The 1,153,433-nt window shown below is 40.3% G+C and overlaps 7 protein-coding genes, 1 long non-coding RNA gene, 2 other non-coding genes and 4 pseudogenes across 31 annotated transcripts; 8 read left to right on the top strand and 6 right to left on the bottom strand.

The window, feature by feature from the left end:
- Positions 1-41,830: 41,830 nt before the first annotated feature.
- Positions 41,831-42,332, top strand: LOC124966056 (peptidyl-prolyl cis-trans isomerase A-like; annotated as a pseudogene).
- A 7,730-nt stretch (positions 42,333-50,062) lies between these two features.
- LOC124966055 (aldose reductase-related protein 2-like) lies at positions 50,063-57,162 on the top strand (annotated as a pseudogene).
- A 36,581-nt stretch (positions 57,163-93,743) lies between these two features.
- Chd9 (chromodomain helicase DNA binding protein 9) lies at positions 93,744-331,676 on the top strand. Of its 12 annotated transcripts, none has more exons than XM_047530062.1 (40): positions 93,744-93,761; positions 163,658-163,745; positions 192,615-194,215; positions 224,445-224,776; positions 240,504-240,615; positions 244,506-244,652; positions 245,536-245,604; positions 245,686-245,741; positions 246,530-246,647; positions 249,780-249,866; positions 250,297-250,434; positions 251,707-251,828; positions 255,408-255,651; positions 259,685-259,861; positions 261,548-261,691; positions 261,805-262,060; positions 263,290-263,500; positions 265,211-265,406; positions 267,518-267,685; positions 268,791-268,970; positions 275,782-275,892; positions 277,988-278,184; positions 278,677-278,876; positions 281,344-281,503; positions 282,425-282,514; positions 287,600-287,703; positions 288,202-288,319; positions 289,244-289,301; positions 293,263-293,305; positions 294,089-294,308; positions 297,818-298,020; positions 301,792-302,697; positions 303,781-303,944; positions 305,141-305,413; positions 306,125-306,293; positions 310,084-310,223; positions 310,696-310,917; positions 314,852-314,980; positions 324,681-324,785; positions 328,193-331,676. In XM_047530062.1, exons 3-40 carry the CDS (start codon positions 192,776-192,778, stop codon positions 329,072-329,074), a joined length of 8,691 nt encoding a protein of 2,896 aa, XP_047386018.1. In that variant the 5' UTR covers positions 93,744-93,761; positions 163,658-163,745; positions 192,615-192,775; the 3' UTR covers positions 329,075-331,676. The 12 variants fall into 12 exon arrangements, with proteins under 12 accessions (XP_047386018.1, XP_047386017.1, XP_047386019.1 ...); XM_047530061.1 differs by lacking the exon at positions 93,744-93,761 and adding an exon at positions 134,939-134,957; XM_047530068.1 differs by lacking the exon at positions 93,744-93,761 and adding an exon at positions 159,947-160,228 and having other exon boundaries at positions 303,784-303,944; positions 305,141-305,365.
- Positions 166,541-167,339, bottom strand: LOC124966054 (60S ribosomal protein L5-like; annotated as a pseudogene).
- Positions 232,012-232,838, bottom strand: LOC124967602 (borealin-like; annotated as a pseudogene).
- Trnat-agu (transfer RNA threonine (anticodon AGU)) lies at positions 277,557-277,630 on the top strand. Its single transcript has one exon. It is a non-coding gene; the product is annotated as a tRNA-Thr (tRNA).
- Positions 331,677-346,922: 15,246 nt separating the features above from the next.
- Positions 346,923-400,736, top strand: Rbl2 (RB transcriptional corepressor like 2). Its single transcript, XM_047527321.1, is given in 27 exon segments — positions 346,923-347,289; positions 350,270-350,400; positions 352,407-352,537; positions 352,540-352,606; positions 355,778-355,842; positions 360,081-360,140; positions 360,143-360,208; positions 362,321-362,481; positions 362,571-362,635; positions 363,197-363,383; positions 367,835-368,001; positions 369,418-369,456; positions 369,458-369,525; positions 371,230-371,333; positions 374,020-374,157; positions 375,613-375,777; positions 376,267-376,378; positions 381,211-381,480; positions 381,680-381,960; positions 382,048-382,109; positions 382,111-382,222; positions 389,265-389,336; positions 390,328-390,433; positions 390,999-391,204; positions 391,781-391,945; positions 399,612-399,699; positions 399,702-400,736. Coding segments are annotated over 27 exon segments (3,408 nt in total). The 5' UTR covers positions 346,923-347,049; the 3' UTR covers positions 399,782-400,736.
- Positions 382,863-382,936, bottom strand: Trnad-guc (transfer RNA aspartic acid (anticodon GUC)). The gene has a single exon. It is a non-coding gene; the product is annotated as a tRNA-Asp (tRNA).
- A 59-nt stretch (positions 400,737-400,795) lies between the features above and the next one.
- Aktip (AKT interacting protein) lies at positions 400,796-410,397 on the bottom strand. The gene is given in 11 exon segments (XM_047527322.1): positions 400,796-401,560; positions 401,724-401,784; positions 402,616-402,723; positions 402,816-402,885; positions 402,888-402,937; positions 403,018-403,079; positions 403,537-403,637; positions 403,726-403,790; positions 406,030-406,235; positions 407,683-407,792; positions 410,275-410,397. Coding segments are annotated over 10 exon segments (942 nt in total). The 5' UTR covers positions 407,725-407,792; positions 410,275-410,397; the 3' UTR covers positions 400,796-401,383.
- Positions 410,398-453,422: 43,025 nt separating this feature from the next.
- On the top strand, positions 453,423-460,948 carry LOC124967307 (uncharacterized). The gene is made up of 3 exons (XR_007105510.1): positions 453,423-453,703; positions 458,557-458,708; positions 460,383-460,948. It is a non-coding gene; the product is annotated as an uncharacterized LOC124967307 (long non-coding RNA).
- Positions 460,949-489,895: 28,947 nt separating this feature from the next.
- Rpgrip1l (RPGRIP1 like) lies at positions 489,896-595,167 on the bottom strand. Of its 4 annotated transcripts, none has more exons than XM_047529262.1 (26): positions 595,044-595,167; positions 592,459-592,550; positions 590,583-590,727; positions 587,136-587,434; positions 583,223-583,325; positions 581,765-581,908; positions 571,593-571,698; positions 569,543-569,689; positions 568,174-568,247; positions 562,372-562,511; positions 557,036-557,142; positions 556,762-556,812; positions 555,841-556,020; positions 555,107-555,224; positions 550,913-551,365; positions 548,853-549,004; positions 545,544-545,922; positions 540,361-540,548; positions 540,138-540,218; positions 527,120-527,218; positions 526,386-526,551; positions 525,125-525,198; positions 507,089-507,272; positions 499,077-499,161; positions 493,989-494,122; positions 489,896-491,415 (listed from the first exon to the last, which is right to left on the bottom strand). In XM_047529262.1, exons 2-26 carry the CDS (start codon positions 592,541-592,543, stop codon positions 491,285-491,287), a joined length of 3,825 nt encoding a protein of 1,274 aa, XP_047385218.1. In that variant the 5' UTR covers positions 592,544-592,550; positions 595,044-595,167; the 3' UTR covers positions 489,896-491,284. The 4 variants fall into 4 exon arrangements, with proteins under 4 accessions (XP_047385218.1, XP_047385219.1, XP_047385222.1 ...); XM_047529263.1 differs by having other exon boundaries at positions 526,386-526,548; XM_047529266.1 differs by lacking the exons at positions 540,138-540,218; positions 540,361-540,548; positions 545,544-545,922.
- Positions 595,168-595,359: 192 nt separating this feature from the next.
- On the top strand, positions 595,360-974,543 carry Fto (FTO alpha-ketoglutarate dependent dioxygenase). 4 transcript variants are annotated; one of them, XM_047528062.1, is made up of 10 exons: positions 595,360-595,465; positions 695,526-695,603; positions 708,002-708,626; positions 724,505-724,648; positions 764,381-764,460; positions 770,970-771,113; positions 778,414-778,533; positions 818,014-818,138; positions 972,263-972,433; positions 974,221-974,543. In XM_047528062.1, the coding sequence occupies exons 1-9, from the start codon at positions 595,421-595,423 to the stop codon at positions 972,414-972,416; spliced, it is 1,515 nt and encodes a 504-aa protein (XP_047384018.1). In that variant the 5' UTR covers positions 595,360-595,420; the 3' UTR covers positions 972,417-972,433; positions 974,221-974,543. The 4 variants fall into 4 exon arrangements, with proteins under 4 accessions (XP_047384018.1, XP_047384016.1, XP_047384014.1 ...); XM_047528060.1 differs by having other exon boundaries at positions 972,263-974,543; XM_047528058.1 differs by lacking the exons at positions 972,263-972,433; positions 974,221-974,543 and adding an exon at positions 935,066-935,269.
- On the top strand, positions 645,125-645,478 carry LOC124966617 (40S ribosomal protein S13-like). Its single transcript, XM_047528063.1, has one exon. It carries the CDS (start codon positions 645,125-645,127, stop codon positions 645,476-645,478), a length of 354 nt encoding a protein of 117 aa, XP_047384019.1.
- Positions 974,544-1,094,254: 119,711 nt separating the features above from the next.
- Irx3 (iroquois homeobox 3) lies at positions 1,094,255-1,104,204 on the bottom strand. 5 transcript variants are annotated; one of them, XR_007105453.1, is made up of 6 exons: positions 1,103,192-1,104,204; positions 1,101,899-1,103,021; positions 1,101,655-1,101,721; positions 1,097,825-1,097,891; positions 1,095,169-1,097,374; positions 1,094,258-1,094,634 (listed from the first exon to the last, which is right to left on the bottom strand). XR_007105453.1 is itself a non-coding variant. In XM_047529009.1 (5 exons), exons 1-4 carry the CDS (start codon positions 1,103,459-1,103,461, stop codon positions 1,097,834-1,097,836), a joined length of 1,518 nt encoding a protein of 505 aa, XP_047384965.1. In that variant the 5' UTR covers positions 1,103,462-1,104,204; the 3' UTR covers positions 1,094,255-1,097,374; positions 1,097,825-1,097,833. The 5 variants fall into 5 exon arrangements, 3 of the variants coding, with proteins under 3 accessions (XP_047384965.1, XP_047384967.1, XP_047384966.1); XR_007105454.1 differs by having other exon boundaries at positions 1,094,283-1,094,634; positions 1,097,113-1,097,374; XM_047529009.1 differs by having other exon boundaries at positions 1,094,255-1,097,374.
- Between the last annotated feature and the right edge of the window lie 49,229 nt (positions 1,104,205-1,153,433).

Here is a 1,153,433-nt window from a genome sequence, read left to right as displayed (position 1 = left end):
CATGTGAAAGAGTTTATTTTACTAATTTTGAGGGAAACAGATGTTAGAACCAAAGAAAAAGTAAAAAACACACACAAATTTTCATTTGCAGCAACATGGTTGGAACTGGAGGACGTTATGTTAAATGAAATAAGCCAGGCACAGAAAGAAAAATACCATATGTTCTCTTATGTGAAAGCTAAAAAAGTTCATTTCAAGCCGGACACAGTGACATGTGGCTTCAGACTCAGCTAGTCAGGAGAGGAGGCAGAAGGATCACTTGAGCCCAGAAGTTGAGACCAGCCTGGACAACATAGAGAGATCTTATCTCTTTAAAAAGAGAAAAGGGAGGGTTGGGGATATAGTTCAGTTGGTAGAGTGCTTGCCTTGTAAGTACAAGGCCCTGGGTTCAAATCCCCAGCACTGCACACACACACACACATACACACACAAAAAAATTTAGAAAAGGAAAAAAGGTTGACTTCATAGAAGTAGAAAATAGATAGTGGTCAGTAGAGGTTAGGAAGGGGAGCTTTTTCTATTCCAGAGCTCTAGACGTCTTACACTTCACTCCTTTTTCACTGTGGATTTAACATTTTCAAAGCCTCTTAAGCGAAGGTTAGACAGACATAATTGATCTGTGAAAAACATCAGTACAAATCTCATCCTTCTTGTGCGAAAGAACCCACTTCGTACTGCCTTAACTGAATGTTAGACTAAACAATCCCAGCATCTCTCAGTGATACATGAGGAACCTCCTTGTCTACTTTTGTATCCTTTATCCTAGACAAAAATTTGATTGTTTCTTACTAGCTAATGTTTGTGCTATTCCAAAACCAAGCTTCTTGATTCTTCTACCATTATCAACATAAGTATGTAGTTGGAGGTGCTTCCTGACTGACCCAGAAACCTTGGCCCCCTTGACTATGCTGGTATAAACTGGAATATGTTTAGCAAGAACTCCTCTTCCTATGCTGAATGAAAGCCTCCTTGCTTTTTTTGGTACATGTAATGAATCATCTTGTTCTGAAGCTAGTTTGGGTTTTTTTGGGGGGTGGGGGATTGGTACTGGGGATTGAACCCAGGGGGCTTAACCACCGAGCCACATCCCCAGTCCTTTTTTATATTTTATGTAGACACAGGGTCTCGCTAAGTTACTTAGGGCCACACTAAGTTGCTGAGGCTGGCTTTGAACTCACCATCCTCCTTCTCAGTCTCCCAAGTTGCTGGGATCACAGGCAAGTGCCACCACGCCTGGTTGTGCAGCGAGATCATAACATGGTAACTTAGGCCACTGCTGTTGGAGGGATGCTTCTCTTTAATGAGTCACACAACAAACTCTAGTCCATATCCTTTCTTTCACTTTAAGATCGATTTAACTCCAATTTGGTTGAAACTTCCTAAGGGAAAATATTTTGTCTATTGATTTAGTATAGGTAAATGAATGCTAAATCATTTTAAAGTAAAGACAATGCTTCTCACAATTAAATGCCAGCCTATGTTTCATGTGAAACTAATGATGCCCAATTTTTATTTCCTCGTTCAGGTCAAGGTCTAAAACACTTGGGCAGAGACAGGGATAGGAGGGCATAAAAGTATTCAAAATTTTTCCATTTGAAAGCATTTTTCACCAAGTCTCATACATTTAACACACATCTTATTGAGGAAAGAAAGTAGAAAAACTGCTTTTTTGTTTCTCCTCAGGCATACAAATTCATTCATTATCTCGCACATTTTCTCAAATAAATGTTATTTTTTGTGATGGATTTTATCTTGTCTACATAAGAAGCTGCCCTTTTCAGAGAAACCCAGAATTCTAAAATTACCAAAACAATTCCTTTATTCATGTCTTGTTATGATTTTTTGTTTTGACAGTAAAAATTCCTACTACTCTCTCAAAAGAAAACAAATGAAAATGTGGATTTCAATAATGAAATCTAGCAAAATGGCAGGTAGATGAAGATAGAATCCTGGGACCCATAGCTGCTCCCTATTTTACCTACCTATTCTACGCGGAAGCACTTTACTTAGAACATTCATATCCATTCCGGGGGTACATTCTTTATGTTCATGGTGGGGAAATCATAAACCCCATGAAGGTCACTGTTCACTTCTGCTCCTGGAAAAACCCAAGTATGCATCCCATTCCAGATCCTTCTCAGATGAAACCAGGCCGTCTTCATTAAACCAATTGATCTGAAAGGGTAAAGACGGTAAGGTGCCTTTTGAAGGTAGATGTGCACAGCATCTAGTTTTCCTTGGATTTCTTCCCAGAAAAGGTACTATTCAGATAAAATGGCTAAAACTATGCAAAGCCACAACAAAACATTGCTGAAGATAAAGGGAGTAGGAACATCCTCCAGGCAGCAGACTGGAAGTTCCAGACCCTTATTTCCCTGTAGAAACACTAAATAAACCACAGAGTGACTAAAACAACTTTCTAGAAGTTCTGGAAACCAAAGATCTACAGCAACGAAGCAAATGACAGGAAATTTTGTGGCACGCTTACTTGCCCATATTCTACCCCTGTCACTGCACAATAAACATACAATAATTATATACCCATTGTATATATTCAATGTGTGTATATATATCATTACATATATCATAGTATATATATCATTGCACTGGAATATATAATAATTATAACGTAAGTGAATCAAACACCAGAACTCCAAAATATATGAAGGAAATATTGACAGAATTGAAGAGAGACATAAACAGGTCTACATCAATAGAGATTTCAATACCCCATTTTCAATAATGAATAGAACCACCAAACAAAAGATGAATAAGGAAATAACAGACTATAACACTTTCAATCAAATGGACCTAATACATATAGACAGATCACTTCAGTCAACGTTAACAGAATGCACATTTTATCAAGTGTCTATGGATAATTCCCCAGAATATACCATCACATATTAGACCACAAAACATCTTAATAAATTTTAAAATTGAAACCATATTAAGTATCTTTTATGGTCACAAAACATTAGCAGAAGAAAAACCGAAACGTGATAAATATGAGGGAATTAAATAATATAATCAAACAGTCCATGAGTCAAAGAAGATATAAAAATAGTATAAAATACCTTCAGATGAATAAAAATGAAAGCATAACATAGCAAAACCTATGAGACACAGCAAAGCAAAATCATAAGAGGGGAAGTTAGAGCTGTAAACACTTAAATTTGTTTTGGCACCAGAAACTGAACTCAGGGGCTCTTAACTACTGAACCACGTCCCCAGCCCTTTTATTTTTTATTCAGAGACAGGGTCTTGCTAAGTTGCTTAGGGCTTCACTAAGTTACTGAGGCTGGCTTTGAACTTGTGATTCTCCTTCCTCAGCCTCTAGAGCCTCTGGGATTACAGGCATGCACCACTGTGCCCAGCAGCACTTAAATTTAAAAAAAAAGAAAGATCTCAAAACAATAACCGAACTTGACATTTTAAGAAACTAGAAAAAGAAGGGGAAAAACACAAATTTAGTAGAAAAAAATAAATAGTAAAGATTGGAGCACACAAAAATAAAATAGAAAATAATAGTACATAAAAAAAAAAATCAATGAAATCAAAGGCTTGTTCTTTGAAAACATCAACAAAACTGACTAACCCATAACTAGGTTGATGAAAAAGAGAGAGAAAAAACTCAAATAAAATGAGAAGTAAAAGCACAAAATTTACTCCCTATTTTGCAGAAATGTAAAGAATAGTAAGAGTATTATCTGCAATTGTACACTAAAAAGAAAAAACTGAGCAACCTAGATAAAATGGACAAATTTCTAGAAATACAAAACCTACTGAGAATGAATCATGGGTAATAGAAAATCCTAACAAATCTATAACTAGTAAGGAGATTGAATCAGTAGTCAAAAAATCTCCCACAAAGAATGCCCAGGACCAGATGACTTTATTAGTGAATTCTATCAAACATTTAAAGAAATACTAATCCTGCCCAAAGTCTTGCAAAATCAAATCTAGAGGGAGGAGCACTTCCTAACTCATTCTGTGAAATCAGCATGATGTTGATACTGAAACCAGATTTCACAAGAAATGAATATTGATACAAAAATTCTCAGTGAAATACTGGAAAGCCAAATTCAACAGCCTAATATTAAAAGGATTTAATGCCATGACCAAGTAAGGCTTATTGCTGGAATATAAGAACGAGTTTCAACATACAAAAATCAATCAATATTATATGCCACATTAACAGAATGGAAGAACTAAAAACACATATGTGAGACTCCAAATAGCCAAAACAATCCCAGCTACTCAGGATGCTGAGGCAGGAGGATTGCCAAATTGGAGGCCAGCCTCAGTAACTTAGCGAGACCCAAAATTAAAATCTCAAAATTAAAAATTTAAAGGACTGGGGATGTGTCTCAGTGGTATAAGGACCCCTGGTTCAACCATCAGTTCAAAAAAAAAAGGGGGGGGGAATATGAAAAAAGAAAATAGTAACTTTTGTTATATATATATATATATATGTATATATATATATTGCCATGAAAAGTAGTGATTACATTATTTTTCAAGCATTTCCAACCGTTTATCCAGAAGAAATTCACTTTCCTAATCACAGTGACTGTGCCCATATTTTTCTCACTGCATATTCTATAAAGAATTATATTTTAGGGATGGAATTTGAGACCATTATGTTAAGAAAAATAAGCCAAACTCAGAAAGTCAGGCATAATATTTTTTCTCTCATATGTGAAAACTGGAGAGGAAAAAGGAAAAAGAAAGGTGGGGGAGAGGAAGGAAATCTCATGCAAATCAAAGGGGGGTCAGTAGAGGAAAGAAACCAAGGGGCAGCAGGAGGGGAGAGAGGGGGAAGTGCTGGAGAGTGAGATTGGCCAAATGATATTGTTGTATCGTGTGCGTATATGAGTATGTAACAATAAACCCCATCATTGTGCACAACTATAATGCATCAATATTTTAAAAAATGTGGAATGAAAAAAAAAATGTATAAACCTTATGGTATAACCAAAAAAAGAATTATATTTTAATTTACATTCTACAGTAGGGATCTATGGATTCCCAAAGAGGACTGGATATATACTTAGCCCTTAAATACATCTATGATATGCTAAGTTGTATTTTATAAATATTTATAAAGATTAAGCACTTGACATCTGGATCATCTGAACATCTGCATTTGACCTGATCATCCCCAGGCAATTTCTGTGCCTAGACTGATGTTTGTCACAACTAGAGGCAGACTTCCTCCTTCCAAGATGTTTTCAACATGAAGGCAGACGGCGAAAGTTCCACAGCAGTTAGAATACCGATGCCTCTATCTGAGTCACCACGCAGCCCACAAGAGGAAAAGAATCCTGACCCGAAAAACAAACCAGGCCATTACAGTTGTGCCCAAATTCATCCTGTATTTGACAAGATGGTCTCCGTGAAACTCTATTTTCTATCACTTTAAATTATCATTGCTAATAATATGTCTTTTTTTAAGTTAGTTTAGATGTTTTTTACTTATTTTTAAAATATTTTTATGTCATAAAAAGTAAAAGTCCTTGTCCAACCATCCTGTGGAGTATCTGTCTTTTCTCTCCTGCAGGTCACGCAAGTTAATAGGGAAGAAAGAATAGGGTGCCTTAAATCTGAAGTTAAGAATAACTATTCCCCAGTGTGGGAATAGATGAGAGGATAGGAGGGCAAAATTGGGGGTGGAGGTGGTACCTGCAGGGGCAGAGCAGGAGCCTTCCACCCCTGCTGGACTCTGGCCCTGCCCACTTTAGGGCCCCTCACATTCAAGGTGCTTGGCAGGAATTCCCCTGCTACTCCTGTTGAAGGGAGATTGGGGGGCTGGGTCTGGTCCAACCTACTTGGATGAGAGACATAGATCACTTTCCCTTCCACTCATGGAAATCTCAGATTTCCAAGTCAGCATTGGATGAGGATGGAGGAGGAGGTGCTGGACTGGATGAGAGTGGACTTAGGGGGGTGTCTGATGTAGGGGTGAGGTGAAGGGTTTGGAACCTGGGGTGCTGGCACCCTACTCTGGAGCACCATGCCTCGGGCGACCCCAATAACATGTCTTAATTTGCAGTTTTATTTTTATGATATGCAGATTTATTTTTGGTTTTGATAGAAACAAAAGCCAGAAACTTAAGGAATATATAAAACATTTAATATTTTATACTTATTTATACTTCAACAGGTAAAATTGCAGTCAAACCATTTCATTCTTTTTTAAATGATGGGAAAAGGACATATGAAGATTTTGTAACTGGCATGGAAATCAGTGGGCAGTTAGCGATTCAGGTACAATATTTATAATTGCATTATTAGATTTGAAACTCCTTTAAATTTGAAGAGTCTGGATTTAACTGACAAGGAAACATGTGAGAAGCAATGGAAATGGATTGTAAATGTCAGCATCATGTTTGATCATACCAAGGTGACCTTAAAATGCCATCTTACCCACTTTAATTTAACAAGGCTGATTTCCTAAAATATCAAATATTTGATATAACCGAGAATATATATTGAACTACTGGAACAAATAGCTAGAAGATATTTCAGTTGTCCCACTTGAAAAAGCAAGATGTAGGCAAACTCTTCTCAACATGGTGGTGGGGAAGGAGGAGGGGGGCGTCCTCTTAAGTGGAAAGTTTTATCTTCCCTCTTCATTGGAAGCAGAGAGAGCTAACCTTACCCAGACATGAAGAATATTTTCCTTTACAGGATTTAATCTGAGGGTCCCTGTCCCCTCCAAATGCCTCCCATCCACATGCTATGGCTTTATTCAGACATCATAGCTCTTTCTCTATAAAAATGCAATTTCCTGGGCTGGGGTTGTGGCTCAGTAGTAAAGCACTTGCCTAGCATGTGTGAGGCACTGGGTTCAATTCTCAGCAACACATATAAATAAATGAATAAAATAAAGGTCTATCAACATCTAAAAAAATCTTTTTAAAAAAAATTTTATTTTCATAAGTTTCTACCTTTCCCCACTTTCCCCTAAACCCAGCAACTTTTCAGTTTAAATAGTTATCATTTAACTCCCATATTCTACTGTCATCTTCTCCCTGCAAAATCTATTAGTGGTTTCATCTCCGTGATAACACCGTTATCACTTTATAAGGCAGTAAACTTAATGATCCAAAGAATGAAGTTAAAAGTTGCTTATTGTCTGTTTAAATATGGTTTACCAAATGCTAATGTTTTATGATAAATTTTTATTTTTTAATTTTCATGATACCAAATAACTGAAAAATACTCTTATCCTGATAAAACTGGTGCTATTAATCATAAAAAAATTCAGTAATAAATTTGATGTGTGTTTATGGAATAATACCTCTGAAGAGGTAATATTCTATCTATTTTTGGTATACATCTGAGAAATGGCTACTTGCCTTTTGGTTTGGTTGATCAAAAATATGTCAAAATAAACTTAAAATTTCAGCAAAAAAAAATGCAAGTTCCCTGGAAAAGCCAATACATTAAGTCCCTAAATTTTTTTTCTTGTTGTTGCAGTACTAAGGATTGAACCCAGGGCCTTGTGCTTATGAGGCAAGTACTCTGCCAACTGAGCTATATCTCCAGTCCCCAAGTCCCTAAAATCTTAATGGAAAAGTATTGATCAAATTGCGTTCTTCCCTGAAAGGAGAGGCTAGATTTATAAAAATAGAAAGAAGGAGCTAAAAATAAATACAATTTTTTTAAAGATATCATTTGTTGAGAGTTAATTTCTTACCAGAAACTGTCAGGGCTTTGTGTACGATTGCTAATTCCTACAACTCTTCAAGAAAGGTTTTATTTGTCCATTTTACAAATGAGGAACCTGAAGAAGAGAATTAAAGCAACTTGCCCAACCACTAAGAGGGGAGCCAGGATTTGAAACCACATCTGTTCCAAAGCTCACATTCTCTCATCTTCACCAACTGTGCACTTATCAAAAGACATGGAGTCCAGGCAGCTACAGAGCACTGACGTTAACTCCCTGTTGTACCTGGTTTTGCTGAGAATGAGTCCCAGTTGGAATGCTGATCCGAATGAGCTGACCCCATCCCAAAAATTATGTCTGAAATGGTGGTCAGTCACTGAGTAGAAATCTCTCAACACTGGTCTCCTGAAATCTCTGAACACTGATTGCTTGGCAAGTTCAGTCTTTTCACAGTTAGGAATCGACATTCCCCCACCAAGAGAAAAAAAAAAAAAAAAAGAGCAGGAATTATGACATTTCATTTTCCATATCTTTCAAAGAACCTGTAACAAGTTAACAAGTTTGGAAAAGGACAGAAGCAGGACTGGGCAGAGAAAATTCAGAGGATTATTCAGGTTCATCAAAGCTCAACCCAAGACCTGGGGAGTCCTGAAATGTCAAACAATGTCATACAGTCCTGTTGTGATCTGTCATGAGATAAGTGCTTCCCTGGGAAGCTGAGCTGAAGAAAACCCCGAAGGAGCTGATTCTTACAGGCTGTCTACTGAGAGCATTCCCAGGGGCCAAGGAAACAAGTCCTCCTTGAAGGAGGACCTGGGTGGCAAATCTCAGTATTCGCCACAGTCAACACTATGCACGACTCAGATTCATTTCCTTCATTGTATTCAGGGAACTGCTCCTCCAGGAGGCCAGTGGGCCTCCCTGGGGAGGCAGAAGATGGAGGTTAGTGGGATGAATGACAGACCCACACCCACTGGTGTTGGAACCACAAATGCTCATCACCCCTCCTCCACTGTCTGTTCTAGTATCACCCTCAACGGCCGTTTGGATCGTTCTCAGTAGCCAGATAGGTGACAGGACAGAGATCCTCATCCATTGTGGGGTCTGAATTCCTGGTCACTGTGTCCTTCTCAGACCAGGATTGCTGTACTTGTACACCTGGCATCATAGTTGACCAAGGGAGTACCAAGAGGCATCCAAATGGATCAGCAGGGTACCCCAAGCCCTGGCATGTAAAAGCATCCCTACTTCCTCCTGTTATCAGAGTCAATTGCTCCTGCTGAGACTGGGACTCCTCTCCTCGTCCTACATTCTCTAGAACACAGGCGCACAAAGTGTTCAGGCAGCAGCTGTAGCTCATAGTTCGATGGGACTTGGGTTGTACTTTCCCACCACTGATGGGGGCCTCATATGGTCACAGGGCTGCTTGCACCACAGTCTGACCTGGCTGCAGAGCCTGTTCCTCTTCAGAACACCACTCAGAGCTAACAACCTTGTGTGACACGTTTTACGGGGACACCTGATGTAGTCGTAATTCCAGGTGTGGAACAAGCTTTCTCCAGAATCCAAAGGGGTCTGCCAGGCATTGGGTTTCCCTCTGCATGGTAGGATGCAATCGTTTGAAATATGCAGTAATGAGTCCTTTTGTTTTAGATGGATTATCCTGACATTCCCTTAATGCCTGGCTCGTAAAAACTTCGCTGATTTTGCAGGCCCCTGCAACTTCATAGGTTTTATCTCTTGTGTCCTAGAACATAACCACTGGCATTCTAGTTATTTCTCACTCATGTAGCCTGATTAGCATACTATCATCAATGTAGTGGTTCAATATAATAATATGTAAGATGCCCAAATGCTCAAGATTTCTCTGGACTAAATTTTGACAAAGGGCAGGAGAGTTTAGCCCTGGGCAAAAATTATAAAGGTAATAGTTGCCTGTTGCTAACGTATGCAAACTGTTTCTGGTCCTACTTTCTGATTACAATAGAAAAGAACACATTCATTCAATCAATAGCTACATACTATATGTCTGTGGCCATAATATTTGGTTCTAGCAAAGATAAATATCTGGCATGGTGGCTGTAATTGGGACTAGTGCTCAGTACGTTTGCCATGGTCTACTGTCATCTTTCTGGATCAATCTCATTTCTGCAGGGGCCAGACTGATGAATTAAAGGGAAATATTAAAAGATTGTCAACCCTGTAGCCTTTAAATTCTTAAGGATGACACAAATTCCACCATCCCCTCCAACATATAGTTTCATGTTTTTTTATGTATTTCCTTGGCTACTAGGTGGACACAGGGAACATTCTCCACTTAACCTTTCGCATTATGATAGCTCCTACCCCACAGATTAGGAACCCAACTATAACATACATCAGTCCTGATTATACATTGGGGGACCAGGGAAATAGGTGGGTCTTCAGATGCAGTGGACTCCATTCATTTCCTGGTTCCCATAGGCCCACACAATAAAGGAGGTCCAAGTTGCTGCTATAGCTCTCTGGGTAGCAATGTCCCCTTGGGCCCTAAGTCCAATATTCCTCAAAATGTTTGGGTGTTCTCCTTCCCCCAATTTAACCCTAATTACTGGGGTAGCCCAGTCGGACAGGGCTGGGAGAATCATGACCATGTATATTTGCCCTATTGTGGCTGAGTCCTCCTTGGAGACCCTACCCGTTACACAGTCAATGAGTTCCGAGTCTGAAAACTGGCTCGGCCTTGTAAAAGATGCAATATATCATTATTTCTCCTGAGGTCTCTGCCCTCAGCCTCCCGCATCCCTCCATGATTTCTCCTGGTGTTACAAGCGGGGAGTACTCATGTTAGTTGCATGCCTATTTTGTCTCTGGGGTGCTATGTTTTGTTAATCACCTCCTCAGCTCCCCAAGGTCAGTCTCCATACTCCACTCCTTGCCAACACTCCAAACCTGCCACAAACAATGATGACTGGATCCACCTAGCACTTAGCAATACTCACCTAGCCTCATTTTTTTCAGTTTTGATTTCTCTCATTGTCTCTCCATCCCAATTCATCATGGTAACAGTTTTAATAACTGGTCTTCCCAGGTGTGGTAGCGCACGCCTATAATCCCAGCAACTTGGTAGGCTAAGGTAGGAGGATCACAAGTTCAAGGCCAACCAAAACAACTTAATGAGACCCTAAGCGACTTAGCAAGAAAAATAAAAAAAAAAAATAAAAAGGGCTGGGTATATGGTTCAGTGGCAAAGCAACCCTGGGTTCATTCCCCAGTATAAAAAGAAAATTTTAATAACTGATCCTACCACCTGTGTGGCGGACTGACTGTGCTCCACCAATCGCCAGTGATAAAGTCCTCTTTGCCAGCCAGATGGCAAGCGATCCAACTCCCAGGCCCTATCTAATCACCTGCTTTATAGGACCACTCCCAGTACCAGCTGTTGCAGGTTGGGTTCTCTGGAAGCAGACGCTGAAACAGTGAATAGCTTGATGTAAGGTATTTACTAGGAATGAATTCACGTGGAAGGGAAGGAAAGGAAGTGGAATGGGGCACAGGGAAAGGCTGAACTGCCCTGCAAGCTCGTTAAAGCCCAGCTGCTGTAAAGCACATATGACCCCTGTCAGAACTACCCCATGCCTGGCCAGATCAGCCAGACCTTCACACCAGCATGATCCGTGAGCAGATGTTGGCCACCTTGAGAAGGACGTGCCATTGGGCAGGAAACCTTCTACAACTGAGGCAAACTCTGAGAGCAGCAGGTCGTCTATGAACAGCATTTCTAGCAGCTCCAGCAAAAATTTCTTCATTCAAAAAAAATCTGACTGGTATATCTGCATGTCCAATGCAAGCATTATAACAAGAAAAAGACAGCTACTACATGTAATGACATGGTTTAGTATAATGCTAAATGAAAGAAGGCAGACCCAAATAAGTACAGATGGTCCCCGACTTAGGATGATTCCACTTAAGATTCTTCAACATTATGATGATGTAAAAGCAATCTGCATTCATTAGAACTCTATTTGAATTTTGAATTTTGAGAGCTGAGGATGTATAGCTCAGAGGCAGATCTCTTGCTTAGCATGCACTAGACCCTGGGTTTAATCCCCAGCACTGAAAAAAAATCTTTTTTTAATTTTTTATTTTCCTAAACTATCAACGTGCAGTACCATAGTGCCATTCTCTTCGAGATGCACAACTTTAAGGAAACCTAACTAGTCTGAGCATGTTTAAAATAAGCAAGATTAAGCTAAGATATTCGGTAAGTTCTATATAGTAGATGCATGTCCAACTTATAGTTTTCAACTTACAACAGGCTTACCAAGGCATAACCTCATCCCAAGTTCAGAAACATCTATATAGCAATATCATACTTGGATTCCATAATGTTTAGAACATGGCAAAACTAATCAGCATGAGAGAATTCAGAACAGTGTTTGTTTCTTTCTTCTGTTCCTGCTGCAAGACTGATGACCAGCATCCAGGACTACCTTGGCTCCAGTGCTTTCCTGAGCCAGTTTTCCAGACCACTGATGTGGAAGGATAAGACATGGTGCTTGCCCTCATAAATTCACACAAGAATGAGCCACACAACACCAAAGTTAGAATGTTACTAATATATACCAGTTGTCTGATATGGGTAATTAGAGTGAGAGAAAGTGTAACGACAATGGACCAAATATTTGTGTCCCCCCAAAAATTCAGATGCTAAAATCCTACAGGGAGCCTTTGAGAGGTGATACGATCATAAAGATGGAGCCCTCAATGAAGAAGCCAAAGAACTAGCTAGCTCCCTTCCCACCCATGAGGAAACAAGAAGTCAGCCATTTGCAATCCAGAAGAGGGCCCTCAACAGAACCCGATCATGTCAGCATGCTGATCCCAGACTTCTAAGAACCATGAGAAATTCCTGTGCTACCTGGTCTATGAAACTTTGTTCGACCAGCCTGGATTCACTAAAACAACAGCACAGCTGGTGAGAGAGTGGGGCTTTGGCCAATCAGGATCTGGTTCAAGCCATATGACCTTGGACAAGATGTTCAAACATTCCAAACCTCAGTTTCCCCACCTGTAAAATTGGGGTAATAACGGCATATACCTCAAAGTGTTGTTGTGAAATTTAAATTAGTGTGAGGAAAAGGTTTAGCATAGCACCTGGCATATAATGGCATGCAGTAAGTACTTTGGAGCACACCACTATGTACCAGGCAATTCTGAGAGACCAGAGGTATGATGTGGAGCAGTTATACTAACATAGTCCCTGACCTCATGAGATATATTCCTCAAAACCTCTCATACAGTAGAGAATCCTGCATGTGCCAAGAAAAGCAGAGAAGTAAGAGAGAGAATGGTTGCAAGTCATCCAAGATTCTGGAACATAAAATAAATGAGAGAATAGCAAAAGGTGAAGGGAGAAGGCAGAGGCTAAATCCCGAGCAGCCTGCAGATCATGCTAAGGAGTCACCCTAAAAGCAAGAGAGAGCCATCAAAATGTTTTAAGTAAATTAATTTGAGTATTTTTACAGTTTATTCTGAGTATGCTGTGGAGAATAAATTGAATGAGTTTAGAATCAGAGGTAAGAGTACCACTTGGTATCTTCTGTGTCGCTTCACAGTGATAAAGACCAAGGTCAGCAAGGGGCAGCAATGATTTATGGAAATGAAAAGATACTTAGCAGATAAACACAGAGAGAAAATGGATAGGACTTGCCATATATTGGAAGGGACTGCTTAGAAAAAGGGAGGCTCAGGAATTAATCTCTGATCCTTACCGTTGTGCATCAACCATTAGAATGGACACTATCAAAAAACAGAAATAACCGTTGGTGAAGATGGGGAAAAACTGGAATCCTTCTTCGCTGTTGGTGGAAATACAAAATGACGTGCAGCTGCTATGGAAAACAGGATGGCAGGACCTCAAACAACGAAATACGGACTTACCAGATGATCCAGCAATCCTACTTCTGGGTGTGTACTCGGGAGAAGTGAAAACAGGAAGATCAGACATATGCTACATTCACGCTCAGAGCAGCCTTCTGCACGACAGTGAAAAGATGGAATCAACACCGTGACCACCCACAGGCAAGTGGATGAATAAAATGTGGCATATACAAGCAATGGAATATTAACCTATCTTTCAAAAGAGGAAGTTCTGATACGTGCAGCAACATGGGTGAAGCCTGAGGACATTATGCTAAGTGAAATTAAGCCAAACACAGAAGGACAAGGACTATGTGATTTCACGTATGTTAGGTACTTAACATAATCAACGTCCTAGGGACAGAAGATAGAATGATGGCTGCCAGGAGTTAAGGGAAGGGAATAAGAGGGAATTGTCTAATGGGTGCAGAGTTTCAGTTGGGGAAGAAGAAAAGAATTCCTGAGACGGATGGTGGCAATCGTTACACAATCATATGAACATACCAACACCACTGAACTGTGTACTTTAACACAGTTCAGATGGCAAATGTTAGGTTTATTTTACCACAATTACAAACTTCTAGAGAATTTTTTAATTAAAAAAAAAAAAATAGCCAGGCATAGTGGCACATGCCTGAAATCCCAGTGACTCAGGAGGCAGAGGCAAGAGGATCTCGAGTCTAAGGCCAGCCTCAGCAACTTAGTGAGATGCTATCTCAAAACAAAAAAATCAAAAGGGACTGGGGATATACCTCAGTGGTAGAGCACCCCTCGGTATCATCACCAACACCAGGAGTCAGGGGGAGAATTAATACCAGGAAACTGGATACATTCTGGTTTTATTCTCCAAAATAGGGAATATGGAAAGAGGGACACATTTTTAATTTAGAGATTGGAGGAATCACTGAGATGATAAGTTCATGTTTAAACTCATCACATAGTTTGAGTCATTCATGCAGCATCCAACTTTCTATAGTTTGGATCTGGAATGTTCCCTAAAGGCCCATATTTTGTGTGTGTGTGTGTGAAACAAATGTTATATTTTACATTTTGTGATAACGATGAAATCACTACTCCCATTAAAAATAGAACATTTCAAAGAAAATATTGATGGAGAGGGTGTATCTGTGACGTACTATCTTGCAGAGAAACCAACAGAGCTGAGTTCAAATTTTCTGTGCCTGTGCTTCCTGTACTGAAGTACACCCACCCTACAAGCTGCTTGTTTTCAAAAAAACAACAACAACTGTGTCTCTATCTTAAATACAGAATCATTTCCCCAAGTCTTTCTTAAACTGACCCACATGTCATTCTGGTATACAAATGATGTAACCCATAGAATGTTGGTCTGAATCACACAGAAGAGTCACATGCTCCTTTTTGAAGTAGGAAGTACGAGTGGCATCATAAAATCTGGACTATATATTTTTTCCTCCACAGACCATGTGTTCAACAATATAAAGGCCCATATTTTAAGACTTAGTTCTCACTTTGGCCATATTGGGAAGCTTTAAGATGCAGGGCCTAATGGAGGTCATGGAGGTATGCCCTCAAAAGGAATTTGAAGCAATGGTCTCTTCCTCTCTTGTCTTTTCTCCCTTGTCCCCTCTCTCTCTATCTCTTTCTCTCTTTCTCTCTCTCCCTGCACCCATCCTAAGATGAATGAGTTTCCACTGCCACGTGATACCACCATGCTCCCCTAAAGCCCCAAAAGCAACTGGCCAGACTGGCCAGCCATGAACTGAAATCTCCAAAATTATGAACTGAAATAAACTTTGTCTCTTTTTAAGTAATTCTCAATTACTTTTTAAGTAATTCTTTTTAAGTAATTCTCAAGTAATTTGTTATAGTAACAGAACATTGACTCACACAAGGAGAATCAGACCTAGATAGCAGGCTAGACAAGCCTGGGTGTTCAGATGGTTACTGAGGCCCTTAATGTGGCTGAGATCATTCAAGAAAACTGTGACGCATGAGAAGAGTCCTGAGAATAAAGCTCAAAGAAGCACTGAGGTTTAAAGGGAGAGCAGAGAAAGAGGGACCCAGGGAAGGCAACTGACAGCATCCCAAGCAGAAGAGAATCAGTAGAAAAGGGTGCCCCAGGAACCAATTTCATTGCCCTCTCTGAATGAACAGAAGGGAAAAATGAAAAAATAAAATAAATTTGTGCACCCTTAAGAGAATCAACACTATACAAGGGAGATTCAAAGTTGCTATGTTCTAGTTATAATCCCATGGACAGTGACTGCTGTTTAGAATTTGACCTCTGGCCTTATTAAGCTGATCTTTGTATTCGTTTCCTAAGGCAACAAGATTAGTTTCAGTGGTAAAGATGATCACAAACTCGGTAGTTTAAAACAATAGAAATGTACTCTCACACAGTTCTAGAGGACAGAAGTTTGGAATCAGTATTAAATGACTGAAAGCAAGGTATCAGCAGAACTGTGTTCCCTCCAGAGGCCCCAGGGGGGAGAATCTGTTCTTTGTGACTTCCATCTTCTAATGACCGCCCACATTTTCTTGGCTCATAGCCACATCACTCTAACCTTCAAGGCCAGCATCTTCAAATCTTTCTTTGCTCCATTTTCACTTTATCTTTTGCACTGTATGTATCAAATCTCCCTCTGCCTCTTTCTCTAAGGACACTTGAGGTTGTGGTGAGGGACCAACAGATAATCCAAGATAATCTCCCCATCTGTGTTAATCAGCTTTCTGTCACCATAACACAGTACCTGAGATAATCAACTTATAAAGAGAAAAGGTTTGTTTGGGCTGGCAGTTTTGGAGGTCCATGATCAGTTGGCGCCCTTGCTTTGTGTATTTGAGACAAAGCAACATGTCATGGCAAGAACATGTCAGAGCAAAACTGCTGACATCGCAAGCCAGAGAGCAAAGAAAGAAGAAGATACCAAGGTCCCACAACACCCACAAGGGCCCACTCCCAGTGACTCAAAGATCTCACATTCACTGGGCACAGTGGCACATGCCTGTAATCCCAGTGGCTCCAGAGGCTGAGGCAGGAGGATCACAAGTTCAAGGCCAGCCTCAGCAATTTAGCCCCAAGCAACTTAGCTAGACCTTGTCTCCAAATAAAAAATAAAAGGGCTGGGGATGTGGCTCAGTGGTTAAGTGCCACTGGGTTCTATCCAGGTACCAAAAAAAAAAAAAAAAAAGACCTCGCACTCAGTGGGCCCAATCTCTTAGAGTTCTACCATCTCCCAATAGCCTGGTCTGAGGATCCAGCCTTTGTTTTTGTGGTGCTGGAGATTGAACCCAGGGGCTCACTCGTGCTAAGCAAACACTCTACCCTGAGCTGTACACCCAGGCTGGGACCCCTCCTTTTAAACATGGACCTTTGGGAGACACCTATCCAAACCATAAAGTTCTCCTCTCTCCTCTCTCTTTCCCCATTCTCCTCCCCAGCTCTGGGCTTTACCCCCTACTATCTACTTTTCCCCTAAACAGCAATTTCTCTACCTATTTTTTCAATTATTACAACCAAAGCTTTCATGTTAAGGAAAACAATGCTGTTTTCTTCCCAAAGCCAGCTGTTCCCTGACACAAAGTAACAGTGATACTAAACATTGCTAGCAATTGTTATGAAAATACGTTTCTCTGTCTCCTGTTGTCATGACAGCCAAAGATCAAGACATGCCTGCTCCGTTCAGCAATTTATACTGATTTGAAAGACTGTTTGGGGGGAAACATTACAACGTATAATCGAATGTGTTTGAAACCGTAGCCCAACAAAGTACAATATCAGTTATTTAAATAACATTGCTAAAGCAAAGTACATCATTTATTTCAATCAGTGTTGTGTTCATTATTTATGCCCGTGGAGTTCACTTTCATTTCCAACACACTGGCAATTTTATTATTTTTCTCAGCATTCACAATTTTCCTATTACCTTTGCCCAGCCATTGGCTACCCTAACACAGCCGGGAACACCCGAGTCACATCGTGAGACTCAGAGCGGCTACGGCATTTCTCTCCACCCCTTCTTTGTTTGCCAGGCTGGGGGCATCCCTTAGATGAATTTCTTCCCTGGACAGCAACTGCTTGAAATGTCACAGCGTGACCAGTTCTCCTTCATCCAGATCGTAATTTCACTGCAAGACACTGTACCATGTATATCAGGGTTTTGCTCCTCCCTGGGGGGTGGGGAGAAAAATCCCAAGAACAAGAAAGAGAGAGGGTGGGGGATGTCAATGCAAGAATATAAAGGGTTTCAATGCAAATAATTGAGTACAAAAATACCACTTTTATTAACAATTTGGAAGGTGGTTCTCACCCCTAATCCTTTTTATTGGTTATCCCTCAAAATCACCCAGGGAGACGGCTGGCATTTGGCAGGCAGGGAAACAGAGGCATGGGGGGATTAAGAGACTACGGTCACAGAACAGATCAGTATCAGAGCTAGGATGAGAACTTAGAATTCTGACATTCCTGAGCCATTGTTTAGTCCCAGGCCTGCTGGACATGGGTCTAAGGAATTTTACTGAGATTTTCTGAAGCTTAACTGACAGCAGTCCCTCCAAGGATAATTAGTTACACTGCTTTTCCCATAGCTGTGTCAGGCACACTAACAATTTTGGACTTGACTTTATGAAACTGATTTTCATTCCACTTCAGGGGTGTCACCAATGTCATCCTCTCAAATCTTGCTCCTTCCAAAATTGGCATTTGCTTGCTAGCAGCTGCTGGTGATTCCCCTAAGTTCCAGTTTCCCTTTAAAATACTGTACCCAAGTCAAATGTATCATCCATACTTAGCTTGGGAGAGTGTCTCTCCCCTTTCATCCTTACCCAAAATTCACGCGACATGGTTAACCAGATCATGTGGTGAAAAGGAAGCTGATAAAACGGTGTCACTTACATAGACCGCATCTGTGCATCAGGCATTATTCCAAGTGTTTTGCACATAAAACTACAATAACACACTGACTTAGGTTATGATTGCTAGCCTTATGTCTACAGATGAGGAGACTGAGGCACCAGGAGGCCAAGTTGCTTGTCCAACATAACACAGCCAGCAAGTGGCAAAGCTGAGAGGTGAACACACTTGCTTAGCTCCAGTCTGTGTGCTCTGCAAAGCTGCCTCTGTGATACAAGGTGCTTCAGAGTTTGGGCCCTGGGATCCAATAAACCAAGGACCACACACAGTTGCACACACAGCCTTGGATATATTCCTACACTAAATTCCATGTTCCTGTGCTGTCATAATTACAGCAGAACTTACTAAATGAAGGCATTACCACTGTGCCTGATACAACACACAGCTTCCAAAAATGCTAGCTGCTCGCTATTAAAGCATGGACAGGTTCAGAGCAAAGGACCTGGACATCTGAAGAATTAGACATAGGAGAAAGAACATTCCGTACACAGTCCTTCTCCTTCCACTAAAGAGTGGACCAGAGCAGAAGTCAGGAAGTAAGAGAAGAGGGATGGTGTGACCAGGGAACAGAGCAAGCTTTTTCAAGCAAGAGGAGGCTGGCACTATTTTGGACAAATTATGATAATGCAGGTGAGCAGATACAAGACCGGCTCTGGGGCTGAAAGACAGTCTAATGAGCTAGTTTGAGCAAGATGATTGAATTAAATGCTCTCTTCAGCTAAACAGCTAGTCTAACTGATTTTTTATTTTTACCTAGTCTTTAGTTGCCTAAATTAAGAAACTCCTTGGTGCAATGTGATCATCCCCCACCCTCTCTGTCTTTATGTACTCAAAGCCAGAAAGAGCTTCAATTTCTCTTCCAGGAAAGAAACATTCCCTTATAGGAGACCATGGAACCACAATAAAGTCCCCAATTTCCTGACACTGGAAGTCATGGAATCACCAGGTATTAGAAAACTCTTCTGGGATCTTCTAGTCCAAAATGAATAACTCACAATATCCTCATGATCTCAAAATCTTCCTAAGGTTCTGGCCTAAGGCTAACCTGGTCATCTGTCTGTTTTCCCAGAATCCTGTTCTTTAAAAAGTGTTAAAGGAGATACAGCTGTTGAAGTCAGGTGTGGGAGTCAAAGACCAAAAGAGAAGGAATCAGAGAACTGAGGTTGAATCCAGGCTCTGCCAATCATTGTGTGGCCTCCAGAAGTCATGTCTGCTCACTTGGTGTCTTGTTTGAAAAATGAGGACCACTTATCTGCTCTAGGATGCTTTGATTTTTGTGAACTCATCCTATGAGAAAGATACTCTTTGATCTGTAGATACTATCTATCACATGATTTATTATTGGGGGGAGCATAATTTTCATGGTTGGTGGTTTTATATGATAATCACCCATCCCTAAGGACTCGGAATAATTTTACCATCAAAATTTTCCATTAGAGTGGCATTATAGCTTTGTTTCAACAAGCTTGCTCAAGTAACTTCCCCATTGCAAATTCACATGATAATAGCATTATAAATGGCATCTCCAAAGACTTCAATTAAAATTGATTTGTCATTGTAATCTTAGCTAATAATGGTATGGTAATGGCATTATAATGAGGAGATCAAAGACTTACATTGAAATTATTTTGGCATTGTTATCCTACATTCTAAATGGCTTTGAATAGGCTGGTCTATACATAGATTTGAAACTGTTGTGTCACAGTGATATTAAAAGCTAAGAGAACAAATAATGGAATCATCCACTCCTTCTCCCCAAAGCCCAGTCTGGAAATTTTTTTTTTTTTCCTACCCTTTTCATCTCCTATAAAGGTGAAGCTCAAATAGAGCTTCTGCTCTAATTCCCCCCACCCCAGTCCAGCAGGGGCAAGGGAGGAGATGGACAGGGATGCTAATGAGAGATAGAGGTTGGAGATGGCAGCCCGCTCACCCTCAGAGGCAGATGTTGGGTCTTGATGGTGCCCTGCTCAGGCCCACCTGAGGGACAGAACCAGACCTGAGCTTAGGGGTCCTGCTAGTGGACAGAGCACTCCTGCTCCTTCACAAATGTCACTCCTGGAATTGGAATCCTGAGTTTCTGAAGCACCTCTAGTCCCTCTGCCCTTGGGATCTTTGTGGGTTTTGAATGAGGTCAAATCCTTTGGCTTGAGATTCTGGTTGTGAAACCAGTTGTGTGGTTGGTTGGTTATGTTCACGTTCATTTTTGATAAGGACTTAAATGAAATGGAGTGAAACTGACATCATTTTGGTTTTTTTTTTTTTTTTTTGTGGTGCTGGAGATTTGAACCCAGGGCCTTGTGCTTGCAAGGCAAGCACTCTACCAACTGAGCTATCTCCCCAGCCCGCCGGACATCATTTATATTTGTATATGTGTGTGTGTGTGTTATATATACACACACACATATATTCTAAGGTTCTAATATCCTTCTAATGTAGAGAATATTATTGTTATATTGGTCAACATGATAACATGCTAACCAACAGTCGTATAGTTCTTATTAGCTTACAGAAGCTATCCTAAACTCTTCAAATATAGTCAAATCTCACTATTCTAAGTAGTTACATTCCAGAGTCATGCTGAACACTGAATTAATAAATACTGAATGATTGTTCACTGTTTTAATCACCTTTTATGCTGCTGAGACTAAAGTATCCAGCCAGCACAATTGCAGAGGAGGAAAAGTTTATTTGGGGGCTCACGGTTTCAGAGGTCTCACTCCACAGAAGGCCAGCTCATTCCTCGGGGATTCGAGGTGAAGCCGAACATCATGGTGGGAGAGTGTGGCAGAGGGACGCAGCTCACATCGTGATCAGGAAGTAGAGAGAGAGAGACTCCATTCTCCAGATACAAAATATATACCCCATAACCACACCTCCAATTAACCACTTCCTCCAGCCACACCCCACCTGCCTCTAGTTACCACTCAATTAATCCCATTGGGGATTAATTAATGATTAGTTTAATGCTATGGCCCAGTCATTTTTCCTCCAAACCTTCTTGCATTGTCTCACATGTGAGCTTTTGGGGGACACCACATCTAAACCAGACCACTCACAGAGGAGATGCAGGGTCCAAATCCTACCACCCTATAGTCACAAAAGTCCTTGTAAGTTGAGCAGTATAGAACTTTGCTTTGGGTGTGTTTCAATTTGAAGACACTTTACATAATACAGATTGTTGATCCTTGTGTTGCAATTCCAGCCAACAAGAAATGAAGGGAAATATATTATTACGAGGCTCCTGAGAATGGTGTTCCCAACTTTTAAAGGAGAATGTCTGAGAAGAAACAGTTTATTCTCCTGCCTCTGGATATCACTGTGTGAGAACATGACACTGAGAACCACTGCAGCCTCCTGCAGCCACGAAGAGAGCTATAAGATGTGTCATGGAAGATGTAGATAAGCCACAATAAGAATAAAATAATCTAGAAGTCAACCTTCCTCCCATTCTTTGGCCATCTGATATAATAAACCCCTACTTGTTTAAGCTACCTTTAATTTGGTTTTTGATTAGTAGAAACTGAAAGTATCCTAATGGACATATAATTATTACTTGGGAATCCATTATCATGTAGAATTGGGTAATACTAAGTCACAGAAATCGCATAGACAAAACCACGTAGCGTTAGAACCTTACAAAGGAAGGGCAATGCACTGATTGCTAAGAGGAGTAGTCACAAAAAGTTCTTGTGAGCTGAGCAGTATAGAACTTTGCTTTGGGTGTGTTTCAATTTGAAGACACTTTACATAATACAGATTGTTGATTCTTGTGTTGCAGTTCCAGCCAACAAGAAATGAAGGGAAATACATTGCGAGGCTCCAGAGAATGGTGTTCCCAACTTTTAAAGGAGAATGTCTCCATAAAAGACCAGGGAAATTTCCCCTACTCAGAAATAACTTATAATCAAGTTCATCAAAAAGACCAAGCAGCCATTTCAATAATTCACCCACAAAGAAATAGTATATTCCATTCCAAAGGCATTCATTCATGCAATGCATGTGGTAGGGAGTTTATCGATGGATTAGGTATATTCTCTATCCTCTATAATCTATTGGAGAAAACAAGACTGACAGGTAATTATAATTCAGGGAAAATTATAGAAAGATATTGCAAGAGAAAGACAAATGAGAGATTAATTTCTTTTGGCAGACCCAGAAAAGCCTTATGTCTGTCCTGATTAAAATTCCTCAATAGTTTCCAACAGCACTTCATTTATTCGACAAATAGTTATTGAGCTATTACTGGGCAGCAACCTTCTAGATGCTGGGGACACAGTACTGCACAAAACAAAGTCCCTCTGTCGTCATCTTCCATTTTAATAAAAGGTAGTTTTATAGTTTGGATCTGGAATGTTCCCCAAAAGTTCATGTGTTGAAGACTTGGTCCCCAGTGCAGCAATGTTCAGAAGTGGGGCTTGAGAAATGATTGAGCATGAGGCTTTAACCTCACCAGTGGATTAATCCATTTGACGGATTCGTAATTTGACTAGACTTCTGAGAGGAAATGGAACCTGTTCCAGGTCGGCACGGTTGGAAGAAGTCGGTCATGGAGGCCTGACCTTGGGAACTGTATCTTTTCCCTGCTCACCCCATCTTCCTTCCCGGCTGCCGGGTACTGAGTGGCTTTTCTCTGCTCAGCTCTGACTGCCATGATGTCCCACCTCCCAAAGGGCCCCGAGTGGAGCCGGCCAACCAAGGGCTGAAAACTCAGAAATCACAAGCCAAAATAAATCTTCCCTCCTTTTAAGTTGTTTGTGTCCAATATTTTGGTGACAGCAACAAAAAGCTAACACAAGAAGCAAATGAGAGAATGTCTATGATGTCAGAGGTGGCACTACCGAGAAAAATAAAGTGGAGTACAGAGAGTTGGGTGCTGGGTTTGCGGGGAGCTATTTTACATAGTATGGAGAGAAACTGGCCTTTAAGCAGAAAGCCAAGGAAAATAGAGAGCCATGTATGGATATCAGAAGAAACAGCAAGTGCCAAGATCCTGAGGCAGAGAATGCCAGCACACTCCAAGTTCAGAAGCAAGTCAATGCGCCTCCAACTACATGAATGGAAAGGAAGTCAAGGGTAGAGACCAATTTACCAAAAAGTTAATGAATGCCTATGAATTTTTACTATGATCTGAAAAAGTAAAATATTTTGACCACAAGTAGTTAAGACTGCTGTCTCTTTCCACCTTGACTTCTCTATCACGTCCCCCTCCATTAGAAAGCCTTTAGAAAGCCTGCAGGTATCCGGAGGACTGAGCGAAGAGGCAACTATCTTGTGGATACATCTTATCTGAGACTAGTGATGTGAGAAACAAGCTCACCAGTTCAAGCCCAAAGAATGGGCCCAGACACAAGGACCAGCAAAAAGCAAGACTTGACTTTATTGATGGTCTTGCAAGATCAGATGCCTGCCTGGTGGTCATTGGGTACAACCAGCGTTTTAACCCTTGGAGCACAAGATCCCTCCCTCAATTCTTCATTGGCTGAGTACTATTGGGCACACAATCCTCCCAAAAGTCACCTAGGTTCCATTGTCTCCTATTGGGTTATTTAAAGAAATAAATCTTTAGTCAGGCACAGTGGCACACGCCTGTAATCCCAGCAGCTCAGGAGGCTGAGGCAGGAGGGTGGCAAGTTCATAGCTAGCCTCAGCAACTTAGCAAGGCCTTCAGCAACTCAGTGAGACCCTGTCTCAAAATGAAATACAAGGGGCTGGGGAGATAGCTCATTTGGTAGAGTGCTTGCCTTGCAAGCACAAGGCCCTGGGTTCGATCCCCAGCACCAACTGAGCTACCTCCCCAGCCTGGAACTGGGTGCCTTTTGACACTGACACAGTTTATCTCTGTTGTTCAGGTCCTGCCGCTTCCTTCTCATCTCTGTCAGTCAAGGGGCTGTGAATTTTCCCGCTCAGTGGTTTGTTTGTTTGTTTTTTCCATCACACTCAGTGTTAACTGCTCAAAACTTTTCATTCTGCTCCCCCCCTCAGCTACCTTTCTTACATCCCCTCCTGAGTCATTTTACATTTAAAGCTAAATACTGTACCCTGATGGACCACCAGACTTTCTATCTCTCACCGTGCTATGTATTTATGTGGATTGTAGTCATTTCCATGACTAGCTGTCCCTGGGTGAGAAGGCTTCCAGAATTCTTTCTACAGCTCACCACCCAGCATTGTGCCCCAAAGACACAGGGTCAGAGAGCCAACAGGAATAGGAACTTGTCCTATGGAGCCCATGCCTAGAACTCAACAAGGTATTAAATACACAACCTGAAGTCATCTTTTTAAAAATTCCCCTAATATCTGATGTATAAACTCATAAGCAGAAGTTCCACTTCTCATTGACATCTAATCAAAATGGAAGTTCTTTCCCATCGGGAATATACTCAAAACTGCAGAGACTGCAATGATAAATGTACTTCTCTGTTGATGGAGTCTCAAGAAATAGAGTTTATCAGACAAGGGCACAAACCTGAAGCAGTACCACAAACAGCAAGTCTATCTGTGCATATAAAGTCACCCGCCATCAATAATAAAAAACAAATTTCAAACAATCATCCTAGAGGAAAAACTGAATTATCTTTCTATTCTCTCTATCGAACATGATATTATAATGTCTGTGTCATACAGAGAGGCAATCAAAGAGTATGCAGACAAAGAATTTAGGGGAAAATGTGACCAAGATGGTTCAGACAGCTCGTTAATAAAAACATTATATCTCTCTGGATTTTCTGATGCTTCTGATATTTGTCAGCATTTTAACTTTTTTAATTTGTGATGAGTTCTTTTCTCATACTAAAAATCTCTTCACTTGCAAACATTATTTTGTATTCCTAATTTTGTAATCCATCATCTAAAGACCCCAAAATTGTATCAGCTTCAGGTCTCAGAAAGCCTGGGTCTCCCCAGTTCAGATCCATTTTGAAGGCTGAGGAAACACAGTGAGACAGAATCCTATCTCCAGTTCAGCTGTGATTCTCAGATTTGGGGATTTCACAGAACAGTAACATTTCCAAAAGAAAAATTTGAAGGGCCAATATTTCATTGCTAACTTTTAAAATAAAAAGGCATATAAATGAATATGTGAACCAACCACATCTATATGGTTATGATTTTTCAAAAAAGTTCTTAGAAAAAAAACTGAAGAATTTACAGATATATATATATATATATATATATTTGTTTGTTTTGGTTTTTGGCACTGGGGATTGAACCACTTAACCACTGAGCAACATCTCCAGTCCTTTTTTATATTTTATTTAGAGGCAGGATCTCACCAAGTTGCTTAGGGCCTCTCTAAGTTGCTGAGGCTGGCTTTGAACTCGTGATCCTCCTGCCTCAGCCTCCTGAGTTGCTGGGATTACAGGTGTGCACCACCACACCCAGTTCACACTTCCTTTTGAACTAATCCATAAACTGGGCATGATGTTGCACACCTGTTACTCAGTCTCAGTTACTCAGGACACTGAGGCAGGAGGATCTTTGAGCCCAGGAAAACAAGACCAACCTGGGCAACATAGCAAGACCCTGTCTCAAAAATAAATAACATAAACAAATAAACTAATCCAACAGGGCTTGGAGAATAGAGGGTTACATGAAACAGGATTGGTGATTTATTATTTGTTGAAGTTGGATATTAGGTACATAGGGATTAATTACATTATTCTATTTTATTTATTACATTATTCTACTTTCGTAATGTTGACCATTTCCATACAAAAAGTCTAAAAATCAATCATATCTAATGCATCTATAATTTCATAAAAGAAAGGACCTATGAGCACTCCAGAATTTGGGACCCCACAAAATATCATGTGTGATGTTGAATAAATTTAACCTGATGAAAACCTCACTATACTGTGCTTGTGCTTCATTTTGTTATTGCCCTTTCATAGTCCGTGAAAATTCATCAGAAGCTGTTCAGGGACAACTCATGTGGAGGACAGGGCCACGTTGGCAGTTCCATCTCAAATGATTCAGATTTGAAGTTCTGTGAATAGCATCTTCCAATTTTTTATAAGTTTATAGGTGCGGGTGGGTGTGTGTGTAAACCTGTCCTCAGGTTTTCCTGAAAAACAGGCATAATGATATGTATCTCACAGTTCAAGTATTAAATAGGGCAATATGTACAACTTACACATTTCTAGCATAAGCATGAATTGGTACACCTTCTACAGAGGATAATTTGGCAATATCTTCTCAAATTTTACATGCCTTTACCCTATGGCCCAGCAATCCCAGTTCCAGGAATTTATTTTACAATGCATCCTTGTGAAATGATATGCATAAGATATTCATTACAGCTGGGTGTGGTGGCACATGCCCGTAATCCCTGTGGCTTTCGAGGCTGGGACAGGAGGATCTTGAGTTCAAAGCCAACCTCAGCAAAAGCAAAGTGCTAAGCAATTCGGTGAGACCCTGTCTAAATAAAATACAAAATAGGGCTGGGGAGGTGGCTCAGTGGTTGAGTGCCCCTAAGTTCAATTCCCGGTACCCCCAAAAAAAGATATTCATTACAATATATTGTTTTTAATTACAAACCCTGGAAATAGCACCAGTGTTCATCTATAGGCAACTGATTAGCATTGCGCTACCTTCATACAATGCAACTGTGAAAAAGAACCAGGAAGTTATATACTGATATGAAAAGATCACCAATATAAATTGTTAAGTAAAAAATATAGAATGCAGAGCATGTCTTTAGTTTGCTGTCTGGGATTTAAAATAAAAGAGAAAATAGGAATACGTATTCTTACTTTCTTAAAGAAAATGTAAGGTCATGCAATAAACTAATGAAAGTGGGATCTTGTTTTTGTGTTTCTGCTTTTTGTTTTTAAGAAACAGGAACTGGGGATATAGTAATTAAGGTCAAGACATTTTGCTATTGAGTAAGCTTTCTTTTCTTAAATATTTATATTGGTGAATTATAATTATACATAATGGTAGGTTTCACTGCGATCTATTGGTACCTGCGCATAGAGTAATTTGGTCGAAAGCATCCCCCAAGAACTCTCCTTTACCTCCCCTCCTTACTGCCCTTAAATCCCACCTTCTGTTTTCATGAGATTCCCCTTTTTCTCCTTTTTCTATGTAGCTTCCACATAAAAGAGAATGTTTGTGACCCTTGACTTTCTGAGTCTGGCAATATTGCACTTAACATGATGTTCTCCAGTTTCATCCATTTTCCTGCAAATGACAAAATTTCATTCTTCTTTATGACTAAATAGAATTTCATTGTGTATATACACCACATTTTCTTTATTCATTCAACTGTTGATGAATACCTAGGTTGGTTCCAGAACTTGGCTATTGTAAATTGTGCCATTATGAACATGGGTATACATGCATCACTATAGTGTGCTGTTAGTCAGTTGTTGCCATAACAAAATATCCGAGATAATCAGCTTATAAAGAGAGAAGTTTCAAGAAGAGAGAGAGAGAAGGTTCATTTTGGCTTACAATTTTGAAGTTTTCAGTCTGTGATGGATTGACTTTGTTGATTTGGCCCTGTAGCAAGGCAGTACATAATGGTAGAAGTATATGATGAAGGGGGTTGCTGGGGATATAGTTCAGTTGGTAGAGTGCTTGCCTTGCAAGCACAAGGCCCTGGGTTCAATCCCCAGCACCACCAAAAAAAAAAAAAGAAGAAGTATGTAATGAAGGAACAAAATTCAACTCATGGCTAGGACATGAGAGAAAGAGAGGAAGGGAAGAATGTGGGGTTCCACTATCCCTTTCAAGAACATGCCCCCAGTGATTAAAGGACCTCCCAGTAGATCCCACCTCTTAAAGTTTCTATCAACTCCTAAAAGCATCACCCTAAGGACTAACCTTTGACACATAGGCTTTTGGGAGATGTTCCAGGTCCAAACTATAGCAGCAATGTAGGTGTTTTTTAATGTTTCCATTTTAAATCACAAGTAGATTTAAATGTAAGCTTTAAAAAAGACAATGTGTATAAAAAGTGCATCCATGATATACAGTACAAAACTAAGGGGAAGCCATTATGACTCTCATTATCATTACCACCATCATGATAACATTATCCTTAAGATGCACACTCTGTGAGTCAGGAGCCACTCATCACACGGGGTCAGAGGGCACCATCTGAGACATGGTGGTCCACATGGAAATGTGCTGTCAGGGTGAAATACTCACCAGGTATTAAAGACCTAGTAAGAAGCCAAGAATATACAATATCCCGTAAACAACTTTTATATGGATTGCATGTTGAACTGGAAATATAATGTTAAATGAGATACATTATTTCAAATTAATTTCACCGGTTTCCTTCTTTTGTGTCTACTAGAATATTTTAAATGGCCTGTGTGACTCAAATTAGTGCTTCACATTGTATTTCTAGCAGGTAGTGCTGTTGTGTGACATCAAGTACTGGGACTCATACACAAGAGGTACTTTGCATATGTTTGTTAGGGGAATGAGTGAGTAAATAAGCTGTAGCAATCTATAATATGTGACAAGAACACAGAGCAGAAAAATTGGAGGAGCTTGTTTAAGTTCTTTATGTTACCCGGGAAAGCAAAAGCAGAATCTCCTCCTTGTCAGGGCCATCAAGTGCTGTCACCACGGGTATACACGTGGAACTTTAATTTAACAAATTAAAATGTTCTCTCAATTATAATCAGCAATTACCCAGTAGGAAGATTATGTGTTTGCTTCTTTCATACTGGATTGTTTGGAGCTGTTCAAGCACAGCTGCCAGTAGAACGGCTTGTCTTCCTCTAGAGGTCTGTGAAATCAGAAAGCACTTGCAGAATCTCATCCAGAAAAATATTTTATTTTTCACTTCTGAAAATGAACCCAGGACTGAGGGTGTAGCTCCGTGGTAGAGCGTTTTTCTAGCATGGGTGAGGCCCTCATGGCCATTGCCAGCACTGTAGAAAAGAAAAAGAAACCAATCTTAGAAAGCACACACATTACCACGTTGCAGAGCAAAATTATGTTGGAGAAGGACCACTGGTTTTGACGTCAGACCGATCTCAATTCACACGGGAGCTCTGTGTTGGTTCACTAGGGCTGCTGTACTGGAGAACCCAAAAGTGAGTGTTTCCACAACAAAAATCTGTTGTCTCAGAGATCTGGAGTTTAGAGGTAGAAAAGCAAGGTGTGTGTAACAGTGGTTCCCTCTGAGGATCAGGAAGGAAGAGTCTGTTCTAGACTTTCTCCTCCACTCAGAGATGGCCATCTTTTCCTACCTGTCTTCACGTCATCTCTCTATACATGTCTGTTTCCATATTTCCCCTTTTTATAAAGGCACCAGTCATATCGGATTAAGGCCCACTCTAATGAGTTCATTCTAACTTGATTACCTATGTATATCAAGACTCTATCTCCAAATGAGGTCACAACCTGAGGTACTGGGGGTCAGGACTACAACTTAGGAATTCAAGGGGCACACAATTCAATCCATAATGGGTTCTGTCCTTAACTGCTATGCAACCTTCTATAAATGTCTCTGAATCTCGGTTTCTTTATACATGAGATGGGGATAATAATATATACCTGGAAAACTTGTGTATTTTCAATAAATCAAATCCTTGAATCTCTGATGGGAGAAATCCTGGTTCTTGGCTGGCAGCAGTGAACGTCTCAAGTGTGTAAGGAAAACCTTCACACATACAGGCCCAACAGGAAAACCTACGGGGAGGAGCGTTCTGCTTCAACCACCTAGGAAAGTACACAATTGCCACAAATTGACTCAGTGTTACCAAGGGAGCCCATATAGGAAGCTGGGGGTCTGATCCCCCATGGCACATTGTGATTGGGCAAGAAAGCTATAAAATGTATAGCTGCTCCCGCAATAAAGGAATTTGCAAGCTGCTCGCCACAAACTTGCTTCCACCCAACTCCCGGAGTCTGGGTTTTGACTCCACACTGCTTACCCTGCATCTAAGCTACTTTGACACAAGAAAAGCAACAAATCTCTAATGATGGAACTGAAGACAAAGACATAGGGAAAATGTTAGCACATCAGGACCTTTCTGGTTTCAAAAAAATAAGCAAAATTACATACTATTTGTGCCAGACCCTTTCGTAAACATTCTCCATTTCAATTTTCATGCGCACATTTAAAATGCAATGTAAAAGCAATATACAAATTTTACACACATGTAAAAGCAATACATCTCCTTAAAGAAAAGGGAGATAATAAAACAGCACATCTCTGAATGCCACTTTCCATTTCCAAAATACTAGCAATGGTAAAGGAGCATTGGAAGCAGAGCAGAGCCAGAATGTCCAGGTCCACATTATCTTGAAGGACAATGGCTTTCTCTCATATATGCTGGGAATTATGGTAAAGTTAGTGTTATCTATGGAAAACTACTTTCTTGCAAGTATGTTAAGACAGTTGCTCCTTGGGATGCTGGTCATACAAGCAAACTAAGCAAGCTTAGTTGCCACTAACAATGTTGCCACTTCTGCAGCCTAACATAGCAAATCCTTCTGTCAGTGGTGGCTGGTGAAGAATTGGGGACACTGCAGACCAGATACATGTCACTCATTCAGTCAACCACCACTAGACAAAATGCCATGAGGAAGGGCAAAGCACCCTGAGGAATGGAAGTGCTACCTTTCAGACCATCACCGCTGGACCTTCCTTGTAAGCATTTCTCAATAAAGTCATTCCTTGCATGCCATCTCTGGATATTTTCTTTGGTCTCTCAGCAACCTATCCCACTGTCCTGGCATGACTAGGCTGTGGACCTGACAACATTTTATAGGTATAGGTGCAACTTAGATTACATAGTAAAAAGAGTAGAAGAGCAAATTTTTAATATCATGAGATTTTCCTGACTACAAAGAGCATCTCATCTCACTATCCAACCCAGCCAATCTCATATGGTATGGTGGTCCTGGATCTGCCCCTTAAAGAGAACCTTTGTCAAAACTATGCTAAGTATTCTGAAAACACCCTGAAAAATATAAAATGCTTTACAAATGTAAGACACCCACATTAGAGCACAGATCAGCTTCTCAGATCCTGTTGGAACTGATGACCCTAAGTCTCTCACAGGCCTGAAAGTATGATTCTAAAGATATGATGTATATAATTATAAAGAAAAGTCCTATAATCATTTTTTTTTCTTTTCTTTTTTTTTTTTTTGCAGTGCTGGGGATCAAACCCAGGGCCTTGAGCTTGCAAGGCAAGCACTCTACCAACTGAGCTATCTCCCCAGCCTACTGTAGTCTTTTTTTTTAAAGAGCCCTGCCAGGCTGGGGATGTAGCTCAGTTGGTAGAGTGCTTGTCTCGCATGTATAAGGCCCTAGGTTCAAATCCCAGCAACACACACACACACACAAAAAAAAAAAAAAAAACCTTATTTCTAAAGAGCCCTACCTCTCCCAGGGTGCTTTCAATTGGAAGCAAATAGAAGGGAGTGATTCCTGAAATGAAAAGGCCTAGAAGTGGGTTCAGGAGGGCTGTATCCCATGGCGCCACAAAGTCACCAAGGTCTGCTTTCCTTCTTCTCTTGGTTCTGCTTTCTTCAGTTCAATTTCATCCTAAGACAGACTTTTATTAGGCTCCAAATAAGTGCCAATCTGCTTCTTCATTCATAGACAAGAGAGAGAGAATCTTGTCCCAGAATCCCCTGCAAGGTTCCTGTGATCCATGTTGACTGAATGGTCCAAGGTCACATGCTTACCTCCTTACTAATCACTATGGCCAGTTGGATGAAATGCAGTTTTCTTACTGGGTCATATGCTATATATCTATGGGACCCCCGGAAAGGGTCTTTGACCTCAAAATGAGGGGGACTGCCCAACAGAAATTAGAATTGCTAGAAAAGGGGAAAAGAAAAAAATGCTAGAAAAGCATTCAATAAGTGCATTTCATGATGCCTTGAACTTTTAGCCCCTCCTATCACGTACACCCAATTTGGCAACTGGTTTGGAACACCCTGATCCAGCCCCTAATTAGCTGGAATTGCACTGGGTTTTACCAACCAGATTTCTGTTCAGTGAGCACATCAATCCTCCACTTATTCATTTTATGATTCAAATGAGTAAGACCCTTTCAATAGCTTAAATCTCTCCACTGAACAAGCTTGTCTGTTATCTGGAAATATATAGTCACATGAACTTATTCAAAACACAACATTTTCTCATTATAATGAGACATGATTATTAATGGCAGAGTGCCCATCAGAAATGAAACTAATCCTTCATTTTGTTCAAAATAAATGTGCTCAAAAAGGTACAGAGATGGTAAAATTAATTTGAGAGTAATCAATTCCTGCATTTTAAATGAACATAATTAAGTAATCATTAAATTATTTAATGGGCTTCATTAAGCTTATTTCTGGCTTGGGTGTCACATTTTTTATCCCAATTAGCTCAAGTGCTGAAATTAATTTTTTATTACTGGTAAGAGGACTATTCCAAGTCAGGATGAACATAGCTAGCTCTACCTAGAGACTAAGATGGACCTCCCTCCCCTTCACGATGGGGTTTGCTATGTCAGCCAATCAAGTTTCAAAGAAATAGCCCAGGCCATCCTTCACTGCTTCTAGACGGACAGCACAACTTTGTCAGATTCAACTGGAGGTTCCCAAGAAAGCCTTACAATGGCAGCAGGTCCCAGAGGAAACCAACGTCGAAACCATGTCAACGCCACATTATCACCAAGAATAGGACTAAGCATCATTTAGAACATCTAGGCATCTCAAAGGCCTGTATGCAAATCCCAGCTTTGCTAGGATAGACCATGTGAGTCAGAGCAATCCTGTAACTCCTCTGAGTCTCTATTTGTAAATCAGGATGACGAAGTAACTCCTTGTTTCTCAGAGCATTTTGTGAGAATCAGCAATAAGGTATACAAAGTTTGCAGCATAGAGTGCTCACTCAATAAGCATTATTATTCTTATTATGGAAATCAGATATCCAGATTTAATCTTCAGGGATGCTGAAGTTAAAACACAGACTAGTTTTTTCAATACAAACACTCTTGATAAATCCCATAAATAGTAAGGGATTCTGAGTGGCAGTGCTGTAAAAGAATAATACCCCCCAAATTATTTTTTAAGAAGATAATATACCATGAAGGTGTTTATAAAACCAAAAAGAGGCAGTATAGCTTGCAGTTTAAGAACTTGGGTTCATGTAAAACAACCATTTCTTAAACATGTGACATGAGAGACTGCATCTAAATTTTAAGCTGCATCTAAAATTGAAGGTAATAATAAAATCAAGTTATTATGATGATTGGATTATATAATATAGAGAAAGTTAAGGACTAACACATTAGAAATACTTGTGTCTATTTATCTATTCATTAGCAATAATATTATAGAAATGTAGGACATTGCCAGATATGTTCTGGAGACTTGAAGAAAACAGATTTTTTAATTCAGACAAAAGGATAGATTTGACTCATTAACGTAAACCCCAAAGCAAATTTTATTCATTTACTTAACATTACTGGCACTCATCACGGGTGGACCACTAGACCCGCATGGTCACAGGAAAAATATTGTAGACTTTTTCAAGTTTATACAACTAATCTGGAGTTCATACCAACCAATTTAGAAAATTTTTCCTAACATCTTGTCAGGAGGCGGCCATAGAAAAATGTCATGAGTACACCCATCGGGAAGCTACCTTTCCTGTTCATGCATCAGATCAGCCCTCGGGTCACAGTTGGAAATGCAAATGAGGAGCTCAATGTCACAGTCAGCATGGCCTTTCAGTAATGTGACATAGCCACACCAGGGACCAAGCGTCCCTGTGTTCCAGAACAGGCTCTTTTTGTTTGTCTTGCAATATTACATCCATTATGGACGTCTGACATTGAAGGAATCCCTCGAAATTAAAATGCACACAAATGCCTAAAAAATGGTAGTCAACCTCTGCTTACTCTCTTATTTTCTTTCTTTCTTTCTTTCTTTCTTTCTTTTTTTTTTTTTTTTTTTTTGTTGTGTGTGTGTGTGTGTTTTAAAAGTAATTGATTAGAGCTCAAATCAATTTTCCCAAAACAAATCAGGTGCAGATCTTGGACAAACTGACTCATCCTTATGCTTAGGAAAAGGACAGCCAGTCATTACCTACCCAAGCTAACCTTCCACTGACTCTTCTGAGTTCTCTGATTTAGCAGAAGGCTGAAGCTCTGTTCTGTTGATCGGGATTGCCAACAGACACACCTACCAATATTGATTAAATAAATATTCATTAGCAAAGAAAAGACTAAGAAGTTGATCCATCCTGTTCCGAGGCTTGAGGAAGTCCCTGCTTTCAAACCTCTCCCTTGAATGAAAGTTTATTCACAGCAGATTAGAGCGGGGTTCTACAATTGCTGGATAGATTCAGGTGATCAGAAATCTTCTTAAAACAACGTCTTGACACAAGACTCATTAAGGATCTAGTTCCAGTTCAGGTGTCATTGCTAAAGGCGCAGGCTACAAGCTTTCCTATTTTCATGCTAGTTGGGAAAGTCTCTGAGCTATATATTTCAGCCCAATATGCATATCTGAAACTCATTTTGAACATTCACCAAACTAATTAATAGTCTCTAGATTTGCCGATAAAATCCATTTTTGATATTAGTACACTAATTAGTGTGTCCTCTGCTGGCTAATCTAGAATGGATGGGTGAAGGTTTGCAGTAGCCACCTCTGTCTGGATTTTGGGTTCCATATAATAGCTGTATATCCCAGACTCTGCAGGCTGCTAGTGTGCTACCTTTATATATACATATTTTTAGTTGTAGATGGACATAATACCTTTATTTTGTTTATTTAGTTCTTTTTTTTTTTTATGTGGTGCTGGGAAATGAACCCAGTGCCCCATGTGTGCCAAGCCAGTGCTCCACCACTGAGCCACAACACCAGCCCCAGTGTGCTACCTTTACCAGGTAAATTAACTGGCACATGCCATCTCTTGCATCGATCATACTAAAGTATCTTAGAAGTTATGGATATCGTAACATGCTGGGGGGAAGAATATCTGTTGATATCGACACAGAGCAAAGCAGGTTGAGATCAGAAGCCCTGGAATCAACCCCATCCCTGAAATCTGAGGTCACCAAGTTATAATGACAGAGGGAAAAAACGTCCCGATAGCCTTTTGAGTATCCAGGTACTAATGCAAGTTTATAAAAGGAGCTAGGAACCTCTCTCTGTGGACAAACATGACATCTCTAACTATCTTGTCATGGGATTTGGGGAAGAGCACGTGGCCCATGGATGAGCTTGGCCCTTTCTCATTGGACTTATCCCTAAATCCTGAAGTTAAATAATGAAAACTCACTGGACTGTGTTCTAAACACAAGTGCCTTCAGGACAGTTTGTAACCATAAGTCCTCTAGTATTTTTACTGGCCCAGTCAGTCCATAAACACTGCCCCACATGGTATATTAAGTTAGAGAGCAGAGGCGGCTGGAATGTGAACGTCTCAGTCCACTCATGTTGCTGTAACAAAATACTGAAGACTGTATACTTTATAAAGAAGAGAAATTAATTTCCTTTTCCATACAATTCTGGAGGCTAGCAATCTAAGATCAAGGCACTGGCAGATTGAGTATTAGTATCTGGAATCACATAGTCTCTACTTCCAAGATGGCGCCTTCATACTGCCATCCTCCAGAGGGGAGGAACACTGTGTTGTCATGTGGCAGAAGAAAAGAAACTCCTTTCCTCAAGTCCTTTTATAAGGGCCCTAATCCCATCCATGAGAATTCTGCCTTTGTGAATTCATCACCTCCTAAAGACCCCATCCCTAAACACTGTCACACTAATGATTAAGTTTAAACACATAAATTGGGGGGGACACATTCATATTGTAGCAGTGAGTCACATCAGAACTAGCTGACTTCTTTTTTCTTCTTTTCCACTTTTACATGTAATCACTCTGGTTTTATTTCTGCATTCTTTATTATTCAGGAAATAAAATTCTCTAGTTAAGATACTAGGATATCCCATTCTTTTAAAAGTCACAGTGTCACTTTTTAAAGTATAAGTGTTTGATCAGTTACAGATGGCACTAAAATTTAACATTTTACCTAATAATTACCAAATTTTTAATGATACAGCTGAGCACAGTGGCGCACATCTGTGATACCAGCAACTTGGAGGCTAAGGCAGGAGAATCCCAAGTTCAAGGCCAGTCTCAGCAATTTGGCAAGGCCCTAAGTAACTCAGCAAGACCCATCTCAAAATAAAAAATGAAAAGGACTGATGATGAGGCTCAGTAACAAAGCACCTCTGGGTTCAATCCCTAGTACCAAAAAAAAAAAAATCATATTTTTAAAAAAATTACAGACATGAGGAAGATACTCATGGAATAATATGTGAAAAAAAAAAAACACATGAAACTAAAAACACATTACATTCCCTATTTTGTACTAGTAATTTGCAAATGCAATTGTGAATATAATTTTTTAATATTGGGGAAAAATATCCCAAAATGTTAACAGCGATCAATCAGGAAGCATTGGTGATCTTTATTTTCCTTTCACATCACTCTGTAATTTCCAAGATTTTCCCAGTGACCATTTTATCATTTTAAATACAATCACCCCTTGATATTATAAGGGATTGGATTGGGGACCCTCCAAGGATACCAAATCCAAGGATGCTCAAGAAAAGAGCTCATGTTTGCATATGCGCATCTTCCTGTACATTTCAAATCATCTCTAGTTTACTTAATTATATTATTATATATTGGGTAGGATTCTCCAGTTTTCACACTGTTGGTCTCCAGAGCCTCCTCTGAGACACCTATTATTCTAACCCATGTGGTCCCTTTAGGTGCCATGCATGCAGCCATAAAATGGGTGACCTTGATGTCTCCCATGCCTGGTGCTCAGTCACCCTGGGTGTCCCTTAGAGTTCTTCCTCCTTGAGGCTTAACGACTTCAGGAAACAGGGTCAAGGCCCTGGTCTCAATAACCTCCATCCCATCCCTGGTCTAGGGAACCTTCTCTTTGGTGTTCCCCTCCTGGTATAATCTTGTCAAAGTGTTTTCAACAAAACCCAGGAAAAGTAGTGTCTTCTGGGTAACTGTAGCTTTGAGTTTTCTGTTATCTACCCCTCCTGAAGTAGAAGTGTTTATCTGCTTGAAATGGTTGAACAGAAAAAAACATTAAACAAGCTAATGGATCAATAAATCACTCTGTCCTGAATGATTTTCAAATGGTATCTGTTTCTCTAGGCAGAGATCAACTTGGAGGAGTTTTAGATCTGCCTTCTCCATTTCATCCAGAGCAGCTTCTCTATTGTGAGTTTTCTCTATTAAAGATTCTCCTATGGGACTGTGGTTGTGGTTCAGTAGTAGAGCGCTTGCCTGGCACGTGTGAGGCCCTGGGTTCGATCCTCAGTACCGCATATAAATAAATAAAATAAAGGTCCATTGACAACTAAAAAAATATTAAAAAAAAAAAAAAAAGATTCTCCTATGGTTTTACTCAAAGAAAGGATTCTATGGTTAAAATGTTTGCAACCACAGGAGTAGCTGATCTCCAGGGTGTCAGCCAGTTCCAAGATGTATAATTTTTGTGTTTCAGCGACTTCAGCAGCCTTAGGACAAAGTCACTCATTCTCTGTTTTCTGGATTTATATTTAGCCAGAATTTCCTGTTAATAAAAATGTCTGTACAGTATATCCACAGCACAATAACCTTTGCTCATAGCAATGCAATATATGATCTCAGAAACCATTAAGTTTTGCCTATTATTTTTTGGGGTATTTTCCTAAACCTAGAAGTATTTCATCACAGGTTGAGCATTTTAACATGATACCGAATATACCTGTATACACATGTAATGTACAGTCAGCTCTTTACCTGCAAGTTCCACATCTGTGATTTAAATAACCATGGATCAAAAATAGCCAGAAAAAAAAGAAAACCATATCACTGAATGTCTACCAACTTTTTCTCATCATTGTTCCCTAAACAATACAGTGTAATAACTATTTGCATAGGAATTACATTATATTGGATAATAATATAATAATATTAGCTTGTTTAATGTTTTTTTCTGTTCAACCATTTCAAGCAGATAAACACTTCTACTTCAGGAGGGGTAGATAACAGAAAACTCAAAGCTACAGTTACCCAGAAGACACTACTTTTCCTGGGTTTTGTTGAAAACACTTTGACAAGATTATACCAGGAGGGGAACACCAAAGAGAAGGTTCCCTAGACCAGGGATGGGATGGAGGTTATTGAGACCAGGGCCTTGACCCTGTTTCCTGAAGTCGTTAAGCCTCAAGGAGGAAGAACTCTAAGGGACACCCAGGGTGACTGAGCACCAGGCATGGGAGACATCAAGGTCACCCATTTTATGGCTGCATGCATGGCACCTAAAGGGACCACATGGGTTAGAATAATAGGTGTCTCAGAGGAGGCTCTGGAGACCAACAGTGTGAAAACTGGAGAATCCTACCCAATATGTATGTATTCTGGGACACCAAACTTTGGACAACCAGGAATAAGAAAATTTCTAACCAGCAGAATGAATTTCCTACTAAGCAGGAAGGTGGAGGCTTAGCAGCATCAGAATCAGATCAATTTCATCTGACTGATTTAAAGACAATCAAGGAAGTGATATTTGCATACATCCAAAGTTGGACATGATAAGTCCAATCCTTGTGTAACAGGCTTGGGCTAATTCTTAACCAAGTTCACATGTGGGCAAGTCAAGGAGCATGTCAAGTTTAAGGAAGTTCATGAACAAAACAAGCATTTGTAAAGGAAGGGGCTGGAGATGTAGCTCAGTGGTAGAGTGCTTGCCTAGCATGCACAAGGTCCTGGCTTCCACCTCCAACCCCACATTAGGATAAAAAAAAAAAAAGAGTACTAGGCTGGATATGGTGGCACTCACCTGTAGACTCAGCTACTTGGGGGGCTGAGGCAGGAGGATCTATTGAGCCCAGGAGTTTGAGGCTGGCCCGTGCCACATAGTGAGACCCTACCTCAAAAAAAAAAAAAAATTAGAAAAATAAATAAAAATAAAAGGAAGAAAGAGGGAAAGTGTGATAATCAGAATAATGGTCCCCAATGACGATGTCCTAATACTGGAAATTACTAATACACTTTCATATACAGGCAGTTCCCAATTACGATGCTTTATTTTACAATGGTCTAGCTTTCAATGGTGTGAAAGCAATAAGCTTTGTACTTTGAATCTTGAATTTTGGTCTTTTCCTGCACTATTAATATACAACATGATATTCTCTCGCAAGGCTGGGCTGCAGCAGCAGGCCCCAGCTCCCGTCTGCTACACAGTCAGGAGGGGAAACCACTGATGCTCAAGTGCACTGGTGATTTACAATGTTATTGACTTAAGGTACTTTGAACTTACAGTGGATTTATAAGGACATCACCCTAAACCAAGGAACATTCATCTGGTAAAGGGAGTGCTGCAGATGTGATTTATTCAAGGATTTTGCAATGGAGAAGTTATCCTGGATTATGCAAGTGGGCTCAATATCATCACAAGGGTCCTTCTAGGGAGAGAGGGAAGCAAGAGAGTCAGAAAGGATGTGACAAGGGAAGCAAAAATCAGTGGTGGGAAAGGGTCACGAGCCAGGAAATGGGACCAACCTCTAGAGGTTGGAAAAGTCCAAGAAATAAATTCTGCCCTGGGGCCTCCAGAAAGGAGCATATCATACTAAACCTTGATATTCAGTCCAGTGGGACTTCATTCGTATGGTACTGGAAGCAATAAATGTTTGTTGTTTTAAGCCATAAAGTTTGTGGACACTTGCTACAGCAGCAGTGGGAAACTAAACAGAAAAGAAGAAAGAGGGAGGGGAAGAAATACAGGAAGAGAAGAACATAAGGCAGAAGATAAGGTGATCACAGTTCCCTGGAGTTCTGCAGGCTCTGAGCTTCTCGAAGGTCATGGTTACATACCCCAGCATCCTCCATAGAGCCTGTGCTCAGTTTGTGATAGGTGTTGGGTTCCTCGAACCAAACATTAACAAACACAGACATAGCCCACCTGTCAGGCACTGCCCTTGGTACTTTCCTTATATCAACCAATGTCCTCACAACTCTATAAGGCTCATGTTATCATTATTCCCATTTTGCAGGTGAGGATACTGAAGCATTAAGAATCTGAAAATTTCACCCAAGATCAGTAAGCCACTAGGTGGCAAAGTCGGGTTTAACCCAAGAAATTTTTACAATTTATTACTGCCTGTGAATTAAGGATAAAGGAAGGAAATGAAAGGAAAGGAAGAAGAAAGATGGAATATTTTTTTTTCCTCCACTGATTTCAAATGTCTGCTTGATTTCAAGGGTAGCCTCCATACCAGACCTTCCCATCCAGCAGGGCACAGAGTAAGCAAGGTAGGTGACTCAACCCCACGGGTTCTGCCACACCAGCTGGTATTTTCTGTGTCTGTCCAGCTGCCTGCCAGGAACCGTAGAGACCCCAGCACCCAGCTCTAATGAGCATGTAGAAATGAATGGGTCACATATAAGCCAATTACAGCTGGCAGCAAGTTTGGGGAAATCGCTTCCCCTGGAACCAATTGGGACCCCGTTTGGGAGATAAAAGGGACAGCACATTAGTCTCTGTGGTCAGAAGCAGCTTCCATGCATTTCACGGAGCAAAGGAAATCTGAAACGTTTTGAAATGGGAAAATGGGGTTCGGCCAAATTGCTCAGTCAAGGCATTTAAAGGGTCTTTAGTGTGACATTCCATGCAGGACCTAGTAGTTTGTTCAAGCATGCAGGTAAAAACTAACATCTGGGGGCTGGGGTTGTGGCTCAGTGGTAGAACACTTGCCTAGCACGTGTGAGGCACTGGGTTCCATCCTCATCACCACATAAAATAAATAAATAAATAAATAAAACTAACATCTGTCCATCAAACATGTGTATACCTTCCCTACATGCCTCCACATGTATTTGATACTTTGGTCATTAAGACATCCATCATGTATCCATAGAAATGTGGAACAGAGAAAGCCTGAACTATTGAAAAGCTCAGATAAACTGAAATCTTGTTACTTGCCATTAGTTAAATCTCCCTTCTCTTTTAAGTTTTTTTTTTTTTAACCAATATTAATTTCAGAAAGTTAAATGCTATCACTTTAGGAAAAAGTATGTCACAAGAGTCATGGAATCAGAGAAACTAACACAGAAAAGGAATTTAGAGATCATTGACTATAACCTGGAGGCCTCCCTAGACTAAAATATTTGGGAGAAACTTCAGAGAAAATCTGGTACAAGGACCAAAATTTTTGGCTCAGATAAGGTTTTTTGTCAGAGGTCACTGCAATAGCTAGACGTAGTCAGCCAGCCTCTGCTTGATGCAACCAGGAACAGGGAACTTACTACTCAGGATAACTCGAGTCTTTCAAGATGCCGCTGTCGCCTGCGGTCGTTCTCTGTCAGCCATGGTCAACCCTACCGTGTTCTTTGACATCACCTACAACAGCGAGCCCTTGGGCCACGTCTCCTTCGAGCTGTTTGCAGACAAACTTCCAAAGACAGCAGAAAATTTTCATGCTCTGAGTACTGGAGAGAAAGGATTTGGTGATGAGAGTTTCTGCTTTCACAGAATTATTCCAGGATTTATGTGCCAGGATGGTGACTTCACACACCATAATAGCACTGGTGGGCAAGTCCATCTATGGGGAAAGTTTGATGATGAGAACTTCATCCTGAAGCCTACAGGACCTGGCAACTTGTCTATGGCAAATGCTGGACCAAACACAAATGGTTGCCAGTTTTTCATCTGCACTGCCAAGACTGAGTGTTGAATGGCAAGCATGTGGACTTTGGGAAGGTGAAAGAGGGCATGAACATCGTGGAAGCCATGGAGCACTTGGGTCCAGGAATGGCAAGACCTGCAAGAAGATCACCACTACCGACTGTGGACAACTTGAATACATTTGACTTGTGTTTATCTTAACCACCAAACCATTCCTCTGCAGCTCAGGAGAGCACCCCTCCACCCCATCTGCTTGCAATATCCCATAATTTTTGTGCTCTCACTGCAGTTCTTTGGGTTCCATATTTTCCTTATTTCCCTCCCAAGTCTAGCTGAATTGCAGAGTTAAGTTTATGGATTATGAATAAAAACTAAACGACAAAAAAAAAAGATAACTCGATTCAATCCTGTAGATCTCTAACTCAAGGAAGGAAAACACAACTTTTTAATATTATACCCATATCGATCCCTTGAATACTTCCAATGAGATCTGACTGGCTTTCAGAGGTTGCCTCCAAGATGTGCCTTTAATAACTCAGCAGGAGGAAGTCCAGCAGTGCAACCATCAAAATACACACAAACACAGACACACACGCACATGCACAACCATTTCATTGGTCTGACATCTCTGCAAATGACCAGCATAATTATAACATCAAAGGAAGAGAAAGAAGATGAAGAAAAAGGAAGAATAGAAGGAAGAGAGAGGAGAAGAAAAAGGGAAAGGGCAGGGGGAGAAGAGCAAAGAGGAAGAGGAAAATGAGTAGGAAGAGAAGAAAAAAAAATGAGATGATATAAGGATCTGGCTTGACATGACTACAGCCATCTTGGTCATAAGTGCCATTTTGCCCAGCAGGTAGCTTTGGAAGGCATTCTAAGTCCTATAGAACAAACAAAGTCATTAAGATAATCAGGTGATGACTAGAATGTAGCTCAGTGGTAGAATATATGCCTAGCATATGTGAGATGGTGAGTTGAACCTCAGAACCATTAAATAATTGAAAAAAAGATACTCAGCCCAGAGGCTGGCGCTGATGCTTGGCCTGTTTCTTAACTGATAATGGATATGTTAATAGTTTTCGAATGATCTCGCTGATAAGCGGATGAGGATATATAATGGGGGGTGGGAGGGGTTAGCGTTAGGGTTAGGGTTAGGTTTAGGGTTAGGGATAAAGAGGGTGGTAAGAATGGAGGAAGGAAGGACTGTATAGAGGGAAAAGAGGGGTGGGAGGGGTGGGAGGGAGGGAAAAAATAACAGAATGAATCAAACAACATTGCCCTATGTAAATTTATGATTACACAAATGGTATGCCTTTACTCCATGTACAAACAAAGAAACAACAGGTATCCCATTTGTTTACAATAATAATAAAAAAAAATAGTTTTCAAGAAAGGCCAACTGCATTCTTATCCAGCTTAGCATGTAAACCTCTTTCCCCTTGGTGTGCAGGGATCCAGTGGTCTCCCTGCTCCTAGAGGCTGGCTTCTGTCTGAAAATCCCTGAAAAACTGCACTTTGCACAACCCTAGATCTGTCTACCTCTTTTCTCAGTTTCATAGCACCTTCCATCTTTGGCAATCAATTCTCATACACAGGAACTAGAATTTTCTGAAACAGAGAATGATGCCATTCCCTGGGACAATGTGAGCACTAGCTGCTTTGCCCAACAGAAGGGGAAAGTTAGATGTGCAAGTGCTGCTGTTGTCCATAGACACTTTGCCTTTTACAAAAATCATAATGTAGAAGAAGAAATACTAAAAATACTTACTATATATTGTCAGGTCAAGGAGGTTATGGACATGTATGACATGCTTTCATTTTTGTTATTAATTCCTGTCTATAGACAAAATAGATACTTAGTTATAAGTAGAGATTCGTCTATGTGTATAGCAGCTACCTCTGGGTGGGTAATGACATAACTGTCTGAGGGGTGTGTTTGTGTGTGTGCGTAGTACTACTGTTCTTTATTTCCCAAATTCCCTACTTTGATTAGTATTACTTTCATAAATAACTTTTTAAAAACTAACTTAAAAATTAAAACTAATACCTATCCAGTTCTGAGACCAAGAAATTCTGGACTTATGGGAGTAGTTACTGAGATCCTTTTGAAATGGGAAATTGGGTTACGACTACTGGAGGTCATTTCTAGAACTGAAGCATTTTAGTGATGTAAGAAGACTCAGTGATGATCTAATTGAACTCATTCATCAGAAATACTGGGAAGTTGAGTCCCAAAAATATAAGTGATTTTCTCAAACTGACACAGCCACAGTGACAGGTGAGTCTCAGGTGACACCAAAACTGAAGCTTTATAAGGCCAAAAGAATCATCTCATCAAAGCAATTTTTCAAAAATTAGATTTGTTAGGCATGGAGAAGGAATAGAGGATGATCTTCCTAAGAAGAGATGATGCCTAAAATCTACAGTTCTATATGTGTCATTTGAACAAGAAGATTAAAGCAGTAGTGACTGTCTCTAAACTCTTAGTCCAGTGCTCAGAATTGTGGGATTTAGCCCTGACCTCATGAAGAGAGGTCATCTGACTGTGGTCATCAGACTGTGAACCACTTATAATGCCCATGCTGTTAAATTGCTCAGCAGCTCCTTAGTGATATAAGGAATTTTTATAGGAATCAAGAGCTGGGGATGTAGCTCAGTGGAAGAGCATCTGCCTAGCATGCAGAAGGTACTGGGTTCAATCCCTAACACAGGGAGAAAAAAATACTAGATTTAATATAATCTCAGCCCTTCAAAACCATCCTGAAGTTCCCCCCTCTCCTGGGAACTAAAGGGGAGAATTCAAAGACAGGGGCTCCTAAAGTTGTGAGCCAAATCTACAACAGTTCTACATGCAAGGTCAAACGGATGTTTTAAATTTTTCTTTCTGATCAAGAACAACGATAAAATGAGTCATACTATGGCAGAACTGGACAGGATTTTGAAGACCATCCAGCCCAACTCTCTTGGTTTATAGATGAGGAAATTGAGGTTCTTCAATTTTTAGAGTAAATGTCCCTGACCATATCCTGCGGCTCACACCTAGAAGGATCAATCTGTTCTTTCACTAGACTAAAAACTCTGAAATAAAAGAAACCTTCTCTCTCTTGTTTGAAGGATGGATGGATGGATGGATGGATGGATGAATGGAAGGAAGAAGGATGTATGGTTGAGTGGACTTTCCTAAAATTACATAGCACATTAACATCAAAACTGAGACTGGAATCCAAACCCTCCAATTACCATCCCAGCTGTTACCAACATTTTATAGTCCAATTCCATTTATGTTCAGTAACAGTGTCATACATGCTGATAATTCAAAATCTCAACAAATTGACTTAAAAGGACTATTGGCTATTTCCAAAAATGAAATCTACCCTTAATGACTAAACATGTGCTATTTATTGTATTTTCAAAAGAAATATACATTTATTCATTCATTCAACAAATATTTTCAGAGCACCTACTATGTGCCAGGTTCTGTTAGACACCTGTCACATTTTATTGGCATATTAGTATTATATATGATGTTATTTGCATTTTTTGATTTTCTAGGAATTCAATAACATAATACATATTTATAAATAAAAATCTTCAAAAGACCATTCTAGAACTGGGGTTGTAGCTCAGTGGTAGAGTGCTTGCTTTGTACCTGTGAAGCACTGGGTTCAATCCTCAGCACCACATAAATATAAATAAAATAAAGATATTGTGTCCATCTACAACTAAAAAAATATTTTTAAAAAGTAACATTCTATATGCTCTGAAATATTAAGAATTTTCAGAGCAAGCCAGCCATGGTAACATGCATGTAGCCTCAGCTATTTAGGAGGCGGAAACAGGAGGATTACTTAAGCCCACAAGTTTGAGACCAGCCTGAACAATTAACAAAATCCTATCTCAAAGAAATTTTTTTTCAGAATAATAGCAATAACTTGGGAGGGTTAATAGTTCTAAATAACCATCTTGAAAGACAAAATTCCTACTGATCTGTAAGTACTGCTTTGAATGTAGAAAATGGGTCTCAAGATTTTAGACACATGTAATATTCTGAGTATAATTACAGCAGCAAGATCTATTTTTTGCACTTGAGGAGTTCTTTTTAATTTCATAAAAAAGTGCCTCTATTTAAAAGGTACCTTTCTTTTTTTTTTTTTTCTGTGCTGGGGATCCAACCCAGGGCCTTGTGCATGCAAGGCAAGCACTCTACCCACTGAGCTATCTACCCAGCCCAAAAGGTACCTTCTTGAAGTCAAAAAAACAGCGTGTTGGCAGGACTTCTTTGAGTGAACAGCACCAGACAGTGGCACCAGCTGTTGCCACTGACCCCAAACTACAAGCGGAGTCATTCTTGTTCAGAGATCCTAACAGAGGGAATGAGTATTTTGTAAGCAATGACTTGAGGAATGACTGACTGAATGAATGAATGAACAGACAAGTGAATTTCGAGAAAATTAAAAGTGATCAAAGGATAATGGATATATCTTCTGACCAACTGAGCACCTACTATCCTAAAATGTAAACTTTCCCCATATCTCTTCCTTAACACCTGACATTCCACCATTGTAACCCCATTGCTTTAGCTCAGGGATTGGCAAACTACTGCCCAGAAGCCAAACTCACCTTTATAACTGCTTTGTAAATAAAGTTTTATTGAAACACAGACACATCACTTGTTTGTTTACGGTCTATGGTTGCTTTCATATTATAATAGCAGGTTTGAGTATAATCATCCCTCAGAGTTCATGGGGGATTAATTCCAGGACCCCTAGCAATTACCAAAATCTGCAGATGTTCAGGTCTCTTAAATAAAATGACATATATTTGCATATAACCTCTACACATCCCCCATATACTTTGGGGGGAGGTGAGGGACAAAGTCTCATTGTATAGCTCAGGTTGATCTCAAAATTCTGGACTCAAGCAGTCTCACCTCAGCCTGCTGAGTAGCTAGGACTACAGGTATACCTTGATGTTCCTGGCTTCTTTCATATATTTTAAGGCATTTCTAGATAACTTATAATACCTAATGCAATGTAAATGCTATGTGAATAGTTGTGATGTTATGTTGTTATGTTATGTTAGACAAGAAAAAAAGTCTGTAATATTCAGTAAAGATGTAATTTTTTTTCCAAATATTTTCAATTCGTGATGGGTTGAATCCACAGATGCAGAAACTACAGATACAGAAAGTCAACTGTGCTTACAACAGAAACCCTGTGGCCTGCAAGGCTGAAAATATTTACTATTTAGCCCTTTACAGGAAAAAGTTGGACAACCACTGTTTTAAGTTTGTTTCTTTTTTGAGCTTTATTAAATAATAATTGACATGCAAATATTGTGCATATTCAAGGTATGCAATGTGATATTTTAATGGTTTGGGGATTTTAGGTATTGGGGATTGAACCCGGGGGTGCTTAATAACTAAGCCACACCCCTAGCCCACTTTTTACATTTTATTTAGAAACAAGGTCGCACTAGTTTGCTTAGGGCCTAGCTAATTTGCAAGCTGGCTTTGAACTCATAATCCTCCTGCCTCAGCCTCCCAAGCCACTGGTATTACAGGGGTGTGCCACCATACCCAGTTTTGATATTTTAATGTATAAATACATGGTGAAATGATTACTACAATCAAGCTAAATACCACTTCCATCACTTCACACAGTTACCGTGTGTGTGTGTGTGAGAGAGTGTGTGAGTGTGTGTGTGTGTGTGTGAGTGTGTGTAAGAACACTTAGAATCTGAGCCCACTGCAGTGGTGTGTGCCTGTAATCCCAGCATTTCAGTAGGCTGGGCCTGGGCAAGTTTGAGGCCAGCCTCAGCAACTCAGCAAGACCGTGCGCCAAAATTAAAAATAAAAAGGGCTGGGAATGTAACTCAGTGGTATGGCATCCTTGGGTTCAATCCTCAGTACAAAAAAAAAAAATCTAAAAATCTACTCTCTTAGCAAATTACAAGTATACAACACATTAACTATAGTCACCATACTGTACATTTTGAGTTTGACTTTTGTAGGTTCTTTTCCTGAAATCACATGGTATTTGTCTTTCTGTGTCTGGCTTATTTCACTCAGCATATCTTCTAAATTCATCCACGTCATCACAAATGGCAGGATTTCCTTCTTTTATAAAGCTAATACTCCATTGTATGTGTGTGAAAATGAGATGTCTATTTTTTCCATTTATCTATTGTTATAGTCTGAATATGCAAATTCAGATATTGAAACTGAACTTAGTCTGATATGATGATATTGAGAGGTGGGACTATTAAGTGGTAATCATGCCATAAGGTCCCTCCCCTCATAAATACAATTAAGACCCTTATAAAAGTAGCTTCACTCAGGATTCAGATATCTCACCCTTCTGCCTTCTGCCAAGTGAGGACACAGCATTTCTTCCTTCCACAGGACACAGCATTCATGTGCCCATCGTAGAAGCAGACACTGGACCTCACCAGACAATTAATATCCTGGTGTCTTTATCTTGGACTTCCCAGGCTCCAGAACTGTGAGGAATAACTGTCTATTCTTTAGAAATTAGTCTGTGGTGTTTAAGACATTTGTTAAGTTGTTAACACATCTTGGCTGTTTTAAATAATGTTTCAATGAACATGAAAATACATGGAACATGAAAACAAACATGGAAATACAGATATCTCTTCATGGAAATATAAATATGCCCACATCTGTCTTTTTTCTTGATGTAGATGTTTATTGGAGTTGAACACTCCTCTTAGAACTGCTTTATTTATATCCCACAGTTCTGCTATATTGTTTTTATTTAAATATGTTGTGAGATATTTTTTAATTTCCCTTTTAATTTTTTCGATGGCTTTTTGGTTGTTCAGGAGTAAGTTGTTTAACTTGCACAATTTTTAAATGTTCTGTTATTGATTTCTAGTTTCATACCACTGGAGTCAGATTTCTATCCCCTTAAGTTTGGTTAATACTTGTTTTGTGACCTGTGATCTGTTAATATTTACTTTAGATTTTTTAGGTGCTCCAATGTTGGGTGTATATATATTTACTATTGTTATATCTCCTTAATAAATTGACACCTTACCATTATACAATAATTTCCTTGATCTTTTTACTGTTGTAAACTTCAAATATAGCTATCCCTCCTCTCTTTTGGTTTCCATTTGCATATATTTTCCATCCCTTCATTTCAGTTTATACGTGTCCCTAAAGCTTAAGTGAGTCTCTTGCAGGTAGCCTTCAGATGGGTCTTTTTTTTTTTTAATAAATCCATCAGCCACACTATGTCTTTTGATTGAAGAATTTAATCCATTTATGTTCAAGGTAAATGCTACTGACATTTTATTAATTTTTTTCTGGCTGTTTTATTGATTCTTTGTTCCTTTTTCCCTCTGTTACTGTCTTCCTTTGTGATCTGATGATTTTCTACAGTGACATACTCTGATTCTTTCACTTTATATTTTGTGTATCTGTTATAGGTGTTTATTTCATGATTACTATGAAGTTTACATATAACAACTTACAGGCTAGGGCTAAAGTTTAAGGGTAGAGTGCATGCTTAGCAAGCATGAGGTCCTGGATGAAATTCTCAGCACTAAAAAAAAAAAAAAAAGTTAAACACTTATTCTATTTTAAACTGATATCTACTGCATTTGATGGAGCACTCACCTCTTCCTCTTCCAGGTTTTATGAACTGGTTTCAGTGAGGAGAAGACCTTTACCCATGGGGAAGTTCAAGAGCTTTAGTTGGGTAGGGTATGGCAGAAGTTCGATCTGGTGAGGGCACAGCTTCATAACCTCTGTGCAGTTCCAACTGCTGATATGTATATTGATAAGTTGATATTTCAGGGGTCCTCAGTAGCAAAGGTTGTGAGTATCCACAGTTGGTGGAGTTTGGGGTGGCAAAGAACAGTGGGGTCTTTCTGATCTCTTTACCCCCTAATGAGGGATGTCATGGCCAAGGGGATCTGGTTCATGAATACACTCATAGTGGCCATGACATCAGTGTCTGTGGAACATCCACAGAGCTCAGGTAGGGCATCAGTTGTTCTGGTATCTGAGATGTGAGCACATGTGGGATAGTCATGTCTCCAGAGTCCAGAGTATGCACAGGTTTGGGAGAGTCAGTGGCCCTAGTCCCAGATTGCACAACAGCAACTCCTTCGGGGATAGAAAGTCTTTGTCAGGGCTGGGGAAATAGCTCAGTTGGTGGAGTGCTTGCCTTGGAAGCACAAGGCCCTGGGTTCGATCCCAGCATCGCAAAAAAAAAAAAAAAAAATTTGTCAGACTTCTGAATCAAACCCAAATAGCTCTCTTTTCCAGTTAAAAGAAAACTCAATATTCTGATTTCTCTTCCATGTAACATGTCACTCTGCTTTCAGGCATGTCAATTCCTCTCCAGGAGGTATGTGGCAGTGATGGCGACTCATGGCAAAAGCTGCTGGCGTCCCTGGGGAATCGGTCTGCTAGAGTTCATGCTGAAGCACACCAAGGAGGCCTCTGTTGAAATCTGTAGAGAGTCTACAACTGCTGTGGGGACTGTTGAGGTCCTCAGTGACAAGGCTACCACGGTCCTCTGCAGAGCAGACCTCTGGAACCCACATTGGCACCTGCTAGGTGACTGACACTCTGGCTCCTGCCCTTCTTCTTTGTTGCCCCTTCCCCCCTAGACATCTCAGCTATGTCAATATCCTCAACAATCCTTTCTGTGCAATTATTCTCCCTTTTGTTTTTCACCACTATGTCATTTTAAGTTCATAATGGGACCTTTGAACCCACCTAGGGAAATCTCTGTCTACATGCTGTTGGGGAGAGGAACATGAGGTTGCGATCAATTACTCCCCTCTGTTGCTCCATCATCTCTGCTTTCTTGTTTTTTCCAAGAGACTGGGTCGTCTCGCCATGCTTCCAAGACTGGAATGCAGTAGCCATCACAGGAAAAGTCCCACTCTTCATGCTTGGTCTAGATACCAACCTGACATAGTGCACTACAGCTTTGAACTCCTCGGATCAAGTGATTCTCCTTCCTCAGTCTCCCAAGTTGCTGGGGATGCAAGCATGAGCCACTGTGCCCAGCAATCACCTCTGCATTAAATTGTACTCTCTTTAAGTGTCCTTGGAAATGCACGCTATTCGTTATACCTCAATGTGGATTAGTTTATCCCCAAGGGCACTTAGCTGTTTTACAAGTTAAAAGACTACAGAGAACTCAAATGTATGTTAAGAAGAATATCTTAGAATGGAAAATGAGCACAGAAATGGGGAAAACTGGAAGAATGGTAAATAGGCATTATTTATTTTGCAGTTCTGTTTGACTTGCGATCAAAACAGAGTTGAGGCTAACGACTAAAGAGTCAAGTTTTGAATAGCAAGAATGTCAGACTTCTGAATCAAACCCAAATAGTTCTCTTTTCCAGTTAAAAGAAAACTCAATATTCTGATTTCTCTTCCGTGTAACAGGTCGCTCTGCTTTCAGGCATGTCAATTTCCTTCCATTTCTCTTGTGGTCCAAAGAGTTAGAGAAATTGTTTTAGATTGTACCCATCCCAAGTTACGCACTTCTGATTTTTTTTTTTTTTTTTTTCTCAACTGACCTCATTTAGCAGGGTGGAAGGCAGTTTTTCCTAGTCTATTAAGACTTCAATAAAATCATCCATTTCTAGTTAACTGGAATAGTATTCACATTTAGACCTGCATATTAATTGGCTGATAACGAGATGATAAAGCTGCTTTTCTCTGCAGGTGTACCAATCAATTTCAATGAAACAGAAAAAATGAGTTCTTTTCTTGTTGCATCTGAAATTAAAAAGTGATTTATATTTTCTAATAAAGTGGTTTTCATTGATCTCCTTCTGAAAATGTATGGTTTCATTTGCACTCTTTTAAATTATAATAGTTTCCGTTTGTAAAAGAATGATTTTCCAATATCATTTCTGGCTTCCAATTGATGATTAACTTTAATATGGATTTGAAAGAGTAGGTTTGGGGGTATTAAGAACCTCCATCCCCCCCAAAAAAAAAAAATGCTACTTTTAATGACCAGAATATTCTCAGACTACAAAGTTCTTTTCCTAAACACAATATTGTCAAAGGAAGTTATGTTCTCCCCCAAGAAATCCATTTTTCTATTTCCAAAGTTTCCTTTTGTCATAGAATTTTATGTCCATGCCAATTGTTTTCCATTTTCTGTTGTGTCAGCCTTGCTACAGGGCATATGTGGAAAGGAGATTTTTTTTTTCCTTCCTCCCGTCACCAACAGCAAATTCTTACTTGGAGATGCTCATAGACTCCTGTTGTTATCCACTGAATTCTGGCAGTGTGGAACTTGGCAGAGCAATTGCGTTTCACTTTAATTTAGTATTATGGTCTTCTGAGCCACGATGATTAAGCAGCCATGAAAGGAAACTGCATTTCAAACATGTGATGGAAAATCACAGAGTCCGAGGAAGGTGTGGGGGAAGGTGTGGGGGAGGGTGCGGGGGAGGATGTGGGGAAATCATGGCCATCTCACTTCTCTGTTACCCAGAGGCACCTGCGTTCACACCCAGGCTGCAAACAGGTGTTGAGGGGAGTCAAGAGAGACTGTGGGCATCAGACCTCATTGAAAACAGGAACCACAGACTGTCTCGCTACACAGGAGATAAACGTGGGCTGAGGAAGGAATAGATGAATGTGGATGGATGGATGAATGATGAATGAGTGGATGAATTTATGGAAGACAACTTGCAGCTCTCAAGCAAAGATTACATTTGTAATGGGTCTTAAGTGCCTCCTACAAAGAGGTATTTCTTTCCCTCCTTGGCTCATAGTGCCTGAATAGTCCCTACTAGTCCCAGGTGTTTTGTTGGGATTAAGTAATGCTGCCCTCTAAATTATTTTTTTAATGGACTTTGAAGGCCCCAGGATGGCTAATACCACAGCATGGACTAGTTCATCACCTGCCTTTGCATAGATCAGGAAAATGTGGACCACATAATGACAGCGGGCCTGAAGCACAGCTGGAACATGGGAATAGGTTAGGGAAAGTGGTGGAGGGGGCTTATCATGATGAAGAAGCACCTCTCTGCTCTGCCGAGGACCCCGTTTCTAGTCACACACACAAGTACAATACTTCCCAGGCTGTAGCCCAGCCTTCTTTCCTCCCCCGACCCCCAGGACCCAGGACTGAATTCAAGGCTTTGCACATGCTAGGCAAGTGCTCTGCCACTGAGCCAAATCCCCAAACCCCACTTTTGAACTTTTAAAGGATAATTATCAAGACCAACCAGGGCAGAGGACTGATGACATTTCTCTAGCTTAAAAATAAAAGTAATAAGGAACCGAGGATACTGCTCAGTGGTAAAGCACCTGCCTAGCATGCATGAGGGTCTAGGTTCATCACAAGTACTGTGGAGGGAAAAAATAAGATTATGTTGAATTAAATTAGATAATACATAGAAAATCTGTGGCACAGAGAAGATGCTCAATAAATTCTCCTTATTATTTTTTACATTTTTTGTAGTGCTGGGAATTGAACTCAGGGCCGCACACATGCTAGGCAAACACTCTAACACTGAGTTACACCCTTATTCCTATTTATTTTTATTTTGAGACATTCTGGCTAAATTGCCCAGGCTGGCCTTGAACTTGGAATTTTCTGGCCTCAGCTTCCCAAATTGCTGGGATTATAGGCATGGGCCACCATGCTCAGTTTACTGTAATCCCACTTCTGTGCTTATTTTGTAGTGGAGGACAACAAAGTTTGAGGGAGATAACTTGTTCTTCTAAGGTCACACCAAAGTAAAGGACAGAACCAATATTTGAACCCAAATATATATGACTTTCCTAAGTCCACACTCCAAATTCTACTCTGCCTCTTTCTTTGAGCTACTATTTAAAATAAATGCTTGGTAATTCCAGCAACTCAGAAGGCTGAGGCAGGAGGATCACAAGCTCAAAGCCAACCTCAGCAAGTTATCAAGGCCCTAAGCATCTTACCAGGACACTGTCTCAAAAAATAAAAAGAGTTATGGAAGTAGTTCAGTGGTTAAGCACCCCTGGGTTCAATCCCCAGGACCAATAAATAAATACGTATTTACACACATACAAACTTGAAGATGGACATGTGGCCCATTCCTGTAATCCCAGCAACTCAGAGGGCTAAGGTAAGAAGATCGAAAGTTCAAGGCCAGCCTCAGCAATTTAGGGAAAACCTGGAGATGTAACTCAGTGGTCTAGTGCCCCTGGTTCAATCCCCAGTACCATTTGGAGCTAAGGATGTAGCCCAGTGGTAGAGCACTTGCCTAGCATGCTTAAGGCCCTGGATTAGATTCCCAGCACCATCAAAAAAATAATAATAATAATAATAAATTAAAATAAAAAATAAGAAAAAAAAAAGAAAGAGAGAGCAAAGAATTAATTAAGGAAACTTCACTGAATATTTGCTGATATTAAGAAATAATTATTAGATTATTAGGTTGTCTCTCCCTCTGGAGATGGTCCACATTCTCCCTTAAATGTGTGTTATTGTGTTACCCCAAAATCTCATTCTCAAGATGGCCCACGTTCTCCCTTTCCTAAATAATGTCTCTGCTTTCCTAAATAAACTTTTGTCTGTGTCTCTGAAAAAAAAAAAAAAAGAAAGAAGGAGAAGAAAGAAAGAATGATTAGTATTTCTTGGTTGATGCTAATAATCTGCATTTTTTTCCCCCACAGACCTAGGGACAGACCTAACGCCATACTCTACCATGGCATTTTTTCTTAAATAAAAGAGCCATACTGAAAGATTTGCAGTTGAAATTCTATGAAAGCCATACTTGGCTTTGCAAGAACCCAATTGGAGGAAAGGGAGAGACGCAACTGGCCTGTGTTGGTGATTACTAAGGCTGGAGTGAGATGCCAGGAAGGTGATTTATTAGTCTCTCAACTTTTGTACAAATACAAAAAAATTTACAATAGGAATTTTGTCAAAATAAATAAAAGACAGAAAAACAGCACTAATTCTCAAAACAAGGCTGGTGGAGTAGCTCAGTAGTAGAGTATGTGCTTCACATGTACCAGACACAAGGCCCCGGGTTCAATCCCTGGCACCAAAAAATAAAAATGCAAAATAAAAACAATGGATGGATGTAAATCTTTGTGTATATAATAAAAACCATTGAAAGGAACACTTCAAAAGACTGAAATTTACTGTGTATGAACTATATTGTAAATTTTTAAGTGACTAAAAAAAAGATGCTAGAACAGATTAAATGGCAGCAAATCACATTTTTTTCCCTAAATTTTGTCTAATGCTTATTTTCTTCTTTTTCCTTCAAGTACTGGGGATTGAACTCCAGGTCTTCTACATACCAGGCAAGCAACCCACCCTGAGCTGTATCCCCACCCCTTTCTAAAATCTTATTTTGAGACAGGGTCTCACCAAGTTTCTTAAGTTGGCCTTGAATTTGTGATCCTCCTGCCTCAGCCTCCCCAGTGGCTGGGACCACAGACATGTTGTTTATCTAACACTTCTTAGTAGATTCTCTTTAATAAGTGAGTATACACATACTTGGGGAAAAAAGAAAATGAAACCAACCATCTGTCATCTGTCCTTTTCTGGCCTATCTCACAAGTTGTGAACTGTTACCCAAATGCTTCCACACATATCTTCTAGGATGTTCTCTCAGAACCATTTCTGCACCAACCATGGCCACCCTTATGGAGCTCAGCACCATAGATGCTGTATCCCCACCCCTTTCTAAAATCTTATTTTGAGACAGGGTCTCCCATTTTGGGTCTGGGCACCTGGAAGTTTCCCCCAAACAAGGTCAAAGAAGCCATGAAGGTAGCCATTGATTCAGGATATTGCCACAGACTGTGCCTACGTCTATTAGAATGAGAATCGAGGTAGGAGAAGAGAAGGTGGTGATGGACCTCTTTACTGTTAGCAAGGTGTATTGCACTTTTTTTTTTTTTTATATACCAGGGATTGAACCCAGAGGCTTAACCACTGAGCTACATCCCCAGCCCATTTGGTTTTTATTTTGAGACAGGGTATCACTGAGTTGCTGAGGCTGGCTTTGAACTTGCGATCCTCCTGCCTCAGCCTCCCAAGCCACTGGGATTATAGGTGTGAACCACCGCACCTAGCTGTGGTGCATCTTCTTTGAAAAAAACCTTCTGAAGGAAGCCTATCAGAAGACCCTCAAGGAAAAAAAAAAGAAGAAGACCCTCAAGGATCTGAAACTGGACTATCTGGACATCTATCTTATTCCCTGGCCACAGGGATTGCAGTCTGGGTAGGAGTTATTCCCCAAAGGTGATAAAGACAATGGCCTTGGGCTGGGGAGATAGCTCAGTTGGTAGAGTGCTCGCCTCACAAGCACTAAGGCCCTGAGTTCAATCCCCAGCACCGCAAAAAAAAAAAAAAAGACAATGGCCTCACCAGTAAATTAACATTCTTGGATGCCTGGGAGGTCATGAGGAGCTGGTGGACAAGGGGTTGGTGAAAGCCCTTGGCATCTCCAATTTCAACCACTTCCAGGTTGAAAGGATCTTGAACAAACCTGGACTCAAATATAAACCAGTGACTAATCAGGTCAAATGTCACCCACACCTCGCCCAGAAGAAACTGATCCAGTGCTGCCACCTCAAGGGCATCACTGTCATAGCCTACAGTCCCCCAGGATCTCCAGATAGCCCTTAGGTCAAGCCAGAAGACCCTTCACTACGGGAGGACCCCAAGATTAGGGAGACTGCTGTAAAGCACAAAAAAAATCCCCAGCCCAGGTTCTGATCCAGTTCCAGATCCAGAGGAACATGGTGGTGAACCCCAAGCCTGTGCATTGTCAAGAACTGTCAGGTCTTGAACTTCCAATTGAATGATGAGGGGATGGTCAGCCACCCTCAGCTTCAACAGACACGGAAGGGCCTGCGTCCTGGCTGATCCTCAGCTGATGGAACATCCTCCAATGCCAAATACTGAAGCAACTCTCCTGATACCACCTGGAGGGTTCCTTCTCTTCACTGAAGTGGAACTCTCTCGCCCCGAGTCCTGTTTTAACCAAGCTTGTGTGAAATAGTACTGCATCGGAATTGTTGTAAATCAGAAACTAAGTAAGTTTTGGGTTGGTTTTTTTTATGCTCTAATCATACATGGCATGTAACAACTTACTCAACCTCCTTCCCTTTCTTTTCCCTCCTTCCTGCCCCAAGGCAAGGTTTTATTCAGATCCACAGGATGAACCAGGATGAGACGACCACAGGGAAGGATGACTCAGTTGAGCAAATGACAGTTTCTTGCACTTATTTGATCTGACCACATGTATGTTACACAATAGGAACTCTGCTAACGCTAATGATGCAAAGATGAAAAGAATCAAAAATAATACTTTTTTAAAAATTTTTTTAAACAGCCTGGCACAGTGGTGAAAACCTGTAACATGTAATGCGAAGCCCTTGGTTCTACCCCTAGCAAACACACACACACACATACACACACACACACACACACACACACACACACACAAATTAAATAAATAAATAAATAACAGAAGCAAATGACATCGTTAAAAGAACATTGTCCTAGCCAGGTGTAGTGGTGCACGCCTGTAATCCCAGTATCTCCAGAGGCTGAGGCAGGAGGGTCACGAGTTCAAACCCAGCCTCAGCAACTTAGTGAGACCCTAAGCAGCTCAGCAAGACCCTGTCTCTAATAAAATATAAAAAAGGGCGGGGGCTGCGGCTCAGTGGTTAAATACTCCTGGGTTCAATCCCTGGTACCAAAAAAAAAAAGAACATTGTCCTTTCTTCCTTGCATGGGGAAGAGCTGGGAACTTACTGTGCAGTCCTTGCGATTGTGTGACGTAAAGTGAGATCAGGTCCAGCGTATGTGACCTCAGCCTCTAAAAGAGCTGTGCTCACACCCAGCCTTGAGAGAAGCCAGCTGCTCTGAAGATGGAACTGGCCTCTGTTTGGTTTGGCCTGCCAGTTCCTGCTGCTAACATTGGATGTTTAATGTTCCACGAAGGTTCATGTGTTAAAGACTTAATCCCCAAGTGGAGCTGTTAGAAGATGAAGAGGACCTTCAGCAGAAGGAGTCTGGTAGGAGGTCCCAAGGTCATTGGGGTGTGTCCCTGAAGGAGATTATGGCATTGGGGCCCCTTCCTCTCTTTTTGCTTCATGGCCATGAGGTTATCAGTTTACTCAAACACCCACTCCTGTCATTGCCATCTGGCCCCCCCATCAGAGACCCAAAGCAATGGGTCTACCCAATCATGGACTGAAAACTTCAAAACCATGAGCCAAAATAAACCTTTTATCTTTATAAATTGATCATCTCAGGTATATCATTACAGTGACAGAGGGCTAAGGATGTGGCTCAGTGGCACACCACTTGCCTAACATGTACCAAGCCCTGTATTCAATCCCGAGTACTGAAGGAGAAAAAAGGAGAGAACAAAACAAACAAAAAGACCATTATAGGAACAGAAACCTAACACACCTGCCAGAGCTTAGGCCAGAGTTTGCATGCCCCTGCCCCACCATGGCACCTGATGCTAGCTAAAGCCCTTCAGAGGGCCTTTATTACTCTCCAGAAAAGAATGATAGCACAACACGCAGCCTAAAAAACCCAGCACAGCAGCCAGAGGTACGGCTCGGTGGAGAAACACTCGCCTACCATTCATGAGGCCCTGCATCAGGAATGGTTCATAGGCTCCATCCCCAGTGTCACCAAAAAAGAAAGCCAGCATGAGCCAGGCATAGTGTCACACCTGTAATCACAGCTACTTCGGAGACTCAGGAAGGAGGATGCCAAGTTCAAGGCCAGGGTTTTAGGCAGCTTTTTGCTGCTGGGGCCAAAAGACCTGATGAGATCAATTAGAGGAGGATAAGTTTATTCGGAGGCTCACAGTTTGAGAGGTCTCTGTAAATAGATGACCTGCTCCATTCCTCAGAGCTCGAAGTGAAGCAGAACATCATTACAGAAGAGAGTGATGCAGGAGAGCGGTTCAGGACATGGCCACCAGGAAACAGGCTTGTCCTCTCACCAAGGACAAAATATGTACCCCAAATGCGTGCCCCAATGACCCACCTCCTCCAGCAGCACCCTACCTGCCTACAAGTACCACTCAGTTAATCCCCATCAGGGGATTAATTCACTGATTAGGTTGAAGTTCTCATAACCCAATCATTTCCCCACTAAGCCTTCTTGCATTGTCTCACACATGAGCTTTGGGGGACACTCACATCCAAACCTTAGCAGTCAGCATGGGCAATTTAGCAAGACCCTGTCTCAAAATAAAATAAAAAGGGCTAGAATTATAACTCAGAGGTACAGCTCACCTAGTAAGTATAAGCTCCTGGATTCCCCACTACTGAGAAAAAGCCAAACATGACATGACCTCTGATACTTCTCCAGCTCAATCTCATGCCCATTCTTCTCTCTCTCTCTCTCTCTCTCTCTCTCTCTCTCTCTCTCTCTCTCTCTCTCTCTCTCTTTCTCTCTCTCTCTCCCTCTCTCTCCTCCAGGAACACTAACTTTCTTCTCCTAGTAGTTAGAGAGGTCCTTCTATGACAAGGCCTTTGCACATGCTAACTCCTCAACCTGACCTACCTACTTATCCTTGAGATGTTTTTTCTTTTCTTTTCTTTGTTTGTTTGTTTTTTGTTTGTTTGTTTGTTTTGTTTTGTTTTGTTTCCGATGGGGAGGGAGGCTGGGAATTGCAGATTGAACCCAGGGCCATGTGCTCCACCACTGTGCAATGCTCAATACCCTCAATCCCAACCTTGAAATCTTGAGATCTCAGCTCATGCAAAATTTTTCTCAGGATAAGCTTTGCTGGAGTCCCAGAGAAAAACTCCCTATTATTGGTTCCAAAGCATTTGTCACAGTGGGAATTTTACATGTACTAATTCAATTATTAGTGACCTGACTAGGCTACAAGCCCCATGAACAATGAGACTGTCTCTCTTTGCTGATCACTGGATTTTCCAGGGCCCCCTACAAAGTCTGGTATACACTAGGCACATGACATTTGTCATTTTGTCAAAATAAAATAAAATAAAAAGGAACTGATGAAAGAGGAATGAATGAAGGGATGGATCAATAAAATCCCCAAGGCCACAGACCCATGCAATTGTTATTTGTTAAGAACTTAAAAGTCGGGCACTGTGGTGCACACCTGTAATTCCAGGGGCTCGGGAGGCTGAGGCAGGAGGATCACAAGTTCAAAGCCAGCCTCAGCAAACGCGAGGTGCCAAGCAACTCAGTGAGACCCTGTCTCTAAATAAAACACAAAAAAGGGCTGGGGATGTGGTTCAGTGGTTAACCCACTCTGGGTTAAATCCCTGGTACCAAAAATAAATACATAAACAACCAAAAAAAATTTTTAAAAGACTCCATGGAGGTATCTTCTCTTGCAAATTTGAGTTTTTTTTTTTTTTTTTCAAAAACTCAGTGGTAGAGCACTTGCCATCCCCAGTACCACAAAAAAGAAAAAAAAAAAAAATAACAACAACAAAATACAACTCTAAAAGAACCCACTACAGAAGAATTCATCAGTGGTCGCTCTTTCTGGCACAAATCCATTTCATGGAAATAATTTTTAGTACTTTAATGATGCCTCTCTTGCCCTACAGCATATGACAACAAGGAGCAATTAGCTCTACAAGTATAATGTAAAAGGGGTGGAATGCATTTAAATTGGAATTGATTTTTGTTTAATCTATGTTTCCATGGGTGGAAATCAGCTTTTTTTTTTTTTTTTGGGTGGTGCTGGGTATTGAACCCAGGGCCTTTTTCATGCTAGGCAAGCACTCTACCAACTGAACTATATCCCCAGCCCGGAAGTCAGCCTTTCCTGATCTGGCACATTAGAATGGACCAGTTGGTGGATCTTTGGGGGCCTCCTTTTTACAAATAGAAAAGCCAGTACACACCTTCCTCCTCGTTTCACTTTGCCTAGAGTTCCTGTCTTCTCCACTGGTATGCCTCAACACCTCAGGTGTACATGGCAGGTGTGTATGCTCATTTACAGGTGCTGCCTGAGACTTATGCCCTGCCCGTGGGTTACTGGCCTCATGAAGTGTATTTTTTGGGGAGCAGTGGTGTGCACCTATAATCCCAGCAACTCCAGAGGCTGAGGCAGGAGAATAGCGAGTTTAATGTCAGCCTCAACAACTTAGTAAGACCCTAAGTAACTTAGCAAGAGCCTATCTCTGAATACAATATAAAAAGGGCTGGGGATGTGGCTCAGTAGTTAAGCACCCCTGGGTTCAATTCCCAGTACCAAGAGAAAAAAAAAGTGTATTTTTGCCTGTAGTTTCCAGTTCACAGACCCTGACACAATTGAGACCTTTAATAAAGAGTGATCAACAGGGAACAACTAAGTGGGCATGAGTCATGATTTCAGCTCTGCAACAGTCTGTCTTTTGTCATCCTAGATAATAAAAATACCATCTTAGGAGCTGGGGGGTGTAGCTCAGTGGTAGAGTGCATGCTAAGCATGCACCAGGTCTTGGGTTCTCTCTCCAGCAACACACACACACACACACACACACAAAATCTTATTTTGTTGAAGTATGGAGGTTCTTAACTGTTGTGGGGCACAATTTAAAAACAGACCGATCACCACTGAGAATTCAAATCTGAGCATCTTTATTAGCCAGCCGGCTGACAGTCTCACATACCGCCCAAAATGGCTATTGGGAGAACAGCCCCAAGGGTAGGGTTGCAGGGGTTTTTATACCATCAGTCAGTACATCAATCATAAGTGTCTGTTACTATGATTCAAAATAACAAACTAACATCATGAGATCTAAAATCATAAGCAGAAGGGGAAGCAGGTCAAAACGACCTTAGTTGGGTACAAGTTAAAGAATGGTACTAACATCTAGACAATTATTGCTGACAGGTTACATTGTCCAAGAAAAATAGGAACCAAAAAGAGAACAATTTTACATTATATAAGAATTGCCATTTTGTGTTGCCAAACATGCTATGCTAAGCAACTGTTGATGGGCACAGAGGCGGGGCGTTCCCACGGGAGGGGCATTTCCTACATGACATGGAGTCTCAGGGTAAAATGGAGTCTGTTTGCTCATTGCCCATATAGCCTGGCCCATAACATTGACTCAGCATGTGCAATGGAACCAAGTCCCAAACCAGCATTTCCAGAGACAGGCAGTGGGCAGCCATAGGTTTCTAAAGGACCACAGTGTCTCTCATGCTCAAGTGAGTTTTCAACCCACCAATGCAGCAGCGCTCTCATCCTGAAGAGTTAGACAAGGAAACTGAGGACCAGAGAGGTTAATGGTGATTCGCCCGAGACATGAAGTATGCAAGTGAACCAATCTACATTCTGACAAAGGTGTCATCCTAGAAATCCTCTAATCCTGAATGAATGAAGGATGCTGTATACTCGGGAGCCAATAAGAGTCATTATTAAAGGCCATGTAGCCTGAAAATGTTTAGCTGAGTTGGTAAGGGGTTGATAGTCTTTTTGATTTATTTTTGAGTATTTTGGAGAATAAACCAGTCCTTTTCATCCTTTTGAGATAGCTCCTTCCACAAAGTTGCCATGGCCAGTGTTGTGTGGTCTTGCTACCCTGCCCACACTGCTGATTGTAGCAGGCAGGACAGAAGGCAAACCAATAGCCTGTCAGGAGGCCACTGATAACCAGGGAGGTGGTGGGTGGCCACTTGATGACTACCTGGTCACTACCAGTCAGCAGCTCAGAACGAACCTTAAGTGAGGTATCAGGGCAGAGGCTGGGAAAGAGCAGAAGGAGCCAAGAGCAGCAGCAGGAAGTCAAAAATAGAATAGAGCCTTTGGAAAAAAAATAGAGGGCAAAGTTCACAAGTACAATAGCATTACAAGGTTAAAGGTAGCATGTCCCCACTTTAAGGATTGAAAAGATGGCCAGGTTACTGTTGCTGCTTTTTTTCTAATTTTTTAAAGTAGTTAATGGACCATGTTATTCATTTATTTATAGGTGGTGCTGAGGATGGAACCCAGTGCCTCACACATACTAGGCAAACTCTCTACCACTGAGCCCACTATTGCTATTTTGTATCCTCAATTTATTCCAGTTCTTTGAGAACCAGTTTGTGCAATTTCTTAGACATATTTCTGTTTTCTTCACGTTCCTGAATATTCCTAAGATTATCTCTGAGTGCTATAAAGCACAATTGAGGAATGACAATAACAAGACATTTTCCTGCTCACCAAGCACCTCAAAGGAGACTTCTTTGGCCTCTGGCATCTAGAAAGATATCTGGATGGCTTTGGAGCTTCCCAGAATTCTTTGCACCTCTGAGAAACTGCAGGGCATCTGTTTTCCTGAATTGAATGATGGAGCTGTTTTTCATTTCTTTGCTTCTATTGCCCTCTAGTGTTCACTTCCTATACTGATCTTTAGACAATTTTTTTTTTTTTTTTTTTTTAATTATTACTTGAGTTTAAAAATCCAAAACCTGGAAAGAAACTTCTTAGAAGTTTATTCATCACTTTGCGTAAATTCATCTAGCTATACATATGATATATTTGCTTTTTGGGCATGCTTGTTAAATTTCAATTATTTTAAGTACACACCTGTAATCCCAGGAGGTTGAGGCAGAAGGATCACAAGTTTAAAGCCAAACTCAGCAACTTAGCAAGGCCCTAAGCAATTTTAAATAAATAAATAAAATGGGCTGGGGATGTGACTCAGTAAGCACTACTGGATTCAATCCCTAGCATGGCTTATTATAAAATTTATATACTATATACTAATTTTAAAGTATATCTATGTATTGAGTGCCTACCGCAAGATAGGCCATTTTTCAGGTAATCCAAATACAGTTCTTGCCTTCATGGAGACCCACCCGAGGATACTGACCATAGATGTCACATACAAAGGTGCGATGACAATTTTGACAGTGCTGCAAGAAGGAAACAGAAAATCCACTTGTTAGGGAAGTCAGGGAAGGCCTTCCCTCTGAAAGAAAGAATGGAGTGACATGAAGGAAGGACCAGAGTTATAATGGCAGAAAGGTCAAGGGCAGCAGCAAATGCAGACCTCTGTATCCAGGAGTGGAATGGGCTTGAAGAAGTGAAAGCAGACCTTTGTCCCTGGAAGGTAAACAGCAGAGCCTGGGGTGGTGGGAGAGCAGGCTGGAGGAATGATTGAGGGACGGTCTTCCTGTGGCCCGCTTGACCACCTAAGAATTTTGGTCTTCATTAAAATGAAGAGGCAGCCTTCTTTCCTATGTCTCTTCCTCCCTCCTTTCTTTGCTTCCTCCATACCTCCTTCACACACTGCCCTTCTTCCTCCTTTTTTTCTGGTTCTCAATCCTGGCTGCCTATTGCAATCACCTGGTTTAAAATTCCAGCCATCAAGTCATACCTTGGACCACGTTAAACAAGTATCTCTGGGAGTGGGACTCCACATCAGTGCTTCTGAAGTCCCCAAGGTGATTCCTGAAGGATATGAAAAATAACAACAAGGATAAAAAAAAGGCAATAACAACTCCCTGGGAGAAAGGAGGACAGTGTGACCCGGGTGGGGTCAATGAGCTCTGGGCTCTGGAGTTCATTCACCCTTTCTCAGCAACAATGGGTTTGAAACTTTTGCAACTGTTTCCTGATTTGGGCTTTGAACTTGCACAACTATTCCCCCTGACTGCCCAACCAACACATTCTGCAAATGATTCAAATCTCATTTGTTATGAATTAAATATCACTCAAACCCTATAAAAATCAGACCCCTTCTGTAATCAATTGCCATTTTCTCTCCCAACCATGTGCCATTCTACTGCTTAATAAAGAAAACTTGCTGATCTGTTGAGGTCTGTTTCCCTTGTCGATCATGTTTGCTTCAATTCCAGTGTGTGGCCAGTGAGGAGAGCTCCCCACATGAAGTCTCTAAAGATGTAGAAAGAAAAGAAGAAAAGATTCTTCTTTTGCTACCTATAGTAACTGCCTTTTTTTTTTTTTTTTTTTTTTCCCCGTACTGTAGATTGAACCCAGCTCCCCCCACATGGTAGTCAAGTGCTGCACCACTGACCTACATGATCAGCCCTTGTTATTTTGAGACAGGGTCAGCCTCAAACTTGTGATCCTCCTGTCTCAGCGAAGGGATTACAGGTGTGGGCCACCACGCCCAGCTTGCTTTGCATTCTTCAATCCAAATCTGTCTGTACCTGACACAGAGGGCAATCTGGAGCAAAGCAGGGCAGTCACAGACCCCGAAACTCATCCATCAAAGTTCTGCCTGGAAAACAGGGAGACAAACAGCCCAATCTCCAGCCCAGAAGAAACCAAAGATCCCCTCACCACCTTCTGGTTTTCCTCCCCTACACCGGGCTCCGGTTCCAGTCCAGTTCCACTGCCCTTCCTTTCTTCCTTCCCCACCTGCCTGCATTCCACCCCATCCCAGGGGAGAGGGGGATAAGGAGTATTTGTGTTGTGTTGTGTTGGGATGGTCAGATTTGTGTTTTGAAAATATCCTGCTAGTCGCAGGTGCAAGATGAATTGAAGCTGGATCACCGCTTCCTGGGAGATCAGATCAAAGACCATGAGTAATGCAGCTCTGGTGAGAGAGAAAACGGACTCTGGGATAGTGGCCCAAGTGGGATAAAGGAGCTAGAGTGAAGGGATGTATAGGGGATAACTGAGCTTGGTGGTAGGGTAGATATGGGAGGATGGAGAGAAGGAGTCCCCCAAAAGTTTATGTGTAAGATATTGCAAGAATCGTCAGAGACTGGGGATGTGGCTCAGTGGCAGAGTGTATGCCTGGCATGTGCAAGGTCCTAGGTTCAATCGCTACTACCTGCTGCCCTACAGCAATTCATTTGCTCAGGAGGCTGAGGATTGACTCACAGTGGGAGGGGGTGTGTTCACCAGATTGTGGGGAGTAGTTGAGGGAAGGAGGGAGGATGGGAATGGGAAAGACAGTAGAATGAATCGGACATAACTTTCCTATGTAGATATAAGAATACATGACCTGTGTAACTCCACATCATGTACAACCACAAAATGGCAAGTTATATCCCACGTATTATATGTCATAATACATTCTACTGTCATGTATAAGTAAAAAGAACAATAAAAAAATTTATGAAAAGAAAAAAAAAGCCAGCCTCAGCAAATTAGCAAGGCCCTAGGTAATTTGGCAAGACCCTATCTCAAAACAAAATATAAAAAGGGCTGGGGATGTGGCTCAGTGATTAAGTGTTCTTGGGTTCAATCCCCAATACCAAAAAAAAAAAAAAAAAAATTCAGAGGTAGCATGATTGAATCATGAGAACTTTAACCCAATCAGTGCATTAACCCACTGATGTGGATTAACTGGGTAGTGACTACAGGCAGATGGGGTGTGAACGGAAGAAGTAGGTCACAGGGGGCATACCGTTGGGGTTTATATTTTGTCCCTGGTGAGCAGAGCTCTCTCTGCTTCTTGACTGCCATGTCCTGAGCTGCTTTCCTCTGCGATGCCCTTTCTGCCATGATGTTCTGCCTCACCCAGGCCCAGAGCAGCAGAGTCAGCCTTCTATGGACTGAGACCTCAGAAACTGTGAGCACCAAATAAACTTCTCCTCCTCTACTGTGTTCTTGTCAGGTCCTTTTGGTCATGGTGACAAAATGCTAACTAAATCAAGAGGGATATATCAAAGATGATTCAGGATTCTGGCTTGAGTGACAAGATGGGTGTTGGTGTCATTTCCTATGATAGGGAACAGTGTCAGAGAAACAGATTTCAGGGGGCGAGGGAAAAGAAATGCATTTTTACTAGTGTTAGGGCAGAAGCTCTGGCTCCAGGGGTCCCCGTGGATCAGATTCGACCACCCATCCCAAAAAGACAGTCAAAGAGATAAGAAGCAGGAAGAGAGCTTTAGTCAGCATGGCCACAGCAGGAACTGAGCGGTCTAGTGACCTAAGATCTGTGCTTCAAGTTTTAGATTTAAACAGGGTAAGAAACTAAAGCAGGGGACAAGAAGTAGACATCATTAAGCCTTTTCATCAAACTGTGTTCTGTATCAACCAGTTATTTCCATTCTGGTTTTGTGAGGTCCTGCTGGCTCTGAGGAAGTTGTTGGGGGTCAATCTGGTTCCCATCATGGAGTGATGCAGCTTAGCGGGGCAGGCTCGATTCCCATCAACGTGATCTGCCTCCAAGGCTTGCTGCTCCTAGAATCTTGGAAATATCTTAGTTACTCTGATCTTGGTGTTTTCAGCCTTGAAGGGGGAGGATTAGCAGCTTTGATGAACACTCCTTAAATGATTAACAAGTCTCAGCACAGAGCTGAGCAGGAATCTGACCCAAAGTTTAAGGCAGTAAAGGAGACAGATACAAAATGAAGGCAGAGATGTCAAGCTTTATCCTGCTTTTAGTTACCCATCGGGCATCTGCAAACCCAAGTGAAGAGTCAGTGCTTGTAGCAAAAGCAGCCTTTAAGCCCCTATTACAGGATGAGTTTGGTTTTGGACAAATTAAGTTTAACGTACCTTTAGGATATTTAAATGGATATTTGAGTGCAGGCAGTAATTTACTCAACAAATACTTACTAAGCCCTTAATGGTGTCAGACACAATTCTAGGCTTTTTTCCTTATAGAGTTTGGATTGTAGCTCATCTCCTTGCCTCTCTGTAGATCCCTGCCCACATGTCCTATTCAGATGAAAATCCATTTAGTATTCAATAAGATGATTCTGGGAACTGACTACATATGTAACATTGAACTCAGCACTCTCCTCAAATGGGAGATACTATTTCTTACCTTCACTTACTGCCTTGCCAAAGTAATCCTCTCTTGGTGCCCCCGACATTACACAGAAACCAAACTGGAGCATGCTAGGTACGAGCCAGACTCATTATGAAATGGGACCTCATACAGACATTTACCTGGACTTTCCAGTAAAACTGTTCACTTCAGAAGAGGGGAACCAGGTATGGTGCTGCATACCTGTAATCCCAGTGATTTGGGAGGTTGAGGAAGGAGGATTTCAATTTGAGAACAGCCTCAGCAACTTAGCAAGGCCCTAAGAAATTTAGAGAGAACCTATCTTTAAAAAAAAAAATTTTTTTAATTTTTATAAAAGGGCTAGGGATGTGACTTAGTCATAAATTGCCCCTGGGTTAAATCCCTGGCATAAAAAAAAGGGGAGGTGGAATATGTTCTATTTTCTCAGTCACTTAACTGATGGTTAAACTTTGGAAAGCATTTCTCCCTGAAAATCCCCAGATCTTAAAATCAAGGACTTTGAGTAGCTGATAATGGAAGTCCTGAGGGTCCTTAAGCAGAGGAACAAAAGAAACACAGAATCTTTTTTAAAAATATTTTAATTGTAGATGGACACAATGCCTTTATTTTACTTACTTATATGTGGTACTGAGGATGCAACCCAATGCCTCACATATGCTAGGCAAGGGCTCTACCACTGAGCTACTAAAACACAGAATCTTAAAGAGGGAAGGAGTTAAGAATTTACCTGGGGCTGGGGAGATAGCTCAGTTGGTAGAGTGCTTGCCTTGTAAGCACAAGGCCCTGGGTTCAATCCCCAGCACTCCAAAAAAAAAAAAAAAAAAAAAAAAAGAATTTACCTAACAAGTCTTTCCCAAAGTGAATTCTGTGCCCCTTAATAATGCCCAGAAATAAAATGATACTGTCACTGGAGGGGATATAAGGAGGTCCCAGAGAGGGACAGGAGCTTACATATAATAAGTCATAGTCAAAGCACAAAGCAGAAGGAGAAGCTATAAGGTTAGCTGACCAGAGCTGGCACCTCAGAATGCCCCCTGTTGGACACTATACATCATAGAAAAGAATTTCAAGCCATGTCAAATAAAGACACAAGCAAAAGATTTATTCAAGAAAGCAAGGGAGAATGTGGGCTATCTTGAGAGTGAGACGTACTTTTGCATTCTTGGAATCTTCAAAAGGAAACTTTGTGAGGAGTGGGCGTGGGAATGTATGTGGAGATGACATCAGTCTAGTGGCTGTGACACGGTTGAAGGCCTCATAGCTGTTCTCAGAATCTTTACGTTGATCTCCATTATCTGATCAATAAATGATATTTGGAATGTACCCTACATTATAGTTTTTTTAAAATATTGTATTACCCTTGCTTAATCTATTCTAAAAATACATGTATTAGTACATTGCGCAGGACAAATTTCATAAGTGAGTGAATTTCCAGTAATTTTAAGATTGTGAGTGAAGATGTGTAGGTTTCCCAGAAATTTGGTTCCTACGGGCCTGGGGAAATACTGTCTTGAAGGGAAAAGGCACAAGGAAACTTGGCATAAGGCTCTAAGATTAAAGTTATGGTGTCCTTTTCCTTCCTTTTGATTCCTTCCTACCTTTCTGTTATTTCTTCTATTCTACTCAATACCATGATTCAAACAGTTGGGGGGGAAAAATTCTTTAACTCTATACTGTCCTCTTAGACTTCATAATGGGCAAGCGTGGTGGCACATACCTTTAAGCCCAGGTCAGCCTTGGCAACTTGGCAAGATCCTATCTCAAGAGTTTAAGTGAAAAGGGCTGAGGATGTAGCTCAATCCCCCTGGGTTCAATCCCCAGTACAGAAAAAAAAAAAAAAAAAAAAAAAAAAGAACAGAACATGGGTTTAGGAACCTAAACTTATTTAACTACCCAACACTTTTTCTCTTAATAGCTACAGAAATGCCTAGGAATGTCTTCAGGTAAAAATATAATGGGTATAATGGTAATAATAATAATTGTCACTATTATTTATTATCTACTTTATGCTATATACTTTTCATTATTTCACTTAATCCTTAAAATAATCCCATATTATTGCTATATAACATATTATATGCTATATGTGTATTTATATATCATATATATTATCTTATGTAACATTTAACAAATGAGAAAAACTAAGACTCAGAATAATTTCTCCAAGGCCATATAGCTGGAAGGAAGTAATAGGGTTCAGGACCTATCACCCCAAAATATGACTGACTGGAATATGCCACCCCAACATGCCTGTTTGGTCTAAGAATTTTTTTGAACTCTTTTGAGAAAGAGCAGGTATAGAAAAAGCTTTAAAAACAAAAATAGCAATTAACCCTTTCCTAAGAGAAACTTGCATCTGTAGAGGAAATCTTGCTGCATAACAGTGTCTCTCCCTCTGCACCAGAAGGGCGAGTAAATCACGAGACACCCCCCATGGCAGAGGGGAGAAGACTCTGACCTACATCTGCATTACAACATTGTTCCATAACCATTGCTCCTTCTTTTCCTAACCATCTCCTGATAACCTGCCTCTCCCAGGTCTTTCTGTTTTAGCAAAAGGTGATATCTCAGCTTGAAGTTTAAACTCCTCCTTTGAGATTTATTCTTGGATTTTACTCTTAGGCATCTCCCTGAGTATTCACTGGGTATACAGGAGGTATACATGTTATATTAACTCTATGCATCTTTGTCTCATTAATCTGCCCTTTGTTGCAGGAAATCCAAACTAAGAACTATGGAGGGTAGACAGAAAATTATGTTTCCTCCCCTCCAGAGGCATGCTTTGAATACAGGCTCTTAACCATGATTCCACACTGCTTTCAACTCAGTCCAAATCCTTTCCCATGCTTGAACAGGCCCACAATACCATGGGAAAGAATTGTCCAATCTCAGGAAATTTAAACATTCTCAGACAGAATACTCACTATTTCTCGAAATAATACATTTCATGATTGAGTATCTTTAAATATTTAGAAAGTTCTTTATATTTAATTGAAATCTTTCACTCTCTACCTTCCACTCATTATTTCCGGATCTCACTTCAGAGACGATATGCACTAAACCTAATGCTTTCATAAGAGCATGATTCAAATATTTGAAGACAACTATTTTGCCTGCCTGCAAAAAGATAACCAAAGTATAACTGCATTTTTAGAAATGGGTTATAGTCAGTAAGTAAACTGAGACCTGAACTGGGTCTTCTAAGTATTTTGTCTGATCACATTATCTTATGTTTCCTTAATTTCCACAGTGGCACAAAGACGTATTTTTTAATCACTGGGGGACCAGAAAGAGGGAGAAAGACAAACAGCGTGATAGAGTGCACCTGTTATGTATGCAATCTGATGCACTTTGGGAAAATCATGTACAAAAAGCATTTGATGCTTAATTGTGTGTGTGTGCGCACGCGCACACGCGTGTGTCGTGCTGGGGATCAAACCCATTGCCTTATACATGCTAGGCAAGTGCTCTACCACTGAGCTACACCCCAAACACATGCTCTCTTTGGAAACTGTAAAGAAGACTATTTCCGGGCTGGGGAGACAGCTCAGCTGGTAGAGTGCTTGCCTCGCAAGCACAAGGCCCTGAGTTCGATCCCCAGCACTGCAAATAAAAAAAAAAAGAAGACTATTTCCTTGCCAGTTGCAGTTTCTGGTGACCCCAGATGCCAAAGAAAAATTTTTCATGATACTTGTTAAAGATAGTTAGACAGAGGACTAAAGATTCAATTCAGTGGAGAATGCTTGCCTAACATGCATGAAGCCCTGGGTTTGATCCCCAGCACAACACAAAACACACATACCCAGATGACAGTGAGGCAGATTTTATTCAGGGGGACAGTTACAAATGGATTTTGTAATAAGGGAGAGTGATTGGGCAAACTCAGAATAAAATAAAAAGTGGGGCCAGGCATGGTGGTTTGGGAGGCTGAGACAAGAGGATCACAAGTTTGAGGCCAACCTCAGCAACTTAACAAGACCCTGTCTCAAAATAAAAAATAAAAAGGCTGGGGATGTGGCTCAGTGGTTAAGCGGCCCTGGGTTCAATCCCTGGTACCAAAAAAAAAGTGGGAATTTATAGCCAAGGAGTAGTACGGGAATCAGTGAATATAAAATAAAATCATGAAGAGGAAGCATCAAAGGTGAGGGGGTATTCTTTCTCCATCGATTCAACAGGATTCTTGCTGCAGGCAGGCCAGGGAGATTAGATATCAAGAGTAGAGGATAAGAAATTTGATCAGAAATTGAGAATGGGGAATTTTATTAACCTGACCCAGGTGAACTTAGACTGAAATGACCAAGGTCAGGAACTGAAGGCTTAGGGCAGCCTGAGTCAAGCCAGGTGGAAGGAGTTTTTGTCATGGTTATTCTGGGATTGTGGCAGCCTAAATCCAGCCTTACCTCCTTTTTCTCATGATCTTCTTCCTTTGTGTCTCTATGTTCAACTTACCCTCTTCATTCTTTTCTAAAGACACTAGTTATTGGGTTAAGGGCTCACCCAAATTCAGCATGACTTCATCTTAACCTAATTACATCTTCATTCATTCCCATTTCCTAATAAAGTCACATTCTGAGGTCCCCATGAATTTGGGAAATATACTATCCAACCCACTACTATGATTAAAACAATGGCCTCTAAAATTCAAATTCTTGCTCTGGACAGGTGTGGTGGTGCACACTTGTAATCCGATGCAAGAGGATCACAAGTTCAAGGCCAGTCTCAGCAACCTTTAGAGAGACCCTGAGCAATTTAGTGGCACACACCTGTAATCCCCTCAGCTCTGGAGGCTGAGGCAGGAGTGAGGCGCTAAGCAACTCAGTGAGACCCTGTCTCTAAATTAAATACAAAATAGGACTGGGGATGTGGCTCAGTGGTTGGGTGCCCTGAGTTCAATCCCCAGTACCAAAAAAAGAAAAAAATTATAACTACACCAAGATTTCATCTCACACCAGTCAGAATGGCATTCATCAAGATATAAATAATACTAAATGCTGGAGAGGCTATGGAAAAAAGAACACTTTTACACTGTTGGTGGAATGTAAATTAGTACAACCACTATGGAAATCAGTATGGAGGTTCCTCAAAAGACTAGGAATGAAACCATCATATGACCTAGTTATAGCACTTCTTAGTATTTATCCTGAAGAATTAAAGTCATCTTACTATACATGCATACCCATGTTTATAGAAGCACAATTCACAATAGCCAAATTATGGAACCAGCCTAGGTGGCCATCAATGGATGAATGGATAAAGAAAATGTGGTGTATGTACACAATGGTGTTTTATTCAGCCATAAAGAAAACTGAAATTATGGCATTTGCAGGAAAATGTTTGGAACTAGAGACCATCATGTTAAGAGAAATAAGTCAAACTCAGGTTAAGGGTCCTATGTTTTCTCTCATATGTGGAAGCTGGAGACGAATAAGGAAAACAGAGATGGGGGTGGATCTTCTAAAAATCAAAGGGAGATCAGTAGAGGAACGGGATCAAGGGGTAGGATGGGAGGGAATGAGGGGGGAAATGCTGGGAGTGATATAGGCCAAATTATACTGTTTTTTTTTAAACTTGATTTTTTATTCACTTTTTATGTGGTGCTGAGGATCGAAGCCAGTGCCTCATACATGCTAGGCAAGCACTCTACCACTGAGCCACAAACCCAGTGCCCACTGTTATTTTTTTTTTTTTGCATGTCCAAATATGTAACAACAAATCTCATCAATTTGTACAAGCATAATGCACCAATTAAAAATTGAGAAAAATAGATGAATAAGTGGAGGGAAGAGTCAAATGTGGTGGTACACACTGTAATCCTGGCTACTTGGGAGACTAACAGAAAGACAGCAAGTTCAAGGCCAGCCAGGACAACTTAGTAAGACCCATGTCAAAATAAAATTTAAAAAGGGTTGGGGATGTTGACTCCGTGGTAAAGAACTTACCTAGCAGGTGCAAGGTCCTAGGTTCAATCCCCTGAACCACAAAGGAAGGAAGAAAGGAAGGTAGAAAGGAAAGAAGGAAAAGAGGTGGGATGATTAACAGTGGGCGATTGTAACAGTAGTCACCCTTTGTGAGTTGTCCTTTGACTTCCTTTCCCTTTTCCTGGCATTCTAAATTCTAAAGAAAAGCTGCACCTAAATGACTAAGATATTAACTGTTAAATAATATCCCTTCAGATTTACAACACCCAGAACATCTGCTGACCTTCGATGTCAGCATGTGTAAAACCCCTCCTTATTCTTTAGTCTTGTACATCAGCTAACACAAAGGGTACAAATTACTGAGGTTTAACTCACAGAAAAGTAATGTATTTGTCTAAAGAATTACAAGAACTCGTCCTAGGAGGTCAAGGTCAATTACATTGTCTGGCCAGAAGTGGGAAAAAATTTACACACATCCTTGGTGACAAATGTCCTGCCCATTGCCACTCCCACTTCCTCTTTCTCCCTATAAAACGTCTTTCATGTACCTGAGTTCCCTAAGACAGCCTTTTTATGAGGATGATATCTCCTCAGGGTGCTGGCCCTTGGATAAACCTCATTTCTTTCCACCAACTCTCATCTTCCAAGTATTGGCTTTTGAGCAGCAAGCAGCTGGACTTAGGCTTGGTTAAAAAAACAAAACAAACAGACAAACTTTGGTACAGAGGTTGGAGACTGCAAATATGAGAAAAGACAATTAACAAGGTTTGGGTGGGTGTTATGGTTTAGAGGTGAGGTGCCCCCCAATAGTTCAAGTGTGAGCCAATACAAGGAAGTTCAGAAGTGAAATGAGTTATGAAAGCCTTAAGCTAATCAGTGCATTAATCCACTGAGGGATGAACTGGGTGGTAACTATGGGCAAGTAGGGTGTGACTAGAGGAGATAGTTCCCTAGGGGCAGGACTTTGGGGTGTACACTTTGTACTTTATGAGAGGAGCTCTCTCTTATCTTCCTGGTGACCGTGTCCTGAGCGGCTTTCCTCCACACATGCTTCTGCCATGGAGTGCTGCCTCATCTCAGGCCCAAAGCAACAGAGCTGGCTGACTATGGACTGAGACCTCTGAAAGTGTGAGCCAAATAAAATTTTCCTCCTCTAATATTGTTCTTTTCGGGTCTTTCAGTCACAATGGCAAAAAAGTTGACTAAAACGGGGGTTGTTTTGTTTTCATTTTGCAGTGCTGGGGATTAATGCTTTGCAGCACCAGGGCCTTTGTGTATGTTCGGCAAGTGTTGCACCACTGAGCTATACCTCCAGCCCTTACTTGGTTTTTATTGTTTCACAATTGCATACAGGAACTTCCAATAACAGAAAATTTATGGAATGGCCCAAAGTAAAGGTTTACATTATCAACTTAACAAAAAGAGGCGATTTAGGGCTTCAGTGGGAAAATAAGAAAGGTTCCTTTGAGGGAATTTTGTTTGCTTTTGTTTCATTTTGAATTTGGGTTTTGGTTTTTTGTTCGGTTTGGTTTTGGTTTTGTTTGCAGTGTTGGGACTTGAACTCAGGGCCTTGAGCATCCCAAGCAAATACTCTACCACTGCAGTACACCCTCAGTCCCCTATTGAGCTTTCTGATGCAATTAGGAACAGGCAATTGGTCTTCTCAGCAGTTGCATTCACAGGAATCTCTACTGGAGGAGGGCTGATAGTACATGTTTTTTGGTTTGTTTGTTTTGGTTTGGTTTGGTTTTGGTTCTGGGAATTGAACGGAGGTCACTCAACCACTGAGTCACATCCCCGGTCCTTTTTTAATATTGAATTTAGCAATAGGTTCTTGCTGAGTTGTTTAGGACCTCACTAAATTGCTGAGGTTGGCTTTGAACTCCCACTCCTCCTATCTCAGCCTCCCAAGTCATTGAGATTATAGGCATGTGCCACCGCACCCAGAAGTACATGTATTTTTTGAGAGGCTCTGATTTAGTCAGATAAGGGAAGTACAGAGAAGATTTCTTTTTGCATCATCTGTTTTTCAAATGTTTTCACTTTAAAATAAAAAATCCTTTATACAGGGGATAGGAGTGTAACGATGGAAGAGAACAGGCCTAGCATTCTCAAGGCCCAGATTTGATCCCCAACCCAAAACAAACAAACAAACAAAAACCTTATACCAACTCAAGGGGTCCAAGAGGGCATCCACAACTCCCACATGGATTCCCTAAGATTTAAGAGTTGAAAGACCTGATGTAAGTTACATAAGCCCCTGTATTTGTCAGGGCCCTCCAAAGGACAGAGTCAATAGCGTAAGCAAAAATAACCAAAACAGTTTCAGTACCATAATGAAAGTACGGAATAACCAGGCCAGAGTAGATCCCAAACAGATCAGCAAGCTTTCCTTTATTCTGAATTCTGTAGCAGATTCAGTCAATCAGGCACTGGAGGGGCTACTTTGTAGGTAGAAAAATGGCCCCCAGTTATAGGCAGGATCTGTGCTTATGTAGGTTGCACTGATCCATGACTTAATCACTGAAGACCTTACTAGAACATGTCAGCTTGAGCACTCAGGAAACAGGTTGTAAGAATTTGAAATCTGTTTTTACTGGGCAAGAATGGAGGGTCTGGAGCTCAGCGTTCAGTGCTTATCTCTTTCCCTCCAGGGTCTGTTGTACTGGAAAAAGGGAAAGGATTTATTTGGGGAAGGATCGATGTTTTGGCTCCTTCCCAGAGACTGTCATTTTTAGGCTTGGTGGATATATCTCCTTCCCAGGATTGTCTTGTCACTGGGTGATGTTTGCTTCCTTCCCAGGGATTGTCCTGTCACTGGTAAAAGATGTATTGGGAAAGGATCAATGTTATCAATGTGTTGCCTTCTTCCTCCATCCCTCTTCCCAGGTCACTGTTTTGGGGGGTTATCATTTCCATATCCTTCAAATAGGATATCTAGAGATATATACCAAGGGGTTTATTGGAGCAATGGGTTACCTAATAATGGAGGCCAGGAAGTCCCATGGTTTAAAGTCTATTTTCACCAGACACAGTGGCACATGCCTGTAATCCCAGCAACTGAGGAGAATGAGACAAGAGGATCACCAGTTCAAAGCCAGTCTCAGCAACTTAGCAAGGCCCTAAATAACTTAGTGAGACCCTGTCTCTAAATAAAATAATAAAAGGTCTAGGGATGTGGTTCAGTGGTTAAGTGCCCCTGGGTTCAATCCCTGATACTAAAAAAATGAATAAAAATAAAAAATAAAGCCTTCCCTAGTGGTAGGAAAATTGCCTCCAAGAGGTTCCAGGCTCAAACTGGTCCATTTTATTAATCTCAAATTAAGGTTTATTTAAAAACCTTATTTAAAATTAATTTCCTAATTTCTTTTATAAAATGTTCAGGGCAGACTCTCATTGGACTAGCTTAGATCATGTGCCTGACCTTGAATCAATCACTTGGACCAGTCGTAGATAATGCTCAGCCTGGAATCGGAGAATGGGATCAGCCCCACCCAATCATGTAAATTGAAAGTTTTTCCCCCAGGGGAAAAAGCAAAAGGCAGGAGTTCTTTTTTTTTTTTTTTTAAGATGGGGACAATACCTTTATTTTATTTGCTTTTATGTGGTGCTAAGGATTGAACCCAGTGCCTCACACATGCTAGGCAAGTGCTCTACCACTGAGCCGAAACCCCAGACCAAGGCAGGAGTTCTTACTGTCACAGGAACGCAGGGAGCTGAAACTCCAAACCTCAGTTCTTGTGTTCCCATGAAAGAAAACTTGAAGTCCGACATCAAGAGAGAGAGTGGGCCGGACCATCTCTGAGCAGAGAACAAAAAAGTAGACAACATTGCCTCCAAATTTTTGTCTTGTTTGTTTTTCACCTTTTTTTTTGTTTTCAGTTGTAGCTGTACACAATACCTTTATTTTATTTATTTTTATGTGGTGCTAAGGTTGGAACCAGTGCCTCACATGTGCTAGGCAAGCGATCAACCACCAAGTTCCAACTCCAGCCTGCTATCTCCAAACTTATTACTGTTTGATGTTTACCAGGAGAACTGAGGACCACCTTCTGTACTCTGTCAGTCAGGTGTTCAATTCTTCCTTTACTTGGGGTGGTGGAGTTTTTGACCTTATTTGGTCTTCTCCGGAGCTTTCATGGTAGCCATCCTATTTAGGGGGACTTCATCTACAAGCCAATCCCATGTTAATGTGGACACTGGGGTCAGTAACTGATCAGAAGTTGCCTTAGTGCCCCTTCACTACTAAAGGAATCTTCCTTCCCAGACAATTGGAGACACTTCTAGCCATAATTCCTAACTTCACATCCACCTCAGTGAACTCTGTCAGGAGTTAGTCCCATTAATTCTTTTCTCTTGATGTGATTTCCAACTAGCTCCCTTGCTTCTGTTTACTTTCTACAAATTAACTACCACCCTTGGCTTTCTCGACTACTTTGGAAGTAGTTTAAAGAAGACCCTAAAGGAATTTAAAGAACTCTTGGGACCTTACCATGCATTTCACTGCTCATTGCTAGCTACTCCTTAACATCACCAGAAGACAGAATACAAAGCAGTCAAAAGCAATTGATGTTCAGCCATCCTTCCTCTGCCTGAGACCCCTCAGTGAACTCCCCTTCACCAATACTGTGAGCTCTCAGCCTCTGGGCATAAAACACAAGACTCTTCAGGATTAGATCTTTTTTCCTTGTCTGGCCTCACCTCCCTGTCATCTGTGATGTGTACTCCGGGCTCCTACAACACTACACATCATGCTTGGGCTCCACGCAGTTTATTTTTGTTTGTTTCCTTTTTTATTTTTTGGTACTGAGGATTTAATCCAGGAGTGCTTTACCAATGAGCCACATTCCCAGTCCTTTTTATTTTTATTTGGGGACAGGGTCTTTCTAAATTGCTTAGGATCTCGCTAAATTGCTGAGGCTGACCTCGAACTTGTAATCCTCCTGCTTCAGCCTCCGAGTCGCTGGAATGACAGGCATGTGCACCACACCCAACTTTGTTTTTGTTTTTTAGAGATGGGGTCTCACTACCTTGCCCAGGCTGACCTCGAACACCTGGATTCAAGTGATCTTCCTATCTCAGCCTCCAGGCAGCTTCCTGAATCCAACCTTGGGTCATATGCTCCTCTTCTGAAATACCCATCCGCAGGAGCTCAGTGGTCAAACCCAGGGCCTCATGCATGCTAGGTAAGTACTTTATCACTAAGTTATATCCCAACACCATAAAAAATAAAAATGAAATACCCATCCTCTCTTCCTGGCTAATTCCTACTTACTCTTGAAGGCTGAATGTGGGTATCCCCTAGATTATTAAGAGCTCTCTGAACCACTCTGTTCCTGTAATTTCACATTTTGTTAACACTAAGAAGTTTGGCATAAGGTAACCACCCAATAATTGCTTTACTAATAGATAAATCAATGAATAAGTGAGTGAGTGATAGAGAAGAGTAGAACCTTAATATTTATTGAATGACCAAACTAATTTAAAAAAGAGAAAAGAAATTGGGGGGGGGGGTGTGCTGGGGATCTAACCCAGGGCCTTGTGCTTACAAAGCAAGCACTCTACTGACTGAGCTATCTCCCCAGCCCCCAAAAGAGAAAATTTTAAACAGGGCATGGTGGTACATACCTGTAATACCAGCAACTTGGGAGGCTGAGGCAGGAGGATTGCAAATTTGAGGCCAGCCTCAGCAACTTAGCAAGGCCCTAAGGACTAAGCAAGACTCTCTCAAAATAAAAAACAAAAAGGGCTGGGGATGTAGCTCAGTGGTGAAGTGAGCCTAGATTCAATCCCTGGTACCAAAAAAATAAAAATCAAAGGGATAATTTGTTGCTTCGTTTAACTGAAAAATTCAGGGCGAAAGCTGAATGTATAAATAAATGGGTACATGGATGGGGAGATGTAAGGGTGGGGACAAACAGAAGGATAGATGGGGGGCTGGGAAGACAGCTCAGTCGATAAAGTGCTTGCAAGGCAAGCACAAGGCCATGGGTTCAATTCCCAGCACCACCAAAAAAAAAAAAAAAAAAGGATAGATGGAGCCATAAGTTAACGGGCAACAAATCTTCTCTTCCAGCAGTCTGGGAGGTGTCCTAGAGCTAGGACTTTCAAGTCGTAGTCATCTGTGCAGACCTCTTGCCAGAGCTTAAAGCCATATTAAAGTGGGCATAATCGTGACCACTTTCACCTGGCACTTGGTACATTCCTAAGCCTCAGAAAGAGAGATGAGTGATACCAGGCCCCAGTGGAACAACTACTAGAATGTTCTTAAGAAGAAATGACGGCATGCCTGCCACAGCTGGAGGTTGGTGAGGAATCTTGTTCTTAAAAGCCCTCGGAGACCTTGAACTTAACTGAAGGAGCATCTTGCTCCATCACAAGAGGAAGCAAGACAAACCACCCAGGTTTCTGAACTTCTAAGACCTAGAAACGCCTTCCTTTGATCAGGTAAGCAGCTGAGTGAGCTCGGCTTCTGAGGTGGGTCCTGCCGGGCCTCAGAGCCTCCCTCCTCCTGAGTCCTGAGCGTCCCTGCTTTACAGGGTGAATTTCCATTAGGAGGAAGGAAAGAGGAAAACAGAAGTGTCTGGGTGGGGGAATGAAAGCAGTTCCCAAAGCTTGGCCTGAACCCAGAATGCTGTAGGAGGAGTCGCTGGACTTCCGGATCCCCAGCCACAAGCCGAGCCCAGCACCCCCAGGGACAGAGCTGGGCTGGGGCCAGCCAAGGCTTTCAGGCTCTGCCGAAGCAGAAGGAATCTTTTGTAGTTAATTTTTAGGCAAAATTATTTGTCTTCTTGTCCCTTCTTCCTTTTTTCCTTCATCTTTACCACAGTCACATTATGCTCAGAGTCCTATTCCGTTTGCCAGGTTTTTATGGCAAAGAAGGATCCCTTCCAGTATATTATAGACTTTTTCCTCCATCTCTCCTTCCCTCCCTTTCTCTCTTTTCCCTCTCCTACTTTCAACCTCTTCCCTCTGTTTCTTTCCCTCCTGGGAGGGTTACTGAAGATTGAACCCAGGGGTGCTTTACCACTGAGCACCATCCCCAGACCTTTTACTTTTTATTTCGAGTCACAGTTTCACTAAGTTGCTGAGGTTGGCCTCGAACTTGTGATCCTCCTGCCTCAGCCTCCAGAATCACTGAGATTACAGACTTGTACCACCATGCCAATTCTTCCCCTCCTTTCTTCCTGTCCTTTCCCTCCCTCCTCCATCTCCTTCACTCTTTCTCATCTTCCTCCCTCTTCCTCTTCCCCTTCCTCCTACTCATCAGAGTAAAATTAAAAGACCCTGAATGCTTCAGCCAACCTGCAGTAGGGTGACTCCAAGTTGACCAGAGATCTGCTGCTCCTCAGGCAGCAGTTAGATCCAAATGAATAAAGAGAAACATTTCCTGCTTTACAGCATAGATGGTCAAAAAACTTGAATTTCAGTTTATTCACCAGAAAGACCCTCCTCTGTTTTGGATTGCACCCAGGGGTGCTCTACCACTGAGGTATAATTCCAGTGCTTTTTATTTTATTTTGAAACGGGGTCTACTGAAATTGCTGAGGTTGACCTCAAACTTGTGACCTTCCTGCTTCAGGACCTGGTGTAACTGGAGTTACAGATACCACCCCATTCAGCAAGAACCTCTTCTTTAAGCAAGACTCTGCATGAGTTCAGAAGCTACTTTCTGGGGTTCAAATCTGGTCTCTGCTAATCATGGCTGGTCATATTCAGGCAAGTCACTTACTATCCGCACCTATAAAACAGGTTGGTGTTTGTGGGTGCATCAAACCATCTCTGAAGGGTCTTCAGTGGGATGCCTGGTGAGAGGAAGGCTTCCTCCTGCTCTCGCTCCAGTTCCACAGAATTGCACCCACCCTCCCTGCCTGCCAATCCTCCAATCTCAGCTCCCCAATCCTGTCCTTCAAATGTGTGGTGCCGTCATTTATTTGCAAACATGTCTATTTGATTTCAAATGAAAATGCTTTTGCATTTGCATTAAAACCAAAACACATGCAAGGAGAGAAAAAAAGAGAGGTTGACAGACATGTTAGTAAACAGTGAAATATTTTTGAAGGCTTGATGCAGATAGCTCAGATGCTAGAGGGTTCAACTTGACAGACTTGGTAGGAGACATGTGAATATTAGCAGACGGACATTTTCTGGGGATTAATAACCAAAAACGTGAATCCCTCCTCCTTCCCACCAGCACTCAGAGGGCCACTTCCTGAATGACCAAAGCTTTGTGCCTTCCATTTAAGGGATCCCCATTTGATCCCGGTCATTCTCACAATTCATTAACAATACTGCAAGTTAAATATTAAATTATTTATGCAAACATTGTAGAGTGAGCCAAATGCAAAACCTTCCAGTTCCGAATGTCGGCTGTTGAGCCAGCCTTTGAAAAAAAGGAGAGAGAGAAAGAGCCAAGCTGAGACCCACACACCGCAATCAATGTTATGACCACAGAGTCTCCAGGGTTCCAGAGAGTGCACCAGGTGGGGGTCACTGGGCAGGCAGAGCCCAACCGGCAGATAGTCACCGGACCCAAGAGTCTGCATCCAGGCCTGTTCATTTCCAGAAGCTGTAGAAAAGTCCCCTGAAGCAGAAGACTCCTTTTGTCCTCTGCGGGAAGTTGGGTGAATAGGTTCCTTGGATCGTCACCCTCCACATCATGCATGGGGGACTTAGGGGTTATTCTGAGGCCTGAATCCCAAAGAAGGGGACCTCTCTCTCCTCCCTCTACGCACAGCTTCTCAGAATGGGGATTGTCTCCTGTTTCAGAGGCCAAAGGCGGTTCCAGAAACGAGGCCAGGGTCCGACTCTGGAGTAAAGCAGCTCAGCTCTTCAGCTCGGGGTGTTCCTCCTTCAGGGAGGCGTCCTTGGCATCCGCTGCCCCCGAGCCAGGCTCCAGCCTCGGTTCTTCACCCTCGGACTGTTCTCCAGGCTTCTGGGGCTCAGGCGCCACCTCGGTGCCCTTGCTGGAGTGGCACCCCATCTCAGGGGGACGCTGCGGGCCAGTGCCCTTGGACTTTCAGAGAGGAGGCAGGTACTTGCGCAGAGCGTCCGGAGTCAGAGTTAAATAACCCTCGGAGCTCGGCTGGAGAGTGAGCGGGCTCGGTTTCTACGGCGACGAGGAGAGGCCCCCTGTGCACAAGGAGCCCCCTGCGGAGTGGGGTAGGGCGTGGAGGATTGCACTTCCAGAGAACCCGGCTAATTCCAGGCGGTGTGCCCCATTCAGTCCACCGGAGGAATTCCCTTTTGTTGAACCTTTAACTTCTTTCCCGATCCCCCCACCCACCACCACCACCTAGTTACCTGTAAACACAGCCGGCCTTCACACGCGATGCCCTGTTACCACGCAACGAGCCCTGGCCTCCCTTCTTGTCCCAGGGTCACATCCAGGTCTGGGACTCACAGACCCTACCCCCACTTGCAGGACAGCCTCACCCTAGAAGCCAGCTCCGCCCAGTGTTGAAAAATAGTGAATTCAAAGACAGCGGGCTCCCGGGGTTACCCAGACATACAGGTAATTAAAAGAAGAACAGACACTGGGTGGTACTGTGCCAAATACAGGGCACAGTAATCAGTTTGTTTACAACCCTGACAGGTAAATTTGGGGATTTGGGTTTTTTGTTGTCCTTGTTTTATTGTCCTTTGTTTTGTCTTATTTGGTACTAGGAATTGAAATCAAGTGCATTTAACCATTGGGCAACATCCGCTGTTCTTTTTATTTTTCATTTTGAGACAGGGTCTCACTAGGTTGTTGGGTGAGACTGGTAGAGAACTGGAAATCCTCCTGCCTCAGCCTCCCAAGTCTCTGGGATTACAAACCTGCACCACTGCATCCAGCTCCAGCCCTTTTTATTTTTAATTTTAAGACAGGGTCTCGCTGAGTTGTCCAGGCTGACCTGGGCCTAGTACATGCTAGGCAAGTGTTGTACCTCACCCTGGCACTGTGACTGTAACCCAGGGGTAGAGTGCTTGCCTACTGTGCACTAGGCCCTGGGTTGGATCACACACACACACACACACACACACACAATTGCTCAGGATGGCCTCAAACTTGTCTCCTGCCTTAGGCTCTTGAGTAGCTGGGATTACAGGATGGGACACCATGCCAGGCTTAATCTTATTTTAGAGACTCCATCAGGCCATCTTCAAACCCGGTGACATGTATTATCAGCTGGGTAGGTTGTCACTGTGTTGCCAGAGTCATAGATTCAGGAACCTGACTTCAGGAAGGTCCCAACCCTTACCCCAGAAGAAAATCAAATGACAAAAGTAATGGTGAAGTAGGAAAGGAATTTAATAGCATAAGCCATACTGGGAAGACGAGACTAGTGACACTGGCCCTGTCCCCGGGGGTACTGATATGAGCTTCAGGTTTAAATAGGGGAAGAAACAAAACTGGGGGGGAGGGGGTGCAACCAGTATGCAGAGTCAAGCAGTCCTGGTCAAGCAGTGGTCTGGTTGACCATTATCTCAGGATGGGTCAAGTGGGGCCTTGCCCACAGTAAGAAACCTGCTGCTGCCTGGTTAGGGGGGGTGGTAATTTTGACTCTTGTCACAATATATTTATCCATCAGGTGACTATAGGAGAGAATGACTCAGAGGAAGAACAAGTTAGAAAGGCAAGTTGGCGTTAGTTCCTTCAGGTTTAGGGCAATGGCTAGAGACTTTGAGATGCTGCTCCAGTGATCTGGAACAGGATGTTGTAAAAGCTGTCAGTTGACAATCTGTTGATTATGATGTCCCTGTGAATCTCAAAACATCTTACTCTTATCCGGGTGCTTTTAGCCTTGAAGGGAGAGGATTACCAGCTTTGCCCAAGGCTTAAGGTAGCAAAGGAAACAGATGCAAAATGAAGGCACAGATGCCAAGGTTTATCCTGCTTTGAGTTACCCAGTGGACACCTGCTGGCCCAAGTGAAGGGTCCGTGCTTTTAGCAACACCAGCCCCTAAGTCCTTGTTACAGTTGTGCTTTGGATCTGAGACACATGGGTAAAGATTTTGAGTCATCTCTGATGCAAATGTGTGTGTGTGTGTGTGTGTGTGTGTGTGTGTGTGTTGCTGGGCTTCCTACATGCTAGGCAGGCACTCTACCACTGAGCTACACCCCCAGTCCTGAAAACTTTTTTTTTTTTTTGTATTGGGAATTTAATTCAGGAGCTCTCTACCACTAAGAGACATCCCCAGCCCGCCTGCTTCCCCTTTTTTTCCTTACTTTTTTATTTTGAGGCAAATTCTAAGTTGCTTAGAGTCTTGTAAAATTCCTGAGGCTGGCCTTGAACTTGCCATCCTCCTATCTCAGCCTCTTGAGTCACTGGGATTACAGGTGTGCACCACCATGTTCAGCCCCACAAATATTGAGTCTAGTGTGCTATGGATCTGACATTAGGAATTCCTGTGATCTCTATACTACCCTTGTTTTATTTTCTGATCACCTAGGTTTCCTTTTCCTAACTCTAACAGAAGCCTGGTAATCCTGACCCAGTTCCTAGGAAGTTAGGAGGAGGATCAGGCAGGCTGTGAAGTGACTTTCACAGAAGCACAAGTTTTACAATGATTCTTTCCTGACTCCCCTGTTTGCACACAGCAGTCAGGTGACATCAACTCCCATTCACTTACAGAGGGGAGGTACTTGACAGCCTCGGTCCTTACACAAACCCTCTTGGTTACTCCTCACAATCACACAGTTCTATGAGGAAGTGTAACTAATCCCTCTTTAGAATTGAAATCACAGAATAGAGTGGTTAGTTTAGTTGCTCCAAGTTTGAGGTCATGAACCCGGTAAGCAGCCAGCTCGGGATAGAAACCTAAGACCTTCTGCCTCCAAAGCCTGTGATCTCAAGCTCCCTTCTGCCTCTGCCTCCAGTTAAATCATTCCTCCTCCCTGGGCCTGGGCATTCAGTGATCTCCAAGAATATGGGTAAACTCACCTATAATTCTCTTCCTTCTTCTTCTCTCTCTCTTTTTTTATCCCTCCAGTCCTCGGGATTGAGGACTAGGGCCTCGTGCATGCTAGGTAAACACTTTACCAATGAGCTACACCCTAGTTCTTTTTGTTTTATTTTGAGACAAAATTTCATCAAATTACCCTGGCTGACTCCAAACTTGCAATCCTCCTGCCTCAGCTCCCAAGCAGTTGAGATTATAGGAGGACCTGGCTATAAATCATCTTAAAAAAAAAAAAAAAAAAAAAAAAAAAAAGCATGCCTGTAATCCCAGCAGCTCAGAAGGCTGAGGCAGGAGGATCATGAGTTCAAAGCCAGTCTTAGCAATTTAATGAGGCCCTAAGCTACTCAGCGAGACCTGGTTTCAAAATAAAAAATAGGAAGAGGACTGGGGATGTGGTTCAGTGGTTAAGCACCCCTGGGTTCAATTCCCAGTACCAAGAAAAAAACAAACAAACAAACAAACTTCTTGCCAACTGGGCTTGGCAGAGTGACAGTGACGGTTAGGAAGACCTGATGATGTTATCTGTTTCTATCTGCCATATAAATGCCAAATGGGGGTGACAAAGTAGAAGAGGGAGACTCCCCTTACCTCCCGTTCAGAGGCTCTACTTAAAGGCAAACCCTCATTTGGAAATTGAGCTTACAAGGCCAACAATCCTCAGGTGAAGGCTCCAAGTTAATTATGCTGAATCCAAGTGAACCCAAGAGACGGGCAGCAGGAGCTCCGGCGGCCAGGTGAGCGCCCTCGGAATGGGCTAGGATCTGTTCAGAGACATGCTCAGCAGGAACAGATGCAGGGTACTTTGCCAAGTGAACAGGGTCAGAGACCTTGGCTTGTTCCTGGCCTCACCGCATGCAGGACTGGTTCTATAATCTATGGGGCCAAAGAATGTGGGGTCCAATCTTTGAATGTTCAAAAACTCTTCAGGATTTCAAGACAGTGACAGCAGAAGTTTAAATCAGGAAAAGGGCCAGCATCGTGGGCCACATCGAACGTCTTCCTCAACTTCTAGAAATGGATTTGCCACTGATGAAGACTATTATTTGCCAGATCCACCAGCTGGCTTGGCTCAGGAGACACTGTCCTTGGAAAAGAACGAGGACCAGAGCACACTAGACAAGACATGGAGTCGGGCCAGTCCGAAGATGGAGGGAACACATTCAAAACGCTTCCAGCTTTCTGATTCCTTAGATGAAACCATATTAAACCCAAACTCTTATGTCTGAGCGATCTCAGAAATAAAACGGTTTACTCAGAAAAAGAACCAGGTCCTGGGATAAGCTTCTGCAAACTACCAGTAGTAGCAAGGTTAGATTGCAGTTGGAAGAATGTCCACCAGAACAGAACTGAGAGCATTTTTTATAACTAAAGTTTGATTTTTTTTGGGGGGGGGCAGGGAATACTAGGGATTGAACTTGGATACTCAACCACTGAGCCACACCCTCAGTCCTATTTTGTATTTTATTTAGAGACAGGGTCTCACTGAGTTGCTTAGCACCCTGCTTTTGCTGAAGTTGGCTTTGAACTCCCGATCTTCCTGCCTCAGCCTCCCAAGTCACTGGGATTACAGGTGTGAGCCTCCGCACCCAGCTTGTTTTTCAATTGAGCAATTTTAATTTACAAAGTAGTAGAAACAATATATGAAAAATAAGTTTGACTTCAATAATGTTTTTATTCCCAATGTAGAATTAAATTGAATATGCCTCACCATTTTTTTTTATTTGGATCCAAAAATATCAACCACAAATATAGAAACTATGAGGAATCTTTTGTCTGACCAGGAAACCATTTAAAAGAAAAACAGGACCTCCAAACACACATACGTGGGCGATTATTCTTCTGTGAATGGACCCACCTTTTGACCCAGTTATCTCACGCCTCAGTTTATACCCAAGGAACTTAAAATTAGCATAGTACAGTAATGCAGCCGCATCAATGTTTATAGCAGCTCAATTCACAATAGCTAGATTGTAAAACCAACCTAGATGCCCTTCGACAGATGAATGGATAAAGAAACTGTGGTATATATACACAATAGAATATTATTCAGTCATAAGGAATAATATATTATGGCATTTGCAGATAAATGGATGGAACTGGAGAATATCATGCTCAGTGAAATAATCCAATCCCAAAAAGCCAAAGGCTAAATGTTTTCTCTGATAAGTGGATGATGATATATAATGGGGGTGGTGGTGAGAGAAGAATGGAGGAACTTTAGATTACATAGAGGGAAATGAGGGGGGTATGAAAAATGGTGGAATGAGACAGACATTATTACCCTATGAACATATATGATTACATGAATGGTATGAATCTACATTGTGTACAACCACAGAAATGAAATGATATACAATGAATCAAAATGCAGTCTGTACAAATTTTAAAATTTAAAAAAATAATAAACTAGGATGATTAAATATTGTAAAGTTTCATTTTTAGAATATCGGAGGAGAAAAAAGTTCAAAAACCCTTTTTCTATCTAAAGTGTTAATAATGTTAACACTTTAACATTATTAGAAATTCATTCTCTACTTGTAATCACTCAAATATGAACACAAAGCTAGAATCGCATCCCAACCAACAAACTTCAATATGAAGTAAATCTGAATTCAATGTGTTACATAGGTAGTATATAGTTGATTTTCCTCTTACCCTAATTTTTTTTTTTTTCCTTTTGTACTGAGGATTTAACCCAGCCACTTTCCCACTGAGCTATATCCGGAGTCCTTTTTACTTATTTATTTTTTTGAGACAGGGTTTCCCTAAGTTGCTGAGGCTGACCTCAAACTTTAGATCCTCCTAGCTCAGCCTCCCAGTGGCTAGGATTACAAGTGTGCACCACTATGCCCAGTTTATAACAAAAATTTGGGAAAGGAAGGCATAAATTGTTCACAATGAACCTACATTGGCTATGGATAAAAGGAATGGGATTACATAATGTAGGGAATGCTTTAGGATATATAGAGAGCGTGACTCGAACCTGGTCTCTGATTCCCTTATAGCTGCATTTGCACCGGGAGCTGACTATGCAAAAGTGCAGGTCATGATGCCCCAGGTGCTATGGTAACGCCAGCCAGGGGTGGCTAGGTGCAAAGCCAAGGCTCTAACATTCAGAACCTTGGATTCAGAGGCCAACTCCCAAGGGTAAAGAATTCTGGGCGTAACAAGATGACCACCATGTCTCAAGTTTCACTGGGTCCTTCAGACTGCTGCTTTGCTAAAAACTTTCCCACAAATAACCTTTTGATGACAAAACATATAATAAACGTGCTGCGCTAGCTCTGGTGTCAGTCTTTCCCCATCAGGGGTTGGCTGAACCACCTGAACCCAGTTTTGTCTACATATGTGTACCCATTTGTCTTTTCTCCATCCCCATCACCTCTCTGGTTCCTGAATTAATGGCCCAGGCATGAGGCCTCAGCAAGGGTAGAAGAGTGGTCCATAAGAAGTAATCGGTAGCTGGGCACAGTGGTGCAGCTCTGGAGACTGAGGCAGGAGGATCACAAGTTCAAAGCCAGCCTCAGCAGCTTGGGAAGGTCCTAAGCAACTTAGTGAGACCCACTCTCAAAATAAATAAAAAGTACGGGGCGGGGGTGGGGAGGGTGGCTCAGCAATAGTTCAATCCCTGGTACCACAATAAATAAATAAATAAATAAATATGTAAATAAATAAATAAGTAAATAAATATGCAAATAAATAAATAAATAGCAATCGGTGCCTCTGAACTGGTGGAGGTTACCAGCCCAGAGAGTTTATGTATGAACAGAATACAGCGGCCCTGGTGTTTGAGTGTGATGGGATTTAAATCAAAGTTTTCAGGTAAACAGTCTTTTTGCTGGTTTGGCCACAGCAGATGTTAACTGAGTAACTTCCCTTATTCTCCTCTCCCCACCCACCTTACTCTCTGGCCTTTGTAATTAAATTTAAGATGTGTCAATTTTTTTAACCACTACCTTCAATACACACACACACACACACACAACATTAAAAACACAAAAACTGCCTGGAAAAAATGCTGACATGACGTGTATTAATAAGATTGTGGCGCAACTGGAACTTCCTTTCATGTCACTGGTGGAAATATAAGAGGACAGCCATTCGGGGAAAAGAGACTGGCAGGTTTTCCATTATCGCTGTTCTTTTTGTCTTGTGGTGCTGGGCATCTAACCTTGGGACTCACGCATGCTAAGCAAGTGCTCTACCACTGAGACTTGTCCCCATCCCAGACAGAATTACCCTGGCAGTTTCTTATAAAATTAAATGCACACTCATCCTGGGGTATTTGCCTGTATTAGTTGACTGGGGTTGCCATAACAAAATACTACAGACGTGTAGCTAACTTAACAGATGTTCATTTTCTCACAGTTCTGGGGCTGGAAGTTCATGAGTGAGGGGCCAGCAAAGTTGGTTTCTGATGAGGACTCTTTTCTGGGCATGTAGATGACTTTTTTTTTTTTTTTTGGTACCAGAGATTGAACCCAGGGGCACTTAATCCCTAAGCCACATCCCCAGTTCGTTTTATGATTTATTTTGAGGTAGGGCCTCACTAAGTAGTTTAGGGCCTCGCTAAATTGCTAAGGCTGGCTTTGAAGTTGCCATCCTCCTACCTCAGCCTCCTGAGCCACTGGGATTATAGGCCGATGCCACTCACCTGATTTTCTCCATTCCCCCGCCCCCCCCACCCCGGGGGCTGGGACTGGGGCTGGAACCCAGGTCCTTGAGCATGGTTGGCAAGTGCCCTACCACTGAGTTATATCCAGCCCCTAAGCAACTTCGCGAGACCCTGTCTCTAATACAATATAAAACTTGCTCTCCATTAAAAAAAAAAAAAAAAAAGTCAGATCATAACTTTGTGAAATTATTTTAAAAAGCAAAATGAAAGACCAGGAGTGTAGCTCAGTAGTAGAGGGCTTGCTTAGCATTGGTGAGGCACTGAGTTGGATCCAGCTCCGAAAGACGAAAAAAAGGACAGAGACAAACAAAACTGTCCCTTTGAAGAAAGCAACAGGCAGAACAAGAAAGCACAAAAGATGAAAGAAAAATGAGAGCACCTTATCCATCCTGTCCCATATATAAAGTACAGTGCTCAGCACAAAACAGATACTCAGTAAATAGGAGTGAAGGTTTCTAGGGCATGTGTTCTGGAATCAAGTAATCCAGATTCAAGAACCAGTTATATCACTTGCTAACTCTAGCTCAAGTTAATTAAACACAAGGAGTCCCAGTTTCTTCCTTGATGCAATGAGAAAAATAACAATGTCAGCCAGGTGCAGTGACAGACACCTATAATCCCAGTGATTCAGGAGGCTGAGGCAGGAGGATTTCAAGTTCAAACCCAGCCTCAGCAACTTAGCAAGGCCCCAAGCAACTTAGTGAGACCCTGTCTCTAATACAATATAAAAAAGGACTGGGGATGTGGCCCAGTGTTAAGCACTCCTGGGTCTAATCCCTGGTACCAAAAAAATAAATTAATAAATAACAATGTCTACTCCATAAGATTATTGTGAGAATTAAACTAGTCCAACTAAAATTCTTAGTGCCTAATATATGGCAAAGTTTTTCTTGTCTGTTTGTTTGTAAGATGTTTGTTTTTGCAGTGCCAAGGGATTGAACCTAGGGCCTTGATCCACCCTACCACTGAGCTATGGCCTCAGTCCCTGCCATTATTAGTGCCTATCAAGCACTGTGCTGCCCCTCAAGGAGACCACGACCTTCTGGGAAAACAGACCTGTTTGTTGATAACTCTGCAGTTTCCAAAACAGTCCATGATTAGTAGAAAGAGAGAAACCAGGAGACCTCCTAGGAGAAAGTCATTAGGAAGCCTTCAGCCTCCTGATGACAGGCGTCAGAATCCCAGCCTTGTAATCTAGCACTCTGCCCAGGCATGCTTTGGAGCACAGAGGTGGGGAGGGAGCTATTGCAGGGACTAGGGCAAGGGCAGTGTGCAAGTGACTCACAGGCACTTGAAAGTGAAAGAATGGGAAGTTACCTGCCAGCTCGTACATGCCAAGGGCTGTCAGCACTTCTCTGACCCATTCACCTTCACCAGGGCACCAGCCTAATGAGTAGGCTGGGACGGGCCCTGTCTGTGACACTCCCTGTTTTTCCTCTTACCCTCATCTCTGGCCCTTGTAGGCACTACCCAGAGGTGACACCTCCGCCTGTCTGTTCCTCTGCCCTTGATATTCACTTTGACCGGATTACACCAGGACAGAAAGTGCAAAGATTAAGTAGGTGCACACACAGGGCGAACCAGGAGGATCAGAGTGGGGGTGGGCCCGGGTGCCGGTGGCCTAGGTTTCCCTTTCACGGATCACTTCGAATTTCCACTGGTGACATTATCCCCAAGTGTTGTCACAGAGATAAATGGTTGGGATTAAACGAAGACACTCCCCAAGTAACTTGGCAACATTTGTGTCTCCACCATCAGACCTCTCTGCCTTCGGTGCCCTATAAATAGATATACCTTTTTTTCTTTCTTTCTTTCTTTCTTTTTTTTTTGTTGTTGTTGCTTGGGATATTGCCCAGGCTGGCATTATATAAGCATGCATGCACCACTGCACATGGCTTAAATAGACAGTTCTTGTATCTTCTGTACTTAACCCATGGAGATCTCAATTATATCACATTAGTGTGTGTGTGTGTTAAAAATGTTATTGTGTTACATTAAATGTGAATTCAACCAGGACAGAGATCTTTGCATTTTGTTCTTCCATATATCCCTTGTAGAAATATGCCTGGCATACAGTAGGTGTTCAGTTAATGTTTGTTGAAGTAAAAAAAAGAAATGAAATGTAAACATGTTAAATAGTCCACTTCTTTGCCCTCCTACACCTTTGGGTGTGTGGGTGTGTGTGTGCGCGCATGTGTGTTACTGGGATTTGCTCCCAGGGCTTTGTGCATGCTAGGCAAGTACTCTACCACTGAGCTACATCCCCAGCCCTTTTTATTTGATTTTGAGACAGGTTCTGGATGAATTCCACAGGCTGGCCTCCAACTTGAAGTTCTCCTGCCTCAGCCTCCCAAGTGGCTGGATTACATACAGGTGTGCCCACCATGCCCAGCTAAAACACCAGTTTTGTAGCCATTTGAGCATGTTTTCATTAAGGAAAAAAGAAAGGAAAAACTGGGATCCTCCCGAAAGGGAGGTGGCAGCTCCAAAAGTCTGGCAAAGGGATCTCTCTGGACATTGCCTTCCATTAAGTGTCATCTGAATCCAATTATCAGGTAATAAATTCATAAATTCTCGGTTCTCCCTGCACCGAAGGAGACCACTGGAAACGGGATGGGAAGTTTGTGGTGTCACCATAATCACGGAAGGCTGCTGGCATTTAGTGATAATGAGTCAGGGATACTTAATGGCCTCCAAGACCAGGATGGGCCCCATTCAAAGAAATGGCTGTGGCAGCCCGGTGAGAAACACTACTGGGGTTGCCAACTCCTGTGGCGCCCCATTGTGCCTCTCTGACCCCACAGGGAGTGACAGAGTGAATGTTTAACAAAGTTCAAAGAGAATGGAGGGAACAAGGTGCATCGGCAAGGGGTGAGAAGTGTCAAGAAAAAGGCTTACTGGTAAGGGAAAGACTTCCCTGGGCTTGAGGAAAAACCCAGTCAGTCCTTTGCATCTTCTGATGCTCCTGGCATGGCTAAAAGAGAGGTTAAGCCAACTTGTGGTGTAATGAAGGCTGTTGGATGAAAGGAAAGATCCCTGAGCCCAGCCAGGAAAATCCCAGATGAATCCTATGCCGGTGGCCAGGGTCTAGTTCGCGCTCCCAAGAAAAAGTAGAGCAAGTTCAGGTCCCAGCGCGCTCTCCTGGGAGGGTGGTCCCGCCCAGGCCGGATCTGCGCCCTTGGGTTTGCAGCGCATTGGAAAACCGCCCACGTGGGAAGCCCCGCATTTCCGCCCTGCACTGCACTCCCACCTCCCAGCCCAAGTCTCCGCGTGGCCACTCAGTGCCCACTAGGTGGCGCCTGCGCTCTAGAGGGCGCCTCATGGGCGCCGGCGAAAGAGACAGATGGAACCTATGTCCTAGGATTCCGAGGACTGGAGGGCAGCGCCGGCAGCCAAGGTAAGATTCCTGAGTCCCGGGTATTTCCCTAGAATCTTCGAGGTTCGGGTGGGCAGCGGGGCGGCCGTGGAACACTGCTTGTGATCTGCAGAGAATAACAGAGAAATCGGAGCGTGTTGTTGCCTAGGGGGATTGGGAGACCAGTCTCCGAGCTGGGCCTAAGAGCGGAGAAGAACACCAGGTCGCTTGCAGGCAAGCATCCTCCCCGAGCTCCGGCCTCTGGGAGGCTTGCTCAGATCCCCACACGGCAAGCCCCCAAAGCAGAAGGGAGCTAGCTACTGCTGTCCAAAGAGCCTCCAGCGCTGGAGCTGAGCGCTAATCGGGTCCACAGCACTACTTCTCAAACTTGGTGCACATTGGCACGGCTCAGGGAGCAGTGACGCCCCAGTTCCACATCCCCTGCTCCAAGAGACTTGGATGTAATTGGTCTGGGTTGGGCCGTGGATATCTGGATATTGAAAGCTTCCCAGGAGCTTGGCATGGTTGTCTGTAATCCCAGCTACTCCGGAAGCTGAGGCAGGAGGATCGCACATTGGAGACCAGCCTGGGCAATTTAGCAAGACCCTCGGCAACTTAGCTGAGACTGTCTCGATTTTTTTTCTTAAAAAAAAAAAAGTACTGGTGATGTAGCTCAGTGGTAGTGTCTAGCATGCAGGAGGCCCTGGATTTAATCCCCAGTTCCGAAGAAGGAAAAAAAAAAAAAATAGATAAAAAGCTTTCCAGAAGATTCCAGCTTGCAACCAAATTTGAGGATCCTTGATTTAGAGTTAAAGGAAGGTCGAAAATGTTTTGTTACAGCTCAACACGATGTTGTTCTTTTTCCTTCTCCCTAAGCAGGGCATGCCCCTGCCTTTGGGCTATCAAACCCAAAATAACAAGCCAAAAACCCCACTCCCAACAGGACTTGTTCTGAAAGGGCTGAACTCAAAAGGGACAGGAGCTGTCTCCGTGGTACATGCCTGTAATCCCAGGGGCTTGGGAGCCTGAGGCAGGAGGATCAAAATTAGCAAGGCCATTCCTCAAAGTAAAAGGGGCTGGGAATGTAGCTCAATGGTTAAGTGCCCCTGGGTTCAATCCCCAGTACCCCCCACCCCCCAAAAAATAGTAGGCAGGGAACAGAAATACACCGTGGAAAGTGAAAAATGCTCTCAGGAGGATGGGGGGTGAATGGGCTTCTGCCCCTCCTGGATCCCAGAGAAGTTCAGGAAAATGTAACTGAGCAGTCAGAGTAAGGAACCTTATAACTAGTAAAAACAACCCCGTATGTTTTATATAAAAGCAAAGTTTTACCAGCAAGGGCTTAGAGTCCCAGAGCCAGCCCTTCCTTACTTATGACCTCAGACAACTCACTGAATTACCCTTACCTTCAGTTTCTTTCTCTGCAAAATGGTTATGATAGCATAAAACTCTTAGGGTGACCGTGAGAATTACTAAGAATGAAAGCCACTGTTACCAAGGAGTCACTCTGTGCCAGACATTGCTAAACGCTTTCTCTGCTTTGCCACTCTGACCCCTCACCAGAGCCCACAAGGCAGTAAGTAAGGACCAGAAGTATTGCACTTGAGAGCTGAGGAAAGTGGCACATGCCCATAATCCCTGCGACCTGGGAGGCTGAGGCAGAAGGATCACAAGGTCAAGGACAACTTTGGCAATTTAGGGAGGCCCTCCCTGTCTTTCTTTTTTTAGAGGTGGGGAGCGGTACCAGGGATTGAATTCAGGGGCACTTGATCACTAAGCCACATCCCCAGCCCTATTTTGTATTTTATTTAGAGACTGAGTCTCACTGTGTTGCTTAGTGCCTCGCTTTTGCTGAACCTGGCTTTGAGGAAGCCCTGTCTTCAAATAAAAATAAAAAGGTCTGGAGATTAGTGCCCTGCAGTGCTCCTGGGTTCAATCCCCAGTAGAAGGAGAGAAAGAACCAAGAAAGCTGGGACTGAGAGGGACCAAAAACCTTGTCAGGGTTATATAAGTAATGAGACAAAGATCCTGTATTGGAACCCAGGCAGTCTGACTCCACAATTCATGTGCAAAAGAACAGTATCCTGCTGGGTCCTGGTTTAAAGAACAGGAAGATGTCACTTAGCATAGGTGCCAGTGAATGGTTTCTCCCTAACACTTGGCTATCCATGTCTATCTTGGATGTGAGCAAAGCACTTCCACTGAATTGACTCCCTCCCTCATTGGTAATATATTTATTATTGAGACTCTATCATATGCCTTCCAGATGCTGGGGACCCTTGGTGAATTCACACTCTGATGATTCTTTGCAAATTCTGTATTTGCAAATTTGCAACTCCCTAGAATTTGTGACCCCAAAATCAAAATCCCTAGCATTTCCCCAGTCACATACAGACTTTGCAGAGCAACAAAAAAGTTGTCACTCAACACACGTTCTCAACTGAGATCAAACAGAAGTCCTCCCTTCTTCTTCCAGTCCCTGACCAGTGACAGCCCAATGCAACATTTTTCCAGCTTTCTGATGGCATAAGAGCAATGCTCATTCCGTAGAAACCATACTCCAAATTCTGAATTCCAATCGTTTCCTGAACTAACCATATGCAGTACGATACTTTTGAGGGATGCTGGACAGCAGCCGTGAGTTGTAGCCCTGTCAAGCACGGGATCATGAGGGGAAACGGTCAATACTATATATACAGTGTACTGTGCTGCTAAGCTGTGATGTTCAGTAGGTTGGGTATTTTTAGATACATTTCCAACTTACAATATTTTCCTCTTTAATTAATTAATTAATTAATTATGGCAGTACTGGGGGTTGAACCAGGGCTTCTTGCTTGACTTAATATTTTCACTTTAGGTTTATTGGGATGTAACCCTATTGCAACTTGAAAAGCATCTGTATAAACAAATGTCCTTTTTGTGGCTTGTTTTTCTTTTGTTTTGGTACTGCAAGTAATTGAATAATTAACCATTGAGCCACATCCCCAGCCCTGTTTTATTTTTTTAAGATGAAGTTGCTTAGGGCCTCTCCCTACATTGTGGAGGCTGACTTTGAACTTGCAATCCTCCTGCCTCAGCCTCCTGAGTTTCTGGGATTACAGGTGTGCCCCACCACACCCATGTTTTGTGGTTTCTTTGGTGGTTTTTATTTTTATTTTGTGTGTGTGTGTGTGTGTGTGTGTGTGTGTATGTGTGTGTGTGCTTCATATTTATGACTTGGATGTTTAAAATGGTCCCTGAGCCTAGTGCTAGAGTACTGTCTGGTATCCTGAGCACAAGAAGATCTTGACGTGCCTTATGAAGAAAATATGTGTTAGATGAGCTTTATTCAGGCATAAGTTGTAGCTGTTGTCTGAGTTCAGTGTTATGAAACGATATATATTGAAAAAGATGTCTTGGGGCTGGGAGTATAGGTCAGGGGTAGAGTGCTTGGCTCCCATGCTAAAGGCCCGGGGTTCAATCCCAAAAAAAGGGAAAACAAAAATGTTTTTGAACAGTAATATACATAAAACTCCCATGCACACAAAGGTTATGTATTCATCAGCCAGAGGATGGTGGGAGAGGAAAAAAGTTTCAGACAGAAGCCTTTGCACAGGTAGCCAAGAGCATGCAAGGGAAGGGAGTTCATGGAGAACCTGTGGGCAGGGTGTGTGGGGGTCAGAGGAAGCAAAAGTGCAATAATGTAATGAAATGCTGGAGTGGGAAACTGGGGCCAAGTGACAGCTTTGTGGGCAACTCTCACCTCACCCCATTAGCACAGTAATCCTCGAAGGCCACACAGGATCATTTTTTGAGATATGACAAAATTGATGAACCATGCTATTAAATGATTCACTCAAAGTTATACTGCTATTAAGTAGCAACCCTCCCACCCCCGCATCATTTTAATCTAATGTTGAGAGGACATTGGGTTATTAATCAGAGATCTCCCAACATGGTCCTGGGCGGAGGTTTGGATTGGTTGGGGGAGGAATCAGTAACCTAGCGGTGGCAAAAGCATGGACGAAATCACCTGGCTGATCTTGAAATTGCGAAGTGATTCTTATGCCTTCACTTCCTGAGTAGCTGGGACTACAGGCATGTGTCACTGTGTTTGGCTCTGTCCTTTTAAAAATGAAAATATTCCTGGTGTAAAGACATTAATACCTCAATCCAAAAGTCCTGGGTCCTTGGAGAAGGCAGAAGGAGCAGTGAGGGTGGTCACAGAGGTGTTCAAAAAGGAAATGGGGAGTTTTATTCAAACTGCTGCCTGAATGCTTGGTCTGGGGTGGACTTCGCTGTCCATGGAGCAACCAGGCCTTTTGTTCCTGCAGGAAAAGGATCTTGAACAAGGACCAGCAAACTTTTTCTGTAAAGGTTTGTTTGGTTGGTAAATATTTTGAGCTTTGTGGACTTTATATTTTCTGCTGCAACTTCTCAACTCTGCTTTATGGTGCAAAAGCAGCCACGGAAGCTGGGTGTGGTGGTGCACATCTGTAATCCCTGTAGCTCCGGAGGCTGAGGCAGGAGGAACACAAGTTCAAGGCCAACCTCAGCAATTTAGCAAGACCCTGTCTCAAAATAAAAAAAAATAAAAAGGCTGGGGATATGGCTCCATGATTAAGTGCCCCAGGGTTCAATCCCTAGTACCAAAAAAAAAAAAAAAAAAAAGCCACCATAGGGGGTATGTAAACAATTGAGTATAAGTGTATTCTAATAAAATTTTATGGAAATTGAAGTTTGGGTGTCAGATAACATTGGGGGGTTCAGATAACATTGGGGGGTTTACTTTGGGGAGGTTCTGGGAATTAAACACAGTGCCTTGTGCATGTTAGGCAAGTGTTCTACCACTAAACTATAACCACAGCCCCAAACTTAGAATTCTTTTTTCTTTTTTTGAGTTGGGATCTCAAACTAACTTCAAACTCCTGGACTCAAGCGCCTCCTCTGCCTCAGCCTCCCCCCTGTAGCTGAGACCACAAGCATGCGTGCTTCCGCACCTGCTGGTTTCATATAATTTTCAGGTGTCAAAAAGTGTTGGTTTTTTTGTTTGGTTTTGTTTTGTTTTGTAGGCCCAGCGATTGAGCCCAGGAATTCTCTACCACTGAGCTACATCCCCCAGCCCTTTTTAAATTTTATTTTGAGATCAGATCTGGCTAAGTTGCCCAGGCTGGTCTCAAAATTATGATCCTCCTGCCCCAGCATCCCAAATTACTGGAAATAACAGGTGTGTGCCCCCACACCAGGTTGTTATTCTTATTTTAATTCTTTTCAACCATTAAAAATTGGAAAGCTATTCTTAGCTCACAGGCTGTATGAGAGCATCCAGGGGGCTGGTTGTGACCATGGACTGTGGTTTGCCAACTCTGGATCCAGAATCACAGGACCTGGGGGCCTGAAGGATCCTGAAGGTCCATCAACTTGAATCATTCCCTGACACGTGACTCTCCAATGAACATTCTCAGCCATTCCTTGAGTGTTCCAGTAAACTGGAACTTACCAACTGATTGGACTACTCATTGTATCATCAGAAACCTAAAACTGTGCCCCAGTTGGAGTTTCCCCAAAAGCAAATCATGAGACAAGAATTCAGGTGCCAGAAATTTATTCGGGAAGCGATCCCAGAAAGCCCAGTGGGAGCGGTGAACCAAAGCAGGGAGAAGAACCAATCAAGGATGTGCTGATGAGCAAGGTACCACTGGGCCACGGGCTCCATCCCTCAGAGACTCTTGGACAGGCTGTGGAATACATTTCACAAGTGTCCCGGAAGTGCTGGGCACAGTGGTGCAGAACTGTAATTCCAGGGAATCGGGAGGCTGAGGTAGGAGAATCTCAAGTTCAAGGGCAGCCTCAGCAACTAGCAAGGCCGTGTCTCAAAATAAAAATTAAAAAGGACTGGGAGTGAGGTTCAGTGCTTGGGTTCAATCTCTAGTACAAAAAAAAAAAGTGTCCCAGAAGAGGTAAAGAAACTGGGGTGTTTGGTTAATCCCAGCCTCATTGTTTAGGCCTGCTGCTAAACCTGCTCTCCCTGACACATCTGGCCTGTACCTCTCGCTGTATGTTGAACACACCCTGGAGCCAGAAAATGACCTAAGGCACAAAGAAGCCAGAGGCAGCCAGAGCATCTGGAAAGCGGCTGCTATAACCTCAGGGATGCACTGAGGAGCAGGGGTGGGAGTGTGGGTGGGGCACCCACAGCATGTGCTGGGACGTGTGTCTGACAGTTCTTTCTGGCCTACCACTGGGTGCCTTGTGAGATGATTTGCAGTGGCACAAAGAGACATGGCACTAAAGAATCTGAAGTCTCACAAGAGGAAATGTGTTTCCTATTAAACTGTCTTTTTTTCACCCCCTATACTAGGGATTGAAATTGAACTCAGAGGTACTCTACTGCTGAGCTACATCCCCATCGATTTCATTATTTTATTTTTAAAATATTTATATATAATTATTTATTTATGGTGCTGGGGATTAAACCCAGGGCACTCTACCACTGAGCCACATCCCCATTCCTTTTTAATTTTTTTTTTTTTTTTTTTTTTTGTGGTGCTGGGGATTGAACCCAAGACCTTGTGCTTGCAACTACCAACTGAGCTATATTCCCAACCCCTTCTTTTTCAATTTTATGTTGAGGCAGGGTCTTGCAAAATTACACAGGCTGGCCTTGAATTTGTGATCCTCCTGCCTCAGTCTCCACAGTAGCTGGAATCATAGTTGTGCACCACTGTGCTGGCTTTAACCTTCTCCTTGAGGCTGCCCTCCTGCTTCTCCAATACCCTCAGGCTACCCTCACTCCCCAGAGCAGGTGCCCTGGCCATAGTGGCCTTTCACTTCCTCAAACTAACCAGACTCTTCCTTGTGTCTGGTCAATGAGAAGTCTCAGTGAACTGCAACAAGGTCTCTGGAGTCCCTGCTGCTCTCCCTCCCAACTGAAAAGATAAGCAGTCAGTACATTTGACAGGCAAGTGTAAGAGTAACTGTAATTATTTAGTAAGATTATAATAGTAACAATTTTGCCCAAGGCCCTGGGTTCAATTCCCCGGCACCAAAGCAAAATAGAAGTAACAATTGAATAATGTTATGTTTATCTTTGTAATTTCCGCCTATGTATGGCCAGTGTTACTGACTTTTTATTACAGAAGTAATATAAATTAGGACTGGGGGAGTAGCTTAATTAGTATAGTGCTTGCCTAGTGAAGCCCTGGGTTCCATCCCGAGTACCACAGGGAGGGGGAAAAAAAGGGAATACAAATTTCCTTTAAAATAAATTAATAGGGGCTATGGATGTGACTGAGAAAGTAGAGTACTTTCCCAGCATGCATGAGGGCCCAGATTTGATCACAAAAATAAAATAATAGAAATCATATATTCATATAAGGAAAAACATTAAATAAATAATAAGTGATATGAGAATATAAGATATAATAATAGGCACCATTTATTGAGTACTCACTATGTGCTGAGTTCTCTTTTAAACCTTTTAAAAATTTTGATATTTTTTATTTTTTTATTTTATTTTTTATTTTTGCAGGACCAGGGATTGAACCCAGGGGTGCTTAACCACTAAGCCACATCCCCAGCCCTTTTTAATTTTTTTATTTTGAAATGGGGTCTCCCTAAGTTGCTGAGGGCCTTGTTAAATTACTGATTCTGGCTTTAAATTTGTGATCCTCCTGCATCAGCCTCCCAAGCCACTGGGATTACAGGTGTGTGCCACTGCACCCGGCTCATTTTTTTTTTATTTTTGATATATAATTACACATATTTATGGGGTACAGTGTGATGTTGCAATACATGAACATAGTGTATCATGATGAAATCAGGGTAATTGGTGTACCTGTCGTGAGAGAATAGATGTTTCCAGAGAAGGGTCCAAGGAGTTTCTAGAGGAGAGGGGGAACTCACCTCAGGACCAGCAGGTTCTTGGCAGATATGACAGAAAAGAATTTCAGCGTGAGCTAGACAAATAAACAGAGGTTTGTTTAGGAAGGTAGATCCACATTCAAGGGAGAATGGGGGCTGTCTCAAGAGTGAGAAGCAGCCTTGCCTTGGACTGGGGGTCCAATATTTATAGAAGGGCCATATGCCAGGCCAGACTGGAGGTGGATCCGGGGTGGGGCTGCATGATTTCAGGCCGGTTTTCCCTGCCCTTGCATATTTTCCTCATTTTACAAGGGCTTGGGCTCAGGGCATGTTGCTCAAGATTTACAACTCTGCTTTCTGCATCTCAATGGCCTGTGGTTTTTCCTTTAAGATTCAGCATTTCTCCCTCTTTATCCTAACCAGCTATGTCATATCTATCACCTCAAGCATTTATCATTTCTTTGTGTTGGGAAAATTCAAAATCCTCTCTGCTAGCAGCCAGGCATGGTGGCACCCATCTGTAATACCAGCAACTCTGGAGGCTGAGGCAGGAGGATTGCACATTGGAGGCCAGCCTGGGCAACTTGGTGAGACCCTGTCTTAAAATAAAAAAAGACTAGGTATGTAGCTCAGTGATAAAGCATCCCTGGGTTCAATTCCCAATACTGCATGCACAAACACACGTACACGCACACACACACACACACACACACACATCCTCTTTGCTAGCTATTTTGAAATATACAATTAGTGTCAACCATAGTTGACCTACTATGCTACAGAACATTAAAAGTTACTCTTCCTATGCAACCATTCACCATCTTCTTTCCATCTCTGCCTCCTCTGCCCGCTTCCTAGCCTTTTATAACTACTTTTCAACTCTCTACTCATATGAGATCAACTTTTTTAGCTTCCATAGAAATGAGAACATATGGTTTTTGGGTTCCAGTGCCTGACTCATGTCACAGAACATAATGTCCTCCAGGCTTATCCACATTGCCACAAAGAACAAGATTTGGTTCTTTTGTATGGCTGAATAATATTCCATTGTGCATATATACCATTCCCCCCCCAATCTATCAGTGGACAACTAGGTTGATTCCTTATCTTAGCTATTGTGACTAGTGGTGCAGTAAATACAAGAGTGCAGTCATCTCTTTGACGTACTGATTCCAATTCTTTTGGATATGTACCCAGTAGTGGGATTGCTAGATCATATGGCAGTTCTATTTCTAGTTTTTTGAGGAACCTCCATACTGTTTTCCAGAGTGGCTGTACTAATTTACATTCCTCCCAACAGTGTCTGAGAGTTCCCCTTTCTTTGCATCCTCTGCTGGCTGCTCTTCTAAGCATTTTGCATGTATAATTCAATTAATCCTCATCACAACCATATGGGTTAAGTACTATTTGAGGTAGGTACTATTATAAGCTCCATTTTACTTCTGAGAAAATAGGCACAGGAAGTTAAGAAACTTACCTAAAGTTATATATCTGGTCTGGGCATGGTGGAACATGCCTGTAATCCCAGCAACGCAGGAGGATCACAAGTTCTAAGCCAGCCTCAGCAATTCAGCAAGACCCTGTCTCAAAAAAAAATTTAAAAATTAAAAAAGAGCTGGGGATGTGGCTCAGTGTGTTTAGGCTCTTCTGGTTTCAATCCCCGGTGCCCCTCCCCACCCCCACCCCCCAAAATAAGTAAGTGTCAGGGTTGGGAAATGAACCCAGGTAGGTCTTATTCCAGGGATTGCGATTTTCTCCCCATTTATTTATCATGTGTGTATGAGGGGGTGCAGGTGATTGAACCCAGGGCCTCTTACATGCTTGGCAAACACTGTACCAAAGAGCCACATCTCCAGTTCAAATTTGTGTTCTCAATCACAGTATTACACTTCTTCTCACAATTATGACCCTCTCTCCCCACCCCCAAAAATGTGCTGAGCGCAGTGGCGGTGGCCAGTGCCTGAAATTTCAGCAGCTCTGGAGACTGAGGCAGGAGGATGGAGAGTTCAAAGCCAACCTCAGCAACTTAGTGAGGCCATAGTAGTGAGGCCGTGTCTTAAAATACAAAATAAAAAAGGACTGGGGATGTGACTCAATGCTTGAGTGCCCTTTGGTTCAATCCCTGTTTCAAAAAGGAAAAAAAAAAAAAAAGTGAAGGTGATGTTTGAATAACAAGGTAGATTGAAAATGCCATGAAATGTTCTTTTTTTCTCTATCTCCCTGAATCGGCACAATTTGGTTTGCATATTTTCTCCTAGAGCCTCAGAATAAATCTATCCCTTTTTCATCACTACAGTTCTTTGGATATTTGATGACAAGGAACTGATTAGCTCTCCTGGATCTTCCGTGCTCTGGATTAAATATTGCGGGTTACTTCTGCTTATTCTCTGCTGCATGTCCTTGGTGTCTTCTCCTAAGCACCGGGTTTCTTTCCTCTTTTTTCTTTTTTATTCAGCAGAAATTAGAAGTTGGTTTTGTTGCCATAGCAAGTGTCCCACAGTTCATTCTGGGCACAGGTAGATGACTGTGGCTGATTGATGTGGCAAAGAAAGACCACTGGGTAGTGAAGTCAAGGGGAGGCAAGTGCTGGACTTGCCTGTCATGTGCAAAGCCCTGGGTTTAATCCCAACCCTGGGAAAAAAGGAGGGGGGTGCAGAGGGAAGACCTGCTGCTCTGTCAAGGAGAACCCCCTCTGGGCCAGCATCACAAGGGGCTGGAGGTTGGCAGCTCAGATTCTTTGCAGGCCAGAGATGGGAATTCTTTAGTGCACTTGGAGCTAATCAGGACAGACTAACCAAATTCACAGGAGCCTGGTGAGGAAGCCAGACCACAAATATATTAAATCACAATGGGAGAAGGAACAGCAAAGCAGCCTGAAACTCTTCTGTCAACCTGTCAGCACATTGTCCCCCCTGCGGGAAAGGCCATACAGAAAGCCAAATTCTCGTTGGAAGGTTGGTATTCATGGACTCAAGGCAAGGTGAGCAAGATGAATGATTTTAATAGCCAGGGTAGCCTAGGATACTTGCATCTTCATAGGAGAGTCCAGAAAGGCAACTTCCCATCCCTTTGCTCATGGTAGATAATAACTAAATAATTACTGAACCTTTGACTTCCTCCTGCTCCCTGGACCAGCCTTAAGATCCTTATCAAGACGGTATTTCTGGAAGCTCCCGCCAGACCTCAGAGCAGCCTGTAACACTCAAGTAGATTTTCAGAGTGCCCACCAGTCTGGACAACATAGGACACAAGACAGACTCTCAGACTTACTTGCACTTCTGAGTTACCACGTCATCTCTCTCTACCTCTTATTTCTGCAGTTTGTGTTAATACAATTGACCTGCCTTTTTTTTTTTCTGTCAAGTCTTGATTTGATTTCCAGGCCTTATCCTTCCGGCTTTGTCCAAAGACACATCCTGTCCCCTCCATAAGGACTTTTGCAGATCAGTAAACATAGACGTTTTGTGTGCATTCCACTAATATATGATACTCTCCTCACATTTCGGAGGTGACTTACTGTGTATCCTGCAGTAACAATTCTTGCAATGGAGAAGCAGTTTTCTGAGATACTGGATTTTGTTTCATTGTAGAACTGGCAGCACCATAATTTTAAACTGTTACTACTGTTATCACTCCGCTCTGACAGGTCTGAGCTATAAGGGGTACCAGAGAGCAAGGAGGCAGGAAAGGAAACCTAGGCATTAAACCCAACAAACCATTGAGTTTGCTGGTTTTTGGGGCAGCAGGGAGTGGTTCATGCTTGCTAAGTTTGCTGCATTTGTACACTGGCTATGCTTAACTAAAGAGTTAGAAATATTGTTTTGGAGCAAACTCATCTTTTTTCAGCCTTAAAAAATGTACAGTGACCATGTGCGGTGGTGCATGCCTATAATTCCAGATACTTGGGAGGCTGAGGCATGAGGATCACAAGTTCAAGACCAGCCTGGGCAATTTAGCGAAATCTTGTCTTAAAAATTTGAAAGGGGCTCGGGTGGCTGGTAGTGTAGCTCAGTGGTAGACCACTTGCCTGGCATGTGTAAGGCATGGGGTTCAATTCTCAGCACCGCATATAAATAAATAAATAAATGGCCACCAACAACTAAAAAAAATATTTGTAAAAATAACTTTAAAAGGGCTGGGGATGAAACTCAGTGTTAGAACACTGTCGTAGGATGCATGAGGCCCTGGATTTGGTCACCAGCATTGGAAAAAAAAAATACCTTACATACATGACCTCTCTTTCTATCCATATAGAGAATCTTGACTTAAAGAAAAATAAAATATAATGGGCTGGGGAGATAGCTCAGTTGGTAGAGTGCTTGCCTTGCAAGAACAAGGCCCTGGGTTCAATCCCCAGCACCACAAAAAAAAGAAAAAAGAGAAAAAAAAAAAAAAGAAAAAAAGAAAATATATATGGAGAATTTGTGGCACCTGGAGCTGGTAAGGAAGGCCTTCTTGAGCCTCTTGAGAGGAAAGGTAGCCCCTGCCCTTAGAAGCAACGTTTTCCCAGAATAACCTTTTTTCTAATGACCTTGACAGTTTTGAGTAATACTGGTCAGATATATTATAGAGTACCCCTGTATTGGAATTGGTCTCATATGTTTCTCACGATTAGAGTGGGGTTATGGGCTACAGTAAGGAAGACGAGAAGTAAAATTTCATTTGCATCACATATCAAGCATACCTACTGTAAACATGGCTATCACCATGGATACTGACTTGGACTGCCTGTCTGAGGTAGTGTCTGTCAAGTTTCTCCATTGTAAATTACTCTCTTCCTTTCCGCCCTGCACTCTGGAAAGAAAGTCAGTGTGTATAACCCAGACTTAAGGGAATGTGGAGTTATAGTCCCCTTCCTTTATGGCAGAGTATCTACATAATTTACTTGGAACACTTCCACATAGGCGATTTGGCTCCTCTGTTTGCTCATTTTTTCTTTTTTCTTTTTTTTTTTTAAGCCAGGCATGGTGGTACATGCCTGCAATCCCAGCTATTCAGGAAGCTAAGTTAGGAGAATGGCAAGATCGAGGTCAACCTGGGCAACTGGGCGATATAAAATATAAAGGGTTACAGATATAGCTCAGTGGTAGTGAACCCCTGGTACTACCAAAAAAATTTATTTTCTTTATATTAGCATGGATTCATGGATATTTATTTTATTATCTGGATTAAAATCCAATTTAAGTTTGTCTTGTTGTTTGATTAATTCCAACTTTGCTTTTGGGAATGGAATTTGTATTTTTGTTGCTGGTTGGGTGTTTCTGTATTGGTGGAGATGGAACCCAGGGCCTTGCACACACTAGGCAATCCTCCTGAACTACATCCCAAACCAAAAGCATATTTTTTTTTCTTTCTCCACACTCTCCCAACCCCCACACCTTCAGTGCTGAGAGTTGAACCCAGGCCTAGTCTGTGTGAGGCAAGGGTTCAACCTGGAGCTACACCCCTAGCCCCCAAGGCATTTCAGGACTAGGGTTAACCTGGTTCATAGCCCAGCTCCTCCTCTTGCTGGCTTGGTGTGCCCTTGGGCAAGATGCTTAACATCCTGAGCCTCAGCTTTCTCAGCTGACAAAGAGAGCTAATATTGCCACCTTAAGGTTGTTGACAAAATTATTGTTATTGTAAACAAATTATGACTGTAGTCTGGCATTCAGGTTCCTTCTGGATCACCTTCCAAGATATGGAAGGGTTCTCGCCTCTCAGTCACACCACACCCCAGCCGAAGGAACCCTCACCACAAGCCCCGCACCAGTTCACACATCTACACATCCTCCCTCCCTCAAATCCCCTTCTCTGTGGCACTGCCCAAGAGCCAAGAAGCAAGTCCCCTCTCTCCTCCGGAGCCACTCACTGTCCTCCTTTTCCTTCGAGCCTTCCTCACCTTAGAGCTGTGTCCCAGTCAGATGCATGGACCTTCGTCCCTCTGAGCAGCCCTCACCTTGCTCTCCTGCCTGCACACACTGACCTTCCATATGGGCCTGTGGCTCCTTTGCCTCTGTGGTAAGTTTTGACAAGACAAAGGAAGTCGAGGGAAAACTGTAGTCTGGGTACTGACTGAGCCTAATTGTGCAACCTGGAAGGGCAGAACTCAAGTTGAGAGACTGACCCTGGATCACTTACACTACTTTATCTATATGTATATATACAGTTTTTTAAAAAAAATATTCTTTTAGTTGGCGATGGACCTTTATTTTATTTATTTATATGAGGTGCTGAGGAATGAACCCAGTGCCTCACAAGTGCAAGGCAAGTACTCTGCCACTGAACCCCAGCCTGTATGTATAAATTTTATGATGGTAAAATATACATGACATAAAATTTGCTGTACTTATTTTATTTTATTGTAGGTACTGGGGATCAACCCAGAGTCTTGTGTATCCTAGGCAAGTGCTCTACCACCGAGGTACACAGTCCCTCATAGTAGGTTTTTTGGGTTTTTTTTTTTGGTACCGAGAATTGAACCCAGGGACACTTAACTACTGAGCCACGTCCCCAGTCCTATTTTGTATTTTATTTAGAGACAGGGTCTTGCTGAATTGCTTAGGGCCTCACTAAATTGCTGAGGCTGGCTTTGAACTCAGATTCTCCTGCCTCAGCCTCCCAAGCTGCTGGAATTACAAGCATGCACCATGGCACCCAGCCCTCATTGTAGTTTAGATTTGCATTTCATTTTCCTAATGATTAATGGTGTTGAACATCTTTTGGCCAATTGAATGTCTTCTTTGGATAAATGTCTATTCAAGCCCCTTTCTCATATTTTAATCAGGCTTTGTTTATTTTGTTAAATTGTAGGGTTTTTTTTTTCCCCCCAGTACCGAGGACTGAACCCATGGGTCCTTTACTACTGATCCACATCCCTAGCCCTTTTAATTTTTTAGAGTCAGGGTCTTGCTAAGTTGGTGTGACTCACCTCAAACTTGGGATCCTCCTACCTCAGCTTCCTGAGTAGTTGAAACACCAGACCTGCATTATCCACCTAGTGAATTGTAGTTCTTTATATGGCCTCGTTATCAGTCCTTTATCAGATATGACTGCAAAGACTCTCATCTACATGTTGACCTTTCACTTTATTGATTATTGCCTTTTGAACATAAGTTTTAAATTTCAATGAAGTTCAATTTAGTTTTTCCTTTTGTCGTCCATGCTTTTAGTGTTATACTAAAAAATCATTGCTAGCCAGGCATGGTGGCACATACCTGAAATCCCAGTGACTCTGGAGGCTGAGGTAGGAGGGTCTCAATTTCAAGGACAGCCTGGGCAATTTAAAAAGGACTGAAGAGGTGACTCAGTGGTAGAGCACCCCTGGGTTCAATCTCTAATAGCCCCCCCAAAAAAAGAAAAAAAAAATCATTGCCAAATGCAATGTCATAAAGTTTCTCTTATGTTTTCTTCTAAGAGTTTTATAGTTTTAGCTCTATGTTTAGGTTTTTTATCTATTTTGAGTTAATTTTTATATATAATGTAAGATTAGGGTACAGCTTCATTCTTTTGCATATGACTATAGTTTTCCCAGCATCATTTGTTAAAAAGACTATCCTTTCCCCATAAATGGTTTTGGTACCCTGTTAAATCATTTGCCCAAACATGCAAGTGTTTGTTTCTATTATCTTTCATTGATCTAGATGCCTCTCTCTATGCCAATATCACATTGTTCTGATTTCTGTAGCTTTATTTGAGCTATTTGGGATTCCTTGAAATTCCATATGGATTTTAGTATGAATTCTTCTATTTCTGCAAAAGCCTCATTGGGATTTTTTTTTTTTTTTTTTCTTTTTTTGGTGGTGTTGGGGATTGAATTTAGGGCCTCATGCAAATGAGGCCAGCACTCTACCAACTGAGCTCTATCCCCAGCCCTTCATTGGGATTTTGATGGTGATTACACTGAATCTGTACATCACTGTGAGTAGAACTGACATCACTATATTAAGTCTTCAAAATTGTGGATCTTTCCACTTGTTTATGTCTTTTGTTTGTTTGTTTTTGTTTTGCATTAATGAGAATGGAACCCAGGGACTCAACATGCTAGACAAGCACTCTACCGCTGAGCTATGTCCTTAACCCTTTTCCTTTTGATTTTTTAAATTTTGATACAGGGTTTCACTAAGTTGCCAAAGCTGACCTGGAACTTTGTGATCCCGCTGCCTCAGCCTTCCAAGTTGAGTCAGTGGGATTACAGGTGTGCACCACCATGCCAGGTTTACTTATGTCTTCTTTAACTTCTTTCAGCTATATGTTTTACAGTTTTCAGTGAACAAGGCTTTCTCCTCCTTGGTTAAGTTTATTTCTAAGTATTTTGTTCTTAATGCTCAATTTCACCATTTGCAGCTGCTGATACATTGAAAAGTTGGAGGAATGCAAACAGAACTGCAAAATGGTAGTTTTTTGTTTTTGTTGTTGTTGTTGTTGTTGTTTCTCTCACCGTGTCCCAGACAGCAACAGGGTTACATAGTGTCAAAAGTCTAAGTTTGAAAGACTGGGCTAGATGGCACATTCCTATAATCTCAGCTGCTCTGGAGGCTGAGGCAGGAGGATTGTATGAGCCTAGGCATTTGAGGCCAACCTGGGCAGCATAACAAGACTCCATTTCTTACCAAAATAAAAATAGCCTAAGTTTGAGGTTTGAGTTTCTTTCCAATGTGAGGTCCTCTTGCCAACTTACCCCCACTATGATCCAAGGAAAATTTCACTTATTGAGATACAAATAGGAAAACCATAATTTTCCCTCAGGCCCTGCTCAAGGCCCATCATCATCCTGGATCTAATCAAGACATCTCCAGAAAGTGATGCTGAGAACATGCAGACACTTTTTTTTTGAGAGATGAGGATCAATCAGTACTGGGAATTGAACCCAAGGGCACTTTACCACTGAGCCCTTTTTATTTTTTATTATGAGATAGAGTCTTGCTAAGTTGCTGAGAGCCTTGCTAAATTGCTGAGATTGGCCTCAAACTTTCGATCCTCCTGCCTCAACCTCCCAAGTTGCTGGTATTACCAGTGTGCACCACCACACCCAGCCTGCAGACATTTTTGAAGTCTTAGGCTAGAAGACCCCAGAGCCCAGTGCCATGGTGCTGTGAAATAGACACAGTCCCCTGGAACTACGGAGGAGAGAGAACCACCAACCTACCCACCCCCACAGTCCTGCCTACTCTGTGGCAATCTTGTTTCTGACCCACATCAGTTTCACTTTGAAGAGTTAAGGTTGAGGACAAAAGGTGAGGAGACAGTGTGACAGCCAGTCCTGCTCAGGCATTTCCCCCACCTCTGGAAGGCCTCTCAATGCCTCAGCCTGCCTCAGCCTCTCCTTCTCCTCTTTCAGTCTTGTCCCCAAGATACCTGGTTAAACTTGATTCGGACTTTGGGTTTATTTTGCTGCTTCCTTTGCTTTGACTGTGGGGATACATATGCAGCATAGTTACACACCTCTCATGCTCCATTCTCTATCACTCCAAATATCTGCACAATTCAGAGGGCCCATCCAGGGTGCTGGGGTGGGGTGGGGCACACACTTGAATTCCAGGCACCCGGGAGGCTGAGGCAGGAGGATTGAAACCTGAGGCCAGCCTAGGCAACTTTGTGAGACCCTGTCTCAAAATCAGAATTAAAAAGGTTCCAGGGATGTAACTCCATGGTAGAGTGCCCCTGGGTTCAATCCCCAGTGGAGGAGGGGAGAAGAATTTAAAAAAGGAGAAGAAGAAGAAGGAAAAAGGGAAAAGAAAAAAAAAAAAAAAAAAAGCAGAGACCCCAGAGTTCTCTTTTTTCCACCTTCTCCTCCTCCCTGTCTGTTGTTGTCTTATTCCAGCCGGAAGTCCCCTCTGTCACAGGGCCAGCTTCCCGGCCACTTGTTCTACTCCAGCTGCTGCTCCTGCAAACCCAAGCCAACTCCCATTTCCATAGCAACTGAAATTCATTTCCCATCCCTGTATTTTGACTTTGGAAGAGAAAGCTATAACAGGTTTTCATGTTGTTTCTTCTCTTTTTCTTTCTGTCTGTCTCTCCTCTCTTTTCTTTTGGAGGTGCTGAGGATCAAACCCCAGGGCCTTGTGCATGCTAGGCAAGTGCTCTACCCCTGAGCTACCTTCCTCCCTTCCATCCCTGTAACAGGTTGTTTGTTGTTGTTGATTTTTGTTTGGGACTCCTGCTTTTTACCCACACCCCACGCCCCGTTATTTTGATCGTGTTAAGATACACACCTAACATCAAATTTTCTGTCATGGCCATTTTTAAGTGCACGATTCAGTGTTAGGGACATTCATAATGTCATGCAAACATACCCACCATTTATTTCCAGTTTCTTTTCATCTTGTAAAACTGAAACTCTGTACCCCCTGAACACTAACTCCCGGGATCCCTTTCCTCCCAATTCCTGGTAGCCCCCATTCACTGTCTCTGTGGAGTTACGCAGCGTTTATCTTTCTGTGACTCGTTTATTTTACTCTGCATAATGTCCTTGAGGCTCTTCCATGTGGTAGCATATATCAGAATTTTCTTCTTTTTAAGACCAAATAAGAGTCCATAATGTACATATTTCATACTTTGCTTAGCATTCATTCCTTCATGGACATTTGGATTGATTCTGCTGCTTGACTATTGTAAATAATGCTTCTATGAACACAAGTATGCAAATACATATTTTTTTCAATTTTTTACACATCTATCCAGCGATATACCCAGTAGTGGAATTGTTGAGTCATATAGTGATTCTGTTTTTCTTTCTTTTTTCCTTCCTGGTTCTGGGGAGCTTACCCAGGGCCTCTCACATGCTAGGCAAGTGTGCTACTACTGAGCTGCATCCCCAGTCTTGGTAATTCTGTTTTTAACTTTTTGAGGAACCAACATACAGGTGTACCTTTTTATAATCCCACCAACAGTGCATCGAGGTTCAGATTTTTTTTTTTTTTTTTTTTTTTTTTTTTTTTTTTTGAGATGCCGGGATTGAACCCAGAACCTTGTGCTTAACAGGTAAGCACTCTACAAGCTGAGCTATATCCCCAGCCTGAGGTTCAGATTTCTTTATATCCTAGTCAATACTTATTATTTTCTGTGTTTTTATTTTTGCTTTTTGATACTGTTCTAATGGATGTGACTCATTCTTTTTTTTTTTTTTTTTTTTTTTTGCGGAGCTGGGGATTTGAACCCAGGGCCTTGTGCTTGTGAGGCAAGCACTCTACCAACTGAGCTATCTCCCCAGCTGCTCTAATGGATGTGAGATGGTATATTATGTTTTTTGTTTTTTGTTTGTTTTTGGTATGGGAGATTGAACCCAGGGGTGCTTACCTACTGAACTGCATCCCCAGACCTTTTGATTTTTTATTTTGAAATCAAGTCTCACTAAGGAGCTTAGGGCTTCACTAAATTGTTGAGACTGAGCCAGGTGCAATGGGGCACACCTGTAATCCCAGGATCTTGGAAGGTTGAGGCAGGAGGATTGCGAGTTCAAAGCCAGCCTCAGCAGCTCAGCAAGACCTTGTCTCTAAATAAAATATATATATAAAAAAAAGGTGGTGGGGCTGGGAATGTGGTTCAGTGGCTAAGTGCTCTTGGGTTCAATCCCTGGTATAAAAAAAAATTCCTGGGGCTGGGGATATAGCTCAGTTGGTAGAATGCTTGACTCGCAAGCACAAGGCCTTGGGTTCAAATCCCCAGCACTGAAAAAAAAAAAAAAAATTCCTGAGGCTGGCTTTGAACTCATGATCCTCCTGCCTCAGATTCCCAAGTCACTAGGATTACAGGTGTCTGCCACCATGCCCAACTTATTTTTAATTTTGAGACAGGGTTCCGCTAAATTGCTGGGTTTGGCCTCAAACTTGAGATCCTCCTGCCTCAGCCTCCTCAATTGCTGAGATTTTAGGCCTGGACCACCACACCTGGCATGACATTACCTTTTTCTTTTTTTAATTTTTTTTATTGGTACCAGGGATTGAACCCAGGGTTGCTTAACTACTGAGCCGCATTCCTAGCCCTATTTTTTTGATATTGTATGCAGAGACAGAGTCTCAATGAGTTACTGAGGCTGTCTTTGAACTCAAAATCCTTCTGCCTTAGTTTCCCAGGCCGTTGGGATTACAGCCCGACACCGCCACCACCTCCACCACCGGGCCTGGCTTGACTTTACCTTTCGATGCATACTCGTTCTTTAATTTTCATGATGTATAATTTGTCTTTTTAAGATATTTATTTATCTATTTTTACATGTCTAAAGTGTGTGTGTAGGGGTGGGGTGCTGAGAACCAAACTCAGGGGCCGTCACATACTCTACCACTCAGTTACACCACCATCCTGAAGTTTGTTTATTGCACAACTGGAGATCAAATCCAAGGCCTTGCACATGCTAGACAAGCTCTCTACCACTAAGCTACATCTCCGGCCCTTTAAAGTTTATTTTTAGTTCACAAATAATAATTATATATATTTATGGGGCACATGGTGACCTTTTTTTTTTTGCTATTTTCAGGACAGAATCCAGAGGCATTTACTCTACCACTGTGCTACATCCCTAGCCATGTTTGGTTTTTGTTTCGAGGGTCTCACTAAATTGCTGAGGCTGGTCTCAAATTTTTGATCCTCGTGCCTCAGCCTCTACAGCAGCTAGGATTATAGGCAGGTGTCACCTTGCCCAGCCAGGGTCATGTTTGATACACTTTTAAAATGTGGAATGATTAAATCAGGCCAGTTAACAAATAGGTCATCTCAGATACTTATTTTGTGTGTGTGGTGAAAGCATTAAAAATCTCCTTTTTTAAAAAATTTAGCTGTTGTCAAGTATACAATGTATTATAATTGTAGTCACCCTTCTGTCCAATAGGTCACTAAATCTTATTCCTCCTCTCCTACTGAAACTTTGTACTCTTTGGTCATTATTTTTTCTTTTGTTGCCAATACCCATAATAGTCTTTTGAAAGAAAGAGAAAGCCAGCCTGCCTGCCCTAGCATAATCAATTTGAATTATAAAGCGTTTGTATCTCACCCAAATTCCTTGATCCCTTAAAGATCCTTACCTACTTCCCTACCGCCTTCCTCTTTCCTAAATCCTCATGGCCCCTAACTCAGAGCAGGTTTGAGAAGTCCCTTTCTCTCTTCAAATTAATGCAGGATGATATTGTGCTTTGCCAACCCAGAGAAGAAGAAGAGTTAGAGGCTTTATTACAGTGCTTTAGGGGATGCTGGCTTTTATTGGTGGGGGTATCTATTTACCCACCCCCTGTCTGGAAAGGTCAGAGGTTGCCTGCATATGTCATTATGTCGTTTCTGAAAATGAGACTTTTACTCTAAAATTCTGGGGCAGCATGATTCCTAGGTGTTTGAGCAGGATTAGATGATTATGCTTCTGGTATGGTTGTTTGGCATGCATTACCCACACAGGAGACTTGGAGTACTACGTGAGGGGCCTGGGAAAGCTCTCCTTCTTCCTCTACCTGGCTCATCCTTGGTGCCTAAATTCCACCATAGACTGTACATGCTATTGGGCTCGCTTATCATTTTTTTTTTTTTTTTTTTTTTTTGACAGTGCTGGGGATTGAACCCAGGGCCTTGTGCTTGCGACGCAGGTACTCTACCAACTGAGCCACATCCCCAGCCCTCACCTATCATTTTCTACTAAAAATGTAAAATATAGCAGAGCAGTGTGGCACACCCTGTAATCCTAGCTACTTGGGAGGCTAAAGCAGGGGGATCCCAAGTTTGAAGACTCTCCTGGGCAATTTAGCAATGAGACCCTCAAAATAAAATATGCCAAGCACCATGGTGCATGCCTCTAATCCCCAAAACTTGAGGCTGAAGCAGGAGGATGGCAAATTTGAGGCCAGCCTCAGCAATTTAGTGAGGACCCAAGCAACTTAGTGAGACTCTTTCTCAAAGTAAGAAAGAAACACAGACTGGGGATGTAGTTTAGTGGTAATATACCCTTGGGTTCAATCCCCCCCCCCCCCCCCGTACCAAAAGTAAATTGGTAATAAAAAGGGAGGAAATATAGCATATGATAGAGTGCTTACCTAGTATGCTCCAGGTCCCGCGTTCAATCCCCAGTACTGAAAATAAATAAATACAAATGCAGAGTACATGACAAGCCATGTTCAGTTTGGACACCTTTGCCCCTAGTGCTATATACCTTGCACACATTTAGTTGGTGTTATTTGTATTAAATTTCATTTTTTTAGCATAAAATGTACCCACAGAAGACTTTTGTAATCTGACAACTGGCCAGAAACATTTCTGGTACAGAACTCTGCTTAGGCAAGGTGATATAATACAAAAACATATTTGGTCTTTGTCGCCAGTCCTCCCCCCCCCCCACTTTAGCATTCTTTAAGACCCTGGAGACTTTCCCAATGATAGGAGAGTCTTTTGTTATGCCTAGTGAGCCCCTTTCAATCACACCTCAGTTTATGCTGATTCACTTCGGGTGGAGTCCCTAGATAGCCTCCGGATGGGGCTGGCCACCAGCAAGATCAAGTGATTAGAGGGTCGGGAACTTTCAGCCCCACACACCCGCATTCCTCAGGGATGGGGTGGGGGGGAATGCAGGAGATCAAGGTATGTAAAAACTCAACAATGAAATTGGAGGAACCTCCAGGATGGTGAACAAATAGAGGTTCTTGGAAGGTGGTGGGCCAGAGAGGGCTTGGGGGCTGCCTGCACCCTCCCCACCCCCATACCTCCTCCAGTACTTCTTTTTCATTTGACTGTTCCTGATTCATGACCTTTATGATAAACTGCAAAACATAAGTAAAGGGTTCCAAGAACCTGTTTGGCAAATTATAAGAAGGGGTTGTGGGAACCCCGTGAATGTATAACCCATTGGTCAGAAGTCTCAGTGGTCTGGGGCCTATGACTGGCATCTGAAATGGGGGCAGGCAGCCTGTGGGACTGACTGAGCCCTTAACCTGTGGGATCTCTTGCTAACTTCAGACAGTGTCAGAATTGAATTAAATTGTAGGTTTACCAGCTGGTATTAGAGAATTGATTTGCACGGGGGCAGGGGGAGACCCTACACATTTGGTGTCAGGAGAGTGTTCATTTGTTACCAGAAGGGTGTTCTGTGGGTAGAAACATCTTAGAAGGGATCTTTTGGCAAGAAAGGATTTTTTAAAAAGTATTACCATTATTATTAACCCCTTTGTTGATTACCACTCCCCTATACCCTACCCACACTTCCATCAACATGGATAACCAAGAGGCGCATGCAAACCGCAGGAACTGGTTTCTAGCATAGCAGTTTGTTATTACAGTTGCTCAAAAAAAATGTGTGCTGGAAGAGTGTCCCTGCGCACCTCCAAGGGGGAAGACAGCGTTTATCTAAACACAGGTCTTTGTCTCCACAACGTGCCACCCCACCCACCCTGCTGCCCGAGCGGGCTGGGCTTTTTGAGTCACTCGTGATGTGTTTTTGAACACAACATGGGGAAAGGTCCCCCACAGTCTGTTCAGCTCTCGCTATGAAAAATACAAGCTGCGTTTGACTGAATGACAAAAAGAAATCTGTTGAGCCAGGAAGCGTAGTAAATACCGTGACTCTCTGCAAATGTGCACAGCCCAAACAGCTTTTTCCAGTCTGGAAAAATGAAGAGATTTGTCTGTGCAGAACCAGCCAAGTCTCCGCCCCTCCTCCCTCTCTACCGCTCCACCCCCACCTCCTGGCAAGGCCTCCCACCCTGCCCCAGACATTCAGTCATCTGCTTTCATCCTCTGTGACTCGCAGTTGCCCCAGGAAATAACATTGCCGGGGCTCTGGGGAGATACCCTAGGCACTCTTGAGCATCTTCTAGGGATGCTTGTCTGCTTGGGTTGTGCCATTCTCTGACCTTGGCCAGAGTTGGCTCACGGCAGAGTTGCACAGCAGGCGAAGTGGGTCTGGCGTTCTTTCCCTGCCCACTCCCTGCCCTCTCCTTTCCCCTCGATCACCGTCCCCCACTTTTGTTTTGAAGCAACCTTTATCCCATTCCCCTTTCCAAAAGATGGTGTTTAGAGGGAAGATTTGCCAGAGGTGAAATTTCAAAAGATTTTGTTGTAGGTTACTGTAGGGCGTGGAGGAGCGATGGGAAACCTCTCAACCACTCAAAGGCATCCAGGTTGGGACAAGCTTTGGTGGGTGCAGAGTTTCTATATGGGAGGGACTCTCTGGGAGAAGCTGGTTCTGCACCTTGTCTTGTGGAAGGTACATTAGCATAACAACTACGTTGTTTCTTTGATCGTGTGTTTTGGGGGTGTAGTGCTGACACAGACAGTGGGGCAGGCAAGCAGCCACCCAAGCCCCTGGAGACAGCATACCAAACCTGTACTTAGGTGGATTAGGAAAGACACTGGAACTGAAATCCGAATTCCAATGGGTTTGAGCAGGAATGCCACCAAAAGCTCGGTCCTTGTCCCAGATGCCAGTTCATGCCAATTTAATGAAAAGGACACCACTTTAAGAAAAAGGAAAAAAAAAAGGTTTATTGCTTTGTTAGCAAACAAAAAGCACAGGGAACTCCAGTCCCAGAGGCTGTGATTCTGCGCATCAGGGGAAACAGGGCTTTTAAAGAAGCTATTCAAAGTCTGCATTCCAGGTGTGCCCTGATGGGGGTCCCAGGTGTGCTGAAATTCACTTGTTAATTTGGGAGAGAGTCACTTCCTAGATCTTCCGGTGACATCTCCTTCCTGTGGTGGGGGTGTGCTCCAGGACTGATAACTCAAGGTCATCTTGTTCCCCACCCCCAAGTGAGGGAGGAGGAGAGGGAGAAGAGGAAAAAGAAAAACAGGTTCCTTTTAAAATAAGCAGCGAGGGCTATTTTCAAAAGGTGAAGTGACCCACTGTTATAGGAAGTTCGGTCTTATTCACCACCCTGTGCGGAGCCCCTGGCACAAGCCAGTCAACAGCAGGGCTGGGGAATGTTCCTGGAGTCGGGGAATGAACGAATGAACAGATAACATTGGGTACTTTTCCTCTTTGAGCCTCAGTTTCCTTCACTATGAAATCTAACTTCTACTGTGTGTGCATGCGTGTGTGTGTGTGTGTGTGTGTGTGTGTGTGTGTTTGGGAGAGAGAGGAAAAAAAGAAGACAAAATGGAGAAAGAGAGAGAAGACAGAATGTATGAGTGTTCTTTGTCCCGAGTAAACTGGAATTTATGAATCAGTTTGTCTCAGGCTCTATGCTTTACCCTTAATGTTTATGTTCCTCAACAGGAGAAGAGACTATTCCGAGTGTCCCTTAAATATTTAGTTCTCTATCATGTATTTCGGGTACTCTAAGTAGACAGGAGAACATTTTCAATGCTTTTATTTGTATTTATTTTGCATGACCAGGTATGCTCTACCACTGAACTACATCCCTGGCCATTTTTATTTTTTATTTTGAGACAGAGTCTAAGTTGCTGAGAGCCTTGCTAAGTTGTCAAGGCTGGCCTCGAACTCATAATCCTCCTGTCTCAGCCTCCCTAGTCACTGGGATTATAGGCAAGTACCACTGCCCTGGTGAGAACAATCATGGTTAAGGTTCTCAGCCTTGACTCATGGCCACAGCCCGCACTTGACTCCAGAACTCCCCTGAAACCTCAGGATGGAGCTTGCCTTAGCTTCACATGCCCAGGGACTCTAGAGATCCCAAATGTCCATGGTGTCTCCTCTGCCTTGAATGTTCTTCCTTTTTGCTTGATTTTTACCTCACCCTCAGCTGAGACATTTCTTGGAAGATACATTCCTCAGTTCCTCGTATCTGTCTTTCAGGGTAAGTGCCCTCCTCAGCTGTGTCCTTTCTACTTCCTCTCAGAGTGCTTACCCCACTGATGACTAGCTTCCCTTTTAAACTGTGACCTCTGAGGACAAGGGCTATACTTTCTCTCTCTCACTCTCTTTTTTTTTTTTTTTTTTTAGTGCTGGGGATCCAACGTAGGGCCTAGCACATGTGAGACTAGTGCTCTTCACTGAGCTTCACCCCAGCAGCACCATCTCTGTTCTTGAATGGAACACTAGGACATGTCACAGTGCTAGACGCTGAGAAGGTGCTCCATAAGGATCTATTAAGTCAATAGCAGCACTGCATTGAGATGGGAGGGAGAAGATTGAGGTCATGAAGGTCCTCTTAGGGGGTTACTGTATTTACTGAAATATGAGAAACAACACTTCTTCCCCCAAAATGACTTGCATACAAATTAAGTGTGAATATATACATGGGTGCAAGCCCACGCACACACATTCCTGCACACACCCTGATGTAGGCATTCACTTGTGCAACTCACTCTCCCTTGCTTTGAAATATCAGCTCTTGAAGCCAGATGTGGTGGTGCACACCTGTAACCCCAGCAATGTGGGAGACTAAGGCAGGAGGATCAAAAGTTCAAGGCCAGTCTCAGCAACTTAGTGAGACCCTGTCTCAAAATAAAAGGACTAGGGAGTTGTAGCTCAGTAGTAAAGTGCCACTGGGTTCAATCCCCAGTACCAAAAAAGAAAAGAAAAGAAGACATTCGTATCTCCTCTTGTCATCTCCTCCCACTCATCTTTCCCATTCCTTCTATGTAGGGAGTTGCAAGTCTGAAAGAATCTACCTGCAGCAAAATGTCAAGGAAAGAAATGAGGATTTTTCCTCATCTCTCTAAATATTTTAGATTCCATTCTGTTGCAAGGGAATTCTACTTATCTTTGTACAATTCAATTCAGGAAGATATCTGGCTCCTGAAGTTTTAAAAGTAGGTTTTATTTGGAGGCGGGGGGGCTGGAGGTGTCGCTCAGTGGTAGAGTACTTGATGAACAAGCACAAGGTCCTGGGTTCATCTTCAGCACCGCTCAATAAAAAAGAAAAAAAAAAAGAGGCAGCAGCAACTTAGTGTGGTTCTGCATGCCCTTTGGAGTCCTGCCAAATGCTGTTTTGTAAATAATCCCCAAATCTGTGACTTAGTTTCCCTCTTTTCCTCTCACAGAGATGAGGAAGAGAAGTTGCCCTTGAAAGGCAGTTTTTCTTTTTCCAGAAAAGAATAGCTCTTAAATCTGCAGAGTTACTGGCCATGACTTTCAGTGTGAAAGAAAGATGTCACTTGATTCCTTTATGAGCAAGTGAATGTTAAGGGTTTTGTTTTGTTTTGTTTTGTTTTTTCTTTTTAATGTTGACTCGAATGTGGTCAGAGGCTAAAATGACAACTTGCACTTCTAATCAAAGGAAGGATGAGTTCTGAACTGGCCTTGGAGGGTAAGAGAATTCTAAAGAGAGTGGGAGGGTTGTTGGTAAAGACCCAACTGGCAGCAGATGCCTTGTGATAAAATCACAGAAGCCTAAAAGAGTCTCATGTCCTAGAACTGCAAGCAGCCCTGCCTCTTTTTTTTTTTTTTTTTTTTTGTGGTGCTGGGGATTGAACCCAGGGCCATGTGCTAGCGGGGCAAGCACTCTACCCACTGAGCATTCTCCCCTGCCCCGCCCTGCCTCTTTAGCATGCTGGTCAAGGCCTTTTGTGGTGTGGCTTCATCTGACCTCTGCGGGGCCTCTTCTCCTGTACTTTCCACCACCCTACGGCCATACAGGACCCACTTCCTAGGTCCAGTTTACAAAGCTGGGGTGCTCAGGTGACCTCAGATTAGCTGGGGTGCTCAGGTGACCTCAGATTGCTGCACGGATTTTGTTTGGCTCAGAATATCAGCCTCTGATTTTTGTTGTTGTTTTTGAAGTACTGGGGACTGAATCCAGGGGCTTGTACGTGCTAGTAGACAAATGCTCTACCACAGAAGTACATCCCCAGCCTGTTTTTCTCTTTTTTTGGTGGAGCTGGGGATCGAACCAGGGCCTTGTGCATACTAAGAAGCATTCTACCACTGAGCCACATCCCCAGCCTCCCCGTTTTTAATTTTTTATTTTAAGATGGGGTCTTGCTAAATTGCCCAAGCTGACCCCCCAAGTAGCTGGGATCACAGGTGTGTACCACCCCCCAGGCTTGGAATAGTTTTCATTTAAATCAGTTCCCCAATTGGGGGACTTCATGTAAAATCCAGATCTTTACTTCCTTTGGAAAAATGGAAGATCTGGCAGCACAATGCTCACATTCTTCCATAACAACCGTCAGTCAGCCGCTGCCCTTTGCAGAGAACACTTTGCTGTTCCTAGTCCCCACTGCACCAGTGGCTGTCTTTTATCATCTTTTACCCCCTAGGACATTTATATTGCTTGCTGTGCCCCTGAAAGCACCTGAGGGTTCCTGATCTCTCTCTGGGGGAGGACCTTCTGTGCCCTAGGCCAGTGATGCATTAAACATCCTTTCCTCCCCCACACCCCTTGGCTGCTGATTTGCCTAGTATTGCACTGCAGAGGGCTGGCTCTCTCTCCTTCAGGGGGATAAGTTGCCATTACATTAAGATGTACAAGGCCATAGGCTAAGGAGCAGGCGAGGACCTGTTCCTCACTCCCCAGACAACACACTCCCAGTTCAGCAGTAACCTTCTGGGAATCATGCCCGTGCCTTTTCTTTCTTTCTATTCCATTAGTGATTTTCAAAGAGGAAGTTTCAGCCAGATAAAGGGAGCAGATGGCATTGTAGCAGGCCTCCTGCAGGATGAATATTTTGGAGGAGTCGGGGCTTTTCTGTGATTTGTTCCTTGTACCCAGTAAGCTTTGATCTCCCAGGTTATTGAGGTGTGTTCTCCTACAGAAGGAATCAGGCTGCACCTCACCTTGATAATTGAAATCACTGTTCTCCTTGCCCTTCTTTCATAAACAAGGAAATTGGAACAGAGCTAAGAGAGGCTTTTTCATGCACTTTAGGAAAGAATGAGCAATGGAAAAAGGAAATTGAGAGCTTTGGGGAGTTTATAGCAGAGGAGCATTTGAGTTTGAAATAGGAGCTGGGAATCCATATGTTTGGGAGGAAAGAAAAGAAAAGAACAGCCACACGCACAGAGCTTCAAGGGTACATGCGGAAATAGTTATGGGGAAGGGGGCAGGGCGCCCACGTGGGTCTCCCTTTATCAGACGCAGATGTTCAGGCACTGGTTCTCAAGATGCCCGTGAAGGGGTCCAGAGCCTGCTGGGCTAGACTCAGTGTTTTCTTAAGTACCAAGAAGCACGTGAAATCAGTGGCTGGGAGCTTTCCACTGTAGCTCAATGACTCCCTGGGGCCCTGCTGGGGTCTGTGCCACACCAGTTATACACAGGCTAAGCTGCCTTGGGGCAGGACTTGGAAGTGGATAAGTCTGGCTGACTGGGTAACCATTCCTGCTCTCATCAGATTCTGCCAAACAGAGGCTGTCAATCTTGCCTCTGTTGCTGCCTACCCTAGGCTAACCTTGGAATACAGGAGTTGGAAGCCTGAGGTTCAGCCTCAACGCCTTATTGTATAAAATGCCTTAGCCGTGCTAAGCCTCAGTTTTGTTCTCTTTAAATGGGAAGAGACTCTCTTGTGAGGTGCATGCAAGATAATGTGTGGAGCTGGATGCAGTGACGCATGCCTGTAATCCCAGCGGCTGGGAGGCTGAGGCAGAAGGATTGTGAGTTCCAAGCCAGCCTCAGCAACTTACTGAGGCCCTAAGCAACTCAGTGAGACCCTGTCTCTTAAGTAAAATATTAAAAAGGGCCCGGGATGTGGCTCAATGGTAAAGTTCCCCTGGGTTCAATCCCCAGTACCAAAAAAAAAAACAAAAAAAAATTATGTGTGAAGTGGGGGATGGTGGGCACACACTTGTAATTCCAGAAACTCAGGAGGCTAAGACAGGAGATTCCCAAGTTTAAGACCAGCCTCGGAAGTGAGACCCTAAGCACTTTAGCAACACCCTGTCTCAAGATAAAAAGTGAAAAGGACTGGAGATGTAGCTCGGTGCTAGAGCACCCCTGGGTTCAATCACCAGGACCATGAAATAACTACATAATTCAATAAATACATAATAAATTAATAAATAAAATGTTCATGATAGCCAGGCACAGTATTGTACACTGGTAGTCCCACTAAGGAGGCTGAGACAGGAGGAACCCTTAAGCCCAGGAGTTAAGAGACCAGCTTTGGCCTCCCTAACATAGTGAGATCTCCCATCTCAAAAAAAAAAAAAAAAAAAAAAAAATTAAATATTCATAGTACCTTAAATTACTGTGGAGATTTTCAAATATATGCTCAAGTAGGCAGAATAAACCTTTATCTACCCAGAAGACAGCTTCAATAATTATTAACTCACATCCAATCTTATTTCAGCTCTATCTCCCCAGCTTTTCCCGATTCCTGTGCTATTTGGAAGCAAATGCCTGATGTATCGTTTTATCCTATTATCCAATGCAGATGACTGACTCATACCCTCGACCAACTGAAACTCAGATGTTTCTGTCTGTAACCTTGCTCCTTCCAGGGTGCCACATCTCCTATCCCCACCATGTACCCGGTGCCCTCATAAACCTATTATTCCTACAAAATTGTCATGACTGATGAGAGCGCAGGCTTGAAGTCCTGCGAGGCCTGAGATGCATCTGCATTTTATCAGGCTCCGATATCTTCTGAGAAACAAGTGATGATCTGAGAAATGACACTGAAGCTTCAATCCCTAGAAGGCGCTGGAAGTGTTAGGCCACTTAGAGCCTGCCAAGCCCTTGACATCAAGTGTTAGCCCTACAGCGATCGGCTGCAGTCCTCCTATTGGTGCTTTTCTTCCAGGGTAAGGGCACGTGGGACAGAGGACACTAGAGGATTGTGTCCTCCCTCAGCTGCCAGCCGCAAGGGAGTCAGGGGTTTCCTCTCCCAGTGGATGTGCTACCGCAGGCAGATAGTCTGTGAGACTCTGGTCCATTCCCAAATCCTTGTGCTGTGGAGACAATCCAGGCTTGAGGCCAGAAAACCAGAATCTAATCTTGGCCCCACCACTTACACCACACAGCTTCTCTGTGCCTCAGTTTCTCTAACTGATTTGTAAAGTGGAGGTCACAGTACCTACCTCCCAGATGTTGACAGGATGATATGAGATGTTGCTGTATCCATTAGGATTTTGTGTGTGTGTGTGTGTGTGTGTGTGTGTGTGTGTATCTGGGAGTTGAACTAGGGCCTTGTGCATGCTAGGCAAGCATTTTACCTCTGCACCCTAGCCCTTTTTATTTATTTATTTTTTAAATTTTGAAACAGGCCTTGATGAATTGCCCAGACTGGTCTCGAACTTGTGATCCTCCTGCCTATGCCTCCCGAGTGTCCATTAGGATTCTTTTTGTAGCCAGTGACAGAAAATCCAGCCCAAGATGTTTTTGAGCAATAGGGTGGGGCTGGCAGTAAGGCTCAGTGTCAGTGCCCCACGTCCCCCTGTTGGTGCTTCTCTTCCAGGGAAAGGGCACCTGGGACGGAAAACACTAGAAGATAGTGAGAAATACAAAAACAACAATAAAAATTCTCCATGGGTGGATTCAGGGTTCATGTTAAAATCAGGTCGTAACTTCTCTTCACTTCTTACTCTCTCTTTTGTCTTTTAACTTTTAGTCTTGGGTTGATGTGGTAACAGGACGACAGCATCAGTCCTAGCCCTGTATCCTTTCAGGGTTCAGGGGAGAAGGGATTCTTTTCCTTGAACAATCCTTGAGGCCAAGGAAAATGAGATAAACTTAATTTGCTCTAGTTGGTATCCCTGTATGTAGGTGGACTGAGAGATAAGGAAAGAGGTGGTTCATTAGAAGGAATTTCAGAGGGGGGGTTGGGCATGGTTAATGCTATGGTTTAAATGTCCCCTTCAAAACACATGCTGGAAAAAAAAAATTTTTTAAGGATGCCAGGGATCGAACCCAGGGCCCTCTACATGCTAGGCAAGTGCTGTACCACTGAGCTACACCCTCAGCTCCTACATGTAGAAGTTTAATTGCCATTTTAACAGTATTGAGAGGTAGGATCTTTAAGAAGTGGTGAGGTCATGAGTGCTCTGCCCCATGAGCGGACTAATGCCATTATCAAGGGAGTGGATTCATTATTGAAGGAGTAGGCGCCTCATAAAAGGATGAGTTCAGTTCGGTTTTCCTTCCTGTCTCCCTTGTACTCACTTGACCTCAGTAATATCATGACACAGCATGGAGGCAGAGGCTGGTGCCATGTTGGACTTCCCAGCCACCAGAATCAGGAGCCAAATAAACGGTTCGTAAATTACCCAGTTTGTGGTATTCTGTCGTAGCAGCAAAAAACCAGACTAAGACAGTTATCAAACTGAAGGTAAGTGGGAGGCTGAGGCAGGAGGACCACAGTGCAAGGGCACCCAGGGCAACTTAGACCCTGTTGCAAGAAGGAAAATAAACAAGGGCTGGGGATGTAGCTAGGTGGTAGGTGCATCCCTGAGTTCCATCCAGTACCAGGAATGAAGGTGAATAGGTAGAGTGGTCAAATTGAAGATGCTTGCCGACCATCTGTACTTGGTAAATCTTTCAAGTACATTATCAAAGCTCATAAAATAGTAATTCTCCTCACCTATCTCACGGAGCGCATTGTATTCCATTGCAGGTAAGTTCTGTGAATTTGGTCTCATTGAGCTTCATAACAGCCCTATGAGACAGACAGGAGTCCAAGTATTATCTTTCCACTTTACAGATGAGGAAATCAAAGCACAGAGCTGTCACACAGCAGGGTAGTCTACTTTGTGTACAGTCACACAGAGCTATAACTGGTTCAGAATGCCCTGGCAGATCCACAAGGACTGGAAACTGGGATATACAGGGTAAGGGTTGCTCGAGGCCTGATGCGGGATTTGGATCAGCCGCCAGGGCTTGCTCCTGAGTAAACAGTCTGGACTGGTTGCAGTTGGGCATGTCAAGGACCCATTGTTGATGCCCTGGCAGTTGGCAAGGGAAAGAACTGCTACATAGGCAGGACACTGTCACCTCAGGAACACTCTCTCATGACTGAGTCCCTTTACACCAAGCAGCTGGGTACAAGACTTGGTTTTCCTTGTTCCAGAAAAAAATGCCAATAAAAACAAAAATTAAAAAAAATAAAAAATAAAAAGAGGGGAGGTAAGGCTGACTTCTCCCAAAGCTACTTGGTTCTGGAGCCAAGAACCCTCTTCGCCAGAATATAGAGGGGTGCAGAATCCTGGTCAGATGGAGGTGGTTTGCCCAGACCTCACGATCTCTAAAGAGTCTTCCAAAAAACAATATCCCTCTTCCACATCTAGGTTGAGAACACATTTAGGAAGAAAACAAAGCAATGGCCGAGAGCCCAAATACCACCTGAATTACCACCACAGCTAGCGTGGAGGATGTAGCATATTGTGAGGACAAAATCAGCTTCCCATTTGAGTGTGGGAGAAGGAGGGAGCTGAAAAGATCATTCCAGAGAGCCTTCCCAAGTTCTCCAACCAGAGAGGGCTTTCCATGGAGTTAAAAAACAACACCCATGTTTAGGGAAAATCCCTGCTTATGGAAACCAGAAGCAGAAAAGAAACAAGTGACCATAACAAGTTATTCATCTCTGCCTGTCAGTCCCTTCTTCATTAAAATGGGAACAATCACAGTACCTCCCTGCTAAGGAGTCGGCCAGGACTGGACGGGATCATGGGCACACTGGCCCTGGCAGGCATTAGGACTCAGGAAGGGCTGGCTGTTTTTGTGTACGGTCCAGGTTCATGACAGGTGGCCTTGCTTTTCTCCCCGGCATGACGCCCAGGGCCCCAGAGTCCTGCTGTGCTTGTGTATGGCTTTTTCTCTCCAGCTGTAAAAATTCATGAGAACGTGGGTGTGCGGTGGCCTTCCAGTTTCTTGGCTGCTTCCCAGGCTGTGTTCTCCCACTTGGGGGGTGCAGAGGGATGGCAGACATCCTTTTCACCATGGTGGATGCCACGCCACCCCAACCCCCATGCCCTGTTCCAGCAGAGCCTGGCTCAAAGTTCAAAGCCTAGGTGGCTTTGTTGAGGATTTCAGTGACACTGCCCGCCCGCCTGCCACGGAGGGTACGTCTCACTCCCACACACCCATTTGCTGAGCATCTGTTGCCCTCTGTTTTGTGGTGTGGAGGCTGGGAACAGGCAGACTGCCCCAACTGACCGCAGGGGGGCTGTGCTTCCTTCCTTCCCCCCTGCTGCCCTGGGGCTCTGGGTCTTGCTCAGGGCCCTGCTGTAGGTTTCAGATCCGCTCCCAGGCCCGTTGGCGCTGACTACATCTGGATTCACACCAACCTCTTCCTCCTGGGGGTTCAGAGTGTTCTTGGAAGATAGCCTGGGAAGGGAAAGGCCTTCCCTAGCGCTCTGCATCCAGTGATTGGCTGACAGCATAGGTCTGAGCTGCCAAGAACTCTGGTGTCAGACAGACCTGAGTTCAAATCCCTGGGTGACCTTGGGCAAGCTGCTCCCTCCACTTCAGTCTCCTCATCTGTAAAAAATGTTGTCAGTAACAGGATCTGCCTCCCGGGACAATGGTGAGAATTCACAGAGATACTAAACAGGCGCTCTCACCCCTCCATCTGGCCAGTGGGAGGTGCTTGAGAAATGGTAGCCCTTGGCCATCAGTTGGAGATTGCCTGCCTTCCCCAGGGTGGGCTCTCGGTGGGAGGGAATACCATCTCCTTTTTCCCATCCCCTCCCAAATTAGACCTGTATCACAGTTATTCCCACACAACCAGACTGATTTGGTTCTAGGCAAACTTCTCTTGGGTGAGGAAGGATTCTTTCTCATTTGCCTGAGACCTCCCTGGCCCATCCTAGTGTGGTGCTGGCACTTCACAAGTGCTAAATGTTTGGGAAAAGGAGCAAGAGAGTGCCTGGCCAGCAGCCTCTGTTCCAGGGCTATTTTCTGAACTCTAGGCAGTTATTTCTTTCTGCCCTCCTGCCTCCCCTCCCTCCCTCCCTCTTTCCCTTCCTTCCTTCTGACCTTCCTGTTTCAGGCCTTCCTTTCTTTTTCCTCAATGGAAAGAGCTTCCTTCTTTCCTTTTCTTATAATATCCTATCTGCTGGAGCATCCCTTGAGAGCCCTTCACCCAGCCGAGAGCAGCGATTCCTCTTTCAAATTGAGTCTGTCCCCTGACTCATTCATTAAAATGCATAGGGCATGTGACCAAACTGCATAATGATTCTCTCATGAGGAAGGCTTGGAGGCAGCGAGATGCTGCCAACTGCAAAGGCAAATATTTCCCCCCAGCTGTGGATCAGGCTCATTGGCTGTCATGCCCTGGGAAGGCTGGGGGCTGCTGTTCATCTCCAGTAAATCAGCCAAGCCCTGGAGAGCTGCAGCCTGGCGCGGGCTGGAGTCTTGGAAGCTGTGCTGCTTTGGAGAGTCTGATCCATGACCTTTTCTCAACCTTCCTCCACCCCCACTTCATTTAGTTTTTCATTTATTTAAATATATTTTTAAGCACACAGTAAATGAATGCATTCTTTTCGTTGCTATTGTTTTGGTGCTATGGAGAATGCATTCTTATGAAAAAAAAGTCAAACGTAAATGAACACCCCCTTTGATAACGCCTCACTGCTGCTATCCCTCTTGTTGGCATATAGCTTTTCACCTTCCAGGATCCTTGGGTTACTCAGGGACAACCACCCTACAAGGTGATTTGGGAAATTAAACACCCGTTTGCCTTCCTGAAGTCCTAGGCCAGTTCTTGGCAAAAGAGTGAACATTTATCTTGAGGGCCTTCTTAGCTCCCTTCCTCTCAAGCCTATGTCAGCATGTGTAAACCCAATGACCCATGCATGCACCCCCCCATGAGTCCCATTCCTGCAAAAGAGCCCTGCTGTTGCTGGGCATGGTGATGCAGACCTATAATCCCGAGGCTCTGGAGGCTGAGGCAGGAGGATTGCAAATTTGAGGCCAGCCTCAGCAATTTAGTGAGGACCAAAGTAAGGTAGTGAGACTCTATCTCCAAATAAAAAAAAATGAAAGGAGGACAGAGGATCTCAATGGTTAAGTGCCCCCAGGGTTCAATCCCTGATTCAAAAAAAAAAAAAAAAAAAAAAAAGCCTACAAGCACATGGTGGCACAAGCCTATAATCCCAGCAATTTAGGAGTCTGAGGCAGGATCTGAAGTTCAAGGACAGTCTAGGCAGCTTTGTGACACAGTGTCTCAAAATTTTAAAAAAGGGCTGGATGTAGCACAGTGGTAAAGTGCCCCTGGGTTCATTCCCCAGTCTCAGGGGTTGTTGGGGGAGCAGGTAATGTACAGGTAAACTAGGTAACTTCCAGCTTAGACATTTAGGGTGCCTTTGCCAGAGGCATCCTTCCTTTAATATTGGGGCCATGAAGAGTGAGGAGAGTAACAAAATCTAGTGATCCTTGTGGTCGCCTCTTATGCACCTGGACCACCTGTGTTTGCTTTTCAGTGTTGAGCCTTTCTGGAGATCTCATGCCCCTTGGGGAATAATCTATGTCGCTGTGTGGCTTTGGGAAAATCATTAATTTCTCTGACTCACTCTAAATCATCTGCAGAATGGAATAACTGTAGTACCTCCATCATTGGGTTGTTCTGAAGTTTAAAGGGGTTTATCCACATAAAGCCTTCTAAGCACAATTCTTGGCACGTGATCAAGATGCAATTAATGCTATTAATTATCATCATCATCATCATTACACTTATTCCAATTTGTAATAATCCGGTTTACTCTTTTAAGAACTATTTATCGAGCACCTACTATGCACCAGGTACTATCCTTTGTCCTGGCAATAAAGCAATGAAGAAGTCAGACAAGGGTTTCAAAGACATATTCTAGTAAAAAATGCAATGCACCTTTCTCTTTTCTTCCCCCGCCCCCCGCCCCCCGTGTTGGGGATTGATCTAAGGGACACTACCACTACCACCAAGCCACACCCCCAGCCCTTTTCATTTTATTATTTATTTATTTATTTTAGATACTGGGAATTTAACCCAGGGGCGCTTAACCACTGGGCCATATCCTCAGCCCTTTTTATTTTTTATTTTAAGACAGGGTTTCCCTAAGTTGCTGAGGCTGGCTTTGAACTCTGCATCCTCCTGTGTCAGCCTCCCAGGTCACTGGGATTGCACCCAGTCTACAGCATTCTTTTTGATAAGCATTTTGTTCCTCATTGTGTCATGTAGTCTCATTAATGCCTTTTAGTTAAGTAAGGACAGTATGGTTGTTCCCACTGTACAGAAAGAAAGCTGAGGTTTCAAAAATTAAGCTTTCGGAGACAGCTAGAAACTGACTAGGTTTTGGTGGGCGTGGTGGCGCACACCTGTAATCCCAGCAGCTGGAGAGGTTGAGGCAGGAGGATGGCAGGTTAGTGGCCAGACTCAGCAACTGAGTGAGGCTCTAAGTAACTTATTGAGATACTGTTTCAAAATAAAAGATACAAAGGACTAGGAATGTAATTCAGTGGTAGAGTGCCCCTGGGTTCAGTCCCCAGTACCCCCTTCCCCTGCCAAATAAATAAATAAATAAATAAATAAATAAATAAATAAATAAGAAAAAGAAAGTAACCAGGTATTACTTGATCTAGGTCTTTTAGACTTTAGTTCTGCTTGTCTCTTGTGTGACAGGCACTGATGATTTGGGGAGGGTGTTGGGGTGGGAGCATGTAAGCAGCTCTCAGAGCTTCGGAACCCTGACCCAGCAGCAAAAGCACAAAGGAGAGGCAGGGACTCTCTCTGGTGTGCCTGAGATTCCACTTCATTCTGTCCATGCCGTTTGTCAATCACCTGGCTCCAACAATATGTTCCTCTGCCTGGTATCAACTTTGGGGGCTTGGAGGGGACTTCATCTTTAGGAAAAAGTGCTTGCTCCTGCCCGTGGTTCATGGGGCAGTGTGGTGACAGCAGGTTTCCATTTGCTCCCCACAGAGCAGAATAGAAGATGGATAGGACAGTGACTGAACTGCATGGTCCTGGGTGTCTCCAGCGGCAGGAAGGTTCACTAACCCCCGCCCAGGCAGCTGGGTGGGGCAGGGCAGTCCCCTCTGAGAACACAACATTCAGGAACTGGAAGTCTGTCCCAGGGGAGGTGGCAGGCAAAGACCTGGCAAAGACCATGGGGGAGAGGTCACTCAGGGCCAGGCATCATGCAGAGATACCAATGTCCCAAACCTGGCTGGTGGCAGGTTGGGAGGGCTGTCTCCTGATCCCATGGCAATGACAACTGTCTCCTACCCTCGGATCCCAGGTGACAATTCTTTTTTGTTGTTGTTGCTGTTGAGATGGGTTCTCACTATCTGGCCTGGGCTGGCTTTGAACTTGTGTGTTCAAGTGGTCCTTCTGGCTTAGCCTCCCAAGGAGTTGAGATTACAGGTATGTGCTACCACGCCCAGGTCTCCAGGTGACAACTCTGAACTTGCACAGCAGCATGTGGCTGATGCAAAGGGTTCCCTCCTCCAGGATCAACCCTGCCTGATCCTCATGGAAACACACACCCTGCCCCTTTTTTGGTGCGCTTTATCACCCTCTCTCAACATGCCTTCTAGTACTTCCTACTGGTCCCAAGAGAAGTCTTTTTTTTTTTTTTTTAATTGAATTCAAGGGCACACGGTTGGACCTACAACCACCTGCATCTAGTTATTTGCTATTTATCTATAGGTTTATTTATGCGCTTACAATATGTGGTGAACGCACTGCAGATTTTTTCCTTGTGTTCCTCCTTTCCATCTTGAATCTTGAGTTGACCATTCTTTTGCTTTTATTTCATATATTTTTCTAAGATACATGTTTTTTAGATTTACTCTCTTTCTTTTCTTAAAAGAATGTCCTGCCATATTTCACCTTCTGGAATGTTCTTTTCTCTCGTAATATTATGTTGTTAAAATTCATCCATATTGTAGCATATAGTTTGGGTCCATTTGCTTTTGCTTCAATATTATCGTCCTCTCTATTGTCTCTGACATGTTTCTTCTGTCAATGAACTTTTGGGTTTGTTATCAGCTTTCCACTACTTTGAATATGCTGAGCTGAATATTCTTATACATATCTCCTGGAAAATGATGTGAATTTGACAATTTACAACTCCAGCAACAAAAAACTTTAAAGATCCTATTGATTTTTATCCTCTCCAGCATTTATTATCAGTTTACAGTGGTCAGTGATTCAGTGGAAATATCCTCTCAGGGGACTGAAGTAGTATGCTTAAAGTCTCTCCCAGTTGGAACCATGTCACTTTCTTATTCAACCCTGGTTCCCCAGTCCCCAACACAGTGCCTGGTAGCTCATCATTATCATCATCAAAGCCAACAATTCTATAGTAATTATAGATACCATTTATCAAGGGCTTATTAAGTGCCAGGTGCAATGTTAAATAACACCTTTACTTTTATTATCTTATTTAATCATTCTGGAAACCCTATAAGGTAAGGTCCCATATTACATCCATTTTGTAGCTGGGAAACTAAAGTTAAATATATTTCCCAGAATCACAAAGTAGTAAATAATGGAGCCAGGATTTGAACAGTGGCATCTTAACTAGCATATGACAGGTGTCCTGTAAATTCTCGAACAAAATGCATTTACCTACCCATAACCAGAGGCAGGGTCAAATGCCATGACAGTTTTCCTTTTGTGTGTGTGTGGGGGGGGGGGGGGGAGAGGATGCTAGGAATTGAACCCAGGGCCTCGGGCATGCCAGGCAAGCACTGTACCACTGAGCTGCATCCCTAGCCAGATACTTTTACTTTTTTATCTCCTTTCAAATATGTTTAAAATAAACCCACTTTTAGGAAGGATTTTTGTTTTGGTATTGGGATTAGAATTCTACAATTGAGCTGTGCCCCTAGTTCTTTTTCTTTTTCTACCAGTTCTTTTTATTTTGAAACAGGGTCTCACAAAGTTGGTGAGGCTGACCTTGAATTTGTGATCCTCCTGCCTCAGCCTCCCGAGTCACTGGGATTAGAGGTGTATGCCATTGTGCTAAAGAATGTTTTATAATCTTGTTCTAGTCAAATGTAACTCATTCCTGAGGATGGTGGCACTTGCCTTCCTGAAGCAGGAAGATCTTAAGTTTGGGGTCAGCCAGGCCAACTTTGTAAGACCTTGTCTCCAAATAAAATAAAAAGGCTCGGGGATGTGGTTAAGTGCTTGCCTAGCCTGTGGGAGGCACTGGATTCCATCCCCAGTACTACAAAAAAAAGAAAAAAAGTAACTAATTTAATTTAGGATTAGTGATAATTTCTCAGCAATCATCACGTAGACTTGAGAACTCTCACTGTGAGAGAGATCTTACCTACAAATTGTCAAATGTTATGAGATGTTTATGAATTCTTCCTTTACCAATAAATCCTCCTAATCCTGCTCTATTTTCTTATTGATCACACTTATTATCTCTAATATTAATATGATTTACTTATTATTGTATTTATTATAGATGCACAAGGGCAGGAATGTTTGCCTGCTTAACTCTGTATCTTTAATTGATTTAGAATTTATGTATCCCTGGTGTCTATAACCGTGCCTGGCACAGAGAGGCTGCTCAACAAAGATCTGTTGGACAAATGGAATAAATGGATGCTGACAGGGGTGAATGAATGAATAGAGTGAATGAACCAGCAAATCCTAAATTGAAGCCAAATACTTTTTCAGGTTTTTGTATTTTGTAGTGAGGATTGAACCCAGAGTGCTTAATCACTGAGCCACATCCCTGGCCCTTTTTATATTTTATTTTGAGAATGGGTCTTGCTCATTTGCTTTGGGCCTTGCTAAGTTGCTGAGGCTGGCCTTGAACTTGTGATCCTCCTCTGTTAGTCTCAGGAGTGGCTGAAAAAAGCCACCACACCCAGCTCTTTCAGACTTTAGACATTTCTGTAGCTGGTGGAAAATCAGGGAGGCTTGAGATTGTGTCTGTATTACATAAATGATACAACAGTCCTGATCTGAAGATCCGAAACGATTCTTTTGTTGCCTTTTTCTTTATCTCTCATAAACTAACAATGAGCAGCCTGCCTCAAGTATTGACTGTGGCGATGAAGCAGGAGGCAATCAAAACAAAACAAAACAAAGCAAAAAAACTGGCAGCTTGAATTTAGTGCATTTTTTTCTAGCAGTCTACCTTGGTGTCTAGGCCCAGTGCACCTCATTCCATATGCAAAACATCTGATATTTGTGTAACAGGTCCTTAACCCTTGGCTTTATTCTTATTTCCAAACTGGAGTGCACTAGATAAATGCAGAAATCAGGAACCATCCCTCCCAGTCAAGCGTCCCTGGCTCAGTTCTCAGAGCCAGGCCAAACGAGTAATTATAGCTTCTCTCTGTGGTGTACAGGGCAGGAGGCTGATTTAATAAAGGAAGCCTGCTGTCTGTCTCCAGCCTGGCTCTGACTCATGGAACTAGGGAGTCCCAGAAGCACTACCCACAGAGGGTGGTGAGCAGCTGGGGGGTGGGAGGTGAGGGTGGCTGGCTAGCAAGGCCTGGGCTGAGAGAGAGCCCAGAGAATGAGGAAACTCCCTGCTTGGCCAGGAGGAACCTGCAGTTGGAGCCAGAGGAAGTGAGGCTCAGACGGAGCAGCTGCCGGTCCAGCTACAGCAGCAACTGCCTCACCCTTGAAAGAAGGCTCCTTGCCGTGTGGACACGTAAAATGAAATGGGTTAGTAATTTTCATATTCAAAATTAATTGGGGGAAACAATGGCTTTTGCGTCTATTAGGGATGGCTGCCTTTGTATGATAGAACAGTGGTTTTGGTTTCTTGCAGGGGGCCTGGGTCTTGGAGTCTGGAGTGATGAGCAGTCTGTTAATTTGGTTTCTCACTTTGGCAGGGAGGTGGCTAATTAGGTGTTCACAGCCGCAGAGACAGTTTGAGCTGGGAGTGGTTTCAGCTACACAGAGGGTGACAGCCGGCTCTGGAGTGGATTTGGATGCCACCTCAGATAGGTCACCAGAGGTCATCTTATCCTTCCTTCTGTCTCCAGCAGCTTCTCCTCCTCCCCTGACAATCAGCCAGACGGAGGCAACTTGACCTTCTCCTCCCCCCCGCCCCCCTCCAGGCCCTGCCAGCCAGGAGATTCCGGCTCCACCCCTCCCCTCCCCTTCCTTTCCCGCTGAGTCACACACCTCCCGGTCAGGTGATCCTCCCCTGGGCCCTTCCCAGAGCACCTTGACCTATATTCCGAACTCTCCATGGCAGCAGATCCTAATTGTCCTGAGACAGGGCCCGCCAGACCAGCGGGCAGGGCGCCCTGGCAGCCCAGTCTGCAGACGGGCGCCCCAGGCAGTGGGAGGGGTGTACCCACTCCGCGAACCACCGACCCGAGAGGCCTGGAAATGGAAAGTTAGGAAGCTGGAGGCTGTGTGCGGGCGGGCGGCGGCGGTGGAGGAGGGGGTGGCGTGTTGAGTCAGCTGCGAGAGCTGACAGCCACTGGGAGCCGCGTGCTTCCTCCCCTCCCTGGCAGGGCTCTCGCCAGCTCCGGGCCAGGCCCTGACTGAGCAGACTACAGGGGGTGAAGTGGTGAAGGACAGATGCCACTGTGGCTGGGTAATGTTGCTGCCCACGGGAAGGGGAGAGGTGAGAAACTATGCAAATAATGGGATAAACCCAGATGACTCATCTGGGGAATCAGCCTAGGAAAACTGCCCTGCTCCAACACCACAGCCCCCCCCTCCCCCCCCAGGAAACAAGTTCCCATCCCAAAATTACCCACAAAATGGCCTCTACTTATCTTGTGTATGGGTTCTTTGTGCAGCCGCTGCCTGGGCAGTCTTTGTGTCCTCTGAATGTGAGGATAATGGGGGTGCTGTGGAAAGGGAATTAAAAGTGTTCAGAGTCAGACTTTGAGCCTCATCCTTGGGTAGCAAGCCTGTAAAAGGCCATGCAGTCGAAGATCATAGTCCCTTTTGAATTCAAAAGGGCTCTGAATTTAGGGTCATTCTTCGAAACCTCCCTTTACCAGATAGTATAGCTCTGTGACTGCAAAGTCATTACAGGCCTTAGTCTCCAATCTAATATGGGGCTTTTAATAAAGCCCACCTCCCATTACATCAGACTGCATTAAATCAGATGATGTGCATGAAATATATTAATTGTACATAATGATGCATAACTATATAATGTCTTCTCTAGGTGGCTAACCGTCCCCCCACCCCCAACACACCCAATTTGAAAAGATTCTTTTTTGTTGTTGTTGAATGTGCCTGCCTCTGGGTGTGTTTACCAGGGCAAATAGAAAACTGTAGCCTCTGGTTACGGTATGATCCAGTCTAACAAGCAGCCCCACAGTTTATTTACATACCACCCACAGGTTGGTCCTACATTGTTTTGGTCCTTTATATGGAGAAAAGCTGTGTATCTGTCATAGTTTTGGATAAAAATCTGCAGATTGGAGTAAAGCATGATTTTTAGATTCATTCCATTTTCTTTGATGTTCTAGGGATGATCCCAGGTCTCATGCATGCGAGGCAAACCACTGCATCACAACCTCAGCCCAAGCACAATTTTCAAATCAAGATGTAAATTTAGGAAGTCACTGCCTAGTGCAGAGTGGATGCTAGAAGGTAGATGGAAGTTATGTGGATAGAAAGGAAGAAGGAAGCAAATTAGGCAACCAGAGTGTTACCAGGAAGCTCATTATGCTTGAACTTCAGGGTCCTTCAGGTGCATGTATCCCTTCCAAGGTCGTACCTCATTTTAAATCAATTATGCGTTCCTTTCCTGAAGAGGGTCCCCAGTGTTATATACCCTTCAGACCCCATCAAGACACCCAGGCTTTGTTCTCATTTAAGACTTATAAGCACAAATGAAAATGTAGGTGGCATAGGGGATGTGGCATTTCCATGCAGTCTCCACCATGGACTCTGTAAGGATCCCACGGAAACCACGCCAGACGCGGGAAATCACATAAGGGAGTTTATTAAGCAAAACAGAGTGTCTCCCTGCAGGGTAAGAGAGAAAATGAGAGGAAAAGAAAGGGAATGAGAAAGGGCGCACGCAAGAAAGAGTGTGAAAGCCAGGAGGATAGAGAAAGTGAGGAGGAGAGAGAGAAGGATGAGAAAAGATGGTGGAATAGCTACAGTAAAGCAATTGAATTGTGCCGGGCTAACAGGGGACCAATATGGGAGAAGGATACTTGCAAGCTGACTGATGAACCAATAGCTAGCTAGGATGTTCACAGATTGACAAGTGGTTGGGAGGTGGGGAAAATGGCTGCACCAGAAAGGTCAGGGGGAGCTGCTTTGTACATTACAGACTCCAAATCTGAAATTTACATAAAGATTCACATGTAAGCCAGACAAGGGCAACATCACAAGGAAGTGTCCGTATGGGCAGTACACACCTGTAATCCCAGGGACTCAAGAGGCTGAGGCAGGAGGATTCCACAAGGCCAACCTCTGCAATTTAGCTAGAAACCCTGTCTCAACAAACAAACAAAATGGGAGCTGGGCATGGTGGCACAAGCCTGTAATGCCAGCAGCTCAGGAGGATGAGCCATAAGGATTGCAAGTTCAAAAACAGCCTCAGCAACTCAGTGAGGCTCCAAGAAACTCAGAAAGACCCTGTCTGTAAATACAATATTATTTAAAAAAAAAAAAAAAAAAAAAAAAAAAAAAGAACTGGGGATGTGGCTCAGGGGATGTGGCTCAGTGGTTGAGCCCCTGGGTTCAATTCCTGGTACCAAAAACAAAACAGGAGGGGTTCTGGGAATGTAGCTGCAGAACGCCCTGGGCCCCTGGGTGTAATCCCCAATCTAATCTATCTCTCTCTTCTTTCCCTCTCTCTCTCTCTCTCACACACACACACACACACACACACACACACACACACACACATGGGATGGGATGTACAAAAGGTCAGGAATGTGTGGAATTATTGGGCCAGTTCCAATAAACATTCAGAATCCACTTTGATACTTCTAGGGCTCTTAAATTTCCAGAAGTTTTGAATCTGGGTGATACTGCTTTGCATTATACAGAGCATGGAGAAACCTTGGTTTATATCTGGAACTCTCACTAGTCCTGGTCTTTACTAGTGCCTTCTTGGTAACGAGTTGTGTGTCCTTGGTGGGAGTCACCTTTGGGTCTACATTTTTCTGTATTTAGGATAAGTGGTTTTGGAGCCTCTTAAGCTTCCTAAGGGCAGAGATTAAAACTGCCTTGTTCAGCCTGGTGGAGCCTGTAATCAATCCCAGCAACTTGAGGCTGAGGCAAGAGGATCACAAGTTCAAGGCCAGCCTCAGCAATTTAGCTAGTCCCTAAACAAGTTAGCCAGACCCTGTCTCAAAATAAAAAATAAATAGGGCTGGGGATGCTCATTGGTAAGTGCCCCCAGGTTCAATCTCTGGTACATAAAAAAAAAAAAAAAAAAAAAAAAAAAAAAAAAAAAAAAAAAAAAAACCTGTCTTGTTCACTACCTTATTCCCATTGTTGAGTACAATGTCTAATAATAAGTGTGCAACATTTTTCATTGTGCTTGAGGATGTGGAAACTGAAGCACAGAGTTGTTTGCACACATTCCCTGTCAGTCAGCTATTAAGTGACAGAACTGTGATTCAAACCCAAGCAGTCTACTTCCAGAGTCCCTTGTCTTGACACTGTACACCCTCTATAAATATATATTTTAATGAATAGGCCTTATTTTAGAATAGTTTTATTTTACAGAAAAATTGTGCAGATAGTACAGTGTGATGAGTAAATAAATCAATGAAGTGCCCCTTGATTGACAGCATGCTTGATCCAAGGTTCACCAAAGGGGAATTCATGCTTGTGATTTTTTATGTAGCCAGCACTTCACCTAACTCCTATTCCCACAGCCATCTTATTAAGCAGGTAGTATTTTAACCTCATTTTGCAGTGAGAAAACTAAGGCTCAGAGAGGCTAGGGGACTTGCCCTAGGTTACCCAGCAGATGGGGGGTGGGGTGGGGTTCTAATCTCTGATCTTAAAGATCACATTTTCTCCCCTGGTGAAAAACTTCATCATAATCCAGAGGTATTTTGGGTTGTGTATAGTAGCCTACCATTGGTCTCTAGTGACTTATAGTTTTAACAATGCTCTTTTATCCTTATGTTTTGTTTTTTGAAGGAGAGGCAGCTAGTATGATCCCACTTTACAGAGAAGGCTAATTCTGGCTCAAAATAATTGCATTTCTGTGACAGTGTTGAGATAGGACTGAAGCACAAATCTGTGGACTTGCTACTCTGCCTCTCTCCTTTCTCACCCGCCTGCCTCTGAGTTTGAAACTGTCTCTTTGCACTTTATTCTTGCTGGCCCTGCACAGAGGAAATACCTTGTTTGCTGTGAGTCTTCAAGAGGCTGATCTTCTTCTCAAGAGTTAGACAAGGGAATTTTTACAAAATCTGAATTTCCTTACTCCCTCCCCTACCTCAGCGTTGGGGATGGAACCCAAGGCAAAATCTAAGCTTCTACTGCATTTATGACTTTCCTAAATATTTGGAGAAGAGTGAACCTTGGCATTTTCCCCATGTATTTAACTAACACAAGAAATTGACCATTTTCAGTTGGAGAATGTGGGGTCAGGTTCAGAAGGTCCTATCGGAAACCATGTTGCCAATGTTGCAAGCCCATTCTATAATGGCAACAAAGAAGGAATGTCCTCTCTGCCTTTGGCTATCAGGCCAAAGTAAGTATACCTCTGAAGCAAATAAATTACCTTGGGCCCTTCCGCTTCTCCACAGCCCCCTAGCTGGAAGCACTCAACCTATTACCAGAGAGCAGAAATTCGTTTTCTTTTTCTTTTCTTTCCTTTTTTTTTTCCTCTTTAATCTCATGTTGAAAAAAAATTCAAATCTACAGAAATGGTGCAAGAAAGTTAAAAAATGAGCTCCTTTCTCTATACCTCGTAGATTAAGAAGGACTTCATTAATTTTTAAAATCTCATTCAATGTAATTTTCTTATTAATTAATTTATTTATTCCTCAGCACTGGGGATCAAACCCAGAGGTACTCTACCACTGAACTACATCCTGAGGTTCCCCCCTCCACCCCGCTTTTTTTTTTTTTTTTTTTTTGGTACCCAGAATTGAACTCAAGGGGCACTCAACCACTGAGGACACCTCCCCAACCCTATTTTGTATTTTATTTAGAGACAGGGTCTCACTGAGTTGCTTAGCACCTTGCTTTTGCTGAGGCTGGCTTTGAACTCGAGGATCCTCCTGTACCAGCCTCCCAAGCCACAGGGATTATGGGCATGTACCACCATACCCAGCTGTAATGAATCTCATGCATGTCATTCCACATGGATGCAAGGATTGTTGTAAATAAATTCCTGGAACTGGGATTTGCTGGGCCTCCTCCCTCCGCCACCCCAGCTGCTGGGATTACAGGCATGCACCACCTCTCCCAGTGAGCCCTTTTTATTTTGAGACGGGGTCTCATTAAGGTACCCAGGCTGTCCTTGAACTTGTGGTTCTCCTGCTTGAGCTTCCAGAGTCAGGTATATGCCATAGCTTCCATATTACAGGTATGTGCCACCCTCCTATGTATGATTTTTTTCTTTAAAGTATTAATTTTGCTTGTTTTGAGTAGAAATTATATTTGTTTGATTCAAAATTTAAAGGACATAGCAGCGTACAACTGTAATTCCATCTACTCAGAAGGCTGAAGCAGGAGGATGGCAAGGTTAAGGCCAGCCTCAGCAACTTAGTGAGGTCCTAAGCAACTCAGTGAGACCCTGCCTCAAAATAAAAAATAAAGGGTTTGGGGATGTAGCTCAGTGGTAGAGCACCCTGAGTTCAATCCCTAGTATCACAAAAACAAAACAAAAAACAAAGGAATATACAATGAGGAGTCTCCTCAACTCTGTACCCAGTGCCCCTTTCTAGAAGTCACCAATAATTCAGTTTTTTGTTTCTAATATTTTTTTAGTTGATGATGGACCTTTCTTTTATTTATTTATTTATTTATTTATTTATTTTTTTTGGCGGTGCTGGGGATCGAACCCAGGGCCTTGTGCTTGCAAGGCAAGCACTTTACCAACTGAGGTATCTCCCCAGCCCCTCTTTTATTTATTTATATGTGGTGCTAAGAATTGAACCCAGTGCCTCACACATGCTAGGCAGGTGCTCTACCCTGAGCACAGCCCCAGCCCCAGCTCCTATTTTTAGTTTTTCACGTGCTCTTTCAGAGGTATTTCATAATATATATGAGAAAATGATTGTATTATATCTTCTTGTTTTGCCTTTTCCTCCCATGTTTTCCCACAGCCTGGTTTTTTCATTCGAAACTATTTAATTCATTTCATTAAAGAGCGTTTTGTTTTTTTGTTCTGTTTGTTTTGTTTTGTTTTTGGTACCAGGGATTGAACTCAGGGGTGCTTATCCGCTGAGCCATGTCCCTAGCCCTTTTTTTTTTTTTTTTTTTTTTTTTTTGTATGCATTTTGAGGCAGAATCTTGCTAAGTTACTTAGGGCCTGGCTAAATGGCTGGGGCTGGCTTTGAACTCACAATCCTCCTGCCTCAACCTTCTGAACCACTGGGGTTACAGGCGTGAGTGTTCTTTCTTATTTATTTTAATGTTATATTTCGTTGTATGAGTATTCTGTCACCGGTACCCTAAGGCAGTCACTTAAGTCGTTTCCGAGCTTTAGCTGATACTAACCATGTTGTAATGAATACCTTGTATGAATGTTATTCTATAGGATAGTTTGCAAATTTTAATAGACACTGGGATTGAAGGCTACATCCAGGAGGCTGGAGGTGTAGCTCAGAGGTAGAGTGAGTGCCTGCTATCATGTGTGAGACTCTGGGTTTGAGCCCCAGCACTACCCCAACCCCGCCAAAAAAAAAAAAAAAAAAAAAAAGAAAAAGAAAGAAAAAAGACTATGTCCAGGAACTTTCATAAGTTTAAATATTTCCAAGAAAGGGCATTACCTGAAGTCTGGGTTCTATCCGCCTTTGATATGGGGGTTGGTAACCTAATTTTACACGCTCTCTCTGGTCACAAGAGTGATAGAAGCATTTCTGAATAGGTTATTTTCTTGTGCAGAAATGGTCTGTTTCCTACTGTATGCCCGTGTCTCAACTCAGCTCAGCATGTTAGCCACTTAGTTCAATATGAATGGCACATGTATCACCTCCATTAGTCCAAACAGATCTGGGATCCTCGGTTATTGTGTTCTGATCACAGTGTCAGGCCAAACATTGAACCAGAAGTTCAGCCTTTATGATACTTGTATTGGGAAATGACCCAAAGTTTCCCAGGTGTACTGCTTGGGGAACTCAAGTATCATAAAAAGGCATAAGCAACAACAAAAAATTATGATAAATAGCTCCCAAAGGACATCTGGAAGGCAAGAACCATGGAGTAAGGTAGCCAGGAAAATCCTCCACTTCTTCAAATTAGGTCTTATTCCACGAATTTACTAGCGCACATTTCAGGAAAAAAAAAAAAAAAAAAAAAGCCTATTTTTGTTAGCTCAGAGAAAAGGAAGACAGCCTCATAATCTAGTTAATGATGCAACTGCTACAAACACACACAAACCACACCATATTTCTAGTATTATTATAGTGCAGGTTTTTTTTCTTCCTTTTTTTTTTTTTTTTTTTTTGACAGTGCTGGGGATGTAGTGCAGAATTTTGGAGGGGAAAAAAAGGTCATTCAATTTAGCATCCTGCTTTTTAGACAGGCTACCCTACATCTGTTCTAGAGCTTTATCTATCTATTTATGTATTTTTTAATTGGTACTAGGGATTAAACACAGGGGTGCTTACCACTGAGCCCTTTTTTTTTTTTTTTTTTTGAGACAGGGTCTCACTAAGTTGCTTACAGTCTCACTAAGTTGCTGTACTTGTGATCCTCCTACCTCAGCCTCCTGAGCCACTGGGGTTACAGGCATGTGCCACCATGCCTGGCTATTTTAGAGTTTTAAAAAGAAAGAAGCAGCACCGCAGATGAAGCTCAATGGTAGAGCACTTACCTAACAAATGTGAGGCCCTGGGTTCAATTCCCAGGATCACAGCAAATAAACAAAAAGAAGGAAGAAAAGGTATCTTTGAGAAAGTAAAGTTTTTTAGGGAGTTGATCCCTTTGCCAAAGTTCTGCCTTATTTATTTAGCCATTAGGTTGTTTTGGAGAAAACTAGTAGTAGCTGAATAGTCTTGGTGGAGTAGGAAAAAATGCCTGAGAAGTCACAGGCCTGGGTTCTTGTGTTGCACAAATTCACTGTGTAGCCTTGGGTTCCATCCTTGAAAAACATTTAGGAAAGGAAATGTGTCTATTCATGCAAAAAATATGTACACAAAGGAGATACAGCATCAAAATTTCTGAGCAATGTTCCAACTTCAAAATAAGTAGTCACTGTCCCCATCCAGAAATTCTGCTTTGTTTGTGACTGTTAACTATTGAAATAATTGCCACCTTGTTACCTGGGTATAGGCCTGACACGTTCATTTGTTTAACAAACGTTTACTGATTTCCTACTGTGGGCTAGACATTGTCAGAGCACTTCGAATGTTGTGAGCTGGGCATGGTGGTGCACGCCTGTAATCCCAGCTGCTTCTGAGGCTAAGATCAGGAGGACTGCAAGGTTGAGGCCAAGCCTTGGCAATTTAGGGAGGCCCAGTCTCAAAATTTGAAAAAAATGAAAGAGCTGGGGAGGTAGCTCAGTCATTAAGCACCTCTAGGTTCAGTTCCTTGTATTGGAGGGCAAAAATGTAGTGACGAACAAAAGAAATCTGCATCCCAGGGAGCTTATGTTCCAGAAGAGGAAGAGAGATGATAAACCACAACATAAAACATAAGACATAGAACATTCTGGTGCTAAGTAATAGGGAGGAAAACAAAGCAGGAAATATTGTAAGGAATCTGGGGTGAAGAAAAATGGGCCACAATTTTATTGTAGAGTGATTGGGAAAGCTTCATTGAGAAAGTAGCACTTAAACTAAATCCTGGAGGCGTGGAGGTGATACAGCAGTGACTCTTCAGGTAAAGTAATAAGCCTCTTGTCATTATAATTTGAGAGTAAGTACTTTGTATATATATATTTTTTTAATCAGCTGATCTTATCCCCCAAATTCTATTAGCAATATATATTTTGGGTTAAAATGCTAACAATACTGACAGGTGCGGTGGCGCATGCCTGTAATCCCAGCAGCTCAGGAGGCTGAGGCAGGAAGATCTTGAGTTCAAAGCCAGCCTCAGCAAAGGTGAGGCACTAAGCAACTCAGTGAGACTCTGTCTCTAAATAACCACAAAATAGGGCTGGGGATGTGGCTCAGTGGGTCGAGTGCCCTTTGAGTTCAAGGTACCGCCCCCCCCAGCCCCAAAAAGCTGAAATATTGTTGGGGGTGTACTCAGTGGTAGAGTGCTTACCTAGCATGAGGAAGGCTCTGGTTGGATTCCCCAATACCACAGGGTGGAGGAGGGAGTTACTCCTGTCGAGCGTGGTGGCACACACTGTCATCTCAGCTACGCTGGATGCTAAGGCAGGAGGATCACACTGTTGTAGCCCAGTGTAGAGCACCTGTGGGTTAAAGCTCCCATGGGGGGGGGGGGGCGGGGGCAGGGGAGGATTACTCCAATTGCTCATTCTGTACCGCCACTGGCCAGCCCTGAGGATGTTCTGGGACTCTCAGCTAGTTCTTCTAATCCTGGTGCTGAGTGAGAGCCACTGGGGTGTAGGAAAACAGGCTGATGGGTGGTTTAATTTTGCACTCTCCTGAGGGCCTAAGAGTTTGGGGAGTTACCCTACAGATAGTAGTATAAATGAGGACATATAGGAACGCAGTTCTGGGACTTGAGTTCTCCTAACCTTTGGTTAATATCACAGCCCTTGGAAAAGAAGAATTTTGGGAAATCCTGAATTCCTTATTCATTACAAGACAGCAGTATTACTCATGATGGTATTTGCCTCATTTTTTGAAATTAGATTGTACTTTCTATCTGTATTCTAGATTTACCTTTGTTCCAACAAGGTTCAAGTTCTTCAAAATGTTTCTAAAACCATAAGCTTTAGACCATATTCACAAACTCAAATGTGTACAGGGAGCAGACAGTAATGGATACAAGCAGGTATAAGGCTATAGGGACTGGCGGGGACTGTGACAAACTGAAGAGTACATCCTTCCACTCTGCTTCTGGGATGGTGATTCAACTGAATGTGAGAGTTCCCATTGCTAGAATTTCTAAGAAGTTGGATATCCACATTTTTTAAGGCAAAATATTCTGATTATAAATGTCGGCAACTAATTCAAGATAGCTAAATACATTGTGCAGATAAATATGGGATCTCTAACATAAACAGACCAAGTTGACCCATTTGCCAAGATTTTGCCTTATCTAGTTAACCAATAGGTTATTTCAAAGAAACTAGCAACATTGGAGTCGTCCTGGTAGAGTGGAAGAGAATGTGCAACCTCTGGTAAATCTCTCAGGCCCCTGGGGCATTAATTTCCTCTTCTGCAGAATGAGGGGGCTGGACTTAAATGTTTTCAAAATGTGCCCCTGTAAGCCCAGGAAGTCTTCAGAGATGCCTGCAAGGGCTGGGGAAGGGTGGGGGATCCTAGAGCCTGCAGAAGGACAGCTCAGCCTTTGTTCTGTTTTCTCTTTGGGGCTTCTGCTTTTTTGTTTTACATCTTGAACTTTTGCCAAGAGTTTAGAAATAAGATCTTTTTGAAGAAAGAATTTCCTTGCCCTTCAAAAAAGGTTTGACAATCTTTGGATTAGTTGATCAGCTCTAGTGTAAGGTGTTATTAGCTTTTCTCCATTTGCCTAATGCTGCTTATCTCCTTACAGTTGCCACTAGCAGTCCAACCCCAGATGTAAGTCAAGTGAACAAATATTATAGGAAGGGCTCGGGGTGCAGCTCAGCGGGAGAGTATGTGCTTCGGAGGCTCAAGACCCTGGGTTCCATCCCCGGCACCACGTACACACACAAAATTACAGGGAGATTCTGACACATTACCTAGTGCAATAGCTTATTTCGGATGATAATTTTTTTTCCCTTTGTTTTGGAAAACAGACGTGTTCTTTTTTTCTGGTATAATATTGCTTATAAACAAGGCAGTCATATTTGCTACTAAAAAAAACTTTCCTAGCCAAGGTGGTGGCACAAGTCTGTGGTCCTAGCTAACTGGGAGACTGATTCCTTGAACTGGAATCCAGGCATTCAAAGCCAGACTGAACACCCTGTCTCTTATTATATTAAAAAACAAAACAAAACCCTTTCCTGAGTCACATGATGTTCACAGGAAGTGATAAAACATTAACATTGCACAGTGACCTGCAACTTCCAGGTACTTTGCCACTTGAATGAATCTGGAGATCACTCAACTAACTGGCTATAAAAAAAAAAAAAAAAAAAAAAATTAACCATGATTTATTGATAACTCAATATATGATAACTTTGTGAATATAAGATTCAGGTTATTCACATGCAAAAAGAACTTTTTGTCTCTGTCTTCCTAATACATAAGGAAACAAAGGCTAGGTGAGGTTGCAAACTTACCTTGACCACACAAGATGCCAACCCATACCTGTCCCAGCATATTCCAGCCAGTTGCTTCCAGCTTTGAGAAGTCAGACAGCAGGAGATCTCTTGTTTTAAGCTGTCCCAGGATCACCTGTCAGGCTGCTTTCAACTTCAGCTTTCCAGATCCTCTTATCTACTGAAAGTGCCTTGAATGGAACTCACAGCTGTTCTGAGTTTGTTGCCCTAATCTTGAATTTAAATAGTCCTTTCCATGCCTTGAATTTCAGTGGAAATGAAAGAACTTGAGATCTGGGGGTGGAAATAGACTTTTGGGAATGATTAAATGGATCTTTTTCTTTCTTTCTTTCTTTCTTTTTTTTTTTTTTTTTTTGATTAGGGATTGAAGCCTGGGGTGCTCTACCACTGAGTTTTGTCCCTCAACCCTTTTTTATTTTTATTTATTTTTTGAAACAGAGTCTCACTAAGTTGCCCAGACTGGTCTTGAACTTGCAATTTACCTGCCTCAGCCTCCAGAGTAGCTGGGATCACAGGCATGTGCCATAGCACCCAGTGGGAATGAATAAATGCATTTTTAAATGTTCCTGCACTTGGCTGAGCTATGTTTCTCCTGTTGTAAAGGAAATTACTTTCCCTGTACGTTGATCTTGCCTACTGTTCTAGTCTAACTGGTTCAGTTTCCCTAGTGGTAGGTACGTGCGGAGAAGGTATCACAAAGCAAGTATTGATTATGGGCCTTTTTTTTTTTTTTTTTAATTTAGCACTTTATTGGGTACATAATATATCCTAGGCCAATATTTCCACTTATTGTAACCACTGGATTTTTTTTTTTTCAAGTTTATGCACAAGACAGAAGACTAGAAACTTTCATTTGTATATGTAGTGTTTTCAGAGAATACATGTGAGCATTATTTATAAGAAACAACAATAAGATAAGACAGGCAGCTTAGGTGTTATGATTCTTATTTCTTTCTTCTTCTTCTTCTTTTTTTTTTTTTTTTTTTTTTTTTTTTTGTACCAGGGTTAGAACCCAAGGTGCTTAATCACTGAGTCCATCCCCAGCTCTTTTTATTTTATTTTATTACCAGGGATTGAACTCAGGGGCACTCAGCCATTGAGCCACACCCTCAGCCCTATTTTGTATTTTATTTAGAGACAGGGTCTCACTGAGTTGCTTAGCACCTTGCTTTGGCTGAGGCTAGCTTTGAACTCATGATCCTCCTGCCTCAGCCTCCCAAGCCTCTGGGATTACATGAATGGGCCACCATGCCCAACCTTTTTTATTTTTGGAAACAGGGTCTTGCTATCTTGCTTAGGACCTCACTGAATTGCTGAAGCTGGCTTTGAATTTGCAATCCTCCTGTCTCAGTCTCCCAGATTGCTGGGATTATAGGCATGTGGCACCATGCCCGGCTATGATTCTCACTTCACAGGCAAAAAAGAAAAAAAAAAAAAAAAAATCACAAAATTGCTAATCATTTATGTGGTTGGCCAGTGGTAAAGCCTGGACTGCAATTTAGATATTTCCCTTTTAATCCTGTGTCCTCTCCATTTTACTACCGTCATTTGGCCTTTCTAATTGGAGGAGGAAACTAGGTTCCAGTCAACTTTCAGCATGAACCTAGATTTTTTTTGTGTGTGTGTCCATATTGCAGTGCTGGTATTGGACTCAGGGTCTCACAAATGCTAAGAAAGTATTTCTACCACTGATCTACATTCCCAGCTCTATAGCAGTATTTTCCTATCTGGGCTACACAAGTCATTATACAAATGGCTTTTAAAACATGCTGATGCCAAGACTCATCACCTCTAGTTCTAGGCAGGGTCTGTGCAAATTTTCAAGTTTCTCCTAGTGCTTCTAATGTGCAGTGTCATAGTTTGTTTTCTGTGGCTATGACAAAATACCTGAGACTGGGTAATTTATAAAGATAGAGGTTTATATAGCACATGGTTTTGGAAGCCCAGAGCACGGCACTGTCATCTGCTCAGCGTCTGGTGAAGGTCCACTGATAGCATCATAAGATGGCGGAAGGTATCATAGGATGAGACAGAGCAGATGTCTTAGCTCAGGTCTCTCTTTCTCTTTATTTATTTATTTGTTTATTTATTGTTACTGAGGATGTAACTCAGGGGACTCTACCATTGAACCATACCCCCAGCACTGGACTCTCTTTTTCTTATTAGAAAATCACTATCATGGGAGCTGCATTCTCATGACCTCCTCTACTCCTAATTACTTCTCCAAGTTTCCATCTTCAATACATCAGCATATGAATTTGAGGATTAAGTTTCTATCACAAACATTTGGGGTTTGAGAACTTCTGATAGAGTATCCAGTGTCTTGTTCAAAACCAGATAGGATAAGCAGTTCTTTCTGTCAGAAATTTCAGGTCAAAATTCATTCAAGTGTTAGGTACACATTTATTGAGCATGTTCTAGGTGCTAGGAACAAGACTGAACCTGTTCATGACGCTTTCCTTCTAGTGGAGAGAGACATGTAGTAAGTATATAAACAGGACCATGATCAGTGTTAAGAAGGAACAAACTAGGTAGTTGGGGACCATGAAGGCTGCTACTCTGAGGAACCATTTTTGCAAAACCTGAAGGAAGGAGAAGCAGCTCCTGGAGTCGATAAGGCGAAGGAACAGAAGGTGAAAAGGTCTGAGACAAGGAAGGGGGTGTGTGTTGAGGAACACAAAGACTTTTGTTAGCCAGGCACAGTGGTGCATGTCTGTAATCCCAGCAGTTTGGGAGCTGAGGCAGGAGGATCACAAGTTCAAAGCCAGCTTCAGCAACTTAGTGAAGCCCTAAGCAACTCAGTGAGACCCTATCTCTAATAAAAAATAAAAAGGGCTAGGGATGTGGCTGAGTGGTAAAGTGTCCCTAGGTTCAATCACCAGTACCCCCCAAACCCCAAAAAGAAAGAAAGAAAGAAAAATATTCTTGTTGCTTTCAGTTATCTAGAACAAGGAGTAACAGATAGTAAGTACCTGCCTGACATTTCTTATCGTTTACACAAGCCATTCTGTGTGTCCTTGCCAAAGGGTACGCGTTCTGTAGAGGAAAGAGAGAGAGCCACTTCTAGGAGCCAGGTGCCAGACAAAGAGAAGACTTTACCAACTAAAAATTGCCGACTATGAGAAAAAAGTTAGACAATCCTACATGACGCTGAGATAAAGAATGAAAAAGGAGGAACAGAAAGAACACTCAATTATATATTTGATATTGAGATGATTTGGCCTAATTCCTCTTTTATCCTATGGCTAATAATCACTTGAATATAGGCTATTAGTGTGGCAAACAGGGCTCAGACATTTAGTTCTATGATGTGGGGTTTGTGTGGTGTGTGTGTGTGTGTGTGTGTGTGTGTGTGTGTGAGCGCATGCGTGCGCCGCGCCCTTATGGTGCTGGGAATTGAACCCAGGATCTTGAGCATGCAAAGCATGTGCTCTACTACTGAGCTACCTCCAATCCCTGACATGTTCCCACCCCCCAATACTGTTTGTGAATTTTGGTACTGGGGATTGAATGTGGGAGTGCTTACCACTGAGTTATGTCCCCAGCCCTTCTTATTGTTTTTAAATTTGAGACAGGGTCTTACTAGGTTGCTTTAAAGTCTCAGTAAGTTGCTGAGGCTGGCCTTGAACTGTGATCCTCCTGCCCCAGCCTCCTGAATCACTGGGATACCTTTTTTTTTTTTTTCCAATACTAGAGATTGAACGTAAGACTTCACACATGCTAGACCAGTGCTTTGTCATCCAGTTACATGCCCAGTATCTGATATAACATTTTAAAGGTTTTTTTCTCTATCTAAAATACATGAGAAATCAACGTGTACATGTGAAACCTAATTATTTCTATGAATTTCATGTTTTAAGGAAAGCACCTTTCAGCCAGGTGTGGTGGTACACATCTGTAATCCCAGTGGCTTGGGAGACTGGGCAGGAGATCACAGGATCACAGGTTCAAAGCCAGCCTCGGCAATTTAGTGAGGCTCTAAGCAACTTAGTGAGACTCTGTCTCAAAATAAAAATAAAAAGGGCTGGGGGATGTGGCTCAGTGTAAAGTGCCTTGAGTTAAATTCTCAGTACCAAAAAAAAAGAAGGAAAGCGAGCAAGCATCTTTCCTGTTACCATGCAAGACTGACTTCTGCTTCAATTATACGAGGCCACTACTACTTAACCGCTAATGGTAACCAGAGTAAACAGCTATACTGATTTATTTCAGCAAAACTCTCTAGGAGCCCACTGCTCTTAAATTAAAATTTGTTTTCAATTATATAACCTGGAATTAATTTTCATGGTTGGCATGTGGTTACTCATCCTCTATAAACCATGGAATTCAGTGCAAAGAAAGCAACTATAATTAATATGCATCCTCAACCAAAGGTCCAAGAATTCAAATAAACCCCAAATGCCTTTAAATAAGAGATGATAGTGTCTTAATAAAATAGGAGTGCTTCAAAACATGATCTTAACAAGAGATAACTTTTCATAACCCTCTCCTCCAAAAAAATCCCAAAGGGACACAAAGAAATTTTAAGAGGCAATGGATATGTTTATTACCTGAATTGTGGGGGATGGGAACATGAAGGTATCTGCAGGTTTCTCTCCCAATTAATTGTCATTAATTATATACTCATTTCTGGCATATCAGTTATACTTCAATAAGGCTGGAGGGAAAAGTATAATTTAAAAATTGATTAATATGTTATTTTCAAATTGAATATGCAAATATGGTAAAAAAGAGAGAGAGAGAAAAGAAATCCATATGAGGCAAAACTTGCATGTAGTTAAAAACAAAAACAAAAACAAAAAAAACAGACAAGACTATGGTAATTGTTAAAGGAAAGAATTGGGGGTTTTTGTTCATTTCTTTTACTGTTTTGTTGTGCTGGACATCTAGCCCAGGGCCTGGCACATTCTAGGTACATATTCTGTGACTGAGCTCCATCCCCACCCCAAGTAATGGTGTGAAGCTAGTCAATGACACCATGAGAAAATGAGAGGTGAAGTATAATCGGGGCTATTTTTTAAAAAGGAAAAAAAAAAAGTCAGGAACCCCAGGTGCTGTTTCCTCTTGTTTTGAAGCTTAAACAGGACAAGATGGGGTGATTTCTTCTGAAAATATAATGTCTATAATGCTTATAAAGCAAACCAGTTGATTAGAAAAATACATGTTTTTTCAGTTTCCATCAGAATTTAGGCTAAGTGGTATACATCATACATGCTTTTTTAAGCATGCCAATTATAATATCTGAATGTTAAGTATTACCCAAATTAATACAAAAAAAAATCAGTGAGCTGGTATTTATTTACTCCATGGAATAATTTGCCATGAGGCCAGAGGGACCATTTCTAACTTGTTCAATGTTGTATTTCCACCCTCAGAAATGTGCTCGACACATCAACAGATACTCTTTAAATACTTGCTGAATGGATTCATTTTTAAAACAACCACCACTTGATGTTTTTGCATTTGATCTCTCCAAACTTGATCTAGATGCAACTTCTCCAGGAGTGCTTATATTATCCAAAGAGAAGCAGATGCACAGAAACAAGGAATGGGATGCTCAGGGATGTTTTATCAAGGATAACAGCAAAACTTCTTTTTTTCTGAAGACCTTTTAAGATTAGGACAAGCAGCTGTTTATAAAAGCTCACAGTGTGAGATTTGAACTGTCAAGTAGAATCATGCTTTGAAGTATATTCCTGGCTAAAAGCAGGGGATCAACTAGATAAAACTTGGAGACTCTAAGATCTGTCCCTGATTAAATGGGCCTTGGAGTAAAAATCTGAAGAACAGCTTCCTGACTGAACATATCATTTGGATGTTATTATTATCAGCAGTCTCTAGATTTGAAAATAGTACTGAGTATGCAGCAAAATGATTTTTTTTTTTTTTTTTTTGTACTGGGGATCGAACCCCCCAGAGGTGATTTCCCACTGAAACACATCCCCAACCTTTTTTATTTTGAGACAGGGTCTTGTTAAATTGCTTACTTAAGGCCTTGCTATGTTGCTGAGGTTGACCTCAAACTTGGGATCCTCCTGTTTCAGCCATGGGGATTTTACAGGCATGCACCATCGCGCTGCACTAAATGGTCTTTGAGGTGCTTTAAGCTACAGCTAAAAGTTTAGCTAGTCCTCATTTCTATCTGCTTGAACAAGAACCTAAAAAGAAGTCTAAAGAGTTTTCTAGCGATATCCTTCACTACTGTTCTAACAACTCTTCACCAAGTTAAAGAAATTTCACAAGTCCCAAGAGCTAATGTGAAATTACTGTTAACTAGAGTTACGTTCCGATTCCTTCTCTAAAGTAGAGAAGTACCTGAGCTATTCAGGCTACTTTTCTTTACTGCAGAATGGATATCATATCCTATTGTATAATGTAATGGGGCATAAAATATTCAAGTTATGGATCTACATAAAATGTGTAAAATATTTTTAAAAACATTTTAACATTTATAAGTACTTATCACTGGTCAGTGAAAGAACATTTTTCTTTAGTGCCTCAACCTGTGAATGAGTGTCAGAGATGAGCAAGAAGATATTTTATATACACATTTGTTCATTATTTATTCTACGTTATTACTAATTTAATAGTATTTATATGAGAATAATAATCCTTTATTCTGTGCCCAACACAGCATCTCACCTAGTATGTTTATGTGGTGCAGGAATTTAAACACATATAAAGTTGGGGGTATGGCTTAGTGGAAGAGTGCTCACCTAGCATGGGTGAGGCCCTGAGTTTGATCCTCAGTAAAATGCCCTCCCCCATACACACACATATACGCAAATTACAACGAAGTCACAAAACCAACAAGTCTAATGGGAAAAATAACAGTGCCACTATAACAATATTCAGATTTTTAAAAATTATTTGCTTCTTAACTGGTTTTATAATGTAATTAAAATACGTCTTTTTGTCTTAACCTGTGTCCACATAGATGTATATGGATTTAATGTATATAATACTATAACAAAGTTAGAAGTTACTGGCTGGGCATCACTTTGTTTTAAATGATTAGTCGAGATAGTATTTACTTATCACAAAGTTCACACTTCTGTGGGTTTTAGTATATTCAGAGTTGTATAACCACCACCTAATTAATTAATTAATCTTTTGCTACTGGGGCTTGAACATTTGCTAGGAAAATGCTCTACCACTGAGATATATCCCTCGCCTACCATCTAATTTTAAAATAGTTCATCACCCAAAAGGAACCTATGCCTATTAGCAGTTACTCTTATTCTTCATTCCATTATTTCCAATTTGACCCCAGGCAACCACTAATCTACTTTCTGTCTGTGTAGCTTTGTTTATTCTGAACCTTTCATACACAGGAAATAGAATCTGGCTTTTATCATAAAGCATTATGTTTTCAAAGTTCATCTGTGTTGTACCTTGTATCAGTACCTGATACTTTTTATGGCTGAATGATATAGTTTTCCATTTTATGGGTACACCACTGTTTATGCATTGGGGTTGTTTCTGCTTTAGGGCTATATCAATAATACTGCTATGAGCATTTATGTGCAATGTTTTGTATGAATTTTTTTTTTTTTTTTGGTATTGGGGATTGGATTGAACCCAGGGGAACATTATCACTGAGCTACATCCCCAATCCTTTTTATTTATTATTTTAAAACAGGGTTTCACCAAGTTGCTGAAATTGACCTAGAACTTGTGATCCTCCTGCCCTAGCATCCCAAGTTGCTGGTATCACAGTTGTCTGCTACCACATCAGGCTGAACATATGTTTCATTTCTCTTGGGTCACTGGGTCATATAATAACTAAGTTTAACTTGTCTGTTTTCCATAATGGCTGCATCATTTTACATTTCTCTCACCAGCAATTCTGGGAGGGGTCTAGTTTCTCCAAGTCTTCAACAATACTTGTTATTGTTTATCTTTTTTATTATTGCCATCCTAATGGGTGCAAAATGGTTTTGATTTATTTGCATCTTTATGGTTTTGATTTGCATTTTTTTTTTTTTTTTTTTTTTTTTTGCGGTACTGGGGATCGAACTCAGGGCCTTGTGCTTGCGAGGCAAAGCACTCTACCAGCTGAGCTATCTCCCCAGCCCTCTGATTTGCATTTTTCTAACTAATGTTTTGGGCTCCTTTGCCTGTGTATATTGGCCATTAATATGTCTTTTTGAAGAAATGGCTATTCAGATACTTTGACTACTTTTAAACCCTTAGCAGGTATATAATTTGCAAATATTTCCATTCAGTCTGTGTTTTGTCATCTTTTTGCTTTCTTACTGGTGTTCATTGAGGCACAAAAGGTTTCCTACCCCACCCCCACTGAGGATTGAATCCAGGGGTGCTCTATTACTGAGTTACATCCCTAGTTCCTTTTATTTTTATTTTGAGACAAGGTTCAGCTAAGTTTCCCAAGCTGGCCTTGAATGTGTGATCTTCCTGCTTTAGTCTCCCAATAAGTTTTCCTATTTTTTTAGTTGTCAATGGGGCTTTATTTTATTTATTTGCATGTGGTGCTGAGAATTGAACCCAGTACCTTACACATGCTAAGCAAGTGTTCCACCACTGAGCTACAGCTCCTGTTCCACTTTTCTTATTTTTAATTTTAAGACAGGGTCTCACTAAGTTGCTGAAGCAGTCCTCAAATTTGTGATCCTCCTGTCCCAGCCTCCCTGGGATTACAGGTGTGCATCACAGCACCCAGCAGGTTTAAATATCTTGAAGCCTTTGTCAACCATATGTGTAAAGGTTTCTTTCTAGGCTCTCTAATCTGTTCCATTGATCTGTCTGTCCTTCTGCCAGTAGCACACTCTCTTGATTTTTATGACTCTATACTAAGTTTGAAATCAGAATGTGGGTTGAGTTCTTCCTACTATTTCCTTTTCAAGCTTGTTTGGACTACTCCTAGATGTATCGATTCAGCTTAACCATGACTACAACCACCATGGTCATATCCACCATGGTCAACCACCGTATTGTCCCAGGATAGTCCTAGTCCGTTTTTCCTGCATAGTTTCCCAGCAAACTATAATAGATAAACCATTAGAGTCAAATGTGGAACTTTACAACTGACCCTGGCTCCAGGGATGTGCCTCTTTGTATATTGTCTTAAGATAAACCAGGTACATTCCAGCCAGGATAAAGTCACTTTTATCCTGTACTATAAATATGTCCCTCTATCTGACCCAAATTGTGAGGATACAAGTGGTCTTGTTGCTGCCTACACCATGTTATGTCATTAAGTCCCCCGATAATCCACACTCTGTAATCCTGGTTCTGTCTGCTTCTCTTTCTTCAGTCTCATAGTGCCTTGGGCCAGTCAGTCCTTATAAACTAGGATTGGGTTATTCTGGAACATGTGAGTATCACCTTTGCAGGTCTAATCCTTGGTTTGAAGTTTCATGATCTTGATGGTATCAGTTTTTCCCCAAAGTGAACGTATACTAAAGCATTGGTTCATATTCCTCAAACTTGCAGGAAAAGTCCACAAATTTGCATTGTGGGATATTCTTTTGGTGACCTGAATCAAATGCCTTTGCAGGAACTCCCTTCTTTAAGGTGGCAAATTAGTTACTTACAAAACGTGCTTAGATGTAGCTCGGTGATGGAGTGCTTGCGTAGCATGTGCAAGATACTGGGTTTAATCCCCAGTAGGAAAGAAAGAAAGAAAGAGAAAAGAAAAGAAAAAAGAAAAGAAAAGAAAAGAAAAGGAAGAAAGGGAGGAAGGGAGGAAGGAAGGGAGAGAGGAAGGAAGGGAGGAAGGAAGGGAGAAAGGAAGGAAGAGAGGAAGAGAGAGAGAGAAAGAGAGAAAGAGAGAGAGAGAGAGAAAGAGAGAGAAAGAGAGAAAGAGAGAGAGAGAGAGAGAGGAGAAAGGAAGGACAAACATGCTTGATTAACATGGAGTTAGAAACTCAGGCTGGAGGGAGGGATATAGCATAATGGTTAGGAGTTGCAGGTTTTGGAGGCAGACAGGTTTGTTTTTTTCCCACAGTTCTGAGGATTGAGTGCTGTGCTCAGGGGTGCTCTACCACTGAACCACATTCCCTGTCCTTTTTTATTTGAGACAGGGTTTCACCAAGTTGCTCTGGCTGGCCTCAAACTTGTGGTCCTCTTGCCTCACCCTTCTGAGTACCCAGGATTATAGGCTTGTGACACCATGCTTGATGGGATCAGATAGTTATAAGTTTGAATATTTTTTCTGTATGGCTAGGGCAAGATTTTGAACCCTCTTCTGTAAAATGAGGGAAAAAAATAATCCATCGAGTGGTTGTGAAGGTAAAATGAAATAACAAATTTTGTGGAGCTTTGGGACTAAATTTCAGCAAATGACACCTATTGTAGGATGTTTTATTCAGGGTGTGAAGAATCCCTCCATCATAGCGCAGGCTTTCTGGTGATTCAAATTAATTATATCCACAGATGTGAGGCCTTTTTGCTTTGAAAGACATTGCATAAGAATGTAGCCATTCTTAACCTAGACTGGGAAGAGGGGACTTGGAGAATGTGGTTACCACTTGGCTTTGGACATTCCTTTGCCTCACAGGAACAGTAGGCCAGTGTTGCTAGATTTTGATGTTGTTCATAATATTGATTCAATTGCAAAGGGTAATCATATGTACTGATCTAGTTCTTAAACTTTGAGATTCATCTTCTGCTGTAACTTCTCTGGAGTCCACATATCCATAAACTTCAGTTACTCGTAATATTACCAAGATTTTAAAAATAAGTGAAAACCAGTCACTGAACAATCAAAATAGATGTCACAAGAACTCATGTAGTTTATCTGCAGGATAACCTTACCAAAAAAATCTTTACTCAAAACTGGAGAGTCTAAACTAATAAAAGCTTATCTGTGTCTAAATTTGTATGGTATACAAACATCAAAAAAGTAGAGAAGCTGGTTGTTTGGTAGGCACATTGAGAAGTGTCAGCTCATTAGTGAGGAAGACGACACAAAAAAAACAGACATAAATTGAAAATAAAAACAGCATTCTAAACCATTTATTATAGGGACAAATTCTACTTTTGCTGATTGCAGTGGTGAGTGTCTGTAATCCCAGCAACTCAGGAGGCTGAGGCAGGAGGACTGGGAGGGCATCCTGGGCTATTTAGTGAGATCCTGTCTCAAATAAACATTTTAAAAGTGGGGGCTGAGGATGTAGCTTCGTGGTAGAGCACCTTAGCCTCAATCCCCAGGACCCGGCACCCCCAAATACTTTTGTGGACAGAATAGGACACAATAATGTTAATAATTTTAATTATAATGACTTTAATCACCAAGTATAAGTAATTTTCAGAGTTGTATTTAAGAAAACATGAGTTTTCCATCAGATGGTGGGAAGACAGTTCTTTAAAGCAGCCAGTTTTTCATGTATATGGGCTATCTTAATCTTCTATGATGCCAGATAAATGGGATGTTACTGGCCTTAAATTTGACTCAACAAGTTGAATTTGCAAACCAAAGCATTATTCAAATAAGAAGTAGTGTAGGGAGCTCCATGATTAACTCTTCCTGTGCATCCTTATTCTAGTACAGTATGGGGGTTGTTAAGTATACTGGAGGGAACTCTAGGCTGTAATTGTAATTCTTATTCCTGGCCGGGTTTCCTCCCAGCCCCTTTAGTATCTCAAGTACAATTGTGTTGATCTACTCTGGAGGGTCTTCATGAGGAGTGAAATTACTGAGCAACTAGCACTGTGAATACAGCGGACATTCTGTTCTGGTCAGGCATAAACAAGGACCCTGACCATTCCTTTGTGGAGGCTGAAACTTAAGAGATTGCCATCAACTGGCAGGTGAATGTTAGGTATTACCCAAAATGGAGATGAAAACAGTAAACAGTTTGCTAGCAAGTGCTATTTCACTTCATTTATTTATCGATGCTGAGGATGGAACACAGGGAAATGCTAGGCAAGTGATCCACCACTGAGTCACACCCCAGCCCGACAGCTTTCAACAAACAGACTGTGAAGTTCAAACATTTAATTATTTCGTCTATCTTGTGTTTTAATATGGATTTTAAAATTTTAATTAGGTATAAGGTCAGCTCTGGGCCTGAAAGTAGACTTTTTAGAGCTGGAAGGCTTTTAGAAAACTTGTCCAGCCTCTTCATTTTACAGAAGGGAAAACCGAGGCCCTGGGACACGTTATGATTTAATGTAGGTCACCGGGTTAATTAATGACAAAGACGGAACCCAAGTGCCCCCAACTCCTTCGTAGGACAGTGAGTTTTCCAGTAAGCCCCCTACTCCTAAACCAGTGTTGCTCTCCCATCCCATTTGATCTCCGGCCCCTCTTTCTTTCTCTTCCTAATTGTGCAATTTGGAACCTAAGCCTGAACCTTGGGCAGACCAGGTTTCAGCCCTGGGCTGGGTCTTTCCGCTGCAGGCGTTTAGCACCTGGCCTGAATCGCTGCATCATCGCGGCGGCACTCGCCATACTCCCGATTTACAGCACAGGCGCGTGTGCCCCGGATCTCGCGCGAAAGGAGAACGTAGGTAGGAATTCACGGTCGTTTTAAAGGGAGGTTTCTGGAAACCCTCGTTTTTCCTGGGCGAACCCTGGCTGGCCTAGAGATGCCCTGTGTGAGTGACCTCGGCGCCGACCCCGCCACTGGTCAGCTCCCGGCCGGGGCGTGCCCGCCGGGGCCTGACGTGGCGGCGGGGCTGCGGGGCGGGAGACGAGAGGGAGAGGCAGCCAGGAGGGCGCGGCCTGACGTGGCGGCCGCCTTGGGGCAGCGAGGGGAGCTGCGGCCACTGCACTGCTCAGTGCTCCGGCCAGAGGGCGCCCGGTCCCAACCCTTCCCCGCCCCGAGGCCGCCTGGGGCTCCCGGAGTAACCGCGCCGGCGATTGGGTCGGTGGCGCGGCGGGGCCATGTTGGAGCAGGACGGCGACCCCGCCTTCCACCGCCCTCTGCTCTAGGTCAAGCCGGGCCGTGAGGGAAGGGGAGCGGCCAGGGGGAATCCTCCCTCCGGGGTAGCCCAATGTTGCCGGTGCGGCGACTGGAGCTGCGGCGGTCATCACCGCCCTCCCCGCGCCCTAGCCAATCAGCGGCGCGGGTACAAATATGCAAATGGTGCGCCGGTGCTGCTGGAGTGCCGCTCGCAGGGGCTGGTGGGGTCGCGCTGGGGGAGTGAACTGGGCCAATCAGGCGGGTGCGTGGCGGCGCGGGGGAGGCGGTGCCCCTTCACTCCTCCCTCCTCTCCCTCCCGGCCCCGCGCTGACAGGGGGGCCTGGCCGCGCCGCGGGTAAGTGTCGCCGCTGCCCGCCGCTACCACCCGCTGCCTCAGGCGTGGGGAGGAAGCCCAGGGACACCGCGGGGCAGCGGCTGCGGCTCAACTGGTAGGGAGAGGAGGGAGAGTGCTCTGTCAGCCGGGTGGTCGCTTGCGGCTGCCCCCGCCAGGCCAGCCGCGCGTGTCAGTCTTGGTCGAGGCAGGGGGCGGCGGGGGCGCCTCAGTCATGGCGAAGCGCGAGAGCCAGCGAGCGGCGGTGAGTACGTGCCTTCTCCGCCGCCGCTGCTCGGCCGGGGGGGTCGGGGCAGGCAGGGCCGCGCAGCCGCCGCCGCCGCCGCCTGAGGTGAGGGGCTAGCGCCCGGGGAGGGGCGGGCGCGCGGGGAGGCCGGGGAGGGGGTGCTGCCCGCACGTGCGGCCCAGCCGGCCTGCGGCCCGCCCCGCGACTGTCATGGCTGCGGGCTGCTGCCCCCGCCCCCCAGCCCGCAGACCCTGGGGTCGGGACCCGGCCACCGCGCCTGTTGCGTTGCTTGGAGGTGCGGGCGGGGCGTGGGGGAGGCGGGCCCCCCTTCCCCGCCCCGCGAGAGGTCGGAGCCACCCCCCGGGCTGGGTTCCCTCCCGAGGGTCGGGCTTCCCTCCATCCTTGCAACCTCTTCCCCCGCCTGCTGTCTCGCCTGCGTGACTCATGACAGGGCGTCCCGCGCGAGTGCCGGGAGCTCCGGAGCACGGGACGCCCCCGGCACTTTCCCAGGCCTCGCCTCTTGGTTCCTAGCACCCAGCTTTTCCTGTGTTCTTCCGCCCCGAGGGGCATCCCCGAGGGCCTCTCCACCTCTGAAGCGTGGCCGGGACCCCGCCAGCCCATTTGAGTCCGGCCAGTGCTGCTCCTTCTCGATGTCTGTCTGGGTGTGGGACGCGATGGGTGGTTCCAGGACTCTCTTCTCCGACATCCATCCCAAAGCCAAGAACGATTCAGAAAGCCTGAGTGTCTTACTGGCTTGTCGCAGCCGCCAGCTCAGAGAGTGGTTTCTGTTTGTTCCTTTTTTGGTTTTGTTTTGCCTTTAAAAAAAAAAAAAAGAAAGAAAGAAAAATAAAACTTTTTGGAACAAAGTAGACAAAAATTAAAGTCGCAATATTAGTAGTGCTACACAATTTCTTTGCTGACGGTTGGAATTTGACACTTGTGACTTTTATCCATTTATGTGAAATACATCTTCGGATTTCCCCCTATTAAATAAAGTTTATCTTCATTAATAAAATCACTCTCACAGTTTAGTTCCTCAGTATTGCATGCTGGTTTTCACCTTTTCTTTTTCTGTGATTTCACATTTTCCAGTTCTTAACCATGATTTGAACTGAAAAGATTTCCTATCTTGTGTGATATTACTTTCTACCTAAACTCTACATGCAGTTAGTTTTAAAGGAACCACTTGGTCTTCAAACACTTGAATATACAGAATGTGAACTTGAAGAGATTCCACATTGCAGAAGGAGGTTTTTAAATTCTTTGTAGTGCAAAATGATGATCATAGTGTTCTTTCTGTTCTTTTGGATTTACAGAACTTTAATTTAGATGCAGCTTTTTGCTAATGGCAGACAACATGGAAACTTACATAGGGTATTTGATAAGTTTTAAGTGAAAAACATTGTTTCTTGGGGCAAGTTAAATCTGTTATGTAGCTTGAAGACTGTTTCTTCAGTGAATTTGACAATATCAAAAAGTTACAGTGTACTACAAATAAATATTAGTAAGCCTCAGTCCTTAGGGAGTTTCCTGTAGACTACAGACATGTAATATGGACATGAAATGCACTGGTTAAGGGTAACTCATCATGAAGAATTTCATGGAGGTGGATAATGTAAGAAAATCAAACGACAAAAAACACAACTTGTGATTGACTAGGAGGAGATGCTGTCCTAAGGACATAGGAAATAACCATTAAAAACAACAACAGCAACATCGTGATATGACCAGTAAAACCCTCTTCTTGACTTGGAGGGAGTACTGGTTGGAGAGAATCAAGACTTAACTCAAGTAGCTATAGTCAAGTTTCTTGACCTCTGTCAGCTTTAGATTTCTTCAGTGTAAAATTTAGTTTCCTCTAGTTTTAGGGTTCTCAGTATCTCATGAGGTCTGTCCTTGGAAATAACAAAAATTATATTTGGATTTCAAGTGTTAAGAAAAGGCCAATGTTTAAAAGCAAGTTAGTGGTAGAGTTGACCTTTTGCAAAGCACATTTATTAAAGAAAAATCTCAAGGGGGACAGGTATTCACAAAGCCAAAAAAGCATCTTCAATGAAAAAACTTAGGATGAGATTAAGATTAATGAAACTGACCATGGTACAAACCTGCAATCCTAGCTACTTTGGAGGTTGAGACCAGAGGATCATAAATTTGAGGTTAACCTGGGCAACTTAACAAGATCCTATATCAGAACAAAATTTAAAAAGGGAAAAGGGCAGATATATATATATATATATATATATATATATATATATGTAGTATTTTGAGAAACTTTTACCTTCAAACCTCTTATCTAATGCAATTAATTTTGGTACATGAAAATTTTAGATATTCCAAAGGGTTAACATGTGTTGTTGATATAAATGTAGTAGAAGAAAAAGCCAACTAAAAATAAAAGGAAAATTTCTAAAGTGGTCAGAGTCTAAAGAAAAAAAAAATGACAGATCTACTGGAGAAATTCATCAGATAATCAGTAGAGAATCAGTACAGTGAATAAAGCATAGGGAAGACTATCAAAACTTGCAGTAGTTGGTCAGCATGAGAACTGGTGAAAGCACGTTATATAAGTATTTGAAAAACTTTTTATTTTTTTCTTCCTGTTGCCTGGAGATTGGAACCTGGGACCTGGGCAATGCTAAGCAAGCACTCACTCTACTACTAAGCTATGTACTCCCAGCTCAGTCATGTACTTTGATATATTGCCCCCATTCCAGCCCTTTGGTGCTGGGGATCAAATCTATAGCCTCACACATGCTAGGCCAGTTTTCTACCACTGAACTGTATCACCAGCCCTTTTGAAAAACTTTAAAAACCAAAAATGAGTTATAAGAGATTTGTGGACACTTAAGAGAATGATTTGAATTTTAACCTTTTAAATTCTTTGTAATTGTTATAGTCTTAAGAGATATAGATTTCTTACATAATGTAAGATTTGCTTTTTTATACTTTTTTTAACTTTGTAAAGATAAGTTACTACCTGTGGGTGCTATCATCTAGTACTTTATGCTTCTATTTATTTCCTTATTGGGGTTTCATTTCCTTTGCACCTCTTGGAACTTACCGTTTTGAATACTCAGGTCTGATTCCACCTTATGAATAAGATCATCTCTTGTTTTTGTTTTATTTTATTTTTGGCACCAGGGATTGAACCCAGGGACACTTAACCCCTGAGCCACATCTTCAGACATTTTTTATTTTTTACTTTGAAACAGGGTCTCACTAAGTTGCTGAGGCTGGCAACTTCCAATTCTCGTTCCTCAGGCGACCCAAGCCATTGGTATTACAGGAGTGCATCACCATGCCTGGCCCTCATCTCTGGTTGTGGCCCTTAGGGATTTCTTCTTTCCATGAAACATTGTTCTTTGTCTCACTTATTTCATGTGTCATGTATAACTTCCTTACATCTTTTTTTACATTTTCAGGAACATTTTTGTTTTTCTTTTTTAGAAACAGTTGGAGAGCTGTTCAAGTGACAATGGGAGATCCAGAGAAGGGGAAGCCACTTTTCAGCTATAATTTATTCTCTGGACTTCAGGTTGTTCATATCCATTTATTCATTAAACAGATTTAAGGGCTGGGGCTATAGCTCAGTGGCAGAGCGCTTATCTAGCAAATGTGAGGCACTGGGTTCTATCCTTGGCAGCTTATAAAAATATAAACAAAGGCATGCTGTTCATGTACAACTACAAAAATTTCTTTAAAAAAATTAAATGTTATTAATTTATTATGTATTACATATTAAGTTCAGTGATCTTTACCTTCATGAAATGTATAGTTTAACTGTGGAGATAAGTAAAGAACAAGTAAATGAAAAAAAAAAAAAAAAAAAGAACAAGTAAATGTAAAATGGCAATTTATGATGAAGTCAGTGAAAAGAATAGGCTTCTGTGAGATAAAGGGGCAGGATTTGGGGGGGCTGGGGTTGTGGCTCAATGGTAGAGCACTCACCTAGCATGCGTGAGGCACTGGGTTCAGTGCTCAGCACAACATAAAAATAAAATGAGAGTGTTGTGCCCACCTTCAACTAAAAACAAAAATTAAAAAAAAAAAAAAAAAAAACAGGGAGCAGGATTTTAGATTTTGTAGTCAGAGAAGGCTTCTTTCAGATAGTGACTTTTAAATTGAGACATAATAAGAAATCAGACAAGTAAAGAGGAAAAAGATTTTTTGGAAGAGAAAAATTTGTTTGCTATGAGTCAAGAAAGAATTTAGAGTTTAGAAATATCAGTGTGAGCCGGGTACCATACCCCTGTAATCCCAGTAGCTCTGGAGACCGAGGCAGGAGAATCTCCAGTTCAAAGCCAGCCTCAGCAGAAGCAAGGCACTAAGCAACTCATTGAGACCCTGTCTCAAAATAAAATACAAAATAGGGTTGGGATGTGGCTCAGTGGTTAAGTGCCCCTGAGTTCAATCCCTGTCACCCTTCCCCATAAAAAAATACTAGTGTGAAAATGCATCGGAGAAAGACAAGAGTGAAGCAAACATATTTTAATATATAGTTGTCCCTGCAAGACATAATGTTAGCTGGAATTGGGGTGGGAGCTGTGGAGGTGAAAGAAAGCATTATATTCTTCCCATATATTTCCTTTACTTTTTCCTCTTACATACATACATACATACATATAAGAGAGAAAGAGGAGATGGTGAGATTGGGGTAGGATGAGGCATTACCAACTTGATGATGGCTTGATTGGATGTTAGAGGAAAGGTGTCAAAAATTATTTCACTGGTAGTTCCTGACTTAAGGAACTAGAAAGATGGTGACAGGTGATTGAGATGAAGATGATGAAGGGAAAAAAAAGTTTGGCAAGAAATGATGTTTTGAGTACCATTCCCAGACAAGTATTCAGAAAGTGGAGTTTGCCTTTATGTGACCATGATAGGTACCTCAGAATAGATATAACTACATGTGTAATGCCATAGCAAGTTTCATGTTTATATTTTAAAGATTTTATTTTATTTTATTTTTTGGGGGGGTGCTGGGGATCGAACCCAGAAGCACTCTACCGCAAGATTTTATTTTTTATTTTTATTTTTTGGTACCAGGGATTGAACCCAGAGGCACTTCAGCATGGAGCCACATCTCCAGCTCTTTTTATTTTTTATTTTGAGACAGAGCCTTGCTAAATTGCTGAGGCTGCCTTAGCCTCCTGAGCTGCTGGGATTACAAGGTGTGTTCCACTGTGTCTGGACAAGGGAATTAGTAGCATGGTTTATTGTATTGTAGACTTATGTACACTTTTTAACCTCAGACATCAAATGTATAGCTGGAGTGACTTTTAACTTCAGGAAGTGTACTACTTGACAACATGCAGGTACTTTTAGTGTCCAAAACTGAATTTCATTATCCTAAAGATTTTTTGATGGGTCCATCTTATTATCAACCAGCCAACTAAACCCTTTAAAATGGATTATCTTGGGGTAAGGGTATAGCTGATTGAGCACATGCCCAGTACACATGAGGCCCCAGCACCTCAAAACAGAACAAAATCAACAAGAAATCTCATGGTGAATGACGTGTGGTGAAAGCAGGACCATTATGAGCAAGACTAAAATAATGGAAGACAGCGTAGTAATAGTTTTCCCATTTACAAACAATATTTCCTGTGGGCCCAAAGGGCTATTTCTTAAAGTCGCATGCATATTGATTTACCCAATTTTTTTCCCATGTGAACTTGATGTGCAGGGCTTAACATTTTGTTCTCTTCTGTGTTATTTTCATATGTATATTCAGATCTGGCATGTACCCTTCAACCAACCAAAACTGAGACACCAATGGTGAAAAAACCCCAGTATTTTCTGCTTAAGTTGGTTAATGTGTTAAATTTATGTGACTTTCATTGGCATTCTCTCAAAATGTAAAACCATGGATTAGCACCAGTTTTTTTTTGTTGTTGTTGTTGTTTTTTTTTAGCCTTGCTGGGATTGAACTCAGGGCCTTGTGCTTGCAAGGCAAGCACTGTACCGACTGAGCTATCTCCCCAGCCCTAGCACCAGTTTTGTTGACTTTAATATTGTATACTTAAAGGTATGTTTTTTTCTAATTATCTGGTTATAATAAATGGACAGAAGAAGTATTTTCTACTGATCATTGTTGGTCTGTTGCTTGAGAAAAAGGTATAAACTCTGTTGAAGTCAACACACAAGAGGACTTTTTCTGGAAAAAGCTACACATAGTTTTTTAAAGGAAAAACTGTAAAATTCTTTTATATTTCAGGTCATTTCCTACAGTTTCATAACAAGAGCTCAACACAGAAATAACTGCTTGTTCAATAAGTTTATTATCTTTATCTGAAAAAACTTCACAGAAAAACTTGTTTGGTTTAGCTCTCAGCAGCTGTTCTGAGCTCTGAAGAAGCTTGCCTTCTTTTGAGCTACCCCATCTTTCTTCTGGGCAAGGGACATTTTAGGATGGATCCACCTTTTCTTTTTAACTTCTCTTGTACTTCTTCTCATCAGTGGCTTCTCTCATGTAGCAGAATGAGCTTTCTTATACATCTCCTCCACTATTCTTTATTTACTGAGAGAATTGTTTCTTGTAAGCATCTTCATCATCTTCCATTAGATAACGCATATAATCCGCAGCATTCTGACCCATGATGTGCTTCTGATGTACTTCTGCATTGAACTCCTTGCTTTCAGAATCATAACTAGGGAATTGTATGGTACTATGAAGGATAGACAAGCCTCCATATACAGCTCCCTTCAGGGCTCCCAAAACTGAATTGCCAGTTGTAGTTCTAGCAAGGCCTGCATCCAAATAGCAGGTAAAGGCACCAGGTTGACTGTCAATACTTCCCACATTGTATTCATCTCCAGTCACCTCCACTTGGCCTTCATAGATCTTGTTCATACCAAACCTACTGAGAAGCCTGCAAGACCAGCAGGCCAGTACAAATTGCTGCACAGACTATCATATCCTCTTCTATATGGGCATAAGCACTCTGGCAAATGATATCTCTGTTAGTTACATGAACTATCATCCTGTATTTGGGTGTGTTGACTTATATTCATCCTGGTGATCAAGTGTTTGCAACCATAGTAATCAGTTTTGCCCTCTTGGTCTTCTAAATTTCACTTGGTATCTCATAAAGTAGGCCTTATTCTTGCCAACTTTAATAAACCCCATCCCGTGGAACAGAGACCTGGGTCTGCAGCTTCACACAGACCTGCAGGCCCTGCAGCACTACAGGGGAGAAAAACCCGTATATTAATTAAAAAAAAAAAAAAATGGTAATTGAGATGATCTTTTTAACAATTTACTTCAGTTTTTGAAGTTTTATTGTAAATAGTCTCATAATTCAGATTATGTTAGATGTAAAGTTGTGAAAGAAGTAATATAGATTAAGCATCCCTGATCTGAAAATCTGAAATTTAAAATGCATCAAAATCCATTACTTTTCGAGTACTGTCTTGATACCTCAAGTGGAAAATTCCATACCTAACCTCCTGTGGAGAATTGCAGTCAAAATGAAAGCACAATAGAAATACTGTATAAAATTATCTTTAGACTACATGTGGAAGGTGTATGTGAAACAAATTAATTTCATGTTTAGCCTTGGGTCCCATCACTAAGATAGCTCATGTATACATATGGACATGTTATAAAATCCAAAGCACTACTAGTCTCAAGCATTTCAGGTAAGAGATACTCAACCTAGATAATATTAGATGAGTAAATATATAGGTCATGGTGCAGAATATAAGTTTTGTTGTCTTAGTGTTCTTTTTTAAAATTTGTATTGATATTCTTAGCACAATAGCAGCCTTGTCGATCATTTGCTCTCCGGCAGCCAGATACTAAATTTGTAATCCCTCCACCAGATGGGGTCTTGCTAACTTGCTTAGGCTGGCCTCAAACTTGAGATCCTCCTGCCTTAGCCTTCCAAATTGCTGGGATTATACCAAGTTAGTTTTGTCTTAAATTGTATTCCATGTCACAGATCAGGTACATTTAAAATATTTAAAGGTTAGTTTCTATCTTTGCAATGTTTATTTTTAAAAAGGAATTTAGTACTGAGAGTGAGTCTTCAGGATTACAGACCTGCACCATTGTGCCAGGTGTAGCCGTGGTACTGGGTTTGATCCCCAGCACCACAAAAGTGAAAGACAATTTTAATGCTGGCTCTCACCTGAAATCCCAGCTACTAGAGGGGATGAAGGCAGGAGGATTGCAAATTCAAAGCCAGCCTTAGCAATTTAGTGAATTCCTAAACAATTTAGTTTAGTTTGACCATGTCTCAAAAAAAATAAAAGGGCTAAGGATGTAGCTCAGTGGTAAAGTACCCCTGGGTTCAATCCCTAGTCTCCCCCAAAAGAGTTTTTCCACCTTAATGAAGTGGCTCACACTTTAAATCCTGTAAATCTGGGACTCTGAACAGGAGGTTCTCAGGTTTGTGGTCAGCCTTAGCAATTTAGCAAGCTCTTCAGCAACTTGGTGAGACCCTATCTCAAAAAAGAAAATGAACTGGGTGTGTAACACAGTGTTCAAGTGTCCTCAGTTTAATCCCCACTACCACTAAAAGTGTTTTTTTTTTTTTGTTTGTTTGTTTTTTTCACTTTTTAAGAAACTGATCTTTTTATCTAAAATAAATCTAGAAATTTAGGATTATAGATTTGGTGTACTTATTTAGTCCGTTTTACAGACTAGGTACGGAGAAACTGAATTCTCAAGGGTCTCTACATATTAGGGAAGACTCAGATTATATAATTTAGTGAATTCATTGCATCTCAAAATATATGAACATACTTATTCTATTTTGATGAAAATGTGTTGAAATCAGTAATGTACAGAATTTACTGGCCCTTTCAGAGATCACCCTATATTTGCCACTTTTTTTAAATGACATATTCTCTGTTGCTTATAAATATTTACTTAACACTTCATCTTAAAAAAACTTTTAAAACCATAATATATGCAGAAAAGTATATAAATCTTATATGTGTATATATATATATGTATAATTTATTACAAAGTGAACACATCTCAAACTACCACCCAAATTAAAAAAAAAAAATTAGCAGCAGCAGCCCAAAAGCTCCCCTCATATACATATCACTGCCATTCTATCTTCCCAGTGGTGACCTGACTACTAGGCAAATTTTTTCCCCCTATAAATCAAACCCAGAGACGAGGTATGTGCTAGGCAAGTGCTCTATCACTGAGTTACATCTCTAGTTCTTTAATTTTTATTTTGAGACAGGATCTTGCTAAGTTGCTCAAACTGGCCTTGAATTTGTGATCTTCCTGCCTTACCTCCCAAATTGCTGGGATTGTACGTGTGGGTCATTGTGTCTGGGTTAGTAAACTCTTCTGTGTAATATTTCTGTTTTCCCATGCAGGAGTATTTCTTTCATTCTAATTGCTGTTGATTCCAATGTATGATAGACATGTTTTCAATTTTAGACTACTGTGAATAATATTGATGTGAACATTACCAAGTATATCACTTGGTACACATGTGCAAATATTTCTGTGAAGTTTATATTTCTAGGAGTGAAAAAACTAGCATGGGATACAGGTATGTTCAACATTAGTGATAATGCCTTATTGTTTTCCAAATTTGTTGTTCTAATTTACATTTTTTTAGCAGTGTATGAAAAGGCCAGTTATCCCACATTCAGTTATGTGATTTGATTAACATACTAATGCAATTGAAGTCTTTTGTTCCTTTAAAAAAAAATCCAAAGATAGCTATTTGATGATGAATAGCTATTTCTGCCTCATTGAGATACAATAGAAAGGCATATGAGATAGCAGGAAGTTTTTTTAGTTAAAAAATGAGTACCTATGATATACCCTTTGGAATACTGCAGATTCTTTTTTGTGGAGGGGCACTGAAGATTGAACCCAGTGGCAATTTACCATTAAGCCACATACTCAGCCCTTTTTATTTTTTATTTTGAGATAGGGTCTTGCTAAGTTGCTTAGGGCCTCACTAAATTGCTGAGACTGGCCTTGAACTCATGATCCTACTTCCTCAGCTTACAGGTGTGCACCAATGTGCCTTTTGGATTACCTCCAGTTCTAACAGAACACAATTTCCTGTTTTTGAAGTAATAGTCAAATTATAAAAGTCACTTTTTTCTTTTTCTTTTTTTATGGTACTGACAATTGAATCTAGGTCCTCATTCATGCTAGGAAACTACCACTGAGCTGCATCATCAGCTTTTGTAAGTCTATCTTGAGACAGGGTCTCCTAAATTGCCTAGACTGTCCTTGAACTTTCTATCATCTGTAGTAGATGAGATTACAGTTATGGGCCACCACGCCCAGCACTGTTGTCTTTTCTTGAGCCTTACAAAAGTTTATTTTTTTAAGGTCTATTGAACAGTATACCATTTTAGGGAATAAAATTTGTGAAGCATTAAATATATAGCTTAAAGAAATGTTACCTAAGGAGACAGGAAGAGAAAGTATTTTGTCAAGGTAAATTTCATGACTATTAGAAAATGTATAGTATACTTTAGAATAAGGTTCTAGAGAAGGAGGAGAGAAAGTATTACAAAGCTCTATGTTATACCTGAGATTTTTATTGAAACTTGTCAGAAATGACCAATTTCCTAGCACTACCCAAGAGCAATGTCATAGTTGATTTTTTTTTTTTTTTCCCATTTGAGTGTAGTCTTTATTCTTTTTTTTTTGGCAGGTAGCTACCAGGGATTGAAGCCAAAGACACTTAACCATTGAGCCACATCCCAAGCCCTTTATATTTTTTATTTTGAGATAGGGTCTTGCTGAGTTGCTTAGGGCCTTGCCAAGTTGCTGAGACTGGCTTGGAATCTGGGATCCTCCTGCCTCAGTTTCTTGAGCTGCTGGGATTAAAAGTGTGTGCCACCACACTCAGCCATAGTCTTTATTCTTAAGGCACTAAAAACCTAAATGGTATTTGATAAGTGAGTATGCATAAATGAAGGGAGATTTTATATGAAAGACAACATTTGTGTTTGGTTTCTGTTGTCACTTTGGTTAGTGATAGCAAATGTTTTGTAAGGCTATTTATACCTGGTCAAAGACAGGGATTAAGGAAGCCTTTGGATTTGTCTGCGAAATAACCATGGATAGTATAGTTGCAGTAATTTTATACTGGCAGAAACTACAAAACACAAAAGGTTAACAGGTCAATAAATATTTAGAATAATGAAGATGTCACTGGAGATCTGAGGAGTTCCCAGAGAGGGGATCTTCACTCAGGTCAAGTGGGGTCCCTGGCATAAGTTTTGGGCAAGAATTTCAGCACTTACCGGTCAGAGACTGATTTATTCAGGAAAGCAGAGATGCATTCAAGGAAGAATTCTGACTATCTCAGGGAAGAGACGTCTTTTAGGTGGACTGCCAATAAAATAAGTAATACGCATTCAAGTAGTAATATGGGCCTTCTCCTGAGGGAGACCACAACTTGGTGTGGGCTGTTAATATTTATAGAGGGACAGTTGCTTGGGACTAGACTAGAGGTGGAGCCAGGACAGAGTTACACAATTTCACACCAATTTTTCCAGAGCTTGTGCGTTGCCTTCATGTTACTTTTGCAAGCAAGGGCATGGGTCAAGGGTAAGGGGCAAGGGGTAATTTAGGGATATGGGCTGGGTTGCTCAGGAATGCTTATTGTATAGCAAAGGTTCATGGGCATTTTCTGCATTTCAAGAACTCCTGTGTGCAGGAGATTCCTATCGCAGAGGCAGTGAATCACTTATTTTCAGTATTTCAGCATTTAATGGAAAGATAGGAATAGGATGATTTGGTTTGTATCTTTTGGTTAAGATAGAGATGATGTGCCAATGCTCAAAGTTAGAAGAGAAGCAGGCAATTGTAAAAATTTGATTAAAGATCCTAAGAGAGATGGAACATGAAGATACAAGTCCCTTTGAGAGACTGGAATGGTGTTAGGAGATCTTTGGAGAAGTCCCATGCTTCCTTTCCTGAGAATAGGTAGGTCAACACAGGATAGGTATAAAGACATATACTTGGTTCTTGATTTTGTGGTGAATTTCAATTGAAAGCCCTCAGAAGACTTAAGAGGTAAGACTTCCTTGGGTGAAAAGGGAAAGTTAGTATGAAGACTTGAGGAGAGATAACATAAAATAACTATAAAGAGATAGCCTAGAAGCATAAGGAAATTAATTTAAAAATTTCTAAGCAGAGGCGAGAGCCACATTGAAGGTAAAGTGTATAAATTAGTATTAACCTTGTATTAATAAGGTGCTTATAATAAATATATTAATAGTCAGAAAATATTAATTGAATTGAATTAGATGAGACCTGGAGATAAAATTACAGTGGTGATTGTAATACAATATGGTAGATTGAGTGAATGAAAAAAAGTCACCAGGGTATTGAAGGTGATAAGACAACATTGGAGATTATTGGTAGAAGAATTCGAGGAGTTCTAGAGAAGCCTAATAGTTGTGGCAGGGTTTGAATAACTATAGACTCTTGGGAAGGCAGAATGGAGATGATAGAGATGATAGGTATGAGAGGGAAGACTACATTAATTAAGCATATATATTTTGCAGTACTGGGAATCAAACCTGATGCCATGCATGCTAGGCAAGTGCTCTACCACTGAGTGACTTTCCTACTCCCCCTCTTCAATATTTTTAATATATTTTTTCTAAACCCTACAATAGCACTTTAAGTTAGGTAGTGATAATCAAGACTGTCTCACATTTTAGTTTTTATATTTAAACTTTTGAAAAACCCTGTATTTGGAAGGTTCCTATTTTTAGTGCTAGTTCAAATTTGTTTGGCTTTAGAATGTATATTTATACTTAATTTGGTGTGAGTGCAATTGATGTTTCAGACTACTTCAATTAGGAAATTTGAACTGATGGGAAATTTGAACCCGCCTCAGTAGCAACTAGGAAATTTGTAATCTAATTTCAGTTTCAAAAATTATTTATCCTCATTCAGCTTTTACCATGAGTAGAGATGAGATTATGTTTTAAAGATTTTAAGTGTGAATGCCAATAAAATAAGTATTTGCATCTAGTAAATGGTTAGCAATCTGTAGAGAAAGATGTTAATAATTTAAGTAGTACAGATTACCAGGTTTGTGTTTTCAGTTTCTTAAACCAAATATGCTTTTTTTGTTTGTTTGTTTTTTAGAAATCCTACGTGAAGGGTACTGTTGACAAAATATAAGCAAAATATTCAAGGGTGAAATCGTTCTTGGGGGAAGGAAAGGCCTAAATCCCTTTCTTTCCTTGCAATGGCTGAATATTATCCAGCATTCCAAGAAGCATAGTTTGAAAACACTGAGTGTTTACACAGTGCTGTTACATGTATTATTTTACAGTAGTTCTATGTGATTACTGCTAACCTATTCCATTTTACAGATAAAGAAACTGAGCTTCAAAATGATTAAATGGCTTGCCTAGGATTAATGTACATAGTAAGCAATGAAGCCAGAATTCCAATCAAGATAGTTTTCTAGAGCCTGTGAAATTGGCTGTCCTACCTGGTTCCATTAATAGAATTATCTTATCAATTGAAAGTAGAATTCTTCACTGAGGGATGACTGGAAATTAAACTTCAAAATTGCATCATTGTAGGGCTGGGGATATAGCTTAGTGGTTGAATGCTTGCCTCACGTGCACTTGGCCATGGGTTTAGTACCTAGCACTGCACACACACATACACACCACACACGCACACACAATTGCATCAGTGGAACTTTTCTTTAAAATTGTGATGAAGCATCGATAATAAGGTTTACCAGTTTTTTTTTTTTTTTTTTTTTGGTCTGGGGATCGAACCCAGGGCCTTGTGCATGCAAGGCAAGCACTCTACCGACTGAGCTATCTCCCCAGCCCCTAATGTTTACCATTTTAGACATTTTAAGTGCACAGGGTCAGTAGGGACTTTTTTTTTCTTTTTGTATTTTATTTAGAGACAGGGTCTCATGGAATTGCTTAGGGCCTCACTAAGTTACTGAGGCTGACTTTGAACCAGCCTCCTGAGCTGCTGGGTTTACAGGCAGGTGCCATCTTGCCTGGCTGGGACATTCTTGTTTCGCTTTGCTTATTTTTGTACTGGGATTTAACTTCAGGGTGCTTTACCACTGAGCTCCCCCCCAACCCTTTTGCTTAGTTTACTGAAACTGGCCTCAAACTTGAAAATCCTCCTGCCTCAGCCTCCTGAGTCACTGGGATTACTGGCATGCGGGACCATGCCAGGCTGTTATTGTCGTGGGAGAAGAGATATCTCTGGAGAGGGTCCCAGAGAGAAGTGGGAATTCCACTCAGAACCAGCTGGATTCTTGGCATATGGATGGAAAAGAATTTCAGCATGTGCCTGTCAAAGGCTTAATACAGAGGTTTATTTAGAAAGTAGATATACATTCAATAAGGGTGGGCAATCTCAAAAGAGAGATGCCTTTGGGGTAAATGCAAGTAGGAGGCACTCAAGGGAGATTTTGAGCTATCTCCATAGGGAGAGACAGCCACCCCTTGGTGTAGGTGTTAATATTTATAGAGGGTTGTGCTTGGACTGTATAAGAAATGGAGGCAGGGTGGAGCTACACAATTAACACCAGTTTTTCTTTTCTTGCACATTTCCCTCATTTTACAAGGGCATGTCAGTCAAACTCAAAGATTTACAACTGCGCTTTCTATATCTTGATGTCTTGTGTGCATTTCCTTTAATATTCGTATATCTCTTTATCGCTAAACTCCTATCTCATTTCAGCTTGTTGACTTTCTAAAAGCATTTGAGTATTTATTATGTGCCAGAGTTATAGTAGATGTTAGGGATAAAAAGATGAATAGCACCAGTCTCCACACTCATTGTGTTTCATAGGAAAAAACAAACTATAGACCAAAAATGATAATGTGTGTAAGATGTGGAATACAAAAACATTAGTGCCTTATTTTATATATTATGTATTTTTACTGTGCTGGGAACTGAACCCAGGGCCTCACACATGCTATTGCTCTACTACTGAACTGTATTCGTAGCCCAGTGTGTAACAATACTTAAGTGTGGATTTTTCTTTTCTTTTCTTTCTTTTTTTTTTTTTTTTTGTACTAGGGATTGAACCCAGGGGTGCTTACCACTGGCCACATCCAGCCCCTCTTATTTTTCTTATTTTTGAGACAGGGTCTCACTAAGTTACATAGGGCCTTGCTAAGTCCTGAGGCTAGCCTTGAACTTGGAGTCGTCTTACCTCAGCCTCCTGAGTTACTGGAATTACAGATGTGTGCCACCATGCCTGACTTAAGTGTCTATGTTTAAAGTTTGCTAGATTTAGTATCTAAATTTATATATTTATTTGGTACCATGGATTGAACCCAGGGGTGCTTAATCACCAAGCCACATCCCCAGCCCTTTTTTATACTTTATTTAGAGACAGGGCCTCACTAAGTTGCTGAGAATGACTTTGAACCTGTGATCCTCCTGCCTCAATCTCCTGAGTCACTGGAATTATAGTCATGGGCCATCGTGCCTGGCCTAAATTTAGTCTTGAAGACAGTTGTAACAACAGTTGGAGAAAGACTGAGTGATGTAGGTGGAGAGCTTCCTGTACACATTAATTGAGGTGTGAGAAGTTTGATGAATTCAAGCACTATTTCAATGTGGTTAAAATACAGATTATTTATATGTCAGAAGCAAGTAAGAGTGGGACATCAGTAGTTCTTGGAAGGGAATGAAACACCAAATATACATGATGTTGAGTAGGCAAAGATAAATTTAGGCATATTTTGACAATGTTGATCAGCATAGATTTCATTAAATGAGCTGGAACTGGGAATGTACCTCAGTGGTAGAGCACTTTCCTGGCATGTGCAAAGCTTCTAGATTCTCTTACCTCAAAAAAATTTTTTTAAATAAAATGAGTTGGAAAATGAATACTACATAATTAGATATAGTAGGCTCCAATCTTGGTATTATTTCAGCCTGTGAACAAAGAATCTGGACTTATATTTCTCATTTAATAGGTCAGTAAGTAAGAAGTAAATGTGTACTTCATGAGCACTTGCTATGTTTTAGGAGTATGGATATATTCTTTAAATTCTGCCACCTTTCTGAGCCCTATAACTTACATGGTCAGATGAGAAAACCACTGGGAGATTTTAAGAATTACTGAAGGTAGCCAGATGTGGTAGCTCAAGGCCTGTGATCCCAATGACCTGGGAGAGTGAAGCAGGAGGATCACAAGTTCCAGGCCAGCTTTGGCAGCTTAGCAAGACCCTAAGCAATTTAGAGAGACTCCATCTCAATATAAAAAATACAAAGGCCTGGGAATATAACTCAGCAATAAAGTGACCCTGGGTTCAATCCCCAGTACCAAAAAAAAAAAAAAAAAAAAAAAAAAAAAAAAAGTAACAGCATAAAAATGGCAGTTAGAATATTTTTCTAATTGATTGGCAAACCTAATTCCTAACTTGTTTGAATGTCTAGATAGTATAATTAGATTATCAGAAATATGCCAAGGATACATAGAACAAAGCTGGGTGTGATTTTTATAGAGCAGTATAAATTTTAAAGCCTCTTACTATTTGGTGTTCTATAATGATTTCATGTTTGTGCATTAATTGAACAACCTAAGGATTTGTTAACTACTGGAAACAATTTAGAAGGATGTACTTCTGGATGAAAATTACATATTGTATTATTTTTCTTCTAAGTTCTAATTTTATTTGGACTAATATATTAATGTCATATTAGTCTGAAAAATAAAGGAATGAGAATAGAGATACTCCCAGAATTAATATAGTGAACTTCTTTAACATTTTTTTTTTTTTTTTTTTTAGTATTTTGAGGTTTACAACCTATGGTTAATATCCTGAAGAAGGGGGAAAAATCATCTCTTTACTTTTAAAATTTTAATTTTGGCAGTTTTGGTTTCGAACCCAGGAGCTCACACATGCTAAGCAAGGGCTTTACCACAGAAGTGCATGCCCAACCCTTTTAAAATTTTGAGACAGCGTCGCTAAGTTGCTGAATGCTGGCCTTGAACTTTGATTCTCTCCCCTCAGCCTCCCTAGTAGCTACTGGTATTATTTGTGTGCATCACCATACCTGGCATATCTTTTCCTTTCTTTCCTTCCTTCTTTCATTCTTTTTTTTTTTTTTTATATTATTTTTGTTTTTTAGGTACTGGGTTTTGTGTTTCAATATTGGCACTTTACCACTAAGCTGTATCCTCACCCCTTTTATTTTTTAATTTTGAGACAGGGTGTTGCTAAATTTTTAAGACTGGCCTCAGTCTTGAGATCCTCCTTATGTCAGCCTCCCCAGTTGCTGAGATTACAGGCATGTGCCACTACACCCAGCTGTACAGCTTTTTCTTAATAAAAGTTTTCTTCTTTTTTTCTTTGGCATTGGGCATTGAACATGAGGGTGCTGTTCTACCACTGAGCTATATCCCCAGCCTGGCTTAATAAAAAGTATTTTGAAAAATTAAATTTCACTGAGCCTGGTAGAGTATGCCTGTAATCTCAGCTACTTGGGAGACTCAGGCAGGGTAACCTCAAGTCCGAAGCTAGTCTACCAAATGTAATCACTAAAGTAAGTAAGTAAGTAAATAAATAAATATCCAGAATCCCTTGGTTAGTTTTCTAAGTAGTTTAGAGATGAAAATTGGGTCGTAACTTGTGATTTGCTACCCAAACATCTTTTACTTCCAATTAAGAAGCTAAGAATGCTTCTGAGACTAGATTCTGTAGCAGATCATGCTTCTTGTTCTAAAAGAATTTAAAACATTTTTAAAAATCAATAGAAGTGGTCCCTAATGTATACAATTAATTATTCAGAAATTCTGGCATATAGTACAATATGGAGGAGCAGTGAGGACATTATGTTAAATAAAATAGCCAATCACAAAAAGGTACACATACTCTGCTCTTAAATTTCTCTATTCTTCCACATTATATTGTTATTGTCAAAGATTATATTTTTATTGTGTACTCATCAACATGTTTGTTTTTGTTATTTGGGCTAGGCATGGTGGCACACACCTGTAATCGCAGCGATTTGGGAGGTTGTGGCAGAAGGATCACAAGTTTGAAGTCAGCCTCAGCAACTTATGAGAACCTGTCTCACAGTTTAGAAAGAGGGCTTAGGATGTTGTTCGGCGGTAAAGCACCTCTAGATTCAATCCCCAGTACTCCAAAAATTAAAAAGACATAATCTTGCTAAGTTGCTCAGGCATCCCTGGAACTTGCCATCCTCCTGCCTTACCCTCCTGTATATCTTGGATTATAGGTGTGTACCACCACATCCAACTCATTAACAGATTTGTAATAAGTGTTTTATTCCTTTGCATTGAAGATTGATTAAGAAAAAAAATAGGACTTCATATTCCAAAGGTACAGTAATACTGCCTTTTTAAATATATGTACTAACCTTTACCAGTGCTTTTGTTTCTTCAGGATACTTGCTAGTGGTAGGAGAATTGCAAGCTTCAGGCTAGCTAGCTTCAGCAACTTAGTAAGACCCTGTCTCATTTTTTTTTTTAAAGGGTTGAGGGTGTAGTGTTGGTGGAGCACCCCTGTTCCATCTCTAGTACTACAAGAAAAAAAAAGAAAAGGATACTTTCTAGTGTCCTTTATCTCATCCTAAAGGACTCTCATAAACATTCCTTTTAGGACAGTTCTAATAATAACTATTTTAGCATGTCTTAATTTCTCTTTCATTCTTTAAAAAAATATACATATATATATTTAGTTGTAGATGGACACAATACCTTTATTTTTATTTATTTATATTTTTATGTGGTGCTGAGGATCAAACCCAAGGCTTCACATGTGCTAGGCAAGTGCTCTACCACTGAGCAACAACCCCAATTCTGTACTTTCATTCTTTTTTTTTTTTTTTTTTTTTTTTTTTTTGCGGTGCTGGGGAGCGAACCCAGGGCCTTGTGCTTGCAAGGCTAGCACTCTACCAACTGAGCTATCTCCCCAGCCCTATACTTTCATTCTTGAAGATTAGTTTTTTTAGGTATAGACTTTACTTAGTCAGTGCCTTTTTTTCTTTCAGCATTTGAAATATCATCCTACTGCCTTCTGGTTTCCATGGTTTCTGGAAACTTTTGTTAATATTTTTTGTTTTATCTTATTTATTAATTATTTATTATTAGTGGAGCTAGGGATTTTATTTTATCTTATTTATTTTATTATTTATTTATTATTGTGGAGCTAGGGGTAGAATCCAGGGTTTTATGCATATTAGGCAAGTAATCTACCACTGAGCTGTGCCCCCAGTCCTATTTTATTGATGATCCACTTTTTGAGACCTTTCTTTTTTTTCTTTCTTCTTTTTTGGTACTGGGGATTGAACCCAGGGACACTTTACCACTGATCTATATCCCAGTCCTTTTTATTTTTTATTTTGAGATAGGGTCTCCTAAAAAGTTGAGACTGGCCTTGAACTTGTAATCCTCTCTTGGCCTTCTCAGTCACTGGTATTGCCTTACCAGAGAGTGTGCTGCACACCTACCATGTTAGCTGAGACCTTTTTTCTTTTTTTGTGATGGGGTACCTTACCACTGAGCTATATTCCTAGCCTCCATTTTTAAATTTTTAATTTTTTTTTTTTTTTTTTTTTTGAGATAAAGTCTCAAAATTTAAAAGAAGTCTCAAAGTGGCTTAGGACCTCCCTAAATTGCTGAGACTGACTTTTAACTTTAATCCCTTGTCTCTGGAGTTGCTGGGATTACAGAAGTGGGCCACTGGGGAACTGAGACCTTTCTTTGTGCTTTCATTTTTTTTTTTTTTTTTTTTTTTTTGTGCTTTCATTTTGACAACAGTGTGTGTCAGTGTGAATGTATTTGAGTGTATCCTGCTTGGAGTTGGTTGAGCTTTCTGAATGTGTAACATTCATGCCTTTCATCTAAATTGGGGAATTTTCAACCATTGTTTCTTCAGTTACTCTCTTTACCTCCTTCTCATTTTCTTCCTCTGGGATGCCCAGGATACACTAGTATGTCGGTGTGTTTGATATTGTCTCACAGGTTTTTCAGACCCTTTTCACTTTTTTTTTTCATTCTTTTTTTTTTTTTTTTCTTTTTGTCTCTCAGACTGAACAACTTCAAATGTCCTATCTTCAAGTTTGCTGATTTCTCTTTGTTTGCTCAAATCTCCTTTTGAACTACTGTTGTGAATTTCTTATTTCAGTTATTGTAGTTTTCAGCTTCAGAATTCCTGTTTATTACCTCTTTATAAATTCTACTTTTGCGTTGATCTTTTCTATTTCCTCCTTTCTCTTCCTGTCTTTATTCCTTTCCTCCCTCCCACCCAGGACCTTACATATGCTTTGCAACAAAATTGGAGGAATAAAGAGGCTGTAGACAGAATAATTCTGGAGATGGAAAAAAAATAACAGCTTATTTATATGCTGATAGAGTGATTTAGTTGAATGAGGCAAATTGATGGTTCAGAAGAGAATTATGGAGCCATTGTCTTTGAACAAGTGAGAGTGAGGGAGGAAGAAAAGTATTCATTGTTTATTTTGTTCCAAGAACCTGACATTTTCAACTTAAATCTAAAGCAGTGGAGGAAATTTTTTAAAAAGTAATGTGCTCTAGGGCTGGGGTTATAGTTCAGTGGTAGAGTGCTTGCCTAGCATGTGTGAGGCACTGGGTTCGATCCTCATCACCACATAAAAATAAATAAAATAAAGGTATCGTGTCCATCTACAATTAAAAAAAATTTTTTTTAATTTAACAAAAGCAAGATGGGGTTGTGACTCAGTGGTAGCGTGCTCACCCAGCATGCATGAGGCCCTGGGTTTGATCCTCAGCACCACATAAAAATAAAGGTATTGTGTCCACCTACAACTAAAAATAAAATAAAAAGTTAAAAAAAATTGTAAAAAGTAATATCCTCCAATAATTTCAGGTTTATTTGTGATGTGGTTTAGGGAAGTAATTAAAAAGTTCTTACATTTGCAGATGGGAGACAGTTATTTGTATGTGAAGATCTATATCCTGGTAAGATCTCTAGGAAAGAAGATCAAATCAAGAAATAAATAGAAAAACCTGGATGGGAAGTTCTTTCCTACTTTAGTCCTCATTGTATACAGAATTTAGCAGTTCTCATTAACTTTTAAAAGATCAACTCTAAATAAGGAACTATATTGAACTCATTATTTAAAATTTATGCCCTTTCAATTAATATTTATTGCTGAGTATAGTGGTACAGTTCTGTAATCAAAACTACTAGGAATGATGAGACAGGAGAATCGCAAGTTCGAGGCCAGCTTGAACAATTTAGCAAGACCCTGCCTCAGAAAAAAAATTTTTTTTTTTTTTTTTTTTGTGGTGCTGGGGATAGAACCCAGGGCCTTTTGCTTGCAAGGCAAGCACTCTACCGACTGAGCTATCTCCCCAGCCCCTGCCTCAGAAAATTAAAAGAACAAGGTTATATCTCCATGGTTGAATCTGACTTGGTTCAGTCCCCAGTATAGAAAAAAAAAAAAAAAAAAGAAAATAAAAGAAAAGACACTATTACTCAACAGTCTCTGGACTTCCTACTTTAAAAAAAAAAAAATCTAAGTTATACTAAATTATCAGATTCCATTTTTCACTAATATTAACTAATATTTCCTGGGTTGTCATACAACGTTGTAAACTTTTCTTCATCCTAAATTTACTGTTAGTGATACATCTTGCTTTTGTATGGAAAACTTTAATTTGCACTATATCACTAAACTATCATATCTAGTATTTTGGATAGGTTGAAGGTTTGTGTTGATTCTTTGATTGCTGTTTTTCTTCAGGTCCCCAATAATAAGGAACTTGGTGAATAAGCTTATGCATCAACTAGATTTTATCTTTTATCACTGAGTCAGTCAGGATCATTTTAGTTAATTTTTGAAGTTTTAAATTTTAATTGATTAAAACCATCACAGCATTCTACCCTGTCTTTCCCTGTGCACATAATGCTAGGGTTCCCATGCTAGGCAAGTGGTCTACCACCAAGTTACATCCCCAACCATAGCTTATTTGGAGAAGAATTTTTGTCTTGAGTTATTTAAAGATACACATTTGTTCTAGAGTCGACATTTATTTTAAAAATTCACAAAAATATAATTTCTTTTACCATTACTAGCTTATTTTAATACTGTCATAAGTTTCAAAGTTATGTTATGCTAAATAGATAGAATATTTTATTTGAGAAAATTAAGTTCCACAGTAAATTGACCAAATCTCCTAAAGTAAACCTGCTTTGTTTTTTCTCAGGAAAAAAAAAATTTTTTTACCTTGTAAATACCTAAGTAAATTTAGTTGGTAATTTGTTGAAGAGAATCAGTTTTCAAGTGGTCATTATAATTCGCCCTTATCTAAAAGATATAACATGTTTCAAAATAATTTAACTCATATAAGTTGTTCTTTTTTAAAAAAATGTTGTGCTGGGGATTGAACCCAGGAGCGCTCTACCATTGACACGCCATGACCTGTTTTTGATAGGATCTCTCTAAGTTGCCAAGGCTGGCCTAGAATTTGTGATCCTCCTCTCTCAGCCTCCCTCCTCATTGGGATTGTAGGTGTGTGTCATTATGCCTAGCTCTGTTCTGGTGTTTTTATTTTTGTTATTGTTTTTGTTTTTGATACTGGGGATCGAACCCAGAGGCATTTTATCACTGAGCTACATCCCCAGCCCATTTTATTTTTTATTTTAAGAGAGGGTCTGGCTAAATTACTTAGGGCCTCATTAAATTGCTAAGGCTGGCTTTGAACTTGCAATCTTCCTGTCTCAGCTTCCAGAGCTGCTAGATTACAGATATGCCCCACCATGCCCAGTGTTTTTTTTTTTTCTTTCTTTTTTTTTTTTTTTTTTTTTTGTGGTGCTGGGGATTTGAACCCAGGGCCTTGTGCTTTCGAGGCAAGCACTCTACCAACTGAGCTATATCCCCAGCCCATGCCCAGTGTTTTTTAACTATTGAGTTGGAACTTTTTGTATATTGTAGATACATGTCCCTTATCAGTTATATGATTTACAAATATTTTCTCCCATTCTTCCCACTTTACCGTTTCTCTCATGGGTTGTCTTTTTATTTCCTTAATGTTGTCCTTTGAAGTATGAAAGGTTTTAATTTTGATGATGTTGCCCTGACACTTTTTATATCAAAACCCTTTTTTTTTTGATACTAGGGATTGAACTAAGGGGTACTGTTCCACTGAACCACATACCCGACCTTTCTTATTTTTATTTTAACACAGATCTCACTAAGTTGCTAGGACTAGCCTTGAACTTGTTAGTTACATGAACTATCATCCTGTATCTTCCTATTTCGGCCTCCCAAATTGCTGGGATTATAGGCATGCCTAGCTTTCATTTTTGCTTAAGTAAAAACTATAGTTACTAGTGGTATACAGTTACTAGAAGTATAGGAGTCTGTAGTTAAAAAATGGTATCCTATAGTTGAAAGATAGTATGTTCTTTCTAATATTTTTTGTTATGTTTGCTTTTCCTAAGGATGCATATTTAGATTGTGCTTAGTGATTGTTTCCAAATCTTTTGCTTTTTTTCTCTCTCTACCTACTTTGCACTTTCTCCATTATGTAGCTGAAGGGACATTAGTACCTATATTTTTTAATCACCTTGAACTTTACCTTCCTAGTATTTAATTTCATCCCATTTTTTATGATCTTTCCCCCTAGTTAATTAGGATTATTATTGTTATTATTATTATTTTCAGTACTGGGTATTGATTTCAGAACCTTGTACATGCTAGACAAGTGCTCTACCACTAAGCTGCATCCCCAGGTAATATGATTTTGAAGTACATTTAAATTTTAGGTGTTTTGTAATACAATTTAATAATTTAGATTTGAGGAAAACACTTTGGAATTCTTAGATCAATTAAAGATACAGTATAAATTGATCTACAGCCCTATAAACTTTATTGAAATGTACTAATAACTTTGGGTACCATATTGAAGCTAGGTATTATCAAATGACAAGATTCATAAAATACCAAGATCAGAAGGGACTTTTATTTTATTTTATTGGTGGTACTGGTGATTGAAACGGGTGTTTCACCACCAACCTATATCCCCAGCCCTTTTTATTTTGAGAGGGTTTTGCAAGTTGCCCATTCTGGCTTCCCTTTTTTTTTTTTTACTGGAATCACTCTGTGTATTTCTTTTATTTGATCTTGTGGTGCTAGGGAGTGAACCTAGGGCCTTGTGTATACTAGGCAAGTTCTACCACTGAGCCATACTCCCAGCCCCCTGGCTTCCAATTTATGATCCTCCTACCTTAGCATCCCTAGTACCCAGGATTTGAGGTGTGCATTACCATGCCAAGTCAAAAGAAACTTTAAACATTATCCACTCAGTCACTCATATGTTGCTGGACTTCTTTTCCCAGTATCTCTACTTGAAGTCTTGCTTAATCTATGTTAAACTTTAATATGCAATTTTAGTACAAAACTTTCTCCTTATTCTGTTCTGTACTCCTTTTAGGACTGCATGAATGATTTTTCCTTCACAGCTTCAGCAACATGTTTTATCAAATTTGAGAATATCTGTCTAGGAAATTAAGTGATACTATTTGGGTGTAGTAATTGCTGTTTACTAGTATATTATCACAAGAGTTTTGCATTAAGCTAGAAAATCTTGTAAAATTCTGTACTATCTGTCATATACTTAGGAACCCTAAGGAAATCAGTAATTTGGAATCAGTAGTTGAAGATTTCTCTCTAAACATCAAACCTTTTATTTTAGCCATTTTATATAGAATTTTTCATATCTGAATAAACAGGGATTATTCTCTTTGAAGTAGAAGTATTAGAGGAGATATAAGTCTTCAAGAATTGGAAGGTTCATGATAAGAAAAAGAGATTAGGTTCATTTTAAACAATTTCAAAGGGTAAGAATTCCTACGAAGGCAAGGGGAGAGTTGACTTGATCGAAAGATCTTTTTTAAAAAATATTCAAGTACAGTTTGGATGCCTTATAGGAGTTATTTTTACAAGTTCACAGACTTTTTTTAAACAAAGAAGTAGTAAACTCACTTAAGTTTACCATCTTTTTATTTTGTCAGGTAAGTATATTTATTTTTTTAATTTTTTGGTGCCAGGGATTAAACTCCAGGGACGCTTAACTACTGAGCCACATCCCCGGTCCTTTTTTGTTTTGAGACAGGGTCTCATTGAATTGCTTAGGGCCTCACTATGTTGACTGACGTTGACCTGGAATTGACAATCCTCTTGCCTCAGTCTCCTGAGTTGCTCTGATTACAGACATGCACCATGACTAACCAAGATCTTTATTTCTTAAACATCAATAACAACAAATGACTAATATTCCCTGTAATTTATCATTTTATTTAAAAAAATGTTTCTAAGTACATTTTAATTGTTTGGTTACTGTCATCAAGAGTTAAATGTGAATAGCCATGAATGAGAATGATTTCATCATAGTAAAAATATTAGGTGTTGAGTTAGAGAAGAAATTTTTGATCAGTGAAATGGCTCCCTATTCCTTTTAGGATAAAGTTCAGTTTTCTTAACATGGCTAATAAAAACCCTTGCTGTGTGACCTCTTCTGACCTTTTGGTTTCTCTTTGGCTAATAGTACATTCTGGCCATAATACACTGTTGAGTAGAAGTGCCATCCATGTCTTGTCTCAACTCTGGGCATTTCTACAGTGATTCTGTGCTCTTGTCCCATTTTAAGGTACATTGCAAGGGAGTGAAAGGATTTAAAAAGTTGTTTCATACTCTAATAGGTGTTAGGTTTATTGACAGGACAGTAGTTTATTTGACTCTATAATTCAACTTTAAGGTAGACAGGACTGAAGTTAACAGTTTTTGTTGTTTGTTTTTATTTGTTCTAATTAGTTATGCATGATAGTGGAATGTTTGTTTTAGATGAAAACAAAAATTATGTGATCTTCTCAAGTTCATACAGCTAAAAGGTCACAAGGCCAGGGCTCAGGACTTGACTTTGTGTGTGTGTGTGTGTGTGTGTGTGTGTGTGTGTGTGTGTGTGTGTTTTAAATTTATAGTCTAATTCCTACGTAATCAGTCATTTTAACAAATTTATTGTGTGATTGTGCGCCTACTATGGTCATCAGCAAACTGAGAATACAAGAATGATAAGCAAATTTCTTTCTTTCTGAGGCCATAAAGTCTATTAGAAAGAAAGGATAAATTGTTACAATGCATCGTGATTTGTGGTATGCGTAGGACTTGGGTCTTGGGTCTGGAGAGGCCTTCCATTGGAGTTAAATCTTAATCTGAATTTTCCCCAAGCAAAGAGTGGGTTGATAATGTGGCATAGATTTAATACCATTTAGAAATGTTAAAAAGATGACTAATAGAGGACTGAATAATTTAGTAAGGTCAGTGGTTATTTATTTATTTATTTATTTATTTTGGTACTAGGAATTGAACTCAGAGGCACTCAACCACTGAGCCACATCCCCAGTCTATTTTGTATTTTGTTTAGAGACAGGGTCTCACTGAGTTGCTTAATGCCTCGCTTTTACTGAGGCTGGAAAGCCGTGTACTACCATGCTGGGCTCAATGATTATTTCAGATTAAATGAAACTTAATTGTTAGAACTTATTGGGAAAACTAATTCATTTAGTAGAAAAAATATTAGGGACATATTTGGAGCGTATTGAAATGTCTTAAAACAAAAGCAGCTATTAGACACTGGGGAAAGTCAATTTACAATGAGGTCTGTTTATATAAATTCTGTTATAGAATACATATTCAGTTATTTTTATTCCTAAGACCCACCTCAAGTATTACCTCACCTTTATGCATTTCCTGGCTTTTCCCAAGCATAATTAATTAGTATTTAATCTGTGCTTCAATAATATAGTGTTTTGTATATTTCATTGTTAAGGTATGTATCACAGTATTTGTGTTTTCTTCCCTTCTAGATAATGAGTTTTTTTGGAGGTAGAAATTCTCTCCTATTGATATTTGAATCTGTCTTGTATAATCATCATAGTTGGAATTGACTAAATGTAAAAATGAAGATAATTTTAATTCTAAATACTTGTCTCAACCTTCAATGAATTTCTTTTCCTCAGATACACTATTTTAATGTGCATGCTTGATTACGTTTCCTACATCAGTGTTCCAACTTATATTTCTGCCTTTATTTTGCATTGCTTTACTTTTCACTTTTTCTCCCTTTGTATGTTCTCTGCAATGAGTACACTGTTTTCTTAACATATATTTATTGCTGGTATTTCTTTTCCTGAAACCTTTGGGCTTTCTTTCCTATTGCTTTATAAAGGTGACTTCAAAGACCGTTCAAAGATACTTTTTCTGAGTAACTAGCCAAGTATGTTCTCTTACCTTCATAAATCACTTTACATATGAACTTATTACTCTCAGGCCATATTTACCATATTTTATTCAGTATATAACATGTTTTTGTTAACTCCATTTCTTTTTCCCTACCCCATTTAGAGTCTTAACTTCCTGAGGGCAAGATATTTTTGTTCGTGTAAAGATGCTTTGGATGTAACTGGAATGTCCATAAACATGTGCTTAATTAAATAATAACTTAAAATTAGGCTGACATAATGGTTTTTCAAAGTTGGAAATTGGTAGAATTAAAACAATAGATCATAAAAGAGGAATTTAAATGAACATTTTGTCAGTTGTAGAATAAGCTGTTCAAACCAGAAAACATGGTTCACTGAATTTTTATGGGCATTTTTTCATAGTTAATTTTTTTTTAAGTAAGGTTCACTATCTTTTTCCTTTATTTTTTATTTTTTTGTATAATAATGTCAGTTATATTCAGTAGTCAGAATAACTGGAATATTCCAAAATTACAGCACGTGGCTGATGAATGATGTAAAATTATCTCAACAATGATTTCCTTCCCAAAAAAAGGACACCTGGTACTGACAATTCTTGATGCTTTCAGAGGTTCTGCAAATAAATTTGGTTGTTTTCTTAGTGTTCTCTTTTTTTTTTTTCACTAAGTCTCCTAGATCCGTTTTTCTAGTATCTTTGTGATTTATATATCATGTTGATTCTATTACTTCATTTCCCAATCTTTTTTTTTTTTTTTTTTTTGGTATGGGGATTGAACTCAACCCCTCAACCACTGAGCCACATCCCCAACCCTATTTTGTATTTTAGCTAGAGGCAGGGTCTCACTGAGTTGCTGTTTCTCAGACTGGCTTTGAACTCGAGATCCTCCTGTCTCAGCCTCCTGAGCTGCTGAGATTAAAGGTGTGGGACCTTGCAGCCTAGCCCAGTCTTTTTTTTTTTTCTGACTCTGTGAAATTGTGTATTTTGAAAACCTCATTGCCAACATGTTTTGTTTTTTTTTTTTTCAGGAAAGAATAAAAATAAATGTGAGTCTTCTTTTAAAAAGAAAAAACAAAACATTGATTTCCTTCTAATTTCTGATTAAAAATTTCAACATATAACAAAGTTTGAAGGATTTTATAATGGAGACCCATCTATATTCACCATGCAAACAGATTTTACTGTTTGCATAATTATTGTAGTTATTACTTATTTCTCTATCCATTTGTCCTCATAGTGTATATTAGATCTCTGGACTTTTTCATCCTACATTATCTGGTACTTTGTATCCTTTGAACTATAGCCACCACTTTGACTACTATCTTGTCACTATTAGATATGTATCTTCTTCTAGTATAGTATTTGTGTCAGTGTTTTCTTTGACATTAGATGTTCCTCCTCCATGTTTACCTTTATCAAAGCACATATAACATGTGTTGGCAATGGGTATGTGAAGTTATTGATTAGTACATATTTATTGGATGAATAAATAACAGTGTTTTCTTAATTAAAATTGCCACTGTTGGTAAACTTCTGGTAGAAAACACTTTCTGACAAATTAGAAAAAGTTAAAAAAAACACTTTCTGTTTTAGTTGATCTACCATAATGTATAAAAATTCAAAAGCTGCCCCAGTTTTTTCATATATGGAATATTACTCTGGCATAACATGAATATTTAGAATAAATCAAATATTTATGTATTAGAGATTGAACTCGAATGCTCTTTGGATCCTCCTGTAATCCTAAATCACTAGGATTACAGATGTGCACCACTATACTCAACTTCAGAATAGTCTTTTAAAAATTCTTTTATTTTTGCTGGGTGTGGTGGCACAGGTACATGTCTATAATCGCAGTTACTTGGCAGGCTGAGACAGAAGGATTACAAGTTCAAGGATGTACCTCAGTGATAAAGCACTAATGGGTTCAATCCCCAGTATTGCCAAAAATAAATAAATAAATGAATGAATGAATAAATAAATAAATAAATAAAATTCTAAGTGTCATAGTTTAATTGGCAGCACTTTTCTTCAACTTGTATCAACTAATATTGTACTTTATAATCGATCAGTGAAATTGGATTTTATAATTTCCATTTTTTTATATGTTCCATTTGATAAATAATCATCCATTCATGTAAAACTCAGAAGGCATTACTTTTCTGATTTAATTGCTTAGATATACATAGGTGTTTTCTAGTCAAAGTATCTGAATCTGAATATGAAGTATTTCAGAGAAGTTACTTGAGCTACCATATTTTATGGCTAATGCTTATTGAGTTCAGAGAACACAGTCTTCCATATTTTTAGTCTCATAATAGTAAAATCTGGAAAATAATTTTTTCTACATTTTACTTTTTCTAAAATGATATGTTTATAAAAGTATATGAACATCATAGTGATTATTAATATGGTAATTTCTAGGTAAAATTAATCTAGATCTGGTAGTTTTTACTCCTCCCGGCTTTTACAAGCATTTCTACATTTAAATAGCAGAAAATTTGTTTAGGAGCTGGGCAGGGCAGCACATGCCTGTAATCACAGCGACTGAGGAGGCCGAGGCAGGAAGATCAAACATTTGAGGCTAGCGTAGGGAACTTAGCAAGACCCTGTTTCAAAATTTTAAAAAATAAAAAACGGGCTGGGGATGTAGTTCAATGATAGAGAGCCCATGGGTTCAATCCCTAGTACTGCCAAAAAAAAAAAAAAAAAAAAGTCGTTTATTTAGAAATCTATATATCCCTTTGTGTGTGGGGGGGGACAGTACTGGGAATTGAACCCAGATCCTCACACGTACTAGGCAAGTGCTCAGCAAATGAGCTGTATCCCCAGTCCATAGGAATTTTTTTCCTAATATTGATCTTCCAGAATTGAAGTTCTGAAAAAGTGTCTTAGTCCTTTGTTTATTTTTGAATTCATTCAAATGTTATTTGTGGTTCTCCATGCAAGACAGTGTGGGCAGAATAAAAAAGTACCTGTATTAAGAATGTTGGGAATGATACAAACCTAGAACAATAATAGTTACCTATTCAATATTATCAAGTAATCTGTTAGATCCTTTTTACTCATAAGTAATGTATATGTGTGCCTATACATAAACATATACAATTAACCATCTGTAGCCTCAGGTTCTTCATCAAATGTTTCAATCAACTGTAGATCAAAAATATTTTGGAAAAAAAATTGCATCTGTACTGAACATATGTAGACTTCTTTCCTTGTTATTATTTCCTAGACAGTACAGCAGTGTAGTGACTCTTTATATAATATTTATTTTGTATTAGGTATCATATGCTACCTAGAGATGATTTAGTATATATAGGAATATTTGCAAATATTACTAACATGAAAGTGCTCTCCTATTTTACATGCATGTACTTTTTTTTTTTTGGTACCAGAGATTGAACCCAGGGCCACTTGACCACTGAGCCATATCCCCAGCCCTTTTTATTTTAATTCAGGGTCTCATTAAGTTGCTTAAGGCCTCGCTAAGTTGCCGAGGCTAGACATGAACTTGTGATCCTCCTGCATTAGCCTCCCGAACTGCTGGGATTACAGGTGTGCACCACCATGCCCAGCATGCATTTTAAATAAGGGACTTGAGCATCCATGGATTTTGGTATTTCTCTAGGCAAAGATGGGGGATCATGGTACCCGACCCGCTCAGATTCCAAGGGGCAATTCTGTATACATAATTATAATTGTTTTTCTTATGAGACTATCATAAGACCAATTTATTGCTTAACTTCTGTTTGTTTTCTTCTCAGTGTGAGTCTCAGTATTTGTACAGTTTAGTAAAAATAATAAGCAATATTTATATTCTAGATGATTCAACAGAATGGCATTGGGGATGGAATAATAAATACATCCAATTACAGGAAGGTGCTTGCTTTTGCTTCATAGATGTCTAAATCATTTGGCTATAAGGAAGGCTGATTTTCTATGGTAGATGAACAAGGCCATAGTAGAAATATGTGTGAATGTCTTTCAACATATCCCTCCACATATATCTGTGCTGTCTACTAATCAGATGGCTAACTTTGGTCTCCTTTTGGGCCAGTTTATAATCTCATGTAGTTGTTCTTCTTGATGCGGTTCTACATACACCTTATGAAATAATAGATTTATCTGTTCAAGATGTCCAGAGCAAAAGATGGCAATATACTTACTAATCTGAGAAGGTCTGATATCAGCTATCTTAACAAGACTTATTTTGAATTGTAACAAATATTTTTTTACATTGGTGAAAATTGCTGGGGAGTGATGACCATTTCATGCTATGGGAGAAAGTGCAATTAACTATTTCTAGGTTTACTTTACTTTCATCATAATAATATGACTGTATTCATCATAATATATGGACTTTAAAAAAAATTTATGGATCCGGGGCTGTAGCTCAGTGGCAGAGCACTTGCCTAGCATGCATGAGGCACTGGGTTCAATCCTTAGCATCACATAAAAATAAACAAAATAAAGGCATTCTGTCCATCTACAATTGCAACAGTTTTTTTAAAAAAAATTATGTCTTATTTTATGTTTCCAGTACTGGGGATTAAACCCAGGACCTGAACACGCTAGATAAGCACTCTACCACTTAGCTTCATCCCCGGGCCTATTGCTCTGTGTGTGTGTGTGCATGTGTGTGTGTGTGTGTGTAGGGGAGATCCTGGAGTTTGAACCTGGGAGCACATTATCACTGGGCTACATCCCCAGTACTTATTTTTAATTTTCAGATAGTCTCATTAAGTCGCAAGATTGTTGAGCTGCTGAGTGTGACTTCGAATTTGTGATCCTCCTGCTTCAGCCTCCCGAATCAATGAGATTACAGGCATGCACCACAGCACCTGGCTCACCACTATTGCTTTTACTGTATTTATTTATTTATTTTTGTGGTGCTGGGGATTGTGCATACGAAGCAGGCACTGTACCACATGAGCTATATCCCCAGCCCACCCCTATTGCTTTTAAATGCATATAGTTATGTCCACTCTCAGAAATTCCCCCACTCCTTATTGGGAATGTTAATGAGCAATTTGCAATGTATTATTCTACAAAAATACTGTACACTTAATGTTTTATACTTTTTAAGTCATATATAAGCTTTGTTTATGTAAAGTTAATGAATAATCATTATTAAATTTAATTTGTTTTTGTTCTTTTTTTCCCTAGGATTCTTACACTTGACATGTCATTATCTAGAGCAATAATGAACAATGGCCTATTTTGGATTAGTTGATGACCTTCGGTAATGATCTAATAATATCTACCACAGAGAAGCTGAATATACTTCATTTGGAGTGAACAGCCCAGATTGTTATTGACTTTTAAAGATGACAGATCCAATGATGGACTTTTTTGATGATGCCAATCTTTTTGGTGAGACCTTAGAAGGTTTATCAGATGATGCATTTGTACAACCAGGACCTGTTTCACTAGTTGACGAATTGAACTTGGGTGCAGAGTTTGAACCTTTGCATATAGACTCATTGAACCATGTTCATGGTACTCCAACACATCAGAAGATGACTGATTTTGAACAGTTAAATCAATTTGATTCAATGAAATTTCATCAAGTTAATCAGTCTTTTGGTAGCCCAGCTGAACATGTGTTATCACCACACTCTCAGTTTAATTGTTCACCTATCCATCCCCCAAACCAACCCAATGGTTTGTTTCCAGATGTGGCAGATGGCAGTCCAATGTGGGGTCATCAGACAGCTACTAACATTTCTAATCAAAATGGATCTCCTTTTCACCAACAAGGACATTCACATTCTATGCATCAAAATAAAAGCTTTGTGGCACACCATGACTTTGCCTTATTTCAGGCCAATGAACAACAAACACAGTGTACTTCACTACGCTCACAACAAAACAGAAATAATCTTACCCCAGGGCAAAATTCTCTTAACCATTCTATTAATGTTTCTGGTCCTCATAGAGTCAGTGTTAACCACCCACCACAAATTACTAATGCATCTACTTCACAACAGTCTCTTTCGATGCAATTTTCTCAAACGTCAAATCCTTCAGTACACTTCCTCAAGTGTAACAATCATCAAGAAGGAAATTTTAATGGACCCTCTCCAAATATGACTTCTTGTTCTGTCAGTAATTCTCAGCAGTTTTCTTCACATTATTCCTTTTCCAATAATCATATTTCACCAAACAGTCTCCTTCAATCCTCTGCAGTTCTTGCACCCAATCATGCAAATCAGACTCTATCTGATTTTTCTGGAAGTAATTCCTTTTCACCTCATAGGGGAATCAAGCAAGAATCTACTCAGCATATCCTAAACCCCAATGCATCATTGAATTCAAATAATTTTCAAATGTTGCATTCATCACATCCTCAGGGTAATTATAGCAATTCAAAATTATCTCCTGTGCATATGAACTTCCCAGATCCTGTTGACTCAGGAACTCAAATGGGCCATTTCAATGATCATGTAGAAACTAATGGCTTTTCATCTTTAGAAGACAATTTACTTCATCAAGTGGAATCTCAAACTGAGCCATTCACAGGACTTGACCCAGAGGACCTCCTTCAGGAGGGTCTGCTTCCGCAATTTGATGAGTCAACATTTGGACAAGATAATTCAAATCATGCTTTAGATCATGACCTTGATCGACACTTTACTTCACATATTGTAGCACGGCCTTCTGATATGGCTCAAACTCAGTTGCAATGTCAGGCTCGGAGTTGGCATTCATCCTTTTCTAATCATCAGCATTTACATGACAGAAATCGCCTGTGTTTACAGCGACAGGTATGTAGCTACTTTTATTTTTTATTTTTTTATATTTCAAATATTTTTTTGTTGTAGATGGACACAACATCTTTATATTATTTATTTTCTTATGTGGTGCTGATGATAGAATCCAGAGCATCACACATGCTAGGCAAGCACTTTACCACTGAGCCATAACCTCAGCCCTACTTTTATTTTTGATATTTGGAGTAGAGTGGGATTTTATTCATTGAGTTCATTTTATTTGTGGCCTATTCAAGATTTCTCAAACTCAGAATTCTATTGAATATGCATATTTTAACATAGGTTTATGTTGCCTTAAAAATCTTACTGAAAGTGATTCATTGATGTCCTCAAAGCAATAGACTAACTTTTATGCTGAGAAAATTGTGAGGTTTTGAAACCTCTTCTGTAACATTTAATTATTATTACCTTTAATGAAAGGTGATTTTACCAAAAATAAAACTTTTAAAACCATAATAAAATAAGAAACTGGGAATAAGATAATAGGACTGGGAAAATTTTATTGCAGATGTGATGGACATACTGTTAACATTCCTGTGAAAAGCTCATATAAATTGATTAGAGATCTTAAAATTGCAGTTGATAACTGGATAAAGCCCGTAGGTAGAAATTCATAAAACAGGAAATCAAATTAGTAAAACCTATAATTTTAATAATAAATTAATTCATTGTGGAATATGATTTAATTTTTATCAATTAGAAACAAATTTTTAGAATGTTAATACTTAATGCTGCAATTTTTTTTTTTTTTTTTTTTTTTTTTTTTTGGTGCTGGGGATCGAACCCAGGGCCTTGTGCTTGCAAGGCAAGCACTCTACCGACTGAGCTATCTCCCCAGCCCCCAATGCTGCAAATTTTGATGAAATTGGTACATTGCTTTGCCAATTAAAATAAATATTTTGGAAAGCAATTTGGTGGTATATTAGAATAATCCATACATTTCTAAAGTAATATACCCACAGATATTTATCTTACTGTTTTCCAAGAAACAACTGGAAACAGCATATCCATATATTAGATGGTCTATTGTAAGTATTAAAAAGTCTTCAAAAATTAACACTGAAAATGTTAATGATGAGAGGGAAACAATTCAAAATTACTATCACACTAAAGTGGTTCAGAGAATAGGCTTTGGTTCTAGACCACATATGTTCAAATCTTAGTTCCTCTTATTATTTGTATGACTTTGAGCTAATTGTCCAATTTCTATGTGTCTCTTTTTTCTTGTTTTTAAAATATGAAATAATAATAGAATCTAACTAGTAAGACTTTTGAAAGGATTAACAGTTATAATGTGTGAAAGTGCTGAGGACTGTGCCTCAATTACAGTTAAGTGCTTAATAAATGTTTTTATAATTACACTTATAGCAATTTGAAAATATGCACATGAAAAAATACGAGAAGAAAATGGGTAGTACAGTTGCACTTTTCTTTCACTTGTTTTCTACAATTTTTGTCATGTTAAGTGTATTACTTTTATAATTAAAAATGTACTTCATGTAATGTTTTACATTTTTATGAACTCTTGTTAAATTAGGGTTTTATAAAATGCTTTAATACCTTGTTTACCTTTGAGACTTTGTGGGCAACAATACATACCATGGTTCTTAATATTAGGATTTTGGGACAAGTTTCTCATTTTAAAAAATTAAAGTATTTGTAAAAAAAGAAAATCTTTGTTTTCCATAAGGTTTACTTTAGTTGTGTATTTCCTTTCTTTCTTTTTTGTACTCAGGATTGAACCCAGGGACTGAGTTACATTCCTAGCTCTTTTTATTTTTATTTTGAGACAGTCTCTCAATTAGGGCTCACAGTTGCATGGGGGTTACAAAGTTGATGAGGCTGGCCTTGAACTTGGAATTCTCCTGTCTTAGTCTCCCAAATCACTGGGATTACAGGCATGCGTCACCACACCCAGCTTAGTTGTATTTCAAAGAGTATTTTCCACACATTTTTTGAAATGTCTAGATGGATGTAAAGATACTTAAAAACTCATCTCCCTTCCTGTGACAAGTTGAGTCTTATGATTTTGCTCCCTCTACTGGAGGAGGATCAAGCATCTTAGTAAGAAGAATCCTGGGAAATATCTCCACAGATTGGATTGAATTTAGGTTCATCTATCCACTTTGTATGTAGATTTCTGACCAGTTTGATTTATCATTTTGTCCATTGAATAATTGAAGTTGTAGACCAAAAATTTGTTAACTTCTTAATTTTGTTTTTCTAAGACCTGTTTTCATTTTAATTCATCTTTGTGTGTGTGTGTGCATGTGTGTATGTGTTGTTTATCTTAATTCATGTATTTCATTCATCTATTTCTAAAGATGTTTTCCCAGCTTTAGAAAATAGTAAGGACTCATAGATTTGGAATGAAGGATAACATAAGTAACTAAAGTAGTTTCAATTGCTAGCATATAGACATGTCTAAGAGAAATTCTTTTCAGGCCTGTCATAAGCAACCTTTCATAAATCATGTATAGAATAATCTATACAAAAATTAATAGTCTAAAAATCTACTCACCTTTAGTTTTGGAGGTTATCTCGTTTTGCCAACTGCTGCTGCTACTGCTACTGCTGCTGCTTCTCTTAAATAAATCTCAAACTTATAATGTAGTCCATTTGGAATACTTTTTTGACTTACTTAACTTGTATTCTTAAGTTTTCTATTACTTATTAGTGTTAAAAGTAATGGGTTTTGTTGATTATGTGGGTAAAGAAGGGAAATGAAATGGTGGAGAAGGCTATTATGGTTATTATAGATTGCATGTCAAATTTTTATGTACAGAATTATAGAACATATAGCCTAAATATGTAGAATTCAAATTATTTATATGTAAATTTTATGACAAGTTCTAGCAGAACATATAAGCTTTTTGTTTATGTAATTTTTGACAGTTCTGGATGTTTATGGGTACTAACTTTATTTTTTTATTTTTCCAACTTTGGAAATGTGTAGTTCATTACTCAAAAAGCTTACATGTTATCTTAATAAGGTGTTCTTATCAGGTTCTATAGAAAATTTTTTCTGAAGTTTATTTTCAGGTTTCTTTATTTCTCTTGCAATAATTTTATGTCACACTAAATTAGCATTACTACATATAGAAGTTTGGAGATTTAAAAATAATAGTTATAATTTTTAGTTTATCAAAACAATTGAGTCATTTTGTTATAGTCTAGTTAAGGTATTGTAGATTTTAATCTACTGATCGAAAAATCACTGATGCCACTCTTCAGAATTCTAGAAAACTGCATTGCAAATGTTGGATGTTCAGTGTATATTTCTAAACCTTGACTTTTCCTACTCCTCAAGTTCAGTAGAGGGATTGTAGATAAAATTTCTATATTTTAGAATACCTGACATCTGTGTCAATTGTTAATAATAGTGAGTGTGACTGAGATCACTTTTCTAGAGTTTGGCTTTAGAATTTTACCACTTAAAATTTTGCCTCTAGAATATTACCACTTAAAAAATAGAAGAGAGAAGGAGCCCAAATGCTTGAGAGAAAAGACTTGAGGATGAGGTGGGTTAGAAGCTATCACAAGTGCTTTTCTGAATGTTAGTATGTACCAACTGTAGCATAGAGAAAATACTAGCTTATGTCAACTGTAATTTTTGGAGCAATGGAATTTTGAGAGAATAACACTAAACTTTTCGTTGTTCTTTTATAATGTATTTTCTGCTGTTTCATAACACACTCTTTAGTTTTTGTCTTATTTGTGAAGTGGAAACAATGTATGGAGCACTGTCAATGTTTGAAAATTAAGTTTAGTATAAAAGTTCTGTAGGAGTGACATATGGGATGACTAACAAAAGAAGAAATAGAATTTTAGGATGTGTTTATATTTAATGCTTTGTTTCCTTTTGTATTATGATGAACTTCTTACTTTAATACCTTGAATTTTTTTTCCTGAAGGTAGAGATACTTATTACTTACAAATTTTAATTAATTAATTTGTGTGTGTGATTTTTTTTTTTTTTTTTTTTTTTTTGGTACTGGGGATTGAACTCAGGGGCACTCAACCACTGAGCCACATCCCCAGCTTTATTTTGTGTTTTATTTAGAGACAGGGTCTTGTATTTTGTTTAGAGCCTTGCTAAGTTGCTGAGGCTGGCTTTGAACTCGAGACCTTCTTGCCTCAGCCTCCAAAGCCACTGGGATCATAGGTGTGTGCCATCACACCTATTAATTTTATTATTCTTATTTTTCAGTAGTAGGGATTGATCTCAGGGGTGCTTTACCACTGAGCTACATCCCCTACCTTTTAAACTTTTATTTTAAGAAAGGATCTCTGTAAGTTGCTCAGGCTAATCTTGAACTTGAGCTCCTTCTGCCTCAGCCTCCTAAATCACTGGGATTACAGGTGTGCATCACCATCGATATTACTTATTAGCTTTTCAAAAACAACTTAAAGATAGGCTTATATAGCCCATGTAAGGCATATTTTTAAGATACTGATTTTTTTTAACATGTAATGTTACCAAAACATATCTGCTGCTGACATTTTAAGAATACAGTGAGATCTGTTGTGTCTCTTCTTGTCCCTTATTTCCATGGTTTTGCATTTTTAAGAAACCAAATTTGGAACATAGATTTTATACTTCTTTTTGACAGACTATTGCCTTTTAACCCTCTAGTCAATATGTCACATACATTTTTCATGCTGGTAAAGATTTTTCTGAAAATGATTTTGAATGACTGAATAGTTTGCCATTTTAAGGTCATTAGATTACAGTATAAAAGTAAGGTTATTACTGAGATGTGGGAAAATCTGAATTAAGGTTATTAAAATATCTTCATATTTTTCTTGCATATATTATCATAATAGTTGAATTTAAATAAGTGCATATTAATAATGAATTACAGTGTCTAACAGATACAGCATTTACTTTGTGCCAAGTACTGCTCTAAATTTTTTTTTTTGGTACCAGGTATTGAACTCAGTGGTCCTTAAACAGTGAACCACATCCCCAGCCCTTTTTTATATTTTATAATTTTTTTTTTTTTTTTTTTTTTTTTTTTTTTGTGGTGCTGGGGATCAAACCCAGGGCCCTATGCTTGTAAGGTAAGCACTCTGCCCACGGCGCTATCTCCCCAACCCTCCTTTTTTATATTTTAGAGACAGGGTCTCACTGAGTTTCTTTAGGACCTTGATAAGTTGCTCAGGTTGGCTTTGAGATCTCGTGTTGTTATGTTTTTTTGGCAGTGCTGGGGATCAAACCCAGGGCCTCATGCTTGCAAGGCATGCACTCTACCAACTGAGCTATCTCCCTAGCCCCCTGGCTTTGAGATCTCGATCCTACTGCCTCAGCTTCCCAAGCTGTTGGGATTACAGACAGGTGCCACTGCACCTGACTGCTATAAATATTTAACATATATTAATACATTGATCTATCACAACAGTCCTTTCAATGTATTTTACTACATTTTATGTATAAAAATGATGTACTAAATATTTCTTCCTCCTTTCACCATTCAAAAACCTACTTTACTAATAAAGCAAAAACTTGTTTTAGAATCTTTAAATGGAGAAGACTTTCGTCTGGTATTTCCTGGCTATATTGATAATTGTTTATTCATTAGCAGGGGAAAAACAACCCTAAAATAAAATAAAACAAACAAACAAAATCTAAAATAAAATCTATATTGTTTCCAAAAGTGCTCTGATTTTTTTTTTTATAGATTTTGTATAAGATGATAACAACAAATGCCCTAAAGGTAAAACACAATATCTTCAAATGTTTGAAGGTCAGAATGTTTAGAGGTCAGAAAGTGTAAGTCAGTTTATGTCAGATCATTTGGTTTAAGGAAGAAGCTTGAAATAAACCTCTTGCTGAACACAGGGAGATGAAATAGCTCAAATGTGTCATAGAAAGAATTTTTATAGTGGGTGGTAAAGACTAAATTGGTGGATTATTCCAATTCTTAAGGAATTGTAATGGTTGTAATTTTAGGTTTCATTATAGTATATATCATTTATATTACCTATTTTGCTTCTGAGTAACAATTACAAACGATGAAGAAACATGACAGGTCCGCTGACATCCAACAGTGTCAGGGAATTATTGATTATAGATAAGTAAATTTTCTAGATAGTTAAAATATATTCTGGACTGGGGTTGTAGCTCAGCGGTAGAGCACTTGCCTAGCACTCATGAGGCACTGGGTCGATCGCAGCACCACATAAAATATTAAATGAACAAAATAAAGGTACTGTGTCCATCTACAACTAAAAATATATATATTTTTTAATTAAAAACTAATGTAATGTGGGGGCTGGGGCTGTAACTCAGTGACAGAGCACTTCGCCTAGCATATGTGAGGCACTGGGTTGGATCCTTAGCACCACATAAAAATAAAACGTAAAATAAAAGCATTCCTGTCCATCTCAACTACAACAAACAAACAAACAAACAAAAAAAAAAAAAAACTGTGGGTGTGGTGGTGCACACCTGTAATCCCATTGACTTGGGAGGCTGAGGGCAGGAGGATCACACATTCTAAGGCCAGCCTCAATTTATGGACACCCTGTTTCAAACTTAAAAAAAGGACTGGGGATGTGGTTCAGAGGTTAAGAATCCCTGGGTTCAATCCCCAGTACCAATAAAGAAAGAAAAAAAAGAGCAAAAAAAATTAAGGCTTTAATTATATCATCTCTCTCCTTTGTGGTAGTGATAGAATGCTATGTGAGCAAAAATGAAGAAAAATCTTAGATTTTTTTAAAATAGGAAGGTCTTATGTGTTCACATTTTTTGTTAGTATTAAACCTCCAGGAATTACCGTCCCTTAAATTCAACTCTTAATGGGACCCATTAGATATTGCAAAAATCATCTTAAGCCGAAATGTAACTAATTTTTATAAATTATTATGAAAAGAGGGGAAGACATAAAAAACTAAAGATTTTTCTACTTTGCTTATAACCATTAAATTAAGAGGACCTCAAACTCTTTGCTAATATTTTTTCAGTAGTAATTTTCCTAAGTCAGAAAAGTAGAAAATATATGCTTGATTTCTGAAAAATTTCACTCCACTGTACCCCAGACAAAAAGAGGAAATAACCTAAGTAATATTTGAAGTGCTACCTTAAATCATTTTTTTGTTTTTTTTTTTTTCCTCATTACTGGGAATTGAATGCAGGGGTAGTCTACCACCAACTCTCAACCCTATTTATTTTTTGAGACTGTCTCTCTGTTGTTGAGACTGGATCTTGAACTTTTCTTTCTCCTTCCTTAGCCTTCTGAGTCTGAGATTATAGGTGTGCTCCACCTTGCTTGTTTAAAATTAAAATTTCATAACTCTTCTCTGTTTACCAGAATATATTTATAGCTATAAATGGTATTTGGCATGATATTGCTTATAAAATGTTTCAAAGTTCTTAGTTGACTTACTCATCCAAAGCACAAAATACAAATTCTATCTAGGAATTTTAAAATTTGTTTTTATTAGTTATGTATGACAGTAGAATGTACTTTGTCATATTATACATATATGGAGCATAACTTCTCTTTCTTCTGGTTGTACATGATATGGAATTATAGTGGTCATGTAATCATATATATGCACATAAGAAAGTAATGTCCAATTCATTCTACTATCTTTCCTTTTCGTATTCCCCTTCCCTTCCCATCATTCCCTTTGTCTAATTCAAAGTTCTTCTAGTCCTCCCCCCCCACACACACACACCTTATTGTGAGTTAGCATCAGAGGAACATTTGACCATTTTGTTGTGGGTGATGGTGGCTTATTTTGCTTAGCATGATGTTCTCCAGTTCTATCCATTTACTGACAAATGCCATCATTTCATTTCTCTTTATGGCTAAGTAGTATTCCATTATATGTATACACACACACACACACGCACACACACACACACACACACACACATATATACACATTGTATATACATTTGTATATACATACAATATGTGTATGTGTATATATATGTGTGTGTGTGTGTGTGTGTGTGTGTATCACATTTTCTTTATCCATCCATCTGTTGAAGGACACCTAGGCTGGTTCCGTAGTTTTAGATATTGTGAGTTGAGCTGCTATAAATATTGATGCGGCTGTGTCACTGTAGTATGCTGATTTTATGTTCTTTGGGCATAGACTGAGGAGTGGGATAACTGGGTCAAATGGTGATTTCATTCCAAGTTTTCTGAGGAATCTCCATATTGCTTTCCAGAGTGGCTGTACCAATTTGCAATCCCACCAGCAATGTATGAGTGTACCTTATCCCGCCCCCTGCAGCCCCCACGCCCCCCTGCATCCTTGCCAACACTTATTATTTGCTGTGTTGGGATCAAGCATGTGCTAGGCAATCACTCTACCACTGGGCCAAAACCCCAGTCCTGTACTTAATTTCTAAAGAAGAGGAAATGCTTTGATTTTAATGAATGAGTAATACTAAGATTTGGGAAGTTACATGGGTACCATCTATAAGGCCTTGAATGCCAGGCTAAGGCTAAGGGAAGACTTGGGCAGGGAAAACCCACGATAAAAACCATACCAGATTAACTTGGGGATTTTGGTGGTGTTGTCATTGTTTTGTGGTGGTAGTGGGGATTTAAGCCAGGGCTTTTTAAATGCTAGACAAGCACTCTACACTCCCAAGCTTAACTTGGTTTTGAAATAGAACAAAGTAGAAGTAGTATGACTGCACTAGGTAGAGAGGTACATCTATAGACAGTTGAAAATTTTTTAAATAGAATGCAGAAGATATGTATTTTGGATATATCTAGTATAAAGTGGTAAATAGTGGCTGAAGCTATGAGGCAGAGTAATAGAGACAAAAAATGTACAGTGAGAAAATGAGAGTTTGGGAAGAATCTTTGGAAGAAAGAACAATAATGGAATTAAAGAATAGTTCTGATACTATATTGTCACCTAATCTGTAGGAAGATTCCAGAAAAAGTGATGGAACCACAGTGTGAAAAATTAAAAATTTGAAGAGAATAAAAACAGATAGGAAATTGTTGAGTAGCTATGAAAAGTAATTGGTGACCTTGAAATACAGAATTTTTTTTTTCCTTTTGGTAGATTACAGAAGAACAGGAATGAAATCAAAAGAAATTTACAAGTGGTAAGATAATCAGGATATCAGCTGTAATGTACTCTTTTGAGATGTCTGATTATGGAAGGAAAAAGAGTAGTATTTGTGATTATTTAAAAGTGAGAGAAGTGTAAGTCAGTATCTTAAATGTCAATATTCTAAAACTTTCAAGATTGTGATATATACATATATATTAATACAAATAATGTTAGCATTGAAGGTTTCTGACTATTTTGGCAAACTTAGGTGTATTTATTGAAGAAATTAATTTTGTTTTTGAAGCTGACTTATCATATAATTGAATAAGTTGTGACTTTAAATTTGACCTAAAAATTAATGTAGAAATGCCTTTATGGGTGAAGTTGACTTTTGTTTTTATTTAGTTTTTGTTTCTTTGCAGTTCTGGAGACTGAAGCCAGGGACACTCTACCACTGAGCAAATTCTCAACCTTTTTAATTTTAAGTTTTTAAATTTTGAGACAGGGTTTCACTAAGTTGTTGGGATTGGCCTTGAATTTACTATAAATTCTCCTGCCTCAGCCTCTTGAGTTGTTTGGGATTACAGGTGTGTGCTACTGTTACCTGGCTCCTAGGCTTTTTAATTAGCACAGGAGTTGCTTCGTATTTACATGGTTTAAATAAGAACATACTAGAGAAAAAAAAATATATATATATGCACACACATATATATACACACACACACACACTATATATATATATATATATATATATATATATACACACATATGTGTATCTTGTAAATTACCATAAATATTTTGTAAGGGTATTAGTTTAAATTCATTTAAATTTTGTGATCCTCATGTAAACAATGAGAATAAAATCAATTTACTTGCATTGAATTTGTTATTCTGTTTTCATTTTGTTTTTTGTAGTACCGGGTATTGAAGCCAGGGGCACTTTACCACTGAGTTACACATCTCCAGACTTTTTTATTTATTTTTGTGGTACTGGGGATTGAACCCCCAATGGTGCTACATCGCCAGCCCAATTTATTTTTTGAGACAGGGTCTTGAGAAATTGTTGAAACTGGCCTTAAACTTGCAGTTCTCCTGCTTTAGCCTCCTGAGTCGCTGAGATTATTGGTATATGCCACCACACCTGGCTATATTTTTTATTTTGAGTCAGAGTTTTGCTAAATTGAGCAGACTGGTCTAGAACAGTGATCTACATGTGATCCTCCTACCTTAGCCTCCTGAGTAGCTAGAATTACAGTTGTGCACTACTGTGCCTGGCTTTATTATTTTTTTAGATAATGATTCTATCTTAATGTAATTCATATTCTGTATTACTTACCCACTTAGAGTATACTATTCAGTGGTTTTCAGTATATTTGTAGAGTTGTGCATCTATCCCTAAGATCAGTTGTAAAACATTCCTATCACTTCCAAAAGAAACCCCAAATACATTAATAGTCTCTCTCCATTAACTCCTATCACCCAAAGTCCTAAGCACCAGTCTATCTTCTGTCTATGGGTTTTCTGATTCTGCATAAATAAATGGAAGCATACAACACGTAATCTTTTAAGATGAGCTTCTTTCAGTTAGCATAGATTATGTTGTAACATGTAACAGAACTTCTTTTTTTATTGTTAGTCATATGCCATTTTGTACGTATATTCATTAGGTTTACCTATTCTGCTTTCTGATTATTGTGAATAAGATTCGTGTACAAGCTTTCATTTTTCTTGGGTATATACCTAGGAATGAAATTGCAGGGTCAGGTAATACTCTTGAGCAACTTTCACATTGCTTTTCAGAGCAGATGGGCCATTTTACATTTCCACTAGTGCATGAAGGTTCTAGTTTTTCCATGTTTGCCAGTACTTGTTCATATCTTTATTTTTTTATTATAGCCGTCTTAGGGGATGTGAAGTAATATCTCATTGTGGTTTGATTTGCATTTCCCTGATTTCTTGGGTTCATTGACCATTTGTACATCTTTTGGAGAAATGCCTATCCAGATCTTTTACCAATTTTTACATTGGGTTCTTTTTATTATTGAGTTAAATAGATTATATAATCTAAATACCTGTTTCTTAACAGATATTTTTTTTGTAAATAGTTTCCTTAGGACTTTTTTTAATAGAAAAGATTGTGTCTTCTGCATGTACTTATCCTTTTTAAAAAAATATTTTATTAGTTGTTGATGAACTTTTATTTATTTATTTGCATGTGGTGCTGAGAATTGAACCCAGTGCCTCTCACATACTAGGCAAGCGCTCGCTCTACCAGTGGGTCACAGCCCCAGCCCATCTGCATGTACTTTTTGATTTGTAATCTGATGCTTTTAAATTTCTTTTTCTAATTGCCCTGGCTAGAATTGCTGGCAAAATGTTGAACAGAGTTGACAAGAGCAGATACCCTTGTGTGGTTTGTAATTTAAGGAAAAACATTTGGTCTTTCACCATTAAATATGATACTAATTGGGGCTGGGAATGTAGGTCAGTTGGTAGAATGCTTGCCTTACAAGCACAAGGCCCTGGATTCAATCCCCAGCACCACCACAAAAAAAAAAAAAAAAAAAAAAAAAAAAGATGTTAATTGTTAATCTTAATAGATGTTCTGTTTAGCAGGTTGTGGATGTTTCCTTATTCTAATATTTTGAGTATTTTTGTGATGATGTGATATTACTTGTCAAACACTTTTTCTTCATCACTTGATATGACATGAGGTTTTATTATTCTATTGATAAGTTATATTACATCGCCTTTTAGATATTAAATTAGCCCTGCATTTCTACAATATGTCCAACTTAATTAGACATAGTGGTACACGCCTTTAAATTCCAAATACTGGGTTATGGGTATGGGACTGAGGCAGGAGAACCAGAAATTTGAGGCCACCCTGCGTAACTCAAAATAAAAAGGACTGTAAAATTAGCTCATTAGTAGAGTGCCACTGAGTTCTACCCTGAGTAGGGTGGGTGAGGAAGAATCCCACTTCCTTATCATTTCTACTTTTCTTTTTTCAATTTTAAATGCAGTTTTATTTAAAACATTGCATTTGCACTTAGAGTACAGTGCTTATAATATGCAATGTTATTTCCCTTTCCTGTGCTCATGTTTTTATATTCATGTATTGAGAATGTCCAGTAATTTACTAAGGCAAGTCAACTTTAAAATTGCCACAGAATTTGCTACAAATTTGGACTCTTCTATATTTTACTGTGTGGATCAGTGCTACATTATTAATACTTGTGATGGCTTTTTCATCATCTTAAATGGTGGGACCCAGAGGAAGCACCACCAAAGGACAGAACTCCCCCACAAGGGAAGTCCCCAGTATTACTCCTGACTTGCCTCCTGCACTCTGGTATAGCTTGGTAATGATGGGGTTGCAGATTTTTTCCAACTCTTTCTGTTGATGCTCAAATTCTTCCTTCTCTGTAATCTGATCCTTACAGTTGATTATTTTATTACTTTTATCAAGAATCTTGTTTGTCCATCATTTATCTTGCCTTTTAGTCTATAATTTTAATTCATTATTTGTACCAGTCTTTGTTGTTGTTGTTGTGTTCTTTGGTTCTGGTTGATTGCACTAAATGGAGCAATGCAAGAAATAGCAAAATATTTTTACATTCTTTTGTCAGTAGTTTGTTCATTTATAGGCCAATTTTTTCCATGTCTTACAGGATGATAGGAGATAAATACATTTTTCTTTAAATAAGTTCAAAAAGTAGATTAAAAGTTAATGTTGACAAGTATATCATGACTTATATTCAGTTTTTTTTGTTGTTGTCGTTTTGTTTTTTGTTTTTGTGGTGCTGGGTATTAGATCCAGGGCCTCTTGCATGCCAGGCAGCTGCTGTGGCACTAAGCCACATTCCCAGCCCATAAGTTAAGTGTTTTTATATTTGTATTTTGTATATGTACTAGAGTGGGGTACACCTTAATGTTAAATTTATTATTACTTCAACCCGTTATCTTAAGTACTCCTGTGTACTATAAAAGTACTGTATTGAACTATAATTTCTCCCCTTCCTTACCTCCCAAATTAAAACAAATTACAACAGAACCAACAAACTTCTATTCACACTGGTCCCCAAACTCATTCTTAAGGCCTTACCCCAGTGAAGGATAGATAATTGATTAAGTTCCCTCTAAATTTTGTACTAGTTTACAATATGGCTTTCCCTGTGGGAGATAAAGGTGGGTGGAACAAACCAAACTTTTTTCTCAACTTTCTAAACCACTATACCTTAAAAGAAAAAAATGATTTAAATAGTCCAGAAGAGTTGGTTTGTTTACACCGAGAATCCAAGGTTGTTCCTCATTTTGCCCTGTTGATTCTATTCACTCATTTTCTGCTAGATCTCATCTGCTGGGATTCGTAGAGTAAGTTTTTAATACATTAAATTTTATTGTGATGTTCCAAGTAGGGGAAATACAAGGCAGCATCTCAGAATCTTTTATGAATGTGAATATTTTAACATCTCATGCTATCTTAAAATATGATTTGTGAAACATTAACTTATTCCTTGAGAACATAGTTCCAAGTCTTCCTTGTTTTCTTTGGTTCATGTTGATTTTTTTTTCCTCCCCTGCCTGATAGTTGATCATTTATTGTTTGTTTTTTTTTTTCCTCATATACTCAGTGCCTTATATGCATTTATCTCTATAATAAAAATATCAACTTTTTTGTGGCCAGCATTCCGTTTCATATTTCTCGCCTGTACTTAGAGGATATTGTTATACCTCTATGTAGTAAGTTCTCTCTCTCTTTTTTTTTTTTTTGCAATGGTGGTTGAAGCTGGGAACTCTTTACCACTGAGCCTTTTTATTTTTGATTTTAAGAGACTGGCCTTAAACTTGCAATCTTCGGGCATCAGACTCCCAAGCCATGGGGATTACAGGCATGTAAAACTACCACTGTTGCCTACCTGTAGTGTGTTCTTAGCTAGTATTTTCTAAATTGAGTGTCTGCATTAGCAATAAACTAGCATAAATTATAGAATTTACATAATATAATCTAATCTTAGTTTAGAAAAATAAAGTAATAAGAAATTATTTAAGTAGTCAGTGCAAAATTAATTACTATATCTACTCACCCCTTACCCCAGGTATTCACTATGCAATAGTTTTGCCTATTTTAGATTCCATATAAATGAAATGGGTTTATGTATTTTTTAATATCTGTCTGTTTTCATTGGGTTATTGGGTTTTTTGTTTGTTTTGTACTGGGGATCAAACCCTTGGCTTTGCACAGACTAGGCAAGCACTTTATCCCTAAGCTACATGCCCTGCCCTTGTAATAAAAAAGTCAGTCATACATAGAGAAGGTCAATGTCTCTAACATGACAAAGACTAAAAGAACTATATGTGTCTGCATATATGTGTGTTTTTATGGTGTGTTAAGAAGGAAGGAGAGTTGGAATAGGAATTGGGAAAGTCAGATGTAACCTATTAGCCAATTTTGTTTGATAAGGGAGTCCAGCTGTGTCTAACATTGACTCTAGAAAGAAGATGAGTAAGAAAATAGCATCTAGAAATTTAGAGGCCTAATTTTTTTGGTGGAGGATGCTTAACCACTGAGCCACATCCTCAGCCCTTTTTATATTTTATTTTTTATGTTTTAAATTTTGAGACAGGATTTTTTCACTAAGTTGCCTAGGGCCTTGCTGGGTTGCTGAGACTGGTCTCAAATTGCAATCCTCTTGCCTCTGTTTCCCAAGTCAGTGAAATTGCAAGCGTGCACCACCAAAAGTGGTGCTTTTTTTTTTTTTTTTTTTTTTTTTTTTTTTTTTTTTTTTTTAAGTCTCTTTTTGTTGTAGATGAACACTGTACCTTTATATTATTAATTATTTTCTTATGCGGTGCTGAGGATTGAACCCAGGGCCTCACACATGCTAGGCAAGTTCTCCACCACTGAGCCACAACCCCAGCCCCAAGATTTTAGCTTTTTTAGAATGAGAATCAAGGTCTAAAGAACATTAATTTGGTAGAGGGTGGTTTTTGAAGTAGAACTTAAATCTTTAAAATTGTCATTTTTGTTTATAGTTCTATGACTTTAGAAAAATATACACAATTTTGTAAGCATACCACAATCGAAATATATAGTATTGTCATCCCCCAAATTCCATAGTGCCCCTCATAGTCAACTTTTTACCTAACCCCAGAACCTGACTACCAATGAGCAATGTTTCTTGTTACGTTTTTACTTTTGAGAATATTGTATAAGTGGAATCATGAAGTATGTTGCCTCATGAGTTTGGCTTCTTCCTCTTAAGTATATTGCATTTTTTGTTACATGTAGTTTTTTTATTTCCTGTTACTGAGTAGTATTCCATTATATGAAGTTAACACAGACCGTTTATTCATTAGTTAAAGGATAGTTAGATTATTTTCTGATTTTGACAAATATGAATAAATTCCCTATGAACACTTGTGTGCAAATTTTTTTAATCAAATGAAATCAGACATTTCATTTCTTTATGGAAAATATTTAAGAGTAGGATTGCTGGGGATCATTTGTTTAAGTGTATGTTTAACTGTAATAAAACACCACCAAAACTGGTGCACCATTGTGCATTCCTGCTAGTAGTGTGTGAGTTTCATTTGCTCTTTATCCTCTCTAGCCATTAATAGTTATTTATTTATTTATTTATTTTGGTACTGATGGAGTGAAACCAGGGGTGCTTTACCACTGAGCTATGTCTCCAGCCCTTTTTATTTTTTATTTTGAGAAAGGGCCTCATTAAATTGCTGAGGCTGACCTCAAATTTACATTCCTCCTCACTCAGCATCCTGAGTTGCTGGGATTACAGACATGCCTCCAAGCCTAACTTATTTTCCTTTAATTATTCATTCATCCATTTGTTAGTTTGTTTTTATGGTACTGAGAACTGAACTCCCTTAAGGGCATTCTACCACTGAGCTACTTTCCCAGTCCTTTTCACTTTATTTTGAGGTAGGATCTCCAAGACTGGCCTCAAACTTGCAATTCTCCTGGTTCAGCCTCAGAAGTAGGTGGGATTTATAGGCATAAGCCACCATGCCTGGTGAATTTTTAACCACCATAAACATATTCATTTTCTAATGCTATATAGAAACAAATTATGACATGTTTAATTTAGTGGACTGAAACAGTACACATTTATTATCTCATTGTTTCCTTGGCCCAAGTGTCTGGGCACAAGTTAACTAGGTCTCTTCTCAGGCTCTCACAAGACTTTTGTGCCACGGTATCAACTGGGACTGCATTTCATCTGAAGCCTAGGGTCCTCTTTTCAGCTCATGGAATTGTTGACAAAATTCATTTCCTTGCAGCTGTGGAACTTAGAGCAGTTTGTTTTTTAAAAAGCCAACAGAAGGGGCTGGGGTTGTGGCTCAGTGGTGGAACGCTTGCCTAGCACACGTGAGGCACTGGGTTCAAGCCTTAGCACCACATGAAAATGAACAAATTAAAATAAAGGCATGCTGTCTACCTACAACTACAAAAAAATAATAAAAAGCCAACAGGAGAGTGTCTTTGAGATCTGAAAAGGCCACTCACGTGCATGTTCTCCCTCTTTTAAGCACTTTTTATTCTGAGGTAATTGCAAATTTGTATGCAGTTGTAAAAAATGACACAGTGGTCAGGTGCAGTGGTGCACACCTGTAATCCCAGTGGTTTAGGAGGCTTAGGCAGGAGGATTGAGTTGAAAGCCAGCCTCAGCAATTTAGTGAGGCCCTAAGTAACTCAGTGAGACCCTGTCTCTAAATATAAAGTATAATAAAAAGGCTGGCGATGTGACTCAGTAGTTAAGTACCCCTGAGTTCAATCCCTGGTACCAAAAAGAAATGATACAATGAAATCCAGTGTACCTTTGACTCATTTTCCCTCAATGGTAGCATCTTGTAAAGCTGTAACATCGTATTGCAACAAGTAAATTGAGTTGATAAACTCCTTATTTCATTTAGATTTCCCTGTTTTACATGCACTCATTTTTATGTATCTGTATTTATTTTTATGACCCATTTCTGTGTATGTGTGTGTGTGTGTGTGTGCGCGTGCGCATACACTCTAAGGATCAAACCCAACGCCTTACATATTTCTATACCATTTTATCACATTGAAGGTTCTTCATAGTCAAGATGCAGGGGTGCTTACCCACTGAGCCACATCCCCAGCTCTTTTTAGTTTTTATTTTGAGACAGGGTCTCAGTTGCTTAGGGCCTTGCTAAGTTGCTGAGGCTGATTTTGAACTTTGGATCCTTCTGCCTCAGCCTCCAGAGCTGCTGAGATTATAGGTGAATGCCACCATGCCCAGCTAAATCACCACCAACATTTCTGATTATGCTTTTTTTATAGCTACACCCTTTTCTCTCCTACTCTCTCATTTTTAATCCTTGAAAACATTAATCCCTTCTTTACAATTTGTTCATTTCAAGAATTTATAGAGAGCTGGGGAGATAGCTCAGTGGGTTGAGTGCTTGCCTTACAAGCACGAGGCCCTGGGTTTGATCCCCAACACTGAAAAAAAAAATTATAGAAATTAGATTATTTATTTTATGATCATATGATTAGGTTAGGCTCACACCTAGTTATGTCCATTTGATTGACTCAAACTTGACTGGTTCAGATCTTGGTTACATCTGTAAAATCCTTTCACTTTTGACACATACTCTGTAATATTGTGTCATGTTCCTACATTCAAGGAGAGGGATTATACAACAGCATGGGTCAATGGGAATTCACTTTCAAATTCTGCCCACCATAATATATGATTAACTCTGATAGATACAGAATGACCCTTTATTGAAAGCAACGTATTTGACAATCAGTACAAGAGTACTTAGTAGAAATAAGTGACAAAGAAAATAATGAAAGTGCTTGGGAATAGTCCCTAATCACTGGACCCGGGGGTGGCTCAGTAGTAGAGCATTTGCCTTGCATGCACCACAAAAAACAAACAAAAAACCCCAAACTTTCAAACTTGTTAGTAAATGAATGACCAGTTTTCATGTGGTGAAAGTTTAAAGACAATGATCAATCAGATTCAATTTTGGATTAAAATATTTTGTAAATTGTAGAACATTTTTAGAAGTTTATAAGCCAAACTAAAATTTTATAACATTTTCTCTCCCATGAAATTGTTTTGTTTTGCTCATAGATTTGTCCCTTCAGTTTTCTTTAGTATAAGGCTTTTACGTTAATGATTAATATGTTTGTTTTAATAGAAAAGTGTAGAACAGTGATTCTTATTGGTAGACCAGCAGCTAAGAGGCTCCTCTGCTATCTGAATCTCAGAGAGAATTTACTAGTTGTGCCATTTTACTCCCTTCACTTGAGGTTCTCTAAGTGTTGAGATGTACTATTATGGTGAATATGTTGCCTATGTGAAAAATAAGGAAGTAGAAAAGAGTCTCAGAGCTGATAGTAGACTGGTATAAAGGGAAGAGTGGGAAAGATTATGGGACTTGGCTAAGACTACTTTGTCTCCCCCCCACCCCACTCCTGCTTGGGGCTGAGGATCAAGCTTAGGTCCATGATACATATTTTCTACATTTTATAATGGAAATATCATATATCACTATGGTCATTTTGTGGGACAGAAGAAATAAATGAAATTTATTATTATACAATAATAATATATACAGATTAAAATTATACAGATTAAAATCTCTGTAAACTTTCAGATAAAGTATAAATATTAGTTTTTATCTGTAATCAACTACCCTATTTATAATTAAAATAAGATTTAAGTAACATTCTTTGCTCAACATACATAGGAAATTGGTATGTGGTTGATCTACCCTATCTTTTATTCATTGAAATTGCTGTAGAAAAGTATCCAGAAGCCATAGTTCTGTACAAGGCATAAGTTTCTTTAGGTGACAGACTACATAATTTGTAACACTAATGTGGTGCCTTATTAATGATAGGCATTTGACAGTTGTTTAAAGAATTGAACTTTTTTTTTTTTTTAAGAATTGAACTTTCAAGTCTCACAAAATAATTCCTTTTATGTGATATGTATGTGAGCTGTCATATCTTGTGTCCCTTTTGTTTTAAATCAAACATGCCTGATTTTTTGTTGTTGTTAATTCACATAGGATTATTGAATCTTGTCACATGGATATTTTCCTGTATACCCCTTTCTTTGGACTTTCATGTAGGAATAGTTAAGGAAGCAGTTTTCTTAGTCCAGATTTCCTATAGACAATACTTTCTCAAGTGATTTCTCAAACCTGTTTAAGTTAATTTCTAATTCCTCTTTAATCTTTACCTGACTAGTTTTTTTTTTTTTTTTTTTAATTCAGATTTCAGTATTAATGGTGCCTCTTCAGAACTTTCCTAAATCTGTTCTAAAGTGGTCACCCTGTCACTTTTCACCCCATCATCTTATTTTCTTTCTCTGCCTGGCTTTTACTCCCACCTGAAATTATACCTATTTGCTTATTATCTCCTCTCTAAAAATGTTAATTACCTAAGAAAGAAATTTTGTCTTCATTGCACTTAATATCACTTATAAAATGTTTTACAGTTAATATGTACTCTGTGTCTTGAATGAATGAACTAGTTCCTGTTCCTCTAAATTAAAACAATACATTTTTCTTGGTAAGGCTGAAATATAGTGTAATTCTGCAGAACATATTTCTATTTATGCAGGCTAGGATTTCATTTTACTTTTCTTTTTTGCCAGCTTATTATACTGTATATTCATTTAGTTTACAATGAACTTCTTGGTATTTCTTATATGAGCTGCTGTTAATGTATGCACCATTTATTTCATACTTAAGTAGTTCTGTGTGTACAATCATGTTTGTCCATTTATAGATTCAACCATATAAGTTTTTTTTTGTAATCAGCATTAAAAAAATATCATTAAACTAAGGGGACACTAATTTAAGAACTCATGATAGGGATACTGAAGAGATATTAAACTGAAATAAAAGGGCAGAAGATAAGCCAACTGGCACCAGTTCACAATTTAAACTGAAATTATTCAATTAGAGATTTTAGGCATGTGCCACTGTGCCTGGTTCTCTTTGTTCTTAAAACATACAGCATGATTCAACTGGCTAAGATTTAACATTGGAGTTATATTTTTTCCTATCTAAATGTTATTCTCTTTGAAACACAGTATGGAAATACACATAATAATATTTGAAAAATGTTGTTCTCTGTGCTCCATCACCTTCATTATCTATTTTCCTTTTCTGTCCACCTCACTGCTACACACCATGCTCACAAGATCTTAGCTGTTTTGTTCAAAACCATTAATAGAGCATTTTCAGTTACCCTAATTTTGTCAAACCCTTACATGTGGGCTATAACTTTCCTGATACTACTCTTACAGTTTAGTGTCTCACATTTCACATTTTTCTTTTCTTTTCTTTTTTTTTTTTTTTTTGTACTTTTCTTTTTTTTGTTCTTGGCCCTTTGAAATCTTTATGACTCTAACCATCATTTTTACATACATAATTTTTTTTTTTTGAGTCTTGACTAATTGAGTTGTATTTCTTGACTATATTGATCTTTCTATCCTTTTGTAATTTCAGGTAATACCGAGTTATTTTTTTCCCTTAACTTTAAAAGGTGGGCCATCTTTTAAAGACAGAGATATTTGCCAGGCGTGGAGGTGCATTCCTGTAATTCCAGCGACTTGGGAGACTGAGACCGGAAGATTACAAGTTCCAGGCCAGCCTCTGCAGTTTTGCAAGACCTTAAGAAACTTTGTGAGACCCTGTCTCAAAGTTAAAAGTATAAAGGATTGGGGATGTGACTCAAGAGTTTAAGTGTGCCTGGGCTCTGTCCCTGGTACCAAAAAAAAAGTGAGAGATATACAAACTACTATGCTTACAGTACCATACTATGTTACAGTACCAGGAAACATGGTTCTGGACACCAGAAGGACAAGGACATTTATAGCTTTCTCATATGGCTCTCATGTGGTCCTCACTACTTCCAGAAATAAATTTTTTCTGTGGCGTAACTAATATCAGAGATGTAGTTTCTCTCATTTCCTTTGTATTCTCCCAGATGAAATTTTAACATGATGTAATTAACAATATTTTGTTATTTCTATTTCTAAAATGCTCCTAATGTTTTTAATAAATTTGTTTAAGAGATAATATCTTGCTATGAATCCCCAGCTGGCCTTGAACCCCTGGGCTCAAGTGATCTGCCTCAACCTCCCAAGTAGCTGGGGCTACAGGAATGTACCATCATGCCTGGCCTAACTCTTTGTGTGTGTGTGTGTGTGTGTGTGTGTGTGTGTGTGTATGTCATTATTCTTTATATATATATTATATATATATATTTTTAGCCTAAAACTGTGTGTCAGATTTAAATGCCTTATTTTTAGAATTTACCTTATTGTAATCCTTAACATCACATATATTTATGTTAGTAATCACTTGAGTGTTCAAATAATTTTTTTTTAAATTGTATCAGAATTTTGAATTCTAAAATGTTGATTTCTCATAATGAAGTGCATAAAATAAGTTATTTAATGGAACCAATTCTCAGTATTCCTTTTAAAGATGGAAAGAGGTTTTTTCCTTTGTGTTTAAGACATTTAGAAACATTGTTTGCCAAAAGAATTTAGAGATGGTCAGTGTTATCAAGCAACTGGTTTTCTAATTGACTTACCCTGTTGCCCTTCTACTTTACTGGGACCTGTCAAGGCTGTACATTTCACCTATGAAGTTTTGTCAGATTGTCACTATAGCAGTCTTTTAGGAGAAGAATGGATAACTGCAATTTGGCATACTGCTTTGAAAAGTTTACTGATTCCTAATAGACTGTCATATTTAATGCTTTTTGAGCTTGGGATCAACCATCATCTATGTGATCATGGTAAATGATAATAATAGTTAGCAAAATGATTTTTGAAGAGTTGAACCCTATAGGTATTCAGTGCAATAGATATTTATTCTATCCAGGCCTGAATTCTTTCATTTGCAAATTTAGGAATAATTATTTTTTTTAATTGTCACCTAGGTATATTATGAAATCAAATAAGAAAATATATCAGAAATTGTGCAGACTTTCAGGAAAAATTGTTTGTGATTAAAACTTATTGAAGTCTTTTTAAGTACTTCTAGGCTCCCATCCCCACTAGAAGCATTTTATAATTGATATTATAGAAAGCTTATATTATTTACCAAAGAATTATTTATATATAATATTTATATTTTTAATCAATGTGATTTTTAAAACATTGTTGTAGGAAAGTACTTTAAAATTTTCTACTTAAATTATTCATTCTCCATTCCCCGTCTCCCACATCTCCAAGCACTCTATGCCTGTTTTTTTGTTTTGTTTTGTTTTGTTTTGTTTTATACTTTAGCCAGGAAAATAAAATCATACTAGTTTTTATTTTTTTATTTAGGAAGAACATTTGACATTTATTATATCCAATTTTTTCTCCTTATTAAATTTTTTTTCTCACTTTTTAACCTCCTGAATATGGCCTCCATTTCAGCCACTCAATTAAACTATTTTAACCACAATTCTACAATATCATACAGTACCAGAAAGTAAGGAAATACTTGAAGTGCGATAGGGATATGTCCAATGAACACAGTAAGCAACTTAAAGTTGAGTTCTAAATGGCCCAAAGTGGGGTAATTTAAGCAACAAATAAATAATTATAGTATCAGATTATAACTCATAGAATGAAATAATCATTCAGGAGTTTGTACTGGTAAAAATAAATAATTGAATGAATAAATAAATGGCAAAGAGAGAGCTCTTATTTATGGTAGAGTTCCAGTTGAATCCAGAAGGAATGATGGAAATGAAAAATTTTCATTAGGCAAAAACCACAATAATTATTATAGGTATTAAAATCAGTGCATGCTACAATTATTGGGCACATGCATATGAGAAATAGTATATTTGCATAGTCTCAATTAACTCTACGATGTGTTTTGATTCCAAAAGGAGTCATTTATAGTGGAGAATCATGATAGACACTACCTTAACCAAGTGATCAAAGTTAGCATCAGGAATAAGACATACCGGCATCATTTACTCTCTGATAATATCAAGAAGAGCATATCATATCACAGCAAGAGTATTTCTGTGTCCCACATTATATATTAGGTCTCACAATAGCTCTGTAAGGTAGATAACTATTATAATCTCCATTTTGTAGTTGAAGAAGCTGAGGCCCAAGTAAATGATGAAACTAGAACTTGAATTCAGGGGCTGGCTGACTCCAAAGCTCATTGCCTTTATCACACCATTATGCTGAGAATAGTTTTTAATGTTAGGGGTAACTTCAATCTGATGAATTTAATGATTTTAATGTTGTAAGTTGTGAACTTGATAAAGTTTTGCAGTTTGATGTTTTAAAAATATACACTTGACTTAATATGGAAGCATTGAAAAAGTGACACAAACTACTGTATTATAAGATAAAAGGTTAAATACTACTTATTTTTATGTCATATATAAGCTTTTGCTAAATGAACATTTTTTGTCAGCTTTGTGATATTGTTGAAATTGCTAAGCAAACCAATGTCTAAAAATCTAATTCTATTAACTTGTCTCTATATAATCACTTTCTTCTAATCCTTCATATAAAGTTTAGATATTTTAGCATAACTTATAACACTTTTGATAATCTAACATATTCATTAAAATTCTTATTACTTATCATTTCCTACATGATTCTAATTTTCTCATCATGCTAAACTACTTGTTATTACAGAATATCACTTCTAAAATGTATTATGTTATATAATAACATAGGCGTACACAAAAGTAGAAGTATCCATCACCCAGGTACAACAACTTTCAATTTATGGCCATCACTTCATTTATATTACCCTCCATCATTCTCACCTGCTCTGTAGATCTCAATCATATCACTTCATTTGTAAATATTTTAGTTTATATACAAAAACAAAGTTTTGTTTATTCATTTTGCATTCCTGGGATTGAGGAGGATCTCAAGTTCTAGGCATCCTGGGCAACTTAACAAGACCCTGTCTAAAATTAAAAAGAAAAAAGGGCCAGGTATGTAGCTCAGCAGTAGAGCACTCCTGAGTTTAATCCCCAGAGCTGCAAAAAAAAAAAAAAGTAAAGTGAAATAATCACTCCATTTTCATCAAAAATACTGAATTGAAATGTAAGGACATAACTCAGAAAATAATTTTTACGTTGTAATATGTTCTTTGATCCATTTTTCCCCTTTAAAAACGTCTTTTTTGGTAACTTGGAGAAAAATGTTGTATGCGTTAAGAAAAAGCAAAAAAAAAAATCGCTTATGTTTGATACATATTACTAAAATTAACTATGAATTTATTTTTAGAAGGTTGATTTAATGTGAATATTTAATGTTCTTCTGTTTTTTAAACAAGGAAATTAAGAACTAGCATACCAACTCACTATAAACAAGAGAAAGATTCCTTATAAATTATCACTATAACAAATTCTTATGAGATACTTTCCTTAGATATTTCTTTTTTAAATTATTAAAAAAATTTTTTAGTTGTAGATGGACACAATACCTTTATTTTATTTATTTATGTGGTGCTGATGGTTGAACCCAGTGCCACAGGCATGCAAGGCAAGCTCTCTACCACTGAGCCACAACCCCAGTCCTCTAGATATTTCTTTTTGATTATAGTGCTTTTAACTTGAATTTTTTGTTTATTCCCTGACACCACTCTATCCTGACTCATCTTAGTATTCTTTCATTTTCTTTTTGTTTTCCTTCATTAACCCCTCTTCATATGCTAGCCCTTTCACTTAGTGTATTTGAGTTTCATTACTGGTTATTCTACATTGTCTCTCTAAGCAGTCAAAATCATTTCTACTCCAGGCTTACTTACATGTCTCTTACATTCTCTTCCATTGTAACCTCCATGTACCTAGACCCCCAAGCCTGAAGACTGACAGTCCTCTTCCTCTCGAAGATTTTTAGCCAAAGTGCTATTATATGTATGTTGTTGAAAATTACTTGTGTGTTTTTCCTAAATTTGGAAATTTATGACTTTTACTCATGTCTACACACTAGTGATTCAATAATTTTTACTTATTTGTAGGCAACTAAAATGGCTAAATACCTCAGTGTGGGAGATTGAGTAGGTGGGAAAATTTCAAGAAGAGGGAACAAATCCCCATTCAGATTTCAAAACCTCTAATTTCTAGACTAAATCTCTGCTGCTTCCCCACATGAAGAAAAAGGGGAATACCGCATGGTGAAAACATTCTGATTTCCTAAGAGGTATGAAATTCACCCACAAGGCTTAGTTAGGTACCATCCTATTTTATTTTATTTCACACTTAGAAGTGCTAGTCTTGACCTACTAAATATACATCATTAATTCCCTTTTTTGTCATGATCCATGATTTAAAAAATACTCATACTGTAAATTCTTGAGTTTCTGCAACATTTCCATGTATTCCTCCTATTTGCTGTCAAAGTATCACATCTGTTTTCTGATGATTTATTTTGTGAGTATTTGAATATGATATTAATGTATGTACCTTTTTATATTTTAAAAATCGTTTTAACATACAGATACTTGGGGAACAAAGCCTGTGGATTTGTTTTAAATTTTTAAAATATCTTATATTTTGAAACTATCAGAAACTTGCAGAAAAATTGCTAGTACCAAGAAATTCCTTTACTCCTTATTTTTTTAAAAAAAATTTTAGTTGTAGGTGTATATAATACCTTTATTTATTTATTTATTGTTTCTTGTTTTTGTTTTTTTGGGTGCTGAGGATCGAACCCAGGACCTTGTGCTTACAAGGCAAGCACTCTACCAACTGAGCTATCTCCCCAGCCCCCCTTTATTTTATTTTTATGTGGTGCTGAGGATCAAACCCAGGGCCTCACGCATGCCAGACTGCTCACCTCGACCACTGAGCCACAACCCCAGCCCTCCTTTATTTATTCCCTTTGAGAGTAGGTGGCAGACCTGACATTCTGTTACCCTTAAAGTCTATAGTGTGTATTTTATACAAGTGAGAACATTTCCCCAGGTAACCACATGTGGATAATTAATACAACCAGATGCTGTGGGGACTGAGAAAAGAAAAACAAAACAAAATACAATTATGTAGATTTGACAGAATTTGCATACTGTTTAGATGGGAGAAAAGGACCCAAGAACCTTAACATATAGTATGTTTTGTGTGTGAATTGGGAAATGATTGATATTCTGGATATTTAGTTACTTAACACCTTGATGTTCTATGAGAATAAAGTTTCGTATTCTAGTAGCGAGAGAATTATTTGATCACAAATTCACTATTGTCTACTGTCATATTTATTGTTAAGCAATTGGGATTTTGAATCAGGTAATGCAATTTATTGAAAAACTTTATAGGAGAAGTGGGATATTTTGGAAGTTCTCTTTGGTTCTGTGAATAGATTGTCAGTGAGTTAAGGGTAATGAAAGAGAAGAGCAGGGGAATCTACATCTTCAGCCCCTCCCCCTCATGGTGTCAAGGCTTAAATTCAGGGCTTTGGATTTGCTAAGCAGGTATTCTACCTGTGAACCACATCCCCAGGCCTGGAATCCACATCTAGTTTTTTAGCCCTGTCCAATCTGGGGATCTAGTCCCAAATTTCCAATTGCTAGAGTTCTCCATTTCATATTCAATGTGAAAAGAACTAGCCTTATCTCTTTCGTCTCTCTCCCTCTCCCTCTCTCTCTCTCTCTCTCTCTCTCTCTCTCTCTCTCTCTCTCTCTCTCCTTTTTTTGGGGGGGTACTGGAAATTGAACCCAATGGGGTTTAACCCCTGAGCCACATCCCAACCCTTTTTATTTTTTATTTTGAGACAGGTCTCACTAAGTTGCCTAGGCTGTCATTGAACTTGCAATCCTTTTGGTTCAGCCTCCTGAGCTGCTGGGATCGCAGGCATGTGCCACCATAGCCAGCTTCATAGAGTTGCTTTGAAGATTGAAGCAATATATGTGAAGTATTAGGAATAGGACTTGGCATTCAAAGCAAGTTTTAGTTCTTATATTGATTGATTATTTGATTGATTGAGGTAGTTGGGATTGAACCCAGGGACGTGCTACCACTGAGCTATACTCCTACCAGCTTTCTTTAAAAATTTATTTGGTATTGGGTCTTGCTGAGTGCCCAGGCTGAACTCAATCTTGTGATTCTTCTGCCTTAGCTTCTCAAATCTCTGGGATTACAGGTGTGTGCTACCATGCCCTGTCATGCTCTTACTATTATTAATATCAATTAATATCAATTTTGTAATTAAGTTCCTTCTACTATTTTGTAATGCTTCAATAAGAGTATCTCTTACAGGGTATGATGCATGACCTATAATCCCAGCTACTCAGGAATCTGAAGCTTCGGGATCTCAAATTAGGCCAGGCTAGGCAAAATAAAATAAAAAGGGCTGAGGATGTAGTTTAGTGCAAGAACATTTGTCTAGATGTGGGGAGACCTGGGTTTAATCCCTAATAACCCCCCCACCCCCCACAAAAAGACAAAAAGCCCTGTCATTTGGGCCCACCCCCATTTTCTCCATCATTTCTATTATTACCCACTTATTATTCAGGAGTAAATTAGTTAATATATGTAAAGTGCTTAAAATAATGCTTGGCACTTAGTAAGTACTAAGAATGTGTTCAGTCTTTATTATGATGTTTTCATGGTTGAGCTCTAGGTCAGTGAGATCCTTTCCTTGCTTTTAATGGTCCTTTACCTTTAATCTTTTCTCAAGCTGTCCGGATTGATCTTTCTAGGACACTGTTCAGATAGTGTTGTTCTGTTTTGTGACCTTTGATGCCCAGAAAGCAAAACAAAAACAAAACAGTGTGCTTTGATAGTGATATCAGATGACTAGCCAAGACCTACAGAAAAAATGTGGCAATAATGAAAAAATTAAACTTTAATTTTGAACAGTGAAATTTTGTTTTAGCTAATTAGAGGCATTATTAAAATAGTCTCATTTTTTTCTAGACAGAAAAGTTGTACCAGTGATCAAATTCAAGTGGACTTGCTATTTATTTTTAGCAAAGAATTGAACCTAAAATTTATCTGAAGAACTCAACAGTTAGTTAAAATAGGATATGAGGCGTAAAGGTTATAAAGGTTTTTTTGAGTTTTTTATGTTAGGAAAATAAATTAATATTCATCCAGATTGATAATGAAAAAAAATTTAATGTATTTAGTAATTCTTTGTAAATCTCTCATTTGTCCATTTCAAAATCTTAGACCTCTCTTATAATTTAAAGCTAAATAGCTTTATTTCTCTATTTTTAAAATAACAGATTTTTTTGTTAGAAGAATCATAAGATTCTTTATCTAATTTCTTAAGAAATCACTGAAGTGTGCATTTGCATATCCTGTTCTTAATACTTTGTACATCTTCAACTATTTTCAATATTTTAAGTAATTTTACACTTTTATGAAGCTGTCATGTAAAATTATTTTTCTCAGTGAAAATTGTTTTGGATTTTTAAAAATACTGATAGCCACATAAAGTCATTTCACCACAGTTGTAGTTTCCAGATTATTTTTTTAATCAGTTTTTTTTTTTTTTTTTAAAGAACTTTATTGCAGGAAATGGCAGAGAGAGAGTTAATATGTTACACGGAGGGAAGAACAGTCCATTGGGGGTTAAATTGCAGAGTCTAATGGAATAATAACTGGTAGCACCATCTGCTGGCCTACTTCCGCAGAAGGAGTCAGTATTTTTAACGACATCTCTAATATTCATGCTGATGCATTTTGATGCTTTGTGCATTCATTTCTTTCTGTGCTTTGTTGGAATCTGGCTATCTGCTTACAGCTATTGAGGAAACTCAGCTTTTTTAGGAGGGCTTACAGTCTTTATCATTCCTAAATAGGATGAACAGTAGATATAAACTTGCCAAGGCAAAAATGTGTTGATAAATCAAAATGTGTATTTGTGGAGGGTTGTGCATCTCTTGGTTGCAGCTTGCTAAATAGGCCATTTAGGAATCTTCTTTCAATGCTTTTTTCTTGAGCACTGCCTGGGGTGGTGAAAAAGCAGAGGGCAAGCCTTTGTCTGACGCCAAAAATGTCTTCAGTGAAGAGGCCAAGAGGAAGGGTAAGTGAAAGCCTGAATGAGTGGGAGGAGGAGGGGTTCTTTGGGCTAAAAGGCTAATGGGATTGAATAACCTTCCTTATTACTGGCTGCTGCTGCGGGAGTCGTACTGCATCGCCATCTTGAGCTTGTTGCTGTTTTCTCGAGTCTTGGTTATTTGTTATAGCCTGTAGGCCTTGAGGTGGCATTTTAGTGAGCGATTCTAAGACCTCCTTCTTTTCCCAGTGCTGCAGCACTGCTATGAAACCTTTGATGAGGCAGGTATAGAAAAGATACCGGTGAAACACACTGGAATCAGCATGAAAATGTGTTTGGAAATTCCTGATGTTTTTTTTCTTTGCTATAGTCAGAGGCATGTTTACGGGTAAGAACATAACAAAACTGTAATCTAAGTATGTGAATGAATGTGTGTTTGCAGAGGAAATTCTTTTTAAAATGCTCTTGATCTGCTTCCTGTGATATTGCTAAAATATTAATAATCTTAATGTAAAACTATAAAACTTGTTTCTTTCCCATACTGCTTGAGCAAAATAATTATGATACAGAAAAAAGGGGGAAAATTTCTATGTTTAACTTTTTAATGGAAAAACTAAAACTTTCTCTAATTTTAGGTACGAGAATGTCTGTTTACTAACTACTGTGTTGCTGCATTAAAATGATTTAAATGATTTCAGGTTCTCATTCTGGTTTTAAAGCAGGGGCTTTGTTTTTCTAAAAGCCATAATAAACTATAAGGAGTAGTGATTCTAAATTAAAATTGTTATTTTAAATTTATTAATAATTTTCGGAGTTTTGGAGTGGAAAGGAAAAACTTTAATTCCAAATGCAAAGAATATTTCAGGACAAAATTTGAATCAATTACATTTACAGGAAAAAATCTGAATCAACTAACGAACCAAGAATGCTATGAAAATATCAATGAATCTATATTTATCCTTCCTTAACCTTCATTTTCAAAGCAGCAGTTGAGCTGTTTATATTTTTACTAATTTCCAGATAAACAAAATGTCTGAATTTTAAATTTGTTTGTAGCACTCGCATATTTGCTCTTGTAATTTTACTTCTCTATTTAAGCTTACTTTAAAATTTTCAGATACTTCTGTCAGTTGTTTTTATGATATACTTTGGTGCATTCCATAAAAATAATATTTTGGTTTCCCTAGCCTCCATCTTCCAAGAAGAATGATGGTTCTGGGACATATACTAAGTTGCAGAATACCCAGGTGAGGGTCATGACTGAGAAGAAGCAGAGAAAAAAGGTGGAATCGGAAAGCAAGCAAGAAAAGGCTAATCGTATAATATCAGAGGCCATAGCAAAAGCAAAGGAGCGTGGGGAACGCAATATTCCACGAGTAATGAGCCCTGAAAACTTTCCTAGTGCTTCAGTTGAAGGCAAAGAGGAAAAGAAAGGTAGAAGGACAAAATCCAAGCCAAAGGACAAGGACAACAAAAAAATAAAAACCTGTTCTAAGTTAAAAGAGAAGACAAAGATTGGGTAAGTTGTTATTAATTAAATTAATTAAATTCATTTTTTATTTAATTAAATTAAATTTACTTTAATTTTTGTTAAAATGCAGCCCGTCTTACCTTCTCCTTTTGAGTATGACATTGTTTACTCCAACATTTAGAGTTTTACATTGCTAGATACCATATGTACCTTATTGTTTTGGACTAGGGAATATTTTAGGACATACTAAATTTTACTGTTCTATGAATGTAGTTTTTTGTGTATTAGTGAAAGAATATGAAACAAGAGGAAAAAATAAAATCCATATGGCTGTTCCAGTTCCAAATTCACTTTCTTTACAGACATGCATTGAAATTCTTTATTTCTTTACCTCTTAATTCTACAATACCTCACTGCACTCTACTGTCCAGAAACACAAAATACAATATTTTCTCAAACTCAACAACTTTGGACTAAATGGAATGGCAATAAAACTAAGACCATGTAACTCAACAATAACAACTAGTTCTTGGCTCTTACTGATTTACTCCCATACAGGCTCTGATTTACCTTATGTAATAAAGAGGCCAGGTGAGGATTAATGCTCCAAGAGAATTTAAAGGACAAAGAATTGTGGTAGGAGAGTAAATTAATCCTATGTATTTTTATTTGACTGTTCAACACATTTTCAAAAACTAGAACATAAGAAGAGTTATTGACTTTATGCTTTACCAGCAAGTATAAGCATAACCTAAGGCCAACATGCTTTAGAATTGTTTTTGCAGGACTATTTGGTCATTTTTGAAGACTGTATGTGCAATTTTGTATAAAGTGCTTAATCTCAGTTTCCTCTTCTTTTTCTTTTTTCTTTTTGAAAAAAGGTACACAATAAAGAAGGATTTCCCTTGTTATCAAGTTCTTCTTTTGCATAAGAAAATATTAAATCCTTATGTAGATATTTAGAATAAAAACAATTTTGTAAACCAAATTAATTCTTACCATTTTAAATGCAGCCACCAAAATGAATTTTATAGTTTGGTTGTGATGCCCTTCAATCCAAACCATTAAATAATGTGGGGTCTCATTAAAATAGATTAATAAGTGATAGTTGTTGCTGATTTAGCATTTTATTTGCAGATAGGTAAAATGGAATGAATTCAGAAGTTAGATTTCTACCCATTTATTTTTTTTAAGTTTTCAGTATGAAAGTATCTGATTTTTCCATACTTATGTCTATTTTAATTCTAGAAACCCATATTTAGTATTTCCTAATACTAACAGTTAATATGATTAAGATTTTCCAGTTTTAACTTCCATAAGTAGTGTCCTGTTCAGAAAGACAGCACTTTGAAAAGCAATATAAGAAGAGAATAGTAGATGAATTTCAGAAGTTATAGTTACTATTATTTGCTTTAAGTTTGAGGAAACAGGAAACTTTAGCAACCAGAAGCAGAAGATACCAGAAGTAAATCTGGTTTAAGAAGAAAACCAAAATGCCAGAGGGAAAATTTACAAATAAAAGTATACTTTAATATAGTTGGAAGTAGTAACCCTGTAGTAGGTAGATTATTCATAATAAATTTCAATTTATGCAACATTTATCAACATAGTGCTTTGTTTTTAGTAGTGGCAATCTCTAGAAAACAGAAAAAAAAAAGAATCGTACTAGAAATAACATTTTTGTTTTTCCATTTTGTTTAAATACATGATGAATACTGACCTAGAACCTTGTGCATGCTCAGCAAACACCATACTGTTGAATATAGTGACCAGTCTTAGTCCTTTTTGGTAGAGAAATTTATACGTTGCAGATAGGTAAATAAATTAGAATCTTGCCTCTACTCTTAGAATAAAACAAACTTGATTATCTTTATTACCTAAGGACAAAAGTTATTATCATGTTGGAGGAACAAATATAATTGGAATAAGTGAAATTCATATAGAACCCAGAGTTTCAGTATTAGTCAATTGAAATATGACTGTTTCTTCCAGTAATCAACTGTAATTTATTATTTTGAATTTGCTGTTTTTAATTTTTATGTAAAGAATCATCATTTAACTAAAGATCAGTTGCATCATTTTAACTAACATCATTTTATGATATATGAAATCTTTGAAAACTTTATTTTTCTATTTTTAGAAGAATTAGTCTGCTAATATCAAATTATTGGTATCAGATAATTGGAAGGCAGTGTATGCTGCAACTAACCACTAACAGTATGAAATAAAAATATAAGTAAATTGTAAACAATAATTTATGGTTGATCTACAGTCAGTTCATGTTTATTTAACTCATAGATGTGTTTTGATGTAACTTGAGAAGATTAATCTGAAGAAAAACAATACTGCCATTATTCCCTTTGCTTGCAAGTGTGCTTGAAATCTTTTCATTGTCACTTTTATAGATTTTTTTTCAATGAAAGGAATAGGGTGTCCTTTTCAGAGCACTCTCATAGTCTCATTTAATTTTTATATAAGTTCTGTGACTTCGGGTAGGCATTCAGTATCATAATGTGGTTAAATTATTAGCTCTAAAACCAGTTGCATTTGTTCTATTTGTAGTTTCATTAATTATAAGTAGTATAAACCTGGACAGACACTTAACCTCTAATCTGTAAAATGGGAGTGATGACAGTAGTTGCTTCATAGTGTTATTTTGAGAACAAAATGAGTTAATAACATTTAAAGCATATAAAACAATATCTGGAACATGCTTGGTGCTTATAGAGCAGTAGCTGTTAATATTTTCTGAGACCATAAATAACATACATTTATTTATGAAAAAAGCCAAGATTAGGAGCCACACACTCAAGTACCTAAATCAAATAGAAGCTGAGGGTGGGAGGGCCACCATTCTTACACTTTTGTTGTTGTGTTTATTTGTTTGTTTGGTTTTTGGTGGTTGTGGTCCTGGAGGTGGAACCCAGGGCCTCATGCATTCTAGGCAAATGCTTTCCCGCTGAGCTATACCCACAGCTCAATGGTAGTGACTATTTTGGGGGTACTGTGGATTGAACCCCGGGATGCATTTCCTCTGAAATACATCCCCAGTCCTTTTATATTTTATTTTGAGACAGGGTTGCCCAGGCTGGTCTTGAACTTGGGCTCTCCTACCTCAGCCTCCCAACTACCTGGGCTTACAGGTATGGGCCATCACACCTAGTTTGGTTGCTACTGTTTAAGGAAGATGATACATTAATGGCTATTTTCTCATAAGCATGCTTCTGCTTATCTTGGTAACTAAAGTAGCATTTGGGATGGTAAGGAAATTTTGTTTGAAATGTGCCTGAAATTTGAGAGAGTTACCCATGGTTACATGGAAGGGTGTAAATTGAAATAGAAATGGCAGGAGCAAAATGAAGGGTGAGATAGGACTGGAAAGCAACTTATTTTAAACTTTGACATTTTTCATGATTATGGCAGTTAAGTTTAAATAGCTACCAGATGTAGAATAGCAGGTATTCCTATAATAGGTACATGCTTCATGGATGGAATGAATTTTATGGATAAATGAATGGAAAGAATATTAAATACTAAATGATACCAAATGATTGAATTGAAAACAGAAATGGCAAGCTAATCCATTTATAAAGCCGTAGGATCATAAACAATGGTTTAGCAATATTAGAGTTAGATTCTAAAATAAATTAATAAAATTTATTCTAAGACTCACAGAATTTCGTAGAAATTTTTGTATGGCTCGGTTTAGTATTAGATTATTCGGTAGAATTTCGCATAATTTGAAGCATTTAAAAATTTGTGACATTTAAATTGATTCCATGTTGTCATGTAGAATTTACCTCCTTGTGTTAGATTATCTGACTAATCCTAACCCTAACCCTAATGCTTTTGGTATTTAAAAATGTTCTCATGGGGCTGGGGTGGTAGCTCAGTGTTAGAGTGTTGGCCTAGTACTGGGTTCGATCATCACCACATACATGAATAAATGAATGAATGAATGAATAAATAAATATTCCCAGAGCTATATAAGTTTAATTAGTTATAGTCCTTCATGATTAACCTTTTCTTTTTTTTTTTTTTTTTTGCGGTGCTGGGGATTGAACCCAGGGCTTTGTGTTTGCAAGGCAAGCACTCTACCAACTGAGCTATCTTCCCAGCCCTTCTTTTTTTTTTTTTTTGTTCATAATTTTATTTATTACAGAAATACTACGTATCAAGTATTAGAAATAGCCTTTTCTTTTAGTTACAGTATGAAATACCTAGATTTTTGTTTGTTTTGCAGCACTGGGGATTAAATCCTGGGGTGCTTTATCACTGAGACATCCCCAGTTATTTTTATTTTTTATTTTGAAGGAGTGTTTAGCTAAATAGCAGTGGCTGTCCTCAAATTTGCTATCCTCCTCACTGGGATTACAGGTGTGAGCCACCCAGTTCCTTTTTCTTTTTGAAGGTTCAGTTGACTACAGTAGAGATCAGGGATATAGCTCAGTGGTAGAGTGCTTGCCAGACACGCACAAGGCTCAGGGTTTGATTCCAAGCACCAAAAAATAAAAATAAAATTCAAAAATCTCAACCAGGCTCTGTGGTACACACCCATAATCCCAGTGACTGGGATATTTGCTCTTTGTAAAAGCTTATACATGATAGTAGAATGTATATTGACATATCATTTAATTCACTCTTTTGAAAAAGAAAATGATGTCCAACTTTAATCAGGAAATAATAATCCAAGTTACCAAAAGTTTACAGTGTTGCTTTCACATATTGAAGGATTACAATTTAACCTAAATTAAAGAATCAGTTTAAAACGTATTTGTTTTTGCAAGATGAGTTTACGCTTAGACCTTGAGTTGAAATTTAAATGGGAAGCATTTCTCTGAGTTAAATGTATTTATTTTTAAAAGTAATAAAGTTTATCTTTGACATTTAAAATAACCTTACTTCCTTTCTTTTGACTTGCAAAGAAAAAAATAATGTGAATATAAACAGTATTATCTGTTTTTTCACTTATGATGAATTGGGTATATTAATTAAAACAAATGGAGTAATTGGTTTAGATTCATTGTCCAATTATTGCAATGAGAGAATCAACAGGAGGAAATTACAGATTGACACATTTAGAGAATACAACTTGTTACACAGTATCTAATAACTTGTGGGCAGGATTTGGATGAGTGCATAAATTGCATCTAAAAATCAAGTATACACATGTCAAGTATAAACACTGCAGTTTTCTAGTGCCTATACCTACGAAATGAATTAGCATTTCAAATTCATACCTTAGTTTCAATTGCCCTTTTCTGCCAGAAACAAGCAATGTTTTGATATTTAGTTTTTTTTTTTACTTGCCCAAATATCTGTTGCTGTAGTTTGCTAACACTGATTAACAGATTCTGTTCATGTTTTTTAAAATCAAAACTTGCATAAAGTCTTTGTTACTAATTTATTCTGCATTACTTTATTACTTTCCTTTGGGAATATATCTTATTAGATAACACATTATCACTTTATTTGAAGAATTATTTATAGTGAAGTTTTATTTTCATTTATAATGAAATTTTATTTTAGAATTAATATAGGAACTAACCCATGATAGAAGAATGGGGTGCTCTGTGGCTATTAGGTATTTTGTTTAATTATATTATTTGTATTACTTTTCAATTTTCTGATTTTCTTTTTTTAAATTTTTTTAGACCTTTATTTTATTAATTTATTTTTATGTGGTGCTGAGGATTGAACCCAGTGCCTCACACAGGCTAGAAAAGTACTCTGCCACTGAGCCACAACTGCAGCCCCTGATTTTCTTTAGGTAATATTTGTGACTGTCTTTTGCTATTGTGGCTATTGTGTAGGCAATAGAGATTTCTGGTTGCTCCTAAGTCAGATAGCCAGGCTGTGGATATCAGTCAGTGGTAGAGTACTTGCCTAGCAAGTTCAAGGCCCCTGGATTCAATCACCAATACCAGGAGGAAAAAAAGAAAAAAGTCAGATAAACCATCGTTAATGATTTACTAAAAGATAATTTAGTTTTAGATTTCTCTTTATTCATTAAACTGTGTTTATTGGTGTTAAATCTTTATTGACTGGTTGAAGTATATATGGCATTTTATTTTAAAATCAAGTAGAAATAGAAATCTAAGAAATAAAGAGACCTTTATTGTTGTTTTACTAGGCTTGTGACTTTGGCAATTTGTTTGATCTTTTGGAACTGAACTTTCTCTGTGTTTCAGGACCAGTATCTGCCTTGTCAATTTTAGAATTTTTCTCAGCATCAATTGAGATATTGGAGGCAAAGGCACATCAAAATTTTAAGTGTTCTATAAATATAAAATAGTTTTATTATCCTGAATATTTGTTTCTAGCATTTTCTACAATAGTTGCGCATGTGTCAGTGGTTCTCCGACCCAGTAGAGCCTCAGAATCTCTTGGGGGAATATTTTAAAAGTCATATTGGGATCCCACTTACTAAATAAGAATCCTGGAGTTGGGACTTGCACATCTGATGGGTTCTTTTTTATTTTTTTAATTTTTTATTTTTTTATTTTTTATTGATTAAAAAACAAAACCAAAATTTATTGAAAGCAGGTAGGGAAACAATATGTACAAAAGTCTCATGAAAAGGAGAATAAAACAACTTGAAACAATTCAGTCTGTATAGGACTGAGTTAATAATACAAAATATAACTAAAGAGCCATACAAGAGAAAGCTGCGTGCCTGAAAGTCAGGAGGTGAATACTCTTGTTCCCCAAATTCCTGGAACATAGTACATAGCCCTTTGGGGTATAGAGGCTGATCAGAGCATAAGGATATCACTGTTGACTCTACACAACTATTCTATGACCCAGGCATAGGCTAAACACGAAATGACATCATCAGCCAAAGCACCTGTACAGGCTAAGCATGTAATGACATCACCAGCTAAGGCACCCTTTGCCACCCCAGTGATCCTATTAAGAGAAGTGCTGTCTGCAGAGTCTAAAGACCCGGTAGGGACTGCTGGACCACATGTAGCTTAGAGACAGTTACTCTGCAGGCAGTCACTTAAATTCCTAGACTAAATCCTTCTCCAGATTCCCACTAAGTAGAGAGGTAGAGGTGCAAGACATGGAAGCTGCCTCCAAACCAGTTTTTGGTCTTTTTGATAAACTCAAAACTCATGTCAACTTGACAAGAACTACTGGGCATAGCAGATGAAAGATTCCAAGGCCCCACTTAGTACCCAGCATTGAAAGGGCAGGAGACAGTTGGGGGAACTGGAGGAGACACGTGCACGTTCTGCTACCGAGGTCACTGCTACAACCTGTATTGTCCTGCCGTCTTCTCACTTGGGGGTCTGTATGCTGCTGCAGATTTGGGTGAGATGACTCGAGAGTTTCTTAATGTTCCCTAAAGGCTCTGGATTCATCTGTGCAATATCAATCCTTAGCAAGTCACTGTCCAATAATGGCATGCTCGCTCCGCTGCCCACTGGCACAGTCAGTAAGATCTCTTTGCTGTCAGCAAGAGGGCTGCCGTTGGCAGAGATGTTGATGCTCTCTGGCTGTTGGAGTGCACAGGCCTGGGGTCTTGAAGACCCTGGAGTCAAACCTGGGTGTCAGGCCTGGAGTTGGTTTCACCATAAACAGCTCTAATCGGCCCACAGCTGGGGTCACAGTGCTGTCATGGCTTGACCTTTTGCTTTTGCCTTTTCCTTGCATAGACTGGGTTCTCTTCTTGGATGTAGGACACCTTTTGACTCTTGTAGTTTGAAGATTCTTATGTTTTCCTCCTCCTCTTCTTCCACTATCATTTCATCCACTTGTATTACCTTTCGTGTTTTTGCAGATTTCAGGGGAGTCTGGATAGCTTCTGCAGGTAGTTTGTTTATTTCTGTGATATCCACATCAGCTGTTGCTGCCTCTTCCAGGGCCTATTTGTTTCCTCTAAGAGCAAAGTAGTCAAGCCAGTTCATCTCACACAGAGCCTTGGGGAGCCATAGGATCTCGATGTTGTACAGGTTATCCACCTCCTTGCGAAGGTTCTGCCTGTCTGATTCAATTTGCTTGATAAGTACTTGCACTTCACGGTCGAAGTCCTTAAGGAAGTGAGCTTTCAGCTCCATATGGAGTTGGTCTTGTTCACCCAACTGCCACCCTTCCTAGGAGCCATGGCACTTCGGAGGAGGCTGTGGGTCAGGAAGCAAGGCCGCTGAGAGGCTCTTTTTTATATTTTATTTTGAAATAATTTTAGACTTGCAAAAGCAGGTCAGAGTTCCCTTAGGTTTTACTCCCAGTTTCCAAATGTTAACATTTTATGTAACCATACCATAATTCCAAAGCCAGGAAATAAACATTTTTTACAATTCTGTTACTAATTCTATTAACTAATCTTTCATGCCGATATTGTTAGTTGTTCCTTTTTGGTTGTTTTTGATTTCTTATTTGGCCAGAATCCAATTCAGTATCCCACATTTCATTTTGTTTTCAGGTCTCCTTAAACTCCTCTTAATTGGCAACAATTCCTCAATAATTCCTCTTCCTTTTTTTAAATTAGAAAAAAAAAATTAAATTTGTTCTTGCACCTTTACTTAATTTCTTTATTTACATGTGGTGCTGAGAGTCAAACCCAATGCTTTATACATGCTAGACAAGCGCTCTACCATTGAGCTGCAACCCCAGCCCTGTCTTTTATGAGTGTTTACTTTTTTTTTTTCTTTTCTTTTCGATGGTTACTACTGGGAATTGAACCCAAGGCCTTAAACCTGTGAGGCAAGCACTTTACCGTTGAGCTACATCCCCAGCCCTGGGTTTTCACTTTTGAAGCATATCGGCTAGCTTTTGTAGAACATCTCTTAATTTGACATTTCCTCCTGAGGAATCTGTTTTGCTTTGTTTTGTTTTGATCCAACTGGGGATTGAACCCAGGGATACTTTTATCACTGAGCTATACTCCCAGTCCTTTTTATTTTTTATTTTGTGATGGAGTCTTCTAAACTGCTGGGGGGTTAAATTGCTGAGACTGGTTTTGAACTTATGACACCCTCCTCCTGTTCCAGCCTCCCTGGACCCTGGGATTACAGGCATGCACCACTGTGCCCAGCTTGGAATCTGTACTTTAAACAGGCAAATTTCTTTATTTAAATTTTGCAGTACTGAGCATTGAACCTAGGACTTTACATGTGCTAAGGAAGTGGTCTACCACTGAGGTACTTCCCTAGTTACCTTTAAATTTTAAGACAGGGTCTTAATAATTTGCTGTTTGGCCTCAAACCTACAGTCTTTCTGCCTCAGCACCCAAAGTAGCTGGGATTATAGGTGTGTGCCACCATGCCCAGTAAACAGGCAGCTTTCTTTTTTTTTTTTTTTTTTTTTTGCGGTGCTGGAGATTGAACCCAGGGCCTTGTGCATGCAAGGCAAGCACTCTACCAACTGAGCTATCTCCCCAGCCCACAAACAGCTTTCTAATGAAACCTACCCCATACATTTAGGAACTACCAATCTGATATCAATCTAGGTACTACTTTAGAACACACAATAAACTGATAGGATGTCAGTTTCTAATTGATGTTTTATGTAGGTAGCCCTGGTTTTAAAATCCTTAAATAAACTAGGGGTTCGTAGTACATGCCTGTAATCCCAGTGACTCAGGAGGCTGAGGCAGAAGGATCACAAATTTGAGACTAGCCTCAGCAATTTAGTGGGGCCCTAAGCAATTTAGCAAGACTCTGTCTCAAAGTAAATCAATAAATAAAAAGAACTGGGTTTGTGGCTCAGTGGTAGAGGGCCCCTGAATTCAATCACCAGTACACACAAAAGGAAGGAAAAAAAATTTTTAAATAATGTTGAAACAGCTTAGTACTTTGAGAAATCCCCCACCCCCCAGTACTAGAAGAAGTTGAATCCAAAATTAGCCTACCTAGTCCTTTTATTTTTTTATTTATTTATTTTTTTAAATTTTGAGGCAGGATCTCACTAAATTGCTAAAGCTGACCACAATCTTGTGATTCTCCTGCCTCAGCCTCCTGAGTCACTGGGATTATAGGCGTGCACTACCATGCCTGGTAAAAAATCTTTTTTTTAATCCTCTTGTACTACTGGAAAGAAATAGTATAACCACTTCATAGTCATTTATAAATTATAAAAAATATGTGACTGTGTCTTATTTTGTTGTGCCGTGCCACCCCCACCCTTGTGCTAGGGATTGAACTCAGGGGTGAGTAACACTGAGCTACATTCCTACCCCCTTTTATTTTTCATTTTGAGACAAGGTCTTGCTAAAATTTCCCAGGCTAGCCTTGAACTTGGGATCTTCTTGCCTCAGTCTCCTGAATCACTGGAATTACAGGCATGTACCACTGCACCCATCTTGTTGAAGTTTTTATTTAATAGGATTTGAGTCTTTAAGGGAGCCACATAAATATTATATCAGAACATTCGTTTTACATAATTCATTTAGCTAACTAATCATGAAGAAAATGCCTTTCAAAGCAGTATATTAAAGTATATTAATCGACCTTAATTTTCATTTCATAGGAAATTCTTAAGAATAGAACTCTCATTTAACTAGGGTTCTAATGTAGAAACTAGTGAAGATATCCATAAATGTTGGCAGTGGATAGCAAGTGGGAAAGTGCATCAGATAAATATTTCTACTGCCCAATTTTACTTACTGAGCTTGCCATTGACAATCATCTGTATAAATACCTGCGGCTTTATCAAATAATCACAAGGAAAATAATGGATATCCTTAGGAGAAGGTTATTAGTGGATGAAGAGGCATAAAGGGGTTTTTGGAAAACAAATTTCTTGTTTCTTAATATGGAAGTTTGTTACATACATATTTTCTTTTGAGAAAAGTTAATGATCTTCGATATATGCACCTTCTGAATTTATATCATGGTTTAATATTAATCATAGTAGACTGTTAAACACTCTTAAATTTATGAAAAAGGAAGGATTAGATTTGTAGTCATTTTGATATTGTGATTATACCCGTGAGATATTCATATGAGTCTGCTTTTGTGAGTCTGAAGGTTGGGAGAAAAGTATAAAGCGAATATGAGAATCTTCATCTTCTAGGTAGCAGTAAAGAATAGTATGTGTCTAGTAAATGATGGGGACACATTCTACGAAATGTTTTATTAGGTGATTCCCCCCCTCCTTTGGTGCTGAGGATTAATCCTAGGGCTCTGAGAACGCTAAGCATGCACTTTAACACTAAGCTATACCCCCAGTCCCTTGGGGTGATTTTGACCTTGTGTTAACATCACAGAGTATACTTAGTACAATCCTAGAGATAAGGTCAGTCACTCAACGTGGTATTTAAGAGACTGTATATACAAAATGTATGGGGCTGCTGGCGGGGTAATACAGCATAATGTTTTATAGTTAATGTGTTTTTTGTTTTTGTTTTTTATATTTTTAAATATTTTTTTAGTTGTTGATGGACATTTATTTTATTTATTATTTATATGTGGTGCTGAGAATTGAACCCAGTGCCTCACACAGGCCTGGCAAGCACTCTATCACTGAGCCACAACCCCAATCCCATTAAATGTGTTTTTTTAAGTAAGTAAGAATATAAAGAATTTAAAATGTTAAAATGTATAATTACAAAAATCAGTATCATAGTCATTTCTTATCAAGTATTATGAATTACATGAGCTGCCAGTCACGTGCATTGTAAATAAACCTGTGCTGTGAGTCACATTTTATTCTTATGATTGTAATATAGGTGACTAGCTGCACAATAGGTTTATTTATACCAGCATCATCACAAACACGTTGAACAATGCATTGCACTAAGACCAGCTGAGAGGTCATTAGGTGATAGGAATTTTTCTGCTCTACAATATTTTGGTACATCATTGACTGAGATGTTGTGTGGTGCATGACTGTAGAATAAATTAAATCTTCCATTTACTGTATGTAGAGAGGTAAGAAGTCTGAAGACAGATGTTTGACGAACACCGAAGTTTGAGGGGCTGGCAGAAAAGATCGCTGAATTCTGCCCAGGCATGGTGGTACACACCTGCAGTTCTGGCAACTCAAGAGGGTGAGACAGAAGGATCACAAGTTCAAGGCCATCCTCAGCAGCTTAGTGAGGCCCTAAGTGACTTAGCAAAACCCTGTCTCAAAATTTAGAAATAAATAGATAGAAAGGACTGGGGATGCAGCTCAATGGTAAAGTACCCCAAGGTTCAATCACCAGTACCATCCCTGCCCCACCCCCCACCCACCAAAAGAACTGACTCCTGCTGAAAATCAACATTCAAGGAATGGATAGAGGAAGTGGAACCAAAGTATAGTGAGAGGAAGTTGACTATTGCATCACGTAGCCAAGGGAACAAAAAAGAAAATGGTGATTAAACATTGGTACGTAGGACTTTAACATTTTCTATTGGATTTGACATTTTAAAGGTTATCTATGGCTGTACATATTGGGAATTTAGGCTTTGGAGTGAGGTATATGTAATATCTGTGTTTTTTCATACTCTGTGTGACTTTTAAGCAAGTTATTGAATTTCTTGAAGTCTCGATTTCCTGTCTCTATAAAATTATACTTGCCTCTCCAAGTTATATGAACATCAGTTGAAGGAAAACAGGTAAAGTCAGCACAGATGCTGACTCATAGTAAACAATGAATACATGGAAACTATCAATATGAAAAGTAGCTTCAAGAGTTCAGATTATAGTGGGTTTAGAAAGGAAAGTGAAATGACAGCCTCGCCCCATACTGAGAATTGAACACAGGGGGGCTTTACTACTGAGCTACATCCCCAGTCCTTTTTATTTTGAAACAGTGTTGAACATTTGCTTAGGGCTGCTGTGGCTGGCCTAGAATTTGTGATCTTCCCAAATCATTGGGATTACAGGCATGTGCAACCACACCTGATGTGAAATGACTTTTGAAAGCTGTAGAAAAGGGAGATCAAGATCACGTGGGATATGACAGTAGATGTGACCTCTGAGATTTTTTAGTTGTGAAACCAGAATAAGGAAAAATAAGTGTCAGAGGGAAGAAATAAACAATGAAAGTGGCAAGAGGAAGAGAGTTTAGCTTTGGTTGGTTCCTTAATTTTGTTTCAGAATATCTTTTTGTATATTCTGGTTCCAGCATGAGCTGTATATATATACTCTTATTTACTTTCTTCACATATTCAAAACAGTGCAGGTAAGATAGCTAGTTGAATTGCCATTATCTTGTTGTACATAGTCAGTACAAGTATAATAAAGGGGAAAACTCACTGTACATTTATCTTCCTTCATATTTTGTCAGCTAGTCAATACCAAATCTTATTGGCTCTGTTTCCACAGTAAAATACTAGGTCTTTCTTCAGTGTTCATTCATAGTGCCGTGGCCCTGGATTATACTTGTTATTTACCTTATCATTAGTTTCTCTGCCTTATACTTTAGTTCTTCCAATCACATTGTTCCCTTCTTTAAAATTCTTATCTTACTGTATTTTGTTTTTATTTATTCAAAAATCTCAGTGCCTTTTTATTAAGTATTAGTTGCCAGTGCTAAGATAGGTAGATTTTGTTTAAATTCTTACCCCGTGGAGCTTAAAAACTAACCTTAAAATATTTTAACTCTTTCATGTCTTTTCAAGGCCTTCTATAATCTTCACCATATATAATTTTTCAATTTTCTGCTTCCTCCTTCTGTAATACTCTGTGTCCCTGTCATGCTGTCACCATGGCATATTCACCTCACTCTTCTGTAGTATCTCCCTTCCTGGAATGTACCCTCTTGTTTCACTACCTGTTAAACTGTTTCATCAATCAGTTGCTATCTCAAATTGTATCATTTCTGTAATACTCCTATTTCATTTATTTTTAATTTTTTGGTACTGGGGATTGAAGCCAGGGGCCCTTCACTACTGAGCCACATCCCCGGCCCTTTTTATATATTTTATTTAGAGACAGGGTCTCACTGAGTTGCTTGGTGCCTTGCTAAGTTGCTGAGGTTGACTTTGAACTCACCATCCTGCTGCAGCCTCCTGAGCCTCTGGGACTATGGGCATATTCCACCACCCCAGTTGTAACACTTTCTTTAATTTTCAATGAAAGAATACACTGTTCACATTGTATCCTGTGCTAATATCCACTTAGCATTTTAGCTGTGATCATTGTCTGGTGACTTTAAGGTTAAAGACTATCTTCATATTCAATCTCAGAACCTAGGAAAGAGCTGAACATGTATTAATTAGCAGTAGTTTCCATTAGTTAGGACTGTGCTAAAGTTAACATACTATTTTGGTAAACTTTTCATGTCTGTGACAAAATTCCTGAGATAAACGACTTATAGGAAGGAAAGATGTATTTTATCTCATGTTTTCAGAGGTTTTAGTCCATGGTCACTGAGGACATGTGGTGGAGCAGAACATCATGACTGGGAGCATGTGGTAGAGTCTAGGCTGCTTACCTTGTTGCAGTTGGGAAGCAAAGAGAGGGAGAAGAATGTGCCAGGGTCCCATCCCCTTCAAGTACATGACCCCAGTGATTTCCTTCAACTAGGCCTCACCTCTTTAAAGTTCTGCCACCTCCTAGTAGTGCCATCAGAGGAGTACTAAGCCTACGAAACCTGAACTTATGAGGGACATTTAAGATCCAAACCATTACACATATTGTCCTACTTCATTTTCAAGAGGGAGGTAGCTGTTATACTACCCCTATGTTTACAGGCAAGCATTTTGCTCAGGGTCCCACAGATGGGTGAATGTTGGGTTCAGGGTTTATATCTTTGATACTGTGATTTCAAAGTATACACTGTTAACTTTCAAGCTCTCCCACGTTAATAAATAATCACTCAAAGAATTCTGAAATCTTTCTGGTATACCATTCCTGAAAATATTTGGGGGATTTTTCAGTTTTTGGAATATAGATATCTAAAGTAGAATTCTGATGATTTGCAGTTAAAATGGTTTATGATTAATATAGTGTTTTACTAATGTTCTGTTAAGGCACATATGTGAGAGCCATATACTTCTATTTGCATCAAGGAAAAAAATTACACTCTTAATTTGTATATATCTCCCTGATATGTTTGAAAATATTTAATACATATAAACACATACAGAAATGTTCTGAGGACACATACATACTGTAGAAATATAAAAAATGGTTTTTTTTCCCCCTTTGGTATCACAGATTGAACCTGGGGCACTTAACCATTGAACCACATCCCCAGGCCCCCCCACCCCTTTTTTGAGACAGGGTCTTGCTAAGTTGCTGAGGCTGACCTGGAACTTGGAATCTTCCTGTCCCAGCCTACCAAGTTGCTAGGACTATAGGCGTGCACCACCATGCCACTTTATTTCTCACTCTAAACATAAATAAAAGTATTGAAGAAAAATTAATTGTTGAATTGTCAAATAAGGTAGAATTACCATAGGGTATAAAGAAGTAGAGGTTTCCTAGGGTACGGAGGTATTCATGGTCGATAAATGGAATTTAAATTTAATTAAAGGGATGAGTGAAAAACAGCTCCTCATGATCTTATAGTTCAAATCTATAAGAAAATAAATAAATTGTTTTTTATGTAATAGTTACGTATGTCCTAAAATGTTAAGTTATATTCTAAAAACAAGTGATAGGACTTGACTAGCTTTCTGTGCTTACAAGTACATTAACTGTAGTATCAGGTTTTTTTCATTCTAGTAGAATAGAGGTATAATTTGAAAATGTCTTTATGAATTTCTGAATACTTATCATTTTTGGTTGGACATGCAAGTGGTAGAAAATAGAAGAAAGTTTATAATGATAATCTTAATTTGACCCAAAATAGAAAAATGCAAAGTTCTTACTGTTTATTCTTTTCTTCTTGACACAGCAAACTCATTATTACATTGGGTAAGAAACAGAAAAGAAAAAATGAGTCTTCAGATGAAATATCTGATGCAGAGCATATGCCATCACATGCATTCAAAGATCAAGACTCTCAAGTGAGTATTACATTTATTTTCCGAGAAATGAAACACTCTTAGAATTATTTAGGTAGCAAAATACTGCTTTATGTCTACTTACACTGTAGTTTAGTACTAAAAATACATTTTATTATGGTATAATTTGCAGGACAGCATTATTACAATATGCTCCTAGTAGTATTACCATAGAATATTAGATTTGGGAGGAAACTTACATATCCTCTCCAAACCCTTCATTTTTCAGGATAATAAAACTGAAGCCCTCAAAGATTAAGTAATAATGCAAAGTCCTTGATGGCTTTTAACATGGAAAAGTGTCTATTGGTATTATCCTGTGCTTATTGAGTGCTTTTAAGTGAACTTAATGATAGAAATATTCGTTTAAAAAAAATCATATACAAATGACAAAGAAAATGAATTGAGTCATTCCTAGAGACAATTCCTTTAGTCTGCTTCTATTGAAGAAAAGAATATAACTGAATATATTAAAAATCCCCTAACATAGACATAAATATTGTGCATTTTACCTTTTTTTTTTTTTTTTTTTTTTTTTTTTACAAAAATAGGTGGATATTCAAAATAACCTGTGAAGTTAAAAAATATATATAGAGAGAGTGAAGGTCATAATAATTCAGGCCACCCTCTGCTTTCTAATATTTAAAATACAACTGTAGGCCATAGGGGTGGTGGCAATTGTTGAATTATGGGGCCAGAAAGCCCCTGAATGGCCTTTCTTCTTCCTTATGCAGCTTCTTATCCATTTGGAGAGTAGTGGCTCAAGGCTCCTGGGCTGCTGCAAGAGTTGAGGTAAGGGCAGTGATCAAAGCTCCTAATATTATATGGCCTGGCTTTTTCTTCATATGTTATCCTTAACTTAGGCAAACTTATATTTAACTTATTCAGTATGAGAAAATATAGCTTAATTTTTACTAGAATAATGCTGGCCATTTTCCCATATGTAATTACGAAAAAATGAAATGATAGTATAGGTCAACACATACATTTCTTCCATGTTCTTCAGAATCGTATTAAGTTGCTTTGACAGGTGTGTTGCTTTAACACCAAAGGGGGTTATTTTCTAATAATCAATTATAAATCTATATTATTGACATATTTGACAGGTCTGTGTACCTTTTAACCACATGCATTGCCAGGATTTGAACTGTAGACTTAAACTTTGTTATCAGGAGGAAATGTAGTACGTATAATATTTTTACCTTTAAATAAGAGTATTTTAGTAGTTGTACTACATTTAGAAGACTAAATCTTCTTTTTTTTTTTTTAATACCTCTACAGTGGATTATATTAGGATTATTTTAGGGAACAAGTGATATCTCATCATAATGAAGTATTAGTCATTTGAAAACATTCTTCTGACCTCTTTTTATGCAAAATACTGTGTGCTGATCTGTTAGAGCCTTTAAGACATAAGAAAAAAAAATCCAGAAATAATAAATTAGTACAACTTGTCATTATTTTAAATTGTATTTTGAAAACATTATGGAGAAAGAAAACAAGAAAAAAGCACATTAGCCAAATATGTGGGCATTATATTAGTTTTTATATTTTTAAACTAGTAGAGATACTATATGACACAGAAAGATAATTGCCGAGAGTTACTTGGCATCAAGTAATGTTTTACTCTGTATCTTATGGAGTGTCATTTATTATAAAATCAAGTACATCTCCTAATTCATGGAATTTTAATCTGCTAGCCTCATAGAGTTTTCATAGGATAAGGAAGACGTTTACCTTAACTGGTCCTCATTCTGTTTGTAAACTAAAAGGATTTTTTCAGACCACTGATCTACCTGTTTGTCCACCCTTCAGTGTTAGACATTGAACTCAGGAGTGCTTTACCACTGATTATATCCCCAGCACTTTTTATTTTATTTTGAGACAATGACTTACTAAATTACCCAAGGCAACCTCAAACCTGTGATCCTCCTGCCTCAGGCTTCCAAATCCCTGGGATTGCAGGCATGTGCCACCACATTTGGTTCTTCATTTACTATTTACCAAAGACAAAAACACTTCAGAGTACTCAGATGCTTGAGTGACCAGAAAAGAAACTGTAAAAACTATAAACATTCTTTTTGCCTAGATTCATAGACCCCCCACTCCCCAGTGAATAATAAATATTTCATGTCTCTTTCAAAATAGTTTGTGGGAATACTGAGTTTCTCATAGTCCTTTTATTATAATTTTATCCATCTTCCCCATCTCCTGTATTAATAAAAATGTTTATTTGCTATTTGAAAATGTAAATGTCTTCATGGCCAATTGGATGATGACCAAAAAATAAAATTAAACAAAATTTGGGGGCTCAGGGTGCAACTCAGAGGTAGAGTGCTTGCCTAGCATGTATATAATCCTTGGTTCCATCCCCAACGTCCTTCCTCCTCACTGCCACCACCCAAAGAAGCTTAGTGTAACTAGATGGTGACTCCTCTTGAAAGAGGTGTTGAGTTGTCTTTTGACAGCCATATATTGCCTTACTTATAAGTGAAAGGGGGAGAAGCATGTTGTTATAAAGGCCACTACTGCCACCTTACTGGATACAGATAACAGTATGCCCCGTGCTATGCACTCAGCCATTTTTGTCATGGCTGTGGAGTAACAAAAGATCTGTCAAATGCAAGACATAGGCAGAAACCAAAAGGAGAATGCATGGGTTATTTTGTTAGTTCCATTTCTGGGGAGTGTCATGAGAGTTTCATTATAGAGAAGAAAAAGGAAAAAGGTTTAGATTTACCAAATGTTGGGGGCTGGGGAGATAGCTCAGTCAGTAGAGTGCTTGCCTTGTAAGCACAAGGCCCTGGGTTCGATCCCCAGCACCACCCCCACCCCCCCAAAAAAAAAGCCGATTTACCAAATGTTAAGCAATAGTACAGTTGGTTGAGGTGCCTACACCCTGTGAGATTTTAGAGAAGTTAAAAAAGAAAAAGTAAAATTAAATCCTTTGGGATTTTCAAACCAACCTAAGCTTTTGACTTTTTAGTAGGACCATCAAAAAGATATGTAACCTTGTTTAAAAATTCTCCTTTAAAATATAGAAACTTTTGAAACAAATATTAGATACTTAGGGAGGTAAGTAAAACCATGTATATTTGATTCCTGGTTTTAAATTACTTAGGTAATTTAAAAATTGTGCTACTACATGTAATTCTTTTATTTAAAAGACTTAACATTTTATGATAGTAATGTTTTTATTTTTAGGAAAGCTAGTCAATTTAGAAATATTGTTTCTTCCTTCAAGTTTAATTCTTTGGTAAATTTAATAAATATTTTATGTATTTAAAACATTATTTTATTCTACTTTAAACAGTTTCATGTTTTTTCAAATATTCTTTAATGCCCTAGGATTATGCTCCCAACTAATTATTTAACCAATGTTCAACTATTATACTTTTTAGGTTTGGGGCAAAAAAATGTGAAAAGATCTATAGTTTTAAATATGTCATGCCTAAGGTTTGAAATAGTGCAACAAAGTAAAATAACCTTTTTGCTCTTTTAACAATAGTTTATAAAGAAAAGCAACCCAGCAATAAAGGTATTACTAATAAAATATATTTTGCCCAATCTGTAAGATAGTTTTTTAAAAGCAACAGAGTTCTTTTCTTAAAACTTCTAAAGAAAAATAAATAAAGATATTATTACTAATCTTTGATGTTTGAAATTTGGGGAAAGTAAAACATTAGAATGATTATAAACCTGTGGCAATGGGCAAATTATAATCTTCCTTTAAATAAAAGAGTAAGGAAAAAAATGTGTGTTGAATATAAGTTTGAAAATTAATAAACAATTTGCCAACTTTAGAAGTAATATTCTTAAAATCTGTGTTCAAAAGATTTTAAATTATCTAAAAAAATCAGTTGTATAAATCTGATCCTTCTGGTTCATTACAGAAAAGAAGATCAAATCGACAAATAAAAAGAAAAAAATATGCAGAAGATGCAGAAGGGAAGCAATCTGAAGAAGAGGTTAAAGGCTCTATGAAAATAAAAAAGAATTCAGCTCCTTTACCTGGTGAACAGCCTTTACAGTTATTTGTGGTAAGGCATATTTGGGATTATTACGACAATACATTTTCAGATAAATGTAAATTCTTCAAAATAGTAGAAATTCATACCTCTCATTTTCCTTGATTTCCGATTTCCTCATCCTATTTGTCATCATATTTTTTTTCTTCCTCAGTGTATACCTAAAACTCTTTTAAACTGTCTCTCCTTTGCAGAATGTTTCTAAAGAAACAGTCTGATTATTAGGTAGATTGTAATCTATGAGAAGATTGATAGGGATTACTTTTTAGCTGAAAATTACTCTAATAGTCTTCTAAATCTGAAGTAATAATGCCTTTTTTAGCACAGTGTATAAAGAAAGCCCTTTGTCTAGATTTTCTGACTTTGTCTCCTGCCACATTTTATAAGGATTACCCTAATGAAGTTTCCTAAATGCCATGTTTTGATAACTTTATGCCTTTCATATGTGCTTTCCTCTTCTATAATTCTTTTAATTTCTCTTATCTACATTGTGAACCAAGTACTCATTCACTACCTGAGTGATTGAAAACTTTGGGCAAGTAATTATCTTGAATATTCCTGTGTTTCTTAAATTGTACAATGGAGATGATAATAGGAGGGATAATAATGGAGATGTTAATGGATTAGATTAATTAATAAATGCAGAGTGCTTAGAATAATGCCTAGCACACACAAAAAAGCACAGTATGTTTAGAATGATGATGATGATGATGACAAAAAACATAATGATGATATATTTTTTCCATTTTACTGTATTTATAATGTTCATAGTGCTGGGCATCTTACTAAATGCTTCTTTGTTGAGTTTTAGGGTATTTATAAACATATAAAATAGCAACTAAAAGATATTTCAGAATGTGTTCCATTGCATATTTCTTTTCCCTCACTCCAATAGGAGAACCCAAGTGAAGAAGATGCTGCAATTGTAGACAAAATACTGTCTTCTAGAATTGTTAAAAAGGAAGTAAGTAATGGCACATTATATTTCACACTTTATATTCCATGTCCTGTTTAAGCTTTATAATTATTAATTTTATTTTCATAGATATCACCTGGAGTGATGATTGATACAGAAGAATTTTTTGTAAAATACAAGAATTAGTAAGTATTTGAGTTAGAAAATTAATGTGAAGTTGGTAGATATTATAATATAAAACATTGAATTAAAATTACAATTTCCTTTTACCTGCACTTAAAAATAATTTTTATCATTATAACTGCATGAATCATTAAAAAGCGGAAGACTATTGAAAACCTTCCATGATGAGACTGAATTTTTTTTCCAGAAAGTTTTCCTTATTAATCTCAAAATGCAGGAATCTACAAAATATACTTTTACAAATTATAGGTATTATTCATTGTATGTTGAACTTTTCAGACTTCATTTTTTTTCTTAAAAAATTCTAGTATTTAGGTTATTGCATTAAATATGTATAGTGTGATTCTTTTACTTCAAAAATTTAAATTTCCATCTTAAACAGCCAATAATTGTGAAAAAGTTATTCGTCTACCTTTTTCTGTTGTTTTCTATACTTTCATGAAAGTTTTTAGATAAAATTACATTGGTTTCAAAATAAGTTAGCACTCTGATTGTGACAGGTCCATTATAATGAAAAAATGAAAGATAAATTACATCTTGCTGTTATACTTCTAGTCAGTTTACTATTCTGTTTCTATATGGTAAATTGTACATCTTAGGCTATAATCTTCTAAGGACATAGAGATCACAGTTGTTTTAATTTTAGAAATTACATGAAGTCTGTTAAAGTGATTAAACTGCCTATTTACATAATTGAAGATAATATTTTATATTGGATATTATAATTAAAAATTAATCATAAGCATGTTTTTTGTAACGTTCTAATATACCACTTCTATAAAAATTTTAGCTCCTATCTTCACTGTGAATGGGCCACAGAAGAGCAGCTTTTGAAAGATAAAAGGATCCAGCAGAAAATTAAACGATTCAAATTGAGACAAGCACAAAGAGCACATTTTTTTGCAGATGTAAGAAAAAAATAAGACTATTATGTGTTGGACTCTGAATACATGTAGATTTATTTATCAAAAGTTTAAGCATTAATTTAATTCTTAAGCTTCCAACATTGATATTCAAATAAAATGCTATCGACAGAATTTTTCTCTTTCCAAAATTAACTTGGAAACTAGCCAAAACAAAAATACCGATAATTCAGAATGGTAGATAATATTTGTATTTTTAAGTTAGCATTATTTCAATGTATATAGTCAAACTGGGTGTGTTAATAGTGTTAATATAACAAAGAATTTATCAGCAAATTATTTAAGTAAAGGAAGTTATAGCAAATAAATGGAAAATAAAAATTTTCAGTATTGTGTATTAAATTTTACATACTAAATAATTATATTAACATTGCATATTATCCATACCAGCCTTCTATTTATGTGACTACAACATCATTGAAAAAATATATATGTTTCTAGGCCTCACCAAATGATCTGATGTTCTTTTCTCATCTAATATTTTTTTAAAGTAGCCTATTCTTTAGAGCACTTATACATTCATCTGAATTCTTTAATTTGAATAATTTTAAACTATATTTTGGAAAAAAATCATGAAAATAGTAAAACAAATTCCCATGTACATTTTAAATTGATTTTGCAAATGTTAACATTTTCCTATATTTACTTAATTATTTAGATTTATTGTATCCAAATTTCCCCATCCCTTATGCTCCCCATCCTTTTGTCATTTTATGAAACATGAACATATGTTGCAAATGTGTCTATTTATTTTCTAAAAACAAAATATATTGTTACATAAAAATAATAGAATTGACATTGATATAGAACTATTATTAGAAATTACATTATAGTACTATTATTATCATCTTCAGACCTTATTCCTAGTTCATTGTCAAACTAGTGTTTTAATAGCCAAAAATGTGTGTGTATATATTTATGTTTGTCTGTTTTAGAATTCAGTTCAGCATCATATGTTACATTTAGCTATCATCTCTCTCTATTCAGTTTTTGTTTTTCATTTCTTGGACATTTTTTAAGAAATATAGGTTATTTTGTAGAATGTCTCTCAATTTTGGGTTATGTTTATTTTGTTTTAATTCAGGCTATACTTTATTTTCAAGAACATTACAGAAATCATGCTTTATTCTTTTCAGTCATAGGTAGTATGTGATACCTATTTGCCCATACATTGTACCTCACTAGTAGATAGTTAACTTTGATCGCTGCATTAAGAGTAGAAAGTACTGTTATTCCCTTCATAATTATTAAAACCACCTCAAAAAAATCTTCTGTTTAGTTTTTTTGTAGTACTGGAAACTAAACCCAAGGCCTCACACATGCTAGGCAAGTACTCTACCATATTCCTAACCCTTTTCACTTTTTATTTTGAGGCATGGTTTTACCTAGTCGTACTGGCTAGTACAACCTTGTGATCCTTCTCAGCCTTCCCAGTAACTGGGATTATACATGTGCACCACTGCACCAGACTAGAGTTTTCTTTTCTTTTAACTATCAAAACTTCCTTTTGTTTCCTTAAAAAAAGAAAATTAGTTGTATTTGACAAAGATTACTGATATATTTATGGTTCACAATTTGATAATTTGATACATTTATACATTGTAAAATAATCACCTCCAACTAATGAATATATCTGACACCTTTTCTTTTTTTAAAATCTCTAAAGTATCACATTACCATTCTGGTGTTGGGCTGTCCCCATTCTTATCACGGATGTCCTATACAGAACCATGGACTTGAGAAAAGAGGTTTAAGATACTAAAGAGAACTAAAGGTAGAGCCATGTGATACACAGCATTTTGAGGTTAAACATATGAAGAGTGAAGAGTGCAGTAAAGTAAGCTGAGATGTCTGTTGAACGTCTTTCAGAGATGAATAGGAATTGCCCAAGCAGAGAAGCCAAGAAGTGGTAAACTAGTCAGAAGAGAGCAGAATGAGCATAAAAACATGAACATGTGACAGAACACTGAGTTTTAGACAACATGGTTTTGCACTTAGGTAGGTTGCAATCTGAGTTAAAGTTGTAGCAAGCAATAGGAGATAAGGTTGGTAGAAAAGGAGGGATCTTATCTATTACACAAAAAAACTAATTTGAACCTGATCTTCAAACAAGGCAGAATCACTGAAAGATCTTAAACAAGGAAACTGTAAGTAAAATAATTTGTATTTGAGAAAGATTACTCTGACAACAATATGAAAAACAGTAAAGGAAGACAAGACAGGCTTTGGGGGACAAGTTAGGAGTTACATTTAAAGATTCTTATAAGAAGTGATGAGTCAGTGGGAATGAGGAGGAAGGAACCAATCTGAATTTCAATTAAAAGTAAAATCTGGTGTGTGGTGTCACTTGCCTGTAATCCCAGTGGCTCTGGAGGCTGAGGCAGGAAGATTGCAAGTTCAAAGCAAGCCTCAGCAATTTATAGAGGACTTAAGCAACCTAGTAAGACTCTGTCTCAAAATTTAAAATATAAAATAGGACTAGGAATGTGGCTCAAAGGTTAAGCACCCCATGTTCAATCCCGGGTACCAAAATAAATGTACAAGTCAGAAATAAAGAGAAGTAAAGGAAAAGAAGGAATCTAAGACAGCTTCATTTCTGACTTGTGTGACTGAGTTTCAGGACTGGAAAGGGAGCTGTCCTCCATTAACCCACTTAGAAAATATAGGAGGAGGTATAGTTTGAAGAGTAAATGAATACAACTAAATTTGAGGTAGCACAAGTAGACAGTTTGCATTCAACTTAATGAGTGGATCTTGAGCACAGGACTATCAGGTAAAGATAAAGAGTGGTACTACTGAGAACTGAGTTGAAGCTGGGGTGATTAGTCTTCAACTTTAGCAACCTGAACAAAGTAGCAAAGGAGAAGCATAGAGGCTAGTTTTAGGAAAACTTTAAACATATCTCCTAAAGTAACTTACTTGTCTGGAATACCTTATTTCTTTTTAGTGCCGTTTGGTTGATATTATTTATAACATGGCCATTCATATATCATAAATGTCTTTTGGAAATTAAACTAGAAAAAATGCCATTTGTTGGAAATTTTAATTGGAGTCAAAGTGATGTATTTGTTCTATAGTAAAATGCTGGTAAGTTTGTCTTCCTTTGTACTCTTTTAGATGGAAGAAGAACCCTTTAACCCAGACTATGTTGAAGTAGACAGAGTATTAGAAGTGTCATTTTGTGAAGATAAGGATACTGGTGAGGTAAATACTTTATCAGTTTTTAAAATTTTTGTGGTGCTGGGGAACAAACCCAGGGTTTCACAGATGCTCATAAGAATATATTTTTACATAAGAAAAACCTGAAACTTTGCAAATATTAAAATCTAATACTGGGGTTGGGGTTGTGGCTCAGTGGTAGAGCACTCACCCAGCACAAGGGAGGCCCTGGGTTTGATCCTGAGCACCACATAAAAATAAAATAAAGGCATCATGTCCACCTAAAACTAAAAAAAAAAAAAAAAACAACTAATACTCTTAAACTTACAGCCTAAAAACTCTTTAATAAAAGTGTTTCATTTGTTTTTATCCACATAGGTTAGTATGTTTAAACTATCTGTAATCATGCTGTATTTAAACTACTTACTGTTCTCATTTTTAAAATGGTAAATTGAAAAAAAAATTTTTTTTACAGCCTGTTATTTACTACTTAGTAAAATGGTGCTCATTGCCATATGAAGATAGTACATGGGAACTAAAGGAAGATGTAGATCTGGCAAAAATAGAAGAGTTTGAACAACTACAAGCTTTGAGACCTGACACAAGACATTTGGTAAGAACTTATCATAAACAGCTTCACAAAATCTTAGCACATCAGAATCTCTTAGAGATTTTCAGAAATTAGAGATGCCTTAGATATAAAGTATAATTTCTCGTAATAGGTTTTGAGCCAGGAGAATTAGTTCCCTTAATATAAAATCAATGACAACATTGCTAGTCTACAATACTTACATAATGTAGGAGGTGATTTTTTTTTTTGTTGTTAGTCATTATTGTTAAATAAAATAGTGTATAAATCATGGAAAGTATTTTTAGAGATTCTAAAAAGAAAATTTTGCTCTGTTCTAAACTAATGAAATATTAATAGTGATTGGATTACTGAAAAGCTTATACAGAATGGAATTTAATATGGAAATTATTTTAAGTAGTAACTTAAATGTCATGTTAATAATAACTTTAAAGTTCATTGGCTATTATTTAAGAACTGTTTTCTTGGAATGGGGTTGTAGCTCAGTGGTAGAATGCTTGCCTAGTATGAATGTAGCCCTGTTTTCTTTATAAGCCCTATTTGTCTTAGATTAACAGCATCAGTTCTACATAGTCTTGATTCTGCAACTTTAGTTATTATAAGTCCCCAAACTTTATTTACATCTTCCCCACACCTCCCAATGCTGTTTTGGCTGTTTCTGGTACTTTTCATTTCCATGTGCTTTTAGAATTAACTTGTCAATTTCTACAAAAACCGTGATGCAAGTTTGATTGGATTGTGTTGATTTTGTTCACTTTGAGAAGAATTAATATGTTAACAATGTTAAGTGTTCAAATCAGGGTATATCTTCATTAGTTTTTCTCAGAGTATTTTGTGGCTTCAAATTTACTGGTGCTATACAACTTTTATTAAGAGTTAATTTTTAAAAATTAGTATTTTAGATCCATTATAAAATAGCTGTTTCTTATATAATTCATTATTTTTTCTAAAATATAGAATACAATTGACTTTTGTACTTCAATTTTACATTATGTAATCTTGCTAAAACTACTACTTAGTTTAGCTTTTAATATATCCCACAGGATTTTCTACATAGACAAATTATATCTACTATGAATAAAGATAGTTTTAGCTTTTCATTTCCAATCTCGGTGACTTTTGTCTGCTTTCCTTGCTTGATCATCCTTGTCACAGCCTACGGTACAATGGTAAATAGATGTCACAGGGGACATCTTTGCCTTATTTCTGATCTTAGGGAAAGCTTTCAGTTTTTCTCCTTTAAGAATGATGTTAACTTTGACTTTTTCACCATTCATTCTTTGTTTTTCCATAAAGGACCGCCCTCCCTCTAATATTTGGAAGAAAATAGATCAATCCAGGGACTACAAAAATGGCAATCAACTCAGGGAATATCAACTGGAAGGACTCAACTGGCTCTTGTTCAACTGGTACAACAGGTATGTAGTATATCTTAAAAAATTTTAGTGTTATAACCTTTTCCTTATGTATGTCAAAATACATTAAATAAAGTCAATACTGATGTTTCCATATTGTTATTTTGATGAAGTCTTTGATTTAAAGTGAAGTTACTACTGGGTGCCATGGTACATGCCTGTAATCCCAGCAGCTTGGGAGACTGAAGCAGGAGCATTGCAAGTTCAAACCCAGCCTAGGCAACTTAGCAAGAGCATGTGTGAAAATAAAAGAATTTAAAAATTTAAAAAGGGGACAGTGGGGATGTGGGTCAGTGGTTAAGCACCCCTGGGTTCAATACCTAGTATCCCCGAAAAATAAATAAATAAAATAAGGTGAAGTTACTTTAGAAAAATATGTAAATTACAGTTTAAGTTGTCAACTACACTGCTTCCTTTAAGTGTGTGTCAGTCAGAGTTACACTGATTAATCATTAAATTTGAAATAAAGTGCCAAGAGTCCTAAAACATTTGTTGTGTTACAGGAAGTTTTTCAGCTTATCCGTTTATACTACTGTCTGCCTACAGTTGGTTTTATTTAGTAAACTGTAAGCACATTACACCTGTGTGAATTAGATCTCTGTTTTCTAATGCTTTCCATGAAGTATATTGCCAGCTATTAATAAAGAATAGAATATAAAAATGAATATAAAAATTACCTCTTTGTTAGTATTTTTCACAGTTTATAAAATGCTTTGTATCTCTTTCTGTGTGTGTGTTTACATGTTTATGCATATATCTGGTATGAAGAATTGAACCCAGGTCCTCATGCATGCTGAGCAAGCAATCTACCACTGAGCTACATTCCCAGCCCTCAAGCCTCAAGTTCTTTTTTGAGATGGAAAGATAATTTTGAAAAAAGAAAAACATGATATCATGATTCAGAAAGAAGTATAATAGTGTATACAAAAGAGCAAATGAAGGCATTATTATTAGTACTTACAGCAATATTTGATGACACTTTAATTCCAAGTCACTTTTCTGTGATTTTACTTATTATATTATTCTTCTCAGTTGTCACACTTAGTAATAATGGTGAGTTATGTGACTCAGATGGAGTGCAGGCATCCTGTTATTCATACAGTTTTCTTTCCCCTGGTTTTATTTTCTAAATATTAATCATTCTTCTCAGGAATCATCCATATAAATGAGGTTAACAAATTTTTTTAAAACTTGCCTTCCTTTATTGATACTCCTACTTCCTAAATTACCTGTTTTAAACTTCCATCACTTCCTTCACGTTCTTTGTCACAATTCTGTCTCATTCACTTTCTGTATATGACTGCTATGCAGATACTCCAGGGAATTTTCCTGGCTTGCAAGGTAAAAGATCTTATTCTAGGACAAGGATGAATCATGTTATCTTAGTCCTTGACATGCTAGTTTCATCTATTGTTTTCAGAGCTTCACTTCATTCAGTTATCATCCTTTTTTTAAAAATATGTTCAAGGGATCCCTGAAGACTATTTCTATCCCTTCAGTCTATGAATAAATTTGGGGTTAGCCTATCTATAGAAAGAAAACAAATGATAAACCTCCTTTTGGCTCTACTTTTCCTTCTAACTGCTTTGAACCCCTTTGTAGCTTTCCAGGCAAATTCCTAGATAGAGTAGGCTGCACTCTCTCTCTCCCCATTTCCTTATCTCCATTTCTCTTTTTAACCTGTTGTAATATAGAGTTTGTTTTTGTCTGTTCCCCAAAACTTGATTTTCTAATCCCAAGGATAGTCTTTAGCCTAATCTTATTTTCCATTGGGTAGAAATTGCCACTCCTTCCTTTAAACGTTCCTCCTCCCCATTCTAACCCCACACAGCTTGCACATTGTGTCTCTTATAGCTCTCCAGTACCTCTTTGTTACTTTCAATAGACTCCTGGTTACTCTTCCCCTGCCTGTCATTTAGTTGTTACTTTTTGCTGCTCCAGGTTCTATCTTATTTCTCTTCTCATATTACATGTTTGTTTCCCTCAGCCATACTCTGTACTCTGCCCTGCATGCCTTTCCTTCCTACTTTACTTGTGTATGTGCACATGCGCGCATGCACACACACAAGCTTGTGTATGTGGTGCCTGGGATCAAACCCAGGACCTTACAAATGCTAGGCAAGTGCTGTACGACTGAGCTATATACCTCGCCCTATTCACCAATAATATTTTAATAATTCCATATTTTTATCTCTAAGACCTTGAATACTGGGCCCATATTTCCATTCATCTTCTGGCTACCTGAATGTCAAACACAACAATTCTTCAAACACAGCAGATGTCAAAATTAATTTTAATTCCAGTTTCTTCTGTGTCAAATTTGTTTTTTCTCCATATTTTTCATCTTATTATTAATACAGTTTGTTTTATTATCCAAACTAAAATCTAGATGTCATCTTATACCCTATACATTGAGTTGTTTCCAAGGGCCAATTCATTCTAACCCATAATAGACTCTGACATCATTTCTGGAAAGTTAGTTTATTCTCCCTTAGTCTATTTGCCCATAATATCTTCCCTGTCTATTAAAGTACTTTGCCATTTACTTCCCAACTTCTCATCCTCTTACCCTCTGATATCCTTAGTGTCACCAAAATAAAGTTTAAAATACACACCTAACCTTATAGGGTTTCTTTTAAGATTTTCCGTGCCTCCTATTGCATAAAATAATGATGTCTAACCTCTTCTGTTTATGCCCCCAATCTCACTTCTCTCTCCTTCCTTTACCTTTCCCTGTTGACCATTAACTATATTGAATAACTTTTGGTCCCTCAGTTAGTTCCTCCCCTGATCCCCCGCTCCACCTCCTGCTTTGCTTTGTCCTCTAGCAAAATCCTAATCATAACTGACCTCCTTGCTGAAGTTGTTTCTTCTTTGATCCCTTTTAGTTACAGTTTGTTGGTCTTTCCTCTATGCTGCCATAATAAGTATTATTCTGATCTTCTTCACTGGCCACATAGTACAATCATCTATAGAGCTTATTTTAAAAATTAGAACTGACTTTATCCTACTCCATACATATTAAATCATAATGTAAAAGTCGGGACGGGGGAGAACCTAAGTATCTATTTTGTTTCTTTTTCAAGCTTTGTAGGCTCTTCTAATGCACAGCTATGGTTGAAAACCAATACTATAGTTGTGCTTCTACAATAGCACATTGCATGATTATTTATGTATTTGCATGTCTGCTTCTCTAATAGATACAAGTCCCTGGAAGGCAGAGAACATGTTCTATTTCTTTTGTATCCCATCTTCTCATACTGTCCTGAGATAATAGAAGGTATTTAATAAAAACTTCCTGAATAAATTATGTAATATGCATTGCTCTTATCTTTTCAGTTTTTAGAAAAATCAAACAGTTGTTATCTTTAATTTGGAGCTATAAAAATCTTTAATTTTTCCTTTGCAGGATTATAATAAAATTGTAATCTCGAGCTTATTCTGTACTTCATCAACTTTTATTTTTATAAGTGCAAATATTTTTATTTACTCTTCGATTATTTTCATATATTTATCTTTAAAAACTTCATAGTATACAGAAGAACCCAATGTATGCATGGATAATATATTTGTTTATTTCAGACGAAACTGCATTTTAGCAGATGAAATGGGTCTTGGCAAAACCATTCAATCAATTACATTCCTCTACGAAATCCTTCTGACTGGTATAAGAGGACCTTTCCTGATTATTGCACCACTTTCTACCATTGCAAACTGGGAGAGAGAATTTCGTACATGGACTGATATTAATGTTGTGGTTTATCATGGAAGCCTGATTAGCAGACAGATGATACAGCAATATGAGATGTACTTCAGGGACTCACAGGTGTGTTATTAATGCTTTTGCTTGTTGTTAAGTGATCAGGGTTGAAAAAGATAGGCATTATATTACTAATTTCTTCCAAATTTAGCATAGATTTTACTTGTATTTTAAAATCATAGGTTAAGCTTGTTTATTAATTTATTTAAAATAAATTATCTTAAAATAAATTATAGTAACTGAAAACAATGACAAGCATTTAATGCTTTTTCATTATAATGAAGTATGCAAGATTTATATATATGCAGAAATTTGTAATCTTTACTATTTCAACTGGAATAATTTTTAAGAAAAATAATTATTGTTTTTAAATACACATTAAATTTATTTCTAGAAAAACTGCCTTTGATCATTCTTTACCTTTTTTCCTTCTTTTTATTTTTGTTGTTTTGTTGTTGTTGTTGTTTAAATATTCAGTGAACACCATGACTTTAAATGGCTATTGAGGTGGGATTATAAATTTTCTTTCATGTTCAATGGATTTTGCCTTTAGACATCTTTAAAGTTTTTGAATTATGTGTTGGAGGTTTAGCTCAATGTTAGAGTACTTGCTTAGCATGGACAAGCCCTAAGTTTGATCCTCAGCACTAGGGGGAAAAACAGTTGGTCATTTGTTTTGTGTACTAATCCAAGCATACCTTCAAGTTCTTAGAATCCATTATATCAATACTTTGGTGATTTGATGGTTTTCTCCTTCTCTATATACTGGCGGCACTTTTTCCATTTTACCATAGCCACTTTTTTTTTTTTTTTAACTTAAGAAAGTTGTCGATTGTTTTTTAACATATTTTATAAAAGTTTCTCAACCATGTATTTGACAATATAGGAAATGGTCAATTGTTTTCTTAGGAATCTGATAATGACAACTTGAATCTCTACTGCCACTTACTCAATAAGAAAGGATTTTCTGTTTCTCCTAAATACAAAACTATAAAATAAAAAATATTATAAGGAAGAATTTTCTAGCAAGAAAACACAAAGTGCCAAGTTGTAATCTTTTGATGTTTGTATGAATCTTTTTGGTTAAAAATTTTTATTAAGAAATAAGACATAAAATTCATAAGCAAAATTTATATCAAATTGTCCTTTTTAATTGGGAAAGATGTATTGCCTGACATTCTACCTCAGTAACCTCTAAATATCTTCTTTCCCTTTCACTTATTGTTCCATTCTAAAAAGATCATTATAATATATGTCCAGATCATATATGGTAGAAGCTGAAATAAGATAATATACATAGCCTTCTACTTTTGCATCCTAATTATAAGTGACTTTTTCTACATTTTTGAGGCCAACAGCGAATGAATTAACTGATTTTTTTTTCCTGTAACTTCATTGTCCTGACTCCTTCCAGGGTTAAAACAAGTGAATGTGTATGAAATTATGTATCTGTGTAATCCCTTAATTTGTATTCCTCATTTTTATTACAAAGTACTATCTTTGTACCTTTGGAGTCTATGACATCTCAGGTTATATTTTTATTTCTTTCTGTTATGTGTTGTTATTCTTAATCATACTTTTGTGAAATTTTAAAGTTGTATGGTATCATAGAAATGATTTAGTTTCATCTCATTTACAGAAGGTACAACTAAAATCTTGAGACTTTAAGAAATTTCTAAGAAAGTTTCAATTTTAATATATTTGGTATAAAGAGTCAAACTAAAAGATTCTTGATGTATAATAAACAGTAATATTTATTAAGTTTATTTTTATGGTAAATGTTATACATTCTAAGATTAACTGAAGAGGATTTAAATTTCAAAAAATTATGCCTTACGTATTGTAATGGTTCTTTAAATATAGACATACCTTTTAATAGTTAAGGTTTACAGATTATTTTAGCATAAAATAATTGAATATTTTCTTCTTTTGTCAAATTATCAAGTTGCTTAAAAACACATTAGTAGTTAATATTTTCCAAATTGCCCTGTGAGTAGAAATAATAATACCCATAACTACAAACATGTTTTTTTGAGTATCTATCATGTCCCAGCCAATATGCTGAAAGTTTACCTGTATTCACTTCATCTTTGTAACAGCAACCTTGTAAAATAGATATTATCATCTCTATTTTATATATGCAGATACTGAGCCATAAGGTTGTTATGTAGATTGCCCAAAATACACATAGTATAACTGTGATTAATATACCCAAGTCAATGAACCTGAAGAGCCCAATGTAATATATATCCTAGGTTATCAGATTCGTATAAATTCCATCAACTTCTACCTCATCTTTTGACAATATTCTACTGGAACTGTTATTTAACTGAGTGCCCAGTGTATGCAATCAATGTGAACTAACCTAAAAATTTCAAAACTTAATCAGAATACATAATTGTTCTTAACTTTTTCTTTCTTTTAATACCTAATAAGTTTAAGTTTTCAATCTACTGTCTCTACTGATTCCTGGACTTCACACCATCTTTCCATCTATTCCTTCTTAAGTTCCTTTATGGATTCCTCCTCATCCCCATATCTAAACTTTTGGGTGATCCAGTGTGCAGCCTTCAAACTCTTCTATTTTATACTCATTCCCTTAAGCTACATCTATACTGTTAGACTCCCAAATCACCAGCTCTAAACTCTTTCCTAAATTTCAGTCATATCCAAATACCTACTCAACAACTCCACTTGGATATCTCTAATAGACGTCTTCAACTTATTGTGTACACAGTCAGTATCATGAACATTCTCATGTTAGTAAACAGCAACACTAAATTCCAGTTGTACAAACTAAAATTTTTTAGAGTCAAATTTGATTCTCTCTTAATGTCACTCCATATCCATCTCTTAGGAAATTCTGTTGACTCTACCTTCAAAACATGTCTACAAGTGAGTGCTTTTCACCACCTCTAATGATGATATTTTTACTCTGACAGCTTTTATGGTCTCTATGATCCTTTACTTGTATGTTTTCACCACAACAGTCAAAATATTTTCCCTGGAATCCCATCATAACCTCTTGCTTAGAGGAATAGACAGTCCTTGCCACAGTTGTCAAGTCCCTATTCTGTCTGCCTCATCCCCTTCCCTATTCACTGGGTTTCAACCACCCTGGCTTTCTTGCTGTGATCCGAGTATTAGGAAACATACAGGACCTTCATACTTGCTGCTTTTATCAAGAATGGTTTTTCCTCCAGATATCAAAATGGTTTCCTCCCTCAACTTCAGATCTTCTTCATGTATCACTTCTCAGTAATGATCTCCCAACCACCCTATGTAATATTGTAACCCTATAATCTAACCCTATTATTTTTACTTCATATTCATGGTTTATTTTATGCCTCTGCCTTATTGTTTTCTAAATTTAAAAAAAGTTGTTTTTTTTTTTTTTAACTGATTATATCCTGCATTAGGATCATTAAAAAGTGTCAGTTCCACCCTAACAATTAATTTTGTTTATTCTGTTAGCTGCTTTATCTCCAGCAACTAGAACAGAGTCTGGCACATAGACATTCAATAAATATTTGCTGAATAAATTATTTGAATGTCTGATTTTTATATTCATTACTTATTTGCCATTATAAATGTAAACTCAAGGATGTAAATCATAAGCATTACTATTGAAATCTCATTGGCCAAATTTTATAATGGCCTTTCTTGACTTAAATTGTTATTACAACTCTTTCTTTTCTTTTTTCTTGAGGCAGAGTCTCACTAATTGCTGAGACTTGCCTGAAACTAGTAATCCTCCTAACTCAGCCTCTCTAATTGCTGGGATTATAGTTGTGCACCACTGCACCCTGCTCTTATTACAATTCTTAAAAATTTTCTTGAAACATTTTACCAAGGAATACTTATTGGAATATAGTTTCAAATAATATAAATATGTAGGCATGCATTTTGAGAGTGATATTAAAAATAATAATCTAATACAATTAGAATGCTTAAATTTCAAGGGAATTTCTATGTATATTTACAAATTTCAGTGGAAAATAATTTACAACAAATATCATTAGTTTACTTTTTATGACATTTGTCAGGAATAAAAAGTGTACCTAAGACATTCTAGAATGTTATATTTGATAATTTCTAGGGACGCATCATTCGAGGAGCTTACAGATTCCAAGCCATCATCACCACTTTTGAAATGATTCTCGGAGGCTGTGGAGAGCTTAATGCAATTGAATGGCGATGTGTAATTATTGATGAAGCACATAGGTTAAAAAATAAAAACTGTAAACTCTTAGAAGGTTTGAAACTCATGAATCTGGTAAGTATTCTAATATCTTTTTTACTCCATTTCCTAGCTATATAGTGAAAGATCTTAGAGAACTAAATGCTAAAAATGTGCTTTTTAAAAATTTTATAGAGATACCTGAATCCTATCTGTTTTAATTAAGAGAATTTTTGCTTCAGTTAGTAAGGGGAATAATCTCATCAGTTTTCTAAGACTTGAAAATTTTTAGTTTTTACCAAAAAGCTTTAGTAATTAATTTATAAAATTACAAAAAGAAATCTTCGTAGGTTTTTACCACTGAATAGAAAATAAGATCATAAATTTCTGCAAATTACTTACTGAAAAGCCCTTTCATCAAAGGTACTCAGTAATTTATGGTAGAGAGATAAAGTTCCTACACAATTCCACATGCTTAGCACATATTGGTTATATTTAAATGGAATTTCTTAAAGTCACCTTCTTTGTAGTATATTCAAAGCTTTCAAACAAATGGTTTTTTAAAAAATATTTTGACTTTTATAAGTGGATGATGACACATAATGGGGAGTGGGAGGGGTTAGTGTTAGGGTTAGAGGTAGGGTTAGGGAGGGGACAAGAATGGAGGAAGGAAGGACTGTATAGAGGAAAAAGAGGGGTGGGAGGGGTGGGGGGAAAGGAAAAAATAACAGAATGAATGAAACAACATTACCCTATGTAAATTTATGATTACACAAATGGTACGCCTTTACGCCATGTACAAACAGAGAAACAACATGTATCCCATTTGTTTACAATAAAATAAATAAATAAATAAATAAAAATATTTTGACTTTTAACTACGATCACATAATTAGTACATCAGTATATGAACAAATAAATAAACAGAACCACATACAATAAAAAATTGAAGTGCTCCTTTTATATTCCCTCCCCACCTATGCCACCACCCAGTTTAATTCCTCGCTCTGGTATTTAAAGTTAGATGTGTATCTTTCTGGTCATTTGCTATCTTATACATATATATATATATATATATATATATATACACACACACACATATATGCAGATCTGCGGGCATATATACACAAATTTTTAATTCGGCAATTTAGAGGTGTTGTCAAATCAAATTTTAAATGGTAATTTATACTATTATTTTACATATTCTGTATTTTTTTCTGTTCCTATTGTGTTTTAAGTTTTAATAGAATTGTACTTTAAAGCATATTCTAGTCGCTACTTTACATTCTTGGATTGTAACTTCGCTGATTTGATAATTTGTTCTGTGAAAAGTTTAATGATCAAATTACAAAGAGTGAACACTGTTTGGTATACATATTATTATACCAATAATGATTCAGTACAAACTAAAAAGTGCCCCTTGTGTTCTTTAAAAAAAAATGTTTATTTCTTTGAGGTAATCTGAAATATGTATTTTCAAAAATTAGGAATTTTTAAAGGTATGCTTAAGTCAAGATAGCATATAACATAACGTATTCCGAGACTGATAAAGAGGTTTTGGAATTTTTACTTATATTTATTTTTAATCGAAGATCTGTACTTCACAAAGATTTTAACACATTTAGAAAAGTACATTGCTGAAGATTTGTGGGAAGAGATGTGTTTTGAGTTGATTCTTAAAAATTACGGTCAGAAATACTTTTGAACATTTGATCCCCCAAATCAGCTTTCATTTAATTTTGTACTTTGGCATTTGAATGCATTTGTTCTTGCTTTGTGTAGGAACACAAGGTGCTTTTGACTGGCACTCCTCTCCAAAATACAGTTGAAGAACTTTTCAGTCTTCTTCATTTTCTTGAACCTTTAAGGTTTCCTTCTGAATCAACATTTATGCAAGAATTTGGAGATCTGAAAACAGAGGAACAGGTATCCATTGTTCTTTATAAATAAGTACTTCAGATCTCTTACTGTAATTATTTTATATGTACAATTGAATGTGCTTTTGTGTCATGTATATTTTTTTATTATGTTTTATTTAGGTGCAAAAACTTCAAGCTATCCTGAAACCAATGATGTTGAGACGATTAAAAGAAGATGTTGAAAAGAAATTGGCACCTAAGGAAGAAACTATCATTGAAGTAGAACTTACTAATATTCAAAAAAAATACTACCGGGCTATTTTGGAGAAGAATTTTTCATTTTTGTCCAAAGGAGCAGGACAAACTAATGTACCTAACTTGGTCAATACCATGATGGAGCTTAGGAAATGCTGTAATCATCCATATCTTATCAAAGGTAGCTAAAATGTATTAGAACAAGTACTTTTTTCTTTTGTCAGATACTAGTGAACCATTAAACAGAACACCACTACAGCTGTAGAGGCTGTTAACAACTCTCCGTTCTGCTGTTCTGAGGAATCACAAGTGTTTCAAATTCATGGGCAATGTGAACTACATTATAGTGTCTAATATTAGCATGCCAGGTTCTAAGAGCAAGAGTTTTGTTCAGTTTGTTTGGGAGTGAAATTCTGCAGTTTAATCTTTCTCATGGACAAAGGGTAAAACCCATCTTTGAACCTTTGTATATACATTTTCCCCCCCCCCCCCCCGGTCTTTTTCTAGTTCAGATATTCCACTTAGTATTTCAGTTTTTGTGCTACAGTAATGATACTTTTTAAGGTCTTGTCGATTTCTCTATCAGTGTTCTCTGTACAGTGTTTTGAGTCTTTTCATGTATGTATTCCTGTGAATATACTACTCGTCTACTTAGTTTGCCTTAGACAATTGATCCTTCCCTTACAATCTCAATTCACTTTTATGGCTTACCAAGGCTGAGGAAAGATGCTGAGAGCCCCTTTAATTCTGATCTAGATTCTTTGAAGAAAGTATGCATCACAGACCAATAACATGACTTCTTTTGACTTTTTCTTATTTTCATGCTAAGAAGATTCCCATAGTTACATCCACAGCAATTAATGATCACCCTCTGATGATGACCATTGTTATGATTTTTTTTTTTTTTTTTTTTTTTTTGTGGTGCTGGGGATTGAACCCAGGGCATTGTGCTTGCAAGGCAAACACTCTACCAACTGAGCTATCTCCCCAGCCCTGAGCTATCTCCCCAGCCCTATTGTTATGATTGATGTTTAAATATTTGATTTTTAAAAAATATATATGTATTTATTCACCTAGGTCAGGACCACAATTTTGTACATTCTTTTTCTAATGACATTCATTTAGTATTTAGCAAACATAAGTTCATATAAGCCATTATACCAGATTTCTAGAGAGGTGAAAACATGATTAAGACATTATCTGTGTCCTCAGTGGAATTAACAATTTGGTATTGGTGGGGATTTAGCCATATACATAAATAATTCTAATAAAAGCAATGTACTTGACATCAAAAAATTATGCTTTGTTCCAAAGTATGTAGGAGCACTAAATGTGAGTTAAAATAAAAGCAATTGGGAATTGTCTGCATTTGTGCATTTTTGCTATCTTTTTATATATATTTTTTGACAGGTGCTGAGGAGAAAATACTTGGAGAATTTAGAGATACATATAATCCAACTGCTACTGATTTTCATCTTCAAGCAATGATCCAGTCAGCTGGTAAATTGGTCCTTATTGATAAATTGCTTCCCAAAATGAAAGCAGGAGGTCATAAAGTGCTCATATTCTCTCAGATGGTACGTTGCCTTGATATTCTGGAGGACTATCTCATACATAAAAGGTAAAACATATTGTAATACATTTAATATTATGCTGTGAATTATGCTAAGTATGTTTATTAAGGTTTGTGCAAGGAATTGACCTAGGAGTTGGTTTATTATTATATTTGTAAACCTTAATGGTACTAACACCTTCAACGTACATGTAAGTCAATTTAAAAATATATTGCCTATTTATAAATATATTGAAGATAACCATCTTCATTGGAAAAGGTGTTTCAAGAGGCATTTGATCTATTTTATTATTAATAATTATAACCTTCTGTTATTCCTTGATTTTTATCATAAGCTATATAAAATTGGTGCTTTAATTTGTTTCTGATTTGTTTGATATGGGGTTTATTGTTTTACTTTTTGAGTTTATGATTGTAAGATAGTCTTAAATATTGCTTTGTGTTTAGGTAAATAGGATATTTATAAGCTATTTTATCAGAATATTAGAATTTAATTTGAAAACAGCGTATTATTATAAAAGGACTCAGATATTACAGCAGTACAATGTAACTCAAATAATTTAGACCTTTATATAGTAGTAAAGATCAATACTGGTGAATATTTTCAGAGATAATGTAGTTCATGGTTCATTGTTATTTTTCACCTTAGTTTCTAGGTTGGTTGTTTATTTATTTATTTATTTTGTTGTTGTTGTTGTTGTTCTGTGCTAGGAATTGAACCCAGTGTCTCTTTGCATAGTAAGCATGCACTGCATGTTACCACTGAGCTATATCTCCACCTTTTAGTTCTGTTTTTATTGTCAGTTTTCATTTCTGTAGCTTCATTCCAAAATGTATATTGCTCTCAATTTTATACCATGTAAGTAAGTATAGGAACATTAAGTTGCAATATTCCCCAAACCAAACAGTCTTATACTTTGTCGATTTTCTTACACAAAGAACTTTGTACAGAAATAATTCTGTACATATAAATTTATATTGTGATGAATTTCATGGAGAACTTCGTGTTTTATTATCATCGTAAGTAACTTTATTAGAAACCACACCCCCAGTTGCAGTATTTGAGATAATAGTGGAGCTGCTGCTTAAACTCTAGGAAATTGTACATGAAAAGTACTGTCTTTTCCAGAGGAAGTGTGACAAAGTCACACATATGCCCATTTATTTCATAGCTCTTAAATTTTCATGTAATTTGTTTTTATTAATGTATTGAGTTTTTTCAATTTTGTGTATGTTAAGTAGGGAAAGATAAAAGAAGTTAAAAGATTATTGCTTTAGAGTAATGGCTATAAAAACTTCTGCAACATCCCAGTTTACCCTGAATAGGTTATAGCGTATAAGGATGTATATCAGTTGATAAAGTAACATAGAATTTGGATTAAAAACAGAAAAATTTATAGGCCTATTGGATAGTTGTGCGAAAGTCATTACTTGTACAAAAGCAATTTATGGTGATATGTATAGTAATGTAGATTTTTATAAACTGTCTTTTGTTATTCCAACTATTGAAAATGGTACTTATTATAATGCTGTTTTACCTGTATATTCAGGAATGCAGACATTTTGAATCTTTATGTTACTTTTTGTTCTCACTGTGCTTCTTAGCAAGAAGTATAAAGCCATAGAAACTAATTGGGATGATTTTTCTTCTTCATTTTATAGTTAAACATAATGTTGCAGAAAAACTGAGTTTACCTTTGATTGTCTTCCCTTTTCATTATATTCATCTACCTAAATTTAGTGCATTTCATTTGATAGATATTTATATGAGCGAATTGATGGAAGAGTCAGAGGGAATCTTCGACAAGCTGCTATAGATCGATTTAGTAAACCTGATTCAGATCGATTTGTTTTTCTCCTGTGTACCCGAGCTGGTGGGTTGGGCATCAATTTAACTGCAGCTGATACATGTATAATTTTTGATTCTGATTGGAACCCTCAAAATGACCTTCAGGTAATAAATTCCTTGGCTAACAAGGAGTATAATTATTTAAAAATTCATATAACTATTTTTTAGCAATCCACATCTTTTATTTTTATGTAGCAGACTAATGTGTTTTTCTAAGAAATATCTGTCACATAAAATAGATGAAATTATTTTAATTTTGATTTCAAGATAGTAAAATATAATAAAATGAACTTGTTAATATGTCTCACTAACATAAAAAAGTATGCTGAGTTTAATACAGTATTTCTAATTCTTTAATATAGAGAGAAGGGATATAATTTAGTGGTAGAGCACTTGCCTAGCATATGCAGGTCCCTAGGTTCAATCCCTAGTACTGAAAAACCAAGAAGTTATGACTCGTAACAAGAATGTTAATTAGAGTGGTGAAAATAGGTTAAAATTTGCAGAGATTAAGCATTTAGGAGGAATATGAGATGAGAACAAATGATAAGAGAAATTCCTTATTCATGATAGTTGTAATTATATTGCAATTTATGCTACAACTTTGTATATAAAATCAAATATAATAAATAGTTATTGAGAATATACCTGGCTCAATAAAATACAAGGTTTACATTGCTCATTTATGTAACTATATAATCCAATTCACAATATCAGGTGGTTATCCAGAATTAATACATAGATTAAACCAGGGCACACTCTTGCTGTAGAAGGCCAATTAATAAATATTTTAGGCTTTATGGACCATATAAGATCTCTGTCACACATTCTTTGTTTTTTCACAAACCTTTAAATATGTAAAAGCCATTTTTACTTGTCAGGCAAGATGTGATCTACAGGCGGTAGTTTGCCAATCCCTAAATTGACTTTAAGTCATGATTATGTGCCTTTGGAATGCATATTGATAGTTAAAACTGCCTTCAGTGCTTGTGATATTAAACTTAAAATAATAGTCATATTGTAGAACCTGAAGAGTAAGTGAAAAGTCTATACTGACTTCCTCAATTTCTACCTCTCACTTGATTTTTCTCATTTTCTGTTATTATAGATCTAGTATTTATAAACTAATAAAAAGTTATGATATCTTATGTATGTTACCTAGTTCTAGAATAAAGTTACCCATTTATAATTCCGGGTTCCAAATGGTACAAACTGAATATGGACAGAATAAAGTTATCAACAAAAGACATAGATATTATTAATACCTGTAAGTGTTGAAGCCACAGATTGTGATTTAATCTGAGCATAATTGGAATATGATTAATATTAAGAGAAATACTATATAGATTCTGTAGAACCTTTGGAGTCTAGATTTATCATACAAACTTTAGGTTTAGTTAGGAGCTCAAGATAAAATATGAAGCTCTTATGTAATCTTTGATATCTTCACTTTTTCTAATTGTGTACATATTAATTAGTTCTTCCACTAAATAAAATTTAGATCTCGAGAGTTATCCAGCTTAGAAAATATTTTTCAAAGATTGTTGATAGTGGAGTAGAGAACAATTTAGAAATTTAGGGTTGGACTTGAAGACTTAAAAGTTTGAGTTGTTATCAATGAAAAATTGTTTGTATATTTTGTGTTCATTTCTAAAATTACAGGTTGAGTATTCCTTATTGAAAATGCTTGAGACCAGAATGTTTTGAGTTTCAGATATTTTTCAATTTTGGAATACTTGCATATACCTAATGAGCTATCTTGGGGTCCCAATAAAACACAAAAGTTCAATAATGTTCCAAATATACCTTGAAGGTAATCTTATAGAGTAATTTAGTGTGCCTGAGCTTTTGACTAACCCTATCAGGTCAGGTGTGGAAGTTTCCACTGTGGCATTTCATTGATGCTCAAAAAGTACCAGATTTTGAAGCATTTTAGGTTTCCAAATTAGGGATGCTCAATTATGCCTCCATTAAAACACAGTAATCCTTCATGGATTTATATTCTTTGGAGTATAATCTTAAATTTTAACTTAATGATGATTGTTGGATTATTTCTCATCCTATAAAGTTCTGCCTTTATTTCTAGAAAATAGTTATCTTAATTTAGTAGCTAATGTCTAAAATTCTCTTCTACTTTTACATTCCATTATGTGGTAGAGTAGAAAATGTATTTTGTGAAGAAAATTGAATCTCTTAACTTTTCATTTTTTTTATAGGCCCAAGCTCGTTGCCACAGAATTGGTCAGAACAAAGCAGTTAAAGTCTACAGATTAGTTACTCGTAACTCATATGAGAGAGAGATGTTTGACCGAGCCAGTCTCAAACTGGGCCTAGATAAAGCTGTGTTACAGAGCATGAGTGGAAGAGAAAGTAATGTTGGTGGTGTATGTATATGTATTTTTTCACTTCAAGTTTTTGTGTTAAATTATTTTGTATTTAGTTTTACTTCAGGTAGTGAATCTCTTAATTTTGGTCCACAGGGACCACTAAATACATTGTTCTGTGCAAACAGGCATTCTAGAATAGAGCTATGTTTAATTAATACTTTTTAATACTTTTTGGTCTATCTACATAGCTCCAGAATTTATGAATTCTTAACAATCCTGTCTTCAAGATAAAAATGAGAACATCATTGCTGGTCACAGTGGTGCATGCCTGTAATCCCAGCATTTTGGGAGGGTGAGGCAGGAGCCAGCCTCAGTAATTTAGGGAGGCCCTCAGCAACTTAATAAGATCCTGTCTCAAAATAAAAATAAAAAGAGCTGGGGATATGATTCAGTGGTTAAGTACCCCTGGGTTCTTAATAAAGAAATAAAGAAATGTTCTCATCTCTTTTTAGGATGTTTGTATGATGGCATAGCAAACTCCAATTTGTGAAATTTTCTTTACTTATATCAAGTTTTTCAAAAAATTTTAAATGTCAGACTTCTAACATTATCTTCATCTCGTGATGGTTTGGGGCATTTTTTTGCCTCAAGAATTTTGTCTAATATAAAATATTAGTACTAGCCAGGTGTGGTGGCACGTGCCTGTAATCCCAGGGGCTCAGGAGGCTGAGGCAGGAGGATCTCAAGTTCAAAACCAATTTCAGCAAAATCAAGGCACCAAGCAACTCAGTAAGACCCTGTCTCTACGTAAAATACAAAGTAGCACTGGGAATGTATCTCAGTGGTTAAGTGCCCCTGAGTTCAATCCCTGGTACCTGATTCTTAGTACTAAAAAGTACTAAAAAGAACCTTGAGGGGTTACCTGTCCCTTAGGCTTTGGTTTAATTGAAGTCTTTTGACATAGTAGGTAATTCTTATTTTAAAAACTGTCAAAGAAGAGCCAATAACTTAAATATATTCTTTCGTGGAATTCTCTCTCATTTGCCTCCCAACCCCAATGCAATTTAAACATAACCTCTCATGTTTTCAACATTCTTTAGGGATACTTTTGCACTCTGTAAAAGTTAAAAATACTGTTATTACCAAATTGTTTTCCTTTTAGATTCAACAGCTTTCTAAAAAGGAAATAGAAGACCTGCTTCGACGAGGTGCTTATGGTGCCATTATGGAGGAAGAAGATGAAGGCTCTAAATTCTGTGAAGAGGATATAGATCAGATTTTACTACGTCGTACAAAAACAATTACAATTGAATCAGAAGGACGTGGGTCAACATTTGCCAAGGTAACAGTGAGTACTGTATGTTTTAAACATAAACAATGATGTTCATGTCTCCATTACTGAAAAATTTTTATGATTCTTGTTCTAAATCTATAAGCATACTAAGTTAGCTCAAAGCTAATAATATATCCCTTTCCTTCAGTTTTTTTGATCTTACATAAAATTTCACATGGACTCTTCTGCACCTAAAGAAAAGGAATAATTGTAATAATTGCAACTACTTTTGCATATTAATCAGAATAAAACATTTAAAATCAAAGAAATTTAGAAACTAAAATATATATATATATATCAATGACAGAGCAAAATGTAAGTAATAATGTCAGAGATTTAGTCAGCTTGCATTAACTTTAATAATTGAACCTAAAGGAGAGGAAAGAATTGCAATTTCATTTTAAATACTAAAATATTTTAAATATTTTAGAAGAATAAAATGAGATTTTTGTCTTTAAAGGAAGCATTAATAACTATGTTCAATTTATAATAAACAATTTCAGAGTTACTAATATATTTACATATTCTATATGTTTCATTATTTCTTTTCTTTCTTTTTTCCCCTTTTCTTTTCAACAGAGACATGGTAAACCTATATCTTCCATTCATCTGAGGTGTTTTTTTAATCACAGTACTCTTTATCATCTGCACTGAGTCATATGAGTTTTCTTCTTTCATCTTCTTTTCTACATTTTTCTTCATCCCAGTCCCTATCCCCATCCCCATTTTACTTCCAGCCCAGAAGTCTTTGTTTGTCTTTGTGGGGGAACCCTTTGTTATAGTAGTCCTGTGTGTGCTGCACCAAAAGTAATGATACCTGTCTTCAAATAGAAACTTTACTTGCATTCACAGTCCAGTGAAATCTTGTGTCAAGTACTTTCCTAAATACTGTACTAAAATGAATGGACTATAATTGCTGGAAAAATTAAAATAGGAAATTTCTTCATCTATGTAAAATAGGAGAACAGAAAGTAAGGAAAGCCTTAGTTAAGGCTTGACGTAATTGTGAATTTCATTGTGTTTGAAAAGGAGAGAGAAATCCTCCTAATTGAATCATATATTGCTAATGTACAAGGAAGATTTCAGAAATACGGCATGGAATGAATGAATTAGATGGAGTTGAAAGTGAAGAAATTAGGGAAGTTGGATCCAATTTGTTAAGGACTTTGTGTGCCATTTGGGAGGCAGTTCAACTTTTTTTTTTTAAAGCCCCTTAACCAGGAAATGGTCACATGCAATCTAGTTTAGAAATTTAACTCTAGGAGCAGTACAGAAAACAAGTTGGAAAGGGGAAATACTAGATGCAGGGAGATCTTAAAGAAATGTGTTTAGGAAGTAATGATTGGTGAATTGGGGAGAGTAGGATCCATTTAAATCAGCAAGATTTGATGACCAATTGGAAATCTGTGGAACAAGTTATCAAAAATGACTTAAATTCTGGCTTGAGTTAGCTAGGAGGGTCATTTTGTCATAAAACATGGAGAATGCAGGAGAAGGAAGTTCATATGGGAAATATAAAATATTAGAGCAGTTGTATTTGCAACATTTACAGGGTATCAGGAGAGTTGGCTGGGATACAGGTAAAAATTTGGGGAGTTATTAGTTAATAGAAAATAAAAAGCATAGTAGATAGTATCATAGAAATAAAAGAAATATTGCTTAAGTATAAGGTTTTAAATAAAAGTCATCATGATGGCTAGCTCTTATGTCTTTCCTGGGAAATCTTACTTACTTTTGATTCCTTTTCTCTGTACTTCATATGTCATAGATGCAGGAATTGAACCCAGGGCAGTGCATTGTACCACTGAACTACATTCTCAGTCCTTATTTTTATTTTCTTATTTTAAGACAGGTTGTTCTCAGCCAAGTTTCCCAGCCTGACCTGGAATTTGGATCCTCCTGCCATAGCCTCCCAAGTAGCTAAGATTATAGGCATTTAGCACCACTCCTGGCTATACAGATATTTTTTCTTATGTGTGAAGTTCAGTGAAATCCAGTTAATACCAAAGGTATTGTTAGTCTTGATTGTCATCTTTGTTGATTAGGCTAAGCATAGAGCGATTTTCCTTAATTTATTTTTCCCTTGAAATGAAGATATACAAAAAAACATGTAATGACCACATGAGAGTCTAGGCTTCCTCATTTAAAATGTGAATGATAATAATTATGATAGGCAAAATACCAGTGTTTGAATTCTGACTCATAAGCTGAGTGACCTTGGACAATTAACTTAACCTCTGAGTCTTTCTAGTCTTTAAAGAGATCATAATCATCATACTTGGCCTTCTCTACTTTACTATAAAGTACTGTGAAAGTATTACTTAGATGACTCAGATGTACTCTAATCATAATCAGCTATACTGTAAGAATAAGAAACACTTAAGCATTTAAATGTCTGTTTTATAAAGTCTCAGACCAGGAAGTCACTGCTAGATTTGGAGATAAGGCTCACTAAATAATAACAAAATAGCTGAGGAGAGTCCAGAGAATTTTCTGTAGTTGCTTTATAATTTGTTTATTTCCTAAATAATTAGGCCAGTCCCAATAGCTGTATGGGAATGGTAATAAATAGTGGACATTTGGCATAGTAAAGTTGGTAGTATTTTATACTTTTTTCTAGAATTTTCAAAGACTTCTGCTATATATAGTTATTTTCAAAGATTTGGACAAATAAAAGTATTCATTTCTTGGCATTATCAAATAGAATTTGATAAGGAGCTACATAAATAGAGCACGCTGCTCATAAAAATATTTAGACCAAGCCATGTGTGGTGTTGCATGCCTATAATCCCAGCTACTCAGAAGTCTGCAGCAAAAGTATCCAAGTTTGAGCAACATAGCAAGTCCCCATTTCAAAAATAAGAATATTTATGCTTTGTACATAACCATCAAGTAGAACTCATTATTTGTAACTTCATATATAAGTAGCTATTATCTAAACCTTGTGCTGAGAGACTTTCATAAGGACATTAAGGTTTGTCCTAGAAATAGAAAAGTTTATTGTTATGTGATTGGTTTGGGTGTGTGTGTGTGTGTGTGTTTGTGTGTGTGTGTGTGTGCGCGCGCTCACACACACACGTGCGTGCACGCTGGGTTACTTGTTCATGCTAGACCAGTGCTCCAACATTGAGCTACATTCCAGGCAGCTCTAGTCTAATTTTTAAAAATCTTGTGTGGAACAAAAAGTTTGAATTGCATAAACTGGGACTTCTTGACATCTTCCACAATGGGCTTTTCATTTCCAAAAGTATTATTCCATTGTCACAACCCTTGAGAATCATATAAGTTATCTTGAAAATAGGTTACCTGGCAGTTCATAATATCTTGAATTATTTAGGGACTCTAGAAAATTTGTTTGAAAAATAAAATTTGTTTTTCTTAAAATGAATGTAACCAAAGCTATTTAATTATGAAGCTTAGTTTCTTCTTGGCAAATTATTTTGACTATCAACAGTTATATGTTACCAGCATAAAAATGATCATGCACTATAGCATTTAAAAGTCTGTATCCATTCAATTTCTGTTGGTATTTATGGCATTTCATGTTGAATGTTCTCCAATACATCTAAAATAAACAGGCATTTACTAGATTGATTCAATCTCAAGGGGCAACCTGGGTACAAAAGTTCACTCCTATAATCCCAGCTACTAGCAAAACTGAGGCAGAATAATCACAAGATTGAGACCAGCTTTGGCAACTTATGGAGACCCTGTCTCAAAATTAAAAAAAAAAAAAAATTTAAAAAGGATGGGCTATTCAGTGGTAGATTGCCCTGGGTTCAAGCTGGGGTGAATCTCAAGGTACATGTATCAGTGAAACTATAATTCAGATTTAAGCCCTGTGAACTATGTTCAGTGAACTTTTCACAGTTCCTGAAAATAGGTAAATTTGTATCAGTGAAGATTTCAAAATATCATATGTCCTTGATTGTCAGAAATTCTTTTTTTTTTTTCTTTTTGTCCTTTTTTTTTTTGTAGTACTGGGAATTGAACCCAGGGGCTTGCACAAGCTAGACAAGCACTCTACCACTGAAGAATATCCCCAACCCTTTTTTCAAATTTTATTTTGACACAAAGTCTCATTAAGTTACCCAGAATGGCCTGAAACTTGAAATATTCCTGCCTCAATCTCCTGAATAGCCGAGAGTACTGCTGTGCTCCATGATGCTCAGCAAGAAATTTGTTTGAGTCAACAAAGTGAAGTCCCTCATAGTTTAGGAATTACTAGCGCATAATTCAATATCTGTCCATTGTACTTATTCATATACCAGTTTGATGAATTGTTATTGTCCATTTGATTAAATGTTATCATAAACAAGTTGAGCATCTGTACTCTGAATATCCAAAAAAACTGCTCCATAATCCAAAATTGAGAATCAATACAGTGCCCAAATAGTTTTGGATTTTGGAGCATTTCCATTTTCAGATTTTTGAATTAGAAATACTCAGCCAATAAAGTCTAAGCAAATATTGCAGAAATAAAACTGTAAAATCTGAAATCTGAGTAGTAGTCTCAGGCATTTTGCTTAAGGGATACTCAGTCTGTTCTTTTGTACAGATAACGGTGGCTTTCTTCTTTTTGTTTCATCAAGCTAGTTAGCCTTTGTTATTTCAATTTGGATATGAGTTTTTAATATGTGGTTTATTAATAGGTGTCTCATTGTATTATTTTCTGTTGCCACTGTAAAAATTTAATGCAAATTTAGTGGCTTAAAACAATACAAATTTATTCTCTTATAGTTCTGGATGTCAGAAGTCCAACATCAGTCTGCCAGGGTTAAAATCAAGAGTCAGCAAGGCTGGTTCATTCTGGAGACTCCAGGGGAGAATCTCTTATCTCTTCCAGTTCCTAAGAATGTCTGCATTCCTTGACTTGTGGCCACAGTACTCCAATCTCTGCTTCTGTTGTGTCATATCCTTTTCCTCTTTTATAGACAAATCTTCCTCTGCCTCCTTCTTGTAAGGGCACTTGTAATGAATGACATTTAGTGGCCACATGGATAATATAAACTAATATCCCATTTCAAGATCCTAAATCACAGCTGCCAAGTCACAACACAAGGTTCCAGGGATTAGAACCCAGATATCTTCAGGAGCCAAAGTTCAGTCTACCACACTCATAATTTCGAACAAGTAAAAAATTATCGTTTTTATAAAGTTTTACAATATTACACAGTAGCTTAGAGGAAGCAAAAAAAAAAAGGAATTTTATTTCATTAAAGCATTTATTACTGTCACTTCAATTTTATAAATATTCCAGGAAAAGACATTTTTAAATACTTATAATATTTAACATTTGCTTTATACAAATACCTTAAAAGACCAACCTTAAAGGAAAACTAGATGGAATGAATGAATATACTTATTACTTGGTAAGCAATGACAAGAACTGAATCTTAAGTTCAACTGCAGGCATTTATTATTTCAATTTTGTTCCTGTTCATTTTCTAAACATTTTATAAAGTTTCAAAATATAAATACAGACAGAATAGCAGAATGAAATATGTATACTCATCATCCACCTTCAACATTATCAACTCATGCTAAACTGTTTCATTACTACCCACCCATCTTTCATATTGTTTTAAAGCAAATCTCAGCTGTCATGTCATCACTTTATACATGTTTCCAAAGTATCACTAAAGATAGACTTTTTAAAAAGACAACCACAATATAACATTTAAAAATAAAATTAGATGTAATTCCTTGATGTTAATTATCTTGTGTTCAGAATTCAGTTAATCTTGAGTGTTGTAAATGACTCATTTTTATGTTTTATTCTCTTTTTAATGTATGATTTTCTACACTTTTATCAAAATGCTTTTTTAAATGAAGATTTAAATCCTTCGACTACATTCCAGCCATTAGGCAGTATTTTAAAGTAATTTACCTGTTATGTTCTCCTTTAAAAATCTTTTAATGTGAACTATTCTTCTATTTATTTGTATAAGATTTTTTCAGTCCCTCTACTTGCTTAAAGTGTTATGTATCTTTATTTTATTTTTTTATAAAGTAGTTTGATGATTTTTTTTAACATGGCATTTCTGTTTTCAGTAATTTAAATTATAAATAATGATTATTAATTCAAAAGTATAGAGCTGAAAGGTAATATCTAACATTTCTTCCAAGTAAAATATTTATTTTCTTTTGTTCTGTATTTTCTTAAATTTTTATGACATTATTTATACCATATATTTATTGTAAGGAAAAATTTTTTTCTCTCTCTCTCTCTCTTTTTTTTTTTTTGATGGTGCTGGTAATAAAATCCAGGACCTTGAACATAATACGCAAGCATTATATCACCTACATCCCCAGCCACTGGAAAAGAATTTTTAAAATAAACAGACAATAATTCATTTTTATTTTCCATATACTATGTTGCATTTTTTTTCAGGAGATAATACGATTTTGAAAATGTGATGGATATTAAAATAGGATACCAGAAAATGAACTATATTGTGTAGGTAGATTTTGTAACTCTTTTTCTACCCTAATTTCTTAATGTTTGTGTATCTTTTTAGAAAGTATCTCTGTTCTATGCAATTTCCTTGCTTACAAAGATTAAGAGTTAACCAACGGTAGTAACTAATTTAACTCTGCTCATAAACTTTAACCTGTGTTGGCATTAAGCCTTTGCCCTAAACAAATGCTGTGTTATATTTCAGACCACTGGATTTGAAACATGCTTTGAGTATGATTTTGTATGCTGAATTTAAATTCTATCCACAGTAAATGTGAAGAGATAATATTTTAAGTATACTTTGATAGATTTTCCCTTTCAATTCATAATGACTTGAAAAATGGCCATTATATATTTCAGGCAAGTTTTGTGGCATCTGGAAACCGGACTGATATTTCCTTAGATGATCCCAACTTCTGGCAAAAATGGGCCAAAAAAGCAGAAATAGACATAGATGCCATCAGTGGCAGAGTAAGTATTTATTTCCCTCCAAAAATAATTTTGTTTTGAGATACGAGGGCAATAACTTTATAGTATTTTAAGGTATTCAGTTGTAAAGATACCGGATAAAAATTTCTGCACACATAAATTAAAATGAGATAGGAGAATGTTTATATACTGAATTAGGCGTTACTTCAATTTAATACTTCTGATATATGTCATGATTACTTATAATATAGAGAAAGTTTAATTTGGGGATATAATTTATCTAATTAAATTATATTTAAAACTTTTTAAATGTCTTAAATTCATAAATTACTTTTCTCCTTTATGTTTTGTTGGTATCAGAACCCTCTAATGAGCCAATAAAATATAAGAGGGGGAAAAAAAGCAGTCAAGAAGTGGCATTTATAAATTATTTCTTTTATGACTTCCCTAGAGCTGAGGAAGACAGGGCCAGAAAGCTAAAATAAAATTCATGAAACTGATAATTATAGCATTAACTGTCTACCTACTGACACCCGTCCAACAATTTTATAGGAATTAATGCTTGTAAGCCTTACTTTCAAAATAACATCCTCATGATTAATTTCATAGTAAGCAGTGATACATGGAATCTCTTTTAGTTTTTTAACATGGAAAGCTTTACAGTTATTAATAACATCACTGCCATTCATAATGTGTTTTTGAAATGTATATAATTTGTGAAGCAAGTAAATTTGAAAAAAATTATAAAAATCTTATTGCCTGAGACATTTTCTTATGCTAAAGTGAACTCTGCAAATCAGTATTAAAAATCATGAATGAGGACTCAGACATGGCCTAAACAGCTGATGCCTTTTCTGGCCCCTTGTTCTTTCCTCTTCTTGTAATGCTGTTTCCTCCCTGCCTACCTGACAAAGTCTGGTATCACTATTTTGTGATGTTTTTCTCTGACTTCCTTTAGACACTCTTGTATAGTCAAAGATTTCATTTTGAACAGCATTTTTTTGGTGAGAGGAGTTGTACCAGGGATTGAACTCAAGGGCACACTGCTCAGGACCACTGGACCACTGAGCCACATCCCCAGCCCTATTTTGTATTTTATTTAGAGACAGGGTCTCACTGAGTTGCTTAGCACCTGGCTTTTGCTGAGGCTGGCTTTGAACTCACAATCCTGTCTCGGCCTCCAGAACCATTGGGATTACAGGTATGCGCCATTGAGCCTGGCAACATTTTTTTTTTTTTAAACACATTTATCTGACCCTCGGGTATGGTTTCCTTATGAATAGACTCTTATTTATCTTTATATCTACAATCCATAAAACAGTACCTTACTTAGAGAAGCTTTTAAATAAATGTAGAAGGTTTGTCAACTAAAGTTGTTTTGAACGAATAAGCTAAATCAAGCACAGAGAGGAAGATACATAAATTGTCTTGCTTTTGTAATATTAGTATAATTCTTGGAGCAATATTCATAACTTTTGACCAATATTTCAATTCCTAGATATTTTCCTTCTTTTATATTTACCTCTAGGATAAATGTAGATCACAAATATTTACTGTAGCATTATTTATGTTAAAAATTGAAAGTCAAATTAAATTGTGAATTAAATAGGTAAAACAAATTGTGAGGCATAAATTTAGCCTAAATATATTTGATGGTTATTATAGAAATGCAATAGTTTTTTTATATTAATAATAAAGCAGGGAGCTGGGTTGTGTGGCTCAGTGGTAGAGCGTTTGCCTAGTATGCAAGAGGCACTGGGTTCAATCCTCAGCACCACATAAAAATAATTAAATAAAATAAAGATATAAAAAAAAAGCAGAGTACAAAATTCTGTTAAGCCTATGACTGTAATGTTAATTTTATAACATATATGTTATAAATATATATATGTATATTATATATGTATACATATATATATAATATATGTGCACATATATTATATATATACATATGTGGTGAAAATTTTAGAGGAATGTAAAGCTTTTTAAGTTGATTTAGTAGAGTGACAAAACTATTAGTAATTTATGTTTTCTTTCTGAAATTATTGTTTGCACAATTGGGAAGGTAAAAATATAAAACACTACGATAAACAAAATTATAAAAATATCTTCAAGTAATAGCTGTTAAATTTTACAGAATAGCTTGGTTATTGACACTCCAAGAATTAGGAAGCAAACAAGACCATTTAGTGCCACAAAAGATGAGTTGGCTGAATTATCTGAAGCTGAAAGTGAAGGAGATGAAAAACCCAAACTACGGAGACCCTGTGATCGTTCCAATGGCTATGGAAGAACTGAATGCTTCAGAGTAGAGAAAAACTTGCTAGTTTATGGGTAAAATATTATTTTTAATGTTTATTTGAAGTCATCATATAAAGTTAGAAAATATATACTGTTTTCCAGTGATTTTTATCTTGTTAGAATCAATAAGATTTGTTTTTTAAATATCCAGGATTTCTGTGTTGAACAAATGTTCAATTGGAGAATGAGGAGTTAGGTTAAGTTTTTAACTACAAATTTATTACTATCACATCTATCTTCTTGTTCTCAAATTTGCATATTTAGTAATACAAAGTAGATAATGTTATAATCCATTATTGAATAAAATATACTGGAAATTCCCATACTATTCCTCTTTATTAACACATGTAGGACAACAACATTAGCAAAATTTATTAATAAGAGAGTTGCTTGTTGTTGTTTTGATTTTGGTTAGTTTTTTATTTTTATTCCTTGCCCTTTACCTATGAGCTTTTTTTTGTTTTGTTTTGTTTTTTTTTTCCTAGAACTTTACTTAATATCAATGTAACTACCTTTTTTAACTAGGTGGGGCCGATGGAGAGAGATTCTATCTCATGGACGTTTTAAAAGGCAGCTAAATGAGCATGATGTAGAAATAATTTGCCGAGCTCTCTTGGCATATTGCCTTGTTCACTACCGAGGAGATGAGAAAATTAAAGGTTTCATATGGGATCTCATTACTCCAACTGAAGATGGGCAGACACGAGAGTTGCAAAATCATCTAGGTAAAAACATTCTTTTGTTTTCTTAAAAATTTTTTTTTTGTTATATAAGGAATGCTTAACATATTTTCCTATAAAATATTAAATCATTGCAGGTAGCATTTGTCTTTACCCTCAAAGTTCTAGCTTCAGAAAATGCCAGTATTATCAGTTTGGTAGATATTTGGGTTTTACTTATTTTTGTCAAATACGTATCAGTTTGTAAGTTGTTGACCTTACAATATGTCTTAGAGGCCTTTCCATTTTTGTTCATTTTGATCCATCTCATTTTAAGCTTGTTTGGTATTCCATAATATGAATGTTTCATAATTTGTTTTGCCTTTTTAATGATGGACATTTAGGTTTCTAATTTTAGAAAATTAGAAACAAGTTTCAGTGAACAGCTTTGTATAGTCTTTCTTACACATATGAACAAATGTTTTAGTAAAGCAGATATCAGAAAATAGAATTATGAGATCATAGCAAACATACATCTTGAGTACCTTAAATGTGGTTTGTGGATCAAAAACATCATCATCTCCTGGGATCTTAGAAATGCAAAATCTTATGGCCTTAGATTTATGGAATCAGTACTCAAGTAAGATAATCAGTTTTCTTTGGTGAATTTTGCCAAACCATTATCTAAGGAAAAAAATCCCAATCAGTTGCTCTTTTGTGATCCCACATTCAACAGACAACACTTTTAGACTACATATTACCTTTTTGATCTTTATTCTTAAAAGCAATCATAATGAAAGATATCAGACATCTGATGAATGTCTCTCACATGAAAGATAGAGGCTAAAAGTAACCCATTAGAATGAACTTGGAGGAAAGGAAAAACTTTATTTTTGAATTATCATTAATTCAAATCATTAATTTCAGTGAGATATTTTAAATACTGTACTGTAACTTTGAAGGAATAAGACGCTAACAAAAAAATTGAGAGCACAAACAAACCTCCTATAAGTTATAAATGAGCAAGTAGTAGAAGTAAAAAATAGTTGAACTGAATGGTGAATCTGCGAAAATAATGTGAGGAAGATTATAAGTCTAGAATATCTATGGATTTTAGATTTTCTATATATTTTTTAAATATGCACTGTTTAGTTTCCAAACCAGTGAAAATACAAGGGATTAAAATATAAAACTATCATTCTGCAAAAACCATAAAGGAGGGAATCATGTGTAATCATACTTTGTCTCTCCCTGTGAAAAGATAAAAATTGTCAGATGGGAGGGAAAAATCTGTGTTTTTAAGCTTCAAAGAGATGTTATTAGACACCAACAAGAAGCTGAAAATAAAGATTTAACAAAAGAGATTTGCTAAAATCTCTTTAAAGAAGCTTTGAAAATATAGATTTGTCATATAAAACTGTTTTAGTAACGTTAAGAGAGAACACTGTAGAATTGGAAGACATTAATTGGGATAAACATATAACAAGTATGAGTTTATATTGCATCTAACAAAATGATCTTGAAATATAAAAAGATCAACCACACAGGTGCTTCCATTTACCATTGTAGTGGAGCTTCTACCTACTGCAGTATGTTAAGGAAAAGATAAGTAAAAAAAGAATTGGAAAGTCAAAACTGCATTATTAGCCATTTTGAAGAATTACAAGTGATATATCATGGAAGATTAATAAATATGAGTTGGCATACTCATGTAATAAATTATTACATAGCAGTTAAAATAAATGAATTAATGCTTCATGAATCAACTTGGGTAAATCTCAAACAAAATATTTAGAACAATAAATTTGTTGTAGGATTATGTGTGTAATATAATCCTTAATGCTAACTACTTAAATTTAGTGCCCTTAATACTAAATACTTAAATACTTAGATGCTACACAACTCTTCATCAGATATAATTATTGTGTAAACAGGCATGGAAGAAAAAAACAAAGTCAAGGTAGTGATGATCTCTGGGAAGGAGTGAATGAATCGGGTAGGAGAAGACTATGTTGGGACTTCAGAAGCAAATATGAAATATGATGATGAGTAGGAATACTTACTTTTATTTTTTAAATATTTCACAACAAAAATCTCAAGAAATAAAATGGATTTAGCTATCTTGAATGGGAACCCCTGGTGGCTAACCTAATCCATGTTGTTAGTAAAATCAGTTTTGAAAGATAAGAGGCAATCCTATCATTTAGAAGCTAGGCAAGAAAAGTAAAACAAAGGGATAAGTTTGATCTTGTGCTTTTTATGTGCAGAAAAAAAAAAGGAACCTGTTTGGGAACAAAACAAATCATAATGATCTTTCTAATTAGACATATAGAATTATTAGATATTTGGGGATATTGTTTTAATATGTGTAAAACCATCATCCTGATGTGATTAGGTTAATATTAAAATTCCTATATAGCCTGTACAAACCTCAAAAAGTCTCCAGAAATTTCTTGCATGGAAAAAAATCTTTCATATAGTAGTTCTTCATACAGATTTTTCCTTGTTTCACATGGGCTTCTCATTTTAACAGGCCTGTCAGCTCCTGTACCCAGGGGTCGAAAAGGGAAGAAAGTGAAGACTCAAACAAGTTCATTTGATATACAAAAAGCAGAATGGCTTCGAAAATATAATCCTGAGCAGCTACTTCAAGATGAAGGCTACAAAAAACATATAAAACACCACTGTAATAAGTAGGTAGTGGGGTATTTTAATAACATTCCTTTAAGATTTACCTTTCTTAACTTATCAATAATCATAAAACATATTATATAGAGATAGCATTGTCTAAGACTAATTCTGCTAGTAATTGTTATCATGTATCTTCAGCAATCAAGATACCTTTGTGTCACTGTTTTCACCAACAGATAAATAGAACTGGCCTTTAGATGAACTCATTATCTCTTAAGGGAAAAATAATAATAATGATTGTGGAGATTTTGAGAACCTTTTCGTATATTGATAGTAATGAGATTCATTTACTCTTTTTTTTTTAAATATATTTTTAGTTGTAGATGGACACTATACTTTTATTTTATTTATTTATTTTTATGTTGTGCTAACGATCAAACCCAGTGCCTCACATGTGGTAGGCAAGTGCTCTATCACTGAGCTACAACCCCAGCCTGAGATTCATTTACTTTTACATAATTATTTCATTATAAAAAATGTATATTCAGCAGGCATGGTAACATATGCTTATAATCTCAGCAGCTTGGGAGACTGAGACAGGAGGATCTTAAGCTCAAGGCCATCCTTAGCAACTTAAATCCTGCTTCAATATTTAAAAATAAAAAGGATTGGAGATATAACTGAGTGCAAAAGCATTCCTGGGTTTGATCACCAGAACCATCACCACCAGCCCCCCCCCCCCCCAATTTTATGTACAAATTCCTTCCTAACTTTAACCCTGTAGATTAATTTTTTAAAATATATTTTTTAGATGTTGATAGATCTTTATTGTACTCATTAATTTTTTTTAATATGGTGCTGAGAATCAGATCCATTGCCTCACACATGCTAGACAAGTACTCTACCACTGAACACCACCCCAGTCCTATGAATTTTTTTAAAGTGAATCATCTTTGTCCTTTTCTATTTTTTCTTGTTTTCAGGGTTTTGCTTCGTGTAAGAATGCTATATTACCTAAAGCAAGAAGTCATTGGAAATGAGTGTCAAAAAGTATTTGATGGAGTAGATGCAAGGTAAAGTAAATAATATGTATATTCATTTTCCACTAACACAATGAAGCAAACTTTATACTGTATGTTAAGTGACTCCCTAATTCAGGGAAATTCACAAGTAGGAAAATTCTCCAACCTTTGGATTTACCCTTGCCATTTCATTGCCATTTTTGTATTACTCTCATCATTGTCTTTGTTACTAGAAGTTATAATCATAACAACAATATGGTGGGTTGATAATGTTAAAAATGATTTATAATCTCTATGTCATTAAGGCATACACAACTGTATTGACTGACGCATTCGTCGCTTCAGAAACATCTCTTTGTGTGTGTGTTGCTATAGTTTGAACCTTCATACTTTAACCTCCTACTCATTCTTGGCAACTGATATCCGTCCTGCTTTGTAGAAAAAAATGTAGGAAAGCTTTCAAACAGAAATTCCCTTAGCTTTTTGCTACCAAATCTAAATTTAACTTTTCTGGGCTATTACCATTTTCATGCCCCTTCTTTTCTCTTTCAACCTAGATTTTATAGTCCAGGATTCTAGGCCTAAACTAAGTTCCTCAATTCCTTTTGCCTGCCTTTCCCTCTCTTTTACATACCTGTGCAATTCAGGTCAGCTCAGGTGAAATCCAAATATTTTACTTTTCACATTCTGTAAGCAGGTAAACATTGTTGAAAAAAATACCAAACCCTGTGGAATGTACTCATATCAAATGAGATTTAAGCACAGACTTTTTAACCACTATGGCTAATAAATTCACTTTCCCACATCTTATGAGGCTCATCTCGCACCTTCTTTTCTCAACCCTCCTTTGATCCTACCTGCAATAATGACCTTGCTATACATTTCATGAAGCAGTGAGGTGAGAGTTACCTTTAGTTCTTCTTGCATATATGTCTACTTATTCTTCCTTCAGGATACTGTAGAAATGCTCTCCCTACTTGGGTAAACCTGGTGGCTTATAATTCATCTGTTTTTATCTTACAAGAACTTTTCTCCTTTGGTAATCTTTCTATTCTGAAACATCTCTCTTTCCCCTTCCTCCCCTCTCCCTTTACTCTCTTTCCTGGATCATCCTGGCATACATTCAGTTGATTGTTTTGCCTCTGTTTCCCCCTCTCTAAAGCTGATCCTTCAAACAGTGCCAGAGAAATCTTTTCAAAGCAATAATCAAGTCACAGCACCCCTCTTAAAACCCTCCAGAGCTTCTTGTTTCTCACAGAATAAAAGCCAAACTCCCGTTGACCTCTTCCTTCACTCTGCCCTTCACCCAGTATATTCCAGGTATCTTGGTGTTTCTGTTCCTCCAATATCAAACCTCATTCTGTGCTGTTCTCCTATTTCTACTATCTTCACTCCAGATCTTCCCTAGAACTGCCCTTTCAGATTATTCAATTCTCTAGGATTGCCTTCTCTGCTAGACCTGCCTTGCTCACCACAGCTATAGTAGCCCAGCAGTTAGTTACCACTACTTAACTTCATTTTATCTGACTCATAATACCATTAATATTCAAAAATTGTGCTTATTTTTTTATATCATCTTTCTCCCTCCTATTTAATTTAAGCTCCTTAGAACTAAGTGAATTATCTGTCTTATTAATCACTATAGTTTCAAGCCTTAAAATCTGGGACATACTAAGTACTACTTAAATATTTATTGACTAATTGACTACTTTCCCTTGGCCTGACCATGTCTGATCTGCTCATGATTTCCCAGGGACTATTCTCTGGATTATCCCTTCATCTTTCATTCTTTCTTTTTTAGGTTAATCTACTGCTCTTTGGTCTCTCATGATTTTTTTGTAAGGAACAATTTCCTTTTTTTTTTTTTTTTCTCATTTCATTTTTAGTTGTCAATGGTCCTTTATTTATTTATTTATATGTGGTGCTGAAAATTGAACCCAATGCCTTACACATGCCAGGCAAGTACTCTACCACTGAGCTACAACCCAAGCCTTCTCATTGAATTTTAACGTTTGTATCTTCCTGATCTTCCATATTTAAGTCACCCAACACACACACACACACACACACACACACACACACACACGCAAACACTTTGAGCCAGTAGATATCTCCATTATTGCTCTTGTTGATTTCACAACTAAACTTGTTTTAAGAAGAATATCTGTTATTTCATGTCTCCTTTTATTCTTCCATGCTTCGTGCAGCAGTTTCTACCTCCTAACTTTACCACACACTTCAATATGTTAACCAACATTCTTACTGCTAAATATTATGGATATGCCATAGTGTTTACCTTACTTTACCTGTGTTGAACACCTTGTGCCTTTTCCATTCTCCTATACTGTTTAACTTCCTGCTTCTCATTCTTATTTTCTATTTTCTTTTAAATCTCAGACTCTTCCCATAGGCCCTCTATTCTTATCACTTATCTTGGGTGTTGTCTATGGCTTCATTGTTTAATCTCTTTGCTGATGTCTTCCAAGTCTGCATCTCCAGCCCACAACTCTCTTGTGAACTTCAGATTCACATTTCTCAAATATGCCGTGATTGATTCCTCTTGCCTCCAAGTCTTCATATTCTAATAGGAATTAATTCCCATTCTTTGATTCTCCCTCTCATTCACCTGTCATTAGCTCCGCCTTTCATGATTTCTCAAGTCTGAATTAGGCACAAATTCAGATTATCATGTCCTAGCCTTCAGCACATAGTATTGCAGGTACTTCTTTACAAAGGGCATCTGATTTAATTCATTATTGCCATTGTTGGCATAGTGAGTGCTGTTTAAACATGTTTTAAATGAATGATCTATCCTGGGAAAATTTAAGAAATCCTTATGCAGGTTAAAACGTATGAGCTGAGTATTTTAAGAATAGAAGTCAACAAGAGATATACATCTAGTTCATGTCCTTTTTTGCTGACAACTTACTAAGTCCTAACGTTGGGTTGCATTGATTGACTCTTTTCACAAATAGGAACTTTCTACCTCAGGTATCACTGTGTTCTGAATTTAGAGTGCCACCTGATGGTTGGCAAGGGGAACTATCTGACCCACTTTCCCCTGCCTCTGGGATTTTGTTTTCTGTGTTCTTCCTCTTTCCTATATTTATTCTTCAGTGATAATGTTTTGTATAGTTCTAGTAAGGAATGTAATCAAAAATAACTATCTCCTTTAGCCAGATATCTCATCATGTCTTTATTTTTGCCATATTATAGGTAAAGAAAAGTCATTCTTCCTTTTTCTCTAGTTTTTGTTTTTTGTTCTTTTTTTTTTTTTTTGCAGTAAGGCAAAAAAAATTTTAATTGTGAATCACCTTAAAACAAACACAGGTATAGTAAAGTGCTGACACATTGCTTTAAGAATGTAGAGAAAAGCTAGTGGCACACGCCTGTAGTCCCAGCAGTTTGGGAGACTGAGGCAGGAGGACTGTGAATTCAAAGCCAGCCTCAACAATTTAGCAAGGCCCTAAGCAACTCAGCAAGACCCTGTCTCTAAATAAAATGTTTTTTAAAAGGGGCTTGGTTGAATTTAATCCCCAGTATTTTAAAAAAAAAAAAAAATTTAGAGAAAGGTCTCTACCTATTTCTCATATTCCTTGGTTCAAAAACTTTTCTGGGAAAGTAGTTGTGAAAAATAAAAAGTAAATTATTATTATTTATAAAACTTAAGTCTTTCTTTTCATTGTAATTTTCTTTTGTTTCAAGTATTTTATTGGTGACACATGAAGTTCTTTTACCTAATCTAGGAACATGTGCACCATTTATCAGTTTATTTTTATATGAAAATTTATTTTGAGTACACAACAACAGCCAATGTACAAATGAACTTTTGTCATAGAACCTATTGTAAATGGGAAATTCCCCATTTCTTTAAATCTGTAGATTTTTGTTAGTCAATTTATGAAATATATTAACAAGACAGATGAAATTCTATTCAGTATACTTTGTATTGTATTTTATTATATCTCTGATTCTACAAAACTGATAATTCATGAATATCAAATAGGATAATTGTCAACTATCATTTGATTTTATGCAATAATTTATTCCATTTGATCTCTACCCCTTAGTTGACAATTGAATATAATACAAGAAACTGTAAATAGATAAGAATTGGTGATACTTATTTGCTAATCATTGTTAAACACAAACACATGCTAGTCTAAAAGAGACAGTGATTTAAATGACTGTGGAAAAGAAATGAACATTTCAGCCCGTCTGTACATATGTCTTCTTTTAGAGATACTATATGTGGTACTTGGAAAAGCTTTCTGGGAATATAATAATTTCAAATGTTGGGCACAGGAGAAGAAAATTACGTTTGCAAAATTAGCCAGTGTTACAATTCTTTCTTACTCATGAAAAAACAGCCAAGTTTCCAAAGCATTATGAATTTATTATTATAGTTCATGGTACTCTATTCTCATTTTATAGCATATAAATATTGTGTTTATTTATAGCTAATCTTATCATTTTCTTTGATTTTCTTAGCAAAAAGTGGTATAGAAAAAACATCTTGTTTTGCAGTGTAAAGCAATTCATTTACCCTTTCAGGACTTCAGTCTTATTTATGGAAAATGACATATTACAGCCAGATAATTTTTAGCAAGTTGTTGGCTGACATAACTTTCCAATCAAATCCTTTTTCTACACGTTACAAGTAAAAAGAATATGATTCCTTAATTATATAATAAACTTTTTTGAAACTTATTTCTTCCATCTAGTTAACAGTATTAGTTCATTTTCTGGTATCCTTTTTGCTAACATGTAGTTTTATAATTTTAATTGGTGGTATCTATGAAAATGAAAAATATCAATGCAATATAATCCTAATCTTTCTTAAAAATCACAGTGCTTTCAAAACTGTGTAAATTTTTGCCTCCTCTTTTACTTGTTTGTAATAATTATATCTGCCAGATGCAGTGGCACACCTATAATCCCAGCTGCTCAGGAGGCTAACCCAGGAGAATCTCATCTCTCAGTCCATTCTTTATCAAGACCCTGTCTCAAAATAAAAATAAATAGATCTAGAAATGTATTTCAGTGATAGAGCACTCTGGGTTCAATTCTCAGTACCGCAAAAAGTAATTCATTGTGCCTTACCGTGATTTTTTTTTTTTTTTTTTTTTTTTTAAGTGATATTGATGTTTGGGTACCAGAACCAGACCATTCAGAAGTTCCTGCTGAGTGGTGGGACTTTGACGCTGATAAGTCTCTCCTTATAGGGGTTTTTAAACATGGTAAGTAAGAAGTAAGGTAGGTTGGAACCCCTTCTGTGTGTAATGTTATTCAAATAGTTGTCAGTTTATTGATTTTCCCTTATAGCTTTATTCCTATAACACTTTTTAATATATTCTGTATTAGAAAGATAATACTATCCAACTAGGTGCATCAGTCACTACATTCCCTCATGAGAGGGTGTATTCATGACCTGCCTCTCTTGGATGTACATCTTACACAATTTCCTGTCTCAAAAAGATTTACTATATGAAATATGTGTGTATATAGTGCTTATTCTGTTTTCCTTTTTAACAGAAAACTTTCATCTAGGTTTTTATAGATAATCATTATCAGATCATATAATATTTGTGATAATTTCTAGAAAGCATTCAACTTTTTTCATTTTAATATATAGTCCCTTTATTTCAGGAATATCATCCACAAAAATATGAGAATGCTTATTTATACATCTATCTTCTTTCAATTTTTTTTTCTGTTATAATTGTTGACGCTCCCAGGATATGAAAAATATAACACTATCCGAGCAGACCCAGCATTATGCTTCTTAGAAAGAGTGGGAAAACCTGATGACAAAGCCGTTGCTGCTGAACAGAGAGCCAATGATTTTATGGATGGGTATGTGCATTTCAGAATCATGAATTCTCCATGCATGTCTTCTGTTCAATTCAGCATAGTCTATATCAGTCAGGTTTATCTTTAAATGATGTAGAAATAAAAGAATTAATTGAAGTTAAAAATCTCAAAGAGCCCATAATACTCCAAGAAGTTAGTAGTTAACCATACAAAGTAGGGTAAGGAACAGATTGGATGTTTAGTTTTGGTTTTGGTCCCTGGGATTGAACCAAGGATATTATGCATGCTAAACACCTGCTTTACCACTAAGCTGTACCCCAGCCCATACTGTTTTCCACCATCCCTTTGATACTGGGGATTAAACTCCAGGGAGGTCTACACTGAGATATATCCCCAGTTCTTTTTGTTTTTTATTTCATGAAAGGGTCTCAGTAAGTTGCTTGGGCTAGTCTTGAACTTGCAGAACTTCTTGCCTCAGCCTCCCAAGTCTTCAGGTTTACAGGTTGCACCACCTCACCCAACCATATCTGTTCCTTTGATGAGTCCTTCATGTTTTTCACTCTAGTAGTGTTTCATGGCCACTAGTCCACAAAATTTTAGGGACTAAGAGGGAAAAAGAAAGGCAAAAATATAACAGTTGCAGAGAAAGATGATATTGTTCACTATCCTGTTATAAGGCCTTACATAATCTTTCTATTCTTCACAAAAGAAAAATATAGGAGACATTTCGAGGTTAATAATAGCACATTTAAAATTGAAGTTGGGAGTAAGAATAAATTGGAACTAGCTTTTTTCTTACTTGCCATATAGTAGCATTCATGATATGGCTTGCACTACTCTAGTTAGAAAACAGATTTCATTTTGATTCTTAAACTAACATCTTTCCAGTGAAATTTCATTTGTTTGTTCTGTAAATAGAAATCATATCTGTTAAAATAATTATAGCATTTGTTGTAATTTTAACAGGGATGTGGAAGATCCAGAATACAAGCCTGCCCCAGCCATCTTTAAAGATGATATAGAGGTATGCTTTGAACCATATTTTAAAATTCTCCATTTTAGGTGTTCCTTGATTTCTCTTATTTGCTTTTCTTTCATATGTTTTTGGTATACATGATTCTTCTGATTCTCAGATGATGAGCTAAGAAAGTGATCAACTTGAGTAGACAAACGTCACAAATATTCAGAATTTGCTTGATCTCCTCTCCTAGACAAAACAAAGACTGATTTGGACATGTGGCCATTATGGGTTTTGCCCACATGCTACAAATCTTTAAGATTTCTTTTAGAAAGACTAAAATCCCCAAGCAAAGTAATAATTAGATCAAAAAGTATACAGCAAGAGATAGAAACTACCTATATAAAGAGGTTTGAAATAGAGGGTAGATCCTAGAGGAATTCTAACCTGCTACAGCATAGTTAATAAGTGCTCTCTTCATAGAATGTCAAAAGGAAGAAGAATTGGAGGAAAATAATCCATGAAGTAGGGAAAAGGATGTTGAAGGAGATGAGGGTTTCTGTAATATTTATGAGAGCATGGTAAAAAACTAGATGTTGCTTCAGTTTGTTGTGTAGGTTTGTTGCTCTTGGTCACTAAGGTTAAATATGAGAATGAGAGACAACATTCATGCTAGTGTATACATAATGAGAACTAAAATAGTGTATGAAGTCTGGACTGTCAAAGGCCAATATCTTTTGAACAAACAGCACAGGATAGGAACAAGGAAATTTATCTCAACATGGGCTCTGGATAGGAAAAAAAAATATTATCTCCACTAATAATTTATAACTATAGGACTGCCTTCTCATGAGTTTATGGTTTGGTTCTTTACTTCATCTGCATAATCCAAGAACCCTCAAGACAAGCATCATAAATTAAAAAGAGACCCTTAGCCAGTTACAGTGTCACATGCCTATAATCTCAGCTGTTCAGGAGACTGAGGAAGTAGGAAGATCATAAATTTAAGGCCAACCTAGATGAATTAGCAACATCCTGTTTGAAAACAAAATTTTATAAAGTACTAGGTGTATTGCCTAGTAGTAGAGCATTTGTTTAGCATGTGTGAGGCCCGAGGTTTGATGCCCAGTACAGGAACCAGGGCAGGGCAGGGCAGGGTGAACAACTCCATAAGAAACACCTTCTTTAATCCAGATTACATGAATCCTGAAGATGAAGCCAACATTTTAAAAACATATGAGGGTGGGCTGGGGAGATAGCTCAGTTGGTAGAGTGCTTGTCTTGCAAGCACAAGGCCCTGGGTTTGATTCCCAACACTCCCCCCCCCCCCAAAAAAAAAAAAAAAAAAAGAAAAAAGTAAAAACATATGAGGAAAAGTTTACCATAAAAGATGTTAACATATTACAAAGAACAAGTTTAGAGTTCTGAGAATTTTTTAACTTTTTTTTTTTTAACTTTATTTTATTTGTTAATTTTTAAATTTTTTTATGTGGTGCTGAAGATCAAACCCAGTGCCTCATATGTGCTGGGTAAGTGCCCTACCACTAAGCCACAACCTCAGCCCTTAGAGTCCTGAGAATTTCTGTTAATATATCTATTGAAATAGAAAATAAGCAAAATTTTAAATGATTAAGCACATTAAAGAAAGAACTAGGAACTAAACAAATAAATAAAAGACAAGGTGATTTTAAAAGACTTGGAAAGCCAGGTATAATGGCATATACCTGAATTCCACCTGCATAGGAGGCTGAGGCAAGAGGATTGATTATGCTGGAAGTTTGAGGCCAGCCTGGGCAACATAGTTGAGACCCTATCTCAAGAAATAGACAAAGAATATGTGAAAAAGAACCTTGTATATAAATAAAACAGTGAGAAATGCAATCATTTACATTTAAAACTCACTGAATAGGTTAAGCATTTTGTTAGACAAACAAATTAGATATACCTCATGAGAGAAGAAATGCTTTGTAAAACACATTTAAGGAAATTATCCAAAGTGTTGCACAATGACATATTCTGGGCCAATCAGAAGAGAGAAAAACCCCATAGTAATTCAAACAGGTAAAGTTTAATGTAAATAATTATTTATTATTGTGGGATTACAATAATGAAAGATTAACTATTAAAAGTCAAAGAGAACTCTAAGAAATTCAGGAATCACAGATTGAAGGAGCATCTTCCTCTCCTAGGACTCAAGAAGAGCACCCCAGTTAGAACCCTATCTACCCAGAGCCAAGGTCCAGACCTTGTTGGGAGGACATTGCCATGGCTCACTGGATGGCAAAAAAATTGCTATGCTGCTAAACTGGTGCCACTTGCTGGAAACCTGCCCTCTAGGGTTGCTGAGAAAGTTGTCTTGGTATGGATGGGTACTTTACTGTAAAACTGCCCAAGGCAGAGGTGGCTGAAAAAAAGTTTCTGGCCAGTAGGTGCTAAATGAACTGCCCAAATTGTAGGAATAGGACAATGGGGAAGCATCCTGCGCTGTGGGAGCTGAGCAGTGGAGGAGCTCACCAGAACTAGAAAGGAAAACCTTTTTCTCCTACATTATCTCTCTACTTCCTTCTATTGACAAAGCTTAACATCATACTGGCTGGTAGAGGAAAACATTTAAACAGTTCAGAGAGGTAATTAATTAATAACCAACACAATGGACTATGTGAAAATTTTTTTTCAAAAACGAGGATAGTATGAACATGTCTGACATATATCTAATAGGCATTCTGGAAGAAACAACTAGAGAAAATAAGGAAGAAGTACATTTGAAAGGGATATTAGCTGAAACTTTTAGGTCTTGATCCCAGATTTAAGAAATAAAATGAGTCTTTGCAAGATAAATAAAACTAAATCCACTCTGAAAAACATCCTGGAGTTTCTACAAATTTGCCAAACAAAGAAGTTAAAAAAAAAAAAATCAGAATCAAACCAGGCACGGTAATACATGCTTGTAATCCCAGCAACTTGGGAGGCTGAAGCAGGAAGATCCCAAGTTCAAGGACAGCCTCAGCATTCAATCCCTAGTACCAAAAAGAAAAACAAAAGAAATCATCAGAATCTCCTTGTTATGAGGCAGTGCAGCTACAGTCTAAGTTTTATCTGTTTGGGAAGGGAGAGAAAACAATAGCTAGCATCCAGGGTAACTTCTCCAGGTAAATAGTACTAGAGAGGTGTATAGGACTGTACGTGGCCAGTCACAAAAAAAAAATAATGAATAAATAATTTAAATTTAATTTTTTTTTCAAAGCCATTATCAGCCAGGCGCAGTGGTGCACATCTGTGATGCTAGCAGCTTCAGAGGCTAAGGCAGGTAGATCACAAGTTTAAAGCCAGCCTTAGCACCTTAGTGAGGCTCTGAGCAACTTAGCAAGACCCTGTCTCAAAATAAAAAGTAAAAAATAACTGGGGAAGTCTCCCAGTGGGTAAGCACCCCTGGGTTCAGTCCCTGGTATCATATTAATTAATTAAGAAAAAGAAAAGCCATCAGCAAAAAAGAAACAAAGAGCCCTCCTACACAGATATTATGGTAATTCTAACTTCAGACTTTTCTAAAATGATAATAGAAATTAGTAGGCATTGAAATAGATTTCCAAAGTATTAAGGATAAGAAAATGTTAGCATGTCTAATTGAAAGATGCTCTGTTGATGGGCAAAAATTGGAACTACAGTACAAGTAAACTGTTCAAGGCTAAAAAAGAAAGGATTTATAGGTTGTCAAATAAGAGAATTTTCTGAGAGTTGGTATACAGAGGGAAAAAAATGTAGCAATAAAACCTAAGGCATGCTCAGAAATATAGAGGAGAAAATTACTTGTTTAAAAATAATAATAGAAAAGTAAATAGTCTTAGTAAACAGTGACTGACTTAGAGTGTCAGATTGAGAATGAGGTATTTGAAGTTTTATTTTTGCTAAATTAAATCATTAAATCTATTGCCAAGAAACATTCTCTATTACAAAGAAGTTTGATTCTCTTCCTATGTGTATATTTCTTGACCCAATTACCTGTGGCAATTTTTTTTTTTTTTTAAAGGATGATGTTTCCTCACCTGGAGATCTTGTTATAGCAGATGGAGGTAAATTGCATTTACTTCTTTACTTATCATTATTGTAATTTCACATTCTTATGACACTATGAGGTCAATAAATAATCACAGTTTTATAATGTTGCTATGTATGTAAATCTTTTATTGAATATATTTGTAATCACAGGATATACTGGTTGATTGTGAACTTAACAATGTTTTTAGTTGTTGCCCATCTTTTTTCAGTGGTTCACTGTGTTTCTACAGCATTGAGACTGATGATTTTATGACTTGATTATTAAATTTATATGGGAGATTTTATCAACATATCACCAAGTATTAATGTAGTAATACATTCAATTTCTCATGCTTTCCATATGCACATGAGGAACCATTTTTTATTACCCAGTTTCTACAAAACTTTTCTGAGCAAGATCTGCTTCTACTTCCTTCCAATATTAAGAAACACAGTGTTAGGCTGGGGAGATAGCTCAGCTGGTAGAGTGCTTGCCTTGCAAGCACAGGGCCCTGAGTTTGATCCCCAGTACCGCGCAAAAAAAAAAAAAAAAAAAAAAGAAAGAAAGAAAAGAAACACATTGTTGCTAGAGTACACTTGTCCCCACCTGGCACCCAGAAGAATCCATGCCTCTGCTTCCTACAGTTCAACTAAAAAAGTGGGATTTGCTTACTATGAATGGGTATACATTAATTATGGCATATTATTGTAATGTTATACCTATAAGCAGAGTGTTAGATCCTGTAGTTTATTATGTAAATAAAATCCTAAAAGCTACAGCATTATGATAGTGATTTGTAATATCAATTTAAATATAGATGGTCAACTGATGGAGGGTGATAAAATTTATTGGCCTACTCAGTCAGCTTTAACCACACGGTTGAGACGTCTTATCACTGCATATCAACGTACTAATAAAAACAGACAAATCCAGCAGATACAACCAACCTTCTCAGTGCCTGCCAGTGTAATGCATCCTCTTTATGAAGAAGCCACTCTTAATCCTAAAATGGCAGCCAAGATAGAAAGACAACAGAGGTAAGACAATAGTGCTAATTCTTTTTTTTTAAGGTGATGTATACTGGAGATCATACATGCTAGACAAGAGTGCTCTGCCACTGAACTGTGCTCCAGTTCCCTAACTATTTAATGTAGTATCTAAATGTTTGTTAGGTGAGTACAGTGGCATATGCCTATTGTCCCAGTGGCTCCAAAGACTGAGGCAGGAGGATGGAGAGTTCAAAGCCAGCCTCAGCAATTTAGCAAGGTATTAGGCAACTCAATGAGACCCTGTCTCTAAATAAAATATTTTAAAAAGGGCTGGGGATGCGGCTCAGTAGTTAAGTACCCCTGGGTTCAATCCCACTACCAAAAAAAATTAAGATAAAAAATAAATGTTTGATAATTTTAAAGGCTTTCATGGTGTGATTATCTTGCTAACTGATCAAAGCAAAGTTCTGGTGTACATATACTCATATTTGAAGAATTATGATAAAACTAATAAAGATCGTTGCATCTTAATTATTAGCAATACTTCATATTTATCACTTTTTCAGGGAGTACCAGGGATTGAACTTGGAGGCACCCAACCACTGAGTCACATCCCCAGCCCTATTTTGTTTCTTATTTAGAGACAGGATCCCACTGAGTACTTAGCACCTCACTTTTGCTGAGTCTGACTTTGAACTCGCCATCCTTCTGCCTCAGCCTCCTGAACCACTGAGATTGCAGGAGTGCGCCACAGTGCCTGACTTAATCACTTTTTTTATTGTAGGAACATTGAGCTTTTTTTAAAAAGAAGATGCAGAGCAAACCCAAGAATAAATTGATACAACAGAAGTTTAAATTGTGTGAAATAGGGGCTGGGGAGATAGCTCAGTCAGTAGAGTGCTTGCCTTGAAAGCATAAGGCCCTGGGTTTGATCCCCAGCACCCAAAAAAAAAAAAAAAAAAAATTGTGTGAAATAGATTCTATTTTATCTTATTTTATATTAAGACAATTACAGAATGTAAGAATATATGGAAGGCAAATTCTCTTAATTCATACAAGAATGCATCTTTAGAACTATTGGTGTTAATGGAAAAAAAATGCAAGAGACCTTGATAAGAAGATAGGCAAATTTCTTTAAAAAAGAGTATACGGAAAAGAATAGCAATGTGAATCAGTAACCTAGCTTCCTTGTTTTAAACCTGGGTCCTGGGATGTTCTTTGGAAGATAAATCATTGTTCTTTTGTTTTATTTGCAGTACATTCAATGTAGCTATAACTTAGTATGAAACCTAAGAATTTAGCTATCCTAGCTGTAAGTTTTAAATACTATTACCTCTGTAAATATATTATTCAAGTTATCCATTTTTGTATAACAGACTATCCCAAAACATACTGAAATAGAATTCATATATTTCTTTTGATTCCCTGAGTTGACTGCTTCTTCTATTTCAGGTGCAAGCATAGGCTGGGGTTCTGAAATAGATGGACATTTTACCTCAGTCACTCACATAGCTGACTGTTAGTACTAACTGCCGAATGGAAACCCTAATTGTAAGAGGGATCGTTCCAAATAGGAAAGTAGCAAAAGCAGTTGTTACTGACTTCTTAAGGCCCAGTCTCACCAATTATAAAGTGTCACTTTTGCCCCTTTGTCTTGGTCAAAAATATCACAGTGACAGCCCAGATGTAAGGGCAAAGGAAATACATTCCATGTCTCAATGCAAAGAATCCGTGACCATCATTAATCTTTTATATTCATTTTTCCTCAGTTTGTTAGGTCCATATTAATCTTCCTAGAATAATAGTTTTATCATGGTGTGCAGTGGCTCTATATTTAAAATAGATATAAAATCTTTTATTTTTAAGCCTGGATTCAAAGTTCTCTTCAGTTAGGTTTCAGTATACATTTCTAACTTTTCTCAGTATAATTTCCTTTGCTAGAATGTATTACAGAGTCTTAACTCAGTACTCCAGTTTTTTTTGCTTTGTTTTGTTTTATTTTGTTTTATTGGTACTAGTGATTGAACCCAGGGTCACTTAACCACTGAGCAACATCCCCAGCCCTTTTTATTTTTTATTTTCAGACAGGTTCTCACTAAATTGCTTAGAGCCTTGCTAAGTTGCTGAGGCTGATCTCAAACTTGTGTTCCTCCTGCCTCAGCCTCCTGAGTCACTGTGATTATAGGTGTGCACCACTGTGCCCAGTTCCATTCCTACTCCATCCCTATTCTTATCACCCAGGTTTAAGGTTCATATGATTTGACTGACTTTCTGGACTTGCTGTTTTTACATTGTCATTAAATTAATGTATAACTATGATAAAAAATGACTCATTAATGTTTTTCAAAGTTCTTTCCCAAATGCTTTTTTCTCAGTGAGTTAAGCAAGGAAAATTTTCTATAAATGGAGATACTGAAGTTTGGAGATCTGTGATTTATGATGTTAACATTACCCTTTTTAGGTAAAAGTTCTTACAAGGAACTTTTACTTAAAAATAAAGATTATTAAGCCAGGCATTTAGAGCATTTCATAACTTGACCCCAGCTTGCTCTTGTTTTGTCACATGTATGAGCCATATCCTTGTCATCCCAACAAAATAAAGTACTTTCTACTTTGCTTATTCCATACTGTCTTAGTAACACCCCCCTCATCTTATCCTTGTCCCATCTTACTCTGAGAAATGCTACCTACTCAGTGATGTTTTTCTTAATTGTTCATGTCTGAACTGATCTTTCCATTATCTGTGCCCTCCCAAAATTCTTTCTTTCTGTAACTCATACAACAAAAAATACTACCTTGTACTATAAACGTAGTTGAAAATAGCTGTGCATAGGTGGTACATGCCTAAAATCCCAGCAATTTAGGAGACTGAGGCAAGAGGATCACAAGTATAACACCAGCCTTGGCAACTTAGCAAGACCCTGTCTCAAAACAAAAATTTTTTTGAAAGGACTGTGTATGTAACTCAGAGATAGAACACTCCTGAATTCATTTCCCAGTAATACCCACCCCCCCAAAAAAATAATGTGTTTTAAAATATTTTATCACTTTCCTGAAGATCAGGGTCATCTTATATAACCTTGTGTCTTGTGCATATTTTCTTACATAATAAACATGCAGAAAACTATTATTATCTGAGGAACAATGTATGCTAAATAAAAAGTATGGTTGAATTGATAAGTCAGTTAGCATTTTAAAATGTATTAATAACCCAGTAACCCTGATTTTGATCCTTTAAAGTGTTAGGTACTGCTGGGCATTGTGGCGCATGCCTGTAATCTCAGTGGCTTGGAAGGCTGAGGCAGGAGGATCGCCAGTTCAAAGCCAGCCTCTGCAACTTGGTGAGGCCCTCAGGAACTTAGTAAGACCCTGTCTCAAAATAAAAGATAAAAAGGGCTGAGGATGTGGCTCAGTTGTTTATTGCCCCTGGGTTCAATCTCTGGTACCAAAAAAAGTGTTAGGTACTAGAAATGTTTTAAGTTTTTACAATAGTCATTATTTTCAGTAAAAATGTGTATTGATAATGTGGTTTTTTTCTTTAATCTGAATCAAAATAGATGGACAAGAAGAGAAGAAGCTGACTTTTATCGAGTTGTATCTACATTTGGAGTTGTTTTTGACCCTGATAGAGGCCAATTTGATTGGACAAAATTTAGAGCTATGGCTAGGTTACATAAGAAAACTGATGAAAGTTTGGAGAAATACTTGTATGCATTCATGTCCATGTGTCGGAGGGTTTGTCGTCTTCCTTCCAAAGAAGGTATGTATAAATTTTTTCCCTTTGTTTTAGTCAAAAAAGCAAAATCACTGAAATTCAGAAATTTTTCAGAATTTGAAATAAATTATGCTTAAAGATCCTACATTTCTTAATCCCACTATTAAAATTTATCTCTAAAAAGGATAAAAAATACTAAGTTTTAAGATAACCTCACATTTGACCACAGATTTATGATTAGGAAGAAGCAGAAGTTAAAGAATAGCTTTTGATAACCAGAACTATGTCTTGAATCCATCTTATAGAAACTTTGCTAAAGGATTATTTACCTGAATAATTTTGCAAGAAATGAAGCCCCCTCTTTTAAGACATTTTAAAGTATTTTGCTATATGTTCTCTACTTGAATATTATTTAAGTGGTGGGTCTGAAAGTGTAACTCAGAGGTAGACCACTTACCTAACATGAGCAAGACCTTGGATTTGATCCCTAGTATTGATGTGGCTCAGTTGTTGATTGCCCCTGGGTTCAATCTCTGGTACCAAAAAAAGTGTTAGGTACTCTCTCTCTCTCTCTCTTTCTCTCTCTCTCTCTCACACACACACACCCCACACTTTATTTCATAGTTTGGCCCCTGCTTTTTCTTGGTTTGCCCCTTGTGTGAGCTATATCTTTCGTGTGTGTGTGTTTGGGTGTTTTATAAGTCTTAAATTCCAAATAAGTTTCCATACGTGTGTGTGTGTGTGTGTGTGTTTCTTTTTAATTGTAGATAGACATATACCTTTATTTTATTTATTTATTTATTTATTTATTTTTATGTGGTACTCAAGATTGAACTTTGCCTCACATGTGCTAGGCAAGTGCTCTTCCAATGAGCTACAACCCTAGCCCCATAGAGGATTCTTGTTTTAATTTTATTTTCTTACAATTTTTTTTATCAGTCTGTTCAGTAACTAATCACCCAAATACCAGGTGATACAGAATAGGTTTCAGTCTACTTTCAGGTATGTTGGAAGACCATAAGTGGATTTAACAGTCCATTTAAAGCAAAGTATTATGTTTTTATTTTGTATTGTTACCAGAAGTCTCTTATTTCTTTCTTGTGTTATTCCCATCAAAAATATGGTGATATGAATAAATCCATTACATTTGATTCTAATTTTAAAAGAGAAAAGGCTAATTACTAATCATTGAAAAGAAAGGGCTTCCTTTTTAGAAATGTGATTGAAGTTTTATTTAGGGTTTCAAACTACTTCAGTTCAAAGTGCAATAATTTTTTTCATAGAACCTGAGGACAAAATATACCTAACGGTTCTACATAATGAATAATTAACTCCAGACAATTTAGTGTTATGTCCTAATAATCTAGTAATTATTTGAAAACATAATAACAAATATTGAAAAAAATATATGTTTGTTTCTTAAATGTTCACAATTACTTCTTAATGGAATATGTGTAACTTTTAGGTACTATACAAATTCTCAAATTGCGTTTGTAGTCTATACCATTATTTCCTTGATTTTTTTTTTTTTTTTTACTATGTTGCTTTGTTTTGATTTATTTTCAGATTTACAGAAAAGTTGCAAAAAATAAACAGCGAGTTTCCATGTATTCCTCACCCTGCCTCTCCCAATGTCAAAATCTTAACATGACTAATTATAATTATCAGACCAGGAAATCAATGTTAATATAAAATCATTAATTCCATTATACATGTGGGACTGGTTGTAGGACATCAAAGAATATTAAAACCCAAGGATGTGCTAGTCCTTAAATAAATTGGGTAGTATTTGCATTTAACCTATATATATTCTCCTAGAGTTTGAATCATCTCTAGATTCCTTTTAATATATAATACAATTTAAGTACTATACAAATAGTTGTATTGTTGGGGCTGGGAGATAGCTCAGTTGGTAGAGTGTTTGCCTCTCAAACACAAGACCCTGGGTTCAAACCCCAGCACCACCAAAAAAAAAAAAAAAAAATGTTGTATTGTTTAGGGAATAATGACAAGGGGGGAAAGTCCATACAGGTTTAGTATAGACACAAGTTTTTTCCTCCAGCTATTTTCCATCCAGTATTAGTTGAATCAATGGATATAGGAATCTGACTTGGTGTTCGAATTTTACCAGTTTTTACCCTAGTGTACATTTTTGTTCCAGAAGTCCACATTGTAATTGGTTGTTCTTTCTCCTCAACCTCCTATAGTTTGTAACAGGTTTTTAGTCATTTTTTTCCTAAATAATCTTGGTACCCTTAAAACCATTGAATAATTATTTTGCCATGTATCCTTTGATTTGGGTTTGTCTTGTGTATTCACATGATTGGATTGAGATTGTGTATTTTAGGCTAGAGTACCATAGAAATATTGTGTCTTTCTCAGAATGTAGTATCATGTAGTTCCTGATGTCAGTCTCTTATTACTGATGATGTTGCTTTTAATTGTTTAAGTAGGGTATGATTCGTTTTTTCACTATAGATAACAAATATCTTTTTTTTTTTTTTTTTTTTTTTTTTTTTTGGTGCCGGGGGTTGAACCCAGGGCCTTATGCTTGGAAGGCATGCACTCTACCAACTGAGCTACATCACCAACCCCAACAAATATCAAATATCTCAGAAATCCTATTTCTCCTCAAATTTTCACCCACTGATTTTAGTATCTGTTAGGTACTACATCTTGTCTGCAACAGTTTTTCTGTAGAATTCTGCTGCAAGGAAGAACTGTTTCTTCTCCCTTGTCTATTTAAAATAATCAATTGCTTATTAATATGAATTCATGGATATTTATTCTATAGGTTACATTCCAATTTTTTTTTCTGAAATTATTCCATATTTGACTATTATGAGCTCCCCAGGTTGGTCCCTGCATTATTTTAACAAATTCTTATCTTTTTTAAGTGCTTGCTAAATACTAATAACCTAGATTCACAAATGTATGACCTCATCAAAAGGAATGATATATGATCTATGTTGAAACTGAACTACCTCCAGCTGGTAGTTTGTGTGGTATCTGGCAGATATGCCTATGCCTGTGTTTCTCTCTATTTGAAAAATTCCTTGGTTCCCCTATGACTTCACTGTGATGCCCCAAGTTACCTTGTGCAGTTTGAGATGTCAATTTATGTTTTTTTGTGGGGTATCATTTAACAGCTCTATTTGTATTTTCAGTGAGTTTAAGCAGACATTTTTCTCCTCGATCAAGACAAAGTTTATAGGGAATTTCTTTAAAGTAAATTCCTAATTACACTAACATACTTCTAAAATTATCTTATGTTTTAGTTATTTTTAGAAGATCAGTGTGTTGTTCTTCAATATTTATTTATTTATTTATTTATTTAACTGGGGATTCAACCCAGGGAAGCTTTACCACTGAGCCACATCCCCAGTCCTATCCTGTCCTGTCCTTTCCTTCTCTCTCCCTTTCCCTCTCCTTCTCCCTCTCCCCGTCCCTCCCTTTCCTCCTCCTCCTCTTCCTCCTCCTCCTCCTCCTCCTTCTTCTTCTTCTCTCTCTCTCTCTCTCTCTCTTTCTCTCTGTCACTAAGTTTCTTAGTGCCTCACTAAGTTTTCGACACTATTCTCAAACTTGTGGTCCTTCTGCCTCAGGCTCGCAAGTCACGGGGATTACAGGTGGGCACCACCATACCTACTAATCGTTCATGATTTTTAGTAATTCTTTTTAAAATTTATTTTTCCTGTGTGAAAATACAAAAATTTTGGAAATTGTACAATGATGCTGAGTAGAGGTGTATTTTAGAAGTTAAATTATTTATTTATTTTGAATTTTTGAAGTTAAAATTTTTGTCCTGTTTTAATGCAGAATTGGTAGATCCAAATATTTTTATCCAACCAATCACAGAAGAACGTGCTTCTAGGACTTTGTATCGCATTGAACTTCTGAGGAAAGTACGGGAGCAGGCCCTTCGACATCCACAGTTGTTTGAACGCTTGAAGCTTTGTCATCCAAATCCAGACTTGCCAGTCTGGTGGGAATGTGGCCCTCATGATAGGGATTTGCTTATTGGCGCTGCTAAACATGGGGTGAGCCGAACAGATTATCATATTCTTCGTGATCCTGAACTCTCATTTATGGCAGCTCAAAGGAACTACAGTCAAAGTAAGATGACTCATTCAAGGACTTCTACCCCACTTTTACAGCAATACCAAGTAGCACTTTCCGCTTCTCCTCTTACCTCTTTACCTAGGCTCCTAGATGCTAAAGGTATTATTCTAGAGGATATGAAAGTTAAAAGTGAAACCCTTAAAGAAGAGCCTCAGTCTTCTGAAGAAGAATCTATGTCTTCTGTGGAAACCAGGACACTAATAAAGTCCGAGCCTGTAAGTCCAAAGAATGGTGTTTTATCACAGGCTACTGGAGACCAGAAATCTGGTGGAAAAGTTGAAACAGACAGACGCATGGTTGCAGCCAGAACAGAACCCCTAACTCCAAACCCAGCTTCTAAGAAACAGAGAGTCCACAAAAGAGGATCAGAATCTAGTTCTGATTCTGACTCTGATTCTGAGAGATCATCCTGTTCTTCCAGATCATCATCTTCCTCGTCTTCTTCCTCTTCTTGTTCCCATTCTCGATCAGGCTCTAGTTCTTCTTCATCCTCATCATGTTCTTCAGCATCATCTTCATCCTCCTCATCCTCCTCCTCCTCCTCATCTTCTTCATCTTCATCAGAAGAAAGTGACAGTGAAGAAGAGGAAGTCCAAAAGCGAGGTATATGCATAAAGTAATTTCACTATTTTTAAGACAACTTTTCAAGGGAAAATGAAAATTTGATTTAGATAACTTAAGCATGCTTAACATTGTTAGCTCAAATTTTATGCATACAACTTTTCCTAGAAATTCAGCATTGAAAAGGAAACTAGAACTACTGGTATACACTCCCTATTCAGTATTCAAGGCATTTCAAAATTAGTCACACACAGTAGCTTTGTAATTGCCTTAAATTTGGTAGTACATTTTCCCCCTGAAACAAGTTAATTAGTTAACAAACGAAAGTTAATATTGTATAACAAATACCAGGAATCTTAAACAGGCAAATAAGAGTATCATGGGCCATACTTGACACCTATCTGCTTAGCAGGATATGGTTTAAGAACTACTGGAGACCAGAAATCTGGTGGAAAAGTTGAAACAGACAGACGCATGGTTGCAGCCAGAACAGAACCCCTAACTCCAAACCCAGCTTCTAAGAAACAGAGAGTCCACAAAAGAGGATCAGAATCTACTTGTCAGCAGAGTAGTATTAGGTGATATTCTTCTCCAAGTATCTTTGAGATTCAGGGTTATGAGTCAACACTAGGCATGTGCTGGATCCATTCTGGCTTAAAGAACTTCATACCCAAAAGGAGCCAGAATCTCTTATAATAATTCCATAGGCATAGTGTTCAGGGTTGCCACAAAGAATATGCCTAATTCCAAAAGTTGCCTTATTTAGAGAATTATGGTATCCCCATCAAGTATTTGTATTTCTCCCAATGCAAATGAAATCTTCTAATGAGGAATCATTCTAAAAGTAATGATTACTTTATTGTAATCTAGGTGAATTTTTCCTTTTTATAAAATCCATTTTCTCTACCATTTGTTTTTACTTTTTCATTTTCAAAATATCTCTGAATAATTACATGAAAATTTTATAAGTACATATAAAGGGGCTGGGAATGTAGCTCACTGATAGAGCACTTGCCTAGCATGCATAAAGCCCTGAGTTTGATCCCCAGAATCGCAAAAGATTAAAACAAGGACATATAACATTGTCTTATGCAGTCATTTTAAAATGGTTATAATTATTCCTAGCAGAAAGTACCCCTCACATGAAGGCCTATGATGAAGAAAGTGTTGCATCACTGAGCACTACCCAGGATGAGACCCAGGATAGTTTCCAAATAAACAATGGGACACCAGAATCTGCTTACCTCTTACAGGGTGGTTACATGCTGGCAGCTTCATATTGGCCAAAGGTAAAGGAATAATTTATTTTGGGGATTGGTAATTTTTTTTTTTTTTTTAGCATTTTTCTATATTGCCCTACAGTGTTTTCCATATTGCTATATTATTATGTGAAAAAATAAGTAATTATAAAATATGGAATGATATTTTGGCATTAGCATCAATAGTATGTCTTAACCATCCATTACATTAGTTCTGCTTAAATGTGTGTGCTTCTCAACATAACTTTAAAATGTTTAAAGTAGCTCAGCATGGTAGTACACACCTGTAATCCAGTGGCTTGGGAGGCTGAGACTGTAGGATTACAAGTTCAAAGCTAGCCTCAGCAACTTGGTGAGACCCGAAGGAACTTATTAAGACCCTGTTTCTAAAAATTAGAAAAAAGGTTAGGGGATATGACTCAGTGATTAAGCACTGCTGGTTTCAATCCCTGGTACCTCCGAAAATGTTTAGAGTAAAAGATGATGAATCCTTATATCCAAGTTAATAGTCAAGCACTTCTTTATGATAACATGCTTTCAACTGAGACTATGAAGAAATTCATTGTAGCCAATTCTGATCTTCAAAAAACAGTCCATTTAAGTACATGAAGCGTCAGTGGTAAAAAGTATCCCAGACTGGAGTGATAGAGCTCACTCATTGTGTTATAAGACTAGTACAGAAATACTCAACTTTAGGAATGAGTTGGATCTCCAAAGGTCTGGCCTAATTATTAAAAATTTTCCTTTGGGACGAATGATCTCGCTGATAAGTGGATGATGACATATAATGGGGGGTGGGAGGGGTTAGCATTAGGGTTAGGGTTAGATTTAGGGTTAGGGTTAAGGAGGGTGGCAAGAATGGAGGAAGGAAGGACTGTATAGAGGAAAAAGAGGGGTGGGAGGGGTGGGGCAGAAGGAAAAAAATAACAGAATGAATCAAACAACATTACCCTATGTAAATTTATGATTACACAAATGGTATGCCTTTACTCCATGTACAAAAAGAGAAACAACATGTATCCCATTTGTTTACAATAAAAAAAAATTTGTTTTAATTAAAAAAAAAATAGGAAGACAAGGGCCCACACGGCCCTATATTTATTTTATGATTATCCTTTTGTTTATTCAATAAATGCTTATCAAATTTGACTATTGTCAAAAAACAAACAAATAAATAAGGAAAACAAAAAAAATTTTTTTTCCTTTGGTGGTGCATGTTTTTCTAGGATCGTGTGATGATCAACCGACTGGACAGTATTTGTCAAACAGTTCTCAAAGGGAAGTGGCCTTCAGCTAGAAGAAGTTATGATGCTAACACAGTGGCTTCTTTTTATACCACAAAACTACTGGACAGCCCTGGAGCAGCTACAGAATATAGCGAGTCCAGTGTTCCCACTCCCCCAGGTGCTGGTGTCAAAGAAGAACATGATCAGTCAACACAGATGTCAAAGGTGAAGAAGCATGTACGAGAAAAGGAGTTTACAGTGAAAATCAAAGACGTATGTGTATTTTTATTGCCCTAGGGCCTGATTGCGATTGCGGTGTGCAGCATGCTTTTCCTGCAAATGGCTGCCTGCTCTTACTCTTCCTTCCTTCACATACTTGTCTCCTGGTATTTGTGTTTTCTTTTTTGATATCCAGGTTATTAAACTTGAATATTCTACTAGAGTGATCATCATTAAATATATTTCTCTCCTTCTGAAAATAGTTCTGCTGATCAAGATGCTTTCTTAAACAGTGTGACAATTTGTTTTGATTCTATTGTATAATATTTTAATATATCAATGTACTCTCTCTTAAACATTTAGCATGTCCTGTTATTAGTAATGTTTATTTTAATAGGACTTTTGAATGTAGGTTGATTACTAGGTATCTAAAATATGGGTAACATCATCTGTGTGTCATTATGAATAATGTACCTCGAGATGTATTAATAAAGCTGAAAATGTCATAATGTACTAATTACACAAAAAACTGTTTTGCTTAGAAAAGCATATGTTACATGAATTTTTTTCACTTAAGATAGAAAATTATTGTAGAAGTTAATTAAAAAGTTTTATCCAATTGATTTATAAGGAAAATGAGAACTTCATTAATGTTTCAGGGTTTCACTTCACTTTTTCTAAGTAAAAATTTTCTTTTACTATCCTGTCCTACAATAAGATTTTCATTAACATTTTCTGTTTTAATACTGATGTTGTTTTAAACAGGAAGGTGGTTTGAAGTTGACATTTCAGAAGCAAGGGCTTGCCCAAAAAAGACCATTTGATAGCGAAGATGGTGCGCTGGGGCAGCAGCAGTACCTCACTCGACTTCGGGAACTTCAAAGTGCATCAGAGACAAGCCTCGTCAATTTTCCAAAATCTATGCCTGTATCAGGTGAAATGCAAATATTATTTGTCTTATTATAAAATATTTCCTACAATTTCAGCATTCTCTTATGATTCTTGTAATAAAAATTCATTTTTCATTTAATGTCGGAACCACCGTTAAGTGTATAAAGTAATAACTATAACAAATTTTAATAAATGTTGGAACTTTTAATATGGCATTTTAAATCACAGACGTCAGTTTAGTTTGGGGGCTTGAATATTTGGGGGAAGACTTTTTTTGTACCAGTGATCCATAACCACTGAGCTACATCCCCCCAGCCCTTTCTATTTCTTATTTTGAGACAGAACCTCACTAAGTTTCTGAGGCTGGTTTGGAACTCCTCCTGCCTTAGCCTCCCAAACTGCCATTACAGGCAAGTGCCTTGAGAATGACACTGCAGATCAACTGAGTCTCAGTGTGTTGACCACCACATATCAATCTCCCAAAATACTAATTTTCACTTATAGCTAAGAAATGAGTTGAATTTCCTTTACATGTTCATTGTACAAGGCTAAGAACTCTGTTTCGGTGTTATACCAAATCTGATTGCCACACAATACTTGCAAGCATTTCAAAACTACAATGTATTGCAGTGTGTGGAATGCCTACATTTTGGGAAAACAAAGCTTTTTTATAAGTGTTATCTTGAATTTATTACTGTTTTCAATTGCTGCTGTGCTATTTTTTAATTTTAAATTAAAGTAATGAAGCTTAGCTTCATCAATCATCAGTTTGGTTTCTTGTAGATTCATTGATTGTTTACTATCATTTTCCAATTATTAGACTTTCAGACATGTATTAATCATAGTTTAAATTTAAATCAGCTTTGCTTCTATTACTGACACATAAGTTACCCAAATTATGCTTTACAATTAGTTTTATTATTAAGGAGTTCCTTTTTTATTAGAAAATGGGAATGGATGGGACAATAAACTGTGTGCTTTTGTCCAATGTAAATGAAGTTTAATAATATCACAACCCTTATCTTGATGACTCCACCATAAAATGGAATTGATAACTGTCATCTGTATATTTTATTGCTATTGCAACTGAAAATTGTATAGCCTTCACTTACAGGTAATTCTTTGGTAAGGAAAACTTTTTAATAGTATCAATAGGAACGTGACTTTTCCAACTATACAATAGGTTAACACTATATAGAGTTATTATTAAGTATTCTATCTCATCTGTCTTAATTACATTTATGAAAATCTGGAACCTGTATTCCTGACAAGACTTTTTGGCAAGCTTTAACATTTTTGAGTCTTTTCTTGTTTGTGAAATGAGGAACAGGAGGAGGAAAGAGTTCACATTGTTGGGTGAATTACATAAAATAACAAAATGTCTAGTAAAGAGCGTGGCATACAGTTAAACACTACATAGATGTTAAAAATTAGATGGTTAACAAATTCTTAAAATTCAAGCATTTGTTTGAAATTTCAAAAGGATGTGCTTTTTTTTATTCTTGTGATTACCTTTTGAATTTTATTTGAAAACCTGAATAAACACACCATGTGGAATGTAACTTAATTTATGAAGGAAAGTAAAATAGCACAGATTATAACAAGAAGATAAAACTAAAGCACTCGTTCCAGAAACTATGTGGAATAATAGATAAAGGATGACAAAGCTAAGCAACATGGGGTTAAATTCTTTTATTAACTCTTGTGACATTGAGTGTTTCTGATCTCATTTATAAAATAGACAACAATATCTCTATGTTTTCATTTTGTTTTTGATGATTTAAGATAGCTTTGTAAAACATTGTCCAATGTATGATTTATAGTAGGCATTCAATAGAAAGAAGCTTTTAAAATATTGTTATTGTTAGATCTACAATAAAGACAACAAAGACTTCATGAAGTTAAATTTTCATTTTTAAATTCTATCTTAAAGTTCATTGAAAATATTTATTAAAATCACTCTAAGAAATAAGTTAGGTTAATATGTAATTAAAATAAAGATTTGAGCAAGTAGGATATTTTTATATATGTACACTTTGGTGTGCACATATGTTTTTCTATTGATGATTATAGTACTTTTCTTTTATGTAGTACACAGGTAGCACTAAAGGGAAAGGGAAGGAAAATAACACAGCCTTTCATTGCTTGGTAGACTACACTTATACGTTAAATATTAGGTAATACATTTAAAAACAAGGTCAGTTATGCTTGGAGCAGTACATGCAATTCCAGTGGCTCAGGAGGCTCAGACAGGAGGATCACAAGTTCAATGTCAGCCTCAGCAATTTTGTGAGGCCCTAAGCAACTTAATGAGACCCTATCTCAAAATAAAAAAGGGATTGGAATGTGGTTCAATGGTTAAGCACTCCTGGGTTCATTCCCTGGTACCAAAAAAAGAAAAAAAACAAGGTAATTATCTTGCTACAAGGAGCATTATACTCATGAATGATGGAAAATGAAATATCACTTCTGACTAGAAACTTGGTCAAAGTCCTATGAAAGAGGTGGAATTGAACAGGATTTAATAAGATTAGAGATGGTTCTGGAAAACAGGGTTGATAGGAGGTGTGGAAATACAGGATATAGCCTAAACCAGAGATAAGACATCAGGAAAATTATGTTTTTTTGTTAAGACTGACTTAGCTAGTGTATAATTTCTTACTAGAGAGATCTGTATATCAGATTAGAGCCTGCTTATGAAATATGAATCTGAGTTACAAAAAGCATGAAAAACTAGACTATATGGCAGTGGTTGAAGGTAGAAATAAAACTGATACAAAGTAGTTCATTCATATTAAGATAGGAAGCCATGAGATGTGTTTTTGAAATAGAATGGCACTTTGAAAAGTGATACTTTAGGAAGGTTATTGTTATTAGAGCTAAAATGTACTATAGTGAAAATATTTTCAAATCCTATTTATAATATTATGTTAATATAATTAAGATAAATTTTACTATATGGATATAATAATAAATATATTATTTTTATTATATTTAGTTATTCCTTACCATGTGAATTAAGGAAATTTTTTACAACTAAAATGGGAGGGAAGTGAGTTCCTTCTATAAGGTTACAGAGCTAGCCAAAGGGCTACACTTTTATTCAGGAATACACAGAAACTCTCGAAAAATTCTCCTTAATGATTGAAGACACATTTTCCACTTATGCGTAGCTACTGAATAGGTATTTATTGAAAAATAAAATGCTTGGAACTGTTTCATACCTCTTACAGACATGACTATCAAGTGCCTACTAAAATGAGGAAGGTCACTTAAATTTGGTAACTAAAACTTTACTGATGATACTAAAGAAAATAAGTAGGTTGGAACAGGAATAGACAATAGGAAAACTAGAAATAAGTTAGTCTGTATTAAGAAGCAGCACAAAAACTAGACAAAATTAATTTTTCTATTTGAATTGGCCATATTTTTGAGTTGAGGAGGATTTGAAGTACAGAAGGATATTTTTGTGAAAGAAAATAGAGAGGTGATTTTTTAAATAAGCTTTTAGAAACTGTAGGAATTAATGGGTTTGAGAGAGTTTGTCTTGAACAGGAGAAAGGCATGCTTCCTACTCTAAAAGAGGCAGGAAGAGGTACAGAAAATGGAGTAGAAGAATTGAGAAAACAAGTCAAAAATTGAAAGAAGTCTGTTACACGTCTCCAAGTTTTAAAGTTGAGAAGCAGGGGAGATGTTTTTATTCCAAGAATTGCTCTATTTAGGGTATATAAAATAAAGCACTAACACTTCCTTATAAATTTAGAATACGGATTACTTTCACTTCATTTAAGAACTAAAATTTTATCACTATTTTGGGTGTTTAATTTGATTAGGTACTTCCATTCAATCAACAATTGGTGCCAATGGAGTGATCTTAGACAACCAGCCTGTAGTCAAAAAAAGGCGGGGAAGGAGGAAGAATGTAGAAGGTGTTGACATCCTCTTTTTTAACAGAAATAAACCACCTAATCATGTAAGTAAAGTAACTAAAAATTACTGATCCTTGAGACTAAAATTAAATCCCATAAATATACATGTTGCAGTTTTATGATTTTAAAAATATAATGTTAATAAAGAAATTAGAAGTATATCATATATTTTTCAGGTTTTGTATTATTAGTAGAATCTGACATTGGCCAAGATTCATGAAAATCTTAAGTTTAAAAGATTGAGTAGAATTTAATGGGATACCTTTTTTTTCCTTCAAGAAAGAACCACTCCCATGTACATATGTGAAAACATCACAGTATATCCCACTGTCATGTACATCCACAAGAATGGGATCCTAACTAGAATAAGAGAATATTCCATGCTTGTATAATAATATCAAAATGGATTATAGTATAATGTATAACTAAAAAGAACCAATAAAGAGAAAAAAAAAAAAAGAAAGAACTACTTCATTGAAGCTTGGAAATAAATTTTCATTTGGTGTTTTTCTGCAGGTTACTTTAGGTTTAACCACCTCACAGATTTCCACAGGGATAAATCCAGCATTATCCTATCCTCAACCTCAAGGAATTCCTGATACAGAAAGTCCAGTTCCAGTTATTAATCTTAAAGATGGGACAAGACTTGCAGGAGATGATGCACCGAAGAGAAAGGATTTGGAAAAATGGCTTAAGGATCATCCAGGTTATGTGGAAGATTTAGGAGCTTTTATTCCTGTAGGTGATAATTTTTAAATCTTGGTATACATCATTTCTATGATCTGTCAAACCTATAATGATGAAGCATAATTTCTCATTCACTTCTGCTAAATATGTGATCTGCCTAAGATTTAGGAAAATTAACTGAAAAAAGAATAACAATCTTTTTTCCCATGATATAATATAGTATCATTTTCCATTTTTCCTTCTGCATTCAATAGGTATTTAATAATAAAAATCACTTCTGATATGAGTACAATGTTAGACCCAGTGGAAATTACAAAGGTATAAAACTTCTGACACTTCCTCAAATAATTCATTTTCTTTCTTTCTTTCTCTCTTTTTTTAAATATATATGTGTTGCCGAGGATCAAACTCAGGGCCTCACACACACTGGGTGAGCACTCTACCACTGAGCCACAACCCCAGCCTCGAATTCATTTTCTAATATTGGTCATAATAAAAATTTAATTCTGTCTGCCATTATATTTAACTCCTAAAGTCTGTTATCTTACTGCACTGTATTAGAATGGTATTGTTATGGGGCTGGGGAGATAGCTCAGTCGGTAGAGTGCTTGCCTTGCAAGCACAAGGCCCTGGGTTCTATCCCCAGCCCCACCAAAAAAAAAAAAAAAAGAATGGTATTGTTATGTTATGACTATTTTACAGATTAAGAAATCGAAACACTGGGATTTTAAATAAATAGTCCAAGGCCACACAGCAAATAAGTACAGAATTGCACATGCTAGGCAAGTGGTGTACCACTGAGCTACATCCTAAACCCAGAACTTCTGCATTTAAGCTGTACTTCAGGCCATAAGAGTATGGGTTCTGTATCTCTGCAGGTGCATAAATTTATGTTAATCAAAGATGAGAATCTTATGTTTAATTTACATTCTTCCTAACCTCTGAAATACTGTCTACTTATCTTATGGGCTTTCTCACTCATATATATATTATTTATTTTCTGGAACTTTATTATCAAACACTAACATAACAAATTTTGTGTCAGTATCCTTAACATTTCTATGTACTTTATAAGATAAAAGAATGTAGGTCTATCTTATGTATGTTGAGGTTAAAAGGTCTCTTTGCCTCCTTAAGATCAAATGGATAACCAAAATGAAGCTGTCTGCTACCCCAAGAGCTTCCCCATCCCTCCCCACTTTTCTCACTGACCAGGTTCAAACCCAGGGCCTTGTACATGCTAGGCAAGTACTCTACCATTGTGCTACAACCCTAGCCCCACCCCATGGACTTCTTAAGGTCCATGTCCTATTTACCTGTGTGTCCTAGGGCTGAGCACATGAGTACTTATAACATGGAATAGTATCTGCCTCCCTGTAAATATTTTTTAAATCTATGATTTAAAAAAATTAAAATCTTGAAAACTAAAAAGTTCTATAATAATGGTAAAATGATTATTTTATTAACAGAAAAAAAATTGCCTTGTTATTTTTTTCCATGAAAAGAAATCAGGCAAGTTCTAATCTGGAGAATGGTCTTTGTATCCTTGATATGTATTTAGATCCAATATTTCATTTTGCTACTGTTACCAGGGACTAACCTGATGTCTAAAATAGAGAGCCATAGCTCTCCCCCTGTCCCCCACAAAACCTAGGGCACTTAAACACCGACCTACATCCCCCATCCCTTTTTATTTTATTTTTACTTTTTCATTTTCTTTTTGTTCCAGGGATTGAACTCAGGGGTGCTTCACCACTCACTGAACCACATCCCAGACCTTTTTAAATATTTTATTTAGAAACAGGGTCTTACTAACTTGCTGAGGTTAGCTGTGAACTAGCCATTCTCCTGGCTCAGCTTCCTAAGCCACTGGGATTACAGGTGTGCATTGGCATGCCCAGCTTAACTTTTTATATTGAGACAGTGTCTTGCTAAGCTGCTTAGGGCCTCAGGGTCTCATTAAGTTGCTTAATTTAAGCTGGTCTCAAACTTGAGATCCTCCTGCCTCACCATCCCAAGTCACTGGTATTACAGACACCACTGGGCTGGGCTTCCTTAGTTTATTCTTCTGGATGCCCTTCATAGCCCTAGTTTACTCAAAGATGGAACAATTATCAAGCTTTTATTTAATTCCTTTTCATTTTGATGCCAAATAATGCCCTTGTAATTATAAGGGGAGGACTTGTCCCTAAATAAAATGGGCAATTTCAAAGTGAATATTGTAATTCAAAAAACAATGAGAATCATCCTTTTAATGCTGTAATTTCATAATATGTTAGAAAGTTATTCCCAGACATGGTACATACTCCTGTAATCCCAGCAGTTCAGAGACTGAAACAAGAAGATCACAAGTTCACAGTCAGGGTCAGCAACTTATTGGAGGCCTAAGCACCTGTGACAAGACTATGCCTCAAAATGAAAAAGGGCTAGGTCAGTGGTAAAATGCCCTGGATTTGATGGTTCAATTCCCAATACTACAAGCACAGAGGAAGAGGGAAAAAAAAGAGAGAAATGGACATAGGAAGAAGTGAGAGCAAGAGAAAGAAAGAAATTCATGTGTTCAACCAACAAATTTTTGAGTGACTACTGTGTGCCAGTTATAATTTTAGTGATTGAAAATATAACAGTGAACAATGTGATGTTTTTCTTGCTCTTGTACACTTACACTCTAGTCTCTGAAGGATTCTCATACCTTTCTCTTAATCACTGCAAGAGTTTTTATTAATGTTCTCAATTTTTTTTATCCATTCATCATTTTCATTGCCGGTAAATCTTTTACCATAATGTTTTTTGTAACTTTATTTTTAGGATTTAAAAGCATGTTTTTAAAAGGCAGCATTTATGCCCTGGTGTGGTGGTACACACTCATAATCTCAGCTGTTTGGGAGACTGAGGCAGTAGTACTGCAAGTTCAAGGCCAGCCTTGGCAAGACTCTGTCTCAAAAGAAAATTAAAAAGTATTGAGGATATAGCTTCATGATAGAGCGTCCCTGGATTCAATTCCCAGTTACCACTCCCCATACCCACCCCTCCACACACAAAGGCAGCATTTATTCCACTAAAGAACAGAAGATATTTTGGACATGGTGGTATGAACCTATAATCCTAATGGCTTGAGAGACTGAGACAGGAGTATCATAAGTTCATAGCCAGTCTTAGCAAGGTCCTAAGCAATTATTGGGACCCTGTCTAAAAATAAAGAACAAAAGGACTGGGGATGTAGCTTAGTGCTAAATTGCCCTGGTTTAAATATCCAGAACCAAAAAAAAGAAGACAAATAGAAAATATAATTTAATTTAGCTGCTTTTCCAAGGATACTTTACATTAATGATTTCATAGATCTTACACATTATTATAATGTCTCTATAACTAAATAATTATGGTATAGAATATATTGTAATAGAGGTATGTATAAAGTTCCATTCATGGGTACAGACATAAGAACAATTAACTACCACTGTATTATATTCCCAGCCTTTTTACATTTTTTATTTTGAGGGAGTGTCTTATTAAGCTGCGTAGGCTGGCTGCAAACTTGTGATCTTTCTGCCTCTGCTTCCCCATAAGCTGGAATTAAAGACATGCACCATTGTGGCCTGCTTGGTTCTGCATTCTAAATCAGTAACTATATGGAACATTTGCAACGTGTGAAAAATAACAATTGTGAACTTACACTAGGAGACTGAGGCAGAAGACCACAACTTTGAGGCCAGGCTGGGCAACTTGGCAAGACTGACTCAAAATAAAAAATAAAAAGGACTGAGGGACTGGGGTTGTAGCTCAGTGATCATTGTGATTGCATTGAATAATTCTAAAATGTAAATTTGAAAACTTACATAATAGTTTTTTATTAAAATATTTATAAGTTTAAATATTTTTAAAGTGCCAGCAACTAAAAGGATTAAATTTGGAACAGCTCAGTTGTAATATTTTGAATAGTTTTGCGGAAGCAAACATTTTAATGATATTTCTTTGTCTGTTTTAGAGAGTGCAGCTTCATGAAGGAAGACCCAAACAAAAAAGACATCGTTGCAGAAACCCCAATAAGCTTGATGTTAATACTCTTACTGGAGAAGAACGTGTTCAACTGATTAACAGAAGAAATGCCAGAAAGGTATTTATGTATTTGTGGTTAATCTTTTACATTAATTTAAATATGTAGGAACTCTTAGAACACCAATTCATTATGCATTATTTTCTAACAAGACCTGACAATGGATTGAATTTAGCAGATTTGTGGGGGAAGATGTTAATAATAATTTTATATATCCTAACCCTAAATCCTGTATCACCTACTGAGCTATTAAATGAATAAGGAAGCTGCTCAACATATATGTATCTAAGCAGTGTCATTTCATATGGTTGTGACCTACATAGGACACTACATCTAAAGCATTGGTTCTTCTCAGGAGGCAATTTTGCTCTTTAAGGGAACATTTGGCAGAACCTGGAGACTTTACCAGAGATTGAACCCAGGGCTCTTAACCACTCAGCCATATCCCCTGATCCCTAGCCCTTTTTTATATTTTACTTAGAGCTGGGATACCTGAGTTGCTTAGGGTCTCAGCCTCCCAAGCGCTGGGATTACAGGCATGTGGCAGTACACCCAGCTGGAGACATTTTTGGTAACCATAAATGAGCAGTGTGGGTAAGTGGTAAGCAGGAGTAGGGCGCTACTTGCATCTAGTGAGTAGAAGCCAGTTACTCAGATCAGATACTGCTAATCTTTCTGCAGTACATAGGACAACCCCACAATACCAATCCAAAATGTCTGTACTGCAAGGGTTGAGGAGATGTGGTCGAAGGAAGAGACACCATTGACATCATAGCCATCATAAAATTTGTCATATTTTATCACTATTTTCCATCAGATAACCCTAACATGTTTGTTCTGTCAAAATCAGCATAATGTATAATTTTATGGTAGATAGAAGTGAATTGTCTTAAGTAAAAGTACCTTGTAGACTAATGGCACTTCTATGCTTATTCCTGTTTTGTTTGTCTTTTAAGATTTGAGGTTTTTCTGAAACCAGATTTGATTCAATATTTGCTTCCTGAAATTGTTATATATTTAAATGAGTAATATGTGTCTTTACCTTATAAAGTAAGTGATAGAAGACTTCTGACACCCTTTTGTAAATGTAGCTTTGACATACTATTTTTTATTCTGATAAATAAGTGATAAAATTTGAAAGAAAACGTGGTCTGAGGGTAAGAACACCAAATTTCTCATTGAATTCTTTGGCCCAAACACTCAATTTACATTGCTCATGTTAATTCCCTGATTCTGTTTTACTCTGTTAAATACTCTCACTCCTAGGATAAAATTTTTAGTTTATTATAAGAAATATTGGAAATAGAAGAATAATATCAGTTGTTTTACTATCATTCTATACGCCAACTCTTTAAAATTAATGCCAGTTTTTCCCCCTTTTTGGAGATAATAGTTCATTCGGCTTTTGTTAGTATTTTACAGTAATAGCATAGATTATGTTAGAGAAAGAAGGCGAATGTTTATAGTAGCATTTTAACTGTGTGCTTGCATTTATTTCTGTCAAATCTTTGCTATGATTGAATTTGTCTTCACCTTTTTTCCTTCATCTTAGCCAATTTTAAGGAGATGAAACAGTTTTGGATTTTTGTAGGTTTTTTTTTCATGTATATAGGGTAATAATGTCTGTCTCATTCTACTGTCCTTCCTGACACCACCTTTCCACCCCTCCCCTCAGTCTCCTCTGCATAATCCAAAATTCCTTCTTTCTTCCCTACCCACCCCCACTATGTATCAGCGTCCACTTATGAGAGAAAACATTTGACCTTTGGTTTTTTTGGGATTGGCTTATTTCACTTAGCATGATATTCTCTAGTTCCTACATTTATCTGCAAATGCCATCAGTTCATTCTTCTTTAAGACTGAGTAATATTCCATTGTGTATATGTACCACAGTTTCTTTATCCATTCATCTGTTGAAGGGTATCTAGGTTGGTTCCACAGTTTGGCTATCGGGAATTGAGCTGCTATAAACATTGATGCAAGTGCGTCACTGTAGTATGCTGATTTTAAGTCCTTTGGGTAAAAACTGAGGAGTGGGATAGCTGGGTCAAATGGTGGTTCCATTCCAAGTTTTGTGAGGAATCTCCATAGTAGTTGCACCAATCTGCAGTTCAACCAGCAATGTATGAGTATACCTTTTTCCCTCCACATCTTCACCAACACCTATTATTGCTTGTGTTCTTGATAATAACTATTCTAATTGGAGTGAGATGAAATCTTAGGATAGTTTTGATTTGCATTTCTATAATTGCAAGAGATGATGAACATTTTTTCATATGTTTATCCATCGATTGTTTTTCTTCTGTGAAGTGGCTGTCAGTTCCTTAGCCCATTTATTGATTGGGTTACTTGTTTTTTTTTGTTTTGTTTTTGTTTTTGTTTTTGTCTTTTGGTGTTAGGTTTTTTGAGTTCTTTATATATCATGGAGTTTAATGCTATATCTGAGGTGCATGTGGTAAAGATTTTTTCCCATTCTGTAGGCTGTGTCTTCACATTACCTGATTACTTGCTTTGCTGAGAAGCCTTTTTGTTTGAATCCATTCCATTTATTCTTTTTTTTTAAATTTTTATATACATTTTTTTTAGATGTTGATAGACCTTTATTTTTTATTCATTTATTTATATGTGGTGCTGAGTATCAAACCCATTGCCTCACACATGCTAAGCAAGTGTTCTACTACTGAGCCAAAACCCCAGTCCCCCATTTATTGATTCTTAATTTTACTTCTTGTGCTTTAGGAGTCTTGTTAAGGAAGTTAGGTCGTAAGCCAACACGATGAAGATTTGGGCCTACTTTTTCTTCTATTAGGCACAGAATCTCTATTCTAGTGCCTAAGTCTTTGATCCACTTTGAGTTGGTTTTTGTGCAGAGTGAGAGATAGAGGTTTAATTTCATTTGTTACCTATGATTTCCAGTTTTCCCAGCACCATTTGTTGAATTAGGCTATCTTTTCTCCAATGTATATTTTTGGCACCTTTGTCTAGTATGAGATAACCATATTTATGTGGGTTTGTCTCCATGTCTTCTATTTTGTACCATTGGTCTACAGGTCTGTTTTGGTGCCAATACCATGCTGTTTTTGTTAGTATTGCTCTGTAGTATAGTTTAGGTCAGGTATTGTGACGCCCCTGCTTCACTCGTCTTGCTAAGGATTGTCTTGGTTGTTCTGGGTCTCTTCTTTTTCCAAATGAATTTTGTGGTTGCTTTTTCTATTTTTATGAAGAATGTCATTGGGATTTTAGTAGCAATTACATTGAATCTGTATAAAACTTTTGGTAATATGGCTTTTGACAGTATCAATTCTGCCTATCGAAGAATATGGGGAGATCTTTCCATCTTCTAATTTCTAATTTCTTTTTTTAGTGTTCTATAGTTTTCTTTGTAGAGGTCTTTCATCTCTTTTGTTAGATCGATTCCCCCCCCTTTTTTTTTTTGAGGCTACTCTGAATGGGGTTGTTTTCCTAATTTCTCTTGCAGTGGATTCATCACTTATGTATAGAAATGCATTTGATTTATGGACATTGATTTTGTATCCTGCTACTTTGCAGAATTCGTTTTTGAGTTCTAGAAGTTTTCTGGTGGAATTTTTGCATCTTCTACATATAGAGTCATGTCGTCAACAAATAGTAATAATTTGAGTTCTTCTTTTCCTATTTGTATCCCTTTAATTTCTTTCATCTGTCTGATTGCTCTGGCTAGAGTTTCAAGGATGATGTTGAACAGAAGTGGTGAAAGAGGGCATCCCTGTCTTGTTCCAGTTTTTAGAGGCAATGCTTTTAATTTTTCTCCATTTAGAATGATGTTGACCTTAGGCTTAGCATAGACAGCATTTATAATGTTGATGTATGTACCTACTATCCCTAGTTTTTCTAGTGTTTTGAATATGAAGAGGTGCTGTATTTAGTCACATGCTTTTTCTGCATCTCTTGAGATGATCATATGATTCTTATGTTTAAGTCTATTGTATTACGTTTATTGATTTTCATATGTTGAACCAACCTTGCATTCCAGGAATGAACTCCACTTGATCTTGTTGCACTATCTTTTTAATATGTTTTTGTATGCAATTTGCCAGAATTTTATTGAGAATTTTTGAGTCTATGTTCATCATGGACATCAGTCTGAAATTTTCTTTCCTTGATGTGTCTTTATCTGGTTTTGGTATAAGGGTGATACTAGCCTCATAGAATGAGTTTGGAAGGGTTCCCTCCTTTTCTATTTCATGAAATAATTTGAAGAGTATTGGTGCTAATTCTTTGAAGGTTTTGTAGAACTTGACTGAGAATTCGTCTGGTCCTGGGCTTTTCTTGGTTGGTAGACTTTTGATGGTGTCTTCTATTTCATTGCTTGAAATTGATCTGTTTAAATTGTGTATGTCCTCCTGATTCAGTTTGGGTAGATACTATGTCTTTAGAAATTTATTGGTGTCTCTGAGTTCTTCTATTTTATTGGAGTATAAATTTCAAAATAGTTTCTAATTATCTTCTGTGTTTTAGTAGTGTCTACTGTGATATATCCCTCTTCTTCACAAATTTTCGTAATTTAAGTTTTCTATTTCTCTTTTTTAATGTGGCTGTGTTTACCAATTTTTTTTTCAAAGAATGAACTTTTTGTCTTGTCAGTTTTTTTCAATTGTTTCTTTTGTTTTCATTTCATTGATTTCAGCTCTGATTTTAATTATTTCCTGTCTTATACTGCTTTTGTTGTTGATTTGTTCTTCTTTTTCTAGGGCTTTGAGTTGTAATGTTAGGTCATTTTTTGTTGACTTTTATTCTTTTAATGAATGAGCTCAATACAAGGAACTTTCCTCTTAGCAGTGTCTTAATAGTGTCCCAGAGATTTTGATATGTTGTATCGGTGTTCTCATTTACCTCTAAGTATTTTTAATTTCCTCCTTGATTTCTTCTTTTATCCATTCATCATTCAATAGCATGCTATTTAGTCTGCAGGTGTTGGAGTAGCTTCTATTTTTTATTTTATCATTGATTTCTAGTTTCATTCCATTATGATCTAATAAAATGCAGGGTAGTATTTCTATTTTTTTGTATTTGCTGAGATTTGCTTTTGTGGCATAATGTATGGTCTCTTTTAGAGAAGGATCCATGTGCTGTTGAGAAGAAAGCATATTCACTCAATGATGGATGAAATACTCTATATATGTCTGTGAAGTCTAAGGCATTGATTGTATTGTTTAACTCTATAGTTTCTTTGTTTAGTTTTTGTTTGGAAGGTCTATCCAGTGATGACAGAAGTATGTTAAAGTCATTCAGTATTATTGTGTTGTGGTTTATTGATTGTTGAAATTGAGATGAATTTGTTTGATGTACATAGATGCTCCATTGTTTGGGGCATATATATGTACAATTGTTATGTCTTGTTGGTTATGATTCCCTTAAGCAGTATAAAATGTCCTTTATCCCTTCTGACTAAGCTTGGTTTGAAGACCACTTTGTCTGATATGAGAGTAGAAGCTCAGTCTTTGGTGAGCGATATGTTTTTTTCCCAACCTTTCACCTTCAGTCTGTGGATGTCTTTTTCTATGCAATGAGTCTCTTGAAGACAGCATATCATTGGGTCTTTTTTTTTTTTTTTTTTTTTTTTTAATCCAATCTGCCAGTCTATGTCTTTTGATTGATGAGTTTAGGCCACACACTCAGGGGTATTATTGAGATACAACTTATATTCCTGGTCATTTTTATTTATTTTTGGTTTTTAACTTAACTTAATTTCTCCTTTGATTGACCTCTCTTTTAGAGTAATTCCTCCCTTTGCTGTTTTTCTTTTTTCTTTTTTTTTTTTTTTTTCATTTCTTTTCATTTCCTCCTCATGGAAAATTTTGCTGAGAATGTTCTGTAGTGCCAACTTTCTAGTTGTGAGTTCTTTTAATTTAGTTTATCATGGAAGGTTTTTATTTCATTTTCAAATCTGAAGCTTCATTTTGCTGAATATAAAATTCTTGGTTGGCATCCATTTTCTTTCAGAACTTGATATATGTTATTCCAGGACCTCCTGGCATTGAAGGTTTAGGTAGAGAAGTTAACTGAGAACTGAATTGGTTTCCCCCTGTATGTAATTTGATTTTTTTCTCTCTAAGTCTTTAAAATTCTATCTTTATTCTGTATGTTAGTCATTCTCATTCTGATGTGTCTTGGTGTGGGTCTGCTGTAATTTTGTACATTTGGGCTCCTATAAGCCTCTTGTTGTTGATTTTCCATTTCATTCTTTAGATTTGGGAAGTTTTCTGATATTATGTCATTGAAAAGATTGTGCATTCCTTTGGTTTGTATCTCCACGCCTATTTCAATAAATCTTAAATTTGGTCTTTTCATGTTATCCCATATTTCTTGGAACTTCTGTTCATGGTTTCTTACCATCTTATCTATGAGGTTGACTTTATTTTCAAGTATATATTTCGTCTTCATTGTCTGAGGTTATCTTCAAAGTGGTCTAGTCTATTGGTGATATTTTCTGTTGAATATTTAATTTGGTTTATTGTTTCCTTCATTTCGAGGATTTCTGCTTGATTCCTTTTTATAATCTCTGCCTCTTTATTGAAGTGATCTTTCACTTCCTATATTTTCTAAGTTCCTTCTGACATTTCTTCTACTGTATTTTCTATGGATTGTATTGGAACATCTTGGTTTGTTTGAGGTACTTTGTTTCCTTGTTTTTTCACATTGTTTGTGTGTCTTCTCATCTAGCAGTATGGAACTGAGGCAGTATAGATTCTACCCTGTAGTTTTATAGTGTCCCTGAAGGCCAGTACCCCACCTTTAAGGGGGAGACCAGTATTAACAGCACCCAATGCAAACAATATCCCACCTTAAACCAAATGGCTCCTATTAAGGTGTTTACAGTTTTGTCACAATAAACAGAAATGAAGTGTTCAAATATTGTCTACAATATAAACAGTAAGTTTGCTAAAATGATGAACAGTGAGGGAACAGAAGTAGTGTAAGATCTGATGTTTATGAGGGAGAGGTAGAGAAGATAGAGGTAAAAATTTATAGTAAGAGTGAGGGAGAAATTAATAGAGGTTGGCTGTTAGTATGAGAGAAGTGAGAAAGAGAATCCAGAGAGACAGATAGGTGTAAAAATATAAGAATACCTAACAAAACTGTAATACCCTATTTAGATATCCCATTCCTCAATAAATGGATGCATGAAAAATATTTGAATTAAGAGATGGTAGAGGTGTGAGAGAAAGGGTGGGGGGGAAAAAAAGAAGGAAAATCTAAATGGAAAATTGAATGATTACTCCCCTTGGCTTTCTAAAATTTTCTCAGCTTCCCTTCTCCACTGATAGGTGGAGTTGTCTGAAGTTTGATGTTAACTCCAGTCCAGTGGGTGCTGGACTGATTGAGTGGGTAAGCCAATAGCAAGATGCCCTCACACCCTCTTACACTCTTCCAACCCATCATAGCTGGCCCCTTTCCATCCCTGCACACTTCAGGACTCACTGAGCTGGAAAGAGCCCAGTTTTCTCCCCCCAGGGAACTGCCCCTAGTCTCCGACTTTCCACAGGCTTGCCAAACCCAGACTGGCCCACACAAACACAGCTGCAATCTGATGGACCTGGGCTTCAGCTTACCCAGGCCCTGTCTTGCTGCAGTCCCAAGATCTCAATGCCCTTTCAACTTGCAGAGAGACCACCAGGGATGCTCTCACACAAAGGAGCCACCCTGCAAAGAGACCACTAGATGGCAGCCACTATCACACCCAGCAGAAAGACCTCAGGTACAACCAGACCTGCAGGTACCCCCATATATCTCCAGGCCCTGGCCTGTGTCCCCAGACCATGGTGGCCCCGCCCTGAGATGGTAGCAGTGGCAGTGGCAAACCTGCAGGCCCTGGCCATGTCCACATGTAACCAAACCTGCGGTTACTGTGACAGTGGACTTCCAGGCAACAGCAGGCAGCAGGTGGTCTGCTGGCAGTCTGCGGGCAGTCTGCAGGCTAAGGTGGATGATCAGTGGGTAGACATTGGGTGGTGGGTGATGAGCAGGCAAGAGGTGAGCAAACAGGCAAATGGTAGATGATAGGTGGCGGTCGATGAATGATCTGCACTCCAAAGGCAGGTGATGAGCTGGCAGACAGTGGGGTGGCAGGAGCAAGGGCAATTGAGGTGGATGAATGGGATGGTCAGCAAGAACTGCCTTGCAAAGAAACTGCTTGAATCCTGAGTTACTGAGCGACATGGAATGCAGCCTCCTTCTAGTCCACCATCTTAGATCTCACTTGTAGGTTTAATAGTAAACATTTAAATTTTATTTTTAATTGTTGTAACCTCATGAGGGTCCAGCTCATTTTCCTTAATTTATAAAGTTCTTTACTGTTTTGAGTCTGCAAGGTACAGGCTTAGCTTGTTGAATTACTGAGGAGAAGAATCTACTTACTAAATCCCCAAGAAGGTGTTCAATTTAAATTGAAGCTTAATGAACGTTAATTTTAAAAAAAGGAGAATACAAGACAAATTGCCCAGACTAAGGCAATACTAGACAAGGACACATTATAGGTAATATAGCTGACTACATTAAATTCTCTCTATAGTCCATCAAAATATAATATGTACCCATGTGTTAGGGATGTTGCTCAGTGGAAAAGCTCTTGCCTAACATGCACAAGGCCCTGAGTTTCATCCCCAGAACCACAAAAACAGAGAAAAGAAGAGAGAGATAGAGTATGTATTAATTTAAAAGGGTGTGGAAAAGGAATTAAGAAGTATCTTTAGAATCCCAAGGGACATTAAATTGGTAAGTCCAAATCATCCAAATGTAATTTTTATGTATTTATTTTGCAATGCTGGGGATCAAACATAGAACCTCACATGTGCCAGACAAATGCTGTACCACTGCGCCACATCCCCAGCATTTGTCTGGTATGCCTGAGGCCCTAATATAATATTCTTAATTTAAATCTCAAAATACTTTGTCTCAATTTTGGGCTAATTATTATATGTATTGATTTTTACCTTTTCAAATTTACTTATGAGTTTTCACAGGGATATGTATAATTTCATACTTTTAGTGTTAGTATACATCATAAATAAATATAGATGTTTGAGATCTCAGAATTTATTAATTTTTATTATATACTGGACAGTGTTCCAAGATACTTGAATTGTCTCATCTTATCTACACAGAAAGCCATGAAGTCCAGGTTAGTGGTGCATGCCTATAATCCCAGTGGCTTAGGAGGCTGAGGTAGGAGGATCACAAGTTCAGAGCTAGCCTCAGAGACTTAGTAAGGCTCTAAGCAACTTAGCAAGACTGTATCTCAAAATAGAAAATAAAAAGGGCTAGAGATGAGTACCACTGAGTAACCCAGGGGTACTCAGTGGTTGAGTACCCCTGGGTTAAATCCTCAGTACGGTAGGGACAAAAGGGAGCCATGAGGGAAGTGCTATTGTTATCACCATTTTTCAGAACAGGAAACTGAGACTCAAAAGAGATTTACTGATTTGCTCAAGTTCCTATGGCTTTTAAGAGGCTGTACTCTCATCCAGGCTGTACTACCCAACCTGCACAGTAAATGATAGTTCTTCATTTAAAATTTACATTATCACACATTTATATAGTGTATCAGTAGTCCATGTGGATTGTTGTAATCCTTTTAAATATAAAGATTGTTGAAGATGGCTCAAAAATATATATTTCAAAGAAATAAACTCTGTATAGTACCAAATAAAAACAATAAAAAAGAAATAGTTTTGTGTTCAATAGTGTGTTAAGTATCTAACAATCTGTTTTTCATTTACAGGTTGGAGGTGCATTTGCTCCCCCTTTGAAAGACTTATGTAGATTTCTAAAAGAAAATTCAGAATATGGAGTAGCTCCTGAATGGGGAGATGTTGTTAAGCAATCTGTGAGTATTTCACAAATACTAACTCATCATTTTAAAAGTTAGATGCCATTTAATTATATATTATTTTATTAATATTACATTAATTATATAGTCATATTTAATTATGTAATTAAAAGTGTACACACACAGTATTTATTTATTCCAATGTTTATTTAAGTACTGGGGCTTAAACCCAGGAGCACTATGCCACTGAGCCACATCCCCAGTCTCTATAAGTTGCTGAGAAGCTAACCTCAAGCTAGCCAGCCTCCTCACTCAGCCTTTTGAGTCACTGGACTTACAGGCATGCACCACCACACCTAGCTAATTAATGATATCTTAAAGTTTCAATTAAGAATTAATAAAGGGCTGGGAATATCACTCAATTGGTAGAGTGCTTGCCTCACAAGCATAAGACCCTGGGTTCAATCCTCAGCACTGCAAAAAAAAAAAAAAAGGAATTAATAAAATATTCCATAAACATGTGATCATTTTTTAGTGTCTTTCTTTTTTTTTTTTTTTTTTTTTTTCCCCTTGGAGTACTGGGGATTGAATCCAGGGGTGCTCTACCACTGAGCTACATCCCCAGCCTGTTTTTGTTTGTTTGTTTGTGTGATTTTTGTTTTTCTTATTTTTGTTAGTTGTAGATGGACTCAATACCTTTATTTTTATTTATTTTTTATGTGATCCTAAGGACTGAACCCAGTGCCTCACACATTAGGCAAGTGCTCTACCACTGAGCTACAACCCCAGCCCTTCAGTCCTTTTTATTTTTTATTTTGAGCCAGTCTTGCCAAGTTGCCCAGCCTGGCCTCCAAGTTGTGGTCTTCTGCCTCAGCCTCCTAGTATTAGTTCACAATTGTTATTTTTCACACATTGCAAATGTTCCATATAGTTACTGATTTAGAATGCAGAACCAAGCTGGCCACAATGGTGCATGTCTTTAATTCCAACTAATGGGGAAGTAGAGGCAGAAGGATCACAAGTTTGCAGCCAGCCTAGAGAGCTTAACAAGACCCTTCCTCAAAATTAAAAAAAAAGTAAAAAGATTGGGAATATAGTTCAGTGGTATAGAGTGCTTACCTAGCAGACATGAAGTCCTGGGTTCAGTCCCCAGTACTATAAAATTTAAAAAAAAAAAAAAAAGTGCAGAACCAATATATGATGGTTTCTTTTTATTTTAAGCACTGTCTGAACAATTTCATAAAGCAAAGTCAAATATGTGGGCAAAGAAATATAATAACAATTCTTGCCAAGTAGGGTGATACACACCTGTAATCCCAGGGACTCAGGAGTCTGAGACAGGAGTATTGCAAGTTTGAGGCCAACCTCAGCAATTTATTGAGAGCCTGTCTCAAAATAAAAAAAGAAAAGGGATGAGTACGTAGTTCATTGGTAGAGCACTCTCGGATTCAGTCCACATTACTGCACAGAAACACACACACATATACACAAATAGAATATTCATCATGGTGCAGTGGTTTAAAAGAAATTGGGAATAATCTTGTGGTCCATCCAAATATTGGAAAACTGTGCAACTATTTTAAAAATCGTATCTTAGAGGAACATCTAATGACAAGAGAGAAAACATTCACAGTATATTAAATGTGGTAATAGTTAACATCTTGGAGTAGTAAAGCCTAACTGTATGGAAATGGCAAAGAAATAATACTTATTATTTCTACAGGTCTGTAAGTGTTCATATAAAACTAAGTTCAGCATGAGTCTATTTTTTATGTTAGGAAGGTGGGGAGAATTGTAGAATGTGTCATAAATGCAAAAGACATAAATGAGAAATGCATCCTGAAATGTTAGCAGTAGTTATCTCTGAATGGTGAAGTTATGGATGATATTTCTTCTTTGTATTACCCTGATTTCTGTAGTGAACCCTGATGTAAAGAGAAAACAATGAATTGATCTAGCTACAGATATAGCTCAAAGGTAGAAAGTTTGCCTAGTATGTGTAAGGCTCTGTGTTCAATTCCCAGAACTGAATGAATGAATGAATGATTTAATCAATTCAAAACAAAATTAATAAGTACTCCTACCTGGCACAGTGGTGTATACCTGTAATTCCAGCTACTAGGGATAAGACTGGAGGATGACAAGTTCAAGGCCAGCCTCAAAATCTAAGTGAGACCCTGTCTCATATAAAAATAAAAAAGACTGGGGTATTGCTCAGTGATAAACCACCCATAGGTTCAATCCCCAGTATCACAAAACAAAGTGGTCCCATTAGTCTTTCCTTAAACCGTACTATCTACAGTAGCTATGCTTTTATAGATGGTATCCACTATGCTTATGTGGCTGTTGAGCACTTGAAATTTGGCTGGTTTTTGGTTTGGTATGGTACCAGGGATTGAATCCAAAGGCACCTAACCCCTGAGCTACTCCCAGCCCTTTTTATTTTTTATTTTGAGACAGGGTCTCACTAAATAACTTAGGGCCTCTTTAAGTTGCTGTGACTGGCTTTGAACTTGCTGTCCTCATGCCTCAACTTCAAGTTGCTGGGATTATAGGTGGGTACGACCCTGCCCTGCTGGTTTTGGTTTTGAAGACAGAATAAAGAATGTAAAATATCTTAATGAGTTTTACAGATTACATATGGAAGTGATAATATTGTGATTATGTATAGACTATCTTACTAAAGTTAATATCACAAATGTCAGCTATGCCATTAGTAGTGTGTCAACTAGAAAATTTTAAATTACATATGTGGCTTGCATTATATTTCTATTAGACAGTGCTGGTACTAAACTAAAACTTCCAAGACTTGTGTGTCCCAGAAAATCATGGAAGAATTTACATGAAAGCAACATAGAGTCTCCATTGTTCTAGACTTGATGATTCCCAAAGTACAGGTGCTACTGCTGTCCTGGCCCAAGTGATCTTTCTTCCTTTGACTATCTTTTTCAACTTCATTCTTATCTCCTTTATTCCAAAGTAACTGTCGATGAAATTCATATGATGCATCTCACTTTAACCTTGACCTTTTACTTACTTCCCTTATCCTTTCCTTATTGTTCTTCTAGATTACAAGGGTGTCACTTCTTTGGTCTTCTAAAACAAGTGGTAATGGGAAACATATAAGGGTTATGAAAGTATCTGTGAAAAATTTCTTTGGACCTTATGCTTTCTAGTCTACAAACTTCATACCTTCTAGTAGGGAAGAAGCTAAAGGCATCTGTCTACTCTCTTTTGCTATCATAAACTCAGAAGTAGAAGACCTATTTCAATCCACAATTTATAATAGAATAAAATTAGGTTATCTCTTCTATGATTGATTCTTTCATATCAATACAAAATAAGTTTACAAATGATTATTTTAATAGGCTACTTATAGAAGCTAATTGCTATTCATTTTATTTTCATATAACTATTATTAACAAATTGTCAATGAATCATTAATGAATACATATTTCCTCCAGGGGTTTCTTCCAGAAAGTATGTATGAACGTATTCTCACGGGTCCTGTCGTGAGAGAGGAAGTAAGCAGGCGGGGGAGACGCCCTAAAAGTGGAATTGTGAAGGCCACAGCAGCAGCTGCTGCTGCTGCAACTGCCACCAGTGTTTCAGGCAATCCTTTGTTAGCCAATGGATTACTCCCAGGTGTGGATCTCACAACTCTTCAGGCCTTACAACAAAATCTACAGAATTTGCAGTCACTGCAAGTAACTGCAGGGCTAATGGGAATGCCTGCTGGCCTTTCTTCTGGAGGAGAAGCTAAAAACATGGCTGCTATGTTCCCCATGCTGCTGTCAGGAATGGCAGGATTACCAAATCTGTTGGGCATGGGAGGACTCCTAACAAAACCTGCAGATTCTGGGGCAGAAGAGAAAAAGGGAAATGACTCTAAGGAGCACGAAGGAAAAAAAGAAAGGACAGAGAGCCAAAGTTCAGAGAATGGTGGAGAAAACTCTGTGTCAAGTTCTCCTTCAACTTCCTCTACTGCTGCATTAAATACAGCTGCAGCTGCCAACCCATTAGCTCTTAACCCACTATTACTATCTAATATACTTTATCCAGGGATGCTTCTCACTCCAGGCCTTAATCTTCATATTCCAACTTTGTCCCAGTCCAATACTTTTGATGTACAGAAAAGCAAAAACAGTGACTTAGGCTCATCTAAGACTGTAGAAGTAAAGGAAGAAGATTCCAGAGTTAAAGATCAGGAAGACAAAGGGGGAACTGAACCTAGTCCTCTCAATGAAAACAGCACAGATGATGGTTCAGAGAAAGCTGATGCTTCATCTGGATCTGATAGTACATCATCGTCATCCGAGGATTCAGATTCTAGTAATGAAGACTGATTCCCAGACTCTGCACTTAAATTATGAACTGATTTTGAGTTTTTTCTTTAATTTTAATTGTAAATATCCCAGTGTTGAGTGCATCAATAACTTACTGACCGAACATTTCAGTTATTTGTTTAGAAGTGCAAACTGCTTTCAGAGACGTTTTGCATGTAAAATTTCTTAAGATTCATAAGTTTCTGAACTCGTATGTACTATCAAATACATAAACGTATAAAATTACAACAAAAGGCATTATAATTTTGTTGGGGGTTAATTTTATGAAAATTATGCTCAATAAGAGTTGTATATTTAATATATTTGCAGTGAACACAGAATACTTTATGCATATTACTGATTTAATTTGAATATAGTTTTACAGCCTCCTTGACACCTATAATTTACAGATCAAAACTCAGCAATAATTTGGGCAGCTAATGAATGTCATGAAAGCTGTAGAATCTACATCACCATCCATTGCTTTAATTACATGAAAATGCTCTAGTGTTGTGATGCACTGCTGATGTTTCCAATTCAGGTACAAGTATGTTTTAAAGAAGAAATAAGTTTCCCAATCAGCCAATTTAACTGGCTACCTGTTACCTCAGCTGAGTTAGTTTAGGAAGTTTACATTCGTTTCTAATTCTGTACTTGTTTTCAGGGGTTTTTTAAACACATCCTATATATCATGTTAATCTGACAAGGAATATGACTTGCTTTTTGCTGAGCTTAACTTGGAAATCAGTAAAATAAGTCATAAAATAATCCTGTGTCATGTGATTTTGGCACCCTATAGACATAGATTTAACTTTTCAAAGTTTGGCCTCCTATTAGAAATAATTATGTCTCAGATGAGTAATGTCTGTTTCCAGGGTTCAGAAAAGGCAGACTCATGAAATGCCACTGAAAAGAACTTTCAACACAGCATACTTCATGTAAAAGAAATTGTTTGTTTGCTTTATTTGTGTAGATTTCTTTTTGTGTTTTATGTCATGGAAATATTCCAAAATAGCAGATAACAGTGGTAAAGTAATAATACAGATAGCCTAAATTCATTTTGAGTTTCTAGGTGTAAGCAGACTAAATATTGCCCAGAATCAGTGTTGGGTTATCAGTTTATATTAAATATACTGAGCTGCCCATTTTGAAAACGCACTTTGAAGAATCTCAAAAAGATGTACAAGTTATACCTATAAACCACAAAAATGAAGCCCAAGGCTTCTGTTCAATTTCTTAGAATCCTTTACCATGTAAAATCTGTCCAATATTTGATTTGTGATTCAATTTCTCCTGCTAAAGCTGCTATTACTCTGACAAGGTAGAGGTCCAGGTTCACCTTCCATATACATTGTAAACAATTAGAACTGAATTGAACATAAAAATATTTACATCCTGAGGAAAGAGAAACATTTGCATTTTTCTGGTACCCAAATAAGTCAGTGATAAAGTTTGCAAGGGTATAAATAAAGGGGGGGAAAGTACCTCATTTCTCTCCTACAGAAAAAATAACTTTTACTATTTTGATAGAACTGTTTTGTCATGAATTAAGCAATTGTATTAGGTTTTCCAAGACCTTTACCAGTAAATTATGTTTCTGTATGTAAAGTAACTAACCCCTTATTAGAGAGACAGTGTTATATGTATTTACAAAATTATATAAGTTCCATTGGGATTGTATTGATTTTTGTATTTTCCCAAAATAGTTCTTTGAATCGATAGTCCTTTATGCAATGTCTTAGCAATAGTCACTCTTATGCCCATCCAGGAGAAGTGGGTAGTAATTCTTCATCATGAAAATGCTATATTACATATTTAGTATCTTCCCTTTGCAGTATTGCACTTTTGTTTAACTAGAATACACCTTTGAGATAGCCAAAGTTTTTCAAACACAATAAACTTAGTTTGCCAGTGGAGTATTTCGACACCATATTTCCCTTCCCTCCTCTAGTTCTACCCACATGATCTTTATTCCTTTCTTTCCCCAGATTAAAAACAAAGGAACAAATCCCTAGATCTTGTCAACTAAAACCTAATTTATATCAAATCTATGAGAGAAAGTATTTTCCTAATTATGGTCAAATGAATTTGGTTAACATCCTAGTGATTCTCTTTGTATGTAATAAGGCAATTACAGTTTTCACAACATTAAAGCTAATGTTAACTTTAACATTCTCTTGGGTTTCAAGACATTTCTATGTAATATTGATTGGGGGAGAAAAGTTGTCCAGCTATCAGCTAAGGGGAAAAAAAACACATGCAAATATGATTGTGTTAAGTTAAGGGTTATAAGGAAAAAATCAGTAGAATTACATAATACTAAAGTTGCAGTTGAAAGGATATCCAAGTATGTGTTGGTAGTTACTAAAGAATTATAGCTGATATTGCCTTGTATTTATAGCCCTTGTTTCAGGTTTCATGATTCAAGTCTTAGTCCAAGTTTTCTTTTGGACATTTGCAATATTTACCAGTTGTGTTTTGTGTAGTCTGAATTTGCTTTCTGTAGTTGAGCAAACGTCTTAAAAAGTCATTTGTAATTTATTAAATTACTTTCTATGATGTTCTATAGAGCAAATGGAAGTTTAATTATTTTTTATTAAACATATTCTTTGACTACCCATGATGTCAGTCTCTCTACATGACAGTACTTTCTTTTTAATTTAAGCTTATTTAATTAACTATTTAATTTGATCTAAAAATACATTAATGAGATGTGAAGATGTAAATACAGATTCTTTTTTTATGAATAAGTAGGTTTTTTTTAATTTTTACAGATTGTACAATTTTTCATTTGTATGGTTGTACACAATGTAGATTCACACCATTCATGTAATTATACATGTAAATAGGGTATGATATCTGTCTCAGTCCACTATCTTTCCTTCTCCCAACCTCTCCTGCTCCATGACAGTACTTTTTAAACTGAATTTTATATGATTTATCTTATTCCAGTTATGAAAGAAGCCATGTTATAAATCTTTAAAAGGAAGATATACTTTAGAAGAATTTTTAAGGAACAGAAATTTGCTGTAACTATATCCACAACAGCATCTTATTTGTCGCCAGTTTTTCATTTTGATTTAATTGTTGATACTGATACTGATATTTGCAAGAAAAAGAGAAAGCTTCTTTTTTAGAACTTAAGTTTTCTTCCCTTGGACCTTTAGAAATTCCAGGAAGACTCCAAAATAAACTTTTTTTTTATTTTACTAGTATCATTATTTCTTATTTTTTATTTTGAGACAGGATCTTACTAAGTTGCTGAGGCCAGCCTTGAACTTGTGATCCCCCTGCCTCAGAAAAAGCACAAAAATTCAGAAAAGCACAAAAATCTCAAGTAACTGGGATTACCAGTGTGCACCACCTCACCCAATTGAAATGTGAATTTTAATACATGCTGTTGACTCTTAACAGATGGAATTTATTCATGTACTCAAAAATGAACATTGGATTTAAATATGCATTTTTGTATTCATCCCTCCCTGGTTATTAGATTAATTCCTTGAATTGAAAATACTTCCTCTTTTTTTTTTTGGTACCAGGAATTGAACCCAGGTCTGTTGTTGAACCACTGAGCCATGTCCCCAGCCCTTTTTATTTTTTTGAAACAGGGTCTCACTAAGTTGGTAAGGCTGGTTTTGAACTTGCAATCTTCCTGTCTCAGTCTCCTCAGCTACTGGGATTACAGGTGTGCACCATTACTTCCTCTATTTTTAAGGATTTTGCTTTATGTTACCAAGTTTATGATAAAGGTGTTAATAGTAATTTTTACTATAATTGGTAGTATATATTTTGTGCTTGCTCATTTACTCTTCTTACTAATAGTGTGAATTGCTTTTTAATAATCTTTGCCAAACAAGACAAAAATAATTGATTTTTTTAATTAACATTTTTTCTTTGTTAAAAATAAGATAAATGGATAATTTATCTTTGTACTTACATATTACCTATTATTTTAATAAGAATGAAGTTAAACTGTATGCATACCATTTTTGTAACCTACCTTCTTCATTTATTATATCATCTTCCCGTGTAAGTAAGGAATCTTACATAACATTTTTATTTAGATATAACTTATTTAACGTGAAAGAAGCACACGAAGCCACAGTCCAAAGCTAATCACTAGAGAAGTCCCGTTTTATTTTTAAAATGCACACACTTATATAGGGCCGGGAAGAGGCTGATTGGTTGGGGCATGCAACGGGATGAGAGTTGATTGGGAGAGCCTTGTTGCTGGGGGGCGGGGCAATGGTTGATTGGGTGAGCCCTGTTGCTGAGGGCTCGGGCGGGGTGTCAAGCACCGATTGGGTGCAAGTTCGTGCCAGCAGGAAGAAGTTATGAGGAGTAAAATCAGGAAGAGAAGCTCGGCCAGCGCCATGTTGACACCTAAGGGGGGGTGTGACCTTATATAATGTCCAGTTATCATTTAGATTTTTTTCCAGTTTTGTTTGTAGTTAGTTCTTTGTATACATTTCTGATTATTTCATTAGAATAATACGTAGGCATGAAATATGTTCATATTTCAAGACTATATAAGACTAAGATTGAGACTAAGATTTTAACCATTTTATACCCCAACAGCAAAGCATGAAACAACTTCTCTGTCTTCTTGCCAACACAGGGCATTATAATCTTTTAAAAGTCTTCATCAATAGGTACAAAGAAAAGAGATTCTTGTTTTAGTTTATGTTTCTTTAATTCTTAGTAACTTAAAGTCTTTTCATATCTTCCTGTAGGCCAGTTGTATTTCTTCTCTTCTGGATTTCTTCTGCCATGCATTATGTGTGGTAAATATTTTTCCCAATTTGCCTACTTTTGTTGTTATTTGGTGCTAGGGATTGAACCCAGAGCCTTGCACATACTAAGCATGCACTGTACCACTGAGCTACAGAGCTCCACCTCTGTTTTTTTTTTTTTTTTTTTTTTTAATATATGTTTTAGTTGTAGGTGGACACAATACCTTTATTTTATTTTTATGTGGTGCTGAGGATCAAACCCAGGGCCCCGCTTGTGCTAGGCAAGCTCTCCACCACTGAGCCACAACCCGGCCCCCCTCTGCTCCACCCCCCCCCCTCTGTTTTTTAATGTGCAAGGTTGTTTGGTTTGGTTTGGTTTATTTTGTCAGGGATGCAGGGAGGGAGCTTCTCCCTGTGTTGTCCCTGCTGGATCTTCTAGACTCAAGTGGTTTTCCTATCTCCCAAGTACTGGAACAATAGGTACTTTTGTGTGCTAGCTTTCAATTTTACATGGGTTTCTCAATCTGCCAACTTTTCTGGTTTGTTTTATTGTTTTTTGGTACTGGTACTGGGGATTGAACCCAGGGGCACTTTACCACTGGGCTATATCCCCAGCCCTTTTTATTTTTTATTTTGAGACAGGATCACACACAGTTGCTGAGGCTGACCTCAAATTTGCAGACCTCCTGCCTCAACCTCCTGAGTTGCTGGGATTAGAGGCATGTGCCTCAGTGCCCAGCTCTAGTTTGTGTGTTTTATATTTTGTCCACTGGAAAGTCTTCACCCTCAAATTATATACATATTTTGTTCTTTAAAAATATTTAATGTCTTTGTTGATTGGAATTTATTTTGGTAACATCTAGTATAAAATATGAATTATAATTTAAATTTTTTCAAATAGTGCCTAGCATAATTTAGTATATAGTATCTCCACTGATTTACATGCTGCCATTTATCATAATACTCAGTGATTGAGTACCCTGGGTTCAATCCCCAGTACCAAATAAATAAATAAATAAATACTGGAGTTTGGAGTGGCTATACTAATATCAGATGTACTTTTAAAACAAAAATGTTGCCGGGTGGCAGTGGCGCACGCCTATAATCCCAGTGACCCAGAAGTCTGAGGCAGGAGGATTGAGAATTCAAAGCCAGCCTCAGCAATTTAGCAAGACACTAAGCAACTCAGTGAGACCCTGTTTCTAAATAAGGACAAAAAGGGTTGGGGATGTGCCTCAGTGGTTAAGCACCCCTGGGTTCAATACCTCGTACCAAAAAAAAAAGTTACTAAAGTAAACATTTTATTATAAAAGGGTCAATCTATCAAGAAGGAACATACAACAACTATAAGCATGTAGACACCTAACAACAGCTGAAAAATACCTGAAGCAAAAATTAACTCAATTGAAAGAAATATACAATGAAACAAGAATAGATGGAGACTTTACTATCCCACTTTCCATAATGGACAGAGCAACATGGCAAGGGGTCAACAGGAGAACAATATTTGAGCAACACTATAAATCACCTACACCTAAGATGCATCTATTAAACACTCAACAAGAATACAAATTCTTATAAAGCACACACTGCACATTCTCTAGGATAGGCCATATGGTAGGCTATAAAACAAGCATCAAATTTGGAAAGGTTGAAACATACCAACTGTGTTTTCCAACCACAATAGAACATTCCCTCTTCCCAGTTCTAAGATTTGAAATTCATCATGTGGAAATTAAACAATGTACTCCTAAGTAATGGTTCAGAGAAGAAATCTCAAGGGCAATTAGAAATTGAGATAAAAGAAAACAACACAACATATCAAAATGTGAGACTCTCCTGCCTCAGCCTCCTGAATGACTGGAATTATAGGCACGTGCCACTGCATCTGGCTCATCTGAGTCATTTCCATCAGCATTGAACGTAACTTATTTCTCCTGTCTTAATACAATAACTAGTGCAAAACAGCCAAACAAAACTCCAGTCACATCCCTCTCCAGCTTAGCCTTTTGTTCTACTCAGGCCTTAAGATGATTGGATAAGCCTACCCGCATTTTGGAGAACAATCTTCTTAACTCAAATTCCTCTGATTTTGTAAATGTCATCCCAAAACACTCTCACAGAAACATATTAATGTTTGACTAAATATCTAGGTACTATGGCTCAGCCAAGTTGACACATAAAATTAACCACAATTTTTATGTTGAGAAAAAACTAGATGCAGAGAGACCAGATAGGTAGGAATTGGATTAATTTTGGTGAAAGATGATGATAGCTTACATGAAAGAATTGGTAACAGGAGGGGAAAGGTGGTCAGATTTTGAACAGTTTGAAGACTGAGATGACAGAAATTACAGATGGACTGCATGTAGGATATAAAAGAATCAAAGACGACTCAAATTTTTGGTCTGTTAAACTGGAAAAATGATGTCACCATTTCCTGATAAGGAGGAATGGGATCAGAGGTGAGAGCTTATTATACAAAATAAACTTATTCTGTTTTGTACATCATACAAACCTTGCTTAAAAAACTGGAATGTCTATTCTAATATCAGGTAAATATACATTAAAATAAAAAGTTACTAGAAATAAATGTTTTATGATCAAAGTTTCAATCTATCAAGAAAGTATAACAATTATACTTGAAGCCTGTTGGATATGAAGAAATGAGCTGGGGCTTCCCACAGGCATTGTGAAAGGATAGATGAGAGTAAAGGAAAGAGATTTCATCCTGGCTGAGGTAACATGGACAGAAAAAAGAAGGGCTTGCATTTTGATTGAAGACTAAGGAAACTTGTCTTACCAGCATGGTAGATTTTGTCTCAGGAGTGCTGTGTCTCAGAATTCAGCCATGGCCCAGAAGCAAGCTAGGTATTCAGTTAAGATCTGCTGAATACCTAACAGTGCCACACACTGTCCTCAGTGCTGGGGAGTGAGTTATGTCACTAATGTCACTACTTTCCTTGACTTAAAACCTTAAGTGGCTTCTGACCACCTTTAGGACCAAGTCCAACATCTTCACCAGAACTCTGACTTCACCTTCCATATGTTGTGCCATTCTCTCTCTCTCTCTCTCTCTCTCTCTCTCTCTCTCTCTCTCACATTCACATTTCTTCAACTCCTTGGAACAACTGTTCTTTTTCCTGATTTAGGGACTTTACACTGCTTTTTCCTTGACCTAAAATGAATCCTTTTTCCCCTCCTTTACTAAGACTTCCCGATTTCCCCTCAGCGGAATCAAGGTTAAGAAAGAGAAGCCTTTGTCCATCCCAAACACCCAGACACCCCCACCCCATCCCTGCTCCAAGGTTCTTGCTCTCTTTCCCTCTTAGCATGCATGCACACTTCAGGTCTTCTGTGATGCTTTCTGGATTTCTCTTTTATTATATATTCACACTTCGCTATTCTTGTTCTGGGTCTATTTCCCCATTGAATAACAAGCTCCATGGGAGCAGGAACTGGGCTTTTCTCAGTTAATGCTACATCCTCAGTGTCTGGCAAAGTGCTCAACATACACTAAGCACTAACTAAACATATGTTAAATTTTAAAGTTTTTTATGCTACTAGAGAATTGAACCCAAGACCTCTTGCCTTCTAGGCAAGCACTCTATCACTGAACTATACCTCCAGAACTTTTTAAAATTATTTCATTTTGAGATAGAGTCTCACTAAGTTGCTCAGGCTTGCAATCTTCCTTGTAATCAATTCGTGACAGGATCATTGGCTAAATGAATGAATGGATGCTATTATTATTATTATTGGTACTGAGGATTGAACCACTGAGCCACACCCCCAGCCCTTTCAAGTTTTATTTTGAGGCAGGGTCTTGCTAAATTACTGTGGTCAATCTTGAATTTGCAATCCTCCTGTTTCAGCCTCCCAAGTAGTTGGATTATAGGTGTGTAACACTGCAACCGGCAAACTGCCACATTTGGAATGTGTCCCCTAAATGTTCATGTATTGGAAAGTTAACTCCCAAATTCATATGTTAAACATATCTGACGGTGGGATCCTAGGGGAGTAAGTAGGGCTAGGTGAGGTCATGAGGTGGGGGTCCCCATGAGGATTTATAAGATGAGGAAGAGAGACCTGAACTGCACACTTTCTCTGTTGCCACACATTTCCCTTCATAGTGATGTGTAGCAGGAAGGCCCTCACCAGATACAGAGCAGCTGCTCAGACCACACTCTAGGACCTCCTACCCTCCAAAACTATGAGCCAAACAAACTATAAATTATTTGGACTTGGCTATTTTGTTATAGCAACAGAAAATGGACTAAATCAATGATAATCAGACCCAAGAACCAAGTCTCTTAAATTCAATTAACGTTCAGACCTCTACTCAAGGTTCATGACCTATTTTTTAAAAATATTTTTTAGTTCTAAATGAACACAATGTCTTTATCTATGTCCTTTCCATGTGGTGCTGAGGACTAAACCCTGTGCCCCACACGTGCCAGGCAAGTATCTACCACTGAACCACAACTTCAGTCCCCATGGCCTATTTTTTTAACCTCAAAAATTTATAGTAAAATGCTACATATGTTTACAGTTTGGTATTTATACCCAACATTTCAAGAAATCTCCAATTATAGAAGTCTACAGATCTGATAGGTATAAAATTGTTTTGCTTTCATTGTTCAAACTGTCCCTGAGGAGTGACTTGCCACTGTACTTACTGAAACATTAAATTCATGATTTTTTTTTGTTTGTTTGTTTGTTGTAGCAGGAATTGAACCCAGAGGCGCTTTACCACTCTGTCACATCCCCAGCACCCTTTTTATATTTTATTTAGAGACAGGGTCTCACTAGGTTGCTTAGGGCCTCACTAAATTGCTGACACTGGCTTTGAACTCATGACCTTCCTGCCTCAGCTTCCCAAGCTGCTGGGGTTACAGACTACTGTAAGATTACTTAGGCTACTGTGCCTGGCTATGTCTTTTTTTTTTAAATATCTTTTTTAGATGTTGATAGGCCTTTATTTTTTTCATTTATTTATATGTGGTGCTGAGAAAAGAACCCAGTGCCTCACACATGCAAGTCAAGTGCTCCACCACTGAGCCACAACCCCAGCCCCTGGCTACGTCTTTGATAAATAAAAATGTACAAGATTTTTGGTTAGCTGTAGGGAGAGGCATGAGATTATGACATTTAGGTAGAATGTGTTACTCCACAGAAGCATGCCAAACTTAACCAGGAGCTTGAAAATATATAAATTTCCAAAGAAAGACACCAATTTTGAGTGACTAAAATAATTATTTATTCTATTGAAAACCATAATCAATTCAAATGTTCTTTGTCTTCCTTTATAAAGTATATTTTCATTTTCTCGAATGGAATGACATAATATATGTATAAGATTCACTTCAGAATAATTCACTATGGGTTGTGGGGGGTGGGGTAGGTGTTATGGAGGAAACAAGATTGGTAATAGAGCCGGGGGTGGTGAGCCTGTAATCCCAGCCACTCGGGAGACTGAGGCATGAGGACTACGAGTTCAAAGTCAGCCTCAGCAATTTAGCAAGGCCCTAAGCAACTCAGCAAGACCCTGTCTCCAATAAAATACAAAAAAGGACTGGGGATGTGGCTCAGTGGTTAAGCACCCCTGCATTCAGTACCCAATACCAGAAACAAACACAAAAAATGATTGGTGATAGATTCATGCACATTTATTAAACCATTCTGCTTCCTATTATATAAATTCAAATGTTTTCATTATAACAAGTAAAAAAATGTTTGCTTCATTCATCTACTTTAATGTTATTTGATCTAATTTTAACTGATGAATAATCATCTTAAAATGCTCGTGGTTCAAGCAAATATCACATTCTGTTAGCCCTTTTCCTTCCATAAGGGGCCCTTCTGTTTTATTTATCTCTCCAAGTGTCACCAAACATAGAGACAACAGAAATACTTGTTACATTTGTTCTCATTGTTTTTCAATTCTTCCATTTCTAGAGGGAATAAATAATAGTGTTCTACCTATTCTCAGTGTGTGTGGGGGGGTAGAGAGGTGTTGGAGACAAAAGCATTTTGTAATCTTTGCAGAGTTAAAAAGGCATCATTGTTACGATGATGATGATGATGAAGAAGGTGATTGTTCTCATTGTTTTTTGTTGTGTTTCATCTTACATAAACTATGTGTAATTAAGGGTCTTCGTAAATAAGATACTGATCAGTTGCTTGTAGCAAAGTTAGTAAATCAGCGGAATTCTTTGTAAGCTTATGGTCTGCATTTCAATATACTTATTTACACTTAGTGGTTGTAATGAGTGAATCCCATATTCTGAGTGAGAAGGTGAGAAGAATGACCTGATCAGAAACCAAAGCAAGCCAGCATCTTGATCTTGGCTTTCCCAGCCTCCAGAACTGTGGTGGTGGAGGGGGAAGGTCCTGATTAAGACACCCAGTCTATAGTATATTAGTCCCCTCTTGTCCATGGGGGATATTTTCCAAGATTCCCTCATGAATGCCTGAAACTGTGCATAATACTGAACCCTGTATAGCTCTGCAATACTGTAGCAATGGATGCACTAACCAAGACAACCACTGACCGACCACTACTAACGGGTATAGCATGGATGTATACCGTATGGACGTTCTGGCAGGCGGGACAGCATGAGATGTCCTCATTCTACTCAGGATGACATACAAGGCCATGAAACTTATGACTCGCTTATTTCTGGACTTTTCCATTTGGTATTTCTGAACTGAAATCATGTGGAAGGGGAAACCATGGATGGGGCCACTACAGTTTTTTGTTTGTTTGTTTTGAATCCCAATAAGACTAAAACAGGGTATGGTACAAGTATGCTAACCTTTATAAGAAACTGCTGAGGGTTGGGGAGGTAGCTCAGTAGGTAGAGTGCTTGCCTTGCAAGCACAAGGCCCTGGGTTTGGTCCCAGCACTGAAAAAAAAAAAAAAGAAACTGCTGAATTTTTTTTCTAAAATGGGCTTTCCTCTGTACATGTATGAGGATAAAGACAGAGATCTTTCTAGGCTTCTTCTAATAAAACTACCAATCCTATAAGATTAGGACTCCACCCTTATGATTTAATTTGACCTGCATTATCTTCTAAAAGTACTATCTCCAAATCACATTAAGGGCTAGGACTTGAACACATGAATTGTAAGGGTGACTGGGGTCAGGGGAAGCACAAACATTCAGTCCATAGTATACTCCTGGGAAGTTACTCAAGAGTTATGAAAGCTTGTGTTCACACAAAAATATATATAAATGTTATAGCAGTTCTACTCATTCACCAAAAAGTGGAAATGAGCACACTGTCTTCAACTGCTAAGTGGATAAAGAGCGGCATGTTCATATAATGGAATAGTACCTACAGTAACAAAGAACAGATCCACTGATACATGTACCAGCTTGGATCAATCTCAAAGGCATCATGTGAAGTTGAAAGAAGCCATACTCAAAGACTACATATGGACACCTACATCAACATTACATTTTGTAAAACAGTCAAAACTATTTGAACAGAAAACTGATCAGTCATTGCTAGGGGATAGAAGAGGAGGGGTTTAGTACAAAACACTAGGAAACTTTGAGGATGATGAAAATGTTCAATGTCTTGATTGTGCTGGTTATGTCATGACTATGAATTTGTCAAAATGCATAAAACTATATATCCCTAAAAAGCTAAATTTTATTGCCTGGAAATTATACCTGGATGAAAATAACATCATAAAAAAACAGGAGACTTGAAAGAATGAATTTGAATGTACTTTTTTTTTTTTTTTTTTTTTTTTGCGGTGCTGGGGATTTAACCCTGGGCCTTGTGCTTGCAAGGCAAACACTCTACCAACTGAGCTATATCCCCAGTCCCAAATGTACATTTTTGCTGTAGGGAAATCTGAAGGAAATTAATAAGGGACTTTCAAGCACAAAATATATTAGAATAAATCTTTATTGAGATAGTAAGATAAAATGAGTTAAAGGAGAAAAAAAGAATGACATAAAATTTCAACTTATTGTTCATATATTTTTATTGTGGATGATAGTATGAAATTACTATGATATTTAAAGTCCATTGAATATATTTAAGGTTCAATAACAGTTTTGTTTTTAAAGGCTTAGAGTTATTATGCTGGATGGATATTACATTCTTTGTACCTAAACTTGTTTGTTTGCTTGCTTGCTCAATTGAACCCTCTGAGCCACATAACCAGCCTTTTTTTTTTTTTTTTTTTTTTTTTTTTTTGAGACAATGTCTCACTAAATTGCTGTGGCTGGCCTCTAATTTGCAATCCTCCTGCCCCTGCCTCCTGAGTTGCTGAGATTACAGGTGTGCACCACTGTGCCCAGTTCTAATCAAGCTTTTAATGAAAAAGTTAGATTTCAACTTTAAAATATGCTAGGAGATAATTCTTTTAGGGAGATATGGCCAAGAAGTTTAACGATAACTGTGTTTTTTGTATGAAAGTATCACAGTTAAGCTTCTATCTTTCCCTTTCTCAATATCTCTCCTCCTCCTCCTCCTCCTCCCCCTCTTCCTTCCTTCTCTTCTCTTTTCTTTTCTTTCTTTATTCTTTCTTCATTGCAGAGGATCAATGCTAGGAGAGTACTGTACTATTGACCTACATCCCCATATTTTTTAAGGTGGTATGTATAATGTTAAGGAGAAATTTTAGATGACTGTCATTTATATTCTTTGACATTCTGTTGGGTTATCAGATCACAACATGAATAAGGACTTTTTTTTTTTCAAAGTTCTAGGGATTTATTATAAACAGAAGTTGGGCCCCCTTGAATTTTTCTTTTCTACCCTCTTCCCTCCCAACATATCCCTCCAGGGGAAGTCAGTAAGCCATCCTGTAAGAGGAAAAGCAGGTAATGCTTTCTTCAAAACTCTCTGAAACAGCCACCAAATCCTGTTGGCTCCAGTTAAAAATCTGGTGGAAGAGGTAAGGACTTTAGCTCTCATCCTCAAGTGAATAAGGACTTTTATCCACAAAACCCAAGGCTCCAGTGAGATATATATCAATTATCATACTCAGTCATTCACTTGACAGATTTTGTGGAGTCAACTGTATGCCCAGCACCATGTCAGGCACTGAGGTTACAGCACAGAACTAAACAGACACAGATGTCCCACTTACCACAGAGAAAGGACAACAGACATGAAGCAGAAGGTCAGACATGTTAATTATTCATTATGGTTTCAATAAATATCATTAGAAATATTCGACTGGGGGCAGGCTGGGGATATAACTCAGTTGGTAGAGTGCTTGCCTCACAAGCACAAGGCCCTGGGTTCAATCCCCAGCGCTGCCAAAAAAAAAAAAAAAAAGAAGAAAGAAAGAAATATTCAACTGGGATGCCCAAGAGAAATTAGGGTGGCCCCTGACTAATGGAAAGGAGGATCAGAGAGGTGGGGAGGGGGATGCAGCTCAGTGATAGGGCACTAGCTCAGCATATGCAGGGCCCTGGGTTCAAACCCCAGCACCATCCAAAACAAAACAAACAAACAAACAAACAAACAAAAAGGTAAGGAAAGTGTAAAAGACCAATTTTCACTGAGGATGAAAAGGCAGAAAGGAGGAAACCTGCAGGCAGAACAGGCCTGAACAGGAGCAAAACAGTCAAGCAGGGAAAGACAAGATCACATTGTGTTATAAGGGGACTGCTTCAGTTTCTGGGAGAAGAAAAGATACAGGAAAGAAGTCTTTGGTAAGTATAGTCTAGGAATCTAATTCGATTTTGAACAACTTGCTTAAAAACTATGTCCAGGCCAATTAGCCTCCATAATCAAAAGTGACTATGACTTAAAACATAGCTGCCTCTTTTATGGAATGTTAATTTCAACTATTATTTTAGGGTTTTTTTTTTTTTTTAGTTGTTGATGGGCTTTTATTTTATTCATTTATCTATGAGCAGTGCTGAGAATAGAACCCCAGTGCCTCACACAGGCTAGGCAAGCGCTCTACCACTGAGCCACAACCCCAGCCTTTATTTTAGCTTTTTAAGGTTAAAAACAATGGAAGCTGTTAGTGAGATTAGAGGAAAATCACCAAGAAAAATAGTCATTAAATGATTTTCTTTTATGATAATCAAAACATACATGTTTTCCACTTAGTGTTCTATTTATTGCTTCGTAACAGCCACCCTAAAACTCAGTGACTTCACACAAAAATAATTATAATAGGGACTTACAGTCTGTCTTTGCTAAAAGTAGTCATTCTTCGGCCTGCGGATGCCCAACGGATAATTAAAAACAGGATAAATTTTAGCATCTCTGCCTTCATTTTGCATGTCTCTTTTATGACCTTAAACTTTGTGACTGACTCAGCTCTCCACATAGGCATGTTAATTATTTTTAAAAATTTTAAAACCATTTTTATTTGTTCTTTTTAGTTATACATGACAGTAGGATGCATTTTGACATATTTTACATACATGGAGTATAACTTCCAATTCTCACAGTTGTACGGCATTCATCTAAAAATTGGCAATACAAGGTTTATTAGCCCCAAATTTACCTAACCTATCTTTTCCCCCTTCAAGGCTGATTTCTAGAGACTTTTCAACCTCCTGTCCCAGAGTAGTGCCTAGAAATCTCTAGTTCTTATGCCTTCCAGGAACAGCAGAGCCTTGCAGGAGATCACCCCATGATGAGATTGTACCCCTAAGCAGGATCCCCTCATGGGATTCTTTCAAGATCACAGCTCTGATAGATGAATATCCTGATCATCAAATGGAACCTGCCCCCTCAAGATAAGGACTTTTCTGAAGCTACCTCATAGAACCAGAATCAAGATAGTAATCAATTAGATCACAGTTTAACCAAGACTGCTTATTGGGCATATCTCTCAGCCAGTGCCCCAATTATTCTATTTAAACCTAAAGCTCATGTTAGCACCCTGAAGACAGGGCTGAGATGCTTGATGGCAATATGATTAAAGTACCTTTCCTGCTTTTTATCATTGCCTTTTCTGTTTGTTTTTTGGGGTGAGTGGCTGGACCTAGTTTGTTGGAACCTGGACTCTGGTAACATAATTGTTTCTTTCTTTCTTTCTTTCTTTTTTTTTTTTTTTTTTTTTTGAGGCGGGGGGTACCAGGGATTGAACTCAGGGGCCACTCACCACTGAGCCACATCCCCAGCTCTATTTCGTATTTTATTTAGAGACAGGGTCTCATTACGTTGCTTAATGCTTCACTAAATTGCTGAGGCTGGCTTTGAACTTGCGATCCTCCTGCCTCCACTTCCTGAGTCTCTGGGATTACAGGTGTGTGCTCTTTTGCCCACAAATTTTGTTGCCAGAATTTGGACAGGGCTCGGTGAGATATTTCACCTCTGTGTATACAGTATCAGTGGGACAGTTTGACTGGAAGGCTGGAGCATCTACTTCCAAACTGGCCCATTCAACATAGCTGGGGTTGAAGGCTAGGGGGCCTTGGGTCCTCAACACATGGTGAGAACTGCAGAATTCTTGGTACATAAAGACACCTTCCAAAAGACCACCAAACTCCTGCATGGCTTCTAGCATCTTAAGGCTGAATCCCTAGAATGATGCCCCCTCTTAATCCCCATCAAATATCTGGTGGAAAAAGCTCAACAATGCTAGGAAAATTTACCATTTATACCAACCAAAACCTAAATTTAGGTCTTTGACTTCCCTTTCATAGTACATTTACTACAAATGACTTATAACTGTGAATTCTTCCTCTGACCTTTTGAGATACATGTGAACCTCTTACAGCACAGGCGGTCTTAAGGACCCGAAAGCCCTTGTTTTGAAATGTAATCATCAGGAAGGCTAGGGCCTTCTTCTAGTCTCTGTGGGAAGATAGCATCCTGATTTTTAAAACAGCTAGCAGACCCAGCTGGCCTAAGGCATTAACAACATCAACCCTTTGTCATTTTTCATTTGAGCCCTCTGTCCCCCTCCCCCTCCCCCACTTCACCTCTCTACTCCTTCCTTCTCCCTTTTAAATACCTGGCATCTTTGTACAAATTGGAATGAAACTCAGCTCTTTCCCTTTACCATCAGCAGCTACTGAGTAAAATATGTTTTCATGTTTTAACTAATGTCCAGTTTGGTTTCTCTTTGAAAATAGGTTTACTAATGTGACCTGGGCTTCTGGTATACTGTGGTATGGCAGATAAATTCAGAGCAGTGGGGATGGAGGAGGAAGAGAGAGAGAAAGAAAATGAACATGTGTTAGCCAGGTGAAAGACCTGATGCATTTTATAAGCCTGTGCAAATCCAAGTCCAAAACAGTTACTAATTTCTGTGAATTTTGCTGAAGGTTTCATTGTGTCAAAATTGTTCCTGAGATAAGTTGTTACTTATTTCCACTTCCCTCTTATTTGAAGATTTCTGTCCCCTCTTCTTCTTCCTGCCATTATAGCTTCCATACTCCGCCTTTTGTCCCAGTACTTTTTTCCTTCAGTTTACATACCTAACTAAACACAACAAAAAATAGCAAAAAAGCAATGCCTTACAGCTGTTTTCCATGAAAGCATTTTATACTATACCTAATAATAAAGAAGACTGGCAATTTTAAAACTTTTTTAGTAGGAAAAAAGAAGATAGGAAATAAAGTGATTCAAGTTCAGTAGAAGAGTGAAAAGAGAAAGTAAAAGAATAAAAATAAAGAGGAAATAAAGTTAAACCAATTGAGTGGTTGAGGATAGCACACATGTAACAATGAATGTAAATTTGTCATGGTGGGGAGGGGATGGAGAATTGCTGCATTTAAAAAATCCAATAATTACTTGAAAGGTTCACATAATATTAAAATATAGGAAGAACTAGAAATTAGGAGCAGTGCCGAAGTTTGAATTTAGGCGACAAGCTCTTCCTATTATATTTTGGACAAGGACATCCAGACGATAAGCAAGTATTTCTGGGAACAGTTTGGATACTAAATCTTCTCCTGTCAATGTTTCTTGAACTTTTTCCCTTCACAACAGCCTTCTGAATGGTCTCAAGATGGGAATATACTTAATATACTGAGAAGTACCTTGTATTTCATTCCCAATAAAGCAACACAAGCTGATTTTTTTTCCCTTTTTTTTTTTTTTTTTTTCCTCATGATTTTTGGCCTCCGTGAGCTTCCGGCTTGGACTACATCTCCCAGCAGGCCAGGCTCAATACTACGGGTGCCTGCATGAAGTCAATCGCCGGTGGCTGCGACGCAGTCGCGGTACGGGCGACTGACGGGCGGGCGCTTCGCTGTTTGAATGGCTACGGGCCCTGGCCCTCACCTCACCTGAGGACCTGCTGTCCAGGGGTGCACTATGCCGTCCGGAGGCGACCAGTCGCCGCCGCCCCCACCTCCTCCTCCAGCGACTGCAGGCTCGGATGAAGAGGAGGAGGACGACGGCGAGGCAGAGGACGCCGCGCAGCCGGCTGGGTCGCCGACCCCTCAGATCCAGCAGCGGTTCGACGAGCTGTGTAGCCGCCTCAACATGGACGAGGCGGCGCGGGCCGAGGCCTGGGACAGCTACCGGAGCATGAGCGAGAGCTACACTCTGGAGGTGCGCTCGGGGGAGGAGGCGAGGGGCTTCCTGGGCCTAGTCGGCGCGCCCCGCCGCCGGGATGGGTTGCCGTCTCCGACGGTGTCGGACCCCGCCCGGCAGGGATCCCCCGACCGACCCGGGATTCCGGGGCCCTCGGGTCTCCGGGCCCCGGGGAGCGTGTGTTCCTCTCTGCGCACCGTAGTGCTGGAAACCGGCTCTTAAAGGGCTCTCGGCTGCTCTGGAGGTGCACTCTCTCGTCGCTCCTGTGTTTAGGATGGGGGTACACCTTTGTCCCCCAAAGAGCACAACCAAGTTGAGGTGGCGCTGGGGTCACGATTACCAAGAGTGGGCCTGTGTGATCATCTCAGCCCCCGACCCACCACGTTGGGGAACGAACAGGTGTCGTTGTCGGGACCGTGGGAAGAGTGGGAGAGACTCGTCCCTGCTGGCGCAGCGATGGGCGGGGTTGCAGGGCTGGGGTCTCTAGTCCTCCCTTAGTCGTTTTCAGTTTCGGCCCTACCAGATTACCTTTGTCCCGCTGTTGCATCTATTTAAGTAAAGCCGCTGTTAAGTGTCGGGCTACGTGTAAACAAATTAAGACAGCTCTTCCCCTGGCCAAGAAGTGGACTTTCTGTCTGCCCGGACGTAGGCATACGCCCCCATTTGTTGCTAGGAATCGGGACCGCGACTACCTTGAGGATCTTTGTGGTTGTCGCCGTGATACAGACGTGTTTTGTCCCTTTCTTCAGACGGGGGCTTGCAGATGAGAAAAATAGCCTTTCTAGCCAGTGGCTGTCAACTCTGTAGGCACCTCCCCTTCACGGGCCAATGGGAAGTGACACGGAAGTCCGGACTGTTTGTCGGCTTTTTGCCTGTGCGTGTGGCATTCAAACGTGAGGCCATCTGATTTTCTCCAGTAGTTTTACTTGTAGCTTGTGGAGAGAGTAGGGCAAATAGGCTCAGAATACGAAGGCCTACCTCCCAAGGTGTAATTAACTGTGACATGCTGCTTTGGGTATGTGTCTTTCTATTGATTACTTAAAAAAAAAAAAAAAAAAAAAAAATCTGATAGGGGCTAGGGATGTAGCTCAGTTAGTAGAGTGCTTGCCTCGCATGCACAAGACCCTGGGTTCGATCCCTAGCACCACACACACACACATAAATCTGATATTAATAGAATTTCAATCCGATCATTCGTTCCCTCTCCCCATTGCTCTATCTATAGAGAAAAGACAGTAATGATGCTTTAGAACCTGACAGATATGGGTGACTTTGGACAAATTACTTGACCACTAGAAAACTCAACTTTGTTATTATGTGAACTAGAGATATTTGTACCCACCCCACAAAACTGTCTTTAAGGTTAACTAAGGTAATGTGTGGCACATAGAGCACTCATGCATACTGCTTCAGAGTTTACTAAATATATTGAGGTGAATGTGACTGAAGAGGCTACTTCTCTGAGTGCTTTCCTAAAGAATACTCTTTTGGTTTAAAGGACATAAATGCCTCCAAACAAGCTCTAATTTTCCCCTCAAGATATTCCTATAAATTAGAACAAGCATTACCACCATACAGTTTAGGTATTTCAACTCATAAAGACTGTCATGTTAATTCTAGTTACCTAAGCAATAGATGTTAGTGAATTACTATTTTTGGTAGTGGGAATTGATCGCAGGACCTTGCACATGCTATGCAAGGGCTCTACTACAGAGCTTCCTCCCCAACCCCTTTAAAAAAAAATATTTTTAGACATGGTCTCACTAAATTGCTCAGTCTGGCCTCAAACTTGTGGTCCTTCTGCCTCAGCCTCCACAGCTGGGATTATAGGCATGTGCCATCCACACCAGGCTTAGTAAATTAATTTTGAAAACAGATTTGATTAGACTTTAATCTCCCTTCTTGGCCCAGAGTACCTGATAAATGCATGAATATTTATTTATGTACCAAATATTTCTTCAGTGTCCATTACTTGCCACAGTGTTCTAGGTGCTATGAATATATTAGTGAACAAAACCTAAAATTCCCTGCCCCTGTGGAACTTATAGTCTGTATGCTGAAAGGTAACATGGGATGGGAATCTCATGGATGTGTACAATGGAAAAACAAAGCTCACATGATATATTTAATACAGGATAATGGTTATAGAATTTTATCTTTGATTTAATTTTAATTTTTTGGTACCAGGAATTGAACCCAGAGTCACTTTAACCACTCAGCCATATCCCTAGCCCTTTTAAATAAAATCATTTTATTTTGAGACAGGGTCTTGCTAAGACCTTAGGGCCTTGCTAAATTGCTGAGGTCGGTCTCAAACTTGTAATTCTCCTGTCTCAGCCTTCCAAATCATTAGGATTACAGGGTGTGCCACTGTGCCTGACTCTTTGATATTTTATATTTTCTTTCCTTATTCCTTTTTTTCCCCCCTTCAGTACTGGGGATTAAATTCAAGGTACTTTACCACTAAGCTACTTCCTCAGCCCTCTTTATTTTAAATTTTATGTTATATATATTGCCCAGACAGGCCACAAACTTGCTATCCTGCTACAGCGTTCTGAGTCACTGGCAGGGTAGCTAAGGACTGAGCTGCTAAGGATTGGCACAGCTGGAGGGCTCTTTGGGCATCTCTCTATGTATGCCTGACCACATTGTATGATCCCTCTGCAGCATTTTGACTCAAGGTAGTCAGACTTCTTACATGTTGGTTTAGGACTCGCAAACATGTGTCCTGGAAGACTGCGGTGGTATCACTTCCTCCTGTGTTATTAGTTGAGGTAGTTAATCAATTTAAGGGGACCAGACCCCTGCCCAGGTTCAAGGTGAGGAAACAGACCCCCTACCACTCATGGAAGAATGTGTCACATTTTATGAAGAGCATGTGGGATAGTACCATCTTTTGAGAATACAATTTCTGTAAGCATACACTTTCAATTTAAACAAGAAATTTTGTATTGAAATATATATAGTTTATTATCTAAAAATCTACTTTATTTTACAGGGAAATGATCTTCACTGGTTAGCATGTGCCTTATATGTGGCTTGCAGAAAATCTGTTCCAACTGTAAGCAAAGGGACTGTTGAAGGAAATTATGTATCTTTAACAAGAATCCTGCGATGTTCAGAGCAGAGGTAATTATATTAGTTTGAAAAGTAGAGTATAACTAATAAAAACTTATAAATCATAGTGATGAAAAGAATTCTCTTTGTTATTCTCTGAGCCTCTGGATTGCTGAATTTGGAAACTAGGTCATGGTTTTCCTTTACCACTTCAAAGTTAGTATCCATTATATTTTACTAATTTGGTGAAAATATTTGCATTAAATGTATTAGGCACTTGTGTGGAAGAATTTACTTTTGAAGGTCATGTGTAGTAGGTGGAGAAATCTAAATAAGAATATTAAGAAACTTTAGGAAACCCTCCAGATTGAAAAGGTAAATAAAATATTAGTTATATGGTATTATGCTTATAACTATATGTATAGGACTTGTGTCTTAATGTGTATACATGGAACAGGTAGTAAAATGAAAGGGTGCATATTCTCTGACTCTACTTCTTGGGATGGTCCCTAAATAAATTCCTGAATGCATGAACAAGGATGTGTATTACAGCATTTTTGTTATGAAAAATTAGAAACAATCTAAATTTCACTTGGTTATAGAATGAATGCAAAAAGTCATGGTATGTTCATAAGTAGGAATGTTAGCAATTGAATGAATTAAATCCGTATCAACATTAATGAGTCTCATAAGTGTTGACTTGAAAAACAGGTTGCAGAAAACTACTTAAGGGGTGATTCCTTATGTATAAAATATGAAACGCATGCAAAAGATATTACTTATGTTTATGGATCTGCATATTTGTGTTCTAACTATGAAAACACAGATGGATAGGAAGTAGACTAATTTCAGAATGGTGGTTATCTTTAGGGAAGAAGGACTAAGGAGGGAAATGGGACTAAAGGAGTAGTACATAGGAATTTTGACTGCTTATATAACGTTTTTAGTTCTAAATCTGAATTAACATGGCAGAATGTATTCAATATGTTAATATTTGTTAATCCTGGAAGTTGGATACATGTTTGCTGGTTATGTTACTTTTGTTCATTTTTTTTTATATTTTAAAATATTTCATAATTTAAAAGACAAACCTCAGGTAGCCAGATATAGTGACACGACCCTGTAACCCCAGTTAGTTAAGATACTCTCAAGTTCAAGACCAGCCTGAGCAATTTAGCAAGACCCTGTCTTACATAAATAAAAAGAAATTTTTTTTTTTTTTTTTTAAGAAAATTTTTTGTACCAATGATTGAACCCAGGGACACTTAACCACTAAGCTACATCCCCAGCCCTTTTTTATATTTATTTAGAGACAGGGTCTTGTTAAGTTGCTGAGGCTGGCTTTGACTTTTGTTTTGTTTCCTCACCTTGAACCTGGGCAGGGGTCTGGGTCCCCTTAAATTGATTAACTACCTTTTGACTTTTGTCCTACCTCGACCTCCTGAACTGCTAGGATTACAGGTGTGCCACCACTGCACCCAGCTCACCTAAAAAATTTTTATAAGGGCTAGGAATGAAGCTTAGTGGCAGAGTATATGCCTAGTTGCATGAGGCTATGGGATCAATCCCCAGTACCAAAAAAAAAAAAACTTACAAAAAAAAATCCCCTCAGGTGTAAGAATCAGAGTAATGAACCAATCTGTAAGATATTAAACTAGTCAAAGACATGAGTTGTGACTTTATATCACTGTCTAAATGTATATTATTATTTACTTTTTATTTTACTTATTTATTTTTACTTTATTTATTTTTTATTTTACTTTATTTTATATTATTATATTTTATTTTTTGTGGTATTGGGGACACTGTACCATTGAGTTACATCCCCAGCCGGTTTTTGTTTTTGTTTGTTTGTTTGAGACACGGCCTCACTAAGTTGCTTAGGACCTCACTAAATTGCCTTGGCTCCTCTTGCCTCTGCCTCCCATATCACTGGGATTACAGGCATGCGCCATCACACCCAGCTAAATGTAATGTAGTGCAATAATTTTGGTTTACTTTTAACTGTTTATATTGATATAAATATACTTCACTTTGTGTTAGTTATGAAAATGCCTCATTTATATCTTTAATATCAGCTTAATTGAATTTTTTAACAAGATGAAGAAATGGGAAGACATGGCAAATCTACCCCCACATTTCAGAGAACGTACTGAGAGATTAGAAAGAAACTTCACTGTTTCTGCTGTAATTTTTAAGAAATATGAACCCATTTTCAAGACATTTTTAAATATCCCCAAGAGGAGCAACCTCGTCAACAGAGAGGAAGAAAACAGAGGTAGGGTTTTATATCTGTTTCTTGGAAATAAGTGTTGTCTTTTTGTGTTACAGTTTTGATACCTCTGTTAATTTTGCTAGTCTTAAAAAGAAATGTGATTCATAAATAATCTTTTCCCCAAGAGTTTTCTTTTAATAATAATTTTACTTTTTATTGTGTTAGCTATGAAGAGTTTGACTTCTTTAATTTTGCAATGTATGGAATCTTTGTTTATATAAACTTTGCCATTTTATTTAGTCAACCAAAATTCAAACTGCACAAGTCAGAGGTTAGGGATTTTCAGCAATTAGGTATCCTGGTATATACCACATATTGACTGTTATATTTCTATTATTGACTAGGCTGTTCTTTAATTTGAATTTTATGTCAAACTGAGTAAAAAATAATCCCTTGAAATGACTTCTCTATGTATTTTAATATTTATTATCAATAAGAGTACAGAAACTGGCCTGGAGGAGAGGCTAGAAGAACTAAAATGATTATGAATTTGTGCTTTCTGCTGAACTCTGCAGAGTCAGTAACTTACTCTGACTCATTGTCTTGTATCTTATAGCTTTGGGCAATCAGAGAAAGAATTTGTTTGTAAAATAGAAATGGAAATTTGTTTTTAAAATAGAACTTGATAAAGAAAGTACAGGAAAAGGTCTTATGTTTGACTAGAATGAATAATGTTTGCTTCTCATTATATGGAAAAGTTTTCCCAAGCTGTGAAGGATGTTTACAATAAGTACAAACTTTTGAAATTATAACAAACCACAGTTTTATATAGTTGACACTGCTGACATGGAAGCAGCTGGTCTAGTTTGCTTAAAGTTTGGGAGAGTTGACTATTACAAATTGTTATTCTAAACTTTGGATACCAGCTTTGTTTTGAGTTTCAGCAAGACCAGTGTGATTGTTTATAGAAAGATAAATAATATCTTTTTTTCTTTGGAGTGTGTAGAAAACTGATTTTATATTGTACTTGTTTTGGTATTTATTAGGATACCTACTTCTATTTAAGAAAATTAAAACTGGGCACTGTGGTGCATGCCTGTAATTCCAGAGACTCTGGAGGCTGAGACAGGAGGATTACAAATTCAAGACCAGTCTTGGGAATTTAGTGAGACCCTGTCTCAAAACAAAAAAGTAAAAAGAGCCAGGGATGTGACTCAGTGTAGAGAACTTCTGAGTCCAATTCCCAGTACACAAAAAAAGGAGAGATACAGAGAGAGAGAGAGAGAGATAGAGAGAGAAAAGAAATTATAAAATTATTTAAATTTTTGTGTTTAGTGGGGTACCATGGATTAAAGCCAGGAGCACTCTAACACTGAGCTACATACCCTGCCCTTTTATTTTTATTTTGAGTCAGGGTCTGGCTAAGTTGCCCAGACTGACCTTAAACTTGTGATTCTCTTTCCTTAACCTCCTGAGTAAATGGGATTACAAGTCTGCACCACCTTGTCTGGTTATTTAAGATTTTTATATCACTTTTTTTTCTGGTGCTGGGCATTGAACCAGGCCCATGCACATGCTCTACCAGTGGACTATACCCTCTAGTTCTATAACACTCTATACTTTTATTATCACTTTCTTCTTACAATAATACTAGCAATGCATGGTACTTACAGAGCATTTATTATGGGGAGCAAGGACTCTTATAAAACATAAACATACATCATTCAGGTAATCTTCATGACAATCTTATGAGGCTGATATTGTTGTTACAGATGGGGAAAATAAGCCCCTGGGAGGTAATTTGGCCAAGTTCACACAACTAATGAGTGTGGAGTTATCACTGAAACTAAGGTAGTCTGATGGCAGAATCCTGTGCTTCACTATGACCATATGCTGCATCTCACAATATAATTTGAAAGTCACTGAGTATTTATTGAACACTTACCTACAGGAAGTACTTTAGGTTTTATGTAGAACACAATATTCAAAAACAAAACCCCATAGTTCTGTCTTTCAAGAGTTTACAGTGTTGTCAAGGTAATAAGGCAGATAAAAAGACTCCAGTTTGTACATACATCATATAACAAAAGAAACCTGAATGCAGTAGATAATAAAAATATAGGATTCCTCAAGTAAAAATAAATCTAGATGAGTCAGTCAGGTAAAGAATGAACTAAGTAAAATAGGTCTTGAGGGATAGGCAGGATTTTGACAGGTAAATTTGGGGATAATAGATAGCCTCTATGCAAAGGAAAACAATAGACAGAAACAGCAAAGCAAGAAGAAATTTGGCAACAAGTAGGTTAGTCAAGGTTTTTTCTGGGTTCTCAAGTTACAGATCCAGAATTTAGAGTGACTTAAATGTTAAGCTGAAATTTTTGAATTTTATCTTAATGGGCAACCAAAGCTAGAAATAATGTATCCTGTGCTGTGGTAGGGAAGTTACTTTAAAGCAGAGCACCAACTTCATTCTTGCCATGGACTGCTGAAGTAAATACAGTTTTATACCCAGTAGAATAATCTTTTGACAGATGAAAGACTAATGCCCAGGGAGAGAAGTATACCCAGCTAATGATGGTGCTGGAACTAAACCCAGTCTCCTGATCATCTTCAGGTATTTTGCTCTTCTTGGCACCCTGTTAGAATAAGGCTTTTGGAATGTGGAGATCACATATCTTGCCTAAACATTGGCAGAGGTTTTTATAGAAAAGCCAAATTTAAAGCAGATCTGATCAGACAACTTGGTGAATATAACAAGATACTGTCAATGAATGGAAGTGTAGGGCTTGTAGGAAGACCAGAATTTATCTTAGCAAGATCATGTATGATTTGACACAGTCGGGAATATTTTTAGGAGATATATTCTCAGCTCTGAAACAGGGGGTCTGGGGGAAATATCTTACTTGCCTGCAGGGATCTTAAAGCAGCATTAGCTCTGATAATGTCATAAAGATAATTATTGTTTTTCATTTTATTTCCTACCTTATGTATATTGACCTCAAAACTTTAAAATTTTTCAGATATTTTCTTTCTGAGATGAGCTATTTCCCTGACTCCCAGTTATTTCCTCCTGGTGTTCGGTTGGGGCAGAATTTCTTGCACATTTTCCCTGTGAAGCTGAATCTGGTATCACTCCTCTAACCATGGTTTTGTTTCACGCCTAATATGCAGTCATTTGGGATGTCTTTTTCTAATTCTTCTGTTGTCTCATGACCTTTTTTTCCTCCCCCAAAGGCGACAGCCCTGTACCGTGTCTGAAATTTTCCATTTTTGTTGGGTGCTTTTATATATGCAAAAGGTAAGAAAGAGTAATACTTATTTACGTATTAAGTAGTTTATTTAAATTTTCAGGTTTTTTTTTTATCAGCCTGTAATATGTATTAGGAAGAGATCCTCACTGAAAATTTTCTCAAGCATTTTAATCCTAGATTCTTTTGTACCACCTTTTTTTAAAAGGATCTTTTGTAATTCTTTACACCATACAGATCTTCTCTTATTAAATGGAGAATCTTTTAATTTTGTTCTTACTCAACATCTTTTGACCCAAAGTTGTCTTCTGAATTTCAAACTGAAAACACCTTATTCTTTATATGCTTGTAATTTGAGCTATATTTCATGCTGAGTGGGACTAATCACCTAGAATAGTTCAGATTGCTTTTTGCATCTTGTTCAGATAAATATATTTAACCAAAGGTTAAGTGAGATTTATTTCTCTCCTTTCTTATCCCATTTCACTTATCCAAGATCTGCAATTACAAAAGTACATTTCTATTAGGTTTTTTTCCTCTGTATTTCCACTTAAGAATAATTCTTAGATAGCTAAAGGAGAAAAGAACGTACAGCTAGTTACGTAGCTTTTTTATATTATGTGGTATATCTTTGCTCATAAGATAGCCCAATTAAATGTAAAGGTTAAAAACAAAGTATCATAGAGCTGGAAGGATTTTCACAGATAAGGTGGTTCGCCTTTATCTGTGGGGGATTTGTTCCCAAGGACCTCCAAGTGGATGCCTGAACCCACAAATAGTTCTGTATCTCATGTGTACTATATTTTTCTTTACATACCAAAATAAAGGTTAATTTGTAAATTAGGTACAATAAGAGATTAACAATAATAACATAATAAATTAGAACAGTTATGTAAGAGTTACATGAATGTGGTCTCTCTCAAAATATCTTATTGTACTCTAAATCTTAGCAACTTCAGCATAATTTTTTTTTCTTATTAAGTTAAGAACTTTCATCTGTTCACTTAAAGGTAGCACTTTAGGGCTTCTCTTGGCATATCCAGGTTGCTGGCATCACTACTTTTGCTCTTTGAGGTTATTATTAAGTAAAATGAAGGTGAACAGAAAAACTGTTATACTGTGACAGTGGATCTGATAACCAAGAAGCCTACTAGTGGATGGATAATGCCTACAGCATGGATACACTGGACAAAGGGAGCATTCATGTCCTGGTGGGAACAGCCAAACAGCAAAACAGACTTCATCATATTATTCAGTACAGTATGCCGTTAAAACTTATAAACTGTTTATTTCTGGAACTGTACCATTTAATATTTTGAGACTGTTGACTCAATTTCTGAAATTGCAGACAATGAAACCATGGATAAGGGGGATTTTTGTAGAAGAGGTCCTCATTATTAGATCATGTATATCAATTACTCACTTTAAGATTAGGCAACTGCGGCCCCAGAGACTAGGAACAGAGTTAGAATTTGAACCCAGACCTCCTGGCTCCTGGTTTCATGCTAAATACGAAGACTTCTAGCAAGGTTGTGTCATGCTATTTATCTCCAGATGTGGTTTGTTTATTACAGCTGGTCTTCTCTAGTTAGGTGACAGGCATCCTTACTTCCTTGAGCTGTGTGCTTGATTGAAAAGTCTTCTGTCAAATGTGAGCTGTATGCTATCCATCACTTTGGCAGCTTTCTTTAGTAGAGATAAAGGTGATGTGATCTAGGGTGTGAAATAAAGGCTTAGGAGTCTATGAACCATTTTTATAATGGCTGCAACAAGTTTTAGCTTGTGTGGCTGATATTATATGTGATAGTAATCTTTTCAGATGATTGTATTGGGAAGGTATGTGTGACTCAGGAGTTTTATCTGTTGTTTATGTGTGCTTAAGAGTAAATGTATTTGGTATCATATAAACGATTAAAATAATATTTATTGCCTTACTTGATCAAACTGAGGTGGTGTATTTTTTGTCACTTCAGTTAACTCAGTGTTTGAATCTTATTAATTCAGTCTATAACAACTTTATCATAGCTTTGTCCTTCACAAATCCACCACTGTGGGGTTTTTTGTTTTTTGTTTAATGTTTGTGTTGTTTTTGTTTTTTGAGATAAAGTCTTGCTATATTGTCCAGGCTATCCTTGAACTCATGGTTCTCCTTCCTCAAGTAGCTGGGATTACAGTTCCGTGTCCCCGTCCACTATAATCGGTCCTTCCTTTCTTCTTTCTTTCTTTTTTTTTTTTAAAGATATTTTTAGTCGTAGATGGATACGATATCTTTATTTTTTATGTGGTGCTGAGAATTGGACCCAGTGCCTCACATGTAGCAGGCGCTCCACCACTAAACCACAAGCCCAGCCCTCCACTATGATCTTTATGATGCAGTAGAATCTTTACTCAGAAAGCAGCTTAATTAATTTTATTTGGTTCTTGATTATTTGGGGTATGATGGCTTCTATAGCCACTTTTCCTCATGACTTTTTCTGCATCATATGGGTATCCCAGACTCTCTCATTCCTGAAAACTAAGTAACTTTTTGCTTGCTATCTTTGTTGATTCATATGGTTAAGTACACACCAGTGACAAGTTTGGGGCTTGTCACATGAAGAGCTTTGTGGTCAGAAAATCAATAGGTACCACTTTCCTATTTTACAGGAAATCTCAAATCTTCTCATTCCTGATAAATGGCCAAGTATAAAGGTTAACAGCTTTCATCTAGCTGTTCTTTGTTGATTGAAAGATACAGTATCTCACGGTGAGATTTATTTGTAAGGTCAGGATTTGAAATAGAAAGTATGTCACATTGAAACAGACCTAGAATTTAAATTAGAAGTTGATTTTCAGGGACATTTCAGCTTTTTGTCAGAAAGGTTTTTCCTCCTTGGCAAGTCCATGTGAGTGACAAGTTTAGACTTGTCAGTGTGATAGGCTTTGTAGCTTGAACCTGTAGGTGCCACTTCCTGTTTTATTATATGAGGCGCTAAGTCTACTTAGTAATTAAAACTCTGCAAAGCCAAGAAAGTTGGTTTGGATATATCAATACGGAATTTAATCCGTTAATGATCATTTGCCACATGGCACCAGAAGATTCTTTTTTTCTTTCTAATTCACTTAAGTTGAGTTGCTGAATATTTTCATTTATATGAAAAAAGAATTGTATATCCCGTTATGCTGAGGTAAGTGGTAATTTTCTTGGAAGAAAGGAGAGGAAACCTGAAATGAAGCTCTGTGTGGGTACATGCTGTATTTGGGTAGGTATTAAATATGAAAATGCTGAGGTTTGGAAATAATTCTCTGGATAATGTTAGCCATTTACATTGAATTTATCTGATAGTATAAGAAAGTAAAATCAATATGAAGTGTATATAGACAATATTTGACCAAAAAGGAACAGACTTCAAGTTGTAAAAAAAAAAACAACTACTAGATAGATTTCTTAATTATGAGAATAGTAAAACCATTACAGTATCTACAACTTGCTTTCAGTATTAGACTTAAACAGCACTGCTGAAAGGACACACTTCTGTAGATTTAGATTTAAGTTTCTTATGTATTTTGTTACCAGACACCAGCAATTATCCTTGGATAGTAACTCTAGAATTTAAATATCTTTAATTGTGTTCCCGTTGCATTAATGTTGTATGAGTTTCTATTATTATGTAGAAAAGTATTAAAATGTCACATCAGGGTTCTGATTGTTTTAAAGTATATATACATGCGAAAATTATAAATCATTTTGCAGCTGTCCCCTTCTAAATACTTCTAGTGATTTTTCATGACAGAAAAGTGTTTTCATGTCAGTTGTTTCTTACAGTTTGAGGTAACTTATAACTTTTTAATCCTGGGCATTTTATCACTGAGCTATATCACCAGCCATTTTTATTATTTATTTCCAGACAGGGTCTCCTTAAGTTACTAAGGGCCTTGCTAATTGCTGAAGCTGGCTGTTTGCCACCTCACCCATGTGCCACTATGCCCAGCCTATAATTCTTTTCAGAATTTTCAAAACCTAATGATAATAAAATTTTAGTTATCTACTAGGTATTTAGTAAATGCTTATTTAATGAATACTGAATGACTGCATGGCCATTTTTAGTAAGGTTTTTGTTTTCATTAAACACTTAGAAATTTATAAATATGTGAGTAGTATCTCAAAATGTGAACTTGCCAAAACATTTAATGAACTCTGAGTTAACTTTGTACAATATTGTACAATGTCATTAAAATAAAGGAAATTATTTTTAAAACATTGTAAAGTGGATGCAAATTTAACTCTGTAAACTGTCTAAAATCCTGTAGGTAATTTCCCCTGATTAGTGATGATTTAGTCAATTCTTATCACCTTCTCCTGTGTGCTTTGGCTTGGTTTATGGAAATGCCCTACAGTGTTCTAATCGTAAAGAACTAGTGAACCCTAATTTTAAAGGTAAGTGTTTATATAAAAGATTCTTGGGCAAGCCAGATTTCTACATTGTTTATTACTCTTGGTAGTTGTATACATAATACAGATTTTCCAGCATCAGAAAACATGAATATTTGAAAAGCTTCCATCATCATAGTTATCCAGGACATGATGAGGAGTCAAAGCTATCTTTAAATTTTTGTTTTTGGAAAAGCAAATGGATATATCACAAAGTTTAAAGTCTTAAATGATAACTTTAGAAGCTTTTGAAATATATACTCAATAAGGAAGAAGACATTTAGAAATTCAGAGTAGCAAATAGAAGATTACCCATGTTAAATATCATGTGTATTTGTCATATAAAAATATTAAAATATATATTTGTTGTGCAATTTTATAAAAAGAAAGAAACTTAGCAAAGATGATATTAAAGCTGGTAGTCTTTTTCAACATTGGCAAGGTTTGTGCCTGACACACTCTGTGGAGGCAAAAAGGGATTTACTGTTAGAATCTTCTTTCTAATTTTTTGCTATATAAAACTAGTTATGGTTCTAAAATAAGTAAAATGAGTCAGGCACAATGGCATATACCTATAATCCCAGTGACTCAATAGGATTACAAGTTTGAGATCAGCCTCAATAATTCAGTAAAACCTTGTCTCAAAATAAAATTTTAAAAAGGACTGGGGGTATAGTTCAGATAGAACTTTCCTGGGTTCAATCCATAGTACCACCACCACCACCCAAAAAAAAGGGGGAAAATGAACTTTCATCTCCTAAACCAACAAAGGTACAGGAATGTTAATTATTTTGGCAATGCACTTAGTGTGCTTTAAGTTATATAATTTCTATGAAATCACAGTTCAGAGTCCAAATTCTAATTTATAAAGTATATATTAAAAATATTTATGGAACTAATATATAAGCTGCTTTTAGTTGAATAATACCATAGTAGGATTCTAGAGAATTATTGTCAATTTTGGGGTGGTTCCAGATAGAATTTTACCTTGTCTGTCAGGAGCATTTTATTAAATTAGTCTACCAGGAGCATTTTATTAAATTAGATTTTTAAATTAGTGGAGTTCATTACTTCAGTTGCTCCTGATTTGGTAAATTAATTTTCCTTGTACACGTTGAGTATCCCTAATCTGAAAATATAAAATCTGATGTGTTTGGAAATCCGAAGCTTTCTGTGTACAGACGTGATGCTCGAAAAGTTTCATATACAGTATTTCCCTAGCATGTACAAGGCCCTGGGTTTAATCTCCAGCACTACCAAACAAAAAATAAATTCAGGTTTTGGAGCATTTCAGATTTTATAGTTTTGGATTAGGGATGCTTATCTGGTAAAATCTATGCAGATATTCCAAAATTCAGAAATCTCCAAAATCTAAAACACTTTTGGTCCCTAGCACTTTGGAAAAGGGAATCAATCTACATTCTTTTTTGTCCTTTCTCTCATTCCTTCATAACTCCTTTCTTTCTTCTTTTTCTTTTCTTCTCTTCTCTTTTCTTTTTTCTCTCTTTAGCTCTCTCTCCCTCCCTTCCTCCCTTCTTTCCTTCTCTCTCTCTTTCTCTCTTATGCTGGGGATTGAACCCTGGACCTCACTCATCTGTGCTCTATCCCTGAACCATACCCATAGCTCCCTTTTATATTTTTTTATGGTTGCTTCCCTCATTTTTTTTCTTTTAATCTTTTTATTTTTCTTTGACTTTTTTTTTTTGCTCTTATGCTGAGCCTACAGCAAGAATAAACTTTAAATTAATATGATAACTAATCTAATATAATTAAATGTAAGTTTATAATCCTTCAACTGTGTAATATTTTTCGAAGTGGTGTTTTTTGTTTGAATGTAAACTTATTTGCAAAGTTTTATTTTATTTTATTTTTTTGGTCTTAGAGCATTATACTAAAATTAATTTTTTAGTTTTCCTCTTTTAAACCATATCAAAATAGATGATCAAATGAAATCTTTTAAGTTGTAATATGCTTTTTTTAGAGTTGAATTAGGAATATATACACTATTAACTGTATATTTGTATGCTATTCAGATCTTGTTAAGAGTCTGTATTTTAGTTTGTTAGAGTTTAATTTATGAGTACTGATATCCCCATTTTATTATTCTGTTCATCACAGGCCTATGTGAAGATTTTCACACTAAGGATTCTAAACCTTCCTCCGACCCACCTTGTGTCATTGAGAAACTCTGTTCCTTACACGATGGTCTAGTTTTGGAAGCAAAGGGAATAAAGGAACATTTCTGGAAGCCCTATATTAGGAACTTTATGAGAAAAGGTGTGTAAGTAAAAAGAAATAACAGGAAAATTATTTTCTGGAGAAAGACTTGATTTCATATGATAATTTTAAATCTCTTCTTTCATCATAGCTCCTCAAAGGAAAAGAAGAAAATCTTACAGGGTTTCTGGAACCTGGGAACTTTGGAGAGAGTTTGTGAGTACATCTGTTAAAATGTTTTAATATTTTAAATTGTGTACTTAGGAAACCTCAGTGCTCTGTGTTATTATTTTACACTCTGGGAATTTAGAATGTTTATGGAGAATACAGGGAAGCAATAAAATTCTGTTTTTAAATGTAGTGAAAATTGTTCTTTGACCACATCAGGCAGGCTTTTGCAACTTTATGGATGAAAAGTGATAATGTGGAAATATCAGGGTTTTCAGAGGTACCTACAACACTGGGAAAGACAACCAAGGTTTTCACCAGGAGCTGCATCCACCAGGCAGACTGGTACAGGGTACACACTCTGAAATACTGTCAGCAAAATTCACTCCCTATGCAGCGGATGCATATAGTGTGGCAATCTTATGTTTTATTCTCTTCAGTTTTTATAATTAACAGTGATCTTAAATGAAATTTACTTTCAAAAATTATTAGAACTTTTAGTAAATAAAAAATGATAAATTAAATGGCCTGAAACATTACCTGAAATGGCAATTCTTTGAGAGAGTAACATTTTGTTTTGTTTGTTTGTTTGTTTCTTTTTCCATATAGTAAAGCCATCAATAAGGCCTATGAAGAGTATGTTTTATCTGTTGGGAATTTAGATGAAAGAATATTTCTTGGAGAGGATGCTGAAGAGGAAATTGGGACTCTGTCAAGGTGCCTGAACACTGGTTCAGGAACAGAGAGTGCTGAAAGAGTACAGATGAAAAACATCTTGCAGCAGCATTTTGACAAGGTGAGTTGAGCCATGTCAGAAGAGTACAATACAGGAGCAGATAAACTGAGGGTTCTGTTTTATTTTTGTAGTTCTCTGTATGTTTTATTTGTTTACTGGGTGAAAAAGAATAGTTCCATCATACGTCTCTTAATTAAAAGTTATCTTATTAATTTACTTTTGTTATATCAACTTTGAAAGACTTTAGTTAGGTCTGAGAAAAGAATTTACTGTAAGTTTAAACACAAGTATCATGCTGATAATTTTGGTTTGAGAAGATGGGCCAATAGTATACAGCCTATGCATGTAATGAACATAGTAGGGATTTATGAAATGTTAATTAACCTGAATTGGGGCCTTTATTAAAGAGACTGGAGAAACAGACTCTAAAAGAAATTCTGTTAAACTGAGTTTCAGCATTGTGTGGTGTTAGACTGATAAAGATGAAAAGTTTCCCTTTTCTAAAAGTGAGTTACTTCAGATTGAGACTCATCTGTCTTTCATTTAATAATGTTCTGAAGATATTTTATATACCATATTGTATTTTGGACACTGGCAAATACAGCAGTGAACAAAACAGCCATGAATATGCTGTTTAAAGAAGCTTATAGCTAGAGTAGGAAGATGACTTTAGATAATTGAGGAGTTAAATATAGGTTGAATGATAGTATATGAAGAAAATAGATTCATAATACAAAGTATGGGGATAGGGGACAATGGCTGGTCAGACAGGGCTACTATAGATAATGTGGTTAGGAAAGGTGTTTGAGGAGGTAATATTAACAGAGACCTAAATAAGTGAGGAAGCAAGTCATAGAAATAGTTGCAAGAGTTATGTTTGAAGCCAAGAGAATAGCAGATGCAAGGCTCTGAGATAGGAACACGATTGTCATTTCTGAGGAACAGTGAGAACACTAGTGGAATAGGTAGAGCGATGGGAGGGGAAGAGTGCTAAGAAGTGAAGGGAGTGTGGAGCAAGGAACGGACAGGATCATGCAGGCTACTGGAGGCCATTGTAAGGACTTTTCTTTTGCTCTGATTGAGACGAAAGGTTTTAAGAGAGTGTTTTTGAGGAGTGACCCCCCTATGTGATCTGGCTGGCCTTTTAAAGGTCTTGTGGGGAAATGGCTTTTTGGGGGAAGGGTGAAAGTAAGGAGTAAGAAGCTATTGCAGTGATTCTAGTGATAATTCATGTACCTTGATTGAGAGAGATGGATGTATTTGCGCCACATTTTGGAGATAGCACCACAGAATTTACTGATGTTGTGGATTAAGATGTGACACATGAAAAATAATGACCATAGGGTGAATGATATAAAAAACTAATGTCCTGGTTTAGGATATAACTCAATTATAGAGCACATGCCTAGCACATGTGAGGCACTGGGTTCAATCCTCAGCACCGCATAAAAAATGAATAAATGAAATAAAGCATTGTGTCCATCTACAACTGAAAAAAAAAACCCTAATGTCCTTATAAATGCTTGTATGATCATAGGTGATCTGGCCTTGTTACCACTCCGAATTCATCTATTTCTGTCCTCCTCACCCATTCCATTCATGCCACTTCTTTTTCATTTTTCAGATATGCCAAGCATGCTACCAACTCAAAGCCTTGGCCTTGCCGTTTCCTCTGCCTAAAACATGTTTCTTCAAGATATTCATGTGGCTTACTTCCTTACTTCCTCACTTCGTTCTGATCTCTGATAACTTGACTACTATGTAAAATAATAACTACCAAAATCCCCCAACCCTCAGGACTTCCTTTCTTCCTTACTCTGCTATTGGTGTCATCTCAGTATTATTGCTAGCAGTAAATAAGTAGGTAGGTAGTAGGTATAAAGAATTGCTTGTTTATCTATCTCCCTACATTAGAATATAAACTTCATGAGGGATGTGACCATATTGTTTACAGTGTCCAACATATAGTAGGCATTCCAAAAATATTTAAAGTTGACATTTAGTGAAAGGGAAGAACAAGTCTTGGTGGTGGATCAAAAGTTAGGGTTACCGATAGAGAACTGGGGATGTAGCTCAGCAGCAGAGCACTGCCTAGCATGTGTAAGGCCTTGGGTTCCATCTCTAGCACTGCAAAAAAGAAAGGAGTTAAGGTTTAGCATGTTAAATCTGAGATGTCTCTTAGACATCCTAGTAGAGTCATTGAATAGGCAGCTTAAAAATTCATTGCTGGAGTTTACAACAGAGGTTAAGGTTATATATACTACATTCGTATGTATACACACACATATGCATACCTACCTACGTATATATGTATATACATATTTTTTTCTGGAGTCATCAGGATATGGATGGCTTTTAAAGTCATGGAATGAAGAGAGATTACTTGGCAATGTGAGCTGATAAAAGAATAAAACAGGTTTAAGGACAGCCCCATTGCAAATTTTGTCTTCACTTGGAGAAGTGAAGTGGGTGTGTGCGTTTTGCTTTATTTTTGCAGTACTGGTATTTGAACCCAGAGTACTGTACCGCTGAGCTACATCCCCAGCCTTTTTTTTATTTTATATTTTGATTCAAGGTCTCGCTAAGTTGCCCATGTTAGCCTTGAACTTGATATCTTCCTGCCTTTGCTTCCTGAGTAGCTAGGATTACAGGAGTACCACTGTGCTCAGCAACATCCTAGTATTTTTAAACTATCAACTTCACATTCATACCTGAGTTAAAAATTCCTCTTGGTCAGAATGCACAGGGAGTTAAACACTTACACTGTGCTACCAAGTAACTCCATGTTGACCTTGAAGAGAATGAACAGGAACTGGTTACATTCTAGTTTCCTCTATGAAAATGCTGCCTGTGGTGCTGTGGTTATATACTGCTGGCTGCTGTTGACTTCTTACATGCAGCAGGTGTTTTCCTCTCTTGATTCAGGCACAGGTTAATATATAGTGAAGAAGTTGGCTGCAAGAGACCTAAGGCAGGACATAATGCAGTTCATCTACCCAGGTCATGTTATGGACTTAAAAAAAAAAAAAAACGATAGAATGAATTTCCTCTAAACAAACAAAATGAAGGTCTTTGCTCTACTTTTTTTTTTTTTTTTTTTTTTTTTGAGTCATAGGGTCTTGCTAAGTTGCTTAAGGCCTCACTAAGTCGCTGAGGCTGTCTTTGAACTTGTGATTCTCCCTCCTCAGCCTCCTTGGCATTACAGGTGTGTGCTGGCATGTGCTGCCATGCCCAGCTAGCTCTACTGCTATTGAGACATACAGAAAGCATACTGATTAATATAGAAGCCATATGGATTTATTTCTGAACTTTTCTGTATCAGGTGAGAATTGGTAGCTTGTTCTAATGCCAGATGAAAATTGTGCTAGGTGTTTTAAAAACTCTCTAGAATAAGTACATTTAATAGTCAGGGAAATGCAGTTTGTCTTTTTTAAATATTAAAAGATGCTACTGGGGACTGGGATTATAGCTCAGTGATGGACTACTTGCTCTGCATGCACAAGACCCTTGGTTTCATCCCTGTACCACCACATACACACAAAAAATAAGTAAATAATAATGATAGTGTTAAGCTACTTTAACTACCTTAACTTTTCAGAGTTTATTTGAAAAATCTGAAAAGATGCTTTATTGGTGTATGTATTTATGCTTACATTTTTTGTCTCTAAGTTTTCATATTATATACAAGAATATTGACTAATTTATTTCTCCGAAGACTTCTATTTTAGAGGGAAAAACTGTGATAGAGTCCAATAACTAAAGATAGAGAGGAGGCAAAAAGATGGATGAAGACTGTTCTTCCTCAGATTGCCCTGTTGGAGAATGTTTAATCATCTCTCTGAAGCAGATTTGATTTGACTTTTGTTAACTTTTGGATTTTACTTGGACCAGAATTTAATTCATAGCTTTCATTTGTCAATCTTTTGAGTATTTACAGACAGTGATGGTGAATGAGAGCTATGAAATTCTGTTTCTCAGAGATAGAGTAATATTCTTAATTTTTAAAAACATAATGTTTATCTTTCCTCTGAGTTAAAGTTTTAAAGGAGAGATAACAGGAAGATACACCTTGGGATTGAATCTGGGGCACTTTACTACTTAGCCACATCCTCAGCCCTTTTTCTTTTTTAATTTAAGACAGGGTCTTTCTGAGGTGCTTAAAACCTCAGTGAGTTGCTAAGGCTGGCCTCAAACTTGTGATCCTCCTGCCTCAGACTCCTAAGTAACCAGGATTACAGGCATGTGCCACCCTACGGGACTTAAAGTTTTAACTTTTAAGACACAAACATACAGTTAACTAAAATAATGTTACACATCTTTATATGGATAGTGGTGGCTCTTAGTGGTGTTATGTTTAAGTTACAGGAATGGTGATATTTGAGTTGCTAAATTTATTAATATTGTAAGGATAATATCTGACTGACTTAAATTTCTATTTTGAAGTAATATAAAGTCTTATCTAAGTAATGTTTTGTTTTGTTTTAAAAACCTACTTAATTTTTTCCCACTAGTCTAAAGCACTTAGAATCTCCACACCACTTACTGGTGTGAGGTACATTAAGGAGAACAGCCCTTGTGTGACCCCCATTTCTACAGCCACACATAGCTTGAGTCGTCTTCACACCATGCTGACGGGCCTCAGGAATGCACCAAGTGAGAAACTGGAACAGATTCTCAGGTTAGTTTGAGCTCTGTCTACCTTTCCAAGATTGGTTGTTGACCATTTTCCAATTAACTATATCTATTTTTCACTATTAGTACTTCATTTTAATAATTTTATAGCATTTGCATACTCAGTCTTGTTGGTCATCAGAGGACATAGCAATATAAGATGGATAAGTAGAAGACCATCTTTGCTCAGATTTCCCTAATGTGATGTAGGAAATGATAAACTAACAGTGCAAGACCCTGTATAATGAAATACCAAACCTCCATTATTAACTATTTCATAATTTTAGAAAAGGAGGCTATGTGGTCAGTGTAGATGAGAGTTGACATAGAACTTCACAAAAGGGATTGGAACTGAACAAAGTTGTGAAGGGTGGATCAGATTTGAATAGATAAGATGAAACTTTATGTGTTCATAAAGCAAGAGCAAAACCACTGTTGCTTTTGAAAGCTCTTTTATAAAACACTCAGCCTATAAAGAAGTTAAATGCCTCCCAACTTTCATCTTAAATATCCTCAGTGGGGTTAAATATTACCAATAAATACTAGGTAAAACCAAAGAGTCTTACTTTTGTACAAAGGTAAGTGTGTGTTCATAAATAAAATTCTGGTTACATATGATATTCAATAATTATCTCTAGCAGAATTGTAACTTCTTTTTAAATACTTCTTTAGTTGTTAATGGACCTTTATTTTTATTTATTTATATGCGATGCTGAGAATCAAATCCAGTGCCTCACACATGCTAGGTGAGTGCTCTACTACTGAGCCACAACCCTAGCCATATAACTGGTTTTAAAAAATTTTTTTTCCAAGCTTATTATGTTTTTACAGTGAATGTGTATATTTATGATCAAGATAAATACACAGTGGTTACAAAAGCCTGTGGTAATAATTTGCATAATCCTTCTGCACTGAATTTATATTGCTTCTAATAAAAAAGAATCAATGAAATAAACCTCATTTTGGTTGAAAAAAAGAATGTCAGTAATGGTTTATATGGGTCTGTAGCATAGGTTACATACCTCTTCCTAGTTTCTTTCAGAGTTCTTAAAAAGCACCTCTGTCCTCTAGGGAATCAGTTGAGGGCAGTTTTGGTTGTCATCAGTGATTGAGGATGTGCAAGTTGAGTCTGGGCCAGTCAGGGCATTAGGTGGGCTCCAGGGCCAAGACTGCTAAATTTACCAAAGTGAAATGTACAGCCCCACACAAGAAATACACATATATTCCACTCCAAATTGTAATACAGCCACCTCTGTAAAGGAAGTATGGGATCTCCTGAATTAACCTGCAAAGTATATATAGTGTCTGTTCAAAGTTTTTTTTTTTTTATTTACATGTTAATGAAATTACAGAGTTGTAAACATTTGGCCCCTTTGTGACTTGGTAAGACATTTACATTAGACAGTTTCATATTACTTTTTAGGACATGTTCCAGGGATCCAACCCAGGCTATTGCTAACAGATAAAGAAATGTATGAAATATATTCTCAGCATTCCCAGCCAGAAGAGGATTTCAGTAATTGTAATAAAGGTAAGATTTATTACTCTGTTTAACTATGTGGAGTCCTTGATAACCCAATCATAAACATGAGGAAAAGACCTATGACTAAACTGAGGGATATAGTGTGGCTATATTTTCTTTCACTCTAGTGATTTCTGGGCCCCTCTCAGAAATAAATTTTAGATTAATATCTGCATTATATTGGACTTTTGTTCTTTTTTATTGGTATATTCTTTGTGTGTGTGTGTTATCAGGGATTTAACCCAGGGGCACTTAACACTGAGCAACAACCCCAGGGTCTCACTAAGTTGCTTAGGGCCTCGCTAAATTGCTGAGGCGGGCTTTGAACTTGCAATCCTCCTGCCTCAGCCCCCTGAGCCTCAGGGATTACAGGCATGTACCACCATGCTTGGCCTATTGGTAAATTTTTAGTTTTCATTTGTAAACTAGAAATTAAATAAAACTATAGTGATTCTTCAACATATAAGAACAAGGACAGATAAATGAGTTGACTGTCCCTTTTCTGAAATGGCTTGGGACTAGAAGTGTTTTAGATTTCAGATTTTTGTCAGATTTTTGAGTATTGAATGTACAAATTGAAATATATTGGGGATAGGACACAAATCTGAACACAAATTTTATTCATGCTTCATATATACTTTATAGCCTAATTTTTTTTCTTTGTTTGTTATCTCCGCAATCTAACAGAGTGGCTGGGGACTTGAACCCGGGCCTGGAGCATGTGAGGCAGGCACTCTAAGTGATGGTCTATATCACCAGCACTAGCCTAATTTTTTTATGCATTAGTTTTAGTGCTTCTGCGTTTGATTGTGACCTTATTGCATGAATTCAGGTGTTGAATTTTCAAATAGTGAATTCATCCTGGTTCTCATGTTTCAGATTTGGATCATTTTGGATTTCCATGTTAGGCATGTTCAACCTGTAACTAGTACTTATGCCCAAACATGGCCTGGGAATTGTTTGATGTCACAAATTGGAACTAATTATGTGCAATAGTAAATTAATTACATATATTTACAATAGTAATTAATTACATAGCATTTGTCAGCTTCCATTGCTGTAACAAAATACCTGAGATTATTAACTTAGAAAAAGTTTATTCCTCTCACTGTTTTGAAGGTTCCAGTCCATGATCGAGTAGCTCCATTGTTTGGGACATCTTGTGGGGATGCTGGATAACAATGTCAGGGAGTATGTGGTGAGGCAAACTCATATGATGAGCCAGAAAACAAAGAGAAAGACAAGAAGAGACAGGGCTCCCAGAGTCCCCTTTGAGGACATGCTTCCAGTGACTTAAGGACTTCCCATTAGGCCCCATCTACTGAAGGTCCCACCATCTTACCATAGAGCCACTCGTAGGACCATACTCTTTAATACATGGGTGTTAGAGGATATTCAACATCCAAACTATAGCACCATAGAACTATTTTTTTTCAAACAGAACAAAATGGTATGAATCTTAATGCAGTGATATTATAGTTCTTTATATGCAAATTTCAATTCCCAATTTTAAAAGAAAAATATGAATGTTACCATGAAGAATATAAGGAATCTGAGGGATAATTGAACAAGCAATTAAAGGTCATATATCTGAAGTGTGGGTTTGGTTTTAAATTTTATTTTGTGGGTAGAGAGGGAGTAATGGGCCTTCATTTTCCTTGTTGTTTATTTTCTTTGCATTTGATTTTTGTGTTTTTAAAATTATTTCTACAGAAATTGCCAGCAAACATTTTCGTTTTGCAGAGATGCTTTACTATAAAGTATTAGAATCTGTTATTGAGCAGGAACAAAAAAGACTGGGAGACATGGATTTATCTGTGAGTAAAACAGTTTCCAGTTTCCTTCCTCTCTACTCAAAAAAAAAAAAAAAAAAAAGGTGGGAGGAAGGGAGAAAGGGGGAGGAGAAAGGGAGGGGAGGGAGAGAGAGGACAGAAGAGGGAGGAAGGGAAGGAGGGAAGAGGGAGAGTCATTACAAAGAAATGATGTATGACTCTAGGGAGTAAAAATTGGTATCTCAGGAAACTTATCTGAGCCCTCTCACCTTCATCCTAGATATAAGATGTGTAAGTAGAAGAAACGAGTGTTTCTCAGTGTAGCAGGTCATGTATTGTAATTCATACTTTCTTAGGTAGGAAGAGGACTCTTGAGGTCGAGGATTAAAACATTCAGACTTAATTTTGAGTTGTTAAATAATATAGAATTGTTATTCAATGAAGTCTTATATAGCAAGAATAAATGAGTATTGACTGGTGAAACTTCAACATAAATGCTTAACCATTCTTTTGCTAAGATGATTATTTTCCCTAGATTTTTACTAGTCAAGAAATACAGAGTTTTATATAAATTATATCTTCTTATACTAAGAAAAGTATTTTTTTAAAAGTTATATTTTAAATTTTGTACAATTTGTATGTGTTAATTGAAAAATAGAATTTAAAATAAATGGACATTTTATGAAGATGAAACTCTAGGGAATACTGGAAGAGATCAATTTGTGAGGTCAGGCTAGGAATCATACATGTATGTAAATATCACACTGTACATCATACTTTATGTACATGCATTACATGCTAATTACAAGGTAAAATTTTAAAGATTTTAAAAGAAAAAAATAATTTTTGAAATTTTAAAAACTGTGCAACTGACCAATATTGTTCTAATTCCTTGTATTTACATTTCATTTATGTATATGTACATATATAAATTGCTGTATGAATTTAAAGGGATGTTTTATGACTTACGACTTTATTTTTTGTAAAGCACATATTGAAGGATATATTAATACATGTGTATTCACCTAAGTAACTGATTTAAAAACAAAACATTCTTTACTGTGATAAAATATACTTAACAAAAGGCATTTAACCATCTTGAAGTTTACAATAAAGTGACATTAACTACATTAACAGCGTTATGTAACCATAACCGCCTTCCACCTGCAGAACGCTTTCATCTTCCTAAAATGAGTCTATTCCTGTAAGATGCTAACGGTCCTGTTCACCCCTCCCTCTAGCCCTTGGTAACCTTTACTCTACTTTGTCTGTTTTCTGACTGTCTTCTTATGAATTTATCTACCTATGCTAGGTATCTCATTTAAGTAGAGTTAAATACAATGTTTGTCCTTTCTGGCCTGGCTTATTTCACTTTTCAGGACTCATCCACATTCTAGCACATATCACATTTTTTCCCTTTTGTTATCCATTCTTTTTTCGTGGATATTTGGATCTTTTCTACCTTTTGGCTACTGTGAATAATGCTGCTGTTAATATTGGTGTACAAGTATCTGTCAGGCAACTGTTTGAGTCCCTGTTCTCAGTTCTTTTGAGTTCTTCATACCTAGAAGTAGAATTGCTGGATATTTCGTAATTTTTCTTTTCCTTCTTTCCTTTTTTTCGGGGGGTGGGCAGTTCTGGGGATTAAACCCAGGCTTTTGTGCATGCGATGCAAACAGTCTATCTCTGAGCCACATCCCAGCCCCACATGGTGATTTTTATTTATTTTTTTCAGGAACTGCCATACTGTTTGCCACAGCAGCTGTATCACTTCTTTTACATTCCCACCAGCAGTACACCAGGGTTTCAGCTTTCTTCCATCCTTAAAACATTTGTTATTTTTCATTTTTTGAATAATATTCATCTTGATGGATATGGATTGATATCTCATGGTGCTTTCGATTTGCATTTCCCTAACAATTAGTGATGTTGGGTACCTTTTCCTGTGCTGTTGGCCCTTTGTATGTCTTTGGGAAAATGTCTATCTAGGTCTGCACCTTTTCCATTTTGTTTCTTTGTATCTTCATTGTCAAATTGTAGGAGTTTTTAAAATTCTAGATATTAATTTTAGATATTAATCCTTTATAGATTAATTTTCAAAATTCTGGTTATTAATCTGTTACCAGGTATCCAATTTGCAAATATTTTCTTCCATTCTTTGGGTTTTCTTTTCACCTTGTTGGTAGTCTCCATTTATTCTTAATTTTGATGTTGATGAATTCTAATTTATCCATATTTTCTCTTGTTGGCTGAGTAACTTTTTAATTCAAAAGTAATAAATGTTATATACACTTTTGAGAAATTAATCAGGAAAAAATAAAAAATAAAAATCATATGTCACCCTGCAATAAACATGTTTTTTGGCACATGGTCATCTAGCCAGTCACCTTCTTGCCTGCCTTCCAGCTGTCTTTTTGTGGATAGTGGCCTCTTACTGTGAAAACATTTTGTAACATCTTTTTACAATATTCTAAGCATCCCTATGCATATGTATTTTGGTAAGCAATGTCGCATTTCACAATACATAAGATTTTTGAAAGTTCTTATACATTCCTTTATGTTTTTGATTAAAATGAGCTTCTTTATGGAGTTAAGAAAGGTTCTATAAGAAAGTAAGCACATAATTCCACTAACTCAGAAAACAAGACCTTATCTGGTATTTTTATTTAAATATGAAATGTCCTTTTAGAGTAGGCTAATGTTTCTAAATGTCATTAACTTTGTTTTATAGGGTGTTCTGGAACAAGATGCATTCCATAGATCACTCTTAGCTTGCTGCCTTGAGGTTGTCACTTTTTCTTATAAACCTCCTGGGAACTTTCCATTCATTACTGAAATATTTGATGTACCACTTTATCATTTTTATAAGGTACTTTTTTTTCTTTTCACATTTTTTATTGGTGCATTATAGTTTTATACAATGATGGGGTTTGTTTTATATTCAAACATGCATGATATTCAAACATGATATTATAAGTTTTTTTTTAAGTATGATACTAATGATTGTGGATGAGATGAATTTCCTGTTGTTAGTCATCTAGGGTTTTTGTTTGTTTTATGGTACTGGGGATTGAATCAGTGCCTTGCATGTGCTAACCAAGCACTCTATCACTGATACGTAGCCCCAGTACTTTTTATTTTATTTGAGATAGGATCTCATTAAGTGGTCCAGGCTGACCTCAGTCTCCTGAGTAGTTGGAATTGCAGATGTGTACCACCAGACCCAACCGATAAAGGATTTTTAGAATACTGTGATTCAGGAGCCTTTTAAAAGGTTTTAAAAGTCGTGCCCATCTCTAGCTAATCTTGTATAGCATCCCTTTTTTTGTTGTTGTTATGAGTGTTAAATAACATTGAGAGTATGTTGAAAAAGTATGTTCTTTAGCTGGGTATGGTGGCACATGCCTGTAATCCCAGGGACTTGGGAAGCTGAGGCAGGAGGATTGCAAGCTCAAGGCAAGCCTCAGCAATTTAGCAAGGCCCTGAGCAACTTAGTAAGATGCTGTCTCAAAATAAAATATATAAAGGGTTGGAGATGTGGCTCAGTGGTTAAACGACCCAGGGTTCACTTCCAGGTACCAAATATTAATCAATAAATAAGTTTCCTGTCACATTTTATACAGAGGCATTAATCCTGTAGCTATTTCCTTCTTTTGTTTTGGTACTAGGGGTTGAACATAGGGGCACTTTACCACTGAGCTACTTCCCCAATCCTTCTTGATGTTGACTTAGGATATGCTCAAAATTAATTACTGTAGTGTCATATATTGAATGTTTAAAGGGTTTTAATATGATTTTTGTGTGTGTGTTGAGGCACACACGAGGCCCTTTAGTATAAAATATTAACAGTAATGTTTTCAAATTCAATATACAAAGGATATTTTTTCATTTATAAATTTTGAAATATATCACTGTACAAAATATTTTATATAATTCATAGATGTACATGATTATTTACAAGATAGTAAAAGAGTAGCTGTTTCAAAATCATACTTTTGTTAAATTTGTAATTTTTTTTTTGTACCAGGAATTTTTTTTTGAGCCTCATCCCCAGCCCTTTTTAAAATATTTTGTTAGAGACAGGGTCTTGTTGTCTCTAATTTGTAATTATTTGTAATTTTTGTAATTACAAATAATTTTGTAATATTTGTAAAAATTTGTAATATTTGTAAAAATTTGTAATTTTTGGTATTTGTCTAAATATTGAAAAATATTTAAACAAATGTACTCATTTTACTCTTACACTTAGTAAAAGTTTTTTTTGTGTGAAAAATCATAGTAATTATTATTATTAAATTAACCAGGGCCATTTTCTTTATTTCAGGTAATAGAAGTATTCATTAGAGCAGAAGATGGTCTTTGTAGAGAGGTGGTAAAACACCTTAATCAGATTGAAGAACAGATCTTAGATCATTTGGCATGGAAACCAGAGTCTCCACTCTGGGACAGAATTAGAGACAATGAAAACAGAGTTCCTACATGTGAAGAGGTTTGTGAAAATATCTTAACATCTTTTTATTAAAAAACACATCAATATCTATTCTATTCATAATCCCCTTTTATCAGACAGCGATTCAGCTTAGTATTTTCCACGTACAGTGTGAGAGGTTGACAGTTGGTGTTAATATTTTACACCCATAAATATTTAAAAAAGTCAGGAATAATTTGAGATTGCCCCAGAGTTTCAGTGACAGTAAAATTCAGTGGTTTTTCTCTACTTCCTGATCAAGTTTCTGTTCATTAGCATAGATGCCATTCTAATGCTCCAAATCAGTAATAAAGGTTGATTCATATTTACTATCCAGTTTTCAGGTTTGGAAGGCTTTTTAGTTTTAGTATGAAAATGGAAAAAGACAACTGATTTTATTAAAGTATAATTAATGAGCCAAGATAGTTTTCTTCTGCCTTAGAGTATTACTATATTTCTAAAGAAAATGCTTTTTTGAATATTACCATTTGTGTGAACAATTGTTTATAGGTCATGCCACCTCAGAACCTGGAAAGAACAGATGAAATTTGTATTACTGCCTCCCCTTTGACTCCTAGGAGGGTGAGTGAAGTCCGTGCTGATACTGGAGGGCTTGGAAGAAGTAAGTTTAAAATATTAGAAGGAATATTTTTAAAAAAAAATTTTTTTTTAATTTTTTATTTTTTGATTTTGATTCATTGTACACAAATGGGGTAACAACTTTTGTTTCTCTGGTTGTACACAATAGAAGGAATATTTTGGAGCCTTGCATGTATGTTTTGGTGCTACATAAATCACTTAAAACTAATAGTTTTAAAGAATATCTAATAAGGAAAATATATGACAGAACAAGTGTCCTCTTGTTAGTTTCCAGTGCTGGGGTGGAACCCAGGGCCTGACACGTGGTAGGCAAGCACTCTACTTCTGAGTTATATCCCCAGCCCTCAAGTAACCTTTTAAAAGGATAGGATGCCTTATATTTAATGTGATCCTTATTTTTTAAGTGAATGTTTACCTGTAAACATAAAAATGGGCAGAAGTGGAAAAAACCATCTTTAAGAGTAATTATGATTGGGTGATAGAATTCTCAGTGATTTCTATAAATTTTTAAAGGCCTATGGGCATTATTTTTAAAGTCAGTGGTAGAAAAATCTTAAGGATAGAGCTGCATGAACCAATTAGGTACAAACAAACCAGTGGGATAACTCAGTGACCTGAGAATGTTAAGCTTTGTCACTTGAGCTGTGCTGCCTGGATTAATGTGACAGCAGTGCTGGTCTAAGAAGTACAGAAAAGAACAGGTTTGCTATGCATCTGGTTTATATTTTAAGCACCTTCTTAGATTTATTAGGTGCAAGATTTAAATTTATCTTATTTACCGACAACATGATTCTATATTTAGAAGATCCAAAAAACTCCACCAGAAAACTTATAGAACTCATGAATTCTAAATGAATTCAGTAAAGTAGGAGGATATAAAATTAACACCCATAAATCTATTTTGTTCCTATACACCAATGATGAATCAAATGAGAGAGAAATTAGGAAAACAACCCCATTCACAATAGCCTCAAAAAAAAAAAAAAAAAAAAAACCTTGGAATCAGTCTAACAAAAGAGGTGAAAGACCTCTACAATGAAAACTACAGCACACTGAAGAAAGAAATTAAAGAAGACTTTAGAAGATGGAAAGATCTCCCATGTTCTTGGATAGGCAGAATTAATACTGTCAAAATGGCCATACTATCAAAAGTGCTATACAGATTTAATGCAATTCCTATTAAAATTCTAATGATGTTCTTCATAGAAATAGAAAAACCAGTCATGAAATTCATTTGGAAAAATTAGAGGCCCAGACTAGCCAAAGCAACCCTCAGTGAGAAAAGTGAAGCAGGAGACCTCACAATACCCCAGACCTTAAATTATACTACAGAGCTTTAGTAACAAAAACAGCATCATACTGGCACCAAAACACACTTGAAGACCAATGGAACAGAATAGAAGACACAGAGACAAACCCACATAAATATAGTTATCTCATACTCTACAAAGGCACCATAAACATAATTGGAGAAAAGATAATCTCTTCAACAAGTTGTGCTGGGAAAATTGGAAATCCGTGTGTAGCCGATTGAAAGTGAATCCCTCTCTCTCACCCTGCACAAAACTCAACTCAAAGTGGGTCAAGGACCTAGGCATTAGAAGAGAGACCCTGCACTTACTAGAAAAAAACGTAGGTCCAGCTTTCCATCATATCAGTTTAGGAACTGACTTCCTCAATAAGACTCCTAAAGCACAAGAAGTAAAATCAATAATCAGTCAATGGGATGCTATCAAACTAAAAAGCTTCTTCACAGCAAAGGAAACAATTAAGAGCATGAACAGAGAACCAGTAGAATGGGAGAAAATCTTTGCCACCTGCACCTTAGAGCATTAATCTCCAGGTTATACAAAGAACTCAAAAAGCCTAACAACAACAACGAAACAACCCAATCAATAAATGGGCAAAGGAACTGAATAGATACTTCACAGATGAAGAAATATAATTAGTAAACAAATATATGAAAAAATGTTCAACATCACTAGCAATTAGAGAAATACAAATTAAAAACTACTCTGAGATTTCATCTCACTCCAGTCAGAATGGCAGTTATGAAGAATACAAGTAACAATAAACGTTGGTGAGGATGTGGGGGAAAAGGTAGACTCATACATTGCTGGTGGGACTGCAAATTGGCGCAACCACTCTGGAAAGCAGTATGGAGATCCCTCAGAAAACTTGGAAACGAACCGCCATTTGATCCAGTTATACCACTCCTCGGTATATATCCAAAGGACTTAAAATCAGCATACTACAGTGACATGGCCACATCAATGTTTATCGCAGCTCAATTCACAATAGCTAAGCTATGGAACCAACTTGGTGCCTTCAATAGATGAATGGATAAAGAAAATGTGGCATGTATACACAATGGAATATTACTCAGCCTTAAAGAAGAATGAAATTATGGCATTTTCTAGTAGAAGGATGAACTGGAGACTGTCATGCTAAATTTAATAAGCCAATCCCAAAAAACCAAATGCCAAATGTTTTCTCATATGTGGATGCTAATATACAATAAGTGGGGAGAACAGAAGAATAGAAGTTCATCAGATTAGATAAGGGGGAAAGGAGAAGGGATGGGAATAGGAAAGATAGTAGAATGCATACACATAACTTTCTTATGTTCATATACAAATACATGACCAGTGTAACTCCACATCATGTTCAACCACAAGGATGGCATCCTAATTAGAATAAGTTACACTCCATGTATGTATAATATGTCAAAATACACTCTACTGTCATGTATATCTAAAAAGCAAATAAAATTCACACACACAAAAATTTACATGTAGGACATAAAACTACTTTTTTATTTTTTTATTATTTATTTATTTATTTATTTATTTACTTATTTGGTGCTGGGAATCAAACCCGCGGCCTTGTGCTTACAAGGCAAGCACTTTACCAACTGAGCTATCTCCCCAGCCCCTTTATTTTTTTTAAATTTTTGGTGCTGGGGATTGAACCCAGGGCCTTGCATGGGGTAAGCACATGCTCTGCCACTGAGCTACACCCCTAGCCCCACAACTACTTACAGAAAAAGTCATGTGAATTCAGAGAGTCCTGTATTATTGAATGCTATTAGAATATTATTCTAGATTTATGATGTTATTGATAAGCACTGTCTGTTGAAGGACTAGTGTTTTGTTTTTTGCAATACTGGAGATTGAACCCAGGGCCTCACTTAATGCTAGGCAAATTGCTCTACCACTAAGCTACATCCCCAGCACTTTTTGAAATTTTGTTTTGAGACAGGGTCTTACCGAGTTTCCCAGACTGGCCTTGAGCTTGCCATTCTCCTGCCTCAGTCTCCTGAGATTACAGGTGTGTGCCTCTGTGCTCATTTAGGGGGAATCAGTTTTAAAGTCAAGAATCACTCTAAGTCAGTGCATAATCAATAAATATGGATAATCCAAAACTTGAAGAGGATTCATAATGGCTTAACTATTTTCCTGCTTATTATCCACTCAGATCCATCTATAAATCTTGATACCTGGTCTTTCTCAGTCCTGTTTCTGTAGTTTTTCCTTCCCTAATCTATGGATTAGGATTTGACATTAAACTTCATTTTCCTTTTACTTGTCACTCATCCATTTTTCTCAGTATTTTTAAAAAATATTTCACACATTCTTGCTGATTTTGCAACTTTGTACCAAATGCAGACCTAGTAAGTTTATTTTTGTATCATCAGACAATGTTAAGTCACAGTTTCTCAGTGTAAATCCTCTTATGATATCCCTGCATATATTTTTAAATTTAAAAACCTTCTGATGTACAGTTTTTACAGGTAGACATGGAAGAGGGAAAGGAATGCTTACTTCTTAGAAATAGACATTGGTTTGCATATTTAAAAATAAACTGTAATGATTAAAGTTTTGGGAGTAATGAAAAGTTTTGGAAATAGTGTTAATGGTTGAACAATGTTGTAGATGTACTTAATGCTACTGAGTTGTACACTTAAAAATGGTTTAAAGTGTCTAATTTTATGTTACATATATTATCACAATTTAGAAAAATTAATAATATACCAAAACCCCATTGGTTTATACAACTTAAATGGGTGAAATATATGGTATGTGATCCATAACTCAATAAAGGTGTTTAAAAAAAAAAGTTGCTGGACTTGATGGCTCACACCTATAATCCTAGGAACTTGGGAGGCTAAGACAGGAGGATCACAGGTTCACAGCCAGCCTCAGCAACTTACTGAGACTGTCTCAAAATAAAAGGGCTGGGGTGTAGCTCAGGGGAAAGGACCCCTGGGTTCACTTCCCAGGAGTCAGGGGAAAAAAAAAAAACCTTGTAAACTTAATTGAATCTAAACCATATATGTCCACCTGACTGAAGAACATAATATTGAGTTTCAGTAATTTTTTTATGTAGAAAAATACTAAGGTGAAAATACATACAAAACTAGAAAATGCTGCTAGATGAGATACTACCATCATGTCCTCTTATCAAGTAATGACTACAGTGAAATCACACTATACATGAATGTTAGAATTTCAGTATGGTAAGAAATAGTATATAGAAAAATAGAATAATTCCTTAAATTTCCTCTATATCATGGAATACTTGTAGTAGAAGACAAAGCCTAGTTTTAGTGGAAGATGGAATAGAGAAGGTACCACAGTGAGACAAATGGAGAAAATTTCTTCATGATTTTGCTTTCAGTAGTCTTCACTTGAATTTTCATTAGTTGAATGTAGGTATATTATGACTTTTGTAAGTTTTGTTTGTTTTTTAAGCTATTATTTCAAATACTGTAGTTATTTTGAACATAAGAACTTGGATGGAAGTCAAATCTGTCTTGTGTTAAATGGTTTCTTTGATTTGTCTTGGCCCTAGGCATGACATCTCCAACTTCACTATACGATAGGTACAGCTCCCCAACAGCCAGCACTACTAGAAGGCGGCTGTTTCCTGAGAATGATAGCCCCTCTGATGGAGGGACACCTGGGCGCATTCCTCCACAGCCCCTAGTCAATGCTGTGCCTGTGCAGAATGTATCTGGGGAGGCTGTTTCTGTCACACCAGTTCCAGGACAGACCTTAGTCACCATGGCAACTGCCACTGTCACGGCCAACAATGGACAGACAGTGACCATTCCTGTACAAGGTAAGGAGGAGTTGGATATTGAGTTCTCTGGCATTTATTGGAAAGTTGCCTGAGATTTGGCTAGTAATGATGTTTGGATAGAGAAATGATGGGGAGAGGAGGCTTGGGAGGAAAGAAATGGAAACCTCTGCCAGGAGAGCCTTTATTTCTAACATTTTCTTCATGTCTTTGTTTCCCATGCTGTAACAAACTGATGTAGGTATTGCCAATGAAAACGGAGGGATCACATTCTTCCCAGTGCAAGTCAATGTTGGGGGGCAGGCACAGGCTGTGACTGGCTCCATTCAGCCCCTCAGTGCTCAGGCCCTGACTGGAAGTCTGAGCTCTCAACAGGTGACAGGAACAACTTTGCAAGTCCCTGGTCAAGTGGCCATTCAACAGATTTCCCCAAGTGGACAACAGCAGAAACAAGGCCAGCCTTTAGCCAGCAGCAGTGTGAGATCCAGGAAAACGAGCTCATTATCACTTTTCTTTAGAAAGGTAATTTTTTATGTACCGTTACCAAAACATGAGCTGGGGAAATATAAGTATTAAACAAAATTTTAAATATTCTTGTTTATCTATTAGGTGTACCACTTAGCAGGTGTCCGCCTTCGGGATCTTTGTGCTAAACTAGATATTCAGATGAACTGAGGAAAAAATTTGGACCTGCTTTGAATTCTCCATAATTCAGTGTACTGAACTTATGATGGACAGACATCTGGACCAATTGTTAATGTGTGCCATTTATGTGATGGCAAAGGTGAGCACATTCAGGGCTGAAAAGGCAAGGGCAACGATGTTACATCATTTCTCCAAAAATTTACTTAGCAGCTTTAGAGATATCATCTGTCTATTTAAAATATACAACTTAATGGATCGTAGTATATTCACAGATATATGTAATCTTCACAATTTTAGAATATTCAGTTGTATAGATATGTGGCATTATTTTTATTCATCAAGTGATGGGCATTTGGGTTGTTTCTATTCTTTGGTTATTACAAATAACTGCTATTAGCATTTGTTTTTGTGGGGGCACATGCTTTGATTTTTCTTGGTTTTATACCTAGGAATGGACTAATGGATTATATAGTTAATTGCCAGACTGTTTTCCAATGTACTGTACCATTTTACCACCAGCAGTATAAGAGCCTTAATTTCATAACAATACTTAAAAAAATTTTTTTTTAGTTGTAGATGGACACAATACCTTTATTTTTATGTGATGGTGAGGACTGAATCCAGTGCCTCACAGATAGTGAGTGTTCTACCACTGAGCTATAAGCCCAGCCCACAATTCTTTTTATCTTTGTTTTTTAAAAAAATATTTTAACTTATTGAGGTGAAATTCACATTACATAAAGTTAACCATTTTAATTTTTTTTTTCTTTTTTTTTTCCCTGCGGTGCTGGGGATCGAACCCAGGGCCTCGTGCTTGACAGGCAAGCACTCTACCAACTGAGCTATCTCCCCAGCCCAAGTTAACCATTTTAACGTGAACAATTCAGTAGCTTTTAGACATTCACACCCACCACCTCTATCTAGTTCTAAAACATTTTCATCCTTGCACAGTAAAATCCCTTACTGAGTAAGTGGTTTCTTCCCATTCGTTCTCCCATGGCCCCTGCAAACAGTGATCTGTGTTCTGGCTCTATGGATTGACCTGTTTTGATATTTCATATAAATGGGATGGTATAACATTGACCTTTTATGTATGGCTTCTTTTGTTTAGGATAATATTTCCAAAGTATATCCATGTTATCAATACTCCATTCCTTTTTACAGTTGAATGATCATCCACTGTATGGATATATCAGAATTTATCCATTTATTCATTGAGGAACATGTGGGCTCCTTCCAACCCTTGGCTGTTGTAAATAGTTGTGAATATTTATCTACATGTACTTGTTTTGAGTGCCTATTTTCAATTTTTATTTAAATTTTTAAATTTTGAGATAAGATCTAAGTTGCTGAGGCTGGCTTTGAACTTGCAATCCTTCTGGTCTCAGTCTCTCAAATTGCTGAGATTACAGGTGGGTGCCACCATGCTGGCTCTGTTTTCATTTCTTTAGAGTTTATATCTAGAAGTGGAATTGCAGGGTTATATGGTAATTCTGTTTAACATTTTGATGAACCATCATTTTACATTGCTACCAGTAATGTAAGAGAGTTCCAATTTCTCTATATCCTTGCCACCTTATTTTATATATATATATTTATATATATGTAATTTTTAGTTTGGGGTATTGAGTGGTATCTCATTGTGGTTTTGAATTGTATTTGCTTAATGATGAATGATGTTGACCATCTTTTTTTTTTTTTTTTGGTGGTGCTGGGAATTTGAACCCAGGGCTTTGTGCTTGCGAGACAAACACTCTACCAACCGAGCTATATCCCCAACCCCTGTTGACCATCTTTTATTGTGCCTTGTTGGCCTTTATATCTGAATTTTGATTCCTTCCTTTCTAGTAGGTATGGAAGGTATTATCTTTTTGTGGTTTTGATTTTTTTGCATTTGTCTGATGATATTAAACATCTTGTAATTTGCTTACTGACCATTTGTATATTTTTGGAGAAGTATCTATTTAAATCCTTTGCTCATTTTTTAAGTTGGATTATTTATTTTTGAGTTGTTAGAGTTCTTTATATGCAACTGGACACAATTACCTTGTCATACATATGATTTGCAAATGTTTTCTCCTATTCTCTGTGTTATTTTTTTCTTTTCTTTTTGGTGGTGCTTGATGACTGAACCCAGTGCCTCAAGCATGCTTGGCAAGTGTTCTATTACTGAGCTCCACCCCCAGTCCAGTGTGTTATCTTTTTATTTGATAGTGTCGTTTGAAGCTTTACTAAAGTTTTTAATTTTTAATTATTTTTATTGTTCTAATTAGTTATATGTGGCAGTAGAATGCATTTTGACGCATCATACATAATGGAGTATAACTTCTCATTCATCTGGTTGTACATGATTGTTAGAGTTACACAGTCATGTAATGATATATGCACATAGGGTAATAATGTCTCATTCCCATCTACTATTCATTCCTACCCCCATGCTTTCACCCCCTCTTCACTCCTCTCTTTCTAGTCCAGAATATCTCTATCTTCACCCCCCACCATCCTTATTGTGAATTAGCATCTGCATATCCAAGTAAACATTTGACCTTTGGGTCTTTGGGACTGGTTATTTGCTTAGCATAATATTCTCCAGTTCCATTCATTTACCAGCAAATTCCATAATTTCATCTTCTTTAAAGCTGAGTAATATTCCATTGTAAATAACACCAGAGTTTCTTTCTCCATTCATCCATTGAAGGGCACATAGGGGTTCCATAGTTTAGCTGTATGAATTGAGCTGCTATAAACAGTGATGTGACCAGGTCACATCAGTATGCTGATTTACGTCCTTTGGGTATAAACCTAGGGTGACGTGACTGGGTCAAATGGTGGGTTCCATTCCAAGTTTTCTTAGGAATCTCCATACTACTTGCCATAGTGGTTGCACCAATTTGCAGTCCCACCAGCAATATATGAGTGAAAAGATTTTAATTTTGATGAAGTCCAGATACTTATTTATTTATTTTTTTGGTTTGTTGTCATGTCTAAGAACCCATTGTCAAATCTTGAGAACCAATATCATGAAGTTTTATTTCTGTGCTTTCTTCTGAATTTTTTACTTTAATCTTTTAGACTTAGATCTTTGATCCATTTTGAGTAATTTTCAGATATGCTATGAAATAGAAATCCAGTTTCTTTCTTTTGTGGCTTTCCAGCTTTTCCAACACCATTATTAAGTGACCATTTTTTTCCCCATTCAGTAATATTGGCACCTTTATGGAAAATCAGTGAGCAGACACAGAGGCTTATTTCTGGACAATCAGTTCTGTTCCATCCATCTGTACATCTATCCTTTGGTAGTACCATATTCTCTTGATGACTATTGCTTTTTTATGTTTTTTAACTGGGAAATGCAAGTCCTCCTACTTTTATTTTCAATTATTTTGGCTATGTCAAATCCATTGAATTCCTGAAGTTCCATATGAATTGTAGAATCAAGTCGTCAATTTAACAGTCATCTGAGATTCTGGTAGGTTACACTGAATCTGTAGATTGGTTTAGGGAGTTTTGCCATCTTAATTTTAAGTCATTGATCCTTGAATATGGCATGCTTTTACATTTATTTAGATCTTCTTTAATGGTCTTTCAAGAATGTTTTACACTTTGAAAGTATGACTTTGCCCTTTTGTTGCATTTATTCCCACATATTCTTTTTGATGCTACTGTAAATGTAACTTTCATTTTTGATATGTTCACTACAAGTATGTAGAAATAACTGATTTTTGTATATTGGTCTAATATCCAGGATCCTATCTGAACTTACTAGTTTCTAATAGATTTTTGGTATCTATCTTAGAATTTTCCATAAGACTGTACAAACTTATACTTTTACTTCTGTCCAAATTAGATACTTTTTATTCCTTTTCTTTCCCAGGTGCCTTTTCTCAACTACCTTGTGTTAAAACCTACAGTGTTAATATTAAAAGTCGGAAAACAGAATCTTGTCTTTTTCCTGATCTTAGTAAGAAAACATTTAGTCTTTCATCACTACTAAAGTATGATACTTCAACTATGAAGTCTGACTTTTAGTATATTTCTTGTATACCATGTATCAGATTGTGGAAGTTCCTTTATATTCTTAGTTTGTGATTATCATAAAAGGTGTTATATTTTGTCTTTTTTTTCTGATTTTATTCTTTTACTTATTCTAATGATTTTCTTAAATTAGGCCAGCCTTGCATTCCCAATCTTCAGTCCCTTATATAATTATTATATGTTGCTAGGTTTAGTTTACTTGTAGTTTGTTGAGTTTTGTCATTAATGAGCTCTTGGCCTATAGTTCTGTTGTTACAGTTTTTATATTAGGATAATACTGGCCTCACAGAATGAGTAGAGAAATATTCTCTCCTCTTGTATTTATTGGTTTTAATTTTTAAAAGTTTGGTATCCACCAGAGCCTGAACTTTTCTTTGTGGGTGATTTATTGATGAACAATTTAGTCTCTATGTGATAGGTCAATTCAAATAGTCTACTTCTTTTAGAATCAGTTGTTAAAGAGTTTGGCTGCACATGGTGGTGCATGTCTATAATCCCAGCTACTTGGAAGGCTAAAGCAGGAGGATTGCAAGTTTGAGGATGGCCTCCACAACCTAGTGAGACCGAGACCTTGTCTCAAAATAAATAATAAAGAGTGTTTCCTCTGGGCTACTTTGTTGGCATATAATTGTTCATAATATTCCCTTACAGTCCATTTATTTATATGTAGTGCTAGAGATAAAATCAGGGCCTCGTGCATGCTGGGCAAGTGCTTTACTACTGAGCTACATACCCAGCCCCTTCATGGTCCTTTTTTATCCTTAAGACCATTAATAATGTCTTCTTTCATTTTTTTTATCTGTTCTAATTAGTTATACATGGCAGGATGCATTTCTATTCATTGTACACGAACGGAGCACAACTCTTCATTTCTCTGGTGTACATGATGTAGAGTCATCAATTCGTGTGATCATACAACTACCTAGGGTAATGATTGTCTGTCTCATTCCACATCTTTCCCACTCCCCTCTGCCCAATCCAGAGTTCCTCCCTTCATAACCCCCCATCCCAGTTATGGATCATGCATCCCACATGTCAAACAATTTGGCCCTGTTTTTTTGGATTGGCTTATTTTGCTTAGCATGATATTCTCCAACTCCATTCATTTACCTGAAAATGCCATAACTTATTCTCCCTTAAGGCTGAATAATCCTCCATTGTATATATATCACCTTTCACTTTTCTTACGTTTGTGTGGGGCCTTGTGTACGTGAGGCAAGCATTCTACCACCTTTCATTTCTGATTGTAGTAATTTGAATCTTCTCTCTTATTTCTCTCAGTCTACAGGTTTGTCAGTTTTGATCTTTTCAAAGGACTAGCTATTCAGTTTCATTTATTTTCTCTTTAATTTATAGTTTCTTATTTCTGCTTATTTTAGGCTTAGTTTTTGCTCTTTCTAGTGTCCTTCAGAGGACTTTAAGGTCTTTGTGAAGATATTTCTAATATCTTAACATCTTTTATAATGTAGGTATTAACAATTATAATGTTAGCTGCATCTCCTAAGCATGCTCTATATTCATCTCAAAGTATTTCTGATTTCCCTTTTGGTTTCTTTTTGACTCATTTTTTATCTATGAATATGTTAATTTCTACATTTTTCCTGAATTTCTTCCTTACTGACCTCTAGTTTCATTTCACTGTTGCTGAAAAAGAAAACATTGTATTATTTCAGTCCTTTTAAATGTATCAAGGTTTTATAGCCTAGCACAGAGAATTTTGACACACATGGAGAATGTGTATTGTCACCTTTGAGTGTTCTATAGATCTGTTAGGTCTGATTGTTTCATAGTATTAAAGTCTGTTTCTTTTTGAGTTTCTGCATTATTGAAAGTAAATTGAAATCTTCAAATGTTGAAATTTTCTATTTCCCCCTTCATTTCTGGGTTTTTTAGTGGTACTAGGGATTGAACCGAGCGCCTTCCACAGCTAGGCAAGCACTCTACCACAGAGCTACACCCCTAGCCTTGGTTCATGTAATTTAATGCCCTGTTAATATTTGTGCTTGTGTTTATACATCCTAGTATAGCTTCCTGATGGATTGATCATTTTGACAACTTTTTTGTTCTAAAATTTGTTTTATATAGTGTGATATTTATGTACTTGCAACCTAGCATTTTTGTGGTTGTGGTCTTCTAAGTCTTTTTACTTCAAAGTATGTGTGTGTGTATACACATGTATATATTTTTGTACTGGGCATTAAATTCAGAGCCACTTTATCACTGAGCTATCCCCCAGCCTTTTTTGAGACAGGGTCTTGCTAAGTTGCTGAGGCTGGCCTTGAACTTGAGATTCTTCAAGTTACTGTGATTACAGGCATGTACCACTGCACCCAACTTGTATTTTTAAATCTAACCATCTCCTGTAAACAATACAGTTGAATCTCTTTCTTATCTAGTCTGACAGTCTCCACTTTTGGGGGGGGGCAGTACCGGGGACTGAACTCAGGGGCACTTGACCACTGAGCCACATCCCCAGCCTATTTTGTATTTAATTTAGAGACAGGTCTCACTGAGTTGCTTAAGTGCTTCACTTTTGCTGAGAATGGCTTTGAACTCGAGATCCTCCTGCCTCAGCCTCCTGAGCTACTGGGAATACAGGCATGTGCCACCACACCCAGCGTCTTTCTGCATTTTTACTATGATATATTGGATTGGGGCATGGATCTCTGAGTATCTACTTGGAGTTTGTTGAGCTTCATGTGTGTACATTAAAACCAATTGGGAAGATTTCACTATTTCTCTGAACACTTTTCTTCTCTCCCCCTTGGTATTCCCATTACACATAGGATGGTGTATCTATTTCTCTTTTTTTCTATCTGTTCTTGGATCATACAATCTCTTTATTCAATTTTGCTAATCTTTTTTTTTTTTTTTTTCCTGGTTCCAATTTACTATTCTATAGTCAATTTTTCCTTTCAGTTATTGTGCTTTTCTACACTAGGTCTTGGTTCACATACCACAATCCTCTGCTTTAGATTTTCTTGAATAGATGTTTTTTCATTTGCTATATGCCCTCAGGACCAATTCTAGAAATTTTAGATCTGTTTTTAAATACAATTTTTACTACTTGCAGTGGATAGCAGAATCACTCAGCTCCTCACTCGATCATGCCAGAAGTTGATTTGAGTACTCTCATTTTTTGCCAGGTCACAAAAGAAGACAAGTCCTTTCAGAATATCATGCGTTGTTATAGGACTCAGCCACAGGCCAGAAGCCAGGTAACTACACACTGAACATAAAGCTTAAAGTCTGTGATGAATACATAGATTAACTACTTAAGGGAAGTTGCTACTTTCATCTCTCTTTAGTCATAGACGAAGAATTTCACATGTGGTTAAGGTCCCTTTTTTCCTTCAAGGGCAACAATATGGAATATTAATTCACAGAACCACTAGATAGAAATTATCTTGATTTAGTTAACATTACATTTAACCAAGATAATGTTAATTGTTGCTCCCTGTCGGGCAACAAGGTCCAATGTACCTCCTTAGGGCCCGCCTGAGAATACAGGGCCGCGCAGGATGATGAGTGTTGGCGGCAAAGGAAACACACCAGAGCTGGGAGGTCTGTCAGCGCACAAGGCACAGCAGGAATCTCGTTTATTGAGGAAATCACACAGCTTTTATGTAGGGTGGAGGCCAGGCGGGAACCAATCAGCTTAAAGGTCAGCAAGGCATGGGGGTTCACGCAGGCGAGAGTCCCATAGGACTATATGGCAAGCACGAGCTGATCACGTTCGCAGAACTGTTGTTAACTAATCCCTGACGGTGGTCCAATTTATCGTCATTAACTATTGAAACCGCCTTTGAGGACTTGATCTAGCTCTCTCGCCAGGGAGTAAGGAGTCAGCCTGAGTTAGTTAACATTTCATTAGTCCCAATAGTTAAATGAAAATTTAAAACCCATTTTTTCTTCTAATACCATTTATCTCAAAGGCAAGAATGCTAGATCTCTGTAGATGACTTAGAATGAATTGAATTTTATGGTTGGGTGCTATTATGCTCTGTAGTAATTTTAGGCAGTACAAGGCATGAAGCTAGACAGGCTCTGATGTAAATCCAGGATTTGTTATTTAATAGCCGTGTGACCCTGGCTGCATTTCTTAGACAAATCCCACTTACTGTTGTGAGAATTAAGTAACATGCCAAGATTCTATCATTTAGGATGCATTTAATAAATACTAGTTTCAGTCATTCTTTCTCTTTAAAGGTGTACAGAAGTGTTTTGATAAAAGGGAAAAGAAAAAGAAGAAATTCTGGCAGCAGTGAGAGCAGAAGCCATCAGAATTCTCCAACAGAACTAAATAAAGATAGAAGTAAGCAGATCTTTTTGAACTCAAAAACAAAATTAGGAGCTTTTCTGTTTTTTAGACCTAGGAGACTAAGGATTACTACATGAAGTAAATATTGTAGCAAGTGTTATTGGCAAAGAATCTGCTAGAAAAATTCTAAATTTAGTGGCAAAGTTGTCCATTCCATCATTCTGAGGCACAAAGTGCATAACATTTTTCTCCAGGGGAATTAGAAAAGGCTTCAGATAGGAATCTGCTGGCCTGAGTTCCAGAAAGAACTGGCATGTCAATTGGAGCCATGCTATGGAAGTGCCATTTCTAGTTACTCAAGGTACCACTTACAGCAGGGCTCAGATCCTACAAAACTTGGTGTAACTTATGAATGGAAACTAACCTCTAAACCTGTGCTGCAGTTATGGCGTGGGAGTAAAGTTATTTTCTGAGCTTTGCTTATTATTGGTATGAAGAATAAACTTCCCACTTAAGTAATGCAGGTAGCTGTTCAGCTTTTTGCTACTGAATTTTCTTTTTTAAAACAATCAGTACTAGCAAACTCTATGTTTAACACTCTCTGTTCTACCGGCTGCAGCCAGTAGAGACTCCAGTCCAGTCATGAGGTCAAGCAGCACCTTGCCAGTTCCACAGCCTAGCAGCGCCCCTCCTACGCCTACTCGTCTCACAGGTGCCAACAGTGACATGGAAGAGGAGGAGCGAGGAGACCTCATTCAGTTCTACAACAACATCTACATAAAACAAATCAAAACATTTGCCATGAAGTACTCACAGGCAAACACAGTAGGTTTCACAGTATTTCCTTCATGCTTTTATGACTCCGGAGGAATGAATAATCATTTATGTTTGACCTGTTCATATATAGACTAGATTTATAAGCAGCTATTAAGTAAAACTAAGGAAGTCTTCAAGAGAAGAAATTTGCCTCTCCAATATCATTGATACTATTAAGCATTGAGAATAAGATTGTATTTGGATTCCCTATGAAGTACAAGACAGTTATATGGATTCAAATTGCTCAGTATTTAATGGTGACAGTGATCTTAGCAATTATTTAATTTTCTTTATACCTCATTTTCTCATAAAATGGTAAGAGATGTAGTTTCTAGCTTTATAGGGTTGTTGTGAGGATGAGATGACAATGGATTTAAAAATGCTTAAAACAGTTATGGCATAAACTAAGCACTTAAAATGTTTGTTACTAAGTAAGATTTCCTTTAGGTTTGATCGTTGCTACTAATACATCACTGTTTACCTTTCATAAAACTACAGGCTTATTACACCTCTTAATAAAAACTTTCTAATCAGGTATTTTTATTAAAATGATTTTCTTAGAATTACTGATTTTGTTTTTAACAGATGGAAGCACCTCCACTCTCCCCCTATCCATTTGTCAGAACAGGCTCCCCTCGCCGAATACAGTTATCTCAAAATCATCCTGTCTACATTTCCCCACATAAAAATGAAACAATGCTTTCACCACGAGAAAAGATTTTTTACTACTTCAGCAACAGTCCATCAAAGGTAAGACTGACATAAATGTTGGCCTTTACGAGCCCTAAAATGCATTTAGGATGCTACAAATGGGGTTTGTGCTAATCCTAGGTACTCGCTAGAGTGATGGGAACTGCCAGGGAACAGTGGACAGCAAGTCACAATGCAGCAAAAACCAGGGTTGGTTGGTTTGATTTTTGAGCTTTGTGGTTGGAAATAGGCAAGGGATTCCAATTTATCTTTATCCACCCCCCACCATCACTTTTATTTGTGCATTTTGAACATTCGGCTATAAATTATTTGTAAAGTTTATTTTTCCAAATTTGTTATTTAGAGATCCAAATGTTCTGTTTTTGATTAGAGAGTTCCTAATTTGTAGGACAGACAGTCCTCTGGACTCTGGACTCTGTCAAAGGGAAGAATCGAGAGTGCAGTGTGATAGTCCTAAATTTATGTGGTAGCAATCTGCCTCCATCTGATAAGAGCAGAAAGGATTCAGGCTTAATGGTGAAAAGTTAGAAAGTTTCAGAGCAGCAGATGAAAACAATGTCCTGGGGGCAATAAGGTCAGAATATTGGGAATCCTCTAACAGTGGTAGAGAGTGAGGGAGGGGCTATCAAAGAGAATACAGAGAAATGTCTATCAAACCAATGCATGATCTGTGGGTCCTGTGTAGGAGCTACACCATCTACATAAAACAAATCAAAACATTCGCCATGGAGTACTCACCAGCAAACACAGTAGGTTTCATAGTATTTCCTTCATGCTTTTTTGACTCCGGAGGAATGAATAATCATTTATGTTTGACCTATTCATATATAGACTACATTTATAAGCATCTATTAAGTAATAAATCTGAATCCCTAGTTATTGGGACAACTAGGAAAATTTAAATGTAGATTTCAATGTAATATTTATCTTAAAACTTCTTAAATTTCTTTGGTATTGATAATACTGGATTATGTAGGGAGACTGTACTCAAAGTATTCAGTGGTGAAATGTCCCAGTGTCAAGCAGCTTAGGAAATACACATATGTGCACACACACATACACCCGCCCACCCAATTTATACAGCAAGAACAAATACGATTAAATACTGTTAATTGATAATGGGAATGCAACGTACTAGTCTTTGAACTTTATAGGCTTGGAATCTTAAAAGTATCCCATACCTTGGAAGAAATTTAAACCTTGTTGAAAATTAGTATACATGAAGACACACCAGTGCTTCTGAATAGGAAGCTCAAGCCGTAAAAGTATTCCTCCTACCATTATATGAGTTTAGTCAAATTCCAATGATATTCCAAATTGGATTTTTTATGGAACTCAAACAAACTGGCAATTATAACCTTCAAAAAAAATGGAGTGGGAGGAAATCATTAACATTTTCTATAAAATTGACTCTCAACTTATAGCCAAATAAATTCCAAATGGATTAGAGCGTTAAAAGAGAAAAAAAGGAATCATAAAACTAGAAGGTGAAACACATCACTGCTTTTCTGACCACTAATATTTTCTAAATACAAAAATGTATAGGTATTAGACAAAGGAGATGATGAACTGGAATAATTCAAAAGGTAAAAAAAGGAGGGAAAAGGCAAGAATATATAGGAAAATGATAAGCAGCAATTAAATGTAAGTGGTCTAAATATACCAATAAAATAAATTATCAGATTGAAAAAGACCAAACAATATGCTGCTTCTAAATAACCTCTTTTAAATGTAAAGACACATAGTTTAAAAGAATAACTCAGATGTTCAGTAACTGATGAAAAAAATATACATCCATAAAATGGATTATTACATGGCAATAAAAAGGAATGAACTACTCATATATACTTCAGTATGGATGGACCTGGAAAACACTGTTAGATGAAAGAAGGCAGTTGCCAAAGACCACATGTTGTGTGACTCCATTTATGAGCACTGTACAGAATGGGCAAGTATAGTGGCAGAAAGTAGATTAGTGTTTGCCTGCAAGGGAAGAGTTTCCAATCGTCAACCTAGATAGCAGCTACTTGCCCAGGAGTCCACAACTCTGGGAACATACCAAAAGCCATGAAGTTGTTACACTTTATGTGGGTGAACTGTATCTCAATAAGGTTGTTTTTATCTCAATAAGGCTGTTAAAGAATGGAAAAAGGTATACCATGCTTTCACTAATTAAAAGAAAACTAGAGTAGCTATATTAATAAGCATTTAAGTAGATTTCAGAGTGCATGATCAGTGATATTTTCTTAGTGATAGTGCAATTATACAGTTCTCAGCAGAAAAGTTAATAGCCTGGTGGCACGCACCTGTCATCACAGCTACTACTACGGAGACTGAAACAGGAGGATTGCAACTTGGGCAATTTAGCAAGACACCATCTTGAAATAAAATGAAAAGGAGTGGGGATGCAGCTAAGTGGTAGACTGCCCTCTGTTAATTCACCACTACCACAAGAAAGAAAAAGATTCAGAGATTCAACGTAATTGATAAAATGGGAAAATCAGTAAGGCTATAAGCTATAAACATTATCAAGCTGATTAGCTAACTGACATCTATAGAACACTCCAACAGCATCGACTGTACATGAAATACTTGAAAACACAGACTACATTCTGGACCAATAGACCACTCTCAAACATTTTTGGTAGTGCTGGGGATTGAACCCAGGGACTGACACATGCTACATCCTCAGTCGTAACAACAAATTTAAAAATTACTTATTTCTGGTACTGGATATTGAACCCAGGGACACAACCACTGGGCCACATCTCTAGCCCCTTTTATTTCTGAGACAGGACCTTGCTTGCTAAGTTACTGAGGTCCGAGGCTGGCTTTGTGCGACTGCGATCCTTCTGCCTCTGCCTCTGCGGTCATTGGGACTGTAGGTGTGCACCACTGTGCCTGGTTATCAATACATTTTAATGTATTTTTTCAACTTTTTTTTCTGGTTATGATGATATCAAATCAGATATTAAAGAGAAGGGATATCTGGCAAATCCAGTTTTTGAGAACTAAATCAGAATTCTGTGGGTCAAAGAAGAAACAAGAGAAACTGGAAAGTATTTTAGACTAAATGAAAATGAGAATCCAAACTAATTTGTGGGACACAGCTCATGTGGTGCTCAAAGGAAAATGTAAAGCACTAAGAACATCTCTATTAGAAAAGAAGATAGATTTCAAATTAGTGATCTCAGATTTAAGCTTAAAAAACTAAAAAGAAACTAGGAATCATTGAAATAGAAAATAAAACAAAACCCCACCCAGAAAAATAAGGCAATCAAAGACTAGGTTTTTGTGTTTTTTTTGTTTGTTTGTTTTTGTTTTTTTCAGTACTGGGGATCGAACTCAGGGCCTTGTGCTTGTGAGGCAAGCACTTTTACCAGCTGAGCTATCTCCCCAGCCCTTTTTGTGGGGTTTTTTAAATTTGGTTTTGTTTGTGTGTGTGTGTATGTGTGTGTGTTGCTGGAGATTGAACCCATGGCCTTGTGCAGGTGAGGCAAGCACTCTACCAACTGAGCTATATTCCCAGCCCAAAGACTAGGTGTTTTTGAAGAAAAAAATTTGAAAAATAGATATATATCTGTGCACTCATCAGGAAAAAGTGACATTATCAATATACACTAAAGGTATAGTGAGGATTAAGAAACAATTTTTTTTGCCAAAAAATGATAAGGCAGATGAAATGGACCTAAAGTAATAAAACTCACTCAAGAAGAAGTAGCCTCAAAACTGTGGGCCCAGACAGCTTTACTGGTCAGTTCTACCAAACATGTAAGGAAGAAATAATGCCACTGTATAAACAATGGAAGAAAACAAATGACAAAACTCAGTATTCAGTCATGCAAAAACTGTGGGAATGTCCTGAGAGAGGCTGAGAATGAACACATGCCAAAATATGTATAGACAACATCATTCTTAATGTGAACGACTGAGTACCTTCCTCCAAGATAAGGCAAGGATGTCCATTCTCACTCCTCCTATTCAGCATTATAACTAGAGGTCACACCATGTACAATCAGGCAACATAAGGCATACAGACTGAACTATGTACACAAAAGCCACAAAGAACTGACAGTTTCTGGAACTAATGAGATTTAAGGAGTTTATTAAAATCCATATGGAAAAATAAGATATCTATGTGCTACTAATGAAGAATAAGAAAAAAAATTTAAACCCCAAAAATAACATTAAAAAATTAAATAGGTGTGAGACTTAAAACTACAGAACCTTGTTGAAAGAAACTAAAGCCTGAGAAGAGAGAAATGTTATGTACATGATCTGAAAAACAAGATAAAGAGTTTTCTCTGAGTTGATCTACAAATTAAACCCAATTTCACCCCAAATCCTAGCATATATTTATTTGTATAAATTAAACTATGCTAAAATGTGTATGGAAAGGCAATGGAAATACAATAACTAAAATAATTTTGGAAAAGTTGGAGGAGTCATACTATCTGATTTCAAGACTCAATAGTCATAGCAGTTACAACAAGCATACTGCTTCTCAAGGTGTAGACAGAGCACTGGAACATCCAGAAGTGGAGCAGGTGTAGTGGTCAACTGATTTTCAATAGGTGGAAAAAGGATAGCTTTTTTAACGGATGGTGCTGAAATAATTGGGTATCTGTATACTGTGATAGTAAACTTATACCCATATCCTGTACCACATATAAAAACAAACCAAAGATGACACCTAGGAAATAAAAAACCTTGATTGACATATGTTATGGAAAGATTTCTGAGATACATCAAAGTATAATCCATTAAGTATTTTATCAAAATTAAGAACTTCTCCTTAAAAGACACTGTTAAGAGAATGAAGGAAAAAAAAAAAAACTTCATGGTAACTGAGAAGGTATTTACAAATCCCAAATCTAATAAAAGACATATTTACAACATATAAAGAATTCTCAAATTCCAATGGGAAAATAAACCACCTAAGATAAAAAGTTGGCAAAAGATCTGAACACACTTCACCCATTACATGCCTGTTGGAATGGCTTCTATTCAATGACAAGGTGGAGCAACTAGAACTTTTCTATGCTGTTGGCGAGAATGCAAAATGGTATAGCTGCTCTGGAATTTAGTGTGGCGGTCTTCCTTACTATACAACCAGTAATCTCATTCCTAGGTATTTACTCAAGTGAAAATTTATGTTTATAAATGAACCTGAATGTTTATGGTGACTTTATTCCTAACCAAAAAGTACAAAACAGTGGAAATGTCCTTTGGCTGGTTAACGGATAGACCTGCAGTGCAGCAGAGAACGAACTACTATACAATAAAAAAGAAACAGCTGATACATAACAACTTGTATGATCTCAAATGCATTAATGCCCAAGAGAAAAATATGTACTCAGGCTACTTTTATGATTCCATTTCTGTGACATTCTAGAAAATGCAAAACTCTAGGACAGGAAACATTAGTGGTTGCTTAGAAGTAGGTGGACCACAGGGAGGTATGAAATAGAGAAAAGGAAATGTTTTATGTTTCTCTTATGGTATTCATACAACTAAGTATTTGTTCAATGTGCAGATGTACTAAAAAGGGTATTGTACTGTAAGTAAACCCAAGGTAGGGAAGCCAGTATTTTGCGTGAAAAGGGATTAAGCATCCAGATCAGTGAATCCTGCATCTGCAGTATCACCAAAAGAAATTCCAACCTAGAAATGGGAGTTTCTTCAGTAAATGATAGTAACTATTAGGCTGTTGGGTGAAGAAATATGCATCATGATTACTTAATAGATAACTGAGACCAGGGCAGAACATTACAAAGCAAGAAGTAACTTGGGTCTGCAGCCAACTTATAATAAACAGACATTTACACTACCAGAAGAAAATAATCAAGTATCACACAAGTCAGTTAAGATGAAGACTTATCATTAGTAACAATTGTAAGAGGAATTTCAGTGAATTGCTACAGTTAGTTGAAGAATAAGTCAAATATTATATATTTAATTATAGTAGTGTAGTATAGTTGTTTAACAGCATTAAGTAATACTGCTATAATGAAGTAGTATACAATACATCACTAGAGGATTAGTCTGTGATAGAGACATACCACAAAATACTGTATAGCTGTTAAGAGATGTGATGGACCATATGTACTGATGTGGGAAGATCTAAGGTGGTTGTCAACTGTATGTAAGTATACTATTTTAAAACTCCATTACCCCAGTAATGTAATATTTCTAGGAATAAGTGCATTCCTAGAAAAAAGGAGGATATAAAGCACGTCAATTTGTTTAGTGGAATAATAGGTCTCCCTGGGGAATGGGTGAGGAGAAAGTCGAGGTGGATTCTGTATGAATTTTCTTTGGAATAAGAATTTATATGTTTAACTTATTTTGTATTGTGTAAATGAATTATGATGTACAAAATATCAAATGTTAATTTGTATATATATAATTAACATCACAATATACAATATATGTTAATGTGCTATGTATATTATACATTTTATAATAACCTTTGCACAATCATATGATTAGCATTATAGGTTAGTGTATTCAGTAAAAAACATAAGGAGTACCTGGGTAAGTGGGACACTACAGAGACAGCAAATGCAGACCAGTTCTTTTAGGAAGGCAGAATAGAAAGGGTCCAAGGAAGCCTTTCTTAAGATGTTAAGATTGATGAAAATGCATATGCTGATAAAAAACATTTGTGATTTTATTTAATTTTATTGGTTATTGCAAAGTAAATAAAGTGATAACTGTGAATATGTGCAGGGGATGAGAAGTGAATGGGGTATAGATCAAATAAGACCCGCCGGAGTTTCTGAAGTGGGGAGAGGAGCATGTGAGGATTCATTATACTTGTTTGTCTACTTTATGTTTGAAATTTCCTAAACTAAATGTACATGAATATACTCAGTATGATTTTTATGAAGAAACATGGATAATGAAGCTGCACAATGAAATGAAAATTTACCAAGAAGCACCAGAAAATAGTGTTGATAAAAAGCCTTTTAGGACTCTGGAGAAAATGCCGAAGGCACCCAAATGTCTCCAGCACTGCCTTTCTCCACGGGGCTTCCTCATCTGAGCCACAGACACAAAGGAATTTGAGTAACTTCTAAGTTCTTCCAAGAATAACATACACCTCGCTAGTACCAAACTAGGGCTTACAAATTCATTACTGACAATGCATTACCCTTAGGGAATGAAGGCTTACTTCTCTAGTGAAATCCTGGTTGAGAAGTACTGCTTTAAAAAAACAACAACGAAAAAAACCTAATAGATCCATATTTGTATAAATGTCAAAATATACTCATGTGTAACTAAAAAGAATAAAAATAACAACACGACTTAAAAAAGGGCATAATACTACTGTAAAACCATGCTGTCTTTAAAAAAGGAAAATAGATGTGCATCTAAGTGATTAAGTGTGGCATGGCAATGTGATGCTCTATAGCTATTAAAAAAATCACAAATTTGTGAACTTGTACATCGTAGAGACATGCATATCGAAACTATCTGTGAAGTTTGTTAAACACTCTGTCCCTACCCAAAGTGTCAGTCTCAGCCCTCTGATCTAGTGAAGTTGGCAGGACATATCATTCTTTGTAAAGGTATTCTTTTTTTCTGTAAAGCATTCAAATTCTTAGAGGTAAACTGATTTAGGTCATTTGAGATTCTTTAATACCAAGCTGTGTGTATTAGAATTTTTAAGTTTTTATGTCTGTTTTCTTCCCCACCATAGAGACTGAGAGAAATTAACAGTATGATACGGACAGGAGAAACTCCAACTAAAAAGAGAGGGATTCTTTTGGAAGATGGAAGTGAATCACCTGCAAAAGAATCGGTCCTGAAAATCATTCTGCCTTATTACGCCGTCTCCAAGACGTAGCTAATGACCGAGGTTCTCACTGAGGTTAGTCCCTGGTATTCAAACTATCTGTTCACAAATGGTTTAGCAGCATCATTTAATGCATGCTAGATTATGGAGCCTTTTCCTTAATCCAGCTAATAGAGACTGTTAGAAATAGGAAAGGGACATTTTATGAGAACTAGACTCTTCAGTCTCCTCCTGTCCCCTCTGTGCACTTCTCCCCTTCCCCTAGTAGGTGTGGCAGTGTGAAAAGTGATTGTTCAGTTGTGCAATGTCTGAATGAACCTGTATAAGTGGCGGCACTTTAGGGCTGTAAAATGCATGATTTTGTAACCCAGATTTTGCTGTATATTTCTGATGGCACTTTCTACAATGTGAACTTTATTAAGTACAAAACTTCTAGGCTAAATAGCCAATATTTTCTTTAACATTTTTGTACTTTTTTAAACTGTTTTATGCCCTAGTAAGCCACCTTTTTTGGGCATGCTTTTTAAATTCTCCAGTTGTTATATAGGGATCAGCTGGCTAAGGAAACATTTTTAAATCAAGTTGAATTGAGATAATTAATATGAAAATTATGACCTCTTTCTTTAGGAGGTAGTTAGCCAAAAGACATGTAAAATATGTTTGAGTGTGTTCCTAGCAGTCTAAAAAAATAGGTTGGAGAATTTAGGTTTTTATTAGTACATAGTACCATTTATACAAATTAGAAAATATTATTTAACAGCTATTGAACTCTATATATCCTTATTAATCACTATTGCTCCAGCAGTTTTAAAGTTGAATTAATAATCTTATTAGGGAAAAAATTCAATTGTAAATTGAATCAGTATAAACAAAGTTACTAGGTACTTCATATGCTCTAAAAGAAATATGAAACTTACACTGTTCAATTAGAATAGTGTTCTGCAAAATATTTATAAAAACCTCAAGATACTGCTACTGTAATTTTATATCAAAATAAGTGTATTTTTCAATAAAGCATTTATAAATTCATCTTTGTTTAGTTATATTGAGAAAGGGTGTTTAGTTTCCTGTAGAAATGACAAAACACAATCATTTATTGGTTTATTTTCATCTCTAAACACATTAGTCAATCATCATTTAAATATCTGACTTCATTAGAAAACCGTTTTAACACTTTTTCTCCCTCCTGCCATAAAAATACAGTTAAGTAATTTGCCTTAAAAAAAAAAAAGTGTTCTGGCTTCCTCTCTAATACAGAGATTGCAGTCGTAAATCAGTAAGACAGTAGGCTGAAGACTGAAACAATCTTCCACTTACAAGTGCCAAGCTCTAGAGTCTGCTCTCTCTACACCCATCCCTGTCCTCTCCATACGCTAGCACATGTACAACTGAAACCACCAATTTAAGAACTATTAAATAGTGCTGATTTCTGTCTGCTCAGTTTAAATGAATGCAACTTACCTTTAGCATTATATTCAGAAAAATACATAAGCCTCAAGGTCCCCAATAATTTGGAGTACTGAACTAGATAACCACCCTAAGGACACTTCTGACAGAAGTAATGCATTACTTAAAGAGAGGTTTCCAAAACCTGCTGTTAGAACCTACACATACAGGGAAAACACTGATACCCAGTTATGGATCACATGGTTTACTCTTCAGGCAGTCCTTTGCCATTAGTCTGCTTTAACTAGGCCAGAGTCCAGCAGGAAAGTGCACAGTGCACCAGATTCACCATCTCTTAAGTTGCTACTGTTTTCCTCTTCTTTACTGAAGGGTTGTACTGAGCCAGGCTTTACCCATGACAGGCCAGCAACATGAACACTTTTATTGTGCTGTTCTTCAGGCTTCTTCTAGGCACAATCAAAAACAGACATTAAAAAAAGATGACTGATGAAGAGAGTTCAGCATGGTACAGACTTGCTTCCCCCAAAGTTATTTATATGTAATGAAGGTCTCCAGTGAAGATGTTTTAGAAATAGCAAGTTAACCATTTCAAAGATGGTTTCTACTTACTTTCTGAGTCAGCATCTTCTCTCTGGCTTCATCATGTATAGAAGGATTCCATGGAGAAAAGCTGAAGCAGCAGAAATATTAAAACAATCTGTGACTTTACAAATGTGCATAACCTCCATTTTTCAAAAATTAAGCCAATTCTAAAAAACTTAAGGAATATTTTTAAAGAATCTTTCCTCTGTTGTCAACATGTTTTAGATGTTATAAATGATTTTCTCATATTAACTATTCCTTACACGTGGATAAGCTTCACATCAGCCCCTAAATTCTATTAGTTATAACTATTTAAAATACTAAATAGTATTTTAAATGAAGAAAGCAAGGTACAACAAAATTAAATAATTGCTCTGGGTCACCAAAGATAAAAAGTACCAAAGCAGTCAATCATCTGCCAAGCCCATGCTCTAACTGTACCACACTGCCTTCCAGCAGTGCCAATGTTGCCAAAGAACTAACTCACCAATTCTTTAGTTCTTCAAATTCTTTCAGTTGCTTTTCCCCCAAGATCCAACACCACAGTGCTACAGGAACCCGCCATTCTCACACTACTCACTTTCCCTCTTTTTCCAAATCTGCGTGTTGGTGGGGATATGGCAGTTGAAGACAACAGCTAACACTGCCAACTGAAAAGTCTTCACGTGGGAATGAATTAGCACATTACAAGGGTCCTTAGGAAAGTCACTCAATATCTTGCCATTGGTATAACATGCTGACAATGTGACGCTTCAGGGAAAGAGGCCGCGAGGCATTGGAAATCAAGTTGACACCAAGGTAGAAAGGCTATCGGCTAACAGAGTGTACAAATTCCTTTTAAATCTTCATTTGAAGGCCACCTGGAAACTGGAAGTGCAGTACTGAAAAGAACAGTTCATCTAGACATCGTACCACTTACCTAATTGCATAGGGGTCTTCTATTTTAGGTTGGTCAAACAAACGAGCAGTGCACACCTTAACACTGTCAACCACTTTACTCTTAAAAAGCTGAATATCCTTTTCATACCTGTGTTCAAAGTTTAAAATCAAAAAATTATCAACCTAATCTACCTAATGAACTTTAAAATTATCTTAAAGAACAAAGCAAAAGTCACTTACAGTACTGCAGCCTCTGGGTTTAGGGGGCTTGCTGTATCAATCTTGTAGAAAACTCTCCTTGCATACATTACACTTGCCAAATATGATTATGGTTCCGCCTAAAGGGAAACATGGCATGATTACTCAGGCTTGCTCCTGTGGTCTTGCATCACTAAAAAGCGACACTGATTTACTGACCTCCACTTGCAAATGCTCTCTTCACATCCAGTCACCTGAGGTGGGATCAACTAGTGGGTGAAAGACGGGAATATCAAACACCAAGCGCTGTATGTAAAGAGAGACATGTTCTTTACTGGACACACTGGAACTTATAAGACAGACCCCTAAAGAGAGTCACAAAAGGAGCTTCAAGGCAACATGGCAGCGTGTTGTTTAAAGTCACAAAGCCGCTGCACGAAGGGCACTTAGCTACTTTTTAACCATTCAGTGGAGGAAAAGGTCTCTGCAGCATGACAACTGCCATTCGCGTGTAAGAGCTGCAGTACAACCTCCAGCCTCACCTGAACACCTGAGCAGAGAAGGAATGGAGTTGGAGGCAGAGCGGGCATACCTGAAGAGGCAACAGAGACTAAAACCCCACTGGAAAGACAAATGCTCTGGAAAGCCGAAATTGTAAAAGATTAGGTCAGGAAGAGAACCAACCCAGGAAATCTGTAGGCCCTTTAGTCCCCCCTTGGTTGAATGGAGCCCCACAAACAAAGCCACACTGTCTCCTACTTACTGGACAGTCACCATCTGGATAGTTATCAGGGATGTAAACTGTGAACTTGAACACACCATCCTGATAAAGCCCATGCCGTATGAATATTACTCCAAACCACACTGCAGGAAAAAATTAAAATGGTTAAGGCCTGACTTTGTGTCAGAGGAACCAAATATGTTATAAATTAAGAATGAATCCTTATCTTACTTAATGCAGAGCGATAAGATGGCTGCACATAGACGCCTGGCAACTTCTGCTTCACAACCAAGGTACTAAAACAAAAGAGTACAATCATTAACTTGTACAAATCCCAGTAACATACACAAATCAAACCATCCTACACTGAGACTAGGAGTCATCCCTCAAGGGGCAGCTGACACCCAAACCATACAGACTGAGGTCATCAGTCTCTCACCTGACAACTCTGATCACTGCCCACCTACTGGCTTCATAACCAACTCACAGAATCTTTCAAGCCAACAAAAGATCCCATATTAAGAAAGCCAGGGAGGGATACACAAAGAATCAGGTTTTACTGCCAGAAATCAGTTTCCCAAAAATATCATCCTGGCAAAAAAAATCAGTCAATGGATAGTTTTGAACAATTAAATTCAATGTAAATGAGAATATCTGTAAAATTGTTGCTTTTGTTATTGTAAATGATGGATCTTACATACATTCAGAAGTTGTTTTTAGCCAGGCATGGTGGTACATGTCTGTAATCCCAGCAACTTGGGAGACTGAGGCAAGAGGATCTCGCTGGAGTTCAAAGCCAGCCTCAGCAGATTATCAAAGCACTTAGCAACTCGGCAAGACCCATTCTCTAAATAAAATATAAAAAAGGGCTGGGGAGGTGGCTAGTGGTTAAGCACCCCTGGGTTCAAACTCCGGTACCAAAAAAAACCCTAAAGGTGTTTTTAAAACATGATTAATATTTTCCTTTTAGGCTCCAGTAAATTATACTACTGATACAAACAGATGAGTTGTATTAGAATAAAACATGAGATAGAAATAAGATTTTAAAAACTTTTTAAATGCAATTTTAGGTAATTAGTAAGTTAAGATTCCAAGGACTCGTCACATAGTTGTCCTTTTCAGCTTGAATTACCAGATCCACAGTGTCACTTGATGAAGACAGGCATCATTGTGAGTTTCTCATGTTGGACTCTACTCCCAAATAAGCCCCTAACTCAGACACTTGAACTTGTGGTCCTTGCTAGGGAGTGGGAAACAGTGCTGAAAACAAGGAAGGACAAGTCTACTGATACAGAGGTATCACTGTTTTTTCTGGGGCCCAGTATCCCACCAATAGCTATTCTGTTCTCTTGCAACTGGAGCTACATGCTGTGATCTGACCTTGAAAAAATACACTGTTCACCTAGGGCTTAAGCCATGCTCACCTGCCATCCTGAATTTTATCAAGTAGTTTATTGGGCCATATTACTTTTATTACCTAGTTGCCATCACATTTCTTTTTAATCATTTAAGTTGTTATCTATTCTAAGTCACTAAAATGCAGCATGTCAACAGCAGGATGGCTGGCAGATGTATCTGCCACAATGAGGTTTACCAGAAAAGGCAATTTTGTGTTCTAATACACAGCAGATTTAACCACCACAATAGGAGCTTGTCTAACTCACTGCCCAGCCTCACACACAAGGCCTCCATTATAAAACTAAAGGGATTGTTGCTACCCAATCACACCCAGCCAATTACACTGGGGCCTCTCATCATGACAACATTAGTACATTGAGAGAACGATCAAGGATGCTTTTAAGATAGCTTCATGTACTAAGGAATTTTAAAATGATGGAAACTAAGAATTCTCTAGTTTTTCTGTCCTTTAAACAAACAAATGAACAAAAAAGCCACCTGAATCCATGTGCTATCTGAGCTCCTCTATGCAAGGGCAGACTTCTGTGATCACTCAGTCCTTATCCACATAGAGCCCAAATCTTTATCTCCCTATAAATGCCAAGCCCTGCCTTTGGGGATCATACAAAATAAAATAAGTCAAATCCTTTCTAATAACAGACCTCTTAGTATATGAAAACAGTTTTAATAAGTACTTAAGTTGTCTCAAAGCTGGCAGTTCCAGTTTTTTAATTGCTGACCCCTGAACTTCCATATACCCAACCCTACCCTACCAGGACCATCTCCTCAGTCTGTCAGGATGTCTCCAACAAAGTGTTAACCAAAACGGAGCACAGTCTTCCAGATGGATCTGACCCAAGGAAGAAAACACTGCCAATCTCCCTCTACAAAAACCTTCTGGAGAGCAATTCCTCACCTTGCTTAAAGGAAGACTAAAATTAAATTGGTAATTTTCTGATCCACTGTAGGTTCTTCAAGAAAAGAGTAACTTTTCTTCCTGTTCTTGCTCTCCAAAATGGAGCAAGAGGGGGATGGAATTGAGTTTTAAGATTAATTTATAGGTCCATCAGAACACATTTCATTCTTTACCTGCAAGGATCTTTCATAACTGAACCAAACAGTCTGTTAAGAACTTACAATTCTGCAAGAAGAGAGTACTCCAGGTAGAAGGGTCCATACGAAGCATGGGTGCCATTTGCTGACTGTGCTGCTGGGGCAGGAGATGTAGGCTTAGTTATGGGCAAAGCATTTTTGGGAATAGAAGGTAGCTGTTTTTTTGGTGCATTTCGTGGAGGACTGGTTTTCACATCCCCTGTTAATGTCTTCTCTTCACCATCAGATCGCTATTCAAAATGAAGAACATTTGTTAAGATAATTCTTAAATCACAAGAGTACAGTATTATTAGCTCCATTACTCTCTTGCATGGACACTCTAATGCCATGCTTGAGATCTGAAAGTCCTCTGAGCAAGCAGGTCATATCAAGGCTAAGGGAAGAGCAAAGAATAGGAACTCTTTTTTCTTAGCTGCACCCCAGAAGGATAATGGTCAATATTTATAGCATTAACAAACAGAAAGAAATGGTTTCTTTCAGTGGTACCAAGATGAAAATGTTTTTTAAAAATGTATTTTTAAACTAAATTTTATTTAGAAAAATTAAATAAATGGTTTCTCCTGGTGACAAGGGGTTACTAAGCCATTAGACAACTGAATAAGTCTAGAAAACTCACTCTGCACATATAAATGCTGGAGAAAGGTAGATGCTGAGAAGTTCAAAATAGTGTGGGTGACTGAAATTAGCCACTATGCAATGTTAGCACTTAAAAACAAAAGAATGAAGATATCTTCTCACTTGCTTGGGTCTGAATTTGATCTTGTCTCTAATGGATAATATTCCAAGTGTGGAAATACATCAGCATACACTGTCATCCTCAGTCAGTGAAAGGGTTAAAATGAGTCAGAAACTAGGTACTTTCCTTGGCATGAGTTCAATCAAAGACTGTTTAATGAGCTGTATAAAAAGTAATGTTCTCTTAGAAGTGGAATTAAGGGTTTATATTTTATTTTTCTGCTGTTTGCATATTTTAAGTTTTCCTAAATGAAAATGTTTTCAAAAGAAATATTTAGAAAAATTAAATTAGTGCCCCTTAAAAAAAAGGGCTGATTTGACCATATTGGACTAGCATTTTCAAAAGCTGCTTTAACCACTGACACTTGAAGTTTAATAGAGATACTACTACAATGATGTGTTTCATTATGGGTAAATGTAATCTAGGTGAAAATAATTTTACTTTTTTATTTAAATTTTTTTTATATGTCGATAGACCTTTATTTTTATTCATTATTATATGTGGTGCTGAGAATCAAACCAGGGCCTCACACACTGAGCCACAACCCCAGTCCCCTGAAAATAATTTTAGAATTGTGATTACAACAATGATTTCTATTCAACAAGCAATCTCAGCATCAGAAACTGACTTTAATGGAAAAACTTATTTCTTCTCACAAATAAAACCTAAACTGGGCTGGGGTTATGGCTCAGTGGTAAAGTGGTAAATGCTTAGCATGTGTGAGGCAATGGGTTCGATTCTCAGCACTGCATATAAATAAAAAATAAAGGTCCATCAATGACTGAAAAATAAATAAATAAATAAAACCTAAACTAGACAAACCAAGTAATTCTGTTAAGATTACAGGTGACATTGGTTGAGATGACATTCGCCTTCATTCTAACCCTCTTTTCTGACAGAGGCAAATGGGTTTCCTCATTGCACTTACTGACTGTACCTACTTTCCGTATGGAGCTTGTAGACATGCTCCAGAAAGGGTTCATAACGTGCACTCCAGAGAAGTTCAGTGGTCCGTGTCATCCAACTCTTCTGTCCTCAGCATTCACTTTACCTTAAAATGATATGGGAAAACACATTCTAATGCCAACAGTTAAAACTTCTGAAACGGTGAGAAACAAATCTGATACCCCAGAGATATGTTATAATGTTATATAATATATAGTTATGAAAGCCTAGGAAATGTCTTCCGTCACCTTCAGAAATAATTTCCTTCTAAACCCGCTTCCTCCTCTGGCTTCAATTTCTTTTGCACCTTTAGATGCCTACAAGAATCTGCTTGGCAAGGTCTCTGGCTAGGATTCAGAGTATTCAGTGACATGGTTCAGCTTCAGTGCCAGAAATTCTGAAAATATGGACTACAACAGTAGATACTAGCATAATATCTAGGCATTTAACCAATGGGAAAGCCAGATTCAGAATGCACTGTACCCACCTACACAAGAGTCCTATCACTGTTCCCAGGGTCATGGGGACAAATGGTAAAAGACCATGCAGGCTAGCTGATTTAAGAGTGTCTTCAAGTGAGCTGTCTCAAGGACAAAATGATTGCCTCCAGCAAAACTACTAGCCAAGAAATAAGAAAAACAAGACAGAGCATACCTATGTCAGTAAAGAGGGGGGACATCCCTGCATCCAGGCAGGACCACCCTCAAGAAACTGTTTTTTAAACTGGTAAAAATATAGAAATTCTACAGGATTAGGCATTTAAGGAATCACCCAACATTACAGGCAAATGGAAGGAAGAAGACACAAAAAGCATTTCACAAACACAAATCTTCCACTCAAATCTTCAAGTTGTGGATTAAAAAGCATGTCTCAAAGGTCACAGAGTCAGTGGGTCATTTACTAAAAATAAGAAGCAAAGGAAAACCAGCCAAACCCAGCTATAAGGACAGCAACTTCTTTGCTATGGCGATTCCCCCCAGGTTCCAGTTGAGTTTAAAGAAAAGCTCCATTCTCTGAATTCCTATTTGTACCATTCAAAAGGCTGAAGGTGAAAAGGGGCAAAATTTAGCAAAAAATTTAGCAAGATTTCCTAAATTCCTAAGAAGCAAAATCATTAGCAAATCATGTACCAAGCGTTTGTTTTCTCTCTGATGAGCCTATGCCATCCACGGGTGGGTACCAAGTCTACCATATACAACCAGTGCCTATCACAGCTGTTGCTTTCCAAGATTTAATGCCACCCAGTAATTAGAGGATGAGGGTCCTAGTTCTAACACTTAACATGTTGACAAAATGAATTACCTAGCAACAGCTCTCCACAAATCTGCCTTTAAAGGTTACCAACACATGAAAATCAAAAATTAGGGGTGTGGGTGTGTGGTGGTCCTGTTTGGCCCAAATGAAAACATTGATTTTCTGACCTAGCACTCCACTGTTCCTTTACACACACCTCATTTAACAGGGACCCACATTTTTGGGATCCAGTGGTGCTCCCAGACTAATAAATTTTCTATAAAATCTCATTCAAGTCTAACAACACATTGTGATTCTGTGACTATGCCCTTTAAGAATCCTATAAAACTGGCCCCAGTTCCCATCTTTAAGCAAAAGGTATTTGTTGCTGCCTAGCTTTGTGATGAATTGTTTTAACCCAATGGTTCCAGCAGCAACACAATCGTAAAACTTCGGCCCAGAAATCACACCATTTATTAGATGTCTAATCCACAGCAGGAACAATGACATTCCAATAAGAATGACACAGATGGAAGGGGAAAAAAAAAAAAAAAAAACACTATATTCTTGGCATCAGGAAAAAAATTTAGAATTTCTGCTGGTTCGGCTCTAAGAACAAAATATGATTACTTTATATCTAACAGCTGAGAAGTCAGTACCCTTGGCCTGTGCGGATGCTTCCTTACATAGCACAGCCCAAACTAGATCCACTGCTGCTCCTAACTTACCCTGAAATGGGTTTAAATTCCAGGTTAAGAGCAGACAGGGCTTGGCCCAGGAAGAAGACAAAACAGCTCCGGCCCCGGACAAGCTCGCCGGGCACAGTCGAGGCGGGCATTCATCTGGCTGGGTCGGGCACCCTTGCCCGGGCAGAAATCCATTTCAGAGCACGCAGAGAATCTGGACAAACCTGTCTCGAGGTGACGCAAGGCAGGGGCCGTGTCCTGGCCTTGCAGTTAGCTTGAAGCCAGTCAGGGGGTCCTCAAGCCTCTGGGGCTGGGGCTGAGGGCCTCCAGGTCTCAGCGACCACCCGACCACCTTCCCATCCCCCGCCGCCGGTAGCACGGGCCTCGGCCTGGGAGGGCGGGCCCCGGACGAGTCTAGCCGCTGGGCCCGCCTTCCTTCCTCGGGCCAGCCCAGCCCAGCCCATTTAGCAGCCCCCAAACATGGACTGCAGGCTCCAAGACCGCCGCACAGCAGGTGCCTGCAAGGCGCACAGGTGCCCGGCCCCGCCCCCGTGTCCCATCGCGGCCGCCGTCGCTGTGGAATCAAGAACGCTCAAAAGGGAGACGAATGCCAGGCCCAAAGAGGCTGGGGGCCCGGGCTTATGTACTTCTCAGTCCCCGCGTACCTACCAACTGGTTTTCCCCAGAGCCTTCAACGCAGAGTCCCCGGCCGCCGAGCGCCGTAGCCGCCCGACAGCATCTCTGGCTGCAGCTCCAGCCCGGCCCCTGCCCTGTCCCCGCCCCGCTCTGCCCTCAGTGCCGGGCCCCGCCCCCCCGTCCCCTCCCCTGGACCCGGACTCTTCCGCCCAGCCTCCAGGCGCCGAGTGGCTTCCACACCTGTCCATCAAGGACGCTCTTCCGGGGGTGTCTGGACGACAGCAATGCGTCCTGCCAATCAAATCAGTTCCTCTCGGGTGGGGCAGCACTTGACCCTCCCCTTACGTAACAGGGCCTGGAGCGAACTGTCAGTCACGGAAGTGCCTGCCCCTGGGGAGGCATGGGGCGGAAACAAACAAGTACCGGGATACAATTGGCCGCAGCGTCAGCCAGTCACCATGGAGACCCGCCCCCGGGTTTGTGCCGGCCGCGCCTGCTGCCATTCAGGGGCTGAGACTGCGGCGTTTTCTCAGCCCGGCGTCGGGCTGGTCCCCGAGTGGAGGCGGGGGCACCGCTGTCGGTGTTGGTTCTCGGTTGCTGCCAGGCCGAGCTGCCACGTGGGGACCACCTGGGTCCCGGAGGCCGGAACGGGAGGGGCCGGGGTAGCCGTCAGAGGGAAAGGACGCTCAGCCGCGCTGAGAAACGCCCATTTTCTACACCAGAGGTGGAGGAGATAATGACCTTAGGCGGACGGGAGGTGAACTCCGCGTCATCCCTTGGCTCTGGTGCAGCAAGAGCAGCTTCTGAAATTGAACGGGTCGGCCCCAGACCCGTAGAGAGCGGGGTGAGCACCAGGAATCTACAGCTGTCCAAGTTCCCCGGGCGACTCAGCCCCACAGGGACGGGAGCGCCCGGCCCTCCCCGCCCACCACTCGCGCACTTTGATCTGAAACACCTTTTGACCTTTTACTGCTCAAAAGCCTTCTCCCCAGGGCTCTTTTCACGCCGGATAAAACCCAGACTTTTCCGGCCTCCTTCCCGTAGTCCCATCCTCTCCCAGGTCTGTCTCCCTAGCCTGATCTTGTGAATATAGGCTGCTTTTGGTGTAATGCCTCTGTTTTAATGTCTGGGACAGACAGATGTGAATGGTGGGAACACCGAGTTGAGAGACTAATTCTATGAAAATGGGCCCACAGTGCTGCCCCCAACCCCGACGTGCGTTCTTTTCCAAGAAGAAATTGAGCTGCAGCCCTGCCTGGCCTAGGTGGACAGGCCGTGTCACATTCCTCAGCAGACTACCTGTTCCCTGCAGGAGACATGCAGGCCCAAAATAATGTTGATAAGAGGATCCCAAGTCACACTGAAGGAGGACTTTTTGTTACCAGATCCTAAAACTCTAGGAGATAAAGGATAGCTCCTTCCAACCGTAAAATCTGTAAGCATGTATGGTTAAGAATCCAATTAGAACCGGTCAGTCAGCACGGGCCAAGGTGACCTAGAGTTGCCATGACAGTTGGGACTTAAAAGTCTGATGTCACCCTGTCCATCAAAAGTTAAGAGTTGGGCCTGGACAGGACTCTCTGGAAACTTTTCTGGTATCCCCAATAAAACTGGAGTGTAGAAGTAGCACATTGTCCCTCTCCTGAGAGCTTCCACTCTCGAGAATGTCCCCTTTTCTTATTCCTTCAATAAACTCATTCCTGTTACTGAGTGATAGGTCCAAAATCTTTCTGACTTGATAGCAAGAAGCAGGGTTTGAAGAGGGGGGTCTTTGCTTTGCCTCAGTTTCTCATAAGGCCCCAACTCTGTAACAACTCCCCACCAAAACCTTTCCTCAAAGTGATTCCTCTCTATTGGCTACCCCTCAACAGTCCTAAATACCCTTGGCCACTCCCAACAACTTTCTGCCCCTTTTCTAAGACACCAATGGCACGGACTTTCTCTGAAATCTTATACTCAAGAGAAGAGAGATTCTCTAACCAGCTTGTTTGTTCCAATTTGGTTGCCTCTGAGTTTCTGGTAAATGACTTACTTATTAAATGGCAGGAAGCCAAACTCTTCTGATGTTAATCCCGAGGGGTGGTTCTGAAATCCAACTTCCTCCCCAAGTTGAAAACAGTCCTGAGCCACTTCCTTTTGTCCCATTTGGATCCACTTAGGAATGTTATAATGCCTTTAAATATTGATCCACAGGAAAGAAGTCTCTGTTGACATCTCTTTATCCTAGTTCCACCCAGTCTTCTCTGCATGCTGGCCATCCTCATCCTCCCAAGATTTTTATCTGATCTTCCCTTCACCAAGCTTCAGTTTTCTCCAGAACTCACATATTTCTCCAGCTCTTGGCAGTGGATGCCTCAGACACATACCAATGTCAGAGTGCCCCGACTGAAACACACCAGAAACCCCAACTCAAACCGGCTCACGTAGCTAGGGCTTGCCCCTGGGGGGCACCATGCTTTCAGCGCTGCTGTCCTTGCCATCTCTGGATGGCACTTCTGGGCTGCTAGCAGTGGCTGCTACCATTCAGGCACATCCGGTGTCTATCAAAATAAAGAATATCCCTTTCTTCCAGGGTCCCCTTTGAAGTTCAAGAATTCCTTTCCCAGAAGCAATGTCCACATGTTTCAGTGACCAGAAATGCACCACTGAAGCATACAACTGAAGCAGCCAAAGGCCAAGGGAACAAGTCTGCCATGATTGATTTGAGCTCATTGAGATTTATTCTGGATCCCTGGACTTTAGGCAGAGGAGAGGCATGATTCAGTTTGTAGTTTGAAAACATCACTTTCTTGGAGAACAGATGGTTGGGGTCTGAGCGTTCAGGCGAGAATGAATAGTGAGTGTGATGGTGGAGATGGAGAACTGAATGAGTTCCAGGTATATTTAAGAGATGGAGAGGACAAACCTTGATCATGGATTGGATATGGGGATGGAGGAATAAAGAAGGGGTATCATGGATGATGCCTAGATGTTTGGGTTGGGCTACTGGATGGACGAAGCCGCTCAGTAAGATGAGAAAAGGAGGAACCATCAGCAGGTGTGAGAGGGTGAGAAATGGGAAGAAAATGAGTTCCGTGTGGGGTAGTTGCTGTCTGGGGAGTTTCTGTAGAAACTAGAGTTATGTACCTGTTGTGGTTAAGCTATTAAGTATCCCCCAGAAGTGTGATGGGCTGACAGATCTGGCTCCATGAGAATGTTGTAGGCCAGACTCTAAGGGAAATGACTAAACAGACTCCATTTTGCTCTGAGACTCCATGTTATGTAGGAAATAAGCTCCCATTGGAACACCCCACCTCTGTACCCATCACAGTTACTTAGTGTGACATGTTTAACAATACAGAATGATAATTCCTATGTAAAGAAAAATTGCTGTCTTTTGATTCCTATTGCTCCTAAACAACGTACCATGTAAACAGTGATTGTGTGGATATTAGTAACAGTCTTTAGTTTGTACCTAGGTAAGGGTCCTTTTGACCCACTTCCCCCTCTGTCGATGATCTCATGTTAATGTGGAATTTCAAATCATAGCAACAGACACTTATGATTAATGTGATTTTTGGTATATGAACCCCTACAACCCTGTGGTCGGGCTGTTCTCCCAATAGCCATTTTTGGGGCATTGTGTGAGACGGTCAGCTGGCCGGCTTAATAAAGACTCTCAAATTTGGACTTCTCAGTGGTGATCGGTCTGTTCTTAAGTTGCGCCCCATAACAAGAAGTTCACGTGAGACTGTGCAAGAAGGTTTGGAGGGGAAATAATCGGTTATGAATGCCTTAACATAATCAGTGAGTTAGTCCACGAATAGGGGTTAACTGGTGGTAACTGTAGGCAGGTACGGTGTGGCTGGTGGAGATGGGTCATTGGGGGGCGTGACTTTGGGGTTTATATTCTATCTGTGGTGAGGGGGTCTCTCCCTACTTCCTGGTGCCATGTCCCCGGCTGCTTTCCTCTGCCACTCCCTTCTGCCATGATGTTCTGCCTCAGCAGTGGAGTCAGCCGCCTAAGGACGCAGACCTCTGAAACCATAAGCCAAATAAACTTCCTCCTATAAAATTGTTGTCAGGTTCTTTTGGTCACAGTGGCAAAAAAAAATTACAAGAACTATCTAATATTCATTTGCCCTTCTTCATTGTTGCTGGAACCTGAGGTTTGTTGAGCTCAAGCCCTTCTCTGGGTCCCTATTAGGCAAAGACCAACAACCTCACGGTGGCTGTTCGTTCAGTCCTTGGAGGTGTCACGTTTTCCCATCCTGCCCCACAAGATGGGGCCTTTGCTTGGATGAGTCTCTTCTCTCCTCCCGCAGCTCTCAGCTCATACACAACTTCTTCAGGCAACTTGCCATTTCTTTGGGAGATGACTTGACCGCTGTGCATCCTCCACACTATCCTTTAAGCTTTTGAGGGAAGAGCCGCGTCTGGCTCTCCATTATCTCCCCGCATCCAGCCCCATGCCTGGATGGAGTAGGGATACAGTGCTTTGCAAACTGAGGAAAGAAGCAACCAAGTTGTATTTGAAATAGCAGAGAATACACCTCCAGCTCTGCACCAAGAAAGTTGCTTGCTGTGGTCTGTCCCTTCCAAAGCGTGTGATAAAATCTGATTTCCAATCTAGCAGTGTTAAGTGGGCCATTAGATCAAGGGATTAATGCAGTTCTCCTGAGCCTGGATCAGTCATCCCTATAGTGGGTCGTAATAGAGCGAGCCCAAGCCTCACATTTTCCTTCTCCCACACCCACCAGCCTGCCCTGTCTTCTGCCATGTGGCGAAACAGCACAAGGCCCTTGCCAGGCACCGGTGCCATGCTCTTAGACTTCCCAGACTCTGGAACCAGGAGCCAAATAAATCTCTTATGACTTAGATATGAGGTGTCCCCCAAAAGCTCACGTGCGAGACAATGCAAGGAAGTTTAGAGGTGAAATGATAGGGTTATGCGAGTTTTAACCTAATCAGCATTAATCTACTTGAAAGGATTAAGTGGGTGGTAACTGTGGGCAGACAGGTTGTGGCGGGAGGAGGTGGGTCACTGGTAGCAAGTCTTTTGGGCTCTCTCTCTGCTTCCTTCCATCACACCCTCCCACCATGGTTTTCTGCCTCATCTTGGGCCCAGAGCAGTGGAGCCTGCCATGTATGAACTGAGACCTCAGAAAAGAACCCCAAATAAACTTTTCCTCCTGTAAAATTGTTCTTTCAGATTTTTTTCTTTTTTTGGTCACAGCAATGTAAAGCTGACTAAAACGACGTCTATTCTTTATAAATCACCTAGTGTCAGGTATTCTGTTACAGCAACAGAAAATCGACTAAAACAGCTCACTATGAAAGTCAGGATGACTGATTCAAAAGGAAATGAGGCAGCCTCAAAAACTATCACTTAAGACTAAGGAAAAAAAATCAATTTACCCTAAGACTTACCTATAAAAAACTAATCACTCAGCCACATCAATGTTCATAGCTGCTCAATTCACAATAGCCAGATTGTGAAACCAACCTAGATGCCCTTCAATTGATGAATGGATAAAGAAACTGTGGTATATATATACAATGGAATATTACTCCACCATGAAGAATGATAAAATTATGGCATTTTCAGGCAAATGGATGAAATTGGAGAACATCATGCTAAGTGAGATAAGCCAATCTCAAAAAAACCAAAGGATGAATGATCTCGCTGATAAGCAGATGATGACACATAATGGGGGGTGGGAGGGGTTAGCGTTAGGGTTAGGGTTAGGTTTAGGGTTAGGGTTAGGGAGGGGGGCAAGAATGGAGGAAGGAAGGACTGTATAGAGGGAAAAGAGGGGTGGGAGGGGTGGGAGGGGTGGGGGGAGGGAAAAAAATAACAGAATGAATCAAACAACATTACCCTATGTAAATTTATGATTACACAAATGGTATGCCTTTACGCCATGTACAGAGAAACAACATGTATCCCATTTGTTTACAATAAAAAAAAAAAACTAATCACTTCACAGTACATTTGCTATTCAAAATTCTTTGGAGTATTATCTGATTATTTGTGTCAAGACCTTTGTGCACCAGGACCTCACGGATATGTGATCTCTGAGTACTTATATGCTGATCATGTTCTAATCACCAAAACATTCATTGAATCCATTATTTTTATCTCTGGAAAACTGTATAAAGCAATTTAGATCACTGACTTACCACTAACAACCTTAACCTTTCAGTTAAGGTCCAAAACAAAGGCATTTGAAATGTGTGTGTTTTATACATTTGTGTACACAGGGCCAATGTTTTAGCCCAACCCATTTGCCTCTAAATCTTTCTCTGAAAGGTAGATTCCTATATATGCATTACTGATGACACAGATTATTTAATACATGAGGCAATTACCTAGCTATGCATTTATTTTAATGTGTCAGAAAAAGTATAATGAGCACATCAAAACCATAATTTTATGGATAGTAATTATTAGAATGAGACCGATGTGGGAGGATATTAAATAATGGTCCTATAGTTGATGATTCTAAGATATGGCAGAAACCATGGATTTTTGAGTATCACTGAAGTTCAGGAAACACTGCTATAGAGAGATGTGGTTCCTGTCTCTTCTACATCGTTGCTGATTATAAGCACAAATTGTAACAACCTCACAAATGAGCTTCTAGTTTTAGGTTACATCATATTTTCTTCCCTGCCTTATCATGAGTGGGTGGATGGATGGAGAGGCAAGGGATGAATCTTATAGACAACAGCATTTCAAAATGAAGTCAGAGTAGTTGATGGACCATTGTGAATATTTATGCCTTGAGGAAGAGCAACCAATATATAACACTGCAGATACAGGACTGGAAGAGAACTGATTTCCTTTTATAATCAAACAGCATCTTGAACATGGCATGACATTACAAGTAACCACCCACTCAGCATGCTGATGATTGTACCACGAGCCACAAGAGCAATCTTCTCTTTGATTAACAATATCTTTGGAAAAGCACCTCACTCTGTGGTTTAAAGCATTTGGAAAGATGATAAACACGAAGGTCAGTTTTAGCTCGAGCGGCAGACTCAGAAACAGAAAACCAAAGAGAGAAAGCAATCTTCATCAGCAATAAATAATTCATGCTCTACTATTCCAGGCAGAGAAACCTTCCTTCTTGCAATAGGTAAAGGCAAGGATCTCCACTTTCCAGAGTCTCCCACCTACAGCAAATCATATTGCTGCCATCCCCAATTCCAACATTAAGAAACGTTTCAGTTCCGTAGAAGAATGCAAGGAACACCCCCATACTTATTATTATCTTTCCTCCTAAGTCGTTTAAAAATAGTCACAGTCATCATGACCTTCACCTCTAAATACTTGTTTGTATCTCCTAAGAGAAAGGACATGCCCCTTCCCAGAACTACAGACCCACACTCACCCAAGAAAATTCTTTCAGAAGAGAAAGCTTCTATAACTATTATACATGTGTGTACTCAGGGCCAATGTTTTAGCCCATAATCTATAACTATTGCTTTGGACTGAATGTTTGGGTCCCACACCCACCAAATTCAAATGCTGAAAACCTAATAAGTCATGTAATGACAGAGGTGTGGGCTATTTAGGAGGTGACTGGTCATGAGGGAGGAGTCCTCATGAATAGGATTAGTGCCCTTCCACAAGGCCCCGGATGCCTTCCCCCTTCCATCATGTGAGGAAACAGCAAGAAGTGGCCAGAACCAGAAGTGGATCCTCACCAGACCCCAAATCTTAGACTTCCCAGCCTCCAGACTGAGAAAAAAGTTTACAAGCTGCCCGGTATTTTGTTATAGCAGCCCAACCAGATTCAGCCAGTTATTTTTCTAAACCAGAATTCAATCAAGAGTCAGTCATTTGCATTTGATTATTAGGTCTCTTTAATCTATGCTTTCTGCAATAGCCACCTTTCCCCGGCCCCCCAACAACGTGGGTGTGAACAGAACTGGATGGTCTACCTTCTGTGTTTGACTGTTTCCTGTGATGTCGTTTAATAGATCCTCCAACCCTCTATTTCTCATAAACGGAAGGCTTGATTAGATTCCGCACCTTGGGCAGGAAGACTTCATGGGTGAGAGGTTTATTATGACTCTTTGAGCGATTGATTAAGAATTCCATCCTAAGTTATGCAAGAACCAAGGATTAAAAAAATCAACATACACTGTGCTAACAAAAGTCATTTGGCTGATACTGTACGCGGTCATCAGCCTTGAAGCTTCCATTTGGGTCATCTCTGCTTCCCATTCCTGAGGCTGACTTATCATCCGTGACCGTTCTCACAAACGTCAGTGAGGACACAAATCACACTTGTTCTCGCGGCCACTGCTGGATGCTTACTGCTAATTATATTGAATTGGTTCAAAAATCTAAAAATAAATAAATAAATAAACCAACTGTGGTTCAGAAGACGCCAGGTCCCGAGGTGTGGTTGCCATATTAGTAAATGTCAGGGAGGACAAGCAGCAGACCTGGAGGGCGGACGTCTGGGCCTTCCCGGGATTTGCTACATCCCACCTGTAGTCAAGCCAAGGCCTCAGGTCCCTGGTACACAGTGAGCTCTTTAAGAACATCTTCTCTCTTTGATGTGACAAGATACTAAGCATTTTTCCCCCAAAAACGTTTCTTAATGTGCCCCAAAAGAGGAAATGAAGTCCGTGAAGGATTGTTGAAACCAGGTCTCCCATGACTTGCCCTGGGAATGTGACTAACACAAAGGTGACAGTAAGGAGTTCATCCTAACGAGTTCACACAAATGTAACTTGTGTTTTCCCCAGTCACAGGCGGCAGCCCCTCGGGACACCGTCCCGTCGCCCTCCCCTCTCAGGGAAGCCTTTTCCACTCTTCTGAGCCTGGAAAGGCGCTGGGTCAATTTAACCCGAGGGGAGGCGACCTTAGCGCCTCCTGGTGCGTGGCTGAGTGCCCTCTGGTGGGCATCGGGAAGAATGCAAGCAGCCAAACAAATTCAAGTACCCAAACAAATTCAAGTACCCAAGTATATTTCTCATAGAGAACATTTACATGTACAATGTAAAACAAATCCACGCTCTTAAAAAAAAAAAAAAAAACTGAGTCTGTTTGCATTCCTGAAAAAAATATTCCTAAAAGGTTTTTCTATTTTCCTTAAACAGTCTCAAGGACAGTAGGGTCCCCACTGGACGTTCAAGTGCCCAGAGGTGAGGCGTGGATTCAAGGAAATATTTTTACCTAGCCCTTCATCTAAAATGCTCTAAACATGATAATCTCAAAAACCATTCTTCGGGCTGTCCTCAAGAAAATCCATGCCTTTAATGCCCCCACCACAGTCCTCCTACCCCCATCCAAAAGGAAACTTGGAATCTTCATTCCCTAAACTAAAAATGACTGTAGTTTAACCATTCCGCACACACTAGTGCCCAAAGTCATGAATTAAAGGGATGAAGCATCGATGAGGGTGTTTCCAGTTGGCCCAGAACACAGTGAGGAATTCAGTCCTCTAGGGGACTGGTCGGGAAAGGACTGGGAGAAGGGGTGGCTGCACCTCACTAGGCGTGCCCAGTGTTGGATATGGAAAATGACAAAGCCCCAAACAGTGTGGCCCAGGGAGAGGGAATGCAGGAGAAGGCAACACAGTGATCCTTTCCCAGTGACAAGACAGGCCCCAGGGGGAGATATCCATCAAGTCTGAAATGACAAGTCTCAGGGAAGAGGCCAAAGCATTGATCCTTCTCCAAACAAATCCTTTCCCAGATTCTGACACTGACCCTAAACCCTCCATCTGGCCCAATAAAGATAAATTGCAGATACTGACGGCTGACCCCAGACCCCCTCCCATCTCTCCCAGTAAAACAGACCCCAAATTCCTAAGCGCCCAAACTGACATGCTCATTAAGTCACCTCTCAGTGTAACCTACACGAGCCCAGCCTCCTCCTTTGGCCAGTGACTTATTTTCCACCGAGAGTGGGTCCCTCGGAGGTGTAATTCCGTTCCTGAATAAAGGCTCTGCTGATCTGTGAAGTTTGCGTCCTGCCCGGTCCTTTTGTGCTGACCCCCAGGAACACGCGGACAATGCCTAGGGGTACAGCTGTCCCCACATCTGCCCGCGTGAGTTAGGGCAAGGCTTACGTACTGGGGCACGTCGCCTCTGACCGAGGATGAGTTTAGGTGGGAATGTGGGGAGGTGGCATCTCCAGGAGGTGCAGCACCTCTGGTGACACAGGCCCAGTAAGAGCTAGGCCGTCAACCAAGAGCCGAGTGACAAAGCTTCTCAGGATAAATACTTGCTTTAATCCCGGGGTGGGCAGAGATGCACCGTCTCCTGGAACCCACAGACTCAGGTAGGAAAGACGATTACCCGGTGGTGAGCCCTGGGGCCCAGCCGGGAAAACCCCAACCATCCTGTGGTCTTAGGAGGAACCCTCACCCACTAACCATCACCACTCACAGCTGCACAACGCCCAGATGTTTCTACCACAAATCCCACGGCAGGCGGGAGCGGCAGGAGGCCCCTGCTCCTGGGAGGGCCATCGTCATTTAACCCTGAGCCACCTGTGCGAAATGTGACCCTGTGGAAATGTGGGCTAATCAGAGGGTGTGTCATGATTGCTTCCCGACCGGAAAGATCAGCCAGCCGCAATACGCCAGGTCACACGGAGATGGACGCGGGGACCTAGGGATCACCCTGAAAAACATTATCCCAAAGCATGGGCTGGCCTCTGGCCCTGTCTCCCCACCCCGCTCAGTTTGGTTCGTCCTCAGCATGGAAGGCAGAGTGAGATGCAGCACCTCTGGTGACACAGGCCCAGTAAGAGCTAGGCCATCAACCAAGAGCCGAGTGACAAAGCTTCTCAGGATAAATACTTGCTTTAATCCCGGGGTGGCTTTGGTCAGATCAAGCCACTGGTTCCCACCCAGCACGGAAGACCTAGAGGGTCCCCGGAAATCTAACCACCTTCCCTGCCCCTGAGCTCAGCTCCCTCTTGGGCCTCACCCCCACCTCTTCTCCCTTCCAGCTTCCATGGACTCTGCTGTTCCTGGGACGGTCCAGGCACAATCTTGCCTGGGGCCTTTGCCCTTGCTGTGTGCCCTGCTGGGAACGTGCTTCCCTGGGCTAGTGCTCAGTTCACCCTGGCAACCTCCTGGTTTTTGGCTTGATGCTCCCTTGCGGGGGAGCCTCCCTGACCACTGCATCTAAGAGCCTCTCCTTGCCCACCCTGCAGCACCCACTGAATTCTGCTCCATAGCATTTACCACCATCGAACATACTGAATAACCACAGTAGCTTGTGACCTAGCGCCTCCATCGAGTCCCATCCTTGAACCACATGAAGCCAAGGAGGCGGGGATTTTATTCTCTCTTCTATACTGGACCCTTCTATCACCCCTATGGCACTTCCTGGCAATGGTTCCTCTACTGCCACCCTTGTGTAGAAGCGCATTCCCATAGGAAGCAAAGGGTACCTGGTTTCAACACGTATCCAAGCAGCGCCTTAATATTCATGGCACACACGGGGGCCCCTGTGCCCAAATCCACGTGATGAATCCCTGATTCCTGGCACATCTGAATGTGACTGCATCTGGAGACAAGGTCTTTAAAAAGGAGACGATGGAGCCCCGGGGTCAGATGGTGGATCTCAGCCAACTTGACTGATGTCCTTGCAAGAGGAGATCTGGGCCCCCAAGAGACCTCAGAGCTCTCCTCTCATGGAGTGGCAACCACATGAAGAGGAACAAGGGGAGCGAGAACGGAGGAGACCCGCCCTGCCCACACCTTGATCTTGGACTCCAGCCTCCAAAGCCTTGAGAAAATGTGTCTCGTTGGTTAAGAAACCAGGTCTGCGCCCCTTTGCCACGGCGGCCCTGGCGAGCCGGCCTGGCGCAAAGACGCTTGCTGACTGGATGAACGCCTCTGGCAGATTGGAAACGGTTGCTCTCTCTGCAGCTGTGAGCTGGCCTCCTGTTTCTCTCCTTCCCACGTGAAGGGGAGTGTCCCCCGGGCAGCGCTCCTTCCTGGAGGGACCTGCTGACCCACAGCCTGTAGCAACTTGTAGATGGGCTGCACTGACGAGTCTCAGCAGAGTCACCAAGTGCTTCTCATCAATGGTCAGAGAGTCAGCTGTCACCTTTGAAGACTCTCTGACCACATCCAGAGTCAGAAAACCCTGTGCCAGAAGGACCCCGAAGGTCACCGTCACAGTAGTGGCCTTAACAAGAGCAATGTGACATCCATGGTCCAAGCTGACATGCACTGCTCACTCAGGGCTGCCTGCTAAGCACTTCGTACATCTTGGTTCCCAAGTCTCTACAAGAGCCCTGTGAGATGGGTACTCCTCCTGCCCCCACCACACAGATGAGGAAACTGAGGCTCAGAGGAGGAGGCCACAGTCTCCAGGTAGAAGCAGAAGTGAATCTTTATTTCCCCCTCACCTCAGGTTCCTTCTGTGCCATCTAACTTGTTCAGATGGACTGGCTCCATGCCCACCCTGAACCCCAGTTCCGAGTGAATCAGGACTGACCAATCAGAGTGCTCCACTCCGTCCCACCCTCGCCCATTGGTTCAAGGATCCTCACGGTAGCAGTTATAAGACACAGGTTGTCCCTTGACTCATGATGGGGTTCTGCCCCAATAAACCCCTCATAGGTTGAAAGTATTGCACGTGGACAATGCGTCTGCTGCCCCTGTCCTCCTGGACATCCTCACTCAGAATCACAGTCCACTGTGGAGTCCGTTCTTTCCCCTCATGAGTGTGGGGCTGGCCCGAGTCGTGGCTCGCCACCCCTGCCCAGCATCATGGGGTGACTGTACTGCACCTCATTAGCTGGGAAAAGGTCAAAATTCAAAGTAGGATTTCTACTGATTATGTTTTGCTTGCACACTGAGTCAAAAAATTCTGAGTCGAACCATGATGAGTTGGAGACATCTGTAGCCTAAGAGGTCTGGAGTCTGCAGAAGTCCTGGGATCCTTGTTGCTGAGAAGACATGAGACCTGAACAAGTTATGTGGCTCCTCCCCTGTAGCAGGGAAACCTTCCCCTACCCAGCAAGCCCCAGTTCCCAGCAGGGGACTCTGATGGCACTAGCCAGGCCTCCACTCTGGAGGTGGGGAGAGCCACACAACACCACTTAGCCTCAGTCACACATGCTGCAAAGACATGGGCTGATGAAATGAAGGTTGAGGCTCTTGATGGTACGACTTCTCTGTGGCCGAACATGGGCCCTACGTCTCCAATTCTTATTTTTGGTGTGTGTGGGGTTGTACTAGGGATTGAACCCACTGAATCACATCCCAGCCCTTTTTATATCTCATTTTGAGACAGAGTCTCACCAAGTTGCTGAGGCTGGCTTTGAACCTGTGATCCTTCTGACTCAGCCTCCCGAGCTGCTGGGATTGTAGGCGCGGGCCACCACGCCTGACCTACACCTCCGATTCTGCGAGCAGTCCTTGCTAATGGCTTGTTAACACAATTCTCTAAGCAGGAGGCACAATGTGCCTGGCTCTAGGGGACCAGAAGGTCAAGTGCTGAGAATCCAGCCAGGTGTGAGCCAGCTGATCTGAAACTCCTGGTGCTGTGACCAGGCCAAATGCCTGTCCGGTTATGTTGCTTTGAAACTGACACAGGCAAAGAACAAATAATCAAAAAACGGTTCCCAGGCTGTCGGCTAGCAACCTTGCAGCTAGATATGGTCCACCCAGGCTAGAAGCGTACATTCCTATGAGGGACTCTGGGCAATCATTAGCCATCAATCCCCATGTGGGCAATGGCACCAAGGAAACAGACCGAGAAGACATGCCTTTTTTGTGGGAGGGATAAATAAGAGTGGATATGGTATTTGACTTCAAAAAGCTTGCAATCTAAGTCAAGGGAAGTGATAAATGCAAGAGAGAGCAGTTCATCCAGTCCCTTCCTGGCTGGGCCCCCCTCAAGGGTTCAAAAGGTGGCACAGGAAGGTGGCCACAAGAGCCCTTTCGGTCATTTACAGGTGAGTCTTGCACTGCTGGGAAATGCATCTCTTCAGCTAATGGGGGCTCTCTCCCCCACAGTCCTCTTGGTTTGGCCGAGTGGCCCCTACAGGCACCCACGGTCTCCCGTCTTATTCAGGAGAAGGACCACATTTCATGACTCAGACTCTGCACACAAACCTGTGGGCAAGCGCCGGGGTCGGTATTGAGAACACACCTGAGGTGAAGGAGCGAACAGAGGATCTGTCCGTCACCTGGCGTCGGCCTTTGTGGCAGTTCTGCCGCCTACGGCAGAGCCCAGAGCCAGTGTTGCCGGGAGTTGACCAGGACGGTGGCATCTTGGTAAAGACTCTGGGGGCCTCGGGGACGCCTCCAACTGCCAGCGAGCTTCTCTTCTCCTAGGTCACAGCTCTCCTCTCCATTGCTCGTGGGACAGCAGAGCTTAGAGGAGGCGGACGCCGGCGGTCAGGAGGCTGGTAACCGTGAGGCCCTCGGTGACACTGGGCCTGGCTCCACCGTCATGGCACCACGTGAAGAGCGTCGAGTGACACAAGTCCCTCTGCTTGCCCCTCCCTTCTGCAAGTCACCCCCTCAAGAAGCCCACCCCACAGTGGAAGCAAAGGCAGCAGCCCCCCTGGAGACGAGACCACCAGAACCACTCGCACGCTGGTCCCCAGAGCCCCACCAGCAGGAAGTCGGGGCTTCCCGCAGAGTTCAGGCCGGCCACGCCTTTGGGCGGGTCAGGGAAATGAGTTACTAATGTACAGAGAAGGTGGGGACGCTAGGGACAGACCCACGCAAACCCCCGGCTCATCCGCTCAGTGCCTGCCAGCCTCCCGCACACCCACCCCCGAGGGGCCCCGAAGAGCAAGAGCCCCGCTTCGGGTTGGCCGATGGCAAGGCCCTGACGAGGGCACACGGCTGCCACACCCTCCAGGGCCTCTCGTTTTTCAGGAGGCTCCTCTCTTCCAGGGCCTCTCTACCCGCCCCATTGCAAACCACAGGAGCAACCTACCAGTCCCCCACTCGCCGAGGGCCCCAGAGAAAGGGCTTTCCTTTTTCAAAACAGAAAAATAATCCCAGGTTTGAAGAAGGGGAAACAGAAACATGGTCACGGTCCCCGTCCTGCCACCAGGGCCGCTCTGCACTGGGGCGGGGTCCCATCGCCTACAGGAAAAGCCTCAGCGTCCCCCACTGGGGAGTGTGGAGATCGGACTGAACCCTAACCCTTTCCAGCTCCACGCCCTTGGGTTTTAAGACCAAGTTAGAAAGGATTTTAAAGACAAGCTATCTCAGCTCTTAGATTTTGCAGAAGAAAGGAAAATCCAGGAAGATGAAGTGAGGTTTTGACGGTGCACAGGTAACCAGCTGCCCTCCACGGGGTCAGGCAGGCGTGCGGTTTGAGTGTGCAGGGTGTGCACACGTGTGTGCAAGGGAAGGTGGTGGTGGGACCTGCCGCAAATGTCTCTCCTCAAGATCACCCCAGAGATTTTCTTGACTTTACAGGTGGAACTGAAGATAAATGGATTAGCCAGGTGAATAAACCTGTATTAAAAACTTTCTGAAAAATCAATTTGAGAGAGAAGATCTGGGAAAATAAAATATGATCAACTGTGTCAGATAGCTTGAATAAATCGATGCCTGCAACTCTGGTAAACAATTTCTGATCTACGGCTCCCTCCGCCTCCTCACTGGTGATGGTTACCTTAGTAATTGGACCGTGGCATGAGGCCAGGCCAGAATGAAAGGCATTAAAAACAATGTTTCTTCATGTGAAAATTAATTTATTTGCTGACCAACAAAGACCAAAGTAATTTCAGAATTTTAAGGCTGGTGAGACATCATAAGATTGTTTACACTTTTCACTCCCTCTTTAAATTAGACATGGAAACGAGAAAGAGACGGGCCCCTCTGTCCACACACCAAGCACAGAGGCTGCAGACTGGTCATTAGTCTGTTGCAGGAGCAAAAGGGGGAGGGGCAGGCTCCCCTGCGGCGGGAAAGAACCTGTGCCCACAGCACAGGTGGAACAGAAGAGGGATTTTCCTTTCTACTTGGGACCTTCTCCAAACTCAACGGCACAGGGAGTTCAGAGGTGGGGCTTTCCACACCAGAATAAATCAGCCTCCAGAAAACGATCAAGTTCATTGTTGAACCACAATGCAGACCTCAGGTTGTGACAGGCAGAACAGGCAGGTAGACTGTGGGGAGGAAATGATACCAACGAACACTAGTGAAGGTGGCGTGGCACCCTAGGGTTTGAAGGGCGGAGAAGGTCTGCGCAGGGCTGGGGTGTAGCTCAGAGGCCGAGCGTGTGTTTAGCAATGTGCACGGTCCTGGGTTCAAGTCATAGCGCCAAAGAGAAAAAAGCTCCACACACCAGCCAGAATGATGTTTGGAGACAGGGTCTTGCTCTGTTGCTCAGGCTGGGCTCACACGGCCAGGTTCGAGCAATCCTGTGACCTCAGCCTCCTGAGTAGCTGGGTCTGCAGGATGTGTCACCATGCCCAGCAAGCACAGGGTTCAAAACGCTTGTGTCCTCAAAGCCCAACAGACGTCCACTCAGGACGGTCATGTACCACGTGATGACGTCTTGATCCACAACGGGCCACATAGACGACAGGGGTCCCCTACGACGGTACTGCCCAGTGACATCCTAGCCATCTGAGTCTGCGTAAGCACACAAGGACGTTCACACAACAGTGAAGTTGCCTAATGATGCTTCTGTCAGACGTATTTCTGCTCTTCAGCTACTCATGACCGTAGTTGCTGAACGGAATGAATGAATGGTTCAGAGCCTCATATTCACAAACAAGTTACCCCTTTGGGGAAATATCGCTTCTCCATTCCTTTTTTCCTCCTCAGTACTGGGGATTGAACCCAGGGGTGTTGTACCAGGGAGCCAGGGAGACAGGCTCTCACTAAGGTGGGTAGCCTGGCCTCTCACTTGCAGGCCTCCTGCCTCAGCCTCCTGAGTAGCTGTGATCACAGGTGTGCGCCACTGCACCTGGTTTCCATTTCTTAAAGTAAATAACTTCAGGGAATATCCCATTTTTAGGAACTAAAACCCCTGAGGGAATAAGTTTCTCCGTTTCCTCCCTGACCAAAGGAGGAAACAGCATGGGGCACTGGAAGAAGAAAATCGAAGGTCACCAAGGGCAAATGCCACTCACAGTTTGCTCTGCCAAGTGACATGTCTGGGAACGGTCACGAACGACAGGTAGCCTCACCCACCATAAAACACATACAAGCTAAAACTCCTCTTAAAACTCTCAGATGGAAAGGACAGAATAATTCGTTGGACAATGTGTTTGAAAACAGGCACTTTTAACTTATGGGAGCTCGAATCAGCACATCACTGTGATCTCTCAAAAATACAAATGCACATATGCTCTGGCCTGACGGTCCACGCCTCGGAATCCAGCCAACAGGCTCATACTCACGCAGGTCTGCAGGGTTATTAACTGCAGCTAAAGATCGGAAACAATGTCAGGTCCAGGTGGGTGAGGATGGGCTGGCTAATAAGAAAACTCCAGCAGATTCAGAAAATGAAATACAGGAAAAACAGAATGAGGAAGGTTTTTATGTATTAATACGGAATGATCAACACCGGGAATACCCGGCCGTCGTGTAAAAATGGGTGAAGGGAGCTGTGTACAAACACACCCATGGACATAGAGTCACGTGTCGTACAACATCTCAGCCAAGGATGAGCCACGTGCAAGTGGTGGTCCATTCCATCAGAACGGACTGAGAGAATTCCCACTGCTTGGTGCCAGTCAGCGCCTGGCACACTGCAGTGCACCATGTTCCTGCGTTTGTGGCAACACTGGTGCCAACCAACTTACTGTGCTGCCAGCCCTATAAGAGCACACCTCGTGTGCCGGGTGCAGTGGTGCACACCCGAAACCCCCGCAGCCGAGGCAGCAGGGTCGCGAGTTCAAAGCCAGCTTCAGCAACTTAGCGAGTTCCTGTTTCAAAATAAAAAAAAGGGCTGGGGATGTGGCTCAGTGGTTAGGAACGTCTGGGTTCAATTCCCACTTTAAAAAAAAAAAAAGTACAGCACATACAATTACATCCAGAACATAAATATTGCTAGCGATAGTAAAGGACTATGACGCCGGTTTAGGTACTTGCTATAATTTTATCGTTATGTTAGGGTATATTCCTACTTATAAATACAATATTTACCATAAAACACCTAACACGCGCTGGGCCGGCAGCAACCCCAACAGCCCCTGTTGGTCAGACCTCTGTTGAGGGGCTCTCAGTGAGTGGCCCACCCACCCACCGGGGACTGGACAGGTGCATGCTGTCATTTTTGCACAATGGCACATTTCTAAACACATCCCCATCGTTTGGCAACATGCAAATGTCTACACCAAGAACGGCTCTAAAATATACATGCAACTGGGGGCCTGGCCGACTCTGGGGAAGGAGCCATGTGGCTGAGGGACGTGGGCAAGAGGAACACTCTGCTGGACCTTCTGAACTTGAACCTCGTGGTGCCTGTATCTCCCATCCAAAATACATTTTAAAAACTTAGGCTATAGGTTGGAACCACCGCAGTTAAAGCACCGGGAATTCTGTAGTTGAGTCATATAAATAAGTCAGTGGGAACTTTTTTCCGTACATTCCTCCCCATGGAGGGGACTCCCCCAACTCCATGGGAACACCTAACCCAGGGCGTGAATGGCCAGCCACTCCTGGTGTTGCTGGGGCCTCCGCATGTCCCTGGCCTCCATGTTGGGTATCTCAGGACAGCCTGGGCCTATGTCCATGTGCTTGGTGACCACGGACATTCTGCACGCCCATGGCTCCCAGCCTGGGTCTCCAGCCGGGACCTCCCTTCTGAACCCCTGGTTCCCGTGAGCGCCTTCCCTCGGATACAGCCATCTTGGGGCCAACAGGGCCGCCTGCCTCCAGGCGCCGGCTCCTGTCCTACACATGGCAGTGCTCCCTTCCAGGTGACCAGGCCCCCAACCTTACAGTCATCCTCTTCTCTCTCACCCCACCTTCGTCAGCAAATCAGGGTCAGCCCCACCTTACGCCGTATCTAGGATACAATCTCTGCTGGCCACCAAGCTGGCTTCATCCTGGCCTCCCTGCCGTCCCCGCTCACCTGGATTAGTGACAGCCTCCTGATTGGTCTCTCGTGTTTGCTCTGCAAACACTGCCAACGTGATCCTGTTAAAAACTAACCCAGATCGTCTCACCCATCTATTCAAACTCCCACTCTTCCCCGTCTCCCAGTAAAATCCAATGTTGCAACCCTTTTGATGTCCCTTAAGGTCCCACGTGGTCTCCTTCCTCATGCCGTGCCAGCCACAGTGACCTCTGTGCTCTTCCCAGATTGCAGCAAGCACAGGGCCTTTGCACTTGCTGTTTTGCCTGGAAATTTCTTCTTCCAGACCACCGTGCGGTTTGCTTCCTCACGCCCTCCAGACCTGCATCCCAACATCACCTTCCAGCGAGGTGGGCCACCCTGTACTCGCAGCCCGCCCTCGCTCCCTCCACCCCCACCACGCTCCCCTTCCTCCCGCTTTTCCATAGCCCACCTCACCTGAGCAAACCACCTGTTGACTTCTCTCATATTTATCCATCTCTCCCATTTGAAAATCCTCCCCAGACAAGCAGGGGGGCTTATCTGTTTTGTTCACAGGGCCCCTGAATCTGGAATCTGCAGAGTGGATGCTCTCTAAGTACTTGTGGAATGAACAAGCCGTCCACTTGGTTGGCGCTCCGGGAGGCTGTGTCACCGCTGCACGGGTTACGCCACGGCATGGCTGCTTCTCAGGGCTCCTTGCCCACAGCTCCACTCCCCACCCTGCACAGGGTCCCCAGTAACCACCTGGCCACATTCAACAGGCAGCGCCCTGCCCACTCCTCCCACCTGCTCTCTTCTGTGCAGGTGTCACCAAGGTCACCCCAGAAAGGGCACAGAAGCGAGGGGTGTGGGCCAGCCAGGGTCTGGGTGAGGTACAGCCCCAACCCAAGGGACCACCTGGCTCTAGTCTACTGGTGCCAAGCATGGATGTGGGCGACTGATGTTGGGGCTTTGGGCTTTTCAAGGGAAACTGGGAATTTGTAATTGTTTTTGAAAGGCAGGCTTCCTAACTTCTAATAGAAAAGTCAAACATCCTTAAAACCGAGGGTTTAATTTACTACAGCTTAAGGGTCACTAGTCTGTGCCCTCTGTGTAAACCTTGACCGGATGGCTGAGCCCTCCTGAAAGGTTGAAGGAGACAGATGTCCTGACAGAATCACAGGTAGCTGCGATATGGTAAGAAAAATTTGATCTTATCCCCCATAGTTTTCCAGGGGGCTTCTGGTAACTCAAGAATCTTGTTTACGGAGTTCAGGATTATCCTATGTCACATGGCTTTTAATGGCCTTTTCTCTGCTTAAAAGAGTAATCAGGGCTGGGGTTGTGGCTCAGTGAGAGCGCTTGACTAGCATGTGAGAGTCACTGGGTTGGATTCATACAAATAAAGGTCCATTGACAACTAAATATTTAAAATTAAAAATATACGCACCCACAGGTCAGTCGCCAATGACCACAGACTATGCGCTCAGTTTCTTTGAACCGTCCTGGGTGGGCATCTATTGGAACAGAAAGTAAATAGTGGTTGCTTTTGGCTGGGAGGGGCCTTGGAGAGCCAAAGGGATGAGGGAGGTTTTTTATATATATATTTTCTTAGTCGTCCACGGACCTTTATTCTACTTATTTATATGCAGTGCTGAGAATCGAAGCCAGGGCCTCACACGGGCTAGACGAGTGCTCTACCACTGAGCCCCAGCCCAGGCCACGCAGGAGCTCTTGAGGTAATGAAAATGGTCTCAGGTTGACTTGGGTGACGTTTGCACAATTCTGTGAGTAGACAAAGTCCGCTGAATGGCGTGCTTTCACCGGGAGGGTTGTGCGGCTTGTTGCATCTAACATACCTTCCTTACATCAATAAAGTCACAGCCCCCATCTGCTCATCGATGCTCAGGCAGGGGAGGGCCGAGGTTAGAGGCTCCCTAAAGGGACCCCTGCTTTGCCCCAAGAACTATGTGATCCGTGAAAAGGCCACCAGCCTCTTCGCTATGTCACCACAAGGAAGGGGCACAGAAAAAAATGTCACCTTCTCCCTGCCCAAGGCCCAGGGAAGAGCCCCCCGCCCTCCACAGTCACTGTGCCTGCCGACAGGCTCTGTCATAAACTCAAGTTGGCACCCAAGACGGCGTGTGTGCGTTTAGAATTAAGGCCCTTTTAATACTAGCGATTAGGAGGGATCAGTCAAGAGCAGGAGGGACTCCCACGCTCCCGTTTGCCTCACGGTGCTCTTGAAACCTGGGGACGGGCATCAAAGTGGCAGCAGCATAGGTTTATCTGGGTGGTCCTACTTGGTAGGGAATGAAGGGGCTAGAGAGCCAGACGCGGGGATCCTGTGTCTACCTCCGAGTTTAAGAAGCGGCAGGGGAACACCTGAAAGTCCAGGACACGGCTGTAAGCCTTGAAGGCTCCCGTCTGGGGTGCTGGCATGAGTTGCCCTTGGGGTTGGCCTGACCCTGGCTTCCTGAACTCTGGACCTTCTGGGAGGGCAAAGATAGCCTAGACCCTGAGGGGCAACCTGGTGGCAAGATTGTGGTCCCTAGGCTGCTAGCGGCAGCCGCCTCCTGCTGGCAGCCCTGGCTTGGCCTGGGGGCCTCCTCCTGCAAAGCCCTTTCCCTTTCCCTCTGCGCTTCCAGAGTCGCCAGCGTCTTAGCCTTAAGTCTCGAATCTTCACCCTCCCTCAGCTGGACGAGCTCGTCCCAGACGCGTCTTTACAGACTCCTAATAAGCTCCTTCACAGAAGTACTGGCCACAGACTCTTCCTAAATGGCTGCCTGGCGAGCAACCGAGTGGGAAGTCGTGGTACCTGGGTTCCCTGCCACCCTCACAACCGGGCTCCAAGCTGGCAGGATAACACCTCAGGTGTGCTGCCCAACTTTCAAATGCCATTTGATGCTCCATGGAGAGCATCCGCTCCCTCTGTGGCCATACCAAGGTACACCTGCCAAGGACTAGCCTCTCTCCAGCCACACTCTGCCTGGGAGAGCCCTGCCTTCCGTGAGGGCTACGCAACAGAGCTGGACTCCAAGCCAGGCCGTCCCAGGGCACCAGGGAGGCCAGTCCCTCCTGCTCCTGCAGGCTGGCCTCCCCGGGAAGCCGCTGTAGCTGTCGGCGCGGGTCCCCACCCCCGGGACTCTCTCCAAGCAACCTGGCAAGCTCCAATGCAGGTGCTGGCCGGCCAGTGCAGCTCCAGGCCCACGGCCACCTGCACAGCCCTCCCTCTGCTTGCCGACCTGGGTGTCCAGCCACCGTCGGGGTGATTATGAAGAACTAAGGCTGTGTGCTTTCCTTTCCACAAAAATAATCACCGGGAGGCCTTTGATTTCCAGGGAAATCGGGGCTTCCTGCTGCACTTCCCGTCAGACCGGCCCTTTGAATGAGCTCACTCCATAATTTAGAGTTTGAATCTCGTTTTAAATGGCAGTTAAAAATTGTATGTGGCAGTTCACAATGAAATTTAGCTTGACAGCTTGGACATAAAACTAAAAATAAATGACTTCACATCCAAATAATAAGTAATAACAATGTTAGCCTGCATAAGAATAGCAGGGCTGGATTCAAATACAATATTAATTTTAGGAATATGAGTGACTGGGGAGAGACAGAGGCAAAGAAACAAATCCTTCATATAGCAATCGTCTCCTCTTATCCCCCGGGCAACTGGCTGCCTTTCACCTCCGCGGCACAGCAATTATGTGGTGTAATGGAGGCAGCGCAAATAAGCAGAAAGATTTTATTAAACCAAATGAGCAAATCATCTGCGTATTATTGCGATTTGATTGACACTGACAAGTGTCGAGCAGACGCGGATGTGAATATGATAAAAAAGCTTGCAGAAAAGCTCTTGATAATGTTACTCTTGATAAAGTTGCCTGGCCACCCTCTCTAGGTAAATAAAGGGGAGAGGAATACGACGCATATTAATTCACCCCGTTTGCAGCCTACTGGAGGACGAGAGGGGGGAAAAAAAAAGTTGCATTGGGTTCAGCGTGTGGCATTTTATATGAATACCAAAATTGCATTCATGATTCACACAGACTTTACGATAATATATTAATATTAAAACTAAAGGTCATTCCACATAACAGTTAAGCTGCCTGAGCTTCAACCTTTATACCAATAACAGACTCTGGGAAGTAAGTGAGAAATATTTGAATACTCTAAAAAAAAAAAAAATTTTTTTTTTTTTAATTTTTTTTTTATTTGGGAGGATTGCTGGCTGACGTTAGCTCAGGTGGCCCCTCACCCACCTGCCCTCTCCAGGGACAATTAAAGGGCTACCTCGAGGATGGCTGCATCTGAGACAGCTGGTGCTGCCGAGGGAGGAAAGGTGATTAATTGCCACAGGCCTTTGGGTACACTGCTGCGTCTCACTAATGATTCCCTCATGAGCCTGCGGAGCGCGCGCCACCGTCCCTGCTCGACGGGCCGGGCGGCGTCAGCACAAAACTTAACTCGGCTGTTGGGGAGCTCGGAGCAAAGGGTCCAGCAGGGGGAGGCTCTGTCTAGGACGATTTAGGGGGAGACCTGCCTGGAGGCAGGGGGCTGGCCACGATGACCTCTGGAGCACCCTCCAGGGGGTGGTTTGCTCTGATTCTGTCAGTAGGCTGGCAGTGTCCTGGATGGGTGGTTGGGACCTGAAAATTTTCCTGGAAGAGAAACTTAGAGAAGAAAATGGGGACAGGTGAGGTGTGCCGGTCCCCACTGAGGTCCCGTCTGCATGGGGCAGAAAGTCATTGCTGTAGTCAATCAAACCAGCCTCTAGAGAAAGGATTCTTGGTGCTAGAAAGAATAGCTGACCCTTGGTCACAAAGTCTGGGCTCATAAGTCAGGGTAGACAAAGCCTGGTGGCTAGGGACAGCTCCCACAGGCCGGAGCCCATGTTCCTCTGAGGCACTCTGGCCTCAGTGGTGGCTTGAAGTTGGCCATGCTGGGAGTATTTACACCACAGAAATTGGCAAACGTGACAGACCTTCCAGCCCCAGCCAGTGCTGACCCCTGGTTGGGTCGTCACGTTTACCAGCATTGCCTCCTAAGGGTACAGAAGCATGACTCATTTTATCTAGAACTGATTGAGTCTTCGTGAACCTCAATTTGATGCCAACTTGGGGGGCTCAAGTCTAACCTAACTTCATAATTTAATAATATCAATAATTTGCTACCTCTTTTGGGGAAATAATTTGGGCTCTGATTTCTGAGACTTCCCCTTGCCCCATCGGTTCCTCTTTGCGTACCTGGGCTTCCCTAAGGCATCCCTTCTTGCCCCCTGGCTATTGCCCCGTTTGCTGCCGTCTGTGGACGCATGACCTGCTCTCCCGTGACCCTGCTCATGCTCGGTCTTCCTGACAGGTGGGCACTGCACAGCGCCCCCCCCGGCCCCAGCCTTCTGGCCAGTGTAGGTCTCCCTCATCTCCTGCTGTGGGGTCCCCTTGTCCTCCTGCAGGGGAGCTCTGGGCTGCACCCACACCTCTGGGAATGGAGGGCAGTTGGGGAGGCTGTGGGCCTCCCACTCACCTTTGCAAATATTGTGGTCAAGGAAAGACACGTTTGAAAGCCACTCTTAATAATCTATCATAGAGCAGCATACTGCTTGTCCCAAGGGACATTGGGGACATTTTCTCCACCCTGGGAGATCTCTAAGCACTGTGCTTTCCAAGCTTGGCTCTTGGTATACTGAGGAAATTAAAATAATTTAAAAAGTCAAAAAAAACTTTAAGACAACTCTGACTTGCCATGAAAAATTCAATTTTGAATGTCATGACCTGAGCATAATTCTTTCTCTTGTGTTCCTCCGTAAACACTGTGACCTCTCCTTGCTCCAAGAGGCTCCATGCCTCCAGCCAACTAGAGAGAGGATCAAATTCAGAAAGGCCAAGAAAAAAATGTAATTGATATTTTTTCAAATTACTCCTGCTACGAGAGGTGGTTTTGCGAAGCCCTCCCCTTACTCTGCCAGGAGACAGGCTTGTGCTTCCTCCAGTGTTATTCAGAGCCCAGGTGATTCACCTGAGAGGCCACTACCCTCCATCCTGGTTGCTCAGGCCTACAAGAGTCACTCTTGGTTTTAATGATCAAATCTGTCGAATGGCCCCCTCACCAGGACTAGATTGAGACCTCTTGCTTTTTGCCATCTCCCCTCTAGCCTATGAACTTCATGAGGACAAAGTGGTGCATTTCCTCCGTGGACATGCCCAGTTCTAGCACAGCATCTGGGGCACTTGGCAGGTGCTTGATGAAGCTGATAAGGCCATATGGAAGGAATGAGCATAGACTTAGGTGAGAAAAGTGCCAAATTTCTTGTATTTCCTTCAATTGTGCCTGTTAGCCAGGCATGGTGGTGCACGCCTGTAATCCCAGTGACTCAGGAGGCTGAGGCAGGAGGATCTCAAGTTCGAGGCCAGCCTCAGAAATTTAGCAAGACCCTGTCTCAAAACAAAAAATAAAAACAGCAAGGGATATGTAGCTCAGTGGTGGAGTGCTCCTGAGTTTGATCCCCAGTGCTACAAGAACTAAAAAATAAAGTATATGTAATGGTTCCAGGAAAATTTGTTAAATTTAGAAGCCTGACAATGTCACCTTGTTAAATAAGTCCCAAACACTTTTTGTATATTTATGAATTTTGAGAGACAAAGCAAGTTGGTTTGTATTTTTTTTAGCAGTACTAGAAATTGAACGCAGAGCCTCACATGTGTTAGGCAAGCACTCTCCCACTGAACTACATCTCCAGCGCCCCATCCCCCTGCTTCCCCCTCTCCACACTCCCTTTTGAGACAGGGTCTCACTAAATTGCTGAGGACTTCGTTATTGTCCAGGCTGGCCTCAAACTTGCAAATCTCCTGCCTCAGCCTCCCAAGTGGCTGGCGTCACAGGCGGGTGCCTCTGCATCTGGCTGTTAATCTTTTAACGTGTTATCACTTGTGTTTGTTTTTGGTTCAGAAGAGTATTTTGGGACCCCGCCACTTCCAAGTGTATCTCACAGTGTGACACAGAGGAACATTGTATGTTCTTTTTATACACATTCCATTACTGCTAGTAAAAGAGATACGCCCACCAATATATTTATACATCTGACTATTCAAGAAAATATCCAATGGTAACATCATCTCTATTTTAAATGCTGGTTTGAAGGAAAAATAAATACAGTTATAGATTTGTGGAATAGGTCTCTCGATTCTGCGACACGTCAAGGGATAAGATCAGTCAGATACGCTTTAAATAGAAACTGCCATTTCCCTCTGTTCTGTCCACAGGAGTGGAATCCACAGCTGAAGGTCAGTCCGTGTCTGAAGATGTATGTACTTTAGTCCTTGCGCCATGGCCTGCTGTAACCAAAACTTTATTTGGAATGAACAGACTACTTGCACAAGGTACCCTTTCAAACACAACTTCCTCATTACCTGTGTATACGAAGGACTTCGTATCCTGGCACTCACAACTTACAAGCGGAGCCCAAGTTACCGTCCCTATATTATTTACTCAAACACCCACCAGGCACCAGAACCCCAGCTAAGATTTTAACTGGATGGACAAGGACCCTCCCCTCAAGAAGCAAACAAGCAAGCAAAACTGCGCCTTGGGATGGGCACTATGGAGGAATTACATGGGGCCAGGGGACAGCCTGCACCTAATGGGCAGGGGTCTTTGGGTTGAGATGTCAGGTAGGCTGGGGAGGCGGGCGAGGCTAAGGGAAGCGCAGAGCAAAGGCTGAAGGGAACCCAGAGGCCCAAGGCCAGGAGAGGGGCCACTCAGCCTTTGCCCAGAGGCCAGGGGACAGGGAGTGCCCAGATAAGAGATGGGCGTGGTCTGTGGCAGGAACCAGCTCACCCAGGGCCTCGAGAATCACAGTGCGAAATATTGCCTTTGTTAAGGGAAATTTGAAGTTAAATATTACTTTTGAAAGTTAAAAATTACTTATTTGAAATTTAATATGTAATGGCTTTTTTCCAAAATTGCCAGAAGATAAGGAAAAATGCAAATGTTCCTGGCGGGCGAATAGGTCACACACTGTGCTACGTGGTTTAAAGGCATACCACCGTGCTCATCGAGAAAAAGGAGCTGTGGATTCCAGGGACAAAGTGGATGAACCTGAAATGCTTAATACCGAGTGACAAAAGCCAGACTTTGAGGCCGAGGTGTAGCTCAGTGGTCAAGTGCTTGCCGAGCAGGCACAAGGCCTTGGTTCCATCCCCAGCGCTGTCCCCTGCCCGAGGCTTAATGTTTGTTACCTATTATTGCAGAGTGAAATTATCCCCAACAGAGCAGGGGCAGGGGAATAAAATAGATCCTACGGCTTGTTTGAAAGGAAAACTTGATGAGCAGGCTGGCAGGTGTTGCAACCATGTTACTGTCTTACGTCTAGAGAGAAAAAGTTCTGGGATTTTCCCCAAATGGTCCTTCTTCTAAGAACTTTGTGAAATCAGAGACTGAGCCGTGGGATCCACAGGACTCTCTATTCACATTACCGGAGCAAGACGTTCCGTCTCACCGAGGCACCCAGAGAAGAGAAGCACCCTGTGACGTGCAACCCTGCAGGGGGTACCCAGCCATGAAGCCCAGCTCCGATTCCCCCACGGACACCTGCAGACACCCGACGTTTGAGAACCTGTTTCCTTCCCTTGCAGGACGTGGGGCTAGGACCCATCTCCAGCTCTTCTCTATTCATTCTTGGCCTTCATTCTGTGGTTTAATCACGTGCTGCTTCTTGTGCAGCAAGCTGGGGTTCCCTCCGCCCCTGAAGCCCACCAGGTGCCCGTCCCAGGGTCGTTTGGATGCCACCTGCACCATTCCCACCACATCTGCTGACCACCTGCTCTACTGTTGACTTAATCTTTTCCTTCAAACAAACTCACTTTTTTAAAACTCAAATTTAAATGTGTGTATTTTTAAAGTAAACTTTATTTCACGATGGTAAATGGAAGAGAAAAAAAATTCAGCAAGACGTGCCAATTACAAGACAACTGTAAAATAAATACAGGGAAAGCAAAACAATGTTGGTGACTTCTGGCTCAATCGTGTTACAGTTAGAGATGCGGGTTTACGTCTGCGATTGTTGGAAGGAGGTATGATTGAAGAGAGGCATTAAAGACCTATTAGCACCAAACTGAGACGTTCTCCTTGCTTTATCCAAAGGCTTAAAAGATAATTGAAAAGGGAATAACTGTCCTTTGGTGATTTAGTGTTATTTAATGCCGCATCTACGTTCTCCCTAATGCCATTTCCCATTTCACACTGATGTGCCTCCCAGAGCTCGAGAAATGTGGAATTGGCGTGCACTAGAACTATTTACTTAGGAGTTGGTTTCTCTGCTTCCCTTGACTAAGCTCCCAGAGACCAGGTGGGTTCTGGTTTATCTGCCTCTGCATCCAGAGCCCTCCTCTCAGAAAACTCAGCAGTTCAAGCGGTCCAGCCAGAGGGAGGTGAGCCAGGAGGGCAAGGTTATGGGACAGGGCAGCTGTCATCGGCAGCTGGGGGTGCCGTTTTGGGGAGGATAGGATTGGGGAGTAATGGAGTGCTCCAACATCTATCGTGATGATTGGAAAACACTGAATGTATTTACAACCCCTGATGCTACATTCAAATGCGTGAATTGGACGGGATGTGAATGATCTCAAAGCTCTTACAAAAGCAAGTGAAGTTTTGGAAACCAGGTGTGCCTGCGTGGGTGGTGGGTTATGCATCCTGGTGATGGTGGCAGGAAGCAGGGGCTCCCAGCCCTGGCCACACAGAAGAATCAAAGGGGGCTCAGCCTACAAGCGCTGGCCAATCTAGAAGGCTCACGTCAGCCGCTCTGGGCTGCTGCTCTCTGCCAGTGTCTTCAAAGTTCCCCGGGTGATTCGTACAGCAGCTAAGCTGAGACCACTGCATCAGAAAAGTTGCCAAGGAAAAGGTCCACTTGGCACAGATGACTGTCTGTGCTTGTTACCAGAGGGACCCTCTTGTACTGGATAACTCCTTATCCCCCCGCCCGACACACAATCCTTCTGTTTTGTGACCTTTGAACTTAAGTCAGCTACATGTAAAGTTCCATGCTCGCTCACCATCAGTCATTAAGGAAATGCAAATAAGAACAAAGATATCCCCTTCATTCCTGGTGGAATGACTGTGATCAAAAAAATGAAAAAATAGCCTTGGTAAGGATGTGGAAGCATCGGAACCCTTGCGCATGGCTGGTGGTATTGCCAAACGGTGCAGCTGCCGTGGAGAACAGTACGGTGGTGCTTAAAAAAGCTAACCAGAGAATTACCATGAGACCTTCCAACCCCACTCCTAGATCCATACCCAAAAGATCTGAAAACAACACCCAAGTGAGTGAGCGAACACTCACGACAGCCAAGAAGAGGAAAGGTCCCAAGGGCCCAGCAACAAATGAAAGGATCAACAAAATGTGTTTCATACAGAACTTTCCAGTCGTAAAAAGAAATGTAATTCCAATACATACTACAAAATGGGTGACCCTGAAAACATTGTGCTAAGTGAAATAAGCCACACAGAAGGACAAATATTGTGCAATTCCACTTACAGGAGGTGCCGAGACGAAAATAAATTATAGGTAGAATAGGCTACTGTATTGGTTCACCTTTCATCATGAAGGCAGGTGACTTAAGAAGAAAAAAGGTTTATTTAACTCACTGTTCTGGAGGCACAGTGCAAACGGCATGGCACTGACTGGGGCGAGGGCTCCCCTTGACTGTGTCACCTCATGGCAGGCGGCAATGGCAGGAACTTGGATGGAAGTGAGAGATCACATCTTGAAACAGGAAGCCAGAGAGCTAGGACTCCCAGTCTCTTCCAAGGGCAGGGCTCCCGGGTGACCCAAGGACCTCCCTCTAGGCCCACCACTTCCCGACTCTACCAATCTGGGGAACAAGCTTCCAAAGTCATGGCTACGGTCCAAAAAAGCCTGCATGCCGATAGTGCAGAAGAGGAGGTGGCGGGGAGCAGCCAGGCCTGAGGCCCACGGGCACCGAGGGGCCACTGCATGGGCCCCTTCCCTTGCAGTACCCGTGATGACCTCTTGTTTAGCCACAGTGGCACCAGGCTTGGAAAGCGGTCAGTCCCATCTTGAGGCCTGAGCACCGGCGCTTACTAAAGTGTGAATCCTGCCTCTCAGCAGGCACTGTGCAAAACAGGTGACCTGTTTCCAAGAAAAAGTCCAAAGATTTGGGACTAGCCATCTCCTGCCTGGGACTGTCCAACCACAGATTTGGGACCATCTAGGTCCAGCTCTTTAGTTGCAACCTGAGCAGCAAAGGTAGGGTGTAGACCTTTCTGGTGGCAAAATCCAACACCCCCCGCCCCAATGGAAGAATGTGGACTCATGCTGAAAGAGTCCACTTCCACTGCCCTGCTTCACACATACCATCCCCAGTTTTTCTGTCACCTCCTCCACGGGAAGCCAGGAAGCCTCTTTTCCTGGGCTCAGTTGTCTGAATAAATCTACCTGAGGGGCAAAAGGGACGGAGGAGGAGCGGGCACTAACCAGCCCTCCCGGCCTGGGCTGCCTCACTCTTAACCAGGGAAGGACAATCCTGGCTTTGGAAGACACCTGGGAGGAAGAAGCAAGATAATGCAAGTCACTCACGAGATCTCGGCCGACATTAAGTAGATTCTCAGAAGGGGCCCCTGCTTCACGATGTTACCAAGGGGCAGCACCTGCCTCCACTGGTCACAGCACTGGGGAGCATTTCCTCTCTGGGTGACTCAGGGCGCAACCCTGGGACCCAAGTAGAGGCAGGCTGGGTCCTCACTGGAGGGTTGTGTGCAGCGGGAAGTATTGGGTACAAGGTATGGGAAGAGGGGAACCATGAGCAGGGTGGATTCTACGGTTTCTCACAACTGAGACTCTGGAATTTTACAAATGAGTTCAAACAGTTTCCTTCGGGCCCAGGAGAAACCACTCTTACTCACAGCGATTGCTAGATAAGAAGGAAATCTAGCAACAGCTGACCCAGTTCCATCCCAAGAATCGTCAATGGAAATGTTCAGGGACTCAGTCAAGAGAAAGGGAGAAAGAAGACCAACAACCTTGTCAGTCTGGAGCATCATCTCTGAGGCCCAAATATAGGCATTCGGGGAAAAATTGCCCACAGCAATGAAAACTTCAATGTTATTATGGTTATTGAGGAAGGAAATCATGCTTTAAACATTCAGTTTATTATATGCCAATCATACCTCAAAGCACTTGAAATTTAAAAAGTAAGCTATTATGGGCCACCTGTCCTTTGTAGTTTACGCATCAGGTCTCATTTACTTCTCAAAACTGGGAGAAAAGGCAGGTGTAACCCAGGCCAGGAGCTCCTGGTGTTCAGGTGATGTGCTGGAGGTGGGGCAGACAGAGGGCTGGATCTGGCCATCTGATTCCAGCCCCTGTGAAGTTCTAGGATGATTTATGAGACTTTTGTCCACTGAACGGTGGGGAAAGTCTCAGAGAGTCTCACTTTCCAGGTGTCGTCAAGAGTGTCGCCCTCAGGGATTCGCTCTCACTTCAGGTGTAACTGACCAGGTGATTTCTCTCTGGGCCTCACTTTCCTCATCTGTTTTCCAAGATACCTCTTTGCTCTGGGAACCCACTGAGGACTTGTGCATAGTTTTTTGAATTTCAAAAGCAATGTAGCTTCCCCTGCCACCTGAATATTGGGACGAAAGATCTTTCCCAAGTGAACCAACACTTTTTCCTCCTAATTATATGTTGTGCTCTGAAATTAGCTTCTAATTTCTCTTAACTCAGGATTCTAAAGTAAGGAGTTTTCTAATTCCAAGGTCTTGGTCACTGACCAGTGTTGGTGAGTGATGTTGATATGAATCAAAACATGCTTTTGACTTTAAGATTTAAATGGTTTGAATAGTTGGGTTTGTGTGTGTGTGTGTGTTTGTGTGTGTGTGTGTGTGTGTGTATGAAGAAAAATGGCGAATATTAGCCCTTAAAAAATCAGCTCACTTTGAGACCTCTATGGCATTATTGCCTCCTTTAATATTGCTGACAGTCTCTTGCAAATGTATCACAAGTTGGCATTTATTAGTGCGAGGCACAAGTAAGGGGCATGTTATTTGATTTGAATAACAGCTCGGAGCTACAGTTTGAGTCCAGAAATATATTAGTCAGAAACAATCTCATTTAATAACACAGAAACTAATAAAAGAAAAGTATTCCAACTGATTCAGAATTGAATTTATGAATATTGCTTTAGCAGGATTAATGATCAAAACCCCAACCTGTTTGTCACGTTATAACTGACTTTTCCATTTAAATGCAAAACCAGAAGTCAATGAGTCCAAAAGATTGTATATTGCTTTGAAGAAAATCAGTTCATTTTACATGTAAGCTTCCAAATTGGCAATAAACTTTAATTACAGGGTCAGATAATCAAATTATAATCAAATAGCCTCACATAAAAACCTATGTTTGAAATTAATGAGACACAAGCCTGCCACTTGGTATCACCACACCTCTGTAACTTACTAACTGACATTTCATTTCCATTTAAAAGTCACCTTAAGGACTTTCTCCTCAATTTCCACCATGTAGCTTAATTTGATTTAGAAAACATTTCATTCTTAGACCATGCAGTCCTCTGGATTTTCATATTCCTCTTTACATTTTCCCTCCTCCTCTTACCTTGGGGAAGGTCTGTTTTATAATTGACAATGGGGTTTCTAAATTGGCACTGTTGTAACCAGGGAAGCGAGTCTATCCCTGTCGGGGCTGGGAGGACCCTTCTCCCTAGGCTCAGGTGTCCTCACTCAGAAGCAGCATCCATACCGTGGGGCTAAGGGCCCCAAAAACTTTGCACACAGGGAAAAATGCATGTAGCTTAGAAATACTTAAGTTATTTTGAAATCAACATACATGTTGGTAAGAGAACAGCATTAACACTTACATCTGCTTGACTGTCTCATTAGATTTGAATGGCAGAATGCTGTTATCTTTTAAACGCTTGTATGTCTGCTTTAAAAGTGATCTCTTTGTCTTCAGTTACAGTAATTTTTGGTTTTTGTTGTTGTTTTTTAAAATCAGCATAATGAAGAGCGAGAATAATGAGGCTTCCTCTTCCTGGCTGGTAGGCAAGCGGTCACCAAGTAAGAAGTGATGAGCTGAGAGGCCCCTCCTGGCACTGATGTGCCACTCAGGAGGCTGAGGTAGGAAGATAGGTGGAGTGGAGTTCAAGACCAGCCTGGGCAACAACGACAAAAAATTAAAAAAAAAATTTTTTTTAAATAGATTTTGCTTTAGCTTTTCCATACCACAAAATAAATGGGGGTGCAAGAGCTTCTGACAGGGCTTCCAGGCAAAACTGAACTTTTAATATAATATACATCCCAGATATTGCCCAGTATGTCCCCCCACACACGCAAACACACAAATCCTTGTTTGCCTGAATTTTTATTTGCTAAACTGGCAATCCTAGTCTGCCATTACAATAAATAATGGATGCTCCTTCGAGTGTTCTGAGCCTGATGTCTTTTGAAACATTAAAGGATTTTGTGGTGACGAACTCAATGTTCTCCAAACTTGCCAGATTACCCAATCGTAAGGACCAGCTGGGGACTCTCTAGACTCCAGATGCCCAGGTCCCTCCTGCAACTGTTGATCCAGTGAGTCCAGGGGTTGGTCTGTTGGTATTTTAACAAGTTTCCCAGGTTTTTTTCTTTCTTTCTTTTTTTCTGCAGTACTGGGGATTGAACCCAGGGCCTTGTGCTTGCAAGGCAAGCACTCTACCAACCGAGTTATATCCCCAGCCCCCCAGGTAATTCTTGACATTGAACAAGTTTGGAAAACACTACAAGTATCTCTTGTCACTCCACCCTGAGAAGCAGGAGGTGTGGAGTGTGGGAGTTTAGGCAGAATTATTAACCTTCATTTCCAACTGGGGAAATCACAGCCCGGGAAAGTGCTTGGCTGTATCTATAACCTGGGACCTGCTGAAATGCCAGCCAGCCTCAAAATATTTTATTTCATTGCTGCATAAAGTAAAAGGTCAGATGGCCTAGAGACGGACGGGAAGACGATGGCTGACCATGGAAGTTACTCCTACCAATGTCATGATGAGCTGTGCTGTTTTATCTGGCATGCTCCAGGGCTCCACTGTGAGCTACTAGGAATGGAGTAGTGGTCATCTCTGCTTTGGGTTTTTCTTCTGCAATGAGGAGATCCTTGTTGCCTCCAACCATTCCCAGGATTTTACCACCTGGACCAGAAAGCACAGAGAGAGAGGTGGGGGGGAGGGATGGAAAACCCATGAGAAGTTCCATCTATCAAGGGCATGAAGGGTGGAGGAGGGTGCACTGCAGGTTAGCAGCTGTCTCCTGCTTAGCGGTCATTTAGCCCCTGCCCACGCCCTCCCCCCAGACACAGGAAAGATGGAGAACAGGCAGGGAAGCACGGCACCCCATGATAGTCCTGGGACCTCTGGGCACACTAGTGCTTTCGGTGGAAACTGCAAGGATTCTCATGAAGGAAATATTCAATAGAAGCAGACTGATGCATTACGCCACTCTCCCCTGCTCTGCAGTGACCACCAGGGCAGGAGCTGTGAGTTCAAGGTCAACCACCCATCTTTTCTTCGCAAAAGGTCTTTACCTGCAGGCGGTGTTCAGAAGAAAGCTGGGACTTGTTTCTTCCTAAGACTCCAGCCTCCAGGACACAGTTCCTGGTTCCCCTGCTCCACATTTTTGGGGGTCTTCTTGCTTTCCAACAACTAAAGCAGTCAGGTTTTATGCTCACAGTAAAACCACCCTCTTTGGAATGATCACTGGACTAGTGGTGAGAAAGTCTCCACCCCAGCCTCAGCCATGACCCTGACCTGGAGGCCCTGGCCTCTTCTTTACCTCCGCTCAGGTAGTTACAGTAGGCCTGAACATTCTGGGGCTCTCTGCTGTGTTCTTCTTGGTTGTTGTTTTGTTTTGTTTGTTTGTTTTTGGGTGACTGAAGAGACTCAGTAGGCACATGCTAAAACTGAAGACACAAAATTCAGTTTTCCTTTCCACCAATTACTTTTCTGTTCCTTCTCTTTCAAAATGGACCAAATGACTTCTGCTGTGCAAGGCCACTGTTGGAAGATCTGCTTTTCACTAAGCCTTGTTTTCACAACTCTCTGTGAACCCAGTGACTGAAGGAATAACAAGGAAAATGTTTCGATTCCCAAGACGAAAGATCATGGAGTCTTCTCTAAGCCAGCATCTCAAGAGTTCTGAGACCACATCCCATATTTGAGAGGAGCCCAGATTTTTTTTCAAAGACCTAACAAACATACAGCTGGTCCTCCATATTCTGAGTGTTTCACATCTGTGAATTTGACCGAGATTGAGTTGAAAGTATTTGAAAACGAAATTGTGTCTGCACTGAACACATACAGGCTGTTGTAGTTATTCCCTAAACCATCCAATATAACAACCTTTTGCATAGGATTTACATGATATGTAATCTGGAGTTGGAGGATGTAGGTTCCGTGCAAACACTATGCCATTTTATATAAAGGACTTGAACATCTTCAGACTTTGGTGTGTGTGTGTGGGGAGGGAGGATCCTGGTATCCCATGGATACCAAGGGAGAACTGTAGGTGCCTCTGGGACAAAGTATCCATGGGAACACACCATGGACGGGAGGTGGAGAAGGAATACAAGGCAGGGCGCTATTACTCAGGGCAAGTGGGCTTCAGGTGACCAGGACGGGGAAAATGATCCCATCTCTCTTAATCTCCCAAGCCCGTGGTGCTGCCCTGTTGACTACATACTCCCCAGGTCAGAAACATGGCTTGCTGCCTGTTCTCCCAGAGGCATTTCCATCTAAATCACCTGCAAGGTAAAGAACAGATGAGAAACCGTTCTGAACCACTCTGGCTGCCTCCCACTGTGACACTCTGCAAGGCTGCCCGTGGCACCCAGGGACCTGAGGGCCAGGGTTTTCTGGGACAGTGAGTACTCTGAGCTCCTCAAGTTAGATTTTTGGTTCAGATATGATGTAAAATTCTTGGAGGGCGAACCCGGACGGCAACTGGAGCTATATCTCCGAGGGCTCGAAGGCACAGGCTCTTTTTCATCTAGAAATTTCATGGTTAGATGTTTATCTTAAGGAACATCATCTGTTCAAAACTTAAAATTGTGAAAAATCACGAATTGCTCATGGCCTCAATTATGGCTTGGTTATGTGAAAGGTCACTCTGCAGTCATTCAAAATCACACAGGAGAATAGTGGCATGAGAGAATGCCCATCTCCTGTGGGTTGGTGAAAATATGCGGCCTGTGTGTAAAGACAAACTACAATAGTTAATAGTGGTCACCTTTGGTTGATAGGACTTTGACTGACAGATTATTCTTTTTTTGTCTTGTTTTCCAAGTTTTCTGCACTAATACCCACTACTTTTACATGACCTTTTTATTTAGGACAAAACTAAAGACACTTCTTTTTCTCTCTTTTCATATTTTTATTGGTGCGTTATAGCTGTGCATAACAATGGGATTTGTTGTTACTATTTGTACCTGCACACACCATGACAATAGAATCTGGCCAATTCACTCTCCAGCACTTTCCCCTAAAGACACTTCTGAGGGAAAAGATAATAGAACAGGACAAAAGTTTTATTTGTCACTATGGGTCTGACTTCTAGCTTCCATTTTGTTCTGAGTCAAAAGATCCTATGTCCACTCTGTTTCTAAGTTGTCTCAAACTCTAAATTCACTGGTTGTCTTAGTCTTTCTCCATTCTTTCTCCACCCTTGTGGAAATGTTCCAGCCAATAAGGAGTAAAAGGGGTGGGAAGGGTGGGGGGAAGGAAAAAATAACAGAATGAATCAAACATCATTACCCTATGTAAATGTATGATTATGCAAATGGTATGCCGTTACTCCATGTACAAACAGAAACAACATGTATCCCATTTGTTTACAATAAAAATAAATTAAAATTTAAAAAATCCACACCCATATATACAATCACACCTGTGGGATGGCTCCCAAGATGGGGCATTGCTAACTGCTTTGATATTACTTGAAATTTACTGGGGAATGACAAAAATTGAGGGGGGGGGGAATAAGGAGCAAAAACTTCTCTCTAATGAGTAAACTATGGGATGTATCCAGGCCAGACTTATTGTGCATAACTTGGTACCAGCCATAGAGTAGGTGCTAATTAAATGTTTGTTGAGTGAATAAAAGAAAATGCAATCTTGGTATTTTAAGGACTTTACTGTGTTTCCTTGTTACAATAGAAAAACAAAGTGGTAAAAAAAAAAAGATCCATTTAACTCAATTCATAACAAACAGTGGTTTAAAATAGAGATTCCAAACCAATTTTGGCTAAAAGTGTTTTAGTATATTCCTAACAGCTGCTGTTTTAGACATAGTCTGAAATAAATAACTTCCAGGGTTGTTCCAAGTCTGCATGGAATAAGCACACAGATAGAGGAAAAGGCTTAATTAGCATTAATTGCAGTGAGCCTGTGCAGCTCCAGCCTGGACCCTGTTGCTCGGAGAAGCCTGGCGCTGATGCTCCCTCCTCAGGCTGTAGATGGAGCCATAACATTGCTAAATCTCATCAGGGCTGAGTGTTGGGGGTTCTGTGCTGTGAAAGCCAGATGTTTGGAAGTTCTCCGGCTTTAGTTTCTAAGTGTGAACAACCAGAAAACTCAGACTTTTCTATTTTCTCCGGAGCCGATTGGGCTTGGGGAAGCTAACAGCCTGGCCCGGGTGGCTTCAGCTCTCATTCGCCCGGCAATTATCACCTGCTCTCTGTCTTCTCGGACGATTTCTCTGCTTGAGGGCATCCCGGGGCTGTCAGTCCTATCTCGGCTGCTGAATTCATTTAGAAAGTCAGACCTCCATCTGTCTTGTCTTCCCATTCTTCTGCCTTCTTCTCGTAAGAGCCAGGCCAGGTCAGAGGCCTGGGACTCTGCTGCCTTTCTGTGACACCCACAGATGAGGTCTCCTTCAAGAGCTCCCTGGCTCAGTCTGGTTTTCTTTCTCTTCTGACTCCTGTCTTCTCTCTCTCCCCCTGGAGTTCCTTCTCCTCCTTTCTCCCTCTCTTCTCTGCCCGCCCCTCTTCTTTCTTCCCCTCTTCTCTTCTCTTTCCGCACGCAGATCCTCGTAGCCAGAGTCCGGACACGAAGGCCTTCGTCTCTTGTGCCTTCCTACTGGCCAGTGACATCTTACGTCGTTCTTTCCTCCAAAATGCCCGTGGCTTCCTCTCCACTCTCGTTTCGGCGACCTGGGCTCACCGGCCAGGTTCTGGCTCTCCCTCTCCCTCCCCTGCCGCATGCCTGAGACCTTCCCATCCTCTGAGGCCAGGTCACAGGCCCCCGGCCTCCATGCAGCCGTCTCCACGGGTCTTCAGTGGGAATGTCTCTCCTCTTCTGAAGGACTTCATGATTACACGCTCCCTATTTGCCTTGGACTCTGACTCCCCGGTGTACGCCTATCTGTGTGATCAGGTGACCAGTGGATGGGGCCCTCGTATTCCCTTGTCAGCTGCGGCCTTTCCCATCCACTTGTTGAACTATTGCTGGACTCATTGTTGCAAGAGAAGAGAAGGGTAGACCATAGGGACAGAGAGTTCTCTTCCCTGGCATTTGAGCTGCTAAGGTGACTCCCCATATCCCATCGGGGGATAAGAAAGTCCCTGGGGAGAATGTTGATGTGGGTGACTGTGTGCAATGAGAGAGGGTGTCTTCACACCCCTGGGGCGAGACGTGGCCCTTGCACTGGGTGGGGGAAGGCAGGAGGAGAGTGGAAGAAGAAGGCAGTGTAGACACTGGTGGGTCCTTGGGAAGGCATCCTGTCCGAATCCCAGAGCCCTGACCCCCAGACAGCTGCGCCAAGACAGAGCTTGGCTAGGTGAAGAGACTATAGAGGCAGCTCTGCTGCAGGTTGGGCTTGGGTAGAAAAGACCTTGGTCTTCCAAGTTTCCAGTCACCTATAGTAGCACAAAGGGACTCGGGGACATACAGAACCAAGGCAGCCAAGGCAGGGGGTGCCCCAGCCCTTTGGCCCTTGGACTGTCCTTTCTCTTTGCCAGACAGTCTGACACCCAGTGGTCGGCACTTGCGTCTTTGCCAGAGGGATTTCTCTGGTTGCCAGAGCAGGATATGCCCATGCACACGGCCAGCCAAAGTGCGGGAACTCGATGCCACAGCAGCACCAGCCGAATGACTCAGAGGTGGCGAAAATACCCCAGCTCTTCCCCGGGACTAAGCGTGTTCTGCCTGTTTTCCAGAGTTCTCCCCAGATGCTGAGCCCTGGGTGCCCACAAGGTGACTTGCTGATAAATACTTTCGGCCTCCTTTCCTGTCCCACTTCCCTACCAACTTGGGTGGGTATGGAGGTCACTTCCAAATTGACAATCTTGTGTTCTGATTCTGAGGGAACCAGACCAGACACAAACTCAAGAGAGGCTTCTGGAAAGGCCCAAGGAATGATGGGGAGGATCCCCTGGGGACCAACAACAGGGCTGGGGGACTCCCACATCGGATTTCATCAGACAGGTCAAAACCTCTTCCAAACAGCTGGGGAGAAAGGGAAGGGGCACTCCGGCCTTAGGTTGGGTTGATTTGTCTGAAGAGGAAAATTGCAGGTTTTCCCATCCGATTTCCTGGTGCATCCTTCATCTGTGTGCCGTTCCTCCTCTCTCTGCTGCTCCAGGGCAGAGAATGAGCTCATCTCGGTCTGTAACCTCCTACAAAAGGGGCTTATTGAGCCAAATTCAGTCCACCTGGCAACGTGACAAGGACTGCAGATGGCCTTGAGGTGCTAAGAGTAGCCTCAGCCACAGCCAGCAGGGGAGCAGGACCTCAGTCTACAATGGCAGAAAAAAGAACTCTGCCAACGACCTGAATGAACTCCAAAGTGGATTCTTCCCAGAGCCTCCAGATAAGATGCAGGCCAGCCAATACCTTCTTTTGGGAGGCCCTGAGCGGAGGGGCCAGACAAGCCCACCCAGCCTTCCGACCTACAGCACGGGGAGATATTAAACTTAGGCTGTTGAAGCCATTCAGTTTGGAGTAAGTTGTTACAGCAGCAAGAGGAAACTTAGGGTCAGTGAGGACGGCGGTTTGTGACCACTTCCATTAAAGTACTGGAAAGCAAGATTGGTAGAAATGCCCGGATCTGCCCTTCCTCCAGGGCTGCAAGTCCGCTGTGGTAAGCTTCCCATAGGAGGGCTGGTTAAGAATAGTGAATGGGTGAAGAGAGTTGACCCCTTTTGGATCTAAAGCAGGGGGAGATGGCTGCACATCCTGGTGGCTTTAGGTAGCACTGGGGTAACTTGAGGTGAGCTGGGTGCGTTAGTCAGAATTCCATCACTGTGACAAAATATCTGAAAAAAGTCAACATATAAGGAAGAAAGCTTTCTTCTGGCTCACAATTTCCTTCTGGGGTTGCTTGGCTCCATCACTTTGGGCCTATGACAGGTCAGCATGTCATGGTGGAAGCACATTGTGGGAGGGACTTCTCAGCAACTGAGAAGTTAAGAAAGAGAGGAAGGAACAGAGTTCCAGCACTCCTTCAAGGGCACACCCCTGATGACCTAACTTTCTCCCATTAGACCCCGCCTCTTAAAGGTACCACCATCTCCCAACACACCATAGGCTGCGGATAAGACCTTCATGGGCATTTGGGGAGAAGTTCCCAAATCTAAGCTAGAACTCTGGGGAGGAGGAGACCTTTGGGATGGTTTTGCCTGGTAGAGTTTGAGGAGTCTGGAATCTGTCAGGAGGCCTGGTTGTGTGCACATGAGCAGCATTCTGTGAGTATAATTGGCAGCGCCCGTCCACTTCGTTTTTCAGTCCAGGTGGTATGATGTGGCACCAAGTTTAGCTTCAGGTTTACTTAAACTCTTTTGCTCCTCTTCCTCCCAGCAAAGGGAACTTGGAACCCAGGGTTAGAATTTGCTTTCCCTCCTCAACTACGCTTTAATGTTTCAAAAGGTTTCAAGCTCATGGTAGTGACAACAGCCAACTGGAGCTATTTGCACATGTCCTGGGGTTTGTGGTAGGGACAGGAGTTTACACGTTGATCTCCGCAGTGAGGGTAAATAACACTGTTCAGTCCCCAAAATGGAGAAAGGGGAGCTGCTTTCCTGCCTTAATCACAGAGCTCTGGAATCTACTTCTGGTTTGGGATGGGAAAACTCATACTTTTGGCTTGTCTTCCATGTTTCTCACTGGATAATACAGCAAGACTGAGCTGGAAAAGTGACCACGTCTTCTCCTTTTGGTCATGGAAAATTCCAAACATATTCAAAGGTCGACAGCATGAGATGATGAAATACCCATGACTCAGCTTCAACAGCTGCTCACAGCCTGTTTTGTTCCAGCTGTACCCTCACCTACGCAAAGACATCCAGTTATGTCACCCACAAATATTCAGTAAGCATGTAGCACCTTTGCAATTAGAAGTGAAAAGAAATACTTGAACCATTCTAAACTAACTTCCCCAAATTCTCCTGGAAATAAAATGTGACTCAGTCTTGGGGATTCAGAAGAAATATGTTCTCTATTCATAATTGTTAATACTTATGTTTACTGCAAAGGAAATTATTTGTTTAATCCAAAGGAAAGAATCTCTAATAGTGAAATTTCTACTATTTAAGGGAGAGGCTGCATTTTGGGGCAGGGAATAGGAAAATGTGGTCAACTACTTCACTGTAGTAGTGCCAGCCGGGGTAGGAAAATTGCTGAGCCTATCTCCCTCAATTCTTTTTGCATCTCATGCACCAAACCCCTTAGTATTGAGAAAATTATTTTGCATTATGTCTCAGGAGTTCATCAACCTCTCTGCCCTCTTCAAACAATGGAAAGTTTGGGGATTCCTGGGGGTACGGCACGTCATCCCATCATCCAATGTGCTTATTGGATGTCTACTGGACTCCCAGCTCTACCTGTGGCCCACTGGGATCTCTCTTTGACTTAATACCAGGTGTGAATTATTCTCCTGCCTTGTTCATTTGGATTAGAAACCCCGTGATATTAAACGGGGCTCATATAGTTTTTCCTCTTCCTTTTGAAGCAATATAGATGCTTTGGAGGGATTCTGGATTGCATTAGTTGATAGTGTCCAATTTTCATGTGAGACATATGGAAAGACTCACCTCCACTTAAGGCTTATTTCCTAGGACTGGCTGGCTCATGGTGGGGCGAGGGGGCGGGCATCACTACAAAATGCTAGAGGCCTTCCAGGCCCCTGTCCTTGGAGCACACCTCTATCCTGGTCTTGCACTGACCTCGGCACAAGTAGAAACTCAGTACGTGGAGGACTGTCGCTGAGGATCCGGCCCATGGGAAACTCTCAGGCCTGGGCTTTTCCCTCCTTGTAACACTGGAAAGCCAGCTCCTTTGTTTTCTGTGATGGAGGGTGTCATGCTGTGGTGCTTCCTTTTTGCTTATTTGAGTTAGTGGAGAAAAGCAGTTCTGTGCTTCCCACCAGTTAGGCTGTGTTTTCCTGGCAAATATGATTACCCCAGCACAGAGAGTCTGAGTAAAGTTTTTTTTAAACATATTTTTTTAGTTGTCAATGGATCTTTTGCTTATTTGTTTGTTTGTTTATGTATTTACCTGTGGTGCTAAGGCTCAAACCCAGGAGGGCCTCCACGTGCCAGGCAAGCGCTCTACCACGGAGCCACACCTCCAGCCCCCTGAGTAAATGTTTGACCTTCAGTAAGAGTCCAGAATTGAGGTGTGTGCATCGTGAGAAAAGAGGACAAGCTCAGGGTGACAGAAGTAAAGATGGATGAGATTGTTCCTATACCACAGGGCCACAGGTGGGGGGGCTGGAAAATTTGGGGTCTAATTAGGATTCTCTGCAGAAAAAGCCTGCTGAAGATTTCTGGGGAAAGATTCTCCTGGTGGGAGAAAAGACCCCATGGGTGGAAGTTCATGATGCTCTTTGGCAAAGAAGGGCAAGAGGTTTCGGGGTGTAAAGAGAAGCAGAACTGCTTTTGAGCTTGGGGATCGAGGGGAAGATTGAGGGGGACAGGAACAGAGGAATGCTTACTAACAAACTGGCTAGGGATCAACCTTGAACCTCGGGTGTTTTCCAAGAGCTTGCCGTGAGGAGCTGCTTTCTGCTCAGTTGCTCTTGGTCCCACCAGATATCGATTGGCCGTGATGCAATGGCAGCCTAGGACCTGAGGTCACCCTGATATATTTGGGTTACAGAAGTTCTGAGGGCCCAGCCTTTGGGAAGAAGAGGGGAGGAGAGCAAAGCACTTCTCTGAGGAAGTACAGGACAGTTGTCGCTAAGGAATCAGCTGTGGCCTTGGGTGGGCAGAAAGGGCCTCGGAGCAGGTCGGGTTGGCTGTGTGCGGGTGGGTGGACCGGCCTGCTGTGCTGAGACCCGTGCTGCAGCAGGCGGAGCTGGGGAAGGAGCAGAGCTATGCGGGACCAAGACACATGTCAGCAAGTCTTCCATCCCTCCGTCCTGGGGACTGGGCTGGCCGGCCCGAGTTTCCTGGCATTTGGTCATGAAGTAGGTAAGGCCAGCTGGCTCCAGAGCGTTTCATAAAGCCTGTGTCAGCCTCGTTTGGGGGTCTTGTTTGCTGCCTGGGAGGTGACACTGCTGCCTGGCCGAGGCCCAGCCATTCCTCTGGGGCGCATGTGGAGGCGCTGGATTCTGATAGGATCTTACAAGCCAGGAAAGGATGGGGGACGGGAAGGTAGGGCTGGTGATGGAACGCAGGGTGAGTCTCACAGCCAGAGCGGGTCCTCTGGGCTTCAGCTAGTCATCATCCCTGGCAGGGAAGAATTCTTAGTGACCCAGAGGCCACATGAGTGTTCCTTCTCCCTCCTACTGTGAAGTATTCTGCGTGAACCTCGGCCCCCTGGGGGCTCTTCCATATGGGATGCAGGGCATGCTTTGGAAAGGCATCCGTGACCCAGTACACCCACAAAGCCTTCTTCCCTGGAAACAAAAAACTGCTCTAAAGCCCAAGTTTTATGCAAACACTTAGGAAGGCAGTCTTCCTGCCTCTTTGCATTACTGTCACTTCAACACATCTCTCCCAGGTCCTTGCAGCAGGGAGCTGGGTTTGCCTCTGAAGCCAGGGATCCATTTCCAGAGAGGTTTCTGCACCCTTGACTCCCCTTGCTCAGGTCTTTTTAAACGTCATTTGCACTTGAGGTTTCCCTGTCTTGGGAGCACAGGAATCTTTTCCAGAAACTTCTGATGCGACCAGGAATAAAAACACCCAGGTCAACCAGGAGTGACCTGGGGAGCATCCTGGATGCAGTGTCTCAGGTGCACTTCTCTTCCCTGCGAGAGGGAACAAGGGTGGCTCACGTCCACTGGGTGTGTGACGCGCGCACTCTTCTGGTGCTCAGCTAGTCCTTTCTAATTTAGCCTCACGCTGCTCAGCGCGGGGGCTGGCAGAGGGTTGGTGAGACTAACACACACAGGCTTCATCCCAGGTTCTCTCCCCAGCTGGGCAAACTCAGGAACTTGGGTTCTGTGCTGTGCCATTGAGAGCTCAGCATCTTCTGGGGTGCAGTTTTGATGTGGGGGATGGGGTGCAAGCATTTCCAGGGAGGAGCGGGCAGAATTGGTTCTTCCTGGAAGCCCCTGGGGCTCTGGTACCAAAGAACTCAGAATGAGCTGCACCATGGCCGTGTGCATGTCCATGATTTTCTACCCCTGGCAATGATGGACCCACGTGGATGCTTAGAGCAGCCTCACCCAGGAGTTATTCCACACCAGGCCCATCTCTTGGAGCTGAGGATGGAGATGAAAATGTCTCAGTCTTTACTCCTGGTGACTCTAAGACCCCTGTGCAGGTGATGCAATCCAGAAATGAATGGGAGGGATCAAAGGGTTGGGGTAAAAGTTGCAGATGCAGCCAGTAAGCCTCCTGGCAGAATTCCACACAGAATTCCCAAGTCTCGCCCATCCTTGGAGAGCCCTCTTTCATGGGTCTGTTGGCAAGAAATGCAGATGCTCCCGGACATGATCTAGAGGAAGAAGTTTGGACATGAAGAGCTCACCTGTGCATCGGAGGGGAGAGAAGGGTTTTGGAGTTCTCCAGTGAGACCTTGAGAAGGAGTTTGGGGTCCTGGAATCGAGATGGGAATAAAGGCTCCCTAGTAGTGTACCATCCTGCTCGGACCTGCGCAGGGTCTCAGGCAGGCATTAACTGAGAAATCTAGGAAGAGTGAAGAAGAGAAATTTCCAGATTAAAGCTGTTTCCTGTCAGCACAGTAATTATTTGACTATTTTCACTCTGTCTCCCTGAACTCCAACTCCAAAGACCTTAAGTAAAAACATGGGTCACAAAGAATAGTGTGCACTAGGAATGAAGGTGAGATTCCAGGGAGCGATAAGCCTGGGAGGCCCAAGGCAGAGCAGGCAAGTGGGTTAGGGGATGATTAACCAAACAGGAAAGGACTGTGGCGCCCTGACGGAGGACAGATCTGTAACCGCTCCACCCTCCTGGGAAGGTGAGGCTCACAGCGTGGGTTGGAGGGGAGGTGAGATCCTTCTACTGCACAGCCTGGGCAAGCAAGCGAGGCCCTTGCTTTGGGCACAACAGGTCAGGGAGTGCCCAAAACCCATCAAGTCACGTCTTAATGTGATATTATAAAGAAATATATAAAAAGGAATGCAAATCACTTCCTTTACAAATGAGGAAAGAGGCCCAGATGCGCTCGCTGGCTCCCCCCCAACTCCCCCCACTATCCCCCCACCCCGCCTTCCTCACACTGATTACATTTAAACACCAACCTAGGAGACTAGAAGCACAAGAAAGGGAGGAAAGGAACTGGTCATTGTGCTTGCATTTACACCGCGGATCATTTATGTGTACGTGTTTTAACGAAAAGTTTGGTCTTTCTGGTTGAATTTAGCAAAGCAAAATCTATTCCTCCTTTCATTAAACCTTGAATTCCCCAGGAAAAAAAAAAATGAATGGAAAAGTCCATAATGAACAAAACATCAAAATTTTACATAAAGACAAAATCAGCATTACTGATTTTTCCTTTTGCCACAGGTTCCAGTGTAGCTGAGCAATGCCAAGTTATAACCATTTATTTAAAAATCTGATTGCTTATTTATTTTTTGCTTTATTTTATTTATTTTATTTCAGTACTGGGGATTAAAGTGAGTTAAACTTCTAACATTGTGCTACATTCCAACCCTGTGTTAATTTGATGTTTGAGACAGGTTTTTGCTAAGTTGCCCGGGCTGGCTTTAAACCTGCAATCCTTCTGCCTCCACTGGACCCTGGAGCTGGAATAATAATAGGTCCGTGCCCCCTCTCCCAACCTGGCTGCATTAATTTCCATTTTTTTTTTAAAGTACCAGGGATTGAGCTCAGGGACACTCAAACACTGAGCCACATCCCCAGCCCTATTTCGTATTTTACTTAGAGACAGGGGCTCACTAAACCTGCTTAGTGCTTTTGCTGAGGCTGGCTTTGAACTCGAGATCCTCCTGCTTCAGCCTCTGGAGCTGCTAGGATTATAGGCATGAGCCACTGTGCCTGGTTTAATTTTGATTTTTTTTTAAAAAATCAAAGATGACTTACCCTGATCTCTGAGTTTGTGGGTGCACCTCTTAGTGACATCTATTACTCCCCTCACCCAGTCCTGGCCCTGCACAGGGCTGGAGACATTTGTATTTGGCTGTGAAGGAGAGCGATCCATGGGCCTGTGGGTTCACAGGGAAGGGCGGATGTCTGGGTGATGTCCACTCTTGCAGAATATTATTGGGGTTCAGAAAAGGAAACCCCAAAGTGTGGCACTTTGGCTTGCTGAGCGCGGAACTGGAGCAGCAGCCTGAAGGTCTCTGTCACTCCCCTCAACCCCTACCCCCACCTGGGGATCCTCTTTTTCTCCAGAAGTGCAGGGAGGGGCTTCCTCTGAGGTTTTCCTTGTCCTACTAAGGGAAGTTCCTAAGGAAGGAATGCCATTGTTGGTTGTCATGGACTCTCTCCCTGGAATCCAGGTTAGCCAGAGATTAACTGGCACAAGAAAAGACGGAAAGTCAAACACCACTCTCAGAGCTCAGGTGAACTTTGTCCCAGTCTATGGTTCATTCTTTCAGCCTCTAAAATTGCCTTTGGCTTCCACTTCCCTCTCCTCTAAGTACAGGGTACTTTAGTTTCAACCATCTGGCCCTTTGTATTAGTGCGTTTTCTGCTACTCTAATAAAATACCTGATTCTGACGACTTTATAAGGAAAAAGACTTAGCTCACAGTTCTGGAGGTTCAAGGGCATGGTGCCAACATCGGCTCTGCTCCGGTGAGGACCTCGTGGTCAATGACCTTACGGTGAAGCATGCAGGAAGAGGGAGAGATCACACCGTGAGACCGGAAGTCAGAGATCTGGGGGATCCAGGCTTGCCCTTTCATAACAACCCACTTCCCAGTAAACCACACCTCTTGCCATACTGGGGACCAAGCTTCCAACACCTGAAACTTTAGAGGGACACACTCAAACTGTACCCAAACCATAGCACCTTTCCTTGAATTTCACACTTCATGCGACTCTTGTGCACACATACAATTAATAAATGTGTAAGCTTTTCTCCTGTTAATCTGTTTTTGGTTTGTTTCTGCAGATTCTATTGTCAAACCTTTGAATGGGGGAGGAGATGATCCGTTTACCACTCGAATACCTCCAGAGATCCTGGATCACCATTGACAAAATATGCCTTTCCCCCTGCCCATTAGAGCCCCCGACTGGGGGCAAGTCTCGTGTTCACACATCACTGCAGGCCGCCAAGCTGGGGCCTCACTGGGACTCTGGTCCCAGATGGTGGGCACAGAGCCAGGGGCCCACTGGCCCAAGAGGGAAGTATTTGGGGAGCGGTGGGTTGATTTGATTTTGTCTCAATGGGAACTTTCTTTGGATCTCTTTCCCTGATTTCACTGCTCATTTCAAAACAACATTCTTTTATGAACAAGCACCCAGACATCAAATACTTCCACACCCTATGCTAGAAGTGCTGCAGGCCATGTTGTTCTTTTTCTTTTAAAGAGTTCCATGTAAAATCAGATGTTAACTCTCTGAATAAACCCAAGTGGAAAGGGTTTTTTTTTCCCTCTCTTTAATAACACCAATGACAATCAGAGCAGGTGGAAAGAATATGTGCCCCTCACTGAACCGTGTTAGGATAGTTAAGAAGAAAAACACCAAGTTGTTACATATGTAACCAACAGTTCTTATTTATTGATGGTGAGAAAAATGAATACCAAAGCTTCCAGGGAAACTGCGGCGGGGGAAACGTTAGCACCAAGGATGATTGATTTCTTTGAAGGGGCCTATTACTTTTATAAGTGGATTTTGTTTTGGATTTGGTCAACACCAACTTCTCCCACTTTTTCCTTGTTGAAGCTTGTGTCGGCCCATCATTTATTTTGGCCAGCAAACCAAACTAGGAAGGAAGACCAGGATTCGGGACTTCAGTGATGAGCATGTACCCCCCAAATTCTGAAGTTATAGAGTGTGGAGCCGGCTGGGATCTTGGAAGTCGACTGGTTGAAATGGTACGGTACCCACTTTGGCCATGTCTACACTTCCTTTGTTATATGGTGATTGGAAAATGAGACTGAGAAGGAAATGAATTTAAGCTGGGATCACACTGTAGGCTGGTGATGGAAATGGATCATTTCTTTTTTCTTTTTTCTTTTGTTTTTTGGTAGTGGGGATTAAACCCAGGGGTACTTAACCATAGGGCCATATCCCCAACTCTTTTTATTTTTTATTTTGAGACAGTCTTGCTAAGTTGCTTAGGGCCTCGCTAAGGTGCCCAGGCTGGCCTTGAACTTGTGATCCTCCTGCCTCAGCCTCCTGAGTCACTGGAATTACAGATGTGCACTATTGTGCCCAGCTGGATCATTTCTTAAAGAGATGCTTTGTGAGAAGACTCAAGGCCTACATTTCCAGTCTTTGTTTCTTTAATTTTTTTTCCCTAAAGTACTATGTGAAAGAACAGCTTCATTAATTGTTATTGACTAGAGTGCAGGTGGCTTTGATAGTCACTCATAGAACCCCCAGGAGCATTCTAATACCTGTTTCCTTCCAAAGATCATCTTCCCCACATTAGTATTGCACTGCGATTTCAAACACTTGAACTTCACACAGAGGGCTGGAAGGAGCCTCAGGAACCTTAATTGTTGCTGGTGGTGATCAAAGTGAATGTTAAGATCTGCCTACTGCTGCAGGGCAAGATAAAGTAGACCATCTTTGATGATCTCTCTGCCTGCAGCCCTGGGCCTGACAGAGCTCCAAACATGTTTGTCTCAAACACTGTTGAATCTGGGAAAATTCACACTGAGCAACTGCTTCCTGTCGCAGTCACATGTATTCTTCTCTTGGTAAAATAGCAAGCAGAGGAGGAAAGGTCCCCACCTGCATTCTTACAGATTTGTGCCAGGCTCTGAGGGTCCACCGTCAGCTCCTGCCGGGTGGCTCAGTGCACTGGCCCGGTGCCTTCTCCCCAGATGGGGTTTATCTGATACCTGAGTTTCTGGGCGAGTTCCCTTCTTACCTTTTGTTGTTATGGCGGTTGTTCATTTGCTTTGCTTGAAAAACTTTTATTTCACATGTATTCATGTAAGAATCAGAAAACAGAGATAAAGGAAAAAAAATAGATATTACACACAACCATAACCATAAGTAGCTTATATATATATATATATATATATATATTCTTCTGATTTGAACATGTACACAATCCAGTCTATCTTTTTAACAACAAAGATGGAAGCATAGGGTGTATACTGTTGGGCTACTGTTCTTTTCTTTTTTTGCTTTTTGTGGTGCCTTGTGCATGCAAGGCAAGCACTCTCCCAACTGAGTTACATTCCCAGCCCCCTTCCCCCCCCCCCCCCCCCAGTTCTTGGGATTGAACCCAGGGGTGCTCTACCACTGAACTACACCTCCAGCACTTTTTACTTTTATTTTGATATAGGGTCTCCCTAAGTTGCTGAGGCTGGTCTCAAATTTGTGATCCTCCTGCCTTAGCCTCCCAAGTTGCTGGGATTATAGGCATGTGCCATATATTTTAAGTCATTTCTAGATTACTTATAATATCTAATACAATGTACATGATATGTTAATAATTGTTATAGTATATTATTCAGGGACTAATGATGGGGGGCAAAGTCTACATGTTCAGTACAGACACATTTGTTTTTCTGAATATTTGCGATCCACAGCTGGTTGAATCCTCAGGTGTGGAACCCCCAGATACAGACTGTATAGATGGCTGTTTGAAAGTTGGAAATAATCTCACTTCAAGAAGAAGGATGTTTTGGATTGTCATGGACAGAATGTGAAGAGTGGAAGAAAATTCACTAGATGGGTCCCTGACTCTTATATCTTGAAATTTTTCTCTTTGTATTGAAAAGAATTAAAATAAGAACCCAGCTCAGAGTAGAGTCGCTGTCAATCTTGGCAGGTTCTAAAACAAGGACACGGTGTGTGAAAAGAATGACTACCCAGCCAGGCATAGCGTGGCATGCACATAAAAAAAAAAAAAAAAAATCAGTAATTTTCGCAGAAATATAACGAATCCAGGATCTTTTACAACATATCATTCATAAGATCAGGACTAGTGTCTAAAACTGCTAGACATAGAAAGACACAGGAAAACATGCTCTATACTCAAGAGAGAAGATAACAAGTGGAGGCTAATACTCAAATTACCCAATGTTGGAATTGGTAGACAGGATTTTAAAGCAGCTGAATAATGTGAAGAAAATATGTTTGTAATGAAGAAGCTAATGGGAAATCTCAGCAGAGATATGAAATAATAAAATGAACAAAGTAAACATTTTAGAACCAAAAACAAAATGTCTGAAATTTTAAAAGTACAGCTGAGAGTACAGGGAGATCAGTTGGGGTAGAGGAAAGGAATCAGAGGAGGGAGGAAAGAAGAGTAAGGGGAGGTATTGGGGAATGAAACTGACCAAATTCTGTCCCATGCATGTATGATTATGCCACAGTGAAACCCACTACTCTGTATAATTAATGTGCATCAATAAAAAGATACCAAGAAGGCGGAGGTTATGGTAGAGCGCTTGCCTAGGGTGTATGAGGCACTGGGTTCGATTCTCAGCACTGCATATAAATAAATGATTAAACACATACATAAATGTCCACTGACAACCAAAAAATATTTTTTTTAAAAAAAGATACCAAGAAAGAAGTCGTTTTGAATAAATAAGTGTTTTGATGGGAGTAAAACATTGTCAGAGATTTTTAAAAAATGCACAGTTGATTATAGATAACAGAAGAGTACGTGAAATTAAAGATGCATCAATAGAAACTATCTAATCTAAGGAACACAGAGATAAAAAGATTTTTTTAAAAATGAACAGAGAATGAATGATCTGTGGGAAAATATGAAAAGATCTAATATGCATGTAATTGGAATTCTAAAGAGAAAAGAGATGAAAACGAAGCCAGAAAAAAAAATTTGAAGAAACCAAAAAAAAAAAAAAAAAAAAAAAAAAGGTAAGTACAGAATAAATTATATCTAGGCCTGTCATAGTCAAACTGCAGAAAACCACCTTAAAGAGATAATCTTGAGTAGCCAAAGCAAAGAGGAACATTACATGCAGCAGGGAACAATAGTTCAAATGCCCTTCTCACTAGAAAATATGGATGCAAGACAGTGGAATCACACCTTTAAATTGTTGAGAAAGAAAAACGTCAACTCACAATTCTATAGCCAGCAAAAATATCCTTCAAGAGTAAAGCAAAATGAAAGCATTTTCTACAACTAAAAGGCAAGAGAGTCTGTCACCAGCAGATCTATACAACGAAGAATACTAGAGGAAGTTCTCCAGGCTGAAGGGAGATAATACTAGATGAAACCTGCCATTAATAAGGTACAACAGCCATGACTGGACTTCTCCTTGGGCCCACTGATCCCATAATGGAGGTAATAAAAGGTGAGGTAAGCGTTAGCATTATTCACCAAATAGTTCCGGTTTTCTTCTTTAGGCAAATGGCAGCATTGCCAACTTCACTTCCTGGGGTTGTGTATGGCAATCTGACTCGCTTTGGTCAATGAAATGTGACAAAGTATTAGAGTGTGAGATTTGCCTGGTGCCCTTTTCTCTGGTCTTAGCAATCGTGGTTATTAATCAAGGTTCTCTGGAGAAACAGAACCTATACATACACACTCTTCTAGTTTATGCTTGTTTTGGGGTTTCTGATGTGCCTTCAGATTTTTGTTTCTGATATTCCATCTAGAAGTTATAGCTATTATTCCTCCATTACTGGAAGCATAAGCCTCTTTTTACGATTATAAAATTTGACACATATTTGTGGCATTTTTTACCTTCCCGTATACAGAGGTTTTTGTTTTGGTATTGGGGATTGAACCCAGGGGTGTTTTACCACTGAGTTACATCCCCAGTCTTTTTATTATTTATTTTTTAAATTTTGAGACAAGGCCTCACTCACTAAGTTGCCCAGGCTGGTTTGAATGTGCGATCCTCCTGCCTCAGCCTTCCTGGCTTACAGAGCTCTTCCTGCCTCTGTGTGCTCCCTGCGTTCCTGTAGGATACCCGCACTGCAGCAATCTCAGTTCTGCCCAAATGGAAGTCTGTACTTTTATTATTATTTTTGCGGTGCTGGGGATCAAACCCAGGGCCTTGTGCATGCAAGGCAAGCACTCTACCGACGAGCTATCTCCTCAGCCCTGGAAGCCTGTCCTTGAGCAGCTCAGTGATCTTCCAGTGGATCCTCCCTCTGCTCCAGAGCCCTCTTCTGTGAGGGCAGAGCACACCAGGCCACATGTGCTGGCTGAAGTCTCCTGACTGAATACACAGTCTCCAGGCCACTCTTCCCTCCTTTGATTCAGTATAAGTGGAGACCAGGATCCAAGATGGCAGACTAGAGGGAGGCTGCGTTCCTTGTCACTCCAGTATAACCCCTCTGGAAGAACTGGGTCTAGTGTGACAGTGGCCCGGAAGGGTTAGCATCCTCTGACTGTGAAAGTAAGAAACAAAAAATGGAAATAAAAGCATTCCATTTTAAAGGTGTGCGTGGTTTTAGAACCACCGAGTCCAATCTTTTCATATTCACGTTGAGGTGCAAGATCCAAGGAATTTGGCCTAATTATGGATGTCTGCTCACTTCGTAGCAGAACCAGTGGACCTTGATCAGTGGACTCAGGATTTTATGTAGTTTGAACTATATTTTGCTACTGTCATCCAGCAATCTTGTATGGAAGACCCTCTTAACATCCAAACAGCTTCAGAAGTGTGTGAGGACAGATGAAAAGGCTCTCCAGAAGATTTTTTTAAAAAATTAGGCTTTATTTTTTTAGAATGGTTTTAAGTTCATGGCAAAACAGAGCAGAAAGTACAGAGTTCCCATAAGCTGCCTTCCCCCACACATATAGCTCCCTCTACTACTAACATCTGGCTCCATCATGGTAGAATTATTACAACCGGTGAAACTGCCTCCTCTTATCATTATTACTTAAAGCCCACAGCTTGCGTGAGGGTTCACTCTTAGTTTTGTGTCCACTATTAGCATCGAATGGAACAGTTCCACTGCCCTAAGAATCCTCTGTGCTCCACCTTCTCATCTCTTTTGTCCCACTAGTGCTGGTAACCATGCATGTTTTTACTGTCCCCATAGTTTCACCTTTTAAAGGATGGCATTTTGTTGGAATCAGGCAATGACTTTCTCAGATTGGCTTCTTTCACTTGGGAATAGACGTTTAAGTTTCCTCCATGTCTGTTCATGGCTTGACAGCTCATCTTTTTACTGCGGAATAACATGCCATTGTCTGGACACACCACAGTTTATTATTCACCTATATGGTAGTTAAGGACATCTTGATTGCTCCCAAGTATTGACAATTACATATAAAGTTGCTATAAACACTCTGTGTAGGTTTTTGTGTGGGTGTAAGTTTTCAACTTCTTTGGGTAAATACAAAGAGTGTGATCGCTGGATTACATTGTAAGAGAATGTTTAGCTTTGTAAGAAACTGCCAAACTGCTTTCCAGTGTGGCTCTACCATTTTATATTCCCACCAGCAATGAATCAGAGTCTACAACCTTACCAGCATTTGGTGTTGTCAGGGTTTTGCATTTTGTCTATTCTAATGTGTGTGTAGAAGTACCTTGTTTTTGTGGATCAAACCCAGGGCCTCAAGCATGCTAGGCAAGCACTCTTCCACTAAGCTATAACCTCAGCCAACCTCATGGATGTTTTAATTTGCAATTCCCTCATGACATATGATTGTTCAGCATCTTTTCATATGCTTATTTGCCATCTGTATATTGTCTTTGGTGAGGTGTCTGCTTAGGATTCTTTTTTTCTCATTTTAAATCATGTTGCTCATTTTCTTACTGGGGTGTGTGTGTGTGTGTGTGTGTGTGTGTGTGTGTGTCTGTGTTGGATAATAAGTCCTCTACCAGATATCTCTTCTGCAAATATTTTCTCCCAATCTGTGGCTTGTCTTCTTATTCTCTTGACACTGTCTTTCACAGAGGAGAGGCTTTTAATTTTAATGAAGTCCAGCTTATTATTTCTTTCATGAATCCTGGCTTTGGTGTTGTGCAGTTGGTTTTAATAACAAAAACAATGACAATAACAAGATTGAACCAAAGTGGGATGTTAATTGCCATAAAAGCAATCATTTGGTATGAGCTTGAGCTCCATGGTAATGTTTTATTTGGCCTTTAAGGATCCTTCCATGCAAATCATTTCCATGGACATGTAATATGAAAACATGAATATTTACAATTACGTTGTGTATCTCTGGAACGATTTCAAGTGAAATGTCTGCAGTGAAAACAGACTAGCCTGCATTTGTTGGTCCTGGCGTGGAGCTAACAGGGAATAACCATTTCTTAAACCGCTGCTCCTAATATCTTGCTTGACCGAGACCAGGTATTTGTCGTGAGAGGCGCTTCTCCGTCCACTGGGAGGTGTTCCATAGAACGCCTTCCTTCACATCCTCAGTGGCAAAGACCATGGCTGCTAATGATTATACTCCTCAGACATTTTGAACATGGGGATTTGTACTATGTCCTAGCAGGAAATGACAATGATACTGACCAGATGGTGGCTTTCCAGGAGGGAATCCCTTTTTGAGAGATGGCACCATGTCGAGAACTCCGGTGTCTGTTCTGCAGGCTGAGCAGTTAGCAGTGCTAGAAACAGCCTTGCTGAGAGGGGGCCCCATTTTATCCCAGCTACCCTGGGAAGTCCGTCCACGATCTTTTTGAGTTAGCATTCCAGGGCCAAGGAAAGAAATCAACTAGCACCTGCCATCACATCCACAGGGTTCTTGCGGGCCTACTTTGTGGTAGACACTTTCTGGTGTGCGTTGACACCAGGCACAAAGATGGCCACTCTTCCTGCCCATTCCCTTGCTTCTTCTCCAGACCTCTTTAGTTTTGATCTGTTTATTTGTTTCCTATTCTGCCTCTTCCAGGTCCTTGACCAATCTATCAGCCAGTTGCCACTACCTAGGAGTCAGGCCACTTCCTCCTCCATCAAATGATGAGGGGTTGCTGCTCACAGATCTGTCCTCCACTGTCCTTTGGGGCCATCCTTTAGTGAGGCTGTAGTGTGGCAGCAATTCCATTGCCGGCTCACACTGACAAATGGATCCATAAACCAAACCTGATATTTTTATTTCTTTCTTCCTCTGATGTTTGGTTGCAGGGACCACCCTTCCTGTCCCATGAACCCAGAGCTGAGTTGAGGAAGAGGCATTAGTGTATCACAGTCTAAGTCATCTGTTTGTGTACTTCTCTCTGCTTCAGGCTCTTGGACATGTTCCTGAATGTGCCATTTCCATCATGGGATGGCTGGCTGTAGTGTGTGTTCAAGTTAAGTAAACTACAGGTGCACACAGCTTCAAAGATGTTCCAGACAGAAAGCAAAGAACACAGCAAGCACTTGAGGCAAGGGGCTGTCAGGGCGAAGAGAGCTGAAGCCTTTGCAGAATTGGCCACCAAAGCTACAGCTGGAATTTGAGGTGTGGTGGAGATGGGGGCATGAGCAAGGCCCTAATATATGCACCCCATCTGCTTTGGTTCTATTACTAGAACAAATTTAAATTCCCTGCCCCTGATTCTCATTTATGTTTTGGAGGAAAGACAATCATCAGACTGGGAAAGCTGAACAAGAGATTTTGGAGGATCTATCTCTAACCCTTGAGAAGTCATGGAGCATCCATTATATGTTCCCATAGACTATGCCCATTGCTCAACACTTTTTTCCCCCAACTCATCAAGAAAGCTTGACTTTCATTCAAGTTCCTGTTTAAGATGCACGAAAAGAAAATACAAATATTATGTACCTTTCCCTCCTCCCCCCAACACACTCATAGCTTTGGCAGCAGAACAAGTAAGTTTCCTGGAAAACACCATTATGGAACCAGACTGCCCTCTGATAACTTGGTTCTTTCAGCAGTTTCTGGTGGGGGGTTCTCTGACTTTCCCTATGCCTACAACTTATTAGAGTCTTGGGCTTCTTGGTTTGAAAGGGGGCTTCTTGGTTTGAAAGGCCTAGCCATCCACCTCCAAAGAGGTTTGGTGAGACACAAGCTGGGAGTGATATGCAGGGCTGTGAGCCAACAGAATGGGAACGTCTTGTTCTTACAGCAGACTCCAAGCCCAGGCTTCTCCGAGGCCAGAGCCTTTCCCTCCTGGCTTTAGATAATCGCAGGATGACCTTGGCAAGGTGAATGTGAAGCACAGGCTTGCTGTACAGCATGGTCTGTCATCAGGAAAAGGCCCTGCTGCACAGTAGGGTGTGTGTGCCTCTGCTTCTCTGGAACGGCTGCTGCTGTGCCCTCTCTACTCCTTGAAACAGGCAGACGAATCCGCTTCCAAACTGTGCCTTCAGGGCTGGGGAGATAGCTCAGTTGGTAGAGTGCTTGCCTCGCATGCACAAGGCCCTGGGTTCAATCTGCAGCACCAAAAAAACCAACCAACCAACCAAACAAAAAAAACCAAAATTGTGCCTTCATATAAGCTGAGGAAACATAATATTCATTATCTCTGAACAGAAAGTTACTGCTGATCAAGGACTTTGGAGTTTGTGAGCTGCTTTCCTGGGTAGAAATGATACCCCCACAAGGATCCATGGAACAGGGTGCAGGACAATGGACCATGCCCCAACCTGGAAGCTCCCTGGAGGTACCAGTGTCCTAGCCACCAAGCTCCAAGCTCATTTGAAGATGAACCCCAGCCCCCACCCCATGCTAGGATGGGGCTCTTAGGAGATGAGGGTCTAGGAACATACTCATGTCTCAATTACCCACAAACTGCCAAACCTGAGCCTCTGACCCAGTCTTCTTGCCTGTATGCTAGAATGTGTCCTGGTTTCAGCCTTAAGTGATGAATTCAGTATTTTACTTTCTCTCCCCTGCCCCACTCATCTTTTCCTCTTCGTTTCCAAGTCTTTGTTGGCACTCTTGGGTGCATCCTTCCAGACATTTCTCCTTGCCCATATAATCTTTCATTTTTATGTACATGGTGTCCTCCTTGGTAGAATCCTGACTTTATTTGCAATGCAACGTGCTTAGCATTGGCAATGGATCAAGATTGGTTGAAACCAATAATGATAATGCTTTCCCCATATTCTCTAGTCTACCATGGGGTAGCTGTGTGATCCACGTTGGGCAGTGAGATGTTAGTGGAAGTTAGATAGCTAGGGTTTCTAAGAAAATGTTTGCTGGCTCATTTAGCAGGGTCTTTTGCCCTTCTCATTCATAGAAAGCATATGTGGCCTGTTAGTGTTCATCTTGTGGCCATGAAATGACAAATCAACACATTAAGGATGGTGGAGTAGAAATATAAAAAGAATGAGTCCTTCAGGGTCCTACTGAATTACTGAACTGATGCTAGAAACTATCTTTACACTAACAATCATGGTAGAAAAGCAAATCCCTATTTGCTTAAATCATGGTTAGGGTGGTTTACTGTTATTTTTCACCCAAAAGTTTTTGTAGTGGATACAAAATGCATAGGCATGCACATTCATGAACTTTTTGGCCTTCAATTTACAAAAGTACATTGTTATTACATAAAGAGCCATGTGTCATATAATATTTTGGTCAAAGACAAACTGCATATGATGGTGGTCCCATAAAAGTCTCTTGCCTAGCAATGTTGCAGCCATCAGTTTGTGTGGGTACACTCTACAATGGTTCCACTATGACAAAATCACTCAACAGTGCATTTCTCAAAATGTATCCCTTCATTAAGTGTCGCATGACTATTTCTCTCACTTGATAGTATCTTTCTTTAGATCACATCTAAATAGAAACCTCTCCAAGTCAAGGACCATAGCTCTTATTTATCATTTAAAAATATTTTACTTATTGTCTTGAATAGGTAATACTAGTATATGACTTAAAATTCAAAATGTATACATGGAAAATAGTTCAGTCACTTTGGAAAACTGGTAGCTCCACAAAAGTTAACTATATATTTTCCATAAAACCCTGAATTTTCATGCCCCAGTTATATACCCAAGAGAATGAAACATATTAGTCATGCATGAAAATACACAAATATTCATATCAGTTTTATTCAGAATAACCAAAAAGTAGGAAAAAAAAACCTAAATGCTTATCAACTAATGGAGAGATCATGGTATATTGATAAAATGGAATATTAGTAAGCACCAAAAAGAATGAATATTGATGCATGTTACAATATGAATTCACCTTGAAAACAATGTGCTAGGTGAAAGAAGTCAGACAAGCATACATATGATTCCATTACGTGAAATGTTCAGAGTGGTAATTCTATAGAGTCAGAAGTACATTATGGTTATCCAGGGCTGGGGGAGCTGGATGTAGAGTATGACTGCTAATGTATATGTGATTTATTTTTGGGGTGTTGAAAATGTTCTAAAATTAGATTTTGGTGGTGGTCAAAGAAGTCTGTGAATACATTTTAAAAAAATCAATGAACTGTAGTCTTTAAATGGATAAATTTTATGATATGTGTAATGCATTTTAAATAAGTTGTAAAATACAGTTTTAGACACAGTAAAACTTTTCTCTTCTACTTCTTTGCCTAGCTAGCCCAGTTTTCCCTTCCTGGAAAAGCTACCACTAACCAACTTCTTGGTATGCTTCCAAAGAGATTTTATTTATACTTAGGCACATGCACATGTATTTTTGCATGATTTATTGCATACACCTCACACCATTCTTTACCTTTTTTTCACTTAAAAAATGTGTTTTGGAAACACAAAGAGAGGAGAATGTTCGGTGAAGATGGAGGCAGACTGGAGCGATGGGTCTTCAAGGCATGGAATGCCAAGGACTTACCAGCAACACCAGGCACTATTGGAGAGGCCCAGGGCAGATCCGTCTTGAAGGCACTAAGAGGAAACAAGGCACTATTGACTTGGTTTAGGCCTTCAAGCATCTAGAACTGTGAAAGAATAAATTCCTGTTGTTTTAAGTCCAAAACAAGCAGACACTAATGAATCTTGGAGATCATTCCACATCAACACATTTAAGGTTGTCTCTTTCTTTTCAATAGCTGCATGTTATTCAATCTCTTGTCTTAATTTATTTGAAGAGTTCCCTGTTGGATATGTACAGTATTTCCAATTTTTACTTTTCAAACAATGATGAAATAATGATCTTGTTCATACATGACTTCTTACCTTTGCAAGTTTATCTTTGGGATACATTCTTAGAAGTTGACTTTTTGGATTAAAAGGTAAGTGTATTTTTAACTTTAACAGAATTGCCGAAAGGACCTCCACAGTGTTCGTGGGGAACAATCCTTCCACTGGTGACGTTTGAAAGTCTGCTTCCCCACAGCTCCGCTAATAAATCACTGACCTCATCAGTCAGGTAGTGGAAAATCATATATCATTGTGGTTTTAATTTGCATTTTTAAATTTATAAGTTTGTTAAGCATGTTTCCATGTTTAACATCATCAATCAATACCCCCATTCAATAATATTAGTGTCATAGTCACTTCATTAAGTCATTTGAATTTTATTTTCTATAAATGGGTTTTTCTTGTCATTTATTCATTTTTTTCTCCTGTGGGCTGCCAGTCTTTTTATTATTGTTATTTTTTTAGGAACTATTTATGTATTAAGGATATGAGCTGTTTGTTCCATTTTAGCAAACATTTCCCCAAGTTTTTCATTTGTCATTTGTTTTTATTATTATTATTTTTTGCCTTGAAGAAACTCACTTTTTTGGCAGATGGTTACTGGGGATTGAACTCAGGGCACTCGACCACTGAGCCACATCTGCAGCCCTATTTTGTGTTTTATTTAGAGACAGGGTCTCACTGAGTTGCTTAGCACCTTGCTTTTGCTGAGGCTGGCTTTGGGCTTTGAATTGGTGATTCTCCTGCCACAGTCTCCCGAGCTGTTGGGATTATAGGCATGTGCTACTCTGCCTGGTGAAACTCACTTGTTATATAGTAAAATTTATTACTATTTTCTTTGGTAGCTCCTGTGTTTTGTCTCATGCTTAGGTCATTGCCTTTTGATACTGCAAACAATAATTTTTTAAAAAAATTTTAGTGTATTACAGGTAAATTTACATGTAAATTTTTATAAAATTTATTTTCATGTCTGTTATGAGGGAGGGATCCAATCTATTTCTTTGAAGCTGCTTTTCCAGGGGTTCTCAAACCACTATTAGTAGTCTGCTTCACCCTACTCATTTGTTCTTCCACCTTTGATGTGCCAACTTCTTGCATGCATTTGGGTCTGTTTCTAGACCTTCTGAGCCATGCTGTTAGCAATCCTAAAATAGATATTTCCTGATCATGACATTATTATGTTCAATTCTATTATTGCTATTATTTTGCTTAGGATTTTTGTTTTAATGTCTGTGAGATTCATCTATACATATACATTTTGCATATATGTATATGGTATTTATTGGGTTTACATATCAATGACAGTTATTTTGTTAAAAGATCATGAAAAAGAATATTTAGCTGAAATATATGTAGATGAATCGTTGGATATAGAGCAATGTCAAACACTTTCTCCAGGTCATCTCAGGAATTTGTCACAGACGTAATCTTAACTGTTCGACGTTAAGTGTAGATATGGCTATTTCACTGTAAAAATTGCTATTCCCAAACCAGTTTGATCCACTCTGTTTTATATAGCAGCTAGCGTTTTTTTATTTGAACCACCATTTGCTCATAAGCAGGTGGTGAGATCAAAATGACTTCCTAATATCCTGCTGCCCAATAACCTTTTAAATGCTGCTGGGTTTTGTTCACTTGTTTTTGAGATCTTTTAAAGTAGAAAATACGATCTGGAGTTTAAGAAAAAGATTATGGAAGTTTTCATTCTTTTTATAGTTCTGGAACCATTTGGATTACATTAAAATTACCTAATCTTTGAAGGCCTTTTCGGATTCCCCCTGTAACCACCTGGTTCTGCTGCTTTTTTGAGATTAGTTTTTAATAACTTTGTTGCCTGTGGAAATTGATCTTTTAAACTTGCTCTCTCTCTTAGGGTCAATTCTGGTGTATTTCGAGATGTATTATCCATTTCATCTAGGTTTTCAAAGGTATTTGCATAGAATTGTACAATTTAGACACATGATATTTCAGAATATCCTGATTTCATGGTTTTAATTTGTATGCATGCTTTCTCCTTTTTATGATGATTAGATATATGTAGATGATTATTTCAAAAAACTCCCTTATGGATGGGGTTGTGACTCAGCGGTGGATGTTTGTCTGGCATGTGTGAGGCACTGGGTTTGATCCTTGGCACCACATAAAAATAATAAAATAAAGGTATTGTGTCCATCTACAACTAAAAAAAAAATAAAATAAAATAAAAATTACCTTTTTAGTCATTAGGTCTATTATTTGGTTTTAACTGTTATTTTCTCCTCTTATCTATTATTTCCTTCCCTCTACTTTCATTAGATTTACTTTTTGTTCCTTCTCTAACTTTTGAGATAGATATTAAGCTTATTTAGTGTCACACTATCTTTTATTCTTGTATTTCATCTGGGCGTTTTCTTTCTACCTTTGCTATAATTACACCTCAAAGATTCTGATATATGGTGTTTCCATAATCGTCATTTTTAAAGAAGATTGTGTGATTTCTATTCAAGTTCCCTTTTAACTGAAGAGTTGCTTAATAATTAAAAAAAATTCAGATGGAAATGGTCTTTTACCTTTTATTTATTTCCAGTTTTACTGCATTGTGATAAGACAATATTATTTATTTCTACTTAATAGAACTTACTGAAAATTTCTTGGTGATCTCACGGATCATCAATATCCATAAATGTTCTGCATATTTGAAAAGAAGATATATTCTCTTTGATAAGGTTGATGTGTTTAACACGTATTCACAAAACCTACCTTGGAAGATTTTTTTCTTCTTTTTTTTTATCCATCTGTTCTATCTTGAACTGAGTGGATCGTGCAGTTCCCTCTAATTGATGTACTTCCGTGTGTTCTCTTCCTGTCTCCTGTATTTATGCTCTGTGAAGGCCACTGCTGTGATCTGCACTGTGAAATTACGGCCTTTAGTAGTATGAAGAGTCCTTTATCTCACTAAGCACTTTTCTCTCTACCCATGAATTTTATCTTGTCAGATAATCAAGTCGACAATTCCTGCTTTCTTTATGTGCATTTTCCTGGTTTAGTTTTGCCCATTCTTTAACTTTATTGCTCCCTATTTTGAGTGTCTCTTACAGTATAGAGTTGAATTTTGCCTTGGAAGCCCATCTGAAATGTTTCCTTTTCAAAAGTTAGTTAAGACCATTTACATTTATTACTACAAATCAGAGACTTGGCCTTATTCTATTATTTTGTGCTAAATTTACAGTTCGTATTCTATTTACTATGTATTTTGTATCTTTTTACTCTGTAGTCTGTTTGCTTCTTTCAATTAAAACCTATTTTTGGTGATTAGAATAATTTGGTAGTTATTCTCCTACTAATACACAATGCCAGTATTTTTTTTTTTTTTACTTAGACTTTACCTACATGGTTTGTCTGCTTTAAATGATCACTTTGACTCATTTATAATCCATGTTGAAATCAATGAATATAGTCTATTTTCCCATTTCTTTTTTCCTTTTCCTCTAATAAAAAAATCGTGGCTGGACATGGTGGTACTCACCTCTACTCCCACCTTCTTGGGAGGCTGAGCCAAGGAGGATCACAGGTTTACGGCCAGTCTCAGCTACTTAGTGAGATCCTGTCTCAAATAAACAATCAAGAAGGGTTTGGCATAGCTCAGTGGTAGAGTGTTTGCCTTCCAGTTTGTGAGGCCCTGGTTCGATTTCCAGCACCATATGCAGAAAGTGTTATTTCTGCTTTGTCAGAGCACACAGCTACCCTCTCTTCTTCCACCTTCATCGCCACCTTTGGTTTGCTTAAGAGCTGTAGTTCAATATGGTCCACAACCACCACTAGTCCTTTGAACAGTCTCCTATTGCCTCCTCTCCTACTTGGATGAACCTTGTCTTCTAGAAAATTCCTCAAGATGGACTTATTAATACAATATTCCCCCATTTAAAATTGTTTTTCTATAAATAAGCACATGAAGAGATGTTTCACATCATCAGTCATTAGGGAAATGCAAATAATAACCACACGAGATACCACTTCACACTCCTGAGAGTGGCTATTAAAAAGCAGAAAATACCTGTGTTGTAAGGATGCAGAGAAATCAAAATTCTCATAACCTGCTGTTGGTGACTTAAAATAGTTTGATTCTTATGGAAAACAGTTTGGTGGTTCCTCAAAAATTACACACAGAATTTCACGTGACCCAGCAATTCCCCTTCTAGATATGTACCCAAAAGAGTTGAAAACAGGTACGCAAACACATTCCTGTACACAAATGCTCATAGAAGCATATTAATAGCCTGAAGGTAGATGCAAACCAAATGTCCATCAACTGATGAATGGATAAAAAATTGTAGTATGTTCATTTTAAGGAATATTATGCAGTCATAAAAGGAATGAAATACATACTAAAACATGGTTGAGCCTTGGAAACACTATGCTAAGTGAAAGAAACCAGACACAAAAGATCATATATCATAAAAAGATCATATATTATATTAGCCCGTTTATATAGATAAATCCACAGAAACAGAAAGCAAATTGGTCAAAGGTGGGATTATGGAATAAATGCTTAATGTGTATGGGGTTTTACTTTGGAGAGATTGAAATATTTGGAACTAGATGGAGGTGGTGGGTGCATAATATTATGGATGTACTTAATGCTATTGAATTTTTCACTTTAATTTCATGTTATGTGAATTAAAATTGTTTTCCTGTACTCTCATGTTTGAAGGATAGCTGAGTTGAGTAAAAAAAAAAAAAAAAAAAAAATCCTTCTTTCCTGCTTTTTTTTTTTTTTTCTTTGTGGTACCGGGGATTGAACCCAGAGGTGCTTTACACTGAGCTACATTGCAGTCCTTTTAGTTTTTTGAAACAAGGTCTTGCTAAGTTGCTGAGGCTGGCCTCAAATTTGTACTCTTGCCTCAGCCTCCAGAGTCACTGGCATTGCAAGTGTCTGCCATTATGTCCAGCTGTCTATAAAGAAGTTTTTTTTGGACAAGATGGTTTCACTACTGTCTTGCTCTGTCAATTGCTTTGAGAAATCTAATGCCAACCTGATTTTACATTTTTTATAAATGCCTTCATATTTTTTACCTGAAGTACTAGAGGATTATTTTTTTCTTTATAATTTTTAATAGTTTCACTGGGATATGTTTTAGAGTTGACTGTTTTGGTGCAATTTCCTACATTGTGGGTCTTTTCAATATTCAAGATTCAAGTCTTTCATTTCAAGAAAGCCTTCTTGCATTAAGTTTAAGTTCCACTCCATTGTTTTGTTTTTGTCTTTAACATCTTTGATTTTACTTACATGTACCTGTCTACCTTATCTCTCCTTTTCTCACTGATTCTTTCTATCTCTGTATTTCAACACCATTTCTTGGCACCTTTTATTTCTATTCACTTCTTTTTTTTTTTTTTTTTAGATTTTTTTTTATTGTAAACAAATGAGATACATGTTGTTTCTCTGTCTGTACATGGCGTAAAGGCATACCATTTGTGTAATCATAAATTTACATAGGGTAATGTTGTTTGATTCATTCTGCCATTTTTTTCCCTTCTCCCCCACCCCTCCCACCCCTCCCCTCCCTCTATACAGTCCTTCCTTCCTCCATTCCTGCCCCCCTCCCTAAACCCAACTCCAACCCCAACACTAACCCCTCCCACCCCCCATTATGTGTCATCATCCACTTATTAGCGATATCATTCTTCCTTTGGTTTTTTGAGATTGGCTTATCTCACTTAGCATGATATTCTCCAGTTTTATCCATTTGCCTGCAAATGCCATAATTTTATCATTCTTTATGGCTGAGTAATATTCCATTGTATATATATATATACCACAGTTTCTTTATCCATTCATCAATTGAAGGACATCTAGGTTGGTTCCACAATCTGGCTATTGTGAACTGAGCAGCTACGAACATTGATGTGGCTGTATCTCTGTAAATGCTAATTTTAAGTCCTTTGGGTATAGGCCAAGGAGTGGGATAGCTGGGTCAAATGGTGGTTCTATTCACTTCTTGAGTCTACTTTCAGCTATATTTTTCTCTCTTAGGTACCTTATAATTTTGTCATTTCAAGATTAACTTTTTCTTCAACCTCTTTCCTCAAACCAATTTCCCACTTTTGGAAGTTTCAGTTTGTAAATTTCCATCTTGAGTTTTTAAATTCCTAATCTACAATGGAATATTTGCTTTTATTTAACTCAGGTTGGAATATCGTATTACCTTTTCTTTTGCATAATGACTTTTAATTTCTTTTGGAATTTTTCATCTCCACGAAATTTTTTCTTAAACTTAAAAAAACCTAAAGTATAAGTTCAGAAAAGTAAATAGCTGATAACCAAAGTTTCGTTTCTCCTCTGCACTTATCTAAATTCACCACCATTAAGAATCTATCATGGCAGGCATGGTGGCACATGCTATAATCCCAGCAGCCTGGGAGGCTGAGGCAGGAGGACTGCTAGTTCAACACTAGCCTCAGCAACTTAGCGAAGTCCTAAGTGACATAGTGAGACCCTATCTCTAAATAAAATACAAAAAGTGTCAGGGATGTGGTTCAGCAGTTAAGTGCCCTTGTGTTCAATCCCCAGAAAAAAAAAAAATCATCTATCAATCGATCATGTGCCAGGATTTATCTCAATTCCACTTACCACAAATAATGCCACATCTTTTTCTTTCTTTCTTTCTTTTTTTTGCTATCTGATCAGTGAGCATAGTATTTTCAGAGTACCAACTTGATGGCCTGCTTCCCAGGGCCATTCCTACTGTCTCTAGATTCTCTGAAATCAGGTTTTGAAACAATGGCTGTGTGCAGGCAGTTTATTTGGGCTCCCAGAGACAAGATGAGGAACTGGGAGAAATAAAACAGATGAGACTGAAAAGCCAATGCCAAGGTCGTATTATCGATGTGATCACCTCTCTAAGCAATTGTGGTCGAATAGCTTCATAGAATGCACCTCAGCTGTCAATCAGAGGAATGGGAGGGTGTTTATCCACCAGCTCCTGATCCCATTTGTCATGAGTTTCTCTGGACTGTTAAATATCTTGTGTGTGGAAGAAGGATGTGATTAGGGTCCAGGATGTCATTCACACTATTTCCAAATGCATCCACTGTTCCAGTTGTCTCTTAGACGCAGTGTTGCTCTTTTGAAGGTAAGTCTTTTGTCTCTGATTGCTTGTAAGAGTTTTTGTTTTTGGTTTTCAGTTTTTCGAAGATATGTCTTAAGTGATTTTTTCTTTGTGTTTATCCCTCTTGGGTATACAGGATTTAGTCATTCTTAAATCTGTGCCTTGTGTCTATTTTGGAAAATTCTTAGCCAGTATTGTCTTTTGGGATACTAGTTTTGCTTTTTTCCTTTTCCTCTCCAGGATCCTCAAACATATGTTTAACTTTCTGTATGATTTTTCATCTTTCCCCTTCTTTTTAGTATTTTTTTAATTGTAAACAAATGGGATACATGTTGTTTCTCTGTTTGTACATGGAGTAAAGGCATACCATTTGTGTAATCATAAATTCACATAGGGTAATGTTGTTTGATTCATTCTGTTATTTTTTCCCTTCCCCCCACCCCTCCCGCCCCTCTTTTCCCTCTATATAGTCCTTCCTTCTTCCATTCTTGCCCCTTTCCCTAACCTTAACCCTAACCCTAACCCTAACCCTAACACTAACCCCTCCCACCCCCCATTATGTATCATCATCTGCTTATCAGCAAGATCATTTGTCCTTTGGTTTTTTTGAGATTGGCTTATCTCACTTAGCATGATATTCTCCAATTTCATCCATTTGCCTGCAAATGCCATAATTTTATTATTCTTTATGGCTGAGTAATATTCCATTGTATATATATACCACAGTTTCTTTATCCATTCATCAAGTGAAGGACATCTAGGTTGGTTCCACAATCCGGCTATTGTGAATTGAGCAGCTATGAACATTGATGTGGCTGTGTCTCTGTAGTATGCTGATTTAAGTCCTTTGGGTATAGGCCAAGGAGTGGGACAGCTGGGTCAAATGGTGGTTCCATTCCAAGTTTTCTGAGGAATCTCCATACTGCTTTCCAGAGTGGCTGCACTAATTTGCAACCCCACCAGCAATGTATGAGTGTGCCTTTTTCACTACATCCTCGCCAACACCTATTGTTGCTTGTGTTCTTGATAATCACCATTTTAATTGGGGTGAGATGGAATCTTAGGGTAGTTTTGATTTGCATTTCCCTTATTACTAGGGATGTTGAACATTTTTTCATATATCTGTTGATTGCTTGTAGATCTTCTTCTGTGAAGTGTCTGTTCATTTCCTTAGCCCATTTGTTGATTGGGTTATTTGTATTCTTGGTGAAGAGTTTTTTGAGTTCTTTATAGATTCTGGAAATTAGTGCTCTATCTGAAGTATGAGTGGCAAAGATTTTCTCCCACTCTGTAGGCTCTCTCTTCACATTACTGATAGTTTCCTTTGCTGAGAGAAAACTTTTTAGTTTGAATCTATCCCAGTTGTTGATTCTTGCTTTTATTTCTTGTGCTATGGGAGTCCTGTTAAGGAAGTCTGATCCTAAGCTGACATGTTCAAGATTTGGACCTACTTTTTCTTCTATAAGATGCAGGGTCTCTGGTCTGGTTCCAAGGTCCTTGATCCATTTTGAGTTGATTTTTGTGCAGCGTGAGAGATGGGGTTTAATTTCATTCTGTTGCATATGGATTTCCAGTTTTCCCAGCACCATTTGTTAAAGAGGCTATCTTTTCTCCATTGCATATTTTTGGCATCTTTGTCTAGTATGAGAAAATTGTATTTATTTGGGTTTGTGTCCATGTCCTCTATTCTGTACCACTGATCTACCTGTCTATTTTGGTACCAATACCATGCTGTTTTTGTTACTATTGCTTTGTAGTAGAGTTGAAGATCTGGTATTGCGATACCCCTTGCTTCACTCTTTCTGCTAAGGATTGCTTTAGCTATTCTGGGTTTCTTATATTTCCAGATGAATTTCATAATTGCTTGCTCTATTTCTGTAAGGTACGTCATTGGGATTTAATTGGAATTGCATTGACTCTGTATAGCACTTTAGGTAGTATGGCCATTTTGACAATATTAATTCTTCCTGTCCAAGAACATCTTCTAAGATTTTCTTTAATTTCTTTCTTTAGTGTTCTGTAGTTCTCATTGTAGAGGTCTTTCACCTCTTTTGTGAGATTGATTCCCAAGTATTTTATTTTTTTCGAGGTTATTGTGAATGGGGTAGTTTTCCTAACTTCTCTTTCTGAAGATTCATCACTTATGTATAAAAATGCGTTGGATTTATGAGCATTGATCTTGTAACCTGCTACTTTACTGAATTCACTTATGAGATCTAAAAGTTTTCTGGTGGAATTTCTGGGTTCCTCTAAATATATAATCATGTCATCAGCGAACAGGGATAGTTTGAGTTCTTCTTTTCCAATTCGTATCCCTTTAATTTCTTTGGTTTGTCTAATTGCTCTGGCTAGAGTTTCAAGGACGATGTTGAATAGAAGTGGTGAAAGAGGGCATCCCTGCCTTGTTCCAGTTTTTAGGGGAAATGCTTTCAGTTTTTCACCATTTAGAATGATATTGGCCATGGGTTTAGCGTAGATGGCCTTTACAATGTTAAGGAATGTTCCCACTATCCCTATTTTTTCTAGTGTTTGAGCATGAAGGGATGGTGCATTTTATCAAATGCTTTTTCTGCATCTATCAAAATAATCATGTGATTCTTAACTTTAAGTCTGTTGATATGGTGAATGACATTTATTGATTTCTGGATGTTGAACCAACCTTGCATCCCTGGGATAAAACCCACTTGATGGTGGTGCACTATCTTTTTAATATATTTTTGTATGCGATTTGCTAAAATTTTATTGAGAATTTTTGCGTCGATGTTCATTAAGGATATTGGTCTGAAATTTTCTTTCCTCGATGTGTCTCTGTCTGGTTTAGGTATCAGGGAGATATTGGCTTCATAGAATGAGTTTGGGAAGGTTCCCTCCTCTTCTATTTCATGTAATACTTTGAGGAGTATTGGAATGAGCTCTTCTTTAAAGGTTTTGTAGAACTCGGCTGAGAACCCATCTGGTCCTGGACTTTTCTTTGTTGGTAGGCTTTTGATGACCTCTTCTATTTCATTGCTTGAAATTGATTTATTTAAGTTGTATATGTCCTCCTGGTTCAGTTTAGGTAATTCATATGTCTCTAGAGACTTGTTGATGTCTTCGAGGTTTTCTGTTTTGTTGGAGTATAGATTTTCAAAATAGCTTCTAATTATGTTTTGTATTTCACTTGTGTCTGTAGTGATATTTCCTTGTTCATTCCGAATTTTAGTAATTTGAGTTTTCTCTTTCTCTTTGTTAGTGTGGCTAAGGGTTTATCAATTTTGTTTATTTTTTCAAAGAACCAACTCTTTATTTTGTTAATTTTTTCGATTGTTTCTTTTGTTTCAATTTTGTTGATTTCAGCTCTGATTTTAACTATTTCCTGTCTTCTACTACTTTTGGTGTTGGTCTGCTCTTCTTTTTCTAGGGCTTTGAGCTGTAGTGTTAAGTTGTTTATTTGTTGATTTTTACTTCTTTTGTTGAATGCGCTCCATGAAATAAATCTTCCTCTGAGTACTGCTTTCATTGGGTCCCAGAGATTTTGATATGATGTGTCTTTGTTCTGGTTTGCTTCTAAGAATTTTTTAATTTCCCTCCTGATATCTTCTGTTATCCATTCATCATATAATAGCGTATTATTTAATCTCCAGGTATTGGAGAAGTTTCTGTTTTTTATTCTGTCATTTATTTCTAATTTCAATCCATTATGATCTGATAGAATACAAGGTAGTATCTCTATCTTCTTGTATTTGCTAACAGTAGCTTTGTGGCATAAAATATGGTCTATTTTAAAGAAGAATCCATGTACTGCTGAGAAGAAAGTGTATTCGTTCTTTGTTGGATGGTATATTCTATATATGTCCGTTAAGTCTAAATTGTTGATTGTGTTATTGAGATCTATGGTTTCTTTATTCAATTTTTGTTTGGAAGATCTATCCAGTGGTGAGAGAGGTGTGTTAAAATCGCCTAGTATTATTGTGTTGTGGTCTATTTGATTTCTGGAATTGAGGAGGATTTGTTTGATGTACATGGATGAGCCAATGTTTGGGGTATAGATATTTATGATTGCTATGTCTTGCTGATTTATGATTCCCTTAAGCAGTATGTAATGCCCTTCTTTATCCCTTCTGACTAGTTTTGGCCGTGTGTGTGGTATGTTTTTCCCCCTCCTTTCACCTTTAATCTGTGGGTATCTCTTTCTATGAGATGAGTCTCTTGCAGGCATCATATTGTTAGATTTTTCTTTTTAATCCAATCTGCCAGTCTATGTCTTTTGATTGATGAGTTCAGGCCATTAACATTCAGGGTTATTATTGTGATATGATTTGTATTCCCAGTCATTTGACTCATTTTTGTTTTTTGACATGATTTGGTTTCTCCTTTATTTGGCTATTCCTTTAGGCTAGTTCCTCCCATTGCTGATTTGCATCATTGTTTTTCATCTCTTCCTCAGGGAATATTTTGCTGAGAATGTTCTGTAATGCAGGCTTCTTTTTGTAAATTCCTTTAGCTTTTGTTTATCATGGAAGGATTTTATTTCGTTGTCAAATCTGAAAGTAAGTTTTGCTGGGTATAAGATTCTTGGTCGGCATCCGTTTTCTTTCAGGGCTTGGTATATGTTGTTCCAGGCCCTTCTAGCTTTTAGGATCTGGATTGAAAAATCTGCTGATATTCTTATTGGTTTCTCTCTGAATATAATTTGATTCTTTTCTCTCGCACCCTTTAAATTCTGTCTTTATTTTGTATGTTAGGTATTTTCATAATAATGTGCCTTGGTGTGGGTCTGTTGTAATTTTGTATATTTGGAGTCCGTCCTATAAGCCTCTTGTACCTGGTTTTCCATTTCATTCTTCAGATTTGGGAAATTTTCTGATATTATTTCATTGAATAGATTGTTCATTCCTTTGGTTTGTTTCTCTAAGCCTTCCTCAATCCCAATAATTCTTAAATTTGACCTTTTCATGATATCCCATAATTCTTAGATTCTCTGCATAATTTCTTACCATGTTCTCTGTTTGGTCAATTTTGTTTTCAAGATTAAATATTTTGTCTTCAATGTCTGAAGTTCTGTCTTCCAGGTGTTCTATCCTGTTGGTTATGCTTCCTTTCCTTTCTTCTCTCTAGCTTTCACATGAAACATACAACCCTGACCTTCTGAGTCTGACTTATTTTGCTTAACATAATAGTTTCAAGTTCCATCCATTTTCCTGCAAATGACATAATTTCATTTTTCTCTCTGACTGAGTAAAACTCCATTGTGTATATACACCAGATTTTCTTTATCCATTCATCTGTTGATGGACAGCTAGGCTGGTTCCATAGTTTGGCTATTATAAACTGTTGCTAGAAGCATGGGTATACATGTATCATTATAGTATGATGACTCTGTTCCTTAGGATAAATACTGAGGCGTGGTACAGCTGTGTCATATGGAGTTTCCATGCCTAGCTTTTGAGGAGCCTCCATACTGATTTCCATAGTAGTTGTACTAATTTATAATCACACCAGTGTAAAACTGTTCCTTTTTCTCCACGTCCTCTCCAGCACTTATTATTGTTTGTATTCTTGATGACTGCCATTCTGACTGGTGTGAGACGAAATCTCAGCATAATTTTGACTTGCATTTCTGTAAATGCCTATGATGTTGAACATTTTTTCACATATTTGTTGACCATTTGTATTTCTTTTTTGTGTAGTATCTGTTTAATTCATCTGCTTATTTATTAACTGGGTTATTTTTTTTTTTTGGTGTTTTTTGAGTTCTTCTTATATTCTAGATATTAATCCTGTCAGAAGAGTATCTAGCAGATTTTCTCCTATTCTGTAGGTTCTCTCTTCACATTCCTAATTATTTCCTTTGCTGTGCGCAAAAGTTTAATTTGATGCCATCCACTTTATTAACTCTTGCATTATGTCCTGAGCTTTAGGGATCGTACTGAGAAACTGCAGTCTGCATCTATATGCACCCTGTTTTCTTCTAGGAGTTACATAGCTTCTGGTCTAATTCTAATTCTTTGATCCATTTTGATGTTTTTTGTTTTTGTTTTTTGTTTTTTGTTTGTAGGGAGAGAGATAATTGTCTAGTTTCATTCTTCTACATATAACCAGTTTTCCCAGCACCATTTGTTAAAAAGGCTGTTTTCTCCAATGTAGTTTTGGCAACTTTGTCAAGAATCAGATGACTGTAGATGTGCGGGTTTGTCTCTGTGTCTTCTATTCTGTACCACTGTTCTATTTGTCTGTTTTAATGCCAGTACCATGCAGTTTTTGTTATTATAGCTCTGCAGTATAATTTGAAGTCTGTTAATGTGATGCCTTTAGTATTGCTTTTTGGGGCTTAGAATTTGTCTTTTATTCTTTCAAAAGAATTTGAGGAATATTTTTTCTAGTTTTGTGAAGTATGTCATTGGTATTTTGATGGGAATTGTATTGAATTTGCTTTTGGTAGTATGGCCACTTAAAAAATATTAATTCTGCCTATCCATACATGGGAGGACTTTCATCTTCTGAGGTCTTCAATTTCTTTCTTCAATGTTTTAGTTTTCATTGTAGAGGTATTTCACCTCCTTGGTAGATTTATTCCTAGGTATTTTATTTTTTTGAAGTTATTGTAAGTGGAATTCTTTTCCTGATTTCTTTCTCAGCAGATTTGTTGTTGGTATTCAGGAAAGCTATTGATTTTTGTATGTTTTGTAACCTGCTACTTTGCCAAGTTTATTAGCCCTAGCAGTCTTTTGGTGGAGTTTTTTGATGTTTTCAATGTAGGATCAAATCATGGGCAAACAGTGATAATTTGACTTCTTCCTTTCCCTTTTTAATCCCTTTTATTTTCTTCTCTTGCCTAATTACTCTGGCTAGAATTTATAGCACCATATTAAGTAGAATGGTGAGAGTAAACACTCTTGTCCCAGATTTTAAAGGAATTGCCTTCAGTTCTTTCCCATTTACTGTGAAGCTGGCTTTGGGTTTTTCACAAATAGCCTTTATGATGTTGAGGTAGAGTCCTTCTATCTCAATTCCATCAGTATTTTTTTTTTTTTTTACTGTTCCAGTCTTTATTGGTTTGTTTATGCTTTGTATGGTTTCTCTAGTCAATTTTAGTAGATTTTTTAAACCTAAAATTCTTATTAATTTTCTCTAGATTTTAAGATTTATTAAATGAGATTTATACATGTGATTCTTTTAATTTCTATGATCTTTTTTTATTATGAATGTGCACCCTGAAATTTCTTACAGCCCAGGTAACTGGTAGATACTCTGGTATTTTCAAATTATATATCAATATATAAAAATATGTATGTATGTATGTTTATGTGTTTATATTCCAGTTTGTCTAGTTGTTCTTAACTGGAAGGATGGTTCAAACTATCAAATTCACCAGTGCTTGGTAGAACTCCGTTCTGCTGAAAAGGCCTCTTTCTTTCTCTCCCACCATGGACTTGTTTATTGTAGTAATTGAGACAATTGGAAATGATGGGTACATTTCAAAACCACTGTTTAAAAAGAAGTGAAAAAAAAAACCCAATTTGTATAAACAACTGTCTGCAGTCTGACACTTATGTAAATAAAAAACACAACAATTTTATACATATTCATGGGTATATGTATATGTATACATAAAAATGATAAACTCCAGTGGTGGGGAGCAGATCTGGATTAGGGGGTGATATGGTTCAAGGGGATCTTAAGCATGTGTATTATTCTGAAACTTAGTGAAAATATAGTCATGTATTACTTGTGTTAATTTCAAACACTTCAAGAATTAAAGAAAAAAAAGGAAGGAAACAAGTATGCAAGATATTACTGGTTAATTCTGGGTAGTGGGTTAATGGGTCTTTTTTCCTGTTTCTTCCTAGCTTTACTGAAGTACAAATGATAACTGGTGAAAAGTTTTGATTCTCGTTTTGTTTTTTTATGGAAGATTATGCAGGATTCCCTTCTCTTTATTAAAACTATTTATTTTGGATTTTCCTGGACCAGCCACGACAAAATTGCATGGACAGGGAGGGATTTGGGTGGCTTACAAGTTTCTTAGCTCAACAGTGTCCTCTTCTGTTGCTACAGCAAAGTGCAATTTCTTTAATAAATGACTATTTCTTATTGATACTGTTTTTTATTGATACCATGACACTGATACCATTTAATGATACCACCTTGTTTTACTGGGACCCATGGTTTAAGCTGGCTCCTTCTTCTGTTTCACTTCCATGTCTCCAAGGGATATCTTGACATCTGGTTCTTTTCCAGAAGTGCCTTTCCAACACTGCCACCTCTAGTCCTAGGTACCCAAGTCTATTCGTTTCGCTTCTCCACTATCAATGCTCTGACTTACCAGGCATATTAGCTTTCTGTGGCCATGACAAAATACTGAGATAAACAACTTGAAAGGAGAAAAGATTTACTTTGGCTCATGGTTTCTGCTGAGATTTCAGTCTATGGTTGCACGGCCCTGTAACGTTGGGCCTGTGGCAAGGCTGACCCCTGTGGCATGAGTATGTGGTGAAGCACGGCTGTTCACCTAATGGTGGCTGGGAAACGGAAAAGACAGGAAGGGGTTGGGGCCAGGGCATAGCCCCAGTCACCAAGCTTACTTCCACTAGGCCCCACCTCTAAGCGTTCCACCACAGGGTGGTGACCAGGCCTTTAACACACACATCTTTGGGGGATTATAGCACCTGGCTTCAGACCAGCTCTCACTAAGGGTGGCCCTTCTCTTTCTGTGGGGACTCCACTGGTATTACATGTGTTCTGCCATTTGAATCCTAGGATTGTCTCTTCTCTTAGGTTCAACCCTTGTCTTGCTCCCTGTGCTGTAGGCTTCTGAGCTGATGTTTACTTAATTCATCAAGTGAAATTTGTCAAATTTTGTTTCATTTTTCTGTTGTAGGAGTGGGTTACTCCCTGCCTTATTAGAACCCAGAATAATAAGAACATACCCATAAATACATATAAATTTTCTTGTTGATCTAACATCAACATATTTTTAACTTTGAAAAAGGACTGTTTTAGTTATCCTTTTGTGACTGACTTCTCATTTCATTGCATTTTGCTTGGACAAATATCGTCTGTAGGATTTTAGTTCTTTGGAAATCGAGACTTCCTTTGTGGTTGGGTACACAGTCGATTTCTCTTTGAATATTCCATGTGCATTCTATATGCATTTGAATTTAGTAAGCCTGCTAAGCAAATCTTTTTTTTTCTAAGTTTTTGATCTTTCATTCTCTGCAAGTTAAAGCCCACTATTAAAATTGATGTAGCCTTATTATTTTTCCACAATTCTTTCAGTTGTTGATTCATGTATTTTGAGACTATACTTGGTGTGCATGCTCAAGTACACATATCTTTGACCTCTTGTTTCCTGGTATAGTACAACATGTCTTTTGTTTTCTACCTTGAACTCGAATAGTCCTATAAGAAAACTGTCACAGTGCCTTCATGTTTACATACCCAAGGTGTCTTGTCTATCTTGTGTTTTACAGCCTGTTTTTCTTCTCTTCATTAGAAAAGACTTCCCAGCTTCTAGATTGTACATGTAGTCCCTTAAGTTTTCTTCTAAAATCTGTTAACAATAAGATGTAACTATTGCAAAACACATTGGTACCAAAGAAAGCTTGAATTTTAACATTTCCTTACATTTTTAAAAACCTTCCTTATGCTTTAGCTTCTTGCCGGTGATGAGTTTCTGACTCCATGACTTGTAGAAGGTACAAGAAGAGAGGATACAAAACTGAGCTTGCTTTTCTTCAGGTTCAGAACGATTGAGTGTGTCCCTGCCATGTTAAAATAAGACAAGTTTCTGCCAGAGTCGGGTGTGGCAGCACGTGTCTGCAGTCCCAGCCACTCACTCGGGAGGTGACAAGGCGTGAGGGCATTAAATGAGGCCAGCCTGGGCAACATCTCAAAAAGCAAACACCTACAACCAAAAACCAGACAAGTCTTCACACAAAGGAATGTTCTGGGAAGCTGTTGGAGTCGTCACAGAGGCTTGTGTCTAAAAAAGTGGTTGTAGGATCAAGAGAGAAATAGTAAAGAGGAAGAGAAAAAATATGCTTTAATTAACTTTAAAAATAAGCAGGAAGATAGGCAGATGGAAGGAGGCATTCAGATGAATATAGATGTGAACAGATTAGATGACAGAAATATAAAAATCAAGATGCTAACTTTGAAAGAAAGAAAGAAAGAAAGAAAGAAAGAAAACATGGTCATTGTGGTGGTGCACAACTGTAATGCTAGTGACCTGGGAGGCTGAGGCAGAAGAATCTTAGGTTTGAGGTCAGCCTCAGCAACTTAGCAAGGGCCTAAACAACTCAGAGCGAACCTGTCTCAAAATAAAAAATAAAAAGGCCTGGAGGTGCAGCTCAGTGGCAAAGCACACCTGGGTTCAATCCACAATACCAAAAAACAAACAACCCCCTGAGCTGGGCTCAGTAAGAGGCTGCGGTAGGAGGATCTTAGGTTCAAGGCCATTCTCAGCCACTTAGTAGAGACTCAGTCTCAAAAAAGAAAAAGCTGGGGATGTATGTAGCTCAGTGGTAAAGCTCCTGGAGTTCCAATCCCCAGCACCACTAAACAAACAAACAAACAACCAAACTGGTGTTCAGTGAAGACAGAGGTGACACTATTAGAAGGATGAGAATAGGAATTTTATAGAGTGAAGAGGTAAAGAGTAGGAGGTATTTACCTCAGAAAAGAGGTCCTGGTCTAAGAGTGCCGGACTTCACTCCAGAAGGCCTGAGGGAGAAACACAACTTAATGTCGTTATTAGCGAATGTCATGTAGGAAACGAGGGGCAAGGACAAAAGCTACCAATACCTGTAAAATGGGCCCAATTTTACAGAAGGTCAGACAATAAGGTGGATTCCACTGGCGCCACTTTGAAATGGAAGTGAAAATTCTATCTTGCAAGATAAAAGAGATTAGGATGAGATGTTTTCTACTTCTGTATTTTTAGTTTTTAAACTTGTTTCTATTGCTTTGATATTTTTTTAGCTTTCTGGTTGACCTGGAAGTTGTTTTCGTTCTGAACAAAGGGGATGTAAAGCTGTGTTTGCTCCCATTCATGGATTTAATTAGGCATGTTGCCGGATCTATAATAAATCATGGGTTTAGTTTTTCTTTGTTAAGGTAGTCAGAGGCCTTCAGGCATGAGTGACTTGTTAAAATGCACTTTCATCGTTGGCGACGAATTATCATCCTGATATTGTCAATCATTCAATAATTTTATATCCCAAAAGCTCTCCTCAGTTGTTTTGTATTACACAAAGACGACATTTTATCCTCGTATTTGTTCACAGACATGATTCACATCTTGCTATTTAGTACATAAGGAAAGCATTCGAAGTTCAGCAATAGTGCCAGTTTGACTAAAAAAAAAGTTATTTTCCATATCCACAAAAATGTTAATCAGATTCTTGTAAGAACATGTGTAAGAACTGGTTTTCATTGTCACAGCTCTTGATGTCAGATTACTAAAATAATTTATGCTCTGTTGTGGGAACATGGGTGCACGCAGAACCTCCCCAATCACATGAGCACTTCTCAGCCCACACTTCTTCATAACACATAGACATTATTTGTGTTTTGTGGTAACAAATGAACGGCAGGAACAGCAGAATTTCAATGTGGCCTTTCTTTATTTGATTAAACATATTCTCTATTTATTCTTTAAAAAAACTAATTTAAGTTAAACGGCAACAAACCATGATAATTTAGAAAACATGTTGAAACTGAGAGTGAAGAGAAATGTTCTCTACGTAAACCACACTGTAAACCATAAAACTTATTTTTGTCAACTGCTTCTCATGACAGTGGCTGGGAATTTGACATTTCTACTACAGTAGGCAAAAAAACATGTAAAATACACTCTCCCACACACCACATCACATCTCTATTTATATTTCCAAACTAAAAGCATTACCACCCAAAAAAGTGCTGAGTGTACTGCGTACAGTTACTCTAAAAGCTGTTCAGATCATCCGAGCCTCACCTTGAACTGGTATATCTGGGGGGCAAGGCCGCTCCTGGCAGTCCCTCACCCCAGTCATACCTAATGGATCAGGCTTGGCTCACTGAGAGAAAACCATCATTCGTGAATCCAAAAGGTGGTGGACTTTTCAATGAACTCTGGTTAACATAAGACAAAACCCAAAACTATCCCAAGGGACTTCCATATGATAGCACTCAACACTATTTACACACTTCGATATGTATCAGCAGCCATTGTGTGTGAAAATGAGTGTTGTGAAAATGTGCAAGAATTGAAGCTGAATATTTTAAAACCAGAAATCTTGGATATTATATTCTAGTCCACATGAACGTAATAGGAACATAGCTAATTCTCTTATCTTATCTGATGCATACATTCTATACAGTTGACTTGCTCCCAGAAGTTTCCTAATAAAAACTTCCCCTCTTCACTTGAAGATCCTAAGAAGTCAGCGCTATCCGGTTCTTTTCCCTGCAGAAAGGGTATTTAGCTTGGGATGTAACATTTTAAAACAATAATACAAACCTCCTGGGAGAATACCACAATAAATGTCTCAAAAACCACTCAGTTAATCCCAGGGTATAATCTGGCTGTTTTAAATTACTGGAGGGAATATTATGGGCCTTAATGACACTGTAACTGCATAAAGCCAAAGAAAGCTAGAAAGAGAGGCCAAAAAGATGAGCTCAGAGCCAGCTGAAGTGACAACAAACATGTGGTTGTTTACTAGGATTGGAGAGGTTTTGTCTGCAGATGTTTGTGGTCTCTAGAAGGTTCCAGAGGAATGAGCTGTTAGGAAGATTTGCAGAGTTTGATGAGAACAAGCTTCTCCTTGGAGATGGCAGGCCCCAGGACAGGGAGGCTCAATGGTAGAGACAGAATTTATAGATTTCTGTGGTTGGATCATACTCTACTGGTCCCGCAATGTACATCAACAAATTAATATTGTACGGATGTCATTTCAAAGCCTCCTAAAGACGAGAGTCATTATTGAAGCCATTAGAGCACAGATGGTCCAAACTATATGCAGATATTCATACTTGCATTTTTGCATTATGGCTGCTTTTTTTTTTCCTGTTGAACTGTAATGAATTGTCTCATAATCTATTCCATCTTCTTGCCATTAGCAGGCTTTGAATGTTCACAAATAGGAGCAAAGAACTCATTTTCCAGAGCTTTAATCACACAAAGAGGGAATGCCTAATTCTCTAAATGAAATGGTCTGTGATCACTGAAGCAGAGATTTAATATATCACGGCAAATTAGGTAGATTTTAATAAATTACTTATCTCCCTGAATACTTTACATATGCTTAAGAAGGAACATAGCCTGTTTGCAAACAGTGAAAACCCACAGCCTATAAAAATCCTTTGAAGAAAATGACAAATAAAAAAGTAAATTAAAAAATGAAATGCATTATATCCTAGACCTCTAGAGACAATTCCTTTGCAGCATTGATTCACAGCTCCATTAAAAATATCAATTAAATCCTTCAGTGAGATTGGGTAAAAGCTAGAAAATTAACTTTCTGAGCTGCTTTTTGAGGTCTGGTTATCCAGATACACCCCAGCATTGTCTAAGCTTGATGTAAATTTAAAAAATGATAAAAAGATAGTCCTTTCAGGTCTAACTAAGCATATCAGAATTTGAGTCACACTTTAAATAATTTCTATGTTATGAGCTAAGTTTTCAAAGTGTAAATTTCACATACATCTATCCATCCATTTCTCTTTCTATACGTACATCCTTTGGTCCTATATTGCCAATATGAATACATGAAAATAATACAAATAGGAAGAACTACATTTTTTAATAAAGAAAAACAAAAAACTTGCAGTAATTTAGTAAGTTAATGCCAAGTCTCCTTCTTTATATTTAATTGATAGAAACTGCATGCATCAAAGAAAATGCATACTGAGCTTTAATGTGCATAAAATGGATATTAGCATTTTAAAGAGAAAGATTAACACATTAATCCAAGTAATTTTCATATATTGCTTCTAATAAAATCTTCACAGTATAAAACTCTTAATGAGGCTAATCATAAGCATTCCATTTAGTGGGACGATTAGGGATAACATAAAAGTATTTTCTCTTTCATAGGTTTTCTAAGATTTATGTTTTTGCTTATTAAAAATAAAAATGGGAATTGCATTTCAGTTCTTCATAAGAAAATGTTGAAAATGCAAATAGGCTTTCTCATGCTATCATGAAGGTATAAATTATTGAGAAGGTGCTGCCCATTGTGGAGAACTACAGTCCTGAGGGGCAGCAGTCATGGGAAGGCGGGAATAGAAAAATAAACAAATGAAAAACTATACAAAACTTGAACATTTCAAACCCAGGACTCCCCCTTTCCTGCTCGCCATGAATTATAGATCATATAAGCCAGAGTAATTACACAAAATCTCATCTAGGAGCTTCAAGTAAGCATTTACTCAGAAGTAGGAGATGCCTCTGGAGCAGGTCCTTTGTGTTGCTCGTAGACAGACTGTAGGGCATGGACAGCTTCAACTGTTACCTTGAGCTTGCCAATACCTTTACCATCTGCTCGTGCATCAAAAACTAGGAAGAAAAAAGCAGGAAAGTGTCAGTGTCATTCATCAGACATTTCTTGAGGCAGGCCAGCTGAAACAGTAGTTGAGAAGACGAAAAGAGCTCTGTAAAAGTCCCAAATTCACTGGCATATCAGAAATCTAAAAAATAAAGCTTGTTATGTGTGCATGAAGATGCACCATTTAGATAAATTGCATGTATATAATGTTTATGGAGCGTGAACTCATGATGTAATCCTGAAGTTCGCCTAGTGAAAAAGCTCCTGGACAGTGACTCCCATATTTATACTTGAAATTTCTAAGCTAGTAAGAAATAAAAGGTCTGAAAGGGACTAAAATATGATGACAAACTAGAATTTGTTGTAACTTAACAGTATAATAACAAATTTCAGAATGCAATCACTGTGATCCTATTTGAACTTGTTATTTACCTTTCTAAAGAAAATATTTCATTTAAAGTACATTTTACATGAAATCAGGAAAAGTAAAAATGGCAGGCCCAGCAATATTAAGGTCTATGGATTGGCTCTGAGGGGCCATGAACTTTTTGTGTGTATGTTGGCTTTTCTCAGCAGAGGGGCCACTGCTTTGGACTGAAGCCTGGTGTCTTCTCCAAGCTTGACCCTGTGGGATGCTGACTCAACACCTGAGACCTCATCACTATGTGGACAATGACACTTACTAGTATCCCAGGGCCAGAATCCTGGACTTGGCAAGTTTCACAGCACTTATGAGTCTTTGTACTTCCTGTTTATATTCCTTGAACTTTAACAATGCTTGCACATGTGCTTTTGCAGTGCTGGGAAAGAAACCCAACAGGGCTTCACTAAACTACAGCCCAACCCTTTTTAGTTTTTATTTTGAGACAGTATCTCACTAAGTTGCCCAGATGGGTTTTGAATCTGTGATCCTCCTGCTTTGGCCTCTCCAGTGCCTGGGATTATGGCCGTGTGCACCCAACATGTGTGTTGTTTTTTTTTTTTTACGAGATGGGATCTTGCTATGTTGCCCAGACTGGCCTTGCACTTCTGGGCTCAAGTGATTCTCCTGCCTCGGCTTCCCTATAGCTGGGTCCTTAGGCTTGTGCCACTGCATCCAACTCTGTGTGTATTTTAATGCCAAGAAAATCTATAAGGAAGCCTTCACGCTAAACTTGGTAGACAGGACTTGGGTGGAGAAACGGGCAGCCAGGAAAGCACAGTGGCACGTGTGGTCCCCAGCTCACTCCCCTGAGTTTTCACCTCTCCTTTGGGACTGCTCGCTTCTAAGTGACAGATAACAAAGCATTAAAATCCTGCCCTGCTCAGTGCCCAATCTTCTGACTTGTTCCCCAAAACACAGTCTTAATGACGGTCTGTGTAGTTCATTTTGGTCACTTGTCTCACAGAAGATGGATTGCCAAACAGAACCGACTGGAAAAACAAAGATCAAGAATATAAAGCAGAGATAGTTTTGGTCATTTTTTTTGTCAGACTCTCTTGATCCTTTGAGTCCTTAATAGGATTGGGATAAATATTTTATTCCGCTTATTTTTTTCCTTCTGTGCCAAAGATATAAGCAACTGCCACAGGTTAGAGACGTATACTTTCTAAGGATTGCCCAGAACGGGCTTCCAATTTGGTTATTTGGAGAATTTGATTGGTTATCTGGCTTAATTCTGACTTTTGAGCACTTGGCACACATTCAGGACAACCAACTCCATGTAGGGAACCAATGCCTGGCACTTAAGAGGTGCTCAATTAAGTGTATGCTAAATGCAAGTGCCAGTAAGCAAACAAGCCAGGGACTTTTTTCCGAGACAGTTCTAACTTAACAAATGAGACTGGAATCAGCTGCATTTCTCCATTTATTGTACTAGCCTTCTCTGATTATGACTGTAAAAAGTCTGTTAACTACTTTTTAAAAAAAAATTAATTTTAATTGCAGGGCTGGGGCTCTAACCCCAGTGAGGCAGGCGCTACCAGTGAGCTACATCTCGTCTCTTGTTGAAAGTCTGATTCATAAAGTACACTTCTTTCTGCATGCTGTGCTATGTTATATAGGAGGAAGAAACAGTAGAAATGAACATTGTTGGGAGTCACAGCTGGTGAGATGCAAATCCAAAAGAACACGTTTTGTCAGGAAGTCCCTACTTCTGTGGAGTCCTGGTGGGGAACGAGTGACCAAAACTACGCAGTTACTTGAGTGACTACATCACTGAGCTGTGACACCAAATTAAAGAGAAACCTCAAGAAAGAGACTATCATAATCACTCAGAATAACAGGCTTTAGGCTGAGTGCCTTAGCTGAAATGAGGCTTCAGTAACAATATCAACAGCAACAACAAAACTCAACTTTTCTCACCTTCTCACCCAATACTAAAAAATGAATACTTCCTTGTGTAATACTTATTTTAAAATTTCTATCAGTTCACAATAAGGCAGAAGGAGACAGCAAGGGAGGGATGTAGGGGAACATTAGCTGGAGTTGCAGAGGACTCGGTTAATGTGTGACTCAGCTCCCTTGAGCCAGCAGAAGGTTTTAATAGAGTCTGGACTTTAGCAGTTGTTGGTTGTACAGACTGAGCAACACTTCCACTCATACCATCGATATTTTGCTCGATGATGTCTCTCCCTCTCTGAAACATGTCAGCGAGATCAACGTGAGCAACGCCGATGTCCTCACACTCTAGATCCTGCTCGTCCTCTGGGGGGTCGGTGACCACAGTGAAACGAAGACTGAGGGCAGAGAAAATCACCACCAAGTGAGAAGTCACTACGAAACAAAACTGCCACCAAGTATGAAATCTAGACATGTTCAATTATCCCAACAAAAGAAAGTCACAGTAAGTCAGGTAAGTTCTTAAACTATTAGAATTGTCATAGTGCACCTAACCTTCAAGTGAATATTAATCCACTTTCTAAGCACTAATTGGCATTCATCTCTAGAATCTAAGACAAAGAGAAAGACCAGCTGTTCAGTCTATTACACAATGCCTAATCGTATATATGTGTACATATTTTGGTATTGGATATTGAACCTACTAGGCTACATATCCCCACCCCCTTAAAAATTTTTTGAGACAGGGTCTTGCTTAGGGCCTGACTAAATTACTAACACTGGTCTCAGAACTTGTAATCCTCATGCCTCAGCCTCCAGAATTGCTGGGATTACAGGCATGTGCCACTGTGCCTGGGTCTAATCATATTTTGATATCTTTTAAGACTAAAAGGATGAAGTAAATACAGACCATGAGGTTATATGATCAGCATTTTCTACAGAATGTACCATTTTCTTTAGCAATGCACAACCTCTGGAGTTGGTACTGAGTAATTTAACCAATTGTATGTATTCTACAAAATGTGGGGATCAGGCTCTCTGGGCAACATTCTGAATCATGCTAGATAAATGCTGTAGCTTTGCCCAACAGCTATATCAAATGTTTGTATCACTTCAGCAATCTCTTAACTTACAATCATAGAATCCAAGTTTCATTTTACTTTTAGACACATAATTGTAGGGTTCTGATGGAACTGATTTGAATTAGTGGCTTGTGTTGAGGCCAAACACACTTGGATTGACCAAATGACAGGAATCTACAGTTAAGTACTCTTTTGATATGTCTTGGCAGCATAGCTTAAACCACGGATGCTTGTAAACTTTACCATTTTAAACTTTCAAAACGTCTCTCTCCCAAATCAGAAACAAAACAAGAAACATAAAAATCCAAGTCTCTGAGAAATCGTGCCTTGGAAAATACAAATAAAATCCCTTCCAAATGCTTATAGGTAAACATGACAATATTTTTAACCAATTTCCTGAAGATAAACATTCAGCTTCTCATTTCTTTACCAAGTTCCTGTTTTTAGCTAGCAATAATGTTTTGATTAGAAAACAAATCCCTTAGATCACGATCAATGTTAACACCTATTCACACAATGATCATGAAGAGTACAGACCATGGCCTTCAAGTGGGTGAAATGTATATCTTATATTGTGTATAAAATAGAAGGATTAAGATGGAGTGGTTTAGGACTCCATATTTTGGTTCTTATTCTTGTTTTTCTACTTATTAGCTGTGTGACCTTGGACAAATTATTTAACCTCTCTGATCTCAGTTTCTTTAGTGGTACAATGGGGATAATTATACCTATTTTGTAGGGTTCTTAGGAGAACAGATGAGAAGATATGAGTAAACAGTGACTGGAAGATAGCAGACACAATGAATATTTGTTCTTTTATTAATCCTATTTTAAATCTAGACAGCCACTTAAGCTTCTATATATCTAGGGAAGAGGAAAAAGTTGGCATGAGAAAAGTTTGTTTCAATTGAAAAGTTAGACAAATTCCCAAATTATACATTGGCTATATTGCTCACTTAAACAAAATGACTGATTGATCACAGAAGCTGTCCTAAAATGAATGTGCTCGGAGGGGAGGAATTAAGTGATAACTGATACACGGTTTTTCAGCACAAGACTTTCAGCGAAGGGAAAGGCAACCAAAATTGCAATAATGTTGTGCTATTTTCATGTACTTTATGTATCTACTAAAAATGGTTTTTAATTTATTTTTTGGTACTAGGGATTTTAACCCAGGGTTGTTTTCCCACAGTCATGTCCCAGGTCCTTTTTATTTTTGAGACAGGGTCTTGCTAAATTGCTTAGGGCCTAAATTGCTGAAGTTGGTCTTCGAATTTGTAATCCTCCTGCCTCAGCCTCCTGAGCCTCTGGGGATTACAGGCATGCACTGCTGAGCCAGGCTGTCTTATGTATCTTTACACTTGATAAATTTTAACCTCACATTTACAAATTATGTCTACATCACTTTACAAATGCACGCTACTAATCCTCCATTGACTAGAAAATAGAGAAATCTGAGAATAAAATGAGAAAAAAGGAAAATGTTCCCAATTCTAGAGAAGGGGCTAGAAGTGTAAAAATGAAATATTTATGACTTTAGAGAGCAAAGAAATATATCAAAAATAAATTTATGAGATTGTAAAGTTAAGCTCAAAAAGGAGGAAAGTTCATTGGAACAATCTCAAAGCTAAAAAGAGTTTGGCCACACTGCGCGTGTGCGTGCACACACACTTTCCATCTTACCTTTGCCCTGCCAGAACAGAGGCGAGACCTCTTCCCATTCTGAAGAGGCGCCCATCCCTGACTGAGCAGGTGGCAGTCCCCAGCTGCTCCTCCTCTCCCTCCTGTGACTCTCTTGTCAGAGAAGAGCCTTGCTGACTGTCTGCCTGGTCCTAGAACACCCTCTACATGCCGCTTCCTGCCTGGAATGCCCCTGGCCTGGGACGAATGTTCCAGGGCTCTTGTGAAGTGACCGGGTCCTCTCATCCTCTGTAAGTCAGCTTAACTGTCACCTCCTTGGATTTGCCATCACTGTCATCTTCTCTTAGCATTAACTTGTTTAATTTTCTGTTCCTAATTATCGCAATGTGTAATTGGTTTACTTGCTTACTTGTCATTACAGTCTGTCTTCCTCAGTCGTAGATCTGCTCAACAGAACACTGCTAAAGAGAAAAAACGAACTGAAAAGAACCGTGAGTTGGTGTCAAACCAATAACTTCAAGTAAGTCATTCCAAAGTCCCATTTCAATGTGTTACTTCTCTTTCAAGGTGACACTTGTATATTCCAATTATAGCACAGGGCAGTATGGAAAGGTATGATAAACAATTCATCATGCAGTGTCTCTGAGTTTAGACGTGTCCAGGAAGACTGGCCAGACTTCTCTGACTCTGGCTTTGTAAGTTATCACCAGTTTGGACCAGGGCAGCAGTCAGAGGAAGTGAGCTCTCATAAACCAGGAGCTTCTTTAAGTAATGTAAGTAATATGACCGCTGAGTACTTAGGAAAGGTGAGAGCGGGCACTTGAACAACGGTTGGCTTTGGCTGTGGAGAAAGATAAATGTCACTCTTGTTTCCTTAGAAGGGCAGAGGCCGCCTTCTCCAGGGAGGTCAGCACTCTAAGTGCTCACTCAACACTTGTGAGCTCAGGGTCAATCCCCTGGCACCTGTGACACCTCTCTCAGTTTTGCTAAAAGAGAACATGAATGTTTGTGTCTCTGGAGGGGAGGTGTTTGGACATTTTTAGAGATGCAATGTGGGACGGTGCGAGTCATTACAGTTACTGTGGACTTTTTCCTATTCAAATATTTTTTTAACCTATTATGGTACAAATAAGTGGGTCTTCTGAGCAAAGGCAGGTTTAAAAGGCAAGTATCTGCCTTTTAATCATCATCATCATCATCATCATCATCATCCCACATGTTTGAAGAAACAAAGCCGTTCTCCCCCAAGGAGGAGTTTCGCTGATAACATGCTCTATCATTCCAGAATCAACAAGGTTACAGAGTGGACGAAAGAGACCACTAAGCCTGGCCCAGGACTGGCACATGGGGGGGACAGGGCTCGGCCTCATCAGTGATGGCTGGGCTTGTTGACATAAGCATTCTTGTGGACCTGGGGAGGGTGGTGCGATGGTCTGTAACCTGCTGGGATCCTCCTGGGGTGGTTTTTGAGGGGGTCTTGAAAGAAGCTGAAGAATAGGAATTAGACCAGTAAAATTGTAGTGATTAGCATCCTGGGCAAAGTAGAATCTCAGGCTTATTAATGGGGACTTCTCACCCTTCTTCAGAATCAAAAACTGAGAAATGACAGGTGTATTTCAAGAAGCCAACGAGAAAGGTACTCTCAGATCCCAAGAGTTAAGAATTCCAGTCTGTCTTCTAGAAACAGAAAATGCTAGATCGGAACCTTTTTTGAAAAACATAGCATCTTTAACATTCGCTTTCTCCTTCTCAGGGGTGAGCATCGTTTTTGAGGCAATGAGAGGCTATGGAATCACTTGGTCACAAAGGCAAGGAAAAGAGGATAATGGAGAGATAAAGGGTCAACCCAGGCCAGGGGAGAGGAGCCAGCAAAACACTGGTGAAACTCAGCTCAGGCACTGACAAAGGATGGAGCTCACACAGAAAGTATTAACTTCCTAAGATCAGTTTCTTCCTTATGAAAAGGATGTATTTACTCTACTGAACCAGAATTGCAAAGCATCCTATTCAAGTAAAAAAAAAAGGCATTTGAAAAATAATATGAATTATTAAATAGGATAGTAAGTCTGAGAGGCTGATGAGCTGTTCCAAATGCTACTGCTTAACAATGACGGCAGGGGACATTCATTGTGTGCTGACTATGTGTCAGGCGCTGTTCTATCCATGTTACACATATCTCATCTAGTCCTTGTAGCAGCGCCATACAGCATTATTACCATCTCCATTTTACAGATGAAGAGAATGAAGCACAGGGAGGCTGAGCAATTTGTCCAAGGTCAGACAGCAAGTAGGTGATGGAACAAAAATTTAAACTCAAGCATGTCGTGCTTCCTTTCAACCTGTTGTATCCTTTACTGTTACACTTGAAAGGCAGCGTGGTACTTTCTGTACACTACAGTGTTCTGGTCTTCAAAGCCCTGTGGGATCCTCATGATCGTTCATCTGTATGGTAGGCAGGGTCACTGTATTTCTAGGAGGCAAAGAGACTCACTCAAGCACATGGAGTGAGTCAGAAAACCCACAAGTTCTCATTTCTCATCTTTGCCCCCTTCCCTTTTATTAAACCACATCATGCTACAGAGATAAACTTTATATAAAACATTTGATAATTCAAACTGCTTAAATATACCTTCTATTAGGCATTTCTTGTTTTTGTAGTATAGCTTTTAAGATGTCTCTCTTTGCTTGATTGTTTTCTTCATCCACGTAGATCACTAAATCAAAAGAAAAGAAAAAAAAAAAAAAACCCACAAAAAGAAGTCACTCAGGAATATGCTACATTAGAACCATTCTGCATTTTTATAAATACCTGTTTTTAAAGACACAAGTTATGCCACCTTGCTTGTATGCCTGGGAAAAGAAAACAGTTCCAGAAACCAGAATCAAATCTGAATAGTCATGTGATCTAATGTCATGTCACTGGCAGGTTTATGTGCACACTGTCACAAAAGATACAAGCAACATCTAAGAGTGCCACATCACTGTCACTGCCTGTTAATGGCACTGGCAGTCATGACAGTAAAAGCCAGCGGTCTTTATTGCTTTGTATTTGAGGGATTTACTGCATTTTCTTTCACCCAAGCAGCGAGTGATAATGATAATGTATGGCAGAGTGCTTGTCCTTTCTGACAGCCTCAGTAATTTAATCCTCCTCTCCTGCCACAACATGCAATAAAAGAGGCATCTAGTGTACTGGGCTGAGGAAACCCACAGCTGACGTGTGCTGGTGTGTGGGTGGAGAGTTCGGGAGAGAAGAGTGGAGGAAGGGGAGAGGTTTTTTAGGGTGTGAAGTTTGTCTTTGGTTTATAAGGTACACGCTGGCATACAGGAAGGTGGCCAGATTCCACTTAGCTCCAACATGAGATTAGATCACTGATCTAAAATACACCAGGAAGGAGGTGGTAAACACTTGACATTGCAGGCAAGTGTCTGCCCTTTGGGAAACGGCACTACAGAGTGTGAACACTTCAGATTTCACCCTGATTATTTTTTCGCAGCCCCGCACACTTTCAGCCATGCCTTAGCTTCTTGAAGACATTTCTTTTTCAGCTGCCATTTTGGATGTAAAGGCTCCCTTGTGACCAGATCTCAATTTAGGGATTATTCCTGATCAAAAATGCACATAGGGTGAAAGATACCATGACAATCCTAAAGCCAGTTTTCCTCAGGCTCTACGAGGAACAAACAAATTCCATATTGGAAGTGTTTCCCTGGACAGTTTTATTTCAATTCCAAATTATGATGCTATCAACTCATTTAATTGGCTTAGATGAGCAAATACTAACTGAGGGCTGAAGATGTGTCCAGCACTGAGGCAGGCCCATGATGTGGGAGACATGAAGATGTCTGTGTAGGGGTGGTGAGAGAAATGAGAATCACTGAGACACAGGTTAATAACCAAATCTGGAGAACAGAGGCCAAACAGTGACCCTGGCGCATTGCTTTTGGCATGACATCATATCAGTAAATGTGACTATATAGTCACGGTTTTTATAGTTTTTTATAGTTTACTGGGATTAACAGAAATTAATAAAGACAGAGGTTCAGAGAATTTTATTTTACTTGTCAATGCCAAAGAGTCATGTTAACAGATGAATTTCACTAATGCTGGCAGGTATTACCTCTTTTTTAAGAAGATGCTGGTAGACCATGCTAAATAAAAACGTGTTTTTTTTTTTTTTTTCTAACTGGATTTTTTTGTTTGTTAGTTTTTTGCTGTTGATCACTATTTAAAGATGAGGTACATATATCCTGTTTTACTTCAGAGTTACAAGGCTTTTATGTCATACTGGTTTATATCATTTGAAGTCAAGGGTAATCAAAGTGATTAAAAAAGAAAAAAAAAAAAAGATTGAATATCAGCATCCACCATCTAAATAAAGGGTCTTTCAATTACACCTAAGATAGTTTTGATGAATTTCAATGGCTTAAAACTTTTTTAAAAATTGTGGTAAAGTATATATAAAATTAACCATTTTACCATTTCTAAGCACTCAGTTCAGTAGCATGAGTTACATTTACCTTCTACTTGCAACCATAACCTCCATCCAGCTCCAGAATTTTTTCATCATCCCAAACTGGAACTCTGTACCTATTAAACAATAATTCCTCATTCTTCTCTCTCCCAGTCACCAATAATGGCTTCTTTCCTTTTTAATGAAGGTGACTAATCTGGGTACTTCGATTAACTGGAGTCATACAGAATTTATCTTTTCGTATCTGGCTATCTCACTTAGCATTAATGCTTTAGCATATATCACATTATTCCTTTTTAAGACTGAATAATTTTCCATTGTGTGTACATGCATACGTTTTGTTTATGCACTCATCTTCTGAGAGACATTTGGGTTATTTCTATCTTTTGGTTACTGTGAATAGTGCTGCTGTAAGCATGGGTGTACAAATATCTGTTTGCCTCAGAAGGTCAAGGGTCATATGTCTTCTCGCATATGAGGAAGCTAGAGAGTAAAAAGAAAAAGAAAGGTGGGTGTGGATCTCTTAAAAATCAAAGGGAGATCTGTGGAGGAAAGGGACCAAGGGGTGGGATGCAGGGAGGGAGGGGGGAAGTGCCAGGGAGTGATACTGGTCAAATTATACTGTTACATTGTGTGCATGTATGAATATGTAACAACAAATCCCATCATTATATACAACTATAATGTACCAATAAGAAATGTGGAAAATAAAAAAAGGGTTAAATATAAATCACTAAACAACCACCAAAACCAACCAACCAAACAAAAAAACAAATAAGCATCCATTTGCATCCTTGCTTTCAATTCTTTTTAGTATTTTTCCAGAAGTGGAATTGCTAAACCATATGTGAATCTTTATATAATCTTTTCTTAAGGAAAAAAAAAACTTACTGTTGAAATTGGTTTAAAAACAAACAAAAACCCAAACAATAAAAAAGATGTAGTTGGGGATTCCTTGTGCTTCTACTTTATCCAAGTGGCCAGTATACTACATTTTTCTATTCTCTTAAAGTTAAAAATAATGATATCCAGAATTTATTGAGTGATGCTTATGTATTAGGTACTATGTTCTAAATATATACTGCAATTACATGGGTTGGGAACCATGCTGATCCACATTTGATAGATGATTAAACAGACCCAGAGAAGGTTAGGAATTTGTCCAACACTACCTAGCTAGAAAGCGGCGGAGTCAGAATTTGAATTTGGCCATGTCAGCCCCCAGAGCCTGCCCTCTGAACCTCCATGCTAGTATTCCTCTTTCCATATGAAGCCCAAACTCGTCCTGCTGTTTAAGTTGCAGGCATTTTGTTAAAAGCACAAAGTGGGAGTGGTAGAGAGTAACATATCTGAATCAAAAGAATACCTCATTTCCCTTTCACTCTTTCAAAAAGGGATATATTAGATACTCCTAATCTAGATGAGTTAAATCAAATCTTTTGGCTCAAAACTTCTTAAAAAATTCCTTTTTGAAAAAATACAATTTTTTTTTTTAACCAGTAAGCTTGTATCTCCAAAAATCTACCAAAGTAGAATTAAGGTGCTCCTGGTTGCACCAACATACACTAGTATCTTAATTTAACCCAAAATTTCAATGTGCATCAAAATTCTTTGGAGGTCTTGTTGAGATGCAGGTTACTGAGCTGTGTCCTCAGAGTTCCTCCTTCAGCAGGCCTGGGGTAGAGCCCCAGAATGTGAGATTCTAACAAGTGCCCAGCTCCTTTTGCTGCTGGTCAGGTACCATACATTGAGAACCACTGCTTAGCCTGACATTCATTTGCCAATTTTTTAGTGGGATGAGAAAATACTGAATAGCTTACATTAAACACTGTGGAAAACAGGAACACTTTGCTCCCTGTGGTTAGGTCATGATCCTGTGAGTACCATGATCTGTGTTCTGAAAATCTAAATTTTCACAATTTTAAGACTCAAATTTATCCTTTAAAAGGAGATTCTGATAATTATTAAAAGTATAAGACCTCTCCAAAAGTTAAGCTATTTAACTTTCATTTCATTTGTTTAGGACTTGCTAGTTTCTTCGTTTTTGTTTTTTGTACTAGGGATTGAACCCAGGGGTGTTCTACCACTGAGCTACATCCCCAGTCTTTGATTATATTTCAAGACAAGGTCTTATTAAGTTGCTGAGGGGCTCACTATTTGTTGAGACTGGCTGGGATTACAGGTCTGTACCACTGTGCCTGGCTAGGATTTGCTAGATTTTGACATAAACTTAATGAAAGCATATGTCTCAAAAAGAATACCAACCAGCAGTCCAAATACTTGAGTTGATCTTCAGTTGTCTACCATTAAGAACATAACCCTCTTATGCAATGGAATGAAAGAACGAAACTTGTCATTTGTGACAATATGGATAGAATTGGAGATCATTATGTTAAGTGAATAAGCCAGTTACAAAAAAGACAAATGCTGCATGCCTTTACTCATGTAGAATCTAAAAAGCTGATCTTATATAAGTAGAGAGTAGAATGGTGGTTACTAGAGGCTAGAGAAAGCAGAAGGGAAATAGGGATGTGGAAAGTTGGTCAGTGGCTACTAAGTTATAGTTAAATAAGAGAAACAAGTTCTGGTGTTCTATGGCAGAGCAGAATGAATATAGATAATGATAATATACTGTATATTCCAAAAAGTTAGAGGGAAGGATTTTGAATGTTTTCACCACAAGGAAATTATAAATGTTGGAGAAGATACATAAGGTTATTCTGATTTAAACATTATACAATGTATATATCTTTATCTATATAGATAAAGATAAATATACTACATCACATATAGATGTATGTATATATATATATTCTACAACATCACATGGTACCCCATAAAGATATATAACTTTTATCAATTAAAAACCATGTATTAAAAAAATCCCTCACTTCTGCTTAGAGAAATCCTTATATTCTCTATCAATGTCATATGTCAGAAGAAATGCAGATGGTTTAATTATAAAAGGTGGATAATTCTGAATTGTAGATAAGTTTTGCATTAAAGTATTCTCATTCCCATAACCGTTATCATTGCCAAATTCTTCCTCCCATTAGTAACAAAATCTGATGCTCTACATCCTTTTCATCTTCTGAATTAAATTTTAATTGTTCCAAAAGATAGACTGTTCAATCCTTGGAGACTAAGGGCGCGGATCTGTATAAGTCTCATAAAAACTCTGGACGATTTCATTAATCTTTTTTCTTCTCACTGTCAGTTCCCTAGAAGGTTTTATTCAACCCAGACAACATTCTTCAGACCTAACATTAATCTTTTCTCCCCCAAACTATTTTCTTGCTTTCTCAGCATTCTCTGAGCAAAAATTTCAAGCCCAATAAAATACAAATGTTTTGTTTTTACTACCAATGTCTAGCCAGTGAAGTCAACTTTAGTTTCTTCCAGTGATAGTAGCCCTAAGAAGATACAGTTTTATGTGTAGGTGGAACTGGTATTAACACTTCTTAATAAAGACTAAGTTTGACTATGAATAATCCTGGGGAACACTAGTCTCCATCTCTCATTTTATGGACCCAATTTGGAACTTGGCATTCAAATTCCTTTTGCAGAGATCAGGTCACATGCAGGGTGGATTCATGGCTAGGTTCAGCGAACCTCTTTATTGGTATGATGATCAGACAGGACAGCATGTACTAATTGTCCTCCTGATTTTCCATTTGAATTAAAAAGTCAGTTTGGACACAAAATTACTTTCATTAACATTTAATGGGATTTAGAAGACTTAAAGCTATATTATATTGACCTTCTACACCAAGTAACAAGTAAAGGGTAAATCATCACAATATTAGATGAAATAGTTACTTATCAACCAAAGATCCAAGATTTCCCTTGAATCTTCACAATAGCGGTGACAATATAATAACTTAAAAATAAACTTTTTCATGGTGTCATACTTAAATAGAAAATAAAATAAAATCTTCAGCAAGGTAAATATTAGTTTCTCAAATTTGCTGATGACTGAGGACATTATTTTCTCAGCTATAACAGATATAAAGCAGTATTACTTTGCTTCTAAACAAGAGTACATTCTTCTCCCCTTTCCTTAAATAGCCTTAAAATTCTTTCCAATTAATCTACGAAATTCTACATAGTAAAATGTCATTATTAGGAATAGAAGCTGAAGAAAAGTATAGTAAACACTACTGGAGAATTCATTTCTAATAGATTACTGGTTTTCTTGCTATCAAATGGTTAATTCACTATAAACATTAGCAACTCTTTAAAAATCAATTAACTAGTAAGGTATCCTGTGGTAAAGGAAATTGAAAGCAACCTAACAACATCAACAACAACTAAACTCTAGACAGACTAGGTAACCATGTGAGAGTGTATACAATTCAGGACACTTTGAGCATGGATCACAGGCTTGATCCAAAGAAGGATTTGCATTGCTCTTTATGCAAATGGAAACATCTGTTCTGCTACATGGCCAAGTTTCTCAATGTACAATCAATTTCTAAAAAACAACTCTGTTGCCAGTCCAACTAAACATTCTACTGCTCGCATTTACAAATAATAATACAAAAGCCAAAGAAATTTTTCTCTTTTCTTGGGGTGCCTTCCTTTAAAGTAGTTAATTGAACAGTTCTTTCTTACCTAATAATATTTTGATATGGTTTACTTTTTTTGGTACTTGAAATTAAGGATTTCTAGGAAGCTTGAGAAAAGATGTATGAAAATGTTTCTTTTGTATGGAGGGAATGAAAGGAAGGAGGAAGCAGATTCTTGTCCTGACCATACTACTTATTTGCCATGTGATTTCCTAAGCCACCTGTTATTACAGAATTATAGAATTTGAGCTGGAAGGGATCTCAGAAAACACTTCATTTTTAAGATAAGAAAATAAGGAATCATGAAATCTAAACATCTTGCCTAAATTCACATAATTAGTAATATCTATGGATAGTGGGAGGACTAGACCAGATCTTTGGATACTCAAGATTACTGTCTCAAGCAATGAACACATTTCTAAAAATGCCAGACAAAACATACCACCACCAGAAAAAAAAAAAAAAGGTAAGCACAAGCATTTTTAATCAGGGTGATACAGCGGCATGATTATACACATTTCTTAGGATGCAATTTCTAGAACTGGTGAGAAAAAAAAGTATTGGTGTCCAACTAGCATCAGATGACCTGTTTTACTGAAGATAAAGCAACACTCTCTTCATGATTTGTTTTAGGGTTCCTTAGTTACAGTGGCTTGGTATGAGTTTAAATTTTATTCTGTAACTGTACACTGATGATCTGTAGTATTTTTTTTTTTTTTTTTTTTTTTTTTTTTTTGCGGTGTTGGGGATTGAACCCAGGGCCTTGTGCTTGCAAAGCAAGCACTCTCCAACTGAGCTTTATCCCCAGCCCCGATCTGTAATATTCTTTAAAAACACACCTGAATGTTGATTGATCTAAGAATTTACAGGACACATGTTGATCTCTGCAGGTCCAGTGGACTGACATGTCAACTGGCTGAGAGTTACGGTGCTGGAGAGGAAATTTGCCATGCAATACAGGGCTGTGTGGGATGCTGAGGAAACAGAGCTGGAAGAACTCCTGCTTCCTCAGCTAACATCCCAAACATTGGGCCCTGGGAGGGACAGGGACATGCATTATAAAAACGTCTGTGATGATACTCATCAGAAAGGCAGACAAATTAGGCCACTGAATGATCTGAGTGATATGACTAAAAAACGAGTGGGGTGTAGCTCAGTGGAAGAGCACTTGCCTAGCATGTGTGAGGCACTGGGTTCAATTCTCAGCACCACAGGGAAATAAATGAGTAAAATACAGGTCTGGCAGCATCTAAAAAAATATTTTTTTAAAAATGAGTTCTTTTCCTCCTTTGAAATATCATGTTTTTCTATCACATTCAACTGCAGACTTGGGTGGTATTTTCCTATTGATATGATTATAAAACTGGAACAGCTAGACACACTATTTTCCCATTCTTTTTGCTTTCCCTTTAGTAGTACTTCAACTTTATTTTTTTGACTTCATGCTGCAGGTCTGTTTTTTCTTAATCTACCTTGATAAGAATTCCATGAGTTCATGGGAACAGCAGAGAACTAAAACTTCCTGCTTGTTTCTTTAGCTTCCTTCATAGACAACATAAGACAAACAAGAGTCCGTATCACAAAGGAAACATACGTACCATTGCTATAGTTATAGTAGACCCACTGCCCACTCTTGGGTTTTGGAAGTGACACAGGTGTCTCTTCAGCAGGGAGACTGTAGAATCGGCACTCAATGAACAGCCTTTGGATAGTGTCATCTGTAGTGATTCGAGAATCATTAAGCTTTAGAGCTATGATCTCAATCCGAATTTTCTCTGATGGCTGTTTAAAGAGCAAACCCAAAAATCAACAAAACAAAATCCAGCAAACAATTATTTATTCTTTTCTATTATTAATTTAAAATAAAATACAAAGGCCAATGGTTTCTTTTCTAGAATGCACTGTATACTACTGTATGTTACATATGACAGATTATTCATGACAGAGAGAGAGAGAATGAGATTCTAATGCCCCAGGGTTTGCAGTTAACAGTGCCATGGCGATAGTCTCCTGATTTACATCTGTGGCTATAAATACCCCACTAGTAGTCTATCAGGAGTGACGATTATGAGATCTTCATCTCCTATTGCTTTCAGAATGACAAGTATCAGTTGGCTTTGTTTCAAACTATGTAATGAAGTACATGTTTATCACTGTTTTTATTTAATCTACAGCACCTGAGAAAGTTTCAATTATTCAGAGATCAAAGCCTACTGAACTTTATCACTATTACACTAATATGTGTAGCTGTATGAATCTACATTGGCAAGAGCATAAATTACAGTTAATTCTCATATATTCTGCCACAATATATTTTGTTCAGTAATAAATTTCAAACAAAAGAAATTTTTACATTTAATAGCATATTTTCTTACAATTTTATTTTATATTTACAGAATTAACCACTAAAATGATACTTGTTTATTTTTCCCTTCAATCCTCCTTCAATAGATGTTGGTGTCATAGACATTAGATGAGAGTCACAAATGTTTCCTTGAATAATGACTTCAAATAACAGACAATTTAAAAATTAGATCACACCAAAATAACTCCTCAGTGAAATTTGTTTTCTACCATTTAAAATCTGCTTTGTGGGCTGGGGAGATAGCTCAGTCGGTAGAGTGCTTGCCTTGTAAGCACAAGGCCCTGGGTTCGATCCCCAGCACCCAAAAAAAAAAAAAAAAAAAAAAAAATTAAAATCTGCTTTGTATTGTCAAAATTCCTCTTTAGTAAATTCAGAGGCATGCCATTACAAATTATATAACTTCAAATAATAATGAAAAAAAAAAACCCAAATAAGACTTGTTTATATGACCAATTTTGGGGAATTAGTTGTTCAATATAATCAGTGTGCGAATTGACCATACTGGTTATGGAGATATTTCAGAGCATATAATTACTCAAATTGGAAAGCATAAGTATCTTATTGTAAAAATATTCCCATAAAGAATAATTTCCATTGCTGTCAAACCCCCTCAATATTTGATGAAGTAATTTTACCCCCTTCTTTCAAAAGACATTTTCTTTTATTATGTATTCTAAGACACTTTAACTAAAAACTCAAATCTGAATATTTCAATAAGGTTATTTTATTATTCAGTAGATTCATGGAAATTTTACTAGGATGACAGAGAAAATTCCACACCATTCTGTCTCCACTAATACAGGTACAAGGCTGCAGCTGGCAATATTACTAGGATTAGCATAGTATGATGAAATATTTAAAGGAAAATTTTTTCTAAAACCTAATAAATCAAATGACTGCCAAATGTCATTAAAGTGATGGTCTTTGACTTGAATATGCTTTTCATATTCAAATTTGAAAAGAAAGAGATGAAAGCCAGGAAAGGTTACTCGGTTTCAACTAATAACCTCAAGCCCTCTTCGTTCACGTGCATAAAAAATGAAGTTGGCTCTATTGTCTAATCTCACTTCAGAAAAGCCCTTCTCTGCTTGCTGAAGACTACATGGTAAAGAAAATATTTTAAATGATATTATTTTTTCCTAAAAATGTATTGTGGATATGAAAATACGGCACACACATATATTTTATAATTCGGGGCCAGTGTAGCACAATACATGATTAAGTCTTTTACATAACTTGGAATTTGACAAACTTAGAATTGTTATAAAATCTTATAAAACATTCATGCTTCTGCACAAGAGAATTAAAGGAAAATAGCTATAAAAAGGAAAAAGAGATATACCATTATTTCCACCTTGTGAAGATAGGAATTTATAATTTTTTATTATAGAACCAAATGAAGAGACAAATGGATTTTAAAATAGCAGAGGAACCAAATTCATGAAGTAGTTATTTTATTAATAATATATTAACTATACAATCCCATATGGAAGCATGCATTATTGTAAGGACTAATTTAGGCTGTCAAATAAGACTACACGCAACTCTTTAAAGTTTAAAATATAATTCTACATAAAAGCAGATACTTGAATCATAGCCCAAGGGGTGGTGGTGGGAGGAAACAAAATAAAAAAAAAAAAAATAGAAAAACTAAAAACCCCAACACAAAATAAAAAAGGAAACACATGACATTATCTAAAGAAACAAGATTTTTAATTTTTTTAAATGCTCTTTTCTTTTCTGGTCTAGTTTTTGTTGGATATTCCCCCATTCTCATTACTTCTATCATATGACCTTTTAAATTCTCTGACCAATATTTACTGGCTGAAGTTTGAGCTATCATTTCTTCATTTATTTGATGCTATCTGAATTGATTTACAATAAATCCAGCCAGGTGTGGTGGTACACATAGTCTGTAAGCCTAGCTACTTTGGAGGCTGAAGCAGGAGGATCACAAATTGGAGGTCAGCCTTGGCAACTAGTGAGGCTGTGTCTTAAAATAAAAAATAAAAAAGGTTAGGGATGTAGCTCAGTGGTAGAGCACTCCTGGATTCAATCCCCATACCAAAAAAACAAAAACAAAAAAGAAACAAACAAATAAAAAGTCCCCAAAGGGATACTTTTCAAGTACTATATATTTCGGGGAGCAAGCTCTGAATAAAAACTTTTTTAAACATTATAAATTCTGGTTAATGGTACTAGACAATTTATTTTTCAACAGTGAAACAATTCTGGTTGTGTTCATGGCCCTGCAAATCAAAAGTTCAACTGGATCATGTATGAAGATCTGAAGGTTAAGAGGCACATCAACTGCATCACAGACACCTCCAGCCTAGCCTGTCAGAAATGAATTCATTCTCTCCCCTTCCACTGCTCCTCTCCCCTAATCCCACTCATCCTCGAATATTTCCTATCTCAGTTGATATTGTCTTTGGTTGTTGTCACCTACAACCAAAAGATCTGGAGTCATTCCTGCCATTTCCTTTCCCCCCACCCCCCACACCCGCTATACGCTATAGGCCCCCCATTCCTGTTCTTTTCCAAAATGTCTCAAGGATTCACTGAATTGTTGAAACCTTATGATATTTCAGACACTGCCAGCTCTAGGGGATGTAAAAAACAAGATGTGGTTTCTCTTCTCCTTTTTATCACCAGAGAAACTGTTGCAGGTTCTTCTGGGAGGTAACCAATACAACAGGGTTCTAGTTATTAGAAAGTAGAAATTTGGCAGATTAGGGAAGAGAAGCTAGATGGAATCAGCAGTACTTGTTGACAAGTGGCAGCAGGCTGATGGTGGTATGAGACTCTAAGCTCAGTGATGGCAGGGACTGTTGACGCTGGTTATTATACCACTGGTGTATCGTGCAGTACACACCCAGGAAATAACCGCATCTACTCCATGGCTCCCAAAGAGGTGAGGCACTCCTCTCTCTAAACCCTTGCCTGCAGTCCCAACCAATCATTGTGGTAAAAATTTCTCCTTAAAAACCAATCAGGTACCACTTTTCTGCTTTAAAAATCCTATTATCCTACAATATATCCGTTACTTCAAACCTGTGGTGTGTTGTTTATAATACTTGGGTTTTGCATCTGTTGTTTGTTCTGTCTGAAATCATCTTTTCCATTAGACACAGTTCTGTCATCTGAAGCCCTGAACCACACACGCTTTATGAAAGCATTATTTATCTTCAAGAACCAGTTGGTTGTTTTCTCTCCTGGTCCCTCATTGCACTTTTAGTCACACTGCACTGCATGGATTTTTTACACATCTGCCTTTCTCTACTAACGTGTGCTCCAGTGGGTAGGCCCATATCTTACTCATCTTCTGGTGTTTAATATCCGTCCCAGCATATGGCAGGTAGTAGACTCTCAATAAATGTTCAGTGAAATACAGGAAGCCGATTATCTTCTGGATCTTCAGAATATCTTGTATATGTTGACAGAACTATGAGAAGCTGCAATTTTAGCGCTTTCTCATTTAAAATATGTGTCTGCTATGTTTTGTAAAGTGAGTAATTGTTAACTACTGCAAAATGTATAGAAATCTTAATGTTTTAGATTTTTAATTGAATAAAACTTTCTCAAAGACAGGTCTTGAGTTGATTTGGCAGGGTACTGTTATTTACACTTTTCTGTATGTTTGAAATTTTTCATGCTTAAAAATGAGAAAAAGTTCAATTAGAAGAATTAGAAGGGGTAAGAAACATCATACTGATTCAAAACACGGAAGCGAAGCCTTTTCAGATAGATGATTTACAAAGTCTGTTCAGAATTTCTACAGCACCATGTCAGGTCATACCTCTGCAATGTATCAGTGTCTTTCAGATACAGCAGCTAGCCAGACAGCAGAGGTTTGCGCTTTTCCTACTCTGTTTCCACTGTCTGTGTGTGGACCTTTGTTACTAGGTAAGATGCTTCTTCTCAATATTCTTTGTTTTGTTCACCAATAGCCCCATTAGCTTCCCTAGTTAACAAGATGTCAACATCAGGATGTTGACATCAGGATGTAAAAAGAGCATTTATAAATTTTGATTGTGGTGAACAGAAGTAATAGAAATGACAAAACGAGAACTGCATGCAACTAATTTTTAGTTGTCTGTATAGATGGACATTAGACATTATGTGATTGAATGATACAGAAATGTGATGACAGCTGTATTACTCACAGAGAAAAGTGAATTATAGCTCTCATGATTTTGGCTCAATTCCACTATTGCTTCCTGACTGATGCTAATTCACATTTTAGGTCATATTTTTCTATAGTGTTTACTTAGGCTTATTATTGGCATGCTTAAAAATTTCATGTTTCATTTCAGAGCACTGTGCTGAATTCTTCCTTTAGTTTCAACCCCACAGCAGCCACAATGAAGTTGGATTGTTAGGTTTCTAAAAACTAATTCAACCTGACAACACTTAAACGCAGCCTCGTGTAACTGAGAATGGTCAATGACAAAGGTTTTGCAACTTGTTTTATCAGTAAGATTTTTTTTTTGAGATGGGGGGGTCTCACTTTGTTACCCAGGTTGGCCTATGAACTTGTGATCCTCGTGCCTCAGTCACCCAAGTAGCTGGGATTACAGGCATGTGTCACTATGCCTGGCGTTTAGTCAGTAAGATTTAAATCAAATAACCATGGTGAGATTACATGTGAGCTTAATTTTATTCTAAGTTTCTACAATGAACGGGCATTTAATTTTTTAAAATTATGAAACATTTCAAACATGAGAAAAGTACAGAAAATTATTTGGCATATTTAAGCACTCACCACATTACACAGATGTTAGCCATTCTGCTGTATGTTTCAAACCTTTTTGTTATTGTTGAAGAAATAAAACATTTCAGATATACGTAAAGCCCCCAACTGCCAAATCCTTTCTCCCGCCTTTATTCCCTATAGGTAACCACTATCCCGATATTGGTTAAAACATGCTTTTGTATTTTCTACTACAATGTGTATATTCATAAACAACATATTCTTTTTTGCTCTTAGATTTCTTTTATTGGTAGTATCATTTTCTATTAATCATTCTGCAATTTGTTTTTCACGCAATATATATTTTAATTTATTCATATTTATAATTCAGATCTAATTCATTCATTTTAACTGTTATAAAAAATTCCACTTATATATAATCTAAAGTCTTATTTATTTGCCTACTGATGAACAACTAAGCAGTTTATAATTTTTTGCCATTATACATACTGCTGATTCTCTTATGTGTAGAAATACTTCTTTAATGATCATGAGAAAGTCAATTTTAAAGGAGCAACAAATTAGTCTCCAAATAGTTGTACCAATCTACATGGGAATTTTCAAACCACCATAAAAATTTACATATGTGTAAATAAATATAAATAGAGTCTGCCTCCAGGAGCCACAGTAGAACTTGGTACTTTATAACAACAGAGACGAAATGGAAATAAAAGGTGATGATCTATGTCTATACCCTTGAAGAGTTCAAATTTTAATTGAGGTGAGCTCTAAGACCAGTTCACAACAGTTGATCCCGACAATCATACTTAACACTATATTGGGAGAGCTACACATAAGTGGGGCAGTAATGCTTAGCTTTAGTAATGCTTTAGTAATGCTTAAGAATCATGATTCTTACAACTTCCCTTTTTTGCAGGCTGAGCATGAGCAGAGTTATCTCAGACTCTTTTAAGTCCTGTGACTTCATATGAGGCTCCAAAGCTTTCACTTATTAAGAATCCATGCTTCACACATGTTTTGTTTGCAACGTTTTTGTTTTTGTAAAGTGATAATAGCTCTTTGAGGAAAAAAAATATTTTTTTAACCCAGGGGGGTTTATCCACTGAGCCACATTCATAGTCCTTTTTGTATTTTATTTAGAGACAGGGCCTCGATGAGTTGCTAAGGTTATCTTTGAACTTGCGATCCTCCTGCCTCAGCCTCCTGAGCTGCTGGGATTATAGGCATGAGCCACCATGCTCAGCAATAACAGCTCTTGGAGAGAAATCATTATACATAGGTGACGTCCCTAGAAACTCATTCTACGACGGTAATGTTTTTTAAAAAAGAAAGCAAACCCAGTTTTCATCAGTGGGTGGTCCATCTTTTCTAATATGTTCTGTTAAAATGCACTACCCTGAACACATAATGTAAATGTTGAAAACTTCAGTGATGGGGATCAAAGTGGTGCTGGGGTTGAGTGTCTACTTTCAGAATATTCTCATGTGTCCCTTATATACTGTGTGAACTACTAAGTCTATAATTATCAGCAAATTAGAGAAGCTTATTACCACATGTTCTAAAACGAGGGTGTTAGGTGGAGCCTCAGACCCTGGGAAACAGATTCAGGATCCTGGCAGGTGAAGGAAGATGTGAGGTGCAGCTGGAATAGTAGACATTATTTATTCAGAGGTGGCAGCAGCCTCCAGCCTCAGTTCCAGTTCTATTTTTGCCCCAGCCAGTTCCATTTTGCTCTCCTGAGCATTTCCATAGGACTTTTATATGTGCAGGCCAGACAAAGAAGGCACATTGCCAACAGGTTACACAGTGGGTGCATGCTCACAAGCCAATGTTTACATGTTGAGTACATACACTGAGTCAGGGTGTTCAGGACCTTGGCTACATACTATAAACATAGCCTGCTGGAAGCTTTGGTGAGGGAGCCTAACTGTAGTCATTTTGGGCCTGCCCTATAAGTGGTTTGGAGTATTTTTTTCTGTCCTAATACCCCTGAGGATATGACACAATTCCATCATTTTTTGGTTTACTATGGCAGTAAGGTGAAGAAAAGAGAATTTTTAAAAAGTCACACTCAATTTCAGGTGATTTTGATATGCTATTCTAATTTTGCCATTGTTGAGAATAGATGTGGTACAGTGTCTATCAATTTGGGCTGCACATTAGCCATGGTGGTGGGGGGCTATAAACAAAATTTGTGTTTAATTGATCTGGGTGGAGTCTGGGCCCTGGCATTTAAAGATGCTCTGAGATGCTTCTAATGTGCAGCCAAGGGTGAGAAGTAGTCCTTTTCCCCAACATTGGGTTTGCACACTTCAGCATACCCCCAAATCATCTGATTAAACACAGACTTCTGGGCCCCACCCTCAGAGCTTCAGATTCATCAGGTCTGGGTTGTGGTCCAAGAAGCTGCATCTCTCCCAAATTATCAGGTGATGGTGATGCTGCTGGGTTAGGAAATCACACTTTCAGATATACTGCCCTAATGAAAAAAAGATTCACCCCACTTTTAAGATACTTAAAGAAAAATTTCCACAGTGTTCAAATTAAATTCTTCTTTACTTAACATACTTTTATGAAGGATTAGCTAACAAATTATCTCCTTTTTAGAGGCAGCTTATGCACATCATGAAAAATAAACCAATAATATAAATTATAAAAAGTAAAGTATGAATGCTTCGTTGCATCTGTTAAAAAAAAATTCTTTAGATGTAAAATCTAGTAGAGTTTACATGAGCAAAGCAAAACTGATTCATGAAATGTGCAGCTCCCAGAACCAGATCACATTCAAAGAACTCTAGTCAACAATGTGATCAGACAGTACTTAGAGAAAACCAAAGGTGAGACATAGAAAACAACCTGTCTGTATCTAGTCAGCTAGTCAATTGATTAATCTGACTAGTTAATTGTTTATAGTTTAATTAGTTAATTGTTTATAGTTTAATTAGTTAATTGGCTACAAGGCCTTGTGCAACTAACCAAAGCTCATGATTAAACTCTATATTGGTTTGGTCTATTGAACCTCCTTCAGGTGCCCTGTCCAATCTGCCACCTCCTACAAAATTTTATTTAACACATTCCATTTCCTAACTTGGCAGATGGCATTCTTTTTCTGTAAAGGGAAAGACAGCAAATATTTCTGGCATTGTAGGTTACAGAGTCTCTGTTGCAGATTCTCAGCTTTATAGAGTAAAAGTGGGTGTGGCTGAGTTCCAATACAAATTAATTTACAAAAACATGCTGAATTTGGCACATGGGCATTGTTTGTTGACTCCTGCCTTACAGGCACTCACTGCTTACACTGGTGTATATCTTTCCAGACAATTTTGTTTGTTTATTTTTTGCTTATAACTGTTATATCTGTGTGTGCATATAAAATACATATAATGCATGTGTGAATATACCTCTCTTTTTAAATGGAAACACCAGTGATGCACATTTTCCTACATATTAGTTTGCAAAGAATATGTTAAAAGGAAGTGGGAATTTTCACACACTGCTATGTATCAAATGTTCATTTTAACCAGAAGTGTCTGCATTAGCAAAAATTTGTAGAAACCTAAGAGTCCATCAAAAGGGACTTATTTAAATAAATGTGGAATAGTCTTTGAATGGAGTATTGTGTATGTTGAAAGAAGAGTACGTTCTACAGAATGATGTTCATAGTATATTCGTAAAAGTTACAAAATAAAAAATAATTTGAAAAAGCAATTATCAGTAGAGTGATTCAACATTTGCGCAAAATACATTTTAAAACATACTCTCTTTCTAGTTTGAGCTTCCAGATGTAAAACACTGGGAGAGATTTATTATCCATTGACAGGATGTTATTTTTTATTCCAAAGAGATTTAATTATTTTTTATACATGAATTCTGAAACTAGTGAATTGCTTTTTGCATTTTGACTTTCAAAGTTTTACAATATATTTGCTGAACATCACTATTGCAATCACCTGGGAAAACCAGCTTACTGTTCAGAGAATCTGGTTTCTAGGTGCAACTGCAATTTAGTGCAATTGAATATGGCAGCTTTTACAAAACTGCTATTAGTAGGAACAGAGAACGGGAAGGATGTAAATATGAGCTGCACAGAAGAGTCCACTGCTTTCTCAGCCTGTGATTTCCCATTCTCACCTGTGGGCACATTTTAAGAAATCTGTGAGTTGACGGCAATACATTTTATTGTGAAACATGAGTGCATTATTTAAATTATGAAATTGGAAATAATGCAAAGAAAGTTTGTTAATTTTTTTAATGCCATGGCAAATGCAAATTCCCAGTTTTGATGTCTATTTTGAAGACCTGAAACAAGGCTTTTAATCAATGTATTATACATCAAATTGATACTGTTAACTTCTGATTATTCAAATTAATAAAATATTCATAGAGAAATGTCCAAAGTTTTACATTTCTCAGACTTCTGCCCTCCCACCCCCATTAATTATCATGCCTAGAAGCTTTTTAGTAAAAGCAGCAGTCATCAGGCTGACGGAATCTGACAGGCTAGCAAGGCCCAATTACACTTGCGCTCTGTGGCACTTTGATGTCCGGGAAACGAAAAGAGATAGGGGCAAATTGGGTAGCACATTATGTTAATGACTTGATTTAATCCAGCCACTAAACTTTATGTAGCCTGTTAAAAAAGATGCTAACACTAATTATACCACTTTGGAAAGGAAAGGAGGGGACAAGCATTTCATACTGACAAAGTGAAGCTCATAAATGTTGTAAATGAAATGAAACAAAATGAAGTAATCTATGATTAATTATAGATCACAGACACGAAGAAAAGAGAAAGAACCAAGTAATATGTGGAAGTCCTGGGAAATCCGTTAGATTCCTTTTAAGGATCAAAATTTCTAAGAAATAACTATGAGCTGTCAGATTGTGTAATATGAAAAAAAGAAAATCAAATGATCTTGAATTGCTTACACAGTGTATTAGATAATTCAAATTCATAGTGTAATTGGCATAAATGATATTTATCTAGGGCATTACTTCTAGTTTTAATTCTGCAACATTACAGGATAGAGGAAAAATTTAAAAAGTCTTTAACTACAGATCAGGGTTATCTTATTACTTTTATAAACTAGTTTATGTCTCTAATCTGTTTACATTATTAACAGCATCTTTTAAAATGCATTCTATTAATAGTATCTCTTAAAGGGCATTTCGAGAGTACAAATTCCCTAAGAACAAAGGCCTACTTCTTTATTCACTGCTATATTCCCAGTCCTTAGAACAAGGCTGGCAACACAGCAGATACTCATTAAATGTCTGTTTAATGAATGAGTGATCTTTTTTCCCTTTGCCTTAGAACTCCTCAGAGGAAGACAGGCACACCTGTAGTTCCAGCTACTTGGGAAGCTGAGGCAGGAGGACAGGTTGGGTCCAGGAGTTTTGAGGACAGCCTTGGCAACACAGTGAGACCCCACCTCAAATAACAACCACCAAAATCCAGTTCAGAGGCCTCAATGCCCTGGACTGTGCCCACCTTTTCAGACTTCTGGGGGCTCCCTGTGAACACCATAATGGGCTCGGCTCATCCTAAAGCCATTCTGAATCACAGCACAAGCCACGCTCTTAAATTCTTTGCATTCCTTGGGCCTAGGTAGATCCTTTCCCACTTTTGTTTAACTCCTAATCATCTTCAACACTTGGCTCAAGCTTTACAACTCTAGAGAGTCATTTTTGATCAAGACCCCGGAGGCTAACTTAGGCACCCCTCCATTCCATTCCAGCACTGCTCACCAGACTTTTTTAAAAAATATTTTTTAGTTGTAGATGGACACAATGCCTTCATTTTATTTATTTATTTTTATGTGGTGCTGAGGCTCAAACTCAGTGCCTCATACTTGCTAAGTGGGTGCTCTACCACTGACCAACAACCCCAGCCCCTCACGAGCCTTTATGTAGTTGCTTTTCTGTATCCTTGGGATGTTGGTTTCAGGATCACTCCTCTCCTCAGATACTCGAGTCCCTAATAAAAAATGGTGTAGCATCTGATGTATCTGTTTAGCAGATAACCTGTATGTCCTCCTACACACTTTAAATAATCTCTAGATTACTTACAATACTTAATACAATGTAAATGCTATGTAAATATTGTTATACTGTATTTAAGGAATATTGATGGGAAAAACTTGCAAATGTTCAGTACAGATGCATTTTTCTCCCCCAAATACTTTGAGGTTGGCTGCATACACAGATGAGCAGAACCTGTGCATCTGGAAGGCTGACAACTGAATATAACTGTGCCCTCCACAGACTGGTTCCTTGAGGGAAGGGACTGCTTCTTTTATGTCTGCCTAATACACAGTAGCTGATAATGAACAATGAACTGCTTTGAGGAGGATACTGGGACCCTGACCCCTCTTCTCTCTTTCATCTCTGGCAATCAGTTGAACAGGCTTCTGTTCTGCACTGCTGCCATGACATGCTGCCTTGCCACATGTCCCAAAGCAACAGGGTCAATTGACCAGGGACTGAAACCTCGAAAACTGTGAGCCAGAATAACCTTTTCTCTCTGAAAGTTGCTTATCGCAGGTATTTTGTTACACTATTAGAAAGTCATCTAACATGCCTTTCTTCCTTTGAAGGTTATGTATCATTGTCCTGAGCTTTCTATCTGACATAGCTCCTAAAGAGGAAACAACAAAAACACTAATGAACTACAAGTATTTTTAAGCTTAAAAAAGGATGTGTGACATAATACTTCAACTAGAGTTAATGACATCAATAACTGAACAAAATGACACCCTGTTCCTCCTGATCCAAAGCACTGGAAAGGACACAGCATTGTTTTTGTAGAATTCCCAACAAAATGTATATGTAGAAGCTGATCTTGAGGAAATACTAGACAAATTCAAATTGAAGGATATTCTGTAATACAAATGGACTGTAGCCTTAAACAATGTCACTGTTATAAAAGACCAAAACAAATGCTGAGGAACCATTACAGATTAATGCAGGCCAAGGAGAAATAAAAAGAAAGTGCAATATGTGCTTTGGATTGGATCTTAGACCAGATTAATAAAATGCTATAAATGAATCTATGGGACCAATTGGCAAAATTTTAATGAGAACTGTAGATTAGTGTGATATTATAAAATAAATATTTGATATTTGTCCAGTGTCCTGACATGTGATACCTAAAATCCTTGGGAGGGTTGGGGTTGTAGCTCAGTGGTCGAGTGCTTGCCTACCACGTATGAGGCACTGGGTTTGATTCTCAGCACCTCATATAAATAAAGGTTAACTGACAACTAAAAAAATTATTAAATAAAATAAAATTCTTGGAACCTCTGGAGTGATACGAGTGTCTTTTGTATACTAATGAGATGATTGGTCACCAGAAGACTTTTAGCCCCATCTCCTAACTTTCAGCGAGGGGAGAGGGGCTGAAGGCTGAGTTGATCATCAATGGCCAATGATTTAATAATAATACTTACACCATAAAGCCTCCATGAGACCTAGAAGGAATGGGATTGGAAAGCTTTGGGATGGGTGCATACACGGAGCTGCCTGGAGGGTGGCATAGTCAGAGAGGGCATGGACGCTTTGCATTCCTTCTCGCATACATTGTGCTATGTCTCTCTTCACTTATACCCTTTGCAATATGCTTTACAATAAGCTAGTAAGCAGAGGTAAGTGTTTCCTTGAGTCCTGTGAGCCACTCTAACACATTAATAGGACACAAGAAGGGAGTTGTGGGAATCTTGATTTATAGCTAGTTGGTCAGAAGCATAGGTCAAACAATGTAAAGGTGAGACTGATATCAGAAAAGGGGGGCAGTCCTGGGCTGAGCCTTTGCCTGTAGGAGCTGACACTTTCTCCTCCAGGTAGCTAGTGTCAGAATTAAAGTGAGTTAGAGATAACTCAGATGGTGATCTGCTTGGTGTATGGAGGAAAACCCCACAAACATCTATGCACAAAAATAGTTTTCCCCCCACTATATTTGTAGAATAATGTAACAATATTTATTATTGTTCTGTAGTAATTAGAAGGAGCATGATTTCTGCAATTATCAAAAAGTTTATAACAATTATGTACTTAAGAATGTGTTTAAAAATAAAAATATGCAAGTATATGCACATATACTCATATGAGACTAAAAATGATAAAAAATATAGCAAAATGTTAATAAGCTGTGAATATGGTTAAAGGATATTTTACTACCTTTTCAATCTTTAAAAAAAGGTTTCTTTTTTTGTATTAAATGATTTGCTAAAGTAGCACACAGAAAAACCGGTGTTATCTATAAAAATGCTGTATTTGACTATCTTAATCCATTTGTACAAAATATACAGATTGGGTAATTTATAAATAACAGAAATTTATTTCCCACGGTTGTGAAGGTTGAGGAGTTCAAGACCAATGCTGTGGCTAGTATGTCTGGTGAGGACTGCTCTTTCTGTTTACAAGATGGTGCCTTATTGCAAGAGAGCTCTCCCTTTAATTTCATGCCCTTTCAAAAGGGTGCTAATCCCATTTGTGCTCTTGGAGCCCTCATGACTGAATGACTTCCCGCAGCTCTTAATACTAGTGCACTGAGGATAAAATTCCAACATGAACTTTGAAGGAGACACTATCACTTAAACCATAGCATGCAATTTTGTAATGATTTCTTTAGTTTTGTTTCCATGCTTACAGATTATAACCACTTCATTCTATTTTGTATATAATTCAACAAAACTAAATTTCACCTGTTAATATAAGACTGGTTTGTACCTTCAATTGAAAATAGAATTTTTAGAAGTACATGGGACATGATTAACGGTTACTGAGGCATGAAGAATAGCTTGCTTTAAATGATGTTCACCATTTTGAGATAGCATCTAAAACCATTAGAGGAAATCAGATTTTGGACAGGAAGTGAAGACTGTATTAGGCTGTAGCAAAGTAACACAAATTACTTTTCCTGAATTAACAAGAAAAAAACATCAGTTTACTACAAAGGAAAAATATTAATTGCCTTCAGGAGGTGATTAAGTCACAAGAGCTCCATGATCCTAAGCGGGATTAGCACCCTTATAAAAGGGCACAAATTAAAGAGAGTTCTCTTGCAATAAGGCACCATCTTGGAAGCAGAAAGAGCAGTCCTCCCCAGGATTACTTTAATATTTTAGAGGAATAGTTTCTTCTTTGTTGAATCATAGTTCTTTGCTCTTCCTTAGTTAAGAGTAATGTACAATTTCACTGAGATGCTAGCAACATTGCCAGCATGCACATGGTTCCATTGTAGGTCTAGGGCAGGAATTCTCAACCTATGCAACCACTGATAGTTTGGGACAGATTATTCTTTGTTGTGGGTCCTGAACATTGCTGCATGCCTAAGCAACCTTGACCTCGCCCACAGGATGCCAATAGCAGTTCCTCCCAATGTGAAAAACAAATATGTCTCCAGACACTGATTAAAGTCCCTTGGGGAAAAAGTGCCTCCAGTTGAGAATCACTAATCTAAGATGGTATAATTTAGATAAACATTTCCCAAATACTTAAAGTTAATTTTAAATGATGAATAAAGTGTTTAGAAAATAAAATTAATGACTGCATTGTCTGCTAGTAGTTACTATAAAGTGAAATCCAAAATGTTTGGCCTCCTTTCCTTTTCCCTTTCCACAGGAGGGCTGCTCTTTTAGCACATTCTTGATTTCTGAAACACACTGTGCATCCTTCCCTGTATTAAAAAAGTGCCTGATTTTCTTCCCATGTTCAGATGTCACCATTATAGCAGGGCACTCTTTCTTACTGTGTGACTGGATGAACAGTACACATCTGAAAAAGAGGGTCCCAATGTAGAAGCCAGGTGTGACTAATTAGGTCTGTTTCCTGGGGATGCACATTTATCTTGTGACTATCTTTGGGTAACAAGTAAGTGAGGCAGAGAAATTCAGTCTAAAATGATTAAAAGAAGACATGCAGCCCATAAGAAAGGGAAGGAGGCAGGTGGGCCAGCACATGGGCATATCCTTCATGATGTCTATTAAAACAAACAAACAAACAAACAAACAAAAAACGCTCTGAATTCTCCCGCCTCTAAAATTCCTTAATTAGTGGAATGACTGTGAGCAAGTCACTTTTTCTCTCAAGATCTCAGTTTACTCATTTGGCAAATAAGGAGGATGGGCCGGAAATTAGTTATGCATTCTTTAGCTCAAGTATATGACTATGACATGAATTATTGATACTGCCTCCTGACACTGTTTTTTAGCTGTAATTTAACTGTTGAATTACTACTTGGCTTTTCATGAGCACATCTTCCTAAAGAGTACAGATGCTCCCTGAAAACACACTGTGTTTACACTGTGTTTATTTTTCGTGGGGAGGAGTAATCACAAACTATAGGTAATAAGTTCATGGGAATCACTCAATTATAACAAGAGGTCTGAGTGCCATTTGTAAGTTGAGAAGATAAAATATCCTTGGATAACAGTCTTTATAGAGCCCAGGACTGACTTAGTATCTTATTTCTCATATTCTTATTTTCAAAAGGCTAAATTATAGACATAACCAAAAAACCTGATGAAGTAGCACAAACTTGCAGAACTACTGATAGAGAAGAAAGCAATGTCTGAGTCAAACATTCAGGCTAATGGTGAATGGAGGGTTGCTAGTAAGATGGTGTGTGGTTAATTTTATTTGTCAACTGGATTGGGTCATGGGTCCCATGGTCCAAAAGTATTCCAGGAGTGTTAGGGAGGGTGTTTCTAGATGAGATTAACATTTGAATTGGTAGACTGAGTAAAGCAGATTACTCTCCCTAATCTGGGTAGGTCTCCTCCAATCAGTTGAACCTGAATAGAACAAAAAGACTAAGAGGGAACTCCTCCTGCCTAACTGCTTGAGTGGGACATGGGTCTTTTCTAGTCTTTAAACTTGGACTGAAACACTGGTTCTTTTGGGTTCTTGAGCCTGATGGCTTTCAGATCAGAATTTACACCAGTGGGTCTCCTGGTTCTCAGACCTTTGGACTCAATCTGGAACTATATTAATTCTCCTGAGTTACCTGCTTGCCAAATACAGATCTGGGACTTTGTCTCCATAATCACAGGAGCCATTTCCTTCAATAAATATCCTTCAATATCTACCTACCTACCTACCTACCTACCTACCTACCTACCTATCTGCCTATCTATCATCGCATGAGTTCTGTTTATGGCTCAAAAGCTAAAACCCACATTAGGGGATCATTTTCCCACTGATGCTATCATCAAATTGTTCTAATGAGAGGGAAGAGAATTTCTATTCATTGGTTTCATAAAATTATTTAAAAATTTATGATGTGATTAAGCAAAAATATAAAACTTAATCGAACTGAGTGCTATAAATAAGTCTTCAGGCAACCACATGTAAAATTCCTTCCTTGATTTATCAGTATTAAATGATGAAAATTCCGTATGTCAAGTTTCTGTCAGATGATATTATCATACATAATAATGATATTAATGATAGTGAAATTTTGGACAGATAATATGCTCTGTATTTCTCAAGCACACAATGTACATTTCTATTTCATGAAGTCATCTGTGAAAACATGTTCTGATCAATGGTTTTGTTTTTCAGTATTAAGCTAAGACTGTATGAAAGAAATGTTAAAAGAGGAATTATAATTCTTACCAATAAAGTGGAAATTCTGAAAGAAAGGAATGAAATTAATAATTTAGGAAAATTAACACAGATGAACAGAAAATGCTAGGGCTTTTTACTCCACTTACATTTACTTCATAAAAACTTCCCTCCTACAATAAAAATTACTCTGATGGACAACACACTTCATACATATATTTAAAATACAACTCTCTTTTCAAAATTCCAATTTACACATTACTTTTCAGCAATGTGCTACAAAACAAACAAAAAATGCCTGCCCCAAATTAATTACATTCTGAGATAGTTTAATTTTTTAATTTTCAGAAATGAAATAACAGTTTATCAGGGGACATATTTAGATATGCATAGTCAATGAATTCAGATAAGCAAACTATTACAGTTTCAATGCAATCTCACATTTTGAATTCTCAAAAGTGCAGAACTGAGTGAATACATCTTTGTATAATGATCCTGGAAAGGAGTCAGGGAAGTCGGCAGGTTTTAGCAAGTAACTACCTAAGCTTACTTGGTGTTAGGTATGTTGGCTAAAACAATGCTTTCATGTTGTAGTCCATTATATAATGAAACCATAAATAAAACTGATTTGTACTAGATGATAACTTATTAAGATTATAATGATACATTAAAAATTTTCCAGAAATATTTTTCCTTAAGATTTTCATTTATGCCCAGGTACGCTGGTGCACACCTGTAATCCCAAGAGCTTGGGAGGCTGAGGCAGGAAGATTGCCAATTTCAACTTCAGCAACTTAGCAAGGCCCTGTCTCAAAAAAATTTTTTAAAAAGTTGGGGGGGCTGGGAATTGTGGCTCAGTGGTTAAGCATCCCTGGGTTCAATCCCTAGTACCAAAAAACCAAACAAAGATTTTCATTTATGAAGAATGATATACTATGAACAAAAGGCAGCCTATTTCAGAACATTTCCAGTTGGCATCAAGCTACTAACCTGTTTGATATTATTGGAGATAGGACCTGGAATAATACAATCATCACTGTCAGAAGCTGATCTGTCCTCTTCATCTGTTAAAAAATAAAAAGGCACATTTTTTGGGGGGTACCAGGGATTGAACTCAGGTACACTTGACCCCTGAGCCACATCCCCAGCCCTATTTTGTATTTTATTTAGAGACAGGGTCTCACTGAATTGCTTAGCACCTTGCTTTTGCTAAGACTGGCTTTGTACCAGCTGCTGGGATTACAGGTGTGTGCCACCACGCCTGGCAAAAGGCACATATATTTACCCAAGTTAAACCAATTGTATTTATACCTTGTGAAACAGAAAGTAGCACACATCATAGAAAAACTTAAAAGAACAATATGGCAATATTTCTAGATCCTTTTTAGCAGCAAATATGTTCACATATACATTTTAGAAAAAAAAATGAATGGAAATTCCAAAGTGAGTATTGGTAAAATACAAAAGAAATAAAAATAAACATGTAACTTGTTGTAGTATAAAATTAAAGAAAACAATTTAGATAGAAGCATAAGATAATAGATGTTTTCTAACATTCTAATCAATAATACTGTGTAAAAGTCAATGTTATCCTTGCAGTTTACGAGTTTAAAAACTTAGAGTGCTTTACAGGGGTAAAAGGGACATATGATAAAAACTGTACACATTTAAACAGCAAAACCTGAAAGGTGACAGTGTTTAATTCTGTGATATAATCACCACAATTATGAAAGTGAACATATCCAATATTCCCCAAATCTCCTCAGCCCCTCTGTAATCTCTTCGTTGCTGCTCCCTGTTCTCGTTCATTCTTCTCCAGCTCACTAACCTGCTTTCTATCACTGTAAGTTAGTTTGTTTTTCTATTTTCTAGACTTTTATATAAATAAACTTCTAGAGTGAGTTGTCTTTTTCTGGTCAGAATTCTTAGATTTGATTTTTAAAAGTTCAAAACTGTAGAGTAATTCGAGTGATAATTCTGACCCCCAAAGAGAATATGAAACTATTTAAAACATAAACTCGGAACAAGGTCAGTAACCTCGTATTCCATTGTGGAGATCCAAGTTGACTTAGAAGAGATACAATTCCACCTAACCATAGCCAAGGAGACTGAGTGAGCTACAACTCATCATTTCTATCAAGAAATGGACATCATGAGGCAGTTTAGATGAGGATGTTCTATGATGCACACTCTAACCGATGAGACAAAGCAGAGAGGAAAGGAAATAATGTGCTTTAAAAAAGAAAGTCACCTTCTGGTTCCAATTCTTCTGTTATTTCTGTTTCATCCTCAGAAGAAGCCAAGCTTTGTTCTGCAAGCTGACCCTCGGAGAGTAAAGATACATCATCATCTTTTCCTTGCTGAATTATCTCGGTATTCTCTTTTACCTTAACTATACTGCTTTCCTGAGAAACCTGCTGCAAGAAAAGCACACTGCTATATTACTGCTTAGATAACATTTTATAGTATTCTTGTTGAAGCATTTGAATGATAAAGCATGTAAATTTGAAATGTGCAATATACAGATGTACAATACATATATGTGAAACACTCATTAGAAAACAACCAATTAGATAAATGAAAATATGCACATAAATGAAAATCTCAATATAAACTAAATAAAAAATGCATTTAACTCAAAATGAATTTTATATTAAGACTTGAATTCACGTATCTATTTGTTACCTGCCAATACCAGTATAATTGTGGCTGTCATATTTAATATAATTAATAATTGCACTTGTCACATTTTAAATTTTTTTATTGTAAGAAAGTCCCAAAGAAAAATAGGATAAATACTATGATTTCTTGAAGCACGTCAATACTAAGACAAATCTTTTTTTTTTTTTTGCGGTACTGGGGATCAAACTCAGGGACTTGTGCTAGCAAGGCAAGCACTCTACCAGCTGAGCTATCTCCCCAGCCCAGACAAATCTTTAAGAACCAAATTAAACCTTTCAAAATAATTTTAATACAAATTTATACCTTGGGAATATGTGAAATAGTTCGTGTATTAATTTCTGTTTCTGCTGTATGTTCCACTTCTGGTGAAATTTCCTTCATATCTTCAGGAGGAGAAGTCTCCTTGTATTAATGTGAAAACATGAATGTATATTATTATTCTAAGACTTTTACAAATATATATATATTTAAATCTTGTGTATATATACAAATAAAAACTGACAATAAAATAGTCACCCATGTGACAAATTAATTAGTGTACTTCAATAAACTGATGAATACACTTTTTGTTTTTGCTTTGTGGTGCTGGGAACTGAATTCAGAGCCTCATGTATGCTAAGCATATGCTCTAGTCCTGAGCTACATCCCAAATGGATATTCAACAGGACATTGTTGGACATCTGCATTTGCAAATATGGGAGAAAATTCACTATAACTGAGTTATAGGTGTGCAGAAATATAATTTTATTTTATTTTATTTTGTTTTTTGGTACCAGGGATTGAACTCAGAGATGCTTTACCACTGAGCCACACCCCCAGCCCTTTTTTATATTTTATTTAGAGACAGGGGCTTGCTGGGTTGCTTAGGGACCACTGAGTTGCTGAGGCTGGCTTTGAACTTGTGATCTTCCCAAGCCACTGGGATTACAGGTGTGCGACACCACACCTGGCCCAATTTTATTTTTATTGTTTATTTTCTTACTTATATTTTCTAATATTTCTATGTGATTATATATTACTTGTGTAACTTAAAAAGTTGCATATACTATAAAATAGGTATATTTCCTACAATCAGTATTATTTTTTTACTAAATATCAACTTATAGTTAACTATTTTTCCAGCATTTCTAAACTGATGCTGATTTTAAAATGTAATTTATAATTTTTACTACTTTAAAAGTAATCTTATTCAATAAAAAGATGTAAAAGATAAACAATATATACAAGAAATAAATGAATATAAATCCATATTCCTACTACCCAATAGTAATATTTTTAATAACTTGTTAGATTTTTATTTCTTTATAATTAATTCTTTTTTTTGTAGTACTGGGGTCTGAACCCAGGGGTGGTTTATAACTGAGATACACCTCCAGCCCTTTTTAGTTTTTATTTTGAGACAGGGTCCTGCTTACTGTGCAATCAATCTTGCCATCCTGCCTCAGCCTTCCAACTCACTTGGGATTACATGCACATGTGTGCCACTGTGCCTGGCTCTTTAAAATGAATTTTCATGTAATAAAAATTTTTGTTTATATAGTGGTAACTGTATTATAAATACAATATATTCTGTTAACATTTAAAAATATAATAACAATTTTCTCCTATTATGAAACTTTGGGAAAATATAATTTAAAATAACACCTTATACTGATGAATATATCATGGTTTAATAAACTATTTTACTACTGTTGGACTTAACTAGTTCATAATTTTTAGATATTATGACTAACATTGCTACAAACATCTCTATATGTCTTTTTTAATATTTATGGTCATTTACTTAGGAATCAGGCTACCTATATTCAAACACCAGCTTTACCATAACCATGAGCAAGTTTATTTAGCATCTCTAAATATTACTTTCCACAAGACAGTAGATTGAATTGGACATAACTTTCCTATATACATTAATAGATGACCAGTACAACTCTACATCATGTACAAGAATGGGATATTAATTAGAATAAATCATATTGCATATGTCAAAGTACACTCTACTGTCAAGTATATCTAAAAATTTAATAAAAAATAAAATCCAAAAAAAATCACTTTGCACATCTTTAAATGGGAGTAATTCCAGTATGAAGTACATAGGGTTACTGTGAGGATTAAAAGGGTCAATGAATATAAAGGATTTATTTCAGTGTCTGCCACATAATAAACAATAAATGCTAACTATAAAACATCCCCTGGTTTATAACTATTAATTTATTTTGCACATATGTATTAAAAGCTTTGTATATGCTGGGCACTATTATAAGCCTTGTGAAGACCGAATCTTTCTGTGGGTGGTGGTTACACTATACATACACACACACATATTGAGCTATATGCTTTATATTTATGTCCTTTACTATATAAATTATATGTTAATTACAAAGAAGATGATTTTTTTTTTAAAGTCCATAAGAGATCAGGATGACTTGCATGGTAAAACTGTAGATGATGAGCATGTTAAGATCTATTCTGAAAGTAAACACAGCTGACAACTTTTATGGATAAACTGGATTTGGTGTGAGAAAGGGAGGACTCAAGGGAATGCCTCCAAAATGTCATACCTGCTCAACTGAACAAATGGTTATATTATATACTGAGAATGGGAAACATTGAAAGAGGTGAAACTTTTGGAAGAAGTTTGATGGAATCAGGAGATTGGTTTTTGACATGTTAAGTTCAAATTCCTATTAGACATCTATTGCACATAAAATAAGAAAACAATAAGAAATTCAGCAATGAGGCTGAGGTTAGAGATTATAAATATGGGAATATTAATATATAGATTTTTTTTAAAGCCACAGGACTGGATAAGCTTTCTTAATGTAGATAGAGATTGATAAGAGAAGTCTTAGAATTCAATGCTGAAGTAGTCAACTGACTAGTGGTCCAGGAGAATGAGAAGTATAACTGGTGAAGCTGGAGGAAAACTAGCAAGGCAAAGTATCTCAGGGATCAAGAGAAGAGGGAGAAAGTATTCCACAAACTGAATGCTACTGAGAGAGTAAGATGGTAACTGAGAACTGACTACTGGATATGGAAGAAGATAGACACTATGGGGAGATCAAAGATGGTAGACCACAAGAAAGCTGCACTTTGCAGTCTCTCGGAGGCTTAGGATTCTAGCAGCTGGGGTACTGCTTCTCAGTGAGGTGGGTGACAGAGGGAATTCACTGAAATTCAGTTATCAGACAGTTAGAGAATCACAAATACCCAGAAATTCACATGCTTTGAACAGAGGACAAGAAAGAGTATGTTAGAGCCAAGTCCGGGACGGCAGCTGCACCAGTGCACCACAGAGGGGAGTCGCAACACAAACAGGGAAAGACAAACGCAGTGGACAAATGTGATACTGGGAAATGTGTACAAGAGAAAAGCAGTCTGAACTTAAGTCTGATCAGGGGTTCCAGAGTCAGTTAGTACTTGAAAAGAGCTCCAACAGGCAAGAGGAGAGCTGAGACAAGGTGCTGTATTGAGGAGGCCATGCTGCAGTTTGGTGCTGTGGGAACCCAGGAAGTCATACCAAATAATGCTGTCTTGCCTCTGCAAGTGCATACTCGCTTTGTGGGGTGCTACTGAACCAGGCAGAGAGGAGTGTACCCAGGGAGATTCAGGTTTGGGACACAGAGGGAAGTGGTTTGCTTTTCCTTTGAGTCTGGCAGCTCATGGGGCCAGCTAAAAAGGGTCCACAGACTGGACAGAAGGGCATGACTGCACTTGAGAATTGATCCTTGGAAGGTCACAGTGGAGTGTGTGAGCCCTGTGCAGGTTGGTTACCCTGTCCTGTGAGTGGGATTCTTGTGAGGCTCAAGATCCAGATCCCAACAGAGATCGGAATCTGCTCATATGTAGGGTGTGCTGATCTAATATCTCAAAGCAGATACCCTTTGACAAGATTCCAGCTAAATCCCAGCTGCTGAAACTTCCCATTTAGAGCTCTGCATCAGGCCCACCCTATGAGTGTATCAGTCCGACCTACCTTATACTGGTGAGAAGGGAGGCTGCAAGCTATTTTGGCCAGCTTGATTTCCAGGCCCTTCAGCTGGCAGTTTAGCTACCACACAAAAGGAGGAAGGTTTAACAACCCCAGCCTTGTTTTTTCTAAGGGGTATGTAGCCCAAGAATAAATGGAAAGGTAGTCTGGTGCAGGCTGTGAATATCCATCTGTTGATAGTTTTTTTTTGGTTTTTTTTGGGTGGTCTGGGGATTGAACCCAGGGCCTTGTGCATGCAAGGCAAGTACTCTATCAACTGAGCTATATGGCCAGCCCTGTTGACAGTTTTGACCACCTCAGTGGAGACAATCATTTTTTTTTAAGAATCCCCACTTTGGTGTGTTCTTGCTGAGATCATTGCTTTGTGGAAATAGACACATATAACATATGCATATACACACATATTAGATACACATACACAGATATGAATGGTCTATATATGTTTTTATACATATATCTTTTTTGTTTCATTTTTTCCCCCAGTCCATGTTATTTCATTCCGTTTGTCTTTTGAGGGTTAGGGAGTTTTGTTTGTTTTTTTCCTGTTTGTTTCTCATTACTCTTTCTCTCCTTTCTTCTCCCTCTAATAGCTAAATTCTCTTGTTCTTTCTCTTTAGTTTCTTTTATTTATTTCTCTTTCTTTATAGCTGTCATTTGGTACCTTTCTTCTCCTATACCTCAGGCATTCATATTTTCAATATCTGGAACTTTCTTCTGCCTGCCTATCCCATTTTTTTCTATTATTGAATAATAGGTTTTACCAGCTTTTAGAACTATTCAAATTTACATGGTTCCTCCCCTAACATTTATGTTCTTGTGGTTCTTAGTTCTGTGGATGGTGTAATTTACACTTGTTGTTTACTCTAAAGTTAGGTCTAGTTCACAGCTGTTCATGTTGCTGTTGTTAATTGCTGATCCTGCTATTCCTCTTTTTTGTGGTAATTAGTGTTGTAGATGTTACACAGGCACCAGGTATTCACTTTAATGCTGTATATTATTTGCTGTTATTGTTTATTTCCCCCTTTTCTGAGAGATGCTGGGAAACTACTGGAACACTACAAGTTAACAGGGTAGAGACTCTGGGGTTGACCTCCATACACAACTCTGTTAAGGTCCACAACAAAGAGACTTACTCCAACTTCAGTGATACTTTAACACACAAAATAAGAAAGACAGAAACCCCAAATGACCACCAGGCCCTAAGTAGGAATGGCTGGGGGTGTGAGTTTCAGGTCCCACTCATCAACATCTGCTCCTACACCAAAAATAGACATAGTCTTCAAGACAGTGGCTCAGAAATCCACAGTGTTATAGCAGTTCTTCAAGAATGCATTAAATCAGCACTTCTGCATTGGCAAATTGAGATGCAGTGAAGTTGAAATTAATACTTGGATTATGCTGGAAATGAAAGGCATTCTAAATCAGATAAAAAATTCTCTTGAAAATATCACTAACAGATTAGCTAATGTAGAAAACAGAATTTCAGGCCTTGAAGATAGGGCACCTGAACTTGAACACTCAGTGAGCAGAGAAGAAGGAAGTAAGGAAGGAAGGAAGGAAGGGAGGGAGGGAGGAAGAGGATGAGGTGAAAGTGGAGGAGGAGGAGACCAAGAACTCTGGGACAAGATTAGGAGATCATACTTAAGAGTCAATGGAACTGAAGAGAGCATAGAGATATAGTCCAATGGCATTAAGAGTCTGTTTAGTGAAATAAAAGCAGAATATTATTTCAAACCTTAGGAATGAGATGTACATCCACATACAGGAGGCATATAGAACCCCAAATAGACAAGATCAAAAACAGAACCTCTCCAAGACACATCATAATGAAAATGCCTAACATAAAGAATAAGGATAGAATACTAAAAGCTGCATGAGACAAACATCAGGTCCCATTTAGAGATAAACGAATAAGTCTGATTTCTGAGCTCAGACTCTGAAACCCAGGAGGGTGTGAAATGAGATGACCCAAATTCTGAAAGAAAACAATTGCCAACCAAGATTATCATATCCAGCAAAGCTATCATTCATAAACCAAGTAGAAATAAAAACTTTTCAAGATAAGGATAAAGGAAGTCATGGTTACTAAGCCAGCACTACCAAAAAACACTTAAATACTATCCACAGATGACCTCAAAAAACAAACCCCAGAGTTATGATTGGGTGAAGTTCACTAGAAGAGCAGTTAAACAAATGTAAATTAAGACTGAATTAAATCCCACCACCATTAACATCCGTAAGAATGGGACTCTAACTAGAACAATGGATTCTGCTGTCATATATAACTAAAAAGAACCAATTTAAAAAAGTCTGAATTAAAAACATGAAACAAATCAAAATGACAGGAAAGAAAAATCTCTCCATAATAATTCTGAATGCAAATGGTCTCTACTCTCTAATTAAAAGACATAGACTTGCCTAGCAGATTAAAAAAATCAAAACTCAACCATATACTATGTTTTTCAACTACATACTATTTGAAAGATTCATCTCATAGGCGAAGACAAACAGCCTGAAAGTAAAGAATGGAAAAAGATAATCCATGTAAATGGAGTCTCAAACAAGCAGGAACAGCTATTCTCAAATCAGACAAAGCAGATTTCAGGCAAAGCTTTACCAGAAGAGACAAGAAAAGTCATTACATACTGGTAAAAGGAACAATCCAATAAGAAGCTATAACAATAGTAAATAGTTGTGTCCCAACACTGATGCACCTAATTACATAAAACTACTTTTTTCCTCTATTATATTTTTATTAATTATTGATGCAACCATAGTTGTCTATACTGATGATATTTGTTGTTACATTTTAGTACATGCAAACGATATAATATAATTTGGTCAACATCACTCCTTAGCACTTCCCCATTTTCTCCCCTTGTCCCACACTCTGGTTCTTTTCCTCTATTCTACTGATCTCCCTTTGCTTTAAATGAGATACTCCCCCATCCCTCCAGACACCTTTCTTTTCCTTTCTCCTCATATGACAGAAAATATACAACCTTTGGACTTTTGAATTTGGCTTATTTTATTTAAAATAATGGTTTAAAGTTTTATCCATTTTCCTGCAAATTTCATAATTTCATTTTTATTTATGGCTGAATAAAACTCCATTGTGTATATATACCACATTTTCTTTATTTATCTATTGATGAACACCTACTCTGCTTCCATAGCTTAACTATTGTAAATTGTGCTGCTAGAAATGTAGGTATGCATGTATCACTATAGAATGATGACTTTAATTCTTTAGGAGTGGTATAATTGGGTCATATGGTGGTTCCATGCCTAGTTTTTTGAGGAACCTCAATACTAATTTTCAAAGTGGTTGTACTAATTTACAATCTCACCAACCGTGTAAAAGTGGTCCTTTTTCTCCATATCCTCTCCAGCATTTATTGTTGTTTGGATTCTTGATGAATGCCTTTCTGACTGGTTTGAGATGAAATATCACTGTGGTGTTTTTTTTTTTTTAATTTGTTCTTTTTAGTTATACATGACAGTAGAATGTATTTTGGCAAATTATACATACACAGAGTATAACTTAGTATAACTATGATTCTAATCTTGTGGTTGTACAATGATGCAGAGTTCCTCTGGTGGTATATTCAAATACAAGGCTAGGAAAGCAATGTCCGATTAATTCTACTGTCCTTCCTATTCCCCTCCCCCTTCTCTTTCCTTTGTTGCCCTTTGTCTAATCCAATGAACTTCTATTCTTCCCCACTGGTCATCATGTCTGTTTTGGTGCCAATACCATGCTGTTTTTGTTAGTATAGCTCTAGTATAATTTAAGGTATAGTATTGTGATGCCTCCTGCATCACTTTTCTTGCTAAGGTCCGCTTTGGTTATTCTGGCCTTAAATTTTTTCAAATAAATTTCACAATTGCTTTTTCTATTTCTATAAAGAACTCACTGGGATTTTAAAAGGAATTGCATTAACTCAGTGTGGTTTTGAATGCATTTCCCTAAATGCTAAGGTGTTGAACATTTTTTCATGTATTTGTTGGCCATTTGTATTTCTTTGAGAAGTATCTGTTTAATTCATCTACACATTTATTTATTGGGTCATTAAACAAACACTTCTTGACATTAAGTCTCAGATAGTCCCCAATATGATAATACTGGGTGATTTCAAAACTCCCCTCTCACCTATAGACAGGTGATTTAGACATAAAATCAATGAAGGTACTTCTTACCTAATTAATAATATAGATCAGGGCTGGGGCTCTAGCTCAAAGGCAGAGTGCTTGCCTAGCATGTGTGAGGCACTGGCTCGATCCGCAGCACCACATAAAGATAAGTAAAATAAAGGTATCATGTCCATCTACAACAACAAAAACATCTAAAAAAAAATATAGATCAAATGAACCTAAAATATATCTATAAAATATTTAATTCAACAACAGCTGAATTTACTTTCTTCTCAGAAGCTCATGGAATCTTCTCTAATACAGACCACATTTTAGGTCAAAAAGCAAAGTTTCAGCAGATACAAAAAGTGATATAATCCCTAATATTTATCATAGTGGAATGAAATTAGAAATCATCAAGAAATACTATAGGAACCACATAAACACATGAAGATTGAACAATACTCTTTTGTATGAGAAGGAATCATAGAAAAAATGAGAAACAAAAAAATTTCTAGAATCCAGTGAGAATAGTGATACAATATACCAAAATCTCTGGGATACTATGAAGGTGGTTCTAAGAGGAAAAGTTTATAGCATTAAGTGCCTACATTTAAAAAAAACCAAAAGATCCCCAAATGAACAATCTAATATTATATTCTTATGGCCCTAGAAAAGGAACAAACTAATTTGAAAACCAGTAGAAGACAGGTAATACTTAAGACCAGAGCTGAATTAATGAAATAGAGATTAAACAAGTGTTCAATGTAACAAAGAGTTGGTTCTTTGAATAAACAAGATTAATAAATCCTTACAGAAAACTAACCAAAACAAAGAGAGAGAAGAGCCAACTTAATACAATTAAGAGATGAAAAAGGAGATAAACACCACAGATATTGCTGAAATCTAGAAAATCACAAGGGACTATTTTGAAAACTTATGTTTTAGTCAGTTTTTTGTTGCTATGTCCAAAACACCTGACAAGAACAATTTTGAGGAGGAAAGGTTTATTTTAGCTCATGGTTTCAGAGGTTCAGTTCACAGTCATCTGACTTCACAGTTCTAGGGTCAAGGTAAGGCTGAACATCATGGTAGGAGGTGGAGGAGGACAGTACTACAGAACAGGGCATCCAGGAAAGAGAGAAAAGAGTTCTGTCCAGCAAGGACAAAATATGAACCCCAAAGACATATCCCCAGTGACCTGCTTCCTCGTGCCCCACTCTACTTGCCTATAGTTACCATACAGTTGATCCATATCAGTAGATTAATCCACTGATTTTCTTATACCTCTCATAATATAATCATTTCACCTCTGAAAGTTCTTGCATTGTCTCACACATGAGCTTTTGGGGGACATCTTGTATCTAAACCATAACACTTACATTCCAATAAATTGAAAAATTTAGAAGGTATTGACAAATTTCTAGGCACATAAGAGCTACTGAAATTGAACCAAAAGGACACAGAAAACCTAAAAAGATTAAGAGGTAATAAAAAAGAATCTTCTAACCAAGAAAAGTCAGGGACCAGATGGATCCTCATCTGAGTTCTATCAGACCTTCAAAGAAGAATTAATGCCAATCTTTCTCTAATTACTTCATAAAATAGAAAGGGAAGGAACACTGCAAAATTCATTCTATGATTCCAGTATCACCCTGACACATCAATGAAAGAAAACTACAGACCAATATTACTGAAGTACGCAGATGGAAAACTTCATATTAGCAGTCTGCATTTAAGAATACATTAAGAATAAGCAGCTCAATTCACAACAGTTAAACTATGGAATCAACCTAGATGCCCTTCAAAGATGAATGGATAAAAAAAAAAAAAAACGTGGTATATATACAAGATGGAATATTTCTCAGCCACAAAGAAGAATGAAATTATGGCATTTGCTGGTAATTGAATGGAGCTGAAGAATATCATGCTAAGTGAAATAAGTAATCCCCAAAAATCAAAAGTCAAATGTTTTCTCTGATATTCAGATGTTAATTCACAATGGTAGGGAAGAATAGTCACTTTAGATTAGGTAGAGGGGATTGAAGGGAGGGGTGGGGGCATGGGGATAGTAAGATCAGTAGAATGAATCAGACATTATTACCACATGTGCATACATAACTATACGACCAGTGGGATTATACATCATGTATAACCAGAAGGATGAGAAATTATACTCCATTGTATATGATGTATCGAAGTGCATTCTACTGTCATGTATAACTAATTAAAACAAAAAGAATTCCAAACCAAGAATACCTTAAGGAGATTATACACCATGATTGAGTTGGATTCACCTCAGGGATGCAGGGTTATTTCAGCATATACAAATCAATAAATGTTAATTCATCAAATAGATCAAATTAAGAACAAAACTTATATCTAAATAGATGCAGAAAACGCCTTTGACAAAATCTAGCACCCATTCGTGGAAAACGGAGGAAACTAGGGTCAGAAGGAACTTAATGTCATAAACACTATAAAACTCAAACCTACATCAGATTGAATGGAGAAAAACTGAAAGCATTTCCTCTAAAATCCAGAATGAGACAAGGATATCCAATAATAGGATATTCAATAATAGTTCTTGACACTCTAGCCAGAGCAATCAGGCAAGAGAATGAAATTAAAGGGATATGACAGGAAAGGAAGAAGTCAAACTATCTGTTGGCTAATAACATGATCATTTACTTAGAGGACCTAAAAAAATCCCCAAGACTTCTAGAGCCAATAAGCTTAGCAAAGCAGCAGGTTACAAATCATCCTATAAAAACTATAGCTTTCCTATACTTAAATAATGAATTTGTTCAGAAAGAAGTCAGGAAAACAATTCCATTCTCTACAGTCTTAAACAAATAAGCAGCAGCAACAACAACAACAACAACAACAACAACAATAAACCTGGGGAATAAATCTAACTAAGGAGGTGAAAGACCTCTAAAATAAAAACTAGTAGAACATTAAGAAAGAAAATGAAGATGATCTTAGAAGATGGAAAGACCTCTCATGTTCTTGGATAGGTAGAATTAAAATTGTCAAAATGGCCTCATTACCAAAAGTTATCTACAGATTTAATGTGATCCCCATCAAAATAATAATGACATTCTTCACAGAACTAGAAAAAAGTTCTAAAATTCATAAGGAAGAATAAAAGACCCAGAATAGCTAAAGGCATCATAACGCCTGATCTCAGATTATACCAGAGGTATAGTAACAAAAACAGGATGGCGTTGGCAAAAAACAGACATGAGGACCAGTGGAAAAGAAAAGAAGACAGAGACAGATTCACATAGAAATTGTCATCTGATCCTTGACAAAGGTGCCAAAAATAAGAAAATGTTGAAGAAAACAACAAATTTAACAAGTGGTGCTGGGAAAACTGGATACACGGACATAGGATGAAACTAGATCCCTGTCACCTTGCACAAAAATCAACTCAAAGTGGATCAAAGACCTAGGAATTAGACCAGAAATACTGCAGTTACTAGAAGAAAACACAGAATCAACACTGCAACATACTGGTGCAGGCACTGACTTCCTTAATAAGACTCAAGAAATAAAACCAAGAATCAATAAGTGGGATGACATCAAATTTGCTTCTTGCAAAGGAAACAAGAACAAGAAGAAAGAACCTATAGAATGGGAGAAAATCTTTGCCAGTTACTCTTCCAATAGGGGATTAATACCCAGAACACATAAAGAAGTCTAAAAACTTACACCAAAACAAACAAACCCCCCACAAATAACCCAATCAAATAACAAAACATATTTTTCAGAAGAAAAAAACATAATTGGGCAACAAATATATGAAAATTGTTTAGCATTCATAGTAATTAGGGAAATATAAATCAAAACTATACTGAGATTTCATCTCATTCCAGTTAGAATGGCATTAATTGAGAATACAAATAACAATAAATGCTGGTGAGCCTCTTGGGGAAAAGGTACACTTATACATTGTTATTGTATTGCAAATTAGTACAACCACTTTGGAATGTAGTATGGAGATTCCTTAAAAGACTAGGAAAGGAATCAACATATGACCCAGTTATTCCACACCTTGGTATTTATCCAAAGTAACAAAAATGAGCATACTATAGTGATACATGCATACCAATGTTTATAGCAATGCAATTCACAATAGCCAAGTTATGGAACCACCTATGTGCCTGTCAACAGATGACTGGATAAAGAAAATGTGATATATATACATGATGGAGTTTTAATAAGCTATAAAGAATGAAATTATGTCATTTGCTGGCAAATGGATGAAACTGGAGAACATCATGCTAAGTGAAATAAGCCAGATTCAGAAAGCCAAAGGTCAAATGTTTTCTCTCATATGTGGAAGAGAGAGAGAGAGAGGGGTGGGAGGCAGGAGGGAGAGAAAAAAGGGAAGGGGAAATCTCATTATAATAGAAGGGAGATCAATATACTACAGGAAGGGGACTGAGAGGGAGGGAGGGAGGGCATGGGAAATACTGGGAAATGAAATCTATTAAATTATACTATGTTCATCACAAATAGACCACAATAAATTTTGCTTATATTATTATATGACTAAGTACTAATTAAATGATAATATAGGAAGATCAGTAGAGTAAGGAGATCAGGAGGAGCGGAGCTAAAGGGAAGGTACTGGGAAAGGAGACTGAGCAAATTAGGTTACGTGACTTTAATGACTATGGCATGATGAATCCCACTATTATATAATCATGATGTACCAATTTTAAAAAAGGAAGTCAAAAAAAGAAAAATAACTGACACCTAGAATGTTAGGTCCATCAAAATAAAAACAAAATTGAATAAGTCCCCCCCCCCCCAAAAAAAAGTCACTGTGACCTTACTAAGACAATTAAAAACATTTTTTCCAGGAGTAAGTTCAAGAAATGGTATGAGGAAAGGAAGCAGAATTTAGACAACTTTTTTGAAGACTTTTTTTTTGTAAATGGGAACAGAGGACTGGGGCAGTAGCTGCAGAGAGACATGGAGCCGAGAGAGGCTTAGATCAAAGAATATGAACAGTTAACACTTCTTTATAGTGCCAAATAAAAAGTGATCATTTAAAAGGGAAAAGATGTACTTCATTCACTTGTTCCCTTTTAAATTAAGCAGGGTGTAGTATATCTCTATTTGTTATTTCCAATATTTATTTCAGAAAAAAACAAATCGGTATTTTGAGTGTTTATTACTTACAGGATTCCGATGTGGCATGGTATCCACAAAAGACACCTTCTTATCTACAGGTGTTAAACGTCTAGGTTTAGGTGTTGGTGCCTAAGATAAACCAATACGTCAGAATGAGTATAGTGAAAATTAGATAAAGTGTCAACTATTTTTTCTTTCGCAGAGGTATTGGCTCTTAAGTTTGTATTCAGAATTCTATACTTGAAAGGAAATTGAAGTTATTGTTACTCACTACAACTGATGTGCTAACAGAGGATGTTGGAGGTAGTGTCTGAACAACTTCTGGTTCTCTGTGTATGAAATTTCCTTCAGCTTCAGTAGTTATTGATCCACTTGGTGGAAAATAAGTATATTTCCATTTTAATGTAACATGGATAGTGCCTGCAGGATGCTTTTGATGATCTAGTAACTCAAATATTCCTGTCAAATTACAAAAGTATTTTTAATTAGTGAGAGTAAAATTTTATTAACATAAGAATTAAAGAGGAAGAACTACTCTCTACTTCAAAAACAATTTTGGCTTTTACTCACAACTCAAATGTCATAGAGAATAAAATAAGGATTTATGATAAGTTCATTTCTCAAACTGACTTCTTGCAGAAATTAAGGCCTAAAAGATAACACTGATTCAACAATAGGAAATTAATTTATAACTACTTCAATTCACTGAAATTAAATTCAGGATTATTCAGAATTCCTATCCTTCTTCTAAGATATATCTGGGTTATGTTTCAAGTATTGACTTGAATATTCTTGTACAAAACTTGTGTCTAAAGAAAAATATATTAAAACGTTAGAATTTCAAACAGTTAATGTATGTAAAGGAATCTTTATATTACTATATAATTGTTATAGTTTTAAATGTATTTTACTGGAATTTGTTAAATTATTGCAAATCAATAGCTACACAGATAAAAAATCCATGAAATAAACAGACAATCCAAAAAACAGCAGTAAAAGAAGTACATGTAGCTGAATATGTATTACTGAGTCACAAATTTTTATCATTGTACTAGATTTTGAGGTAAGAAAAATCTGTGATGAACAAACCTACATTTCAAGTTTAACTTTTACATAGGGTTGTCCTTTACTTGGTCTTCAAGTGTTGATATTTCTTTTAATAGTTGACTGGGGGAAAAAAAATACCAAGCCCACAAAGCCTAGGCTTTAGGGGAGATCAAAATATGGGTAGACTATCATAAGGTGATAAACTTCTATTACAGGTATAGGTGAGACTTTCAAATGGTTGAGTGAAGAGCTCAGTAAATACTCTTCCAAAGAAGTAATGATGAAAGTGGGCAGAATGCTTAAAAACAACCACCTAAGGACATTGGAAATGGAGCAAAGATATACAAAGAAGCATTTAGTGAAGAACACTTACTGAACAACAGTAAAAACAGTAGAAGTCTATGGGACTGCTCTTAGTGTCCCCTCTCCTCCCTGCTCCATGATACCTACAGAGGTTCTACCAGGGTGTGGTAGGCTATGAGGACTGGTAGCTTTTGTTGGATGGGGCTGATTTTCTTTGGAACACAGTATAGATAATTTCATGCCTAGGGACATATAAAAACATAGTAATCTCAGGGCCACACACTCTGGGAAGGCCAACATTGTACCTAGTCTGAGATCTCAATACTGGTTGAGGCAAGCAAAAAAACAGAAAGTCAAGTGACAACTTAAAAGAAATAAAACATCCAAAATGGGCTGTGAAAAGATACTATTTATGCCTCATGGTATGTAAGGCTGTGGGCATATACTTTTGTACTGTGGGCATAAACTATGTACATGGTCAGAAGAAAGTCAAGAGGCCAAGCACTAGCAAATGAAGAAAGCAAAAGCTGAAGTGACTTACAAACTACCTGAGCTCTGAATGCATTCCCTAAGCCACAAGCTAACCCATAGACATAGGGTAGAAACTTACTGGCTCAAAGTATTTTAAGTACACCTTTGAAAAATCACTGGCTGATTGCTAAGCTATGATGGCTGTGCTTAAAATAAAAAAAAGAATAAGATATGCAGAACAGAGCAGAGGCCTAAGTGGCTACACACAATGGGAGAAAGAGACTCCTTAGAATTAGTCCAGGTTAAGTTACCAAACAAAAATGGCAACAATAACCAGTCCTGGGAGGAGCTACAACCTATTATCCAAAATGCCCAATTTGGGCTGGGGATATAGCGCAGTTGGTAGAGTGCTTGCTGTGCAAGCACAAGGCCCTGGGTTCAATCCCCAGTACCGCAAAAAAAAAAAAAAAAAAAAAAAAAAAAAGTTCAATTTTCAACAACAAAAAAATGGGTCATGGCCCTGTGATTTCTAGAAGAAAAAAGGCCCAAATCACCATCATGTCAGCTTAGGAACTGAATTCTTCAATAAGACCCCTAAAGTGCAAGAAGTTGCTTCAAAGGAAGCAACCAAGAACATGAAGAGAGATTCAAAGGAAGCAACCAAGAATATGAAGAGAGAGCCTATAGAATGGGAGAAAATCTTTGCCACCTGCACCTCAGAGAGCACATTCATCATCAGGCCATACAAAGAACTCAAAAAACTTAACACCAAAAAAAACCGAACAACCCAATAAAGAAATGGGCAAAGAAACTGAAGAGGCACTTCACAGAAGAAATATGAATGGTCAACAAATATATAAAAAAAAGTTCAACATCTCTAGCAATTAGAGAAATGCAAACTGAAATTATACTAAGATTCTACCTCACTCCAGTCCAAACGGCAATTATCAAGAATACAAGCAATAATAAGTGTTGGTGAGGATGTGGGGAAAAAGGTACACTCATACACTGCTGTTGGGACTGCAGATTGGTGCAACCACTATGGAACGCTGTATGGAGATTTCCTCAGAAAACTTGGAACAGAACCACCGTTTGACATAGCTATCCCAGTCCTCCGTTTATACCCAACAGACTTAAAATCAGCACAGTACAGTAATGCGGTCACATCAATGTTTATAGCAGTTCAATTCCCAATAGCTAAACTATGGAACCAACCTAGATGTCCTTCAACAGATGAAAGGATAAAGATACTGTGGTATACATACACAATGGAATATTACTCAGCCATGAAGAAGAATGAAATAAAGGCATTTGCCAGTATATGCATGGAACTGAAGACTGTCACGCTAAGTGAAATAAGCCAATCCCAAAACCAAATGCCAAATGTTCTTTCTGATCTGCTGATGCTAACACACAATAAGGGGTGGGAAGGAAAGAATAGAAGTTTATTGGATTAGATAAAGGGGAACGAAGGGAAAGGAGTGGGGATGGGAATAGGAAAGACAGTAGAATGAACTGGACGTAACCTTCCTATGTTCATATATGAATACATGACTAGTGTAACTCCACATTATATACAACCATAAGAATGGGAAGTTATACTCCATGTATGTATAGTATGTCAAAATACATTAGACTATCCTGTATAATTAAAAAGAACAAATAAAAAAATTTAAAAAATGGGCCATGGGCTAGGGGTGTAGCTCAGTCAAGGCATGCTTGCTTTGCAGGCATGAGGCCCTAGGTTTGATCTCTAATACTTAAAAAAAAAGTCATATTAAAAACAAGAAAGAGTAATGCATACACAGGCTAAAAGATATCCTCAGTGTTAAAGCGCTTGCCTAGCATGCATAAGGCTCTTAGTTCAATCTCAGCATGTTCTCTGAAGTGTTCAGACAGTAGACTTAGCAGAAAAAGACTTCAAACAATTATCAATGTTCAAAGAACTAAAAAAAATTAATGAATTAAAGAAAAGTATGATAATGACTTATTAAATACAGATTATATTAAAAAAAAAGAAATATGGCTAAGGATGTAGCTCAGTGGTAGGATACTTGCTTAGTGTGCATGAAGTCCTGGGTTTGTTTTCCAGAACTACAAAGAAACAAAACAAAACAAGAAAGAACCCCCCCCAAATCCCCAAAACACTCGAGTTGGAAAGTACAATTACTAAATTACTGAGATTAAAAATTATTCAAGAGGGACTCAATAGAGATCTGAATGGCACAAGACAAAATCAGTGGATCAGTCAAGATTAACCTATCTGAAGGATGGACGGAAAAATGAACCTGTGGGACACTTAATACCAGTATATGTGTAATGGGAGGCCAAGGAGAATAAAGATAGGGAGAAGAAATAATTGAAGAAGTAATGGCAAAAATCTATCCAAACTTGGTTTATAACATTATATACCCATATAAGAAGCTCAACAAATTCCAAGGAGGGAATACACATCTAGACATATGAAACTGTTCAAAATCAAAACAAATAGAAAATCTTGAGAAAAGCATCAAATGTAAGGGAGCCACAATAAGATAAATAGCTGACTCTCAGTTAGATACAATGGATGCCAATAGTCAGTAGTTTGATGTATTAAAATGCTGAAGGGGAAAAAAGTAAACAAAAATAAATATAACAAGACTATCCTTCAAAAATTAAAAGCAAAATAACTACATTCCCAGATAATGATGAATGAGAGAATTCACTTACAGCAGACCTGACTTACAACACATGTGACAGGAAGTTCTCCACGTTGAAACAGAGAATGAGATGGTAACTCAAATTCACATTGGGAATTAGAACCAATGAAGGCATTTACATTGGTAATTATAAAAGACTACATAAATATATATTCTCTATTTTCTCCTCTTAACTGATTTAAAAGACAACTGCATAAAATAATAATTGTAAATTATATTGTTTACATGAAGAACAAACATATATGATAATTATAGCACAAAGGTGGAAGATAGAGTTATACTGCAGTTAAGGAAATGACATCAGAGTAAGGAAATGACATCGAAATCACAGAAGGAAATAAAGAATACCAGGAGTAGCAAATATGTATATGTAGGTCAATATCAAAGTCTCCTAAAATTATATATTTTCTCCCCTTTCTTAATTTGATTAAATCAGTAAGATTATATTATATAAAGCAAAAATTGCAACATTGCATTGTTGGGTTTATGACATATATAGGCATAATGTATACATATATATGTCAATAATAGTAGAAAGGAAGGAAGTGAGAATGAATTGTATTAGTCTTTATATATATATATATATATATATATTTTTTTTTTTTTTTTTTTTTGCGGTGCTGGGGATCGAACCCAGGGCCTTGTGCATGCAAGGCAAGCACTCTACTGACTGAGCTATCTTCCCAGCCCCAGCCTTTCTATATTTTAATGGAATTAAGTTAACATGAATTTTAAATAGACTATATGACACGTATTATAATTCCCAGAGCAACTGCAAAGTAAATAACTAAAAGAAAAAATAGTGTCATAGACTCAAAATTTAAAGATTCTGAAAAGGTTAGAAAAATGAGTTTTGAACAAATCATATCCATAATGCTGAGGAACAATTTAGGTTTGCTTTTACAATTTCATAGAATCAAGAACACAGGCTTACCTGAAATACACCTGTCATGTGCCAATGAAATCAGAGGCACATTGACTTTTCCTATGTAAATATTCTCCTGGGTATCACTATCGTCAAACACATAAAAACTCAGAGACTCTGACTTAAGGTATCGATCCAAATCCATATTCATTGGCACTGGGAAACACATATGATCATCAAACTGTGGATCATTGCTACTGGGAATGATGGCTGTATCATGGTCTGCAAAATCAAAAAACTTGTACACAACATATGGGTGTGGCTGCAGGTGACTTGCTCTGGACTGCAGGTGGTTGCAACATCTTATTGTAATGTGAAGTTCATTTAAGTTGCCATCTGTGGAATCTGGTGAACTGAGCTGAGCAGTTTTGGGTACTTGCTGACTTAACTGGAAAAACATACATATTTATATTATAGAAATAATACGATTAAAAGATAAACAGCAGCTGCCAACCCCCAAACAAAATAATTTTGTAAACGGACAGAAGCTGCATATTTTCATTCAAAGTTAATTTCTCAGTTAAAAAAAAAAACACCTTTGATTCTTGTTTAAAACCATATGTGGACAGATGATCCTGTGCTATTAGGAACAAACATAGGAGACTGAGGAGACATGTAGAAATTGGTGTTAAAGCCAAATAAAACCAAGAAAAGAGTTCTTAATTCTATTAATTCTATTTAATAACCAGAGACTAAAGTGAGTGATAGGTCTAAAGAAGAATGCCCTAACCAGAGGAGATGCATCTGCTCCTCTGTAGTAATAATTCTGTTATATTTGGGGTTGGCCCTCATTCTGAATCATTGGGGTGTGGAGAAACAGATATATGAGGCCAAGATTAGCCAGTGTATCAAAGTTCAACTTCTGTAAGAACAAGAAAATAGAGTCAATGAAAAATATGAGAGGAATAAAAAGCAAGGATTGGGAGGACATTTTGGAAGAGACGAGCAGTAGAAGTTATTAGGCAGAGCTGGGAACTACTCTATGGTTCCTTATGGAAATATGACTAAGAGGGCCACTACACAGTATTTTGGAAAATAATTGCACTAAACAGTAAATCTTCCATAGCTAATATATCTAAGGACAAAGAAAATGCCAGTGTTTCAGTGTATTTGTTTAGTTTACTATTGGAGAATTCTCTATTTTCCACAAAGGAACCCCTCTATATTTCTGAGCCTGGATTGAACAAATGGGATCCCTTGCTCAGAGACTTTACGGGAGAAGACAAAATAGAGTTAGAGTCAAAATCTTCTTAGTGGAGATATCTGGTGTCATGGAGTGGGGAAACCTGAGAAAGAAAATCACAATTCTGCTTTCTCAGGGCTAGTTTGCACTCAGCTATGGAAGGCTGGGTGGAATGATTTCTTAAATACCCCCTGCACTGACATCCCCAAATGCACCCGTGAAAGTTGAAATTCCACCAGTAAATGAAAGCCAGAATCTGAGAGTCTAAAATCCTTTAAACTACAAAAATCAAACAAATAATTTGGTTTCTTTGTTTCTAATTCCCATTTGTTTAATAGCATTTCCCAAAGTGTATTTTGAAGAATATTAGCCAGAAAGATGATCTCTGGGAAGCAAATGCTATTCTTTCTCAAGTTATGTTAGTCACAGTTCTTTAAGTGAAAGTCACAATCCACAGAGCCAAAACACCACACAGAGGAGTTTAATAAAAGGTTATAAGGATATTTCATGGACCTATACAGCAGAAATGCGGTTGGACCTTAAGAAAGTAGTAGGACTGGAAAACTGCTAGAATTTACTCTGCTTGGTCTCCATTTTTCTCATAATACTTGCTAATGGTTCTTTCTCCTTGGATCCATTTTCTCCCTGTCTGCTGACTATCATGGTAGAAGATGACTGCCAACTGCTCCTAAGTTTACAAGTTTACGGCATCATGAGTCATACTTTCTCTTGATTTCAGAAAGCAGAATCTGAATGGTCTGATGGGGGGGGGGTCAAGTGAATAGTCTGGAATCAGTAATATAATTAGATGGGGAGTGTGAGAAAATGGGAAAATTGAACAATGGGGGGCCAGGTCCCATGGATTGGAAATGGAGGCAGTTTTCAGAGCAAAGAAAGTAAGATATTTATGACATGAGTCAGCATTCCAAAATATTTCTACTATAACCTATTCCTGTGTTACATAACATAAGTGCATATCTTATGTTTCCTGTTGAAATTCATGTACACAAGAAATCTTAAGTCAAGAATCCTATTTAACTTTGCTTAATTCTGTGCTTTCGGCATTAACTGGATCATAGAATTCATTTGAGAATATGGTCATTAAGATTCCATGAATGTGGCTGGGGTTGTGGCTCAGTGGTAGAATGCCTGCCTAGCACGTGTGAGGCACTGGGTTTGATGCTCAGCACTACATATAAATAAATAAATAAAAATAAAGGTCCACTGACAACTAAAAAAAATTAAAAAAAGAAAAGAACTCATGAAACATAGTTTAAGAAATGCTAACCTGGGGAATTGCATTTAAACTCCCAGTTCTCAGCAAGAAAATACACATTTTGTACTTGACTTTGCATTTCAGAACCCAACATGAGAAAACAGTTTGAAAGAAAGAAAATAATTGATAGTCCAAGAATAGTTATTTGTTTCCTTAACAGTAGAACTTGTTAAAGAAGGATGTGATGTGTGATAATAGTACTGCAGTTATATATTCCAAAACTGTCCTGGGTAGCACAATGGAATTTTTTTGTATTGATGTTCTGTATCTTCATTGTGGTGATTGTTATATGAATTTTGACATGTGATAAAACTCACAGTCCCAGAGGTTCAGGAGGCTGAGACAGGAGGATCAAGGGTTCAAAGCCAGTCTTAGCAAAAGTGAGGCACTAAGGAACTCAGTGAGATCTTGTCTAAATAAAATAGGGTTGGGGATGTGGCTCAGTGGTGAGTGCCCCTGAGTTCAATCCCTGGTACCCTCTCCCCCAAAAACATAAAAAAACAAAAAACAACCTGCATAGAATGACTATACACGTTTACATACACATACACAAATGACTGCATGTAAACACTGATAAAATCTGAATAAGTTATGTAGCCTATTATACCAATGTCAATTTCCTGATTTTGATATTATACCATAATTCTGTTAGATGTTACAACTAGGAGAAATTGGGTGAAGCACACAGGGGACCTCTCTGGACTATTTTTGCTACTTCCTGTGATTATTCAAAAATAAAAAGGTAAAAAAAGAACTTGAAGGATGTGAAAGAAAATTATTTCAATTTAAAGCCCAAAATATAAGGAAATATTATAAAATTTCTATGTAATAAAAGGGTTCTGAAATCAGAAAAGCTTACCGATTGCATTTGCTCTGGCCCCTTAAAATTTGATGTGATATATCCCAAAGCCTTTGCCCGTTCTCGATAAAGTCGAATTGCTTGATCCATGGGAACTCTTAATTGGAACCAGTAATCTACTGTGCCAAAATTTGGGATGTCTCCTTTAGTTCCTACAAGTCAAAACAAAACCCACTGTTAAAATACTCTCATAAATGAAATATATATAGGTAAAAGATATATCAATGGTGTTTTTCATTAAAACTACAAATTTTACACTGAGTTGAATGATATGACTTGCACAAATGATGTATGATGGGCAAATAACAGATGAAGAAGAGTTACTTCAAGAGTATGAGTTTCATTGTATGTTAAATATTATTTAAAAACTATGTCAAACGAATTTGAAGTATATCATTTTATACTATTTCGATCCTTCTGAAATATAAAGAAAAATCTAAATATTGAATCAGATACTCCCCAGATTATTTTTGATGCTGTAGTACTTTTATTTAAACAAGTTGTACTCAATATAGTCTGACATTTACAACATGCAACCTCAAATTTATACATAAGACATTCTGTATATTAATTCAAGTTTGGGAAAATTTTTGGCATTTTTTCCATTTTTTTTTTTTTTACTGTACCATGAATATTGGGGAAAAAGTTGTAGCTATGCTATTCAATATACCCTCACATGATATTTGCGCTGCACACCCTTGTTATTCCTCTGTGAAGACTTTCCTCTGTGGAGACCTAATAGCCCTGTATTTCCTTCACAGACTTGGTACATCCTCATTAGAACATACACTGTCTGCTCACAACTGTACAGTTTGTACCCCACAATGAAAGCCTCTTGAGGGCAAGGAATGTAGTTTTCATCAATATATTCCTACCACAGGGACTAGCACATAACAGATACTCAATATTTGTCAAGTACAGACTATTTCATAAACTTTTCTGAACATACCATATTATTAAAAACTTTACCCCTACCTCATTAATTTCTTTCAAAATGTTAGTATCTAACATTATTTACAAAAAAAGTAACAGAAGACTATTAATTCACACATATTTGGTTGCATATGCATTAAAACATCTTTGGTGAGGGGGTTCAGAGGTGTCTGGCGACAGGAGAGGGAGAAGACACCTACATCATTTTGACTTTTAAGTCATCAATATATTACTTATGCAACCAATCACTCCAACAGTAACATAAAATCCCTTTCCAGACACAAAATCAACCCTGTTCCTGCTTAAAATGGTTTCTTCACTTGTTTCTGGGATGCCATATACTTTAGTTTTCCTCCTACACCACTGGTAACCCCTCAGTTTCCTTTTCAGGTTCTTCTTGATTCTTAAATTTTGGAATCCCACTTCCCAATCCCAAATTCCTGTGACCTACATTGCTATAGGGTGTGCAAATTGGACTTTTCATTTAATTTCATCTTTACTCCAGGTTACAGGTCACCTTGCTGTCCCAACAACATGTCAGGTTGGTTCCTCTCTCAGATCTGTTTTTGCTATTTCCCCTTCTGAAACATTCTTCCCTCAAATCCTGGCACGGATCTTCATTCAGGTCTTCACCAACATCACCCTCTCAAGGAAGATTCATCTGAACTAGCAATCCTCCATCCTTCTCTCAGCTTCTTGCTCTGATTAATTTTTTTCATATCTGAACATACTTAATTTGCTTTAGACTTGTTTTCCCTGCTAGAAGGTTAGCTAAGCTACACAAGAACACAGGTTTTGTCTGTCTTTCTTACCACTGACGGGTACTCCTAGTATTTAGTAACAGTGGTAACAATGTCTTAAAAAGAATCTGATGAATGTACTACAACTGTGTATCAAACAAGAGTATCAATATGATAAACATCTGAAGTAATAGGTTTTTAAACAATAAGTAGCTTTTACTGATGTCATCAATGATATTTAAGATAAACTTTGGATAGGGTATGGACAGAGAACATTGTCCCTATCCAAAAGGCACCTTTAATGTATAAGATACTAATGTAGAATACCAATTAATATATAAATCAAATTAGTGATCCAAACATTTGAAGCTTATAAACTGCACTTACCAACTAAACTTGCTGTGCAAAATATACGACCGCTTTTTTCTAGAATTTCATGAAATCTCAATTGACATGCTGCAAGTGTTTCATAATCTGTGCTGTAAGCTTGGTGAACTTCAAGTGTGACAGTATTCTTCTGAATATAATGTAAAAATAAGTCATTAACATGAACAAGATATTGAGAAGTGAAGTTATATTCTGGGTGAAGGCCTTGAACTATGGGAGTTGTCTGTAGTTCAAAATCATAGAAGGCATAGGTACAGAAAGTGACAGGCTCTTTATCTCCAGATGCCTGTAAAACTTCAGAAGAAAAGGTTACTTTGTTGATGTGGATTTCAAATAGATTTTCACCTCTTTCTAGGTGGATGGTTTCATCAAATTCATCGACAGAGTCATCTGGCATGATTTCTGGTTTAAATTTGTACTGTTTTGTGCCATAGGCAATATCCTTTAATTGGGCTACAAGAGAAGATACATAGAGATTTTAAAATACTGACATATGAAGATGCAAACTGGTATTTGAAACAGTAGGAAGTCTGAGTGTTTTTAGTGAATAATCTCAATCTTAAATTTTTTGACTACACCATTTTTTTGTAAATAATATTTCATTATACAGAAATTCATCATTTGTTTCAACATTTATTAAACAATAACAAAATTATAACTTCAAAATATACACAACTATAATCTGTCAATTCACAATAAAAATTAAAAATTACAACTTTATTGTAATATAGCCAAAAGCCAGGAAAAGGAAAAAGTGGGCCTCTGAATGAAGAGTTGAGGTCACCACTTCATTTCCAACTGCTCCTCTACCTCTTCTTTTGTCCATTATCTTCTCTCCTTAATTTCTCTATTTCCAGGTTCCTTTCCTTTAGCTTGACAGGATAAATGCTTCTACTGTGGGGGGTGATGTGTATGTTTATTGTCTTCATTACAATAATGGTTTCACAGTTGTATACACAAGTTCAGACTCACCGAAGCGTATACTTTATATGTGTCCTTTAAAGTACATTAAGTATATTTCTTTAAAGCTGTTTTTTAAAAGATCTCTTTTTATTTAGATATTTTTCCCCTTAATGTCACTCTCAAGTTTCTAGAAAGAATAATGTGTATGTGTCTCCAACTACTCATATAAACCACGCCACCTTGTTTTTCCATGAAACTACTGCAGAAAAGGTCACCATAACCAATTAATTGCCAGACTCAATGGATACTGGACCCTGCATTATTTGATTTCTTTGCTTCATTGGAGACGGATGAAACCATCTCTTCTGTGAATGTCTACCTTGGCTTCCAGGTCATTATTTCCCCTGCTTTTCCTCTTCTCATTCTTTAGGGGTTTTTCTTTCTCTGCTAGTTTTCTGGGGTTCTGCTTTTAATTCTCTTCTAAGTCTACATATTCTCATGGGTGATCTCATCTACTTTTATGACTTTTGTTATAATCAGCATGCTGAAAGCTTCCATAGTTCTATTTTTAACTCAGATTTCTTCCCTAAATTCCAGTCCCATATATCTAATGTTTTACTTCACCCTCTATCTTACAGAATCCCAAAGGCACTTCAAATTCAATATATTCAAAACAGAAGGTATCATACTGTCTTCTAGCTATTTTTTTACTTTGAATCTCAAGAGATGGTGTTAGCATTCATCTTTGCCCAGGTTAGACACCAGAGTCATTCTAGATTCCTTTTTCTATTACTCTTACCATATCTTACAGGGTCACAACTATTCAACACTATTTCCTAAATCTTTATCAGATTTGTCCCCATTCTATCTCTCCTATATCTATTTTATACCTTCAGTTTATTATCTAATTATGGAACTCAACATGCTTTCTTCCTTCAAGTCTTACTCCTTCTCTGAATACTGGTAGTGTAATCTCCAAAATGCAATACTGAATGTACTACTTTTACTTAGAGGCGAAGTCTGTCTTTTGTGAGTGTCCACGTGTGTGTGTGGACTGTTTTTAAAGACCCCATGCTGACTGTAGTCTTCCCTGAATCTTTTTTTCTTTGTGTGTGTGGTGCTAGGGATTGAACACCATGCTAGGCAAAGCACCCTAAAATCGAGCAACATCCCAGCCCTCTTACCTGAACCTTGAGGTAGGAAGAGGCATTTGCTCATCAATGTTTTCTTAATATTTGCTATGGTTTGAATGTGTCTCCCCAAGTTCATGTGTTAGAAACTTAATTTGCAATGCAACAGTGTTGAGACGTGGAATCTTTAAGATGCAATTTGGCCATATAGGCTCTGCCTTCATGAATGGATTAATGTCATAATCATGGGAGTGGGTTTGATATCACAAGAGTGGGTTTACTGTAAAAGTGTTTGGTCTCCTCTTGCTTTCTCTTTGTGTATGTTCTTTTGCCCTTCTGACTTCTGCTATGGCCCTTGACATGAAGGCCCCTCAATTTGGACTGTCCAGCCTCTAGAACTGTAAGAAATAAATCTCTGGGCTGGGGTGTAGCTCAGTGGTAGAACATGTGCTTAGCATTCACAAGACCCACACTTCAATCCTCAGCACCAAGAAAAAAATACCCTTGAGGGTGGTGCCTCAGTTTTTTTCCTATTTGTATTCTTACTGGCTAGCACTTTGCTTAGGATGCATTAGAGACTTGATCGTGTTTACGGAATAAGTCAATGAATTTAAGAGACAGATAAAACATACTTGTAAAAGTTTGTTAAGTTTTGAAAAGAATGAAAATTCTTAACTCTGTGACCTCCCTTTTAACCAAGAAAATTCCATTAAGCAAATTTTTATTGAGTACTACTTGGAAGAAAAGGTACATACTGCTCCTTGACTTTTGGAAAGCCTTGTTCAGTCAGATAAAGATATTTATTTAGCCCTTCCTCATAGATCAGAGGCTCTCAAAGTGTGGTCTGGGTACCACCTCTGAGGGTCTCTAAAACTATTTTAGGGGGTCTGTGAGAACAAAATTAATTTTATACTATTACTAAGATGTTATTTGCCTTTTTCATTTTATTGTCTTACACATGTATAATGGAGCTTCTCAAAGACTACATGATATGTGTTATTACAACACATTAAATGCAGAATCAGATGTAATAATTCAGCTGTTTTCTATTAAGGCAGATCCTAAAATGATTTGCAAAAAGTTAAAAATTTTTAAAAATTTGAAAATTCAAAATATGCTACTCACAATTTTTTGGGTAAATGGAACTTTTAAAAATAAATACTATAATTTTATGTTAACATGTAATAGACATTATTATTTTAACATGAATTAGAAATATTTAAAAATTTCTTAATTTTCAATATTATAAATATAATCCCTTTGGGATCATCAATAATTTCAAGAGAGTAAAGTTACTGTGGGCACAAATGACTGAATTAAGTATTGTACAGCAGTAGACATGAAAGAGTCTAGTACTTATCACTGTAGAACTTAAACAATGGTTCCTGTGAATACGCAAAACTCTAACAGCTGAGGAACACTTCTATTATATATATATATTCCCTAAACATATATTTTCTGAGTACCTGAGGGGAAAACTGGGTAGGTAAGTGCTATGTCAGCCATTTTCAATATGAAGTCTCACACCTGCACCTGAGTAGCTTGCAGTTATTTCTAACTATATAGAATCATAGGCCCCAAAATCTCTAGGGGTGAAGCCCCATAAGCCACAATTTAGACAGTTTCTCTGATGATTTTCATATTGCTAAAGTTTGAAACTCACCGGGAGGGTAATTAGGTAGAGGGACAGTTAGGAGTAATCAGAGCCAGGTTCCTGACATGAGTGAGCACTGAGTTAGATTTTGAAGCACAGAAGGGAGTATCTTGAGGTCAAGGTGGAAAGAAGGTTTAGACAGAACAAACAGTAAGAACAAAAGCATGTTGTTGGAACTGAGCAAGATGAATCTAAGAGCAAGAAGACCTATTTGGTGAGGAGTGTAGGTTGCTTAGAAGGGAAATAACAAAGGTGGTGTTAAAGTTGAGCCTGTGGTACTTTATGAAGTACTTTGAAATCTTGCCTGCAACAATGAAGTAAAAAAGCAGTAGGGAATTACTAAAAATTCTTGAGTAGAAAAGAATCAGATGAAAGAGCTTTTCTGGTAAGTTATTATTATAGCTATGAATTTGGAAAAATACAGCAAAAAGATACTGTGAGTGAAAATTTGGATGACATTTTCAGCTGTTATAAAATCCACTCCTCTAGTTACTGTGTACACTGTACCTTCTAGTTTCTGGATGCGTGCAGCCCTGATATCAAGAAGATGAACATATTGTTCCACTTTAATTTCATAATCTTGTTGCAAACTTTCCATCTTATGGGTCACTGCCTCAACTTCCATCTAAAAAACAAGAGCACATAAACTTCAATACTATGATTAGTTCCATTTTCATTTATCAAAGTTACTCTGAGTCAAGCATTTTCTAGATCCTGGGAATACTAGGTCCTATAAACTATGATTTCCTGATCTCAAATAGCTTATAGTTCAGAGAATTATACTTGGCAATATTCACAAATAAAAAATAAAATAAATAAAACTCTGGATTGCTTTTTATGGAGATGAGTTTCTGTTTTGTTAAAAGCTGACATAAAGCCTGGCATGGTGGTGCTTGCCTGTAATCCCAGCTACTTGGAAGGCTGAGGCAGGAGGATCCCAAGTTTGAGGCTATCCAGGGCAATTTTGAGTCCCTGTTTTATAAAAGAAAAGGGGGTAAAAAAACCTAACATAAGGTGGTCCACTGCTACTATTAATTGCCCTAAACCAGGGACTTATTTGTTTTTAGACTATTTCTAACTACCTAACCACAAGGTTAAATTGCAGGGATGTGCCAACCTAATATCTGGATGTGCCAGATAATAGGGTATAATAGATGAACAGACGAATATGTTTTAAGAAAAGTAAATCATCAGCAGAACATCACAGAAAACTATCCTCTTGATTTAGTGTACTACATTACCTGATAATCTTTATTAATTTTATGTTGCATGATTAGCATGTTTCTTGTTTTTTCGAGTTCTTGCACTGTTTCTGCATGAGTTGCTTGCAGCTCTTTTATGGAACGTTCTAGGTCTTTATTAATTTTACTGTCTACTTTCTCTAAAAATGAAAGATCTCCATTTTTTTGTTCTTTTTGAGCCTAAAACAAAAACATGTTTTATTGCTGAAGAATTTCTAAAATGTGACCATGTAAATTAATGTAGATATAATATGAAACAATCATTGATTGGAAACATCTATTTTCACTTTTTCCCATCAGGAATAACACAGTTCTAAAACATATTTGCATAGATGTCTGGAACAATTAAAGAGAAATTAAAAAAAAATATTACCTCATGATATAAAAAAGAATCATGTAAATTTATTTCCATTTAATTAAAATGTACACTGTGATCTAAAAAAGAAGTAAGTGTGTATTTTGGTGTCTTCTTGGGAGTATCCGGGTATCCCAGAACTAGAAAACATTTTGTTATATTTATAATTCAGTATTTTACTTGGGATAACAGGGTGCAAACCAAGGTCTCTTAGGGCAGAAAATTGTTGACTAGTTTTATAGTGAGGCAGGCAAAAATAAAATGCTTAGTATAATTGAAGAAAGTGCTTTAAATAACAGTTTTTGATGTGTACTTTATTGTAATTTTGATGTCATTATATATGTATTTGCTGCAACTAAATGTTATCTAACCACTTTCATGAGTCTTAGTAAATACATGCCCTATGTGTGTGTTGTGTGTATGTGTGTGTGTGAAAGATGCACTAAATTTCAGAAAATGAAAAAATAATTCATTTTCCAAATACAAGGATTACAGATAAAGGACACCATTATATTGAAACAGTTTTATGTAGCCATAAAACTCATGGTATAGTTCCAGAAAGTTACCTTGAGAAGCAGGAGAGCTTCACTCAGTTCATCAGCATTAATTTCACTCTCCTGCAATAGATTAAGTAAAAGCTCACAATGAAATATTAATGGAAAGTTAAGAGCTATTCCAACTACTTAGTTTTTCCTAATGGAATATAAGGTGCCTGATATCTGACTTAATAAACTAAGTAATATGTTCAGATACTACTGCTTTGTAATTATAGTATTTTCTCTATGCTAAAACATGTAGATATAATTTTTTAGTTTATTTCCTAAATAAGAAATAGTTCACCTGGTTGAAAAACTTCATGTGGTTTTTAAGTTCATCAAGTTGTTGCTTTTGTTCCAGACACTGTAACTGAAGTCCTCTATTCTCTTGAACGAGTTTCTCATTTTGGTCTTAAAAATAAAGTCAACACAATTAGAAAGGTAAGTGAGAATTAGGCCTAAGAACATATTTTAATTAATTTAATTCCTGTTACGCACCAAGATTGCTCCAGTATTGTTCAGGTCAAAGAGAAAGTTGAGCTAGCACCTAAACAAAGGCAGCAGGGGAATAAGGAACAAATGAACACTATCATGTGTCTACCATATGATTCACTTGCTTATCAAAAACTTAAGTTCACAGTATTAATATAAGGAAATTGTGGCTTCTGGGACTTCAAAGGCATGTTCTATTTAAAATGCCTAAGAATATATGTTTCTAAAACTATGATTTTTACGTACTTATTAAGGGTCCTGAAAGGCATGCAAAAATTTCAAAAAAAGTTTTGTCTTTTAGTTTACTAATCCTTCTTTGAATTTTCTTTTTCCAACTCAGCATAAAGTCTTTGTATGAAAACAAGATAATCTATAATCTTTCTGATAAGCTCTGGATCCATAATTTAATCAACAATACTTCTAACAAATTTGTTCCAATAGGAGAAACAGATTCTCAACCAGTGCAAGATACTCGATAATAATCCATATGCGTTCTTTATTCACTGAGTTCATGCTATTGATTAATCGAACATGAACTTAGAGCTATTGTTAAGGGGTGGATATGTTACTTTGCCTAGGCACTCATTTGCCACAGCCCCACAAGCAAGATTGTAAAGTAAGCTACAGAATAGAGCAAATTCATAAAGACTATTTTTTCACTCTGCATTAAACACATTAAACCTTGTTTTAAAAAAGCACAAAAGCTAGCAACAAATTCACTGCACACTTTAGCTTCATGCTCCTCAGTGCACTCTTTACTAGAATTCACCAAGGCGATCAGTTATCCTCCTCTGCTGACTCCCTCTGGACCAACTCTAAACCATGTCATCCAAAGTGTCTCCACTAATTTCATTCTGTTCTCAGTGATTAATGTTTATCATAAGTCCTCAACTTAGGTTGTACATTTTTGTTTCCTTTCCTTTAAAAAAAAAAAAGAAATCAACACATTTGCCAAGAATTCTTTCCATGAATGCATTTGCATTCTGACTGCATTTTCTACAAAACTTGTTTCTGTCTTTTATAAGGCTTTGTGTTCCCAAGCTATAAATACTGCGTATAAGTAAAAATGTTAAATTACACAGTGAAGAAGAAATGGACTGAATTTGGATGTTTTTAATGTCACATATTTCTTGGCAGTCTAAGAAGTTAAAAAAATTACAACCTTAGGATATATAGAGTTGCAGAGATAATTTAATATCAACTATATAAGCACTTTTATCTTATTACTAGAAGGTTAAAAGGTCATCTATGGAATAAGTTACTTTTATCTAGTGAACCAACAGAATTTCCAAATGTGAAAAATACTCGGAAATTTTGAAGGTAAAAGTCCAACATTTGGTGTTTAAACTAAAAATTAGGATTAATAATAAATACGAATTCTTACAAGATGAACTCTTTTCGTTAAGGAGAATAGGTTAATTATGTTAAAAAACAACAACTAGATAGAATGAATAGGCAAAAAAAAAAAGTAAATATAGTCAGAAATAAAAAGTAAAACCAAAAATACTGAGGATATTTTATTCTATGATCAAAACAAAACAGGGGTTCTAAGAGTGAGCTACAGTTGAAAGAATGAGGCTGTTCCATCTTAATCTAGTCAGAGTGTGAATTTTGATTATTATTTCTATGCTCCAATTTTTCCATCCTTTCAAATTTTCAGAGTAGAGTTCTTAAGAATGATACGTTAATGGGCATAAATAAACTTAAACATTTTCATCTTTTACTCATTTCTGTTTCAACAACTATGTCTCCATTCACTGATATTTTTAAAAAGGGGATTAGTAGGAAAATAACTTAGTAGGAGACGACATTACTGAGTACCAATAACCTTTTATTTACTGAATTTATGTTGACTTATACACTATATTTTTCCTTTCTCAAACTGTTTATGGAGGATATAACTCTTGGATCTTTAAAAAATACTGAAACGCTACAGTTCAAAGAGGAAATAGACTTGCTCAATTATATGAAAAATCAAAGCACTCTGTACAAGATGAAAAATAACCTCCTTACCTTATGATTTGACAAAAAGCAGGTTAAGCTAAACAGCATTTTATTCAAATGAGATAACATTTCACTCTTTTAAACTTATGTTCCTCTAGCACACCATTAATAAGCAGAGTGCAGAGAACAATTCAACTAAACAATTTTCAGAGCTCTTTTGTGCTAATATCTTCAGCTGTGATCAATATAACCATATGCATTATGCTGAATTATGCATTTCAGCTAAAGATAGAAAGGAACTTTCAAAAGCAAGCCCTTAAACACATGCAGTTAATTTAAGCATTAACCAAATGCAAACTGCATTTACATATCCTTCCCCCGAATATTCGCACAATCTGAAACTAATTTGTACCTTGAATAAAGAGGTGAGTATTCTCTAAAAATAATTTGCCAGTTAGATGAATGACTACAAGAAGCCAGGGAAACATCTTCTGGCAAAGATGTTTTCATATATACTTGATATATGAAATGTGTGAGGAGAACGCAAAGTAAAACTGAACAACTTCAAAATTTGTAATACAAAGAAGAACTTTCTCAATATTAAAATATTTCCTTAAATATAAAATTTCATTTTTTAATTTGTTATTTCCCTGGAAAAATGGTTAAAGGTTGCAACATTTTTCTTATAATCTACTGTAACATATTTACAAAGAAACAAAAACTTAAATCCTCAGATTTGTGAATTTGAACTAGTTGAGAAAAATAACCAGAAAATAACAGTTTTGGAAAATTTTCTTTAGAAAATAACTGAATAAATGTGTAAAGATTTATGTAGAAAGATGTTGCTTATAATACTTGAAAAATCAAGTTACTTAAATATTCTTCAATGGAAGGCTGCAAATGATGTATGGTACATCCACACTGGGAAACTACAATAGTCATTATAAATGTGATTTAAATTTATAATCAAGGAACAATTTCACAATATATACAAAAGCATATTATAAAACCATACACATATAGAAACAACTCTGAAAAGACATATATCAAATATTAGCACTGATTATCTAGAGGGCTATGAAATTGGGTGATTTTTAGGATTTTGTTTTCTGGCCTTTTTTTCACAGTATGCATAAGTTATTTTCATTATACAAAAAAATTCCCCAGAGATATAAGAACCAGTAAAAAAAAAAAAAAATGAGAATTGACTAGATAAATTAAAATACCTTTGTAATTATAATACTTAATAAGAATTCTCTAAAATTAATTCAACAATAATAAACAGGTTAAAAAAAACCCTGAGATTCTACTCCCTTAAGTTTTCTTATTTTTTTAAGTTTTCTTATTTTTTTCTTATTTTTCTTAAGTTTTCTACTCCCTTATGTTTTCTTTCCAGAGAAAACATGCAGTTTGGGAATGCTTAATATCTAAGGAAATATAGAAGAGGATAGAAATAACAAAAGGTTTATTTCATTTACCTTTCATTTAAGAATGAGCGATTTATCTGTTTTTGGAAAAGTGAGAGGGAATGTAGAACACTTCCACTTCCTTTAGTGAACAAGAATTTATTGAGCAACTGCTAGACAAAACACTGTTAGGGAGTATTTGATACTGCACACTAAAATCAGAAACCATATATCTTTGACATAAAACTTAATCCACCAGGTCAGAAAACATGCCACCAGTTGATTCTACTCACACTTCTAGAAAATTCCACACAGAAATCTATCATCTAATTTAATCACATAGTGAATAAACACTGACTGCTGTTGTTCTATTATAATTCAGACCCTGTTGATTGTAAGATTTATTAAAATGTGAAAAAAGTCTGACTACAACTTTAAAATGCTATCAGTTATAAGATGCATTCCAATTTGAGACATTAAAATGTGAAAAAATAATTTTTTTTAGTCAATAAGATAATGGCATTGTAATCTAAATCAATAAGAGTACTAACTACAAATATAATATTTTTTACTAAGTTTATAATAAGCTTTTAAACATTCTCATGCAACTGAATTGCAAATGTTCCAAAGGAGCAACCTTATTATCACATTACCTGGTTTGTCTAGTGGATGAGCAAACAGATTACATCACTTGAATCAAATAATTCAGCTCCCCCATGGTGCATCTGCATGTACTCTCTTATGTGTGTGCCATATAGTAATTCAGATGTCTTCTTTAATTATAATTACGTTACTTATATGAGGCAAGAAAGGTAAAGATTTGTACCTTAACATCAAACTTATTAATGATAATTATTTTGGCAGAGACATTTTGACAAAGCTTCCTGGTTTTTAAATTCACTGGCACACAGCAGAATTAGATATCTCATCATCAAAGAGATCTTCCTTGTGCAACCTATCAAAAACAGCAAACGGCTACTTCTGCCACTCTGTCATCTTATACCACTTTGTTTTTTCTCCCATTATATTTGATATCAACTGACATCTTACAAATTTATAGAACTATTGTCAGTTTATCCCTCTTAAATTTAAGTGTCATGAGGGAAATAACTATGTTTTATTAATTGCTATATTCTCAGAACTTGGAAGAGTACCTAGCACATACTGGTGCTCAATAAACACTTGCTGACCGCTGAAGAAGGTTCAGGTTGGGTGCAGAGGCTGGGCCCTGTAATTCCAGCAACTCAGAAGGCTAAAGCAGGGCTGGGGAGATAGCTCAGCTGGTAAAGTACTTGCCTCGCAGGCAGAAGGCCCTGAGTTCGATCCCCAGTACCACCAAAAAAAAAAAAAAAAAAAAAAAAAAAAAAGAAGGCTAAAGCAGGAGGATCCCAAATTTGAGGTCATCCTCAGTAATTCAGTGAGACCCTGACTTGAAATAAAATAAAATAAAATAAAATGGGCTGGGAATGTAGCTCAGTGGTAAAGTGCCCCTGGGCTCAATTCCCATTATGAGAGGGGGAAAAAAAAGGGCTCAGAATTTAGGTAAATTAAACAATTAAAGACAACCTGAATAAAAGTAACTCTGAGAAAAAAACCAATTCCTTGGGCATATATGCTAGCCTAAGTAAGGGAAGTTTTGAGCAATAAATAAATTTACAAAAGTAGATGGCTGTTAATACAGGCTGCATCTCCAGTACATATCAAGGTAACAGGCAAACAGTTGGCACCGCACTGATCAACTGGGTGAGTAAACATCAGATGTCTGAAATGAGCATGTCAACAGTTATTTTATATGTACCTCTTTCAGTTTTTAATCTGTCAAGGATTTCAGTTTTGTCTGTTAAATCAGATTTTAAGGCAGTCTCGAGCTGAGCAATCTGTACTTTCAGCTGCTGTTCCTTTAACTTCCATTGCTCTTCATGGGCAGCACTGAAGGCACTGCAAAACACACGTGACATGCAAGGAAAGCTTGGAAATCAGCTTCAACCGAAAATAATAAAGAGAAAAGCTTTTAGTGGCACAGAGACCACTGTCATCATGTCTTAGGAATTAAGTAAACATATGCTGGTCTGCTGCTGTTGAAACCAAGGCGCCTTTCTCAGGCTGCGGTTAGGGAACATGAAAGAGTTTGTGGGATGAGTAAAGGAACTGGCCTTAATTTAGAGCTCTAAAGTCAGAAAAGTTGGCAGTGTACAGCTTTTGTGGGACTAGTAAAGGAATTCAGATACTGTACATACTCCAGAGGAATCCACAATTCCAAACCTCAGCAATTGACAACATACAAAACCATACTCTCCCACTTACAAACCCTCTTACTACAGAGAAATGGACTTTCCACCTGATCTTTAATTCTGTGAAACTTTTAAAGCATCTTGGATAATAACATATTAACAAAACCCTGACCACAAAATGATAGGATACTGAATCACAGGCAGTAATTCTGATATTAAGAAGTAGTGATAAAGTAGTTTTGTCCTAAAAAACAAAAAGCAATAGGCTAGGAATAAACAACTTTACTTGTAACACATGACTGGGATGAAAACCAATGCCCTGTGCCTAATAAGAATGATGAAGACAGAATTACTATTCCACAATAAAAGTATAGCAGTTTAAATTATGGTTAAAATCTGCTAATGATCAAGGCCTACCATATCAGAGGAAAGAACCAGATAAAAAGTAATTAAATGGTACACAGAAGGTAATAATAAACATTTCTTTATGTAGTGGTTCCTGAATCCTGGTCTAAACAATGGTGCTAGACCAGCTGTATTGACACTTAGGGAGAATGAAAAATGAAGATCCCAAGACTCAGGGATTCATATTTTTATAAAGCTCCCCAGGTGATAGCCAGGTTTTTGGAAAAATTGATCTCAATTTGCATTTCAGCAGAAAGCTATTATCTGTGAAGCTTGTTATGACTGAATAATCATCAGCAGCTTCGACCCTTCTACTTTTTTTAAACATAGTAAGTGAAATAAAAATTTAAAAATCTAGTTTTCTACTGATGATGAAGTAAATGGAAAAGAAATGTATTATTGCAAATTGCCCTTAATGCTGCTCCCAGCAAGTCTTGAGGTTTTATTCCAAAAGAGATACTTTTCTGGGAGGCATAGTTTCAAAAGAGCAAAATTGTGTATTCACTTCACATTTTGAATATTTTTTATTGCATTTAAAATGATATGACCTTGAAAACAAAAGAAATTTTAGAAGTTCCTCTAAATATGACATCTGTTTCTTCTATTGATGCTCTCATCTCACATATGGAACCTTAAAAATGCATGGATCTGATATACCAATATTTTAAGTTAATTTTACCAAAGGTACAATTACCTAGACATAAATGAAAACCAAAGAAAATATATACTTTAAATGCTAAATAAAGAATAATCCTTTAAGAATTCATTTTAAAATAAAGAACAAATATAATTTCTGTGTCTGGCCAATATACCTATATACCAAATATACATATGTGCATGAATGTTAGTACCGATATATATGGGTGTGTAGTACCTATATGTGTGTGTATGTGTGTGTGTATGTGTGTGTGTGTGTTTTGTATTATTAAAAACATATACCACTCGGAGAAAAATTAGCATGATGAAATAGGCACAACTATACATTATATCAGATGCCAAAAATTAGAAACAGTAGTGTTCCAATAGCATTACTACCAGCAAAAAGATCACCAACAGCTAATCTGGCAGAAACATCAGAAGCTGTATGTGTTTAAATTAAGAACAATTTAGCAGCCTGGTTTTTCCAAACCCACAAAATGCTAGTGTAAATCAGCATAAGTCAATCTGAATTTAGTCCACTGCTATCTTCCCTCTAAATTTAGGATTACATTCCACTGGAGTTTCATGAGGAATTCCTTTTGAATTTACTGTATTCCTCTATGCTTGGAGCCATCTGTGTAACTATAAATGGTGAACCACATCTGGCTCCATTTTCTTTGTGAGAGCTGTATACATGATTAAATCTGCATATGAGAACAGTCTTTGAGTACCTTTTATTCATGAAAATGTTTTTGTATATTGCCAATAGCGACAACTAAGAGAGGATGAGAGCTAGCATTTGTACCCATTTCACTGTTACATTATGTTACAAAGTGATAAAATGTCAGTCTGCAGTGGAATGCCCTTGGTGCCTGTGGTCACCCGCATGTCCACTGGCAATCATGGGTTTCAAAATACTGTAAATATAAACTCTTCATCAAAAACATGATAAGATCAAAATAAAAGTAAAAAAATTCCTCTCCATTCTCAGGTCTTTTCTTCTGAGTAAAGAAATTTCATTCACTCTAAAACTCAAGGGCATCCTAATGTGCAAAATGAGGAAGAATAAACTCTTAAATCATCCGTAAAGAAATCCACAGGTACTTTAGCTAGGAAGACTGCAGAGGACAGGTGCTCACTTTATAAAAACAGAACACAGAAAGTCTATGGGTATCAGCAGTGCTCTTTTAAATTCTGAACAGTAGATGACAAGTACAACATAAAAACTTGATCTACCCAATTCTGAAAAGGGTTACCATCATCTTTAAAACTCAGATGAACACTCTTTAAAAACAGGTATTAGGTCAGTGTCTCTCAAGGAGTTAGTGCATTAAAATCACCTTCAGATTCTCTGGATCTAACCTTAAACTGACTGTGCTGGAACTGGATGGTGGGGTTAGTGAGTTGTGTGTGTGTTGTATGTGTGTGCGTGTGTGTGCGCGCGTGCGTGCAGAGGCTCAAAGTGTGGTGAAAGCTACATTTTAATGTTTTCCAGGTTATTTGTAAATATTCTAGTTGAAGGACCATTGCATTCATTAGTTACATGGCCCCAAAACTATACTAACTTCAAAAATGAAACACAGCTTTACCATATTATAGTATAGAATTTCTCTGTGACCAAATAGAAAGATTTAATTGCAAAAAAATTTATTCCAAACTTTTAAATTGAACATTTCTTAAAGTTCTTATTTCTTGGCTTCATATCAAAAATGTTTTAGCATATTAAGACAGGCTTATACCAAATACTAACATGAGGGTTTTATCTTACCACATGATCCTCTAATATGTCATATGTCAAGTAATAAACACATTCAAAATTTCATTTGAGAAAGGAAGATGAGAATGCAATGTGCAAATCATATTTTTCTCCTGAATACTAGCCAATTCTGAATAACAAACAAATGCTCTCCTTTTTAAAACATGCTATCATTATGACTAAGCAAACAAGGAGTATATGTAGTTTTTGATGAACATTAGTTGTTGGCAGTGATGAATAACAGTGCAACGAAACAAAAGAGCTGTAAAGAATCTTAAGGACAATGTTGATTTTTGTAGTTTCTCCAACTATGCTTCTGAAAACTAATTTTAAAAAATAGTATCAAGAGAATTTTGTAGTTCTATTTACTATTACATGTACTTGTTGGGTTTTGTGCTAAAGTGACATTAATTTTTTTGACATTAAATGTTTTGACACTTATTACAAACATTTACTTACATACACCTCATATAAAATTCAAGTGTGAGCAGCATAATGAATTCTGTTTTTAGTGTGACAGGAAAAAAAATGTAACTGAAGCATAAAACATTAAGAAAAAAACCTTCAAAGCCAGATTTACACTCTTAGATCATCTTCTAATATGGAAAGATAAAATTTTATGGTGATTAAGTAAATATGAGAAAAATATGCTTTGTCAAAATTCCATTTTTGCATTATTCCCAACTAAGTTTGATGTTTTTTATTTCAAGAAATTATGTTCAGTAACTTCTTGAATAGGGGAGAAGCAGAAAATTTAGAAGTAATAGCCAAATGGCACTTACTTGCTTGGACTTAGACCATGTTAAATTATTTGAAACTACAAGATGTTTAAGACAAACATAAATCAATAAAAATTTCTGACTGTATGACAGATCCTTTATTTCATGAATGTTTCTCTCTCACATAACAATTTTCCAATGCAATTAAAATCAGAGATGTAGAGAAGCACAGGGGGGTAATTCAAATTTTAGAATAAAAAGAATTGGGTCTCAATCTTATACTGGAGTCACAGAAATGCTATGTAACTCTGCACAAGTCTCTTCATTTCTCTGGAGTCTCAATTCTCTCATTTATAAAACAAAGTGATAATATTATCTTTTCTGCCATCTAATAGGGTATTGTGCAATCTTGTATACAGACATTTGAATTTTTCAAACATATATCATTGTAAATATACATATTATTTTATAGAGTAAGAAATTAAAAAAACAGGGTACATAATAAATTCTTTAGGTAAAATTAATCAGGGTTGATGAGAAAGGGACCAGAATAAAACCCTGGGACCAAGTGATACTGAAGGCCAAGGCAAATCCCACAAAAACATTTTTAGCTAGTTCACCTTTCCTGGAGGGCCCTGAATATATTTAACTGCTATCTTACTGTTGGTAAACCTTAATATATTAAGCTACTGTACAAAGATAGTAAGCACTAATAGGTAAACCAAATAAATGACACAAATCATTGGAATAATGCCTAACATTAATTTGGGTAACTTTTCAAAGTAAACCAAAATAAAAGCCTATCCCTACACTCTTTGGGTATGATAATTTAAAACATGTAAATTTAATATATAACATATAAAACAGTTAAAAATTTAAAGATGTACTTGCAGTTCAGATGGCTATTTTCAGAGGTTTCAGTATATGAATATCACCTATAACATATCTACTTAAATATATATTTGCTTTCATGTAAACTTGTATTTATCATTTATCAGTATAATATACTGAAAAGACTTTAAAAATTGCACATACACACAGAGATATCAGTATCACTTAGTCAAACTTAGTTGTGGAGTAGAATTTTGTATCCATTATCAGAAGGGATTAATTTCTGAAACACCATAATTACAAAGCAAATTAAAAACAAACAAATCGAAGCAGACCCTTAAAATCTATCTTGAGTTAAGAAGCCTATGTTTCTCTTTTTAAAGAATGTTCAGATAATTTCCAGTGAACACCTTTATTTTCACCTAAAAACAATCATTCTCAGTTAATAACCTGGAGGGTCCAATGGAGAGACCAAAAGAGGTTCAAACACAAGCTCTATTACTTCACACCTTTAAGATTATGAAATATCTCAGTTTCTTAATTCTGTTTTATCTTTCTTGTTTGTAAACTGGGCACATTCCAAGGTGTTATAAAAATTTTTGCATATAAAAAGGCCTATGGAAAAGACTTGGAAGACAAAATTGAAATTGGTTGGGGGCAGAAGCTGAAGCTAGAGGCTGGAGGCTGTTACCACCTCTGAATAAAGCATATCTACTAAAAAAAAAAAAAAATGAATGTAGAGTATTTAGTAGTGTCTGCTAGCCTATAGCTTGTATTCAATGGATGCCAGTTATTACTGGCAACAAAGCAATATGGTTTTCTGAGTAATGGCCAAAAGACTACTGCTCAAGTTGAAAAAACTTACAACCAATGCCTTGTAAGCTTATTTTTCTTTTATGAAGTAGATGTATTTCCTGTTATCTGTTGTTGATTCTTTGATAAATATTAGATATTCTGACAACAAATGTTTGATATAAAAAGGCTCAGAGAATGAAAGAACACATGGAATCATGACTTACCTGTTATAAAGTTTATCATAGTTTTCCTTTAAAAGTTCCCGTTCCTTTTCTAAATCATTAATTCTATCCTGCAGCTAAAATTAAAAGAAAATTATACATTAGGTGATTATCATATAAACCTTCATGGAGGTAAAAAACCATGAGAGGAGGATGGCTTGTTTCATTCTTGATTTCTAAATTGCAGCTGCTAACTACACCACTTATACTGTCTGCATTTCATTCAGCATTGGTATTTTTCAAGTTGTTAAATAAACATGAAATTAATATTCCTGCTTTAATTTAGTAGAAAACGTATGCACTGCTTTATGGCAACATGTTCCAGAACTCAATAAAGAATGTGTTAAGAGCTTGCTGTTAAGTCCTGGGAAACAGAATATTTTTCACTTTTCACCATGAAGAATTCCATCATTATATTCGTTTTGTATTAATTTTCACTTGGCCCATAAAAAGTAAATGAATTGCCTTTTATTTAAGTTCACTGTTCAAACAAATTGTACCAGTCACTATTTTCTTTGAAGACACAGTTTCTCATGTTACCTGGAATTTACAAATAACCAGTAGCACACCTTATGAATAAATGAATAAATAAACTAATAAAATAACCTTGGAATTACACCTTTATCACTAAAATGTAGATTTTTTTTAAAATGTAGATTTCTTTCCTTTAACATTTCAAGTTTTATTCATGTGTATTTTGTAGTCACCATTTTCCCCCATGATCAGAACACTCTTAAAATTCATCTCCATTCTCAAAATTCTCTTCTGAAGTTAGTAAGAGACAGTAAAAGAATCTCCTAAATTCCAAACAGAACACAAGCATCTTATTTAATTTCTACTGTCCTTAGGAACAAATTTCAAGATGAATATAAGAGCATAGGAAAAGATGGTGCTAGTTGGGAGACATGAGTAGCAACAATAAAAGAAAGAGAAGTTTTTGAATAACTTCCTAGAAAAAAAATTGGATAGTTTCATGGAATTGCTGATTTTGCAGAACATAATATCATCTCCTCAGAAACAGATATATTCTTACAATTTGGTTTTGGTATCTCAAATGACTAATGTCACAGTTGAAAAAGTTAAGTTCCATAGGTAATTTGTCATCAGTTTAAAAGTGTTGTTTTCATTTTACTCAAGGATATTTAATCCTTTAGGAAAATAGTGAATCTCAGCACATTTGCAAGTATTGTTAAACACAGATTTGCCACTCATATATTGTATTAACTATTTTATTTTGCTGTGCTCAAAACACTACCCATGTTGCTTACAATTTTAAAATAAATACAATCTTGAAATGTTTCTATTTTACATATTCAAACTAGCTGCAGAGAAGTTTAAAAGCAACAGATGGCTAAACTCTTTGGAAGATTACCTCTTCTATTCTTCTTTCAGAAAATGTCATGGAATGTAACTGTTTTTCAAGGCTGCAGCATTTTAAACGCTGCTCTTTGAGTTGCATATTTAGCTCATCTCCATTTGCCATCAAGGCATCATGGCTGATCCTGAGAGTTTTTTGCTTCTAAAAAACAAAAAGAAGAATTTTTAAACATTATTTTTGGATGATGCCTTAAGTAAATGATTACAATTCTGTAAGTGAATTTACCCTTGAAATTCACATTATATAATTTATTCTCCACATTATAAACAATGTATGTGAGCTACTTATCCACAGATGATGCTCTTAAGTGTGACATGAGGAAGAAAATAAAGGGTTATCTTAGCATAGAGGCACATAATACGAACTGTTCCTGTCCTTTATTTGCTCCTACTTTTTCAATTGTTGATAGTTAACAGTAAGTAAATTGTTTTTAGCAATTAAATTTTTTTTTCTTTTTACCACAGTTAGAGTGGTTGGATGTGCTGTCTAAAAATGCTGTAGGGCCAAAAATGCTGACCACTGATATTCAAAGGGTAAGGATGTGCCACCACACTGTATAAACAACCATGGATAAATAGCTTTTAATTTTAACACAATGAAGGTAAAATTCAGTTCTGTAAAACAGTTCAATTCTTCTTAATTCTTAAAAAATGTTCTATTTATGAACATGATTTATATTCAATTACATATACTTAAATGTCATATACTATAGTTCTTATATAAAAAGGTAATCACAATTAGAGTCTTTTCATACTACTGAAGTTTTTATTTATTTATTTATTTATTTATTTTAGTTAATTTAAAAGAAACATGGATACTGAGCTACTTCAGGTTAATTGTCTTCTTATCTTTATGCAATATCATCTTTAGCCAACTTCTGGGCTTCCCATCTTGAAGCTGTTGGACTTAACCTCTCAAATCTACTCTATGTTAATTGCCCAAAGGAGGTACCTGTACCATAGCGGACACATGTTATTATTGTCATATAAACAAATACCTGGGGTCACTGTTAAATGGAAATCAAAACTGATAAGAGAAAATAAAATCATTTTTCAAGTCCTTTTGTAATTCCTCACTTTAGAAATTATTTTCAACCACATGTATTTTTCATTTCCCCTTTTGTTTATCTGCAGACAGCACTGTCATTCCTGCTCTCCAATTAGTATCTCTTATAAACTCACACACTTACATAAAAGGCAGTGATTACTTGGCATTTTAGGAAGTTCCTGCAGGATGGAAAGCGCTACTCAGAGCATGGTTGAAAAATATTTATCTATTTAATGCAATAGCTGAATTTAGGCTTCAGATGACCTTATTCTTTGCATCAATTTATTGCTTTTCTTGTCTCAGTACTTCAAAGAAAGTACTGCTTAATATAAATTCTGCTCATCTGGAATGTTTTGGAGTTCATTATTTCCAGAATCTATTCTAATTATGCAGTGCCAATAAATAGGAACTCTCTGATGGCACATTCATGTAGGGTCATATTCACTGTTAAAACAACTATGGGGATGAAGAATCCTAAGTGCTGTCACACTGAATTGTTAAGGTTTAAATTAAAAACATTGATAACTGACATTATAGAGACTTGAATCTTCTGATAATGTTTGTGATCAACCAAACAAAACCCAAACCAAACCCACATCAAAGAAGCATTTAACAGAACGAGGTATTGACATATTCATATCTCTGGTCTATATATTTTATAAATATTTAGAAATGTATGCAAATATAGTGGTAGCTTCAGTGATATGAGCCTGAATCGAATTCAAACAAAAGGAGTTAAAAATAAATTTTCATGGCATGAAGTGATTTATGATAAATGTGTTTTATATTTTAGGATGATATAATATTGATAAAAATCTAGGCAGTTAATTATTTCTTTAGTAATTAAGTTGCAAATCAGAAAAATACATGAACAGGAATTATACCCATCTGAGAATAAAAAAGAATGATTTTTAAAAATCACTTTTTTGTTATGACCATTTGAACACTGTTTTTTGAACCTTTTGCATCTATGCATAATAATAAATTTTCACAGTACCTCTTGAAGCTGAATAAACTTTCCTTCCATTACTGAAAGAGCATTGCTTTTCTCCACCAATTGTTTATGAAGCTTAATCATTTCTACATTATCTCGAATATTTGACCTTCAAAATTGTGTTTAAGAAAAAGATAGGAGTAAAAAAAAAATAAAAAACAAGTTAACAGGTGGAATCACATATTTTTAATTAATGTTACTTAAAAAATGTTTATACACTTGACATATTGGTTACTGAAGTTTTTAGATTATTACAAATAAAAGACAAATTTATTACTTAAAAACCACCAAGTTCATTCTTGAACTTGCATAAACACAAACACACTCTTGAAGGTATTCCTCAAAATCTATGACAATGTCACCTTTATAAAAATTGATATGGATTTAAAATCATTTTAGAGTGTCCTAAAAGATGACATGAAAGCCATTAGCTTTTAGCACAGCAATGGTTCTACCATCAAACTTTGCATTTATTTTAGGGCTATCATGCTCCCTTTTCCCTAAAGGAAAAATATGCAATATAGCCATTCATCTTCTTACCACTCCCTCGAAGCAAATGGTATCATAAGATTATCATTCATTGGAGTTTCCTCTTGGTGTTTAAACTTTGCAAAATATTTCCAAAAAAAGTGACTTAGCATTTTATACTAATAATGCCCAAAGCTGGCATTTAAATATGTTGCAGATGTGCCTTTAGCTGTAAGAGATTATTTGATGTCCACAGGGTATATAGAAACTCTATATGCTGCAATACTATTTTGTATTTTTCCTACTGAGATTAAAGCAAATGTAGAATTTAACAGGAAGATCTTGTTAAAGGTTAATCATAGATCTAAATGAATACCTGTGTTTCAAAAGACATTTATTTTCCTGACAGAAAAGGTTTCTTAATTTAATATGTCTTACATTAAAAAATATTTCTTAAATTGTTAAACTTGACTTTAAGACTTCATTCTTTAGGAAAAATAAATGTAAATTTTTTCAAGTTCAGAAAATTATTTCAGTATTTAAAGTAAGCAATTTTACTTCCAAAACTTATCTAGTATACACATATTGGAAAAATTGTCACAATGCCCTACTGGAACCAGAAAATGGACTACAAAGCTCACACATCTGTAAACCAGCTGAGGACTTGAAATACTTAATTTTCCTCTTTGATATTTGAAAGTTCATTGTATTTTGGCATTGGACAGTTAGTTGTCCTCACACAGAAGATAAACAAGTCCAAGAACCTGGATTTTGCCCAGGGTACAGTCTTAACACAATGTTAAAATAATTATGTGTCTAAAACATGTTATCTAGCAGTTCTGAGCACATATTCAACAGTATGCTCATTGTTATTCCTTTCAACGTTACTTTTATTCACTAAAAAATGTGGAGAAAAATATATTTTAAATAAAGTTTAAAGAAAATATTCACACTTTCATATTTAGAAGACTAGATATAATTTCCCTGTTTTCCTCAGACTTACTGTTTGATCACTCAAAGATGAGTGAAGTTTATTGATACAGAAGGACAGAATGTGATTCAACTAATTTTAAATCTCTTCTTATATTTTCTGTTGTCTCTGATTTATTTTAATATTTTATTTTTGTAGTGCTAGGGATCAAACCCAGGGCCTTGCATATGCTAGGCAAGGTCTAGGCAAGGCCTCTGATGTTTTGTTTTAAAATAATATTTTTAAGAAGAATCAATATGTTTGAAAAATGACTACTGCTTACTGTTAGTAACAAACAATGAAATCTCAACAATTCATTCAGTCAAAAGGGTCATAGAAATAACACGTTTTAATCTTGAATTTTTGTAAGACAAGGAAGAGTAAGCATATTTCAGAAAATTTCAGTGGTTCAATTGGTGAAAGCTTTCTTGAATACTTCCCTAAACTCCTTTGGGTTTAACTTTTCAAAATATTAGCAAGGAAAAGTAACAAAACATTTTATACTAATTATGTCCAATAATCGACATAAATAGTATTTAGAAAACAGCAATTATGGGCTGGGGCTATAGCTCAGTTGGTAGAGTGTTTGCCTCGCAAGCACAAGGCCCTGGGTTCAATCCCCAGTACCAAAAAAAAAAAAAAAAAAAAAAAGTTATGGGCTGGGGATATAGCTCAGTTGGTAGAGTGCTTGCCTTGCAAGAACAAGGCCCTGGGTTCAGTCCCCAGTACCGCAAAAAAAAAAAAAAAAAAAAAAAAAAAAAAAAAAAAAGAGAAAACAGCAATTATAATATATAGCACTTTATCAGTTTGTTACACAGTACCCCTATTCTTGGATAAAAACTTTCAAGTCTTTAATAATTATTTTTAAGTATCGGTTTGAGGGGTTTTACATGTAATATTTATTGTTAGGACTGTATGCTTTTTGAGGATAACAATATGAAGAGAAGGGTAACACGTTAAGATAAAAAGTGCAGGGTCAGAGTACATACAAGTTAAAACCAGCAATGTGATGAATATGGTGTGGACTTTAAGAAGTTAATATGATAAGGGATGGGGATGTGGCTCAGCGGTGGAGCACTTGCTTAGCACATCTGAGGCCGTGGGTTTGATCCATACCATCACCATTAAAAAAAAAAAAAAGGGAGAGGAATAGATTCAGTGAAATCATCTGAAACCTGACCACTGACTCAACATTTTTACACAGATGAAATATGGGAAAAAGATAAAGGTAGTAGTGACAGAGGGCAGATGTCAGTAAGATGAAAAGGAGAGTGAGAAGGATGTTGGAGGAAAGAGGGAGCTAGAGAGTTATTGCTAAGAGACTAGTCACAGACATTGAGGCTTTGGGATAAGGTCTCAGGTTGGTCTCCTTTAAAGAAGAGATGCAAGGCTAATTTCATGAGTAAGAATATAGCACAGAGAATCCCAACATCAAGACAATAATTAAAAAAAACTATGAACAAACTGCAGAGAGATAAGTAGAGGAGAGGGAGGAGAGTAGAGGCGAAGTGCAGGGGACTGAATTAGAGTAATTATATTCCATGCTTTTGTGATTATGTCAAAATGTATCCTAATGTTCTATCAAAAAAACTAAAAAAGTAAAAAAATATTTTAAATGACCACCACATAATATTTTTACCACATAATATTTTTATGCCCTCTTCCACCTACTATGATAGGAACACCAAATCTCCTGAATGATGATATTCTAACAGAGAGAACAATACATGGTAAAAATATTCAGATGAACTCTGACATTCATGCACCAATTCGTACATGCTACATTACACATGGTGAAATGATTTGCAAACAGATACCAAGCACATTAATTAAGTGCTTTGTAAAAATAAATTTCTCACATTTTTCAACAAGGATTTTTGAAAAAACCATAAACAATTAAGTTGGAAAATGCTGTTTCTTTTCTTTTTCTTTTTCAGTTTTACAGACATATGATTTAGAATTATGATCAAATCTTTGAAAACTATGAGAAGAGTTGTTGGCCCATCTCTAGATTAAAAACAAACTGAAATAAATTAGATTTTATGTTGAAAAAAGTAATCCAGCTCAACAACCTGTGTGCCAAGTTTCTCTCATATAATTTGAAACAGTCAAGCAATAAACTCTGAAAAAGGAATTTCTAATGGAAGCCTTAAAAACACTTGACTCCAGCTTTGCTACTGGGTGCCATAATAAATCCAGAAACTTAAAACCTCAGATACACTGGAGAAGGAAAAACTTTCAGTAGAGCTATGTAATGTATAGTCTAATATGAAAGCTTAAGAAGCAAAAATCTTTGCTCTAGTGAAAGTTTCATATATTTCATTCCCCAGGCAATCAACTCCCCTCCTCCACCCCCATGAACATTTCATTCTTTGCTACAGTAAGGATTATGAAACCTAAAAAAAGTATTTAGGTTTTTTTGAGACTAAAATGTTACAGTATTTAACACCATTTAGAAGAGAAGGCTCTATGACACAGAAGCTTGGCTGAGATTCTGAGAACTAGTTAAATCGAATATTTTATGAGATCGAATGTAGAAGATCTTTTTTTTAAATTTTGTTTTTAGTTGTAAATGGACACAATACCACTTATTTATTGATTGACTGATTTTTATGTGGTGCTGAGGATCGAACCCAGTGCCTCACATGTGCTAGGCAAGTACTCTGCCACTGAGCTATAACCCTAGCCCCCAGAGGATCTTTTTGAGAAATAGTTTTAGGCTGACCAAATCTGGGGGATAAAACTGAGAACAACCTTAGGGTCGAAAAAAAAAAATTCCTTTTTTTTTTTAAATAAGTGTCAGACTCTGTAAGTATATCGTCGAAAGAAATGTAGGCCATTCACAGTTCTTATTAGAGATACACAGGTAACAATTACTAGCAAGGGTACCACTTTTGAATAGAACTACAAAGACTGCTAGTAAATGGAATGGAATAAGCTTCACTAAAATAGCCAAGGAAAGTCTCTTTGAAAAGTAATGGTTTTGCTCAGAACTGCTGCTTGAGATCACAGGGCAAAACAAGGATCTCTGTGAGGCCACGTGCAATGGTCTGTGGGAAGCTGAGGCAAGAGGATTTTAAGTGTGAGGCCAGCCTGGGCAACTTAGTGAGAGACCTTTCTCAAACTAAAAAATAAAAAGGGGTAGGGATGTAGCTCAGTGGAAGAGCATCTCTGGATTCAATTCATTGTACCACAGGGCAGGGGATAGGGGTTTAAAAAAAAAGGAAAAACATTTACAGCGGAAAAACGATTGTGTATATTTGCTTCTGTATCATAACTTCCTGTGATCTTAGGAAAAAAGTATAAATCAGAACTCAGTACTTCCTTACTGTTGCCACCACAGGAAACTGAGGCACAGTACTAAAGTTCTCTACATGCATATAATCACATTCACATGAAAAAAGATGGGACACTACCAAAGGCTGGTTGGGGTCAGCAGTAACTCAAATCCTGGCTCATCTTCTTAAAAGAACCATGTTTAGGATCATGTTTAATGAATTTTCAACTAGAGATTTTACAGTAATAGGAAAGGGAATCTGGGACTTTTATTCAATATTTCATAAACCCCAATGGGAAGGGTTGATTTATTGGCAATTAAATTACAGAAGTAGGTAGGGGCTGGGGTTGTGGCTCAGTGGTAGAGCACTTGCCTAGCATGTGTGGGGCACTGGGTTCGATTCTTAGCACTGCATATAAATAAATGAATAAAATAGAGGTCCTTCAACAACTAAAAAAATATTTTAAAAGAATTTAAAAAGTGAACTAAAGGTTTTGTATTGTTCTTATTTTTTAATATGATCATGCCAGTCCTGTGCACTAACATATGCTGTTTTCACAATTATCAGAAGGAATAACTGATTTGATTATAGGTCTTTGATGAATACAAAATGTAAATAATGATTAAATTAAGAAATACAGATTACCACTGAGTAGGCAAAATTGTTTGGAAACACAAGGTCCCTAAGAAGATAATGATTGTTAATTACAGAGTAGAGAACCACTCACCCATTTCAATCTATTCATTTCATAGTTTGGGTAGTTAACTGATGCTCGGAGAAGTAAAATTTGGCCAGAGTCCTTAAGTGATGGAGCCAACACTCAAATCTAACTTTAAGGAGTAAATTCTTCCCATTCTTTTAACTTGTTTTCTTCTAAGATGTTCTTAAGTGTAACTCTCCTTCACTGTCATGTATATATTAATACACTAGATATTATTATTTGTGACAATTTCAGTGCTTTGTATAAAGTATTGGGAAAATACGTCAAGTGCTATCTAGAAAAATCTTAGATAATATTAATAATAAGAAACAGGAATAAAAGAAATTGTATGAGTGCAATAATTGTCACTGGACAAATTCTAACCTATGCAAAATGACAGTGAGAGCTTAGTGAATACATTTTTTTAAAATGACAGGTCATCCCCCTGTGTTATAATGTTTTCATGGTTATCTCTGGCCCCAGTTATCCTTCCATCAGACAACCAGATGTGCCCTCTAAATTAGGGGGCTGGGCAACCAGGCAAATCCAAATTGAGGAGCATTCTGCAAACAACTGTCAATGGGCTGGAAAAAAGCAGGGAACATTCTAAAATAAAAGAAACCTAAATAACGTGAAAATTAAATACAACACCTGGCCTCTGATTGAATCCAAGATCAAAACAAAACAAAATAAAACCCGTTACTCAAAAAAACAAAAACAAAAACAAAAAAACAGCAATAAATAGCATTATTGGAACAACTGGGGCAACTGTTTCATTATGGTGAAATTTTAGAATGGCTATAACATAGGGTGCCCTTGTTCCTTGAAGATATGTGTACAGAGGATGAAATAACATATGCACCTAACTCTCAAATGGGAGAGGGAGGAAGGGAGAAAAGGAAGGAAAACAGGGTGAGAGAGAGAGGGGTGCAGGGAAGGGGTCAGGAAGGGAGAGAGAGACAAGAGGGGAGCAGAGGAGAGAAAGAGCATGCATGCACAATGCAGAGGCAGACTGTGGCACGTTCACAGACACGCTAAGAGGTGCAAGGTATGTGAAGCTCACCCTATCATTCTCTCCACTTTTGCTGCTTTGCAAAATGAAAAGTTGGGGAGAAACTTAAGAGTGCCAGAAGGTAATCCTGCATCTGTGCACAGGGGAAAAAGAGACAGCCTTTAAAGTCAAGCTGTTTCTTACAGCAGGGCTGCAATAGGCCTCTCAGTTCTAAGATTTGACAATCTGCTGTCTGCCCGAGAAGAGGGCAAGTCAGAGTTTCTAAAATATACATGGGTTAAATTTCCTCCACTGGGACATTAAGGCACTTACATGATTTTTAATTAAGAAGGTAAACACCTTAACATTCATTTAAAAAAAAAAAAACACAGCACAAACTAGTTACACACTTGCTAAGAGTATACATATTTCTGGAGTTAAAAAAGTCAATAAAAGGTAAAATCATTCTGATTTTAATGTTCACGTACATGTGTTCACTGGTTACTGCTTTGCATTTAATTTAAGACAGCCTTTTTAATAAGCAGAAAATGTGCATTTTTATATTGTTTAAATTTTAATATGGATTTTTGTTCAAAACAACACAGACATTCAGGCTACTTGTAAATGATACAAGATTTTTTGCTAATGAGGCATTATGTAGAACATATGCAAAAATCACAACTCAGTCTTCCAAAATAGACCACAACAACAGGAAAAAACATGATTTTAATAAAAAAGAGCAGCACTGGGCTTTTACTTCAAAGCAATTAAGGGCTTTGGATAACCAAAAGTTTATGTCAAGCTGATGCCAAACCAAACTGGTCTATTAAACACATACTATGAAGAGTTTCTGTAATATTCAATGAAAAGGCTCTTTGCCATAAATATCAAGTGCTGCCATTCTGAAGATTACAACTATGTTAGGTTCATGTTTGAGAACAAGGGGTTCAACATCCAGATCAGACTTCTAGAGTTTCAAATCTGAAATAATGCATCCGTGAAAGAGAAGTTTAAATATGTTTTCCATTTTGTGATTTTTCTCTACAGTAAATTATACCAAGTTTTATATTCTCCCTAACATTTTTTTCAACAGTTTTCCATTAGTCTCAAAAAATTGCTGTTATACATAAAATTTTGAGCTACATGTAAACATATTTTTTTAAAAAGCCTTGAAAGTTTTTTTTTCTTATTTCTTCAGTTTCAAAAAGTATTTCAAGAAATGATATGCTACTCACTACAAATATTCTTCTTTCTAAGGAAATGACATATAAATTTTCACTTATAAATTTAGTGAGCTAGGGTACAAAAACTGATATATTTCCTTGACCTCTGTAACAAAAGTTCCTTTGCCTATAATACCAATTTTGTTTCTACTTATAATTCTTGGTTATCACAGAAAAGACTGCTTATTTTGTTTATGTGGATACTACAGCCCCCTGAGGAAGGCCTTTGTTTGGATTTTAAGGTACTCTTCTATATGTACATGTTGGTACTCTTACTGGAAATATTTATAGTAGAAAAGCATGTGTCCTTGTCTATCACTCTCTTTCTGTTGCTGCTCTGACCTAGGATTGAAGGACTTTTGGATCTCCTTTTCAATTAACACTGAAAGTCTAGCTCAAAGATGATTATATCCATCTGGAAAGGGGATCAGTTAACATAGTCCATCCGACCGTCTGGAAATACGAGATATAACAAGGAAGGTACTCCCTGGTAACCTTGTGCCTAATTGTTGACTACAGCAGATAGGGATGGTCCTCAAGCTTGAGCCTGGCTTATGTGAACTTTTGTATTTAGATAATGTCTTAATTATGGCTATTGGCAATTATATTAAGAACATCATATTCAGTAACGTCGTCTTGTTCTCTCTGGTGCTGTATCTTATAAGGAACCATTTCTTGGTTTTCCAAGAAGGCTAAATCTAAATCAGTTACTCTTCCTAGGGAAACATGGGTCAAACCTAAATAATCAAACTGATTTAAAGTCAGCATTCAAATCAAATAAAATTTAAACATATTTAATGCAAATTTAAATATGTTTAGTTCAAATTTAAATATAATTCTCAAAAATATTCATGTTTCTTTTGTTGTACATTTAGGAGAATATATTATGTCACTAGCTATTAGGGTTTCCTAATATAATTCAGTTTTACACATAAATTATTAGAGGTTATACTAATCTTCTAAATTCTTTTTTTTTTTTTTTTTTTTTTTTTTTGGTTCTAGGGATTTAACCCATGTATGCTTTACCACTAAGTCATATCCCCAGTCCTTTCTATTTTTTATTTTGAGATAGGGGCTAAGTTGCTTAGGGCCTTACTAAGTTGCTGAGGTTGGCCTTGAATTTAGGATGCTCCTGCCTCAGACTCCTAAATAGCTGAGATTACAGGGTGCGTCACTGTGCCTAATTAAATCTTTAAAACATAAAGCTTTGGATATGTTTTAGCTCACTTTGTACTTTTAAACAAGTCTGATGCTATGCATCTTTTCTTAGCTTCTTCATATATTACCATGTAAGGTTAATTTGCTAAAAGAGGGAAAATACTGAATCTGAAAAGAAAAGCTACGAAATCTTTCTTTGTTTTTCTAAATAAGAATCTGGCCACACAGGCATAACATCAGACACCTTGGAAAGGGGAAAAACAAGTGGAACTAGGTCTGGTTTGAAAAAAAAAAAATGAGAGTAATGAAATTCAAAAGAGATACAACAACTAAATCCTAGGTGTAGATCTTATTTGGATTCCACTTCAAATGTACAGTAGAAAGACATCTTTACAGATGTTTGAATATAAACTGGTTATTAGATTATATGAAAGAATAGCAATTAACTTTTTCAGGTGTGACAGTGGTATGGTGGTTATGTTTTAAAAAATTCCCTATCAGACAGAGATACATACTAAAGTATTTGAGTGACATATCTGGCTGAGGCTAATTAACTGAAGAAAATAAAGGTGATGGGGTACATGCAATAAGATTGGTAACATGTTAATAATTGTTAAAGTTGAGTGATAGATTCAATATGCGATGTCTTGTTTTGGGTATGCTCAGTCAAAAAAACAAAAAAAAAAAAAACAAAAAAAAAAAAAAAAAAGAAAAAAAGAAAAGGAAAAGAAAAGAAAAAGCCATAACGGGAGAAAGATAATTCAAGAAAGAATGTGGTAAAAGGGTAAAGTCTTGTTGAAAGCACAGTGTCAAAGCATAAACACTATACTTTATAAAACGTCCAAAATGCAATGGTGGCAATGCCCTTTAGGGCAACTACTAAAAGGTCCCATCATACTCCAAAATAATCAATAGATCAATTCCAACTTTGTATTTTAGGAGTGGTAACATCTTAGAGATCACAAACTATAACCGTATTATCGAATTTACTTTACTACCTTTTAAGGTTGAAAAAAAATTTAAATGTGCTAGACTTATATACAAGGTAAATCAACAGCTGAGATCTTATACCCCATACTTCTTTCAGAATCTACAATCACATGATATCAACTTCCTGCAATTTTAGCAAACGAAGCAAATAAACAGAGAAAAGAAGACAAGGGCAGTTTCCACCCATCAGAAGCTATAAGGGGGCAGGTTAGGGAAAACAGCCCTTACATGAGAGTTGCTGATAGCAATTAGTAGGTCTAAAGTATGCCTATAGGACGAATGTTAAGTAAAACCATGATTTTTAAGTAGTCTAGATGAATTTATCCTTTTATGGCCATGATAAACTATTTTAAACTAATTCTGACCTTATCAAAATGGTATTTCTGTCTTAACATACCTTTGATCTGTAGCTTGCTGTTCACGAAGCTGAAGAAGAGATAACTCAATTTCATTTTCTTTCCTCCTCAACTGAGTTTTCAGGATCTCGGCCAAGTGCTCTAACTCTTCTATCTGGCCTCTTTGTGACTGAATAACATTTTCTCTGAAATAAAAAGCCTTTTTAAGAATCTGTAGTTGAGGAAAATTTGTAGTATTTAAGATCAGTGCAAAGATATTTCTTCACAATAAGGAGCAAGCAAAAGTTAAAAAGTTTAGCTTAATTGCCTCTGCACATAGTGAAATAGTAGTAGATTGAATGTGATGATTTGGAAATACATATGGAACAATTCAAGATATTGCTTTTTACAAGATAGTAAGGTAATGGACTGGACTTTGGTTTAATTCAATCGAGTACGTATTGATCACCTGTTGTGCACTCTACAATCTGGTCTTCAGATTATTAATGTGCCTTTCTTCTTTCATATATGCACATCTGCCTATATATATCACCCAAATTAACACTTCAGAGAGGATGGCAGGAAATTTGCCAAACATAACTTAGTGGTCTCTGGCATGCATTTATCTGTCTCTTCCACGTCTGGCAGTATCCCAGCACAATGAGCCTCAGGAAACTGGTACGTACTCTGGTTTTTCAACTGATTATCAGGTAACAAGATTATGTCTAATCTTTTATTTTCTCACAGGCTAATCACTACTATAACTGATATTTAAAATATTCAAAAGGAAACATTTTAGGCCCATATTATTCTTAAGCAACTATCTAAACTATCTACTTTTTGTGTCATGTTCTCTTTCCTCATTCAGTGTTGTTGCTTTCTGATAATTCAGGTGAACGTCTACAGATAAGATAGAACCTTATCTTCATTTGTGTGACTCAAAGACACTGAAACCAATAAGCTTTGATTAACTGGGAAAGAAACCTAAATGTTGCAGAAGTAACTTTTTTGAAACCATGATATGATGAAGAATGCAGTACCAGAGAATCAGAGGGAAACAATATCTGAAATCCATATGTATCTGATAACTTCAAACTTTTAAGCCACTCCTCCCAATTCCTTTTTATTTATTTTTTAAACCACAAAAAGGACTGATTCAGGATCTAAAAAAAAAAAAAAAAATTACCTGTGATTTTCTGGGAATGAAAATGTTGCCTCTAAAGTTTATACTACTCTGAATGATTGGATGTCATGCCATTCCTTTGGTGGTAAAATTAGAATAAAGAAGACTATTTTATAAACCCTTTCATTGATGCAGTGGGTAAGTTATTCATTTCCCTTATTTTACTGAAAACATATCATATAATACCTGTTATTACTCCACATAACTAGCTGTATTTTAGTGAAGCAAATTATTTAGACATACCCCACTTTTGTTTACAATAAAGGAAAGGGAGGGATCAAAATAAGACATGATCAATAAACAAAGTTCTAAAATAACCATGAAAAAGAATACATACAAATTTCTTATTTCTCCTCTGGCTTCTTCAAGTAAACTATTACCATATTTTGTAAGCAGAGGTTGTACAGTTTCTGCTACATCTACATCTTGGAATCTTATACCTAAAAATAAAGTAATAAAATATGATTATACAAGTGAAGTTAGAAAGATCCTTTATTTGCTATCATATTTATAATATAATAAAATCTCTTGTTAAGTATTAAGACATATGTGCTCCATTGTATGGAGAATTAGAAATACACTGCCAAAGGGAATATTAGATCTCACCTGCAGTAGGTGTTAAATAAAATGCAGCAGCAAATGTTGCCCATTTAACAAATTCTACTATGGAAACTAAATTACCTAGGAATAATTTAGTTCAAATTAAGATTTAGAACTCCTTCAGTGATTTATGAAAAAAATTTCTGGTCTTTACAATGTAAACTAAAATCTGAAGGAAAAAGTTTTCAAAAACTTAGAACTTTTTTTTAGTGTTAATGTTTTTATTTTTAAAATTTTTAAATCAATCAGTCTAATTCCTTGACCCTGAATCAAAATGTTTCCTACACTTTGTTATTCTACCTCAATAAGAAAATTCATACTTAAAGAAAGGTGATTTGACAATATATTGATGGTATTTCTTCAAATAAAAGCATTTACTTGCTGCACTTAAAAATTAGAATTTAAAAAATTATAACTTAATAAAAATAGTTATATATGCTGATTTAGCTACTTAGGAGGCTGAGGCAGAAGGATCATTTGAAACTGGGAGTTCAAGGCCTGCATGGGCAACATTAGAGAGACCCTGTGTTTTAAAAAGTTATATGCAATTTTGCAAGGATATTCCCATTATAAAAAATGAGATATACTTTTAGTTATGTTAATTACATTACACTTATGGAATAATTAGACTATTAAAGTTTAAGGTAAAGGATGCCAGATGAGAGATTTAAATTGAGAATAGTCCCAGTCATAGATATAAAACTCTTTTCTTTATAAAAGTTTACTTTTGAAAAAAATGTGAATGTTATTTTATTTTTATTTAAATTGACAGATAAAATTGTATTTAGCGCTTACATGATTTTTTTTTTTTTTTTTTTTAATTTTTGCAGTGGTAGGGATTGAACCCAGGGCCTTGGGCTTGCAAGGCAAGCACTCTACCAACTGAGCTATATCCCCTGCTCCCCATGATGTTTTGATGTACATACACACTGTTAAAAATTAGAATTTTAATTAGAATAATGAAACTATTTCTTGCTCTTTCCAATGTGTTCAATATCTACTGCTGAAATCTAGCTTAAAGACTAGAAAATGCTCTGCCTAAAACATTCAAATACTTTACTATGATGGAATTTGCCACTTAAATTATTCTGGCATTAATGCTAATTTTAAAGTTTTTCCTACATCAATCATGGGAAAATTCAACATTACCAGGTTAAAAAAATACTCAAAATGTATCTCAAGATTTACAGTCTCATGGTGATTTGCTAATGGTTATATTTTAAAATGCATACACTTTACAAATTTTTGTTCCACTGGTTCTTCACAATAAGAATTGTGTTTACATAGTATCAACCACACTTAAGCCAGTGTTTTTCATCCATTATCCCAAGGCACAAATAGAAAATGACAGTTATTTGTACAGCAGTTTGGGGGTAAAGGCTTCCCGTGGCTAGAGGGTTTTGGGTTCTGCTTCAGTCCCTGAAGGCTGAGATATTCCTGACAAGTCTGGCCTTAGTCCCAGCCTCAAAGGCAGGCCTCAAAGGGAAAACTGAGGTATCAACTTTGGTAATGATGCCCCAGCTTTACTCAGAAAGACAGTGATTAAGAAAGTATTCATCACTAATGTTTTGTGCAACTTCCACATCCTGGATGCTGTGACTAGTAAAAAAAGGTCTGAGTCATTAATCATGTATAATCATAAAGAACAATTTAAGCTTTGTAGTCAAACTTCCATTAATTTTTTTTTTTTTTGCAGTGCCAGGCAAATGCTCTACCACTGAACTACAATCCCTGCCGCTCTACTGATTGATCTCTTCTATTTAAATAGTAATTTATATATTAGATTAGCTTGGCATTTTAGTCTTAATTTCAGACACTATTTTTATTTAGCAGACCTAAGAGATCATTTTGCCCACTTATATTCCCAGATGTCAAGACTAAAGATTAGAGGATAAGTAATTTTTTAAAGTTAAAGTAAGTTATTGTAGAGCTACAAAAGTTTGATCTCTTATCTAATCTGGTATTATTATTGTTCCATTTTATAGGTGGGAAAAATGAGGCTGAGAGGTAAGCTATTCTCTTCCATAAAAAAAGGTAATTAATGATAGGATGTATTTTCTGATTTATAATTCACTATGCTTACTTTGGTTATATTCAAAATTGACTGCAATCTCACATAGTTAGGAACAGCCAACCCCTTTCATCCTGCAGCTGCCTCCTGCTTGTGTGGATGCCTTATTGACTTCAAAGGAACTCTATCTAGGGAATAGATAGTGTTAACATTTTGGTTTGGAGAGAAAAACTACAACAAATTTTTCTCCCCTTATGTTCATATGTTTTTTTTTTTTCTTCCTAAATGAATTGAAACTACAGTTTTGCATGATTTTTTCAATTCCTAAAGGTGTTTGATCTTTATGTGAAGCACATTCCAAACAAAAAAAATCAATTATTTCCTTCTTTAGTAGATGAAATTTTAAAAAACCTATTTAAGGGCTGGGGATGTAGTTCAATGGCAGAATGCTTACCTAGCATGTGAAAAGCCCAGGGTTCAATCCCTAATACCACAAAAATTTTTTTTTTTACTTAAAATATTTATTTTTAGTTCCACTATAATAAGGTTTGTCTGTGGATAGAGAGAATTGAGAATTTTTATTAGAAATATTTAAGTTTATACTGAGTCCTATCTTGGCAATTTAATTGCTTTATAACCTCGGTAAATTCTAGGTTACTCAATTTTAAAATGAAGAAAGCTATTGACCTGTGATTATTTTTACCAGATGGAAGAGATGTTTATAAAGGTCATTCTTTTTTTTTTTTTTTTTTTTTTTGGCATTACTGGGAATTGAACCCACAGTCTCCTGTATGCTAGGCAAGAACTCTACCATTGTGCTACATTCCCAGCCCACTTCAATACTTTTTATATGTAAAGAAAACTCAAGTTCAGAATGATTAGGAGACTTTTTTAAGGTCATCAGTCGTAAGTGGAGGAGAAAGAACCCAATTTTTCTTAACCCTTGATTATACACTCAGTCCAATGTCATACTGCTTCCACACAACAAGAAAGATTTCAGGGGCTGGGATTGTGGTTCAGTGGAGGACGCTTGCCTAGCACATGCGAGGCTCTGGGTTTGATTCTCAGCACTACAAGGAAATAAGTAAATAAAAATCCATCAACAACTAAAAATAGTATTAAAAGAAAGAGAAAAATTTCAATACTTTTTGGTACTGGGGATTGAACCTAGGGTACCCTACCACTGAGCTACAACCCAGAAATTTCTACTTTTTGTTTTTATGCAGGGTCTGTCCAAATTGTCCAGGTTGGCCTTAAAGTTGGAATCCTTCTGCTTCAGCCTCTTGAGTAGCTTGGATTACAGGTTTGTACCTACCACACCTGGTCACTTTTGCAAATTTTATAAATGGTTTTGGATGAAAAAGTTAAATGTGATCATTCAAAACAAGTGTGGCCATATAAAAGCAAACTAGCTGATTTCCCCCACTTGCTTGAGTCAATGTGATTTCTATTCTTAATATAAAAAACAAAAAACCAACTAAAATAATTTTCATGATATTATGATTTTACCAAAAAGCAAGGCCATAACTATTTTTCTTTTTTTAAAAACATGAATAATAAAGAAATAAAACTTTGTGTTTCTGTATAAAACAAGCTATTATAGGATTTAAATTTAGGGTTTGATGAAAGTCTCCTTTACCTTTCCTGGGGCATTCCTGTAAGCCTGCATTTTCATTTGCTTTTCTACGCCCAGTGTTAATACGAGATTGTACATAATTGTATGGCGTTTGCCTGTAACCTTGGATTTGAAGGTGCTGTTTGGCTGAAATTAGTTTGTTTTTGAGGGCTTCATTTTGTCTTTCAAGCTCATGAACTTTCTCTTGCAGCTGCTCAATCATTTCTTCCATCTCCACATCTCGTCCCAGCCGCTTGGGGCCGCCACCAACCCGCTCATATCTTTTCTTGTCATTAACTAGCCGTATTAACTTGGTGGCCATTCTAGGGAAATAATAAAAAGATGAAAAGGAATGTGAGAAGTCAGCATAAAATGCATTCTGTTGAAAGGAACATAATCACTGTGAAGACTTCAGTGCAGAACCTGAATAATAAATTTCAGGTTTTGATGTAACTATTACTGCCTGTGAAGAATCCTTTGATGATAATTGAAACCACTGGGCAACAATCTGCTTTATAGCACTGACAAATAACAGTTTCCTAAGGCTTATCATTTAAGGTTAGTAAAGAGAGGACACATATTTACTCCATATGTTCCTGAAATGCAATTTTTAACGCATGACCTTATATAGGAATGCTGTATGCACTTAAATGTAGTTACAGGTCGTGGATATGGTGGGTTATATCTGCAATCCACAGTAAGTTAAAACTTTTGAAAAGTGTGTTCAGACTATGCAGCATTTAGGTAATATACTGTTTTCAGATTCCGTAGGATTAAGATATATTATAAAAATTTTAGATTGCATAGATGCACACATATAAAGCTCAATGAAAATTTCAAAAGAAACCAAAATGCACCATTAAATCATGCTTAGTCTCAAGAAACATTTGTGTTTAATGGTAGAAAATAATGAGATATAAAAAGTATCATTTTAATGCTACTTTTAAATTTAGACTTATATTGTAGCTTGACATCTCAAGAGTTTATACCTTTGATTCTTTTAAGTTTTGATAAAAACTGGTTAGACAGAACAAAAGACAGAAAGGGCACATGGGGGTGATGTAATATACACGTACGGAAAACATGCCTGACAGTGAATGGAAAAATCTTGGCAGGACAAGAAAGAAAAGGTGGCTTTGATGAGACACACAAGTTCAAGACTTTACAAAATTGGTCGCACATCTTCAATAGCTGATTCTAGTTTATAGTGAATCTATTTTTATAAAGGCCCAGACAGGAGATTGAAAATAAAAACACACTTCATTTTTCTTTAAATGGGGTTTGCTTTATTTTAGCATGGTTATGGACAGAAGCTTTTACTTAAGAGAACAAAAGTGAAATAAAAAAATCCTTAATAGCTTTGGGATGTTATAGAACAACGTTTTTTTTTTTTTTTTTTTTTTGCCCTAAGCAGAGTCCTCTGTAAATGCGGTAGTAATACATGTCTATCTACACTTCTGGCTACTCGGCCTGCAGCATGTGGCATCAGGGAGAGCTATGCATAACATAATCAGTTAAGATTGTTTTCTCCTTCCCTTGAGGCACATCCATTAAGCATGCTTTATAAGGGATATAGGATAATAAAAACCAAGATCCAAGAGTACCACAAACATCCTAGTAAAATAATCAATGGATTAGTTCCTTTTCCACCTAATCCAGAGAATGATATATCATTGGAAAATCTGGCCAGGTATCCTAATCCAACAAAGCCAACTTCTATCTTGCCCCTTAATATTAGAGTTCAGGGTGCTGAGCTCCACCCAATAGCCTATCCATAAAAATAAGGTAACTCTCCAAATGAGATGTCAACCTAAACCCTTGAATCTACTGTTACAAAGATTGTTACACAGAGATAGATTATACTCAAAAGAAGGGAACAGATTTAACATGAAAAAGCACTCCATATCTAAAGAAATGACCCTAATTTTTATGGCAAGAGAAGCACATCAAAAATGTCTTTCCATTCTTTATGCTGATGGTCAAGCAAACTTTATCATGAAGCATAATTTTTTTTGTGACTAGTAATAGAAATACTTTTCATGTGATTTGAACATTTTATGACATTAATGAATCCTAAGTGATCTGATTAAATTTGAGTACTTATTTAAAAAGGTGGTTTATAAAGCTCTATATTTATACAAAAGAAAGAGATACTAATTACATCTTAAGAATAAATTTAAACATGAGTTCTATCTACATATTTAGGTCACTGTCAGTGGTCTAAGATTGAGAAGGAATTTAGAGTTTTGGGTCAAAGAGTTCATGAGATCACTACTCTCATGGCTGAGTTAAATAAAGTCCCAGGAGGTTAAATGACTTGAACATACCAAAGGCTAGTGGCAGAGAGATAATGGAATACACATATACAACTTGACTCCTAGCCCAGTCCTTTTCCCATGAAACTATAGGACTCATTATTAAGTTATTTTTTATTTTCTGGGTAGGACAAATTACCAACAAAGTCAAGGTTGTGAATTCAATTTTTTTATTGCCCAATTAGGTTTACAGAAAAAAATATTTAGTGGTCACAAACTACATGCCTCATTCTGCTTGGCTGACATGGATGTTACCGGACAGAAAGGGGTTCAGGCAAACTCTGAGAACTTTTTGAGATCATGACTTAAAAACCAATTTGAAGCAAAAGGCCTGCACTAAGCAGGTCAGTGGGTTGCTAAAACAAAAGTTCACAGAGTAGAAAATTGGAGTCACCTCTTCAAAATGAATTCTAAGCAGAAAAAAACCCTATCTTCTTTCTTTAATGACTATCTCACCTTTTCTTTGAACATATATCATGAATATGAATAAGAATTGCTTGTGCTTACAAATGTGAATGTACTATTTTATTTTTAATGTCATACATTCAGAAGATAGGCATAGTATTTCTGAATAAGAAAGAATTAAAGAATATCTATTCTTAAGACATCATTCTTGCATAACTTTTTACACATAAATAAAAAATGACAATATTTTTTCAGCAACAGTGGAGACTCTTGAAAATATAGACTAACCCAAGCTAAGTTAAATATGTTCCAAAGACTGAAGTGCTGTTTTCACTAATAAACCCCATAAATCTTAAAGGAACATGCATTCTAACAAGTTGTAAGAGTTAATTACTTTTAAAAACTTTTATTTTAAAATCATGACATTTTAAAAAGCATATGCTTTGGCCATTTTCTTATTAAACTATAAATATGAAACCAAAAGTTATTTATAGATATGATATACTCATGGTACTCTTAGCTATTAGCTAGCTCTCTTCATTCAAATAGCAATTTCAGACATAATAAACACAATCTTTTTGGCTTATTATTCTAGTTTGTAAGATTTTCCATTTTTAAAAATTCTATTTATTTACAACCTGCCTGTTCCAAAAGAGATCGAAGGTGGGGTTTTCAATTAAGTTTATAAAAAAAGCATATCCTCCAAACGTTACAGAGTCAAGAAAAAAAGCTAAAAGCTTTTTATCATAACCTTTTAATTTTATCCTCTTGCTTACGGGCATGCTGTTTAAGTAAAATGTTCTCATCATGCAAACGCAAAAATCTGTCTTCCAGTTCTTCACGACTGACACGTGATACAGCTTGGCGAGACTTCATTGTCCGTGTTGTTGAAGTTTCTGCAAAAAATGCCAAGGTAATTAACTATAGGATTACTTAAACTAGTCTTTAAAAATGATAACTATTGGTATTAAAATAATCTCTGATGTATTCAGAATTTTCCTTTGTGATCTACAATGAAGATTTCTTTAGAAATGATATATAACAACTGTTCACAATAAAGATGAGTGAGAATAAGAATCTTTGTGATTAATACTTTATATATATAGTATTAGGAATTTCAGCAACAATAGTATTTATTAAAAAATGTATTCAAATAATCATTCTTTCAGAATATAAGATGGAACTCTGATTCAACATGCTTTTCAATTTATATGCTGAATGCTATAAAAACCAAGCCAGAAAAGTCAGAGAGTCTGGGTTGGAGGTGTAATTCAGTGGTAGAGCATTTGTTTAGCAAACATGAGTCCTGGAGTTCTATCCCTAGTGACAAATGTGCATGCAAACACACATGTTAGAGTGTCTGAAAGTATTTATTTATCTATTTTTTACAAAGCCAAGAGTTAGAATAATTTGGTGGCCACAATAAAATTAAGACTTTTTTTGAGTTATGGGTGTTAAGCTTTAAAACAAACTGTAATATAAGACCAACCCCTCTCCTTAAAACCCCTAAAATTTGTCACTGGAAAGCTTCACAGGTCATTTTTCTATAAGTTATTTTAATAGAACATTCACACACTTTGAGCATGCATATCTTTTTACATATGTTTAAATTTGGTACTTTCCATATCATTGTGAAGTACATCAGTTTTCCATAATTGTTCAATAAAAATGAAGAAAAAAGTGACAGAGATTAAAGTGTGATGGTGGTCAAGGAGGACAAAACAGTATGAAAATCCAATAAATAGCTTTGCAGTCTTAAAATTTATTTGTATTTGAATACCTGATACTCCCTGAAAGATCTAAAGCAAAGCTTACACACACTATTAACTTTTAACAATAAAATCTATATAGTCAGATTTATCTTTTTTCAGTAAATAATACATTAGCCACCCTTCTGAAGTAGTTAAAGGTAGTCATTTACACTCTTCTGATTAAAAGGTACATGAGGATTCCCTAGTGGAATATATTTTAAATCCCTAGGCTTTTCAATAGCAAATGTAGTGTCACCAGAGAGTATGGCTGACACATTGTTCATACACACAAACATAAACATTGCTCTATATTCTAAATTTTTCTTTAAAGCAGTGCTTTTCTTTCTCAATTTGAAAGTGCTCTTTAGCTCTATAGAAACCAGTAAGTGATAAAAGGATAAAAAAAACCTTTAATGTATATTAATTTGATAAAAAACTATCACTTGCATAAACAAGCCATTTTGAGATACTCTACTTGAAAGGCAAAAATTTTTAAATATGGCATTTCCTCCTGCATAAAATTTAAACATAAAGAAATGTTTTAATGGTGAATGTGATTTAAACCAGGCAATTCTGTTTGGAGGCATGATACTCTCTATGTAGTTTCTACTGATGTGTGGAATTTTAAAAAGATGATTTATAACAATTCTTTATCAGAACAGAGGGGGATCTTGCATTTGCTATGAGCTGTTGATAATTGATGCATGCAGTAAAATACCATATGTGTTCCAAACTCTACATCTTGTTTAGTCCAATCAAGAGCTATATAGTTACTTAAATGGTTTGGGTTGTATGAATATCAGAAATACTTTAAATTAAAAGTAAAGAAATCACTGATCAAAGTTCATAACTGTAATAAATAACAGCTGGCCATACCTTGTAACCCTCCTGCTCCAAAGAGGTTTAGACCTATATCTTTCACAGGCAGGTCTCCCGCAGTCTCATCAGTTGGACCAGACATGGCCTATCTGTGGAGAAACAAAAATTCAAATAAACTCTTTCCAAGTTATTACATTAACCATGCAATGGAATGAACCAAATAAAACGAATAAGGGACTAGAACTTTAATGGACATCTTATTGCCCACATGTGCTGCTTGAAGAAGATGAAAGCTTCTATTCTAAAAGTAGACTACATTCAATCATGGAGACAGTGTTTCTTTCAACAGTGTATTTCCTATAGTTTGCTTAGGAAATGAGGTAAGATTATCATCCTTCCTTTTCTTTTTTTCTTCTATCTGAAACAAAAACAAATTTTAAAATTTAAGAAATACATCCTTTCTAGCTCCCTTCCTTTCCATAAAAAAGCAGGCATCCTGGAAAAAAAATCAGGTCAGGAACTTAATCCAAATGATTGTTCTATTATTTAACTACTGGTCAAATCATGAAACCTATTTGAATTTCAGTCCCTTAATTTAAAAAATGGAGTAAATAATGCCTCAGAGCTATTCTAAAAGTAAGTGAAATGGCAAATTGCAAGCATTTAGCACATGTGCTGGGATGTCAATGATACTGGAATATTAATTTTTTGCTTGATGCACAGATGAGTAGGCAGTTTCGAGTTTTGTGAAAATGGTTTCATAAAGTCATCAACTGGAATTGCTTTTGTTATGTCTTGCCTTTGTCTTGGGACAAAGGCCTAGGTTTCAGGGATTAGCTACCAGTACATATATGCTATCCAGAGAATTCTAGCATTTTTACAGTTTGTATTCTTTAGAGATATGCCATAGTATGTCTATTCTACATGTGGATGTGAATGGTCCATATAATTTCTCGTAAGCAAAAAAAGGAAAAAAAAGAATTTTATATTTTCATTTTGATCTACCTAGGAAGTTAAATGCAAACTGCTAATAAAGATACCTTAAGGCAGAGGTTTTCAAGTTCTATAATGTTAAGACCAATAAAGTAGCAAGCTTATTTGTCTTGTTTGCCTCTTTATTCTTGGAGGCCAGCATAAAGCTTGGCATTCAGAGAGCAGGTATTCATTGAATAGTTGTTTGAATGAATGAATGAAGTTCATGGAGATTTTAGTGTCAGAAAACCCAGATATGTTTTACAAATTTTGTATGTATATGTGTGGATGCAATATGCTTTAGGGAGTGGGTTCATAATTTTCAAGGTAACTAAAAAAAAAAAAACCACATTTTTGTGTGACAGAAACAGGTAAAGGACACATGCCTGGGAGACTAACTACTTCTTTCAGAAACACTGCTACAGAAAAGGTCATCTTTAGAACTTAAATTATTAAGATTTTAAATCACAGGCCACCTGTGAAAGTGACTACTTTTCCATGGTAGAGTTAAGGTTGATTTCATAATAATATTGATGATGGTGTTAATATTTACCAAATGTTCATTCTGTTTAGAAAGGCACTGTTCTAAGTGCTTCTTAATTAATTAAATAGTATGAATTAATTAAATCACCCACAATATCCTTGTGATATTGTTACTCAAATGATTCTTTACAAATGAGGAAGTTGAGACAGATAGGTAACTTTCTTAACATAACTAATCTAGTAAGTAGTTGTCTGGTGATATTTTGGATTGTCACAACTGGGAAGGGGAGGTGTACTATACTCTGGAGGGTAGATGTCAGGGATGAGGCTAAACATCCTGCAGTGCATAAGATTCATGACAATCCCATCTAAAATGTTAATAGTGCAGAAGTTGAGAAACTGCATGGTGTTGCAATGGCTTTATGTTCTACTTTCTGGCTCACTCCGCTCCACTTATATTTGTTCTCTACTTCTACAAGCCCACCATACCCTCCCTTATCTTGTTCAAAGCCTTTCCATTGGCTGGCCCCTTTGGAGTTCAGCTTAGATAAGCTTTCCCTTACCATCCTATGTTTGAGTAGTCTTCCCAATTTCTTCAGGGTTCATTTCCTTCATAGCAATAGACTCTATCTGAAAATATCTCATTTGTTTGCTAGTTTATTGCCTCCACTAATTAAGTATAAACATCTTCAGATGTGCATTGGGGTTGTTCATGATTAGTAGGGAAGTTTCTGCCATATGGTGGGCGCCAAAATTTGTGTTTACTGAATGCATAAATGAGACTAAAATGGTAAACAAAGTCCTTGCCTTTATGGTATTAACGGGTTATAGAAATAGACAATAAACATGTAATAAAGTAACAAGGGGGCACTCCAGGTGCTTAGGGTCTACCAAACAATTCCGAACACAGGGTAAATGAGTGAAGTGTGGATAGGGACCCCAACTCTCATTAGGTAGGGTTTATGGTTGGGATATAGAATTTCAAATGACTCCTGGGCGTGGGGATAAAGGGCGGGTGGTGATGCAGGCCTGTTTTGTGGAGGTGTCTCGGCGGGGCTGCTTTTCACACAAGAGCTCCAGGGCCTTTTCCAGACCGCAAAGCAGACCCCAGGACCCTGGCCCGTGTTGCAGGGTTAGGGTCCGCCAGCTTCCATCCACCCCCCCGACACCCCTCCCAGAGTACTCACCACCACTCTCGCCCGGCCGCTAGCTACCGTTGCTATAGCGCCGACAGCGTGTGGGGCAGCTGACCAAGAGGAGCACGGGAAAAACATGGCAGGCCCCGTTGCCCCCTGGGAAATGTAGTTCTCTACGGGCTCCAGGTCGTCTGCTCGCTGCGTTGCGGACTACCCTCGCTCAGCTGTCGGACCGGGGAAATTCTGTTCGGAAGCCCCAGTCGCTCTCGGGCGTCGCGCGGGGCATCCTGGGAGTTGTAGTTCTCGCGGCCCTGAGGGAGCATGGCGCCGGATAGGAGCAGGACGTTGAGAGAACTACACGTAGGAGGCGGGGCCCCGGGCCAGGGATCTACGCGGCTTGCTGTGGCGAAGGCGGCTTTAGTGGCAACATGAAGCGCACCCAGACCGCGGAGGAACGAGAGCGCGAAGCTAAGGTACGTCGGCCTTCCCGGGATCTGGGGTTCTTGGAGCGGGGAGGTAGGAGCAGGGAACCGGAAGGAGTTGCTTTGATGGTGAGCGAATGCACGGTTTTAAACCAAGGGATGACAGGGCCTTGTCTGCAAGGAACCTGGAGACATGGACTGCGTGTGCGTGTGTGTGCGTGTGCGCGCGCGCGCGTGTGTGGCATATTCGTGTTGCTTAGGATGCAGGCCGAGTCCCGTTGGACCAACTCAGGACTGAGAATCAAGACACCCGTTCCCTTGTCCTATTTCTGCACCTATTCCTTGTAGCCACCTTTGTGCCTCAGTTTACTGGATTCTCAGATGACTGTGATCACACCAGCTGTGCTTTCTCATTCCATAATGGTCTCTGAGGACTGAGAGCTGTTTGGATGAAATATCGTGCGGTCAGATGTGTTTATTTGGAACAGTTGTCTCAGTGGACAACTGATACAGTCTGTGTCTTCAGCACTGTGGGTATAAATCTTTAACCACATTCTTAGTCTCTACCTTTGTTGTTCAGTTTCTGGTAGATGCTATTCCATGTGATGACAACAACAATAATAAATAAAAACAATACAGATTTATCAATTTATTTACTTTCAGCAGGCACCTGTGTTTGGTGCATATGTGTATTATTTTATATTCTTATCACAACAAATTACAAGATAGATGTGATACAGATGGAATATTAACAGTACTGTTTTGCAGATGAAGAATCAAGGCTCAGAAGAATTGAATGTTTTCCTTTTCCCCCCATGTTGGGTCCTATTGATTTCTGTGAATATATTGGGTATCTGTCTACTTTTTCCACCTCCACTGCCTTGCACCAGATTACCATTATGTCTTAATGGACTGTAACAGCCTCCTCATAGACTACACTCACTAAATACCCTAACTTAACACTCTCTTTACATTTCCCCCAACAATCAGTTTCTTCAAACTGTAGAGAATGAGTTTTTTCAAAATTCAAATCTAATCGTGTTCCTTATTTCTTAGTTACTTTGCCAACCACCTGTTTAAAAATCACTCCTGGCCTTCTGTTGCTCTTAGGAAAAAAACAAAACTTAACATAATCTAAAAGATTCTGCATGGTCTGAGTCTTACCTGCTTCCACAGCTTCATTGGACATGACTCTTTGCTCTCTCCCTATCAGACACTTTGGCCTTAGAAGTTCCTCTTGCCTGTAGTTCATCTGCTCACAGGGTTTTTGCACATGCTATTGGGTGCTCACTCATTTAGGCAAATACTGGCATTGAAGATCAGTGGTAATTAAAGCAGGTACAGTTCTTGCTCTCATAGAATTCAGTCTTACAAGTGAATCTATCTTAGGTCAGTACACCTGAGAATTTAAAATATTAAATCTGGTCTATAATGACCTGAATTACAGTAACATTTCACAAGAGATCTAAAGTTTCTATACTTGAGTTTGCATGTGATAGTGATAATACACTAAAGATGGGCACAAAAAGGGGGGAAGACCCCTCTGTATTAATCTTCAAAGTGCAAAGAAACTATTAAATGTTACCTATTGGCATGATACATTATGTTTTTCTCATCATTCAGGTTGATTTTCTCTTTCTCTCTCTCTTTCTCTTTCTTTTCTCTCTTACCAGAGATTGAACCCAGGGGCTCTTAACCACTGAGCCACATCCCCAGCCCTTTTTTACTTTTTATTTTGAGACAGAGTCTTGCTAAGTTGCTTAGGGCCTTGTGAAATTGTTGAGGCTGGCTTTGAACTTATCATCCTCCTGCCTCAGCCTCCCAGGTCACTGGGATTTCAGGCATGTGCCGCCATGCCTAGCTCAGGTTGATTTTTTAAAATAATTCATGCATTCTTTGAAGACTGATTGAGCATCATGAATTGCTATACACTGGGATTATAATTTTGGCTAAGATAGACTTCCTGCTCCAGAGGAGGACTGACTCCATTGAAACTATAACCATTGACTGTGAGGTACTTATTAACCTTATTCACATTTTACAGATGTGGAAAATGAGGCTTGTAGAAGTTGTGATTTGCTCAAGGCAACTTGGAACTAGGGATCACAAATTTTTCTTCTGACTCCAGCTTCAAAACTTTTTCCCATTTTCTCCTTGGAAACATGGTGAATTGGTAGAGCAAGTTTTCTTTCTATTGCCTTTAAAAAAATGATTTTATTTAAAAATTGTTCGCTCATGAAAATTAGTTCACTTTAAGTGTAGGAAGTTGTTTCAAAATCTTAAATAGAAAATGTCTAACTACTCATGAATTATTCTTTTTTCTACTCTTTTCTACTTTTAACTGTGTCAAGGTATAATTTATGCCCAGTAATTTGCATACCACTTATAGTGTACACTTTGAGTTTTGACAGATGTATACACGTGCAAACTAGCAGAGTTGGCATTAAGAACATTTCTATCCCTTCTAAAATTTTCCCCTTATTCATTTGCAGTCAGTCTCTCTCTCCACCTTGGCCCTTAGTCAACCAGTGACATCTTTTCTGTCACTATATGAGAGTCTATATTTTCTAGAATCTCATATAAATGGAAGAACACAGAATTCTCTCTTGGTTCTTTTTTATTCAGCATAGTGACTTTTGAAATTTGTCCATGTTATTGTGTTTATTCCTTTACATTGCTGCATAATAGGCCGCTGTGTAGATGTATCAAAATTGTTTATTCATTTATCTGTTCTGAGATGTTTGGATTATTTCTAGTTTGGGGTTATTATGAAAAAAATTGCTACAAAATATGTATAAGTCTTTCTGTTTTCATTTATATTGGGTGATGTGTTCCCATTTCCACCCCCATCCCTAGAGAACCTCTTTGTTCTCTAGATTTGCCTTTTTTGGACATTTTTGTATAAATGAAATCATATACCATGTGATCTTTTGTGTTTGGCTTCTTTCACTCAGAATAATGTGTTTGAGGTTTATCCACATTGTAGTACATATCAGTACTTGGTTCCTTTTAATTACCTAGTAAATAATATTCAGATACGTAAATATACCACATTTTGTTTATCTGTTTATCAGTTGGTGTACAATTGAGTTGCTTCAAATTTTGTTTTATTATGAAAAATGCTATTTGCAAATAAATGGATGGAATTGGAGAATATCATGCTTAGTGAAATAAACCAATCCCCAAAAAACCCCAAAGGCCAAATGTTTTCCCTGATAAGTGGAGAATGATACATAATAGGGGTGGGGGGGTGGGGAGTGAGAGAAGAATGGAGGAACTTTAGATTATGTAGAAGGAAATGAGAGGGGGGGGTATGAAAAATGGTGGAATGAGACAGACATCACTGTCCTATTTACATGTATGATTACACGAATGCTATGAATCTATATCATGTACAACCATAGAAATGAAATGATGTACCCCATTTGTGTACAATGAATCAAAATGCAGTCTAAAAAATTTTAAAAAAAAGGAAAATGCTATTATGAACAATTGCATCATAGTTTATGTATAGACATATATTTTCATTCTTCTTAGCTACCTAAGAAGGATAATTAGGAGTGGAATTGCTAGTCATAATGTAAATGTGTTTAACATTTTAAGAAACTGTTGAACTATTTTCCAGTGTTTATGTTCTATTTTCAATTCCCATTACCAATTTTGAGTTCCAATTTCTATGTGTCCTTGACAACACTTGGTATTGTCTTTTTACTGTAGCCATTATAATGCCTGTGAAGTGATATCTCCTTGAGGCATTGATTTGCATTTCTCATGGTTAATAATGTGAAGCATCTTTTCATGTGCTTATTGATCACATGTCTGTCTTCTTTTGGAAAGTATCTATTCAAAGTTTGCCCATTTTTTTTTAAGCAGGTTTTTTTTGTGTTCTTGTTAAGTTTTGTGAGTTCTTTATATTTTCAAGATACAAGTCCTGACAAGGTATAAGTTTTGCAAACATTATCAGCCATTCTTGAGTTTACTTAATGTTTTTAATAAAGGGAGATTTATCAACATTTCTTTTTATGATTCATCCTTTTTGTGTAATATCTATGAGATCTTTATTCCAGAGTTAGAAAAGTTTCTTGTTTGCTTTTTAAATTAAACTTTGTCATTCCCATAACGGGTAATTACTTTTGGTATTCCTTTTCTCTTTGAAATAACATAGATTATATTTTCCTCTTTACGATTGTTTATGCTGCAGACTTTCATGCAGTTTTCAAGTCTGGAGGGTGATTTAAGGAAGTTGGACTAAACAGATAGCTTTCCCTGATAACGTTACTTAATTTGTCTTAAAACCTAAGAGTGCAACATACCTTTTTCTTTTTTCTTTTTTTTCTTTTTTTTTTTTTGGGTACCAGGGTTGACTATTGAGCCATGCCCCCAGCTCTATTATGTATTTTATTTAGAGACAGGATCTCACTGAATTGCTTAGTGCCTCACTTTTGTTGAGGCTGACTTTGAACTCGAGAGCCTCCTGCCTCAGCCTCCTGAGCCACTGGAATTATAGGTGTGTGCCACTGTGCCCAGCTCACCATACCATTTTCATGCTTTTTTTTTTTTTTTTTTTTTGGGTGCTGGGGTTCGAACCCAGGGCCTTGTGCTTACAAGGCAAGCACTCTACCAACTGAGCTATCTCTCCAGCCCCTCATGCATTTTTAAAAATAATTTTTCTTATAAGGCATATAGCAGAATAGTCCAGATTAGTATCGATGGCCTGAGTTAGAACCGTGGTTTCTGTTATTGTCTTGCTGTTGGAACTGGGGGTTCGTGCCTAGTGCCTCAGTTTCCCCAGCCAGAAAATGAGACAAGAATGGCTGCTTTTGTGGGTTGTTGTGAGGCCCCAGTATGATTGAATTTGGCTACTGTGTCACAACAGAGTAGGTATGACTTTGATTGAGTTTGGATGACCAAGAGGACTCCTGGCTTTTCAGATGAAATGATTTATTATTTTGAAATAATTTAAAACTTAGAGAACACCTGCAAGAATAGAACATAGACCTCTCAGACTTCTTGTCTGGATTTACCAGTTAACATCTTGCTTTGTAAGCTTTATTGGGCATGCAGCTCTCTCTCTCTCTCCCTCTCCCCACTTCCTCTCTCTCCTCCCTCCCTCTCCCTCTCTGTCTCCCTCTTTCTCCTCATTGTATACATATGAACTGTTATGCTTTAGTACAGTTATTACAGTTTTGAGGTGCTGCAGATTGAACCCAGGGCCTTGGACATGATAGGCAAGCTGTCCACCACTGAACTACACCCAGCCTTATTACTTTTTTTTTAAGAACTGCTACAGAGTAAGTAGGAGACATCAATCCTCTTTACCACTAAATAGTTCTGCATGTATTTACTAAGAGCAAGGACATTCTCTTACATATGAACAATTATCAATTTCAGAAAAGTTAATATTAATGTAGTACTATTATTTAATCCAAAGTACATTTTCATCTTTTGCTAATTGTCCTAATACTCTCTTTTATAAAACATTATTTCCTGGTCCAGGCACCAATCCAGAATCATACATACCTTTAGTTGTCATGTCTCTTTGATCTCGTCTCCTTTAATCTGGTTTCCTTTAATGTCATTTAAATCGATTTCTCATCTTTTCTTTGTCCTTCAAGGTATCTACAATTCCTGATAAGTACAGGCCATTTGTTCTGTGGAATGGCCATGTTTTCTCATTTGTCTGATGTTTTCTTATGATTGGATGTAGATTGTGCATTTTTGGCATGTGTGGTTTTGAGGAATAACGTAGCATTAGAGATCACAAATTTATAGCCCACATATTTTACCTAACTTGATAGAAGTATTTTATTTGAACGAGATGAATGTGTTTGAAAGTTTCAAAATCATTTTCTAATTATTTAAATGTTGAGGGATTTCACATAAAAATCTAGATATCCGGCTCTCTTGAATGCCTAGAGTATCTGGTAACACTGAGCATGCATTTTTCTAACTACAGTTAAATGGGGGTGACTCCTTCCAATGGCAGATGTGCATTGTATTTTGCCACAGTCCACCTCTGCCCCTTCAGCCCCAGTACTGCAGTATCCTGCTTCCATGGCTTTGCTCTCTGTGGCTTCAGCTACCTACCATCAGCCACAATCCAAAAATATTAACATTTGTCTTGATGCTTTCAAGAGACAGATCATGTTTATAAAACTTTTTATTACAGTGTATTATTGTACTTTATTGTTATTGCTGTTAATCTGTTATCGTGCCTAATTTATGAATTAAACTTTTGTCATAGTATGTATTTATAGTAAATATAGGGCTTAGTACTATCCTTTGTTTGAAGTATCCTGGGGGGGGGGGAGTCTTAAAACGTATTCCCTGCAAATAATGGGAGGGGACTACTGAGTAGTAGTTCAGGGTATGAAGCGAACTCCTGGAACTGAATTCTGCTCTGTCACTTACTTTAGCAAGCAACTTAACTTCTCTGAACCTCAGATTCTTCATCTATTGTAGTGGGGATTACACTGTATATATGTATAGCAACTAAAACATTCCTGGCATACAGTAAAAATGAACATTGCCATTATCACCCTTAACTCATTGTCATTGTTGTTACAACCTCCACCACTACCTGTCTGACCCTAGTAAATACTGAACCTAAATTCAGAGCATTCATTCTATAAACTTGTGCTGGGTGTCTCTGCAGGATAATTGACTCAATTAGGGTTCCTTTAACTTCTCTCCTGCCTATACAAATGTACTGGTTGTGTACCACCCTTTGAAAAATTGAAACAATTTTTCAAACACTGGGCCATTTTCTGTGTTCCATGGTTCAGATGAAGTTAAGTTCTTCATCTTAACACTGGAGACGTGGGGTAAAAATGGCAGATTCAGTCCTGTTGAACTGGCTGTCTACAGAAGATCTAATGTACTAACAGCAGAGTAGTGAGTTCCATCACAAAAGCAGGACATGGTAACAAGGGGTATCTAACGTGATTTGTGCAGAGGTCATGGAATTCCTTCCTTAGAAAGATGTATTTCTTTTTTTTTTATAGTTTAATGTATTTTAATAGCAAACTTACAGGGACAGCACAGAAGACAGACAACATCAAAAACATGTACTTGGGGGTTGGGGAGATAGCTCAGTTGGTAGAGTGCTTGCCTCCCAAGTACAAGGCCCTGGGTTCAATCCCCAGCACCGCAAAACAAACAAACAAACAAACAAACATGTATTTGCATGTAGGACAACTCACTTAGAAAAGTATACTGAATGGATGGAATCTACTGTATGATAAAAATGCTACAAACACCATTTAGTTGCCATCAATAAGAAATTTACTTGTTTAAAAAAATCCAAATGCTGGCATTGTCCAGAAAAATTTAACAGTTTTATTTATAATTGTTATAAAGTTGAACTGCTGAAACTTGTTCACTGAAACATTTTGACTTGCATTAATGCTTTACAACCCCTCATTTATAATAAAAATTCACACACAAATGAAAATGGAAAAATGGCCAATACCTGATTTCTGTCCCCTATTTTTCCACTCGCAATCATATACTTAGGTACCTTTTGACCCCATGGGAAAAAATATCTAACATTCAGAACTACTAATAACAGGAAGAAGAGAAAAAAAATTTTTTTCAAGAATGAAATGTTTCCCATCATAGCGGATTCTTAAGCACATTCTCCACGTATGCAGCGTGCTAGTTGGATGTCTTTTGGCATAATTGTTACACGTTTGGCATGGATAGCACACAGGTTGGTATCTTCAAAAATGTCAACCAGATAGGCCTCACTTGCCTCCTGCAAAGCACCAATAGCTGTGCTCTGGAAGCGCAGATCTGTTTTGAAGTCCTGAGCAATTTCTCGCACAAGACGCTGGGAAGGGGAGTTTGCGAATCAGGTCAGTGGACGTCTGACAACGTCTAATTTCACAAAGCACCACAGTATCAGGCCTGTAACGATGAGGTTTCTTCACCCCTCCAGTAGAGGGCGCACTCTTGCCAGCGGCTTTTGTAGCCAGTTGTTTCCTGGGTGTTTTACCACCGGTCGTTGCGGGCAGTCTGCTTTGTATGAGCCATGGTAGAAAGACCTCCTTACTCACCCCGCTTCTTCTTGGGCTGGAGCTCCGCGAGCTAGAGCTGAAAGATGTATTTCATGTGGTCGGGTGGGAGGGTTTCATAGAATCCTTTCCTAAGATCTGCTTAAAGTGTATACTGTGAGAAGTCCAGGACTTCTTTAGAGGTTTCTTAGATATATTAAAACTGTTTCTTGGAATAAAAAGTATGGATGTTGAATTTCACATTAGCTTTAATGATTCTTATTCTGGCTTGGGATAGATAATCTTTTAAAATATTGAAAACAAATAGTTTATTACTGAAATAATATACTTAATAAGAACATTTAATAATTTTGTTTAAATAATGTACATATTTTTATCAGTTAAGGAAAGAATCTAGAATAAACTAGTTGTTTTCAATAAAATCGTTAAAAAGTCTGCTTTTGGTGATAGTTATCTTAATATCATTTAATAAAATAAACCTTAAATTATAAGATTTATTGAGTTATAAAAATAACAACTCAATAAAAGAAAGTTTGTTATTTATATATGTGCCCACTGGGTGTTTTCACCTTATTTAATTTTTTTGTGGTTTGACATTTTAGTGAGGTCCTGAGAGGGTTCTTTTGGCCACTACCTTTACCTGGGTGGGCCTGCGTTATATCACTAGTTTAACTGATGGTACTTTAGGAAACTAAATGGAGGACATTTTCGGTAGTAGGACAAGGTAAGGATGGAAAAACAGACTGAGTTTCTCCTGTGTTCTCAGAATGCTCTGTGACCAAGTGTGTGTGTGTGTGGGGGGTAGGGGTGGTTCCCAAACACCTGTAAGCCATCAGTCTGCAGCAGCCATTCACTGAGTGTTCGTTCATTTCTGTCACTGTGTACGGAGGTAGGGTCAGACCCACAGGCTGCCCGACCCTCTTCAAATGCCCATCGCCAATCCTCAGCTTGTTTCACCTGTGCTTCTGACTGACTGGCATTAGGGTTCCCAAGATCCCCACGTTGGGTTCCACTAATTTGCTGGAGTGAGTCACAGAACGCAGGGAAAGACTTCCATATCTTTACTAGTTTATTAGAAAGGATATTACTAAGAATATAGATGAATGCAAGCCTGATGGAGGAGAAGCAGGGGGGTGAGGTGTGGAGGAAGGCGTGCCCAGCTTCCCTGCCGTTTGCACAGTGCCACCCTTCAGAAACTCTCCTAACCCAGCTCTTTGGGTTTTATGAGAGCTTTATTACATGCATGCTTGCTTAACTCACTAGCCATTGGTAACCAGCTCCACCTACAGCTTCTCCCCCTTCCCTTGAGGTTGGGTGGTGAGGCTGAAAGTCCCAGCCCTCTAATCCTGGTCACAGGAGGTCTTGCCCATGATCGGCACCATCCTGAAGCTACTATAGGGACTAAAGAGGTGGCACCTCTCTGTCCATTATATGGGTCACGGCCAACACCCCAGTAACAAAAGACAAGAGAAAAAGCCTCTTTTATTTAATCACCCTTTATTAATTTATTTAATCACCCTTTTGCCTGATGGGATGCTTAGGATGCATGGAAAATGAAAAGCCGTATAGAAATGTGATTGGATAAAACAGTATGAGCTCCTGTGATCGGCTGAACTGGGAACCCTCGGCAAGCCCTGCCTGTTAGATTCTTCTTGGCCTCTCTGTGAAACCTTCCTTCCTCTCAGTGTGGGGCAGGACCACTTGTGAAATGAGGACCTTACTATCTATGGGTATGTTTGAGACCATCTTTCTGGCCAGTTGATACAAAGGAAGGTAAGGGAAGGTTAGAGTAATATTTTTAGGCTCTATGGCTTGCTTTGGGGAGAAGGGGTTCAAGTTGTCATGACCCATGACACACCTTGGGTCTGTTTTTGACTCACTTCAGGTGAGAAGGGGCAAGAGATGGGTATGGATGGTGGGGAAGAGACAGACAAACCTTGGTTCTGAGGCAGCTTCTCAAGCCTTCCAGTGTCCTTTGGTTTGAAGTACTTAGTGTGTGAAAGTGTGAAATACTTGAGAATGTTGTTTCGTTGTTATCTTCTTTGTGGTGCTTGGGATCAAATCCAGGTCCTCAGGCATAGTAAGCAAGCACTCTGCCACTGAGGTATATTCCCATCCCTGGGGATGTTATTTTCTAAGCTCTGACACTATGTAGGGGCTGCCAGGCACCAGTCATCTCATTAGCATACCAAGGACACTCATCACTCTGAGAGTGCAAGGGTTTGGGAGTTGTATGTCTGGCAACAGGGTTGAAGACCAAATGTACACATTTCACAATATAATGGCCAATGACCAAGGGACTTAAAAAAACAAAAAGTTAGAAACCTCACCTGGAAGGTTCTACTCCCGAGACCCCCATCCGTCTTTGTCTTTACATAATCTCTTCTCCAGTGTAAGTCAACCTTTAATCACCATTTTGTAGGTCTTATTGTCCTCTGTAAATGGAAGAAGGGTTAGTTTATTTGATCATAGTTTCCAAACCACTTTAAATACCTTTCTTAACAAGCTCAAGAATTGAATAACAGTAAGTTGTTACTTTGTGTTATTTCCAGGTCTGTTTCCTAACCATCCTAGCTCCAAGGTTTTGAAAATGGGAATTTGCTGTTCAAAAACAGTCACTTTGAACAACCAGTAGTTTCCCTGAGGATAGCATTTGGGTGTAATTCATTCTTTTATCTCTCCATTGGACCTGGCAGAGAGTGATGAAGAAAGATTGAGTGGTTGAAAACCTTCAGCATCTGATAATCTGATACATGTGACCCTCAATAAGGACAATACTGGCTCCTTGGTTGCTGATTAGATTTATTGTGGTTGAGTTTAGTGATACAGGCTTTGGCAGTTAAAGTATATATGCTCCAACAAATTGGGGGCCATTTAAAAAAAAATTTTTTTTTTTAAGTTTTGTCATTCCTAGTACTTAATGTTTGCCAGGGACGTAGTGGGTATTGTATAAATATTTACTAAATGAATGAATTCTCAATAGCATCATTTGTTATTGTTCATTAGGCTTTCTTCATAGTGAGCGATGGGACTGGAACTTGAGAGAAATAATGAAATATGATAAGGTATTTTATGGATTTAAGTTACTTAGATATAGGCATTAATTTTGAGCAGTGCAACTCTTTCTTTCAACACATGCTTTGGTAATGGTCAGCAATGGTTTCTTCATTTTCAAGTTTAAAATGCTAGTTTACCCTACAGGTTTTGTGTATTATATTTTTGTTATTTTTAATGGAAGATTTCCCAATAAAGTTCTATTTAAAATGTGACTTTCTAACTTTTAGAAAAAAGGAACTTTGTTGTTAAGATGGTACTTTGGGAAACTTAAAGAAAAGCTACAGTTTAGAGCAGGTGAATTTAGAGTTCTGCTAAACTCTTTCATTTCATCTTCTGTTATAAACTGGTTTTGTGTTGTTTTACAAAATTGTCACATTGGTTGATTTCAAAGTGTGAGCTGGGAGGAATCTTGGGGACTACTGGGCTGGATCAGGATTTGTTTGGGAGATTAAGATCTGCATCAGCTGAAACTTGTTTCAGATATTTGTCCTTGGCATGGTGTTTGCAAGGTTGACACATTTGAAAGCTAAATCTTGAATAGGTGCTTTAGTCTTGCAGTTTTAAAAAACTCTTATTTTATTGTGGTAAGAAACATAGCAAGATCTTTCCTATCAACACATTTTTAAGTGTCCAGTGCAATATTGTTAACTCTACAGTTACACAGTGTTGTCCAGCAGATCTCTAACACTGATTTTGCATAATTGAAACTTTCTGCCGGTTAACTAGCAATTTCTCATTTCTCCTCCTCCCCAACGCCATTCTACTCTCCGATTCTAAAAATGATTTGACTGTCAGGCTTGCATTTTGTTTATGCTGGAAGCACCTGTGCTATTGCTTTGCACATCATTTATTTACTCTAGTTTTGGAAACGATCAGCCTGCAAAGTGACCATGCCTTCGCTTTTGTTCAGGAACTGCCATATGAGTCAGGGGCAGTTGAGATCTTCATAACTGGTAGAAATCAAGTAGAAGACTCAGTTTGAGGGGAAAAATTATGTTGCATCCGGTTCGAGGAGGAGATTTGTTGCCAGTGCATGAGTGTTTTCATGACTGTTTGTGATCAGAAAGCTCAGAGCTCTGATTTCTGCCTTAGCCTTAAGTCTGCCCTTTGGCATCTTCATTTAGTGACTGGATCATTCAAGTCTGAGCCTCAAGGGCCAGCATTTCTCCAATAATAATATAAAACAGGCTGATGTTGCAACCTTAACTCACTCTGCTGAATTGGGCATGATTAAAGTCTCAAGGCTGCATTAATATGGATTTTCTATTTCTATGTACAGCAGTCCATTATCTCACTGTTTTCCAGTTTGCCATTTTTTGAAAACAGAGATGGAAAATTCTACTGATGAATTTTTTTTTTTTCTGTCAGCATGAACGTTCTGCTGTTTTTTTTTTTTTTTCCTCTTTGCTTGAGAATACGAAACCGGCACCAGGCAAACGACTGCAAACATTACAGTTTATGTGGACTCTAGCCTGTTGTCATGTCAATCTTGTTATTTAGGTAAATAGTGTGCAATTTTTTGCAGACTCAGCAGCCAATATGCTGCGAGCAATTTTTGTTTTAGTCACATTATTGGCTGGTAACACTATTAATGAGACAATAATTGGGAAATAGTAGTCATTGTTCTCATAAAACATGATCCTTGTATTGGAACCATAGCCAGGCAGAGGAGTTACATATGCAGACTGAAAGGAGGAAAGGATGAGTGGCCAGTGTTCCCAGCTTTTAAATTCATCAGACCCCTGCTGCTTAAATTGTCCCAGCTGTTAATGCTGGAACCATTACAGTAATGGACTCAGCAAATGAAGGAGAACGAAGACACGCACACTTTATTACCAGAGGGGCAATTTTCTCTTCATCTGTAATAGCAGCGGTGCCTCATATTGATCAGACCATCAAGATACTAATCCTCTGTAAAATTACTTGTTATAACTGAAAATGTGTTAATCCAAATCAGTCTGTGTCCTGACGTCTACTTACTATTGAATACAGACTATTAGATGGTTTATTTTTCATGATTTAAAGCCCTTGCCCTGAAAATGGCTGGCGCTTCCCTCGCAACACTGAGTGCTTAATCTTAGCTATAGCCCAGGGTTGTCTTTTTGTTTTAAGCAGAACATCACCCACTTAATTAAGGAGTGAGTGTCTGTCTTGCTGTCTGAGTTATGCTGGTGTTTTATGTTCCTCTGGATTTATTAAGCATCTTGTTTTACATTCAGTCTGTGGTTTGCACTGTAAATAAAAATAGGCCCATCTTGCACATATTAGGAATTTGCAGGTAGCAAATGTCAATAAATACCAGGCCTGTAAGGTTCTTTGATTTATATTCCAGGCACCAGGTTGTGCTTTGTCGATTGAACCCATAGGCAGGATGCATCCTGGTGTCTTCTGTGTAGCAGATGTGTTTTTGCATCGTTGTCTGAGAAAGTTTATGGGTATTTCTGCATCCTTGGTTCAGTAGATTGCTTTTTAGACAATGAGGCATATCCACTCCCCCCTTGTGTTTTGTGAGAAATGACTACAGATAGCCATTATAATAAGACCTGTTAAAAACTGATTTCTGTCTTCCTGAATATTTAGAAATTTTGGGACTGCTCCATAAAATTTCCATTTTTTCCCCATTATAATCTCTTTGTACATACCTTATAGGCTTGTTTGTTTAAAGACTCTTGGCAATATTTGTATTTATTTTAATATACTGTCATTGCTCAAAGCATTCGTGTGGCATTCTATAGAGTTCATTCAGGAGTACTTAATTAATGCTCTGTGTGCCGGGACTTGTGCTGGAGGCTTACAGATGAATAAAGCATTATCTTTGCTATTGAGGATCTCAGTTCCATAGGAAGATAGGCATGAAAACAAGTAATTACTGTAATGCAGCACATAGCAAAGGCTAAAATTCACTATTCTTGGGAGCTGACAGAATTATGGGCGCCATGGTAAAATCAGCTTTATTTACTTATTTTTTTAAAATCAGTTTTTGTTGCATTGTTACCAATAGCGGAATTCTGCCATTTATTCACACTTCAAACCTTGCTTGGGAATGACTCCTAGCTGGAAGAAATCTTTCCTTTTCTCCTGGGAGACATGTTTACTATCCCCTGGGGACAGTCAAAGAAAAGATTTCTAAAAATGTTTTGATCAGTGACCACATCTTTTGATATGTATAGAGTTTCCCAAAGAGACTATTTTAAAGGGACTAGTGCTTATTTTATTGTTTATGTTCTGGCTTTTATATTATGCACCAGTCATATTGCTTTAGAGTGTGGTTTCTCAGGAGGGACAGCCTGTGGTGATAAAGAGCATTGATTTGGGGACCAGGCTTCTCTAACTCTGCTGCTTTCTAGCTGAAAGATCTTGGGCAAGTCACCTCATCTCTTTGAGCCTCAATTTTCATCTGTAAAATGGTGATGCTAATAGTTGTAAAGATTAAGTGATTTAATATATGTCAAACATTTAGAATAGTGATGGGCTTAAAGTAAGTGTTACCATGGATGTGACTGTAAAGTAGTTAAAATTTTTTTTTCACATGTGACTCATGAAAGCTTTCTAAGTGCATAACCACAGTATGTATGGAGTAAGATGGCAAAGCACTTCTTAATTTAAAAAATAGTTTTCTGGTTACATAACATATTTTAGAAAAACTGAAAAACAGGAAATATCACGCAGGAAAAATAGAGTCTCATAATCTACCAGAGATAACCAGAAGGTGATGCCAATTTCCAGTCTAAGATTTCATGCAAATTTTTATTTTGAACAATTTAACAATATTTTTAATAATCTAAACTGATAATGTTTATTTTTCAGTTAACAATAACATTTATGGAATTATTTTGAATAGTTTTCTTCTTAAAATCCAAAAAATCATTTCATGGAGGGGTAATTAATATATTCCCTTCCCTATTGAAATGAACATATTCCTTTTAGTAGTATTCAAGTAACAGAAATTTTTGTTACATCCTTTCCAACCCTGGGAATTATCATAAAACAAATGTATTTGCCAAATTGGAAGGCAAGGACTTGTAGGAGCCCATTGTAGAACTAATTTGTATCTTCTTAATTATTGTGTTTGGATGACTTCCCTCCTATCGTGCTTATTGGCCAGATAGAGTTCTTTTGGATTTGTTTATTCATGTAGCCTTTGTTCATTTTGCTAACATGTGTTTGTCTTTTCTTCCTGATTTGTAAGACTATTTCGTAGATTAGAGATATCCCCATTTGTTAATCATGTGATAAAAGTACTTTTTTTCAGTTTGTTGTCTGCCTTTATACTGTTGAATTTTCGTTATTCGAAAGTGTGTGTGTGTGTGTGTGTGTGTGCGCATCAGTACATCAGTACTTTTCCCACCTCAGTATTAGATTAATGGTCTTTTATCTTTCTTCCAATTACTTTGTGTTTTACCTTTTTTCATGTAATTCTTACGCATCTGGAATTTAGTTGGTTATGGTATGGAATAGATACTAACGTTTTCCTCCCTAATGGTTAAACAGTTATCTCTGCTGCATTATTGACTTTCGAGTATTGATTTGAATCCCCAAATATTGACATCTGATTTTCATTTTGTTTCTTGTTTTGTTTGTTATTCTTTTTTTTCTTTTCTTTTTCTTCCCTTTTCCAGTACTAGGAGTGGAACTCAGAAGCTCCTGCATGCTAGGAACCTGCTCTATCACTGAGCTCTGTCACCCACCCACACTGTTTTTAATTTAATTAATTAATTAATTTATTTATTTATTTAGTGATGCCGGGTTCCAGCCCCTGTTTTTTATTTTGAGATAGAGTCTCACTAAGTTTCCCTTGCTGGCTTTGAACTTGGGATTCTTCTGCCTCAGCCTCCTTAGATTACAGGCACCTGCAACCATGCTTGTTTGTTATTTTTGCAAACTGTTTTCATTATCAGTTTTATGATACCTTTTAATATTTGGAGTACAAGGCCACATAATGATTCTGTTTTCTGAAGTTCCTTTTATTCTTTTGCATTGACAAGATACATTTTTTTTCCAGATAAACTTAAAAATCAATTTTTAAGGTTCCCCCATTTATTCTACCAATCCTTTGGTGTTTTAGTTGTTATTGCATTAAATTTGTAATTTAGTTTGGAAAGAGCAGAAATTTTATGTTTATTTCAGTTTTCTTTTATGAATCTCAGAATGTTTTGTAATTTTATTTCATTAGACACTGTTTTTTTTTTTTTTTTTCACAAGGTCAAAATCTTTAATCAAATTTCAGAAAGGATTAAGGAAGCCATAGTAGGGCAAAATGAGTTTAATACCCATATCCTCTTATAAGGCACTTATGTGAAACAACATTGAAATTTCTTTTTTTTTTTTTTTATTGTAAACAAATGGGATATGTGTTTAGGCACTGTTTTGTTACCTTTTGGGTTTATTCTTAAGCACTTTACATTTTTGGATTACTGTTTTTTGGTTATTGTTACAAATGTGGTATAATGATCAATGTTGGCAGTAATCCTTGATTCTTTTACTTTTTTTTTTTTTGTAGAAACTGATGTTGAATTTTTATTGAACTTTTTGACATCTATTTACAAGATTGTATCTTTATTTCTACTGCTATGAGTTTAATTTATTAATGGAGTTTCTATTAATTGTTCCTTGGGATAAGTTCTACTTGGTTACTTTAACATGCTGCTGAATTCAACTTTTTAGTATTTTAGTTATGAAAGTGAAAAGAGTCTGCAGCAGTAGTTCTTTTAGGAGCTGAGGTGGTACCCCTGGGGGAGAAAACCAAAATATGTGAATGGGGTGTATTTAACATACATGTTGTGCGCATAGTTGAGATTGTAGTTAGTAAAACCCAACAGAGCTCTTTTGACTGATGCAACTAAGCTGAAAGCAGAGAAAGGTAAAGTAGGTAAAAATACTGAGAAACGTTCCTTTTTATGATTTGTCAAGTTTTGGTATTGTACGATGCTAATACAATAAAATGAATTGCAGAGTTTTCCTCTGTTAGTGCTTAGGAGCCATTTGTAATGCATTAGAATTATTTGTCTCCCTGGTCGTGGTGGCTCTCTCCTGTAATCTCAGCAAATTGGGAGCTTGAGACAGGAAGATCACAAGTTCAAAGTCAGCCTCAGCAACTTGGCGAGGTCCTAGGTAACTTGGAGAGAACCTGTCTCAAAATAAAAAGTAAAAGAACTGGGGATGTGGCATAATCCTGGATTCAATCCCCTAGTACCAAAAAAAATTTGTCTCTTGGAAGTTCCTTTCCAATGCCTAGTTACGGTCTATTATTATTATTATTATTTCTTCTTCCTCTTCTCTTTCTCCACCTACTGGGATTGATAGGTCACTACCACAGAGCTATATACTTCCACCCCGTCTATTTAGTTTTTATCTTCCTCTTGAGGAATTTTGGTCATTATACTTCTCAGAAATGAAGATTTTCAAATGTATTGACATGGCATTGAACACAATATTCTCTGGTCACTCGTATAGCATATAGAATTGTTCATAGTTTTATAATTAAAGAATTTCACACTCATCTTTTATCTCTCCTTTTTGATTATTACTTTCTGTATTCAGAGCTCTTCTTTAAAATAAATTATATTTATTGGTAGTCTATTTCTTTGATCTAGTTCTTGAATTGCTTTATGTTCTATTTCTTTTTACCTTTATTTTTATTGATTCCATTGCCCTTTCTCATTTAAGCTTCTTTGGCTAATTTCTTGAGATGAATATTTAATTCACTTTTTTTGTTGTTGTTATATGGAAAGTACTTCAAAATCTTAAAAGGATTTTCTCTTGGATTTCTGGAGCAATTTGTGTGTTTTCATAGCACTTACCACTCAGTATTGTAATGATTTTTTTCCAATCAGTCTCTCCTTGCCTTAGTTATACAGACTGTGTTTTACTTTTCATTGCACCCCAGTGCATGCAGAACCTGGACACACTAGGCACTAAAGAGTGTTTCTTGAGTGAAGTCCATGAATAACCCCACTCGTAGAGGCCTGCTATGGTGGGAGGAGCACTTCACTGGTAGTTGAGGGGCTAAACCTCAGCTATCACAGGTGCCACTTAAAAGATATCACTTGGTGTAAGTCCCTCAGTCTCTGCCATGTCTCATCTGTAAAGTGGGGATAATTGTGAACTCTCCTCCCTGTGTTATTGTCAAAAAGATACTGAATGTAAAAGAAATTTGAAAACTAACAACCTTCTATAGATATAAATATGATTTGAAGGGGCTAGGAGCATAGGTCAGTGGGAGAGAGCATGCATAGCATTTGCGAGACCCTGGACGAGAACAAATAAAACAAAAGAGAAGAGTTTCAGTATTCTTGTCTTATTCATCACTTCCCTCCATATAGAAATTAACAAGTTGTTAGGAGCAGAAACTATTTTTTTAAAAAAACTTTCGTCCTCTGAAAGACCTAGCACAGAACTTTGTTGGCAGATATACAATATTTGTTGATTGTTTTCTGAGATATGTTTTTCAAATGCGCATCACTGAGTGATCCTTAAGCATGAGACTCAGGAGCTCTGCCTCAGACCGTGTTGCTGCGTCCAGTCTGCTTGAGATGAGCTCCAGAGATGGTTCAACACACAGTTAGTGAAATGCACACCTTAGGACATAAACCATTGGTATAATCTCATTTCCTCTGCAGAAGAAAACTAGAGACCTGGTATTCCTTGCCCAGAGTACAGGCTGATAAACTAGTTTTGATACAAATTGATAAAAAATATAAAGTTGTTACGAATTCTTTTCCATTTTTGTTATTCTTAGAGCAGCTGTTTTTATTTTGCTTTTATTTGGAGGAGTATAAATATGATTTTTATTTGCCTTCCCATTGTATTATATTTTCATTACTTCTCTTGCAATGACTTTTATTTTTAGTGTTGACTTATTCTGTTTGTTGCTATGGAGAGATGATGTTGTATCAAGTGTTTTTTGCTTACTTGGGATTTCCCATGTTCTTTGTGGGAAATGAATGCCATCTGATAAGTTAGTCTTAGATTAACAGGTTGTTTTAAAATTGCTAAACAGTGTACAAATGCGGACAATATTTTTCTGTGTAAGTATTTAACATTCTCAGAATGGTGTTCAGTGATGTTTTTCGCCTTAGCCACTGACATTTTAGTGCTGTGACTTTGGGTAGAACAGGAGTGTGCAGTAACCTCTTACCCCCATTAAACCTTTCATTGCAGCAGGAAAAGTAGATATAACTTTTTAAAAACAAAGATACCCCTTAGGCTGCTTTTAAAGATTTCTAGGAGACTTTATAGATCAAATAATTGATGATAAATTCTGCTGTGTTATTTTTAGCGCAAACTGCAGAGATTTACAAAAAAAGTTTCATGTGCCCTGGGTTTAATCCCCAGCATCCCCACCACCATTTCTTCTGAGAAATAAAAGCTAATTTGATAACACTGTGTTAGATCCACCAAGATCCACCAATCCTTGAGGACTTTTCTAAGTCTCTTCTCATTCATGAAGCTTTTCAGGATTTTCCTCTTTATCCCTTTTCTTACTGATCTTATTTCCTATGTCAAATGTATGGTACCAATAGTAACTGTGTGTATGGTACACTTAACTGGTGTTTGGTACCATATGTCTTGCCATTTGGTCATATTAAATTTCACATTTTATTGTTGCTCATACCTATTAGTTTTTTTATGTAATTCTCTTTTCCCTAGGGAGACTATGAGATCCCTTTGGCCAGCAACCATGTCATAAATTTTTTTTCGGTGTCTAGCAAGGTGCTAAAAATATGGTTGGCTCTCAATGTTTCTTGTCAAATGGAAGCATATGTAGACTGGAAGTTGGGATTTTTCTTTTTGTTTTACTTCAAAGAACATTTATTTAACCTTAACTCTTGGTATGTTTTCCATCAACAATAGAAAATATTTTGATTAGAAAATATTTTGTGTAAGACCATATGACAGAAAAGACCTGGGGCAACTTTATTTGTAGCCACAGGAACACCTTCGATTTTGGCGGCCTATTACCTTTCACTATTTTTTTAAGAGTTATATCTGAACCACCTAGTGTCCGGATTCATTTTGCCATTTCATCTACTGCTCTTCCTCCTGTTTTTATTTAAGACTATAAAGTTACTTTAGTGTAACTGCTGCTGTCACCTTTGCCCTTAGCTAATCAAATAGTTTACCTTGAGGGAAGCATTTATCTCCCACTTTCATTATTATTATTTTTGTAGCTGTAAAGATATATATTTTATGTCTGCAGAAGGCTGTAACAGTGAAACGAGGTATTGATCTGCTGTATTTAGCAATTTCTTTCCACCTTGCCATCAATAGCATGTCAGCATCTGTCTGTACCGTGGTTGACCTCACAAATAGCTCTTTATGCTCCCATTGGATTCAAATGATATAGTATGCTGAAAACTAAATCAATGAATGATTATAAAGTTTTTAGTATTATTTCATGACCTGGAGGCAACTGGTACTCCTTGCACCGAATAGTTCCACATACAATGAATATGGTAAAATAAACGGGCCTGGCCTTTGTTCAGGGCACCTGCTTGTATTAGCCCAGACTTCTAAACTAATGATCTCAGAGCACTTAGGCACTTCATTGAAGCATCTTGCCTTACAGAATCAGACGCAGCGAAGGGCAGCATCTTCATGTAGCTTTGTTCCCTGTTCCCCATATGTACACACAGACATATACGTACGGACGTCTATATACATATAGATCTTATACATACAGACAACTGTGTGGAGCACACGTCTCTAACATTATTTGATCTATGACCATTTGGGCTTATGCTTTCATTTACAAAAAAAAGACCAAAAAATAAAAAATAAAAGACCCAGCAGTGATATGACTTTGTCACCATATCACTGAGGTCCTAACAAAAATGTACATGACAAGAGGATGGAGAATAACCTTGGTTTAGGTGTGATAGGACTCTTGACTGCTCTTAGCACCTGGAACAGGTATCAGGATATCAATGTTGAAGCCACATTCTCCACTCCTCATCTCATTTGTGGGTGTTTCTGTTCTCCTCCACTGTTCTATGGAACACTGAAATAGCAGGACTCACTAATATGTTTGCTTTTGAATGTTGCTGAATCCAGTAACTTTTCTTTGACTCTGTTGAATCATATATTCAAGTGAAAGAGCCTCCAAGATGCTAAAATGGACATTTGGGGGATGTGGAAAGGTAGGAGGGGGTGATGGTGGACAAATGGGGCCAGTGGAGCCCATTAGTTGTCATTGTGATTGTTTGAGGATCTGAATCAAATGATATTCCTAAGAAATGCCGTTCAGATGCACTCCTTTCCTTTGTGCATCAGCCCAGTAGAAAGTTTGATAAGGATTATTGGGGAATTCACATATGGATTAACTCTCTAGATGTTTATTGAGTTTCTCTTTCATCCTGAGTCAGAGAAATCAGATGTGGATGTCAGGACTAGCCCTTCCTCTTAAATGTCATGAAAAATGGTCATGCTCAGCTTTATCAAATCCAAAACATGTCTACCTGCCTTATTCTTGCCGACTTGCCCTCCCCGCTTCTCAGTAAGGGGAAATAAAAGATGAATTTGTGGCCACAGGCTTATGTCTGGTCAGCTTCGGTATGTCATTTGCATGATAGGATGAAATGAGAAGTCCTTCATGTAAAACCACAGAGTGGGAAGCCCTGAGGAAGGAATTTAGCTTGGACTTCTGACTCGGGTTGAGAATAACTAATTCAGACACCACACCTTCCATTATCTGTTATGAAGACCTCACCCATAACTTAGTAATTTTGTCATTGGATTTATCTATGGAAAGTTTTTCTTGGGATCTGCTTAGGGATCTACCCGTCCTAAATTCTTGGTTTACTATTGTTATTCATTATGAATCTGTGACTAATTGGTCAGCTAAACTTTTTTAAAAATAAATTTGTGTTGTATATTATCCCTTGGGAATATGAGTACCATTGGGTGACTGTGGTATTGAAAGAAGCACTTTCTTTTATATGTCTTGTTCAGTGCACAATAAACTTGGAGGTTCATAACTCAAATCTATAATACAAGAATTTGGGGAGGAAGTTCCCATTTCTGAATTTAGTCTTTGTGATTATGTATGTTATATATCTTATTATTTGGTAGGAAACTTTGTACATCAAGCTTTGGAACAAGAAGTCACTTCATATTCAAATTCTTATCAAGTCTCCTGTATGATAGAAAGCTCACTTAGTGACAGTAGAATGGATTGGACATAACTTTACTATGTTCAAATATGAATGAATACACAACCAGTGAAACTTCACATCATGGACAACTGCAAGAATGGGATCCTAATTAGAATAAGTTATACTCCTATGTATGTATAAAATGTCAAAATGTACTATGCTGTCATGTATATCTAAAAAGAACAAATAAAAGAAAAAAAGAAAGAAAACTCACTTACTTTATTTTGAATAACATTGTTTATGCAGCTATCCCAATCATAAGTCAGTGTATATTCTGGCTTGGGATATTTTTCTTGATCAAAACTACATGTAATGATCTAGGTTTATGCACCATAATTTCTGGTTTTGCCTAAGAGTTGGGAAGTTGATATATGTTCGTACATTACAGAAATAACTTATGTTAGAGTATCTGCAGCTGTTTATTAGAAACTGGCTATGTTCTTTCTGGGCACACTGGCACATGCCTGTAATCCCAGAACTCAGGAAGCGGAGGCAGGAGGATTGCAAATTTGAGCAACTTGGTGAGGCCCAAAACAACTTAGTGAGATCCTGTCTCAAAATAACAAATGAAAAGGTCTAGGGATGTAGCTTAGTAGTACAATTTCCCTGGATTCAATCCCAGGTACCAAAAGAAACAAAAAACTATGTTCTTGTTGCTGGAAAATAGAGTAATTATTTGACCTTCTTCTGAAGTTGACCTTCCTCCTTACAAGCTCTGGTATCTTGGCTTTGCTCCTTGTAAATGAAGAGTTACCTCTTTTCCCCAGGCTCACTTAAGGAAGTATGGGTACTAATGATCAGAGTTTAGAGTTGACTCCAGTGCTACAGCTGGTGTACACTAACACCTTTATGTAAGGTTCATTTTTAAGTTCATACCACTAAAGGCTGTTTTTGATGAGGGCTACTTAGGGCACTGTGGTTAAAAATCCTGTTGCTAATAAAAATGATATAAGAAGAAATGTTCAACTTAATTCTTGATCCTAGATCATCACTTTTAGTGACAATCGTATGACTTCTAGATAAGATGAGACATTTCATTTTGCTCTAATAAAGAGAAAGAAGAAATCTCTTTGCAGTTTATATGTTAATGCCTACACATCTGAGTGGGATCATGTAATTTTACCACATAAAAATAATAAGAGTCCAAACTTGGAATTATTTAAGAATGTATATGTTTCATATACTGAACTGAATAATTTGTGAAATATAATTTTTATAAATAAATTCTAAATAATTATAAAATATGCCAGTGAACTGCTATTTACTGAAAGTATTATTTTTATTAAGTAAAATTCTATGTATGTTTAGGTTTTTTTTTTTAGTTTTCCTAGTACTCCTATATATTGTGATAATCTTATGATGAAATGAGTCATTTTAAAAATTATTTTCTTTTATAGACATTCATGAACTTTTCTAAAAAACTGATGTGGGTTTTTCTCTGTCATTTTGAATTATATCCTTTATTAGAAACTCCCTAAAAAAGAATAAATTAATTCTGCATTTTTTTTCTCTTTTTAGGACCTGAGACTGTGTATGTGTCTAAAAGCCTAGCATGCTTAAAACCATGGCTGAAGAGTTATGCTTAACTGTATACTTTGCATGCATTTGTGATTTGAAATAGGAAAAAAGTCAAATTTGAGACAGCTTGAATGGCATGCTGTCAGTTTGGAGCTTCATGAATTGGCAATGGTCTCATTTAGGACCTTCAGATGTGTCTGTGCCTGGACAGAATGAGAACATTTTGCATGTTCTGGAGGAGACAGCCACTCCTTGCTGCTTCACAATAGGCAGTGGTGCATGACAGTTGCCCTTCATTGCTGGCTTCTTGGAGCTTAACCTCTGACCCTCCACTTAGTTGCTGCGCAGCAGTTGGAGCAGGTTGGAGATGTTGGTGAATGACGGGCAGTGGCCTGCAACGTGCTTGTCATTATTTGACTGTCAAAAGGAGCCTGCCATTGGTTTCCATCAAGGTTTCAAACCTCTGTGCAGCAGTCCATATTACTTAACTTCCAAGGCTGTCAACAGGATGATCAAGTGTGCATAAAAAATCAGAGTGCTGAATATATCTTCAATCAGGAGACAGAACTTAACTTTTCTTCTTTCCTTTCTCTCTCTCTCTCTATTTTTCTTTTGGTTAAATATATTCAGATGACTTTCATAGGGCCAAGAGGTTGAATCTGTTGCTACTGTGAGGAAAGTGAACTGTTGGCTCAAGTGGTCTAAGTTTCTAATAGCACAGTTTAGTTCTGAGCAGCTCTGCCAGTTAAACTCTCTGACTTATCTTTGATATTCTGTCAGCTTTCAGTTATTGGTTTAGGGGACTAGATCCTAGCTCACTAATGCCTGGGTTGGGCTTACAGGATGAAATGTTGACTTGAGTCTTCATGTAATGTTGCAAAGGGGCGGAGTGGTCAGTTCATGTGATTGTGAAGCAGGGATTGAAATTTAAAACAAATAACTCATTTAGGACCCCCTCACCCCCAAAGCAAGGTTCAGTACAGAAAGTTTAACCATGATCAAGTCTTAGAAACTTCAGAAGTCAATCTTATGCAGTATAGATTTTAGCTTTAGAATAATAAGACAATGAGAGCCGTCTGTGATAGTCAGCTTTCTGGCATAACAAATATTTGAGGTAATCAACGTAAAGGGAAAAGACATATTTTGCTTCAGTTTTGAAGTCTGTAGTTCACAAAGAACTGACCCTGTTGCTTTTGGGCCTGTGTTGAGGCAGCACACCCTGGTGGGAGTGCTTGGGGAGGAGAACTGCTTACCTCTTTCATGGGAATCAGAAAGAAAAAGAAGAATGGGCTGAAGTCACACTGTCCTTTTTAAAGGCATGTCCCTGAGGACTTAAAATCCTTTCGTTAGGTCCTACCTCTTAAAAGTTCCCATCATTTTTTTAACATCACCACTTTGGGGACCAAGCCTCCAACACATGGGCCTTTGGGGAACATTTAAGACCTAATCTATATATATTACCATCTTTTTTTTTTAATTTTTTTTTATTTTAAATCCTGAAGAGGAGCAGGCTGAGGGAAAGCTGATAACACTCTAAGTGTTTAAGAAGTTCGGGTGAATAAACTTGGTTTGCTGCTAGTATTACATAGTGGATGAAGTGGGAATCATCCTGACCTGAGGTTCAGTTTTGCTTCTGCCCCTTTCCAGCTGTGTCACCATGGTTAAGTCACTTAGCCTCAGTCTCAGTGTCCTCATATGCAAATTAAGGGATGCTGATGTGATGATCAAAGGAGATACTGTTTAAAGTCCTTGACTTCTTGAAGTTCTGTAGGCCTCAGTAGGTGCTCCCTGATCTGCGCCTTGTCCTTTTATTTTACATGGAACACTAGGAAAGAGTTGTTAAATAGTCATGAGGTGATGCTTGCGCTGAAAAAATAACTTCAGATCTCAACATAGTTTGTAATTCAACTCTTTTTTCCCCTCCCACATAACTGATCTTTACTTATGACACCACAATTTAGTCAAGCGCTCAAATTACAAATCTGAGTAGCTGCCTGCCTTCCTCCTCCCTTTCCCCCTTCTTCTGTTCATTCATTCCCGCATTTGGCGAATACTTACTGAACTCCGCCTGCGTGCCCGCCCTGGTCTGAGTTCTGGAACACAGCCATGGGCTGGACCTTGCGCAGGTGCACTCATCACTGAGCTATCGTTCTGGAGGAAGAGACGGAAAATAAGCAAGCGAACGAATAAATATCGACTTTTTGATAGTTCCAGATACTGTGAAGAAAAATAAAGTGGAGTAAGAGGATAGAGTTCTTTGGGTGGTCACAGAAGAGCTGTCAGCGGAGGGCTCTTTCCAGCAGAGACTGGGAACAGTGACAGAGGGCTGGAGAGGCCCTGGGGAGATTGGGAAGAGCATTTTAGATGAAAGAGGGCCACGATCTTCTCTCCTGCTTCTCTTCCAACTGGTTGCCAAATTCTGACCTTTGTCCTGATATCTTTCCTCCTTTCATCTCATCGTCTTCATGCCGCTGCTGCATTTGGGCACTTTTTATTTCCTTTGGCTCTCAGCCTGTGGTTTCCCTTCCATCAAGGGTGCCATCTTTAAAATGGAAAATGTTGGGGCTCGGGGTGTAGCACATTGGTGGAGTGTGTATTTAGCATGTGTGAGGCCCTGGGTTTCATCACTAGCACCACAAAAGAAAACAAAAAGTAGAGTAACCACATCATTCTACTGTTTACCATTTTCTAGAGATATGCGATCGGCTGCTTGTTAAAGTTCAGGCTCTTGGGCTTGTCATAGGGGCTTCCTGTTGTTTCAGTCTCTCTCCACTGTCTCACCCCTGTAGCTTTATAACTTAAACTCCTGCTGTCAGTGTCCTCCACCCACGGACATTCATATCATGCAAATATTCCTAGATTTTTCTCCCCTCTTCTCATTGGCATCTAGAAAACATTTCTTTCAACAATTTTTCGAATGCCACCTCTTCTGATTCCTTTCTGATTTCCCCATCCTTAGCACTGTGACCACGTCCTCTCACCTCACTTTATCTGTAGATCTGTTTACTTCTGTATTCCCTGGGCTGCTTCTTGAAGACAAGAACTGGACTTGTATTCATCTCCTGCCCTTTCAATATCTGGCATAGTGTCTGGCACAAAAAAGGCACCCAGTAGATTATCACCTGTTATGGCATGATCTACAGAAGTATTGTAGCCAGTTTTCATGGAGTTTCCATATAGGCACATGGGATAATATGCCTTTTGACGAGCTCCTCAGTCACAATATCATTATTGTTAGTGGGGCTCCTTCCCTTAGGCTTTCCTCAAATTGCCACCATGTTAAAAGGAAAGAAGGATGAAGCATGAAAGCATTAGGAAATAGAAGTATTACATTGCCGTAGATTAACTTTCCATTAACAGGAAGATGTAGTGTCAGTGAGCAAGTTAGCTACAGATAAACTTTTATGTTGCCTTTTTTATAATCTGACATATGATTTGTCTTTTGCAAAGAAGGTCTTTAAATTTGGTATTCCAGTGTCCCTGAATAAATTTTGTAATTATTTGAAGTATTTAATTCCAAACCACAGTAGACCCATTCTATGGACATAATAATTTACTTAAACAGTTCCCTGTTGTGTACTATTTGCTTTGTTTTTTTTTTAAACACTAATAATGCTTTGCTAAACCAGTGTATTTTAATATTCACATGTGTTGTTATTTTTTAATTAATTAATTAATAGAAGAACTTGGTCAAAGAATAGGAATTTTCTTTCTTTCTTGCCTTTTCTTTCTTTTCTTTTCTTTTTTTTTTTTTTGTACTGGGAATTGAACCCAAGGGTGCTTTATCACTGAACTGCATTCCTATCCCTTTTTTTTATTTTTAAATTTTGAGACAGCATCTTGCTAAATTGCCCAGGCTGACCTTGAACTTGGGATCTTCCTGCTTCAGCCTCCTAGCACATATGTTGGGATTACAGGTGTGCACCACTGTGCCCAGCTGATGGTAATATTTTTAAGGCTCTTGATGCATATTGCTAAATTGCCTTCTGGAAAAGGTGTATAAATCTTTTGTCAAGATAGGTTGTAAAGAGGATCTTATTCTATCATGTGTTTCTTATATTACCTATGAGTGAATTTGAGATCTAATTGGGAATTTTAAGTGTGAAAGGTGATCTAGAGGATAGTTCAGTTATGAATACAAAGAGAAGAAGAAAGAAGAAAGAAAAGAAAATCTCAAGTTCTTAACTTCTTAAAAGTATAGGTTGTGTTTCAGTGATTTTTAAACTGTGTGCTGGTTTACCCATAGGGCTCTGATGCTGGAGATGGGAACCTCAACTTCTGTTTATGTATTTTATTTTTACTTTTGGGTAAGATTTCCTTCATATTAATAATTTCAAGCCCGAAATTTTGAAAACCATTGATTAGTACGTCTCTGACTCACCATGCTTTACAAATCTCCTGATACTTGGTTGAGTTCTGTGTGAGTACACAGACATTTCTAGTTCTAACTTCAGTGCAGGAACTCAGAAGTATCTTTTAGGCAAAGTAGAGGTTAAGGCACCTTAAGGGCAGCCACTTCTTATCTTGCTTTTATTAGCAGTGGTGTCAACATGTACTAAAATGTGATGACCCACTCTCCTTTCTGATAAAAGGAGAATGACCTGCCTGGCATGGATGGAGAGAGAGGTGCCTGAGGCAGATTACATTGTCACCTCTCATAATAACAGCAGGCATTGAAAGGGGGGCAGGTGAAAAGAAGGCCAGCAGATTTCTGTTTACCCATGAAAATGTTTGACATTTTTGGCTCCTGGTGAAATGTACTGGTCAGAGGGGAATAAGGAGCATTGCGACTGGGGAAGAAATGAATGAGCAAGGAAAAAAACAACAACAACAAAAAAACGAGTCGACTTCCTATGAGAGATGGGAGACGTGGAGGGATGTAAATTCCAACCCTGGAACAGTCGCTTGGCCCTCAAACCCTAGAGAGAGTCCCATTTTCAGTCTGATTTTTATGTAATCTCTGTTTGTTTAGAACCAAGATTTCCGACATGGCTTGGTTGACTTCTCTAAAGGTGACTCAGTGCAGGGCTACCTGTGGAGATGCTGGTCTCTGAGGAGGTGCCAGCATGGAAAGTGAGAGATAATTACCCACTCCTCAGTGAGGCAGGCTTTTCTCTTCAGTAACTTAAACATATTTACTTACTTGACTTTGGGGCCAGAGTCTGAGAACTCTTGGAAGAAATAGTAGTTATTTTCAGATGTTTGGTATAATGAAGGCTTTTTTTTGGGGGTTGGGATTGAACCCAGGGCCTCCTGCATGCTGTGGAAGTGCTCTACTCCCCCTGAACTGCATCCCCAGCCCTTTCTATTTTTTCTTTTGAAATAGGGTCTTATTAAGACCCTCAGCGGGCCTTGGATTTAAAATCTTCCTGACTCATCCTGCAGAATAGCTGGGATTATAGGCAGGTACCACACCTAGCTTAATTTAAGGTTTTCTTTAGATAGTGATTGTGTGGTTTAACCTGTCATTTTAAAATATGAATTATATGGACATAACTTTAGAAAAGTTATACATGACACATTGAGATATCTCAGAAAAACATGAGTTTGTCTCATGTCTACATGGCAACATTTTGTAGTTATTATAAATAAAACTATATAAGGATTTCTTCTAGGGTTTTTATGTTTTATAAATTGCTGGTTTAAGTTTTTTTTTTTTTTTTTTTTTTTTTTTTTTTTTTTTTTTTTTTTTAAATTTGGTATCAAGGATTGAATCCAGGAACACTTAACCGAGCCACATCCCCAGCATTTTTTATTTTGTATTTTGAGACAGGGCCTTGCTAAGTTGCTTAGGGCCTCACTACGTTGCTGAGGCTGGCCTCAAACTTGCGATCTTCCTGCCTAAGCCTCCCAAGCCACTGGAATTATAAGCATGCACCACCTTGCCCAGCTCTTCTAGGGTTTTTAAATCCTACGATGAAGCTTAAGCCAGAATTTAAGTTTTGTATTAATAGAAAACTGATTTGAAAAAAGGTTTAAAAAACCCAACAATGACAGCAAAACTGCAAAATACTACTAAAGTACACAACTCTTTAAAATGTTCACCTAAGTAAACATACCAATTCTACAAACTGTTTTGAAATTTAATTCCCTCATTTGAATCGACTCAAAGAATTAAAAAAAAAAATGTACAGAATGGTAGTGTTTCTGAATGCTAATAGCAGGCTATATCTAAAAAAAAAATCAAGGAATTATCCCATTTATAATAGCTACAAAACAACAACAACAACAAACCCCTCAACATAAATTTAACTAAAGAGGTGAAAGGTTTCTACAATGAAAACTATAAAACACTGATGAAAGAAATCAGAGGACACAAGTAAGTGGAAAGATAGCTTGTGTTCATGGATTGGAAGCATTATTATTGTTAAAATGTCCATATTAACCAAAGTGACCTATAGATTCAGTGCAATCCCTGTCAGAATATCAATGTCATTCTTCACAGAATTAGGAAACAAAATTGAAATTCAGATGAAAACACTGACTAACCAAAGCAGTTGTGAGCAAAAAGAATAAAACTGGAGGCATCACACTACTGGACCTCAAAATAGTGCAGTATTGACATAAAAACACACAGACTGATGGAACAGCCAAACGATGTTTCATGAAGGAGCCAAGAAAGTACAGTGGGAAAGGGCAATAAATGGTGCTGGGAAAACGATATCGACATGTAGAGGAATGAAACTAGATCTCTATTTCTTACCACTTGCAAATATACACTCAAAATGGGTTTCAGACTATGAAACTACTAGAAGAAAACATACGGGAAATACTTCAGGACACTGGCCCGGGCAATAATTTTGGGGGTATGACCCTCAAATGCACAGGCAACAAAGACAAAAATTGACAAATCGGACTACATCGAACTAAAAAGATTTTATATCGCAGAGGAAACAATTGCCAGAGCAAATAGACAACCTATCGAACAGGAGAGTATACATCCAACAAGAGGTTAATATCCAGAATATGTAAGGAACCCATTTCCATAGCTAAAACAAACAAATAATCAAAAACAAACAAAAACCTGAACCCAAATAACCCAGTTAAAAAATGGGCTAAAGATTTTAATAGATATTTCTCGAAAGAAGACATTGAAGTTTTTGCTAGATCATTTTCTGTCTCTTTAAGACATGAAATTTTATATTTGTGAACAAATGGCCAACAGCTACATGAAAAATGCTCAATATCATTAATTGTTAGGGAACCTCAGTCAAAACCACAATGAAATACCACCTCACCCCAGTTAGAGTGACTATTACCGTAAAGACAAGAAGTAAGAAGTGCCACTGTGGTTGTGGAGAAAGAGGAACTCTTGTACACTGTTGGTGGGAGTATAAATTAGTCCAGCCATTGGGAAGAGCAATAATATGTAGACTCCTCAAAAAACTAAAAATGAGAAATACTATAGGATCTAGAAATCCCTCTACTGGGTTTATATCCTAAGGAAATGAAGTCAAATGCAGAAAAGACACATTCATGATAACCAGGGTATGAAATCCACCTAAATGTTCATCAGTGGATGACTATAAAGAAAAGGTGGTATGTATACCCAGTAGAATACTACTCAGCCATAAAAACATACAATCTTATAATTTGTGACAACACAAATGGACTTCGAAAATAGATATTATGTTAAATAAGTTAGTCACAGGAAGACAAACATTGCATGATCTCATTTGCAAGTGTAAAGTATAAAAGATCACAGAAGTTGAGACTAGAATGGTGGTTACTAGAGACGAGAGAGCACAGGTGAGGGCAGTCAACAGGCATAATGTTATTATTTGATAAAAAGAATGTATTTTGATGTTTATGTCACAGCTGGGTGAATATAATTAACAAAAATGCATTACATATCTCAAAATAGAGGAATTTGAATGTACTCACCAAAAGAAATGATAAAAGTTTAAGTTGGTGGATGTGCTGATTGCCCTGAGTTGATCGCTGCCCAACTCAAAATGGGTTATACATGAATCAAAACATCACATTGTATATCATATATATGTCCAGATAAAAAGTGAAATGAAAATTTAACTTGAAAACTATGAAAATTTTAACTTTTCAATGAAAAGTTAAAAAAGTATACAGAATGGAAAAATACTAGAAAGTATTCTTGGTTTAGTATTATTACCCAGGTTAAATCCAACAGTGAAGTTTTTCTAGATCATTTTCTGTCTCTTTAAGACATGAAGTTTTATATTTGTGAACATAATTTGAAAGAAGCAAAAAAGGTGGATAATACCATAACTTCAGATTCTGGATTTCTGATATGTTATTTAGTTTTCTTATGAGTAAGAGATTCACACTCTTCCTTTTTCTTAAAGGAAGTTTTTTAGATTCTTAGTGCCATCTATTCTGTTCTGCCTGTAACAAATCCTTTGTACAAAATTTGATAGGAATAGACATGCTCTGGCAACACAGGTATTCTTTTATGTTTCCAAAATGACAGTTCTCTTCCCCTAGAACAGAAAAAGTATGACATTCACTTACTTCATTGCAGATCCCAAATGTCTGCAGTTCAGGGTGGCCAGTATCACATTAGAATAGATGTATATATTAAAATGTTTTTTGCCTAAGTTCTGTGTATAAATTTGAAAAATGCTGGCTGCAAGTAACAGAATTCCCATTTAGCTTTGGATTAAATGGTAAAGATGCAGTTTTCCCCAAACCATAAGCTGTCTGAAAGAACAAAATTCATCTGGAGCAGTGACTTCATGAGGCAATCAAATGTTAGTAGTGTTTGGGTTTCTGCTCTGCCATACTAAAGCATGTGGGCCTTTTTGTTCCTTGACCTTAAGTGATCACGACATGGCTGCAACATTGCTAAGTATCGTGTGCTCAGATAATGATGTTCAAGGTGGGGAAAAAGGATGGGATGAAAGAGGAATTAAGAGGAAAGTCTTTCCACAAGGCCTCTAGTAACTCCTCTTTTTGTGCTGTTGGCCAAATCAGCATTAGATGGTCATTCCTAGTTTCAAAGGAGACTGGGAAAAGAAGTATCTGGCAAAAGGAAGTGAGATTTCCATGTCTGACTTATAGAGCTGATGAGCCATTCCGCGGTACTGGACTCTGCTGCCCTCATTAGCAGAGAAGAAGAAAGAGCAGGAGTAGCCATTGAGCCTGCAGTCAGTTGTTTCTGCCTATTCGGTGTATGACTGGAAATGGGGTGTTTATCTGTTATTCCATGGGGGCCAAGGGAACTGACCTCTGTAATCATGTAATATAACCCTTTGAGACAAATACATTTAGGACTAGGACTGGAACTTCGAGTCATCCATTCAGCACATTGAATTAGCATTAACAGTATTCTAGATTGTCCCTAGAAGCTAGGGATATTGCTGCAAATAAGGTGAACAGTCCTTGAATTTCATGGGACTAGTAGTCTAGAAGGACTGAGAGATTAGGAAATGGTTTCAAAGTAGTGGGACAAATGCTTAGAATGGGAGAAGCACAGTTTGCTGTGCACTGAGTGCAGATCAGCTGGTACAGACTCAGGGTGTCAGGGAGGCCCCTTGGAGCAGGACTTAGCTAGTCTCAGAAAATAATGAGTGACAAGGCCTGTACCTATCCATTTTTTGTTTAGATACTCTTGGAAATCAAGGCAAAAGCAAATCTGCTCTTCATCTGGAAATGTTGGCATCTTGAAATTAACCACTCATGTGCTTCATTGAGTGGGTAATTCAATCAGCTCAGGAGGCAGCATAGTACAGTGTAAATAACATCGTCTTTGAAGAAAGACAGATACAGGTTTTGCCTCTGTGTAAGAAATAGGTTTCACTGACGCTTGGTTTCTTATTCTATAAAATGGAGATAGTACATTGTTGTGTAGATGCTGTGATAGAAATAGCAAGCACTGATATGGCACTCAGTGTGTAAGGCACTTTTCTAATCAGTTGTCTCTTAGGACCAGTGCTTATCTCCATTTTCTAGATGAGGACACTGGGAACAGAGGTAAATACTTTGCTCAAAGTTCCCCAGCTAGTAGCTGGTAAAGTGGGGTTTGAACACATGCTGTCTGGTTCCTGAATCTGTGTTATACATTGTACTGAGACAGCTCCACATTGCACTGAGGTAAGTTGACTGTGTTCTTCTGTACTCTTCTATCTTGAAATTGGTCAGATTCCTAGCTTTATGTTGTTGAAATAGTCCACCATCATTAATAGTTTCTGCCCCACTATAGTCAATTTTGAGTTCTCCATGGAAATCTTGGGGTCATCCTTCTTTTCTCTCACCTCTATCTTCAGCAGGTCACCAACTCTCTCAGTCTGTCAGTGGCTCTAAAAACCATACCCTTCCTTCTCATTCCTACTGCCTCTGCTTCAGTTTAGGTTATCTCAGAATATCTCCTTCCAGTAAGATTACAAGTTCACCTACTGGTTTTCTTGCCCCTATTTTTCTCTTGTCTTCAACATCCTTTCTTTTTGCCACTCCATCCTTCACTTTGCTGATAAAGTAGTTTTTTTTTTCTTATTTGACTCTAGTTGACCTCGACTCAGGGTATGTTGTAGTTAAATGTTGCCCTGTTGCCTGTGGGATCAAGTCCTAGTGCCACAAGGCTGACTTCACCAGCCCTTCCAGATTGGTCCTTCCCTCGCTTCCCTTTCTAGCCCCATCTGTTTACTGTCCTATTCATGTTGTCAGAGATATTCCTTTCAACTTCCCCATTAACCCTCCTTACCCTTCCCCCGATCCCCAGTTTATGTGGGGGGAAATTCCAGCTCCCTCTTAAGATTCGGCCCTGAAGTTTTTGCCTGTGCAAATCCTTCCCTTCCATTGTACCCCTATATCATTTCAGTTTAGAGTCACTTTGTACTTGATCATTATGTTGTTGTACTTGGTGTCTCTTTGGTGGTGAATCCCTGGAAGGCAAGAACCTTGCCTGTACCTGTTTCTACAGGATGTAGTCCAATTTTTGCCAACAGAAGGCCTATCATATTTATGGAGGACTTGATTGATGTCCTGGGAATGTTTTTCATTTTGCATGATTGATGGATTTTATATATTTCTTCTTAAGGAGATTCTTGTGCAAATATATATCTCTTTATATGTACAAACACACATATGTGTACATATACTTACATAAATGCGTGTGTATAGGAAGCTTGCTCCTTTTCACCCAGTCGCAAGATGTGCCATCATTTATTTTGTCTGTATCGTGTCCTGTAGGGTAACATGTACTGACTCGTTCCCTTTGATGAACTTTGTGAGGAAAGAGTGTGTACTTTGTGATATCTGTATTGTTTTGCAAGTGCTTTTTCCAATAATTAATTTTTTCATCACATTAATAGAATTCACATGTCCAAAAGTAACCACATTGTTCAGAAACATAATGGAAAAAAACAACCCTTCACTCCAGTCTCCTCAATTGGAGATGACCACTATTCTTTTAACAACTTTAATGAAATATAATTTATGTATCATACAGTTCACCCATTTAAAGTATAGTTCAACATTTATGTGGTATAGTCACAGATTATCCAGCTCTTACTAAAATCTAATTTAGAATATTCTCATCCTTATAAAGGAAACCCTGTACTCCCACTTCCCTCCCACCCTCAACCCTCCTTTAGTCCTAACCAATTACTAAATTACTAATTTACTTTGTGTTTATATGTTTGCTTATTGTTATACATTTCATGTATATGGAATCGTGTAAAGTATGGTCTTTGTGACTGGCTTCTTTCACTTATCATGTTTTCAAGGTTCATCTAGGTTGTAGAATATATAAGTACTTTATTTCTTTTAGTGGCTGAAAAATATCCCATTATATAGATATATCGCACTTTATGTATTCATTAGTTGATGGACATTTAGGTTATTTCCACCTTTTGGCTATAATAATATTGCTATGTACATTCATAAATAAGTCTTTGTGTGGATAACATACATTTTCTTTTCTTTTGAGCATATACCTTGGAGTGAAAATGCTCTGAGTGAAAATCTGTGTTTAATTTTTGGATGAAGTCCCAAAGTGTTTTCCAAAGTGACTGTACCATATCACATTCCCAGTAGTAATATGTGAGAGTTTGTTTCTTTACATATTTGCCAACATTTTTATTGTCCACTTTTTTACCTCTCTCATTTAATTTTTGTTATTCTTTGCAAAGGAAGATATTCTTCCTGTAATTTTTTAGATGAACAGATTCAGTGAGATGCCTTGTGTATATTGAATGAAAATGAATGAATGGTGTGGGTAGTTCAACATAACAAATGACCCAAAAGTTATTTAAAAGTTTTTAAAATGAACGCTTAGATTATGTTGGATGTTGGAGATCATATTTCCCATCCACATATTTTTTTGAAGCAGTATGATTGTTTTTTTTTGGCCAATATTTTCTTTTATCATTTATGTGATTCACCTAACATAAAATTCATCATTTACAAGTGTACCAGATGATTAGTTTGCTCATGCTTATTTCTAAGTGCTCCTAATAGTTCTGTTATTTAAAAAAGAAATTTGTATACACTTAAAATATTCATTTTTTTTAAATAAAAAAGAAGGAGAAATATGTAATTTTGTCTCTCAGGGAGCCATCATAGATCTGTAGAGGGAACAAGAATATAAAGACCATAAGGCAACCCAGAAGTCACTTGTTTTGAAGTAATTAAGATAACCATGTTGACTTTTTCTCTGTACTCTAGGTATAGCCTTTTCAAAATTAGAAGGATATGTCTTCCTTGTTATTCTGGCATGAATATTTAGCAGTGCCACTGCTAACCCTAGGATCACACAGTAAATGTTAACAAGAGACACCAGAACTTGTGTTTTCCCTGTCCTATTGTTTTTCTACAAGAATGCTGACAGCTGGAATGGCTTTGTGACATTGTGCCTACAAAGCTGAATATTACATATGTAGTTACCTGGGTAGGTGTACACTGTATTTTTTTAAGAGCTGGATATTGTGTCTGGATGTCATCCATTACATCTGTTTTATGGTATTAAATCATTTTATGACTATTTAAAAAATAGATTAGAATTCCATAGTAATTTATGTCTCAATGATGTGTTTCTGCTAAGCAAAGAAAATGTTTCCTGAAAACAAAACTTCTGATATGCACGTAAGAATGAAGATATGCTTTGTATAATATTTTCAGGTTCTTTGGTTCTTCAACTCAGTATGTCAATTTATTTTTTGAGGGAACAGTAGACTCTCTCGGTGGTGCTCAGTTCTCCATCTCATATGCTTCTTTTCGAATATTGCGTAGTGTCCTTCCACTTTGGAGAATTGTTTAGGGGGACTGGAAATGTTATCTAGGGCTTAGTTGACAGTTTTTATTGCTGGTCTGGTGAGATTCAGGTCTGTTTTCTTTTCAGTGTATTTCAAAGTCCCAGTATCTCTTAAGAACACCTTCCCCCCATCCTCCTAAATGAAGAAAACCTTATATTCTAATTATAAAATACATGATCATAAATTAAGATAATACTGAAAGATTTAAAGGAGAAAATAGAAGTACGACTTAATCCTGCTTCCCAGACACACATATTCATTATGAACATCTTGGCCTATAACAGAGGTCAGCAAACTATCACCTATAGGCCAAATCCAGCCTGCTGGTTTTATATAGTCTGAGCAAAGAATGGCATTTACATTTTTAAATGGTTGAATAAAGTCAAAAGAAAAACAGTATTTTGTGACATGCGAAAGTTGTAGGAACTTCAAAATTTAGTTTCCAGAAATAAAGTTTTATTGAAACATAGCCATGTTCATTCATTTACATACTGTGTGTGACTGCTTTCATGCCCAAGTGGCAGAGTTGAGTAGTTGTAGCACTGGGCCTCCAGAGACTGACATATTTACTCTCTGGATCTTAACATAAAAAATTTACGACCCCTGATTTATATAACCTTCTGGACTTTTTCTGTGCATGTGTGTGAGTCTTGTGTGTGTGCAGTTTTAAATAGAGGGATCATTCTATATGTTTTTTTAAGCTACCATTTTTGCTGAATGTTGTTTATTAATAACTTCTATTTTTTTGTTTATTCCATTGAATTAAAATAGAACCACTCATTGTTCTTGTTATTTTTGTATCATATGAACCCACAGGATATTATCTGTGAACAGTAATAAAAATATTAATGTTGTATGAGTTAGAATTGATTTTAATTGTTCAATGAAATAAAGGTTTGTTTTTCTCATACAACCTGAATAATGAGGTGGGTAGTGGTGAAGCTGCCCAAGAAGTTCTTTGAGGAGCCAAGATCTTTCTAGTACCCAGTTCTGCCATTTTTTGCGTGTACTTTCATTGAAAAATGATTACTAAATTCTGTCATTGTTGTGTGACAAATTACCACAAAACTTATCAACTTGCAATAGCAGGTATTTATTTCTTACAGTTTCTGTGGGTCAGGAATCCAGATATGGCTTAGCTAGTTATTTCTGGCTGGTTATTTCTGACTGGTTATGGTCTTTCATAAGGCTGCTCAAGATGTTGGCTAGGAATTCACTTCTTTGAAGGCTTGACTGGGGTGGAAAGGCTGTTTCCAAGCTCACTCATGTGCTGTTGGCAGGCCACAGATCCTCACTGGCTGTTGGCTGGAGACATCAGTTCCTGTATATGGCAGTTCACAGATGGTATCTTAACTTCTTTTATGGCATGTGTGTGTATGTGTATGTGTGTTTGTGTGTGTGTGTATGTGTATGTGTGTGCATGTGCGTGTTTTGGGAGAAGAGAGAGAAGGAATTGATTGATTGATTGATTGATTGATTGATTGATAGATATAGTTGTCTTGTTACCTAACCTGGGAAGTAATGTCCCATCTCTTCTACAATATTCTGTTTATTAGGAGTGAGTTACTCGGTCTAGCCTACATTCAAGGGGGGTAAATATACCAGCAGGCAGAGTTTGTTAGAGGACTTTTTAGAGGTCGTTTTTAATCTTTAAGCCTGCAGTTTCACTTTAAGGTGGTGGGTAGACCCTTAAGTACTGGTATGGCAGGAAGGGGTCCTGGTAGGAAGAGGAGGGGAGATAACCTTTTGAAATATTTTTCAATAAAAAGAGAGATACAGGGTTGGGGAGATAGCTTGCAAGCACAAGGCCCTGGGTTCGATCCCCAGCACCCCCCCCCAAAAAAAAGAGAGATACAATAGTAACTTTGCATTTCCATTTCCTCAACTAGAACTGTGCACCATGACCACCCCTAGCTGAAGGAAGTCTAGGAAAGCAAGCTTTTTGGATGAACATGTCTTTGTCCAGGTCAAAATCAAGGTTTTATTAGCAAGAAAAATGGTCAGTATGGATACTGGGGTGGATAACAGAAGGTATCTACTATACTTGCTTTCGAAGGATTCAGTAAGGTAACCCAGGACTTGCCTGGTCTATAGTAGGTACTTAGTTAAACAGTAGCTGTGGTTATTATTACTTACAACTGATACAGGATAGTTTTGGAAATTAGCTTGTTGATAGTAGTAGCCTGTGTCACTACTGAAAGAAGTAGCATAGAAGAGTCAAGCAAATAATTATAATTATTGAGTACATGGCATGTACCAGATATTGTATTTATATATACTATCTGATTTAATCCTCATAATAAACCTGTGAAGGAGGTATTATTTACCTTATTTTACAGAGAGGAAAGTAAGGCCCCAAAGTATTAAGTAGGTATTTCTTATACAACCTACACTCACATGGCCTGGATAGGTTTTAGGTTTGGGGAGACTGGTCCCCTCGGATCTTGGAGTGGGCAGGTGAACACTGGACAGTAAGCCTCTGGGCCCAGCATCTCCAGTTCTGGGCAGTCTCTTCTGATTCCTCCAGTATTCCTTGAAAATATACTTTTCTTTATATTCCCTGATGTGGGAGATGCTACAGTGTATTGATGGCTCTATCAATGAATAGGTGGCAGAACTTGAATTTGAACCCTAGTGTGTATAATTTTAGAAGCCTGTCTTCCTTTCACTACCAGGCTCTCTCTAGTCTTCAGAAGCAGTGAATTTCAGTTAAAATGAAGTCAGAGTTAAAATGTGCCTTCATTTAACACACAGATTATTGTATTTCTTTTATTCTGATGTTTCTCTCACTCCTTTAATAAACCTAACACATTTTCTTGGATTATAAATTAACACTATTTGCTTCATGACTGGAGCATGAATGGAAACTTATGTGGCCACTAGGTGTCTCCATTTGGTCCTGTCCTTTCTCCTGTGGCACACTTAGAAGAAACCTAAGTGGATAGAAGGAAGAATAAATAACAGGACATCTTGAATGAAGGGACACTCACTCTGATAATTCCAGTTGCCTTTTTCATCCTTTGCTCTCCACTTCTGTTCCTTCTATGCTCATAGATTGACTGATGTTTAGGCAATAAATCAATTCTCTGCAACCTTAGATGAGTCTTTGATTTCTCTTTTTCATTTATAAAAGTGGGAAAGTGAGGGGAGGTGAGAACTTTTGTGCTTATCTAGATAATGTTAGATAATAAAATAATTATAACATGTTTGCCAAGAATTTTAGGCACAGTTTTTAATATAGTTTATTGTCATGGGAATACTTGTGTTTCTAAGGCAGATAATGATTGCATTTATTAATATTAATTTCCCTGTTCTTTAATATAATAACACTGCCTGTAATTTACATGTATTATCTCTTATAATCCTCATAGGAACCCTGCATAGTTCCCCTTTTTTCCCTGATTTTAGAGATTAGGAAATTGAAACTTAAGAGAGTGCTCCAAGTTTAATAGAGTTTGGTTGCTTTCAGATTTTTTTCCCCTCCATATGGAATTTCATTATGGTGATGGGGAGAATTCGACTTAAGTCAGTAGATTTAAAAATGCCTGCGAAGTAATTCAGCAGAAAGTGCTTCTGAAACCAGGGTTTGGTTGAGTACAGACATCTATTTTCTGCAGTTGTCTTGTAGAAGTGAGCAGTGTGCTCTGGATGTGGGCTCCCTTCAGGAAGGCTACAGGCTCTTTGCAGAATTACAAATTGTGTACACTCAGGGATCACTTCCTTTCACTTGCCTACAAATGCAGCACCCATTATCATAGAAACTGCAGGGCATTTGACAGCTCGGGTTCAGACCTGGAGCTTCATAGAATGGAACATTCTTCTTATTCAATTAGAGGCACACAAAAAAGATGGGAAGGCAGCTAGGCCTAGGGTTTTCTTTGACATTGCTGGCTGATATGTTCTCTTTTACCCGAATTTAGATTTTGCATTAATTTCCAGATTTCTCCAATCATCTTAAAAAAAATAAATCAGCTCACGCTCGGTTTTCTTTTAGTCACGGATAATTTAATTGTGCTTAGTATCTCTCCAGTTGACTCCCCAGTTTGGTGGTGATTTCTGCAGACCATAGGAAAATGTATGACAAATGTGAGATGAGAGAGCCTTGTCAGGCAGGGCGCACTTTCTCTGGGAAGTCAGAGCTTGCAGTGGGAGCAGTCCCCAGCGCTAACAGGCACACCCACAAGATCTGCCTCCAACACTGTCACTTCTACCTCTTTGTTCCCCTTCCCGGCTCACTTCCTGCCAGTGATTTGTGACATATTTCGTAGCAGATCAAATGAGCCCCTGACACCTGATTGCCGAGTGCTTCTTGTTTACAGTTGCTATCCAACGACACCTAGACAAGATGGAAAGCTTAACGCGCAGTAATTAAATTTGCATCTGCTCAGTGACAGGACTCAAAGAAAGGCGTTTTCTCCCCCCTCACGTTTGAATCTCATTGTAGAGCTCCTACTGTCTTTGACCATACAGCAGCTAAAAAAGGCAAGATGTGGACAGGTAAACAAACATTGGTTCAGTCTTCTGCCTGTCATTAAGTGATGAATATTAAAATCGCCGATAATGCCTTTCTTACTTGACTTCATTTTCTTCACCTTCTCGTTTAGCCAGATTTATAACCAGTTTTAAATATGAGAACTGTAGCTTGGAGGTGATTTTTTATTTCAGCCTTTTTAAAGGAAAACAAACATTGCCGAACAATCTGGATTGGTTTAACACCCTTTGGATTGTACATTTCTCACAAATGCTAATGAATAATTCAGCAAAGCCAAACACAATCTGCTGGTGGTATCTAGTGTTATTCACACTTGCTAATGAATAATTCCCTTTGGCTTTTATAGGGCAGCTCTAAGGAGTGACTTCTGAGACTCAGATGGGTTATTATTGGGCTATTTGTCAGTGTCCTTGGGGCATTGTGAGCCAAAGCCCAACTTGGCTACCCACTCCACATACCTTCTCCAATTCTTCTGGGAAACACGCAGCTCTCTGTGTCCCAGCTTTTTAGCCCTAGAATGTTGCTATGAAAGAAACTCTAACAGGATTCAGCTCCATTTTAATTTCATTGATTCAGTTACTTCATTGTTGTATTCAAATAGAGGAATGTTTATTGAGCACCTTATGGATGTACAAAGTACAAAGCATGGCATTGTATATGTACAGAGGTAAGAGAGATTTTGTGTGTTATGTCCTCAAAGAAAGTGGAGCGTGTACAGGGGAGGTATGGGGTCCTGGCAGAGGATGCTCAGGGTCTTTTTTTCCCCTAAAATTATCAGTCATCATTTTTCTCACCATGTTTTCGGATGTGCATTTCAGTGCATACTTGCTGTCGATGGTGTTGGGTGAGGGTTATATTGCTTTGGATAAGCCTAAAATTCGATTAATTTTAGAACTGCTTACAAGATAAGCCCTATAATGTGATTCCAGATATGACTGTAGGAGGCCCTTGTTCATTTGCGCTGCACTGAAGTCAGGACTTGGTGGTATGACTGGATGTTACTAGCCTGGAGAGTCTCAGGATGGCTAATGGGAATTTACGTGTGCCTGAGCAGCCTACCGTACTCGAGCAGACATAACTGCATAGTGTGTAACTGACTTCAGTGGGGCTCATTCAGCCCTGATGAGGTTGTTTCTAGCAGCCTGCGGCTTTTTCTGTTCAACTAGTTTTCCTCTGATGTCTGAGCACATTGGAAGATTATAATCTTCAAATTCCTTTCAGTTAGCTGGGAATCATGTGATTTATTCAGGCCAGTAAATGGAAGTGGTGGGTATCATTTTCTGGAAAACACATCAAAGACCTAATGTGCCACTGCATGCTTTGCCTTGATGCCATGAGTTTTAGATGGTGCCATGTCCCTTAGACCAGGCCCATGTGGAGTGTCAGCTAGCTTAACAGAATGTTGTTCCTTTTATATAAAAAATGTTTTTTAGCATAAATTGACAAGGTTTAATTGTGTATTTTTATGGGTACAAGGTAATGATAGAATTTATGAATGTAATATAGAATAATTAAATTAAGCTAATTAACATAACCATTACCTCAAATACTTATCCTTTTTGTGGTGTGAACATTGGAATTTACTTTCAGTGATTTTGAAATGTACAAGGTGTTATTATTTGCTATATTCACTATGCTGTGCATTATATCTCAAAGGAAAACATCGCTCTTGTCTAATTGAAGCTTTGATCAACATTTTCACATTCCCCCCAACCTCTCGTAATCACTATTCCACTCTCTGCTTCTCTGAGTTCAATTGTGTTAGATTCCACATGTAAACGAGAACATGCGGTATTTATCTTTCTGTGCCTGGCATATTTCACTTAGCATAATGTTTTCCAGTTCCCTCCACGTTGTTGCAGATGATGAAATTTCTTTCTTTTACAAGACTGAACAGTATTCATTGTGTATACATACCACATTTTTTTTCCATCTGTTGATGGACACTTAGGTTGACTCCATAACTAGGCTCTTGTGAACAGTGACACAATGAACATGGAGTACAGTCATGTCTTTGAAATACTAATTTCACATCTTTTGGGTAGATAGAAGTGAAATTGGTAGATTAAGTGGTAATTCTATTTTTAGTTTTTTGAGGAACATCCATATGGTTTTCTATAATGGTGGTCCTAACTTACTTTCCCATCAGCAGTGAACAAGTGTTCCCTTTTCTTCATATCTTTGCTAACACTGGTTATCTCTTCTTTCTTTCTTTTTAATTTTTTTTTCTGGAACTAGGCTTTTGTCTTTTTCAATAGCCATTCTGATAGGTTTGAAGTGATTTGTCCTTGTGATTTTTAATTTGCATTTCTCTAATGATTCATGAGGTTGAACAGTTTTTTTCCATCTATCTATCTGTTGGTCATTTGTATTTTCTTTTGAGAAATATCCTTTTAGGTTCATTGCCCATTTTAAAATTGTATTACTTTTTTTTTTTTTTCTATAGAGTTGTCTGAGTTCCTTATATATTTTGGATATTAATCCTTTATCAGACACATGTCTTGCAGATATTTTCTGCAGTCCACAGGTTGTCTCTTCACTTTGTAGTTGTTTCCTTTGTTAGGCAGAAGGGGTTTTAAAAATCTTAATATAACCTCATTTGTCTCTTTTTGCTTTTGTTGCCTAGGCTTTGAGGTCAAATCTAAAAAATTCATTGCCCAGACCAATGTTGTGTGGTTTCCCCGCTATGTTTTCTTCTAGTAGTTCTGTAGTTTCAGTTTTAATGTTTAATTCTTAATATTTTTTGAGTTGACTTTTACATATGGTATAAGATATGGGTCCAATTTCATTATTTTGCATGTAGCTACTCAATTTTTCCAATATCATTTTTTGAAGAGACTTTCCATTTCCCAGTGTAGTTGGCACCTTTGTTGAAATTCAGTTGACTACATGCATGGTTTCCTTTCTGAACTCACTATTCTGTCCCATTGGTTGATGAGTCTATTTTTATGCTACTACCATGCTGTTTTAATTACTATCACCTTTTAGTATGGTTTGAAATGAGGTAGTGGACTGCTGCCAACTCAGTTCTTTTGCTAATGATTGCCTTGGATACTCAGGTTTTTTTGGGGGGAAGGAGTTCCACATGAATTTTAGGATTATTTTTTCTATTTCTATGAAAAATGATATTGGAAGTTTGATAGGGATTACATTGTATCTGTAGATCACTATGGATATTTTAACAGTATTCTTCTAACTCATAAACATGTGCTATCTTTCCATTTATTTGTGTCTTCTTCAATTTATTTCATTAATATTTTATGGTTTTCATTATACAGATCTTTTATCTCCTTGGTTAAATTTGTTTCTTGGTATTTTATTTTTCTAGGATAGTCATCTTGATTTTTTATTTTTTATAGGTAGTTCATTGTTAGAGTATAGATATGCTACTGATTTTTGTATGTTGCTTTCATATCCTACAACTTTACTGTATTTATTAGTTCTAACAGATTTTTATTTGTGGAATCTTTATGATTTTCTTTATATAATATCATCAACAAAATTGACAATTTCACTTCTTTCTTTCCTATTTGGATGCTTTTATTTTATTTTTCTCTTGCCTGATTACTCTGGCTAGGGTTTCTAATACTGTGTTGAATAAAAGCAGCAAGATTGGATCTCCCTGTCTTGGTCTGGGTCTTAAAGGCAAGGGTTTCAATTTTTCACTTTTGAATATTATGTTAGTTGTGGGCTTATCATGTCTGGCTTTTATTGTATTGAAGTACATTCCTTACATACCTATTTTATTAGTCTTTTTATCCTGAAATGATGTTGAATTTTGTTAAATACTTTTTCTGCATCTGATGAAGTTATTGTATGGTTTTTTTCCTTAATGCAGAATGTAGATTCTGTTGGGTGAAGGGAGAGAAAAAGTTCATTTCATCAATTACCAAGGAATCTGTGGGAGAAATAACATCAGTGTAAATGGAGTCATAGAAGTAAAGGAACAATTTGTAAGCAGAGACAGAGTTAAGTTGAGGTCATCATAATTAATGTTAATGAATTTAAACTTGTATGCAGCATGTTAATTGGTAAAATTCTAAACCTGTAATACGTCTGTTTGTTTACAGCTGTTTTGAGGGTCTAGCCCTTGAGCTAAGAATGATTTTTACATTTTAAAGGATTATTAAAAAAAAGAAGAAGGAAAAGAATATGTAATAGAGGAAATATGTGACCCACAAAACCTAAACTATTTTCTGGCACTTTACCAAAATAATTTGCTGATCTTGCACTTATGTCTTTAAAATCCCTATAAACGGTTATAAAAAAGTATAACACTTATCAAAATGTGACTTTTTGCAGGATTGGGAACTCAAAGGTCTTACTGGTCTTTTTATCTTTTGGTCTAGCATAGCGCATGGCAACACAGTATAGGCTCAGAACAAGTTTACTTAATTGAATTGCACACCGAACCTGGGAGATAGGGAAGATAGTTCAGAGGATGAGAACTAAGAAGAAATCATGAAAGGTCATAGATCTGAAGGAACAGAACTTTTCCTCCTCTCTTTTGTGGGTGGTGACAGTTCTGGATTTGTTTAAACCTTCTAAGTATGAGCATTTATTTAATCTTCGTTTTCACTTTTAAATCAGTGTCATATTTTGGAAGGTTTTAAAGATACGAACTTGTACTCTGGCATCAAAGTATTGTCAGAGTCTTCTTGCTGATCTATTAGGTGTTGATATTTTTGTTTTCTCTTCTTCCCCTGGCAACACATTTTTTTTTTTAACTTAGGCATGTTTCTGTCTTTTCACTCATTGATTTGTTCATTCAAAGCTTTATATATCCAAGAGAAGTGAAAACATATGTCCATACCAAAACTTGTACACAAATACTCAGCAGAATTATTCATAATAGCTGAAAAAATAGAAACAACCCAAAACGTCCATCAGTTGATGAGTGGATAAACAAAATATGGTGTATCCATATAAAAGAATATCATTTTTCAATAAAGATGAATGAAGTACTGATATATCCTACAACACGGACCAATGCTGAAATCATTGTGCTAAGTGAAAGCCAAGCACAAAAGACTACATTTTGTATGATTCCATTTATATAAATTGTCTGAAGCAAATATATGAAGACAGAAAGTAAATGAGTGACTACAGCTGAGAGCAGGATGGGTGGGTATCAGGACTGAGGTTGGTAGGTGCAGAGGATTTTTTTGGGTGGGGCGGGGGCTGATAGCAGAGTTCTAAACTTCATGGTAATTTTTGTACAACTTTGTGAATATACTAAAAATATTGAATTGTACACTTAAAGGGGTGAATTTTATGTTATGTGATTATATCTTAAAAATATTAACAAAAATAATCACATAGTGGATTGCTCATTTTCCAGTGATGCTACTGAATATACACGCTCCTATTTAACAAGCAGCCAGAATTTGAATCTCGGATTTAGTATTTTACCTTCTTGAACTAAAATCTTATAAAAACGAAATTGATTTATAGTCAAAGCTCTTTTGATCCACCTGTTATATTTACATACATTTATTCTACTTTTGTACTGGCACATGGATACAAATGTATTAGACTACTCTTTGTGGCAATACTGGTAGTGACAAAATATAATTAAACAACCTAAGTATATATCAGTGGGGCGGGGCGGGTTAAGTAAGTTAAGGAGGATGGAGCCAATGAATATGGAAAAATCTTTAAGATATTTAAATTAAATATAGACTGGGATTTCATCACACACCAGTCAGAATGGCAGTTATCAAGAATACAAACAATAATAAGTGGTGGAGAGGATGTGGAGTAAAAGGAACACTGTCACACATTTGGTGGGATTGTAAAATAGTACAACTACTGTGAAAATCAGTAGGCAGGCTCCTCAAAAGACTAGGCATGGAACCACCATATGACCCAGCTGTGCTTTCCTTGATATTTATCCTGAAGAATTAAAGTCATTGTACTACAGTGATACGTACATACCAGGATTTAGAGCAGCACAATTCACAATAGCCAAACTGTGGAACCAGAGTAGGTGTCCATCAGTGGATGAGTGGATAAAGAAAATGTGATATATATACACAATGGAGTTTTATTTAGCCATAAATAAAAATGAAACTATGTCATTTGCAGGAAAATGGATGGAACTAGAGAACATTATGTTAAGCAAAATAAGCCAGACTCAGAAGGTCAAGAGTCATATGTTTTCTCTCGTATGTGTTAGAGAGGTAAAAAGAAAATAAATGTGGCAGGATCTCATGAAAATCGAAGGGAGAGCAGTAGAATAAAGGAAGGGACTGAGGCAGAGGAAGGAAGGGGAAATACTGGGGAATAATATTAGCCAAAGTATATTGTTATATTGCATATGTGTAAAAATATGTAACAACAAATCACACCATAAGTACATCTCTAATGCACCAGTGAAAATGTGGAAAAAAAAAATAAAGCAAAGGCCAGTGTGGAATACCGTGTTACTATTTGTGTAAATGCTTGTATATAGATAGAATATACTAGAAAGATTTAACAGTGGTTACTTCTTTGGGAGGGAAAATTTGAGTGGGTCAATAATAAGAGAGGGACGACCTTTTTGTAGGGTTAACCTTTTCTTTTTTTTTTTTTAAAGTTTTTACAGTTTATTAATCCTCATGAAAAATTCACACAATCACTGCAGATAAAGTCATTGCAGAATCTTCACTCCTTTGGCTTTTTGCCAGCACCAACATTTGCCTTTGCAGTTCCCCTGACTTTCTTCATTCTCTTTTTGTGTTACCTTTTTAAATGCATTTTTATAGCAGAATTATTTATCATAGCCAAAAAGTCCATCCGCTGATCAATGGATAGAGGACATGTGGTCTATCCATATATTCATGTAAGTAGAGTCAAAGGAGATTTGAATATAAAGCAGTTTTGTTTTGGGGAAATCTCAATTCAAACTGGTGTGCAGATACTATCTTAAAATTTTTTTAAAGTTGATTTCTAGACTACAGTTCCGCAACCAGTCTTGCCTCTGTTTCTGCATACTCCTTTCCAATCCATGTGGAATAATTTGTTTTAGGATTCATCCCACTTCACCCCTTCCTGACCACTAACGGGGCAGCAATTATGTGGTTCCACAGTAATTTTAACACTGTCTTCTTGCCCAGCTGTGGGGTGGTAGTGTATCTGCAGGGCAGGACTGTGGCTTGCAAGGGACAATATCAACTGCCCACAATCATTTTAATGTCTCCTGTGAAATGATAAATGAAGTTTATAGTTATAATAAAAGCAAACCCATTTCCCCCCAAGGTTTAAAGAGTGTGCAAGTAAAATTCACATATTCAGATCTGACTGCTTTTTTTTTTTCTTTTTGAAAGAATCCTTCTATGAGGACTTTTTGCTCCTTTTAAAAAAATCAGGTATGTTTTCAATGGAGGCATTTATTTGACCCAGCCCAATAAAGGTGCATAAAATATGAAAATCTTGTAAGAGTTATTGCTGCTCCTCTAGGAACTTAACACTTTTTTTGTTACCAGTATAGTTGGAAAAATTCTTGCAAGTATTGCATTCATGTTGCTTGCTTTATAAACACATGCTCCATGTAATTTACAAAATACTTGCTGGGATTTTTCCTGGTTTTAGCGAGTATGTGTAATTGGATTATAACTCTTGCTTTTGGTTTGGGTCCTTCCTAGGTAATTTAAATCCCCTGCCTGCCCTGCACATTCACTTGAGAGGTGAGTGTTGGGTGTTCCCAGTATTTCCAGGGTACCCCCCTACTGTAATTTAGATCTCTTTTTGAAAAATCGTTCACCATTTCCTCGGCTGGAAAGTGTGGGATTGTGGAAGCAGTTCCCCTGTCCCTAGGATTTCTAAGCTATCTTCCCAATTGTAGGAGACCTGACCCTCCTGGGGATGTGGACTGTGTTTTCTCTTAGAAGCCACCCAGTTTTTTGCTGTCCCCACTGCTTGCTACCTACTGACCTACAGCCAGATGTTGTTCCTGCTGTGATTTATCCTTTTTGCATTACATGCCACTTGTCTTTGTGCAGTTGACACCCTCATTTCATTTTATATCTTGTGTATATCATGAAAGACCAGGGTTTGGAGGTATCCTTTTATAATTCCTTTTTCAGTTAGGCACTCTTATGATTTTTTACGTGTAGCTGGATTATTGTGATGATTTTTAAGTGATATAGACCCATTTACTTGAACTCTTAAAGCTGTGAAGGACTTCCTGCTTGCGGGGTGATTTCCTGCAGCGTTTCCACCCTCACTCTCTTTTTGCTGTCTGACTGCCACCATCATGGGTCGCATGCATGCTCGCTCCTAGGAAGGGCCTGTCCCAGTCAGCTCTGCCCTGTTGCTGCAGCGTCCCCACCTGGTTGAAGTTGACATCTGTCGACCTGAAGGAGCAGATTTACAAACTGGCCAAGAAGGGTCTGACTCCCTCACAAATTGGTGTGATACTGAGGGATTCACATGGTGTTGCACAAGTATGTTTTGTGACTGGCAGTAGAATCTTGAGAATCCTTAAGTCCAAAGGACTTGCTCCTGATCTTCCTGAGGATCTCTATCATTTAATTAAGAAAGCAGTTGCTGTTCGAAAGCATCTTGAGAGGAACAGAAAGGATAAGGATGCTAAATTCTGCCAAATTCACCGATTGGCTTGATATTATAAGATTGCCAAATTGGAAATGAGTCATCCACAGCCTCTGCCCTGGTGGCATAAATTTGTGTATGTATTCAAGCAATAAAAGCATTATTTAACTAAAAAAAAAAAAAAAACAGCTGTGAAGTATCATGTAGCATTTTTGATCCAGACCTCCCATCATACACCCAAGGCAACTGAGGCCCAGAGAGTTCACTGATTCCTTCAAGATTCCACAGCAACTTAATTACAGAGGTGAGTCTGTGATTTGGAATTTCAGGTTCAGAGCTTTTTCTGTATACTGGCTGACTTGAAAGTTTAAACATACCTTGACTTGCAGGGTAAGTTCGATGGTGACTCAGGAGAGGAGTGCCTCACAGCTGAGTAAACAGTGCTTCTGCTGAATACCTCTGCAATGAAATGCTTTGGGAATCAATAATGCTGGGCTATTTAAATTTTTTATTTACCTTCATTTTAATCAAAAGAAGTGACATCTTCCTTTAATATATTTCTGACTCCAGCCAAATGGTTGTGTGATGATACTGGTGCTTCCTTTTGATGTCAGTGTATGAGAAGACAGTGTGGGATGGAAGAGGTGTTTGTGCTAGAACAACTGTACAGACACCATTTAGGCTGTAGGCAAGCCAGAAGCCATGTCTCTCCTAGGTAAAAGGGCTGACCTGTTACTATTCCTACTTGTGTGTACAACATGTGTTAGAAGAAGTAATTATTTTTAGCCGACTGACTATGACCAAGATTAATAGCTCTTGAAAGGGCTATAATGAAAGGCTGCCCCAACTGGCTTCTACATTTTTCTTTATTTATCCTGCTCTCATCCCTGTCACCTTTGGGCATCAGCCAAATGTCATTTATGTGAGATTTGCCCCTTGGATGTGAAAGGCCACTCTTTCTTAATGATGGGAGGTGATTGGGCTGCAGGGCTGAGGAACTTGGACAGTTGATGTGACCCAGAGGAGAGTCCTTTCAGGTCTGCGGGAGTCACAGGAACAGGACACTCACTCCTGAGGGAGAAAGAACATGAGAATATTCAGCTGTCTAATCCAGGTCATTGAGGTGTACTCAAGGTATAATAGGGAGTAGATCAAGGGCTCCTTTGTCAAGTCCTTGTATTTCAGTGGTTTCTTTGTTTGGAGGACTTGGAAGTTCCTTTTTTTCTGACGAGATTATTCTGACTGAAATTGTCAACTGTTCCTAGTTTTATAAAACTGGGAAGTCTCCTTGTGGTAGACTACAAGTGAACTCCTGCATCCCTTCTTGCTTCTTTCTGTCACAGACCTTTTAGGCAATAGTTGTCCAAAATGCAGATTCAATTTCCCAGCCACCCCTCCAGCTAATCTGGGAGAAGACTCTTCTGGTGGTAGTTTCTGGGAAGTTTCCTGTAGAGAAAGTTGGTGTGTGCCCTTTGCCCTTTTCTTCCCAGGCCTTTCCTTTTTATTCAGTAAGAGAGGGCTGATTCTTAGAGTGGTGAGCTAGGTGGAACTTGAGTCTCTAAGGACTTCATGAGAGCCACCATACTATCCTGGTCAAGCCACTCCTATTTTGGATTTTGGGTCACTTGTAGGCAAACCTGTGCCTAGATCATACACTATTTCTATATATTGCTCAAGAAGAAAATAAAGCTCAAATCCTTAGATTTTCTTCTTCCATTCTAAATGTTAATATCAGAATTTATACAGACTCCTCTTCTTTTCTTTCAGCCCCTACAAATTAAAGCAACCTAAAAAAAGATAATTCAGTAATTTATTTAAGGTCTAAAGGCATGAAAGATATATTAATACGAGAGACATGATAGAGGGGTTAGGAAGAAGGCAGAACAGAAAATAAAGACACTGAGGAAGAAGATAGCGAGGGTCGCTCTTAATGCCTTCTGTCATAGGCAGGGAACCCTCACCACCTTCCAGTACTGGTGGCAGCAACAGCTTCTTTTCGAAGACTATTAGAAGGCCTTAGGGATTCCACTCATCCGCTTTCTGAAGGCCTGGGGAGCTTTCTTAAATCTCAAGTTCCAAATGTCAAGTCTCTATTTAGTGCTTTGCAGGTCCCTTGCATGAAACTGCCTGGGCATCTTTGCATGAGGCCACCTTGACTCTAATACTGTCTTCATTAGACGATATGTATTGAATTCACTGTAGTGGGCTGCACATTATTAATTAACACAATCCTTTTAAAAGAGAGGCTGAGATGTGTAATGATTTTTCATGATTTCTTCAACTTCTGAAAAAGAAAAGCAACTGTTTGGCTCACTGTTCTCATTAGCATTTATAAAGTGAACCAGGAGAGGTATTCTCTGCAGTGTTTTTCCTTGCTGTTTCTTGCCTTTTAATTTGAAGAATAGCAGGATCTTGTCTTTTGTTCACACCAGTAAAAGTCCATTCAGCTGGAAAAAGAACAGTGTGCTCTTTGTGTACTCAGAGCATTTGAATGCTTTTGGTCACATACTAGTTGCTGTTTAACTACAATAAAATTGTGACCAAAAGAGATAAACATTTAAAGGATAAATGACAGGACTGTTAATCTGAAGGCAAGTTTTGTAGCATTGTTGTTTTTAGCTAACAGGTACATAGCCAGCAGTCTCAGAGAAAACTTTTGCATTTAAAATTGAGTAAAGCCTGTTTGCAACCTTTTAAAGCATATAATCTCTAAACACTAAAACAAGTAATTTACAATATTGGTAAATAAAAATTGGATTTATGGTGTCCAGAATGATGTTTTCACCATGTATATGTTGTAGAATGACTGAAATCAAGTTAATTAAAATGTATTACTTCATGTATTTATCAGATTTTTTTGGTGAGAACACTTAAGATCTCTCCTGGAAATTTTCAGCTATACCCATGCTGTAGATCTCTGGAATGTCACTGGACATTTTTAATGGCAGATTATCTTATGTTTTGAAAAAATCATTTGAACACATCTAAATTCTTTGGAAACTTCTAGGAATTTCCTTGATGTGTTTGCTGAGCTGAGCCATGTTTATAGATATATATGACTACATACATGAATATATTCATGATGTGTTCACCTGCATATAGAATATCCAAGCATGTTATCTAAGAAAAGGGGTTTGGGGATTTTATAAGTCTACAGATTCAGAACTTGATCCATCTTTAACCCTATAAAGCATTAGATTTGCCTTTCTGGTATATGACCCTTTGAAAAAAACTGGTATAGTGAGGGCACTTAGATGTTGGAGTGCTATTTGTTCTCAGGAATATGAAACATACAAGGTTTTACTTGTCTTTTGTCAGAGTGCTGAGGTGTGTGTTGCCTTATATGATGGTTCCATTGGCTTCCAGCCTTTTCCCAAGATAACAGAAAATAAAATTAATCCAAGGTATATTTTACAAAGGTCTTTTTCTTACATGTAGTCACATCTTGCTATACAACAGGAGTCTTAAACTTTTCCTGTGTATCACTTAAATGTAAGATGGTTAATGAAAGCTGAAACTGCCTTAGTTTAGGGGTGACTTTAGAGGCTGGTGGTGAAATAAGAAGTATGTATGCTACTGAAAGGGAGCTAAAGTAGGATGATATTTGGTGATATCTAAAGAAAAGAACGGGTTTCCATCAGATTACCTGACAAGGAGGCCCACCAGTTGACAAGTAAACTTCTGAACATTTAGCTTCCAATCTGTTTTATGTCACCTCACTTGAAATTATTAATCGATTAGCAGTGCTCAGCAAACATTGAAGAATGCCTTAAACAAGTGATAATTAATATTCTCAGAGAGATGAGAAAACATTATGTACATGGAACAGGAATAAGACAGTAATAAAAAGGACAGTCACATGTTAATTTCCTTAGTGGTGATGATGTATTATGGTTATTTTTTTTTTAAAGTTATCTTTATGTCTTAAAGTTATACACCAAAATAAATATAGTTGAAATATTATATCTGGGGTTTTTGCTTTGAAATAATTCAGAAAAAAAATGGCAGGATGAGGAGGAATAGATGAAATAAGATTGATACTTGTTGAAGCTGTGTAATGTGTGCCTGGGAGTTATCACACGATTGTCTTTACTCTCTGAGTTTGAAATTTTCCATTGTAAAATGTTAAAAAAGGGAAACATTTAGAGAACAAGAAAGAACTCTTGAAAATTAAAAATATGATAGCAGAAATAACTTCATTGGAAATGTTAGAAGATGAAGATGTTTTCTCAGAATGTGTATGCGAGGAGGGGGAGACAAAGCAATTGAAAGTAAGATAAAATTGGAGGATCAATCAAAGGAGTCCAATATCTAATTCAAGATTAAGAATTAAAGGGTTAAAATATTATACAGAAGAAATTAACGAAGAAATGCTACAAGGTAATTCCTTGACTTAAAGATATAGGTGCAAGGACCTTGACTGGATGTAGCAGAAAGGCCGAAAAATGAGCCCATTGAGGTACTTCATCCTGAAATTTCAGAACCCCAGAGAAAAAGAGAAGGTCCTAAGAGTTGTCACCCAGCTCTCATTTCTGCCCTCAGCTGGTTTGGGTATTGTAGTGTCCAGAGCTTTCCTGGGCCAACTGATCCAGACAGTTCTCCTCATGTTTTGCTTGGTCAAGGATGTAATGATGACCAGGCTGTTGGGATTGAGAGATAGGCCCTGGGGTCTAACCTTTGCTCCTACACCTCTGACCAGTTTTCCTGTTTTCAGCTCTATTTCCAAAATGCATCTATCTGCCTTTGGAATACGTGGTTTTGTAATTCCTGAGCCTTTCTGGAGACAGTGGCCGGAACCAGCTAATTTCTTATTGGTCTTCTCCTTTCCCTCTTAATGACTGACTTGCCAACAAGGCCACAACTTTTTCTGTTCTCCTAACCCTAACCATTCCCTTTGCATCTTAACAAATCTGGTGTTGCATCTCTCATTCTCTCTCAATTCTCTTTGTCCTTGAAGGTTTTTTGTTCTTTTGTTATTGTTGTTTTAATTTCTCTCTTCCTTCCTTTTTACACAGCACTGGGGACTGAACCCAGGGCCTTGGGCAGGCTAGCAAGCACTCTACCAATTTGCTGCATCCCCAGACCTTGTTTTAATTTCTTAACAGACATTTCAGTAAGGTTTTAGGAAGGAATCAAGTGTCTGTTTTGAATCCACCATGTTCAAATAAGAGTTAATTTGTTGTGTTAGTCATTTATCTGGATTATCAATTTCTTTTCCTAAGGTTTATTTGAAAATCAAATTAAGCTAAGAAAATAATTTAATATATAGAAAGTGATTTCTTCTTTCTCAAAGTCTGCCTTGCCTCCTGACACTCAAATTGGTTTGTTTTTGACCTTTTAGGAAATACCATGGTCCTTGAAGACTCCTGCTCCTTTTAGCAATGAACTCTGTACTGTTTTGGGTCTTACTCTAAACACATGATGTTTGCACTGTCACTGGACTAGGTTAAGTGACCTCTGTGAACATACAGTGATGTCTTGGTCTAATCATGTATTGCCTATGGCTCTCGTGAATCTAAGTTTAATAAATACTTGCTGATCAAAGCATACCACTGAGAATTTTATTACTTTGTTTTTATATGTGTTATGTGTGATTTTATTTCAATGCCTTTTCAACCTCTTGCTCAGAGATCAGTAGGAAGGAATAAATGTAGTGAGTATTAGATTTGAGGGTAATGTTGATAAGTTTGAAAATGTCATTGGTTTTCAGATTCTAAAGTATTTTATTGGAATTGTAAATTTACTATCATATTTAGACCTGACTAGTTATTATCCCTAGAAAGGTGAAATAGGGGACCTGAGTTGCAGGCTTCTCTAGAAAGCCTCTTTCACTGTGGCTTTTGCTTAATGACTTACCTGTAAACAGGCAGTCCTGTTTATTTTAAGCTCTTGCCTTTTAGCACAGCATAGCTTTAGTCGTTCAGAGTATGCCTCTCTTGTGTAAGTAACAATGCTGTCATTTTCTCTAAAGTCACCTTTTTTATTAAAGAAACTCTTTAATAGTTCCACATATTCTGTAGTTATGCATTTCTGTGGGTGCTTACCGACCCCGGCACAGTGTTTAATAAATTATTGAACTTTGAAGAACCTTTGAGAAGCAAGGGCTTTATGTGACTGAGCAGCAGACATGAAAAAACGCTATCCTCCAGAGTATCTAACAGACAGAAATAGAGGCTTGATCAGACAATATAAGCACCGAGTGAATGATGGTAATACCATGAAATATTTACACCCCTGGAGCACGCTAGGGTGGGGAGGAGAGTGTGTGGTTTTTTTATCGTTTTGGGTTGAACCTGACGCCATACAACTCACCGTTCTATGATCTTAAAAGCAAAACAGAAAGAAAGAAAAAAAGAGTGAGAAAGAAAGGAAGAAAGGAAAAGGAAAATAAAGAAGGGAACGAAGAGTATTGATTTGGTGATATTTTGTTGTTTGCAGTATCTTATCACAAAAGCAAGACTTCTTTTATTGACAGCTACCTTACGGAGAGTCAAGTTCTAATCTGGCCTTAAAAAGACTGACAGTATCAGAAATGGTTTCTTGCTGCTATAAGCTTAAAGTTTTAATTTAATCAGCCATGATTTTATTATCTGTAAAAATAGTAAGTTAAATAGCAAAGAAGTGAATGATCTAATATGATCTTATTTTCAAACAGAATATGCTATTTTTTTAATGGAATGCTATTTTAAATTGGCTTATGATAAATTTCTTTAATAATGATCCATAGAGAAAATTAGCATAACAGAAGTATCTGGATTACTTAGGGAAGGTTTGGAAGATATTTATCCAAACTAATACATATTTAGATCAATTCTAATACCTTCCAACATAGGACAGGCCTGACCAATTCATTTTGCCCCTCTGCCCAGTATTTTTGTCATTTTTTTTCTTATACTGATGAACTTTTTAAGATTTCATGATGATATACAATATTGTTAAAAATAGTTATTGTTGAGGAATAAATGTTGACAAGAAATATTTTGCTTTATTGAATTTCACTTAATTTATCTTGAAAATCCACAGATTGTCTTTATGAGGTGTTTTAGTGTTTCTGGTTGTAGAAGAATTGAATCTTGTATTAATAAAGAAGCTCAGATTGACCATAGGTATTGGCCTTTCAAGAGAATCATCTGACTCGGGGAACTTTGGTATGCTTCGTGAACATCCTGGGTATCCTCTGATATGCATTTTGCTGAACTAGGTTATTTGTCCCTGAGATCATAGTGACCTATTTTGGCACGTTTCTGCCACTTGTCCAGTTAAGATAGTAATGTTGGAAACTTTAATGAGACTGTCCTTTGCAACTGTAATATTTTGTCAGTAGATTATAAGTAAGGGAAACTTTAAATGACTTTGCTGTTTTTAATATAGGAACACATTGCATACAAAAAAGTTTGTAGCCTAAGGACCTAGTATCAATGAAAAAGGATAGAGAGCCATTTGTGAAATGATGTATCAAATTGAAATAGTAAAAGTAAGATATTATTTGTTTGTGTTTTTATCAAAGGTAATAATTATTGCATTATTATTATTTGTATGTATTTTAATTTATTTTTTGTTGCTGAAACGAGGCCCTGGAAAAAATTGGTATTTAGAGTTTGAGTGATATGGATTTCATTCTGCCACTTACTTGTTTGATTTCTGGCAAGTCATGGTTCTGATACTCAATTTTCTTATCTAAAAATGGGGCTAATGGTAACTTTCTTCCTATTTTGTTAAGACTTCCTAGCATGTAGCACAGTCCCCAGTATGTTGGAGGCACTCAGTAAATATTAGTTCCTTTCCTCTTCCTCTTCAGTTAAACCAAAAAGCCTTTATCTAGGAGGTGAGAGACTTTTAGAAGCTCTTGATTGATGGAGGGAATAGGTCACTGAACCAGAAGAAGGGCTCTGGAGGCCTGTGGACAATCATGTGAGAGGGTGGGAAGTGGGGTGTGTGTTGGAGAGCGGGAGGGTGTGGATGGACAGAGGAAGGATGGTCTGAATTCACTGACCTCAGGCAGATGTAGTCTTGGAGATTTGAGACCTTATCTGAACTTCCACTGTCATTATTTGATTCTCAGAATGGGAGTTGAGAGCTTCTGAAAGTTGGGATTCTATTTCTTCTTGACCTCCTATCTCACTCTTTTTTTAAGTACAAAATATTAAAGAAGATTAAGTTGAACTAGGACACATCAAAGGTTTTTCTGTTCTCAAGTGCTATCTCTGATCATAATACTTTCGTAAAACTCTTAGCATGATTGATTGGTATCAATAGCAGATTTCAGGTGCTATCCATGTATATTCATTTTGCAGATTTTAATGAAGGCCTATGTATGCTTCAGTGCCATACTGTCCTCTGGGGCTTCTGTAGTGACAGATAGACCAGAGCCCCTCCTCTCAAGGGCATTAACATTCTTTAGAAGAAGCAAACCTGTAAATAGTAGACAATATTAAGGCAGTAAATAAGACCGTGTCTCATAGTGATAAACAGTATGCTATGTTAATGACTGAGGGGAGGTGGTGTGGTCTGAAGTGACCTTTGATGTGAACTCCAAAGGAAGAAAAGGATGTTCATTCCAACTACAGGAACAGAGCTCTGAGGTGCTGATAAGCTTTTCGTGTAGGAGGAACAAAGGTGTTCAATGGTCAGAATTTAAGGAGAAGAGATAAAAGGGAGAAGGAATGAGGCTAGATCATTGTAGGGCCCCGAGGCTGTGATAAAGATGTAGATTTTATGCCAAGTTCAGGGGAAACCACTGGAGGGTTTTAAGGTGGATAGTGTTTATACGGAGTGTATGTTTTATAAAGATCACTGACTGCCGTGTGGGAAATATTGGAGAACCAGAGTAGAATTAGAAAAATTGGAACTGGGCACAGTGGTGCATTCCTGCAATCCCAGCAACTTCCGGGAGCTGCAAATTTAAGGCTGGCCCTATCACCTTGGTGAGACCCTGTGTCAAAATAAAAAATAAACAGGAGTAGGGATGTGACTCAGTGATACAGTGCCCCCAGGTTCAATCCCAGTAACAAAAGAGAGAAAGAAAAGAAAAAAATCTGGAGAGAGAGATGTGCATATGGCTTGGCACAGGTGATAATTACAGAGGTGGACTCAAGGGGCGACGTTGTGTTGGAGACAAAGTTGAAGGGTTTTCTTGGAGACTGGATAAGGAGATTTGAAAGGAAGGAATACAGGATATAACATCAGGTTTTCAGTTTGAATGACTAGATTGCGGCCATTTACTGTGATTAGAAGACAGAGGAAGGACCAGGTCCGGGGCTGAATTCAGGTGCTGTCCTTTGGACAGTCCCATGGCTGGTGCTGTTAAATAGCTGTAGGGAAGGAGAAATGGAAGGTTAGGGCCGGAGTGCCAGCTTGTCACTGGTGGATGAAAGCCTTGGAGCTTCTCTCTTCATGAATTGTTCTTTTTAATTTTTATCTTTTTTAAAAAAAATATATATATATATTTTTAGTTGTCGATGGACCTTAATTTAATTTATTTATTTATATGAGGTGCTGAGGATCAAACCTAGGGTGTCACACATGCCAGGCAAGCCCCAGCCCCAGCCCATGAATTGTCCTTTAGCTTGTGATGTCCTTCCAGGCCTCAGTTTTTCCTGAGCGAACGTGTATTTCTTCACCTTTTTCTGTGGCTGGGTTGCCCTGCCACACTGTCTCCAAGCCCAACAAATGTGTTCCTTCCAGGCAAAAGCAAAAGATGACATATACCATGAGCCAGATTTTCCATGACAGACTTGTAAGGAACAAGATAATCTCATTGTTCCTCCTGCTACTTAAAATAAAGGTAATATTGATTTTATAGTAGCGGTTCAGGTCCTAAGGCGTGATATTGATTAAGCGTCTGATGAGAATTTGCAGGGTAGCCTTCTAGACCTGCAGCTACAGGGCATCTCCCCACTGGGCCAGGCCTCTGTGCTGACCTCCACTGTTAGAAGTGGTGTTTGTCTTAGGAATTCTTGGCCCTGTTTAGTCTAGGCACTGTCCAGAACATTTATTTTACCTGATGGATGGCTCAATCCAGCCTGTTACCTTAATCTGACCTTAAAGATGGGAGTCTAACTCCTTTGTTCTTAGTAACTGTGAAGACTAATTTTAATGCTATTTAGAATTATTTTCTTATCGGTAGCAGATTTCATGTTGAATCTTCTGTGAAACTTCTTAAAATGCCATAACCTGACTTTCCTCTTCTTTTTTTTAGTGCCACTATGAGCAAAGCTCACTTTAAGGAATTTTTTTTTTTTTTTTTTTTTAACAAGGGAAGGTACCTCTTTCAACAATGTCATTATTAAGCCCAAGAGACTCCTCAATTTGAATGTTACATCAAGGAGCATAATTTCCTATGGTTATTGTGATCTGATACATTCAACATATAAAACATACAAGTCAGGCTTTATGGTATTTACAGATCTTATTCTGAAGCTATCTTGAACAATTTAAATAGCAATCAGGGGATAAATTTCACTATCCTAAGTGAGAAAGAGTTCCCAGAAATCATCTAAAAATAGCAGTTGTATATAAAAAGTTTTGACTTTCTGTTGTAGTAAAATTTGTGTATTTTCCTTGTAGGTCTGATAATTCTGTGTTGTTCATATGTTGGTGTAAGGAATAAATGTGTTATAATAGACTAGGTACTCAGTATAGTGCTTGACACATAGTAAGTACTCAATTGATATTAACTGTTATTAGTTGTTATAATGTGATGTTAGTGGCAACATCCTTTTATATCGTCCATACTTTCTAGCATGGACTGGGGCACACAGGTAGATAGATGCTCAGTGACTGAGATCACCAGCATTTGGGATTTCCTTCCACACTTGCAGTATTATAGCTGATTTTATATCTTTTCTAAAATAGTCTAGGTTCCTGGTGTCCTTTGATCTGTTACATGGTTACTCTCAAAAGGAGCCATGTGAATTTGACTATTTCCATATCTGCCTGTCTTTGTTAGCTGCCAAATAGAGCTCAGGTTTTAAATCTTTTGCAGTTTAAAGAGATAGCAAACGTTAACCATTCCTAGCACAGTGCCTGACACAAGATAGCTAAATGTGTTTGACTCAGAATCACGATTCCAGGTCAGTTCTACCCCTAGGGAGGCAATGCTGAGGCACGAGGCTGTGGCTCCTTTTGAGAGAGGAGGTTAACTAATTATTTTTTTATCCTAGTAGAAGATGATATGAAGGGAATCCAGTGCTTTTGAATTTTCCTGTGGATGCACACAAGGCAACTCTGTGTAGCAGGACAGTGGAATGGAAAGGCAGCTGTGTTAGTAGAGAAATGGCCTCTGTTTGGCTCATGAGCACGGAGTCATTTTAGGGTTGGTTTATGAGTCATCTGAAATATGCATTTAATCTAGACTTGTGGCCTGCTGGTGAGGCTGCTGCTTTTTATGATCTCAAATGTCTTGTCCATGTCAGAACTTGCCTTGTTTCTTTGTTTACTTTGAATCAAGGAAATGTTCATGACCACACTTGGAATTCCTTCTCAAGTGTGCATTTGGTCACATCACCCCTGGCTACCACCAGTACATGACTGTTTATTTTGGATGTCCTTTTCTGATGTTCAGCTAATTTAACCCACAATGAAGTTAATCCTTGCTTCTTTGGAAAAGTACAGATTTACTTCTTAGCTGCTTTCAGAGACATTTGCATTTTCATGAAAGCGAGTATATAATTCCACTGACTTTTGGACCCATCTCCCCACATATACAGTGACTTTTTTGAAGTCAGGATTCATAGCAAATCAGAACTGTCTTGAGTTATCTAACGTGCTCGTTGAGGTTAATAGTGAATGTGTAAGTGACATACATGGGTAGGTGATATTGCATATCCTGTTACATCTATTTATCTCGCCTAGTGAGTAGAAGAGAAAAAAAGAAATAAAGCTACTTGGAATTGAACTTTTCACTTCTCTACAATTGTAGTATACTGATGAAATGCCTGGATGCCAGAACCATAGTACTTGGGTTTGAGTACTGGCTCTGCCACTTACAAGTTGAGTTACCTTGGGCAGGTCACTTAATTTCTCTGTACCTCAGTTTCAGTATCTGTCAAGTAGGGATGATTATAGTAACTAACACCTAGGATTGTTTTGATGATCCACTGAGTTAATTTAGATAAAGCATTTAGAACAGAACTCAGCACATTGTAACTGTTTTACAAGTTTCAGCTGCTGTTCTATTAGTAATTAGTAATTGCACAAATAAAAAAGGTGAAGGTGTAAATTATTAGTCCAGGCTAGTTATCTGTGAAACACTTTAGGCACTGTATTTAGCCCTGTGGGTTTGTATAAATTAGGGTAGGTACTGTAAAAAAAAAAAAAAAAAAAAAAAAAAATCATGTTAAAATGCTGTATAATGGTTTAAATATAATGCAGATTTCTTTCCTTTGTGAGTAATAGTACTGAGTGTGATGAACAGTCATCCATTTAGGGATGTAAGCTAAGGAGTGTGAGCCTTCTCTGATCCGTGGTCTGGAAGGTCACCTTAGGTTATCTCCATTCTAGCCAGGCAGAAGGGGGAAAGAGCATGCAGACTGGCCTTTAGGATTTTTTTATGGGCCAGACCTGGAAGTGGCACTCATCACTTCTGTTCACATTCCACTGGCCTGAACTCAGCAGGAAGAAGAGGAAAACAGCAGCTACTAACTAGTCTCAGCCACAGAAGTTTTAAGAGCATTTGAGACCCAGAAAGACCTGTGGACTCCAAACTTCAAACATAAAATTGCAGAATTGAAATGAATAATTGCTTCCTTAAATATTTATAAAATGAAACTTTATATCAGTTTTCTAAGGTGTCACATTTTGTGAGCAAAAAATGTTATTACATTTGAAAATCATTTGTAACTTGGCTTTTCTAATTTCTGAGAATTCACAAGTGTGCCCAGTGATTGCTGAGAAATGACCAGCAATCATAAATGAATTTCTCAAGGCCAAATAAACTCACACATAGAGTTATAAAAATTCATTCAATTTTTTTTTTATTAATGGAAACTTAAATGTGAAATTTGGGGACAGTGTAATGTTTATTTTGATAGGAGATGGGGCCTTCAAAATTAGCAGGATTGTTGCTCACTTACATAGATCTTAAAACGGTCCTGTCATTGATTCCTATTGTATATAAACATATTTTGGTTGCTTTGAAAGGTGTGTCATGAAAGTGACTAAACACATTTGGCTTTTTTTTTTTTTGCGGTCCTGGGGATGGAACCCAGGGCCTTGTGCTTGCAAAGCAAGCACTCTATCAACTGAGCTATATCCCCAGCCCCACATTTTGCATTTTGAGCTCAAATATTTTCCTCTTTATGTTTCTCTCTTTTTTCTCCCTTTTAGTTTCTAATAAAATATTTGCAGCTGTGAAATCCAACCTGACAAATTACATCAAGGCCAGGTGCTTGGTCTGGTAGAGGCCAATGCCAGAGAAAAGTGCCCCGTCCTTCTGATAATCACATGTCAGTACTAGGCTTTGGTCTTCCTTCTGAGTCATTCATAGCCTCTTGGACCATGACTTGCTTTTCCTAAATTCTCCCATTCTTCTAAAATGAGGCACTTCCAAATGGGAGATATAGTTTTGAAAAATCACTTTTTAATCGAACTTGTCAGGTTTAGTTAATTATAGTTGCTTTTTTTTTTTTAGGTCTTCCCCTTGCCCCATTTATACTTTTAGCAATTGTACTGCCAGTTGGAATTTGATTGATTACAGAAACAAACTTTCCAGTATCACTCTAAAGGGACTGTGACGCAGGTTGGAGCTATGGGAGACCTTCTTGGATGGGATTGGCTAATAATATACATGACAATTGCTTCTGATGATCAAGCATTGCAGGAGTCTCTGAAAGTGGAGCGTGGGGAACCTTGAGAGACGGAAGCGAGTGGGGAAGGAACAGACCTTTACTGTTCTTCCTAGAGTCATCTCCATCTCAGTACTTGGCAACTTCATTCTTCTGGTTGCTCAGGCCAAAAATCCAGATTTTTTTTCCTATTCCATGTCTCATCCATCAGCAAATTTCATTGCCTCTATTTTCAAAATATATTCTGCCATTCTTCTCCAAGATACTAGCTTCTCTCTTGGATCATTGCAATTTCTTCTTATCTAGTCCCCCTGCTTCTTTCCTTCCCTTTCTCTACACAAAACCAAAGTAAATCTTGGAAAAGCAGTCAGTTCAGATCTCTCCTCTGTTCAAACTCTTTGGTTTCCTCTAAACGTTAAACACAGTTACCACATAATCCAGCAATTCCACTCCTAAGAGAAATGAAAATATGTTCATATAAAACTTGTACATGAATGTTTACAGTAGCAATTTTTCATGACAGTCAACAAATGGAAAAAACCCAGTGTTTGTTAAATGATGGCTGGATGATAAAAAATGTTATGTTCATACAATGAATATTATTTGTCATTAAAAAGAACCAAGCACTGATACGTGCTGTGATATGGATGAGCAGAGGTCAGTGATACGAGGCTATACATTAATGATTCTATATGCAGAATTAGGCAAGCCTGTAGAGACAGGAAATAGATGAGTGGTTGCCAGGAGCTGGGGACTGCTAATACAGAGCTTCTTTATGGGGTAACGGAAATGCTCTGAAACTAAGTAATGGTGATGAGTGACTAATTCTGTGAGTATACTTCTGGCTTTTATATTTTAGAAGGATAAATTGACATGTGAATTATATCTCAAAGCAACTATTACAGAATCAAAAACTCTGGCTGGGTCTCTGATCTGTGTCTTTCCTCTCTGACCTCCTCTTCTCCAATTCTGTTTTCTCAGGATTATGAGCTTCCTGCCACAGGACCTTTGTACTTGCTGTTCTTTCCTCCTAGAACTATCTTCCTTTTTTTTCTAGTTTCAATTTAAATATCACATCCTCAGGAGACTCTCAGATTACCCCTAAAATAGTACTACCCATCGCATTGCCTGCTGCTGCTCTCTGTTCCCATTACCCTGTATCACTCACCATGATTTGGTTTGCTTGTTTTTTGCTTATCTTCCTCCTTTAGATGTAAGCTCCATGTGGCAGTGACCTTGCTTTGTTCACTGCCGGATCTGTGTGATGTAGGCTAGATCTTTTCACCAAACCATTAGCATGAAAAATACTTGATTTTTGTGCCACTGGGGCTTTTCAGAGGAAACTTTATATTTGCAGGGAGTATTCAGTCTGTCTCTTCAGGGCTACATTAGAAATCAGTAATTCTCTTGGGCTCCATAATCCCTTATTGTCAGATAACTTGCTGTAGATTGGGTAATTTTTCTCCATGTAAGCTGTTTGTGTTTATAATATGTAAAGTTGGCTGCTTCTTGTATTTCATATGGGTTTGAAACCTTAGTTCTATTCAGTATTAACTGACCACTCCTCTGCTGTCTTTTTCTCCTCTGGAACATTTAATTTTGAAGGCACTTTCTGCTAGAAGATTCTTGGCAAAATAAAATTTATTTCTGGAAAATGACTGATTACTTTGGAGTTCATGTAGAGGCAAAATTACTTAGGAAGACTGAGGTGGGGAAAAGGAAAGAAAAATTCTATGAATGCTTTAAAAAGCAAGTATATAGTTTGAAGAGCTCTCAAAATGTGATTTTTTTTGAGGTGCTGAGGGTCAAGCCCAGGGACTCATGTATGCTAAGTATGCACTCTGCCACTGAGCTACCCCCACAGGCCCTCAAAACACGATTCCTTCTAGCTCCATTTCCTTTTCCTACTTACAAGCTTCGGTTGAAGATACTGATACTGCCTGTCGCCCTGAAGGCTGCGTGTTAAAATGTGCAGGTCGCTAGGTGGCACTCAAGCATCGTCCTCCACACAGCCCAGGGAGAACGCTTTCATCTGGCTCCAGCTGACTGGATTTCTAGGTGTCAGGGAAATTGTTTTATTGGTAAAGGGCATAGTGTAATATATTCCTTTCTACCCTATGCAGCTATTTAATGCCCTGAAACATGCCCCTCTTGTGGCCATGGCCTGTTAACTATGCTTATTTGGTGTAATAATTAGCAGAATTTCTCACTAACAGGGGTACTTACCAACACCTCACATCTTTGCTGTGGTTTTGTACGTGATGGATTGTACATTCTATGGAAAAAGTTGGGAAGGTCAAAGCTTAACCTCTGTCTAACAGGGCTACTTTCTGCACATTTGTTCAGAACAGGTTTATATTAACTTGCCTTTGAGCTTCTTCAAACCTGAGTTGTGTGTAATATAAACATTTTTGAGCTATTATGTAAGGGCCTCGTGAAGGTTTGTAAACACAGCACTGTTAATTTTCCAACTCAGAATGATAGAAAAATAAATGAATAGCTGCCCAAATAATTGGATGACACTTGCTGCTCAGAACTGTGTGTGTTGGAAGCGTGTCATAGGAACAGCGGGCCTGCCACAAGCACCACATTTTAGGTTAAAATTGGAGAAGAAAATTACGCAAGGAATTTTAATTTTTTCCATGGTTTTAAGTTAGGCCCCATTTAATTCTTTGTGGTTTTACAAGCCCTCTTAGGCTCCTAATATTTCTACATCAACAGTTTTAACACTCACTTTAGAACATAGTCAGAATTAACTGACAGAAGACTAAATGGGAGAAAATAGGTTTAATGCAGGAAATACTTTAGTTGGATCTCTAACTTACCCTCTGTGACCTTAGGCAAACTGCTGAACTCTAGGCTTCAGTTCTCTCATTTCTGAAAACTGAGATTATGGTACCAACTCTTTTTGGTTTCCTATGTCAGGTCAAAATGAAATGAGGACTCTTAAAAATATTTCTGTTCATAGTTCCAGATAAATATAATGGGGCTGGAGTTCTGGTTCCATGGTAGAGCGCTTGCCTGACGTGGGTGAGGAGGCCCTGGGTTCCATCCTCAGTAAATAAAAAAAAATAAAAATAAAAGATCCATGGACAACTAAAAAATATATATAAAAAAAGATGTTGTAATTACCTAAGATAGCTAAGAGGAGTTCTGTTTGTTCATTGCCAGATGAATTGTAGAAGTTGTAGAGAATGGAATAATACAGTTTGGGGGCTCAGACTTATGTATCTGTCAGTACCTATTTGTTATGGCCTGGCTTTGTTTCCAGTTTCTAGTTCCATTTTTCTAAATGTGTGTCAAATGTTTTTACTTGGTTGTTCTGCCTTTACTTAAACTCACTGCATATGTCTGGATTTAGCTGCAGGAAATAAGGCAATAGAATCCTATAAATTCCTCAGGAGTACCAGAGAAATGGGCTCAAGGCTGGAGCCTTTAGAGGCAGACTTCTGAAATACTAATACAGACGGGTTGCTGGGTGAGCTGCAAGTTTGTCACACACAGGTAGGATAGGAATCAGGAAGCCATTGTTAGAACTGTTGGTTTATCAGCACATACAACTGGAGCTGCAGCCAGGGATCAGGAAGGCACCATGACAGCTGGCATTTGGAAACTACAAGTTAATGACGAGATCCTATATTGTTGCAGAAAACCCAGTGCTTCCATGACTGTGTTACCTGCAAAACGAGTCAAAATAGCAAGATAGCGGCCTCCACTTTATTTCTGCCTCCTAGGTCTCACTGTGGGTTTTTCTTTTTTTTTAAACTGTGGAGCCTGATACTCACCCAGAACCCTAGCCACAGCTTAGGAGGGCACAGTAATACGAGCTTGGAAGGGAGCTTAGTGCCAGTCTTTCATGGCCACCTTCTTCCCATAGTGTGTTTAAAATCTCATCTTTACCTCCCCGACAGTATCATTCAATGTTGACCGCAGTGACTAGTTTGGTAGGCTCCTTGCAGATGCGTTGTTAATGATATTGGCTTCCTTATTTTTGTGTCTGGCTGCCCCTGTCCCAGTCACCTTGTCTTGGCACCACATTAGGCTTCCCTTCTGTCCACCTCCCTGCATCCTTGATTCTGTTTCAATTCCATTGCCATCTCCTTGTTCAGGTTCAACTCCTGTCTCCCTGAGCTTTTTCAGTAGTCTCCTTATCTGACCCTCTGGCCTCCAGTTTTGGTTTCTTTTAACTCAGCCTTATTGTAAATATATTCATGTTTTAAAAACAGGCACAACAAATTCAAACAAAACAAAACAAAACAAAACAAAACAAAACAACATGCTTTCATTATCTTCCTGTCCTTCTCAAAAGCCTGTTGTGGCTCCTTATTGCTTTCGGGATGGAATCCAGATGACTTAGCTTGACTTTTAGGACCTTCCAGAATCAGGGTACAATCTATCTTTCTAGCCTTATCTTCCCTTTTCCCCCTGCTGAAACTGTTAGCCAAAAGGTCTAATCGCCGACGTTTGATCACCAACTTTGATTATTGACTTTATTGCTTTGCTGCCTTATTACCTGCTTTTAATTTTCTACTGTCTTCTTCTCATTTACTCATACCCTTGATTTGGCACACAGTTTTTTCCTCTTTGTTCCACGCTCCTTAATAGCACTATTTACTAAGGTATTTTTATTTTATTACCTGCATTGTTAGTTTTCATTTTATGACTGTATATCCTCTCTTTTTCATGTAGGCAGTATAAATATTTGTTATGGATTGATTGATTTGTTGATTCTTCAGGGCTTAGACATCCACTTGCTTGGGAGAAAGGGGATGGTGGCGGGTCAGAGTGGGGGCTGAAGCAATACTCTAACTGTGTGATTTTGTCCTTTTGATTTCTAGTGAGAGGACAAATTAACTATTTGCTTTGAGCAAACTAACGCTGTGTTTTGTGGATTTAGTATTTGAAAAGGACCCTGGGAGGGAAAACCCTGGAGTTGAGCTTCTTATCCCTGTTTGCCAGGCTGGATGAGCTCTGTGTCTACACCACTGCACTGCAGTTTGCTTAAGTGCAGGTTGCAAAATGGCCATGGAATTTGTCTGTGGTTTCTTGCCAGGGAGGAGGAGAAAGAACGGATTCCGAGTAAATCAGACATGCAAATTAGCAAGGCCCATGGGCTTTAAGCAAATTACACAATAAAGTCCAAAGAAGTTCAGTTTGTCTTCTTTCTGGGTTTTGTTTTTACAGGGTGTGTGTGTGTGTGTGTGTGTGTGTGTGTGTGTGTGTGAAGGCAGCTATTATATATTTATTTTGGACCAGCAGTTCTCAAACCTTTTGACTTTAGGATTCTTTTATACTCCTAAAAATTCGTGAGGACTCCTAAAGCTTTTGTTTATATGAGCTTACATCTTTTGATAGTTACTGCATTAGGAACTAAAACAGTGAATTTAAAACATTTAAATCATTTAAGACTAGCAAAAAAAGAATCTATTACATGTTAACATTTTTTAATGAAAAATAACTATTTTGCAATACAAAAAAATGAGCATGAAAAGTGACATGGTTTTACATTTTCACAAATCTCTTTAATGTCCAGCTTAATAGAAGCTGAATCCTCATACATACTTTTGTATTCAGTCATCATTTTGGTTGAAGTATGTGAACAAAATCCAGTATCACACAGACACTAAATTGAAAAGGTGAGTGTTGTAGTTGATTCTTCAGCCATTAATTGTGGATATTCTTCTTGGATATTATACTAAAACTTGAAAAGTGACAATTTATTTTTCTAAATTTAAAAATTTTAATTGACAATAATTATATATACTTATGGGTACAATATGGCATTGTGATAAATATATACATTATAGGATGATTAAATGAAGCTAATTAACATATTCATCACTCATATACTTATATCTTTGTGGTTAGAACATTTAAAATCTACTCTTTTAACAATTGTTAATCACTGTAGTTCTCCTGCTGTGTGGTGGATCACTAGAACTGGTCCTCTGCCTAACTGAATTTAGTACTCTGACCAGCTTTTCTCCTTTCCCTGTTTAGCCCCTGATCCCTGCAGCTTTTGGTAACTACCAATCTATCCATTCTGTACTTTTATGAGTTCAACTCTTAGTTTCCACATGTAAGTGAGATCATGCAGTATATGCTTTTGTGTGCCTGGTTTATTTTACTTAATGTCCCCTGGATCCATCCACGGTTTTTTTAGACAAGTGATATTGATTGATTGTATTACTGGGGATTTAACCCAGGGCCTTACACATGCTAGGCAAGTGCTCTACCACTGAACTGCATGCTCAGCTCTTTTCTTAATTTAATTTTGAAAGAGAATCTTGCTAAGTTGCCTAGACTGACCTTACACTTGGATCCTCCTGCCTCATCCTCCTGAATAGTTGGGATTACCTGTGTGTGGCACTGTTCCTGGACACAAGTTATAGTTTCTAAAGGGTTAGTTGCAGTGTGGAATCTGAAGCTATGTGAATCAACTTTTCTTGGTCTCTTCTATTAAAATCTACTGATTTATTCTGTGCTTTGGTCTCTTACCCACGCATAACTTTGTAGCATCATGTTTTGGTCATTTGGAAAATTATCGGATCACTAAGTTATGCAGATCTTCCACATGTTGATGTGTTTTGTTGTATAGTATAAAAGAGTCACAATTGTTAATATCACCACTGATCTTCTCAGAGAAATCTTTAAGTGTGGGTGAGCTGCTAAGCCCAGGGGTGGCAAATTCAAATTTCCCAAATTTCTGATATTTACTTGAAAATTTGAGTTTTGACATTGGCAACAAATATGGTCATTTTTTCCCCTTGAAGCAATAGGCTTACCTTGTTAATTTTTGAGGAAATGTCTGCTATTTACCCAAATCTATTTTACCAGAAAAATGTCTGTCAGCTGTTTTTTAAGTAAAAATTGGGTTCCATGTGGCCCATTCAGCCACAGTGCAAATCACACGAATGCTTTTCTTTGAGAAAACCATTTTATTTTCATATTTATTTGAAGTGCTTCAGTTATATTTCCCATTTTGTTATACAGAGTAGTAAAATAATAGGTATGTAAAGTTAGATATTTAATAAAATGAATACTTTTACTTCTTCATCAAGGGTATACCTAAATGAAACTAACTTCTTTTTTTTTTTTTCTCTCTTTTACTGGAATGCCTGGGAAATAAGACAATGTGACTATTATGTTTTTGAGATCTATTGTATAGCCTGGTGACTGTAATTAATAATATCATGTATTTAAGGGACTATGGGTGTAGCTCAGTAGTAGAATTCGTGCTTAGCATACTCAAGACCCTGGGCTCAATCTCCAGTGTGTGCGTGCACACACACACACACACACACACACACACACAAAGCCATATTTCAAATTTGCTAGAAGGCTAGGATTTAAATGCTCTCAACCACAAATAAGTACATGAGGTGATATGTTAAATTTGCTTGATTTAATCATTCCACAATGCATACATGTACTGTAACATCACATTATATTTCATAAATATGCAAGATTATTGTCAACTGAAAAACAATGAAAAGAATACAGTGACTACTAGTATAGGTTTGTGCCTCTGGTTTGATTTGTGCCAAACCATGTGCAGTTTTACACACTTTTCTTTTTAACTATCAGTGGAAATATCAACACGGTGAAAGTAGCAAATACTAGTGTTATTATGAAAATAGTACCGATCATGTGTAGCCTTTGCCAAACCACAGCACTTACCAATTAGGAAGATTTGAATAGTTAAAAAGTTCAGAGAGGGGAATGAGTTTTAGCGGTTCCTTCTTTAAGGCTAGTTTCCTCTTCACCCTGGCATTTAGGGTGAGCAAGGCTATCTGGGTGGGGGAATTTGTCTCCTATTCTGGGATCGCTCTTAGTTACAGATGGGAATTGCTGGGTCTTGATTTTTTTTTTTGAGGTAAAGAAACAGGGAGTTTGTGTGTTTTTGCACCTTTGGTGATAATTAATGTTTAACTTCAATCAATCCAATTGTGGTTTATTGTTGTTAGAAACATGGTGAATGACAAGTGCTGCAGATGGGAGTTGTTGGGGAGGTGACTGACACCAGCCTTAGGACCTCCTGTTGGGGACAGTTGTAAGTCAAGCCCTCTCTAAAAAAGAACTTATTCTGGGCAACATGAACAAATTCTTTCAGTCTCTTGGCCTCATGGACAAGCCTCTGGCTGTTTTGTTTGTTTGCTTGCTTATTTATTTACTTATATTTGGCAGCCTTTCTGCTTCTTGAATTGCTGTCAGGTCTCCAAGTAGCTGCATCTCTTCCCTGGTGCAAGTAGAGCCCGGACTTGAGGCAACAATTAACTGATCGTGTAATAGAAGAATCCCAATTTTCCAGTTTCTTTTTTTAACTTCTTGGGTGGTTAGGGGCACATCATTGAAACAATTATTACATTTACTCAAGAGTTTGTCTTTTCTATTAAAAAAAAATTCCAGCCAAGTGCCTTACGGTGAAGAGGAGGGGATTGTGTAACTGGAGTCTCCTCTTAACTGGTCTTCATTGTTCAAGAAGACTGATCCCTTTGTGTTTCAGCTTGGCACACCGAATTGGTTTTAATTTAACAGTCCAGCTCCTTCAATAGATCAATTCCCTATTGTGTTTGGAATTTGGTGCACTCCCAGTTTACTCTCAAAGTGTTGGGCTTCGTTGAAGGAATTGGGGCGGAGGCATCAAAGAGGCTTAGTCATTTTGGGGTTTATGGTTGTATCCCAGAGCCCTTTTTCTAGTGTTAGGGAAGGTGACTTGTGTTTGTAAATTCCTGCTCTGTGTCAGATGTTCTTCTAGGAGTTTTATATACCTTCTTCCAGTTCTCATGGTGACTTTCTGATACAGGGCACTTTTCTCTGCTTCTTTTACTACTATGACAGGCCAAGACACCCTCATCTGTTACCTGGAATTTGGCATCCTCAGTCTGGTCTCCCTGACCCCACTTTTCATGCTTCCCCTCCCCCGTCTCAAAATCTATTCCCTTGGATTCATATTTTAAAGATGGAAATCTAATTGTGTTACCTCCCTGCTTAAGGCCCTTGGTTGACTCTGCGGTGCACACAGGATGAGGTCCTTCTGCTCTAACGACAAGCCCCTGCTCTTTCTGAGAACTCACTGTGCTCCACATTCACTGGCCTTCTTTCTGTCCCTGGAAACCACCAGCCTGGTTCTTCCTCAGGACCTTTGTTCAGCTATTCTTGGAACAGCTTGGAACACTCTTTCCTCAAATCTTTATTCTGTGCCTGACTTCTTGTGATTTCTACCTAAGACACCTGCTCAGTGTTCTTCTGTCACCTGCCAACCTACAGCCTCTCCCCACTGCATCACTACATTATATTTTCATTGAATCACTTGATAAGAGCGTAAAGTGAGGTTCTGCTTAAGATTGTCTGGGTTTCAGTCATGTCCCCCTCCCCCCAAGCTAACAAACAAAACAATTGAAGGCTCATCACTGAGGCCAAATGTGCCTTTGGATGAGCTACTTACCCTTTCAGGGCTTCAGTTTTCTCCTCTATAAAATGGAAATAATATATCTCTTCATTGTGAGAATTAAATAAGTACTTATAATTCCATATAATAGTTTCCAATACATTGTACATAACCAAGAAATGTTAACTATTATAATTTTTAATATAATTAGTGTTATTAAAATCTACCAGTACTTAATTTATTATTTACTTGACTATTTTTCTGTCTCTTCTGCCTAGAATATAACCTGTATGGGGAAGGGACCTTATCTGTCCCATACATAAGGATGTATCCCTAGAGCTCAAAACAGTATTTGGTACATATTAGGCACTGCAGAATCTTTACTTATCATTCAAATTTGAAATATTATTCTCTCTGTTTAACAGATTGCACAATCAGGATTCAGAGAGGTGCACTAACTTGCCCTAGTCACATAGCTATTAAATGGTAGTAGTCCTGAGATTTGGCATCCTGATTCCAAGGCCATGTTTTTTACATTATGCCACAGTACATAAGTAGATATTTCTTCAGATTCTGTCATGTTTGGCACATGATTTTCAGGTTGCCTTTTAATGTAAATTCCAACTTGACTCATGAAATGGAAATAGCCATTTGTGTGAAAGTGGGAGGTCAAGGCCAAGAATTAGGCCCAGAGGCAAGTTAGGAGAGGGAGATCTAGGCACACCCACCAAATTTAAGGGGTGGAATAAGTTATCCTGATTCTTGCCATGGGGATATGTAGGATAGTGACCTTGGGGTTGGGCTGCTTGAGGAGATTCATGTGATTAGACTTCAGAATGGAGAGGGCCCCTAAACTCACAAACCTCAGTTTGGACTCTTGTATTTCTATCATCTTATTCTTGTGGATGGAGGCAAAAGCTGAAAAATTGTAATGTTGTCTTCTGGACCCTCTAGAAAATAGTAGGCTTGAATCTGCCTTGTCACTGACAGCACATGATTATGGTCCTTGGTCCACCATGGTTTCGATGACTCATTCTTTTAAATGAATCCCTCCCCCTGCTGTGTAAATGAGCAGAACACAAAGGAAAAAATATAGGCTTTGGAGACTTGCAGATCAGGGTTCAGATTTCTGCTGTGCCACTTTTTTTTCTGCTGAGGATCAAATCCAGTGCCTCGTGCATGCTAGGCCAGTGCTTTACCTCGGAGCTACATCCCGAGCCTTTGTCGTACCACTTCTGGGCTGTGTGTTGACACACTGCTTAACTTCTTTAAATGTCAGTGCCTTGTTTATGTAATGAGGGCTGGGATGAGAATCAGAAGATGAGAGCTTGTCTGACCCTTTTGAGATTCTCATGGAAGTGATGGACGCTCTCCCCAGAAAAGTGACCTTATACCCAGACTTTGCATTTACTTTCATGGGGTTCAGGATGCCTCTGGAATGAGGGTAAAAATCTATACCAGACCAAGATCTTAAAGGGAGAAGCCTGTACTTTTATTTTATTTTTTTCCTTTTCCTAGGACCTAGACTAGGGCTTGGCTTCCTACAGTCTCTTAATAATGTTTATTGAAGAAGGAAAATTTAACTAATTTCTGAGTTCCTTTATCCTTTTAGCCCGATATTTGGTTTCCTTTGCCCTAGGACCTGTGGCAGGGCCAGCTTCCTAACCTAGTCCAGGCATGCCAGTGGCCATTGCTCTTTGGCAATAAGTATCCAAGCCTGTGGTTTGGCCTTCGGTAAACTGTAGAGGTGGACTCATGAAACGCTTGGAAATATTTTCAGTTTATAATAATGTGTAAATGTCAAGAGCCAACTGTTGAAGAATGGCTCCTCAGAGTACTTGGGCGCTCTAGATTGGGCATGGTCATCATAGTGCATGACATTTTACTAATGCATCCTTAGAATACAAAAGCTGAGAGCTAGAGAGTCTTAGCATTTAATCTCATTTCTCTAGATTGGTTAAGTGACTTGTCCAGGGTCTCTCAACTGTATAGTGGCAGAGCTCGTAACTCGTAGCACCCCAGCCAGGGGGCTATTTTTCAGCTTTCCTTAAACCATTGCCGTTTACTGGCATCTGTGTGGCTTAAAAACCTTTGAGATAAAATGCAGCAAATTTCATGCTGGATGACACTCATTATTATCTCTAATTGGCTTGTTTGTTTACGAATGCCTATTCCTGTTTTTCTCCATTCTTCCAGGATGGGGAAATTCCACAAGGGAAGGAATCTGTCTTACTCAGCTCAATCTTTAGAACCTTGTGCATAGTCTGTGTGTAGTAAATTTGGGTTGAATGAATGGATGAATGAGGAGAACTTTCCTTGGCAGTTCTAATAGTGACAGAAGAGTTGGGATTTCACCCCATCTTTATCAGTAATTAATTTAACAAACATTGATTGAACCTCCTGTACATTAGATACTATACCAGCCATGGAAATGGGTGAGATATGTTGCCTAGCTTCCAGGAGTTCCAGTTTAAATGCAAAAATAACAATCAAGAGGAGCAGACCAAATTGGGCCTGGAGCGTTTGCTTAAAATTTAATCTGAATGCATGCTCCATCACTTCCTGTGACTTTCACCCACCTGCTTTGTTCATTTAGCTGCCTGACTCTGATGACATTTGAGTTCAGGTTTTAGGTTCTGAAACTCCATGGTTTCTAAACCTGGTTGATCATCACTTCACCTGGGGGGGCATCCAGACAGACCCTACTCTTGAACATTCTGAATCAGCAGGGCTGGACTGGCCTTAGAAGCTGTACTGAAAAATGATAACTCTGCAGGCACAGCCAAATCTATCTCTAGGTAGTATTGCCCTATAGGTGAGTACTCAACATGAGTACTTGGTCTTATTATCTGGACCTGATGTTCTGTATTAATAGCATCTTCCTTAAAGATTTTATGTACAAATACATGATTCTCTTCCACGAGTCTCTGCCAAGTCATGTAGTATGCTTGCTGTCTGTACACTTTTGCTCAGAAAACTCTCTGAAAGCATAGTTAAATGAAGCTAAACGTCAAACTAATAATACCAGTAATCCTTCCATTTGGCTTCCTTATATCATTGCACGTGTGTGGGTTAGTTCTTTAATTAGATTCAGCACATAAATTGAGGATGGATTGGTTACATGGTGACTTTCAATAGTAAACTCTTTTTTCGAGGAACAAAAGAGGTAGGTTTGTGCTTTTCCAGGATTTCTCTTCCTTGAGTTAGAGGCAAGATAGCCAGGTATGTATCAGCAGACCCAAAAATAGGTAAGCTGTCAAGGTGTTGGCAGTGATAGGCTCCTCTGGGTGGAACTCAGGGCATCCTACAAGCAAAAAGACTAGATTTAAGTGACTTCACATTTAGGCTTTACTTAATTGCTGAAGTGTTAAATTGGGTGTGACAAATCTAACAGGTAATTGTCAAGTAGGTTCCATTACCAGTCATCGAATAGATAAATGATATTCCTCATGTTAAAACTAAAGAAAAAATTTAGACTGTATTTGGAATTAGAATTTACATATTGCAGATATATTCGCATACATCCAACCACTTTCAGTGCATCTGTTCACTTATTTACCTCTGTCAAGATGGGATAGTATGGCTGGGTACAGTGGTGCACGCCTATAATCCCATTAGGCTCAGGAGGCTAAGGCAGGAGGATCATGAGTTCAAAACCAGCCTCAGCAACTTAATGAAGCCCCAAGTAACTCAATGAGATCCTGTCTCAAAATAAAAAATAAAAAGGGCTAGGGATGTGGCTTAGTGGTTAAGTGCCCTGGGTCCAATCCCTGGCACAAAAAAAAGGAAAAAAGAAAAAAAAAAAAAGACATTGTAGTGTGGAGGTGCAGAGGGACTAGAAATGGGGAGGGGTTGTGATCGATGAGAATTTTTAAAAGAATTGGGAAGCTAAGCTATCTCCTTATAGAAGTGATAAGCAGTAACCTTTGACAGCACAGTTCTAAACACTTGTATTAGAGCTAAGCTTTTGACATTATCTTAACTTATATTGTTACTTATTAGTGTGAGACCAATCTCAATAGATTGGTTAGTAACTTGATTGGTTTAATGGAAATATTTTTAAAAGTTATATTGAAGCACAGTGAAACCTAAGGATGTCAGTACCGTCTAGGGACTCAGTGATGAGCAGGGCAGAGCGACAGTGTATGTGAGAGGGATCTTTTTCTCCTTGGTTCATAACAGAATTCCAGGAATTAGAAGGATCTTTGCACAGAGTTGACACAAAATAATTATTGAAAGAATGAAGAAAGGAAGCTACACTTGGTCTCTGCTTGTGTGGAACTTTCATTCTAGTGGAAGAGACAGATACATATGTACAAATAAATAACCATCGAGATAAGTAAGCAGGGTATGTGATAGTTCATGACTGGTGAGGGTACTGTTTTCATAGGAGGCTGGGATTGAGCTGATTTGGGAATGAGCAGATGAGAAAGATAAAGTTGTACAAAGTTGGGGGAGAGGAAAGCATGATGAGAAACAGAAAAAAGATCTGCGTCCATGACTTGAGACTGGTGAGTGAGAGGGAGACTTGCTCTAATCAGGAATGATAGTCATGATGAAGAGGGGTGGACTTTATTCTGTGTGCAGTGAGAACTCCTTAAGAAAGTCAAATGTTTTGAGCACAGGAGTGATATGATTCAATCCGCATTTTAGAGAGGTTGCTCTGCTTTCTGCAGAAAATGGGCCACAGGCAGGGGGACAATTGGAGAACCAGAGGAAGCTATTGTAGTGTTGTTGGTAAGAAGTGATGGTGGCTTGCCCCGAGGGGGTAGCAGTGGAGGTGGGAAGAAGTGGATGCATTTGGAGTGTATTTTGGAGTAGAGAAAATGGTTCAATAGTCTAAGAGGGTAGCACTGAGAAAGTGAATGTACATGTATCTCAGGCACACACACGCACACACACACACTTTTTCATGATGAACCTCCTTTAAACATGTTTGTTGGATTATGAGATGATTTGCCTTAAATGAGAGAACTACTCTTTTTGAACTATGGGGAATACAAAGAGTGTAGAGAGCAGGCTAAGTGTGCTGCTCAGGGCGGCACACCGCTATGGTTCTGTGGTTCCAGACGTTTTTGACAGCGTGCATTCGAGACAGAATGGTAACACACACTGTGTATCTTTTGGCAGATCAGAGCATATGGAAATAAAAATAAGAAAATTCAGCTCTGGCTTTTGAATGAAATAGGATTCAGAAGAGATTATCTCAAATCTAGCTTATGAGATAATGTACTTTCTTATAAACACAAACATCACTTACACATTTAGAATATCTAAATTATTATTCCAGATTCCTTTTGACTGCTGCAAATTCAGTGATCCATTTGGATAGTCTCTGTTACTCTGAAGTTTTAATAGGTAACAGTCAGAATTGGAGTGGAAGAACATAAAAGCAAACTGAAATGCTAATAGCCAGCACTCTGAAACCATTAACTTTAAGCTTGTTATTCCTGACCTAACTGCTATTCATAAGATGGTAGAGAGGCTAAGTGTGACTTGAGCACTGGTTATTTAGAAACATCACCTTGTGAAAAGCACACACCTTCAGTTTCCAGGGCTGTAGTGTTGCTTGACAACGTGCCAATCTTGGCCAGGGGAGCTTGCTCTCTGCACCTTCACCGTATAGGTCAAAGGGGGAGAAGTAGTTGAAAATGCGTATCATGTTGTTTGAAGAGTAAGCAAGACAACAGGGTCCTCTTAATGGAAAATACAGCCAGTATTTGCTGACTTCCTTTGATTTGGGTAGTCATGGAATCACCTGGGAAGGGACTCTAGCTAAAGGTTACTTACTACCACTCATTTTGCAGATATGGAAACTAAAGATGTGTCTAACATTAAACACTAAGTATAAAGGCACCTCTTGACTCAAGTTATACGGCCAACTAGAATTTATAAATATATATTTTAAAATTTTTCTTTTGTGTTGGATTTCAGAAGAATTATTGTCAGGATAAACCTGATCGCTCTTTTTAAGCTGACTCATATAGTTGTGTCAGATTAAATTTGAGGCCTAATGTTGAATAGAGAGGGCACCAACATTGGTAAGAATGAGAAATAAGTAATGTTATGTTGACAGATGAAATTGTTTTTCTAAACTTTCTTGTTTTTTTCCTCCCTATTTTATCTCCTCTTCAAGTCTGGTGTATTCAGCTAGTCACCCAGACATCTTTCGTCTTAAACTGTGTAGTGTGTGCCTTAATAGGCACTAGTGAGTCAAATGAAATTGAGTGAAATCAAGCCAATAAATGTAATATAAAAGCAAAGGCAACTGAGACTAGACTCGATTGTTGGGGATGGAGCTTCAGACCCATCAAGGACACAGTTATTCAAGCTGCTGGTTATGGAAAACATAAATCCAGAGAAGCGTTCTGCAGTGTCTTTATGATTGCTTTATTTTGGGGCTGCCCTTATGTCTTCCTGTCCCACTCAAATCTCTTTCCTTTACTCAAGCATAATTGTGGCTATTCAGAAATGCTGTTGTTTAGTAAAATTAGTTGAATAACTGGTGTGAAGATCAACAGGAAGCAGCAAAACAGGCCACATTTCTTGCCCATCAAGTGATATTTTGTCAGTATTTATAGGATAGGTGCCTTATAGGAGTAAAAAATACATGTTCCCAAATTTGGGAAATTATATGGTGGGTCTGCAGATTGAAGTTGTAACTAAAGTTTATAAATTCTTTCATCTTTGCTGCTTCTACTCTTAATTCCCTCTCCACTTTGTGTACCATCTGCATTTGATACAAAATTAATGGTATTCATATTCAACCTTTCTCCCTGACCACTATCTCCTTGGAAAATAGGTGGTACTGAAATCTCCTCTTTTTCTTTTCTTTCTTTTTTTTTTTGTTTGTTTGTGCAGAGCTGGGAATTGATTGAACCCAGGGCCTTGTGCTTGTGAGGCAAGCACTACCAACTGAGATATATCCCCAGCCCTTCCTCTTCTTTATTTACTTCTACCTGGATTGTACTTGCTCCGTCTGATGGGAGCAGTTACCTTCAGAGGTCTTGGATTTGTGTCTCTGGCATATAGGCTCCACTCTGTCCATAAAAGTTTAAATATATTGTAATTTCTTATTCAAGCATATTGAGTAAGTAATAAGAACCAGGTATTTGAATAACTTAATCATATGCCAAATTTTACTTTGGAAATTAAATATTTCAATTTAAGACTGCAGTACATTTGTAATGCTGAACTATATTGCAAAGTGATAGTTTTCCTTTAAGTTTAAAATTTTCTATAGCTTTATGCCTTAAAATTATTCATTATTACCTATGCTTATTACCTTTCTGAATATGCTCATTGACGTACATGCAAACATATTCTCTAAAGTGAAGATTTCTTGTACCAAATTTCAGCCTGGATTGAATTTTATGGATGAGAGAGATACTCTGAAAATGGAACCATTGGCATAACCTTGTGTATAATATAACTAGCAGGCAGAGCTGTAATGAACTGCAACATGAGCTCAGATCTGCAAAATATTCAGAGAACACAGGCAAAAGCACATGAGTTCCCCTCATGAACTAGGTTGTTTTCCAAAAGCAACAAGTACTACTTGTCTTTTCAGAAAGCTGTCATGGAGCTATAATACTTTTGTGGTTTAGACTTAATGTGAGTAAGATTCCTTTCTACCCTCAACCTAGAAAAACTTTACAATTCTCTTGGAATTTGATGAAAGTTTCCTAGCTTTGAAGTTAGAGAAGACTCTCATTTCTGATTAGGCAATTGTTAACTTTTTTCCTGCTGTCATTCTATGATACCAGAAAATCATACATGATTGCTCTATTTGGAGAACAGTATATGGCCTCACACCCTTAAGATCATATCTAGTTTAGAAATCATGACAGCTGACGATGAGTGTTTTTTGTCTTCCTGCCCCCACCCCAAGCTTTCCTGAACCTTTTTATTTCTTTGAACAATGTTTCTTTCTTTCTTTCTTCCTTCCTTCCTTTCTTCCTTCCTTCCTTTCTTCTCTTTCTTTCTTTCTTTCCCTCCCTCCCTCCCTCCCTCCCTCCCTCCCTCCCTTCCTTCCTTCCTTCCTTCCTTCCTTCCTTCCTTCCTTCCTTCCTTTCCTTCTTCTTTCTTTCTTCTTTCTTTCTTTCTTTCTTTCTTTCTCTTTCTTTCTTCCTTTCTTTCTTTCTTGTTCCCTTCTTACCTACTGTTCATAGTATTGGGAATACTTTTTTTTAAAATTGTGGCAAAATACACATAAAATTTGCAATCTTTGCCATTTTTAAGTGGTAAAGTGCCATTTTTAAGTTCAGTGGCCTAAGTACATTCGTATTGTTGTGCACCTATCATTACTATCCATCTCCAGGATTTTTTACCATCCTGTACTGAAACTCAGTACCCACAACACAGTATCTCTCTATTTCCACCTTTCCAAAGCCCCTGATAACCACCATTATATTTTTCTGTTTAACTGAACTATTCTAGGTACCTCATGTAAATGGAACCATTCAATATTTGTCCTTTTATAAATGGATTATTTCACTGAACATATCTCTTCAAGGTCCATCTTGTTGTAGCATGTGTAAGAATGGTTCCTTTTTAAGGCTGGATGACATGCCAGTGTATGTATATACTACGTCTGTTTATCTGTTCAGCCACTGGTGGACACTTGATTTGCTTCCCCCTTTGGCTATGATGAATAATGCTTCTGTGAACATGATGTTCTCACTGATAATGTAGAGGGGCTCCAGGTTCTTCACATTATCACCAAAAGTTGTCCTGTTCTCTTCTGTTTTGGTTTTGTTAGTAGCCATCCCAATTAACACCAACTTATTTTTTGTTTTTCAACTCAGATGTAACTTCCACTGGAAAGTTGTCCCTGAGAGCTGTCTGTCCTGCCTTTTAAGTTAGGTGCTGTGTTATCATTCTTGCTTTCTGCATCAGAAAACTTCCTACGTGTGCTTATAATTTGCTGGTTTAATTGTTTGACATTTCTATAATGTGCCCCCACAAAGGCAGGGGCCACGTCAGTCTTGATTACTGTGTTGTCTCCTTGAGACCTGGCTTTCAGTAGAGGCAGTCACTGGAATATTCTCCTTTAGGTCTAACTAAATGTTCCCATTGTGCAGTAATGTGCAGCCTGGACTTTGTAGGCACAACATGTGAATTCAAGTCTTAGCGCTGACATTTCCTAGATCTGTGATTTTGAACCTGATATTTTATGTCTAAATCTTGGTTTTCATTTCTGTAAAATGGGGATAATAATATCTACCTCATCTCCACAAGCTTTTATTTTTTTTTAAAAGGTTTAAGAATTTTGTTAAGACTTAGGATAGATAAAAGTGTCTCCTGCAGTTAATAAATATGAATGAAATGGAGGAGGAACAGGGGAGTAGAACTGTGAAATTTGTAGTCAGTCAGGTGATGGCATTAACATAAGATTAAAAACAAGAGAAGCAGATTTAAGAAAGTCAGAAAAGGAAAATGTTGACTTTGATTTTGGTCTTATTGAATCTCAGGTGCTAGTGGGAACTTTCATATTTTAATATCCTGGAGACAGTTTGAACTATAGATTTGGGCCAGAGAGAAGGATTTGAGAGTCATCTGTAATGAACTCATTTTGAGAAGAGGAGATTGCCTCAAGGAAGAATGTTTTGTAGCGTGAGAAGAAGGGGAAAGACAGGGAACACCTGCCATCAGGGGCAGAAGAAGAAAGAATTTAAAGAGAGATGGAGAAGGAGGGAGCCTCGGCTGAAGAACTAAAAGGGCAACCCAGGGAAAGGAGGACTTTGTGAAAGAGATTCAAATATCTGTGTCCAGTGCATCCTTCAGTAATCAAGAGGATGATGCTGAGTTTTAGCAAGTAGCGTTGGTCACTGACCTTCAGAAGAATTTTTTTAAATTTTTTCTTTTGGTATTGGGGATTGAATCCAGGCATGCTTAATCACTGAACTTCATCCCCAGTCCTTTTTTATGGTTCATTTAGAGAGAGAGTCTTGCTGAGGTTGCTTAGGGTCTTGCTAAATTGTTTAGGCTGACTTTGAACTCACAATCCTCCTACCTCAGCTTCCTGAGCTGCTGGGATTATAGGCGTGCACCACCATTTTTTTTTTTTTTTTTTTCTTTTTAATAGAATGGTAGTGGTTAGATGCTAGATCATGGAAGGGGGTCAGGGCCAAAAGAGACAGGAATTCTGGGCATTTGTCTTAAATTGCTTATCAGGAAGTTTGGTAGAAAAAGAAGGGATGCCGATAGAGAAGCTGAGGCACATGGAGGTTAAGTTGCTTAAGGGCACACACCTCATACACGGCAGAAGCAGGTTTTGAATGATAAGGTTTGGTGTAGGAACCCGTGATCTTCACCATTTTTAGGCTATACTCTTACACACTTTTTCCTTGTAGTTGGAGGCTACTTAAAAGGACACATCTGCAGTTAGAATCCAATTACTTCCATGGAAAATCTGGTCCTCTGGTCATTATATCTCAGATTGGAGTTTTGTATTTTACAGCATAATGAAGTTACGCATGTGATGGTTAGGTTGGGTTCCAAGCCTTGGCATATTTGCAAAAGAGTAACTTTATTAGAATTATTACTCACTTTTTATCAGACACTCCAGCAATGGTAATTTTTCATTAGTGATATAATTAGAAGAGGGAACTTGAGAACATAAAATGCACATATTGAAATAAGATTAAGTTCATGCTGATGAAACTATAGAGTTCTATGCAATGCCTCAATTAAAAAATGGTGATAATGAAGACTGTGTATTGACTTTTCAGAATCCTTGGAATGGATGAAAACAAAAAGAAATAACTACTTTGTATTATAAAACCTCTAAAATAGTTAATAATAAGTTATTCTTTCACACATTTTTCTTTAACTTTTCATCACTGCTTGGCAAAACTGATAGTTGATATGGCTGTGTCAGCAGCTGAGGGATTTTGTGTTGTTGAAGGAACATCATGCCTTGTATAATTTAGTTGCAGCTACCCAAGGGGAGGTACTTACCATCTGATTATGTTGCACGTGCTTTGGAAACAGCAGAGAGCCTGAGAAGGACAGTGGAGAGTAAAGGATTATTAAATGGACAGTCACTGAGGTGGCTTACTGATGACTTTACTGCAACATCATGTGTATCTACTTTCCCATGGCAGGTTGTATGATCATGGTTTAAAGGTTAAAGCTTTGTAAAATTACTAAGAAATCACAAACCCTGCTGGTCTCAAGTGTGATTATTTACAGTCGGACTACTAGCAGGAATAGTGCTAAGTTTGATCATGCTAATACTAAACTGGGCAAGATTTGTGGTGAAATCTCATGAAGCTCTGTCCTCTGACCTTCAAGTAGACTGCTGAGGTCGAAGATTTCCAGGTGGAAAGTACCCTGGATTAGGACTGACAGAATTTGGCTTTTTCATCTGAACCACTGTGGTCAAGAGGAGGAATTTCTCCTCTGGGAAATGCTAAGGGGTGTATATTAGGTTTTTGGGGCTAGGATGTCAGTAGAATAGCAATAAAGAGTTTCATTAATTATTATCTCTCTTTTGTGGTTTAAAATAGTATTGCCTTTGGTCTAGTATTCACTTACAAAATTGTGGACAGAATTTGATTGTGGGGAAGAGTCTTTGGTACGACGTGGTGTCTCTGTTTTAGGTAGAATTACTTGGAGTTGACTCCAGGAAATTAAAGTTTGTTCTGTCTCAGTCATTGGCCTTTATGAAAGAATCTAACATTTTATTTTGTTTTTGCTTATCCATTTAATATTAATATTGTACTCTTCAGGTTTATAAATGGCCCTTCCCCCAAAGTTCTAGTTCTTTCTGTAGGCACTAACCCAACACTCTTTCTTTTGAAATCTGGTTTAGTTGCTGTACATCATGGATATTTATCTCTTCAGGAGTCCTTCCTTTCCCTTTAGAAACTTGGACTTCATTCTTAAAATTTATGGTTGTAGGTGAGAACTTAAGATCAAAGTGGTCTTAAGAGTAGATTAACAAGAGTTCTGTTCTTAATAGAATCTATTTTTAACAAATAGATTTTGATAGGATATCTGAGGAATTAAAGTATATCTTGACTCTTTGTTTTTCATTTATATTTTAAAATTTCCTTTGAAAGGGAACTTTTTAAAGTCAAAAAATGCTGTAGCTAACTTGTAGAGTCCTTGGAAAAGTATGAGTTAAAGGGCAAGATGTTGTCCTAGGAGGAACATTGAGGAGTGTTGGGAAATGTAGTGTCATGGCTCCATGTAAGCAAGGTGACCTCTGCTAGGGGCTAAGTAGGTTTTTAGAAAGGTGCTCATAAAAAAGAAGAGATTAAGAAAGTTCAAACTAAACAAATTGCATAAACCCAAATTCTTTGCTTTTACATGATAATAATTTCATTAGATTTAGAATTGGAAAGATAAATTTAAAAAGGGGCAAAAGGCAGGAACAATCATGTACATGTGAAAAGTTACACAACAGGACTAACTAAGAAATATAAATTATAATGAGAGAACTTGTTTTTTCATATGTTAACTTGCCAACAATGTAGAAGTTTGGTAATAAGTGGTGTTCAAGTAAATAAAGAAATGGGTATTGTGTACTGATGGTCACACAAATTGATGCAGTGTTTCCTGGGGAGCAATTTCACATTATGAACCAGAAGCTGTAAAAGAGCATACTTTTTGACCTACTGAAACTCCTGCTAAGAATTTTTATCCTGATGAATCTTCAGTGTCATCTTCTCAAGACAGTGCAGTTTGTGCATGCCCCGTGCATTTAGTACATAGAAATTGTGAATATTTTTAAAAAATCTTTTTTAGTTGTAGATGGACACAATACCTTTTATTTTATTTATTTATTTTTTATGTGGTGCTGAGGATCGAAACCAGTGTCTTACATATGCTAGACAAGCACTCTATCACTGAGCCACAACCCCAGCTCACATAACCCACAATTATAAATGTAATACATTAAAAGAACATAAGACAAGAAAATGTTGTAACTGGGCTTATAGACCCAATGGTGTTGTGGACTGCAAAGAGAAGGAAGTATAAAGGGATAATAGGTTGCTTTGAACCCATGACCCTGGATAAGCTGTAGATATGGAAACAAAAAGTTGAATTTAACTCCGATAGGTAATAGCGACTAAAAGTGTATCACTTGAGGTAGGCCCAGAACTAAGCTCACTACTTGGAGCTAGGGACTGGGGTGAAGTTCTACTTCTCATAAAAATTGAATGGCAAAAAGCTCTCTCCCCAACCCCCAGGAGGACTACAGTGTTATATGGAGCTGTCGATCTTGAGAAACAGAAGAAGGTAGATGCAACTTCAAGACTAGAAACCGAATCATCTTGGCTGATTGTGGATAATGGAGAGAGGATGTTGTGCTCCATGTGACCATCACAAGGCTTGGTCCTGGATGGTGTTATGGGGATTCTGGTGGGAGTGGCTGTAGAATCACAGCAGAAGGAAAGGTGAGCAGAGGTAGAAAGAGCCAGGAGGGAGAAAAAGCAAAGACAAAAAGCCTTGCGCTTGGGCCCGGTTGTGGCTCAGTGGTAGAGCATTTGCCTAGTATATGTGAGGCACTGGATTAGATCCATAAAATGAATCAACAAATTAAAGGTATATTAAAAAAAAGCCTTGCACTCATACTTAGCCTTCAAAACACAACTTCAAAATACTTGAAGAAAATAAATGGTAAAAATGATAGTTAACAAAATCAATAATGAGAACAAAAATTCTTTCCAAATTTGGTGTGTGGGATGGTGGAAATCCAAGATAGTGGAGATGAGAGAGATTGGATCTCACCTTCTCCACAGTTTGGAATCAAAGCAGTGAGAGAACAGTTGATGAGAGAGGTGGGTAACAGAGGGAATGCCCTGATTTGCAATATTGGAAAGTCGGAGACTTTAGAGGGACTGGAGAATTCTGGTTACTGGAACAGAATTGTGTTAACCTGGAATCAACACCTCACAATTAGGGCAGGTCTGGAGGGAGGGGTGACAAAGGGTGCAAGAGGGAGAGGCAAGGTTGACATGCTCACTTTGGAAATGGGTAGAACACAAAGTCAGATGAAATTAAACTGGGACAGGAGCTGCAAAACCACCTGCTGAACAAGAAATACTGGGCTTTTCTCAGTTTGCTGGCAGAGAACTGTAGCAGGCAGCCATTTCACAGAGACCACGTCTAAGCTTACAGCTCAGGAGGTGATTAAATCTCTACAACTTCATCCCACCTAGAGATACCAGTTAAAAATATTGGGAACGACTTTGAAGCAGGCTGGCTGAGGAACCTGTGTAGTGGGATCCCTGCAAGCTGAAGGCTGCCAACCCCTCCCCCTCCCTGGTGTTGGCAGTGGTAGCGATGTGGACCAGAGCAGGGTGTGACACTTCCAGCAAGTCAGGTACCCAGGGAGGAGTGTGTGCTCCCTACCTCTACCCACCATGAGGGCCTGTCAGGGAGGATGATGCCCACAATGTGGCAAACACCTGTGCTGCCAGGCACCCTTGCTACGCGCCCCAGCCATGGACCTGCACTCTGGCCACTGACTATCCTGTGCCAGTCTGTGGCTACCACCCCGTGCCTTGCTGCATACCAGCTGCTGGCCCCTATCCTGTACCCCAGCTGCCAGACTGCCTCACGTCTCTACCATGTACTGTCTTACACAAAGCACTGAAAACCACAAGGACAAACCCACACGTGTTTTTATAACTACAAGAGCATGTCAGAGAAGTGTCTCCATTTTAAGATATCTCTGCAAGAAGAAAACAATTTCTTTATGATTGTCATTTTAGCTGCTTTGTGTAAAATGTTTTATTATATCTTCCCTCATTATTTGATTTTTCATGGCTCTGACTAATTTTATGTAGTCTTTCAGTTAATTGCACTTTTTCTTGATACCTCTTTTCTTCTTTCTCATCTCCATTTCCCTTCCTTCTCTCTCTTCCTTCTTTCTTTCATTTCTCTTCTTTCTCTCTCATCTTGTTTCTTTTTCCCTTTCTTTACCTTCATCCTATACAATTTGGGATTAAGTGTACTATCACCAATGCTTATTTTTTAAGGCTAGTCTATATTATTTCTTATGGGTTTGTAGAGTTGTAGAGATTATTAGCAATGAGTTTTTAAAATATATGTTAATATATGATTTGCTCTTAAATTACTACTGTTACTCTCTGCTTTCATAGCTGTGCTGGTTGTTGAACTTAGCACTTTGATTACACTGTTGATGTAATCAACATTACAAAGAAATGACCCCAGCTCAGAGGTTACTGTGCAGAGATAATTGCTCACAAAAAGTTCCTTAAATAAAAGAGGAAGAGGGATTTATCATAACAGATGTGCAAATATAGAATCACGGAAAATATGAGTTAATAAACCAAATCACCTCCAAAAATGTATAACCTCTGAACAACTGAATCCATAAACATTGAAGAGAATGAAATACTGAACAAAGAATTTAAAAAATTGTTAAAATGATCATTGATTTAAAAGAAGATCTAAGGACTCAAGGGAGAAAATATGAAAGAACATTTCAGTAAAGGGAGATTCTGGAAAAGAGCCAATTATAAATCATAAAAAGAGACAATAAGTCACATAAAAAACCCTGTTGAAAGTCTCTACAATAGACTTAATCATATAAAAGACAAAATTTCAGAACTTGAAGACTAGGTGGACACTGAATCCAAGGTGGAGCCTCAGTATTTAAAAAATATGAAACTGCTTAGAATATCCAAGAACTCTTGGATAAAATTAAGAAACTTAAGGCTTATAGGTATTGAAGAAGGAGTAGAGTTACAAGATAATAGCATTAATAACCTATTCAGTGAAACAATAGAAAAATTTCTAAAGTTTGGAAATAAGATGGACATTCAGATACTAGAGACATTTAGAATACCAAATAAACAAGACCAGAAAAGACCCTTTCCATGACACATAATAATCAATATGCCAAAAACCCAAGTCAAGTAAAAAAAAAAATTAAAAGTTGCAAGAGGAATGCCAGGTCACCAATCAGCAAAGCAATTAGAATAACAACAGATTTCTTGGTAAATCTCCTAAAGTTCAGGAGGCCTTGAAATAATGTATTTCAAGCTCTCAAAGAAAACATAACTGCCAACCAAGATTGATATAGCCAGCAAAGATATTCCTCATTATCAAAGGAGAAATACAGACCTTTCAAGAAATGCATAAACTAAAGAAATTTATTACTACTAAGCCTGAATTACAAAAGATGCCTCACGGAATCCTACACAAAGAAGAAGAAAAAAAACAGGCAAGAGAAATTGAGGAAGAGTAAGTCTCATTTGAAGAATAGATAAGCATTAGAGAATTAGGATAAAAAATATTAGAAATAGTCAAAATGTTAGGAATGAACACCTGTCAAAACACCAAATGTGGTCTCAATTCTCCAATTAGAAGACATAGACTGGCATATTAGATTAAAAAATAATGTCCTATTTTCTTAAGCATAGGTCATTGCCAAAGATGTCCATAGACTGAAAGTAAAAGGATGGAAAATGATATTCCATGCAAATGGAGACCCCAAACAAGCAGGATTAGCTACTCTCATATTTGACGAAGCAGACATCTAACCAAAATTAGAAGAGACAAAGAAAATCACTATGTAATGGAAAAGGGAGCAGTCCAACAAAAAGATATAATGGTAGTAAATATTGATCCCCAGATGTTGGTGCACCTAGTTGCATGAAACAGGTACTACTCCACATAAAGGCTCAGATAGATCCCAATATAGCAATTCTGAGTGGTTTCAGTATTCCTCTCTCACCAGAATATTTATCCAGATATAAAACCAGAAAATATGTTATAGGCTTAAATAAATGGATGTAATGAATATCTATAGAATATTTTATCCAACAGTATCTAAATACATTTTCTTTCCAGCTGCTCATGGAACTCTCTCCAAACTGGTTCATATTTCAGTCCACAAAACAAGTCTTAACACATACAAAGAATTTGATATGATTTCTCATCTGATTATAATAGAATTAAATTAGAAATCAATTGCAAGAATAACTACAAAAACTATATAAATGTGGAGATTGAACACTGTACTATTGAATGATGAGTTGCTTATTGAAGAAATCAGAGGAGAAATTTAAAAATTGTTAGAATCAAATGAAAATAGAAATACACCATAGCAGATTCTCTTGGACACAGCACAAGTGGTTCTAAAATTTATAGCTATGAGTGCCTACATAAAGAAATCAGAAAGATCCTAGTAAATAATATAATGATGCATCTCAAGTTCTTAGAAAAAGAAGAAAAAAACCAATTGCAAAGCCAGAAGAAGAAAAGAAAGAATAAAGATCAGAACCAAAATTAATGGAATAGAGAATTAAAAATGTACATAGGATCAATGTGATTAAGAGTTGGTTCTTTGAAAAAATAAACAAGATTGGCAAACTCTTAGGGAAATTAACCAAAAGAAAGAGAGAGAAGATCCACATTAATAAAATTAGATTTGAAGAAGGAAGTATCACAACAGATATTACTGAAATCCAAAGGATCAGTAGGGACTATTTTGAAAATTTATATTACATTGAAAAATCTAGAAACAATGAATAAATTTCTAGACACACATGACTACTCAGATTGAACAGTGAGGATACAGCAAGCCTAAGCAGACCAATAGCAAGGAACAAGATTGAAATGGTAATAAAAAATCCTTTCAACAAAGGAAAGCTTAGGAGTAGATAGATTCAGCTGAATTCTACCATATCTTTAAAGAAGAACTAATGCCAGTACTCCTCAAATTATTCCATGAAATAGTAAGGGAGGGAATACTTTCAAACTCATTTTGTGAAGCCAATGTCATGCTAGTACTGAAACTAGATAAGGAAACATCATGGAAGGAGGACTACAGACCAATATCCTTAATAAAATATTAGCAAATTCAATTCAACAATACAGTACAAAGATTATATACCACAGTCCAGTTGGTTTTACTGCATTGATACAAGGATGACTGTACACATGGAAACCAATAAATGTAATACACCATATAAATAGAAATAAGGATAAAAATCACATGATCATTTTTACTGGTACAGGAAAAGATATAGACAAAATTCAACACCTATTTGTGATAAAAATCCAGAGGAAATTTGAACCAGAGGAACATGCCTCAACATTATAACAGCTATATGTTGTTAAACCTAAAACAAACATCATATAGAATAAAGAAAAACCGAAAAAATTTTCTTAAAAATCAGGTACAAAACAAGGATGTCTACTTTCACCACTCCTATTCAATATTGCTCTTGAAACTCTAGCCAGGAGCAATCAGGCAAGTGAAAGAAATACTAAGGTACAAATAGAAAATCAAGAAGTGAAATTATCACTGTTTGCAGATAAGATCCTATGCTTGGAAGATATCAAAATCTCTACCAGAAGGCTTCTAGAGCTGATAAACAAATTCAGCAAAGTAGCAGTATATAGAAACCAACTTACAAAAACCTTTACTATACACTAAGAATGAATCTGCTAAGAAAGAAATGTAGAAAAATTTTCATAGTCTCAAAAAATGAATAAAATACTTTGGAATAAATCTAACCAAAGAGGTGAAAGACCTCTACAATAAGTAATATTATTGTTTGTTTTGTTTTGTTATTTTTGGTTTTATATTTTGTTTTGCAGTGCCAAGAATTAAACCAAGGACCCTCTGCCTGCTAGACAAGAAGTCCATCACAGAGATACACTTCAGCCCCATCTTAACCATTTTTAACTATACAGTTCTTTGGTACTGGGAACACTTACATTGTTGTGTTCATCCTTTTACTTTTACTTTTTTCTTCGTATTCGAAGTGAATTTCTTATAGAGAGCTTGTGGTTGGGTATTGCTTTAAAAAAAAATCCAATCTGATAATCTCTGCCTTTCAATTGGATTGTTTAGACCATTTATATTTATTGTGATTATTTATGTGGCTGGATTTAATTCTGCTTTGCTATCTGCTGCTTGTTTTTTCTTGATTTCTGACTGTGTTATGTTGTGTTTTTTATTTCCTTTGTTGGTTTATTACTTTTAACTCTTTGTTCTGTTATTTTATGATTATTTTAGGATTTCTTCCTTGAAGTAGTATTATTGTACTTCACATATAAGAATCTTACAACGATACACTTTTAAAAAAAATATTTTTAGTTGTAGATGGACGTGTTATCTTTATTTATTTTTTTACGTGGTGCTGAGAATTGAACCCAGTGCCTCTCACATGCCAGGCAAGCACTGTACTACTGAGCCACAATTCCAGCTCACCATACACTTTTTGACAGCTGTTTTCACACAGTTTACTCTATATACATTATAAAGCTCAGGAGGCACTCTTATTTTTATTTTACATAGCAAATTATCTTTTATAAAGATATGAGGAGTAAAGTTTTATATTTCCCACAGTTACTATTTCTGATGCTCTTTATTGTTTTTTCTACAGATTCAGAATTTGTGTCTCTGGTTATTTTCTTTTTGCCTGAGATCTTCCTTCCTCCTTTTTTATTGTGAAGGTCTGCTGGTGTTGAATTCTTTCTGCTTTTATCTGAAAAATTGTTTATTTTGCCTTTGTTTTTGAAAGATATTAAGATCTTTCTCCATCATCTTCTGGGCAGTATTTTTTTCTATAAGTTATTTGGTTTTATTCTTATGGTTTGTTCCTGAGTAAATGGTATATCTTTTTTTCTGCCTATTTTTAAACATCTCTTTTTTATTCATTTTTAATTTATTCGATTATGATAGGTATTGGTGTTATTTCATCATGCCTTCTGTGCTTGAGGCTCTTGGACTATCTTGAACTTGTGGCTTTTTAGTTTTTATTCAAATTGCAAAATATTTGGTTACTATTTTTTTTTTTCCCTGTCATTCTGTCTTCTCTGGTGACTCCAGGTACGTTCTTTAAGCTACTTACAGTCATCCCACAGTTTACTGGTGCCCTGGTATTTATTTATTTTTCTGTTTACTCTTCTGTATTTCATTTGGAGCTTTTCTCTTGTTTTGTCTTCAAGTTTATTATTCTTTTCTTCTATTATAACTAATCTGCTTCGAATCCTATCCACTATATCTTTCATTTCAAACACTACAGTTTTCATCTCTAAAAATTTGATTTTATTTCTTCTGCTTCTTTCTTTGCCAATCCTTCTCTAACTTTTAAATTTATAAATAATAGTGATGATCACAGTTTTAACATACTTGTCTACTAATTCTGTCATTGATGTCATTTTGGAGCCAGTTTCAATTTATCAGTTTTTCTCTTCCGTATAAGTCATATTGTCTTGTGTAGTATTGTCTTTTACTGCAGGTCATGCCTGTGGTTTTTGATTGGAAGGCAAATGTGAATTTTAACATTTGAATGCTATGTTTTGTTGTCCTTGTAAATATTCCTGAGCTTTGTTAAGTAACTCCTTTAAGTCATTTGGAAACAGTTTGATCCTTCCAGGTGTTGCTTTTAAGCTTGGTTGGGAAGGAACAGAGCAGCTTAGTCTGGAGCTCATTTCCCATTATACTAAGGTGAAATCTTTCTGAATATTCTTTGGGATGTTAGTGAATTATGAGGTTTTCTATTATGGCTGCATTTTTAGTCTGCTATTTTACAGACTCCTATTATGGGAAACAAAAGGAGATATACTAAATAATAAAAGAGATCTCTCTCGAAAGCATTATGGGGTTACCGAAGCAGCCAGGACTTAAGGGGGTTTAAGAACAGTGGTTATAAGCTTTGATTTTAAAAGTTTAAAGGTAGGATTTAATCTTAATTAAAATTTAAGAAATGAGTTATATATGTTCTTTTTAAGTTGAAAATTAATTCTCTTATTGTCGGGATGGTGTGAGGCAATCAAGAATGACTTTGTACAGTGCTAGGGAAATAAGAATGTGAGTCGCGATCTGTCTAGTGACCAGCACTGTCATCTCTTGCTAGTGACTGAGTAACTCCAGTATGAGGCCTTAGTTTCTTCATGTGTTCTAAAATTTCACAGTTTTGTCATATCAAAACTTTGATGATCACCATCGTGTAGGTAGATTATGGGAACATACATACATATATATGTAAAATACACATCAGTCTTCATAAAAGTTTATATATGAAGAGTGTTTATGCATTTCTTTTGTATTTTATCCTGGCAAATTAATATCTGGATTTTTCAAGTAGATTTAATCTGTGGCCTAAAGTACAATTAGATAGGGTACATGTAGTTTCCTTTATGGGGTCATTTATAACTAGTAATCGCAACTGTTAGTTTCCAGATGTGAATAAATAATAACAAATGGCTTCCAAAGTGTATTGAGGGCTTTTTATGTACCAGGCACTGTTCTTAGAAGTTATATATTTTAGTTCCTTTACACCTCACGTGGAGGTAAGAAACCTAGTCCCCAGTTATGTACTTGGACGGGTGAAGCACCTAGAGTTTGGCTCCTTAGCTCCTGTTTTGTTATACAGGTGTGTCCCACTTATTTAAATGTCATTTGCCTACTTCATAGTTTGCAAAATGCACCAAGAAATATGATTACTTTTATTTTTTTCCACAGCAATCCTAGACAGCATAACTTTGCAGATGAGGAAATGAGGTTGAGAGAGGTAGATTCAGGTGTGGTTCCACCCCTAGGAAGTGATAGAGTGAGTCTGCACCCAAACCTCTGTCCTTTCTTCCAAGTTCTGTTCATTTGTACCATGCCGTATTTTCATTGTGAACGGGACAGGGAATGCCAAGTTTGTTGGAATGGTCGAGATCTTTTTTTATTTCTATTTAAAACAGATCAGGTATATTATACCCAGGGTGTTTATTTTTGCTACTTTTGACTTAGCTACTTCTTATTGATCTCTCTAGTGTTAGATGGGTCTTCCTTGCCCAGTTATGCCCCGTTTTAAGTTTAGGTCAATTTTCCCACTTGCTTGAAACCTGCACGATATCAGATTATTATTTCCACAACCAATATCCATTAGACTTTGTGATTACATTTTGAAAAGACTCAGATAGCAAAATTAAATTCTTTTGAAGTTGATACATTATGGTGAATATTTAAAAAAACAATTATGTGAAAAATGAAAAATGGATAAATTATAAGAGATGTTAGCAACTTAGTCTGATGAGGTTGAAGAGACAGTAGGACAAAAAAATATACTTCATTTGTAGGGGAGATACACCCTTGCATGGTGAGTCATAATCCAGTTCCTCTTTTTATGTAATCACTGTAGGACTCAAACTGAATCTCCATTGGGCAGGCTCTTGCAAGCTCTGTATACAACTCAACTTTTCATAGTGGAGCATAGGTGTAGGCCTAGAGTAGCTTCTGACATCCAGCTGCAAACATTGGTGGTTTTAGGTTGCATCACGTTTTTGTAAGGTCTTCTGTCCCCTTTACTTGCTGGAGCCGTGGAAGTGGACAGTAGCCTGCATGGAAAGGTCTTCATGTGCTCCTCCTGCCGGGTGGGAGAACGGAGGCTCTGGGCCCTCCCTGACTCTCTGTGTGGTATTTGTGAGCAGCTTGATGTATTTGACACAAGTGTGACAGCAAAGAAGTGTGTGAGCTGAGCAGTGTGCTGCAGGGCCCAGCTGTGTGGATTTACGTGTACGTCAGGCCGAGGAGCAGCCTGAGCCAGGTCTGACGATCAAGCGGGGGCCGCTCTGCCTCCGTCCAGAGTGCATTTTAATGCCATGTGTGTTTACCCACAGTTGGCATTTGACACAGAGGAATTGTCAGAGCTACCTTTCCCCCTCCTCACTCTGTAGTGTGCTAGTCTGTGATAGTTTCTCAAATAAAACTTCATTGTGGGTGGATGAAATTATGTGCTTTAAAAACAGAGCCCCAAATCACAACTTCTTCATTTTTGTGTTGAATTTCATGTTAAGAATTAATATGAAATATGTTTGAATTGGTAATAGGTAATACGTTGAGTAGGCAGTGTGTTTACATTGTTCAAAAATCAAAATAATATAGAATATTTTGAAGAGCCTTGCTCTGCCCTGGTCCCCTTCCAGTCTTTTCCTACCTCTAATCCCTGACAGATACCACTTTAATAGTTCATCACATATCCTTTATGTTTTTGTAGGTAAATACAAGCAGATGTTTTACTTTGTTTTTCTCTTCCCAGTAACTCCCAGAGAGCTTTTTATATCAGGAATAGGGAGCTGCTTTATTCTTGTTTATTGTTGCATTGTATTTCGTAGTATAGATGGACCTTAGTTTATTTTACTTTCTTCTGTGGATGGACATTTGCATTATTTTTAATCATTTTGTTTTATTGAGATAATTTGCGTACCATAAAATTCACCCTTGAAATGTGCAATTCAGAGGTCCCCCTTGCCCAGTAATGGGGATTGAGGGCAGGGCCCTCCTCACTGACCATAATCTCAGCCCTTTTATTTTGAGATAGCATCTTGCTAAGCCTGATTGGCCTTGAAGTTGTGATCCTCCTGCCTCAGCTTCCTGGATAAGTGGGATTATAGGCTGTGCCACCATGCCCAACACAATTCAGTGGCTTTTAATGTTTCTAAGCTTTGTTCTACAAATAATGATGTGATAAGTAACCTTGTACATGCCTGAACCATGTTACAAGTACATTTGTACTCAGAAGTAGGATTCTGGGTCAAAGGGTCACAGCATTTGAATTTGAAAGTTGTCAGTTGCCCTTGTAGATGTTGTACTGTTTTAAACTCTTGGCAGCAAAGTTCAAGAGGACCTGTTTTTCAGTCTCACAGTGAGTTTGCTTTTTATAAAGCAATCTTGATGGCTAATTTTTAATTTTATAAAACAATGACAATTTAAAATTTTGATGTTCATTGACTACCAGTTTAACTTAATGTTGATTTCTGATTGATTTTACCAATGCGAACATAACCAAAACTTCTTTTTAAGTTCATGAATATTATTTATCATTGATTTTGCCATTCACTGGTAAAATCACAAGTAGTGAATATTGATGTACAGAACTGCTTTCATCTGTGTGATCTTAAGTTGGGTGATCGATCTCCTGACCCCTGTTCTCTCTTGTCACCTACATAGCATGATACTCTCAGTGTTAATATTAAAATTCCTACTAGAGGAAGACCATTTATGTTCTGCTTGTTCTGTAGTAGGAACATTCTTGTAGAATTTTATCTTTTTGATACAGACTTCTAAGTTACAATGTTTTATGCCTGACAGATGCTCTGGGTCTCAGTTGAACCAAGAAGTGGTGGTTTTTACAATAATTTAGCCAAAGCCTTAATTATAAACAGCACCCATTGATGCCTATGGACCTATAGGACAGGTCTGTTGGTGTTTGATCTGATTTGGATATGGTATGTAATTTCTTTTGGGAACCTGTACCTTCATGCTCCTCTATGTACACAGATGAACTTTTCTGATTGTCTCTTGTGAAGAGATTTTAGGATGATGTTTATAAGGTGGAGCCTTTGGATTATTTGAGACTTACATATTTTTGTAGCATTTATAAATATTCTAGAGCTTTGTGTTTGTACAAAGTCCTAAGAATTGGTAAAAGGTTCTTAGGAAAATGCAAGCTTTCCTGAGCTGAAATGAGAATTGAAGTATAGATTTTTGGTTAAATTAGTGATGGCATGTATAAATGTGCATGCATATATGCATGGAAATATCATTAGGTCTCTTTATGTCCCCAATACTGGCTAACACTGAAAGCAAATACCATTTAACCAATTAATTAATTATCCAGTAAGACCTTAGTAAGAGAAAATTCTTCATAGCTTAACTGATATTACTGTTATAGGTGGGAAGATACCCACTCTCAAAAATGGAAGACTTTAATTAAATAAATAGGAGAGAATTAAGCCTAACAATGGAATTTACTGTTTGGTTTCTGGGACATAGACTAGTTGTTATATATCTGTTCCTTTCTCTTTGTTCACTTTGGATTATGATTGAGAAGGTCCAGAAAGAATTTGAATTCTTCCCAAAAGGATGCTTGCTTGGACTACTCTGATTATGATGGGTTTGGGAGAGAAGGCTGCTTTCCTTCAGTGGAAGAGGGCAGTACTCTGGACCATTGTGTCTGGTTGAGTGGGTTGTATGAGACCAGTGGGGTTGAAATGCAGTTTGTAGTTACCAAGCCATATGCTGTTGGATGGAGCTGCACTGGCCCAGAGCAAGATGGCTGTTTTCTAATTCGCATGATGGTGCCTTACTGGCTCACTGTAGCCCCGAGGATGCATTTTTTCCCCCGGTTTTATTTGAAAACTGTTTCTGTTGTTTTCTTTTTCTTTTACAAATAATTAGTATACACATGCCCAAATGTGTATAGGTATCTATATACACACTCACATATGCCACTTATGTGCCACATAGACACAGAACTCTGTATATGCCTCAATATAAGCTTGGCTATCCTTTGAAAAAAAACCCTCAGAGGGAGAGAGTCACTTTGTATATATTTGATTCCTTATAAGACACCTTATAAATGGGGACCTCTCAATTACTCTGTTTGAACAGTACTTTCTGTTTGAGGAAGAGAGTTTTTTCTTTTTTTCATTTTTTTTTTCTTTTTGATACTGGGGATTGAACCCAGGGGTACTTGACCACTGAGCTGCATCTCTGCCCTTTTTATTTATTTATTTTGAAACAGGGTTTTGTAGATTGCTGAAGTTGGCTTCGAACTTGCCATCTTCCTACCTCAGTCTCCCTGGTCTTTGGGATTAACGGCGTGTACCCGTAGGCCTGACTGAAGAATGCATAGTTCTTTGAAGCAGCTGCAGACAGTGCTACCTATGGATGCTTAAGAAGGGTGTTGCAACAATAGGTGTTGGCGAGGATGTGGTGAAAAAGGAACACTCATACATTGCTGGTGGGGTTGCAAATTAGTGCAGCCACTCTGGAAAGCAGTGTGGAGATTCCTCAGAAAGCTTGGAATGGAAACACCATTTGACCCAGCTATCCCACTCCTTGGCCTATACCCAAAGGACTTAAAATCAGCATACTACAGAGATACAGCCACATCAATGTTCATTGCTGCTCAATTCACCATAGCCAGATTGTGGAACCAACCTAGATGCCCTTCAGTTGATGAATGGATAAAGAAACTGTGGCATATTTATACAATGGAATATTACTTCGCAATGAAGAATGATAAAATTATGGCATTTGTAGGCAAATGGTCGAAATTGGAGAATATCATGCTAAGTGAGATAAGCCAATCTCAAAAAACTAAAGGACGAATGATCTCGCTGATAAGCGGATGAGGACATATAATGGGGGGTGGGAGGGGCTAGCATTAGGTTTAGGGTTAGGTTTAGAGTTAGGCTAAGGAGAGCGGTAAGAATGAAGGAAAGAAGGACTGTGTAGAGGGAAAAGAGGGGTGGGAGGGGTGGAGGGGAGGGGAAAAATAAAATAAACATCATTACCCTTTGTAAACGTAAAAAAAAATAAAAATAAAAAAAAATTTTCAACCCAAAAAAAAAAAAAAAGAAAGAAAGAAAAACTTACTCTTAGAAAAGCTAAAAAAAAAAAAAAAAAAAAGGTGTTGCATAAAATTGAAAAAGAAAGGAAGCAAAGAGGCTTAACATAGTTTTAGTAATTATTGCAGATATAAGAGATCACTTTAGAAAGGCATTATTGTGAGTGGACATGATCAAATAAGTGTTTATAGGATGATGAGTTCAGATACCCTGATGTTATGCAAATGGATACTTGTGGTTTAGTTTGGTGTTTCCAGTAATAGTATCATGGAAGGGTTTAAAAACTACTGTGTCTCAAGCAGATTATACAAATAGGAAGATCTGTTCTGGAAAACTGTACTGGATGACTCATAAGGTGACTCTAGTGATTAAAAAAAAAAAAAGACTCTGATGCCAAAAATATTTTTGAAGAGTGAATCAAAATGTGTCATGAATCTGAGTGAATAAGATCATTTTAAAATTAATGCTTCATATAACATATAATCTATAATGTGTATGATTTAATTAATACATTTTATAATTGACATTTGCTAATTTTCATTTTTAAAAGTATATATATTAGAGATGGCTAAATTAATTGTTGTTACTTTTAAACAGAAACTGAGGCTTCTTGAAGAACTTGAAGACACTTGGCTTCCTTATCTAACCCCCAAAGATGACGAATTCTATCAGCAGGTAAGATATTTTAATATTTTTATCATAGTTATGTGTTCTGATTTGCCCATTTTATTTGTGAGCCTACTAGTCTAGTTAGGTTGAATAAATGGAAGGTCTGATTTGGTCACCCACTGACAGCTCATCACCTAGAGGGTATGTAAATTCTTTCATGGTCTGCTTTCTGCTTTGAGTTAAGTGTGCTATTATGATGCACTGTTTTAATTCCCCAAACATTTCAAGCTCTTTCCCACTCTCTGGCTTTTGGTATTGCAGTGTTTTCTGCACAGAGTAACCTTTCTCTTATCCTGTGACTGGGTGGTTAATTCTCTGAAAGTTTAGTTAAATATCACCTGTTTTCTGGAAACTTCCCCAACTTATCTTAACTACAAGGAGACTCTACTCTTCTGTGTTAGTTGGACCTTGTAAACAACTCTGTTGTATCTCTAGTCCCATGGTATAGCAATTATGCATTTCTCTCCCTGAATTTGTCAGCACTTTCTGTTGTAAACCCCGAACAGTTTCACTGTGGCAATAAGAGAAAAAGAGAGAACTTTATTGATGTCACTTAGAAATCTAGGAGCACGTGGATGAACCAGTCCAAACCCTCAAGAGATGTCACTTGACCACTATTTTTCTGTTGCTTGGCTTGGTGTTTCTCTGTATGACTTCATGCTGAGTAAGCTCTCACCTGACCGCATGGGAGGACTTGGACTGGTCGAGGGCTGGCTATGTGGTCTTCAGCACCTGGGATCTTAGAAGGAGTGACTGAGTTTTTTTCCCCTGGTTCCATTAGATTCTCCAGGAAGTGATCTCATTGGCCTGTTTAGAGCCCTTGTGTTTGCCTTGCCTACTTCATAGTCTACTCTTGGAGTGGGGTAGTGTGGGAATATTCCCTCTCAAATCACGGGGACTGTTGGAGTCAGAGTCGAATGGTTTCCTCAAAGGAGACCAGGTTCCAAAAAAGAAGGGTTAAGCATGGGCAACAAAAATAATAAATTTGTGCTTAAATAATAAAATTTCACCTCTTTTTTCCTATTAGAATGTATCCTTTTGAGGTATGGAAATGGGGCTATATCATCAGCTATAGCTCCTGCTGGTATATAGCAGGAAGGAAGGAAGAGATAGGAGTGCACCCATTTAGAATCCAGGTCTCTTGACTTCTGGTTCATTGTCATTTGTAAACGTGTGTCTTACCTCTGTTGACATTGACCTTCACTATACCTCATCAGTCCTCTTATGGGCCTCTCTAGTGTTCTTTTTTACCTGTCTCAATTCTTGAGGTCACAGTATTTCTGACCAAGATGTAAATTGGAACATGTTAATCCCCTGCTTCAGATCCTACAGTGGATGTTCATTGCCTGGCTTTTGCATTTCCAGCCTCATCTACCCACTCCTCCCCCTTTCTGTCTGCACTGGACTTTTGTAGCACCTCAAACTAGTTTCATATTGTGGACTTTTTTGTTACATTCTTTGCTGTTCTGCCTCCTTTCTTGCTGAATTTCTGTGCTCCTTGTTAGTGAGAGTTCACATGTCATCTCCCATAGAAAGCTCCCCTGACACTCCTGCAGCCCAGAGACTTGGCTCAGCCTCCTCTGTTGTACTTTATCAGTAACTCTATTAGCACATATCTCACTTGATTGTAATGATTTTTTTATATTCTTCTTTTCCACATCTTTACTTAGTTCAGTGCTTAGAGTCTGGCAAGTGCTTAGTTTGCTTGAGTGAATAAATGAATCAGTGCACATATTAGTTGCTTTTAAAAGCTATTTATATAATGAGTTTAGTGTGGTTTGAATTTTGTTTTTATATGCATACACACCTTCCCAGAGAGGTGGCATCTGTAAATATTTGAAGGATTACTCAGAAATGTTATATCCTTTAGTGATAGGATGTTCTCTTTTGAGCTTACCTAGGTTTCCAAATTCTGCAGCAAAGATGTGTTCTTTTGCAGTGAGGGAAAAAAAAGTAATTTAAAAAAGTACCCTTAAATCAGGCAAACCTACAAAATGCAATCAGTTCTGAATCACTAATACGTTCATAGATAGATGCCTTCTGATACCTAATTACATGCATTGTTGTGAAGCAGCTGCTAAGCCATTTGAGTTTTTGTACTGTGCAAGTAGTACATGAAGAATTAAATGTAAGAGGTTATCAGCCCACTGTGCTCCAACAAACCATATGCTGAAAGATAAATGGAAACCCAGATGCAAACAGCTCTTCATTCTTCTCTGTTATTTTTCGAAGGCTCACAACAAACCCTCATACCAATATCTAATCATATTAAATGCACCTTATATCAAGGCTTAGCAGTTTGATAAAACCTTATTCGAAGTAAATTTATTCTCTTAAAAGATGAATCCCAAATCCTTTTTAATGACACGAATATATTTATATATTCAACTTTAGAAATTTCAGACCTGCCATGGTGCCTTTCATAGACCTTCACACTGGAATGCCAATCAAGCTGCCAGTCATGAGGCGAGACTCCATGCAGCTTGCACACAGGGAATGGTTACTGACCCTTACAGTGTGCCAGGGACTGTGCTACATGTTTAGGAATGCTGTCACATTTAGTCCCCCCACAGTCTTGTTTGTTCATTCCATAAACAGGTGGTTAGCCACTCTTTCCCAGCGTGAGGTGCTTGGGGTGGGTCTTCTCGTTCCTGTTTTAGATGTCAGGAGAGACAAATCAGCTGTCTGAGTGGGGGCGGGGGAGTTCCACCTCGGCTTGTCTGACTCTGAGCCCGTGCTCTATCTGCTGTTCTGTAATCTTCCGTATATCATGCTGCAATTCCAACCACCTTCAGGAGGTTTCACAGTGTCTTTTGATGTGGCCATAGCTAACAAAGAAGCCAAAGAAAATAACAACAACTAAGAGGTTGAAGCAGAAAAGCAGACAGAACTTCTGTTGGCTCACCATGGAGCACAGGAAAGGAGGAATGACATAGAAGACAACTCTGGTGTTCCAGATATGTGTACGCTGTCCCCGCATCCAGAAAAATGCCACTCTCCTCAGCACTTCTCCTTGCCTTCATTTATTGTGCACGTTCCATGTGCCAGATTGTTCTGGCGCTATTCCAAGTACACGGCATGTTTCAGCTCATTTGAATATTACTATGATGCTCTGAGGCAGGTGTCATTAAAACCTCATTTTGGAGATGGGGAGACTGAGGCACAGGAAGGTTTAAAAATCTGTTCAAGATTGATAAGTAGATGGTGTCAGGACCAGGCCTGGAGCCCATGCTGAGTGTACTGTGACTAGCAGTCGATCATAAGAACTCTGGCTGTTCCTCTGAGTGAGAGGAGGAGACTTGAGCTCCTGGTCAGAAGTTCTGTACTGCTTTCCTCTTTCCCCACATCTCTTTATCCTTCCAAGATTCCTTGGCTTTATCCTCATGACCCCAAATTCTGTCCCCATCCCTGTTCTTCCTGTGACCTTCAATGCTCCAATTCTGCCTACCTGGTAGTTGTTTATACCTGGAAGTCCTACAGGTATATCTAACTCAACATGATCCAGATTACTTACTGACACAAATGGAGTTAGTGTCCCCAGGGTGCCAGGCATGTTATAGACAATAGAGATGAAGTTGTTAAAACTGACAAGGTTGCTGCTTTCTTTGATTTTATTCCCTGTGGGGTGTGCAGTGTGGGAGGACCTGTGGAGATACTAAGGTAGAATGTTCTGGACCCAGGGAACAGCAGAGCCTCTGAGGTGTTTGAGGGGAAAAGCACAGAGGCTGACATATCTGGAGGCGGGTGAGAGAGGTGGGAAGGTGGAGGTGATGAGATCAGGTGGTGATGAGCCTGGGAATACTGTGACTAGCAGTCTATTTAGGAACACTGGCTGTTACTCTGAGTGAGAGGAGGAGACACGAGATGGTTTGGAGCACAAGTGTGACAGGATGTGACTTAACGTTTTAGTCAGGATCTGTGTCACACTGCACTGCCGCCTCATTCTCCTCACTAGTGGGGTCCTCCTTATCTCATTTTTCAAATTAGGAACCTTGTTATCCTCAACTGCTGCCTGTCGCTTCCATCCCCAGTCAGCCATCGGGCCCTGGTACTCATCCCTGTTGAGAATCACTCAGATTGTTCCGGGCGTGCTGACTGTTGTAGTTCAGGCCTACATTTTTCTTCCACCTCGACCATTTACTGTTCTCCTGACTGATGTTCCTTCTGCCCTCCCAGTGCCATCAGAACAGCTTCCATAACATGACTGACATGGAGCTCCTGTTTGTTAAGTCTCCCTTGCCTCCTGTAAGGCTGCTGATTGTGTGACCCCAGATTACCTCTCTGGCCTAATCTCTACCCTTTGCCTAACATGGCTTCCACCCTGAAGCTTCTGCCTTGAGTGTTGCTCCGTCCCATCCTGCTCAACCTTCTTCTTTTGTTCCTCTTCTTTTTGGTTCCTTTGTGTCTCCTTGTGTTCTCCTCCCCTTTTCTGTCTGCTGAGCACTTAACTCACCCTAAAAACCTTCCTTAAAGAACACATATTCTAGCAAGGGGTGATGGCACACACTTGAAGTCCCAGCAATTCTGGAGACTGAGGCAGGAGGACCACAAGTTCCAGGGCAGCTTTAGCAACTTAGCAACACCCTGTCTCAAAATAAAAAATAAAAAATAGTTAGGGAGGTAGCTTAGTGGTGAAACACCCCTGGATTCAATCCTTAGTACCAAAACAACAAAATTCTGTGAATGTACCAGGATCTCACTACTTTAAGATCATACTGAAAATCTGACCATTTCTCATTACCTCTACTGCTCACTCTGTGGCCAAAGCTGCCATTACTTCTGTTGTAGTTTCCTTCTAACTCTTCCCTCCTCTGAATCTTGTTTATTTTAATACAGCAACTAGAATGATCTTTTAAAAACATAAATCAGTGTGTTACACCTTCTTGCTCAAAGCTCTTCAGTAGCTTCCCATCTCATTCAGATTAAAAGCCCAGGACTGTCTGTTCACCTACAGAGCACTGTATGCTGGGCCTCTGACTGCTTCCCCACCTCATTTCCTCTTCTCCCTGCTTCCTTTCCCGTCTCCTCTTCTGGCTTTGACATTCTTACTCTTCCTGGAACAAGCCAAGCACACTCCTGCCCTGAGGCCTGTGCACTCAATGTTTCCTCTGCTTGGAACTCTTTCCCCAGGTCTCTGCAGAGCCCGTATCCTTGATCTTGCAGTCTTCTGCCTGTCACCTTATCACAGAGGCCTTCCCTGGCCACCTTATGTAAAATGACAACATTTCTATCCTGCTTACTCAGCTTAACTTTTTCAGTAGCACTTATCACCATCCAAAATATTATATATTTGACTGATCCATCGATGCATTGATCAATTGATTGTCTGACTCTTCTTACCAGAATATGAGCCCTGGAGAGCATGGAGATGCTTTACTGTTATATTCCAAGAACCTAGTGTTTTGCAAATAAGTGCTTGTTAGATATGTATTCAATAAGTGAGGATTTGCCAGATTTCCTTTCTTAATTATCCCCTACTCTGTAGCACTGTGCTCTTATGTCTTTTGTAACGTCTTCCTCTGTTGATTTTCATTTCTGTCTATACTGGTAAACTATGATATGTTATAAAACAAGACCTCTCTTTCTTTCATCATTGTATTTATGTCACCTTACACAGTGACCACCACATAGCAAGTATTGGCTAAATGTTAAATAAACAAACAAAATAACATGAACTATTGAGTGAACGAACGAGCAACCATCTTTGTGTCACTTTGTAGCAGAGCACTTATTTCATGAGTTTGGCTGCGATAGCTGTAACTGGGCCTGGGCAGTGACTTTTCAAAGTGTCCCACCTCTGGGGCACTGCTTAGCGTTGTGCACCTGGAGGCTGCATCAGGTAAGTGGTTAGACTTTTAGTCTTGGGATGGCTGCCAAGCTGCCAGCATTTGACAACAAGAATTATATAGTAAATATTATGACTAATGATGTACAAGTTGCTGTAGCATGCAAAATATAAGGTGTTAGCAGCAAAATATATTAATAGCCAGAGTAGAAATACATTCCCCTGAAATCAGAGCATTCTAACAGTTTTAAGTGAAGGGCATTCCCCAAGTCACTTAAACACTATAAATTGTATTTCACTCTACTGAAGGTGAAGTTCCACTGGGCTTCATTTAAGTCAGGCTCCTGTAAACTGAGATCTTCTTCATTTAACACCATGTCTGACTTACTAGGAAAAGTAGACCTTATGCATAAGGATTTAAAATATGCAGGAAATAAAACCTAATCTCCAGAGGGCCTCACATTCCACATCTTTCAGCCATTGATAAGGGCCTGGCATGTTGGCACTTTATACCTAGCATACTTTTCCAATTACTATTAAACTATGGAATCATCATTAATGCCACAGAATCATTTATAAAGCTCAAGAAATATAGCATATGACCAGGCAACTACTAATATAATTTCATGACTGTGTACTCCCTGGAAAAACTAACGGGATTAAGTGAAAAAAAAATTCTAACATATTTGAGAATCTGCCAACAGCTGTTCCACATTATTGTGTGATATCTGATGTTCTGCATATACCTGTCCAAAGTGGAAAGTGAACGTTTGACAGAATGAACTAATATTAAATTATTTAATGTTTAGTTCTTATCCAAAGTTACTTCTTGTTCTTCTTAAACTTAACAAGTACTACTTTGCACTTTTGCGTGTCAGGCACTAATTTAATCATGTTATAATAAGAAAAGGGCATTTAAGGTGGAGGTTCTCTCTCATGCATTTTCTTTGAGATAGTGACAAATGTAGCCAATTATTATCAGTTGCTCTCATTGTGGTAAAATAAAAATTTCCTAGAGTGTTGAATAACAGTTCAAATCAGATTCAAATAGAAGCAGAAGTTCTGTTGACGCTTTTTGATAATTCATGATCATCAAAAAGAATTTCCTAGCAAATAAAAAAATGCCATGAAAGTTAAGAATTTTAGACCTCTTCGGCTTGATTTTTCTGTTTAAAAGTATTTTGCGTTTTTTTGTAAAAATCGAAAATAATATAGCTGTCAAAAGAAAAAATTTTAATTACACCTAGTGTACTTTTAACCACATTTTTTTTTCAAATCTTTTTTCTGGGGTGGGGGTACTGGGGATTGATTGAACCCAAAGGCACTTTACCACTGATCCACATCCCTAGCCTTTTTAATTTTTATTTTGAGACAGGGTGTCACAAGTTGCTTAGGGCGTCACTAAATTGCTGAGTCTGTCCTTGAACTTGTGATCCTCCTGCTTCAGTCTCCCACCTTTGCTGAAATTATAGGCCTGAACCCCTATGCCTGGCTCCAAATCTTTTCTTCTGTATTGATGTATTCCTTTTTTCCTTTTATGAAACTGGAATTCTATGTCTATCTTGTTACTAATTTCTTGTATGACCATAGTTTGTTACTTATGTTTTTCATAAAACAATGTAAACATTTTAAAGTTTATTACTTCAGTGTTTCTTACTTGAGTGTACTATTTCCCTTCTAATTCCCTATTGGAGTTTTTGGTGGTTTTCAGTTTCTGATTACTATAAATAATAACATGATGTTATTCTTACAATCTTGATACCTATCTATTTCATCATGATAAATTCTTAAAATAGCTGAATGAAGAGATATGAACATTTTCAGGTTCTGAATCTGAAATCCTGTCCAATTAATATTAACTAAGAAGGGTCTGCCTTGCAGGGGAGGCCCCAAAGTGTTATGCTTAGAGGACTTCAGGAAAAGAAGTAGATGTGGACACAGGGGAAAGGGACAGAGAGATCAGAGGGGAGAAAAGTTTTTGATTACTTTTCTATGTTGTTATCATGTTGTTTTTAATGCCCAGGTATTTATATATGATATTCATATAGTTATGTGGTTTTCCCAGGTTGTTAGGGTTTTAATTTCCCTTTGTTAAATATGTCTTCTTTTAGTTTTGAATCCCAATATGTATTGAACGAGAGCAAGTTTGTGTGTGTGTGTGTGTGTGTGTGTGTGTGTGTGTATGTAAATGTATACACATTATTTCTAGTATTTTCTTCTTTCCTAGTCCCAGAGGGAATGTGTTGATAAGCACATTTGGGCACATTATCATTTCTTTAGTATTCCATACTTAATAATTTCAAAGAACCCTGGAATTATTAAGAAAGTATGGTCAGATTTCCTTCTGAATCATTGCTGCTAGCTAGGTGTACTTTTGAGTATACCGATGCTTGAGGGGGGCCTCACCTAGAAAAATAACCAGTTGTGAAAAAATTTAGTTACTGTTCATTTAGTTCCGTCTCTGCTTATAGGATTCTGTTGCTCTCATCATGGGTCGTGTAAATAGAAAGGGTGTTATTGCTTCTGCTTTCCAATTGGGACAAATGCAGTATTGAAACCGTAATTCCTAAATAGATCTATGACAGTCTCAACGTAGCCCATGGTGACATGTCACCTGACTCTTCTTTTCACTTTAAATTCATGATCACACATCTCAGATAAGCACTCTGAAAAGAGGGGCAGTCCTGCTGTGCTTACTTAAGGAATTCCTTTTACCAAGTTCAGACTTGACTTATTCACTTTTCTGCTGCATACTTCCTCTAATTCCCTACAGGTCTTCTGTTTCCTGGATCAGCCAGAATAGGCCAGATTATGCTGTAGTAACAAATGACCCTCAGCTCTCTGTGGCTTTGCACACTTTGCATGCTTGTTCACTTTGCATACCATTTATTGCTTGGCAGAGAGCTACCCATTAAATTAACTCAGGGATCCAAGTAGTTCCACAGAACAGGTGGTTCTGTGCCAAAGGGAAAGAGAGTGTTTTAGAAGGTCTTGTGCTGGCAATGAAATGCTTCAGGCTGGAAGTGACAGCCATCATTTCTTATTGGACATGTTTCATTCATCATGTATCTTTTCTCCTACCTAATACTTGGGTCACATATTTTATAGTTTTGTCAGTAGAGAATTTTCAACTATATGATAGTCTTCTACTAATATTTAACAAGTGGCTCTCTGTGGGTAAAAACCCACCTTGATTTCTATAGTCTTAATACTCCTACGTGACCAGTTTTAAGCTACCAACATGGTTAACTGAATGAGTAGTTGGGAAGAGATTTACACGCACACAACTGGTAGTCTATTTTATGATACTAATATTCATCTTGTATGTATATGCATATGGGTATATGTACATATATTTGTGCACACATATTTCAGTAGAGCTTAATTTCTTTTAGATTAAATTAATTAGATTAATTTCTTTTAGATTAAAAAAACAATAAAAACCTACCTCCACTATTCCCTCCTTAATGGATTGCCTTCCAAATCCCTGCATACCGCATTTGGGAGATGGCTTCTCTAGACACTCAAGGACTTTGCTCCTTTGGTTATTCACTCTGTTTCTGCATCATCAGCCTCCTTCTCTTGAATCATTCCCATGAATACACTGACGAGCTCTCATGTCCTCTAGTGCCTTCCATCATTAAAGATTATCCTTTGATCAAGCATTCCCCTTTATCAACAGCTGCATTTTTTTATTCCCCTTCTTAGCAAAACCACTCAGAAATCCACACGTGTCATCTCCACTTCCTCCTTTTCAATCTACTTCATTCTGACTTCTTTTCCGACTCCATTGCTGAAATTGCCCTGGTCATTGTCATCAGTGATTTTCATATTGCTGAATCTAGTGGATAATCTCTGTCCTCATCTCACTTGACCTCATCATAGCTGACACAGTTGACTACTCCATCCTTTTTAATATAGTCTTCTCTTTTGGCTTTAGCTTTACTGTACTCTTATGGTTTTCTGCTTATTCTTCTTAGCTGAACCTTGTTCTGCCACTCAGGAAGTAATGTTCCCTCTGCTAGGGATCTCAACCATGTCTAGGCCTCGACAAACCATCTATGTTCTGACAGCTCCCACAATGAGTTCCTTAGCCCCACTTTTTCTTCTGAGCTGCAGGTGTGTATATCCAGTTACCTCTCGTGATTTCCCCTTGGAGATTTCATAGGTATCTTAATGACTACTGTTCCAGAAAGGAACTGTTCATTCCTCCCTGTTCTTGTCCCTACCATTTCAGTTTTGCCCAGTCTTTCATATTTCCAAAAAAAAAGTATACTGTTTATTCAGTTACTTAATCCAGAAATCTGGAAGTGAACCTTAACATCTTTCCTTTCTTCATCCCTACTTCAATCCAAAAGCACATCCTTTTGCTGTACCTATAAAATATATATTTTATATGTCCATTTATCTGTCTCAACCTTAATCCAGATTGTTACTACTTTCCTTTAGGATGGTTGTAATAGCACCTAATATAACTTTCCACATTCCTATTTGCCTTTTACTAACTATACCCTGTATTATAACTAAGAGTAAGTTGTTTTGTACATGTGTGGTGCAGGGGAGTTCTGGTAATTGAACCCAGGGTCTGTTTACCAGTGAGCTACATTCCCAGTCCTTTTTATTTTTAATTTTGAGACAGGATCTCACTAAGCTGCTGAGGCTGGCCTCAATCTTGAGATCCTCCTGCCTCAGCTTCCCTGTCACGGGGTTTACAGGTATGTGCCTTTGCACCTGACTAAGTGGTGTTTATAACATGTAAGTGCATTTATTCCTTTCCCTTTGAAATCCTCTAGTATGCTTACCATCCATTCCAGATTCTTTTTCATGACCTCCAGGACTCTGTGTTGTGGCCCCCTGCTTTCTTTCCTCTTCATCCTATTGTATGTCATTCTGCCTTTGGCTCATGTGCTTTGGTAAAACTGGTCTTTTCGTCCCTAGAACAGACTGGTCTTTCTTCAGCACCTTTGCATTTTTGGTTTGTCTTCCTGTAACTCTTCAGTATATCATGTGGCTTGTGTCTTCTTATCCTGAAGGTCTCAGCTTAAATTCCATCTCCTTAGAGAGGTCTTCCCACTTTGTGACAGATTTCCTAATGATTTTTTTTTTTCTGCCCTTATACTCAACCTGGTTTGGGATTGTTTTTCCTCATTATTAACTTGATTTGGTAGATTCAGTAGAAAGCTGTGTGAGAATTGGAACCGTATTTTTGTCTGGTGTTTTGTAGGTGATCAGTAAACATGTTGAATGAAAAAATGTACAGAAGAATAAATGGTCTTACCCTGTTTATCATATAAGTGCTAATCAGCCAATAAAATTATAAAAGGAAGATTTGTCAAAAATGGTGGACAGCCCAAAAATAGGAGGATAGAGTTAATATGTCGATCATGTCTGGGTCTTTCCTTCAGGTCTTAGCTTAAAGCTAGGAACAAATCAGATTAAATTTTATACATTTTTAAATGTAAAATATTGTGTTGCGGTTAAAAAAAATCCATTGTATTATGGAGAACCAGGGAACTCTGGCTAGACTCCAGTTCATATATCAAGTACTGAGAAGCCAAAATGGTGACTGAAAGGCTAATGCACTCCCACCCTGTACCAAAAAAAAAAAAAAAAAAAAAAAAACCTATGCATTTTTATATTAGGGAAGGGACTTGTTTTATAGTCTTCTCTTCCAGTGACACCAGCAAAATTATTACAGTTTTCTAGAATTACAGTGGAATACCCCATTAATCCATCTTATCCACCCTGTCCATTGATCCATCCACCCATTTAACATTTACTGAGTACTTTCTGGGCATTAGTTTTATGGTCATGAATGAAATTGTCATGGCTCTTGTGTTCCTGAGACTTAGTGTTTAACTTCCCAAGTCAAGTGGGTTCTCATTCAGTTGAAGTGTTGAGGAGAGACTGGTCTCTTATTTATAGCACCCTGCCCTTAATAAATAGACACTTGACAATGAATGAAATTGTTTTTTCTGGAGATCCAAAGAGTAGGGAAAAATGGTCACCTAGGGAACCTGGGAGAGCAAAGCTTAGATTATTATTATTTTTGTTTATGTTGAAGATTATTAATAGTTTGAACTTGAACTTAAAAAATATTTTCTTAGAGTAATGAGGTTGAAGTATTTTTTATTGTTGCATTATTATTTTACACAGTGGTGGGACTTGTTGTTACATATTTGTACATACACTGAATATAACAATATGAGTACCACGTGCTAACCGATTGTGCCATGGAGCTCCCTGAACATAACCATGTAATTTGGCCAATATCATTCCCTAGCATTTCCTCTTTTCCTTGCGTTCTACCTCCCTCTGGTCCCTTTCCTCTACTCTATTGGTCTCCATTTGATTTTCAAGAGACTCCACCACCTTTCTTTTCCTATTTCCTCTCTTACTTCCATATATGACAGAAATTATTAATATTAATAGTTTTAGCTTGAACTTGAAAGTCTTGACTGGAGAGTTTTATGACATTTGTTAGTTTTGCTTTTAGGCTAGAGAGATCTGCATCCTGTTTTGCCATAGTTTCTTTTTCCCCAGTAATGCTTATAGAGAAAATAATAAAATCACAGCCATCCCATTAACGAGTTTCTATTTTGCTTTTGTTTTGTCCTAGTGGCAGCTGAAATATCCTAAATTGATTCTCCGAGAATCCGGCAGTGTGTCTGAGGAGCTACACAAAGAGGTTCAAGATGCTTTTCTCACCCTGCACAAGCATGGATGCTTATTTCGGGACCTGGTTAGGATCCAAGGCAAAGATTTGCTCACTCCAGTATCTCGCATCCTCATTGGTAATCCAGGCTGCACCTACAAGTACCTGAACACCAGGCTCTTTACAGTCCCCTGGCCAGTGAAGGGCTCTACTGTAAACTATACTGAAGCCGAGATTGCTGCTGCTTGTCAGACCTTCCTCAAGCTCAATGACTATCTGCAGATAGAAACCATCCAGGCTTTGGAAGAACTCGCTGTCAAAGAGAAGGCCAATGAAGATGCTGTGCCAGTGTGTATGGCAGAGTTCCCCAGGGTCGGTATGGGGTCAGCCTATGATGCACAAGATGAAGTGGATCTTAAGAGCAGAGCAGCATACAATGTAACTTTGCTCAATTTCATGGATCCTCAGAAAATGCCATACCTGAAAGAGGAGCCTTATTTTGGCATGGGGAAAATGGCAGTGAGCTGGCATCATGATGAAAATCTGGTGGAAAGGTCAGCGGTGGCTGTGTACAGTTATAGCTGTGAAGGTACTGTCTGCTCTGGGAAAAAGCACCCCTGATTGTAATATGACCAGAGTGGTTTAGGCTTTGGAGAGGGACATACATGTGCATGCACGTGTGTGTGTGTGTGTTCATGTGCATGTGTTTGTGTATATGTTTGAGCTGTAGGTCCTGTTTGCTTGTCTCACCTGTGTGTCTGCAGATTCTCTCTCTTTCTCACCTAGCTGTGCTATCTGGCCTATTGTTTTACTGCATGCAGAATATTTTCACATGTAAGCACTACTGTCATTTTGTCTTTCCCATGCCCAGGAGAGCAACATCTTGGATTCATACAGCTGACTGCCTTTCTCTAACACTCAACATAGATTCCACAGTTGCTATAATTAACTTGCTGATAAGGGGCTGGGAAAACAGAAATCTGTCAAATCTTTCCATATTCTCACAGGTGCACATTTCTTGTCTTGCCAAAATATTTTATTATGGTTGACATCATTATCTTGATGGGCATATTTTGTCAAGTATGGACTTGTTCTTGGCTTCATACCATTTTTACTACTATCCCTCCTTGCCAGAAGCAGTTGAGGTGCCTTTTATAAGCAGCCGTTCCTCTGTTTTCAGGAAATTCTCTAGCCCTCTACCCAGTTCTTCCATTTTAGACCTCACAGGGTTGCTGTGGGGAACTTCTTGTGTTTTCTGAAAGCCAATCACAGAGATCATAGGTTACCATTTAGTGGCCTAACCAAATTTTCCTTCTGTTGTTTATTTCTGTGCTTAGGGTCCCCATAGCTGTTTGGAACAGGGTTACAAAAATGTTCTCCAAGGTATGGAGGACGGTGTGGCCATTGCTTTTTTCTTTTTCTGATTCTTTGACCAGATTCAGTGTTAGCTTCTCTGCCTGTTTTATTGAAAGATGTTTGGAAAGCAAGAGTTCTAGATATTCTTTCAGTGAAAAAACTGGAACTTTTCAAGGTCATTATTTTAGGACAATGCCAGTTGTTTTATTGGACTTTGTTACTTGTTTGCTGTTTACTACAATGACCGTTTTGGAAAAAGAGATCATACGGAGAAAAAAAAATCTCATGGTACCCCTAAATTGCTTACAATTTCTCATTCTCAAAAAAATTCCCCAGGATAATTAATATCTTTTCTAACTTTACCTTGTTTTTAGTCTAAAACAAGGAACTAGTTCAGCACTTAGAAATTTCACCTGTATCCTTGGCATCTCAAATAGTGATGCTGACCTAAGAAAATCCCTTGAAGGGATTCAGTGCTGTCCTAATGGAAAGAACCGAAATCTTCTGATCTTTAATAAGGTCTTGCCAGGGATTTTAGAAGCATCACGTCCAAGAACTCTGATGTTAGAACAATGGAGTTTGTTAGTTTCTTTCTTAGGGAGTCAGCTCTCCGAAACTGCGGCAATGGCATGTGATAGCATGGACTGCTACAAGGGTGTCTTTGTGCTCCAATTTATTCTCAGCCCCACAGTTTAATAGTTCAATTGTACTCTCTTTGCGTGGGTGATCAAATAGATTTTGAAACCTAGAATCTCTTTCAGAAAGGAATTAGAAATTTTAATGAATAGTTTCTATGGTCTGGAGTAGTTAAGACTGATAAAGCATACAAGTATAAATCGTATATAAATAGAGGAGTGTTTATACTTGCAGTTATCACCTACAAGAGGCAACTAAAGAATCTGAATCTGTAAGAGCAGTGCAATTCCTCTGTTACCTTAACTCCTGAAAGACATAGAATTATCTTTAATGATATTGACAGCACTGGGAGCTTCTGCTTATTGAGCACCTACTGTGTGCTAGACACCATTATATGCTTTTTACATGTTTAAACTCATTTTATCTTTTTTTTTTTCACAACAACAAAGTAGTGACACAGTTCAGTCGTACTTTGCATAATGATGTTTTGTCCAATGATGTATTTATGACAGATGGTTCTGTAAATTGTAAGGAGCTGAAAAATTCCTGTTTCCTAGTGACTTTGTAATATTGTAGCTCAGTGAATTACTTAAATGTTTGGGGTGACACTGGTGTAAACAAACCTATGGTACTTCCAATCAGATTAAAGAACAGCACATACAAGCTGGGCCTGGTGGCACATGTCTGTACTCCCAGCTATTTGGGAAGCTGAGGCAGGAGAATTGCAAGTTTGAGGCTAGCCTGGGCAACTTAATGAGATCCTGTCTTAAAATTAAAAATAAAAAGGGTTGGGGATGACTGGCATGGTGGCACATACCTCTAATCCTACCGGCTCGGGAGGCTGAGACAGGAGGATCGCAAGTTCAAAGCCAGCTTCAGCAGTGGCGAGGTTCTAAGCAACTCAGTGAGACCCTGTCTCTAAATAAAATACAAAATAGGACTGGGGGTGTGGATCAGTGGTTAAGCACCCCTGAGTTCAATCCCTAGTACCAGGAAAAAAAAAAAAAAAGGAAAAAAAAAAAGGGCCGGGGATGCTGGGGATGAAACTCCGTGGTGAAATGCCTTTGGGTTCAATTCCTAGCATTGCAGAAAGAAAAATAAAAAAAGAACATATACAGTTATGAACATAATACTTGATAATGATAATAAGACTATTACTGGTTTATGTGTTTACAGTATTATACTTTTTATGGTTATTTTAGAGTGTACTTTTTTTACTGTTTTAAAATAAGTTTAAAATGCTTTTCTGTGTTAAGCTGGTAGTAGCGTCACACATTTTGGGCTCACCCCACCCCTTGATTGCATTGAGGCCATGTGGACTGAATGGCCTATACCATCTAGGTTTGGGTACGTACACTCAGTGACAAGTGATAACATTTAGTTCTCTGGCCTCCTTAGAATTCTTTCAGAACTGTGGTAAGGTTGGACTTGCATTTGTGTTACAATCCTGGTTGGGGCTGGGTAGGGCTTGAGAGGGTCACAGACAATGGAAACTTCAGAGACTGGACTGTTTTCATGTCTTTGAACATATTCCTTGCGCAGTTGCTCAGGGAAGTTCAGTGAGCTCTTCTAGCCAGTGTGGGATCCAGCGGTAAGTAAGATGCTCTCCTGGCCTTGAGCGTATAGGTGATATAAGGTGTGCTCTTGTGATTATAATTGTGCAATTGTGAAGCTTTAGTTCAGGAAGAGACTTTTGGAATCACCTAATTCTAGCCTCTGGAGGGAAGACAGGAACCAGCTTGCCCAAGGTCACATAGTTACTTAGTGACAAGAGCAGGGATGTCAGTTGGAGAGTGTTGCTTGCCACTAGAGAGCATTGCGTGAAATGCATTGGGAGTTCAGATTCAGAAGTGATTACTTCCTGCTGAAATTAAATTCAGTTGAAGCTTAAGATCTTTCAGGACTTGACTCTCAATACCTTTTCCCAAGGAAATCTTCCTGTAGATTTATAATGAGCCAATCATCCCTCTTTGGTTTATTTTCATGAGTAGAGGTCATTGAGAAGTAATTTGTATAGGATATGTGTAATTATATACTAAATTCGTTGGCTTTCACATGCATTTCTAGTTAATAGATATCTCCAGAAGGAAGATTGAAATGGTACAATTTTTAATCAGGAATGGCTTCAGGGAACCATATGTAAATAGGCAAAGTATTTGATTTTCCTATTCCAGCTTTGTGGGCAATTGCTTGTTACTCCTAGCTGTAAAAAACGAATTTTAGCAGGAAAGGCATTAAAAATCCATTGTTTAATTTGGCCTAACACCTTGTTCTTTGACTGGAACACCTTCAAAAACATCACTTAGATAGTAACTATTGATTGCCTGTTTTTGTTTCTTTGTTAAGAGAGATATGTTTCAGTGACATTGTGTTTATAAGAAAAGCAATTTTTAAGATTTTTCATAGTGCCAAGTATTCAGATTTTCTCCTTTATCTCCAGGTATCCCATGGAAGGCCAAGGAGGCTTACAAAAAGTTTCCTGTTGAGTATGTGATAGGCTGGAAAATAGGGACTTTGAAGTAATTTTCTTGGAACTCTAGGCTTCCTATGATTCTCATGTCTCTATTTGGGAAAAGTTGGATTCTCTTAAGGATAGAAATCTATTCCTCTAAGTCTTGAATCTCTATTTTTGAAACAAGTAGCTCTATATTCCTTAGTGCATCACTGAGACCACGAAAAACTAGATTGTAATTGCAGCTAGGGGTTTTGGAACATTCCTGATCTTAAAAAATGTTGATATTTAAGTTTTTCTTCACCTCCCAGCATCCCCAAGTTCTCAAAGCTCATTTGATCTAGGTTGGTTTTTTGACATCAGACCATAGTTTGTCATTTATTTTTAACATCACTTATACTGCTCAGTTAAACTCAATCCTACAAATCACTTTTTCCCCCTATAAAAGTATTTATTCATTTATCACTATTTGGCACACATAATTCCAGAAGTTGAGTGTGATAGTAAACCGGACAGAAATCCTTGCCCTCATTGAGCTTTACATTCTAGCAAGAAGAGACAAGTAGGTTGTGTAACAAGAGTGAGGGACAGACTTGCGGTCTTAAATCAAGAAGTCAAGGAGGGCCTTGTTCAAAAAAAGTAGCACTGGAACAAAATCTGGAAGGAATGAGTGAGTCACTTGGAAATTTGATGGAAGGGATAGCAGTCTCGTAGAGGGAACATGGAATACAAATGGAACTCCATAGAACACGACTGGGTGTTTCAGAAACAACAAGTGTGAGCGTAATAGTGTCTGACAAGGGGAAAATCGGAAGCGAAGACAGGCCAGGGTGTGGAGGGTAGATGGCAGGGCCTTGTCCCATCAGAGTAGAAAGTGCCAGGCTTGTATGTGGTGTCAGATTAGGAACCATTGCAGAGTTCCAAGGAGAAGAAGGGAAGCAACGCTGCTGGTGGGAAACTTGCAAGAGGCCATCGCAGTAACCCCGGTGATGGGCCTGAAGAGGCAGAGGTGGTAAGAAATGTATAAATACAGCCCCATCCCCCATCCCCCCCCCAAAAAAAAAATGGCAAAATTTCAATGCTAGTGAGAAAGGAAGGCTGGCAATGACATTTGTTGGCACTTTCTAGAATTTTCTATGAATGGAATTACATATAATTCATAATGTAATGTTTTGGTCTGGGTCCTTTTACTTAATCATTTTTGGATTCATCCATGTCATTGTGTGTATTAGTAGTTCATCCCAATTTTACTCTTCTTTCTTATGATGTATACACACATATAGGTATGACTTAGAATTATATTCATTTTAAAGTGTAGATTTCAGGAGCATTGAGTACATTCAAGTTGTCATGCAACCATCACCATTATCCATCTCCAGAATTTTTTCATTTTCCTGTGCTGAAACCAGAGCCATTGAACTGTGACTCCCCAGCCCTGCTTCTCTCATCCGCTGGTAACCACTGGTCCCCTTTCTGCTTTTATGTATTTGACTACTCCAGGCTCCTCATATATATAAATGAAATCACACAGCGGTTGTCCTTTTGTGTCTGACTTTATTTCACTGAATATACTGTCTTCAAGTTCTGTCCATTTTATGGAGCGTATCAGTATTTCATTTCTTTTTAAGGTGTACTAATACTCCATTGTTTGTCCCTTCATCTATTAATGTTGTTTCCATCTTTGACTGTGGTAAATAATGCTCCAGTATGTATATGTATTATCTGCTTTCAGTTCTTATGTACATACTGTACACATAAGTGAAATTGCTGGTTCAGATGGTAATTCTGTTCTCATTCTTTTGAGGAACTATCATACTGTTTTCCACAGAAATGACACTATTTTACATTCCCACCAGTAATGCACCAGAGTTCTTAATTGCTCTTCATTTATGCCAGCTCTTGTTATTTTCTGGTTTTTGATATTAGCCATTCCATTGAGTGTGAAGTAGTATCTCATTGTGGTTTTGATGTGCACTTTCCTAATGATTAATGATGTTGAGCATCCTTTCATATCTTTATTGATCATTTATATTTCTTCTCTGAAGAAATCTCTATTCAGGTCCTTAGCCTGTTTTCAAATTAGAGCTTTGAGTTCTTTATATATTCTGGATATATTCCTTAACAGATATGTGATTTGCAAGTATAGTCTCCAAGAATGGCTGAATTTTTAATGAGCAAGGAATAAGCAGGCAAATTGGAGTGGAACAGATTTTACTGTTTACAACATTAATTGGGTATTTGGATTCTGTACTATTAATTGACATATTTGTGTTGATATTAATTAGTCATGGGCTCTTAGGGAAGTTACTTAAATTCTTTGTGATTATGTTTTTTCATATGTGAAATAGTGACAAGAATAGTGCTTACCTTAGGATTAAATACAAGTATTTAACATAAAATATTAAGTATTTACATGTGAATAGCATTTAAAGATAAGAACTTAACCAGTGTTTAGCACCCAGTAAGCATTCAATAAGTGTTAGTTATTTTTAGTTTTTATTAAATTTGTACATTTATATAATTTTTAAAAAGTCATTTTAATACATTTTTTTGAAGAGAAAATAGCAGTTATCCATGCCTTTCTCCTCAGTTTCATTTCCCTAGAGACAGTCTTTCTACTCTCTTTTTTCAGGTAGAGGATAATGTGCTTTCCTTGTTTTGAGCATTATCTTTTGGCTTCCTGACATGGAAGTGAGGATTTGCTCAGCTTTCTTTTTTTCCCTATCTTATCATGCATACTCTTCTGATTTCCCTCTACTCTCATTGTAGATATTTTGTAATTTTGATTATATTGGCACTCAGTCTTTATAGTTATCATGTCTATGAACATGCTGTTCAGAGCTTGTAATAATTTGTGATTGGTTTACCAATTTTTTCTTCTCTCTGGAATCCATATGATTTGGTTGTTGAACCTTTTGTTTTCTTGCTTATGCCTTATTTTCAATCTTTTTGAATATTTTAATTGATTCTGTGAGATATCCTTATCTTCTAACCTGTCTATAGAGTTTTTAAAAATTATTGACCTATAAGCATTAAACATTCAGCTTGGTAAATTGCCATTAAGTGAACATATCTGTGTACCTAGCTCTCAGATCAAGAAATAAAACATACATACATCTCAGAAATCTTCCCTTCTAATGTCTGCTTCTCCCTAATAAATACTAAATGAATAATTTTAATAAAAAATAAAAATAAATACTGTCCCAACTTCTAAAACTGTAGATTAGTTTTATTCATGTTTGAATTAAATTGTTAAACTCATTTAGGCATGATGTGCATCTTGATGCTTCTTTGTATCTGCATATAACAGAAAATGAGTACTTATTGTCCAAAATGAGTAAGTCTTTATTGTTCTTGAGGAGTTTGGACTGTTGGGGTACAGGGTAGACACCAGTAACTCTTGATTTCTGCAACTGTGATCGCCATTAAGTATTAGGATTCTGTTGATAGCAAATAGCATATACCGAACCTAAGCAAACTTAATTTTAAAACATAAGGAATTTTCTCATTACTAAGACGAGAGATTTCACTGGATTCAACTGGACATTGTTTCAACAATAATGATGTAATCAGTTTCCAATGTCTTCCCTTTTATTTTTTGGCCTTTTTTTTTTTTTTTTTTTTTTTTAAAAGCTCATGGCTTCCAACTGATTGCCTTTGTCTTTTGTGGCCATAGTCTTCCTTTTTTTAAGAACTGGGACTGAGGGAAACCGGGCCTTGGATATGCCCTTTGAACTCTGGGTAAAGCTTTATGTGAACTGGATGAATAAATAATTATCGTCTTTTGATTCACCCAGTTTGATTCTGGTCTTCAGTGTTATTTATAGCGTCAAGATTTCCTGTAAGTCTCCATCACTCTCTTTGCACCTTCCTGAGGCTGCTCAAGGAACTTCACAAGTTCTGGTTTGGAGAATGTATTGTTTGAAAAGTGTCACTGCTTCTTTTCCTTATTTTATATTTGACTTCATCTAATGTGATTTTGAAGCTTTAGCCAAGGGCCCTCAAAGCAATTTTTCTCTCCTATCCCTCTTCACTTTTTCCCTTAAGTCCATGAAACGTGATGTAATGAGGTTCTCCTATATATGTGAATATTTTTACCTTACTTTTTTTTTTATCCCAAAAGCTTAATCTGAAAACTGACAGAACCAGACATCACGTTGAAGAGCTTTAGATTTTTTCCGTAAAGAGTTTTCAATATTTCGCCTGAAATCCCAGAAAACTTATAATTAATTTTACAATTTATCTCTGTCAGGGGACTTCGTTTGTCCTGAATTGCCTGTTTCAAGGCAGCTGAGAGCAGCTTCTTGTTACAGATTCTGAGTTGGGATTGATGTTTTTTTTCCCTTCAAACTTTTCTAAATTCTCTCCATTTCTTCAGACCATTCACTCTTCAGTAGCTGAGAAAGAATATGCTGTATCAGCAGCCGACTTCTCTCCTTTTTCCTCTTAGTCCATCAAGGAAAGCATTTTATAAATTGTAGAACTCTGGTAGGACACTTTCTCCTGGTTAACCTTTCTAGCTCAGGGATATTGTTCTGGGTGCTTCCTCAGTGCTCTCCAGCTTATGCAGAACCCATTTGCCATTGCTTTGGGAACCAGTCTGAAAAAGAGTATACCAAGTCTGCACATAGAAGCTTGTGCTTTCCACAGAGATCATTCTCAAAAGTAGATGTGACTTGTGAGAAAGTCTTCAGTGTCTATCCGTGACTTTCTGTATAAACCCAGATTCCTTACTGCAGTTCCCCAAACTCTCCATGTCCTGGTGTCTCCCTACTTTTCCAGCCTCTCTTCTGACAAGTCCATGTCCTTCCTATGGCACTCTTGCAATCCACAATTGGTTCTGTGTTTATACGCACACCATGACATTTCCCTTCTACCTTTCAACTTCCTCTTTTACCTTCTGTCTCCCTCCAGTTTTTAAAATAGACCTCATCCCAGACAATGGAATGTCATAGATCAGTCCTGGCCAAAAAGACATCATTAGACTCATCATCATTAGACTACCAGCTGGGCATCTTTAACTTTTGTGTTTCTCCTGCTTCCAGATCTGGACACGGATAGGAAAGGACCTACTACATAAACCCCTCGAGGTACAGGATCAAGGAACTATAGAATATAGTTGTGGGATAAAGAGTCTAAGAAGTCTTAGCTCTTGACCAAGGGAATAGGGAATAGGGGCTAAAAAATGCACCCACCCATTTTAAAATTTGTGATGAGGGAGATTATATTGTGTTGACATACAGTATCACTTATGCATATTGTTAAATATGATAGTTTTTTGTAATATATCTTATTTGATTAGCACTGTAACAATCCTACTGTCATGCTGTGGCTTCTATCTTTGTTTCCTCTTTAACTGTGGTTGCATATAGCTTTAAAAATGTAAACAAAATATTGGATGGCGTTTATCCTTAATTAAATTTAATACTTTTTTTTCCTCAGAAACTAGTTAGCATAAAAGATTTAAACCTTTTTTTTTTTTTTTTTTTGGTGTGGGGGTAAGTAGTTCTGAACATTATAAACCTAACTTGAAAACTTTGTGTTCTTTTGTATTTTGTCACATCATTTACTTCTTCTTTAATGGTTTGGTTAGTGGGACCTGGGAATGTACCAAACACACTGAGCCACTTAAAATCCTTCCCATTTTACTGGGGCTTAAAGGCAAGCAGGGACCCATTGCCTCTGCTTGTTTCCAAAATAACATGGGGTAAGAGTAATCAGTCGCAGTTGCTATAGATAATTACAAGTTGATTTCACTGAGAAAGTAGGCAGCACTATACTTAAGTAATAAAAAATTTATCAGACATACAACTTCTCTCCTTCCTATGCAGCCCAAGGGGTGAAAACCCTCAACAAAACATCATTTAATGAGCACATTTCAGAGGGGGTGGATTTATGGGAGACATCAGGAAACACTGATTGCCATTGCTGTCTCTGATTGTCGTTCTGGACTTTATTGGTGCCAGATTGAGAAGCGTGCCAAGATGCAAGTGAGAGGGAAAGTAGTCAACCAGCCTGTTAGCCTGTAAAGACTGCCACTTATTAGAAAGCCCACATTCAGTGGCATTGAAGCCATCTAAAACCCACTGACGATGTAGTTTAAAAATCATTTATTTTTAAAATTATCATTGGAATATTTGTTTTTCTTGTGTCATTTGCTACATCCTTTGTTATTTGGGCCCAATAGAATGAAGCATCCTAAAGCGTTGGGGTATGACAAATAAAAACATGATTTTTCATATCACTATTCTTTTGCTAAATTGATCTGGATATCTATTAATTTTAGCATTAATTATTTTATTATGTTGTTACTATGTTATACCATTATACAGCCTTAGCTTTCAGTTTTTTAAAAAAATAATTTTAGTTGTTGATGAACTTTATTTTTTTTTATTTATTTATATGTGGTGCTGAAGATCGAACCCAGTGCCTCACACATGCTAGGCAAGCGCTCTCCTCCACTGAGCCACAACCCCAGCCCCAGCATTCACATGAATCCTAAGTATTAAGACTTTAGAGAAGAGATTGGCAAGTGTGTTCTGTAAAGGGCTGAATAATAAATATTTTCAACCTTGTAGGTCTTGTAGTTCATGTTTTAGCTACTCAACCTTTGCTGTCATGTGGGAAAGCAGCCATGGACAGTATGTAAATGAGTAAGCATGACTGTTCTAGTTAAACTTTATTGACAAAAGCAGGTCATAGGCCCAATTTGCCTGTGGGCTCTGTGTCCCAGCTCTAGAGCAGGGTTCAAAGACTTTGCTGTAGGGTGCAGGCAGGTACCAGAGATGAGTGAAGTAAAGTGGCTGACTGGGGACAGTATGCCTTGTCTCACAGGGGCAGCTACTTCTTACCTATAGCAGCTTGTGGCTGGTTCGTGAATGCCAGATCTTAAGACTTAAGAATAGCTGGGAATTTGGATTTTTATGCAAAGTACTTTTATCAGTTGCCAACCAATTTAGACTTGTTAAGGAAATAGAGGACAAGTAAAGCTACATACCTTTGTGAATTCTTTTCTATTTCGCAGTCTCTCGTATAACAAATCCTGATATTTTCAAGTGTTATGTATAACACTATTAGTAACCGTGTGTTATGTATGAAAAAGAACTGTCTATAGAATACCATCAGACATGGGCAGCAACTGTGTAATGCAGGTACTGCCGTGGACCCTTTTAGTGTCCCTGACAGACATCAGTAGTTGATTATACCACTCTTTCCACCTGAGCCTGGAGAAAGTTTTGAAATTTTTCCCTACCATGGCTCATAAAACCCAGAACCAACAAAATCAACCATGTCCCTAATGTGTAAGGTATCTGTCGTCCCCATTCCAGAGGATTCTTTTAAAAATATTTTTGGAGTTAATGTTAAAGGCTATGGCTTTTGACTTTTTATTATATGACAATATTTTTAAAGAAAGTATTCAATTTAAAGATACTAAAGTTCTTGAGAAAACATGTATTAGAAAAAAGAGCAAATATGAAAAAGATACAGTTCTATTAATGCGGCAGTATTGGATTTTAGGTTCAAAGTGAGGGGATTGAAGAATATCCACAGTTGGATGTGTCCTTAAAGGTCATTCAGCAGCATTCCTCTCCTGCAGAGACCCATGAAACTTGGATTTTCTGGTCTGTACTTTTTCATTATGCTTTAGTGCAAAGTAATGTGAATGAATAGTCATAAAGGGGAATTCCACATCCCCTTTCCTTTGCTGCTTTTGACCCTTGTATATAGTTATTCCAGAATAAGATGTTCAGAGTGTACGGAGTCTGTGAATATGTGCCATCTGGGCGCAAGTACTTTTGGATTGTTTATGTATCATGTACTTGACTTAGCCTGGATAAAACATGCTTTATTGTTCATTTTGATTGCATAAAACTTAGTATCATCTTGTCTTCTCTCATTACTTCTTATGATGCCCTCTGCCAGTCTACACCCTCTTGTCTTTCAATATTCACCTTCTTGATTTCTGATCTAACCATTCCAACCCTTGTTGAACCTGCCCCTAAACCACTTTTGTGTTGAGGGTTGTACTAGTTTTATAGAAGCTCTGTGCTTTATTATATTCTTTAGTTTAATTTGAGGTGTTTTCATACTTTCTTCTCTGTCATCTCACTTAGGACTGTGAATGGGGTGAAGTGAAAGAACATTTTGTTAAAGCAAGCGATTTAGTACCTGTTCTTTGAGTACCTTCTATGCGCCAGTCACTAAGGCTCTAAATTTCAATGAAATAGAAGAATGGACCTTTCTCTTGAAGACCAAAGTCTAGTAGAACAGTTTAAAGTCTGATGGAATTTAAATTTAAAATGTCCCCCTAAACAGTAATCAGTGACCCTTATTTACAGTTCCACTAGAAGGAGGGCTTCATGGGGACATAACTCTTTATTTCAGCCATCTATATCCCAAGTACTTGGAACAGTGAGTGCTTAGTATCTAACAAGTGCTCCATATATGCTTCTTAAATGGGCCTAAAAAGTTTTTACGTCAGGCCATTTCTGCACAAGTGAGTATCAGTAAGTTGTAATGTACACCTTCTTCTTTTTCAATGTGTATCTTCTGCTCTTACTCCCCAGAAAACTCAGTCCTGATTATCCTTCCAGAAATGTATGCACTGTAGTTTTTATACAAATTATAGTCATTTAGTTGTTTTTTTCTTAAAAATATATTGGTTTCATATCAACATTTAGTCTTACTATCGTTAGTGGCTACATATACTTCATTGTCTGGACATATCATAATTTATTTAACTGGAAACCTTTGATGGACATGTAAGTTGCTTCTGATTTTTTGCTCTTATGAACTACCACAATAAACAGTGCTATAATAAATAATATGCAAGCATTATTTATTATTTATTTATTATTATTTAACAACCCCTGAAAGTAGGAATTTTAGTATGTATTCTTAAAAGTTTAATTCTTATAAAGGGACAAAGGCTTTTGTGCTTTTGTAATTTTCATATGAATTGCAAAATTGTCCTTTACAGAGTGTGAGTGTGCCAGTTTGCTACACTCTTATTAACTGTAATTTTTCAAAGTATTTGAAAAAAACACAATGAAGACACAAAGTTGTTTCTGATTTGATAGGTGAAAAATAACTCTTGTGGATTAATTTGCATTTCTTTTATATGAATGAGTTGAAACATCTTTGTATATGTATATATGAGCTTGTTTTATTTCCTTGCGTGTGCACGGGGTGAGGTTCAACCCAGGGCCCTGCGTGTGCTAGGCAAATGCTCTACCTCTGAACTACACCCCCAGCCCCTAATTCCGTTTCCTTCACATGTTCTGTCTTCTAAACATTTGCCCATTTTTCTGCTGATCCTAATCCTGTTGATGTGTAAAAACTCTATATATTAAGACAAACATCCCTTGGCTATTGTCATTTGTTTATATTTCCATGTATACAGTAGTCCCTCCTTACTTGCAGTTCAATTTCTGTGGTTTTAGTAGGTACCTGTGGTAAACTGCCGTCCGAAACTATTGAAGGAAGATTCCAGAAATAATTCACAATTCGTATCCCCTTTCTCTGAGTAGCATGAAGCAGTCTCGCGCTGTGCATTCTGTCAAACCCAGGGTGCAGGTGGTGCCTCTGTCCAGCATATCCATGCTGTGTAGAACACCTGCTCATTAGTCATAGTGGCTCAGTTGTCAGATCAGCTGTTCCTATAGTGAAGTGCTTCTGTTGAGGTGACCCTTATATTACTTACTAATACCCCCAACACAAGAGTAGTGATACTGGCTGACAATTTGGACATGCCAAAGGAAAGCATCAGGTGCTTCCTTAGTGAAAAGGTGAAAATATGATTAGATATTTTGGGATATATAGAGCACATTCATATAAATTTTGTTACAATATATTGTTACAATTGTTCTATTTTATTATTTTAGTTAATTTCTTACTATGACTAATTTATAAATTACACTTTATCATAGATATGTATATATATGAAAAAAGAGAATATACAGAATTTAGTATTATCCATGGTTTTAGGCAAAAACGCTGGGAGCATTGGAATATATCCCCTATGGATAAGGAGGGAGGGACTATTGTATCGTAGAACTATCTTGTCTAGCTACCAACCCTGCTCACCTAAAAAACAATCTTGTTAGGGCTGGGGATGTAGCTCAGTTGGCAGAGTGCTTGCCCTGCACACATGATGCTATGGGTTCAAACCCCAGCACTGCAAACAAAACAAAACAAAACAATCTTGTTGATCTTTATTTGGATTAATTCTCATCTGCAGGTAGATTTAAGCCAGTGTGATGGCCCACGCCTATAATCCCAGCTACTTGGGAGGCTGAGGCAGGAAGATCACAAGTTTGAGGTTAGCTGGGGCAGTTTAGTGAGATCTTGCCTCAAAATTAAAAAAAAAAAAAAAAAAAAAAAAAAGAAAAATAAATTAAAAAACAGGCTGGGAATGTGGCTCAGTGGTCGAATGTGAACTTAGTATGCGTGAAGTCCTGTCCATTTCCAGCATTTAAAAAAAAAAAAAGTGGTGGATACTTAGGGAAAACTGACATTTTCACAATGTTCTGCCTTATTTTCCAAAAACATAGTGTATCTTTACATCTGTTTAAATCTTCTTTTGTGCTCTTAAATAACATCAACATAAAAATCTTCCTAGATATTTCTATGTATTTTTTTATAAATGAAGTGTTTGTTTATATTTTTCAAGTTACTAATTACTGTGATTTAATTTTCTACCTAGCATATTTTATTTTGGTCCGGGGAATTGACCACCGAACTACATACCAGCCCTTTTTAATTAATTTATTTATTTTTAGTTTTGAGACGGGTCTCACTAAATTGCTGAGGCTGGCCTTAAACTTGTGATATTCCTGCTTCATCCTCCCATACCATGCCCGATCAGCATGTTTTAAGTTTGCCTATTGCTTCAGATGTATTTCTTCATTGATTTGCAGATAAATAATTATATTGTCTGCAAAGATTTTTCTTCTTTTTAAAAAAATTTATATCTCTTATTTTGTCTAATTAGGGCTGCTCTGTTAGGCAGTTCCAGAAGGTACCATCATGTTGACTGTTCCCTTAGAATAATGATGAATCATTGTGGTGATAGACTTCCTTTTCTAATTCTCTACTTTGGCAATGTTCCTGATGTTTCTCTATTAAAGTGTGGTGCTGGCTTTGGGGTTGAGACAGAGCCATATTTTATCATGGTCAGAAAATAACCATCTATTCTTATTGTATTGAGGACTTCATTATGAAAGGATGGTGTATTTTATCAATTGTTTTTGTCACCAGAGTGATGACTCATAATTTGTTTTATTTTGTTTTGATCTATGAATATGATGAATTTTAAGTCTAAGTTTTTAGATATTTAGCTATCCTTCTATTCCCAAAGTAAATTTTACTTAGTATTGGGATTTCATTCTTTCAATGTACTGCTAGCCTTGGATACTATTTTCTGATATTTGGAAATTTTACACTGATTTTCAGGTGCAAGTTTGGTTTTTGTATTTGTGTGTTTTCCTTATGAGTTTTGATACATATTATTTTATTTCCACAAAAAGAATTTGGAAGTTCTTTTCCTGTGCTTTTAAACAATTTAATGAACATTGAAATTACCTATTCCTTAATTGTTTTGTAGTGAATTCTTTGAAACGGTCTTGGCCTGTGTTTCCCTGAGTGAGAATTCTTTGATACCTTCCTCTATACCTTCTATGGTTTCTTATGCTTTTTCTGGAATTAATTTTGGTAATTAAAATCTTCTTAAAAAACTATCCCTTTAATTCATATTTTCTAATTTATTTGCTTTAAATTGAACAAAATAAGAGTTTGTCTTCCTTAGTCTCAGTGGTTATTTCCTTATTATTTAAAGTTTTTGATGAAAAATGTTATACTGAAAATATTGTACAATGTCTCTTTAAACATATGAACAAAAAGTATGTACTTTATTAATAACCATATCTTATTAAAGTATGAATTATTTCTAAGATAATTATTATAAAATCTGGAAGTTTAGATTACACTTTTTTTTCTCTGATCACTTTCTCTTCTTTTGACAGGTTCTGAAGAGGAGAGTGAAGATGATTCTCACTTTGAAGGCAGAGATCCTGATACTTGGCATGTTGGTTTTAAGATCTCATGGGACATAGAGACACCTGGTTTGGCAATTCCCCTTCACCAAGGAGACTGCTATTTTATGCTTGGTAATCTTAGAATCAAATTTACACTTACACTTCAGTCTAAGTTTAGATTATTAGGTATATGTTTAGCTTATGTCTTTTGAAGTAGACTTTTTAAATATTAATATTTTGAATTAATAATGAAACTTATTTATGAGAACATATATCTAGTTATAAAAAAATTTTAAAAATTTGTTTTAATTAGTTATATATGACAGTAGAATGCACTTTGATACATCATATTTAATGGAGTATAATTTTTCCTTCTTATGGTTATATATGATGTAGAATACCACCAGTCATACAGTTATTTATGTACATGGGGTAATAATATCTGATTCATTCTCCTATTTTTCCTACCCCTATACCCCCTTCCCTCCCTTCACTTTCCTCTACCTAATCTAAAGTAACTCCATTCTTCCCTAGCCACCTCCTCCACATTGTGAATTAGCATCTGCATATCAGAGAAAGCATTCGGCTTTTGGTATTTTTGGATTGACTTATTTTGCTTAGCATGATATTCTCCAACCCCATCCATTTATGGGCAAATGTCATAATTTCATTCTTCTTTAAGACTGAGTCCATCGTATGTAGATACCACATTTTTTTTTTTTAACTATTGAAGGACACCTAATTTGGTTCCATAGTTTAGCTATTGTGAATTGAGCTGCTATAATCTAGTTTTTTTTTTTTTTTTTTTTTTTTTTTTTTTTTTTTTAGCAATACTACTCAGTTTTGAAAAATTGTTTTTGTGGTACTGGGAATCGAACTCAGGGCCTTGTGCTTGCAAGGCAAGCACTCTACCGACTGAGCTATCTCCCCAGCCTCTGCTTTTCTTTTTATTCTAAGTGTTTAGCATATTTGGAGTTCTCAAATGTGCTAAATGGTTTTCAGGATTCTTCATCAGAGTTGGAAAGTCATCCAAATCAACTTATTAGTACAACTTTTAAAAACGCTTCCTTGTCTGAGTTTTTAGTAGTGAGATGATTTTTTCTATTTTGAAGTTAATTTCTTCTCAGGGACTACAGGGTTTTTCTTTCCACTTGTCATTTAGTTCTTTGGCAAATAATATTTCAGCTGTGGTTAGGCTAAGTGAAGCTATGGAGTTTGCGGGGTTTTGTTTTTGTTATTTGCTTTTTTACTTAAAATTTTTAGGTTCTTTTATTTGTGGGATTGTGTGTTCCAGTGCTCAGTGTGTAGGTATCCATTTTTACTCACAAAGCTTCTCAGGGTTTTATTCTCTCCTTGGTTAGAGCTTCTTATTACTCAAAGTTTATCTCACGCCTATCTTCCTAGAGAAATCTACTGATATATGGGTTTTGGAGGTAGGAATAATCAGGACTTTCGCCCAGCATTTATTAAAATAATTAATTCCAAGTTAATTGGGCATTGGTAGAGTTCACTGTATTCCAGGTACTAGGTAAGGTTTTGGGAGAGATATTGGAGTTGCATAAATCTTGATCAGAGCATGGAATATCCCTTCAGCATTTTCCAAATTTCATTTCCTTGTACATCAACTTCCAGGTTCTTGTCATATCCACCTGAACTTTTTTTTTAATGTATTATTTCTCCCTAAATAAACTTACTATTTTTTCTTTCACCCAAATAAATTGATTTTAAAAAGGAGATTTTATATCACTATTTTAAACAGAAACCAAGTATCACTTGGCATAACTACAGGGTTTATGAATATAAACACAGAGAAACTAAAGCAATATTAAGTGCCTGCTACTTTTCTTTGCTGGAGATCTTGAGTCTGAGTCCTGTTCTGTCTTTGTTAAAAAGGGAGTTTAGTAACTGTTAGAGAAGTGTTCATTATGTACTGGTACCAGTCTGGGACTTTTTCCTTAATGTCTGTAGGAGGATTGGAAGGTGATTTGTAAAGATTCTTTCACATGGCATGAATTAATGGTACTTCATGCTGTATCCCTTTACCTCTTAAATTCTTCTCATGAGGTGATGATTCCCACTTTTGTTGAACACTAGCTTTAATCTCTTGCTTTTCCATTCTCATGTTGCTTTGCAGTTTACAGATCAGTTTCTTAAGTGATCTCAGTCTCCAGAAATCTGCTGAGGAAGATGGCAGAAATAGTTTTTCTTAAGTTTAATTTACCCAAGGTCACTCCATTAAGAAGCAGAAGAGGGACCAGGATGGGTTGCAGGCTCCATCCGTACACAGTCCTTTTTTTACTGTAAATAGGCCAGTTTGATTGACTCTCAATACACTGAAATCTCAGTCTGGATAGTTTTTTTTTTTTTTTTTTTTTTGGGGGGGTGCTGGGGATCAAACCCAGGGCCTTGTGCTTACAAGGCAAGCACTCTACCAACTGAGCTATCTCCCTAGCCCCTCAGTCTGGACAGTTTTTAATGTTAAGGTCATCTCTTTTACTCTTCCTCCCCTATCTGTCCTCAGAAACTGAGTTTCTCTACTGAAGTTTCTGTCCCATCACTGAATGTAAATAGATTATCATTTCATTTTTTATGTACTACACAAATTTGGATATTTGGCTTGACTCTATATAAAGTGTCAGATTCAGCCAATATATTACTTCTCTTTGTTCAGGAGCTTATGTTAGTAATTTGTATCTCTAAAAGAGATTAGAACTATAATGATTCCTCTTAAAACAGCTTTATTAATTTTTTTCTATGTATAAAAGCAAGTATTTTGTAAAATTCAGCTTTTATATTTAATGACATCTTACATGTTCCCCTCTGATTAAAAAAGAAGCAGTGAAAGAAAACTCTGAACTATATAAAATGAAAGAAGAATGTAAAAATTTCATGTGGGATTTAGTGTACTCCTTTTCAGTCTGTGTACACGTGTATATCTGTAATTGTAGTAGTAATATGAATAACAGCCACATTCATTGGGGACTAACAATAAGTGAAGCTCAGAAGCAGCTATTAGCTATTATTGCAAAAGAAGAAATTGAGTGTTGGAACTTGTCATTTTATCCCACTTGGGGTCTGACACTTCACATCGGACCACCCGCCCCACCAACCCCAAATGGATGCCCTTCTCACCCCACTCAAGGACTGACCCCTGCTCAGAACTTCAGTGGTCCCCTACTCCTTGACCCCCTTCTGCCCACCTCAGCACAATGCCTCTGCCTCACCTAGTGGCTTTTCAGGAAGGGAAGAAAAAATGATGTTCTGTAGGTTTCTTTCTTTCCATTTCTTCTTAAAGTCTTGTTTTTCTTATAGTTTAAGAATTGCATTAATAATAAAAAATATTAAATAATTGCATTATTCTTTTGATTTGCATGTTGTAAGGAATATACATTTTTATGTGTTGGGTCTCTGTAGGTAATAAAGAGAAGAAATCAGTGTTAGTTTGTAGGAGCTGATGTACAAGATATAAAACCTACTCCAGTTTTCCCAGATACAGGGATATCTGAGCCTTTAGATACAGGAGAAATAGCTAGTTTCCTCCTGAAGTGCGGCAGGGACAGCATAGTGTACCCCAATGTCTGCATTTAGAATGTATTTTCTTATAAAGACATAGTGTTTACTTTCTAAAATTAATCTTCCTCTATGTTCTGCTTAAAAAAAAAAAAAAAGAAGCAAAAGTAAAAGCAACTGTTGTCCAAACACTGCCTTTCTTCGTTACTTTTTGAAATCCAAATAACAAGAAGTCCCTCAGCCCCGTGCTGATATCTGAAATCTGAACTTCATAGCACTTATGAAAAGGAAACAGTTTAGCTCAATTTATAATAATATATTGGTCTGCAGAGGAAGTGCAGACTGAACCCTGCTGTCTCAAGTAAATACTCCAGGGGTGTCTGATGGGGAACGTGTCGGGTGCCTGTAATAAATCTACTGCCCGTGGAAGTGAGTGAAGGCCCTGCTGGCAGTGCCTGAGGACACGCTTAACTGGGGTTGTCACGGTTTTACTTTTAAATTGGAATCTTTGCCCTAATCTCAGAGTTAGACATGACCAGATTTGCAAACAGATTTACAATTTTCACTAATTTTCTAACCAGGACTTCAAAACTCACTTAAAGAGGAAAAAAAAAAAAAAGAAAAGAAAAGCACACTCTGGTCTTTCTCAGGGTAGGATGATTTACTTTGCCACAGATGTTTTCCATAGACTGCATGTAACCAGGGAGTTAGGGACTTAAAAGTAGGTTGGAGACAAACTGAGTCTGTTTTTTTGTGGAACAGATTATACAGTTCAAGGGACATCAACCAAATTATGTTCATTAACCAGGAGCTGGGTGTGAAGGTGGGATGTTTGGGACAAAGGTGAGTGGTAGGTAAACATTTGGGGCAAACCCCTTTTGGTCCCCCTTAATTTATAATTTTTTTTTTTTTTTGCAAGTCACTCTTCATGACTGTTCTCTCTCGTCCCTTTATTTTTATTTATTTAAACCCAGCTAAATTTCACTTCCAGTTATCTGTTGTTACTATAACAAACAGCTATTTCAAAGCTTCGGTTGCCAAGAAAAAAAATCCACTGTGAAAACAGAAAAAAAAAGCAGTATAAATCAAAATGCAGCACTCTTCTGTTTTGGTTTTGCTTTACTTCACCAACTTTTTAGAGTAGAATAATGGAAAGGCTATAGAATTTTCTGTCAGGTGACCGGGTTCCAGATTAACTCTGCTGTGTATTGTGCTGAATTGCTAGCATCTCTTTGAGTTTCTGCCTCTATTGTAAAATGCTTCCTTCCTAGAGTTATTTTGTGAGTCAAAAAAAAAAAAAAAAATGTATGGGACCTTGCTTTGCAAGGTACATTTGAACATGGGGACTCATGACAAGGATTGGACCTGGGCCATGGTGTATGGGAGAACCAATGAGGCGAGTAGGTGACAGAAGAGTGCTGAATGTCATGTTCTTATCTGGCTTCATGCCCCGAGTTTTGTCAGCTTTGCACCTAACTGTTCCATACTTATATTTCCATAGCCACATAAAGGGACTACAAGAAAGGGAAATCTCACCAATTGCCTCTTGGTAGTGAGAAAAGTTAACATCTGGCCATTGTTGAATCAGAGTTCTGTAGTAGCCAGGGTTATTTTGGTTAAGGTTGACTACTCATACAGTCTGGTCAGTAGTTTCATATAGATCGGTTTCACCTTCCATGAAATACGCATGGCTTAGAGGCAGCAAGACCCAGAGCACTGTGAGCGTTTGATGTGGTATAACCTGAAACTGTGGTGCTTCTGTTTTTTCCAGTCAACACGGGTACTCTGGTTGGAGCATGCAGCCCTGTGGGCAGGAGGAACAGAGGCTTCTAGGAGTTAAAAGTCTCTTAACCAGGGCTCCCTTGGGACTTAACTTGGAGACTGTGGCATCTTTGTAAATCCTCCAGGTGTCCCTCAATCCTGCCCTGATTGAGACATTTTATTCAAAGGAAAAGGCTTTTGTTACGCCTTCCTTTGACCCCATTCCCTCCCCCCCCCAACCTCTGACTGACCAACTGAAATAAAAAATACATATAATTTATGGCTTAATCATAAATTCAAAATAATTATACTTTATTACCTCTCCTGGGTCTTGAAATGTAGGTGCTCTGTTCTGCCTTCTGCCGAGGCAAGGGAATAACGCAGAAACAGTAATAAATTATAACTTCAGGCTGCAGTCAGTAAGCTTGAGGAATTGCCATTTAAGTGGAAAGTGCTTGAACAGCAAATGAGCACCCGTCATGTTTATTTTCACTTTGAAAAGTAGAAACATGACAGTATAGTTTCAGCTGCTTGTCCAATATGAGCTTGCAGTGTTCTTCTTATCTTCCTGCTAACTGCAAGGTGTGCTTCTTGCTGTTCAATTTCTTGCAGGGGTGAGGACATATCTCTTCTCCTGAAACTTTCACTCTAAAATATGTCCTCCAATGCCGATGTTTTCAAACTTGTGTCTTTGAACTTGCTCCCTGGTTTTCTGGAACTCCAGAGAGGGCCTTGACCTGTGCAGTATGCTCTGAGGATAGGACTCTGTGTTCCTGAACCCTTGAAAGGATTTGCTTCTTTCTTGTACTTTATTCATATCCAGGCTTTTAGTTCATTTCTGTTCATTTTACATCATTTATGTTTTGAAGTTTACCTGAAATGAATGTGCTATGTGCTTAGTTAGGGCCAGGCACTGTGCTGGAAGCTGCTGTATTTTATTTGCTCCTCATCATAAGACTTCAGGTAACATTTCTGTCATCCTGACATCAAATTTTTTCAGAAAAGAATTTTGATGGTGATTGACTTATAATACATAAAGGGTTCCTCTTCAGATTATGAAAGTAGTCTAAAATTAGTTTGTGATTATGGTTGCACAACAATCTGAACATACTAAAATATGTTTACTTATATACTTTAAATCAGAGAATTGTGTGGTATATGAGTTAGATCTCAATAAAGCTCTTTTAAAGATAGAAGATGAGGCTTAAAGAAGTCTATACCCTGTTCAAGGTAACATACCTGGTGAAGTTTGTATTTGAATCCAAATTCTTAAAAACGTAGAAAAAATAATCTAACAAATAATAGAGAATACAAATATATTCTCATTCAATGTGGAACTTTTTAGAATAACATGTGGAAGTTCTCTTTTACCTTACTATCCCATTTGCAAGCATTAACACAAGTGTACAGATTGAATATCCCTTATCTGAAATGCTTGGGACCAGAACAGTTTCAGATTTCAGAGGTTTTCAGATATTGGAGTATTTGCATAGACTTTACCAGTTGAATATCTTTCATCTGAAAATTATAAATTCTCCAGAATTCAAAACTTTCTGAGCACTGTTGGTATGTATACATATCTGTGGATGCTGTTGTTTTTTAAAAACATAAATGGGACTTTAATGCATATATCATTAATAGTACTTTTTGTTTCACTTAATAATATGCCCTGAAAATTTTTTCATGTCCATACTTCATTCACATTATTATTGTTTTATAACACATGTGCTAGGAAAATCAGATTCAAAGAGTTGAGGATGTTCTAAAATGGAAAGTAGAAAACTTGCCACCTACCCCTAGGTTCCATTTCTTAAAGGTAACTACATTTTCTTCATTTGCATTTTGTTCTGTGATTACCTCTGTCACTTTTGAACATGTGTTTATGCTTTATGACTTAAGCTAACAGGTTTAAGCACTATTGGTTGTTTATCCATCAAGAAAAATGGAATTAGCTCCTTTACAATACTTTTCATTTTTCCTGTTTCATTTACTAGTTAAGATTTACTTCTACATGTGCTTTCTTAATTGCTTATCTTGAGAACCAATTTTTGGAGACTTCCTCTTGACTTTGAGTATGTAAAGTAGGGATATTGTTACTTTGATGGTGTTGAGTTTTATAACTTTTCATATGGATCTATAATTTTGATCGGATGAGCATACTTTTTCTATCAGTTGATTTTTGAATTTTGAAAACCACTGCCTAATGATGCTAATGCATGTGTTATTTACTGCAGAGCAGATAGAGTGATTAGATCCATAAATAGATGTAATTCACTGAAGTGACCCAACTCGAGTCAGTTGAAGGGGAATGTTGCAAGTGTCAGTTCAAGATTTCATACATCATTGAAGAATCAGAATTATGCCACATTTTAGTTTGCTTTGAATTTGAACAATAACTTTCTGGTATAGCTTTTCCTCTCTCCCTAGAATTTATAATTGCTTTTAAAATTTTTACTGATAGAAGCAGCATGCTATAGTGCTATTTCTCTATCACCAGATATTTTGTCATGACTTATTTAATGTCTTGATAAAAACTCCATGTAGCACAATTATGATACTGGGATTTCTTCTCATTGACCTCCTTTGCTGATTCCATTCTTACTTGGACCATTCATGTTTCTCTTTCTTGGAGTTTGCTAAAACCTCTATTATATTTTAGATTCCTAAGAAAGAGGACTGTTTTAGCTTTATATCCCCTCTAGCAACTAGTACAATACTTCGAATATGGTAGATGTTTAATAAATAGGTATCCATCTAATGAGCGAATGACTTTTCTTTAACTTCATGGCAGTATCTCATTGCCATACAGACAAAAGAGAACATTAATTCTGTCCTTGAAAGTTCCTGACTAGGAAAACTGTTGAAGTTTCTCCCCACAAATGACCCTTCACCTAATACCTATAGATCTCCAGAGACGGAATTAAAAGTCTTCCATGGCAGCCCATTTCTTAGTGACCTATGCTTTATTTTCTTATATCTATTCTAAGTAATCATGTAACATCATAGATTTTCCAACACAGTGTCCAGACCAATGTGTACATTCTCTTCTACATCTTCTATAAAAAAACACCAAATGTTGGTTTCTGTGTAACTGAGCAAGGATATGGTATGATGAATTGTGAATTTTTTGTTATTTCGTATTTCATTCAGATTCACACTATAATGGAATAAGGCTGTATCTGGGTAGGATGGGCAGAATTTTTCCCATTGGCTAGCATTCTTAATATAGCCTTGTTGATTATCTGTATAATCTGTATTATAATCTGTATAATACAATTCCTAAAAGCTTGAGAAATGGAAAAGAATTATTAAGGCTTTTAGTTAGATTATATGTCCTTTGAGTATTATTTGCTACACTCGAATACAGTGGAAAAAAGACTAAATAACACATTTTATTTGTTTTGCTTTTTTGTTGTTGTTGTACTAGTCAGAAACCATGGCCATTCTCCTTAATTGCTAATGAAAATTGGATGTAAGATAAGAATGAGTAAAGAGGAAGGTCAGAAGGTATATGAAGGAATAGAAATTAAGTGTAAGTGGTATTTATTTATTTCATTCATTAACTTGGGGAAGTTCTGGTCTCCACATTTCACTGGAACAGTAGGTAGAAGTCATGGCTCTGCCTATATAAAAGGGGAAAGGAAGAAAACTACTTCATTCAATTAGCTGTTAACCCAAATTCTGTTCCTTCTTATTTTTCCATTTCCCTATTCACCTATGTTCTTCAGTCTCTTGGGAAGAGTTGAGGTCTGGAAGAGTTAAGGGGGAAGAAGCCCTTACCAAAGTTGGATTAAAGAATTTTTGCATATTTAAAAAGCAAAAATGAATTATTAACCTCAAGAATCTTTTCTCTTTAAAACATAACAACAAACCTAGCATTCCACAAAAGTTAATTTTCAAAGAAAGGGGAAGAGGGAGAGGTCATATTCTCCCCCATACTTTTTTTTGTATGCATGTGACGCTAGGGATCAAACCCAGGGCCTCATGCATGCTTGGCAAGTGCTCTACACCTCCAGCCCCATACTTGTTTTTATGAAAAAGTTTTTACTGTTAGGGAAAATTATATTTGGGGAAAGACTTACAAGACTAACAAAGCTCTTACTGCCTTCACTATTTATTTGGTGAATGAATACCTCTTTTCTAAGAATACGTTCATTGGACAATTCCATTTGTGTCTTTAAAACATAATTTTTTTTTTTGCTAAATGTGCAATAAATTTTAGCTAAATTTGCCATCTTAAGATATATTGGAATTTCAGAGATTTTAAAAATGAAGAAAAATGTATACCATGGAATTAAATAAATACGGTTCATGTTCATTATAGAGAATTTTCAAACTATAGCAAAATGTAAAGAAGAGGTAATATTATTTATACCTAATTGGTCTAATTTCTTCTAGCATTTCTTCTTTATACATGGTAACATATATTCCTTTTTCATTCTTTCTTTTTTTTGGTACTGGGAATTGACCTGGGATGTTCTACCACCAAGCTACATCCCAGCCTGTTCTTTTTTTAAATTTTGGCACAGGTTTTGCTAAGTTGTAGAGACTGACCTTGAACTTGCAGTCTACCATACCAGCTATTTATGTTTCTTTTTAGAAAACTAATGTACATACTGTTTTGAGTCTGTTTACTTCCCAATGTTTTATATATTATAGCATTTTCTTTATCATTCAGTATTCCTTGAAAATATCACTGTAGAAAGCTAGTTTAAAATTAATTCCCTACCTTCAGGCAAGAGGGCAGAATATGGGTTTCTAGTACCTATCCTTTCATAGAAAATCAATTTGAAGAATTGTCCATACATGAGAATACATTCATAGGACCTAAAGGATGAGATTACAACAGTGGGTGGAGCACAGAAATTAAAGATGCATTGGAGAGGGTAGTAAGGATAGTCTCACATTGCTGTGTTATCCCTCCTTCTTCCAGATAGCTTAGATCTGAGAGGGATATCTTTTGCAGGGGGAAGGGAAAATGAAGGGAATACCTGACTTTGTTGTTAACCTGACAACACCTCTGCCCCAATGAATTCTGATGCCAGACTGGCCCCTACTGACCATGTGTCTTGGTAGGTTCCCCCAGAACCAGGCTCCACACCCACCCAATACCAGGCCCCCTTTACTGACACAGGGTCCAGGTTGACCTAAAGGATCCCAGATACCAAGCAACCTTCAGGCCCCAGAATCTAGGCTTGCTCCTGTGGACCCATGCTCTAGTCTAGCTCTAGTTTCAGGCTGGCCCTTGTAGCCATAGTATCTGGTGGACACAAGGACCAGGTCTAGATCAATGGCCGCCCCAGTATACCCTAGTGTAGAATGACATGTATGTACCCAGGCCTCACACCCACTGCTGTAGACCCAGACTTTAGGCTAATCCCACAAACCAAGGACATGGACCTAGTGGACCCAGGTTCCAGGCTTGTCTCTGAAGTCCCAGGGGACAGAACCCAGGGAGTCCAGGTGCTAGTCCTGTGTGTCCACTGACTGAAGCACTAGGCTAGCCCAGCTGAGGTCTCCCAATAACAAGCACATAGGTGAGGCCTGTCCCATGTCCCACACATAATCTCCAAATAGACTGACTGATGAAGACTAGAAGGAATTTCTGCTTTATCAAACATGCAGAAACTAACACAAGGCCACAGGCATCTCAAACAATCAGGGAAACATGACTTTACCAAAATGACAAAGTAAAATGTCAGTAATTGACCCCAAAGAAATGGAAATCTATGAACTCCTTGACAGAGAACTTAAAATTATTATCTTGAAGTTCAGTGAGTATTTTAATTAGCTTTTGCATTGCCGTGACCAAAATACCTGACAAGAATAACTTAAGAGGAGGAAGAGTTTATTTGTGGATCATGATTTTGGAGATTTCAGTCCATAGATGGCTACCTCCGTTGCTCTGGGCCCAAGGTGAGGCAGCACATCACGGGGGAAGGGCCCAGCAGAGGAAATCTGTGTAGCTTATGGCAGGGGCAGGAAGCAGAGAGAGACAGGAGACGGGTGCACAAGGAAGATGCACCTAAGACACACCTCCAACCATGCCCCACCTACTTACAGTTACCACCCTGTCAGTGCATTCAGACTAGGGTGGACTGATTGGGTCACAGCTCTCCTAATCATTTCACCTCTGGATTTCCTGCATTAACAGGATATTTTGGGGGAACCCTCATATTCAAACCATTAACAATGAAAGATAAATCACTGAGAGACAGTTAAACTAAAATAGGAAAACAAGATAGGAACAAATGGAAAATTTCAAGAAAGAGATGTACACTATTAAAAATATATAAACAAATTGAAATCCTAGCACTGAAGAACAAAATGACTGAACTGAAAAATTCCATAGAGAGCTTTCAGAGCCAGCTTAACCAGGCAGAAGAATCAGTGAACTTCAAGATAGGTCATTTGAAACTAGTCAAAGGAACAAATAAAACCATGAGACTTATGAGAGATCATCAAGTGGATTAATATATGCCTTATGGGAGTTCCAGACAGAATAGAGAGAAAAAAAGGGCATAAACCTTAATTTTAAAAAATGAAGCATAGGACACTTCTCAAATCTGAGGAGAGGAATGAATATTCACGTCCAAGAAGACCAAACAATCTCAAATTGATAAATGATTAACGATAAATGATAAAGTGTATTAGTTAGCTTTCATTGCTGTGAACAAAAATATCTGACATAAACAACTTAGAGGAGGAAAGATTTATTTTTGGCTTATTCTCTCAGAGGTTTCAGTCCGTGACCAGCTGACTCCTTTGCTGTGGGTGTAAGGTGAGGCAGAACATCGGGGTAGGAGGGTGTATGTGGCAGGGAAACTGCTTACCTCATAGCAGCCAGGAAGCAGATGGTGGGAAAGGGCCAGGGTCAAGGAATAATCTCCAAGGGCATATCCCTGGTGACCTCCTTTCTCCAACCATACCCCACCTGCCTGCAGTTATCACCTAGTAGTCCATTAAAACCAGTAATTCATCAGATTGATTAATCCACCGATGAGGTTAGAGCCCTCACTGTTCAGTCATTTTCTAAAAGCCCCACCTCTGGATATTATTGCATTGCCTTTGACACATGAACTTTTGAGGAGTATTTCAGATCCAAATTATAACACCAAGATATATTATAATCTAGGTTTTAAAGTCAGGTGTGAGGAGAAAAAATTGAAAGCAGGAAGACAGAAGCAAATTGTCATACATAGGGGAATCTCTAACAGACTGTCAGTAGTTTTTTCAGCAGAAAATTGATAGACCAGAAGAGAATGAGATGATATGTTCAGAGTGCTGAAAGGAAAAAAAAAAATCTAACCACCAAGAATATTGTACCTGACAAGGCTTTCCTTAAAAAACCCAAACACGAGCTGTAGAAGTTCATCATCATCAGACATGTCCACAAGAATTGAGACAGAGACTAATAACACAAAAATGCTAAAGTATAAAACTCATAGCAAATTAAGAATGTGCTCACAGCACTCTAGTTGTCCATAAATACTTTAAACTCTCATAGAATAGTTAAAAGACAAACTATTTAACTATAGCTACAATAATTTGTCAGTGGATACACAACATATAAAAATGTAAATTTTGACATCAATAACATTAAAATTTGAAGAGAAACATTTTAAGTGCAGTTTTTATTTGCAAAGTTAAGTCATTATAAGCTTTAAGTAGAATTCTATTACAATAATATGTTTTATGTAGGTTTCATAGTAATCACAAAGAAAAGCATAGTAGATATACTATAGGTAAAGGCAAAGAAAGCAAAGCATGCCAGTACAGAGCATCATCATGTTGCAAAGAAAGAGGACAGGAGAGGAAGAAAGGAATAAATGAACTATAAAACTGTCAGAAAACAATGAACAAAATGTATATAGTAGGTCCTTATTAATAGTCTAAATTAAATGGATTATATTCTACAACCAAAAGTCATAGAGTGGCTGGAAGGATTTAAATAAATGATCCAATTACATCAGTTCTCCCTTATCCACAGGGGGATATGTTCTAAGATCCCCAGTGAGTGCCTGAAACTGTGAATAGTACTAAACCCTGAATATATAATTTATATATATATATATATTTATATATATATATTTATGATAGAGTTTAATTTATAAATTAGGATTAGTAATATATTAACAATAATAGCTAATAAATTTGAATAATTATAATTACACTTTAGTGAAAGTTCTGTGAATGTTGTTTCTCATCTCAAAATATACTATACTTGCCCCTGTGATTTTGTGAGATTATACAGTGCCTGCATCACGGGATGAAGTGAATGAGGTAGACATTGTGTCATAGCTTTAATTTACTAATGACCTTCAGGGGTTCCTGGATCCAAAAGCCATGTTGATGTAGTTGGGTGGTTGTAGAACTGTGGTTGATGGCAGGTAAATGAAACTATGGGAAGCAAACTGCAAATAAGAGTGGACTACTATATATGCTGCCTAAAAGAGACTCACTTTAGCTAAGAACACACATGCATTGAAAATGAATGGATAGGAAAAGATACCCCATGTGAATGGTAACCAGAAGAGCAGAGGTGGCTATCCTTACGTTGGACAAGATAGATTTTAAGTTAAATACTGTCACAGTGTATTTTAATAAGTCATCTTATAGTGATAAGGAGGTCGGTTCATCAAGAGCATATGATGCTTGCTTTGACAACAAGACAGTTGCAATACTTTTTACAGAAAAAGTGATACTAAAATTTATGTTGAACCACAGAAGACCCCAAACAGCCAAAGTTATCTTGAGCCTTCATACTGCAAATCTCTAATAATCAAATCATCCTGGTTATTGCCTAGCAACAGAAGTTTAGGCCAAGGGAACAGAGTAGAGAACCCCAGAGTAAATACACATACTATGTGCCTAATGGTTTTTGACAGAGTGACTGAGGTTCCAAGAATATACAGTACAGTAGAGAAAGGACAATTTCTTTAAAAATAAATGATGTTGAGAAAACTAGATATTCACTTGGAGAAGAAGGAAATTGGCCCCTTACCTCATCCTTTATACAAAAATCAACTCGATATAGATTAAAGACTTACATGTAAGACCTGACAATGTGAAGTTAATCAAAGATAAAAAAAATTAAAAAAAGGAAAAATATCGATATTGACCTGTGCAATGAATTTATTTGGAAATGGTACAGGCAAAATTAGGCAAATGGGATTGCATTGAACTAAAAAGTTTATTCACAACAAAGAAAACATCAATAAAGTGAAGAGACAATCTATGGAATGGGTGAACACATTTGCAAACTGTACACCTGATAAGGGGTTCATATCCAAAATATAGGAACAACTCAATGACAAAAAAATAAAAACAGCCCAAGGACCTGGACAGACATTTGTCAAAAGAGGACATACAGTTAGAATCACTGTTGTCAAAAAGACTTAGACAACAAGTGTTAATGAGAATATGGAGAAAAGGGAATTCTTGTTCTCGATTAGCAGGAGTGTAAAGTGGTACAGCCAATATGGAAAATGATACGGAGGTTCCACAGAAGGGTAAAAACTTGTATATGAGAGCACTTTCACTTGTGGGTATGCACCCAGAGAAAGTGAAATCAGTATTTTGAAGAGATATCTGTATTTTCTTGTGTATGGCAGCATTTTTCCCAATAGTCAAGATAAAGAGCCCAAGTGTCAACAGATAGATGGACAAAATGTAGTATGTGTGTAGGTGTGTGTGTGTGTGTGTATAAAACATGTATACATACATATATATTATATATATGAAATGAAGTATTATCCTTAAAAAGGAAGGAAATCTTATCCTTTGTGACAACTCGGAGAAATCTGGAAACATACTAAGTGAAACAAACCAGGCACAGAATGATAGATACCATATTATCTCACTTATATGTAGAATTTTAAAAAGTACTTAAAGAAGTACAAGATAGAATGGAAGCTGTCAGGGGTTCAGGAGTGGGAGAAATAAGGAAATATTTGTCCAAAGGTAGAAAATTTCAATTATGCAGAATTAATTAATTATGGAGACCTAATGTATATCATGGTGGCTTTTTTCTATTGTTAATAATACTGTATCGCATACATGAAATTAGCTAAGATAGTAAGTTTTTTTTTTTTTTTTTTTTCTCTTTTTGGTACTGGGGATTGAACTCAGGGACACTTTACCACTGAGGTACCTCCCCAGTTTCTTTTATTTTTTAGTTTGAGATAATGTCTCCCCACATTGCTAAGGTTCTTGCCAAGTTGCTGAGACTGGCCTTGAACTTATGATCCTTCTACCTCAACCTTCTGAGTTGCTGGGATTATGGTCATTGCCACCCATGTCCAGCAGGATCATAGTTCTTATATATTCGCACCAGACACCAAACCCTGGGCTATGAGATGATGGATATGTTAATTAGCTTGATTGTGAGAATTCTTACAATGTGTACATATGTTAAAACATCACAATGTATGTCACAAATGTTATATTTATCATTTGTATATTGAAAATCTCAAAGATTTTTAAAATTAAAATCTACATTTTGTTATTTAGTTCATTGCCAATTGTTTGATTATTATCATCTGCATTGCTACAGTGAACAGACTGGTCTGTATGTATTATTTCTATAGGAAAAATTAGAAGTGGAGTGCCGTGGTGAGGAAAGGGAGAGTGGGCTTTTAAAAACTTTTCATCATCCATTGTCAGACGGTTATTCAGAAAAATTGTCTCCAGTTTCCCTTCCCATCTGTAGATGGTGAAATGTGACCAGCAGTTCCTTCCACCAGCCTATTTTACCATGATCTAGATAATGCTGGGCATTACAATTGAAAAAGATTTTGCCAATTTGATGAGTAAAAATAACAAACTGCTATTTTAAATTTTATTTATTCATCTATTCATGGGATTGAACCTTTTCCATTTTTGTTGATCACTTGTATTCTTTCTATTATTCATTGACTGATCATCTTTAGCCCATTTTTCTGTTGAGGTATTAGTATTTTTCTTTTTTAAAAATACTTTATTAGTAGTTGATGAACCTTTATTTATTTGTATGTGGTGCTGAGAATTGAACCCAGTGCCTCACACATGCTAGGCAAGTGCTCTACCACTGAGCCACAATCCCAGCCCCTAGTATTTTTCTTAACATGTACTTTATCCCATCTTTCTTCCCACTTTCCAGGTATTTTTCTATGTACTATTCTGAATTTCTTACTTAGATTTTTAATATATATTTTAGATGAATCTCCTTTATATTTAAGAATTGTTTTTAAAATTTGCATTAAAGTAAGCAACCATTTGATTTAAAATGGTTTAATGGTGAATAATATTTGAAATGATCTAAGTGTTTTTATGCTTACTACTGGCATTTTTATACTGTGATTTTATTTATTTTGATTGCTCTTGTGGTCTGCTAAACATAGTTTCTAACAATCTTCATTAAGCCTGATGGCGGGGAATGGTGTTGGCATGTTCTCTGACTCCCTACGCTGAGAGTGACTTCCTATCCTTTCTTATGTTCATGTGTCCCTAAACAATTCTAGGATAGCTGGGTAGCACACATTCCCTTAAAACTGTAGATATTGTTCCCATGGCCTCTGGTGTTTTACAGTAGGAGATGAGCTATCTTTCTTTTGTTTTCGTTTGGTGAAGCTGTTTCTCTTGAGGCGTTTGCAGTATTTGGTATTTAATTTTTTTAGCAGAATATGTTTATGTATTTGGTCAGCCATTTTTGTAGAGCACACTTAGGCCTTTTTACAACTTTAGAAAATGCTCTGTTATTTCTTTGATGTTTCTTATATCTCTGAATTCTCTCTCTCTCTCTCTCTCTCTCTCTCTCTCTCTCTCTCTTTCCCCCCCCCCTTCTCTCCCTCCCTCCTTCCTTTCTTCCCTCCCTTCCTTCCTTCTTCCAGAGATTGAGCCCTGGAGCACTTAAGTACTGAGTGACATCTCCCTGCCCGATCCCCAGTCCTTTTGCAAAATTTTTATTTTGAGACAGGGCCTCACTGAGTTACTTAGGGCCTCGTTAAGTTTCTGAGGCTGGCTTTGAACTTGCAGTCCTCCTGCCTCAGCCTCCCAAACTGCTGGGATTACAGGTGGGTGCTACTGTGCCTGGCTGTATTCTGCTTTCTTTTGAAGATTCCTCTTCTGTGTATTTTGGCCTCTGGAATTTTCCGTCATGTCCTATCTTTCCTGTGACAAATTTTTCACATTCCTTCCAAGTTCTAGGATTGTTTCTTCAGCTCACACATGTAGTTCAGTAATGTGATTTTTTGGCAACATGCCTTCTGCCGTTTACCTTATCTGTCATTGTTTTAAATAAAAGAATTCAATTCAAAGGAATCAACTCTTAAGTATTCTGTCCTGATCTCATACTCTTCCATTTCATGTTGGTTTTGTGCCATTTTCACAGATGCAATGTCCTTTTGAGTTAAGCATCTTCTCAAAAAATTGAGAATTTATAAAAATGTTTCCTGTCAGTGTGAGTGAGCCTTTTTTGGAAGAGACAGTTCCATCCCAAGTGGTTCCATTCCTTTGAACTGTAGCGTTTTTGTCTAAGTCTGGGGAGATCTCCTGGTCTGTTTATCCTCATACAAAGATGACGAGTACTGGCTTATAGGCAAATAGTTGAGATTGGTTCTGTGAGAGATTAGCATGGATTCCTGACAAAATCCTTCCCTGGAAGGTGGAAGGAGAAAATATATTCTTGCACAGCCAGATGAGCGATCTGATAAATTGGACTGTGCTTAATAACTTGTCTGTGTCTTTATTTGGTATGGATACTTGCAGTGTGAGCAAACAGGATGGGCTTTGGGCCACCCTGGCATCACTGTTTGCTCCAGTTCCTTGCCTCAGCCATGGCTGGTCCCTTCTCAGAGTGATGGCTTATAACAGCAATACATCCTGGAGTCTGCGAGCACATAATGCTGCCCTAATCTGGGGCAGGGGGAGCCCTGCCCTCCGTATCCCCTCTAGCTGCCCTGTCTTCTTGCTTTGCCCTCTGAGTTACAGGGTGAACACCTCTCTTAGGATCTGACTGTGTATTTACTGGACTTGTGGCTCTTTTAGACATAGCCATGTGTCAACCTTCAGCCTTCTTCCACCAAATTCTACCTGTACTCTTGGTAGCACATTTTTCTGGCCTGTTGTCACATTGAGCACCTTTCCCTCGTATTTTGTGCTGCCGGTGGTTTTGATCTGTTTTTATCTTCCACTGTATGTGTTTGGGGGACTCTGGGCATGGGGCAGGTAGCAGCCTGTGTCTAGACTGACATTTTGCCAGGGGCTGCCCCTCCTGCTTTCTTTGGCTATTAAATTCTGAAAATGATCTCACTCATGGATGTCCCCACATCTAGGAAAAATAAGGTCATAAATATTAAGATTGAGAGATGAGAATGGACAGGTGAGTAAGAATGAAAAGCTTCAGTGATTGTGTGAAGCTGGGAAGATTGGATTTCACTATTGGACTGATTTACCTCAAGAGTGCCTTTAGCAAAGCTCCTGATTGTTACTTTAAGAAATTTGGATGAAAGAGCCCTGGTAACACTGGACAACAAAATCAAGGACGTCAGTGTGGGGGCCACTTTAGGGTGACCACCTATCCTGGTTTGTCTGCAGGGCAGGAGACCTCAGGATGTGCGGTTTTCAGTGTTAAAACCAGAAGAGTCTCAAGCATGAACTCCAGGGTAAATTATGCTCTTGCCTCTGTGGTTTTTTATATATGAGATGAGATTTCATGCTACAGTGAATGTCCAGAGTGCTCTTTACCCACTGCTGGGGCATGCATGCAGGATTTAGCTCGCAAAGAATGAGAACCTCTTTTTTTATTGATGTTTTCTTAAGTAATCTGCAAACTCTTGATTCCAGTTGTAGATAAGGTCAGGCAGTTTTTAGCTATATTCTGAGATAACTCTGGCAAATGTACGTCCTTTAATGTTTTCTTTCTAAAAATTATTAGGAATGGCCTTTGAAAGTGGAGAATGTCTTTTGTATATCCTTTGAGATACATAATCCATGAAGCTTGAGCCACTTTCATCGACTCAGAGTCTTAGAGAAATTAGAAGCTCTTAAATGAAAATTACAGGGTTTTTCCTAAAAGTCATAAAGGATTAGAGAGCATTGGAAACAATTTCAAAAGAGTTGTTTGATTAGAGAGTTGCCAAGGATTAAATAAAGGTGCCCGCCCCAGAGTGTTGCTGCTGAAGTGGTGTTTGCCAGTTGGCCTTCGTCATAGTATATTAATTGCCACTCAGTAGAACAAAAGCACTTAACAAATATGTCCATTTAGATGATTTTCCCCCCATAGTGATGTCTGTGGATCCTAATATTAATAACATGGAAGTAACAGGCATTAATTTGGATAGATGAGACTAGTATTTGTGTGCTTCCTAGAAATTGTTCCAACTTTGTGGGAATCTGGCCTGGGAAAGTCCCCTTTAAGTTCACTTTTTTGTGTGTTTGTTTGATTCTGAAACCCCCTTTAGATAAATAGGATTAATCGGAAATGTTTAGGAGTGCCTTTAGCCAGAGTCCTTGGAAAAGAGAATGATCATGCAGCCTTCTTCTTGTGTTCCAACTATATCACTGCTATTTTTACCCTTACCTTATACTGCATTTTGTAGTATTGTTTATAAAGTATCCTAATGCTTTGTAATTTGTTCACCTTCAATCATCTTTTCCTATGAAAATTCCAAGAACTGCTCTTGAGCCCAGGCACTAGAGGCTCATGCCTCTAATCCCAGTGGCTTAAGAGGTTGAGGTAGGAGGATCACAAGTTCAAAGCAACTTACTGAGGTCCTAAGCAACTTAGACCCTGTCTCAAAATAAAATATAAATAGCACTAAGGATGTGGTTGAGTGACCCTGGGTTCAATCCCTGGTACAAAAAAAAAGAAAAAAGAAAAAATTGCTCTTGATACCATTCTTTCTCCTACTTCATTTATTCAGTGTGTTAACATGTCCTGTTATCTTTCCCTAAAACATTCCAGATATGATCACTGCACATAATCCCCCCCTGTCATTCTACTCCAAGTCACTATCAACTTCTGCAAGACCTACTGCAACAATTTTCTGACTGGTTTTCCTGGGTCAACTCGTTTGCCTTTAGTCTTCTCTAGTATTAGTCAGCTTTTTGTTAGTGTAATGAAATACCTGAGGTAGGCTGACTTTATAAAGCAAAGAGTTTTGTTTCTGCTCATGGTTCTGGAGGTACAAGGTCAAGGGGTTGCATCTGGTGATGACCTTCTTTCTGGCAGAGTCCTTAGATGGTGCAGGAGACAGGCAGCATGAATGTGTATGTGTGTCTGGTCTCTCTCTCCTTATAAAGCTACCAGGATTTAATCATAGGACTCTACCTTAATGACCTTGTCTAATCCTAATCACTTTCCTCAACCCCTAACCTCCCAAGCAGCCTCCTACCTCACAATGCATATTAAATTTCAACACATGTAGCCTTGGGGGACACTGAAACCATATCCACACCATAGCATCTCTCTTTCCTGTAAAACTGCCAGAGCAGTCTATTCACAGTTAGGTCACATTATTTTCCCTGCTTAAAATTTTCTGAGTTCCCAGAGCATCTAGAATAAAGCCCTAAATCTTTACTGTGACTGACAGGGACCTCATAATCTGTCCAAGTTCCCCTTGCTCTTCTGTGACTGTGCTTGCTCCCCAGGGTGAAATCACCAGGCCCTCTACTTCCTCAGGTACAGCAAGCAGATCTCCCCTTCAGGACCATGGCCTTAGCTGTTTGCCCCAACTAGAACATTCTCACTTGAGGTCTTGGCATTGCTGGCTTCTCATTTTTCAGTCATCAGCTTAAATGTCAGCAGTGAATGTTTTGTACAAAGTAGTGCACTACTTCCAAGTACCCGCACTAATTCTTAAACTTGTTAAATTATCCTGCTTTATTTTTTCTCCATAGCATTCAACCTTTGAATTTGTTTTATATCTTCCCCTCCATAACCTCACCTCCAGAGAACAGCTACTTAGTTTCATTCATTGTGCTTAGAAGATTGCTTGGTGCTTAGTAATTGCTCACCCTGTTTTTATATTTCCCATGTTTTTTATTTTTGCATTATAATTATACATAATGGTGGGATTCAATGTTACATATTCATACTGGCAGATGATATAACAATATGATTTGGCCAATGTCTTTCCTCACTCACCCGACCCTGTTTTTAAATTAACAAGTGAAAAGGTTTTTGTTTTTGTTTTGTTTTTACTGTTAGACTACCATGGGAGAATAACTTTATATACTTAAGTAACTATACATTATTGGTCTCCAGATGGTGAACTGAACAGTCTTAAAGAATTTTCCACTTTTCAGTTGATATGTTTTTTAAAATAGTGATTTTCTTTTTAATAGTAGTTTAAGGTTTACCACAAAACTGAGCAAAAAGAACAGAGTTCCCTGAACCCCTGCCCCGTGCAGTGCAGTCTCCCAGCTAGCAACATCCCACCCCAGAGTGGTACATTTATTGCAGTTGATGAGGCTACATTGACATGTCACTATCACTCAGTCTATAGTTTATATTATGGTTTACTCTTGATATTGTATATTCTATGGGTTCTGAAAAAGGTATAATGATCTGTATCTACCATTATAGTATCTTACAAAATCATTTCACTACCCTAAAAGTATTCAGTGCTCTGCCCGTTCATTCTTCTCTCCCTGAGTCCCTTGGCAACCCTTGAATCTTTTGTTGTCTCTATAGTTTTGTCTTTTCCACAATGTCACATATATTTGAAATAATGTAGTATGCAACCTTTTTAGATTGACTACTTATACTTACTAATATGCATTTAGGTTCCACCAAGTCTTTTCATGGCATAATAACTGATTTTTTCTGAATAGTATTTCATTGTCTGGATGAACCGCAGTTAATTTATCATTTTACCTACTGAAGGACATCTTGCTTGCATCTAAGTTTAGTAACTGTAGATAAAACGGCTATAAACATTTGTGTGTAGATTTTTGCATGAACATATGTTTTTAGCTTCTTTGGGTAAATATCAGTTTGGTGGATCATATGGTGAGAGTAAGCTTAGTTTTATAAGAGACTGTTAAACTGTCTTCAAGAGTGAGTGCACCATTTCGTTTTCCCACCAGTGATGAGTGAGAGTTCTTGTCCCAGCACTTAGTACTGTCAGTGTTTTGAGACTTTTGGGCATTCTAATTGGTATGTAGTGGCATCTCATTGTTGTTTAAATTTGAAGTTCCCTAATGATATATGATGTTGAATATGTTTTCAATACTTATTTTTCATCTGTGTCTGTCTTCTTTGGTGAGGTGTCTGTAGGTCTTTTGCCCCTTTTTAAATTGTTGTTAGCTTTCTGATTTGTTGAGCCCTAAGGGTTCTCAGGTATTTTGGAGAATAGGCCTTTACTGGATAAGTCTTGCAGATTCTTTTTCCAGTCTGTGGGTTGTCTTATTCCACTGGCAATGTCTTTTGCAGAGCAGAAAATTTTCATTTTAAAGAAGTTCAAAAATCTTTTTTTCGCAAAAATCCTGTCTTTGGTCACAATCATTCAGATCATCCATGATCATCCAGATTTTCTCCTGTGTTATCTTTAGGAGTTTTATTCTTTTACATGTAAGTTTATGATCTATTTTGAGGAAGGTATGGGACTTGTGTCTAGATTCCTTCTGGTTGCATGTACAGATGAAGAAAACTGTCTCTGCTGTCTTGTATCGTCTTTGCTCCTTTGTCAAGAATCCGTTGATTATATTATATGGGACTGTTTTGGGCTCTTTGTTCTGTTCCATTGGTCTGTTTGTCTATTCTTTTACCAAAACCATTCTGTCTTAATTACATAGCTTTATGGCAAAGGTTTCAAGTCATGTCATGTTAGTTCTGAAATTTTCTCTTCTTTTCCCCTCAGTATTGTGTTGGCTATTCTGGGTGTTTTGCCTTTCCATGTAAAACTTAGAATCAGTTTGTTAATATCATCAAAATGACTTACTGGAAATTTGATTGAGATAATAATTAAATTTATAGAACCAACTGGGAAGAACTGATATCTTGACAATATTGATTTTTTAAAAATAATCAATATGAAATATCTATTCTTATATTTATTCTTCTTTAATTCTTTCATCTGAATTTTATGGTTTTACTCATACAGATTCTGTACTTATTTTATTTTGCAGTGCTGGGGATTGAACCAAGGAGCTTGTGCATGCAGTGCAAGTGCTTTGCCACTGAGCTAAATCCCTGGCCTCAGATCTTGTACACATTTTAGATTCAGACCTAAATATTTCATTTTGGGGGGATGCTAATACAAATGATATTATGTTTTAAATTTCAAATTTCACTTGTTTATCACTGGTATATAGGAAAGTGACTTTTAAATAATAATCTTGTCTCTTACAGCCTTGCTATAACTATTCATTTGTTGCAGGAGATTTTTGTTGTTGTTGTTGTTGTTGTTGTTCTCTTAGATTTTCAACATAGTCATGCCACCCGTGACCAATGACAGTTTTATTTCTTTTTTTTTATGCACCTTTTATTTCTTCATGCTCTCTTACTGCATTAACTGAGCTTCCAGTATGATGTTGAAAAGAAGTGGTGAGTGGGCCCAGTGGTGCACACCTGTAATCCCAGTGGTTTTAGAGGCTGAGGCAGGAGGATCACAAGTTCAAAATTAGCCTCAGCAACTTAGTGAGGTCCTAAGCAACTTTGTGAGACCCTGTCTCAAACTAAAAACTAAAAGGGGCTGGGGGCGTGAGTCAGTGGTAAAGGCCCTCTGGGTTCAATCCTGGGTAGAAAAAAAAAAAGTGATGAGAGGGGACATACTTCCCTTGCTCCAATCTTAGCCTTTAGTTTCTTACTTTTATCTATGATATTATCTGTAGGATTTTTAAAAGAAATTTGTTATCATGTTGAGGAAATTCTTTATTCCTGTTTTTTATCATGAATTGATTCTGCATTTTATCAGATATCTTTCTGTATCTGTTGTGATGATGTGGTTTTTCTTCTTTAACTTGTGGATTTGATGGACTTACATTGATTGATTTTTAGATGTTGAACCAGTTTTGCATACTTAGGAAAAATCCCTTTTAGTCATAGTGTATCATTCTTTTTATACTTTGTTGAAATTAATTCTGTAATATTTTGTTGAGGATGTTTCATCTGTGTTCATGAGAGACGTTGGACTTCGGTTTTCTTGTAATGCTGTCTGGTTTTTATATAAGGGTTATCCTGGTCTCAGAATGAATTTCAATATGTTCTGTGCTTTTATCTTCTGACAGAGATTATAAATAATTTGTATACCATCTTTAAATGTTTGATAGAACTCAACAGTGAACATTGGCTGACTTCTGATTTGCTTTCTGTTTTGGAAGGTTATTATTTATTGGTTCAGTTTTTAATAGAGCCATGACTACATTGTCTATTCCTATGTGAGATTTAGCACATTGTGTTTTTTGAGGAATTGGTCCCTTTAACATAGTTATCAAATTTGGGGGGCATAGAGGTAGTTGTAACACTTGTTTATTATTGTTTAATATCTATAGGATCTGTAGTGATGTCATTTCTTTGGCTCATTTTTTTCTTGGCCTGGATAGAGGCTTATTGACTTTATTCATCTGTTGAGTGAACCAGTTTTTATTTCCATTGATTTATCTCTGTTGGTTTACTGGTTTTTATTTCAATTGTCTGCCTTAATTTTTATGTCTTTTCTCATGCTTATTTTGAATTAATGTGCTCTTCTTTTTCTAGTTTCCCAAGTGGAAGCTTAGATTAATGAATTCAGATTTTTCTTCTTTCTAATATATGCATTTGATGCTATAAAATTTTCTCTAAGCAGGGTATTTAACAAATTTTGCTAAGTTGCTTTTTCATTTTCATTTAATTCACAACAGTTTATAATTTTTCTTGAGATTTCTTCTTTGATCCATACATTTAGAATTGCTCAATGTCTACATATTTTAGGATTTTACTTTTTCCTTTTATTGAGTTTTAGATTAATTCCATTGTGGTTCTTAGGTGAATGTTACATGATTTTTATTGTTTTTTATTGTTTAATATTATCTTTATTGCATATTTATTTTTCATATTTTTATTTTTAATATTAAATTTAATATTTTTAATATTTATCTTTATTAACTTTTTATTATTATTATTGTATACAAATGGGATACATGTTGTTTCTCTATTTGTACATGGAGTCAAGGCATACCATTTGTGTAATCATACGTTTACACAGAGCAATGATGTTTGATTCATTATTTTTTTTTCCCTTCCCCCCCACCCCTCCCACCCCTCCCACCCCTCTTTTCCCTCTATACAGTCCTTCTTTCCTTCATTCTTACCACACTCCTTATCCCTAACCCTAAACCTAATGCTAACCCCTCCCACCCCCCATTATATGTCCTCATCCGCTTATCAGCGAGATCATTCGTCCTTTAGTTTTTTTGAGATTGGCTTATCTCACTTAGCATGATATTCTCCAATTTCATCCATTTGCCTACAAATGCCATAATTTTATCATTCTTCATTGCGGAGTAGTATTCCATTGTAGATATATGCCACAGTTTCTTTATCCATTCATCAACTGAAGGGCATCTAGGTTGGTTCCACAATCTGGCTATGGTGAATTGAGCAGCAATGAACATTGATGTGGCTGTATCTCTGTAGTAGGCTGATTTTAAGTCCTTTGGGTATAGGCCAAGGAGTGGGATAGCTGGGTCAAATGGTGTTTCCATTCCAAGCTTTCTGAGGAATCTCCACACTGCTTTCCAGAGTGGCTGCACTAATTTGCAACCCCACCAGCAATGTATGAGTGTTCCTTTTTCACCACATCCTCGCCAACACCTATTGTTGCTTGTGTTCTTGATAATCGCCATTCTAATTGGGGTGAGATGAAATTTTAGGGTAGTTTTGATTTGCATTTCCCTTATTACTAGGGATGTTGAACATTTTTTCATATATCTGTTGATTGCTTATACATCTTCTTCTGTGAAGTGTCTGTTCATTTCCTTAGCCCATTTGTTGATTGGATTATTTGTATTCTTGGTGTAGAGTTTTTTGAGTTCTTTATAGATTCTGGAAATTAGCGCTCTATCTGAAGTATGGTTGGCAAAGATATTCTCCCACTCTGTAGGCTCTCTCTTCACATTGCTGATAGTTTCCTTTGCTGAGAGAAAGCTTTTTAGTTTGAATCTATCCCAGTTGTTGATTCTTGCTTTTATTTCTTGTGCTATGGGAATCCCGTTAAGGAAGTCTGATCCTAAGCCAACAAGTTGAAGATTTGTACCTACTTTTTCTTCTATAAGATGCAGGGTCTCTGGTCTGATTCTGAGGTCCTTGATCCATTTTGAGTTGAGTTTTGTGTAGGGTGAGAGATAGGGGTTTAATTTCATTCTGTTGCATATGGTTTTCCAGTTTTCCCAGCACCATTTGTTGAAGAGGCTATCATTTCTCCATTGCATATTTTTGGCACCTTTGTCTAGTATGAGAAAATTATATTTATTTGGATTTGTGTCCATGTCCTCTATTCTGTACCATTGACCTATCTGTCTATTTTGGTACCAATACCATGCCGTTTTTGTTACTATTGCTTTGTAGTAGTTGAAGATCTGGTATTGCAATACCCCCTGCTTCGCTCTTGCTACTGAGGATTGCTTTAGCTATTCTAGGTTTTTTATTCTTCCAGATGAATTTCATAATTGCTTGCTCTATTTCTGCAAGGTACATCATTGGAATTTTAATTGGAATTGCATTGAATCTGTATAGCACTTTTGGTAGTATGACCATTTTGACAATATTAATTCTTCCTATCCAAGAACATGGGAGATCTTTCCATCTTCTAAGGTTTTCTTTAGTTTCTTTCTTTAGTGTTCTGTAGTTCTCATTTTAGAGGTCTTTCACCTCTTTTGTGAGATTGATTCCCAAGAATTTTATTTTTTTCGATGCTATTGTGAATGGGGTAGTTTTCCTAATTTCTCTTTCTGAAGATTCATCACTTATGTATAAAAATGCATTGGATTTATGAGCATTGATCTTGTAACCTGCTACTTTACTGAATTCACTTATGAGTTCTAAAAGTTTTCTTGTGGAATTTCCAGGTTCCTCTAAATATATAATCATGTCATCAGCGAACAGGGATAGTTTGAGTTCTTCTTTTCCAATTCGTATCCCTTTAATTTCTTTGGTTTGTCTAATTGCTCTGGCTAGAGTCTCAAGGACGATGTTGAATAGAAGTGGTGAAAGAGGGCATCCCTGCCTTGTTCCAGTTTTTAGGGGGAACGCTTTCAGTTTTTCACCATTTAGAATGATATTGGCCATGGGCTTAGCGTAGATGGCCTTTATAATGTTAAGGATTGTTTCCACTACCCCAATTTTTTCTAGTGTTTTGAGCATGAAGGGATGCTGTATTTTATCGAATGCTTTTTCTGCATCTATTGAAATAATCATGTGATTCTTAACTTTAAGTCTGTTGATATGGTGAATGATATTTATTGATTTCCGAACGTTGAACCAACCTTGCATCCCTGGGATAAAACCCACTTGATTGTGGTGCACTATCTTTTTAATATATATTTGTATGTGATTTGCTAAAATTTTGTTGAGAATTTTTGCGTCGATGTTCACTAAGGATATTGGTCTGAAATTTTCTTTCCTCGATGTGTCTCTGTCTGGTTTAGGTATCAGGGTGATATTGGCCTCATAGAATGAGTTTGGGAGGGTTCCCTCCTCTTCTATTTCATGGAATAGTTTGAGGAGTATTGGAATGAGCTCTTCTTTAAAGGTTTTGTAGAACTCGGCTGAGAACCCATCTGGTCCCGGACTTTTCTTTGTTGGTAGGCTTTTGATGAACTCTTCTATTTCATTGCTTGAAATTGGTTTATTTAAGTTGTGTATGTCCTCCTGGTTCAGTTTAGGTAATTCATATGTCTCTAGAAATTTGTTGATGTCTTCGAGGTTTTCTGTTTTGTTGGAGTATAGATTTTCAAAATAGCTTCTAATTATGTTTTGTATTTCACTGGCGTCTGTTGTGATGTTTCCTTGTTCATTCCGAATTTTAGTAATTTGAGTTTTCTCCCTCTTTCTCTTTGTTAGTGTGGCTAAGGGTTTATCAATTTTGTTTATTTTTTCAAAGAACCAACTATTTATTATGTTAATTTTTCCAATTGTTTCTTTTGTTTCAATTTCATTGATTTTGGCTCTGATTTTAACTATTTACTGTCTTCTACTACTTTTGGTATTGGTCTGCTCTTCTTTACCTAGGGCTTTGAGCTATAGTGTTAAGTCGTTTATTTGTTGATTTCTACTTCTTTTTTTGAATGCGCCCCATGAAATAAATCTTCCTCTAATTACTGCTTTCATAGTGTCCCAGAGATTTTGATATGATGTGTCTTTGTTCTCATTTACTTCTAAGAATTTTTATATTTTCTTCCTGATGTCTTCTGTTATCCATTCATCATATAATAGTGTATTATTTAATCTCCAGGTATTGGAGAAGTTTCTGTTTTTTATTCTGTCATTTATTTCTAATTTCAATCCATTATGGTCTGATAGAGTACAAGGTAGTATCTCTATCTTCTTGTATTTGCTAACAGTATCTTTGTGGCATAAAATATGGTCTATTTTAGAGAAGGATCCATGTGCTGCTGAGAAGAAAGTGTATTTGTTCTTTGTTGGATGGTATATTCTATATATGTCCGTTAAGTCTAAATTGTTGATTGTGTTATTGAGATCTATGGTTTCTTTATTCAATTTTTGTTTGGACGATCTATCCAGTGGTGAGAGAGGTGTGTTAAAATCGCCTATTATTATTGTGTTGTGGTCTATTTGATTTCTGGAATTGAGAAGGATTTGTTTGACGTACGTGGATGAGCCAATGTTCGGGGCATAGATATTTATGATTGTTATGTCTTGCTGATTTATGCTTCCCTTAAGCAGCACGTAATGTCCTTCTTTATCCCTTCTGACTAGTTTTGGCTTGAAGTCCACATTATCTGAAATAAGGATTGATACTCCAGCTTTTTTGCTGTGTCCGTGTGCATGGTTTGTTTTTCCCCATCCTTTCACCTTTAGTCTATGGGTATCTCTTTCTATGAGATGAGTCTCTTGCAGGCAGCATATTGTTGGATTTTTCTTTTTAATCCAATCTTCCAGTCTATGTCTTTTGATTAATGAGTTCAGGCCATTAATATTCAGGGTTATTATTGTGATATGATTTGTATTCCCAGTCATTTGACTCATATTTGGTTTTTGACATGATTTGGTTTCTCCTTTATTTGGCTATTCCTTTAGGCTAGCGCCTCCTGTTGCTGATTTGCATCGTTGTTTTTCATCTCTTCCTCATGGAATATTTTGCTGAGAATGTTCTGTAATGCTGGCTTTCTTTTTGTAAATTCCTTTAGCTTTTGTTTATCACGGAAGGATCTTATTTCATCGTCAAATTTGAAGGTAAGTTTTGCTGGGTATAAGATTCTTGGTTGGCATCCATTTTCTTTCAGGGCTTGGTATATGTTGTTCCAGGCCCTTCTAGCTTTTAGGGTCTGGATTGAAAAGTCTGCTGATATTCTTATTGGTTTCCCTCTGAATGTAATTTGATTCTTTTCTCTCGCAGCCTTTAAAATTCTGTCTTTATTTTGTATGTTAGGTATTTTCATAATAATGTGCCTTGGTGTGGGTCTGTTGTAATTTTGTATGTTTGGAGTTCTATAAGCCTCTTGTACTTGGTTTTCCATTTCATTCTTCAGATTTGGGAAATTTTCTGATATTATTTCATTGAATAGATTGTTCATTCCTTTGGTTTGTTTCTCTAAGCCTTCCTCAATCCCAATAATTCTTAAATTTGGCCTTTTCATGATATCCCATAATTCTTGTAGATTCTCTGCATAATTTCTTACCATATTCTCTGTTTGGCCAACTTTGTTTTTAAAATTAAATAATTTGTCTTCAATGTCTGAGGTTCTGTCTTCCAGGTGTTCTATCCTATTGGTTATGCTTTCTATGGAGTTTTTAACTTGGTTTATTGTTTCCTTCATTTCAAGTATTTCAGTTTGTTTTTTTTTTCAGTATCTCTAACTCTTTATTGAAATGATCTCTTGCTTCCCGTATTTGGTCTTTTAACTGTTGATTGGTGCGATCATTTAATGCCTGTATTTGCTCTTTCATTTCCTCCTTCAGTGCCTGCATTTGCTCTTTCATCTCCTCATTTGCTTCCCTGATTTTTTTAATTATGTACATTCTGAACTCCCTTTCTGACATTTCTTCTGCTGTGCTGTCATTGGGTTTTATTGATGTAGTATCTAGGTTTGTTTGGGATATTTTCTTCCCTTGTTTTCTCATATTGGTCAGCTGTCAGTGGGACCCTGAGATATTGCAGATTTCCTCTATTGGCTTATAGTGTCCCAGTAGATTTCCAGTGTATCACCTCCCAGCCTTCAGTAGCCTGAAGTCTTGGAGGAACTTGATAATGCAGTGCTTCCAAAGAAAGCTGCCCGTAGCCCCCTACTGGTTCCAGGGCTTGGAGCTGGCTCTATGCGGAAAGGCTCTCAATGGGGGCTTGCACCGTGCAGCTGGCCGTGTGGGAGGAGCCCACCGCCGGAGTGTGGAAGGCTACCTGGGGAAGACTCTAGCTGCCCTGCCCTGCTCTGATAAGCCACCCCTATCTGTGCCTGCTGCCCAGGCCAAGTTTCGCCCAGTCAGGGAGACTCACCCCGTGACTCTATTTTTGTCTAAGTCTCTCAGTGCCTCCCCTTCTTGAGTCCTGGGTTCTGGAGCGACTGGGGATGCAGTCACCCTCTAGGCCGCCATCTTGAATCGCCCCGTGGAAAAAGCCTGCGGCCGGAGTGGGCAGAGCCGCCTGGAGAAGTCTCTGGCTGCCCTGCCCTGATCCCAGAGGCTGCTTGCGGATCGAAACTCTCCATTGGCTCGGGGACTTGTGGCTGGCTCTATGTAGAAAGGCTCTCACTGGGCGGTCTGCTCTGAGAAGCTAGCCTTGAAAGGCACCTCCCACCGCAGGGGTCCAAGCTGCTTGGGTAAGTCTCTGGCTGCCCTGTCCTGGTCCCTGAAGCCGCTTGCGGGTCAGAGCCCGCCGTGCTGGCTCCGGGACTTGGAGCTTGTTCTGATCAGAAAGGCTCTCACTAGGGGGCCTGCTCTGAGAACCTGGAGAAGCTGGCTGTGTGCACCTCCGGAGTGTGCAGGGCTGCCTGTGGAAGACTGTAGCTGCCCTGCCCTGCTCTGATAAGCCACCTCTATCTGGGCCTGCCACCCGGGCCGAGCTTTATCCAGTGGGCAGACTCACCCATGGCTCTATTTTAGTCCGAGTCTCTCAATGTCTCCCCTTCTTAAATCCTGGGTCTGGAGCGACTGGGGATGGAGTCACCCTCTAGTCCGCCATCTTGGACCGCCCCGTCTGATTTTTATTATTTTAAATTTGGTAATGTGTGTTTTATGACTCCGAGCATGATGTATCTTGATGACTATTCCATGTGAGCTTGATAGAATGTGCATTCTGATGTTGTTGGATGTGAGGTTTGGATGTGAGGTGTCCCCCAAAAGCTCACATGAGAGACAATGCAAGAAGGTTTAGAGGAGAAATTATTGGGTTATGAGAGCCTTAACTCAGTCAGTGAATTAACCACCTGATGGGATTAATTGAGTGGTAATTGAAGGCAGGTGGGATGTGACTTGAGGACGTGGGGCATCGGGGGTGTGTGGCTCTGGGTATATGTTTGTGCCTGGTGAGCAGAACAGTTTCTCTTTCTGCTCTCTGATCATCATGTGAGTTGCTTTCCTCTATTACTTTCTTCTACCATGATATTCTGCCTCACCCTGAGCCCCAAGGAATAGAGCTGACTTTCTGTGGACCGAGCCCTCTGAAACCATGGACAATTATTCCAGTTGGGTCTCTTAGTCACAGCAGTTAAAAAAAAAAAAATGACTAAAACAGATGTCAGTTATATCCAGTTGATTGATGGTGTTGTTGAGTTTAGCTGTGTTCTTAATGATTTTCTGCCTGCTGCATTTGACCTTTTCTGACAGGAATGTTTAAATCTTCAGCTGTCATCATCGATTTGTCTGTTTCTTCTTTCAGTGCTGTCAGATTTTGCTTTACATATTTTGAAGCTCTATTGTTAGGTGCATATACATTAAGGATTTGTTACGTTTTTCTGATAGAATTGACCTCTTTATCATTATTTAAAGTCCATTTTTATCCATTATAATTGTGCTTGCCCTGATGTCTGCTCTCACTGAAATTAATATAGCCACTTCAGCTTCCTTCTGATTAGTCTTAGAATGGTGTCTCTTTCTTCATCTCTTTACTTTTAATTTATATGTGTTTTTATTAAGTTGGGTTGCTTATAGACAGCATATAGTTGGACCTTGCTTTTTGATTCACTCTGATAATATTTTTTATGAATTCAGAAATAATATTAAAGTTTATTTTAATATTCCAGAGGCAAATCCACATACCTCTAAAATAGAAGCACATAAATAAGAAAAACATAGTTTGTATTTAGTATATAATTGTATATGAATCACTTGCAAAGGAGGGTCCAAGTCCATTTCTTGCCCCTTCTCTACCTCAAATATTGTTGACTACAGATTAGGAACTATTGAGTTTGTAATTTTACCAATGAGGAAACTAAAGTTCAAGAAGGTCATGTGAATTGTGCAAATCATGCAGTTAGAAAGGAGCTAGAACTGGAACCAGAATGTTTAATTTTTCCTCTAAAGCCTTTTAGCAGAGATAGGACCATCCCTAAACCATTTATTACCAGTGTGATCTGGGGCGGGTAACCTCACCTTACTAAACCATAATACCTCATTCATGCAAATGAGTAATTGTATTTGATGTAGATGCTTCCTCTGAAAGAACAGGACCTGATCCAGAGCAAGTACTCTATGCACATTGGCTATAGTCCTGTTTAGACCCTTGATGTTTGAAGTATTATTGGTACTTATCTGCTGTATTTGTTACTATTTTCCGTTCATTGTCCTTGTTCTTCATTTTCTTTTTGTATTCCACTTTTTCTGCCAATTGTGGTTTTGAGAATTTTATTTCTTTTTTCTTTTTTTTTATTATCTTTTTTTTATTGTAAACAAATGGGATACATGTTGTTTCTCTGTTTGTACATGGCGTAAAGGCATACCATTTGTGTAATCATAAATTTACATAGGGTAATGTTATTTGATTCATTCGGTTATTTTTTCCCTTCCCCCGGTTTTGAGAATTTTATATTACATAATTCTATTTTCTTTCCTTTCTTACCATATTAATAATACTTCTTTTTTATATTTTTAAAATAGTGCCCTATAGTTTGAAATATTTGCTTATAACTAATCCAAATATTATTTCAAATAACACTATGCCACATCACAGATTGTGCAAATACATTAAAATAACAAAGTATTCCTAATTCCTTTCTTTGATCATTTGCATTGTGGCTATCATTTATTAACTTATACATAAACGTTCATAGGCATGTATGTATGCATATATAATTGAATAGATATAACTTTCATTGTTAACAAATTTTTATCCAGTAGAGCAATTAATGATAAAAAAGACAGTTTTTATTTTACTTTTACATCTTTCTTCTCTAATGCTCTTTCCTTATGTAGACCTCCATTTCTGACCTGTATCATTTTCCTTCTTACAGACTTTTTTTAACATTTTTTGGTAGTAAGTCTACTGGCAATGGTTTCCTCAATTTGCGTTTGTCTGGGGTCTTTATTTCTTCTTCAGTTTTGAAGGATAATTTTACAGGATACATAATTCTAGGTTGCTTCTTTTTGTTTTTAATCACCACTAAGTATTTCACTTTATGCTGCTTTTTTTCTTTTGATTTTGTCTTTGTTCTGTTTGAGGCAGGGTCTTGCTATGTTGCCTAGGCTGGTCTCCAACTCCTGTGCTTTTAAGCAGTTCTTCTGCCTCAGTCTCCTTAGTAGCTGGGGCTCCAGGTGTGCCTTGCTGCACCCAGCTCACTTTCCACTCTTCTTGTGTGTTGTGCATGGTTTCTGAAGAGAAATCAGATGTAATTTTTATCTTTGTTCTCTGTTGGATAAATTATTTTCCTCTCTGGTTTTGTCAAGATTTTATCTTTGATTTTCTTCAGTTTGAATAATGCCTTAGGTACATGGCATTATTATTATTGTTGTTACCATTACTGGTGTTTGCTTGGAGTTTTCTGAGCTTCTGGATCTGTGGTTTGGCATCTAATGTTAATTTGTGGAAAGTGTTACAATTATTGTTTTCTATTTTCTTCTATTCCTTCCTGTATTTTCCTTCTGGTATTCCCACTGTACATACATTACACTTTTTGTAATTGCCCCATTGTTCTTGGATATTCTGTTCCATTATTTTTTAAATTTTCAGTCTGTTTTTGATTTTCAGTTTTGGAAGTTTCTATTAACATATCCTCTAGCTCAGAGATCTTTCCTCTGCCATGTCCTATTTGCTAATGAGCCCATCAAAGGCATTCTTCATTTCTGTTACAATGTTTTTGATCTCTAGCATTTCTTTTTGATTCTTGGAATTTCCATCCCCTTGCTTACATTATCCATCTGTTCTTGCATGTTGTCTACTTTGTCCTTTAGATCCCTTAGCATATTAATCATAGTTTTAAAAATTCATGATCTGATAATTCTAACATTCCTGTCATAGCTGACTCTGGTTCTTATTTTTGCTCAGTTTATTCAAGCTGTGCTTTTTGCCTTTCAGAATGCCTTATAAATTTTTCTTGATGGGCAGACATGATATACTGGATAAAATGGAATTGTAGTAAATAGGCCTGTAGTAATGTCATGGTGTGGTATGTGGGGAAGGGAAACAGTATGTGCTATTATGATTATTTCTTGGTCTTTTAGTGATTCTGTACTTCTGAACTGTGAAATTTTACAAATGATTCTCATTTTTCTTCCCGTTTTTAATTGGGACAGGATTCCAAGTGGAAGATCAGGTTATATATTTTCCTTCCTCCATGTAGAAAGCTAGTTGGAGCTGAAGTTGGGTATTTCCATCTTCCCACATGGAAAACTAGAGTTGGCTGGATTAGGCAATTTTCCTCCCCCAGATCAGTTGGAATCTGATAAACCCTAATAAGTTAGGTTCTGGTAAAACAGGTTCTCTTGACTGCAGGACTTATGAAGAAGAGCAGAATGTTCTGGTATATTTCAGCATGGTTAATTTCCTCTCCTGGTATGGAAACAAGAAGAGATTTTTCTCAGATTCACTGTGGGAACTTAGAACTTCTGGAGATAAAACTCACAAATGCATAGGGCCTCCTGTCTCTGGGTCCACTGGATTTTTTTTTAACTCTCAATTTGTCCTCATTGAATCTTAGCAATTCAGTGATTATAGTGTAGGTTTCCCTACTCTGGTACTGGTTCCCACAGATATTTCTGCTTATTGGTTTTTACTCTGTGAAGTTGTGATTTTCTATTTCTGGCCTGTCTTCTGCCATATTTTGGGGCAGCAGTTTGTCTTATGATCTCACTTCTCTAATGAATTTTAGAAGAGTTGTTGATTTTTCAGTTTGTTTTCTTACTTGTCAGGCTGGAGTGATATCTTTCAAGTTCCATATATGTCAGATCAGAAGCAGGGAAGTCCTGGTAATATTTAAATTTGCTTTATTGAAGTTTAATGTAAATGATTCACATGTAGTGATATCTGCCAATTTGAACTATCTAAGCCAGGCATGGTTGTGCACCCCTGTAATCCCAGTGCCTTGGGAGACTGAGACAGGAGGATCACAAGTTCAAAATGAGCTTTAGCAACGGCGAGGCTAAGCAACTCAGTGAGACCCTGCCTCTAAATAAAATACAAACTAGGGCTGGGGATGTGGCTCAGTCGTAGAGTGCCCCTGAGTTCAATCCCTGGTACCAAAAACCAAAAAACAAAAACATCACCATCACCAAAAACCCCTAATACAATATGATTAGTTGTTTTGTGATATGATTTGTCTTTAAATACGTCCAGATTAATGTAAATAAATCAGTCATAATATAGAAAATACCTAACGTGCCCAGAAAGTTCCCATGTCCCTTTGCCATCAGTTCCCTCTCCTGGCCTTTCCTGACACCTAACTCACCTACTGATCTGTGTTCTACCATTGTGACATTTTTTTTTTTTTTTAAGACTGTCTTAGAAACAGAATCATGTTGATCATGTTGTATGTAATCACAGATTTTCTCTTGTTCTAGAAGTTTTTTGATTTGGCCTCTTACATTTGGATTTATGAATAATTTTGAGTGACTAAGATACTTCTTGTATAAAATGGTTTGTGAGATTCTCCTGCTGTTTTCTGGAAGAATTAGGGTAGATCTGGTATTATTTTTTCTTAAGTGCTTGTTAAAATTCAATAGTGAAGTCATCTTGCTCTGAAATTTTCTTTGTGGGAAGATTTTTTAACTACAAATTCTGTTTCTTTAATAAGATGTAGAACTGTTCTCATCAGGCAGTCCTATGAGTTGTAGCATGTTTGATTCTTGGCCTTTACTCACAAGATGCCAGTAGCAGCCCTAGTCTTCTCAGTTGTTATTACAGAAATATTTCTCTATACGTTGCCAAAGTTCCTTTGGGGACTACGGGGGAGGTGGTAGTGACAAAATTGTTTGAGAACTACTACTCTTAGGTTTACACTATATATCTTTAACTTACCACAATGTACCTTCAAATGTTAGTAAACTGTAGTTTAACAATCTTAAAATAGCAGACTTTCATTTCTTCTCTCCTTTGTGCAATTTACATGTATTTTACTTCTAGTTTATGTTTTATCCTCACAATACATTGTTGTTATTTGGGTTTTAAGCAATAATTTATCTTTAATGCTATTTTTTATTTATGATACTTTTTATTCTTTGGACGGATACAGATGTTCCTTTTATTTTGCCTGAAGAAATAATTATTTTTTTAAATAGTTTTTATAATACTAGTGTACTGAAAATAAATTACTTCAGCTTTTTTCTGAAGTTTTTATTTCACTTTCATTTTGGACAGGTATTTTCACTTGGGATACAATTCTAGATTGACATTTGTTTTCTTTGAGTACTTTAAATGTGTCATCAGATTGTCTTCTGTGTTTTAAGTCCACAGATAGTAAGTCTGTAATCATTCTAGTCTTTTCCCCTCTAGATATAATATGTACCTTTTTTTATCGTTTGTTTAACATTTTTCTTTATCACCGATCAGAGTTTGGTTATGATATACATTAGTTTGGTCTTCTTTAAATTTTGCTTCAAGTTTTCTGAGCCTCTTGATTCTTGTGTTTTCATCAGATTTGGAATTTTTTTTGGATATCACTTTTTCAAAACAAATATTTTTAGTCATTTTCTCTCCTTCAGGACTCATTTTACATTTTAATTTACGCTGAATGCTTCATATTGTTCTATAGGTCTTTTAGATCTAAAGTTCTTTTAGATCAAAATCTAAAGTTCTTTTAGATTTTGGTACTCTCTCTGTTTCTTAATTTTGGATAGTTGGTGATTTTGTGTGTTCTAGTTCACTGATCTTTTCTTATGCAGTGTCTAAATTTCTCTTAAACTCATTCAGCAGGATTTTTATTTCAGATACTATACATTTAATCTTCAGGAGCTTCATTATATACATGTATATATATGAAAACATATTTATATGCAGAAGATATGTTTATATCTTATGAACTTGTGTGTTTGTCTTTTTTTCCTTTACTCTTTTCCTTTTTTTCAGTATATGTTGTTCTTATTTTCTAGTGGCATAAGATAACTTATTGTGCAATTGATGCCATCTTAGTGAAAATCTCTATTTCTTTTTTAAATTTTTTTTTATTTGTTGATGAACCTTTATTTTTATTTATTTATATGCTGTGCCGAGAATCAAACCCAGTGTCTCACACATGCTAGGCAAGTGCTCTACCACTGACCCACAACCCCAGTCCCTCTATTTCTTTTTGTAAGTGGATTGAATCCACTAAATTTAAACTTTTACTGGTCAGTAACAGGGTGCCAGCTGTATTTTGGCAAATAGTGGTTTCAGGTGGGGATTGAGAAATTTGCCCTTCGTCTATTTTAATATAACCAGCAAGGTTTGAGAAGGTTGAGAATGCTGAGAATGATTTTTTTATAATCTAAAAAAATTTGTTATTGGTGCATTACGTATAATCATACTTAACAGTGGGATTCTTTGTAACATAACCTATAACATGCACTTAACATAATTTAATCAGTTTAGTTCCCCACAACCTCCTGTTTCCCTCTTCACCTCTCTTGCTTTCAGTGGTTGCTAGCACGTTGTATTTGTTGGGCACCTGATTTTGTTGAATTCTTTTAAACACCGCTGAAATTTTCCTGTGAGTGAGTTGGATCCTTCTAAAGACCAGGAAACCCTCCTGCAGATCTCTGCTTTCTCTCTCTCTCTGTGCATGTTCTTCTATTCTAGTGTTCTCCCTTAACAAATTTGCTGCTTCGGTCTTCTTAAACTCTGATCTCTGACCTTTCAGCTGACTTCCTGAACTTCCCTACTCTGGCTTTGAAACTATCCATGCAGTAAGTCAGAGCAGTCGTAGGTCTGACCTGTTCTGTTTCTTTTCTCCCTGGGATCATGTCTTGTCCTGTTTTCTAGAGGCAGAAACATTTGATTCATATTTTTGCTTTCTTTTGTAGTTATTTAAGGCAGAGTTTGTAAGCACTGTCCCTGTTACTCTACAATATGTAAATGGAATGAAAGTCCTTTGGTTGTTATTCTGCTTTTCCTCTCAATTTTAGAGGTCATATGAATAGACTTTGCTGACATGTGTGGGGCCTGGTTTCCAAGTCTTATCTTTGTTGTTATCTTGCTAAGAGGCCTGTGTTGAGGACTTCAGAGGTCATATGTTGTTGGAGAACATACTATTCAACTCTCTTCTTTGTAATAGAGGAAGTAATGCCCTAAGGAGAGATGTTACAGATTTTGCCAGATGCTTTGCCTTAGTTCCCAGAATATGCAACAACTTGGCCATTGATTTTTCTCCCACTGATTGTGGTTTTAAGGAGTATTCTTCAGCTGATGAATTTACCACCTATTCCATTCTTGAGTCATGAATACATAGGCTTGAATTCTATTCTGAGAACCAAACATGGCAACATGCTGAGTTGGTTGGTTTGTTGCCTGGAAAATTATTAAGGCAAAATTGATACTTTGATTATAGAGAGAAAGAGGCAGATTTCATATGTTCACTTCCAAATAATAGAAAATAATTAATTATTCTGGCTTATTCTGAAGATATGGCTAAACCTAGATCTGTCATATGACGGAGAAAGCAGCTTTGTCCATAAATAGTAACCTTTGTCATGGGTGAGCCTCGTAAGACCACATGTAAGTAGGGTGACCATTTGTCATGTTTGCAGAGGAGAGTCCTGTTTTATACTTGTTAACATCTCTTTCCGTTCTTGAAGTATCCTGTTTTGGATTATGAATATATAATATATGTACAGGTATCACACATGTATGTATGATCATATGTATATATGCTATATATGCGTCGTCCTAGTTATAAGGAACAGTTTAAGAATACAAGGCTAAATATTCATTCCTTGGTTACTGTTATTCCTTAAATGATGTACTCACAATTTACTTTGTGTTCAGTTAAATAGTAGAAAGTGTATACTAACTAGTAAACATGTTTTAAAAAGAATTTTTGGTATTTTTCCCGCAGATGATCTCAATGCCACCCACCAACACTGTGTTTTGGCTGGTTCACAACCTCGGTTTAGTTCCACCCACCGAGTGGCAGAGGTAAGTGTAAATAAAAATGTGATTCACACTTAATTGGATGTGACAGAAGTGGTTGAGTGAGCAATTTATCACAGAGCTTTGGAAGAATATTTGATAGAAAAATTGTTTCCATCTAACTTGACTTTAGTCTCTGTTTACTTGCCTTTTTAGCTTTGGGATATATTGGATGCAGGCTTAAAGTGTTTTCACAGCATGGGATAAGTATGTTTTGCTTCTTGGGGTTATGTTTCTTGGAGAAGGCAAATGCCATTGGCAGGTGTTGCTAGTTCAAGATTTTCTTAGTTGGTAGTATCTTTCAAGGTCAAGGGGAGGAGATGGACCAGAGTAAATGGAGTGAATTTATGTGCTTGTGCATGTGATAGTGGTGACTGGGTTCAGATGGTTGAGAATTTACATTTCCCTTAACTATTTGGTTAAACAAATATAAATTTAGGAGAAACTTATAGTGGTGCCAAGGAATTTCTGAGTTCCCCAGATATATTCATAGCCCAGACTTTATTGCTTAATTCTGCCATCCCTTGGCAATGGCTGCTGGTTAGATGATCAGACTTGTTCAGAATGGAAAGTTAAGTGATGAGGAAAATCCTTAGTAGTCACTCTATCCAGAGAGCAGGGGAATAATCATAAAAGGATTAGAAGCTGACCTCCCACCTAAGCTTGTTGCCTGTGCTTGGCTTTATGGCTTGACTTTTCAGGGAACTATGGAACAAGGGTGACAAAGTTGGGCAGAAGGCATTGAACATGTAGGGATGAAGGGATGTAGGAGATTTTAGGATAGTTAATGGGATCAGCTAGGACCAAGGTGAGACTCTTAGGATGGGATGGGGGAAATACTGAGTGGCTATGGTTAGAGTGGATCCCAGGGTTCCAAAGGGAGGGGCAGAGAAGGCTGACTCCGGCCCCTGACCAGATTGAGAAAGGTCTTGGAGAGCAGATTAGGTGTTTCAGTTTATGTTGGCTGGCAGTTGCAGCCTATTGATTACTTTTTATTGATATATCTGTAATAACTTTAGGAAGATGAAAATGATGGGGACATCTCTTAAAACCTGTCAGGGTCTGAACTGTGGTAGTGGCAGCAGTGAAAAAGAGAAATGCCCATGAATAAAGGAGGAGACCTAGTGTGAGACTTGGCAACTGACTGTCTGAAATGGCTAGAGGGAAATAAGAATGGACTACTGCAGTGACACCCAGGGACAGGGGGTGCCTAGACATGTGGGGAATAATTGGTTGAGTTTTGAACAGGCTGAGTTGGATCTGCCAAGTGGAAAGGTCCAGCAGACAAATGGAAATGTGGAAGTAAACTTGGGAGAGAACAAGAAGCTTTTCACTCCCGACCCTCTGCCATAAATACACACACAGAGACGCTCCTGCAAAGAGCCCTTTGGCATAGTTTGGAAAGTACCCCGACCCCAGCCTTGATGCCTTTGTTCCCATGGACCAATTTCATACTATCATTAGTTACTTTCAAAATATCCTGAGACTTAGCTTTTTCAGATTAATCATGGCTATGTTTGTATCTTCTAATTTTAGACCAAATTTTAGTACTAATTAAATAAAGAGGGGAAAGTATATAGTGATTCTGTTGGGAGAAAAACATCACCCTAAATCTAAATCCTATGATTTTTATATTCCCTGCCTTTTAGTTCAAGCTAGATGATATTTTACTAATCAGACATGTGTAATGTGAATTATATGAATATCTTGGTTTCTGTATTAGCAGTCAGAAAACCAGCCTGTGGGCCAGAGGGCTACTTTAGTAAATAAAGTTTTATTGGATACAGCCACATTCATTTGTTTACATATTGTTCATGAATATTATTTACATATTGTTACATATTGTTTCATATTATACAATGGCAGAGCTGAGTAGCTACAATACAGACTTTGTGGCCTACCAGCCTAAATGTTTATTGTTTAGTCTTTTAAGAAAAAGTATGGCCAAGCACAGTGGCACTCACTCCATCGTCCCAGCAGTTTGGGAGGCTGATGCAGGAGAATTGCAAATTCAAGACCAGCCTGGGCAAATTAGTGAGATCCTGTCCAAAACAAAAAATTAAAAAGGACTGGGAATGTTGTGGAATGCCCATGGGTTCAATCTCTTAATACCAAAGGAGCGGAGAAATTGTGCTCACCTCTATTACAGACGATCCTTTATAAACAGGCTTTAAAACTCACCTTAAAACTAAAAGTATTTTTTTTTAAATCACTGTTTTAGGTTCTTATTTCTACCTAAATATTACTATCAAAAGTAAAAAATACTAGTATTTGGTGCTGGTAAAATTACAAGTGAAATGGATATGTTCATATTCTGGTAGCTTTTCTGATTGGTTTACTTTTTGTGAAGCTATATGGGAATATGTGTTGGACATCATAAGAATATTCATGTCTTGAGCTTACTTCAGTAACATGAAATCAGAATGATACAGAGAAGATTAGCATGGAACAAAACAAAATATTCATATCTTTGATCTCATAACACTATTTTTGGGAATCAAACATAGGAAATATTTAAGTAGAATTAGATCTCTAAAGAGGTTTATCCAGCATGACCAGAACTAGTGAAAATGGACAGATCCTTAGTTAATTAAATTGTTGAAATTCACCTTAATTAATAACATTGCAAATGGGAATTTTGAATACCTGTGTTAAACAGTGAGAAATAAGGTGCACATTAGTATGTCTACATTGATTTCAGCCATTTATGGACAAAGAACCACAATAACAAAAGGGCTAAGGTGGTGGGAATGATTTTATCTTATTTAAAAATGTTTATTTTATTTAAATTATTGTTTCTAATATTAGAAAAAGGAAAAGGGATCCCCCCCCCCAGTGTTGAAGTTACACTTTTGTTTTCCTCATTAGAAGAGGGGAAAAATTCACACACCTTTATTACCCTCCCTGAGTCTACAAATGTCCTCTCCTTACATATTTACATTATGTCTTATCTGTGCCAAACAAAATCATTTGCTGTTTTCTGTGTATTCACAATATGTAGAAAACAGATTGTCTTCTTTTCCTAAATTAATCTATTATTTATATAATCCATTAATAATGTATTTAATACAACTATGCATAATAACTGAATCCATAAATCAAATGTTATACAAAGATAGCTATTCATTTGATGTATTCCTCAGAGTTATTCAACTTTTTTTTTAATGTTTTTGAACTGCCTGTTTTCTTTCTTTTATTTTTACTGGCATATAATAATCATACAGAATAGGGGTTTCATTGTGGCATGGTTACACGTGCACATAACATAATTCGGTCAGGTTCACTCCCCCGTACCTCTTCTTTTCCTCCTCTTCTCAATCCCCTTTCTCTTCCCTGCTGGTCTCTCTTCTGTTTTCATGAAAGTAGATCGTCTACAGGAATGGTATTCTGAAATTCAGTTTTGTTCGTCAGAGAAGAAATCTGTTCTGGTTGTATATGAGTAGATTATTTCTTTTGACTCTTGACCTTAATTTGACTTTAGTTTTTTTCTATTTGAGTCAGAATATGCTTGGGATTCAACACAGAATGTCTCTTTTTAAATTTAAATTTTATATGTAATTATTTTTTGAGTAGGTACTCAAATGGGTCAAAATTCAAAAGTTACCTAAAGTTATGGCAGTTAAAGTCTCTTTTCATCAAGTCAACTAGCTCCCCTTCCCCAAAACAACCAATGTTATCAGATGTTTGTTGTCTTTTTTGTGTTTTAATTAATAAAACATGCACGCGCGCGCGCACACACGCACACCCACACACACACACACACACACACAAATGGCAGCCCACCCTGTCCAGCATTCTGTTCTTTTTGTTGTGTTTCAAAAACCTCCTGTATGAGTAATGATTTACTCATTAACATGTAATTCTTATCTTGATGTAGGTAAGGCTTTTTACGTAGGACACCAAAAGCATAAATAGCCCAGGAAAAAAATAGAAAAATTGAATTGTATGAAAGTTTAAAATTTTTGTGCTTCAGAGTACATCAAGAAAGTGAAAAGACTACCCATAGAAAAAGAGAAAATATTTGAAGACCATATATCTTGTAAGGTACTTATAGTTAGCATATATAAAGAATTCTTAAAACTCAGCAATTAAAAAGGAGAATACTGTTTAAAATGGTGAACTATCTAGATAGGCATGTCCTAAGGTATACAAATGGCCAAATAAGCATGTGAAAAATGCGCATCATTAGTCATTGGAGAAATGTGAATAGAAACCATGATGAGATATCCCTTCACCCCCTGTAGGATGACTGTGGCAAAAAATATATTAACAATCAAGAGGAACCTCATGCACTACTGGAAGGTTAAATACAAAGTTTACCCTAAGGCCCAGAAATTCCATGCCTAGATTGATATCCAAGAGAAATGAAAACTTGTCCATGAATGTTCATGGTAGCTTGGTTCATAATAGCCAAAAAGTGGACACAGCCCAGAGTTTCACCCCTTAATGAATGGATAAACAAATGTGGCCCATCCATACAATCAGGTATTATTTAGCAATACAAAGGAATAAAATACTGATACTCACAGCAACATGGATGAACCACGGAAACATGCCAAATATAAGAAGCCAGACGTAAAGATCACAATATTATATGATTTTGCTTATTTGAAATGTCCTGTATAGGAATATATATGGACCTAGTTGCCTAGGGCTGGAAAGTTTGGTAGAAATAGAAGAGAGTGACTACTAAACAGCATAGGGTTTCATTTTGATGTAATAAAATTATTCTAAAACTAATCGTAACATTCAAAGGAGATCAGTAGAGGAAAGGGACTAGGGAATGGGAGGGAGGGAGTGCTGGGAAGTGATATTGGCTAAATTATAATGGTATACTATATGCATCTGTAAATATAAAGCAATAAATCCCATCATTATATACAACTATAATGCACTAATAAAATATGTGGAAAGAGAAAGAACAAAATTAATTGTAGTGATGGTCACACTACTCTGTGAACATGTTTTAAAATTGAATCGTATGCTTCAAATAGTTGTATTTTATATATGTGAATATATAAAATTTTATATATGTGAGTTGTATTTCACAATCATATATATGAATTATATTTCTGTAAAGTTGTGGCAAAAAAAAAAAAAAAAGAATGAAAACCCAGTAACCTCTCCAGGTCTGATCATAAGTTCTTTATACCAAGTAAAACTCTTTGTACCCAGGGGGAAGAAATTTCCTCCCCCCTCCTTTTTTATTGGGGGGGTTGCAAATAAGTTTATATTATAGTTCATTTCACTGGTTCCCTTTTGATGGAAAATTTAGATCATTTCCAATCTTTGGCTATGATAAATGGCCATGCAGTTCATAACCCCTTATGTAGGTCACCGTATACTCGGGCAAGTGAAGGTAGAAGTCGCCGTGGGATAAGAGTGAGTGGTAATTCACCTCTATTCTTTGTTTTTTCTTTGTAGCAAATTGGAACTGCCTGCCCTTGGTGCTCTCAGCACTCTGGGGTCATCATATTAAAATACATATTAGTCAAGCTTCTGTTTTTTTGGCTCTGAAACTTTTTCCCAGGCTTGTCCATGTCATATTATTTAAAATGGCAGTAACTGTGCAGAGAATATTTATACCAGAAGATTAGCCTTCAAGGTTATTTCCAAGGGTTCAGTTTAAATTATAAATACAAAAATAAAAATATTTGGGGGATACATTTCCCTCATTGTGTCTAACAGATATATATAGCTTGCTTTCTGTCATTGTAGGAAATCCTTTCATTATTGAAACAAATGGATGCATGCTCCATCTGCATCCTCTTCTTTTCTGACATATGATCCTTCAAAGGAGTTTGTCCGTTTGACCTCTGTTTTGTTCCATTAGACTCAGGGATGAACTCATTGTCTGTATCCTTGCTGATACCCAAGTACTAAGTTCTGCCTTTGAATGTGCTTTGAGGATATGAACCACGTATTCTCCTTTATTTGAATCTGTTCTGCTAAGGACCTCAACTGCTTAGTATATGGTTTTGGTAGAAAGGGAAATAAAGTCCTTTGCCTTGTATTTATAAGTTCAATTTTTTTCCTGCCATAACTATTCTATTTCATGTTTTTGAATCAGTTTTACAGTCTGGCTACCTTTCTTTCCCATTGTTAGATTCATGACACTTGAGATAAAATCAATGTCGTTGACTTCTTGATTAAGTAGTTATTTGTTCAATAATTATTGCTTTTATCCCACATTTAGGACTCACTTCTAGATGCTATGGTACATGTAGAAAAAATATGTGTATACAGAAGTTCTTAGTCTCAGGGTACTTACTGCTTGGTTAGAGAGAGGAGACCCACGTAATAAAAGAAAACCTGTAAACTGAGTGGCCTGGGCAAGGCCATGCTGGCAGCATGGGACCCTGTGAGCAGGTCACTGTATTAACTCTTGAGTGAAGGATTATGGGGATGACAGATGAATGCACAGAAAAGAGACAGATACGAACAGTTCTAGGAAGAGTGCCATGGTAAACGTGAACTTCTCTCATAAATCTTCATTGCTTGTTCTGTCTTGGCAGTGCTCGACGGGAACCTTGGATTATATTTTACAGCGCTGCCAGGTGGCTTTGCAGAATATCCGTGAAGACATGGACAATGGTGATGTCTCTTTGAAATCCTTTGAACCTGCAGTTTTGAAACAAGGGGAAGAAATTCACAATGAGGTGAGCACTTTTAGGAGTCTGAGATGCAAACTAACTTGCAAACTAACAAGTTAATCTGCCACGATTTCATGCTGTTATAAGACAGCAGACTCTGGAGTCAGAGGTGAATGTACAGGTTATTACAACAGTGGCAGTCCTTTTCGTGCTAGTTCTTTGTCTTTGGGCAAAATCCAATAGACGGGGTCGCTTCTAAGCCACAGTCATTTATCCCCACAGTGTGGGGGCTGGGGAGTCCCAGATCAAGGTACTGGCAGTTTTGGTGTCTGAGGATGGTCCCATCTCACTGTGTCTTTATATGGTACAAGGGACAAACAAGTTCCCTTGATCATGTTTTGTAGGGGCCCTATATGCATTCATGAGAACTCAGCCCCCCTGAGTTTTCACCTCCCCAAGGGCCACCTCTTAATACCATCACCTTGGGGGTTAGGATTTCAATGTCAGAATTCCAGGGGGGACAGCAGCATTTAGACTACAGCGTTCTCTAAGCCTCTTATTTCCATAGCATGATGCATAGTGGGCCGGATAATATGTATACTGGGAGGAGCTGCATTGTAAGAGAGTAAGGTCCCACTAAGGGAACCTGCCTTTCTTCTGGTGGGTAGTAAGCAGGCTTGCTCTTAGCTCCGGATGAAGATAGTGTCTCACTTGCCAAGCCTGTGAGCAGACCTGCCCCCTGTTCTCAAGGGAGAAGCTGTCCTTCTCTTCCAAGGCCGTTCACCATACCAGCATTCTAGCAATGAGCGTCTGAAACGCAGGGCAGTCAGTGACTTGCTTACACACATGCAGAAGTACAAGAGACCCTGCCCATCAAGGAGTGCAGTAGCTCTAGGAGCAAGTGACCATGCCTTGCCTTTCATTTATGAAATTAGATGCATTTATGAAATTAGCCCATCAGACCCTCAGGTCTTGATTGCATGAGTTAATGTTTTATCAATTTACTATTCTTGTTCATGTTTTTGTAACTTTTGCTTTATCTTTGGCTTATATATATTGTTAACTATTTAGTAGTTTTCTTTAAGCCAACTAATTTTTTTTGCATTGTTCTCCCAATGTTTATTTATTTATTTATTTTTACAGACTGCATTTTGATTCATTGTACACAGATGGGGTACAACTTTTCATTTCCATGATTGTACACAATATAGATTCACACCATTTGTGTAATCATACATTACATAGGGTAATACTGTCTGTCTCAGTCCACTATCTGTCCTTCCCACACCCCCTCCCACCCCATTTCCCTCTACACAATCCAAAGTTCCTCCATTCTTCTCTTACCCCCTGCTCACCCCCCAAGTTATATATCACCATCCACTTATCAGAGAAAACATTCAGCTTTGTTTTTTTGGTATTGGCTTATTTCACATAACATGGTATTCTCCAACTCCATCCATTTACTGGTGAATGTCATAATTTTATTCTTTTTTATGGCTGAATAGTATTCTTCCGTGTATATATACCACAGCTTTTTTATCCATTCATCAATTGAAGGGCATCTGGGTTGGTTCCACAATCTAGCTATTGTGAATTGAGCAGCTATAAACATTGATGTGTAAGCCAACTAACTTTTTACAAAAAGTATGTTAACGGAAAATGTTTATTGCTGCTTTAAGTGGAAATCCAGCATAACTAGTCAAAAAAGTAGCAAAAACCAAAAAATCCATTGAAAAAAGAGTGATATTATTATATTCTAGTAGGTACCTTTGCCTAGAGAAGGCTCTGAACCTAAGGTCTCCTTTCTTCAGTTAAGAAAGGAGATCAGTGGCAACAGTTACATGATTTCATAAATTAAGAAAAAATTATTTAATTCTACACTCTAAATGAGTGAATTTTCTTATGGGTAAATTATGCCTTAAAAAAAAAAAAACTGTGTTCATGGAGTAGTTGGATAGTTCGAGTGGAGGGAGTGGCTTCCAGTAGGAGATGAGGTCACAGAGATAGTATCAAGCGACTGAGGAACAGCAGATTGTAAAGGTCCTTGGACGACCCTAAAAGGTCAGGGACTTTCCTTTATACTGGAGGAAAGTGAGGAGTCATTGGAGGGTTTGGAACAGAGGATAAACAGTGTCTGTGCCCACGCTGACATTTATCTTTTTAATATCCTAAAAATTTTGTGAAACACTGTCAAAATTTCCAGAACCAAAGTCGAAGAAATTCTGCCTTCGAGGGAAATAGTAACCACTTGCAATGGGAAGCTCACTTTCTTTTCTTCATTGTGCCTAATAAGTGTCCTACTTTCCCTACCATCAGTCCTGGCTGGAGACATTGCTGATAGCTAGAATTGCAGAAAAGATGCACATTTATGGGACTGATGGCCTCACTGAATTATATCTGGAAGTCAAGTCTTGTCTTTTTCCATTGTAAAAATTTCCAGTGTAAAAATTCTAATCTGGTCTCCAAAGACCTCACAATTTTAGGAGTCAGATTAGCAGATTGGGTGCTGTCTTTAACAGGCATGTAGGCTATTTTGTTTTGCTCTCCTTTCTCATCTCTGTGATGTTTTGTTATCATCAGTGGACAAGGAAAATCTGTAAAATCACACTGTTTATCTCACAGTAGAATATAGACTAATCTGAATCCATCTGCTTCAGAAAGTGACTGGCTGTTTTTGACATTGTATATGTTAGGGAGGTGGGCACAGATGTATCAGGAACCTTAGTCCCTTGGGACTAGCCTGGGATTAAATGGAAAGAGACCTTGAATCTAAGCATCATGTGTGCCAGTCTGTACTACCCCTGCCCTCCATCTTTCATTCTTCAAGGTCATCTCCTTCCTAAAGAATAGATCCCACATGTCAGGGTACTTTGGCAGATACTGTTCTTTTGCTATACAGATTGGCCTGGGATTGAGCACTTGCATGCTTACTCTGTACTATGTTCTGATGTGAAATGAAAGCACAAATGTCCATAATAGTTACCCAGTTTCTTCTTATTTGCTTTTCTCTTTCTTCAAAGCCACGAACCTTTGCTGGACTAATAATAGGGTAAGAAGCCCATGATTTTAAATGCTGTGTGCTTTCAGGCTGTCTGGCTTTAAGAGCAGCTTGTTTTCCTTGTCTAGGATGGTTTCTAACTAAGCAATTTGGGAAGTGTAGGTCCAGGAACTGAGTACGTTTTAGATATTTTTTTTCTACTTTAAGATGCTTGGGAAAGATCCATGTTCATTTATAAGCATGATCTTCCTCAGTGTTATTAAATTGTCTGTTCTCGTTCTTAAAAACAGTAAAATGTGGAATCAATCCTTTCTAGTAGATTTCTCCTGGGAGAATATCCTGCTTGGTGGCCTTGTTTGGTTCTTGTTTTCTTCTGGTCAGACCTGCGTCTTCCTTACAGCCGTTGTGCCAGGGTCTTTATAGGGTACTCTTTGTAGATGGCGCCTTAGCATCTCTCCTTGGCCTAGTTTCTTTCTCAGTGAAATAACTTATTTCACTTGTTACAGTGAGACATCGGCCCTAAGGGTCATGTTCACATATCTCATGAGAGAACGACAGTCAACGGTCTAAACAAGTGTGGTAGAAGAAAGGTGGTGGTATTTGCTCACCTGTAGGCGCGCTAGAGATTATTTACGACTGTATGGGTTGCAGCTGGCATCCGGAAACTATGATTTTAGAGTCTGACTTTATTCCCCAAGTGTCTGGTGGCAGAGATTCAGGCAGGTGATGGATCCTGTTTCTTTCTGTGGGTATTTCTGGGGAAAGCTTTTCTTGGTTGATCTCTTTCTTGACTGTTCACGGAGAAGGCAGGTACAGGTAAGTGGGCTATGCTGGGGTCACAGCTCTGAGCCTTCATCTACGGGGAACATGTTTTCATTTTTCTCTGGAGATGTAGAAGCCCTTCAAGATTCTGCATGGCCTCTTGACCGTCAGTCTTCTTTCTGACGCCTGTAAGCTTTGATTTCCTTCGTATTTTAATTGCTCAAAAGAGTAGATAATAGGGACTCTTCACTGACTGTGTGTCAGAAACGAGGGAGTTTGGTTTATGAGCATAAAGAAGACCGAACCTGAGAAGCCGTCTCCTCCTGTTCTCGTCTGCAGGAGCCGCATCACCCACGGGTGTTTCTCGGCCTCCAGTCCATGTTTGTTGGCCCTCTGACAACTTGTCTCTTATTTCCGCTCTGTTAGCTCAGCTCCTTGGGGGGACTGCACTCTGGAGGAGGGCTGAAGACCCTGCCCCTTCATGGTTAGAAACGTTCACGAGTCAGTCAATATGGTTAGCTTTGATTTTTTTTTCTTAGTCTAAAATGATAAGGTTTCCACTGTATTCTCAGTCCTGACCCCTGACCCTCTGCTTTTGTGTGAAGTCCACCCTACCGCTTTCCTTTCCATCCCAGAGTTTAGGGGGACACTGGGCTCAAACGCAGGGCCTTAGCATGCGAGGCAGTCCCAGTCCCCACTCCCCACCATTTTTTTTTTAAACTCAAACTCCGAATCAACTGGAAATATTTTTTGCTTCTTTATATGATTTTAAGAAAAAAAAAAAAAAAAAAAGCAATAACTTCTCTTGGCAGTGGGGGATCTGGTGAGAGTGGCATTCAATTAAAATCCTGTAATATTTTTTTACCCACAACATTGAAGTGAAAAAGTCAGGTTGTGGACTTGAATAAAACGCATGCCATGGATTCACTGTCCACAAAGATCGTGTCTCAGTCCTTCAAATCGTGAATAAAACTCCATTGGGAGTAGGTCCTCAGTGTTGAATTCTGTCATCGGCCTTAGTGGGAAGGGGTGAATCAGAGTTGACATCAATGTTGAAACTTCTCCCGCTCAGAAAATTTCATCAGCTTGTGCGATACTTGCCGACGATAAGTTCTAGGGCTTGGGCCTTGTTTAGTTTGTGTTCTTTGCATCTAGCAAGATCCTGACATGTTCATTATGAACCCATTTAGTCCTCACCACAGACCTGTGCGGTTGTTTATGTAATTATCCCTACTTTGCAGATGGCACAGGTAGTCTGTAGTGGAGCCCAGCCGGGAACTGACTCTAGAGCCCTTCCTTGTTCTTAACCATGACAGTATCTGCCTCAGAAAACAGCTGGGTAAACGAGAGGAAGATGAAGGGGCAGGCCTTTTTCTTCACTCTCTTGTCTAGTGGCGGAGAGGCCTGATAGGCCCTTCTCCTTGCTTCCAAGTTTTAATTCATCAACTAATTACATGTGACAATATGTTTGATTTCCTGGGATACTGTGGTTGCCAAGGTCTGTCCTCTTCAGTGGAAATAACCAGCCCAAAGGCTGGAAGCCCTCGGCAGCTCTCCCTACACAGGGGCTTGGTATGTTGCTGACAGGCCTTTCTGATAGTGTGAACAAATTTCATGTGAAACTCTTTAAAAAGAGCTCATTTTTCTCCTTGTAATAAATGTTGTTAAACTTGTATCTTCACTGAAGTTGAACTATGTTTATGTTCTTTCTCCTTTCAAAGCACTCAAGTTCACTCTGTTAACCACTGTCTTTCAATGCCACACATTAGGTGTAGCAACTGTTGTCTTAATATTGAATACAGTCCTTTTTTGTTTTGTTTAAACAGCTTTAACTGAAATCAGTCCTACATATCAAACAAACATTTAGTTAATGTAAACTAAAACCTTTTCATATGCCTTGGTGTTCTCTGGTTACTCATTTGAGCCATTTTTGCCATTGTTCAACCTTCACAAGTTGCTTTTGTTTGCCTCATGCAAGTTCAATGTGGATAAATAAACAAAAAAAAATTCTTTGTGGTAACAGGCGACAATTGTAATGGCTGGGCACCTGTACATGGAACACAATCACCGTAGCAAAACCAGACAATCCTGCACAAAACTGTGATTGCTGCACATTTCTTTAGAGAGCAGAGGTAGAAATATTTTAGATTACATGGTTTTGTACTTTGATGGTACAATTTGATTTTCAAGATGAAGGTAGGTGCTAGGAGACTTGGAGAATGGACCAGAAATGATTCTTGAGCTTCCAAAGTGTTACCCAGCCTCTCACCTATATATGTTGGATTATTTCAGTTGTAAGGGAAAGAATAGTGAACCTGAATTGGCTTACATCTTTAGGAATGGCTTGATCAAGGGTCAGTTGATGTTACCAGGACCTGGTTTTTCTCTTTTCATCTTGTAGCCATCTCCTACTGTGCTGACTCAAACCCACCCATTTCTTTTGAAGGCAGGATGACTATAGAGTCTTCTTCCTATATCTTCTGATAGTTCTGATTGGACACGTAATTATTCTTCCCAAATCCAATTCTGTGACTAGAGAACTGGGGTGAACTAATTGGCTTAGACTTGGGTTGCCGGTTCTACCCCTAGTGTTGGTGCCAGAGCTCTACCTAGATCACATGGACTGAGACTGGGGAAGGGATGGTGGTGGATTACCAAAGGATAGCAAGGTCCTGCTGGATTAGAAGGAAGAATGCGAAGGTGGCCAACAATAAAGTTCACTGTAGTAGGTTCATCGGAGGGGACATAAATTTTTGGTATCTTTGACATTCTTTACCTGTTGCCCATTAGCCCTTATTGAGTTGACAACTGACAATTTGAATGGCTTTCTAGGTTTAACATATCCCTCTGTAGTTAATTAAAAAAAAATTTTTTTTTAGTTGTAGGTAGATACAATGCTTTTTATTTTTATTTATTTATTTTTTTAATGTGGTGTAGAGGATTGAACCAAGGGCCTCACATGTGCTAGGAAAGTGCTCTACCACTGAGCTACAGCCCCAGCCCCCTAGATAGTTAATTTTGTACTGTTTGGTTATATGGGCTGAGATTACCACCAATTTCTACTAGCCCATAGGAAAGCTCTCTATTTAAATCTAAGAAACTTACAATTGACACCGCTAAGATGTGCCTGTGTCTTTAATAAACATGTTTTAGCAAGAACATTTCATTTTGATTATGTCTTTCCTGTTCACAGTACAGATTGCTTATACTTTAGCATCTCAGTATTTGTTGTTGATTGACTTATGGTTTCCTCATTGTAAGTATGTGACTAATAAATTTATTAGTATTAGATAAATACTAACAGATAAATTAATATTAGTATTTGTTAAATACCAAGTATCCTCAGTATCTAACTAACAGATGTGATTGAAAAGCCCTCTCTGGCCTGAGCTGAGCTGTGGTCCTGAGGGGACTTCAGCTTTAAGACTGCTCTCTTCTTGGCTTTGGAGAAACACTCTGGAGATACCAGGTTATATTGGGAATGGCTAGGCTGAGCTTTTCTCACATTTTCTCACCATATGGCTTTTAAGTGACCAGAGGAAGTCACTGTCCTTGTTTGTCCATCATAAGGACATTGTAACTGCCACTTCTCTTTCTGGTCCACAGGTCGAGTTTGAGTGGCTGAGACAGTTTTGGTTTCAAGGCAGTCGATACAAAAAGTGCACCGACTGGTGGTGCGAACCCATGGCGAACCTGGAAGGGCAGTGGAAGAAGATGGAGAACGTGGTAAGTGGCGTGGTCTGGACCGCGTGGCCTTGAATTCCGTGCATATCCCGAGCTCTCTAATTTGCATAGGCGAGTGCCTATCTAATCATTCCAAGTCATTGAGTTAGATTATTCTTGGTGAGATAATGGGACAGCCAGGATTTTGTTCATACAACCTTAGCTCGGTGAAGTATGTTCTCCATCGAAGGCGCTGCGCCAGGTATGTGCTTGGAAGCAGTGACAACAGTTCGCATCTGAAGTCCGTCTGCGTTTTTAACATCAGGCACTGTTCTAAGGGTTCTCCCCAGACCAACTTTAAAAATGCTCACAACGTCAGGTGGCGTAGAAACCGTTATGAGCCTTAACTTATAGCTGTGAAAACTGAGGCTCAGAGAATTGCCTCTCAAGGTCCCTGGGTAAGTGGCAGAGCAAGATCGAAGCCCAGGCAGGCTGGCTACAGAGCTGGTGCTCCTAGCCACTGTGATCCAAGTGTTTAACAGGAGAGAGACATAGAATGTCATTAGGTATTACATTAGCAAAAATGAGATTCTATAATAGAGTTTATAAAACTAAACCACAGCCCAGACAAGGGAGTGTTAAATTCTGGCCACTGGAGCTAGGACTGTTTGGAAACTACAGATGTGACTTTTGGGAACCTTGGATGGGGAGGAGAGGAATGGGGTAGGGCACTGGGGAGGAGCATTAGACTTCTGGAACTGTAGGAAGGAGATCAGAAATGAAGAAGTGAGCAAGGAGTACAGGGCGTGGTAGGAAACAGCTGGAAGGCAAGTTGAAGCCCCTTAATTAAGTCTTCATTTAAATAGCTCTAATAATAGCAGACACTTGGATGGTACTTGCTAAGTATCAGACACTACCTCCGTGTTTCTCTATAGCTTATTTAACCTATAAGACAACCACATACATAAGGTAGGTATTATTTTCTTCCACTTGTACGCACGAGGAGACTAAAGCCCAATGGGCTTAAATAACTTTCCCAGGGCCCCATGGCTAATAGGTGGGTGGGCTGGGATTTGAACTGAAGAAGGCTGGCTCTAAGGTCTTTGCCCTTCACTGTCTTCACTGTTCTGCTCCAAACAGTTGAATTCGAAATGTAGTGGAAAAGTGATAAAAGCCTGCTAAATTCTGGACAGAGTACCACTGCACGAAATTTATAATGTGCTGAAAATAACAAACTAATCTGCAGAAATGGATAGCCATTGCTAATCCCTATTTTAATTTCTTCCTGCTTTATTGAAGTAGGATTGACCTGAAAAAGCTGTGCATATTCAATGTAAACAACCTGATAAGTTTGGAGATAAATATATCCATGAAACTGTCATCATGATCCATGCTATAAATCTCTCCATCCCCACCGAATTTCCTCCACCTTCTTGATTATTGTTAGTGTCGTGATAAGAACAGTTAAGAGACTCTACCCAAATCTCTATTTTATAATAATGAAAATATCAAGTCGCAACCCTGAAAGCCCCAGTTTGAAAGATCGGGTCAGAATCCAAAAGGCCCTGCCTTCTATACATCTCTTCAAGTCTTTAAACCATGACTTTTTTATGGATCTGCGTCTGGGGAAGGAATGTTATAATTCTTCTTTTAGTATATTAATAATATCACAAAAAATTATTTCTCCAAAGACCTGAATCAGTGCAATACTGAGTTGGAGGTGATGAAAGTTCCTTACCTTCATTTCCGTAGTTAGTTCTGTTTCTAAATGAAGCCTGGCTAAGGACGTGCCCTCTTTATGGGACGTATGCAGCTTCAGTTTCAGGGAATCTCCTTTTTAAAACTCCCATTGTATAATTCGGATTTCATCTATTTACGTATGAGTTTAAATTATCTTTACCAGGGTTGGAGTTGTAGCTCAATTATAGAGTGCTTGCCTAGCATGGATGGGACCCTGAGTTTGATCCTTTGTACCACATAAAAATAAATAAATAAAATAAAGGTACTATGTCTATCAACAACTAAAAAAAAATTGTAAAAAGAATAAAAGATAAAAAAATATATCTTTACCTGCTAAGCCTTAATTCTAACACATCAGCTTGATTTCGAAGTTGTAATTTGAAAATGTTAAGAGTAAGAAAACAAGAGAGGAACTCACTGATTTTGTCAAAATAATTTTTTAGATTATTTTTGTTTGTTAGGTAAAATCTTTGATCTTTGATCATACCAGTGATGTTCACTATAAATTCATTTAAAAGATATATGTGTGTGTAAAAAATATATATACATATATAGGATGTATGTGTGTGTGTGTGTATTTGGTGGTGCTGGTATATTAGTTAGAAGAAGTATCTTCTATTTATTTTATAGCTCTCATGTAAAAAATGCTAAAAGAAATAGCAACCCTGGGGATTTTCCAGAGCTAGTTTCCTTTCAGTTGGTGTGGCATTCCTAAGTGTGCTGCAGGAAATCAATGGCCTGGTGCCTCTTCTCTGCAAGCCTCAGGATGATCATTATCAGCAAAGTGAAGGTTTGGGCCAAGATAAAAGGGATAGTCCTTCTAAATTAAATTTAAGCACTGCTTCAAGCCTTTCAAAATGACTTTTAACAAATTCATAATAATTTATTTTTGCTATTGGAAGAGACAGAAGAGAATAATCATTGGAAAGGTCTAGGGCTCTGTGGCTCTTTTAGTGCACTGCCATCTGGTATTTGTTGTACTGGGGTGGAATTGGCCCTAGCTGGTTAGATTCCTACTCTCTGTCAGCCCACCTCCTTTTTTTTTTTTTCTTTCCTGTTGCAAGCAGTAGGGGGCAATGTTGAGCTGCCATTTTGAGGCCCCCAAGATGCTGGCCTTTCAGGAAAACGCATACAAATGTACCATTAACTGTCAAGAATTATCCCTGTTGCTTCAAGTTAGCTGTAATCTCCAAGATTCCATAACACAGGAAATCAGTTGTGGGTTAACAAATTCAACAGCAATTTAACATAAAAAGTGCAGTGTTTGGTGCACATTTGGATTCTATAGAATTAGACTTAATCTAAACGGCATTTCTGAATGTACTCACTTTGCTTCCAGGGAATATACTACTTAAAATTATTATCATTTTAGACAAATAATTCTTTGTTATCTTTATGCTCTTTTTGAATTGTAAAATCCATGTGTGTGTTGTGGAAAAATTTCTTTAATCAATGCATTTTGTCTGTTCTGCAACATAACATCGATCTCTTTTGGTGAGAAAATAAAATAAAAAACCTCAGGCAATGTGTGCTTTACTTTTCCCCCTTTGCTTATGAGTAAAGCAACCTTTGACGGCCCTTGTACCAGGGAAGAGACTTATGTTGTAATTTCTTTCTGTCTTTGTATTCTCTTTTTCGCTTTGTGGTTGGGAGGTGTAGTCTCAGGAAGGATATAGAAGAATGGAAAATGAGCTTTGAAATAGCTTTTCTTCCATTAATGGTAATTGCTTCACATGTCATAACCAGTCACATATTTCAAAAAGTTTAGTCAGCTGTCTCTAAAACTCCCCCAGCCTCTACTTCCCATTCCTTGCCCCAGCAAGCACCACTTTTATCGCACTATTTATTCATGCCATTTCTCTCCCGTAGGATAGTTTTACTCTGTGCATGCTCTTGTGATGTAAATGTTAAACCTTACATTTGAATGACATTCTGATAAAATATCACTTTCCCTGAATATTACCTCATGAATTTATGAGCCATTAAGCCCAAAGCTACGTAACCCTTCCTTACAACCCAGGAATTCAGCCGAGCCTTTACCCCCATCTTTGTGCCCCACGCAAGAAGTGTTAGAACACTCTCACGCTATTCAAATATTTGTATTTTATTTTATTTTTGAGCCAACCTACTACCTCCCACCCAAGATTATTGTATTATGAAGAGACTCTTCAGGATAAGAGAGAGTTACCATTTGAAAGAAACTGTATAAGCTTTGCTTTCTGGGTAAAGAGGAATATGAAAAGCTGAAATCTCCTGTGAGGTGAGGAAGTCTTGCTGTAGCCAGAGATTCAATGGATAGGCCATTTGTCTCTCAGGGTCTGGTATCGCTCTTTGCAAAACTGACATTTATTTTACCTATAAAAATGTTTTAACACTATCAAATTCACAGTGACCCTGAAAAGAATGCTAGGTGTGAAATCCTCTAAATTGATGACATTTATTCATTTCCTTTTGACCTTAAAAAAAAAAAAAAAAAAAAAAAAAAAAAAACCTATTTACTCTAATCCAGTGGAAATATTCTAGAATAGTTTCCAGAGTAAACATTTTCAAGAATACAGATGATTTATATGCTGGAGAGAAATTTCTTCATGCGTTTTTCATTGCTTTTCCTCTTCGAAGAGAAAGTAGATCCTGATCATTTTGAATGTTTTGAATCCCATTTCCTGTCCTGACAGTTCCTTGTGCTGGCATCGTGGTGCGTTTATATGGCGGTTGGCCTTAATAACCTTTATTGACTTCAGTGGGTGGGAGCCAAGACTGGATTATTTTAATGTATCCGTTTTGAAACTGTGTAAAACACAACATATAATTATGTTAGGTAAGCTATAGGCTACATTTAATTCTGCCCATTTATGTTAAAATTTGGCACAGGAGAGCAGAGAGACGTGGAAAATGAGTAGGTGTTTTATTTAATAATGTAACCAGTTTCTTGTTGTTAAAGTTTTAAGAGAGAAATGTACTTAAGAATGTAAAGGTTGTCCCTGACAAGGTATTTATAATACTTTAATTTCAAGATGAGTCATGCCTCTTTCCTGTCATTTTAGCCTGAGTAAATCATCTCAGGGAGGCTCATTCCAGGAGGCTTCTTGTTGCTGTGTGGTTGTGGATCGCCCAGTGTCGGTTGTGCTGTTGCAGGAAATGATGGAGCTGGTTTGGGGAGAGGTTAATGAAGCAGTGATTTGGATTAGATTCTGAGAACTGAACATAGGAACAAGGCTGCTTTTTCACATACTGAAAAATATACTGAGTTTATTGGTATTTACTATTGTAATTGGTATTGTACTATTGTGTAATAGTTCAATTAGCTAATTTCATTTTAAACTTTTTTCTAGATTAAAGTATGAGGATAAAAAAGTGATAAAATATGAATATTACTTTATTGGCTCATGTGAATGGTGAAGGCAGCACATATAATCTATTATGTTTATATAGGATATATGTATGTATTTCCCCTTCCCATTAATGTAGTAAGTTACATGGGCTAACATAATCCTGTCTTCCATTTTTCAGGGTTAGCATTTCTGATTTAGAAGCAGAGTATATTATAATAATTTAGGATCTGATGTGAGATGTCTGGTGGTTTCAAATTAGGATTTAAATTCCCTTTTCCCTTTTTTGATGGGGACAATTCTGAGTGACTCAAGATAAACACAGAGGCAGGTTAAACAGCTATAAGCACCCAATAATTCAAATTCTGAAACACTATATTTTAGGGACTCTATGTTTAGCTTTGGAAATTTGGAAAAAAGAAAAGTCACTTTCAGCCATAATAGCTTAAAATCTTTGGATTGCATTTTTGGTTATCCTGAACGTGTTTGCTGAAGGTTGGTTCTTTCCGTTCTCCCTGCTCACCCACCCACTGCAATTCCCCACAGCTATATTATTGTTTTAAAAGTAAAATATCTTGGGGGGAATGGATTTTGGCATGTAATTAAGCAATTAATTTCTAGCAAGTTTTGCTAAACTTCTTTGATTGCCTTCTGAATTTCAGATTTTTCCATTTTTTCCTGCTTAGTTGCTGCAGATTTAGTAGTGAATTTTTTTAAATGTTGTATATCCTGTCTTTTTTGGGGGAAAAATTACAATTCCAAAAGAATTCAGGCTTAAGCCTCAAAAACAGAATGTGCATGGAAAGCACAAAGGACTGTGTTTATGATTCTCTTTGAAGTGTTTTTGCAACTGGATAAGGAAAATTTTAGAAACTGTCTGATAGTGTTCAGGGTAAATACTTAAACCCCTTTAGAGAATTTCACACACAGATACTGTGCAGCAGAAAAAAGGGATACTTATGTTTCTTAAAGCTGCTACAGCCTACAGCTTTGTACTTAAAGACAGAGGTGTTGAATAGAATTCTACTGAGGATACATCCGGTGACAATATCTCCAAGAACATCAGAGCAAACCAGTGGGTAGGACTTTCTGTTTTTAACCCTTACATGAGCCATGTGAGTTGAGCTTTATTGGTACGCAGTATTAGAATGTGCCTGGTATATCCCAGGAATGTTCAGAGGATCATTCAGCTGCCTCTGTTCTGCACACAACAGGAACAAGACTAACAATGCTGAAGATGGTGAGACAAAGCCACAGGAGTAAGGAAATTCCAAGTGAAAACCTTGTCACCTCTCTTAACTCTTGTTAGTATGTGGAGAGAAAAACTGAATCAACAAACGCAGTTTTGGTATTAGCCTTGGTATCATAGGATTTGGTTAAATTTTGCCAATCTTCATTAAACATACGCACGCACACATACACCCCCCTATACATTTTACACGTTCTCCATGTTGAAAAGAAATAGATTAATTCTCTTGTTTTACATGTTTTAAACTACTCTGAAATTTAAATTGATGTAAAAGGTGTGCAAATCCTCTTACTTCCCCTGGGTGCTCTTGCAGCCCCCAAGGCTGCTGGAATTTATTTTGGATTGCTTTGACAAACTGCCATCCTAGCATTTAGATGTGAATTCAGGAACTCTGGTGCCAGATTGGGGTGTCAGAAACTTCCATTTTTCCCAGGAAGGATATAGTATTAAATGAAAGTATGCCTTCTTTTCTTTCTCTAGGTTTTTTTTTTTTTTTTTTTTTTTTTTTTTAAAGAGGAGGTGTGAGTGGTGATTAAATTTAGCTGTAGTCTGCAATACGTTTGCAATATTCTAGAAGACTCTCAGTTCAGAAGAATGAAGTAATGTTAAAAAAAAAGAACAAACAAACAAACAAACAAACAAAAAACCCAACATACCTGCAGTTTTGAAAGGGAAGCAAGATTTCCAACAGATGCTGTGCCATTTATTTGAAGTATTATCCAGATTTTAGGCTCTCTTTCCCCCAAATTGGCAAATGAATGGTCCTTGAAATTATTCCTTTCTGAAGAATATTACGATGATGATCACATGAGAAAGTTGGTGCAGTATAAAATACATATGCAAGGTGTCACCAGGGGTGATGTTAGGCAGAAGTATGAACTGTCTTCAACTTGGGATGCTTACTTACTTTTGAGTCTCTGTTGGGATTGCGTCCCTTCCCTTTTCTTATTTCCCTGCCTCTAGAATTGGGGTTCAGGTCAGGAACTAAAGACAATTTGGAGCACAGTGCTACTTTTGGCATATTTCTGTCCACTGTGGGTTAAATACTTTGGGAGGTGGGGCCAGGAATTTTTCCATATTTTGCAAAAAGGTCTCTATAGAGAAATGGGCTCCAAGTGCCCAAAACTGACTTACCAAAGAGCTCTGGGAACACATCAAGTTGGCTCTTCTGTACATTAAGGGTAACATAACCATCATCCTGCTCTCTCCTCACTGGCATCTATAAAATAATGACCCTTTATTTTCAATCAAAGGAAATCATGGTATGTTGCTTTTTTCGATATTTGCCAAGGTATCTTTGGTCATGTGTATTTTTTTTTTTTTTTTTTTGTGCTGGAGATTGATTCCAGGGTCTTGCATATGCTCAGTGAGTGCTCTGCCTCTAAACTACATCCCTGGCTCTTTTCTAAATTTTGTGACAGGGTCTCAGTTAGTTGCCTGGGCTGTCCTCAGGCTTGTGATCTTCTTGCCTCAGCCTCCACAGTAGCTAGGATTATAGGTGTACACCAGTACATTCCATTTGTAGATATTTTTAATTCTGTCTTTTTCAAATAACTAAGTTATGATTTACTTTTTTGATTCGGTCTACATGATTCCAGCCCATCTGTAACCACCTATGACAATCTCACTTATAATATTTCCTTGGTACGTATAAAAAATCTCAGATAGAAAATTTCCTACTTGTTTTTGATTAACAAAATTGCCTTCAAATAAAAAATCTGAAAATTTAGGATTATATTCAGAATTAAACTCCAGTGCTTTGGTTATGAAGACTTGGAGTTGGTGGTAGCTTGATAATATATAACCCTGTTACTTAAATATTATTAATAAGTGAGAAATCATGAAATACCCAAAATTACATATCAGATGTTATTTAACAGATGTTGGGGGATTAGGAGGTTTTATAAATGTCATAAACTTTTCATGTAATTAGCAGTGAATTTTTTAAAGGATAGGAATGATGAGGTATGCCAGTGCTTATAATAAATTAATATTTTCTTGGTACTGAAGTCTCACATCCTGAGGCACCTGAATATTAGACAGGAAAGATGGGCTCTATCCAGCCATCCAATAATAGGTATCTCAAATTTAGCATGTCTAAAACCAAACTCTTAATTCCCTATAATCTCCTGCTCTTTCCCCCCAGTTTCTCACAGTTCATTACCTTGAACCATGCTAATCTTCTCTGTCTCATTTCAATTTTAGTTTGTGTGTTAGAGGAAGAGGGTCGAGGGGGAGGGACAAAGGTGGGAAAGCGGGGGAAACAGCAGAATGAGGTTGACCAAACTGTTATGGGCACATATGAATATATCACAATGAATTCAACCTTTATGTATAACTATAATGTACCGATTAAAAAACAAATTAATAGAAGGAGGACCCACTGAGGGAGGAAAGGAATCAGGGGGAGGGAGGGTTAAGGGGATAATACTGGGGACTGAAATGGAACAAATTAAGTTGTATGCATTTATGAATATGCCAAAATGCATCCCACAATTGTGTATAACTGTAATACAGTAATTTTTTAAAAAAGAAAAACAAATTGAATCATCCAGTTGCCCAGCTAAAACTTAAGAATCCTCTTGATTTGTCAGTGAATCTAGTTAGTTCTATTTTCAAAATATACTCATGACTTCACCACCTCCTGTGCCCCCACTTTGGTAAAAAGCACATGGTTTGTAGAAACAGCCGCCTAACCAGCCGTCCTGCCTCTACCATCCTACTACATCCATTGCAGTTGGATCTTTTAAAATACAAGGCAGGGCTGGGGATGTAGCTCAGTTGGTAGAGTGCTTGCCTCACATGCACAAGGCCTGGGTTCAATCCCCAGCACCATAAAAGAAAAAAAAATAATAATAAATTACAAGGCAGCTCATTTCACTCCTGTGGTCCAAACCTATCATCATATTCAGAAGACCCCCTTCCTTGCAGTGACCAGAGACCTGCAGAGTCAGTCCCTACATCCCTCCCCATCATTTCTTCCCCTCCTCTACGGGCCTCCTCTCTATGTTTAGAGAGTGCCTATGCCAGCATCTTGGCATTTGTTTTGTCTTCTTTCTGGAATATTCTTCTCTCTGTTATTTGCTTGTCTCATTCTCTTGTTTCATTCAGGTATCTCTGTCCATGTCCCTTCTTAGAAGAGAGTTTCTCTGGCCAGGCTCTGTCTCCTGTAGAGCTCTCCCTTCTTGCCTCATACCACTCTCTCTGCCCGCCTTTGGACTATGCATTTGTTTCTTGTCTGCCTGAACCTGGTGCTGTCCCCATGAGGGCAGCAGGGACATTGTTTGTTTTAGTCACTATGATTTCTCAGCTTAGGAACAGTGCCTGGGACACTGTAGTTGCTCAGTACATATTTGTTAAAGGAAGGATTTGATGCAGGTTGGTTTCTAGGTCCTGCCTCTTCCTCCCACCCCTGTTAGTCAACGTGGCCTCTAATAAATTCTTCTAAACTCTACATTTTCCTAAAATATTACCTCCTGCCCAACAGGAATATTTTTGGGTTAGTTCTATTTTTAAATAAACATAACCTTCATTACAACACTGCCAAACATCTTTAACTTCTTTAAAAAAAATAATGTTGAGGGCATAGAGGCATGTCCTGTTTTATGCCTATGGCATTTCTAGCTGAGACGATTGAGCAATCAGTGGCAAACAACTTATGTAAACATGGGAAATATTTTTTTAAATGAGAGGAGTAAGGAGGTTATTAGTTTCCTAGAGTAACCATGTGGCTCAATAGTTGAGGCGTGACGCCTCTTCTCATTTGTTGGCATCCTTCATATTTTAGATTTCCCTACTCTTAAAAAAGTAATCGAGTCAAATTGTCTCAAAATTAAATGACATCTCCAACCAACCTTAACTTTGTTGTTCTTAATTTTCAAAATTATATAGAGAAAGTGGCATGCACTGGACAGGTTTTGGGCACAGAACTCAGGAAGTCCCCGAGGAATAAACTGACTTCCGCTAGACAGGCTGGAAACTGATTAAAATATTTATCATCCTTTGGGTATGCAATAGCTTTTGATGATGGAAGGCATATTAATATTCATCTTCGCGGCTTGTCTACACTTCAGACAGATCCCAGGAAAGGTGGTTCAAATGACCAGTTTTCTTTCCTCACCAGGAGCCCTTGAGCCCCAGTACAGCTTGGAACCAAGAAATGCCTTGTGATGTGATGGAGCTTCTCCTCTGGGGGATGGGGATGGGGGAGTACAAACCAGGAGGGACCTTTGGACTGGAAAGCTTTAAAGGATTACTGCTTTCTCACAGGAAGTCTTTTGCCAGAACAAAGGAAAAAGTTGGTTCGTAATTTTATAAGCAGGAGAACTACTGTTGCTATCTGAGTACGGGAAGCAGACTTGGCTCTTAGTGAAGTCGGGGGATCGAAGCCTTATAAAAGATTTTGAAGTGAATGCCACTGGAGGCTGACACCACCCCCCGCCCCACCCCTCCAAGCACTTTGTTGAGGAAGAAGGAGAAAGATCAGTTGTGTTTGCAGCCGATGCTGCAGTTCTCTGGCTGATGGTTAAAGTGCTCCATCTTCCTTTCAACTCAAGGCAGAGTCTGCATATGGTGTCCACATATCCAGGCACAGGTAGCACAGTGTGGCCTGCTGGGGTTCTTAGGACCTGTCTTTTTAATTATTTTTCCTTTAATGGGAGAAAGAATCTGGCTCTATTAGTTGTGTTAATTAAGCAGTGTTGTTTTCTGTCTAGGTTGGAATAGCCTTGATTACATTTGTGGGTGCTAATATGAGCTCTGAAGAAACTTGACCTTTTTATTGATTGATCTGAAAAACCTGGAAATTGAAGAGAATGTTCTCATAAACAGGCCAATATGTTAAAACCCTTAGTTTCCATCTTTCAAATCTGAGAATTCAGAATCTCTTTTTACATTTTAGTATTTATTATTCTTTCTATTCAGATATTTTCATGAAAGATAACTTGAAAATTGGACAATAATTATATTTGAAATCTATTTGTATAAAGTGACATCTGAAGAGAAACATTCTGTCTTCATCCAAGTCATTTAATCATACACCTGTTCCACGTGGTGCAGATAAGTGGGAAGTTATACAAAGAGCTGGGACTTAATCTCCCAGGCTGATAAGGCACAAGGCAGTAAGTAATTCAGAGGAAGAAAAATAAAAAGAGAAAAGCAGATTCTGACATAGGCCTTTGGGAATATGAGGAATTTTGATAGATGCAGATGGATGGAAGAGATTTAAAGATGGCAGAAGCAGAGACACTGTAGTGGGAAAAAACAAGATCTGCTCACAAACTTGATTAGAATGGATGGAGTTTGGTTTGTGTGAGTCCAGTAGTGAGAGACAAGATGAGGAAGATTAGGAAGGCCGATTTTCTTTGCTGCTTCCTCTCTGCATTTCTTTGCAAGGTATAGGACTTTTTACCCTTTTATGACTGCTTTCCTATCAAAGTCTTGGAAGCAAAATTTTAAACATGTACAAATAGAAAATAAAATGAAGACCATTTTTATTCTCTTGCATTTACATAGGTTTTACTTTGGAACCAAGTCAAATCCTGTTATTTGCCCTAATTTTAAGACCTATCTCCATCCTGATTACAGCAAATAAGCAACATGCTACATTTTCAGAATGGGAATTATAAATGAACTTAGGTATTTTTTCTCCTGAGAGTCTTTTTTTTCCTCATAAATTTAATACCAGACTAATAATTTTGGACCTTGAGAGGTGGGTCTTCCCATGTGTGAACCACTTCAGAACTTCTCTTCCTTGTTAAGAGATGTTAGCTGTATTTAATTTTACCTTCACTATTAGAATTGTGGTTTGGAGGAAATGACAGGCCTCCTGCCTCCTATCAGGTGATAGTCTTGAGGACTTGGTACTTGCATAAAAGTATTTTGAAGTACTATTATTAATAGTGTTATTAATGAGTTAGTTAATTTGTTTCCAGACAGCAGGTGTGGTAATGTCATTTCCATTGCTGAAAGGGAGTGGTTTCTTTCTTCCCAGGCCTATCTCCCATTCTTTGGCTTGTAGTGTCCCCTTGGTGGTTGCTTACTCTGTTGTCCTGCATTTGCCATTGCACTTAATGTGTCAGTCACACCAGTTGAAAGATTGAGTAAATGTTCAGAAGGTAGATGGTGGTGTGCATTCGGGTGTCTTCTACTTTTGTTTGTAGATTTCTGCCAGACCCTCACTTCTGTCCTCCCTGTGATGCTGTTATTTCCAGTGACTGGTTTTATTACTTCTAAGGTGCAAGGTATTAATTCTTGAGTGGATAATAACTCATTTGTTCTTCAGACTTGGGCTTTCTGAAAGACTTCCTTCATTTTGATTTTGTTTGGGAATCTAAGGTCTTGGGGTTAATTTAGAGGCCCCATTCTTCCTGCGGAGCAGTGAGACAGAGGAATGATACAGGGCCGTTGTTTCCTTTTACCAGAGAACCTTATGGCAGTCATCCTACAATGGCACTCTCCTTAGAAAACAAATGGGCTTTGTGCATTTTAGGATGGCTTCTTCTTTGCCCGGTGTGGTGGCACACACCTGTTATCCCAGTGGCTCAGGAGGCTGAGGCAGGAGAATCTTGAGTTCAAAGCCAGGTACAGCAGCATAGCGAGACCCTAAGGAACTTAGCAAGACCCTGTCTGTAAACAAAACACAGCAAAGGGCTGGGGATGGGACTTAGTGGTTAAGCAACCCTAGATTCAATCCCTGGTACCAAAAATTAATAAATAAATAAGAATGGCTTCTTCTTTATATCTGTTTCTCATATTGCCAGAGAAACAGGGAGCAGACATGTTAGCATTGTTTAATTTCTTCCAAGGCCAGGAGTATTTATTCTGTACTCTTTTTTGGGAAGAGGTGGGTATCACCCTGGTAGAACCCACATCTTAGGCACTGACAGCTGAAGCCCCCTGCCCTGGAGTCGTGGAATGTCAGTGTTGGAAGGCCTGAGAGGTGATCATTCTCTCCCCTTCCCTCGTGGAAAGAAGGGCTCAGAAGGGAGTAGAGCCTTACCTGACTTGTCTGAGGGTCAAGAGCCAGATAATGATGGCTTAACCTGATCCCAGGTTAGGATTTCCTCTAGTCCCTAACTTTCCCAGGCTGTGCCTTCTCTGATGTCTTTACCAACTTTCACTTGTAGCAAAATATGACAAGCAGAAGTTTTATTCTGGAGCTTTTTCCTTTACCCCATGTTTGATTTTAGCATATCAAAATTAGGCTGTTTGATGTCGAGGTAGGAATGTGATTTTACTCTCTCTCGGCATCCGTTCCTCCTCCTCTAGTGGCGTTTTGATGTTGCCCTGTAGATCTGTTTCCTTCTCTGGATGCAGGGGAGGAACATTGTCTCAGCATGGCTACTCCATGAGCCCAGCACCTGAGCGAGGTCTTTCAGATGAACTCAGGACTACTTACCAGGCACATGGTGCAGAATTCAAAAGGTATGAAAACATTTACGGTGAAAAGTGGCTTTCTCCTCTCTCTGTCCCCTAGATACCCATTTCCCTTCCTCAGAGGCTAGCACTATTCCCAGTTTTTTCCTATACCTTTCCAGAGATCTTCAATATACGTAGAAGCTTGTATGTATTTTATCATATGAATAACATACTTTGCAATGTTTCTGTATTTGTATATTGTTTGAATTACTACAAATCTTTTCATCGTATGGTTTCATAATTTATTTAACCAGCCCCTACTGCCCTCAAGTTTTCTGCTTTTACAAATAATGTAATATATATCAAAATATATAAGAATTTTCAAATAAAATATAATAAATTTATAAGTTTTACAAATTATTTGACAAATAATGAAATTTTTCACTTTTGAGATCTATGGCAATACTTAGGGGTAAAATTATTAGATCATGAGATATATGTATTTTTAATTTTGATATAGTCATATTGCCCTCCATAGAGTTTCTAGTGGAGAGTGTATGTGTGTATATGTGTGCGTGCGTTTAGAGTTTATGTGACATAGTGCCTGTTTCCCCACATCCTCACCAATACAGTGTATTATCAAACCTTTTGACTTTTTGCAAATAGGATTGGTGACAAATGCTGCCTCATTTGCACTTGTGTTCTCTCCATTCCTACTTGGAGATGAAGAGACTGAGGCTCAGAGTTGCTAACTGATTTTCCAGGTCATAGCCATAGTGAGTGACAGAGCTGGGGTTTGCTTAGGCAGAGGCCATTGCTTTCCTAATCGCAATACTGATGTCAGCCAAAGTGTCATTCTGCTGCTGCCACCAAAGAATCTGGATAGATCCAGAGGTTCTCACAAGGACTGCTCATACAACTTGAGTGGCGAATGTGGGAAGGTTGTTTTCCCCCATGAGATTGGGTGCCAAATCAGCTGGATGAGTCCAGGGGATGAGTGCAGTTAGCATGACGTCCACTGGTGCCATTACGTGGCAGAATTGAGCTCCATACAGGATGTAGGTGGCCCTTTTCCCTGCAGAGTCTGCAGGCTTTGTGCTATGACTGTTTTCATCAGGAGAAAGTGAAGGGAGGGCCCCTCGCCCCTGGAAGCGTGGCATGTTGCCTGATTTTCTGTTTAAAGTTATGTTCCTGTTGGATTCTGTTCAGGTCTGAGTTTCAGTTGTCGCGTTCTGATATGATGAGCCTCCTTGGCCTTCCCTGTTCACCGTCATTCTTCTTCCATCTGTCAGTCTTCATTAGGGTCATTTAAACACTGACTCATTCCCTGTCCTGGGTCTTTTCCTGCTTGGCTGCAGAAGTGCAGATTGAAGCCTTTACCCTGCATGAACAGTTCCTAGGTAAGAGGTTATTTCGAGAAGACACTGGGAGAGTTGAGATGATTGGAATACGATTAGAATTATATTTCTAGTAGAGACAAGGATGATAAAAGATCTCAGCCAGAGTGGAGTGTTTTCCTGTGACCCCTCAGTAAATCAAATCAGTAGGCTCTAATGTTGGGAGCCCTTTCAGGACCACGTCTCTTGCTGTGCTGCTAATCAGGTTCTATTGCTGGCTGTGTGACCCACAGGATCATTTCAGCGTGAGCCCCCGTTGCCTTTGAAGTGGTCAACTTCTACTCTTGGGTTAAAAGCTTCAGCTCTCAAGTGAGTCAAACTGTACCCTTTAGCTGTGGACGGTCATGTGGGCAGTCTAAGGTTTCCTCATCTGTAAGATGTGCAAGTTGCCTGAGATAACATTCGTAGTGCTTTGCACATTGCTTGGCAGGCTTTTGGCACTATCGTTTTAAGCCTGCCCTCTTCTCTCATTCTTCCGTCTGTTTATCTGATGCTCCCTCCTTTTCATCCAAGTTCCCGTTTCTCCCTTAGACTCTCAGTTTATGGTGATGGATGCATATAATCTATGTTTTCCTATTCAGGTTTCTGTTCAGAAGTCATCCCTATCTTTTTATCCTGATTTTTTTTTTCAGAGTGAGAATGATAATAATCTATCTGAAATGATATGTCTTCCTTCTTCCCACACCTAGACTAGAAGCACCCTGAGGGCAGGGATGTTGTCTTCTATCTCACTGTTCTCTGCTCCTGATACAAAGTAATAGCATGACAAATGTATGAGAATCAAGAAGAACAAATGCTTTCTGGGTGCAGGCTTTGTCTGGTGCACCTTTTTATCATTGTGGTGCTCTGAATATGATGTTTTTGAATGGACTGCAGTCCCTACTTGTGGTTCTTTTTTATTGGGGGTGAGGTGGGGCTAAGGATTGAACCCTGGGATGCTATACCACTAAACTACAGATCCAGCCTTTTTTATTTTGAGACAGGGACTTCCTCAGTTTTAGAGACTGACCTCTAACTTGGAATCCTCCTGCCTCAGCCTCCCAAGTCACTGAGATTACAGGCATGAGCCACCTGCCCAGCCCTTCTTTTTGTTTTAATCCACTTGTCAAACTCCCGTATTTAAAATATTCAAAAATCAGAAATCATCTTTTCATCCTTCTCTGGAATGTAATTCCTCTGCATTAGAGGTATTCAATGTTAGTATATATGTTAGAGACACCTGTACGACTTTTTTGGGGGAGGAGGTACCAGGGATTGAACTCAGGGCACTCGGCCCCTGAGCCACATCCCCAGCCTTATTTTGTATTTTATTTAGAGACAGGGTCTCACTGAGTCACTTAGCACCTCGCTTTGGCTGAGGCTAGTTTTGAACTCATGATCCTTTTGCCTCAGCCTCCCGAGCAGCTGAGATTACAGGTGTGCACCACCACACCTGGCACCTGTACAACTTTTTAAAGACATAAGTGGCATCTTTAGGCATTTGAGTTCAGTAGCTATAGCTCTTGATCTTGGCTACATATTTGAATTACTGAAAAACTTTAAAAAAATCTCATCATTTAGGTGTTACCTCCAAAGATACTGATTTAACTCATCTAAATCATGGCTCCCAGTTGATTTTAATATTTCGTCAAGCGCGGTACATTTAAAAAGCCTTACAGGTTAAGAACTACTATTCAACAGGAACCCAGCATCTCACCAAGTTAGATATGATTGAATGAATGAATATGTGAACCAATTAGCAATGAACACTTTGAATCACTTTAAGCCAACAAAAACTTATTAAGTTACTGCTAGCTTTCCCCTGAAGGAAAAGCTATATTTATAGTTCTTATATAAGTTAGAAGGTAATGTTGATAATCAAGGTACATTCAGAGCTATGTAAGCTTGGGAGAGGGATGGAGCTTTAGAATTTCAGAAGGCTTCAGTCAGTGGGGACTTCTGAGTTGATTCTTAGAATGAGGAGAATTTTGACAGGTAGAGATGGATGAAGGAAGAGTGGATGCTTCTGGGGAAAGAATAGCAGGCATAGGGGAAGAAGTAGGAAGATGCAGCCTGTGTCTCAAGAATCTTGACCATCAGTCTTTTCCATCAATCAGGATGGTCTGTAGCCATCTTCCTTAATATTACCCTATGCCTGTCTGTCCTGGAAGCCATGCAGAATCATGGTTTCAGAAGTTATCATTTAGATGCCATTTTTTTCTTATTCTTCTTGTGTTGATGCCCAGACTTACTCTCCAGCTTGAAGGGACTAGCAGGTTTTCTGGCCTAAGGTCCCCTTGGCATAAGTACAGGAATCTTCATGCTGAACTGAGTTGGATCTCTTGGTGAGAAGTGATTTGTTGTGCTGATTAGAATGTAAACAATTTCTAAAGTTGAGTTCTGTCTCTCATGCGAGTCTTATTGTGACCCTCTGTGTTTATAAACATGTCTTGAACTTGAAGAAGAAATGTGGAAACGTTTGAGCCCCAGGGGCATGTCCGTTTGTTATCAGTGTGGACTGAAATTAAGTCGCCTGAGCCTCCTTCTCTGAGGGTCCTATATCCCTCCTCCTTTCACCAGTAGCTGGGGTTTGCCATTTCCTAACCATTCTCTTCTTCTAGTTGAGTCAATAAAGTCCTTTGATGGAGTATAATTCATGTTCAGCTGACATCTAGAAGGGCCCAAAATTCAAGTAAGATCTGAGTTTAATCCAAAACACAATTATGGTTTTTTTTTTTTTTTTTAAAGATTTAATGTGTTAAGTATTATAGAACACGAAGAGTTGCTACTCCCTTGAAGCCAAGGAAACAGACATCCCCGCCAATAACACATGGCATGGGATGTCAAATGGGAGGGAGAAACAAAATATTATGTGAGAGCCTCAGAGAGTACGCGTCAGACTGAGAAAGTGGGGAAGACTTCCTGGAAGAGGCAGCACCTTTCCATTTTTAACGGTCAGAGATTTGGTGGCGCAATAAGTCAGTGCAAATAGTGGCTACGAGGGCAGGGCTCTGTAATATAGTGGGACTTGTTTGCAAAACACAGTGCCTTGTGATGGTGCTGCAGGTTCCTACCTGGGGGCAGTGGAAGAGGAAGAGGCAGGTGCCCAGGAACGAGGGAACTCCAAATGGATTTGGGAGTAGTGGGGCCAGTTGCCGAAGAGCCTTCAGTGACGTGCTTAGAAATTTGGCCTTTCTCTCGGAGACAGTGGTGGGAGCTGAATTCAAAGAGGTTTGACTAGGAAAGTGGTCCATTCTGCACATTTACAATCAATTGCACATAGGGGATAGACCAGAGAGGAGAGACTGCAGCAGGGAGAGCTGTGGGAGAATTTTAGTTGTGAAATAATGAGGACAGTAATAGAGGGAACAAAAAGGGGGAATGAATTCAGAGTTTTGTTTTACTTTTTTGTTTTGGTTTAGTTTTTGTTATTTTGTGTTACTGGGGAGTGAACCCTGATTGCTTTGCCACTGAGCTACATCCCCAGCCCTTTCGATTTTTTATTTTGAGATGGTCTCACTACCGCTCACCTCAAACCTGCAGTCCCCCTGCCTCAGCCTACTGAGTCGCCAGGATTACAGATGCGCACCACTGCAGTGTGCTGTTTTGCTTTTAGGCAGGTGCATAAAACGTCACCATCAATTGGATGACAGAGATGAGAGAGAAGGAAGAGTCACAGGCAGTTTTATAAAACTTTTAGTCCTAATTGTTGGCAGAATGCTGATTTAATTTACCAAGCTAAGGGACACAGGTGAGGAGGAAGTTCAAGGGCATATGAATTGGAGGATCCAGGAGAGCATCAAAGAAGAGCTGAAATACTGACCCGGAACTTGGTGGAGACCTCAGAGCCAAGCATAGATTTGGGAGTTTGAGACATGCCTGCAGAAGACACGTGCCTGTCATGTGCCACGGCGTGCTCCCTCGCATGTCACCTCGTCCATGAAAGCACCTTACACAGGGCAGTCATCTACACAGAGACAGTAGCTGAAGCGATTGGAGTGAGCAAGAAAAAAAAAGGTGGGGTAAGGAGCAGCCAGGCTGCATACAGGATGATCCAGGATAAGCTCCGGGCAGCCAGTGAAATGGCCTGAGATGGCAGGTAGGGAGATTGGAAGGCCACCAGGAGTAGGTGGTAGAAATGAGGGGAGGAGAATCAAGGAGCTTACTAATGCCAAACCCTGCCCGGAAGTCAAGAAGGAGCCTACTGTTGCATTCAGCACAGGAAGGGTGTGGTTAAAAGGTTAGGCTGGAAGATGAAGGTGGGGAAAGTGGGGTGAGGTGTAGACATATTTTTGTGATTGGATCTGAAGAGAAGCTTCTCAGAGCAGACGACTTTATAGGTCGCCCTGGGGTGTACATTTCAGCCCCATAGAGTGCTTCAGCTAGCCGCCTTCTAAGCTCCTCCAGAAATCACCCTGTGGATAGCCCTTGCCTACTAACTGACCAAACAAAGGCTGACCTAAAGCCTTAAACATTTTAATTTGCAAAACCATTGTTGTATTAAATCACAAATGGGAGGCAATTTAGCAATGCATCTCCAAAATTGCCTGAGCTCCTGGCTGTGGCTTTGCAATTTATGTTGAAAACTAACATTGAACTGTGTGGCATAAAAACAGATTGTTGATTTTGTGATTAATTTGGTCTCTAAGGCCAAGGAAACTGTTAATGCTGTATATCAGTTATAAAGTTGTGGTAGTATTTGTGGAGCAAAATGAAAAATCAATATCGTAACTACAGGATAGCTCTCTTAAAATCCAAGGTGTGTTTTGTTGCAAATTGCATGGAAGAAACTGACCCCCAAAGGAACAAACATGCCTTCATTTTTTCACAAGTGTGTATCCAGGGCGCAAAAGCAGAGGAAAATGGTTGGGTATTATTACAGTGTAGCTGGGGGACAGCTAGGAGAAGGATCAAATTGTTGCAATTTAGAGTAAAACCTCACTTGGAGTTATGTGTGTCCTAAGGCAAAGGAGTGATCTTTCAGAGGGCTGCACAGTCAGAAGCCAGGACACCTGGGTCATGCTAATCACATGCTGGTTTCAGACCCCACTCTTTCCCTCCCTGATGTGTTTGTGGTTTTATGGGTTAACACTTTAGAGAGACATTGACATTCTTGAGTGATAAAGGAATGTCATCCATTAGCATCATTATGAATTAGACACCCAAGGGTTTATTTTTGTTTTCCATTCCTAGAGGTGGGTAAATAGACTTTTCTATTATGCCTGCACAGTTAGAGGCAGATGTAGAGGATTCCTTTCCTTGTTTTGCCTTTTGTTTTGGCAAAAAAAAAAAAAAAAAAAGAATGATCCTTGTTTGCCATGGCAAAAGAATCATCCTCCATGGATTGCACTAAATGCGGATGGTGTTAAGGGTGGAACCTTTTATTGATGGGCTGTTGAGAGTCTGGACACAGTCCCTTCCCAGGTTGGCTTTGGTTGGCAATGGTGCTCAGGTGAGGAACCCGTGTCTCCCCATAGAGGCCAAGATTCATTCTGCGATCCCACCTGCCATTTTCTCAACTAGTGCTGGAATTGATTATGATCCCTGGTCCAGTTGAAATTTCCCACCAGCTTCTTAGCCTCGTATGTTATCCTCATAGGTCAGGCCTTACCTGGTGATCAAAAGAGGATGCAGCTTTGAGAAAGAAGTGTTAGTGGAAAAAGAGCTCCTTCCAGAGAAAGGTGCCCCAAGTGGCCCTTTTAAACTGCTTCTGTTTCATATGACTTCTGATTATTTGAGTGTTACAATTTGTAGTGGGTCATTTTGGATGTATGGGTAAAGGTGGTGTTTTGTTTTCTTTCTTTCCCCATCTCTTTTGCTTTTCCTTTTTCATCTGAAGCCATGAATTGTGTGGTCTTTTATAATACAGAGATTAGTGCAGCCATTTTTAGTCAATTTTTGTTATCTCCCTTAGGAGCTGACTCTTTGCAAAAGAAACACTTCTGTCTTGTCAGAATGACAGTGATTACTCCACAGTTTGGATCATCTCCAGCAGCTTTGTTCCCTGAAAAACGAACTTGATTTGATGAATACAAGTTTGGTGTATTTGATGAGTCAGAGGGCAGGAAAATGTCCTTGTCTCTGCTGAGGCTCTTACAGTCAGACACATTGAACATCAGGGATAAAATAAACCTTAATCTCCGAAGGAAAAACCCCGGAGCATGAAACTGTTCCCACTAGAAATGCTGTAAATCTTGCAAACCATGTAGGTTTTCTGTTTGGGGCAACATCAAAGCCCAGTGACTTTAGAGATTAAAGTGTGTTTGACAAGCAAAACTTTCCCTGCGCCCTATTCTTTACGAGATTTGGCTTGTCTCTTGCCTGTGTTTCACCTCGGCATGACTTCCTCTCTTCCTGGGAAGTAGGAAGCATCACCTTCTGGAATTTGGACTGGGTTGCCCTGGTTGGCTCATAGAAAACTGGTGTAGGCCCAGCAGCAGCCCCTTGGCCTTCTAGCATCTTCCGGCCCCAGTGGAAGACAATGCTGTCTTATGATCACTTCCCAGGGACCCTCTTATTTGTGGGACAGTTTCGGAGCCTTTTGCTGACTCCAGGAGGATCAAATGACAGGAAGATAGTGGCTTCCCTCAGCTTGGACAAAAGACTCCATCTTCTACCTTAGAATATGTTTCTTTTAAAATTCTGTGATGCCTCTGAAGAGAAGCTAGTATCTTTTTTTTTTTTTTTTTAAGGGTTTGTTTTTGTCTATTTCTGTGTTTGGGATGTCTCATTGCTTTCTCTTTTGTTAGGTTGGAAATCAATGATGGTATTTTTGTGCAAATAAAGAAAACTACTTTCCATATAAATGATTATTTAACACAGTAAACTTTTCTTCATTAATATCTTTCTTGGAAAGTGCAATCCCATTTTGCTTTTTAGAAAAAAAAAAAATTACTTTTAAAGGAACTGTGGTCTCTCAAGTCAGACATCCCTGCCTCCTGCCAAGTCCCTCCACATTCTGCTCTTTGGCTGCTTCTCAGGGTGGTCAGATAGTGAGTGGAGGACAGATTGGGAAGCCAAATGGCTTTAAGGGCAAACCCCACAGCGTAAAATCTCATTACTGGAAAAGCGCTTTGTGTTTAAGGATAGGTATTCCCAAGAGGAAGGATGGCAAGGGTGAATGGTTAAGGGACTCACTAAAATATCTTAAATCGTCTCCGTTAAACATGTAGCATCCTTAGAGGTCAGACAGAGCTGAAACTTGAACAGCTGTACAACAAGCATCTGAGATTGTTTTTAATTGTGTCCCCTTTCTCTAACAGCAGTAATTCTTGTTTATATTGTCAAGAACCTTTCCACTGAGCACAAGCACACCATACTTGAAGGTCAAATGCTTAACCCTTCTGCATGGTTACAATGAAAATGGACCCTTTTGTTTTCATTAATGTATACCCCAGCCACGTATACCAGGAGAATGGGAACCCCCGCGTTCACCAGGCTGAAGTAACTTATTGTAAAAGAGCCACAAAGAGAGCATATTTTTGGTTCCATACAACAGTTGTTTAGCCTTTGCCTTGTGCACCCAACCACAAAACAGTATGCTCCTTTATCAATAGGCAGAATTTTGGGTGCCATTTTGTTCCTTTGACCTGTGTTACATTTTACTGACCCGACCAAATTGCTTAAAAATTTCCCCTTTCTGCTGTCAATGTTTAAAGCTGCTTAATGTCTCTGAAGTGATCCCCCCCTTCCCTTTTAACACTTTACATTCCTGTTTACCACAGCACCTGTTACTGTAGTGAACCATGAAATCACAAATGTTATGCAGCCCTTATTGACCCATAATACTTTATTAAATATAAATAGAGTATGCTCCCGCCTCTGGGGTGGTGCTTAAAGGTAGAAGGCAGATGCACACATGTCCATAGAGACACATGTATTGATTTGTGGAGGCCAATCAGGAAAGCAGGTTGGTGGATTGGTTTGTTTGTCAGGCAAGAAATATTTCTTTTTCTCCTCCTTAAGAGTTAACCAAAACTCAAGGGGCCAGTTCAGCAAACATTAAATATGAGCCTCAAACATGAAGGCTTCTTTGTTACTGAAACAAAAATACCGCAGCAGGTGGTAGACTCGAACACAGGAGGGAGGAGGAGGCTCAGTTGTTGCCCATTTTTCTAATCCTTTCAGAATACCCATTGTCTAAACCCTAAAGTTAAAGTGTCCCTGCTCAGTCTCATGGAGACAATTTTAGCGTGAAAGGGCTGTGCCTGTCGCTGGTTTTCTACTGGTTTAATCTTTGGGTATGGAATGTATAACCTCCAAACAAGGCAGAAGAGGCAATTATCTCTCTGAGATGAGCCAATAATATCTGCTCATCAAAGCATAAAACTGTCCTCACTGTGGCAAGTTAGAGTTAAGTAGGAATTTGTGCCAACAGCGATAGTTTTTTTTTTTTTTTGCAGATTTTAGACTGTATTCTTTAAGGCAGAAATGTGGCTTTTGTTGTCTTTGGGGCTCTCAAAGCCACTTGTGGCAACTACATTAGCTTTGTAAAGTTAAAGTTAAATCTCATGCAGCCCATGCCTATTTCTATCAAGGTGCTTCACCGGGGAGATAGCTTTTAATAGGGATTAATAATTGAAATTAGAATAATTGTTTTCCCCCTAAAAATGAATGGAATGTAATTTATAACTCTAGACCACAGAACACCCTAAATGGGAGGCATTAAAAGATGATCTAAAGGGCATAGGCAGGCTACCAGACCAATTCCTATTGCTGCCCTTGATGAAGGGTACCAAATATCCCATTCAAGTGCCAAGTCCCTCTGTGTTCTCATTGAGCCATCCATAATTGTCTCTTTTATTTCACATCACAGTTGGGATGATTGAAGAAAATGAATGCAGCGTAATGATAGTTTTCTTTTATAAATTCATGAGAATGCTGGAGTTGAAAATCTTCCTAAAAACTTCAGACACAAATTCTAATAAGTTGACAGATGCTCCCTAAATCATGTTTTCACACTAATTGCTCAAGCAAACATTGAATATTCTTTCCCAACCAGAAAGAGGCTCTGTTGCTGTCGCTTACACCACGTCAGGTCCAGTGGCCGCCGCTCTCAGAGGCACTGGATATATCCACAGAATGGCATCTGCCAAACTTGACTTCGTAACCTTCCAGATAATACTGGCAGTGTTCCCATCTGACACCCCAGCTCTTTTATTATACAATACTCAAAAATGTGAGAAAGAGTAAAAGAAATCCTAAGTTGTTTTATCATTTTCAGCCTTGACTCAGGGTATTGCTTCAAAGAATCTGGAGTAGTTCTCTACAGAAATATAGCTTGGTAGATCTGAGGCTCAATGATCATTTGATTATTGTCTTTCTCCATTCAAAAAATGATCCTGGGGGCTGGGGAGATAGCTCAGTTGGTAGAGTGCTTGCCTTGCAAGCACAAGGCCCTGGGTTCAATCCCCAGCACCACCAAAAAAAAAAAAAAAAAAAAGATACTGGTCACTGTGATCTCAGGTCCTCCGTCTATGTGTCCAGTCTGGGAGGGAGTCACTCCTTCCACCAGCACGGACTCTCTGCACCCCTGCACCCATTGAAGCCATTGTTGTCAAGAGCTTAGTTTTGCAAACTATCCCTGTTCTGCCACTGGCAGATGAAATCCAGGGCCAGTTACTGAACCCTCTGAACCCTGGTCCCTTCACTTGTGAAATGAGTTTCCTGATGCTGACAACCCACCCTGCCAGGTTGTTGGGAGGATTAAATGAGATGCTGTATGCCTACCTCACAGAAAGGGCTTCCTGTTTTATAAGTCACTAGGTAAGAAATTGAACTCTGCTACCAGCTTGCCTGGATTTAAATCTTAACCCCATTCAAAACTGTGGATCTGAGGCAAGTGACACAATATCTTTGTACCTTGATTTTCTTATCTATAAGTTAGAATAATAATATAACCTATTTCACTGAATTGTTAGAGAATTTAAATTAGGAATGCATGAAAAGTAATTAGGGTGGGACTTGGCATGTGGTTAATGTCAGAAAATAGTTATTGTTCTGTAGCTACTATGATATTTTTATTTTCATAACTATTATTAATGCTTTAATGATATGCACATAAATCAATAATTAAAAGGTTCTGAATTCCTTCAGCACAAAATTATACAAATGTGTACATATGTGTTTGTGCGTGTGTCCATCCTCATTCATCCTTCTCCAGGTAAATGTGTGTTGATTATCAGGTGGTGCTGACTTCGAGGACTCTGCAGACAGTGGTCTTTAGTCAGGGACTGTCTTTGTCTTAGGTAGATGTTGTCCAGGGACCAGTGCAGCAGCTGTGCCTATGTGATTTTCTCTGAATTATCTTTCCTTACCAGATTGTTATTTCATTTAGAGTCAGTCACATTGTCACTAGCATGAACAGCTTCATTACAGTGAGACATAGCTTTACTTCAAGAATCTTAAGAAAAAATAGTATAATTAAGAGTGGGTGGGTTCACATGGTGATATTTATTAGTTATATCTTTGTTCTTAGAGGCATACATTTTAGTATTCATTGTCTCAAAATGGAAATTATTATTATTAGTAGTAGTAGTACCGGGAATTGAACCCATGGGCACTTTACCACTGAGCCACATCCCCAGTTCTTTTTTTATGTGGTATCGAGGATCAAACCTAATGCCTCACACATGCTAGGCAAGCACTCTACTACTGAGCCCCAGCCCCAGCCTGATATCCCCAGTTCTTATTTTATTTTGAGACAGGATCTTGCTGTGGTTGACCTTGAACTTGTGATTCTCCTGCCTCAACCTCCTGAGTCACTGGGAATACTGGCATGCACCACCACTCCCAGCAATCAAAATCAATTCTAAGAACTTAATAGATTTGAACATTTGTTTTATGTAACCCCTTTGGTCATTGTCCATGCTGTGTATGTAGTTTATTTCCCTACCTAGATTGTGAACTTCTAATGACCAGTTATTGTGACCTTCTAGATGTCCACAAAGTAGCAGAGACTCAAGTATCATTAATTGATCCTGCAGAAATTTGCTTTGAGTACATTCTGTTCCATGTGCTCAATATAAAATGTGCTGAATCTGGACTCACAACACTTGATTTCTAGTCTTAGCTCAACTCCTTTACTAACTGTGCCATTCAGTGAGTTATTTAATTTAACCAGTCCTCAGTTTTCTTATCCATAAAAATGGGGCTCATAATACTTGCTTTACATCACTTACATAGTTTTTATGAGGTTCAAATGAGATAATGTTCATGAAAACTCTTTGCAAAAGGTATGTTTACACATATATTAGCTTCAGGCACAGGAACCTAATGCCTAAGTTAGATTTGGCTCTGTTGCTTATTAGTGGTATAAAATTTGGCAAATTACTTACCTTTCTGAGTCCCAGTTTTTTTTTAATCCACAAAATGGAAGTAATAATACCTTCATCTCATAGAGTTATTGTTCGGATCCAGTGATGAAGGGCATGTGAGGGGCACCTGGTGTGTAGAAGGTGCTCAATAATGTTAGCTGCTGTATCATCATCACCCTTATTATCCAGAAAGCATTCAGAGTAAAAGGTTTCAGCTTCTGTGGGAGAGAGGCACCCTTAATACTTAACAGGAAGAGAGGGAGGCAAAAAGAAAGGCTTTGTAAGTATAAAAGTGAAGACTTATTTTAGTAGCTGTAATGTGACTTGAAGTGACCAGCACTCTAGATTTATCCTCCGTCTCAATAGCAGAGTTCTAGGGGAAATAAGCAGCCCACACGTATTGACTAGTTATCATGAGTCAGGTCCTTCTCTAAGGGTCTTCTGTGTGAAAAATGAATCCTGTCAACCCTCTGAAGGAGGTACTATAACTGTCTTCGTTTCACAGATGAGGAAACTGAGGTTCAGGGAGAATAAGTAACTGACCCAGGGCCAACTTGGCCACTAAAGTCAGTTGACCATCCAGAACTTTATCCTCAAAGTAAGGGGGACTCTGACTCACTAAACGTAACTTTTTCTTCATTGCAGCCAAGAGCTGAGAAACCCACTCACCAGCTTTGCTTATGTTTACATTCTGTGTAGTCTAGATTCCAGCTCAGATGCAGTGATGTTAAAAGTACAGAATCCTGTGTGCATGTGTATAATTTCCCCAAATCTTTAATTTCTAGGAATACATTTCTGTCAAGCTCCAAACCCTATGTGTTGAACATTCCACTAGCGTTTTCAACTGTACATCTCTAAAACTGAACTCTTGCCTTGTAACTTTGGGAGGAATTTATTCTCTGTGCCTCAGTTTACTCATCTTCAAAGTCAAATTGTCTTTCATATGATGTTGCCTGGATTAAATGAGATGATGTTAAGGAAATGGTTATTGACTTGGAAGGCAGGAAGCATTGAGTAAATGTAGCTCATGTTCTTCTTGCAACTCAGAACTAGTTCTCTAGACCTGGGTGCAATAGTAAGGTCTCTGCTGGGCCTTCCGGCTTCACTCTCCTGAGCTGTTAAAATATCCACTGAGGTCGGTTTGGATGTTACTGAAAGAAGCGGTGAGTAGAAGCGGGGCAGATATATACAAAGGAGTGAATTATAACAAAGAGCCTTTCTGCTTCAGTTCTTGTGTAGAAAACATATGTTCAGTGATGCAGGCAGCAGTTGGGTTAAAGACACACTGTAGGGCTGCAGACAAAAGGTCCGGCTCTTCCTGCATTCACAATGTTTCCCAACATATTCACTTGTCTCACTTGTTAGGGACTGAGCTGTCAGCTGGATCCTCTTGCAAGTGTGATTTCTTTTTCCCGTTCCCTTTCAAAGGCCGCCCTCCCTCCCCTCTCCCCCAATGTTTTACACTTCATATAATCCAGTGTGCATGGCAGACCACTTCAGTCTTTGTGCTACTGATGTTTGGGGGAAGGAGGGAGCTGATCTGATGGAGATCTTGGGTAACTTTTCACTTGCCCAAGGATTGGAAGGTGCTAAGCTACTTTTAGGCCAAACATCATCAGTGCTCAATTATTTAGTGCTTGGTGTAGTTAGCCATCACTTCACCTTCAATTAACAGTGAGGCCAATGAACAGATTAGTGCAGATTCTTAGATGTGACTCTGGGAATTAGGGGTGTGTGTGTGTGTGTGTGTGTGTGTGTGTGTGTGCACACGCCTGAGCATTGTGGTTGGGCTGGGAGAGTTCTTTTATTTATAGAGTGAATAGTTATTTTTTTATTTGTTCTCTTTAGTTCTACATGACAGCAGGATGCATTTCGATTCATTGTACACAAATGGAGTACAACTTTTATATCTCTGGTTGTACACAATGTAAAGTCACACCATTCGTGCAGTCATACATGTACATAGGGTAAAGATGTTCATCTCATTCTACCATCTTTCCCACCCCCCTGCTGGAGTGAATAGTTTTTGATGAAAAGACAAAGATAAGGCAAGTGTGCCTTAAAGAGCTGGAGCCAAGTCAGTTGTCATTCTAGTTCATCATATGAAATATCTAGGTATGTCCAGCAGAATTCTAGACCCAGACAGTACTGCTAGGTTCCATGGCTGTAGATTGAAACTTTTTATTTATTTATTTTTTATTGAAGCTCTGGTGGTTTTTTTTCCATTGGTGAGATTTTAGAACAATACTTTTATGTTACTTTTGATCAAGTATACATCCATGTAATTTACAGTATTAGGCATGATATTTTCATGTGTACTCTCTTAGAGCTGCTTTACAGTAAGAGTAAACTAGAGATTTATAGAATTAGCGTGCTCCTCCTTCTGCCACTGATGGGTATCTGCAAAATGGGAATTACATTGTCTTCATACTTTATAGAGCATACCATAATTAAACAAAAAGGGCTTCATAGATAACAGCCAAGAGAACACTTTGCTCATCTTTGCAGAGATCTCAGGCTGTGTCTTCATTGCCCTATTATTGAGTCAATTTCAGTGCTGTTTTTTCTTTTTCTCCCCAAGCGCCTTGCTCATGCTTTCTGTTTCACGATACTGTTTATTAGTGGAGTTGCTCATTCTGGAAAGCACCAGCATATTCCAAAGAGGGAGAGGCAGCAGGGAGGCAGAGAATTTCCCATTGGCCTGAAGCTCTGAATGGATTGTTAGTTCATTTCAACTGTGGAGGCAATTACAGTCCTGCTGATGAATAGGCAGCCAAGTGGAATTTCCCATATATGGAGTCTTCTGCCGTGAGGATAATTGCAACACCTCAAAATCCACAGACAAAAGATACTGTATAAATATTTTGTAATGGAAAGTAGCAACAAAGTCATCCCCACCAACACGAGCTGACAAAGGAAGCTTCCGAGGGCGTCCTAATTTTTAATGCTGTTATTTGAAAATGCTTGAAAGGAAAACATTGAGGAAATGTGTATGTGTGCTCCTCAGACTGGAAGTCACAGGCCACAGGATTTTAGGAGCAGGTAAAGCTAATGTACCACTGGTTGGGGTAGAATTGCACCGAAGGTGACACCTTCCTACCTTGCCTCCAGTGGCATGTCACCAACCAACAGCAGAACAACTGGAAAATAACTTTATACTCTTTCCACACTGAGGGGGATTCATTTCTCAGAGTTAGGAGAAAGCGGTCAGGGTCATAAGAGTGTATTTGTGAGACTTCCCTCCATTGTGGAAGTTTTGTTTTCTTGTGTTTTTAAAGGAAGCTAATGCTTTTTTAAAAGCTAGAATGATTCCTGGGTAAGAATAATGAAGCCGTGTCTTTCGCCTCTCCGTGAATCAGCTTTATCCTATGGACTGCGTGTAACAGTCAACTGCACTGAAACAAATGAATCTATTAAGCTACGTGGAAAACAGAGGGAAAAAAGAACAATGATTTTGTAATGAATGATTTTGTAACCAGAATGGTTAAAAAAAAAAAATATGGGGCGGGGGTGTAGTTCTCAGTAAGTATGCAGAGACTAGAAATCAAGTCCCATTTCCTATCATAAGAAGCCCGTTGTTTTAGCCGCAGTAGTTAATGTACTGTATGTGAAAGATTTAAGACTAGTTGGAAAGCTTTGCTTCTGTTTTATTAGGCTGCTATTGAAAAGCCAACAGCATAACTTCGACTAGGTGCTCTGAGATTTCTTAATGGGCTGTCAGGGGCAAGACACCAGGGCTGTGCTATACTAGCTCTTTCCTGTACATTAAAACAACAGGGGCCAAGCGATCACATACAGAAGTATGAATTACTTGATGCTTTCTCTGTTCCATATGGCCAGCCATGTCTTTGGCAATTAATCATGTACAAAATCAGTCGAGTGCTCTCTGAAGCATTGAAGTCAACATTTAGTTGTACCTGTGCCAGTGGGGGCAGTGGGGTTGCAGCGTAAAATAGCAGGATGAGGGGCTGCTGGCGCCATAGCCCAAGCAGCTGGCTTCTATAAACAACACTTTTTTTCCCCCCTTCTTCACCTTTTTCCCCCTTTTTCTTTCTTTCTTTATTATTCTTTTTCCTTTCCTTGACAAACACATGGGCTGTTTTTTCACCAACATCTGAAATACCAAAGTTGCCAGTTGAAGCTCTGAGGTCTAGTTTTATACACTGCCCTGGTGTTCTAGGCTCAGTGTATGGAGGCAGGCCATCTTTCCCCCCAGCAGTCTGCACATTCCAGTGGTCATCCACACCGCTGCCCCCAAGACTGCCTGCAATGCCTGGCAGGCTGTTGTGGCTCCCAGGCTCTCAGGGGAACAGATGAGGTGCAGTGACTTCTCCACTGGTAGGAGGAAAAACCTGGTAGATACCATGTGGAAAAAAAAAAACCAGGTTGCGGGGGCAGAACTAAGTCATTATTCAAAGTCATGGCTGCAGGATTTTAAGGTTTTTTTAAAAAATTAATGTCTTCATTTTTTTTTATATTCCCCAATTTTTTAGATAGCAATGACAATTTCTAACATTTTTCAGGCATTTTGTACCTGCCGTTCATTGTGCTAAGTGCTCTATGTGGATTATCTCATTTAATCTTCATGACAGTTTTAGGAGCTAGTTGCTGTTATTTATATTCCTTTACAAATGAGTAAGCTAATCAAAGAAATATATTTTTTTTTCCCTGAATTCTTTCTCCCCAGATATTCTCGATTACTCTCAGTTAACTCTCTTAGCGTACTAGTCCTTCATGGAAAAATGCTCACCTCTGCCTTACTGGTACATTTTGGAGGACCCATTTGGTAAACTCTGCTGAGACATTCATTCAAATAAAGTGGATCTTTGAGATGAACAGATCCGAGTGAGTCTTTAGGTGGGAATAAAAGGCTGCTTTGTCAGCAGCCTCTAGAAGTCTGCTTTTGAGCCTCCCTTTCAAGGCAGCCCACTTATCTCCTGCCTTCTTGTGAGTAGGCTCCGAAGGGTGGGGGAGGGAGGGGGCCGAGGACAGCAACCTCAAGAGTCCAGTAGATGAGCACCCAGTGGTGACTTGGTGTTATCTCTTCACCGAGGTCATCCAGGATGTGTTTTCTCAAATTCAGGAAACAGGGGAAAGAAAGTTTTAACATTGTGTAAACATTGGCACCCCCAAAACCTCCTGCTCCTGGAGAGGGAGATAAGGTAGGCAAAAGAGTTGTAAGGCATGTTTATTTGTTCTGCCGGGCCGTGGATCCAAGCATGCTGGAAATCTGTGGTGGTGCCCAGTCCAGTTTAGAAAATGTGAAGACATCACTCAGCATTGAGCCACAGAGGCCTCACAAAAGAGCCATCTTAAAGTGACAATCAGTAAATGAAGGAAGACCCAAGATCGACCTTTCTTTGATGGGGCTAAGGCTATCTCAGTGGGTTCTGTGCCTTTCTTCTTTAAAAAAAAAAAAAAAAAAGAAAGAAAAAGAAAGAAAAAAAGAAAAAAAAAAGTGTTCCTGAACTTTTGAAGCAGGGAGCCCTGGTTGGGTTTTTGACAGCCTGTGGCAGTGTTGATGTGAGGAAATAGCTTTCCCAGCTGATAACATCTTAAACCAAGTTTCTTCAGGAGTTGAACCTTAGCCCTCATTATCAGTCGGAGCATATCTTTGTAATTTGTGTGTGCAGAGGGGAAACACAACTTAGCATGAGACAGCTATGTATATGAAGGGTGTCAGGAGTGGCCTTTTCCCCATAATGACAGTGTTATTTCCTTGGTGGTGGTGAAGGTGAAAACAGGAAGGTGGGAAAGGTACACAGTTCTGGGCTCCTGGCATTGATAGGCCTTTTGAAATTGCAAGAATGATAGCAGACATCTTTATTTGTTTGTTTGTTTGTTTGTTTGTTTTAATAAACTAAGCAGAGGAATTACTAGCCATGTTTGTGAAATGCCATTCTGTTTCTATGCATTTCTTCAAAGTTCTCTGATATGTAAGAAAGATTAAATCTGAGTTTTGGAGTTAAAGGTCTAACAGAAGCCGTTATTCCATGTCAGAGGGGACCCAAAAGAATTAAAGACTTACATAGAATTGTGAGTAAGGAGTACACGTGCAGTTCCCCTTTGAGATCTCAGAGTGATTCCTCTCCAAAAACCGTCTGCAGCAACTTCTGCACGACTGTGGATGCTCACACCAGCTCTCGCTCTGGCGCTGTAGAACCGGAACACCCTGGTTCTACTGAATGCAACAATATGTCCAACAAAAATTAGCTGGATCGCTCTGTTTTAATTTAATAAATTCAGAATTGGGTGAATTTTTTTTCCTAAGAAAAATGTGACACTTAAGCCTGAAGTTCAGTATACCTTCGAGTTTTGGGTTTTCTTTTCTCTATCTCAATCTTTCTCTCTGTCTTTCCCTGGTTGTGGATTTTTTGCTTTGGTTTCGTGCATCAAGTTTGGAGCAAGGAGAAACTGAAGACCCTGGGGAATTCTTGAGGGTCCTTGGTATGCTGTGTGTTGCCAGAGCCCAAAATAGTTTTCCCTATTTGAAATGGAGAAAGATTGACTTCTTCCTCTGACTTATTAGAAGGACCTTAAATATTATCATAGTATAGTGAAACTGTCTTTTAGACACATCCCTCCAAATGATTATTGCCTTAAGTAGTCACCTACTGAAGAGGGCGCCTATTTATTTTTCTTGAGTTTTATTGAGGAGTGGTTTTTACAACTTCTTTCCTATGATTGTCTTCAGGAATACTTTGCATCAAACCAAGGCTTGTTTCACATACTGTTTTTGACTTGAATACTATTGTCTGCTTGATTCTTCTCCTTGTTCCCCAGTCCTGCTCTGATATGCCATTTGGCTCCATTTATTCACAAGCATCATTAGGAGTCTACTTTGAGGGCACATGGCCATACTAGGTGCCTTGGAAAGGGACTTGGACCCCGTCTGTTCTAGGAGAGCTCGCAGTCCGGAGGAGCAGACGTCTGGATGGGCACCTTAGTACAGTGGAGTGCAAAGCAGCATATGAGATGCTTAGAGGCGCAGAAAACGCGTGATCAGCTCTTAATTTGGTACAAGGATGTGGCTCACTGCAGACTTTACAAGGGACATGATTTTTGAAGAATGAGTAGGAACCGTAAGTTAAACAAGGGTATGATAAATGTATAGCATAGGTCAGCCGTGTGTTTTTGGTGAATACCATTAATTTTATATGAAATAGAAGATGGCCGGAGATAAAATTTGAGAAGTTAGAAGGACTTGTATCAAGACGGCTTTGTTTGTGTTTTGCCAGGCTAAAGAATTTGAGCTGTCTATAAAATAAAATAAAAAATCGTTCTTTCAAATCCCTTAAATGCCAATAACTGAAGCATAAATAAACAGGTGCTCTGGTCTAGGTGGGGTTTTAGAGGTCAAACCACCTGTGTTGTGTCCTTGGTAACCCTAAGGTGCTTCTTGGAAGAACAGGGCTTCATGAAGACAACTTAAAACCATGGCTGTAGGTAAAGCAGAATTGTTGGAAGGGATGTAACATGTTCAGACTTATACTTCTAAAAGTTCACTCCTTCCTTCTTGAAGCAAGGAAATTCACAAAAGGGGTGAGATTGACAGAAAAACCCGTGTGGAGGCCATCACATGCTTTAGTGAGGCCAGGGAGAAGTTTGAGTCATGTCGAGGAAAGAGTGGCAGGATCTAGGTGCTTATGGTAGGCAGGGAAGGGAGCAACTAGTTTGGGTTATCACATGAATAATGGTGCCAGTTTCCACTCTGGGAAATTAGGCAAAGGATTGGGTAGATGAAAAGGAAGAGATCGGGGATCAAAGATAATCAGCCCAGTGTGGGCAAGTTAAGGTTGAGGCATCATGTCTGCAATGGCCAGCTTAAGAAGGCGCGGCCAGTGTGATTGGCAGTGTGGGACAGAGCTCAGTGGAGAGGTCTGCTCAAGGGGAGAAGCATGAGTGCTTTAGTCTGCAGGGACCCTTAAAGCCACTGGAGAGAGATCACCCACACAGAGAGCAAGCACAGGCGACAAGAGGAGAAGGAAGGTTATAACCTTGGCATTACAACAGGGGAGGATCCCAGAATGAGGGCCCCACCTAGGAGACTAAGAAGGACAGGCTCTGTGTTGGGCAGTGGCCTGGGGAGGGAGATGTCCATTAATGAAGAGAGGTCAAGTAAAATCAGGACTCATTCCAAAACTAAAACCCATTCTCGAAGTGGCTTGCCACCACTGGGGATGTGCAGGAGAATACGCCTCTGGTTCCTGGTACAGGAGGAGGTCTTTTAGCTGATTGTTAATGGTTGCCTGATGTCTGCTTTATAGTGTTCACTTAAAGTAATAAGCACATTCAGGAATCCTTTTGTTAAACAACCTCACACAAGGTAGATGAGCTGAGTTTAAGATGAAACTAAGCAGTATTAATCGGAGTGGTATATGTACCCAGCAACGAATCCCCACGAGAACCTGCAGGGAAGTTCTTTTCTCCGGTCCATTTGTATATATGGAAATGATCCACAACAAGGTGACAATTGAGATTTGAACACCCAGCACACTTAAGGATGCCTAGTCCTTTCTGATCTAGCAGCATTTCCATAATTTCTATTGAAAAAGAATCATTATTGAAACGAAATTTCTCCTCCCTAGCATGTTTCCTATTTGTGGCTTGCTTTCTGTTTTGAGGGGAGACTGGTAATAGGAGACTGTTAGAAAATCAGTACTTGTCTGAAGACAGCTCTGTGTTACTACTAATGGGAAAATGGCCTATTAACATTTCCCTGGGGAAAGTCAACCCTTGAGGAGCTGACACTATTATGAAGAGAAAAATATCACCATTAATTGCCTTGTAAAAAGAATGCTCTTTTGACATTCTGAAATTTCCTTTTGTGCATTGACTTCTCTTTACCCTAAATTTTGTGACATACTATATTTTAGGGTCTGAAGGATAAATCTAAATTCACTTTCCTTTTCTAATGTTAAAACTAAATTTTTGTAATTTATTTTTATCATTCATATTTCTCTGTATTTTTGCTGCTTATTCATTATATGTGTTTACTTATAAACTTGTTTTCTGCATTCTTTCTTGTGTTAAAAATGTAGTAGAAGTGAAAATTTTAAGGTGAATTGTATAAAATTTTTGCACAATAAAACTGGTCTTTTTTTTTTTTTAGCATACAGTTCTGCCAGTTTTAGCACATGTACACACTTATTTAACCCCACTACAGTTAGGATGTAGAGTATATTCTCTGTCCCTATAATATGGCCTTTCCCAGAACATCAAGTAAATGGAAACATACAACATTTAACCCCTCTTGAGACTGGCTTTTTTCAGCATAATGCCTTTGAGATTCATCTAAGTGGTTGCATGTATCTGTTGCTCATACCTTTTTCTTGCTGAGTAGTATTCCATTTTGTGGATATACCACAGTGTGTTTTATTTATTGACACGTGAAGAACATTTATGTTGTTTCCAGCTTTTGGTTATTATGAACAAAGCTTCTGTAAACATTTGTATGTTCTTGTGTGAACATAGTTTATTTCTTTAGATAAGTTCCTAAAAGTGGAATTGCTGGGTCTGATGTTAAATGTATGATGTTAAATGTATGTTTCTTCATTGTAAGAAACTATCAGACTGCATTCAGGATCACAATAATGTACATTCCCATAAGCAATGTGTAAACTTCTAAAAAATCAAATGCAATTTTGAACGTCCTTGGATCGGGGTTGACAAATTGTGTTTCACTGTGCTTTGAGTTTTGAGGAGATGCCCCATGACAAAGAGAGGCCTGGAGGGCGTCCATATCAGCTTCAAGGAGAACTGCTTCAGCTTTGCTTGCTGTATACTTTGGTGTTCCATGTACGACTATATTTGCAGAGTGCCAGATTTATCTAACAGTATCTAGAAACCATTGCATAAAGCACTGCATCAAGAATGTGGGATGTGGATCACAGGCATTACGCAGACAATGCTAGTTGGCACTAAGGAACTCTGCATATAGTGAGGACCACACAGTAAGAAGGTGAACTGCCCTTCAGCTTGGTTTCCATGCACTGTGCATGTGAGGACAGTCTTCATTTAAATCTGACACATCTTTCATATTCTCCAGCGCTTGTCAGTATCTTCTTTTGCAAAGGGAGAGCATGCTTCAGTCTGAGAGCCTTTAGCAAATAGACATATCTAGAATAAGATAAACATAGAGCTTGGTTTTTAATATACTTACTTTTATGATTATTTTCTTATTTATGACAAGCACCACTGTTTTTTCCATTTTTCTTTTGAAGTGGATTTATTTTCTGTTTTAAAAACAGGTCAATTATGTGGAATAGAGAAAGGGGGTCAAGGGGTGGAAGGGTGGGTAAGGGGAGCAACTACAGAATGAAATTGACCAAATTAGACTGTGTGCATATATGAATACATCACCATGAATTCCACTGTCATGTATAAATATAATGTACCAATTTAAAAATGATAAATAAATAGAAGGAAGACCAGTAGTAGAGAAAGGGGATCAGTAGGGAGGAAAGAGGAGAGGGAAAGGAGCAGTTTGGGGATTGAGAATGAGCAAACTATGTCATATGCATTTATGATCATATCACAATGAACCCCATTATTATATATAACTATAATTACTAATAAAGACAAGATTAGGTCAATTTAAAGAAAAATATTAAATGTTTTTTAGTTTGTGCAAATGTTCGGCAAGAATCATGAGAATGTGCTAGAAGGGGAAGCTCTGAACTTGGAGATCAGTTTATTTAAAAAAGACCTTGAAGCAAATCCTTCTGTGAAGTGAAGAGCCCCTGGTAAAGCACATAACTCTCTCTTAGTTTATCTACTTTATGAATTTATCATTTCCGTAGTCAGGAATTCTCAAAAGGTCTTCCCCTGTTCTTTGTTTTTGCAGTACTTATTTTTCAGGTTCCTTCTTTATTTATAGATTTGACAAATGTTTATTAAAAACTGTTAGGCAGACAAGAGGAAGACAGTGGTGCACTAAATAGACCCTATCCTCTGCCCTGTGAAACTTTCCTTTCTTAAATACATCCTCCCCTTCCTCATGGGGACCTTTCAGGGTCTATGGATAAAATTTAAGTGATGCGAAGGGCGTGGAGGTGACAAATGACTTTAGAAAACATTTTAATAGATGCAGAGAGGAAAATAATTTGATTTCCATCGTGTTTTTGGAGCTATGGATGTGTATTTGAATTCTATTTTATACATTTTGGTAAAACAATATATATGCACAGAGATAGTGATGCACTATATGATGCTCCTTCCAACTTTAACTGCATGAAACAGGGCGTCTCAGGCAAGGAGAAGTGCTGTTGTTAGAATATGCATTCATAGCCAACCTCTCTGGAGTATGTCCTTTTGGCTCAGAGGTCACAAATCGGCAGTTGCCTAAGGTCTCTTCGGTCCATTGGTGTTTCTTGTTTGGCCCCACAGGGTGTTTAAAAACATTTTTTGGACACAGGTTTACAACATTTACAAAATCAGTAGTTTTTGTATTTAACCTTTGCCCCCATAGATTTCTTATTTATTTTGAAACTTGGAATCTGGCACTGCTAAGCCAACTCTTCTAGACGGTGGAGTGGGCTGGAACTGTGAGTGGCTGCCATCGTGGACAGAGCATGTGCACTCTGGTAACCTTCGCTGAGCCCATCCATGGTATCCGCATGGCCCTAGTGGGTGTTTTTGAATTTGCAGCCCCTGGATGCAGAGTTGCAGGTACTGGAATTGCCTGGAGAAGTGGAGCATTTCTCTCTGGATGGAAGACTGACACGGTTGTTGCCGTGGGAGCTGACTGCATGTCCAACTGGGTACCTCTGCTCAGTCTAGTAAATGTAAGACTGTGTTAAGAGGCAGAGGTCAACATCCTTTCCTGGCTGGTACTAGTCAGGTTATCTCGGATCCTACACAACGAAGATACTATTTCCTACCTTATCTGTGTCATGTTCAGTTTCAAATTCGAAGCAACAAAACCAAATTCTGGTAAATTTAAACAAAATAGGACTTATTAAAAGATACTGGATAACTAAAACGATCAAAGGAAAAGAGAATTATCTGGACTAAGAAGATTCAAGAAATCAGTGTACTTCAAGGGGTGGGTGGTAGCAACTAAAGAAATAGACGAATTGCCTCCAGTCCTCCCCACCCCCCACATCTTTGCCATTCCTCTCAAGGGTCTAAAGTCCCAGACAGGAGAATCGAGGTGGTCTTGCCCACCTTGTTGATAGGGATGCCTTGGTGGAGAGTCCCCCAAGACTACAAATGATAAGGGAAAAGACTTTCCCAAGAGGGAGTCTGGGTGCTATTTCCCGGAGACCAGGTGTGGATGTAGGCAACAGAAAAAACAAATACTCACCATACCTCTTCTCTAGGTGGTCATGACAATATTAATTACACATTGTAAGACACTATAGAGGAGTATAGTAGTATTTTATGTTACGGTAAGAACCAATTATGAGTGCAAGAAAGTAAGCAGATACTGGCATCAATTAGATAAGGAATGTGTGGTATTAAGGGGACCAGAGCCCATAAGGTGACATTAGCCATTGCCTTTGTTGTAAAATCTCCAAAGAATCCACACTGATTTTAAAGTAAAAAATAATGACTATAAAAATCTTAAGATGTGTGTTGAGATATACTACTTCTTGTGATTTTTTGTGCTCATTTCTTTCTTTGCATGATCTCGATTTGCAACAAGCAAAGAAAATGAATGGACTCTCCTCCCCGAAAAAAAAAAAAAATCACTGGCATGGGTAGAAATTGAAAGTAATGATTCCAGTAGGAGAGGCAGTGCAGAAAACCTCAGCTGGATGGTCGGAATCAGAGAGTGAAAGTCAGAGGCTGCTCTTTTTTAAAAAGGCAAAACAAACAACTCCCAGCGAAGTGTACATGAAAATCATTTCTAATAATAGCTCATGGTAGGCAATTCCCAGGGGGAAAAAAAAATCATTGGTGTGCTGAGAAAATCAGAGTGAGAATGCACAGTGTCTTGATGTGTTACTTAAGGCAATGGAGCTTTGGAGTTTACCTATGTGCCATGTACATTGATTAAATACGAAATATATGCCGGCCATTTTGGGCCATCATTTACCGTATTGATTTGTTAGCAGGGGAACTGTAATAAAAAAGTCATTGATTTACTGTCCTTATTTGCTTATGGGCTTTTTTTTTTTCATTATTAATTTTTCACTTTTTCTTTCTCTTTTTTGGATCATTTCTTCTAGACAAATGCCGTGCTTCGGGAAGTTAAAAGAGAGGGGCTCCCCGTGGAACAAAGGAATGAACTCCTGACTGCGGTCCTTGCCCCGCTCACCACACGCCAGAACCTGAGGAGGGAGTGGCATGCCAGGTTAGTCCGGTAATGAAATGGGATTTGTTGTCCCTGACAAACAAGAGCTATATTTGGCTCAGCCCTTCCTTACCACTGGTCTTGTCCCTCTCATTTTGAGGGGCGGTAAAAAATAAGCAAGTTTAAGACGATTGCAGCTAAAGTTAGTTCTCCTGCCCACGCTAACCTACATTAATTGTAATAATCCATGACACCGTCGGTGTGTGTATGTGATTTCTCCCTGGGTAACTTATGTTTAGCATACATGTTTGCACCTTGAGCATAATGTAATATAAGTACCTGATGCTGAAAAGCTCTTTTTACCCAGCAGCCTAGAAGGCCTGCATTGCTCTTCAATCAGGGAGATGTCTGAGAAATCCACGTAGTGCTCTTCTGTCACTGAGGCAGGGCAGATTGTTTGAAAGTAGTCTATTTTTCTACCCCATTTTTAGAATCGACCAAGATAGGAATTACTTCTGCTCCTACCTAGTTTCTTTCTAGAGTTGCCTGTGGTTAGAAAGCTGTACTGGTGCAAGGCTTCTACGAATCAGCAGGGTTGTTTTTTTTTTTTTTTTAAGATAATTGATACATGGACTAGTACCTCCGAATGTTAGGATTCTCCTATTACATCCATAGTTTGTAAAAATTAAAGAATTATCATCTGTCTGTAATAAAGAGGGAGAGGAATTGGGAAGATTATATGCATTTAGTCTCAGAGTCTTATTTGATACATAAAAATTCTATGTGCCTGGAGTCAAGAACATTTATTGATGGCCATCATATTCTCCAAGTGACTTCATGTAACAGCATTTATAATAATTGATAGCTTCACTGGTAATAATTATCATAAAAATAGATTTGTCTGAACAAGACTGAAGAGATGAGCATTTTCCAAGAGAGGAGACAGTATGAACTATTGATTCCCATTGGATATCAGAAAGCTACTCTTTTGCAAATAGTGTATTCTCTCTAGATTTGGACTTGCATGTAAATAATAATTTAAAAATTCATAATGATATTCCACTTTTTCTTGTGTGGCCATAGCAAATAATGGACAGTTTCAACTTCAACGATGTCTGAATAAGTTTCAATTCAACTTTCCATAATCTTAAACTTTTTTTCGTATTACAATTTTAGTATTATATTCATTCAGATCCTCATGTTTTGTTAAATAAGGGCGAATCAGCATAGCAACATGGAAGAGGCTCCTCCTGTTTGATGTTTCCTATCTTCTTCCTGGGATTCTTATTAAATGAGAAAAGAAGGGAGAAAGACTAGGGGTAAAGAAGGGAGAAAGACTAGGGGTAGTCTACCCCTAGTCTTTCTCCCACACACTCCTTCCCCTAAAGACAGCACAGTCTAGAGAGAGCAAATAGTGAGAACGGCTGGCCCGTGTTAAGAGCATTCGGTTTGTTAACAATAATTTCCTAATACACCAAACCATCAGACAACGTGGCCAAAATGACCTATTTGAAAGGAGTCTGGTTTCAAGCATTTCTGGCCCTTACTGCTAACAATTTAATCAGGAGCTGGAGCCAGTGTTGAAGTTGATGTAGTCTAGCATCTGAAACAAAAATTCTTAAGTCCTTTGTGGCAGGGGTGGAGGAGGGAAGAACTAGCCGCTGACACTCCGCAGGCTCCCTGAACACCAAACACCTGAAAGACAGTTTCAAGAGGGCGATGTCTCCAGCATGCAGAAAGCCAAGTGTCCTCAGAGTATTGAATAACCGTGGTCCTCCCCAGCCCTTCTCCACCCCCATGTGATGTTTCCCATCCTGGTGCCTATCTAAAAGGCTCATCCATACGATCTGTGTAAACAGACAGTGACCATATCCCTCTCTTCCCCTCATCAAAGCGTCCCCTGGCCGTCTGGAGTCAGGCCCTGCCTCGAGTAGCCATCCAACGTGTGGTGAAAGTTATAAAACATCACGGCAGCGCTTACCCAGCCGTCTGTGCTTCAGAGATTGGCCTATTGTGTACTTTGGAATTACATGAGGAAAAATGTGCTTTGACAGAAAATAATTAGCACTCACCAAAGGCCAGGCAATAGGTTACAGCATTTTACTTTCATCAAAGCTATCAGGGGATCAGTTAGATTAGATAATAGAAATTTTTTCCTCTGAAAGTTACATACAGATGACTCTAATTATCTTATATTGCACGTTAGAGAATGCATTATGAACTGTACAGCTCCAAGAAATTTAGGTCAACCGAGACTCCACAGCTGGCAATAACTTGAGCGTAAGTCTATTGTAATAAACCTTCTTGTCGGCAGGTTCATTTATGATCATGATATCAGACAGAATATTTTCAGTGCAACTTGTAACTCGGTCCCAAAATATTTGTATCTTTCTCAGGCCAGGAGCCCAGCCATTGTTTGGGACTCGCTACAGTCTTTTAAACCAAAAGCATATGTTGCCTGTAATTTAGCTTCTTGAGGAAAGTGTCAATTCTGCATGACTCGGGGTAACCGAGTTTGTCACAGTGTCACACAACCCTGCGATTCTAGAGGCACATCTGAGTGCTGTGGGTTTCCTTCCCCAAACTCGGTAATCCCATAAACAGCCCTCTCCAAATAGGCTTATTAGGGCTGTCTATTCACTTCCCCAGAGCTGAATGATCCAAAGTACGTCAGGAGACGCCGTGTGAATGCAGGGTAAGTGTTAACAGAAGTGGTACAGAATTTCTGAAGATTTGGCTTTGTTTATACAGTCCACTCTGCCTGATGGACAGCTTGTTATAGCTTTTAAAGAACTGGGCAAGCCCTCTGATCTGACCCCTTCTTGACCTCCGCAGCCCAAAGGTCAGTCTGCAGCTAATAAACTCTGAGGTTCTTAGGGTCTACTGTAGTCGAAGGCAGAAAAAGAGCAGCTGCAAGGACTGGCTATCCCAGGATAGGCTGCTTTAGGGTCACTCTCTGATAATGAAAATGATTACCAAATTATATGGAAGTTTAACCGCAATAGTGAGAGAGAGGAGGGTGGAGCCCAGCGTATTAGGTTTGATAAATGAACTGTGAAGAGGCCCATCTGGCTCTCAACATCTTTTCTCCCCCTCTTTCCCTACCAAGGGGAAACATTTTAAAATAACAGCAGTACATATAGACTCAATGACCCATGCAAGGAGCTGGAATGGATTAAGATTTAATGGTGACAGTGGAAGGAATTATCATTTGAAAGGTGCACCAAAGAAAAGGTACAGTTCAGCGTCCATGCCCGATTTGTTTTTCTAAAAAAATATAAAAATCAATGCCTTTGTTTATTTTATACACATCCCCAACATCTTGCCTAGACTGCTGGAAATTTTGAGGCCATTGTTTATCATGAGATAATTATTCGTGGTCAGCTTCAGGGAATAAAAAAAAATGGGCCTCCTTTGCCTTGAACATGTCAGAGTGAGAATCAGGCATTCCATTTCTGCCTGCTTGCTCAGTTTCAATGGTGCAGGTTAATCAAGTGTTAGAGAAAATGCTTTACAAAAAAATCTGTGTCCCTATCTGTGTCTGACTGTTGTGCATGTTTCCATGCTGGACCTAGGTCTGGCTCATGAACAGTTTTATTCCTACTCTGAGTTGGCAGTTTTTCTGTAAAAACAAGAAGAAAGTGCATAATGTTCATTGAGTGGATTGTTTGTTCCTTTCTTTATTCCTCTTTCAAAGAAAATCACAGTGATGATAATTAGTGCCAACAGTGGCTAGGTCACTAAAAGCTATATGTCTACTTACTGTCAATTGATACTGGCAATCTGCTTAAAACTGCCCCCAGTTTCCCATGAACATGGCGTATCCTGGTTTCAGATCAGTGACACTGGAGACCAGGAAACTCTGCTTTCCTGCAGAGACAATTGGCACAAGCCGTGACTCTACTTTCTGAAATGAGGATGGTTTTATTCAGTAAACATCTTTTGCTGTGCGTGTTATAGAGTGCCAAGCAGCCAATTTAAGGGTTATCTGAGGACGAGAATGTCCAAAGTTCCTAGAAAGAGGTGGCGGAGGCAGTGGAAAGGAAATTGGTGGAGCCATCCCCACCACAACAGAGGACAAGTTGCTCGAACCCATTCAGGAAAGTATTTAATTGTGGATGTCTTCGTAGTCTCGAATTGTTGTGGTATTGAAAACCCATTACACTGAGGTACATCGTCTATATAATACAAGTCTCACCCAGACTGTAATTATATAAAATATAGAAATGAAAGTGCTTCTAAATGTTACCCGAACTTAACATATTTTTCATCTTGGGGTTTCTTTTGGCTTCGTGTGTGGGGATTTAGAGTGAATAGCAAGCTGGGTGAAGGATAATGCAGAGAGGTGGAGCCCTGGGAGAAGTAACTGTGCTTTTTAACTATAAAGTGGTGACTCTAAAATTTTGCTACATAAAGGTGCAAAAAAAAAAAAAAAAAAAAAAGTCAAAGATCAGGTCATTAAGGATTTGTAAAAAATTGAGATGTAATTCATGTACCACAAAATTTCATACAACATAAAATTTATTAAAGTGTATGATTGCTTTTTTCAGTGTCTGTACAAGATAGTGCAGTCATTACCACTATCTAATTTCAGAGTATTTCCATTACCCTAAAATGAAACCCCATATTTGTGAACATCTACTCTCAATGTTCCCTAATCTCCATAGGCCTTGCAAACATTAATCTGCTTTCTATCTATAGATTTGCCTATTATGATTGTTTTTTAATAAATAGAATCATATACCATGTGGCCTTTTGTATCTGATGTCTTTCACTTAGCATAATGATTCCAGGGTTCATCCATGTCTTAGTGTGTGAATATTTCACTCCTTTTTACTACTGAATAATGTTCTGTTTTATTAATATGCCACATTTTATTTATGCAGTTATCAGTTGATGGGTATTTGGGTTGTTTCCACTTTGGGGCTATTATAAAGAATGCTCTTATGAATATTCATGTGCAGGTTTTTGAATGACATGTTTTCAGTTCTTTTGGGCTTCATATTAGTCTGTTTTCTGTTATTATAATGAAATACCAAAGTCTGGGTACTTTATAAAGAAGAGAGGTTTATTTAGCTACAAATCTGGAGGTTGAAGGACATGGTGCTGCATCAGATTGGCTTTTGTGAAGACTTCATGGTGAATAGCATTCCAATGTGGGGAGCACAAGCAAGAGGGAGAGGTCACATATCAAGACAGGAAAGAGAGGGCAGGAAGGGGCCAGGCTTACTCTTTTATAACAACTTTTGAGAGAGAACTCAAATTCCATGAGAACCACCTTAATCCTTCCTGAGAGTGCTTCTAGTGACCCAACAGCCTCCCCTTAGGCTCCACCTCTAATGGTCCCACCATCTCACAACATCTCCTCACTGGGCACCAGACTTGCAACACATGAACCCAAGGACAAGCCACATCTAAATCATAGCAGGTATATACCTAGAGTGGAATTGCTGGGTCATATGGTAACTCTGTTATCTACCTTTTGAGGAACTGCCAGACTGTTTCCCGTATTGGCTACACCATTGCACATTCCCACCATCACGCACAAACCTTCCCCTTTTTCCATTTCCTCATCCACACCTGCTATCGTCATTCTTTTTATTATTATCATGGACATCCTAGTGGTACCTTGTCATGGTTTTGATTTGCATTTCCCTTATGACTAGTGATATAGAGCATCTTTCAATATGCTTACTGAAGACCATTAGTTTTTTAGTAGGATGTATTTAAACATGGCCCAGTTACTCACCTCTCTTGCCAGTGGTAAAGCGCTAAGGAACTTGTATGGATGTTTGACTTGTTTAAGGGATGGGGTTACAACGGAGCTGTCATTAACTTCCGGCTATGCTCATTTCACCATGGCCATGAATAGATCTGGCCCTTTGTGTTTTCACATGTAGCCCAGCTTATTTGTTTCTAGAGATTCCCTACTTATTTCTTCTGCTATTCTCTTACATTTGTTTCATTACAGTGTCTCTGAACATGGCACTCTGGAAAGGAACATGATCTAAGTGGAAATTGTCCATTTATAGCTCCTCAACTTTTAGGCTCCACCTGAACTTACTGTATTCCCATAGTAGGCAACTTTGTATAGGTTCAAGGAACCTTAAAATGGCTTAAACAGTTTAAGTAAAAATATTTATGACAGTTGCTTAGAAAAGCTTTTGGAACTGCTTACTTCCAGTTAAAAGTAATTCTCCGAAGACCTAGGTGACTTTATAGATATATTGTCATCATTTTGGGTTTCAAAAGCTCAAAAAACTGCCATTTTCTTCTTTTCCTGGACAAGTCAAACAGCATCTCTTTAACCATTTTCCTATTCTCCATGACCCCAGCCATTACCACTTACCCCCATGAGGGATCACTCTGGACATCTTTGTTAAGACTCTAAAATCTGGTTGTTAGAACCTAGAACTTGTCATAGGATTTGAATAGGATTTACTTTTCTAAGCTAAGGCAGCGTCAGGCCTTGGGCATGTAAATTACTTGTACAGAGCAGCTTGGGTTCTAAGACTAGCCCCATTCGGGTCTTCTCCGTGGTAACTGGTTTCTCCTTTGGTCTCTGGCAGTCCTCGATTATACTCAAAACTGACAAATCAGTGCAGTCCAGTTTAGCAATGACTTATTTTGTAATTGCTTATCATGTGCAAGTAGTTGTGCTAGACGTTGTGGGGAGTATCAGGAAGATTACGAGGAATATGTCAGTCTCTCAACTCTAAACTAACTTATGGTTCAAGCTGTGGGTAGGGCAGTTGATAAGAACACAGTGGCTAGCACACACACTTTGATTCTTCTGTGTGTGAAGCACTGTGTGAAACTGCAAGGTGACTTAGCAATGCGCTCTGCTTTAAGGGAACCTGTATTTTGTTAGAAGTTTATGAAAGGGAGACACTTCACATTTACTATGTGTGTACTTGATTCTGTGATTATATTTTTGTCCCTCCTCCCAGAATGTAAGCTTCATGAGGGCAGGGCATTTGTCTGTTCTTTCATTGTCTATAAAACCCGTACCCTAGATTTTGTGACAACATGCTGTGTCCTCCATTAGAATCATGCCCTATATGGCCAAGGGACGTTGCCACCCTTGTTCACCGTGTATCCTGGCACCTAGAAGAGTGCTTGGCACTTAGAGTGATTGAACAACTGGCAGAATTAAGTGACTTTAACCTTAATCCATTCTTGTATTTATAATTATGCTATATTCTATATTTTTCGTAATTATGAAGAAGATGCTTTTTATTTTTTCCCTAACCTTGCCAGGGGTGAAAACCTTGAAATTGGAAGTAAGGGTAGATCTCATATTGGAAGTAAGTATTGGTCATTTATCTAATTTGCCAGAGACAGAACCTTGAAGTTGGAAGGAGGGATCACCAATACGCAGCATGTGGTGTTTAAGGCCCAAGACAACGGCCCAGGCTCTCGTTGCAGCCCAAGGGAGGAAGGATGCTTTGTGCACAGGCTGACTCAGGGACACTTGAGGAAGAGAATGCCATGGGTCTAGGCTGCGACCAGAGCAAAAAGATGGTCTCGTCCCTTATCTGGTCATTCGTCATTCCCTGCCCTTCCCGGAAGTGACATAGAACTTAGGGAGAAGAGGAAAAACTGGGGTAGGGTGGGGTCATCAGGGCCTCTCTAGGGGCAGGCCTTGGAATGAGGGAGCAAAACCGAGGCGAATGTGGCCTCAAGTCTGTATTCACCTGCTCCAGGCAGCTGCTTTTTCCTGGCTTCCTGCTGATGTCCTGATGTGGCCGTAATGATATCAGTGCAGCCATGAGCATTAGCTTTAGTGACTTGGCATTTGGGCCAGAGCTTGTTTTCTGCTCTAGGGAGTTATGGTCACAACAGAATGGAGACACTGGCCCTGAGGATGGGCTCTGGGATGATGAGGCTGATGCAGTTATCTGCTGCGACAACCTGTGACTGTGTCACCTGACCGTGTCGGCTGCTGTCATTCGTGCTTGAAAGAGGGGCTATTTTTTCTGGCAGAGTCAGCTGGGCACTAGAAGTTGTGGCATCTGTAGTTAGCCGCTGTCCTTTGCAGCCAGCTGAATTTGTTTGCAGTATTAGGACTGGGAACAAACGACAGGGATTTGAGGGAGAAGCAGGGAGGCGCTGGCCTGCTAATTGCTATCGATGTCTTTCTTTTTAATGCTGCTGTCTCTTCTCCTTTAATAATTACACTCTCTGCTTTCTGCTGCCCTTAGCAGAAGAATGTCCTTTGTGTCTCTGAACCAGATTACTCTATAAAACCCGATAACTCCATAAAACCTCCTCATAAATGTGTAGGAATTGAAACATTGTATAAATTTAGAGCAAGGATTAAATGAGTCTAGAGATAGGGTTACCTCTTTTCCAAGATACAGCAACTTATCTTGAGGAGGCAAGTGTTGTTAACGTTATTACCATTGTTACTGTCATCATTTGAACAGTTTTATGGAGGACAAAAGCCAATTGACTTCTGTGCATCTTATTTATAAAATCAACACGTGGGCTTCAGCGCAAGCTCGGCTTCTGGCGGGTTTGACTGTCATCAGTCTGGCTGTTACGGGCAGTGCGGCTTAAATGTTTTGAGGAGACATTGATTCATGCATTTGTTTATTCAACAAACATTCGTTAAATGGTTCTGGAACTACAGCAGTGAACAAAACCAATGGAAATTCTTCTCCCGTGGACCTTGTATTCTACTGGGATGACAGACAAGGACTGCTTTCCTCAGGGGACCCTGCATATTAACAACGCTCAGCAGGACCAAAATAAAGTCATTTGGTTGGGATAAAAATAGAAAAGTTTCCTTTCTGCTCTTCCTCGTAAAGTGATCACTTGGAATAAACCTTGCACCTCTAGTTGGGGTGGGTCATGCATATGAGGTCTTCATGAGATAGCAGTTTTACATGAAGGAAAATCCTGGGGAATCCACTTTAATTTTCTGATTATGTGTACCCTGGTTCCCATTTATTTCTCCAAGACATGTGTCATTTTAAGAAGGACTTAAATTCAGACCACGTTATCCTGATAAATCTCTCTTAAGAGAGAACTGGAGAAGCCTCGTGGGTGCTGGGGACCAATGTTCTCATACACTGAAGCACTTCATACATGGGGTGGTGCTTGCTGTGAGTGATCTGTCTGTTGTGTGTTGGTTCAGCAAATATTTATTGGCTGCCTGCCTGGTACTAGACCCTGTCCTTGGCCCTGAGGCTATAGAGCTGGGTAACACTTGATTGGGGAAATGTATTATACAATATAGAATAACAAACACTATGGAGAGATTGAGTCATGATTCCATAGAAACCCATGTCCAGGAAAGGAGGAGGCAAGTTCTTCTTAAGTGTTCTTTTGTGACTCATTGTGTGCCAGCCACCATGAGGGCTACATGTGTTGGCTACAAGTGGGTAGGTAGTTCCTTGTCTCCAAGAATGAGTGAGAAGCAAGAGAATCTATATGATGATGGGTTATTGGATAAATTTTGTGCTACCTTCTCTCTAGGGGGATGTGGGCATTTCCTGGTACCATGTTCTCTGGTACCCAAACATGCTTCACACTTTTTATTTGGATACATCTCTCTCTATAAAGAAGTAATTTCCAACACATGCTTTTTAAAGTTCAATGTTGATGGGGGAAAGTTTTCTCCCAGAGTAAATTTCATTAATGTGGCATAGTGGTTGGTTGACTCTGAGTCAGGTTGCCTGGTTTTGAGTCTTGGATCTACTTCTATAACTCCAGGCAAGTTTCAATTACAGATTGTAACTAGACAAGTTACTTAACTCCTCTAAGCCTCAATTTTCTCATTTGTATTTTGCGTAGGGGATGGTAATAACAGAACCTATTTCATAGGGTTGATTAAGCAATTTCATGTAAAACACCTAGAGGGAGTACCTGGAACATACTAGGTGTTCAATTAAAGTCACATATTATCATCATCTTGATAGCAAAGCAAAAAAGTCAAGAATAAACCCAGCTTCCCTATCCAAACTGGCCTCTCCTTTGATATGCCAGCATGTAAATCCCAGCCCCATGGTAGATGCCTAGTACTGGTAGGAAGGAACTCTAAACAGGGTTTTCCTGAGCTGGGACCAAAGTTGGGTCCTGTCACCAGCTGGCTCTAGGAATCTGGGCATGTTTCAGACACTTTGGGCCTTAGCAGCTTCATCCAAAAAAGCAGTGACTTAGGTGGGCTCACACCTATAATCCCAGCTACTCAGGAGTCAGATGCAGGAAGATCACAAATTTGAGGCCAACCTGGTCAACTTAGTGAGACCCTGTCTCAAGAAAATAAAAATGGTCTGGAAAGTAGCTCAGTGGTAGAGCACTTGCCTAGTAAGCGCAAGACCCTAAGGCCCAGGTTCAGTCTGAAGACAGAGGCATCTTCTAGCTCTGACAAGGTGTGGCTCCCTGAGTTAGAGCCCAGAGAACAGCTGAAGGTAGGTGTGCCAGGCAGTTGTAAGTCTTCCTGTGAAGGGAAGAGGGAGGCATAGACATGCAGAATCACGTGCCCCAGGCGAAGGTTAGAATGAAGTGGAGGCGGAATTGAAGCCAGGATGGCCCAGCTCAGACCACATCTGCTGTGCAGCTGCTATGAGGGCAGGAACAAAGCTTTGCCAACCTCTCCTAGGGTTCCATAAGCGCTGTGACTCCAGCCTCATGATGCCGGACTTAGAGATCTCCCAGGCTCCTCCCAGAGTGGAGAGAAGCCTGTGCATATCTGTAAATATTTATTTCCTCTGGTACCTAAATATGTTTCACACTTTTTAGTTGTGGGCACATCTCTCTCTATAAGGAAGGAGTTTCTAGCTGATGCTATATAAATCTCCCTACCATAAATCTTTCAAAGGGAAGTTATTATCTTTATAGCTATATCATTTCTTTTATATTGGTTACAATCTTTTAGAAGGTGGGAGAGTAGAAGCAAAGAAGAGAACATCAAAGTTTAGCCTCCAAGAATCTGTAAATCCCCTCAGTCAAGTAATCTTTGGGCTGTGTTAGTCAAGGCCGATTTGAGTAGGTGCCCTTAAGGTGAAAGGGTAGCTATTTATCTACTCCATCATGGGTTAATACCAGCTGTACAGTATGTTTATATCTAGAAAACAATTTACTGCACATGAAGACTAGCAATTTTATCCTATCTCAGGGGTGTCCCCAGTGTATTTTACAAATTTACTCTGTAATGTATATTCCAGGTTATAGATAAAAGTTTAGCTCAGGCTTTCTGTTGATGGAGTAAAGGGGGACAAGGGGGAAGAACAGCTCTGTTGGCCTGTAGGGGACACTGTTGTATCACTTATCGGAATTTTCTAGTATCTTGTCCCAGGACAAAAACAACAACAACAAAAAACCCAAACAAACAAATCAGAAAACAAAAATATAGGTCAGTCACCTTTAAATTGCTCACTAAAATTATCTGAATGGTTCCAATGTGTTTAGAATATTCTCTCTTTTTGAGTATTGGTCTTGTTTTTTAGTGTCTAGGCGTCAGTTTGTTTCCAACATGGGAGTGATTGACATGGCCATTTTGATTTGCTTTCTCTCCATAATCTCCAGTGGACAGGGTGCTCAGGAGGTCACTTTTTAATTTAATAAACCTTTAGGTTTTATTGATCATCTTAATTTGTTAGTAAGATATGCCCATGTTCACTTGAAAGGGTTCAGTTCTGAGATATTTTAAATACTATAAATCTCGAAAAGGCCTTTTGGAAGTTCTTCTTTTCTTTTTATCCATATCTTTTTCCTCACTGAAACAGGTGCTTTTTACTGAGAAAATGAAGTTATGTCTACACTGAAGGCTTCTCTAGGGCCTCGTCTGAACTCCAGGAACCATACATTCTGCTGGATGCTCCTATGGTTCTTGATAGGCCTTGCTTCTTTTTCCAGACTGTCAACAGCTTCTGTATCCATCCAGGTGCCCTATGGTCTTGCCAGCAAAACCTCTACCTCTCTGCCCAGCTCTGGCCTCTTCTTCACCAGAATATGGCCCTGCACGGTGATTGTAATTAACTCTGGGGAAGCACAGGTTCTGCTAAGGCCTTGTGCACAGTAATGACATTGTTCGCTTGCTTCATTTCCAGTTTCACCATCAATTATACCATGTGTTTCATCCAGTTGGTGCTACCCTCCCAGTGTTGATTATAACCTACAAGACTGTTACAGTTAATTTTATGGCAAGCATATTGTCTCTTCAAGGCTCCGGAGCAGCTCATAAATTATCTTGAAGGTAAAATGTAACTTGGGGAACTAGTTATGAAAATTCCATCCATCTCGCTTAGGAGCTGCAGCTGCTACTGTCAGCTGCCTCGTTGCTGCATTGTGAAGGAATTATGGTGGGTCAAGTTTAAGAGGGTAGACCCAGGCTGTCACCGAGGAGAGAGGCTGTCCTGGCCCTGTCAGACAAGTACCTTCTGCCAATCCCTGGTGGTTTCAGTTTGCAGGCAGGAAGAGGCAGGCTGCGCAGGTGGATGGTCCCCAAGCTGTCTGTATTCATTACTTTACAGAAACTTGTTGTAGGTAGGCAGGTCCAGAGACCTTTCCTCTTCTCTGTTGTCATGATGTTAGGCATCATCTCCAAAGTGCGAGAGAGATAACTCTATAACTAACCCTGGGCTTGGTTCAGGAGAACAGGGAACGAGAGGTGGACTCTCTCAATGGTAGAACCTCCCGGCAGCCCTTTCCTGGTTTCCCAGGCCTTTCTATCTTGCAAAAGCCCTTGGCTTGAATGAGCATTTTATTTGTGGTTGTTATTTTTCATATAATCTGATAAAGTGAGATTTCGCTGTGAACGAGTGTACTCTAAAATTGCCTACTAAATAAATTAGCAGGTTATCTTATTGGAATAATAAACACACTCCTTTTCTGTTTCCTCACACGAAGTAAAAGCTTTACATTTCAGCCCTCGGGGCTTTAGCATTATTATTTTTAATGACGGAACACAAGTCTTTCATTTAGCTTGTTTGTATAGTTACTGTAAATGATCTTTCTGCTGTTGGTTCTTCATTTGAAATTCTGCATGTTATGCCAGCTTTAAAAGCTTTGAGGGGGCCTCTGAGAATTGGGAGCTGTACTAAGCCCAGCATCTTCTAGCAGCATTGAAAACAGGCTGCGGCAGAAAAGTCAGAGAGGGTGTGTTAAGAAAGTATGCCTGTGTGCATAAACCCAAGAGTGAGTTTGAGCAAAGCAGACACTAACAGCGCAGGCTTGGGCGGCAGGTCCAGGCCTCTGCATCATAAAGTAAAAAGCCATTCCCCCGCCATGCTGGAGATCTTTCCCTGTGTGTTTCAGAGCACTTTGATTGTCCTTGTACATCCCCAGCTTTTGTACCAAGGGTGCCTAAAACTGCAACACCTGGGTAAATAAGAGAATGAGGCCTGGTGTTGAGCGGTGAGCAGGACACATGGAATGGTGAAATTGTACCCAAAGAGGCACCAATGTTTCCAAAGGAAGTGTTCTGAGCTCTTGCTGATGCCTGCATGAGAGTTGGATATTCGTGTTTGCTAATGAATGCTAGTGAATTCAGACTAGGAGTTGCAAACTCAGATGTCTACAGGGCCTAGCAATAACTGAAATGAAAGAAGCCACAGAGGAGGGACTGGGGTGAACCGGGAGTTGACATCTAGTCTGAAGTGGGCGGCTGCCTCCCCTCTCACTAGGAGGCCAGATTCATGTTACCAGGCCATCCACATTTTTAAGAGAAGTGGAAAGTTCAGACTGTGGGTGCTTTTGAAGTCTCCCAGCTATTTAGGTGTTAGCAACAAATTCAAATATTGTAACTGTTATTCGGGCTGATCCAAAACACGCCTGTAGGCCAGATGTTATAGATAGAACTTTTGTGTGTTTGTTGGGGGGGGTTGGGTACCAGGGATTGAACTCAGGGCACTCAGCCACTGAGCCACATCCCCAACCCTATTTTGATTTATTTAGAGACAGGGTCTCATTGAGTTACTTAGCGCTTCCACATTGCTGAGGCTGACTTTGAACTCGCGATCCTCCTGTGTCAGCCTCCTGAGCTGCTGGGATAGATAGAACTTTGATATAAAATGAAAAACCTTTTCAAGGATAAGGGCAGTGGCCCTGGCCAGGAGACCAGGCCACAATCTGGGTACTGCCTCTGTGGCCTTGTCTCTTGGTTCTGGCCTGGAGGAGATACTCAGGTATATGATCATTGGTGTTATTATCATTTTTGCCTTGCACTTGGCTGTGTCTCATCTTACCTTTTCCAGAGGAAGAGTACGAGGGTTTTTGAAAGTGAATAAGATGTATGTGGTGCTCATTGTCACTGAGAAGGTATCTGCAAATTTGTTGGCCGTTTTGGACCCAATGAAGGCTTAGATTCTCAGAAAGTATGGCCAGGACTTCTTTGCCAGTGAGCCACCATGTCTCCCGTTAAAGCCGGGAACTCCTGCCTGGTCCCTTGGGAAGCCAGAAGTGCTTTCAGGGCATGAGTGAAACTAGCACCAAGATGTCGTGGGGTCCACATAATCTTAGCTCACTGCTCCAGACTGATGGCCACATAGCAGAGTGGTTTGGGAAGTCATTAAATCCATGTGGGTTTGATCTTCTGGAGAAGAGGAAAACATAAAAACAACTGCTTTCCTTTAATAAAGAGAACAGGCTATGTCTAAACCTTGGCTGCCACTAAAGTCAGCTGTTACTCGTCCGTGGTTACATTTCATTGTAAATATTTCATAGGGTTATTAGAATGGAGCCAGGTTGACATCACAGCCCCAACTACACCAAAGGAACCATTTCATTAAAGTAAGCCAACATTTCCAAAGAAAAATGAATTTCTGTGGCAGAGCTAGCATAAGGTCAGCAAACCCTCTGGAAGAAATGTCTGTGTCGATGTTTGTGATCTCTGCATTTATGGATTTGCAGTTCGTGCAAAAAAAATCCCAAAGAGACTTTATTTTGGTATTTTGGTTAAACAAGACTAGCTTGTGAAATAGTCTGTATATTGAAATCCATCCTAACCCGCCGTCTTGGCAGCCTTTTGGATGAATAATATCTTTTCCAAAATGTGTATATTTGAAAAAGAAGGAAGAAGAAAATTAAGTGGCAAACTGTGTCTCTGGGTTGCCATAAACTGACAGGATCCTAGAAGCAGGAAGCAAAGACTGACAGTTTGTTCATTCTTTGAGCAAATTACAGAGCTGTATATTTATTTATTAATGCACGATGGAAGGTTAGAGTGAAGAGCAAAGTGTTTACCCTAACTACTCTCTACTCTTCCTTTCCACCCCCACCCTCCCTCTTTGGAGTAAAAGTTTATTTAAGCATGCTTTTCTTTTATGTCACACTAAGTATGTATGAGGTTTTAGAGGCATGTGGCAGGGGGAAAAAATGAAAAGATACTCACATTTTGTAAAAAACTTAATCCATGCTCACAGATGGTCCTGTTCAGGTGCTATTTTAATTATGAGGTAAAAAACAGCCCCACACAGTAGGAAGTCGTCTTAATAAATGGAGGGGAGCTTTTGTCTTCAAGTGTCAAAATCCTTGTTAACTGAGAAATTTAAATACTTTGTCATAGGGAGAGTCTCAAAATGACCAAATGTTTGGAAAAGGCAAAATGATAGACTCTTTGAAAGATCCAGTGTGTGCACTAGGAATGTTTTACAAGTATGTAGCTTTGGGCTTCCTTAGAATTGGTGATTTCAGTGATGGCTTTTCCAGTGATCCATGTCTGTCATAAGATATGTTCATGGAATCAGAGGGAAAATAAACAGAACATATTACAAATACATTTTAAAAATTTTAATCCCAAATGGAAGTATTTCTTTACTGTTCTTAAACTCAGAGGGCCACTTTGCCCTTCAAGTGCCCAGAAGAAATAATAATAATTCATGTGATATGGTAACTTACAGCTTGCATTAATAACACACAAATAGAACAGTCTTCTTATTAAATATTAGTAATATATTATAATAATGTTTTACTGTCTTTCCCTTAGTGGGGAATTATGAGGACCTCATGTTAGGACCTCAATGTCCTGACATAGTTAATTATCCATGGATAATGGTTTTCAGCCATTGCTGTTCTGAGCAATACAGCTTTACTGTTGAGGGCTTATTAAGTGTTTGCAGACTCAGGTGCAGTGCACCTAGGCACTTTGCTACAGAAGCAAACAGCTGTGTTTTCCTTACCATATTATACATCACATAGAGTGTCTCATTTATTATATCCAGGCTAATGATGCAAGTGCAAACCTTTATGTCCTGTTCTATATTGTGATAATATATTTGCTGTAGGGATGTTAGCTTGTTTTTCATAAGTGATTAATCTTTTCTTATGCCAAATATATCACATGAAAATGGGTTAACACAGGGGTCAAAATACATTTAAACCCGTCTGCAGAGATTGGGTGAGAACATTGGATAGAGTGTTATTTTTTTTCTTTCACAAAGGCCTCACCCTGTCTCCAAGCTACCCACCAAGACAGTGCTCACATTACTAGAAACTTAGACCACGAAAAAGGAACAGTTTTTTGTTTGTTTGGCACCAGGGATTGAACCCAGGGGCACTCAACCACTGAGCCACATCCCCAGGCCTTTCATGTTTTATTTTGAGTCAGGGTCTTGATAAGTTGCTTAGGGCCTCACTAAGAGGGAATTATTTTCAATCCTTGGTGTTGAGGCAGGCTTCAGACCTGAATATGTACTAAGCAAAGTTAAGTTAGTGACAGTCATCCATGTTCCGTTCCTTGACAAGGCCATTATCCACGTAGATGATGTGGTGGTAGGTTCAGTGGAATCTAAACTGTCTTCCAATTCATGCATAGGTAGGCTCTTCTGAAATTACAAGTCCAGTGCCAGTGCCTAACTCAGCCTCCTGAATGTAGCACACACACTGATATTGGCACTTAAGATGCTTTTATAATACACCCATGAATACTTTTCATTTTAAAAGTTAGATACTTTGCTTTTTTGGTTGTGAAATATTTGAAATTTACTCTTAGCAATTTTGAAATATTCAGCATATTATTACTAACTGTGGTCACCCTGCTATGTAGTAGATCTCGAAACTTATTTTCTCCTATGGAACATATTTTACTTTTGATTAGAAAAGCATAATCAGCATATTGAATCCATGGTTTTCAAATACTATTGTTGAATATAAGACTAAAATCAATCTTTAAGTGGTTTCTTTTAAAGTTGATTTGAAAAACAATGCTAAAAGTGTTATAATGTAGATGGTTGATATGACTAAAAGTCATGATGTTAGCTTACATCATCAAAATGTAGGAAATGCTGGCCTTACAAACTGGAGGGATCCAGAAGCATGTGCCTCAGTCATAATTATGCTATTGATGATGACGAAGATGATCATGATCATTATATTAACATAGTAGCAGCTGACTTTTACCGTAAACCAAGGACTGTTCTCAGTGTTTTATCTATATTTCCTCATTTTCTTCTCATATCAAACCTAGTGATATATTGTTTTTGTTGCCGTTTTACAGTTAAGGTAACTAAGACCCCGAAAGGTTAAGGAGTTACCCAGGATTACACAACTAACAAGCCAGGATCTGAGCCCAGACAGTCGTCAGAGTCTAATATCATTTTTTTTTTTTTTTTTTTTTTTTGGTACCAGGGATTGAACTTAGGGGCACTTGACCACTGAGCCATATCCCTAACCCTCTTTTGTATTTTTATTTAGAGACAGGGTCTCATTAAGCTGCTTAGGGCTTCGCTAATTTGCTGAGGCTAGCTTTGAACTTGCAATCCTCCTGCCTCAGCTTCTTGAGCCACTGCGATTACAGATGTGCACCACGGCTCCTGGCTCTGGTATCTTTTTAATCACATTATTTTTCTGAATCTTAATGATTAGGAAATAATATCTGCTGTCTGTTCTCTAAAAAGTAAAGGAGAAACATGAAAACGTGCAGCACTGCATATAATAATGCTATAATCATCCATGTTTTGTGAGACTCTAACCTAAACTGCTGACTGGGCCCTGCTGTGGTTGTATTCTGAGCCCTTGGCTTCCTTAGTTAGCATCCTGCATGTATTCTAGAGCAGATGCCTTAGCACTTAAAACGTTTTATTTGAGTGAGAGAGAGGGGGGCATTAAAAAACCTTATTTTTTGAGTTACTGTCATCACGCCCTCTGACTGTGCATTATTAGGGGATAAGTAGCACCTTTCCTACTATACAAGGATCTGTGTTGCACAAAAAAGTTTTTGACAACTTTCAGTATTTCCACACTTTGATATCCTAATTCTTTTCCCTATTCACTTGAAATAAATGCAAGCAATGTCTAATCCGGTGGGAAACTTAAAGTGAAACTCTCTAACTAATAGCATGGTAATATTCTCCCAAAGAAAAGACAGAGTTAACCTGTGAGAGTTAATCCTGACAGTTAAGAAATGTACTGAAATGAATAGAAAAATACAGCCCACGGGACTAAAACACAGCTGGGAATTTAGGTCTCCTAGGTCCCAGAGCAAGACCTAATGCACACATAGAAGTTCTTCTGTGACTTTTCATTTAGTTTGATATAAAGACCCAGGAAAATGCTCCAACAGGCAAAAATTCTCATACTGTCTTTCACATCTGATATTTTTCTGAGCCAAAGTGTGTCGTTTCCTTCAGTAGTATTTATGACTAGTTACATTGCTCAAGGAAACCTGACTTGGGTGAGGTAGTAAGGTCTGAAGAAATAGGTAATTGGGGCACTTAAATACACTGTCCAATGAACATTTCCAAGTCACCCTCTCCATGGCCCCAGAGTCATTATGAGCAATTACTCAAGAACTGTGAGATACTCAAAGAGGAAAATTGCAGAACAAAATGAGTCAAAAGAATTTATACTTTGGTCATTTATACTTGAAGCCAGGGGCTAAAACTCCTATCTTGCACCATTGTAGTCTACAACCATTTAATTGGCTAACAAGACCTAACTGATCAGGATCTGCAGCCTCCTTCTCCAGTATAATCAAAACAAGAAGCATTTGGCTCTGGAGAGTAAATGTTGTGTGTCTTTTATTGTCCATCCCCACCATTTTCTTTCTGGCAGGCTGAGATGAAACAGAAAGCTGATATTTGGAGCCACTGGAATTGCAGGCCTTGTAATTTAGAAATATCCATTTTATCCCGTGTAATTTCTTCCCTAAGATTCCTCAGTCTAAATCTGATACAGGTAGGAGCCAAGACAAACAGTAACCATTTATAGTCACCCAGACCAGTTTGAATTTCACTCTAATGTAAAGCAAAGAGAGTTTTTGGCTTCATTTCAGGTGTGTAACAGGGGTAGAAAATGCATTTAAAATTTAGCAGCAAATGTTACCATATGTTTCCATAACAACTGCAAACTTTTATGTTAGAAAAGCAATAATATAAACACGTAGGAATCTTGGAACAGTAAACTATTAATTTACCAAATATAAAAAATCCAGCATGAAGGGGCTTTTATAGCCACAGAAGCCATGAGGGGCCCAGCATCCTGTGAATTTCTCCATTATGCAGCAGAAAATGCTGCCGGTTACTTTAAATGAGCAAATCTTTTAAAATTATAGGTACAGTGTCAATTCTCTACAGTGCATTTTTCTGAACAATGTGTGGTGGTGCCAGCCATGGCTGATTTCTTTTACCTTATTGAACTAGTAAAAGACCCTTTAGTAGCTGCCCCCAGTGCACATGTATAAAACAATTGCACTGTTTTCTTCTTTACCTGTAGCTTCAGACTTTATGATGAAGGCAGGGATCCTGTAGAAAGTGCAGTGCCCAGAATCTGGCTCTAATGCTGGGCAAGGAATAAATGTTCATGGATTGTTGGTGTACCTGAAGAAAGTTCATGATTTTCTCACCTATATCCATTTGAAATATAAAATAGACAAGAGAAAAATGGGAAAATTTGACCTACTTTATTACCACCTTTGAAGTACGAGGAGTTAGTAAATAGAATTGTTTAAATCACCACCAAGGAGAAATACAATGATCTCTGATTTCTCTGTGGGGCAAAGAAATCATCTTTTAAGGGATATGCAGAAACATGGCGGCCTGTGGGCAGGTCTTTCATTTATAAGTAGACGTGATTTTTTTTTTTTTTTTTTTTCATCCCTAAACCTACCTAAAAGCATGTGTAGGGCTGTGAATCTCCCTAGAACTCAACCACATTGGTACCTTGTCAGGTAAGGTAAGATGATGCACCTTGACTAGTCCTGAATCTGGTTTAAGGGTGTCACTATCATTGAACAGGCTGATCAATGAAGGTTAAAAGTCAAAGAGAAAAGAAGGTCAAAGGGAAGTGACTGGTCTGAAAACGTGGCGCAGAATTCCAAAAAGTGGGTATACTCAAGAAAGGGCCCTTGGTATGGAGAGCGGGTAAGGTGGTCAGAGTTTCAGAAGGTTGATTGCTGAGTGTGTCAGCTGTGCCAGCGCTGTCACCGGGGCCTCCCATTAGCCTTCGCAATAGAACCCACAGGCAGCTGAGCCTAAAGAGGTGCAGCAAGGACGCTGGTCAAGCAAGACATTCAATGTTAATGTGCTCAAGGAGAAGATGCAGGCTGCGGTAAGGAGTCTGGTGGATCTGAGAAAACTTCGATGAGCAGGAACAAGAGTACAAGACATGACTTAGAGTAACACAAGATGGTCCAAGAGGTGCTTTGTGAAGACACGATTTACTCCTGAGTCCTCAGTGGGCCTCTTTGGAGAGCTGAAACCTCATTTCATCATGTTGTCACCTTCTCTTATCAGACTAGCAAGAAAGGTTGCCATGTTCCCATCGATGCTTGGCTGGTTCCAGAGTGCTGTCTGCTACAAGGCATCTCTTTAAGCTCTAGTGCTAATTGAGTCTAGCATTGCTCCTATGGCTCCTTAGTCGGTATTCAGCCGTGCAGTCGCATGGAGAGGGATGGTTAAGAAGATACTTATTCAACACTTCACAGTGCACCAGGCTCATGGTACCAGTGGAGCAGAAACCAGTCTGCTTATACTCAAGGGGCAGGAGACGGACTGAAAACAAGCCAGCAAAGAAACAAGGAAGATAATGTCAGAGAAAAGGAAACAGGTGGGCGATTGGGGCGGGGCTTGGAGCTTTTTAGGGCAGCCCCTGAATGGATCTCTGAGGAAGCTGTTTTAGCTGAGAGGGAAGAGGAGCCAGTGGGTGTGATGAAGCTCAGTAACTGAGGGGAAGCAAGATGACCCTGAGAGGAAGGAGGGTCAGATCTTAAAGTTGGGGGAAGGGCTTAATTCATCTTTGTGTTTGCTGACTGAGATTAAAAATGAATCCAAATTCCAAAGTATTTGAAAAGTTCCCCTCTGTGACCTGTGCTATGTTAGGTGTTGTGGAAAACACAGTCTTTCCAATCAAGCACGTAGATTAATTGTTGGAAAACAGACATAACTAGTTGTGAAAAAAAGTGACAAAAATGGCATCAGCCAGAAGTAAAAAAAAAAAACAAAACACAACAACAAACAAGCTCTTTGAAAGAAGAAGTCATTAATTTGGGAGTTTTTGATGGAAGGAAGGAATCCAAATGGAGCCAAAGCAATTGAGCACCTACTATGTGTTGATACTTTATATGCATTTTTATGTTTATTCCTTATAATTGTGATACGAACATGAATGCTATTGCCTCCATTTTATAGATGGTGAAAATGAATGCAAAGAAAGTTAAAGGAAGATTGTTTTTGGTAAAACTTCAAATTAAACCCATTGAACATCTTGGAAGTCACCCAAAACCTAAGTCACTGACCATAAACTAGATTTTATAGGCTTTTGAATATCCTTGTGGTGTTTCTCTTTCTTTCTCTCTTTTGCTTTGACATGCAAAAATATCAAAACAAACAGGATCTATGTGTTTGTTTTTAGTGATATGGGGAAGAAAGACTTTAGGGAGATTGTCGTCTTTTCTGAATCAAGTCTTTGGGAGAAAATCTTTTCCAATAGAGTAGATAGTAGGTGGCAAGGGAAGCAGATCTAGACCCTGGAGGAGGAGAGAATTAATAGAAGAAGCAGGTGCCAGGTGTGACTTTGTAAGGTTGAGGACCCCTCAAAGACCCTGAAGGCATTGCAGTGCATGTCATGACCAGTGTATTTCCTGGAGAGCAGCAGAAATGCTGTCAGAGAAGGATAACACAGCCACAAAACACCAATATTCCCCCCTTGGAATGGAGACAATCCTATTAAAAATTTGTTTCTATAATATTTAGATGTTTGCTTGAGAAAGCCTTTCCTCAGGTGATCTTTTTGAGGTATATGACCCTGGGTACAGAGAGGTCAACTTTTCTTATTCAACTGAGGGCTTACCCCAGTAAGAGTTTTCATATCCCCTGGTTTCAGCTGGGCTGGCATTTCTGACAGACGTGTAAACAGATGCATACATTGTTGCTAATGACAGGTGATTATAAGAGGCACGGGGGCCAAGGTAATTAAACCACAATTTGACAGGAACATTTGGCAATGTAATATTTCAGCATTAGAAATATCTTTGTAACACACTTTCCCCACTCAGCTTGGTAAATATCGTCCATTTTTATTCTTCAGAGTGTGGCGCTGAGATCTGAAACTGTCCTATCTGAATTCCTTCATGAGTCATGGAGCTCCAGAAAATGGTGACTATTGGATAGTGTGGGGATCTGGCCAGTTTCTGAGACTCTATCCAAGGTCTGCTCCGGTGTGGCAGTGGGACAGGAACTGTGACCTCGTTGTTGGGACTGTATTTGGCACATTATTATATCTGATTTGATCAGGATAATAATGTCTTTGGAGAGAAACATGAGTTATTTTCATACCACTGTAATGTTCTCCCTACTTTCTGTACTTAGCTGATGTTGCTACCTTGGATCAAAAGATAGCTTATTTAGTTCTCTTGTCCCCTAAATCCCCACTTTGGGAAGTAGGAGAAAAAATATCAAATTACTAATAACCTGGTGTCCTGAGGCATGATAGTAGAAATGATCATCCATGGAATGTTTTTGTTTATTCTTTAGATTCTAATGTAATATTTTTAAAGACCTATGTGTTCTTTTTGCTACCAAGATAGTAGCAATGTCTTTTTAAGTATCTACAGCCTACCTGCCTACCTTCTGCTGATTACTAATGGTGGCCAACTATGAGTATGTATATCATTGGGAGGTGGGGTCTCATCTTCTATCGCATTAGGAACAGACCCTGATTGGGCTGATATTTATAGTTTTGACTATTTTTTTTTTTTTTTTTTTTTTTTTTTTGGTTCTGGGGATTGAACCTAGGGGTACTTGACCACTGGGCTACATCCCATCCTTTTTATTTTGTGAAAGTCTTGCTAAGTTGCTTTGTCTGGCCTCTGGCTTACAATCCTCCTGCCTCAGCCTCCTGAGTCACTGGGATTGCAGGGGGTGAGCCACCATGCCCCACTGAATATTGACTAGCTCTATGAGTCTTTTCTATAGTGAATGTCATAGTGTCGTTTCTTTAATAAAATAATAACTACAATTTTCTATTTATTATGGTCTGGGCATTTGTCTAAAATGGGAACTTTTCCCAAGCAGGTGGGTTCATTTCTTGGCTTCAGAATCGGCTTTTTAGTAGCCTTGGTGTAAGGCATTTCTGCCTATTTTGAGATCAGTGAAGCAGACCACTCCGAGAGGACCAGCTCCTGGCTCCCTCGCTGTTTCTTTTCCTCTATTGAATTCGATTTTCTCTAGGCCCTGATGCAGAGGGAGACCAACTGGTGAAAGCTGTGCCAGAGGGGTCCTGAGGGAGGGCAGCTCTTTGTGGGCTGCCCCTCCCTGGCGCATGGCTCAAGGCCACTCCTGCGTCCTGCTTCAGGCTGCAGTCAGTGTCTGAACAGAAGCTTTTTACAGCTTTGTCAGATAGGTTAAAAGGTGTCCCACCCTCGGTGTATAAAAGAGAGAGAGAGATTAAACTCACTAAGCCTGCCATGTTCCCTGTAAAATATCAAGTCAAAATGATTTTTAAATCCAGAGTTACCAGGCTTAGGGGGTGTGACCTTGAGTGAAAGAGGCCTGGGTGCTGGGAAGGAGGGATCTGTGCAAAAGACAACTGGCCCGCAGGCTGGTGGCCCGGGAAAGCTGCTGAAGCCCAAGTGAACTTTCTTGTTTCTCAGCACCAGCCCACATAAATACCCAGCCTGACTCCTAGGCCTCTGGATTCCAGGCAGCAGCCCTTCTCGGGGCTTAACATAAAGCCTGGGCTAAGCCCTGGGAAATTTCGGGAGTGAGTAAGATATTGTCTCTGCCCTCAGGAGGCTTAAAATCAGACGAACACTACTAATAATTAAAATTCTCATTAAACCCCTACTGCAGTTTTCAAGTGCTTTTCATGTATTACACACATTTAATCCTAAGTAATTATAGTACTAACTAGTCCTTATTGAGTGCTTTTCTACATCGGGTTGTTTTTAAGTATTTTCCGTGAATTCACAGTTACAACAGCAGGTATTTTTATTGTTCCTAATTTTAAGAAGAGAAACCTGAGGCAGGGGGAAAAAAAAGATATTAAATAACCTCCCAGGGATACAAAGCTAGGAGTCAAAACTAAGATTCCAGAGCAAGAGGTCTGGTTCCAGAGCCCATGCTCAGGGGCAGGGGTCCTCTGGTTTTAGCATCTGACTCACCTTGTGAAACATAGATCTCAGGCCCTTTCTGGGTGGGACTTGAGAGTTTTGCATTTCTCCTGAGATGGGCCTGGCCCACAGCTCTGGCCAAGTGAGGAAAACAACAGAAACCTGTCACAAGGAGAAGTGAAATATCCTGTTGCTGATCTTGCAGTGCTCTGGGAACACCAGTACCAGCAACAACACCCTTATTATTTGTTATTGTCATTCTGCCTGGCATTTATCTGGTGCTTTCTCTGTGCTGGACACTGTTGTGATCATGTAACACTGTCACTGTTACCATGGGCCATCTCGTTCAACCTGCACAACCACCACATGAGGTAGACTCTACTGTTAACCTTGCTTTACTGTTCAGGGAACTGGAACAGTTTTAAAACGTGCCTAAATGGCAGACTGAGGAGTCAAACTACCCCCACCTAATGTCAGAGCCTAAGCTCTTAAATGCAGAAATCAAGGCACAGTTGAAGGGAACCAGGAACAGATTTGCAGGGAGCTGAGGAAAGACTTCCTAAATGGAGTGGATCTGTGCAAAGGCCCAGGGGCGCAAAGATGCAAGATGTGATAGGGAATGAAAAACATGGAGACTTCTGTGTACCCTGCATGGCAAGCAAGACACGAAGGATAAGACTGGAAAAGTAGGTCAGGCAGCCTTGAAAATGAAAAGTCATTGGTGCTCCAGACTGACTGTGAGCTTTCAAGCACCTGTCAGGGGCAGACTCTTCCTCAGAAATCATCTTTGGGGACTTCTAAACAGAACAGTGGAGTCATTCTTTGTTAAAGATGCTACCAGGCCACCTCTTCTCTGCCACACATCATTTGAGAGTCTCAGAATATGTTCAGAGAAGAATTGGATCGCTGAGGTTAGCGCTCCTGTAACAGTGAGTCATGCCCAGCTAGGGGAAAGGTGTTTGGTACACAGCCACGTCAGGAGCAAATGGAGAGGTGCGCGCGCGTCTGTGAGCGTGCCCGTGTGTAAATCCACACGCTGCAGTTGGAAAGCGCCCACCGAGGCACTGGTGCACGGGTATCATTGGAGCTGCCAACTTGTTTTATTTCTGATATTGCCTGGCAGCCCCTGAAGGGGGGAGGTGTGAATTTTTATCTCCCATTTACCAGACTTTCATTATATCGTGCTTACAGACACAGTGTCAGCACATAAAATGTTAAACATCACTGGTCTGAAGGAGGCTCCCAATGTCTTCCCCCTGGTGCTGGGGGAATCAGCTAGCTTTGCGGTAGTGGTTCTGTCAGTGTAATATGACATGAAGCATTTCTCAGTAATGACAGACACTGAATATGAGTGACAGGAACTCTGACCGCAAGGAATGGGTTCAATTACCAGAGATGGGAGGTTACCTGAGATAAAACCAAAGGGCCCAATTGTGCTTCTTTTTGACCCCTTGACTCCCCGATCCAGAGCAGCAAAGACAAATGGCTGATTAACCAGCCCCTAACCTTCTTTTTCAGTGATAAACTTGTTTGGATTTCCCTGTCTGGAGAAAGAAAAAAAAAAAATCTATGGGTGGTGTGTTCCTGAAGGTAATATGATCAGAAAACAGTCAGGCGGGTGCTTGGTCATTTTTGTCTCTTGCAAGCACAAGACTGAAAACTGTCATTCTATCTCAGAATGGATCTAGGACAGTGTCCAGAAATCAATACAAGATAAACGATTGCTCTCTTAACCCCGCCTTTCTTCTGCGGCCACGGTTACATTGCTCCTGTTCACCTGTAGCCAACCTGACGCCAGTGTAAATGAGAGCCCCTGCCATCAGAAGCCTCCCTCGTCCTGCCCTCCTGCAAGCTGTCCTGCTCAGCACTGAGCACAGCTTCATGCTTGTTTATAGTCCACTGCCCATAGCCCCCAGATAGAGTTATAGCGAGCAGCCCAATTAAACTGTCGCAGGCCGCCCTCACTTGACTAGCTCTGCAGAGTCATTTAACCAACAGACATTCCTGACTATTAAGGCTAGTAGCAGCATGTCTCCAGTGCTGGAGATAAAGTGAATGAAATTTGTTATTCTGGGCTGACACTCGATCCCAGCTGTTGAACTAATGCTGTTGCACCTGAAGTTTTTCTCTATGGTAATTGCTGCCTGTGTTATTATTTCATATAGTAAATTGGAGAAAATTGCAACAGGTATTAAATTCTTTGAGCTGATTCACGGGAGTTCTATTATGCATTCTTCCAAGGTAGATTCCAACCTGTGTTCAAGACTGGGAAGACAGATTTTGCTAGCCAGATGCACTGACTTGGGTTTCATTATTATCAGATACAGTTCAGTTTTAGGCCTGGCCGGCATTTATCAGCTTTACCTGAAATCTGTTTTAGAGTCCACTTCTGCTTCTAATTCAGTCAACATATGTTGGGATGCTCCTTGGGGAATTTGGTTACAATGACCAACGTTGACCGTGGTTAGCGCTGTTCTGCTTGATCCATGACACATACTTGGTGCAATAAGTCTTTTGCACCACATATGCTTAGGTGAATGGTCAGTGTGAAGTGTCTTCCACAGGGGACCCTTGGAATCCTCAGCTCTGATGGGAAGTCCTTAAATAACTCAGGTAAAACCACTTGACTGAGAACTCATGGGAATAAGCTAAAGGTCTCATGTCCAAGTCTCCGGTCCTCACTGCTCCGTGCACTGTGGTCTAATCCCTGTTAACCACTTTCTCTTTGCAGAGTAGGAGCAGGTCTCCTGAGACTTTTTACTGTGACGTGTAAACCATATTCAGACTTTAGTGCAGTCTCTGAGGCCTCCGTTCCTGTTGTGGGTGACACAGGAGACCTTTATGGCATTCAAGGCGAAGGCTCCAGATAGGACCCAGAATAAGAATTCTGGTCAGTCTAGTGGGGAAAGTATTTTGTTTGCCTTCAAGTTAATGCTTTGGAGAGGCAGTGACCACAACCCTCATGTTACTTTGTTTTCTACCTGAAGACTGTAACCTGACAGACAAAACAGGGCTTTGGCAATTACAGAAACATACAGTTCTAAACCTCAGGGTTTTGTCACTTCCTCATTTAGAAGCAGTAGGCAGGCACTAGCCCATATCTGATTAGAGGCAAATGTGAGAAGCTTAGAGTAATGGAGGGTAGACACAGGGTTTTGTGATTGTGCATGCTTCCTCATCCTGCCCCCATAGAACAGTCTACAGAGTAGTTCAAGTTCTTTGTCCCTCTAATACAAGACCGTGTGGGAAGCCCATTAAACACCATCCAAAAACACCTCCTCAGGTGCTTTCTCTCCTGATGTAAATATCCATCCTTTCATGCTGGTGCCTGGGATTAGACTGTCCATGGTGGAGGATTTGTATCGTCCATGGAGTTGGTGGGGCCTCAAACATACTGAATGTACCATGGTCAGTGTTATTTCTGATATTCATAAGCTTTGTTTAAATAAGCTGTTTTGAAAACTCAAATCTGCTGAAATTGAATTACTATAATTTACAGCATGAGAAATGTATATTTTCCCACTGAGAAAATGAAAGAAGTATTAGTCTTTCATTTATGTATGAGATGTGTAGACTATGGATAGAGTATCAAGTATAGAATATGTCTTAAAATCCTAGTAGATTTATTTTCTCACCCACAAATCCAATAGGAAAAACTGGCATTTTTCATTAAAACTAAGACTAATATTTGTTGTATTTCCTGAAATTACCAAATATACAACGGTTTTAGGTATTTTTATACAATATATTCACAGGCAAATATTGACTTGTTCCCAGGGGTCTTTTGATGCACATTTATTCTTGTCTTTGGTATTTGAGGATCCTAATGTATCATAATAACATAAGTAAAAGTTGCAATATAATAACTGCATGTGTGCATTTCAGACCCAGAACTAATTCCTCATTTTCCTGTCTCCATATCTCTCAAGCAGGGGTAGAACAGTTTTCCAAGTCTTACCTGGACTTACTGTTCTGTAGATATGGAGTTGTTTGGGTTCCTAGATAGCTGGACCTGTTTTGTATTTATATGTGGAGAATGTAGGGGGAGATCTCAGCAGAACAGCCTGTGTAAGAAGTCATTTGAGAGCTGATTATTTTTATAACATATTTAAAATAAGAGTCAGAATTTGGAAGATTCCTGAGATGAGGGCGACAGAGAAGATGTGGGATCTCAAAAGGCAAATTGGAAGGAAAACAGTCTCTTCTCCATAATACTAGCAATTTAAACAGCTGTCTATAGACAGGTCACTAAAGTAAAGAATCTTGAGATGGTAAATGTTTGGATGAGGTACGAGTAGGGCATAAAGAAGAGGACTCCTGATGGTTTTCCTGCAGATCCTAAGACAATTCCCTTCTTTCATGTGTGCACATTGGAGAGCTGCAGGCCTTGCATTAAGTGCCTGGCATTTATGGTAACATTTCCTCTCATTCACTGAGCTGGAATATCCTCCCTCAACCAGTGAAGGAACTGGGCCTCTGGAAGCTAAGGTCTAATTCTCACTGAACATTGATTTAAAAATTTTAAGATGGAATTGAACCCAAGTCTGTTGCTTTTAAAACCCCATCATCAAGCTGGGGATATAGCTCAGTTGGTAGAGTGCTTGCCTTGCATGCACAATGCCCTGGGTTCTAATCCCCAGCACCACCAAACAAACAAACAAAAAACCACATCATCTATTTGGGATGGCTAGAACTTTGTGAAATGAATTCCTCTTATGTTACAAAACAGTAGAATTTTCAGCAAGGAAGTCCAAGCAGCTGCCTAAAATTCCTCATTGTTGTTCCTCCTAATACCGACTCAATGCTGGGCTTTTGGTATCTACCAGGATATAAAATTGCGTGTATTTCTTAAACTTTAGGGCTGGGGCTAGAGCTTTGTGCAGAGTGCTTGCCTAGCACGTGTGAGGCACTGGGTTTCATCCCTAGCACCACATAAAAATAAAAAGAAAATAAAGTCATGCTGTTCATCTACAACTACAAATTTTTTTTTTTTTAATTTAAACTTTAGACTATTTTTTGTAAGTGTGAATAATTCAGAATCAGTTGAGTAGCCATCTGCCATCTGGATCACAGTAGATCTTGTGCTGATCAGGGGCCTGCAAACCTTTTCTTCAAAAGGCCAAATAGTAAATATTTTAGGCCTTGTGAGCCACATAGTCTGTTGCAACTGTTCTTCTCTACTGCAGTGCAAAAACAGCCACAGAGAGTATGTAAATAAATGTGTGCATATGTTCCAATAAAGCATCTACTAACACAGGTGGCAGGATTTGGACCGGGGGTCACAGTTTACCAACCCTTCTCCTAGGCCATGGAAGACTTATGTTTAAGGGAACTAGAACACAACAAATGTTTTATTCTCCTCTCATTTTTTAGCTGTTTATGTAGATTGCTGGTGAAAGAGATGTCCTCTCAGCATAACTCAAAACTCTGTTCATTGGCTTGACTTTTAAAGGTTTTTGTTTTTTGGTTGTTTTTCTTTTTCCTTAAAAATCTCTTGTTTAAGCACATGTTAAGTATGTCCATGTTCTTTCCATTAAATATCTTGGTTGCTGTCCCAGACTTCAAATTGCAGTGAATTTATCCCCAAAGGATGTTTGGTATCAATTCTCAAGATGCAATTTGAGTGTAGTCTGCTTCCATAATGGAAACAGGATTCCAAATCTTTATTATTTAGGGTCCTTAGAAAATAATGAATCATTGAATTGGCGTTACTCAGCACTGTTAAGGCATACTGAATCCTTTATTTTCTTGTCTTATAGCTTTATATCTGCTCAAAGAATAAAATAGTATGAAGATTTCATTTTACAGCTGCATATGAGGTATTAGATTTTGATTTTCCAGCTAAGCTGAGATAAACTCAGATGATATTGTATTGGAACTTTTTTTTTTCCCCACTAAGCATTTTCTACAGGAAAAACTAAAAACAAACAACAACCTGAAACATTTGTTTGTGAGTCCTGGAATCATTTACCCTAACAATTATAGGTTTCCTTGTTATTCCATCCCTTTAACTAATGACTCTCTTTGGTAAACCATCTCATCATGTCGTCACCATGTAATACGGATTAGTGGCATCTACTTCTTTTGCACAGGAAATTAGTAGTGGTGCTAGGGGTAGCTGTAGTATTATGTAACTAGATAGTATGTTTGGGTAGTTAGCTTTTCTTTTTTAAACTCCATTAGAGGCATCATTGGGATCCTCACCAAAGGCATCTGTGTTGAGGAGGGAGTGGGGATGTCAGCAATAATTGCATTCCCAAATCTCAATGCCCTTGCTCCCTACCTGAGTGCCTGCTGACCTCCCATCTAACTGTGCCCAGAGGTCCTTGTGCTTTCTTGATTTATCCAACACAGTGCCTGTGAAATATTTAGTTCTCTTTATTCTATCTCTTACCTGTTTTCTCAGGCAGTGGGCAAAGTATGAGTTTTGCAGTCAAAACCCCTTTTATCTTCCCTGACCTTCAGTTGCTTCTTATGAAAAATCAAATGATATTAACCTTATATTATAGAGCACTTTTGAGATCTAATGAGGATGTATATATCAGTGCTCTGCAAATTGGGTTTATCGTTTGTGAATTACTGTCACTGTCTACCTGGCCTGCCTGTTTAGGAGAATTCTCTACCATTATTAAAATAACTAAATCCATAGTGTTCTTCGTATCTGAGTGTTCTACATAGAATTGCCCCTGTGAAAAGCAGCTTAATTATGACAGGATGCCAGGGGGCACTGTTTCCTCTGTGTTAAATAAATGGTACCCCTGGAAACAGAGTTTCAAGTGCTAAAATCAATGAGTAAAATTCCAAGCAGCTACCTTTTGTCATTTCTGTTTGGGGGCTCATTTTTGTAGCCACTGCTTTCTCTGTTTATAGCATTTTAATGCACAGGGTAGATCTTTCTTTATTAGCACTCCCTCAAGATCTTTTGTTGGTGATCTTGGTTTCACTTGTTCTGGAGAACAGCTGCCTTCCAAAGCTCCCTAAAGTAAATTTCATATTTGCCATTAGCCTATATTTAGAGTTTCCCCAAGCCAAGAATAGCCTCTGAGTTTGCTGACCGTGTTTGCCATCATTTTTTTCATGATGCAATCACAAAAAGAAGGAAATTTAATTTTATGTAGATTGTGTAGGATATATCCCACATAAGCATAAGACTCTAGTAACCTTCTGCCTTGTCAAATAAGCTAAACCTTCCCAAATAGCCAGCCAGGAAAACATATGATACCATTTGCAGTGGTAGAATGTGGCATGCTGTTCTTCTGTAATTATAATGGCCTGATCCATGTGGGGTGGTTGAGTCTGACTTAACGATCATTAATCTACTGAGTCTTGGTATCAGCGTCCCATCTTGAAGAGCAGCAGTACTTGGCTGGATGAGTAGGGCTTTGATTTCATTGTAATCAGGACAGCTTTGTTAAAATTCTGCTGCTCCATAGTGCCCAAGGATTCTGGGAAGGGAAGTTTTTTCTTTCTTCCTTTTTTTGCATGGTGAGGATGAATTGTTTCTCTCTCTCCCATCCCCTAGGTTACTATTTGTGCTCTCCCTTGATCTCCTGCTTGTCCCTTTATTTCCCCCACGTTGCAAAAGTTTCTTTCTGTGCAACCAGGAATCTGTTTAGCAGACCATATTGTGAGTGAAGGGCCAGCGTTTGTTGCCTGATTTTGGCAACGCTGGGCAGTCAGCTGGGATGTAATTAAGACTCTGAGAACAGGCTGTCTTCTCCACGGGAAGGGCATGTTAGATGGTACTGGGATTTGGGGCTGTCAGTTTGGCCAAGGCTGGAGACAGAGAACTATGGACAGAGATATTTCCTTTCATTTATAATCCCTTTATGTACAGTGTATGCACTTGGCGAAGTTTACATATAACCTAGTAGCTAGAGTTTACAAGCCAATGCAGTGAAATTAGCATATGTTACATGTATATTTTAGTAATATTTTAAAGCAAGTGCATATTTCCAAAGTGAATTATGCATGGATGACAGCAATAGGGTTGTGTTGCGCTGGGTGTCAAATCCCACAACTTTTTGTCGAGACTGTGGATTTTACACTAAAAAGGCAGAAAGACTAAACGAAGTAAAACAGTTTTAATTTTTAACAGTTTGGTTCGGCCCAAGGAGCCAGGCTGTGACAGATATAACTGACATTTGAATAATTGGATTAATTTAGAGAAGGGCAAATCCGGTTTTGACGGTTGTGCTTGTGTGTATGTCTTTTTTTTTTTTTTTTAATCTGCAGGAATGGAGTCGTGTGGGTTAAACACGCACTTCACGCAATGCCAAGCAAAGCTTGAGGAAATGCCTCAAAATTTATGAAATTAATTCATTAGATGGCTTCCATATACATGTGTGCACATGTGTGTGTTCACATAGTCTCAGTGTTCTTCATATGTTGTGTAAGAGGAATCCACCATGTGTCCTTTATCCCACTCTCTCGGTGACATGTGCATACATATTGCATAGATAGGCGCGTTGTGTGTGCACTTAGGAACTTGGGAAGTTCGGTTGGAGGATAACCTACAGGACTTCACAGGCCCTATAGTAAACGTACCGACGAGGAATTTCACCGTGACATTGGCACGCCCTTTCCTCCCAGATCAGTGTTTGTAAAGCACCCAGTGCAACAGAAGAAAAGCCTAATTTGGTATCTGGGGTATCAGGAACCAAATCCACATGGTTAATTCTTCAACCCTAAATTCCTTCAGATTTACATGGCTTTTTTAGCTCCTCGAATGAAGATAATCTCAGCAACATAAAACCAAGCACACCACCACAAAACCCCCTCCTCCAGAATTTCTGTTAATGAAATACGCCATCCAAAATCAGCAGGCCGGGACTAAAACTTGTGGCAGCCAGTCTTGAATTGTGGCTCTGGGCTGGCTCTCAGAGCCTTTTCCCCAGCAGGACATTAATAGACATTAACACTCGGGCAAGAAGTGTTGATGTGTGGTTTATAATGTTAGCACCCAGTTAGGCAGGTATAACACATGCGCTAGGAATCTTGTACCAACACATGTGTGTGTTGAGTTGGATTAATGAGAACCATAAAAGGAGAGCCCTTCCACCCGAGCTGGGGTTGCCGCCTGTCCTCCTCTTACCAGCCAGCCGAGTGCTCCTCTGGGTGGAGATGTCCTGGCCGGATGTTTTCATTATAAGCCGCAGTTGTACTCTGCTGTGTTGTGGTGTGATCACGAAGCCCAGCGTGTTCACACTTCACATTAAAACTCCTTTTCATCTAGTGCCACTCACACGGAGAGGAAAGGGCACTTGCACAACTCACTCCTAGACCGTGAGGCGAAAGTTTTTATTTGCATCTCTCAGATTGACCTGGCTCTTCATCAAGTGTTTCTGAACAGTTCTGAGACACTTTCTGGTTTACTTTGTAAATGGGGCAATGAAGCATTCTTGTCTCCTGACTGGCTCTCCTTGGAGGATTCTCAAAGCCTTTTAAAATTGTGTGTTTTTCTGGGGCAGCCTTGAAAGTCCCAGGGGTGAAGTTGCCATCTGTCCTTTATATTAAAAGAATCTTCTGTATTGTATACCTGATGTGCTTGTCCCAGAGATAGATGTTGTTAATTAAAGGACAGCATTTGTCCTTTATCTGAAATAAATCTTCTCTCTTGCCTGAAGAACATTTTCCTGAGCCTGAGGAAGCAGGTAAGGACATTCTACCCAGTGTCCTGGTGTTTAGTAAAGGTCTTGGCTGCTCTGCAGTCACTAGATTAGACATGCAGACATGGAAAGTGTTTGCATTTTGTTGTTGTTGTTTTTGTTTGTTTGTTTGTTTGCTTGTTTTCTTAATTTTCCAGGATGTGGCTTGTGGGGGCTTATGTAAATAAATGTAACATATATCAGTGATGATAATTTGTGACTTCTTTGGTGGAGATTCACAAACAGCAAGTCTGAAGAAGGTGCCCCCATGCTGCATATTTATGTGGTAGGTGTGACAGCACCTGAATCCTTCAGTGCCACTTTGTTGCTGCAGATTCTTCTATACCTTCTGCCCCTGGGAAGAGACAAATGCAAACATTTGCCTGCAGCAAACAAAGCCAGGGTTCTGCCAGACCACAGCTGGAACAGGTATAGGGAGAGAGAAAGCTGCTTCCTTAGCCCACTCACTCTGTGTCTCAGGAAACTCAGAAAATAACTTAGACCTGCACTATGGAAGAGCAGCTGGAGCAATGTGGCTGTGAACTGTCATCTAAGGGACAGTCACCTCTGTAATTCTGCGAAGCCTGAAGCAGGAAGGTGACCCTGATCAGGGACCAACTTCTAGGAGAGAGGCTGAAGATTGTAACAGCAGAGACATTGACTGAGGAACTGTTCAGGAGAGGGGAGACTGGGTGGTCCTGCCTGTCCTTTGTTGATAGGAAAGACCTCAGAATTGCCTGTGGCATGGGGAGGAGAGTACTGGATTGATTGGACCATGATTTTCTGGTGACCTAACATCTGAACTAAAGATCAGGCTTAATTTGTAGTGATTCAAGCTTAAAAGGGCATGCAAATTAGGTCCTGTTCTCCATTGTCTAGGAATTGGGCAGGTGACATAAAAGAGAGACAGGCTTAGGTGAGAAAACAACAAGAGTGGTAGCAGCCACGGGGCAGATATCAGGCACTTACGCCATGGGAGAGGGTCAGGTGGTCACTTCCTAAATCTGGTTATAACCATGTGGGGATATGGGCCCAAGATTGCAAGTCCTCAGATTTTTCAGTAAATGCCATTAATGTGAAACTTTGTCACTTTTCAATGTTGGCAGATAATTCACTGTTTTAAAACAGTGCAGGCCAGGTGAAACTCATCTATAGCAGGCTGTCGTTTATGGGCTGCTAGTTTACACACATCAATATACACAAGGCAGTCACATTACCTAAGTGGGAATATTCCAGAGGATAAACTGAAAATGTAGAAGCACCAAGAAAAATGAAAATAAAAAGAAACTCAGTCCCAAACAGCTATTAATATTTTGGATATTACCCTTTGAGTCTTTGTAAACTGCATATGCATTTTTATATGCATGTTTTGAAATAGTTGTAATCAAACAGCCTGTGATTTTCCACTTACCATTATAGGCAGTTTCCTTATGGAATTTACAATGACTATAGGATATTCCATAAAGGGGATGTATCACCATATGCAAAATTACTTTCTTCTTTTTGAACATTTAAGTTACTTTTGATTTGACACCATTAAAAGTAATGTTGCAATCACATATTTGCTAATACTTCTTTTTTCCTTATTTTGGATTAGTTTCTTAGAATCTGAAAGGAGGATTACTAAGTCAAAAGGTATGAATGTTTTTATGGTTTTCAGCATATATTGCCAAATTGCTTTCCAAAAGTGTTGCACCAATTTACACTGCAGTCAGCCAAGTATGAGTATATGAATTTTCATACATCCTTGCCAGCATTATTCTGTTTTAGAGATCCACCCCCCACCATTGGTAGGTGAAAATTGGACTCGATTCATGCTTGAATTTGCAATTTTTTGAGGTTTCCCCATAAATCTGTTGGCTAATTGTATTGTTCTTACAACATCTGTATTTTTTCTAAGACTAAATTTTGTTGAGGTTTTGTTCACTTTGTGTGTGTGTGTGCGTGTGTTTAAAGTTCTCTCGTTAGCAACTGATAAGTAATTTGGGAAGAGCCTCCTTGGCAGGACCTTCCTCCAGGGGACCCCCTAGCTCAGCACCACTGCAGCTGCTGCTTTTAACTGTGCATTAACTTGGAGTTGGGCCAGCCCAAGCAGGATCCCCCTCCTGAAGAGGGGCTCTTGTGTTCTGGTGAACCACAAACTCAGGTCTGTATCTGCCAGTATGTTTTTGGCAGAACCATCTAATAAAATCCCATCCACACTGTTCTGTGAAATGCAGTCACAAATTTGCCTGATGATTGCCTGATGCCATATATATATATATATATACTTATTTTTTTCTCTTGGTAACAGCTCATCTCCATGTCTTAGATGGGTTTTGTCTATTGCCTCCTCCCTTCCCTCCTTCATCACTCTGCTTGGAGCATGTTCTAACTACACCATATATAATCCGAGTTTCTTGTAGCACTGTCTATGGAAAGGGAACTGAGCCAGTAATGTGGAGACAGGGGGTTCTATGATTGGCTCGGCCTTTTGTTTAGTAATAGCTTAACAAAAGCAACAAATACCTAGCCAGTGCAGAAATGCTTTTTAGCATTCTTCATATATTCTTGAATCTTCTTAACAAGTCTATGAAGTAGTCAGTATTTTCCCCATTTAGGTGAGGGAACTCTGGCTCAGAAAGAAGAAACACTTATCCAATATCATGCTTCATCTCTCTCTGAACTAGAGTGAGTTTTTCATTCCTGTAGGTCTCAGTCTTCCCATCTGCAAAATGGAATTGCCTTTCTGTAACTCATTGTGATGGCATGGAACTAAAATGGTGTCACGTTTGCATTAAGTTACGTCGACTATTGAAACCCAGGACATGTAATAAGTTGTAGTCACTAACTACCTAACTTCTCTGGTCCTCAACTTCTGTATTCACAAAATGTAGAGACTAAACCAGGTTAATTTCAAGGGTTACATTAGCTGTATCGTTTCCTTGTTGGCTGCAGACTCAAATCTTAGTGAAGAAAGCCTGCGTAGCTCCCAGAGGCTGTAGACTGTGCAGGAAGTCGACTTTACATTGCAGGCTCTTCTGTCACTCTCAGCCAGGTTTCTTTGGAAGAAACTGCACACTTTGAGGGAGGAGGAACTTTACTCTTTGGTGTGCGCAGAGCAAAGTGGTTGATATACCAGTGTCTGCTGGCCACTTTAAGGCCACTCTAAACCGTTTAAGGAATTGCTTACTTTGGCTCTGAGGATACTGTGATCCCTTAATATCTAGAAAAGAAAATATACCTATTCCCCTTTTCTTCCTATCTCACCCTCAGGTGGGAACTTAATTAACCGAGGTGGTTAATGGAGAAAATAAAGTGCAGAATCAACTCCATGCAAAAATGCTTGACTTCATACATCATAATAAAAAAAAAAAATAGGGGTTCAAGATCCCATATGGCACTTAGCCTCCTCACAAGGATCATCAGGCATAGACTAGAAGCAGGTGGCCTGGCACAGAGAGTGGAGGTTATTTTTGCTGCTGGGCTCCCGCCATTTCAGAGTTTAACAGTGGCAAGACTGCTCAGCAGGAAGCTGACCCCACATGCTCTCCCTTTGGTGGGATGGAACACTCCCACCTTCACTGCTGGGAATAAACTCCATCAAATCTAGGTCACAGTTACACTCCCAGAAAGGTCTCTGTCTAAACTTATTCCCAGTTACTATTTAATTGCCATTTCCAAATCTGATTCATTTAGAGTGAAGTAATAGCCTTAATTGGTCACCCATCCTGGGTACCTCTTTAAAGCCTACAAAGATGATATCTTGACATTTTCCTTTAGGGAACCCTAGGGCAACAGGTAGCCTGTTCATATCCTTTGTCTTTTCCTATACAGTAGCTTAGGTTTGAGGACCCCTTGTAGACTGCAGACGTGAAAACCTGGATTCTACTCTGACTTGGCTTCTCCTGTGGGTTTAGTTTTGCTGTTTGTGATATGAAGGGATTTATACTGGGTCAGGGATTTCTTTTCTTTTTTTCTTTTAGTACCGGGGATTAAACCCAGGGGTATTCTACCACGGAACTACATCCCTAGGGATGTAGGGGTTTGACAGGTGAAGAGCTTGTGACATACCATGTGCAAAACCACTTTGAATAAGTAACGTATAAATGCAAGTCACTATTACCTTTGTGGTAATTATAAAGAATTATTTGAATTTTTAGAATTATTATCATTTGGAATTAAAATACTGGGCTTTTAAAAGATGGCTTAAAAAACCAAAATAGACAGGTAGATCAATGGTACAGGATAGAAGACACGGAGACATACCCACATAAGTACAGTAACCTCATACTATACAAAGGTGCCAAAAACTTACAAAGAAAAGATAGGCTGTTCAACAAATGGTGCTGGGAAAACTGGAAATCCGTATGCAGTAAAATGAAATTAAACCCCTATCTCTCACCCTGTACAAAACTCAACTCGAAACGGATCAAGGATCTAGGAATTAGACCTGAGACCCTTCACCAAATAGAAGAAAAAGTAGGCCCAAACCTCCATCACATTGGCTTAGGACCAACTTCCTTAAGAAGACCCCCATAGTGCAAGAAATAAAAGAAGAATCAATAAATGTGATAGATTCAAACTAAAAAGTTTTTTTCTCAGCACAGGAAACAATTAATAATGTGAAAAGAGAGCCTACAGAGTGAGAGAAAAACTTTTCCACACACACACTTCAAAGAGAGCACTCATCTCCAAAGTTTATAAAGAACTTAAAAAACTTTACACCCAAAATACAAAGAACCCAATCAATAAATGGGCTAAGGATATGGGCAGACACTTCACAGAAGAAGATATACAGGTGATTAACAAATATATGAAAAAGTGCTCATCATACCTAGTAATTAGAGAAATACAAATTAAAACCACCCTAAGATTTCATCTAACTCCAATTAGAATGGCTATTATCAAGAACACAAGCAATAATAAGTGTTGGTGTGGATGTGGGGAAAAAGGCACACTCGTACTTTGATGGTGGAGTTGTAAATTGGTGCAGCCACTCTGGAAAGCAGTATGGAGATTCCTCAGAAAACTTGGAATGGACCCACCATTTGACCCAGCTATCCCACTATTCAGTTTATACCCAAAGGACTTAAAATCAGCATATTACAGTGATGCAGCCACATCAATGTTCATAACATCTCAATTCACAATATCTAGATTGTGGAATCAACCTATATGCCCTTCAGTTGATGAATGGACAAAGAAACTATGGTATATATATACACAATGGAATATTACTCAGCCATAAAGAAGAATAAAATTATGGCATTTGCTGGTAAATGGATGAAGTTGGAAAATATGCTAAGTGAAATAGGCCAAACCCAAAAAAATCAAAGGCTGAATGTTTTCTCTGATAAGTGCATTACAGTATATAACGAGACAATATATAACAAGAAGAATGAAGGAAATTTGGATGTTGTAGAGGAAAGAGGGGTGGGAGGGGGTTGGGATGGAAAAACAGTAGAATGAAACAGACAGTATTACCCTATATATGTGTATGATTACATGAATGGTGGGAATCTACATTGTGTACAACCATAGAAATGAAAAGTTGTACCCCATTTGTGTACAATGCAGTCTGTAAAAAAAAAATTAAAAGATAAATTAAAAAAAGTGTCTGTAAAAATAAAAAATATTTTAATTTAAAAAAAAAGATGGCTTAAAAAAAAATCAAGGATTCACCATGAGTAAATTACTTGCCTGCAAATATCATGCAGACTTTTCATTATCTTTAGAGGAAAATGTTTCTGTTGTGTGTGGGAAAAAGAGAAGGCGTTTCATTTGTATTGCTGCTCATATAAATTGCAAAAACTCAGGGAGCTGAAGTCCAAGGTAAAGCAATAGCATATAAGGAAATGAAGTTGATGCTATATTAAAGATTCCTTGTCACACGCACTCTCTGCCTAGAAATGGGAATGCTCCAGTCTTGTCACTGACATTTTGTGAACAAGCAGCCTGTATTGGATGGTGATAAATGGATTATTTTAAATGTCATTCTGCACTGTTTTAGAGTTGCAAGGAGAGTTTTGATATTGAGTTGTTGGTTAGAATATTCTATACCAATCCTTTATGATGAAATAATCTCCTCAAGTTACATCCAGAAATGTCAAAGTTGCTTATTTCTTCAATCACCCATAGCAATGTCTCCATTACAAGATATGCAGAGAAGATTGTATAATAATGTCAAACTATTTATAGAAACGTTGCCTAGGAATCTCCACTCTCCTCGAGTTGTGTATTTAATGCTAGATGTTTGTTTTTATATATGTATATGTTTTCTATTCCTAAATTGACTTCAGCTGAGGCGTCGCACTTTAGTATTTTTATAGAGCACATTTAAAAATTGACAATATGAGCATTTAAGCACCAAAACTAAGGCCAGGTGAGCACTTTCTAAATATAAAGATTTGCTTAATCAGGTTTCAAATATTATAATTTGTCCTAAATTGTGTATTCTAAACATTGGAAGGGTGTTATAATCATATTTAAGATCTGCTATTTATTTTGTGTAAAGTAGTATATAATACTTTGCCCAGATAAGCTTTATTATTTATTTTATGCTAATTTATGTATTATTTCATCTTTAATATTTCTTTGAAATTCCAAATTTAATAAAATTCTTTCCATTACATAGAATTTAGTCATTTGTATAAAGATTTGGTATCATATGGATTTATATGGAAATATGTGTAAGTAGATTTTGAAAGCGTATCTCAAGTTTTACTTGGCAAAGTTATTCTAAATATTGGCTTTCTTCACCAAAGAAAAGATCTTTCTAGACATAGATATTGAAAATATTCAATTTTCTACACATGAAGAATCTCTCCAGCCTCTTTTTACTCTAGTGATCTTACCCTCTTCCTCCTCTTTCTATAATTCTTTAAAAAAGGCATATCATTTGAATTTTAAAAGATCAAAACAATGTAAATAATGTTAGATCGAAACATATAAAATTGCCATTTTTGTAGCTCAACAGTCACATAACAGTGATTTTATACAGCTCACTCCAGAAACTATTAGTACTGGTGCATTTACTATATGCCAGACACATCTGAATGTATATGGATTCATTTACTGGTCACACCAACTCCAAGGATTGGTACTGCTATTACCCCCTTGATAAAAAGGCTGAGGCATAGACTAATTAAGTAATCATGGAACCAGGTAGTCTCCCTCCAGAGCCTCTGTTCATGATCACTACTCTGAGCTGCCTCTCCAGGAAAGCAAAGTTCCTGACTCTCCTGTCTTAAGTGTATTGCTCTCTGCTGCAAAAGTAATGTAGTCAGTTTCTGTGTGTTCAGATCTGTGTCCTGTGCATCTGCACACATTTATATATGAGTCCATAAAAAATGTACAATACTTTGTTCTTTTTATTCTTTTTTCTGTCCTATACAAGGTCTTATCTTCATTTCTTTCTTTCTTCATTCATTTTTCTTTCTCTCTTTGTGTTTTCAAAATAGTATAATCCCTGTAGTTCTACAACTTTACTCTTTACTCTAAACTTACTTAGAAAGCTATTTGTGTTAATACATAGAAATCTAATGAATTTCTTTACACTATTGCATGATATTCCAAAATATGAGTGGTGGATATATCCTTCTTTATTTAACTATCTTGTTTGAATTTTTCTCCACCCCCCATTTTCACTATTATAAATCATATTGTTATGAAAGCCCTTGGTGAGTATTTGGGCTACTTCTCTAGCATTAATACCAAGGAATGGCTTTAATAGGTTAAAATCTGGGCATATTTAAAATTTTGCTAAGTGTTAAATACCTGTCTATAAAAACTAATTTTCATTCTCATCAACTCTGTATGAAAAATTGATATAAACTTACCAATCTTATTTTTGTCGCTTTGATAGGTGAAAAATACTATCTCATGGTTTTAATTTGCATTTTCCTAATTATTTGTGAGCCTATTTTCACATTGTTTCTTCTCAAATTGCCTATTTAGATCCTTTATGCTTTTTTCTGTTAGAGTGTTTATCTTTTATTGGTTTGTATTTCTTTATATGTTCTGGATATTAATTCTCTTCTGTTATGTGTTTCAAATGTATTCTTTCTGTCACTTCTTATTCATATAAATTTAATTATCCCTTTGTTTTTTTCAGTGCTAGGGATGAAAACCAGGGTCTCATGCATGCTAGGTCATAGCCCTAGCCCTTGATTATTATCTTACAGGTTTTAATATTTCTTCAGGTATTTTTAAAAGTATGTTATTCTTTCCCTTTAGAGTTTTTTGCACATTGTGTCTTTCTTTTTCTGTGCTTTAAAAAATATATATATAAATTCACTTTTCTTGTATTCTGATGCATTTTAATTTTTGTTTTTAATGTTTACTTCTTTTTAAAAATTTTTTACAGACCACGTTTTGATTCAATCTACACAAATGGAGTACATTATTTCGTTTCTATGGTTGTGCGCGATGTAGATTCATACCATTCATGTAATCATACATGTACATAGGGTCTTGATGTCTGTCTCATTCCACCATTTTTCATACCCCCCTCCCTCTCATTTCCCTCTACGCAATCTAAAGTTCCTCCATACTTCTCTCACCCCCACCCGCTACCCCTAATAATACTATGGCATTTGCAGATAAATGGATGGAATTGGAGAATATCATGCTAAGTGAAATAAGCCAGTCCCAAAACACCAAAGGCCAAATGTTTTTCCTGATGAGTAGACGATGATATATAATGTTTACTTCTTTAATCCACCTCATCTTCCCCTTTTTGAGCATTTATTACATAGGTATTAACTTTATCATTTTTCAAAGAGCCAGTTGGCGCAACACCATTTATAGAATAAACCATTCTTGCCTCCATTGATTTAAAGAGACATTTGTATCATTTGCCAAGTTCCAGAAACTTAATGTATCAATTTCTGCACTTACTCAATTTTATTTTGAAAACTCTGTGGCCATTTTTATTATAAATACATTGGATTTATAGATTTATATGTTGCAGAATTTTTTTAAAAAACAATGTTTTCTCTTCATCCACTAATATACTCTTCACTTGTTTATGTCATCCTCTGTGTCCTTGAGTGTTTTAAATTTTTTCTTGACATAATCTTAATACTGTTTATTCCTGTTGTAGTGTAATTACAGGAATGTCATATAACTTTATTTTTTTTACATATATCTGGTTACCTTATTAAACTCTTATTCTAGTAAGTAGTTATTCTGTCAATTTCCTTGGAATTTCTAGGTAAGTATCAAATAATCTAAAATAACAATGATGTTGCCTTTTTCCAACACATACACTTTTAAAAATTTATCCTCCTGCCCTAGCTGACATTTCTAGAACAATATTAAATAGTAGCAGGGATAGTAGGTATGCTCTTTCTTTTCCTGTTGTTACTTGGAGTAGTTCTAATGTTTGGCAGTTAAGCTTGAGACTTGCTAAATTTCTGGCAAATACCCTTTATTAAGTACAGGAATTCATATTCTCTTTAGTGTGTGTTGTGCATGATGAGATGCTATTTTGGGGAAGGGAACTTACTGAGCCGATCATATGACTTTCTCTAATCTTTCAAGGTAGCAGTCACATTGTGAGCCATCCTTGCCCTCCTGAGATGAAACATTCTTGAACCTGATATAACACAAGCAGGGAATTGATTTGCTGGTGTTTTAGTGAGGATTTTCACAGGTGCAATTTCTGTTCAGAGGTATTTTTTAGTGTCCCACCCCCGCCCGGGACCTAGTTAACAGTTCTCAGTAGAACTCATTCATTCCTGACTTTCCCGTGATGTTGAACCTTTTGAAGTTTGTCCAAGGCTTGATTGGCTTTTGGCCATTTATGCATCAAGGCCTTTGCATGCAAGTTCCCTCAAATCTTTGAAGTTTATTTCTATTTATAGCTTTCCAGAGGAAGGGCATGAGTTTGCTTTCTCAACTATTTTTACTCTTCCTCCCAGCCTCCTAATGGGGAGAGAGCATAAATATTTCATTGAGACATAATGATGCACCTTTATGAAACCTATAGTTTCCCCCTTTTGGTTGAAAAGTGTGAACTTTTCTTTTTTCTTCATCCTATAGTTTGTTTTGTTTTATTGTTACACTGGGATTGAACCCAGGGGCACTTAACCACTCAGTCACATACCCAGCCCCTTTTTTGTATTTTATTTAGAGAGCCTCTGACTAAGTTCCTTAGGGCCTCACTAAGTTGCTGAGGCTGGCTTTGAACCTGCGATCCTCCTGCCTCAGCCTCCCAAGCTGCTAGTATCATAAGTGTATGCCACCATGCTGGCTTTGAAGCTATAATTTTAGTTACTCATTTATATCAAATGTTCCCCCTAAAAATAGATATTTGCTATTTTATAGTGAGAAACACTATTTTGGAAGACAATACTGTGTAGTTTTACACAGGTACATCCCCCATGACAGGCATCACTAATCTCAATTGCATGTTTTCCTCCTGAGTTTAAGTATGGTCTTTTCAACGCAGCACATCAAACAGCCATTACCTGTTGACTGCTACCTGCAATTTAGATGAAACCTATTTACAGTTCTTTGGCACAGCTTAGTTTGGAGGCTGGAAGTCCTAGCTTCCCTCTCTCTTGCAGTGTGAGATCAAGCCATTTCATAACTAATTCTTACTTCCCACATCTACGTAATGAGGAGATTAAACAGGGTGATCTCTGTTTTAAATGTTTTCTAATTCTCTTACATTCACTGTTATTTCAGGTCCTAGAAATATTTCAAGATTTGTAAATCCCCACTAAACTGCATGTTTATAATTTTATTATCATCACTTGTTTTTCTGTTCGGTTACATGTTTTTAAGATTCCAAATACATCTGCTTTGTAGCTAGTTCCTCTTTTTAAAAAATTATTTTTCATAGTTGTAGATGGACAGAAGCCTTTTATTTTATTTGCTTTGTGATGCTGAGGATTGAACCCAGTGCCTCACAGGTCTAGGCAAGTGCTCTACCACCGAGTCATGCCCCAGCCCCTCATTCCTATTTTGTTGCTCAATGTTTCTCCTGTTTCTAAAATTAATAAATGCTCATTCGAGAAAATTATAGATAGCAAAAGAAGAAAACTTAAATTACCCAAAATCCTAGTACCCAGACTATTGACATTGGTATATAATTAGAAATAATTCTGTATTAAAAATTTTTGTACTCTTTCACAGATTATCATTCTTGCTCATCAAATTTCCCTCAAAATATACAACAATTTATTTTTACTATATCACTTTAGTTTTCACATTTAAATATTATTGTAGACATCTTTTAATAAGAATCTTTGACACTTTCTTGAACAGATACCTACATGTGGAATTACTAGGTGTGGAAGAATATACATTTTTAAGTCACAAACAATTGTTGGTACTTGGAAAATATGTGTGGAATCAATGTTTAAATAATACCTTGCTAATTTTATTTTTAGAAAGATGTACCAATTTATAATTTCATCAGTAGTTTTTGAAAATGCCTCTCCCTTCTTATGTTGGGCAGCATGGAATATTATCGTTAAACAAATTCGTCTCCAATTTGATGGACAAAGAGGGAGATCTCACTTCTTTCTTTATCATTATTGTGTTTGAACATTTCTCATATTTATGGCTGTGTGTGTCTGTGTAAATTTCTTGTCTTCTCCTAATTGTCATCCCCTCCCTTTCTGGTATGTGTGCTAATTGTTAATAGCTAGGATGGCTTCGAGCTTGTTAGCAATTTGTTGCTACATAATTTACAGGCATGTGGATTTCTGTGGGGTGTTTTAGTCAGCTTTTTCCTGCTGTGACTAAATGACCCAACCAGCACAACTGTAAAGGAGGAAGAGTTCATTGGAGGGCTCACAGTTTCAGGGGTCTCAGTCCACCATAGACAACTGACTGTATTCCTTGAGGCTTGAGGTGAGGCTGGACATCATGGCGGAAGAGTGTGGCAGAGGGAAGCAGCTCACATCATCAGGAAGCAGAGAGAGAGAAAATCTACTCTTCAAATACAAAATATATACCCCCAAAGCCACACCCCAATTCTAATCTCCTCTAGCCACACCCCACCACTTCAGCACCACTCAGTTAATCCCTATCAGGGGATTAAATCACTGATTGGGTTAAGATTCTCACAACCCAATCATTTCTCCTCAGAACCTTCTTTCATTTTCTCACATGTGAACTTTTGGGGGACATCTCATCTCCAAGCCATAACATGAGGAAAGTACCAATTTTGAGGTCAACAAGAAAATTAAAGTATCTCTCCACCTGGCATGAATTTACTTTCACTAACTCTGTTTTTCTTAATCACAATCCATAATTTATAATTAAGAATTGCTATTTTTCTAGCCAACTCGGAGGATTATTTTTGAACCTGTTTGGATGCTCAGAAGCTCCCCAGGAGGCCATCAGTTTGCCCTCTCAGGAACTTTTTGCTTCCACAGAAGCCTTAAGCCTACATAAGATGACTCCTTAAATCTGATCTCTAGATCTTAAAACCTGGCTTCTGCACTTACAAGGCTTGCCAGTTGCACACTCAGGGATCCTCATGCCCCTTAGAGAACCAGACTTGCAGATCTCAGCTCCGTGGGTGTCCTTGGTGAGTCAAAATAGGAAGTTAGAACCAATCCCACCCTTAAGTCAAGAAGAACTGGTTAGTCACAAAGGGAAACAACCTGACTACTCTCTTCTAATATGTCTCCTAATTATTTCTGGCTATCAAATCCCTTAATTTATTCCACATTCTTCTACATTGGTGCTATTGGGGTCATTTTACCAAACAGTTGTGAAAATACTAACTAGTCTCTACTTTCAGGTGAGATTGTTTAACTGTTTTGCTACCTGGAAACCAGAGGACTGGAGGGAGACTTGCCTTATACATTTTTTCATGTCCAGTGTTGGTACTTAGGCTACACCTGGGGAGTTGACATCATGGGTGTGAGGGACTGGAGTCCAGAGCACACTGTCCTCTTGGAACCTGAGAGGCCTTATTTGCCTGTATGGCAGGACCTGTTTCTCCTTTGCTGACAAGGCCAGACCAACCCCTGATCCACAAAATAGACAATTTGCAGAAGTGCCTCCCTCTCAAACTTCAGGTAAAACCCTTTGTTTCCAAAGCCAAGGTGGTGTTAAGCAGCCACTGGCAATACAGTCTGTTGGGGACATACTTTTGCTCCAGTATTTCAGTTTGTTCTTATTGATAATTCTGAGTTGGGCTGGGGACATAGCTCAGTTGGTAGAGTGCTTGCCTTGCAAGCACAAGGCCCTGGGTTCAATCCCCAGCACCACAAAATAATAACAATAATAATAATAATAATAATAATAATAATTCTAACTTGAAAGTTCCTAAGCACAGAGGTTTCCATATTTAAGTAGTACAGTTTACAACCATTTCTTGTTATTGTTGTTGCCAGCCCAAAAGAAACCATAACTGATAGAAGATTAGATGCCAAAACCACTTTTTGGTACAGCTTGGAATTCCAATTTCAGAATTCTCACAGATTCATATGTTGCACAAGACTAAACAAACTATAGTCAGTTTACCTCATGGAACTGGTGTGAGTTCTTCTACAGTGTGTTAGACCTAGCAAACCATGATTAAATCTGGAGGTGAAGTTCTAATGGCATCTGAAAGGAGAAGTCCATATTCCCCAATGATTCCCTAAATCATCGCCCCAAAGGAAGGGGAAGTAATGTCATGACGGGCAGCCTGAAACCTTCTGCTTTTTGAGAACCATTCAGAGCTTAATTTCAACATCTTGATCCTAGACCTCAGAGAAAAATCCAGCAATGACTCACCTCACCCCTCTCTTATTAGAAAGCATCTTGGAGGGGGCTTTGGGGTTTTTCTCCACCTTAACTGTAGAAGAGGATCTCATGTGGATGAGATCTTCTTTTGTCTGCCCAAATTTGTGAATTTGATATAGTGTAAAGCACTTTTATGAGATTTAGATTCTTCTTTTTCATGGAGTGAATTAAATACCAAATAATTTTTATTAGGCTTTTTGTTCACATAGCATAACCAGTGAATAGATGAAGAAAGCTTCATGATAGCCGTGTGCTCCTAGTCACCGTCAGAGAGGCTTCACCCTCTCCCACACCAGATCCAGTGGTTGCCATTATCATACCTGCTTGTAGGAACCTGCTCATCCCCACTGGTACAAATCCATCTCTTCCAGTGACAGAAAGCTCAGAAATATTGCTCTCTTGGAAGCTATGCCCAAGAAACTTAGTTTCCTAACTGGGCTCTGCAGCTGTTAAAACTTCCTCACCTTTCACCCGAATCTCTGCTGTGTTTTGCAAATGAGGAGCTGGTGAGAAAAATATGCAGCTCCAAGCTGGCAAAGTTTTAAGTGGGTAAAGCTTGTAGTGTTAAGATCATAGCCCCAAATTACTTAAGGGCTTCTGCTAACATGGAAATAAGACTCTTCACTGCTGAGAGATTGGATATTCAGATAGATTTTTTTATGAAGGAAATAAATATTTCAGCATGCAAACACTACCCAAGCGGGGAGCGATGCTTCAAAACAGGGTCAGGGGTCAGGTTTTTTTCTGTTTGTTTTTTGGGATGGCTCCAAGTTTAAAGATATTGCACATTACTACCTACCCTGAGCCTCATATGGTAAAGTAATTACTGCTAGCTAGTGCAAAATATGTACATTCATTTTTATTTCCAAAGATCCTGAGATTTCCCTGTGCTTTTATGGTCCTCATTATAAAAAAATACATCATGAGGAACGATGCTTTTTCTCCATCATAGTGTAAAAGAGGCAAGCTGAAAATGTATGTCTGATAGTTCAACTTTTTAGCAAACTTAATTTTGGAGTAATAAATAAGAATAAATAAGACTAGGATCCATTTTCTCTTTAGAGAATAGTATAGTTCATTTTCATTGTTTGCCTTTAAAACATGCAGCAGACCCCGAGGGTATTGGATAATTTTTAGAGGAGATGCTGACCTGGTGGTCAGCCAGTCTGGGTGCAGTGGGGCCCAGGATGTCTTCAGGCAAGAGTAAGGCTGAGCGTTTTGAAACTTAAATACTGTCTTTCTCAGTGGAGTGGAATTCTGGTGACTATTGGAATTGCTATATAGAACTTGGAGTTTCTGAAACCCTTTTCTCTCTACCTTTAAGTGGGGAAAATAATTATTTGCTGGGTGATCTCTTTCTCTCCCAGACAGACACACATTCCCCAGCAATGGTACATTCAGACCTCTGCAGGACCCAGCAGTAATGTCGATGACTGAAACAAGCCAGGTGTGATACAATAGGGAGTTGGGAACGTAAAGGACTCCAAAGCACATCCCAGTCTAAAGGGGACAGCCAGGACTCTGCTCCAGTCAACTGTTGCCGTGATGGACTGTGGGCCCTCTGTTGTGGATGACTCAGATCCCCACCCCCGAAAGAAGCCAGGATCCTAGATTTTTGTATGAAATGTCCTTATGTGAACATCTTGGCAACGTATTGGAGAGCCAGATTTGGCCTACATGCCATAGGTTGTGACTTTAGCATTCAAAACTTGCAAAAGGTAGAGTTAGGTGCTTAGTGGCAGTACCTTCCCTTTCTTTAAAGGAGGTGTTTAGAGCTTGGTACATTCTGAACAATGACTTGACTGCTGCTTAAAACCCTGTTACTGTGAAGAACAGAGTCACTCTGAAAGTTGGGGCAGCTTGTCTCATTCATATCATTTCTTTTTAGTGATAGAGCTTTTGTCAAGGCTGACTTTTAAGGGAATGGAGTTTCAGAAAAGTTTATAGGGTAGAGCCACCCCCAGCTGCTTCTCTTACTGACTCTTAACCCATCACAAACTGAGTAGTTGCTCTCTTCCTCCACCCCCACCCCTGTCCATCAGCCTTTGGAATGTGATTATTCTTTAAAGTGCATTCTGAGACAGACTAGTCCTGTTTCTTCTCCCTGAGCTCCTAAGCGTCAACAGAAAAGAGTGTTTGTTCCATGGTCAAACAGAAATCATCACTTTAATGTGTAATTTTGAGTAATGACTGGTTTCATAATGATCAGGTAGACGAGAAAAGACCTTGACTAAGTCAGTGATATTATAATATGATCATTTTAGTATTGACTCTTTTGGTTTCTTTTGGGTTGTCTAGCTGTCACCTTTTCTCCTAGTATCTGAGTTTCTTGGGCAGAGTGGAAGTGAGTTTGTTTCGGAGGACAGAGAAGAGCAGTGATGAGTAGAGAAATTACAGTGTGTCCTTAGCTGCCATTGATGTCCTTCCAAATAGGTGAAGTTTAGTTTAAAACCTTCCATTAATTCCTGGCCTCTGGCAAGAGTGGTACAAGGTTGCATGTTTGCTCAGTACGTCTAGGGAGGGGTTAAAGGGAAGAAGGAGAAAGGTAGCAATTAGTCAATGACATTTATGACCCATTTATAAAATACAAATGAAATAATTGGTTACAAAATCATGACAAGCCTTCACTTGTCTTACAAACTTGTTCTCAACACATTGTGAAACTTCATGAACACTCTGCTGAAAGTGAACTGCAGCTGTTTAGAAGAGACCCAGCCAAGGCACTCAAGCTGGGGATAGCTGTGGGATAGAAGGTTCTCCAAGTACGTGTCCCCTTCTCTTCAAGGATAAACCTCATTGTGGATGAAGAGCCAGGGAATCTGTAGATTCCACAGGTTTGGAATAGGACAGCCAGCTATGAAAAAGAAAAAAAAAAATTAAACCCCTAAACTTTCAATGCATGGGAACCCTTTTGGGTCTTTGCTAAGATTTAAGTACCACATTTTTATAAAGGAAGAGTAGCCGGGAGGCAGCATGCATAGTTGCAGCCCCTTAGGTGACTCCTCCATAAAATGCTGTGTGAGGTGGCCTTGTGGAAGTAAATGCCAAATTAATGCCACACGTGGGCCTCAGGTGATTTTGTTTGTTTGTTTGTTTTTGATTTTCCAAATCAACTTTCAGTTTCCACCTCTAACTCTTAAGAAGTCTTTTCATTTGTTCCTCTAGAGAGAGGACATTTGCTAATAAAATGAGAAGGGAAGCTAGAAGCTAATAAAAATTTTTGATTAGGGACATATTGGGGTGTGATATGATGCTAATTTTAAAAAGAAATTGGCCAAATTGGGGGGAGGAAGAAAGAGAGGGAAAGAGGATATATTGATGAACAATATTGGCCCTATTATATTGTGATATTGTGTACATGTACAAAATTCAACTACAAATCCCATCATTATGTGAAATTATAATACACCAATAAAAATATGGAAAAAAATGAAAAATAGTAATGCACAGAAACTGAGGGGAGAAAAGAAATTGGCTAGTTCTTTGATAAGGAATTTCTCAGCTTGAAGAGTATAACCCTCAGTTTTAATAGACTTGGAGATATTCATTTTTTAAAAAAAAATTCTTAATTGCAGGTTCATGATAAAACAATGGCTGACTGGATTTAAGTTCTTTATTTTCTGCACTCCTGCACAAAATTTGGAAAAACTGGCTTGTCTAGTTTAGAGAAGAAAGCTTTATGTGAGAGTATTTCCATTATGCATTCCAATTCTGAAGCCTTTGTGTTTAGCAGTAGACTATTCTGATTTTGAAATAAATTAAGGTCTCTCTAATACTCCAGAGCTTGGTTTTCTCCTCATTGTGTTTAAAACAAAACCACTACCAGCAAATTCTCGAAATTCACTTTATTTAAAAATGTGATTAGGGCTGGGGTTGTGGCTCAGTGGCAGAGTGCTTGCTTTAGCATGTGTGAGGCACTGGGTTTGATTCTCAGCACCACATATAAATAAATAAATAAAATAGAGGTCTATTGATAACTAAAAAATGTGTTTAAAAAAATTTTTTTAAAGTGATTAAAATTTAAAAGGAAAAGCTAAGAATGGACATTACCCAGCAAGTCCAGGTTAAACAGGTTCAAGTATGTCTAGAGCACACTATTTAGGATTTCAGCTTCCTGTCTAGCCATCTGACTGGCAACATGGGGTTTCCCCTGTTCCTCTGAGAACCAACCATGTGTCCCCCTTCACTGCGCACCAATGCTGAATATCATCCCAAATGCTCTGGATCCCTCTGGTGAGCCTTTGTGTGGCACACAGGAAGGGATGGGTCATGAATATGCAATTACTGACAAACAGTGTTGCCTTCTGCTAAAAATATAAAAAGGGTGCTCTGATCTCAGAGTTGGGAGCTGATTTCTGATTTCAGCCTAGACAGGTCTGCTTAAAACTATAATCAAGCTGATTGTATTGCCCTGGAATTCTAATTTCCAATTTAGGGTTTTGCTATATAATCTCTGGTAGAGTGTGTCTAATCTTCATGAAACCCAGAGTCTTTATATAAACTTTATGGATTTTCTTCCATGTGTCTAGGCTGAGCTGAACTGTGTCTCTAGACTGAGCTGTAGAGACATTAAATTACTGAGTAAATGAAGGCTACGTTGTTATGTCACTCTGTCTTTTTGAAAGACCAACTCAAATTCTGTCTGCTGTAGCTTTGATCCTTTTCATTTAATTCTAAGTACACTTGTTATTATAGTAACTGTTGTTTGTATGTTATTTTAGCTTTTTACTTAAGTAGCTATTTAGCAATTTAAATGAAAATGTAATTAGGTTACATCTGTTTTACATGCATGTAATACCACGCAGATGTAAACTTCTATTAAAGCCATATTTTCTTTTTGGCAAGAAAAGGCAAAAACAAAATTGCACCAATCATTGGAGTATGTCTTGCTCTTAAAAAACAACAACAACAACAAAAAAAACCCCAAAACATTATATACCTAGCACTATGCCATTATTTATGTGGTGGTAAGGGTATATCACTTCTGTGTTTCAAGAGATTAAAAAAAAAATTAAAGAAAACTAGCTAGTGCTTTGTAATTTATCAGGATACAGTGTTAAAAATAATAGCAGAATCAAATGCAGTCTGTAAAAAATAAATAAATAAGTAAAATAGAAAATTCATTTGGAAAAAAAAAATGATAGCAGAGCTTCCCTGTCCTGTGGGTTTGTCCACAGGGATATACCTACCTCCATGTGGTAAACACTGGCTCTTAAAACTACACAGAGTGGAAGGAATCAAGGACCAGCAACAATTCTGACTTAGCCCCACTTTTAACTGATATTAAGCCACTGTGCCCTTTTCAGTTATTTAAAACATAGCAAAATAAAACAAACAAAAAACCACCCAAGAGTTATATTTCCCAGCTTGACCCATAGGCTTGCGAGGATCCAGGGAGATAAGGAATGTACAGGTACTATGAAAAGCAGGAATTTTAATCGTTGGAGAGTAGGATTAGTATGTGAGTCTGAAAACAGTGTGAACAGTGAGCCTCCCATGCCCCCTCATTTTGTGTGTACAACAGGGATTGAACTCAGAAAATTAATTCTCCCATTTAGGGAACCATTGCTTCCCTTATAGCCCGTTAATAGGATTTATAAAACATCATTTCAGACAAAGTCATTTATCTTATTTGCTAACGAGACACAAAATTTGGACTGTCTGGAACCAGGTAACATTTTAAGAGTCGCCCATTTGTTCCATACATGTTCAGCTTTTCAATGCAGTCATTTTTAATGGTGGTTTTTATAGCATCAATAAAAATATTTTCATATAATTCTTCCTTGTAAATATGGTTAAACTTTTAGCTTTCTGCTACTTGGTGACCTGTTAAATAACTTAATGTACTTTCAAATTGCTTGTTCAGTGCCAAAACAACACAAGCCAGGAGGAGCCAGCTTTATGGCATCGATCTTTTACACATAGCCTCAAACTCAGCTATGAAGAAAACATTTTTAAAAGTAGGGCTTGCACCGTCCAGCTTTTGGGGTTTCTTCCTTTCTGATTCTGAAGGAGGGAGCAGAGACTATAGTGTTTGCTTCTCTTTCATACCAGTTACAAGAAATTCGTATTTTAGATGACAAGAAAAGGAAACAACTTACCCAATGCAGTAGTATATCTGCCATTTATTAAGCACTTTCAGTGTACCAGCTACTACTGTGTTTCATTACTGTCTTTTGAGATCCTTTACAGCAAATTCATGGGGCATAAGAACTATTATTATCCCCTATTTTAACCACGGAGTATTTGAAGCCCAGAGAGGTTAAGAATCTTTCCCAAGGTAATACAACTAGTAAGTGGTAGAGCTAGCATGTTAACCTTGGCAATCTGGCACCAAGGCCTCAATTTTAACCCACTAGCTTTTGCCATACCTCATAAAATACTTGGGTCATTGTTATTATTTCTTTGTTATTATTGGTTTTGTCATCTGCATCAAACATCTGTGACCTGGAAGGAATCCTCTCCTCTCATCCTCCCCTTCTCCCAGTTCAGAAAACCAGTTTTAGAAAACCTAGGTGCTATACAGATAAAAAGAAAGAAGGCCGGGCATTCATGGTACTTAGAGCTCAGTTGGGGAGGGCTGGGAGAGGGAGTGTGGCTAAACTGAATGACAGGGAGGTGACATGCACACTGAATAAAGACCGCTGATGTGTGCTGCCGACACAGAGGAGTGGGAAGCAAGGTCAGGGGAAGCTTCGTTTGACCTGGGCATCAAAGAAAGTGGAGGCTTGTGATAAGCAAAGGAGGCGGGTAGCGTTTCAGCCTTTGGGGATAGAATCAGAAGGGACACAGAGAAAGGAAATGCAAGCTGGCATGTTGCAGTAGTTAAGGCAGAAGATGGTGAAAGCCTTCACTTGGGCTCTGGCAGAGGGAGCACAAAGCAGGAAGTAGAAGGTCATTGCACAGGTGGGTGATGGGATCTGGCGATTGATTAGCAGGAGGGAGGGAGGAGGGGTGTGGGGTCTCTAGCTCAGTAGCATAGTAGTGTAATCATAATAGGCAACAGATTCAGGAAACTCATTGTGGTTAGGGAGTATTAACAGGTAGAAGGTAAGAACGTGGACTCTGTGTTCAGACAGTCCTGGGTTAGAGTCTGTACTGTACCACTTATTTGATCCAGTAACTGAGCAAATCCCTTGTTTAGACCGCAGGCTCCTCATCTATAAAACAGGAACAATTTTAATACTGCTTTCCTAGTATTGTTGGAGATAAATTAATACCTGGAGAGTCCTAACACAGTGCCATATAGCATACATTCAGTTGGAGTTAATAGCCTCTTGCTTTGGGTGAGGAAGCTTCTATCTGTTTCACAGATGAGACTATCAAAGTTTCAGTAGGAAGAGTCATTTCCCAATGTTCTCCAGCCGTGAGGGCTGGCCCAGGCTCCTGCATCCGGGAGAAGTCTCATCCTGCTCAGTTTTAGGCACTCACTGCCCTCCCATCAGTCACTTTGTCTTCCTCCCAAGGAGCCGGAACATGGTAGAAGCAAGCCTCTTCTCTTTCCTCCTGTGGCCATTTATTAAGCATGTATTATGGGTCTGGCATACTATTACATGTTTTGTGAACATTTCTAATGACTAAATACAGGTTTTCATCTTCTCCCTTTACTTTCTTCCTATAAAAACAGACATTCATTTCTCCAGAGCCTTCTTGGGCACACCAGAGGGAGTTATACCCTTTTGTGTGTGTCCTGTAGAATTTCTATGGCAATATAAAGTATATTTCTTGTTGACTTGCCACTACACAAAGGCCACCCAAAACGTGCCCTCTTCTTTAACCCAGATCTCAGTGTGTGTTCTTACTTCACTCCTTTCAATGTGTCCAAGTTCAGCTATTAAGTAGATAATACACTCTTAAGCCCAGATCATGGTGCTTGGGAAAACAACACCCAAGATTCGTGATTAGCCGGCACTATGGATTGTCAAGCTGCTAATGCCAGTGTCGACCTGGCAGCATGGTGGTGTGGTAGCTCTTTTGCACGGATGAGCTGAGTAAGTATCCACCATGATACCAGGACACGGCATCAGATCTGTTTCACCAAGAGAGCAAGATTGATTTATTGTGTTGCATGGGGGCAGAGTGGACCCAGCACCACTATACCACGTGCTTTTTGATTCCCTTGTCTGCTAAGTATGCAAGTACAAACAGCTTTAACACAATTTTTTACCTAGAAAGGAGCCTGGGGCTGCATCCAAGTACATTTAACATATGAAAATTGAGCTGCTTTGAACTTGTATGTTTTTGATAACTGCTTGGTATGCTTCCTGGAGGATCACCTGTAGGCTTTTCTTTCCAAATCCTAATCCCTTTGATTGAGTGCCAGGACAGATAGCTCTCATTGAATAGCTCCAGTCTCATAATTCTTCCTTCATTCAGAGTTGAAAGGGAGCAGCTCCAGATTCAATAGGCAAATCCTCAGATTTAGCTAAAGCAATTCAAACACTTTAAAACTGAAATTGTTTTGTTCTAAAATAAGGTTCAGATGGGCTACTGAATGTTTACACAAGCCAGTTGCTGCCAGGAACTGCAGGATGGGGAAGAAAACCACACTTCTCTCCACCTCCACCCAGCCCCTGCGTCTGCCCACTGTCTCTGTGACCTGGAAGGATTAAAAGAAGGACAACTTTGAGAATTGGAAGTTCAAAGCCACCTGGTGCGATCGTGCTATATGTGGGCACAAGACCATGCCTGACTCTTCTTGTTTTTTCAAAACCTCCCAGAGACCATTCCTGTCCTCTCCTCCCAGCCCCCTTTCGGAGGAAGGAAAACAACCATGTTCTTTTTATCTTTACAAATGTGCCTGGTGGGGACGAATCTAAACCAGTTCAAGATGCTTTTATTTAAACTGTTTAGAGGAGCGGAAGGTGCTGCAGAATTCAAAATCAAGTGGCACATGACCCTCTTTGCAGTCCTGCTCCTAAGCTGTCCGCTACTTTTTTTGTTTTGTTTTGGGGGCTTCTTTGGGCACCTACCTGGATTTCTGCCGAGATCTCTGTTTCAGGTCTTTTCAGAGATCGTGTTTACCGAAAGGTGGTTCCTTTCTGCTGAACATCCTGTGTCTGTCCTATTTGGCCAGAGAGTGCTTGTATTGGGAAAAGCCATCTTCTTTCTCTTTGTGCCTGGTGCCCCATTTTAGAAGGAAGCTGAAAAGCCACTGTCATGCTCCGGATGTGATTGGGCCCTGCACAGCTTATCAGAGTGGATGTCCTCTTTTGGGTGAACAACAGCAAGCCTCCTCTGGGCCACCAGATGAAGGGAAGGACTGTCAGCCTTTGTGAGAGTCCTAGAGAGTCCTTGCCACAGGTTGAACTTGAGGCAAGACTAGGACATTTCCCCATCCCCCACTGCTTGATTCCCACTTGGAAAATGGGGCTACTTCACTCGACATTGGTACTAAGCCTCTGTAAGGAACATTGTATGTTAGAAAAAGGAATGATATTCTGTGGTCATGAAAAAGGTTTCAGGATTGGAATCTCCCCCATAAGGGAGGACATAAAATGACTCGGCAGTGATCCATACAAATCTCATCTGAGCACGTTTTATAGACTCCTATTGGACTAAAATCTACATCTGTACCAGGACTTGACCCATTGATGGTATAAGTTTATGAACAGCCTTGTTCATTAGATCCTTCCTATTTCTCCTTTTCTGTTTCTATCCCTGGAATGTTTTTATAACATTGTAATCATTTATAATTTTAGAATGCCTCTAATAATGCTTAAAAACAGCCCTTGATTTTAATGGGTACAGCGTAACCATAGGATTGTGTCTGTATTACTGTCGATTCTTACAACAATACTTTGGAATGAAAGTAGAAAGTTTATGACACATTTTATTATATCCCTAAATGTGAAAGAGGATTCTAATTTAAAAATAAGTGGCTATACTTTTTAATTCTTATTTAGCCTCTGTAGCTATTTTAATATCCCTTTTATGGTTGACTGGTCGATGTTTTAAAACAAGTTCTTCAGGGACTCTATGCCCATTAGTCCCTGGCAATAAAATCTGAACTTTACTAAAATAAAACATGATGCCATGGAGCAATTAAGAGGAGAACTTTCAGCAATGACTGTGAATATGAAATATAGTGATTTATATTATTAATGGATTTGGGAGAAACCAGCCCACCTCTTTTAAGCTCAACTATGTGTATTTGGGGGGTTTTATATTTTTAATTTATTTCTTTGTTTCTCTCAAGGCAGTAGGGAGTTCCATAGCAGGCTCTTAAGGCACACCAGTCCTTCTTTTTGTAGCCTGCTCTTTCTGAATATGAGCCTTTATTTTTTCATTTTATATGGAAAATGGGGTGATGTCACTAAGGAAAGCATTTTCCCCCAAAGTGGTTTTGGGAACCAGAATCTGGTGAAGTGTTATTTAAAAGCGATAACATAGTCAAGCTATGCTTTGTGCTTTAAATAATTGTAGGATTTACAGGCTCTATCCCTAACCTGTTCGGTTTTATGATAAGACAAAATACAGGGATTCATTTTATCATAGTTTCTTAAAAACTTAGAAACACAGCTGACGGGTATTTCTTAACATTATAATAAGTTCTTTGTGTTTATTAAGCTGAGTTTGTAGTAATTTAGGAGCGCTGCGATTTAGTAGTTATTTAATTCGCAAATGGGATTGGCCTCCCTAACCTCCAAAGAGAAGAGGGACTTTGAATGCTTTAAAACTTTCATTGACTCTCATTTGCCAACTGCAGGGGAAAGTCAGATTTTGAAAAGCCTTCCCTGCTTTTCAGCCTCCTGTCCTGTGACTGTTCCCTAAGCCCTTTCCACGTCCCTCTCTATGGCCGATCTGTTCCATGGGGGATTCACATCATCTAAGACTTCTTCCATGCTCCACTTTTAGTTTTGGGCTCCTCTGCTCATGTCATCTGCTCTCCTTTACCTTGTCCCTTCACCTTGTCCTGTCCTCCCTAATCACCTCCAACTCAAAGCTACTTCCTGTAAGAGGCCTCCACATCCAGGGCTGCTTCTACACAAGATGTGGGAAACACCTGTGCAGTTGGAGGCAGCGGCCCTGTTGGAATCTTTGTGCTACAGTTCAGTAAACTGGCCCTCCTCTCTAGTCCATGGCACCGTCTGTGGATCTTCATTAGTGCACTTATCTCCTTGAACTTAGATGTTTGTACATGTTTGTCTTGTTTACCACTGAGGCGTGTGAGGGTACAACTTGTCTTAGCTAACTGCGAAATGAATAAATGAACAAATGGCTTTTTGCCTTAAAAAATGCCTTGAGATTTCTAGACTTGAGTCTAGAAACTCGATCTTTCAGTTTCACAGCCAGGTCAGGTACCCTGGCAACCATTCCAGTGTTACTCTGGCAGGAGCTCTGTTACCAACCCAACAGCCAATGCCCTGTCCCCGCTCTTTTGTCTTCAGCTGTGCTAAGAGAATATAGATTTTGTTCAGCTGGTGGGCAGAGGTCTTTTGATTTCAGGGGGGAGAATGGGCCCTTCTGCCAGTCCAGGTGAGACAGCATGGCCAAGTTAAGCCGGTCATGGTGTTGCTACTTCTTGGCTAGATGCTCACTTTCTCAGCTTCCCTTGCAAATAGGGCACACTGACAAGTTCTGACATGTGACACATAAGACATAGACTGCCGGGGGCTTCTGGGAAGAATTTTTCTCCTGGTAAAAAGACAGAGCCTGTGTTGTTAAAAAGAGCCTTGCTCTCTGCCCTTTCCGAGACTTCCTACCATGGCGCACAGTGAGAGGACTTGATGCTGGGGGTCTAGCGGTCAACTTTCAACCATGAGATGACAAGTTTGAGGACAAAAGGCTATTACAGGAATGTTGGTAGAATAGAAGGCCAGGAAGAGCCTGGGACCATGGTGACCAACCTTGAAACCTCCCACCGCCAGACTTCTTGTTAAATAAGTAATAAGTGTCCTGATGGCATAAGCTTTTGATATTTGGTTTTCTGCTACTTGAAACAGAACATGTCCTATCTGATTCAGTTGCTTTTAGAGGGAAAAGTAAAAATGCAGACAGCATCTTAAGCAGAAAAGAGGTATCTGGATAAAATATAAGAAAGTCATGATAGCCTAATATTTAAGAAATGTGACCTCTGTTCTTCTAAGTGTGAGGATGATCCACTGAGTAGCCCTGAAACACTGATCATTCAAGAAACATTAAATTTTTATCTCTATACTCTTGTCACTGTACAGGATTCAGAGGATACAGAATTAAAAGATGGTTTCTGTCTGTAAGGAACTTGGAGTCTAGTAAGGGAAATTGGTAAGTAAATAGACAATTAACTAAGAGTATGAAGGTTGTAATCTTTTGAAAAGGTATCTTCAGGGTACTATCAGAATTCAAATGAGGAGATCATGAAATCCTGGGTTGGGTGGGAAATAGGAGAAGAATTAGGAAAAGTTCCCTGGAAGAAGAGAAGGGCTAACAAGGCAGAAGGAATATGTTCTAAGACCAAGAGGCACAAGTGAAATAGAACATTTAGGAACTGTAGATCTTAATTTTTTGCCATACTTTTTGGGTGCTTCCCATTGAGATTTGGCAAAGTTGATGGTAGCTATCCATATACTTGTTATGTTACTTTTTATACTTTTGTTATTTTTTAAAATTTATAATAATTTTAAGTAAATAAATGAGCAGTAAGGAATGAGAGGCAATGGATATAAGCCTTCACTCCCACATGTGATACCCAGAACCCTAGGTCCATGCAATGCTGAATGACTGAAGCAGAATAAAAGAGGAGGTGGTCACCATGGTCAAATGGAAATAGTGAGTTAAATAAAATGGAATAATGCTCATTACTGAAAGAATTCCCAGAGTCCTTAATGTTCTTATTTTTGTTGTTACTGTCCAAAGGAGGCTGCCACCACTCTGTTTTTAAAAACCCCTTTTTAACACAACCATCTCCAGAACTGAGGCATTAGGAAGGGTTGGTATAGAATACCCTTTCAGAAAATGTGACTGTGGAGGGAAGTAAAGGGTGGCCATCAAATATAACATAAGTAAAGGGAGCCATTTCATAAGCTACAGATGTCAAGGGCATGGTTATACGACAAGAGTGAAAAGCAATGGAGAAGCCAGACAGACCAACAGCAATCAGTTGGAGGCCTGGAGCAGGTGCATGATTGCTAAAGGAAGCAAAGGTACTTGAGGTCACAAGAGGGATGACATTTTAAAGGTCTTTGCCTAGTGTCTCCATTTACAATGTCAAGAACTTTATACTATGTTTCTGTTGTTCTAGGAGAAGGTAGGGCTTTAGATTAGACTTAATGCACATGTCAAAATCTACTTAGTGAATCTAGCTGTTAGTATTCTTCCCCTTAGAACAGACAGCAAGCCCAATGCAAATTAACTTAAGCAAAAAAAGTTTAGTAGTATAATTTAAAAGCGCATGTTACTCCAGCTTCAGGCATAGCTTGATCTATATTTCCAGGACCTATCTCTCTACTCTAAGGTTCTTAGTTGGTTCCTTTCTTATTTTCCTCATGGTTGTCAGAGCTTTAGCATTTTGTCTCTTAATTGGAAGGTGGGTGTAGCTCCCAACTTCACATCTACCATCATAAGTTCTATAAAAGAGGAAATAACTTCTGCTGCTCAGAAGCCCCAACTTCTTAACCATGCCTGGTTAGTCCTATTGAATTGTGTCTATCCCTGAACCAAGTCACATGTCTAGGAGATAAGGCATACACTGGTTTGAACCAGTTGATTTCCACATTCTCTCACTCCATTCCCCTGAATTGTGGAAATTCCCAAAGGAAAACCATTGTATCCAAAGAGTGGAATATGTTAATAAAGGAAGCTTACCCCTCCTAAAAAGGAAGCTTCTATAACAGAGCCCTTCGATTTTACCTAACATGATTTTAACTTCTAAATGTTGGAATGTTTAGGGTCCCAGATCTGACAGCATGAATCAGACCCCTCGATGCAGAGCACCCACGTAAGTGAAGGGTGTTGACAGCCGTCTTGGGGAATGCCGACACTCCCTGAAGAAGTCATGCAATAAATCCCCTTTGGAAATAAACAAAAGGGAGCTTTTGAGAACCCAGCTTTCACCCAAGACCAAAATCTGTCAGCTACAGGCAGAAGCCATTAGCAGGATTTATATGTGCTGGTATCCAACATTGAGTCAAAGGGAGATCCGCAGTGGGGATTTCTCTCTTCCGGAAACCCAGCAGCGGAATGGGGAAGACTTTCTGGGTAAAGTTTCAGAGAACCTAATTCATAAATCCCCTTAACAAACACTGGGATTTGGGTTTGTAACTCATCCCTCCCAGCTTAGGTACTGTGGAGACAAACTGCCATAGCGTCTATAGGCCCAGCACAACCAAACTAAGGAAGAAAGGGGTAGAATTCATGGTGAAAATATGGAAACAACTTGAAAGGGTGAGTTTTTCTAAGTTGGCACTGTGTGCATTTTCCTTGGTAGTCCCTGAGCTGTTAAAGACACCATGAGAGCAGCTGGTTGCTGGCTGCTGGCATCCTTTCTTTTCCATTTATAACTTCGCTGACCTTCATTTCGCCTCTGTTAGAGACTGTACCATTCATTGACCAGATTCTCCCAAACTCTGTGGCAAGTCAGAATGGAAAAGACTGGAATGTCTCCATATTACATTGCAGAGGGTCTCTTTAATTTGCTGTTTCCACCTCACAGGGAAACTTTTTTGCTTTTATTCCCCCCGCTCTGAATTAATAGACATTCTTCATATATGATCCTCTGGCTTTGAGAAATGCATCCAGGGTTTATATCCAGGAAGTGTGTTGTGGGTCTCTCTTCATCTACTGGCTGCCCTAGATGTGAAGTCAGGGCAAATGGGGAGTCCCAAAGGAAAGGATTCAGCACGCAGCACTGGACAGGAGACCGGGAATGATCTCGTATGCTGATAAATGTTTGTGCTCTGTTACTGCTTTGGCCATAGATTTGGCCACCATTCAACAACCTCTATGGCCGCTTTTTATGTGTTTTTTCTTTTCCTCCTCCTGTTTGGTTGCAAACTTATTTTGACTGAGGATTTATTTGTCACCTCATGTTGACATTTCAAGTTATTGCATTAAGAAAAATAGGAGAAGGCAAACAAGCAAGTATATTCCAACAGGTCACCAAGCATAGAAGTCACACTCAAATTTCAAAGGAAAGGAGGGGCTGGGTGGAGGATAGAGGACAGATATATTTATGAGGGGAAAAATCCTCTTGGCGTTTTGGGCCTAAGTCAAATCCTGGATGGTGGATAGTTTTCTCAGCTACTGGTAATTCCTGAGAATGCTAAGGGGGAGAGATTCTGGTCCAACTGAAGCTGCCATGTAATTGCATAGAATCATGCTAACATTCTGATTTCTCTGATTATAAGTGACTGCAACAACAAAGAGAAAAACTCTGCTTGAAGAACTGTTGCCACAGTGTCTCTAGGGGACAGGTTTGCTTTGGTCTGTAAATTCCCCAAAGGCAAGCTGAGACTATGTAAATTAAAGAAACAGAGCCAGTGACAACCGACTCTGTGGTTTTTATTTGACTTTCCAAAACACATGTCCATCAGCATGTCTTAGACAACACAATATGATTAAAGCACAGCAGTGATCACCCATATATCGCATTTTAATTGGTGTAATGTGCCATGAGTAGTGGAGTTGGAACCACTAGGTATACTTTTACCTTTGAGCTATTTCTTTGATTCATCAGAATTTCTTAACAAAAAACAAAATAGGAGTCAAGAAGTCTACACTCTGAGCTGGGCTCTCCCACTTATCAACTGTGTGACCTTGGGTAAACCACTTTATTTCTTTGGACCCCATTTTCCTCAGCCATAAAATGAGGGAGTTGAGCTAAATAAGATCTCCAGAGCCTTCCACTTCTGAATTCGACCATTCCAGGTCTTATTCTGGTCACTTGAATGCAGTTTTAGCAAATTCTAAGCAAAGATGTAGTTACTTTGTCCTCTTAGGCCTTCTTATTTTCCTCTTGACTGTTGCATGGAAAAAGAGTTCTAATCCTCCCGATGTCATATTACCCTTTAGAATTCCTAAATCACCACAGATCTTCAAAGCTCCTAATAAGCAGTCAGTTTTTACGATTATTTTTTAAAGCAGTGATACTTAAAACAAATTAAGTGCTCTCTTAAAAACATATGTCATTAGAAAGACAGGTATTAACAAATGTTAATGGAGGAAGAAGAAAATCACATTGTCGCACCTTGCTGATAGAATGTGTGTAGCCATTTTGGAAAACAGTCTAGAAATTCTGAAAAAGGGTAGTTACTGAATTACCTTATGACCCAGCAGTTCCACTCCTAGGTACCCAAGACAAATGGAAACCCATATCCACACAAAACTTGTACACAAATGTTCAAAGCAATATTATTCATATTAGCCAAAAAGTGAAACCAATCCAAATGGCCATCTAATGATAAATGGATATTCAAATATGGCACAGCATACAGTTTGGCCATAAAATTAATGAAAATGTGCTATTAAAACATGCTATTAGATGAATTTTGAAAACATTGGGTCAACTGCAAGCTGCAAGTCACAAAATACCACACGTTATGTTTCTATTTGTATGAAATATTAAGAATAGGCAAATGTAGAAAGAAAATATAGTAGTGGTTGTCAGGGGCGCAAGTGAGTGGGAAGGAATATGCTTCAAATCACTAAAGTGTACTCTTGAAATGGGTGAATCTCATGGCATGTGGATTATATTTCTTCAAATGCTGTTAATGAAAAATATTTTTATTAAAAAAATAACACCTACATGAGGTGATGCCTTTACCCTATGACTTGAGACCTTCTGTCACACTGAGAAGAAAATCTTTCTCGGGACCTGCCCTGCTGGCCATTCTGTATGCTCAGCCCTCATGGATCTGGCCACACTGGGCTCTATTCTGTTCTCCCAGTACATGAACTACGTTTTTGTCTCTGGGCCTTTGAACTTGCTGTTCCTTTGGTCCCTGGCCCAGACAATCTCCTCATCCTGCTGCCCTTTTCTCAGACTACTCAGGTGAATCTGAAAGACCTCCTGTGTACGGACTTACCCTGTGTCTCTCCACTAAGATGGATGTTCCATGAGAGCAAGGACTATGTTTGTCTTATCAGCTGCTGTATCTCCAGAGCCCACCTCTGAGCCAGGCACACATGCGCTCCCACCACACTTGTTAGAAGAATGAATGGGCATCACACTGTGTTCTGCTCGGCAGCTGAGAGTGGATGCCCAGTGTTGTTGTTGTAGCCTGTGTTGGGAATTGCTGAAAGCCTTTGGTCTGGAAACCTCTGTTTTCTTTCTCTGATGTATCCTGAGATAGAGGCGGCTGAGCTGTATTGCCCTTAATCACTAAAGGGGACTCAGAGGCATGGGAAAAAATGAACAGACTTTGGAATCTAATTGGGGATTTACAAAATGTTGTTTAAAATTCAGTTTATTCCCATCTATCCAGTCTCTGAGACACTTCCTCCTTTTATACTTTTGTAATTGAACACTATATTTTTGTCGACTTTTCTTTTGGTCCATAAAATCAATATTGGAAGTTTTCCTTAGCATTCTTAACACATGTACAACATCATGTGTCTCATAAGCACACAGAACACACAACAATAATTACTTCTATACTTAAGTCACTTCACTCTCAAGGTGCTGAACTGGATGTTAGAGAACCTCATCCTGTGAATCTGGTACTTTCATGCTTGTCTTACTGAACAGAGTGATTCCACCTGCTGTTGACCTCGGAGGTGGTGGGAAGTGCTCAGAGGTTATCTTCCTGGCACCGGGCTGGCTACAGAAGTAGAGACGTGGGGACGGTAGCACAGGCTTTTGTGGGCTCTGCGCAGGAAGGAAGCAGTCAGCCTTTGGATCGCTCTGGTGTGGAAGGCCAGCTATCCTACCCTTCCATGTAGCACTGTGCTGGTTCCTGGGGAAGGGAGAAATACTAGGAAATAAATGATTCTCCTTCCCCTGAAATACCAACCCGTGCATTGCAGTGGTGAACTCTTACAGAATTCTGGGAAGAACTAAAAGAAATAATGGTACCCTTTCCTACCTTTTATCAAATCTCGATGGCAGGGGAGACTCTGGAGCTCTGGCTGCCCTGAGGAGTGGCTGAGCCAGTGGACAGACATTTATGAGAAAGACCTTCTCCAGGAGATATTGGTGTATGCCCCAAATTGGATCATGAGATCCTAGATATGGATTTATGGGAGGAAGAGAGGATCTAGCCAGCGTCAGTTACTATGTTTAAACAAATTTTTATTTATATTAACTTGCTATCCTATGTCATTCTCTTACCTTTAATTAACCATTAAGTACACAGTGAGAAAATGAGACTTGCATTGATTTTCCTGGGGTTACATTTCCCTAGTATACATCTCCAGCCTCTAGAATTTTTTGCTTGAACTTTCTAGAGAGATACTGTCCTAGGAAATACAAAATAGTTTAGGTTTTAAAAAGGAAATTCTGTGTCTTTTCAACACATATATAACTATGGTTGGCAGCCAGTGTAAAAAATGATGTCATTTTTATATTTTATGTTCTTTCTTTAGAAAGATGACAAGACATCTCTTTAGTGGATTCCTTTTTTAATGTTGTTCCTTTCTTAGAACAAACATAATTTCTGTTAAAATATTAAGCTGTATTACTCTGAAATGGAGAACAATAACCCCTGTCCTTTCTCAATTCTTAATAGGATTAAATAAGATGATATTATATGATTCATTTACCCTTACCTATAGAGGACGCTTTACATTTTTCAGTGACTTCCCTTCAAAGATTTTGTTAAAACTTAAAAGACATTTTTCCAAAATGATTTTGTTCTTTATTCTGGGTAAAAAATAATTATTTTTACATTATAACTTTTAAAAAATGATAACTAAGAAATAGGCTTGTGAAATGTTTGGTGATCTTTACTTAGAATGTTACATTGTTAGGGAGAAGACCCTATAAAGATCTACCAAGGAAAGCAGCAGCAGATTCCATGTTGGATTATTCTGTGGATCTCTCTTCCAAATTAAATTTGAGTTGATATTTGCTCAGCCTTATCATGAGCTGAGCTACTCTGCAGAACTAGAATATAACTATCAAGTGAGTATGATCCATGTTAGGCACCATATTTAATGAGTTTATATCCTTAAAAAGGAGGGACAGATTCAAAATGGGCTGCTTCAGACAAATACATGGAAATGTCCTCTAGGCCAGATGGGCCTTTCTTGGTTTTGATACCAGGCACCAACTTGAATGTGATAAAACTTTGTAGCCTAACGCAGTGGAAATTTAATGAAGTACCTTAGCGTTATGGGATCTCTCTAGGCAGTTTCCAGTTTCTGGTCTTTATATCAAGGTAGATCTTTAAAGGGAGGAGAAACTTCCAGTTCACTTTTCTAGAAATATGCATAGGACTTGGCTATACACCACACACACATACAGTTGTTACCTATTGGCAATATGAATAGCTATGTAACATAGCTGTGTCACAGAAACTGCTCATGTAATACATGTTACCTGTATTATATCATTTAATCCTCATAAAAGTTTTTTGAGGAAGGTTTTATTATCATTTTACAGATGAGAAAACCTGAGAATAGGAGTTAAGTGTCATTCCAAGCTTACCCAGCTGCTCTCATTCATGCATTGATGATTCCTGAAGCATTTATTAAACAACTGTATACTGGCATTACAGATAAAGGATCAAACACCATCCCTGTCTTCAAATAAGCTACAGTCTAGGGTGAATAACTTCACTGGAGAATTTAGTAATATTATTTCAAAGGTAAAGGCACCCAGATTGGGCATTTTGCTGGCAACTACTTTAGAACTGTAAGATTAATATAGTATATAAATGCAAGCAGCAAGGTATTGATGGGAAGAAGTATCCAGAAAGCACTTTTAAAAAACTTATCTAGGACTCTTAGGGACTACTAATCCATCATTAAGTTCTTTGAGGATATGGACCATTGCTCAGAAATTTCTTCCCAGGGAAATGTATAAATATCAAATAACTTTTATGATAGGTAGTTCCAGAAAGGGTTAAAGTTAGCTTCTCTGGGACACATAATGGGAAAGTAGCTGAACATGATTTCAAAGGGATTTTTTAGGACAGAATTCCAATTACAGAGAAGCAATTTCCCTTTCTAGCTTACTAAGCTCTATTTCAGACTAATGCAGTTTCAAGATCCATATCCCTTCTCCCCTTATTTCAACAGATATTTTGAATATGAAAATCTTATGTCAAAACTTAGCTGAAGCCTTCATCAAGCTTTTGAAAGGCTAAGTAAGAATTCTGTTTCTAGGAATAAAAAGATTTGGATCAGAAAGATTCTTTGCTGCCTGGAGTTCCTTTTTTGGATGGTAGTTCAAGCAGTCTTTAATCATATTTTTGTTGATTATTTATTAGTTTCCCTGGGAAATCAAAGACTCAGTAACGTAAAATGTGTTTTCCTTAAGATATTTTATGAATCAGAATCCACAATAAAGAAATAATAGAAAAAAAACATTTCCTTTGCTGATATGGACTAATTGGGAATTAAAATACCTTTCCCTAGTCAGTGCCTCACATGGAAATGCTAAATGATCCAACCAGCCCAATTGTACCAACCACAGTTTCTGCCTAGACAAAACTCTTATGCCACTAGTAGATAAAGAGAGCGCTTTGTCAGTAAATCAAAACTGTAGAGAACTAGAACTAATTTAAGTGAAAGGGTAGGCTCCAGGCCAGCTGTTTGGGTAAAGCCTCACTGAACCAAATGGGGGACCAGTGAAACTTAAGATGTGTGTATTCCAGTCATCCGCTTAGAGTATGTGTAATGCAAGCCCGTGGTGTTTGTCACTGTGAGACATGTGAAGACCGACTCCCGTCCTCAACCGTGTGGCCCTGCCAGCCGAAGGCAGCTTTGGTCAATATTGGGCTTGCCATCGGAGAGCCAGACTTTGGCTAATTTCCTGATAGGGGTTAGGGATATTATGAAATATGTTTACTTATACAGATCCTCCTGATCAAGAGAAAAAAATGAATTTCAGGGGAAAAGCTGGTAAATAAAATACAAAGGAAATACGATACATTTCATGCCTTTGAAGCCATTGTGGCTTTTGCAGGGGGGTGCAAGCTGTACAGATGTGCATACATGAAAAATTTGGAAACAATTCAGAATTTCTCAGTTGTGGCCATACTGCAGAGAAGGCAGACCATGGTGGCAAAGTGCATCAATCTGGAGCCAGGTGGTTTGAGTTCAAAACCCACTTACAGGACATAAGAGCTCTGGAGCAAGGTATTTACCCTTTCTCAGTTGGATTCATCTGTAAAATGGGTCGTTGTGAATGAATAGATACAAAGGTATTTAGAATTATTATTATCACCTATCGTTATTATAGATCAAATGCCTACAATGCCCAGGAACGTCAGCACAGCGATCACTGGCAACCGAGACATGGCCCGAGTGGTATAGAGGAAATAGAGAATGCTGGGGACAATGCCCGGTGCTCTTCACCCCAGCCACTTCCCCTCACTCGCTGGCCTGTGGGAATACTGGCCCCGTAGTGCTGCCAGGTCTTCTGATGTTTCAGAAGCAGCTTGAAATCTGAATTTTTTCAACATCACCCAACTTCAAAATGTGGTTGATTTATTTTAAAATACTCTTATAATTCAAGGAAGATACCATCTGCAGCCTGTGGACTACCAGCTAATAACTTCTTCAGTCTAATGATGCAACCTATTTAGACAATAAAATTTGGCTTTTAGAAATCCATCTGATTAATTTATTGCACTGTGAAAGAGGGATTAATCTTCATTCCAGAAATTTTTGTTGAGTTCCTACTATGTGCCAGTCCTGAGAATATGGTAGGGATTGAGACAGACCATCTGAAGAACCACCTGTCCCTGTTACAAGGTATTTGAAGATACAGCAACACCTGGTACTGAATAACTGTTGGTCCCTAGCTCCTTCCATTATCCTTTTCATTTGTTTGTTTTTGTGTTGCTGGGATCAAACCCAGGACCCCATGAATGCTAGGCAAGCGCTTCCCTTTTTCATTATCTTTGATGAGTCTGGAATTGGTGCATTGAGTATTTGGAAACTAATTGAGGTTTCTCAGGTAACAGTGATACAGTTAAAAACTAAAGAATCTACAGATATTATCACAGAAATCCTCTACTAAAACTCTATTCTTCTTAAGTATGGGTGCCCTGACTTTTCTGACTAATCATCCTTTTATTTAATATCTACCCAGTGCTGATGGATTTGAGTTGTACTGTTTTGCAGGGTCTTTTTTGCATGTTGTTTCACAAATATTTCTAGTTTTTTTTTCCTTTAGGAATATAAATTCCCTTTATATTCCCAAAGGATGTTCAGTAGAACCCTGGTCCTGTGAGCTAATCCAGTGTCATTTGGGAAATTAAGAATATTATGTATACTCTCCTTTGGAGTTTCACAAAACCCTTTAGCAGACCCCATTGAAGTCTCTAAGGGAAAACTGCAGTTGATAAACATTGTCTAGATAAATATTTCCCAAATTTATTTGGCCAAGGAGCACCCTCATCTTTTTTTCCCTCTTAATGCACCTTCCTATGCTGAGTTACTAATATTGTTTGACCCTTTTGGAGAAGCAGTGGGTTGCCAAGTTATCATTTCTCCTGGGAACTATAATTTCTTCCCCACCTCAGCATCCACAGACAAAAGAGCCTCCAGAGGCTCAGACTTTATTTCCAAGGAGTCTAGCAACTGGAGCATGGCAGTCAAGTTGTTGGTACCTAGCAATTGGATCGTAAACTCTGGGAGGAAAGGGACTGTTCCCCTTGTACCTTGCACAGCGCCAAGCGCTGAGTCCTCATCCAGTGGGCATGAGTAAATGCCATTGAATGCTACCATGCTGCTTTTTTCCCTGTCATAACCACATTCACTGTGACTTAACCAAGCTCTGAATGGCCACAGGGGGCCTGGGGGTGGAAATAATGCGCGCACGTGCACACACACAAACACACACACACACACATATTGCAGGTGATGTTAACAATAGATGAAATTTTTAAACATTACTTTCAGCTCATCAGACTCTGCTCTCCAAGTGTCTAAAGCTGTACCTCAGCTTAAAAATATATATGTTGTAAGTCTTGCCAAGCAAGAAAGAAAATGGAAGATGCTGATAAACAGGTCAAGAAGAGGGAATGAGAATTTACTAGGAAGAAGAACAAGTAAGCAACAAAATTAGCAGGTTTTCCCAAAAGTCAGTGCCTTACACTGATTTCAAGATGGCATCTCCCCAGAACCCAGTTCCCAGAATGCAGTCCAGACTGAGTTTGCCCAGTCCCCCCACCAGGTGGGATTTGCCAGCACAGTTCTGCCTTCACAATTGCCAGCTTCTCCCTACCACCTTCCTCACCTGCCTCAAGATGCACATGTGGCTTTCTGCTTTGAAGCCAGCCCAGCATTCTCCGCAATCATGTGGCTCCCTCCATGACTCACCCTACCCAGCTGCTCTCCTCAGGGCTTCATGACAGTATTCAACTGACCTTCCTTTGGACAATCAAGAATTAGTGTCAGAGTTGAAGGTTCTGCCATAAACTGATGTTTCCCACACTCATAAACTTGCATGCCAGTGAGAAACTTTTTAATGTATTTTTGACTGTGACTGTGAACTCTGTGTAGATCTGGAATGATAGGGGAACATTAAAGTACTGTGACCATCCTAACAGGCAAGTCGTTCCCATGTGCCTTTTTGGTTATGACAGGGTGCTAATTCTTTGGCTTTAAATCAATTCCTTTTCTGCCAGCCCTTCACATTTGTAAATCTTCAGTGAAACAGACATGGAAGTCAATATGGCTCACTCCATCCAGTCACCAAAGTTAGGGGAAGACCAGTCTAGTCTTTAAAATCAGCCCTATTGTTGAGCATGGGTAGCAACCTGGGAGGCTGAGGCAAGAGGATTGCAAGTTCGAGACCAACCCACTGCAGTTTAGCAAAACCCTGTCTCCAAATAAAAATAAAAAGGACTAGGGACATAGGTTAGTGGTAAAGCACCCCTGGGATCCACCCCAGTACCAAAATTTTTAAAACTACATTAAAATCAGTCCTATTGACACCAATATTTTTGCGACCAGTTCCTCCTCACTCTTCTCCACCTCCTGGTTTTTATGAAGGCGAGCAATTCAGGACAAGGAGAGTCACAGAATTCTAAATAGCTCAATTCCTAGGTGTGTTTGGTATAGAAACAAAGATAACCCTGTTCAATAGTAAATTTGTGCCCCTGGGTGAATGGCCAGGTGTTCTTTCAACTGAACTGTGAGACTAATTTCTTCCTGGCCTCTGGAAACCAGCTGAAGCAGTGGGCCAGCTGGTATATCTTCAATCTTGCATACCAACATCTTTCTCTGATTCACAGATTTCCTTTATCCCCAGCACTTCCTCTGGTATGTGCATCCCGACAGTAAGCGATATCTCTTATTGGATTTGGGCGTTTTTAAATTGTGAGTCTTTGGGAGGGGAGGGTAGAGGAAGGAGGGTGGATGGTTACATTAGAGTATTTCCAGAGAGAACCTCACTTTAATCTCATCCGCCCTGACTCCTGAGCATCTGATGACCTCTCCATTCACAAGGGGATGACATTGAAGTAATTGAAGATGGCATTATGAGCGTTACTCTTTTTAATATTTAAATGATACACAATTAATCTGAGAGAAAACAAAATTAATTTACATCCAGTAGTAATATCCATGACTAGGAGCATAAAACAAGAAGCCATGGAGATTGTTATCTAGAGAAGAAATTTCTTTTGGAAAGTTTCCTAATGACTTTCGGTTGCAAAGCACACTTCTTTCGTATTTATTGGCTCGTTCACAATGATTCCAGATTCACAGAGACCCACCTAGAGGTTTACCTGACAAGTTGCAGAGTCGAACTGGATATAAAAACACAGGAGCCTGTACCTGACAAGCTAAGAGTTCTCAGAATGCCAGATCATATCTGTAATTTATTTTCCCAAATAGCTGTAACATATGTGATTCTCCATGCTCCAAGAAGGGTATTTGAAAGTCACAAGTAAGTGACAGAGGACCTCTGGTGACTTGAAGCATGTCCACTTTCAGCACTGTGCGCCTGTGGAGACGTCTAGAATAATTGGTACCCTCTCTCCCTCACACCTGTTTCCTGGGAAATGCCTTCGCCTTTGCTAATGACGTATATGCTGTGGTTTTCACGAGTCTCTAGTGCTATGGTGGAAGGTGTCTGTTTTAGAAGACTTACAGGGCCGCTCAGTCCGTATACCATGGGGCAAACTGGGGAACCTCCTTCAGTCTTGTGCCTGAAATTTTTGATTGATTGAACCAAGGAGTCACCCTCCTGACTCCACTGGAGAAGGCCAATCGCCGTGCCATTCCCACAAATCAACCCTGCCTAAAACACATGCTGCAAAAGGTACCTTGATTTTCAGGCCTTTTGTCATGGAGAGAGAGATTCTAGACATTCACCTGCAGATTCCCTCAAACTGGACATTATCCGATATTTGCATATTATAAGAGCAGTTGTGTTTTATGTCAGGTGTTAAACATCAGCCTGATGTCACCTCAAGGGTGCACTCCTGAGACATACGTCACCTCTGCAGGCCGAGTTGTTTGCAGCAGTTCTTTTCAAGTAGTAACAGCTGAAATAGTCGTAGCAACACCATAAGAAGCAAGTTTCAAGTGAGTAAGATGAGTTTTCAAAACTGAGTTCCTTGCCAGGTGTGGTGGCACACACCTGTAATTCCAGTGACGTGGGAGACAGAGGCAGGAGAATCTCAAGTCCGAGGCCAGTCTGAGCAACTTAGCAAGACATTGCCTCAAAATTTAAAAAATAAGAATAAAAAGGCTGGGAATGTAGCTCAGTAGTACAGTGCCTCCCCAAAAAGTAAGTAAAAATAAAAAACAAAATAAAAGTGAATTCCTTGTGGTTGGCCAGTAAAATAATAAAGCTATATCCTTGGCAGAAAGGAATGGAACTAGAGCAGAAAAATTAGATCAGCTTTGTGGGGGAGAAAAATATTTAAAAATTCAAAGACTTTTCTAATTAGAACAAATTTTTAAAATTTTAAAAATTCAAAGACTTTGGAAAAAATCAACTGAAGTAACATGAATAATGATTACTAATAGTGGCTGAGTTTTGACCATGTGCCAGACAGCATGCTGTAAACCTTCCTTAGATTTCATCCACACAACAGTCTGAAGCTGGTGCTTTGTTATCCCCACTTGCCAGATGAGAAAGCTGAGAATTCTTAAAGTGAAGGTTAGACAGCCTCCAGCAAGCAGGGCAGGGGAAACAGCATTTGAACCCACATGATTTGCCTTGCGAGCAATGCTATTGGACATTTTTCTATTCTGCCTTCTCTATCTTCTGTCTGCCCATAGCAGAAGTCACATCTGAGAACCAGCAGGCCAGGCCACATCTAGCCACAGGTAACAATAGAGCTCTTGAGCATTCAGTGTGCTTCAGGATTATTTCACTTGCCTTCATTCATTCCTTTATTTAATCCTCAGAATAAATCCATGAAATAGGCAGCAGTTATTTTCCCCAGTTTACATAGGAGGAAACAGACTCAGATTTAGTTATTTGTCCCAGATGTTAACAGAGCTAACATTCAGATCTAGGCAGTCTTGTGCCAACCTGTCAACAAAGGGCAGCTGCCCATTTTGGAGTGGTATCTCCTACCGGGTTGCTTCTGCACTCTTTGGTAGGCTTCTCTGCTCATTAGTTGCCTGCCTGGACTTTGGGGCATTTTATTTTGCAGAGTCTGTCTAGTGTCTCCCCAGGACTGGGGTGCCTCTATGGCAGGCTGAATGGCTGTATGTTTTATCGTAGCACAGGTTACTCAGTGCCCTCTGAAAGCATCCCCGCAAAGTAGCAATAAAGTCCTCCCCTGCATCTTCCTCAAAGAAGGGCATCTCTGCACAACTAGCGTTTGCACCCACCAGGTGGGAGTCCAGGGGTTTATAGCCTTTTGTCTCTTCCTGGTTGATGGCCCCGTGGTAGTGCTGGATTGGCAATAACCAAGGTGATGACAGCATCTTCAGATTTTGGCACAAAGCTTTTGTAGGCAGTTGTGTGACAGAGACCCAGCCACTGTACATGCCAGGACAGAATACAGCTATAACATCCAGAAATGGAGGGAAGGATACTGGCAGGCACCTACCTCCTTTTTGAACTAGAGATTTATATATTTAAAAAGGGCTTTTCTAAGAACTCAGTCTTGATTATTTGTTCCATGTTGGGCCAAACCAGTGCATTATTGGTAAGATAATGAGTGGCATTCACCCAAGGGTAATCCTTTCAGGGATTTTGATGATGCAGTAAATCATGAGTATAAAGCCTGAGTGGTTTATGCCATTAAAACCTCAAGATAGAATTAGACTTGTAATCACCACTTGCCCATGTTTTGTCATTTATGATAATTATAGTAGTAATAATCCGTGTATTGTTGGGAAGTAGCAGTCAGAGGCATCCATCAATTTTTTATCGACACCAAATCAAGTTGATACTTCATCTTTGCAGCAAAAATGTAGATTGCACCAATTAGTCTAAAGAAATTGGGCAGTCATTAGCAATGAAGCAAGCAGTTAATCTACAGAACATTTCTGGTCCCTCTGATGCCAACAATCCCTCTTAATTATGTGGAATATCGCAAGCTTCTTTGGGACTGTCAACAGTGCCATTGTTGGCTTAGATTAGAAGCAGCACCTATGTCCCTGTGTTTATTTAGAAGAATGCACTACTGCCCCCGGTCCGCACCTTGCACCCTTGTGTGCTTCCAGGCAAATTTATTCTGAAGCAGAGCACTTGAATCAAGGCAGTTGGCATTTTCTTTCTTACTTAGAATTTCCCCAATGGGCTTCTCCACTGCTGATATTGTGTTAGCTCACCACCCCATATGTGTTAATGATTTTTGTTCACCTTACCCAAATCATGGAATAATCATCTCCTTTAAGGGGGAAAATAAAAAGGAAAAGAAAAGTCAGAGTTTAAAAGAAGAATCCAACTAGTTGTGAAAAATCCAGGTGCTAATGAGCTTGCTGCCTCTGCCTCAAGTCTTTTCCCCAGGCTAGCCCAATCTCCCTCTCCAGACATTTTCAATCAGTCTTGCCCACAAATTGTTCCAAGCAGCTGAATAATGCAAGGGGGAAATTTCAAATCTATGATTTTTCTATTTAGGAAATTTGGAAAAGAAAGAACAGAAAAAAAAGTCACTTCCCTCCTCTGTCTCCCACCATGGTACTATGTCTGTCAATGCATTGGTGGACATTATTCTAAGCTCTTAAACACACACACATTGAGTTTTGTATTCTTATGTTGTTACTTTTATCATTGTCACCAATATCATCATCTTCATCATCATCATTATAATATCTTACTTTTCCCTTAAAATAATCTTTGTCACTTTTCTAATAGCTATAATCATTTTTAATAGATGCATAATACTCTATTAAGTGTACAGCATACATTTCACAATGTTTTGGATTGTTTCCTGGTGTAGATTGCCAAAGCGAAGTACCAGATTAGAATTCCTAAACTTCTTTATAACTCTTGATACACATTGAGAAACTGCTTTCCAAAGGATTGCACCACTTTAAAAAACTCTACCAGTCATAAATGCAGACACCAGTTTAGTTTCAGTGAGTGAGATTTCAGTTGTGTTGGCTTGCTCATGGAGTAAAGCTAAAAATACGTTACTCCTCCATAATGGACAGTGGGCACAGGATCATACTGTCCCCTCATTCAGATGGGCTTAAACAAGAGCATTTGTGATCTCTTGTTTCAGGATGTTTAGAAGGTAGAACAGATGTAGGTACTATACAGTTGAAAGCCCAAGGACATTGTTGAAGACCTGGGCTCTTCTCTTCAAGCTTGGCCATTATCATCTTCACCCTCATGCCAGCTTCCATCATGCTTCTGATGGCTGCAGTAGGTCTGAGCATCACATCCAGATGTGAAAACAACAGCGATGGAAGGAGATCAACTGTTCTAGTGTCTCCTTCTCAAGAATGAGGAAATCATTCCTAGAAGCTCCTAGTGAACCTTTCCTCTGGTCTCATTGCCCAGATCTGAGGCTCACATCAGGCCTTATACCAAAGACTGTCAAGGGAAATGGAAACACCATTATTGGCTATTAACCAAGATTTTATTCCTGAGCTGGCAAGGGAATCAACTTTCTCTGAGGGTTCAATACCTAAATAAAATAGAGATTCTATTATCAAGGAAGAAAGTGAAGTAGGACAGAAGAGCCTGGACACCCGAGAAATCTTCAGGAAGTAGGGTTCAAAGGGGCTCTTGCCTAAAAATTCTTCCTCTGAACAAAGACTTTGGAAATTCTTTGAACTTTATATCCAGGAGGGTAGGGAAGAGGGACTTGAAGTTTCACATGATAAGTGCTTTTTGTTCCATCCTCTAGACCAGAGGTTTCACAAGTTTTTATTTATTTTTTTCTTTCTGCAAACCTGGCATTTATAAAAAGAAGAAACTACCAACCACGATACCCTCTGCAGAAGTTTTTGCTGATATCTAATATCCTGTGCATGACAAGATGAAGAACTTATATGTTACAAATGTGGTGGGGGTTTCTGCTTAATTATGGTAAGGGTCTTTTGGGTGGGGCTCTCTGACCTACTTCAAAAGGAAATGATTGTTGGGGAGGTTACCAGTAGTGCCTTCTGTGGATACCATGATGTTCTTTTGAAGCCTCTGGCATACTCTTTGGACCTTTCAAAATTCTTTAGTAATAGTTTGTACATTTGATAGATATATGCAAAATCAGGTAGCAGATCTTCCAAGTACTGGGCTTTGTCCTACATGGAAGGGCCTTGTGGCCAGTGACCACGCTCCATATTGCCTTTTTGTCTTCCACCTTCCTCAATGCTGGGCCCCTAACACAGAAACCAGGACCTCCTGTATATCTCTGTCACTGTGGTGCATAGTTCTCCTATGGGAAAGAAGTTGGAGAACTGGTTTTCCTCTTGGAGGATTTCTCTTGGGTGGAGGAGATCTGCCATCTATTACTGTGCTATCGTCAGGACTTCCCTGAAATGATGGTTTACGGCCTGATAGAATGATCTCCCTTTCTGATCTGAATTGCTCACACTCTGGGCTTCTTACTACACTTTGAACATTTCACTGCTCATTAGTACCTCCAGGAAAGAAGGGGAAGGGCGGGTTGAGGAATAGATCAAATATCACTTATTTTCTCTAGTTGGAGAACTAGTTGAAATTATTGCCTCAAAAGATATTGGAAAATGGGCTGGGATCGTGGCTCAGTGGTACAGCACTTGCCTCACATGTGTGAAGCACTGGGTTTGATCCTCAGCACCACATAAAATGAATAAATAAAAATAAAGGTATTGTGTCCATCTACAACTAAAAAAAATTTTTAAAAGGTGTTGGAAAATTATCTAGCATATTTCTGTAGTTATTTTCCCACTGGTTGTACAGACTGCTAGAAGTAAAAATAAATAAGCAACAACATAAAAGACAATGACAGAAGAAAACATGTTCCTAGATTGAAGGAACAAGTCTAGACACTCCTTTATGCTCCGAAATTCAACATTGTTTTGCATTTCATGTACCTGGTTGAATTATAGGATATAGATGTTATCTCTTGATTTTTTTCCTGACTTATAAAAATTATTTGGCATGAGGACTATCAAGGAATGTTGGACCAGAGCTTCCCATCCCTTCAATTCCATAGACAAGAGCCCAAAATATATCCATTTCCCACTGCATTGTGAAAACTCATTGCTTCTGGGTGGAGAATTGATTCTGGGTGGAGACGGAGAAGAAAATCTCTTTAGAAAAGAACCACCTACTGTATTCATGCACTTTCTGTTTTACAGTTTCATAAGGATTTTTACAACATAATTACATGTTCTTATTATGAGATTACATACATTTCCACCACTTATATAATCAAGTGCAATTAGACTGACTACTTGAATAGACGATGGTAAAAATTACTTGAAGCAAAAATCACACCACAAAATGCTATTTCAGAAAGGCTTTTGGAGTGTATGCTCCACAGGCCCCCGAAAGAGGTAGAGTGAGATGATTGCAGTAGCATTCAAGTAGCGCATAGAATTCCCTAGGTTATGCCCCCAGGAATGACTTTTAGCAGTTAGGAAGATTCATCTTTATAACTTATTTTTTGAAAAACTATTTTCCAAACATAGCACTTATCCCAGATAGATAGATAGATAGATAGATAGACAGATAGACAGACAGAGAGATAGACACATATATACCATAACTACCTGTGCAGAAGCTGGTTGATTTCTGGTTCCGTCTCCTTCTCCTACCCCTCTTCACCTCTCCCTTCCTCCCTCTGTATTTGCTCCCATCTTCCCTCCCTGTCCTACTCTTTTTGTACTCTTTCTTTTCTTTTAAAGGCTGGGAGAAGGATTTGAAACAGTAGGTATTGGGGAGAAATGGAGTGGATTCCGGGAACATTATTTCTCACTACCGTAACACATGGATCAAAACGTGTTTGGAGGGCAACTGGCCTAAAGGAGTTAATGTGGTCCTTAAAACTGCCTAACTTGACAGGCATATTGTCAAGGACCACTGGGTTTTATGGCCTTTAGGAGAATTTTTAGGGTGGTATACTTGTTATATAGGAAAAAAATAAAAAGAGGAGGAGGAAAGTAAACCCAGAATTCAATGTACACAAAATTAGGAGCCTCTAAACCATAGTACAGATATTTTCTTAGAAATAACATGCCAGCTTATTATGATTGGGTCTTCCATTGCTGAAAACAAAACACACTGAAAGGGCAATTTTTCTCCTAGCCAACCCCTTTTCCTTGCATTTTTTTTTTTTTTTAAGAAAATGAGACCAACATCATTGTCCTATGTACATGTATGATTACACGAATGGTATGAATCTGCATTGTGTACAACCATAGAAACGAAATTATGTACCCCATTTGTGTACAATGAATCAAAATGCAGTCTGTAAAAAATTAAAAGCTAAGTAAAAATAATAATAAAAAAAATTTTAAAGCAAAATGTTCTGTAATGAATTTTTTAAGTAATTGTCTTTGTGGGCTACTATTACATCCTTAGTATTCCTCCAGAACCCTTCTATTGCTTCACCTATTGAGTTTTCTTTATTTAAAGGAAAAAGAAAAACCCACCGAGATTCCTCACCACCTGCCCTAAGTTAGCAGTTCAGAGCAGTTTGGGACTATTGAGCGGTGCTCTCCTAAGGACAGTGTCCCTTAGGTGCGCTGCTTGTAGTCCATATGGAGCAAATTAGAGGACGAAAGAATGGTGCCCCTGCTGGTTCTGATTGGTTACGGTAGTACTAAAAAAACAAAAACCGACTTGCCCCGCTCAGAAGAAAGATGGATAAAATGCTCTTTGAACACTTTTTTTTTTTTTAAATGTCGGTACAGAAGGGTTGCATTTATATTTGGCTTTCCAAACCTGTCTCTTGACCTTCTAATTACTTTATTTGAAACAGCACTGAGGGTATAATAAACCTGGAGGTTGCCTCTCCTTTGCTTTATCATAAATTAAAGCTGCTGGTTTGTTGAGGTGAAAGTGGAGGCAGAATGTTCATTACTGCTCAAGTGACGGCTTGTCAATAGCAGTGCTTTCTAGTTTGTTCTAGTCAGCACTTGCTGTGCATTTTGTTGGACCACTGGGAAATAAATACAACAAGATTATACATTTGGAATACCACAAGAGTTCAGGGGAAAAAAAACCACCAATGATAAATTATACACTTGGTAGAAAGTGACATGCTATCTTGTGCTATTAACAACCAAAGATAATTGCAACGAATTGTAATTGCAGTTTGCAACTTACAGTACAGTGTGTCCAACATCAATCTTAATAGTGAACAAAGCAATTTATATTAAAACTTAATTCACTTGGTAACTTCCTGCTGTATACACGGGAGCTAACAGATGTAGCTTTTCAGAAAGTTCAAAGGCATTTGAAACGTGGAGAGAAATGCTAATGCAGTAAGCCTTGGAGAAATATTGCATTACTACTTGTAATGAAAACAAATGTATGTCATTATCTCCTAGTTTGTGTTTATTTAATAAAATATGCAGTTTGCACATTGGTGAATTCAGTGTTTCTGAATGGGGATGGAATGATGTCCTATTTGGAATCAGAGACCAAGCAGGCCTAGCAATTATGCATCTTCTACAAATCGTCTGCTTGCTAAGTATGTACTGTTTTTAGTAGCATGCACCTTAATGCTTCAGTGGGTTTTGTATGAGGCGTAGCAGCAAACTGGGGTAACTTTATTCATGACTTTCCTTAGATTGGATGCCTTTGAAGCAAGAAGGGGAGATCTCCTGGAATTACTTAAGAGAACAAGCATATTTGTTTTGTGAGCTTGACTGATGGCCAGTAGAGCAGTTGAGTGAAATCTCTAAACTGATTAGGGCTTTCGTTCAAATAATCTTCTACCTTTTTCATTAATTTATTCCTTAATGCTATTTTGCTGCTCTTCTACCAAGGATAATAATCTCACACTCTCTGACCTCCGTGAGTGGATGACCTGGAGCCCATAACTAATCTTATTTACTCTCCTGACCAGCCGAACTTCATTTACCTTGGCTGGATAAAGAGCCTGGCGTTGCTAAGCTGCCCCTCCTTGGCAGCACCGGGCTAATCTGTAGTGAAGGGCGAACGGCAGGCGCTCCCAGTCACGATCTGTGAGCATCCCGGGGCAGTGGAAACTTGGTGCCATTTCTCTTCTTCCTTGAAAGCCGTTTTCTCTCTTCATTTTCCCCCTTTGGAAAATGGGAACATAATAGAGAAATGATGTGGGCCCTGACATTCCTTTCTCCAAACTCGACTGTCTTCGAAAGTTGATTTCCAGACATTGGTCATATGCATTCATAGTTTAACTTAGGTATATTTGTTGAATCCGTGAATTCTGTATTTTGCTCTTTTATCTAATACCAAAGTGTTTCCCATGGTGCATTATAATGTAATAGTTATGCATTTTAATAACTGAGTGATAATTTGCTATATGTATATGCTAGATTTTATCTAATTATCCCCCATTATTGAAAAATTAGGCATTTCCTCCTAGTTTTGCTATTATGAATAATGCTACAATCAAAATCTGTATGTTTTCTTGATTTAGATTGTTTCTCTTTGGCTAGAGGTGTGGCTCAGTGGTGGAAAGCTTGCCTGGCATGCATGAGGCCCTGGGTTCAACCCTCAGCACTGATTTAGAAAAAAAAAAAAAAGCACTTCTTTCATTGTTTCTCTTGAATATATTATTTTAAATGGAATCATCACAAGGTACAAACATTGGTGTGACTCTTACCATATATCACCATATACATTCCTGGACTACTTAGAGCAGTGTTTGTTTATATTGCCATCAACAATGTTGGAGTATAAAATTTTATCACAGTAACTTTGGAATTTATCCTGATTCTTCCATTTGCAAACAGATGGCATTGAGCAAATTACTTCACCTCTCTGCCTCAGTTTTCCATCTGAATAAGGGGAATAATAATAGTGCTGACCTCATAAGCTGTTGTATTATATTAATTTATGTAATTAAACTTGGGGGAATAGTGCCTGCCACATAGGAAGCACTGAATAAAGGTTAGCTGTCATTGCTATTGCCAAAATTTAATTTTCTCCTAACTTAATGTCACTTCTATCCAAGTAGCAGTTTTTAGAGGAAATGAGTTAGAGTCCACTGAAGCTAAGTAGTCAGTTGACTTCATAAGCAGCAACTTCTGTCTTCAGTGAAAAATTTCAGTCACTTAGGCAATGAGCTTTTAGGAAGAACTTCACAGTGATGCGTGTTCTGTCTGGGAGGTAGAGGCTTTTCCATGATCCACCTCTTAGTTTATTATAATAAAACAGCTTTGATTTCAGAACCATCTAAATGGCCTTGAAGCCTTAGTCAAAGACCGCTGGGGTCTAGTCTGTATCTTGTACCTGGTTCTCCACTAAGATGACAGACATTTCTACCAAGAATGCTCACTGTAGGGGGAGGGATGTCTCAAAAGAAAATTGGAGTCCAATAATAAAAGGGAAATGGTGGCAGAAGAGCTTAAAATAACAATGATACAGTGAACTTCTTAAATTCTCAACACTGGTGACTGGAAAGCTATTAAACCATTATAGACACCTTGAAGTATTTGGACATTCGTAGCTATTGCCTATGAATAAAAGAACCAGGATAAATCCCAAAGCTACTGAGATAAAATTGTATGTTCCTACATTGCAGGTGGCAATATAAACTATCTCATTAGTCCTAGAGATAAATTTTGCTTATTTTTCTTATTTTTTTATGTTGCTATGACTTTTTGAACTCACATGCTCTGACATTTTTCCAGAGAGATGTTTCAGTTTGCAAATATCAGAGACCTGAAAAATCAGTGGTTTAATCCACATAAGGATTAGTCTTTCCTTCAAATGAAAGAAGTACACAAAGAATGGGGTTATTCTGGTGACTCTTCAATGTCACCAATGTTCATGGCTCCTTTGGTCTGTCTGTTCTACCACAGTTTCAATGACATGGTTTCTAGCTTCAGGTTCACCTCATGGTCACAAGAGAACTGCTGCAGCCCCTAATACCTAATCTACATTACAGATAGGAATAAGGACAGGGAAGGGGAAAATATGCCTGGTAACTGGTAAGTCCCCACCCACTTTTTAAGGATCTTCTCCAGAAGCCCTGCCCAACAATCACCACCAAACAACTCCATTAGCCAAAACTTAATCCGTACCAGTTAGTAAAATCTTCATTTGGGTACATTGCTGTTCCCAGCAGAAGCAGGATTCTGTAAGGAAGTGAGAAGGGAAGAGTGATGCCTTCCTAAGGCACCCTGCAGTTGCTGGCATAGTTCCCTTTTCTGTGAACTCTCCTGGTGGACTCTGATGTCGGCCAGCATTAGAGATGGGAAGCCAGGCGAGTAATGAAGACATGCTTTGCAGGGGAGAGAAAGAAGTAAGTGGTTTGAATGATGAAAACTTTCGGTCATTAAATAAAGTTCCACCATTTTCTTCTTGCCCAAAATATTTCCAACAAACTCTGGAGTAGGAATTGAAGGGAAATGTGCCGTGCCATTTTTCTTTAGCCTTTTTGCAATGCAACAGGACAATCAATACAAATCTTTGCAGTAATCATATATTGATTTTCCTAGAATATAACTCCATTTAAAGCACTTTTATCCCCAAGAGTAGAAACATTGGAGGCTATCGAAGGAGGAAGTAGGTTTCCTTGACCCCATCTGCAGTGCACAATTGATTAACAGGGGGTAGTTATGAGAGCGTGAGAGACAGAGAGAGAGAAGAGAGAAGTCACTGAAAGGTTAATACCAGCTAAAGAGAAACATGATTATAGGACATTAGGCTTTTTGTAAAATCATAAGGTCAGGATAAGATAATGATACCATCTAAAATTACATAGGCTCTTGAGTACTTGGCATCCTCAAACTGGGCCTCCCTTCCAACCCCTGACAGCAATCAGAGCTGAATTTTTGGGATTGGCAGAGCTGTAAATAGACTGATAGGTGGAGCTTCATGAACTGGCTTGATAAGGGAATAAGTAGTACTGCTTTAGTTTTCCTCAAGTCATGATTGTGTACCAAACCAAAAACTTAAGCATCCAACATACTGAATGTTTCTTTGCTTCAGACAAAACCAAAAGAAAAGGCGGCTAGGGAGGTAGCTCAGTGGTCCAGCAAGTGCTTATCATGCACAAGTCCCTGGGTTCCTTTCCCAGCACCTAAAAAAACAGAGAAACATTAGAAACTCTAATTTGTAGGCCTTTTCTCTTAACAAAACATCACTTTACTCTCTAAAGATTTAAAAAAAAAAAAGTCCGCCTTCTGAAAATCCCAAGAGTTCTATGCACAGATGTCTTCATCCCAGAGACAAGGAGAGTAACTGAATAGCAACACTGAAATAAGCACGCAAGTTCTGCTCTGTCTCTGGCCTGCGCAACTGGTCTGTCGCCAAAACAGAGGAGGCACTTCCTGAAGCAGCCTGAAGTTAACGTCTCTCACACCCCTGTTGAAAAGGCAGGAGATGCCGGTGTTCTCTTGTTTACAGTATATTGTTCTCCCATACATTTCTCTCCCCAAAGGCTGGGTTCTCACAAACAAGCTCTTTATTAAAGTAAAAGGTGCTTGCAGCCTCATTATCCTTCTCAATGTGCTGTGCTTGATACTGTTTGTTTTGCTAACAACTTCGGGAGTTTGTATTTTTGGAAGGTTTCTTTCTTTTTTTTCTTTTTTGGTTTCAGGCAAAGCAGCTCCTACACATTGTGAGATAAAGTCTCTTATCTGTCAGCAGCACCCTCGTGAATTAATCATAATTCAATAGGCTTACTAATCAAGATTTGAGATGGATGTTTTGATAGAGCAATCAGATTTGTCTAATCTATCATTAGTTGACAGTGGCTGCCGGCAGAGTGCAAACTTGGCAGCAGTCGACCTGTTTCTGATTCCTTTGGCTTGGCCCACCAGTTGGGTATCTTCGCTGATTGTAGCAATGAACCCAGGCTTTGCAACTACTGAAGTTCTAACTCTCCCTCCCTCTTCCACTGGCTTTCGGCTTTCAGAATAGGTTGGGTAGAGATCAGCTCTCCCCAACCCGCCCACATGATGAGCAGGTTTGGAAGCATGGTGTTCCCTTTGTCGTCTTTCACCTGGTAACAAATGTGTGCCCGGCCAGGTGTCAGATCTCAAGGGGATTTGCGGTGTCACTTGCAAACAGTGGTCAGAGAAAGAAAACCTAATGTACTGTTCAACATTACTGATTACAACTCTTGCATCTTATGTCAATAAAATGTGTGTACCCCATTTTACTGAATTGAACTTTCTCAGAGGTCATTTACAACATAGATTGCACATTTGTTCAGTTTGAGCAGATAAATGAAAGCTTTTGGTGTAGATTGATAATTTCTTACATACATTATTTACAGTTCTGGTGTAAAATGCTGAAATAATAAGTTGCTATGGTAAATTATGTGGTAGTCATAAATGCTGTACATAAAATGATGAGATTATTTCATAAGGAGTCTTTTACCAACTTCTCTTCTCTGTATTGTTACTAGTATAGATATTTCCTCCTTACAGAAAACTTGGGAAATTCTAGAAAAGTCCAAAGAGATCATTTTTAATTTCCCATAATCTCATCGACTCAGTTGTCAATATTAACATTATATCATCTTATTGAAATTAAATAAATAATAACACAAAGACCTTGGTGAGTAATTGCTTGACAGCATTGCCAATAAAGTGCAATCCTACCTGGCATGTTGTTCTGGAATCTGTAGAACAACAGAGACAATCCAAAGGAGTCCAGGAAGATCCTTCCTCTCAGTGTTTTGACTCAACATGAAAAGCATATGGGAAAACTCACTTAGGCTGTTAGTGTATCCTTCATGCTGGCAGTGACAACCTTTCAACTTCACAGGCCCGTCACAGGCCTAACTAAATGAGTGCTGGCCACACTTTGAGGTATTTGGAGCTTGGATGATTTAGACAGGGATAGTGGAGAGTTACCTAATTAGACTCCAGGTGTAATTATGTGAGGCGGTACAGGCCTTGGTGTGCTGTGTGTTAATTAACTTGCATGCTGAATATGCAGTCAGCACCTGAACAAAGAACAATTCATGGAAGAAGAAAAGCGTCCTCACTCTGTTCTAGCTTTAGTTTTCCTCCTTCTAGAGTTACCTCTCATGTTCCCCTTTGTGTAGTTGAGACTCGAGACAGAAGGGCAAACCATCTTGCAAAAAAGTCTACTTGTACCTATAACTCTTCTCCCACTTCCATAACCTTAGCACAGTCTTTGGAATCATCTTTTATAAAATAAAATTTATATATACTTATATATCCACTGGCTTACAAAGTCCAAGTGCTTTTTTTTTAAATTCTGGTTTTTGTTTTTGCTTTGCTCTCAGTTAAACTCCACGGATACCATTCTGTGGTGAAGGGGAGAATGATATTTACCAATCTGCAGGATTAGCTAGTATCCCATCAAGTGTTGTATGCCATAGACCTCCTCAATCCACCCCATTCCTCTCTTTGTTTAACAGTAGGAAAGGCAACAATATTCTTTCTTCCATAAAATGAGTCCATGACTTCCTAGGTTCTGATCTCTGATGTTGATTGCTACCTGAATTTTTAACTAATGAAATAAAAAAAACTTTGTAAATCTATATAAATCAGCTGTAAACACTCATATGAGAAAATATTTCAGGAATCAGTGAAGTACTGAGTATGGACTCATGGCTTTCCCAGCCTCTTCCTAGTTCTCAAGTGAGAAAGTCACATTTTAAGGTTCCCCGCTCCTCATGACCCTTTCTCCTTGACATCACCTTCAGGCTTCATTTCTTGCTAATCAAGTCAAGAATGACAAGCAGGGCCACCTTGTCCATATGGTGAGATGAATGGTACTTCTAGAATTCTCTCTACAGGAGCACGAAATTAACATAGATTAAGGGTTTACCAGAAACATTAAGGACAATCAGATTCAACTTTCATTGTCTAAGACCTCTTACCCAGTAATGAAAAAGAAATGCTTCCGTTTTACTGCCCAGTACTAATAACATCTTGTTTATTATTGTCTTTTAGAAGAAAGGATTATTAAAAAAAAAAAAAAAAAAAAAAAAAAAAAAAAACAGCCCTCTGTTGTAGAGAAAGCAGTATCTGGTAGCCCTGCGGACTTACTATTTGGGAAATGTTTCCAAGAGTTGCAGCCCTAGTTAGGGTCGGTGACTGTGGACAATGTCATTGCTCCCTTTCCATCATTTTCAGCTGGATATAGTGAAACTCAGTCTCCATTATTTGTCTGGTTTTTCTCTCTGACATCCAATGTGGACACATCAAAACCAGAGCAACTGATTTTGACCAAGCCCTTGCTCTTTGCAAGATCACATGTGGTACATCAGGAGTCCAAAGCAGTGGAAGACATAATCCCTGTCCGCAGAGAGTTCACCATCTGTCTGGGAAGATAAGACATAAAAAAAAAAAAAGTAAAACTACCAAAAATTTAAAGAACAGTACCAAACACTAGGGAAGATATGTCACATGACATGATCGTCAGATGCATTTGCAGGTTTCTTTTAGAAGAAAAAATGTCTTTGGATCCTTTCCTCTCAGTGGCTCATGGAGACCATTATGATCCTTAAAATATGAAGCAACTGAAGTATTATTCTGTAAAAAAAATGTCTTTCAATTTGGAAATCTCAATGCAAAAGAAACCCGGTTGATGTAACTGCTACAAAAATGGTTTTATCTTATCACTGAAATGAAAGAATTCTCTTGAAAAAATTCTCCTGAAACCATTGGACCTCTAAGAAAATGCCTGTGAACCCTACAGACTCAGGACAGGATAATTATTTCATTAGTGAGTTACAAGTGTAATAAGTTCATTTCAGGCTACATAGCTAAAAATCTTAGGGGACTAAGATGGATTTTGAGTTGGGTAAGACATGGATGGTAAGATATCACCCCACTTATATAAAATATTTTATATAATATTTGGAGAAAACTAGATGAGGTGATAGCAGGAAGTGCTACATAGTAGGAGCAGTTATAACAGGAAAAATGTGAAGTTCAAAGGACTTCTATGGGGAGAGAACTTCATAATCAATGTGTTTTAGGAAGGAGGAAGAGGAAAGAGTCAAGAGTGATTCTCTGATTTCAAAATTACAAATAAATGGACTTCTGGAGGAAGAACTGTGTACTCCACTACCAGCTTAAGTATGGGAAGAAATTTTAAGAACATAGCCATGTAAATTGGCTACCTGGAGACCTAAAATGCAAGGAACCATGACATTCTTCTGATTGTGAAAATTACACATTGATTCCCCAAAGGATTAGTAATAGCTTTGTATGAACTCAGTAACCTGAGATGTAGATACCCAACGTACAAATCCAATAATTAAAAGAAAAAAAAATCCCAGTTATTTTGGTGATGTTGATACAGTTATTCCCTGACTTGGGTTAGTTTGATTTAAAAATTTTCAGGGGCTGGGGAGATAGCTCAGCTGGTAGAGTGCTTGCCTTGCAAGGACAAGGCCCTGAGTTCAATACCCAGTACCCAAAAAAAAAAAAAAAAAAAAAAAAAAAATTTCAGCTTCATGATGGTAGGAAAGTGATATGCATTCAGTAGAAACCATACTCCAAATTTTGGACTTGTGTCCTTTTCAGGGCTAGTGATTTGCAGCACAATCCTCTCTTGGGATGCTGGGCAATGGCAATGAGTTCCAGTACTCTCCAATGGACCATGCGCTGTAGGACATTCACTAGGTTAGGTGTGTTCAATGCATTTTCAACTTACGGTGTTGTCAGCAGATGGATAGGTTTATCTGGATATGACTTCATTGTTAAGCCGAGAAGCAAGTGTATTTTTTTTTTGTAAGTTAGTAATTGTCTTGACTCTCTCCTTGGAGAGAGTGTAGTTAAGGGCTTGCTCATTCCCTCATCAGTCAACGGCCAGATTCCCTCTTTATGCTATTTAGGATAAAAGCTTTTCATATCCCTGTTTTTCAGAAACTAACAAATTACCAAAGGCCTGTCAATTCTGGACTTTTTTTTTTTTTCTTAACCTGCTTAAAGAGGTACTGTTGTTTCTTAAGAATTGGCGAGTATCTTCAGTAATGTTACTAAGAATTGACCACCTTGTGGCAAACAAAAAAATGCAGTTGAGACTGAGGGTCTGGGCAGTCTCTGGGGCTGGATCATGATATTTAAAAAGGGAGGAGAAATGAAGCAGGAAAACCCTGTGCCTTTTGCCCTTCACCCAAACCTAGGCATCCAGATCTGAGCAGATAGTTGACCTGAGTCCATGGAGTTGTCCAGTAAAAAAAGTCTTTATAAAAGTGGCGCTCTTCCCATCAGGGATTAAGAAATGTTGCAAGTTGAACAGAAACAATTGAGTCCCATAGCCCCAAACAATGTAACTTTTCTTTTAAATAGGCAGCTCAACTTCACAGTCCTTTTTTTTTTTTTCCTTCTTCTTCTTTTTTCTTTTTTTCTACAAAGGCTAAGAACTTTATTTTGAGGGGGGAGTGGTCACTGATTTATTTTTTATTTATTTTTTATTTTTTACAGACTACATTTTGATTCATTGTACACAAATGGGGTACATCATTTCGTTTCCATGGTTGTACACAATGTAAGAGTCCTTTATTAAAAAACAATTTTTTTTTTAAGTTTTCGATGGACCTTTATTTATTTACATGTGGTGCTGAGAATCGAACCCACTTATGGTATATTCAATATTGCATTGCCTTGTCCCCTTCCAGGCAGTGCCAAATTGTGCTGCGAGGACCCAATGCCACAGCGCCAGGATGTAGCAGTGTCTACCAAATTTTAAAACCATTGAAAAATCAGAAAATAAATATAGAGCATGGTTATTTCTCCCATTACCGAATAGTATGTGTGAAATCTTGCATTCACCTTTTTAAATACAGTTTGAACATTGACTTTTCCTCTCTGAGATGGCAGATGTTTGTGTAACTGGGAAATAAAGCTGCTCTCAACAGCACTTTTCTAATAAAAGACTTTGTTACTTTTCCATCTTAAAACCAGAGTTTAAGAGCTTTGTAATTCTAAATTGAAAAGAATACCCTCCCTACACAAGGAAAAGGAAGAGTGATGGAATATTTTTGTAAGAAAAATGGACCTTACTTGGCCTCCCCACTGTAGCTTGTTGGTATAATTGGAATGAGGAAGCTTTTATCGGGAACTAATCATTTCTAGTTCTGTTACACTCATTATCCAAAAAGTTTCTCAAATTCTGTGTGCAGTACTAGGCCTTGGAACCTGTTCAGTCACAAGGGGGGAATGCACTGAGCTTTTGAGACTAATGGTGTGGTGTGAACATAAGGCCAGGTAACTGAGAGGTTTCTTCTAGTAGTTTTAAGGTCTTGAAAAGGGCCATTAACTTTCAAGCCACTAAACAATCTTTAATGTTCTGGACCTGTATTTTCTAATCATAATATCATATTTCACATTTGTACATGAATTAGCCTGAATGAATTTTTAATCATAAAGTGGTATCCATAGCTGTTTTCACTAGGTTCTCAGACCCCATTGGCCATGTGTGCTTTTAACATGTGGTCACCATTCTAAATATAGTCTGGGGTTATCTATTTTGATATCATTCTCTGTGTGTGTGTGTGTGTGTCTGTCTGTCTGTCTGTAACTGTTCAGTTCAGAAAATGCAGAACTGATTCCAGGTTTTTCCTTGTGGTTCTAAAGAATTCATACATGTCTCAAAGTGACTGATGTTCAGCAAGGAAATGCCTTATTGATTAAATGGAATCTGATTTATTGTTTTTGCTGCAAAACAGATATGCTCTTTAGTAAATCCTCTTCTTTGTTGTAAAGATATTTTAAAGGATATTTCTTAATATAAACTTGCAAGGTAAAGAGCCACATCAGTACCTTACAGGGACAAAAGTAAAGAATCAAGAAAGCAGGTGTCAGTCCTAAGACCTCATGCCCATTCATATCCAGAAATGAAATGAGACTCATAGGAAGCCTCTGCTTCATTTTGGTGGGGCCATTGTGGTTCTGGTCCCTCAGTCTGGTGTAGGGTGAGATGAGAGTGTCTCAGCTGAACACAGCATCTTCATTTGATGTCCTGTAGTTATGTCTAAATGTGACCTCACAAAGATCTCTTAGCCAGATGCCAACTAGGACAATTCCTCCCCTGGGAGAAAAGGGTCTTTACGGTATTTTGAGGGAAGGGAAAAGTTCAGAGGTCTAATCCATAACTCTAAATCCCTGTGCTTGGGTAGCTCATTGACATGGTGGGTTTTAAGGACTCCTTTGGAGCCATTAGGGTTTGTCATGCTGAGACCCCCTGGAGAACACTTAATTGTAGATCCTTGTCCCAATGTGTTGCTGCATCCTGCCACTTATGGGAAAGCTCGGGAAAGTTTTGATGCATACAAATCCAAGAAAAAAATTTTTTAGGTCTGTACCTTTAAATTAAATAATTGGAATTGCCGGGTTGGGAAGTTGTATCTTCCCCTTACCTTCTTCCTCTTTAAATCAAACCTCAATTATACAGGAATCCCTGGCTCCTGGATATATGTCAAATACATTTCTTTCTAATGACTCATTTTTTTGAGGTTGGGATCCTTTTTGTTGGTGGTGGAGATGGTATAATGAGCAAACACAATTATCACATCCTCGGCCTACAAACCTGTTTAGAAATGTCGTGGAGCCAGACGTGGTGGCACACACCTGTAATCCCAGTGGCTCAGGAGGCTGAGACAGGAGGATCGTGAACTGAAAGCCAGCCTCGGCAAAAATGAGGCCCTAAGCAACTGAGTGAGACCTTGTCTCTAAATAAAATACGAAATAGGGCTGGGGATGTGGCTCAGTGGTGGAGTGCCCCTGAGTTCAATCCCCAGTACTTCCCCCCTGCCCCGGTAAAAAAAGAAAAGAAATGTAGTAGAGATCCCATCATTTCATATGGAAGCAATTCCTCCTTGCCTCCTTCCCCTGGAGGAGTGAAGCAAATGTCTCTGGTGTACAGTTAAATACCTGAGAGATTAGACCTTCAGATATTGTGGGCGGAATAAGGCAAAGCACAAAAAAAGCTCATGTTTTCAGTTGTCTATCCTATTTTAAGGTTCCTGTTGCCCCTCAGTACTCTGAATTTGCCAGATTAGCCCTAATCTAATTTTTTTTTTTATTAATGTTTGAAACATTTTGCCTGGACTCAGTTCCCCGCTTCCACGTTGCCTGTCTGTTAACATCGCCACACGCATAAGAGGGCATTTATTAGGGCTGGATTAAAGGGAAAACACCAAAAGACCAGGCCCCATTTCTTAGGGCTATGACTCCAAGTCCCCAGCACTTTATGACTTGTGCATCATAAAGACAGATTGGAGAGTCAAAAAGAAAAATCTTCAACCCCTTTTTGCCCACAAGTCTAAGCTTACTCCGAAATAAATATCTTTCTGAAAATGGTGAGGCTTCTCCACATGGTTTCTCACACTGTAAAACAGAAATTAAACTATAAGGTCAGAAAGAATTAACAAAGAGTGTCTGTGCTAAGCAGGAGTCCATGGGTTGAGCCAGAACATTTCTGTGTTTGGATTTTTCCAGCCCAGGTTAGTTAGGTGCCCACTTCTGGAACAACCAACTGTGGCCAGGGAGTCAAACATGGCTACCAAGAACCTTCTGCTGAAATCATTTACACATTGAGGAATTCAGCTTCCCAGAAAGGGGAGTGAGGAACATAGCCCAATGTATTTCCACTGGACCACCCCCTTTAAGGCATAGGTTAAATTACCTAGAGTTCTTTGTATTCCTCAAAAGAAATTTGCTTTAAGGAATGAACATAAAATTTTAGAGCAGGAAGGAATTTTAAAGTTCACCCAACCCTACCTTCCATATCACATTGAGGAAACTAAGGCAAAGGGAAAGCAATTCATTTCCCAGAGGTTCTGGAGCTAGTTAACACTCTCCAGTGCCTGTGCATTTAGTTAAGAGCATCTCATATCCTTTACTCAGTTGCCTCTGCTCCTCACAGCACATATTTCAGATGTTATTTTTTCCTATTGCCTAGAAGTTTTTGAATTATAGGGAACTTATATTTATAGTCCCTCATTTATTAGATGGTTTAAGCTTTATAGACTCTTACTTTAGAAAAACAGATAATGTTTATGAAGATAACTTAGGAACATGGAGAAAGGCTATGAGGTATATGCCATACCATTGAGTGAAAAAAGCAAATGAATGTTTACATAGTCTTTATTTTCAAAAATATATAAAAATTATGCACACCTATGGAAATCAAGTAGACTTGTTAGAATGGTGGTATTATGTGTAACTTTAAATTTTCCTTAAAACTGTCATTTGATTATTTTTATAATTTTTGAAAGCATACATAATACAAATACAGCCTATTCTGCTTCTCCTGTTAGAGCTACCTGGATCTGTGTGCCCAATGCTCTTGGTCAAGGAGACAGATTTTCTCGTGTGTAACGCATATATATTCTTGGCACAACTGGAACCTTTATTCCAGTAGTAACACATTGAAAAGGAAAATCCTCATGGCTGTGGCTACAGCTGCATTACATTAGGGTCTAAGTGGAGACTTGGCCCCAGGCACGATGACCCAACAGAGGCAATCAGAGGATAAGATGTTTTCAGGCATGGATAGAATCAGAATCTAGCAGCTGGGAAGAACCTCACATCATGTAACTTGACCCCTGTGGGCTTCAGAAGTGTTCGTGGGAGCATAGAACATTTCAGGTATCTGGAGGCAGAACTTGGCCCAAGTCCAGATAGAAGGTGCAGTTCTTTCTGCAGCACCACCAGCTGCATCGTGATCAGCTTGGAACGTGCCTTCCCCAGCCTCGCACTTGCTTCCTTCCTTCCCCTAACCCTCACTGTCTACTGTGAAGAGCAGAACTTGGGGAGAAATGTCTTAGGTGCTGTCTGATTTCCAGTCTTTCCCCAGGGAAGTCTGCACATAGGACCGGGGCAGCAGGAGCAGCTGGCCTGTCTTGTGCAGGCAGAAGGGTCCACCTTGGAGGTAGGAGACCTCCTGGTGACGTAGCTCCCTTTCTTCTCTTTGAAGAAGGCAAATGGGATTTTTCAGGGAGACTGAGAATTGGGAGAGAAGGAATCAGAGCAGAGCTGACACTACATGTGTCCCACCTGTAAGATGCCTTTACACCCCCTTTCTCCCAGAGCCCAGGAAACTGCTCCGGCTGGCTTTTGATACAGCAGTAGCAGAGCACAGTGTGGGGGTGGCTTAATGAAGATGCTGTCCCTTGAATTGTGATGAGGAAGCCAGCATTGGCTGTCAGGAACCGTCTCTGAGGTGCCCCTACTTCTCCAAGAGCGAGAGGCTTTGCTTCAGAGTAGACACAGAGGGCCAGGGAGGAAGTAAGGATGGAGAGTGGAGAAGAAGTTAGTTTGCTTCCTGGAAAGAAACTATGTAAAGATCAAGGGGGAAATGTGGGGCAGAGGTAGGATTTCCACCTCTGCAAGATCATTGAGCATGTTAGCCCTGCAGGGCTGATGTGATCCATTCATTCATTGCCCAATTGATTCATCAATTTGTGTTTTCCAGGCAGCAAATGGGCTGTGCTGAGCACTGAGCATAAGGTAAAGAACTAGAAAGACGTGACTCTTCCTCAGGGAACTAGACGTTAGGCCTGTCCTCTAGATTCCTCCAAACTCAGTCCACTACCTACCTCAAGCTCTTGGTGTTGGGTACAATAAGGAGCTAAAAGATGAACCAAACGCAGTCTTCAAAAAGTATAGGGGCCAGGAAGGATTTATCCTGTTCATAATCCCTCCAAAGATTTTGGTCGTTTCTCTAAAACATCTTAGGAATTTGTTTTCTATGTTGGGTTCAAATCTATTGGGTCCAATTCATGCTTCTTTTTTTCTGACTCTGGTCACTCCAAAATGTACAGAATTGCCACCTGTACACCTGCACGCAGTACCTGCAGCTTGAGGCAGGAGTGTTATGAGCCAAGTATTCCTGCCTTGGCTTCAGTTGTACTTGGCTATTTCCCTCCAAAGCTGGATTTAGCAGGGATTTGGTTGAAGCCTTGCAAACCCTGACTCAAATCAGAGTTCAGACCCCAGTGACTGGTCGAGTGAACTGCTTAAATACAGTCAAAAAAACTGACTTTAAAATAATCCTGTTAGGGACACAAGATGCAGTGGTTTAACCTCTTTTGAATATTCTTTTCTTTCCAAGAATAATGGTTTTAAGTCAACATCTCTTTAAATTTGGTTAATTCCATTAGGATCACTCCCAAAAAGAGGTTTCTCGGTGGCTTTGAAATCTAAATGAGAGGAGGAAAAATGATTTATATGACAAAATCTCAACTACATTAACTAGATTAAAGAGTTTCTGCTGAATTAAAGAAAAAGTCGACATGTGGATTATCTGAAACTAATTGTAGATTTGTTACTTTTAAGCACATAGAGAAATCTACCCTAAACATGTGTTTCCAAGTTCTTTTAGAGCTTAAGTTCTGAGGAGAGAGACCCATGTTAAACAAATACAAAAATAAGGCCATTTCAGGTGGTGAGCTAGAAAATGGGAAGAGAGGTAGGTAACATTGGATCGAGGAGTCAGGGATGGCTTCTCTACAAGGTGACATTAGAGTCAAGGTCTAAGAGACAAAAAGCAACCACGTGAGCACTTGGAGTTGGCGTTTCAGACAGAGGACTAGATAGGCACCATGTCCCTGAGGTAGGAAAGGGCTGGATGTTTTGGAGAAACAGGAAGAGAGCAGAGCAGTGTTGGGGGTAGTGAGAGCAGGTGAGACTGGACAGAGGAGGCAGGGCCATGGGTCAAGTTCAGACTCCATTTGAAGTACTTTAGAAAGGTGACCAGTGACTTTCCTACGCCATCAGCAAAGGAAAAAAAATATGCCTCCAGTGTACCTTTTATTTCGGAATGAAGTGCCAAGGTTTCTTCCCTTTTTATCTTTTTCCACTAAGTTATAAAAGTATTAGTCAAATGAAGTATTATTTACAGAAGTGCTTTGGAAAATTTAAAGTGCTCTGCTCTATAAATTGAAGAACATTGTTATAAAAGTATTTTAAATGATCAAGGTTACTAATATTTGTTGTGAGATCATCATGCCGAACTTAAAGCCAACGCTCCCTGCTGGGCCCACCTGATCATGCTGATAAAGCTGTTACCCCGAGGATTCCATCGCCCTTTTCTTTAGCTCCTGTGTGTCTAAGGAAAGGTGTTCGCACCACTTAGGTTGGCACCCCCCAGGAGAGAACCCCTTCTGGCTGCCCTGCTGTCATATCTGTCCCTCAGGGCAAAGGTGAGGCTTTCCTGAGGTGATGATTCCCAGGATGTCTCCACTTCTGGGGCCACACTGGCTAAATGGAAATTATGAAAATATCTAGGGCAAGAAGCTTATAAATAAGAAGTGACAGGCATCGCATATTAGGGGATTATTGCACACACCGACTGTTCTGCAAGTCACATGATGAAGGCTGAGATTGTCTAATAATCCCCCTGAAATGTGCAGTCTGATGCGCTGATGATACCAGAGGAAATCTGCTCTATTGGAAGAGCAGATGAGAAGATGGATGTCCCATGGACGACTGTTCCAGAACCTTCATTGTAGATCTGTGGGATGTTTCCCTGGCTCTGATCGCTAGAAAAGATGAAGGAATACGTACCAAGTTTGTTCCATGGCATCAGGAATAAAAAAGCTCAAGATTTGAGTTTCCCCGCTGGTGTGGGTACAGGGTGGGGCTGCGCATTGCCGTTGGCTGCTGTCTGGGTGTGACTCCCCTCATGGAAGGCCCTGGCTGCGGTGCCATCATCCTCTACTCAATGAAGGCAGAAGTCATTTTGATTTTTTTTTTTCTTACTAAATAATTCCACCAACAGTGCCTGAGCCTTAAGTGTGGCATAGATTAATTGAGAGAGAGAGAAAAAAAAAAGTAACTTGCGTACAGTTGGCACTTCTGTTCTTATTAGGATCAGAAAGAGCAATTGGATGAAGATCACTTTTGGAAAAAGAAAAAAGCATATGTTACTTATTGTTTTGGGTGAATGTTTTTATGAGAAAAGGGGATGCCGCGTCATTAATAACTCTGGCACGCCATCCCAATTCTGGTTGGCCTGCTAGATTAAACATGAGCCCGCTCTCATTATTCCAGCAGCCGTGGAACCTTGGCTTTGCCTGCAGCCTGATATGTATTCCATGCACAGTCAAGCCTCTGAGTTGACATCTTCTTCTAAAATTGTTTGGCTGTAATAAATATAAAACTTTCACCACTGATGTAAAGCATTGCTGGTTGGCATCATTTCCTACCCCCTTTTAATTATTCCTGACACTGTGGAGAAACATCTAATATAAATCTGTAATGTGCACTGATGACAAACTACACGGTTGAAGGACCATGTAATTTCTCCACAATTAATTAAAGTGCATGGAGATTTTTTCCCCCCTCTCTCTTTCTTTCTTTCCTCCTTTTTTTTTTTTCCCCCAGCAGCCAGATGCCACTGACTGGCTCAAATAACACTGCTGTCAACTGTAAAAAATTAAGATCCAAACCATAAGAAAGGTACTTAGATAAAGAAACCAGATGCCAGGTTATTTGTGATAGCACCGCATACATCTTGATGTAAGCCCCCATTGTTCAACATCTGTAGTTCCACAGCCTCAATTACGCACTTAACTCGGCAAGTCTGTCAGCAGTTTATTTCCACAAGTATCATCACTTTGGTAAATCTTTTTATTAAAAATTGAATGGTGCCAATCAACAAAGGGAAGAGAGACAGAGACACTAGGAGCCCTTGTGGAAAAAAAAAAGAGGCCAGTGCCTGTTTATGCCGGCGGCGGCAGTGCGTGCTGGTGTTTATGGGCACGTGTGTGTGGTCACTCCGAGGGGGAAAAATGCTCTGCTACCATTTCAGGCTGATCTACCACCTGGAATTGATCAAAAGCAAATTAATTTTCATTTTCAATTAGGAATACAATTAAGTCCAAAGTGGTGAGGGGGGGAAATTGTAATGTTTACATATAGCTCCTGGGGTGGGAGAGCTCGAGGAAATACCAGATGAAATGAAATACACGTCTTTGCATCTTTGTTTTTAATTCATTAAAGTGTTAAGGTGGTGGCTTGGGCTGCAGCTGCTACTGCAGTTGACCTTCCCTGGAGCTGCCCCTCCTTCCCCTCAGGCAAAATTTAGGAACCTGGAAGAGGGAGGGTGAATCAGGAGATAGAAATTCCTAGATATCCATCTATCGGTGGGGCCCTGCCCCGGTGTTCAGAGGGCCGTTTTCCCAGGGTTGGACTGGGGATCAGGGATGTGGGTGTTTTAATAAAGAGGCTGCATTAGGAAACAGGAATTTGGCTTTGCATTCTGCTGGCTCTCAGTGTCAAAGCATTACCTGGCAAATGGATCCCCCTTCCAAGTCCGGCCATCATCAGAGATACTGAGTGATTGTGTGAAAACAATCTGGCTGCTGAATGCCTTGTGTCACAGGATCCCAGCTCTTTTCACTTGACTTTTCTCTACATTCAACTGCTGCCTTTTGTTGGAGTAACTGAGTGGGGGCCAGGGGGCAGACAGGATTCCTCTTGGCTGCCTGGGAACAGTTGGCCCAGTGTGTTCATCACCAAGGGTGGTAATTTGGGGAGCTTTGACCCTGATTTTAAGGAAAGTCAATTATTTGTCAATTATGAGTCCTAGGAATCCAGATATGAGACTCAGATGTTAAGTGCCCGGCTCTCTGGTCTGGAAGCAGAAGTTTCCTCCCCATATCTACGGGGCTGTCCCCCAGAGCGGCCGCATTTGGCTTGCCATAAGCACACTGTCATGCTGATCAGAATTTCCTAACTATCCATCTCACAGGTCAGCTTCTCTGAAAAAGCAGAGAGTGGGTGATAAATATTTCCTCATATGAATAACAATGAAGATGACTTCAGATAATAGCTTACTTACATCTTCCCAAAATCCTCCGGGTGATGGATTAAGAAGAGAAAATTCTGGGTCAAGCGAACAGCTGCTTTGGGTGAACATTTTCCAAAGCACTGTGGGGACCACAGGTCCCCAGTACTCCAGTCCATATTTTACCTCCTACCACCCCCTTCCTTGTCCCAATGCGTGGGTTTACGTTTCCTCCCTGCATGGTATTTGTGCTTTAAAAGAAGATTTTATTACTTCTGCTACAGAGGAATTTCTCTTTTTACTAGACAGTTGGCATGACCGCGGCCTGAAACCGCAATGGAGTTGTTAACACGCTGGGATCAGTTTTTCCCCCTTTAAAGCTATTCTTTTCTTTTCTTTATTTTCTTTAAGGGGGCAGTGGGCTCTGACAAATCAACAGAACTATTAACTTTCTGATTTATTTGCTACAGAAAGCAAAAAAAGTCAATGTGAAGTGACAGAGAAACCAGAACAGACAGTACGAAAACATTCTATGTGCAAGTTTCCAAGTGAAATCGCACCACAAGCAGTTGGTTATCTGGAGATAGACATCTTCAATTTCCTGATTGCATAATAGAAATGGGATTTCTTTTTCCTCTAAAAAAAGCGTTAGCCATAATGTTGACATGAAGTTTTCTGTTCTTTGGGTTCCAGAAAGTACTCCTCTCAAGAATATCCTCAGTTGCTCAGTGTCTGCCACTCCTTCTCCTCCAACAGAGAAGGTCAGTGGCACTAATGTGATGAAGGCCAGAAGTCTTCAAAAGCCTGGGAGATGAACTCTGCACAGCCAGCCCATCTCAGGACCTTTAGTAAATAGAGCTTCCCCCATAAAGTGAAATAGTGCTGAGGAAAATTAATATGAGTATTGATTGGTGACTTAATAACTGTACCACCAACAAATGTTATGGCTTTGTAACTGTCTGGGTTAGAAGTTTCTGAGGCCAAGATTCAGGGCAGTTTAGGACAATTGTCCTGGCTGAACCTGGCCCAGGCTGTGCAACTGACTAACCCTCTTCCACAAACTGACATGGGTGATGTGAGGTCTTTGACTTTGTCTTCCCAATACAGTTGGTAACGACATACAATGGTGTCCTCATCCCTAAGTTTCTGATGACCCATTTCTGAGATGGAAAATTCTTGGCTTGGGCCTACAGCTTACATCACTTTGGCATTTAAAAATGGCCATGATCTCAAAAGCAGACCTCATTTTTAAAATCACCCTGTATATCGATACTTCATTTTATTTAATATAGTGTTTAAAAATTATATTTAAAAGGCAACTTCTTTTGTCTCCTGTGCCCTTGGCTGGGAAACAAAGGAAATCTCTTTTAAGAGGTGTTTTACATTTTACAACTACTGAGAGAGAACATAGTTCTTTAATAGGTATATCTGTAAGAATTCCACATTATAGGTTTTCAGAGATTAGAAGTTCTGGAACAAGGTTGTTTGATAACATCTCTGGAAGGTGAAGGAGCAAATGGAAACCTCAGAGGTTTAGATGCCAAAACAGAACACTCCCTAAACTTGTGGGCAACAGGAGCTTTTCTGAGATCATGTTATTCTCACCGATAATAGCATCCTGCCTAGACTGCGGGTGAGGGGTGTGCAAGATGGATCATTCTTGTCTTATGCTTCATGGTTATGGGCATGTAATATGTTCTTCATTGAGCCAGGCAATTGACAGAGACGCCAGTGCATTTAAGACTTGAGTCTACTGGAAATGAGACTTGCATTCTTGCCAGAAATGGATGCTTTTCTGTGTCCACCACTATCACACATCTTGATTTTTTTTTAATCCTGACTCTTAAAACAATAATATCAAACAACTCCAGGGGAAAAAAGTTAAATATTTCCATATGAAGAGCTGATTAAATTTGTATGGTTTTCTTTGCAGTAAAAATTGATATGTGATGAAACCCAGCGCAGCTGCATGTCTGGGGCAGCCGATACCCTGCGTCCTCTGATCTCCCCACCCAACTCTAAGAGCCTGTGCCCTGGTGATCCGCCATGCTGGGGCCCAGCTTCTGAAATGCTTGTTCCCGGACCCTGGGCACAAAAGCAGTTGTTGCCAGACTCAGGTCTTTGCTGTCACATCACGTCAAGGACAGACTGAGTCCACACAGAGCACCATGGTTGAGAGTGAGAGTGTGATGTTCCATCAGCTTCTTTCATTTGCAAGTGGGGACCGGGGGAGCCTGCCAGGCCATGCAGGAGGCGGTCCGTGGTGGGAAGATGGCTTATTGACTCATGCCGGAAAGGTCGGCAGTATCTGGCTCTAGCACAGTGTAATCTGAGCTCAAGTGAGCTGGCCATGACCTCTTATTTTGCTCCACATGCTGCTTCTACTTCCTTATTGTTCATTTTACTTTTAACCTGACTTCCCTCTCTTGGTCACCAAGAGATGTTTGCAGCAGCTGTCCCCCCACGGTCACACCTACAGGTAAAGCGAGAGGCCTCATCCTGGCACTTCCAGCAGAGGCGCTCATTTGCCTCCATTCCAGCCTGGGGAGTGGGAGGGTGCCTTGGGTAGACAGTAGAAGCCTTGGGCCAAGAGTCAGGGAAGAAGAGGCTTCCTGGAGGGAAACTAGGGCAAAGTTACAGACTGCACTGGATGGATACAGGGCCACAGTACCAAGAAAGTCCCTCATCTACACGGAAGGCTGTTCCACTTAAACAGCAAGACAGGGAAGTAACCCTCCAGTCAGGAAAGTTGAGTGTTTGGGAAGAACCACATTGATCGCTTCTGTTTTCATTCTCTTTAAAATATGCCTACTGAGAGGAAAGGGCTTCCTGATGATATGTGGACTTGACTTTGGATTTTCCCAGTATTCAGAGTGAGTGGACGACTTTGCCGCTGCCCTCGGTGGTCAAAGGTAACAGCAGTATATTTTTGTTTAGCAGACTTCCCAGAGAGGTAACCATTCTGTCACTTCCATGCTTAAGAACTGTGTCCATCTGCCCTATCTGCAGAAAGGAAGTTGCCAAAGAGGTCAGGGGCTTATGCAGACTCAAGCCAGCTGCAGCCCTTACTCATCCTACATCCTTGGGACTCAACTCTACAATCAACTCGCACCTGTTTTCAGCCTTTATTTCGATCTTCATTATCCTCCATTTCTCTTCCAGAAGTCCCACATCACTGTCATGCTTAACAGTAACCAGTCCTCCCTCCCTGCCATTTCCAAAGATCTTCTCCTACCAGGCCTTAACCCCAAAGTTAACTTGATTCTGAGGCTTTGCTTCCCAAAGCCACACTGCCCTGAAACACCCCTCAGGAGTCATGACTCCTTTGCTGAGTGAGGTCAGGCACTGAAAACATTGATAGGTGACGTTCATTCCAGGGCTCCTCATGTAGATTCCTCAGTCAGGGATGGTAAAGGTCCCCCCACCCGGGGACTTCAATTTTGTGACAGAGAAAAAGACAAATTTGACTCTCAACATTTGTTGGGCTCCAGGGAAGTCGTATGTGCCACAGAGCTTTTATAGATCTCTATTTGTCAAACGAAGTGTTTACTGTGGGCTCCTTTACAGCCCCCACCACCCGCCACCGCACCTAGGAGAACCGGTCTACAAACAAAGCATTCACCCTCCAAAGATTTCTTTCTAATTAAAATTTTACATATACCAAATAAACAAGGGCACTTTTGAAATGTAAATTTGTCATTTTAGTAGGCAACTTAAAGCAGCTCCACCTACCTGGAGACTGGTTTCTCCTTCAGCACAAAGCGACATGTTCCTGGCTTCCCTTTAGTCTTGTGCAGCTCAGATCCCCGTACACTTAGATCCTGGGGTGGATTTTTTTTTTCCTTGAACACTTTCTGCAGTTTAGTTATTTGTTGTAATTATCAAGTTCATTTTTCTCTAATAGATGTGATTAAGTATATTTAGCACTGTGTAATGAGTTTTCTGCCTGGTTGCATCTTAGCTAATAAGGAATTCCTTAGCGGCATCTCTGACAGCTGCTGCGAATCCCAGGTCCGGACTGCCGCAAGAGACCCCTTCCATGAACTGCTAGCATTAGAGAAATTAACTCCATTACACTAACCATAAAATTGAGGCTGAAATTTGATTACTAATAGATCCTCAATTCAACTAGAAACTATAGCAATGGGGAGGTGCCAGTAAGGAGGAAGGGGATTGCATGTGAAGTGCTGCTATCCACGTTTTCATCGGTGCATGTGTTCAGACATTTCCAACCTTACCTCCCATTTTTTTTTTTTTTTTCCTCTGAGCAGGAAGGAGAGAACAGTGCCAAACCGATGGGCTTGTAATGTGCAATGCTTTGGTGGGTCTGAGACTAGAAGTCTTTGTTACTGCCATGATGATAGTGCCTGTTATTAGTGTCTCTGTCTTCACTGAGCTAAGAAATCTCTGGGTATGTTTTTTGGCCATCGAAACTCTGTGCCATTGTCACAGGCAGCCCAGGTTTGTAAGGCTAAAGTGCTGAGGACAATTAGTAATTGGTGACTGGCTGCTATGATGTGTAGTTGCTTAGCAACAGTCCCTGAATTAAGTCTCTGGAAGGGGTATACAGGAACAGACAAGACAGGAAGATGAAATAGGTATCATTTCAATGTGTAGGTGACTCCATAATGAAAAAAGAGCAAAAGATATTTGTAATCACAGAAACGGCTGAGTGGAAAATTGGGTAAAGTAAAGAAAAGGCAGAACGTTGTTGCCCTTTTGCTAAATAAAATAAGAGTAAGTGGCCATTGAACCACCCCATTAATGTAAGAACTCATTCTCTTCCTTTGACACTTTGCTAAGATTCCAAAGCAAGCAGAGCCCAGGGAGCATGATTTATCCAAAATGCAGCATGAAAAGTCATGGGAGAAAGAGGTGGTGAGTCAAACCAGGCTGTCTTAAAATTTTTAGAACAAGATTAATTTGACTTAAGTTAATTCATACCAGCAAACTGGGATTCACTGAGCAACAAGGTCCATGTTCGGCCCTGCTCACAGTACCAGGTAGAAGGGGTGCTCTCCTATGCTGATCTTCAGTCTTGCTCTGTTTGAAGTTGGGAAATATCTTGAAGAGGCCAAGAACTGCATATTCATTTCATTAGAAGCAGCTGAGGTTAGAGACTCTCAGCAGACTAAGATATCACCCTGAACTACATGATTTAGTGAGCTGGGTTAGCCTCTGGAAGGCCAGATGAGCAAAAGAAAGTGGAAAAGCTATAAAAGACCTTGATCCAGTTACTGAGCCTTGTTAAGGGACTGCCTTATCTATGGCAGGGAGCTATGTCTGGAGGTCTGCAAAGGGCCAGGGGCTCATTACTGTTAGCGAGGGCTGTTTTGCAATTAGTGTTGAAACACTGAGATAAAGAAAGGATATATAGGAATTAAAAACAGATAACGTAAACACTAACAAAGAGTCTTAATCCCCTGGACTGAGTGTTTTGCATGTTTACCTCTGATCAGAATTCTTAATAATATTGAGTGTGTTGCAGCTCAATAAAGATTCCCTAGGAAGAAACAAGTCGATTCTTGGATTAAAAACAAAACAAGGAAAAACAGAAACAAAAACTTGCACTTGTGTGTTTTTATTACTTTAAAAAAAAAAAAAAAGTAAATGACACAGGGAGGTTTTGTTTCAGCATAGTTTGGTTCAGATCACTTATGAGCAGGGTTCCCTCCCTGTTATCTAGTGATTAGAAAGGTATCTTTAGGGCTCAGAAAGCAAATTTTCTCTCTCTGCCGCTGACTTGTTTTCTATCTGAAGAATGAAGGTGTTTTGATATAAAGTTATTATTGTGCAATTGAGAAAGTCTTTCCCACCTGGCCTCAAGTTCCCCCACTGGAGAGAGGAAGCTGATAAGCATCTCTGACTCTTGCCTAGTACCTATAAAGGTACTCACCCTCACAATGGAGCACTGTGTTTTCAGGACAATGCACAGTTCTTCTTTGGGAAGATGCCAAATGATGGCTGGTGCATAATGACAGCATGTGTAATAGCAGTCTGTCTGATGACCAGTGATTCCAGTTTACATATCCACCCCTCCACTTTCCCTTGGGTAAGCAGTGCTCATGCTCCAGTTGTTTAACACCCCATTTCCCTAGTGGATTGTAAACTCTGTGAGAACAGGAGCCATGTACCTTGCTTTCTACCAACCGTCATATCCCTTGCAGTCAGCACGAGGTGTTCCACAGGGAACACCCAACAAATGTTGATTGAATTTAGTTGGTAGAAGCTGGCAGTGGTAGCCAGCCCCCAAGATGGCCCCAGTGATCCATCTCCTGAAATTCACAGCCTAGTGTGCTCTCCTGCTTTTTACTGTGGGCTCCACTGGTTGACTGGCTCCTGACAAATAGAATAAGGGGAACAACTAGGTCATAATAGGCAATACAGTCACTTTATGGTCTCTTTCTGTCTGAAATACTTATTTTGGGGGAAGCCGTTTGTCGTATTGTGAGTAGTCCTGTGGATTAACCCCCGTGGTAAGGAACTGAGGCCTCCAGCCAAGAGCCATGCCATTGAGTTGGGAAATATATTTTCCAACCCAAATCAAGCCTTGGATGACCAAGCTCCAGCTGACAACCTTGATTGCTTTCTTGTGAGAGACCCTCATCAGAACTACCCGCTCCCAAATTCTTTACCCACAGAAACTGAGATAATACTGTTTGTTGTGGTAGTGATGGGGTCTTTGTGTTGTTTTGGTTTTGGTACTAGGAAGTCAACTCAAGGCATTTTATCACTGAGCTACATGCCCAGACCCTTTTTTTATTTTTATTTTTTGAGGCAGGGTCTCACTAAGTTGCTTAGGGCCTCACTAATTTGCTGAGGCCGGCCTCAAATTTGTGATCCTCCTGCCTCAGCCACCCAACTTTCTGGGATTATAGGTGTGCACCACCACACTTGGCCTGTTTGTTGGTTTAAGCCACTGATTTGGGGAGTACTTTGTTACACGGCACCAGATACACTGGCCAGTTACCACAAACATTAACATAGCACTTATTCATTAAGTATTTGTTGAATGCCAAGTTTCAAGGAGACTGTGCTAAATATTAAAGATGCAACAAATATAGAAAGGTCCCTGCCTGGAGGGGACTTCCCATCTAAGAGGGAGGTAGATGTGTGAACAGTGCATACTAAAGTCCATATAAATGTGGTGGGCATGCCAAAGTGGGAGGGGACATCTGATTGACAAAGTGGTTTCCTGTAACCACCCTTCCCTCCCTGCACACACTCAAAAATGTCACAGATGACCCTTCCTTGCTCACTGACCTTGGCTGAGCTTTAGACAGTTCCTGTAACCCTGGTTTAATACTGCTCCATGTAACACTGATTCGCATGGAGCCAAGTGGCCACTACAGGAGACCAAGCACCTTCACATGTTCTCGGCCCTTGGCTGTGAGCCCCCTGTGCTGCAGGGGACTCAGTTTGAGTGACTCTTGCCAGTCTGTTTTCTTTAGTCCTCCCTATTCTCTCTCTCACAAGCACCCTGTTTCCTGGGGACCTCCTGAGAGAAGCAAATACTTTGATTATTTTTTAAGGGACAAAAAACTGTAGGATTATTTTAATGCCCTGAACGCTTGCTGACGGTACAAATGCAAGTGTCACCTGACTCGAGACTGAACTTGGCAGGTGGGTGTGAGTCAGGCCCTGGGCCCAGCGACATCCACCCACAGAGTACTTCTAAGGAATGTGGCCAAGAGAAGGACTTCAGCCAGGGAAGCTCGAACACGCTGCTGGTCAGTGATCAGTCACAGTGGTAGAACCTCTCCACAGGGACCCTTATCATGACGGATCCTTCAGGAGACCCATTCTCAGGGACTCATCTTCTGGGCCACACAGATACCCCTGTACGGGGATGGTGGGTCGTGTGGTGCGTGAGAGCCTACAGATGGGAAGGAGCTGTGGAAGGAAAAAATTTACTGTGCAGGAAAGATGCAGCTCTGCGGGGCCTGGGCCCTCTACCCTCAGGGCTTAGGGCTCAGAAAGGAGAAGGAACGGGAGCAGGCATCAAGCAACCCCAATAATACTGTCAAGATGTGCCCAGGCTTAGAGTGGGCTCCATTGACACGTTCTTTCCCCCTTTGCTGCAGGCCTCAGTGGGAAAGCAGTAAAATACCAACGCCATGTCCCTGCAGGTAGAACTGCCTCTCATGGGAAAAGGAGACAATTTAGGAGAGACTCCAAGGAGAATCTGGCTTCTCCCCAGCCTCTATGCGCCAACAGGAGAAAGATGGAAGAATTGGTTGTGTTTAAAGCCTTTCTTTGCTTTACCCATCCCCTTAAAAAATTCTTCCACTCTATGCTGCTGCTATGTCTATTTTTTGTTGTGTGGTGGTTGTTTTAAATAGGAGAACGTGTGAAATGAGACTGCATAAAAGATGGACTTGTTTTATATATGGGATATTGCCTGTCCTTCAGATCTATGTGTCTCGCTTATGGAATGAACCAAAGTAGGAGAGATAAACTAATATTTTGTATAAGCTCAGCCAGACAATACAGATGATAAAGATGTTTCATCTTCTTATGCATGCAGAAAATATGAAAAATCGTAGTTTACACATATTTGCTCAATTCAAGTGTAAAATTGGGCCCCTCGATTGCCCTGGGCCACAGTGGCTGAGTTAAGGAAGCTCGATTTACCTTGCAGCCGAGTGAAAAATGATCAGAATATTAGACTCATCTAGCCCACATTAAGGAGCCATTGCATTTCCCGACAATTTTATGCTATCTCAATATGAAAACAGAGCAATTTCAACTCATATCAGGTTATGATCGGCAATTACAGTTGCATAATTCACCTAGTCGTCTCTTTGCAGGGCCTTTATTTTCCCTCTTGGTGACATTCCTGAGAAAGTGCCTGATAAAAATGTCATATATCATCCCGGCTTTAGAACCCGTGAGGGGGTAATCTGCCATGCCTTGCTGAGCCCATATTCATCACTGGATTTTTGACTTGGAGGGGTCATGGCACTCATAATTTCCTGTTTGATATCGTCCTCACCGGCTCTGACAAGGGGCTGTAAAAGCCGGGTTGTAGGCAGTGGTTAAGCGCTGCTCCGGTGGGGCTCGTCACCAGCAGTAGCAGCGCATTACTGTGGCTCGGGCGGTAGTTGGCCGTTTCGAAGATAATTAGATTTGATGTCAACATTTCTTTATCACCTGCATCCCTTTGTGCATCTGTGTGTCAAGTTGTTATTTCCGGATTTATTAGCACCCTCAGAGCTCCGCTCTATCTGTCAGCCTGCGCGCTGTTTGTGTTGACAGTTGTAAAGTTAATTACTAGTACTAATGAGCATCGGGCTTTTGGTGGACATGGCATTTTGGACATTTAAAACTATAATTAGTTTTTTTCCTTGTGTAGTGCTTCAGTACAAAAAAAAAATGTTAAAAAAAAATACCTTCCTTCCATTCCGTTTTGACATTCTGTGTGCAGTCAACTTATCTTTTATTCAAAGGCTCCAAAAACTCAGTTCTGTTTCTTTTTAAAATAGACTTCCTTTCCATTGTAACTCCATGAATAATTTCTTTTGTTCCTCTCTTCTCTTCCAACCTGATAATGTGTCCATCTCATATGCCTTAAGAATTAAGAATAGCATGGATGGAACGATCAGAAATTGGGTGGGTAGCTATGTGTTAGCCTCTGTCCAGTCCGTAGACTACAGATTTTCCACTTAAAACTCCCCCCCTTTTTTTTTCCATATCTCACTCTGGGTTCAATTGAAAGATTCAGCAAATGAAGAAGACCAGATAAAATCTAAAGCATAGTAAATAGTTCTCTTGGCGGCTGGTCCCAACATAAGAGCAGTAGCTGGTATTTATGTAGCATTAACTCAATGCCCAGAATCACGGTAAGCTCTTTCTGCTGATGACCTCATCTAATCCTTGTGACAGACATAGAGGTTAGTGCTATATCTCCATTCTACAGATGTGGAAGCTGAGGTTTAGAAAGGGTAAGGAACTTGCCCAAGGTCTCACCACTAGGAACTTGCGCGGGTCTTTGAATCCACCCAAGGTAGCTTCCGAGCCGGTGCTCTTCCCCACTCTTCCAGAGACACAAAGTAGCTTTCAAGGAAAATTAGCAGACTCCGGGGGCATGTATTCTAGAACAACAAAAAAAGCAATCACTTACTAAATCAGATCGGCTCATTTGTATTTCACTGCCAATCATACAGGGATGCTAGTTTCAGTGTAATGGCAATTATCTGTGGCATGTACTTTATGGAGGTATTTTGTTTGGTCTATTGCGGCTGCAAAGCAGCACTCCCTTGCTGCTGTTCATATTTACTTTCTATTCATCATTATCTGCCATTTTGCTAAATAACTATCCTTCACAGACATAAATCATCTATAAAAATACTCTGGCTCAGAGAAAATTTCACCCTGGCACTGCAATGATGAGATAACCATTTTCATCTCTTGTTGAAGCATTGAGATTTATTGGCTTTCGATGGGCAACAGCCTGGGCATCGCTCTCTGCTAAACAGACTCCCACTTGCATTTATTCTTATTGCATTTAGCGATTCAAAATGGAGCTCTCAGAATCCCTCGAGGGTCCATTCCCAGCCTGGGTGGGGTGTTATTACTTTATATTAGATAAGGGAAGGACACACAAAGAAACATGCGGTGATTCGGATGATTTTTTATTTCCGTTTAGCAGTGATGACAGAATGTCATAGTGAAATGACTTCAAAAGTCATTTTTCCCCACTGCCCTGGTTCTGCAGCCTTGTCCCTGGAGGGCTCTTCCATTGTACAGTGTTATTAATTCTGCTAACTTTCAGACTTCATTGCTGACAACAGGCCTCTTGGCTTTCGCAGCCTATTACATTAAATTTCCCATCAAACCATGTCAGCCTCTGAGGTCACAGATTTCGAGAGAAGCTTTAGATATTTTGCCATCTGACTTCACGGGCAGGTGTTTTCTAAATTGCTTTTAGGTTTGTTTTTCCAGTGTCAGAAATCAGCTTGAACCTATTTTTTAAAAAACTCAGGGAGTGCTCATCAGGATAAGAACAAAGCGGAGTCTGAGACACTCCTGAACTGGCGTCCCGTGTGTGTGTGTGTGTGTGTGTGTGTGTGTGTGTGTGTGTGTGTATGCACGCCCACATGCGTGCACTTGTGTTTCAGTTGACCTTTCAGAGGGAAAGCCAAGCCTTCCAGCTCGATTTCATCCCTGACCCCACCTGGTAAGTAGAGTGTCTTGTTGATTACCTATTTTTCTAACACTAGCGAAGCCCCCAAATATAGTGCGACTGGCCTGGTGCACAGACCTAGACTTCACCGACCTTGATTTTGGAGGGATCTATGAAACTGTTGAGTGGCATTAGAAGGTCACTCTGGGCAGACTGGTGAAATGATTGTGGGCCCAGTCTGGGGCTAGCGTATCTTAGGGTGGGTTTCTTCAAGCAAGTTCTTGGTGGCAATAAAATTTCAGTGTTTTCCCTTGATGCATTAATTTTGGCATGCTGTTGTGGGATTAAAATAAAGGAAAGGCAGAAACCTTCCTTCCAAGTAACATGGCCACAGGCATGACGTTGCTGTCAAAATTACATTTCGAAGGAAGCCTGCGGAGGAAAATGGAACTGGGGCTCCATTTAACAACAGAAAAGAAACGAGACGTTATTTTTGAAGCAGTCAACTTGCGAAAATGATTACAAATCATTTGGCAAACCCAAAGTACTCTTGAAAATCTTATTTACTGTTAGTTTCAGTTAATATATCTGCTCCCAAAATGACAACATTCAAATCTCAGCTTGCCATTACAGTTCAGATTTACAGGCTTAGCAGTTAGCAGCCTTTTGGTCCCTTCACTGTGTATGGAATGTGTGCTTGGGAGGATGGAAAAGTGACAGGCCTGGGGAGTGGAAGAGGAGGGAGGACCCCCTCTGGCTTCCTCAGTGATAGGTATCTAAACGCGTCACTGCCTCACCCAAGAGCAGGTGACAAGAGCTTTGCGCCTTGCAGGAAGCCCTGCAGTCCCCTCCAGCCCTGCCCCCTTTCTTCTTTATAATTTTTAGCGACCACAGAAGCTGCTCTTATCCAAACCCAGGCTTAGCCAGCTCTTCCTGCAGGAGGAGATGCTGAACCAGGCTGGGACTGGAAAAGGACGGGTGAGGCGAGGTGGTGTCGCTGCGCTTCCCCCTGCTAGCAGCCATAAGGAGAGAGAATCATTTGTGGCACTCTGGGGACAGTTTTGTCACCCTGACAGTAATGCTGTTATGCGCTGGCTTGACACACAGGATGAATCCATAAAGACAGATAAGTAACTGTGAAAGTGGCTGGGGATCAGGCTGAGTGCCACCACTCACCTGCAGTGACAAATAGATAGTCATGAAGGATTGGAAATCCTGCCCAACACGGAGATCTGTCAGCAAGGAGATAGACTGCAACCCTGGTGACACAGGCAGCTGGAGGAAAGCGTGCGTGTGCGCACGCGCCCCTTGCAGGGTGTGCAAGGAGTCGGACTTCCGAGCCTTATTTGGGAGGGGGTGGGAGGGGAGCATTTCAGCACTCCGAGGTTTTTTTCTTTATGAAGTAGAGCTGTAGGTGCTGTGCGTTTTTTTTGGTAAGTTCAGGCTCATTTGGTTAAGAAAACAGTGCTCAGTTTCCATTTTCCCTGGGATTTTTCTCATACCAATAGGGGTCCCCATCTGCAAATCAAATGAATCCAAGTTATGATAGTTGGCAAAATATGACTGCTAAACGACTCATGTCAGTGGCACCAGGCAAAGGGCAGGCGGAAGCAGGGTTTCTCGTATTTATCTTTTATGCTACAAAGGTTTGCTGTTTCTGGTTGGGAGTCTGCTTTACTTCAACGAAAGAAATTCTGAGGGACTCATTAGAGAAGACAGGCTCAGTGCGGGACCTGTGTTTCCTGCTCAGGCTTGAGATCCAAACAGCACCGTGTTTCACAGCTTTGAAATCTGTTGTTATCAGGAAGAATATGCCATCTTGGTTTTAATTATTCTTGAAGTCATGACTGCCTGGCTATGTCCTGCCTCCTTCTAGAAAGCTATAAAATAGATTTGAAGTGCCAAATAACCATAAATGATAAGAGTAAAACCTCCTCGGATCACCATCAGGAATCTGGACAGAAGCTGAGAGATTCTGTACCACCCTTGAGAGCTCTTCTTTCTTTTGCACAGAAAGAGTATTTTGACCCTAGATATAAGCATAACCAGATCAGGGATCCAAATGTTTCAGAGAGGATGGGTCCTGGATCTCCAGCGCGGCTTAGCAGGAGATAAGAATGGAAGCAAACCAATATCTAAGCATTTCTAACTCTGGATTGCTAACCTTAATAAGGCTGGTGAATGCGGAGTACGGAGACTCCTCTCTTCAAGCCCTTGTTCTGACTGTTTAATATTTTTTTTTTGAAAGAAACTATAGTAATGGGCTTTCTTTTTTCCTAAATGAGTCCGCTTATCCTATTCCTTTGCTATCTTTTTGCTCCTGTTCTTATCATAGATGGAAGTGCACTTCATCTATACCGACTGTATGTATCCTGCTAATTTTACCTTTAGAAGCTTAATGTACAGTGCTTGTGTTTCTGGAACTTGGATTCCTCAAAAACGGTTACACATAGCTTAAACCGCGACTGCTAGTACAGCTTCTTTTTGAGTACTGTATATTTAAACATTTATTCTGCTGTCTAGGCAAGCCCTTGCAACCAGATATTTCTTTAGAAAACCCTGGGGTCTATTTGTAGGTTTTAAGCTTCTTTCTTTGAGTTTATCATTTTTGGAGGCTGAGAATATTTTAAAGCAATTCAGCTATAATGAAAACATTATTTTTTTGACCCTGGGTTCTTAGTTTGACATGTTTTGACCCTCTCATTCTAACCATGATTTAAATTCTGAATTTCAGGAAGCCTTATTAAAGATGTCAATTTGTGCACCAGAATGGTAAATGTTCCTGTGAACTTTGACTCCTAAAGGAAACTCTATTTGAAAAGAATAAAAGATTTTCCTGATAAATATGTTCCTCGTTTTGGGCTAATGCTTTCAGTCTGGGTGCTGGAATGGGAAGGGCTCCGCCCTTGCCTGACCCCACTTGCTCCTTCGTTCCGTGATCAACACTCTTTTACAACCCACGGCATTAGATTTTTATTTTGCCAAGAACACTTTTGTAATGGGATGTAAATCTCCCTGTGTGCACCTGATTAAATAGGCCTGTACGTGAATTAAAAAAGAGGGTGAGCCCCTTACTGTCACGGGGTGACAGGCGAGCGTGCCAGATAACCAGAGCTCCGTGAGCTGTTTTTATTAACTTGGGAGCTAAGGTCACGCTGCTTCGCAGGGCCTTTCTTTGGCTGCATATCTCCTCACTTTGATTTAGAAGGATTCTCCCGGAAGTGGTCCAGCCCCTTTCCACCTGTTCTCATTGGTCACCCACAGTGGGGCACCAAGGCAGGGGTATCGAAGGGAGGGATGGCGACTTGTGCCAACACTTATTACAATCACTCTTTCTATTGTCCTCTGCTGCTATGCCAACCTGGGAAGCAGGACCCCAAATACCAGAATTTGTCAATAAAAAGTGTTAAATGATCCTAATTCCCTCTATGTGAGCTCCAAACCCGACTTCTGAGTGGGAATGCTTTAGGAGAGAAATTTCTTCTGGAAAGTTTAATTTACCTTGTCACTGCTCTCCTGATCATCACTAAATAAAACTGTTCACAGAGAACACTGAGCCATCTTTTGTATCTTTCCAGGAATAGAAAAATTATTTTGGTACTAAAATAAAATTAAAAAAAAAAAAAAATGACACGTTCAGCTCACTCTTCAGGGTCAAGGCATTGTGCCCATCAACACTTAGGACTACAAGTCTTCCTCCTTCAAGTCTTCCTCCCATCCCCCCTGGTCCAAGTGACTTTGAGGACTTTGGTATATTTGGAACCCAGGCTCTAACAGCACCTTTAGGAGGACACCTGTTTGAATGAACTTATGTGGTAAATTTCTTTGGAACGTACTGACCACTTTTGCACACAACTATTCCTGTCAATCATAAAAGCACAGTGAGGTAAGCTAGGCAGATATTATCAGACCTGCTTGGTCATGGGGAATCCAGGTCCTGGAGCCCCACACAGTACGTGGCTGGGTTGGAATTCATCATAGCATTCGTGCTGTCCCAGGAGACCTTTGTGAGCATTGTTTCCCTGGGTCCTTAACAATAGTCCATGCAGTAGGTAGAACAGGTGATAAAGCCCCAGTTGGCACCTGAGAAGGATGAAGCGCGGAGCTGACTGACTATTTTCAGGACATGGCAGCTGACAGTGACATGCTGAGAACATATCTGAGACCTTCTGACTCTTAGACCAACACCCTTTCCATTACGCTGGGATTAACTCCACAATCATGAAAATCTCAAGAACAAAGCTAATCTTAAGTCTCCGTATAGCTTCACCCTTAATATGATTCCAAATTCCCATGTCAATCAAGCTGCGATTCCCTGGGGGAGATCCCATGAGGGAAAGTCTCCTTTGGCCGACTGTTCAGATGAGGCGGGGGAGGGCCTAGCCTGCACCGAGTGTGTGCTCTCCAGCTGGTTGGCACTGAAGGTGCTGCCAGTCTGGACCTAGATTCTGGTGCTCCTTGCCTTTTGCTGACTCATGCCCTGGGTGTCTGCAAAGTGCATGGCTGTAATGCAAAGATGCAGTGGAAGGAAAGCCGGGGGCCAGCACGAAAAGTGTCCCTGCCAGTGGGGACAGGAGCTAGAGTGCAACCATGTCTCACAGCAAACACTGAAGGAATAAGTCTGTGCTGTAGAAACCTCCAGTCTCTGCAGCCCGGGCTTGGATCACAGGGGAAGTTACCGCACAGCCGAGTGTGCTGCGTTTGCAAAGGTCAGGCTTTAATTACATGCACAGTTAAATGGAAATACTGTAGAGAGGTCACACTCATATTTCTTTGGCCTTCATTAATGTTATTGCTCTGTCACTTTCTCTCTCCTTGGGTTTGTAAATGAAAGTTCCTTTAGTACATTTAAAAGGATTATTTATTTTTAATTGTTTTACCTCTGAAGGGAGAGGTTACTCTTTTTTTTTTTTTAGTGGATTTAAAAAAAAAAACTTTGCCTGTGCATTTCTTGTTAATTTATTTCAAACCTTGTGCTTTTTATAGTCTTATCTACTAATGCTTTTGATTAAAACACAAGCAAAAACCAGTCAACATGAACAGGTTGAATGCCACATCTGTGCAGAAGATAGCAGCTCACTTATTTATGGCTCAAAGAAATGGAGCCTAAATTAAGCTAGCTATTGCTGGAGAGTGGATAAGCGGCCATTATGAATTATCCTTAATTATAGCGATTTCCTAAACTAATAAACCTGCTAAATCTTTATTGCAAAGGTTAGTTTACGCAGTGCATATAAAATCCGCATGTGCTCCGCATCAGCCACCAGCTGTCTGACAGTGTGTTGCTATTTCACTGAGTGTTCACATAAATTTTATGTTGGTTATATTAACAGTCAGTCCATATCACTACCCACAGATGCCAGTAGACATAAAAATTGCTCTCTAGTGAGCCTAAATATCCCTAGAAGCTAGTTGTGTCTAATGTTCCATGTAGTATTTGTACGTGAAAGCACCAGATTGGAGGGTTATTTACAGATGAATATTTCAATCCAGTTAGTTCATATAGGCCTACTTAGCCTCCTTTGCTGGTTTATTTGTATGCTAAATAATTCACCAAAGGTTCTTGTTTACTTTCTATAGTAGTTTCTATGAAATGCAAACAAGGGAGCCAACTTTGGGTGTTCAAAAGGCTAAGCAGCTCTGTGTTTAAATGCAGGTCAGAGCTGCAGCAAACGCAGTCTTGCCGCCGGCCTGTCACTCAGTTTTACACGTTCCTCCGGTCCCCCCCCCCCTGCACCACCCTTCCTCCTGCAAATCCAACTGAAGCTTGCTGCTTTCATAGGCATTTTTGGCTGGACTGTCTTTTTTTCTAAATTTATCTTTCTCAATACCTGCCTGTGTGCCTCCTCCAGCTTGCACAATTAACCCCAGCAGCGAGAAACACATCCTTGGCTTTGAGACACTTCCCATAGTCCTCTGGGCTAACAAGAGCAGGTCATTCTTCTGCTGTTGGAATGCCCTTGTTCTCTTCCTCTTTTTTTTTTTCCTCTCTCATTTTCTTCTTTTTCTTTTTCTTTTATTTATCTCCCATGATTGTGTTCTGGTGGATTTCCAAATCTTGAGATCAGAAAGGATAAGAAAGAGGGCCAAGGAAAGGCCCTCTTTTTTTTTTTTTTTTTTTTGAAAGCCCTGAGCTAGTCCTGCCTCTGTCACCCAGAAGGACAGAGGGACACAATCCATCTCTAAAGGATGCAGCCTTGGGTGGCCCTCAGAGTAGATGTCTACCCAGGGGTGGGAAGGATCCTTGTTTTCTGGCAAAGTGAGAGTTACCTGGTCTGTTATTCAGTTGTTCCTGTGGATCCTTTCATGTGTGAAAAATAACTGCCTGCCCCCACATTTTGCAAATGTTTATTATCCTAAACATTTGCCCCCAAAGAGATTGGAAAACAGCCTCCTTCATTTGCAGGCAGGCACTGCCAAGATCAGGAGAGAGTTCAATAGCAGTGCTAACTTTTTATTTAATAATATTGATTTTATCATTTTTACTACTTACAGTGGGGATTGGTCGGCTGATAGTTATTTGACCTCCCTTTGTGCATGGCTGTGGAGTGCTTCGTTAGAGCTATTGACATATATCTCTCTTCCCCCACTCTTCTTCCAGCAGCCCATCTCGGCAAATAATATTGAGATGCAGTAACTGTTCCCTGATATTGATTTCAGATTGTGTTCATCACACCCTTCCCGGGGCTTGGCAAAGAGCAGGAGCCCTAGTTCTGCAAACCCTTCACTGCTGCAGGCCGAAGCATCATTTCCATCTTTCAAGCAAGAATACCAACCGTGTATGCCACCCCCACCCCATACACACACAAATTGCCCAAGAAAATGAAAGTATTTTATGATTATTTTCATAATTAAAATACATAATTAAACTGATCTCTTCAGATTTATGTTGGGCTTTTTCTTTATTTTATTTATTTTTTTTTTTTTAAGGAATGCTAGATTGGTGGGTCTCTGAACTGGTAGGAGGAACTCTGATTACATTTTAATCTTCTGGGATTCAGGGTTTGGCACACTCAGGCAAACCCAGGGCCTCTTTGACCTTCAGTTCTCAGCCAGCTGGGGCTGTTCTCACCACCTGGGCCTGAAAAGTTCCATGTTTTGCCTCTGCGGAGTCAGAGGGACTGGAAGAGTGTTTAAAAGAACCAAGGTTTAACATTTAGAGAGCCGCTGACCTGATCCAGTGATTATAGTCTGGATGTTTGTCCCTGGGAAGGACACAACACGTAGTATGGGTTACATATTCATTAAGAAAAACATCAAAACATCCAAATAATACCAGAGATTGTAAGTCACATAGGGAAAAACTGTCCTTAGAGAATCAGCACCTAGAGCTATTGTGCCTGGATTGCAGGCTATTTGTATTTTCTTTTGGGGCACTTCTGTTTTCTAAAATTTCCTTCATAATTAGAAAAACAACCCTACTTATAATTTTTATTTTTGAAAATGGAAAGCTGAATAGAAGGATTGGAACTCCAAGGATCTCTGTCCACCAGAATGAATGCATTAGCCAGGGTGGAAATTGACTCACTGGCCATGGTAATCTCTGCCCCGAGGGACCTGGGGCAGGCTTCCCTCCTATCACCGCGCACCTGCCAGTTTTCATTTTGTGAATCCAGTGGGAATTGTACCAGCCTTTGCCACTGAAGCAAAATACAAAATGGTTAGGAAGAAGGGCTTTGGAATCAGATGGAATCAGCCTGGGTTTGATTCTTGATTCTTTCTCTTGCCTTTCTTGCCTTTCTCTTGACTTTGAGCAAGTGACTTAACGCTCTCTTGGGCCTCAGTCTCTTCATCTGGAAATTGGGTTAAATGAGAGAATTAAATGAGATAGTATAGGTAAACTCTTATCATAGTGCCCGGCACTGAATAAGCAATCAGTAAATGGTAATTGTCATTCTAGCATCTCTATAGCAACTTCCCCATCATACCAGAGCTATAAATGAGAATTACTGTAACATGTCCACAGAATGGTCATTTTTTTGATCCTTAAGCTCAAGTGAGACTCAGTTGAGATCTATCTAGTGTCATACATATATATATCTGAATATATATACACACACACACATATATATATGTGTGTGTGTGTGTATATATAGTTCATATATATGAATATATACATATATGTTTTATATATATATATATATATGAATCAGATTTTCCTCATTTACACAGCATTGATTCAAAGTACTTCATTTAAAGTATGTATCTAAATAGAGACTTATTTTTATATTTTTGGAGGATTTTAAATGTACCTGTCTTTATTCATGGTTGTGAAAATATTATGGCCATGCTTGGTTCTTCAGGACAGAATGTCACACACACACACACACCTCTTATCCAAACATAATTCCAGAAAAATATCAGAAACCTAACAGGAGTCTTTAGACTACTGTCTCATTTTGGCCAGAGTCCGTTTTGCTCTTCTCAAGCATTTTTCATTTGGAGGGTCGGAAACACTCTGTGATGCCCCAGCTAGCAGAATCCCCCCAGGCAGCCATCTTCAGGGCCGAAAGCCGGGTATCAAAAGCAGCGAAATGAGAGGCTTTACACAGTTGCTGGAACCTGCTTAATGAGAGACAGCGAGCATTTTGCAGGCTACTGAACTTCTGAAATGTGACAGTCCAAGCAAATGAAATCATGGTACCTTTCATTGTAGTTTAATTGGACTCAAAGTCGGCAAGAGGGGCTGTCGAAACTGCACGCGCCAGACGGACAGGAGTCGGACCACAGCGCGCTCAGCCTACACAACACGTCTGGCACTGTCCGGGCTCCACACTTGCTCTCAAGACTGGCCCTTTCGGTCAAGAGAGCGAGAACTGCAGCGAACAAAACCAGAGATGATAGGGCAGGCCCAACGCTGGCATGTGAATGGCACAGCTGTCACCCGAGTTCTCCAGTTGAAGCAGCTCAGCCTCGTGGCAGCCAGTACAGGCCAATTTATTTTAAAGAGACAAAAAGAAGGGAAACAAACTTAGGCCCTCTCTTCTGCCTGTTAGGGTGTCAAGATATCCATGTCAAAGAGTCCTGTTAACAGAAGGCTGAGGATGAGTTGAGCATAAACACTAACAAGAGAAAAGCTAAGCACGGACTTCCTGTTGAGTGGAGCTAAGTGGGAATCCCAGTCGAGAAACCCAAAAAGCAGGAAATTACCATAGCTGTCAGGAGTGGGACCAAAATCCTGTCAGACAACAGTAAGGAAATGGAAATTTCAAGGGGAAGGTGAGTTTTGAGGGGGGGATGATGTTCAGAAGCAGATCTTGTAAGGATATGCGCGTCTGGAAGTCAGGGGGCCCTTGGAAGGTTCAGGAAGGTCTCCAGGCTTCCTTGTTTTGTTCCTGTTTCATTTGAATTCTCCGGGTTGAAACGGATTCTATGATCTCGGCCTCTTCCAATCTAACCACCCCTCCTGACCACTTGAGTCCACTTTTACTGTCATTATGACTTTAGGTTTAACCAGTAAGGCTAAAAGAGTGGACAAATTGGGTGCCTGCATGTAACAGGCCATCCTGGACATTGATTTTTGAAGGTTCATTAGATAAATGCTGACATCACAGATTGATGTCTCTTTAAACCAGTACCTCGTGCAGGACCGTCTGGGGAATCAAAAATATTGATGTAACATGTTTGAGAAGAAGGCCCACAGGAGAATTCCCCTGCCTAAATGGGATCCATCAATTTAGGCTTTCTTTAATTATTCTAATTCTGCGCATCTCATTGGAAGGAGAGTTCGTCTGCGGAACCAGCTTTTGGGGGGATGCTGCCCCTTCTTTAGGAGCGAAGGAAGGCCAAATGAAGTGCTCATGTCTATTTTTCATTACTGTTTTGAGCTGCTGTTTAGTAATTAAAATTTTTGATCATAGACTAATTTTCCCATAGAGTGTGACCATGCAATTGACAAGGGACTGATTAATGGGCCGACCCTGGGGCCAGGAGGCTGCTGGGTTGCTCTCTCGTGGAAGGCATGCTGGCAAAATAAAGTTGATGGTTTTGTTTGTGTTTAACCCTTCACCTTGGCACTATCAATAGATTGAAGACATCATTTGTATCTGCAAGTGTTTCTTTAATTAAGACCTCCTAAAAATCTTTCCTATTGATTCATTCCATTATCCTATTGATTAACTGCAGTGGATCATGTACTTGGTCTTCTGGAAGGCAGCGTTCTCAGCCGTCTGTCATGACTGCAGATGTAAACCACAGGCGGCGGCAGCCAGCACCCAGGACTGCCACGAGTGTCTGGCGTTCTAATGAGGCACCGTGTGGCTCACCAGGCCCCACAGAGAAAGCCAGTTGTCTCCTGCTGAGGGAGTGCCAAGCGGAAAGTATTGCTTCCAGCTCATGGTATGGCAGCCACTTAGCTAGTGGTCTAGTCCAGGGGTACTGGAAGTCTTGAGTTGGGGAAGGGGCAGGATTCTGCTCTCCATCAGAATTTGAAAACTTTGGACTTTGAAAGGCAGGCTACGTGGTGCATGTCTGTGCTCTCGGTAACTCGGGAGGTCGCAATTTGGAGGCCAGTGTTGGCAACTTAGTGAGACCCTGGCTCAAAATAAAAAATAAAAAGGGGCCTGGTGTGGTGGCACATGCCCATAATCCCAGTGGCTCGGGAGTCTGAGGCAGGAGGATCATGAGTTCAAAGCCAGCCTCAGCAACTTGGTGAGGCCCTAAGCAATTCAACAAAAACCCTGTCTCAAAAATATTTTTGTAAAGGCACTGGGGCTGTGACTCAGTGGTTAAGCACTCCTGGGTTCAATCCAGAGCACCCACCACCACCACCAGAAAAAGAAAAGAAAACCTTGGGCTTTGAAAGAAAATCACACTCAGAAATCCAGGTGTGCAGCATGACTCGAAGGCCAGCTGTGATGGTACTGTTACAGTTCACACCCTTCCCTCCTACCCCATCAACCTCTCTGCTAGGCTAAGGGAGGGGGACAAGAACTTCCTGTTTTTAAGGCACTTCCCTCTGACTAGTCCAAAAAGAAGAGCTGCCTAACTTTTTTTTTTTTTTTCTGCCATTGGACATGAATCTGAATTGTCCCCTAGTATGAACAGTGAAACCCCTGTAGCTATACTAGTTCTTAAACTTGCTGTTTTGAAATATTCCTTAATATTGGTAGTCACAAAGATTTATCCTCTCTGGAATTTGAGAAGGACTTTAGAAGACTGTGGATTCTGGGACATATAAAATCAAAGAGATAATGTACAAATGTGTTAAAACAGCAGGTAGTAGGTACTTAACCACTAAACCAATAATTGTTGACCCTCCAGAAATTCACTTTTATTCCTCTTAAGCATCTCCTAATACATCTCCCTTTTATTCTCTGCCTCCTCATCTTTCAAGTAGACCAGAGAAGATGGCCTCCTCAAGGGTTAGAGCACCTTTGTTCCCAAATGGAATGCAGAAGAAGAGAGAAAATGTAGAAGCTGGGATGCCAAACATGAGGCAGATTATGCTGAACATGAGGCAGATGAAGCTAAGGACTATGATGTCTCTCTTCTTAAACTCTTTTTTTTTTTTTTTGGTACTAGAGATTGAACCCAAGGTTGCTTAACACTGAGGTATATCTCCAGCCCTTTTTATTTAATTTTTTTTTTAATTTTGAGACAGGGTCTCACTAAGTTACCTTGGGCCTCACTAAGTTGCTGAGGCTGACCTTGAACTTAGAATCCTCCTGCCTCAGCCTCCCAAACTGCTGGGATTACAGGTGTGTGCCATCATACCTGGCTTCTGCTCTGACTCTTTAGTTAGCAAATTAATTAATTTTCATTCTTGATGAAAAACTCTTAAGACTGAAACATTTCCCTAAGCAAGGTCATAGTGGCCTTCTTCAAGGTCAGGCTTGGGTTTTCAGTAGTGTGCGTGGTCCCCAAGTTCATGCCAGTAGCGTCTTTTTAGTCCTTGAGAGAGGAAGCCAGAAAGGCTCCCTCTACCATGTGTGTTTTGGGGTTGAGAAGGTCGGGGAGGAAAGCTGGAGGTTGCTTGGAGGAGCTTTTTTTTTTAACATGAGCATTTAAAATTGCCTCATTTTTTAGAATCAAAATTAACTGCAAATTCAGGGCTGATTTGTGCTTCTCCTATTGACTGTTGCTAATCACCAGTTGTTTGCACTGAACCCAGATGCCGAGTTTTCCTTGGCACTGTGTTTTGGGTGCCCTACATCCTGTCCAGAGTTTTAATATCATATAATAAACAAAGTTATTTTCTCAGGCTTAGGTGATCATCCTAACTGCCATTTCCACCCTCATAAACTTTTTGAAATGCCTTTTCTACATTTCTGTTCAATCTGTTGTTATGAAGTTACACCCCAAACTCTTCTCCAGAAACAGAAAAAAACTTATTTAGATCTAAATATACTTTTTTAAAGTGTTTTTTAGTTGTTGATGGACCTTTATTTTTTTATTTATTTATATGCAGTGCTGAGAATTAAACCCAGTGCTTCACACATGCTAGGCAAGAGCTCTACCACTGAGCCAGAACCCTAGCCCTATTTTCATAAGGAAAATAAACCTTGTAGAAAATATGATAGGAAACATTTTTAAAGCTCAATATTTCTTGACTTGCTTTTTTTCATGTTTTATGTTAGCATATAATCTGTACTGAAAAGTTTCCCTACTACTCTGAGACACCACTGAGTAGTGTATTGTCTCTGAGTACCTGTATATCTGCAGATATACTTTTTATAACAAAAGCAGGATCACAGTATTTTATAACTTGTCTCCTTTTACTTACTATAGCATGAGCAACTTTTCATATCATGTTCATTGGGAACATGGTTGCTAATGGAGCAAGAATACTCCTGTATTTGTTTAACTTTTCTTCTATTGTTGGACATTGAGTTATTTCCTATTTTTTCCTATCATATAAAATGCTGGGATGTCTCATTATTTAAAACTTCTGAATGATTCTTTATCACCTTGGGTTAGATTCCTAGAAATTGAATGACCAAGGCAAAGAGACACACATTCTTAAAGTTTTTGATACATGTTGCCAAAATGTCCTTCTAAAAGATAGAACCAAGTACACGGGCTCCCGAGCACAACCTTGTTTCCCGTATACCTGTGCCACTTTCGTGGAAAGTGTGTGTGTAAACTTATAAACACTCCCATTCTGGTAGACTTGAAAATCAGTATCTCATTGACTTATTCTGTAGTCTTTTGATATTCACAAGATAGAAGTTATTTTCTGATAGTTAATATTTAACCACATTTCTTTTATGAAATGTTCATGTCTTCTGCCCATATTTAGTGGAATGTGTGATTTTTTTCCTAATTAATTTAAAGTTGTTTTTCTTTTTAATTAAGAATTGTAACCCTTTTCATAGATAATCAGATTAGATTGTTACAGGTAATGAGATTGTGCTTTTCATGTAGACATTAGTTATATTTGGAATATCTGCTGATAATGACAATATTATTAATGTGCTTTTTACTTTTTAAAAAATGGCTCTTTTGCCCCTGATAAAGAAGATATATGAAAAAGAATCTGACAGTGTCAATCCAACTCGGGTTAACTCTCCCAGGACACTACCAGCATTTTATTACAGTTGTCAAGGAAAAAAAAAAACCAACAATTTTATTGTTTTGATTATTGAGATCTAGCCACAGATCAACTGAGCAATTAAAATCTCTAAATAACATTCTCCGAATTGTCAAACAAAGGACCAGTTCCCAGTGGAAAGGACTTTTTTAAAAGAAGATAGTTTTCTCCGTAATGCCTGTGCCAGTAAATGGTTGCGCTAATTGGAATATACAGAAATATTCTACCAGTTTAACAATGCATGACATCCTAATAAGAGCGTGATGACAGGCTTCTCTTTTTATGAAAGGTGATGTTACTGTGTGCTTCTGATATACATGGGCTCATGTGTCTTTTCATGACATGTCATAAATGAAATTTTTAGAAGGAATTAATCTGCCATACTAAATCTTTCCTGTATACGAAATTATTTTTTTTAAAAAACAGGACAACGGAATCTTGACTTGTTTTTATTTACAGTTCTTGGATAATATATTTTAAGGAATCTTGGAGGTGAGTGAAAAGGATCACAATTAAATGCATATTAAAGTGCTGGTCTCAAATCCCCCTAAGCTGCCACTAGAATGTGTGAGGACAGATTTCCCCTCTTCTTCCAGCTCAGGTGGCTGGCTGAGTGCAGGCTAGGGACGGTTAATGACAATCTCCCAAGACAAGCAGGACTTAACATCAATATCCCTCTCCCTGATAATCTATAGACTCTGGAGGTGGTGAGCTCTGGCAGGGTTTTGATGATTTTGTGATGGCTTGTGTATATTTACAGTGTGTTTAAAATACTCTTTTTAATTATCATTTGAGTGACAAAGCTTAATCTTTCGATCTTTATCTGCACCTCCCGGTGATGTATGTTTGTTAGGTAACTCCAAGGAGGAAATTTAGCAAAGCCAGAGCTTTATGCCAGTAATAAGACTGGGGAGTCAATAGAGGATGAACCTGCTTTTTTCCTCTTCATGAGAATAAAGGAGTCATCCACTGGAGAAAATCTTTCCAAGTAGTGCAGATTCTTCAGAGCAATATCCTAGAAACATGTAATAGTTCTACAAAAATGGGCAACGTTTGAATTCCACAAAGCAAGTATGTTTGGGAAAGAATTGCAGAAAATCGATTGAAAATTGTTCTAATACGCTGATGTGTACCCCTCATTGAGACTGCCTATGACAGCTTGTCTTTTATATTTTGTATACAATATGTGTTTATTCACATAATGTGTTTATGCATGCATGTGTAGACATGTATACTACAAATGTATATATGATGTCCACATAAAAGACCATGTGGCGTTAAACAATATGTGTGATTGAATGCTGATGCTCTGTTAGATTTTAGGGACTAAATAAACAGGATGCAATCATCATCTTCACCCGTCAAAGTCATAATTTAAAATACTCCCCTAGTTTTATTTCATTTGAAAAGGAGTGAAAGGGCAGGCTTATTCCTTACTCCAAATGAGTAAAGGCATCTGTATTGATAGATGCTTAGGAGTTAGAATTAAATATTGAACTCTGGCTTGATTCTCCTGAATGCTGAAACATAACCACTACTCTTTTTGAAAGCTCTTGTTTCTTATAGTAATGGGTCACATTTTTAAGTGAAAGCAGAGGAAAACAACTTTGGTTAACTGGCCTATGTCATGATTTGACATATGTGATTAACTGACCGAGTTAAATCATTATTATCATTGTCATATATAAAGGAACTCCAAGCTAAGACTGCTCTCAAAGAATCTTAAAAATCATGGATTGATTTGCAGATTTAGTGGGATATTAAAAACTGATGTTGTGCCCGAGTAAGATAAGCATTCCATATTAGAGTGCACTAGAGAAAGCCCTCACGTGGCCATGTGATTTTATTGACAGCTCAGAACTAAAGACCATAAATTCCGTTATCAAGGCAATGTACTGTCCTAAGAAATGGACATCATGAAGCCTGAGGCTGCCTTCGGGAGCCCCAAGGATGCAGTGTGGAGTTGAGGGAAGCATTAAGCCCAGACCAAGCCCAACACCTGCACAGCCGCCATTTTTTCTAACCTGGTGTTGGTAAGCCTTGGTTGTCATTTGTAACACATCCATTCCCTTGAGTGTTTTTTCTCTAGCACCTGTGAATCACTCCTAAGGCTAAGTAGTCAACCCAGCCACCTCCCCCACCAAGCTACCAACATCAAAATGATGCTTATCACATGATTGCTAGTTTGGAGATGGAGGCACCAATAAGACAATGTGGAGCTTGAGCCAAGCGTTGAGCTCGACAGGAAAGGAGGCATCCTGAGCCCCCTCAGCCAAGCAGGCAAGAGTCCAAATTCAGAGAAATCATCAAATGCAGCAAGTCAAGGAGCTGAATGAAGCAGCTCTCAAGGGTGCAGCCAGACGAGGGCTTTGGTATGTGGAGTGAACAGGAAGAGGCAAACATGGACTGTAGGTCACAATAGCCGACGACTGGACCAAGAATCCCAATTAGAGGATTTGGGATGAGGATATCAAAGACTCAGACCCAAGTTCTGGGCCAAGAGGCCTCAGAAACCCAGACCAGAATGTCTTCATGGGAAAAAACAGGAATTCAGTTAAGAAATGATCCGTGAAGAAAGTGATGTACTGGGAACAGGGCAGTGTCGGGACCCCCTCTCAGCTTCCGCTTCCCTTCCCCTCTGCACTAAGCCAGAGGTGGGCTGTCTGTAGGAAAGTTTTAAGTTATAATGAAACAAAGAGTCGGTGTGCTTTCTTATCACCATTCACTGTCAATTCTAAATAGTATCAGTGATAGAATACTTCTCCCTAAAACAATCTGTGTTCATCTTGGTTCTAAATAATCTCTAAAGTTACTCCTGAAGTTTACTAATATATACATATGTATGCTTTATATATATATATATATATTATGAATATTAAAAATGATCTGCTCAGGGGCTGGGGTTGTGGCTCAGTGGTAGAGCACTCACCTAACGTGAGGCACTGGGTTCGATTCTCGGCACCACATATAAATAAATAAAAATAAAGGTCCATCAATAACTAAAAAAATATTTCTAAAAAATGATCTGCTCAGTCATCAGACATGCTGGGTATGTCCTCAGAGGTGGAGTAGCACTTAGACTACCTCTTGAATTTGCCTGCCAAGGTTGTTAGTGGTAATGAGGCAACACAGGCTCCGGATGGCCTGACCAACAATGACACTTGATTCTGAACTTTACACTATTTTCCCACATTCTCTGGGAATGTTGAGGTCTGAACTGGCCTCAAAGTGAAACCAGGGCAGAAGCCACAGAAGGAAATACATAAGTGAATTACTGCTGGTCACCATGAGCACAGCAGGCAGATGCCAGCCAAGTGACTGCTGTGGGGTGAGGGGACACATGACTCTATGCTAAAGCAGCTACCAGACCCTGAGCTAAAAATGCAGAAAGCAAAATGACAGAATTGCAGAAGCAGCCAGATAAACAGCCAAAGGATTGCATAGGGCGACACAAAACAGGCTGGCTCAGTGACTGAGTAGGACCTGGTCAGATGAATGAAGCAGGCCAGGCAAAGAGGTGGGACTCACTTCACCTTGGAGCCTGTGTGTCCCATCTAAAGGAGGCGGCTGCTACTGAGCTCCTGCCAGTGGTCATGGAATATTGACCCAGAGTAGCAGATCTTCCCACTTTTTAAGTGAAACCAAAAATCTAGATTTTTGAGCAAAATGTCTGGATTTTTTTTTCTTTTAGTAACTAATTGACATTTTTAAAAAATTGTAAGAGTTAATACTGTTTGAGCCACAATAAATGTCTATGGCTAAATGTAGTTCCTATCCCACCCTTTTGTCGTCTCTGCACCAGGTACTTAAACTGTTCCAGTCTAAACTGTTGGTGGCTCTCGGGTTTTCATGCTTTGGTATATTAGAGAGGGGTAATAATCATACTTATGGGAGGAGCAGAAGTATTTCTGAATATTAAAAGACTGTCACAAAAACAATCACAACTTGCAGTCACCAAGCTCTAGGGAAGATATCATACTTGTGATAATGACTGTCATTGGCAGAGCTAGTTCCAAGCGCCAGGCATTGTGCTGTTCACGTTACATTCAGCATCCCTCTGAGTCCTCACAGCAACTCTGGGAAACAGATATTTGTGACCTCCTTTACACAAAGGGAACCTCACAGAGTTCCATAATTTTCCCACATTTAGTCACACAATCAAGATTCCAATGCAGGCTTCTCTTGGACTTCAGGGCTCAGGGTCTCAAACACTGAGACAAATCTACCAATGGGTCAGGGACTCTGTCAGCCGCACCAAGAAACCACAAGTTGTAAAGGCCTTGAATATCAGTCTGAAGGACCCATCAACCCAAGAGCCATGGTGGCTTCCCCAGCAACACAAAGATGAACAAATTCCTTTTTGCTACCTGGAGGGTAATTATTTCAACATCAGAGTTGGTCGTTATTGTTGTCCTGTTATGGAGAATTCTCTTTAACAAAACCCATGGGAAGGGGTGCTGACTCTCATGCAGTTTGGCCTGGAGCGTTCACGTCCTTGCCCTGCTCCTGGAAAAGTGTACTTTGACTTCTGCGTTGCTTGTTTAATAGACCACAAGTCAACATCCCTCTGGAAGAACAGCTCGTGCTTAGAGGTATCACAAGCTCCTAAAGATCCTGTTGAGGCCGGATATAGCGTGGAGCAGAGCCTGTGTCTCCTAAGTATCATGCTAGTATTTCAAAAAGCTTCAGAGACCGCCTCCGTGCTAACCAAAGGAGTCCAGGGTTTTGTTTTTGGTTTTTGTTTTTGTTTCCCATTTGCTTTTCAGATCTGGAAGGATACCAACATTTTTTTTCTCCAACAAAAGAATGTGTCCCTTGTCCCTGGGTATGGCAAAGCTACAAAGAAACCAACTTAGGGGAGAAAGCAGAGGCGACTGACAGAAGTCAGAGCAGACGGGGAGGAGAGATGCAGGAACAGGGACTTTCCGTCTCCAAAGAAGGCAATTCGCTGTTAGATATTAGATGGTTGTCCTACTGTATCCGCATTCCATTTTTCACAAACGCTGTGTCGAGGCCCCAGCTTTTCTTATCCTCCAGCCCGGTCAGGTTGGGCTTGTGTGGGTAGCTGAGCTAGCCATGCAGGTATTGGCATGGCAGACAGAAGTGAAATCCAGTCTGACACCTGATTAGGACACATTCTTGAGTGGCTACGTGGCCCCAGAGTATCTGTTAGGCCCCATTGGCTACCTCTTGTGGACAGTGTATCAAAATAAGCACTGACCATGTTCAGTCCATGCCAAGCCCTTGTGTCATAGCCAAAGAGGAATCAGATTTGAAACAAAACTAACAAGCACTATAAATCATTAAATGTTCCCAAACACTGTGGCATTGTTTGGAGATTAAGCTGTGCATAGGATGAGCAGGAGGCATCTAATCAGAAACTCAAAATAAACAGCCTTGTGGAACAGATGGGCAAAGCCTATGGACTCTCCTTCCTTCATGGAGGAGGGACCATTATTTAAATTTATATACAGTAGAAGCCACTGGAACCCCATGCTGATGATTAAATCTGAATGATCACAACATCCGGATGCATTAAAAAATGACCTTCTCAAATCAGACATGAACAGAGATGCCACGTGGCCATGGCCAAGGACACTGTGAATTGGTTCGAAAGGCCTGTTACTCTTAGTGCCAGGTCAGTGGGGCATGCAGAAAATCAGTCTGATTTCCACCAGCATCTGCCTGCCCCTAGAGAGTGGGGGGAAGTTAGTCTACTGCCCTTCTTAAACTCCACTGACCCCCACCCTGCTTATTCTAGAAATCACTTCAATCGAATTCTTCTACCTAATTTATCCTGAAGGGCCCTGAGAAGGCTACATCAAGTAAAGGGATATGTTGGCTTTTGTGAGATTCAGTTTGAATTCAATCTGAACCAAGGATGTTGTACTCCCAGGCTGTTCAACTCCCTCCAATAAATCTGTTGAAAGCAGACCACCGCATGCTTCAAGCAGTTTGGATCCCAGTTCCCCTTGAATCTTGCTCCAGAAGTAGGCGCTGGGGACCAAGGTGGCCACCAACACCATCCCCACCCTACCTGCAGTTTAATGTTGGAGGCATGACCTTTAAGAACTGTCTCAAAACCTGGGGTCTGGGCTGTGTGGTAGAGAACTCTGCCATTGGTTGAGTTACGAGAAGACTAAGGGACATATTCACAGAGTGTCCCTAATGTCACTTTAATGCTCTATGGGTCACTCGTGCTCCCTTACTTTGTCTCATCCTTTTGGGACTTACATACCCCCGCAGACTTAGAGGAGAGCGCTCAGGGTCGGCTGATAGTCTACAATGCTGGAATTACAGTGTGATTGAGCAGAGATCAGGGCCCAATCTTAGAAATCCTTCCAAGTTCATTTCTTACGAGAACAAAATTTGAATTTCAAAACTTTACGAGCTAGGCAGGATCATTCTTCACTCCTTTCAGGTCCAAGGACCACAAGAGAAAACCTTTCAAAAACAAACTCTATAAGAAGAGGAAAAGGGTTGCAATTTGGGGAGCAGAGGGGGAGGGGGAGGGGAGGGAGAGATTTGCCTTTTGGACCCGCAACTTGAGTGGAAAATGGAACCCGTTACATGTATGTTTTGTTAATTATAAAAAGTAAATACTCTAAAATGTATTTTTTAAATTGCGATTATGTTACAGTGGTTTCTATGTACCATAGATTAGATTTTTATTAAGGGTTTTATTAAATAACTGGTGTTTCACCAACATCTAATTAAATCTTCTATCTAAATTGAACAGAAAATTATGGGGGAAAAGAAAGCATTTGTAGTAGACTTTATTACAGATAAGGCTATTATTTGTTCATCTTAAGAATTTGAGATCAAATTTACAAGCAGCATCCTCATCAAATTTCTTTTCTGGGCTGCTGAGCCCTGGCCCCTTGAAAGCAGCCCATTATCTCCCCCTCCCCCTTTTTATTATAGTGTCCTGGTTGTTGGCAACACGCCCGCTGTTTAAGGTTACTTTCATTAATTAACCGAAAGTTAATTTCTTTGCAAGCAAAATCTCTGATCTCATTATGTTGTCTTTAAAGCTGAAAGCTTCAGGTTTTCTGGTCTCCTTTGATGACACAATAAAAAGCATGCTCTTTATCTTAAGGGAAACTGTCTCCAGGGTTTAATTTAATAGTCCTTGAAATAGTTACAGCACACCAGGCAGACTACAATGATATGCCAGTTCAAGAAAGGCTTGGCTTTGTCTGGGTTAGAGAGCCCAGCGAATGCGCAGATGTGGACCACAACACATCCGTCTCCAAGAAAGTTCTACATTTTGCCTCTTCCTGTCCCATTTTTACATGAGCCCTGTGCCCCTGTCATATGTCCTGTTTGAGAATGACACAAACACCAACACCAGTGTTCCTTCAGTGTGCCACTGCCCCGCCATTTTATTCTCCGGGGCTTCAGAAGGTTCGATGGGTTGTCTCTTTGTCTTTAATGCTTTTGATGAGCTCTTTTGTCCTCTGGTGGAACCAGGAGGACAATATTGGGTGGTTTAAAGAGTTCAGGGTAGTGTGGCAGGTCTGTATGGGAATCCCAGGCTTTCTTTGCACTGGCTCTGTGTCCTTGGATGTGATATATAACCTCTGATCCTCAGTTTCCTCATCAGGAAACTTTGAATGATTATATAAAGATAATTAAATGAGATAAAATGAAATGATTGATTTATTGTAGGAACTTACCACATGTTCGTGCCCTTCCCTTGACAGTCACGTTCTAGTCTTTACCAGGTGTGTCTGTAGAGGTGGAATTCATCCTGGAATTTGGGGCTGGCCTGTATACAGATTGCTACACCGAAAGAAGCAATTTGGGGAGATGGCTAGATTCCAGACAGCATACTTGGTGTGGAGTTGATGAGTTAGTCTCTATTGCCCCAAAGGTTCTTTTATAGACTTGGGGACATGAACTGTGTATTCTCTTTGTCTCTCTGAGTTAGCTTCATCCTCAGTGATGAAATCGTGTTGCTTTTTGGAGCATTAAATTCAGTGAGTCGAGAGTGGCCAAAATGTCTTTTCAGAACCACCAGGTGTAGGTCACACAGAGGGGACAGAACTCTTCAGGTGGCTGAAGTCTCGAGAGCAATCCAGATACACGGAGAAGCCATTTGTATCCCACTGAGTCCAGTTGTGTTGCACACACAGCTGAGATTGACAGTCTGGGGGGAGGTCTGCTTGGAGGGGGTAATGGCATGACCCGACATGCCACTTTGGGTGCTTGGGAGACTGGGGCTGCACTATTTGCATATTTCCCCTGTACCAGTTCCTGATGAAGGATGTGTTGACTCAATTCAAGCAGGTCAAAATCACTTAGGCAGAAAATCCCAGGTCTTGGGAAGAAAAGTCATGTGCCTCTTGGGCCCTTGGCAGGAGTCAAAGGTCTCAGGTAATGTATTGGCAAAGATCCTGTCTGCCTCGCCGCCTCGCTTACTGCCTCGCCAGGCTTTTAGGCAGAAATATTGTCAATGCTATTGATTAGTTGATCTGATAATCCAACAGGCTTCCTGATGTGTTAAATTTCCTCCCTTTGGATGACTGTAAGTGTGGGCAGAGGGTAGACTTCTGTTGGGAAGAACTCTCTGTGGGCCTTGCTGAGACACCGCTTCTACAGTGAGGTTGCTGCAGGCATGACAATTGCAATTATTCTTTTGGCTGTCACATTTAACCCTTCCCAAGACAGTTTTTCCCTAGTTAGCCATTTTGTCTAGCCTTAGTTTAGATTTGAAAAAACACTTTGTCTTCTTGTGTTGGGCCTTTAGGGTCTCCGAGTTTATTGGCATGTTTTACATTTGTGTTTAGGTTTTTGTTTGTTAATTTCCCTTTCTACTGGGAGTATGTTCCATTTCTAGATCTTTCCTTCCTTCACGTGCCCTCTATGGCAGAAATGAAAGTTTCCTTTTCCCTGGTCCTATACCAATCTTTAAACCTTCCCTCAACCGTATCCCTCATTTGAAAAGCATATGGCAAAAAGAAAAAAGACAAAGCATATGGTAACTTTATGAAAGGCACATAATTCTGATGTGTAGACATCAAAGAAAGGGTGACCAGGGCTGTAGAATTTTCCAGAAGGATCAGAGAGATAATAAATAAGCAGTGGTGACAAGCAAGCACTGAAGTTTGTTTGCAAGTTGTTGGTGAGGAACCTGGTCTGGATTATCCAGAAACACTCCTGAATCCTCTCTTTTTCGTTGTTGGTTTCTCACCCCACCTCCCTCTGACTTCCAACTGAAGGCCCTTCAGCCTTATTGAAAGGGCACAGAGCTACCCTTGCACATCTACACCACCACTTGGACAAATTATGCCTTTAGCTGTTGGGGTCCCCGATGCCATTTGTTCTACACTCCAGCTTACAGTGCCCGACATCAATTACACTCTCAGCCCTGGTACAAAGAATGCAGGATGACTACTGTAATCCCCTTTGCAAAATAATAATAATAATAACAACAACAACAATAAGGCCTCTGGGCAGAGCGCGTTAAACCTAATTCAGATTTTTTTAAAGTGGAAAACAAATCATAAATACCTGAGAGATGAGGTTCATAATAGAAGCCCCAAGAAGCCCTTTAACCTGGGCAAAATCCTATAACACAATTATATACAATTTCACACTTGACTGAAGCTGTTATTTGAGCAAAATAACCATTTTTCTGCTTGCACTAAATGAACCACGAGATCCCTGTATCCAGCTGCAGGAAAATGTAGGATTGCTCATTCAGTCTACATATAATCAGCGTACTTGATGGCAAGGGCATCGTAGGATCAAAAGAGTTAATAATTGGATCCTGCCCACAGCAACCACACAATTAAGGGCAAGATTAGCAGAGATGAAAAATTTATTGTGGGAAATGCAGTGATCGTCTGAAAAACAAAATGATTTCACTGAGCAGTTGTTCCGTTGCCATAATCCTAATGATCAACTCTATTACACTAATAATAGCAGAAAAACTAATTGCAGTGAGGACAGGACAAATCTTTTTTAATCTGCGTTGTCATCCCAACTAAGTCCCAACCCATTTGTATTAACCTTTGCTGACAGAGTCACATGACGGACATAATTTCTTATAATTTACCAGCTATGGATCTAACCTTTCTTCATCAAATATTCATAAAGGCAGGATTCTCAATGATTTTCTGTCTCTCTTCATATTTACAGCTTGTTGTCTTCTTCCTTTTTACAGTAATTTGGACACAATTGAAGTCAAATGGAATTAAAGTTAAATGCCTTTAGCAACAAAGGTGCCTAAAAGCGAAGACTTAGGGGAGGGGTCGTGAACTGAAGGGGGGAAGCTTGTGTTCCCAGGCCCCTCTGCATCCAGAGAAGGTCTCCAGGCTGTTCTGCCCCAGAAAGGCAAAACAAAATCAGCCCGAGAGTGAAATACCATTGTTTTTTTTTTTTTTTTTTCTTTTTTTGCTCCTGGTAAGAATGTGTTCAGGCCTGTTGTGCTGGGTGCTTAGGAGCCGAGTTGAGACTGAGAGCCCCAGGCCTTCCCCTGTCTCCAGGGCTTGCCGGGAACTTCAGCTGCCTTGGCCAGGCCCTGTTTGAGCATGTGTGCCCAGAGGGCCCCAAGAAACATGCCAGGGGCTGAACGGTGGACAAGGAGAGTTGCTTGGTACATTTCCTTAGAAAACAAATGTGAATATCTGAAACCATTCCTGAGAGCATTTGGGGTAGAAAAGCATCTGTTTCCACTTCGCATCTTTGTCGCTTTGACAAGTTTTCTTAACAGGTATGTAGAAAAAAAAGAAAAAAAACGGATGAAGCTTAGGTGTTTAACCTTAGTAACCTGTCCCTTATTTATACTTTTCTCTGTGCAGGGTCTCAGTTTCCTTGGGATGGCGGAAGTAGGAGGAAAGAGACAGGCAATCAAAAGAACTCCCTTTTTTGGCTCTAATCCTCAAACGACCCTACCTTTATTAAAACAGCAAAGAATGTTGTAGATAAATTCTCCCTTAAGATGCAAAGAAATTGTTTCCCCTAGTTGACTTCAAAGCCCTGTATTGACCAAGCCAAGCATTTTCTTCTTGCTGAGTTCTCAGAATTTTGATTGGTAGAAAGGAAATAAGAGCTGAAGAAGGTCTTTATAATCTTTAACAACTGATACACATCTCCAGCTAAGTGATTTGGTTTTATTTACCATCATCAATATCTTTGTGTGTGTGTGTGTTATGTTAGGGATTGAACCCAGGGGTGCTGTACACTGAGCTACATCCCCAGCCCTTTTTATTTTTTATTTTGAGACAGGGTCTCACTAAGTTGCCAATGCTGGCCTCCAATTTGTAATCCTCCAGCTTCAGCCTCCTGAGTTGCTGGGCCACTGTTAATATTTTTATCTATTTTTAATTATACAAGTAATACACAAATAAATGTTCCTTTTCTTTTTTTTTTTTTTTTTTTTTTGCAGTGCTGGGGATTGAACCCAGGGCCTCCTGCTTGCGAGGCAGGCACTCTACCAACTGAGCTCTATCCCCAGCCCTAAATGTCCCTTTTAAAAATTTAAGTTTTATAGATAAAGGATACATAAAGATAAAATCTTCTTTGATCACCACTCCCAATCTCAGACTTTCTTTCCCTTCTGATATTCTCCTGTGCATTCACAGACATAGCTGCTCCCATAGGCAAATCTGTATTCTTCATTTATTTCACATAAATCGTTATCCTGCTGTTCAAATCAATATCCAAATTGCCTTTTTGACTCAATGATATGTCTTAAGTTTGAATATCTTTCCATGTTAGAACATATACATCTATTCTATTTAATTATTGCAGAGAAATCCATAGTGTAGATATACTGTAGTATATACTGTAGTTTAGTATCATTCCCTCAGTGATGGGCATTTAAGTTGCCTCCAGGTTTTGAAATTATAAATAAATTGACAAAACATCAGTGTCTATTTGGAACTGAGATGATTCAATATACTTGTCTTGACCGCATGCTAGCTATTGCAGATAAACTTTGTGAATGTTTATAGTGACCTGATAGCTCAAAATACTTTTTAAAATATTTCCTACAAGCCACACTTTCTTTCTGATGGTAAGGGCAAAAACAGTCATGAGATATTAGCATCCCAAGTGCCCCAATAGACAGCCAGGTGTGGGGCACATGCCTGTAATCCCAGTGGCTCAGGAGGTTGAGGCAGGAGGGTCGTGAGTTCAAAGCCAGCCTCAGCAACTTAGCGAGGCCTTAAGCAACTCAGTGAGACCCTGTCTCTAAATAAAATATAGAAAAGGGCTGGGGATGTGACTAGGTGGTTAAGCACTGGTACCTGGGTTCAAGCCCCGGTACCAAGAAAAGAAAAGAAAGAAAGAAATGTTCCCAACATGGCAGTGAATTAAATGTCTTCTATATGAGAAAACTGATAAGCTACTGTCAGAAATGCCCGAGTAAAGGTTGTTATGAAGGGAGGGCATCATGAGGGCAGGTTTCCTGCACAGATTCAGTCAGCAGCTCACGCTCTGTCCTCTGCACTCCACGCTGGGAAAACTCTGATGGTGGACAGTGTTCTCGCGCCCAACCCCGCATTCTTCCCTTGCTCGTTTGCCAGCGCCCCTGGTTTGGAGGTGTCGCTGTTGTGTCAGGGATGGCCTGCCAATCAGGACATGCACACGTGACCTTGATAACCACCCCTCCAGCTCTCATGAACCCAGTCAAAGATGGCAGGATAGTCTTTGAAAGGACAAGATTTTGCCAGAATGTTTGTTTAATGAATACCATGGAAACTGTTTCTCTAGGGACCTCTGAGATGCTGTCATTCTTCTGGACAGAAAGTGGATAGATGCTGCGATGCCCACCTTGCTGCCTCTGGTAACTCTGTAAAATGATGTAGCACCTTTGGAAAACAGTTCAGTGCACCCTCAAAAAATCAAACTTCAAATTATTTATGACTCGGCAGTTCCACTCCTAGGCATAGACACAAAAGAATCAAAAGCAGGGACTCAAACAGGTACATGTACGCCAGTGTTGATTCCCGCATTAGTCACAACCAAAAGGTGGAAAGAACCCAAATGTCCCATCAGCAGATAAAGAAAATGTGCTATATACATGCCATGGAATAATACTCAGCCATAAAAAAAATGAAATTCCAGTACATACTCACATGAATGGACCTTGAAAATATGCTAAAATGAAATAAGCTAGGCACAAAAGTACAAATATTGCATGATTCCACTTCTGTGAAATATCTAGAACAGACAAATTCCTGCAGACAGAAAGTAAATTATAGGTTACCAGGGGCTGGAGGAGGGAAAATAGGGAGTTGTCCTTTGATAGGGACAGAGTTTCTCTCTGTGATGATTGCACAATATTGTGAATGCAGTTAGTGCCACCAAACTGTATACTTAAAATGGTCAAAATGGCATATTTTTGTTGTATGGATTTTATCACATTAAGAAAAAAAAAAAGGTCATGGAACCAGAGATAGAATTCAAGAACATCATCTGAAGTTACAAAGTCTTCTCACAAAGGAACTAAAAATACTGAAAACACTGTTTCTGTTATCCATTGCAACATAATGAATCACCCCAAAACCAGTGACTCAAAACCACCGTATTTTATTATTTCTCTTCTAGGACTCTGGCCTTCTGTGGGTTGATTGGGGCTCAGCTGGACAGAGGGGACAGGACATCTGCAGGGCCCACTGTGGTGTGTGTGGGGTGGAGCAGGGGGTCAGATAGCAGCTGAGGCTCTGCGAGATCTGGGCCTCTTCCTCCAGTATGCAGGGCTACCCACTCTCCATGTGGCCTTCCCCTGTGGTCCCTCCAACAGGGTATTCCGTCTTCTTCAGTGATGGCTTTAAGACTCCAAGAGCACAAAAGGAGAAGTTGCCAGATTTTTTTGTTGTTGTTGTTTTCAAGAAACTAGCCCAATTGTCACCTCTTGTAATCAGTTGTTGAAAGCAAGTCACAGAGAGGGCCAAGGCAGACTGCAGATAGGAGTGCATGGTGGAGGTGGGTCCCTCGGGAGCCATGTTTGGAGGCTCGTTTCCCAGACACCATTTGCACGTGCCTGGGATAAGAGAGAGTCAGATCCTCAGGTGACACTGCAGGAAACTAACACATGATATCCAAAGTTGGTAAATCAAGAAATGGCAGTCTGTGAGTATTAGAGATGTTGACTGACCACTATAAGACACATGTCTGGGGCTTTGAAGGACTATTGCTTTTTCATCATGGACGCTTCTAGATCATTAGATTTAAAACTGTGTACGTGCAGAGTTTCATTGACATTGTAGGGTGGTGGTTTGGAGTATGGGCTCCGGGACCAGACCACCTGGGGTCATATTTTAGCCACAGCATTCCCAGGCTCTGTTACCTTAGGCAAATTACATTACCATTCATGGCCTCCAGGGTTCCATCTGTAAGGTGGGATCGTAGTCTTACCAGCCTCAGAGAGCGATTAGGATTCTAGGAGTAAACTCACTTACAGTGCCCAATAATGTTAACTATTAGCAATTACAACATTAAAAAGAGAAAAAGCAAGCTAGCCCACAGCAAACCCAGGATCCCAAGACCTGGATGCTAGTCTCCTGACTTTGTCACAAGCATGTTGAGCAAGTCTATGAGTGTCACCTTTAAACTAAGTGAGTAGGAGATAAGATTAGCTCCTGAGGACAGCGGTTGTATCAGATTTGAAGTCTAGGAGAACAAGCCACAGCTGTCAAAAATTACCTTGTTGAAAAATGAGAATTCCCTCCTTTTAGGGGAGCGCTTCAGATTCTTCACAGTGGAACCTGCTTCTTCATGCTCACCCTGTACCCACTGTGGAGAAATAATTCAGAGACTCACTCACTGCCTGCCCAAAGACCTCTCTCCTGGGAAAGAACTTTATAAATCATTTTAAAAGAGTCAGTGACCATAACTCCCAGGCGCTTACATGAGACCAACTGGAAAAGGACATTAACTTGGAGCCAATTAAATTGCTTCTAGTCTGTATTTGCTGGCCTCCTGAACGAATCTCTCCCAGAAGGCCATTCATGTGGTCAACCCAGGTGAAAATGCGCTGGCGCTTCCCTCCCTAGAGAATGCAGAACTCTCAGGCCTCCCCATCCTCCCCCCAGGAAGCAGCGAGACCTGAGAGGTGCCTTAAAATATCACCCCATAGAAGTGGTCAAATTTTAAAATGACTTTCCCTTTCGTTTCCCCGTGCACTTGAGAAAATGAACTCATGGTCACCTTTCTAGCATTGGTGAAGGCCGCGGCAGGAGCTGCTTTGGGAGGGAATGCAATCCTGGTACCTCTCCATTCACACCACACAGCCTGGCCACTTGCTGGTGGCACCTCCACACCCTGGCTTTGGAGCTTACTGGCAGGTCCCTTTGGGCACTACTAGTACCTTTGTGAATCAATCTCCAGCTGGAACGAGCTTCTTAAATTAAGAACAGCAAGTTTTCCCCGGTCTTGCAGCCTCACCTGAGCTCACCTACATTAGCACAGCACAGAAAGCATAATGGCCCCTCAGTAAAGTATTCTACGCCAACTCCCAGGTGGTCTGGACTGCAGAAATGTTCTTCCAAAAAGTGTAAATTCTAACTTAGCAGTCTGCGGAGAGGCCTGGCTCCCTGGCAGGCCCAGCGTGGGGCAGGAGGTTACAGCAGCTAATCAAGTCCTTGCTGTGCTGTCCCGACTCACTGCCGAGCCCTGGCTCGTTCCCAGCTGACCCTGCTCCTGTGATGCTCAGGAAGGAGCCCAACTTCTCCATTAATCGGCCTGTTTTCAGGAGCTGGAAAGGTGACTTGTAACAGGCCTCTTGTTCCCAGTCTCCCCTATAATGACATTCTGCACAAGCAGATGTCGTCCTTTGATTCCTTATGACCTTCTGAATTTTGGCAAATGAGAAAGCGCCTGGGATCTGCAGTGGGGGCCTAAGGGTGTCTTTCCTGCAAAGAGCCACTGTCATCCTCCTCGCCACCCACCCCCAGCCCTACCAGACAGCGTGGCAAGGACATGGCCTCACTCATTCCTCGTGTGGGAAAAAGCCTTCTTCCCGGAGCCGGGGGGCTGAGATGCAGTGGCGGGTACCGTTTCACACTTCCGTATTTACCAGAGGTGGCTCCAGGTCCCTGTGACTGTCTCAACTTGACAGATGAGAAAATGCTGCTTAAGTGCCCTCCTCAAGGTCACCCCACAAGCAAACACTGGAGCTGAGAGAATGAGATCAACCCAACAGCGAAGGAACTGCAGATCCCGGCTTCAGAGCCCTCGAGTGGGAGTGTTTGTGCCGGCCACTGGCAGGGACACGGGACTGCGGAAGGCAGATAATGTCTTATCTCTGCTCCCCTCGTCTCAGAGACGCACAGGTAGGAAAGTTGTGGTCGTGATGATTAATTCATTAATCCCCCCGGTCGACCTGTGGTTGGGAGGCCACACCGCGACCCTGCTGCAGTCTCCGTGGCAGCTTGTCCTTCCTTTCTGAGGTCCAGTGGGCTTTGTTCTGTGGCGGGGGCATCACCAGAAGCGCACACAAACCTCAGGCAGGGGATTTTAGAATTGGGTCTACTCTTTCTTTTTAAAAACTCATTTCAAGCCAAGTCATTCTAGAAGCAAACCCAGGGCTGACCCAGAAGGCCTGTTCAGTCTTCCATGGCTCTCAGCATATAGGATTACCCTTCTTCCCCAGCCTGAGCACCAAAAGAATAGGAACAGCATCATCTGGATGTGAGTCGAGTTCTGAAGATACACATCAGGTGGACTTGGGAACGTAGGAGGCTCTGGTGTTGATCCCTCTCTCTTGTTCTAGTGCAGAGGGGACAATGCATCAAAGCCATCAGAGGATAAGGCTCAGTCCCCCTGCCTCCCCCTCAGCCCCAGAGCAAGTGGAGCCTAGGAGGCCACAGAAGAGACTAAGGAAGATGCTTTGCTTTACCAGACCCACTGTGTGTCTGTCAAGCATGGACGAGTCCTCTCATGAAATGGCCCAATTCCTAAAGGAATCTAGAGGCTTTCTGCAGAGTATTGGGTCAAGAATCTTACCACTCTCCTGCTTAAAATCCTCCAGTAGTTGTCCGTCTCACTGAGGAAGTGACTTCACAGTGGCTTCCAAGATGCTGGACTTTGCTGACTCCAGCTTCTTTCCCGCATTGCCCTTCTCCAGCCCCAGTGGTCCCTTGGCATCCTTTGAAGATGCCTAACTCATTCTCACCTAAAACACTCCCCTAGAAAAACTCCTACCACAACCACCTAGCCAAAGCACCCCCCAACTCCTCTTGATTAGCTATTTTTTAAAGATATTGATAGACCTTTATTTTATCCATTTATTTTTATGTGGTGCTGAGAATCGAACCCAGTGCCTCACACCTGCTAGGCAAGTGCTCTACCACTGAGCCACAACCCCAGCCCCTTGATTCACTTGTATTCATGTCCCCATTGGATTTGCTCCAGAGCATTTATCTCTAGCAAAAAATATATATATATATATTATCTTGGTTTAAAATTATCTTAATATTTATTTGCTTACATCATATGGCAAAAAAAAAAATACTGGTTTCTATTGTGCCCCCATTCTTTCCTTCTTCCTTAGCATAGAATCTCATGTTAAATGGTAAAGAAAATAGCAGTTCCTCCAGGAAGAAAAAAAACTACACTTCCCAGCCTCCTTTGCAGCCCAGTGACTATGCTCTAGTCAGTGAGATAGAGGTGGAAGTGATTGGCTGTCCTCCTTAAAAGGAGGACATAAGGGTCATTTCACCCCTCTCCCCTTCTGCATGTTCCCTGCCTAGGACTCAGATATGATGACTGATCCACAGGTGTCCTCAAGGATGACAGCCATCTATTAAAGATGGTAGAGCCAAAATGTAGATGGAACAGCTGGGTCCCAGATATCTATGGGCTGCTTTTGTGTGACCTCTTCAGACTTCTTCAGTGTGAAATAAAGGCGAACTTTCAGCTTTACCCTGTTATTTCTAGTCCCTCTGGCTAGTGGCTAGATGCAATTTATAACTCATACACATGGTTATTTTTTGTCCGCCCCTGCCCCAGAAGATAAGTTCCACAAGACTAGGACCTTGTCTAGCTCCCTGCTGTATCTCTACATCCTGGTACCTAGTAAGTATTTGTTGAATGAATAAATAAATGGGTAAATACTAAAAGCACCAGCGAAAATCCTCTGCCCAAATCCTGACTTTCTCAGTAGGTACTTTGTAAGCTACATGGAGTGGCATCCGTCTGAATCCCTGACCAGTGGCATAAATATTTATGTGGGCAAAAGCAATTTTAATTTCTAAATGTTAGCTGTAGAAACAGTATCATGCAGTTCCTAGAGGTATGAAATGCAAATTTGCTTTGAATTTAAGACTAGGACACTTAGAATATCATTGGAGTTCAGAGGCATTGTTAAAGAGATCTTCATACCACACGTTGAACTTCCACAGAAGAGCTGCACCACAATATAATTCTCTTCCTGTCATAAAATGTCCATGGCAAATGGAGCAGCCTGTTATCTCTAACCTTGAAGTTGAACAGCTTAAAGAATCCATGGATCGTGCCCTGGAAATGGTGGAGTCTCGATGCAAATGTGCTGCCTTTGATGGAACCAGAACTTGTCTACAAAAATAGTTTTTGAATCAGAGAAAGTGGCTGGTGGTGCTTCCATTTCTACCCAGAAAGGAAGCACAGTGCGGTAGAAAAATGCTGGACTAAAGACTGACCTACATTCTAGTCCCAGCCATGGGTCACAGTAGCCACGTGGCCCTGAGAGGCCTCTACTACCTCATCTCTGAGATAACATATGCAGAGAGAAACCATAATGTTTTTTAGTTTAAAAATCCGATTTTTTTTTAATGAGATGAGAAGAATCTTGGGGACTGTCTAACCCAACTCTTCATCATACAGATCTGGGTAATGACACCCAGAGAGTCAAGGTTTCGCCTGCCTTGATCACAGGGAAAGTGGTGGTAGAACTAGGTTTTGAGTTCTTGGACAAGTATCCTCCCCAACACGCTATCCTGCTTCTCCGTGGGATATTAGTATTACCACCCCTCTGATTGTATTCTGATGCTATGCAACAGGGACATTCTTTCCACTTGAAGGGTACGGTTCAGGTGCAAGGTGCTGTCTGTTCATCACTAGTGCATTCCACAGCATTTATTGCAGCTCCCAAGTGCCAAACTTTGCCCTGGGATTGGAGGATATAGCAACAAGCCAGACAAACAAATATCTCTGCCTCTGGGGAGCCAAGCACGCTCTTGCTCTCTCTCCTTCTCCCTCCCTCTCTCGCACACAGACCAGATGGTGTCAAATGTTATGGAGAAAAATTGGGGTTGGGAGAGGGCTAAAGGGGAGATGTTGCCAACTTAAATTGGAAAGGTCAAGGAAGGTCCATGATTAGATTCTGTTGAAACAGTGACCTGAGGCCGGGAGGGGAATAAGCCCCGTGGATATCTGAGGGGAAGAGGTCCAGGCAGAAGCATCCCAGGTGCTGGTACCCTGAGAGTGCTCTGCCTGTTGAAGGAAGAGCAAGTGAGCCAGGACCAGTAGAGCCAAGGGCACAGGGGACAAGTGGAAGGAGAGAAATGGATGGGGAAAGAATAGGGTGCATCATGAAGGACAGCTGGAGCTTCAGAAGAATTTCAACTGGTATGACCTTGATACACTAGCATTTTTATTTCAGTCCACCATTTTCTCTCTAGTACTGAATTTGGCCTCCCTCACGGTATTCAGGATTGGATGCCCCTGAGCTTTCTACTGTAAGTGCCACTGACCTCTCTGTGCATGTTCTTAGGGGAGAGGAGAGATGTGAGGGTCCAAGTAGCCTGAAGTTCCAAATAAGGTTAAGATAACTTGGGAGAGGTTTCTCAGCATCCAGACACCAATTAAGCAGGTTACACGGAAGTATTTCTAGAAACAGCAGTGCAGCAGAGATAGACTGACAGGTGAGCAGATGGGGAAAACATCAACTCAAATTTATTTCACAGCTTACAACTCAAATGAGCCACCCAAAGTCAGAACAGCTGGCCTTGTATTCTGTAAGCCATTGTCCTTTGCTTTGCTCATCTCTCAGGAGCATGAGTGGATTATGCCCCAATGGCGGTCTGTCTGTCAGTCTTTGACTTTGCAGGGAAGAATCCTTTGTAGAAAAGCAGGCTCTTTGTGTAAATCAGATTTTCCTGTAATGTCTGCTTATTCCACAAGTTACGAAGTTCCTGGGTTCTGGAAATCAATGACATTGACTTTTTAGCTTTTATTATCATAACTATATTCATTACCCATGTGACTCCCATTATCTGATTCTGAGTAAATGGAATTTAACCAAACAGTCAAAAGCAAAATCTTTAGATTTTTGCAGGAAAAAAATGTTTGTAAAAATGTAGAGTGCATCTGAAAACCACAGCCGCCTTGAATTTCTAACCGTACGTTTCTCTGGAATCTTTCTGAAGTTTGAGCCTGTCCCGAGCAAGCCTTACTTAAGTTTCAAGCAACAGGGAAGTCATGAAATTTGGAAAGGGTTATCTTTTGTCAATCATGGTCCTTTGTGGGCTACTGTGCTGACAGAGGACAGTGGAGAGACCAGATTCTATGACTGAAAGGAGGGCTTGATACTACCCAGTGGGGATTTAGTTCCAGAAACTGCATCCAGTTGGACCTTCTGCCATGTTGCAGGTATAGCATTAATCCCGCTCATTAAGCCCTATGCCTGTATGCTTCCCTCCCGATGGCTGAGTCCCTGGCAGAATATATTTTCTTCCAAAGTGTTTGTTTTCATTGTTGCCCTTTAAAAATAATGAGTTCATTCTATTCCCTTGCAAGGAAAGTTACTCTAGACCGCTTTGAAATTGTATATCTTTTGTTGGGCACATTTCTGCAGTGGTTCCATAGCTTTGTGTGCTGGGGAACTCAACCCGGTCTCTCTTAAACTTCCAACCAAGCTGCCTCAGACGAATACATCTAATCGTCCAGCCCATTTGACCTTTATATTGTTACCCTCGGGCAGGTAGAAGTCATGCAAGTTTCAGGTGACCCTATCATGTGACCAGAGACCAAAGGTCAGCAGCTCCTTAATGTTCAGCTGTCAAGGTAGCCCATTCATCACTATCATTATGCAGCTGACGAGCCGGCAAATGAAGCTGGGGATAAAATTATTCTCAACCTTCTACCTCCTGAATTTACACCCCAGTGTTGAGCCAAGCAGTCTCACATATTAAGTGATTCCAGGGGCCTGCCAGAGTCCCTGGAGTCGAAGAAGGACTTCAGAAGACCTGTTGTATGTGCTGGGCCCTGGGAAGTCACCAGTTGCCCGCTTAGGGGGCCAAGTTGCAGATCTGAAACAGCCGACCCTAAGTCTGGTTTCCTCTGACATGAAGATGAATCTAATGTCAGTTCTTTAGAGACCCTTGTCTCCGCACTCCCATCACATGCTCCTCCGCCATCTTTGTGGTCCTTTGAGATGAGTTAACATGATACAGTGTTTTCACCAACAAGCCTGAACCCAAGTGTCACTTATGAACATGAAGATTCTCAGGACCGTCCTCCGGAGAATCTGACTTGGACTAGGTGCCACGGGAAACTGTTTTTAACAAGGGCCACAAATGATTTTTCAATGTCTGTGTTTTGGAATAGTACTAAGAGATTGAGATGTGGAATCAGTTGGTTTTGGCTTCATATCCTGACTATCCCTCATTTGGCTGTGGTTTATTGGTTGGGTTGGTTAATCTTCTGGCCTCAGTTTCCATTTTGAGGATAAACATTTAAATGGAAAATGTGCACAGTACCTGGCACTCAATATCCAGTATTAACTGTCTTTAATGCTTTTAATTAGCATTATTACTTTTCCTTTGGTCTGAGGGACTTATCATTGGAGGAGCGTTGGCATGAGATAGAGTAACTTTACAGCATCTCCCATGGTAACAAAGACCTGTGGTAAACCTCTAAGGGCAGTTTCAGAGGAACAGGAATAAGGGGATGCTTTGAGAGTCACACAGTATCATCACGAGGATTGGAGAGGAGCCCTGGTGAAGGCAGCACCTACTAGCAGAAGAGGGGATACCTTTAAGCCATTTCATGACCAGAAAGTGTCCCTGACTTTCATAGCAGGAAGTGGGTCTTGCATCCCTGAGTCCTCATCTCCTGACCTCCTGGAGGTACTCTTTAAGCACCCGGCTGAAAAGCCTTTGCCACAGGCTGAAGAAACTAACTCATCCCTGTGGTTCCAACTGGGAAGAGGCTCTGGTTCCATCAGCCAGAAGGACAGGAAGCCCTCGTCAAAGGAAATCTCTTCCGAGAATCCCAAGTTGAAATTCTAAATGTTCTTTCCCATTAAAAACAAAACAGAAACCTTGATATTCATGGTTATTGGAGTGTAATACAGTATAATTAATAATCCATTTCGGAGAAATACAGTTGATGAGGGGAACAATGGTAAACTATGATAACCACTGTTTATATAGGAAATGCCATTGGGGTTTCAATCAAATGTGGTGGTCACAAGCCAGTTATGGCAGCTGGGCAGCACCTGCATTATGTCCTTCTCCCAGTAAGTAGAACACTATAGTAGGTCCTCTGTCACCTCCGTCAGTAGAGTGATTTTTTAAACCAAGATCCAGGCAGCAGAGTCATCCTTGCTGAATGGCATAACAGTGTCTTTAAAAATGTCTGCTTAGCCATGGCATCATCCTGGTTTTTAAAAACACTCTGGGCCTGGGGTTGTGACTCAGTGGTAGAGAGCTTGCCTAGCACATGTGAGGCCCTGGGTTTGATCCTCAGCACCCTATAAAGATAAATAAATAAAATAAAGGTATTATGTTCATCAATAACTAAAAAAAAAAAATATATATATATATATATATAAAAATAAAACACTCTTGATATATGTGGTAGTCAAAAGCATTTTTTAAGTGCCTAAACAGTCTATCTTATTTTATTAGACTTCTCACTTCTTCCCAGAAGTGCAAGACCCAAAAGTAGATTTGTACACAATTAGAAGTTTAGTCAAGTCCAGCTTCTCAAGTGGTCATGGTTGGAAAGTACTACCTACTATAAAAGTTTATTGACTAAAAAGGAAAAGGGGAAAAAAAGCTGACCCACAGGCAGAAGTGTGGCTTTTCCTCTGTCTGGCGTGTGTTGACTCCGCTGATCTGGAAACACGTGGTCCAGAAGCTACAGGTTAAAAGCCTTTCAAAGACAGAGTGAATGTGGCCTTTATCGGAATTCAGGTAGAAATTGGTTTTGCTTGGCGGTTCTGCCTTAGGTAAACAGTCCTGCAAAATTGGCAAGCTGGTTTTATAAAACCATCTTTGCCAAGGTAGACCATCATGATAGACAGAAGTAGGACAGGGTGGCTATTTATTTGGTTAAGTTTTCCAAAGTGCCATGACAGCAATAACAAAGGTCCAGGAAGACAAATGATCAATTAATTAACTCTTTTCCAAGGCCATAGATTGTCAAGGACTGGACTGCACACTCTTCCCACCATTGACCAAAACAAAGCACTTGAAACCAAGCATAAGGAGACTGAAAAGCAGTGCCATGGAGGGGCTTCCTCTTCTGGCCTGAATTGTGAATGTGGGCTTAAGCAGACAGCATGGAGAGCAAAAATTACACGTGAAAATCCCTGAAATTATGCATAAAGTACTGTCCAGGATTTAGATAACCATGTTGTATGAAAAACCCTTACGTTTAAACACTGTGATCACTCTCTGTGGCAGATGCCATGACTAATGGCCCAGAGAGGCAGAGGCAGAGTGTCTTTGGATGCCATCTTGGTCCCATGCTCCCTCCAAAGCATAAGGCCTTTGAGGGAATTGTTCCCCCTTTACCATTGTTTCCTGGTTTTTCATGCTGATCCTGGCACTTGGGATTTGCAGGTTAATGTGGATCTGATGTAACACCAGTGTTTTCAACCTGAGACCTCTTAAGCCTTGAGAGTAGCTTATATTGTTTGAGGGAATCCATTCTGATGTAGCTGATACCCTAAAACCAATCTCTGTCTAACATAAGTAGAGTGACTGTCAACACCTCATTGTAAATGAAAATTCCAGAAAAAAATCCAACTTAGAGAACATACTTTTTTTTTAGTAATTGGATACTTTCTGATTGAGTTGTTAGTTTGAACTGCTCTCATCTTTGGAAGTGTGTTGTACTTCATTTTAAATCACCCATATTTATAAATAGAATTTACATACTCTGGGAAAAGATACAGAGGCATAATTATACATTTATATGGTACTACACATATCTTAGAGCACTTTCATATATATTATTTGATCTTACCTTCACATAACCCAGGGAAGCAGAGAAGCATGAACTTCATTTAATAGTTGAGGAAACCAAGAGTTTGAAATATTTTTCTCAGGGTTACCCACGAAATATAATTAGAGATGGTTTAGACCCTTAAAAGACAACAGTATCTGATTTCAGCAGACAATAGATGTTTATATCATAAGAATGTCAAAGTCATTAGAATGGAAAGAAGAAAAACAAGTTTTGTCAGTCATTTGTCATAACAATAGTCCTTTTAGAAACTAGAAAAAACATTTCGCCTCCCTTACCCCGCTCCCAAAATTTGTAATCTCCTGAATATCTAAATTTAATAAGAATGGCTCAGTAGTTAACAGACAGGATCCATTTTAGTCCAAATGGAACTCCGTGGAAAAGATGGAATGGAATGGAAAGGGAGACCAGCCAGATGCCTGTGGGTCTGGCCCAGCCCTGGCTTTCCTGCTAACCATTGCAGGAGGTAAGGCAGCCGTCCCAAAATGGCAGTCCAAATACCCACCTCCACCATCTCCGAGGTTATTGTGAAAGTCAAATAAACCTGTGCTGTGTATTGAAATTCTTTGGGATATCTAACTAATGTTTAAAATGTAATTATTATTATCAGCAGGAGTTACTCTTCTCTTTCCCAGTAAAGAATTCTCTCTGAACAGGTTCATTTTTCTTTTCTCTTCAGTGGCCTGTGCTTGGCAATATTTTTCCATGAAGTTGTGTGTGTGTGTGTGTGTGTGTGTGTGTGTGTGTTAAGCTTGCATATTTCAATGACTATTAGCAGAAACCACTCCTCCTGAAATCTTTACCATTGCCTCAGGAGTAATGGAAATGTTACCTGTCCGTCTTTATTTGTTGCAAAATTTAGGGACAAGGAAGAAGATCGTATATGTTTTCTTAAAATCAATGGCCAGCACATTACTGTAAAACCTATTGATTAAAAACACAAAGTATAATGTTAGTCATTTAGTCTGTGAAGTGATGCAATAAGGGAAGAAATTTATCCTTTGACTTTTGCATTAACCTTTTATTGACTGCTTGCATACCCATAATTAACACACACTTTAGCTAAAGTGGTTAATTTTAGCATGGCGACCAGTATTCACTAATGTAACTGCAATCTTGATCGGCCAAATGTAAGTGCAGCCCTGGGGGAAATCAGTGGGCAGTGAGGCCCACATGAGTTACACCTTGGGGTGGGGGCTGGGGGACCTCTGGACAATCTGCTAACAGACCAGACGGCGTGACACCTTTCAGTCGCTTCCTGTTCTGCAACTAGGTTATTCTGGGAGAGTCTTTCCTAAGTAGCTAAGGGTTTGGGGAGTGGCTTATGGAGCCCTTGGAAGTGAAATAATAATGTGAATTTAGAAAGGAAGATCTTCATGAAAGGGGCGTGGTTTCTACGTAGATCCCAGTTCACTGGCTAACCTCAGGAGCTTCAAAAATAGACTTTTTCTTTATGATGGGAGAAGAGGACAAGGTTGAAAGGGGAAGTGGTAACTTTCTTACTCTTCAGCTGCTTTCCACAGGACTTGGGAAGGACATTAAGTTGAGGGAATCTTTTAAATGTTCTTAAAAAGATCATGCAGCTCTGGCTCGCTCTTCGCACAGGGCAGCGTGGATGAAGCCAGCATTCCCTTGACTTTGGGCTAGAGATTTATCCCAAATGAAACATCGGTTTGACCTGAACCAAAGACCAGGCCAGTTTGCCATGCTTTCAGACCCAGACTGTCCCTGCATGTCCCAGACTATCCATAGCAACACTGGATACGTGACAGGGCCATGGCCACGGATGCTGTCAAAGCCAGGACGTAGCAGAGAGGAAGGAAGCAGGGCCAGTGTGTCAGCTAGGATTCTTTAGCTTGCAAGTGACAGACAAACCTAAGTGAGAGAGTAAAGGCTCTGGGAACCAAAAAGTCTAAGCAGAGCTTGTGGAACAACATTATCCAGGACCCTGCATCTTATAGCATGGCAGCAAATGACTCTGTCAGGTTCGGCTAATAGTCCACAGATGAGGAGAGAAAACGGTCTTTCCCCCGCTGCTCCCATAAGAGTCTTCTGATTGATTCTTGATTTTTCCCTAGTTTGACTCATGCTTCTCCCCACAGTCCTTCCCAGTGGCTTGAAGAGGGGACATGCTCATTAACTTGGGCCCATCAAAGCTGCCCCTGCCCGAGAGGCGGAGCTAGTCCCACCCAGACCACATGGAACACGTAAAGAACACTAGCATCACACTTTGTAAATGGTGGCTGCTTTGGATGGACTTGATTTGTTTCTTAGCACACATATTCTAGAGTCTCTTGCACAATAAAGGGGCCCTGAGTTGTCTTAAGATATGGGGAAGGGATGAATTCCCCACAGGAAATGTGGAATCCTATTGGTGGGGAAGGAGGGAATAGATACCAGACAAACCACCTACCACAATCAGTATTTCCAAAACATATCAAACATGTGCTAGATCTTTAGGAACAACGGCTGATCCTGTCTGAGTCTGAACACTTTAACTCGTCACTGGAAAAGTTACAGCAGCTTGAATATATAAGCCACAGTGTCCCAGAATGTCCTATGTGACAGGATTCAACTGTAGGCTCAATTTGATTCCAACCAGAAAGTACTACCCCTGGATCTCCAGTATGTCCCCCAGAGAGAGCCAATCCAGAGGTTTCCCACCCAGGTGGTGTGAAGGGAGGAGAGCGGCACAGGTGTGACAGTCAGTGCTCTCGAGGGTGTTGATCGCCCGTCACGGTACCCATGATAGAAGTGATGGTAGCAAGGATAATGTGTAGCATTCCTCGAACTGTGTGCCGGGCAGGTTAAGCACTTTATATGTTTTGATTCATGTAACCTCGCAACAACCCCATAAGTACTGTTATTACTGCAGCCCACCCTCATCCATGGGGGATATGTCTGAAGAGCCACAGTGCATGCTGAACCATGGCTAGAAACCCCATAGGTACTGTTTTTTCCTGTGCATACATACCTAGGATAAAATTAGAGTAAGGGATTAACAACAACTAATAAAAATGGAATAATTGTAACAGTATGCTATAATAAAAGTCATGTGAATATGCACTTTCTTTCTGAAAATACTCCCCCTTCTGACAGTGAGGTGATGATGTCAGGTGACAGGACACCTGTACAACGAGGTGATCCCAGGTGAATGGTGTAGGCCTTGTGCTGTTGCCTTAGGCTGCCATTGAGCTTCTGAGGCTACATCAGAAGGAGAATCATCTTTTTGGAGCAATTCTAGGTCATCAAACCACAACAGCGTGGGGTGGGTAGAATACACAGTGTGTGCACGCTGGTCAGTGATTCACTTCCTGGACGGGACAGAGCTGGATGGCAGGAGGTATCATCGTGCTCCTTAGAAAAGTACACAGATGAAAACTTACACATTATTTCTGGAACTTTCCATTTAATATTTTCTGGCTGTGATTGACAGTGGGTAACCGAACCTGCAGAAAGTGAACCACAAATAAGGGGGCCTGCTGTGTCGTTGTCACTGTCACTGTTATTAACATCATCCCCACTTGACAGAGAAGGACCTGAGGCTCAGTGTGGGCACGGTTCCAGGGCCATGTCCCTGGAAGCAGCAGCTGCAGGAGTCCAGAGGACTCGCCCCGCCCACCACAGGGCAACCTCCCTGTGTGGCCATCTTAGAAACTGAGGCGGAAGGAGGCAGAACTAGTGATTTCAGCAAGAGGAACAAAACCCCAAGGGGACGTGCCCTCAAGTCATTCTCAAACCTTTCTTTCCCAGTCCCATGGCCCAGCATAATGCAGAAGCAAATGGCATATAATCTGAGTAGGGAGTGTCTGTCCCTTCTCTTAGGGAGATGCAGCAAACAGTGAGCCCTCGGCTGGGCCCTCTCACTATCGTTTGGAAATTGGCAGGAGCACTGGCATTAAGAATTTTAAAGCAATCTTGAAATTGCTGAATTAGGCCCTGAAGAACTGAGTGAAGGGCTCCCGGCCAAGCCCAGGTGGAGGGGTGGATACACACAACTCCTAGCCAGCGGGGCCTTCAGGGAAAGCAGAGGCTCCCGCACCAACCCTCCTTGGATGCAAAGACCAATGGCAAAAAACCAGGGAGCAGCTTTGCCCCAAAGCAAAGCCAGTGGCCTTGGGAAGCTTGTACAACATGGCATTAAGCAGACCTCTGCCGCAGGTTCTGATATTTTTAATACTTTCTCAAAGTGAGGAGGCAAACCCATCTGACAGGTGAAAAAGCATCTCTATTGACTTTTCACAAACCGTATGATATTCTAGGTGGATCGACACTTATCATGGCCCTTTAATCTGCCAAGCAGGATAATGTGTGCACGGATAATTTATCCACTGTGAGATTGAAATGCTCAATTTGGAATAACTCTCCCTACCCAGCAAATTGAGCATTACTCTACGATTCCGAGGCAGAGAGAAAGCACAATTTAAAAAGCTTTGCGGAGTTCCTTTGTAATTAGTCGCAGCTTCCCTTGAATATTAATTTCCCTCTCATCCCTTTCAAGTGATTTAGAGACTATCAGTAGAACTGGGGAGACGCACCCTGAGAACGGGGCCAGCCGGCAACCCGGTCCCCAACACCTATTGTGCAGGCGTCTGCTGAACGCGCCCTCTGTCCCCCAGTGCAGGGTGTGCTTATCAGTGCAAACAGTTTAATATTTATGCTAAGAGGATTGTCAGAGGCAGCTTCTGTTGCTTTAATTCTTGTTTTAAATAAATAATGAGAACATTTAAACACATTACTCTTCTTGAGGCCCTGAGGTCAGCTAATCTTATTATTTATGAAGTGATGTGCTACATAATAGTACTTAGTGCATGTTAACAGACGCTATTATCAGGGCCTGATGCGGAGAGCTGAAGATATATTGGAATGTTATGTGTAATGTACGACGGATTGAGTGCACAGGATGCCGGTATGGCAATTAACCACATGCGAAAATAGGTGTAAAGTTGAAGTATGTTTTCCCCCTAGGGAGCCCCTCACCATTAATAATTCCCCAGAGGAGACGATGTCTTGCAGTTAGGAACCTTCTGTCCCATCAGGCTTGGAGTGGGACTGGGATATCCCATTCTTTGATCTCTTCGTGGTCATTCCTACACAGAAGACTAATCATGGGTCTTTTTAATTGATGCACAGAAAGATTCAGGAAGGCGGAGGTGGCTTAGCTGTGCACCTCTGCTTGGCATTTGGTTTTGGTGTGTGCGCCGTGGCAGCCACGTGCTCCCAGAGAGTACAGAAATTGTTCATTCTTTATTGCCATTTGTTTCCTTCTCTCTGATCCTCGCTTTTCAGATAAATAAAGCTAAAGCCACTGAGCTCTCCCAGGCCAATTTTAAATAAGCTAGACTGTGAGAGGTAACTGCCTGCCGAGGTGGCGGTGATGTTGCCCCAACATTTTTTTTTTCCTACGAGGCTATAATTTAGCTGCATATGATAATTAATTTCTCTACTATTGATGAATAATCCATTTAATAAAAACCGTGATTTAAGTGTTTTCCTTAGGGACTAACTCTTGCTAGCCTCTTAATTTAATTTTGTGGAAGTTTCCTCCACCTATTCATCAGTGGAAATGATTATTAACCTCTATTTGCATATATCCTTATAAATCGGTCTCTCCTTGGCGTGCTTTTTTCCTGAGCCCAGCAAGCTGGGACACTTGTAAATCTCCAGGATCTCCAAAGTCAACCCCGGTCTGTAATATTGTTTAATCTATTCTTGGACGTTTTAATGCAGTAAATTCAATTTAATCTTTCCCAGTAATCTAGTAATACATTGAAATCCCACAAACATTTAAATCTGATAATGGCTTAATCACACACTTTAAATAACAGTTGAGATAATGAAAAAATAATTCACTATTTTAAAGGCAGAGTGACTGAATTTCTCTGATGATGGGCTTTGCCAGAGCTACTCAAGATAATACAGATCTGGGAATCGGGGAAAAAAAACCCGGCACCTTGAGGAGGAGGAGTTCTTCCCTCTCAGGGACACGTGCCTCGCGGCCTCGTTCTCCCCTGCTGTCTCTGGGCCTCTGCCTCAGAGGACTGTGTGGGGAGCATGTGTCCATGCTGGTCTCCGGGCTCCCTGGACCTTCCAGGAGTTTCCCCCAGTGGGTTCATTGCCTGCTCTTACTCTTGCAGGTGCCAGTGCCGAATCGCCCGAACTTTGCCCATGGACCAGAAACCAGACTGTCGGCCATACTGGGAAAAGGACGATGCCTCCATGCCTCTGCCCTTTGACCTCACAGACATCGTTTCAGAACTCAGAGCTCAGCTTCTGGAAGCAAAGCCCTAGGAGGAGCACCATCTTAGGTGGAGAAGGAAAAGACGTGTTGGCCTCTCTCCCGCAACCTTATCACGGGCTTGGGCAAAGCGTAGGCCTCTCTTGGCCCTCAGGTTGTAGAACCTGGGTCCCAATTCAAAACAGCTAGGGAATGGAGCCTGTGAATAGTACAATGTTGAAAAACAACAGTGCCATCGTCCCATTTGGTATTAAACAAGAACTTCCCCTAGAAAACTTGCCCACTTGGCTTTTTTCATAGGAGCCTGTCAGCCCCCAAGGGCCAAAGGAGGTAGCAGGGGTGAGCCCAACTCGAGACAGAGCCTCACCTGCTTTCCTCCTCCAGCCTCCACCAGATGTAGAGTGGACCCAATTGTCTGGGGAAAGACAGATCCTAGAGTCGTCCATCCCTGTTCCTCACCATACCCTCTAGAGGCCACCCAATATGGCCATCTCTAGCCAACTGTGGCATCTCCAATTTAAATTCAATTTTAATTAAAGATTCAGTTCCTTGGTTTCCCAAGCCACTTCAAAGCCACCTGTAGCTAGTGACTACTGTTTTGGACAGTACAACTCTGGAGCATTGGTATCATTGTAGAAAGTCCTCTTGGAAGAAGTGTTCACAGGAGGTATTCGCCTTTCCGGTTCTTCGTAGCTGCTCTTCCCACAGGAGAATGGAATTAAAAGAGCAGGGACCCTGAAGAGTAGCCTCTTTCCCTTTTCAGAGACAAAGCTCAGTAAAAATCCTGAGATGTAAGTCCCGCACACCACACTCAGGAACGGGGAAGTGTTCACAATTAAAACAAAGCTGACATCCTGTCTCTAGGGACTTGCCCTGTTCTGATGACAGAGATCAGCCCAGGTTACATTGCGTCATGAATTTAGCCAGCATAGCACAAGTTTTTCTCTAATGCCCCCATTTGCAGATAATGAGCCCTGAAGAACCCCAGTGCTCCATCCTAATAACATTGGCATTACAGAGACACCAAGTAGAAGAGGTCGAACCTGGCCTCCGGCTTCAGTGCCTAAATTAAGACTCCCACTAGCTTTGTGACCTTTGGCACATTCTCCTGCCTCAGTCTCCTCATCTCTATAATGGGGATGCTAAAGGCATCAGATCCCAAGATGAAGATTAAGTGACATAATCTAGCTGCAGACTTAGATCATTTCCTGGCACGTTTTAAATACTAGATAAATATTAGTGTTGTTATGTATCGGTAAGTGGACCCGGATCTAGATGTTTTCCCCTCCCTTTCTGGATCGCTGTGCCAGTTTTTTGTCTTGCGATGCCATTAAGACACCTTTCCCGTTCTGGCTTGGCTCCTGACCTTTGGTGTCCCAAGAAATCACCAGGGTACTTAGCCCTTCTTCTCCTTGGCCCGTTGCCTCCCCTCGTAGCCTTCACAGTAGATTAGGAGCGGGAGAACTTTTGCCCAGGAGACATGCACTGGGAATGGCCTCTTTGCTGCCACCAGGCTCTGATGACTGAAGGCACTCTCCCACTGAGCTGGTTCCCAGGCCACAGAGCGGCCAGGGTGCGCCATGTTGAGACTCAAGGCTCTCAGACCCTGGACTCATTCCTTCATGTCTTTGAGCCTCGGTTTCCTCATCAGTAAAAGAGATGCGAAGGTCATTGACAGGAATGAAGGGAAGTAACAGAAGCCACGCTGGGGCGCCAGGCTGGGGCCCCCGCCTCTGACCATCTGGCCCACTTTTTATTTAGTCCTCCTGATGTTTGTTCGTTGTTACATTTCCGTAGGTGCCAGTACTTTTGAATTGGGAGATTTCACATAAAGTAAAATGTCTGCATTCTCTTTAGAATCTGGAGCACCTTCCAGCCCTAGGCCTGCCTCCCAGCATGGCAGCAGGCCAAGTGACGTCTTCCCGCTCTGAAGTGGCCATGCCTCCCTGTGGTTTGCAATGAACCCTGTCGCTCCCTGTTTTTGTTTGCTGTAAACCTGACCTGCTCCACCCCTCATGTCCACACTTTCCAAACCTGCTTGCTCGTAGCCCAGTAGTAAGAATCACTAATGCTTAGCGCGTACCCCAACATGTGTGTATTCCTACCCAACTATATTCATGAACTGCTTGTACTCATATGTTGTGTGCATCATTAAACACTCATATACAATAAAGATATTAAAAGGATAAGAAACAGGGTCTGTGCTTTGCTCCTTGCACACGGGCCTGCTTCGCCAGCCTGGGTGGGCCCAGGTGGATGGAGGTAGTTTTCAAACCCTCCAGGTGCAGCCAGGTGACAGAGTTGGAGAAGCCATTACCTAGATGAATCTGAAAGGTAAAGAAGAATGGCCTTTGGGGCACCAGAGCTTGGTGAGCTTGAGGATCCTCACATCTGCTCCCTGGGGAGGCCAGGTTAGTGCAGGGACGGGAGTCTGGAGACAGTAGAAAAGTGCCTGGCAAAAACCTGGGGGCCGAGGGAAGGCCTGGTCCTCCCCTTGAGCGTGGGAAGGGCTTTCCCGGGAGCACGGGCCCAGAGACCCCCGCCCTACCGCAATGGGTATGGGTGAGGAGTGGGGCAGCCAGGCCCGGGACTACCTGCATCAGCACCAGCCGCTTTCCTACCAGGCATCCCTGGCCAGGGGGTCCCAGCTCTCCTGAGAAAAGTGACCTAAGACATCACTTTGTACTCAGTTGCCACTGGCCTCCCTCAGTGCGGTGAGCCCCGGAATCCAATGACGGAGCTCACCCTCCATGGGCTCCCAGGCTCCTGGAGGACCGGGGGCGTGTAGTGACCAAAACAGGAACTTACCCTGTAGCTGGGAGCCAGGAAAAAAATGACAGGATCATCCCAGATGTCTGTAAGTGCTGAAGGAAACCAACACAGGTGGTGACACGGGACCAGTGACCCAAGAAGGCTGGTAGATCGAGGAGTTGAAGAGGGGCATGGTGGGAAAGGGGACGGCAGGCACAAAGATCTTGAGGCAGGGGAGTGCTGGGAAGGGGCAGGCAGAGAAAAAAGACCTTTGACCCAGACAGAGGACAGGAGAGTCACGGCTGGAGCAGAGGCAGAGGTGACCCCGGGGTTTTATCCCACCTGCCCTGGGAACCTCGGGAGGGTTTTAGGCCGGGAGGGCGTGGGGCTGCTACCTGACTTCCAAGGGCCTCTGCACAGCAGAGGGCTCATTCCAAGGAGCAACCTTCCAGCTGGGAATTCCCCAGCTCCCGGAGGGCTGCTGGCCTGGGCACCCCTGCAGTCACCTCCTGCTTGCAGAGTTCAAGCTACCTCTGCGACTGTCCTGTCCATTCCCACTGGTGGCCTCTGGCCCAGGAGAGGTTTTTAGACAGAAAAGAAAAGAACAGGATCGTGGCATGACTGGTGACACAATTTGAGTAATCGGCTTCTAAGTCCATCACTGACTGCATGAGGGAGGCTCGGGACTCCACAGGCCCCGGTTGACGGATGCCCCGTGCACTAGGTTTCCGTGTGTTTCCAGGGAAGGTAGTTTCGAATGCAACTTTTTTTTCCCCTGCTCTAGTTAAGGCTGATTTTACCACTGGGCAAATTGCATACATTTGGATCCATGCCACGCTAAATACTGTTTATTTTGGAGATCTGTCAGCGGCAAGCGCATGGAAGACCAGGGGATTCTGATTTGAAAAGGCAATTTCCATCCGAACAGATTCAGACGGAGCGAAGCGGTGCGGATTAAAACGCGCTGGAGTGGTAATGCCGCTTATCCAGTTTGCCTTTGTTACTTTGTGATTAAATGGTATTTTTAATTAAGTTTCATTGGGAGCCATAGGTATCGCGGTGGTGAAATCAATTTGACAACCATAAAGGGGGAGGGAAGGCACGGCGTGTCGGGATGACTGGCTGGGGGAGAACCAGGCGGCTCTGAGCGGAGGGACGAGGTGGGGAGGCAGGAGGAGAGCCAGCCCATAATGACTTCCCGTGGGAGGACGAGGGCACCCATGGCTGCCACCGAGCTTGGGAGGCAGGTTTCCTGGTTTGCGGGGAAAGGCACACACTGCTTCTCTCGCTCACTGGAGACGCTCCAGGACGTTCCAGAACCAGAGCCGCTGGAAAGTCCAGAAAGGGTCCAACTCTCCTTTCTTTCATTTGAACAAGAAGGCTTGAGTGTCCCCAAGGGCACCTGCTGCAGCCTGGAGGGACCAGATTGCTGCTCAGCCTGGCTCCCCATCCTCCACCCCTTCGGCCCCTTGTCATCACACCGTTCAATTCTCACCCTCTCAGGACCTTGCAGGGTCAAGTCTTTCCCGATATCTGACCCACATCCTCCTAAAATAAAAACCAGTCTCCTTTGCGCTCCTGCTTTATCAGTCCCGTTGATATCCATCAGAGTTCCCGGATCTTCAGACTCTGGAGGGGCAGCAGAGACTTCTGGCTGCAGATGTTCTGGGTTTGTCCCGTCCTGGATCTCTCTGTGTGACTCTAAAGCTCCCGACCCCTTCAAATCTCCGTTTTCTCATCGACAAAATGGGCAAAATGATAACGTTCCTGTCACATAGGGTGTGCAGATTCGTAAGCCAATGTAAACTGCCTCCCGCAGTGCCTGGTACACAGCCTTTCAGTGAGTTACAGGCCGTTATTAGCCCAGGTTCCTGTGCTAAAAGTTAGAGCTCTGTGATGTGGGCAGATTGCTTAACCTCTCTGTGCTGCTCTTCGTAGATACAATGTGGACGATGATAACCCCTGCCTTGCTCGTCCGACGGCTCTCTCCCCTGGGATCACACATGTTAAGCATTCACATCATGTCTGGTACTGGTAATCACTCAATGTCTCCAAATTATGATGATCAGTGTTATCTCAACCAAAATATTCAATAGTCATCAAAAAAGAGCCCAAAGATCTCTGTGGGTTTACTTGAGAAAAATAACATGTTACCATCCCTTATTATTCCATTTGCCGTTCACAGCTTCTGTTTGTGTGTGTGTGTGTGTGTGTGTGCGTGCACGCGCGCGTGTTTCCAGGCAGAAGGCCTAGAACATTTTCTAAATAAGATATTATGAAAAATGATTCCTCAGTACTCCCATTACTACAGCAGGATTAGGTCGCCCTTTGCAATTTTAGATTTGCTTTAAAAAAAAAAAATTCTTGCCACCCTCTTCTAATGGATGATCTGTGTACAACAATTGTTTATTGACTCTGAATGTCTAAGTACCAGGGTCAGTCTCTTCCAAGGGGAGGGAAGCATTAATTAACTTCCAGCATTAGATTCCGTGATTCTTTTCCAATGATGCAGTTCATGACTTTGTTTGCATTTACTTTTCATCAGTCCTGAAAGAATCGAGGTAAAGTAGTTCCCCTGCACATGTGTGTCAAGCTAAATGGATAACAGCAGATACAGATCTGTTTGCCTGTCTGCACTTGCCTTTAGACAAAATTCATCAATTTTACAAAAGCCACTGACTAAACATGGCACCAATACAAATGAAGTGCTTCTGGCTGTGGCTCTGGGCTTTCCCTTTGTTTCCAATCTGTAAGTGTGGTGGCTTCCTGCTGAGAGATGGGAAGTGCTGGCCCGGGATGGACACTGTGCCTCACAGGCGGGTGCAGAAAGGTCAAGGCCATTCTGTGGGCAGTTCAGAAAAAATACAGGGGCTCCAGTCCCCGCGTGCTCTGACCCCCTTGATTGGGGAACATGGCATGAGCATCTCTGCCTAATCTGTCCTGGCGTTAAAGACCAAACAAAGATCACAGTGACCACTCCCTTCACGGTGGCAGTTTTGAAAGGTACCTGCTCCCCCTTCCCAGCCTCCTAGATGAGGAGATGGAAGGTCCTGCAGCCAGAGCAACACACAGGTGGAACTCACCAGCTCTGCACCTCTGCACGTTTCCCCCAGGAGGTGGCGATGGGAAAGGCTACGCAAACACCAAAGCCCTGGCAAGTCCAAGGGTGGGGGCTCCTTTTGATAATAGCAGTAGGAGGTGGGGCTGTAGCTCAGTGGCAGAGAGCTTGCCTAGCACGGGTGAGGCACTGGGTTCCATCCTCGGCACCACATAAAACATAAATAGACGAAATAAAGGCATTGTGTCCATCTACAACTGAGAATAAACAATAATAATAATAATAACAGTAAAACAAGTTTAGCCCTGTTTGTGGCTAACGGGAGAATTTGCACACGTGTATGACTCTTGACCAGGCAATGTGTGTGACTGGAGCAGCCTCTGGCTCACTCTTGAGGCCACAGCAAGGAGCCAACGCACCTCCTGAACAAGGACAGTCCCAGTGAATGATGCTAAGGGATCCCTTATATTTTTTCAGACTCCATATACCCTGCCAAAAAATGCCAGGCTGAGTTCAGGAATGTTCCACACTTGGGGAAATGTTCTTGGACCCTCAGACACACCGGAGGGGAAGCCTGTTTTCATCTGCTCCTTCGTGAAACTTCTGTCCCCCCTGAGAAGCCCAGTTTCACTTATCACCTGGAGGGTTTGGTCTTTGACTCTGGAGCAAGCACGTTTAACCTACCGAACCCTGAACCCCACAGGGAACGAATCGATTCTCAGAGCACAGAAAGCTAGGGCTGGTAACTTACCCAACGCAGAAAACTGGAGCTCTGGTCTCCCTCCGTCCCCTGCCCCCCAACTCTTCAGACAGAGATTTCCACTTGATTACGCCCTGATTAGAGTCGGAGCGAAGCAAGCCAGGTATATAGGATTCCCAGTGTCCTCCCCGCCTCTGCTCCTGACCAGGGTCAGGCTGAGAGGCATCCCAGCGAACATGTGAACAATCAAGCCCTGTTTACCATGGACGTTTAGTTTTCTTTTCTCAAAATCAAAACAGAGCTTAGTAGGCAGAGTACTTCATACTTGCCCTTGATCAATGGAACGATCTGTCAGAAGCCATTAAAGCCCTCATTAGCTTGAATGCATTCAAAGCTAAACTATTGGATCATTTAAGGGCTGCAGTGATTGTTTTTAATATACTGTACATTGATTTCTCCCTGTGAGCAGCAACATAAGTTTGAGACTAACTGTGTATGACTAAGGCCCCATTTGCTGTCTCCAGCCCTCTGTGAGAAGCATGGTTTCACTTGGGCCAGAAATGTCTGTGGATAGTTTTCAAAGGGACGCAGGCCCTGTTAGATTTCCCAAGGTTTAGACTGAGCTGGGTTGTTGGGTTTTTTCCCTCTCAAGCTTTCTGCCATTTCTTTGTGCCCACGAAGTGAGCTGTGCGTGCAGAATGGGAGAGGCATCCCTGCCAAGGACCGCTCGTGAAAGGCGGTGGGGCAAATTTTTCTGAAAGCATGCAGCTCACATGAGGCCAGAATCGGAGTGAGTTTGACAGCATTGGGCCAGCAAAACTCAGTGCCCAGAACAAAGTCACAGTAGTGTGACTGGGTTGGGCATCCTCGATGGAGCTGAAGATGCTGTGGAAGAGCCAGGAGAGGACCCAGTCAAGGTAGTGTAGTTGGCCACCATATTGCCTGCTCTTGGTGGTGTGGACTCTTCTTTTCTGTCTTAGTCAAATGGCTTCAACTTGCAAACACTGGTTTATTCCCTTCTAAATACCACCCTCTGGGCTAGAAACACCAGTCCCCTGTCCTTCCAATCCTGTTTTGACAAGCATTTCTAATTCCTTCACTTTCCTCATTTTACTACAGAATGGGAAAGCCAATGGACCAAAGAAGCATATATCCCAAAGAGAAGTTAAACATCACACCCATTTATAGAGGGAGCAATTGAAGGCCAGATTACTTACCATGAATTATACAAGCTTCTGGTGTGAATTCAGCTATGAGAAGAATATGGACATTCTTGAACTCGCCTAAATAAACCAAGGTTTGTTGAAGATGATCCCCGGTCACTTACAGAAATGGTCTCCCCATCTCCAAAATTCTAGCCCAAAAAGGAAAAATTTTGTTAGACTAGAAAACAATTTGTGTGGTCATTATTTTTCCCCCTTTGGGTTACAAAACCCAACCAAGTTTTGGTGATTTTTAATTACCATAAGTACCATCAGTACTCACAGACCAGGATATGAAAATCAAAGAAGCTGGGATTCATCATTCAAAATGCTGGCAGGTCAAGAGAAAGTTATAATAGTAACGTCTAGAACAGGAGTCAACAAAGTACAGCACCCAGCCAAATCTGGCCCCTGCCTATTTTCATGAAAATAAAGTTTTATTGGAACATAGTCCATAGTCATTTATTTACACATTATCTGTGACTGCTTTCTCGAGATTACAGTCAAGAGTTGACTGGTCACAATGGACAGAGCCTCAAGCAGTCAGTATTGGGCTCTTTACAGAACAGGTTTAGTGATCATGCATGTTAAGTGATTCACATCCTCTCTGGTCCTTATCATTCCTCGATGCATATAAATTACAATGATAGGTGTCTTCATGGCATCTCATCAAAATAGGCCAAAAAACATGAGGAAAAAGCAATCAAGAGCTATTAAGAAGAAAAATAGATTCAGGAGCAAAGCCTGAGACTGTGCCTGAATTAAGCCTAAATCCCTAGGTAATGAGAGGTCGGGGGAAGCCTTGCTGAGAGGTGGAGAGCCACCCCTGGCTCTCACCACCCGGCTTCCCATGGAGGGCAGATTGGCGGGCAGCGGTTGGTGTCCGTGTGGAACGGCTAGATAGACAGGCTGAGGATCTTTCCCCAGTGCTTCTGAGCCTTGGTCCTCCAACACCGCTGAGATGGTTCAAATGCCTCATTGAGAGAGGGGTCTAATTCACAGCGAGGCAGGGAGGGCGCCCGGGAAGCATGGAGTTACTTTAGATTGGGGAGAGTGGAGTGAAGGGAGGGGAGGGGACATGTGGGTAGGAAGGACAGTAGAGTGAAACAGACATTATTACCTCATGTACATATATGACTGCATGACCCATGTGACCCTACAACATGTATAATCAGAAAAATGAGAAATTATACTCCATTTTTGTAGGATTTATTAAAATACATAAATGCATTCTACTGTCATGTATAACTAATTAGAACAAATTTAAAAATTAAAAAAAAAAGAGGGGAGAGGTGGTCATCTAAAGATTCTGGAATTTTTCAGAGGGGAGGACATGTCATTATAAAGAGTCAGTGAAACACAGCTGCTTCTTACTCCAGCCTTGACTTATTCCCCAGACGGCCCTGGCTCTTAGAGTTTCTACTGAGAAATTCTAAATTGCTCGTTATAACTGCAGCTACGAATCCCAGAGTGAGTCGGTGGCAATGTGGGTCCCTTCTCCATGCCCTGTGGGCCGTTCTGTCCTTTCAGCCCCCTGAAAGCCTCTGCATGTGGCTTCTGCTGTCCATCCTCCCCAGGGCTGCCTTGAGTCCTGACTTCCAGGCTGCCTCTCTTGCCTCTGAAGTCCTCGAGTCACGTGTGAGTCACTCCATGCCAATCGTTTTTACTGGTTCTCTTAACAAGTGCTTATGAATATGATTTTACATGTCAGAATTGGTTTCCACGTTAGACTGTAAAAGAGTACATGGCAAGCTTTACCGGATCATTTCTTTGCTTCCATTTTATTATTTTCCATGGTAATAACACTCCATAGCCCCCAATCATTCATTTTTATTAGCTGTCTCCAACTAACTTTTATCTGGCATACAGCAGGTGCTCAATAAACATTTGCTGGCTAATGATTTGCTGGAGTAAAATTAGCCCATCGTTCCCATCTGATCCTCGAAGAGCTCTGGCTTCCACTTGGATTCTCTGACCATGGCTCACAGGGCTGGTGGAAGCTGCCTGTAGCCTCTCTCCAACGTCACCTCCCAAAAGGTGCCACCACCTGCTCTGCCACCACGTCCCCAGGGTTTTGTGTCTCTGGCACGGCGTCTGGTGGAGTTGGCCGTGACCATGGTGGAATCTTAGTCACAGGTAAAAACAAAACTTGACAGTGGGTGTTGGCTCTGCAGGGGGCTGGGGAGAATTTTTGTCCCCAAGGGGCATGTGATCAAGGAGGCACTGAGGTGTCTAAGCTGCTGGTCAAGGCGTGGCAGCAAGATCTGCAGACGGTCTTAGAATCGTGTAGATTAAGGGGGCTGGGGAAGCACCCCAAGGAAGGAACCGAGTAAGGCCTTGGTGTGGAGCAAGGGCTCAGCTGTCGGTGTTTGGATCCAGGTCAGCAAGCCTCTGAGAGCAAAGCACAAATGATCAACTGCCTTGGTCCAAGGAGGCTGACAGAGGCTGGGAAGGCTGAGTGGTCACGGACTTGGGGCACAGGGCGTGGATTGGCAAGACCAATTCAGATCCCACTGGCCGGGGTCTACAGTCTACCAGGACAGTGGAGCCATATTATTGCCACTTGGCTTGAGAATTCAGTTACCTGTCATCAGCAAGCACAGGCAAAAGAGCAACAAAGAATTAGGATTCCGGGTGCAGAGGACACTCAGAATGCATGACCGGAAACGTGGGGAGATGGGAACAGAGAGTCTGTCCCTCATGTGGGACATTTCCATATGACTTCTGAGCAGAAGCCAGGTATTTCACCAGGGGCCCCGCTGAAGAACGGCAGTCTCTTCCAGCACGGGATGAAGAACTGTGCAGACATTTAACCCAAGAGGATAAACAGCTGGCAATGAGCCCGTGAATAGATGTGCCACAGGGAAACGCAACGAAGAGCCACAACGAGATGCCACCGCACACCAGGAGAGTGGCCGTCATTTTAAACATAGTGACAGCACCACATGCTGGTGGAGATGCCGAGAGCTTGGGTCACTCGTACGTGGCTGGTGAGAATGTAATCACTTGGAAAAATAATTGTGGTGATTTCTTATAAAACTAACATGCACCACACGTCACCCAGCATCGCACCCTGGGCGTTCCTCCCGGAGACGCGAAAGCCACGGTCATGCAAAACCAGGGCGTGAATGTTCATAGCAGATTAATCACAATAGCCTCGACCTGTGAACACTCAAGTGTCCTTTGGTAGGAAAGTAGCCAAACAAACTCGGGAACAGTCACGCAATGGACAGCTCTTAGTGACCAACAGGGGCTAATTATTGGACGAATCTCAGTGGTTATGTACTATCTGATTTCATCTATATAACCTCGAAATAACTAAAATGTGGAGATTTGTGGGTGCCAGAGAATAGGGATGGGGTACCTCTACAGGGACAGCACAGGGACCTGTATGTTGATGGAAGAGCTCCGTGTCTTGATGATGGTGGTTTGCACAAGTCTACACATACGATAAAATCATGTATGCGTGTGCACATGTGTGTGTAAGACAGGAGTGAAATCTAAAGCAAGGTGCCATGGGTTCCCAGTTTGATGACTGTATACTGTTTGTGCAGGATGTTACCATCAGGGGAAATCGGTGTGAAGAGTACACACAGGACCTCCCTGCCCATTTGGGGGCAACTTCCTGTAGATTTTTAATTATTCCAAAATGAACACCAATGAAAACCAGGCCAGAAAGGCAGTGCGCCAGTTTTCAATATGGCGCCTCCCCAGGGGGTTCTGGTAACTCCCACCCACATGCTTTCACACCTGGGCATCTCACAAGGTGGAACTGCTCTCTTGAAATACCAAGGTTCACTCATGCTCTGTCCTTTGGATGTGTGACTTGTCTTTCCTCACAGATGCTGCCAGAAGCAAGCCATCTGCCCATTTGTTGGGATGGGACTCTTTGGGACTGACCAGGGTGTGGGTCACCTGAAATGGCCTTTTAGCCAGACATATTTGGCGTACACTATTGTATTAGTCAGCAGTTTGTTGCTGTGATAAAATACCTGACAAGAACAACTTAGAGGAGGAAAGATTTATTTTGGCTCATGGTTTCAGAGATTTTAGGCCACAGTAGGCCAACTTCATTGCTCTGGACCTGAGGTGAGACAGAGCATCATGGCGGAAGGGCATAAGAAAGGAAACCACTTAGCTCGTGGCAGCCAGGAAGCAGAGGGGAGCTGGGGAGGGCCCAGGGAGAACATAAGCCCACCCAGGCACACCCCCAGTGACCCACTTCCTTAGCTAGGTCCACGTCCCCTGAATCCACTCAACCATCAGTGGATTGATCCACTGATGAAGTCAGAGCCCCCTTGTTCCTAGCACTTCCCCAAAGTCACACCTATGAACACATGAGACTTCAGGGGACACCCTGACCCACCATGACAACCAAGCTTCATTTGAAACCCCTGGATAGAAACAAGAGCTGCCCTCCGTCAAGACTTTTCTACATGCTGGGCGAAGTTCTGAGTGCTTCACATCCCTGTCTCACTGACGTCCACAGCGGTCCGTGGGAGTGTGACTTGTTCTGAATCTCCATTTTTCAGGTGAGAAAATTTAGGCACAGAGAGGCTAAGTAACTTGTTCCAGGTCATGGAGCTAAGAGGTGGCAAAGGTGAGATTCAAACCCAGACGATCTGGCTCCGGGACCCGAGCATTTAACCTCTGTCTCAATTCGGCTTTAGCAATATTTTCTGTTTCATCAATATTGGTTCCATCCAACACAGAAGACACCAGATCTGCCAGATGAGATCTGATACCACTGCCATTTGAGGGCAATGCACTGTAGCAGGCTGGTGAGATTCCAGAGTGTTGGGGTAAATCATAGCCAGAGTCCAGGCCTGTACTACACACACACACACACACACACACACACACAACCCATACACAGCAGTTGACCGTAAGCAAGTTGATTGACTTCTTTTTTTAATTTAGATTTTTAATAGTTGTAGATGGGCAGAATGCCTTTATTTTAATTGTTTATTTCTATGTGGTGCTGAGGATCCAACCCAGTGCCTCACACGTGCTAGGCAAGCGCTCTGCCACTAAGCTACAGCCCCAGCCCCTCGAGTGACCTCTCTGTGCCCAATTTCCCTTCTATAAAATGGGGCTATTAACAGCACCCACGACAGGGTTGCCTGAGGGTAAAAAATGCATGAAATACAACATAGTGCAGCTCATGGTCCTTGCTTAGAAATGTCAACTATTTTTTTTGGGGGGTCAACTATTATTGAATGATAAACCTGGGTTTTTGGTGCTGGGTAGTGGGAGGGGGGGATGGGGAGTTGCTGCCTGACCATTATTTGTATAAAAGGGGGAATTCCTCAAAGGGTTTATTTTAAGTAGAAGAAAAATGAGAAATTCAAGGGCTTATGTATCATTGTAATATGAATGGGAAAACAAAAAATAAATTTAGAATCTGCATTTTGCAAAAAAAAAAAAATAATAATAATAATAAATAAAGGCCGGGAGGGATTCCTGATCCCTGAGAAAAGCAAAGGCACCATCTCATGAGTCCTGCTGTTTGACGGAAGTCGGAGCCCTCCGGAGCTTGGAGAAATGAGATTGACATGCCACCTCTGGAAAGGCCGTAATGGAGGGAGAAGAGGGTTGCCAAGACCACTGCATCTGTGTGTGAGGGGGGCCACCTGAAGGGACAGCAGAGATGGTTTTTCTACTATTCTAGAAACTACCAAGGGAGGAAGTGGAATGGATGGATAATGCCACTTCCCCCAAATTAAAATATATATACATAAATATTTAAAATCTTTTTGCCCCACTTCATAGAAAATCAGAAGAAACTCTACTTTTGCTGCCAACTCCCTGATTCCAGCTTCCACGACCTTCTCCACATACTCCAGCCCCCTATTGTCTCTCTGTACCGGTCGCTCTGGCTTCCTGCACCAAATATTCACCCACCACAGGACCTTTGCACTTGCTCTCCTCTCTGCTGGCTCTCTTCTCCCACATCTCCATGCAGCTGGCTCATTCCTCCTTTCAATCTTTCCTCCTTTCAAAGGTCACCTTCAAAGTGAGCCCTTTATTGACCACTCTCTACAAAACTGAATATTTGGATTTTTTTCAACGTTAAGTCCAACATAACATTTTTCAGTAACAACTTTATCGTTCGCATATCCATCACCAAGATCATAGTTTCAAGATTGATATTGATCTTTACCTCACCTAGTTTTGCGGGTTGTATTCTGTGGATTCTAAGGTGCGTTGTTCTTCCCAGTTCTGGCATCTTGGATGTCAGGAAGACCCTCACAGGGATGGCATGCCATCATTTGCTGGGCAGAGGACCTTAGATCAGAAACACCTTTGATCGATGAGATGTGGTCTCTAAAGGTTCCATAACCATTTCTTCTAAAGAGTTCAGAGCACAAATTTTAGCTGCACTATTGATAAAAGTGCAAAATAAAAATGCATTTGGAGTTAGTTCATTAACATCACTGGGGTTAGGAGGTCTTCAGATCTGCAGTTACTTCTAAGTTCATGTGCATTAGAGGGTGGGGCATTTTTCATTAATTTTGAATTCTAACTGTTCTTTTCAGACTCTCTTCCTTTCCTTCTCTCCTGTTTCTGCTTCTCTAAGACTTGCTGGGAGCGGGGGCGGTTCTTTGCTTTTGAGAATGTTAAAAACGGTATTAATGAAAAACCTCCACAGTGACTCTGTCTTTGAAAACTGATATCAAGGTGAATGTCGAGTGGAAATTTGGGGCTTGCTGAGCTGCCACGGGCAGTTTGCATTTAAACAAGTTGTGACTTTGATTTAAGAATTTGACTCGGTGGGTCGTATATCCAGAGCAGGAGATGATGTATATACTGTTTCCATCAGAAATATCAAGTTCTTTATGCGATGTGTTTATTTCTCTGAGTAGTTATGTATTTAATAAATAATGTGTTTCAGTGGGTATTATTTTCATTTCAGTGTTTAATACCTGCACAATATGTCTCAGATTCAGGGTGAATGGCACCTCATAAATTATGAGCCGTTATTAGCTACTTTCTCGTTGCATCTTAATAATTAGGTTGAAAAGAAAGGGCAGACTTTTATAAGCATTCATATTTTCTGTTTACAAGGCTTTTACTGACGTCTAATAAATTTAATTACCTCTAATAAGAAGAGGAAATGAAGTTCTATTTAGCAAATTCATAGCTTTGAAATGCATCTTGTAGCTTTTATGAGGATGGCAAACTCCAGGAAGGTGAGAGCTATTTAGGAAGCCGTCACTGGGCTCAACTAACTGCAAAACTGTTAAATTATTTTTGTTTCCATTTTATTGCTTAACCTCCAGGGTAAACTTCAGGCTACCTGAGAAAACAGCCACTCAGGAACTTTCAACTCCACTCGCTTTACCCCACGGGGCCAGAGCAGGCTCCTGTATTAAAGGTACATTTTTCAAACACAATTTTAAATTTGGAAATTGATTGTGTCTTGACCTACTTATTTCCAAGAGCTGTTCATTGCCGACTCCTTTGTTTTGCTCATATTGTAAATCTATTGTTCTTTCAGGAGGACTCCCAGCGAGGTAGGGGTGGCGGACGGATCGATGCCACAGCAAGAGGAGCCCTTGGAGCCAGGACTGTCGCTGGATCAGACCCGCACTGGGCGGGACCCGGCTGCAGAACGATGCCCGGGCTCCAGTGACTGCCTCCCACAGGGGGCTGCCAGCTTGCCAGCTTGCCTGCCGGGTTATAAAGACTGTGTATAAAATATTTAAAGACTCACTTTATGGGGCATAAGACAGTTCATTTGGATTTATTTTTTGATCCAGTATCTTCTCAAATAAAACTTCCTAAGCATCCAGATTTCCACTTATTGTCACGTATCAGATGCCGGCAGCTCCCTGGGAGAGCCACGCAGGTCAGTGATAACTCTTCCCTTTCGTGGTCTTTCTTCAAGACCTAAAAACAATCTGGGTGTTAATAAGAAGGTCTTGTGAATGAACACTCGTCCCTTCGAGGGATCCTCAGGCCAGGGCCCCTCATCAGGATGAGAGGGGGTTGGGGTCGACCCCAGATCCTGGTCCCCACACCGGCAACCGTTCCCCTCATTCCTCTGAGACCATTACCCTAGAGCCGTGCCACAACCCACTTTCCTTTATTTGACAAAGTCTTTATTCCTGCCCACATTATTTCTGCTGGGACAAGGCTAATAGCCTGCTAGTGGATCTTTCTGCCTCCAGTTTTGGCCCTTCTGTCCTGTGATCCACAACAGCTTCCCCTAAAAGAATGAATGTGTTGCCCCAGAGCCCTATCAGGTCCCAGAGCAGCCCTCTAATCTCATCTCTATCTCCGCCCTGTTCCACTCCACCCCGGCCCCACCACGCCTCTGGAGCCAATCACAGTATTCATGTTTCCCAAATATACCTGGTCCTTCCAGGAAGTCAAATAGCTTTCTTGGTGCCTTTGCTATGGTGGCTTCAGTGGAGGGGTCAGAGTTAGAGTCAGAGTTAGTGGAGGGCAGACAGGGTGGGCACAATGAGTAGATCACCTCACTGCTTCAAATGATCTGTATGGAAAGGAAGAGGGTTAGGAAAGGGTGTCTTTGAGCACATTTTATGTGCCTCTTGGCTATTTCAACTTCTTTTGAGAATTGCCTGTTTATGTCCTTTGTCATTAAAAATAAATCAGTCATTTTTATTGATTTGTGGGAACTCTTTGCATATTTAGGATATTATCCCTCTCAGTTGTATGTGTTCCAAGTATTGTCTTCTATCATTTGTTTTGAATTGTTTATGATATCTTTTATCATACCTAACCATTTGATTTTCAATCATTAAATCTGTTAATATTTTATTATTGCTTCTTCTTTTTCTTATAAGCTACCCATCACAGATTACTCCTTGTTTTCTTCAGATTTTTTGTTTTGTTTTGTTTTATGTTTTTTCTTCCAGATTCTAATTCATCACACATTTATCTTGGTGGATGATGTGAAGGAAGATTATCTACCCGCCTCCTCCTGCCATGAATCCAATTGCCTTACCACCTAACAAAGACCAACTGATGCTTCCCAAACTGATTTGAAAGTCCATCTTTTAAATATTCTAAATGCTAATTTTTAAAGGAGAACCATCTTGAATGTGTTTAAAAATATAGAGGAAAGGTGAGTTTGAAGAATTCAAGAAAGTCCCAAGAATGCTGGGAGAAGTCTTGGATTTGGAAGGTGGGAGGAAATTGAGTTGGAGAACAGAGTTTCATCTTGAGAGGAGACTGGAGGGAAGGAGGTGATGATGGATCACCTCGCTGCTTCAAATGATCTGTATGGAAAGGAAGAGGGTTAGGAAAGGGTGTCTTTGAGCACATTTTATGTGCCTCTTGGCTATTTCAACTTCTTCTTTTGAGAATTGCCTGTTTATGTCCTTTGTCATTAAAAATAAATCAGTCGTTTTTATTGATTTGTGGGAACTCTTTGCATATTTAGGATATTATCCCTCTCAGTTGTATGTGTTCCATACATACAGTATGGGTCACTGCCAGCGAGGTGACGAGACCCGGGAGAGTTGATACCTGAAGTCTCCATTTTCTCCGTGAAGGGGTAGCAGTCCTTTACTGAGAGGAACGACAGAGCAGGGAATTTAGGGAAAGCAATTAACCATGGAAGTTTCCATTTTGGTGGGATGAGAGCAACGGGAAGAATGTTGGGAAGGAAGACACAGACCCACTCTTAGGGTGTAGATGTGGTGTCCCCCAAAATCTCACGTGTGAGATCGTTCAAGAAGGTTTGGAGGAGAAATGATCGGGTTACAGTCTTAACCTGCCAGCGAATTGATCCCTATGGGGTTAAGGGAGTGGTGACTGGAGGCAGGCGGGCTGCGGCTGGAGGAGGCATTCGCTGGGGCGTGGCCGGGGTGCACACCTGTATCTGGCGAGCGGAGTCGCTCTGCTCCCCGATCACCTGATGTGAGCTGCTTCCTCCGCCACTCTCCCTTCCTGATGCTCAGCCTCCCCGGAGCCCTGAGAAATGCAGTCGCTGGCTCTGGCCTCTCCGATGCCGGGAGCTCTCTAATAAACCTTTTTTCCTCTACAGTAGTGCCGGTTGGGTCCTTTAGTCACAGCGGCGAAAAAGCTGATGAAACGCCCCCATCTGGGCCCATCCCACCTCAGCATCTTCACACGTGAATTGCCGCAGTAGCTCCCTAGAGGCAGCTGTCTGTTCTGGTCACCGCTGTACCTCTGTCATCTAGAATAGCTCCTGGCACATAGGAAGTCTTGCATGCCTACTGGAAAAATTAATGAATGCTGGGAGCTTTTTTGCAGTGGAGTGAAGGTTCCAGAGGACACAGTCGAATGACGAGAGGAAGTGCAGGGAGGGTAGAGCTGCGAGGCACAGCACTGTCCTGTGGAGCTATGAAGGTGCACCCTCCAATCGGCATTTGCTCAAGATGCCAGATGGAAGGCTGCCCGGGAGAGTTGCCTATGCCTCTTCCTGTGAGGCAGGCATGGGCATGACTGGTACTGGGAGCTTGCCTCCTCCCTAGGTGACCAGTGGATCCTCAGGGCTTGGTGGCTTCAGTCATCACATGAAGTAGCTGGAGAATACCTGCGGTGAGTCCTGAAGAAGCCCTTGCCCAGGTGACTGAGGAGAGAGAATCACTACTACCAAAGACCCACACACCCCTCTGCAGAATTGAGCCCTGGTGACTTGGACACCAGACCTTTCCTTGGTTCACCCAGAAACCCTCTGTAATGCCAAGAAGTGAGCAGGTCCACAGAGAAGGCCCTGTCAATATTACAGACCCTCAACAAGTTCTATGGAATGATAAGTGACTTGATGATTGGAGGTGCTTATGGCTTGGATGTGAGGTGTCCCCCGAAAGCTCACGTGTGAGACCTTGCAAGAAGGTTCAGAGGAGAAATGATTGGAGTCTGAGAATCTTAACCCAACCAGTGAATTAATTCCTGATAGGGATTAACTGAGTGGAGAGGGACTAACTGGGTGGTAACTGAAGTGGTGGAGGAGTGGGAAGTAGGCGTGACTTTGGGTTTATATTTGTATCTGGTGAGTGGAGTCTCTCTGCTTTCTGATCATGATATGAGCTGCTTCCTTCCGCCATGATGTTCTGCCTCACCTCAAGCCCCGAGGAATGGAGCCTGCTGTCTGTGGACTGAGACCTCTAGAACCATGAGCCCTCAAATAAACCTTTCCTCTCTATAGTTATTCTGGTTGGGTTCTTTAGTCATAGCAGCAAAAAAGCTGATAAAACACAGGGCCAGCAGAACATTCTCAATTTCAAAGGGAATAGAGACATCTCCCCTGGGTCACTCTCTTTGCTTCTGTAGTAGTCATTAGTGCTGTTGGCCGAAAACTTCCACCTGCCCACCTTCTGAGGACATGTTAAGATTGTATACCCAAGCCTTCAGTAGGACAGGTGATTTGTCTGGCCGAAGAATTTTGAGCACAATTTTCATGTGTCGTGTCCAAATTAAAGCATTTACTTGCTGGTAGAAGACCTTCGGATGTCCTTCTCCTTCTGGCGTGTGCTGCCCTATATGCTGGAGCCCCTGAAAGAGTAGAATGAGCCCCCTGTTATGGTTTATATATGAGGTGTCCCCAAAAACTCCTGTGTGAGACAATGCAAGAAAGTTTAGAGGTGAAATAATTGGATTATGAGAACCTTAACCGAATCAGTGCATTAATCCAGTTGAATGGATTAACTGGGTGGTAACTGTAGGCAGGTAGGCTGTGGCTGGAGGAGATGGGTTGCTAGGGTGTGACTTTGGCTTGTATATTTTGTCCCTGGTGAGTGGAGCGCTCTCTCTGCTTCTTGGTGCAATGGCGGCTGCTTCTCTGCCTGGTAGCTTTCCTCTGCCACACCCTGCTGCCACGGTGCTCTTCCTCACCTCTGGCCCAGAGTCCATCCATGGACGGAGACCTCTGAAACCGTGGGCACCAAATAAACTTTTCCTCCTCTAAAACTGTCCTCGTTAGCTCTTTGGGTCACAGTGGCCACAGTGTAAAAGCTGACCAAGTCACCCCTCTAACAACCCATGCTGGACATGAAGCATGAGTGAGAAATTGAAGGAATGCTTGTTACTTAGTATAATCCAGACTACCCTGACTGATACATCTTCTGTTCTAATCTGAACCTTGATTATAACTACATTCCTAGAGTAAAGAGAAAGAAAACCTACTCTTCAGCCACCAAATTTCTTTTCTTTCCCTTTAAAGGATTTTTTGTTGTTGTTGTTGTTGTTAAATATATGTAACATAGGATTTACCATTATAACCATTTAAAAACATAATTCAGTGGTGTTTAATTCATTCACATTGTTGTACAACCATCACCAAGAAATAATTCCAGCACTTTTTAATCTTATACAGAAATTTTGGACCCATCAAACAGTAACTTCAATTCTTCCCTCCATCCAGCTCTTGGTAACCACCATTCTGCTTTCTGTCTCTAACTATATGACAATTCTAAGTACCTCATTTAAGTGGAGTCATACAGTATTTGGCCTTTTGTGTCTGGCATATTTCACTTACCATGATATCTTCGATGTTCATCTACATTGTGACATAGGATCAGAATTTCATCCCTTTTTAAGGTTGAATAATATTCCATTGCATGCATATACTTCATTTTGTTTATCTGGTTTATATATTCATGGACATTTGAGTTGTTTCCTCCTTTGGGTTACCATGATAATGCTGCTATGAACATAACTGTATAGATATTTCTTTGAGTCCCTGCTCCTAATTCTAATTCTATAACCATACAGGAATTGCTGATCACGTGGTGAGTCTGTATTGCCCTTTTCTGAAGATCTGCCAGACTGTTTTCCACCATTGTGGCGCCATTTTGTATTCCCATCAGCGATGCAAAGGTGTTCCAATTTCTCTAGGTCCCCACCATCACTCCTTGGGTTCTGGGTTTTGTTTCTGTATTTTTCACTGTGGTCCCACTTTCTTCTTGATCCTTTCTTTGTCAAGTGGAAATGAAGCTCTAGTTGTCACTGTCCCTATGGGTTGCAAAAATACTTTTAAAGTTTGGATTTAGGTACAAAGTGAGTGACCTTGCACAATGAGGCCATGGATGGATTCAGTCCATTCTGCCTGTTCTTCCTGTGTCATGCCCCTTCCCAGGGGCCCCTTCTTAGATCTTTCCTCCTGCTCAACTCCTCGCTTACACGGACAGGAGAGTGAGACCTCCCAGGAGGAGTTGCTGTCTACATACACGGAAGCTTTTACCCAGAGGAATACATTGCAAATGACGCGAGTTCAAGATTCAGTGAAGACGATGTTCTGGGGTGGGGCACCCCTGCAATTGAATCACACAGACTTCATGAAGAGAAAGCCCCATTTCCTGAAGGGTAACCCATCTGTCTGTTGTGCTGCCATTTAGGTCACTGTATTTGGAGTTAAGCTCTCGCATGTGCTAAATAACAGTACGATGACATGACTTTACCCAGACATATCCTTGAGAACCCATAGAGCCCAGCTATAAAATCTAGCATCTTTATTGGAACAAAGCCTGTAATAGGACTGAAACCGAGTCCTGACCTTCTGGGACGTTCTTTAGGCTCCGCCAAGTGATGGCTCTGTGTGGAATCTCTGAGGCCCGATCAGAGCACTGTCATGACGTGGACCCAGACTGAGGGTGTCTTGTCAGTCAGGCTGTGTCACATGCTATTATGGTTTGCATCTAAAATTTTTCCCCCAAAGAGCTCATGTGTGAGGCAAGGAATGCAGCAACGTTCACAGGTGAAAAGATTGGATTATGAGAGTTGTAATCTCCATCAGTGGATTAATCCATTTGATAGATCTGAATGGACTACTGGGTGGTGGCTGCAGGCAGGTGGAGTGTGGTTGGAGGAAGCAGGTCACTGATAGCATGGCCTTGGGTGAGATCTGTCCCTGGCTTTCCTCCTTCACCCTCTCTCCCTCCCTCTCCTTCCTTTCCTTGATGCCAGAAGCTGAGTCGCTTTCTTCTGCCGTGCCTTTCCATCTTGAAGTTCTGTCTCCCCCTTGAGCCCAGAACAATGGATTTGACCTATGATAGATAGATTGGTAAGCCACAATAAGCCAAAATAAGTCGTTCTTGTCGGGTGTTTTGGATACAGTGACGAAGAACTGCCTGACATAGATTCCATCTTCAAATATGGCACCCATTGTCTCCCAAAGTGCGCCCGAGCAGCAAGAGCAGCCTCATGGCTCCTTCGAGGTGTGGATACAGATGCCAGGGAAGCTGCTTCCCATCCCAAGTGGGAGGTGCACCCTGTGGCCAGTGAAACTGGAGTGACAGGAAGGTGAGCCAACCCTAAGAAGCCCTGATGGCTGTCCCAGGAGGTAGGCGTGCTAGAGTCATGGGTCTGAGGAGCGGAACAGGGCAGAGCTAGCTTCTGTACAGGGGCACTTGTGGGCATGAGCCATGCCCAAGCTCCGCCCCTGATGTCCCTTGGTGCCCACCTCTCCACTCCACCTCAAATGCCTCCTACTTTGCTCCTGGGCACTTCCTAGGGCTCCAGGGGTACATCACTTACCACAAAGATGCACCATCATGGAGTTCATGAGTTGCCTGCCCAAAAGGGAAGTCAAGAGCCCATCCCATAGTTCCTGATAAGAACGCCAAGACTCTGCAGCAGTGATGGCAAGGATTGAGCAAAGAATTTGATCTTAACCACAGGGATGTATGATGCAAAAAGGAAAATCTAACTGTGAGTTGGCTTTGGACATAACAAAGCAGGTACCTTAGCACCTTGTCCAAACCAAGTGTTTTAGTCAGCTTTTTTGTTGCTGTGACCAAAAGATCTGGCAAGAACAATTAGAAGAGGAAAAGTTTATTTGGTGGCTCATGGTTTCAGAGACCTCAGTCCATAGATGGCCGAGTACATTCCCTGGGGCTCAAGGTCAGACAGGACAACATGGCTGAAGTGTGTGGCAGAGGAAAGCAAGTCAAAACATCATAACTACAGAAGGAGGGGGAGGGAAAGGGAGAGGGAGAGAGAGAGAGAGAGAGAGAGAACTAAGCTTAGCTCACAAAATGTGTACTCCAAAGACACACCCCCAGGGACCCACCTCCTCAGCCACACCTTACCTGCCTGCCTTCAGTTACCACTCAGTTAATCCCTATGAGGGGATTAATTCATTGATTAGGTTAAGGCTCTCATAAGCCAATCATTTCACTCTGAACTTTCTTGCAGTGTCTCACACATGAGCTTTTGGGTGATACTTCATAACCCAAACCATAACACCAAGTGTTTCTGGGTCACTCAGTTTCCCCAGCACAGCCAAAGGGTCTTATTCTGATTTCAGGATGAATAAATCCACTGCTCTCAAAGTGGAACTTGCCCCGAGACCAACCTCAGTATCCAGCCTAGGAACTGCCAAGGGTTCAGAAATATTGGAGTCTAGGCTCAGATTATTCTGCAAGTACTTCCCTCTGGAACACAGTTGGGATGATTCAGTGATTTTTAGTACATTCCCAAAGTCATGCATTCATTACCACAATCTAACTCCAGAACTTTTCTATCACTCCAAAAAGAAACCCCACATCCATTAGAAGTTATTCCCCAGGACCCTTCTCTCCAGCACCTCCCATCATCTCTTTTCTGTCTCTGTGAACTTGCCTATTCTGGAATCATATAATATGTGATTGTGTCTGGCTTCTGTTACCTAGCATAATGTTGTCAAGGTTCATCTATGTTGTGCACATTTTAGTATTTCTTTGTTTTTAATGACTGCATAGCATCCAATGTACAGCTAGACCACGCTCTCCTTATTTACCATCAATGTAAATCAATGAATAGGTGTTTTGATGGCTTCCACTTTTTGATTATTATGAATAATGTTGCCTTGACCATTCATGCACAAGTTTTTGTGTGCACCTACATTTTAGGTTCCCTTGGAGACATGCTTAGGAGTGGAGTTGCTGGATCTCAGAGTAGTTCTATGTTTCACTTTTGGAGGAACTGCCCGACTGTTTTCCAAAGTTCCTATACCATTTTACATCCCCTCCGACACTGTGTGAGGATTCCAGTTTCTCCATATCTTCATTAACATGGTTTTTCATATTTTTGATTATAGTTATCATAATGGTAGAAAGTGATATTTCATTGTGGTTTGATTTTCATTTCCCTAATGACTAATGGTGTTGAGTATGTTTTCATGTATATTCACCATTTGTACATTATCTTTGGGAAAAGGGCTGTTCTAAAAATTTTATTTTAATTGTGTTAATTCTGATTTATTGTTGAATGATAAGAGTTCTTTATATATTCTGGATACTAGTCCCTTATCAGCTATATGATTTGCAAATATTATCTATCTCCTGTTCTGTGGGTTCTCGCTTCAATTTCTTGGTAGTGTCCTTGCACAAATATTTTTAATTTTGATGAACCAACTTATTTTTTCCTTTGCTTAAATGTGCTCTTAGTGCTATACCTGTCCAAAGGTTCTTAAGAGTCCTTTCAGTTGTTCTAGACAATGCTAAGTGACATTCCCATGGTGCCCGCACATCTCTGTTGAAGAAGTGGTCTCTGTGTTTGGGTTGACCAGGGCTCCCAATATGGTCCGAATAAGGGCTCAGCCGGGCAATAGCTATGCTATTGCCTCCAAGGGGTAGATGTGACAATGATCAAGAATTACGCTGGGAACTAGGGGAATGTCCAATTGCAACTCTCATTTACTTCATTTGGGAGGAGCAAGTAGTTCATATTTGCTTTAAAACCCTTTAAAAGATGGATAGGTAGAGATCTATATTGAACTTTCCCCTGTGGGCGTTTCAAATCTTCTGCTGGTCTCTTGGTTTATGGTCACGGTTTGACCAAGTGTCTCTTTTCTCCTCCAGGGACAGCAGACTTTGGTCCATCTGTCCAGTTCCATAGCAGACCATGCTCATCTCAGCGGCTCTTCTCAGTGTCCCCTTTGTCCTTCTCTTTATAGGACAGATGGTCTGAGCCTGAATGGCCCTCGTATCTCTGAGCAACCAAATTCTGAGTTTTGCCCTCTGAAATTCTGACCGCGTTCACCTCTGTGCTCTGTGTGAGACACAAGCAGAGAACGACGTGGAACCTTCACAGGGGCACTGAGGGGACTCTTCTGTCCAAGGGCAGAAAGAACCCAACAGAGTCCTGGTCGGTGTGGCACTCTGGAGTGTGGGGGATTTCAGGGAGGTCATCTTGCGCTCCTGTTGGACTAGGATGCCGGAAGTCTAAGGTGTGAGTCTAAAGCCAGATGGTGGGTCTGCATCTCTACTTTCAATTCTCTCCCCACCGGGTCCTTTTCCCTGCCAGCTTCCAGACAGCAGCCTGGGTAGAGCAGGAGTTCCAGGTTTGTCATGGAAACAAATGAAGTAAGGCCTTCAAGGAGGACAGCTCTGGTGGTTTGCAAGGGAAGTCTTTCCGCCCCTGCCTCGTGACTCGGCTGGAGGAGCTGAGTGAGAGAGAGGCAAGGCAGGGGGTGGACCAGAGGCACTTACAGCGGCGACGGAAGAGAGGATGAATTCACTGCCTAATGAGAAGGATCTGTCATGCTCCCGTCTCACGGCCGCATCCCCAGGATGGATCACGCAATTGAAAAGCGAGAACTAAAACACCCTGCCTCCTTCTCATTTATTAGGACTTAGAGAAAATGAATCGGATTTGGAGCTCTCTGGGGTCAGCCTTGAGCTCGGTTCCTTTTTAGCTGGGAGCTGGAGGGTGGGGAAAGGTCAGCATCCTGTCCCCAGAGCTGTTAACCAGCTCGCCAAGAGGCTGAGCAGGCAGGGAGGGGGACACTGCGACATTAGGGAATGAAGTTTGCTGTCTGACACCGCTGGCCATGAAGGTTAAGGAGCTGGTGACAACTGATGATTTCTCAAGGGCGTATTGTTTGCAGATGGCTTTCCAGTGATTTAGGCAGGTCGTTAGTGGATCAATACTTTTCTCAGGAGCCTCTGGATTCCCTGGCTGCTTAACAGTTGAGCCTAGGTGGTCGTTTCCAATGAACAATGGTGCCCGATGGTGGGGGAAACCTCCTTGCTCCTTGTAGCTGCCACCTGATGGCCTACTAGGTGCCAGATACTGCATTAGCTGTTTTGTGCCTTTGTATCATTAGTTTGCATCATTTTGTAAAGGAGTCACCTGAAGCTCAGGGGGAATCAAGGACCTTGCCTGCAGTCACATAGTATGACCAGAACATTCCCTCTGCTTGTCAGCTCATACAATGGATTGAACCTTCCTGAACTCCATGTCCTCAGCTTGTTAAATGAGATAATGTGTGCCTGATACACAGTCAGTGCTCAGTAACAATAGACAAGGTGCTGACCGAGGCCCAGATGCTTGCAAGTTCCATATACTTTTCATATATCACAGGAACCTTGAGAGAGGAAGAGGTGTGATTGTATTTTGCCAGTGTACACTGATGTATTTTTCGAGATACACTGATGGTGTTATTTCTGGCTAAATGTGCTTAACAGATACCACTAAGTCACTGACCTGGCCAGGATCACACAATAGTACCCAGGCTCCAGGCTGAGCCGTCTTGGCTCCAATTCCAGCTCCACCACCCACCAGCTGTGTGACCTTGGTCAAGTTAACTAGCCATTCTGTGCCTCTGAGTCTTCATCTACAAAATGAACATGAGAGTAGTACCTAAGGGGATTAGATGAGTTAATACATGCAAGCGCTCAATGAACGCTCCCTGTTATCATTACTGTCCTTTGACAGGCAAGGAATGGAATCCTGACCACATTTGAACAGGTCCATGTTTGGGTCATGAGGCTGTAAGCTGCTCCTTAGGGCTGCTTCTTAGATGTTTTTTATATTGTTGGATGTTAAACACAGGAACAAGTAAGGAAAGGAGATGGAACATTTAGAGAAAGAACACAGGAGGTTTGATGTAGGAAAGGGAAACATTGAAGGAGCTCAGGAGACCTGAGTGTCCCTCCAGGCTTGGCCACTGACCACCTAGGGGACTCCGGCCAGGCACAAACTCCTTGGGAATCAGTTCCTTCGTCCATAAAGTGAGAAGGTCAACTAAAGCCCATTCATTTATTTAGACCTTTACTTACCCAGCATATTTCCAGCCCCTCTGTGCCAGGCACTGGGGACACATGAGGGTTTCACAGGGATTCCACTCTAGTCTGGGGTCAGACCAAAAGCAAGCAGCCCAACATGGAGAAACGTGGGGGTAAGAATCACCACTGCACTGAAGCCCAGCTGGAGAGGTGGGGAGGCAGATGTCAGGGAGGCCCCTCTGAGGTGCGCTGACCCTGGAGGAGCGGTCAGTCTGCAGGAGACTGTCCCAGGCGGAGGTCTATAGGTGCCACAAGAACTGGCATGTTCAAGGAACACAGAGGAGGCCCAGGTAGGATGTGAGCAGGTGGGAGGGAGGAAATCCGAGTGACAGAAGAAGAGGTGAAGGGCTTGGTCTCACGGAGCCTGCGTGCTGGGCAGGGAGCTTGGGATTTTCATGTAGAAATTGCGGAGGGGCTTCAGCCAGGAGAAGGCATCGCACGATTTCCACTGTTGGACAGGCAGTCCGGCTGTCAGGTGGAGAACAGCAAGGATGCCACTCGGGAGCGTCTCTTGGAGAGGTTCAGAAGCCAGAGAACGCAGGTGATGGCAGCCGGATGGAGAAACAGAGCTGGGCTTGAGCCGCGGTGGGTGCAGAGACCCAGGTCTCCCTGTCGATGGCTGTGGAGGCTGGGGAGGAAGGTAGGAAGGACGGCCTCTAAACCTGGGCCTGAAGTCTTCCGATTTTATTAGGTTGTGCTCCTGCAAAAACAGCCCCAGGATCTCAGTCGCTTGCAACAGAGTTTTCTCTCTCACTTAGGTCTCGTGTCAGCTACCAAACACTGTGGGTTCTGGAATCTACTCCACACATTTTTTTTTTTTTTAATCCCAGGACCCAGTTGGAAGGAGCAACTTCTATTCCACAGAGAGTGAAAAAAAGAAGGAGAACTGGCAGAAACACTCAAAGCCTCTTGAAGCCTCTGACTGCTTCGCCTCCACTCGCACACCGTGGGGTGCCGCGAGCCAGCCCCGTGGTCCTGCTCACCGTCAAGGGGCAGGGTTGCATATTTTGCCCACAGGAAGGACTCCAAGTTCAGGACACTGAGCAGGGTGGAGAATCCTCACCCAGGCCCAGGAGTGACTCTCAGGAAGCAGTCACCGAACAGCGCAGGGTCCAGGCTACCAGCTGAGTGACTGGTAAAGACCTGGGTGGGGAGTGGAGGGAGGAGGTAGCACATTTGCCAGGGTGCCATCCATAATTGTCCCTTCACCTTATGTCATCTGAGTGCCCAGCAGGAGCTCGGATCAAATGTCAATTGAAGGAGTGGACCATGGACCAGCCTGGGAGTGTCGTGCCTCAGAGATGGCATCCTGTGCAGCTGAACTGTTTCAGAGAAGACGGGCCAGGTGTTCTCGGGACGGGAGGGCATCCAGGTTAATTTCCCTCAAGAAAGAGGCCGGTAACCTGAGCTCTTCTGCTTTGTTAATCCACTCTTTTCAGTCCAACCCCCAAGTTCTTGGGGGTGAACCAGGGTCCCCCTTCTTTGTTCTCTCTCCTTTACGCCAGGCTCGGGTCTCCAGGGCCTCTGGAAAGGTCAAGTACTAGTTCCCTGCCTTCCTTTTCAGTGATCAAAAAATGGTTCCCTGGTTGAACAATGGCCTGGCCATCTGTGAGACGTTAACTGCATAATGGAATGTAACTCCGAGGGCTTTTAAAAACACCAAGAGAGATTTTATTGTAACTAATCGTGATGGATGGTGAGTGTGGTCACACTCTGAACATTAATCTTTGTGCCAAGCCTAGGACTAAAGAGCCAAGGAACGCCATCGTTCGGAGAGCCTAGACCCCAGCCATGGGCCAGTCGCATGGGAAAATCTTGAGACCTCATCTGCATTCAGGGCAGATTCCTTGCCCACCTCCCTGTGGCCCCTGCCCACCCAGTTCTCAGCTCCTCTGCTGGCGAGGTCACCCTGGCGGCCTCTGCTTGAATGATGGGCACCCCTGGCACCCACTCAGGACTCCCAGGAGCAGAGAGGGAGGCAGCTCATGGGGGAAGGGGCTGGACAGGGTCGTGAAAGCCCTGACCCCCCTCCATTCAATTAAAGAGAAGAACGAGTCAAAGATCAGGGCGAGCTCTCGACAGAGAAGTTCATGTGTAATAGCCGCTCTGATCAGCCACGTCCATTCTTTTAAGAACCATCATGCTCCCAGGAACTTGGCTAAGCCTCCTGCTTTATAAAGTACGTTGATGAATCAGTCAAGGTTTTATGGCTGCTGGTAAAGGAGCAAGAACACTGGACTAAGAGTCAGAGGTTCTGGACTCAAAAGTCAGCTCTATGACTTCGCGAACAATCACAAAGGACAATCACTTCGCCTCTCTGGGCCTCATTTTTCTCACCTATCATCTGTGAAGTGGGTATTCTAATAACCAGGCTACCTTGTTAAAAGGGTTTGGGTGAGGAGCATGACATTGTGTCTCAGCACTGTGTATTGTAGAACTTTAAGGTATTTTAAAAATTCAATTAAAATTTGGGAAAAAAATCATAAAAATAACTAAGATATAATTCTGCACTCCTCCCCACTCCGCCGAAAAGCAAACAGCAATAAATGGGGGGGGGGGACCCAAAGAGGAAATGAGAAATAGAAAACCGGACTGGTTTCTTTTTCAAAGTGGAGCTGTGGACTGGCTTCCTGTTCCCAGAGGAGTCGGCATTTTGAAACTCAGCATTTTGGAATCTGAGAATGCTGAGTCTGAAAGTTTCTGTCCCTCCAAACTTTCTATGCTAAAAACCTAATCACCAAGGTATTAGGAAGTGGCTTTGGGAGGTGATTCAATCATAAGGGTGGAGCCCTCTTGAGTGGGATTAGTGTCCTTTTCTTGGAAGCCCCAGAGGGCTGCCTTGTCCCTTCCACCAGGTGAGAACTCAGCAAGAAGATGCAGTCTTCTCTGAACGACTCCTCCCAGTCACTGAATCTGCCAGCACTGTGACCTGGGACTTGCCAGACTCCAGAGATGTGAGCAATAAACATGTTGCTTACAAACCACCAAGATGACGGTCATTCTTGTTACGGCAGTGTGAATGCACTAAGACAGAGGATGTGGTGCCTTTATCATATAGTAGCTGTGGCAAAATCTTGCTTTGAAAAAATATTCTGAGATAACTTTTCTGTAGGTCTTTGCTGCATGATAATTAAAATATCTTCTTATGATGTTGTACTGAGACTAGGTCTCGGTGCTTTCTGATATTGAGCAATTAATCATCCCCAAGGCAAGGGGCCAGGGTCCGGGGCCCCAAGAAGCACCGTAGGATAGGAGGAACACATTGGATTTACCAGTGGTGGTTCCCATCCAATGGTAGTAGCTGCCAGAGAGAGCCAGGTTCAAAGACAGAGAACTGTGACCATGACCTTTTGGCTGCTATGACCCATGCAGACACAGTCCTGCCTTTTAACACTGAAGCTTCTTGGGGCTCCAGTGAGTTTCCAGATTCTTCTCAGAGTTCCTCTGAGTCTGGCACTAAATGTGGGTTCTTTGACATTCCTAGAATTATTTTTTCACTTTAATTTCTTCAGCTTTCAGAAATACTTTAAAAATTGGGGTCTATTAGCTGCAGTCTTTTCTGTTTTCTAAAACAATCACAGATTTTTTTTCTTAGATATCTTCAAAAATTTCTTAGAAATTTTGGAAATGAAGGAAGATAATTGTTGGGCTCAACTCTGAATTTTAAGACCAAGTCTCTGGACCTATTTAATCATTTTTTAATTTATTAAGATCATCCTTGGAACTTAAAGATAATATTCTATATAAGCATTCTATGAAAAAATTCAAAGAATATAGTCTTCTATTACATATTTCATATGATATGTAATATATACCTATCATATAAAATATGATAGGTATATATTAAATCAACTTCATACTGTTCTGTTTTCTTATTTAATGCTCTCTGATTCTTTTGTTTCAGGGTTATCTTTGAACTCCATATGAGAACCTCTGAATTTATCAGAGCTAACTCATTTGCATGGTTTTATATTTAAGAGTTAAAGTATCCATAATTTATGACAGTCATGTTTGACTTTCTATTATTTTGTTTTTTAGGCTTATTTGATTTACCCTCATTTCTTTTTTTGTATGAATTATGTTTACTGTCTTCCTTTTATTTAAAAATAATTCAGGACAGACTCCATTTTTGTTCCTTAGTGGCAGCCCTTAAGTTTTTCAGATGTTCTTTGATCATTTTTCCCTGTTACTGTAAATCAGTACCTATCAAACTTCCCCATGTGTATAATGGAGAATGCCTTGGATTTGTCTCTTACCTCATTAAATTGATTTCTGCAGCATCCAACCTGCCGTTCATATGATAGTTTTTAATTAATCAATTGTGTTTCCTCTCCATTCAGTCTCCCCTTTTCTCCAATGCTTTCTCTCACTCCTCTTGCCTTAGCTTCTGGATTCAGTGTCCTCTTGAATGTTATTGGAAAAGCAAGACGGAAATATCCTCAAGCTGCCTATTTCTTGCAGCAAGATAGGGTTTTCTATGGCCCTTCTGGTGGCCTCTTTTTCAGATCTTCAGGAGCTCCTAAGTGCATGGGGTCTTCTCTGCCCATTTAGCAGGACTGTCCCAGTTCTTCCTGCTGTTTCTTCCCAAGCAAGGATGCTTCTGAGGGCTTTTGTCAAGATCCCCTCCATTTACTTCCTGGGTAGGCCATTCTGAAATTGGGCAGTGATCATGAACTTGTCTTCTGTACCCCATCCCTCAGTGGCTCAGGCCATCCTGAGGAAGAGCGGTAGCATTTGACCATCAGTGTGAGAAGGATCAGTCCTTTACTGGGTTTTCATTGGCCTGTGGGGCAAATAAAATAACCCCATACAATGTTACTCAAGCAATGCTGGGCTTGTCCCTTCGTCATGAATGCTCTCTGATATGATATAGATATTACTCACAGGTTTCTTTCCATGAGAAGAAGTTTGATCTTTTTTTGCAAAGTACAGGAAAAGATAGAGCAACTCCTGTTCTTGAGATGGATTCATCAGTGATATCTGTGGCTGTGCACAGTGAGTCCATGGTGCCAAATATACTATTGTTTTGTAGTGACATAAAATTGGAAATAGCCTAAAGATTCAAAAATAAAGAACTGGATTGATCAATCAAGGTTTGCTTATGCAGCCCTAAAAAATAATGCAGGAATATTTAATGATGTGGTGATGTCTTCATTGTTAAGCAAAGGAAGAGTCACAAAACCTCACTTGATCTTCTTTTTGTAAAAATAATATACATGAGTGTGTGTGTGTAAGAGAGGGACAGTGGAGAGCGAAACAGATGATAATAAACCACTATGTTCATCTCTGGATGAGATAATCATAGAGATTTAAACATCTTCATTCATTTTGATTTCCTGAAATTCTCTGCATTTCTTCAATGCATATGAAGTACTTTTATATTAAGGGGAAAAAGGTGTTTTAAAAATCAACCATAGGTATCCTGGTAATCCCCAGAGATAATATCTCTATAGCAGATGGTTGTTTATTGTCTTGCCTTTCTTCCTCCCTAAAAGATCAAAACATGAAAAAGTTGAATATTCTGGACATGTTATTAATGAAGAAATCATACAGATGTTTGTTGTTAAAATCCTGTTATACTGGGGAGTTCTGAAACAACTTCTGAATTATTTTTAAAAAGGTCTAATTCTCTTTCTGCGTATGTGCATTTAAATTCTCTGAAAGCTGCTGAGGCATTCACATGTGTTATATTCATAACCTCATGGAATTGTTGAGTTGTAAAGGATCTTAGGGGTGATGGTCAGGAAGAGCTGATCTGAAGTGGCTTAAGGCGCATCTTCCCAACTGTGTTATTCAGGAATGTCAAATGGGGAATTCAAGATCAGATTACACCAGGGCAATGGGCAAACATTAGCAAATCAAAATCTCCTTTTAGAGCTGATTTCTAATCATGTATCAGTACATCTTTGCTCCAGGGGTGATCTAATCCATGAAGAAACTGGGGCTGGGAGGAGTGAAGCCATCTGCCTGAGGTCACATGACAGCTCCAGGACAGAACTGGCTTGATAGGTTTGTCTCCCTACTCCCCCTTCCAATTGTCCCACAAGGTCCCTGCTAAAAACAGCACAACTCCATTTTTGCCAGGGCAAAAGAGGAGAGTGTTTATTACAGTTGGGAACTAGGAAAACCTCACTTTCAGAGTCTAAAGAAAAATGACCAGCATGTCCATAAATATTATGTTGCTTTATGTGAATTCACCTTGAGACTTAGTGTGATAAGACAATTAATCTACAAGTGAAACTAAGTATGTCTCAGATAATTGTTTTTTTTTTAAAGCTTAAATCCTGTATTAGCACCATATTCTTACCATTTGTGCAATGATTTGTTAATTAAATTGCTGCTAAAATAATATTTATTTTTCACCTTAAAATCAGTTGAATATCAATCTACAATCGATACAATGTTGCCCGGAGGCATCTCTTGCTTCAAATTTGCTTCACAAATCTGCTGCAGGTAATTTATACCCAGTCAATAAGACATGTTTCAAAAGCCACTTTTCCCTCCCAACAGGCAACCCTGGTCTAATTTACAATTGGATAAGAACTGGCAAACTATACACACCTGAGTTAAATGTAATTTGTAATAGGATTTTTTTTTTTAAAGCGGTCGTGAAAAATTTGATTTCGTCTGTTCCGTATGCAAGTAATCTTTGGCTATTTCTGGGACGATAACTGGAAAACATAAATTGCTTTGTTTTTCTTTCAGGCATAATTTTTAGTTGTTGTTCTTCAGGTGGGGAGGGGGGAACCTTCAGGGACAGAGAACAAAATGATTGCTGTCTGCAGAGTCCATGGGTAATAAGTCGAGAAGGCATTATTATTGTTTGGTTTTATTTATTTATTTATTTTTTTGCAGGAAAGGGATTTTTTTTTTTTTTTTTTTTTATTCCAAGACAGATCTTTCCCTGGTTCCCTTAGATTTGGGAGGAGCAAGATCTGTCGAGGTTTGGCCAAATGAAAGATTTACAAATTAATCCCAGGACTTGAAATCTTCACGACGGTTGAAATCTGTAATTAGTGCAAGGAACGGTAATTAACTTATTAGGACGCCGGGCGCATTGGACGCCTCTTCTGCTGCAGGTAGGTGCCTGGCTGGACACATTCCCCAGGAAGCACCTCTCAGCTCCCACCCCGACACTTCATTCCTCCAGCTGCCAATTTGATTGGTTAAGTAGTTTGGACTGTGCAATCCTCTCTTTTTCTTTTGGATTGATGTGTTTATTACTTTTTGTGACAGTGGCTCCCAAGGCAGATGTTCAATAAAGAGGGAAAAAAAAATCTGATACGGACCCAAGTCAAGAGAGAAACGGTGGAGATTGCAGAAAATTGGGAAAGTTATCATAAGCATGGAGCTGTTATTGGAGATTTTGCTTCCAGCGTTTGTAGCTGTTGTGTTATTTACTCTTCCGCAGACGGAAACCTAGCGGGGAATTATTGAAAGTCGAGTTGCCTGAGTTTTAAATTGCAGTTTTTTTGTGCACATCATGGAACCAGCTCATCAGAGGAAGCTGAGTTGAAGCTCTGAGGATGGGGAGAGGTTCTGTCTCTGTTTCTCTGCCTCTTTTCTTCCAGAATGAGGAGAATGGACCAGTTGCTTGCCAATGGTGGGGTTTATTTGGTGGCATTGGAGAGCAGAGTTAGGCTCTGGCATAACTGTACCTATGTAACATGTCCTTAGGGTTCATTGGGCCCCAACCCTTCACTTCCTGTTCATCTGTGTGGCCCTGTGAAGCCCCAGTGCTGTGCCCCTCTCCTTCCTAGCCTGCCTCTACCTGCCATTTGTCCCTGTCCGGTGAAGAGTGACCTGCCTCAGACATCTGTCGCCCTGCGGGGGGCCTGGTGACAAGTGTATGCTAATTGCCATCCTCCAAAGCCCTCTTCTCTCTTTTACATCCTTATCTTTACCACCCTGGTGGAACTGAGACATCAGTGACCTTCCAGGGACAGCGACTTCACCCATATTGCTTTTGGAGGACCTTCGAGGAGCGCCAGGTTTCCAAAAGCTCCACTTCCTGTCTGGGTGTCTCTTCCCAAGTCACCCCAAAGGCCACTGATATCTATTTTTGTCCTTCATTCTCCATTCAGTGTTCTTTCAGGACAGTATAGAAAGCTCTTAAATCTATAAAACTATCACAGAGCAACACAACCTCAATCTGGTGGTTAACTACATTTTGAAATTTTAGATCTAAAGATGTATATTTGCAGAGCAGTTCTCTTTCTTGATCTTTCCTAAAATGTGCTGGTTCACCAAACCTCTGGGAAGGCCCCAAGAAGAAAATCCACTTAGCTTTTGTCTAGTGTTTCCCAACTTCTCCGCCATTTAAATGATCGTTCTGTGTAGATTCACTGAATATGCCACGTGGCAGGCCTTGTGCTGCAGCCTGGGAAGATGATGTATCAAAGAAAGTTGTCATCCCTCCATCTCCAAGAGAGCTCTGTCCCCCAAGATACTAATTTAGATGGACCTTTGAGAACTATTCCTTAAGTCACTGAGCACACTTTGAGAAACATTCCCTAAGTCAACGGAGTGGTATTACTGATGGCCTTTAGATTCACACCGATCTGAAATTAGTTTTCTTGGTTTATAAGAAAGAAGTGAGAAGACCGTCATCTGTAAGCCAGGTGAGAGACCTTCGCTGTGGTTTGGATCCTGAACATCTTCCAAAGGCGCATGTCTTAAAGGCTGGGTCCTGGCACCTGATGCTAATGGAAGATGGTGGAATCTTTAAGAGGCGGAGCCTAGTGGGAGACTTTAGGTCATTGGGGGTGTGCCCTTGAAGGGGATTGTGGGAGCCCAAATTTTCCGCTTCCTCTTTTTTATTTTTTCCCACCTCCCAGCCTCCATTGGGTGCTCTCTGCCATGATATGCTGCTTTGCTGCCAAGCAGTGGGGCCATGGGGCCCAAAAGCAGTGGCACCAACCAACCATGGACTGATAGCTCCAAATCAGAGAGCCCAAATAAACCTTTCCTCTTTTGAAATTGATTATCTCAGGTATTATTTATTATTGTTATTATTATTATTTACAATGACAGAAAGTTAACAGCCTCAGAAGAAACCAACCCTGATATATGTCAATCTTGGACTTCCAGCCTCCAGAATTGTGAGAAAATAAATCTCTGTGGTTTAAGTAACCCCATCCGTCAGCGGTATTTTGTTCTGGCAGCCCCAGCAAACCAACATAGAGGAGAAACTGGGTTCAGGTGCAGAAGACGATTACAATTAAACATCAGCCGACTGGGCGAGAAAGCAGAAGTTTAGCCTCAAGGAAGGAGAAAGAAGAGGGAGAAGCAGCATGCAGGAGGTGGGGTGGAATTTCCCTGGCTCCCCCGCACACGAACCCTGTGTGATCAAAGCTCCCTCATTGTCACTCAGAGACACTGGCTGGGGGGAGACTTGGCCTGCAGAACTTGGGACAGAGCACGGTGGGTTTCTTGGTGATGACCACAGTCCACCTGGTCTGTGCTGCGGAGCTTTCCCCAGATGAAAAGTGAAAGGTTGAACCTGCCAGCAGCAGCCCCCACCAGAGGTCTTCAGTTACCCCCCATTTCCATGTTGGGCTGTTTTAGAACCGGAAACATCAGTGCTAGTTCCGGTAAAGAGGAAACAGTGGAAGGGAGACATGAGGTCCCCCAGGTACTTGTGTCAAAAAAATAAAATTATTTAAAAATCGACAAACTGCCACGCGGCCAGATGTTCAGTGGTGGAATGGGTGTTTGAGATCAGGAAGAAATGCTCCAAATAGCACTGGAACGTGATCATTAGAAAAAAACAAAACAAAACAAAAACCACATCTCTCTCAGATGTCTGTATCATATAAACCTAATAAGACACAGTGAAAAATATTGGATTTATTTTTACAAGTTAGCTGTGACCTTCTCAACCTTCTGAATGGATTCACTTCACGCGGTTCCTCTTATGGGCCTTAGGGTTATGACTAACTCATAAAAATAAATCCAATATTTTCCCCTTAGCCATGTCATAGCCAATGTAGGAATTCCGATGATGGGGCAAGGGAGGTGGGCTTTCATTTCGTTTGACCTCCCATTATGAGGGGGCCGAGCCCTCAGCCCTGGCGGGGCCTTCAGCTTCCTGCGCCTCCCCAGAACCTGTGTATAAAAGAAAAGAAACAAGGCCCCCTGTCGGGGCCAAGCCTGGGGCAGGGCATGAAGGGGATGCAATGGCCAGATGAGGGGGTTCTGGTGCCCCTGGGGAGAAACAGCCTCCTGGCCTTGGGGAGCAGGGAGGTGGGTGGGTGAAATGGACTGCTGCTTTCCCGTGAGAAGGAAAAGTTTACCTTTGAAGAAGGCTCCTTCCAGGCAGAGGGAGTTGACCTCCATGGGGTCACCTACGGTGGACTTTGTTAGTTAGGACATGTGACCTGGATGGAACCTTCATTCCGTCACTTCCGGGGACCTAGGAGTCATTCAACCCCCGTCTCCTGATCATCCACGGCAGGCCAGGCACACAGGGCTCTGAGTCTGCCGGGTGCACAAAGTCAGACGTGGCTCCTGTCTCCCAGGGCCCTGAGGGCTAATGCAAGACTCAGATACTAACCACACGAATAAACACACTAGCCAAATAAGCACAGTCATCCTGGGTCGTCACAAGCCTGGAGAAGTCCTACCCAGAGGACACTGGAGTCCTGTGGAAGCAAATAATGGCAGGACCCCGACTGGGTGGGCAGGGGGGACAGTCCCAGGGGACTTCCCTGAGGAGGGGAGGGTTGAGTGGAGCAGGGGCGGGGTGCTAGTGGGCGTGGGAGTGAGTTCCTGGGGCAGGCCAGGCTCCCGGGTGCAGCTCTGCACCCAGCACCCAGCCTCTTCCCAAACAGAAACTCTAAACACGGGCCCCTCAGAACACTAACCCTCCATTTTCCTCTTCCCACAGCCCCTGGTCATCTCTCTTCACTTCCTGTCTCTGAATTTTCCTATTCCACACTCACTTCTAACGCACAGAATACAGGAACAGGCTGGGATGTCGCTTCCGGCATTTGGAGATGAAGACGGTGCCTTCCATCTTGCTGGCTGCCTCTCGGTTCTCTTCCTGCCTCACTCTGAGGGAAACCAGCTTCCTGGCGGTGAGCCTCCCTGGCCCGGCATACCAGGAACAGCAGCAGCAAGCAGGGCCTGAGAACAGTCAACAGCCTCCTGAGTGAGCTGAGGAGCAGGACCTCCTGGGGGTGGGACCACAGCCCTGGCTGTCACGGGGTACAGCCTTGTAGGGGCTGCTAAGCCAGAGCCCAGCCAAGCCAGGCCAGGACTTCTGACCTGCAGGAATGGAGATAACGCACGTTGGTTGTTTAAAGTCACTAGGTTGCAGGGCAATTTACACAGCAATACTGAAGACCACATCCTTTTCCTTTAATTTACTTGGAGGACTCTGTTGCTCAGGCTCCTTCTTCATATCGTCTGACCTCCTTGTGGGGAGGCTTGGGGCTTCTCTGAGCCTAAACTCACAGGCTGGACAGAGCCCAGCACCATGCCATGCACTAATGTCTCCATCATTCAGAATCATGCCCAAGTGACATGTCCTTTCTTGTGTCTCTTTATTTTCTTCTCCTAACACCACCCTGGACTCAGGGAGCAATGGACACTTACTTGTTAACTTCTAGAGGGGTGTTTGCTTCCCCCTGGCCTGATCTTTTCCGGTTCACCATGGCCTGGCTCAGAGAACTGACCGACTCATGCGCTCCCTCCCAGGCAGCACCTCTGGCTCCTCCCTTCTCTTTTCTGCGTGGGTGCTGCTCTTCAAGAGGACTCGGGGGCTGGCACAAGCATCTACAGCACTTCACACAAGCTAAGGAAACGCCAATAGCACATGCCAGAGAATGGGGGTACCCTGGGATGGGGGTGATCCCTAACATTGCTTTTCGGCCTGGGTTCCATCCGTGCACAGAGGCCCCGCCTGCCCGCCTGCCTGCCCCGTGGGGAAGTGCGAGCCGGGTTCCCCTGAATTCCTCTCAACCGGGGCTCTCCGGCTCTCGTTACAGTCGCCCTGCTCAGGACAGCCGAGACACACACGGTGCCTGTAACTGCAGAGGACGGGGCAAGTCTCCAGCACCGTCTTAAGGAGTGATGTTTGCTTTTATTTGTCCCCAAACGACTTCTTTCAATCTTGGCGGGGTGGGAGGGTTCCCATGGCAAGCGGAGTAGCTGTGTTTACCCTGCCAGGAGTTCTTGAACGCCCACTGTGCCCTTTGATCTTGTCTGCGCTCAGGTTTCTTCTTTCTAGACTGAAGGTGTCTACTTTTGGGTCTTTTGTCCAATGAAGCCCCCTGACCCCTGGGTCTTCCCTGTATCTTTGCCTGTTTTGCTGCTTTTTATTTTCCTTCTTAATATTTACCCTTTTCTAGTTATGAAAATAAACTTTTTTGTGGATCTTTAAATAATGCAGGATTGTATGAACAGCAAGCATGAAAGCTGACATCTCTCTTTGGTAGATAATAAGAACCCAGGTCCGTCTTGGGTGCAAACAGATAAGACTTTCCTGCACAGCGGCTCCGTGGGAGGGTGGCATGGCCAAGGTCAGCCTCGCAGCTCTGTGTCTAAGGGGGCTGCATGCAGACCCTGGCTCCGCCATGTCTCTAGCTGTGTGATCTTAGGCAAGTTATGGATCCTCCCTGAGCTCCACTTGGATGATGTGGACCAAATGAAATAACGGAGGTGCTTGGAACAGGATGAGCCCTCTGCAAATATTAACCCCCCCAAAAGAACTCGTGGTCAACCCACAAACATGATCTGCTTCAGAATGGTCATCATTCTGTACCCGGAAGCCCAGGAACCATCTTGGTGCCTCTTTGTCCCTCACTGTCCATAATCAATGTGACAGTCATATTGACTTCACTATCTGTTTTGTATATTTCACTCTTGTCTCTAGATTGCTTTCTTTTCTTTTTTCTTTTTCTTTTTGCAGTGCTGGGGATCGAACCCAGGGCCTTGTGCATGCAAAGCAAGCACTCTACCAACTGAGCTATCTCCCCAGCCCTTTAGATCTCTTTCTAAGACTCTCTGTACCCACAGGATTTTGGGAACCTTGAGATATTGCTTTTGAGAATGTCAAATGGTGTGGCCCCTGTGGAAAACAGCTTGGCAGCTCCTCAAGGAAGCAATCATTGAGTTGCTCTGAGGTCCAGCAGTTCCACACCTAGGTGTATACTCAAAAGTGTTGAAAATTGGTATTCCGACAAATCCTTTTACACCCGTGTTCATAGTAGCTCCGCTCACAATAGCAAAAAAGGTGAAAACAGCTCAAATATTCATCACTAGACAGAAAAGCAAAGTTCAGTATATCCATGGGAATGGAGTGTCATTCAACCATAACAAGGAATAAGTGCTGATTGCAAGCAAGGGTGCAGAGGAACCCTGAGAACACTGCACTAAGTGAAAGAAGCCGGATGCAAATGGCCACATAGTGTGTGAAATGTGCAGAATGGGCAAGTACAGAGAGACAGGCGTAGAGAGTGGCAGCCTGGGGCAGGGAGGGAGGGCGATGGGAAGGGACCATCTAATGGTTCCTGTTAGTAGTGATGCAAAGGTTCTGAAAGTAAATGATGGTGATGGTTGCATGACATTGTGAATGAACTCAATACCACTGAATCATACTCTTTAAAGTAGTATTAACCATACTCTTCAAAAATTGGAAATTTTATGTTCTAGGTCTTCACTGCAATAAAAAATATTGTGCTGTGTCTTTGCAATTCAAAGTTAATGGAATATCCTGTGTTCTGCCAGGCAACTCTGTCTCTTGCTCACCAGGGTTCCCATGACTGCTTGTTGGAGTTCTTATGTCTTCTGCAGGGCCATCTGGATGGTGTTCCTGTTCCTGGAGGGCCCCCTTCCCTGGGGAAGATGCTGTCCTCCACTGCTGGACATCTCCCTTTACCCACAGTATGGATGGTGGGGAGGCGACTTCTTGAGACTACTGGGTTCTTCCTCTTTTAAATGTGCCTCTTGGTCATCAATGACCTTATTGCCCAGTTTTCTGGGCTTTGCCTGCAGGCAGGACTCCAGCACTGCTGAGAACCTCATACATGTCTCTTGGAGTAGTTAAGTGGTTCATGGTGGGGGATATAATGAACTTCTGGGGCCCACAGCCCCTCCCTCCTCCTCCTAGATCTCCTTCCAGGTGTGCAATAATGGCCTCGTATTTCCTGAAGCTCTCTGCTCTAGGTGATCATCTCTGGTTGTGCTGCTGTGGATCTGAGCCCTTTCTCCCTCCATTCTGCTCTTTAATATAAGCAATATCCTTCCCAACAGGGGCTTCTATGATAGCAGTTGGCCTCAAGAGCACAAATTAAATGGATCCACCAAGGGCATTAATGGTCTTAGCAGAGTCAACACAGACAGCATGGTGCACTCCCTATTTAATATGAAGAGTGACTAAGTGGAGCCACTACCCTTCCAGCCAGGCCTGGTCTGAATAACAAAGAGACAGTGGGGAGGAAGGAGCTGGGGAGGAGCCCTGAGCTGCCACTCAACTGCTCCCATCAGCTCATCTGCCAGCCCTGTGGGGCTGTGGGAGAGAAGGTAAAGGTCAGGAACTCTCAGTAAATATTTGGAGGGCTGTTCCTTCGTCTGATGGGTTTGGACATAAGGTAATCCTCTCCTGGAAGGAGTCAGTAATCCCTAAGCAAATGCCTGGCCTAACTGGTAACTCTATGGCTGAGCCAGCCCATCTCCCCTGGGAAGGTCAGGGAGGGAGAAGGTCAGCCCAGCACCCAGGTTGAGGTTTGGATGGGAGTGGAGGAGGCCTTGGCTCTGAGAAAGAGTGCACCTGGGGGGAATGCTTTCAAGTGCGACCTATTGCATTGGGGTATACAATATTTTGTTAATGATATTTTGTTAACATTTATTGAACAAAACCTGTAAACCCAGTTCTGAGTTAGGGATGAGGCTTGAGAGATGAGAAACACAGTCCCCGTCGGGAGATCAGAGTCTGATGGGGGAGCCAGTCTGCAAGTTGCCCAAGGACAGGTAGCATCTCTGAGTTTGCTCACTATTAAATCTCCAGCTATGAAGGAATGAATGAATGAATGAATGAATATCTTGTTATTCAGTGGAACCCTTTGCCTCATCCCATAGGACTCAAGGATGACTTTCTGGAGATGGACTTAAAGGTAAGTCAGAGAGCAGAGAAGTAAAGGAAGGAAGACTCAGGCAGGAGCAATAGCATGTGTAAAACATGAAGGTAAAGGGTGTCATGGCACAGCCGGGAGTTTCCGGTGCTTCTAGATGCCTGGTATGTAGAGCACACTGGGTGACAGATCTGAGGCTGAAGCCACTGGCAGGAGCCCATTCTAGAGGAAACTAGCAGGCTACAGTGAGGAGCTTGAATTCCTTCTGGAAGTTCCTGAAGGGTTTTTAAAAACAAAGCAATACCATCTGGTTTGCATTTTCAATCATCCTATGGAGGATGACTTTGCCCATTCTGTCTATTAATGCATTTTAAAACCAAGCCCCTGCTATATACTAGTATTGTGATGAGTCTAAACTGACACTGTTCATTAGAAACAATATGAGCCACACCTATCATTTAAATGTTTCTAGTAGCCACAGTAGGCAACATACTTAATATCTTTTATTTAGTCTAATACACATGAAATGACAGGATACATTTTACATTTTCTGGTTTGAAGTCTTTAAAATCCACTGTGTATTTTACTCTTACCACACATCTCAATTCACACTTGCTGCATTTCAAGCTCAATAGCCACATGAGGCTAGTGACCACCACGTTGAACAGTGTATGTGGAGCTACAGAGCGTGCACCAGGCAATCAAAGCCTCTGTCCTTGCTGAGCTTAGAACCTTGCAGAGAAGACTCACAATTAAGCAAGCAAACAAAATGGTACAATGAAAGTCACAATGATGAAGAGGGGAAGGGATGATCATGATCCCCAAAGAGCATTCAGGGACCTAAGTGTAAATTGACCCCTTAGGGCTGAATGTAGGTCAATGAAGGGAAGGGTGATCTTTGCAGGCAGAATTGACTGGATGAAGGACTGGTAGCCACATTTGGTGAGCTGCCCCAAGCCCAGGAAGAGTTGGTTTGAGATGAGTCTGGCAAGACCAGCAGGCCTATGGCCACAGTGGACATTTATTTGGAGAGTAATAAATGGGACACCACTAGATGATCGTAAGAAGGGAGGTGATCATGACCAGATCATTAAACATCTATCATGGAGGGGAGTGTGGGACACAAATGGGTGGGAGGGGCAGCACTGAGCAGTGTGGCCAGTTGTCTAGTTCAGTTGTTCTAGCGTAGGACACCAATGTGGGGGAGGTTGTGGCAGAGGAAGGGGGACGAAGGGGATGAATACAGGAGGAAGGTTGAGGTCAGACCCCACAGGACTTTGCAGTGGTTGGAGGGGTGGGTGGAGAGAATGTAGTTTGAAAAAAGTTTGCAGTAATGGATGACCCCCCACACCCCGCCAGGTTTCTGGTGCTATTTCTGCAAAAGGGAACCTGGAAGAAGAGTAGCAACTTTGGGGGTCAGAGAGATGTTGGGTTCCGTTTTGAATTCTATTGAGTTTGAGGTGCTTGTGAGATCTCTGCCTTCTGATTTTAAGTAACAACAAGTCAGTCCACACTTGGGAGAGAGTTCGGGGCTAGATGAGCAAATGCGGGGCTGGACAGTGTCCAGTGGTTCATAATGAAATATGCACAAATGGATTCAATCTAGAGCAATGCTTCTTATTGGGGGACAGTTTTGCCTTCTGTGGGACATTTACCAATGTCTGAGACATTTCTGGCTGGCTGGGGGGCGGGGGTTACTACTGGCATCTAGTGGGTAGAGACCAGAGATGGTGCTGCGGATCCTGCAATGCACAGGACAGCTCAATGACAAAGATTTATCCAACCAAACATACTAGTAGTACTGAGGTTAAGAATTTCAGATTCAGAGAGACGCTGTGGAGAGAAGAGTCTCAGAGGGAGGCCTGACATGCTCTGGCATTTAAGGTAAATTAAGTAGATATGAAAGGAATGATCGACCAATGAAGTAAGAGGCAAAGCAGAGGAGAAAGGAGGAAGATGGGACCAAGCAGGTGATAGTGACCCCAGTTAGGTGGCTACATAAGTTCAGTGATCAGGGTAAACATTACACTGTGTATTTATTTTTAATTGAGATATATTTCATTTTCATGGTTTTCTAAGCAGAACGTATAAGCACTCCAAATTTCAAGCACACAGAATATAGAATTGCATGAGTGGGAAGAGTATAGGCCCCGCACTTGACAGCCACGTTCGTCTGGGCAAATGGTTTAGTTCCACCGAGCCTTGGATTCTTCATATGCAAAATAGACTTGTGGCACAATCAAGTGAGAAGATAATAAATTTGGCCCATGGTAGGTGCTCAATGAATGGAATTCACGTCTCTTCCTTCCTTATATCATCTTCTGGCAATGCTCACCTATAGGTTACTCTTTGATGTTTATTCTGCCTTCTCTCATCTCTGCCAAAATCCTTCTGAGAACAGGACTGGTTTTGGGATGAAGTCTCTGCTCCTTTTCTTTACAGATAAAGTTTGGTTGGTGTTTTAAAGGTGACCATGTGCCTTATCTGTGAAAAACACCCTCAACTTCTCCCCTTTTCCCTCCCTAATTTCCCTAAGTTGGTTTTTCTCTCCACCCCATTAATGACCTTTGCATTAATGATTAACTGATTGGTAAGACGGGGTCCTGTGTAGTAGGATTCACTCATTACTCATCAAACTAGGAAGCAGGAGAAGAGATACCAGATTGGGAACTCTTTGAGGGATATGGGTCTTTCCAAACTTGCTCACCATTACCCAGAAAATCACACACTTGAATCTGCTTCACTCTAGCTCTTAGGATTTAGAGTATGATGGGGATTTGGCAATACACTCCAAGGACCGATTTTCTTCAAAGTCTCTTGGTTCATTTTAGACATTTAATAAATTTAAGTTCTGGTCCATAATGCATTTTCCATTTTGACTCAGTCATACACGTTTATATTCTCTTCCAGCTGAGTTCTATCATCTACCCCTCTCCATCAGTTTCCCCAAGGTCCCGAGTTGCCCACTGTCTAATCCCCAGAGATGGGAGGATCTCAGCTTCAGATCAAATAAGACATCAAAACGCTCTTCTTGGACACCAGGTACCCCTCTGACACTGGACAAATCCTAACGATGCTGGTGGGGCTGATGATCGGGCAAAGGCAAACAACCACGGAGAACATTGTTCTGGAATAAAGAGTTCTCGTGGGAAATGGAAACGATTCCTGAATTCTCCACAGCTTTGAAGTATATTTTGATTTTATTTTGGCAGTTTATAGGATTTTTCTTTTCTAAACATAGTGCTGATAGCAGAAAATGCCTCCAACATATTCTGGGGGGTCCACCGGAGATGCTGGATGTTATATAAGTTGGGTCTTGGTTTGGTCCTCATAGGACTTGAAGTCGAAGGCATTTGCTTGCTTCCGGCAAAGCCATCCATCATGGTTACCCTGCGCCTTAGGCGACATGGGCAAGCAGACTGGCTGTCAGAGCCTCATGGGAATGATGCAGGAGAAATGTAATGTCAAAGACAATGTCCTCTTCTTTGTCTCTGGAGAAGGAAGTTACCCCAGGAGGCTCGGGATGGATGGAGTTGACTCTTTCCTGATGCTCGGCATGGACGGCGGTCAACTTTGCAAAGATACCAAATGAGGATAAAAACACCCTCTGAGAAACGTGCTGTCTGCTTATTTTTTGCTCATCCGAACAAAATGGCTCTGAATTTACATAATTAAAATGCTGGTGTCTTTTCAGATCATAACAATGGGTAATTAACACTGTTGCTTGTCAGCTGGGAAATACCTTGGGAGGAGGCGATCAGAGCCCAGTCGCTTTATTTTGGGCCACATCTTGTGGACCATCAGGGCTAATTGAATCGCCCCGACTCATTGGAAATGAATGAAAGAACATTGAGCGTTACTAGCCCGGCTCACAATCAACCCGGAAAAGGCTGCTTGCCGGCTCAGGATCAGAACCTCAGCCCTGCCTTGAGGATGGCAGTCTGACAATCTAATTTAGAAGCGTTGCTTAAAATCTTAATCAGCGCGTTGAAATTAGCAGAGGCGAGCTTCGACACCATGTTTGTTGTTTATGGTTATCATTTTTAATAAACGTTAAAATGTTTTTACAGGTGTGGAGAAAGGCACATCCCTGGGACACGGCTCTCTCAGGTCTGTAGACGGTATCCAGAAAAGAAAAATGTCGTTGTTGAGAGAATGAAGACGTAACATATTCATCAGAGCTTGCCTGCCTTTTATTTTGTGGAACTTGGAAAGCTAGCCACACTCCTAAGCCTGAGTCCATCTTCCCTGCACAAGTGATATCTTGATTGACACATCTCCAAATAAGCTTCTGAATAGCTTTCCGTATTAGCCTCAGAATAATTCAGATGTCAAATTACGGCTCACAGACTCTCTGACTCCTTACGAGCTCCAGAATGAATTTTTTTAAATATTTGGGAGAAAATATTAAATTTTGTTCAGGTTGGGTCAAAGTTCATATCATTTGGTAATAAAGAGCCACAGAGGGTGTTTGCCCAGGGTAGGCTGCGTTGATTTTATTTTGTGCAACAGCTGCAGGTCTGACTGACCCTTGCTGGGTGGATTGGAGTTGGCGTTGCCTGCAGCTTTCGGCAGCTTTACAGTTTCTTCGGACAGAAAGAGGAAACAGAAAAGAAAGAAGGGGGGGAAATGCAATGAATTTTTCTCTCTGTGCAGGACTCCTGGCTGATGTCATCTCTCAATATGCAGCTTTAATTGCTCATCTCTGCAGCAACAAGGGGAAAAGGCATCTTTGTTACTTGTTTTCATCCCTGTTGAAAATGCACAGCTGATTCAGCCTGGATTTTGGTCTTGCAAACTCTGCAGAAGCATCCCTTCTAAAGCTGGATGGCAAAGCGGTGCTTGCTGGGTGGATAATGACCACTTTTCATAATATTTGTTGGATGCTCTGAAACGTGTGACTGAGAAAACTCTCATTATTACCGTCTGTTTGCATAGCTGTAAATATTTAACCAAGAATGCTACCTGCGTCGTGGCGGAAAGACTTGCTAATTACACCTGCTTCTTTCTATAATTACATATTGTTGTAAAATCCTAGCATAATGACACAACTGTGTCTTTCTCTTGCAAGGGGTAAATTTATACCAAGTGTGGCACCCGAATTTCCATAAGCAATTAGCCTACACATTTACATCCCTGTGTTTTCCTATGATTTTATTGAAATGAAAGATAATGAATTAAATCTAATTATAGCAGGAAGACATCTAGTAACTTGATGTTCATTTTTGAACTGCAGCTCCACTTTGTAAGGAAAGCGAGGAGGGGAACTATATTATTGCTTAATACAGTGGAAGCATTCTGATAAATTAGAAATCTCATTCTGATAGCAGGGACCCAGACAAGCAGCTCTTATTGGATACTGGGCCTCTCTTGACAAGATGCTTTTCTACAGGATGCATATTTCTAGTCTGATGAATGTGAAGTACTGCTCTTGGCTTGTAGCCTGATTCTTGGTGGAGCATCTCTGTAGAAAAATGTTTCCCTAGATACCCTAATAAAACCCAGGATAATCATCCACAGTTCACCGGGTCCCTTGAAGAGGTGGGAGGTAAAGCCCTGGAATTCTGGATATAGGAGACAAATAAGATCCTTTTTTATTATGATAAAAACATGAGCATCTCTGCTCTTTGGGAAATCTTGACTCTTTAGGTGCAATAGCAACTATCCAGGCTACCCCAGGTTCATCTGCTTTAATCAGGAGACTGTTTATTCAAAAGACAGATAGCCAAAAGGCTGAAAACCAAAACAAAAGCCAAAGTAAGTAGCATGGGAGAGTACAGACTTCCCAAATGAAAACATCTCTGCATCTTTATTGTTTTCTTTTCCTTTTTTGCTTCCTTGAAATCTTCCCTCTCTGACCCCCTTCTCCTTCTGTATAAATGCAAACGTCTCCAAATGTCAAGCACAGGGAAGTGACCCATCCTTTAATGGCACAGGGGGATGATTAGAGACCGATTTCTCTGTCATTTCAGACATAAACACAAGTCCCAGGTTATAGGCTCTCCAGAACAGTTTTAAACTCGATAATGAATTTGCTGATTTGTTTAGTGGTCACGACTGCTCCTACTTCTAAACATTTTAGGAAATATAAGAGTGGTGGGACTGTGTCATCATGGCAAGTGGGAAGAGGAGCAGGGCTGGACTTGGCTGATCAGTGACCGCCAGGTCGGCTGAGGACCTGCGACTGATAGGTTGTCTTGCCTGGCCCTGCCGGGGAACTATTCTCTTCGATTTTCTCTCAGTGACCAGGCTGGAGTGTGGCTACCTAATGGTTTGCTGTCGATACAGTAAAAATGCTAACCCGTCTTTACATCTAATCCATTCTGAGAGGGCTCTTTACATAAGTGGCCTATTCCATTTCTTCATTTTCAGAAAAGGCAATCAAATAAGATTGAACTGCACAGGCTGCTATACAGTGCCTTATAAGTGTGTGTGTGTGTGTGTGTGTGTATGTTTGAAAAAAGCACAATGATTAATTTTGAGACACAGCATTTTGTGTTGTCTTTGACAATTTTCTTCCTCACCATTTTTTTAAGGACTCTGAAAATCAATGTTGTGCTTCACTACCATCCATCTTTATATAGTAATAAATTAAGTGGGAGGTATTGATATTTTTGACTGAGCTTTTAAAATTTACATACTAATGACAATTATACCCTGGTGACTGTTGATTACTGCTGCTGTTTACTCTTCCTGGCTTGGGAAAGACTATCGCCCGTTTGCTCTGAGGTTCCTGAGTATCTTGGATCCCAGGTCAGTTGAACCCCAATTCCAGGCAGGTGTCTTAGAGGTCCCTTTGCTGTGTCACCTATTAACCCTTTTGGTACTGAATTAAGGGAAGAGGAGAAAGTTCCAGGAAGGAGCCAGAGCTGTGGGCAGCAGAGGGCTCATGGGGAGTGGTGGGGGTGTTTTGTCAACTGGCATAAACAGTCTGATATTTAATGCTGGTGCAGACTGGGGGAATTTTAGTTCTGGACAGGAGTCTTCTTTCCTCACTCCCTTTCAAACAACGTAGGCATTTTGGGGAAGTCACAGAAGTATCATGTACCCTTCTTATTCCTTAGGAAAAAAAAAATAAACCAGAATTTTGAAAACTCGAGTTTAGTGTCTTGCTTAACCTGAGTTTCCAAACTATTTCTGATAAACTTGGAGGGCAGAACTGTAGACAGCCACCAGCCTTGTCCCCCCTTGTCTTGCACCTCCCTCGAGATGGGCTAAGGGCATCTCCTCAGGATTTGCCATGTGTTTGTTCCGAAGCCAGGATGAAGCCCTAGCAGGGAGGAAATTAACGGAGCAAGGTCAGGGCCATGATATGATTTGATTTTCTGAAATCGGATCCCTCCAGGCAGCCTGAGTGCAGCCCACAGGTAGATGACCAGGAAAAATACCAACAAATCGGCGGAAAGGCCTCAACTTCATTTACACAATTATTCTGGGGACTGGGACAGCCTTGAAGCGAACAACAGTTTATTCGCCGAGATTAATTTGTCAGTAATATTGATTGTCGGGGGCCTGTTTCATTCTATTTAAGATTCCACAAGGCATAGACAGCAGCAACTCGAGCGTGATTTGTCCCTCTAGAATTTCCAGGATGTCGGGGAGGCAGGCGGAGGAGACGCCGAGCAGCAAGTTCTGTCAAACTAGATATTGCCAGGCTGATCCCTGGGGCAAGGTGCGTGCCTGGGTTTTGTTTACATTTTGCCAAGGCAGCAATAAATTGTTTACATAGGCCAGTCTTTTTTCTTTCTTTTTTCTCCCCCCAAAAGTGGGTCACCCAGATATTCAGGCCTCTATCATATAAACCATTGGAGTTTCCCGTGACTCAACCCTGAAATCATTGCACAGGATTATCCAAATATTAAGGCTGTGGAAAGGTGGGCTTCTTGGGTTTCCCACTGTCCGGGAAGCGCCTTAGCAAGAGTGTCTGCAAAGAAAGCCCAGAACATGGGAGAGGTGTGGAGGAGAACACCCTTTCATCAGAGGATCGGCTTTCGGGACGGTTTGAGAGCCAGAGCATTATTGTATTACACACTGTCCTGAAATGGGCCTTGTTCTGCAGCACCCCCCCCCCCGCCCCCCACTCCTTTCTTTTCTTTGAGTGTTTTCGAAATGAAAGAGTTTTTTCTTCCAAATTGCGCTGGGAGGCAAATTCTTGAACGGTGTAATAGAAAATGTTAGACAATATTCCTTACCGGAGCTATTGACATTTTGGATAGTTGTGACACTTTGATTTTTCTCAAAACATATGGATCAAGCCTGGCTGCGTTATTGGACAGGAAGCCCTGATGAAAGGCCTTCCTTTATCTTTCTTTGTATTTTCCCCCCTCTGTTTGCTCATGGCTTTCTCTCTGAATATAATCGTGGTTTTCTTAAGCTGTCCGGGGAGTCGTTATTGCCTTACTAAATATTTCATGGTGCACAGCACACCGAACCTGCCAACCTTCTCTTATTTGTTGTCAAAAATAAAGGGTTCATCTTTCGGAGGGGAGAAAAGAGATAGCAGGTTTATTCCATTGTTTTTATTTTAAGTTTCTCATATGCACCAAATGCATGGAAACCCTGGCAGCCTAGGAGGGGTGTCTTTCATTTGCCGGGGACAAGGCTGGCCACTTATTTATTTATTTGCGGCTTATTTATTTGCTGCGTGCTCTGCTCTATGATTCCCGGCGCTTGTTTCTTGCAGTTTCCCTTCCGATTTGTTCAGAAGGGAAAAGTTCAAAGCGGCTCTGTCAGCTGAGGGAGAAGCAGGCTGAATACTAACCCTCCAGCGCCCGCCTGCGCTGACCTTGAGAGAGGAGCACTAAACGGTCCCACTGCAGACCCGCATGTGTGTTTTGTTAGACCAGGTCGGCAGGGGTCAGGGCTCACCTGAGGCCAGCGGCAGGCCGACCTGCCTGAGCAGCGGGGTAATGCATTTTTAAAAGGGACATTCTCGCCTTTGAATGGGCCTAATATGGTCTCTGTTTAAAAACCTGTCAGAATCCCAAGCACACACTCCATAAAATATAAATAAGTACTTACTGTTTGCAGATGTTGCTTGTTTTTCATAATGTTTGTATTTGAAGTCTCGAATCCTCACTTCCTGCCAGGCTCCCCCATGCCTCTCTCTCTCCTGATTCTGAAGGAACAAGGGGGACTTCAGATGGCAATTTCTCAATGAAGACACTTTCTGTCACATCTGTCAGCGTCCCCGGTGCAATTAGCATTCCCTTTTTCTTTTTCCTTCTCTCTCTCTCACACACACACACTCACACTAAGTCACACACATTCACACTCACACACACTCACACACGCAGGTTTATTTCTCACCACCTCCTTCCCTGTGCATGGAAGAGCTGCCTCTCTTTTAGCAGCACGTGGGAGAAAGAAGCCTCAGGAAAGTGTGATTTTCAGGGCCCTGGGAAGTGACGCTGTAACTCAATAGGGCTGCAGCCTGCACACTTAGATGAACTGGAAGGAATGAGGAAGGGAACCCCCGGGAGCCGCTGCCATCTTGCTGAGGACACTCGGAGATGGGGCTTCGCACGTCTTTATGGAGTTCCCCTCCCCCAGGCCCATTGATAAATTCATGGTATGGGTGTCTGATTAATCTCCGTGTGCCTTCGGCTGCACCCACAGGCCCCATCTGACCCCTGATCCCCATGCATCGGTCCTCCTCCAGTCGACAGCCTCTTTGCAGCAGCTCTGACCCCTTCCAAGGAGAGCCTGGTGGGGAACAACGTCTCCGTGGTCTGCTTAACCCCTTCTCCCCCTCCTCCTGTCCCTTCTTGGTGGCTGCCTGCTGACCAGGTGGGGTGGTGGGTGACCGTGGCACATCTCTGCACCGATGGCCCCGCGTGAAGAGGCCTGCGGAAGCTGGATCTGTTCCGCAGCCCTCCCGCGGCCCTCCTGGCCATCTTGATATCACTCGGGGAGCACCTGCCGCACGTGCGCAGAAAGCGCGGGCGACTCCCCGTGCGCTCGCAGAAACCCGCGGCTCACGCTCGTGTTGCTTGCTGTTTATGCAGCCTGCGGGTTAGGGCGGCCGCACAGCCCTGTTCTCAGCCCTTTCCATTCTCTCCTTAGAGAGCGGTGGTGTAGACGGGCCCCACGTGAGGTCCCTGCACATCTTAACTTCTTAGTTCCTTACTCTCGAAGCCAACAGCTATTACCACCCTCAAGAACCCAAAGCCGGTTGCCCCGATCCCAAAAGCCTGCTAGGAATCCGAGGCTCCCTTCACCCACTTCAGCGGGCTGACACAACATACGCTGCTCACATGCAACGTGCTTTAATATCTATTATTAAAAAAAAAAAAAAAAAGGTGGGGGGAGGAAGAGAGGGGGCAAGAGGAGGGGACACCGAGCCTAGGCTAGTTTCTGGGCAGTTTGGAGAGGCTCTGATTATAAACACATGCCCAGGAATCAGTATCCCTCCGTGCTTGAAAAGGGTCAGTGGAGTCTGCTTCATCTTTAAAGCCCAGAAACCATAAATCAAGATGAAAATCCTGCAGCCCCAAAGCCTTACCAATTGATACAATTTGAAAATGGGCAGCTGGAGAGGCTGGGGAGAAAGCTGACATGATGACTTTTATAATAGCAGAACGTTTAAGGCTATAGAAATAAAAGGAAGAGGATGAAATCAGGCCGGTTGATCTCTGCCTGCAGGCTCTCTGCGCTCACTGGAAGCTCCAGCAATTATTTCTGCCCGGGCTTTCTCCTCCTTTTTTTTCCCAGCAGTCTGTTTGAAATGAAGCAGAACCAGGCAAGGCAGGCTTATCAGTGTCGTTAGCTGACAGGACGCCCGGCACACCTGCTTTTACTTGCTGCTGTTTCAGGCACTAATGCCACAGAGAATGTTGCTTGGGTCCTTATAATGTGTAAAGATTCATTTATTTCAACTTTTGAACCTGCCTGACCCCCTGGGCTTGTGTTGGGGAGGGTGCAAGGGCTGGAGAAGGCTTTTTTCCTGCACTTAGAAGAAACTGGCAATTAGGGCTCTGGCCCTGGGGCTGTTGCTATGATAGAGGCTTAAAAGAGAGGTGGGGGCTTAGCCAGGGAGGCGCTGGGAGGCGCTGGGAGCCGGGTCGGGGGGATGGTGTAGATGGCTGTGGCCTCCCTGGCTCCGTGGTGTCCCCTGGGCAGGGCTGTTCAGACACCCAGGTACTCTTACTTTTTGAGACACCCAACCCCCCAACACACACACGTCAGATCATCACATGTATTAAGACACTGTGAGGGTTGAAAAGGTTTTTAAGAAGTGTTTTGCCTTTGAAGTGAAATGAGCACCTCATTACACGTAGGGTGCCTGAGATTTCTTAGCAACCATTGTGGGAACTTAGGAATGCCTGCAAAGTGAGCAGCAGCTACCTTTCAGATTGTTTTCCAGTGTGATGGGATGTTTATGAATATTAAACGTAGCAATTAATGAAGTTAAGATAGCTTTCAGGTTTGCAGACATTTCGGCATTTAATTAAACACCCATTAGATTCAAGTTTAGGCTTTTCTTTTCATAGTTTGGAGCTAACGAATACATGTTTGGGGGTTTCAAACATATTTAGAAAGCCCATAAAAAGGAGCAGCTTGGACCCAAACACCCAGTGCTTTCAACCTCTTGGCACCTTCTCTTTTCTCGCTTTATTTTGGGGTGGGTTTGACTCCTGAATTTTCCCTTCTAGAAGGCTTAGTTTAAGGTCTTCACTTTCTAGGAATAAAAAAGTAGTTCCACTGATGGACATTAATTCTTCGGGGACTTTGATTCTGGTTCATTCTATTTCACGTCTCATCACTGGTATTAATGGGAGTCGGGCATATTTTTCAACCTCTGCCTGGAAATCTTGATCGTCTGTTTTTTAAAGAGGTTGACTTTGGGGGGCTTCTGCGGTTCATGCCTAATTACCATTCCCTTCCTTCAGGGGATGGGGTCTGATTCCTCCTGGGGAGTGAACCTTCCCCATGGATTCAGTACATTCACCCCTGGAATGGGCTTATGACTCAGGCCTGGTCAATTAGAGCACCCTCTCACCGTGGCTGTGATTATTGATTCTGGGATTTCTATAACTATTTGGGAAAAGGAGTCTTCTTTTTCTGCAGAGATTACTAGTTTAAAGGACTTCCAGGAGAACCATTATGTAGAAAGACCCTACTTAAAAATAAAGTCAATGAGGAGATAAAACAGAGTTAAGACATTGAGTGAGAAAGTGAAAGAAGCTAAGTCTTAATAGCATAAGAGCCCCTGCATCCAACTATGCCTGAAGCCATAAAGTCATACCACCTCTAAAATATTCAGTTATCTGAACTGGAAAATTCCTATTTTGCTTAAGTCATTTTGACTTGGGTTGCTGTCACTTGCAGTCAAAAGAACCTTGACAAATATGTGCTCTGATATCACCAAGGGGCAAGTCTTACCAGAGATATTTCATTTAATCTACTCTGTTGGAGGACACCACAGGAAGTCCTCCCATCTCTCCACCACAGGAAGTCCTCCCATCTCTCCACCATAGGAAGTCCTCCCATCTCTCCACCACAGGAAGTCCTCCCATCTCTCCACCATAGGAAGTCTTCTCATCTCTCCACCACAGGAAGTCCTCCCATCTCTCCATCTCCTTGTACACAGGTTGTTTGGTCTTCAGGGTCCGTTCATGACTCCATTGTCACCTCCTTCCCTTACCGCACACTCTGTGTGTCAGTTACAGAGTGGGCCTGCCATGTGCTTGCAGCATGACACAGAGATCCTAGTGAGCCAGCTGTTCTCCTTTGAATCATTCAGTCATCTGGACGGTCATCCTCACCCACCCTGACCCACAGTCCCAGCTCTGCAGGTCTGAAGCTTAGCTTTCACTTCCTGTAGGATGAACTTCTTCTCAGGAAGTGCTAGGGTCCAGGGTAGAACCCCTCCATGCTCTGTTGGACTCATGTTGGGTTTTCAAAATGGGGGCATCTCTACTATAGGTATTGGGTCATTGCAAAACTTCAGAGTCTCTGCCAATAAAGGACCTGTCCCTCAAACATAGCTTGAACCCCTTTGCCCTTCCCCAGGTGAGACTTCAGGAGTTTAACATCTTATGTGATTGCATCAATTTCTAATGGTTCTGTGTTTCTACTCTTGGTGGCAAAGTATTCCTATATCTGTGGTAAGATTTGTATTTATTTATTTATTGGTACCAGAGATGGAATCCACTTAACTACTAAGCCACATATCCAACCCTTTTTATTTTTTATTTTGAGATAGGGTCTCACTAAGTTGCTCAGACCCTTGCTAAGTTGCTGAGGCTGGCCTCAAATTTGCAATCCTCCAGCCTTAGCCTCCTACATCACTGGGATTGTTGCACACCTGGCTTATTTTTTATTTATAAAGTAGGAAATATGCATCCCTTAACTTCTATCTGAATCCTTCCCTGGTGGAATTTCATTCTTACAGAGGAGGTTACTCTAGACCCTAGCACTTCCTGAGAAATGATTTGTCCTATAGGAAGTGAAAACTAAGCTGAGGACCTTCAGTGCTAGGACATTAGGTTGGAGTGGGAGAGGGTGATGGTCCACTGCACAGTTCAAAGTTCACAGACTTGAATTCCAAAGATTCCCTGGAATGGAAATGTCAGCCTGCAGTCCTGGGAAGTGAGTATAGCTTTAGAGAGTCTGGGCATGTATCTGGCTGCATTGAAAATTAATATGTGCCCGACCTTGTTATTGTGAAATAGCCGTGGCAGGGTAACGGCCATCATTCATTTTATTTTATTACTTTTAAACTTTGATTTCATTTTGGCTTTGGCAAAGGTGAGGGGACTGACTTGTATTTCCTGTTTACATTTGATACCCAAAAATCCCTGGGGGAAATGATGTTAGCTGAAATTATGTAAATTAAAGAGGAAATTTGCCAAGATACCTTGACCAACTCAGAAAGAAGAATACAGAGCTTTATCTGTTTGGTCATCTGGATGCATGGCTCTTCACTTATTATTATGGGTGAAAGCGGTCTGCAGAGGGTAGGGAAGGGCATGCTGCTTGCAATAGTGGCTTTTTTATCTGCAGGTGAAATGGTGATCAGGGTTTAGTGTCCATGAGCAGAAAAGCTAAGTCTGGCTTAGCAGATAATTTAGACGAGGAAGCTGAATACACGATGAAATTTCAACTCCACCTAAAAATTATCCTTTGATATGATAAAGTACCTGGAATTATGATCTTGAGCCCTTAGTGGGGCCTTGTGGTGGGGCCATTCCCAGGGAACGAGCCCATTTTAAGGAGACAGATTCCAGAGCTGAAGGCAGAATTGAAACAGGAAGCAGCATGGTCTAATGGAAAGCGGTGTGAGCTCCAGTCTCATCTCTGACCATTACTAGGTATGTAACTAATTATAAAATAGATTTTTTGTCTCTACTTACCAAAAGCTATCATTTTATATAGAAACACAAAGAAGGGGAACAACCTTAATTTCACTCCTTTTGAAAATCAAAAAAAACCTCTTAATGCTTCCAGGGTGTTCTTTCTAAATCTTTCTTGAACACACAGACGCACATTCACCTATGTCACAAAAATAAGATCGCATATGGCAATCTTTTATATTCTAAATATTGCCGACATTATTTTTAATGGCAACATAATGTTCCATCTTGTAGATATACTTCCTCAGATCCCCTATTGTTGGACATACAGGTTGTTCCATCCAAATACAAAATGACTATGCAGATTTTTTTTAAATCTAAGGATCAAGAATATAGTACTTCCTTAAGGAAAAATGTCTCAGAAGTCATAATTTTGGATGAAAAGACATCCTAGTTGGATGTTTGTTGAGATTTTTGGATTTATAGGTCCACATTTTCCCTTAAATTTGGGAAGTGTTGGCCATTCTTTCTTCAAATCATTTCTCTCTCTTCTCTTTCTAGGACTCCCACAATGCATGTATTTGTTGGCTAGATGGTGTCCCATAAGTCTCCCAGACCATGTTCCCATCCATATTTCTTAAATCCAGCTTTTCCCAGCCTTGATTGAACATAGAATGATTGTTTTTTCTTCCAAAGATCAATCTTTAGAACTCACTTCACTCTTTTCTTCTCAGACTTAGCAATTTCAAGTGAGTTCTCTTTGAGCTTGTCAATTCTTTCTTCTGCCTGCTTGAGTCTGCTACCGAACCCCTCTGGTGAGTTTTCCAATTCAGTTATTATATTTTTTAGCTCTAGATTTTGTTTGGTTCTTTCTCTTTGGTGATATTCCAATTTTGTTCACATGTTGTTTTCCTGATTTCCTTTAGTTCTTAATCTGAGTTTTTTGAGCATATTTAAAGCAGTTACTTTAAAGTCTTTGTTCAGTAAATTGAATGACTGTGTTTCTTTTGGCATGGTATCTGAAGACTTGTTTTGTTCCTTTGAATGAATCACATTTTCTTGTTTGTGTGTCTTCTTGATACTTTCTTGAAAATTAGCATCTAAAAAATAAGACTCCTAGTTTTGCAGACTTGTAGATAAGACTTTCACAAATTCTGGATATGTGTCTATGAGTGTGCACATGCATGTGCCTTTTCTCCAGTTCTTCCTTATACATGGCTGCTTTTAAAGTCTTAAACTTCCTTGGAGTGACCTGTATTTCTTCTTGGGGGCTTGGTGGTTTTATTGTGTTCTCAGTTGATAATCTTGCAGATTTCATGAGTCATATCTGCTGCTTCCTGAAAGCCTCCTCTAGACTGAAGTCTAGGCTGTGCTATTTTTGGCTGTCTGAGTTTCACCTTAGGTGACATAGAGACCAACTCTCACGAAGCCCCAACTCTCAGGAAGCCCCCAGACTGATATGACCAATGCAAATTAGGTCCACTTTTCTTTTCCTGGTTCAAGAAAGGGAACTGGGGATATTACTTCCTTCAAACCATGCCAACCACGCTGGGGAGGGGATAAGGAAAGGATGAGTGAAATACCTCATAAAGCCTCCTTCCATTTGGATGTGGAATTTTCCCCCTGTGGTACTGGGGTTTGAACTCAGGGCTTTGTGCTGGGCAAGAGCTCTACAGCTGAGCAACAACCCCAGCCCTGGAGTGTATTATTCTTCATTGGGCATTTGTCTGGCTATAGATTTTTCTTACTGATTTCCAGAGCTCATATAAAGCTATGTTTAATATCTTCATGGGACGATAAGTGCCAGGAGCTTCCTGGACTTTCATCTTGCTGATGTAACTCCTGAAGTTACTAATGAAATAAGATGTTTTCAGGAATGTAGAAATACTTTATCCTTTGGACTGGCATTTGTCAAAGTTTGGAACACAAATCTCTCAAAATGCCCTGGAGAAGAAGAGTGGAAAGACAAGGTTTCTTGGTGAAACAAACTTGAGATTCACAGCAGACTGTCTTCCTCTCAGTGAGATTGCCTGCAGACAGAGGCATATTCAAAGTTCTGGAACATTCTGCAATTAAGAAACCCATCCATATCTCTTAAATCCAGCTTTTCCCAGACTTGATTGAACATAGAATGATTGTTTTTTTCTTCCAAAGATCAATCTCTAGAACTCATGTTTTTGAACAAAGTGTGGGAAGTCTTTTATTAAATATCCTGAGGGCTCTCTAGTACTCCTAGTTTACATGTAGCCAAACTAAAACAGAAACACAACAAAACATGACGTTTTCTCACCTAGTCTAGGGGTCTTAGCAAAGCTAGAGTAACGCTCAGGTCTAAGATTCTCTGAGTGCTGGTAGTGGCCCTGCTTTGTTCATTTCACCTGCTTCTGGAAGCCTCAGACTCCCAGCTCAAGGGAGGAAGACGTAGCAGACCAGGCAAGGCTGGCGACCCACACTCATCCCATTGATCACTCCTGGACTTCTGCAGGAGTTTGTCTCCAAGGTAAGATCTATGTTTCAGGTCTAACTGGAAAACATCAGATTAGTTTCCTACTAACTTTTGTGTTTTGACTCCACAAAAAGACATCTTAGACATGTGTTTTTTGTTTCTTTGAAGTACTAAATTTCTCCGTGGTCTGCACAAATCAGATCGCATGGGTCAGTTTAAGTCCCCTGCTCAAGCTCACCAAGTCCAACATCTGCCACTGGGTCTGCGGCTCTTTTCTACTTTGGATGGTTACGGGACTTGGCATGTGGTATGAACTTCACTTTCTGAACTGTGTTCAGCAAGGATGTTTTCCTTAATTGTTTGACTTCTTCATTAAGGGATTAGAGTTCTCAAGGCTTACTACTACTTAGCCATGGAAACAGAAGTCAGCGTATGCATTCCAGGTGTGGAGGGTATGACGTCAGGGTCAGGGACTTATGCAGCCATTGGAAGAGGTGGGCAGGGGAAGTGAGGGGAGGTCCCTGAGGCTTCAGTTGGAAGCTCTGGAGCAGTTCTCCAGAATTTTCTGGGAAAACCCTGCCACTCTCAAGGACACCTGAGGATTTCCTCCAGTTCCTTCAGTCCAGCACTAAAGCAAGTCATCCCTGAAGTTATTATCAACCAACCCCTGTCATCTTCTGTGCTTGGCCTTAACTGCTTCCAGTGAAAAACGTCTTCTCCGCCATCTTCCAAATATAGCACCTGTGCCCCTCACAGGTGAACTCTAACCTGGAACCACATGGGGAAGGGGGTTCTGGGAAATGTAGTTCCAAGCTGTGCTACCAAGGAATCGTGGAAGGGGGATGTGGTGATGCTGAGTTCATAATGGATGGCAATAGGTGGAAACCACTTGGTCCAGTGATGGGTACTAAGTGCCTGATGGAAATGAATGGGTAAAAGTCAAATTATTGCTTGTAGGTGTAGTTGATCTGTTAGAATGCTCTCTCTCCAGTCATCTCTGTCTTGATTGCTATCCTGACTTGCAATAAATTTTATACTATTATGTACTATATTACTTATTTAATGCTTTTAGTCCAAGTGGTTACTAAAGAATGAGATTATTAGTGTTCCCTCCATGCTGAGTGCTTTTACATTTGACACGTCTTATTCTCACTACACCTCAGAAAGGTAGTTACTTTTATTATCCCTGTTTTAGAGATGTGGAAAGAGAAGGCCAGAGAGGTTAAGAAACCTGTCAAAAGTCACACAACTAGTTTTAACAAACAGGCAACCAGGGAGGTGACTGTCCACCTTTAGGGATTTTTAGGTCATTGATTTTAGCAGGAACATAGAGTAGTGGAAGGAGGTGGTAGAAATAAGATCAGAGAGGGTGTTTGAGACACATGCTCTTGGGTCTTCAATACAGAATGGTGGGGGAGCATTATCGATTTATACCATCTTCTGTTCAAAAGGAATTTGAGAAAGCGTGGAAAGTAGGAATCCTTATGGAGCAGGTGGGGAGAAGGGAGGCAGTGTGGGGTCAGGATGGTGGTGCTCAGTGTCTCTGATGTGACCGTTAATCACTGTGGTGGTTGCCCTTCAGGGAGGCCCCTGGTGTGCCCACCTCCTGGTGTGCCTGCCCTTCTGGAGTCCCCTGCATACTGGGTAGAAATGGCCTGAGGATGAACAGGATACTGGGCGAATGAAACCCAGGGGTTGTAAAGAGAGGGTGAGCAGGTGGATAGGTGCCTGAGTTCGAGGCCTGCCCTGGGCAGGGGAATGGAGGAGAGGGGCTTTCTGGAGATCCTTCCCCAGCGCTAGCCTCAGACTCTAGGTTCAGCGTTAAGCAAACGGAGACTGTTGGGAAGGAGGTGCAGCCGGAAGGAGGTGTCCGAGCTGTGTCGACAGGCTGGTCAGACACAGAGCGCGGCTCCTGGGAGCGTGTGTGTGTGTGTGTGTGTGTGTGTGTGTGTGTGTGTGGTGGTGCCAGTCCCCACCTCGCCTCTTTCTGCACTTGCAGGCTTTCCCTCTGCATTGCCCCTGAGCTGCCTTACGGTGTCACCAGAGTGCACCTCTCCCTGGAAGGCCGGGCCTTCCCAGCAGGCCAGGCTGGGCATCCGAGCCGAGCTGTGGTCACTCTAGACAGCAGTGATTGCAGGCCTGTGGGGACTGGACTCTCAGGTCCTCCGTCACCTGGAAAGGAACGGGAAGGACATCCACAGGAGGAGTGTCCCGCGTCCCCCGACACAGGAAGGGATGCGAGGGATGCTGGCCGCGGCCAGGCAGCATCACCTGGTCTCTGTGGGGCGGAGCTGGAGCAGGCCTTCGGGGCCAGGGGAGGAGCGCTGGCACTGCGGCTCCCCACGCAGCCCTGCAGGCCTCAAGGCCACATGGCCTGGCAGTTTGGGGATGTCGGGATTTTCTCTCCCCGTCCCCCCATCGCCGTCCAGCAGGCCTGCTCCTCCTCCCTTCGCCCCAGCAGAGTGGCCTTCCCAGTCTTGTTCTGGATGCTGGTGGGCGCGTTGCTTTAGGAATGGAAAACAGACTCGGGCAACCACCATGCCCAATGCAGTTTGCGTGGCTGTGAGACTCTAATGCACACAGCATGTCCCCCCAGACGCACCCAGACGGGTGTGGTTAGCCCAGCCGGCCGCAAGGCCACACTGCTGCTGGGAAGCGGCCGGCCCTCCCTAGCCAGCAGCCAAGCAGTGGCTGTGGCAGCATGTGGGACTGGTATGGTCTGGGGTTTTCTTCCTGGGCGGTTGATGTGCCCGGGGCTTGAGGGAATCCAGGAGAAGGTGCCAGGTATGCTGCAGGGAGAAAGGACCAGGGGACACAGAAGAGGCCGCTCCTTGAAGACCGTGTCCTTTAAACCCCGGGTTTGATACGGGGCAGGGTGCCCCACCCGCTTCCCAGGTCTGTCTCTGCCCCCTGTAGGACCAGGACACTGTCACCAACAGACGGGGAGGTGAGCGGCGCCCATGGACACAGCACTGGGAGGGAAGGGCCTCCACAGGGCCTCTAAAAGCAGGAGGGCCCAGTGCAACCCCTGGACACAGTCCCAAAGCCATTGGGCTCCTTCAGGTGCCTTTTGTTTGGCCCCATGGGAGAGAGTGTCCTTGGGGACCTGTGAGTGTGTTCAGACCCAGCGACGAGGAGAAGGAGGAAGCGGGGTGGGGAGAGGAAGGCATGGCAAACCGGCTGGAGGGAAGCCTGGCGGTGCCGGCTGAGGCCCAGAGCACCAGCTCCTCACGGGTGAACTTCTGTAAAAACTAACATGCAACTTAAAAACTGCAAAACACGAGCACACGGGTCCTCGAGGGAGGTCCCTCCAGGGGCTGCGGGTCTGCCTGTCCTTTGCTAAGTGTGACCCGTTGGCCCAGTGACTGTGGGAGGGAAGGAATGACCTCCGGGCTGAGCCTGCTGGAGCCCAGGTCCAGAGCTCTGAGGTAGCAGCCTGGCTGTGCTGGGGACATTAGCATGGCTCACGAAGGGAAGAAAGAGAAAACAGCCCAGGACTTCCGTGGTCCCTTGGGCCCGTGACTGTGGGGAGGGCTAGACATTTATGGCATGATGCAACCCACATGCAAAATGACTTCCAAGGGACTTCAAACCCACATTCCTCTGCCCGTCTACACTGGCCTCCTCACCCGGCCCCACAGCCCCCTGGGAAACGTGGGACAGATGATATGGCAGCCAGTGTGAAAGGCCCTCTGTGCTCTTTGACTGGAGAGGTCTCTCGTGCTGCTGGGAGAAGGGGATTTGTTCCTTTAATTGATAATGAATATGAGAAAGGTCATATTTACATTGTGAGCTGGGTGGGAATTGTGTGTGTGGGCCACGGTGGGAAAGGATCATCAGAATAAATGACAGCCAGCTCTGCGTTTGCATCTGCAGAAGGTGCCCAGAGGTGGTGGGTCCAGGGGGACCCAGAGAGGAGAAATGGCAGACACGAAGAAGGGGAGATGGATGGGGGAGCAGAGAGGCAGAGCAAGAGGAGAAAAGGAGGACCGGGCCAGGGCGAGGGGACCCAGAGGAGAGAGAGGGATGGAGGAGAGACCGGGAGGAGAGGTCAGAGGGGACAAGCGGAAGCTGTTGGACTCACTTGCATGAGTGTCATCCATTGGGAGGGAGGTGGCCATATACACGGAGTCCCACACTCATCCCGTTGGGTCATTTCCTAAATGCCCATGTGTGGCTGAAGTGAGGTGCCAAGAGGATCCTGTCACTCTCTTGTTCAGTGGCTCACCATTGACCTCGGAGGTCCAGCAACATGGTTCCTCGACGTGGCTCACCAGCCCCTGGGAGACCTGGCTGTGCTTGCTTCTGCCTTCACAGGCCCAGCATGTCCCTGACTGAGTGCCACCTCCTCTGGACAAACCTACTAGATCCCCCAGATCCTCTGTGTGCCATCAACTTCCCCATTGCACCAGCCTTGTCGCCGGTGCTGAGACGGCCTGCTGTCTGTCTCTCCCAGGGGTCTCCTGCTCCCTGGGGTGGGGACCTGTCTCAGCCACCTCTGCATGCATGCTGTCACCTTTGCTTGGGTATTTGTTGAACTGTATGGAACCAGTTTAATCTATTCTAATAAAATCTCCAGCAAAGCGTCTTCCTCCTGGTTCTTGTGTGCAAGGGCTTTGCAGGAGGGGCCTAGGACAGCGAGGAACAGGGCGCCCCATCTGTTGGAGCTCAGTGTGGGGGGAACCAACAGAGAGCAAGATTCTCCTTGGCTACATTTTGAATGGAAAAGCAAAGAGCATCCTCAGGAGAGGGTTGATCCCTGCTCCCAGGGAGTGGCAGCGACAGCTCGCGTGGCTTAGGACACAGGGCAGGATGGCAGGCGGAAGCTCCATGCAGGGAGGAGCCTGTGGGTGGGACCGTCACAGAAAGGGCCCCACTGCAGGGCGAACCCCAGCACCCCAGCGGGCTTGGTGTGTCTGACCTTCCGTCAAGGTGATGCCTCTGGAGGTCACTGACAACACAGGAGTGAATCAGTGATGCAGGGACATTGCTTCTAACGGGTCCCTTGACTGGGGAGCCCCACATGGCATCCATGTTAGGGGACGGATAAAGAGCAGGGGACACTTTCATCAGCACAGGAAGGTTGGTGCATGTACAGAGTGGGGTGTGTGTGTGTGTGTGTGTGTGTGTGCGTGTGTGTGTGTGTGTGTGTGCGCGCGCGTATGTGAGTCTGGGAGTGAATGTGTGTGAGTGAATGTATGAGTGTGTGTGCGTCTGAGTGTGTGAGTGTGAGCATGTGTGCATGTGAGGGTGTGAGTGTCTCTGTGTGTGAGTGGATGTGTGAGTGTGTGAGGAATGTGTGTGTCTGAGTGCGTGTGATGAGTGAGAGAGTGTGTGGGTGTGTGTGAGAGTGTGTGTGCATATAAGTGTGTGCCTGAGTGAGTGTGAGTGTGTGTGTGTGTGTGCAAAATGAAGACCTGGGGATGGTGGAGGAACATGGGGGTCACTTCCTTCATTGTCTCAGAAGCAGCTTATTTCTGCTTACTTTTGTAAGTGATTATATCATCAGGTGGAAAAGACATGATCTAAAATTCGTGTGTGGGGGGTGTTCTTTTCTAAAACGGTGTCACTGGTCATCATTCATTCATTCCTGTCGACTGACTCTGGCAGCAGGCAAGGGAGGCCCCCGGCACCCTGGCTGATTGTGGAGGGGGTGCTGGGTGGCAAGCGGGGGCTCAGCCTTCTGCGGAACGGCCCAGGGCTGGAGCCCAGCAAGGCACGTGGAGGTGGACGAGAGGAGGGCGAGGGAGTGCCGACCCTCCACGTGGGTGTCTGTGCTTATTTTGTCTTTTCCTTGCAAAGTCAGGAGAGGACAGAAAGGTGTTCAAACCTGTGACAATGTGCCATCTCTGTATCTGTCCCCAGATTCCTTCCTCACGCTCACAGAGCACTCCTAGGACAGCCCAGCTCCAGGCCTTGGGGCAACCATGCGTCAGGAAGACTACGCCTCTCATCAGGTCCTGTAATAGCTGCCTGAAATCATGAAGTCGTGTGTTTAGTAGTACAGTTTATAATAAAATAACGTGTAATAAACATCTGCCTATCGTATGTGATGGTCCTTCTAATAACAGCTCTCATTATCTGACCTCTCATGATGAGGACCAAGGTTGGCCTCTATCATAGGATTTAATCCCCACGGTGGCCTTTATGGATATTTAATATCCCCCTCTGTGCACACAAGAAAACCGAGGCTCCTGGGAGAATTAATTGGCCAGACCTGGAACTGGAGAATAGGATCAGACTTAGAGTCTAAAGCCCACAATCTGAGCATTGTGTTTATTATGTGTCAGAGGGACTCCGAGGGGACAGCGAGCCTCTTCTGTCTGTGCTGGGTCCGCTGCTCTGGAATGCCTGGGACGCCGGTAGGAGCAAGAGCGGAGCAGGGAGACCCAATTCCACATGTGACGCCCTGCAATTAGTCCCTGCTTCTTGATTAGATTCTTTCCCTAATGGGTGTTCATCACGGAGCTTGGGAAAGATTGGTATTCAGGGAAGGAGCATCCAGGACAGTGATTAAACTGTCTTTGCTGTCGCTCTCAAGTCTCTGGGAACAGACCTGCTTGATTCTGCAGAGGGAATCATTGGTATTTTAACAGGAGGCAGGACACTTTTGATTAGCGAGTGATAGATAAACAGATTGATGCCTTTTCTGGCGACATTTTCAGTTTCATTATGGTCACTGGGAAAGAGATGGGCGTGGAGGGCTTATACAAAGAGGTCCTGGTCAGAGTCCGAAGGCTGGAGAGTGGCAGAGCCAGCCTGGGCAGCAGGACGGGGGCTGGCAGGCTGGGGATCCTTGGAAAACGAGACTGGACGCGGGCTCTGACTGCAGGAGGCAGGAGAGGAAAGCTCTAAAGCCCCACTTTGAGTGGCGTCAGGCGCTGCCCCTGCAGCGACATCTCCACAGGTCCCAGACAGGGGTCTGATGAGATTCTCCTGGCAGCCCCGCTTCTTCATGATCGTCTAAATCTGTGTTCCCAGCCGCTGCAGCCCCTCTGCTTTATTGCTGCTCCCTCAAGGTCAGGGGGAGTTAAGACCAGAGATTATACTGTGTCAGTTGTGCCTTTTTGAAATATGACTCAGTGTAATCTCTTTCCACACCAGAGGAGAGATGCCAACATCGCACTTCAATCTCTAGCTCGCAACGAGCTTACTGGGATTTTAGCGGGGTTCTGGCTAGATAAGACTGTTTCTTCTCCCAGGGTGCCCTTTTACAAACTTTGGTTCAGTGAGGCCACAACTTAGCGAGGGTAGATTTGCAGGTAGGTGTCAGGGACCCTGAGCCCAGCAGGCAAAGAAGGGACGAGGCCACCCAGAACCATGAGTTCTGGTGCCAGAGCCAGAGGATAGGATGAGATTTAAAGTAGGTGTCCTCTCTTCTTGGTCACCACACCAAAAGAAGGAAGGAAGGAAGGAAGGGAGGGAGAGAGAGAGAGAGAGAGAGAGAGAGAGAGAGAGAGAGAGAGAGAAAAGATGAAAAGACACACACACACATACACACATAACCAACCAACTCATCTTTCTAAGCCTTCATCTTCTCGTGCATAAAACAGAGATCGGCACACTCGCCTGTTCAGGTTATTCTGAGGCTTCGAGGTCAAGCAGGAAAAGCGCCTGGCCTGAGGAGCCTCAGTTGGTGGGAGGTCCCCTCTGTTTTATGTGATTTTGGCCTCTGGGTTTTAAGAGACCAGTGGGGTGAGGAGGAAGAATAGGCAGCCAGAAGTATCGCAATGTTATCTGGGATATAGAGACCAAGCACACTGGGACCGTCAGACTGGGATGCGCGGGCTCCCAGAGCGCCGGTCCCGTGGTTCGGTCACTGCGTGGTTCGGTCACTGCATGGTTCGTGGTCTATGCTACCTTCTGGGGAAAGGACGTGGGGTGTGGAGGGGAGCCCCACAGCGAGGAGGGGAGGCACAGGCAGCCGATGGAAGGAGCCGGGTTCCAGGGCCAAGATTCCAGGATTTCCCTGCCCCGCCATCTGGGCTCCTTGAGATCCCCAAGCTCCTCCTGCTTTCCTTCCTCCGCCTTTCGTCTTCCCCCAGTTCCTCCCTGTCTGCATGCCCGCTAGGACTCAGGTGCTCAGGGTTTTCCTGCACAGGCTCTGGACTCACAGCTCTACCTGCACATCCTGCCTGCAGGAGCGCGGGCTCAGGCACGTCCCTTAGCGGGGCCTCCATGGCCTCCACCTACACGGTTCATCACATCGCGTGGCCATTGGGCGGCTGACGTACAACCATAGATGCAAAGGGCTCAGCTCCCTGCCCTGCTCCGTAAATGCAGCTGCTGTTCCTCTGACCCCTCTCCCTCCTTGGTCAAGACTGGGAAGGACCCAATCAGTCACTCAATAGGGTATACGTGGATATGGCGTACATTGGGATTCCTGAGAAATCATCTTTCTCCACTGCAGCGTCGAGGACCCTTGCTGTGCCAGCTGTTGTCTGTCTAACATCTGTCCCTCCTGCCTTCTCTCTGCATTTCTGGTAAGAGAACTGGTTTTACTTTCGGCAAATGACTTTCCCATCCCTACCCACTCGATAGGACTGTCAATCAAGTGCTCTGCAAATGGGCCAGACAGTAAGTGAAGCTTAGCCAATGAGATTCTTCTATTGTCTGACCTCCAGCCAATGGGTGGGCACATGAGCACAGATCAGTCAATAAGAGTGGTTCTCTCAAGATGAAAAATGGCTGGAGTGGAGTTCCCATTGGAGGAGACTTTGTAGAGGTCCTTGCTCCCAGATCCCTCCCTCCTATCCCTTTTGATTCTGAGAGATGCCCCTGCCTTCCCAGCTTCCTCTCTGTGCTCATGCTAGCCAGGTTTCTGTTTCTGAACCTTAACAGTCCCACCCTGTAAAGGAGGGAGGAAGCAACACCAGGAGACAACATTTCATATCCATGGAGAGGAGGGCAACGCCCACCTTCACCTCCTTTCCTCTCAGCCACCATCTTCCTTCTCTCTCATCCTAAAGTGATGGGTTAAGCCTTAAGTCATCAGGAGAAGAGGGTCAATAAATGGAACCAACCTAGGTGACCTTCAATAGAGGAATGGATAAAGAAAATGTACATGGAATACTACTAAGCCATAAAGAAGAATGAAATTATGGCATTTGCCAGTAAATGGATGGAATCAGAGGCTATCATGCTAAGTGAAATAAGCCAATCCCCAAAAAACCAAAGACTGAATGTTCTCTCTGATATGTTGATGCTGACTCATAATAGGTACGGGGACATGCAGGAGCCAGATTGGACAGGGGGCAACGAGGAGAAGAGCGGGAGAGTGGGAAATACAGTAGAATGAATCGGACATAACTTTCTTATGTTCACATATGAATACATGACCAGTGTGACCCCACTTCATGTACAACCATGAGAACAAGAAGTCATACTCCATGTATGTATGGCATGTCAAAATACATTCTACTGCATGGATAACTAAAAAGAACAAATAATAATTAAAAAAAAAAAAAGAAATTAACATCAGCCTGACTCCCCTGGTGCCAGGAAAGTTCTTCTGAGAGGGTCTCATAATTAATCCCACCTTCTCTGAGACCCAATCAACCCAGACTCTGGTGCTGAGACCCCCCTCGGTTCCCCTGCTTCTGCCTGCATTTTGGTCTTTAATCCTCCTTCCCCTCCTATTTCCCAGGACTCATTGAGCTCAGCCACTGGGCCCTCCTCAGGGAGCTTGCCCCCGGTTCCTAGTAAGGGGAAGGGCCCTACCGTGGCCAAGGGCACTTGCTGTGAGTCCTGCTTCTCCCAAAGTTCCCCCAACCTCGAGGGCCAGCGGAGTGTGTACGGAAGACAGCCCACCCCTCTCAGCCTCTGCAGAACCCTCAGTCCCTCAGCCTTGATGGCTTCTCTCCTTGGTCTGCGAAGGCTCCGGGCCGACCCTGGGGCAACTGCTCTCGTCCTGACCTCGGCCTGAAGGGAGGCTTGGCGTGAGAGGCCTCCACTGTGATTGCCTCTGGGCCCCCATTCATTGACCACTTGGAATCAAGGGTCTAGGATCAGTCAGCTTGGGTGGGCACGCAGCCCCGAGATCAGTCAGGCCCCTTGATAAATCTGTGGCCCAGCTCACCCAGAATCAATGCCGTGGTCCTTTCCAGTAGAGGCTCCCGTGAGTTTGCATTGATTTCTGGGCCATAAAGTACCCAGTGTCTCTGAAGTGCAAGGCTGAAATTGTCATTGTCTTTTGTGGCCTGGCTGGAGGCCAGATGTGACCTTTGTGGGGAGCATGCTGCTCTTTCTAGAACACAGCTGTGGTTCATGCTAGAGCTCCCAGAAAGAGGAGGAAGAAGACCCTGACTCATCCCCAGAACTCGGCTGTCTGGGCCCCTAAGCCCATCCAACCCCATTTCAGAATTTCTTATTTTCCCCCTTCTTTATGCTGTTAAAGCTTTTTACAAGTCACTAAACCCAAGTAAAAATATTAAGGAAGGACATATTGGGGCTTAGGTAACTGTAATGACTTAGTTCAGCTTCAGGTATAGCTGCATCCAGGAGCTCAGTGTTGTTGGGCATTTGTCTCTCACCACCTCTTCTCAATTCTGTTCTTCATTTGGCTCCATGGTAGCAAGATGGCAATCAGCTGCTCCAGCCGCATCCCCTGTACCTTTAAGTTCAGTGAAAGAGATTGCTTCTTCCTGATCCTGCTAATGATAATTCTGGAACTAACTTTCTTTTTCTTTGATTTGCCTAAATTGAACAGGTAGCCATCTTTGAATCAACTGTCACAGAAAGAGGTCATGTTCAGATCGGTCAGAGTAAGGTCACATGACTGCTCAGGGTGCGCCCCAGTCAAACAGCCCAGACAGAGTACGTGAGAGCCCCTGAAAGCAGAGCCAGGTGGTGATTCCAGAAGAGTGGGACAGACGCCAGGCAGGCAGATGTCTGCTGCACGCCCCACCGCGGAAGCCCAGCTGTGGGACAAGCGGTTCTTGGCACTTTCTGATCCAACGAAGGTGAGAAGAACCTCCTTCAGCTCAAGGGGACAGGCAGGGCCCCACTGGTGAGGAACAGTGGCTGTACCACAGTCACGTCTGGGATGTGGGTGTTCCTCCCTCTTCCCCACCTGACCCAGCTGTCCCGGCCTCGCCCTGTCGGCTGCTAACACTGGGGTGGCTGAGGGTGGAGGATCCTGGGAAGGGATGAAGCAGGAGGAGACCTTGGCTGGCTGCCTGATGACAGGCTTCCCTGTGCTTGGCCCCAGTCCCTGCCCATCACCTGACCCACCCAGTTCCCTGGCCCAGAGGTGCGCCTGGGGTGTGGTCACTGGGCAAAGACACTCAGGGGGCACCTGGCAGTGATGGAAGGTGCCTTGGATCCAGTGGGAAGGCTGAAGCACTCAGCATCATGACAGCCAAGGGCTTTGAAACCAAGACTAGTCACATCTCATTCCACCACGTCCGTAGGCAATCACTGTAGCTTCTGTGTCCCTCGGTGTGCGTTTGTACTTCCTGGCTTTGTTTTAAACACTGTGTGTGTGTGTGTGTGTGTGTGTGCATAAAACCTTATTGAAACTTCACTATAACCCTCTGATGTGTGGTACCGTTATTTGCATTTTGCAGGTAAGTGACAGGAACTCGAGGCCCACAGAGGTTCAGCCACTTGCACAAGATCAGACTTGGGAAGTGGCAGAGCTGAGATTGGAAGCCACACACCCTGGCTCTAGGATCCAGGCTTTACCTACTAAACTATACCCCTCGACAGGCTTGGTGTGCAGAATCAATGAGGTAGTGTTTGCAAATGGCTCATCATGGTGTTATGGTTTAGGCGTGGTGTCCCCAAAAGCTCGTGTGTGAGGCCATGCAAGTTCAGAGGTGAAATGGTTGAGTTGAGAGAGCCTTAACTTGATCAGAGCATTAATCCACTGATAGGAATTCGCGGGGTGGTAACTGTAGGCAGGTAGGGTGTGACTGGAGGAGGTGAGTCCTTGGGGCTGTGCCTTTGGGGTGTATATTTTGTCCCTGGGGAGGCACTTTGTCTCTGTCCCTGCTTCTTGTTCCGAGCTGCTTTCCTCTACCATGCACTTCTGTCCTGATGTCCCTCAGGCCCCAAGAAACCGAGTCAGCCATCTATAGACTGAGATCTCTGAAACTGAGCCCCCAAATAGACCTTTCCTCCTCGGTGTTGGTCTTTTTGGTCATAGTGGCAGAAAAGCCACGAGAGCTCATGGAGAGAGCTCACCAATGGCTCGATCCGCGTCTCCCTGCTGCCTCCTGACCTCCCAGGCAGGACTGGCATCACGCAGAGCCCCTGCGAGCCGGCGACCTGCACTGCCTGGTTCCCGCCCCGCAGCGCCCAGCTCCCAGTGGTGCAGTTCCAGGACCGGCTGCTGGAGTTCCCGTGCCCATCTCACCCCACTGGCAGCGGGGGTGCCCCAGGGAGATGGCAAGCCAAGGGGCAAAGGAAATGGCTTTGGAAACCAAGAGCCGACTTGGAGAGGTGCTGGTGGGTCACGCGCTGTTTAGGTGGGTGGCAGGGGGAGTGGCTGTCTGCAGGGTGTCATCCTCGGGTGGACGTGAAGGCCTGGGCGGAAGTTCCAGGGATCTTTGCTGATGGCCGCCCCACAGGCCGGCAGCAGCTCCAGCCCCAAAGCTAGTCCGTTCTGGTGGTGATGAGGAGGCAGAGGTGGAGGTGGCGAGGTTCAGGTGAGAGCTGAAGACACTGGGAACAAAACCCGAGTGGAGGAAGGCAGGGTTGGCCACTCCAAGCAGGCAGGGCAGGCACCCAGGGTGTCCCAGTGGACAGTTCTCGAAGCAGGCCTGTGAGCACATTCAGATCACGGCAGCTCGGAAGGAACTGTGCTCTTTTTGAGACCATCTTCCCTGACCTGGGAGGCTCTGGGTGAGAGAGAGAGACCCCCACCCTCCTTTCCCAAGGTGACCTTGGCCTTGAGTGGACACTCTGTCTCATTCTACCTGTGATGAAGGGCGGTTATTAACAGGAGTGGGACTCACTGCTGATTACCTCCCCAGCCCATTAATTTTCATTTTCCCTGAATCCTTGGAGGCAGGCTGCGGGCTGAGGTGGTGGAGGCTGGACTGAGCATGCCACGCTGAAGTGTGTCACTTCTGATTCCAGAGTCTGAACGTCCCCTCCCACCTTGGACAGGCTCCGTGTTCGGGACGCATCTCCATGCTGGCTTATGTCAGTCAGTTCTCCTCTTGCAGCCTGAGCCTCTGTGCCGGGAGCCTTGAGAAGCCCTAGGTGGGTTAGGGCCTCCGTCTCACGCCTGGCCAAGGCCCTGCCAGCGGAGGCAGCTCAGCTGTGGGAGACACAGCACAGTCCCCAGTCTTAACAGCAGCTGGCTTCTCCTTGGGGCCATTTGCTAAGTGCGAGTGATGGATGGGGTGTCTCCCGGTAGAACATTTTAGAAGCTAAAGGTTGTCCATGGAAGTAGTTCTTGGCACTGACTTTGTGTCAAAACCACCCAGGGAGAGCACACTGACTGCAGATGTCGAGGTCCAGCCTCTGGAGACTACGTTACTACTATTCTGGAGGGTGACCCAGGTGGGGTCCATTAAAAAAAAAAAAAAGAAGAAAGAAAGTGTCACAGGTGATCCTAATGTGTTGCCAGGGCTAGGGACCATTGCTCTGTGGCCTCATCCCCGTGGGTGAATGCCTGACTTACCAATGCCCCCAAGTCATCTGTAAATGCTGAGCCTGGGAAACACAAAGGACTCACCCTCTAATGGTGAAATGTAGGGAGCATGGAAGTGGGCTTTGTGACAGAGTGGTGACACGGGCTTATCCCGGAACAGCACAAATCCTGTGAGTTGCCAACTGGGTGGTCACCCCGGGGGGAGCAGGGTCTATGAATGGGAGCCAGCTCGGCCTGGGCATCCTAGGCTACATTCTGATTCTGAAGAGAAAGGTGCTCAGAGAGCAACGGCCTAGAGGTCCATTGGTGTGGACGGGATGGATCCGTGGGTGCTCACGCATGTCCCCGTGGGCCTGGCTGCGATGCTTTCATGCTTTGCTTTTATGTGAACAGAGATTGAGCCTCATTTTCAGTGTGTGGTGGCCACTGAGTTCGGCTTCCTTTTCCCTGAGCTTCCTGAAGCTGCTGTCTCTGTGATGGGCACCTAAGACCATGTGCCACCTTGGGCGGCCGGCAGAGCATGGCAGGGAGCAGCATGGGGGTTGCAGAGACCTGGTAGGTCTGGATTTCAGGGGACAGTTTGGGCAGCGAGGGGCCCACCAGCTGTGTGGCCCTGGAGAAGCCAGAAGCCTCGCACCTGCTCCGAGGGCCCGGTGACCCAGCTCTCCTCCCCCACGGAGGCTTCTCTGTGCCCTGGGCGCCCGAGCTCTTCCTCACCGGGCATGTCCTCATGCAGAGCACCCTCTGTGGGGACACTCTTCCTTTTGTCCTCTTGACTGAAGTCCCTTCTCGTCCTCCTCGCCTTGGCTTAAATTCACCCTCTCATTGGGGCCCTCGGCGGTGACTCAAGCTAACGTGCCCCCTGCTGATCCATGTTCCACTTTCCTTTGTGTCTGGACCCGGATTCCTTTGTGACCCGCAGCCCATCTGTAATTACGAGTGCCCGGCCATGACACGGCCACTTGCGTCCCTCCTTCCTAGCGCGGGGGCTGCAGACACATCAGCCGGCAGGTGATGTTGTTGAACAAATGGCTGAGTAGTCGAAGCCACTAAAGAAAGCTTCAGATGTTAAAATGCTATAAGGCTGAAAAATGGATAATTTATAGCTGTGGGGAAGAGGGAATAGTGCCATTTTTATGGGGCACTAGATAAAATAAACCAATGCTAACAGGAGAAAATAACAGATCTGTTGTGTGCATGTATGTGTGGGTGTGTGTGTGCAAGGGTGTGTATGTGTGCGGGTGTTTCCTTTTCATTCATAATAGGTCATCATTCTGTAAACATCAATTCACCTCATTCAAATGTTAATTATTCCCATTTTGGAGATGGGACAATTGAGGCTCAGGCTGGTTAAACAACTTGAACGAGGTCACAGAGTTGGTAAGTAGAAGGGCTTTGATTTGAATTCTGCTGGTTCCCTAACTCCAGAGTCCACCTTCTTAACCATGATACAATTTAGAACTCAAACCCAGAATAAATGGTTCTGGAGAAGAGATTCTCATCCCCAAGGGCCATTTTTTTTTGGTGGTTGTGTTGACAGGAATGGGGACAAAAGATGCTGAGTGTGCAGGACAGTCCTGCTTGAGAGCGGATACCAGGGAAACTGGACGGAGGGGATGGAAAGATCCAGAATGGGCGGCACCCTGTACATGGTGATGGGCTCCTCTATGCCAGGACCCAGGAGCTGCAGGGCCAGACCTCCTGAGGTGGACCAGACACCTTGGTGGGGCAAGTGATGCAGGAAGCCTGGGGGTCACGGGTTGGGTGCAGGCCTGGGGTCGGAAAAATGGAGCCGCCTGTGGGTGGGCGGGTCACGGGTGGGGCGTTCGCCACAGCCTTCGCCTCTGCTCAGGGAGCTTCCTGGTGGGGTTTCCTAATTTTGCAGTAAGAGAAACTGACTTCAGGTGGGGAGGAGCCTCTCGGTCAAGTGGGTGGGACGGGGATGTAGGGCAGACCCCCTCGCCATGTTTCCCGGGCACCTGCTGGGTGCCAGGCGCCACTCTGGATGGCGTGGAAGGAGCAGGGAGCCAGGAGCTGAGGCCCAGCCTCACGGAGATGGCATGCTGGTGGGGAGGATGCACCCGCACAGGTACGGGTGAGGTGAAGCTATGGAGGAAACAGCTGTGGTGATGGGAGTGTGAAGGATCACAGCAGGGCAGAGAGAGGCTGGGAAGCACAGTGGGTGGGACGTTAGGAGGGCTTCTCAGAAGAGGTGGCATTGGCGCTCAGGCGGGTGTAGGTATGACTAGAGAGCTACATAATCCCCTAAATAGGTACATCAGGTACAGTATAGTAGACATATATGACATATAGCGTATTGTGCAATAGTGTAGCATGTTAAAGAGCCAGCACGTGGAGATACGGGGAAAGTCCAAAGACTATTCCAGGCAGCGGGCAAGCTTTGGCAATGGCCCTGAGGTCAGAGATGCTTCGAGTGTTCTAGGTACAAAAAGACCATCCTCCCTGGGACCCAGCTGACCACCTGGGAGAATAGGGGAGTGGGCCCCCTCCTGCAGAGCCTAGTAATTCCAAATGACATGGCAGGGATTTGAACCCAGGTGTTTGGGACCTGATGGGTTCTTTTAGAAAGATCACTTGGTTGCCTCGTGGAGAATGGACTGGGGTGGGCCAGAGTGGGAGAAAGAGTGAGAGGGATCATGAGACTCTCAGGAGTCTCCCGCCATCTGAGCTCAGGTGAGACAGGGTTGGTGGCAGCAGTGGGCACGGGGATCTACCTAGCAGCAGAGGCCAGCTGTGCTTGGATCCCAGCCCACCAGGGAGGCTGAGATCTGCAGGAGCACTTCCCTGGGAGTCCCTAAGGGTGGCCACCTCCCCTGCATCGCTCCTCACGCCCAGCGCAGCAGGGAATTGGTGGTACAGCCTTTGTCTTCGGTCTGCTCTGGTGCTTGTGATTAAATTGATCTGCACATAATTGATGTTGCTTCTCACCGACCTGCAAACTGGGCCCATATCTGTGGGGCAGCATTGTTTTCTATAGCACAAAATCCTCCCCCTTCCCTCCTTCCAGACCAGGAGAGAGGAGAGAACAATACCACCACCGCCCAGGAACACGGACGAAAATCTCGGCCCCTGTCATTCTTAGGGCTCCTAAAGGGTGCCAGCCAGGGTTTTCAAGGCCACACGTGTTCCCAGAACCCAGCCCCGGCTGGGAGACGGCGCAGGCGTTGTCCTAGTCAGATCCCCACGAGTGAATCATGGCCCCTCACCCTCCCACTTTGTCGCATCGGAAATGAGAAGCGCCTGCCTGTGCTCTGTCAAATTGGAAATGCTTATGATAATCGGGATGCGGCATAAATGCAAAGTCGTGGAGTGTGTAAATAACCAATTATGAGCTTTTTAAAGGAAAAGCTTGTTTGGTTCTGAGAGACAGATTCTCCCCAGTGGAACTCGCTTTTGCCGTTGCATGATATGGATGTAATTTAAAGTATCCCTGGGTGTTCTCCTTGCACTATTTATTTAAGGTATTTATACAAGAATAAACTCTATCGAGATGAAGCGGTGCAGATTGAGAAGGAGTCTGCCGAAGCCAGAGTGATATTGATTACGGCTGCAGAAGATTGTGGTATCAGGTCACCTTCTCACCATTGATTGCTGATTGCTCTTTAGCACCCCCTCCCCTCTGCCAGTCACAGACACATCAATTGTGGAGACAAATTTAATCACTGCTCACTTGCAGCACTGTCGTGATTCCAAGCCATTTTTGAGCCCATGTGGCCAGGAGGTAGAAAGGGAAGAAGACTGCCGTGGAAAGGCACAACCCATTTCCCCTCTTTAATGAGTCGAGCTGTATGGATAGTTAATTCTCTGATTAAGCTACAGCCCTGTCCCAACACCAGTTGGGCTGGGCAGAAGAGCGCAGGATTAACTCAACTGCTCCGGAAATTCTCTTGTCTTTGTCAAAACGGGCTGCCCTCAGCCCTCTGGGGCTGTAAGGGCAGAAAATACAACAGCCTCGCAGATTAGCTACCAGCCTCCTTAGCCAGCACTCACAACAGCAGGGCGCAGGCCTGCAGTTTCCACTGTGGCTGGTGCTAATTTCATCGTCTCTGTAGCCTGTTTGGGGAAAAAAAATTAAACAGACTAGCTAAACACTTTTGGACAGCAAAGATTTTAATCTTGCCAATGCAGGTAGCTAATTGAATCCTTAACCAACTTTTGCAAAGTCGGATCTAAATTCCAGTTCTGGGTTTCTTACTATAACGGAAATAGTATCCACATCCTGTTGTAAGCAACCCTTTGTTTAATTTTGGTGCTAGGTACTGAGAATTGAAGGCAAGAAGAAGACATGTATGTTCTCTGGTCTGGTGGAGTTTGTATTCTAAAGAGAGCCATGGTTTTCTGAATTTAAGAAGCTGGAGGGCTTGTTAAAACATCCATTTCTAGACTCAAGCCTCCAAGTTTTTGATTCAATAGGTCTGCAGGACTTTGCAATTCTGAAAGGTCCCCAGATGTTACTGATGCTGCTGGCCCAGGGAACCCCACTTTGAGAATGAAGTGCAGCTTTCAGGTCTGGTTGCACATTAGAATCACTTTTTGAAAAATACCCATGTCTTGGGGTACTTCATTGGTCAGAGTTGGGGTCAGATCATGGATGTTTGTTGTGGTTTGGACATGAGGATCCCCCGAAGACTCCCTTGTTGATGTTGGAGATGAAATGATTAGATTATAAGATGTAACCTAATCAGTGGATTAATCCATTTGCTGGATTACTAATGTGAAAGGTAACTGTAGGCAAGTGGGGCGTGGCCAGAGCACAGGGTCCCTGGGGACATGCCCTTGGAGGTATACCCTGGTTCCTCCTTCTCTCTCTCCACATCCTGGGTGCCATGAAGGGAGCAGCTGCCTTCCGCCATGCCCTTCTGCCATGATGTTCTGCTCATCTTGGGCCCAGAGTAATGGAGTCAACTGACCATGAACTGAACCTCTGAAACTGTGAGTCAAAATAAACTTTTTCTATAATAAGCTGTTCTTACCAGGTATTTTGGTCATAGCAACAAAAAACTAATAGGATTTTTTTTTTCTGAAGAGCACCCTGGGGCAGCTGAATTTAAGACACTTTAAAATCTCCACATGAAGGATAGAGGATGGAAGGATTTAGCACAGAAGGGAAGTGTGTGACAGCTGTCATTTGGCACTCTGTTCCACTCCTAGTATTGGAAATTTCGTTAATCTTCCTGTGCTCATCTACAACAACAGGATCGTTTAACTCGTACAGCTGTAGTGAGGCTCTGGCGGGGTGACACCCATGCGCGGCAGAGAGCAAGCCCCGGATTCATGCTCATTTCCAGGGATGCTCTTAGCGTGGTGTACACGGCAGGGCTTTGCCCATTTTGATGTGTTTGATTTATTTCCAGCTACACTCCTTGCCCGTGTAGGCACCAGCAGAAGTTTACTCTATTTAGCTTTCTGGGACCTGCCACTTGCCCTGGTGCCACCAGGAGGAATCTCTGCCACCCTCCCTCTCTCCCTCTCTTTCTTCACTCAAACACCATGAACAATGTCGGCAGCCTTCTCTGTCAGGGCCAGCTTCGTAGCAAAAATGCCTTGTTTGCAGCTGTGGAAACATTCGTCATTCAGTGTAACTAAGCAAAGCACCCCGCCCTGGGACAGGGACGTGTCTAATACACACGGTGGTGGGGCAGTGCCAGGAGCGCAAATGGTGCCGAGGATAATTCCCCAGCTCAGCCACAGGCACGTAGGAAAGGCTGGTGGATGCCAGAGGACCCATTTAAAAAATGTGATTGGCAGTCAAGTCTACTCATCTTTCCATGGCTTTCCATGACCTGCTGTGGTTCATACTGTGGACATTAAAAAAAAATTCTTCATTTTCAGGTGGGGATGGGGGAGGATGGTGGGCCAGGCAGGAAGCTGAGGAAGGAGACTGCACATGCATGCAGAGGGTCCAAGCAAGGCAATGAGCGAAGACCCTGGGAGGCCGGGGGGTGTGGTTTGGGGCGAGGGAGAGGTTCCCAGAGGGAGAGGCAGGGACCAGGATGTGCTTTCTTGAATTGGCCTTGTTGGACTTCACGTGAATGAAATCTATACATGACAACCCCCAGGACCAGGAATCGAGACAAGCCTCAGGATGGAGAAGGCAAGGAAGTGGGAACAGACTGACTTGCCTTTTACTGGGGTCATCAGGGAGATGGGGCACCCTCCTAGTGAGTTACCTATCAACTGATTCGCCTCGTAGCTGAGATGCCAGGTCTGGGCTGGAGCCCACTCTACTCTCTTGCTGGGTTGTGTCCCTTGGGTAGGTACTTTCAGTTGACTTAGTTTTCTCATCTGTAAAATGGGTACAATAATAGTGTGGCAGCCGGAGGGCAGGATTGTCACAAGGATTCCGTGAGATGGTGTGTGTGAAGTACTTAACGTACCACCTGATGCATGGTCACTGCTGACCCTCGTCCTTGCAGTGACTCTCCATCTGCCTGTCCCTGCTGGAGGAATCGAGTGCATAGAGATGCATAAGGCAGGCCAGAACTCTTTCCTTGGAAAGCTTATTTCCTAAGACACAAATAAACAAGGGGGCAGCGGGGAATTGCTCTCAGTGCTACCCTGGTCATCAAAACAGGGGGTTGTTGAAGAGAATGATGTGCGTCCATGGGGTCACTACCAGGTGGGGACATGGAAGCTGAGCTCTGTGTAACGAGGACACAGCTATACCAATGTCTAGAGCACAGTGTCCCTGACAGGGGGACCGGGCCCTGAGTCTGGAGTGTGGAGGGTGGAATGGACAGAAGGAAGGGCCAGGGTGGCTGCTGCAGAGCCACCCATGGAAGACATGAAACAGTGGCCAGAGGCAGGAACCAGCTGGCGTGGGCTGCGGGCTCTGGGAAGAGCAGTGGAGATCCCGAGTGGGTGGGCAGCCACAGGAGGGTGTGAAGGGGTGAGAGAGAGACCTGGTTTGATGTCTCTTTTAAGATGGTCCCGGGGCTGCTGTGGCTGAATGGACCGGAGGGGTAAGATTGGAAGCACGGTGCCCGGTGAGAAGGCTCCTGCCCTCTTCGGGGAGGACACACTTGCAACTCAGCTCAGTAGTGTTGACTCTGCTTCTAGCTCCTCACTTGAGGCAAAGACCCGACAGCAAAGCATCCAGTCCAGTCCCCCGTAGCCCCTGGGCAGCAGCTGGAGTGTGGTCGGATCCTTCTGGCCACGCATCCTCCTGCCCAGGGAAGTGGGTGGGATGCAGCGGGAGGGAAGACCCTGCATTCACGGGTCCACAAAGCCCCCACTGTCCCGCAGGGAGGCAGGACCTGGTCTCCAGCTGCTCCTGCATGGAAGCGGCTCCCTGGATGGACAGGTTTTCCTGGGGATGGAGCTGGGTGGTTTCCAGGGGGTTTTCTGGATCACTTCCGCTCTTGGAAGCAAACACATGGCCAACATGTGTAGGAAACAGCTCGCCCTGCCTGATGCCCAGACGTGTGTCCAACCGTTAGGAAGTTGCTTGGAATTTTTATCCCCATCTTGCCAAGTCCATCTGCTTTGGATACCACAGGAGCCCAAGCCCGGATGTCTGACTGGCTCTGCCCCCAGCCCTCTGGCCCTCTCCAAGGCTCTGGTCTGTTTGAAGGCCGCAGGTCTGTGCCGTAGGAAGGAGTTGGGGAGGCATGGGGAGCCCAAGTGTGGCCACGCAGAGAGCACCTCTCGCCTGGTTGGGTGGCAGGGAATCCCCTGGGCGGGTTGTCAGGCCTGAGCTGAGCAAGCTCGGCTTCTGGGAGCCGATTGCACCTGAGAGTCAGATCTTCCACGAGAATACGTTTCTGCTCCTCGGCTGGTCTTCTCTCTCAGCCCCAACTGGAGGGAATCACTCTCCATTCTGTGCTTTCTCTAGCCTATCTTTCTATTCCTTCGATTTTTATAGCCGACCATTTTGTACGTGAACTAAGTACTAAACAAGCATTATTACCGCTCTGTGCGCGGAGCACCACAGAGGCATAAATCCCACATTAACCTCATCCTAAAGAACGGCTGAATGCGTTTTAATAAATGTCCCCAATGGTTTCAGTGTCTCGTAGCCAAACGGAATAAAAAATGCACACACATTACGGGATGTTATGAACCTTTCTATCAAAAGTAATAATAAACAGACTGCTTGTAGGGTTTGGTGATTGGGTTACATTTTTAAACAGTATATTGAGAGACAAATCAAAGTGGAGCTGAGATGCTTATGTGATCTGATCCAACGGGGCCCCGCCGCTGCCAGGGGTTTGCTGTGAGCAGGTAGATGTCTCTCTTACCTCCTGATACATTTCCATTCTAAGCTCTCCTACTGCAGGGTACCGAGAGAAACGAGCAAATTAAGAAATCTTCGCCGCACTCAGATATTTAATATAAGCAGCCAGATAAAGGCAGGGACGCACATCATTTGTCAGCCGAATAAAAATTCAGATGAGGTATTTTCCTGATGCTGTGCCAGGCACCATTAGGAGGGTATTTTATTTTCATGTGTCAGTGACGGCATGCTGCTGGGGCCAAACTTCTTCAGACTACAAGGTGTTACTTGATGTCAGGCACAGCGTGGCCTTCCATCTCAGGCAGCACATCCAAGAGGCCATTACTCTGTCACCAGCGTGCCTTTTCATATCCTATCTGGGATTTCCACTCTGAGAGTTTCAGAAGTTAATTAGGCATTTTGGTTATGGACCCTCTGTAGATAAAATATCCTGCCGGTGGCCATTTTGGATGTGCAGATGTTTTGGTTTGGGCACATCTGTAGGCAATCACTGTGTGTTCTGGGCAGGACCGGTGTTTTATTATGGGATTATATGTGTAATCTTGGATAAATAGTAGAAATTGGAGTACTTCAGTTGGAAGACTTATTTTCTCTCCCAGAGAGCAGTGTAAATAGCAAACCAGAAACCATTCGCTCATTATTGGAGCAATAATCTAACTTGCCAGTCTTCTCCCTTTGGGCTGAACCTCAGAGTTCAGTGTAAAACCCTTGGCAAGCGACGTGCTGTGGGGTGTCAAGCTAGACGTGAGGGCCAGCAGCTAGGGCCTGTGCTGAGTTCCAACAACAGCCACCGACTCTTCAATCATGGTTGAATGGGTGGCTGGTATTTGGTACCTGGCCACCGGGGAATCTGGACTATGTCTCCGCACCTCCTTATATCTGGGGAGGGCAGCGCTCTCCCCATCCCTGGCCAAATGTCTTCCCCCCAAGTGTGGGGAGTACCAGGCATGGAGGTAGCAGGCGGCCCAGCCTGACACGGATCCTTTGCTCCAATTCTGGTAATACGCATAATGATGTTACTCCGTTTTGTTTTACATCTCCAAAACAGATGTACCAAATCCCTGTAAACTGATCTATGGTAATGCACTTAATTTTAATCTTCAATGTTAAAAGTAAAAACTGATCGCTTAAAGCAGAAACATGTGTCACTTCACCATAAATTGGCGCGGGGCGCAGTGGACCCCTGTATCACTTAACTGCTTGTGCTCTGCAGTTGACCTTCTCTTGGTTTTGTGCTCCCTGCATCTGCTCCTCCCTGTCCCCCAACATAGGGCTTTTGGCCAGGTGACTCTCAGCTGTTAAGTGTCCTCTTTCTTGGCTGGAGTGTCTTCCCGCTTCGCTGAGCCCATTCTCTGGGCTACAGTGAACAGACTCTGCAAAGCACATACCCAGTTGGTTCGGAAAGTTGGAAAAAGACATGTTAGAGTTGCAATAGATTCTGGAGGACTATCGTACAGGCCAACGAAAAACGAGCGCTCCCTAACCGGGATACTGGCTAAGGGCTCACCCGAATGGTAAGATATTTACCAGACATCTTTTTGTAGAAAGACTGGCTTCAAACCTCTGAACTTTTATTTCTAGAAAATGGGCTACAGTTTCTTGGTTGTGAGGCCAGGACTACTTAGAGGCCCATCGTTCATGGCAATCAAGAAAGTCAACCTGGAAACAACGAAGGACTCTTTGGAACATGAAGACCAAGGCCAGCCCTCGTGAGGTATCAAAGGAGCTTGGAATGGCGGGGGAGGGTTGATGAATTTTCCTGGTACGAGGCCTCAGATCCTAACAATGCACTCATTACCTGCTGGGGGTACCACATGGTGCCAGGTGTCTCCTAAAGAGCTCCTGGTGGCAATCGCTGAAAGACACAGGTTTGCTGAAACTTGCCTCCTGTAAGGTCAAGAAGAGTCCAGAGCAGAGTTGGTTGGAAGTGGTGGGGGGTGGGGACTGCCATTGACTTTGGGGACTGGCCTCTTGGGAAGAGAGGCCCTCCCTGTAGATGAACCGGCCCAGGCAGAAGGACAGGCTTATTAGCAGTGACAAGTCTGGAGTCCAGAGGGACTGGACGCTGTGGGGGAACTGGGAGTGCCCAGTACTCTTGGGGAAGCCCACAACAAGTGGGGGCAGAGGCTTGGAGACAGCAGAGGCCAGGCTGTGAGGCTGCGTTGGGCTGCTGGGGAACCCAGCTTGGGTCACGGGGAACCCGAGAGGGAGTGGTGGGGTTGATTTTTGACAGAGAGGTCTTGGTGACAGTCCTGTGGGCAGGCCTGAAGGCACTTCTGGTTCTGACGTTTTGAACCTTGCTCACCTGCAAGGACCCTAATGGCGTTGTGGAGACAGCTCATCTGGCCCCGGCTGTCCCCTTTTGGTCCTCGTTCTTCCTTTCTGTCCAAGATTTGGATAACTCCCTTCTCCTTCTTGGGTCCCAAATCCCTCATCTTGGCCCAAAGTGGAGAGAGCTCTTTCCTCTAAGAAGGGGAGTCTGTTGAAGAAACTCTACAGGCCAAAGACGGATGAGGCCCGTAGCCTCCGCATCCTGGAGGCCGCTCTTGAACCCTGTTCTGATTCAGTAGCCTCGGGCCGGCCTGGGAATGAGAATTTCCCACAAGCCCTCAGGTGATGCGGACGCTGCGGGTCCAGGAACCACACACCAAGGCACTGTGGGCCAGGCTCCTGGTGTCTTCTGATCCCCTTCACTTCTGTGCCAGGTTCTGGAACCTGCAGAGGGAGGGCCACACGCCCCGGGGGGCACAAATGGAGATGTTTCCCCAAGGATGCTCCAGAAATTAAATGAAGAGGAAGCGTTGGATGGGCCGGGCTGGGAGAACCTGCAGGCTGCTCTCAGGGACAGATTCATCTCCACTTCACCCTTCCACGGAGGGCCCTGCTCCCCATCCAAAAACAACACGGCAAACAAGAATTCAGTTTGGCAGGGGCATTTCTGTTTAAGCATACTTTCTCTTAATTTAATCACCCGTGCAAGAGCCTTCCAGACATTTGGATGTACATTTTTAGAAATTCAGCTTATTTTCTCAGATATTTTCATTCTTGAACATCTGGTGGGGGATGGAGGGTAAGAGGTGGAGACAGTCAGATGGAGATTATTCAACTAGGGATTGGAATGCAGATGGAAGACACACAGAGTTGTGGGAAAAATGGAAGTTCTGGAGCCAGGGTCACCTGGGTGGGAATCTAGGTGTGCCACTCACTCATGGTTGAGTGGCCATGGAAAGTCATCTGACCACTCTGTCCCTCGGTGTCCTCATCCAGAAAATGGAACAATTATAGCTACCCTGTGGGGATGAGGCCAGGAGGTGATATACCTACAACCACAAGTGTAGATTGGAACCCAGTAGGTGCTCAGTTAATATCATATGTCATTCTAATATTTATCATTTTAATTATTTTTCTTCATATTTTAACTTTTCCCACCCAACCCTAATTCACTTAATGTTGCAGGTTACCAAGAAAATAAGGACAATCCTAAGAAGCATTGACTTTTCTCTAAAAAATCTGAGTCAGTGGGCTACATGAGTAGTTCTCAACTGGAGGTGATTTTGCTTTCAGGGGACTTTTGATAATGTCTGGAGGCAGTCTTGATGGTCACCTGGGGAGTCCTGCTGGCATCTAGCGGGTGAAGGCCCCTGCAGCGCATGGGACAGCATCGGATAGTGAAGTTCAAAGCGTCAATAGTGCCGCTGCAAAGAAGCCCAGGGCCACTTTTTGGGGTCTTAGGATTTGAAAGGAAAAGTTACTATTTATTGAGCATTTTCTATGTGCCAAGTGTGGAGTTTGTGGTGTGACATTCAGTCCTGACGGCCACCATGGTGCTGGTGAATGACACGGGATTGCTGGAACTTGCCCCATTGGCAGGCGAGAAGCCGGATGTTCCAGGACAGAGTGCACTTGAGCACAGGCCCTTTGGCACTTTGGGGTCGTCCATGAACCCTTGGATTCTTTCCTTCCATGGACACTCTTGAAAGGTCTGCTCTGGACCGGGCTCCGCTCCGGGCAACAGGGACGGAGGATGAGCACTATTGGAGGAGTCCCAGTTCAGGCCCAGGGGAAGAGGCAGAGGCCACCAAGGAGCCCTGTGGCAGGGCCGGGAAGCTGGGGATGCAGCTCCGTGAGACCCGCTTGCCTAGCATGCCAGGGGCCCTGGGTTCAATCCCCAGCCGCGGGATGGTGGGCAGGAAAGCAGCCATCAGGAGCGTGGCTACCTGTGCTGGGCAGTTGCCAGGAGCCTGCCACTCATTCACCTGTGTCGCCTCATTTAATCTCAGTCCTCCCCGCCCCGGAGATCGCCACTATCACCCAGGGCCAGGACAGGGTTAAGGCCGGGGAGGGGGCGCTCACCTCCGTCATAAAACCTAACGGGACACCCAACAACCCAACTCTTAAGATAATAATTTCACTGCAATTTTGAAAATCAAAGTTAATGCAAAAACTCCACTTTGAACAAGTGATCAAATTTTAAGCAAAGACACCCTCCTAGCCTAACCTTTCAGGACTCCACCTCCCCCATCCCCCCAAATCTGGTCCTGGGTCCCCATTTTACAGACACAGAAATCGAGGCTGGGGGGACACACTGGTCCTCCTGCTCGGGAGCCAGGGCCTCTGACTGGGGCTGGGGTGGCAGGGCATGCTGCCTTCCCTCTGCTCCTAACGTCCCTCTGTTTATCCACCCCTTGCGGAGAGACAGGAAGGGCCAGCACAGAGCAAGGTGGCAGGAGCAGCTGTCCGTTACTGTTTAACATGTATTAAGAACCCTCAGTGTACTTTGAAATCGAAATGCACCAGGAAGCACGCTGGTCAACTCAACTCTGTCACCTTTGGGGGGCCCCTGGCTGGACTTCAGAGAGAAATCAGATAAAGCAGAGAGAAGAACATCGCCAGTGACCGAGGATGGGAAGAGAGGGGAGAACTGGACACCAGCAAAGGGTGTGCGGGTACTTGAAAGAGCTCACCCGGGCAGAGCCAAGGGGCGGCGACCCATAATCATGATTTTCCTTTTGAAAAGACGACTTTCACAAACATTAGTTCACGACACGAGAGCACGGTTTCCATTTTACTACTGACAAAGCGTCCACATGGAGGACGTCCGGAACGAACTTGTGGTCACACGGTCAGTTTTTCCTGGGTGTTGGAGAAGAACAGGCCTCCGATCCTGTTTCCCTCTCTGCCTGCTTTTCTAACAGCTCCGTGGCATCTGCCGAACAGACCATTAAATTCATTACAGAGTTTGCATTAAACTCGTGAACACGGAGCTAAACGGTTGACCTCTTTGAATTGGAAGGAAGCAGTTGTTTTCTCATCCAAAATCTGTGGATCACAGACATGCTCACTGTCCCCGTCCTGGGCAAGTTAGTCTTCGAACCAACATTCTGGACTTTGCACTCCTAACCTCTTAGATTTCATGATGCATCACCAGGATCTTTTTTTTTTTTTTTTTGAGGGGGGAGGGTCCTGTGTTGTCCTCTGGTGCAGCCATAGATCCGTATTGTAAAATGGCCTCCAATCAGGACTTCCTGTGTCTTTGCCCCTCAGAATGTGGTATTACTGCTCCTCCCATCAATGCTTAGAGTCTGTGTTCCCAGCTCTCGAGTCTCGGCTGGCCTTGGAGCTGACTTTAGCCCACAGAACATCTGTGGCAGGCTAGACTAAGCCACCCAAGTGTCTGTCCATCATGGATGAATGGATAAAGAGCCCCTGATAGAGGCATACAATGGAACATTCTTCAGCCTTTAAAAGGAAGGACATTCTGACATCCGCCACACAGGGATGAATCTTGAGAACATGACGCAGGTGAAATAAGCCTGTCACAAAGTGACAAGTACTGGATGAGTTCTCTTACAGGAGATAGGCAGAGTAGACAAGTTCATAGAAGTCAGGATGGCCATTTCTGAGAACTGGGGTAGGGGCAAGGGCGGATGGCTGCACCCCACGGATGCGCTCAGTGCCACTGAACTGAAGGACGTCAAGATCGTTAGAATGGTCGGTTTTATGTTATGTGTATTTCCTCATGATAAGAATGAATTTAAAGAAGAGTGAGGGCGAGCGAGTTTGAGGCTAGACCTTAAGACCTTGAAGCTCCTGTCCTGGCGCTCTGGGAATTCCCCTTGAAGACCACCTGGTAAAGGAGCCAGTGCAGACGTCCAGAGCCCGAGAGGTCCCAGGCCCAGGGGACGCCAGGGGCCCCCACCAGCAGTGGACTTGAGAGTGAGAGAGACCGTGCAGGACCTTCCGTCCCCGCTGACCCTGCAGAGCACCTCGCTGCGTGGCCGAGTCCAGGCAGAACCACAGAGGACCTGCCCGCCCCTCCACAGAAGCCCAGAGAGGCCAGAGTGGTATTTCCAGCCAAGCCACAAGCCTTTTCCTCTGGCTGTCAGACCCTTTTCTCCACCTCCCTGCTGCTGTGTTCATGGATTTGGGGACGACATATATCCAACTCCTCCTATTTGGAGTAATTTTTTTTTCTTTTTAACACACAAAACAGTATCTTGTCTCCTTGCCACATCTCAGCCTGGAGCCTCCACCCCACCGAGTTTCAGTGGTTCCTAGAGGATCAGAGTGTTCAGCCTGGAGATGCGAATCCAGGCCTGGCGTCACCCAAAGGGCTGCCACCTGTTAACTCTCCCCACCCGTCCAAAAACTGACCGTGGCTTCCCGTGGCCCCAGCTCTCCTCGTGAACAATTAAGTTAGGGTTTGGGTCAGTGAAACATGGAATTCTGATAGAAGAGAAAAGGTTACAATTTTTCTGCGGACAATTTGGCAAACTGTTAAAAATGTCCATATCTCATGATCCTCTCTTTTCACCTCCGGGGTTTGTCCCGAGCACATAGTTGTGGATATGATCAATTATATATTTGTTCATTGTGACATTAATTATATAGGTGAAAACCTGGGAATAACCTAAGTGTTCAAAAGCAGGGGATTGGCTAATTACTTTAAGATATAGCTGTAGAGAGGAATGCTTCAGAGTTGGTAAAATTATATTATAGAAAACTATTTAACATCAGAAAGAGAAGCTCATAATGTGCTGTGAACTAAGATAGCCATAAAATAATTTAGTATTAGTTCCTTTTTAGGAAAATATGTATTTATGTAAAATAGAAGTTATATATATGATAAATTTATGTATAAGATATACAGGAAGGTTTTATCACAAAATGTTAAAAATGGTGAATTCTGCGGGATGGAATTGAAACTGATCTTAATTTTCTTTCTTATTTTTCCTTTCATCCATCGCTACCAAATATTCTACATTTGGCAATTACTGCTTTTGTAAAAAGGGAAAACACAATAAAGAAGTACTAATGCGGTTGGTTTAAACTACCCACTCAACAAAACTTATTTTTAGTCATAGAAGAAAAGTTAAGGAAATGTGTCCCCCTTCCTCTGCCTGAACTTCTAAATGTTAATTTGGAAGTGGTGGGGTGTCTGAGTCCCTGCTGCGGAGCACAGCGTGACATGCTAGGACCTAGTCAGCATCACTGAGGGACATTCACCTACTGAGGCTCCTGCATCCTGGTGTAGGGGCACAGCTCAGGAATTTAGAATGCTCTTGCCACATGGCTGGCTCCAGACAGCTGGATTACCTCTGTGTCGGTGGGACCAAACCCCATGGGCTGGAGTCCTGCTTTTGCCAGTTCCCACCTTCGGACTCTGGACATGAAAGGAGATTCCCAGCCTTTATTTACAGGAAGCCAGGATCAGCCATCTTGCCAGCCCTGTTCCATCAGTCTGTGGAAGCTTCCCGGGCACCTATGATTGATGTGTTTTTCCAGAAGAAAGCACTGGAAGTAATTTAAAAATATCCAGGACTGAGAGATTGCTTTCTGGGTGAGGGAGTGGCTCACCCCTTCCTGCCCCTCACTGGGCATCCCCAGGGTGGGGAAGGCCAGTGCCCTTGGGACCCACCTTGCAGCCTCATCTCCGTTCTGAGTCTGCGTCAGGTGCTGAAAGATGCCACAGCTTCCCGAGGGGTGAGGAGCAGCCTCTGTGCCCCACATGGAGAATCCAGAAGGCAAGCCGAATGTTTTCAGCTCTCAGCCACCCGGCCTCCTGTTCTTGATATTTCCCTAACATATGCTAACATATGCTTTCCTCAAGAACTTCAAACACATGCTTTTAGCAGCAATGAAAATAGGGCCATGCGTCCAATTCAACTCTAGGTTTCCTCGTCTCCCTCTAATACCATTACCTCATGTACAGAAGAAAATGTAAATCTAAAATATGCTGGTGATTATAACCTTTCTTCCTGACAGACATTGTAATATAAATGCACATAAATTGAATTTCTTCTTTAAAGAAATCTGAATACCTTTGGAGCATTTTAGCAAATCATCTGCAGCCCTCGTGGCACCACATCAGTGATCTGTGGAAAAGGGATCTGTCTGCAGCGTGACTTCTGCTGGAGGACGGAGCAGGGCCGGGACATGCCAAGAAAAATAGCACGCACTTTATTGATATTCAAAATTTATTTTATTAAACTTGCACAAAAGACACAGACGGGGGGAGCTGGTTGCTACCAGGGCAGGAGCTTCAAATATGAACTCCCCGAGTCCTGCTCACGTCCCCTTCCTGCCAACGTGGGGGAAGAAGGGCTTGCAGTTTTGCTTCATTTTGACCCTGCTCGCCGGGGCTGCAGGCAGAGGCCTTGTGTTAACTATGAAGTCGGGAAGGGGAACAGTGGTGAGGGTTATGGGGGTGGCCACATGTCAGGTGAGAGCTCTTGGGTCCAGCTGTCCCCTGGGGGTCAGGGAAAGAGCCTTTGTACCACCTTGGACTCACCAACTTGCACCCGATGGGTATGGGGCTGCAGCGGGTAAGAAGCTGTGTTAGCCGGGATCGTCCAGAGAAACAGGCCGATAAGGCCTCCGGTCATTGCTGCATACTGCTGGGTGGTCTATCACGGACCATGTGCACAGATGAGCCTCCGTGATGGAACAAGAAAACTCCCATCGCCTGGTGGTTTTGTTCTGTGCATTTCCTACAATTAGATACAAAAATACTTACCACTGTGTTGTGATTGCCTACAGTATTCAGCCTATAGTCTCCGGGAAGAACAGACTGTAGGCCAGGTGTACGGTAGGCTCACCATTGAGACCTGAGCAAGAGCACGCTAAGATATTCAGGTGACGATGGAATTACCTGACAACACATTTTTTTCTTTCTTCTTTTTATTTTATTTATTTATTTTTTGGTGGTATGGGAGTTGAACCCAGCAATGCTTCACTACTGAGCAATATCTCTGGTCCTTTTACTTATTTATTTTTGTATTTTGAGGCAGGGTCTTGCTAAGTTGCTGAGGCTGACCTCAAACTTAGATCCTCCTGCCTTGGCCTCCCGAGTTGCTGGGATTACGGGCACGAGCCACCGTGACCACCTGATGAGGCACCAGGGGCACACCCCCGTTGCTAAGCAACACATGGCTGCATATATATGTACATGTAATCTGTACACTACCCACAATTTCTTCATATTTATTTATTCTAGGATATTGGCCAGGCAATTATAAAAGCTAAGTCTCTTAATGATGCAAGCTGGAGACCCAGGACATCTGGTGGCATAGTTCAAAACCCTGAGGACCTGGTGTGCTGAGGGCAGAAGATTGTTGTTCCAGGTCACATGGTCAGTTAGACCGCTGTTCTATTTAGGCCTTCCATGGGTTGAAGGATGCCCACCAGTTGCCATGCTAATCTCTTTCTGGAAATATTCCTATGGAGACACTGAGAAACAATGTCCCATTACGTCCCATCGTCCTCCATGGTGCTGAAGACTTGGACTTAATGGATTAACAGACTATCTGGGCATCTCATGGCCCAGTCAAGTTGGCACAGAAAAGAAACCATCACAGTTTGCTGTGGATCAGCTGCTTTGGGGGCATCAACTGGATGGGGAGATTGTCACTGCTGAACTGGAGAAGTTAAAATAATAGGGAAAAGAGCATCCAGATCTCAGCCCTCTGCACTCATGGCTCACACCCTGGTCTGTGCCTGGGTTCATCGTTCAGCCCTAGGCTGGCATCTTTGCTGGTGGTGACTGCACTAGTCCCAACACCTCTTTGGACCCATGTCCAGCACGTGCCCAAGGACTCTGTGTTTGGGGTTCGGTAGCTTGGCCTTGGAGCAGCCCATCTTGTTACCTCTGGGATGTTAGGAGAGGAGCTGGTGATTTTCAGGTGGAAATTTGAAGTCAGGAATGATGTTTAAGTGTCCTCTGGCCACAGATGTTAGGAGTCAGTCAGTGCAAGCCCACTGTCCTCCAAAAGCAAATGTGGTCCATGTTCTCCTGAGGAAGTACCACAAATAGGTCCACTTCCACCATCACCCAAGCAGTCAGCTGAGGCCACAAATCCTGGAGGGTGGGGGTGGCCTGGTGGGGGGCATCAGGGAGGCCCTTTCTGGGGCTACTTGACCCTAACTTGGTCATGTTCCAGGGCAGGTCTCCTTTGATCCATCAGGTCATCCATCACCCTTGTGAGAGAAAGCCCACCAGTGCCTGAGCAGGGACAGGACCCCTTTGACAAGAGAGGGTCTCTGGCAGGGGTGGGGCAGGGGGTGATTCAGAGCCCAGGGTCATAGCACCAACTGCTCCGGGCTCCATCACCTGGGATCTTGTGCAGTGGTGACCTCACGCTCCCAGCCTCAGTGAGCGCAGCAGTAAAATGAAGGCTAATAGGCTCCTCAGCCTCAGGAAACCGCCCTCCATGTAGACCAGAAACTACCAATTAGCGGCGGTTGCGCGTGGTTCATTCTGGTGGAGTCACGGGGAGATGGACGTGTAAAGACGTGCATTGCGCTCGGGATGGCGCAGAGCACAGGGAAGACCCGCGTGCTAACGGTCCGATGTGCCCTTCCTACCTCTCGCTCTCCTGCCCAGCTGGGAATGAGTTCCTAGAGGGGCTAATTTCCCCGGGGGGTGGTGTGGACTCAGGGGGTTGAGGCAGGAGAGAGGACACAGCGACCCGCCGATGCCTGGGCTCCCTCCTGCCCCTCGGCGCTCAGCCCTCCCCTAACCCAGCAGCACCGTGTGCTCCTCCAAGTTTGACCATCTTGCAACAAATGCATTCGTTCGTCCCCTCAGCCAGGGCCAGGGTGAGACCAGCGAGGACAAATTTGAGTGCCAAAAATTTCAGCCATCAGGCTAGATCATATTTTTAAAAAATCAGAATTAATGCAAAAAAAAAAAAAAATCCCTGCAAACAGACTACCAGCATTTAAGAAACAGCAGCAGCATCCAATGACCGTCGGGGAGGCGCAGGGGCAGGAGCGGGGCAGCTGCGGGCTCAGCCCCGCGTGGGGCGGGCAGAGGGGGCGACGCAGAGAGGCAGGCAGGGGCGCGGGCGGCCTGCCCTCCCGGGTCTTCTCATTTCCTCTGGAGCCAACCGTTATTGCTGCTCCTTCTTTTCCATCTGTTCCTTCCAGTTGGGACTTTATTTTATTTTTCATGAATTTTGATGATTTATTTTTGTTTGGAAAAATATAAACCATCTGACGTGCTGGGCGAACCGCGCGTCTGCAGGCCGCGGTCTGCCCCTCTGACAGCCTTGTTGGAATCACATAATTACTTGTTAGACTGAACTGTACTGATTTATGGGGGATCAATCTTTCTGCTGGTCTCCGTTCCACGGGGTCCCATGCCAGGAGCCTGTCAGAGTTGCCCGTCGGACTAGAATCGACAAGACATAGGAGAAAGCACTAGTGGACGCGGAGGCCAAAGAGCTCCCCTCACCTCCCCGGGAGCCGGGAGAGGAGTGCGTGCAGCAGGCTCGACTTTCCAGGCCACCTGACACTTCCCCTTTCTTCTGCAACATGTAAAAGGATGTTAAGAAAAGAAAGCCCAGGCCTTCCTGAGCCGTCATGGGCCGACCCTGGGGAGAACTTCAACAAAGAGGATTTGCACAGTGCTTAACTTGAGTCGGGCAGGAAGGTTCCAGAGAGGGCTGGGCAGACTCCACTGGTCCCACGGAGTCGCAGGTGGTGGGCTCTGAAGTTAGATGACTTTAGTGGGAATCCAGATTCTAAGACTTTCTAAGCACTTTCGACCCCCCGCATGGGTGGGTTCAATTGGTTTAAGTTTCGGTTTCCTCATCTGTACCACTGAGCTAGTGTTCAGTGTATGAAGCAGTAGACCCAAAGCTGCCCTGTATACAGTAAGCACTCAATAAATACTGCTGATACCAAGAGGTCACCGTGCTGCAGGAAGCATCACGTGTTTCTCTTTTCCCTTCTCTACTTTGTCATGGGCGAACTCTGGGGGAGGGGACACGTTGATTCCCTTCTGCGTCCAGCACCCAGTGGTGGGGCATCAAAAACCAAGGTTAAGAATGAGAGGTTGGGACTGGGAACTGAGCAGTCTGGCTTCTAGTCTCAGCTCTGTGACTTTGGGTAAGTCCCTTTCCCTCTCTGGACCTTAAATTTCTCACCTGTGAAATGGAAGGCTCGGATTGGAAGCGGCATTTCTCCAAGTTTGTTCTGGAATTCTAGAATGCTAACGTGGTTTATATTTCTGCAGAGCAAGGGAAGGGAGGAGAAAGGCTCTGGGGTCGGGTGTGTTGAGGAACGATCTGCTCCTGCCGCCCCACACAGCTGGCGTTGGCTGCTCTTCATTGCCAAGTGGTATTCCGACTTGGGTGGTGTTTTAAGCAATGACAGGAATTCCCTGGAGGGTCTGGTGTCTAGAAGAGGCCTTCCCAACAGCACCTGCAGGTCATCACTGGGCCAGCCGGAGGCCTTGGCCTGGATAGGTTAGGTTCTGCCTCGGATGGGCCGTTGCCTGTGGGGTCATTTCACCTCCCTGAACCCTACCTCCTGTCTTTTTATATTATTTTTTAATAATTTTTAAATTTTTTTGGTTTTAATTAATTGTACATGACAGTAGAATGCATTTATACATTTTGATAGCTCATATATAAAGAGTGTAATTTCTCATTTTTCTGATTATACATATTGCAAGATCACATGGGTCATGCAGTCATATATGTACATGAGGTAATAATGTCTGTTTCACTCTACTGTCCTTCCTACCCGCATGTCCCCTCCCCTCCCTTCACTCCCCTCTACCCAGTACAAACTCTATTCCTCCCTATGCCCCCTCCTTATTGTGAATTAGCTTCCACATATCAGAGAAAACATTTGGTCTTCGTTTTTTTTGGGATTGGCTTATTTCACTTAGCATGATATTCTACAACTCCATCCATTTACCAGCAAATGCCAGAATTTCATTCTTCTTTAAGGCTGAGTAATATTCCATTGTGTATATATATCACATTTTTTAATCCATTCATTTGTTGAAGGACATGTAGGTTGGTTCCATAGTTTAGCTATTGTGAGTTGAACTGCTATAAATATTGATGTGGCTGCATCGCTGTAGTGTGCTGATTTTAATTGTGATAAAATAGATGGAACATGAAATTGACCAGATGAACTGTTGCCAGTGTAGACTGCAGTGGCCTTGAACACATTTGCAGGGTACCACAACTGTGTCTGCCACCCATATCCACAACTTCCTCTTCTCAGATTCAGTACCCACTAAACACAAACTCCCTGTGCCTGCTCCCCCATCCCTGGTAATCACGGTTCTATTGCCTGACTTAAGAGTCTCCTGCTCCGTGGACCTCATATGCTTAGATTCACACAGCATTTGTGCTTCGTGTCTAGCTTATTTCACTGAACAGAATGTCTTCAAGGTCCATTCATCTTATAGTAGATGTCAGAATGTCCTTCCTTTTTTAAGGCTGAATACTACTCCATTGTATGGATATACCACATTTGCCCATCCATCCATTTGTTATGGACACTCAGGTGGCTTCTACCTTCTGGCTACTGTGAGTGATGCTGGGACATGGATGTAGACTCACTCTTCAAATGGGAGTGAGAACCTGCCTGGTACAGTTGTCACGAGGATCAGATGAGATGATTCACACAGAGTGCTTAGCAGAGCACCTGGCACATACGAAGTGCTGAGAGAACACCCTTCAGTACCCGTGTAATGACAAAAGAGCCATTATTAATCATGCTGATCTTAGCCAAGCACTTGACAGAGAAATTTCACAGGACTGCAAGCTCAAAGAGAGGGCAAAGGGACCTTCTTTTCTTTCTTTTTTTTGGGGACACTGGAGATTGAATCCGGGTGCACTTTACCACTGACCCCTGAGCCACATTTCCAGCCCTTTTAAAATTTTTTAACATTTTGAGGCAAAGTCTCACTAAGGTGCTTAAAGCCTCATTAAATTGCTGAGGCTGGCTTCAAACTTGTGATCCTCCTGCCTCAGCCTCCTGAGCTGCTGAGATTACAGATATGTACCACTGCGCCCAGCTAACTAGCTCGCTCTTTTCTTTTCTTTCTTTCTTTCTTTCTTTCTTTCTTTCTTTCTTTCTTTCTTTCTTTCTTTCTTTCTTTCTTTCTCATAAACAACAATGTGGTCCTAATTTTTGAAATAAAAAAAAAAATCGAGAATAAAAGAAATGCTGCCCATCATCTGGTCATTCTGAGTTTCAATTTCCTTCTAGTTCAGAGGATTAAACAGACTGCATTTCAATAGAACAGAGGGAAATTGGAAGTACCTGGGGCTCAGGAGCTGCTGGGGAGGCCAAGGAGGGGCTCAGCAGCAGCCTCTTCTCCAGAGGCCGCCTGGCTCAGCAGAGGAGGGTTCCCTGTTTGGCTTGGGCACTGAGAGAGAGAAAAATCAAAAAGAGGAAATATCATTTCCTTAACTAGTAGGTATTAATATCCTGTTTAATTTAATTTCGGCTTTCTGCGCTGGTGAGCTCTTTCCCTCCTAACACAGTGTCAGCTTGGCAGGGAGTTTTGACAGTATCAAAAGAGGATTTAGCTCTGAACCCTTGCCATGAAAGTGTCTCTATCTGCGCACAGAAGAGAGCATTGTGTCCTGCGAAGACGGTAATTGAGTGAATGAGGCCTGGCACCTGGGCCTGCGGTGGAGCTCTGATAAGGACATAAAGACAGGCTTAGAGGGCCTCTTTGCCAGAGGCAGAGACGCTCCCGCGGCCCTGGGAGGAGGGAAGCCCAGCTTGCCTGCCATCCCCGCAGAGAGCTGAGCTGAGTGCAGGGCTCAGTCCCTGCAGCCCTGCAGAAAACAGGTCCTGGACAGACGGAGGCAGGAGGGATCTGCGCATGGCCGGGCGCCTGGGAGGAGATAAGCAGGAGGCGAGGGGGCGGAGCTAGCTCCCCAGGCTGACGCCCCTCTATTCCTTGATAAGCGCACTGTTGGCTTACTTGGCCAGAACCCACCGGGCAGTCTGTACGCGAGCAAAGATCCAGCCTCAGTTGTCGAGCCGTGTTTGTATGTTATCTTAAGGCACGGAGGGGCCCCTGGAAAACTGGATTGAGACTTCTGTGAATTTGCCTGGTTAATTTCCCTGGGGATTCCTGTGTGCATCCAACTGCCCTTGTTCAGATTTCCCAGCCCCAAAACAAACTGCCCATAGCTCTAGAACTGTGGGATGATAGGGTTGCTTCCTCCTAGCTTTCAGCACAAAGACTTGCTGGTCCTTCCTCTGTGAATTGATGATGATTTAGCAGATAAATTACCACTGGGTCAATGTCCACCCATCCAAACACCCACCCATCCATCCACTCATCCATCTACCTATCCATCCACCCATCCACCTATCCATCCATCCAGCCATTCATCCATCCACCAACCTATCCATCTACTCATCTATCCATCCATCCATCCATCCATCCATCCACCAACCTATCCATCCACTCATCCATCCATCCATCCATCCATCCATCCATCCATCCAACTCTGAAGAGCCTGTTGTGTCTTAGGTAGTGGTGCACAACAGCTTTTAACGAACCGTAATGGTGAAAGCTATGATTAAGAAGTTGACACCTGAATTCCTAACTAGCTGTGTGATTCTGGCTGAGTTACTGCCTTAGAGTTTGCTATGATGGGGCTTGCATTCGTCAAAGTAGGCAAACTTTAAAAATCTTAGCTCCCCAGTTTTGGCAGTTTTGCAGAATACACATTAACTACTTACTCATGATCCCAAGTAAGTGTTCTTGATCGGTGGACAGCTTTCTTCCATGTAGTGACTCGAGGATCTGAGCTGCTTCCATCTTGAAAGTTAGGCTCCTCTAGTCCAAGGAGTGCTTTCCTTTCTTCTGGTACATGGGGCGAGAGAGAAATAGCACTACCCAGGGGAGGCCTGGAAGTGGTGCACCTCACATCTGCTCACCTTCCATTAGCCAGAACTAAGTCACACGGCCTAACACTAATGGTGGCTGTGTGCCCAGGGAGATCCTGGGGAGTGCCAGTAATCTCTGTCAGTGGGCCTGCAGAAGGTTTTTGGTCACAAAGAAACAGTGAAATATTAGATACTAAGAGAAAGAGGTGGGCCAAAGCCTTTTGGACATTCCTTATTCCATGAGTAGAAAGCTGGGTGTTATCTACTTTACCTCTGACTATATAGCCAAAGCGGGGAGATTCTTCAATGGTGCAAGTAACCTGGGGCGTTGGGGCTGGTGTAGTCAAAAGTGGATAGCATTGGAGTTTCCTTTGATATTGGAGCCCATGAACTTTCACATATGACCAGAACACTGTTCCAAAACGTTGGGACAGTGGGAGATGCCATGTTTTGAATTCTGTAAACATTTGACATTCAGAAGAAATGAAAGGCCTGTGGTGTCATCAAATCGTCATCTTCTTTTATTCTGTGGAGGATTCTAATGGACAAGTTTAGACCTAGTCTTTCATAGATGCACATGTAAGAATGTATTTCAAAATCGTCACCACTGCCACCACCATTATTTATTGAGGCCTTACTGTGTGATGTACGCCAGTCTTTTATTTAATTATCTAATTTACTCCTTACAACAATCTTATGGCAAGTGTGATTATTATCCCCATTTTTTGGAGATCTGTAACAGAAAGGCATTAACCCAAGGTCGCACAGTTACAAATGATCAAAATGATCTTAGTGACCTTTGCTTGAGTCCAGTAGTATCATTGGAGCTTCAGATTCAGTGCAGGAGATTTTTCTTGGGATTCTTTTTAAGGCCACTGTGTGTCAATTTTTTCATCCATAAAATGGGTACGCCCATCACTGTCCACCTATGTGGACACCTATTCCACCTATTACTGAAGGGAATATTTGAGAGAATGGACTTGGAAGCATTTTTCCAAGTAGAGGATGTTAGCAATGTGCAGGATCATTTCTTTGGGTGCACTATCATTTGTTTTTAGTCCTTTTCTTGCCCCAGGTCTCAAAATTAGAGAAAAAGCCTGGAGCGAGTTACTCAGCAAACTGAGGGTTTATAACAGAACGGGGTGTTCACATGAAGTCCCGGCCTTTGGAATATCGACCTCGGGAGGCTCGGGGGAGCTGGGAAGTTGGCAGTCTGCTTAGCTGTGTGTTTTTCTAGCTCCAGAAAAGGGAAGCCTCATCTCTACACGCCAGATGTTTCCAGGCCTGCAGAGCCGTCACCGTCTGCAGCGGGCGGTCGGGTACCGACTCTTGGGGCTACTTTCTCCCCGGGGTTCTCTTTACCCTGCTTAGTTTCACTGTAGGGGGATGTTGAAGACACACAAGTGTTTTTGTTTTCTCTCTTAAAAAAACACAGAGACTGTAATCTGTTTTACATCTGGGTCTGACTGCAGACAAGCAAGAGTAGGCGGGACTGGGCAGCGGGCAAGTCAGCCGCAGGAAGGGGCACGTACCCCTCTGCAGACCGGGCACAGCGCAGGTGCGCAGTCGCGGGACCCCTCCACTTGGGTGTGGGGGAAGGGGTTGTTTCTGTTTTTCAGTGATGCCGGAACCTTTTCTCTTGAAGCATGTCTGGTTCTGTCTGGGTTCTCTGGAAGCAGTTAGAAGAAACAGCTGGACATTTGAGGAAAAATGTCTAAAGTGCTTAACATCTTTATAAAGCCGGTTCACATTTAGAGAAATGATTTATCAGAATTGATCTCCTCCGAACCTGCTCAATTCCCCCTATGCAATGGGCTTTCCTGAAACTTCCAAATGTTTATAGGGTGGATTAAACAACCTTGAGGTCATAAAAATGCAGCTGCTATTTAAATACAAGTGTCTAGGGCTCAGGCATCTGATTATTGATAGGTGTTGAGTGCCACTTGCAAAGTGTGCAGCGGTCCTGCCTTAAATAACTCTAACTAGGCCCAAACAGTCCTGAGGAGGTTTCTGGGATTAGGTCACAGCCTGGCAAAAGCTGAGAAAGTCTGGAAAAGTCCTATGAGGATTTTTACATTTTCCCCTCCTTTTGTTTCAAATCCACCAGATCAAGAAAACTGATGCAAGCTTTGGAGTAAATTAAACATTTCAATAACTCATATTTTTAAATCACAATCAACTGGAGGAATTCTGATTCGCGACTGGCCCAGAAGAGCATTCTTGCGGCTCTTTTGAAAGTCTCACAAAGAGCAGGGCTGGTGAAGCGAATTACTGTCATTGTCCCCTAAGGAAAGCAGGATTCATTTTATTCCTAGCTGCAAGGTATTCAGCAGGTTAACAGGCAGATGCAAAAGAGTCAAAGCAGGTTACCTCTTGGGACCGTCAAAGCATTTAATAAACCCAGACACAAATGCCTCCCCAAAATTATGTCCGCAAGATTCGCTTCTGCATTAAGAAGCACAAAGGACTGCAAAGTCCTATTCATCCACGCGGGCAATGCTGTCACCCCCGAAGTGCTGCTCCAATGGCCTCATTCCACGTCTGTCTCCTGATGCTATGAGTCAACAAGGTTTTTGGAAACAGTCCTGGAACAAAATAAAATGCCAGAGGACCAGCACTGTTGTAGGATTCTCCCTCAACCTTTATTCCATGAAAGAGGGGCTTTGTCCTCTGGAGCGGAGCTGGAAATGAACTTGACGGCACAGGTAAACTCTTAAGAGGCTGGGTAATACCAGGTGATGCTCTCAGCTTGTGGAATCTCAGCCTTTTACTTGGTCATATTTTCAAAAGAGAAGACAGCTAATGGGAGTAAGTTCTTTACATTAAAAATATACTTACAGTTAACAGCACCAAACCACTTAAGTTGGCAGCGGACCAATTATTAATGAGATGAATGGCCTTTTATAAAGCCCTCTGCAGCCTCAGGACAACTGATGGGTTTATGGCCCATGCATTAAGGAACATGGTTCCTTGGTGCTTATAATTATCCACAGTTGCTGGCGTTTGGGATTCTTTAGCACCAAAAACAGCTGCCTCTGGACATGCTGTCCTGTGTGACCACGGAGATAAGGAGTAGAAAGTTAAACTAGCAGAGGATGGTCATTCTATTGCCCTTCTTAGCTGTTTGATCTTGGGAAAGTGCCTAGAGTGTCCTTCTTTGTTTCCTCATAAATTCGTGTAGAGTTGGTATCTCTGGTTGTTCACCTGCCCGGAATCCATTCTCCCATTCTTTTGATATCTTGGTTTCCATTCTCAACCCCCACCCATTGGTTTAGGGGAACTGGCTCTACTCAGTGCTAAGGATGGACATGTGACCCAGCCCTAGCCAATCAGAATGTCCTATCTTTCTAGCCCCAGCCATGGATTCAGATCTAGTCAGAAGCAAAGAAACTCAATTCCCTGGCGCCATATAGACAACCCTTGTTTGAGGGAGCAGATCTGACAGGTTTTTCCTCTGGTGCTCAGCTTTGTTCATGTCCGTGAATGTTTGTAAGCTGGAAATTTGAGAAGTTTTGATAACGTTTTTTTTAAAAATTGCTTTTATAAGACAAGTGGTGGGAAGTGGAACTCTTGGCTGGCAGGACTGAGAAACACCAATTTAATCAAGAATCGCCTATGTATTAGTCCAGGTTACGGCTATTGTAAAATGCAGTCGATGCTGCACGTGGAATTTAGTTATCATGTCATTGGCCTCTTGACTGTGGGTAGGAGGGGATTCTGCCCCCTCAGTCACTCAGTGTCTAGGCTCTTTCCATGGAGTGGCTCCACTATTCCTGCACCTGCTAAGCTCCCTCTAGGTCTTTGTGCTTTAAGAGCAAGTGGCAGGAAGAGGAAGCATGGAGTATTGTGCTGAGGTCTGCCCCGAAGGCTGGTGGTGTTGCTTATCCATTCTGCTGCCCACATGCCATTGGTCAGAACTTGGTCACATGGCTGACCTGATGCAAAGGAAGCTGGGAAATGTAGTCCACTGGGTACCCAAGAGAAAGAGGAGAAAAGTTTTAGTGGACAGCCACTAGCCAGCTTCTGGCATGCTCCAGTAACACCATTACCAGTTTGTGGTTACATTGAAAACATACTTCAATCTTGTGAATGTAGATATCACTAGCGTGCTTTCTTTTGGGCACTGAGGATACAAAAGAAAATAAGAAAATCGCAACCAGCTACTTCTCAGGCTTTCTGACTCTATGGGATTGAAATTCTTCAGACATCTTGGTGGTCATTTAATGGTACCTTTGTCTTAAGTGACTTACTAGACCCCGAGTAACAGAATTGAAGGGTTCCACACTGTGCTAGTCAGACCTGATTTTCCCGTTAACTGGGCATAAATCTGGTGCATATACTATCTGTTGGTTTGTTTATGAGTGTCTCAAAATCCAGTTCCCAAGAAAGCTGGAGTTCCACATATGTCAAATCATCTTAAGGCTCCACTCTAGTTCTGTGGGTGACATTGTATGTGTTCATGAGAAAATCATTTCAGGGGCTACAAATGAGTCCTTTAGTAATACCCAGGAGTCATAATGTCTGTGACATAATGAACCTTCCTAAATTACAACCTACACTAATTAGATCACTTATTGCTACATTCCAGGCCCTGAAACAATTTGCTTAAAGTGATAGTTACCTCTAATGAAAAGATACATAACGGGAAATGTCAGCAACCTTTTAAATCCTCCACGACTTATCGTGAGCACTGTAGTGCTGAGTGCTCAGGGAGCAACTTCTGATGTCACCATTTGCTCCTAAATCAGGTGAGTATTTTATGCTTGCTGGGACATAGAATTCCCCAGGGTAGGAAGAAGATTAGGTAAGTGTTGGCTGCGTCCTTCAGCCCTTTCCTCTGCGCCCCACCCCCGGACTCACCGTGCCTGCGACTCTCCCAGCATCTCGACTGGAAGGATCTGCGGCGGTCATTTACCCACTCACGGAGGGGGCTTTCTTTGCACCACCCTGGGGCCTCGAGCACCTGCAGAACAAGGCTTCTGTCTCTCTACACCCCCCGGAGTGCAGCACATTTCCCAGCCACCTCCCTGCTGAACTCGGAAGGGACCCTCCAGGCCTGGGCTGATGGAGAATGGTCTGGAGAGGGCCAGCTTAGCAGTCCAACCCTCAGCAGGCAACCATATATAGGCCCTAGAGAAGGCCTATATATACCTGCAGGGAAGCCCAAGGGTGAGAGAGGACTGGTTGCTACCTCTAGGCCCAAAGGGACAAGGGGTTGCGGCGGTGATGAGCCTCTAGAAGCGGTGGGTGAACAGAGGGGCCCATGACCTTGACACTCTAACCTTGAGCCACCTGTGGCCACAACCTGTTCTCCCACCCAGGGAGGGAGCCTGAGACAAATACCCGACTCTCTCCTCTTCCCTCTCTGTGTCCCTTTGTTCTCCTGCCCAGACCCAAACTCTCCTGTTAGCTGTGTGTGTTTTGGGTGGGTCTGAGGGTGGGTGGGAGAGGGCACGTGCACTCTTTGGTTCTGACCTTTGGGATCAGCTTCCTGAGCCCACCTTCCTGATCAGGGGGTGGACAGTGGGGAGCAGGCCTGGGGGAGGGGCACATGGCTGTCCTGCCATCAGGTTCTGTCTGGAGTCCTTTTGAGGGGGAACCACCTTGTCCCCTGCCACAGGTCCCCACGGTCCTTTATCCCCAGTACCAGCAGGCCCTTCAGCCTGGGCCTGTGCTGTTGCCCTCGGCTTTGGCTGCCTTCAGGTATCGATGGGCTGTCGGCGGCATCTGGTGGAGTCGGATTGGTGACCTCTGCCCAGGAAACAGCCAGCACTCTGAATCTTCCTTAAGGGACCTCACGTGCCTGTGAGAATAAGGGAGTTCCATCGGAAAAAAAGAAAAGTGAAAACCACATCAATTTAAAAAATGAGGTCTTTCTACCACATGTCGAGTTCTAAAAAAAAAAAAAAAAAAAAAAAAAAATAGGAACCAAAAAAGGAATTATTTATTGCTTGGACCTCTGGATTCCAAAAAATTTATTAGAAAGCACCCAGGATGCTACCTGGCACAGAGCAAGTGCTGGGAAGTTGTCTGAGAAATGGAATCACTGGACCTAAAAGTTAATTTCAAGAGTTTTAGAAAATCTTCTTGGATGCCAACCATCCCCCCAGAAAAGGAGAGAATCCATTTTGTAACTAAAAATCCGTTTTGCCTTCAGGCTTGTGCATCAATAATAATTGTGATAATAGCAATAACCTCCTTTCGTACATGAGGTAGTTATTTGTATTTTCCCATTTTGATCCACAGAACAGCTCCATCAAGTTAAGACAAGGAAACAAGTGCAGAGAGCTTAAAGCACGTGCCTCGGACGTAGCCAGGCTCCCCGGAGCGCACCTTGCTGGCCTGCTCCCCTCCACAAAGGCAGGGAAGGTCTGTCTCCAATGACACTGCTTGCTGTAGGGTTCAGACTCTGTGTGTGTGTGTGTGTGTGTGTGTGTTGGTGATAGCAGGCTGCCTCCACAGGGGAAGAACATCTCCTGCTACTCTTTCTCATTCTCCAAGTCCACTCAAGATTCAGCATCCCAGGGAAGAGTTTGATTGGTTGAGCAATGGAGTGACAATACACACCCACTGGACAGGGGAGGGGTGGGGCATCTTGACTGACAGTACCACCAAAACTACAAGTGACGTGGGAAAGGTAATCCACCCAAAGGAAATTCCATTGCTGTTATTAAAAGAAAATGGAATTTATTAGAGGAGGTTGAAAACTCAATAAATGTCCATTATGCAAGACATAGGTATATTGTCAGATTTTTAAGCCCACCCTCTACATCCTTACAACATGTGTAGAGCAGGTGGGATTGCTTTATGACAGGAGGGAAGGTGGAAGCCCAGAGAAGGAAGTGACTTGTCCAGGTGACACACAGCATCTAACCTGCCTCGCCCTTAATATCCTTCAGGCCACACAGCCTGTGTGTGCCTGTTCAGGCCTCCCAAGTCCTGCCTGGCAAGGGAGGGGTTGGGATGAGCCCAGGACAATGAGTGATATGCCTCACCTGCCCAGGCTGGAGGCAGAGTGGGTCATGGGTCAGGGTGGGGAGAAGGTTCCTTTTTTGAAAAACTTCCTGGCAGGTATGTGTAGGCAACAGCTTCCACTTGGAGAACATGGGACTCCACCCAGCCGTGGTACCAGTTGTGACTCTTCTTTGCTGGAAGAGGGCTCTGAAACATGAGGACAGGGAGTGACAATAGGCTGGGGGCTCCAGATGAGCAGTGCATGTTGGGAAGTTCTGGTTCCAGAACCCAGGAGAAAAGCAAAGTGGACCTTCCTCTGTCCAGCAAAGTTGTGGGCAGCCCTGAGATGTGGGCTTCATAAAACCTGGGGAGCAAACCTTTCAAAGTCCCAGCCCCATCTAAAGCAAATAGCCCTGAGTGGGAACTTATTCTTTCTCCTAGTTTCTAGGGTGGGTCAGAAGCCAAGAGAGTTTTGCTCCAATTCTAGTCCTGCCACTTACTAGCTGTAAACTTCCATAGCTATCTCTGGATCTCATTCGTACAAATGGAAGATTGGATTAGAAAATTAATTTTAGTAAACATTAGTATTAATGAGTAATGCTGTACTAAGTGTTTGCGGCAGATGACAGCTACCTGACTATGGAAAATTTGAGCTCTTCCTGCCTTGGGGTTCTCCCTAGGAGGCAGTGCCTCAGCCAGGGACTACATTTCCCAGACTCCCTTGCATACAAGTAGTTCTGAATTCCAATAAAACTTTATTTATGAAAACAGCCAATGGACTGAGTTTGGTCTCAGGGCTGTAGTTAACCTCTGGAATAGAAAATGCCTGTTTATCTTTTCTCCAGATTTGCCATTAACAGCATTTACTAATCTGCACCTGCCACATGTTGGAATGGATTTTATTGAATTCTTCCACCTAATATTTGTTGGATCTCTCTATATGCTGAATGCTGCTTCTGGAATATGGTTGTGAACAACAGATCTTGGGGCTCTGCTTACAAATGCTACATTGTACATTGTACATTGACGGGAGTAATGCAGCATATGGGAAGGGCATCTAACTCAAGTTGCTAAGGAAGACTTCCCTAGGGGACACACAGGGGCAAGGGTCACTGCCTTACCTGAACTTGCCAGATCTTCAGGTGAAATCTTCCTTGTCTCTGCATCCTAAGGACCTCACACATTGCTTCTTTCTCTTTCCTGAGGCTAGAAATAAAAGAATACCAAAACCCTAGGGGATGATGGAGAATCCTGATCCCCCACACATATTATCCCAGCTGCCTGCTGACCAGGAGCTGTTATGCTACTGAAACTGTACCATTATTTGTTATAGCATCTAGCATGACCCTAACTAATAATATACTTCATGCACATCACCTCCTTTAAGATTCTCAAAAATCTTATGAAATGGGAATTCAAATCATCCCAATTATACTGATGAGGAAACTGAGTCCCAAGATATTAAGTGACTTTCCCAGAGTCACTCAGTACGTAAACTAAACAGCCTGAACTCTAACCAAGAGAAGTTTTATCTCCAATACCCATATTTTTGACCACTGTCTCTGTTCACTAAGGGTTTAATTGGCTCTGATTCTGATCGATACATAACCAGCCCTCCTGTCCAGTCCATGCAGTAAAGCCCGGGAACAAGCAGGAGACAATCCGGCCTTGGGGACTTCGATTAATGGGTTGAGACAGGATTTCCCCAGGGCAGGGACCTGAAGGCCAGAGGCCAGGCAGAAAAGGGCAGCCTTCCTGCTTTGGAGAGAGTCAGCCTTTGTCAGAGTCTGGGCATCGCTGCCTGAGCAGTCACATGCACTGAACCCCAAATCCTTCCTAGGCCGTGGGTGAGGGATGGGAAGAAATCTCTGAACGAAAGAACTCCCAGCATTCCTTCTCAGTTCCTGCTCCCTTTTTTTTTTTTTTTTGCAGGCCAGCGAGGTACCTCTCTCTTTGGAGCCAACATGTCCAAGGTTGACAGGCTAAAACTGTTCGCTTGCTTTTAAGTGTCAGGAGATGTAAATAGTTTTAGTCTTCAGTGGTTTCTGATTGAATATCCTTTTGAAGTAATGATAGCTATAATTTAAAGCAACAGTTACCATATTTTCCTAGCTGGCTGGCTTTCTTTGAAGCACTAAGTATAAATCTGCTTAAAATCTTAAAATAGCTGTAGTTCTGTCTCGATATTCTACCAGGAGCCAGGGAGATTCAGCCTCTAATTGCCATCATCTGTAACTAATATGAGCAGCACAGTGGGCTCATGACAAGGTGGCTAGGAGAATTGCCCTGACGTGGACAGGAAGGTGGAGGCAGAGACATGGTCTCCCTTTGGGGATCTTGGCTTTGCTTGGACTTCGGAAGAAACCCTTTCTGAAATTAGGACCAAATGGGCTCTGAGCTGTTGGAGAGTTTCAGAATCTCCCTTTTTCCCCGCCAGCCCCCTTCCAGAAGCCTAGGATGGAAATGAGGGGCCTTCCTGCAAAATGAACTCAGGAAGCTCCAGAGTGGGTGGGGCCCCGGTGCTAGCCAGTGGAATTCCCAGGGACTGCAGCTCTGCCTGGGATGGGCTTTGAAGAAGAAGAGCTGCAGCACGCATTCCGAGATCACCCGCCGGAGTGGTGGGCAACCATTTCTGCCGCCCACCTGCAAACACAGTTTTAGAGGGTGTAAATTTTAAGTTACATTTTCATGCATTCCCAAGTATCCATTCATTCAGCAGGTCCCTATTGCCTCACTCCTGTGTGCAGGGCAATGAACCAAACAGCAATCCCAGGATCCACAGGGCTCATGGTAGGCACCACACACAAGGCAGATGGTAACAAATGCCCCAGGGTAAAGCAGAGCAGGAAGAAGAGCGGAGAGCCAAGGTGCAATTTTAAATAGGCTTGTCATGGAGAAGTTGGCATTCAAGTGTGGCATGAAATGACATTTCTACAACCCCATTTTTATTTTCATATAAACTATTAAATGAGAAGTGTCCCCATATGTACATACTTAGACATTCCAAAAATAAAAACAAAAAAAATCCCAGTGGGGAATATTCAGAAAAGTGAACTATTTATCTTTAAGTGCCAGGACTACAGGTGATTTTAACTTTCTTTGGTGAGCAAGCATTTTCTAGATGCTTCATGATAAGGATGTATGCATTTTGGAAAAACTCATAATTGGATTTGCCAGTTCCTCAGTCAATTAAACAGAATCACCAGTAATTCCACTTCTGGGAACTGAAAAAAATACAAACACATTTACACATATATATGTATTGAGTATGTGTGTGTGTGTGTGTGTGTGTGTGTGTGTGTAGTCACTCAAAAGAATTGAAAATAGTGAGAAAATAAAAGCTTATACCCAAAGTGTAATGTTATTCACAATAGTCAAACAGTAGAAGTGATCCAAATGTTCACCAATGGATGAATGGAGAAATGACATGGTATAGCCTTACAATAGAATATTATTTAACCATTAAACAAGACACATGTGATGTCATAGATGAACCTCTCCACATGCTAAGGGGAAGTTGCACCCAGTCAATCACATGTTATGTGATTCCATTTATGTAAAATGTCCAGAATAAGAAAATCCATAAATACAGAAAGTAGATCAGCAGTTGTCTCAGGTTGGAGTGGGGAGAGGGGAGTGGGGAGCATCTGCTTAATGGGTATGGGGCTTCCTTTTGGGGTGATGAAAGTATTCTGGAACCAGGTAGGAATGATGGTTGAACAACATTGTGAATGTAATAGATGCTGCTAGATTGGACACTTTTTTTTCTTTCTCTCTCTCTCTCTTTTTTTTTTTTTTTTTTTGTAGCCAGGGATTGAACTCAGGGGCCCTTAACCACTGACTCACATCCCCAGCCCTTTTATGTATTTTATTTTAGAGACAGGTTCTCACTGAGTTGCTTAGGGCTTCACTAAGTTGCTGAGGCTGGCTTTGAACTCAGGGTCCTCCTGCCTCTGCCTCCCTAGCTGCTTGGATTATAAGCATGCACCACCGTGCCTGGTTATGGATTAAACACTTTAATGGTTTAAAGTGGTAAGTTTTGTTATATGTACTTTAATACAATAAAGAAGTGGTAGTTGGGGACATTATTGGAAAAACTAAGTGGCCGTATATGCCTGGTGAGGGTTGCCTGAGAGGTCTTCACAGGTGACCAAGGTGAGGGACAGTGGGACTGGGCGGAAGCCCACTAGAAAAATTTGTTTCTTCATTGAACCAGGGCTTACCAAGTGCCCCCTAGAAAATAGGCAGGGGCTGCAGGAGTGAGTGACCACAGGCCTGCTCTGCTGGACCTTCCAGATAGGAGCCAGCCAGGCAGGGTGAGGAGGTGCAGAGGGTGAGGTGGGGCTAGCTTGGTCTCCGTTGCTCCTAGGCTGAGGACACAGATGTCAAGAGAGATAGACCGACGCTCTGGGAGGCCAAGCCAAGTGTATGATGGGAGTAGGTCGGGCAACGAGCTGGGTGGCCCGGCAGCCCATTAAGGGATTAGCAATTTTCCACAGATGATCCACGGAGAGGGCAATCGGGACACAAATAATTGAGAAGGAGCCTGTTTCCCTCAACCTGGGCGTTCCAGTCTCTTTAGTAGAAGTTCTCATGCTTTAGAATGGCGGAAGTCAGAAGGTGCTTTTCCATGGAGAGGGACAGGAGACGAGGGGCCACTTTTTATCACTGACTGCAGGCGGGCGAGCCCGCTCCTGTCTGTCACCTCCTTGAGAACTCAGACACCCGCCCTGTGATGCCACCTTGCCAGTGCACACCTGGGACTCTGCGACTCACTAGAACTTTCCATGCTTTCAGGCCAACACAAAGCAGAGCAAGGCCCAGGCAGCCAGAGTCCTCACCAACACCCCTGCTGTTCCTCCAGGGCTTGGGCAGATGTGGGCAGCTGCCAGGCACAGCAGAGGGCTGGTGCCCACTCTGCCCCATGGGAAGTCTGCAGGGCCCCACACCCAGCTGGGCGAAGCCCCGCACCTCAGCCGGGGGCTTCCAATACTGGCCTGCCTGCAGCTGCTGCCTCCCCAGTGTCTTTCTGGCCACATCCGACTCCTGGGACAGCCCCTGCCCTTTCCGACTTCCAGGTCTTTGAACATCCCGTTCTTCCTTCTGGCTTGCCCTCGTGCCACCTGTTGAAACCCTAGCTGTCCTTCGGGTCTCATCTCAAACGCCACCTCCTGCTGTCTGAGCCCCTCACTGCTCCCAGCGGGTCTCGCCCTGCGCATGGCCCAGCCCTCCGCTTCCGGGGGCCGTCACACTCTGCCAAGCACCGGCCTCCTTGGCTCTGTTCTCAGACTGTGACCAAATCCCACAGTGCCCTGTGGTTTAGAGCGCAGAGCTTGAGTTGGACAGCCTGGGGTTCAAGTTCAGTCTCCACTGGGGCGCATGCTTTCCCTCCTGTGCCCCAGTCTTCTCATCTGTAGAATGGAGATGAAGGTAATACTAGAGCCTACTGTACAGGCTACTCCTAGGGACTAAATAAGAGGTCGGTGTACAGACGGCGGGGCCAGGAGCAGGGCAAGACAGTGAGGTGATGGGGCGCAGGCTTCAGGGAGGTGTGCACAGGACGTGAGCATGCAGGAAGCTTCTGGAATTTTGTCCCTGAGTTCCCTCATATGATGCATTTGAGCAGATGTTTCCTGATAATGCTGAGGAGCATGGGAGATGGGGTATGGTCTCCTTCTCCCAGCACAGCTGAGGCAGAAGGGTGCAGAGACCTTATGGAAGATCACCATATGGGTATGGATGTCACTCAGTGTCATGAGGAGAGTCTGGGAAGGGAGGTGGAGTCACAAAAGGCAAAGCACTCAACTTCAGGGGACCTCAATAGCCAATCACCAATCATCATGTCAACGCTGCATCAATATGTGACCCTGGGCCAATCGCTTCACCTCTCTGGGCTTCAAAATGGGAATCAGAACAGAGCAAGGGCCCAGATCTGAGCAGGCGAAGGACAGAAGGACATCCGGGCATTGAGAAATCCCTCTGGTTGCAGGTGGATGGATTATGGAGATGTCAAGGAAGGGAGGTGCCTGGTGGGTGAGAGGGCAGGTGAGTGGTCGTGGGAAGGAGCTGGGTAGGAGGAGTCGAAAGACACAGCAGATAAAGATCAAATGAACTTGGCCATCGATTAGATGGAAGGGTCACAGTAGTGCAGGGGCAGGTGTTGGGGGAGGGAGAGGGAATTCATAAGTGGAGCAGTGAAGAAAATTTCCTGAGGCTTGGAAGGCCTGGGTGTCGTGACTGGGGAGTGGTGTTCTGTAGTGAAATGGGGTTGGGCGTGCTGAGTTCGAAGGACCGTGGGAATCGAGGTTGAAATCTTGGAAATACAAGGGTGTGACTCTAGTTAAAGGTGATTGATGTAAGTGTTCTGTCTGTCACCTTTGAAATAGGTTCCTGGTTTATACATCCTGAGGTCTTGGAACTGGTTATTAAAATGTGACATCGCATGGGTATAGTGGCTGACTTTTCTTACAGATAATGTAAGGGACTGTGGTTCCCTTTCTTTCAAGTAAGGACCATGTTTCCCAAAATATATTCTATAATTGGGTATTCTAGGGAAATGAATGCTTTGTAGTTAAGTAAATTTGTTTCCTTGGTATGGGACTTATCAGGACCTTTAATGTGCCAATGTGTTTAGTCTGGGGAGGAACATGACATGTCAAGTTTCTCAGAATTATCTCCCTGCAGAACTCCCTTTCCACTCCTGAAGGCTAACTTAATTTGAACCTGGAATGGGGAGTCCGGGAAGTCTCCAGTCTTCTGCATCTTGGAGCAGGATCATAAACTTTAATGATCATGTGTCAATGTGGATCCCAAGACTTGCATTTCTAGCAAGTTCCCAGGTGATGCTGATGATGCTGGGGATCACACTCTGAGAAGGAGGCTCTTAGAAGACCACCTTCCTCAACTGGCCAGTCACCTGGGGGGATGCCACGAGGCTTCAGGTTAGAATGGGGCAGTGATGTCATGCTAGGAGTGGCCACTCCTCCCTCTTATTCCATCCCCGAAGTCTGCACTGTAGTTGCTCAGGAGTTACCACAGCCTTCCTGCAAGAAGTGTGGAAGGAGCTTGGGAGCTGTGGAAATCCTCAAAGGCTCTCACAAGAGGAAGAGGAAGGACCTGGAAACTCACAAACCATGTCTAAGTGAGCAGCCCCTGTGCTGAGGTGCCTGCCACCCACAGGCAGAGTGGTGGGTGTGGGCAGATGCAGCTGTGGCACCAGATGGCATCAGAGGTCAAGGCTGGAGAGGCTGTGAAGGATCTGCCTAGTGGGAGAAGCATGCACATGAAAATGCGTCTTTCAAAACCGCAAAACCATCTCAATCGGATTGAGCCGTCCTCCAGTCCCTTACTTAGAATGGATTGTGGGGCCCGAGCTCCGCTTTCCTTTATGGGGAAGGGGAATGAAAATAAACTGGTTTCACTGGGGCTGAGAAGCTGTTCGCTTTGTGTCACTGTGAACAAAATACCCGACGAGAACAACCTGGAGGAGGAAGAGTTTATTCTGACTTTCAGTTTCAGAGACTTCGTTCATGGTGGGCCGACTCCATCGCTCTGAGCCCAAGCTGAGGCAGAACATCAAGGTGGAAGAGTGTGGCGGAGGGAAGCTGCTCTGGATGTGGCGGCCAGGGAGCCAAAAGCCGGAAGGGGGAAAGTGGTTTCAGGGAGAGGCACCCTTCCAGGACATGCCTCTGGTGACCCACCTACTCAGTCCATTCAAAGTAGGATGGACTGATTGGGTTACAGCTCTCACAATCCAATCATTTCACCTCTGAATGTTCTTGTATTAACAAGGAGCTTTGGGGGGATACTTCATACCCCAACCATAAGGGAAGCCGTGGGGGCAGTCTGGACCTCCAGAGGGTGATGCTGAACACCACAGTTGTCATCAAAATTGAACAACCTGGTCTTCTGTAGGAGCAGGGATCCTGGGGGACATGTGGGAAGGACACCATCCCCCCATCCAAACCCATTCTTGAGCTTTCGCAGCCAAAGGGCCTGCGTTTTTAAGTGTGCAGGGGTCGTACGGCACTAGACTTGGCATCCACACCATTTACTGGATCTGTGACCTTGGACGAGCTTCACCTCTCCAAATCTCCTTATTCAGCTTCCAGAAAAATGGTTATAATAAGAGCTTCTTCCCATACTCCTAATGGCTGAAAGGGTTCCAGGCAGCTTTTTGTTGCTGTGGCCAAAATACAGGACAAGAACAAATTGGAGGAGGAAAACTGTGTTTTGGTTCATGGTTTCAGAAGTCTCTGTCTGTGGTCGACAGTCACCAAGGCAGAAATATCATAGTGGGATGTCACGGCAGAGAGAGAGGAAGGGACCAGGGATAGATATAGTCCAAGGCCACATCCCCAGTGACCTACTTCCTCCAGCCACACCCCACCTGCCTACGGTTACTATCCAATAGTCCTTTCGAGTTACTAATCCACCAAATGGATTAATCCACTGATGAGGTTATAATTCTCATAATCCAATCTGTTCACCTCTGAACACTGGTATTGCCTCACACATGGACTTTGCAGGGTGGGGCGGGCATTAATGATACAACTATAACAAAAGATGAGCTGAGAGAATGTAGAGTTTACATTACTTAGATGGTACCACCAACCACCATTGTGGATCAAGAGGTGGATGGAAATGATACCCTAGGAGTGAAAGAATACATTGACACAAGGAGTTCTGGTCCTTGATGACTGTGGAGCCACAGTGACAGGTGGGACTTCTTTATTCTGAATGTTTTATATATACATATATGGATGGCAGTGGATGATTTTATATTTCTGTTATTTTGGGTTTTTTACTACATGCATTTGGATCTCATTCCTCCTGATTCATCACACTTACAAGGGGGTGGCATCTCAAGAATGTGAAAATATGTGTGCACACTGCTGCATTGTTTGTGGTTAGGGGATACTGGAAACACTCTCCACACACACAACAGTGTGTAAATCTTGTAATGTTTTTGGAAATCTGAAATTATGTCAAAATAATAAAATGAAGAGAAAGAAGTCAGAGTGGATGATCCAGTACAGTTGATGCTGAGACTTGACCTGGGTCCCACAGGCCCTGGTCACTGTTCTCTTTCTTGTCCTACAGCCTTCTCCTCCTGGCTCAGTGTGGATTTTCTGAGGAATTTTTGGTTAAGTTCAGCTCTGGGCAAATGTTTTTGCTGAACTTCTTCTTGTTGAGCTTGGGCAGGGCTGTTGAGTGGGGCGCAGGGAGAAGACATAGAGGAAGAGGGCGCCCCCCATAGGAGCTGCAGCCACACCCCCAGGGTCTCCTGGTTGCTGCTGGAGCAGAGGAGAGGAGCTCGTGCCAGGGGCCTGGCATGGATGCAGGTGGGGCTCCTGGCCCTGCCTTCGAGGGTCGAACCTGGACTCTCACCTTCCCTACTCACCCACTGCCTGCCCCTCATGTCTTCCCCAATGTGCACAGAGAGAAGAGTCAGGGCGACTCCTCCCCAGGCCCTCTTGTCCCTGGATCTTGGGTGGGGATGTTTTTGTCACGTGTGTCCTATACTTGGAAATGCTGCTATTCAGGTGTTCCCGCCACAGTGTTCGGTGCAATGCCGGGAAGGAGGAAGGAGCTGCTCCCTCCACCCTTCCCCCGCTTCCTTGGTGAGCTTGTGTTCAGAGCCGCTTGGCAGCACCAGTGATCAGATAAGTGACAGTGGTGTTGGACAGAACTGTACTCAGAGCGTCACCCAGGCAGGGTGCCGTGCTGCAGGCCACACTCAGGAGGCTGAGGCGGGAGGATTGTGAGTTTGAGCCCAGCCTGGGTAACTTAGCTAGACCCTGTATGTATCCAGTCCCCACCTGCAAAGTGGCCATGATGATAGATAGCATTGGCCCCACTGAGCGGTTTTGAGGATTAGAGGAGCTAAGTACTCAACACAGGGGTCAGCGGATGAGAGAGCAGTCGCAACACACCAGAGTCAAGTGCAGTGATAATTGTGCTGCAGTACAAGAGATGAGCCTCCAGAAGGCCATGCTGCTTCCGTGACCCCACGCTCCCCTCCCTGGGCTTGCATCTAACCAGCGAGTGCACTTGAACCATTTGGCAGCCCGCCTAAGAGAACCCTCCGGCTTTATCTGCCTGGGACCCAGGCTTACCCAAATCTCCACACACAGAGTACAAACCAGGGCTACTGCCCTGACCTGGGTGTTAGTTACAGAGCCTCCATTTTTCAGGACACAGAGGTTGCATTATGGCGCTAGAATTTTTCAGAAAGCCTCTCCTTTCTTTTTGTTAGGTAGGAGCAGTTTGCTGTGTGGAGGGAAGATCACTTATTCTTTGGGGGGGAAACAGCACCAGGCTTTTATAAATGAGGTGCAGGGTACCCTTCAAATATTGCTTTTGGAGTTCTATTACTATAATAATGAGAATATGAGCCCAATCTCGAACGTTTCCCAAACAAGAAAGTTCTAGAACATAATTGAGTACACAAAACTGCCACTTCTTTGTGGAAAGCAAAATTATGTGTAAGTATTTTCAACAGGATCTTTTATGCCCAAACTAATCATCATCAGCCTTGGGAAAAAAATATTCGCAGCTATTTATGTTGACCTAGTTCTCTTAATGTCTTCATCTTGCTTGTGTCTGTCAGGTGTGTGTGTTGTTGTGTGCTTGTGTGTGTGTGTGTGTGCACATACATATTTGACTCTTTAAGTGTTGTATTTGTGTGTTGGCCAGTGGGACACATCCAACAGCTGGTTTGAGGTATAATTACACAATCCACCCATTTAAAGTGTAAATTCAGTGCCATTTAGTATATTCACAGAGCTGTGCAATCATCAGCCTAACCAATTTTAGAATGTTTTCTTCACTCCAAAAAGAAACCATGGACCCAATAGCAGTCACTGGCCACCTGCCTTATGACCCTAGTCAACCAATTACTTTACTTTCTGTGTCCACAGATTCACCTATTCTGAACACTTCACGTAAGTAGAATCATACAATATGTGATCTTCTGTGGCTGGCGTCATTCACCTGTTGTGGTTTCATGGTCTGTTCAAGCTGTACCATGTATTAGTACTTCATTGGTTCTTATGGATAAATAGGATTCCATTATATGGCTACACATCACATACTGGGTATCCATTTCTCATCTGATGGACATTTGGGTTATTTCTACATTTTGGCCTCTGTGAATAATGTGGGATGAATACCTATGTGCAATTTTTGACATTGACATATTTTCATTTCTCTTGAGTACACACCTAGGAGTAGAGTTTCTGGATGTTACGGAGACTATAGTTAATTTTTTTTTTGGGGGGGTACTAGGGATTGAACTCAGGGTCACTTGACTACTGAGTCACATTCCCAGCCCTATTTTGTATTTTATTTAGAGACAGGGTCTCACTGAGTTGCTTAGCTACCTCACTTTTGCTGAGTCTGGCTTTGAACTCGAGATCCTCCTGCCTCAGCCTCCTGAGCCCCTAGGATTACAGGTATACGTTGTAGTGCCTGGCCTATGGTTAATTTTTTGAATTAACTGTTTTCTTAAAGGGGCAGCACCATTTTATATTCATATCAACACTGAATGAGCTACAATTCCTACCCATTTTTGTCAACACTCATTCCTTTGTCTTTTTGAAGACAGCGTATTAGTGGCTGTAAAGTGGCGTCTTGTGTGGTTTTAATTTGCATTTCTCTGACATCTAATGATGTTGAGCACCCTTTTGCATGCTGATTGGCCATTTGTCTAACATCTGTGGGGAAATGTCTACTCAGATCCTTTGTCCATTTTTAAATTAGGTTGTAGTAGTTTACTCATTTACTAGTGAGTTGCAATAGTTCTTTGTGCATCCTGTATGCAATTCTCTTTTCAGACATATCCTTTGCAAATATTCTCTTTCATTTGTTGGTTATCCTTTTACTTTCTTAATGGTATCCTTCATACCATACAAGTTTTACATTTGATGTTTCTCTTTGTGTGTGTGTGTGCTTTTGATACCATGTCTAAGGGTTTACTTGATCTAAGACTACAAAGATTTATACCTCAATTCTAAGATTTTTATAGTTGTTGTTCTTTCAGTTAAGCCTATGGTAGACTAATTTTTTGTATATGGTGTGAGGAAGGGGTTTGTGGACATTCAGCTATCTCTGTTCCTAAAATATTGAAATCATTTCATGCCTGTTAGTAAATTGTGCTGCTGAGATCAAGTGTCCCCTCTTTTCTGGCCCTTCTCTGGGACCTCCTGGATATTTCCATGTCTCAAAATGACCTGCCAGTGCCTGATTTAGCAAGAGACCTAAGAACCGTGCCAGTTCTGAAGCTGGAGAGGTCCATTTGTCCAGCATTTCAAATGCCACACATCAGTGTGCATTACACCCACTCTTAGGGTTAGAGGCACTGATATCAATTCAGAGATGTCTCAAACTTGTCACTAATGATCATGTCTTATACCACCAGAGGAATGGCTGGAGCAAGGATAAATGCCAACTTTTCTGTAAATAACACAGAAAGAGGACTGGAAATTAGATGGTGGCCCAAAATGGGCTTAGCAGTTGCACAAAAGCCCACGAGCCAAAGATCTCAGAGGCTGAAAGAAGCAGAGCCACCATGGTGGCCTCAGGCCAGTTCTCACCTATCTTTTCCTCCTCTTGTCAATGTCCTCTAAGGACCAGGGAGATTAAGAGGTTTGGCACAGAGAGTGACAAGAGGAGACTGCAGGGGTCCCTCGTCTGCTCCCTTCTAGGGGAGATGACCCGGCTCTCCCTTTGCAAAATGAGTTTTGCTGGAGAGCAGGGACCTTTCTCTTTCCCAGGAGGTTGAACAGTCAAGACAACTTCCGTAGATGCCTCTGGTTTGCAGACCAGTCTGCGCTGGTGCCTGGCACCTCCTATTCCTCAGTGGCAACTGACCGGGCCATTGAGAGAGGCCTCAGAAACTGGCTCTGCTTCTGCCAGCCCTTCTGTCCCCTCCCTCCCCCACCCTCTCTGCTCAGCTCCCCTCTCCTGCAGTGTCTTGGTTCCACATTTCTGGATGATTGTATTTTTGGCACTGGCCCTTCAGCGTGCTGCAGAGCAAGTGGCAGTCTGTGGCCTTCTCCCAAGTGCTATTTCCAGCTGGGCCAAGCCATCCTGTTCTGCTGTATTCCAGGACACAAAAGGTCAGGGGCCCTGCTGAGAGAATAGACCCTGGTGTGGAGACCTCCTGGTCTGGCTGTTATGTGGACCACACCTTAGGACAATCAGCACGAGCACGTGACACAACCCCCAGTTCCAACCTCCCCAGCTGACCTCATGAACCATTCCAAATGTGCTTCAGTATTTGGGTGGGAGTCAGAGGTGCAGAGCGTATATTCAGAGTGCTCAGGTGTGGAGGGAGAGATTAGAAGACAACTAAAAATGGAGCAGCAGCTGTCTTCAAACCTCATACATGAAAATGTGAAGACGAGTCCCTATCACTTGGCAAACGTGAGCACAGGACAACTTACTATCTTTTGTAATTACTCCATTTGATATTTTATGTGAACAGTTGTGACATTTGATAACTATTAAAAGTCTTTTCATAAAATTATATTTCTAACGATTACATCTTTAGTGTTTAGTGGTTCTTATTTTATAGAATATTTGCAACTGGTCTTCCTAAAGATCTAGAAGATATCTTTAGGAAGGCTTATCTTGTTGAATTCCAAAGCAGCAATGCATTTGGTGAATATTTATTGAGTGCTTACTAATACTTGGCCCTGGGATGTACCCAGTGTCAAGGGAGTTCCCAACCCCAAGGTCCATGTACCATCTCAAGTTCAAGTGTGAAAGGAGAAGCAAGATGGAGGGACAAAAGGAACTTTTGCTTAAAGTTCTGGTGACTGCAAGCAAAGCACGGGTCCCTCAGGAGTCTCCTCCACTCCAATATGGTCCTTGGGCTCTGTCACATCTTTTGGGGACCAAGGTTTGACAACTCCCCTGTGCCCAAGCTTCTGGAGTCTGTGCATCAAGAGTTCTGTGGCACCTAGCTTGTCTCAAGGTCACAGGATAAATATGGACCATGAGTTACTCATTTTCTCTGAAGATCTTTACAGGGAAAAATTACCTTTATAACAAGACAAGCCAGAAAACATGGAGGAAAGTGCAAATTCCTATATATTTAAGATAAAAAATTTAAGATAAAAGAACTTTCGCTCCCAGTGGAGGGCTACTTCTGACCTCAGATTCTTCAGGTTATGAAGTTCATTCACCCACCTCTTTCCTTGGGATAGGCAGGTGGGGAAGCTGGAGAAGTGTGACATGCCCCATGCCCACCCCAAAGTGTGACCCAGTAGAGACGGAAGGGGCCCTGTGGGAGGCCAGGGAAGGGTCCAGAGGTGGAGAGCCCTTGATTTCAGTCTTTGCTTAGTCACCAGCTCTGCAAGACAGGCCTTTGGTGAAATGACTGAACACACTGTGTGTGTGTGTGTGTGTGTGTGTGTGTGTGTGTGTCGCTGGGGGTCAAACCCAGGACCTTGGACATGCTGGGCCAGTGCTCTACCTATGAGTTACAGTTCAGTCCACAATTACTCTCCGTTCCCGCTTGCCTCCAAACTTCTCCACAGATCTTCCTTCACCCCTCCAATACCTCTTCCGTCCTCCATATTCTCCTCTTCACCTGTCCAGTAGAGCAGACATTCATGGCTCTGCCCACCATAGATTTATGTTGTATCACCTTTACTTGCTCCAAGGAAATTCCTCTTATTGCCACACCCCCTGGCCACGGTGATTGGCCCAGCAGTGAACACATGACCCAAGCTGGGCCAATCAGAGGACTTTGTTGGGAGTTAACACCTGAAGCTCTGCGAGAGAAACTTGTCTTTCCTTTTCCATGACCATCTCCAAGGCGATGGGCATGGGGTTCATGGCAACTGTTTTGAGAGAAGGAGCCCAGCCCTGAAGCAGAAGTTGGAATGAATGGGAAAGTACCCATGCTTTCAAATCCCTAGGCTGTTTCTACTTTATTTTCGGTACTTACTTTATAAGATCTCAGATTAAATGGGTTAAAACATAAGTTTAGCACATGATATGAACTCGGTAAGTGCTGGATACTATTGTTTTCTTCAACTACCAAAAAAAGAAGATGATAAAAAAAGGTTCCTATATTTTGTTCCTATCCCACCCAGGCACCCAGATTCTCGGGACCTCAGGAGAATGTTTTCTTAGAGAGGAAACACAGGGGCTTGAAGTCGCACAAATGTGTCAGTGGTTGTAGTAGCCAGCCTCCAAGATGGCCCCAATGTCCCTTGTCCCAGTGTGAGTGCCCTTGTGGTATCTGCTCGTGTGTTGAATAGGGCTGACTTGAGTAACGGCAGTAGGATATTTAGAAATGATGAAGTGAGACTCCCAACGGTAGGTCATAAAAGACATCGTGGCTTCTCTTTTGCTCTCTTTTGAGTCTCCTGCGCTGGGGGCAGTGGCTGCCATGCTGTGAGGATGCTCAAGCAGCTCTGTGGAGAGGTCCATGCTGTGTGACTGTGGGGAGTGAGCCATCTTGGAAGGAGATGCTCCAGGCCCAGTGGAGCCTCCATCTTGAATCTCTGATGCTCAGAAACTGTGAGAGAATAACTGTGCCCCTAGGCTTGGGGATAATTTGTTATGTAGCAATAGATAATGAATATGACATCTTAATGTGTGACTCTTGCCAGAGCGGACCATCATCTGATCATTGTTATACTATTTTTGGTAAAACTTCTTTGTCGTCACCTATCAGCACCGAGCACTTATATGGCCTAGGTGCTCTCATAAGGGTTTTGCGTACATTCCTGCCTCTGTGAAAGTTCTCCCTATGCTTCAGGTTAGAGTCTAAATGTCCCCCAAAGGCCTATGTTAAAGGTTTATTCCCAAGAGTGATGCCAGTGGGCAGTCACTTTAAGAGGTGAGGCCTAGTGGGAGGTCCCCTGAAGGGGGACTCCAACCCCTTCCTCTTGTCCTTTCACATCCTGGCCTTGAGGTGTGTGGTTTTGCTCCACCATGCGCTTCCCGCCATGGTGTGCCGTTTCGCCATAGGCCCAAAGCAATGGGGACAAATGACTGTGGACTGAGACCTCCCAAACTCCGAGTCAAAATAAACCTTTTCCCTTTATAAAGTTGATTATATTGAATTCTTATTTGTTATAGTGACGTGAAGCTGACTAGCGCACGGTTGTCCTCCTGGGGCGCGGGTACCGCTGCCGCCTTCAGGGCAGCATTGTGATTTTGTAATAGAGGCTCTGGATCCAGAGTGCCTGTGTTAAATCCTGTCTCCCCCACTTTCTGGGGATGTGGACTCAGGTGAGTCATATCGCTCTGAACCTCAGTTTCCCCAGTAACAAAATTGTAAGTGCGGCCCTACCTCATAGGACCTCAGGAAGATTGAGCGGACTGATACGCGGGCTTTGCACATACAGCCTGCTCAATAAATCCCAGATGTCGTTATTCATAGAAGAAGATACTGAGGCTCAGAGCAGGGGGTTATTTGCTCAAGGTGCCTTAGCTAGTGAGCCTGGTGCTGGATCTAGACTCCTGGCATCTCAGTCTCCTGGGGGCAGAAATGCAGCATGAGTCGTGTGTGCCAGAAAATTCCTAATAACTGTATTTAAAAAGTATAAAGAAACAGTTAAAATTGATTTTAATAATATATCTTATTTAACCCCATGTGTCTAAAATATTATTTTGATATATAAAACAAAATTATAGGCTACTTTGAATTCTCTTTTCTTTTAATGCACCGCGTCTTTGAATTCAGAGTGTATTTTGCATTACATCACTCCTCACTTAGGACCAGTCACTCACTCTTCAGGGGCTCGGTAGCCAAGTGTGGTTAGTGGCCATCGGACCCTCTCAGCAGCCAGGCCCATGAACACATTACTCTATCCACACCCACTGCCTCCCCCACTCCAAACCAGGTTAGGGTCCCCTTTATCATGTATGCTTATAGCATCCTGTTTATATCATAGGCCAGCAAATGTAACACATTATTATTATTAAATCATTTGTTTCCAGTAGACCGAAACCTCTAGGAGGGAGATTCATGTTGTTTCTTTGAGCAATAAATACTGGCCAATGAATAAAAAGCAGCAAATGAATAGCAGGCAGGTGGCCCACACCTGTAATCCTAGCAACTCTGCTGAAGCAGAAAGATGCAAGGTCAAGGCCAGTCTTGGCAGTTTAGCAGGACCCTGTCTCAAAGCAAAAAAATAAAAAGAACTGGGAAAAATGTAGCTTAGTGGTAAAGCATCCTTGGGTTCACTCCCTAGTAGGAGGAAAAGAAGGAGGAGGAGGGGAAGAGAATGAGATAGTCTTGGCCCTCCAGGACTCCTGCCTATTTTGTGTCCATCCCAAATGGTCAACCCATTCCTACACCTACCTCCCTTCCTTTCTTCTTGCCTTCTTCTCTTCCATTCTCTCCTTTTCTTCCTCTTCATGACATATAACTGAGTTTACTAGGGATCACATGCTATTAATAAAGCCCTAAATTTTTCTAGTGAATCCCACAGCTATGCTTACACTATCTAGAAGGACATGTGGGCAGAGGTTGTGGATATGAGGAGCCCAGTATTACCCACAGGCATGTTTAAAATGTGGAGGAGGAGGCAGGATGCGTCTTTGGTTTTGGTGTAATCGGCCTTGGTATCATCTTCCTCTTGACTTCCTTCCTTCCTCCATCTTCTCCACCTCCCCACCCCAGCATCCTCAGCATCCCCAGCATCCTCAGCATCCCCAGCATCCCCAGCATCCCCAGCTCCATCCTGCATTTCCTATGGAGGCCCAAGCCTCAGAGATAGTTCTGATCCTGGGGGTGCACATATTTCACTGAGGAACCTCTAGGTCAGTGTGCCCCATACTTTAATACGCTCATGTCACCCAGACATTTCTAGGGACGTGCAGATTCTGACCCAGTTGATGTGGGAAGAGGCCTGAGTATCTCTTTCTAAGAAGTCCCTGGGTTGATGCTGACGCTGCTGGTCCAGGGACCACATATTGAGTAGCAAAGATCTAGGAAGACAAGCATTTCTCCTGCCAATATGAATGGCCTCTCCCTGCAATATCTGATGTGTACATGCATTGGAACCCCCTTCACCAGGACTGAATTTGAGAAAGACGAGAAGGTAGCAAATGCAAGTCTTTCCTCTGGTACAGCCACTTGGATGCCCTGCCATCTTGTCTTCCACAGCGGAAACGGGTGGGAAGCAGCGAGAACCAGGTGCTGGTCCTGCACGTGATCCTGGTCCGTCCAAGAGCGTCAGGCTCATGAGGTAGGTCAGGTATCAGTGCGGTGGTGGGGAGTGAAGTGCAATCACAGCTGCAGGGCTGCCTGCTCCAACTCCGAGGCATGAAACAGTGGCTGAGTCCAGTGCGGATGAATGCCCGGGCGTGTGTCCTGCCTCCAGAAAGACCAGAGTCAGAATGTTGACTCTACATTTATTGGCCACGCTGTGCTAGTGGCCAACAAGGGACTTACTTATCTATGAAATGGGGGCAATAATGCTTATTGCCTAAGGTGGTTGTTCTAATGAATAAAAATAACAGATGATTTATTAGGTCATCATCATGCACTAGGTGAATCATCGTGTCGGATACATTGCTGGGAGCATGAATGAACTTGCTTAATTCTCTCAACGGCCTATGAGGAAAATAATAAAATTACTCTTCCTGCTTTAGGAGGGAGCAAAGATCAGAGAGGTGCAGTTCATATCCAAGGTCACACAGGGAGTGATGGAACCTGGCTTTGGACCAAGGCGATCTGATTCCAGGGCCTGCCCCCTGGACCACCACCCCTTACAGGCATGGTCCTGCAGATTCAGGTGGTGCTTGGTGAGTATCTGTAGGTGTTAACAAACAAATGCGTTATTTAAAAACAAACAAGGGTTTTGAAGAGCTAACACATACACATGGTCAAAAGGAGTAAAGGATTATATACTGAAAAATATTCCTCCTGCCTTGATCCCAACAAGTGACCAGGTCCTTTCCCTGACATAACCCCTCTTATGGGTTTCTTGCGCAAATAAATTAATATTCCCCTTTTTAATTCAGATGGAGGGCGGGGGATACACCAGTGGTAGAGGACTTGGGTTTGTTACCCAGCACCACACACACACAAACACAAGTGCTTTGATTCAGATGGGGAGCACCATATGGAATGTTCTACTTTGATTTTTTTTTCACTCCTTTCTGATTGTTTTCCATGTTTCCAGAAATTTCTCCACACCCTCTGTTCTCCCTGCTCCCTCCCCAGCTTTAATTTTCTCACCTGCAAAAGGGAGAGAATATGGCTTCTTCCCAGAGGAGGCCATGAATATTGAATAAAACGCACGGGAAGGGCTTAGCATGGGGTGGACCATGTCATAAACACTTACTTAACTCCATTTTAAAACTTCATTTCATGTTTTCAAGGGGGCAAGGAAGTAAGAGCTGAAAGAGCTTCCCCTCTGGCCAGGCAACCGAGGCTGGCACTGTCTCCTGAGGTGGCAGGACTTCCCACTGGTGTTTGTCCACGGAATGAGCCAAACTCCCAGGACAGGAAGGAAGGAGGAAACAAAAATATGGACAAAGAAAACTTCAAAGCCACTCTAAAATACGGACACCAAGACCCAGACACCAAGCAATCCAGGCTGCTGACTTCCCCTGCACAGACCTGAACAGGGCCCATGTTGATACCATCTGGCTCCGGACACCACTTCTCAACACCCCAGCGTCAAACAAAGTGGGGCGGGAGGAGAGAAATACGTTCACACGGAGCCTCCAGATTCCATGCTCCTTTGGTAAGTCATGGACAAAGCTCAGGAACATGGTTCCGTTGAGCAGGCCTCTCCCTCCCAGGCGTGAGCTAAGGTAACAAGCCTCTTCCGATCCATCTGTGGAGCTATGATTCCAGGGGCTAAGCAGGGGCCTAGGCAGCTGGGCCGGTCTGTTACCAGCCCGTCCTCGTGCCAGGCTCTGTGGGCCTCACCCGGCGTGGCAAGGTAAGGCTGGCGGGGACCAGCCATCGTGGCAGGAGACATCTGCTTCTCTCTGTCACTAATCCGTTTCTCTCCTCCTGGCTGTCGAAGTCCCACTTCAAAAATACTAAAATAATACTCACATTATCTACACAGACTTTTACCACCTTTAAAAAGATTTTTTCACATTACCCCTGGAAACTCTAAGAATTATTAAAGAGAGGGAGGGAAAGAGAGAGACACAGAGAGGCCCACCAGAGGCAGGGAAGCTCTGCTTTGTCAGGGAGAAGAAAATAAAGAGAAATCAGCCTGGCTTCAAAGGGCGCATTTCCATAATTGCCCTGTAACTTTGGCAAAATAAATCTGAGCGGCTGAGAGAAGTGCAATCTGCCAGATGAGTGCACTCCAAAGGCCCGAGGCTGTGGGCCCACTTGTTAGCGGCCTAGCAGTGAGAGAATGCAGGGCTCCCCACCACACAAAGCCGTGACGTCACAGCCTGCCAGCCAGGCCAGCCCCGGTCAGCCCTGACCTGCCTTTGTCTCCCTCCTGCTGCCTGACAGGGCGCGCGCGCACACACACACACACAACACACACACACACTCACACACACACTCCTAGGTAAAATAAGCAAGTAAATAAATAAATAGTGGCATTTATGTGCACAGAAGACACGGCAGCCGCTGAGGGTGGCGGCAGTTCCTAGGCAAAACTCACACATCTTAAGCTTCATCTGTAAGCAGCTTCCTGTAACCTGCTTCTGACATCATATCCAAGGGAGAAAGGCCCCTGCTTTGCAGACGCACATCCTCCTGGGGGTTGACCCTCCCTTTCACTGCTGGCTGGAGAAGGTTCCAGGTCCACCGGCTGGATTGAGATTCACTCTTACTTTTCTCCAGGCTCCCCGTTTCCGGTTTGCTGTCTTTCCCCTGCTACTTCCCCCTTCCAGAGCCAAAAGTTTTTTAGGGAGCCCAACGGCTCCACGGAGTCTTAGTGTTTCCCTCGATAAAGCTGGGGTTTCTGGGAGAACATCCTCCTTGTGCCGGCCCCAGACACCTCTCTCTCCTCAGCTCACTGCTTCTCATCCCCAGCACCAGTGACATTTTGGACTGCATTTCAGGTACTAGTGAGGCCTGACCTGCATGGCTTTTTTGAGATCAGATAAGGTCAGGTGCACCTAGGGCGCTGATTCTGTGCCCTTTACCTCCTCGTGCCCTATAGGGCCTTCAGCAGCATCCCTGGCCTCAGCCCTTGAGATTCCACTCGCAGCCCCATCCTAGTCGTCTCCAGACGTTGTCAACTGTCCCCAGGGTGGGAGGGGAGACAAAATTGCCTGGTTAAGGAGCACTGCCCTGCTCATAATACCTCTTCCAGCTGTGTCCCACCTCAGCAGGGGGTGCGTTCAGGGAGATTTTCCAGAGATGGCCTTCGGAGGCTTGGAGCCTTCAGAGAGGAGCAGCAGCTACATCAAAGCTAGGCTGGTCACACAAAGGTGGACATTTTTAATGCAGTCAGGTTGACTGGCTGAGTCAGGTGACAGGGGCCAACTGGGGTCAGGAGGCAGTATCCCTTCCTCCCACGTTGTCTTTAGAGCCATTCTTCTTTCCTCTATGCCTGATTCTGGACACTGTTGGATTTGAGAGAATGTTGGGGTGAGTTTGTCTAATCCAACCCTCCAATTTTCCAAATATTTGAGGAGGGGCCTAGAGTAGGTGATTCAGGTCCCGCTTTGGAGAGTTAGCCCCAAACAGGGACACAGTTTTTACCCGGCTGCAATTGCCCATTTTTACTGGATAGGCATGAGGGGACACATGCAATCAGAAATGCTAGGGTAGATCGGACATTTCTAGAGGGTACAAATAATAAGGCCCAAAGCAAGGTCTTGGCAAAAACTCCCCATAAACCCAAAGCAGAAGATATCTGACATCCAGTTCCTATTCAAGCATTCGATTGCTCTGGCTAACTTTGCAAACCCAGGCAGGCCTTGGATAGTGGAGCCTCTGGGCCTGCCTGCCCTCTAGGGGCCCAGAGAACACCAGCCCAGTACGCAAGGCCCTGTCCCCTCCTCACACCTCACCTGGGGACTCTAGCTCCCCTTTCTTGTCTCCTTTTGATCGGACCCTGATTTTTCCTCCCTGTATTCCCTGAAAAGAAATTCAATTGAAAACCATTAACATCCAGTCCCAGAGGTGGGCGATCACTTAGGGAGATAATTTTATTCTCTGGCTTCCTGCCCTTGTGATGCACCGCCCCCCCACCCCACCCCGCCAGCTCCATGCAAATAATGAGGGAAGCCCTGCCACACATTCCTTCCTCTGACCTAATTGATTATCCCACACACCTTGGAGTGCTCTGCATAACCAACCCCGACAGCAGAAACCCCTTCCTGGTGGGTGATTGACATATTTTATTTCTAATTGAAGCTTAATCAGACCAGGGATGAGATACCCATATTCTCATATTCCCTCTCTCTCTGTCTCTCTCCCTCTTTCCCTCTAAGTTCCCCTTTAGATTTTAAGGACCAACAATAAAGGAATGGAGGCAGTTGTTCCTGGGCTCCTGAGAGGAGGGAATGGGGTGGGCTGAGGGAGAGGTCCGGGGAGGAAAAGAAATGAGACCTGGCTCCCTGGAGAAATGCCACCTCCTCTGCTGTGTCTTGCTGGGAAACTATGAGATTCAGTTCTGATTAGTTGATCTTATTGGGGTCAATTTGGGGCCACTTGAAGGGCCCAAGTGTTCTATGGGTTAAGTGAAGATACACACCATGGGAGCTGCTCCGTGTTTATGCCAAGTCCCCACAGCATGTGCACTGACTGCTCACTCTTGCAAGGTGGAGAAAATTGGTTTCTCCAAGGGTCCTATCCCTGCAATGTGTTGACCCAAAAGTTGACCAAACTCCAGGGTGTGCACTGGAGCAAGCCCCAGGGACCTATCACCAGTTCTTTCAAGCTCTGTCCAGTCTGTCCAGGCCCATCTTCCTCAGAACAGACCCAGTTTCCCTTTGGATATTAAATATGGAGAAGTTGCCTGATTTCTGTCATAGCCTCTCTCTCCGCCAGGCTGGGCCCCTGTCTGGGGAAGTTTCCTTTCTCCCTTGGTGGAGCTGGACTTGCCTGAAGGAAGACACTTCAGTGACCCATGGTGGGGTAGGTGGGATCATGCAGGCTGTCTGAGGGGTGGGGTCTCAGATTCTGGAAGATCTCAGCGCCACTACTACTTCCCCATCAGGGAGACAGCAGGACTCCCATCTTGCAGAGGAGGACTTAAGGGTAGGAGGAGTTCAATGATCTGCCCAGGGGCTCAAGGAGGTAAAGGGGGAGCAGGGTGTGTGCTAGTCAAGACTTCTAGGCTGGAGAGGGAGTCTTCAAGGTGTGGGCCTATAAAGATTCTCATTGTGCTCCCAGGAGTTTCAGCCCTGGTCCTCAGGTCCCAGCCTCAGGTTTGAAGCCCTGGCAAGTTGAAGTTCTCCCACCGCCTGCTCTGCCGGTTCCATGTCTGGGGGTTCTGTGGCCAGTCTGGGCCTGCTCCCTGGAAATGTGCCCGACTCCAGAAACACAAGGAGTGGGGAGAGGAGAGCGCTGTGGGAGTGACTCCCGCCCCTGGGGAACAAACGTGTTGAAAAGGCTGCAGGAAGTCTTTGCCAGGGTCATCTCCACTGAGAAGCCCTTTGTGCGACTGCCACTATGTTAACACTCCCTCCCCACTTGTAACTGGGGCGCTGCTGCACCCCGAATGCTCTATCCTGAGTGCATGTCTCCAGGAAGGTGCTCAAACATCTGTGCCCGCCTGGATCCATCCTTGTCGACTTCCCCAGCTCCCGCCGAGCCCCAGAGGTGGAGGGCATACTCTGTTCCTTGTTCGGTGGCTTTGGGAATGAGAGGTCTTCTTAAGCCTCCCAGGGAACCCGCAAGATGGTCCCACGCCTGCCCGACTCAGCTCTGCGGGTCCAGCTCCCTGCATCTGGCCAGCCTATTTACTATCGTGGGCGGAGGGGTGCGAAGAAGGCGGTCCTACGTCCTACCCGGACGCGTCACTCTCTCCAGCATTCCCCTCATCTTCAAGTCAAAGGTGATCAAGATGGGTTGGCAGACTGAAAGAGGAAAAGCAGGGCGCCCAGGGGGCGCGACGCCTGGCCTGGCTGCCAAGGCCCTGGAAGCGAGGCGCCTAGCGTCCCTTTTGTCCTGTAGAGGGAGCTCCAGCCCCAAATTTCCCGGCTCCCCCACCCCCCGCCCGCCTCCAGCCGGAATCCTGGCTGGAAAGGTGCAACAACCCGACCCCCAAACTCCGCTCCAGGACCCCAGAAAGTTGCCCCTTCCACTGGAGCGCCTAGACGCAGAGATATCGCCACGGTCCTCCAGTTCGACTGCAGTTGGAGCACGTCAACTGGAGGAGTCACACGTCACCCAGAAGGAAGGGTCTGTACCCCTGGACACCTCTCACTCCATATTCCCCCCACCACGGCCAACCCACAAGTTTGCATCTATACGGAGACGTCTGAAGGCTGCAGTGTGGCTGGAAAGAGGCCTGGAAGCTGCGCTTGCTCAGCCCTTTAGACGTAAGATTGAGAAAACCTTGATTGTGCCTGTCAAAGAATGGGAGCAAGGAGTGACCAGAACCGCCCAGTCTGTCTTCCGCGTCCAGACGTTTAGGTTTTTCTGCTAAGTCACACAGAAGGCTCCAAAGGCCCGCGGTTGCTTCCGTGGACCGGGTTGTTGGACCCAGTTTCCCGGCTCCTGGAAGTCTTGCCCAGGTTTCCCACCGGTCTCCTCTGCTCTTCATCTAGGGCGCTCCAGGTTCCTCCAACGCTTCTAGTCTGTGGCCCCCAGTACCCCCACTTCTGCTCCTCCTCAGCCATTGCTGTCCCCTGACTACACGGTCCTGTCTCCTCACTTGTCCTTTCCTGATGATTCGTGAGAGCCTTCGAACTACTGGGGGGAAAATACCCCCAGACCCAAAAGAATCACCAAACAGATCTTTCCGGGGGCAGGCAGCCGGTTATAGTCAAAGTGGCAACAGCTCATTTATTTAGCCAAAAATAGATACTTTCTTGTACAATTTGGTTCACACATATGTACATTTTTCTGTATATACAAAACAGTCAGACGCTTATTCTCACTGAAACTCCACCCCCTCCCCGAATCAATCGAACAAACCAACCTGACAATGGCAGCTAATGTGGGGTGGCACAGAAGCGACTTGGGGAGGGTTGATGGGGACTGATTTTATTTCTTTTTCTTTCTCTTTTTTGTTTAGTTTTCTTTTTAGGTATTCATACACGGACATGCGTATAAGTTGTAACTATACAGAGCGATTTGTTTTTACAATTATTACAATGATTTAAAAATTATTAAAAATAAAAACAAACTAGGATGAGGAGAGAGCCGATAAGACCAGAGCGGCATCCAGGTGGTTCTGGGGCCTGGAAGAGAGTCGGTGGGAGCAAAGGAGGTGAGATCCAGGGACTCGGAGGCCGCCTGGGGCGGGGACACCCTACCTGGGGCTGGGGCCCTGGGCGGGGAGGTGTCTCAATGCACAATCTTGTTCAAGTGGAGGTGTATGTGTGTGGGGGTTACACTATTAAGACAGGCAGAAGGCGCCAAGACCCCAGTGTCTGGAAGGAGGTGGGCGTCACAGCGAGGCCGCTCGTTCTAGGGGCCTGCTTGCCCAGTCAGGTTAGGGTTCCCCAGCTCTAAACCCGCAGGAACTGGCGAGAACTGGCGAGAGGTTTCTGGACCCGCAAGAAGTAACAGTGGAGTGAATTTTGTTCCCTTGTTAAAAAACAAAAAACAAAAAAACAAAACTTCCCAGCCAGTTTCCCCCTGGGGCAATAAGAGGTGCGTTTGGCTCCGAATTCTTTCCTCCTCCCGCCCGCCGGTTCCCCATCCCCCCAAGCTCGGGGTCTCTTACCGCCTGGGCACCGGCTGGAAAGCTGTCTTGAGTAACTTTTTCTCCACTTCCAAGGCACTACAGCGATCTGAGAGAAGCGAAGGGGGGAGAAAAGAGGGCCTTTAGAACGCTGGGTTCAGGCGCCAGGGCGCGGGAGCGCGACGCCGAGCGTAAAGAAAAGCGCCTCGCACCCCCAGAGCCCTGTCCATCCCCGGAGCGGGCCTCGCGGATCCCCCTCCCACTTAGCCCAGCGCTCCACAGTCACCTGTTCCGCCCTCGGGCTCCGTGGGTCGAGCGTAGGCGGTGGCGGCAGCCGGGTGACCAGCGGCTCCGGGAAGTCCCAGCAGGTGCTGAGGGGCCGAACCGAGCAGGGAGAGAGGGTGCGGGCGTGCGCCGGGCGGCGGGCCTGGGAACGGCCGGTTGGTCCAAGCGGGGAATTTGCCCAGTGGCGCCGAGACCAGTCTGTGAGCCGCGGCCGCGGCAGCGGCTGCTGCGGGAGAAAGCTGCAGAGCCGGGGGTGCGACGGCTGCCCCAGGAGGAGAACCTCCCGTGCCAGGAGGCGAGCGGCGCGGGTTGTCCGGGCTAGTGGCCGTCTCGGCCAGGGACCAGATTTTGGGCTTCTGCAGGGCAGACGAGGGAGCCGGTGCCGGAGCGCAGGGGTCTAGGCCTGTGGGAGGCGAGGGAGGAGATGGTGGAGTCCCAGACACTGGCGGTGGCGCTGGGGCCAGACTCAGGACTGGAAGTGGCCGCTCCTCCAAGCCCTCGGTGCTGTCTTCTGAGTCGCTATTTTTGGAGTCCGAAATGGGTCCCAGGCCTAGGTCACCGTCCCTGCGCGCTGCCCCAGACAGGGCCAGTTCAGGCCCAGCAGCCGCGCCGTCTAAGTTCTCCAAATCGATCTCCTCGTCTTCATCGTCGTCTGCCAGGCCCTCGCCCCCCGTGTCCTCCTCCTCCCCCACGAGCTCCTCCTCCTCTAGCTCCAGCTCGCGTTTGCCATCTTCCTCGTCCTCCTCTTCGTCTTCCTCCTCCCGCTCGCTCCCGTAAGCATTGCCCTCCTCATCGGTACGACTGCGGGGTGCCCAAGTCATCTTGTTCTCCTTCTTGAGACGCCGGCGCGCATTGGCGAACCAGGTGGACACCTGGGTGAGGGTCATCTTGGTGATGATGGCCAGCATGATCTTCTCGCCCTTGGTGGGGTAGGGGTTTTTGCGGTGCTCGTTGAGCCAGGCCTTAAGCGTGCTAGTACTCTCTCGGGTAGCGTTCTTGGGACGGGACGGGTCCCCGAACTGGTACTGGCCATACGGATAGAAGGCGGGGTGCGGGTGCGGAAACGCTGTGGCCGCGGCCGGATGCTGCACCCCAGGGCTGTCCTTCAGCTCATACTGCGCGCCCTGTACGCACATGGAAAAGGAAGGGGACACGCGCGGAGGGAGCGCGGGTGAGCTTCAAGCGTCGCCGCCTCCACCCTCCTGGCTCGGATCCTGGTAGTCTACTCCCGCGCGCTCACCTCGCCCGGCACCCCAACTCCAACCCTCTTTCCCCCGGTTCCTCCGGATCTTACCAGCTGCGGGAAGATGGGCAGCTCCGCGGCGTAGGGCAGGAAGGCGCCGTAGCCTTGGGCGGCGGCGGCAGCCGCAGCGGCCGCAGCGTAGGGCGCCCCGTACACGGACGAGAGCACATTGGATAGGGACCCAGAGGCGGTCAGCTCCGAGGCTCCCGCGCCGGGTCCGCCCCGGGCCCCCGCGCTGCCGCTGCCGCCGCCTGCAGCTCCCGGGCGCTCGGGCGGGTAGAGCGGGCGGATGTACTGGTATCCGAGCTGGGGGAAGGACATGGTGGCCCGCGGGGCACGGACGGAGAGGGGGCCCGGCCCCTGGGGCCGCCCTGCTCAGCGCCGCCCGCGGGCTCCGGCGCGCATCGGGGGCTGGGCCGAGCTGGGGCCGCGCTACCTCCCGCTCTGCGCTGCGCTCCGCGTTCCCCTATTGATCTGCTCCGCGGCGGCGGCGGCGGCGGCGGCGGCGGCGGCGGCGAGGAGCCAGGTCAGGTCCGAACAGATTGGCGGAGATTCCCCGGGCTCCGGGCTCTGATTGACATTTCTACGGGGCCGCAAGCCCCTCCTCTCTGCGCCGCGCTCCCTCCTCTCGGCAGCCTGAGCTGCCTCTACCCGCGCGGCGCTCCTCACTGCCCTCCTCTCCGCGAGAGTGTCGCGCCTCGCTTCCTTCGCCCTCCTCTAGTTTTCACTCCCCCTCCTCTCCCTTCCTCTCCCCTCCCCTCGCTGCGCCTCTTCCCCCCAGGATCGCTTCCGCTCCTTCGCCGTGCTGGACGCTAGCAACTCTCTCCTTTCCTTCTTCTTCTCTTTCCCTTGCTCCCTACTGCTTTCCCCCGTTCTGTTCCCTTCACTTTTTCCTCTCTCCTTCCTCTTTTAAAGCCTCCCTTTGCTCACAGCGTACTGCCTCCCCCGACCTTCCTGGCCTTTCTGCGCCCTGGTCTAAGGCGGCCTAAAGTTGCGGACACTTAGGGCGCTGCGCGGGGGGTGTGTGTCCGCGTCGGTGTCTGTGTGTCCGTCCCCGCCCTTCCACCCCCTCCCTCACCCTTTCCCAAATCTCGGGTCTGACGTCTCGCCCTCTTATTCGACTTTTCCTGGCGTCTCCTCGCCGAGTCGCCAATCGCCGGGGCGCCTTACGGGCGAGGCCGCCCACCCCCGCGGATACCGCGCACGGGGCGGGGCGGGGCGGGAGCCGGGGCGCTGCGAGTCCCTTCCCGCCCCCTCCTGCCTGCGCCGGGAGGGGGAGCGAGAGACGCAGGGACGCGGGTTAGGACAGGGTCAGCTCGCCCCTCCCCGCCTCCCGCTCCTCGCGCTTCTCCCCCAGCCGCAACGACAGGCTCGGGTCGGGACCGGACCCTGGACCAGGGGAGACTCCGGGGTTTTTCTTTGCCGGGGTCCCCTTTTCAGCTCTCACCTTTCGACTCCCAGCCTCTCTCAGTGCGGTCGGCTGGGAGGAAGAAGAGTGCGTCCTAATGGCATTTTTAAAGGCCATCTCACTGTCCAGGGAGTGGGGAGTCAACCCGCTACCCGGGAGGACCAAACACTGCAATTTGCCACATTAACGCCTCCCGGGTGTCGGGGTGCGAATCCCTGTTGGAAATGGCGGGCTCGACTCGTTGGCCAAAGGGTGGACACTCCGGAGGTCTTTTAGAGCCGCGAAGAATCAGTAGAGCCAGGAGGAGTGGAAGAGGGGAGGAACAGGGAGCCGGACGTCAGAGGGCCCAAGAACTTTCAGAGTACTTTGAGAAGTTTCTACATTGGCATTTTTTGATCTGTTGAGATCCTTCGTTTCACTAGCCCTTCCCCTGCTCCCAGGTTCCTGCGTCAACCCGTTTTTCTTTCTGCAAGGATCCTCCCACCGCCCGGGAGGGGGTGGGGGGATGGGAGGCAAGACTTTTGGTTGTATGCTGGAGTATTTCCTAAAACAAACTTGAAATATCAATAATCAGGCGCCCACCTTCACGGATTAGGGCGTACAGTCAGGAAAGGCATTGAAATTCCCGGAATTGCTGCGGCTCGGGACTAAATGCTTTAGGCCGCGGCGGCGACCCACGCAAGGGCCTGGCCTCAGGCGGTCGTGCCTCGGGGACAACTCGTGGGGAGGCGACTCTACAATGGAGTGGCCAACCTCAGCTTGGAGGCGGAAGGCTGCCGCCCCGCACTGATTGATCAAGGAATCGAATCCAAATTCCACTAGAGTGGGGGTATTCGAGGGTCTCCGATCACAGCAGCTCGGGGGAGCCCAGTTGCATAATAAAAAGTTTCTTCTAACATGGCCGTGGAACCCAGTTTTTACCCCACCCCAACTCCTGCCACTTTCTTTCAACCCGTGGATGACTCAGGTAGATTCGAACACCAAGAAAATTGAGGGAAAAGACAAAAGAAAGTTCGGGGACGACCAGGTTTAGGATTCGATGGGGGTGGGGGGGAACGGGTGTCTTCCCAAAATGGGTCTGAAAGACTTCCCTATCCTCTGTCCTGCGCCTCTGTCTGGTGCTGGGCTTTGGCTTTAGGTGAGCTTTGCTAAAGGAGGCGACATCAGGGGCAGCTCGGTGGCCTTGAAATGTCTCCCCGGCGCCTGATTTCGTTTCCAGTTAAACTTTTCAGAGAATGTCATAGGGAATCCTGGGCTCACCTTCTCACGAAAAATCTTAGGGTTACAAAATCGAGGGTAACATTCCCCAGGATGTGTTCTAGGTGCAGACGTCGAGCCTCCACAGCCCCGAAGTCCTAGAGTTTGCACAGTGGTGGCACCAGACCAGGAGGGCGGTGAGAGAGAGATTTTGAGGTGGGAGAACCGGGGTTGTGCTGTAAGTGCCAGGGTGAGACGCCCGATATTTAATTCAATTCTTCCTGAAGGAAAAGAAAAAAAGTAATCATGAGCCTCCGAGATGCTCCTTCCGCATTAACCAGTTATTGACCCGGCTGCGTTGGACTGAGGGCCGCGGGAAAGAGGACCCGGAAGGGTGAGACTGTTTAAGGAACCAGACATACTGGGCGGGGTCCGCCCCTCGCCCAGAGGGTGAACCTCCACACCAAGCCGAGAACCCAAGAACTCTGCTTAATTACACCCCTCCAGGCGCCCCAGGCCCAGAGCAGAAGCAGCCTCCCCGGCTACCCTAGTCTCCAGCTGGGAACAGCCTTGGTCTGGCCCTGAAATCCGCACCCCCCTGTCGGGATTCAGCGTCTGAGACAGAGGAACCCCGACGTGATGCTGGTCCCTCAACTGGACCGGGCCAGTGGAACCCGAATCCGGACTCAACTCGTGGTTCCGCGGGCCGACGAATATTTTCCAGGGATTTTTAATCCAAGAGATTAGGTCAGAGTGATATTCTCGCATAGCGAGGAAAAGCAGGTGCACGGGAAGTTGATTTGGGAAAGACAAACGCGCACAAACGCGCCGCACGCAGAAGCTTCTCCATCATCTCTCCTTCTTCCAATATTCCTAGCGCACAAAGCGCTGTGGAGACTCGCTGCTGACGCTCTTTGAACACCGCCCAGGGCGCAGGGAGTGTCCCGAAAGGGTGTCAGTCGCACACGCGTGGCGCACACAGCCGTGTGCGCTGGACGCGCACCCATAGCCGCTGCCCGACGTGAGCCCAGGGCCTGAGGCCCTCCAGTTTCACGGGCTGCGCCGCGCACTGCACACAAGCCTGGAGCCATCAAGGCCCCTTTCTTGATCCCTCCTCGCCCAGCCCCGCTGTGCGCGCGCGTCCCGGTGGTGGAGAGCCCCTGTCGCTCTGTGTCTCCCAGCCGAGGCCCATCTTCGGTCCTTTCTTCCCAAGGCCCGGAGTCCCCCGGCGGCAGTGCAGGCTGACTCTCCCTCGGCTTCCTGCAGACGCCGCCGGCGCGCGCTCCTACCGCTCCCTCCCCCCGCGCTCGGGTTACAGGTTAATGAAATGCTCGTTTTCCTCAGTCATTTGTTTTGTTTTCCTGCAAAGTTCTGATAAGTAGCTAACCAACGAAGCTTGTAATTACAATCTTACAGAAACCGGGCCGATCTGTATATAAATCTCACCATCCAATTACAAGATGTAATAATTTTGCACTCAAGCTGGTAATGAGGTCTAATACTCGTGCATGCGATAATCCCCTCTGGATGCTGGCTTGATCAGATGTTGGCTTTGTAATTAGACGGGCAGAAAATCATTATTTCATGTTCAAATAGAAAATGAGGTTGGTGGGAAGTTAATTTCTCTCCGCTCTGTGAAGCGTAGACAAGAATTTAATGATTTAATTACAGTTGTAAGCCCTTTCCATGAGACTTAAATTGAGCTGAGAATATTTTTTCCTTCCCTCTCTCTCTCTCTCTCCCTCTTTCGCATTCTCTCTCTCCGCTATTAGCAGCCGCACGGACCTAATGCGTGGCCTGGCACCGCACCGGGAAGAATTCGTGTTTGGCCAGGAACCCGGACTCCGAGCATCCCAGGAGGCGCGGGCCAGGGGCCTCCAGAGCCTCTCCGGAAAATGCTACCGCTCTCTACAAGCCGCCAGGGCCTCGGAGGTCTTCCCGGAGTCTGGAGAAGTGACAGGGAAACTTTGGGGGAAACTTTGCCAACTTCGCTCTCTGTCCGGGAGAGGCCGCCCACCGGAATGGCCGCAGCGGCAGCGGGTCGCGAAGCGCCCGGTGGGCCCCGGGCCAGGCCTACGCACTCCCCAGCGGACAGGCTGCCCAAGGAGAGGCGGAGGCCGTCCAGCCGGTCTTTGGCGGCCCTGCTCCGCCCCCGCGCCACCCGACCTGGCCCACTCCCTTGGGTCCTCCGGCCGCCCGCGATGCGCAGCGCCCCAAATAATGGCCTAGATCGAAAAACCTGGCCCTTAGCGTGAATAGTTTTATTTTTCTTTACCTCTCCAGGATCGTCTTTTCCCACCTGCAGTTTCGCTCCCCTCACTTCCTTTGTTTTTCCTCTATCCCTTGCACGCTCTGTGTGTTTGATTTCTGGGCCATTCTTTTTGTCTTTCTTCTGCTCCCTAATTTGTTCTGTTTTATACTTTTCCGCAGGGCCACTTAATTCACTTTTCGCCATCCTGCTCCGTTTCTCTCCTCTTTTGTCTCTTTTTCCCTCTCCTGGTGATGGTGTCCTTCCCCCCCACCTGCGTTTGTCGTTCTCTTTTCTCCTTCTTTCACCCTCACCCTCTCCTTGTCCCTTCCTCAATTTCTTGGTCCCTCTTGGGCGCTCCTCTTGGTGTATATCCCTTCTTCTCTCCCTCTCCAGGATCTGTTTCCTCCCTTCTCCCCCTCCTATCGGCTGCCTCCCTGGCGCCCCCTCCTCATCCATCTCGAGAGATGAATATGTCGCCTTATTGGATGCCGAGGCCAGAGCCGGTGATGGGGCTCGGCCAGAATTGCGCATTTTCTTCATGCATATTGAAGATATGGTAATGAGCACGTTTGCATTGTTGCATGGCTGCTTGTCTTGCAGCAGTTTGAAGTGGGCGAGGGTGGTGGGGACCCCAAAGAGCCCCGCAGTGGGTACCGGGCCTGGGGGCCGCAGCTGTCCCTGACGCTCAGGGCCCTGGGGAGGAAGTGACCTCGCCGAGCGCGGGGCCCGGCCTTCTCCGGCTTCTCCACAAAGGCCGGCCGCGCTCCCCTCATTAAAGCCTCGTTATGGGAACCCCCGCCTGGCTCGGCTCGCTGTGGTTCCTCGGCGCTCTCCGCCCAACGGCCTCTGAGCCCCTCCCCTGGTGTTTAGAGGCCTGTGATGGAGCGCCACCAGGAAATTAGCGCCTGACGACGTCATCTAATGGCAATAAATTGTTGGCAATGCCGGGCGACACATCGCAGGATCAAGCACAGCCTCAGCGTGGACCCTGCTCCGCTCGCTCCTCTTGCATTTTGGAGGGCGCGCTAGCACGAATTGACCAGGGAAGGTGCTCTCAGACCCTTCTGTGGTCCGGAGCCGGTTCCATTCTGGGCTTTGCCCCAACAGAGCCAGACTCCGTCCTCCAAGAGCGGAGGTCGCTCCCTGAGGTTGGAGGAACTCGGGACCCTTGACCCAGGTGCGCCTCTCAAAGTGAAGGTTTATCAGAGTCCAGGCGCAAACTGAGTTGAGACCAAGGGAACCTATGTGAGTTGCCAAGAAATCAGAAGGCAGGAGCGGTGGTTCTAGACGCTTCCAGACCTGTCGCACAGAGGAACCCTGGACGTGAAACACTTGCATGAACCCCTGTTCCTTTCCTGCTTCCTGTCAGGGGAGTCAGAGTTCCTGGTTCCAACGAAAAACGTAAAGGTCTGACCTTGCTTGGAATTGCCCGAGGTCAAGTTTCCCAAACTTCAAGCTTTCTGCTACCACTTCTACTTGTATTGACTTGACATTTTCCCTTAAATCAGGTCATTTAAAAAACTCAAATACATATGTTTTGGAAGAAAAGTTAATACTACTATTGGTATGACTGTTAAAAAAAAAAAAGTTGTTAGTCACCAGAAAAGGAAATTGTAAAAGATAAACAGCCCAGGCTTGCTTGGGAAAGATTTCTAGGGGTTCAAGTGTCATTAGCAAGTGCTGAAGGTGTTCAGTAGTGAATCTTCCTAGGAAGAAATGAGAACATTGAAGAGAAACTTCTTACCATTCAGTATTTATTTAATTCTCTGTCCTCACTCCCTCAAATCATATTGAAGACCCCAAGAGCTGCCCTGCTTTGAGATTTGCCTGTATTATTCAGTTGAAGATCATGTAAATAAATTAAGAGTAAAGCATAGCATGCTGAGTTATTATTATTATTGACCACATAATAGTGCTAAGCATTTTATTTTTAATTTTTTAAATTTAAAAATTTTATTTGTTCTAATTAGTTGTACATGACAGTAGAATGCATTTACACAATTTGATAGATCATACATAGAGTGCAAGCTCTCGTTTTTCTGATTATACATCTTGCAGGATCACTTGGGTCATGCAGTCATACATGTACATGAGGTAATAATGTCTGTTTCACTCTACTATCATAAAACAGTATCATGTTTAATTCTTACAATAGGCTTACAAGGGAGAGATTATACAGGGTGGCTATGTATGGTTGTATAGGATCTTCACTGAATAGGGCACCCAGCAGAGGGGCTAAGATGGTATAAAGTCAGCCTTTCTGTGATCACTCAATTGTGTGTCTTGGTTTAGAACTACACTGGTGGAAAAATATCTTTCTTTAATTTGCATAATGTTGTACAAAGTTGGGGTATGACCTAGCCCTTGTCATAGAGATTGGACCACTGAGGCTGAGAGAACCTGACAAAGCCCAGACTGAAGCCCTCTCTCATATTCTTAATTTTGATTCCTTTGGGAGGAACATCAGGGTCATTGGGGGTTTTTGGGAAAAGGGATATTGGAAGAGTGATTCCGGGTTTGATCAAAGGGAAAGAGAAGCCATGACAGCTGAATTTCCCTTCCCCCCAGTCTTTGCACTTAAGTGAATGGGTAAAAATATCACTAGGGTCAAGGACCTATTTTCTCTCCTAGGGGTTGGACCGCAGGAAGGGAGGAAGGTGTTTTGGTTGGCTTAGGCCTAATTGTGTCCAATCTGCTTTTTTTATTTTTGATTCAATCAACATGCCTGAGCTTATGGACCAGAGTCCTGCCTTGATCTGATCTACACTGGAATTCAGATTTCTTTCAGATTCTTAAAGATAATCGGGAATTGCATGACACAAGAGGTTGTCAATCAAGGGTCACCTCTGGGAACATACTCTGTTTTGGCCTCCATAGTGGCACCAGTGTCCCACCAACCTCTTGATTGAATTGCTTGAACCTATTTAAGAACCTATCTGAATATTTAGATCTCGGTCTTGGTTTGAAAGTATAAGGCTCTTTTCTGACAGCAGTCCTCTGAAGTTCATGGCGCCTGCCTCTTTACCTGGGTCCATTCCTCTCAGTGACCTGTGGCTGCTGGGTTTGTCCGCCCTGCTTCTCAGGCTCAGTTGTAGGAATGGGACGCCCTGTGGGTACAGAGTGCTCCCTCCCGCAGGAAGGAAATGGCGCCAACCTGACCAAGATCCAAACTTCAGGTGCTTCTCCTGCCTTCTCTCTTGGCCTCTCACATTCAGAGCCTCCCCAGAACCTGGCAATGTGCATGCCTTGGGACATTGGGCCACTGCAGATGTGATTGGTCAAGGTCAAACTTTGCTGGAGTTCCACCTCATCCTTGAGTAAGGTGGGATTTTCATCCAATGTGACCAGTGTCCTTATGAGAAAGACACAGAGCTGGGGACACGGGGAGGACAGCCCTCTGAAAGCCAAGGGATACCAAGGGCGGTGGTAGCCACCAGGAGCTAGCAAGGGCGGGAAGAGGACTCCCCGCCACCAGAGCCTCCAGGGACAGCATGGCCTTGGTGATACCTCGATTTCAGATTCTAGTTCCCGAACCCAGAGAACATCTTTCTGTCATTTTAAGTCACCACTATGAGTCATTTGTGATAGCAGCCCTGATGTACAAGGTGATAGGAAAGGAGGTATAGGAGTGGGACTCTAGATGGCACCATCAAGGGAGGTATTTGTGAGGAGGTGACATTTAAGCTGAGACCAGAACCGGTCTTGAAAAATCTGGCAAAAGTGTATTACAGGGTTTCTCTATTGGATACAGGAACCCAGCCACATGTGGTCCCGGGCTGCTGGTATGAACTGAAATGTACTGTAAGTGTCAAATACACAGCAGATTCCAAAAGCTTCGTATGAAATGAAAAAAATAAAATCTCATCAGTTTTAAAATCTGTATTCTGCATGGCACTGGTGGGTTGAACTCAGGGCTTCACACGTGCGAGGCAAACGCTCTACTGTGCAGTACGTTCCAAGCCTTTTTTTTTTTTTTTTTTTTTTTGAGACAGGGTCTCACTAAGTTGCCCAGGCTGACCTCGAACTTGTGATTCTCCTGCCTCAAACTTCTCCGTAGCTGAGATTACAGGCCAGCTAATTTTTAATTATTGGTTACATGTTGAGATGATAATATTTTGGGGTTAAAAAAAGTATGTTACTAAAATTAGATGGGCTAGGGGTGAAGTTCAGTGGTAGAGATCATGCCTAGCAAGCATGAGGCCCTAGGTTCAATATCCAACACCAGACACACTCACCAAATTAATTCAACCTCTTCCTTTTGACCTTTTAAAATGTGGTTTAGAAAGTTTAGAATTAACTTTGTGGCTCACCTTTTATTTCTATTGCATAGTGTCATTCTAAACAACAGGAATAGCACATGCAAAGGCCCTGTGGTAGAGTTTCTTAGTTAGTGTCAGTGCACGTGTTGATACTTACTTGTTGATGTCGTGGAACCTGGAGAGCTAATCTGGGAAGCCCTGCCGAACTTACAAGAGGCACCGTATGAGCAGAACATATTGTCTCATCTCAAGAACAACAAGAAGTTGTGAAATTCTGCCCTTGAGCCTGATGCCTCCTTCCCCCTCCCACCCCCCTGTGTCCCCTCAGACCTCAGACTGAGAGAGGAGGCCGGCCCAACCCCTCTGCTGGCTGTGTCCCTCTCACCCGCTCCCTAAGCGTTGCAGTGTGAAGGACTTAGGGCTAGGCTGAGCCTCATCAGCCCCCCTGGCGACTGACCGTGGCGTCAAGGCCATGGCATGATGGTTTCGGGACAGCGGCCACTCCCGCAAGCCCACAGTGTGCAAAGTGAACTTCAAAGCCACACGAGTTCATTGATCAAGCTAGAAGTTTGCTTTTCTAAGGTAGAAGTCACGAAGCGTCATCCTGGCGCCGACGCCCGCCGGTTCTGATCGTTTTGCATGGTTTCCAACTTCAAGTTCAGTTATGGAATCAATCCGTCAGGTTAGGCTGCTGTGGCCCAGTAACAATCAACCCTCGCATCTTGCTGGTGACGGTCGCCCCCGCTTTGCCTGGTGCTGGTTGTGGCTCTGATCTACGTCCTCTTTACTCCAGGATCCAGGTGGAGCGTGAGCGCCCGTCCTGCCTCGGCCACACGCAGGGCACACAGCAGCCCTGGAGGCCCTGCGGGGGGCCCTGGCTGCTCCTGCTCATCCTTCCTTGCTTAAAGCCATACGAGGCCATGCTTGAAGTCCACGGGGCGGGGCGGTGTTGCTTCCCGCAGGGAGGAGCCCTCGTGGACCCCTCTCTGAGCCACCTCAGGTCCCTTCAGCTCTACCTCCCTGTGCAGCCACTGGTTCAGGCAGGACCTCCCAGCAGCCACCACGGCGTACCTCTCATTTCTCTGATGCATCAACTGGAACGTCAGCAGGGATCTCATGCCCATTGGTTTAACGTCCTGCAGGTACGTAACACCCTTGGCCAAAGGAGGGGGACCAATGGCTAAATGTTTCTTGCTCCATTCCCAGGGCAGGCACTTTATTTTATTTTATTTTATTTTTTGATTCATTGTGCACAAATGGAGCATACAACTTTTCATTTCTCTGATTGTACACAATATAGAGTCACACTGTGTAATCATACATGTACATAGGGTAATGATGTTCGTCTCATTCCATTATCTTTCCTTCCCCTGCCCCCCCTCAATTCCCTCTATATAATCCAGTGTTCCTCTATTCTTCCCTTATCCCACCCCCACTGTGTATCAGCATCCACTTACCAGAGAAAACATTCAAGCTTTGTTTTTTTTGGGATTGACTTATTTCACTTAGCATGATGTCCTCCAACCCCATCCATTTACCTGCAAATGCCATAATTTTATTCTTCTTTATGGCTGATTAATATTCCATTGTGTATATATACCACAGTTTCTTTATCCATGCATCTATTGAAGGGCATCTAGTTTGGTTCCATAGCTTAGCTATTGTGAATTGAGCTGCAATAACCATTGATGTGACTGGGTCACTGTAGTGTGCTGATTTTAAGTCCTTTGGGTACAAACCGAAGAGTGGGAAAACTGGATCAAATGGTGGGTCCATTCCAAGTTTTCTGAGGAATCTCCATACTGCTTTCCAGAGTGGCTGCACCAATTTGCAACTCCTCCAGCAATGTACCAGCATGCCTCTCCCCCCACATCCTCGCAGGATAGGCACTTCTGAGAAGCTTACTCCAAGCTCCTTAGAGGTTCCTGGCAGAGTCTAGCAACTATAGCAGGGCCAACCCAATGGCACATTCTGGGCTACCTTCCCCTCCATCTCTGGGATTATGTCCATGATTTCAACCTGGGGGTGAGCTCAGGAGCAGATTCTCTAGTCTCACCTCACCTCAGTCTTCTGGTGACTGTGGTCCCTGTTGGCCACTTGATCGCAACCCCTGAGAGACCACTGGCACCCAACTGAGCTGCATGTGGAGACCTGACCCACAGAAACTGTGAAATAATAAATGTTCAAAGGCAGAGTTAGCAAACTTCTTTCCAACTTCTTCCCACTGTTTTTTGTAAATAAAGTTTTATTGGAACCCAATATTACCCATTCATGCACACATTGTCTATGACTGCTTTGGTCTTATAACAGCAGTAACTGTTGAGTAACTGCAAAGGAGGATGATATGGTCCACAAGCCTAAAATATTTACTATCTAGCCTCTTAAGGAAAAAGTTGACAATCCCTGTTTTAAACTGCCAAGTTTGAGAATAATTGTCACCTAACAATAGATATTTCACCACTAGAGCAATGGACCCCATTGGTCTTGCACATCTGGGGGTAGGTCTTCTAATTTCATAAAAGCTCAGTTTAAGAAGCATTAAGTGAGCACCTACTGTGTGCCAGGCATGGACCGAATCATGTTTCATAAAGCTGTACTCACTCCCTGAACCACTGTCCCCCTCCACATTTTCTTGATCTATAGTATGTTGTAGGAGTGCCAAATGCTTGTGGATTTAAATGAGCATTTACAGCCTGAAATGAGCCAAGCATTCTCAGGAATGCAATGGAGAAGTCCAAAATAATGGGGAGATGAGCATGATGTAGGGGCACGGTCATGTTGGAGGGGTCCTCCTGTTGCATCTTCCTGTCTCAGAGTCACAAATATCCCACCTTCTTTGCTGGCCCGATGGTCCAGCCACCAAAGGATTCAGTGTGGTATAGCAGGGGCCACCAAAGTTTCTGGGGTCCATTCTCAGTGCTCAGGTCCCAGGTCATGCCACTGATTAAATATTTGCATGTCACCCAGAACAACCCTTCAATGCTTTTACAGCCAGCCACTCCTCCACTCAGCTTGGAACATGGATGAAGAAGGGACATCACTGCCCAAAGAGAAATAAGATGGGGCCCCAGCCTAAAGGAGAGGGGCTCCTTTAGTGATTGTCTAAGTGTTTCTATCCTAACTCAGTAGGAGGGTTTGGAGCCAGGCCTTCTGGGTCAAATCCAGTCCAACTTCTTAGCAACTGCATGACCTTCAGTAGGTGACTTAGTTCTCTGTGCTTCAGCTGCCTCCTCTGAGACAATAATAGTCTCTACCTCACAGCCTCTTCGTGCGGATGAGTTAACACATCAAGAATAATGTCTTGAACCCAGTGACTGCTCCATAAATGTTAGAAAATACTGTCACAGTTCAGGGACCCAAAGGATCTTCTCAGAGGGAATCATGATAATGGCAAGATGGACATTTGGTACCTGCTGATTAAGCACTAGCTAGGTTCCAGGCTCTGGAGTAGATCTTGTGCATGCAGACAGGGCTGGCTTCATGGACCTGTGACCCATGCTTGGGAGGGTCCTGAACAGAATGTTCTGCTGTCACCATCTTGAAATTTTTAAGTTTTGCAAAGGGACGACCCATTTTCATTTTGCACTGGCCCCAGTGATGACGTACCTGGTCCTGGGCACAGAGGTGTGCATAGCAAAGGCCCAGTCCCAGGAGTCCTGCATGCCTGCTGCATGGCAGGGGGACCCACTGTAATTCCCTCACAGATCTACATGCTGGTGGAGAGTGGGCCTAGGCACGGGCTCCCTTGGTTCTTGGTTGGGTAGAGGCAGCCAAGAAAACCTGCTTAAGACTGCAAAGAAAACCACAGCAAAGACCGAGCCTGTCTTACACTATCAACACACCGAGAGGAAAACCAGTAAGGAGCGCGGGTCCCATGATGCATTTGGTTAAGGCAAGGCTGCCTGGATTTATTTTCTGCAAGAGGAATAAGGTCTTGAATTCTGAAATATTTTGAAACCTTTGGAAAATCCCACTTTAATCACTGATGACAGTTTGACATTTCTCCAGCTGTTTAGAAGCAGTAGACAAGTCAAGTTGCTCTGCAGGGCACAGGTTGGCATGCTGGGAAATGTGGGGGTTCTCACCTCCCTCCCTTTCCGTGGTTCCTTGTGGCTTTGAGGAAGAAAGAAGAAGAAGAAACAAAAATCCACCAAAGAGACCAGGTTCTTGCCATTCTCATACCATCCGTGCTATCTGCATTTGCAAATTTTCTCCTGAAGATGAAATCTTAATTGGGTGCCATTTCCATTTCCCTTTCCGGGTGCATGGACTCACCTCCTCCTCACCAGAGCACCACGGTAGGAGCTCCTGTGCCTTTCTGTCCTTAGACCCACCTTTCGGTTGAGAGGATTGCTTTGGTGGCTCCCCTGGGACAGTGAGCCTCTTGATTCCTTGCCTGCATCTTCCACCGGCCTTGAAGACGTGGGCGTGGGTTGCAGGGGTCCGATATAATCTTGTGCATGCAGACAGGGCTGGCTTCATGGACCTGTGACCCATGCTTGGGAGGGTCCTGAACAGAATGTTCTGCTGTCACCATCTTGAAATTTTTAAGTTTTGCAAAGGGACGACCCATTTGCATTTTGCACTAGCTCAGATTCCGGCTCTGCTTCTTATTCTCTGGAAGCCTTTGGGAAGGGACTTGGCTTCTCTGTGCCTCCGTTTCCCCACTTTTAAAATGCCATAGGAGAACGCGATGACTTGATACGTGTCAAGTGCCAGAGTCAGGAATGGGGGAGCATGCGCATAATGCCAGCGCCTGGGTCGGCTGAGGCGGGAGGATCGCAAGTTCAAGGTCAGCCGAGGCAACTTAGGGAGACCCTGACTCAAAATAAAAACAAAAAAGGCTGGGGATGTAGCTCTGTACTAGAGCATCCCCGGGTTCATTTTTCAGTACCAAAAATAAGTAAATAAGTAATAAAGTGCCAACAACATAATTCAGTACGTAGGCACACAAATATACACTTAACACATCTTAAAGGCATTTTTCCATTTTTCTGAGGGTAGATGTAGCACTTCCTCTACTATCTTATTATGTATAGGTACATATAGGTACATAGTAATCAGTAGGTCCCAGGTGTGGTTCGAAGCCCTTTACAAGTCTTACCTCACTGAAACCCCAAAACACTGTTTGGAGATGAACACTGTTACTCTCTCCTCTTCAGAGATGAAGAAAACTGAGGCACAGAGAGGTTGAATCACTTGCCTGTGGTCACACTTCTAGTAAGTGGCCGAGTCAAGATGGACCCTCAGGAATCCAGCCCTAGAATCCGCCCCGCCCTCAAATCACTGAGCTGGGGGATGTGTATCTCTCAGGCCTTGCTGGGCATCCGGGCTCTTCCTTCTTCGGTAGGATTTCTCACTGCTCCTTGGAGATCACCACCCACACGTAAAACTCAGGCCTTCCCAGCGTAGGAGGCACACGTGTCCACCAAGGGAGGACAACCACCGTGTAGACCCCTTAGGAGGCCCTGGGTGTTCTTCCAGTCACTCGGTCACCCCCAGGGATAGCCACCTTGGCTAGATAACCCGAGGAGGCTCATCTTCCGACAGTGTAGACTCGCATTGATATATGCACGACTTTTATTATTTATTTATTTTTTGCTCAGGCCGGAGGGAGCCAGGCAGTGTATCTCTTCCGTTTCCGGTGTCTTTTGCTCCACCGTTACACTTGTGAGATTCATCTGCATCCGTGCACTTGGCTGTAGATTCTCTCTTCCCAGCACCACGTGCCTGCCCACGTACAGTCCACTCATTGCTCCGCTGATGGGCATCCGGGCACTTTGCATGCATAGAGCTGCAGGGAGCACCCTGGCTTGTGCCTTTTAGTCAACCTCTGCGTGTCCTGTGGGCCTGTCCCTGGGAGTGGAATTGCTGGGTCACCAGGATGCCTATGTTCTACATTGGTAGATAATGCCCAACAGTTTGCCATTTTTTCCTGGATATTGAGTAGTGATTTCAGAGAATAAAATGAAAAGCTGGGCAATTTGCAGGTGGCTTCTCTTTCTGGCCATTGACTGGAAATAACGGACCAGGGATGGCGTGAGCACAGCATGGTCCTCTCAGGGGCCTCTGAGTCCACCATGTGTGATCAAGTGGCTCAATAACCCGTCCACTCACTCACCAAACACTGATGGAACACATTGTGGGTGGCCAGTCACAAGCTGGGTGCTGGGGACACAGTGACAATGAAGGCTAGCAAGGGACCTGCTGCAGTCTGAGCTTACACTCACTTGGGGGACACAGATACACACAAGGACACTAACAAAGGTCTAAAATTGTTTTCAGAGCATGATAATGAAGTAGAAAAATCTAAAACAGGGTGATGGGAAAATGAGCACAGGGGAAGGAAGGCGGGACTGGGGACAGCCCAGGGGACACTGGTTCGAGGTCCTCCTTCGTTGGCTTGGAAATAGCGGTGGAACAGGGCTGGCTCATGGCCCATGTGCTTGCTTCATGTCTTCCTCGTCTTCAGGATTTGTGAACCAAGGGACCCGCGTGCCTTTGAATCCTGTCATTGGTCCTGCTGGGTTGTTGAGGTTCCTGGAGAATGTCAGAGGGTGCCCTGTCCCTCCTGGGATGGGGAAGGAAGGAACAGCACTGCAGACGGCCCGGTGGCTACACCGGCTGGCGTCCTCTTGCTCTTCAGTCGTCTCCTTCCCTTTGTTTCTCTCCATCTAACAAGTTCTGAACCTGGCCCTGGAGCTTTGTGAGCGTAAGTCAGGATACAAACGGAGTGGTGGCTTTTGACGTGGGCTTGCCGTGGCTGAGAAATCCTGCGGTCCCCCTCCCCAGAGCATCCTGGGTGATTGATGATGACAGGGCTTTCTCCACTGTGCAGGTCAGAAGGAAGGAGAGGTGTCCAAGAGCCTTGTCCCTCGTAGCCCCGGAGGAGGGAAGCTTACTCCTCCAGCACGGAGCCTGGCCGGAGCAGCTTTGGGGAGCCGGACGGGCTAGTGACCTGGGTCGGGTCATCAGGCTATGACCTCAGGTCGTCCCTGTTGTGCTTTGATGATCAGCACTGCAGTCCAGCTGAGGCCCCGAGAGCTGCTGCTAAGGCTCTGAGACTCCACAGAGTCCACCCACTGGACTCGTCCACCATGATGGGGCTCAGCACCCTGGAGTTCCCAATGGCTCAGGAACGTCCCCAGGACCCTGGGTTGCTACGAACAGGGACTCTTGGAGCCTGAGGAGGATCCCACCTCTGGTCTCATGAGCTCCCCAATGTGTGAAGAAATGCCAGAATAACGTTCTATAAGACTGTGGTTCACTTTAAGCATTTCTCACCAATAAATGATGTGTTTAGCAAGCACACAGAACATCATGACTTGCATTGAGGTCAGAATTCCATAGTCCCATTCATGTTTATATTTATAATTGGTTTGCTAATCAGTGGAGAGCGGGACTTTTTGGACACACACCACAGCTTTCCATTTCTCTGTGGGATGATCCTGAGCTGAGTTCTACCGGTTCCTCTGAGGGCCAGGTGGGATGGAGACCTAGTGGCTCCAGGGGTAACATGTTCCTTGATATGCCGTTTATTGGCTTCAGTCCCTTCTCTGTCTCAGTTTCCCCTCTGCCTCCCTTGTATTTCCTGAGATCACCTCCTTCCCTGCAATAAATCCCTGCACCATAGTGTATGTGTGTGTGTGTGTGTGTGTGTGTGTGTGCACTTCCAGATTTGTGTTCTCACTTGGAATTTTTCAACTCTACCATGGGTGTGCAAATGTATCCATACAATCATTCTGTTTTTTATGTTCATTGCAAGATTTGATACCTTGTCTGAGATATGCAATACTTTATAAAACGGGTTTTATGTTTGGTGATTTTGCCCAGCTATAGGCTAATGTGTGTTTGAGCACGTGGGAGGTGACCAAGGCTAAGCTGGATGTGCGGTAGGTTCTGCGTGCTTTCAACTCAGAGTGGATTCTTTGGGATGTAGCCGCAGTGTAAGTCAAGAAGCATCTGCATGAATATCTTCTCTGTCTTGTGCACACACGCGTGCACACGCCTCCCTCAGGTTTTTGTAAATGGGGTCCTTGATGTGAAGCTGTTCTTGGAGGGAGGGGTCACTCTGGGTACTCCAGGTATGGGGGTAAGGGGACCTGGCAGTATTCAGGACAGCCTGGACATGGCACCCAGCCATCAGAGAGCTTCCGTGGAAGAGTGTGCTCCTGGGGCCTGTAAATGTCATTTGACTGTGACCTGAAGTGACCGGGAGGCCAATGCATGCCGTGTGCTTAGCAAGTTTTCTAGATTCCTGCAGAAGAAAGCAGAGCTCATGGTGGCCCATCTTTGAATGTTTCCAGTGTCTTTCCCCTGGACTTGCTCTCTGCCTCCCGAGGAAGCCATGGTGGAGACAGGTGCGCCAGGCTGTGGGGGTGACCTTTCTTCACGCTGGCAGGAGGCCTGGGGGAGGCTGTGTTCTCTGGGCTGAGGGTGAGGGAGAGTCCTTCACACCTCCCTGGTAAATGGTCACCCAGCGTGGGCGTTGGTTCCCATGGGCAGAGGGCAGGCACTGGATTGCTGTCCTCATGGACAGCTCTCCCTGGTGGCGGTGCCGGTCTGACTCGCTGCACCTGCTCCAGCTGTGCCAGTGGTTGGATCCCTGCAGGGGCAGGAAAAGGCTGAGGGGGTGGAGATGTTCAGAGCCAGAGTCTGGACTTGGATCCCCTGGCTCCTGGCTCCACCCTTTCCTGCCTGGGTTGGAGAAGCTTTTTGGCCTCCGTGCTGCAGGGTCTGCCTCTGTTCCCTGGGGATCTTGTGCCACGTTATGCCCCCAAGATGGTAGCAGACGATGAGGGTCCCTGCACAGAGGGACTGGGGTGTTCATTTTCTTCATCCTTTTCTATACTTTCCAATTTTTGTATCGTACATGTGTAAATCTTTTTAATTCAGAGGAAAATAATATGTGCTCTTAGAAAATTTAAAGACAGTTTGGAAAGACTGAAGCACACCAGGAAAGAGGAGGGTGGAGACAGTGGGATTTGGAGGCAACCAGCAGCCACTTGGGGGCCTTGCAGCCTAGGGGTGCCCAGAAACATCAGTGTTTTTCTGTGGGCAGTAACCTGGGAAACCACAGGTCTCACCTGGGCCAGGGAAGGCTGGACTCGCGTGGGAGAACCTTCTCAGCTCCCTGAGTGGGGGGGGAGGGACTGGTCTGTGTTGGGATTGGAGCAACAGAGCAGGAGCATGCTGGGAACTTTGGTGGGGAGCAGGGAGCCAGAGAGGACCAGGCCACAGGGAACGGAGGAGGACAGAGAAGAGGCCCAGCATGGAAGGAGGGCTTAGATTTGCCCAGATGTCACCTCACATGGTTCTTGAGAGCAGAAATAGAAAGAAATAGTAATACTCTCAGCATCTCCACTCCTATTCCCTGACTTCAGTCAGCTCCTCCGTCTTGGAGGGGGCCGCCCCCTCTGTCCCAGATGTTGCCATAAACCTAGTGTCTGGCACACAGGAAGTGTACCCCTCCCTCCAATCTTATTCTTCAGCTGACTTAACCCAAATATAAGTAGGGTCCCCAACATGACCCAGCCTTATCTCAGTGCTGGGGAGAAACCACCCCAAATAAAAACTATTAATACTTTTTACAAGAAATCTCATCTTTATTTGTGCCTCTCAAGTCTTTTTGCATGCATCCGATTCTCACCCTAGAGAGTAACGCTGCTCCTGGACCCTGTGGGTCTCCCTCCTCCCACATCCGGCAGCCGCCCGGAGGCGCAGGATCTCAAGCCCCCAGATCTGCTCCTCATCTCCAGCCTGCATGGCGTTTCCTCTTCCTCCTTCCATGTGTCACACTTTATGGCCTCTCTGCCAGATGTCCTTGGAATTTCTGCTCCGGCCAAAGAACACACCAGTGAGACTGGAGCACATGAAAGCCCTTGTCTCCAAGTCCTTCCTCATTCTTCGCAGAGGGATTCATGCAGAGATGGATGATCAGATGAGCAGGCGGAGGAGGGACTTGGGACACAGGAGCCTGGGTCCCCCTCATGTAAATTCTAACACATTGTGGAGCTATTTGGAAATTCAGTTTCCATAGGAGTAAAAAAGGGAAAAATAATGGAAACCCATTGATTAGAATTTGTTTCCTCCTCTTCCTTCTTATTTATTGTTAGTGTCATTATCATTGCCATGATCATTATTATCCTATGGGCTTTGGCCCTAGGCTCTATCACTTACTTGAATCCAGGAAAACGGCTTAACTTCCTCTGTGCAATAAGGTTAATAAAAGTGAACAGAGGTGCTTTGAGAACTGAATAAGCTAATACTATTGTAGAAGGGGTTAGAAAATTCTCTGGCCTACGGTAAGGGCCAACGAGTGTTCATTATTGTCTTCCTCACAGAGTAAGAGGCAGAAGCAGGGTTTGAAGTCAGTCCTGTGTGGCTGCAGGACCTATGACCATAACTGCCAGCCTGCTTCCCCCTGCCAGGTTGGCTGTGGGGCTATTCAATGCTGCAAAAATATTCCCACCTTACGTGTCCCCTCCAAATTGAAAGCAGAGTCTCGAGGACATAGTTGATCACCCACGTTCTTGCAGCCTTATTTGCAAGAGCAGAAAGGAGGAAGTCACCAGGCGTCCATCAACAGAGGAATACATAAATGAATACAGGGATATATTCATGCAAGGGGATACCATTCAGTCTTAAAAGACAGAAGGACAGTCTGACACATGGTACCACACAGATGAACCTTGAGGACATGGTGCAAGGTAGCATAAGTCAGGCACAAAAGGACAGACTGTCTGATTCCACCTGTAGGAGGTGGTTAGAGGGGTCAAAGTCATAGAGATACAGAAAGTTGTTGTTGGTGGCCAGGGATTTGGGGGTGGAGGGAAGTAGAGACTTGTTCTGTGGGTACAGCGTTTCAGTTTTGCAAGATGACAAGAGTTCTGGGGACGGATAGTGGCACAATGGTGGTGTCATGGTGTGAATACTTAAAACTGAACTGTCCACTTTAAAAATGCCCAAGATGGGGACATTTTATGTGCTGTGTATTTTACCATTAGTAAAATATACTGAAAAAAATAGTTTTCTCCTTCTGCTCCAGGAAAGAGAGGTGAGTGAACCCCACTTCTCTTGCATCCCTTTGTTGCTGTTTGGGGGATTGTGGTGGCCCCAGTTGGCAACTTCACCTCTCAAAGGTTCCCTGATGGTGTTCTGGTCACTCAGCGACCCACAGCCTCAAGCCTGAGTCTCCTGTGGGGTGCATGGCTAAGACCCTGGAGGACACTGACCAAACTAAGGAAACCAGCCAGAGCAGGTGGCTCAGGCAGCCTGGAGACCTTTCAAATGGATTGATTCTGGAAAACGTGGGAAAAATCCTGATTTTATTATCATGTGTATATTGGTAGGAAAAAGGAAATCCTGTTTCTTTCTGCTGCCCAATTGGTATGTATTGGGGATTGGGGAGAAGTTGGGGAGACCTAACTCTGTCCTCTTTTGTCCCAAAGCTCAAAGTAAATGACCTGGCCATGTTTGCATTCCCCAAGGTGAATGGGACCCTTGAATTAGTGGAGGGGACTCCACGGGGACCTGCAGATAGATTTTTTTTTTCTTTTTCTAGATGATTCGCTGATGTCTACTGGGATTACTTTGGGGAAAGTCTTGAGATCGTCCCGTGTCCCCCGAGGAGACCCTGCGTTGGCAGAAATCACTTCTCAGGAGCAGTCTTGATTGGAATGTGGAGAAAGCAAAGGCAATTTGAACTTGGCCGAGAAGTGAGCAGGGAGCTCACCGGCAAATTGAGTTTTTTTCCTTCCCCTCTCTCTTTCTCTTTTTGCTTCATTTTTCTCCCTGTCTTCCCGGGGTTCCCTGTCCCATTTCTCTCTGCCAACCTATTTCTATTTCTTACTTTAAAAATGCAGTTCAAACTTGTAGGCCTTTGGCAACTCTGATTATTTTGGATTAAAACCGTAGTCTCCCTCCCCAGAGCAGATCCTAAGGCAAAGGCTGACGTGCAGGGAGTTTATCTGGGAGAATCCTGGGGTGCAGGTGGACAGGATGGAACTGGGACGTGGGGGATGGGCAGAAGAGACAATGGGAGCAGCAGCTGTAGGTGCGCATCAGCGGACCTCAGCCCCGTCCCTGTCCCTGGGGCTGGGGAGGAAGAGGATGCGTTTCCCCATCAGCTTCTCCCTCTGTTGGTTGAGGCTGGCCCCACAAGCCTTGAGCTTCTCACATTCTTGGGGAATGCTAAGTGGGTTCCTGTAGGCTACAGAAGCCCCACAGGGTCAGAAAAGCCCAGGACAGGAAGTGAGAAGAGTCACCGCTTGTAGCTGTGGGAAGCTGGTCCGAGCCCCCCTGGAGCCAACCACCATGGCTGTGGCTGGACTAGGAGAGGGGACTACAGTGCCCCATGTGGACCTTGAAGGGCCCAGATCTCTGAAAGGATCTGTGCTGCAGCACATGCCGGGGTGCAGATCCACACACAGCTAGCACTTAACGTGAGAGAGAATTCAGCGAGGGTCCGGGAGTCCCCAGATGCCTCCTTCAGTGACCTTGAAAGTTACATATCCGTGCCTTGACCTTGCTCTCTGATTCTGGGTGCTCCTGCTGTGCCCAGACCCCATACACACACTCACCCACCCTTGGTAAGACCCACGGGCAAGGCCACCGTGAGGACCAGTGCCAGCACTGGTCACAGGTGTCAGGGACGACTATGGGTGCGAGACTCCACCACGGACCTGACGCATCTGGATCATTGCTGCTGCCTGGACGTGGCCATCGTCTTTCCTAATTGTATTGTCATTGTCTTTGTTTTGGAATCCTGGAAAATACTGAGAATTGAGGGAAGGAATTTTAAAAATCCCTCTCTCATTGGAGGGAGCAGGAGAGAGTTCCTAGTGTAGCTGAAGTGTCTGTTCCAGTTGACCTTTTGTGTCCATGAGCTTAACAGCCAGGGCCTCCCGATATTTGGGGGAAAAAAATATGTCTGTATTGCATATGCATGGGTTTTTGTTTTACTCATTATTCCCAAAACAATACAGTGCAACAACTATTTACATAGCATTTACATTGCATTATGTTTTATAAATAATGTAGAGAAGATCTGAAGAACAGAGAAGTTGGGCAGAGGTTCTGAACAAGCACTATGCTATTTTACAAAAGGGACTTGAGCCCTGGTGGACCTTGGCATCTCTGTGGGGTCCTGGAACCAACCCCCCAAGGACACTGAGGGATGACTGTGTGTGTGTGTGTGTGTGTGTGTGTGTGTGTTATATCTTATATTTGGCTGGATTCACCTCATGTTTCCTGGATCCCTAGCACAGGCTTACTCCTGAGTGGGACAGGAGAATTCAGGAGAAGCATGTTGAGCTATTGGTGTCCCAATGTCCCCAGTGTCTACTCCAGAGTCATCCATAGCTTCCTTGGGCAGTTCTGTGGACAGTGGCTTCCCACCTGCAGCACCCACATGAGGGCTCCCTCTGAGGGAGGAGTGTACCCCATCTCTGGGCCGTGCAGGGATGCTCACACCCCCAAGAGCCACCCCCAACCACCATGAACCACTATCCCCCCTCGGCTGGGTTACTCCAACAGGGCTCTTGGGGCCCCAGTGAGATCGGCCCTCTGTTGTCCCCCCCGTGACAACAAACCCGTTCTTACCCTTTCTGGGCCCTCCACTCTCTCTGTCCACTTCTCCACTCCTTGGCTGTGCTTCTTGGGGTCATGGTATTTACCCTGGAGACTTTAAAAAAATTCTTTAAAAAATTTGTTTTGTTAACAGAAGTAATTTGTGCTGATTGTAAGCCGGGTCCACATCACAGACACAGAGCGCTGGGAGGATAGCTGCTGACTGAGGAGCAGACAGGAAGATGGGATCAGACATGGAGTTTAGTTGGGGGAGGGAGCAAGAGAGAGCAGGGGAGCCTGCGGGCCGTGAGGCATTGATGCCCACAGGAGCAAAGCAGAGGAGAGGACGGAGGAAGAGGTCTCAGATTGCCTCACACTTCCAAGAAAGTGCCTGCCAGGCCAAGAGGCAGTCTTTGAGCCAGCATTGCCCATTGGAGGTATCTCTGATCCCACCAAAACGGGCCTCACTTAATGCTTCTGCCATGTTTGGTCATTCCTGGGGCTGTCCAGGGGAGGCCTGGCCTCCCTCCACATAAGTGTGAGGGTAAATCCAGAGGTTTAACAGCTGGGGCTGCCCTTGAATTGGGCTCCCCACAACCGGAGATCTGAGGGGGTCATTCTCATGATCAGCACACCATGTGACTGAGGGCTGGCCAACGGGGTGGGGACAGGACTCATGTGGCCCTGACCAACCTCCATGGGCCATCCCCCTGCCCATTTCCCTTTGTTAGCTTGGTGCAGACAAGGGTGGGAATCTTGGAAGCATGTACACCAAAGGCCTAGAGTTGGAAGAAGTTCAACCCACCTCCTGAGGAAGAGCTACCAGCTCTGTTGACCTCACTTGAGTGACAGGTCTTATGGCTGGGGTAAGCCATTGGGATCCAGGGCCTTTCCACTCCTAAGCCCTCACCTCGCTTACATCCCGTCTGCATAAAGAAGTTTTCTGGTCAGAAAGTGAATCCAGAGAGATAAGTGACTCCCTCCAAGTCATGCTCTCTGTGACAATTTTCCTTCCTAATGGTCCCAAAACACATGAACTCTGTGACCTCTAGACATGGTAACCCTCCATTCCCCTCTCTCCAGGAAAGAGAGTGAGCTTCTACTGGGGATTTAGCAGAGCAGGAGCCTCTAATCTTAATAGCAAGGAAAGGGTGGCAGGTATGTATTTTGGTGGCAGACTGTCCCCACGTCCTCCTTTCTCTGGTTCATGACAGTCCTATATTGATAACAGCTTCCAAATCTATAACCAGTGAAAGAAAACCTCATGAATACAAATGGGCACAATTATTTCGGGGCACACAGGAAATACCTACTAGTCTTTTAAGTATAGGTTCTCTTTGAGCCCAGGATTCCATTTCTGAGACCTCATCCCAAGTCATGCCAACACCAAGGTGCAAAGATTGTCTGTAACAAACTTACCACATGTTGTTTGTTAGGTTGTAGTTACATTTTGTCTTTTATATTCTCTTACTGATATACGGGTCATCGACTAAAATGGGTAGAGTACAGCTATCTGGATGGTTTTGGGGAAAATACACACTTAGTGGGAGTAAGTAACAGAATATCATTATAGCATGATTCCATTTTTATGATAAAAATTGTTACCTTTGTTCAAGCATGGAAAAATATGCTCACCAAACTGTCCTTCAACCTGAACTAATGCACAGAACTGCAAAGGAGTCTGGGAAATGTAGTTTAGTTGTGTGTCCAGGAGGAACAGGACGTGGGTCTGGTGAACAGTGAACCAGTCTCTGGTGCACGCATTACAAGGATTAATATGTAAACTACTTAGCTCTGGGCCTGACACATAGCAATGAGTAAGTGGTTTGTCGCTATTGCCGTTTGTACTGATATTGAGGCCCTGCAGGTGGTGGGGCCACTCAGTGGGGTTCCTCCAAATCAGAGCAGGGAAAGTCAGCAGGTGCCCCACTGTTCCAAGGGGGGTGTTAGCAGAGAGGGGCTGTCTCTTGGATCATCTCGCTGGCAGCAGCTCCAACTCACCACCCCGAGTCACTGCACTTGGCTTTCTCCCTGGATGAGCACCGGGAACCACAGCGTGCTGTGACCTGCTCTGCCAGAGCGGGCCCTTGGGAAAAGCCCGTGCAGCCCACAAGCAGCATCTCCACTCATCTCCCTCCATGCCCGCTTCCAGGGCCCGCCGCTGCTTTAAGAGTTCCATAAATGCTGATAATTGCTGCATTAAACTTCAGTTTATTATTTTCTCTGGGTGCAGGTATGCGGATGATATGAGGCCTCGCTGCATTTACATACAAATTGAAGATTTTTATTAATCAGTCCGGTACCAGGAATCCAACGTTAACAGTCCATCAGGCCCTTAAATACATTTGGTGACATTTTTACCATGCATTAGCATGATAGGGCAAGGCGAATATAATGTACCAATGATTGCTTTTCCATTGAAAGCACAAACGGTTTCATTTTTCCTGTCATCTCAAATAAGTGTTAAAGAGGGTCTGGAGGCTGTTGTGTCCGCGCCGTATGCTCGGGACTTACAAACACTGATGAGCGCATTAAATAACCATTAGCGTCTGGGCCTGGACCGCAGCACCGACCCTCCTCTTCAGAATTTATTCTTTGATTTAAAGTGAAGGCAATCTGTGGTTGCTTTCATAAAGTCCTGCAGCCCTTCCATTCTCCCTCCAACAAAATGCATTACAACAGTAATTTTATGACTGTTAAAATAACTGTCGTTAACAAGCACTTAATTAAAATGTACAATAAATAGCCGACTGCAGTCTTATCTGCTCTCTGGAGCGGCCTCGGCCCGAGACTGCAATGCCCAGGCCTGCTGTTGCTCAGCTTGTTTGCAGATTAATTGCTTTTCGAGCTGGCAGGAGTTACCTCTTCAGCAGCCAGATCGTAAATGACCAGATAGGGACTTTATCAATCAGGCGAGTGCGTCTGTGACCGCTGGTGGACGGAAAAGAGGGCTGGGGAGCCGTAGGAGGATGACCCTTGGACTGGTGGCCTTGCTGAATGGGGAAGGGGGGGCTAGATTGATCATCGATACAGGTGGCAGGATGTGGGGGATGGAGAAGACCTGAGTCCCCTGTGGGGTGGCCTGCTCCAGGCCTCGTTTTGGACATCTCTGGCTTAATAATAGTTTTGAAGACAATAATGATTACAGAGTATTTACCTTACACCAGGTATTTTGTTTTTATCACCTTATTTAATTATCACCACAACTCTAGCAGGTCGTTATTATTATTTGGATTCTCATTTGTAGATGAGGAAACTGAGGTTCTGAGAGGTAAAGTGACTTGCCCAGGGTCACACAGTTACTAAGTCATCGGGCTGGAATTCAGACGCAGGCAGGATTGCTCCATGGGAGGGACACTCAAAACCATTGAACTTTGTGTTTCTCGTAGCAGATGAGAATTTGTGCTGTGCCTGTAAAGAGCCCGGCGTGGTTAAACTCTTCATGTAAGTATTCATTCCTTTATTAAATGCATATTTACTAACTGCCTCTTCTGGATTAGGCCTGCGCTGGATGCTAGGGGCATAATGGCAAGCCTGGGGGATCTAGAAAACCTCTGCTTTTCTACAGCTAACAGACCAGTGGGGAGACAACTGTAGAGCAGGTAAAGGGACCTCAAGTGTGAGTGTGTGTGTGTGTGTGTGTGTGTGTGTGTGTACCACACACTTGGGTGCGTGAGGTCCAGCAGAGCTTCCAGGGGCTGTGAGGGGGCCAGACCTAGCCAGGGGAAGGGCAGGGCTGTGTGTGCTCCAGACAGGGGAATGGCATTTGTGAGGCCTGGGGGAGACGGCACAGTGTGTCTGAGCAGCAAAGGACATTAAGGAAGCATGGGGTTCAAAATGGCGGCTATGAAGGGCCAGAGATGGGGTTTGCCAGGTTGGCAGCTGCTAGATGGTGGGACCTGTGAAGCCAGGGCTTAAGCAAGGCACCTGATTTGTGTGGTAGTTGTCCACCTGACTCAGGAAACAGAGTCACAGAGTGAAGTGATGTGGCTTGCCATGGTCATTGGATCAGAGGCCTCAGGGGCAGACAGTGGTGGGCTGGTGGCCAGCTTCCCTCACAGATGCCCAGAGGTTTCCCATCTGCTCAGTTGCCCACACATGACTCTTGTCACAGTCCAGACTGGGGTTCCCACTGGGCATTGGAGCTGTTACACTGGAGCCCCTGGAACGACAGAGTCATGAAAAGAATTACGTGAAAAGATGTGGATTGACTTCTTTTGGAACTCCATTTTGCTATGGTTCTTTTTGTTGCACTGGACTGAAAGGGACAGAGGCTAGGAATGTCCCTGCCTACAAATAGTAGAATGAAATTGCAGACCCGGCCAAGGGGCTGCAGTAATACAAGTTCATCAGATCCATCACGGGAAGTCGGAGGAAGGACAGGTTGAGGTTTTGGTGAGAACTTGAACCCTGTCAGTCAGGACAGCTTCTATGTTCTTTCTGTCTTTCTGGACCCTCTGGTCTTCATTCTCAGACTTCTGCAAAATGGTCAGCGAATGGCAGGAGGCGCAGGGGCTGAGGGGAGGGACTTTGCTGCATAAACTCAGCGCCCTTCTTCCCCTTGCTTGATTTAGATTGGTCAGATCAAAGTCAAGTGGACAAGTCTCGCCGCAATGGAGCCTGGGAAAGCAAGTCTTCAGCAGCTGGCACCAACTTGCTGGGCTGGGCTGGGCAGTGGGCACATGGCCACCCTGAACAAAATCAGAGAGCTCTCAGCAAGGAAGAGAGGGTGCGGTAGGTAATGGGAAGGCTTCCAGCAGAGGCTGCCTGTATACCCTGCGACTGATTAGTGTTGGGAATCATGCTAAGGACTTGCATGGACTCTTCTAATTTTCACAGTTCTACAAGGTCAATGAGGCTCAAAGAGGCCCAAGAGCGGGGATCCAGCTCGGACTCAGATCTCTCAGACTTCAGAATCCCTGCTCTTAACCTTCTGGTCCCAATTATGTGGCTATGGCAGCCTCTAATGGGGGGTGGGGCACGTGCGTGAAGGAGTCTCTCTGGATCCCCAGACACCGCAGGCAGATGGCTCTTGTCCCATTCTGTGCCTGGCACCCTGAGCCTCCAGACTTGGGCCTGACCCCTGGATTTCTCTCCCATCAGCCACATGCATCCACCCAGGATCTCCTGAAGGGCTGACTGAGCGCACGGTTTTTAAAAGTTAGTTTCATTATGTAAGGAAGGTTTATCCCCCAAATAAGATGGAAGGCAATAGTAGATTTCTTTAAGAGGAAAACAATCAAATTGATTTTTGGAGGTAGATGACCCTATACTTGCGTGGATTCTGCATTTGTGGATTCAACTCACTGAGGATCAAAAAGATTTGAAACTGCTGGGCGTGGTGGCCCACCCCTGTAATCCCAGTGTCTCTGGAGGCTGAGGCAGGAGGATCACGAGTTCAAAGCCAGCCTCAGCAACTTAGTGAGACTCTAAGCAACTTAACAAGACCTTGCCTCAAAATAAAAACTAAAAAGGACTGTGGATGTGGCTTTGGGGTTAAGCACCCCTGGGTTTAATTCCTTGGTACTGATATGTACTCATGTGCATATGTATGTGTGTGTATAAATATGCATATATGTGAAACAAATTTACATCCATAAAAGTGACAGGAAAAGACTTTTTCCTTGTCGTTATTCCCTACCCAATACTGGGTAAAACTATTTGCCGAGAATTTAGATTGTATTAGGTATTACAAGTCATCTAGAGATGACTCGAAGATACAGAAGGATCTACATAGGTTACAGGCAAACACCATACCATTTTATATAAGAGCTTTGAGCATTCATGGATTTTGGCATCCATGGATTTTGGCATCCATGGGGGTTCTGGAGCCAGTCCCCTGAGGATACCGAGGGAGGGAGGACTATATTAGCGTGTGTGCTGTTTCTGAGGCCAGTGCACACAATCTGTCTCATGCTGGGGAGGGCTTTGGTAATAAAGCAAATGCAGACAGCTGAAGGGTCAGGCCAGGTACCTGGCTGCATCCCTTAGCCTGGAAATGCATGAGGCTCCTACTAATGTGCAAGCTTTATGCATATGGATCCATCCTGGCCTCACAAACAAATGGAGACCAGCCAGAGAACTGATCTGGAAGCCACTGCAAACATAGACTCATCTGTCGGGTGGAGGGTGGGGGTGGGAGACATGCTTCCAATCTTGGCATCTCGGAAGGTATTTAACTAAGGTCTCTACCTGGCTGTTATTTAAATAAACACAAAAGATGAAGGTAAGCAATCCAGGGAGGATGCTGGAAACCCATCAGCAAACAGGAGAGCTCAGCTGGGAGGGAGATGCTCTGTGTATGTGTCAAATCCATTTGCATCAGAATCCTGCAGGGGCAGAAATGCCCAAATGCACAGTGAGTATGCACAGCCATTTGCCGGTGTGAAGGCCTGGGAAAGAGCTGGCTGGGCCTCCAGGGAGGTGCAGAGGGGCACATCCTCAGCAGCGAGCATCTCGTGTGCATTCATTAAAGAGCCAGCTTGGTGGTCCCATGGCCAGAGAGTCACAGTGCCATTTATGCACCAGGAGGAGTGTTACCTAGGCATGCACCATGTCGATTTATTTTGATTAACTTTTTAGGAGTCTGCTTGCTGAGTGCAGAGTGTTTACAGAGCCACCAGCAGCATCTTTGCTCATGGTTCCTCCTCGTTCCTCACATTCTCTGGCTTTTCCTCTCCTGGAACTTGCTTTAGGGAAGGAAGTCAGTGTGGTGGGGCGGAGAGAAAAGAGGTCTGTGGTTGGATCCGTAAGCCCTGGTGTGGGCTAATTGTGTTACTTTGGGTAAATTACTGTCTCCCCGAGCTTTGGTTTCCTCTTGGGTCGAGTGGGAATAATTTTTGTCTCGGCATTGTTGGGAGCATTGAATGGAATCATGGGCGTAGTGGGGGTCTTGAGATTCAGATTTTATCATGTGCTTACTGCAAGTCTGCGACTTAAAAGAGAAGCCTAGGGATCACTTGGGCAGTGTTTGCAACTTGTGGGACAAATCCCGAGACTTTGGGCCATGCGTGGAGCGGTGGGAGGCATTGATTTGCATCACCACCTTGAATCCCATGGAGTGAATTGAATTGCCTTTTTACTGGCTTTTGATCAGAACCAAATCAAAACAAGAGCCTCAGTTCGGTGCTAATTTTCTCTTAACACCTCTCCGACTTTTTTTAACCTCCTTTTGAAACAAAGAAATCCTAGGCACAGAAATTGGGGGAAAGATGGAATGGGGAGTTTTTATTTTAGGGCTATGGAATTTCATTTTGGAAAAACAAAGAAAATTCTAGAGATGGAAAGTGGTGATAATTTCCCAACATCACGATTGCCACCAAATTGTACACTTAAAGATGGTTAAAATGGCCCATTTTGTGTTAGTCTACCACAATAAAAACAAAAACAAAAGACAGAACAGACTTCCCACAGAGGCTTTGGGAGACATCTAATCCCGCTTTAATAACATTATCTTAAAAATCATATTTAATATTCCCTCCAACCCCCAGTGCTAGAGTTTGAACCCAGGGCCCAATGCATGTTAGGCAAATGCTCTATCACTGAGCTACACTCCCAGGCCCTCAAATTCACTCTTCAGACTACTTTTATTAGGACAAAGGACACTGGTTTTCCATTTTCACATTGCAACTTAATAGGAAGCTTCCTTCTGAAGTACAATGATCCATGCAAGGAGAAGTAGCAGAGAAGTAATAGTGCCTGTAGGCGACAAAATCGTGACCCTGGATCTTGCAGGCCTGCCAGTGAGGAAATGGTGGCTGAGCCCAGACTGAGACTGGCAGCTGGAGCCTGGAGGTCCGAGTTGGGCCCCTGCACCCTCAGCACAGGGCTCCTCTGCTTCCTTCCTGCTTCCTTGATCGAACACTGCCCCAGCCAGGAATTCCTTGTCATGGCTGAGGAAAGTCCCTTCTGGTTCAGCCTGAAGCTTCTGAGGTGGTCACCTTATTCTGAGGTCACCCCCTGGCAGCTCTGAGCTCTGGGGATGCTGGGGAGCAGAATGCCAGGCTTCCTAAAAGACCAGTGGGCGCCATCTTCCAAGGTTCTGAGGACAGTTCAGAATCAGCTGCAGCAGGGGTTCCCAACTGGCCTGCATTTTAGAGTCCTCTGGACTCCACCCCCAGGCCAATAAAACCAGAGTCCCTGGAGGGCCAGGTGTGGGTATTCCAAGTTCTCAAACTTCTCCAGATGACGCAACGTGCAACTGCCTGAGAAGTGCAGATCAAAGCACAAATATTGTTTGCCTATAAACACCTGGGCACTCTGAATGGGATGGTCCTTTCTTTAGGCTCAGCTGAGGTGTTGCCACCTCTAGGAAGGCCTCCATGATTTTCCAAGGCCTCCATGATCTTCCAGGCTATTATACCTAAGGTTGTTAGTTGCCTGGCATACAGTAAGTGGTATTGGAGCATTGCTTTAATTAACTAGGTTAACAGTAGCACTGAACACCTTTTATGTACTAGGCCTCAAGGTACATGGAAATATAAGCCACAGGACAGCTTGGATCTTGGGCAAAGTCGTTGGGGTCAGCAAGGTGTGACCATTTTAAGCTGAGCTGTTATTACTCTTTGTGATTGCTTACTGATCTGCCAACTTCTTGCACTTTATGGAATGAAAATCCATAATCATAGCAAGGTTGTGCCCTTTCCCTCCCACTGCCTATGGAATGACACCCAAGTAAATCCTGAGCCTGAGGCCAAAGTCAGAGTAGAAAAGGAGCTTGCCACCAGAGTTTCTGACATCTCTGGGGGGCTGTGCCTGCAGAGCAGCCTGGCTCCTAGTAGAAGCAGAAAGCAGTGGCTGCTAGCTGGACGACCCTGGGCAAGTCATACCTCAGTTTCCTAATCTGTAAAAGGGGCCACAAGGATTCAGGGGTGTAATGAAAGCATGATGCTTAGCTCTGGCCTGGCACAGAACAAGTCCTTGGTGTGGTGGCTGTGATAACTCATATTTCTGACAATCAGGGTGGGGCACTGGAATAGGAGCTGTTTCTAGCAGGGCCTTATGATCATTGGGGGAGTTTAAACTATATGGTGGACAGCAGGGCATCCCTGAGGGTTTAATAAGCGTGACAGCCTTGGGGTCTACATTTTGGAATGATTCCTTTGTTTTCATTATAGAGAGTGGATTAATGGCAGTAAGATGGCTGTAGAAAACCATCCAAAAAATGTCCTGGATCGGAATGCTCTTTGTTAGGGGATCGATGAAAAAAAAGAGAAAAGGCTTCATAATATATTGAGCAGACAGTGCATTAATGGCAAACACTTATGCCCCATAAACTCGGTGGCAGGTGCCATCCTAAGCATCTTATGTTATTTACTCAAATATTTAATCATCACAATGGCTTCTCATAGGTTCTTCTATGGTATGGTTCTTCATAGGTTCTTCATAGGTTCTTCAACTGGTATTTTTAGATAAGGAAACTCAAATGAAGTCTTGAGGCACCAAGAGGTTAAAGAACTTGCCCAGTGTCAAATAGCTGGATGGGAGAGGAAATCCATTTGAAACCAGGAGGTCTGGCTCCAGTGTTGGCCTCTTAACAACTGTGTTTCAGTTTGGTGACTAGTTGGGTAGACCAGTTGAACACATGATAATGCAGAGCAACCGAGGAAACCTCAGTGTCATATATGTATGAATATCCTTTATTTGAAATGTGTGGGGCCAGAAATACATCAGATTTCAAGTTTTCTTTTTTTTAGGATTCCAGAATATTTTTTATATAACATAATGAGACATCTTGGGGATGAAACCCAAGTTCAAACATGAAATTCATCAATGTTTCATATATAACTTATACAAAGAGCCTGAAGGAAATCTTATACAATATTGGTAGTGCACATGCAAGTTGACTGTGACCTATCATAGGAGATCAGATGGGGAATTTTTCTTTGCTTATAGTGTCATGTTGGTACTTAGAAAATTTCAGATTTTAGAGCACGTGGGGTTTTGCATTTTTGTATGGGGTTATCCAACCTGTAGGAGGAAATATTTATTTGTGCTCTTGATGTTGTGTTGACTGGGTGGTTCTGCTGCTCTGAGCTCATCTCTCTGGCCCGTGGTCAGCTGTGGGCCCCAGGCAACTTTGCTTGCCCTGGATGTGCTTTCTCACCAGTGCCAGGGGGCAGGTGGATTCAGCACTGCTCCCCAAGTCTCATCTTCCAGCAGGCTAGCCCGGGCATGCGTCCATGGAAATTCAGAGGTAGAAGGGAGCCATGGAAAAAAGGAGCCCTGTCATTTAGCCATGTGCTATTGATGAAAGCTAGTCCCACAGCCAGCTCAGGTTCAAGGTGTGGGGGAAATGGACTCCACTTCTTGAAAGGTGCAGGAAAAGTAAGACATTTGGTCCATGTTGGCCATCCATCCACCATGTGGTGTGAATCTTACACAACTCCTAGAATTTTCACTTGTGTACTTCAGCTCAGGCTGTTACAAGTCACTGGGTGAAGCAGAAGCTGAGGTTCAGAGAGGCCAGGTGTCACCCCTCAGGTCACACAGCTGGTATAATCAGAGTGCAGACCCCTGCTGCTCCTACCCTGTGAACAGATAGGCGGGATTGTGTGGCTATAAATGACCTTGCTGTGTATGAGTAATTACTTGGAAGTGCTGCATATGAACAGTTCTGCCTTTAGCATCCAGGTTTTCTGCCACCTGTGTTTGGAGAAGACTGCTTTCCTTTGGTAGTCTCAGAGTTCTTTCCAATAATGCCCCGGAAGTGGTTTCCTTCTTCACACTGTAGGAATTTAACAGCTGGGTTTCACCTCCAGGGAGTCTAGTGTTGTTCTGCAGGTGCTGGCCTCTGGGGACTGGAGCAAAGTGCTTCGCTAGGACTCCAGGCTGCCATCATGGACAGCCCCCTATGACTTGGGGCTGAGCCACAGCCCTTGGGGATGACCCTCTTCCTGTGTAACCACTGAATGACAGCCTCCTACAGAAGGGGTCTTGAATGGGCATGTCCAAATCTGGGCCATGGTGATGCTGGTTTCTTTTTTAGGTCCCCAGCACCTGAAGCCCCAGGGCCCGTTCTTGACACCAGGCAGTGTTATTAACTCTCCCAATCACGGGAAACAGCTCCCCTTCTCAAGTCCAGCTGAACCCCTGCAAAACTCATTTCCTCCACATTTCAGGATTCTCAGCCTCCACAGGCTCTAGTGCAGTCCGAGCCCCAGCACTGCAGAACATTGGCAATGGCCTCTCAGGGCTCTGACTTTCTCCTGATTGCGCCCTCCTTGGAGAAGGCTGAGTATGTTTTCCTTTGAGCAGATGTTTCTCCTGGAAATGTCACTGGTGCAGGTGAAGAGAGACCCAGCCCATGGTGGGCTCAGATTTCCTTTTCATGGGAAACCATCGGGAGTGGTCTGAATTCTAACTGATAAATATCATCAGCTCATTTCAATGAGCACATTCTCCGTTCAATGTGCTTGTTCTTCTGGCTCTTTCTCCTTTCCTCTCTGCGGAGGGAGGCTGTAAGCTTACTAAGGAGGGACTCTGGAGTCACCCGGCCAAAATTTGGAGTAAGGAATTACGTAATTTATTTGGAGCCTCAGTTTCCCTTTCTGTCAAATGAGACTAACATTAATCCTTTGTGGGAAAGTCAAAGACTGTGTGCATTAAGGGCCTGGTGCACAGCAGGCTCCTGTGACTGAGCTAATTTTTGTGTTGTTCTCTAGATGGGGTCCTAGTACCTGCTCCGCGACCTGGTTTCTTTCCCTCCCAGCCTGATTTCTTCCCCTTAATGCCCCTGAGGGATCTTCCTGCTTTCTGAAATGGGGGAAAAGGCGCATGCCTGGAGGCTCACTCTGCCAACCTATGGAAGGGCTGGGATGCGTGCCCACGGGGTTTCCCCTCCCTCTGTGGAAATGATGTATCACCTGGCACCAGGTTGGGTGTGGCTGAGATGGACCCCTGTAGCCACGGAGAAGCAGTGCAGAGGGCCGACTGGGTAATAGGATGGTTTATGGCACTGTCTGGGCCTCCACTGGAGAGTAAGCTGGTGCTGGGTCAGGTGTCTTTCCTCCTTTACTGTCCCCTCCTGGTCCTTTCTCTCTTGCCCAGAGGGGCTAACTGGTTGGCCTGCTGTTTCTTCAAACCCCCCTGAAGTTTATCTCCATCTAACTGCATTTCCATTAAAATGCAGTCCTGAAGTGATACCCAATTCTGCAAAAAGCATGTAGCCACAAGCCTTTTGCTGCAGCTTATTATCAGTACCAGGGGTGCCTGGGGTCTGGGACAGTGAGGTCTGGCTCGGAGGACAAGGGAAACAGTGGGAGTCCTGCCTCCCTCCTGGCCGCCTGAGCCCCTCTGCCTTGGGAAGACCTGGCTGCTAATTGCTGCTGGAATGTTCGGGCGTCAGTGCTGCATGGTCCTGTCTTCCAACTCTAACCAGATGAGAGAGGACGGGGAAAAAGCCAACAAACACTGGGTTCTACCAGGAGACCCTGGAAGAGAGCAGACCGCTGCCAGCAGTAGGTAGCAGTGCACCCCGTGTCGGCTTGCTGGAGGTCCGTTCCAGACACTGTCTTGGGGCAAGAAGAATCAGAACTGGGGCTTGTGCCACACAGAAGTGAGAAGATAAGGGTTCCTCTGTGTGACCCGGGGGAAATGACTTACTGTCACAATCTCTTCAGTTGTAAAACAGAGATTGTAGTGGTGCCCGTGTGCACCCCCTGCACAGGATCATCTTGCTGACGACATAAGATAATATGTGTTGAGCAATTAGAATAATGTCTCATGCATAGTGTGCCTAATAAGTGTCCACTATGATGGTTATAATCCAAAGGGTTATGAACAGAGTCTGAGTGGCTCTGGGACCTTAGAGAAGTTACCCAAACCTAGCATGCTTCACGGCGGTACTCCTGCCACACTTTGGGATAGTTATAATAATTATTAAGTGAGATAACGATTATGAAGGGCATAACCCAGTAGTTTATGCTCATTGGGATCTCAATAAAATCTGCCTGTCACCTAGGCAGAACCCAAATAATCATGAAGTTAACACAAGCTTACTTCTTTAAGAAAAAAGTGCACTTATGCTTTAAAACATTTTGTCTTTAAGTTGATAAAAGAAAGTTGTATCTATTTATGGTATATGGCAAGATGTTTCAAAATAGACATACATTGTGGAATGACTGAATCACACTAACTAGTCTCTCCATTACCTCACATACTTCTCTTTTTGTGCACATATGGCAAGAATACTTAAGATCTACTCTAAGAAATTTTCAAGTATATAATACATTGTTACCAACTGTAGTTGCCATGTTGCACATGGGACACAGGTTCTCTTGAACTTATTTCTCCTAACTGGAATTTTGTATCCATTGATTCTCCACCCCTTCCCCCATTTTAATCATAGCATGACTCATACGAAGTATTCATCTCTTAAGGGTAAAACTCAATGAATTTAGCAAGTATATCCATGACCCAGATTCAGAGAAGACATTTCCAACATTCCAGAAAGTTCTACTAGGCAACTTCCCTGCAACACTCTACTCCCTGCCACTCACCATCATCCTGATTCCTAACACCACAGATAGTTTTGCCCATATCTGAGCTTCATACACATGAAATGATGATGTGTGTTCTCTGTAGGATCTGGCTTCTTTCATTCAACACTATGTCTCAGATCCCTCCACGTTATTGTTCGTGTCCATGGGTGCAGTTTTAAGTGACTTATGAATACAGTTGTTTGAACATTCTCAGGCAAGTGTTTTCATGGATATGTGATGTTGGTTTTGCTGGCTTTATACCCAGGAGTGGAAATGCTGAGCCATAGGTGGGTACACGGTTGACTTGAAGGGATCTAACCACGCGCCCAACTTCCAGAGTGGTTCTCTCAGGTTACTCTTGAATTGTTAAAAAAAAGGAGAAGTAATTCTGTTTAATGTTGAATTTATCTTTTTTTTTTATTGCTTTCTACTTTTCTCTTTGTTATATATCACCACTTACAATTGACAGAATTGACTATCTTCTATAGAAGCAGTTAAGATTATACTAAATATATGCTATAAAATATTCACTATTCATAATGGGAAAATGAAAATAATAGAGCACAGAAAAGTAGAATGTCCATCAAATGTATAACAGAATGTAAGAAAATTACATCATTTATATGTATATATGACATCATATATAGTATGTATATGTCATATATGTATATATGACAGTCTGATGTATATATATACACATACATGTATATATAATCTAACTAGGATATATAAACTATAGTAAGCTAAAAAAAGCATATTAAAGCATATAATGTAGAATATAGACTACATATTCTACAGATATTATATATCTAGAAATGGTTGATAATACATTATTTTTATAAATTGTTTTAAGAACAATTTGTTTCTATCTCTGCCTATCTAGCCTATTGAAATTAGGTAGAGCAAGAACAAGCAAATCATGCAACAGAAAACTGGAAAGGCCAGTAAACATAATAGGGTGCTCAATCTCATTAACTATGGGAGCACAATTAAAACCATGATGAAATACCAGTTCATACCTAATAGATCAGCAAAAATTTGAATGTCTGATAGCACCATGTTAACAAGCATGTGCAGCAACAGGAACTCTCGTGCCCTTGTAGATTGCCAAATTCTTCTCTGAAGTGGTTGTACTAACTTATGTTTGGTGGTAGGGACCCAAATCAGTCATTTTGGAGAGCAGTTTGTCATTGTTTAGTACAGTCAGAGACTCACATCATGACAGATGTTCCAAACTCCTGTGTGGAGCATATATATATATATATATATATATATATATATATATATATATATATGTTATTTTATGTCCCCATTGAATCAAGAATCTGACCTTTTCCTTTAAAGGAAAAAAAAAATATATATATATATATATATAATCCCCCAAGGAGTTGGATACAAGAATGTTCACTGTAGCAGTGTTTGTACATAACTCAAAACTGGAGCAATATTGTTCATCAGGAGAATGGATAAATACATTGTGGCATATATAATAAAATATGATACAGTGTTAAAGCAAATGAAATAGTGCTAGACTAATAACAACAGGGGCAAACTGGAAACAAAGTAGGGAAAAAAAGCAAATCCCAGAAAGTCACACACACTGCATGATACAGTTGCTACAAAGGGTACCATTATGTGACACAATGTTGCATAATGTTTATGGACACTCTAGTCCCTCTTATCCCCTGTATGAAGGAAGACAGCAGTGGATTCTTGAAACCATGGTGGTACCGAACCCTATATATACTATGTTTTATTTCCCCATTGAGTCGGGAATCTGCTCTTTTCCCTTAAAGGAAGAATTTTACAATTTCTCCTTGGCATATACAAATTGCTAGCATCTCTACTTGTGTAATTGGTGGCCATTATTAAGTAAAGTGAGTGTTGTTTGAACACAATCTCTGAGACTGTGGTAGTTGATCTGATAACCAAGGCATCTACTAAGTAACTGAAGGGCGGGCAGCATATACAATGTGGATTCACTGGACACAGGGATGATTACCGTCCTAGAGAGGATGAGGTTGGGTGGCCCGCTCTGCTACAGAGAGAGGCACACAGCTTACAGTTTAGGAATGATGTCTGGACTTTTCCATTGAATATTTTTGGGCCAGGATAACTGAACTTAGGACAAGCAAAGCCATGCTACTGCCCAGATAGAGTAGAAGTACAACCAGGTCTAGAGATGGTAACTTCTGGAACTATGCTACTTTAGGGGAGGGAATGATATAAGGAGGAAATACAGAAAACACAGGAATCAGTGTGTCTGTGATTTTTTGTGATTTTTAAAGTCGGGTAGTGTGTTCTTGAATATGAATTATGTTAACCTCTAAAATACTTAAAATAAAAAGTAAGATTTGTTCATCCATTCGTCCATCCATCCATCCCTCCATCCATCTGGAAGGCTATGTATCAAAATGTTAATGGAGGTTACTTTTAAGGAGTAAGATTATGAAAGAGAGTGTCATTTATTTCCTTCTTTCTATATTTTTGTGTTATGTGAGTTTTAATAAATAGATCCTGTTATTAAAAACATAAAAGAGAAAAAAGGGGAAAGAAAGAAAGAAAATTGATAATCTGTGCATGCTAGATATGATAATTCTCAAACAAAGAAAGCACCCTCGCTCTCTGAGCATTTTGGGCAAAACCCCAAACAGACTTGAAGGAGGGCGATGTCCTCTGTTAGAGTGGGAAAATCCTCCTGGAGAGGGCGGAGGAAAGGGCAGGAAGCACCTGAGCCACGATGGGCAGGTGAGGACCTCCTGGCCTTAGGATGGCCCCTCCCCAGCTCAGCAGGACAGGAGGAGGGGGCGGGTGGGCTGCTGGTGCTTGGACCCTGTCATCCTCAACATTCACCCCATTATCTCAAAGCCTTGGTCCTAGTGGACCATTTTAGGGCCAAGACACTCCTTTAATGAAAACTCTTAAAAAGCAGACAGACCGATAAAATCCTTCTGGGTTATGGTTCATTCGCTGGCAGCCAAACGATTTGCTCGTTAAAACCCTTCCTCCCGCCTTATGACCAATTAGCAGCTATTAAGACCCAACTCACCCCGAAAGGAAGCTTTTCCCTTTAGCAGCTGCCACCACAGTAAGGGCTCTGAGGACATGGAAGTTCTCCACGCACAGTGGGTCTCTTTTTACCCTGGTGGTGCTCAGAGCTCACTCCTGGGCTAGGTCTGGGGAGGCGCTGCTGTATGGGCACCGGCATTGCCTGAGCAGAGAACCCAGCAGAATTGGGGGAAGGATTAGGCAGGTGTCTACCAGACTGCCCTGCCTTCTTCTTCCCAGGACAGAGGATCACGTTCAGAGTTAACATCCAGTCACGGAGACTAGCTAAACATGGACGCCTTCTCCCTCCCTCATTTCCTTCCTTCCCTCCTTCCTTCCTCCCTCCCTCCCACTCTCTCACGTTTGAATACAGAGAATGAACACAGGCAGTTCCTTTAGTGAGTGCTTGCCGTATGCCCGACACTGAATACCAATGTATTTTCTCACTTCTTCTTCACAACAATAACATGGAAGCCATCATCCCCATTTGACAGTCAGGGCAACTGAGGCCACTGAGAGAGGTTAAATGACTCGCTCACGATCACTTTTCGAGAAGCTGTCGGAGCTACTCAAAGGCACAAACTCCAAGTCTGGGGCTTTTGCTGCGAGCCCGAGTCTAGACTATTTAACAAGTCAGGGACCTCAGAGTGTTGTGATTGGAGTAGTTTGATCACCACTCCCTGGGGGACAACATTCCCCATGCACCAGCTCAGAGCACCCCTGGGCCTGGAGATGGAGTTGTATCCCTTCAGCAAATGTGTATTGAGCACCTGCTGTGTGCCTAGCGTGGCACTGGGTGCTGGGGGATTCGGCAGTGAGTCGCACCCATGTGTCCTTGACTCATTCTAGGTACCTGATGGAAAATAATAAAAGAAACAGTTCAAAAACAAGAAACACCCCAGAAGCACATGTAGAGCAACAAAATCAGATGATGCAACAGAAACTGAGCAGCTGGGCCTCTCAAGGAGTCCGAGGTGTTGATCTGAAGCCTATGGTCAGCTCCCACTCAAGGACCAGCAGTGACGAAGGCCCGGGGCCAGGACTGAGCATCTCAGGTTTGAGGAGTAGACCCACGAGGCTGCTGGGAAGGGCACGGGGAGGAGTGGGACTAGGGGACGTTGGAACTGAGTCAGGGTCCAGAAGCACAGGGCCTGCCGGTTTACGGCTGTGAGTTTGGTTTGATTCCAGGTTCGATGGGAAGAAGCAAGAGGGTTTTGGGCAGAGGGGCCTGGTCTTCATCTGATTTTATCAGGTCCTTCTGGCTGCTGTGTGGATACTAGCAGTAGATTTTAAAATTGCTGGAGCGTGGGTGGGAAGCGAGCTGGCTACTGGGATGGGCGGGGAGAGCGGTGGGTAAATCATGGAGGGCTGCCTGGAACAGGGAGCCTGGGCCTAGAATTTGAAAACCTGGGCTCTCGAGGGATGGAAGTTGGCAGGGGCATGGAGATGTCTAGGCTGAGCCTTTGGGGCTCGATGGACACCAAGTCAGGCTGAGAAATGTGGGGAAACGGGTGCTGTGTTCACCAGGCATCGCCTCCTCTCTCAGCTCTATCCCAGATCCTTGGTGTTGATGACTTCTAGATCCTTCTAATGGAGCAGATTTTTTATTCCCACTGTATCAGGTACTTTATTTACAGTGGCAGCAATTCCACAGGGCAGGGATTGACTCACATGGTGGAGTTTTGGGGCCACTCTCTGGGTTCAGATCCCAGTCTCACCAGCTATGTGATCTTAGGCCACTTATTAAACCTCTTTGTAGCTCAAAAGTTCCTATATGTAGCATCTATCTGTGTCAGTTAGGATCCTTCTGGCTGCAAGTAATAGCATGTACCAGATCCAAGGATGAGGTCACTTATTCTCTCCTGTAACGGAAAGATGTGAGCCTGGCGTGGTCGGTGGCTTGGGGGTGTCCTTCCCTCTCTGCTCCACCATCGCCGTGTGGATTTCATTCTCGGGCTGTGGGATGGAGGGCTGCCGCAGACTCCAGCATCACATCACCACCATCACGTAACAACACCCAAGGGAAAGAAGGGCCCATTCTTTCTAGAGCTTGCTCTTCAGCTCCAGGTCATTTTTTTCAGAAGACCCAACAGATCTCCCTTGGTTGGAAGGGAGTTCCATGCTTATAAACAATCCTGTAGATATGAAGAAGGATGGGATTGGCAAGCCTGGATTAGATTGAATGCAGCGTGTAGGGGGAGGAGAGTGGGTTTGGTGATGTCAGGGTAATCACTATGACCTTCCTCCTATATCCAAGGGTTCTTATGGTTCAAGTTCTTGGGACAGGTCATGGTGCATAGTAAGTGCTCAGTAAATCTTAATTATGCAGAAGGAGAAAGAGAAGATCCATCTTTTAAAGACTGGAAAAACTCAGTGGCCATCATATCAAAGCCAGTGCTCCTTTTATTTCCCTAGGAGGCCTCTGTTCTGAGTCCTGTTTCCATGACAAGGTGAAGCTAGAGCTGATTTGCAGGTTCAAGGATCATCTGCTGCCTCAGATGCTTGGTTCCCAGCCCCTCTACAGCTCCAGCGCCTAGCACTTCTCAGATGGGCCATGCTCAACATCAGGCATCTTTCCCCCAGGTCCTTGCTATCATTCTCTGAATTCCAACAACCCAAAACCGCGTGGAATTACTGAGGCCCCGTTCCTTCTCCTTCCAGCACATCCTCAGTCCTTGCCGGCCCTCTTACTCAACTCTGAAGAATTCTGAGACAGCCTCTGTGCAGTGAGGGAATTCTCAGCTCTGCCTCAAGCCTAGCATGAGCTATGAGGCCTTGGGTAAACCATATCACCTCTCTGAGTCTCAGTTTTCTTATCTGCAAAATGGGGTAATAAATCTCTGCCTCCCGGCTGTTCTAGAGATGAAATAATGAGATATTGGGGGCAAAACACATGGCAGAGCAAGAAGAAATTTCTTGGCTCTGATCCATTTCTTTTTATGGAGGGGAAATTTATATTGAGTTAACCATTTGGCACTTTAAACTCCAGTGTCATGTAGTATGGTCACAAGGTTGGGTAACCATCAACTCTATTGCGTTCCAAAATGCTTTGATTACCCCAGAGAAAATCCAATACCCATTAAGCAGTCAGTTCCTGTTCCCACCCAGTAATCTCTCTTCTGTCTCTATGGATTTACCTGTTCTGGATATTTCATATGAGTGCATGCATACATCATGTGACCTTTTGCTTTGTTTAAATAAATCTTTTCACTTATTGATGAGCTTCTGGGTTGTTCCCGCCCTTGGTCTCTTCCGTCTAGAGCTGTTGTGAACCTGCGTATACATGAACTTGTGTGTGTCTGCCGTCAGTTCTTCGAGACTTAGATCTACGAGTAGAATTGGTGGGTCATATGGTAATTCTGTTCTACTGGCTGAAGAACTGCCAAACTGTTTTCCAAAGTGGCTGCACCATTTGGCATTCCTACTTGCAGTGACAAGGGATCCAGTTTCTCTATATCCTTGTCAACACTTGCTATTTTCCAGTTTTTGATTAGCATCACCCTAGTTAGCACAATGTGATTCATGTTTCATCAGTAGCGTGAAGGGAGATGGTTTTGTGTGGCTGATGGGGTACATTCCTGAGAAATAGACCTGTCATGCTGACTTGTGGTCAGTGCTGTCTGTCCTCAGGTGTGGCCTCAGAGTCCTTGCCACCCCACCCAAACCCTTGGAGGCAGGAGTGTCCTTCCCATCTGCACTGTTCCCTCACACCACCGAAGTTGGAGACTTGGAGGTTGCAGGAACCCCCCGCCGGAGTTTGCCTTCTCCCTTTCCTGAGTGGGGGGAAAAGCAGACATTCTAGACTCTTCCAGAAAGGGACCCACTATTGTGTTTTTTGGCAACACTGTTTCCTCCATCATGTAACCATCCCTAAAATGGCAGTGGGTGGGCAGTGCCCTTGGATCTTCTGTAGTGGCTGATGACTTCCTGCTTTGGAAGGTGAGGAGACCCAGGCTGGGCTTGGGTTGGCAGGTCTCCCTGGGGTGATCCAGAAAGGACTGGGCTCCTCTCAGGGGCCCCCTCCTTCCTTCGCCTTCCTCATCAGAGTGCCAGGGAGGAGCACCACCTTTCCCTTGGCTCTCCCTGTCCTCGGGGTTCCTCTGCCTGAGAATCAAGCCATCTGCCACCACAACACTGATCTGGGGCTGATCCTGCCTTCTGGCTCATGGCTTCTGTTTCCTGTTCCTGTGGAGGAGGGGCCCCGCTCACCCTGCTCTGGGTGGAGACTGGTTTTGGATTTCGTGGCCCCTGATCCTTCCCCTGCCCCTGGTCACTGCTGCACACACCTTCTGTGACCTAGAAGATGGAGTCTAATTAAAGAGGCACAGCAGAGCCCCAAACACCTGCCCTGACTCTGGGTGAGGCAGATTGAGAAATGGAAAGCTGTGCCAGGAAACTTTTGTGCACTTTCACAAATGGGCCAAACCTGTGGAGCCTGGAGACCATGACGCCAACCTCATGGGTCTCTTAGACAAGGGTTGGCAGTATCTGGGTTTTCTAGAACATTCCGACTTATGCCGGTTCCCAGTAATTCTTACCTCCTGTAGTTCCCTTTCATTGGGACATAGCCCAGTGGCCCTCACCCTAAGCCTCAGGACCATGATCCCGCACCCCCTACCGCCCCCTCCACTTATTTAGTAATAACTCTTCCCCTCCCAGCCCCTTCTTACCCCACCCAGGACTCTGACACTAAATTCTGGTGAAAGGTGAGGTAGGTCGGGCACAGGGAGGGCGGAGCCAGGCCTGGACGACGGGTTTTGCAATATCTGGAACCATCTCTCCTGCTTTCCTCAGGGCCCCTGTTTCTGTGGGGATCTACGACAGTGGGGCTGCCCTTTTGCCCAGCTGCCCTCTGGGTGGGAGAGTGAACTCCTGGCCCACCGGCTGAGGTCACCCGCTTGCCTCACCTTTGATCCATCCCTGTTTCTCTCTTAAAAAGCAACAACTTCCTTCCTACCCCAGTCATTTTGTTAGCTGAAAAAAAAAAAAAAAAAAAACACTTTTTGTTGTTATTGCATTAACAGTACCTTCTAGGAAACAGACAAGAAAAAAAGACATGCAGAGAGGAATACCTACAATTCTACAAGTCAGAGCTGACCCTTTTTTGCACAATAATAACATTAACAAAAATGGCAACTTACTGAACTTTTATTTTACATCAGATAAATTTTACATAAATTTAAATAACAAGTGCGTAATTTTATTTAGTCTGCAACAGCTATATGAAGCAGTTTTTGTTGTTGTTGTTTTTTTTTTTTTTTTCATTTTGTAGATAGGGAAACTGAAGCATAGAACAAGGTTATATAACTGACCCAAGATCATGTAACTCCTAAGATTCAAACCTCATACTCATCTTCCTGTCTGCAGAGCATACTCTCTCCCAAACCCTGTTGAAGCAAATAAATTTATACAAAATATTTTAATGAAATTAACTGTAGCTACTGCTTCATAACCTCCTTTTCTTCCCTCACTTAACAATTGATGATTAACATTTTTCCCATGACAAGATCTAGTCTCCCACATACTATTATTCTAAATGGCTGCTTAGCATCTCCTCGCATACTTGTTCCAAGGTTTGTTTAACTAATCCCCTATTGTTGCTCAGGTGAGTTGTTTCTAAAGTTTTGTTATTATAAACAACACCACTTTGAACAGACCTATGCTAATTTTTCCCCCTACACTCACTATAATTTCCTCGGGGTAAATTCCCAGAAGGAGAGGCTGGGAGGGAGGCGGTCTACTCTTTGTTTTCCAAATGTCTGTAACATCTTTGGATCAATTACATATAATTTGTGCATACAAGTTATGTCATTCACAGAGGGAAGGTTGACACCTTCCCTAACTTGTTGGGCTTTGCACAACCTAGAATTATGTGAGTTGTAAACAAGGTTTCTAATAGCCCTGGATTATCTCTAGTTATTGTCAGGTCATGTAGAGAGGTGGTAATTTATTAAGCAGATTTTTGAAATGTGCCTAAGTACACCTGGGTGGAATTGGGAGTGGGAGGGATTCCTGGAAGGGAGATGGGGTGTGGTTTGGGGGCGGGTGGACAGCTGGTGGTCATTTGTCCTGGTGCCCTGGCATGGGAACAGGGGCTGGCTCGCAGTCCCTCTGGCCCCCACCCCTCTGGTGTGGAGCTGCAGGTACCGCCCCAGGCAAGTTGCCCCAGGGCGACTGGGGAAGAGATATGGGGCAGTGGAGGTGGAGGCTTGCAGGCCCGAGGAGGTGACAAGTCATGCCCTGTTCCTACAAGGCCATGGGTGCCATTTCAACATGATTATTATCTTGCTTCAGCTGCCAAGAAATACCAGCTGGTGATGGCGAAATACCCTGGAAGAATTTCTTCAGGGAAGTTATTTACCCGCCAAGCAGCTTCTCATTCCACGAACGTCGTGGGGAAGCAGCATTCTCTGTGTGTGTGAGGGACGCCTGCCTCCCGCCGTCCCTGAGGCACCCCCCGCCCATCGGGTCACATTCTTCCGACTTCACTTGCTTGACCACATTACATGGCTTCCAGGCCACCTGCTCTCAGAGTCCGGGGGAGAGGCTGTGGGGTGGGACTTAATGGGCACACGCAAAGACAGCTGGGACAGAACGGGTCTGGACTTACATCCAGTCGGTCCAGGAGACTTAGAACAGTTTCCTGTGCGGGGAGGGTGCACAGAGTGGAGGACAGTCCCAGCCTGTGAGGGACTTACCTTCAAGGGCAGCAATGAACTTGAAGGCTTGGAGGTACTTTCCTGAGGCAGCATGGTGGGTGGCAGCCTGTAGATTTGTGTGTGTGAGAACCGGACAAAGTTAGGTGAGGTGGGGGCAGGAAGGAGCTCCTTGAACCATTCGCAGTTCTCTTGCTCGCCACCTTCCTCCTCCCAGCCCCACGGTTTTGCAAGGAGCAGAGAAGCCTCATTTCTCAGGTGCCATTAACTGAGCACTTACTGTGCACCAGGCACCAACTTAAACACTCCTTGGCATACATTACATGCGGATTCTCCCACTTGTCCTGTAAGGTAGACAGTTATTTCTCTACAGCACAGATGGGAAAACCCAGGCCAGGGGACATTGCCATTTGCCCCAAATCATCCAACCAGAGAAGTCGCTGTGCAATCCTAGGCTTATGTGACTCCACACTTCAGTCCCTTCACAACACTGGGCTCACGCTTCTCTCAGAAGCCCCTCCTCACTGGTGTCCCCTAGCATGTATTTGTACCCTCCCGAAGCTCCAAACGTAAACCCAGGGCCCCCTCTGCTGTGCTAGAATTGTTCTTTTTTTGGAATGTTTGTTTATTTATCCTGCTGGAAGGGAGCTCCCTGGGACCTGGGATTGTGTGTGTATAACTCATATTTGTAGCTCAACATCTGCTTCAGGACTGGCATATGGCAGGTGCTTAATAAATGTTTGAAGAAAGAAGGACTCAAAATTACAATCACTCATCTGGATGACTGGGTATCTGTTTACGTTATCTTCTGGAAGCTTGTTCTAGAACATTCAGAAAATAGAGTAAATCCAAGGGATGTACAAACTCTCAAGGGACTGAGTTCACACCATGGATTTTCTTATCTTTGAGAAACTTTTTGACAAATGCCTTTTTCCTTCTTGATATTCTTCCTTTGGATTTCTGTACCATTCTGGAACAGCAACGTGTTTCTCACTTGTGGTATGTCTTGATCTTCACCTCTACCCTGTGAGGCGAGCATGTCAGGCTTATAAACAGCCTGCCAAATACATGAGGTCCTTTGATAATAGGAGATTCATTTCCAAGGCTGAAGTTCCACAGATGCTCATGGTGGAGTGAGTGAGGACTCTGGACTACCATTCTGACCCTGGATGCTGGAGGTGCCAGCAGGTGTTGACCATCTTTCTAGATTGGATGTTCCATGGTGGTCTGGGAGCATGGACAAGTCCAAGGCAATCTCTTCCTTTACGTGGAGCTGGAGTCTTCTCTCATACGGTGTACCTTTTCTCCTGATTGACCGAGTCTCATATGGCAACAGCCGCCTTGGGCTTGAGGGCCTCCAAGGCTCCCTGTTGGTCCTTCTTAACAATATCATATCCTAAGTTCAGAACCAACTCAGATCAATATGGCGGCCACCTGCTTAAGCCTAGGCCTCATTAGACTCTAGAATTCCATTGTACTCAGGGAAACTAGCCCATTAGAATTGTCCTCCTTACCTTAACCTCCTCCATCGCACTGGGTTTTCACAGCCTTGGCAGTGTGGGGAGATCTCATGCAAGCATGAGCTCTGAGCACTGAGGGTCAGGGAAATCTGAGAAAGAATCAAAGTTTTGTCAGGTAATCAAAGTCTTTAGGCCTAGGCAAGTGGGAGCTGAGACTTTTGTTTGTTTGTTTGTTTGATTTTTAGCTTTCCTGAGATCTGCAGAATAAAAAAATGATCTTCCATCTAACAGGATGGGAGAATATGCTACTTAAAAGTGTTAGTGTAGCTTAGGGGTGGGGAGGGTGCTTAGCTTGCTCAAGACCCTGCGTTCAACCCCCCGCACTAATAAATACATACATACATAAACAAAATTAAAAAAAAATTAAAAAGTATGCATGACTTCCAAGGAGGAGAGGTCTTGTTAATTGACTTCCTAGAGAGGAGACCAGGCTGAGGATCCCTGGTGTGTCTATCCAAGTCTTCCTGCACGAGAGAAAATTCTACCTGGTTGCTTCCTTAACTGTAGTATGATTTGCTAGCATAATTTTTAGAAAAGGAACTAATAATGACCCGATGACTCTTCCATGCAGGTGCAATGGCTCTGATGGGGGGTGAGGGCCATGACAAAAGTCACCTCTGCTGGCACTGGTGACTGCGCGGGCTCTTCTCTCTCCCCGGGGATCACACAGTCGGCAGAGCTGGTCGGTGACAGGATGCTGCTGAGGCCTCTGCTTCAGTGTCCTTCTCAAGGACATGCTTGGTGTCCAACATGTCTCCCTTGTCAGGCAGTGAACCCAGGGCAGGGTAGGGTGAGGGGAAGACACTGGCTGCCAGTAGCCGGCCTTGGCAGGGGGCCCTCCTGGTGTAGCTGTCAGGGTCGCGGAGGCTGCTGGAACTTTAGCATGCAGCTCCAGGCTTCCCAAGGAGTTGGTAGTCAGCGCTGGTGCCGGGGAGCCAGGAAGCAGATGCGTCAGCCACTGTTTTTCCAGCTTAACACTCACTTTGTTTTCTTGGCAGTCAGGGCCAGGGCGGCTTTTAAATTTTTTTTGGTTTTGGAGATATCCTTCACATGCCTGAAGATCCACCCCTTTAAATTGTACATGTCTTAGTAGATTCAGAAGATTGAGTAACCATCTCCACTGGCTAATTTCATCCCTCCAAAAAGAATTTTCATTACTCCCCAAAGAAATCCCCTGACCATCAGCAGTCAGTCTGTGTCCCTCAGCCCCTGCCAACCCACTCACCCACTTTCCGTCTTTATGGATGTCCCCATTGCGGTCTTTATCTGAGTGACTTCTTCCATTTAGCACAGTATTTCAGAGTGTCTCTCCATTGGAGCATGCCTGAGTTCCATTCCTTCCTGTGGATGTGTAATGCTCTGTGTAGGGACATAGGCTGGTTTGGTTTCCCATCCGTGGGTAGACATTTGGATTGTTTTCACTCTGGCTAGCAGCCACAGTGTTGCTATCAGCATTTGTGTAAAGGTTTTTGTGGGGACATATGCTTCCCCTTCTCTGGGGTCTGTCCCTAGGAGTAGAATTGCTGGGTCACGTGGTAACTCGGTGTTCCGCCTTCTGAGGGACGTCCAGGTTGCTTTCGGAGCAACCTTTTCCATTCTGGCCCCAGATGCACGCGGTTCCCATTTGCCTGCCTCTTTGACAACATTTGTTATGGTCCATCTTTTCCATGGGAGTGAAGTGGGGGCTGGAGATAGGCAGAGGGCGATGTGTGTGATTAGGACATCGCAGGTGTGGGTCCAGGCGGAGGAAGTGGGATGTTGTCCCGGGTAACATCCCTGAGAGGTTTGGAGACAGCATCACGTGCAAAGTTCAGGAAAGCTGTTTGGAAGCCTCAGGTGGGGTTCATGGCTGGCTGGTAGCCGCAGCACTGAGCACCAACTGGACACTACGAGGCACTGAAAACTCTGTGCTGAATGAATGACTGGCTGAATTAATGGATGAAGGGTCAAGTCATTGGGGACCTGGAGCACTTGGGCAGATCAGGAGACTGGCCACTGTCCTGAATATTCCTGGAAACTAGTGCTCCGCTCCCTGCCACATCCTCTATCTCTGTCTTTTGGTGGGGCAGGGAAGATGCAGCCGTCCTCCTTCTTATCAATGAGGGGAAGAGGCTGGTGAGCAGTAGAGATGGGAAGGACCGGGGCTTGCAGGATAGATCCTCGGGCTGCAAACTGTGGCTTAAACAACACTGTACATGTCAGATTCACAAAGCTTTAGCAACCACAGGGCTGGTCTCCTGTTGCCCTTGATCTCCCAAGTCTGCTTTCCATGGCAACGTTCAGATCTCTCTGCTGTTGTCTTCTTGCATCTTTCTCTGCAGACGCTTCTGTGATGGTAGCTTTTGGGTGGGGATGAGGGCAGCTATTGGATGGTGGTGCATCCTTCCCGGGAGGACTAGCTGGCTCTGCCTGGCATGACCATGTGGGTGCAGAGGAGATGCTGAGCTGGAAGCCTCAGGGCTGTGCCCCTCCTTGAAATTCTGCACCGAGAAGAAATATGCAGGAGAAAACCACCCTATGTATGACTGGAAGAACTTACAGTCTAATAATTAATAATAATAATGCTTGCAGTTACTGAATATTTTATCTGTGCCAGATTCTGCCCGCAGTGCTTTATATTTGACAACTGCTGTTTCCCTGGAGGTCATCTTTCGCCAAATTCCTGTTTTCAGAGGAACAGGATAGTGGGAGGAAGTAAGCTTGGCTTGCCTTCCCAGAATCCTTTGCAGCTAAACATGGTCATGTGATCCGGTTCTGGCCAATGAGATATAGGGGGAAGGGTGCTTAGTGCTTTCTACAAAGGGGAGAGCTGTGGGAATGGAAATTCTTTATGTGAAGGGTTCTGTGGTTCATACTGCTGCAGCTACCTTGCAGTCATAAGAGGAAGGCCAACTCAATGGCACA

Source organism: Sciurus carolinensis, chromosome 16, assembly GCF_902686445.1.
Source record: "Sciurus carolinensis chromosome 16, mSciCar1.2, whole genome shotgun sequence".
Classification (NCBI taxonomy): domain Eukaryota; kingdom Metazoa; phylum Chordata; class Mammalia; order Rodentia; family Sciuridae; genus Sciurus; species Sciurus carolinensis.
The sequence above is the reverse complement of the archived record's forward strand: the minus strand, read 5'-3'. Positions and strand labels throughout refer to the sequence as shown.

Coding starts and splice junctions, on each gene's coding strand:
- LOC124966617 (XM_047528063.1), top strand. CDS start 645,125: ATGCTCGCTCCTAGGAAGGGCCTGTCCCAGTCAGCTCTGCCCTGTTGC.
- Rpgrip1l (XM_047529262.1), bottom strand. CDS start 592,543: ATGTCTGGTCCAACTGATGAGACTGCGGGAGACCTGCCTGTGAAAGAT. Junction 569,690..571,592: donor AGTTTATTCAGCTTCAAGAG/GTACTGTGAAAA, acceptor TTTGTTTTTTAG/AAGCAAAAAACTCTCAGGAT. Junction 568,248..569,542: donor CTGAAAGAAGAATAGAAGAG/GTAATCTTCCAA, acceptor TTTTAATTTTAG/CTGCAGGATAGAATTAATGA.
- Chd9 (XM_047530062.1), top strand. CDS start 192,776: ATGACAGATCCAATGATGGACTTTTTTGATGATGCCAATCTTTTTGGT. Junction 244,653..245,535: donor AGCCTTTACAGTTATTTGTG/GTAAGGCATATT, acceptor TCACTCCAATAG/GAGAACCCAAGTGAAGAAGA. Junction 310,918..314,851: donor ATTTAGGAGCTTTTATTCCT/GTAGGTGATAAT, acceptor TGTCTGTTTTAG/AGAGTGCAGCTTCATGAAGG.
- Irx3 (XM_047529009.1), bottom strand. CDS start 1,103,461: ATGTCCTTCCCCCAGCTCGGATACCAGTACATCCGCCCGCTCTACCCG. Junction 1,103,022..1,103,191: donor TGCCCATCTTCCCGCAGCTG/GTAAGATCCGGA, acceptor ATGTGCGTACAG/GGCGCGCAGTATGAGCTGAA. Junction 1,097,892..1,101,654: donor TTCCAGCCGGTGCCCAGGCG/GTAAGAGACCCC, acceptor ATTTCTTTTCAG/GGAATACAGGGAGGAAAAAT.
- Fto (XM_047528058.1), top strand. CDS start 595,421: ATGAAGCGCACCCAGACCGCGGAGGAACGAGAGCGCGAAGCTAAG. Junction 695,604..708,001: donor ATGACGAATTCTATCAGCAG/GTAAGATATTTT, acceptor GTTTTGTCCTAG/TGGCAGCTGAAATATCCTAA. Junction 764,461..770,969: donor CCACCCACCGAGTGGCAGAG/GTAAGTGTAAAT, acceptor CTGTCTTGGCAG/TGCTCGACGGGAACCTTGGA.